Source organism: Lissotriton helveticus, chromosome 1_1, assembly GCF_964261635.1.
Source record: "Lissotriton helveticus chromosome 1_1, aLisHel1.1, whole genome shotgun sequence".
NCBI classification, from domain to species: domain Eukaryota; kingdom Metazoa; phylum Chordata; class Amphibia; order Caudata; family Salamandridae; genus Lissotriton; species Lissotriton helveticus.
In genome coordinates, this window is record NC_136057.1 from 166,680,336 (window position 1) to 167,833,768 (window position 1,153,433).

The 1,153,433-nt window shown below is 45.3% G+C and overlaps 1 long non-coding RNA gene across 1 annotated transcript; it reads left to right on the forward strand.

Moving 5' to 3' along the window:
* The first annotated feature begins 107,396 nt into the window (after positions 1-107,396).
* LOC144768416 (uncharacterized) lies at positions 107,397-109,066 on the forward strand. The gene is made up of 6 exons (XR_013598540.1): positions 107,397-107,507; positions 107,639-107,693; positions 107,783-107,849; positions 107,988-108,110; positions 108,424-108,489; positions 108,664-109,066. It is a non-coding gene; the product is annotated as an uncharacterized LOC144768416 (long non-coding RNA).
* Positions 109,067-1,153,433: the final 1,044,367 nt, after the last annotated feature.

The following is a 1,153,433-nucleotide window of genomic DNA, read 5'->3' on the forward strand; positions in this document are numbered from 1 at the left end:
TTGTTTCATTGTCAATTGTAACGTGTGCTGAGGATTGGAATTACGTTGAGTTGTAGCTTAAGCCACAGGATTTGGGGAGGCAGGTGGTTCTCTCCACCCTACAGTACCGTGTTATTTGTGCTTTCTTAATTTATACTGAGTGGCTGTAGCCTTTTATGCGCCATTTCCTACAAACCATACCACCATTCCTTTCTGTGTGAATCTCCTAGTCATTCCATAGTTTTAAAGCAAGAAATCGGGGTGACTAAGATTTGCGGTCTTGGCCCCTCAATTTTTGAATTCTCTCCCTCTAGCCATCAGATCACAGACCTCCTATGTTCAGTTCAGGAAACATCTTGAGACCTGGCTTTTCCGCCAGGCATATCACTTAATTACTTAAGCTGTAGTGTTCCTTGGACTCCAGCGCCATGAAACTGTCTGGTGTACAAGCGCTTAAGAAGTTCCTTTAATGTAACAGAACAGATCATGTGGGGATCGACCCGCTGGTCCCCTTTGTAAAGTAGTAGGCTTTAGGATCACAAACTTGCAAACAAGGAACGCGCACACAGTAGTATGGTATTGGATAACTGGCGTAGGGCATGTGTGCTCGTCCCGTTTTGTTAGCCGGGTCACCTGACCGTTGACCACTGTGATAGGTGGGTGTACAGTGTATAACATCACACTCCAGAACACTAGAACGTTTTCCAGCAGGACTTTACAGAATGGACCCAGACGCTCGTGTTTGTGACCCAGAACCTCTGCACTTGCGGTGTGATGCTGATATAGAGAGTGGACCCCATAGGGACGCCTCCAGCAAGCTTTGACAAGTCAGACATTGTTTCAATTCCTACAGGGACCGTTTCATCAGTTGTTTCAGCCTTGGGTACGAATGCTTGAGGAGACCTTGGGATGTTCAGATGCTTCTCCTCACAGAGATGCAGTTCCAAAACCCAGGAGTCACTTTCGACACCCATCTTTCACACTTCCTGTGGGGCAGCTCTCCTCATGAAGAGGTCTAACGCGGGGCTGAATATTGACTGTTTCTGAGACTGGCACGGCTTAGGTTGACCAACCGTCCGTAAATTTCACGGACCGTCTGTTAATTGAAAGTCGCGTCCGTCGTCCGTGACAATCCCTCTTATGGACACCTTTTGTCCGTAAGTTGGGGTGTGACAGTGGCCTCCACTGCTTACCTCCTAGAAGCCTCAGTGTTCTGAGAGCTCCCTGCTGGGGCCGCCTTGCACTCCTCTGTGCTCAAGAGCAGCCCCTCACCAGCCTCTCACAGACTGTGATGGACCCATTGTCCTTCTGTCTGCCGGCTGATTGTGGCATACAGATTGACAATGGGCCAGACTGGTTAATTAAGGCATGTGGTGGGCCTGAAGGGAGGGGAAAAAAATGTAACATATTAGATTGTATTGTATTGTAATTGCATTTATATAGCGCTTACTACACCTGATGAGGTGTCAAAGCATTTTTTCGGCGAGTAGAACGCTACTCTGGAACCCATAAAGGATTAGCATTGAGTTAGTATAGAGAAATATGAAAGTAATTTGAGTGGTCGATAGGTGAGTAAGTTATTTGGATTCAGAAGGATAGCAGAGGGATAGAAGAGGGGAAAGGTTTTCATTTAAATAGAGCTTTTTACCTCTGATAGGGTGTTTAAGCGCTTTTTTTTTGGCGAGTAGCACGCTACTCCGGAACCCATAAAAGATTAGCAGGGAATTAGTATAGTGAAATGTGAAAGTAGTTTGAGTGGTGGATATTAATCAGTTATTTAGATTGAGAAGGATAGTACAGTAGAGGGATAGAAGAGGGAAAAAAGGTTAGCATTTATATAGCACTTTTTACTCCTAATGGGGTGTTGGAACACTTTCTTGGTGAGTAGCACGCTACTAGATGGAAGTAACATTGTCCAGTTACTTTTAAAAAAACAAGCATAAGCAATCGGTCGCGCATTTGTAAAAGTTACAGCTTTTGGCATTGAAAATAACAATATTTACCTAATATAAAAGTATTTTGACTACCACTTATGTTGGTTGTCTATTTACTTATACATTATTGCGCAATCTCCTCTGATGTGTCTGTTAAATTTACCTTTTGTCCCAAAGTTGTGTCCTGAATTTTGACCTTCTGTCCTGAATTTTTGTCCTGAACTTTGACCTTTTGTCATGAATTTTTACACTCACCGTACTAAATTTGCACCCATGCCAGTTGGCCACCCTAGCACCGCCCGGCCAGGGCACCGCTGCCCTCCACAGACCTGGCACCGCTGCTGGCGGATGGGTGCCCGCGCGAGGATCGCGTGCGCCCTGCGCTCGAGCCGCCACGCGGGCAAAGCGCAGTGAACTAATTACTTCACTCCTGATTAAGGAGACTAATTGATTCGGCATCCGCACTGCTGCCGCTTCCAGTTGACTCCGAGCCAGTGATTCTCTGCTGAGACGTTTGCGTGGCGGGGTCAGCCGAGGACGTGGACTCGGCCTCCGCCACTTTAGAAAAGCAACACCGACTTGTCATGTGTGCCATCCGCGGGTAATTAGAGGGGGCAGGAGAGAGGGTGGTATGGGGGTCGGCCAGGCTAAGCTGCCACTTAATGTATGGAGCTAAACTTACTTCCCAGCTGGAGGCAGCGGTTTATAACTAAGCTGCTTTAGTTTCCATGGAATCTTGCTAATATGTTCATGCATTTGTAGTATGTATGTATGTGCACTCCCTCGCTGATGCGTGAGACAAGCGCCCGCGCGTGCACACGCATACATTTAATCTTCCAGTCCCGAGGTGTGATTTAACCCCCTTTCGCTGCCTCGCGCCGCGGATTATAAATTGATTTAAGGCTCAGACCCTGCAGGACTTTTCCTCTATTCATCCTTCGCAGGCCGTCTCACCGGCGGCGCGTGCTTCTGCAGCAGCCTCGAACTCTGCCTCCAAAAAGCCTGAAAGAAGAGTTCTGCAGTGAAAGTGTGGGCAGGCGGGGATAAAACCGGGAACCCCCAGGTAAGGCTGGATGCCAGAAGGTAATTTTAGATGGTAATTTGAGGAGTGAAGGTCGGGTCCCCAATGAAACCACTGCTGCTATATTGAGAAAAACACGTGAAGTTTTGCAGGTTACTGGGGAAGTTCCAAATCCTCAAAAAAAGAAATGCACAATTTTTTTTCCCATTTAAATCACCAAACGTGTGTTTATTAGAGTGCAGGTTTTTAATTCTAAAATATTCTATATTTAACATGCATTTATTAGTGCATTCGATGTAGTACGTTAGGTTGCATTACTGCAATTAGTAACATTTATTAAAAGTATTACCTCTAAATGTGCACTTAGAAAGTTAGGATACTCTCTCCAGAGTGGCCTTTTGTTGTCGTCATGATTGGAAACGGTGCAGCTCCTTGCTACGCTAATCTTTATGCATCGTTTTGATTGGCCAACTTTTCTAAACAGAATTGGCTTGAGAATATAATCATATTCCGGAGGTATACAGATGATATATTTCTTATATGGAAGGGTGACCAAGCAGATGTGGAATCAGCTATTGATACTTTATTTATTTATTTATTGTTATTTATAAAGTTTTATATAGCGCGAACAAGATCCCGAAGGATATCAGAGCGCTTTACAAAAGGATGGAAGCAGGTAATAAACGTAATATCGGCATTAGAATAAAAATGACAAAACAGAAGAATTAGGGGGCATATTACCGAGGAGTGCGTTGGAAAACGCACAACGCACATTCCCGTATCGCCGGCTATCGCCGGATTTCATCGCCTTGTTAGCGCGCAATTATCAATGCGCATCAGGCAGGCGAATAGAAATCCGGCGATAGTCGGCGATATGGCACATTAGCGCATGAAAACAAACGTTGTTTTCACGCGCTAATGTGGGCCTTGATAATATGGGGGGTGGATTCAGCTTTATGATCCACTCCCCCATGTAATCAATGCCTAATGCCAGGTCAGAGCAGGCATTGGGAGACCTGCGATAAATGAGTTTATCGCAGGTCTTTTCCTCCCATCGCCTTCCTTGGTAATAGGGTGTTCCCACCTCCAACCACATTTTTCATGAGGTTGGACGTGGGAACGCCCACTTTGCATGTCATTAGCGATGTTTATCGCCGACATGCAAAGTGGGCTTGGGGCAGGCTGTAAAATGCCCTTGTTAATAGGACTCTAGCAGTATCGCCGCTTTCTCGGCACAATTCGCTGAGAAAGCGGCGATACTTGCCCTTGGTAATATGCCCCTACATGACAAAGGGGTAAGAGGAGATAAATACAATAACTTACATAGCGTGCTCAGAAGGGAACAAATGGTAGGGTCAATAAGGTAGCTTCCAAAGAAGGTCTCACGGTTGTAAGGTCAATGACTTAGAGCAGAAAAATCTATCCCATTTAAGGTAAGAACTTGTTCATCAGAAGTCTTTTAGTTTCCAATTTGAAAGCAACCGTGGAGGAGATTCTGTGTATTTCCGGTGGAAGAGAGTTCCAGATCTACGGGGCAGCACCGGAGAAGGCTGGGTGGCAAGTTCTCTTTTTGCTAAAGATTTGTGGTTTCGGGAGGAAAGAGTTAGCCCTTCTTGAGGGTCTACCGCCTCCGAATAATTTGAGCTTTTGCACTAGACACGCTAATGAGAGAATTGGGGGCATATTATCAACAAATAGCGATATTTATCGCTAAATAAGCTTAGCGAAATTTTTTTTATCGCCGCGCATCGCCGGATTTTATCGCAGAGATAACGTGCTTTTAGCAAAGTTTATCTCCAAAGCAATAAAATATCCGGCGATAGCGGCAAAATGCGTGAATATTGCTGGAAATCCAGCGATATTCAGGCATTATCCCTAATAGGGACTTAGCCTGAATATCCACCTCCCATTGGATATACAGGCTAGGAACTGGTCTGAGCAGGCGTTAGTTTTCAGTGATATTCGCGCTTAGCGCAAATTTTTTGTCGCTACGCCTGCGTTGATAATAGGCAATAGTGATGTTAGCGACTGCTTTCAGTCGCTAACAGGTTGGGTACGCCCACTTTGCATGTCATTAGCGATAAATATCGCTGACATGCAAAGCAGGCCCTAAACCGCTCGCTATCACCTAAAAGCTGTCGCTAACTGATGTTAGCGACAGCTTGCTAATAAGATTGATAATAAAATTATCGCCGCTTTGCATGCCAGAAACGGCCGCTAAATCGGCGATAATCTCATATCGCCCGCCTTGATAATATGCCCCTGGGTTTCCTCACAACCTCAGTACTAACAAGATTACACTCCTTGGTGTGGAATGAACAGTAGAGAAGCTGCAGGTAGACACCAATGTTTTTGTAAATCCTACTGAGGGGAATAACCTACTGCATTACAAGAGCTTCCATCAGATGGCTCTCTGAAGATATCTACCTTATTCTCAATTGTTAAGAGTAAAACTAATTTCATCTAATGAATGGCAATATAAGAATAACAACGAAAACATAATTACAAGGCTCAAACAAAGAGGATATCCGAACAACGTCTTACAAGCAGCCATAGACAGAGCTGAAACAAAAGACAGGATACAACTACTTCAAGGAGAGAAACAAAAAGATGGGTGAAAGAACTGTGTTTGTATCGAAATACTCTGCCGGAAGTCAGAAGGTAAAAAACATAATTTTAAAACAATGGCCAATGTAACAGACTGGAGTCGAATTTAAAGGCATCTTTAATTACCAGCTTCTTTGGGCTTATGAAAGTACAAAAAACCTGAAAGAACTATTATCCCAAACAATGGATCACACCGATCAGACTCACAAAGGGACTATAACCTTGTTATAATTGTTCAAGATGTAACAACATTATAAAAGGTACCACCATTATGGACCCAGTTCAAGGAACTCCCATAAAGTTACAAACCACAGCAACCTGCGATTCTAAGAATGTTGATTATTTGTTAAAGTGCCCATGTGGATTGCCATATGTGGGCAAAACTGAACCGAGAATGAAAGTGACGTTGAATGAACTTACGAGCAATGTACGTACCAAGAACGCCAAATTAACCGTTGTGGTACATTTTAGCACACACAATCATAATGTGAGCCAACTTAGGTTTTTAATATTGGAAAGAGTACCAATAAAGGAAGGTACAAATGAAAACAAATATCTTCTCCAAGGAGAAATTTACTGGATGAAACGTTTGGACTCTGTCAGCCCGAAGGGACTCAATGAACGATTAGATCTTAGTTGCTATCTGTAACTCTTGTTGACATCATGTTGATCTTTTTCAGCAACAATGTGCTCTTTATCATGATTTATATGTGGCCTTCTGCAGGTTACCCTTTACTTTGAAGTTAGTTTTGGTGCATTCTAGTATTAACGCTTTTATTTAATTGTATTTTTTTCATTATTTCTTGCCCACGTCATTTGATAGCACAACACACGGAATAAACTGGTACCATAGATTGGTTTTCCACCATTATGGCATCTTCACTTCAACCTGTCTTAGAGTTTCATTCAAGTTTATTTCTATTTCTATAAGTTATGTACCTGGGTTCCCCGCATATGTACGGCTGCGTAGAACTCCGCGATTCACTCAGCGTTCACTTCCCTGGATGTGTTCGAACTGAGAATTATCTTAAGTGCAACTGCATACTGTTAGTGGTGTCACCTCGGTTTGATTTTTTTCAGTATTTTTCCTATTTTTTTTGTATTTTTATGCACAAGTTTGTAATCAGGATGGTTTAACCGCTTAACCGCGGTGACAATTCTGCCACGGTACGGCGGTTTAGCAGAGTGGGTGGGGCCGCGTCGGCCAACGGACATTCGCAGCACTACGGAGGTAGTGCTCGCGACGGCCGTTGGCTAACGAATGCACGCAAAGGGTTACTTTATTTGAAAGTTTAGTTCAGGCGATGTTTACATTATCTCTGTTTCACTGTTATTTCACTTTTAGTTACGACGTTCGTGCACCATATTAAGATTCCCGATTATCCTTTACAGTTGTTCACATGATTATTGTTGCACGCATGACTTCATCTTCACGTTACTTTTTAAGAAGGAGGACGCACAATAATTAAGTTTTGAGCACTGGTCTATTGATCTTCATTAGCATGTTTTATACCGTTCTATTATTTATACAAATTCATTCATCTACGTGGTTCTACAGACTCATTTGATTAATTCGGAGGTGTATTACATTTTAGGACTCATCCCCTGACGAAGGGCAAGTCCCGAAATGCATTGGGTCATGTCAAACAAGGATAAGTGAAGAATGTATGCTTCATAAAGTGTGACTATAACCCTTGACGAGCGACATCTGACACGAGATGAGCCTGTAGAAAGTTAAATCCTTACTGGAGCAGCACAAATCATGAATATACGTTAATATTCATAAGACATCTGTATTGTTGTCACCTGGGTTTGAACTTCAGCAATTACAGCTGCCTAGTTATTTACCATGCACCGTAGGTGTGACCACCTGAAAAACTACATATAGGACCACCTAATAGGTGCGGAAACTTTGATTTACACCATTTACAGCCATGTAATGTGCCTACTCCCTATGATGCACCCACCATGGTTACTTCTGGTCTCTCTTACTTACTGGGGATCATGACTTATTTTCTCGCTCCTTCTGTTTAATCTGCTGACTTGACATTCTGCTGGCCTCTTCCTCCCAATGTAGGGTCGGCCAAGGTTATTCACCAAGTTCTTTTATACCCCATGGGCATTTATTAAACAGAAGGGTTTGAGCTGCCATCTTTTCATGCAATGGAGCCGCGGAATCCCTGGCCTTTCCCAGAAGATGATTTGTTTCATGACCCTTCGGTGTCATGACATGGAGAGATGACATCACATCCATACGACTCTGTGTCACATGGAGGTGGGACTGCGTCTTCCAGTCTAACCCTCAACTGACAGAACTAACTGATAAAGATGCTCTGATCTCTGCAGGATTTTTATTTTGCTCAAGATTATTGGCTAGCTCATGGAGGACAACCCATGGACTTCACGAGGGATAGCCAAGGGTTGCATCACCTACCCATGACTTGCACTTCAGTACCTCTGGAACAGCCCTTGTGCCCCTGGTGTCAGGGTTCATGAAGTCTACTGCAGAACAGAAGGCTCACAGGGCCTCTGTACGTCCTGTAATGTTCCCTCATATTGGGCCGGATTCACAGAATGAACTTAAGACTCAATCCTAAACGTACTACTATTTTGGTAATCACAGAATGCACTTACTACTTTTGGCATTCACAGAATTAACTTACTACTTTTGGTATTCACAGAAGTTAGGATTTAGTCTTAAGACAGACTTAAGACAGATTTAAGACAGACTTAAGACAAAATCCTAACTTAAGTCTGTCTTAAGTCTGTCTTAAGACAAAATCCTAACTTCTGTGAATACCAAAAGTAGTAAGTTCATTCTGTGAATGTCAAAATAGTAGTAAGTTTAGGATTGAGTCTTAAGTTCATTCTGTGAATCGGACCCATTATCATCAGCGAAGAGTGGGCTGTTATAGGTGCTAAGAGTGATAGACTCTTAAACCTTGTGGTGCCATCAGAGGTTAAAGGCTGCATGATGTCACTTGCACTACACCCAGGGGCATATTTATCATATGACCCTGCACCGTATTGTTTTAATTATGGTACATTGCTGTCCTTTCCCTTTCACCTAGTGCAGTGGCCCGAATGGCTTTATAAATCTGGAGTAAGGCAACACAGCGTAAATTGCTGCTTTGCCTTCCTCTGGCCTATTAAACTCCTTCGACGCTCATGACGAGCTCAGCTCGTCATGGAGTTGCCATTCATTTCAATGGAAATTACATGGGAAGGATGGAAAAGGCCTTAGCATCCAAGTGGTTAAGGTATTTCATGGGTGTTGCGTGGTTGTTCCCACATAACTCCCGCAGATTTTGATGCATTACCAGATTTACCAGAAGTGGTAAACCTGGGAATGAGACACAAATATACACCTGAGAGGTATAACAAGGATAAATAAATGTATTTCTCCTCGTTACATCCTCTTTCTATGTGTGCTGCAGAGGAAAGAAGAATATTGTTATGAATCATGATTGTCCCTTCCTGCACAAAAACAATCCTGCATGCAAAGCAGGCACCCTTGCAACATTGTTTAAGGGTTTCTGCATTGGAGCTAGTCTGCCAAAAGGGCGCCAGTGCAGGGTAAAAGGCAGGAATGCACTGTGTTGCCTTAAACTCAGTGCATTCCTTCCCATTCCCTTTCACGCAGTACAACGCTGAAAGGTGACTTGCTGCGCTGTACTTGGTGACTAGTCCATTAATAGGCCCCTAAAAGTTCAAAAGAAAGAGGAAAAATGTGATGACTACAAAGTAAACATTCACCAGTGACAATAAACAAATGATTAATTTATGACCTCAGAAGTCTGCAGCCCAGAACCTCAGAAACCCTATTCAGTTGAGGCGGGGAGGGGGCAAAAACCAGTGCAAAGGAAGAAGGAACCGCTGGGCAATAAATCACTGTCTGGATCTGAAGACAGCCCCCTCACAGATAAAATCACAGGCAAGAGACCCTAAGCAGATGGAATCAGCCAGCAGCTATGATGAAAGACCAGGCTGCAAGGATGATAAATCACTGCGCACGTGCCGACAAATGATAAATGCCAAAACAAGCACAATGAACCCGCAGCAAAAGTCTTAGCAACGACAATATAGAAATGTATTCCACAGCAGCGATAAACCATGCTCCCGACCCCTCCTGAACCGCCTTGCCTTGGTCACACCAGATGATGAAGAAACAAAAGCAGAGGGGAGAAGACAAGCACGCTGACTGAAGGGGCGGGGGGAATCTCACTGGCGCGCACTTGAGCACGTGCAATGATCAGGGGCGGTTCCTCCGTTATTGTAGAGGAGTGTCATGACGGTGGAGCATCGCCCCACTGCTTGAAGCCGCAGATCAAAACAGAAAATAAAATGATAATAAAGCAATTAATAAAACTGCTTTATCATTTTATTTGACCGTTAGGAGCCGGAGCCTTCAGCCGAGTCTTGGGGGCGGGGCCATCAGCAGCAGAAGTGGTGGGCACAGGGCACTGCTGTCAGTGCACAAGTCGGTTTGGCCGGCCGTCTCAAAGCGATACCAAAGGGGATGATGGACAGAGCGCTTGAGAAAATCAAACACTCGCCCCCAGTCAACTGATCTGGGTTTAATCCATCATCATTCTTTAGCTCGCTCAACCACCCCAGTTCAGACATGGCCATATGCAAATCAGTCTGACCCTGTGCCTCATGGGAACAGTCCACCCGAACTACCAAGCCATGTCTTCCCTAGACTGGAATCAAGCATTCTGGGACCGGTTTCTGGCTAATCAGCCGTCATCAGCCTGGCTACCTTGAACCCAGTGGCAAAGTGAGCAAGGGACCCACGTCTGGGCATACCATCTCAGGACGGCACAAAACCGACATGCGCACTGACATCTCCCCAACGGTGCGGGCTTCCAGTCCCCTTTGGAGAGGAAAACAAGCCAGCTCAGGCCAATCCCAGTGCTTCTTGAGAAGCACTGGGATTGGTAGTTGGCCAGCCCCTATTATAACAAGTAATTAAACATTAATAAAAAAGAAATTTAAAAATACTTACCTGTACTGCAGTTTTAACAAAGATAAATGGGGTATACGTAGGCTAGGCTTGCATAGCTGAAGACACTGTGTACTTATCTGTACTGTGCTAAAATGGCAAAATAAATGCAAAAAGCTTCCTGTATATAACCAGATATGAGAAAATAGGCTTTTCTATCTTTATATGCTAAAGTGCATATAAATCTTTCCCAATGGTGAAAATGATAAATGGGCAAGCAGTGGGATTTGTGATGATTTTCGGATCCTCCCTGACCTAGGGAGAGTACCAAACCGATGCCGCCTCGAAAACAAAAAAGCACATCTTATTGAACGATTTAGTTGTGGTCCTATCCTCCCTAGGACAAACCCAAACACAGTTATTGGCAAAAAAACATTCCCAACCAAAGGCCCTGCAAAGCATAATGGGATGAAATTAGCAGTGGGCAATGAATATTATATAGTATACAATATCAAAAGAATTCTACAAAGAGCTGCAGTTCAACTGGTCGTCCCTAGATGTCACTCATGAGTCAAATACAAATGCTTGATGAAAGGGTTTCAATGGTTTTGCATTTCACTCGTGAGGGACATCTAGGGACGGCCAGTGGAACTGCAGCTTGATGTAAGAATAATTTCAATGCTTTGCATTTGACTTGTGAGGGACATATTGAATACTATAATATTCACTGCCACTGCTAATCTTGTACCATAATGCTTTGCAGGGCCTTTGGTTGGGATTGTTTTTTGCCAATAACTGTGCTTGGGGTGGTCCTAAGATGATGGGATCACCACTGAAGTTCAACAAAATGTGCTTTTTGTTTATGCTCTTTGTGCTCAAGGCATCTGCTTGGTGCTTCCCCTAGGTTAGGGGGGACCCCAAAACCATCATCTCTCTCATTAACAAACGTTTGCATTGTAAAAGTTCATTTTTGACAAGTTGTTAAATGCTGTTAAGCATGTAAAATTGCTTTTTCAAAGCATCTGAGAATATTGTTCATTTAGATGCTAAGTTGAAAGCCTAGAATTAGCTTTACATTTATTCTTTAGTAATGTTTAATTACTTGTTAACAGAATCTGTGCGGGCCAGGGGTAGGGAGTCTATCACTGACCTGTCTCTTTCAGATATAAAGCACAAAATGCTGGGTTTGTTTGTGTAATCTGAAAGAACGGCACATGGATGGATGTCAGCGACTTGGCCACAGGTGTGTAAATAGTGGCAGTGTGGGAGTGAAGGATGGATCGGACATGGGCACCATGGTGGATCAATTGAAGGGTAGGAATGTGGGGAGTCTATACAATATGCTGCGTTTGTTTGTGTGAATCGAAGATAATATTGATGTGTCGATCCCGGTGTATGATTTTTTTCTATGGGGTGCAATACCATTGGGGACGCTGGTTTTTTCATTCGGATTGCTGATCTGTGTTCTGACGGTCTAGCATTTGGGGTCCGTGAGGTTTCACCCACATACCCTTGATTGCAGGGGATAATAGGCAGATAGACTGTATTTTTGGTTTTGCAATTAGTCATTCCAGAGGATATGGCGGTTCGGCTGTTGAGAAATGGCTTGTCTGTTTGCATTGCGAGAGGGCACACGTTGCGGCTCTCGCATTTGTGGTCGCCTTGAGCCGGTGGAGGGCCCTCAGTACTTCTCTGTGCTGGCTCTTTTTTCGTGGGCATGCATGATCTGCCAGTTGGGTCTTTCGGGTTTCTGTTATTTCGATGGGCAAAAGAGAGGTTTCTGGATTTTGTCTGTTTGTGGTTTGTTGGTGTTGAGCAAATGCCGGTTGGAGCATGTGGTCTGACGAATCTTTTCATCCTGCGTGGAATGCCGGGTCACGGAGAGTAGTTCAGAGTTTTATGAGTCTATGTGGGTAACCACTGGTCAGAAATTTTTCTTTCATGTCAATGGCTCTCAGATTGATAATTTTGGTACAGTTGCTCCTGAGGCGCAAAAACTGTCTAAAGGCTATACTATTCTTTTGGGATGTAGGGTGAGAACTTTTGTAATGAAGTAAGGTATTTTATGCCCTAGGTTTTGTATATAAGTCAACTACAAGCTGTCCACATTCATGTTTAATTAAGATGTCTAAGAATTCGATCTTGGTATTACTGAAATTAGAAGTACGTTTCATATTGGGCCCGCAAAGATTAAGCCATCAAAGAAACGCCCCTAGGACATCTTCATTGTCATCCAATATGAAGACAATATCATCTATAAACCGCGACCAATGCAGTGTTGATTAAAATAATGGTGCAATTTCATTAAAGATAAATTGTTGCTCGAAATGGGTGTTGAAAATATTCGCTATTGTAGGGGCGCAGGATGCGCCCCTACTTACTCCTCTTACTTGTTTATATAGTTCACCATGGAACTCGAATATATTTTCCTCCAGGATGATGGTAAGACAATCAATAATAAAGGTTGAATTAAAGAAGTAAAATCAATTCTCTTGGCAAAATTCACATGAATATAGGCTAAGGAAATCTAGAGATCACTCCCACCTTCACTAATATTCCTTTTATGACAATTGTCAGCGAGACCACCTAGGCACTTCTGTTGCCTTTGCCTTGTCTCTATGGGTCCTCATTGTCTTACACCGTTTTGCTCATCGTTGCACAAAATGTTATGTTAAATGATTTATGTTGTCTGTATAACCTCAATGTGTTTAAAGCGCTCTGATATCCGCAAGGAACTTGTTTGCGCTCTATTAAACTTTCAAAATAAATAAATAAATAATAGGGGATGGAAGCGCGTGGTGTAGCTCCGAGTAGCCCCACTACGCACACTACGCCCGGGGTTAGTAAACATACTACATTCATGAGAATGTCTCTTTGCATGAGCCATGATGTTTGAAACTGTATTTACAATGCACTTTTATGTTGTACCAAGTTTTCAGGTCTTCCTCACTAGAGAGCCTGAGCCTCAATTTTACTTTGATTCTTTTTTTGCAGTTTAAATAGGTCAAATTCAATCAAAGGGATTTGAGTGCTTTATGTGCGCGTCAGATACATTACACATTTAGTGGGATATTTATGAGGGCCTTGCTTCACTTTTGCACCGCATAAAGTGGTACATGCCTGATGCAGGGCACTGAATCAGATGTATGAAGCCACGTAAAACACCCTGCGTGGCTTTGAGTGACCTTATAAATCTTGATTAAGGCAACGCAGAGCTAAACGCTGCATAGCCTTACTCACTGCTCGGGCGGCGTTCCCTGGGTTTTTTGGTGGGTCTTTCAAAGCAACACCCATGGATTTTGATTTAGAATTTCATGTAAACTTGGGGAAGCGCCAACTACTTTCACCTTCCAAGGCAAGGCGTAACAAGGAGATATATCTTTATTTTTCCTAGCTTTTTCTTCTTTCCATCCTGCAGCACACACAGAAAGAGGAAAACGCCTCTTAAGATTTTTTCTGTGCAGGAAGGTGCCCATTCCTGCTCAAAAACAATCCTGCAGGCAACGGAGGCACTCTTGCCCCATGGTGCAAGGGTGCCAGAGTTGGTGCTAGGCTGCCGAAATGGCACCAGCAAAGGGACAAAGTACAAGTAGGCAACGCAGAGCAAATAGCTGCATAGCCTTACTCTGCGCAAGGGAGGCGTTCCATGGGCGTTGCAGTGGGTCTTCCCACGCAACTCCCATGGGTTTTTATGCATTCCCAGATTAACAAGAGGATGTAAAACTGGGAATCTGCAGAAATATTATGCCTCCTCACGGCAGGCATAAGGAGGAGATTTCTCCTCTTTAATTCCTCGTTCCATGTGTGCTCCATTCTGCAGCACACGTGGAAAGAGGTAAAACGCCTCTATGGATGGTTTCTGTGGAGGTAGGTGCCCCTTCCTGCACTTAAACAATCCTGCTGACAACACAGGCACTCTTGCACCACGGTGCAAGAGTGCCTGTGTTTGCCCTAAGCTGTCAAATTGGCACCTGCGCAGGAGGAAAGGAATGCATTATATTGGATGAATACAGTACATTCCTGCCCTTTCACTTTGATGTAGGGCAGCACCGCAAGGTGACTTGCTGCGCTGCTGTATGCCAAATCCCCATAAATTAAAGCCTTAGTGATTCGCCCAGAATCACAGGATGTTGAGCTGACGCTGAAACTCAAACTTAGTTCCCCAGTTCCAAAGTCGGCATCTCTGGCCATTACACTGCTTAATGTGAGTCAGTGGTTGCAGGTGGGTCCCACACGCATGTATTTTTGGAGACCTGCACTTATTTCTCCACAACAGACTTTGAGCAAGAGAGACAAAAACACGAAAGGGGGAAAGAAGGCGGAAGAGAAAAATGGAAAACAGTAAGGGAGAAAGCAGGGCAGAATCAGGATTCTGCAGCCTTGGTAATTGGCACCTCAACCTTCAATAGAGCCAGCCCTGGGCTTCTGAGCAAAACTTTGATCCCTGGTATTTCTTATTTTACAAATGAAGCGCTGCCAGAGAAGATTCTGCAGTGTATCTTGGGTTCAAGGTCTTTTGGATGCTTTCTCATGAGAAGGAAAGGGAATCTGCTCCGGCTCCTAGTATCTGTAGCTTCACTTTCTGTCATGTGACTTTTCCCTTTGCCAATGTGATGAAAATGTACCAAAGCCTTGTGATCCCAGTGTCTGTTGGCATTATTTGCAAGGAAAAAGCTAAGTTGGTTTGGTTCACTCACTTCTTTGCATTTGCTTAAGAACCATGTCCCAGGCTTGAGGAAACTGAGGAGTGATTTTATTTGGCTCTGGAATAATTGGAGCACAGACTGGTCTGGTAGTCTTAACAAGGTTATCAAAAATGATTTTGGAGACTCAAAACATGGGCCGGGGAGGCGAAGAGCGACCTGACAGGGGCCCATGTCGAACGCCACTCCCCCCGTCCTCCCAGGAAGCCTGCAAAAAGGGGACACACCGAATTGGTCGCCCTTTAAGCCAATCGCCAGCCACCTCATCATGGAGTGAAGTGGCAAGTGGCCGGGGGGGGTTCAAAAAGGGGTGTAGGTCCCCATTTAGGGACATGAATCCACGATAGGAATCACAATTGGAGTACCTGGTGCTGGAATCTTTGATGTCGCCAAGAGGAGCCTGCTGAGAACAGCGAGGAGGAGCAGCTTTTGGAGCAGTAGTAGTTGGTGGCACCAGAAGTACAACTCTAGGTTCATCAGGACCAGCAGGACCCTGCAGAGCGACAGGATTGTGCAGCAGAGGTCGGGGCATGCCGGACGGACAAACAGCAGGGCTGCGGCGAGGATCCAGCTGCAATCGTTCCTGACATCGGCAGCGTGAAGATGGTGGGAACAGAGCAGTGGAGCAGGACCCAACCTCTCCAGGGACCGGCGAGGTCTGCTGCCAGCAGGGATCAAGGAGAAGCCGCTTGGCAGCCAGCGGCGGACGCAGACCAACAGAGCAGCTGTTGTGTGGCGTTTTAGGCTCCGAGTGAATTTTCCCAATTCATGCCCTTATATAGGTACAATTCACATTGCCCTTATAGAGGCATAAAAAATCAAGCCCTTATTTAGGCATAGCCCATGCTACCAAAATACAGGCGTGGCTACTTCCATCCATACCAAACGTCACAACGATTGCTTGGAAAATCGGCTTAAGCAGTTAGGAAAGTTCCCCTTGCTTGAATATTGATTTCTCCAAGAACTCAGTTACTTTACAATTAACAACTATTCCCAAGGGGTTCATTATGACATTCTTATGCCCGACTTTACGTCAAACAATGGCATTCCTAAACACCTTCAAGGTATAAATATACCTTCACTTCCTTTGGTAAACTACGGTGGTTTGGAGCAGATCGACAATCTACTTGTCCTACGGAGCTCGCTACAGCAAGTGCCGAAGGAAGCCGACTCTCCAGCAGACGCACTGATCAGGATGCTGCCCTTCTCCTGCTGAGAATCCAGCTCCAGTGTTACCGGCTCCCAATGCGGGGTGTTGGGAAATCGAGTCCCGAGATTGAGATGCCAGACCTCCTTCATTTTAACTAGGCTATGGAGCTGATTAGAACCTAGAGAAACCTTTGGTAGATTCTTGGCAAAGAAAACTAAAACCTACGCTACACAATACTTACTTCTTCCCTCGTACTAGACTTAGGTTAGGTACATTGGAGTAGGCATTTTTTAGAAGCACCAGTTGAGTATTTTAGCCTGTGTATTTATGTTTGCATTTTTATATGGCTTAGAAACCATACAATGCTATTACAGTATTATTTTATAATACTATTCTCGCTGTACGCATTATACTTTGCAGTCTGCATAACGATTGTAGCAGTTCACTTCTCTTGCATGAGAAAGAAGACTGTTCAATAAACCTTTTATTGAAAACGCCCATCTCTCTATTTCTCTGCAACTCTGTAGAAACGAAGCATGCATGATTGACTGAGTGAAATACTTATCTATTGTTTGCGTGACTCTGAGAGATATATTCTTATTCATGGGAAACAAATTTGTCATGTTTATGTGGTTGTCAGAAACTAATCCCTTTTTGTGCATTCGAAAAAGTTTCTAGTGAGCTCTGAGTTAGCTGCACACACAATTAAGTTTAGAATATTTGATAAAGACCTAGTTGAACTCAGTCCTACGTCAAATCTATAGGATTTATTATTCCAATGAGCAGAGCCTATTGGGAATATAGGAACTACACTACACAGCGGTCCAGCCTCCCCTCAGACCGGAAAAGTCTGCCGACAGCAGGTATCAAAGGGAGGCGGGTCCTGTCTAAGTGAAGCGAGAGCGAGCCTGCTGCCATTAGAGAGCAGCACAAATAAAGGGCCAGAGACTACCTTTGAAAAAAAAAGAAAAATCTTGAGGCAAAAGCACACGGTGAGGATTCCCTGAGCGTGGGAGTGAAGAGAGACCCACACCCGGCAGGTCCTTAGAAGGATGCAGTGGTGAGACCAGGGGGTGTATAAGGAAACTGTGATTTGGAACACCAGTGGATTGGACACCGAACGCAGATAATTTTACCGCTCTTAAGGGACCAAGTAGGGAAGAGCCACACAGGAGCATTTCACTCTTCCCAAGTGCAGCTCCTTCTCTCAGAAGCAGTAACTACGCGAGTGGAGGGGCATGGCGAGGAGACGGGCGTCCTTAAGGGATAAGAAGATGCCAGTATGCCTCAGAGAGGTACTTGCAAGCAACAGGGCCCCAAGAAAGATCTGAAACGGCCCCGGTAAAACTCTGGGGTCGGAACTGGATGGGGGCTTAGAAGAGCTACTAAGGAAAGCAAGGGCACTGGTGGCCCTGAAGGGGAAAGCATGGATGAACAAACACATAGCTGAAGGGCCAGCCAGGACGAGGTCCAAACTGACAGCGGCACTGGCACCAGCAGCCCCCACGTGGCCTGCTAAGAAAGGGCTTGCAGCCCACACAGCAGCTCCATCTAAGCCAGGCAAGAGGAGCACCTGCAGCTCCAGGACAGAGCACACGAGACCCCAGCATCAAGAAGGGAACTAGGGGCAGGAGCAAGGCTGAAACATCACCGGAGGTGGTGACCGACTCGGACACGGAAGGGGACAGCAGCAGCAATGAAGGGTCTGTAGGCAACACAACAGCCCCTCAGGAAGCACACACTAGGCCAAGTTTGACAGCAGTCAGCGGATTTGGTGAGCATCACACACTGATGTCCCTCACGACTTGTTTGTACTGTGCAAAAATTGCAAGATAATTACAAAAAGCTTCCTGTATATTACCAGATATGATAAAAAATATTTCTATCTTTATATGCTAAATTGCATATAGTAATTTCACAATGGTGAAACTGAAAAATTAGCAAGCAGTGGGAGATGTGATGATTTTGGGATCCTCCCTAACCTAGGGAGAATACCAAACTGATGCCTTGAAAACAAAAAAGCACATCTTATTGAACGATTTGGTGGTGGTCCCATCCTCTTAGGACCACCCCAAACACAGTTATTGGCAAAAAAACATTGCCAACCAAAGGCCCTGCAAAGCATTATGGGATGAGATTAGCAGTGGGCAGTGACTATTATAAAGTATCCAATATCAAAAGAATTCTACAAAGAGCTGCAGTTCAACTGGTGGTAACTAGATGTCCCTCACGAGTCAAATGCAAATGCTTGATGAAAGGGTGTCAATGGTTTTGCATTTGACTCGTGAGGGACATCTAGTAACGACTTGTGGAACGGCAACTTGATGTAAGAATAATTTCAATGCTTTGCATTTGACTCGTGAGGGACATGTAGTAACAACTAGGTGAACTGCAGCTCTTTGTAGAATTATTTTGATATTGGATACTGTAATATTCACTGCCCTCTGCTAATCTCGTCCCTTAATGCTTTGCAGGGCTTTGGTTGGGATTGTTTTTTTGCCAATAACTGTGCTTGGGGTGGTCCTAAGATGATGGGACCACCACTGAAGTTCAACAAAATGTGCTTTTTAGGTCTCGCCTGTCAATGTGCTTGCGCATTGAGCGTGCGAGAATATAGGGGCTTTACCAGAGCTTATTGCATGCAGTGCCCATGAAAAAAGCGCGTGCACTTCAAAGCCACCAGCCTCCCTCCCACAGGCATCTGAAGCTGTGCGCTCTGCCTCAGGCATTTCTCCTCCCCTAATTATTCACGGGCGGCCGGCCGTGCTTTCACTTTCACGTCCGCCAGGCTGTGTCTCTCGTTTCTCCTCCCCCAGAGTGCCCCATATGGTGTTCCCTCCCACTCACTCATCAAAGGCTGCTCAATCCCCTTCTCCCCGCCCCCCACCCCTTCCGACTATTGTTCCATTAGGTTTCTGAACGAAGACTCTTTCAACGACTGGAGTGAAAAAAAAAAAACAGTTCCATCCCACCATCGCGAACAACGGGTGTAAGCACAATGATTGTATACTTCTCAAAGACCCTCATTTTTTTTGTAAACCGTTTCCATGTTCCGTGAGACCATAGTGCCCTTGCATCCAAACTTTAGAATTAGTAATCCGTGTATATCCACTTCCGCGATGTGTCATTACCAGCTGACATATGGCATTCCCATTTACTGCTTTTCGTTACTTCTTTACCCCGTGCGTTTGGCCGCCCCGCCTACTATCCCTGATCAAGCCTTGAAGCTGAAGATTGAGTGCCATTAGACCTGTCTATTTTTGGGAGGCGTATGAGTGGCTGCGCTTTATGCAGACACGCCGATCCTAGGCATAGGCCTCGGTCACTTCCTTCCATATTAGACACGAGTAATTTTCTGCCATGACCACAAATTGCGGAACAGGCTCAGTAACCTGGAGTGATTGCTTCCTCCGCAGCAGTGACTGGGTCACCGCTACCACGTGTAACTATTCTAGTGTAAACATTCGCCGGTCTTTTAATGTATGTTTATAACTAATGCGCTCTATTGCGCGAGTGTTTAAAGGTTGCATTATTCTTCGGGTCCAATGGGCGCCGCAACGTTACGCATTTTTTTTTGTTTGTTTTTTATTCTTAAATGATAAACATGACCCCCAAGTTCCGAAGTATTAGGTAGGCGTAGGTACCTATTGGTCTCCAGTACCAGAATTTGTATAGCACTGTATAGTGTGACGGTCTCACTTTTCTAGAGCGAGTCCCATACTTTACTTACTTGGTTCTGAAAGATTCATCATTTCTATTTTCTGCACTTCTCACGTAAACCCCGCAATATCTACTTATCACATTATACAAAAGGGTCATGCATAGAGTAGAGAAGCGGGGATCTCTTCCCTTGAAATACCCTTTGCCCCAATCATGTTCTTGTTCTTTCACTGGAACGCTGGCTGTATCATTGCCCAGTAAGTTTTAAAGAGGACCCAGTGCATTCGGTTTGTGGACCTATTAAAGGCACTCTACGTAAAGGATGGAAACATTATTGTAATTATGTCTAATTTCTGCCTTTTATTTTCTTTGAACTTGTACCTTTTGAATGTTAAGGTATCAACGTATTATATATATTTTTCTTGTTTTACTTGGAGTTTATAAGTTAAAATCCTAACATAGAGCAATGAGCTATTAACTGTATACTGGGGAACATCTGACTGGCTCTAACATGGCCAATATTGTCTTAAATTCTGATCATGTGGTGGTTGAAGTGCTGTTCCTACCACGACATCCATTGTTTATTGTATTAATAATACATCTAAGTCACGTACATACAAAACATGTTGCATTACAAATGCTATAGGTGTCACATTTGAAAAAGTTTAAAGTATTGGCATTGTAAATGACAAAGCTATTAATTTTGCTATTTTCAAGACCAACACATTAAAAAAAAATTGTCATTTACAAAACCAATAGCTCCAACTTTTCTAATGCGAGACCTATTGCATTTCCAATGCTTGTTTATTTATTTGATTCAGTTTACCCAAAGGTGTCAGAGCGCTTTACAAAAGAACCAGTTAAGTTACAAAAGGTCATCAAGATAGACCAGAGGTGTTAAATCTGTGGGTCGCGAACCCCAGGGGAGGAAGCGGAGGTCAGGGAGGTGGATGGCCAGGTAACCCCCACAGGGGGAAGCCCCTTAGCATTCCCCCCACTGCCCGGCATAGGCCAGTATTTCTTCTATGCCCAGGTGGACGGAAGAGGATGCTAAGGGTCAGCAGATCTCGCCTCCCCCAGGGACGACGCACTTCCGTCAGCACGAGGGTACTAGGGTGACTCACCTGGGCAAACCCTCTTTTCCGGCACAGGCAGCAGAAGGATTTTGCCACCCACCCAGGCAACAAGGAAGCAGAAAACAGAAATCAACAAAAGACAAACAGCGTCGCAAGCGGAGTTACAGGGTGATCTTTATGCTTAAAAAGGGGAGCTATACCCCATCAGAGGGGCGATGGGGGCGCCAATCAATATAAATTAGATCCTCAGGCCATAGGGGGCCATAAGAAGAACATGACGGCGACCCCTTCATCCCGTGAGAGACAGTTGGTATCCTGACAGTTGGGGGTTGGCCTTACCTCACTCCGTGGTGGCACGGGGGCTGCAAACATTTATAAACAAGCATTGGCATAGCCAATAGGTCTCGCCTTTGGGACCTTGTAAGTAAAAAAAAAAACTGAAGTGTAAGACTTCACGTTTACATTTACTGCATCCTAAATACGAAGTAAATATAAACGTGGTCTTATACTTCAGTTTTTAGGTCTCGCCTGTCAATGCGCTTGCGCATTGAGCTTGCGAGAATATAGGGGCTTAACCTTAGCTTAACCATCGGGCGATTCCATGCAGTGCCAGTGAAAAGAAAAGCTCAATGCGCAAGCGCATTGACCTAAAAAGCGCGTGCACATCCAAGCCACCAGCCTCCCTCCCACAGGCATCCCCCAGCGTGCACTCTGCCACAGGCATTTCTCCTCCCCTAATTATTCACAACCGGCCGGCCTTACTTTCACTTTCACGGCCGCCAGGCCCCCTTTCCCCCCTCCCCACAGCAATGCCAAGAGCTTGCTTGTTTACTTTGTGTACCCCCAAAGACAGAAGAGAAGTTTGGACCCATAAACGCACAGAGCGCGCTCTGCGACTGCCCTCTTGAGGTCTGGCTGCCAGGCACTCATATGGTACGTGGCAATTAACCGTACCCTAAGTGATTCAGCCACCGTGCCTTGTGGTGAATGGCAGTAATCGTACTTATGTTGCAGAGTGCGATGTGCAGATCTGGCATAGAAAGTATCCTTTTTAGTTCCCACCAAATAGATTGCCTATCACAAATTAGAAGGAGAGCCTTTCGTCATTGGCCCTCTTTGCCCACACTTGCATTCACATCCACATATTTTCAGGGTTCCCCGACAAAACTTTTCGTCCCGTGCCTTTTGTACTCACAAGATTTGCACAGATGCAGTATTTATGGCGGCCTCTACATCATTGCTGGCTGCCCGTGTTTCCATGCGGTCTCGGGCTCCTTGGTGCTCCTGTGATGCGCTGTCTCGACACAGACGATTTACTTAGTTACAGAGTAAGTGGAGCTAAAAGGCGCGATCCCTCCGGTCTCCTTAATCGCTCTGCTTAGTGCGCTTTAATCATTAAGTGAAGTTGAATCCATTTGGGAATATTTCTGTTGGCCGACATGGCGGCAGTGTTCCAACGCGAAAAGCTTCAAGAGCCCAGTTGAGTTTTGGGGCGGGAGGAGCGTTGCATCTCCAGAACGTCCATGTGAACACTCCACACAGCCAGCTGATCAAAATTAACAACCACAACACGAAACCTTGTCTCACTTCAAAGCGCGCCCCATGGTAGGCGGTTCTTGTCTTGATTCTGCCCCACCCATTGACCTCCAATAAAAGCTCCTTAATAACTACAGCACGCCCTGATATCTTTATCTGAGACAGTCCTTCTCCTGGACGACCTCATCCCCCCAACCCAGTCCCCTCCCTCCTTTACCCTGTAATCAGACCCTTTGCTATCTCTATCTCTACCTCAGCTATGTAAATTGCTTCCCCTGGCGCGCTTTTGCCACCTTATAACCCTAGTCAGCGTGTATGTTTGCTATTTTGATTTACCAGCCTAGCCCCGAAGGCTCGTCCCCTCCACTGAGACCCCGCCCACTGTTACCAGCCTCTGAAGGATAAAGACATTGGCATGATGACTACCCCCTCCCCTCCCTGCCGCAACGGTCCCCTCTGTCTATGGCATCGCCTCCCCATCCGTCCTGCCGCCAGACCCCTCGCTATCCCCTCCCCAGCTGTCCAACTTACTGCCCCTCCCCCCACTGCACACCCAACCCCCAATCCATCTCCTCCATCCTAACCACGAACCTCAAGGGGCCAAAACAGCAGAAATGCAGAGCTCCCCCTAACTCAGCAATGAAAACTCCTCGCTGCCTCCTCCCCAGGCTGCCTAAACACTGTGTGTCCCCCTTGCACCCTTCCACATGAGCCCAGGACGATAAACCATGCAAGACCCAAACCGAACCCCACCCCCTCCAAAGACGGCAGCTCCGAACCTAAGCCTCATATCCCTCCCCAAACCCAACCATCCCCCCACTGTCCTGTTACGCCACACTCTATGCTCCCGAGCCCCATCTCAGCAGCTGCAACACCGTCCTCCTGTCCGTCTGTACTTTTTTCAAGCCCACAAAAAGATGTTAATATTTCACTTCTGTTCTTGGATTTTCGTCTCAATAAAATACACTGAACATAATCTTCACAAAAGTTAATTACAAAAATGTACGCTAGTGCCATTATAAATTACAATAACTTTTTTAAAGTATTAATTATAAAAAAAATTAAAAGCCATTGGTATGTGTATTAACAATACATCTAAGTCATGTAAATACAACACATATTGCATTACAAATGCTACAGGTGTCACATTTGCGAAAGTTATAACTATTGGCATTGTAAATGACAAAGCTATTAATTTTGATATTTTCTAAACCAACACATAAATAAAAAATGTGTCATTTACAATACCAATAGCTCAAACTTTCCTAATGTGAGACCATTTGCATTGCAAATGCTTGTTGTTTATGCTCTTTGTGTTCAAAGCATCTGCTTGGTCCTCCCCCTAGGTTAGGGGGGACCCCAAAATCATCAGCTCTCTCATTGCCTAATGTGTTCATTGTAAAAGTTCACTTTTGTGAATTGGTTAATAGCTTTTAAGCATGTAAAATTGCTTTTTCAAAGCATCTGAGGATATTGTTGATTTAGCTGCTACTTCTGCATGCTCCATTAGCAGCATAGTCAAATACTAAAGCCTTGAAATTATTACATCAAGCTTTCGAAAACACACCTGGGCACCGTGGCCTACCACAGTAAATTAGCAACAGGGAATGATCCCACGGGGTCCTTTTTCTGCAGTATGGCCATGAAAGGCTGGGGCAGATTGCAGCCCAAAACAGGAGATAGGAGAAGGCCCATTGATTTTGCTGTCCTATAAAAGGCAATCCGTGCATTAGCAGAGGTATGCAATGGGGATCAGGAGATGAAGTTATTCAAGGCAGCATTTGTGCTTGCGTTCTTTGGGGCATACAGAGTCAGCAAGCTAGTGGCCCCTGTGAAGGGGAACCCGGGGACTGCATGCATACGTAAAGCAGTCATAAGGATGGGAGCAGGGCACATGGTAGTCTATTTACGACAGTCGAAAACGGATAAGGGGGTCAAGGGAAGTACACCAATACCACCAATATCAATACCTCCACCATCAATACCACCTCCACCAATACCACCAACAATACCACCACCACCAACAATACCACCACCACCTCCAATACCATCACCACAAATACAAACATCACCACCAATACCACCACCACCAATATCACCTCTAATATCACCACCAGTACCACTACCATTACCACCAATGCCGCCACTAATACCACCACCAATACCACCACCACCAATATCACCACCACCAATACCACCACCACCGCCAATACTACCAATACCACCACCACCAATACCACCTACACCAATAAAATACCACCACCAATACCATCACCACCACCAATACCACCACCATCAATACCACCACCAATACCACCGCCACCAATACCATCACCAATACCACCACCACCAATACCACCTCTAATACCACCACCAGTACCACTACCAATACCACTAATGCCACCACTAATAACACCACCAATACCAACACCACCAATATCACCACCACCAATACCACCACCACCGCCAAAAGTACCAATACCACCACAACCAATATCACCAACCACCACCAATACCACCACCACCACTAATGCCACCAAAACCAGCATCAGCGATATCACCACCAAGTCACTAATACCAACACAACCAATATCACCTCCACCAATACCATCACAAATACCACCAATATCGCCACCACCAATACCACCACTAATTCCACCACCACCAATACCACCACCAATACCAATGCTACCACTAATACCAATGTCTCCCCCAAAGCCAATACCACCACCACCACCAATACCACCACCATCAAAACCACCAATACCACCTCCACCAATACAATACCACCACCAATACCATCACCACCACCAATACCACCACCAATACCACCACCGCCAATACCATCACTAATACCACCACCACCAATACCACCTCTAATACCACCACCAGTACCACTACCAATACCACCAATGCCACCACTAATACCACCACCAATACCATCACCACCAATATCACCACAACCAATACCACCACCACCGCCAATACTACCAATACCACCACCACCAATACTACCAACCACCACCAATACCACCACCACCACTAATGCCACCAATACCACCATCACCAATATCATCACCACCAAGCCACTAATACCACCACCACCACCAATACCATCACAAATACCACAAATACCACCAATACCACCACTAATTCCACCACCACCAACACCACCACCAACAAATACCACCACCACCAATACCACCACCAATACCAATGCTACCCCTAATACCAATGCCAATACCACCACCACCACCAATACCACCACCAATACCATCACCACCAATACCACCACTCCCAATACCTTCACCACCACCAATACCACCACCATCAATTCCACCACCACCACTAACACCACCACCACCAATACCCCCACCAATACCACCGCCACCAATAATACCACCACCACCTCCAATACCACCGCCATGAATACCACCATCACCACCAATATCACCACCACTACTACCACCACCACCAATCCAATACCACCATCAATACCACCAACACCAGTACCACCAATACCAATACAGCTGCCATCAATACTACCACCACCAGTACCACCACCAATACCACCTCCAATACCACCACCACCAATACCACCACCAGTACCACCACTAATACCAACACTAATACCATCACCACCAATACTACCACAAAAATCACCACCACCAATGCCACCACCAAAACCAACACCACCACCAATACCACCACTAATACCATCACCACCACCAATACCACCACCACCACCACCAATACCACCAATACCATCACCAAAACCACCACCACAAATACCACCTCTAATACCACCACCAGTACCACTACCAATACCACCAATGCCACCACTAAAACCACTACCAATACCACCATCACCAATATCACCACACCAATACCACCACCACCGCCAATACCACCAATACCACAACCACCAATACCACCAACCACCACCAATACCACCACCACCGATGCCACCAATACCACCACCACCAACCACCATCAATACCACCACCACCAAGCCACTAATACTACCACCGCCAACATCACCACCACCAATATCACCACAACCAAGCCACTAATACCATCACTAATATCACCACCACTCATACCACCAATATCGCCACCACCAATACCACCGCCACCAATACCACCACCAATACTCCCACCACCAATACCACCACCACCACCAATACCACCACCACCAATATCACCTCTAATATCACCACCAGTACCACTACCAATACCACCAATGCCACCACTAATACCACCACCAATACCACCACCACCAATATCACCACCACCAATACCACCACCACTGCCAATACTACCAATACCACCACCACCAATACCACCTACACCAATACAATACCACCACCAATACATCACCACCACCAATACCACCACCATCAATACCACCACCAATACCACCAATGCCATCACCAATACCACCACCACCAATACCACCTCTAATACCACCACCAGTACCACTACCAATACCACTAATGCCACCACTAATAACACCACCAATACCAACACCACCAATATCACCACCACCAATACCACCACCACCGCCAATAGTACCAATACCACCACCACCAATATCACCAACCACCACCAATAACACCACCACCACTAATGCCACCAAAACCAGCATCAATGATATCACCACCAAGCCACTAATACCAGCACAACCAATATCACCTCCACCAATACCATCACAAATACCACCAATATCGCCACCACCAATACCACCACTAATTCCACCACCACCAATACCACCACCAACAAATACCACCACCACCAATACCAATGCTACCACTAATACCAATGTCTCCCCCAATGCCAATACCACCACCACCACCAATACCACCACCACCAATATCACCACCATCAAAACCACCACCAATACCACCTCCACCAATACAATACCACCACCAATACCATCACCACCACCAATACCACCACCAATACCACCACCGCCAATACCATCACCAATACCACCACCACCAATACCACCTCTAATACCACCACCAGTACCACTACCAATACCACCAATGCCACCACTAATACCACCACCACCGCCAATACTACCAATACCACCACCACCAATACTACCAACCACCACCAATACCACCACCACCACTAATGCCACCAATACCACCATCACCAATATCATCACCACCAAGCCACTAATACCACCACCACCAATACCATCACAAATACCACAAATACCGCCAACACCAATACCACCACTAATTCCACCACCACCAACACCACCACCAACAAATACCACCACCACCAATACCACCACCAATACCAATGCTACCCCTAATACCAATGCCAATACCACCACCACCACCAATACCACCACCAATACCATCACTACCAATACCACCACTCCCAATACCTTCACCACCACCAATACCACCACCATCAATTCCACCACCCACCACCAATACCCCCACCAATACCACCGCCACCAATAATACCACCACCACCTCCAATACCACCACCATGAATACCACCATCACCACCAATATCACCACCACTACTACCACCACCACCAATCCAATACCACCATCAATACCACCAACACCAATACCACCAATACCAATATAGCCGCCATCAATACAACCACAACCAGTACCACCACCAATACCACCTCCAATACCACCACCACCAATACCACCACCAGTACCACCACTAATACCAACACTAATACCATCACCACCAATACTACCACCAAAATCACCACCACCAATGCCACCACCAAAACCAACACCAACACCAATACCACCACCAATACCATCACCACCACCAATACCACCACCACCAATACCACCAATACCATCACCAATACCACCACCACAAATACCACCTCTAATACCACCACCAGTACCACTACCAATACCACCAATGCCACCACTAAAACCACTACCAATACCACCATCACCAATATCACCACACCAATACCACCACCACCGCCAATTCCACCAATACCACAACCACCAATACCACCAACCACCACCAATACTACCACCACCGATGCCACCAATACCACCACCACCAACAACAACCACCATCAATACCACCACCACCAAGCCACTGATACTACCACCACCAACATCACCACCACCAATATCACCACAACCAAGCCACTAATACCATCCCCAATATCACCACCACTCATACCACCAATATCGCCACCACCAATACCACCGCCACCAATACCACCACCAATACTCTAACCACCAATACCACCACCACCAATACCAATACCACCACCAATACAAATGCCATCACCAATACAAATACCACCACCACCACCACCAATACCACCACCAATACCACCACCACCAATATCCTACCACCAATACCACCACAAATATCATCAATACCAACACCACCACCAATACCACCACAAATACCACCACTACCACTATTACCACCACCACCAATAACAGTACCACCACAAATGCCACCACCAATACCACCACCAATACCACCACCACCAATACCACCACCAATTCCACCACCACCTATACCACCACCACCAATACCACCACCACCGATACCGCCACCAATTCCACCACCACCTATACCACCACCACCAATACCACCACCACCAATGCCACCACCAATACCATCACCACCAACAATAGCACCATCACCAATACCACCACCACCAATACCACCACCAACCAATACTATCACCACCAATACCACTACCCCAATACCATCACCAGCACCAATACCACCACCACCAATTCCACCATCACCACCACCACCAATACCACCACCAACAATACCACCACCACCTCCAATACCACCACCACGAATACCACCATGAATACCACTACCACTAGTACCACAACCACCATTCCAATACCACCATCAATCCCACCACCACCAATACCAATACCACCAATATCAATACCTCCATGATCAATACTACCACCACCAATACCACCATCACCAACACCACCACCACCACCAATACCAATGCCACCACCAATACCAATGCCACCACCAATACCAATACCACCACCAATACCACCACCACCAATACCCTACCACCAATACAACCAATACCACCACCACCAATATCATCAATACCACCACCACCGATACCACCACCACCTCCAATACCACTACCACCAATAACAGTACCACCACCAAGGCCACCTCCAATACCAATACCACCACCACCACCAATACTGCCACCAATTCCACCACCACCTATACCACCACCAACAATAACAACACCACCAATACCACCGCCACCAATACCGCCACCAATACCACCACCAATACCATCACCACCAACAATACCACCATTACCAATACCACCACTACCAATACCACCACTAACCAATACTATCACCACCAATACCACTACCCCCAATACCATCACCACCCCAATACCACCACCACCAATTTCACTTCCACCAACAATACCACCACCACAAACAATACCACCACCAATACCACCACCACCAACAATACCACCACCACCTCCAATACCACCACCACCAAATACCACCACCAATACCACCACTACTAGTACCACCACCACCAATCCAATACCACCATCAATACTACCAATACCAATACCACCAATACCAATTCCGCCACCATCAATAGTACCGCCACCAATACCACCATCACCAATACCACCACCAATACCACCGCCACCAATACCACCACCAATATCACCACCACCAGTACCACCACCACCACCAATGCCAACACCTCCACCAATACCACCACCAATACCATCACCACCACCAATACCACCACAAATACCACCACCACCAATACCATCACCAATACCACCACCACCAATACCATGTCTAATACCACCACCAGTACCACTACCAATACCACCAATGCCACCACTAACACCACCACCAATACCACCACCACCAATATCACCACCACCAATACCACCACCAACACCACTACCAATACCACCAACCACCACCAATACCACCACCACCACTAATGCCACCAAAACCAGCATCATCAATATCACCACCAAGCCACCAATACCAGCACAACCAATATCACCTCCACCAATACCATCACAAATACCACCAATATTGCCACCACCAATACCACCACTAATTCCACCACCACCAATACCACCACCAACAAATACCACCACCACCAATACCAATGCCACCACTAATACCAATGCCACCCCCAATGTCAATACCACTACCACCACCAATACCACCACCAATATTACCACCACCAAAACCACCACCACCATCAATACCACCTCCACCAATATAATACCACCACCAATACCATCACCACCACCAATACCACCACCACCAACACCATCACCAATACCACCACCACCAATACCACCTCTAATACCACCACTTGTACCACTACCAATACCACCAATGCCACCACTAATACCACCAATACCACCACCACCAATACCACCAACCACCACCAATACCACCACCACTACTATTGACACCAATACCACCATCACCAATATCATCACCACCAAGCCACTAATACCACCACCACCAATACCATCACAAATACCACCAATATCGCCACCACCAATACCACCACTAATTCCACCACCACCAATACCACCACCAACAAATACCACCACCACCAATACCACCACCAATAGCAATACTACCCCTAATACCAATGCCACCACCAATAACAATACCACCACCACCAATACCACCACCAATACCATCACCACCAATACCACCACCCCAATACCTTCACCACCACCAATACCACCACCATCAATTCCACCACCACCACTAATACCACCACCACCAATAATACCACCACCACCTCCAATACCACCACCATGAATACCACCATCACCACCAATACCACCACCACCACTACCACCACCACAATCAAATACCATCATCAATACCACCAATACCAATACAGCTGCCATTAATACTACCGCCACCAGTACCACCACCACCAATACCGCCACCAATACCATCACCAGCAATACCACCACCAGTACCACCACTAATACCAACACTAATACCATCACCACCAATACTACCACCAATATCACCACCACCAATACCACCACCACCACCAATACCACCACCAAAACCACCACCACCACCATCACCGCCACCAATACCACCACCACCAATACCACCAATACCATCACCAATACCACCACCACAAATACCACCTCTAATACCACCACCAGTACCACTACCAATACCACCAATGCCACCACTAATACCACCACCAATACCACCACCACCACCACCACCACCACAAAAATCATCAATACCACCACCACCACAAATACCCCCACTACCACCAATACCACCAATAACAGTACCACCACAAATGCCACCTCCAATACCACCACCAATACCAATACCATCACCACCAATACTACCACCAATATCACCACCACCAATACCACCACCACCACCAATACCACCACCAAAACCAACACCACCACCAATACCACTACCAATACCATCACCGCCACCAATACCACCACCAATACCACCAATACCATCACCAATACCACCACCACAAATACCACCTCTGATACCACCACCAGTACCACTACCAATACCACCAATGCCACCACTAATACCACCACCAATACCACCACCACCACAAAAATCATCAATACCACCACCACCACCAATACCACCACAAATACCCCCACTACCACCAATATCACCACCACCAATAACAGTACCACCACAAATGCCACCACCAATACCACCACCAATACCAATACCACCACCACCAATACCACCACCAATTCCACCACCTCCTATACCACCACCACCAATACCACCACCACCTGTGCCACCACCAATACTATCACCACCAACAATACCACCATCACCAATACCACTTCCACCAATGCCAGCACCAACCAATACTACCACCACCAATACCACTAACCCAATACCATCACCATCACCAGCACCAATACCACCGCCACCAATTCCACCATCACCACCACCACCACCACAAATACCACCACCAACAATACCACCACCACCTCCAATACCACCACCACGAACACCACCACCATTAGTACCACCACCACCATTCAAATACCACCATCAATACCACCACCACCAATACCAATACCACCAATATCAATATCTCCATCATTAATACTACCACCACCAATACCACCATCACCAATACCACCACCACCACCAATACCAATGCCACCACCAATACCACCACCACCAATACCCTACCACCAATACCACCACCACCTCCACCAATATCATCAATACCACCACCACCACCGATACCACCACCACCTCCAATACCACCACCAATATTGCCTCCAATTCCACTACCACCTATACCACCACCAACAATACCACCACCACCACCAATACCACCGCCACCAATACCACCACCAATACCATCACCACCAACAATACCACCATCACCAATACCACCACCCCCAATACCACCACCACCAATTTCACTACCAGCACCAATACCACCACCACCAACAATACCACCACCACCTGCAATACCACCACCAGCAAATACCACTACCAATACCACCACCACTAGTACCACCACCACCAATCCAATACCACCATCAATACCACCAATACCAAAAATACCAATACCGCCACCATCAATACTACCGCCACCAATACCACTATCACCAATACCACTACCACCAATACCACCACCAATACCACCACCAATATCACCACCACCACCAAAACCAACACCTCCACCAATACCATCACCACCACCAATACCACCACCACCAATACCACCACAAATACCACCACCACCAATACTATCACCAATACCAATACCACCACCACCAATACCACCTCTAATACCACCACCAGTACCACTACCAATACCACCAATGCCACCACTAACATCATCACCAATACCACCACCACCAATATCACCACCACCAATACCACCACCAACCACCACCAATACCACCACCATCGCCACCAATATCACGATCACCAATATCATCACCACCAAGCCAGTAATACCACCACCACCATTATCACCACCACCAATACCATCACTAATACCACCAATATTGCCACCACCAATATCACCACTAATACCACCACCACCAATACCACCACCAATACTCCCACCAACAATACCACCACCACCAATACCACCACCACCAATACCAATGCTCCCACCAATTCCAATGCCACCACCAATACCAAAACCACTACCACCAATACCACCACCAATGCCATCTCCACCAATACCCTACCACCAATACCACCACCACCAATACCACCACCAGCAATACCACCAATGCCACCACCACCACCAATGTCATCAATACCACCACCACCACCACCAATACCACCACCACCAATAACAGTACCACCACCAATGCCACTACCAATACTACCACCAATACCAATATCACCACCACCAATACTGCCACCAATACCACCAACACCTATACCACCATCACCGATACCACCACCACCACCACCAATATTACCACCACCAATACCACCACCACCAATGCCACTACCACCAATGCCACCATTACTAATACCAGCACCAATACCATCACCTTAGTGCCTCTCGCTTACCATCTCCACCAATACCCTACCACCAATACCACCACCAGCAATACCACCAATGCCACCACCACCACCAATGTCATCAATACCACCACCACCACCAATACCACCACCACCAATAACAGTACCACCACCAATGCCACACCAATCCTACCACCAATACCAATACCACCACCACCACCAATACCACCACAAATACCCCCACTACCACCAATATCACCACCACCAATAACAGTACCACCACAAATGCCACCACCAATACCACCACCAATACCAATACCACCACCAATACCACCACCAATTCCACCACCACCTATACCACCACCACCAATACCACCACCACCTATGCCACCACCAATACTATCACCACCAACAATACCACCATCACCAATACCACTTCCACCAATACCACCACCAACCAATACTATCACCACCAATACCACTAACCCAATACCATCACCATCACCAGCACCAATACCACCGCCACCAATTCCACCATCACCACCACCACCACCACCACAAATACCACCACCAACAATACCACCACCACCTCCAATACCACCACCACGAACACCACCACCATTAGTACCACCACCACCATTCAAATACCACCATCAATACCACCACCACCAATACCAATACCACCAATATCAATATCTCCATCATTAATACTACCACCACCAATACCACCATCACCAATACCACCACCACCACCAATACCAATGCCACCACCAATACCACCACCACCAATACCCTACCACCAATACCACCACCACCTTCACCAATATCATCAATACCACCACCACCACCGATACCACCACCACCTCCAATACCACCACCAATATTGCCACCAATTCCACTACCACCTATACCACCACCAACAATACCACCACCACCAATACCACCGCCACCAATACCACCACCAATACCATCACCACCAACAATACCACCATCACCAATACCACCATCTCCAATACCACCACCACCAATTTCACTACCAGCACCAATACCACCACCACCTGCAATACCACCACCAGCAAATAACACTACCAATACCACCACCACTAGTACCACCACCACCAATCCAATACCACCATCAATACCACCAATACCAAAAATACCAATACCGCCACCATCAATACTACCGCCACCAATACCACTATCACCAATACCACTACCACCAATACCACCACCAATACCACCACCAATATCACCACCACCACCAAAACCAACACCTCCACCAATACCATCACCACCACCAATACCACCACCACCAATACCACCACAAATACCACCACCACCAATACTATCACCAATACCACCACCACCAATACCACCTCTAATACCACCACCAGTACCACTACCAATGCCACCACTAAAATCATCACCAATACCACCACCACCAATATCACCACCACCAATACCACCACCAACCACCACCAATACCACCACCATCGCCACCAATATCACGATCACCAATATCATCACCACCAAGCCAGTAATACCACCACCACCATTATCACCACCACCAATACCATCACTAATACCACCAATATTGCCACCACCAATATCACCACTAATACCACCACCACCAATACCACCACCAATACTCCCACCAACAATACCACCACCACCAATACCAATGCTACCACCAATTCCAATGCCACCAAAAATACCAATACCACTACCACCAATACCACCACCAATGCCATCTCCACCAATACCCTACCACCAATACCACCACCACCAATACCACCACCAGCAATACCACCAATGCCACCACCACCACCAATGTCATCAATACCACCACCACCACCAATACCACCACCACCAATAACAGTACCACCACCAATGCCACTACCAATACTACCACCAATACCAATATCACCACCACCAATACTGCCACCAATACCACCAACACCTATACCACCATCACCAATACCACCACCACCACCACCAATATTACCACCACCAATACCACCACCACCAATGCCACTACCACCAATGCCACCATTACTAATACCAGCACCAATACCACCACCTTAGTGCCTCTCGCTTTACAGTAATAGCAGGGGCACTGTATGAGGCTGGAGCTGCAGTCGAGACCATCCCTCCCTCCCTCCCTCTATGCCTGTCTTAAAGCACAGCCCATCCTGCACCAGGAGGGGAAGCAGGGCCCAACTACAGCTGTAGTGTTTTTTATTAGACCAAAGATATCAATGACATTACACAATGCCACACTGCACACTCAAATCATGGAGAGGGCAGGAAATAACCCCCCCCTCCTGCTCTTCCTCCTGAGCCGCAACATTGTAATCACAGAGCAAAAGGTGTTAAAGCGCTTTGTTCGTGTTTATAGCTCGGATCAAATGTAACTCTCACTTCACACTTTGTGTCTGTGTAATTTACAACACTTACACATCTTATTCACTGCACTATTTATCACTACTTTGAAGATGTCGCAGGCCGGTCTCCTCCTCTGATATTTACAATCTAACAAGCGGTAGAGAAGGCTCTTTATTGCAATGCAATAGGTCTCGCATTTGCATTGTTTAAGCTATTATTATTGCAAATGACAATGCTTCTTATTTAAGTTTTAAAACCCTAAACATAAATAAAAGGCATTGTCATTTACGATGACATAGCTCAAACTTGTGTGAGTGCAAGATCTATTGCATTGGAAATGCTTATTTACATTAGCCACCGGTATTGGAAGAGAGCCCAGCTTCACCTGTAACCAATCTGGTGACCAAACCGAGGTATTATTTCCCAGCAATAACACCTCCGTTTTATCTGAGTTAAGCTTCAGACAAATGCACAACATCCAGTTATTAACTTGTTGCATGCAGTTTCTGAAGGCATCCACCAAATCTTTTGTGGTTGCCCGTAACAGAGAAAACAATTTGCGTATCATCAGCATAGCAAACAACTGAGAAAGCTAGGTTTCTTATCAATGTGGTCAATGGGGCTACATAAAGATTAAACAGGGTAAGGCTCAGCGATGTCTCGTGGAAAACATTTACTCATTGAACCAGTCTCCTCGAGGGTATCTTGAATGATTTTTGGCATGAGTTACGGCCTCGTAATCAATTTTCATATGAGACATTGTACATTTTTATGTAATTTTCATGAAATGTTGTGAAATTTCACAACACAAAATGTCACAATTTCCCACATTCTAGGAACCCAAATAATACCTGAAGGATTTTATTATTCACCTTACTATTCCTTGATATTTGTCATGTTTCTAGTGGGTTGCAACAATTTGTTACCCAATCTGATTGTACCTGAAGTCTATGTCTTAGAGAAGGACTTTTTCAGGTGGGCTACCAAACCCGCCTCGTACTCTACCCATCTCTGCCATGTCAGTGTAAATGGTTGTGGCTAGGAGTGAAGGAATTGTTACAGGTTCTAAGGCAGTAGCTAATCATCACAAATACCTTCCCACACTTCATGGGCTCGCTTTCGTCCTTCCTTCAAAGTGAAGAATTGTACCCAGATGAGTACCCACTGCAAACCCTTTCAGCCTTTGATGATGAACCTCCCACACAAGGCTCAGATGTGGCTCTGTTCCTGTAAGAGGGGAGATGGGAAGACTTGGCTGAATCAATCCTCCCAGTCATCTCTTGTGCTTCTATTCAGGGTGAGCCAGTGAGGGAAGCTGCAGTGAGTTGAGATGTTTGGAAGCCAGAAGCACCTATCTCTTAATGGGATGTCCTCAAGTTGGATAAGAGGCATCTGTGGCCATAGCCAAGCAGCATGGACCTTTACTTTATTTTATCCCCTTCTTTTCTCCACCATGACTTCTCCTACTTGTCACCACACAATACTGAATAAAAGACCTCGGGCCCGATTCACAGAATGAACTTAAGACTCAATCCTAAACTTACTACTATTTTGGTATTCACAGAATGCACTTACTACTTTTGGCATTCACAGACTGAACTTACTACTTTTGGTATTCACAGAAGTTAGGATTTTGTCTTAAGTCTGTCTTAAGTCTGTCTTAAGTCTGTCTTAAGTTTGTCTTAAGACAAACTTAAGACAAAATCCTAACTTCTGTGAATACCAAAAGTAGTAAGTTCATTCTGTGAATGCCAAAAGTAGTAAGTGCATTCTGTGATTACCAAAATAGTAGTAAGTTTAGGATTGAGTCTTAAGTTCATTCTGTGACTTTGATTTGAACAATGACTGATATTATTTTTGGGTATTTTAGACCCTGTGCCCATTGTTTATCAGTTAGTGTGGTTTCGAGACAGATACCCGGTTGTGAGTTGGAAAGCATCCCTATAGGTAGGTCTGGGGCATAGGGCGGGGTGAGTGCATGTTCCATACAGATCGGGTCCAGCAGCTGCGTGCTGCGGACATTAAATATTATCAGAGTGCTTTGGGATAATCGCTCTTGAACTGCCCAACCACTCCATTAATGTCATCTGACTGTTATGTGGTGACCATTGGCTCAGTTTGGACATATTATGACTTGCTAACCACCTCATCGGCCATTGCAACTGTACAGCCGCGTAGTATTTCTCATAGTTAGGGGCCCCTAAACACCCTCTGTAATTGGGGCGTGGAGCTTCATGAGGGCTACTCGAGCTCTAGACATAACCCAGACTAAGGAGGTTAGGATTGATTTCAATACCCAAAACTGTTTATTTGGCAATGGAAATGGTAGAGTCGCAAAATAGTATATTAGTTGACGGAGTAGCAGCATTTTGGACATTGCAATTCGTCCCATTGGGAGAGAGGTAGCTCCATCCAGAATGGCATGGAAGAGCGAGCCCTGGTAATTGCCCTCCCCAAATTGCATTCTATGACGTCCGCTTGTGAGTGATATATTTGCACCACCAGGTATTTAAAAGAGTCAAAAGTCCAGGTAAGAGGTGCCTGTGGGAGAGCCACCTCCTGCTCCAAGGATTGAGGGACCACCCGGAACAGGAGGGACTTTTCCCAGTTTACTTTGAGACCAGAGCATGCCTGAAAGATTCCAGTAGTGCCATCAGGCCATCTAGTACTGCATGTTGGTCACAGGTGTAGGTTAATGTGTCATCCGCATATAATGAGATTATGTGGCATTGATTATGCGCTTTGATGCCCCAGTCCATTGCATGGTTTCCCAGAGCGCATCCCAGGGGTTCCATCACCAGGGCTAAAATAATAGGTGAACGGGGGCACCCCTGTCTGGTGCCGCGCTAGATGCGGTACAGATCTCAAATGAAGAGGACGGTTTTTACCCTAGCCTGTTGCGCGCTATATAGCAATCTAATCCATTTACAGAACTTGGGGCCAATGCTGTACATTGCTCATACCATGCCCAGATATTCCCAGCCAATAGTATTAAATGCCTTCTTTATGTCTAAGGAGGCTCTCCATGCCAGTTCTCCTGATGTGCGTGCCCCGTCTAATAATCGAAAAAGCCAGGCACCGTAAATTGAGGGTGGTATTTCTGCCAGGAATTAATCCGCTTTGGTCCGAATGTACCAACATCCATCAGTCTGTTGGCTAGAACCCTGCCCAGTATCTTGTAATCTATATTCAATAATGACATTGGGTGATAGGATTCCATTTGTTGTGGGTCCCTGCCAGGTTTCCTCAGCACCACCAGTACAGCTCCTTACATTGAGGGTGGCATTGTGCCCTTATGCATCCAGATTTACCCGATGAAGGTGTGTTAAAAGTGACATAAAATTCCAGGGGCCAGCCATCTGCCCCTGGAGTCTTCCCTCTTGCCAGCTGCTGTATAGCCTCCGTTATTTCATCAGCTGCGATGGGGGGCTTCCAAAGTTTTACAGTAGTTGGGTGGGATTTGGGGGAGTGTCATTTGCTCTAAAAATGCCAGTGTATCTGTCCCCATTTGCAGCGAGGAGGCGCTGTAGAGGGATGCATAGTACTGTTGAAAGACTGAGTTTATCCTAGCTTGTGTATTGACCACGTGGCTCTCCAAATTATATATGGTGGTAATTGGTGTATGGGGGGTGTCTGTCTTTAGTAACCAGGCCAGTGTCCTGCGGCCTTGTCACCCTGGACATGTCTTTTTGCCAGGTATCTTTTATAATCCATTGCACATAACATGTCTAGTGTCACTTTATGAGATAAACAGGCTTGGGCTAGTTTGGGTGCTGCCTGTAGGTTCGTAGGTAGCTGCCGTTCGTGACTTTGTATTTCCTCCTCCAAACCCTCCAACTCCTTTGTAAGTGTCATGCATTCCTCGTATACCATTTTTATCAAATGTCCTCGTAAGACCACTTTGAAGGTGTCCCACTCTATACTGACATTAGAGGCCGTACCTTCATTGTCTGAGAAATATGTTATAACAGAATTTTTGAGCGAGTCAAGCAATGGTGTAACTCCAAGGGAAGGTGCAAAGTAGTTGGGATGCTGGCTCGGATTGGACCACAGGTCAGTCGTGTTTGCAAAGGATTGTGGTTTGATAGTGTGGGGGGAGGTAGTCAGCATGTGATATCATTGGCAGGGTGTCTGATGAGCAGTATATGAGATCTAATCTAGTATGCAGATGGATGAGTCCGGAATAATGATAGTATTTGCTCAGTGTGGGGTGTAATTCAAGTTATGCATCATATAGGTGTGTCCTGGAGGACCAGGTCCGTAGATGATGTGAGAGGGTAATAGATCGAGCGCCCTGTACTGGTGGATGTAAGCGGTCCAGTGCTATGGTGGGAGTGCAAATAAAGTTCCCACCCCAAAACGTGGGTACATTGGTATTTTGCAGTAACGCCGGCGTGAGTGTTTGCAGAAACTGGGCTTGACCTGAATTTGGGACATATAGTGAGATCAATGCTATTGGTTGACCATTTAGTACCCCCTCTAAGATCGTATAACGTCGATTTGAGTTGGTGTGGGTAGACTGTATCTCAAGTGGTGTCCCTGGTTCCACCTATATAAAAGTTCCTCTGGCATAGTTCGAGTATGTGGTTCCCACTAGTCTGCCTCTCCATCTTTTGTGCATGGATGTGATTGTCTGTGTGGTCAAGTATGATTCCTGTAGGAGCACAATGGTGACCCCTTTCCTCCTTAGATATTGGTACACCTTATGGACCGCCTTCCCACGTACATTCCAAGTTAGGAGTGTAAGACTATCTACCTGTGCAGCCATATGTGTGAAAAAGTGTTGATGTGTAAGTCTATGTCCTACCTCCTCAATAGTGCGTCAACCAAGCGTTTGCAAGTGTATATATGCTGCTCGACATAAGGGTGATTAAGTCCATTCATAGTGACAGAAGTGTGTTTGGCAATGATTAAACATTATAACTAAAAACATTCCCCAACTCCCGCTCCCAGGCCCTTGCGCCAATGGGCAGCCAGCCATCAGCACTTAGCTACAGTTCAAAACTATGTAAGCGTGCTAAAATATAAAAATACGTAAAATGAGATATAGTAATGAACAACAAATGCTGAATCTATAACAGCCGCACCGTGTGAGTGGTAAGAAGAAAGGGGGCAGAGTCTGAGAAATAGTCCCAATCTGACTGCCTGCATAAGTACCTAATCTGGGTCCCTGCTTGGCCTACATGAGTGAGCCCAAACGGGGAGGGTCAGGGTACCTGTCCCGGGTGGCATTCACAGTTACTTGAAGCAATAGAAAACCTGTGTATGTCCTGTTACATGAGATTGTCTGCCGTCTGTGGAGTGATGTCTGGACCATCTGCTTCCACTGCTGCCCTTTGAGAGTCTGTCAAAGAGGGGGTGTCCTCCAGAGGGTCATTGGGTTCAGACCCAGAGGATGTGGTGGATTGAAATGCTGCATAACATCTGGCATTCTGCACCACCTGTGCTCTTTCCTTTTCCGCTTGCGCCTTGGTGAGTCCCTGTGGGCGGCACTTAGATTGCTGTCCATGTCGCCTTTGTGTCTGCCATTGAACTTGAGGCATGGAGGTCGGGTTACGTCTCTAGTAGTCGCCAAGTCATTTTGTTCCATCCAGTCCCTTGAAGCCTCAGGTGTAGTGCAAAAGGTGGACTTGCCATCATGTTGAATCCTCAGGGTGGCCGGGAATTGCAGTGCAAATTTTACGTTGTATTCATGCAGGCTTTTCTTTATTTTGAGGAGGGACCATCGGTGTATAGTCTGGATAAATGTTGATCGTGGCATTTTCAATTGTCCACGGTTCGCGCGCTCTTGTAACCTGAAGGATGTGGCCTCTGTCACAGTAATTGAAAAGGTAGGCCACCAACGGACACGGTGGGGCCCCTGGGTGTGGTGGACCTCCAGGTACTAAGCAGGGCCTTTCCACTAACAATTTGGATTGCTTGCCTTGCATAATCATGTCTACAAACCACTTCCCCAAATGCAATTCCATACTTTGGCCTTCCGCCCGTTCTGGAAGTCCCACTATTCGGAAGTTGTTTCTTTTCTCCATGATTTGCCTTCATGGTCCTCTACCCTGTCGAGTAGGTATCCCACCTCATTCTTTAATGTCTTAAGTTGTTCCTCCGCCCCCTTACTGTGGGTCTCAGAGATGCCAGGGTTGATTCCCAGTTTTCTACTTGCTCCTTTAGACGTTTTTGGTCTTCTCATAGTAGGCTCACCTCGATACAGAGCGAGTCAATTTTGGAGCCTAGGGTGAATTTAATGTCCAATATGGCTGCCATGATTGCGTCAAATCTATCTGCATGATCGGGTGACGTTTGCGGTTGTTGTCCCACTGTAGGGGCTGTCTCTGACGATCTGTCTGCTGAATCAGACATGGCCCCCACTTGAACCTGAGGTTTGTCTTATTTAGTTCTGCCCACCCTAGTTGTAGGGGAGGAGGAAGAGGGAGAAGAAGGCAAACACTAAGGGGCATATTATCAAGAACGGTGAAAAAATGATAGCCTCTTTAGCGGCGGGAAACTGCTGCTAAAGCGGCGATAATGGGCTTGATAATATGGCCTTGTGAATTCCCAGAGAAGCCCAGGTTCACACCAGAACAAGGGCTTCTATGTGAATTCTCGAGGGCATATTTTCAAGCCCATTATCGCCGCTTTAGCAGTAGTTTCCTGCCCTTAAAGTGGCGATAATTTTAACGCCGTTCTTGATAATATGCCCCTAAATGTTGAGGCGATGTGTGTATAGGGTGCTACAGATATGTAGTGTGCCATAGCAATTGAATGCCCCTTTGTTCCAGAGTAGAGGGGGGCGAATATCTGCACCAGGGCACTGTTCTGGACCGTGGATTCCCAGGTTTATGTAACTTTATTGCTTGCTGCCGATGGCCACGGGTCCCCAATCTCAGTTCAAAGTCGCCTCATCTCCATATACAGCCGCTTCTCAGTGTACAGTATAGGCAGCTTTGTGTGCACGCTGCTACTCAGAGGGCAGAGAACCAGATTCCCTCTCTACAAATGCAGGTGTTGGTGTTGAGGCTTGGGGTATATTGCGGTGAGGCAGCTCTGGCGAGCCAGGGCTCAAGTGTGCCTCGTGGCATTCATTGATCACCCTTGCAGGCATCCCCTATGAGTTCACAACGCTGTTCAACAGAGCCCTGGGCGGCTATTTGAATCCGGGTTCCAGGCTTGCTGCAGTATGTCGCCACGGCCCGGTGATCTGGATTGCCCCCTCAATACAGGGCTCAGGCCTACCACAACGTGTTGTCAGCTATAGTCATTCTGGGCAACTCCTTCAGTTCAGGAGCCTGGTCTACCACGGTGCGTTGCCAACGCTTGGAGCCCCAGGCGGCTCATCCGATACAGAGCCCAGACATGCAGCAGTATGTTGTCCGCTCTCTGGGACATGGGTGGGTCCCACAGTGCAGGGCCCCGGTCTGCCGCTAAGCGCCAACAGTTCACGGAGTCTTGGGCAGCTCCCACAAGTCAGGGCCCAGGACTACCACAGTTTGGTATAATGACAAGTAACAACCCCAGGCAAACCAAAATTCCAAAGTGCAATGAAAACCAGCAAATTAAAAATAACACTTTACTAAAAAACTATTTTTATAAAAAATCATCAGAGTATTTAATAATTTTCTTAATACAAATTACACAGAAAATGCATATATTTTCTAAAAAACCATATACATATTAATTAAAACAGACATGAACATAAAATGAAAAAATTATGGTAAGGGTAAAGTAGTGACGGTTTCTTCAACGCGTTTCGACACCATGTGTCTTCATCAGGAAAGTACCATCATATAATTAATCTGAAAGATTAAGCTTACGGCACTACACCGACAGGTTCTGATTTGTCTTAGTGATATTTGTGGTAATTTGGCAAGCGTGTCAATCACTATGAAAACCTTAAAAATATTAATACGGAGATTCCGCTGTTAACGGGGCTGAACGGACATTCAATGGTGGAGCACTCTGGCTGTCATTTTAAAAGAAGGGCACAAATCTCTAATAGCCCAAATGAACCTTTGGAACTTTTATATATTGCTGAAATAACAAGGATCTGCGCTGTGATGAATCGCAGTCAGCCCCACTGTTGGCAATTTCAAAGCGTATCTTCCAGGGACGATAATGGCCTCCTGGTGATTTCTCTTCTCTGGTCGGCACCGACCAGATACGGTTTGAAATTGCCAACAGTGAGGCTGACTGTGCTTCATCACCGCGGGACCACAGACTGCACGGACAATCAGGATTTTTCAGTGGGCCGAGATAGAGCATCTTAGAATATATTGGCTCTGGTCGCCATCCTGGCCACGCCCTGTGTCTCTATTCACGTTAACTATGAAATGCTATCCCTCGTTATGGGTGTACATTGCTGGCCAACTCTATAACAAAAGTATGGCTAGCTGGATGTTCCACTCACAAATTGATGCCTCCAAGGAGACATGTGGACATAGTTGGCAGAGTACTACTACCACAAAGTTGAACCAACACTACAACTTCACTCTGTCCGACCCCCAATTAATAAAACAGAGGCCTCATAGACTTTTGATAAAATAACAAGTATCTCTATCTTTACATGCTAAAATGCATATATAGTCATTTCACAAAAGTGAAAATGAAAATTTAGAAAGCAATGAGAGAGGTGAGGATTTTGGGATCCTCCCTAACCTAGGGAGAGAACCAAGCAGATGCTTCGAAAACAAAGAGCACATCTTGCTGAACGATTCAGTGGTGGTCCCATCCTCTTAGGACCACCCGAAGCACAGTTATGGGCAAAAATACAAGCCCAACCGAAGGCCCGGCAAAGCATTATGAAATGAGATTAGCAGTGGGCAGTAAATATTATAGTATCCAATATCAAAATAATTTTACAAAGAGCTGCTTGTTCCACTAGTCGTCTCTAGGTGTCCCTCACGAGTCAAATGCAAAAGCATTGAAATCCTTTCATGAAGCTGCAGTTCCACTAGTTGTTACTAGGTATCCCTCATGAGTCAAATGCAAAAGCATGGGACCACCACTGAATTGTTCAGCATGATATGCTCTTTGTGTTCAAGGCATCTGCTTGGTCCTCCCCCTAGGTTAGGGGGGACCCCAAAATCATCACTTCTCTCATTGCCTGATATTTTTAATTTTCAAAGTTCACTGGTGTGAATTGGTTATATGCTTTTTAGCATGCAAACTAGCTTTATCAAAGCATTTGTTGGTGCAGTTTAGTAGCTGACTCTGCTACGTGGAGGAACAGAGGGGCATATTAGCAAGGGCGATAATGCCACTTTAGCGGGACTTTTTCCCACTAAAGCGGCGATATTTTTATCGCCCTATTAGCAAGCTGTCGCTAACAGCAGTTAGCGACAGCATATAGGTGATAGCTACAGGTTTGGGGCCCGCTTTGCATGTCAGCGATATTTATCGCTAATGACTTGCAAAGTGGGCATACCCAACCTGTTAGCGACTGAAAGCAGTCGCTTACACAGCTATCACCTATTAGCAAGGCAGGCGAAGCGATAGAAAAAAATTGCGCTAAGCATGATTATCGCCAGAACCTAACGCCTGCTCAGACCATGACTTAACCTGTATATCCAATGGGAGGTGGATATTCAGGTTAAGTCCCCATTAGCGTTAATGCCTGAATATCGATGGATTTCCAGCGATATTCACGCATACGATATTCACGCATTGAGCCGCTATCGCTGGAGATTTAATCACTTTAGAGATAAACGTTTCTAAATTTTTATTTTTTTTTTGAAAAAAAAAAAAGAGCCTCAAGAGGAGGCGCTTGCCACTTCAGTGAGCTTGGAGCCATACATGGATCCTGAGTCTCCAAGCATTGCTGCAATGCATGTCACAAGGATGTCAGCATTGCTGCTGAGTAACACCGGCGCTGGAGTCCCGGCTGGACAGACATTCCTTAAAAATCATAGTACATAATGGTCTAGAGACCTGCTGAATGCTTTCTTATCGGTGCTTCTCCCAAGAAAACCCAAGAAAACCCTGGGCAGAAAGGGGAGCACACAGTCAAATGCAAAGCCAACTGCCAAAGGCGAAGGACCTGGGTTTGCACCAGTATGAGACATTTTTTTTTAAAATGCAAAAAAAGTCATTTTCCTTCACCTCTCCCATTCTTTTATTTTCCTTTCATGCCCTTTTAAGTAGATTGTCTATGCTGACATGTGACCAAAATGTACCTGCATAGGAAAATATGGGTAGATTATAGAGTCCCAGCCTCAGTGCACAGACATTAGAACTGTTTCCCAACACTGAGATATTATGCACTCTCTTGTATCAGAGCGAGTTTAGGCCCAGATTCATCAAACAAAAATCCGCTCAGAATCTGCCCCTTTGCGAGCGGTATTTTTGCATTTGGGATGCATCATCCCAAATGCAAAAATCGCAATTTTAGAAATCGCTTAATTGCGATTTTTGGCATTTAAGGAATCTCAAATTGAGATTCCTTAAATGCAATGCATGAAAGTTTTTAAAATAGCGAATTCGCTAATAGGGCACGCAAATTACCATGAAGTACAACTTCAAGGTAATTTACAAAAACTTTGAAAAATGCACTAAAGTGCATTTTTCAAAGTTTCATGTTGCGCACACACATGCCTCTAGGCCCATAGGAATGAATGGGGAGGTATTCCTTAATTGCGAGCGGTATTTTTGCATTTGGGATGCATCATCCCAAATGCAAAAATCGCAATTTTAGAAATCGCTAAATTGCGATTTTTGGCATTTAAGGAATCTCAAATTAAGATTCCTTAAATGCAATGCATGAAAGTTTTTAAAATAGCGAATTCGCTAATAGGGCACGCAAATTACCATGAAGTACAACTTCAAGGTAATTTACAAAAACTTTGAAAAATGCACTAAAGTGCATTTTTCAAAGTTTCATGTTGCGCATACACATGCCTCTAGGCCCATAGGAATGAATGGGGAGGTATTCCTTAATTGCGACTCAGTGATTTCTTGATGCATTCCATTTTGCTATTCCTTAATAGCGAATCGGTATTTTTCGCTATTAAGGAATCGCAAATTGGGTTGTTGATGCATCCGGGGGTTAGTCCGGTTTCACAGGCTCAGACTTCAGAAATTAGCCAAATTTGATGATCATTAGACTGCAGAAATCATATTGCTACAACACAATCCTAATGCGGTATTATGTTAATTTATTTTCTTTTACGTTTTTGTATTTATTCATCAGAAATTTTAATTAAAACAAACATATCAGGCCCCATCCAGCCAATTTCTTTGGCGTAATGTTCACAGATTCATTGATGGTTATTCTTGGCTCTCACGAAGGGCTTCATTTGACAAAGAAGCCTCCTTTTATGCTCTGTGACAAGAGCCAATCGTGTGCTTGACCCTTTAAATGCCAGTGCTTCTCCAGCATGCCAGCCAAATGCTCTCCCTATGCCAGCCAAATCCATGATGCGACTGAGTGCCCATATGCCAATGCAATTATCTGCCATCATTTCCCTGCACATGCCATTCATTGTCATTGTCTACCCTGTATGCCAGCCAGTGCCTCTTTCTTTCACATATGCCCTCCCTTCTCCATATGCCAATTAAAGCCATGCTTGCCCCTGCTCCTCCTCTGTGACAGTCAATGACATTATCTGTCACTCATTCCCTCCATTTACCAGCCCATGTATGCTGTTCCCATCAACTCACATGCCAGCATTTGCCACCATGTCTCTCCATTGCCATGTTATTAACTTTGCCCCACATACCAGGTAGTGATTTGTTGTGCATGTTTACCCATCTGGCAGCCATGCAATGATATATCGACTAGTGCATTCCAGTTGGCGTATTCCATGATGTGACGGGTTATCCATTACCCAGGCAGTGCCCTGATGTGTCCCCATTCGTCCTGAATACCAGCCAGTGACCCTGAATGCCCCCATTCCCTCAATCTGCCAGGCTATGCCGTGACTTGCATGGTTATCCCATATGGGTCCTAATGTCACAGGGGCTTATTTACAAGATACTGACCCATCTGTATAGATGCGTCAGTTTCCCTGCGCCTGAGTGCGAAACCCTTGCGCCACCATGTGCCCAATTTACAATACGGCGCACCGTGGCGCAAGGATTGGCAGATGCATCAGAATTTTGTATGCATCTGTTGGTGCAAAAGTCACACATTGCTGGAGTCATGTCGCAAACACAACGCAACTCCAGCAATGCATGGTGAGGCCTATTCCTAATACACTACATCACTCCTTACGCCTGCTCCAAGCAGGCGGAAGGTTTTGAAACAGTAGCGTCCTAGAAGTGGCGCAGTGAAATCTTGTAGATTTCACTGCATCACTTCAACGAGGCTGTCCCACGTGGGAACACCCACCCTGCATACATTATACCTGACGCGGGGCTTTACAAGATGACGCATCTCCCTAGATGCATCACGTTGTAAATGGGCCACAACGTTGCACATTGTCTATGCCGCTGCTGCGTCACAAAAAGTGACGCAACAGCGGTGCAAAAGTGTTGCAAGGGGCTTGTAAATCTGCCTCACAATGTCCCCGATGCCCATATGCCAACCAGTTCCACGATTTGCCATGTTTATCTTACATGCCTACCAATGCGATGATGTATTTTTGTGACCATTGGCAGATTCTTTGGGCTCTCCAGAGCTAGTGTCTGCCTGCTGCAGACTCCTTCCAGAAGATAAGTGCCCCGCCCCCATTACTAATGCCCTGTCACCCTCCGTGGCAGCAGGGGTAAGGAGCTAAAGCTTCAAAAGACTGGGGTGTGACCCTGGCCTGCCCTTGATTGGGCGTGTTTGCTTTAGTACATTTGCCCTTTGGTCGTGCTGTAAATAACAGGATACATCTTAAACTGTCTGAAAATCCATACTAACTGCAGGTCAAAACCTATTACTTCCATGACATCTTGAGTGAGGTTGAGAGCAGTGTATTTATTAGGAAAGTTATAGGTGTGTAATCGTTCATAATACAAGGTTAGCACCATAAAAACTATCTACACGTGTCGGCCATTTTGAGTAATTTATGGTGAAAAGTCTAACAAAAACCATTCAAAGTATGGCTGCTCACAAAACATTCAAAAGAAAGAAGCAAGTACAAAGTCAATGGATTTGCTTTTCAGAACCTTTGAAAAATTGTGAAAGTGATAGTTAATAAAACGAAAGCAATGGGGTGCCATTTCTGTGATTAGAGCATCTAAGGGTGCATGATATGCGTTTTAACTACTCCAGGCATTTTTATGGCACCCATGGTGAAATTAGGTAACGTGGGGCCATATTATCAAGAAAGGGCGATACATTATCGCCGCTTTAATCGGCAGGTGATAATGGGCTTGATAATATGCCCTTGTGAATTCCCATAGCAGCCCAGGTTAACACCAGAACCTGGGCTGCTATGGGAATTCACAAGGACATATTATCAAGCCCCTTATCGCCGCTTTAGCGGCAGTTTCCTGCCGATAAAAGCGGGGATAACGTATCGCCCTTTCTTGATAATATGGCCCTGAATGGTATGTCAAAGCCCTTTGGCCCTGATTGCTTTTCTGGGGCCTTCTGCCTCTCTACATCACTGTTCGAAGAGTTGCCAAACACCCGAAAGTGGCAACCCAGGGATGGGGCAAGTATTTTCACAATTATTAAAGTAGAAAGAACGCCCTTTTTGGTCTGTTTGGTGCAATATGGCACATTCATGAGGTGGTACCCTTTGGTGGCCTTGTACCTTGGCATATCGAGGTGCTGCTACGAGGTAGACTCTACTCCCACCAGACTTGGCCTCCTTAATCTTGGATGCGCCCAGCCATCGTTGCAGGTCTTACACCTTTTGTCGTCTGGAGCCCAGCATGAAGTTGAGGACTTCGGGGCATCGCTGCTGAGTCTCGAGCAGAGCCTGACTGACCATCTGCTACTTGTCTACAAGGAAAGATGCAGATTTGTCCACTCCCAGAAGCAATTGACTTTACCCGACAGAACCAATTGTAGCTTTTTTACAGATACCCAGGTTCTGAGGGACACAGGGTAACCCCATTGTAACTATCACTCCCAGAATCCAGCATGCACAAGTGAGGAGGGCCTCCAGCCTCAATCCTTTCCAGCGTGGAGACACCTTGAGCTCCCTTTAGTGACTCCTTTCAAAGGTTGGTGTGGGTTGGTGACCTCAGTGGGAAGCGTTAGGAGTTTTGGGGGTTCTGAGAGGGCTCTGAGAAGTGTTTTCAGCCCTGGAGAGGAGTGAACTTTTAGGTTTTATGGTTTGGGCGCATTCCTTGTTCAATCAAATACAATTTCCTGTTGGTGTATATATATATATATATATATATATATATATATATATATATATATATATATATATATATATATATATATATATATATATATATATATATATGTGGGTGTGGGTGTCTGTGATGTCTGTGATGTAGATATATGTTTAGGGCATTAGGGCAAGAACACATCTCTTGCACGGTGGGCCCCAACAAAATATGAGCTCTTTACGACACCCATGTTCTGCTTATCTGTTATCAAACTGCTGTCAGCCTTGGGTCAAGATGGCTGAAAGCAGATGAAATCTCAGACTGAGAGTCTAGAAGAAAATGACGAATTACCTAGGGAATAGGAGCCAGAATTACAGGCTTTACCAGTATTGGTAACCCGGGAGGTGTGAAACTACTGGAAAGAAATCCAGGATGTCTAAAGTATGGTTGGGTATGAGCTATGAGCAGCCTGTATGGGCCTGACAGTCCTCATCTGCTCTCGAGTGCATCGGTTGAGGCGAGCAGCCCCCCTCATCCAAGTACCATTCTTCATTTATTACCTCTAGCATCTTTTCCTTCACTGATTCACACTTCATGCTGTCAACACCTTCCACAAATTCACCTTCTCCTTCCATTCCCCTCTCCTCCCTCTGAATCTTCCTTCCTCTTTCGGGAAGTGATTAGCAAACAAGGATACAGAGGTTCTCAAGTGCTCTCCATCAATGCACTAATTGCAGCATTTGTTCTCCCCTTCTGCTCCTTGTAACTCATCCCCGCCATCTCTACCTCCCCTCACGCGCTCTCTCTCCCGTACTCTGTCAATCTCTGTGTCTCTATTACCTGCTCTCTCGCAGTCACTTTCTTTCCATTTCTCGTTCTCTCCATCTCTACTATCTCTCTTCATTTGTCTCTTTCTCCTCTCATCCCATTATCCACATTCTCCCTCTCATTTTCTCTCTCTCTCTCTCTCTAACCCACTCTCTGCTATTTCTTTCCCTGTGGGTCTCAGTATCTTCTTGCTCTCCCTCTCCCTTTTTCTTTCTTTCTTTCTTTCTTTCTTTCTTTCTTTCTTTCTTTCTTTCTTTCTTTCTCTTCTTTTTCTTTCTCACTCTGTATGTTGCTTTCTCTTTCTTGCTCTTCCACTATCTTCTCTTTCCTTCTCTTGCTCCCTTGTTTGTCATTCTCTTTCTCTCTCTCTTCCTCCATCACTTTCCTTGTCTATTCTGGCACTCTGTCTCTCTCTTCTTGTCCATTCTTTGTTTATCTCCCCATTCAGTCCCTATTATGTTAAATCACACTGCCATGACACTGGCATGTCTGACACTGCTGACATTCTCTCTTAACTCAACCTTGATGCATTCTACATCACAGAAACGCGGCTCACTACCTCCTCCACACACATCTTGACATTCTGACTGCTGAAGGCTACAGCTCACAATGCTTAGACTGCACTCACAAGCCAGGAGAGGCTTGTAGTCATCCACATGTCTACCAAGCCCTGCAAACTCAGCAACAATACAACACCTATGTTGTGATTTGTGCTCTTAATCTGCAAAATACTCTCTCAGCATTTTTTACAGTCTACTTTCATCTTATATACAGACCCAACAAACATGTCATAAAACAAATATCAGATCTCATTACCTCTGCTTCTGTTCAGTACACCCAAGACAAATATCTTGGCGACTTCCTACCCAATGACTGGTTACACGATTGTAATCAGATGCCTCGGCTGGTACAACCACAGGTGCAGAGTCTTAAGTCTGTTGTTGAAGAGTCATTTAAGGGAGGTTATATGAACCTATATCAGTCAGCAAAACATTAATTCACCAAAATATTGCCCAAAAAAATATTGTTTATCAAATTTTCATCACCCTATACAGAAATACAAAAAATATTGATAACAAAAAAAATACTGTTGAAGATCTCTAAAATACCATAATATCGAACACAAACATAAAATATGACCAAATATTGTTAAAATATGACATAACTCCAAATTGACAATAAAAATCAAGAACAACAATATTGACTGCAGGAATATCTTTTATATACATTAAAAAAAATTTACCATTTAATTTCAAAAGAATAATTGTCATAAAACCCAATCATAAATCGAACACAAAATATTTTAAAATATTTCATGAACCAAATAAACAGAATGAAAACATAACAAATTATATTTAAAACCATACTTACCAAATAAAGTAAATAGATAAATATCCAATGATTTTAAATAAACACATAGGAATATTATAAAATTAATATATTAACATATATACACAAAATATTCACTAACAAAATATATTATTTTGTATACACTTAAAATAAATAATCTTAGTACATACAAATAAATGTTGCGTTTAAACATAAACCTTAATTAGTTTCCCCCAAATAAGGAACAAAGTGCACAAACAATTCAACCTAAACATAACAAAACCAAACAAATACATAATAACAAAGTAATCAATAGAGCAAATTAAATGAACCCTTGCAAAATAAGCAGACAAAATGCATTTAAGTGTTACCTGTAACTTCCAAACACTTTGAATGTAAAGTAATGAATATATACTTATGATATTTGCAGATACAATCTTAGAAATAGCCACATACACGACCCACCAGAAAGGCAAAAAAGAATTGTTGCATATGGGATATATATACAGTCAGGAGAGCACAACCACCGAAATTATACATTGGAAATATACTAAATACTTACTGGGCTAATGCTTGTTATGTAAGGGCTGAACTAGAAATCACATTATAATGTTAGGGAGTAGAGTTCCCATCAAAAAGAAGCAAGCACTAGCTCACAAGAACCCATAGAATCATAATTAGATCCTGAATACACCTTAGAGCAAATTCAAGGAATCTGTAATTTAAAAAGATTAAAAGAACAAAATAAAAAATCCTCATGTGAAGCCCCTAATACCTCTAGAACGTTTCCAGCAATAGACATTCCTGTAAATCTAACCACTCCACAGGAAAGAGCCCTTCTTCCAGTACCACAATAAAATGAATGGCAAGATAATAATTATATATGCAAAATCACCTCCTCTGACTAAGCCAAACTCAAACGTGGATGATGAGTGGCACTTTTAAATCATGCTCTTGGCCATTCACACAGATATACACCATACATGGTGAATATGATAACAGAAACATAAACCTAATTTATCTCTGCTTCCCATAAAGCAAAGTGCTACCTACTACTAACTACTAAGTCAAATTTAAAATAAAGACTAACAATTGCTACCCTAAAAAAATTCTCAATAGACATTGAGCAAGCAATGATGCAATTTGAAAGAACTACCCCCACGCGCGCATGGAAGGCTGCTATTACCATTTAAATCAAAAACACACACAAAATCTGCACTAAGGGCCAAATTACGAGTCTGGCGGTTCGAGGACTGTTAGACCCATGGTGGCACGGAGGTGGCGGTCCAGCCACAGCGACACCGCCGGTCTGACTGCCCTAATATAACTTGGGAGGTCAAGCCGTAATTGGACTGCCGGCTCAGTAGGGGAACCACCATTACCTGGCAATGGTTAACTGAGTGGCACGGTGGTCAGGGGCTATGTAATATGCAGGTGGTGCCGCTGTGGCACCGCCATGCACAATATAAGTTTCAGGACTGCCAGCGGTTTCATGGAGGACTTTCCTCCATGAAAAGGCTGGCGGTGCTGAAACAAAGGGGGCCTTACAGGGCCCCCTGTGCATCCTTATTTCGAGATGCATGTAGGGGGCACAACATGTGCCCCCTGTGTGCATGCACCCAGGTTCCTGCATAACATGAACTTTCGAGTTCATACCGTGCAGGAACCCCAAGTGGCATTCCCATTGTGGTGCGTCTTTAAAAGGCATCGCCTGCATTGCAAGACGCACAGCAGCGGGGACACCACGCCACCCACCCGCCACACCACAAAATTGGTCGTAATCTGGCGGGTGGTAGCTGCGTTTTGAGAAGCAGCACTGACGTTGGCACCGCTCCGCTAAAAGTTCTAATTAGGCCCCAAATGTAGAATATCAATATGCCCCAAAAAGCCTATTTGCTTACAAAAAAAAAATATTAACTCTAGCATATGTACCAGTCACAAATGTAGTTATCTACTGCAACCTTCTTATACAATCTCCCTACTACCAAACGCACAAGTAAAAACAAATTCACTATTTTGAAGACACTGCACTGTTTGGTTACAGGTACCAACCTAACTATGAAATTCTATGTTGGAATGTCTATGTTGACATTATAGCCCAAGAGGCCAAAACAAACAACGCCATGGAAGGATGGCACAATGCCTTCCAAGCCCCAATAGGCCAAATACAGCCTAACCTATATCAAATACTAGAACTACTAAAAAAAGAGTAAAACTGCCAAGAACTAATATTAGAATAATCTTAGACACAAATTAAACCTAACATATCCAAACAAATCAATTGTATGAAATGCTACAGTGCAAATGATAACTTTTGATAAATAAGAACAGCCTTATCTAGCTTGAAAGCATAAGAGGAACACTACTTTAATAGGCCTGGGCAATGAACTACACTCTTTGTTAACTACGCATTCCACTAAAAACACGGACTTCAGTCAGTTCCTCCACGTAGCAGAGTCAACTACTTAACTGCACCCACAAATGCTTTGGTAAAGTAACTTTTCCTGCTAAAAAGCATATAACCAATTCACAAAAGTGAACTTTGAAAATGAAAAATATCAGACAATGAGAGAGTTGATGATTTTGGGGTCCCCCTAACCTAGGGGGAGGACCAAGCAGCTGCCTTGAACACAAAGAGCATATCATGCTGAACGATTCAGTGTTGGTCCCATCCCCTTAGGACCACCCCAAGCACAGTTATGGGCACAAATACAATCCCAACCAAAGGCCCTGCGACAGTATTATGGGACGACATTAGCAGTGGGCAGTGAATATTTTAGTATCCAATATCAAAATAATTCTTTAAAGAGCTGCAGTTCAACTTGTCGTTACTAGGTGTCCCTCACGAGTCAAATGCAAAAGCATTGACATTTTTACATCAAGCTGCAGTTCAACTAGTTGCTGCTAGGTGTCCCTCAAGTCAAATGCTTTTGCATTTGACTCATGAAGGACACCTAGTAACGACTAGTGGAACTACAGCTTCATGAAAGGATTGAACTCCGAACGAGAACAGAGGCTCCCATTGAAGGAAGGGGTGGCTGAGGAACACCTTGCACCCTGTGGTGGGTAGCCCATGGTGCCTGCCACACTGTGCATGGTTGGAAAGTGTGGTCCCTTATGCTCGATTCAGATGGACCCGGGTGACGGGGGGCCTGCTGTTGCACCCAGAGACAGATTCCGGCAGCCGATTTGTTCTGGAGAAACCAAATTGGAACGGCTGTCCGAATTGTTCATTGTACTCGCTCGCTCGGAAACCGAGTCCATAGAGCTGTACGATTCGGCTCCTCAAGACTCGACCTGTCTGAATGCCTTTTGGAACCGATTCGGACCCCTCTAACGGTTTCCAGGAATCATAATCGGTCATTGTGAAGTGTGTACGGTTCAGTCAGAAACAAGTGTTCCGGGTCGGATTCGGGAAACCCAAATTCGATTCGGAGCCCTTCCAAACGACATCGGAATCGACCGCTAAGTGTGTAAACAACCAAAAACTATGCAAATTATAAATGGAAAATTAATATGTAAAATTTCATCTAAGTAAATTAATAAACAAACTGCCAATACAATTTAAATATAAAGTATACTTAAATAGTAATAACTTTAACAAAATCAAATTTCAGTATTTATAAATATTTAAAAATCCCCCAAACGTTTCCTCTATAAACTCTTCCTCACACTACTAAAAAATACACCAAAAAATCAAATTACCATCAATAGAAATAAAATTGATGAAAAAATAAAAAACATTAAACATGTAAATGTATTCTGTTTATGGTACAAATATATATTTTTGCTATTAAGGAAACAAAGCTACATAGAACAGAGGGGCGTGCGTGGCACTCCCCTCTCATGACTCATCCCTGGGCAGCCCTCCCTTCTTATTTGTTGTGTCATCATTCTCAGTCAAAAGCAGTATACAGAGGGATCTGGGGACATCAATTCATAGAGTTAAGGAGAGAGCAGTGTCTCCAGAGGTCTCAATATGTATTTAATTGAGAGGTTAATGCTGGGTCATACACTACATTCCCAATATGAGTCACATCCTGTGTAGCCAAGCCGTGTGCGTAGAAAGCTCCTCCGTACCCTAGTGAGAACAAGCATTAGGAATGCATTAGGGCTCGGGTTTGTTTGAGTTTGAGATAATGGCATTGTAAATGGTAATGTGCACTGACAGCTGCTCATGATTGTGCCAATTGAAAGAGTGGCTGGTGCACTGTCAGCTGTTGGTGTGTGTGTGTGTTTAGTGCAAGTTGCACTGACATTGTTTGTTGTGTGCGTGGGTGTTTAGCGGCACTGATGCATGGTCGTGTTTGTTTTTGGTGAAAGCGTACATTGATGGTTGTTGGTGTTTGTGCCTCGTGAAAGCATTCATTGACGGCTGGGGGTGTGTTGTTGTGTGTGTTGTTTTCTGTGTAGTGGTGAGTGTGTCGTGGTGAGTCTGTGGGGGTGAGCCTGGCGAGTGAGTGTGGTGGTGAGTGTCTTGTGGTGAGTGTGTGGTGTTGAGAGAGTGAGGTGTGTGGTTTGTGTGTGTGTTATGTGTGTGTGGTGTATGTGTGTGTGGTGTATGTGTGTGTGGTGTGTGTATGGTGTGTGTGTCTGGTATGTGTGTGTGGTGTTTTCTGCACACTCACACACTGCCCCTACACATTTACACACCGCTCACCCGCACACTCCCAATGTCACCCTGCATGGTCACACACTGTTTATCCTGCACACACCTTCTGCACACTCACACAATGGGCACCCTGCACCCTTACACACTGTCTCTGCAGTCACTCTGCGCTCACTGTCACTCTACACTCACTCTGCACTCACTGTCACTCTACACTCACTCTGCGCTCACTGTCACTCTCGCACTCACTCTGCACTCACTGTCACTCTCGCACTCACTCTGCACTCACCGTCACTCTGCACTCACTTTGCACTCACTGTCTCTCGCCCTCACTCTGCACTCACTGTCACTCTGCACTCACTCTGCACTCACTGTCACTCTGCACTCACTGTCACTCTGTACTCACTCTTCACTCACTGTCACTCTGCACTCACTGTCACTCTGCACTCACTGTCACTCTGCACTCAGTCTGCACTCACTGTCACTCTGCACTCACTCTTCACTCACTGTCACTCTGCACTCACTGTCACTATGCACTCACTGTCACTATGCACTCACTGCACTCACTGTCACTTGCTGTCACTCTGCACTCACTGTCACTCTACACTCACTGTCACTTGCTGTTACTCTGCACTCACTGTCACTCTGTACTCACTGTCCCTTGCTGTCACTCTGGACTCACTGTCACTCTGCACTCACTATCTCTGCACTCACTGTCACTCTGCACTCACTGTCACTCTGCACTCAGTCTGCACTCACTGTCACTCTGCACTCACTCTGCACTCACTGTCACTTGCTGTCACTCTGCACTCACTGTCACTCTGCACTCACTGTCACTCTGCACTCACTCTGCACTCACTGTCACTTGCTGTCACTCTGCACTCACTGTCACTCTGCAGTCATGTTGCAGTTAGTCTCCAGTGCCTGTGCATGTGGATATAGTCAGTAACTCTGTTGTGAAGGGATTCTTCTTGTATCAGTACATCATTTGTGGGTAGTCCAATGTCTTCCAGTACCTGTGGCCATGGTACTGGAAGCCTGCATGCCTCTTTGGAAAGGGTACAAGTAGTGCTGCTGTGTGTGTGCACATGCTGCGTATAGTCGTGCATTGGCTGTACATATGGTACTGGTAGACCTGGTGCACCTCTGTACAGAGAGGTCTATTGTGCCAGGTGAGACTTTTATTCAAACTGGCGCAGGTACAAATGTTTTGTCCTGATAGCATTGCAGTGCTTGTGCACGTGGTGCAGCTCGTAGCATTACAGCGCTTGTGCATGTGGTGCAGCTCATGGCATTGCTGTCCGGGGAGTCACGCTGCCTCGGGACACCTTTTGCAGGCAGTCCTGCCATCTCTGTGTCCCCGGAGCAGGTACGTTTGGACTGCCACATGCACATATTGTAAGCAGCAGTACGGCTCTACCGTCTCACTGTACTTGAGGCAGGTATTCTGCTGTCTCTGTGCACGTGGGGGCCATGGTTTGCAGTTCCTGTCAGTCTAGTGTCAGATATCTCTGCACACATCACACGGCTTAGGCCCCAATCAGTTACACAGATCCGCTACTAAGGAAGAAGGGCCCATGGGCAAATCAGCTCACCCTGTGCCTCTTAAGGCCCATAGTGTTGAGGGCAAGGTAACTCGTACAAACAGCCAATAGAAAAAGCAGGGAATAATGACCTGAAAGGCAATGGTCACCGAATGCTTGGAAGGGATGGGAAACAGGGAATGTTACACACTAGCCAATAGACAAAGCCCAAAGCCTCTGAAACGGTGCGGCCAAATGAAAGTGGGCATTAAGTCCTTGCAAATCATAGGGAAACGTCTTTACGGAAAAGAGGGCATGCGGCAGCCATCTGCATGTCTGGCTCCATGTCAGAAAGACAAAGTTCTCTTCGCTTTTCAAAGCAACCAGCCTGGAATGGAATGTTCCAATGTCCTAATGAGCAGCCCACTTCAGCTGTGGTACTCGGCTTCTTCCCACGCTGGAGGCTTCTGGGCCCAGATAGTGGAGTGTGCTATGAACTGGCATACTGTTGGCATTTCCTTCCAAGGGTGTCTCTGCTACCTTCTCCATTCAGAGAGAATACTTGGCGCCCTTTGCAAACTCCTAAACTGCGCTCGCTTTCTTCACAGGACCGAAGATAAGACTCGGCCCGGGCCCCCGGAGCTCTGCTCTGGACAGATAATGAATTAAACGCCAAGTGCCACTTCCGCCATCGTGTTGGGGCCAGCCTGGGAGGGGCGCATTGAGTGTCCACTTACTGTTTTCTTCACTCCCGCTGCCTACTCACAAGTTGTAATTTGCTATCGTGTAAAGGAACTGCCACTGTAGATGAAAAGTAAAGTAACATTTATTTAATCTCTCCCCCGTACTGAACGAGTGGCTTTCCTGCTGCATTTTGAAATTATGTTGATGCACGACTGCTGATATGGCCGGATGCTGATTTGCCTCTTTGTAAAATCACATTTTGTAACAGCTTCCAGAGATGACTGACAGTTTGCACGTTTTAGCCTTCTGCCAGAAATGTATTCATAAACACGGTTACTTCTATACGAGTTGTCAAAACACTACACCCTTCATTTATTTGCAAAAGGTGAAAATTGATAACGAATCAAATTGTGTTCTGCCATACCGTAGCCCATACCGTATACACTTACACATGAAACGATGCACACGAACGCGCGCCCTCCAAACGCACTGCAGAATGGTGAACGCGCACAGAGCATCTGGATTCCATTACAGCGGCTCCCTGACAGCTCCTAATTAAAATTTATGGACGGCCCTGCGCATAACCGCATACTATATGCAGGAAGTGCCCCACGAGTAAAATATATGGCCTATTGCGTTACGACTACTATTAACACGGCACAGCGCGGACCAATTACCATTCAGATTGGAACTAAACGTACTGAAAAATCTCGCGCACTAAGGAATTTTTCCGGCACGATTCAGAAACCCCTTAACAATAGGAGCTCGGAGCTCCGCCTCCCCTGCTGACGCAGGGTTGACGTAGGCCGAGCCCTAAAAACGGCCCAAAGAGCTGCTCCCAATGCCAGACTAATGCGTCACTCCCTGCTTGATTTAAGTGGAAAAGTCCGTGGCTTGGGGAGACCCAGGATAATGTTTGCTGGAAAATGCAACAACTGTTTAAAATAATAACAACCTAAACTACAAAAATAAACAATGAAACACAAAAATATTACACTAAAACAGCCACAAACATTGCAATTTTTTTATTGCAGTGACATTTTTAACAATGATGATTTAAACGAAATTAAAAACAACACTAAAGAACAGCATTCTTACATGCGATAAACTTGTCCATGACATTTTCCACATCACGATAATCTTGGTACTATATTCTTGTATCACAGTTTTAAAAACTAAGGGGCATATTGGCAACAAATAGCGATATTTATCGCTAAATGCGCTTAGCGCATTTTTTTTATCGCTGCCTATTGCCGGATATTATCGCATAGATAACATGCTATTAGCAACATTTATCTCTAATGGGATAAAATATCCGGCGATAGCGGCTCAATGCGTGAATACCGCTGGAAATCCAGCGATATTCAGGCATTAACGCCAATGGGGACTTAACCTGTATATCCACCTCCCATTGGATATACAGGTTAAGTCATGGTCTGAGCAGGCGTTGTGTTCTGGCGATAATGGTGCTTAGCGCAACTTTTTTAATCGCACAGCCTGCCTTGCTAATAGGAGATAGCTGTGCTAGCGACTGCTTTTAGTCGCTAACGGGTTGGGTACGTCCACTTTGCATGTCATTAACGATAAATATCGCCGAAATGCAAAGTGGGCCCCAAACCGGTCGCTATTGCCTAAAAGCTGTCGCTAACTGCTGTTAGCGACAGCTTGCTAATACGGCGATAAAATTATCGCCGCTTTTGCGGGAAAAAGTCCCTCTAAAGTGGCGATATTGCCCTTGCTAATACGCCTCTAAATATTTTGACAGAACATTTTTAAGAAACTCCCCCAGTAATGCTAGGCTGTGTCCCATTGATCAATAGATAACATTGATGATGAGCAAGCATTTGGGGTTAATGGTGCTCCGCGTACCTATGCATTTGAAGGATATGAGAGCTTAATAAGTAATTCTAAGCATGTGAGGTTGGTTGTGTGGATGATCTCTTCCCAACCTTCTATTTTAGCTGGTTTGTTTCTGAGGATGACTTTCTAGCCCAGATGTAGAAGCTATTAAACGGTAGTAGTAGGGGTGATGTTGGTCTCCGTGCAGCCAACTGTCACAGCTGGGTTTGGACCCCTGATGGAACGTGTAGCTGCCCTGAGTACGCTTGGTCCAACACTGAGGCAACTTTATTTCCTCTATGGGAAACATCTGACTATTATTTTCAGAGATCGGTGGCCTGAACCCCTGTTTGAGTCTTTCTGACTCTACCCTGTGGAAAGACAATTAGGTGATGCGTCTTGAGACTTACCCACAGCAAAAGATATTTAATAATCTACTGCCCACTCATGCCAAGGTTCCCATCAACCTGGCCCATGCCTATGACCACATCACAGCAGTCAATAGAAAGTTATCTGGTGGTGGAAGACTCCAGTGAGAGGGCATGGACCCCTGAGTACCCATTCCAAGAAGGAATTATAGAGCTTGAAAATAAGTGGAACAGTCCAGTACTCGACTTATTTCATAAATGTATTGGAAATTACCTGTCGACTGCGAAATATATTTGTGGGTTTCTCTCTGTGTGTACTGGCAGCATGGAGACACCTACTCATGTCCCTTCATAAGAGTTACCACTCAAACAAAAGGAGTATAGACCAACAAACTACCTTCCCCACCTGAGCTACCTTCAAAAACAAAAGGTGGTTTATGTCTATCGGTAGATTTCTAATTCATTCTGGAGCTCCAGTTTCACTTTTGTATTTTTATAGAAAGGCGAAAAGAGCCAAGGGTGACAGGGTGAAGAGCAGGTCCCCATCAATAGTAACAATTTACAATTTCTATTAGAAAAGTCTTATGGTCAAAATTGTGTAAAGCAGAGAAAATGTACAGTGCAGTTATTTATATCGTTATTTCATAGAATGCTACATTATGTTATGTTATGGAATTCTAGGTTATATTATGTTATATATAATATGGTATGCACCTTTACAATCCGCTATGCTATATTAGCAGTGCCTAATTTGTAAACAAATAAGTGCTGGGGCCCAAAGTTTTGCTCAGAAGCCCATGGTCGGTGCTACCGATTTGAGGTTGCCAAATGCCAAGGCTGCGTGGACTTGCTTCCAACTCAAGCCCCTCTTCTCCACCACCAGAAATTTCCTACCCCTTCATCTCACTCATATTTCATACCTGTTTTTTCGTTTGTCATTGTTTTTCCCATTTTTCTCTTCTACTTGCTTCCTCCTTTTGTGGCTTTTTCTCTCTTGCTCTGGGTTAAAGTCTGATGATGAAAAGTAAGTGTTGGTCCCCAAAAACGAGTGCCGGCGGGCCCCAACTGCAACCACCAGCTCAAATTAGGCACAGTGTATTAAGTAACCCTGGGCGCAGTTCGCGTAGTAGCGCTACGCAAAGCTACGCGAAGTGCACTTCGCACTACGCGAACTTCACGTAGCACTACGCGAGCTGCGTAGTAGCATGTTCGCACTGTGCAAGATGCGTTTTCAATGATTGCTCAGTGCGGACAAGCATCCGGCACTGTGCAAGCATTGAAAACGGCATCTTGCACAGTGCGAGCTGTAGTTTTCTGCTGCTCGAGTAGATTATTACTCGAGCGGCAGCGTTCTCAACGTGAACAGGTAGTTTCTCATTGAGAGCGGTCGCGAGCATGCGCAACCACTCACAATGAGAAACCTGACCTCCTCGCATTGAGAATCTCGCCGGGATGTCATTTTGCTTGCTCGCGGTTGCGAACATGACGTTCAGGACCGCGAACAAGCAAAAAATTACCGCTGCACTATGTAACGCTGCACTACGCATGTTCGCACTGTGCTACATGCAGCTCGCGTAGTGCGAAGTTGCGAAAACTTCGCAAACTCCGCGAGCGTAGCGTAGTGCTTCGCCCAGGGTTAGTATTAAGCCATAATATGTTATATTACACTGTGATATTTAGAGTCACATTCTCAGTGCCTGGCAATCCCGCTTTGGTTGCAAATGGGAGTTACCATCTGGATCAGCGTCATAAGTTATGAGATACGATTATTCTCTCTCAACCCCTCCCCCCCCCCCCCCCCCCCCCAATAACACCACATCAAATCTGGCAGACTTCCTGCTCAGAAATACCACATCAATCTCAATTTCATTGCTCAGAAGGAGGGGAAACCTTGGGGCAGATTTACAATGAAAGTGACCCAGTGCATTCCACAAGCCCTTTGGCTGCGCCGCACTGAGTCACTTCCGAAGCACAGAGATGCGACATATTTACAATAATATATCGCATCTCTGTGCTTCCCCCTGCGCTGGTGCACACACTGCAGCCATGCGCTGGGGCAAGCACCCTTGCACCATGGTGCAAGGATGCCTGTGTCGTGGGGAGATTGTTTTTGGGCAGGAAGGGGGGCCTTCCTGCACAAAAACAATCACTACAGGCATTTTCCTCTTTCAATGCGTGCTGTAGAATGCAGCACGCATTGAAAGAGGAAAAAACGAGAAGAAATGAAAACATTTCTCCTCGTGCGCCTCCCTGGGGAGGCGTAGTATTTACACACATTTCCAGATTTACGATCCTCGTAAATCTGGAAATGTATCTCGCTCCATGGGTGTTGCGTGGAAACACCCACAGCAAGACCCATGGAACACCCCTTTCACGCAAAGTGTTGCGTGTAAAGGGGCCATATTCAGAAGTACAGGAAAAGTCACGCAGGTTGGCATTTCCTGTCTTTGTAAATATGGAGCAGTGAGATACGCCACCAGTACGACACAAATGGTGACATATTGGTGGCGCAGGGGGCTTGTAAATCCGCCCCTTAGAGTTTCACAGTGTTGTCTGCAGTGCCTAGGGACTGAACTAAGAATGGTGAGGTAGTACCACGAGCGGTAAATCCTGCACCCTGCAACATCGGTATTCATCATCCCCGGTATTACCATGTGTGCTATCACCACACCAAACAACGGGTCACCCAAAATGATGACCTAGGTATGTAAAAACACGCACTTTATATCCCTGTAATCCTGTACCCCCTAAAGGATGGAAACTTTCCCTTCTGAGAAGTCCTCTTTCCTCCTCCCTCCCCCTCACCCTCCTCTCCTCCTGCGAAACCTTCTATTTCATTCTCAAAATCCTTTTCCTCCCCATTAATTTCCGCTGCAGCCTGAGATCGGAAAGTGAAACAGATTAACATTTTAAAAATAACGAATAATTTAAGGTAAGTGCAGTTGTTTCTTCCATAATGTAATTTGTTAATTGCTAAATAACCCCATCGTTACAAAATTCAATAACAGTTAGTGTCAGGTGCTCAGATTAGAGTCGTAAATGATTTCACTGCGTCAAGTTGTGGAGTTCACATCGAGTTGGGTAAAGATATTAAATAAAGTGCCCTCCGGCGTTGTAATGAAATCCTTTTTCAGGAGACTGTACCAGAGTTGTGTCCTCTGTACAGTTTCCTGTGGCGTGTGTAGGTATCTTATTGCACATAGCAGTGGGTGATTTTACGTTACGAGCACCAAATTATTGTTTTTAAAAAATCCTGCTGAGTTAAAAAAATAAAACAGAATAATACTGCTTTTTACACAAAGCATGTATAAAATAAAGCATCAAATGTGAGATAATTATGTGTACCGTGGGACCTGGAAGGTTCAGGGGTGCTCTTTGGCCTACATTCTGGTAAATACACATCCTTGTGTATGCACTGCGCTGGCTTTATTACCCTGTCTGCATTTTTTTCCAGAGTTTTATAAATAAGGCCCACGGCTGCTCACTTTCTAATTGTTCCTGGCGTCTTCCCTCTGTTCCTGCTAATAATTGCCTTTGATTATTCCTTTGTGTGTCCTAGCTCTTGTATTTTGTCCCCAGTCTCCTGGATTTCGCGCCTTGTTTATGTTCCCTTTCTCAGTGGTTCACTTGAATCCTCTGGTTCACTTGCAGTTCCAGTTTCTTGCTTGTTACAGTACTTAGAACCCTCGTGCTTGACTTTGCCCATTGGTTCTCCAATTGTTCCTTAACTTTGACTCCTGACTATTTGCTGCGGTGACTGGGTCCGGAGCGTGAACTTTGCAGAGGGCTTCCTCAACTTTCGTTACGCCATTGGTTCATAAACCTGCCTTTCTAGGAGGGAGGAGGGGCCTCATTTATGAGAAATTACGCATCGCTGCGTGAAAGCAGCGACGCGTCACTTCTCAGTGCGCACTCCTTGCGACATACCTGATGCATCATATTTACTGTATGATGCATCATGTCGCAAGGAGTTACAGATACGTCAGTATTTCTAACGTATGTGTATGGCGCAAAAGTGCCGCATTGCTGGAGTGTGTCACAAAAGTGACGCAACTCCAGCAATGCGTCCTTTCACATGGGACAAGCCCCATGTGAAAGTGCCTGCTTCAGTCTTACGCCTGTTGTGAGGCAGGTGCAAGATTTTGACGCAACGGCGTCCTAGAAGTGATGCAGTGAAATCTCATAGATTTCACTGCGTCACTTCTACGAGGCTTTTTGCGGGGGAACGCCCCCCCTGCATACATTATACCTGACGCAGGTATAATGTAGAACAGGGGTTTACAAAGTGACGTATCTGCTTAGATGCGTCACTTCGTAATTAGTGCGCAACCGGAGGCATGTTTTACGCCGCCGATGCGTCGCAAAAAGTGACGCATCGGAAGCGCAAAACTGACGCAAGACCTCATAACTGAGGCGAGAGGAGTTTATGCTTCATACAGTCAGGTGTTCACAGGAAGCCCCAGATCTAGGAAATATTCGAATAATAGGGTATTCCAAAGATTTTCCTTAATCTACTGCATATTCGCGTGGCAGCTTTGAGTGTCTACTTTGATTTTTTAAATACTCTGGGTCTCCAAACTGCTGCAAGAACTCATTCTGGCCTGGCTCTTCTAGCATCGCTGAAAAGAGATGCCCTATGGTATATGGGTTACGGGCTGAGCCCAGCACACGAATGTTCTTGAACTGAAAGACATAGGCATATATTTGGAAATCAGGTAGTGCTAAGCCGCCACTTTTCAGCTGCTTCCTAAGCTTTTTTTCATTAGAGTCTTGATGATTTGTGCCCCAAATAAAGGAACTCACTTGCCCTTGAAGTATCTTAATCTATTTCTAATGGAAGACGAATGGTATACAATTAAACAGAAGGTCAGTTTTGGGAGAATCATCCTTTTTATCAGGTTTGTTCTAACATATATATATACTTAATGAGAGGTTCCTCCGCAATAGCTTAATTTCCTTAACTACCCTTGTTCTGTTTGTTATTGTTATATCTTCCAGCTTCTCTGTTATTATGAAACCTAAATATATAATTTGTGCCTTAAATTCTGTGCATAGCAACCTTTACACCGTGACATAATCGCAGTTTTGTCGTTCGTGATTTGATAACCCGAGAAACAACCAAACTCTTCAGTAAGGACTTGCAGCCTGGGAAAGGCGAGGTTTGGGTTTGCAGTATATACGAGAATATCATCTGCATATAGAGCAAGGTTTGTAGTGAGGGACTGCGATGTAAAGGGGAGGATTATTGGATCTGAGCGGGTGGTCTGTGCAAATGACTCTATATACATGGCAAACAAAAGGAATGAGAGCGGGCAGCCTAGCCTTGTTTCCCTATTTATTGTGATTGGTTGAGATAGCTCATCATTGACTAAAACTCTAGCACTTGGTGCTAGGTATAGCTTTTGAATCTCTTTGATCATATTGTAGAGGGTTTTAAAGATTCTAAGCACCGCCCACAAATAGCACCAATTGACCTTGTCTCAGGTAGTTTATCAGAAAAGCAGTCAGGCTTAACTTAGAGGCAATTTGTAAAATATTCATGCAGCACTTCAAACAGCAAGAAAGTGAAAAGACAACACAGGAAAAATCCCACTCAAAGTATGGTCTGAGGAGGTTTATGTGAAGAACCCTGATAGGGTTTTTAGGGGTCTTAAGATCCACCAGGTAGGTAGCATCCCCCTTCCACTACTTCTCCTCATTTGGGGGCCTGAGGCTCTTAACACCAATGGTGCTCATAACGAGCTGAGCTTAACTGACGCGGAACCCCCACGCAGGGATAATTCCACCGCCTGTGCTGGGCATTCCATTGAGTGGGCGGAGCATGACGAGCTCAGCTCGTCACAAGCACCACGCGTGCCCCCCTGCCCCCGCACCGCGGGGCAATTATCCCAGCGGGGAAGGGGTTAAAGGTAACTGTTTGTGTTTGGATTGTGCAGTACATGGGAATGGTTGGTTTCAACAGGAAGGGGAGTTTAATTTAGAGTGAATCTTGGGAAAGTGTCATTGATTTGAGGGGTTTAGATGAGTATCACGGGTTTTACAAATGTGTTTTCATGAGTTGTTGCATTATTTAATTAATTGATTATTTTGAATTTTGGGTTAGAGGCGGGTGTGTGCACAGTGGAAAAGGGGTTTTGTACCACACATAGTTGCTTTTTAAAGTGAGGTAAGGGTATGGGATTAATGAGGGAGGTGGAAGTGGTGTGTTGTGTAATATAATTTGTAGCACATAGTGAATTGCCACTGAGCAGTTGGTTTAGCTGTTCTTTTTTTCATTTGCTGCAGTGACCCCTGATGAAGAGCCCTTCAGGCTCGAAATGCATTGGGTATAATTACATGAGCCCACTTTTATGAATGATGACCTTCACGTGTCGCTGCTGAAAGCCTGGATGGGCATACAGGAGACATCTGAAAATGTTTAAATAAAGAATCATTGTGGAATCACGCTGTCTCGCCAGTTTTTTTGAGTGCATGGATGAATCATGAAAAAAGGACTAGTACAATTATTGGTATACTTTGGCTAAAATATTGACTTAAAATCTTACATTGGCTTTAAAGAGGGCTTTAAAGTAAAATTCTTTAGCCAAAAAAACTCAACATTCCTACCTGCTCCCACTTGAAAGTTAGTAGGTTCACCCCCTGTCTGCAGTAGTGAAAACACATTCTAATTTTTAAACATCTGTCCTCTGAGCTGTTTAGGGTAGATTTATATGTATTAAAAGGGAAGGTTTAGGGTGGACAAAATGGTTAATTTGGCCAGGTCAACGTGGCAGTTTAAAACTGCACACATAGGCTGCATTGACAGGCCTCAGAGTTGTTTAAAGGGCTATTTAAATGAGGGGCTCAATCAGTGCTGCAGGTCCACTATTAGCATTAATTAGAGGTCCTAGATACATGTAATACCACTTTAGTAGGGATTTACCAGTAATTTAAATGTGTCAATTGGGGATAAGCCAATTTAATCATGTTTAAAGGAGAGAGCACACTGACTTTAGTATTGCTTAGGAGTGGTTAAGTGCACAGAGTGCCGAGGCCAATAAAAACGAGATAAGCAAAAAGTTAAAGAGTAAGCAAAAACATTTGGGGAAGGCTGACAGGTCTAACAAGTGTCTATTAATTTCATTTACCTATTGCCCCCTTCTTTATATCAGCAAATCCAAAACACCAGTCCCATGACTGAGAAACCCACCCCTCTCTGGATTTTATTTTATATTGGGATGTGACTAGCATTTTCTGGACAGAGAAACCCCACCCCTCTCTGGATTTTAACTTAACTTGGGGTGTGGTTAGCATTTTCTGGACTGAGAAAGTCCACCCAACTCTGGACATGAGGTGTGGCTAGCATTTTGTGTTCTGACTCTGGAGGACGCTCTAAAGAAATTGTACTGACGGGCAAGGTTGATAACACACATAGATATCCATCACCAGGTTTAAAGTAAGTGATTTCGCTCTTTGGCAACCAACAGAGAGCTTTTCTGACTGATACAGCATGGTGCTTCTTCCTCGGCCTAGCATTAAGACTAACAGTGGTGTTAGGAGTGTTTTAGGTCTGATTGGCTGGCAGTCCTGGATGTAGGCAAACCATAGTCCTGACTTGAGTTGGCCTGTCACAGAACAATGGGGTAACCCAAAATTAACCCGAAGGACCTGGGTAGCTTATGATACAGACAAACAATGGTCTGATCAGACCTTTTTTTCTCTGTATCTTGAGTTGACCTGGTCAGAGCCACTATAGTCTCATGTAGAGGATGAACTGACAGAAATAATCTACAATTATTTAGCTGATGGCAACTGCTTCTGGTTACTACTTCCTTTGTGCTGATAAAGACATATTAGCTTCAACTACAACACATAGGGGGTATATTAGCAAGAACCTTGTTAAAATTAATGCCGTTTTAGCTTCAGGAAACTGCTGCTAAAACGGCGATAATGGGCTTCCTAATATGCGTTATAGAATTCCAATAGAAGCCCAGGTTAGATGTCCTGCACATCTAACTTGGGCTTCTATTGGAATTCAGTAACGCATATTAGCAAGCCCATTATCGTCGTTTTAGCAGCAGTTTCCTGCCACTAAAACAGCGATAATTTTAACGTGGTTCTTGCTAATATGCCCCATAGATTCTTACATTTAAACGTGACAGCTATATTTTGGCTTAATATGTTTGGAGGACTGGGAGATTTGAGTTGTTTCATCTGCAACCATCAACATCTTTCACAGTTCTCTGAAGGTGCGATAAGGTAGTTTCCCCCAGAAAATGTAATGTAAACTTGAGAGTCTTCCGCATAAGCCCACACCCCCACTCGTAAGTTGTTAAAGATAGAGAGAACATTAAATAGTAGGTGATAGAGGGACATTCTCTGGTATATTGCAGGAAGTTAGGTCCCGATTCACAGAATTAACTTAAGACTCAATCCTAAACTTACTACTATTTTGGTATTCACAGAATGCACTTACTACTTTTGGCATTCACAGAATGAACTTACTACTTTTGGTATTCACTGAAGTTAGGATTTTGTCTTAAATTTGTCTTGAGTCTGTCTTAAGTCTGTCTTTAGTCTGTCTTAAGTTTGTCTTAGGACAAACTTAAGACAAAATCCTAACTTCTGTGAATACCAAAAGTAGTAAGTTCATTCTTTGAATGCCAAAAGTACTAAGTGCATTCTGTGAATGCCAAAATAGTAGTACGTTTAGGATTGAGTCTTAAGTTCATTCTGCGAATCGGGCCCTTTGAAATGTCTGTGATAAATAAGGACCCAGGGAAACGTTTGGGTTCTGTTTGTAAAGAATGATTTAAACCAACACGTTCTTTCCTGCTTGAACCATTGTGGCTAGTCCTTCCAATAAAATAGAGTGGTCCACAGCAGTTAATGCTGCAGACAAATGCAGCTTTTCCAGCATGCAGCTGTATCCCTCATCGGCACCAGTGGCGTAGCAAGGTCAAGTGGTACCCGGTGCAGAAAATTTCTTGTCACCCCCGGCTTTACAAAATGAAGAAAATATGTATTTACAACACATATTTTTTGACATTTTGTCACCCCCCTCAGTGATGACACTTGTCACCCCCCAGCTTGACAAAATGGTAAAATATGTGTTAGAAACAAATACTTTTGCCATTTTGTCACCCTCCTCAGTGATGACACCGGGGGCGGCCCGCACCCACCGCACCCTCCTTCCTATGCCACTGATCAGCACAGAGAAGTGCATCATTCCACTAAATGACCAGTGCACACAGCCTGGTTGAAGGGGAGAGGGTCAGTTGTTGTCATCCAGGGGTTGTTGGCAGACTGCAGTTTATTCTAGGGCCTTAGACACAACATGCAGGGTGTTTACAAGATGCATGAGGTCAGGGTTAGCTTTTTTAAGATGGAGAAATGTATACAGTTTGGCAAGGATTCTGGAATGAAACCTTCTAGGGTGGAATAGTTTATCAGCAGGGGGAAACTATAGGGGCAAACAAGAGGTCCGAGTTTCATAATAGCCATGGGAATATATCTGCTGAGAAAACAGTGGATTTTAGGGTCCTTATAGAGAGGTCGATCTCTTCAGGAGAAGTTTTGCTGTAACGAGAACGTTTTGTGAGTGGATGCACAGGGGTGAGACTCAGGTTGACAGTTGTGGCTGAACTGAGTTTTATTGTTTCACTTTTATTGGTAAAGATGCCAACAAAATTGTCACAGAGCTGAAGTGATGATGTCTTCATCGTGGAGTAACTCTGTGAATGAGTTCTGGTTCATCTTTCATAGGTTTTGTATTTAGTTGGCCTAGCAGGTTTGTTTGTCTCTTCTACTGCAATTTTGCAGGGCTCAAGTAGGTTGTGTCTTGGTAGTGCAGTGATTTAGGAGTATATTTAGAGTTTAACAGATGCGGGATTCAGTGGCAGATGTCCTGTACACCCTACATATAATAATCCACATTTGTATAGCGCACAATCACCCGTTAGGGTTTCTAGGCGCTGGGGGCCGTTGGGAAGATTAAGCAAGCTATTGCCCAGAGTCGCATGGTGCTGGGCTAACCTGCCGCCGGAGCCGGGGAGCCGGGGATTGAACCCTGATCCCCAGATTCCAGCGTCAGTCGCCCTGGCCGTGGCGCCACACCTCTCCGCCTCTACATAGACATCTACAAATGTTAAATAGGCCAACTGTAGTGCATAGACATCTGTGCACTCTAGATGGATGATATAGACGCTCCTTTTTGACAAAGGTCCCACGTCCGCCAATCCATAAGTCAGTCCCTTAGGGTATTTTGGTGGTTGTGAAGTACACACCGTGACAGCCACACATGATTGACAGAATAACCAAGAATATATAGTTTGTCTTTTTTATTTTATAGTCTGTCTTTTGTATGCCATTTTTTTCCCAATGAGAGTGGTTTACTAGTTTGTTGGGCACCTATCTGTTGGCTTTCATATGGTAATCATATCTGTCGGACTGATTACAATCCTGGCGAACAGGGTTACGCTGTCACAAAGGGGACAGATATCTTGTCCACGGTATTGCAGTTGCATTATATCCTATGGAACTTGCAATACGGCGGACGTGATGTCCGGCACGTTTGTGAGTATCCGCCAAGATCATAATCAGGCCCTATGTTTTTGCCTGTTTGGTATTATAATTTTATAAAGGCAAATCTGCAAAATATTCATCCATCACCTTTAGTTTTTCATCTGGTCTTCTGCCCCAGAAATGGAAAATATGGTGTAGAAAATTCTGTATCTTCTTGGTGGCTATAGAGGTAATAGACGTTATGCCAGATAGACATTTTTCTAATACTCCAATTATCTGAGTGCTTAAGGGCTAAGCTTATACAACACTTGCCAGAGTGTGTCCCAGAAGATGAAAAGCAAGATTTAGGGACTTACGAGGAAGCTATAGCAAGACCATATGGGCATTTTATGTCTGACCCGAGCATTGTACCGGACCATCATATGTTCTAAATGAGATATCAAGCGTCACATTATCCGATGGATACATACATTGCTTTGCATGTCTTAGGAGCACATTGGGAATTTGAAGGCTTTGTAAATTCACTGATCAGGGATGAAAGTTTGATCAGGGAGTCTTAGCACTGCTATTCTACTAGGAGACTAGAGAGGTTGCTGTCTTGCAAGAATCCTAGTTCAGGGCAGACAACAGCCCTTGTCAAGGTTTTGGAGCAGTCCATGCTTGATTCTACAGCTTTTAACAAGGATTCGGTTGCAGAGACTTGTGGGGCATTGAATGTCATTGGCAAGGATAGTTTAAGGGGTTATAACCAGAAGACGTACTGAGAAAAAGCAGCCCTTAATAATAATGCAGAACATAGAAACTAATGTACCAAGTGTGAGAATTCACCAAACGGGATAAGGAGCCCGTCGGCAGACGGAACCAGCCGTTAACATGGTGCCCCCTTGTTAATCCCTGCACTTTGTGGCAGGCACCTTCTGGTGCCTGCCACGGGTTGCAGGGATTAACACAAACTTCCATTTCCCTATGGGAGTTCGTGTTATGGCGGTTTACAGCTGTAACACATGCTCCCATAGAGAAATGTGGGAATGCGAACACACCATGTGCGGTCGCACCATAATTAGGCGGTCGGAGGTCAGTTAGTCCTGTTTCTGCCATGGTGTCGGTCGGAATAGGCCCCCATGTGTGAAATTAAAATTCAGAATCATGTATTATGAATGTAGTGCATTTACAAACACCTACTAAATAATTTCTAAAGAAACAATTGCCAACAAATTTCACAAAATAAAGTTCTAAACACCAGATGTGTAGCCAGGGGCATACCAAAAAGTACCGTAGTCGGGGTAGGTACTATTAAAAAATACAAGACAACCAAAGGCAAAGTATATGCGATGGATAAGGTGTAGAGATCCCAGACGGTACTGAAGGTGAAATAACACCCAAGTGCCAGGCCCCAGGTGATGAGTGTTAATGACAATGTTAGTTTACAGATTATTCTACACACCACAAGGAGAGAATAAGTAAAACGTTGAGCAAACTCATCGGATGTCAACATGAGATAAAAGTCAAGATGGAAGCCGCAACTAATGAATAAAAGGATGGGGACATTTCATGAACAACTTAACAAAATATTTAGAAAAGGGGGACCTAGGGAGTCAGTATTTAAAGACCAGGTAGTGTCAAATCTCCACACCACAACTGAAAAAACAACAAGAAACTACCGGTCTGTAAGCAATAAGACAAGTAAGATGCCGAAGATAGCTGTAGAGTCTGGACTAATCTTTCACACAGTGAAAGTGAATGCCATCAGCCCACCCCAATGGTAGAGCATCATCATCTGGGATTTACTGTAGATTGTATGAACAGTGCAATCTATATCACATGATGGAAAGAGGTGCACTGAGATATACAACCCAGCAATTGGTCCAGACTATACAGCTTTCTTCTGCATCTTACTTGTCTTACTGCTTACAGACCGGTAGTTTCTTGTTATTTTTTTCAGACATTTCATGAACAGTCTGGGGAGAAGTGCTAGGCTTTTAAAAAACTAGATGCCATAAATGTACTTAAACCAATTGAGTCATCTCTTTGGATTTCGCCAGTCCTTGTAGATTGCGATAGTCCTAGCATTCCCTATATTACATATATGATACATACATTGGTATTACATTTATTTGCCTCGTTCTAACAAGCTGAATTCTTTCATCCGTGTGCCTTGTTGCCACAATGCTGCAGCAATGCACATATTTAGCCCATTCCCAACAAGCCTCATATCTGCCTCACTCCCACTGTGCTGTAGAAATCTTTCCATTCATCCACTCGCACATACGTAGCACATACCAAATTGTACAAATACTAAGGGGCATATTATGAAGCCCAATTTCGCCGCTTTAGCGGCCATTTAATTATCGCTCTATCATCAAGTATACGCTAACGCGTGTTTCCTTGATTTAACAGCCGTCTTTTCTCCACTTTGCACTTTGCATGTCAGCGATATATATCGCTATTGACATGCAAAGTGGGCGTTCCTGGGGAAAACAGCATTGGAGAACTCGCAAATAAGGTTTCATGAGATTATCAAGCCGGCAGCAGACCCGCGTAGCGATGTTAGCAATCGCGCTAGCCCCCATTATTGCAGGAATTTAACTCCTGCTTTAAAGTTGACTTAATATTATCAAAAATGGGGTGACCCAAAAAGGTACTCGACCTGGGTACAGTTCGATATGAAAAACGGTGGTCTTAGACCTTAATTTAAGGTAGAACAAAGCAAGTCTATAATCCTTAGTTCTTTCTTTAGGGCTTTAACATCAATTGCTCACAGTATTAAATACAATCAATAGACTGATTTATGCAACAACCCAGACTAACTTGTTGGGGAATACAGATTTTTATTCCACCAAATTACAGCAATAAATTAAAGGTTCATTTAATTTTTGACACTTTTGGTACATAAGGAGGGTACTCCTAAGAACGTGCAAGAGAGAGGTGCTCTGGAATTGAAAAGGTGAGTGAAAAGAGCAAAGGTCTGTGAATTTTTAAAAATACAGAGAATTATGGACTGGTTCATTGTTTCCAGTCACTTTTTTTCTTGGCCACATTTAGTATTCAAACATAGTTCTGTATCACTAATGTAACAAAATACAAGTTCTTGTGTAGCAAGTTTTTTCAGATTGGGGCTATTCGTGGTCCAAGAGGAGTTATCCGGGCGTCGACCGACTTAATGCTTGTGGGTAAGTAGGGACCTCAGCCTGCGGGTCTTCTTCAGGACGGGAGGACCACCTCAGTACCAAGGTGGTGTCAAGCTCCTTGGAATAAATAGTAAGCACTAGGGGCGTCAGCACTTACCCCACTCAGAAGGGAGTAATCCTCTTCTGATCGGGTACTTGCGTGGTCACTGCAAGAGTGTGGTTAGATCAAGGGCTTTGTGTCAGTAGGTTCAATGGGGATGGTGGTGGCCTCATCTGGAGCAAGAAGAGCTGCCATTATAATCTAATCACAAGTACTGACGGGGCATAAAGAGCAAGGTTCAAGGTGTGCACTTACCCTGGGTAGACAGGTGAAGTCCTCTTCTTCAAGAGTGCCGACAGGGTCACTCCTAAAACAAAGGTCTGGGTTAGGTGGGCCTATTACGTACAAGGTCCTATGTTGCACACCTGTCAATGGCAGCGGATCTGGAGAAGGGGGCCTCTCACCTTGTGTACGGGCATCTTTACTCTGCGTTCTGAGCCAGTCAGGAAATGCGTGCGGTAGCGAGGACGTTTATAAACGTCTCGCTTACATACTTGCACGTCGGTAAGCGTCCGGTGAGATGCGAGTGAAGAAAGACTTCACCGGAGCCAACTCGGAAGTGTGCAATTAGATCGGACGTATTCGAGCAGCATTAATGAACACAAGTCTTGGGGGCATGGCTACCGCCCGGAGAAGATGGCGGCTTGTCTGTGACTCTCCCGGGACGCGGGAGACAGAGGCGGACCCAGCGCGACTTCAGGCGCTTCACCGGGATGCAAGACGACGGGTGATGTTGCAGAGAGACCCGTAGCGTTATTGGAAGCGGAGCTGAAGACTTCCGACGTGTATTCTGCTCAGTACCTCGGATGAAAGCGTGGAGCGTGATCAGGTTAGCTCCCGGCTGCCATTTCATGCCCCGCTGACGGAGCTTGCTCCTACGCGGTTTTTCCTTGGTTTATATCACCTTCAATGAAGTCTCCGGCTGCCGCCAACGCTTCCATTTCATGCCTTGCAATACGTTACTATTTCCTAAGGTACATTTTGACTGCCTGAGTTTGCACTTTTCCTCATAATGCACGTCTGGATTTAACCCACTGTGGTAACTGCCTTAGATATTCTTCTGGAACTTTCCTGCGCACTTGCATATATGAGGGCTCCTTTTTCATCTACTACTGGAGACGTGGTCTATTAATTTCATGTTACAGCTGACAGATACCCTTTTCGTCACTCCTTCTCATTTCTAAAACTGTGAATACTGTTTTACACAATCTTTTCTTGCGTTTTGCAAGGAGGGTGGCCTATGTGGATTTGTTCTTTACTCCTCCATTTTGTGGATGTTATTTTATTATGCACATTCCCCTTTTTAGGATTTCAATATGTTTCTACACTTCTAATGTATGTCTCTTTCACATTTCATTACGTATAAAGGTAGTGTCATATTTATGATGTACATCTTCGGTTCTTGGCTTCTGAACTTATCATATGTGTAGCGGAGGTAATTATACTTTACTGTTCTCATTGCCTTATGTTGTTTTATCAATTATATGCCCATGATCTCCTTCATTTAGGCAAGTGTATTTTATTATAGGTTTCGTGCATTACTTTTTAAAGTCATTGTGGGCCTTTGGTGTTTCTGGTTCTTTTATGGGTAGAATCTCAAAGATCCTTTACAAACCCACTACTAACAAAAAGCCAATTTTGCCGCCCACTGGTTCTAGATTCCAGTGTCTGTTAATGGAGGACAAGATGGATACTCCTTCCTCGAAGGCTTCTTCTACTGCGTCCACTTCCTCAAAGTCAAGTACCACCAAGGGCTCTATCAAAAGACTAAAAAAAGATCCTCCCTCTACTTCGCAGCAATCAACTTCGACTACAATGGATCTTCTATTGGATGAAATACGGGCCTTAAAGCCCTTCATCGATGAGACGAAGTCTACTCTCCAAATGATATCAGAAAAATGGTTAAGTGTAGATAACCGACTTACCGCTCTAGAACAAAATGTTGCTTCACTTGAATCTTCAGTGTCTAAGGTTGACCCCATGTGTCCACAAATTTCTGCCTTGCACAAGCAAATTGACAATTTAGAAAACAGAAACAGAAGGAACAACCTTCGCATTTACGGTAGGCAGAAAATTCAGAAGGGTCGGATCCCATTGCGTATTTCAAATCTTTCCTACCAAAACTGCTCCATTTGCCAGACACCACCAACCTCAATATACAAAGAGCACATCGACTTGGCCCAATGCGTGGAGGAGCAACTTCTATGACTGCAAAGAGACCAAGAGGCGTCATCCTGTATTTCCTTGAATACACCGACCTCCTCATGATTTTATCCGCTGCTAGATCCATGAAACGTATTACTTGGTCTGGAAGTCCTCTTTATTTCTCTCAAGATTATGCCAAATCCACGGCAGATCGACGTAAGGAATTTCTGTCACTTCGACCACAACTGCGCTCTTTGGGAGCGCGCTTCGGGCTTTTTCATCCCTACCTTTTCAAGGTGACTCTTAACAATAAGACCACAACTTATGAGGATCCGATGAAGTTGAAAAGTTTTTTGTATTCTCACAATGCTGACACAATGGATTGCAACTCCGCATCTACTTTTAAATAAGCTTCTTTAGTCTGCGTATTGTATTTGTTCTGAAGGTTCTTGTTCAATGGTTATAGTACCTTTTCTTACTCCTTGACATTTTGTTCTAATTTTCTCATGATATTATTGTTGTTTTTCTTCCCAGTACTTACCTTTTTATCCTTTTTACCTTCACAGATTTTTTCCTACGCAACATCCCTCTTTCCTGATATATCTGGAGTTGTGGGTTCCGTCCTCCCCTCCTGTTCCTCCCCTGAGTCCTAGACCCGCCATCATTCTATGTGGCTTCCATCCTCCCACCTTGTCCATGTTCTGGATGTTTTGTAAGTTATTTTCTCAGATTACTCTCTCATTTTCTTCCGTCCTCCTTTTTCTTTCTCTCTCTTGTTTTGTTCTCCTATCGCCTTCTCATCCTTTTCTATTGTTATTTGTCGCTTCAGTTCATTCTCCCGTTATATTTCCCTTTTTTCCTCTTCATGATGTTTCCTTTCAGTTCTATGTTTGTACTTGTAGATATCTTCTAGTGGAATTTGCTTTATATCTCTTCACATTCTTTAAATGCCTTTGAATATTATTTCTTGGAATGTTAAAGGTTTGCACTCACCGATAAAAAGACAGAGAGTTTTGTCACACCTTGCCAAACTTAATGCTGACATTGCTTGCCTACAGGAATCGCATTTATCTGCTGATGAATCTGCCAAATTGAGGAGGGGTTGGGTGGGGGAGGTGTTCTTTCCCCCGGGGGATGGTAAACGCAATGGTGTTATTATTTTATTTCGAAAATCTCTTGTTGTTAAGATACTTACCAGTTGTACAGACCAAATGGGAAGGTGGGTTTTGGTCAATTTTTTATTAGATAATGTCCCTGTTTCATTGTTAAATATTTATGCTCCGACGTCTGGCGATGCCACGTTCTGGACCTCTCTAGCCCCACATATCACACAACATTATAGAGATAATTTTATCCTTGCAGGCGATTGTAATCAGGTTTTTGACCCATTTTCAGATAGACTTTCCACCAGTCCTTATAGCCCTCACAAATCACACAAATCATTTACACAACTTATTCATCAATTCAATCTCATTGATGCATGGAGGCTTTGTAACCCCACAGCACGAGAGTACTCTTTTTTCTCCCCACTTCATCACACCCAATCACGCTTAGATTATTTTTTAATTTCACATCACCTGGCCCAATCCCTAACTGCTTCGGAATATGGATCCATTTTGATTTCCGATCATGCGCCGGTTACTATCTGCCTGGATATTTTACAAAAACCTGCACTGACTCGGAGATGGCGTTTTAATAATTCTCTACTTCTTGACTCTGAATTCGTCTCCTCTTTCACTGCTTTTTTTCATGAATACTTTTTATTGAATCAATCTGATGAAATCCCCATTCCTGTAGTTTGGGACGCTTTTTGTCATGATTCTGTGTGAAGCCTTTGTTGATAATAGGCTTCACTTATTTCTTGGCATAAATTGCCATATGAAAACCCGCCCCTTTCCCGTGCACCAGCACTCCTTATGTGAAGTAATGTGGGGATAGGTGTTTGGTACTTATTTTGGTGATAATGGTTGCTTTGAAAAACATGAAGCCTTTGATTGCCGATTTTGTAAAGCCTTTGGTTACCGTTTGATGTCCTGAAATATGAGTGTCTCATGTTATTATGCCTTAGCCCCTTGAACTTATCATGCAGGCTTGTTACAGAATGGAATTGTTTGTGTTTGAATCCTTCGCGTGCGCCCTGCTAGAATCTGGCCGAGCGCACGCATGCGTAAGGTGCGGCTGGGTGCGGTTGGGTATTTAAACCGCACCCAGCCTTCTGGAAGACGCTTTGCCTTCCGCCTGCGCTGAAGAAAGGACTTGTGAACCCTCGGCAGCTCACCTGATTTACGACCTAGAGGCCTTCCGTCTTCCCGGAGCAAAAGCCTGGCATCATCCTTCATCACACCAAGAGGATCTGCAAAAGACAAAAAGATAAGTTTATTATTTTCTACAGTTAAGGTGTCCTTCGCAAGAAAGATTATCGGAACTATTCCTGGAACACTTTTTTGGAACACTTTTTGAATCCACAAGAATTCAGGAAAGCAACAGACTTTGAAACTTGATTTAGGTATTTAGGGGCATATTATCAAGGGGCTTTATCTCCGCTTTTTTGGCTTTAAAAGCCAAGAAAGCGGAGATAAAATGATCTCCCTATTACCAAGCTGTCGCTAACACCAGTTAGCGACAGCTAATAGGAGATAGTGACCATCTTGGGCCCCGCTTTGCATGTCAGTGATATTTATCACTAATGACATGCAAAGTGGGTGTGCCAAGATGTTAGCGACTGAAAACAGTCGCTAACATCGCTATCTCCTATTACCAACTTTTGGAGATATTCGCGCTAAGCGCGAATATCTCCAAAAGCTAACACTTGCCCAGGAGCAGTTCTTAGCCATGTTATCCAATGGGAGGTGGATAACATGGCTAAGAGCATTTGCTCGATAATGCATGAATATCGCTGACTTTTCAGCGATATTCATGCATTGCGGCCGTTATTTTATCGCATTTGCCATAAACAAGTTAGAGACAAAAATTATCTCTATTGGTTGGTAATATGCACCTTAGTTATTTAGAAATTGTTGTAAAAATAGAATCAAAGGTCAGAGGGTAATTTGGAAAGGCATTATTTCCGAATGCAGTATTTTGAGTTCCTAGTGTTTGTGCTTGTTTCTTTTTGTGCTTGTTTCTTCTTGCGATACAAAACCTTATATTTTTAGATCTGGAAACCAAAGAATATAAAGACACAGAACGCAATTTAAGTAAGTCAAGAGAAGGAGTCAGGCCCTAGTTAATTAAAGTGGAAAGGGGGTTTTCTAGAAGAGAACAAATGTTTTAATCCTTTTTATTGTATATTACAGAAATCACTGGCTTGAATTCACAACTAACCAACCGACAAGACAACACAACAGGACGGGACAACAGAACCCCTTCAGACAAAAACTGACCAACAAGACAAGAAAGACATACTGGACGGAAGACTGATAACAGCTGTTCGCAGGTAGGCGAGAGCTAGAACTTAGTACAAGAGAATTAAGAGTCAAAGAAGAGGTGCCTATAAAAGTTTAGAACAAGAGAAGTAATTAGATGTTCATGTTGTTTCGCAGGTCGACAGCAAGAACAATTACGTCCAGTACCGGCCCTCCTCCCCTTTGTCTAGCTCATATCTTGTAGTGTTTTACACCTTCTCCAGGAAGGGGCTAGTCTTTAGGGAGGTTGGTCCCTTGCGTCCCTGCGAATTCACAACGCGTCTCATATCAAGACAAGGTAAGGGATGACGAATTTAGACCTTGACAGAAGGCAAAGCCCAAGTAGACTCATTCGCCTGGACGCAATGGACCAAGTCTCCCTTCAAGATATAGCTGCCATGCTATCAGAGTTAAAACAGGAAAATGTAGCGCTACGTAGAGACATGGTTTCTCTCCACAACACAGTTCACCAACAAAAGCCAATTTTAAAGCCAGCCACCTTTTCGGGGGGAGCTTCTTCGTCTTCTGAAGCTCAAACCCAGATTCAGGTAGTCACACCAGTTCCTACGCCTTTAGCTCAACCTGAGAGGTTTTATGGAGATCCTAATAAGTTCTCCATCTTTCTTAATCAGTGTCATGTACATTTTTTAGCCAAAGTCACAGCCTTTCCAGACGATTCCTCCAAGGTGGCTTTTATGTTGTCTTACTTAGGAGGAGATGCTGCTTTGTGGTCTGTCCCTCTGGTAGAAAGAGACGATCCGGTTCTGTATAATTTTAGAGCCTTTGAAAGGTCATTAAAAAAGATTTTTGAAAAACACGTCTTTGTTCAATCAGCGGACAGTGAGCTCCTGAATCTAAAGCAGGGTTCGTCTGATTTACTACATTATATATCAGTATTTAATCGTTTTGTTCTAGAAGCCGATTGGCCAGATCAAAAAAGGGTGTCTTTATTCTATAGAGGTCTGAAGGACGAGCTCAAGGACATGGTAACTCAAGTCTTAGAACCTCCCGAGGAGATCAGTGAGTTCATCGATCTAGTTGTAAAATTAAATCATATAATATCAGAAAGAAAAGGAGAAAGAGGAAAGTTGGATCATAAAGTTTTGTTTCAGAGAGATAGAGTCTTTACTCCTCGAGAAACTACCCAGAAATCAGACTCTGTAGAACCCATGGAAATAGGCTCCATTCGTGGGCCTTTAACTAAAGAAGAGAAAGAAAAGAGACGAAAGTTAAATCAATGTCTTTATTGTGGGAAAACGGACACTTTGTGAAAGAATGTCCTTCAAAACCAAATAAAGGAAAACCTAAGTCTGTAAGTTTAGCTTTAACATCAGAGGAAACGGAAAACTTGAGCACTCAGTAGAGGGAGAGGTCAATTTATCGAGTGGGTGTTCTAGTGTGGCCTCAACAGTCCCACCCAAAGGGTGTCGACACTTTTGTGTAATTGTCGAATTGAAAAGTCTGGCCAATTCTGGGAGTTCAAGAAGGGTAGAAGTAATCATAGATTCAGGGGCTACTGGGAATTTCATTGACACTCAGTTTTTAAAGCACCTTGGATTTAGCTCCCTTAAAAAAACTCACCCAGAAAAAGTCAGAGCAGTGGACGGTAAAGAATTGACCTCAGGACCTATTAAAAGACAAACCGAAGTCTTAATTATGGACAGTTCCCCTATCCACAGAGAAAGGATAGTTTTTGATGTTATCGATGCCCCACAGTTTAAACTGATCTTGGGACTTTCCTGGCTTATTTTACACAACCCAATTATTGATTGGCAGGCAAGAACAGTGACCTTTAGATCTCATCATTGTTTGAGTCAATGTTTTCTGTTAAATAGGACTGGAGACACAATTCAAGGTTTTGAATTACCCATAGAATCTTCAAGTATTCTACTCCTAGAAGGAGTGCCTACTGTATACTCAGATTTACAAGACGTATTTGATAAAAAAAAAGGCTAATACCCTTCCTCCCCATAGGGATTTTGATTGCAGGATGGATCTAGTGCCAGGGGCTACCTTGCCATGCAGCAGAATCTATGCTCTGACAGAGAAGGAAAATGAACACTTACGGGGGTATCTGGATGAATACCTTGCTAACGGTTTCATCAGGCACTCTAAGTCTCCTGTATCATCTTCACTTTTTTTCATTCCTAAACGGGGAGGGGAATTAAGAGCGTGCATAGATTATAGAGCCTTGAACAATGTCACAATTAAGAACAGATACCCTTTGCCTCTCATTCCAACTCTTTTAGATCAGGTAAAGAATGCAACCATTTATACAAAATTGGATTTGCGCGGAGCTTACCACCTAGTTAGAGTCCGGAAAGGTGATGAATGGAAAACAGCATTTCGTACCAAATTCGGCCTTTATGAATACCAAGTCATGCCTTTCAGACTCTGTAACGCTCCTGCAGCTTTTCAATTTTTTATAAATGAAGTATTGCATGAGTTCATTGACATTTGTTGTGTGGTCTATATTGACGATATTTTAATTTACTCTCAATCTGAAGACGAACATGTACAACAAGTTCGCGCCATTCTTCAAAAACTGCTTTCCAACTCATTATATGTGAAGTTGGAAAAAAGTCTATTTCATGTGTCCAAAGTAGATTTTTTGGGATACATTATTAGTCCCTCTGGTATAGAAATGGACCCTAAGAAAGTTGAAGCTGTAACATCTTGGCCTCAACCTACAACTGTGAAACAAATACAAAGTTTTCTAGGGTTTGCAAATTTCTATCGTCGATTCATTCAAAATTTCTCTCAAACTATAACTCCCATTACCAAATTGTTGCGTAAAGGAGCAAAATTCGACTGGACTGAATCTGCGGATAAGGCTTTTCTTGACTTGAAGGGAAAGTTTACTTCAGCTCCCATTTTGAGTCACCCCGATTCCAATCTCCCATTTATTGTTGAAGCAGATGCTTCTCAGTTCACTTTAGGAGGGGTCCTGTCTCAACGAAATTTGGAAACGGGACAAATGCATCCCATTGCCTATTATTCAAGAAAATTGTCTCCTTCTGAAGTAAATTACGCCATAGCTGATAAGGAATTATTAGCTATCAAAGCAGTTTTCGAGGAGTGGCGACACTACTTGTTAGGGGCTCGTCACCCTATTACTATCTACACTGACCATAGGAACCTACAAGCCTTGCAAAAGGTAAAAGCTTTATCAGCTAGACAGTTAAGATGGTCTCTGTTTTTCAATGATTACAATTTTGTGATAACATACCGACCAGGGAAAGAAAATCTAAAGGCTGACGCTTTGTCTCGTTTGGGAGAAAATAGTGTGAATAAAGAAACGGTTGTTCATCCTGTACTACCCACTACTTGTTTTCAAGCTTGCTTATCAATCAAGAGTATTTCTGATGAAATTTAGAAGGAGTTAAAGACAAAAAGTCTTGAAGAATGGAGAAAAGAGTATCCATACCTTCAAGAAAAAGATACATTTCTTTATGTGCATGATCTAGTAATGGTTCCTACCAAAGCCCTCCAGGAATCAATAATCCACATTTTTCATGATTCACCTCTTTCAGCTCATCCAGGAATTGCCAAAACATACGAACTAATCAAAAGACAATTTTGGTGGCCAACAATGTTCAAGGATGTACAACTTTTTGTAACCACTTGTAGTGTTTGTATTCAAAACAAGCCCTCTCATCAGTCCCCTAGTGGTCTATTAACACCTCTACCTATACCTCCCCAACCATGGCATTCTATTTCTTTAGACTTCATAGTGGAACTTCCTTTGACACAAGATGGGTATACTACTATTCTAACTGTAGTGGATCAATTTTCACGTATGGCACATTTCATTCCGTTGAAAAGACTTCCTACAACTATGGAACTAGCCAAAACATTGATTAAACATGTCATTCGTTTACACGGAATTCCATCTGTAGTAATTTCTGACAGGGGGTCTCAATTCATATCTCATGTTTGGAAAAATTTAAGTTCTCTTCTCCAAATGGAAATTCGTTTGTCGTCCAGCTATCACCCCCAAACTGATGGTTTAACTGAACGCACAAACCAAACCATAGAACAGTACTTACGTTGCATGTTAACCACCATGTCAGAAGATTGGTCTGATCTCCTAAGCACTCTGGAATTTGCATACAATAACGCTGAACATACTTCCACCAATATGTCTCCTTTTTTCTGTAATTATGGCTTCCATCCTAAACGTTTCCCAGAAGACATTAAGGTTCATGATTCTGTTCCGGCAATTCACGATTATATTTCTGGGTTGTCTTCCATTCATAAGGAAGCTCGATATAATTTGGCTAAAGCAAAAGAATCTAAAAAAAAATCAGCCGATAAGCACAGAAGTGAACAACCTCAGTATAGTCCTGGAGACAAGGTTTGGTTAAGTACAAGAAACTTAACCATAAAAGGAACCAAGAAATTCAATCCCAGGTTTATAGGGCCTTTTCCCATTGATAAAATCATCAATCCGGTTTGTGTAAAATTACAACTTCCTCAGAAATATCAGATTCATCCAGTGTTTCATGTATCCTTGATCAAACCTTTTGACCCCCAAACTAGGTTGATTCGACCTCCCTCCTCTGTCTTAATTGATGGTCATCCAGAATTTGAAGTCAAGAAGATTCTGGATTCTAATAGAATTCGTGGCAAGCTATTCTATTTAGTAGATTGGAAGGGGTATGGCCCTGAGGAAAGATCATGGGAACCAATCACTCATCTACAAAATGCTCCAAGAGTTCTAAGAACATTCCATATGCAGAATCCCTCAAAACCTAAACCTATAGCAACAATCTTAGGGGGTATCTTGAGGAGGGAGTACTGTCATGATTCTGTGTGAAGCCTTTGTTGATAATAGGCTTCACTTATTTCTTGGCATAAATTGCCATATGAAAACCCGCCCCTTTCCCGTGCACCAGCACTCCTTATGTGAAGTAATGTGGGGATATGTGTTTGGTACTTATTTTGGTGATAATGGTTGCTTTGAAAAACATGAAGCCTTTGATTGCCGATTTTGTAAAGCCTTTGGTTACCGTTTGATGTCCTGAAATATGAGTGTCTCAAGTTATTATGCCTTAGCCCCTTGAACTTATCATGCAGGCTTGTTACAGAATGGAATTGTTTGTGTTTGAATCCTTCGCGTGCGCCCTGCTAGAATCTGGCCGAGCGCACAGATGCGTAAGGTGCGGCTGGGTGCGGTCGGGTATTTAAACCGCATCCAGCCTTCTGGAAGACGCTTTGCCTTCCGCCTGCACTGAAGAAAGGACTTGTGAACCCTCGGCAGCTCACCTGTTTTAAGACCTAGAGGCCTTCCGTCTTCCCGGAGCAAAAGCCTGGCATCATCCTTCATCACACCAAGAGGATCTGCAAAAGACAAAAAGATAAGTTTATTATTTTCTACAGTTAAGGCGCCCTTCGCAAGAAAGATTATCGGAACTATTCCTGGAACACTTTTTGAATCCACAAGACTTCAGGAAAGCAACAGACTTTGAAACTTGATTTAGGTATTTAGTTATTTAGAAATTGTTGTAAAAATAGAATCAAAGGTCAGAGGGTAATTTGGAAAGGCATTATTTCCGAATGCAGTATTTTGAGTTCCTAGTGTTTGTGCTTGTTTCTTTTTGTGCTTGTTTCTTCTTGCCATACAAAACCTTATATTTTTAGATCTGGAAACCAAAGAATATAAAGACACAGAACGCAATTTAAGTAAGTCAAGAGAAGGAGTCAGGCCCTAGTTAATTAAAGTGAAAAGGGGGTTTTCTAGAAGAGAACAAATGTTTTAATCCTTTTTATTGTATATTACAGAAATCACTGGCTTGAATTTACAACTAAGCAACCGACAAGACAACACAACAGGACGGGACAACAGAACCCCTTCAGACAAAAACTGACCAACAAGACAAGAAAGACATACTGGACGGAAGACTGATAACAGCTGTTCGCAGGTAGGCGAGAGATAGAACTTAGTACAAGAGAATTAAGAGTCAAAGAAGAGGTGCCTATAAAAGTTTAGAACAAGAGAAGTAATTAGATGTTCATGTTGTTTCGCAGGTCGACAGCAAGAACAATTACGTCCAGTACCGGCCCTCCTCCCCTTTGTCTAGCTCATATCTTGTAGTGTTTTACACCTTCTCCAGGAAGGGGCTAGTCTTTAGGGAGGTTGGTCCCTTGCGTCCCTGCGAATTCACAACGCGTCTCATATCAAGACAAGGTAAGGGACGACGAATTTAGACCTTGACACTTTTAAGGCCACCGCTAGGGACTTTGTCATTGGATACGTCTCTCAAAAAAGGAAGAAAGCACAACAAATCACTTCAGAACTTCTTTTCAAAATTATGCGTTTAGAGCATTCTTATCATACTTCAAAATCGAAGGATTGTTTAACTGAACTCGTCTCTGCGAAAATGCAGTTTAACAAGGACACCACGAATAGTGCTTCTAACTTTTGTATTACGATCCAGCGCCAAATTTTACGGTGGTCAGAACAAGGCCGGGAAACTACTGGCTAATTATCTCAAAGTCAAGCAGAACAAGGTCAATATAGAATCCATTTTTGGCCAAGACAACTTGTTGAGGCATAAGGACTCAGATATCCTGCAAGAATTTCTCCAATTTCATAGAACGCTATACTCATCTGATTCAGATCCCTCTGACCAAGATATTTCCGTTTTTTTCTCTAAGGTTCAATCCTCTTCTGATAATCTTACGGACCTTTCCTCGTTAGAAACGGATTTAACACAAATTGAACTTCTTACTGCACTAAAAACTCTTAAAAAAGATAAGGCCCCAGGCCCGGATGGCTTTACAGTTGAATTCTTTTCTCACTTTTCTCATCTGCTTATCCCTAAATACATGCCCTTTTATCATTTTTTCTTGATTCTGGCGCTTCTTCGGGATCTTTCTCAGACGCTCTCATTTGTATTCTTCCCAAACCTGGTAAAGACCCACAACACTGCAAGAATTATAGACCTATTTTCTTAGTAAATATAGATTATAAGATCTTCTCAAAAGCTCTAGCCCTACGTTTAGAATCTTATTTGCCCGATCTCTTGGGAAAGGAACAATCTGCTTTGTCAAGGGTAGGTTATTGTCGGATAATACCAGGTTATTTTTTAATATTTTGTCCAAATCCTCTCATTCTCCCAGTCTTTAGCGGCCATAGCTTTGGACGCTGAAAAAGCTTTTGATAGGGTTGAGTGGAAGTATCTTTTTCGTACTTTGAAGTGGTTTGGTTTTGGCCCTAAAATTTCAACTCTGATTTCTCTCCTTTACTCCCACCCACGAGCAGCTATTGCAGCTAATGGAGGCTTGTCTTCTTACTTCTCCCTTGGTAGGGGAGTCAGACAGCGTTGTCCCCTTACTCCCTTCTTGTTTAATCTTGCCGTCAAACCGTTTTTATTGTGGATCCGTCAAAACACTGACATTCCACAATCAAGATGGCGGCTTATGCCGACGATGTTTTACTGTTCTTATCACAACCTGACTCATCTCTCCCCGCTTTTCTGGATGAGGTACGCTCGTTCGCTCATGTCTCTGGCTATAAATTAAATAAGGATAAGTGCGAAATTCTGCCCCTTACGAAATTCACTCATAGGGCTGATTTCTCTGCTTCCGGCTCTACCTGGTCCCCTAATACTATTAAATATTTAGGTCTTCACTTCACGTCATCTCTTTCTGGGACTGTTACTCGTTGTATGGAGGATTGTATACAAAAAATTACTCCTCTCACCACAAAATGGCATCCCTTATATCTGTCCTGGTGGGGTAGATTAGATTCCATCAAAATGATGCTTTCTCCTATAATTCTCTTCACGATCTCCAATATTCCGTTTTCTATTTCTTTGACATTTTTCAAGAAGATCAATTCCACTCTATCTTCCTTTCTGTGGGGTAATAAAAGATCTCGTATGTCTATCTCTAAACTAATTAGACCTAAGCCAGAGGGTGGAGTAAATTTTCCAAATTTCCTTCTTTATCACAAATCCTTTCTATTAAATCAGGCATCGCAGTGGGTGTCTGATCCTTCCGTCTCTTTGCCTTTGTGGCTCACTCTGGAACAATCCTTCATACATCCTTTTACCTTTAAGGAATATCTTATGTTCTCTCGTAAGCCACAATCCTTATCTACCCCAATCATTAAACATACATCCAAAATCTTACCGCATCCTTCTACTTCTCCCTTTTTAGATCAACCGATATGGCACAACACCTCCGTTTTGATAAACAATAAACCAATTTTTGGGAAATCTTGGAGGCAGTGTGGCCTCATTTGGGTTCACCAGTTATTCCATCAGGGGCGCACCATTCCTTTTTCTCAGGCTGCTCTCTTGTTTAGTTTCCCTTCCGCCTTTCATGCTAAGTTTTTGTCATTAACGCAGGTGTTGCAATCTTCATTTGACATCCATTTAGCTTCTCCTCCTCCTCAATCAAACGAACCTCATGATGTCTCTCGATTGCAAACGTTATTATCTAGTGGTGCAAAGGCTTCTAAGATATATGCGTTCCTTCATACTCCAGCAGTACCCGGAGCAAAAACTAAGACGGAGTTGGCATGGGAAGCGGACCTTGAGGTGTCCTGCTCTATTGAGTTTTGGGATAAAGTTTGGGTGAAGTTGCGCAAATCCTCCCGAGCAGCAAACACCACTCAGACCTTATTCTTTGTTTACAACAGACTCTTAATAATGCCACTTGTTCTTAGTAAGCGTTATCCAGACACCGCTGATCTATGTTGGACATGTTCCTCACCACATGCTGACTTGCTTCACACACTCTTCCACTGTACCTCAGTTCACACATTTTGGAATAAGGTATGGGACCAAATGAATGCCATATTTTCTTCTTTCCACCCTTTTTCCATTGTTCACATCTTTTTGGGAAGCATTTCTCCCTTATGGGCGCATCATGTACACGATATTAAAATAATAGACCTGTTACTGGCGGTGGCTTTTCAGCAGATTACTAAGCTTTGGAAAGATCACAATAGTCTCTCCTACCAGGCATGATGGTATGCTGTCTGTTACAATCACAGATTAGACACGACATTTGTCTATCCATTGAGTTTGGCCCCAAAAAGTAGACAACTATGGGACCCAATTACTTCATTTTTTGATATGAGTGTTATGCGTTCTCTGTCTAAGACCCCTTTGCAACAAGAAGTTGCCAAACCACCATGACTTCCTTTAGTTTGATTTTTTTTTCCTTCTGTTATATTATAGGTTTTATCCTATTTATACATTTTGTATTACATTTAATTGATTTTTATCTCATGTATATTGCTCTTATTTATATTGTTTCGCTTTTACTGCTTGCATTTTTATTGGTGATTATACGCCATGACTATATGTTTCTCTCATTAAGTGTTCATTTTGTAACTTACATTTTTCTTTCCTTCTTATTCATATCAATAAACTTCTTTTGAACTGAAAAAAAAAAATGAACACAAGTCTTTGTAATACATATCAAGCAATATTCAAAATCAACCATAGATAAATCAATGTCATTAAAATGATAACAATATATTGTGTACACTTAGTTATAATGCATACTGGACAATATATACATGATACAAACTAGGTAAGGACAATTGAGAGTGGGGTGTAATCCAATCTTTTCATCCGTGTAATGGGGTCGGGGATGATACTGGATTCTGTACATGGTCCTTGAATTTGAAATCCTCCTTGTCATATATACTTATGGATTGTGTTTTTATATTTCTGCCCGTATTAAGATTTTAAGACTCCTGTTTTTAAAAAGCCAAACATTTCAAAAGTTGTAAGTGATGGAACTGCTATCCGAAATGTGCTGTCTTGATGTGGCAGTAGGAATTGCACTTTTTATGCTCACCCTCAAACAGGGTTTTAAGTATGGCTTTGAATAGGGTGTACTGCTTGTGGGGGGTTAGTGGGTTTAAGTTAATGGTACAATGTACAGTGGTATTATTGTTTTAGAATGTTTTTATGGACAATTGTCCTAATAAATTTTGTTTTTCCATTACCAGATTCATACCAAAGGCAAGAAACTTGGCGATCATGTTTCGTCCTTTTCGATCCAGACCTGTCGTTCTCACTACAAAGCAGCGCAGCACTAAGAGGTACGAAACTACAGGTGCAAAGACATGTAATAAGAGAGTGATTCAATTTAGGAACATAGAGGTTGGAATCATATACTAATAAATTCATAAGCAAAAATACCTCTAAATACCATTGATCTCACTGTTTCTTTAGGCCACAAAAGTCCATTTTATTGACTTGGGGCAACTTATTGTTTTTGTCATTAACTTCAAATGTTTTTTTCTTTTTGAGAGTTTCCTACATCAGATATATTTACACGTCTCTTTTTGTTGTATTAACACATGAAAACATTTGTATACAAAAACACTTATATATAAGACATATACATAAATATGATGTTTAAGCACACTCAAAATTAATTAAACAGAAATATATACACAATATTTGACAAGACTCACTAAACAATTATATTTCAGAAAAGATTTTTGGGGTGCACAAACTAAATTGTCAAATCGTTTTTGTTGTTCTATACTCATGAAAGCAAGAAGTCCTGGGACCAAATGTAACTAAGTCCTCAGAACGTCCTAAATTCAGGGTCCTATATAGGGTCAGAGATTATTTTCCCAATCTGTTATAGGGAAACAGGAAAGTTTCCACTGTACTGCCCGAGGAGGGTCAGTATCTCATTATCCTAGTTGCTCCAAACCACTATCCATTCAGTGCCGACGCATTTTGACCTTATGTAGGTGGGACCAAGCACTCCATGTCATAAAGGTCTTCTTCAGAGCTGGGTTTATTTTCTGATAGGACGTCTTTTACACCTATAGGGGTGACAAAATAGTTTATTTTAGTGTGTGTTTTTCTGTTAAATTAACTATACAGTTTTTTACAGTGTTGTGTACTCACGTACCCAGTTGGCGTTGCAATGCGCCGAATCAACGGCTTCCTGCATGTTTGAAGCAAAAAATTAGGTTCAGTTCCATTGATCTGATATCTTATGGATCTATTCACTAAGTAGTCTGAGACTCAAAGGACCTACCAAGTTTTTGTGGGTTCAGTCCTTCCAATGTTCGTGCTTCTAGCGTAGTATTAAGCCCAGAGTTAGTTATCTTATGTACATTAATCTAGCACATTGTTCCACAGGCGGTTAACTGTGCATTTTCCTCAGGATGAGTATGTTCAATTTGCGCATTCCAGGGGTGCAGGGAATCACTTTCACTCATACCTTTTGTCTTTATCGTATCCTTGTAGGCGCTCTCCTTTACTGGTACAACTGCCTCGATTCTTCGGCGTCCTCGTAGACCTTCGATGCCTTAGGTGACGGAAATGACGTGATACGCAGCTGTCAGCATTGCTGTTTATTTATTTGTTTCCATGGTGATGCGACGCAGACTGACGTAGCCTGTAGCTGGTTTTAACCCCTTCACCACGGGGCTAATTCCCCCGCGGCGCTGAGAGGAGGCGGGGAGCGCGCAGCTCCACGGTGCTTGTGATGAGCTCGGCTCATCCTGCTGCACGGTGGCGCTGTCGTCATGAGCACGAAAGGTGTTAACTTTTATCATTAGTGCTACATTCAGAATGCAGCATACTGTGCTACATTCTGAATGTACAACAACAAGAAGGGAATGCCATTACTGATATGTTTTTTTAAGAAATTATTACTTAAACCAAAGTACAGACGCCAGTTCAATACCTTGGATGGCTATAGAATAGCTCTTTATTCACAATAATTCGTAAACAGCGGACACAGTTTCAAGTCTTGTGCGCCTTTACAGGTTATATTCTTGACAAACAGTATGAATTAAGACAAAAAAGTAGTAAAAAGTTTCAACCATATCATCACTTTCCAAGCATATCACATTCACACCACTCTCATTCAGACATATGTACAATACACAAAAACAATCAAGAAGAGTGAATTGGAGAAATATAGGGTCAACTGTACAGTTCTAAAGCAATTATTAGAGGTAACACTATATACATTTAATTTTTGATTTTCGATTGTCAAAAAGAATATAAACACTCAATGGGTGTATAAACATGGGACCAAGTGCCAAAAAACTAAACACCAGAATAACACAGGTTGACCCTAGATGGTCTACGCGTTTCGAATCCTTACTAATCACAGGATTCTCATCAGGACCATAGGACGCTCTGCAGGGGAAACAAGAAAGAGAGCAAAGACCGAATCTGAGTATCTAATTCAGTAATTAAACCATATATACCTCTCAAGCACTACTACACCATAAATCCAAAGGCAGCTTACCCATCTGAAGAGCAAACGGAGATTATGGTTGCTCCTACATGAAGAATCAAAGAAGAAAAACAATCAACACAGGGAAAAGGAAAGAGGGGATATTAGTAACACTACTCAGAAACCGGTGTGGGTTCTCTATATCTATTAACCACATGATTTACCTTGACAAGGGAATTTTCTTGGATGACAAAAAATTCAATCTTCTTTAAAGAGGCGCGGCCCGCTGGAATGCCCCTAGTAAACCACAGAAGTATGGTTTAGTATATACACTTCGTGACTCCACATCCAGTCAATGCATGCATTTCAAACACTTAGCGCTTACCGGGCGAGGATCCTGGTAGAAGCCCGAGTGAAGTTCAGGAAGATTTGGCCAATGGTGGCATCATCGGGGAATAAATCAGTACGCCGGCTGTCTGAAAAGACAAAGGGTGGCGGGCGCCGAATTTAGTTTGAGCTGGGCTGAGCTCTGAGATTGGAGCTAAAATCGCTAATAAAGAAGGTATGCGGTCTTACCGTTAGTTTGCCGAGCCGGACGCCATGGGCGAGCACTTAATCGGTAGCGATCAGGGGCTGATGCGCATGCGTGCCCCTCAGCACGCTGGGTAATGTAGTTTCCGTGCGCGGGAGCAGTGGGACGAGCCGGGGAGTGACAGGTCCTGCTCTGACAGCGTCAGGGATGGTGTTAGCCCTCGCGTCATGGGTATTGGATATCATAATTAGTAAAAGACCAGAATACTACTGGCACGTACCTTACTCTGCTATGAGAACATGCAGTTAAAGTTTGTAGATTTCGGACAATTCATTGAGACCCGACACAGCCGTTTTTAATGAATTTTACAATGAGAAGGGCTTCTCTCCTTGATAGTTTTAAATCCCAATCTCCTCTGCGGGGGTCTCTTTCTACTTTGGAGATGACTGTCCATCTCAAGTCATTAATCTGGTGTTGGCATCTATTCCAATGATTGACCAACGGCGCAGTTTTCACTTTCTGTTTAAGTCTGGACTTGTGTTGTGAAATCCTTTGACGGATTTCTTGGTTGGGCTTGCCAATATACAAGAGCCTACAGGGGCATTTTATTCCGTAGACCACATATTTTGATTTGCAGTAACTGAAAGTTACGTGTTTCCACGAGATTCCATTGTGTTGGAAGAGTGTACCTTCTACAGTAAGGGCACAACACAGACATGTCCCACATTTGTGGTGACCTGTGATGGGGGGCAAACCCATAAGATGTCTTAAAGTGGGTTGTGATTCCTTCGGGGGGGCTGCTCTCACTACATAGTTGGCAATGCACTTTTCTTTTTTAAATGCAAAAAGAGGAGACTCATGTAGACTCTTATGTAGGTCCTTCACCAGATGCCAATTCTGTCCAATGATTTTTTTTAATTTGTTGGCGTTTGGGCAAAAAGTAGTGACGCACACTTGACGTTTCAGTTGGGATTTCTTTTTACGTTCAAGGAGGCATTCCCTAGGAGTCCATCGAGCAGGTTTCATTGAGTTTCGCACTAGTTTTTTAGGGTAGCCCCGTTCACATAACTTTTTGACGAGATTGCCAGCATGCAGATTATAGTCATCATTGTAAGAACAATTTCTACGCACGCGTAAAAATTGATCATAAGGCAGATTTTCCTTTAGACTTCTGGGATGATTACTGGAGAACAACAAGGCCTTGTTTCTATCAGTTGGCTTGGTGAATAATGAAGTCGCCAATTTCCCTTCAGCAGGGAAAACTTCCACGTCCAGAAAGGATATTCTCTTGTCTGATTGGACCATACTGAACTGGATATCGATGGTTCTTGCGTTCAACCAATTGTAGAAGAGTTCCAACTTTTCTCTCCCTCCTGACCAAATCATAAAAACGTCATCGATGAACTGTAGCCATGTCTCAATGTACTCAGAAAATGGATTGTTTTTATGTATATAAGTGTCCTCGTATAGAGACATAAACAATACTGCGCGTTCTGGGGCGAAAGGACACCCCATAGCTACCCCCTTTGTTTGGAAAAAGAATTCTTTCCCGAAACAGAAGTAGTTCTTTTTAAGGGCAAAAGAGGCTAGATCTACCAAAAATTGTGTGGGAACTTGAACGGGTCTTGGTCTCAAGTCCAGAAAGTGAAAAAGCACTGCCACTGCTTCATCCTGAGGTATTTGTGTATAAAGGGAAGTTACATCCATTGTAACTAATAGGTCCTTCCCTGTTGTGAAGTTAATTGTTTCCAATTTTTTGATGAAGTCAGTGGTGTCTTGTATGTAAGAGGTTACATGCACCATGAATTGTTTCAAGAAACAGTCCACATATTTCGCAATTGGCTCCAATAATGAATCACAACCCGCCACAATTGGTCTTCCGGGCGGGTTGGTTTGGTTTTTATGAACCTTTGGTAAGATGTAAAACAGTGGGACTTTGGGATGTTTATTCTGTAGGTAGTCATATTCTTTAGGTCCTAGGAATCCTTGTTCATAGCCGTCTTTGAGTATAGAAAAAAGTTAGTTTTATAATTCAATAGTGGGATCCTTTTCGATTTTCCGATAACAAGCTCGGTCATTGAGCTGCCTCATGACCTCGGATGTATATTCAGCAGTGTCCCAAACCACAATCGACCCACCTTTATCAGATTGTTTTATTGTGACGGTGGAATCATTGTGTAAAGTTGTTAAGGCACTAGTTTTGTCCTTAGAAATGTTGAATTTTACAAATTTCTTTTGTTTTTCCATTTCGGCGATGGCAGATAAAACCGTTTTCTCGAATACAATGATTTCCTTGGGAATCTTATTGCCTGGAGGGCAAAAGGTCAATTTCTTCCGTAAACCTGTAACCTCAGGTGTCAGAGTAGCTGGACTGTCCGCAAAAAACAACGTCAATCTCACTTTGCGGCAGAATTCTATAAATTCAGTTTTCATTCTCACAAGATCAGTTCTCCTCGATGGCACAAAAGAAAGTCCCTTTGCAAGTACGCTTTTTTCTGCCTCATTTAGAATTCTTTGAGATAAGTTGAAAATAGGAGAGACCGCTAGTTCTTGTAATGCTGGCGGCGGGTTGTCATTTCCCACGGTTGTGTGTATCTTGTTTTTGCTCTTGTCCTGGGTTGACCTCTTCCTAAAAAAGAATTTGAAGATTGTCCTTGAGGCTGTTGTTGCTGGTTCCATTTACGGTTCCTGTTTGGCCTATTGCTACTATTATCGCTGTCACTGCCTGCTGATGAAGACGTATTAGAAAATGTGATAAATTGATTGCGAGACCTTCCTCGGTTATCACTTAAAAATCGTCTTGAATCTGATTTGGTGTAGAAGTCCGCTTGTAAGAAAGGGTAGACGTTGTCCAATGAAAAGTTTTTTTTATCTTTTTCAAATTGGTTGGTTTTTTGCGTGATAGTGTAGTCTCTGAATTCCTGGATTTCCTTATCTAATTTTTCAAGTAGTAATTTGGAGTCTGTTATGGTTTGGCTATTACTTATTTCAGATTCCAACTGTGCTATTTCCTCAAGTTCTTTTTGGGAGATCCTAGCTGCCGTTTCTATAGTGAGGACCATAAGGTCCCTACTACATTTAGTTTCTATGCAGCTGAATCCTTTTTTGAACAAGGGATCCTCGGTGAAGATCACCGGTATATTCTTTATTTGAAGGGCTCCTGGGATAGTGCCTTCCCTAAGATGTTGGAGAAGGAAATGGCCGTTCAGATCAGTTCGGATCTGTTTTTTCTTTAATCTTAGTAATTTGTCCGACTCGTTTTGTGATGCAGCAGAAGTACTGAGGGAAACTGAAGTGAATTTGGGTGGAGCGCTTAAGAGGTTTTTTATATGGTCTTCGCTATAGGCAAAGGCATCCTTCTCTGCCATACCTTTCACAATTAGTAAATTAAAAGAATGAATGTAGCACTAATGATAAAAGTTAAAACTAGCTACAGGCTACGTCAGTCTGCGTCGCATCACCATGGAAACAAATAAATGAACAGCAATGCTGACATCGGCGTATCATGTCATTTCCGCCACCTACGGCATCGAAGGTCTAGAGGACGCAGAAGAATCGAGGCAGTTGTACCAGTAGAGGAGAGCGCCTACAACGATACGATAAAGACAAAAGGTATGATTAAGTGATTCCCTGCCAGGGCCGGACTGGCCGTAGCGGGCACCGGGCAATTCTCCGGTGCGCCGCACGGGTGGGGGGCCAGTTTGGGGCCACTGGGGGCCGTTTTTGTGACAGGGTCGATTTTGCAGCATAGCTGCAAAATCTGCCCTGTAACAAATTCAACCGAAAAGAGCTTGGCGGCACCCACAGCCCCCCAGGGGGAGGGGGTCGCCCAGGCACTTTGCCAGGGCCGGTTTTGGTTCCCAGTCTGGCCCTGTTCCCTGCACCCCTGGCACGCGCAAATTGAACATACTCGTCCTGTGGAAAATACACATGCAATACAGCACAGTTAACCCATTTAAGCCATCTATGGAGAGAGGAGCGTGAGCCCCCATCAGTAATCAACAGTCAACCGACACTTGAATAAACGCCTGTGGAACAATGTGCTAGATTAATGTACATAAGATAACATCACGAAGTGGAACAGCAGTAAATACAAACAGAGGAATAAAAATAATAAAAATAGTAGACACTGATTGCTTATTTCATAAGGAAACCAACTAAAACATGTTAATTTTTTATTAGGAAATACACTTCAGAACAGAAGAACGAACATTGGAAGGACTGAACCCACAAAAACTTGGTAGGTCCTTTGAGTCTCAGACTACTTAGTGAATAGATCCATAAGATATCAGATCAATGGAACTGAACCTAATTTTTTGCTTCAAACAGGCAGGAAGCCGTTGATTCGGCGCATTGCAGCACCAACTGGGTACGTGAGTAAGCAACACTGTAAAAAACTGTATCGTTAATTTAACAGAAAAACACACACTAAAATAAACAATTTTGTCACCCCTGTAGGTGTAAAAGACGTCCTATCAGAAAATAAGCCCAGCCCTGAAGAAGACCTTTATGACATGGAGTGCTTGGTCCCACCTACATAAGGTAAAAATGCGTTGGCACTGACTAGATAGTGGTTCGGAGCAAACTAGGATAAGGAGATACTGACCCTCCTCGGGCAGTACAGTGGAAACTTTCCTGTTCCCCTATAACAGCTTGTGAAAATAATCTCCGACCCTATATAGGACCCTGAATTTAGGACATTCTGAGGACTTAGTTAGATTTGGTCTCATGATTTCTTGTTTTCAAGAGTATAGGACAACAAAAGCGATTCGACAATTTAGTTTGTGCACCCAAAACATCTTTTCTGAAATATAATTGTTTAGTGAGTCTTGTCAAATATTGTGTATATATTTTTGTTTAATTAATTTTGTGTGTGCTTGAACATCATAGTTATGTATATGTCTCATATATAAGTGTTTTTGTATACAAATGTTTTCATGTGTTAATACAACAAAAAGAGAAGTGTAAATATATGTGATGAGGGAAACTCTCAAAAAGAAAAAACGTTTGAAGTTAATGACAAAAACAATTTGTTGCCCCAAGTCAATACAATGGACTTTTGTGGCCTAAAGAAACAGTGAGATCAATGGTATTTAGAGGTTATTTTTGTTTATGAACAGGTGCAAAGACAGCACCCAGATGTGCAGAGAGAGGCAGAGCTCTGCAGGCAGGGACACAGCAAGGCTGGCAGATAGTTCCACAGATTGGCATATTGACATGAACACAAAGGCAGACTCTCAGGCAGAGGAGCAAAGACAAACAGGCAAGCAGACACATACAAAGAACCACTGAGACACACCTGCACACACATACACACACACACACACAGGGCCGGCTTTGGGGCAGTGCAGAGGGTGCGACCGCACTGGGTGCTGACATGTGGAGGGGGAGCCGACCTCATGAGAGGGGCGTTGTGTTTAGCAATAGCTTATGATTGGAGAGATGTGGGGCACTTATTCCTGGTGGTAGTGAGAAAATCCGAGGAGGCGGTCATGAAGTGTGGCGGTGCCAAAAAGGATTCTCGCACTGAACGCCACCAGTGCTAAAGCCGGCCCTGCACACACGTTCACAGAAGCCAACACATACATGTAGAAGCTCGGAAATAGTCATGGCAACAGACAAAAAGAGGGGTACTCATATATTTCCCACTGGGTCTGGCTCCTATTCCTACATCCCAGGCTCTTCCTTCCCACCCAGCCCCTACCCCCTCTCACTAATCATCACTGGCATCATCCCACTGCCAGAGCCAGCTCAGACACAACGTGATGAACTGCAGACTCCAGGAGACACATGTTCAGGACTAAGTGGGGCGGGTCCCTCCGGGTCTCAGACTCAGCAGTAATTAAAAACTGCCATTGAAACAGGACCCTGGGGGCCCCACATCCATGTCCTCAACTTTGCGGGCAAAAACACTGATTGATTTCTAAACAATGACCATGTTTAATTTGTAAAATAATACATGCCAGTGCTCAAAGATGTCTCCAGTGGCGGCTCCTCCACTAAGGCGGAGGAGAGTCGACTCACTGCTTTTCAGCAACAAAATAAAGGAAAAATACAATGATAATAACTGGACCTTATTATCATTTTACTTGTTCCTGCTGCGGCAGGTTTGCAGGGCGGGCGGGGCTGCTCTGAGGACAGGAGCATGGTTGATGGCGAGCACACTTTGTTAGTGCGCATAAATGTTTGCCGGCCGTCACGACCAGCCAAACATGGAGAACATGCGCACTTTGCATGTTCTCCATCCAGACTGTATTGCAGCCAGGGTGCAGAACAGGCGAAGCCTCCCACTGACTGTCTGAGCACCGAACCAAGGCGCTCAGATTAATCACAATGCTGCATTGCAGCGCTGTGATTGGCTATAGGGAACCTGGGTGTGCTTTCTATTCCCGGCTAGAGTGAGGGACTATGGAGGAGAGATATGACGAGGAAGCAGTGACAAGGCAAGTCTTTTCTTTTACAATTGTTTCCCCAGTCTCCCCCTCCATTCTGACAGCCCGAACCGTGGATGTCTCAGAAACCTGCAGCTGGCGCTGATGAATGTCGGAGTTGCTGGATATTGGGGCTGCATAGTCGTGCTTCCAACTCATGCCTCTTTCATCCAACACACTGTTATTGCCCCTTTATCTCAGCCTTGCAGTTGTTTTTTTTCTTCTGAACTTTCTCCATTTTTCAGTTTTTCCAGCTTTTCTTCCTCCTTCCGTCCCCTCTTTGTGTTTTTTCTATCTTTTCCTTTGGGTTCAAAATCTTTTGAGGGAAAATAAGTGTCAGTCCCTAAAATTGTGTCCCATTTTGCCTCAGCTGCAAACATCTGTAATAACTATTAAGGTAATCCACGTAGTTCACGTTTACCTTTCATGTTTCACTTCACCTTGCATTGCCTAAGTGTGTTTTTTTCTTCCCAGGGGTTGTATTTCTGTCATTTTTTTCTTGCAGCATATCACTCATCTCAGAGTGAACTGAGTTGCCTCCAGGTGTGTGGGTGTGCTCTGGCTGTGTGTGGGTGTCTCTAATGGGCCATGATAGAGAGCTGAAAGCAGTGCGAGTGTATCATAGTTCCTGCAAGTAGGTCATAAAGGTATGGAGAATGCATACTCATCCCAACCTTGGCCTCTCTTCAAATCACACTGAGCAAGGGCCTTGTGTGCCAATTTTCACTGATCCTTTATGAAAGTGTGTGAAGGAGGCACACAGCTGTAGAAATACTGACAGGATGAAAGTACAAGAAATGCAATTCTTCAGGTGAGTGGCACCCAGTTTGTAGGGCGATGGTGAAGTGAAGGAGATGCAGGAGAGAGTGAAAGGGGTGTTGAAGAGGAAGATGATGGGTGACATAAAGAGAAGGAGGCTTCCAGAAAGTTGTGAGGAGTAAAAGGGTGGAAGTGTCTAACAAAAAGAAAGGGGGGACTGGCGGTCCCTGACATTCGCCTCTACTACTGGGCGGCTCAGCTGGCCAATATTAACAGTTGGGTCTTTGCCCCGCAAGAGGAGTCGGCGTATCGGGTAGACCGCACAGCCCTGGGTGCGGATACCTATCTGGCGGCCCTTTACTCTGGGACACGGCGTAGTCTGCCCTTGCCCCCCCAGACCGTGGTGGTGGTCCAGATATGGAAGCGGGCGACGAAGTTGCTCGGCTGGGAGAAGAAACTAACGGCTCAGACGCCCCTGTGGAAGGGCGACTTCCTGAGAGAAGTAGTTAAACTCCGCGATCTGCATAAATGGAGCCTTATCGGCATAGATCTATTGGGTGATGTCTGGAAGAGGGGGCGAATAGTGGAATTCACGGCTTTGCAGTCTGAATTCCAGATGGGGAATGGAGAATTCCTCCACTACCAACAACTTACACATGCCATACATTCGCATTTATCACAGGGGGACCAACTGCCTGAATACGCCCCACTCGAAGACAGGCTGCTTCTGGACCCAATGATTGATAAGGCTATCTCGCTCACCTACAAGAAACTAACCAATAACCTCCCGGACACACTCGGGCCACTACGGGAAAAATGGGAATCGGATTTGGGCTTGCTAGAAGACGACGACTGGAACGAGGCCCTGCAGTGTCCCAGGGAAGTGGCGATCCGGGCGCGATTCCGTTTGGTACAGCTCCGTATACTCCACAGGTCCTACACCCTGCGCACGGTGCAATTTAAAATGGGGTACGCAACGTCACACTTCTGCCTGAGAGGGTGCGGCCACCAGGGCACATTCTTCCACATCCTCTGGGACTGCCCCAAAATTCGTTCCTACTGGGTCAGGTTGAAGGACATAATGGAGGAGATAGTTGGGGCGGAGGTGCCGCTTGAGGCCAGGTGGCATATCTTAGGAGTCACGGGAGAGGTAACATGGCCTAAGGGATATAAGGTGTGGTTGGCCTTTGCGAGCATGGTGGCGAAAAGAAATATCGCACATTTCTGGGGGAGTGACCTGCTGCAAACGATAGAGGAATGGGAAAGAGACTTGGATTGGTGCCAGAGGACGGAAAAGGTCATATTTAACAGTAGGAGTTGCCCCAGGAAATGGGAGAAGATCTGACAGGCCTGGAGAAGGTACAGAGGAGAGTGGCTAGATGCCTCGGAGGGTGAATAGTGGGGCCCTGCCCTATCGGGCATAGCCCGTGACATGCTTGTGTTCCCTCCTCCCAGGGAGGCCATGGTTTTTCAGCTTAGCTACAAACTGCAGTTCCGCGGGAGGGGAAAGGGAGGAGGGAGGATCCAGTGGGAGGGTTAGCTAGTTAGGCAGGGGTTATACTGAAGGCCGGGGTCGGGCTAGAGGGTACGCTGAATTTGAGATGGATCATCCCAATGACTGTTTAAGATTGGACTGATGTGATTTTCACACTGTAAGCTAATACTGCTTTTTCACTGCTCCAAAATGTGTATTGTGATGGAACTGTTTTTCTTTCAATAAAAAGATTTTTTTTTAAAAACAAAAAACAAAGAGAGTGCAGGGGAGGGTGGTGAGAAGTGACGCGCAGCAGTGATTCAGACACCACAAGACCACTACCCCTTCCACACACTTCAGCAGTGTTTAACCCACTGTCTCATATTTGTAATTTGTAATTCTACTTATGCACCAGAAAATCATTGCTGTTATTTAACTGATGCTGCTAACAAGCATTGGCCAAGCCAATAGATTTGGCTTGTTTTAGGTGCATGTCTGTTACTCTGTGATATGTCTGCATGCAATACTTTCTCACAGAGGGGCACAATAATACTGTGTGAGTGATGCCTATGGAAAGCGCATGATTATAGTTTACATGTTTTAAGAGACACCATTGATTATACAGACCACGCCTCTTGGAAAGGATTCCTAGTTAGTTTTCGTAGGCCACGCCCCCGTTAGAGACCCCGCCCGCACTATGTTCATCCCACTTAAAGCCCCTCAAGTGTAGTGCCCAGGGAGAGAAGGTCAGCACCACAGAGGCAGGAACAGGCTTGCACCCTGGCACACGGTGACCCAGGATGGCATGGGCTGGGTGTTATATTCTTCCCTGTGTTGCATTTATCTATGTTTACTTATGTATTGCCTTGGAACACTAATGCTGCCTAGCAACTTGTCTGTTCTGTTGCTGGACTTATCTTGTGAGAGAGCTGGGCAGTTGAAGAGAGGAGCTGTTGTGTCCCAGGGGTCTGTTCCTGTATACTAATAAATATCTTCTTTGACAAATGTATTAGTATACAGGAACAGACCCCTGGGACACAACACTGGGCACCCAAGGCCACTCACTGGAAGGTGAGTAGCAGCAATGCATGCCACCCACAATGCCTCGGCCCGGGGACAGGTGCCATTTAAAAACAGGGCCACATGTGCGTACAGCCGCCCTCCAAGCCCATCACCCAGTGCTCTGATTGGCTCCTAGACATAAAGTCATACCTCCCTTTGTCTTCTCAAACACTCACTGGATTATTGCCCATGTCCTTAATTACTATCGTGACATTACACCCACACTTTCACATAGGATCCCCAAAACACTAATCCTTTGGAATCTTTTAAACTCCTGAGCTATAGGTGCAAAAAGACGAATCCGTTGAATACACATTTCCATTGAGCGCTCGGTCGGCCGTGCCAAACGTCACAGGGATTTCAAGATGATGACCTCACCGCCTCCTATCAATCAGGGGAATCCTGCAGGACCCCTCTGAGCTCAGAGCGCCCCCTACCCCCCACCAAGGGGTGAAAGGCATGGATCCCTGAGTATGAAAAATTGCATGGGGCAACTTTTCTTCATTCGACTCAACATGGAAAATCTTAGGGCCTCATTTATGAAAAGTGACGCATCGCTGCGTGAAAACAGCGATGCGTCACTTTTCACTGCGCACTCCTTGCGACACCAATGATGCGTCATATTTACAGTATGACGCATCATGTCACAAGGAGTTACAGATACGTCAGTATTTCTGACGTATCTGTATGGCGCAAAAGTGACGCATTGCTGGAGTGTGTCACAAAAGTGACGCAACTCCAGCAATGTGTCCTTTCCAAGCCCCATGTGAAAGGACCTGCGTCAGTCTTATGCCTGCTGTGAGGCAGGCGTAAGAATTTGACGCATTTGTGTCCTAGAAGTGGTTCCGTGAAATCTTATAGATTTCACTGCGTCACTTCTATGACTCTTTCTTGTGTCAAAACGCCCCCCCCTGCATACATTATACCTGGCGTAGGTATAATGTGGCGCAGGGGTTTACAAAGTGACGCATCTACCGACATGTGTCACTTTGTAAATATGGTGCAACAAGGCACATTTTTTACGCTGCAGGTGCGTCACAAAAAGTGACGCTCCGGCGACGTAAAAGTGACGCACGGCCTCATAAATGAGGCCCTAAATATATTTCATGTTTATTTTTTAAGCCTAAACACATTTGTCTGCCTCCACCCCACAGCCCGGGCTACATCGTATTCCGTATTTGAGATTGTGTTTCATTGTCTAATTATTTCCTATATCCACAGTCCTCCAGTTGTGCGTGGATTTAATGAACTAATGAGTATATGGTTGTTTAGCTGTGTTAATAACAGATGATTGCACCCGCAACTGCCTGGTACTTAATTGTAAAAATGACTGCATTATGGAGTGGCGAAATTATGGTAAATATCTAGTAATTTGCATAAACAAAGTGTGAATAAGACTGCAGTTAGTTGGCAGTTTGTCATTAAACAAGAAAATGATGAAGTAGCATTAACAGTAATTAAATCTGAAAATGGCGCTGTCCTAATTACCGTAATTAGCAATGCATTGGTGGTCATTCATCAACAAACACGTGTTAAGGTACAATTTTAGCGGCTGCAATCTAGATTTCCTGTTTCAGCCGCCAGCACAGGATGTGCGCTCACAAGGAACTTGAGAGCGCGACTAAATCGCGCGTTGTCCTTGACATCACTGAGTACAATCATTGGCGAACCGTTGGAAACTATTGGCTTTGCCAATGATTTTTAGCCACTCTCCACACCATCAGGGCTTAAAAATGTTTAAACAAAAAAAAACTCTGATGTGAGCAGTGCATCATTCTGTGAGTGTGTGTACCACACATGCATTTATTTATTTATTTATTTATTTATGGCATTTATAGAGAGCGCTGTTACCCATGGGTGTCCTGGCACTATGTGAAATCTCTCCGGAGGGACCGAGCTGGGCAGATACCTGGTCCACTATACTGAAAACAACCAGGTTTTTAAGTTCTTTCGAAAGATGAAAAGTTTTGAAATAGCTCTGAGCTGAAGGGGAAGTTTATTCCATGCTTTGGCTGCATTTGCCACAAAGCTTTTACCACCCCAGGAGGCCTTTCTGACAAATGGGACATGCACCAATTTGGCATGTGATGATCGTAACAATCTGCTTGGTGTATACCAATAAAGGTGTTCTTTTAGATAGGCCGACCCTGCTCCGTAGAGGGCCTTGTGTACTAAACACATTGCCTTGAACATGGTGCGCTTCCTGAGTGGCAGCCAGTGTAATTTTCGTATCTCATCCGCTGTTGGCGCATATTTAGGAATGCCCAACAGCAGTCTGGCAGCTGCATTCTGTAAAAGTTGTAACTTCCGCATTGCACCTTCCTGAATGGTAAAATACAGACTATTACAGTAATCCAGCCTCGACATGGTGAGAGCTGTAATCACTGTTTTACGACAATCGGACGGGAGCAAAGGCAGAATTTGCTTACATGACCTCAGGGCATAGGACGTGGCAGAGGTCACAGAGTTAACCTGGTCTTTGAAATTGAGCTTCTGATCTATCCATACCCCTAGATTGTTTACTTTCTTGATAGGTACGGGAAGAGGACCCAGAGTATCAGGCCACCAATCTGGCGTCCAGAAATTGGCATCATTCTCAAAGCATACCACCTCCGTCTTGTTAGACGGCATACGGCATAATTTGTCCTTGCGATCTCATTTACGTAGGTCAAACCCAGCAGCGTGTGAAAGTTAGGTTCCTCGCACACTGCAGCCGCATTAGATGCAAGGTGTCTGGGGCTCCCCTAGTCGAACACTGCGAAAAATTAAACCACATGCCTGAAACATTGAAATGGGTGGTTTTGGAACAAGTGACACTAGGTCCAAAGGGCGGTGATCTATCCAGTATTCTCAATGTTAGAGAGTTGAAGTGGATTCATATTTTCAATTCTGTAGTTGAAGGCCTAAACAAATCTGAAAGTAGCTTTGTACAGCTGGCTAACCTTTAAATTTGTAGACAGAGCAACTTGCATGAACGGTCTACATGCCCTGTGAGGAAAATGCACTACTCATGGAGTTGCACGGGTGCTGGATTATCAAAACACAATAAGAGGTATGGGTTACACTATCCTGTGAGATATGTGCACCCTGCCCATAATGATAATATGGGAACACTGTATTGCCAACTAGGAAGATGGTATGATTTAAGATATCCCGGCAGATTAATGCATCAATGCTTGTATATATAACTTGTATACGTATCAATCCTTTCGTAATATTGTGCGAACCTGGCCACTTTGTTCAGTAGGACGACAAGAGTTAAAATAACTCCCTTCATCAGCATCTATGTGCCTCTGATAATAATCACACGTCTGTATTAATGATTGGTCCCCACACTGCATTGCCAATTAAGAACACGGTTTGATTTCAAACATCAGGGGAGATGAGTTTGAACCTTGCCACTCTGTGCAGTAGGACAACAAGAGTCAAAATAACTCCTTTCATTTGTGTCCATGTGCCTCTGTTAATATTCACAAGTCTGTACTAATGATTCATCCCAAACTTGATAGACAAGTAATGTCCATTTAAGGTTTCTCTACACACCCTTAATATACATTTTTTCAGGTTTTTTGAACCGATCCGAACAATTTCCATTCTCGGAAAATAATAATTTTGGTACTCAAATAGCCTTCCAACACTAAGCTATTTTTCTGAACTGGGTGTTTACCTAACTGATTTCTAATATACGAACGGCCGGGTTATAGTCGGTTTACTACCTCCATGGAGGCTCCGGCGTTTTGCTCCACCCCCGACAACCAAGCAGGAAGTGTACGAGGCCCCGCATTTGTGGCAGAGACGGTAACGCGTCAAGCTGCGGCAATACATTCCGGTCTAACAAGGAACTCCGTAGGTAAGCGCTTGTCCTCTACTTTTGGGTTTAGGACGCGAGATGACAGAATAATCCTGTTTTGGACGCGGTAGATTAATATATTCATGTCTGGGTTGAACACTCTAACCCAACAATTTTTCGTCATTTTACAGAGAGTCAAACCTGCCACTAGATGGTTTCAGTCTGCCTCATACTAAAGCATCTGAGGTAAGCCCTGCGTAATAACTGTGCTGACTCTAACGTAATTAGGTTAAAATACAGGCTTTGAGTGAAATGCACTTTCTCTTTAATTAAAGGCAGAAAAAAATCCGAAATAATTAAATGTGCTGTGGCGATACGTCCCCCGAACTCCTGCTCTAAGAGGTATGTCCTTGATGGATTCTAGAGTGAGTCATCCACACATTTGTTTAAGGCACTATAATGATAGCGCTATGTTTTTTACTATGTGTTCAAGGCCCTCTAGCGATAGCGCCATGTTCCTACTTTGTTCCCCTGACCCAGGTGATTTCTTGACCTGCACGAATCAACAAGTATTAATCAGATATTTCCCTGATGGCACAGAGAGACGTTATACACTGCCCACGGAATTTACGTGTCCCTAAGCACCACACCAGTGCACGGGAGGTATGTCTTTCTTGTTGCCCTACAAACTCGAATGGCTGAATATAAACAATAAAAGATCAATCATGTATTCCTCTGTTCTGCAAACTAATTCTCGAGACGTGTGCCGCATGATTTCCAATTACCAGTTGGGCACTAATCCTGCATAATGGGTTTGATTGTTTCCTGTATCTGTATCTGATTAAAATCCAGCAATAAGCTGCCCATAGGTGTTTTGGCACTTTTCAACCAATTCCAAATAACCGATAGGAGATAGAATGAGCTGTGATCTTTATAATAATTAGAGATGACCAATGTCTCTCCTTGTAATTTTCAGTTACAACTCTGTAAGTGGCCCGTGAAACATCATCCACGAAGGTTTTTGCTCCTCCCACCTGGATAGGTGAGCTAGAAACAAATCTATGTATTTGAAACATAATTCCTTACTATGTGTCTTGTTTCTTTTGTAATTGCAACAACACGCTTTTAACTGATTTATTTTTCTCAAAATCCGCCTTCCTTGAATTCATTAACAGGATAGGTGTGTGTTAATTGACTTCTTTTTAACTGCCCCTAGGAGGTCGCCCACCCACAACTGTTCTGTCCTGAAGAAGACCCGTTCTGTAAGGATCACTTTTCCTACATATATTTTGGGTCGAAACGTAGACTATGCGTTAATTACCAACTCCTACCCCAAGCAAGACTTTCGCAGCTACAGTGGAGTTTGGATGTCTGCATTAGTTTGTTTTTGGACTCTCTATGAGCCTTATGTTGTGACCTTTGGCAAAAGGAACCACAGTTATTTGTCTTTTGAATTGTGAATAATACTTGTCACGGAATGATTTAGAATATTCCTTTATCCACCCCATCTTTGACACCTCCCTCACTTCACCCCCTCCCTGTTGTGAATGTGGGCACATATACAATTTTGCTACTTATATATAGAAATGTTTTATGTGTTCTAACCAATGAGAGGTAATATGTGCAAATCTGAATTAAATTTTTGTACATTAAATAATTTTGTTTCTTGAAATAATTGAATAATTTTCTATCAAATCACATTTGTTCCTTGTCTGGGACCCTTTCCTTTGTACAGAATTTAACTTTAGGCAGTTCTGGGCCATCCAAGTCCCCACTGCGTTAATGCAATTGTTGAGTCGGATTGGTGTGCTTTTAGACTCCGCAGGAAGGAGAGACACCACTATTTGGGTATCGTCAGCGTAGCTAGTAAGGCTGAACCCAAAGGACTGAATAAGGGGTGCGAGGGAGGACACATAAATATTAAAAAGTGTCGGGCTCAGTGAGGACCCCTGAGGGACCCCACATGGTAATGAAAACGGAGAAGATGCAAATTCTCCCAACGCCATCTGCTGGGTCCGATTAGACAGAAATGATTTTAAGAGTCTCCAGGCCGCGCCCTGGATCCCGATCTCCTGCAGCCGATCCATCAACAGTACGTGATGGACTGTGTCGAATGCTGCAGAAAGATCTAACAGGATCAGGACCGCTTTACCGCCTAGATCCAGAATAGTACTTATTTCTTCTGTTGATTTCACGAGGGCAGCTTCCGTGCTATGGCCCCCTCGAAAGCCGTATTGTGTGTGGTCCAGTGCTTGAGAGGACTCAAGAAATTGGCTCAAGTGCATGTTTAAATTTTTTTCAATCATTTTAGCAGGGGCCGGGAGTCTAGATATAGGTCTGTAGTTATTTGGGTCTTTAGAGTCCAGATTTGGTTTCTTCAAGAGGGGTAGAATAGAGGCTTTTTTCCAATCTAACGGGAAATGTCCCTCTGAATACATTAAATTGAAAATGGGTGTAAGAACTTGAGCTACTGGCTCAGCCGCTAACTTTAATACAGCAATCGGGCAAGGATCCGAAGGGGAGTCGGATTTCATCTGACTAAGAAGGCTACTAATTTCTAGGGCCGTTGGAGGAAAAAACGTGTCCAGTATCGCCTCCAGATCTGTTGAACGATCAGCCGTTTGATTTGCAATGTTCTTGGCCGTAACAATAGAGAAAGTGGAGAAAATAGCATCTACTTTCTCAAAAAAGAATGTAGCCAATTTATCACATACCTCCTGACTCGGCGTTGCTGTGAACGTCACTGGATTAGCCAGGTTGGTAACAGTATTAAACAATTCTCTTGCTGAGTTTTTTGCTTTATAAATCTTCATAGAGAAGAATTGAATTTTGGCCTGGTTAATCTGCTGTTTGTATGTAGAAAATGTCTCAGGTGCTTTAATAATATGCACAAAGCTTTAATTTTTTGAAGCAAGTGGTGATGTGGGAAGAACAAGCACAACGGGAGAGCACAAAGCAACACAGGGGAGAAGCTAAAGCAGCACGAGGGAGGGTGCAAGGGGTAAAGAAAGCCAATGCAACATGGGGACAAATAAACTCAGAGGGTTCCAGAGACAATGGAGAGAAGTGCAGAGTCAAGGCAAGTGCAACAAGAAGGGGAGAGGGAGAAGCACTTGGGCAACAGCGCGCAACACAAGTGCAGGGGGAGAGGATTACACAAGGGTGTCTGTTCAAAAACACATGCTCTTTCATCGAGTGATTAACAGAAAAGAAGTAGTCATAGAAAAGCAAGCAGTGGAAGCAGAGATGCCAGCCAATCAAAGCTACAGTAAGGAGGCAATTCTCCATAGGAGGGACAACCACAAGATTGACAAGCTAAGACATAAATAAGAAGCAGGCAAATGAGAGTGGCAGGAAAGTCAACCAATGATAAGCAATGGCTGCGTTCCAAGCCCCTGAATGTTTTTGGTAGGACACAAAATGCATTGCAACACACAGCTCATGGGCTGTTTAGCAGTTTCGACCTAAAAATCCTGACAAAAAGGGAGTTTACGTTTGCAGTAGTGTAATAAGTATCTACAGCACTGCATGCCCTTAAATGTGCTGAGAGTGCACAGCATTAGGGGCTGGCACGGATCGGGGGTGGTGTGGCAGGTGGGGCAGGGGGAACATCAAAATAGAAAACTTACCTCCTCGCGTCTCTCCGCGTCGTCCCTCATCATCGTCCCTCTGCTCCAGCCAGAAGAGGATGCAGCCAGGCGACCCTGACCAATTACAATGCTGCAGTGCAGCATTGTGATTAGTCTGAGCAACGTGGTTCGTGGTCAGATGGGGAATGGGGGCCTGGACATGTTCTCCATGCAGGCTATAATGCAGCGTGCATGGAGAACATGCAAAGTGCACATGACTATTTGGCCGGCCCGAGAGGGCAGGTCAAAGATTCATGCGCACTTTACAGGGTGCCACCACTCCTTCCCCTACTCTGCGAGCATGGCAGGCCAGCCCTGCAAGACGCAGGAACAAATAAAATGATAATAACGTCCAGATATTATAATTTTATTTTTCTTTCATTTCCACTGCTAAAAGCAGTGGGGCGGTGCTCCTCCACCTCAGCAGAGGACTCGCCACTGGTGCACAGATTACTTACCTTTGCATGTAGCCCAGCTGTGACACCAGTAGGCACAATGCAGCTTAGATTGCATACCCACAATATCATTTATGCGCCTTTTAAACAGGTGCCCCATCTAAACACATTGTATTATTTAATGAGAGATGTACTTTTGTTTATTATGTTTGTTTTCTATCCTACATACTACGCTTGTTTCCTTTCAGTGGCCATATCTCACACAGTATGTCGTGCCTACATGATGGCACTAGGACCCTGGGGCTCGCCGACGCGACACAGTATACTCTCTCTCAGGAGTTTGCTACGGGTTTCTCTAATGGGAGCCCAGAATAAAAGGTGCACACTATTAAATACATGTGTCAACTGGTCAAATATGAATTTAATCGAAGAGATGTATTTAATCAATGGAGCTTTACTGTTGTGAAGCAGGCATACAAGGTGGACTGGGATGTATTCTATTTTTCAACTTTGTGTAACATAAGATGCCTTAGAAGAACTGCAGTGCCTCTGCCCTGCGGGGGGGCACTGTGTATCCTCATCACACATCTACACAGGAGATGGGTATAGTCAGCAGGGGCTGAGTGCTCATGTACTTCCACTGAATATTCTCAGAATCAGAATCTGAACATGTTGTACATGGCTGCTCGGCTCTTTCTCCATAGACATCAATACATGAATGCACACCGCACAGCTCAACTTGTGTCATTCACAGTTCGCTGTGATTGTGTGTGTAAATGAAACCGTAGCAAGACGATCCCTGGGGTGCAAGTGTAGCTCCACTGCGCCTGCAAAATGACTATGGCATGTTTTTTCATTTTAGCTATCGATTCGAATTGGAACAAAGCAACACTGGGGGTGGTGAGGGGGGCAAAGCAACATGGCCACAAAGCAGTGCTTAATTTGAGCTGGTGGTTTCCGGTGCTCAGCACAGGCACTTAGTTGTGAACACCAGGGGCCCCATTAGGATGACGGGCAGACATTGTCCGCCCGCCACCCTATCGGAGAACGGGGAATTAGGATGTGCCCGCCACAGTGGCGGGCACATCCTGTAGTTTTAACATTGTGGCGGGCGGTGCACTCTGCACCGCCGCCACAATGCTAAAAATTCTTTTTCGCATTTGCATATGCAAAGCGGCAGGCACCGCGCGTTGCCTGCCGGTTTGCATATGCAAATATGGGGGGGTACCATAGGTACCCCCCTGTCCTCCCCCACCTCTGCCTACACCAGGGGGGCCCGCAGGGGGCCCCTGCAGCAAACACCGCCTGCCTTTCCGTAGCGGCATTGCTGCCGCGGAAAGACACCTATTGCTCAGCATCGTAATATGGCTGGTGGTGTCCATTGGACACCGCCACCATACTATTCCATTTCCGCAGCGGTCGCAAAGCGACCGGGGCGGAAAAGCGGCGGACGGTCTTTCCGTCCGCCGCGGTCCCCCCCGCCATACTAATATGGCGGGGGGAATCCAGGTAAGGGTGTCGGGCGGATTGCCTCCGCCAGGCCGGCGGTGGCCACCGCCAGCCTGGCGGAGGCAATCCGCCCGACATCATAATGGCCCCCAGGACTTGCGAAAGTCTGCCATAAGGTGGGCTGTCTGGCCACTTTAGAGAGGACAAAATGTCACAATGTAATATCCACTAACCTCAATGGCCGGATACAACAGGAGCGATGCTGATATACCAATGCCCCTCCTATGGCAATACCTGTGAGTCTGTTCATAGAACTCCACAGATAACTACCGTAGCCGGGGAAAGGGTAAAAAGGGACAAAGGAAACAAAAACGTTGGTGCAGTAAATCAATAAGGCGTGCGACACAGGGGAGATAGCAATCTTTGCTTCTCTAGGCGCCTTTGAAGTCCTGCATGTAAAGAAAATAAACAAATCGTAAGTGACCCCTCCCTTCCCTAGTGTAGGAGATATCAATATTGCGAGAAAAGGCTAACTGCGCACTTACATAACATACTGCCCCACTTGCTCCAAGCAAAAACAGTGAAAAATAGAAAAATAAAGAAAAGAAAACAAAAGGGTCTAATAGTTTTTCATGTTCCTAGAATCATCCAGGAATTAACAGCATGTCCTCTCAATAGAGTAACCAAAACGTATAAGGACAATGGAAAATGTACTTGGCTGCCCTTCACTATGATAGCGAATGCAGGTGAAGTCTCGTAATTAAACAGGCAATCCTGCCCCACTCCTTCCTCCACAAACGGCGATAGCGAGGAAACGATTGTGATTGACTGTCATTACCTTATGATTTGCAAACCATCGAATCCTTTCCACAGTTAACCATACGGACAAAATAATTGTTTCTTCCTCATCGGGCACATGAACATAATCCAAAAAACCAGTTAAAGTCACCTAAGCGCATTAGCGCTAGTTCGAATGACAAGGCTCACAGCAGACTGCTAAAAAACACTCGAACGCGCTCCAGCGCTTAATCCAAAAAATTAAGCACTTGTCAAAATCCAACGGATCACACACGCGATCAGCGCGATTCAGGAAAAGTCTTGAACATCAAACAGTGAATCCTGGGGGATGAACAAACAAAACTCGGCAGAGTGGAAATTCAGGAAATCCTCAGGTGACAAGCACCGGGGAAGGGGAGGAACAGGTTCAGATAGGAAAGAACAAGAAAGAAAGGTAGGACAAAACGGCAGGCATTCTGGGAGATGTAATTGTCTCCTTGCCCTGGCTTATTCTACAGTGTAATCGTGACAGAACCCCCTCACTATGTCCGACGTCTCGGCGGACCACCAGGCTTTCCAGGATGCAAGACATGAAAACGTCGTAGGAGACGCGGACAACGCAAGTTACTCTTGCGTTCCCATGTACGTTCCTCAGGGCCATACCCCTTCTATCCCACTAGATACTGTACTCCAGCTCTCACCCGCCTAGAATCTAAGATTTTCTCAACCTCGTATTCATTCTCACCATCCACTTCAATCGGGACTGGTCTCACAGGCACTCTCGACCCAGGGAGGCAAGGCTTGAGAAGGGATACATGGAATACTGGATGTATCCGCCACAGGGAAGGAATCTTAGACTCCATAGCTACAGGGTTGATAATCCTAACAATGGAATAGGGACCCACGAATTTAGGCTGAAGACGTGTATTACCCTTAATCCTCAAATGTTTAGTACACAACCAAACCCTGTCCCCTAACTGATAAATCGGCGCGGGAATTCTCTTCCTATCGGAATTCGCTTTGTCCCTGGCCCTGGCTGCCTCCAAGTGTGCTTTAGCTTCCACTAAGACCTGTTTCAAGTGTGTATGGTGTTCTTGAATAGTGGGATTAACCGAAGTTCCAGGTAATTCCAGTGGCATCATATTGGGATGACAACCATTAATGCAAAAGAATGGGGAACAACCTAGGGACGAGTGCTCGGCGTTATTATATGCGAACTCTGCAGTCCATAGTAATGTTCTCCATTCTTCGCCATGTTGCAGTGTGAAACATCTCAGATATTGCTCTACGGTTTGATTTAACCTCTCTGTTTTCCCATCGGTCTGAGGGTGGGAGCTGGTCGAGAGTCTAGCGTCTATTTTCAGGATGGCACACAAGGCCTTCCAAAATTTAGACATGAATTGGGACCCCCTATCGGTGATGATAATGGAAGGGATACCGTGTAATCTCACTACGTTTTGTAGCACTACCATAGCTAATTCACCGGAAGTGGGGAGTTTCTGTAACGCTATAAAATTACCCATTTTAGTCAGATGGTCCACCACAACCAGAATAGTAGTATTACCAAGGCTGAGAGGCATTTCAACGATGAAGTCCATAGAAATGGTGTGCCACGGAGCAGGAGGAGTGGGTATAGGCCTAAGTAGACCACTAGGCCTTTTGATGTGAAGTTTTAGCTTGAGTACAAACAGAACATTCCGAAACATACTTTTCAGTGTCTCGTCTCATAGAGTCCCACCAAAAATATCTCGATAATGTTTGTAACGTTTTCTGTTGTCCTAAATGCCCACCCAAGACTGAGTCATGAGTCCATTCAAGAACCTGTTGTTGCAACTACCCATTTGGCACATAAAGCTGTTTATCATAAAACAACAATCTGTCCTTGCTTGTATGATGAATGGGATCCAAAGCAAGCCATGCATTGGTGTCCTGCGATTCCAGCTGTGTCTTCACTGCATCCAGAAAATCTGTGCTTGAGATAACTGCCACTTGATCTCTCCGAAAAGATGACTCTGGCAATATAGAGGGAGGTTCTTGAATATCCGTAGTCTGTTTCACTGAATTTGGAAGAATCCGGGATAATGCATCAGCCTTGCCATTTTGAGGCCCTTGTCGAAATTTAATCAAGAAATCATAGTCTGCGAAAAACAAAGACCACCGCAGTTGTCTCGGGGTCAGAGCTCTGGCACTTTTCAGAAAGAGTAAATTTCGATGATCCGTATAGATCACTACCGTGTGTCTAGCCCCCAGTAAATGATGCCTCCAGTCTTCGCAGCCTTTCTTTATAGCTAATAGCTCCTTGTCTGTTATGCTATAGTTGACTTCACTGGTGGTCAGTTTTCTAGAAAAGAAGGTTACCGGGTGAAGTTGTCCCGTGTCTGGGTGCCTTTGGGACAATATGCCTCCCACAGCATAGTATGAAGCATCAGTCTCCATCAGAAACGGTTGACTTACATCCGGATGACGTAAAATGGGAGCACTCATGAATTTTGCCTTCAAAGCTTGAAATGCTTGTTCGGCTGACTCATTCCATCGAAAGGTAGCTCCTTTTCTAAGCAGAAGCGTCAATGGCTGGATGATAACAGAAAAACCTTGGATGAATCTCCTATAAAAATTTGCAAAGCCAAGGAAGCTCTGAAGAGATTTCACACAGGAAGGGGATTCCCACTCCACAATCGCTTGGATTTTCTTCTGCTCCATGCACAACCCTCGAGGACCAATGACATACCCAAGAAAGTCAACTTCCGAGGTATGGAACTGACATTTATCCATTTTGGCATACAGGGCATGTTGTTGTAGCCGTTCCAGTACCGCCTGCACATGAGCATGATGTTCTCTCAAGGTCTTTGAGTATATTAAGATGTCATCCATATAAACCATACAAGAGACGTCCAATAGCCCACGTAAAACATCATCCATAAAATATTGGAAGGCGGCAGGGGCGTTACATAAACCGAATGGCATCACAAGATATTCAAATAGCCCAAATTTTGTGCGGAATGCAGTTTTCCATTCGTCCCCTTTTCTTACCCGGACAAGATGGTATGCGCCTCTAAGGTCCAACTTGGTAAATATCGTAGCTCCTTTCAACTGATCCAGTAGGACTGGGATCAAAGGCAACGGGTACCTGTTCTTCCTCGTCACCCTCTTAATAGCACGATAATCGATGCACGTTCTCAATCCGCCTTCGCGTTTCGGAATAAAAAACAAAGGCGAAGAGGCAGGGGAGGATGAAGGTCGAATAAACCCAGTCTTTAGCATCTTCTCCAAGTATTGCTGAAGATAGGTGTTCTCAGTCTCTGTTAAGGCATAAATTCTACTGCAAGGAATACTTGACCCAGGTTCAATGTCTATCACGCAATCGTAATCCCGATGCGGGGGTAGTCGACTGGCTTCTTGTTCACAAAACACGTTCTGGTACTGTCGATATTCCTCAGGCAGGGTGGAAGTAACACAAACACTGGGAGTACAACAAGCACTGGCCAGTAACCTTGCCGGACTGTCTTCTTGGGCTTTGTCCTGTAAATGGTCTCGAGTACAATGTTCCACGCAATACGACGAAGTCAACTCGATGGTACAAGCTGCCCATTTCACCAACGGATCATGCAGCATTAGCCATGGCATTCCTAATATAAGTTGGAAAGTAGGAGCATCAATTAAATCGAATTGAATATATTCGCAATGAGTTGAACCAGTTTTCATCAGTATTCGCAGAGTATGGAAGGTCACAGGACCCGACGTCAGATCCGTACCGTCGACAGCTTTCACAGGTTCAGGTATAGCCTTCTGAATACATGGTACCCCAATGCTTTGGGCATATTTACGATCCATGAAATTGCCAGTAGCACCAGAATCCAATAAAGCGTGTACCAGCACCGGATCAACCACTGCCCATTCCAGAGTTACACAAACGTTCATATGGGGTGCCGTGTTTTTCATCGTGTTTGCCAAAGCAGGAAAGACATCTTTATCATAAACACTCAAACAAGGGGTCTCCAACTTGTCTGAGCATCCTCGTTTCCCGACGTTTCTGGTTGACGTTCCACAACCGACACCTTATTGGAGTCCTTCCCTTCCTTGTACCTGGCATTGGTTTTGGATTTACAGTCCTTAATAAAGTGACCTGATTTTCCACAATACATACACAACTGATGTAGGCGCCGTCGGTTCCGCTCTTCAATGCTTAATGGGCCACGTACCCCACTAATCTGCATGGGTTCACTTCCATCACTGGAGTGGGATGTTTCTACGGCTGCTGGTTTAGGTCTAGGAAGAAAGAACTTGCCATCATAACGCTGTTTATCCCCCTTCCTTTCTTGTAGGCGGTGATCCAGCTGAACAGTGAGGTCTATTAACTCCTCGCATGTAGTGGGCATACGGACTACTTGAGCGAGGACGTCTTTCATTTCGCCTCTCAAACCTTGGTAATACAATGAGACTCTCTTCTCCATTGGCCACTCTGTTTCCACCACCAATCTATTAAAGTTGGTAATGTATGACAATAAATCAAGAGAGCCTTGTCTTAGGGTGATCAATTCTCTATCTAAAGATAGGAGATGAGCTCTCCTATCAAACAGTTTGCGCATTTCATCGCAAAATGCAGTAAAGTCATTTAGGACCGGGTCATTCCTCTCTATTAACGTAAACCAACTAGCAGCGTTCCTCCCTAGATATGACATCATAAAGGCCGTTTTAGTTTGATCATCGGGAAAGACAGCAGGTTTACACATAAAGTGTAACTTACACTGTCCCAGAAATATACCAAACTTCTTAGGATCCCCAAGGTATCTCTCAGGGGGTGCTAATGGCAGCGTATGGGGCTGTATCACTTGAACCACAGATGTACCTACTGCACCATCCCGTGCAGGAGAACCAACAGAGGAGGAAGGAGGAGGTAAAGTCCAACTCCTAATATATGGTTGCCCTCCACTACTAGTAGGCACCGTACGTGACATACCAGCTATCTCATTCCTCATGATCCCCATCTCATTCCTCATCTCATGATTTTCCCCCTCGTACTGCATCCACCTCTACTCTCAAAGCTGTCATGGTTTCTAGCAATGCAGTGAGCACTGCGTCTGTATTCATCGCTCGGGTTGTAAGTCAGCTTGGGCTTGTCACTCTGTCACAATGTAATATCCACTAACCTCAATGGCCGGATACAACAGGAGCGATGCTGATATACCAATGCCCCTCCTATGGCAATACCTGTGAGTCTGTTCATAGAACTCCACAGATAACTACTGTAGCCGGGGAAAGGGTAAAAAGGGACAAAGGAAACAAAAACGTTGGTGCAGTAAATCAATAAGGCGTGCGACACAGGGGAGATAGCAATCTTCACTTCTCTAGGCGCCTTTGAAGTCCTGCATGTAAAGAAAATAAACAAATCGTAAGTGACTCCTCCCTTCCCTAGTGTAGGAGATATCAATATTGCGAGAAAAGGCTAACTGCGCACTTACATAACATACTGCCCCACTTGCTCCAAGCAAAAACAGGGAAAAATAGAAAAATAAAGAAAACAAAAGGGTCTAATAGTTTTTCATGTTCCTGGAATCATCCAGGTATAAGGACAATGGAAAATGTACTTAGCTGCCCTTCACTATGATAGCGTATGCAGGTGAAGTCTCGTAATTAAACAGGCAATCCTGCTCCACTCCTTCCTCCACAAACGGTGATAGCGAGGAGACGATTGTGATTGACTGTCATTACTTCATAATTTGCAAACCATCGAATCCTTTCCGCAGTTAACCATACGGACAAAATAATTGTTTCTTCCTCGTCGGGCACACGAACATAATCCAAAAAACCCGTTAAAGTCACCTAAGCGCATTAGCGCTAGTTCGAATGAGAAGGCTCACAGCAGACTGCTAAAAAACGCTCGAACGTGCTCCAGCGCTTAATCCAAAAAATGAAGCACTTGTCAAAATCCAACGGACCACACACGCGATCAGCGCGATTCAGGAAAATTCTTGAACATCAAACAGTGAATCCTGGGGGATGAACAAACAAAACTCGGCAGAGTGGAAATTCAGGAAATCCTCAGGTGACAAGCACCGGGGGAGGGGAGGAACGGGTTTAGATAGGAAAGAACAAGAAAGAAAGGTAGGACAAAACGGCAGGCATTCTGGGAGATGTAGTTGTCTCCTTGCCCTGGCTTATTCTACAGTGTAATCGTGACACAAAAACAACAGTTAATTATAAATTCAATGTACATTCAAAATGACTGTTACTCGCTGGTTCACTGACAGAATATTGATGTAAAAAACTATAGAAGTAAAAAAAATTGCTGAAAAAATATAGAATGCAATAATATTGACTCCCTATATTTAAATTGGTAAGTACAAAAATATCAATGTCAAAAATATAGTCATACACATTATTGATTTATATATACATATATATCACTTCAACTCGTGACATTAACTTCCCAAAACTGCATGAGAAATGGCGAGGGCAGACCTTCTTAGTGCAGATTCGATTTATTTCACCAGTGTGCCATCACAACGCGTTTCGGCCGTCCCAGCGGCCTTGATCACATGACAACGCCTAGTTCTTAACCCTCATTTTTAAAGTGTTAGGGCAAGCCTGATTTAGGAAACAGAGACAAAATACTACCGCTCTTTCAGGGGTCTTATGTACATAACATGATATTCAATACCAAAATGTTACTGTTGCTGCTTAAATGCTCGCATGTTGTGATAAATTATTTTGCAAACATCATATACTTATTTAAGCAAAGACATTGTAAAAGTACATGACAAATCATAACAATTATTGCTTAAATGCATGTTAAAGACCCAGATTCTAATGCTTCTCCAAAACAGGCTAAAGAAATATAAAGTGGAAATTATACATTTAAAATTCTGCTAAACTCGCCTATGGGTTTGATGAACTCATAACTCTTCATTTAAAACTGTAGACTACAGCCACTAACTCATATTCAGGAACAGGGTTTATACCGTGATATACACAAAAATGACAATCTCATTGTTACATGCACTTTGGCATATAAATCCCACTTTGACCACAAGCTATATACATGTGGCTCCCTTATTCAACATCCTTTGTAGGAAATCCTATACATGTATCAATGCAAATTGGCTGATACTTACAGCCGAATAATTTTTTAGCAAAAATACTATATGCCGGAAATTCATCATAAAGGGCCCGATTCACAGAATGAACTTAAGACTCAATCCTAAACTTACTACTATTTTTGTATTCACAGAATGCACTTACTACTTTTGGCATTCACAGAATGAACTTGCTACTTTTGGTATTCACAGAAGTTAGGATTTTGTCTTAAGTCTGTCTTAAGTTTGTCTTAAGACAAACTTAAGACAAAATCCTAACTTCTGTGAATACCAAAAGTAGTAAGTTCATTCTGTGAATGCCAAAAGTAGTAAGTGCATTCTGTGAATACCAAAATAGTAGGAAGTTTAGGATTGAGTCTTAAGTTAATTCTGTGAATCGGGCCCGTAGTGACTATGTGCTGAAATATCAAGAGGAAAAAGGGTTAAAGTGACTATTGTGCTACAGTTCTTGGAGACATTATGCAAAGAAAAGGGGCTATGTTGATTTTTATCAACTGATACATCATGGCTGGACAGATCTAAAGTCCTCAGTAGTTCAACTAATCTTCATTTCATTGAGGAAAGGAATATTCACAGGGGATAAATTCATTGTTTTACATACACAATCAATATCCATATCAGGTACACAGCAATAACCACTCTAAAATGACCAGCTAAAAGACACAAAGATAAAACTACCCTCACGTCTAAAAACCTATCATAAACAAAACGGTTAAGTGCTCAGTATCAATATATTTGTTTTTCTGATTGCCAGTACTAATAGCCTAATATTGCTGCCCCATCTACTGTCCTTATCTTTTTTTACGCTAGCAACCATTATGTTAAAAGTTGACATCTCAGTTCTATAGAATGTTGTTTTTATCTTTATCTGAGTCCCCACAGGTTATGGAACAATAGATATAGGGCTACCAGTTCCTGGAGTGTAGATTTCTTATAGAAAGGTGTGGAGGTCTTCAGTGGCATTCAATCTTCCCGGAGACTTAGAGTCAAACTCTAAAATGTAAGATGTCTCCAGGCGTCTTAGTTTAGCCTCTCTATCACCTCCTCTTCTCATAACAGGAACGGCTTCAATCGCATAGTACCTCAGGTACTGAGGATTGCTGCCATGTACAATCTGGAAGTGCCTTGCAACTGGATATGTCTGATCCTTATTGGTTATTGCCCTTAGGTGTTGAAGGACTCGTTTATGTACTGCCAGTTTGGTGCTGCCTATATATTTTAGTTTGCAATCACATTACAAGACATAAACACAATATTCAGTTTTGCAGGTGAGATGTTGCTTAATTTCCCTGATGTCATTGGAAAAGGCAGTTGTATATGTTTTGGTGTTACAACCAAACTGACAGGCGTTGCAGATTAGACATTTATAAAATCCATTCCTGGTGGTCAACCATATTCCTTTACGGGTACATTCTGGCTGTTCTTGGCTTGCACATTTCCCATACTGACTGCTCTTCTGAAGGAGATAGATGGATTGGCGGGCATCTGATCACCTATTACCGGGTCTTTCCGGACACAGTGCCAATTACGTCTAACGATGCTCCTAAGTTCTTTCTCCTGCTTGGAGTACGTTAAAATTAGCCTCACCGGTTGGTGTCCTGTTTCTAAAGCTAGCTGCGGGGTCTGAGCGTTGTACACAAGGAGATCCCCCCTGGGCTTCTCCCTAGATTTATTTATAGCAGCATCCACCATCTTCTTACTGTAGCCCCTGGCTAGAAATCTGGCTCCACTTTCCTTCTGTTTGATTTTAGCATCCTCCGGATCACTACAAATGCGGCGAATCCAGAGCATCTCCCCGTAGGGGATGCTTCTAATAAGATGTGAAGGGTGGGCACTCGATGTGTGTAGAAGTGTATTCCCCGCAGTCGGCTTTCTAAAAAGGGTAGTAATTAAAACATTTTAATCAGCTAAGATCGCAACATCTAAAAAGGTTACTGTACGTTTACTATTATTAAGAGTGAATTTCAAATTAAAATCATTTTCATTGATTTCATTTATGAATTCCAACACACTTTCCTCACTTCCCCGCCAGACAATAAAAAGATTGTCGATAAAACGCAACCATGTGACTACATTTGTGGCATATACTTCTTCATGCTTGTGCATGAGGACCAGCTCCTCCCACCAGCCCATAAACAAACAGGCATAGCTGGGGGAGAAGCTGGCCCCCATCGCAACACCCTGAACTTGATGATAAAATTGATCATTAAAGATAAACATACTGGGCCCGATTCACAGAATGAACTTAAGACTCAGTCCTAAACTTACTACTATTTTGGTATTCACAGAATGCACTTACTACTTTTGGCATTCACAGAATAAACTTACTACTTTTGGTATTCACAGAAGTTAGGATTTTGTCTTAAGACAAACTTAAGATAGACTTAAGACAGACTTAAGACAGACTTAAGACAGAATCCTAACTTCTGTGAATACCAATTCTGTGAATTCTGTTCATTCTGTTAATGCCAAAAGTAGTAAGTGCATTCTGTGAATACCAAAATAGTAGTAAGTTTAGGATTGAGTCTTAAGTTCATTCTGTGAATCGGGCCCACTGTTTTCAAGGCAAAAGCGTAACATCTCTAATAACATTCGTGAGTGCTGTGCAAATATCATCGACCTTTTGCTCAAGAAAAAGAAATACTCCACTTCTTTTAGTCCGTCTCGGTATCTTATTCACGTGTATAAAGAACACACATCCAACGTTACAAGCAATAAGTTAGGATCCCAGGACAATGTATATACATATATATATATAGATATATATGTGTATATATACATATATATATAAATACAATATTACATATTAAATATGATAAATAATAAATTTAATATAAAAAATTAAGTTGATTTAATATATATTTTAACAAATATAATAAATAAACATAATTAAAAAACGTAAGCACACATACATAAAAATTAATATATATATATATTTACTTTACAACAATTAATAAACTATTAATTTTAATGTATTTTATCATTTTAAAATTATATAAAATATGATTTTAAAATGATATTTATATATTTTTATAAATAAAAATGAACATTTTTCTTTGTTCAAAATCGCAAATCTCCGAAACTTCTACACCGATTGCTTTGAAATTTTGACACAACGTTGGATTCGAATATGCGCGTGTTTGTATATACACAATGTGTCGCATACGTGCATGTTTCTAATCGAAAGCCCGAACAGACTCATAAAAATGTCAACGTTCGTTTGTTCAAAATCTCAAATCTCCGAAAGTTCTTCACTGATTGCTTTGAAATTTTGACAAAACGTTGGATTCAAATACGCACGTGTCCAATACACGGGTGTTTTTAATCGAAAGGCCGAACAGACCCTATCGATCGAACTATAAGGGACGCATACAGACAATAGTCTACATATATTAGGATGGACACTTGGTGTCAGGATGGCAGACAGGGAAGTGGGTGGAGGGAGAGGGGAGGAGTAGGTTCATTTTGCAACATTAGCACGTGTTTATATATACACAACGTTGGATTCTAAAACGCGCGTGGACAATACCCGCATGTTTTTAATCCAAAGGCCGAACAGACCCTATTGATTTGCTTGATGTGCAACAACTACAAGGGACGCATACAGACAATAGTCACAAAAGCATATTGTATACCCACAAGCATTGGGAAATGAAACATATTAGAAACATACGCTTACTCTTTTCTTTCGCTTCCATTTAACCAGACTGAGCCACAGCAACGCGTGGCCGGGTACAGCTAGTATATATATTTATATATATATACATATATATATATATATATATATATATATATAACACACGATTTTTGGCGTGCTCAAGCCGCTTCGACAGCGGGCTCCCGGCGGGGTCGCCGCCCCCTCAAATGCCACACACTCCTGGTACAGCAAGTACGTATTTACCGAAAAAGACCAGAACCGGGGCCCAAATATTGTTCAAAGTGCTGTATTTATTGGCACACGGAGTAACAAACCCTACGCGTTTCGAAGCCTTAAGCTTCTTGCTCACTGGTACATTTGTTAAAGCGGCCATTCTATTTAAAGTGATAGACTTCATAACATTTCGTGCACGTGATTACACTGACATAGAAAAGTTACTATCTTGCAACAGTAATCCATTCTTTTTTAAAGCAATGTTGCTGCAGGAGAACAAAATAAATATTCAGTTACCGCTATAAGAAAATAAAGCTTACAACATTCGTTTTGCATAATGATTACAGAAGTTACTGCACAAACTGTGATATGTCGCCCAAGTGGGCTAATTGACAATTCTCATATCGATAACATAAATTATCAGTTTACACTTCCAGTGATATAATATTTCAACATAAATTGTCAATAATGTAAATACGATCAGCTGTTTCAGCAAATGTTCATATTTTAGATGTCGAGCCCAAGTGGGCTATTTAGGTCCAACTGTAGAATGTATCTCCATCTGAAAAAATGAAAGGACAATGTACACTATGTTTTACTATGTCAGTAAATTTGCAGTGAATTTAAAAACATTAAAAACATACAGAATGGATTTTTGTAAGGAAATGGGCAAATACTTAACAATTACATTATGTTTGTAAATGGACTGAAAATTCCTCTCCCATATTGTGTCCTACGGGCTGTGCTGTGTTGTACCTGATGATGTAACGTGATTCTAGTTTGCGAAGTTCTAATAGCCTGTTTCCACCCCGTTCTCTTTGTTCCACACAATCAATCACAAAAAATTTCAAGAGATTGGGGTTCTGTTGGTGCTCAGCTACGAAGTGTCTGGCTACTGGATATTGTGGATTCGCATTTTTAATGGCCCTCAAATGTTCCAATGCCCACAACTTGGCTTTTTTGGTGGTCATGCCAATATAAAATTTGTCACATGGACATTGCAGTGCGTACACTGCGTATTCAGTATTGCAACCTACCCGTTTACTAATGTTGTGTTCAGCTTGGTCTTTACACAATTTTATGCTTTTACATTTGTGGCTATTTTTGCATGCTTTGCATTTAGTACAGGGAAAAAATCCCATAATATTGCCAGGTTTACATGGTTCTTTTATTAAGGCATTACTGAGCGAATCTTTAAGGGATTTCGCCTTTCTGAAGGTGATAGATGGATTTTGATTAAGTGCCTCTTTTAGGTCATCATCCAAACGGAGGATATTCCAATATTTGTTGAGACTCTTCCTCAACTGCCATGATTGGTTGTCAAAGCTTGTGATGAATCTGATTTGCTCAGAATTCTCACGGATTTTAGGCACTAAAAGATCTTTTCTTTACATTTGCTCAACTTTGACTTCGGCTTGGTTAATCACAGATTTGCTGTAACCTCTTTCACCAAACCTCTGGCACATGATGTTCTTTTCCGACTCAAAACCCTCTTGTGTACTGCAATTCCGCTTGGCTCAAATGAGCTCCCCTAGCGGTATGCTTCGTATCAAATTCTGGGGATGGCAGCTTCCTGCATGTAATAAACTATTTCCCGCAGTGGGTTTGCGGAACAAAGAACTAATCAGTTTTCCATCTTTTACCTCCAGACTCACATCAAGGAACTCCAATTTTTCTGTATTCATTTGGCTGGTGAAATGTAAATTCAACGAATTATCGTTAAGTAACAATTCAAATTCCTTTGCCTCATCAAATGTCCCCTTCCACACACAAAAAATGTCGTCAATATATCGGACCCAGAGAACCACGTGGTCAGCAATAATATACATCGAAGCAATTATTTGGATTTGCATGGACAATTAAGGCAATGTTTTTCAATGTTCATATTTTTAAAGTCTTTGGTGACTGGCTTTCTCAGCTGTAGATGTGTCATAATACATACTCTCTGGTAAGTGATTTCCACAATGATCAGGGGATTGTTATTTGTTGCCTCTGTCTTTTGCCATTTCTTGTCTCAAGTGAATTTTAATTAGTGATTGTGGAGATGCACACTCACTGGTGAGTGAATTCCACAGAGTTGTTACATTTTGTCATCAGTATAATGCAGTTTCATGTCTCTGATGGTTATAATTAGAGTTAGTTATAAATGAACATGTAATTCTTCAGTTTGATTAAGACCTCGTGGCTCGAGAGTCCTAAAGGCAATAATATGTTTTGATTCCTGTTGTCTCAATGCTTTTCTGCGATTCCCTCCTCTTTCCGAGTTTGCTTGCTGATCGATTGCACAGTACTTGAGGGTTTCCCAGTTGTTATCATGGTACTCTGTCATGTGCTAGGCAATTGCATTGGATTGATCTTGATGGGTAACAGCTCTCGTATGTTCAAGGATTCTTTTCTTAGCCTCAAAAATGGTGCTACCAATGTAGCTTTTAGCACAGGGGCATGGTATCATATAGACTACGAATGTACTTTTGCATATTAGATGTTGTTTTATTTTCCACTTTTTTCCTCCAAACATTGCAATTTCCTTTGTTGCTGATGCGATTCGGCAAACCTTGCATTGTTTGCACGGCCAAAAGCCTTCGCAATGCATCCAGTTTATGTTGGGAGTGTTTTTAAAGTGGCTATGAATCAATTGGTCACCAAGATTTTTTGCACGACGAAAAGTGACGTGAGGGTGTTTTCCAATGATTTTTGATAAAGTGTGATCTTAACGTAGGACGCCCTAGTGTTTTTTGATTATTTTAATCAAAGTGCCCTTTTCTGCATTGTAAGATGTTATCAATCTGATTTTGTTGTCACTTTTGGTTTCTTGGACTTTGTGTAAAATTTCTTTTCTCTCCATTTCAATTACTTTCTTGAGACATTTTTTCACCGTGTTTGGTTGGTATTTTCTCTTGATGAATCTGTTTGAGGCCTCTAAGCTGTGTTTATGGAACTCTGATTGTTTTGAACAATTTCTTTTTATACGGAGAAATTCCCCATATGGGATACTCCTCTTCAGTTTGTCCTCATGAAAGCTTTGTCCATGTAGGACAGAGTTGGTTGCAGTCTTTTTCCGGTGTAGTGTGGTTTCAAGACAATTATTTTCAATGTAAATCTCCGTGTCTAGGAACACTACCCTATTGCTGCTTATTTCATAGGTGAACTTCAAGTTTGTAGTGTTGTATAGCTCCTATATATCCTTATATCGTGTTAAGTTAGCATAGGTACATTTGAGATTTAAACGCCATTTTTCCTTTCTTGCAACTTCTGCACACGACCCTTAATTGTTGACTTAGCTTTCAACCTAGTGGTTTGCCGTGGTGTATGTGAGAATAATATGTTATTGCTCTGATATCAGTTTTGTTTAATAAACCATGTCTGCACGGAGAGTGCTGAAGTTTCAGGAGCAACACGATATGGAATTGTTATGAGGTCTGATCTCCACGCCTTCATAGTCATAACACAAGTGCAGGCTTTGCCAACTTGGGCTTGAGGCGGGATTGATATTGCTTTGCACGAGAATTGTTAACACACTTGATGCGGTGCACATGCAGAGAGAGCTGGTGTATGCTGATGTGATTCCTTCATGCTAGGACACTAAGGTATGGGCCCGCCCTAAAACAACCCAAAGAGACCTTCTTAGCTAATAATATAATATATGTGTTAGGGAGGGTGAGATATAAGTGTTGTTAACTCTTATTCATTACAGCATGTTAACATGCTGTCACCATTCGCTTTTTATGTCTTAGTAACTATGCTGATAATTTTGATACTGATAATAAGTATACTTGTATTATCTAAGATACTGCGCCTGAGAAGACGGCATTAGTAAATAAACATTTCAAATGCACATGTGTCTTCTTTACTCCATGTTCTGGTTTGTAATGATAATATAACGAAAGAGTGTTCATGAGTCCCACGTACCCTGAGGTACTGTAAGTTCATGTTCTGGTTTGTCTAAACATTGGGAGTTTGATATGTCCAATGAGACACTGTAGCTAGCTCGGGAAGGGGTGAGTTGGTTGCTAAGGTAAGTTTTGGGACATCCTAATTTGCCGAGGTTCCACTCCTCTGTGCACAGTTCTGTGTGAGTACAGAAACCCTGCAACATGGCGCCCAACGGTTTCGGTGGTCTTATATCATGACACTCGAGTAGTTTATCGTTCATGCCTTAACCCCTTCACGTCCGTTTCCGGAAAACGGGGTGTTGGTGAAACCTACCTATTTTTTGAAATAGGTCTTTATTCAAGCTTGATTCTTACTTAAACGGTTTCTTTGAATTACTACCCAGTTGTGCTACAAAGTATTCTTTGTGTTTTCTTGTTTCCAATTCTGTAATGGCGGCAGCGGTGGCTATTGCGCAGCATAGTCGCGTAGCGGTACGCAACCATCTTCAGACGTACCAGGTCCCAGTAGATGGGATGGCTGTGATTTTCGTGGTATGTGCAGATCCGGCGTTTCCTTACGAGTTGTTTTACTCTTGGGTTACGTTTCCGGCTGTGGACGCTAATTCTGGTTTGTTCCACTCCTACACCGCCTCGGATGTCCCGGCTGAATATACGCCGTACAGGGCATTGGAAATACCTATTGATCATTGGCAGCATCGAGTTTGGTTTGATGGCGCCCTCCCCCACTCTTTGTCCCCTGCGAGGTTAGGTCCACTCTCAATTCCAGGTACAAATTGGCCTGCGTTGGGTGGCTTTACCCCGCACCCGAATCACGGGGCTTGTACCCTGGCAGAAATTCGCAGGCTACATGTAGTTTCCATTTCCGTGATTCGTGCTTTAGTGCAATACATCGGTCGACATCTTCCTGGTGGTCCCCAGGGGGGTGCGGCCGCTCCCATGGAACGAGGCGGAATGCGTCTCAATCCAGTGATGGTAAATTCGGTTTTTGGTGCGCGTCCTGTTGACAACGATGACTTCCCATTCTGGCTAGCAGAGAAGTTTGATCAGCTGGAGGCGGTTTTTCCGAATTCTACTCCTGCTGATAAACATAGAATGTTAACGATTACTCTACCGAAGGATATTACTCCTGAACTTGCTGACTGTGAAAGCTGGGGTAAAACTTTTGCGGCGGTTTATACGAGGTGCTTCGGCACCCCGTCTATGACTGCCCTGCCTGAAATCATTAGACGTGTTCAGAATGATCACGGTCCGGAGGCAGCGGTTGAATTGGGTATGCGCCTGTGTGGTTCTTTTGAGATTGTAAGTGATCTCATTCTCTCCAATGTTAAAGGAGATGCAGTTAACTTTCAGGTGTCGAATGCTTTGGCTGCTCTGCCCGATGCCGACAAACCCCGCCAGTTAGCAAAGATTGTGGTGGCCGCTTATAAGACAATTGGCCGCACAAGTAGAGGTCTGAAATATTTTCCAGTGAAGGATGAAAAACAACCTCAGGGACAATCTGCAGTGACAGATGTCCAGCCCAAGTCCAAAAAACAGAATTGGCCTAAAAAACAGACACAGGGGAAGCAGACTACGCAGACTCAGGGTCCTTTTCCTGCAATACAAGCTCCTGCGCCACCCGAAAAAGTTTATGATTTGCGCGACCGCGCGTTGATTAAATCGCCTGATCGTTTTCAGGGTTCTGATCTACGCTCTCCTCGTTCCTTTCAGGACACATCGGCCCCGAAGACCGGTGGAGGAGGAGGGGGTGGACGTGGACGTGGTGGCCAACAAGGACGTGGTCAGTCCCGCCAGACGGACGGCGCAGTGAAGCAGGAGGATTCTACGCCTAGGCGTCCGCAGTTTGCGAAAAAGAAAGTCGCTGCCTTAACAGCGCATCGATATGCCACAGATAGTGAGAACGCGGCTTCGGAATCTGACGTGGGCTCTGACCTTGCTGGACAGCGCGGCGGAGATAACCATAGTCAGAGAGGCGCTGCGTCCACTACTGAGGGTGACAGCGACTGATGTCTACGTTGTGATAGAAACAGCGGATACGAGACTTGCTCCCCCTGAAAGACTATATGAAATTGTCCTGTTAATTGAAGGTGACATACAGCGTACCGTTAAAGGTGTGTTTTGGGAGAATCTGTCTTCTACATATGATATTTTACTTTCGGAGGCTGACTGGCCCCCACCTTTTGTGCTCGCGGCGCCGCGAGGGGAGGAGGTGATCCTACCCAGTTTCGCGAACACTGTCTCGAAAGAGCATGCGCAGCATTTTGCAGAAGAGTGGGCTCGGGCTCTCGCGCCGGCTCTGTACCGTAACCAATGTGGTTGGGATAGATTGTCGCCTTGCCACGAAATTCCGTTGCGGTCTCAGCCGCAGCCTCAACCTCAATATCCCATTCGACGTGAAGCAAAATCTTCCGTCGCGGAAATCCTTGAACAATTGGAATATCAGGGAGTTATTGAAACGTGTGTGTCACCGATGAATAATCCCCTTTTTACTGTGAACAAACCTGACGGATCATATCGTTTGGTTTTGGATTACCGGCATTTAAACTCGCATTGCCGTAACTGTGCTGTACAGAATACCCACGGCTCTGCCCTAGTGGATAGTCTCGTGCGTAAGCGTTTCAAGACAACGCTTGACATATCCAATGGTTTTTATGCCCACAGATTGGACAGCTTTAGCTCCCAATGGACCAGTTTTACGAGCGCTGGAGTCCAAAAGCAATTCCGGCGTCTTCCAATGGGCTACAAGAATAGTCCTGGTATATTTACCGCTCGTATTGTCTCTATTCTGGAGGCACTCGACCCTGATGCTTTTTCGTATGTGGATGACATATATCTCACAGACGACGATATTTGGGAGCATCTGTGTCGTGTAAATTCTGTTATTTGCAACTTCGCAGACATGGGTTACAAATTTAACTTTGCAAAATCGCACATTGCTGAACACACAGTGTTGTTTTTGGGCTATGAGCTCAACAATGAAGGTAGAGGTTTGGCTCCTCACTTCTTAGAGAAGTGCGCACAATTGCGCGCTCCAACAACACTGAAAAAATTACAATCTTTACTGGGCTTTTTGAATTTCGGCAGAACTTACATTCCGGAATATGCCCAGCGTATCAAGCCTTTGTATGCTTTGATACAACCAACTTTCTCAAAATCATGCTGGCTGCCTGAGCATTCAGCCATTTTGCAATCCTTGCAGGCTGATCTGCTCGCTTCTAAATATTTACTGACTCGTGATAACCACACCAACCTGGTAATAAGAATAATTCCTGGGACGGTGGGTTTCACATACCTCACTTTTAATGAAGGTGACACAGTACCTATTGCTTACAAGTCACACTTGTACACTTCGGCTGAGATGCGGTTTCCCACAGTGGAAAAGGTTTTAACTGCTGTACAGATGGCTATTCTAAAGGAACGAGCACTGTCTCAGGGGAAACGCATGCTAGTGGTAACACCCTGTCCTCACTTGGAGGCAGTCACGAAAGCCAGTGTACCGAATTCAAAGGCTTTGCACCCTCGGTGGATTCAGTGGGCAGCGTCATTGTCATCCACGGATGTCATGTTTATTTTTGACGCTTCCTTACGGTCGCAGGAGTACTTGCAGTATGAATTCGTTCATCCTGCTCCTCTGGCTATGCGACCTTTGGAGGACTTCCATTGCATCATTTACACTGATGGGTCGGCGCAGGTTGCGCATGGCTCTAAACATGCCTACGTTTCCGCATGCGCCATTGTGGTCGGTGCTATGTTGAATGATGAGTTCGTTTCCAGGGAAGTGCACACGTTGCCCCTGGGCGATTGCACCGCACAATTGGCAGAGCTTCGTGCTCTCTTACTAGCTTTGGAGTACGCAGATCCAAGTGTTACTACTCTAATTGTAAGTGATTCTTACTACTGTGTCCAGTCTTACAATGAAAACTTGTTCTTTTGGATTCAAAATGATTTTCATGATTCCAAGGGTAGCACAATAAAACATAAAATGATCTGGGTTCGTGTGGCAGAGCTTAAGGCTATGTTGCCACTCGTTTATGTGATTCATACTCTCGGTCATCAGCGCGTGGGAGTTCACGCTGTTGGCAACTCGCTTGCTGATGAAGCGGCGAAATCAGCAGTATCTACATACTTAGTTGCAGCAGTTACTAGGTCTAAAACCAAGATTGATAGCGACATCTTGGCAGCGATTGCTGCCTCTGAGAAGGGAAGTAAACATCCTGCGGGATTCCCTTCGAAGTATAAATACCACTTAAGTCCCGAAAAGGTTCCTTTTGTGACAATTCCTGATGTTGGGGAACGGCTGATTCCCAACTCGGATCGCAGAACAGACTTGATTACAGCGGCTCATGAAGGTGTGGCGTCTGCGCATGCGGGCGTCTCAGCCACTGTAACGCAACTACAACAACGTTTCTGGTGGCGGGGACTGTACAAACAGACGCGTGATTATGTCCTTCTTTGTGACATATGCCAGCAGATTAAACCTTCAACTGCTACGCGTCCGCCACAGACTCAGTTGTACATTTCTAATAAACCACTAGGCTGTGTTTATTTAGACCACTGCGGTCCTTTTTCATCTGATACTGCGTATAAGTACATCTTAGTAGCAGTTGACTCATGCACACGCTTTGTGTGGGTATGGCCACATCGCAGCGCTGATTCACGGACTGTCATTAGAGATTTGCGTATCTTTATAGGGATTTTTGCCTGTGGTACCTTCCATTCGGATCAGGGTCCGGCTTTCGCCTCTAAGGCGTATAAGGATGCCATGATTTCGATGGGGGTCCAAGTCAAGTTTTCGTCACCCTACAGACCTGAGGGTAATAGTGTAGTTGAACGAATGAACCGTGATTTAAAGCAATCTTTGACAGCCCGAGTTATAGGCACTGGCAGAAACTGGCTGGCTCACCTCTATGGCGTGCAGCGTGCTCTTAATAATCTCCCTAGAAGGTCTCTGGGTGGGCGGACCCCATACGAAATGCTCTTTGGCATCAAGATGTACGTCCCTGACCTTGACGGTCTAGACTCTGTGGTTCGCGCCACTTCCTTTGACGCAGATGAACATTGCAATGTTTTACAGAATCTACAAAAGACCAGAGACAGTCTTGCAAAGGAACATTTGCCCTCCACTTCGGATGATGCGTTGCAGATCCCGGTAGTTGGCTGGCTACCCCAAGTTGGAGAACTGGTTCGAGAGAAGATCGACAACAAGAAAGAGTTTGGTCCCTCCTATCGAGCTCCAGTCCCAGTGCTTGGAGTGAAGGGCACAAGAACAGTCATTTTACCACCTCTTCCAGGTCGTAAGGAAAACAGGTTTATTTCTATTGACAATGTCAAGATACACAGAGTGGCCGATTCTTCTTAGCATGACACCGGCTGTTTCCTGTCCTTCCATTGTGAGAAATTCAATTATGCCCACTGCCTCTAATATTGAACCTGAAGTGGCCATAGAATTACCTGCTGTTTCCAGTCCATTATTAAATAATTTGCCCGGAACTAACATGGATGAGACAGACTATACATACCCCACTGATTTGTCCGTGCCTGACCTGCAAGCTCGTTTAGCCACGGAATCCAGATTTTCATTTGACTCTGCTTCCCTTGCCTCGAAAAAACCCTCTCAAATTGCGGTATATGCTAGCCTGTTTAAAAAACATTTTTTGATTCCTCCTTGGATATACATTTGGCTGGTCCTTTTTTCGGTTTACCTTTTTATGTCAATTGGTTTTGTGTTTTATTTTTTTCGGATTATGAATGGACACTATGTCGAGGAGAGAACTTGCATTACTCATTTAAATGGAACATTGGCCCCACTTTCCTCTTCACATTCTACACACAGATTAAAAAGAGACTTGACTTTGGTTAACATCACAGCATGGCCTGTTCTGGATGGAATCGCGTGGGATGCAGTTCGTTTTCTGATTCATGGCCCTACGGAAGTCGTTAATGTTCCTAATGTACTAAGAGTTAATATGGGGGATGTGGTGAAACAAAACATTCGTTCTGATGATTGGGATGTTAATGCTGTGGAAAGTTTGTTTTCTGATTTGAAATACTATGCTGCTTTTGATGCTGAGGATTTATATTTAGAATCTGCTAATTATGGTGAATTGTTCTGTTACCAACATTATGGCAATCACTTCTTACACAAAACATCTTCCCGAAGGGAGGCTGTTAATTTTACTCAGTGGGAACATTGCCCAGCTCCTACACAAGGGAGTTCAGAAACGTTTCTTAAAAAGTATACTTATTTCACTGACTTTAACCAGTCCAATCCCGAGTCCTTTTATTTTAAATTTCACAAACAGCCACTGTCCAAGGTTAGACTTACCGATACAAAATTGTTGTACTCGAAGGCCTTCCTAGATCAATTAGTTACTGGGGGCTATGAGTTATGGAAGGAAACAATAGACCTTAAATCAGTTTGGGGTTCAAGGGCCTGGCAGGTACAAGGCACTGAGGCTTTGCACCGTGCATGTCTCATCCCAAATCATATGTTGTTTTTAAATGAAACCATTTCCCAGACCACATGCTTTGGATTGGCTACATCTAAAAGGTTAAACACCCCGTCTTTCCCGGAGTTGGAGGAATATGAGAATTGGAGTAATTTTACTCAATTGTCCATTAAAGATATACAGGCTCTGCTTCTTAATTCCTCCTTTAACATTTCCAGTATGAATCCCAGGGGTTGGCTGCTTTGGCACCGTAGTGCTGATTCTTGCCAAAAAAGATTTTTGAATATATCTGACGGTTTTAAGACTGTTAGATCTGATCCCCGGTTTGATTTGAGTCATACTGTCACCTCTTACTCTGTGGGCAAGTTGTGTCAAGCTTGGCTGAAACATTCAACTTTACCTGCGGTTAAGTATCACCTTTCCAAACTGAATGCAGACGTGGATTTGAATGATTTCATTAAAGGCCCAGCTAGTGGCAGGTCGAAAAGGTGGTTATATGGGGTTTACAATGAAATTTGGAAACTCTCACAGATTGAGGCCGCTTCACGCCTTAGGGCTATTGATCAGGCGAATCTTGAGAAAGTGCTTGCAGTTGTTGACAATAGCATTAACGTGCTTTCCTCTAGAATTTACACATTAGATAATATTGTGTCGTCTGTTGTTGATATTGTGCATGATGAAGTGTCAGTATTATACCATGGTCAAAATCAATTACGGTCAACCATGCAGTTTGCATGGACACTTCAGACTCTGAAAATGGGTAAAGTTCCCTGGGGATACATGAACGTTTCCTCTTTATTTTCACCGTTTAATTTGACAGACAAACAACGCTTGCTTTCAATGCGTGATGCTTCCTTTTCTATGCTCCATATTGAAAGGTTGGAATCTTTACCTTTTTCTGTGGCAGAAGCCACTACTGCTACGTGGCTTATCCACGGTTTAATAACACTGCCTTTTGCTTTATATAAGTTTTCAAATTGTATGAAATATGTGCCAATAGGTCGTTTTGAACCCTTAGGTAGCGGTTTTCTTCATGAGGTCTGGTCACTCCCATACACATACAGATGTTTCAAGGATGAACAAGAAGTTTATCTAACAGGGGATGAGTGTACTGAGACGCCAGATCATTCTTTAATGTGCAGACACATACAGTTACACGGTTCTTGTAACAAGGACCGACCGAATATGGCTTGCGTTTTACAGGGCACGCCAGTTCCTGCTATCATCCCCACGTTTAAATTGTTAGAGAATGGTAGTTATTTAATGCTCAATAATGAAAACTGTTGTGGTTTAATTAAAGGTATAGCTTTCATAGTAACGGTTAGTGAGCGAGTTATTTGCTGCAGAAATGTTCTTTATCCTCCCACACGTGAACATAGGGAGTCTTCCATTTGGCCACAGATACCGACCTTGGGAGCAGAATTCAGCGGCATGGCTAGAATAAGAGCTCTATTGTCCCAGAAAGAGGTGGCCTTGAGCTCGGCCCGTGAAACTTTCGTGCTTCACATTGCTAACACCCGTACGGAGGTTCAGGCTCTTTTAAATACTGATTTGCCTTTGCATTTCGGAGCCATGGTCCGTTCTATCTTTAACGCATCCTCCACAACGGGCCTAGCACATTTTTTTAAAGTTGTTAGCGGTGGTCTCGTGACTTCCTTTGAGAAGATTTTTGGAGTCATCCCTGCCTTCTTCCATTCTATTTTTTCATCCTTATTTGGAGGGTTCCCGTTTTTACTTGCATTAGCGGCTGGCGCATTGGTGGTTTTCTGCCTTTTTAAATATGGATGCCCTTCCTGTGCAAGACCACGCTCAGCTGCTACTGACGCGGTTTCGCAACCGCATGCTTGATTATTATGGCACACTGCCGTTGGCGACTCTAAGCACGGCGTTTGGATTATCTTTTCGGTTCTCCTATTTCACCTGTGTCCAGCCTGTATTTCGCTGCCTGACCTGTGATTTCCTTTGGGCCATTGATTTGTGTCTCTGCGGACCAATATCTTCTGACGTCGATTTTGATCAACTGATGAGTCCTATCATTGCTCACGAGTTGGTTTGTTCTGACGAAAGGATTATGGCCTTGGCGGTGGCACATGGACTAATGGGTCCCTGGGATGTGTTGTCGGCAGCGCGAAATTTCTTGGAACGAAGTTTTCTTGAAAACCCACCGAGCTGTCCTCTGATGGTTATAGAGGATCCGGTGCTGGAAGATCACGTATGTTCCTTTCATCTTTTAAATTGGATGGCTGAACTGTTTTCGGATGAGGACAGTGACTTCCTCCTGGAGGCTGTTGCGGCTTACTTTTCATATACAGTCTTGTCATAGACACTGCCTCAAATTGACATGCTGATTGATAGCATTTCCTTGATTTTATTGACTTTTGGTCAAGACATTTTATTTTTGCTTGCCTATTGGCTTGAGCCACATTATACTTGTGGGCTATTTTTTAGCATTAGTTTTTATAATTGAATTTTTATTCATGCTCGTTTATAATTGGATTCTGCTCTCATGTGATGGCACTTCTGTTATCTTATTTAGTCCGTTCTCGGATCATGGGGGGGTGTTGTATAGCTCCTATATATCCTTATATCGTGTTAAGTTAGCATAGGTACATTTGAGATTTAAACGCCATTTTTCCTTTCTTGCAACTTCTGCACACGACCCTTAATTGTTGACTTAGCTTTCAACCTAGTGGTTTGCCGTGGTGTATGTGAGAATAATATGTTATTGCTCTGATATCAGTTTTGTTTAATAAACCATGTCTGCACGGAGAGTGCTGAAGTTTCAGGAGCAACACGATATGGAATTGTTATGAGGTCTGATCTCCACGCCTTCATAGTCATAACACAAGTGCAGGCTTTGCCAACTTGGGCTTGAGGCGGGATTGATATTGCTTTGCACGAGAATTGTTAACACACTTGATGCGGTGCACATGCAGAGAGAGCTGGTGTATGCTGATGTGATTCCTTCATGCTAGGACACTAAGGTATGGGCCCGCCCTAAAACAACCCAAAGAGACCTTCTTAGCTAATAATATAATATATGTGTTAGGGAGGGTGAGATATAAGTGTTGTTAACTCTTATTCATTACAGCATGTTAACATGCTGTCACCATTCGCTTTTTATGTCTTAGTAACTATGCTGATAATTTTGATACTGATAATAAGTATACTTGTATTATCTAAGATACTGCGCCTGAGAAGACGGCATTAGTAAATAAACATTTCAAATGCACATGTGTCTTCTTTACTCCATGTTCTGGTTTGTAATGATAATATAACGAAAGAGTGTTCATGAGTCCCACGTACCCTGAGGTACTGTAAGTTCATGTTCTGGTTTGTCTAAACATTGGGAGTTTGATATGTCCAATGAGACACTGTAGCTAGCTCGGTAAGGGGTGAGTTGGTTGCTAAGGTAAGTTTTGGGACATCCTAATTTGCCGAGGTTCCACTCCTCTGTGCACAGTTCTGTGTGAGTACAGAAACCCTGCAACAGTAGTAGTGTTATTCAGTTTTTCAAAGTATTGTTCAAAGTCTGTTTGTTCTCCGTCCAAATTATAAAAAGATCGTCTATGAATCTGAGCCATAGTATCGTCTTCTTTTTCCACGCATAGTTTTCTGTTTTCCAGGCCACATTTTGTTCGTACCAACCCATGGTGAGATTGGCATAATTGGGTGAAAAGGAGAATCCCATGGCACAACCCCATATTTGTTTGAAGATGTTTTTGTTGAATAAAAAGTAGTTATTGTGTAGGCACAGGAAAATCATATGATTCAACATTTCGTTGTGTTCCCTGTATCTTATGTTTCTTTTGCCCAAATAATATCTACATGCATTCATGCCAATGTTGTGCTCAATGTTTGTGTACAATGATGTTACATCCATGGTGATGAGTTTAAAAGAAGGTTTCCAAACAATTTTTTCTAGTCGTTTCAAAAGGTCAGTTGTATCCTTTATGAATGATGGTAATTCTCTTACTAGAGGAGCTAGGAATTGGTCGATGTAATTTGACATTCCTTCAAGCAGTGAATTAATCACGGATACTATTGGCCTACCCGGTGGTTTCTGGCTGTTTTTGTGGATTTTTGGGAGGCAATAGAATGTGGGTAAAGTTGGAAATTTATTTGTCATGTATTTTTGTTCATCATCGCTTATGAGGCCAGCAGCAGTCCAGTTCTTTAGCAGATTGATAATTTCTTCTTGTAATTCTGCAGTTGGATCTTATTTCAGTAGCTCATAGCAGTTTGTATCCATTAGTTGGCGTTGTGCTTCCTCTACATAATCTGTTTTGTTTATGATGATGATGTTCCCACCTTTGTTCGCTGGCTTTATCTCGATTTTTTTTTATCCTCAGACAGGTTTCTTATGATTGATTTTTCTTTTGAGGTAAAGTTGTTTTTAGTCCGGTTTTGTTTGATTTTGTATAGTTCTTCAATGACTAGTTCCTGAAAAAGGTCAATCTTATTCCCAGGTGGTAATATGGGGTTGTATTTGGATTTTTGTTTTAGGCCACTCTCATTGGCTCCTTCTTGTTCCATGGAGTCTTTCATTGCAATAAGTTCTTCTTCCTCTTGCAAACTTATGGCGGCCAAAGCGGTACAAAAGGGGGTGGTGATGGCCATAAGTGTGGCAGGGTATGCTCAGACGTGAGTCCCTTTCTCACTTTGCCACTGGATTCAAGCAAGCCGGGCTGAAGACGGCTGAAATGCCAGAAACCGGTCCTCGGAAGCTTGTTTCCGGTCCAGGAAAGGCATGGCTTGGCAGTTCGGGCTGGACTGTTCCCATGAGGCACAGGGTCAGACTGATTTGCATATAGCCATGTCTGAACTGGGGTGGCAGAGTGGGCTAAAGAACGGTGATAGATTAAACCCAGATCTTTTGACTGGGTGTGAGTGTTTGATTGATTTAGATGCTCCGTCCATCACCACCCCCTTTTGTACCGCTTAACCCTGAGTATCAGTCAGTAAAGGAATGAGCAACACCGTTCTCCAGAGGTTTTTATGACACAATTTCAGGTACAAAAATATTGTGTCACACAAATATGGCCACAAAAATATATTGAACATACATCATTTCTATTTAAAAAAATTAATAAACAATACATGTTATTTAAATATTAAAACATACAAATAATTGTTATCATAAATACAAGGTGTAAAATACAAGATGTAAAAATTAAAACATTTATACAATAACATCATCAAAATAAATGTATAAAAATAAATAATAAAAAGTTTTATCAAACTAACTTTTAAAACTAAAAACAATATATAGACTAAAAAACTTTTTTTTTAAACTGAAAAACTACCCTACGAGGGGCAAACTTAATATTTCCACTTTAACTTAACCAACAGTAGTGAAAGTGTTGAAATTTGGAGGGGTCAAATTTATACTTGCCATTCTGGCCTAAGTAAGTGTTGGGAAAGTGTTACACTTCAGAGGGGTCAGGTTTAACATTCCCATTCCAATGTAAGCAAAAGTAAGAAAAATGTTAGATTTTGGAGGGGTCAGATATACTATTCCGACTGCAACATAAGCAACGGTAGGGAAATTATTAGACTTTAGAGGGGTTAGATTTACTATTTCTATCCCAAATTTAGCATCAGTACGGAAAGTGTTGAACTTTGAAGGGGTCGGTTAACTATACTCACTCCAAGCTGGGTAACACCAGGGAAAGTGCAGGACTTTGATGAGGGTATATTTATTACCAATACAACATAAATAACAGTAGGAAAAGGCTGGATTTTGGAGGGGTCAAACCCAACAGCAACAGAAGGGCATATGTTAAGCTAAAGAATGTTGTCTATCCAAAATGGATGCAAAAATAAATTACACATATATATATATAAAATAAAAAACATAAAATATATTTCCATGAGCATTAAAAACTACATATTTTTACATAAATGTATTTACATTACTTATAATACATTACTAAAAACGTAAAATATTATAACATACAAAATTATACATGCAAATATATAAAAAAATCAACTAAAAAATAATACAAATAGATTTAAAATTTTTCCCACCTCTTACCCCACCAAGCAGAAAAGCAAATTAAGTTAATAACAGAAAATATAACAATATACATTATATAAAAATTAATAGCGCTTTATAATGATTTAATATTAAAACAACTGAAACATAATATGATAATATTCGAATTATGATAAACAATGAAATAGTACATACTAATTATGTTAATAATAAACAATAACACTATCAGCTGTCAAATTATTCAGTTAAGAAATAAAAAACCTAAAATTATATTGTTGTAAATGTGTCTATTAAACATTTAAAAATAATTAACAAAATTAATTATCAAATTAACAATTAACCTCTAAAAAAATGTATAATCAATTAAAAATCTAGGGGGTGATTACGATGGCGGATGGACTTCAGTCCCCCCGCCACTGTTGCGGGGAATGGGACCTCTAAGGCGGCGGTACCGCCCATGAAATTACGATGTGACCGCCACTGTGGCGGTCGCATCGTCTATCCCTAACATTGTGGTGGCTGCAGCACCCGGCGCAATGTCCAAAATGCACTGTTTACATTTCCCTGCACCACGTGGCATGCACCACGGGCTGCCAAAGTACATCCCCGCCAGCCTTTCCATGGGGTTCACCGCCATGGAAAGGCTGGCGGGGATGCAGCATCATAATATGGCAGATGGTGCCTGCTAGGCACCCCCATTATTCTATTGATGCTTGCGGTCCAACAGCAGCAATCGTTATGATTGCTGCTGTCGGACCCGTGGCGGACAGATTTTCTATCCGCCGCCCGTCTGCCATTGTAATCTGGCGGTCGAGATTATGCCGCACCATTGCAGTGAATTCACCACCGGCAGCCTGCCAGTGGCGGATTCACTGCAATTGTAATCACCCCCTAGGTATTTAAAAAACTTCCAACACTATTCCCCTAAAAATATAAAAAATCTCCTAAAAAGTACATCAAATACAAAAACGACAATATATTACCAAATTAAAAAAACACTAAAAATAATTAAAGATACTTAGCGTTCAAATAATATAACAACTAATGACATCAAAATCTACTAAAACTTAACTAAATAGTCAGAGCACGATAATATGGGAGTTCTATATTTAAAAAAGAAAAAGATATAAACATCTTAAAAGCGATCCTACTTTCTATATTCTGTCCAAGATATTTTTGATACCATGATATATTTGACACAATACATGCATCCCACAATATTTCTTAAACTGAAATAGCTCCCAAGCTGCACATTGAGTATGCTCCAGATTTCTGTAAGTCTCACCACATACATTGCAATTTCTAGTGGAGGGGAAACAACAGTGCTTGGCTGCTAAGTAACAACCTTGTCCTGCTTGCAGCCCTGAGCTGCAGGTGGAACATTTCTAACTGTCCGGCAAGGCACCATTTTTTGCCCTCTCGCTCTTTTTTTAGCTTTTCTAGTGTTGCACTTCCTTTTCTATCTAGCTGTAACAAATTCCACAAAGTTAATTTGTCAGCCCTACTTGCAGCTTCACAAGCCTCTGAATGATATTTGTGATAACAAAGTTATTTGTTTTTCCAATAGACGTCCTAAAATACACCTCCTCTAGTCTAGGTATGTGGGGGCACATTAACAAGAACTTCGTTAAAATTATTGCCGTTTTAGCGGCAGGAAACTGCTGCTAAAATGGCGATAATGGGCTTGCTAATATGCGTTATAGAATTCCAATAGAAGCCCAGGTTAGATGTGCAGAACATCTAACCTGGGCTTCTATTGGAATTATATAACGCATATTAGCAAGCCCATTATCGCCGTTTTAGCGGCAGTTTCCTGCCGCTTAAACAGCGATAATTTTAACGAGGTTCTTGCTAATATGCCTCATGATGTTTAAAAATGTCCTTCCTACTTCCTACAAGTATCTTTGACATCCTCAGATCTCTTTTACTACAATTTCAACATTTGTCAGTGTGGAGATGAACGTCTGTAGTTTCTTGACTGCTCTTGGGGCATCTAGCCCTAATATTCTCGGCTGGAGATTATCCATAATCACGAACACCTCCTGTGGTTATCAATCCATGGCATTCTTTTTACTCTGATTTTACTGTATCTCTACTACTCACCCCTCTACAAGATGTTTCCCACTCTTCAATTCTTGACAGTTGTATCACTTTTCCATCTGACATCCCTCCTTCTCCTTCATTTAATTTTACGATGAACATTGTTTTAATATAACTATATCAATTTTTTGTCAAAGTCACCCCAACTATTCTTCAATCCAAGACCTCTCTATTAATCAAAACCAACAGGCATATTACCAACAACTAGCGATAATTATCGCTATGTTGGCTTAGAGGCTATAATTTTATCGCCGTGTAGCGACCTTTTTTATCGCTTAGGAGCCTTGATATTATCAAGGTTTATCTCCTAAGCGATAAAAATCGGCCGAAATGCGTGAATATCGCTGAAAAGTCAGCGATATTCATGCATTACCGAGTAAATGCTCTTAGCCATGTTATCCACCTCCCATTGGATAACATGGCTAAGAACTGCTCAGGGCAGGTGTTAGCTTTTGGAGGTATTCGCGCTTCTCCAAAAGTTGGTAATAGGAGATAGCGATGTTAGCGACTGTTTCCAGTCGCTAACATCTTGGCACGCCCAATTTGCATGTCATTAGTGATAAATTTCTCTGACATGCAAAGCGGGGTCCAAGATGGTCGCTATCTCCTACTAGCTGTCGCTAACTGGTGTTAGCGACAGCTAGGTAATAGGGAGATCATTTTATCTCCGCTTTCTTGGCTTTTAAAGCCAAAAAAGCGGAGATAAATCCCTTGATAATATGCCCCCAAGATCCCCCTATTGTAAGTTCAAATAATATCCCACTATAACTTTTTGGTTCAGGTCCCCCTACTAATCACCGATTGACACCACTATTTCCTGTTTCATCCAAAATCACCTAACGCTCTTAACACCTTCCGTGCTCATGACGAGCTCAGCTCATCATGAGGCATGGTGGCGCTGTGCTCATGACGAGCTGAGCTCGTCATGACCCGCGTGGCGCTCACACCCGGGATAATTCCCCTGCTGGGCTGAGCGTTCCACGGAACCAGGTGTGGTCATGACGAGCTGACACAGCGCCACCGTGCAGCGTGACGAGCCGAGCTCGTCACAAGCACCGTGGCGCTGTGTGCAGGGGTTAAGTCCACAACACCCGGCTGCTCTTCAGTCAATGACTCTCCTTCTAGTCTTAAATCTACAATAAATACATTCAGAACACATGAGGTTGCTACTCTAACCTTTTCTGTGGCTGCTCCGTCCCATTGGAGCTCCATCCCGGATGAGCAGAGACATCAGAAACTCTTCTCATTATCCACAAAAAAACTGAACATTCTCCGGTTTCAACTTTATCTGAACTGGGAGCTCTATCTTACCCACTGTCAATTTTTCATGCCTTTCTTCCCACACTCTGAACCATTTCCTCTTCTTTCACCCTAAGTGGCGGACTTTTTCCTGGTTTATGCCCCTCTACCTTTTCTCAAACATTAACTCATTTATTACCATCTCTTTCCTGCCTCTCAATCCTTGAGCTTTCTCACATCTGGTCCCTCTTTAAATCCTCCTATTGCCCACTGAGCTTTCCTTTCCAAATCCACATCTTCTTCGTACATGTGTGCTATAAAAATCTGCCTCCCATGGTGGCGAGGTGACCTCTTTGCACCTTTTGATCCTTGGCATCTTTTGTGGGTCCTTTATATCAGAAGCCCTTGGGTATTGTCTGGTATCTGTTTTATTGTTCTCTGTGCTCTGAAGTGTTCTGATTCTGCCTCTTTGCAAGGGATGTTTTCATCTTTACGGTTTTGTTGTAGCCCTTCAGTGTGCTGACTCATTTTGCAAGATACAGTAGTGCTGTATAAGAATGCAAAAATAAAAAGAATAGTCAATTAAACCCCTCTCCTCCTGCGCGTTGACACTACTAATCTAAGATCAACAGCACTTTTAGTCTCCTTGAACAACAACACCCTGCTCTGCCCTTTGATCATTGGTGCCCCTGCAGCTCCTGCAGAAGAAATGGAAATAAAGGCCTTGCTCTGTCCTTTCCTGGACTCCTGACCTCCCCTTGTGTTCACTGCTGCCTCCCACTCACATTTCTGCAGGGATGCGCTGCTGCATTCATTGGTCCCTGGCTTCTCAGGTTTCATCAAGACTTCTAAGGCTATTTTATTTCACTTTACTTCATTCTTATTTTATTTTATATATAAATCACTTTCATCATACTTTATGCAGGTGAGCTAGCAAGGCACCAATGGCCAGATCTACAAAAAAGTGCCGCAGCACCGCAAGCCCTTCGGCTGCGCCACGCTGCGGCACTTTCAGAGCACAGGAATGCGACATATCTACAATGATATGTCGCATTCCTGTGCTCTCCGCTGCACTGGCGCAAAAATAACTGGCTGCTCCATGGGGAGCTTGCTTTTGTGAAGGAAGGGGCCCCTTTCCTGCACAAAAGCAATCTCTGCAGGCATTTCCCTCTTTTAATGCGTGCTGTAGAATGCAGCATGCATTGAAAGAGGAAAAAACGAGGAGAAATTAACATTTCTCCTTGTTGAACCTCGCTATGCCACCCCTATGGTGGCACAGCAAACTGGCGCATTTCCAGGTTTACGATTTCGCATAAATCTGGAAACGCATCAGTGGACATGAAGTTGTGTGGGAACACCCACAGCAACACCCATCCCGCCCCTAACACGCAAATTGTTGCGTGAACAAGGGCGATATTTACAAGCACAGATTAAGTCACGCAGGGTGACTTTACCTGTGCTTGTAAATATCCCTTAGCAGGCTACGCCACCAGTGCGTCACGCAACATGATGCACCGGCCGCACATGGAGCTTGTAAATCTGCCCCCAAGTCCATGTGATGATGCACAAGCGACATACTGAGAAGTCAAGGGTAGCCAGGGTGGCACAAGGGAGACCTCGAGAAGTAAGTGTAGAAAACTGAGAGTAGAGGCTGAGCCAACAGAAAAACAAAAGCATTTCAATACTAAGAAGAATAAAAACAAGACTGAGCACATGGAATCAAGAGAATGTATATAGTGCACAGAAGTGTGCACGATGGCTGCAGAAGATTGACGGGTGGGGACACGTGTATACATTTTATTCAGGGCGACCTGGCATCCTGGACCTACTGAGAAAGTCGCAGTTTTAACCAGCTCTCACCAAAAATGTCACCTAATTTAGGCCCAGATTTACAACGAGTTTGTACCAGGTTTGCATTACTTTATCAACGCAGATCCAATGCAGTCTTCTGCTGGGAATTACAAACCAACACAAATCGCGAATTTGCATTGCTTTATAGCAAAAAATAAATTAGCGCACACACAATGAGCTACTTTTCATTACTTTACATGAAGGAGGCGTTCCATGGGCGGTGCATGGGTGCTCCCATACATCCACCTATGGATTTTGATGCAAATCTATATAAATGCATCTAGACATGGATTTATGCTAAGATCCTGTGTTTACTTGAGGCTGGTGTGACGAGGAGAAATATCTTTACTTTTCCTAATTTTTTCCTCTTTGCATGTGAACAGCATCACACACATACAAAGTGGAAATTGCCTTTCAGAAATAATTCTTGTGCAAAAAGAGAAGCCTCCCTGCACAAAAAACTATGCTGACTACAATGCAGACGCCCTTCCTCTATGCGTTGGTGCACGGCTTCATAAAGTGCACAGGTGCTAGGGCGAGAGAAAACAGCACCATATCTTTGAAGATACCGCAATGTTCTACTCTTTCCCATTTGCACAACGCTGGTTGTCTTGTATTACTTATTTCTAAATCTGGGTCTTAGTATATGTCCCAGTTTTCAGAGAGGGTCAGCTAAAAACAGAGGGAAGCACATTTTGATGTGTTTCAAGGCAGAACTAGTTAGCAGCTCTTGTCAGAAACAATTAATTAACACACATGGTATAGAGTTTAACTAAAAGTTGCACGTAGTTTATTCCCCTAGTGCCTTGTTTTCTGTCTTTTTCTGTTGATGAGCGATGTCATTTAAGTCATTCTTCTATGATTGGTCATCCTCATTTTAATGTAATTCAGAGAATTGATGAAAGCAGAAAAAAGATGTTAATGAGGTAAAGTGGGGAGAATTAAGAGGGGAAAGAAGAACAGAGCAGTGAGCAGGATACATGAGACGAGAGGGATGAACACAGATTGTCGATCTTGGAAGTAAAGAAGGCAGCTGTGCTGTAACCAGAAAGACAAAAGACACACAATTGATGGACAGAATGCAGAACAAATCAAAGCATTCACCCCCAGTCAAGAGATCTGGGTTAAATCCATCATTCTTTTGCTCACCATGCTACCCCAGTTTAGATCTGGCCACATGCAAATCAGTCTTGACCCTGTGCCTCATGTGAATAGTCCAGCCGAAAATGCCAAGCCAGGTCCTCCCTGGACCGGACACAAGCATCCTAGGACCGGTTTTGGGGTTTCACCCTTAATCAACCAGGATAGCTTGTATCTAGTGGCACAGTGAGACCGGGACCCACGTCTGGGCATACCCGGCGCACTTAGGGCGAGGAAGCAAAAGGCCCACACTTGATGGACAGGCAAGGAGTAGGGATCAGGAGTGCAGGGTAAGACAAGCGGGGTAAGAGAAGAAAAGAGACAAGGGTGATGGGAAGAGGAGGGATTTGAGCACTGGAATGTTGAGGGCTCTACCAAAGACAATGCAGCAGCAGCTGCCTACATGAACTGGTATAGACTCGTTGACTCGTTGCTCTCGCATTTCAATGTCCTAATACACCCCCTCTGGCTTTCTCGTTCCCCTGCCTCTCTAAAATATATTATTTACGCAGAGGAAAGCGAAAGCAGAGAAAGCACAGGACACACGCAGCCTTCACTCTTCCCTCCTCCTGAAGCTCTGTGTCACTAGGGCTTTAGGAGGGAGGAGTGAATGCTGCTTAACTCCTGGGCTCCGAAAAAAGTTTGTGTGTTTTTAATTAGAACATTCTGTCTTCATGGGGTGCAATGTTCTAATAGCTTAATAGCCCACTGTAGCTGGGCTATACCCACCATTAAAGGCCTGCTCTTTTGTTAAAGGTCCTCACGTGGCTCGGGCCTTTGATGGCCGATATTGCCTGATACAGCAGGCTATAAATCTGTAGTAAGTTCATCAGACGGTTGTTCTACAAGTTGTAGTTTATTTCATCTCAAGAGATATGCAGCACAGGTAACACTATAGCCTAATCAGAAATAACTGCCAAAACCTCCACCCCCACATTCCATAAAGGAATCAAGAACACCATAACCTAAGGATTCCAACTACAAACGCCTGAGGAGACAAAACTAAGCACAGAATACTACATTATCCCCTCTCTCCCAAAAACAACAAAAGAAGAAAAGTAGACAGACATAAAAGCAGAAAAGGAAAGAAAGAAAAGAAAGATAGAAGAGCAAAAGAGGAAAAGATAACATGTGAAAACAATGAATGAAATTATAACACAAGTTACAGACTGGAATGAATATGCAAAAGAAACTCATCTAAATCTGATAGGAACTTTACGAATTCTCACACTCCTTCGAAGATAAGGTACAAGGTCACAATCACGTTCCTTATTGTCTGCCTTCATAACTACACTTTTAGTATTTGACTGGGAGTTTGGAAAGAAAGCATTACAATCAACATTTCGATCTTTTACCTTAACAATTCTACAAATATTCCACCAATTCTTGTTGTTGACTCTCACCGCATTCCCACAAACCTTATCAAAAACAAGAGGTTGTGAGAATTTTCCCCGCCCCTTGATAACGTGAACAGGACTTCTAATCCGTACAACATCTCCAACACAAATACTGTGCGAAAGAACTTTTTTCCTTTCATCAAAATCTGCTTTTTGTTTTCTTTGGGCTAGGCTGACATTACCTCTAACAAAACCATCTATATCATCCATAACATTCATTTTTACCCATTTTGACAGGTAATCTGCCCGAACATTCTTCAGACCAGGTAAATAAACAACATCAAAATCGTACTGCAACAATTTCGATGACAACCGAGCTATTCTTGGTGTATGCTCTTTGACCTTTTCACCAGACAAAATAGATACTAATGGACTTTGATCAGTCCTTAGCACAAAATGATTACCCCAGATAAATGGATTGAACTTCCGGACTGCCCACCAACAGGCTAACAACTCTTTTTCTATGACAGAAAAATTAATCTCTGCTCCTCTCAAAACCCTCGAAGCATATCCTATGCTATTGTCCGCATGTCCATTTTCCTGAGTAAGCACTGCTCCAAGACCAAAATCACTTGCATCAACAGTTATAGTACACTTCTTATTAGGATCAAACAGTTTCAAAATCCTATCACTTACTAACTGCAACTTAATCCAATCAAATATTTCCTGACAACCTTTATCCCACTTAAACGGGACACTCTTTTTCAACATGTTAGTTAAAGGTTGGACCATAGAAGCATAATCCTTGATGAATCTAGAATAAAATTCACTGAGTCCAATAAAAGTCTTCAAACCAGACTTATCAATGGATGGACTAGCATCAACAATAGCTTTGACCAACCACGAGGTTATTTCCAAAACTCGATTTAATGATTTATCATGATCAATTTTGTTTTCACCCAAAATTAAAACATCATCCTGGAAAACTGAAATCACTGTGCACTTGTCTGTACTGTACTAAAATTGCGAAATAATTTTCCTGTACATGACCAGATATGAAAAATAGGCTTTTCTACCTTTATATGCTAAAGTACATGTAGTACTTTCTCAATAGTGAAACTTTTAAATTGTCAAGCAGTGGGAGATGTGATGATTTTGGGATCCTCCGTAACCTAGGGAGAGTACCAAACAGATGCCTTGAAAACAAAAAAGCACATCTTATTGAACGATTCAGTTGTGGTCCCATCCTCTTAGGACAAACCCAAACACAGTTATTGGCAAAAAACATTACCAACCAAAGGCCCTGCAAAGCATTATGGGATGAAATTAGCAGTGGGCAGTGAATATTATATAGTATACAATATCAAAAGAATTCTACAAAGAGCTGCAGTTCCACTGGTCATCCCTAGATGTCCCTCACGAGTCAAATGCAAATGCTTGATGAAAGGGTGTCAATGGTTTTGCATTTCACTCGTGAGGGACATCTAGGGACGACCAGTGGAACTGCAGCTTGATGTAAGAATACTTTCAATGCTATGCATTTGACTTGTGAGGGACATCTAGGGACGACAAGTGGAACTGCAGCTCTTTGTAGATTTATTTTGATATTGGATACTATAATATTCACTGCCACTGCTAATCTTGTCCGATAATGCTTTGCAGGGCCTTTGGTTGGGATTGTTTTTTGCCCATAACTGTGCTTGGGGTGGTCCTAAAATGATGGGATCACCACTGAAGTTCAACAAAATGTGCTTTTTGTTTATGCTCTTTGTGTTCAAGGCATCTGCTTGGTGCTCCCCCTAGGTAAGGGGGGCCCCAAAATCATCAGCTCTCTCATTACCTAATAATTTATCTTCTTCTTCAGAGTTTATATATAGCGTGAACTAGACCAGAACCGAATCAGGTATCAGAGCACTTTACATAGCACCAGTTACGTTACATGAGGACGGACACACATTCATTTTTAGTCTCTGGGAGATTAGCAGCCTGATTTATCAAGCCGAAATCGGCTCGCAAAGGGCCAGATTCTGAGAATCTGGCCCTTTGCGAGCGCTATTTTTGCATTTGGGATTCATCATCCCAAATGCAAAAATCGGTAATAGCGATTTCGCTATTTTGCGAGGAATTACATTTAAGGAATCTCTATTTGAGATTCCATAAATGCAATTCATCATCCATTTAAAAATTGCGAATTCCCAATTTCGGCCCACTATTTACCGCGAGGTCAAACCTCGTGGTAAATAGCGAAAACTTAGAAAAATGCTTTTAAAAGCATTTTTCTAAGTTGCATGTTGCACACACACATGTCCTTTGGACATGTGTGTGCGCAACACCTGTGCCCAAAAACACAAATCTTCATTTACAAGACCTATCCAGCCAATAATGGAGATTTATAGCATGAAAGTGTTGGGCGCCTGTCTTTACCGATCAGAATTATGGGGTTTCACCAACTTGAATTCATTAGTAGTTGCAGAAAATAAATTTCTTCGCTGAATAATTGGTGTCCCCCAGAGCACCCCCTCGACCCCGCTTCAATATGATCTCGGGAGGAAAAAGATCGAGGATACGGTCAGACTGCGTCCCCTCCTTTATTGGAGGCGTGTAAAAACTACTCCTGAACTGAGTCACTACGCAGCTGCCCTTTTGGATGTTGTTAATTCTGACAAGTTCCATAAAGTATCGTGGCTCAAAGAAGTAAGGAAATTACTTCAAAAATTGCACCTTGAGCATCTGTGGACTGCAGTAGACCCACATGTTTTTCCATCTAAGATTTTATTGAAAAAAATGTATTGGGACATGATAAATATTACTGTATTGATTTCCAATCAACCATCCGTGTTGACATCCCAGTTTCTGGAATTTAAAACTACTCCAAAATTTGAACAGTACTGGGATTTGATTGCTAAGCCTCTAGACAGGAAATTGTATTTTCAGTTTAGAATTGGCTCTTTACCCCTTAATGCTTTTACGGCCAAATGGTCTTCCGGTAATGTAAATACCTGCTTTTATTGTAAAGCACTTGTAGAGGACATCCCACATTTTCTGTTTGTTTGCCCATTATATGCTGCCCCAAGAAGTAGATGGTTAAAGCCGGTTTGCAGGAATTTGGGGACAAGGAAATATATAGAGGCGCTAAGGATTTTAAAATCAAATTGTGCCCCCAATCTTGCAATCGCTGTAGCCAAATATATGGGGTGGGCTTGGATAATACGTACGCGCACTTTAAAACTGTAATTAAATATCTACAATGACAAAATTTATTCCCCTAAGATCTTGTGCTGTGACTTGATTTTATAAATGTATAACTTTACTAAGTTATTCGTCAATAAAGTATAAAATTTAATATGCATTTTAATTTGTTCTTAAAAATCTAGCGTAGTATTTATTCTATTTAGTTTAGGGATATATGCTTTTATGACAAAGTTGTCTAATAAAGTATTTAAACTTGAAAAACTTGAGAATTATTTTGATATTGGATACTATAATATTCACTGCCACTGCTAATCTTGTCCCATAATGCTTTGCAGGGCCTTTGGTTGGGATTGTTTTTTGCCCATAACTGTGCTTGGGGTGGTCCTAAAATGATGGGATCACCACTGAAGTTCAACAAAATGTGCTTTTTGTTTATGCTCTTTGTGTTCAAGGCATCTGCTTGGTGCTCCCCCTAGGTAAGGGGGGGCCCCAAAATCATCAGCTCTCTCATTACCTAATACTTTTTTCTTCTTCTTCAGATTTTATATATAGCGTGAACTAGACCAGAACCGAATCAGGTATCAGAGCACTTTACATAGCACCAGTTACGTTACATGAGGACGGACACACATTCATTTTTAGGCTCGGGGAGATTAACAGCCTGATTTATCAAGCCGAAATCGGCTCGCAAAGGGCCAGATTCTGAGAATCTGGCCCTTTGCGAGCGCTATTTTTGCATTTGGGATTCATCATCCCAAATGCAAAAATCGGTAATAGCGATTTCGCTATTTTGCGAGGAATTACATTTAAGGAATCTCTATTTGAGATTCCTTAAATGCAATTCATCATCCATTTAAAAATTGCGAATTCGCAATTTCGGCCCGCTATTTACCGCGAGGTCAAACCTCGTGGTAAATAGCGAAAACTTAGAAAAATGCTTTTAAAAGCATTTTTCTAAGTTGCATGTTGCACACACACATGTCCTTTGGACATGTGTGTGCGCAACACCTGTTTCAATTTGCATTTAAGGGGTGCTACAGGGTGTCCTTTGGACACCCCTGGCACCCTTTAAATCGCTATCTTATTTGCGATTAGCTAATTGCTAATCGCAAATAAGGAATACTCCCCATTCATTCCTATGGGCCTTTTGGCCCATAGGAATGAATGGGGAGTTATTCCTTATTTGCGATTAGCAATTTGCTAATCGCAAATAAGGAATGTGTAGGAATCGCATTTCTTTATGCAATTTCTACATGAATCCCGTTTTGCAAGTCCTTAATAGCGATTACTTATGAATCGCTATTAGGGGCTCGCAAAACGGGAGATTGATGAATCAGGCTGTAAGTGATTTGCCCAGAATCACAGGAGGTTTTTGGCATCGTTACCGAGACTTGAACCCAGTTAAAATTCATTTTTGTGAATTGGTTATATGCTGTTAAGCATGTAAAATTGCTTTACAAAGCATCTGAGAATATTGATGCTACGCTACGTGATTAAGCACATTTTTTGGTACTGTACTACGTGCAATTTGCGAAGTGCGAATAGTACAAACTTTGCATGCTCCGTCAGCGTAGCGAAGTTTTAAGCCCAGGGTTACTTGTAAGCAAAAGTAACTCAGTAATCTTAGGCAAAGGATGCGAATCAACCCAGATACTTTTATTTAGACTGCATAAATCCACACAAACACGTAAGTCACCATTCCTCTTTCGCGCTACTACAAGGGGAGACAACCACAAAGACGACTCTATTGGCTCAATGATGCCCTTAATGCATAACTGATTTAGGGGCATATTAACTAACCCTGGGCGTAGTGAGCGTAGTGGGGCTTCGCGAAGCTACGCAAAGTGGGCGAGAAACTACGCCCACCTGCGAACTTCGCGTAGCCCCACTACGCACCACCCGCCTCCCTCCCGCCCTCAGTAAATACCCCCTTCAATGTTTAAATAAGTTTAAAACCACTTACCTGGTCCGCGCGCGTCCCGGGGCTCCCTCGTCTCTTTCAGTGCCCGCGTCTTGAACCCTAATGCGCATGCGTGGCCGCCCTCGCATGCACATTTCTAGCGAGAAATGCGCATGCATGCTCCCTTCAAAACAGGGAGCCAGCTCTACTCAAGCCCTTGGTGATTCCTTCAAGACAGGGGACACAGCTCAGCAGCAAAGTCCTTCCCCTCTCCTTGGCAGCAAAGCAACAGGTCAGTCCAGCAGAGCAACAGCAGGATAGTCTTCCTTCTTCAGTTTCAGCTTTCTCCTTGGCAGAGGTCCCTTCTTGATTCCAGGATGATCTAATTTTCTGTTGTCAGGGGTCCTGTACTTATACCCCTAAAGTCCTTGTTCTCTCTGTGCATGTGGGCCCTGAGCCCGGTCTAAACCAGTTCTGGGTGTTTCCTGAGTACTTTGTTTTGCTGTCTTCCTTCCTTTCAGAGTGAGGGGCAGGGTCATCAGCCGCCCAGCAGGAGGTGGAGCCAGCATTGTGGAAGGCAGGCACAGCCCTATTCAGGCCCAGGTGCTAACTCCTCCCACCACTCCAGTTGCAAATGCAGTCATTCAGCCTAGGGCTGACTCAGCCAGCCTCCTGGGGAATCCCCAGCCCCTGTCACTCTCAAACCAGACAGTCAATACACAAACAGGCCCAGGCACACAGAAGGGTCAGACAAGAGAACAGCAACTTTCTAAAAGTGCTGTTCTCAAACACAGGATTTAAAAACAACCTTTCCTAAAAGATGTGTTATTAAATTCTGAGTTCAGGGATACTAGGTACTTATGTCCTATCTTGTTCCTATGGGAAGAAATGCTGTTAACCACTGTAGCCAGCATCCCCCATGTTAATCTATGGAGCAAGATAGCCTTACAGTAGTGAAAAACGAAAATGGCTGTCATTCACTACCAGAGCATGTCACCTGCACTAGTACATGCTCTACCTTTTACATACTCTGCACCCTGCCCAGGGGGGTACCTTGGGCTTTCCATAGGGGTGACTGATGTGCACAAAAAGGGAAGGGTTAGGCCTGGTCAGTGGGGACACTGACCAGGAGGACATGGCAGTTCTAAACTGCACGCAGGCACTGCAGTGTCAGGCCTGAGACATCATTTTAGGGCTACTCCTGTGGGTGACACAATCAGTGCTGCAGGCCCACTAGTAGCATTTGTCATCACCAGCCCTGGCACACCCAGTGCACTTTACTAGGGACTTCATGGCGATACAAATATGCCAAACATGTATATCCAATCAGAATAGCAATTTACATAGGGAGCACTTACACTCTGGCACTGATCAGCAGTGGCAGAGTGTCCAAAGCATCTAAACCAGCAAAAACGAAATCCAGCACAGCATCAAAAATACAGGAGGTAGAGGCAAAAAGATAGGGAAAACCACGCCAAAGATGCCGGGTCTAACACTTGCTCTTTTGTGCCTGGTCTCAGAACCATTTGAAACAAACCCTGATGAAACCATCCCAATATATTCAACTCCTTAATAGCGACATACATTTTCCCAAGTATTTTCCTTCCTTTAAACTGTAGTACATCCTCAAAATAACCAGCCAAATCTATTCTTCACCCCTCATAAGAAACAGGAGCCCTATCAGGAGGTTCTAACACTCTTTCAGGCCACGGTTCGCTAAACAACTCTTGAGTAATCATCGTTATCCTTGCACCTGAATCAACAAGAGGCGTCAGGGTTTTGTTACCCACCCCAATTTCAACATAAGGATCAATACATTCAGATAAATCTCCTGTGATAATTTCTTCATCTTGTACCACCACAACCATTTCCTTTAGATCATCCTGAATACTTTTGATAGAATCACATTCTTTGCCAAGAACATCAGAAAATTCAGAAACATTTCCCACCCCACTAGTATTTACTTGACTCTGATTTCTATTCATGAAACCTGGATTCGACTGCCTACTAGTTTGACAGAATTTAGCAAAATATCCATATCTTCTACAATTGCGACAAGTAGGAATTCCTAGCAGGGCAGAATTTGTTTCCCTTATTGTGCGACAAATTACCACATCTGTAGCAGATGTCACTAGGTTTGAAGAAAGTGTTCCTTTCATAACATTGTGAACCAGTCAAAGTGTTCTTTTAATAACGTTGTGTACCTGGCATTGCCTTAGTGTCTTTAGCTCTGACCGCAGCAACTGCCTCCTCACTCTTCTTTTCAAGTTCCTTTACTTCTTTCTTAGACAATTCAATACTCTTAGCTGTGCGAATTGTTTCCTCCAAAGAAGGATTTCCCAATGTAAGTAACTTTTGTTGAATGGACTTGTCTGCACACTTGCAAATATACTGGTCCCTAATTAACTGTTCTCTGAACGTTTCAAGTTCACACTCAGCACTTAGTTGCCTAAGAGTAGACACATAAGTTTCAACATCCTCACAAGGCAATTGCTCTCTTTTGAAGAATTTGTGCCTAATTACCACAAGGCTAGGTTTTATATCGAACCTCAATTCCAGCTTCCTTCTAGTCTCAATATACTAATTGATATCTTCTTCACCATTGTCTTTTACTAAAGGAGGTAGATGCTTACAAATCTCCCTCCCCTCAAATCCTAATGAATGTAAAAGAAAATATTTTTTCCTCTCTGCACGGTACATGGATGCACCTATTGCCCCAAGGTAAGTCTCAAATGCATCAAACCATTTTTTCCATGCTGTAGGTGGGTTTCCTGGTCTTTCCAGAAATGAAGGTGGTGCAGAAACAGAGTGCATTTTATTTTTGCACAACTGTAAATAAGATAAATTTATTCCAGTACAGTTTGTTGGTGAAAAACAATTTGAACTTAAATATAACTTTTTCTCAAAAGCTGAATCTACTTCTTAAACAATAATATTTCCCTTTTTATTAAAATCTACAAAGACAACTGTCGGAGACTTCCTGACTTTTATCTTAATCTTCTACTAATAACGTTGGCCGCTGTTTCCACGATGAATCATTATTCTGCCAACCATTGGCACTGTCCTCGTTGCTGTAATCATGCAACTCTCCTGTCAACCACTTTAAAATGGCCGACACCTTCTGAGCATGCGTCTAGGTTCCTGCTCGCATTGCCAACCATGCACAATTCACTTAGCCAAACGCTAAAATGGCCGCTCTCCTTTACTTTGCCAACCACGTCAGTCTACGCTGCCAATCGCGCTTTGCCAACGGCGCTGCAATGCGTCTCAAAAATCATTTTTCCACTCCTCGCACACAGCCACAGTGCCGATCACGCGGTTGCAGGGTTCAACCAATCACTTTTCTCCTGTGCTACTCTGAATCGTTTGCGATCTTTTCAGCGCCTCTGCATCTGCTGCCTGCTCTTCCGAAACAGCTACAGCTATCACTAAGAGGTTCCGTGTGGGTCCTTTTTGATCTCTTGAGGATCGTCACCGACAAAAATGTAGTAAGTTCATCAGACGGTTGTTCTACAAGTTGTAGTTTATTTCATCTCAAGAGATATGCGGCACAGGTAACACAACAGCGTAATCAGGAATAACTGCCAAAACCTCAACCCCCCACATTCCATAAAGGAATCCAGAACACCATAACCTAAGGATTCCAACTACAAACTCCTGAGGAGACAGAACTAAGCACAGAATACTACAAAATCTTTAATAGCGTATTCATAATAATGCAGTTCTGCAGAGTCTAAAGAGCACAGCGTGGAAGAAGGAAGATCAAGGTTTCAAGGTAGGGGTGATTTCTTCTACTTTTTGCTTGGCCTTGTCGAGGCTGAGGGAGAAGGTATACATAAGCAGAGGCTGAGAAAGTTTGGGTGAAAGGGTAACTGGAGTGAGGATGAAGAAATTAATCAAAAGCAAAAGAGTTTGTAGTCGAGGAACAGCTTGGGGCAGTCAAGATGAAGAGAAAATAAAGATTTAGGTGAGTGATGATAGAATGAAATAGAAAAGGTAGCATGGATTTCGACAGAGCACAGTTTACAACAGTAAATGGTGACAGAGAGAGGAAGGAGGATGAGGGAGAGAAAGTAAGAGAATGATGATAATAAAAAACAACAGTTAACACAGAGATGGAGAAAATAGAGAATGCTAACAATGTCAAAGCCCTAGCAGAGATTTGTTAAAAACACACAGCCAAATTCTTAACTGCATCCACAAATGCTTTGATAAAGCAATTTTACATGTTAAAAGGAATATAACTAATTCACTAAAGAGAACTTTGAAATTGAAAAATATCTGGCAATGAGAGAGGTGATGATTTTGGGGTCCCTCCTAACCTAGGGGGAGGACCAAGCAGATGCCTTGTACACAAAGAGCATATCATTCTGAACGATTCAGTGGTGGTCCCATCCTCTTAGGACCACCCCAAGCACAGTTATTATGTGCAAAAATACAATCCCAACCAAAGGCCCTGCAAAGCATTATGGGATGAAATTAGTAGTGGGCAGTGAATATTATAGTATCCAATATCAAAATAATTCTACAAAGAGCTGCAGTTCAACTCGTCGTTCCTAGGTGTCCCTCACGAGTCAAATGCAAAAGCATTGAATCAAGCTGCAGTTCCTCTAGTCTTTACTTTAGCTTGGGGTGGTCCTAAGAGGATGGAACCATCACTGAATCATTCAGCAACATGTGCTCTTTTGTTTTCAAGGCAACTGCTTGGTTCTCTCCCTAGTCTAGGGAGGATCCCAAAATCATCACCTCTCTCACTGCTTGCTAAATTAATTCCTTTACTTTTGTGAAATGATTATATGCATTTTAGCATATAAACACAGAAATACTTGTTATTTTACCAAAAATATCTGAGGTCTCTGTTGGTGAAGCTGCGGATTTGAGAGAGTTTTTGTTCAACTTCGTGGAAGCGTAGTACTCCGTCAACTGTGCCCACCCTTAGGGGCATATTACCAAGCCTGGCGAAATGATATTATCGCCGCTTTAGCGGCCGTTTTCGTCCGCTAAGCGGCGATAATATCATCATCCTATTAGCAAGCTGTCGCTAACTGATGTTAGCGACAGCTTTTAGGCGATAGCGAGCGGTTTGGGGCCCGCTTTGCATGTCAGCAATGTTTGTCGCTAATGACATGCAAAGTGGGCGTACCGAACCTGTTAGCGACTGAAAGCAGTCGCTAACGTCGCTATCGCCTATTAGCAAGGCAGACGTAGCGATGGAAATATTCCCGCTATCACCAAAAACTAACGCCTGCTCAGACCAGGTCTTAGTCATGTTATCCAATGGGAGGTGGATAACATGGCTAAGAGCATTTCGCCGCTAATGCGTGAACATCGCTGTATTCTCAGCGATATTCACGCATTTCACCTGATTTTTATCGCTTTTGAGATAAACCTTGCTAATAGCAAGTTATCTCAGCGATAAAAACCAGTGGTGCGCGGCGATAAAAATATTGCTGCTAACCCTACTTAGCGATAAATATCGGTATTTGTTGGTAATATGCCCCCTAGTTTTTATTTAGTTATGTGAAAGTAAATGCACAAGAAATTAAAAGTTTAAAATAAAAAAAATTGTAAATAATTAAGAAACATGAAAAAGAGAGCCTGGTCACTGGTGATGCCACTGAAGTGTTCTGTAGGCTAGACCCCCTATGTGCATGCACCTCAGTTCTTGCACAGTCCATGGCGTGCAGAAACTTGCTTTAGAACTCCTTCAGCACTGCAGTTCAAAGGCTCACATGTGAGCCTTAGAACTGCACCGCTGCAGTACTGCCGTGACGCCTGCCAGCCAGACCATGAAATGATTCATAATCTGGCGGGATGGTTGTGGCGGTGTGGTGGCGGGGCTCTGGCATACTGCCAAAGTCATAACCAGGCCCTAAATCTTTGATACAACATAAAGCCTTACCAAGGGATATACTCTCATCTGTCGTTCTGTGTGACAGGCTGCCTGTTCTTTTAAAGTAAAAAATCAAACATTTTAACAGGGCTTTGACATCAATTGTCCTGAAAAATGTCAGTCACAATGAAAAGAGATGTGTTGAATGCCCGTCTACCTCAATTTTCTCTATCCAATTTTCAGCCTGTCTCTCTACTACAATCAGGGAAAGCCATTCACTCATGGAAATCAGGCTCCCCCTGAGACCCAGGCCTGCCGGTCATATTGTATACGGCTATTGATACAGTGAACCTGTTAATAAACTAGTTATTAAATCTGTCCCTTTACCTGGCCGAAGTTACAGGACCGTGGAAAGTGGCAGTAGTTTTTATAAAAGCTTTTTGCAGATGCCTCAATCCTGGACAACGTTAGAGCCATCCAATTGCTCCCTGCTTTAGGTAAAATCCTAGCAAAAATTGTAAATATTCAACTGACTACTTAATTGAAAATCTCCAAAGCACTCCATTTTTGTCACTCTGGTTTTAGACCGAGGCACACTACTGAATTGCCTCTGCTAGAAGTCTAAGAGACCATTAAGACACTGGGGGCCATATTATCAAGAAAGGGCGATACATTAACGCCGCTTTTATTGCAGGAAATTGCCGCTAAAGCGGTGATAATGGGCTTGATAATATGACCTAGTGAATTCCCATAGAAGCCCAGGTTCTAGTGTTAACCTGGGCTTGTATGGGAATTCAAAAGGCCATATTATCAAGCCCATTACCGTCGTTTTAGCAGCAGTTTCCTGACTGACAGGAAACAACTAGTATCCATTGGTCAGTATGCTTCGCAATAAAGATCACTGGCTCTTGGTGTCCTGCAGGGCTCACCTCTTAGCCCTTCTTTATTTAACATTTACATGGCCCCTTTAATATCTTTGACCATTTTGTAATTGCAACCACTTCTTATGCAGACAACACTGAATTGATCCTGTTTTTGGACAAGGGCTCTTTTGGGTCTGAACAGAATTATTAAAACTGTTTTGTAAACATGTGTTGGATGGAAAAGAAAAAACATCTAAAATGTAGCACTAACAAGACAGAAATTCTATTGTTTGGGAAATCAGATCTGTTTTCTCCCCTGACGTGGTGGCCCGACTCTGTGCTTCCTCCCGATCCCACAGAAGAAGTGACAAACAATTTGGGAGGTAAATTTGATAATGCCCTCACTTTCAACAACAAGCACTGACATCTTAAACATTTAAAAGTACTTCAATTTTCTCCCCTTAGCTGCCATGAAACGGTGAGCCCGATTCACAGAACTAACTTAAGACAAAATCCTAAACTTGCTAATTTTGGTATTCACAGAAGTTAGGATTTTGTCTTAAGACAGACTTAAGACAGACTTAAGTTAGGATTCTGTCTTAAGTCTGTCTTAAGACAAAATCCTAACTTCTGTGAATACCAAAAGTAGTAACTTTAGGAATTTGTCTTAAGTTAGTTCTGTGAATCGGGCCCGGTGTATTTTGCCCTGATAAGATCGAGGCTGGATTATTGCAACAGTCTTTATGCAGGGACTTCTAAGCAACTGCTTCATAAACTCCAGAAGGTCAACATTCAGCTGCCAGATTGGTGCTCAACTTCCCAAATACAGCTCTGCTCCTAAAGCTCGCCGAGATCTACATTAGCTACCAGTTCATGAAAGGATTTTATTTAAGATTTTGGATTTGGTCTTTAAAGCTTTTCAGGCTTCAGGCCCTAAATAACTGACAGGTTTTACCATTACAGGACTCAGAGGACACTCAGAGCTTCCAATGCTAATTTGTTAAAACCTCCCTCATTTAGGATTAAATCTCGAAGAGGCAAATCATTTTGTGGTCTTGGAAGTCAAAGGGTGGGACCAACTTCCAGGCACGCTTCGGATACTCGAGTACGAAGCTTGATTCAAGAAGTCTTTGAAGACCTGGCTCTTTCAGAAGCCAGATACCCTCCATCAATCAATCAATCAATCAATCAATCAATCAATCAGGGAATTGTAAGTGCGATACTAACCCGTGAGGGTCTCAAGGCACTGAGAATACTGAGATACTCTGTGCCGCTCTTTAATATAGTGGGGTTTTGGATGTATTTTTTTTCTCCAGGTGTCACTGTTTGGCTCTATTACTTTCACACTTAACATAAGTGATTTTGTACTAGCGCCAGGATTCTTCTGTTGAGTGATGGAGCGCTTCATATATATTATATTCATTCATTGCCACTTGTTGAAATTAGTTCTCACTCTCATATTTAATATATTCTCCCTTTCACACTATTACATGTGCTTATCTTTTAAAAGTATTTCCTATTTTGTGTCATTTGCTGACGTTTCTATTATAGTACTTTCTTTTACATATAAACTTTTCTAAATTCGGTTATAATTTTTGAGTTAGATGAGATGTTTTCGTGTGGGTTCTCTCCGAGTATTTGATTTGTAATTTGTTTTTCTGAATATTGAATCTCTTGTGGTGAGCCCTTTTCCTGGATACACCTCAATGATTTGGAAACTAATTGAAAAAGGCTCTGTATCAAATCAAACCCTGCCCTAGATTTGGTAATGAGGAAGGCAGTGCAGACCTACACTGTGCAGACATGCACCATGGGGGTGGAAAAGAGTGCCCAATGTCAAGGTGTACAGATGCAGCTCCACCAGTACTACTCTAATAACAGCACCTAGTCGGCCACCCACGGTTTAACACTACTAACTACCACATATCATAATCAACAAGTGCAGGCTCACAGGTCTATATCTTACAACCCCACTGGCTCTGGAGAATTCCAGAAAGAGGCCAGTTAGCAGTGCTTAGTTTGTGAAAAATAAGTGCCAGGGCCCTCATCAGGCAGTCACTGCAGCTTGCACTGTCCATTGCCCCTGCAGCGCTGCCAATGGCAGTACCAGCACAGCTACTAACCATGTGTCTCCTACAAGTGTGACAATTCCAACAATTCCAGCCCCCCAAAGAAATAGAATGTCGCGGGGTGCAGGCATTAGTAATTTTTTATGTCTATTGCATTAATAAACAACTGTTGTTGTGTTCATCTCTAAATTACACAAACAGCGCCACCATATGGCAGACTGTCATAAGTGCCAGTGTCGACAATTAAGTACTGGTGCCGAACATTGGAACCCACTGCCTCAAATTAAACACTGCCAGGTGGGGGCCAACTTTCCTTTGTATCTGCCTTTACACTGCTACAACTTCTTTACTAACAATAGCATATGATTGTGGCTGACAACTTGCGAAGTTTGTCGCTGATCATCAAGCACGCTGCAGTTCAAGCTGAAGGGGCCTACTTACACATTGTCGGTGCCTCAGAAGTACGTCGATAATAGTGTGGCCCGGTTTCCCATGCCAAATCAGATACTAACACAAGTTGGGTGCTGCTGACTAATAAATGGTTTGCCACCATAATTGCAAACCACTGATCCACTCCATGCCAACACGCAAACTGGAGGATGCCCCTTTCACTCCCCCCCTATTGTAATTAGAAACAAGTTACAACGTTTTCTTGCGAAAGGCACATTTTGTGATGTTAAAAAGTCTGGTCTTATGTGAATTGCAGGCTCGGCGACTACAAAAAGGTTTTACATATCTCCCCCCGCCCCCTTGAGAATTTGCCTACAGTTGAATCCAGGTCCTGAAGTTGACAGATTTAATAACCAGTAACTAGATTCTCTTTCATAAAATCCTGTCCACAACTGGGAGCCAGAGCAAAGGTCATAGTAGACATCACAAAACTGCGGATCACTGTGGACCAAACAGACTTGTGAGCTGGGTACAGTTCTGCGAAGATCTATCAAATGGGTTCATCACCGCCTGCCAATCACTTGGAGGAAGGAAGAGTCGGATGTGATGGAGTGGAGTGAGATTGAACCTGGTGTGGCCAGAATCCTCTTTATCTGGGGTGAGATTGAGATGAGGATCAAGTGTGTAAATAAAAGTCCTTATCCGGGTCTTGGCTTCGGAGTCCGATTACCAAAAACAGAGTAAACAGAAAGAAAGAGATCCTCATGATGATAAAAAGAAGGGCCTCATTTAGGGCCAGATGTATCAAAGGGTTTTACCCATTCTGTGTCTATGGGAAAATGTGTTCATACATATAGCCCTTAGGGTGGTTCACAAACAGGAGTCAGGACATTGATAAAAAACTGAGGGGCATATTATCAAGGGGGTTTATCTCCGCTTTTTTGGCTTTAAAAGCCAAGCAAGCGGAGATAAAATTATCTCCCTATTACCTAGCTGTCGCTAACACCAGTTAGCGACAGCTAGTAGGAGGTAGCGACCATCTTGGGCCCCACTTTGCATGTCAGTGATATTTATCACTAATGACATGCAAAGTGGGCGTGCCAAGATGTTAGCGACTGGAAACAGTCGCTAACATCGCTATCTCCTATTACCAACTTTTGGAGATATTCGCGCTAAGCGCGAATATCTCCAAAAGCTAACACCTGCCCTGAGCAGTTCTTAGCGATGTTATCCAATGGGAGGTGGATAACATGGCTAAGAGCATTAGCTCGGTAATGCATGAATATCGCTGACTTTTCAGCGATATTCATGCATTGCGGCCGTTTTTTATCGCATTTGCGATAAACCTTGGTAATACCAAGGTTTATCTGCGATAAAAATCGCCGCAGCTTAGCGGTAAATTTTTGTCTCTAACCAAGCAATAGCAATAATTATCGCTATTGCTTGGTAATATGCCCCTGAGAGATGTCCTGTTTGTCCAAGTATTGGTTCCCCTGCCCCATTTGGATCCTGGGGTATTTTTAGGGTGTTCCACTTAAGACAGCCTTTCTGGAAAAATATTACCAGATTTCATATCCTGGCTAACATTTACCGTATGACAATCCTGAGCTGAAGAAATGATAATGTTCCCAACTCACGGGGAGAAAGCTGCTACCACTTCACAAGCATTGCTTTCATGATAGATGGCTTCAGCTTCTGATGTCTATGACACAGAGAGGGCTTTGGGACAAGCTTTGCTCATTATTAGATGGCTTTCTTGTCAATTTCAGTTCTTCCCTAGTCTGCGTTTGTCTTGTCCCTGGATGATAGCTTTTGAGTGGACAGGGTGTATTCTTCAATTGCTGATATCATGAAATATCTTTTATAAAATGTATGTAAAAAAGTAGTTGTTGTTTTGCACTCCAGGGGCATGCATATCTTGTCTTTTTCTATTTCCTTTTTCTTTAGAGTGTATTGGCACACTTTACGTTTGCTCCCTCCTCAAGCAGCCCATCCCTCTCCATGATGTGAAGATTCAACACATTTTGCATCATAAAATGCAGTGACCATTTTTAAATTTGAGAAAATAATGTTTTGTGTACTATCACGATGGCCACCTTGTTGCATGACTCAAAGTGACAATGCCACATACGCTGTGTCTCAGAATGTGAATGATCATCTTGAACATGTAGAAAATAGTTTTTTCTATGCTTCTACATGCCCAGTGACAAACTTTTACTTTGGCCATTTGTTTAGGGGATAGAGTAAGAGTGGGAATAGTTGGCAGAGTACACAGAACTCCACAAAATTTAAAAAAAAATCTGCGATTTCACAACTTTGCTCAACCAGCAGAAACCCCATATATTTTTGGTAAAATAACAAGCATCACTGTCTTTAAATACTAAAATGCATATAGTCACTTCACAAATGTGAAAGAGAATATTTATTAAGCAGTGAGAGAGGTGATGAATTTGGGATCCTCCCTAACCTAGGGGGAGAACTGAGCAGATGCCTTGAAAACAAAGAGCACATCTTGCTGAACGATTCAGTGATGGTCCCATCCTCTTAGGACCACCTCAAGCACAGTTATTATGGGCAAAAATACAATCCCAACCAAAGGCCCTGCAAAGCATTATGGGACATGGTTAGTAGTGGGCAGTGAATATTATAGTATCCAATATCAAAATAATTCTACAAAGAGCTCCAGTTCCACTAGTCGTTACTAGATGTCCCTCACGAGTCAAATGCAAAAGCATTGAAATTATTACATCAAGCAGCAGTTCCACTAGTCGTTACTAGATGTCCCTCACGAGTCAAATGAAAAAGCATTGAATCCCTGAGCTGAGAGCTAATACTATAAATTCTACAAAGAGCTGAACTGCAGTTTCATGAAAGGGTTTCAATGCTGTGGGCCACTTCCTCCCCTTTGCTGCCCCTACTAAAACTTCAAGGGGCATATTACCAAGGGCAAGTATCGCCGCTTTTTTGGCGAATTGTGCCGAGAAAGCGGCGATACTGCTAGAGCCCTATTAACAAGGGCATTTTAAAGCCTGGTGCAAGCCCACCTTGCATGTCGGCGATAAACATCACTAATGACATGCAAAGTGGGCGTTCCCACGTCCAACCACATGTAAAATGTGGTTGGAGGTGGGAACACCCTATTACCTAGGCAGGCGTTGGGAGAGGGAGACATGCGATAAACTCGTTTATCGCTAGTCTCCCAACGCCTGCTCTGACCAGGTGTTAGGGCATTGATAACATGGGGGAGTGGATTTTAAAGCTGAATCCACCCCCCTATATTATCAAGGCCCACATTAGCGCATGAAAACAACGTTTGTTTTCATGCGCTAATGTCCCATATCGCCGACTATCGCCGGATTTCAATTCGCCTACGTGATGCGCATTGATAATTGCGCGCTAAAAAGGCGATGAAATTCGGCGATAGCCGGCGATATGGGGATGTGCGTTGTGCGTTTACTAACGGACTTCTTGGTAATATGCCCCCAAGTCCTTTCAGCAGATCTCATACGTGGTACATTCTGCAGCATCCGGGCCTAGATTTACTAACATTTTGCAGCATGGTTGTGCCACATTTGTGGCACAATACCAAGCAATATTCTAGTGGAGATTCATAAAGCCACTCATGGCTAGGCAAATCGGTACCTTCCACTGCGTTGCATTACACTGAGGCAGGTAGGCAATATATGGGATGGGCATGGACGTTCCTATGCAACCACCAATGTATTTTTGACACAAACCCATATTTACTAAAGGCAGTAAGCCTGGGTTTGCACCAATATGGTGTGCCTACCTGACCGAGGAGTAACAAAAAGAAATATTTGTATTTTTCCTCATTATTGCCTCTTTCCACTTGTGCTGCGTTCTGCAGAGCACACACAGAAAGAGAAATATGCCTCTAAGGATTGTTTTTGTGCGAGAAATAATCCTGCCTTGACACTGACACCCCTGCCCTATTATGGATGGGTGCCTGCACTGACGCAAGGCAGCACACAGGGTGCCAGCTCAAGGGGAGCAGAAATGCTCCTTATCTTTGTAAATAGGAGCTTTTCCATTCTCCCCTATTCACACAGTGCAACCATTTGCCTTGTTGTGTTGTGTACATTTTAGTAAATCCACTCATTGATTTTTCTTTACCAGCGAGGCGTAATACACGTCTTGGTGGTTGCTGCATTTTAGTGCCTTATGCCCTTGCTACACATGGGTGTACTACACCTCTTCCTTTCACCAGTGTAAAGGTGCATTTAGCACTGAACCATATATATGCTGCTTTCCGCTTTGTATGTGAGTGCAGTAAACATCCTGCTTGTAACTTTGTTGTATTTTAGTACAATATAACCCCTGCTTTGAACTTTGTATGTGGGTGTAGTGTACGTTCACATTTGAACTTTGCAATTAGATGTAGTGTGCATCCACCCTTGAACGTTGCATTTGTGTGTAGTGTACCCTTGAACTTTGTGTGTAACATGTACCAACCTATGAACTTTGCATGTGCGCATTCTTGAACCCCTGCTTTGACCATTGCATTTGAGTCCATTTGGCTCTTCACATCTGCTGAATTTAACTTCCTTCTTGATCACTGTAAATGCACATTCTTGTGAAAATACCCTTCACACCGCCATTGACTCCCCTAACACAAGCAATGACCGCCTCAAGGTGGCATCTACCCCAACTTTCTCCCCTGTGCCTATGGTCCACTGTTAATGGCAGAGTGGGAAGGAAGGTGTTTCACAAGAAGGGAAGATCTGCTCACCTACATCCATTACACGCATCCAGTTAATCTAAAATGGAACCCAATCTGCTCTTTGATAGAAGTTTTGTTTCTCCCCTTAGCTCCTCCTCATAACTTCTTCAGTACATTTGCCCCATAGTGCATGAGAGCAGTCAGACATGACCGCTATCTCCAAATCCACTGGTTTTGCTGTCAGGCTCAATTTTCTGCAGGGCATAAAACCAACATCCACATGTTTTAAGAGATCTTAGGAGTAGTAACTCTCTCCCTCTTGTGATAATAAAGTTACTCAAATGGCATCTCTGTGGAAACAGACATGCATTGAACATACTTCATCCGGTCATCCCCAATACAAGTACATGCACTGAGACCTGGCAAGGCACAACGTGCCTTACACCGCAAGGCAGGGACTGTTGGCTTAGTGGACTAACACGTCCACTGCTAAGGCCTGTGTTTGGCCACATGGTCACAGGTTCAAATCCTGGCAGGTCCATTCAGCCTTACATCCTTAAAATGAGTGGGCCCTATTCACAGAATGAACTTAAGACTCAATCCTAAACTTACTACTTTTTTGGTATTCACAGAATGCACTTACTACTTTTGGCATTCACAGAATGAACTTACTACGTTTGGTACTCACAGAAGTTAGGATTTTATCTTAGGTCTGTCTTAAGTCTATCTTAAGTCTGTCTTAACACAAACTTAAGACACAATCCTAACTTCTGTGAATACCAAAAGTAGTAAGTGCATTCTGTGAATGCCAAAAGTAGTAAGTGCATTCTGTGAATACCAAAATAGTAGTAAGTTTAGGATTGAGTCTTAAATTCATTCTGTGAATCGGGCCCAGTGTCATTAAGTTGGGTGACAATAAACATCTATTATTCAGCGCCATAATACCCTTGGGTGAACGTGTGCCTTACAAATGCACATTATGATAAAATTACCTTAATTTAAGATTCTAAAAATAGTTTAGAAAGATTCCGCTCCAAAACTTTGCCGCCATCTAGATCCACTTTTGCAACTTGAAAGATGTGGTGGGAATATATAACCTGGAGGTGTCATCTACATCCTGGCAATGCTAGGAACATGTTTTACAGCTTTGGTCACAAAATGGTACATTGTGCCTGAGAGATGCTGGTCCAGGGGCTTCGAGCCTTTTTAATATATAAAACAGATGTGCAGGCGAAGATTTAATGAGCTACACCAAGGTTGGGCAGGTACACTGTGCACAGGCGTCCACATGCTGAGGTCCCAAATGGTTACAGATAGGTCAGCAATTAAGGATAATGGATTGGGGTATGTGTTGTGCCCCAGGCAGAAGGGCTATAATGCTAAAAGAAGATTCCATCTGCGGTGGGGAGAATATACTAAGGAGAAAGAAAAGACAAACTTCGGCATACTGAGGAAGGAAGCCTGCGTGAGCCATTGTTGCCCCCCCCTGCCCTTCCATTGCCTTCAGTGGAGCTCCCAGCATTCCAATGTGTCAATTGTGCCAGGCCCTGCACGACCATAGCGCCTACGGTCACATTTACATTATTGCTTTGTGATTCCAGGAAGCAAGTACAAGCAAAGGTGAGATTTATTATGATAGATGAATTACAATCCCAAGTAACCGTGAATACATGTCCATCTATGTTTTCAAACTACCTAAGAGCAGTGATTTGTGGCAATAGAGAAAGTGAGTTTTCACTCGTGTTTAATTTAAATATATTTACTCAAAGTTGACATAGTAAAGTGCATGACACATCAGCTGAATCATGCATTCAGCTTGGGTCAAGCCCATCAACACAGCATAAAAAAATCAGTAGCCGCCTTTTCAATACCCTGGTCGACCAGGTCAAACGTGTGCGGTCCTACAGTGAGTATTATGCATCCCTAAAGGGTCAACATACACAAATCGAATATTATCATAAAAAATTTCAGAGAAACACTGCTTGTTTTGGTTATATGTCAGAATAGTATCTTCAGAACTATTGAGTGACATAAATGCTGTGTCTAAGGCTTTGAAGGAAGTGGTAAACGGTGAAGAAATGCGAGAGGCGAGAAAGAGACATTTAAAAGATGGGGGCCTCCCCCGAGCCCTTTATCCATTGAAGATGTCTGGAGATGTTCTGAGCCCACCATGGATCTGGTAGGTTATTACTGTTAAACGTACCCAGAAGTAGAGTACCTTATTTCGCCACTGTCCCTTTTCGGTCGCCATACCAAAAACGTAACTTTGTAACCACTGTCTGTCTGCACAGAATCTTCTATTTTACGGTTTAGACGCCATTTAAAAACCTTTCAAGGCCTTATTTATGAGGCTGTGCGTCACTTTTTGTGACGCACCAGCGGCGTAAAAAATGTGCCTTGTTGCATCTAGGTAGATGCGTCACTTTGTAAACCCTTGCACCACATTATACCGGCGTCAGGTATGATGTATGCAGGGGGGCGTTCTGAGGCAAGAAAGGGTCATAGAAGTGACGCAGTGAAATCTATAACATTTCACTGCGCCACTTCTAGGACGCAAATGCGACAATATCTTACGCCTGCCTCACAGCAGGCATAAGACTGATGCAGGCCCTTTCACATGGGGCTTTCCCCATGTGAAAGGACACATTGCTGGAGTTGCGTCACTTTTGTGACACACTCTAGCAATGCGTCACTTTTGCGCCATCCAGATACTTCAGAAATACTGACGTATCTGTAACTCCTTGCGACATAATGCGCCATACAGTAAATATGACGCATCAATCATGTCGCAAGGAGGGCGCATTGAGAAATGACACATCATTGCTTTCACGCAGCGATACGTCACTTCTCATAAATGAGGCCCTCAGTTTCCAATATAAGTCAGCAAGTTCATTAAATCAAAATATAGGTATCTTAGTGCCAAGAAACCTCGGTGTGCGAGTGCTTCACAACTACTTATGAAAAGAGCACGTTACCACACTGATTTAAAATACTGCTGTATTTGCAGTGCTTGTTACACTTGCTGACTTTTCCGCCACCAGCCTGTTCTTTCTGATTTTACTTTATTCTGCTGAAAGCAGCCCGTTTTGTGGCCGGCGGTGGATGCTGTTACAGGGTTGTATTTCTGCACCATCTGCCGCAGTGCTCGGCTCAGGGATGAATTATGCATGATGGAGCCCAGAACAAGCGGCTGAGATTGGATGCCAGCCTCCTGGTGCGGGCATGACTTCATGGTGAGCCCTGGACCAGGCGTCCTTGACAGCCAGCCGTGTGCCCTGGGCTCTGTAGGCTTCACTGCTGGTCTCTTGACACTGGTCAAGGCTTAGAGCCCTCAGGAGAGGCCACCAAGGGCTGAGTGGCGGCCAGAGTTTCAGGGCGCATGTGTCTCCCCTACTGCCTCTTCACCTGCCTTCTCACTGAGGAGCTTATTTATGAGCCTTTGCGTCACTTTTTCTGATGCACCAGAAGGGTAAAAAATGTGCCATGTAGCGTCATATTTACACAGTGATGCATCTAGGTAGAAGTGTTGGGACACCTCCTGGGGAGGTAGCTGTTGCGCTATACAAACTTCAGTATTATTATTATTAAGTGTCACTTTGTAAACCCCTGCGCCACATTATACCTGCGCCAGGTATAATGTATGCAGGGGGGCATTCCACCATAAGAAGAGGTCATAGATGTGATGCAGTGAAATCTATAAGATTTCACTGCGCCACTTCCAGGATGCAAATGCGTTATTATCTTACGCCTGCCTCATGGCAGGTGTAAGACTGATGCAGGCACATTTCACATGGGACTTGCCCCATGTGATAATAACCCATTGCTGAAGTTGCTTCACTTTTGTGACACACTCCAGCAATGCGTCATTTTTGCGCCAACAGATACGTAAGAAATACTGACGTATCTGTAACTCCTTGGGACATGATGCGTCATACTGTAAATACGATGCATCCAGCATGTCGCAAGGAGGGTGCAATGAAAAGTGACGCATCGCTGTTTACACGCAGCGGTGCGTCATTTTTCATAAATGTGGCCCTGAGTCTATTTGGTATACGTCACTTCTTGAGGATTAAACCATCCCAAAACCTTATTTACTGACTTACTTATTTAACCTAACCGTATAGTTCTGAAAAGGTCTCAAAAAGGCCACTTCACTGATCCTCAGAAGTTAGAACATTCTAGGATTCTGTTGATGGTGGTAAGCACCCAGACTGGTGCGGAGCAGCCGGTTCGTGTTAGTAGAGTTGGAGTCGGTGGTGGAAGACAGAGCCAAGGTGTGTTGGGATCTGTGCATAAATTTGCTCGCTGCGTTGTGGTTACTCCAGCGCGCTCTTTAGTTTGAACTCTATGTCCAGGATTATGGAGTCAATGTTCTGGTCTGCGTGGCCCTCTCGTGAGGGTTCTCATACGCTACCTGCAGTTTTGTGAGCTGAGTAACCCCAATTTCAGCAGCTCCCTGAGCTGCAGGTAGTTGAGTTTACCCTCAAGGTTGTGTCCTGCACCCTGCATTTCCAGGGATCAGCCCCCAGGTTGGTTCCTTCTGAGGGTTTGTTGAATTGTCGCACGCTGTGAAGGCGTCCACAGACTCTGCTAACAATGCATGCAGCCCGGGTTTTCTTCCCAAACTCAGGGCAGGATCTTCAGGAGGGATGTTGGGGTGGAACACCCCCTGAATAGTTTTTTGAATCAGGTTATGGCCCACTGAGGCAGTGTATCAGAACTTCCAGTGCATCTATCCCCTAAGAACAGCAGTAGAAGAGGCCTCCAACTCAGAAAGAGAGACATGCCCAGGAAGGGGACCCGTGGACAGGCTCCTCCTGGTGCAGCCAAAGAACCGGGCAGTGAAGATAGCGGGCGCCCTAGCCTGAATCCCCTTCCCCCAGGATGGGGTGCGCTCATCTCAAATAACTCCAGACCAATGCCCTAACCCTGTCAATTACCCCCTCACACCCTTTGCACCCACATCCTGTCTCCCAGCCCACCCCAGTCCTGTTGATTAGGGTACATAGTGTTGCCTGATGGGAAATCTCTGGCTCATAACTCTCTAACATTATTGATTAAGCTGCACCCCTGGTATACCCCTCTATGCACTGCACAGATAATGGAAACTCCTTTCTCTACTCTAGCATCAACACAGTCAAGCTGATAAAATCCACACAGAAGCTAAGGGGTCTTTGATTTTTGTACAGCTTTGATATATCAACCCTTCTCAATCCAAATAACTGACTAACATATCCCCCACTGAAATTACTTTCATATTTCACCATATTAACTCACCACTAAACCTTCATGGGCTTCCCGAATAGCGTGCTTCAACAACCCATCAGGGGTAACAAGCGCTATATAAATACAAACCTTTTTTCCTCCTCTATCCTTCTGCTATCATTCCAAATCCAAATAACTGACTAACCTATCCACCTCTTAAAATGTACTTGCATGTTTCACTATATTAATTCAACACAAACTCTAGGGGTCCCAAATTAGCGTGTTACCCGCCGAAAAAGTGATTTGACGCCTCGTCAGGGGTAGTAAGCGTTACATAAATGCAATTACAATACAATACAATACACTATCTGCTGGTGAATTCCTTTTTATGACATTTTGAGAATCACTTCATTGTGACAATCTGCACACACCCAGGATCTGATTGTGTCTTTGATCAGGGGTGAACCCTTCAAAAAATGGCCACTGGGGACCCTGTGCTGTGATAAATTGATCACCTCCTGCGCAATGATGGCTACTTATTTTATCGACTGCTTTTTAACAACACCTGCTTTCCTTTCTTTCATAATTGGCCACTTATGTTTGCACCCAGGGCCAAGAGTTGTGATGACAAGGAAACCCTACAGAGGTTGTAGTGCAGATGTGCACCGCAGCATGGGTTCCATCAAGAGACGATCTGCACTTCAATCGATTAGTCATGGCTGATGCTGCTTGATGCATGTTTACCTTGCTGATCGATACCCGGATATTGATGGGTGGTGGTCTCCGGGGGTCCCTGTGGACTGCTGCCTCTCCTTGTTTCCCACAAAAGCACTCACTGTCGACTTCAGAGTAAATAAAAGTTATTTTTTATAGTGTGTTGGGGTCAACCTTGGCTCGATGTTAATTTATGTGCACAGATTATCTATCCTTCTAATGTGTGTTTCTTTTTGAGTATTTTGAGCAGCCTTTTAAACACCTTTGCCACAGGGAATTTGCAAAATGGAGGGGTCATGCGGTGCACTTATACGGCATTTCTGTCTCCAAGCTGCTGCCTGATTCCTTAAAAGGCCAAGAACATGTAAGAGAAAAGAGGTTCTTAATGGCAGCACTGTTCGGTTCTGTGTATATATTTCAATTGGAATGTATCTAGATATTTTTAAATTTAAAGATAAGTTTACTATAATTAAGTCTGTTAGTATTGCGGACTGGGTTACAGCTTTAACTTCAAATTCACTGACAAGGTGATAGCTAAAACACAGTTGTAACAAAAAAAGTCACAATATTTTCTTTAAAACAAGAACAATTTCATATTGCAATATCCTTCATCACTAATCATGTTAATTCACAGCATTCATCTACAAACAAAAGGAAATTGAATGATTGTGTGCTGACTCTCTGTTCACATCAGATTATCAATGACAACACTACTCTAAAGCAGCCATAATGATTTTTGCATAAACTAAGTTAAAGGAAGATGGCAGCTCTGTTTCGACAAAAACTGATGATCTGTACAGATGCATCAATTTCCCTGCGCATTGATGCGAAACCCTTGCACCACCATGGATGCGCGGTATTTAAAGAACTGTGCACCATGGCACAAGAATTGACAGATGTGTCAGATGCATCTGTTGGCGCAAAAGTCATGCATTGCTGGAGTCATGTCACAATCATGACGCAACTCCAGCAATCCATGGAGAGGCCTATACTTATTGTGCTGCATCACTCCTTATGTAGGCGTATGGTTTTGACGCAGTGGCGTCCTAGAAGTGGCGCAGAGAAATCTTGTAGATTCCACTGCGTCATTTCTAAGACGCTTTCCTGCGTGGGAACACCTACCCTGCATACATTATACCTGATGCACGTATTATGTGGCGCAGGGCTTTACAAGGTGACGCATCTCCCTAGATTCCTCACGTTGTAAATGGGCCTCAAAATGGTGCATTGTTTACAACGCCGCTGCATCACAAAAAGTGATGCAATGCTTTGCAAAAGTGTCACATGGGGCTTGTAAATCTGCCCCCTCATCTTTATACTAATTTGGTGGTGCGTTATTTAATTCACCATATTCACTTCTTAATGATAAAGTATATTTTAGATTTTCAAATGAAAGGGAGCTTAGGACACTGAAATATCACACACATACTCAGATATGTTTGTTGTCCATCATTACATTCAAAATAACCCTTGGAGAATTTATTCCAACTCTGCAATATGAGCAATTCACGCCATGGCCTTGTGGGAAATATTCCGGATTCAAAAAGAGCCATAAACTAAAAAATGAATTACTTTACTTTCAAAATAATCAGCGATGTTTTAAGGCATCTGCAAAGTGGGCAATTACCCAGGGCCCCCACCTTCCAAGGGGCACCATGAGAAAAGTAAAGTGAGCACCCACAGTGATAGATTTACTAACAATTTGCGCTGGGTTAACGCCACAAAAGTGATGCTAACCAGCACAAAATGTTTTTTTCCTAAATTACTTTCCAATGCAAAGCTTGTTGTGGAGAGAACCCTGACAGTAACACAAAGCAGCGCAAATCACTGCTTTGCCGTGCTTAGCCCTAAGGGGCGTTACATGGGTGGTACATGGGCGTTCTCATTCTACCAGGCATGCCTTTTGACCCAAAACCCTATCTACAAACAACAGTAGACATGGTTTAGCGCCAAAAGTCATCACCATTTAAAAAAGAGGAATTTTTTTATTTCTCCTTTCTTTTCCGACTTTGCATGCATGCTGCACTGTGCATCACACATGCAAAGTACGGAAAGTTTTAAAGTGGGCCTATGTATAGTATTTTATACAGAAATGGTACCCTTCCAGTACAAAACCTATGGTGGACTCAGGCACCCCCCCCCCGCACTATGGCGCTAAAGCGTGTGCTTGGCGCACAGCAGCTGAAATCAGCGCTGGCGCTAGGGAGAGGGGAGGAGAGAGCCATATCTCTGTAGATACGGCGCTCTCCCGCTCCCTCCCTGTCACGCAACGCAGCACCGCATTTTTGGCCACCGCGCTGTGTTCAGGGGCGTAACAAACGCCCCCGCAGCCCCCGCGGTGCGGGGGGGCCACACTCTGTTCAGTTAATTAAGGGGGCCCGGCCCCCTCAGCTCTTCTGAAAGCTGTGAGAGGCTTGCACTAACAAAGCCTCTCTCCCTCTGTGACTGAAGCAGGTGCAGCCTGCTCCGAGCCCCTTGCCCCCTCCCTCTGACTAAAGAGAAACAAAGTATCAACATTGTTTCTCTTCAGTCAGAGCCAGAGGCAGGTCCGGGACAAGGACGGGGTGGGGGCCCAGAGACAGCAGTCTCCACTGCTCCTCTGAGGAAGCACAAAGCCCGGCCCCCACTCTCTCATCTCCACAAGCAAAGCAAGCCCATCCCACAAAGAGAAGACAGGGACAAAGGTGAGGTTGGGGCCCCACCCACCCCACAAGAGAAGACAGGGACAAAGGTGGGGTGGGGGCCCCACCCCACAAGAGAAGACAGGGACAAAGGTGGGGTGGGGGCCCCACCCCACAAGAGAAGACAGGGACAAAGATGGGGTGGGGGCCCCACCCCATAAGAAAAGAGAAGAGACAGGGACAAGGATGGGGTGGGGGCCCCACAAGAGAAGAGAAGAGACAGGGACAAGGATGGCGGTGGGGGTGGGGGCCCCACCCCACAAGAGAAGACAGGGACAAAGGTGGGGTGGGGGAAAGGTACAAGGCAGAGGGGAGAATGGTGCAAGGTAGAAAAGGGTGCAAGGCGTAGGTGGAGAAGGGTGCAAGGCAGAGGGGAGAAGGGTGCAAGGCAGAGGGGAGAAGGGTGCAATGCAGAGGGGAGAAGGGTGCAAGGCAGAGGGGAGAATGGCGCAAGGCAGAGGGGAGAATGGTGCACGATAGAAAAGGTGCAAGGCGGAGGTGGAGAAGGGTGCAAGGCAGAGAGGAGAAGGGTGCAAGGCAGAGGGGAGAAGGGTACAAGGCAGAGGGGAGAATGGTGCAAGGCAGAGGGGAGACTGGTGCAAGGTAGAAAAGGGGCAAGGCGGAGGTGGAGTAGGGTTCAAGGGGGAGAGGAGAAGGGTGCAAGGGGGAGGGGAGAATGGTGCAAGGCAGAGGGGAGACTGGTGCAAGGTAGAAAAGGGTGCAAGGCGGAGGTGGAGTAGGGTGCAAGGCAGAGAGTAGAAGGGTGCAAGGCAGAGAGGAGAAGGGTGCAAGGCAGAGGGGAGAAGGGTGCAAGGCAAAGGGGTGAAGGGTACAAGGCAGAGGGGAGAATGCTGCAAGGCAGAGGGGAGAATGGTGCAAGGTAGAAAAGGATGCAAGGCGGAGGTGGAGTAGGGAGGGGGAGAGAGTGAGGGAGAGTGGGAGAGAGTGGATAGTGGAGAGAGGGAGAGTGGAGAGAGAGAGTGGAGAGAGAGTGGGAGAGAGTGGAGAGAGGGAGAGTGGAGAGAGGGAGAGTGGAGAGAGGGAGAGTGGAGAGAGGGAGAGTGGAGATAGGGAGTGGAGAGAGAGAGTGGAGAGAGGGAGAGTTGGAAGAGGGAGTGGAGAGAGAGAGAGAGAGTGGAGAGAGAGAGAGTGAAGAGAGAGTGGAGAGAGAGAGAGAGTGGAGAGAGAGCGGAGAGAGACAGTGGAGAGAGAGAGAGAGTGGAGAGAGAGAGTGGAGAGAGAGAGTGGGAGAGAGAGAGTGAGAGAGTGGAGAGAGACAGTGGAGAGAAAGTGGGGCGAGAGAGTGGAGATAGACAGTGGAGAGAGAGAGTGGAGAGAGCATGGAGAGACAGTGGAGAGAGTTAGCGAGAGAGAGAGAGTGGAGAGAGAGAGAGAGAGTGGAGAGAGTTTGGAGAGAGAGAGTGGAGAGATTGGAGAGAGAGTGGAGAGAGAGTAGAGAGAGAGAGTAGAGAGAGAGTGGAAAGAGAGAGTGGAGAGAGAGAGAGAGAGAGAGAGTGTGGAGGGAGAGAGTGGAGGGAGAGAGTGGAGAGAGACAGTGGAGAGAGACAGTGGAGTGAGACAGAGAGTGGAGAGAGAGTAGAGAGAGGGTGGAGAGAGAGAGAGTGGAGAGAGACAGTGGAGGGAGACAGTGGAGGGAGACAGTGGAGGGAGACAGTGGAGGGAGAGAGAAAGATATTGAGAGAGTGGATAGAGAGTAGAGAGAGATTGGAGAGAGAGAGTGGAGAGAGTGGAGAGAGAGAGAGAGTGGAGAGAGAGTGGAGAGAGAGAGAGAGAGAGTGGGGAGAGAATAGAGCCAGAGTGGAGAGAGACAGTGGAGAGAGACAGAGAGTGGAGAGAGTGGAGAGAGAGTAGAGAGAGAGAGAGAAGGGAGAGAGGGTGAAGAGAGAGAGACGGAGAGAGACAGTGGAGAGAGACAGTGGAGAGAGACAGTGGAGAGAGCGAGTGGAGAGAGAGAGAGAGAGAGAGAGAGAGAGTGGAGAAAGAAAGAGAGAGAGAGAGAGAGAGTGGAGAGAGAGTGGGGGAGACAGTGGAGGGAGAGAGTGGAGAAAGAGTGGTGAGAGAGAGATAGTGAGAGAGTGGAGAGAGAGTAGAGAGAAAGTGGAGAGAGAGACAGTGGATAGAGAGTGGAAAGAGAGACAGTAGAGATAGAGTGGACAGAGTTGAGAGAGAGAATGAAGATAGACAATGGAAAGAGTGGAGAAAAAGTAGAGACTGACTGACTGACTCAGAGACTGAATACTGACTGACCGAGAGACTGACTGACTGAAAAACTGACCGACAGAGACTGACTGACTGACTTAGAGAGATACTGACTGACAGAGAGAGAGATTGACTGACAGAGAGACTGACAGAGAGAGACTGACAGAGAGAGACTGACCGACTGAGAGAGGCTGACTCACTGGGAAAGAGAGAGACTGACTGGGAGAGAGAGAGACTGACTGACAGAGAGAGAGAGACGAAGAGAGAGAGACTGACTGAGAGAGAGAGACTGACAGAGAAAGAGAGACCGACCGACAGAGAGACTGACTGACAGAGAGAAACTGACTGAGAGAGAGAGAGACTCACAGAGAGAGACTGACTAACAGAGAGAGAGAGACTGACCGACAGAGAGAGAGAGAGACTGACTGACAGAGAGAGAGACTGACTGACTGACAGAGAGAGTCACTGAATGACAGAGAGAGAGAGACTGACTGAGAGAGACTGGCTCACTGCGAGAGAGAGAGAATGACTGACTGAGAGAGACTGACAGAGGGAGAGAGAGACTGTCTGGAAGACTGACTGACAGGGAGAGAGAGACTGAGAGAGAGAGGCTGAGGGCGAGAGCCTGACAGAGAGACTGAGAGAGAGAGGGACTGACAGAGAGAGGGACTAACAGGGAGAGGGACTGACTGAGAGAGAGACTGACTTCGAGAGAGACTGACAGAGAGAGACTGCCAGAGAGAGGGACTAAAAGAGAGAGAGACTGACTAAGAGAGAGACTGACTGACTGAGAGAGACTGATTGAGAGAGAGAGACTGACTCAGAGAGAGACTGACTGAGAGAGAGAGAATGGCAGAGAGAGACTGAGACTCTGACAGAGAGACAGAGAGAGAGACTGACTGACAGAGAGAGAGACTGGCTGACAGAGAGAGAGACTGACTGATAGAGAGAGACTGGCTGACTGAAAGAGAGAGACTGACTGACTGAAAGAGAGAGACTGACTGACTGGGAGAAACTGACAGAGAGAGACTGTGGGAGACTGACTGACAGAAAGGGAGAGACTGACTGAAAGAGAGAGACTGACTAACTGAGAGAGACTGACAGAAAAAGAGAGATAGAGAGACTGTTAGAGAGAGGGACTGATAGAGAGACTGACAGACAGAGGGACTGACAGAGAGGGACTGACAGAGAGGGACTGACAGAGAGGGACTGACAGACAGAGGGACTGACAGACAGAGGGACTGACAGACAGAGGGACTGACAGGGAGAGAGACTGACTGAGAGAGAGACTGACTGAGAGAGACTGACTGAGAGAGAGACTGACAGAGAGAGGGACTGATAGAGCGAGAGAGACCGACTGACTGACAGAGAGAGAGAGAGAGAGAGAGAGAGACTGACTGAGTGACAGACTGACTGACTGAGAGAGACTGACTGAATGAGAGAGACTAAATGACAGAGAGAGATGGACTGACTGACTGAGAGAGAGACTGACTGACAGACTGAAAGAGAGACTGAATGACAGAGAGAGATAGACTGACTGACTAAGAGTGAGACTAAGAGAGAGAGACTGACAGACTGACTGACTGACTGACAGACTGACTGTCAGAGAGACTGAATGACAGAGAGAGAGAGAGACTGACTCACTGAGAGAGAGAGAGAGACTGTGATGGAATTGGGGTCAAAGTGTGTATGAAGCTATGCAATGCCTCTTAAGATTGCTATTGTCTACTAATAAAAATGTATTATGAAAATTTGCTCTTTGTAGTTACATCTGCTTTTGAAATACTGCATTGTCGCATTGTCTAATGTTTTAAAACGAAAACGAGAAGGAGCAGTCGATGCACTTTTGTCAAAATGAGTGGGCCCGATGTTGTATATCATGGCAGGAGTCTGCATCAGGAAACCCACCTAACATTGGGCAAACTTCCCCGGCGTACTGATGGCAGCGACCCTGTAATGAATGGACCACCACCTATGATAGCCTGCGGGCAGACTAAGCCCAACCTTTGACTCCACCATCCAGAGTTACTTATAACGGGTGCATTGGTGGCAGTGGCGTAACAATCGCCCCGCACCCCCTGCAGTATGGCGGGTCGCTGGCCTGTGAGCCCTAGACTGGCACGGAGGATGGGAGGGGGGCCCCGTCCATGTAGTTTGCAGGGGGGCCCCCTCAAGTTTCGTTACGCCACTGGCTGTGTTCCATGCCTTGTTTGTAAATCTGGGCCCTAGATTGTGACTAGATTCATAAAATGCATGGAAAGAGCTGAACAATGTTTAAGTCATTCAAACCAGCTGTCATCGTCTCCCTAGACGTGCGTGCATGACTGAGAGTACAGCCGACAGGCTGCTCATCACAAACGTGATGGATATCCCGTTCGCCGTATCTCAAGTTCCGTGTTTGTGACTGAGAAGGCCATCCGCCGAAATCTAAATCAGGCCCTAATGCTTCTCAATCCCCCCACCCCCCGGAATAGGCAGCACCCTTTAGTAACAATGCATATTGCACCTCAGTCTTCCAATCTCATCAGGAGACTGACCTATCATCTCTATGACATGATCAGTCCTACTTGAGCTGGTCATCATGCTGCTAATCCTGTTCTTTAGTTAACTTCTTAGTGATTGCCATCATTTCTGTCACAAAAAGCAATTTTAAGAAATCAAATGCATCGTTTTTGACTAACTGAAATTAATTGTATTCTATTCTATTGTATTCTTTTCTATTCTGTGTTCATCTATTCTTTGTTAGTCTGTTCTATGCTATTCTATTCTATTCGTTGTTATTCTATTCTGTTCTAGTATTTTAGATGTTATTGCAGTCCAGATCTTAAACCTACTGTTTTCCTAACACACTGCTTATGTCGTGAGCCATTTATATGACAGATTCTGTGTTGTGATGGCGTAAACCAGAGCTTGAAAGCTTTTTCAACCGATGCTGCATGGTAAGCAAATATAGAGCTGTCAGGCTGGCATGCTATGTGTTTGTAAGCTGTACCTACCACGAATCACTCAGAAAGGCATGCAATGCAAGCCTTGTAAACATGTATACATTAGTAGTAATGTGTTGAATGTGCCTGTAGTGAATGTGTAAGAAGCTGCAACTGTGTCTCGCATATCCAGCGCCTCTCTGCATGCCTGGCCCCACTCTGAGGTGCTCCTTAGATTCCACATCCCTCTAGAACATAACATAACGTGTATTTGTAAAGCACACTACACCACTACGGGTATCTTGGCGCTGAATAACAGATGTTTGTTGTTATCCAACTCAATGGTACTCATTTTATCAACCTCAGATGGATAAAAGGCTGAGTGGACCCGCCGGGATTTGAACCTGTGACCATTAGGTCGAATACAGGCCCCTGCAGTGGATGCATTAGGCCACTAAGCCACCAGACGCTTTTGCAACGACAAGTGCACTTTCTGATTCGCATCAGAACCAGAGAAAACACCATTGGTTCAGTGGCGTAGCTAAACCAGGGCGATCCCGGAGTTTGCTGGCCGGTGGAGGTAAGAATGAGGGGTGGGTGGGTGATGGCGGCTGACAGGTGACTTGTTCTTGGGAGCGGATGTCGACAGATGACTTGGTCACCTCCGCCCGTCCTCAAAAAGAGTGCCGCCCGGGGCAGAATGCCCCACTCCCCATGCACCCCGCCCAGGTATGCCACTACATTTGTTGCTCTGAGCTGAATAAAGACATTTCTAGCAGGTCATGGAGTGGCATGGCCTGAGACCACCTTTCTGCAACTCCCTTGGCCTAAAAGCACAGCCAAGGTCACAACTCTTACAGAAAAGCTGGATTTTCCTCCCCTTATCCTGTGCTTTGAGTTGAGAAAGTCAAGTATCTACCAGGAGTCCACAAAGGGAAGGGGCAGATCATCTGCTGATGGTTGCTCTTGGGCTGAGGCCATCAAGCTTGGGCATCTACTTCCACAGATCCTCTCTCAGATTTCTTTCGAGTCTTTACCCTCTCTTCTGTAGCCGGATGAGTGACCGGAAAGAAAGTATATCTGTTGACCTCTTCTTCTAACTTTATTCTTTTACCATTGGCTTTCAGTCTCTGTTCTTTCGTGCTTTCACCTTTCAAGGCTACCTTTGTTGTTGACCTTCTAGCCTCCTATTCTCATTTGATCTGGCTATGTGTATTTTCTTGCATTTGTTTGTTGTTTTATTAGTGGGTTTATCAGGGAAGCAAAATGTCTGAGGAGGCAAAGCTCCAAAGATGCCCATCAAACCGTTCCCTTCGTGCACTCCCCAAAAAAGGACATAAGTTGCCAGTTATTTATTTTCCATCACCCATAGAGTTCTATTCATTCCATATTGGTTCTTCATTACCATGACCCGCCCTTCCTCCATATATTTTGACATCCTCCTCTTGCCACCTATGTCCCTGATTCAAGTAAGTGAACACTTTTTTTTCTAGATTTGTGGTCTTCCTATCGTGCTCCTCAATTATTTTATTGAGGGGTGACACTATGGTCTGTTTTGACCACAAATCCTTAAATACAGATTCTGCTACGGGATTCAGCACCCATCTGTCAGTTCATGTTGTGGCATCTCCTATGATGCAGCTGCCATGTTTGAACATTTTCAGTGTTGCTAAATCAGGGCACACCAACAGACCCTATGTTTACTAGTTAAAGATGGAGGATGCACAAGATCATCAGCCATTTTACTTTCCTATGTGGATTGAGCCTATGGGGGAGATTTACTACGATTTTGCACCATGTTTGTGTCACAAAAGTGAGGCAAATCGGTGCAAAATCTTTTTTTCCATATTTACTTTCCAGCGCTAAACTTTTTTAATGCTGGAAATAACGGACAACTTTGCATTACTTTATATGGGGCGTACCAAGGGTGGAGCATTGGCGTTCCCATAAAACAACCCGGTTTCTCACGCTAATCCCAATTTACTAAATAAAGTAGATTAGGTTCATTGTGAGAAAACTGCGCCCAATTCAAGGGGGCACAATGAAAGCATTTCTCCTTTTTCTGGATACATAGTTGGAAGAACTTTGCATTGGGTTCTGGGCATCGTTTTTTGACTAGGAAGCGTATCCTTCCTGTACACAACCTATGCTAGACTAATGCACAAACCCTAACCCTATGGCGCTTACGTGTGTGCTTGGCACACGGCAGCTGTAATCAGCGCCAGTGCAAGGGAAAGGGGAGGAGAGAGCAATATCTCTGAAGATATGGCACTCTCCTGCTCCCTCACTGTAGTGAAATGCAGCGCAGCCTCATGGGTGCTGCGCTGCGTCAACTTTTTGTAAATCTCCCCCTATGTCTCCAATTTGGTAACATCACTGATTCTTTTCTGGTGACTGACTCCAGAGGTACAGGCATCGACTGAAGTGGTCTCTCCTGTGCTGCCTCTCAGCTGCTGACCACTACTCCGCTGCTCCTTCTCTGACCTCTGACCCTGCTCGCAGGCAGGTCGCTCCCCACGCTGCTGCACGGCTCTGCCTGCATTGATTTTGCCTAATCTTGTATTTCCCCCCTGGGCCTAACTTGCTTTCTTGCCCAGACTTGTTTTTATTCCCCTGTCCATAACTTGCTTTCTTGCCCAGACTTGTTTTAATTCTTCTGTGCCTGTACTTGCTTACTTGCCCAGACTTGTTTTTATTTCTCTGTGCCTGTACTTGCTTTCTTGCCCAGACTTGTTTTTATTCCTCTGTGCCTGTACTTGCTTTCTTGCCCAGGCTTGTTTTTATTCCTCTGTGCCTAACTTGCTTTCTTGCCCAGACTTGCTTTTATTCCTCTGTGCCTGTATTTGCTTTCTTGCCCAGACTTGTTTTTATTCCTCTGTGTCTGTACTTGTTTTCTTGCCTAAACTTGTTTTTCCTTCCTTTGCCCAGTTCTCCCGCGGCCCCGCCCATTTTTCCTGCTGCTGCGTCCCTTCGGCCCTGTCCCCTGCAACCCCATTCACCGCCCCACTGCCGCCTCCAAGCTGCTCCTCGCTCCCACATCCCCTCATATGGAGGCCACGCAGCGGACGCGCACAGCGGGCGTGCGCCTAAGGCAAGCCCGTCTGCGCCAGTCCACGACTCGACTGCGCCCAGCGCCAGGACACCTGGACCCCGCAAACACCACAACACCCGACACCGCTAAGATGCCAGACCCTCCACGCACTCAACACTGAACGATCACACACCTGCTTCCAGCCCACCCCGAAGCGCACCCACGGAGCTTTCACCTGCCGGAACTGCAGCTTCACAAGCATCAGACCCACCATGCTGCCGACCAGGAAAGAACCCAACCACCTCAGATGCATCCTTCTCAACCCGTGTCTGCCCACAAACACGCCGTTGAACTCTGGGTCCTACTCGACTCAACCTCTCCAGACGTCGCCTTCCTGACGGAGAAATGGCTGAACCCCGCCTCGGCACCCGACATAGCCATAGCTGTCCCGGAAGGCTACGGGACCGCACCAATGGAGCAGAAGGAGGAATCGCCATCGTCCACAGGAACACTCTCACGACACGCTCAACACTGCCGAACACCTGCACTTCCAGATCCACACCGACCCCAACACCACTCTCAGAGGAACCCTTATCTACAGACACCCTGGACCCCGACCACAGTTCAGTGACTCCATCGCCGGCTTCGTCAGCACACACACCCTCGCCTCCATGGACTACATCCTCCTCGGGGACCTGAACCTCCACCTCAAGAACAACAACAACACCAACTCCACCACCCTGATCGACAACCTAGCCAACCTCGGACTCAGACAACTCGTCACAACACCCACCCATCTTCTCCGCAAGCCCCCCATCTCCTTCAACCACACCACCGAACTCCACTGGACCGATCATCGCTGCATCCACTTCACCTTCAAGAAACCCACCACGCACCACCGCACCCAACAGATGCCTCACCAGTGCTAGAGCAAGGTCACCGAAGACCAGCTAAGCACCACTCTTGCCCAGAGCCTACCCGCCGACCCCACCAACCGCAACACTGCCACCCGCAACCTCAGACAGTGGATCAACGACTGCGCCAACACCCTCGCCCCGATCAAGAAACCCTCCAACAGTTACACCAACAAGAAAGCCAGCTGGTTCACTGAAGACCTCCGCGCCTCCAAGCAAACCTGCCAAAAGTTGGAGAAGATCTGGCTCCCTGAATGGGAAGAACGTCACCCGCAGACACCATCACCTCATCAGATGCTCTAAAAGGGCCTCCTTCAAAGACCACCTAGACAACAACGCGCACAACAGCAAAGAGCTCTTCAACACCGTGAAGGAACTCTCCATCCCCAGCTCCAACACCAACGACGTCCCACCCTCGCAAGACCTGTGCAACTGGCTGGCCACCTTCTACCACCGCAAGATCGCAGACATCCATGACAGCTTCAGCGCCACGACCGCCCTGACAACCACTAAGACCTCCACCCCCACAACCGTTATCCACACAAACTGCCTGCTCTCCTGGACCAACATCAACGGCGATTACACCATCAAGATCATGAACACCATCCACTCCAGATCTCTGTCAGACCCAAGCCCACACCACATCTTCAACAAAGCCAGCACAGCCATCGCACCCCAGCGCCGGAAAGTCATCAACACCTCCTTCGAGGCAGCAACCTTCCCGGAGAGCTGGAAGCACAATGAGATCAACGCCTTACTCAAGAAACCCAAGGTGGACCCCAAGGACCTCAAGAACTTCCGACCCATCTCTCTGATCCCGTTCCTGGCAAAGGTCATCGAGAAGACCGTCAACGAACAACTGACCCTCTACCTCGAGGAGAAAAACATCCTGGACCCTTCCCAGTCTGGGTTCCGCAGCACCGAAACTGCCGTCATCACCGCCACCGATGACCCCAAGTCCCTGCTGGAAAACAGAGAAACGGCGGCCCTCATCCTGCTGGGCCTGTCAGCCGCCTTCGACACAGTCTGCCACCATACACTACGAACACGCCTCCACAACGCCAGGATCCAAGAGAAGGCCCTGGACTGGACCACCTTCTTCCTCTCCGGCAGAACACAGAGCGTCTGCCTTCCCCCCTTCCGCTCCGAAGCCACCGAGTTCATCTGCGGCGTACCTCAGGGCTCATCCCTCAGCCCAACTCGGTTTAACATCTACATGGCACCGCTCGCCCACGTCGCCCTTCGGCACGACCTCAACATCATCTCCTATGCCGATGACACCCAGCTGATCCTCTCCCTCACCAAGGACCCCCACACCCCCAAAACCAACCTTCACAAAGGAATGAAGGCCTTCGCTGAATGGATGAGGAACAGCCGTCTGGACTTGGACAAGACAGAGGTGCTCATACTCGGAATCCACCCCTTTGGCCTGGGACGACTCCTGGTGGCAGACCACACTGGGAACCGTTCCAACACCCACCGACCACGCACGCAACCTAAGGGTCATCCTCGACTCCACTCTCTCCATGACTAAACAGGTCAACGCCATCTCCTCCTCCTCCTTCAACACCCTCCACATGCTCCGCAGGATCTACAAGTGGATCCCCACTGTAACGAGTAGAACAGTCACCCAGGCCCTCGTCAGCAGCAGGTTGGACTACGGAAACGCCCTCTATTCAGGAGCCTCGGCCAAACTCCTGAGACAGCTCCAACGCATCCAGAACGCCTCTGCACGCCTGATCCTTGACATCCCTCGCCGCAGCCACATCACACTCCATCTGAGAGACCTGCACTGGCTCTCGGTCAACAAGAGGATAACCTTCAAGCTCCTCACCCACACACACAAGGCACTCCACCACACCGGACCAACGTACCTCAACAGATGACTCAGCTTCTACACCCTCACCCGCCAGCTCCGCTCGGCCGACCTCGCCCTCACCACAGTCCCTCGCTTCGGAAGAGCGACCTCCGGTGGCAGATCGTTCTCCCACCTCGCTGCCAAGACCTGGAACACCCTCCCCATCCACCAACGGTAGACCCAAGACCTGCTTACCTTCAGAAAACTCCTCAAGACCTGGCTTTTCGAGCAGTAGCAGCATTCCCCACCCCAGCGCCTTGAGACCCTCACGGGCGAGTAGTGGGCTTTACAAATTATATGATTGATTGATTGATTGACCAGTCTTCCCACATCTGGATTCTTTTGGTGAAACAACCAGAGGAGACGACCGCCACGGTTTCAGTAGAGTGTCCCTACTGGCACTTACCATCAGCCTCTGGATAAACCTACATCAGTTCCTTCTGTCAGTACGAGGAAACAGTGATTCCTTCGCGTCACTTACAAAAATCAATACTCCTTTATTTTTTGCAATAAATAGACACCTGTCATGATTCTTGAATGGGATTGGGTACAAGACTCTGACAGAAGCTCTGACCATAATCCTCCAATCCATCTCACAGAAGAGACTAGTAACATGGTGGGGATTGTGAATTACTGCTGTAAAGTAATCTCTATGGAGTACGGGGAAAGAAAGTGAAACACAGGAATCTTGACTCCTCTTCCACAGGCTTCGTACTTCTGCTTCAGTCCACATCCTCTGGTGTCATGGGCTTGTGTAGTAATATATAATGAATATCTCAGTGACTGTAGGCATTGGCTTAATTAGGGGTGGGCAAAATATTCAGTTCCACCCATGTAATTGGTGGAATTTTGTCGACTCTGCATTATGCGGAGTTCCGTCCCAATCCTGCTAATCGGCGCTGTTGGGATTTTTTCTTGAGTGCTGCTCCAGGATGGTAAATGTGTGAGCTTGAGTGAGATTTGGCATCCACTAGTGTGATTTCCAGTCACTAGGAGTACATCCAGTGAGATTTTTCTAATGCTGGCAGTCACGGGTGGGTGCGATCGTTCGCAGTCAGTGGAGAAGTGTGGCTCAATGGTTAGAGCGGCAGACCCTGATGCAGAGGTCTGGCCCGGGACCAGGGTTCAATTCCCCGCCTCGGCGGGTCTTGGGCTCAAAATTCCACGGACCTGATAATTCTCGCCTCAGTGCCTATTCCAATCATGGAGTCCCACTCTGCAACTCTGGGCAATAGCTTGCTTAATCTCCACAACGCTAAGGATGCCTGGCCTCCACCTTGGGGGTGCCCAGGAGTGGACACCTCACAGGGAAAGCCGGGATGGGTTCCACAGCGGTATTCGTACAAGCGCCTTGAGACCCTTGTGGGTGAGTAGTGCGCTATACAAGTATCAATTTACATTTACATTTACAAGGCTGAAATCTACTGGAGTGGCAACAAAGTCAACTAGAGTAGCTGTGCCCTCTAGTTCGCCAGGGGGTGTCATTCACACTGATTTTTCAGTGCAGAATGTGCTCCCGGCGACTAACCACAGCATGAGCAGCAGATCTACATATTCCCGCCCATTAGTGGAACTCCGCAGAATCTCACTGAGTTTTTATGCAACTGCAGAATTCTGCAGAGTCAAATTCCATGATTCCATGATTTCAACTCACACACAGCCTTAATCACCTTCTCCAAGAGTACAGTCTTACCCAATGCTGTAATGACAATAGCCCTTAATGATCCCAGGAGGTTCAGAGAAAACCAGCCAGGCTTTAGAGCACTGGGAATCAAAAGCACAAAAACTGGTAGGTGTCTGACATCGAGGAATATTGGTAAGAAGATTCACGAGGAAAAAACAGGTAGCAATGCTGAGGATACGGGATTGGCAAGGGTAAAGGGAAGGAAAATGCAAGAGGAGAAATGGAAAAAGCCAAAAAGGTGCAGGAATTAAATGGTGAGCAAACTAAAGCAAGCAGGAACCATACAACCAAGAAAGTTGTGAGACAACATGGCTCAGGCACTGACACTTTTTATGTTGCCCTGGAAATGATGCCCTTGTGAATCTGCTATTTTGATTGGCCTTATTCTGTTTCTCCCTCTGCCCTCAAGCCCTCCCCGACTCATACCCTAACCCCATAAACTTGTGTTCCCCTCCAGGTCTTCCAGCAACTCTTCTTTCTCAATCAATCAATCAGGGAATTGTGAAGTGTGCTACTTAGCTGTGAGGGTCTCACGGTGATTGGGTGCGGGTGCAGCTCAGAGTCAGCTGAAGAGCCAAGTCCTGAGGCTCTTCCTGAAGGTGTGCAGAGTGGGGGAGCATCTGATGTTGATTGGGAGCTCATTCCAGGTTTTAGCCACGATGTAGGAGAAGGCTTTTCCACCTGCTCTTGCTCTGTGGATGCACAAGGTTTTAGCGAGGGCGAGGTTGGCTGAGCGGAGGTTTCTCTTGGGTACGTGGAAGGAGGCTCTTTTGTTAGGGTATTAGGCGTGGGTGAGTAGCTTGAAGGTTAATCTCTTCTCGATGGGGAGCCAGTGGAGGTCTTGCAGCTGTTTGGTGATGCGTTCATGTCGTGGGATGCCAAGGGTGAGTCTGGCCGCGGTGTTATGGGTGGTCTAGAGTTTGCGGAGCAGGGATTTGTTGATTCCAGCATGTAGGGTGTTTCCATAGTCCAGTATGATTGTTATGACTGCGTGGGTGACGGTCTTTCTGGATTCGGTGGCTCCATCTGAAGGTCTTGCGAAGGATGCAGAGGGTGTTGAGGCAGGTGAAGGCAACGGCGTTGATCTGTCGGGTCATTCTGAGAGAGCTTTACTTTTGGGTGATGTTTTGTTCAACCCTTTGGTTTCTTTGTCGAGTCCTGGAAATACCTAACCACAATGTGGTGTAAAACAAGTTTACATTAAGTACAAAAAAATACTAAAAATATTTGAAAATTGTTCTTTTAGAAAGACTCCCAAAAGAATAGAACAGAGTTGAAAAAAATGCAAAAGGGTAACAATAAATAACACAGAGGAAACTTTTGGACGTCAGTATGTGGTAACAGCTGACAACAGTACTCATTGCACTCAGGATGGTGAGCAGGATTTCATGCTTCATACCAACTTTGCTACTAAGGATGAACCCTCACAATATTTCTGGGGGCACTGTAAAAAGCTCAGAACCCTGTTGAGAGGTGAGATGGACGGCCAACACCTTACAACAACAAGCACTGCCGAGGCACATCAAATGCATAACATTGGAAGGTAACCCTGCATGCAACTTTAAGCCACACCTGATGTTAGGGCTCAAGGGTCTGGCCTTCCTGCTGCACTGCTGTACAGCAAAGGAAATGTGCTCAGATATGGTGCATTCCTGTTCTTTTCCCCAGAGCACCAAGGGCTGTCATGCGCCAACACTGGCACCTTTGCACCATGGTGCAAGGATGCCTGCATTGAGCGGATAATTGTTTTGTGCATGAGGGGGAACCTTCCTGCACAAAAACAACCACAAGAAGCTTTTTCCTCTTTCAATGTGTGCTGCAGAACACAGCACACTGAAAAAAGGAAAAACGAGGCGAAATAAAGATATTTCTCCTCACTGTGTCTCCCTTAGGCCTGCCATGGGGAGGCATATGTTTTTGGGTGCCTCAGATCTACAATTTTTCATGAGTCTGGGGCAATATCAAAAAGCCGTGGATGTTGCTAGGAACACCCCCAGCAACACCCATTGCATGCCCCTTTAATGTAGAAAAACTGTGTTAAACTATGATAAAAATCGTGCAGGGTCCTGCACCACAGAACTTCACAAAAAGTGAGGTCCTCCTTTTCTACCAGTGTGTAGATCTGCACTTGATATATTAATGCTCCACCCCAGAAAATCTGCTGTAGGTATGACAGAAGTTCAACGCCTGGTGCTCCAGAGCGCAACTGAGAAACACTGGAGAGGTTTTGTAGGAGAGCACTCAAGTCCTTCGAACATGAACAGCTACAGTAAGTCCATGGAAAAGAGCAGGGCTTACTTTGTAAAAGAAAGTGCACCAGTGCCTGAAACTCAGCCCAGAAGTCCACAGTCAGTGCAATTCATTTTATTTTATTTTTTATTTTATTTAGTGTTTTACAGGGCGATAACGGGACCCGTTAGGGTATTAGAGTGCTTTACAGAGAAAACAAGCCCATTTATAATGATTAGGAACAAGCAATCATTGTGAGAAGTTAGCCTGGCATATGATGTCCACTAGTTCTAGTGGGCACTTTGCACCTGTCTAATCGACCCTTATTGATGGGGGTTGTAAAGTCAACCTTATAGAAAGCTATCCTAGTGGTAGCATGGATCAGCAGTCAATAGGCTAAGACTTCAGAGAGCATGTGAAGCTGTTTGTTTTACCAATTATAATCCCTTGATTCCAAATGAAATGACACCACACAAGGTATATATCAAATATACATATTTTTTTCTAAACACAACCCTTCTGCACTCTTTATGAGGTCAGAGTTAAAAGTACATCACAAGTTACACAATTAGCATACGATAAGTTGCAAAATATACGGTAATGCCCAAGGGGCCTCACGAACCATATACTAAGAAAGTGGTATAAGAACCACGTCTGAAATAGAGAGTAGGCCTAGGGCCTGGGGAATCGCTGGGGCTACACTAAACAACCAAAGGTTAGGAAGTAGGAGGCCCACTGGAGATGCGTGCAGTGTCTAAACACAGTCGCGAGTTACCATTGACTTATAATGGAAAAGAAGAAGGTACAATGTTACTGTTTAAGGGCACTTCTGGATGGACTACGACAAAACCCCTTTAGACTAGGACACTTGGGGAGTCAATACCCACGGGAGCACTGGAGTACTCGTGTTACCTCACCCAGGGAAGCCGGGTGCATAGGTGCCTTTTGGTGTCGGTTTCGTCGATGTTTTCTATGGAGATCTGCAAAGAAGTGCTACAGGCGACCAGAGGAAAAGTGTCCGGGTGGATCCAAGGATGGATAGAAGATCTGAAGAACCTGAAAGCAGAGGGGACAGAGTCTGGGTCACTAGCCAGTGACCAGGAAGGTACCAGGAAGGAACCAGGCGATGTCGAGATGATCTCAGGTGAAGAGGTGAAGCTTGTCTCCATGGCCACGAGGTCCAGGAGGTGTCAATGACGATCAGGAGCTGGATTCCAGCTGTCCCCCAAAGGATCTAAGTGACTGCGGCGTCGGTATCCGGATTGGACCAAACAAACCTTGGTAACTGCAACCCACGCAGGAAGAGAGAGAACAGCTAGGCTGTGGTCCTGATTAACAGGGCCACAGCCAGTCTAAAGTCGAACAACCAGAAAATCACAGCAAAAAGTGGGAGTGACCATAGGAAGCAAACCCTACTCTCCTACAATCATGAGTACACCTGAGGGAAATAATATGAACATCAGCAAGAGTAGAGGAAGACTGCACAACACCAGCCTCTGCCCATTAAAGTGAAAGTGGAATATGAATTATGCAATATGTTAAGCAACATCCATGATACAAGAATCTGGTAAATTACATCTATGAAATCTAGACAGGCTTAAACGGGTAGTGTTCATGTGAAGAGCAAGAGAGTACTGCTAAGCCGCTGATCAGTGTATGTCAACTAAATGTTAATATACCAAATGCCCATGCTGGTAGTCTTAAATCCACCTCATGTCTCTTTAATCCACTCCCAGACATTCCCTTCCTCTTTATGTTTCTCTTTCAGGTTCCTGCTTTCTCCCTTTTTTCCCATCTACCTCTTCCTACGTCTTTCCAATTTATGGACTTTTTCCTCTGATGTCGAAAAATAAGTGCTGGTCTGCAAACATATGAGCTGGTGGCTTCCACCAGCAATCACCAGCTCAAATAAGCACTGGTGAAGAGTATCAAATGTGCTCAGGGAGCCCTAAAGGAGCCAACTGCTAAACGCTGTGCCGGTCAGAAACTACCATTGGAATCCAAATGTACATAAAGGCGTTGTATGTCAATACAACGCTGGCTTTTACCCCACATGCCATTACAACGCGGGGATTACAACGAAAGTCGTTACAACAACTTTCGCTGGAGGGCGCTGGATAGTGGAATAGTTTAATTTTCTATTCCAACTCCAGCCCACGTTGACAGTAGGGAAGGTGTTGGATAGAAAATTAAACTATTCCCTATCCAACAGCGCCCTCCAGCGAAAGTCATTGTAACGACTTTTGATGTAATCCCCGCGTTGTAATGGCAGTGCGGGGTAATCCCCGCGTTGTTATGGCTGTTCTCCACCTAAAGGCAGTCAGCCTTTCACTGTGCAGGTGGCAATCTGACCTGCATTTCAAAGTGGACGCAGATTCCTCTAAAGCAGGGGTCTTCAATCTGTGGGGTGCGACCCCCAGGGGGGCCATGGAGCGATGCAATGGGGGTCGCCCCTTCACAGCCATGCTTCTGCCCAGGCCCAAGGGCTTCAGCCCCCTCCTCCCTCGTGTGTCTCTCAGCCCGGCTGCTGCTGCAGTGTAACTCGAGCTGCTGTGGGCTCGGCTGGGCAGTGTCTGGAGTCATCTCCAGCACGCCTGAGATTTTCACAGGTCTTTAAAGACCATTTGCATATTTACATGCCTTTGTAAACTGGTTACAGAGGCTTAGTTTTTTTCCTGGCTCCAGTACCCCCTGGACCCCCACTCTGCCTGTTCCTTACATTTGTATTTTACAATTACTGCTGTAGTGTGAGAATGCATTTAATGAACAGGAATATAAAGTAGGGTTGCCAAAAGAAAAATGCCTGCCTGTTTTGTTTAAAGAGCCTGCAAAGACCTCCTCTTGACCTGCTACTTGCGTTTTCGCAAGCAGCTCAAAACTCTGCTTTTCCCTAAATAAGTTTTTTCTCCCCTCTTGGCCAACTTCAAGCTCTCACAGCGCGGGGATGCCTCCGGGTCACCAGGCGCTTTACAAATCTTTAAATAAATAAATAAATAAAAAATAGACTTTTAAATACAAAAGCATGTATGCATTCGTTATGTGACTTTTCTGTCCTTTTAGGTCGAGCTGGAGCACAATGCGAAGCATTGTCCAGCTCGACAGCTAAAGTTGCCCGTCTCATGGGAATCTGAGACAGGGGTCGGGCACGCGCGCCGATTGGTGTCTGTGGACGCGCACATCCAGGCCGGCGCCGTGCACATCCCCTGTCTCAGATTCACAGAAGTGCGCAAACACACACAGGCACACACATGCACACACACACGCAGGCACACACACGCAGGCACACACACGCACGTACACACACACACACACACACACACATGCACACACGCAGGCATACATGCACGACACACGCAGGCACAGACACATACCCCACCCCACTCACCGGGCTCTTTTGTTGCTGCGCTGTTTCAGTCTCCGTCACTCCGCCGCATCACACTGCTCCCAAACTTCCATTTTCGGGCCGGCGGGAGAGGCGTAACCGGAAAAGTCAGGTCTGATGGGCGGGGCCAGAGAAGGGGAGGCGGTCCTCTTACCCGCTGACAGGCGATGGCCGCGCTTTTGCATGCACAGATCTCTCCCCCATATGACTTCCTTATCCTTGGTTGCTTATGTTTCCATTTGACAAGGCACGCGTTGAACGATCATTTTGTCCAGATTTACACTACGCTTAATCGCACGAGGCAACATTGACCAGAGCTCCTACCAAGTATCTAATCCTCTGTAGGAATGTAGACATTAATCCGCGTGCTTTAGATTTCAAGATGGAACGTGAGCGTTGTCTAAGATATTTAATTACATAAAAAGCGCACGAAAAGATTTTGGTGCGCGAAGAAACTGGACACGCTTGAAATTATTATTTAGTTTTCCACACACTGAAGAGTATTGCAAAATACTACTTTAACCCTATTAGGCCAGTGTCACTTGGAGCAGTCTTGAGAGATCCTTAAGTAAGACACACAGCTGCCAATCTTCCCGAATTTTTTATGAATGCACGTTCATGCGCTACAGTCACGCAATCCAAGCTTTGGTGTTGTGTCTGTGCACCTACCAAGTATCTAATCCTCTGTAGGAATGTAGACATTAATCAGCATACTTTAGATTTCAAGATAGAACGTGAGCGTTGTCTAAGATATTTAATTACATAAAAAGCGCACCTAAAGGTTTTGGTGCGCGAAGAAACTGGACGCGTTTGAAATTATTATTTAGTTTTCCACACACTGAAGAGTATTTCTAAATACTACTTTAACCCTATTAGGCCAGTATCAATTGGAGCATTCTTGAGAGATCCTAAAGTAAGACACACAGCTGCCAATCTTCCCGAATTTTTTTTTAATGCACGTTCGTGCGCTACGGTCACACAATCCAAGCTTTGGTGTTGCGACTGTGCAAATTGCTGAAAACTGACAGGAAGGGAACTAAAATAAAACTCTGTGGATGGAGGAAATGCTGAGTGAACAAGCGTAAAGCTCCCTTTCATCCGCTGGCAGAGGGGATGGGAGGGGGCGGTTTTTGTTTGGGCTCCAAGACTCACGCTTGTGGCAGTTGGAAAGGAAGTAGGCTTTGGCCGCTAAGTTCTGCCTGTGGAAGCGGTCTATGGAAATGCTGGGATACTTCCCCATACGACCCTGGAAGGTGCTCATGATGACCCAAGCAACAGATCACCTCACCGCCGTTACCCTGCATCTCACTGCATGGAAGTAACGCACCGCTGTAAAGAGGCGGAGAAAAGACAAACACGGCCATCGGCCGTCGGGGCTTCTCAGCGTACACCCAGGACAAGCTCAAAGCACCGGGTAGACTCTACGACCACCAGACACAAGCCACCAAAAACAGTCAACTCTTCGTTCCTGCACAAATCCCAATGCTGTTTGTGGGGTGGGGGGGAGCTAACTACTCTGTATTTCTGACTACGATGAACAACCCAAGATGTCCGCAGCCTTCACCCGTATTCACATCACGTGCTTTAAAGCGCGCTCTTTGTTTCACTGCGCGTGTGCGGGTTCTCGAATTGGTATTTGCTACAGTGTGGTATGTTTTTGTGAGAAGTGTAACATGCATCTTCAAAAGAAGGGGTGTCCAGTTCCTATCTCTTCACTTTATACGTAATAAAGGGGAATTATCATACTTTGCCGTCTTCCTCTGTTTTTTCGCAGTAATAGCTTCGCTTTGGTTGGTAATTCAAATGCCTGACTCTCATTAGAGGAAGAGTATCGGGTGCAAGCATAGTTCGCGTTTCATGGTTTCCAATTCTAGTTTTAGCCTTTCTTCCTCGGACGGAACTAATTGTTCATTCCGTTCACTGACACTTAAATATGGCTGACACTGATGTAGCTACTCGGGAATGCACTTGGGTGCTGAATTGCGTCACGTTGCTAAGGTGACGGTTGTCAACTGCACCTAGGCAACAGGACGAGTCGGTTAGCCTGCTTGAGAGTAAGCAACACGAAGGGTCCCACGTGTCAAAAACAGCGGTGACACTTAAGCAGGTATAGTAGTTCGTACTGTATAAGGCTATGTAAGGAGGACCAGTAGAGTACAGTTATATTCCTCCCAAACTTTGAGTATGTAGCCCGACCCCCTTTTCTAAAACGAATCCGACAATAAACGAGACCTCTGAAAGAGTTTCTCTAGAGAGCACACTGCCCCTCTTCGCCCCCCACGCAGTACGCTAAGGATCAGTACCGTTTTGCAAAGTAATTTAGCTAACCACACACTGGGCACAGCCTTAACACGAGCTGAGCCAACAATAAACTTGACATGTCAATCGTGCAGCAAATGTTATGTAGAATATTTACTTAATATACTAGATTGTATCACTGCATTGAGTGGCAGTAATTAGAAGTGATACTTTTTAAACATCAATATTAAGATAATTTCTTCCACATGTAGTTTGTTTCTTAAGTTGCAGTTAACGTATAAGCACTATATATAATTAGGGACCGACATGTCCGATTCAGATGGAAGTCAATCTTCAACTACCTTACCCATAACATTATTCAAGACAAAAAAAAGTCTACCAGTGAAGACTCAATACATCCTACACTTTGTCATGGGGAGATTACATTAAGTAACAAAACACATCTCCTTAATTAAATTATTGCTACATAGAATTTAACAAAATAGTATTGATAAAGACTAACTTTTGCTAAGGTATTATTTGGCAAACTATAACTCTAAATATACATTTTTAAGAATAATATAATGCCATGAATAGCTATTCAAGCAACATAATACTGCAAATATGAAGACCGTTTGATTTCTCTTCCAGAGCTACTATTACATTGTGGTCCTAAGTTTCTTTTATCTAGACTTCTTTCTAAATTAAGCACACACTCATCCATTCTCGTTCACCCCATTATCCAAATGGTGTATATCTAACCAATTGTAATCTCTCTCTTTAACATTCTCCAACAGCTTCCTCTTTTTCTCCTTACACCTCACAAATCGATTTATATGCCACACACGACCATCACTCAATCTTGCAGAATTAGAAAATATCTTTGCCACCTCCAATGGATCAGAATATATCAAAATCAGCACCACCACATTATCACTCAGCACCACCACATTATCACTCAGCACCACCACAGCACCACTCAGCACCACCACAGCATCACTCAGCACCACCACAGCATCACTCAGCATCACCACAGCATCACTCAGCACCACCACAGCACCACTCAGCAGCACCACATTATCACTCAGCAACACCACATTATCACTCAGCACCACCACAGCACCACTCAGCACCACTCAGCACCACCACAGCATCACGCAGCACAACCACAGCACCACTCAGCACCACCACAGCATCCCTCAGCACCACCACACCACCACTCAGCACCACCACAGCACCACTCAGTACCACCACAGTATCACTCAACACCACCACAGCATCACTCAGCACCAACACAGCACCACCACATTATCACTCAGTACCGCCACATTATCACTCAACACCACCACAGCATCACTCAGCACCAACACAGCACCACCACATTATCACTCAGTACCGCCACATTATCACTCAGCACCACCACAGCACCACTCAGCACCACCACAGCATCACTCAGCACCACCACAGCATCACTCAGCACCACCACAGCACCACTCAGCACCCCTCAGCACCACCACATTATCTCTCAGAAACACCACATTATCACTCAGCACCACCACAGCACCACTCAGCACCACCACAGCATCCCTCAGCACCACCACAGCATCCCTCAGCGCCACCACAGCACCACTCAGTGCCACCCCAGCATCACTCAGTGCCACCACAGCATCACTCAGCACCACCACAGCACCACTCAGCACCACCACAGCATCACTCAGCACCACAACAGCACCACTCAGCACCACCACAGCACCACTCAGAACCACCACAGCAACACTCAGCACCACCTCATTATCACTCAGCACCACCACATTATCACTTAGCTCCACCACAGCACCACTCAGCACCACCACAGCATCACTCAGCACCACCACAACACCACTCAGCACCACCACAGCACCACTCAGCACCACCACAGCATCACTCAGCACCACCACAGCACCACTCAGCACCACCACAGCAACACCACATTATCACTCAGCACCACCACATTATCACTTAGCCCCACCACAACACCACTCAGCACCACCACAGCACCACTGAGCACCACCACAGCATCATTCAGCACCACCACAGCACCACGCAGCGCAACACCAGCATCAATCTGTGCAACCATTCAACAACAACTGGTTCAATTATGTTCTCTCAATGTTTCAAGCCTTATTACAAATGTCACAAAAAGATGTTAATATTTGACTTCTGTTCTTGGATTTTCATCACAATAAAATACACTGAACATAATCTTCACAAAAGTTATTTACAAAAGTTTAAGCTATTGCCATTATAAATTACAATCACTTTTATTTAAGTATTAATTATTTTTAAAAATTCAAAGCCGTTGTTGTTTGTAATATCAATACATCTAAGTCACGTAAATTCGAAACACGTTGCATTACAAATGGTATAGGTGTCACATTTGCGAAAGTTATAACTATTGGCATTGTAAATGACAAAGCTATTAATTTAGCTATTTTCAAAACCAACACATAAATAAAAAAATTGTCATTTACAAGACCAATAGCTCAAACTTTCATAATGCGAGACCTATTGCATTGCAAATGCTTGTTTCTCTTTGTCAGTCATGGATCATTGAGGCAGCCCTAGAACACAATTAAAAGTGATTTTTATTTATATTTGCTGTTGGAAGTATGCAGAGAAAAGTGCTGAAAATACAGCTTTAGGTGACTGCTTATTTTTGTACCGACTGGGCCATCAAAATAATCTGCTGGCGATCCTAACCGCAGGACTGTAAGTTTGTTGCAGGGTCAGCACATTATTTATTTCCTCCACCCTCGATCCCGCAATAGTTTAACTTAGATCTTAAACTCTACGCTGCCATCAATAACATGCTGAATTACTTCAAGTGTCTGGGAATGCACCCTGCATTTAGACAACTCGCTCCTCATTCTCGCCCTTCACTTCCATGCTCACCCTGCCCTCGCACTGATCACCATGCACTCACATCATTCGCCCTGCACTCACAGTGATCACAATGCACTCACACTGATCACCATGCACTCACACCATTCACCCGCTCACTCTGCACTCACAGTGATCATTCTGCACTCACAATGCACTAGCGCTGTTCACCCTATACCTCACCCTGCAGTCACAAGAAAACACTACTCATCCTGCACTCATGTGACACTTCACTCACCTGTCCCCGTCACTGCGCAATATGCAACTCACTCAAACAAGCCCATCAGTAATCATACATTGATTCGTCCCATTCTGAACTTGCATCCACACCCAAATTTATACGCCACCTCACTCATCCTGCAGTCGCTCCTCTTACCCTACTCTCGCCCTGTTGCATCGCTCACAGTGCACTCACATGGGCACTCTTGGGTTAATGTGCCTGCTACAAAGAACGTGTACCATGTAGATCACAGAACTGAGTGTGAGTAAACTATGAGTAGCGCAATAAAAAATGAAATGTTTGGCAGAAAGGTGTTATAGAGAGATGAGGTGCATTGTTGGTGAGTAGCAGTGAAGGAATTCATTGAGAAGGAGGAAACGGGGGTGTGGCACCAAAAAAGACTATTGCATCATGTGCGACCAGTGTTAGGACCAGCCCTGGCTGGGAGTGTTAGTCCCCTCCGAATTTCTGGTCTAGTGACTCCCCTGTTTCTGGCTGTTATTATTATTTATATTTGTTGTGCAAACTGTTACCAAAAGATGTCCTGGGGCTAATAAACATCTGCTGCCTGTAGGCAAATGAGAAACACACAGAAGGAGAAGGAGAACCAGCCAAATGGGGTAACCTACAGAGCATAGAGAAAGGTGTTTATATCTTCCTAAAGGATAATAGTTTCTTGGTGGAGCGAAGCAAAGGAGGGTGCAAGTTCCATAACTGCGCGGCCTGCATCAAAACAGTGAGACAGACAACTCATGCCTTCTTGAATTAGGGAACAATATGCAGCGTGGCACAGGCCGAGAGGAGCATACGGGTCCGACGCGTATGCTTGGTGAGGAGAGATGAGAGGATGAGAGAGGACAGCAAGGGAGTGAGAGAATTCGATTGAAGAGGTCAGGGATGAGGAGAAATGTGAATTGCCGAAGAGAAGTGTGGGCATGCAAGAAGTGAGTGTGAGCCAAAGGTGAGGGCTTCTGTTAGAACAAAAGGGAGATGTGAAAGTTGAATGGGGGGACTGGAGAGGTGTAAGATACAAATAGACAAAAATTTGAATTGAGAGATGATGTGAATCAGAAGTGCTGAGGGGCACGGGAGGTGACGAGACCAGAGAGGTCATGAGATAAATGCGAGACTGTTAGAGATGAGGGCAGTGAAAAGACAGAATGGCAAGAGGTGATTAAAGGTGAAGTGAGAGGTTGAATGGGGAGAGTTTAGAAGTTGTGAAAAGGGGTGAAAGAAAATGGCCTGCAAAGTGAGAGTGGGATCCGGGGTTAGGAGAGGAAAGAGAGATGCAAGGTAAGGGGTGAGAGGAAAGCTGCATGGGTAAACTGCTTAACTGCACAAAACCACCTGGTTTTTTAGGGACTCCTGATTCTCCTGGCCAGGGTCAGGTGAGCTTCTAGTGGCAGCACCTATTCCTGAAGAGTGGAAGGCCCTTCTCAAAGGTTGACTAGAAATATTTCTGATGTTAATTGCTGTATTTTGGTTATAAACGGTTACTGATGGGCTGAAATCTTTCCTCAGTGTTACTGTGTGTAAAAAATGTCAAAATAATGAAGTAATGCTATCCCAAAATACGCGGCATCCCACAACATCACTTACATTTTCTTCCCACACAATTTAGTCAAGCCTGTCGCGTAATTTGGTCCTCACCTGGCTCATAATTCTAGTAGCCCTGCCTAGAGGTTTCGAAATTTTTGTCAGGAGGGGTCCTTACGCATCAAAATATTGACAGGGGGTCTCGGAATCCAAAAGTTTGAAGACCTCTGATCTAAAGTGACAACAGTTCCCTGCCTGGGGGTTCCTGGAACACCATTTCCCACTTTCAAGGGGTGCCCAGGGCTAGGGGCACACTATGTGGCTCACAGTCAGTTCACCTCCTGATGACCTCTTTGCTTCTGCACCCATGTCTGTAATGCAGCTTGGACTTAAAGGCAAAAATGTGAATGCTGACACACCCCATTTGGAATCACAGTGTACCTTTGGAGCCAGCTTGATCAATATTACTAAAGGGGACACTCAAGAGCCTGGGGTCTGTTCTGCAATACCATGGTGACCACTGAGTCATAAAAGGGCGATGCACCTGTTACAGCCCGAGGGGACCTTCTGCACTACAACCCCAGATATCCTGGTGTAGAGAGCTTCGAAGGTAGGACAACTTGTGCCAGGTAATACTGATCAAAACTGAATGTAAGAAGTGTGAAAATGCAGTAACAGACAGGTGAGTGTGGGATTTGCGGGGAAGAAGGGAGAGTGTACTGGTGAGAGTGCAGATTTCGAGAAATGTGGTGAAGCTGCGAGGGCCATAGGGAAGAGTGTAAGGGTTGAGGGCAACACTCTGATGGGGCAGGAACAAAGAAGGGGGACTACCGCCCAGTGGGGCCACTCTACCCAAGTCATGTACAGCTGTTTGAAGCAGTAGGAATTAATTTTTCCTGCGACAAAAAATTACTGAAAAGCCCTATTTTTATATATCTTGGCTGGCTGACAGTCTGTTACCCCTCTGCGCATGGGAGCTGGCTGACAGCCTCTACCCTCTCTGTGCATGTGAGCTGGCTGACAGCCTCTTCCCTCTCTGTGCATGGTGAGCTGGCTGACAGCCTCTTCTCTCTCTGAGCATGGGAGCTGGTTGACAGCCTCTTCCCTCTCTGAGCATGGTGAGCTGGCTGACAGCCTCTTCTCTCTCTGAGCATGGTGAGCTGGCTGACAGCCTCTTCCCTCTCTGTGCATGGTGAGCTGGCTGACAGCCTCTTCTCTCTCTGTGCATGGTGAGCTGGCTGACAGCCTCTTCTCTCTCTGAGCATGGGAGCTGGTTGACAGCCTCTTCCCTCTCTGAGCATGGTGAGCTGGCTGACAGCCTCTTCTCTCTCTGAGCATGGTGAGCTGGCTGACAGCCTCTTCTCTCTCTGAGCATGGGAGCTGGCTGACAGCCTCTTCCCTCTCTGTGCATGGGAGCTGGCTGACAGCCTCTTCTCTCTCTGAGCATGGGAGCTGGTTGACAGCCTCTTCCCTCTCTGTGCATGGGAGCTGGCTGACAGCCTCTTCCCTCTCCGTGCATGGGAGCTGGCTGACAGCCTCTTCCCTCTCTGTGCATGGTGAGCTGTCTGACAGCCTCTTCCCTCTCTGTACATGGGAGCTGGCTGACAGCCTCTTCCCACTCTGTGCATGGTGAGCTGGCTGACAGCCTCTTCCCTGTCTGTGCATGGTGAGCTGGCTGACAGCCTCTTCCCTCTCTGTGCATGGTGAGCTGGCTGACAGCCTCTTCTCTCTCTGAGCATGGGAGCTGGCTGACAGCCTCTTCCCTCTCTGTGCATGGTGAGCTGGTTGACAGCCTCTTCCCTCTCTGTGCATGGGAGCTGGCTGACAGCCTCTTCCCTCTCTGTGCATGGTGAGCTGGCTGACAGCCTCTTCCCTCTCTGTGCATGGTGAGCTGGCTGACAGCCTCTTCCCTCTCTGTGCATGGGAGCTGGCTAACAGCCTCTTCCCTCTCTGTGCATGGTGAGCTGGTTGACAGCCTCTTCCCACTCTGTGCATGGTGAGCTGGCTGACAGCCTCTTCTCTCTCTGAGCATGGGAGCTGGTTGACAGCCTCTTCCCTCTCTGTGCATGGTGAGCTGGCTGACAGCCTCTTCCCTGTCTGTGCATGGTGAGCTGGCTGACAGCCTCTTCCCTCTCTGTGCATGGTGAGCTGGCTGACAGTCTCTTCCCTCCCTGTGCACGGGAACTGGCTGACAGTCTTTTGCCTCCCTTTGCAAAGGATCTGGCTGTCAGCCTCTTCCCTATGTGCACATTGGAGCTGGCTGACAGTCTCTTCCCTCCATGTGCATGGGAGCTGGCTGAAAGTCTCTTACCTTCATGTGCATGGGAGCTGGCTGACAGTCTCTTACCTTCATGTGCATGGGAGATGGCTTACAGCCTCTTCCCTGTCTGTGCATGGTGAGCTGGCTGACAGTCTCTTCCCTCCCTGTGCATGGTAGCTGGCTGAAAATCTCTTAACTCTCTGTACATGGGAGCTGGCTGACACCCTCTTACCTCCCTGCACACATGGACTGGCTTACAGCTTCTTTCCTCCCCGCACACGTGAGCTGGCTGACAGCCGCTCCCATTCCTGTGCACGTGACCTGGCTGACAGTCTGCTCCCTCTATGTGCACAGAAGGTGGTTGAAAGCCTCTACCCTCCCAGCTTATGTGAGTTATCTGACAGCCCCTTCCCTCTCTGTGCATGTGAGCTGGTTGACAGCCTCTTCCCTCCCTGTGCACAGGTGCTGGTTGACAGCCTCTTCCCTCCCTGCTAAAGTGCTGTGTACTAATATTGTTCAATGTTTATGTAACGTCACCGACAACCATGATTAGATCTTTTGGTTTTGCTTTAACATCTTATGCCGATGACAGACAAATTGTTGTGTCATTGTCTAACAAGGATAGTAACACATGATTCAGATTCCATGACTGTATGTTGGCTATCAGTAATTGGATGAGCAAGATTTGTTTGAAACTAAACTCTAGGAAGACAGAGGTCATCGTTTTTGGCAACCAGACTTCTTTTTGGTCCCCATCTTGGTGACAAGAGGACTTCAGAACCCTCTCTATTTCTGTGAGGAATGCAAGAAACTTAGGAGTACTATCAGATAACAAACTCACTTTTGGAGACCAGGTAAATGCTGTTATCTCATCCTCCTTCTACACCTTGAGGTTCATAAAACAAATGCTCCCCTTTATTCCTCCGGATACACAAGAGACAATTGTAACAGCTTTGGTCCTCTCAAAATTAGATGATTGTAATGGTCTGTATTTAAGTATGCAGCAACAACACTTGAAAAAACTTCAAACCTTACGAAACGCTGCCGCTCGGCGGCCTTCAAGGACCCCTAAATTTAAATCTGTATCTCGAGCCATGCATAAATTACATTGGCTCCAGTTAGGCAACTAATCAGGTTCAAGGCCTTGTATACCGCCTGCAGTGTTGCATGATGATGGCCCTGATCACTACTTGAAACAGAATTCCAAGTGGCATGAGCCAAACAAACTTTATGATCTCCTGGGGCTAAGAAACTGATAGTTCCTAGGTTCAAATGTGCCAACTAGGGAGGAAGAACCTTTGTGACAGGTACAGCCAAAGCATGGAACCTCCTACCCTCTCACATCAAATCCATGCCCAATCTGTGATCCTTCAGGAAAGAATTAAAAACTTGGGGCCTCATTTACGAGAAGTGGCGCATCGCTGCATGAAAGCAGCGATGCGCCACTTCTCCGTGCACCCTCCTTGCGACACCAACGATGAGTCATATTTAGAATGTGACGCATCATGCCGCAAGGAAGAACAGATATGTCAGTATAACTGACGTATCTGCCAGCGTAAAAAATGGCGCATTGCTGGAGTTGTGTCGAAAGCCTGACGCAACTCCAGCAATGTTCCTTTCACATGGGGCAAGCCCCTTGTGAAAGGGCCTGCATCAGCCTTACGCCTGCCATGAGGCAGGCTTAAGGTTTTGACACATTGGTGTCCTAGAAGTGGCGCAGCAAAATCTCATAGATTTCGCTGCGCCACTCCTACGACGCTTTCTTGCGGGTATACGCCCATCCTGCATACATTATACCTGGCGCAGGAATAATGTAGCGCAGGGGTTTACGAAGTGAAGCATCTACCTAGATGTGTCACTTCGTAAATATGGCGCAACAGGGTGCATTTTCTTTACACCACTGGTGCGTCACAAAAAGTGATGTACCGGTGGCGCAAAAGTGACGCAGGGGCTCATAAATAAGCCCCTTGGCTTTTCTGTAACTAGCATTTCTCCAATCCTTTTTAGCAGAGCTAGTACCAAGACACATTCGGGTAATCGTGTGCTTCAAAAGTCACTTTGACATAACATGACTTAGCTTTTGCACTTCTTTGTGAACAATGAGCTTGCAGGAACATGTGCTTTGACATAATGAAAGACAGCATTTACTGGTACAAAAGGGCAGAGGCTTTGACCACTGATTGGTCATATGTGCTAGGACATGTGGAAGGCATAGAGTGCTGAGAAGACAGATGTACACAGTAGAGTTGTGGTCATGAGCAGAGGCACAGAAGTGCATTAGGAGCTGCTGGTGAGAATGAATAAAGTGGTTGAATGAGGGTGAATTAACCGCACAGCAGAGGCACAGATATGAAAGACAGAAAATGGCGGCTGTTTGTTTACTCTTGTATAGCGTCTGTGTAGTTGATTATTGTCACAGAACTTCCCATTCACTTGCGTCAATGCACGGACTATCTGGCATTCAGAAAGTTGCTGAAAACCTCACTGTTCTGATTGTCCCCCCTTGGTTAATTATGGCGGTCGTAGCGCAGAGATACCCTGATAGGGTGATTCAGGCACCCTATAAGTAAATAAAATAGAAATAAAAGAGAGGGAAGCATCTTCAACATCACATACTGATGCAAATGGTCTAGCAACAGACAGGACACTAAGGGGCATATTTACAATAAGTGGCGCATGCCTGCATATCTGCAGGGATGCGCCACTTATTGTGCGCCATGCCTCCGCCACCATGGATGCGCCGCATTTACAATGCGGCGCACCATGGGTCAAAAACGGCACAGATGGGTGACGCATCTGTGCTGTCAAAGTGACGCATTGCTGGAGTGTCGTCGCAAGCGCGACACAGCTCCAGCAATACTCTGGGGGGCCCTATCTTGTTTATGCTGCGTCAATCCTTACGCCTGCTTCAAGCAGGCATAGGGTTTTGACGCAGCATGGGCCCCAAAGTGACTGAGTGAAATCTTGTAGATTTCACTCAGCCACTTTTAGAAGGCGTTCCTGCGCCGGAATGCCCCTCCCTGTGCAGGAACGCCTCCTTCTGGCGCAGGGCTTTACAAAGTGACACATCTCCCAGATGCGTCACGTTGTAAATACCCCGCACCATATCGCATCTTTTACGCCGCCGCTGCGTCACAAAAGTGACGCAACAGCGGCGTAAAAGACACGCAAGGGGCTTGTAAATCTGCCCCATACTTCCTGTCTCAGCCAGCTTCAGAGGTCAAGAGGTGATTCCACATCTCCTTGTAGCCTTGAGCTAGCCCTTCCTTGCTTGACTTCTCTTCCTGCATTTCCGTTCCTTGCTCAGACTGGCGTGGGCTTGGAGTGCTGCCTTAGGACTGCTAAAAGCACCTCTTGAAGATACATTCAGCTCAACGGCTTTATTGACTGTGAGCTGTCAATCAACTGGGTACTTCCATCAATGCTCTAGGGGACCACGGCAGCTTCCTGCTACGATACGGTTATTTTTTTTCTTGGCCATGTTGCAATTAGAGCAGTGGTCTCCAACCTTTTCTGTAAGGAGAGCTACTTAAGACCAAGGAAAATCCCCCCAAACTAAAAGCACTCTAATCAGGATTATCAGTAGTGACCACCCAAGTATTCCAGGTGAAATTACCAGTAGAAATTCCAGGAAACCGTTTATCAATAGTTAACGCCTCCACCTGAATAATAAAGTAGCCTTCAAATCTTCACATGCATTGTGGCACAAAAGACATAACCACAGCAATAAGTCTCCCCTGTTCAGGTTGAATTATCACTCAACTATCAACTTTAAATGTGTTTTGGAATTGCAAACTTTTGTCTTCATCAGCATATCAGTTTCTGACAATACACACATTTTACTATCAAGGATCATTTTCCATTTTGAGTAAACAAAGTAATTTTTCCAGAAGAAAACCTTTGTTTGGAAAAAATGTCTTTAAATTATCAGTTTTTATGTTTAGCAAATGCACAGTCCCCTTATTTTAATCGAGTACTCACCTGTACAAGCACCTCATATGGACAGACTGCTTTGAATGCTCCAGTATTACAGTCATAAGCCATAGATGCTCACCATAGCACTAAGGATGCCTGTATTATGCCAATAATGCCCACCATTTTACCAGGAACACAGCTGTAGCAAGGCTGGACACCATAAGGACATGGATCGCCACCATATTTTCAGACACAGTCATTATCGCAAGGGCAGCCACCATTATGTCAAGGATAACTAAAGGTAGGTCAGTCATACTATTAATATGTCAATGATGGCTGCTAGTATGCTATAACTAGACCTAGAATACCCACAATAGTTTGGGATGACCATTATTATGACATTGGCGCTATTTTACCATGAATGTACACAGTTGGGCCACACATAAAACCCTTGTGATAGAGGCTAGCATACACCTTTGGCGGTCCTTGGCCGTAGGTGTAGCTTTCAGGAAGCGAGAGTGTTTATTAAGGATGCACACAGAAATGAATGAGGCTCTTAATTTCCGCTGCTCTGGATCATAGATTTCTTGGGCTCTTGGTTGAGCATGCACCCGACTGACACATGTTCACGGCAACTCCTGCAGTCCCAGACTATGGTGAGTCAGCCTGATTACTGCTCAGGCTACCACTGCCACTCTTCTTTCATGGTCCACTGTTCAAAGACCTGGTGCAACTGATAAAACGGGGGATTACAACATGGCCAAGAACCTTTTGACTTAGTTCGAGACTGGTTAAAGGTGGCCGGGTGGCAGACCCGATAGACCAACACAGTGTGTGTTTGATTGTTAGTATGAATCCCTGCCATAGGTCGGATGGCTGTCAAGGTAAAGGTCTTGAGGTGAGCAGTGCTGCCTACTTTAATAAGCATAGACTCTCTGAAAGAGATACTGAGATTAGCCTCACCTCTGAGAGTGGATTTGAGGGTACTGGTGAGCTACCTGTATCTCCCGAGCTACTTGCTGTAGACCACTAAATTAGATGCTTTGCGTCAGGCAAGACATTCCCTTGAGGAGGATCTGGGCACCAACACCTGAAGACAGCTCATCTCGGCCAGTGACACTGGTGCCAGCTCCTGCACGGCCCGTAGAGTGTACCGCCCCCTCTCTGTGTGTAAGGCAGATAAAAGCTCCACTGAAAATGCCACACACAGCTTGCTGGTTGGTTTGGGATAATCATTCTTCACTTGAGGGCGTGCAAGTTCCAAGATATTCCAGCCCATTAATAACTGCATGCAGCCTATTGAACAAAGAATTAAAAACACGGGGGCATATTACCAACAACTAGCAATAATTATCGCTGTGTTGGCTTAGCGAGAATATTTCTATCGCCGCCCTTCACCTGTTTTTATCGCTGAGATACCTTGCTATTAGCAAGGTTTATCTCAGGAGCGATAAAAAACAGGCGAAATGCGTGAATATCGCTGTCAATACAGCGATATTCAGGCATTATCATGACAATGCTCTTAGCCATGTTATCCACCTCTCATTGGATAACATGGCTAAGAACTGCTCAAGGCAGGCGTTAGCTTTTGGAGATATTCGCGCTTAGCACGAATATTTCCAAAACAACGCCTGTGTTGATCATAGGCGATAGCGATTGCAGCGACTGTTTTCAGTCGCTGACATTTTGGCACGCCCACTTTGCATGTCATTAGCGATAATTATCGCTGACATGCAAAGCCTGCCCCAAAATGCCCGCTATCACCTACAAGCTGTCGCTAACTGGTGTTAGCGACAGCTTGGTAATAGGGCGATAAAATTATCGCCGCTTTAGCGGGAAAAAGTCCCGCTAAAGCGGCGATAATGGCCCTTGGTAATATGCCCCACGGTGCCTGGTCCACAGAGCCCTGCACAGCACAGCTCCGCCCACCTCACCAATTCTACCACCCAACCACACTCCTTATGTCAACCTCCCAACATCATTTCTCTTCTGCTGCTTCATTTTGGGGGTTGGTCCCAGCACCACCAGGGCTCCCCTTTTGGGACACTCTCCATTGCCATCTTGACCATAAAAGCATCCTTGTGCCCTTCCGCAAACATCTGAAGACTCGCTTCTTCTGCCAGGCATTTGTGTCCTGGTAGCATTCCTCGGTGCGAGTTTCACTTCCCCCACACCCTGCAGTTTCCCTTTGGGTGCACGAAAGTCTTAAAACTCTGAAAAACACGAGCAAGTAAATAGATAAATAAAAAATCAAGCAAACAGGTAATTAAATAAATAAATTAACGTTTGTGATCAGCTAAAGTTCTATTTGATCCCAAAGGTCGCAGCAGGCACTGCAGAGTGACTTCCATTCATTTACAAAATGTATAACTGGGGCACAGCAAAGCAAGTGAGGTGTTCATGTTTCTCAGCTTCAGGCCAAATGTTAACATTTACTCCAAAGCCTGCTTGTGACTAAAAGTTGTAAAGTTCTTCCTCTGCAAACTTTGTTAAGTTTCCTTTACATCTGCGCAAGTTTAGCAAATTTCAAGAAGGTTGCAAAGCTTTTTTTTAAACAATGCACATAAATAATCCACTAGAGTATGGGAGAACCTGGGATGAGTGTGTACTGAGTGCTGATTGAGAAATTAGGGAGCCCTGTACCCAGTTAGGGTATGTGGAGTGCAATTTTCTCCCTGGAGGAAGGGTATATCACCTGCCGGGCCAGAAGCGTCTTCTCCTGAACGATACCCAGAGGACCAGGAGAGAGAGATTCGTGGACTATTTTAGACGGAGCTATGAGTCCCTGATAAGCTGGGAGGAAGTGAGTAAAAAGGTCTTAAGACTTGACTTTTTAAGAACTGTGCTTCTGCTTGGCACCCCTAGTGGAACAGTTCCTTCTCAACTAGATCTGGGATGCCTTCGGGTCGCCTTGCGCTTTACAAATCTCCTAGCATAACACACCATTGCATAGCATAGCATAGCATAGCACAGCATGGATGTGAGATCCTCCTGCAACCACTGCACCATTAACTGACATAATAGAGAGAGGTGAACCCCACTGTCCAAGGATGGAGCCATGGTTCATTAGTGAAAACACCTATAGATACCCCTCAAGCCCCCCCCTGCATCACCTACTGTGAAATAGAGTATTTGATATGAAGCCCCAATGGGTGTACCATGATTCAAGGCACCAGAAATGGATGAACTGCATCCATTTTGAAGTCTCTGCATTCAAAAAGGTACATAATGACAGCATGGGAAGACTCAACGAGGGGACATTCCCTCAGCTAGAGCCGAAATCTAGGCTCAGGAAGAGAACCCGACGCAGGTGAAGGAGTTCACGGGTGGCTAAGGTGCCAGGGAAATTGACTGGTGGAAATGGGAGGGAACGGGTATATGGAGTTGCTGCCGTACCCACTGAAAAAGTACGTGTAGACACCCATCAAGGTCCCTGAGGACTGGAAAAGGGCCCAGATACATGTAACTGGTGGATTAAGACAAATGTCATTGTTTTCTGTTTGCACTGTTGAATGTTTCAATGAAGGATTAACATGCATGCAATGCCTGTGGGGTCCTTGATTTCAAGGGGTGGATTAAGGTATTTGCATAAAGGGAGAACTTTACCAACCCCGGGGTCAATGGGAAATGACACCTGATGACACCACATGTTTGGAACTAATGAAGAGACACCCAAGGCTCCATGTTAAAGCTCTTAGCACGAAGACACACCTCCAGGTATTATTAGAGGCTCTGCTCGCTGATCCCTACCTTGGTGGTAAAGTGAGAAGCCTTCTCTTGTTTGCCTCAAATGGTGCCATGTCTGTGCCTAGCACATAGGCACTAAGGGGTGGGAGTGTATTTCTGTCAGGTCAGAGCTTAGTTAGCGGTTGCATTGGCATCAGTTGTCCACTCAGCAGTTCACTTGTTACCTGGGACACATCCCATCTAAGCGACACAAGGCTTGTGCATTGTCGTGCCCCGCGGGCCTTGGCGGCATTTAGGACAACCTGTGTGGTGGAGCATTGGCCATGTTTCACGCGTCCCTTGGCCCTTTCAGCGGTGGAGACACAGCGTTGCTCTGTGGCACCTGCTTCTGATGAAGCTGGTTTTCCTATTACTGTCAAACCTTGCCTTGATCCTGTTGCATCACGTCAGTAGAGGTTATACCACAATGTCGAGCCAGGCTTTGTGCTGCACAAAGTTTTCTTCCAGGTTGGTGCATGTCCGTGCTGCTACCCCAGTACCAGTAACCCCATGTGCTAGACTTGTGCTGTATGCAAAAGAAACAATTGGTGGACGGAATGCTAGACAATGCAAATATTCACCCCCAGTTACAAGGATCTGGATTAAATCCATTATTCTTTGGCTCACCACACCACCCCAGTTGGGACCCAGCCATATGCAAATAAGTCTTGACCCTGTTCCTTGTGGGAACAGTCCAGCCCGAACTGCCAAGCCAGGTCCTCCCTGGACTGGAAACAAGTATTCTGGGATCAGTTTCTGGGCATCACCCTTCATCAGCCAGGCTAGCTTGAATCCAGTGGTGTGGTGAGCACGGAACCCACATCTGAGCATTCCCTTCCCACTTAGGGTGACATATGCAAAAGAAACAATTGATGGACGCAATGCTGGACAATGCAAACATATACCCCAAGTCAGAAGGATCTGGGTTAAATCCATCAGACTTGTGTTGTGGCATATTTCTTCTGGGCAAGGGTGGGAGGGACAGGCTGCACGTCCACCTGGAGGAAGTTGCATGGGTTGTGCTATTGTTCGCTGCGGTGACAGCCAAAGACGTCTTGTGACAGGTGTTAATCTCGCATTCTTATATATAAGTGTTTCTGAGTCTATTGTGAAAATGGTGCTGGTGCTGAAATGTTCACACTTTGCAGGAGGAGAGAGGGACTATTGCTTACTAATACCCCTTCCAAAATATCCTTGTGCTACATGGATGATGCCAGGATGTTCTTCCTCCCAAAGGCACCTCTTTCCTATGGGTAGCCACCACCCATGATTTGTGGCATGCTTCATTATCGGGCACTACATCCTGTCCATGGGCTCAACCACTCTAGTGAGAACGCTTAAGATTTAATCTTTTTATATCTTTTTTTTTATGAATGGGGATTGTATGTATATTAAAAATGCCTTAGCAAATTCAATTTATTTTGTAAAATTCTTCTAGTCACAATTAAAAACAGTGTTTTGGATCGTTCTGGAATTAATTCATCCTGCTATGTCGATATGTTTCAGCCTCCTTTTAATTGCTCAGTGTGTCAGGAGGCCTGCTTCAGGACCTCATTATCACATCTTTAATTTTTAGAAAGTCAACTGGTAAAACGCGTGTACTACATGTAACATATAAACAACACAAAACAGTGCAAAATAGAAAACCATGCATGATACTCACATTTGTATCCACTCTTGTTGATGCTTCCAACTTGTAGGGGTTACTTGTCTCACAGGGTAGGTAGAGAGAGTGCTGCCCTGTGGTCACACATTTGTCAGGGGACTTGTGCCACAGTTATCTGCCTCTTTGCCGCTCGCTGATTGACTACTATTCTGGCAAACCCCAGGGACCAGATTGATAATTTAATTATTGAGCTTTTCCATATCCTGATGACCTGGAGACAGGAGAGCTTTTGCCAGGCTGCAGTATTTGGTGCAGTCCCTCGGTCAGGGACTTTTAATGTAGTCTCAAGTTGTGTATCTTTCGTCATTGAGCTGCTAGCCAACGAGCTTCTTTGGATTGCCGGATTCACGGTACTACCACACATGATATGGACATGTCCTCAGCGTGGCGTGCACTGGTGTTGTCACTAAGCCTGTGTCACGCCTGGTACATTAGCCAGCAAGGCTCTCGTTTGGGCCAATGTCTCTTGAGACTTAAACCGCTTCGCCCACCAAGCCCTGCCCTGATTTCTCCGAGAGATGTCTTCCCTTCTACTTTTGAACCTAGATTCAACTCATGTTAAACATAAATGTCTCTCTCAAGCTGGGTTGTGATCAGGCTCACAGTTATAGCTCTGAAAATAATCTTTCAGTTTTTGATATTTAACAGAACTGCTGTTGTAATATCCGTGTCTCTCAAGAGCTCCCCGTACAACACATGCATTACTTTTAGGTAAATAGCTCTCCCATTTAATTAAACAAGGTTTGTATTTTTTTTGCAGTGCTTTAAACATTCTCTCTTTGGGGTGGATGAAATGCCGCCATTTTGGATCTGACATTACCTGCTTTTTACCTGTGAAACACTGCTCTGGTTTATGAGAAGCCGCTGCCGCTCCAGCCCTTCTGGACCCCATAAATTTCCGTCCCACCATCTGAAAAAGTAAAAGTTCATGAGACTCGGTATAATGGGTCTCGAGTTTTCCTGGATTCATTTGTCCATTGACAGTGCTGTTTTTGCATTTGTCACCCCGAGTGGGACGGGTATGCTCAGACGTGAGTCTCATGCTCTCCACATCACTGGAGTCAAGCTAGCCTGGCTGATGACGGCTGATAGCCAGAAACCGGTCCTAGGATGCTTGATTCCGGTCCAGGGAAGACATGGCTTGGCAGTTCGGGCTGGACTGTTCCCATGAGGCACAGGGTCAAGGTTGATTTGCATATGGCCATGTCTGAACTGGGGTGGTGTGGAGTGCAAAAAAAACGATGGATTGAGACCCAGATCTATGTACTGGGGTGAATGTACGACATTGTTCTGTATTCTGTTCATCAACTGTTGTTTTTGCATTTGACAGTGCAGGAGGGGTTTCTTACAGGGTGCTGGGTGTCTTCACGGATGCTGTTGTACTGCTTCTGAAATGGACATGCATTGGCAGCGTTAGGGACAGTGTGTACAGCACAAGCACAGACCACGTCTGACAGACAATCACACTTTTCATCTCTGCGTGCGTGCTTTAATCCTCAATCACCCACATGCTCTCAGTGTTTGATGTACAACTACAGTAATGGAGCTGCAACCGGAAATGTGTGTGAGAAGTTCTAACTCATGAATGTATCTGACTCATGGAACTTTATTTTTAGACACTTTCATGGGCCCTTGATATCATCCAAAGTAAATTAGACTGAATTCATCTGACTTCATCGGATGGCCATTGTCATGGCAACCGACGAGCCTTTTCTCGTTGAAGCATGTCAGAACGCCACAGGTCATTTGCCCAAGAGACCAGCTCTTTCGGCTCAAAGCAGGAAAGAGAGCTCTTTGGGAAGAACTGTGCCCTCCTGCTGATACTGCCTTTCTGGCTGAACTCGTAAACCCCCTTCCCAAACCCCACAACTCCCTCGCCGCCCCAATGTGCACAATATCAGCAAGCCCTCTGTGGGCACCTCACAGGGCATATTAGCAAGCCACCGCGATAATTATCGCTGAATCAACAATGCTTAGCGCTTTGGCGATAATAATTCCAGCGACAGCTGGCGATAAGGGGCAACATCGCTGGAAAACCAGCGATAAGCCAGCAAAAATTGAGATACTAGAATCCACCTCCCATAGTAAACATAGTGTAGTCAAGAAAATACCAGACGTTAGAATCCAGCGTTAAGGGGTGCCTAGCGCAAAATTTTCATATCACTTCGCGGGTCCAGGGCATGTTGTAAATATCGCGAAGCTGGCTTAGCAAAGTTAACCCATGCAGTTTAGTCAGGAATGCCTACTTTGCATCTCATTAGCGATGCGATGCATGGCGTAAGTGAAACATGAGCTAAGACAAGGAAACAAGCGCTAGCGTGTCCTTGCTAATACTGCGATAAAATTATCTCCGCTTTTCGCCCGAAAACAGACGATAAAGCGGCAATAATTTGATTGCCAGCCCTTGCTAATATGCCGCCACATTCTTTGAGCACGTCCCATGCTATATTGATGTTAATGCAGTGTAGTGCCACCCTTTGCCCAGAGCGATTACTGTCACTGCACCAGGCTGTGCCAGGGGTACCACTGCTGTCAGGTGGTCCACGTAGAGGGGTAAAAGCTCTTTTCATAGGATACGTGGGCTGTGTATTTTATGGATGGTCACATCAGGTATGAAGCTAAGTGATGCTTCCTCAACTCAAAGTAAAGTATGTTGTATTTTTTCTGTTGTTGAAGTAGCCCAGAGGACTTTGCACCCCGAGAGGCCATAGTGGCTTTAACTCCTGTCTAGATTCTCATCTGCAAACCTACAGTCCTACAACAATACATCGCTGAGCTCAGGTCGAACTCAGCGTGGATGAAGTTCTTAGAAGCCTCTCCCATTACTTTGTCCTGCCTGGAAGACAAATAGCTGGACTGCCCTGAGAGGACTTGTCCTGATCTGAAGGACAAGCTGTGGAGGGCAGCTGAAGTGTAGTATCTGCCAAGGCTTCCCATCCTCGCCGCCATTGTGGCAATTGAAGATTCAGGGTAGCCAGTCGTATAGGTTAAACAGGATAAGGTTTATTCCCAAGGTGGGAGTCTCAGGTTACAGGTAAAAATGGTAGCAGGGAAAGTGGAAAGCCCCACCCGGAGCAGCATCCTTGCTCAGCTCACGTACTCCAAGTGATGTTCACTCATTCAGGCACACGTCGGGGCATATTTGCAAAGACGGCGATAAATAAACGCAAAGCGTGCTTAGCGCTTTTTCATTTATCGCAGTCTATCGCTGTATTATATCGACCTCTTAGCGCATTATTTACAACGCGTTTCTCCAGGGCGATATAATTACCAGTGATAGCAGAGAAATCGCTGTTTTGCAGGGAACATTGCTGGTTTTCCAGCAATGTTCCCTGCGAAACGGCGATAACCTTGCTGATACGACTCTGTGGTCGTATCAGCACAATCCACCCCCTATGTTAAGCATAGGTAGGTCAGGATTTTAGCAGACGTCAGATTTTGGCGAAAACCGCAGTTTTCGCCAAAATCTAACGTGTGCTAAAATCCTATGGACTGCCTTGTAAATATTGCGATGTGAACATCAGCAATATTTGCAAGGTAGTCCATCCGGGGCACGCCCAGTGACGCCCACTTTGCATCTCATTAGAGATGCAAAGGGAGGCGTTGGGAAAAAGGGTGCTAACATGTGATTATTCATGTTAGCACCCTCTTGTAAATGGGCCGATATTTTTATCTCCGCTTTCTTGGCTTTTTAAGCCAAAAAAGTGGAGATAATGCCCTTGTAAATATGCCCCGTCAGCATTCTATTTACATCACCTCACACTGGCTGAGCAGCATGGGACATAAACTGAGGAGAAAATGCATGGCATATGTGTAGTATCTACCAAGCCTTGTTGTATAGAATGCTTCAGTGGAATGTAGGCTGTGTTTGGCAGTGGGTCTCTCTCAAGTTGCTCTTCTGCTGGTGTGGTGACAGGGACGTTTCCAATGAGCTCTTCTACGACAATAAACATCTCCTTTGCCAACTACTCATGAATTGGGTTTATTGACCGCGACCTGCTTCATCACAACAGGGCCCTGCAAGGAACCAGGAGTCTGCAGCTCATATGACCTACCAAACACGAGAAGCAGGAACCAACATCTACATCAGGCGAGGGGCGAGGACATGCAGCAGGCTCTGAAGAACTGTTGTAGTTGGAGGGCAGGGCCTTCGTCAAAGAGTCTTGGCCCATAGAGGTGGGGGGTAAGTATTTTATTTCATGATATGTTACAGCAACAACAAGAGGGTCCTGTCAGGGGACATGGAGGAGTCAGACTGGATGGACGCACTAGCGTCGGCCCGGGAGGCAGCGATTCCATCTAGACTAAAACTCATACAAATCAAAGTGCTACACCATATATTTTATCCACGCACCACATTACACAAGTTTGGGCACACCCCTACCCACTCTGCCTCAGAGGTTGTGGGTGTACTGGAACATTTTTATCATATAATATGGGACTGTCCGTGTATACAATCCTACTGGAAACAGGTGATGAATGAGATCTCGGAGGTGGGGGGGGGGGCGGGGGCAGAAGTCCCACTAGATCCCAGATGCTGCCTCCTGAATGCTTGTCAACCTACTGATTTAATTTTGGCGCTACAGAACTGGGCCACGCTAGGGATAATGATTGCAAAACGCAATATAGCAAAGAACTGGGGCTCTGGGGTGCTACCTACGCATCAACAATGGGAAAGAGACATGGATGTCGCAATGGTGGCTGAAAGGGCGGTTTACACCCATAGGGGGTGTCCCAAAAAATGGTCCAGAATATGGGGAAAGTGGAATGAATTTCGGGGGAATATATGTGAGCCTCCACAAACTGACTCAACCCCTGAAGCAAGCCTGTGAACATAGGAAGAGCCGCATAGGATGGACTATGGATATGGCTACAGGATGTTGGCAATGGGAGGGATGATATGAGAGTAGTGTCACGTGTTGTATTCTAAGTTTCTAAGCTGTGATGCATTTGTCGCGTATGCCGTAAGGTGTGCTATGTACAACCTAACTTCAGATGGAGATGTTTATTGTTTATTGTTCATAAGGATGTGAATGAAAACGCAATAACAATAAAAATGTTTTTAAAAAAAGAAGGTCCTGTCAGGACAGTGTTTTACCAAAATATAGACTACAATATATCGTGGGTCACTAATATTGTGGCCAGAATTGTGATGTCAAACATATTGTTAGAATATTGTTTTTGATTTTTTTAAGATTGTTTTTAAGATCTTGGCCTAGATGTAGGTAATTTCATTTTACCACTTCTTAAATACCGAATTTTACCGGTTCGGTATTTAAGAAGTGGTAAAATAGAGGGGGGGGGGTGTAGGTATTACAGAATCGGTAAATACCGAATCGTTAAGATTCGGTATTTACCGATTCTGTAAATTCCAATTCGGTAATGCCCATTGATTCCTATGGGCATTGAAGCCCATAGGAATCAATGGGCATTACCGAATCGGTATTTACCGATTCGGTAAATACCGATTCCAGCAAGGGTGCAGGGGGTGTCACTTTGACACCCTCTAGCACCCCAAATACAGGCATGTGTGCCATGTGGCACACAGACATGCCCTAAGGGCATGTCTGTCTATCACATGGCATAGGTGTGCATGCACACATGTGCATGCACACCTGGATTCGGTATTTTACCACCCAATTGGATTGGAATTACCCCCGCAGAGAAGGGGTTAATGCATAGGTTGGAGTGAGATATATAGCGTTTACTAACGCTGATGGGGCATCAAAGTGCTTTTTGGCGAGTAACACGCTACTCCGGAACCCAAAAAGAATTAGTGGTGGGTTAGTACAGGAAATATGTGTTAATTTGACCGGTGGACATGCAAGTCTGTTACTTGGATGGAAAAAGCTAATGGAGGTATAGAAGAGTGAAGAGTCTAGAAGGTGTTATTTGAGAGATCATACTAGTAAGACCCCTGACGAGGCATCAAAGTGCTTTTTGACAAGCAGCACGCTGCTGTGGAACCCAAAGAGGAGGAGAGGTGGGTTAATATAGAGAAATTTGTGTTAATTTGAGCGGTGGGCATGTGAATTTCAGTGGCGGTCAGTAACCCTCAAAGGTGGAGAGTCATTGAGCGAGGGCCAAACCTAGTGGTAGGCACTGTGATATATCTCAATGCCTTTCGACTCATATTCCAAAGCTCTCAGCCATGGCTCTTTAATAGATTTCATAACAGGCCGTGACTGAGAGTTCTGGAATTAAGGCTGAAGGCAATGCAAGTTTCTCATAGTGCCTGTCAGTCGGCGAAGAAAGTAAAAATAAAATCAAAAACCTTTTTGTCTTGATTGTAGTCAGCGAGAATCCTCTTGGAGCCTCAGCCAGCTCCCCTCTCCAAATCCCAATGCTGTTTTCATACTGCAGATGAGCAGCAAGAGAGAAGCACAAGGATTGACTAGAGCTGGCTGCCTCGATGTTCCAGCAGGCACAAGAGGCCTGCTCTCCACCCAGCTGTCTGAGACAGCTAAGTGGAGAGGTTTATACTGGTGCGTGTCAGGCTGGCTTGCAAGACAACCGGACAAAGTGACTTGCGCAGTGGAAACTGGTGGAGTTAGCACCACTCCCCTGATGCCTATCAGCAGCAGCCCTGCCCCCAAATACTCTCTGCCTGGGAGCAGTGAAAAATAAAATTGTAATTCATTTTATTGCACTGACAGCGGGGGATGGAGAGGGTGACGCTCCACTGCCCTAATGAGGGGGCCACCACAAGTGAGTCTTTTAGTTGGATTTAATAGGATAATGGAAGGATAGAAGACGTAAGAGTCTAGAAAGTGTTATTTGGGAGCTCATAGTATTAAGGCGATGCTTGGGATGAGTAAAAGGAGAGATTGAGGGGTGACGAGTCTTTAGAAAGGAATTAGGGAGATCATAGTAGTAAAATGAGGTTTAGGACAGATGCGGGATGAATTTAGAAAGGGTTGCTTGGGAGATTATAGTAGTAAAATGAGGTTTGGGGTTAGCCAAGGAGGGACAGGAGGGGGAAGAGTCTATAAAGGTTTTTTGTACAAAGTGTAGCTGTACTTGAAGTTAATTAATTTTGTATTTTGTATTTTTGTTATTTTATCCTTTCCTCAATATTTTAATAGTGAAGCACTTGTCATTAAAATAGTTATGATAATTTAAATATTGTGATAGATGAATAAAAACAGAGACCTATAAGCATCTAATCAATTAACATATGAAAAGTATATATACATTTCCTATAAGTATTGTCCAACTCAGACTTTCAAGCGTTGCTGTAATTATTTCTTTATTTTTTTCTTTCTTTCTTCGAGGCTTTCCAGTTTAGGAAGTATTTGTGTGTCATCTGTTATAGTTATAGCAGGTGAGCTGAAATTGATTGTGCCAGTAATGACTTCATGTAGATGATGAAAAGCATGGGTGAGGTCATGGAGCCTTGCTTTTGTGAAGTACGGTTTAGATGAGTAAGGTGGACAAGGGATGACATTTATTCTGTTTTGAAAGTAGGATGTGATCCAGTCTAGAGCAGTCCCCTCTATGCCGGCTTGGTAGAGTCTTTTGATTAGATTGTCAGGATCAAGAGTGTTAAAGGCAGCTGAGAGGTCCAAGAGTAGTCATGCAGCAACCCCGTTGTGGTCTACTGTGTTTTTAAGGTCATTCCAGATGTCGATAAGGGCAGATCCAGTGCTTCTTCCTGGGCAGAATCTTTTTTGGAAGTTGGAAAGTATAAAGTTATCTTTAATGAATAGTGACAGATGACAAATGCAGCTCTTTCTATTAGTTTGCCTAGGAAAGGTTCATTAGTAATTGGTCCATAGCTGCTGGGGTCATGCTGGTCCAGGTTTGATTTCTAACAATCTATGTATGCCTTTTTTTTAGATCTTCTGGAAAGATTCCAGTGGTAAAAGAATTATTGATGAATGTTCTTTCTGCTGTAGCAGCAGAGGTAGTAAGAAGAATGTTCTTGAAGGTTTGTGATGGACAAGGTTCAGTAGAACTGCCGGCCGGCCTACTTGCCTTGACCAGATCAATAAATTCACTTTGTGATATTTGTTGGAAGGAATGCAGAGGCTAGTTTAGCCTACTCTTGGAGGGGACTTCTGGAAAGGGGTTGGTGCTGGTGATTTTTCTTTTTTTAAATAGCAGTCTGCTTTGGCTGTGTAATGATTTGCCAATTTGTCAGTGAATTCTTAAGTAATGGATGTATAAATTATCCCCCATAGTAAATTTTCCATATTGTCGCTACGGTTGCGCAGATTGGGATGGGAATAGTAAATCTAAACCTTCTAATTTCCTGTACTTTCCTTACTGTTGCTTACATTGGAGTGGAAATACTAAATCTGCCCCATCCCCACAGTTAAACACTTTCCCTATTGTTGCACAAACTGGAGAGGAAATAGCAAATCTAACCTCTCCAAAGTCCAGCATTTTCCCTATTGTTTCTTAGATTGAGGTGGGAATAGTAAATCTGACCCCTCCAAAGTACAAAACAAGCCCAACATGTTCTCTACTTTTGCTTATGTTGAAGTGGCAATGATAAATCATTGCTACACACCCAAAAGTCAAACACATTCTCCACTTATATTTAGATTAGGGTGGATATAGCAAATGTGACCCCTTCAGTGCCCAACACTTTCCCCACTTATGCTTGTGGAAAGAGTACATCTGATCCCTCCAACATCTGCAGCACAAAAATAGATGAGGACACACAGAAGACTCTCAAGAACTCTAAATGCTAGTGAGAACCTCTCGTCCTGTCCTCTGTACCTTCATTATGAAATTCAGTGAACTTGGGTTCATTTATGTTATGTTACGCTATGTAACATTATGTTCTATTATTTTATGTCATTATCCACAGATGGTTGGGTAATGTGGCTGGAAGATGGTCATAGAGTGAAGGAGACAAAAACAAATGGACAGTGGCTTAGTGGAAGCAAGACACAGAGAAGAGATTTCAAGGTGTTTTGGCAGAATAGGGAGTGAGGCTCATGGCTGAAAGATCAAGTGGGGGGTAACAGGGAGTCTGACATTCCATGATGGGGGTGAAACTTAGGAAAGAGGTGCCCTAAAGAAAGGAAGTCTGAACCTGCTAAATAGTTAAGAAAAAGAACAGGCTATTGTCCCTAGAAAAACTATTATCCTCACACCATGGCAGCTTAATCCAAGCACGTGCTTCACCCGTGACAGCATCCAGCTCAGACGGTGACATTTCCATCATCAAAGATGCATTGGTAAACAAAAAGAAAACATGCCAATTACAAGGTGTTATTTCACTGACAGCGTTTACAATATAAATATCAAAAAAGCCTAATTAGTGAATTAACAGATTTAGTTTCTGCTTTTTAATTGGTAGTTACATCTTACAATGAAATATAATGATTCCCCGTGGATAGCGGTGGGCGAGAAATGCAAAGCTCGAGCCAGGATGAGCCTGAAGCCTGCCCTTGGCTAAGCTCGAGGTCCTGTTGGAACCTTGAGTGCATAACAAGCAGTGGCTTTTACCAAAACATGCACCCTTGTACCATAGTGCTAGGGTTCCTATGTTTCATGTAGGATTGCTTTGTGCAGGAAGGGGCACCTTCATACACTAAAACAATCCTGAGAGGTAAATTCCTCTATCTATGTGTGCTGTATAATACAGCACACATAGAAAACGGGAATAACAAGGAGAAATAAGGATATTTCTGCTCATTACGCCTCTCCTAGAGGGCCTTTAATTTTGGTGCATTTCCAGGCTTATAAATCTGGGAATGCGTCAAAAGCCATGGGAGTTGTGTGGGAACACCCACGTAATGCCCATGGAGCGACTTCCAAGGGAAGAGTAAGGCAATGCAGTCATTCGTTCTGTGCTGCCTTACTCCAGATTTATGGAGCTACTCAGGGTCATGCAAAGTGGCCTTACTTGACTCCATAAATCTGACTTAGGATTTGCGTCTCTCTGGCACCACGTTGCATGATGCAAAAGCAACGCAAACGATCTCTTAAATAGGGAAATACAAATAGATAGCCATTAAGTGACTGATTTGTACAAAGTAAAATCTGAAAACCTGCATAAATCGTAGCTTACCACTTAAATTGTGTGATCTTAGCCAAATATTTTAGTTCAGCAAACTCTTTTTTCATGATTTTCACTTACTAAAGCACTTTCAAATATGTGAGTTCAGAATAGCAGTTATGAAAAACTTATTGTATTTGATTTCTAGACTGTAATAGAGCAGAGACATCAGACATTCCCCCCTCAAGACCTCTCTGCAACAACCTCGCCACCTTCTTTTTCCACTGCAAGATCTGCAACCACCTCACCCAATGGCTCCAGACCCCAGCAGACCCAGCGCAAATGGACCACCCTCACTGCGAACGACACCCTCAAGATCATGAAGAGCATCCACTCCGGAGCCCCTCGGATCCCTGCCCTCACCTCATCATGCTCCATCAAGTCCACCACCTTCCGTGAAGACTGGAAACATGCGACCAACCCCCGTTGAAGAAGGATGTATGACGTTACAACGCATACTTTTACAACGCATACCTTTACAATGCATTTTTTAGAACGCAACATCCATTACAACGTATTCCATTACAACGCATGCCATTACAATGATTTTTTTAAAACTACCTTTACAACGCATTCCATTACAACGCATACTACCTTTACAATGCATACCATTACAACGCATAACGTTACATTGCATGTATAGTTAGTATTGGATAGTGTATGGGTAAAAATTACTATTCTAACTCCAGGGGGGTGCAACAGTAGGTTAAGTGTTGGATAGTGTAGGGGTAAAAATTACTATTCTAACTCCAGGGGGGGTGCAACAGTAGGGTAAGCGTTGGATAGTGTAGGGGTAAAAATTACTATTCTAACTCCAGGGGGGTGCAACAGTAGGGTAAGTGTTGGATAGTGTAAGGGTGCTATGCGTTGTAATGGTATGCATTGTAATGTAATGCGTTGTAGTGTCAGGCGTTGTCATGGGCATGCGATGTAATGGATGTTGCGTTGTAAAAGTTTTGTTGTAATGGTAGTGCGTTGTAAAAGTTGCGTTGTAAAGGTTGTTTCCCGTTGAAGAAACCCTCTGTTAGCCCGACAGACCTCAAGATCTACAGACCCAGCTCTCTGCCCCCCTTGCCAGTCAAAGTCATTGAGAAAGCCATCAATGCCCAACTCTCTGAGTTCATTGAAACGAACCACATCCTGGAACTCTCCCAATCCTACAGATGATATCCGCACCCTCCCGGACTGAGCCAAAACTACAGCCCTCATCCTCCAGGACCTCTTGCCCACCTTCGAAACAGTCTCCCACCACACCCTCTGCGCAGGATTCCACAATGCCAGCATCCACGACAAAGCCCTAGAAAGGATTTGCTCCTTCCTCACTGGCCAAACACATTGAGTCAGACTTCAATAGTTACACTCAGAACCAACATAGATCATCTGCGGGGTGCCTCAGGGATCCTCCCTGGGCCCCACCCTCTTCAACAGCTATATGGCCCCACTTGTACTCATCATCAGAAGACAAGAACTCAACATCGTCTCCTACGCCGATGACACCAAGCTGATTCTCTCCCTCACAGACAACCCCACAGCCTCCACGGGCAACTTCCACAACTGGATGAAGGCAGTAGCCACCTGCATGTAGTACAGCTGCTTCAAGCTTTACTCAGAAATGACCGAAGTCCTCATCCTGGGCTCCACCCCCTACACCTGGGATGACTCCTGTTGGCCTGCAGCACTCGGAACCTCCCCACACCCACGGACCACGCACGAAACCTCTGTATCATCCTGAACTATTACCTCTTAATGAACCACCAAATTAACACCGCCTCATCCTCCTGCTTCCACACACTCGGCCTGCTTCAGAAGATTTTGAAGTGGATACCCACCTAGTCCAGGAAAACGTTCACCCATGCGCTCATCAGCAACAGACTCCACTACGACAACGCACTTCATGCCGGCACCACCCAAAAACTCCTTAAGAAACTGATCGTCCCACTGGAGTTAATATTAGAAAATCTGCACCCAATGGAGGAATAGTTTTGTAAATGATATTTAGGCCACAATATTTAAGTCAGGCAATATTTTTGTTTTCAATATCTGACATACAACCAAAAGACAAGGACAACAATTCTCATTTATAGTGGGTTGTAGTTTACAATTACATAAATGGAATCTGGAGATTTACATTTAGTCCATAGAATTAGTGGAAAATCAATTTCTCAACATTGCAAGTATTGCCTGATGCCCCAGAATGAATCTGAGATGCATAAACTGGAGACACATTTTCCATTCTCCCCCCCCCCCATGTTTACCTTTCACCCTACGCTCTTCTGCTCAGTGAGTAAAGCATGGGACCCCCACCCCCACTCCCAGTGATGGAGCCGCCTCTCTGCTCATCACATCAAAATGACCTATGATGCTGAGGCACACAGAAAGGTCAGCATTACTCTCTTTCTGAGCTGGAGTCTCCATAATGCAAACAGCAGCTGAACATGTATTTGTATGTCATGAATGTGATTAACATTCTGCAGCCAGAATAAGCACAAGCCAGTGTCAGCAGGGCTCCTCCCCAGGGGGGCCAGGGCCTAGCTGCAGCCTACATGAAGATATAAGTATTCATAACCTCTGGGGCCATACATCACACCTGTCCTCAGTTTCTGCAGGAGAAGTGTGATTCCACAGCACTGTACACAGAAAAAAAACCAAAACCCTAAGGCATCTGTTACAACTACTGTAAAAACATATTCATTTTTCTGAATTTAATGCTAAATGTCAGCTGTGTTTGTTTATTTATACCATCCCTGAATGTTTAGGAATCGAGCTAATTAATAGATATTAGTCGCTGGATAATCACGCACATTCTCCTCAGGCTCTTTGTGCGTGATGTTGTTGAAGATTCTGTAAAACACACGTCTCTCGACTGCCTCTCTTTGTTTAGATGCCGGGCCCTGTATGCCGGATGGATTGGCCTACAGGGCAATCAAGCAGTGCCCAAAGACTGGTCACACAGGTGAGGGCATGGGCTGATTTTTGGGCTGTTTGTGGGTCTGTTTTATCGTTTGGGGGAGTGTTTTTTAAGACTCAGCTGAGACAGCGCACATGTTGTCGCTTGCAGACCATTTTGTTTCCTTGCAAGGGGCTTAGAGCCCACCTTTTAATTACCATTGGTTGCCTTCACTGTCAGTCTTATTTGCTGCCTCCTGTTTGGGCAGCACATGCTGCCTTTAATTTGGTTTCACTTTCTGTTTGTGTGTTTCCCCTGTCCCTGCAGCATGGACAAAGTGCTCTTACTGTTTTTTGGGAGTGTCCTTCCCCTGCTCGAGCTTTTTGTCTCAGCCTTATTTTTTTCTTCTGCTTGCAGCACTTCGTAAGAATGTACGTCTTTGTGCTATTGAGTCTGGTTTGTAACGAAGGGGGCGTTTTGGTAGATATTTTATGATTTATTGGATGTCTTGGATATGATTAAAATGTTATATGCAAAAAACGATGTGTATTACATGGGTGTATATTTTCTTGATTATGGGATGGGTAAAATATTCTAGCATGAAAATACCATTATATTGTAAAGTTTTTTTTATGTAAATTTCTTTTTTTTGCTTGTTTGGCCTCCCCATTGTTCTTTCTCCCCTTTCCTAGCTTAATGTTTACATTGTAACAAACATTACCATATTATATCCAGCCATGCAATGGCATACCAAACCATGCCATACTATCCATACCATCCAATACCATATACAATTATAGATCATACCATCCAATACCATCCAATACCATACCGTACCATACCCTACTATACCGTACGATACAATGACAGGGAATTAAATACCATACCTTATGATGACAGGCCATACCATACCATAGTAAACCATGACAAGCCATACCATACTGTATAATAAAATGACAGGCCATATCATACTATATTATACCAACGCAGGTCATACCATACTGTAAAATGATATACCATACAATACTACACTATACTATACTATGACAAGCAGTACCATACCATATTATACAATGACGGAACATACCATACCATGACATGCTATATCATACCATACCATATCACACCATACTATACAATGACAGGCCATATCATACATTACAAGATTTATGATCCAATCATATTGTAATATTAATACATAAGGGACAATGTACAGTCTGTTGTACATTATAAGGAAATTGCAAGTCTCCGATTCCATAACCATATAGAGGAACAAGGCCAAGGGATGAGTTCCTTTATAAAGTTATGGAACTCTGAGGTGACTTGAAATATCCTTATCATATACTCCAGGGGGTACTTTACCCCATATAATACGTGGTCACACCATCACCCTTCCCATAAATGATTTAAGACCTTGGCGCATAGCTCTTTCATTTGAAAGAGAGAACATGTTTGCAAACATGAAGACTACAAATAAAAACTCTAGGGCAAAATTAAAAACACCAAAAACATGTTATTCATGGCAAACAAATATTAGGAACAGTTCATTACAAGTCAGGTTTAATAAAAAAAAAAAAGCTCCTGTAGCCCGTAATGTTTAGAAACATGTGCAAAGATTCTAGGCTTTCTCTATCTATGAAGTGCAAACAATAAACATATTCACTCTGCTTAACATTGTAAGCTATTAAAATACAGCAGAAGAAAGAAAGCATTGTTCTGTTTTTGTTGCTTTAAACAACGGCTTTAAGTTTGCTCCATGATATTATCTGCCTTTCACCTCGGTTGCTGGCTCAGGCAAAAGCCATTGTTGACTGTAGCAACTTAGAATAGTCAGTTTCTTTATAGTAGGCGACTGGGTGTGTCATAAATTGCTGATTATAAATAAATCAGAGACTGCCCTTTATATAGGGATTACAGAATCTCATGTATTATAATGCAATGCAAAACAGTATAATACAATATAATATAACATAATATGATATATTATAATATAATATAATATAATACAATACAATACAATATTATATAATACAGTATAATATAATATAATAATCCTGTTGCACAAAAGTTTTACAACATGCTAAAAAAATTCAATCCACTAGATGTAGCAAAACCAAGAACTATTGGTATTGCCAATGGTTGTTACTTTTGATTTCCCTGCTATTACTGCAAACATTGCCTACAAAAGGCTTAAATGCATTCAGTCTCCCATCCCTTGAGAGCCATCTATAATACATGTGTCTACAAGTTCAAAACTGCCCGGATTTACAAACATGGGACTCTTTGTTTTTCAGCTCTCTGATTCGCTAATCTGGCCCACTTGTATTATGGTGCACAGCCTATTTTCTGTCCCAGTTTGACCCTGACTGTGCGCCACCTTAAAATGTACCTTACTTACCAAGTCCTTTGCTTGTTATTGAGCTTCTAAACACTCACGTCTTAACATATTTTGGTCATCTGGGATAGGGAAGAACCTTCCCCCGGTGCCAGAGTCACTCCAACTGGTGGGCGGGATCCTAGTAGTGAGTAGTGATCCACTGTGACTACCACCGCTCATTCTAGCCATCCACTCAGCTGCGCTGCCATTACAATATTTACATTCTCAGTCAGTGCAGCCTTTAGCTGCCCTAAGACCCATGCCTGCTTGACTCCAGGCATTCTTTATTACTTTCTAGTGCATTTGAAGGCTGTCACTCTACTTGAAAATGGTGGCAGTGGTAAAACAAAAGGTTAAGAACCTTTTTTAGGGAGAGGGGTTGGCCTAACGGCTAAGGCGCTCGACCTCGGACCTGGGGATCTGGGTTCGAGTCTCGGTAACGACGCCAAAAACCCCCTGTGATTCTGGGCAAATCACATAGGGCCATATGTAGGTAAATTGCATTTACCGAATCGTAAATACCGAATTTTACCGATTCGGTATTTACAATTCGGTAAATGCAATGTAGGTAATTATTCCTTAACAATTACCGATTCGGTAAGAATCGGTAATTACCGATTCGGTAATTACAGAATCGGTATTTGCCATTGATTCCTGTGGGCCTTGAAGCCCATAGGATTCAATAGCAAATACCGAATCGGTAATTACCGATTCGGTAAAATTACCGATTTTACAAGGGGGACAGGGTGTCACTTTGACACCCTGTTGCACCCCTGTTTCTGGCTTTTATGCCATGTGACACATAGACATGCCTTAGGGCATGTCTGTGTGCCACATGGCACAGGTGTACATGCACAGATGTGCATGTACACAGGAATTCGTTATTTACCATGCCATAATATTTCATGGTAAATAACGAATTCCTAAGGGCCTGTGGCACTGTTTCCAGTGCCACCTACATCCCATATTACCGATTCTGTACATTTACCGAATCGGTAATTTACAGATTCGGTAAATATACAGAATCGGTAATATTTTGGCCACCTACATCAGAAAATCAAAATACCGGTCGGTAACGGCCGAAATCGGCCGTTACCGACCGGTATTTGGCCACCTACATATGGCCCTTAATCTCCCCGTGCCTAAAATGAAAGTGTGTCCTCATGTAACGTAACTGGTGCTATGTAAAGCGCTCTGATAACTGATTCGGTTCGGTTCTAGTTCGCGCTATATAAAACTCTGCAAAAAATAAATAAATAAATTTTTTAAAAAAATAACATTTTTAAAAAAATGTAAAAATCATGTGAACTCTTCAGAATTTCTAAAATCTGAACATTTCCAAAATGTACCAACTATTTGGAAGATTAAAAAATCTGTCTATTTCCACAGAGACATGTGCAGTGAAGATTCAAACTGATTTTATGTAATCTCTTTCTATAAGTTGATTCAACTAAATATAATAACACAGGAATTGGACATTAAATGCTTAAAACTAACCAGATGAAAACTGAAGCTTGCAGATTTATTACTGGTACCAAACTCTAAGAGCCTGAATGGCTCTCGCCACAGAGAGCTGGTAGAGAGCAAAGACATTAGAAATGGGTGAGAATTTAAGGAAGAGATGTGCAGGAAAGACCTACCGTTGAAAAACTCTATATATGCTAGGAAGAGATGCCTTCCTTTAAATTCAAGAATAATATTTCCACACTGAGCAAGGCTATTAAATATTCGGAGTAGGCGATGCATAATTCTTCATTGCTTAAAATGGGTCCTTTTTATGAAAATGATGCATACTATGCAAAATACACTTCGCCTGTCGCCTGCGTGAAAATCGCACCTCGCATAAAATAAAAATAATTTAAGGAGACGGACTGAAAGAAAAAATGTCTCTGGGCGCACATCAGTTTCTCAGTTTATGTGGGAGATTTTCTGTGCGAACCAGTGTCCTGCAGGTAGAAATAAAGCGAAAAAGCACAACTGAGAAAAGGATAAAAATAAGGTGAAATGCATAAAATTCAACAGTGCAGAATTATCTAAGATTGTGGTTGCGTAAAGGGGAAAAAAATCTCTCAGGCGTACTTAGGACCGGGTTGTGTTCTATCTCCTAGAGCAAAGGAGAGTCTACAGACAACAAGAAAATGGCTGATCCATTGACGTCAAAAGCTGTCCTGGGATAAAGCGGGTATGAACTCCAGGGAGGCGGTGGATGGGGAGGAGTGGAAAGAAGACGGAATGTGGGCAATAAATGGATCATGTATCAATCATCTCACAAAAAGAGGTCCAATCACAACCAACCTTACTTGAGACCAATGATTGAAACCTAGATGTCAAGAGAGACATCCACCACACCCTTCCTAGACAAACTCACCCCTAACATAAACCCACCTAGTCGTTAAAGGAGCCGAGTGCCATAATAGGGTCAGACCCCAAAAGAAATGTATAGAACATTAAACTGTATAAGTATCTTTTGTAGTCAGACACCAGATGAAATGTTTATCAGATGTTGTTTGCACCAGTTTTTAGGAGTACAGATGCACTTCCAATATTAGAAGCATTATATGTGAGTTAAGACACACATATGATGCATAATGTTTAAAGATTCTACATGTCCTCTTATTACAGACTAGAGTGCCTGGATATCCTCACGGGTGACAAGTAGCTCTCTAAAAATCTATTGATTGAGTTTGTGATGTAGCCCAGGTGTTTTAGTTGAGGATTCAGTGCCACATAGCTGTTCCCCGGTAACTACACCCTATGCCCATTCAAGTGTGTAAAGTTCTCCAACATCTTAATGGCAGAGTCCACATTGTGCAAAAATAAAAATAAATAAAAATAAGTGAACAATGGCGCTGCAGATTATCCACTTCTGGCTGAAGTCCAGCCAGCATCTCAAACAAGAAGGTTAGATGTTCCCACGAGGGATCTACCTGACAACCTGGAACTTCAAGGAGAGACTGTGAGGGCAGCGGGAAAGTTCTCCGAAAGTCAAATATCTAAGTTGACGACTTCCAGGACCTCCATGAAAAATGGAGACTCCACTGCATTAATGCAATGGCAAATAAGCTGCACCACGAATCGACAAAAAAAGGATGAAAGCACGCTTAGGAAAAGACAGAGACCCCACCGCACAAGTGCGGTAACTCCAGCACTAACAACAGGTGAACAAAAGATTTCTAGGATCCCAGTAAAGTTGTAGTAATCATGAATGATTAAACCTATTAACCCATCATCAAATACCAGATCAGTAAAAGATAACTCTGGGAACCTGCATAAGAAACAGAGACATCAAGGTACAAGTGTAACAAACAACAAGCCATGTCAAAGGTCCATGAAACAAGGACTCAAGAAGCAAAGAAGAACAAGTATTACAACCCCAAAATGAAACCTCAAATCAATATAGGATAACTCCAGGTTCCAAGCGAATAAACAAAGAATTTACTAGTTAAGAGTAATAATAACTCAACGAGTAAATGATGGCTCAACAAAAGATTTCTAAGTTCCCAAGGAAGAAGTTATAACTCGAGCAAACACAGTAGAGATCAACAAGAAACCAACATTATAGTAAAAACAGAGACCTACAAGCAGGCTTACTTTCAGGCCAGACCTAAAAGAGTACTTTAACATACACACAAATCTAAATACTTAGCATAACATTGCAAAAATGTATTTGTATAAAATTAGAGTGGCAGTAAAGTATACATCACCTCCTAGAAGGACCTAATAAGAATTCTCTAAGTGCCAAGCTTCTGTAGGGTGTCATGTTGGGAGGACACTAGAACTATGGGGCTGGACACCACTTCCTATAGGGGTGGAAAAAGGCAGGAAGTGAGGGAGACAAGGAACTTTCCAGACTGGGGCTATGCAGGAATAGCACATGAGGAGACAACCTCCTCCAGGAGTAGAGCAACAATGCACTAGAGAGGTCACTCCGAGTAAAGTATGGATTGGAGGGAATACCTGAGCCAACCTCCTATATTCATCTGAGCTTTCAGAACATCACACCGGGCAAAAAAGAAGAAACAAGCCCTCGTGCATTGAAAATAACACACTGATCTTCACAGACTGCCAGGAAATCCACAAAAGCATTTAGGATTAGCATTTATTTTCACGGTAAATAAAATCCTTTGCAAACGGGTAAACATAGAATAAGAAGAAGGGGGTTACACAGTGTAACGAACAAACATGAGATAAAAACAGCACAGACTCCCAATACAGCCTAATGAGAAAAACTTAAAAGAACATATCATTTGGGACTCAAACTTGCTATCGAGCACAGTTTAGTCTCGAAAAGTGCCAGTGTGCCTGTGCAAGATGTCAAAAGTGTAAATGTAGCATAACAACTGTAAGTTGTAAGCACACCCAATATAAAGAGTTAAAATCACAAGGCGCGGGCATTACCATTATTAAAGACCATATTGGATCTACTCGGAAATGCTGTCAAACACAATTTTGTCTAGAAAGTGCCAAAGTGCCTGTGCAAAAAAAAAACGGCAGTGCCAGTATGACAAAGCTACTGTGGGCCCGATTAACAGAAGTAACTTAAGACAAAATCCTAAACTTACTACTTTTGGTATTCACAGAAGTTAGGATTTTGTCTTAAGTTTGTCTTAAGACAAACTTAAGACAAACTTAAGACAGACTTAAGTTAGGATTTTGTCTTAAGTCTGTCTTAAGTCTGTCTTAAGTTTGTCTTCAGACAAACTGAAGACAAAATCCTAACTTCTGTGAATACCAAAAGTAGTAAGTTTAGGATTTTGTCTTAAGTTAGTTCTGTGAATCGGGCCCTATGAGTTGTGAAACTAGACATTGTATGCAATTGATGAGAAGAAGAGATCCATTTATATGCAGTGTAATAAGTACTTGGCTCTAGGGAAATAAGACAGTACTTTATTGCCAAGGTACATAGCGATGAGGACACGGCCCATACAACGCCTTGAGAACCTTCTGGGTGAGTAGTCGCGCTTAACAAACACTGATTGATTGGCTGATTGGTTCTCTCTCTGTCTCCCGGCCTCCCCACATAACATACTAGAATCTAAAATGTTTTACATATGATAACACGCATAGTGACACAAGCCCACAAAACATCCCCCTCCTTTAAAACGAAAAGTGAGAAATTACTTACTATTAACCCGACGGCAATTCCGTTGTGGTGCGGGTGTTCTATTGCGTGGGCGGGGCCGCGTCGACCAACGGACGTGAGCAGTACTACCAAGGTAGTGCTCACGATGGTCGTTGGCCGATGGGCGCACTTAACGGGTTAAAAAAACAATAACTAAACAGCAATATAACTATACATCAATATTACGAAAAACTAATTCCTACCTTCATGAATATAGTCCTCCAATCCCTTGGGTGGATTCCTTGTCCTACCACATTCATCCAAACGCACACAAGAGGATGCACCTTCTCAAGCCTAAGTGGGACTCCTGCCGCCGCTAATTCTCTGGTTTCGCCATCGTCTTGTGGTGACACCTCCTCAGAATGATTACCCAAGGAATGATTCCTAATATCACGGAAACCTCACTCAAGACCGTTTGAATACCCATTTCACAAAAAAATTCTTCTTCATCCAACCAATCAAATGCCTTACTTCCTCTGTTCTCCGTCAGAACTCTCCATTCCATAATGTTACACAAAGTCGCCCGTTTAAGGATCCAAACCTTGCCATTGCTTAACGGGACGGCATTGTGCAACACTTCCACAACCTCCTCAGGTTCATGGAATTTACTGTCCCCCTTCGTTATAAAACCAGGTTTCTTTATGCGAACCCAATCTCCAACCTGATCCGATACAGGTTTGGGGCTATTCTTCAAATCATAGTAAATTTTACTCTTCAAATGTACTTTGACCATAGTGTCTCCAACATCCTCAAAATACCATCAGTGGCGGCTGGTAGGGAATAGTGGCGGGGAGGCAGGGAGATTTAGAGGGCGGGGCAAGAAAATAAAAAAATATCGAAAGAATAAAGCAAACTTATCGGCCGGTTAAGTCCCAGCCACACTTTCTCTGCTGCCTCTCCTCCTCGCAGGAAACACCCGGTCTCCCAGGGTTCCTAAGCCAATGACAACACTTCAATACAGAGTTGTGATTGGTTCCCTTAAATACCCCTCAGCCAATCACAACGTTACATTGCATCATTGTGATTGGTCTGAGCATCGTGGTTCGGCGCTCAGGCAGGGACAGGGAGCCTCTGCATGTAACCCCCCAGCAAATGTAATGCAGCTTGGTGGGGAACATGCAAAGTGCGAATGACTGTTTGGCTGGCCCAAGACAACCGGGCAAACATTCATGCACACTTTAAGTGTGCTCCCCACTCCCCCCCAGGCATCTGCTCTGGCTCTGTACAGCCCCGCTCCTCCCTGCTCCTAGTATGGAAAAGAAAATATGATAATAACACTTTGTTAATATCATTTTATTTTCCCCCCGTTGCTCGGAAAGCAGTAGGGCGACACTCCCCCGCTTTAGCGGAGCAGACGCCCCTGCGGAACATGGCTCAACACAAGTACCAAGCAGCCAAGCAGGGCTGTACTTGGCTCTTGGATTTCTCTCTCTCATTATCAAAAAAGGTGATGACGAAATGGTTTCATTCCCCGTGACCCTGTAGGCCCACACCGCTTTCATCACTTGTGCCTCTCAGTATATTGTTGTTTATGCAAGCTGCCTGAATCACTCTCTTAATGATGAATTACACATTTAGTCCCTTCTGTTCAAGCATAGAGTACTTTTTCCAGTTTTGAATTGTGTTAACATCTATTCTTGTCAAAAACCAGAATATCATCTTGGAAAAAAATAATGCTCTGTTCTTTGCTGAATAAATTGAACATCAGTCTTTGAAAGACAATGGCTGCCAACGCCAGACCGAACAGCATGCTGGCATGCGGCGAAATTGAAAACAACCATCTGGAGTGATAAAAGCTGTGTACTTCCGGGAATCAGGTGTCAGTGAAATCTGATGATACGCAGATGAGAAGTCGATAGCAGAAAACCCTTGTGCGTCTTTAAGCAGCGTTACCATTTCATTGTTTTTTGGTAATGGAAACTTGTCAATAATAATGTTATTGTTCAGATGGTAGAGGTCGATGAATAATCTGATTTTACCATTACTGCGCCAAGCTACCACTGTCTAAGAAATCCAGTCACATGCCTCAATGGGTTCTATCACCCCAGACAACATCAACTTTTCCAATTCCTTCGGGACTTTCTCTCTTATTGCCATTGACACATTTCTGACCCTGTGCTGTGGACTTTGGGGCAAGCATCCTTCTTCAAGCTAATCGTGTGCTCAAATCCCACTAGATTATCCAGCTATTTTTAAAACACCACTGGAAATTTTTTAAACAACTTGTCCCTCATCATTGTACCTGATCTACAATCAAAAATTGCTCCTTGCTATTTGGGTCTGACACAATATACACATGTTCATGATCCCGCCAACCCAAATCTGATGAACCCTTCTTAGCTATGTACAATTTACCACAAGTTACCCTGTGTTTTCATTTGGAAATTAGCCATCTGAACCACAGTCTTTCTATTTTCTCACCACCATGACCTTAAGGGTCAATGTCAGATTTAATCAGAAATTCACAAATCTTTTCCACAAACCTCTCTCTCCAGATTCCTTCCTTGATAATTGTCTAGGGGGAACCAGAATCTGCTAAAATGGTCAGTCCCACCCCTCCAATGGTCATTTTAGACCCCGGTTTCACTTTGCATGCATTATCGTGTCTATTCAAAATAATCTTTTCTTTAACATTTGTCAAGATATTTATTCTATCCTTATCCAAATCCTGCTCTGAATCATCCCGTTATGCAGTCTCCCTTTCATCATAGACACATAACATATATTTTATTTTGTACATTTTTGCATAGTGACCCCTGATTTGACAGTGACTGAATTCTGACTAATAGCAGGCCAACATTTGCTGTAAGCAAGGTGTTCTGTGCTGTCACACCTATAACATCTACCTCTTTCACACACTTTAGATTTTTCCCTGTTATATGATACACTATTTTTTTTACTATGAGTTTTACAAACTTTATCTAAATCATTAAGAGCAGCAGTAAAACATTAACATCACGCACTCCAGGAACTTTAGATAGCCGAGAAGACATTTTTAAAGCCATTGGACCCAGTGAATGTAAAAGGATTCTTTTCCTTTGTGCCGCTGACATTTTCCCTGCCTCATCAATGGCTTCAAAGAGGTTTGTAAGTATTCCCTCCATTCTGCGCACTTCAAAGGAGGTTCAAAGCCTGATGACCAAAATGGATGAGGCGAACGGATGTTGACATTTTGGTTTGTCATGTTCTTAATGAACTAGTACAGTGAGCAAAAAACACTGTTCAATCTTCTCCATTAATAGACTCTCACAATGAAATCACTGAATAATTGTGATACTCCACAAAAAATATTTTTTTTAATTTTTTTTTAAAAACCACTTATATCCAGAATATCCTGTCAGTATTTGCTGTAGAATGTGCTAACACATGGAAATCAGCAGGTGGAAATTATGTTTATTCCTTTTTTTTCCCTCTTCAATGCTTTTCCCAAGTGCCTGGCGTTGCACTGTGAAAGTGAATGACAAACTCAATATGGCATAGCGTAGGGGTCACGTAGCATTAGCTTGCCTGCTGATACTTGTGTTAGGTCCCTTGAGGTTGCACCCCACAATGCCTTCCAAGGGTCATATTGGTAAGGCGGGCACTCGGGCAATGGCCGCCATTTATGTGGGCAGCCTGGGGCTGTCTGTGCTGTTAAGATGCCTCCAGCGGCCCAGTGGGTGACTGAGTGACCTTTCTCGAGGCAGATGGGCAGAGGTGTCCCTCCTTTTCTCTGCTGGGCTGCCCATTTAATGTATGCCGATTAAGCGGGGACAGAGGGCCTGAGCAGAAGGCTCACTTGCATTCATGTGTGGATTAGCAGTGTGAACTAATCCATGTATTTTTTTTAAATCTAAGTGAAGTTAAGAAAACCTGCCCCGCTCCTCCCTTTCTTGTCATAAAACTTTGCAGTGTTTTGCGGAAAGGCAATCCGCAAATGTGGGACGCTTTGTTTTGCGTGCTCCGGACGATTTTTGATCCCAATCTAACCCTGGCCACGCCCACAGGATTCCAGATCATGTGTGCAGGCGCGGGCAGCCATGCGGCAGAGCAATGAATACACACTCACACGCTCTCCCCAAAAATGCAATGCCACACTAACTGTGCCTGCGAAGCACTACCAACACACCTGCTGGCTGCCACGAAGTCCAGCTCTAGTCTCTGCATACAAACAAAATGGTTGCTGTGTCTGCAGCATCTTCGTCGATGATGCTTTCAGCGTATAAATCCGAGGGGCATATTACCAACGATTAGCGATATTTATCGCTAACCAGGCTTAGCAACGATTTTTTTATCTCTAAGCATCGCCGGAAATTATCGCTGAGATAACTTGCTATTAGCAAGGTTTATCTTGAGAATACAGCGATATTCACGCATTAGCGACAAAATGTTCTTATTCATGTTATCCACCTCCCATTCGATAACATGGCTAAGAGCTGGTCTGAGCAGGCGTTAGTTTTTGGAGATATTCGCGCTTAGCGTGAATATTTCCAATGCAACGCCTGCCTTGTTAATAGGCGATAGCGACGTTATCGACTGCTTTCAGTCGCTAACGGGTTGGGTACGCCAACTTTGCATGCCATTAGCGATAAACATTGCTGACATGCAAAGCGGGCCCCAAACCGCTCGCTATCGCTTAAAAGCAGTTGCTAACATCAGTTAGCGACAGCTTGCTAATGGGTGATAGAATTATCGCCGCCTAGCGGCCGAAAACGGCCGCTAAATCGGCGATAATTGTCGATCGCCCCCCTTGGTAATATGCCCCCAAATTTCCTCACGATGGTGGGTTCGTTGCTGTACCTTGGCGTTTGTTGCCAAATTGTAGTAAGTACCTATAGTGTCTGCACTTCATTATTCCTTTCCCATAGTCTCTTGCACAGCCCTGTAGCTCCTGGTGGGGTTATAATTTCCCTTACCTTTACTTGATGAATGTACTACTATCCTGTACCATCATACTTGAAATAAATATACTTCATCATTTACCTGGATTCCTGCTCATCCTTCACTACAGTACCTGACTCCAGGAAAATATGACAGTACTTTATTGCCAAGGTGCAGAGCAATGAGGACGCGGCCCATAGAGCAGCCGTTCTCTCTCCAACTGTCTCCCAGCCTCCCCACATTACAAATGATAACACACATAGTGACACAAGCCCACAACATACTTGGTATGGTTTTAAAATATCCTTTTGGGACAGCATTTGATAGGAGACAGGGATGGCACCAGTTTTATCCTTTTCTTCAGGCGGCCTTAGCATATGTGAAAATATAGGGCCCGATTCACAGATCTAACTTAAGACAAAATCCTAAACTTACTACCATTTCGGTATTCACAGAAGGCACTTACTCATTTCGGTATTCACAGAAGACACTTACTCATTTCGGTATTCACAGAAGTTAGGAGTCCTAACTTTAGGACTCCTAAATGCCTTCTGTGAATACCGAAAGTCTTAAAATGAGGGTTTTTCTCAATTTAGTAGTAATGAAGTTAGGACTCCTAACTTCTGTGAATACCGAAATGAGTAAGTGCCTTCTGTGAATACCAAAATGGTAGTAAGTTTAGAATTTTGTCTTAAGTTAGTTCTGTGAATCGGGCCCATAGACATTAATTTAACCAGTCTAACATTCACAGCTATAGTTAATGGGCTCAAAGGCACTATTTTGGCGTACCCTCCATTATGATACATCCCCTAATATGAGGGCATCAAAGTGGTAGTAAGGGCGGAAAAGGTGTTAGACCTGAAGACCTGGTTGCTGAGCAGTACCAGGGTGGTAGTGATGCAAGACTAGGGTTGTGTGAAAGTCCTTTCATTTACTACCACATAATTACGTAATTATGTAAAATTTCAGAAAACTTACATGAAATTCCAAGTAATTAATCCAAAATCCATAATTAGATCTTTATTTTAGCACAAAATGAATCTTTGTGTCTTTTTCTTATGCACTGAAGCATTTTGTGCTAAACAGATGCTCAAAAAGACAATTGCAATGTTTCTGCAGTACATCGAAAGAGGAAATAAGGAGAAATAAACATATTTCTCCTCGTTACTCCTCACCTGGGGAGGCGTATCTTTTTGGCGCATTCATAGATTTACCAGGTTTGGTGCATCTTGAAATGCATATAAAACCATGGGGTTGCGTGGGAACACCCAATGTAACGTTCATGGAATGCCTCCTTTGTGCTGCGTTGCATTATTTCATATCTATGAAGCCATTCGTAGCTACATAAAGTGGCTTTGTGTGGCTTCATAAATATGACTTGGAGCTTTGTGTCATGCATGTACCACGTTGCGTGGTGCCATCATGATGCAAGGCCCTCGTAAATATGCCCCTTCGTTCATGCTTCTGTGGCATAGAGGGGCATATTTATGAGACGTTTGTGTCATGCTTGGTCCATACAACGTGGTACATGCATGACTCAAACCTCTATAACAGATTTATAAAGCCATGCGAAGCCACTTTGTGTGGCTCTGAGTAAACCGATTAGTCAAATAATCAGAAGCTACCACTGGCTGACGATTAAAAATCGGATCAAATTTAAAACGCTATGCCTGACATTCAAAGCGCTTCACAAACAAGGACCGAAGTTTCTCAAAGAGCAGCTCTCTGCTTACCGTCCGACTAGACAGTTAAGATCTATGACGCAGCATCAACTTACAGTACCGCACACAAGGACTGTCACTTGGGGAGACAGACGTTTTACTGTTACAGCAGCCAAACTTTGGAACTCTCTTCCATTAACGATTAGATTAAGTCACTCTCTTCTCCAGTTCAGGAAACTTTCGAAGACATGGTTGTTTGGCCAGTAACGCGTCTGCTCCCTCTTATCAATGACAGCTTGCTAGCCTTCTTAGACTATAACTGAAGTTACAGCGCCAAGACGCCTACGGGCATATCTTGCGCTTTATAAATTGCAATAATAAATAAATAAATAAATAAATAAAGTCACAGAAAGGCTCATGAACGCCCAGCTGACAACCTTCATCAAAGAAAACTGCGTCCTTGACTCCTCCCTATCCGGCTTCCGCAGCAAGCACAGCACCAAGACAGCCCTGATTGCCGCCACCGACGACATCCGTATGTTGCTCGACCAGGGCCACACTGCAGCCCTCATCCTCCTGGACCTCTCCACAGCTTTCAACACCGTCTCACATCGCACACTAACCATCAGGCTCCACGATGCAGGAATTCAGGGACCCGCCCTCAACTGGATCCGGTCCTTCCTCTCCGATAGAACACAGAGGGTCAGGCTCCCTTCCTCTCCGACCCCACCAACATCATCTGCTGAGTTCCCCAAGGATCTTCTCTGAGCCCAACTCTATTCAACATCTACATGGCCGCCATCGCCGCTATCGTCAGGCAGCACGCGCTCAGCATCGTGTCCTACGCTGATGACACCCAGCTCATCTTCTCCCTCAACAGCAACCCGGAAGACACTAGACTCAGCTTCCAGGAAGGAATGAGAAACTTGGTCACCTGGATGAGGACAGCTGCCTCAAACTCAACTCAGAAAAGACTGAGGTTCTCATCTTCTGACGCTGCCCCTCTGCCTGGAGCGACTCCTGGTGGCCTCCCTCCCCCGGAACTCCAACCACCCCGATGGACCACGCTCTGAACCTCAGCATAATCCTCGACTCCTCCCTCTCCATGAACCACCAAATCAACGCTATCTCATCCGCTAGTTTCAACTACCTCCCGATCTACGTAAGACCTTCAAGTCGATACCCCCCAGACTGCAGAAAGACCGTCATCCACGCACTTATCACCAGCAGCCACGACCACGGCAACGCCCTCTACGCCGGAATCAACAAATCCCTACTATGCAAACTCCAAACCATCCAAAACACGGCCTCAAGGCTCATCCTAGGGATACCACGCCACAAACACATGACTCCACACCTGTGAGAACTCCACTGGCTCTCCACCGAGAAGAGGGTCACCTACAAGCTAGTCACCCATGCCTACAAACCCCTCAACAACATCGGACCCAAATACCTCAATGACCCAAAGAACTTCCACACACCCAAGAGGAACCTCTGTTCAGCCGACCTCGCCTTAGCAGAGGTCCCACGCATCCACCGAAGCAGAGCGAGAGGAAGAGGCTTCTCCTACAGCGCAGCCACAGCATGGAACACTCTCCCAGTAGAAATAAGACGCTCGCCAACCCTGCACACCTTCAGTTCTCAAGACCTAGCTTTTCGACTGACCGGAGCATCCCTACCTTTCCCTCCCCCAGAGCCTTGAGACCCTCATGGGTGAGTAGCGCACTTTACCAATCCCTGATTGATTGATTGATTGAATGAGGTGACACTAAACATAGAACATGAAGATAAAGTAAGGAAAGAACTTGGAACAGAAGGCCAAAGTGTGACATATAGGATTTTGCAAATGGCATTTCAAGGAGAATGAGGTATAGTTAGTCTTAAATGAAGCTAAAGAAACAAATGACAACCAAGCAAACGGAGAAGGATTTAACTACTCAATGACTGCATGCAAGGGGCCAAGTGAAGTTAAAGTTCCCTACTGAGAGTTGCAGCAGTGATCCGTTGTTCGTGAGTTTGAATCTAGACAGCACCAACTCGGCCATCCATTTTTCCAATGTCGATAAAGTGAATAACATTCAATTAACCAGTGTAGTGACAGCGGTCACTACTGTGTTTCAAGGCAAGACCACAAGGCAGCATAAAAAAACTCCCCTTTGTACACATAGACTTATGTACCTGTATGTGAAGCATCCAAACACGAAAACATGGGTTGAGGAAATGGAGTATTGAGTGAAGAAAACCGATGAAAGGCAATAAATTCACAAAGAGTGTGTAAATTAAGTTTTAAAATTCTGTCAGCATAGCAGTTATATTGGAGTGGCTGTGAACAGAGTAACAAGCATAAAAACGAATGAATAAATAAATAAAGTCATAAAATAAACACAGTGATAATAGAAAGAGACACCAATGAACAAATTGGTTGGAAACACCCTCACGCCTGAAAAGAGAGAAGCTCAAAATTAATTGTCCTAGCTAGAGGCAGTGCTTAATTTGAACAGGCGGTTTTCGGTGCTCGGCACCGGCACTTAACTGTCAACACCATTGCTTCTGACCGTCTGCCACAAGGTGGTGCAGTCTGTCTTATTTACAGATGACCACAAAGACAGTTAATAATTAATTCAATATAAATAAAAAATTACTTTTATCTGTCGCTCAAGCCATTCCCATGGCTTTGGGGGCCTGAAATAGTCTGAATTGTCACACTTTTATCAGTTTGATGGTTAGTAGTTGTGTTGTTGCTATCATTAAAACACACAAGGTGATTGACAGAAGGTTTCACATTGGCAAAACTTTCACCCCCAGTCACAGAGCTGGGTTTAATCCATCGGTATTTAGCTCACCACCCCACCCTAGTTCAGACATGGCCATATGCAAATCAGTCTTGACCCTGTGTCTCATTAGCAGCGTGGCAGGGGCAATATGTGGTTCAGGCTGCAGAGGCCTCTTAACGAGAGCCCCAGTACTTAATTTCTTCGTACAAATTAAGCACTGCCTAGAGGTGTCCCACCCCACATACGGATGTATGACATCACAACGCATACTTTCACAACGCATGCCATTACGACGCAACTTTTACACCGCATACCATTACAACGCATAGTGCTTTGGGGCGCTGGATAGTGGATAGTTTAATTTACTATTCCAGCTCCAGTCCCCGTGGATAGTAGGGAAGGTGTTGGATAGTAAATTAAACCTATTCCCTATCCTAGAGCGCCCCACAGCACAATGCGTTGTAATGGTTTGCGTTGTAAAAGTTGCGTCGTAATGGCACTGCGTAGTAAAAGTTGCGTTGTAAAGGTTGTCTCCCCCACACACACACCCCACACAGGACAACAGTTAGAGCCTGGGACTGAGGCAGAGGAAGAGGCAGGAGTATCTGGGAAGATTTCTTGAAGCAGCAAAAGAATCCAGCACAAGTGTAAGAGGCAGCTTCAGACTGATCTAGTGGAATCCGGTGGCCAGCGTCTCATTGAGAGATTTTCAACAAAGAAGACAGACACATACACAATCTCAGAGATGCTCTGTGCTTCATTGTGAGGCTATAGCATCTGGTGCAACACTCTGCTTTCGATACCTTCACACATGAGGATGCAATTTGACTGCAAATCACTGGGGTCTGCCTGCCATCCATCATGCAACATAAGCTTCTCAAAAAGGCTGTCTAACCAACAGAAATCCTCGAGAGGAGCAGAGCTTGGGAGCTAGCCAAAAACAAAGCATCACCTGTCAACACCAGGAAGGAAGACAGGAAAAGGGGGCCACTCACATGTGATCAAAGAGAGGATAAGAGAGGTAAGAATACAAAGAGGAGTTGGGACAAGGAAAGGACTCTGGGTGATGAAGATCGGTCAGCACTGAAGCACGACAGCTGAAGAGGAAACAGCCTTTGCGTGGCGGCTCGAACCACGATGTGCCTTAACAACGCGGTCCAAACCATGAAGGTGTCTTTACAGCACACCACATTACCACTCCGTTTAGGAAAGTGTTGTTGGACTGATGTTGGATTTTAAATCCAACACTTGTTCTCTGACTGAAGTTGGAATAGTAAATTATACTATTTCAAAATTCAGCACTTTCCCTAAGGTAAGTCGTTGCATCGACTTGTGTGGTAAAGAAATGCATTAAGAAGAAGCATTTGTGGTTCGAACCATGTTGTTTAGGCAGGCGTGGTAAACGCCTGCGTGGTTGCAACATACATCCCAGGTGAAGACGTGTCACACAAGGCTACACTGCAGGGACACAATGGGTGAGATCAGCAAAGCGAGATCTGGTCACCTGAAATCTGACCGATAGAGCTAGAAAGGGATCAAGAAGCAGCAGGTCACACATGGCATCATCCCCCACAGAAACCTCCCAAGTATCAAGAGGCTGTGCAGTCTACGAAAGTGGCACAGACATTAGACTACCCAGGAAGAGATAAGAGGGAAAAAAGCACAGAAAATCCATCAATATAACTACACAGCGGTGATCAGCACATAAATACACCAAAGATACCGCAGAGGAATGAGAATGAAGAGGCAATGACAAGGTCCACAGAAAAAGGACATGGACACACAATCAAAAAGGGAAAAGGTAAGCCACACCAACATAAACATTACACCATCTCCAGCAACAACATGCCACTGTCACATCAGCTGGAGCCATACAACAACATAAACCTTACACTGTCACCAGCAACAAACATGAGTGTGACATCAGTAAACATTACACTGTCGCCAGCAACAAACATTTTACTTTGACATCAGCTGGAGACATGCAACGACATAAATCTTACACCTTCATAGCAAAAAACAGGTAAACACACATTACAACGCATTTTTTACAACGCACTACCATTACAACGGAACTTTTACAACGCAAATACCATTACCACGCATTTATTTACAACGCATGTTTTTACAACGCAGGTACTTTTACAACGCATACCATTACAACGTAAGTATTGGTAAGTATATAATTATATTTAAAATGTTATATGTTAGGTTTTTTTTAAAGGGGTATTTTTAGGGTTTAGGGTCAGTTTTGGGTTTTTGGGTAAAGGGGTATTTTTAGGGTTTAGGGTCAGTTTTGGGTTTTTGGGTAAAGGGGTATTTTTAGGGTTCAGGGTCAGTTTTAGATTTTTGGGTAAAGGGGTATTTTTAGGGTTCAGGGTCAGTTTTGGGTTTTTGGGTAATGGGGTATTTTTAGGGTTCAGGGTCAGTTTTGGGTTTTTGGGTAAAGGGGTATTTTTAGGGTTCAGGGTCAGTTTTCAGTTTTTGAGTAAAGGGGTATTTTTAGGGTTCATGGTCAGTTTTCAGTTTTTGGGTAAAGGGGTATTTTTAGGGTTCAGGGTCAGTTTTCAGTTTTTGGGTAAAGGGGTATTTTTAGGGTTCAGGGTCAGTTTTGGGTTTTTGGGTAAAGGGGTATTTTTAGGGTTCAGGGTCAGTTTTCAGTTTTTGAGTAAAGGGGTATTTTTAGGGTTCATGGTCAGTTTTCAGTTTTTGGGTAAAGGGGTATTTTTAGGGTTCAGGGTCAGTTTTGGGTTTTTGGGTAAAGGGGTATTTTTAGGGTTCTGGGTCAGTTTTCAGTTTTTGGGTAAAGGGTTATTTTTAGGGTTCAGGGTCAGTTTTCAGTTTTTGGGTAAAGGGGTATTTTTAGGGTTCAGGGTCAGTTTTCAGTTTTTGGGTAAAGGGATATTTTTAGGGTTCAGGGTCAGTTTTCAGTTTTTGGGTAAAGGGGTATTTTTAGGGTTTAGGGTCAGTTTTCAGTTTTTGGGTAAAGGGGTATTTTTAGGGTTTAGGGTCAGTTTTGGGTTTTTGGGTAAAGGGGTATTTTTAGGGTTCAGGGTCAGTTTTGGGTTTTTGGGTAAAGGGGTATTTTTAGGGTTCAGGGTCAGTTTTGGGTTTTTGGGTAAAGGGGTACAGGGTAAAAATAAAATAAAATTAAATTTAAATTAAATTAATTAAATGAAATTAAATTAAATTAAATTAAATTAAATACAATTACATTACATTATATTAATTTTAAATAATATACAATTAAAAAAAAAATATATACTTACCAATACTTACGTTGTAATGGTATGCGTTGTAAAGGTACCTGCGTTGTAAAAAAATGCGTTGTAAATACATGCGTGGTAATAGTATTAGCGTTGTAAAAGTCCCGTTGTAACGGTATGCGTTGTAAAAACATGCGTTTTAACGTCATATATCCCAAAAAACATGCCACTGTCACATCAGCTGGTTGCTGTGGTGTTCTAGCCTGGGCCGAGAAAGGAGGGACACCAGACACATGTGGTAGCATTGGTGGCGGGTAACTAACCTAACCACGCCCAGAGCCCTGGGCCTTTTATTGACTAACTTGCGTGTCCACGCTTACGTCTGGGCTATACCAAAGCCCCTTTACGCCTGAGGGGCAAACCAGGCAGGAACAGTGGGAGGGGGCGTGTGCTGCAGTGGTACATCCCACTGTCAGCAACACTACATTCCTCCTTTACCTAGGGATGAAACAACTTGGAAAAATACAAAGTCTCACAACTGTCTCTCAGGTCAGCGGGTTGCTGTGACCGTTATCGCTGCTGTATTCAAACAAAGTTCACCAAAATGTCTCTGGTTCAGTCTCTGCTTATCTGCTTAACTGGAAAAACCCACAACATATAGGATATCAAAAACAGAACAGTCTTACTTTATTCTCGGCGGGGTCAGCCATCTCGGTCAGTTCAACGCCAGCACTGGGCCACAAAGTCTCGGTACCTCTGGGAAGGTTTGGGGCACGGACGCAGGCTGTATCTTGCTTGGCTTCGACCTTCCGCCGTGACTGGGGGTGTTTCTTCTGATTCTCTAGTCTCGTTGGCGTTGGGGTCATCTGCTGGTCTCTCCATGTCATTGATGCTCGGGGTGATGTCCCCTGTTCGGTGTGGCGCGGTGTCTGTTCCAGTTGGTCCTGACGGTCTGCGTTGGGGGGTCGGATACCATTCATCCGGTTCGGGGTCTTCACCTCTCTCGGGTACCTGCTTGAAAAACGAAATGTTCCTTTTGACCACTTCCCCGTTCCTGACGGCCGTGACCATGGTCCCGTTTACCTCTGTCACTATCCAGGGGTCCAACTCGAAAGGCAGACGGAATTTCCCACCCGGATGGCGGTCTTTAACCAGAACCGCATCCCCGACTTGAATGGGGCTCTCTGTTGCTCTCCGCCGTCGGGATGCCTCCTGGTTGTTCTTGGCGCGCTGTTCCATGGACCGGTTTCTGGGGTTTGGGGTTAGCTCCCACGCGGGGTGGTGTGGGATGGTGTCAGCGATGGCCCGGTTGAAAGAGAGTCGGCTTGGGGAGACTCCTGTAGTGCAATGCGGGGTCAGGCGATATTCTCGGAGAAACTGGTAGATGGCCAGCTCCAGACAGTGGCCATCGGCAACTGCAATTTGTATTGTTTTGTTCAAGGTTCTCATTAGCCTTTCGACCTCTCCATTGGCCTGCGGCCATCTTGGTGTTATCCGTTTGTGCTTAATGCTCTGGCTCTGGAGGTATTCCGTAAACTCGCTGCCGTTGAACGGGGGTCCGTTGTCAGTGCGGACCTCCTTCATGAGCCCGTGGGTGGCGATGATTTTCTCGAATTTAGGGATCACTTCCGATGCCGCTGTCGATGTCACAATTTCTACTTCCGGATAGCGAGAAAAGTTATCCACCACGACGAGCATGTACTTGCCCCCGGGGAGGCTGCCGAAGTCTGCACTCACTCGTACCCACGGGGATGTTGGCCCTTCTTCGGTGATCACAGGCGCTGGAGGGTTTGGTAGGCTCGTCGCTAGACACACTGGACACCTATGGACCACTTCTTCGACTGCTCTGTCGAGGCCAGGGAACCACACCTTGCTCCGGAGTCTGTTTTTGGATTTGACGATCCCTTGGTGTGACCCGTGTGCCAGCAAGGCAGCTTGTTGGGCGAGACTGCTGGGTAATACCAGGCGGGGGCCTCTCAGGAGGCATCCTTCGGCTGAGACGGATAGTTCGTGTCTGACTTGATACAGGGCCTTCAGGACGGCTTGGGCGTCTGGAGTGCGAAAAGATGCTGGACTCTGCAGCACCTTCCAGTCGCCGGATTCTATGGCATGGATCGCGATCTGGAGGCAGTCATCGTCCTTGGTGGCCCTCGCTACTTCCTCCAGGGACATCGGACGTGGTCTTGATCGCTCGAAGATAAGCCGGACGTATTCTTCTGTGGCTGCTGCTTCGGCTGCCTCAGCGTCGGTAACTGGACGGGCGTGCCTTGACAGATAGTCCGCAGGGTTCCGCGTGCCGGGCCGGTATTCCACTGTGAATTGGAACTCCTGCAACTGCAGTACCCATTTCTCGATCCTCGGAGGTGGGCGAGAGGAACAGCCTTGGAAAAGTGGTATGAGGGGTTTATGATCGGTGACCACTGAGAAAGGATGTCCATAGAGGTAAATGTGGAAATGGCGGCATCCCCATAGAATGGCGATGGCCTCACGTTCAATTTGGGAATAGCGTTGTTCAGTAGGCGTTAGTGTGCGGCTGGCGTACGCTACGGGGGCCCACTCTCCGCATGTTTGTCATTGTGACTGGTTCAAGAGGGTGTCAACAGCATGGGGCACCAATACCGTGAGGGAATTCGAGAGTACGATCCCCTCGCTCTGTCGGATAGAGACAGCAGCGGCAGCTACGGCTCGAAGGCAGGCAGGCAAGGCTCTCGCTACGGGGTCAAGGGTGGCAGAGAAATAGGCACATGGTTGTTGCTTGGGGCCAATGGTTTGAGTCAGGACAGACAAAGCGCACCCCTCCCTTTCGTGAGTGTAAAGAGAGAAGGGCTTTGTGTAATCGGGAGTTCCTAGGACCGGTGCAGAACAAAGGGCATCTCGAAGTTCTTTGAAGGACGATTGGCATTCGGGGGTCCAAGGGAGTGGGAAGGGGACATCTTTGGCTAGTAGGGAAAGTAGCAGCTTTACAATGAGGCTGAAATTTGGCAACCACTGCCGGCAGAAGGAGGTGAAGCCTACCAGGGAGCCGACTTGTTTCTGGGTCTTTGGGACGGGGGTTTCCAGAATGGCCTGAATCCGATCAGGTGTAAGCTTTCTCCCGTCTTTGGACAAGAGGTGGCCTAGGTAGGTGACCTGGGGTTGGCAGAATTGCAACTTCTTTTTGGAGACCTTGTGGCCATTTTCCGCGAGGAAGTGCAGGAGTTGGAGGGTGGCTGTGACTGCAAGTGGAGTGGTGTCGGCCGCCAAAAGGATGTCATCGACGTACTGTATCAACACCACTCCCTCCGGTAGCTGAACGGCGTCCAGCTGTCTCTTGAGGGCCTGGCTATAGATGCTGGGACTTTCTGTGTAGCCTTGGGGAGCTCCACAAAATCTATATGAGCGGGATTTTAACGTGAAGCCGAAAAGGTAGCGGCTGTCCGGGTGGATGGGGATGGAGAAGAAAGCGTTTTGAGGTCAATTACAGTGAAGGAGGTGGCTGTGGAAGGAATCAGGGTCAGAATGGTGGCGACATCTGAGACTACAGGCTACTGGGGTACAACTACCTTGTTGACCTCTCGAAGGTCGATGATGAAGCGGTAAGCTTTCTCATCTCCCTCGCCCTGCTTTTTCACAATGGGTAGGATGGGGCTGTTGCAAATATTGCTGACTACTTCCTCTACCACTCCTGCCTCTACCAGGGACTGAATAATCATTACCAATGCCTTCTCACCTTCGGGCGATATCCGATATTGTGGGAGTTTTGGGAGTATCGCATCTTTGCGGACAGTTATGCGCACGGGGTCGATCATCATTCGTCCTACGTCAGCGTCAGTTTTTGCCCACAGATACAGAGGTAGAGAGTCAAGTAAGGATGCGTCAGCGTCTGAGATGGAAGACATGTGTAGTGCATGATGATGTCTGAGCAGGGTCGGGTTATCGTACAGGATGACCCGAACCCCGTCCTGTGAACACCTGATAGTAGCTCGGAAATGCTTTAGTAAATCAAGTCCCATAATGGCATCGGGGGTGTTGGAGGAAAGCAGAAACGTCGTGTCAGTGGGGTTACTGTCCAAGTCGAAGGAAACCGGTGCGGATAAAGGGTTAGTGGAGGGCGTTCCATCAAAGCCTATTGATGTTATGTGTGAGCCAGACAAGGGTGCCCTTGGAATCAGTCGTTTAGATAACGCACTACGTGTCGCGCCAGTGTCTACCAGAAATGGAGACTTCATACCTAGGACCTTAGCGGTGACGTAAGGACCTTGCTGGTCAACATAGAGCTCGACTGGATCCCTGCCTTGCCCTTGGCAGTCCTATGCAAAGTCGTGAGTGTTGTCGCAGTCAGACTGTTGGCACTGGTTCTGTCGGGGGCGGTCAAATGTGTTCGGTCTGCCAGGTCTGTCGTTGTTGGTGTCATGGGTGTGCCCTCGCCTCTGCCCTCTAGTTTTGGGGCCATTTGCCATGTCTCTTGTCTCTTTATTTTTAAGCATTTCCAGGAGGACCGGGCATTGAGACTTCCAATGACCAAATCCTTTGCAAAACGCACACTGGTTCTCATCGAGGTCTGTTCGTGGAGCGCCGGGTGTGGGTGTGCGGTCTCTAGGGGGTGCATTTGGTTGGTAGTTTCCTCTATACCGTTCCCTTCCTGTCATCACTCCTTGTAATTGAGCAATCATCACTCGCTCTTTCAAGTCCTTTTTCTTTTTCTCAATCGCCCTCTCGTTCTTGTTCTTCTGGTGTTCGTAATACTGAGCCATCTGAAGGATAGCTGCAGGTTTGGAGGCCCCCCAACTACTCTCGCTCGTCTGTAACTTTTGGGAGACCTCTTGCGATAGACCCTTCACGTAGTTTTGCACGAATAGGTGTTGTCCGGTTGCAGTGGTCATGTCTTGGCCACTGTAGTCGGAGAACACCGTCTCAAATCGGGAGAAGTATTCTGATACGTCTTCCTGGGGTTTCTGACGGCAAGCCGTGACTACCGACCAGTCTACCTTCTTCTCTGGGATCAATGTCTTTAGCTTCTGAACTATTTTGTCCGGGAGTTCCAGTATGTCTTTTACCGGTTTCTTTCCGGGCTCCCGTTGCCTATCTAGTTCACTGAGTTGATTCCAGGTATGTCCGAACAGATCTGTGTGGTCGGCTTTTCGGATTTGCTTCCACACATCAGCCGGCAGACATAACCCGAAAAACAAGTCAATGTCCGCTAGAGTCATTATGGTTGAGCCTAAGGCTGTACCTAGTTCGGTATAAAATGCTGTCGGGTTCTTTCTTAAATCGGGTAGGGTTTGCCTAAAAGTTAAAATATCCTGCCGGTCCCATGGTTGATAAACCCAGTTGTACACAACCCTCCCCTTTGCATCTGCATGGTTGATATCGTCGTTCGTTCCCTGACCTCGTGGGGGAACCCAGTAAGGGGCGGCTTCTCTGATAGGCATCATGGTGTTGCCTACTTCTGATGAGGACCCAGTCGTTTCGGGAACTGTAGTCTTAACTTCCGGTTTTTGTTCCGTGAGGTGGCGGAAAACCTCAAGCGTTTGCATGAAGAGGTCCGCCGCGTCATGCTCGGCCTCGTCCCCAATATCGACTTTTCTATATAACGCTGTCAGTTTAGTAGGACCCCGATTCTGAAACCTGTCCTCATATGCGTTCAGGGTGTGGTAACTAAACCGTAAAATGAAATGCCGTCTGTGGCTGCCGGCATGCGAATTGTGCATATCCATCGTATATTCTTCGCTCTCCTTCCGTTCTACCAGTGCCTTTGCTATCTTGTCAATTCCCTCTCGCTCATCTTTGCTCAATCTATTCAGTCTACCAGGTGGCTTTTTGCTAGTCTTGTGTTCATCTGATGTCGTTACTAATGCGGCCGGAGCGGAGGCCGTGAAGGCTGGGGCACTAGCTTCAAGGTTATTCTAATTTGCACTCGGAGCTGGCAAGTGTTGTACTAGGGGTTGGGAGGGGGCTTAGGGGGGGGGCATATAGATGACCGGAGGACTTAGCAGCAGCTCATCGTTCGCCCGTTGTTTGGAGGTCAGCTCAGGGTAGAGCGTAGAGGGGGTCCTAACAGGACACTGGCCTGTCGATTCAGATTCCTGTTTTTGTCTGGCTTTCTCCCTCTCTTTTATATCTTCTTCTAGTTTCTTAGCGGCCAGGTGGGCTGCCTTTCGCAACTCTTTTCCTATTCTCGCTTCTTCTCTTTTCTTTCTTTGTTCTGCTTCTTTGCGCCACATGCCGAAACTATCAAGCATAGTGGGCGTGGTTTTATTGTTGCAAAGGGCTGTTTCCAGCACGTTTATTTTTGTGTCATCGAAGGATCCTATCAGTGGCCACTGACTTTCCTGATCCTTTTTAGTATATTTATTCCATAACTTACTATAAGCTACTAGTCCATATTTTAAAAACATATCCTTATTAGGGGTGCCCTCCAGAGGAGCCGGATGATCCACCTCTAATAAGCGGTCCGGGCTGAACCAACTACTGACCAATGGGGAGAAGATAGGCATGACGGGTTACAACGGGGACAAAAGTCTGCACTACCTATCCTTCACGACTTCGCGAAGACTAGACAGAATATTTCTATTCTACAGTATTCGAAAATAGGGAATACCCAAAGAGAGAACCAATATCGAACAATTAATGTCCGTTCAATCAAACAATCAGTGGCGAGAAAGAAATAGGCACGACGGGTTACAACGGGGGCAAAAGCCTGCGTTACCTATTCTTCACTATCTGCAAAGGAGGACGGAATATTTTTACCCTTCCCCGTTTGTAGACAGAGAATTCTCGAGAAAAAACAATCCTCGAACAGACCATGTTCGGGCAAGCAATCAATCAGTGGGGGAGAAAAGATAGGCACGACGGATTACAACGGGGGCAAAAGCCTGCGTTACCTACCCTTCACTGCATGCAAAGGAAGAGAGAATACTTTTATCCCTCTCAGTTTGCAGACAGAGAATCTCCAAGAGAACCAACAATTCGGAGAGCAATACTAGTATTTTCCAATCAAACAATCAAATATTTCCTAGTTTGTCGTGTTACACGACCTTACCCGGACCGTATGGACAGTTTCTCGTCTTCCGCTTCCAGCGCCCGATCGTCCTCTATTCTCTGTAATTACTGTGGCACTCCTGATGGTTCCCAGTCAGGACCGTAGATCACTCGAGAGAGGTCTGTTCGGAACCAGTGAAGTTCGGATGATCGGCTGCCAGACGAGGGTCTATCGGGCAGGAGCTCTTCCCGATCGTTGCAGTCGTTCACTCCGTCGTCGGGACCTCTCCCACTGGATCCACGTGTCGCTGATGGGCCCCACGTGGGCGCCAATTGTAGAAAAAGGGTTCAGGCAGATCAGGTCGTTTACCCCTTTTCTAGGTTTGCCCGGCGTTAGCCGCTTCTCGCCCAACTCACGATTACCCAAATAAAGAGGCAGGCGCTGGAGACTGGAAGGCAGGAAACAGGAGTTTATTTCCGACGGAACAGAACACGTCAAATCAGACAACAGGGTATCTTCTCGAGGTGCTCTCTCGACATCTCTGAGGCCTGGCCTCTTATACACTGGTTTATTACTTTATTACATGCAACACATTCTTAGTAATGCTTTGAAGTCCGGAGAAAGGCGTCTTTGGAATCCCCGGTTCAGGTCCGTTCCCACACATATCTACAGTAGGAGTCCCCACCCCTAATCTCAGCATGATGGCTGTCGCGCAGCTGGGTATTCCGCTGGGAACAGAAATGCGGGTAATCGATCGGGTCTAGGGGTGTGAGGGCATTGATTAATCCCCGCTCCTTTGAAGTGAGGTGAGGTCCTACTGTAGAGGCAATAAACCGCATCTGTTGGGCTAAGTGAGGGCCTGGGGTCGGGCCGAACAATCGGGCAAGGAGGAAGAGGTTATCAAAGGGGCCTGTTTTATGAATGAGATAAAAGGGTGTGGGGGGGTTCAGCGCGGGATGTGGCTCGGAGGCAGGGTCACGCGGGAGGTGCCTTTAGGGCCAAGCAGGAGAGACCGGGGGCCGTCGAAGGGGGGGGGGGGCTTGCGAAGCCGGGGTGTGAGGGGGTGAGACACGCTGGCTATCGGCAGTAGGCAGAGGGGTCATGGCATTCAAAATGGCTGCTGCTTACGCGCACGCATGGATCCGAAGGGAGACAAGATGGCGCCGATAATGTTTACGCCACAATCTAGATTTTAACACTGCGGGCCTGTGGACACGCGAGATGCGTGAGGAGATGCAGGGAGATCACGTTGCACGTCGGAGACGTGTTGCCGGGCGCTCACTGCGCATGCGTGGGATAGCCGGGGGGGCTGCACAGGACTGGCGCTGTGGAGAGAGACGTAGTCTGGAGGCCAAAGGCAGCGGGAGAGAGCGGGAATGCTTCTGCAGGTACCTGCGAGCGGCGCACCAGGCCACGCTGTGAAGGCGGTCGCGGGACGGTCCGGGAGGCAGGCGGACGCCGTGTAGAGGCACCGGTAAGCAGCGCGGGCAGTCACAGGCGGGCAGGCTGGTCTCCGCCAGCGCCGGGGCGAGTGAGGCGAGTCACCGTGGCGTAGCAGCAGGCGACTCCGGAGGGCCGGGCAGTGCGCCACGTGCAGACTTGCACGTCGTGGGGCTACCGGGCAGCGGGGTGCATACAAGTAGAGGCGCGGTGCTACAGGGCACGCAGTGGGTGGATGATAGACCACCGTCATCGCCAGTGTGGTGTTCTAGCCTGGGCCTAGAAAGGAGGGACACCGGACACATGTGGTAGCATTGGTGGCGGGTAACTAACCTAACCACGCCCAGAGCCCTGGGCCTTTTATTGACTAACTTGCGTGTCCACGCTTACGTCTGGGCTATACCAAAGCCCCTTTACGCCTGAGGGGCAAACCAGGCAGGAACAGTGGGAGGGGGCGTGTGCTGCAGTGGTACATCCCACTGTCAGCAACACTACAGTTGCCATACAACTACATATACATTACAACTGTCGCCAGCAACAAACATGCCACTGTGACATCAGCTGGAGGCATACACCAACATAAGGCTTACACTGTCGCCAGCAACAAATATGTGAGTGTGACATCAGCTGGAGCCATACAACAACAAAAACATTACACCAATGCCACCAACAAACATGGGAGTGTGACATCAGGTGGAGCCACGCAACAACATAAACCTTACACCGGCACCAGCAACGGGACCAGCTGTACTGTCCATCCCCTTCAGTGTGGGGGGCAATTCCCCCCGCTGTGCTGGGGACCAGGGGGGTGCGCGCAGCGCCCCGGTGCTCATGACGAGCTCAGCTCATCATGAGGCACGGCACTTGTGTGCTCATGACGAGCTGAGCTGGTCATGACCACACCCGTTTGCGTGGAACGATCAGCACAGCAGGGGAATTATCCCCACGTGTGAGCGTTCCACGGCTCATTGACGTTGACGAGCTGAGCTCGTCATGAGCACCGGAGCGCCGTGCCTCATGACGAGCTCAGCTCGTCATGAGCGTCAAAGAGATTAAACAAACTCTAGGGTGTCAGACCAGATGCACTGAAACACACTGCAGGGTTTTCCCCTTAAGTGGGAGGTGGAAGAAAGAATGTTTCACCTTTCTTCAAAATGGGCGGAGATGTCATGTCGGAGTAGTGTCACTTCTTGCTAAGGAGGGTGAGCGTGTCATGTCAGGATTACACTAGGACTATGGGGATGTTGCTGGACACTGGACAGGCCTTCCAGACAGGAACAGTGCAGGTGAATCACAGGAGAAGACAAGCTCCCCCTGGAGCAGAGCACCACGGGGCATATTAGCAAGGAATTGCGATATTTATCGCAAAATGCGCTTAGCACATTTTTTTTAATCGCTGCCTATCGCTGGATATGTTACCGGAGAAAACATGCTATCAGCAGCGTTTTTCTCCATTGTGCTAAAATATCCAGCGATAGCGGCGAAATGCATGAAATGATCCAGCGATATTCAGGCATTAACGCCAATGGGAACTTAGCCTGACAATCCACCTCCCATTGGATAAACAGGTAAGTCATGTTTTTAGCAGGCGTTAGATTATTGCGACAATCGCGCTTAGCGTGATTATTTTTATCGCTTTGCCTGCCTTGCTAATAGGCGATAGCTGTGTTAGCGACTGCTTTCAGTCGCTAACAGTTTGGGTACGCCCACTTTACATGTCATTAGCAATAAATATCGCTGACATGCAAAGCGGGCCCCAAACCGGTCGCTATCGCCTAAAAGCTGTCGCTAACTGCTGTTAGCGACAGCTTGCTGATAGGGCGATAAAAATATCGCCACTTTAGCGGCAAAAAGTGCAGCTAAAGCGGCGATCTGGCCCTTGTTAATATGCCCTTAAATGTATTGGAAATAGCGCTCATGATGGGGATTACTCCAAATACCTCAGTCCGCATTCTCTGTTTGTCTCTGCGAACAGAACAAAACATATGGAAACTATGAGATTTCATATAACAAAATGAATGCCTACAGACTTTAGCACAGGTTTTCTGACAGAACCACGCATGCATTTACCACCCATGCCTTTACAAAGCAGACAATACAACAAACGCATTGCTATCATGCGTTCCTTTACCACACAAGTCATTACAACAACTTGCCTCAGAGAATCGATGGACTTTGGAAAAATATAATTTACTATAACAACTTCAGTTTGCGTAACACTAAGAAAGTTGTTGGGATTTAAAGCAAACAGCAGTCCAACAACACGTTCCCTAAAGCAAGGTGTTGTAAAGACTTGCGTGGCAACAACACTTTCGTTGTATTGCCCGTGTTGTCAAGCCACTATGTTTTGGCTGCATGGTAAAGGCTGTTTTCCTTTAGCACAATGAAATAACAACCTGCCCTTAAAGGTCTGTTGGTTTTGAAGTTTACTTTTCACAACCAATAAGTCATGTCTACTATCTTTGTTGAACCCTTTCAAAATAAGCAGATCACATCTATGGCATCCTTAATAGCTTTTTTCCAGTGAACCAATTTTGCCTTTTGCCTTGATCATGGACATCTTATTGTATTGAGCACAACATTTTCAAGAAACCTAAAGTGCAATACTAGCTCTTTTCCTAGCTCAAACCTGCTGCCCTCTCAAGAAATGGCAAGATTGAATATCAACCTGTGGGTTCATCCCAAGCACTTCTCTCAGTCATGCTTCTTAAAGCATTTTTTCTGGTGATCACATAAGGTTGGCGAGAGCTGCGTTGCCAAGCCAGACCTAAAAAAAGCCTTCATCTATCGCAGTGGAGAAACAAAAAGTGCAACAAAACAAGCACAGGTCAATCAAGGATTCCTCCAAGATCCCTCTCAGGAACAGAGATTTCCCTACACTTGCATTACTCAGGCTACAAACCCTATGGGCCATATTATCAAGAAAGGGCGCTGCATTATTGCCACTTTTATCGGCAGGAAACTGCCGCTAAAGCGGCGATAATGGGCTTGATAATAGGCCCTTGTGAATTCCCATAGAAGCCCAGGTTCTGGTGTTAACCTAGGCTTCTATGGGAATTCACCAGGGCATATTATCAAGCACATTATCGCCGCTTTAGCGGCAGTTTCCTGCCAATAAAATCAGCGATAATGTAGGGCCCTTTCTTGATAATATGGCCCCCTATGTGTATCATGAAAGCTAGGACGAGCCCTTTAAGGCATCAGAGAACAGCGTAGAACAAGTATGAAAACTCCATCCTCACCCCAAAAAAGGAGCATAGAACAATTACAGAAGACATAAAGATATCAGCGAAAGAAAGCAATCACTGTGCAACAATCAAACACTAGCTAAAAGAATGATAGCTTCAGGGTCTCAGTGACTGATCTGGGTCATTACTGCCAGAACCAGGAAGGGAGGCAGATATCTCTGGCTAGCACCAGGAAGCAAGGAGTGCATGGAGCGCTTTGTGTGGAGGAGGATTCTGGTACCCAGATGAAATTCAGGGGTTATCATCCGAGGCAGGAACCCCTCAAAGAAGTAGTCTTGAAGGAGGCCAAGAATCCGAGGGAGGAAAAGTTCAAGAAAACTATTGCAACAACGTGATACAGGCAAGTGAGTACTGGTGTCCTATAGAACCATCCAATCCTGTGCAAGATAACGCTTCATTGGCAGATCAGCGACCAGAGCAACCCTCATTGGATGATTTCACAAACCCTGTCACACCTTTCTCTTAATGTATTGCACATGCAATACCTGACCTGTCCAGTAGGGGGCAGCCTCGAGCGTATTCCTGTGATTTTTTAACCTCAGTTCTTCTTTCAGTACTAGTCACCCTGGAACACAGTTACCTTGGAATGCACGGTTAACTGGAATGCATGTTTATCTAGAATGCATGGTTACCTGGAATGCACGGTTACCTGGAATGCATGGTTATCTCGAATGCATGGTTACCTGGAATACACGGTTACCTGGAATGCATGGTTATCTGGAATGCACGGTTACCTGGAATGCACGGTTACCTGGAATGCATGGTTTTCTCGAATGCATGGTTACCTGGAATGCACGGTTACCTGAAATGCATGGTTATCTGGAATGCACGGTTACCTGGAATGCACGGTTACCTGGAATGCATGGTTTTCTCGAATGCATGTTTATCTGGAATGCACGGTTACCTGGAATGCATGGTTATCCCGAATGCATGGTTACCTGGAATGCACGGTTACCTGGAATGCACGGTTACCTGGAATGCATGGTTATCTGGAATGCACGGTTACCTGGAATGCACGGTTACCTCGAATGCACGGTTACCTGGAATGCACGGTTACCTGGAATGCATGGTTATCCGGAATGCACGGTTACCTGGAATGCACGGTTACCTGGAATGCACGGTTACCTGGAATGCACGTTTACCTGGAATACGCGGTCACCTTGAATATGAGGTAACCTGGAATATGTGGTTACATTTCTGTTGCTATTTTAATTTATAGTTAATATTGTTGGTGTGTAACCCTCAACCCGGTTTCATTTCCTTTTCCATTTTAATATCCCTCCCTGTGTTATGACTCCAAGTCTGGGTGAATCATGCATTTTTCATTCCCTGAACGCCTCTTTTTCCTCTTTTTGCAATAAAGTGTGTATTGAGCTTGTAATGTAATATACTTTTAATGAAATGGGATCTAGACTACGTCAGCGTGGCCTTGCAAACTTCAGGTGTGACAACCATTTTTCCATAAAATTCTCCTGTATTTTCACAGTCTGGCTCTACTTACATTCTGACAGGTCACTCAAAACACCGAAAGAAGAAACCTGAGATTTAAATAGAAAAAGGTCAGTTTCTGTTTTTCATTATTTTCCCATTTCAAGGCTCTTAGGAATGCAATGAAAAAGGCAAATGTTCGGTACAAGAACAGTTACTAAATCCCTTCAGCTCACGTCGGGTTGCACCCTGCCTGTGAACACAAATGCAAACATACTTCCAACGAGAGGTGAGGGAATTCACCAGCCACCTGGCATATCTCAACTCGGCTAGCACACAGAGAGAGGGGCTAACAGGCCTCCCCTTTCTTTGCAGGAATTATAAAAGTCCGGAACAGAGGTTTTGAATTACTATTCCAGCACTATAAGAAGATGTGCGCAGGGTTCAAAAATTGGGTTTTGAGCTGAGGCGTGAACTGTGGCCACAGAGGGCATTGCTCGTCGCCACTATAGCCGATGCCCATGGGCACGTCTAAAATATGGGCACACGTTTCACACGGAATGTGCACAATCTAAGGCAGCCTGCGTGTGATTCATATGTAGATCAAATGCTACATGCAAGCCTTAAATACACACATGAGGGGCTGCATTACATAGATTGCACCAGGACTTTACATTACAACCAGTGTTTGTCTCTGACTTTTGGTCCCCAGGCCACTTTGGGACCGCGCCAGGGTTGAGACACTCACGGGTGATTGACTGTGCTATATACTAACTCGTGATTGGTTGATTGGTATTACAGAAAGAGCTGCAGATGCTTGTGGGCCTCTTCTATAATATGGGTTGTGCTAGTGCAAAATGTGTGCCAGTGCGAAGCCAAATTACAGGTACAGGATGCCGAGAAGGACACTGATGCCCCAGGGAGGGGGACACGCGGATCCTGGGAACACCCACCACCCAGTTATCCCACCACTAGTGGTGCAGCCACACACTCCAGCTGCCAATGTGGTACCCTAGCCCCTTTGAGAAGGATTCCACGCCTGCCAGCTGTCGGACACGAGCCCTGGCTCCAGACCAACACTTTGTTTACATTGATGCGTTTGCTTCGGAGCAGGTGTGAGCCACCAGAGTTTGCACCACTATCTGCTGTTATCTGTCGCACATTGATCATGGGCTACGAGCATGCAATGGTAGGACGGACTCGGATAGGAGAGCCGGGTTTACCTTTAAGTGAGGGTCATGTAAATCCAGAATCAACTACTTTTTAGTCGATATTGAACTTTGGGGAAGTATAAAAGATATGGTGGTTATTGCTAGGGACGACAGTGACGATAACGCACTATTTTTAACAATGTTTAATATGCTGGACTTCCATGGTCCTATATCACAAAATAATGCTCCAGTGATCACAAGTAACAACGAGAGAAGTGTTAAATGGCCGATGATTCTTTTAGATCAAACAACCCTCCCTAAAATGTACAAAAGGGTAGAGCTAGCCCTAGTGGAACTAGCCCCAACAAATGAGAACAGGGCCAGTACTCTGCATGTTTTTAGGGAACTAAATGATGCCATAAAACCCTTTTTTTTGTAAAATAAACGATATTATTCTCCCATGTAAGCATACCAAGCCATGGTATAATCAATCATGCAGACTGGCTAAGGAAACCCTAATGAAGGCGGTAAAGACCAAGGGCCATATGTATGAACACATTTTCCCATAGACACAGAATGGGTAAAACCCTTTGATACATCTGGCCCCAAATCCCCAGATAACATAAGAGCATATAGGAAAAATTACCTTTGTAACCAGAAAAATGCCAGAAAAGATTGGGAGGCTGAGAATTCTTGTGGAAGCCTCAAAGATGAGGAATAGTTAAACATTTTGGCACTTAATGGCCAAAGGCTCTAGTAGCCTGAAAACAGAAAATAGTTTCCATTTGCAGCCCCAAATCTGAGAGGAGTATTTTGGGAGCTTGTATGTATCCCTGAGGGGGGGAGAAAAAAATAGATACCTTGGAAGCCCCGCTCTCTCTGCCCTTAATGGAAGATATATCCATTACTATTGAGGAGACTATCTTGGCCATAAAGTCAATTCAGAAAGGGAAGGCCCCTGGCTTGGACAAACTGCCTGGAGATATGTATAGGGCAGAGCCTGAAATATGGGGGGTATTACTAACTAGAGTCTTCAATGCCATCCTGGGAGGGAGTGAGGTCCTACTGTCCTACTGTCCTGGAGGGGCGCTGAAATCATCCACATTTTTAAAAAAGGAGAAAAGGGCTCCCCTGAAAATTACAGAACCATTAGTCTCATTGACGTCTCCCAAAAAATCTTTGGGAAGGTTATACTAGTTAATCATGTACTCTCTGACCTCCAGGGAGGCTTCAGGGAGTCCGCGGGCACAACGGATCAGGTCCTCAGATTCCTTATGTTAATTTGGAAGGAAGTGGTCATCAATAGAGGTCACCTGTACGTTGTGTTCGTAGACCTAAAAACAGCTTTTGATTCTGTTAATAGAACCTAAATGTGGTCCGTCCTGAGAGATATGGGTCTACCACCATACCTCCTTAACATCTTGGTCCGCTTGCATGTAAACAACTTTGCAAAGGTTAGATGGAATTCGAATGGTAGACTCACGGGAAACATAAATATCCAAAAAGGTGTCCGCCAGGGGTGCGTCCTGGCCCCTACTTTATGCACACTCTTTGTAAATGGAGGTATAGATGAGCTTTTCAATTGTGATGGAGATCCTCCTAAAATGGTGGGTAGAACTGTTCCCTGTTTGCTATTTGCGGATGACACCCTATTGATTGCAAGAACACCAAGGAGAATCCAGAAACTCCTCAATAGATTTGAGGGGGCCTGTAATTCTAGGGGAGTTGTAATCAACTGCAGCAAGACCAAATATATGGTGTTCAACCCCTTTAAGCACCGAAAGGGAAAGTTGCTTCTCAACTCCCAAAGCTTGGAACGGGAAAAATCTTTTGATTATCTTGGGGTTCGAATTAATGAAAATCTTGCTTGGTCGGACCAAATAGAAAAGAGCACTTTAACACTCCAACATGTAGATACTGCAATAAACCAGAGGGTCAAACTTTCTCTATACAGACCAATATCCCCATTGATAGAACTCCACAGAGCAAAAGGGCTAGATGCAGCGCTCTAAGGAGAGGAACCTTGGGGTTTGGAAAACCTAAAAGATTTAGTTTTAGCAGAAAATAGGTTTATTAGGATAATTTTAAATCTACCTATGAACACCCCTCTTTTAAGCTTGACACTGGATTTTGGACTTAGATCCATTGCCCACTTTGCAATCTTGAGGGTACTAATTCAGGATCTGGGTCAACAACTCTCAAGTCGCTCTGAGAAGCTGCTTAACGGAGCTAATCAATCTCCACAAAATTGATGGGCGTGTTAAATGGCTTGGATGGATTAGAGATTGGTTTTATAAACTTAGTATGGGCTTTGTCTGGGATTCCCAAGAAGGCATCAAGAAAGAGATGGTCTCTACACTGGAAAAGGGGTTCTGGGACTTCCAAGATCAGTGTAATTTAAATTTTAATGCTCATGGTACATTGACCTCTGCCTTTCTTGAAATAAAACCAAGCCATAGCTTTGAACTATTTCTTGATGAGATCGAACCACCCCAGGCCTGAATGCTGTTTTTACAATTCAGATATGGCACTCTGCCTTTAAATTCAGTAAAGAGTAAATGGGGACATGATTTACTCCTCTCGACATGTCCTATGTGTCATTCTGCTATAGAGACTAGTAATTACTTTATTCTTCACTGTAAAGCCTATGCAGACTTTCGTAGGAACTGGATTGTACCAATTTGTCACCTGGTATCATGTCGAAGCTCAATAGATGCAATGAGAATTTTTAAATCAGAGTCGACTAGATGGCTGGTCTTTGCACTCTCGAGATTTTTGCTATATGCTTGGTGGAGGAGAGCGAAGACTATTAAAAACTGCCTAGCTGGTAAATTGTGATTATGAACTGTGATAACAAAGGCATTTGTAAAAAGGTAAACGAACTGTGATCAACACTATACTAAGTAATGCAGTTTGTGAATATATTATAGGGATCGTGTTTTAACAGTTTTTACATTTATATGATGATATTTCCCCTTTATAAATTCCTTGTATGAAGTAATTGGTTTTAACTATGAATTGTGATGTTCTTATTTTGTTACGGATCAAGCTATCCAGGATGGGCGGAAGTGCTTTTTCACACATTGCTGCTAATTGTTGGAATGATCTGCCCATCAACCTCCGACTCACGGATTCCTACCCCACCTTTAAGAAAAAACTAAAAACTGCTTTATTCCCTACACCAGAATAATCAATAAGTCCCAGGTAATTGCCCAGGTTTTACTGCTCATTTTGCAGCGCCGTGATATCCTAGTAGGATGTATGTTGCGCTTTACAAGTACTCCTAACAATAACAATAACAATGGTCATACAAATGATCAAATAAAATGTTACTTACTTACTGTCGCACTGCCCCTGTTTCAAGCAGGTGTAAGAATTTGACACAGTGGCATCCTATATGTGGCACAGTGAAATCTTGTAGATTTCACTGCACTACTTTTAGGAGGATTTGTTGCGCTGGAACGCCCACCCTGCATACATTATACCTGACGCAGGTATAATGTGAGACAGGGCTTTACAACGTGACACATCTCCCTAGATGCGTCACGTGGTAAATGGGCTGCATTTTTACACTGCTGCTGCGTCACAAAAAGTGACACAATAGCGGTGCAAAATTGACGCAAGTGGCTTGTAAATCTGCCCCAGAATGTCTAAAGTTCAACCAGCCTTTAATGCAAAAAAGCTTCAACACAGCAAAGGACCATGGAGAGTTGTCTCCCAACTTACCAGGCCTTACACTGGAACATGTGCAGTGTGCAGACAGACCTGTCTTTCAGTGCAATCTAGGGCATTGGGACATGCCTGTTTTTTGATTTACATAAAGGGGCAGTACTGGCCTGACTGCGGTGCTTCACGTACTGAGGCCATTTTGGCCCGGCTGTGGTTCCGTACATTCTCGCCTGCGGTGATCTAGTAACTGGGATGACTTAGGTGCTTTACACAATGGGGCCTTCTGGAAACTTCCTGACTTTGGTGCTTTACATTTTGGAGAGATGTGGACCTGGTCTTGTACTTTAACTGCTGGAGTAGTGTCACCCTGGCTTTGGTGCTTTAAATGCCGGAGTGATGTGGAGCTGGCTTAGAGATGGCCCTTTACCTGCTGGAATTGTATTGCCCTGACTTTGATGTCTTGCATGGAGGAGTGATGTGAACCTGGTCTGGAGATGGCCCTTTACATGCTGGATGGTAACACCCTGGCTCAGGTGGTACACGTGTGGGAGTGATGTGAAACCTAGTCTGGAGATAGTGCTTTACCTGCTGGGGCAGAATCACCCTGACTTTGGTGTTTTACACGCTGGGGTGATGTGGACTTGCTCTTGTTCTGAAACTTTACCTGCTGGAGTTGTATTGCCCTAACTTTGATGTGTTACATGGAGGAGTGATGTAGACCTAGCCTGGAGATGGTGCTTTACCTTTTACCTTCTGGAGTAGTGATTGCCCTGACTTGGATGTTTTACATGCTGGAGTGATGTGAATCTGGCCTAGCTCTGGCCCGGTACCTGCTGGGTAGTATCACCCTGGCTCTGGTGCTTTACATGCCGGATTATTGTGGGCCTGGACTGGCTTTCGCCCTCTACCTGCTGGAGTATTATCACTCTGGCTTTGGTTGTTTGTGTACTAGAGTAATATGGACTTGGTGTTGGTCTGGTCCCTTACCTGCTGGAGTAGTGTCACCCTGGCTCTGGAAAACTCAATGCTAAAGTTATGTGGAACTAGCCTGGAGGTGCTGCTAGCCCTGCTGAAATGGTATCGCCTGGGCTTTGGTGCTTTATGTGCCTGAGCGGTGTTGGCCTGGCCTGCCTCTGGCGCTTTACCTGCTAGAGTAGTATCGTCCTGGCGCTGGTGCTCTTCATGTCGGACGGATGTGGACCTGGCCTTTCCCGGGTCCTCTACCTGCTGCCGTAGTATCACCTTGGCTCTGGTTAGTTCTTTATGTGCTGGAGTGGGATGGACCTGATGTGTCTCGGGTGCTTTGCCTGCTGGAGTAGTATCTGCCTGTCTCTGGTGCTCTCCATGTCGGAGGGATGTGGATCTGGCCTAGCTCTGGTTCTTTACCTGCTGGAGTAGAATCACCTTGGCTCTGGCTGGTTCTTTACCTGCAGAAGTGGTATCTCTCTGGCTCTGTTGCTCTCTATGCTGGAGTGATGTGAACCTGATGTGTCTCTGGTGCTTTGCCTGCTGGAGTAGTGTCAGCCTGTCTCTGGTGCTCTCTACACTGGAGTGATGTGGACCTGGCCTTTCTCAGGTCCTCTACCTGCTGGAGTAGTATCAGCCATTCTCTGGTTCTTCATGCACCCTGAATGATATGGGCCTGAAGTGGCGTTGGCGCCTTACCGACTGGAGTAGTACTGGCCTGGCTCTGATACTTTCCATGCCAGAGTGATTTGGGCCTGGCGATGGCCCTTTCTCTGCTGGCGTGGTATCGCTCTGGCTCTGTTTATTTATGTGTTGGAGTGATGTGTACCTGGACTGGTTCTGGCCCTTTTGCCTGCTGAAGTGGTATCGCTCTGGCTCTGGTGATGTACATGTGGGTGTGATGTGGACCTGGCCTGGCCCTATACCTGCTGGAGTGTTATCGCCCTGGTTCTGGCTCTTTACACGACGGAGTGACGTGGACCTATTCTCGTCATGGGGCTGCTCCTTGAGGTAAACTGTAATTTTTTATGCATTCGCCTTTGAGCCTGCCTGCAAACGATATTGAATTTTAGCCAATATATTTAATAACTTCTGCTGTAAAATCCATGTTTTCCCATTTTCTCAATATTATCTTGTGCAATAACCCCCCCCCCCCCAAGCCTTCCTGCGGGTGGTGTGGCTCACTCACTAGGTGAAGTTTTGGGGGGAGGTTTTAAAAAGAACAGGGTTGTCTTTCGTCCCCAGCGCTGACGCCGCGCACTTGTCTGCGCCCAGGGCACAGACTCACCCATAGGAGACGGGGCAGGGAGGCCCGCCCTGCCCCATGCCCGCCGCTCCATCCATACAGCCCTTCATATGTGACCTGCGTGCAGCACAGGTGAGCAGGGTCACAGGTGGAGTGAGAGGACGCGCCGCAGGCGGGTGAGTGAGGGCTCGGCTCTTGCTGGTTGCCCTGGAAGCAGCTGGTGACTCACAGCCCCTGTGGCTCAGGCGCTTGCTGCGCACGTCTCCAGTTTTAAGCACGCCTTTGACAGGTTCCTGCTGAAAATAGGATTCCGGGACTTTATTAATGTTAAAAGAATTGGCTGTGATAGAAGGCAAAGGCTGCAGGGGGGATATTTGAGGGCTGGGGGAGGGGAACCCGAGCAGGTATGCTTCCCACAGATACAAGCTTGCATGACTCGCTTATCTCACCACTACCAGCTCGTGATGTCATATATACGAATAATATTTTGTTACTTTATTATAGTGAACGGCCGCCACTTTTAATGTATAAAAAGCAGACCTTTGAAAACCTACATTTCGTGAATATTACCTCATACTTGTTAAATAGATTCCTTAATTGACGGAGATGACATATTATTTCCACTCAGTTATGAATGTCTGCTATCCTTCTCACCAGCTAATGAGTTCTGAGGTGTGACATGATGTTTAGATTATGAAAGATTCAAAACACATTGCTCAGCGTCATCATTGCTTATTAATTAATCATCATTCTTTCCAGGTAAGGTCGCCAAACCTAACACATGGTAAAGAACAGCTTAAAAACACTCCCTTCTACAGAGAAATATGCTTTCTAACGTAGCGAACGTTTTCACTAAAACACCACCTTCTAAAGCATAAAATAAGAAATCTTTCTAAACAGAAACATAACTGTATTTTTTTTACAGCAGACAAACGGACAGTGTGCAGCATTTTACATACAGTTTCCAACAAACCCATTTGAATAAAACATCTTTGCTTTTGAAGTTCATTCCGATAAATATTCTTGATTTAAAGAATCAATGTGGGCCCGATTCACAGAATGAACTTAAGACTCAATCCTAAACTTACTACTATTTTGGTATTCACAGAATGCACTTACAACTTTTTGCATTCACAGAATGAATTTACTACTTTTGGTATTCACAGAAGTTAAGATTTTACCCAGCCGGACCTTGGGCAGACTTTCCCTTCGTCTCTCCGTCGTATTTATTCCTTACCCCTTTTTCTCTTACCCCCCTCCCTTCTCCACCCCATTTTCCTTTTCTTCTATGCTCCTTAAATGTTTTTACCGGTGTCTTTGGTAACTTGTAACTGATGTAAGTTTGCAACTATGTGTAACATTATGTAAAGCGCTCTGATACCTTCGGGTCTAGCCAGCGCTATATAAAACTCTTTAAATAAATAAATCACCCTAAAAATTCTTTCATCCAAATAAAATATATAACTACATACATAACAATATAGGCAAAAATGTATTTACATGAACTATAAACATTTATATTAAAATCTAAATATTAAGAAATATATCTATATAAAATTGAAATATAAAAAACTGAAAAACAACATATTAAACATTATAAATAAATCTAAAGTAGCATTTACCACAGAACTACAAAACTGCTAAAAACAAAATCAAACTAAACCTAAACTAACCAATAAAGTCAAATTATACAACAACTTAACCAATAAAATCACACAATTAAATCAACAATGTAAAAGAAACACAATTTTTTTTAACTGAATAACTCAAAAATGACAAAAGCCGCAAGATAAGGAAACTCTGCAGGATTCTCTGACCAGACCCTTAAAAATAAATATATACATCTTGATAACTACCTTGAAAAGTGAGTAACATTTACATATAAACTAAAACCTACAAGTAATTAAAATTTTAATTGCAAAATAGCAAATATTTAACAAAACTCTCCAATTTCTATCTCTTTACATGTACTTACTAAAAAAATGCAACTTCAAAATGTGCTAACCTTCAAAAAAAACAATTCCAATCCCAAACCGGAGAACACATCAAATAAGTATATATAAATTATTATAAAATAGAGACTAGCCCTAAAAACAATTAAAGTAAAACCTAACAGTCTCAGCCTCTACAATCTACCAACAAACAAACATTCAATGTGAGATTGAAGATCTTTTTTCCAACAGAAATGAAAGCATCTTCTCCACATTACAATACCAAGATTAGAAAAACTGCAAAAAAGTGTGAAACATCTTAGAAGAGCATACATGTAAGTATAAATAATAAAAGTAGTTGCATAATTTTGTATAAATAACAAACATAAACATTTTAAAATTGTAATTTTATACTATTAAACTGATTTCAGTCACAATGACAGAAGAGCAAAATACATAATGTCCCAGAAATGAAAGCAATTACTAAGTCACATGGGTTACACCTACAACCTAGAAAGTACATTGATGGAAAACTTGAACGGGATTTGCGCCCAATATTATTCTAGTACAAGCTATGGGAGGGCCACTACAAAAAGAGGATGTTGTAATTAAATAGAAGGGAGGGCAGTGTTGCAGGATATAAGAGAGGCAAGTAATAGCTCCCAGGAGCACACAACCCAAATCCAAAAAAATGTAGAGGCATATTATCAAGAAAGGGCGATACATTATCGCCGCTTTTATCGGCAGTGGCGATAATGGGCTTGATAATAGGCCCCTGTGAATTCCCATTGAAGCCCAGGTTAACACCAGAACCTGGGCGTCTATGGGAATTCACAAGGGCCTATTATCAAGCCCATTATCGCCGCTTTATCTGCAGTTTCCTGCCGATAAAAGCGGTGATAATGTATCATCCTTTCTTGATAATATGGCCCGTACTCCCTAAAATCCATGAACATATCAAAAGCCAACTACCACCTATACCCACTTAAAATGTTTAGTTGTACAAACTAATAGAGCCACCAGAGATACTCTTCCTGCCTCTAGAAGATACCACAATATAGAAATACCTGAACACTTAAAAATTATACAAATTACAATTTCCTGTTATATGGCAGTCTAAACAATAAAAGATGAATCCTACAGCAGAACACGTACTAAGAGTAAGCCATTGTGACACCTGGTTGATAGATGGGACCTTCAAAATGTGTCCTAAACTTCCAATCAGATATACACCATACATGGTGAATATTACAACACAAATATCCCTTTTATAGATGCCCTACTACCAAATAAACAAAGTAGCCTTTACTACAAACTCTTAAACCACATGAAACATAAAAGAAATAACTACTACCAACAAAAAATAGTTATAGGCTTTAAACAAGTGTGGTTACACATCATTTTAAAAATTGACCCACACACAGCCATACTAGGCTGTTACTATCATTTCAATGAAAGCATATGGAGATATCTCCAACAATCTACACTAAGTACAGAATATGCTACAAACAGTCAATTTGCCTTTGAAATAAAAAACTAAATGATAGCACTAGCTTACGCCTCTGTCACTGAGGGATCTAGAAACTAGTATTTACTAATAGAAATCCCGTTTCCCAACAATGAGAGCACAAACTAAGCTCCCTAATGGATTATTTCAATAATACTTAGGTGATCAGACTGCATAAATTCAGACACAGACGCCAACCCAAATTAAAACTACAATGGTAGAATGTCTATGACAGCACCTTGGCACAGGAAGCCAAAACAAACAATGCAGTGGGAGAATGGCATAATGGCTTCCAATCCACACTAGACAGATTACAACCTACGCTCTATAAATTTATGGAAGCATTACAAAAGGGGCAAAGCTTCTAATAACTATGAATAGAACAATCTGAAACCCAAATTACACCTAAACTTAGCCAGCACACCAAAAGAATGTACAACATGCCACAATTTAAAGTCAAACTCTTTGTACACAACAAAGTAGATTACTTAACAATAATAGCCAAAATAATATCATAAAGTAAATTCTAACCTACAAAGCTCCCCAAAAGCTATAACATAATCTTAACCAACTTGACAGGGATGTGTGGATCAGGACTGTGCAGAAGACTGTGCAAGGACTCTGGAGATTTGGGTGCAGACTATTCAGAGAGTGCTGGCATCTGTAAAACTCTGTTAAGACCTAAGACCTGACCTATTAACAGCCTGACAAAAGATCACAACTGCATGTCCCCCCATGAGCATGTGGTGAATACTTAAACCTTTTAGGTAAACTGCAGTTCAATGACATGCGTTGCCCTCAACGTACCCCCTGACTGCCCATGTGCTACCCCTGGAATGAGGTCTTATGGTGTTGGGCTTCCTTAAGATCCTCAACCTAAATCACTTCAGTGTTTTAGGCAGTGAATTCTTGCAGCTGAACACCCTGTGCTGACACAACACGCGGGACCCTGTGATCCTCCCAATCTGACATCCACCAACCATTATATTCCTTCTTTATAATAAGGTTGTTGCAAAGCTCAAAGAGTCTGCAGACCGACTTGCTGTGCAAGAGCCATTATGGCCTTTTTCATATGCAACTGAGCCCAACCAGTCTGTGAGACCCTCACTGGAGCCTTGGATCATATGGAACTCCAAGTGAGATTATCATGGCTCCCTGCTCAGGGCAGTGCTGGAGTTGTTCAGTCTCCACTTCCTGCAGCCACACTGACACCACATAAGACTAGAGGGTGCATATTCTCAATTCCTCTCAAGAACCCAGAGGTTGCACTATATTGCCTTTCCCCTTACATACCTCACTAAAAGAAGACCCATAAAAAGAGAATAGTCATAACTGAATCACATGAGGTGATATAGTATGGCTGATGTACCTCAACCAGGGTATTACCTTGTTGGAAGCTATATTACCATAATTGCTAGGTGCCTATACCACAGATATAAAGTTTTACTTCTTTCACAAAATCTGTCTGAACATTTAATATATTGTGTGACACACAGGCGATGGGTGAAGCTAACCTTCAACCACACGACCGACCTTCAAGGGTATGCCTTGACTGTTTGACCTTGTTACCCCAGGAAGGTCAAAACAAAAAAAAAGAGGTGTTTGGCAATTCAGTGAAATCACAGTAGTATCTGACTGCTGTGGCTCCAGGGAGAACAGCAGATTGTATTAATAGTCAGGCCCTGTTTTAACTTTCTTCCCTCCAATTCTACCTAGAGTGTGACTACAGACCAACACCCCTGATAGGATCCAAGGGGTAGGAATCTCCAACTTTCCATGTAAGCCTTGCATTCATTATTATTATTTTTTCTCCTCCATCACGTGTGCAAAGGAGCTCCACGGCTGTATGATGCTCCTTTACTTTCGGTCATTCACGCTAATCTTCTTGAATTTTAAGACGTGTGTCCGTAAACCACGGTTCTTTGCTGGATTACAAATGTTTCGCCATCATGCACATAGAAGGGGCAGAAGTTTGAAAAATTGCTTTTGAATCACAACAACCCTTCTTGTTAAACAACTTCATGCGATAAATGATTGTTCGTATTAGTGCTAAACACATGCACAGTGTGCACAGCCTAAACAAACACATTGAACGTCACGCATAGCAGCATGAGGGTCGGATTGTTACACTAATTTTATGAAGTTCCAATTTGAACTGAAAATTTGACCTGGATGTTTTCATATGTTGTTTTCTCTTCCAGAATATAAATGTGTTCTCTTTCAGACAACGCTGAGGGGTTAACCTTAAGTGTGCGGTTAAAATTGCCATAGGGGAGATTGCACCTTAGCGAGTGCACACCCTTGTATCACCACTGGTCCTGAAGAAAGCCTCGCAAATTTGCATGCAGAGGCTGAAACATGTAGAGCGGCCATTATCACTAAATTCATTTGTGGATGTCATTGGTCAGTCTAACCAGACAGGACATCCTCTTTTGTTTTTAATCTTGCCTTACTATTCCAGCATAAAATTCTAAGGACTAGTAAAGGCAATGTTATATCACCGTGCCACTGATCACTTACCCTACACTGCTAAAAAAGCCGCTTTGCTGTAATCAGGCATTGTAGCACTTCTGAGAGGCATTCGGCCACTCGGGTGGGGACCCTATGATGAAGCATGTCACCAACTAGGGGGCATATTGACAAGGAGCAGGGAAAATTAACGCTAAGGGCGCTTATCATTAACTTTTTTAACGCCTGCTATCGCTGGATAATATTGCCTGGTTATCGCGTTATTAACAACGCTAACCGCCTAGGCGATAAAAAATCCAGCGATAGCAGCATTTTGGGAGGTTATCACTGGTAATGCAGCGATACAACTACAAGGACAGGTATATCCTTGTTGATAGCCCATGATGGACTTAGCCATGTGATCACCCTCCCATTGGATTACATGGCTAAGTCTGAAAATTAGCAGATGTAAAAAAGCAGCGTTAACCGTGGTTAGCGTTGCTTTTTTTGTCTCTAACAGGGTTAGTATGAAGCTTGATAATAGGAGAAATGTTGCTTAGCGACATTTCTCCTAATATTTTGCTCTGGAAAGCCCACTTTGTATCTCGTTAGAGATGCAAAGGGAAGCGTAGTGAAAAAGGGTGCTAACATGCGATTTTGCATGTTGGCACCCTGTTGTTGATAGGGCGATATTTTTCTCTTTAAAGCCAAAAAAGCGGAGATAAAGTCCTTGTTAATATGCCCCCAAGTGTTACTCCTTTTGCCTCGTTCAATGTAGTTACCTGGAATTACTCCTTCTTTTGTTGATAATATTTATACCGTAAGGGGACCGGGAGGGGTTCCGTTAGACCCTTTCTCTGTGTTTAATTATAGTTGCCTGGTAGGCCAGGGAGATCTGGCAGACACTATACCTTGCATGCATGTATAGCATGCTATATACTGAGCAGTATTATAAAGGCACCAGTAAACTGCACTATGTGGGTCTGTGTGTTGGTCAAATATGAGCAGCTATTCTTTAAAAAAGACAGTGTAGTCTTTTTACGTCACCTGGGAATCCCCTGGTGCTGCTGAAGGACACCACAAGGTCACACCTCCTTTGGCTGTTTCCGGCTGCCTTCTCTCTTGGATACAAACGCAAGATTGTGATTTCTCCCTGTGATAAGCATCTTCAGTATTCCGGTGACACATCGTGTTATTGGTCTGGCGCAGTCTGTGCATAATTTCCTTTCAGTGATAGTTCTATCATTACTGTAAAAATGCATGGCTTATTGTTGCAGCAGATTCAGCTGATGGCAGCAGCCAGTGGAGCAGGTAACAATCCCCCCAGAGGAAGGGTTTCCTGCAGGAGGGGGTGGGCTGAGGTGGAGGACAAAAGTCAAACAGTTACTGTGGAGGGCGATTGCCTCTGTGTGAAAGATGCATAGAAAGGGAACACTGTGGCTGCATAGAAAGGGCACACAGTGGCTGTGGAGGACGATTGTCTGTGAAAGAGAACATTGTGACTCTGTGTAAAAGATACATAAAAAAGGCACGCCTTGACTCTTTGTCCCTGTGTGGAAGATGCACAGGGAGGCCCCATGGGACTATGGATGGCACTTGCCACTGTGTGAATGATGTATAAGAAGGACTCGTTGTGACTGTGGAGGGTGACTGCCGCTGTGTGAACGATGTATAAGAAGGACACTCTGTGACTGTGGAGGGTGACAGCCTCTATGTGAAAGATGCATAGGGAGACCCCAATGGGACTCTGGATAGCTTATTGCCTCTGTGTGAAAGATGCCTAGAAAGGTCACACATTGTGGAAGGCCCACTGTAGCTCTGTGCCTCTATGCAAAAGATGCACAAAAGGCACGCCTTTACTCTGTCACCCTGTGTGAAAGATGTACAGGGAGGCCCCACTGGGACTGTGGATTGCGCTTGCCACTGTGTGAATGATGTATAAGAAAGACATGCGGTGACTGTGGAGGGTGACCACGTCTATGTGAAAGATGCACAGGGAGGCTCCACAGGGACTGTGGAGGGTGACTGCCTCTTTGTGAAAGATGCATAGAAAAGGCACACTGGGACTGTGGAGGGTGACCGCCTTTGTGTGAAAGATGCATAGGTTGGGCCCACTGGGACTATGGAGGGGTGATTGCCACTGTGTGAATGATGTATAAAAAGGACACGCTCTGACTGTGGAGGGTGACCGTCTCTATGTGAAAGATGCACAGGGAGGCCCCACTGGGACTGAGGAGGGTAACTGCCTCTGTGTGAAAGATGCATGAGAAGGACACAGTGTGACTGTGGATGGTGGCTGCCTCTATGTAAAAGATGCACAGGGAGGGCCCATTGGGACTGTGGAGGGGTGATTGCCTCTATGTGAAAGATGCATAGGGAGGGCCCATTGGGACTGTGGAGAGGTGATTGCCTCTATGTGAAAGATGCATAGGGAGGACCCACTGGGACTGTGGAGGGGTGATTGCCTCTGTGTTAAATATGTATTCATGAATAAGAAGGACACGGTGTGACTGTAGAGGGTGACTGCCTCTATGTGAAAGAAGCATAGAAAAGGTGCACTGTGACTGTGCAGGGTGGAAGCCTCTGTGTGAAAGATGTATAAGAAGGACATGCTGTGACAGTGGAAGGTGACTGCTTCTGTGTCTGAACAATGCATACAAAAGGCACAATGTAACTGTGGAGGGTGACTGTCTCTTTGTGAAAGTTGCATTGGTAGGGCCCACTGTGATCATGGAGGGGGATTGCCTCTGTGTGAAAGATGCATAGGGAGGGCCCACTGCACTGAGGAGGGGCGATTGCCTCTGTGCAAAAGGTGCATGTGGGAGAGGTTGTGGCGTTACAGCCAGAGTTGCCGATCATGGATCTGGAGAACCAGGTTCAAGAATTGGCATTGGTGCAACATCCTGTGATTCTGAGCAAATCACTTCGGGCCTGATTACGAGTGTGGCGGTCTATCGGACTGCCAAACTTGCAGGTGGCCAGGTGGGAACCGCCGCACTGGTGGTCCAACCACCGCATAACAGGAGTGGCAGTCCCACTGCCACAGGACTGCTGCAAACGCCAGGGATCAGTGATCCTTCGGCTTTGACGTGGTGGTCTGGCCCAGCAAAATGCTGATGGTGCCTCTGCAGCACCGCCAAGCATATTATGAGTTTTCTCACAGCTCTAGTTTTCATGCCGGTGAGCCAGCCATGAAAACGATGGCAGCGGGGAAACAAGGGGGCCCTTTGGGCTGGGGGATGCATGCAGGGGGGCACATTCTGTGTCCCCCTGTCTGCATGCACCATAGTTCCTGCAAGGCATGGACTTCACAGGAACTTGCTTTGGCAATCCCATTGCAATGCCTTTGAAACAGGCTCTGCCGTGGGACCGCCATAGCTCCGCCCGCCAGACCATGAAGCAACTCATAATCTGGCGGGCAGTGTGCAGTCCATTTTGGCGGTTGTGGGCATAGTGCAGTGGCGTGGCGGCCTACTCCCACACTGCCAAACTCGCAATCAATCAGGCCCTTAGTCCTCTTGTGCCTCAAAAAAAAATGACGTGTCCTTTTGTAATGTAACTGAGGCTCATGTAAAGCTCTCCAACACCCTGGGGTCGAGTTCACTCTATACAGAACTGCAACAAAAATAAAATAAAAAACAGTCCACTGTGACTCTGTATATCCATGTCAAGGATGCATATGGAAGTTACGCTGTGACTGTGACTGGTGATTGTCTCTGTGTGGAAAATGCAGAGGGTGGGTCGACTGTGACTCTGTCCCTTAGTGTGAAAGATGCTTAAAAAGGGCACACCGTGGCTCCTATGTAAGAAAGATGAAAATGGAGGGCACACTGTGTCTATGGCGGGCAAATGCCTTTAATGGAGAGGGTCCGTAGGGAGGGCCGACTGTGACTCTCAGTGAATGATGCATAGGGAGGGCCCTCAGTAATCGCGGAGGCTTGATTGCCTCTGTGTGAAAGATGCACAGAAAGGGCCCACTGTGACTGTGGATGGAGATTGCCTCTATGAGAGAGGGTTCCCCGAGTGGGCCCACTGTGACTCTCTGCCTGTCAGTGAATGATGCATAGGGAGGGACCTTGTGAATATGGAGGTTTAATTGCCTCTGTGGCGAAAGATGCACAGATAGGGCATATTGTAACTTTGTGCCTCTGTTTGAATTATGCAGAGTGCCCACTGCGACTGTGGAGGGTGACTGCCTCTTTTCAAAAGATGTATAGTAGGGGCATACTGTTATTTAGGAGGGTGATTGCCTCTGGGAGTGAGTGTTCATAGGGGTCCACTGTGAGCTCTACCTCTGTGTGAAAGATGCACAGAATGGACACACTGTGCATAGATGCATAGAAATGACAGGTCTGCAGGAGACAGTGAAAAGGGGGGAGTCGTGATTATACAAAGAGCCTCTAATCGCTAGAAAGGATGGCACTCTGCTGCTGTAAGTGATAGAGCGCGCAGGTCACCCGACTATAATTTTACCATATACGTATTGGGCCCAATTAAAAATTCAATTTACCATACTTATTGATCGGGTAACCTTGCACTCTACTATCAGTAACCCTTGTTCCTTCCTATTTTATTTCCAGTGTACCCGACTTACCATTCCACCGCTACAGGTACCTAATGACCACAATGGATCAGGGAGCTAGCTGTAAAAGAAAGGCAAACACAAAAATACAACCACTATTTACTCTATTTGCTCAATTTGCACTTATGTAATAACCACAAACTCGGGAAGTTTTGAAAACCTTTATCTAAAATTCGTCAGTTTCATTAAGCATTAGGTTTACAGCCAATAAACTGTCAATAACTAAAATTATAAAGAGCACGTATCCATATAGGAAATAAATCAGGCCAACCATTTAGAATTCTAAAGGAAGGTAAAAAACAAGGAACATGCTAGTAAGAATTTCAGGAATTTAAGCTAGACGTGGAGTGACTAAAGGACGGGGAAAAATAAGGAACATGCTAGAATGTACCCCTTCAAAATGGGCACAGTACGAGAATTTTGTCAGTCTAAGGAGACTCGAAAAGTAACATGTGACTATAGGAAGGGTAAAAATAGAACACGCTAATATTTCAGAGCAATCACTTCATTTAGCTAAAGGGAGGTAAAGAAAAGGAACATCTATATTTCATAAGCTGTATGCAGGAACGTACTTAAAGGATAGGGAAAAGATTGGAACATGCTAGTATAACAACTATAATGTATGACCTTTTCATTTGTCGGTGCAAAGAAAGCATGGAAAATCAAATATGCAAGAGTCCGTCTTTATTAAGCAAAGGAAGAATGAAAGATGCAGAACAGATTTCCCAGCACTATATTTACCTAGAACGGTGTGAAGACCAACCCTGGCCACAGGTCAGTTAAGGACAGGGGGAACCCCAAGGAAGGACAGTCGCCAGTAGGCCAGCAGGTGCAGAATGGACACCCCAGGACAGGACAGGAAAACCAGATTAGGATCAGGACAGGACCACCAAGGAAAGGACCAGCACCCGCAGTTCGGAAGCAACGCCTGCGCTACACCCTCTCTGCAGCTATCAGTCAGAACTCCGATTGGGTTATCGAATTCTCCAGCAAAGTGCTCCGCCAGCACTTAAGGTTTTAAAACCCCGCTTGGGTCTGTGGAAATTACGGACAGAGTGCTCCGCAGCTCTCTGTATCAGTCACCTATTGAGTACGTTGGGTCAGTGACAGGTCAGCTATTCGGACAAGTCGGACAATTTCTCTAGCTAAACCTAGGCTAGTTATACTGTTTTCGGGTCAGTGTACCACCCCCCGAATGTTGCAAGTGTAAGAATCCCCAATTTCGATTGGTCCTAAAGTAGGACAGGTCAACACACCAACCAGGACAAACTTCTACAAGTCCAAATTTGCATCTTTAGGGACCGCCTATTGAATTTGGGGTTCCCATGACATATTCTACAAAATACAATGGAGTCTACAAATTATTATATACAATTGTGTCAGTTGCAGGACAGTTCAGCTTCGTCCTGCTGGGTCGCAGGTCACTTTCTCATGAGCATCTTGACTGTGGCTGCCAGCTGGCTGAGTTCCACTGGTACAAGGTTTTCTTCCCTCTGCCAGGATGACATGCTCAGTAAGGACTTCTAAGATGGGGTTTTGAATCCCTCCCAGGCCCAAGGGTTACGATACATGAAAAGTAAAGAAAAACAATTTAGAACATAGAAATAAATTAATACACTGTATACCAGGAATCCCTATATAATTCCCCTTACTTTATACTAACTTATAGCATTAATATTAGTGCAAACAAACAGAGATGCGGAAAGCGACAGTGCAAGCTTCGGCATGTGAGAACACACAGCGGCCATCTTAAGTCGAGTGCGCAAGCGCAAAGATTCCCACCAGAACTGCGAGTACGTCACGTCACGTGATTGTGACCAACGCATGCGCAGAAGAAAACCCCGCCAAGCAGCGGCCATTTTAGTGGCAAGCGTATTAATGTTAATAAACACATAGGCAAGCATCACTAGGATACCCAAAATGTCAGAATAAATGGGAAATTAGTAAGACAAACATGTTGGTTATAATTTATCACTGTTATTCGAGGTTTTTGAATACAAGCAAGACGCTTTACGTGCAAATTCTTGCTCCATCATAAGGAACAACTGTAGAAAGGTTTTCTTATCTGTGAGAAAGGGGGTGCTAGACCTGGCATCCTTGGCGAGGTTTCCCCCTAACATTTTGCCTTCAAACCTCCTCTTTTGCTGACCTCATTTTTGTTGACCTTGGGACTCAGCGCACTTTCAACTGCTAACAAGTGCTAAAGTGCTTGTGATACCTCCTTTAAACATGGTAGAGTTGGCTGATACCCAATTGGCATATTTAATTTACTTGTAGTGAGTACCTAGTACAGCGGTACTGCGTGTGCCACAGGCCAGTAAATGAAATGCTACTACTGGACCTGCAACACTGATTGTGCACCCACTTAAGTAGCCCGTAAGCATGTCTCAGGCCTGCCATTGCAACCTGGTTATGTGGTTTTATACTATCATCTTGACCAGGCAAAATAAACCTTTTTGCAGGGCTAAAACAATCCGTTTTAATTCATATAAGTCACCCCTATGGCAGGCACTGGACAGCCCAGAGGGCTGGACGCAGTGTGGTTAAAAAGTAAAACATGTACTTTAAGATTTTACATGTCCTGTTAGTGAAAATCTCTTAAATTCGTTTTTCGCTACTGCAAGGCTTTCCTTTCCTATAGAATAACATTGGAGTAAATTTTTTTCATTCAAAAGGTAATATGTAACCAGGTCATGTTTGGTGTCTTTGTATTTGTAATGAAAAATCCTCTTTTATGCTGATGTCAGATTTCAAAATACAATTTTGAAAAAATGGCTGTTTTAGAAAGTTATACTAAGGGGTTGGGTCTGTCTAGTCAGCAAGGTTAGACCACATAAAAATCTACAAAATCAGCAATGTACTTGTCTGACACAATTTAACATGCACAAAAACGTATTGCGTTATCAAGAAATTTAATTAGCATGACCACATCTTCTTTCTGTAGTAAATATTTAACATTCTTTCTTTGAACATTTTACATTTCATATCATATACATTGGATAACTTATCCATCAGTCAATGTCAGATATACTTAAACAATACACATATTATTTCAATAGCAATCAAAAAACATAAATTATACATTTTACATTTTCAGCACCAAACAATTTGTGACACATTTTAGAAATACACCAATTCTTCTCATCTTCTAAACACGAGGAGGCTTATATATGGGATTCAGAATGCAGCACACATAGGAAGAGGAAAAAACGAGGAGACATAAACATATTTTTCATCGTTACACCTCACCTCGGGAGGCATACGGATTTCATGCCTGCCCAGGTTTACTTGCTCTTGTAAATCTCAGGCAGTGGCAAATTCTATGGGTGTTGTATGGGAAAACCCACTGCAACACCCATGGACCACCTCCCGGGCGCAGAGTAAGGCAATGTAGCATTCTGCCTTACTCAGGATTTATGAGGCCACTTAAAAGCCACACAGGGTGGCTTTGCGTGGCTTCACAAATAAGACTCAGATCTCTGTTTCACGCATGTATCACTTTACATGGTGCCAAAGTGAAATAGGGTGGTCATAAATAAGTCTCAAGGAGTATCTTATTTTCATCAATTGTCTATACTCCTGAAACAAAGCCTACACAGGGGTTGTCACAACTTATTGATTGAACCAGAAAAAGGTACCCAATCCTTAGAGGTGCCTCCACTAAAAGGAAAAGATCCTACAACTCCCTGATGCATGATGTTGATGTAATTTTGGGATCTCTTCAGCACCAAGAACTGGGCAAAACTGTGGAATAATACATTTATAAAATAAAATATTACACTGTCATCGATTTTGTTGGAATTTTTTATTTGAATTCAACACCTTACAGTCTTCTTGAAGTGTACCTTTGTTTACTGTTTGTTTTAATTATGTCTGTGTTCCAGTTACCTGTATTAAGACAAGGAAGACTGTTGTGCTGGTGAAAGGACTGCCACTGCTGGACTTCTACCCTGCTGGATTTCAGCCCTGCTGCCCTCCTGCCTGAGTCAGTGGGATTGGACCTGTGGCTGAACCAGGACTCCCAGATTGACTCCAAGTACTAGTTTGCTGGCCTCTTGTTCCAAGCCACAGGGACAAAACAGGTTCACAACTACCTGAACCAACACTCTGATCATGCTAGAGAAAGCTCCTGATCCCCAGGTGAAGCCCCTTTCGCTCCTGGACCCTTGGTGTGGCCTCCTTGGAGCTGAATTGAAGTTTGTGTTCTCTTTGGTACCACAAATGGTCCTGTTGGTGCCCAAAACTTGGCACTCGCACAGCCTGTCAACACAAAGTTCCGTCAACCTGACCCATCGAGCTAAAGCATTGACTGCACACTGAAAGCCCCATCACACAGCTCTGACCTGACTGTCTGCGATGATACCAAGATCTTCGCAACACAGCAACGACTGGCCACAACTCCAGGCCTGCTCTTCAAGCTACATCAACGACCGGCTGCAGCACTTCCCTGCTCCTCACAGCCCCCTAAACCGTGAATGGGACTCTTTGTGCTGGACTGATAAGGTAACTTTTGAGTGGGACTAACCTGATACCTATATCAGGCCCACACTCCATCAGGGTCGGCCTGAACTTGTGACTTTCTCCCTCTATTTTCACTTAAATCTGCTCTCTGCCATGCTACCGGAGGGCTGAGCACAGGTTAATTTAGGGTTTATTTGTGCCTCAAGGACAGTGGATGCTACTTAAGTAGGCGCTCCACACCCCCTCAACTAGTCACCCAATTTCTCATATCTTTCTCCAACCTTTGGAGCGTTGCTGCTTTACAATGCTTTGGATTGAATGAGTTGTTTCCTTTACTTACTCATGGGGACTGTTGCTTGAAAGACATTTTGCTTACTTACAGTGGGCTAAAAGTCAACCCATTGCTTACAGTTGGTCGGCTTTATCGTCACTCTCATTTGCTTGCTTCTTTTGGTCAGCACATGCCTGTTTCACTTCCCCTTCTTTGTTTGGGCTGTTCCCTGGAGCTTGGCCTAACTACTGCTTCCTTGACCAGTGTCCTTCCATTGCTCACTCTTTCAGAGCTACTATTTTCTTGTTATGCAAGCACTCCATAACATTACAAGTGTTTGTTCTGTCTGTTGTGTTGCTTGCCTCTTCCTGCCCTCCTCTTGCTGTTTGTCCTGTTGCTTGCCTCCTCCATCATCCTGTCTGTGTTGTTGCTCTCCCTTCCCTCCAACATGGTGTCCATGTTACTGCTTTCCCTACAACCTCCCATGAGCATTGATTCATCAAATTGCCAGGGGTATCGAAAGTGACATAACATGCCCTATGACCAGTGATAAGTAGCATTACAGGAAGTGATGTCATATGACCTTTGATCCTGCTAATAACATAAGTAGTGACATCACCAATATTTTGAAAAAAAGTAAAATAACAGAAAAATTAAAACCAGGGTAATTGAAAATGACAGAGGAGGTACAAGTCTGTTATTACACTTATTCCGGCAGGGCTGGAGTCATATCAGGGATGAACCCATCAGATACCAAGGGGCAGCCATCATTTACCAGATGGCCATACTATACTGCCAAATTACAGCCCCCAAATTCCAATTGCTGTCCCCAGTGCCAGCTGGAGAGCCACATGAAAAGGCAGAGCTATGGCTGAAAGTCACATAGATCAGGAACAGCATTGGCAGGCTCAACAATATTCATAGGGCCTCATTTATGAAAAGTGACGCATCGCTGCGGGAAAACAGCGATGCGTCACTTTTCACTGCGCCCTCCTTGCGACCCCAATGATGCGTCATATTTACAGTATGACGCATCATGGCGCAAGTAGTTACAGATACGTCAGTATTTCTGATGTATCTGTATGACGTAAAAGTGACGTATTGCTGGAGTGTGTCACAAAAGTGACGCAACGTCAGCAATGTGTCCTTTCACATGGGGCTTGCCCCATGTGAAAGGGCCTGCGTCAGAAATTGACGCATTTGTGTCCTAGAAGTGGCGCAGTGAAATCTTATAGGTTATACTGCGTCACTTCCATGACCCTTTCTTGCGTCAAAACGCCCCTCTTGCATACATTATACCTGGCGCAGGTATAATGTGGCGCAGGAGTTTACAAAGTGACTGGTGCGTCACAAAAAGTGATGCACCGGCGGCGTAAGAGTGACGCACAGCCTCATAAATGAGGTCCACAGACTTCAGCCACGTGGGTTTGGGGGGAATATCCCCTGAGAAAATGTTGAAAAACATGCTGTCAAATTTTAAACAAATTGGCATAAAAGCCATTGGTGTGCAAAGGAACATGTAGCCTGGCGCCTCGCAGGAGCTGACACTGTTATTCCCCCGTTATGTCATGGGGTACACCCAATCTGAAATGGTTGTACTCCTGTCACCAAGAATTGCATACAGCATGCCAGTGCCAGACCTCAGCCAAGACTTACATACATGTGACAGAATTGTCTTTTTCGCTCACATACTCACACAATATGCTTTCTCTCTCAAACAGTGGCGTAACAATAGCCCACACAGTCCCTGTGGTGCAGGGGGCTGAGCTCCAGGGGGCCCCTTAGGGACAATGCATGGGCCCCTGGCCTTAGAGATCCTTCCATGGCATGGGGCCCCCTGGGGCAGATTTACAAGGAACTGACGCATCTGCATAGATGCGTCAGTTTCCTTGCGTCACCTCCAAATTTCCTTGCGCCACCATGCTTGAGCTGTATTTACAATACAGTGCACCATGGTGCAAGGAATTACAGATGCGTCAGAAATTCTAATGCATCTGTTGGAGGAAAAGTGACGCATTGTTGGAGTTTGTCACAAAAGTGACCCAACCCCAGCAATGCGCAAGAAAACATAGGTAGGCCCCATGTAAAATACCCTGCGTCAATCCTTACGCCTGGTCTGAGCAGGCATAGGGATTTTGACGCAGTGAAGGTGTAGAATGATGCAGTGAAATCTTGTAAATTTCACTGCACCAGTTCTAAGTAGCTTTTTGCATGGGTACGCCTACTCTGCATACATTATGCCTGGTGCAGGTATACTGTGGCGCAGGGCTTTACAACATGACGCATCTCCCTTGTTGTGTCATGTTGTAAATGGGCCGCAACTTTTATGCCACCACTGCATCACAAAAGTGCCGCAACGGCAGCGCAAAAGTGCATACAATAAACTCATTTCTCTGTTCCCATGGCTGTTTGGTCACTACAGAGGCCAGGGGTCGAACAAACAATGCCAAGGGTCGCAAGGGAGAGCCAAGGGGTCACAACTGCGACCCCTCTCAACTCCTAAATGGCGTCTATGCAACCTCCACCCCCTCTGTGTTGCCTCTCGCCCCCACCTCATAATAAATACAATTAAAACGATATGTCGCGTCCAGCACTGGCCGCCTCATAGCTCCCCCTCTATCCTCTCTCTCCCGGTTAGAAATTCTAATCCTGTCTAGCAAGTGTCCGCATGACTATCCTTGTTCCCTCCCATATCTCTCTACCCCCATACTCTCTCTCTCTGCTCTCATAACCCCACTCGTCCATTGCTCCCGAGTTAGGCTCCCTGTTTTTTTAATAACGTTTTTTTTTTTTTTTACCATAACATTATATGAGGACCCCACACTCTGTGCTCCCTCAGTGCAGAGTTCTATGGGGCAGATTTACGTTTCCTGGCGCATCCCTGCAAATCAGCAGGGATGCGCCAGGAAAGATGCGTGACGCAAGTTTACCTTTGCGCCACCACAGCTGCACCACATTTACAATGCGGCGCATCATGGCGCAAGGATAAACATATGCGTGTTGCATCTGCCGGCGTAAGGTTGGCACAGTGCTGGAGGTGTGTCATGGGCACGACGCAACTCCAGCACTGTTCCAACCTGGCCTATCCTCAACATGGTGCGTCACACCTTACGCATGCTTCAAGCAGACGCAAGGTATTGACGCAGCGGTGTTGGAAAAGTGACTGAGTGAAATCTTGTAGATTTCACTCAGGCACTTTTCCAAGGCGTTCCTGTGACGGAACGCCCTCCCCCTTCTGCGCTGGAATGGCCACATGAAACCTGACGTAGGTTTCATGTGGCGCAGGGCTTTACAACATGATGCATCTCCCAAGATGCGTCGTGTTGTAAATAGGGCGCAACGTGGTGCATGGTTTACGCCGCCGATGCGTAACTGTTCAGTTATAGTTTTGGTTCATAAAGTAGATCTTTATTGTTTTTTCTCAATTTGTTGCTATTCTAACAGTGGCGGCTCGCAGAGGGAGTGCTGCGGGGCAGTGGGGCGGGGGCTGGGCAGGGTGGGGGTAGTGGACTCAGACATAGGACGGCAAGGAGTAAAGTAAGTAAATAAATAAATAAAACTATTTACCTTGCGCTCGCTGCATCGCCGGGCCATTTTGGATCTGGCTGTTTCCTCCAAATTCAACATTGAGGCAGAGTCATCATTGCGTTTTCGCCAGTGGCCATCTTCGATTGGGTTCCTTCATTTAAATTAATTGACATCATCTCGTTTCCATGTGGCAGCCATTTTGGGTGTATTTCTTCGTTTACAATTGCAGTTTGTCAGTTTACTCTAGTGCCTGCATATTTATCCGACGGTTTGAATTCTTGTTACAAACATTGAAGGTACATATCAGACTGATTTTTACCATTTAATTCTGACAGCTTTTTTTTTTTTGTTGGGAACATCCAATTGTACTGTGTTTTTATTTGCACATTTGCGGAACACTTGTCGTGGCCACACCACAGCAAATTACGCAGCCGCCTCCTTTCCTAGCTCAACTTGGTAAACCACTCATTAAATGGATCGAGTGGTTTAGGTTATTTGAAAATCATTTGGTTGCCTGTGGATACAACCCTGTGCGCACATTTGCCTTGTTATTTGGAAGCATTGGGAATGCTGCCCAAAAAGTTGTCGACATTTTACAGCCTGTACCTGCACCATATGGAGATGGTCAGTGGAATGTTTATCTGGAGGCTACTACTAGGTTGCAAAAAGAATTCTCGGACGAGCCTAACATCACATCATGCCTGAACGTCATAGCTTCTGCAAGCGTAAACATTAAACAGAGAAGAACGTGGAAGAATATGTATCAGCCCTTAGAGTTCTAGCTACAACATGCCAATTTGTTCCTTACCTTGACACTTGAATAGGGGACCAATTTGTATTTGGCTGTTATTCAAGTAAGATTCAGGAAAGATTGCTGAGTTGCAGGAGTCCAACTTTGCAAGAAATTGTTGACCCAAAAGCATCGAGAAATCACTAATTTCTTCCAAAGTGATGCGTCTTGAACCTAGTGTCAATATTGTAGGTCCAAGTGAGGATTTTTCTGAGTCTTTTTTTGCTGTTACAATGAAATCGATTGAGAAACACTGGCAAGCACGTTTTTGGGTCTTGCTATAGGTATGGGTCAAATACTCATCTCAGTAATATCCCTGGCTGTCCTGCCACTTTCAAAGTATGTGCAGGAGTGCGAAACAGCCTATGAAGATTGGGAGTGTGGATGTGTTGATATGTGTGCATAATCCTTAAACACTGTTGATCTCAGGTTGCACTGCACCGATCAGCCCACTCCTGTGAAATGGCCAACAGGTGAAGCTAGCATTGGTAATGTGTTGTTGATGGTCAAGGCTGATTCTGCGTTGTCGATCACCATTCTGAGAGACACCAACTCTAATTGCACCTCGTTCCCACAGATGTCAATCCCAAACCATTCGAGAGAAACATATCGACATGCTTGGCTACTTCAAAACTGACACACAAGAGACTTTGGAAAATGTTTTGGCTGAATTCAAACCATCGTTTGACATGTGTAGGCAGAGTCAAAGGGTTTGAACATCAAATTAGTATCCGAGAAAAGTAAGTGAGTATATTGGACATGGTTGGCCAGAAGGGAGACCATTAGATGGAGACCTTAAAACCTTTTCCCAGATTACAGGTGAGTTATCAGTAGTCAGCGGAATTATACTCCGGGGAGACCGTTTTGCTCCACCTACTATATTGCACAGTGTCACAGTGGTTTAGGCACATTTAGGTAATTTAAGGCCCACCAAGATTAAGCAGCACAACTGATTTTGGACAGTCAGGTTAAGCTGACAATTGAAAAATGTCTGGAGTGTCTTTTATCCAATAAACATTGGAGGTGATTCAAACACCCCAGCACCCGACTCCGTTCATGGAGAGTGCTTGGAAAAAGGTGGGTCTTGATGTTTCGCGTCCCTATTACTTATTACCCAGCGGTATAAGATATTCCATACTTCTCATAGTTTGTTTCTAAATGGATGTATCATGCATTTGTGGAGTCGCTTGACAAAGAAACCGCTGTCAACTTCTTGAAACATGTTTTTGCATTGGAAGGTGCACCTAAAGTTGCGGTTATGGACAATGGTACTCATTTTGTGTCTGTTTGCATGAAGGGACTTTTGGCCAGTATGGATATCAAACATCTCAAGGTAGCTCTATACTCAACATCCTCTAGTGGCCTGTTTGAGCGTGACACCAGTGTCATTAAGGAAGGTGCACAGACAGACAGCTCTGGCTTCTGGTTTGGATGTTGGAGCATTTATCCTTCAATAAGTCTGGGCATATAACATGTCTCTGGATTGTACTATATGTGTTACCCCTTTTTCTTTGTTGAGGGGTGTGCATACGCCCCTTTTTCCTTCATGGTTGAGTGGTAGAACTCACAATGGTGGAACTGTTCACTTTGACATAGCTTCAAGAGTGGTTAATAAACAGGCAATCATGAAGCATAATTTTGATGCGAAACACTGTTGTGTAGCAGTTGATCTAGTGGTAGGTGATAGGGTTATTATTATGCATAGTTAATTAAAACCAGTGCAGAGCATGTTACAAAAGGATCGTAAAATATCATACTTTAAAACCGTTAAAAAATAAACATACGCTTAAAAGGTACAGTGTGGCTGTCCATGCGCCTTTTTACAAAGACGGAACAGTGGTTTCCCTTGCTTCCTTCTGTCCGTCTGCTTGTTAGCCTGTATCTGTGTTATTGAACCCCGGTTTTGGCGATCTTGGAATTCTTTGCTCGACCATTGCGAGAAATTTGACATATTTGCAGTTCAATTTAGTGTTTGCAGGATTTAGGCAGGCGAGCACCGCTTGCCTTCTGGTGCTGATCCCTTTTTGCTTAAACTGATCCTTAAGGAGCAGTTGGGAGGCTTGTTGTAGTTCTTCACAAAGACAGGTGACATGGAGAATGTCACCCTACTTTGATTTGCAGAGCGGGCAGGCCTCGTTGCCCTATGTCCTGAGCCATTGTGGGAGTTACTCTGTACTTGGCAGAATCCCTAGTCTGTGTTTCAGGAACCTCATTTTTGTGGCTTTTGGGTAACCCTGACTAAAGTATGTTTGTGGTGTCAAATATTTGTACGAGCTGAGGGTCATCCATGCATGAGATCTTTTGGAAAAAGCAGCCTTGTCCCCTAGTAAGGAAAGTAATTTGACATTTTTCCAAACTAGTTTTTAAAAGTGTTATGCCCAAGTTACATGTCCCAAAGCGCAGAGAGTTTAGTCGCTCCCAGCTCTGCCTGCAAGTAAGTTCTTGCCTGGGATGCGTCCCTGCATTGTATGTCCTGCCATAGCAAAGAGTTTAATGTGTCTGTAGTGGTGGTTCTGAGTTTGTGGCAGCAAATGATGTATGCTCCGTGCCTGGCTAGATCTTGTTTTTGCAGGCCGAACTCCAGTCTTATTTGAGCAGGCGAAGTGTGGAGCGGGAGTGAAAACATTGTTCTGTAAGCTTTAACCTGTATGTTGTCCAGGTTTTTGGAGTCTCTTCCCCGCAAGGCCTCCCTGACATAGGTAATTGAGGGGAGTAGCTTTGCCTGAATGACTTTCAGATAGGGTGTTAGGGTCGGTCCCATACGTTCAGTAGCTTTCAATGTCACGGCGATCAGTGCTCCTCTCCTTCTTGTTTCCTGCTTCTGCTGCACAAATGAGCCTTCTCTATCAAAAATAACTCCCAGGTATTTATACTCACAAGCTGGCTCAATTTTTAAACCGCCAAGAGACCATCTCTTCTGTTGTTTTTTATTGATGTTGATTGACATCGTACGAGTCTTGCTCAGGTTTATTTCTAAGGTGTTTTTCGTTGCATAATTGTGCATTACCATCAGAAGCTGCTGGAGACCAATATAGGTGTGGCTGAGTAGTAAAACGTCATCAGCGTACAGAAGGTTACTCAGAGTTTTCCCTCCCATCCTCGGGGAGTGGGAATTGCAGGTATCGAGTAGTCTTGGTAAATCCGCCATAAAGAGATTGAACAATATTGGAGCAAGCATGCAGGTGATCGGGTTATGATCAAAAACCCTGTCAGAGGTAAGCAAGGTGTATCAAATTTTTCTGTGCCTGTACTGGTGGACAGAGTCAGTAGAGGTACTGCACTGGTCTTGTGAAAAGATTGGTGCAACAAGATGCAACTTGTGAAGATTACACCTGAGCATGAGAATATTACATGCAAAAAGAAAGGACTTGTTCATAGTTCTGACTGGGAACAATGGTTGCAACCTGGTTATTTTGAGACCCTGGTTGTTTTTAGACAGAGGCTGGCAAACAGCGATGTAACAAGTCAGTTGCATGATGAGGAAATTTCTAATGCTACCAGAGCATGCAAAGTTTGTTTTAATTCTCACTTCACATATTGCATGTAGTACAGTACCAAAACTGTGCTTAATCAAGTGGCTAAATAAACAACTTCCTCAGATGCTTTTAAAATAACAATTTTACATGCTTAAAAACATATAACCAAATCACAAAAGTGAACTTTTACAATGAAAACATGAGGCAATGAGAGAGCTGATGATTTTGGGGCCCCCCTTAACCTTGAACACAAAGAACATAAACAAAAAGCACATTTTGTTGAACTTCATTGGTGGTCCCATCCTCTTAGGAACACCCCAAGCACAGTTATTGACAAAAAAACAATCCCAACCAAAGGCCCTGCAAAGCATTATGGGACAAGATTAGCAGTGGGCAGTGAATATTATAGTATTCAATATCAAAATAATTCTACAAAGAGCTGCAGCTCACCTAGTCCTTACTAGATGTCCCTCACGAGTCAAATGCAAAGCATTGAAATTATTCTTACATCAAGCTGCAGTTCCACTAGTCGTTACTAGATGTCCCTCAGGAGTCAAATGCAAAACCATTGAAACCCTTTCATCAAGCATTTGCATTTGACTCGTGAGGGACATCTAGTAACCACCAGTTGAACTGCAGCTCTTTGTAGAATTATTTTGATATTGGATACTATATAATATTCACTGCCCACTGCTAATCTCATCCCATAATGCTTTGCAGGGCCTTTGGTTGGGAATGTTTTTTGCCAATAACAGTGCTTGGGGTGGTTCTAATAGGATGGGACCACCACCAAATCGTTCAATAAGATGTGCTTTTTTGTTTTCAAGGCATCTGTCTCTCTCACTGCTTGCTAATTTTTCCGTTTCAATTTTGTGAAAGTGCTATATGCACGTTAGCATATAAAGATAGAGATACTTATTTTATCATAACTGGCACTGTGCAGGATGCCATTTGCAATTATTTTGCAATTATTTCACAGTGCAGACAAGTACACAGTGTCATTAGCTATGCTACGCAGACTGCGTGTTCTACGTGAAGTTCAAAGTATACTACGTGAAGCTACGTGTAGTGCTGCTACGGAAACTATGCCCAGGCCTAGTTAGGAAGGCTCCCAAGAAGTTTGATGATTATGTTCTTTCATAATGAATACTTAAAAAATGTATTTGCATGTCCTTCCTTACTAGTTAATTCTTGAGCATTCTGCCTTCTTTCGCATTGCTTTTGTAAGTTTTATTTCAATTGTACTGTACTTGTTTTTGTTTTTTAAGGGGGAAGGTGATGTGGTATGTGCATTGTACTGTTGTCAAGGCATTACGTGCACACATGTGTATGTGTGCATTATTGATGTGATTTAATTTGTCCACATGCGCGACGTGAATGGTCTGTGGGGATTCCAGCCTTCTACCAGAGAGCGGTTGAGATGCGTACCGGCCGAACATGTCGTAGGCCATTGGTATTTGCAATAAACTCATGTCTACAGTGCTACCCTTTATGGCCATACCCGTATGACAATACCACTCAGGAGAAATAGGTCACTCCTGCAGGTGGCGAGCCACCTTGCAGCGGAGGGCCTCCTCTGCTCACCCCCACTTGTGCACTGCTCTGTACTAAGCTGCCACCGTGAATCTCCACTGGAGTGTGAGTGCTCCATTGGACAGGAGTAGCACTAGAGCTGTGAAGCACATGTGCACCATATGCTGTTTCTTATGCTTAGAAATACATAGGGCGCCTGCCTCCCATACATGAATGTCATGTAGTTCTGTGACCTCCCGTAATGTTGAGTGTGTTGATTGCCAGTGTCCCTGCAAGGCTTGGCAAGACCAAAGCATATGGCTGAGATCTGCTTCTGGTGAGTTGCAATGAGGGAAGTTGAGTTGTGTATCGGGGATGAAAAGATTCAATTGCATTGGGGTCAGGTTTGCTCAGTGTGGCATAAAGAACTGTGGGGCATATTTACAAGCCCGTGCACCACTTTTGTGCTGCCGTTGCGTCACTTCTGTGATGTAGCGGCGGCGTAAAGCTAGCACCATGCTGCGGGGAATTTACAACGTGATGCATCTAGGGATATGCGTCACGTTGTAAAGCCCTGTGCCACATGAAATCTGCCTCAGGTTTCATGTGGGCGTTCCGGTACAGGAACCCCTCGGAAAAGTGCCTGAGTGAAATCTACAAGATTTCACTCAGTCACTTTTCCTACCCCGCTGCGTGAAAACCTTGCGCATGCTTGAAGCAGGCGTAAGGTGTGACGCACCATGTGGAAGATAGGCCAGGTTGGCACAGTGCTGGAGTTGCGTCGCGCCCGCGACACAACTCCAGCACTGTGCCAACCTTACGCCGGCAGATGCGACACGCATCTGCCTATCCTTGCGCCATGGCGCACCACATTGTAAATGCGGCGCATCTGTGGTGGCGCAACAATGGCATTGCGTGTCGCACGTTTCTTGGCGCATCCTTCCTGATTTGCAGGGATGCGCCAGGAAACGTAAATCTGCCCCTGTATGTTTTTAAAATGCCCATTTCGAGAGACAAACTAAGGGAATTCTAATGCCTGGTTGCATTCTTTGTCATTCAGTGCTCTCCCAAGGTTATCCTCACACTTTTTCTGCAACACTGTTAGGAGGGGCTCCAGTGAGTTTTCGGATCGTCTTGTTTATCCATGTGGTCAGGTGGCAGCCCTCTCCCATGGTAAGTATAGTCTGCAGCACTGGGTAGGTAACTGGCTGTGATTCCTATACCTTATAACTCTCATTATCTTATATAACATATCCTGTACATTGATTTATACACTTGTATGATTAACTGTGCCTTTCTGTGGGATATAAAGCCCTCTGACACCCTACTCTGAGGTGAGGAGTGCTGTAAAAGAGTTAAATAAAGGTAATTAGTAGGTGCAATTTAAATCATTATTTGTGAATTACTCATACAGACAAATAATCCATACATATTTTACAGCGCAAGCACATGTCTTGCACAGGGAGATGAACAAAGCTAAAAACCTACCTTCAGTAGTTTTTCTACAGGACTTATGAAGTGGTAACAAGCTGTGTGCTTTTGTTTCCTTCCATTGCATTGTCATCTAGGTGTTCGGCTGTAGATGACTCCCAGTAAGGTTGATACTTGAACAAAAAGAACGCTGAGGGCCCTGTGGTGTCCCGGTCAAGGCCTAAACATGGAGGACACAGGACGCGTGTGTTGCAGTTGGTGGCGGTAACTAACCTGGCCACGACCAGCTCCCTGGGCCTTTTATTGATCAACTTGCGTGTCCACGCTTACGCTTGGACTAAACCAAAGACCCCTTACGCTCTAGGGGTAGATTATGTAATAACAGTGGGGAGGGGGCGTGTGCTGCAGTGGTACACCCCACTGGCAGCAACACTACATTCCTCCTTTACCTAGGGATAAAACAAACTGGAAAAACACAATGGCACACAAAAGTCTCTCTGGTCAGCGGAGGCGCTGTGACCGTTAACTCTGCTATGTTTGACAAAGTCCGCTGAATAGTCTCTGGTGCAGTCTCTGAATTTTACTGATAAAACCACAACATATCAGAAACAAAATAGAACAGTCTTACTTTATTCTCGGCGGGGTCAGCCATCTGGATCATTTCACCACCAGCACTGGGCCACAAAGTCTCGGTACCTCTGGGAAGGCTTGGGGCACGGACGTAAGCTGTACCTTGCTTGGCTGCGACCTTCTGCCGTGGCTGGGGGGGTTCTTCTGCCTCTCCAGTCTCAGCGGCGCTGGGGACTTCAGATGGTCTCTCTGGCCCATTGTTGCTCGGGGTGAAGTCACCTGTTAGGTGTGTCGTGGTGCTTGTTTCGGTTGGTCCTGATGGTCTGCGCGGTGGGCACAGGTGCCTGTCATCCGGTTCCGGGTCTTCTCTTCTCTCGGGTACTTGCTTGAAAAACGAAATGTTTCTTGTGACTACTTGCCCATTCCTGACGGCTGTGATCATTGTTCCGTTTACCTCGGTGACCTTCCAGGGGTCCAGCTCGAATGGCAGGCGGAACTTCCCGCCGGGATGGCGGTCCTTCACAAGAACGGCGTCTCCGGCTTGAATGGGGCTGTCTGCGGCCCTCCGCCTTTGGGATGCTTCCTGGTTGTTCTTGGTGCGCTGTTCCATGGATCGGTTGCTGGGGTTAGGGGCTAACTCCCACATGGGGTGGTGTGGGATGGTGTCAGCAATAGCCCGGTTGAAGGAGAGCCTGTTAGGGGCGACTCCAGTAGTGCAGTGCGGGGTCTGGCGATATTCTCGGAGGAATTGGTAGATGGCCAGCTCCAGATAGTGACCATCAGCGACTGCAATTTGGATTGTTTTGTTCAGAGTTCTCATTAGCCTTTCGACCTCTCCGTTGGCTTGCGGCCATCTTGGTGTTATCCGTTTGTGTTTGACGCCATGGCTCTGCAGGTACTCTGTAAACTCGCTGCCATTGAACGGGGGTCCATTGTCTGTGCGGACTTCTTTCATGATCCCGTGGGTGGCAATGATCTTTTCGAACTTTGGGATCACCTCCGACGCTGCAGTCGATGTCACAATTTCCACTTCGGGGTAGCGGGAGAAATCATCCACCACGACAAGCATGTACTTGCCTCCGGGAAGGCTGCCGAAGTCTGCACTCACTCGTACCCACGGGGATGCTGGCCCTTCTTCGGTGATTATCGGTGCTGGAGGGTTTGGTAGGCTCGTCGCTAGGCACACCGGACAGCTATGAACCACTTCCTCGACGGCTCTGTCGAGTCCAGGGAACCACAACTTGCTTCGGAGTCTGTTTTTAGACTTGACGATCCCTTGGTGCGATCCGTGAGCCAGCAAGGCAGCATGCTGGGCGAGGCTGCTGGGCAGTACAAGGCGCGGGCCTCTCAGGAGACATCCTTCGGCTGAGACGGATAGTTCATGTTTGACTTGATACAGGGCTTTCAGAACAGCTTGGGCGTCCTGAGTGCGAAAGGATGCTGGGCTTTGCAGCGCCTTCCAGTCGCCGGATTCTATGGCCTGGATCGCGATCTGGAGGCAGTCATCGTCCTTAGTGGCTCTCGCTACTTCCTCCAGGGACATTGGACGTGGCTTTGACCGTTCGACGATTAGCCGGACGTACTCTTCCGTGGCTGCTGCTTCCGCTGCTTCAGCGTCGGTGACTGTACGGGCGTGTCTTGACAGATAATCCGCGGGGTTCCGCGTGCCGGGTCGGTATTCTACGGTGAAGTGGAACTCCTGCAATTGCAGCACCCATTTCTCGATCCTCGGTGGTGGGCGAGAGGACGAACCTTGGAAAAGTGGTATGAGGGGCTTATGATCAGTGATCACTGAGAAGGGATGTCCATAGAGGTAGATATGGAAATGGCGGCACCCCCATAGGATGGCAATCGCTTCACGTTCAATTTGCGAGTACCGTTGTTCGGTCGGTGTCAGCGTGCGGCTGGCGTACGCTACGGGGGCCCACTCTCCGCATGCCTGACGCTGCGATAGGACTGCTCCCAGGCCAGTGGGGCTGGCATCCACCAGCAGTTGTGATTCGTGTTGCGGGTTGAAGTAGGCCAGGGTCGTGTCAGCCGACAGGGCTGCTTTGGTGTTCATGAACGACTCTTGCTGTTCCGGGCCCCACATCCAGGCGGCATTTGACTTTGTGAGGTCGCGGAGGGGCCCCGTCAGATCCGACAGATCCTTGATGAAACGCCCGCAGTATGTCACCATACCTAGGAAGCTGCGGACGGCTGTCACAGATGTGGGGGCTGGCGCGTCGTGGATGTCTTTGACCTTGTCCGGGTCGGGGCCAACTCCTTGGTCGGAGAACCTGTATCCAAAGAAACTGATGTCTTTGCGTAGGAACTCGCATTTGTCCTTGTGGAGGGTTAGTCCTCTCTCCTTTAGCCGGTTGAACACTGCTTGGAGGCGTGCGATGTGTTCTGCCAAGGTTGGGGCATGTACCAGGATGTCGTCGCTCACATTGAGCACACCGTCGAGGCCTTGGAGGACATTGTGAATGATGTTCTGAAACACCTCCGCCGCACTCGAGATGCCGAAGTTTAGCCTCGTATATCTCCACAGGCCTGCGTGGGTGGAGAAGGTTGTTATTGGGCGTGAGTCTGGGTGAAGAGGGATCTGATGGTACCCCGACCGCAGGTCCATCTTGGAGAACCATTTTGACCCTGCAAGCTTCCCGATGATGTCGTCAATGGTCGGTGTCAGGTGACGTTCCCTCTTAATTGCTAGGTTGGGGAGGCGCATGTCCACACATATCCTCACTGCCTCGGGTTGCTTTGGTTTCTTGGCTACAACGATGGGGGACACCCACGGTGTGGGTCCAGTCACTCGTTCGATGATACCGGCGTGTTCAAGCATCCTCAGCTCAGCTTCGACTTTCGGCCGGAGGTGAAAAGCGATCCGTCTGTGCCGGAGGGCTACTGGGGCTACCGACTGGTCAATGTGGAGTCGGACGGGGGGGCCTCGTAGGCATCCGATGCCCTCAAACAGCGAGGAATGCTCTGTAACCAGATGGTCCAAACCTTGGGCTTGCACTGTTAGGGCAAAGTGTATGAGCCCGAGCTCCCGTGCTGTCTTGCAACCGAGAAGGAATTCTGATCCTTCCTGGGATACATAGATCTTTGTCTGTAGTTGCGTTGAGTCGTGGGCCACAGTCGTCTGGAATACTCCGCACAGGCGCAACGGGCGCCGGGTTCCGTAGGCAAACACTTGCACTCTTGTGGGGTGAAGCGTGGGGGCGTCTTCGAGGCACTGGTACACGCTGGCAGCCATGAGGTTTATCGTGGCGCCGGTGTCGATGAGGGCTCTGACCGCTTGGCCATGCACTTGGACGGTGCACATCGGTTCGGTCGACGACGCGGCTGCTAGGGCGTTGAGCATGCGCACTACGTGGACTGTCGTGGCGTCTTCTTCGTCGTCGTCCATGTCGCTGCTGTTCGACGTAATCTGTAGTGGCGCCACTTGTCGTACCCTCCTGGGCGGGCCACTCTGCTTCTTCCGTTGGGACGACAAACAGACACTTGCAAAATGATTTGCTTTTCCACACGCGCTGCAGATTTTGCCCTGGGCCGGGCAGGCGCCTTTGTGGGGGGTAACACCTCCGCACCACATGCAGGCTTGGTCGTGGGTGGACTGGCTTGGTTTCGGTCGCCCTTTCCTGGGGGTTCTCATCTGGCCGTCTGTGGGTTGCGACCTGACGGCACACACGGGCTCCGTCTTGATTGTTACTGTTGGAGTCGGTTCCATGTGGGCGGCACGTGCTTTGGAGAGCTCTTTGGACCGCCCCAGGGCCAGGATGTCGCGCATGGGCATCGCGTCCGTTTCTAGCACCCTCTCTCGCAACTTCAGGGAGGCGCATCCCTGTATGAATTGGGCGCAAATTTCATCTTCCGCATCCGGGAGAGTGCATGTGCTGGCCAATTTCTTGAGCCGAGCGTAGAACACATCTACGGACTCTTCTGGGAGCTGGCGTGCTTGGCGTAGTAGGAAACGTTTGTAGTCCGCACTAGCAAATGGCTCAAAATACCTCGTGATGGCGTCTCGTAGGGTCGCATACGTGTGGGGCGGGGCACCCTCCGTAACGTCCTTGGAGATGTCGTGGATGGCTTCACCCCCTAGGTGTAACAGCATAGCGCGTTGACGCCCCACCGCAATATTAGCTGCGACGAAGTAGTTTTCAAGCCGCTCTAACCACTTTTTCCACCGGGCAGCCTGAGAGGGGGGGCTTCCTGTGACAGCAAAAGGCTCTAGATGCGGCACGGTGGCCATGACGGCTGAAGCACTGCCGATAGGGTGACAGGAGGGGCTTCAAGAGGCACGGTAGGTCGCTGCAGCTACTCGGGAATGGAAACCAGCAGAGCGGAGGGTTCCGAGGCCTCATTCCGCGAGATGCGTGAGGGTTGGCAGGGTCCGTGCTCACGCGAGAAGCGTGAGAAAAGGCTGAGCTGCCGCGTCGCGCGGCAGGAGTGTGGTGCGGGAACTCACTGCGCATGCGCGGGAAGGCCGAAGAGCCGACCGGGGGCCGGGGCCGAGCAGAGCGGTGCAGCCAGGGGGCTGGAGGCAGCGTGGATCAGCGGGGGCACTCGGGGGTACCTAATGACAGCGACCAGGTCCGCGGAGCAGCGGGCGATGCAGGACGGCACAGGAGGCGGGCCGGATACCTCAGCCGGCACCGGTAAGTGGAGTGCCGGGGGGTGCGCCACGTGCAGGCTCGCACGGCGCGAGGCAGCGGGGCACGCCTGGGTCGTCGCGGTGGTGCAGCAGGGCACGCTACGGGGTGGATTGTAGACCACCGTCGTCGCCAGTGTGGTGTCCCGGTCAAGGCCTAAACATGGAGGACACAGGACGCGTGTGTTGCAGTTGGTGGCGGTAACTAACCTGGCCACGCCCAGCTCCCTGGGCCTTTTATTGATCAACTTGCGTGTCCACGCTTACGCTTGGACTAAACCAAAGACCCCCTACGCACTAGGGGTAGATTATGTAATAACAGTGGGGAGGGGGCGTGTGCTGCAGTGGTACACCCCACTGGCAGCAACACTACAGGCCCTTTAAATCTGGCATTTGTTTTGGGCCTAGTTGGATGATAAAATAAGAAAGTCCCCTGCTGCCTGCCGGTTGCTACACTGAACAGAATGTAGATAATGTATGTCACTAAGACGGGAAATGACACCAGGACAAATTCAGCATGTTCCCCTAGGTTGGCCGGATACGAGATCTGATCCAGAAATAGCTGCAAGACTAAGATGGATGGGATCCACCTTCTTTTCAGCACTGTCTGTGTGTATATGTTTGTACACACACATCGTCAGCCTCAAGAGTATACAAAGTCAAAGTTGGACTCTATTCGGGACAGAATGCCCTCAAAAGGCCTTGTGATGCACAGTATCCTGCGATGTGTGCACAGTGAGCTGTGACAAATAAGGCACTGAATAAGGCATCTGAGTAATACTCCAACCATTGCTCATGATAAGGAATATCAATTTAGCAATTCCCGGATTGGAGGCATTATCAACACTTCATTAACTCTCTTGCTGATGAGCCAGTTGCCCTCTCGCTGTCCGTCAGAAGACTGGTCATTCAAGCTCTAATCTGTCTGAACGCTGGGCCAGCACTACATCGAGGCTACTGTATACAGCTGCGTTTAATTCTGACAACACTAACACAAAAACACTACCATATGCTTTACCGAAAATAAAAAAAGTAACAAAAACAGGACTAAAACAAATTCAGAGGAATTAAACCATAACTCCGTGTTTACCTCATTGACGCAAACAAGCCTTACAAGGTGCCTTATATATGTGATGCTGTGGCTCTAAAAAATGCGTCACAATGCACCAGACTTACAAAGTGACGCACCCAGACAGATGATTTGCTTTGTAACTTGTAAACCCATGCACAACATTATATCTGCAACAGGTATAATGTATGCAAGGTGGGCGTTCTGGTGCAGAAAATGCTTGGAGATACTCAGCAGAAGAAGGTGCAGAAAGTTCAGCCCAGTCCTTTCAGTGCCCAAAACAGAAGCAGCCACTGTAGGCCAAAACAGCAAAGCACACAGCAAAGTGGTAGTTATTTATTTATTTATTTAACATGGTTTATATAGCGCTAGCTGGACTCGGGGGTATCAGAGCGCTTTACATGACTATACATGGTAATATAGCAACATTTACAATGCGGTAGCATTCAGAAATTAATACAGACAATTTAAATATTACACAATCGAATTAAACTAAACAAGTTGCCAAGGGTTACAGCAAATCATGAGTGATTAGGCTAGAGAGAGAGAGGGAAAGGATGTAAAATAGGGAGGAAGGGTAAGGAAGGGGAGAGGTAAAGGAGGGGATAGTTAAGGCAATTTCAAACAGCTATAAATGGGAAGCACCCAGAGCATCGGTGTCAAAACATCGCTGCGCGATACATCGCATCGCCGTTCACATCGCATGCTTTTAGTACGCATGCTACGACAGCGCGATGTCATTAACATAGCATGCAATTACAACGCATGCGATGTTAATGGCATTACAACGCATGCGATGAAATCGAAACAACACGCAAGCAAAACGGTATTATAAAAGCGGTTTTATCTTTGAAAAATGCAAAAATGCAGCGGATTATGCAAAACGGGCTTATAAAAGGGTTTTGCCATATAAAAATAAAACGGTATTATAAAAGCGGTTTTATCTTTGAAAAATGCAGCGATTATGCCAAACAGGATTATAAAAGGGGTTTTGCCATATAAAAATGCAGCGGATTTTACAAGGGGTTTTGAAAAATGCAGCGGATTATGCAAAATGGCATTACAACGCATATTACAAAACAGGATTTTAAAAGGGGTTTTGCCATATAAAAATTATGAGGCCTCTAACATCGGAGCATACTTAAACCTCTGTCATAAACTGAGACAAGCGGACTTAGGCACACTAGAATCCCTAGTCTGGCTAGAAATCACCCAGAAAGATCCAGGAGGTGCGTTTGGTCGCCTTTTTAAAGACTCTATTCATCAAATGTCGGCGAGTGATTTATGGGCCCTTAACCCCAGCCAGACAGCATTCAAAACCGGTATTAAAAAATGCGTGAGAATGAGTTCACTCATTACGGACAAGCAGTCATGCTTGGGCTCTTGTAAATTCTTACAGACGGTTAGCCCCCACCACCTACCTGTCTTGCACATACTAACTGTATTTAAAACGCAGCCTTATCGCAATTAGAATGGGTGACTGGCGATTTTTGCAAGATCTGCCCCCTTGGCGACGTACTGTGGAAAACCTAACCTGTAGAGGGTGCGGCAGGTGGTCTGCCTTTGCCTAGCCCTTAATTTTCAACGCAGGTGCGAACTCAAAGCTGAATGGAACAGGCTGGGTGTTCGGACCTATAGGCAAGCCATCATTGTGGCTCTGAACCCCGAAAATACAGATTTAAACATAGGATTAATAATTTTTTTTCAGCAGGCGTATCGTAACTTTATGCAAAAGAGGTCCTGCTAATGCTTTCCCCTTATTTTATTGTTTAAATCATCTAATATATTTCCTCCACATCCCCAAAAGAAAAAAAGGGAAGATGAAACGAAAAGAACATCATGTTTTTTAACTTGACTGGCCAAAAATAATTTTGTACATTACGTTTTAAATTTTTTTAATATGTGATGGAATTAGGAGGTCCAGGATGCGGAAGATCTCTATTTTCATTACGGTGGCCTAATTGATTGCCTTGTTTTCTTTTTTATTTTAACAGTTTGTATACAATGTGAATTTTGCAATTTTCTTTTAAAGATATGTGTGTTATATCTAAATAAAGATTATTATTATTATATAAAAATGCAGCGGATTTAACAAGGGGTTTTGCCTTATAATGGCATTATAACGCATATGTATGCGATGTTAATGGCAAAACGGGTTATTAAAAACATCACAGACAGTCACATGCCATTTAAAAATGCAGACTGGGTGGATGGGTGTATGGGTGAATGGATGCATGGGTGCATGGATGGATGCGTGAATGATTAATGGATGGATGCATGATGGGTGGATGGTGGCTGGATGGCTGAATGGGTGGGTGCTGGGGGATGGATGGATGTATGGATGGATGGATGGATGGATGGGTGTATGAGTGAATGGATGCATGGGTGCATGTATGGGTGCTGGGTGGGTGGAGTGGGTGGGTGGGTGGATGGGTGAATGGATGCATGGGTGCATGGATGGATGCATGAATGAATGATTAATGGATGGATGCATGATGGGTGGATGGATGCATGATGACTGGATGGATAGATGGGTGGGTGCTGGGAGATGGATGGAAGGATGGATGGATGGATTGGTGTATGGGTGGATGGATACATGAATGATTAATGGATCGATGCATGATGGGTGGATGGGTGGATGGTGGCTGGATGGCTGGATGGGTGGGTGCTGGGGGATGGATGGATGTATGGATGGATGGATGCATTGGTGCATGTATGGGTGCTGGGTGGGTGGAGTGGGTGGGTGGGTGTATGGGTGAATGGATGCATGGGTGCATGTATGGGTGCTGGATGGGCGGAGTGGGTTCCTGGGTGGATGGGTGAATGGATGCATGAATGATTAATGGATGGATGCGTGATGGGTGGATGGGTGTATGGTGGCTGGAATGGCTGGATGGGTGGGTGCTGGGGGATGGATGGATGGATGGATGGATGGATGGATGGGTGTATGGGTGAATGGATGCATGGGTGCATGGATGGATGCATGAATGATTAATGGATGGGTGCATGATGAGTGGATGGATGCATGGGTGCATGTATGGGTGCTGGGTGGGTGGAGTGGGTGGGTTGGTGGGTTGATGGATGAATGGATGGCAGATGGATGAATGGATTGCTGTGTAAAAAAAGCAGACTGCAAATAATCACATCTAAAAAATGCAGACTGCAAATAATCACGTCACGTAAGAAATGCCAAAAGGGCTTTCCATTAATGGCGCAGTATTCGAAGCCTATCACTAATGGCGCAGGTGTCAATATTTATGAGTGGCTGGGTGGATGGATGTGTGTGTGGTGAGTGGGTGGGTGGTTGGATGGATGAATGGATGGCGGATGGATGAATGGATGGCTGTCTGGATCGATGGATGGATGAATGGGTGGATGGCTGGATGGATGCATGGATGCATGGGTGGATGGGTGCATGGATGGGTGCAAGATTTAAGAACCAGCGGCTATGTTATTATTATTTTAGATATATGGATGAATCCATGAATGATGGGTGGGTGCTGGGTAATGGATGGATGGATGGGTGTATGGGTGGATGGATGCATGAATGAAGGATGGGTGAATGGATGGGTGATGGTGGATGAATGGCTGGATGGATGCATGAATGAATAATGGTGGTGGGTGGGTGGGCGGGTGGATGTGTTTTTTAGGTGCATTCGCAGCAAATTGATCTGCTCAGCCGCGCAGATGGGGGCGGTGAGTGAGGCCAAGCGCGCGCCTGGTGAAGTGTCACGCTCCAGTCGACAACATCTATTGTGTTAAATCTGCTTTACCCATGCAAAAATTAAGCCAATGTGTAACTCTAAAATATAAACGAAGGTGATATGTAATGTCACATACAAAATAACACAATAAACACGGTTTGACTTTGTTTATTTGCTTTACATTGCATTGTTACCAAATACTTACAAACTTACTAAGGGGCCTATTACGATGGCGGATTTCCCGCATCCACCGGGCTGGCGGAAGCCACCGCCGGCCCGGAGGAGGCGGGAAATCCGCCGCGGAGGCTTGAAAGACCCACCGCCAAATTAGGATGGCTCGTGGGTCTTACAATCTGTCCTCCGCTTTTCCGCCGCGGTCGCCTTCCGACCGCGGCGGAAAAGCATTAACATGGCTGGCGGTGTCTATCAGACACCGCCAGCTATATTAGGATGAGTACAAAGTATGCTTTTCCACGGCGGCTTTTCCGCCGTGGAAAAGCATACAGACCTTCACTTTGGGGGTCCGTTGCGGGCCCCCTGGGTGAAGGGGGGGTGGGGGGTGCACATGGGGGTACCTATGGTACCCTCCTGCATTTGCGTGGACAAAGCGGCAGGCACTGCACGGTGCCTGCTGCTTTGTGCACGCAAATGCCGTGCATGCATTTTTAACATTGCGGCGGGTGCAGCTTAAAGCCGCAATGTTAAAGATTGAGGATGTGACCGCCACACTGGCGGTCACATCCTAATCTGCACGGAGGGACCGCCGCAGCCCCTGCGGACGGTCCCTCCTACTCTATGGTGGCGGACGGACGCAGGTCCGTCCGCCATCATAATCGGCCCCTAGGTATGTAGTAGCCCAAAAAAATTACAACCAAAAAGCCAATGTGTAATTCTAAAATATAAACAAAGGTGATATGTAATGTCACATACAAAAAAACACAATAAACACGTTTGGACATTTTTATTTGCTTTACATTGCATTGATAACAAATACTTACAAACTTACTAGGTATGTAATAGCCCAAAAAAATAACAACCTAAAAAATTGCCACACCGCATTAACAATGAAATAATAGTACATATCCATGAAAAACACAATAGGGTGTACAATTTACAAATAGGATTATGGTACACAACAGTAAGGATTCAGAAGATGGAATCCAACACAGACAAGTGCCAAATTTTTTACCCAAAGGAATTAAGTACATGTGCGATGGAAGATAGGTAGTCAGAAGGCACAGACAAGGTGAAAAGTTTTAATACTGCCAAAAGTCGGACAGACATTTCCTTTGAACAGGGGCAAACACGAACTATCGCAAACCTTATAACTCTTTATTTAACACGGCTAAATTTGATATGCACCAAATTATCAGCAGAATATAATATCTATAAAAAGAAGCACGACTGTCATCAGAACCCGGAAAGCAAATATGCAATCGACGGAGATTGTGATTCTCACTACGACTTCTGAATCAACTTTCGCAGATATCACATTTCACGGCATTGCCATGGACGTTGATATAGTAGGGCATTTTCCAGTGCATAGCCATGGACTGTATAATGCGCTACATTATCTGGTGGCGTCATTAAACTTTGCCATCCCATATCAAGCTCTGTGATAACATCTCTTTTATATATTTGAGCATGCGTTAGTGATACATATTGGAGAAACAGCTAACCAAGCTTTAAACTTTTCTATCTGCAAGCCACTTGTGCATGAAGAATCCTTCTGGCAGGATTCAAAAACACTGATAAAAACACATGGCTGCTGTGTGCAGTGTGGTGACAATCTCCCTCACATAACCCTGTGATGCCAGGTAACATAACTATAATGCTCAAGAAGATCTCAGGAATTCCTAGGGAGCTTGGGAATGGCGGCTGTGCCCAGGAAGTACCATTACTAAAGAATAGGACGGGCGATGGAACTTGAGCTGGAAAGTGAGACGTGGGATGGCTGCTTTACGGTGTGCCCCTTAACAAGCCACCTTTATGATTTCGTCAGACACTGTGACTGAACACTGACTGGGGTCAGTCAGTCAGTCAAAATACTTTATTGCGATAACTTAATATCATATAAAGACAATGGCAATGTACAAATTGATCAAAATACATATACGAAAAGTTCATACTTAAAAACAGTTAAAATACAATGAGAATAAAAACCACACTACATATTACAATTCGTATCAGTATGGAATACAAAGTGCAAAATGCTAAAAAGCTAAAAACAAATACTAAAAAGGAAAACCCCAGCAGGACAAACATAACAGCGGCCAAATGTGCCCTAATTACAAGCCATGATATAAATACAAAGAGCCTTTTTAAGGTAGATAGTCTGTATTACTTAAGGAGGTAGCCACGTTTTTTAGTCTAATGTTCCTGCTCCTAATGGCACTCACCAGGAAACTAGCCACATGAAACATAATCCTGGGAGTCTGTAGAAGCTGTAGAAAGATAAGAGCAGGTTTAACTTGAATAAATCCCTCCTCCTTAAGAATTGGCACAAGGAACTTTCTCCTAGCATCACTGTAATGACTACAGAACATTACAAGGTGCATTGTATTTTGATCGGAGAAATGATCACAAGAACACGGTAACGCCTTTTCTGGGGTGCTCCAAACAGGATAAAAACCAAGATTAAAATGTATCAGGTTAAAACGAAAACGAGTTAAAATAAACCTGTGGTAAGGGTGAGTCACAATGTTCAAGTAGTTTTCTGGGCCGTCAGGTATAGATAATATTAGACTAGCCCTAACACTAGATTTTTTTAACTCACACTCTTCTCTCTCCAGAGATAGAAGCTCTCTCATTGCGCATTTTGTGAGCGCAATGTCTTTAAATGTTATAGAATCTATTTCAGAATAAAGTTCTGGCCTCCCCATCCTGGAAAAATTTTCCTTGATGTAAGTCAACCACTTAATATTATTAGCTTTGTCCAAACACAAACAATCTTTCATAATGATATGGTTTAGGGGGATTTCTTTGTTAAGCCACAACCTCAGCCATGCTACTAAAGGTGCTGTTTTTATCAGGTCTGTGATGTAGCCTTCCCCTAATTCCATATGTACAGTGTAGGACGGGGTCGATTGTGGAACACCAAGGACAGATCTAAAAAATTTGTTTTCCATGATTTGTAGAGAATCCAGTGCCCTATATCCCCATATAGAACTACCATAGGTTGCCACCGAAATGCATTTAGCCTTATAGATTTTCAATATGGCTATGATTGGCCTAGCCCCAAGTTTTTTGGAGAACCCCTGAAGGGCTGCAGAAGTTCTTGCTAAAGCAGTTACTCTATTCTTGACCTGGGGGCCCCAATTTCCCTTCTCATCAAATGTAATTCCTAAATAAGGGAAGGCAGTTACTCGGGCAAGCTTCTCCTGCCCGCAAAGAAAAGTTTTGTGTCAATTTTTTCTTGCTACTCTGCCCATGAGCATAACTTGAGATTTCTTTGTATTTATTTTCAAATCTAGTGAGGCCATGAAGATTTCAAAGGCATCCAAAAGGCGTTGGAGGCCCACCCCAGTACGCGCAAGAAGGACCGCGTCATCCGCGTAGAGGAGGACAGGAATCCCCTGTTCCCCTGCACGCGGAATATCAGGGGTCACGTCCCTAAGAGCAGGCTCCAAGGCATTCACATATAGAGTGAACAACAGGGGTGCCAAAATGCACCCCTGTCTAACCCCTTTTTCAGAAGCCAAGGCGTCAGTACACCTGCCTCTCGAGGTAACTCTGATTTTGGCAGTAAGGCCCGAGTGCAGGTCAGCCAATAGGTTGACTATGGTCCTATCCAGACCCATTTCCAGCAATTTTACCCAGAGCTTCGATCTATTAACCAAGTCAAAGGCAGAGGAGAGGTCCATGAAACCAAGGTACATGGACCCCTCCTTAGCCCTGGTGTATTTCTCTATCAAAAAGTGGAGATTAAGACATTGGTCCTGGGTACTTCTTTTTGGTCTAAAACCATATTGCACATTTGTAAGGATACTGTTCTCAGTAGCCCACTCATTTAATTTCACTAAGATGACTCTTCCTAGGATCTTAACTGATGAGTCAATCAATGAGATTGGTCTATAACATGCAGGATCCTGCCTGTTTCCCTTTTTAAACACAGGGATAATTATAGATGTTTTCCATGATGTAGGTATATTATCATGGCTTAATGCATTAAATACCCTGCAAAGTAGTCTAGACCAAAAATTAGGGAAGCATTTAAAGGCGTCCGTAGGTACACCGTCGGGTCCTGGCGCCTTTTTCTTTAGGGTACAGTTTATTGCATGTAAAACGTCCGATGTCTCAAAGTGCAATTGAGTCCCAATGGCTGACTGGGGTGACAGTTCATTGTTGCGTCAGCCCAAACAGTACTAGACACGGGTGCGAGTTGGGGTGCAGCTCTCAATAGCACAACAGGTGCAGTGGTACCTGCCCCAGCTGTGTGGGCGGCCTGTGCATTATAACTGTGGCTGTATTGCACCCCCTAACTAGCGGCTCATTTGACTTTCTTGCACTGAGATGCAAGGCACCTTTGCTAGGCACTGGCAATGAGAAAACTGCAAGGCACAACTGCTGCTAATGATGACAAAGGTCGGGGCTGTGAGCAGTGAAATCCCCACTTAATCCACTCACCTCTCTGGATCGTGTGTGGGGGCGGACTCATATTTTGGCCCCCTTTCAATAAAACAACTTGGACATATGCGATGAAAAATGCGCTGTTTTGCCTCGTTTCAAGGGAGTATGATTCGTTGTTATTGAAGAGAAGCTTGATCAGTTTGCACAGGGTTTGTCTTTCTATAAAACTTTGCACATAGGCGTACCTGGTGGCAGATGTGAAATCAGATGGAAAGTGGAAAATATGTTTTACAGATTATTAAGAAATACAATTCAGGTGGGTAGCGAAACAATAGCCATGGCCTTTGCAGACTATTACAGGACTCTATATCAAGAAGACCCTGAGCAGCAAGATGATTTATACCAGTTTGTGCAGGATTTGCCGATGCCCATCCCGCCTTTGGATGATAGGGATGCCTTAGAAACTGAGATCACTAGTGAGGAGCTGATGGATGCCATGGCAGAGCTTCAGTCAGGCAAGGTGCCGGGGCCCAATTGATTGCCGCCCGCATACTGGCGCTTAGTGTGGCCTCAGGCAGGTCAGGTAATGCTGGGAATGTTTCAGGAGGTGCTAAAGAGGGCCAAACTGCCTCCTGACCTTATGATGGCTGACATTGTGGTGCTTCCAAAGGCCAATACGGAGGGGACACGATGTGAAGACTTTTCACCCATTGCTCCTAAATGTAGGACAGAAGGGCACGAAAAACGAGGGAAACATAAGGCAGAAGGGCACGCAAAAACGAGGGCAACATAGGGCAGAAGGCCACAAAAAACAAGGGAAACATAGGACAGAAGGGCACGAAAAACGAGGGAAACATAAGGCAGAAGGGCACGCAAAAACGAGGGCAACATAGGGCAGAAGGCCACAAAAAACGAGGGAAACATAGGGCGGAAGGGCACGAAAAACGAGGGAAACAAGGCAGAAGGGCACACAAAAACGAGGGCAACATAGGGCAGAAGGCCACAAGAAATGAGGGAAACATAGGACAGAAGGGCACGAAAAACGAGGGAAACATAAGGCAGAAGGCCACAAAAAACGAGGGAAACATAGGGCGGAAGGGCACGAAAAACGAGGAAAACATAAGGCAGAAGGGCACACAAAAACGAGGGCAACATAGGGCAGAAGGCCACAAGAAATGAGGGAAACATAGGACAGAAGGGCACGAAAAAACGAGGGCAACATAACGCAGAAGGCCACAAAAAACGAGGGAAACATAGGGCGGAAGGGCACGAAAAACGAGGGAAACATAAGGCAGAAGGGCACACAAAAACGAGGGCAACATAGGGCAGAAGGCCACAAGAAATGAGGGAAACATAGGACAGATGGGCACGAAAAACGAGGGCAACATAGGGCAGAAGGCCACAAAAAACAAGGGAAACATACGGATAGAAGAGCACGAAAAACGAGGGAAACATAAGGCAGAAGGCAACAAAAAACGAGGGAAACATAGGGCAGAAGGGCACGAAAAACGAGAAAAACAGAGGGCAGAAGGGCACGAAAAACGAGGGAAAAAGAGGGCAGAAGGGCACGGAAAATGGGGGAAACAGAGGGCAAAAGGGCATGAAATACAAGGGAACATTGCAGAAACGAAGGGTGCATAATTTGGAAATGAATCAGGGGACAATAGCTGTGTGCCTAGCGGCTGAGATGCCAGAAACCAGTCCCCGGAAGCTTGTTTCTGGTCCAGGGAAGGCATGGCTTGGCAGTTCGGGCTGGACAGTTCCCATGAGGCACAGGGTCAGACTGATTTGCATATGGCCATGTCTGAACTGGGGTGGCAGAGTGCGCTAAAGAACGGTGATGGATTAAACCCAGATCTGTTGACTGGGTGTGAGTGTTTGATTGGTTCAGATGCTCCGTCCATCACCACCCCCTTTTGTACCACTTTGTTTGCCATAAGTTGGCAAGGTATGCTCAGACGTGAGTCCCTTGCTCACTTTGCCACTGGATTCAAGCAAGCTGTGCTGAAGATGGCTGAAATGCCAGAAACGGGTCCTCGGAAGCTTGTTTCCGGTCCAGGGAAGGCATGGCTTGGCAGTTCGGGATGGACTGTTCCCATGAGGCACAGGGTCAGACTGATTTGCATATGGCCATGTCTGAACTGGGGTGGCAGAGTGGGCTAAAGAACGGTGATGGATTAAACTCAGATCTGTTGACTGGGTGTGAGTGTTTGATTGGTTCAGATGCTCCGTCCATCACCACCCCCTTGAGAACCAGGACATCAGCGCAGCGCGGGTTCAGCTATTGCAGCGCAAAACAAACAATGCTGTGAAAGTAGGACTTCCTTCTACTGCCACGGCTGCACAAACCAGAGGGAGGCAAAGCAAGGACAACCAAAAACAGTGGACACTTACCGATTGCGAAGTCTGTCCACAGGGTCACGACACAGGCACAAATGGCTGCAGACACGGTGGGCAATACAATATATACAATATATACCCCCCAACCCCCACCAACCCATTGGCTGACAAGATTTTCAACTTTGTGCTCAAACATCGCGTTGTCATGTCGCACGATGTAAAGTCGCCGATGTGACACGCGATCCTATTACATGTCCGCATTTGCGTCGCAACTACGTGCGATGTGAAAATGACCGGTGTAACTGCCTTTACGATGTAATTGCCACGATGCAAACGCCCGCGATGACGTTGCGGCCGATGGATCATCATACAACCGCTATAAATAGATACAATTATTTGCATATAATACGTTAACAATGAGGTGGTATTCAAAACCCCACAAGAAGGTAAAAACTACTTTAGTTTTATACCATCACATTACATGAGTTGCAAAGGGTTACTGCAAGTCTTGAGAGATTAGCCTAGCATTGGGGGAGAGGATGGAGAAGAGGGGAGAATTGTAAGGGAAAAGAGGGAGGCTGGGGGGGTAGGTTTTTCTAATACCAGGTGTGACGAGGCAGGTCGTATAGGAAAGACTTGAGCGAGGAGTTGGTGGGCGAAGGAAGATGAGAGATGGGGAGGAGAGCAATAGGAGGTAGGGTAGGGAGGAGAGCTCAGGGGAGGATTTAAGGACCCCAGTATTTGGTAAGCAGAAGAAGTTTAAGGTCTTTTTTGAAGCTGGCATAAGAGGGGTTGCAACGAAGATCTTTGGGGAGGGAGTTCCAGAAGTAAGGTGCGTTCCCAGAAAAGGATCGAGATTGTGTGGTATTCTTGTTTAATAGAGGAGGGACAACAGTGAGGGTGTTGGAGCTTCTCAGTGGTCTAGAGCAGCCGGCTAAGTGAAGTTTATCTGTGAGGTATTACAGGGTGCATTGATGCAGGGCTTTGTGCGTAATGCAAGCTGTCCTGTAGGAAGCTCTTCCTTCAACGGGCAGCCACTTAAGGGGTTTAAGGGCAGGGGAGATATGATCAAACTGTTTGAGGTTGCTAATGAGTCTAGCTGCAAGGTTCAGAACCGATTTGATTGGGGGGAGGTGGGTTTTAGGAGTACCAGCGAGGATGGCGTTACCACAGTCGATTTTTGACAGGACCAGCGATTGGACAACTAATTTAAAGTTGTCAGCTGGAATAAACGGTTTTATTTTCTTTAAGTGATGGAGTGTGAAGAGAGCGCTTTTGGCCGAGCTTTTGATGTGGGGGATAAGAGTGAGGTTCTGGTCAATGTTAAAACCGAGGGATTTAACTGAGTTAGAAATAGTGAGAGAGCCGTTGAGTGCTGTAAGGTCAGAGATCCAGGATAGAATAGAGAGAGAGTTGTTCTTAGGGGAGAAAAGAATTTTGGGTTGAGTTTGAGGTGGTTGTGGTGGAACCAGGCTTGAATCTTACTCACGGCATCATTGTGGTGAAGGACGTCTGAGTGGGATTGTATCTTATAGTAAAGTTGTGTGTCATCGGCTTATAGGTGGTAATTGATTCCCGCTTGTTTAAGGATGAGGGTGAGGGGTTCCATGAAGAGATTAAATAGTTTAGAAAGGCAGTCGTGGATTTTAATTTGCTGGGTACTATGTTGGAAAAAGGAGGTGTACCATTTGAGGACTGAACCATTGATGCCAAAATGATCTTTAAGTGTGTTAAGAACTGTAGAGTGATTAACAGTGTCGAAAGCAGCAGAGAGATCAAGGAGAATGAGTAGGGAGGATTTGCCTTTGTCGAGTGCGTGATGGATGTCATCAATTATGTTTAGCATTGCCGTTTCTGTACTACACCCTTTCTGAAGCCTGATTGGAGCGGGTCTAGAAGATTGAAAGAATCAATGTATCTAGTTGGAGCAGGGCGCATTTTTCAAGGGCTTTTGAGAGAAGGAAGAGGTTAGAGATAGGACGCAGGTATTTAGGTCATAAGGGTCACCAGCGGGATTTTTGATGATGGGAGTGATTTGTCCCAGTTGGAGGGACGCAGGGACACAACCAGAGGTAAAGGAGGAGTTGATGATTGAGGTCCAATAGGGGGCAATGATATGTTTTAGATCTTGTACAAGGTTGGGAGGGAGAGGATCTTTAGTGTGAGATGATGGTTTCAGTCTGTAAATGACGTTAAGGACATCAAGTTCAGTGTTTGGACGGAAGCCGTGCAAAGAAGCATTATTTTTTACGATGGGGCAGGATTCAAGAATAGGGTAGATAAGAGGGAGTGATAAGGAGTCTTGAGGGAGCATAAAGAGTGAAGGAGAATTTGAGGAAATGTCTGATGAGGGTAGTGGGTTAAGAAGGAGGGGTTTTTTGGCGAAGAATTGATCAATTTTGGAGATTTGTTCTGAAAAATAGTTGGCAATTTCCTCGCATCTCTCAGTGGTAGCAAAGACCTTGGGGCTGACGATAAAGTTTGTTTTTTCACAATGCTGAAGAGTTCCCTAGGTCTGTTTTTGACCCGGTCAAGTTGGGAGCAGAAAAATGATGTCTTAGCATTGAGGATGTGTTTTTTATAGTTGGATCTAGCGGATCTGAGGAGAGAGAGGTTAAAGGGGGAAGGGTTTTGCCTCCATAAGCGTTCAGTAGATCTAAGTGAACACCGCTTATTGTTGAGCTCTGGATTGAACCAGGAATTGGAGGAGTTTTTCTTTCGTTTTAGTTTGGCTGGGGCAATTTGGTCAAGGACCTCAAAGATGGATTTGTTAAAGTGTTCGGTGAGGTCATTAGCATTTTGGGAGGTAGGAGAGAGTTGAAGTTGAGCTTTGACTTTGGCCTCAAGTTCGCCTGGGGGGATAAGGTGAAGATTCCTGGTCAGTTTCATCTGGTTGATGGTTTTGGGTGGAGGGACTGGAACCGGATTGGTGATCGGCAAAAGGATGAAGTGGTGGTCGGACCAGTCAATGGGAACTATGGAGGAAAGGGAGGCCAACTCATTGTTAGTAATGATAGCATCAAGAGTGGCTCCTTTGGAGTGAGTGGGAGTGTGGCACAGTTGTTTTAGGTCATTGATGGTGAGTAGATCAGTGAGGAGGTTAACCATAGGATCGTCGTTTTTGTTCCAATGGAGGTTAGAATCTCTGAGGTAAAGGTTTTTAGAGTTGGAAAGTGAGGACTGGGTGAGAAGGTCTGACAATTCTTCTACAAAAGGAAGAGGGTCACCGGGAGGATGATAGATGTGTGTAATCTAATTGGAGGGGAGCCTAGCACTTTAAATTCTGCTCCGAGGTATTCAAAAGTAGAAAGATCGGGGATAGGCACAGAGGAGAGTTGGAGTTCGTTTTTATAGATTATTGCTAGACCGCCACCAATTTTGACAGGTCTATCTTTACTGAGGATGGAGTAGCCAGGGGGGAGAGTATATTAAGAATGGAAGAGGAGTGATCTTTAAGCCAAGTTTCAGTAAGAAAGGCAATGTCAATAGATTCGCTAAGGATGGTTTCCGAAATTGCAATTGCATGTCGGACTGCCGAGCGACAGACAACCAGCATGCAATTCAAGGGTATAGGGTTGATTGTGGGGGAAGGCAGGGGTGGATTGTGGTCAATTGCTGGGGAAGTCTTGGTGAAGTTGGGGAAGTTGGAATTCTGTTAGTCCCAAGTATCACAGGGATAGGAGCCTGAGGGTTCAAAGGGTCGGGATTACAGGTGTCAGGGAGATCAGAGGCGGGGAGGAGGGTCGGGCACAGAGGGTTCTGAGTGTATCATTACTGAGGGGGGTAGTATCCTGTTGCTGGGTGAATGTAGAGTAGTTTTGATCAGTGCACAGGGGACTAGAAGGATTGGGGTGGTTAAGTGAGGAGAGAGGTGAGTTCAAACTATAGGTTAGCGAGATGGAGTTCTATGTTTAAGAGCGTCTGGGGAATGAGGGAGAAGGGTATGGGGGATGCGAGTTCAGGGGGACTTGAAGGATGTTCTATGTTAGTCAGGACAAGAGGCCTGGGGAGAAGGAGGGGAGGGAGCCCGGGTGGGGGGTGTAGAGGAGAGTTCCGATTTATGGCTGAAAGGAGGGAGGTGAAGTGGGATGAGGCAGTCAATAGGGGCACAGGAGAGTCCGGAGAAAGGAAGGGAGCTCAGTGGGAGTGAGGATAGTGGACCTCCTTGTTAAGAAGAGAAAGTTCAGCTAGGGGGGAAGAAGTTGGAGCAGGTGATTGAGTTGGAGGGAGGTCAAATTGAGAGGGCTGGGAGGAAAAAGAAGATGGGGGGGCTGCTGTGAGATGTTGGAGCCTCAATAGGAGAAGAGAGAGTAAAGGTGGTTGCGTAGGCAGTTGGTGAATCATTAGGAGGGACCGTAGTTAAGGTAGGGGATAGACTGGGAATCTGTGCTTTGGAGACCTCCATGGTGTTTTCAAAGTCTGTTAGAGGAGGGTTAGAGTAGGTGACAGAGGAGGTGTAGGGTCCGATTGCGATAGGAAGGTTGATAGAAGGGGGGGGGGACTGCTGTAAGATGTTGGAGTCTCAAACGGGGGAGAGAGAGTAAGGGTGGATGTGAAGTCAGTTGGTGAATCATTAGGAGGGACAGTTGTTAAGTTATGGGAAAGATTGAGAGTCAGTGCTTGGGAGACTTCCATGGTGTTTTCACAGTCTGTAAGAGGGAGGGAAGGCGTAGGTGAAAGAGGAGGCGTGGGGTCAGATAGTGAATGGGAGGGTGATGGGTCAGAGGATGGTATCGAGAGTAGGTAAGTTAAGGCGCTGAAATGGAGTTCAAAGATGGTGAGATGTTTTTCCGAGGCTTGAATGAGGATGTTTGCAGATTTGAAAATGGACTTGTCTATTTCGCCACGAAATTTAGGGGAAGGGGAGGTAGATAGTTTCAAACCATATGGTATATTGCATGAATTTGTGATAGGGAGGTGGTGATGGAAGGTGCTTTTCTATTTGGAGGGGCGCTTGGAGTAGAAGGTATAGTTGTTTTTTATGATAGCGGTGAGACTGCGGTAGTTATCTACAAATAGCGGGCCCGATTCACAGAATGAACTTAAGACTCAATCCTAAACTTACTACTATTTTGGTATTCACAGAATGCACTTACTACTTTTGGAATTCACAGAATGAACTTACTACTTTTGGTATTCACAGAAGTTAGGATGTTGTCTTAAGTCTGTCTTAAGTTTGTCTTAAGTCTGTCTTAAGTCTGTCTTAAGTTTGTCTTAAGACAAACTTAAGACAAAATCCTAACTTCTGTGAATACCGAAAGTAGTAAGTGCATTCTGTGAATGCCACAAGTAGTAAGTGCATTCTGTGAATACCAAAATAGTAGTAAGTTTCGGATTGAGTCTTAAGTTCATTCTGTGAATCGGGCCCAGCGTTTCTTGGTGAAGAATTAGTAGTTTGTGTTTAAAGTTTTTCTTTGCATTTTTGGAGAGGTGGCGTGGATAGAGGATAGTTCAAGAGTTTGCGCCATGCCTAGTGATAGGAGCTTCCAGCGAAATGGGGGGATGCGGGAGGGGGGCACTGTTAATCTGTGAAGTGAGGGTGGGTGATTCTAGTAAGCAAAGCGCGAGTGACCTGTCAATTAAAGGAGATCACAATCATCTAGTACGTGGGATAGGGTAGACCAAACTAGGATGGCCGTCACTAATAAAGGATAGACCGTTTCCTTGTTAGTGGTGTGAGGCTCAGAGCAATGTGTACGTTCTTATTTTAATTCAGTTGATCAGAAGAAAGTGGATTTAGGCAACTAGGAGATTCAGAATTCAAAATTCAAAAATTCAACAATACAAAAAATAGGTGTCCAGTACATCTGGAGATCATTCGGCAGCGAACAGAGGGGTACCATAGTGCAACAGAGAAATATATAGCATTAAGTATTTAAGAAAATTAAGGTAACGGTGAGCGCACAAAGACAGTCCATGGAGATTAGGGAAAGTCAAGGATGCACATACTGCAATTAGGTTAAAGATCAGCAGCAATTCGGAGAAACAAAATTACAGATTGTCTAACAACCAGTAGGGAACCACAGGCCCGATTCACAGAATGAATTTAAGACTCAATCCTAAACTTACTACTATTTTTGTACTCACAGAATGAACTTACTACTTGTGGTATTCACAGAAGTTAGGATTTTGTCTTAAATTTGTCTTAAGTCTGTCTTAAGTCTGTCTTAAGTTTGTCTTAAGATAAACTTAAGACAAAATCCTAAATTCTGTGAATACCAAAAGTAGTAAATTCATTCTGTGAATGCCAAAAGTAGTAAGTGCATTCTGTGAATACCAAAATAGTAGTAAGTTTAGGATTGAATCTTAAATTCATTCTTTGAATTGGGCCCTAAATTATGGTGTATGAGTATCATGAACATCAGAGAAATAATGAAAACAAGGTGAGATGGGGTGGCTAGGAAGGGCTCAAAGATTGCATATTGGAGTTTCAGGCCATGATTCGGCCTCAACTACTGGGGGTAGACGTTAAGAGTGAAGAAGGGCAAGATGGGTAGCTAATGGAGCTTACAAATCCAGGGTGTGGTTGGAAAACACATAAGTAAATTACGCTTAAGGCATACCATATGCTACAAGAACAGTCTCTCCTCACAGCCTCTCCAGCTCTTCTTCTTGGCAGGACCCTTGATACCAAAAGAGTTCTAACGTTCTGGGGTCAGGACCCCAATATTTATACATTTTCCTTTGAAGTTGGTACAAAAAAAGTTCCTCTGGGGCACATAAACCAGTTCAGCCTGGCTCAGGTCACGTTCACCACAGGAGGTGGAGACAGCTTTTGAGAGGCAGCCAAAGTCCAGTCAGGTGCAACAACAACTCCACCTACTATAAATGCAGCCAGGTCTATTCAGCCTGGCTATGAGTCACCCAGGAAAGGCAGGACACACCTCAACCCCCCTAGTGGCTGTCTAGTGTGAATGCACATCCCCTAAGGCAGAGGCACACAGGATGGTTAAGCAAAGAAAAATGCACAACTTCTAGAAGTGGCATTTTCAAACACACAACATATAAATCATATATCCTTGAGTATTTTTAAATTCTCAGTTCAGGCATACTAAACTCCATTTCTCTATCTTATCTCAATGGAGACATACGTTTGTAAAATGTTATAAGTCAACTCCTATGTTAAGTCAATGGGACAGACAGTCTTTTATTAGTGAAAAACACAATACTCAGTATTTCACTATCAGGACATGTCACACACACCAGTACATGTCCTACCCTTCCCATACACTAAACCCTGCCCATGGGGGTGCCTTGGGCCTACCTCAGGGGTGCCTTACATGTAGGGGAAGGGAAGGTTTAGGCCTAGCAAGTTGGTGCACCTGCCAGGTCGACATGGCAGTAAAAACGGTGTGCATACACTGCAAAGGCATATCTGAGACACCTTTGAAATGCCGCTTGTGTGGGTGGCACAATCAGTGCTACAAGCCCACTAGCTGCATTTGATTTACAGGCCTTGGGCACACACAGTGCACGGCACTAGGAACGTACTAGTAAATCAAATATCCCAAGATTTGTGAAGCTACCCCACTTGGGGAGGAGTGCTGTGCACTGCATTGTCCAGAAGGCCTTGCAAAACGCCACGCCCACTGTGGCAGGTGTGGAGAATATCTTTGAAGGTGCGCAGAGAAAAACTGCTTCTCAATCATCTTAAAACTTTGCCTCTGTTGAAAGGATGACGATCCTGAAATGCGTCAGGCAGACAATATCTTTTAAAAGACTACAGTTGTGTGGTGTACTGCTGGCGAGCTGTGAAATGGATGCACATTTTGAACTATGCCTATTAAGATTCATGTGGCTTTACTTCAACCTTGTGGGCTTTCCTGCTATATATATATATATATATATTCATTGAAAAAACCATAGGTTATAGACCATATATAGTTAGGAATTTGCATTTACAAAACCTTGAAAATTCACTGAAAAAACCATAGGTTATACACCATATATAGTTGGGAATTAGCATTTATAAAACCTTATTTTACTCACACAAAACCAATGAAATTCCATATATAGTTAGTGGTACTAACTATATATCACGCACCCGCAATCCACTGCTGATCATGTCACATATGACATCATTCATGACATGGTCAGTGACATCACTGATGACATCACTGATGACATCTCAAATGACATCACTGATGACATCACTGATGACATCTCAAATGACATCACTGATGACATCACTGATGACATCACTGATGTCATCTCAAATGACATCACTAATGACATCACTGATGACATCACTGATGACATCTCAAATGACATCTCAAATGACATCACTGATGACATCTCATTTGACATTACTGATCACATCACTGATGACATCATTCATGTGATATTATGATGAACCTCTTCAGACTCTTATATAACCTTAGATACACTCAGTATAAACAGACACTCACAGACTGTCACTCATCCATGGAGTTACTCACACACATAGTCAGTCATGCAAAGAATCAATCACACCTCCATTTCCTCAACTATACAGTTATACACACCTTACTTATTCAAACATATACTAAAACATATTTACTCACTTATACAATCCTGGATACAAGTTCACAATGATCCATACAGCCACTCACACATTCACTGGCTCTTATGCACAGTTATTTATATATGTCAACTCTCACATGTACTGTATTTTACATATGTACTTACTTTGACATGTAGCACTGAGATAGCCATTCACTCACCAATACACTCATGCACACAGTCAACCGCCCATACAGCTGTTTCCACATGCACTTTTGAACCCATACATCTAGTGAATCAACTGCTCACACATCTATGCACAGAGTCATACACCTCCCAGCCACCCACACACACACTCAGTCTCCCATAAAAATGCTTGGGCAACCAATCAATAACCCATATAGTTAATCATATAGCTACTGATCAACACATGCAGCAGTTTACAGAACAACAGACATAATGATGCACAAATTAAGACAGTTTAGTCACTAACCCATGCACTCAGTGAGACACATTTAATCAGTCACTCATACAGTCAGTCATGCCCCTACTAAATCCTTCATCCAGACACTTATACATCCACTCATTCTTAAATATGTAAGACATATTTTAACTTTACAGAAAAATACAGTCACTGGATGTTGTCATCAGTGATGTCATCAGTGATGTCATTTGAGATGTCATCAGTGATGTCATCAGTGATGTCATTTGAGATGTCATCAGTGATGTCATCAGTGATGTCACTGACCATGTCATGAATGATATCATATGTGACATGATCAGCAGTGGATTGCGGGTGCGTGATATATAGTTAGTACCACTAACTATATATGGAATTTCATTGGTTTTGTGTGAGTAAAATAAGGTTTTATAAATGCTAATTCCTAACTATATATGGTGTATAACCTATGGTTTTTTCAGTGAATTTTCAAGGTTTTGTAAATGCAAATTCCTAACTATATATGGTCTATAACCTATGGTTTTTTCAATGAATTTCATTGGTTTTTTAAAAGCTAATATCTATAGCTGTAAAATGTATTCTTCTTTAAATATAAAAATATATTTTATATGTTTATTAATAATTTTTTTAAAATATTTTTTTTGTTTCGCTCCCGGTCCGCGAACCGGGAAGCTTTCCGTTAGCTCAAATAGATGCCGCGACCCGGTCCGCGAACCAGTAAGAAATGAACATAGTGACGGTATCGCGTTGCCGCGAAATGCGTCTTGTGACGTATCGCGTTAGCGCACCCGGAAGTGCCCCGGGGCGCGGACCGAGGCGCGAAGCGCAGCGACCCGGAAGCGATCCGCGGCGCATCGCGAAAGCGCGACGTATCGCGTTGCCGCGTAATGCGTCTTGTGACGTATCGCGTTAGCGCACCCGGAAGTGTCCCGGGGCGCGGACCGAGGCGCGAAGCGCAGCGAACCGGAAGCTAACCGGGGAGCGTTCCGCAGCGCGTAACATGAGAGTGACCTGTCAATTAAAGGAGATCACAATCATCTAGTACGTGGGATAGGGTAGACCAAACTAGGATGGCCGTCACTAATAAAGGATAGACCGTTTCCTTGTTAGTGGTGTGAGGCTCAGAGCAATGTGTACGTTCTTATTTTAATTCAGTTGATCAGAAGAAAGTGGATTTAGGCAACTAGGAGATTCAGAATTCAAAATTCAAAAATTCAACAATACAAAAAATAGGTGTCCAGTACATCTGGAGATCATTCGGCAGCGAACAGAGGGGTACCATAGTGCAACAGAGAAATATATAGCATTAAGTATTTAAGAAAATTAAGGTAACGGTGAGCGCACAAAGACAGTCCATGGAGATTAGGGAAAGTCAAGGATGCACATACTGCAATTAGGTTAAAGATCAGCAGCAATTCGGAGAAACAAAATTACAGATTGTCTAACAACCAGTAGGGAACCACAGGCCCGATTCACAGAATGAATTTAAGACTCAATCCTAAACTTACTACTATTTTTGTACTCACAGAATGAACTTACTACTTGTGGTATTCACAGAAGTTAGGATTTTGTCTTAAATTTGTCTTAAGTCTGTCTTAAGTCTGTCTTAAGTTTGTCTTAAGATAAACTTAAGACAAAATCCTAAATTCTGTGAATACCAAAAGTAGTAAATTCATTCTGTGAATGCCAAAAGTAGTAAGTGCATTCTGTGAATACCAAAATAGTAGTAAGTTTAGGATTGAATCTTAAATTCATTCTTTGAATTGGGCCCTAAATTATGGTGTATGAGTATCATGAACATCAGAGAAATAATGAAAACAAGGTGAGATGGGGTGGCTAGGAAGGGCTCAAAGATTGCATATTGGAGTTTCAGGCCATGATTCGGCCTCAACTACTGGGGGTAGACGTTAAGAGTGAAGAAGGGCAAGATGGGTAGCTAATGGAGCTTACAAATCCAGGGTGTGGTTGGAAAACACATAAGTAAATTACGCTTAAGGCATACCATATGCTACAAGAACAGTCTCTCCTCACAGCCTCTCCAGCTCTTCTTCTTGGCAGGACCCTTGATACCAAAAGAGTTCTAACGTTCTGGGGTCAGGACCCCAATATTTATACATTTTCCTTTGAAGTTGGTACAAAAAAAGTTCCTCTGGGGCACATAAACCAGTTCAGCCTGGCTCAGGTCACGTTCACCACAGGAGGTGGAGACAGCTTTTGAGAGGCAGCCAAAGTCCAGTCAGGTGCAACAACAACTCCACCTACTATAAATGCAGCCAGGTCTATTCAGCCTGGCTATGAGTCACCCAGGAAAGGCAGGACACACCTCAACCCCCCTAGTGGCTGTCTAGTGTGAATGCACATCCCCTAAGGCAGAGGCACACAGGATGGTTAAGCAAAGAAAAATGCACAACTTCTAGAAGTGGCATTTTCAAACACACAACATATAAATCATATATCCTTGAGTATTTTTAAATTCTCAGTTCAGGCATACTAAACTCCATTTCTCTATCTTATCTCAATGGAGACATACGTTTGTAAAATGTTATAAGTCAACTCCTATGTTAAGTCAATGGGACAGACAGTCTTTTATTAGTGAAAAACACAATACTCAGTATTTCACTATCAGGACATGTCACACACACCAGTACATGTCCTACCCTTCCCATACACTAAACCCTGCCCATGGGGGTGCCTTGGGCCTACCTCAGGGGTGCCTTACATGTAGGGGAAGGGAAGGTTTAGGCCTAGCAAGTTGGTGCACCTGCCAGGTCGACATGGCAGTAAAAACGGTGTGCATACACTGCAAAGGCATATCTGAGACACCTTTGAAATGCCGCTTGTGTGGGTGGCACAATCAGTGCTACAAGCCCACTAGCTGCATTTGATTTACAGGCCTTGGGCACACACAGTGCACGGCACTAGGAACGTACTAGTAAATCAAATATCCCAAGATTTGTGAAGCTACCCCACTTGGGGAGGAGTGCTGTGCACTGCATTGTCCAGAAGGCCTTGCAAAACGCCACGCCCACTGTGGCAGGTGTGGAGAATATCTTTGAAGGTGCGCAGAGAAAAACTGCTTCTCAATCATCTTAAAACTTTGCCTCTGTTGAAAGGATGACGATCCTGAAATGCGTCAGGCAGACAATATCTTTTAAAAGACTACAGTTGTGTGGTGTACTGCTGGCGAGCTGTGAAATGGATGCACATTTTGAACTATGCCTATTAAGATTCATGTGGCTTTACTTCAACCTTGTGGGCTTTCCTGCTATATATATATATATATATATTCATTGAAAAAACCATAGGTTATAGACCATATATAGTTAGGAATTTGCATTTACAAAACCTTGAAAATTCACTGAAAAAACCATAGGTTATACACCATATATAGTTGGGAATTAGCATTTATAAAACCTTATTTTACTCACACAAAACCAATGAAATTCCATATATAGTTAGTGGTACTAACTATATATCACGCACCCGCAATCCACTGCTGATCATGTCACATATGACATCATTCATGACATGGTCAGTGACATCACTGATGACATCACTGATGACATCTCAAATGACATCACTGATGACATCACTGATGACATCTCAAATGACATCACTGATGACATCACTGATGACATCACTGATGTCATCTCAAATGACATCACTAATGACATCACTGATGACATCACTGATGACATCTCAAATGACATCTCAAATGACATCACTGATGACATCTCATTTGACATTACTGATCACATCACTGATGACATCATTCATGTGATATTATGATGAACCTCTTCAGACTCTTATATAACCTTAGATACACTCAGTATAAACAGACACTCACAGACTGTCACTCATCCATGGAGTTACTCACACACATAGTCAGTCATGCAAAGAATCAATCACACCTCCATTTCCTCAACTATACAGTTATACACACCTTACTTATTCAAACATATACTAAAACATATTTACTCACTTATACAATCCTGGATACAAGTTCACAATGATCCATACAGCCACTCACACATTCACTGGCTCTTATGCACAGTTATTTATATATGTCAACTCTCACATGTACTGTATTTTACATATGTACTTACTTTGACATGTAGCACTGAGATAGCCATTCACTCACCAATACACTCATGCACACAGTCAACCGCCCATACAGCTGTTTCCACATGCACTTTTGAACCCATACATCTAGTGAATCAACTGCTCACACATCTATGCACAGAGTCATACACCTCCCAGCCACCCACACACACACTCAGTCTCCCATAAAAATGCTTGGGCAACCAATCAATAACCCATATAGTTAATCATATAGCTACTGATCAACACATGCAGCAGTTTACAGAACAACAGACATAATGATGCACAAATTAAGACAGTTTAGTCACTAACCCATGCACTCAGTGAGACACATTTAATCAGTCACTCATACAGTCAGTCATGCCCCTACTAAATCCTTCATCCAGACACTTATACATCCACTCATTCTTAAATATGTAAGACATATTTTAACTTTACAGAAAAATACAGTCACTGGATGTTGTCATCAGTGATGTCATCAGTGATGTCATTTGAGATGTCATCAGTGATGTCATCAGTGATGTCATTTGAGATGTCATCAGTGATGTCATCAGTGATGTCACTGACCATGTCATGAATGATATCATATGTGACATGATCAGCAGTGGATTGCGGGTGCGTGATATATAGTTAGTACCACTAACTATATATGGAATTTCATTGGTTTTGTGTGAGTAAAATAAGGTTTTATAAATGCTAATTCCTAACTATATATGGTGTATAACCTATGGTTTTTTCAGTGAATTTTCAAGGTTTTGTAAATGCAAATTCCTAACTATATATGGTCTATAACCTATGGTTTTTTCAATGAATTTCATTGGTTTTTTAAAAGCTAATATCTATAGCTGTAAAATGTATTCTTCTTTAAATATAAAAATATATTTTATATGTTTATTAATAATTTTTTTAAAATATTTTTTTTGTTTCGCTCCCGGTCCGCGAACCGGGAAGCTTTCCGTTAGCTCAAATAGATGCCGCGACCCGGTCCGCGAACCAGTAAGAAATGAACATAGTGACGGTATCGCGTTGCCGCGAAATGCGTCTTGTGACGTATCGCGTTAGCGCACCCGGAAGTGCCCCGGGGCGCGGACCGAGGCGCGAAGCGCAGCGACCCGGAAGCGATCCGCGGCGCATCGCGAAAGCGCGACGTATCGCGTTGCCGCGTAATGCGTCTTGTGACGTATCGCGTTAGCGCACCCGGAAGTGTCCCGGGGCGCGGACCGAGGCGCGAAGCGCAGCGAACCGGAAGCTAACCGGGGAGCGTTCCGCAGCGCGTAACATGAGCGTGAGAGGTCATGTGACTTGGTAATAAAACTTTTCATTGGTTCATTTCACTTTTGGTTTCATAATAATGGAAGGCTAGGTCAGGTGACCTAAAAATAACACTTTTCATTGGTTGAGAACTTTTGCTTTTACAACCCGCAATCCACTTCTGATCATGTCACATATTATATCATTCTTGACATGGTCAGTGACATCATCAGCAGTGGATTGCAAGTAACAGTATCTTTTGTTTACTTCCTATAGCTGTCTTTCTTGTAACATAAATGTCTGTTTCCTATCCTTATACTTACAGTTCTTGTTTTAAAATTTTTTTGAGATCATTCAGAAACAGTAACATTAATAGAGACAGAATGAGTGAATAATAATGAAGAAGTATGAGAAGAGAGGGACTGAGAAAAATACTGGAAGGAGTAGAATAATTAAGTAATAGAGAAAGGAATGAGAGAAGTAGCAAACGCAGGAAAGTAAGGATTAAAGAAATGAAGCAGTAGAACTAATAGATGTTAAATGTGATAGATTAAATGATTGATTCAGTATGACGATAAGGTGTGTCCTCTCCAAAATGTTGTTTAAGATGAGGCCTACTTAGGGTTGCATATCAAATTTATGCTTGTTTGAGAATACAGAGGAGATAATACATGTGAAGGCCTACCATTGAAGTAAAACATGTCCACTTCACTCTTGAACAACGGTCAGACCTCTTCTGTGTCCATAGACAGACCTCAAGTTCATCTGCACAATGTCATCCGTAAACTTAGAAAACACAAGTAATGTAATTGAAAAACGTGGAGTTTCTTTTGCTCATTTCAAAATCACATCACCTGTGTTGCCTTTGCTTAGGTATCTCATAGTGCAGATGTAGTTCAGCATATGAAACAGTACACAGAAGTGCAGCAGTGTATGCATTAATACATGTGACGGCCTACCAATGAAGTAAGTCATGTCCACTTATTACATCATTCATGACATAGTCAATGACATCATCAGCAGTGGATTGCGAGTTAAAAGAGTAGAAAACATTTACCTTATAATTCTTGTTAACTTTTTCAAATATTTTTTCATACTTTCAATCTGTAAAAGAGAGAAGAAACATTTCAAAAATATTAAAACATGTATTTAAAAATTTGAAAAGACAAGGGAAAAGGTTCAAGAAGAAACAGTTTTTCAAAAACTTTGAGATTTACAGAAGCCTCTGCTGCTATACGTCCCCTACACAATCCTAAAGATATATATTTTAAACAAACAGTATCTTGATGCTGATGAAGTGAGGCCTATTTTGGAACATGGTGCATCTTTTGCACTGCTGATGTCTCACAATAGTGATGCAATAGCAGCGCAAAAAAGATGTAAAGCCATCATAAAATTGTGTCTAACATTTTAAATGATTCTTTCAGGATACAAATAAGATGTGTCCTTTCAAGAGGTTTCTTTAAGGTGAGGCCTATTCAGTTTTCAAAAAAAAAACAGTACCCAGAAGTGCAGCACTGTAAGCATTAACTTTGACACTTACAGAAGCCTCAGTTTCTCCATATCTACCTCACATTTCTAAATGTATATCATAAGTACAAAAAATAGAACATTAATTATACATGTTAAGTGGTTTATTTTTGCTGTTCTCAGAATGTATCAAATTTCACTAAAAACAGTGACTTGAAGGTATTCATCATGTAACAGCGGGGAAAAAAAAACACAATCAAAATGATTGTGTTTAAAAAACCCATACAACATCAGAAATCAAAATTCAGAACTCCTTAACCCCTTCAGTGCTAATGACAAGGGTAACTCGTCATGGAGTTTCCATTGATTTCAATGGAAAGTCAATGGAAGTGCATCATGTGCCTTAGCAGCCAAGTGGTTAAAGTTAACTTACTTTCCATGACGTCCAAGGATGTCCTATGAACAGCTTACACTCTTTTGTGCTGTTATTACTTTCAGCCCGCCACTTTCTGAAAGAAAATCTCCATCGTTTTTAAAAACACGTTACATGCAATAAATGACTTCTTGCTCTCTACCACAATTTTCCACAAGGCCAAATCTGGTCAGAGCCATTTATAACTCTTGGATTTCTTGTAAGCCAATCCTGTCATTTGGCAATTCCGCAACTTTCAGAATTAAAATGTTGAAGATAATTTTCACAATCCTGGAATAGTAATATCTTCCCCTTTTTGCTCAGTCATGTTCTACATTTCCTATGACACTGATACTGCTTACTATGAAGCAGACTTACACTACCTCTATGACTACTACAATTATTTAATTCTCTACATCACTTTTAATCACAAAGCAATGTAAAACAGTAGACAGCATTGCAGACTTACATTCCCTCTACTCCATGTTTTGATTGGCTGCTTCAATTAGCTTATAAAAAGAAACAGATTTTCTGAACTCATTGAAAGTGCACGTATTTCTTCATGACGTCCAGTCCTATGGTTAGAAGTTATGTCTCTGAACTACACTTATCCTCAAGGCCAAATTGTGTAGGAGCCATTAGAACTTCTTGAAATTCCACAGAGCACATCCCGAGATTCTTTCCCTAAAATTTTGGTTTTAAAAACACCAGGTAAGAGTTTTTAAGGTCATACGGCAATTTTTTTTTGAAAATTAAAACAGAATCATTGCAGAATGACCAGCCATTTCTAGACTTTAAATAAGCTGTGTAATGTCCTGATGTTATTGAAGGGCCGTCATGATATATAATTGCTGCAGTTACAAAAGTCCTTCCTGATATTGACAACTGCGAAGCTACAACATTTTTTATTAAAGTTGTCAATTTTGTTCCATCAGGCCTACATCGTTGGAACATTAAAATGACATACTGGCCATATGTTCGTATAAATAATGTGGACATCATTTCAGATTTACATTGGCTACACTCCATGTTGTGATCAGCTGCTTTTACTAGCTTATTAAAGGAGACTGATTTACTGTCTGGCAAAGTTAAATATATAAATCTTTCTGAGTCTACACTAGTAGTACTTGATACCATACAGTTCTCGCAGTCATGCTGCCATTGATAAGAAAGCCCAAACAGGTGATCTACATCTACACCTTCAGCATGCAATACATCAAGCATATACATTAAAAACTCCTGACAATCTTGCTGAATATTTTGAGAGAATTGTGTTTGGCCTGAACATCTGTCTAACAGATTTCGAATTTCAGACACACTTTCTATGTTTCTTCTATCAGTGCTACATTTCTCTAACACAGAATTTAACAAACTGCAAAATCTTTGATCAGAATTGACCACAATCCCTCCAAGATCAAATATCTGGGCATTTGGTTCTCCTCCACCCTGCGTGACACACTCAAACTGACCTTTACCTCCCTTACTCAAAAACTTCACTCCCTCCTACAAACATGGTCCCCTCTTTTCCTTTCATGGTGGGGTCGCTTAGACACCATCAAAATGATGATTTCTCCACATATACTATATACTGTGTCCATGCTTCCTGTAAAAATTCCTAAATTGTACTTTAATAGGCTAAACTCCATCTGCTCTAAATTTCTATGGAACAATAAGCGACCCCGAATTTCCCTACCAAAACTGATACGCCCTAAATCTGAAGGGGGGGTTCGCTTCCCTGACTTCCAATCATACCATTCGGCCTTTTTACTAAAACAAGCCTTTTCATTGGCGTTTGATTTTACTGATACCCCATTACCCAGATGGATTGTCGTTGAGAGATCTTTGTTAAAGGATTTCACTTTTCAACAATCCCTTTTTATGTCCAACTGCTCATTTTTGACGCATTACCCTGTGTTGAAATATTCCCATACACTGCTACACAATATTTTTTCAAGAGACTCATCGCCCTTACAGATTTTTCTTTCCTCCAGTATTTGGTACAACAAATATCTTAAATACAAGGGTAAATCTTTCTACTACAAGTATTGGAAAGAAAAGGATATTATGTTTGTATATCAATTCTTTTCAGATTCATCCATTATCTCATTTGATGAAATGCTAACTAAGTTTGATTTATCTGTACAACATCGTAATGAATTTGATATTATTACTAATGCCATTGTGTCTCACCTATCTACCCTCCCTACATTTGATATCCTTCCCTCCCTTACTCCTTCCACCCCTCTGTACCCGTTGTTTACTCAGCAAATACCCAAAGCTGCTCTGATTTATAAAATGTTATTAGAGAATGTTGGTCCTAGACCTAAAACTGTTAATGAGGTTGCTTGGGAAAATGATTTCTCTTTATCACTATCTATTGATACTTGGGATCGATTATGGTCCAAACTGTTTAAGACTTCGGTTTCGGCCCGTATTACTCAATCACTTTTTTTCATTTACCACAGAGCTCTGTTTACCCCTATAAGCATTACCAAATTCTCCCCTTCCTCCTCTCCCCTGTGTTGGTCCTGTTCATCTCACCCAGGCACACTTAAACACCTCTTATTTGATTGCCCACGAGTTATCACCTTTTGGAAATCGGTTTGGAAATACTGTATGCGTATTTTTCATTTTTCTGAACCATTTTCATCGTTGCATATTTTTCTAGGTTCTATATCTGATGTTTTGGACTTACATTCTTATAATGCAAAATTGTTTGACCTATTCATTGCAACTGCATACAAAGTAATCCTGTCTTGCTGGAAGGATAACTCTAAACTGTCTGTGCAGACATGGTGGAATTTTGTGTGTGATGAGCATAGAATTGCTATTGCTTCTTCTTCATCTGTCACCTTAAAAATTAAGTCTGATCTTACCTGGCTACCTTTCTCCACCTTCTTATCCTCCTCTCTCCCCCCTTAACCCCCCTTCCTTCCTTTTTCTTCCTCTTTCCCTCTTTTTCTCTTTCCTGCTTTTTCTTCTTTCCTTTTCTGTACGGTTTTCTCCAATTACATGCTTTTACTTCCTCGTTTCTCTTTCTCTATATCTCAAAAATGTCTTCTATGATTATCTCCTATGGATTTTGCATTATCTTATGTTGTAATCTTATGATGTACCATTTTTCTTATGCTCAATAAAACTTTCTTAAACTGAAAAAAAAAAGAATTGACCACAATCTCTTCTTTTACATTTTTTAGAGAAAACAAAACATTAACCACTACATTAGCATAGCAGTTGACACCAGAACTGTTTTCAAACTGAAAACCAACAACATCTTCAACAGAATCCTTTTTGTTTCTGCTTGTAATTTTAGGTTCATTGACTTTTTGTCTTTTTGCTACAACCTCCCCAGTATTGTTCTCATTTCTTCGTTTCCGGCCTACCACATGTTTCTCAAACAAAGGATACTGAGGCAAATGTGGCGCATACTCTCTTCTTAACCTATTGTATTCCTTAACACAATCTAGATCCGCACAAATGTTTGTGACATCACACTCAATCAAGTACAATCCCGATAAAGTTCTAACTCGTGACAATGCCACATATGCCATACCCTCCTTGAACACAGAACTGCCAATATTCACCAATGCACTGTCTACACTTAAATCTTGCGATTTATGGATTGTCACCGCATATGCCAAGCAAACAGGAAACTGCTTACGGCGAACATATAAGTCTTTTACAAGCAAAAATCTAGCAGAACAACGAGCAATTAGCTGTACTTCCTCAATGCCATCAAATTTAATTTTTAAAAATTCAATTCCATCTCTATTTCTGTATTTCACAAAATCAACAACATTACCCATTGATCCATTTACCAGACCTCTTTCAACATGTAAATTCCTTCTTAAAATTATACGGCAGTTCAAGCACACATTCAGAGTCTTTTCAAAACCTGCAGTTTTAGATATACTCTTCTCTAATGAATCCAATTTAGTTTTCAGATTCTCAGACAAAATAATTGTTGATCCCATATGCTCTACTCTATCAATAGCTTCCAGTTTCACAATCTCTTGCTTTTCTAAATGCAACATTTTGTTGTTAAATTTGGCACATTCTGCAAGAGTTGGCATCAAACATATTCCAGATTTCTTCTCAGTAATTTTCTGAAAAATATTCTCAGGCACAACATCTTGTTCTGGATATAAATTTGACAGTAATCGTGCATGTAAAGCTTCTTTCCCATGCTCGGTCACTTTTCCAATTCTAACATCTTGTAGAATAGTCTTGTAAACGTCATCCTTCGCCTGACGCATATTTTCATGCAGTTCAGCATAATTGAAGTTTAACCATATATTGACGTTGCCAATGCTGCCTAGGCACTTCCTGGTATCTTCATGCGTGAGCATTTTGAACACAGGTTGCCCTTTCACTGGTGTCAGCTGCAGAAGATCTCCGAAAACAATGATGTGTTTGCCACCAAATAACACATCATACTCTGTTTTGAGAACTTCTTGCATCCTCAAATGCACAAAGGCAAGCATGACATTGGAAACCATGCTTACTTCGTCAATGATAAGAAGTTTCATTTTCCTCAAGATTCTTGAAACTTCAAAACAAGCATCTCCAGATAGCTTGTGATATTGTAATTTGTTGTCATGCTCCACTGGCAGCATCAGTAAACGATGTAAAGTAATCCCTTTAATATTATGTGCTGCCAGTCCAGTTGGAGCAGTGACAACACAAGACAGCGATGACTCTGTCCTTTCCTGCAAATAGCATGAAATTGCTTTAATGAGGAAACTTTTTCCAGTTCCCGCTTCTCCACTCACGTACAGTCGGACAGGCTTCAACGACGTACATGAGCACTCTTTCTTATCATGACTTAATCCATGATCAATTTGCATGGTAACTTCGTCATATATTATCCTCTGCTCAACGTTGAGTTGTCTTTCAAACTCTTCTAAGTTAACCGCATCCTCTTGAGCATGTGCCATGGCTCTTTCCACTTCATTCATAGCAGTGGCAGCTTCATTTTCGATAACAGGTCCTCCTAGTGGATCCTGACTCAATGAAGCAGAACTCTGACTGTCCTGAGAACTGTCTCTGGCAATCTCGGCTGCAATCGTTGCTTCCTGCTCAATTTCCGCATTCAACATTTCTACATATTTGGGAAAATCAGGACATTCTATGGTCTCCTTGGCGGCATTGAAAGAGTCTTCGTAACAGAGGAAATCTCCAAGCAGTTCCTCTTCTGCACGCCAAGGCTTGAAAAGTTGCAAAAGTGCTAAATAGAAAAACTCCTTTTTTTCAGGAGATTCGCCACTCAATTTTCGATGGTTTACCAAGTGGCATTTTCTTTGCTTGACCAGACATCCCTCACTTCCTATTACAGCATACACTCCTTTCTCAGTATCTTCTTTGATGTTCCTCTTGAATATGTAATTTTGCAGAACCTCATACAGACAAACATTCTCGAGGTGACTGCTTCGATTTGGATAATATGTATCCAACATGTTTGTCTTCAAAATGTCGGTACTGTTTGGCTCCTTTTCCGCCAAATACTCAATTTCCCGCACAGGTTTGAGAACTCGATTACGCGTTGCTGCAAGACCAAGACTTGCCCAAACGATACTCCTGGACTTGGCATAGAGACTTGCTGAAGACAACCGGTCAGAACATTCGTACGCTCCGATTTCTCGATGCGACAACATCTTCAGACTGAAACTGTACAACTTCTTGCTGAGGCTCTTTTCATGGGAAATTTCCTCCCACATATCCTTCAATTCTGTCTTCTCTTTTTTGGTGATGTAAGACGTCACATACCGAGCCACAGCCATACAGTTATCAGCCACAAACTGTATATCCATGTTAGCATTCCACATGGACAAAATCACCGGGTTGTAGTCGTTGATGTACTTGGACTCTTGGTTCCTCTTCAAATTGTAAGTGTTTTTAGGTGATTTCTTCATGACATTGTGTCGCAGCGAAGACATCAAACTGTTTACTCTTCCTTTAGAAATCACCGGTCGTGGAAAGCCGAAACGACATTTAGTGTAGAACTTGTCCTTGTTTCGGAATTTACGACGGCAGTACTTTCCACATCGATGGCTTTGGAAACGCAGAACTTTTTCTCTTAGGCTTTTCTTCTCCTTTGCGTTTGGAACAGCACACGTAGAATACTGTTGGATGAAACTCATCACTGAGTCTTCTGGATCCGTTCCAAATTTAGGTGCATCCTTGATCCACAGCAACATATGTATATGAGGAGCACCTCTTGCTTGGTACTCCTTTCTCCAGAAGAAATCCAACACCTCTCCAAGAGGTGGATTCTTCTTATTCATGATGAAAGACATCATAGCTTCAAATCTATGATTGAAGTACCTACATACATCGTCGTCGTCCATGTCGCTGCTGTTCGACGTGTTCTGTAGTGGCGCCACTTGTCGTACCCTCCTGGGCGGGCCACTCTGCTTCTTCCGTTGGGACGACAAACAGACACTTGCAAAATGATTTGCTTTTCCACACGCGCTGCAGATTTTGCCCTGGGCCGGGCAGGCGCCTTTGTGGGGGGTAACACCTCAGCACCACATGCAGGCTTGGTCGTGGGTGGACTGGCTTGGTTTCGGTCGCCCTTTCCTGGGGGTTCTCATCCGGCCGTCTGTGGGTTGCGACCTGACGGCACACACGGGCTCCGTCTTGATTGTTACTGTTGGAGTCGGTTCCATGTGGGCGGCACATGCTTTGGAGAGCTCTTTGGACTGCCCCAGGGCCAGGATGTCGCGCATGGGCATCGCGTCCGTTTCTAGCACCCTCTCTCGCAACTTCAGGGAGGCGCATCCCTGTATGAATTGGGCGCAAATTTCATCTTCTGCATCCGGGAGAGTGCATGTGCTGGCCAATTTCTTGAGCCGAGCGTAGAACACATCTACGGACTCTTCTGGGAGCTGGCGTGCTTGGCGTAGTAGGAAACGTTCGTAGTCCGCACTAGCAAATGGCTCAAAATACCTCGTGATGGCGTCTCGTAGGGTCGCATACGTGTGGGGCGGGGCACCCTCCATAACGTCCTTGGAGATGTCGTGGATGGCTTCACCCCCTAGGTGTAACAGCATAGCGCGTTGACGCCCCACCGCAATATTAGCTGCGACGAAGTAGTTTTCAAGCCGCTCTACCCACTTTTTCCACCGGGCAGCCTGAGAGGGGGGGCTTCCTGTGACAGCAAAAGGCTCTAGATGCGGCACGGTGGCCATGACGGCTGAAGCACTGCCGATAGGGTGACAGGAGGGGCTTCAAGAGGCACCGTAGGTCGCTGCAGCTACTCGGGAATGGAAACCAGCAGAGCGGAGGGTTCCGAGGCCTCGTTCCGCGAGATGCGTGAGGGTTGGCAGGGTCCGTGCTCACGCGAGAAGCATGAGAAAAGGCTGAGCGGCCGCGTCGCGCGGCAGGAGTGTGGTGCGGGAACTCACTGCGCATGCGCGGGAAGGCCGAAGAGCCGACCGGGGGCCGGGGCCGAGCAGAGCGGTGCAGCCAGGGGGCTGGAGGCAGCGTGGATCAGCGGGGGCACTCGGGGGTACCTGATGACAGCGACCAGGTCCGCGGAGCAGCGGGCGATGCAGGACGGCACAGGAGGCGGGCCGGATACCTCAGCCGGCACCGGTAAGTGGAGTGCCGGGCGGTGCGCCACGTGCAGGCTTGCACGGCGCGAGGCAGCGGGGCACGCCTGGGTCGTCGCGGTGGTGCAGCAGGGCACGCTACGGGGTGGATTTTAGACCACCGTCGTCGCCAGTGTGGTGTCCCGGTCAAGGCCTAAACATGGAGGACACAGGACGCGTGTGTTGCAGTTGGTGGCGGTAACTAACCTGGCCACTCCCAGCTCCCTGGGCCTTTTATTGATCAACTTGCGTGTCCACGCTTACGCTTGGACTAAACCAAAGAACTCTTACGCACTAGGGGTAGATTATGTAATAACAGTGGGGAGGGGGCGTGTGCTGCAGTGGTACACCCCACTGGCAGCAACACTACAGGCCTTTTAAATCTGGCATTTGTTTTGGGCCTAGTTGGATGATAAAATAAGAAAGTCCCCTGCTACCTGCCGGTTGCTACACTGAACAGAATGTAGATAATGTATGTCACTAAGACGGGAAATGACACCAGGACAAATTCAGCATGCTCCCCTAGGTTGGCCGGATACGAGATCTGATCCAGAAATAGCTGCAAGACTAAGATGGATGGGATCCACCTTCTTTTCAGCACTGTCTGTGTGTATATGTTTGCACACACACATCGTCAGCCTCAAGAGTATACAAAGTCAAAGTTGGACTCTATTCGGGACAGAATGCCCTCAAAAGGCCTTGTGATGCACAGTATCCTGCGATGTGTGCACAGTGAGCTGTGACAAATAAGGCACTGAATAAGGCATCTGAGTAATACTCCAACCATTGCTCATGATAAGGAATATCAATTTAGCAATTCCCGGATTGGAGGCATTATCAACACTTCATTAACTCTCTTGCTGATGAGCCAGTTGCCCTCTCGCTGTCCGTCAGAAGACTGGTCATTCAAGCTCTAATCTGTCTGAACGCTGGGCCAGCACTACATCGAGGCTACTGTATACAGCTGCGTTTAATTCTGACAACACTAACACAAAAACACTACCATATGCTTTACCAAAAATAAAAAAAGTAACAAAAACAGGACTAACACAAATTCAGAGGAATTAAACCATAACTCCGTGTTTACCTCATTGACGCAAACAAGCCTTACAAGGTGCCTTATATATGTGATGCTGTGGCTCTAAAAAATGCGTCACAATGCACCAGACTTACAAAGTGACGCACCCAGACAGATGATTTGCTTTGTAACTTGTAAACCCATGCACAACATTATATCTGCAACAGGTATAATGTATGCAAGGTGGGCGTTTTGGTGCAGAAAATGCTTGGAGATACTCAGCAGAAGAAGGTGCAGAAAGTTCAGACCAGTCCTTTCAGTGCCCAAAACAGAAGCAGCCACTGTAGGCCAAAACAGCAAAGCACACAGCAAAGTGGTAGTTATTTATTTATTTATTTAACATGGTTTATATAGCGCTAGCTGGACTCGGGGGTATCAGAGCGCTTTACATGACTATACATGGTAATATAGCAACATTTACAATGCGGTAGCATTCAGAAATTAATACAGACAATTTAAATATTACACAATCGAATTAAACTAAACAAGTTGCCAAGGGTTACAGCAAATCATGAGTGATTAGGCTAGAGAGAGAGAGGGAAAGGATGTAAAATAGGGAGGAAGGGTAAGGAAGGGGAGAGGTAAAGGAGGGGATAGTTAAGGCAATTTCAAACAGCTATAAATGGGAAGCACCCAGAGCATCGGTGTCAAAACATCGCTGTGCGATACATCGCATCGCCGTTCACATCGCATGCTTTTAGTACGCATGCTACGACAGCGCGATGTCATTAACATAGCATGCAATTACAACGCATGCGATGTTAATGGCATTACAACGCATGCGATGAAATCGAAACAACACGCAAGCAAAACGGTATTATAAAAGCGGTTTTATCTTTGAAAAATGCAAAAATGCAGCGGATTATGCAAAACGGGCTTATAAAAGGGTTTTGCCATATAAAAATAAAACGGTATTATAAAAGCGGTTTTATCTTTGAAAAATGCAGCGATTATGCAAAACAGGATTATAAAAGGGGTTTTGCCATATAAAAATGCAGCGGATTTTACAAGGGGTTTTGAAAAATGCAGCGGATTATGCAAAATGGCATTACAACGCATATTACAAAACGTGATTTTAAAAGGGGTTTTGCCATATAAAAATTATGAGGCCTCTAACATCGGCGCATACTTAAACCTCTGTCATAAACTGAGACAAGCGGACTTAGGCACACTAGAATCCCTAGTCTGGCTAGAAATCACCCAGAAAAATCCAGGAGGTGCGTTTGGTCGCCTTTTTAAAGACTCTATTCATCAAATGTCGGCGAGTGATTTATGGGCCCTTAACCCCAGCCAGACAGCATTCAAAACCGGTATTAAAAAATGCGTGAGAATGAGTTCACTCATTACGGACAAGCAGTCATGCTTGGGCTCTTGTAAATTCTTACAGACGGTTAGCCCCCGCCACCTACCTGTCTTGCACATACTAACTGTATTTAATCTGCAGCCTTATGGCCATTAGAATGGGTGACTGGCGATTTTTGCAAGATATGATCCCCTTGGCGACGTACTGTGGAAAACCTAACCTGTAGAGGGTGCGGCACGTGGTCTGCCTTTGCCTAGCCCTTAATTTTCAACGCAGGTGCGAACTCAAAGCTGAATGGAACAGGCTGGGTGTTCGGACCTATAGGCAAGCCATCATTGTGGCTCTGAACCCCGAAAATACAGATTTAAACATAGGATTAATAATTTTTTTTCAGCAGGCGTATCGTAACTTTATGCAAAAGAGGTCCTGCTAATGCTTTCCCCTTATTTTATTGTTTAAATCATCTGATATATTTCCTCCACATCCCCAAAAGAAAAAAAGGGAAGATGAAACGAAAAGAACATCATGTTTTTTAACTTGACTGGCCAAAAATAATTTTGTACATTACGTTTTAATTTTTTTTAATATGTGATGGAATTAGGAGGTCCAGGATGCGGAAGATCTCTATTTTCATTACGGTGGCCTAATTGATTGCCTTGTTTTCTTTTTTATTTTAACAGTTTGTATACAATGTGAATTTTGCAATTTTCTTTTAAAGATATCTGTGTTATATCTAAATAAAGATTATTATTATTATATAAAAATGCAGCGGATTTAACAAGGGGTTTTGCCTTATAATGGCATTATAACGCATATGTATGCGATGTTAATGGCAAAACGGGTTATTAAAAACATCACAGACAGTCACATGCCATTTAAAAATGCAGACTGGGTGGATGGGTGTATGGGTGAATGGATGCATGGGTGCATGGATGGATGCGTGAATGATTAATGGATGGATGCATGATGGGTGGATGGTGGCTGGATGGCTGAATGGGTGGGTGCTGGGGGATGGATGGATGTATGGATGGATGGATGGATGGATGGGTGTATGAGTGAATGGATGCATGGGTGCATGTATGGGTGCTGGGTGGGTGGAGTGGGTGGGTGGGTGAATGGGTGAATGGATGCATGGGTGCATGGATGGATGCATGAATGAATGATTAATGGATGGATGCATGATGGGTGGATGGATGCATGATGACTGGATGGATGGATGGGTGGGTGCTGGGAGATGGATGGATGGATGGATGGATGGATGGATTGGTGTATGAGTGGATGGATACATGAATGATTAATGGATCGATGCATGATGGGTGGATGGGTGGATGGTGGCTGGATGGCTGGATGGGTGGGTGCTGGGGGATGGATGGATGTATGGATGGATGGATGCATGGGTGCATGTATGGGTGCTGGGTGGGTGGAGTGGGTGGGTGGGTGTATGGGTGAATGGATGCATGGGTGCATGTATGGGTGCTGGATGGGCGGAGTGGGTTCCTGGGTGGATGGGTGAATGGATGCATGAATGATTAATGGATGGATGTGTGATGGGTGGATGGGTGTATGGTGGCTGGAATGGCTGGATGGGTGGGTGCTGGGGGATGGATGGATGGATGGATGGATGGGTGTATGGGTGAATGGATGCATGGGTGCATGGATGGATGCATGAATGATTAATGGATGGGTGCATGATGAGTGGATTCATGCATGGGTGCATGTATGGGTGCTGGGTGGGTGGAGTGGGTGGGTTGGTAGGTTGATGGATGAATGGATGGCAGATGGATGAATGGATTGCTGTGTAAAAAAAGCAGACTGCAAATAATCACATCTAAAAAATGCAGACTGCAAATAATCACGTCACGTAAGAAATGCCAAAAGGGCTTTCCATTAATGGCGCAGTATTCGAAGCCTATCACTAATGGCGCAGGTGTCAATATTTATGAGTGGCTGGGTGGATGGATGTGTGTGTGGTGAGTGGGTGGGTGGTTGGATGGATGAATGGATGGCGGATGGATGAATGGATGGCTGTCTGGATCGATGGATGGATGAATGGGTGGGTGTATGGCTGGATGGATGCATGGATGCATGGGTGGATGGGTGCATGGATGGGTGCAAGATTTAAGAACCAGCGGCTATGTTATTATTATTTTAGATATATGGATGAATCCATGAATGATGGCTGGATGGATGGATGGATGGGTGGGTGCTGGGTAATGGATGGATGGATGGGTGTATGGGTGGATGGATGCATGAATGAAGGATGGGTGAATTGATGGGTGATGGTGGATGAATGGCTGGATGGATGCATGAATGAATAATGGTGGTGGGTGGGTGGGTGGGCGTGTGGATGTGTTTTTTAGGTGCATTCGCAGCAAATTGATCTGCTCAGGCGCGCAGATGGGGGCGGTGAGTGAGGACAAGCGCGCGCCTGGGGAAGTGTCACGCTCCAGTCGACAACATCTATTGTGCGAAATCTGCTTTACCCATGCAAAAATTAAGCCAATGTGTAACTCTAAAATATAAACGAAGGTGATATGTAATGTCACATACAAAATAACACAATAAACACGGTTTGACTTTTTTATTTGCTTTACATTGCATTGTTACCAAATACTTACAAACTTACTAAGGGGCCTATTACGATGGCGGATTTCCCGCATCCACCGGGCTGGCGGAAGCCACCGCCGGCCCGGAGGAGGCGGGAAATCCGCCGCGGAGGCTTGAAAGACCCACCGCCAAATTAGGATGGCTCGTGGGTCTTACAATCTGTCCTCCGCTTTTCCGTCACGGCCGCCTGCCAACCGTGGCGGAAAAGCATTAACATGGCTGGCGGTGTCTATCAGACACCGCCAGCTATATTAGGATGAGTACAAAGTATGCTTTTCCACGGCGGCTTTTCCGCCGTGGAAAAGCATACAGACCTTCACTTTGGGGGTCCGTTGCGGGCCCCCTGGGTGAAGGGGGGGTGGGGGGTGCACATGGGGGTACCTATGGTACCCTCCTGCATTTGCGTGGACAAAGCGGTCACATCCTAATCTGCACGGAGGGACCGCCGCAGCCCCTGCGGACGGTCCCTCCTACTCTATGGTGGCGGACGGACGCAGGTCCGTCCGCCATCCTAATCGGCCCCTAGGTATGTAGTAGCCCAAAAAAATTACAACCAAAAAGCCAATGTGTAATTCTAAAATATAAACGAAGGTGATATGTAATGTCACATACAAAAAAACACAATAAACACGTTTGGACATTTTTATTTGCTTTACATTGCATTGATAACAAATACTTACAAACTTACTAGGTATGTAATAGCCCAAAAAAATAACAACCTAAAAAATTGCCACACCGCATTAACAATGAAATAATAGTACATATCCATGAAAAACACAATAGGGTGTACAATTTACAGATAGGATTATGGTACACAACAGTAAGGATTCAGAAGATGGAATCCAACACAGACAAGTGCCAAATTTTTTACCCAAAGGAATTAAGTACATGTGCGATGGAAGATAGATAGTCAGAAGGCACAGACAAGGTGAAAAGTTTTAATACTGCCAAAAGTCGGACAGACATTTCCTTTGAACAGGGGCAAACACGAACTATCGCAAACCTTATAACTCTTTATTTAACACGGCTAAATTTGATATGCACCAAATTATCAGCAGAATATAATATCTATAAAAAGAAGCACGACTGTCATCAGAACCCGGAAAGCAAATATGCAATCGACGGAGATTGTGATTCTCACTACGACTTCTGAATCAACTTTCGCAGATATCACATTTCACGGCATTGCCATGGACGTTGATATAGTAGGGCATTTTCCAGTGCATAGCCATGGACTGTATAATGCGCTACATTATCTGGTGGCGTCATTAAACTTTGCTATCCCATATCAAGCTCTGTGATAACATCTCTTTTATATATTTGAGCATGCGTTAGTGATACATATTGGAGAAACAGCTAACCAAGCTTTAAACTTTTCTATCTGCAAGCCATTTGTGCATGAAGAGGCCTTCTGGCAGGATTCAAAAACACTGATAAAAACACATGGCTGCTGTGTGCAGTGTGGTGACAATCTCCCTCACATAACCCTGTGATGCCAGGTAACATAACTATAATGCTCAAGAAGATCTCAGGAATTCCTAGGGAGCTTGGGAATGGCGGCTGTGCCCAGGAAGTACCATTACTAAAGAATAGGACGGGCGATGGAACTTGAGCTGGAAAGTGAGACGTGGGATGGCTGCTTTACGGTGTGCCCCTTAACAAGCCACCTTTATGATTTCGTCAGACACTGTGACTGAACACTGACTGGGGTCAGTCAGTCAGTCAAAATACTTTATTGCGATAACTTAATATCATATAAAGACAATGGCAATGTACAAATTGATCAAAATACATGTACGAAAAGTTCATACTTAAAAACAGTTAGAATACAATGAGAATAAAAACCACACTACGGGGTCGATTAGGATCGCGGACGGAAACGTGTACCGTCCGCCGCGGAAGGTGGCAAGATACTCCGGACCTGTCAGCGTAAAATCCGCAACAGCAATTAGGATAAAACATTCAAAAAACGCCGACCGCGGCGTACGGAGCAAACCAATCCCCGTCCGCGGCGGTCGGAGTACACCTGAGTCCGCGGCAGGCGGACGGAACAGAAAGAACACCGACCGCCGCGTACGCACATGACCGCGAATACATCCACTACCCCCGCAATACCTGCGCAATGTCCGTGTCCGCAATTAGGATAACTCCGCAAGTACCCCGGTAGTCACCGCCATCCACGTCCGCAGCGGTACCAATGCACCGAGAATCCGTGCTCCACAGCGGAACGATAACACAAACAACATCCCTACTGTCAAACCAATGCCATACATTGCGACGGAAGTTATCACCAAACACACGAAAAAGAACGACCACCCACCGAAAACATCCAAACCAATCACAACACACAATGATCCACCGCCAAGCACCACACAATGCATACCTGGCAACACTCCCACCTAGCACCTGACTGCCAATAACCATTCAGACACGGCCAAGACACACACCATAAAATAACTCCCACCCACTCCACAAATCCTCTGCATCACTGCATAGCTGCTAGCAGGATACACTACTGAACTGACAGCAAAGACATATATCATTCACACAACCCACACCCAAACACACCCACCACACAAAGACCCACCACACCATTCCTACACACCACACACCTGCACCTCCCCATTCACGCAAACCCACACCCCGAGCACCACACACCATGGCACCAAAAAAAAAACCAAAATTCACTGACACCGAGTTAAAGGTTATGGTAGATGAGATAATCCGTGTCGAACCCCACTTATTCGGGGCCCTAGTGCAGCAGACCAGCATAGCCAGGAGAAACAGCATGTGGGACCGGATAGTCACCAGGGTGAATGCCTCCGGGAGCGTCCCGAGGACGAAGCAGGATATACAGAGGCGGTGGCATGATCTCAAGACCCGAGTGAAATCCATTCGAGCCAAGAACTATCTCCGGGCAAATCACACAGGCGGTGGAACCCCCCCCCGGAGCCCTTACCCTACACCGAGTGGGAGGACAAGGTGATGACCATCATCCACCCTGAGAGCCTTGATGGACTTGCTGAGGGAGAAGAGGCTGGTAAGTACAAACCAAGCACCACGAGCACAACTACATGGTGTGCCTCACACAACTGTGAAGACACATCTCCCAGACCCCAACCCATGCATGCAGTCCACATACTCACCAACGTCGAAATCACTCCAACAGGCCCCCATGTCCATAGGGATGGCGGTGGTGGTGGTGGGTGGTGGTGGGTGTGAGGGGACGGAACTACAACTCCCAACAGGCCCCCATGTCCATAGGGATGGCGGTGGTGGGTGGTGGTGGGTGTGAGGGGACGGAACTACAACTCCCAACAGGCCCCCATGTCCATAGGGATGGCGGTGGTGGTGGTGGGTGGTGGTGGGTGTGAGGGGACGGAACTACAACTCCCAACAGGCCCCCATGTCCATAGGGATGGCGGTGATGGTGGTGGGTGGTGGTGGGTGTGAGGGGACGGAACTACAACTCCCAACAGGCCCCCATGTCCGTAGGGATGGCGGTGGTGGCGGTGGGTGGGGTGAGTACCAGTGCAGACAGAATCGGCAACAAAATGAAAACAACCTGTCAAGTCCACATTACTCATCCTCACATTTTCGTTTTGCAGGTCATCCTAATCTGACAGCTGGAAGCAACACCCGCCCTCCAGACTCGCCACTCACAGAAGTCTCAGGGGACGATTGGGCAGCCACCTCCGGGGCAGAGGAAGATCCCGGCACAAGCAGGCAGCCAGGGCCATCTGGCTCCCAGGTCACACCTGCACCAACGACTACGGCCTCTGCCATTGTCACAACACCGGCCACTGTGACCTGCACAGCCACCACCAGCACCACCTCCACCACCACCACTACTACCACCACTTCTGCCCCTGCCACCCTGCCCAACCCACCGGCCAACGCCGTGCCAGCACCATCCCAGCCACGCAGGGAGAGTGTGAGGCAAGGCAGAGATGCAAGGCCAGATCCGGCAGGCAGGAGCATACGCCAAAGACGACATGAGGATACCAACACACACAATCCTGTGCAACAGTCATTGGAAGCACTGGGCAGGGTGGAGGTAAGCTATCAACGTGGTCAGGCACAGGCAGACCGGGCCCACCAGGACTTTGTTGACAACACTGCTATGTTGGGGGCCATTGAGAGGCGGCTTGGCCAACTAGTGGACATTTTTACCATGACAACCAACATGCGGATGCCATGTACATCCGCCAACACCACCCTCCCCACAACCCCACAAACAACGCCACCGCCACCTGCGGCGGATGTGGTACCTGATGCCCCAGCGCAACCAGCTGACTCCGTACCGTCACAAAGACGGAGGGCCGTCCGCGGCTGGAAGTGGGCGAGAGCAGTGTGGAAGCAGCTGGCACACGCTCCAAGAGGAACCGAAAATTACTATAACAGTACCTGAGTATGCCATTCACCCTGCCAACTATCCGGTCCCACCTGCCACAGGCCTGCTGTACTAGGCAGACACCACCCTATGTGGTGTCAGCACGGACATTTCATCTGCCATAACCTTCTACTCTCACTCCCCCACCCCTTCACTCATTTGTAAATATGCACCTACACCCATGCACAATTTGTAAATAAATGCCACTTACTCACTCAATCATGTGTTGCCTCCATGTTTATTCACATGAATGCATCAGAAACAGATGTTACTAGGTACAGGTATCCAACTGGTACAGAATCATGGCGCTGCGGGAGTGACCTAGGGAAAATAGAAACCGCAAAGACACGTCAGGAAACATGATCACACTCATCAGAACACACTGCAGTGCAACATTGAACAACCCACACGCATCACAACAGTAATGGATGAGACGACACACATCATGGAGACGTGCATTGGCCAAAAATTAACACACACACACATGCATGCATCACATAGCAGAACACAGAGATGAAGCACACCACAATGCCACAACACCAGCACACATTCACAGGGCATACCCAAGCAGCACAAGAGGAGCACACTCACAATCAAGGGAAGTAGCGATCAATGATCTGGCGCCTCTGGTCCACACCTTCCTCCTCACCACTATCCTCATCAGTTGACATGGGTGGGTCGGGAGGGCGAGGAACTTGCAGTTCATCAGGGTCCAAGAGCAGTTCAATGTTATTGCGCACAGCCAGGTTGTGGAGCATGCAGCACGCTATCACGATCCTGCATACTTTGCCTGGTGAGTAAGGCAGGGCCCCTCCAGTCTTATCCAGGCACCGAAACCTAGACTTGAGCAGGCCAAATGTTCGTTCTACCACTCGACGTGTCCTACCATGGGCATCATTGTATCTCATTTCTCCAGCTGTAGTGGGATTGCGTATGGGACTGAGCAGCCAAGGCCTGTTTGGGTAAGCCGAGTCGCCTGTGTTGGTGGGAGAGAGAGAGAAACATCACAACCTGCATTGTGGGGCACACCATGCCACACAGATATCACTCCTGTCACCACAGCATACTCACCAACAAGCCACGCTTGTGCCGGACGCAGATTAGCCATCAGTTGGAGGACCATGCTGCTCCGCATGATGTGGGCATCATGTGCAGAGCCAGGGAATCTTGCACACACATGTGAGATGATGTTGTCGGCCTGGCACACCACCTGCACGTTGAGGGAATGGAAGTGTTTCCGATTCCTATACACCTGCTCACGTGCCCGTGGTGCAATGATAGCGATATGCGTGCCATCAATGGAACCCACAACGTGTGGTATACGACCCAGGGCATAGAAGTCAGCTTTCACCGCTGCCAACTCCGCCGCCTGAGGGAAATGTATATAGTCATGCTTGTACAGCATCATGGCTGTCAGTACATCCCGGAGTACCGTGCTGAACATGGCCTGTGACATTCCCCCGGCATCTCCAACTGTGTACTGGAATGTGCCTGTTGCAAAGAAATGGAGTGCCGCCATCACCTTTTGCGTGGGTGTCATGGAACCTGGATAGGTTCTTCGCGGCTGCAGGTGAGGAGACAATAGGGTCACAAGTTCCAACAATCGACGGCGATCCAGCCTGAATTTTCGGATCACCTCCTCGTCCACCATATCCTCCAGCACAGTGTATGGGCGATGGACATTTGGAGCCCTCCTGTGTGGGAGTAGATGGAATGGAAGTCAATTCACATACAACGCATGTGTGTGCAACTCAATCACATGTCAACACCCTCTACCAACATGTAGTATCCAGTGTATGAATGTCATATGTGTGACTCCTCTGATTGTCAGGACAACATGGATTGACGTAGCAACAATGTGCATCCACTAGCAACATGATGTTTAGCAACATGTGCAATGCACAGTGTCTCACCTCAACATTACTGCCAACCAGACATGTGACATGACCCACATGTGTAGGCCCAACATCACATGCACAAATGCAAGTACATGCACACATACTAAATTAAACACCCCCCCACCCCCCCATTTCATGATGCACCAATGGCAACACCAGTAATGGTGGGCATACGGACATCACATGCATGGGGACACAATAGGCAACACACATGTACAGTACACAACAGAACCCCCACCATAGTCATCATCTGACACAAACCACTCACTGACAACTGATTCACAGGTGCCCATACATACGGGATCTACTGTGTACATGTGAGGTACGACAAACTTGTGTAGGGTACTACCCGATGTGGACATGCACACGTGATGGACACTTGTGGCTCACCGATGGACATGGTATGGACACACATGGGATGGAGCATGACATGTGTAGCCACGCAATCACGCACACAACCGTGAGCAGGCAGCTGGAGACAATGGTACAAGGTGCATCATCAGCTAAGATGCAAACATTGACCACGCCATGGCGGTGCACTGCATCCGCTGTTTACGTCTGGGCATACGCGGCCCGCCTTCGACATTCACATTGTCTGCACGTGCACAGACCGTCATGCTCACACACCGGCAAGTGCATGTGCAAGGTTCCGGGACGGATGGTCGATTTGCAACAATGTTGTATCACTGGCGCCAACATGGCGGGGCACGTGTTCGGCGGGGGACGTGCAGGCCAACACATCCATTAGCTGATGTCAATGCACATGGCAGGTCATGCCCCCCTTACAGTGCCATTGCATCATCCAGCCTTCACCGGCCGGCCGGCCGGCCGACCCTGCCCTGCCCAGGACCGCCGTGCCGGCCATGGCAACCACGGCCGTTGCACGGCCCTTCCACTCCCGCCGTGCCAGGCCCTGTCCAGGACCGCCCTGCCGGCCATGGCAACCACCGCCGTTGCACGGACCGCCAGGGAACGCCGGTAGTGGAAGGGCCGTGCAATGGCGGTGGTTGCCATGGCCGGCACGGCAGTCCTGGGCAGGGCAGGGCCGGCCGGCCGGTGAAGGCTGGATGATGCAATGGCACTGTAAGGGGGGGCATGACCTGCCATGTGCATTGACATCAGCTAATGGATGTGTTGGCCTGCACGTCCCCCGCCGAACACGTGCCCCGCCATGTTGGTGCCAGTGATACAACATTGTTGCAAATCGACCATCCGTCCCGGAACCTTGCACATGCACTTGCCGGTGTGTGAGCGTGACGGTCTGTCCACGTGCAGACAATGTGAGGTGCGAACAAGGGCGGCGTGTGCCCAATAGAATGTACAGTATGCTGTGCAGCGCAACACCAGGGCCAGTCATTGGCCCATTTCCAAACACGCTTCTAGGGCTGCCCAATGGCTGTTGCCGTATGCCACTGACATGGCCACAGGGCCCTATAAATGTGTCATGTGCAATACCACACATTCCACGATCACCACCGACTGCTGCCTGTGACCATCACCTCCAACTGCTGCTGCGGAGCTGACCACCGACTGCTGCCTGTGACCATCACCTCCAACTGCTGCTGCGGAGCTGACCAGCGACTGCCGCTCTAGTGCCCTACTCCGTGACCTTGCCATGTCGAGAGGCAAAGAGATCCGGTCTCGTCCCTTCACCGCCGCGGAGCTGGATGTCCTCGTGGACGGTGTGCTCCGCAACTACGGACGCCTGTACGGCGCACCCGGACAGGTGGTAAGTGCAGTGGGGGACAAGTTGGTGTGCATGATGTGTACCATGACACCTGGGCTCTGGGATCTTGGCGGTGTGATGTGGGACCAACGCATGAACCGCAATGTGCATGGCTGCTTGAGAGTAACGTGTTGCCCCAATCTGTGTGACTGGCCAACTGTCCACTAACTTGCACCCTTTTGTCTCCCATCATGGTAGGTCAAGCTGCACCTTCGCAAGAACGTGTGGAGGAGCATTGCACGTGATGTACGAGCAGTGGGGGTGTCCAATAGACGACATACACACTGCCACAAACGCTGGGACGACATTTCCAGGCTGAGCAGGAACGTAGCGCAAGTGACACTAGGGATGATTCCAAGAACGGCACGACTGGCCCGACGCTCAATGACCCCTCTCATGCACCGTATCATAGCTGTGACGCATCCTGCCCTGTCCGAGCGGTTGCGTGTGGATGACCAGCAACGTGGCGGTAAGCATACTGTCAGTGAAGGTTGCTTGTGAGTGCAATGCATGTTATGTTGGCCAGACACATTAGTGACTTCCGTGAATCGTGCGTCTCGTTGCAATGCCATGTTGGTGACATTGGCGCAGTTAAAAGTCACTTTCCGGTGCGGCATATTGAGACGGCACTCGCTAAGCAGTTGAGTGTTGGTGCACATGCTGTAGTGCTCCGTCACCCCATGGCAAGACTGGTGTGCAGATGTAGTTGCTCATGCCCTGTCCGCATGCTGTACATGTCGCACGGACAACGCCACTTATTTCGTGTGAGGATGACTGGTAGGGGTGGCCCGTGTGTAGGTTGGGGGATCGAAGTACATCGTCAGCAATGGCAATAGGGTTTCCGTACCAGTACTGTATGTGAGTGTGGCCGTGACTTACACCTCTTTTCTGTGAATTTCAGCTTTGGCAGTGGACACTCAGCCACAGACCGAGGAGATGTTTGAAGCCAATGCATCCGGATCAGACGTCGGGCACACGCAGACTGACACAGAAGGGGGCAGCGCCGGAGAGGGGGACAGGACCGTCCCGGAGGACTCGCATGTGGAGACAACATCGTCAACATCTTCCGACAGTGTTGGTGAGTCAGCACTGTTGTCACAGACTGGGAGTGGGCAATCAACACCTTTGGTCGGGACACAGCACACAGGGCCCACCCTGCCGCCAACTGCACCATGTACTGTTCGTGCACGCAGGAGTAGGGGGAGCAGAGTAGCGTTCGGTGCCGGAACCGCTGCCCCGGCCTCCGTGAGCCAAAATGCTCTTTGTGCTGAGGCTGTTGATCTGCTGCGACAGCTGTGTGTGGGGCAGACCAATATGATTAATGCTTTCCAAGACCACGATAGGAAGTTGGGGCAGGTGGTAGCTTTCATGGAAGGTATGCATGGCGATCTGGCTGCTCTACACAGGACAGTGCAGTCATTGGGGAACAGTGTGTCATCTGCCATTGTACAATCGCAGGGACTGGGAGCAACTTCTGTTCCACCATCTACAACACTGGATGTCTCAGGGGGGAGTCAATTGTCTGACCAGGACTCGAACACAGGTCATTGCACTAGAAGCAGCGTCAGCCAGCACGTCAAGTCTCGGAGGGCTCAGACACCATCCCCTAGGTCAGCTAAATCTGTTCACAGAGACACCGTCAGAGACAGTGGAGTACAGACACGTGATCCAATAGAGGGTTTGGGTTCAATGGCAACACATGCTGCACAGGCATCCCACACACAAGGTACTCCCAAGGCAAACCTTACTCCCAGTTCCATTGACACTACCTTGGACATGGACAGTGAGAAGAGGAAGGCACCTCATGAGAGCAGGGACACTCCCAAGGGCAGGGAGACTAGGAAGGAAGGAGCCACTCCCAAGGGCAGGGAGACTAGGAAGGAAGGAGCCACTCCCAAGGGCAGGGAGACTAGGAAGGAAGGAGCCACTCCCAAGGGCAGGGAGACTAGGAAGGAAGGAGCCACTCCCAAGGGCAGGGAGACTAGGAAGGAAGGAGACACTCCCAAGGGCAGGGAGACTAGGAAGGAAGGAGACACTCCCAAGGGCAGGGAGACTAGGAAGGAAGGAGCCACTCCCAAGGGCAGGGAGACTAGGAAGGAAGGAGACACTCCCAAGGGCAGGGAGACTAGGAAGGAAGGAGACACTCCCAAGGGCAGGGAGACTAGGAAGGAAGGAGACACTCCCAAGGGCAGGGAGACTAGGAAGGAAGGAGCCACTCCCAAGGGCAGGGAGACTAGGAAGGAAGGAGACACTCCCAAGGGCATGGACAAGGACAGTCACAAGACATACGCACCTAAGAAGAGCACAGACACTCCCAGGGGCAGGGACACACACAGGGAGAAGGTGTGTCCTGGGGATGTGTACACCAAAGACAAGTCTGCTGCCTGGGACAGGGCACCATCCAGGGAACAGGGAAGATCCACAGACATCATTCCTCCTACGGAAATTGGACATCCAAGGGCAAAGGCATCTCCCATGGACAGTGGTGCTGTCAAGGACAGGCATACATCACCCCTTGATGCACTGCGGTTGCTGTTTTCTGGGAAACGGAATACAGATGTCTCCGCAGTGGAGTCACCCCTTACCTCCACTCCCATCAGGGCCCGTCACGAGCGGATGGAGGTTGACCCTGTAGTAGCATCCCCCATGCCACATGTTGCAGAGGCCAGAAGGCAGCCACACAGCAAACGACAAGCTGGCTCAAGCACTTCCCCAGAGAGCATTCCCCTGCCAGCAGATGCACCTCCCATGGTGGGTGATATTTCTACCCAGTCAGGCCCACTTGCCAGTCCTGTCCTGCCCAGGGTGCAGTCACATGTCACCAAGAAACGGAAACACACACCATTGACACATGCCCAACCCGATGTCGGCCAATTGCAACTATCCCCCGCTCCCAGATCCACCCTGCCTCCTGGCCCATACAGCCCTGTGGCTCATCATTTCAGTGGTCCCAGTGGCGCCGCTGCAGTTGACTCGCATGTGTCAGGTAGTGGCACTGTGTCTGTTGTTTGCTGTCATGCATCATGTAGTGGCACTGTATCAGTTGTGCCTCATCCTGTTTCAGGTGCTGGCAGTCTGTCTGGGTCTGTGGCCCATGTGTCGGTCACTCGGGCTGTGGCTGTGTCTCACACTCCTGTTTCAGGTGCTGGCAGTCTGTCTGGGTCTGTGGCCCATGTGTCGGTCACTCGGGCTGTGGCTGTGTCTCACACTCCTGTTTCAGGTGCTGGCAGTCTGTCTGGGTCTGTGGCCCATGTGTCGGTCACTCGGGCTGTGGCTGTGTCTCACACTCCTGTTTCAGGTGCTGGCAGTCTGTCTGGGTCTGTGGCCCATGTGTCGGTCACTCGGGCTGTGGCTGTGTCTCACACTCCTGTTTCAGGTGCTGGCTGTCTGTCTGGGTCTGTGGCCCATGTGTCGGTCACTCGGGCTGTGGCTGTGTCTCACACTCCTGTTTCAGGTGCTGGCAGTCTGTCTGGGTCTGTGGCCCATGTGTCGGTCACTCGGGCTGTGGCTGTGTCTCACACTCCTGTTTCAGGTGCTGGCAGTCTGTCTGGGTCTGTGGCCCATGTGTCGGTCACTCGGGCTGTGGCTGTGTCTCACACTCCTGTTTCAGGTGCTGCTAGTCTGTCTGGGTCTGTGGCCCATGTGTCGGTCACTCGGGCTGTGGCTGTGTCTCACACTCCTGTTTCAGGTGCTGGCAGTCTGTCCGATGCGGGAACTTCACGCAATCCACCTGATAGTGTGATGTAAGGTGCTGTTGACTTCACTCACATGTAATTGGACATGGTGTGTGAATTGTCCATTGTACACAGTCTTCCACTGCTGTGGACCTTGTTACAGGTTGTTGGTGATTCGTATTTGTGGTGCCTCAGATACTGCTGTATGCCCTGTGATGTACTGCCTCTGATGTACCTGCTCTGGTGTCCACACTGCCCTGTTGCTGTTCTCATGCTGATCTATGCCCTGTGATGTACTGCCTCTGATGTACCTGCTCTGGTGTCCACACTGCCCTGTTGCTGTTCTCATGCTGATCTATGCCCTGTGATGTACTGCCTCTGATGTACCTGCTCTGGTGTCCACACTGCCCTGTTGCTGTTCTCATGCTGATCTATGCCCTGTGATGTACTGCCTCTGATGTACCTGCTCTGGTGTCCACACTGCCCTGTTGCTGTTCTCATGCTGCTGTATGCCCTGTGATGTACTGCCTCTGATGTACCTGCTCTGGTGTCCACACTGCCCTGTTGCTGTTCTCATGCTGATCTATGCCCTGTGATGTACTGCCTCTGATGTAACTGCTCTGGTGTCCACACTGCCCTGTTGCTGTTCACATGCTGCTGTATGCCCTCTCATGTGCTGCCTATGATGGACCTGTGCCTTGCCATGGACTGTTGGTGCACTTAGCCCCTCTCACGTGCTGCCTCTGATGGACATGTTCTGTGCAATGGACTGTTGATGCACTTAGCCCCTCTAACGTGCTGCCTCTGATGGACATGTTCTGTGCAATGGACTGTTGATGCACTTTGCCCCTCTCACGTGCTGCCTCTGATGGACATGTTCTGAGCAATGGACTGTTGATGCACTTTGCCCCTCTCACGTGCTGCCTCTGATGGACATGTTCTGTGCAATGGACTGTTGATGCACTTAGCCCCTCTCACGTGCTGCCTCTGATGGACATGTTCTGTGCAATGGACTGTTGATGCACTTTGCCCCTCTCACGTGCTGCCTCTGATGGACCTGCTCTGTACTCCACAATGCCCTGTTGATGCTCTGATACTGCATTCTGCCCTCTCGTTAACTGCCAATGATGTACCTGCTCTGTACTCCACAATGCCCTGTTGATGCTCTGATACTGCATTCTGCCCTCTCGTTTACTGCCAATGATGTACCTGCTCTGTACTGCACAATGCCCTGTTGATGCTCTGATACTGCATTCTGCCCTCTCGTTAACTGCCAATGATGTACCTGCTCTGTACTCCACAATGCCCTGTTGATGCTCTGATACTGCATTCTGCCCTCTCGTTAACTGCCAATGATGTACCTGCTCTGTACTCCACAATGCCCTGTTGATGCTCTGATACTGCATTCTGCCCTCTCGTTTACTGCCAATGATGTACCTGCTCTGTACTGCACAATGCCCTGTCGATGCTCTGATACTGCATTCTGCCCTCTCGTTTACTGCCTATGATGTACCTGCTCTGTACTCCACAATGCCCTGTTGATGCTCTGATACTGCATTCTGCCCTCTCGTTAACTGCCAATGATGTAGCTGCTCTGGTGCCCACTTTGCCCATGCTCACGCATACACTGTGATTATACCCCTATTTTGTACAATAAAGGTAGTCTATCAAGTCTCGTGGTCTGTCGTTGTCATTCCTGCTTGCGTACTACAAATGTGTATTCGTATTTGCTTCTCATCAGTGGTTTCAGTAACATGACACTCCCCCTCCCTACGTCACGTCCCTTGCTGGAATTCCCCTCCAGGCAGCCAATGGTTTGTGCCTTACCTGCGTCGTCGTCCATAGTGGGCCATGACTAGGACGTGGTGGATCGCGAAGAGCATCGGGAAAGCGTGTAGCGCTGGGTCCATGGTGGTGGTCAGCTTGCGGTGGGTATCTCTGCTATGTCACCTATGTTCGCTGTGGGGATTCCGCCGTGTTCAGACAGGTTGTTTTTCCGCTGCGGTTTTATGTGTATTTTCCGCCATCTTGATTTGGGGGACGGTCTTAGACGTCAGTACGTACGGCGGGGCCTCCGGATGTGTTCCGTCCGCCACGTGGTCGTGTGTAGTTCGGCGGTGGCGCGTGCTTTTCCGTCGCGGACGGAAATTTGACACGTTTTCCTATCCTGATATGGCGGACGGAGTATCCGCGGCAGGCGGACACGGAAAAGGCTTTTTCCGCCTACTCCATGGCCGCGGTGGCTCTTCCGTCCGCCATCCTAATGAGCCCCTACATATTACAATTCGTATCAGTATGGAATACAAAGTGCAAAATGCTAAAAAGCTAAAAACAAATACTAAAAAGGAAAACCCCAGCAGGACAAACATAACAGCGGCCAAATGTGCCCTAATTACAAGCCATGATATAAATACAAAGAGCCTTTTTAAGGTAGATAGTCTGTATTACTTAAGGAGGTAGCCACGTTTTTTAGTCTAATGTTCCTGCTCCTAATGGCACTCACCAGGAAACCAGCCACATGAAACATAATCCTGGGAGTCTGTAGAAGCTGTAGAAAGATAAGAGCAGGTTTAACTTGAATAAATCCCTCCTCCTTAAGAATTGGCACAAGGAACTTTCTCTTAGCATCACTGTAATGACTACAGAACATTACAAGGTGCATTGTATTTTGATCGGAGAAATGATCACAAGAACACGGTAACGCCTTTTCTGGGGTGCTCCAAACAGGATAAAAACCAAGATTAAAATGTATCAGGTTAAAACGAAAACGAGCTAAAATAAACCTGTGGTAAGGGTGAGTCACAATGTTCAAGTAGTTTTCTGGGCCGTCAGGTATAGATAATATTAGACTAGCCCTAACACTAGATTTTTTTAACTCACACTCTTCTCTCTCCAGAGATAGAAGCTCTCTCATTGCGCATTTTGTGAGCGCAATGTCTTTAAATGTTATAGAATCTATTTCAAGAATAAAGTTCTGGCCTCCCCATCCTGGAAAAATTTTCCTTGATGTAAGTCAACCACTTAATATTATTAGCTTTGTCCAAACACAAACAATCTTTCATAATGATATAGTTTAGGGGGATTTCTTTGTTAAGCCACAACCTCAGCCATGCTACTAAAGGTGCTGTTTTTATCAGGTCTGTGATGTAGCCTTCCCCTAATTCCATATGTACAGTGTAGGACGGGGTCGATTGTGGAACACCAAGGACAGATCTAAAAAATTTGTTTTCCATGATTTGTAGAGAATCCAGTGCCCTATATCCCCATATAGAACTACCATAGGTTGCCACCGAAATGCATTTAGCCTTATAGATTTTCAATATGGCTATGATTGGCCTAGCCCCAAGTTTTTTGGAGAACCCCTGAAGGGCTGCAGAAGTTCTTGCTAAAGCAGTTACTCTATTCTTGACCTGGGGGCCCCAATTTCCCTTCTCATCAAATGTAATTCCTAAATAAGGGAAGGCAGTTACTCGGGCAAGCTTCTCCTGCCCGCAAAGAAAAGTTTTGTGACAATTTTTTCTTGCTACTCTGCCCATGAGCATAACTTGAGATTTCTTTGTATTTATTTTCAAATCTAGTGAGGCCATGAAGATTTCAAAGGCATCCAAAAGGCGTTGGAGGCCCACCCCAGTACGCGCAAGAAGGACCGTGTCATCCGCGTAGAGGAGGACAGGAATCCCCTGCACGCGGAATATCAGGGGTCACGTCCCTAAGAGCAGGCTCCAAGGCATTCACATATAGAGTGAACAACAGGGGTGCCAAAATGCACCCCTGTCTAACCCCTTTTTCAGAAGCCAAGGCGTCAGTACACCTGCCTCTCGAGGTAACTCTGATTTTGGCAGTAAGGCCCGAGTGCAGGTCAGCCAATAGGTTGACTATGGTCCTATCCAGACCCATTTCCAGCAATTTTACCCAGAGCTTCGATCTATTAACCAAGTCAAAGGCAGAGGAGAGGTCCATGAAACCAAGGTACATGGACCCCTCCTTAGCCCTGGTGTATTTCTCTATCAACAAGTGGAGATTAAGACATTGGTCCTGGGTACTTCTTTTTGGTCTAAAACCATATTGCACATTTGTAAGGATACTGTTCTCAGTAGCCCACTCATTTAATTTCACTAAGATGACTCTTCCTAGGATCTTAACTGATGAGTCAATCAATGAGATTGGTCTATAACATGCAGGATCCTGCCTGTTTCCCTTTTTAAACACAGGGATAATTATAGATGTTTTCCATGATGTAGGTATATTATCATGGCTTAATGCATTAAATACCCTGCAAAGTAGTCTAGACCAAAAATTAGGGAAGCATTTAAAGGCGTCCGCAGGTACACCGTCGGGTCCTGGCGCCTTTTTCTTTAGGGTACAGTTTATTGCATGTAAAACTTCCGATATCTCAAAGTGCAATTGAGTCCCAATGGCTGACTGGGGTGACAGTTCATTGTTGCGTCAGCCCAAACAGTACTAGACACGGGTGCGAGTTGGGGTGCAGCTCTCAATAGCACAACAGGTGCAGTGGTACCTGCCCCAGCTGTGTGGGCGGCCTGTGCACTATAACTGTGGCTGTATTGCACCCCCTAACTAGCGGCTCATTTGACTTTCTTGCACTGAGATGCAAGGCACCTTTGCTAGGCACTGGCAATGAGAAAACTGCAAGGCACAACTGCTGCTAATGATGACAAAGGTCGGGGCTGTGAGCAGTGAAATCCCCACTTAATCCACTCACCTCTCTGGATCGTGTGTGGGGGCGGACTCATATTTTGGCCCCCTTTCAATAAAACAACTTGGACATATGCGATGAAAAATGCGCTGTTTTGCCTCGTTTCAAGGGAGTATGATTCGTTGTTATTGAAGAGAAGCTTGATCAGTTTGCACAGGGTTTGTCTTTCTATAAAACTTTGCACATAGGCGTACCTGGTGGCAGATGTGAAATCAGATGGAAAGTGGAAAATATGTTTTACAGATTATTAAGAAATACAATTCAGGTGGGTAGCGAAACAATAGCCATGGCCTTTGCAGACTATTACAGGACTCTATATCAAGAAGACCCTGAGCAGCAAGATGATTTATACCAGTTTGTGCAGGATTTGCCAATGCCCATCCCGCCTTTGGATGATAGGGATGCCTTAGAAACTGAGGGGCATATTACCAACCAATAGAGATAATTTTTGTCTCTAACTTGTTTAGAGACAAATATTATCGCCGCAAATCGGCGATTTTTATCGCAGATAAACCTTGGTATTCCCAAGGTTTATCGCAAATGCGATAAAAAACGGCCGCAATGCATGAATATCGCTGAAAAGTCAGCGATATTCATGCATTATCGAGCAAATGCTCTTAGCCATGTTATCCACCTCCCATTGGATAACATGGCTAAGAACTGCTCAGGGCAGGTGTTAGCTTTTGGAGATATTCGCGCTTAGCGCGAATATCTCCAAAAGTTGGTAATAGGAGATAGCGATGTTAGCGACTGTTTCCAGTCGCTAACATCTTGGCACGCCCACTTTGCATGTCATTAGTGATAAATATCACTGACATGCAAAGCGGGGCCCAAGATGGTCGCTATCTCCTATTAGCTGTCGCTAACTGGTGTTAGCGACAGCTTGGTAATAGGGAGATAATTTTATCTCCGCTTTCTTGGCTTTTAAAGCCAAAAAAGCGGAGATAAACCCCCTTGATAATATGCCCCTGAGATCACTAGTGAGGAGCTGATGGATGCCATGGCAGAGCTTCAGTCAGGCAAGGTGCCGGGGCCCAATTGATTGCCGCCCGCATACTGGCGCTTAGTGTGGCCTCAGGCAGGTCAGGTAATGCTGGGAATGTTTCAGGAGGTGCTAAAGAGGGCCAAACTGCCTCCTGACCTCATGATGGCTGACATTGTGGTGCTTCCAAAGGCCAATACGGAGGGTACACGATGTGAAGACTTTTCACCCATTGCTCCTAAATGTAGGACAGAAGGGCACGAAAAACGAGGGAAACATAAGGCAGAAGGGCACGCAAAAACGAGGGCCACATAGGGCAGAAGGCCACAAAAAACGAGGGAAACATAGGACAGAAGGGCACGAAAAACGAGGGAAACATAAGGCAGAAGGGCACGCAAAAACGAGGGCAACATAGGGCAGAAGGCCACAAAAAACGAGGGAAACATAGGGCGGAAGGGCACGAAAAACGAGGGAAACAAGGCAGAAGGGCACACAAAAACGAGGGCAACATAGGGCAGAAGGCCACAAGAAATGAGGGAAACATAGGACAGAAGGGCACGAAAAACGAGGGAAACATAAGGCAGAAGGCCACAAAAAACGAGGGAAACATAGGGCGGAAGGGCACGAAAAACGAGGAAAACATAAGGCAGAAGGGCACACAAAAACAAGGGCAACATAGGGCAGAAGGCCACAAGAAATGAGGGAAACATAGGACAGAAGGGCACGAAAAAACGAGGGCAACATAACGCAGAGGGCCACAAAAAACGAGGGAAACATAGGGCGGAAGGGCACGAAAAACGAGGGAAACATAAGGCAGAAGGGCACACAAAAACGAGGGCAACATAGGGCAGAAGGCCACAAGAAATGAGGGAAACATAGGACAGAAGGGCACGAAAAACGAGGGCAACATAGGGCAGAAGGCCACAAAAAACAAGGGAAACATACGGATAGAAGGGCACGAAAAACGAGGGAAACATAAGGCAGAAGGCCACAAAAAACGAGGGAAACATAGGGCAGAAGGGCACAAAAAACGAGGCAAACAGAGGGCAGAAGGGCACGAAAAACGAGGGAAAAAGAGGGCAGAAGGGCACGGAAAATGGGGGAAACAGAGGGCAAAAGGGCATGAAATACAAGGGAACATTGCAGAAACGAAGGGTGCATAATTTGGAAATGAATCGGGGGACAATAGCTGTGTGCCTAGCGGCTGAAATGCCAGAAACTGGTCCTCGGAAGCTTGTTTCCGGTCCAGGGAAGGCATGGCTTGGCAGTTCGGGATGGACTGTTCCCATGAGGCACAGGGTCAGACTGATTTGCATATGGCCATGTCTGAACTGGGGTGGCAGAGTGGGCTAAAGAACGGTGATGGATTAAACTCAGATCTGTTGACTGGGTGTGAGTGTTTGATTGGTTCAGATGCTCCGTCCATCACCACCCCCTTGAGAACCAGGACATCAGCGCAGCGCGGGTTCAGCTATTGCAGCGCAAAACAAACAATGCTGTGAAAGTAGGAATTCCTTCTACTGCCACGGCTGCACAAACCAGAGGGAGGCAAAGCAAGGACAACCAAAAACAGTGGACACTTACCGATTGCGAAGTCTGTCCACAGGGTCACGACACAGGCACAAATGGCTGCAGACACGGTGGGCAATACAATATATACAATATATACCCTCCAACCCCCACCAACCCATTGGCTGACAAGATTTTCAACTTTGTGCTCAAACATCGCGTTGTCATGTCGCACGATGTAAAGTCGCCGATGTGACACGCGATCCTATTACATGTCCGCATTTGCGTCGCAACTACGTGCGATGTGAAAATGACCGGTGTAACTGCCTTTACGATGTAATTGCCGCGATGCAAACGCCCGCGATGACGTTGCGGCCGATGGATCATCATACAACCGCTATAAATAGATACAATTATTTGCATATAATAGGTTAACAATGAGGTGGTATTCAAAACCCCACAAGAAGGTAAAAACTACTTTAGTTTTATACCATCACATTACATGAGTTGCAAAGGGTTACTACCGAGAGATTAGCCTAGCATTGGGGGAGAGGATGGAGAAGAGGGGAGAAGTGTAAGGGAAAAGAGGGAGGCTGGGGGGGTAGGTTTTTCTAATACCAGGTGTGACGAGGCAGGTCGTATAGGAAAGACTGGAGCGAGGAGTTGGTGGGCGAAGGAAGATGAGAGATGGGGAGGAGAGCAATAGGAGGTAGGGTAGGGAGGAGAGCTCAGGGGAGGATTTAAGGACCCCAGTATTTGGTAAGCAGAAGAAGTTTAAGGTCTTTTTTGAAGCTGGCATTGGAGGGGTTGCAACGAAGATCTTTGGGGAGGGAGTTCCAGAAGTAAGGTGCGTTCCCAGAAAAGGATCGAGATTGTGTGGTATTCTTGTTTAATAGAGGAGGGACAACAGTGAGGGTGTTGGAGCTTCTCAGTGGTCTAGAGCAGCCGGCTAAGTGAAGTTTATCTGTGAGGTATTACAGGGTGCATTGATGCAGGGCTTTGTGCGTAATGCAAGCTGTCCTGTAGGAAGCTCTTCCTTCAACGGGCAGCCACTTAAGGGGTTTAAGGGCAGGGGAGATATGATCAAACTGTTTGAGGTTGCTAATGAGTCTAGCTGCAAGGTTCAGAACCGATTTTATTGGGGGGAGGTGGGTTTTAGGAGTACCAGCGAGGATGGCGTTACCACAGTCGATTTTTGACAGGACCAGCGATTGGACAACTAATTTAAAGTTGTCAGCTGGAATAAACGGTTTTATTTTCTTTAAGTGATGGAGTGTGAAGAGAGCGCCTTTGGCCGAGCTTTTGATGTGGGGGATAAGAGTGAGGTTCTGGTCAATGTTAAAACCGAGGGATTTAACTGAGTTAGAAATAGTGAGAGAGCCGTTGAGTGCTGTAAGGTCAGAGATCCAGGATAGAATAGAGAGAGAGTTGTTCTTAGGGGAGAAAATAATTTTTGGTTGAGTTTGAGGTGGTTGTGGTGGAACCAGGCTTGAATCTTACTCACGGCATCATTGTGGTGAAGGACGTCTGAGTGGGATTGTATCTTATAGTAAAGTTGTGTGTCATCGGCTTATAGGTGGTAATTGATTCCCGCTTGTTTAAGGATGAGGGTGAGGGGTTCCATGAAGAGATTAAATAGTTTAGAAAGGCAGTCGTGGATTTTAATTTGCTGGGTACTATGTTGGAAAAAGGAGGTGTACCATTTGAGGACTGAACCATTGATGCCAAAATGATCTTTAAGTGTGTTAAGAACTGTAGAGTGATTAACAGTGTCGAAAGCAGCAGAGAGATCAAGGAGAATGAGTAGGGAGGATTTGCCTTTGTCGAGTGCGTGATGGATGTCATCAATTATGTTTAGCATTGCCGTTTCCGTACTACACCCTTTCTGAAGCCTGATTGGAGCGGGTCTAGAAGATTGAAAGAATCAATGTGTCTAGTTGGAGCAGGGCGCATTTTTCAAGGGCTTTTGAGAGAAGGAAGAGGTTAGAGATAGGACGCAGGTATTTAGGTCATAAGGGTCACCAGCGGGATTTTTGATGATGGGAGTGATTTGTCCCAGTTGGAGGGACGCAGGGACACAACCAGAGGTAAAGGAGGAGTTGATGATTGAGGTCCAATAGGGGGCAATGATATGTTTTAGATCTTGTACAAGGTTGGGAGGGAGAGGATCTTTAGTGTGAGATGATGGTTTCAGTCTGTAAATGACGTTAAGGACATCAAGTTCAGTGTTTGGACGGAAGCCGTGCAAAGAAGCATTATTTTTTACGATGGGGCAGGGTTCAAGAATAGGGTAGATAAGAGGGAGTGATAAGGAGTCTTGAGGGAGCATAAAGAGTGAAGGAGAATTTGAGGAAATGTCTGATGAGGGTAGTGGGTTAAGAAGGAGGGGGTTTTTGGCGAAGAATTGATCAATTTTGGAGATTTGTTCTGAAAAATAGTTGGCAATTTCCTCGCATCTCTCAGTGGTAGCAAAGACCTTGGGGCTGCAGATAAAGTTTGTTTTTTCACAATGCTGAAGAGTTCCCTAGGTCTGTTTTTGACCCGGTCAAGTTGGGAGCAGAAAAATGATGTCTTAGCATTGAGGATGTGTTTTTTATAGTTGGATCTAGCGGATCTGAGGAGAGAGAGGTTAAAGGGGGAAGGGTTTTGCCTCCATAAGCGTTCAGTAGATCTAAGTGAACACCGCTTATTGTTGAGCTCTGGATTGAACCAGGAATTGGAGGAGTTTTTCTTTCGTTTTAGTTTGGCTGGGGCAATTTGGTCAAGGACCTCAAAGATGGATTTGTTAAAGTGTTCGGTGAGGTCATTAGCATTTTGGGAGGTAGGAGAGAGTTGAAGTTGAGCTTTGACTTTGGCCTCAAGTTCGCCTGGGGGGATAAGGTGAAGATTCCTGGTCAGTTTCATCTGGTTGATGGTTTTGGGTGGAGGGACTGGAACCGGATTGGTGATCGGCAAAAGGATGAAGTGGTGGTCGGACCAGTCAATGGGAACTATGGAGGAAAGGGAGGCCAACTCATTGTTAGTAATGATAGCATCAAGAGTGGCTCCTTTGGAGTGAGTGGGAGTGTGGCACAGTTGTTTTAGGTCATTGATGGTGAGTAGATCAGTGAGGAGGTTAACCATAGGATCGTCGTTTTTGTTCCAATGGAGGTTAGAATCTCTGAGGTAAAGGTTTTTAGAGTTGGAAAGTGAGGACTGGGTGAGAAGGTCCGACAATTCTTCTACAAAAGGAAGAGGGTCACCGGGAGGATGATAGATGTGTGTAATCTAATTGGAGGGGAGCCTAGCACTTTAAATTCTGCTCCGAGGTATTCAAAAGTAGAAAGATCGGGGATAGGCACAGAGGAGAGTTGGAGTTCGTTTTTATAGATTATTGCTAGACCGCCACCAATTTTGACAGGTCTATCTTTACTGAGGATGGAGTAGCCAGGGGGGAGAGTATATCAAGAATGGAAGAGGAGTGATCTTTAAGCCAAGTTTCAGTAAGAAAGGCAATGTCAATAGATTCGCTAAGGATGGTTTCCGAAATTGCAATTGCATGTCGGACTGCCGAGCGACAGACAACCAGCATGCAATTCAAGGGTGTAGGGTTGATTGTGGGGGAAGGCAGGGGTGGATTGTGGTCAATTGCTGGGGAAGTCTTGGTGAAGTTGGGGAAGTTGGAATTCTGTTAGTCCCAAGTATCACAGGGATAGGAGCCTGAGGGTTCAAAGGGTCGGGATTACAGGTGTCAGGGAGATCAGAGGCGGGGAGGAGGGTCGGGCACAGAGGGTTCTGAGTGTATCATTACTGAGGGGGGTAGTATCCTGTTGCTGGGTGAATGTAGAGTAGTTTTGATCAGTGCACAGGGGACTAGAAGGATTGGGGTGGTTAAGTGAGGAGAGAGGTGAGTTCAAACTATAGGTTAGCGAGATGGAGTTCTATGTTTAAGAGCGTCTGGGGAATGAGGGAGAAGGGTATGGGGATGCGAGTTCAGGGGGACTTGAAGGATGTTCTATGTTAGTCAGGACAAGAGGCCTGGGGAGAAGGAGGGGAGGGAGCCCGGGTGGGGGGTGTAGAGGAGAGTTCCGATTTATGGCTGAAAGGAGGGAGGTGAAGTGGGATAAAGCAGTCAATAGGGGCACAGGAGAGTCCGGAGAAAGGAAGGGAGCTCAGTGGGAGTGAGGATAGTGGACCTCCTTGTTAAGAAGAGAAAGTTCAGCTAGGGGGGAAGAAGTTGGAGCAGGTGATTGAGTTGGAGGGAGGTCAAATTGAGAGGGCTGGGAGGAAAAAGAAGATGGGGGGGCTGCTGTGAGATGTTGGAGCCTCAATAGGAGGAGAGAGAGTAAAGGTGGTTGCGTAGGCAGTTGGTGAATCATTAGGAGGGACCGTAGTTAAGGTAGGGGATAGACTGGAAATCTGTGCTTTGGAGACCTCCATGGTGTTTTCAAAGTCTGTTAGAGGGGGGTTAGAGTAGGTGACAGAGGAGGTGTAGGGTCCGATTGCGATAGGAAGGTTGATAGAAGGGGGGGGGACTGCTGTAAGATGTTGGAGTCTCAAACGGGGGAGAGAGAGTAAGGGTGGATGTGAAGTCAGTTGGTGAATCATTAGGAGGGACAGTTGTTAAGTTATGGGAAAGATTGAGAGTCAGTGCTTGGGAGACTTCCATGGTGTTTTCACAGTCTGTAAGAGGGAGGGAAGGCGTAGGTGAAAGAGGAGGCGTGGGGTCAGATAGTGAATGGGAGGGTGATGGGTCAGAGGATGGTATCGAGAGTAGGTAAGTTAAGGCGCTGAAATGGAGTTCAAAGATGGTGAGATGTTTTTCCGAGGCTTGAATGAGGATGTTTGCAGATTTGAAAATGGAGTTGTCTATTTTGCCACGAAATTTAGGGGAAGGGGAGGTAGATAGTTTAAAACCATATGGTATATTGCATGAATTTGTGATAGGGAGGTGGTGATGGAAGGTGCTTTTCTATTTGGAGGGGCGCTTGGAGTAGAAGGTATAGTTGGTTTTTATGATAGCGGTGAGACTGCGGTAGTTATCTACAAATAGCGGGCCCGATTCACAGAATGAACTTAAGACTCAATCCTAAACTTACTACTATTTTGGTATTGACAGAATGCACTTACTACTTTTGGAATTCACACAAAAGTAGTAAGTTCATTCTGTGAATGCCAAAAGTAGTAAGTGCATTCTGTGAATACCAAAATAGTAGTAAGTTTAGGATTGAATCTTAAATTCATTCTGTGAATTGGGCCCTAAATTATGGTGTATGAGTATCATGAACATCAGAGAAATAATGAAAACAAGGTGAGATGGGGTGGCTAGGACGGACTCAAAGATTGCATATTGGAGTTTCAGGCCATGATTCGACCTCAACTACTGGGGGTAGACGTTAAGAGTGAAGAAGGGCAAGATGGGTAGCTAATGGAGCTTACAAATCCAGGGTGTGGTTGGAAAACACATAAGTAAATTACGCTTAAGGCATACCATATGCTACAAGAACAGTCTCTCCTCACAGCCTCTCCAGCTCTTCTTCTTGGCAGGACCCTTGATACCAAAAGAGTTCTAACGTTCTGGGGTCAGGACCCCAATATTTATACATTTTCCTTTGAAGTTGGTACAAAAAAAGTTCCTCTGGGGCACATAAACCAGTTCAGCCTGGCTCAGGTCACGTTCACCACAGGAGGTGGAGACAGCTTTTGAGAGGCAGCCAAAGTCCAGTCAGGTGCAACAACAACTCCACCTACTATAAATGCAGCCAGGTCTATTCAGCCTGGCTATGAGTCACCCAGGAAAGGCAGGACACACCTCAACCCCCCTAGTGGCTGTCTAGTGTGAATGCACATCCCCTAAGGCAGAGGCACACAGGATGGTTAAGCAAAGAAAAATGCACAACTTCTAGAAGTGGCATTTTCAAACACACAACATATAAATCATATATCCTTGAGTATTTTTAAATTCTCAGTTCAGGCATACTAAACTCCATTTCTCTATCTTATCTCAATGGAGACATACGTTTGTAAAATGTTATAAGTCAACTCCTATGTTAAGTCAATGGGACAGACAGTCTTTTATTAGTGGAAAATACAATACTCAGTATTTCACTATCAGGACATGTCACACACACCAGTACATGTCCTACCCTTCCCATACACTAAACCCTGCCCATGGGGGTGCCTTGGGCCTACCTCAGGGGTGCCTTACATGTAGGGGAAGGGAAGGTTTAGGCCTAGCAAGTTGGTGCACCTGCCAGGTCGACATGGCAGTAAAAACGGTGTGCATACACTGCAGAGGCATATCTGAGACACCTTTGAAATGCCGCTTGTGTGGGTGGCACAATCAGTGCTACAAGCCCACTAGCTGCATTTGATTTACAGGCCTTGGGCACACACAGTGCACGGCACTAGGAACGTACTAGTAAATCAAATATCCCAAGATTTGTGAAGCTACCCCACTTGGGGAGGAGTGCTGTGCACTGCATTGTCCAGAAGGCCTTGCAAAACGCCACGCCCACTGTGGCAGGTGTGGAGAATATCTTTGAAGGTGCGCAGAGAAAAACTGCTTCTCAATCATCTTAAAACTTTGCCTCTGTTGAAAGGATGACGATCCTGAAATGCGTCAGGCAGACAATATCTTTTAAAAGACTACAGTTGTGTGGTGTACTGCTGGCGAGCTGTGAAATGGATGCACATTTTGAACTATGCCTATTAAGATTCATGTGGCTTTACTTCGACCTTGTGGGCTTTCCTGCTATATATATATATATATATATATATATATATATATATATATATACATACACATACCACAAAAGTTGCCTGTGTAAGAAGTGAGCCTCACAAAAGAATTTCCATTCAGCCACATTTATTTCAGGAGGCAAGCAGCGTGAGCGAAGACACAGCATACAACAGAGTATCTGTCCTGCCTGACGCGTTTCGTGCGATGAGCACTTCCTCATTGGCATAGGACTTGTCAGGAAATTGCACTATGAGTTTTTCGGAACCACTTATCACCTGATGGAATCCTGCCCATGTGGGCGTGGCCACTCCAGTGGCCCGATGGTACTCGTGGTTCCAGTATTGCACCAGTGTGCTCTGCGTAACAGTTCCAATGTTAAACTTTACGCCCACTGTGACGCTGGCGCTCCTAGTTTAGCGCGGTGCTTTTTTCCAAATCGACAGGGCCATTCGAAAAATATTGCTCACGGTCCAACTCGTGGTTGGAGAATGGAAACGCACGCACTGATCCCGTGATCAAGCCTTCAGTGTAAGGCGAAACGCGATGGGCATTGGCGAGAGGCTGGGCAAAATAAAGCCGCTGGATTAATCAATTCTACATCCGAGTGAGAGCGTTTTCATTCTCCTGGACCTTAAGCAATATATATATATATATATATATATATATATATATATATATATATATATATATATATATATATATATATATATATATATACACATATATAAATATATATATATATATAAATATATATATATTCACTGAAAAAACCATAGGTTATAGACCATATATAGTTAGGAATTAGCATTTACAAAACCTTGAAAATTCACTGAAAAAACCATAGGTTATACACCATATATAGTTAGGAATTAGCATTTAAAAAACCTTATTTTACTCACACAAAACCATTGAAATTCCATATATAGTTAGTTGCACTAACTATATATCGCGCACCCGCAATCCACTGCTGATCATGTCACATATTACATCATTCATGACATGGTCAGTGACATCACTGATGACATCACTGATGACATCTCAAATGACATCACTGATGACATCTCAAATGACATCACTGATGACATCACTGATGACATCTCAAATGACATCACTGATGAGATCACTGATGACATCATCCAGTGACTGTGTGTTTCTGTAAAGTTTAAATATGTTTTACATATTGAAGAATGAGTAGATGTATAAGTGTCTGGGCGAAGGATTTAGTAGGTGCATGACTGAATGTATGAGTGAGTGATTAAATGTGTCTCACTGAGTGCATGGGTTAGTGAGTAAACTGTCTTAATTTGTGCATCATTATGTCTGTTGTTCTGTAAACTGCTGCATGTGTTGATCAGTAGCTATATGATTAACTATATGGGTTATTGATTGATTGTCCAAGTATTTGTATAGGAGACTGAGTGTGTGTGTGGCTGGCTGGGAGGTGTGTGACTCTGTGCAGATCAATGTGTACTTGTATCAATGATTGTATAAGAAAGTAAGTATGTGTTAGTATATGTTTGAAAATGTAAGGTGCTCTATGTTTAACTGTATAGACAAGAAAATGGAAGTGTGATTGATTCTTTACAGGACTGACTAGGTGTGTGAGTAACTCCATGGATGAGTGGCAGAGTGTAAGTGTCTGTATAGGTGTATGAGTGCATATGATAGTGTTGTAAAGATGAGTGATTGTATGTATGAATGATTGTATGGGTGAATGAGTGAATGTGTGTGTAGACGTAGGAATCAGTGAGTACGTATGTAGTAACTAGTATTGGTGTGTCAATGGTTTCAAAAATTATACTCCGTATTTAACACTGGGTGAAACAGAGGTTATATTAAAACGTGAGGAGATGCATTGTATTGTCACATGAATGATATCATCAGTGATGTGGTCATTGATGTCAAATGAGATGTCATCAGTGATCTCATCAGTGATGTCATTTGAGATGTCATCAGTGATGTCATCAGTGATGTCACTGACCATGTCATGAATGATGTAATATGTGACATGATCAGCAGTGGATTGCGGGTGCGCGATATATAGTTAGTGCAACTAACTATATATGGAATTTCAATGGTTTTGTGTGAGTAAAATAAGGTTTTTTAAATGCTAATTCCTAACTATATATGGTGTATAACCTATGGTTTTTTCAGTGAATTTTCAAGGTTTTGTAAATGCTAATTCCTAACTATATATGGTCTATAACCTATGGTTTTTTCAGTGAATTTCAATGGTTTTTTAATAGCAAATATCATAAGCTGTCGAATGTCAAGTACGTGGTAAGTGAAAACATTTTCGTGTTTATGCACACTGATCTGCTTTGAATGGTGCCCCCCCCCCTCATTTCTATTAGGAGTACTCTCTCTTTGCAGATAGTGAAAGGTAGTTAACGCAGGCCTTTGCCCCCGTTGTAATCCGTCGTGCCTGCTTCGCTCTCCATTTGATTGATTGTTATCCAAGTATTTACTGTTTTAGAATTAGTTCTCTTTGGTTCATTCTCTATTTACAAACAAACACAGAGTCGCAATACTCTGTTTAGTCTTTGCAGATAACGAAAAATCGTGTAAAAAAAAAGAAAAGGAATCGAGCAAAATCAGTAGGCCACTAATGGGATCTCTTTTTGACCTCGCTAAAATAGAAACATTAGGAACAACCCCTCATGACAAATACAAAACTAGTGAGATGAACTGAACTCCACACAATGATGGCTGCAAAACAGCTCGGCTCCGCCACCCACCCCGCCCAAAATAACGATAAAGAGCGGCTGCCATGATTGGTTGCGGAATGGCCACAACGGAGCTACGAAATGGTGCTGCTCTCATGCTAACCCCAGCTTCGGTCTGAAACATCCAGAAACACTGTAGACTACCAATTCGATCAGTTCCGGTAGCGCCCCAATGTAACCCGGTAGAGAAGAACTAGCCCTCCCCTCTTTGACTGATGGTTCTTGTTGCCTGTCCTTTCTGTTGTCATTTAACAGAACTATTTAGCCTGCTGAAAGGGGTTGTGTTTCGACCGCTGGTTGGTGGAGACATTTTGACTATATTCTGGACCTGCGTTGTCGCGTAATGCGTCATATGACGCGCCGCGTTAGCGCATCCGGAAGTCATCCGGGGCGCGCAGCGCGTAACGTAAGCATAACAAGTCATGTGACTTGTTAATAAAACTTTTCATTGGTTCATTTTACTTTTCTTATTCTAATGATGAAAGCCTTGGTCATATCACCTAAAAATTACGCTTTTAATTACTTCCGAACATTATTTTCTCTTAAATATATGTTATAATGTTCCAGGCTAATGTACTTTCCCGGAAATTTTACAACTGTCCTGCAAGTAAAATATATTCTTTTTTCGAGAAAAAGAGCGTTTCTTCGTCCCATGACGGAGCCGTTGAGCAAAAGAGGGTCGACCTGCTGTCTTAGTCGCCGATACGCCTGAATATGAGATTCTTATCGATCACTTTATGTTGCAGGAATAGAAAACACAACAGCCCTTGACCATTTATCTTTACTGCGTTCCTTCGTATTATACCTTTTACCCTTCATGTAATTGGTCTGCTTTATTTCACTTGCCTTTTAATGATTCTAAAACAGTGACTATTATTAAAAACTTTACCAATGTATACACTACTACCATGTTTTCTTTTAAAAACCTTTATTGTGAAAATTTCATTATACAAATACGAGCCTATAACCACGTGGGCCTGCCACGGAGCAAACTGTAATCGTATATGATGAATAGACATTTACACTGTAGAGGAACGTAACGGGCGGGCCATTAGGTTGCAAAAACTAAGGTGTCTAACAGTTACGGAATCGGTGGACGTACATTTTATAATTAAAATACGACAGGGCCAGTTACAATAAAATTATCTAGATATACATTTGCGGGCAAGTACCATGGGTGACGTTAATTCGAATTTTCAACAGTACAGTAATCAATAACACATCAGAACTTAATATCAATAGGGATGTCGAAATATTCAATCAATTCTCGTCCCCGCCCGCCATGTGCTTCAAAACTGCATACGTATCTCGTGATTTCAAGGTTCTGCAACCAGTACACAACAAGGAGTTACGAGTCCCATTTATTCCGGCGCCATTTTGGGCGAGGACGGGCAGGTCCAGGATATAGTCAAAATGTCTCTACCAACCATCGACTATGATGATGTTCATATGCTGTATTTATTAGAGTAACACTCATCTGCCCACATGAAATTAATTTACCACAATCTAAACATGTCATTTTAATCTTTCCAAAGTTCTTCTAAATATTTGGGACCGTTTCCCTTGCCTCTGAAGCTCTCAGTGCCACTTCTTTGATGAATGTACTAGCAGGTCAGGGGTTCTCCTCCAAATCTCTCTTTTATGCAGCACTATAATTAATTGGTGCCACCTCTCCATATGACGATGCATGGTATAGTTACCACAACTATATATTTTTTCGGTTCCTCTGGAGAGTTCATCGTGGCAGATGAAGCGTGTAACATACCGGGCATTTACAAAAAATCGAGCGTTCGAGTTCTTAGGTGTCCCAGGGCCATTTTAGTGGACCAGGCCCAAATCCAAAGAACAGCTATCTCACAGGCTAATGGGGCGACCCACGCCGAGTTTCAGCATTGTAGGATGACCACACAAGTACAGCAACTTGCTAGACATCACCTCGGTGCCATCCGGATCTCGGCGCCCCACTGCAGATGAAGTGCCTCTCAACTATGAAACCACCACGGTGACATCCGGATCTTGGCGCGTTGTGCTGCCTTCGGCCTATTCGCACATCGGTCCGCTACTGACGCCATCTCACAGGCTAATGGGGTGACCCACGCCGAGTTTCAGCATTGTAGGATGACCACACCAACTTGCTAGACATCACCTCGGTGCCATCCGAATCTTGGCATCTCAACGCCTAGTGGTATCTTCCATACAGAAAATATTGTTACGCTGCCTTTGGCCCCATTCGCACATCAGTCCGCAACTTAGACATCACCTCGATGCCATCCGGATCTTGGCATCTCAGCGCCTTGTGGTGTCAGTCAGAAAATATTGTTGCGCTGCCTTTGGCCCCATTCGCACATCAGTCCGCTACTGACACCATCTCACAGGCCAATAGGGCGCCCCACGCCGACTTTTACCATTGTACGATGGCCACACCAGTGGCACAACTTCCTAGACATCACCTCGGTGCCATCCGAATCTTGGCATCTCAACGCCTAGTGGTATCTTCCATACAGAAAATCTTGTTACGCTACCTTTGGCCCCATTCGCACATCGGTCCGCAACTTAGACATCACCTCTGTGCCATCCGGATCTTGGCATCTCAGCGCCTTGTGGTGTATTCTCTTCAGAAAATATTGTTGAGCTGCCTTTGGCCCCATTCGCACATCCGTCCGCAACTTACACATCACCTCGGTGCCATCCGGATCTTGGCATCTCAGCGCCTTGTGGTGTCTTCTACTCCGAAAATATAGTAGAAAATATTGTTGCGCTGCCTTTGGCCCCATTCACACATCAGTCCGCTACTGACACCATCTCACAGGCCAACAGGGCGCCCCACGCCGACTTTTACCATTGTACGATGGCCACACCAGTGCCACAACTTGCTAGACACCACCTCGGTGCCATCCGGATCTTGGCATCTCAGCGCCTTGTGGTGTCTTCAAATCAGAAAATATTGTTGCGCTGCCTTTGGCCCCATTCGCACATCGGTCCGCTACTGACGCCATCTCACAGGCCAACGGGGCGCCCCACGCCGACTTTCAACATTGTAGGATGGCCACAGAAGTGCGACAACTTACTAGACACCACCTCGGTGCCATCCGGATCTTGGCGCGTTGTGCTGCCTTCGACCTATTCGCACATCGGTCCGCTACTGACGCAAACTCACAGGCCAACGGGGCGCCCCACGCCGACTTTCAGCATTGTAGGATGGCCACACCAGTGCGGCAACTTACTAGACACCACCTCGGTGCCATCCGGATCTTGGCGCGTTGTGCTGCCTTCGGCCTATTCGCACATCGGTCCGCTACTGACGCAAACTCACAGGCCAACGGGGCGCCCCACGCCGACTTTCAGCATTGTTGGATGGCCACACCAGTGCGACAACTTACTAGACACCACCTCGGTGCCATCCGGATCTTGGCGCGTTGTGCTGCCTTCGGCCTATTCGCACATCGGTCCGCTACTGACGCAAACTCACAGGCCAACGGGGCGCCCCACGCCGACTTTCAGCATTGTAGGATGGCCACACCAGTGCTGCAACTTGCTGGACACCACCTCGGTGCCATCCAGATCTTGGCGCGTTGTGTTGCCTTCGGCCTATTCGCACATCGGTCCGCTACTGACGCCGCCTCACGTGCCAACGTATTTTCTCCTAATTTTACACCCTATGCCGCATAACAGGTCATGTGACTTGTTTATAAAACTTTTCATTGGTTCATTTTACTTTTGGTTTCCTAATGATGGAAGGCTTGATCATGTGACCTAAAAACAACACTTTTCATAGGATGAAAACTTTTTTTTTCCCCAAACGATGAAAGCCCCACCTTGTTTCTGGATGTTTCAGACTGAAGCTGGCGTCAGCATGAAAGCACCACCATCTCGTAGCTCAGTCGTGGTCATTCCGCGAGCAATCATGGCAGCCGCTCCCCACCAGAAGCCTGCAGGAGTCGGGGGCCCCCAAAACTTTTGATGAATCCTCAAGGCGGAGGGGACGCTTTCGAGAATGAGGTCCAAGACCTAGCAGACAAGCGTCCGATTTCCAAGGTGTCCCAGGGCCATTTCAGTGGACCAGGCCCAAAAAGGAAAGAGCCTGCCGCCATTTTGAGAGTCCTGTGACAGCCGCCTATCGCTGCACCGCAAGAGTGGGCGCAACTCAGCTGAATTGCGGCTTTTGACACAGTGGACCAAAAACGGACGGAATGGCAACTGAAACGGTAAAGGGGCGCCCCACTACAACAGATGACACTCCACCTGGAGAGGCCCGTTCACGCCGCCTCCCCCGGGGCGCTCCACGCCGTTATTCGGAGCAGCATTGTAGGATACCAAAACCAGTGCGGCAACTTACTGGACATCACCTTGGTGCCATCGTTCTGCTGCCTTGGAACTATTCGCGCAACAGTTTGCTACTGATGACCCACCCCCCGCGACGCCCCATGCCGTTATTTGCTGGGTGGCAACTTACTAGACATCACTTTCGTGTCATCTAGATTTCAACGCGTTCTGCTGCCTTGGAACTATTCGCACAACAGTTTGCTACTGATGACCCACCCCCCGCGACGCCCCACGCCGGAAATCTGGACGTTGTGCTGCGTTGGGACTATTCGCACAGCCGACCGCTACTTCGTTGTTTTTCCCTAAAAATTTTTATATGTTATTACTATTTTTGTTTTCTTGTATATATTTATAAATTATTAAAGTTTTATAATCTTACTACTTTGTCGGAGTGCTATATATTTTTAATGTGACACATAATTGTAAAAACTTTGATGTACAAACAGTCATCCCTGGAATCTTCCGCTTCAGGCTCGGTCCCCTCCCCAATCACAATACAGGATGGTTTTCAGATAATAGCAATGCTTCTGCTGTGACGAATCTCATCGAGTGTGGGCCTTGATCTACTATAACTCCTTTGAAGAGGGGTGATTCTTTACAGCTGTGGCCATAAACTACATCTGCAGGGCTAGCTGATACCCTAGGACCAGCCTGGACAATCGGACACAGAGGAAAAGGAGTGTCAGAGGGTGCGGTAGTGAATAGGGCGAAAGGGAGGTGTCGGGCGGGCACAGGGTGTGATTCTCAGGGAACAGCAGCGCAGATGGGGGAGGTTTATTACCCATGCATAAGACAGAGAGCGGGGGTGACCACTGCCTGGGGGAGATGTTTGCGAGGGTGGGGAGCCATGCTAAGGATCGACAGCGTGCACAGAGTGGGTCTGGTCAAGGCATCTAAAATGGCTGCCGTGCACGACAAAAGTGTGGCATTTGAAAAAAGACAAGATGGCGCAGACAATGTTTTTCAACACTTCCTGATTTCCTTCGAATCGAACGTTAACAGACGTTGGGGCATATTACCAAAGTTAAGCGATATTTATCCCTAACGATGCTTAGCAACGATTTTTTTACCGTCAGAAATTATCGCAGATAAACCTTGCTATTATCAAGGTTTATCGGAAATACGATAAAAAACGACCGCAATGCATTAATATCGCTGAAAACTCAGCGATATTCATGCATTACCGAGCTAATGCTCTTAGCCATGTTATCCACCTCCCATTGGATAACATGGCTAAGAACTGCTCAGGGCAGGTGGTAGCTTTTAGAGATATTCGCCCTTATCTCGAATATTTCCAAAAGTTGATAATAGGAGATAGCGATGTTAGCGACTGTTTCCAGTCGCTAACATCTTGGCATGCCCACTTTGCATGTCATTAGTGATAAATATCACTCACATGCAAAGTGGGGCCCAAGATGGTCGCTACCTTCTACTAGCCGTCGCTAACTGGTGTTAGCAACAGCTAGGTAATACACATATAATTTTATCTCCGCGAAGCGGAGCGCTGTTACAGATATATATCTTGTTTCTGAACGTTAATTTCTCAAAATGCACTGAAGCACATATATTGAGACCTAGCAAAAGGCACATCGGGCTACCAGTCCCTACAATTTTGCCAAGTTTCGTGCAAATCCATTCAGCTGTTCGATCCTACCGAGAGACAAGATGGCGGCCGCTACGGACTGTTTGGAATGTTTACAGACACCGGAGAGCCAATCAGCTTCGCTTCGCAAAGCTCCGTAACGCGAAAAGTACGCGAAGCGGTGCGCTGTTACAGATATATACCTTTTTTTGAACGTTAATTTCTCAAAATCCACTGGAGCACATATATTGAGATCTAGCAAAGGCACATCGGGCTACCAGTCCCTACAATTTTGCCAAGTTTCGTGCAAATCCATTCAGCTGTTCGATTATTATTATTTTTATTTTTTTTTGCCCCGCGGGGCCCTTTTAAAACCTCCACATCAAACCTAGGGGGTGAGCGACAATGTACTATGCCCCCTTATGGTCATTTGCCCCTTCGCTTCGGCCTCCTCTTGTCTCTCGATCCTACCGAGAGACAAGATGGCGGCCGCTACGGACTGTTTGGAATGTTGACAGACGCCGGAGAACCAATCAGCTTCGCTTCACAAAGCTCCGTTGCGCGAAAAGTCCGCGAACCAGAGCGCTGCCCGGTCCGCTGTTACAGATATATATCTTTTTTTAAACGTTAATTTCTCAAAATCCACTGGAGCACATATATTGAGACCTACAAAAGGCACATCGGGCTACCAGTCCCTACAATTTTGCCAAGTTTCGTGCAAATCCATTCAGCCGTTCGGGCTAAAAGTGAGGCCAACCGCCCTATGGAAAACTCAATGTTAAAAACACGTTTTGGGACCCCCCTTTTTTCTCAGCCCCCACTGGACGAACCCCCCCTAAATTTTCAAGGGCTGCTCAGAAACAAAATGTGCCATTTTCCTGAAAATTTCAGCCAATTCCGTCCACAAACGCCAAAGTTATTAGACATAGAATTTTCAAAAAACCCATAGAGAAAAAATCCTAACTATATATACCTACTGGCGACCGCCAGTAGGTAATATATATATATATATACATACATACATACATACATACATATATATATATATATATATATATATATATATATATATATATATATATATATATATGCTATGAAAACCGACGGCAGGCAACACAGTATTGCAGGCCAGCAGTTTTCATCCTCAATCCCTCATCCAAAGCATCCCCTATGGGGAGATGTTACGTCTAAGAAGAATCTGCCATCAGGAGTGTGAACTAAAGACGGCACAACTGGCTTGTGCCAGCAGATTCAGAGCTAGGGGATATTCTAAAAGATGTATTGACCAGGCGATCAGAAAGAGTAGAGAACAGGCTAGACAGGATCTGTTGGGAGGTGCAAACAAGAAAGACAAAAAATCATCAAAAACCTCTACCTTCAGATTTATCCTTGGATATAGTCAACAGGATAAGCCACTTAAAAAGATCATCAGAAAAAATTAGCCTTAAATTTTAGATGATCCAATCATTGGCCATACTCTACTTAAACAGGCATCCATAAGTTATACTAGAGCTACCTCCATGAGAGATGTCCTAGTAAAAAATGATCCTTACATCCAATCGAAGAACACCTAGTTAGCACAAAGGAAAGGTTTTTTCCGTGGCAAAACATGCAAGGCATGTCAGCATGGGGTCAATAAATCATCTTATACTTCTCCCTTCAGCCCTGTAGAAAAACCAATGTAGAAAGCCCTAACATGAAAATCTGATTTTGTGATATACATTTTAGAATATCCGTGTGCCCTCAAATATGTAGGGAGTACAATACTACAGGGACACAAACGCATATTGCAACATATCAGGGCCAACAAAAACAAAGACCAAGCATACCCTGTGGTGAGACACTTTGAGGAAAGACATAATGCAGACCCCAAAGATTTGAAATATTTTTTATTTGATGCTATCCCACCGTACAAGAGAGTAGGTGATAGGGAAAATGCTCTGAGAAGGCTGGAAACTAGATACATTCTAGATTTAGACACCAAGCAGCCTGGAGGCCTTAACATCACTGAGGATCTTTATACTTGTCTCAGTAATTCTGAAACATTCTGAAAAATTGTGAAAAATGATTATGCTGCACTTTAGATAAACCTCCCCTAATTGGTTATGTAAATGTTGTAACAAAAACTTTTTCTTTACAAAACAATTTCTATACATTTACTATTTTTATACACATTTTTTAGCACAGGTTTTATACACATTTTTACGCGATCTTTTAATCGGGATTTTATTCAGATATTTATGGATATAACATACATTTTATAATACGTAATATTCAGTAAAACAATGTATTAATACATGAAATTGCATAATTTATCTTCTATCACAGTACTGTAGAATTTTAACCAATGTTATATTCATACATACACACGTGATTAATATGTCATTATAAAACGGCAAGGTATTCATACCTGGAAGTCAAGAGGAGGTCTTTCTCTGTACAAAATGGTATTTATACTGTTATGGAGCCATCAGGCATGTAAAGAAAGAAAACTCATAGCAATAGTATGTTGTCTATATCCTTGCTGAATTGTTGCACTTTGTAGGCACCTGTCACTTTAAGGGTCAATGACACAGAAAAGGCAAAAATACCCCAAAAAAAGACACAAAAAAACAGAGAGAAACTGAGAAATAAACTGAAAAAAACTAAGAGAGAGAAAAAAACACACAAAAATTGTGAAATTAACTCATTGGCTGTATGTGTGTATATATATGTGATGTAATATGCAAAGCGCATCATGTGATCAAGGCACTTGTGGTGCCGAAACGCGTCATGCTGACAGCACTGATGGTGGACTCAAATCAATAAACATAAATCTGCACCTTACCTGTGGTCCGTGCTCTGTGTTGTCCATTGGAAAAGCAAGGAGTTGACTGATATATATATATATATATATATATATATATATATATATATATATATATACATATATACACACACACACACACACACACATATATATATATACTAGCAGCCCGTCCTGACGTTGCCCGGGTATGAATTGCTGCCGGCCAGTAGTATATTGTTTCGTAGGATTTCGTTTTGATAGCATTTCTTATCTGTGACAGGCCTCTGAAACGCTCTGATTCACAGTGCACTGCTGATGCACTTAAGAGTGCGCGTTCAGTAGTGTGTGAACTCGAGTTTCCCTACTTTATTTTCGTTGCAATATTATATAGCGCGAACTCGACAACATGGCATGAGCACAATTTACATTACAGAAGAACACATTCATTTGTGGTAGGCACGGGGAGACAAAGCGATTTGCCTGGAATCACAGGATGTTGAACTGATGCCGAGATTCGAATGTAGCTCCCCATCTCTAAAGTTCGCAATTCTAGAACTTGTGGTGGGAGGTGTGTCTAAAAGTGTATGTCGGTGTTGGGCATCAATGAGAGAGACCTGTGCATTTTTCCAATCGGTGTTGAAAAAATATGAGTACGTTGCTGGAGATGTGGGCCGCAGTGCCACCAATGTACTTACGGGGGAGGGTAAACACCCATTATTCCGCAACTTTCTTTCCCCATACCATCACTCCGCATACTTTCATTACGAAAGTACCATGACTCCGCAATGCCATTATAACGCAGGGCATTACATTTTATATGCTTTTACCACGCATACATTTACAACGAAATTTGTTGTAAATGCATGAATGGTTAAAGCATGTTTTTTTTAAATGTTTGGATAAGGCAAGTATGGGTATAGGGGTATATGTTTTGAGGTACTGAGGTATATGTTTTGGGTGTTTGGGTATTTTAAGGGTTCAGATATAGTTTTGGGTTATGGGGTACAGGGGTATTTTTAGGGTTCAGGGCTAGGTTTGGGTTTTGGGGTATAGAAGTATTTTTAGGGTTCAGGGATAGGTTTGGGTTTTGGGGTACAGGGGTATTTTAAGGGTTCAGGGCTAGGTTTGGTTTGGGGGTACAGGGGTATTTTTAGGGTTCAGGGCTAGGTTTGGGGTTTGGGGTACAGGGTTATTTTAGGGTTCTGGGCTAGGTTTGGGTTTTGGGGTACAGGGGTATTTTTAGGGTTCAGGGGTAGGTTTGGGTTTTGGGGTACAGGGGTATTTTAAGGGTTATGGGCTAGGTTTGGGTTTTGGGGCACAGGGGTATTTTAGAGTTATGGGGTAGGTTTGGGTTTTGGGGTACATGGGTATTTTTAGGGTTCAGGGGTAGGTTTGGGGTTTGAGGTACAGGGGTATTTATAGGGTTCAGGGCTAGCTTTGGGTTTTGGGGTAAAGGGGTATTTTTAGGGTTTAGGGATAGGTTTGGGTTTTGGGGTACAGGGTATATTTATAGGGTTAAGATGGGTTAGTGTTTAAGGGTGTTGGGGTATTTTATAGAGTAAGGGTGGGTTATGATTATGGGGTGCAGGGGTATTTAAAGTAGGGGTGGGCGGAATTGGCGCGAACTTAGTACAATAAATCCACAATACTTCGTTCCGTCAGATTTCCAATTATTAAAACAGAAACCTCATATTTTCAAGGTAAAATAACAAGTATTTCTACATGCTAAAATGCATATAGTCATTTCACAAAAGTGAAATTAGCTTCCAGCAAGCAGTGAGAGAGGTGATGATTTTGAGATCAAGCCCCTGCAAAGCATTATGGGACGAGATTAGCAGTGGGAAGTGAATATTATAGTATCCAAATAATTCTACAAAGAGCTGCAGTTCACCTCGTCGTCCCCAGTTGTCCCCGATGAGGCAAATGCATTAGCATTTAAAATATTATACATCAAGCTGCAGTTCAACTCGTGGTCCCTAGATGTCCCTGATGAGGCAAATGCAATAGCATTTAAAATATTACACATCAAGCTGCAGTTCACCTCGTCGTCCCTAGATGTCCCTGATGAGGCAAATGCAATAGCATTTAAAATATTATACATCAAGCTGCAGTTCACCTCGCCGTCCCTAGATGTCCCGGATGAGGCAAATGCAATAGCATTTAAAATATTATACATCAAGCTGCAGTTAACCTCGTCGTCCCAAGATGTCCCTGATGAGTAAAATTCAAAAACATTGAAACCCTTTCATGAATGCTAAAAATGATGCTAACCTTATCCCATAATGCTTTGCAGGACCTTTTAGTTGTATTTTTGCCCATAACTGTGCTTGGGGTGGTTCTAAGAGAATGGGACCTCCACTGAATTACTATTTAAAAGGAGCAGGAATGTATAGAACCGGGGAAGAAAAAACAACACTCGTGACGGAATGCCCCCAGCGATTGTCACGCCCCCAGCACACACCCACAGCACAATGCAGACACGCCCACAAGGAACTACTTTGCTGGCACGGTTCTTTTACCTTTTAAATGTATATGGTGGGCGTCTGCATAGCCTATGTCCTTCTGCTGCAACTGCCGTTTCCAACGCTGTATTGGGTGTTTTGATTGGTGCTGTGGTTTCTGAGATTACCCGCCTCAAAGGTTTGGGCTCTCTCTTTATTATATTAGTATAGATATATATATATATATATATATTTCTTCGGATCTTCACGTCCTCATGTCCATCGACAGAAGTCACGGCACCACAACAGTAAATTAATGTAATTTTTTTAAATTTTAAATACACCATGTGCAAACAGTGCAAATTGGACGGCCTACGCGTTTCGACTGCGATCAGTCTTCAACTGGACCATAGAGTCCTGGCTGTCTAGAACGTTTTTTTAAAAGTGCTCAATGCTCAATACCATCATTTGTTTCCATGTTTAAAAACAACTAGACTACCGACTTCATTCACAATTTTGGGCCACAATTGATCGCCATTTAAAAAAAAAATGTTTTTAAGTTTTATTATTTTATGCAGGGAAATACAGCGGTGAAAGAAAAAAAAAGAAGATAAGCAATTCAAAACATAAATAAAAGATCACATACAGACTCAAGAAAACAAAGGAAGTTAAATCCATTCCGCAATTGGAGCCCATATTTTCTTTCCCAAAGCCCTTTTTTTAGCACCCTTAGACTGATAAATAGCAGACTCGATATTGTACATGAACAATATTTTTTCTCGCCAAGTAAAAAAAGAAAGAGGTTCAGAGTTAATCCACTCCCTAGTAATGCATGCTCTGGCCACTGCCATACATATGAAGAGAAAACAAGTTAGTGGTTTAGATCTTGAAGTGCTAGAATCTATACCTATTATCAACAGCTCTGCAGTTACCCTGATATCACAATTAAGAACAGAAGAAAAAAACATTTCAATTTGATGAAAAAAATCCCCAAGCTTAGGACATTGGAAGAACATATGAATGTCGTTAGCTGCGTACAAACCACAGCGGTTACATTTCGTTCCCACCGTCGTACTCCATTTAAGCACTTTGCTAGGGGTGTAGTAAAGGTCATGAATACACATAAAATGTTGGGATTTCATCATCCCGGTAATTACAATTTCGGACGCTAATTTAACAGATTCTAGAACATCAATATCCTGGATCCCTAATTTGCTAACCCATTTCGATTGACAGTGCTCTAAGTCATCTCCAAATTCCTGTATCAAACACAAATAAAATATTCCTATCGGAGTTGTTCTATTCAAGTGTACCATAAGGGGGACTTTGTTCATACTAACATCAGTAATAGAAGAGGAGCTTTGCAGAAAACTGCGAATCTGAAGATATTTAAAAAAATCCGTTTTAGTTAACAAAAACGTATCCTGAAGTTCCTGAAACGAGGCAAGTTGGCGCTTAATATATAAATCACCCAAATAGCGTATTCCTTTCTGTTCCCATCTGATAGTTATTAAGTCACAGAATATCGTAGCTGGTAGAAGACCGGGAGCAGCAATCGGTGTATAGGCATTCAATTTGCTTAATCCCAAATGCTTCCGAACTTTTTGCCACTCACCAAAAGCTGCCTTTAGCGTCTTAAATTTGATTTTCTTGTGATAGCTAGGTTCAATCACTTTAAGAAAGCAAGCTTAAACTTTTTCGCCCATGATCATTTCAAAAGTAGAAGGTGTTTGGCAGAAGGGAATACTGGCTCTATCACCAATTATCAGTGGGGAGATGTATTGAAGTGTTGCCGCTTGGTAATAAAACACAAAATATGGGACATTCCACCCCCCACATTCTTTTCTCAAAATCATTTTTTTATGAGCTTTCCGATGTCGCTTGTAGCCCCACAAAAATCTGGATGTGGCCCTTTCCAAGTTTTTAAAGCTTGCAGAAGGAAATTCTAAAGGTATTGTACGGTACATATACAGTACCTTGGGTAAAATTAGCATTTTTAAAATATTAAGTCTGCCATGCAACGATAAATGCAGATGGTCTAAACGCTCCAGCATAGAATTGATTTTAGTCACTGCAGGGTTCATGTTTAACTCAGGTATATTTGCTATAGGCAGTGAGATTTTAATTCCAAGGTATGTCACCTCGGTAGCCATGGAAATATTTGTAGGAGGATTATCTCCAGAACATAAAATTTGGGTTTTCTCCAGATTAAGTTTATAGCCAGAGAAAGATCCGAATTGTGTGGCTAAGTCATTAAGAACCGGTATCGCAGTCTGAACGTCCATAGTAGTAATAACAATATAATCAGCATAAGCTAATGCACGATAATTCACATTGGCTAAATAAATAGGTTTTATTTTTTCCGCCAAAATAAAACGATTAATTAAGGGATCAATATAAAGTGCGAAAAGTAAAGGTGAACAGGGGCATCCTTGACGAGTACCCCTGGTGATTGAAAAAAAGGAAGAGAGTTGAGCATTAATACGAACACAAGCTTTCGGGGCCACGTACATAGTTTTTAAAGCGGTTAAGAAACCTTATCCGAATCCTTTTCTAGCCAATATGTCCCATAAGTAGTCCCAGGCAACCCGGTCAAAAGCTTTTTCAGCATCCAAAAAGATCAGTCCAATGTTAGATCAGGTTGCCTGGGACCAGTCTAGAAAAGTAATTAGCTGCCGGATATGATCCGCAGTGTCACGTGCAGGGATAAACCCATGTTGGTATTTGGAGACTAAAGAAATAATAACGGTAGATAGGCGGGAAGCCAAAATCTTGGAAACATTTTTACTATCCGCATTTATTAATGAAATGGGACGGAAAGAAGAAGGAGAAAGAGGAGGTTTGCCCTTCTTTAGAAATACAGTGACTATTGATTCGTGCCAGGACATAGGATCAGTGCCCTGTTGTGCAGCAAGAAATAATGAAACTAATTCAGGCTTCAAAGTATGGTGAAAAAATTTGAAAAACTCCAAAGGGATTGTGTCAGGGCCCGCGGCTTTGCCAGACGCTAAGGACAGGATCGATAACTCAATTTCTTCCCAAGTGATAGGTAAATCCATCTTCTCACTTTCCTCTGCTGTTAATATGCCAATTACAGCAGAGTCAATAAATTGACCTATCCTGTCCCATGAATCACACACCGCATCCTCAGTATATAATCTAGAATAGAACTCACAAAACACATCCAGTATATCGGTAATATTATTAACTGTAGTCCCTGCAGTATTATTTATTTTATCTATACTAGAGAAAGCAGCTTTCTGCCTTGCCCTTTTGGCCAAATGTTTCCCTGAGTTTTCTCCTACTTCGTACACCTCTGATCGAAATGCAGCAAGTTGTTGAGCATACTTTGTAGCAAATCCCTGGTGTATTTTCACCTTCTGAGCCAATAATTCCTTAAGAATACTATCCGTACCCACACCTTGATAGCAAGCCTGCATAAGTTGTATCTCCATAAGTCGCAGCTTGCTCATCTCCTCTTCCTCCTTCCTCCTGTCGTCCCTTTGATTTTTTAATGAATAACTCAGAGTCTCACCCCAAACCCCGCATTTGAACGCGTCCCAAATTACCTCCGAAGAGGCAGTTCCCCTATTATTTGTAAAAAATTGCAAAATCCATATGGACATACGTTCAATGTAGGCTTGATCAAAAAGAAGTTTACAGTCAAAAGACCAGGCCTTCGGACTTTGTGAGAGGTTCAGTTCAAAGCTAAGAGTAATGGGGTTATGATCAGAAATCACCTTAGAGAGGACCTTGTACCCTACATTTGAAACAGCGTTAAATACCCTTGTGGAAACGAAAAAATAATCCAACCTAAAATGCCTCTGATGTGGGGCAGAAAAAAAAGTGCACCCAGGTATTCCATTAGATCTTATATATCCAACATCAAGGAGTCGAAATTCCTGAACAATTCCTTTAACTGCTTTGTACACATTTTTTTTCCTACCTACGTATGGGGTATTACCACATATATCAAATGTTTCATCCAGATGTAATTTAAAATCCCCACAAAGTATTAACAACGGTGACCACAAGGCTAATTCCACGCTTAATTGATGCAAGGTTGTAGGATCATCAACATTTGATGCATAGACAGAACAGATAACAATAATCGCATCCCCAAGTTTTAATTCAGATATTACCCATCGCCCCAATGGATCTTCTTTAATTCTTTTAACCTCCCCCAGTCCATACCTTTTTAAGATAGCCACTCCCCTTGTGTTAGTGCTTTGTCGAGAACACCCCATTACCTCTAATCCAAGATCCTTTAGCCGTCCTCTATTTTCCCAAGATATGTGCGTTTCTTGTATACAAATTACATCTATCCGCATAGCTTTCAGCATCTGAGCCAATATACCCCTTTTTCTTTTATCATTAAGGCCACAGACATTCAGTGAGCAAATCGAAATTTTACCCATTTTCTAATTTAGTTGCAATACTGTCGTTGATCCTATCTTTAATCAGAAAAAAGATACAATAGCAAGGCACCATCTGTGCTAACAACACAAACAGATCTTGAGTCTTAATTGTCAAAAAATAATCATCAACTGTATTTCATTGTCCCCAGCGTACCACCCTACCCTCCCTCCCCTCCCCACAACCCCCCTCCCGAAGCCCACCCAGCAGAAGCGTATGGACAACTGTCCTCATTGATGGAAAGTGATAATGAGTTGTGTAACTCTACCCATGCTGACCAAACCCAAAATTCCCTTTGCACCTAAAAAAGGAAAAAAGAAGAAGAGATAGAAAAAAAGTGCAATGCTAAAGTTTTGTTATTTTCTACTACATTGTGTCTATAAATTGTTGTGCTTTAACCTCTGAAATGAAAAAGAAAGTTTTGCTCTTATATAAAACTTGAAGTTTTGCTGGGTTCAGTAAAAAAACCTGTCCCCCTTTGTTTTGGATAGGTAACATTAATTGCTTCAACCTCCAGCGTTGTTGCACTGTCGTCTGGCAAAAATCTGGTTGAACGAAAAATTCATGCCCCAGAGCTTTTCTAGTTTTTGTTGGCCTAGCTAAGTCATACAGGATTTCTCTGAGTAAGTAATTATGCAAGCATATTTGGATAGCTCTTGGTTTCACTCCTTCCCCCCCCTGATCTCGTTTTTGGGTAAAAGGAAATCTATGTGCTCTTATAATTTCTTTATCCCAGTCCCAGCCCTTAAGATCTGGAAAGGCAGCTGAAAACAAATTGACGATAAAACGCCGTACATCTCTCCCCTCTGACTGTTCAGCTATCCCTAATATGCGCAGATTATTCCGACGTGCGCGGTTCTCTAAATCAGTCAATTTCCAGTCAATATCGTGTCTAGTGCTTTCCAAGATATTTATTGAAGTTTTCTGAGTAGAAAGTTCATCTTCTACAACAGAAATCCTGGCTTCAGCTTTCTGTATTCTCGTAGTAGTTTCGTTGCTGGACTTAGCTAGTCTGCAAACAACATTTTGCAACTTGCGAACAGCTCCCTGAGTACGGAGCCCCTCTGCCTTAGTCTCCTCTCTGTGAGCCATAATAATTTTGTACATTGAAGTTTGTAGATTATAGATAGATTTCAACGTGATTTCGTCTTCATTTTGCATAGAATCTGGCAGCTCCCCCTAGTTCTCCGGTGCTACATCTGATCCTTCCCACTGTGGTTGATCTATCATATTTGTGCAATCGCTTACAAGAGGATTCTGTAATTCTGTGATCTTCCGAACTGTGTTGGGAGCTCCCTCACTTGTCAGAGACTCGGATACTAGAAGGTCGTCTTCAAAAAATTGGTTAGCGTCATCTGCCCAGTCCCTTGTATGTGAGAGCCTCTCGTTGTCCATACTATCACCAGTCTCCCCTTCAGACCCTATTGAAACATCGGACATAGAGAAGAATGGCCCCCCTGAATCAGCAGACTCGCAGTCAGTTGCAGCGGTGTATGACACTTCCTTTTGCAGTTTTTTGCAGAATGGGAACGCCCCCTTTGCTAGCCCGTGGAGAGACTCTGACCTCCCCCACTGCCTGACAAAGATCGGTTAAGTCATCCTCAATGCCTTTTTCGTGGGGGGTGGAGGGTCCACCCTCTCCGGTTATGGGTGTTGCTGTATTCAGGGGGGTTTGTACAGGATCGAGTGCCTCACTCTGGTGTATAGAAACAGCTCCTGAGGGGTCATCAGAGCTAGAGATAACAGATGGTTGAGTATTACTCTTAGATACCACACTAGTATTCTTTTTCTTGAATAGATCAGGCACTGTTAGTTCTTTTACTTTTCCATGAGAGTCAATCTGGGCCACAGAGATGGTTGTGCCGCTTGAACTAGGTTCTGAAAGTGTGGTTACAGCACTAGAAGCAGTATTAATTTTGTTAGCACTATTAGCCATGGTCGCAGCTTTGGCTTTAGCTCCCCTGCCTTTAGGAGCCATACTTGTTAACAGGGAAAAGAAATCGTCGTTTTTTACATAACTATATCTTTGTTCGCATATTTTTGCATTTATACTATACATTGTAAAGTTTTTTTCTCCTTTTTATGCATATGACTACATCGATAAAGTGCAAAGTGCAAATTCAATTCACAAGGAAGTCTATAAACAAAGGGGGAGGAGGAATAAAAATGTGTAAAAATACTGTACATTTGTAGGAAAAGGTGAAAAAGGAAAGGGAAATGTTGTGCAAAAAAGTTTTGTACAAAAAATACGGCTGAATGCTTAAACAGGATTTAATCAGTCACTGGAGTTCATTTTTAATTTCAATTTTTTGTAATTATATGTTATTTTCATACTCCTTTCAATGTATATTTCTGTAAAGTACTTGATCCATATCATAGCTATTTGAAAGTTTCCTGTCGAGGTCATGATTGTATGCCATATTAACAATCATTTTCCCTTATGTACAATTTTAATCCTACATCCTCCATCTTCCCTTGTTTTGTCCTTGTCTTCATCTTTTTTTTGCTTTCTTTTTTCCTTTTGTGCACACGTGATACTGCTATTATGCCGATGGAATTCAATTTTATAATTGGCGAAGGTTTGTCTTACATTACATCATTTACATTTTATTTACACAGAGATAGATATACAGATTTTGAATATGATTTGTTCCATTATCCAATTTTTAGAGGTGTACATGTAGTTCGGCATCCAGATTATGTCCATGAGGATGTTCCGTGCCCATTCCAAGGATCATTCAGCTTTCCATTTATCGCAATTGCAGAGTCCGATCCCCCCTCCTCTCGGATGTTTTCACAAGTCTGATCCCAGAGTATGTTAGTTGAGAGCAATCTCCTTGGTGATGTTCATTAAAATGTTTCGCCATGGGGTAGCTCAGATCCTTGTTCCTTATGGCACGTAAATGTTGGAGAATACGCAGCTTTAATTTGTTAATTGTGCTCCCTACATAATATCTTTCACATGGACACTTCAATCTATAGATCACATATTTTGATTCACAGGTAATATGATCCATGATTTTTTCAATCTTTCCGTTCTGTAATTCACACTCCGTGATGTTTTGAGCATGTTCACAGGCCTTACATTTCACACACTTACAAAATCCTGGAGTGCTGAGCCACTATGTATTTCTGATTTTCTGTTGTTTGAGCTCCAGATGACTTTGGGTTAGGATGTCTCTTAGGGAGGATGTTTTTCTATAAGTGATGCTGGGGTATGGTGTTAAATGTTCCCGTAAGGTCTCATCCAATAGGAGAATCTCCCAGTTCCTCTTAAAAACCTCCTTCAGTACCTGGCTCTGGTTGTTGAAATCCAGTATGAGACGCGTTTTATTTTCTTTGTCTTCCTTTTGTGCATTATGGGTTCCTACATCTGTCAGTCTACGTTCTTGTTGTTCCACTGGAATCAAAAGGTCAGACCTGTTCTTTGTATTCATCCGGGATCCCGCTGTTATCAGAACCTCCATTGGGTACCCTCTTTCCAGAAATCGACAAAACATCCTTTCAATTTCCACTGTTACATCCTCTTCTTCCGAGCAGTTTCTCTTTGCCCTAAACATTTCGCCGTAGGGTATGCTCCATTTTAGTTGGGAAGGATGACCACTATTGGCGTGGAGGATGCTGTTGCAGGACGTTGGTTTCCGGTGCATTTTAGTGCATAATTTGTTGTTTCTTACCCAAACTTCCACATCTAGAAATATGATGTTCATGTTGCTGTTTGTTGATGTGAAATGTAGATTGTAATTGTTTGTCTCGAGGGAATCGATGAAGATCTGTAGTTCAGTTTGACTCCCGTCCCAGATGACGAATAGGTCGTCGATAAATCGACACCAGGTTTTTATTTTTGAGTGTTTTTTGTTTTCTTCCGTAGGATCCCAGTTTCCCAGACAGCCATCAATAAGTTCACATATTTTGGGGCAAAAGATGTCCCCATTGCTGTCCCCTGCTTCTGCAGGTATAGATTGCCTAGGAAAAGGAAGACATTATCAGCCTGATTCATCAATCTCCCGTTTTGCGAGCCCCTAATAGTGATTCATAAGGAATCGCTATTAAGGACTTGCAAAACGGGATTCGTGTAGAAATTGCATAAAGAAATGCAATTCCTACACATTCCTTATTTGCGATTAGCAAATTGCTAATCGCAAATAAAGAATAACTCGCCATGCATTCCTATGGGCCTACAGGCCCATAGGAATGAATGGGGAGTTATTCCTTATTTGCGATTAGCAATTAGCTAATCGCAAATAAGATAGCGATTTAAAGGGTGCCAGGGGTGTCCAAAGGAAACCCTGTAGCACCCCTTAAATGCAAATTGAAACAGGTGTTGCGCACACACATGTCCAAAGGACATGTGTGTGTGTAACATGCAACTTAGAAAAATGCATTTAAATGCATTTTTCTAAGTTTTTGCTATTTACCGAGAGGTCTGACCTCTCGGTAAATAGCGGCCCAAAATTGCAATTTCGCAATTTTAAAATGCTTCATGAATTGCATTTAAGGAATCTCAAATAGAGATTCCTTAAATTCAATTCTTCGCAAATGTGCGAATTCTTAAATAGCGAATTTTGCATTTGGGATGATGAATCCCAAATGCAAAAATTGCACTCTGCATTCTGAGAATCTTGCCCTTTGCGAGTGCAATTTAGCTTGATGAATCAGGCGGTATGTCTCAAGGAGTAGGTCAACATCTCAATCAACATTGTTGAATGTTCCAAAAAAGTTCACCGATCTTTGTTTCAGGAATTCTTGAACAGCATCTATTCCATCTTGATGTCGTATGGATGTGTACAATGATGAGACATCTATTGTTGCAATTAGGTATCCCGTGTTCCATGCTATGCCGTTTAGTTTATTCAGAAAGTCCATGGTATCACGCAAATACGAGGGTAGTGCAGTCACATAATTCATTAAAAAGATAAAAAGATATCTATGAATCTTGATGTGGTCTCCAGTAGTGACCCAATTGAGCTCACAATGGGTCTCCCGGGTGGCTTGTTAATAGACTTGTGCACTTTTGGCAATATATATATATATCATTGCAGAGACTGGATAATTGATTTTAGAACTAGTACATTGTGACCGTGTCTTCATTGCTCAAGCAACAGATACATATAGATAATCTTGTTGATTTGCAACTGTGAAGGACATTAGAAGTACCCCAGTATTGAAGTAATAACGTGGGGCATGATGTATTTTTCAGGATTAGCCAACTAGATTTAAAGGGTGCCAGGGGTGTCCAAAGGAAACCCTGTAGCACCCCTTAAATGCAAATTGAAACAGGTGTTGCGCACACACATGTCCAAAGGACATGTGTGTGTGTAACATGCAACTTAGAAAAATGCATTTAAATGCATTTTTCTAAGTTTTTGCTATTTACCGAGAGGTCTGACCTCTCGGTAAATAGCGGCCCAAAATTGCAATTTCGCAATTTTAAAATGCTTCATGAATTGCATTTAAGGAATCTCAAATAGAGATTCCTTAAATTCAATTCTTCGCAAATGTGCGAATTCTTAAATAGCGAATTTTGCATTTGGGATGATGAATCCCAAATGCAAAAATTGCACTCTGCATTCTGAGAATCTTGCCCTTTGCGAGTGCAATTTAGCTTGATGAATCAGGCGGTATGTCTCAAGGAGTAGGTCAACATCTCAATCAACATTGTTGAATGTTCCAAAAAAGTTCACCGATCTTTGTTTCAGGAATTCTTGAACAGCATCTATTCCATCTTGATGTCGTATGGATGTGTACAATGATGAGACATCTATTGTTGCAATTAGGTATCCCGTGTTCCATGCTATGCCGTTTAGTTTATTCAGAAAGTCCATGGTATCACGCAAATACGAGGGTAGTGCAGTCACATAATTCATTAAAAAGATAAAAAGATATCTATGAATCTTGATGTGGTCTCCAGTAGTGACCCAATTGAGCTCACAATGGGTCTCCCGGGTGGCTTGTTAATAGACTTGTGCACTTTTGGCAATATATATATATCATTGCAGAGACTGGATAATTGATTTTAGAACTAGTACATTGTGACCGTGTCTTCATTGCTCAAGCAACAGATACATATAGATAATCTTGTTGATTTGCAACTGTGAAGGACATTAGAAGTACCCCAGTATTGAAGTAATAACGTGGGGCATGATGTATTTTTCAGGATTAGCCAACTAGATATTTGAAGATCTCATGATTACAGCCTTAGCTCCTGATTATGTGTTTGGTGTCTTGGGACTGCCGTCAAAATGCCGTCGGAATCACCTTCGGACCATTAGCAGTCCGACCACCCTATTATGATGCATGAGCTTTCATAGATGAAAGCTCACCACGGTTCTACTGCTGCCTGGAATTTTTGAGAGCCCCGGAGGCGGGATAGGCCAATGCCTCTGTCAGAGGGCAGACAGCCAGTATTACCGCCAGCCGAATTGCGATGTGCCTTCACGCCAACATGTCTGTCACAGTCAAACCACCACATCTGAGCTGGTGGAAAAGGAGGCTTATAAGGCTAAAATATACCTGTACTCACCTTTACACATCCTGTGCTGCCGTGGAGCGGATTGTACACATACTGCTGTGGCTTTATGATGTCCAAAACCGGCACCGTCGTGGACTCAACAAGCGGTAAGCTATACTCTTACCCATTTCCATAGACTCCTCAGCAAATAGATGCCCCACCATTAATCTGGCAAGGGAATTGGGGTCCCTAGGCCAAGCATATTTTGTGGGCCCTTGTTAAGAATTGTTCTCAATATTAATCCAATGATGCCCTCTTTGGCCAGGTCACTGACACTGCACAGGCACACTCTACCAAAGTTGACATGTGTTTACACCTAATAATCAGGGATAGTGATGTGTGCATTAAATTGTGTTTGTAAACAATAAATGATCCCTTGGAGAAATCACTCCATTCTATTCAAACATTCCACTTTTCATTTCATTCAAGTTCGTGTATACATCTACACCCGTATTAAGAGGGACCCAAAAGACAATTTTTAAACAATTGATTTTTAATATAACACTCCAAGTGAAAAAGTTTATACGATTTATATAAAATTCATATATTTAAAAAAAACAATTTAAAAATCCAGTAATAAATAAATATTGTACAATGTATCATAAAACATTACACCAACAGAGACAACACATAAGACAAACACATTTGTCATTTTAATGATGTTAATTTGAGGAAAATCAATAAGAAATCATATTCGCTGAGCTTTTCTTTACTGTGTAGCTCATTGTTCTTCAAATTTAACAAAAAAACTAATCGTCAATGCGCTTTCTTCGGTTGATAAAATTGAAGCACCTTCTTCTGGACAACAACAAATATTTTTTTTCTCTATATATATTAATATGCAGTATCACCTGCATGAAACCAACACATGTATCAGAGAAGTCGTTTTCTATTTCTTAAAATATACAACCTATCACTTCAATATTAACGCATCATTAGTTTCATGATACCAATTTAAAACATGCATCTAAGATCAAAATTTCCATAATTCAATTCAGATTCATGTATCTATACTAGCAAGTAAAAATACCCAAAAATGTATCTTAAAGAAATAATTGTCCAGAAAAGCCCCAATCAAGACTGGTGTACAGAACCTTACATCAACTTTCACTCCCCAACATTCCAACACAGTCATGCTTCGATACAGAAGAAAGTCACTCAACAACTGTTTCTTTAGGTGAAATACACTGGGGACCAAAACTGGTATTATTATGGTTTATATTGCCCGTATATTGGTGGGGCATATAATTGGTGATACAACTTTTGATGGGCTGTGCAGTGTTATTCAATAGATGTTTTCCTCTTTGAAGCAGTCTGATTATAAGTATGTTACTCATAGGGAACAACATTTCCCTCAATCCATACTCTAATGAAAATATATTGCTCATAGGAGACAAAATATCCTACAATCCTCACTAGATATATGGTCCAGACCCACCTAACCAATTCTTGTTCTTCGAATAAAGAAATTACAGTAATTGCTGGATCCAAAATCTCTTACGGTCTCAGAGTTTAAGAGGCCTAAACATGTGTGAAGGAAAAGGGAAACTAAGAATAAGGTTTCACATATTAATATTTGTAAATACTTCTGTTAGGAAATGGCTACTTTAGTCTATCTAGTCTTTAATGTATCATAAAAACGTACCCTTGGGTTAGGACAAACATCCAAGTTCGAGGAAGTGGTTATGGAGGCTAAACAGCCTTCTCGATTCTCAGATTACCACCAATTTCGTCTACAGCATATCAGTCAGTATTTGTGTTTCTAATAAAACCAAATGTATAATGTCTGATTGATCGATATACCCTTGTATCCATGTATTACATTTTTTTCTGTTATCTTTTTGTTACATACCATCAAGTGGTAGAACCCCTATTTACTATCTCCTAATAATTTTTATAATTGAACGCAGATAAAAAAGGGTTAACTAAATACTGCCCTACTGCTGAGGGCTACTCCTTTATAATTCTATTTCAGGCTGTATATTTGGCCACTTAATCACTCGTGTACCCACTAATTCCTATTTAATGTAATCTAATAACAGCCCTCAGAGCCCCCATCCTCCTTGTTTAGGATTGGATTTTTAAATAGTGTTTTCAAAGTAAATAAATTGTATATAAACTGTATAAACATTTTTACTTGCAGTGATATATTAAAAATTAATTTTTTTAAATTGTCTTTTGGGTCCCTCTTAAGACGGGTGTAGATGTATACACAAACTTGAATGAAATTAAAAGTGAAATGTTTGAATAGAATGGAGTGATTTCTCCAAGGGAAAATGTATTGTTGACAATCAAATTTTACACGGAACCCTGTCTCTTGGAGTAGCGGGCCCCCTCTTTCATTGGTGCATTACATTGTGTCACCCAGCAGCACCTCCTCATCCAGATCAAACCTATTGAGCTCTGTGACACCCTCACAATGCTCACATGCTAGGTCCTGTTGTGATATCAAAGATACATCTTTATGGATGTGTCATGAAAATGAAACACAGTTACACCTTCTTCTAAATCTCTGTAATGGACTCTCTCTCACACATCTCCCACATTAAAAGTAAATGTCAGGTAAATTGGATTCCAAATAATCAGTGTGAGAAGCATTCAAAGGTCACAATATAAAGAATAGGTATGCCTCTACCAGGGGAACCCCTGAAAGGCTGGGCCACAGTCAACATTACACATGCCTCAAAACCTCAATGTGCACAGGGCCTGTGGCTTGAAGTATATCAGGGAAAGCCAATAGCATAACCAAGTCCCATGCGTATGTAATAAATGTGTAAGTGCAAGTAATGAAAGCAAACAAAGCAGTAACAGCATTTGACTCACATTTAGATATAGAAGGTGTAAGGTACACACACAAAACTGGACACGCCAATTATTAATCCTAATAAGGTATGGCAATTTCACATATTCTCCATCTGTTTATGGACAAATATCTAACTTGCACACATCAAACACATATCCAACCTACATCATAGGGAGAAATGATGTTGACATTGGCCAAGCCGAGCTGAAATACATACCATATAGTATAACACCCAATACAACGTCAGCCCCAATTGTAATTCATCCTACAAACTGAACATTTCCCCTTGTCCTGTGTGACTCCAGAACTGGTTCTAACCACTTCAAATAAATCAGCAATCATGGTGAAACAAACACCACTGTAGTTGCACTTCACAAAGTATCCAATAACATCAAATACTTAGAAAAGTAATGGCTGGACAAAGGTATTCTAAACAAAGCACTTTTTTAATGTTGCTAAAATTATTAGACCAAAGGCCAATTGCCTCTCCATTTTCACTATGTGTTGCCCAGCACAGTGCTGTGTCACTAAACATGCTCTTCATGACCCTGCCAGCAAACCTCCTCACAAGGGTGCGTCCATTAAGCGCATCAGGCACCTCTAAGATGTTACTTGGGTGGGGGATGTTTGGGTTTGGGAGGGCTGTCTTTGGGTTTGGAAGGTGGGGATTTAAAGGAGGAAGGGGAGGACTGACGATTAGGAGGGATTTTTTGGGATTCAGAAGGGGTGGGTTGACGTTTTGAAGTGGGACCCTTGGAAGTAGAAGGGGTGGATGGGTCTGTAGTCTGGACTAGAGGTAGATTTGGAGGTGGAATGTTTTTTTTGTGTGCTGCAGGGGTTAGAACCTTTGTGGAAAGGGCGGTAGTGGGATGGGAGGGTAGAGAGCCAGATGAAAGATAGGATCCTCAGTGGGGAACTTGGGAAGGGCTTTGGTAGTGAGTGGGGTCTAGGAGGTAGAGAGAGTGTCAGTGTCTTATGTGTTTGGAATTGTGCCAGGTGTATGTGGGGCACGTATGGGTGTGTCATGTTCTCTGCTGTCTGTTGGGTGCATGATTGTTTCTGTCTCAGTTTCTTAGGTGTGTATAGTGTGAGTAATGTGTCTGTGGATGTTGATGCGGTGGAAGTGCATGGTATCTCTGTTGTGACTGGATGTGGTGATGACTGTGGGTGTGGATGTCTGAAGTGTCTGAATTGAAGTGATGTCATTGTGGTGGTTCATGTGAGTGTGAAGGTGTCTGTGCTGTGTGGTGATGTGATGGTGTGTTACGGGGTGTGCATGATTGTGTGCTGTCTCATGGTCTGTCTGGAGATCTGATGGGGGAGTGGTGTGAGTATATGGCTGTGGTGTTGTCAGTGGTAGTTGTGGATGTGATGGAGTGGAGTGGGGGTGCCTGTGATTGTGGTGGTGGGTGCGGTATCTGCATATTTGTATGGGTGCATATTTCTTTGTGGGAGGTTTTTGCTTATATGTGGATGTGCTGCTTGGGTCTGTATGAGTGGCTGTTCGCAAATGGTATTGGTATGGTTAAGGGGTGGGGACACAAGGTTGGGTCGATGGGAGGCTGTGCTGAGGGAGGAGACCAGAGCCTGAAAAAATCTCTGTAAGACAAACTTTGCACTGTCATAAGTAAATGTCACACATTGACAATCTGGGGCAATGTGAAAAAGTATCAGGTCAGGGGGTTACCTCAGTCACCATTCCAAATGTAGTCCATGTAAAAGTAAGCAGGTCTAATATTGGTTAGGAAACTCATTTTGGGAACATCCGAAGATCTGCAGGTCTACAGGGATATTACTCTGTGCATCAGTTGTATTGCCACAGTAACTCTGCCCCAGCCTGTGCCATGGCCCAGACTGGGCACAACTCATTATCAGGCCTTGCTCTCTGCAGGCTGAGCATACTGAACTCACATGAACATCATATTGTCACTGCTTCAATACATAAAAGTACATCTTGTGGCCATCCAATAAGTGATCTCAAGGTTGTGTGGCAGTTTGAAGGGGTCTGTGAGGTACACCTAGCTCCAAGACAACACTTTGGTGAGCCCTTGCTCCTTAAGGTTTACTTTCAATACTATCCATGATATTTACACTTCCTGAACTGAAAACGGGTTGTACTGACCTTTTGTTGAATAGAGTAACAACTATATCTAAGTTAGCATGTCATGTCAAAACAGAACACTTGCCAATACTGAGCAGCACTCCAAAACCTTATTACATAGCCAGAACCTATGAGTAAAACATATAGGTTCGCACTTTTTACTACGCCATGAATTATTTTTATAAACATATGATTCAACAATGAATACCGAATAGCGCCTGGACGCCTCAGGGCAGCTGTTGCGCTCAATAAAAACGCGTTTCATTTCATTCATTCATTCATACAAAAGAAGGGATACTATATACACAAAGCTAAATTACATCAAACTAAAACAATCCCCGAGACACCACCAAACACTCAATGCAAACCTTCAAGCGTACCTCAAACGCTTCATTGTTGAATCATATGTTTATAAAGTGTTATTGGTACAGTAATGTGAAAAATATCTGCTAAATAAAAATATTTCATAGCGTAGTAAAAAGTGCGGAACTATGGGGCATATTATCAAGGGGGTTTATCTCCGCTTTTTTGGCTTTAAAAGCCAAGAAAGTGGAGATAAAATGATCTCCCTATTACCTAGCTGTCGCTAACACCAGTTAGCGACAGCTAGTAGGAGATAGCGACCATTTTGGGCCGCACTTTGCATGTCAGTGATATTTATCACTAATGACATGCAAAGTGGGCGTGCCAAGATATTAGCGACTGGAAACAGTCGCTAACATCGCTATCTCCTATTACCAACTGTTGGAGATATTCGCGCTAAGCGCGAATATCTCCAAAAGCTAACACCTGCCCCTGAGCAGTTCTTAGCCATGTTATCCAATGGGAGGTGGATAACATGGCTAAGAGCATTAGCTCGGTAATGCATGAATATCGCTGACTTTTCACCGATATTCATGCATTGCGGCCGTTTTTTATCGCATTTGCGATAAACCTTGGTAATACCAAGGTTTATCTGCGGTAAAAATCGCCGCAGCTCAGCGGTAAAATTTTGTCTCTAACCAAGCAATAGCGATAATTATCGCTATTGCTTGGTAATATGCCCCTATATGTTTTACTCATAGGTTCTGGCTATGTAATAAAGTTTTGGAGTGCTGCTCAGTATTGGCAAGTGTTCTGTTTTGTTGCTATAGTGACTTAGCCTTACTGAGTAGAGTCAAGGCCGTTTGGTGCTTCTTGATGTAAAAAGACCCAGCAGTGAAGTTGAAGACAACCATACCGGCATACATTTAATGATTTAAATTAAAGTCTCGAATCATTAAAATAATTTACATGAATAAACTCCATGAAATCATCAAGCTTCAACATCCTGGCCACTCCGCACATCAGGCAAGTTTGAAATACAGGAATGTCTGGCATTCAAGCCAACACAGTGACAGAGCAGGAATTCCAAGACAGACAGTTCTCTAGATGATCCCACTGCACGCAAGAATGACTTATTTACAAATCAAAGGTTATTGAAATGAAACAAACAGTATTGCAGAAATGGTCTGTACAAAGCAGAATTGTAGTGGTAAATGATATGGGTCTTGTTTCTGTGCCCGACATCCCAGCAGACCTGAAATAATAAGTCAATCATTTTCAATCTTGCATCCATAATCAGCAGTCGAAGACAAGTTTTATTGATTCATTAGCTTGACAAGATTACTTGATGGAGCACACAAAATATGTAGCAGCCTCCACAAAAATATTTAAATGTGTGAGAGACATAAAATGAATGAAAAAGACAATGTGGCAAAATGTACTTTTCATAAGGTTAATCATAGATAGAATGGTCAATGGGAGATTTGCCCAATTCTTCAAATATCTGATTGTGTCAGGAAGAAGGGGTCCTTGATTTCAAACCCATTTATTAAGTCTGTTACTACGCTTGATTTCTTGATAGTCAACAACTAGAGAAATAGACCTGAATGTTTATTACTTAGTTTCAATACCAATAGCATCTCTTTGTCTATAAAATCGCCCCTTTAAAACTTTTTAAACCTAGGCCAGTACAAAAGCATGCAGTCTGGTTCTCTGCCCATTTACGAACTCTTAAACAAGGAGCCAGGAAACTGGAGAAAAAGTGGAGAACTTCCCATCTCCTTGAAGATAAAGAAAGATACTGGGCTGCCCTATCTTCTTATCATAAAGCAATACGGGGTGCACGGAAAGCACACATTGCTACTCAAATACAGGAGGCTGGGAACTCGCCTAGAGTTCTCTTTCAGATAGTGCAGACGCTGGCTAAACCGTCAGCATGCGAAGCCCCTGACATATCATCTCAAAAACTGTGTGACGAAGTTTCCTGTTTTTTTACTAGCAAAATTGATAGAATCTATGATAAGATTTTATGTACAAATCAATCCAGATCCTCCAAGGAGACACTTCCCTCTGATCCCATGAATTCCATCGTGGACACGCAATCCCTGGATAGCTTTCCCCTTATTTCATGTCTAGAAACCTCTGCCCTTTTAAAACGAATTAAGAGTGGAAGTCCGGAGGATGTTATTCCTGCTAAGCTAATGCCTATTTTGGAAGAACACTTAAGTCCACTGGTCACAGAACTAGTAAACCTATCACTCACTTCAGGCACTGTCCCCAAGGAATGGAAGCGAGCACTCGTCAGACCGACTAGGAAAAATACCACCATACCTTGGTCTGACTTGAGTAATTTAAGGCCTATCTCTCTGCTACCTTTCTTGGGGAAAGTTATAGAAAAACATGTTAATAAACACCTGTCCATCCACATTGAACAAGTGCAAGCCCTTGATGAATCCCAATCAGGATTCCGCCCCAGATATAGCACCGAATCCACCTTGCTGTCTGTTACCGATGACCTCCACGCCTACCAAGACAAGGGTTTCTCTGTCATACTTGTTCTATTAGATCTATCGGCAGCATTCGACACCGTGTCACATTCTATCCTGACTCAACGGTTGTCGAACGCCGGCCTGAAGAACAAAGCCCTAGATTGGATAAGGAGTTTCCTAACAGATCGCACCCAGACAGTCACCATGGGTGCATTTCGCTCAGCGGAATCAGAGATTTCTAAGGGGGTGCCACAAGGCTCATGTTTGAGCCCGACGCTCTTTAATATCTATGTGGCACCCCTGGCAGGAGTGCTGCGTAGATACGGGTTTGTTCCCGTATCCTACGCAGATGACACACAGCTCCTGTTTCCTTTTAAAACTCTTTCCGCTGAGGTTAGGAACTCTTTCTCATCTGGTATGGAGGAAGTGGCCAATTGGATGTCTAACAACTATCTCCAATGTAACGTCAGCAAGACGGAGATCATGCTATTTGGGGAAGCCAAGATACTTTGGACCCCTGATTGGTGGCCACCGGAGTTGGGAGCAGTCCCTGAACCCAAACAGGTCACGACCTGTCCTTAAAACAACATGTCACCTACATTTCAGGGATATGCTTCCACACCATTGGTCTACTCCGAAAAAAATTTCCACTCTTACCCAATTCAACAAGAAAGATTCTGGTTCAGGCACTTATCCTGAGCCGGATTGATTATTGTAATGGGTTGTTACTTTCTGTCAACGAAGGGCTATTGGATAAACTGCAGGTTGTGCAGAACACGGCGGCTCGCCTGGTCCTGAATGCCCCCCCAAGAACTGCATCCAAACCCCTTTTTGAGCAATTACACTGGCTTACTGTTAGACAAAGGGCAAAATTCAAGATATGCTGCCTAATCCACAAATGCTTGAATGGACTAGGACCCACCTACCTGGAAAGGAAATTTAGACCATATGTCCCTCTACGGTCCCTTAGATCAAGCAATAATTTTCTCCTTGTGGTACCGCATATCAAAAAAGTTAGACATGGAGGCAGAGCCCTGTCAACTATGGGCCCCAAGATGTGGAACAAGCTTCCGTTGGCCCTAAGGTTATGTAAAGAGCATTTAACCTTCCGAAAACAGCTAAAAACTATTCTGTTTAAAAATGAAATCTAATTATCTTCCACTGTGTAGTTGCTAATTTACTGGGCATAAAGCGCAGAGATACTCCTGACGGAGTGATTCTAGCGCTATACAAACTAATAAATAAATAAAATAAATAAATAAGCTTCAAGCTGGGCTAAACTGGCCTCAAATTTATAAGCTGCTCTGAACATGCCTCAGTAGCAGAGTTTAGGCATGGACAAAAAAAAGGCAGTCAACAAAAAAACGCTAAACAGAAGTTGCTTCAACTAGCTAAATCTGGTGTTTTTCTAATTTCTCTCTGAACTTGTGAAAGAAAGAGTTCGGTCTAAAATACATAGGGGCTTATTCATGAGCTGCTTGCGATACTTTTGCGCCGTCATTGCTTCACTTTTTGTGACGCAGCAGTGGCATAAATAATGCGCTCATTGCACCATATTTACAAAGTAACGCACGTAGGCAGATGTGTCACTTTGTAAAGCACTGCACCACATTATACCTGTGACAGGTATAATGTATGCAGGGTGAGCTTTCCCCAGCAAGAAAATCTTGTAGAAGTGGCAGAGTGAAATCTATTAGATTTCACTGTGCTACTTCTAGGATGCCACTTCATCAAAACCTTACGTTTCCTCATAGCAGGTGGTGAAGCAGTGCAATAGGTATGGGGGTCCCCCATGCATTGCTGGAGTTGTGTCTTGCTTACAACACAAGTCCAGCAATGCGTGGGTTTTGTGCCGACAGATATGTCAGGATTCCCGACGCATCTGTCAATCCTTGTGACATGGAATGCCATACAGTAAATACAGCGCATACAAGGTGTCGCAAGAAGGGCGCAGTGAAAAGTGTTGCATCACTGTTTTATTGCAGCGATGCAACACTTTTCATAAACGAGGCCCTTTGTGATTGGGCATGAGGGGAAATATCTGCTATGTGATCTTCTCAATGGGAAGACTCTGAACAGACTTAGGTTCATGACAATTAACAAAGTTGTTGGTTATAGAAACAATTGTCTTTAATGAATGCTAAAGCAAAGGCACATTTTTCAGAACATCCCACAGATAGGCAATTTTGAACTGTCAAATGAGTTTGGAACATCGTAAGAGAAAGTGGGAAAAAAGTGCCCATTTGTCATGCATGGTCAAACAATGTCAAAAATATTATAATAATATCTCTGGTGCTCTTTACAGAGACAGATTCTGTTATGTTCGGGGAACCTAGAAAAAGTGTAACAAATGCCATGGGACTCACTTACACACAGCCAGCAATATCATTCTTACTAAATCTGTATCTACTCACTCATTAACAAACCGATTGCATAAGCAAACAATAGAATAAGTAAATACAGACAGGCCTGTCTTGTGCAAAGATATTTGTCTATTCTCAACTCACAGAGTTTCAAACATGATTACTAATATTAATGCGTTGCATGAAATAATGATAAATATGGCCCAATTAGTCTGACGGCTCCTACTTAGCGTCACTGTTGTGAGTGGCAAATGGAAAACTATGGACACTGCTCGTCTGCACTATGGATAATCATGCATGAAACACTGTGAACTGAGAATTAAAAATATCTTTGAAGATAGAGGGATTCCTGCCTGCATTTATTACCCCCATGTTTGTTTATCCAATGTGTGTGTTAAATCAGTGTAAGACTTGTATTGCTAGCAGTGTTCAGTGTATGGAACCTTTGGTATATTTTCTCTAGAAATCCACTCTGGGCCCAGGTGGGCATAAGGGTTAGTCCTTTGCATCCACTGTGCTGAGGATTCCATCCTCAACAGTAAAGACATTAAAGGATTAGAAAGAATTTTGGCAGGATGATTACCACCAGCAACAAAAAAGATATGGGTCAAAATAAAAAATGGAACTTGTCATTCTTCTTTTCTTGCAAATTTAGAGAATTTAACATGGCCCTCATCGAAAGGAAAAACATTTAATCTCCTCCAAATGTATAGGCAAGAGTAAGAAATTAGACATTTGATCCTGAAAGTTTAGCTTGAATGCCATTCCTTATTTGGGTGGCACATTAGCAATTGTTGGACAAAATTCTGTCTCCGTTATTTCAGCAGAAACATTTACAGCCAGATTCATCAAGCAAAATGCGCTCGCAAAAGGGCCAGATTCTGAGAATCTGGCCCTTTGCGAGTGCAATTTTTGCATTTGGGATTCTTCATCCCAAATGCAAAAATCGCTAACAAAGAATTCGCAAATTTGCGAGGATTAGCATTTAAGGAATCCCTATTAGAGATTCCTTAAATGCTATTCATGAAACATTTAAAAATTGCGAATTCGCAATTTAGGACCGCTATTTACCACGAAGTCAAACCTCATGGTAAATAGCGAACACTTAGAAAAATGCATTTAAATGCATTTTTCTAAGTTGCATGTTACACACACACATGTCCTTTGGACATGTGTGTGCACAACATCAGTGTAAATTCACATTTATGGGGTGCTACAGGGTGTAGGCCCATAGGAATGAATGGGGAGTTATTCCTTATTTGCGATTAGCAATTTGCTAATCGCACATAAGGAACATGTAGGAATCGCAATATTTTTTGCAATTCCTACATGAATCCCATTTTGCAAGTCCTAAATAGCGATTCCTTATGAATCGCTATGAAAGACTCGCAAAACGGGTCTTTGATGAATCTGGCAGTATATGTTTGAAGCATTGCATGTACTGTCAGATCAATCCCTTTGGTGTTTATATAAAACATGGATAAGTCTCTTTATATAAATATTCTTGACAGTAACATCACCAACTTCAAAATCACCTATGTGACTACTACTGAGCCTTTTACTCGCATTGTAATTTTAATGAGCCTTTAATCGCGCTCGTTTTTAATTTGCTTTTAGCTTGAACTGCTGCTTTGGCGCTTAGCGCGAACCCTCATTAAATCTGCCTACCTTTAGTGTAACGCTGCTCTGCACTGTGCACTTTGGAAGTTTGCGTATTTGCACATTTCAGGCCACTCCCGCCCTCAGCGCTCGGCCCCAGCGGTTCCCGGAAGTGAGGCGGGACCGCATTGCACCGGGGTTGGCGCTCTAGTTCCCTGAATCGCCCGCCCCTATTTAATCGGAGCAGGTAGGCGAGGGATGGTCTATGTGACTACTACTGAGCCTTTTACTCGCATTGTAATTTTAATGAGCCTTTAATCGCGCTCGTTTTTAATTTGCTTTTAGCTTGAACTGCTGCTTTGGCGCTTAGCGCGAACCCTCATTAAATCTGCCTACCTTTAGTGTAACGCTGCTCTGCACTGTGCACTTTGAAATTTTGCGTATTTGCACATTTCAGGCCACTCCCGCCCTCAGCGCTCGGCCCCAGCGGTTCCCGGAAGTGAGGCGGGACCGCATTGCACCGGGGTTGGCGCTCTAGTTCCCTGAATCGCCCGCCCCTATTTAACGCGTTAATGCGTCGAGCGCGCTGCGGGCGCGCCGTCTGCGCGCCGAAGGAGCGCCAAAGGAGGGCCCGTCTGTGCCCGTCCGTGTCCCGGACGGGCCCAGGGCCCTGCCACCTCCTTATCTACCCCGATGTGTACGTGCTGGCTCTCTGAAGTATACTTCTGAGGAGCTAGTTGCCCTCAATACTTTCAGCTGCGATGCCGCCAAACACTGGGAGGTGTTGGAAACTACGCTGCATTGTTGTCCGGCATGCGGGTTTCGCTTTATACATCAACCGTCCCCTGCTTCTATTCCCAGGATCAATTTAGATAATATTAAAGCTGGACTGATTAATTCAAGATCTATGGTCAGCCACGCGGCCGATATTTTTGAGCTGCTCGATGGCCAGGAGCTTGATCTCCTTTTCATTACCGAAACTTGGCTCACCGAGTCTTGCATGCCGGTGATCGAACTTGCCATTCCACGTGGATTTAGGATCGCAAGGATGGATCGACCATCCGGCAGGGGCGGCGGTGTGGCTGTAATCTATCGTGACCACTGGGCAGTGGTGAGTGAACCGCCAGATTTACTTGGCGACTCTGAAATGCTACACTTTGCTGTGGTCCTCTCCCCCCATTTCACTCTGGGAGGCACTCTACTCTACCGCCCCCCCGGCTATGCCGGTAGTTTCGTGGGCAATATTGAGGAGGTTATTGTTCCCCGTGCCCTTAATTTCTCTCGCTATCTCCTGTTGGGTGATTTTAACATCCATATGGACACTGGGGATCTGCCCGAATCAAGGGGTTTGGCTGATGTCCTGGCGCTGGCGAACCTAACACAATGGGTGAACTTCCCCACTCATAAGGCTGGCCACTGGTTAGATCTGGTCTGCTCTAACTTCGAGATCACTATGTCTCCCCCTATGAGGGTCACCTGGTCGGACCACGCCTTAATTTTGTTCACCTGGTCTTTGGGTTCTAAAGTGCCGAGGGATTTGCCGGCCCCTCGAGCTCACGCCCAGAGAATAAATGTAACCACTTTTTCAGATTCGCTTCTGGCTAACCGGCCAATGTTGCCGTCCAACCTAGAGTCTGCAGTGGATTTATTCAATGCTTGGGTTAAACAGAGCGCCGTTGTGCCCGCCAATAAAGGTGGCAGCAAACGGGTTAGGTCATCACCCTCTAAACCCTGGTTCTCCCACGCTCTCAGGGAACTTAAATCCGGCTGTAAAAAACTGGAGCGAGCCTGGCGCCGTGAGTTCTGCCCTGATCTGAAGAGCGATCTGCGGAGGGCGCAGAAGGTTTACTACGCGGAAATTAAAGCTGCCAAAAGTAGGTACTTCTCGGAAAGGATTGAGAAGGCGGATAACAATGGCAAAGAAGTCTTTGCCATTGTACAGAGTTTCCTCTCTCCCTGTGCTGCCCTTCCAGTTCTTCCGGCTTCTGATCTCTGGTGTGAAGAACTGTCCTGTTTTTTTGATAATAAAATCATCAAAATCCAAGAGGAGCTCCAAAATTCCTGTGGTCTTCTTCAGCCCTTGTCACCCTTCGCCAGTTCTGGGGGGAAGCAATCCACCAGCCAATTTTCCACCTTTGAGCCAGCTTTGCAAGCGGACGTGCTGGCCATTTTGGAGTCACTAAAGTCGGGTTCTCCTTCTGACCCGTGCCCCGCCAGGGTTCTGGGGGGAGCTGCGAGCTTGGTATACCAGGAGGTCACTCAGGTGGTCAATCTGTCACTGGCCTCTGCCTCTGTGCCTCCTTGCTGGAAACAGGCGAAATTGCTTCCCCTCCTCAAGAAGCCTGGCCTGGACCCTTCAGCCACGTCCAGTTATCGTCCGATATCGCTGCTCCCGGCACTGGCGAAGGTCTGTGAAAAGGTTGTCTTTAGGCAGCTGAATAATTTTATTGAGTCCTCTCAGGCCCTGCACCCGGCTCAATCGGGTTTCAGGGCGGCTTTCAGCACCGAGACGGCTCTGGTGGAAGTTTCGGAGGCCATCAGGGAGTGTCTGGACGGAGGCGGCAGAGCGGTCCTGGTTTTGCTGGACCTATCTGCCGCCTTCGATACGGTACCCCATGCTCTGCTGCTGAATCGGTTGGCAGAGGTGGGACTGTCAGGCGCGGCTCTGACTTGGCTGTCCTCGTTTCTGTCGGAACGGACGCAGCAAGTTTGGATGCCTCCCTTCGCCTCGTCTCCCAAGAAGCTCAGCACAGGGGTCCCCCAGGGGTCGACGTTGAGCCCCCTGTTGTTCAACGTCTACATGACCCCGCTGATCCATCTGGCTGAACAGTGGGGAGCCAAAATAATGGCGTATGCTGACGACACACAGCTGTTATTTACCTGGCCTAAGAATTGCTTGGATACCAGTGTCGTTTGCTCCTGTCTATCCAACGTCTTCCGGTGGCTCCTGTCAGCCCAACTTAAATGCAACGAGGACAAGACAGAGCTGCTATTTTATGGCAACTTTCCGGCCAATTTTAAGGATCTTATTTGGCCGCCTGATTTTGCTTGTCCCAGCTCTTTTGGAGGCCCGGCCAAAAACTTGGGGGTCTGGTTTGGACTGGATCTTAAGTTTGAAGTCCACCTAAAAAAACTTACGGCGACCTGTTTTTCGACCCTCAAGTCACTAAAAAGGTTCCTTCCATTGCTCCATAGGGAAGCAAAAGAGACGGTTCTGCGTGCTCTGATCCTATCAAGGCTGGATTACGCCAATGCCCTCTTTAGCGGTCTCCCAAAATATCTCATCAACCGAATGCAGATTATTCAGAATGCGGCGGTTCGACTCCTATTCCATCTTCCGAGAAGAACTAGCGCTTCTGTTCATCTTCAAAAGCTCCATTGGCTTCCAGTGGCCCATCGTATTGTATTCAAATCTCTGGTCCTGGCCTTTCGTGCCTTGCACCAACAAGGCCCACAATATTTGCACAAGAGGTTCACTTTCTATACCCCTCGCCGTGCACTCCGATCAGCTAATCTCCTTCTGATGTTCACGCCTAAAATCAGATATGTGAGATTGGGTGGCCAGTCTATTTCTGTTCAAGCAGCCCGATCTTGGAACGCCCTGCCGCTCTCTTTGCGAGCATCAGCCACTTTGACAGAATTTAAGAAGGGGTTAAAAACCTACCTTTTCAAACTCAGTATCTAGTTGTTTTTCTTTTCCCTCTGGTTTGGCTCTGTTTTAGTTCACATATCGCGCCAGGATACTCTGTAGTAGCAGAGCGTGTTATAAAATATTTTATACAAATAGAGGTGGCTGAAAACAAAGCTCTCACCCCAAAATCTAGCAAATGTGATAATCAGCCTGATTCATGAAGCGAAATTGCGCCCGCAATGGCTGCGAAAATGCAATTGCGGGTGCAAAACACGGAATCGGCATTCAAGTACAAAATAGCGAATTCGCTAACACAGAATAGCGATTAAAATAGCGATGACGCTATAATAGTCGCAGAGTCCCGGTAGTCGCGCATTAGCGATACGGAAATAGCGACCAACCACGGATTCTGCCAAATGAATAGCGAAACGCAATTTATTCCCAATCGGCATTCATGAAAAATATACAATAGCGGAAAACCCCAAAATCGCTATTTTGCGTGGCGCAAATTAAGGACAACTCAAAGCAGGTGGTAACCATAAAAGCCATGATTAAGTAAAATTTGAAAAACAGTTGGCCAATCACCAACAGGTCCAGGCCTGACCAATCACACATAAGGACATTCAGCAGCAGCATTAGGCGTTCCACAATGCCAGGAATGTACATGGTGGTGAGGCGGCGAAGGCTACAGCGAGCAGCACGGAGGAGACGCATGAGGCAGGAAAGGATTTACCGGCAGCGGGTCACCTTGCTGGGCCAAACCAGAGAACAGATTTATGCCAAATACAGGCTGAATGGGGAAATGATCACCTGGCTGATACAAGAACTCGACCCCATCATGCAGCACCCAACAAGGCGAAACAATTCTGTGCCTACACATGTGCAGGTATTGTGCAGCCTGCACCTCCTGGCCTCCGGCAGTTTCCAGGGCATAGCAGCGGCTGCTGGGGGGATATCCCAGCCCACCATGTCACGCTGCCTCCACACTTTTGTTGACGCCATGCTCACCCAACTCCACCGCCACATCACATTTCCCACGACCCAACAGGAATTGGACCTGACAAAACTACAATTTTATAATGTAGCCCATTTTCCCCATGTCCTCGGCTGCATAGACTGTACCCACGTCGCCATCTGCCCACCAGCTGCCACGGAGTATATGTACCACAACAGGAAGTCCTACCACTCCCTCAACATACAGATGGTCTGCAATGCCAAGACCATCATCACTGACATTGTGGCCCAGTACCCAGGGAGTACCCATGACTCCTTTATCTTCAGGCACAGCGGACTCCACACACGACTGCTCAGGGGAGAGTTTGGGGAAGGACACCTACTTGGTAAGTACACTTTGTCGACAATGTCACATTGCTATGAAGTAACTGCGCTGCACAGGCAATCAACATCTGCTCCTCTCATTCAGGTGATAGTGGCTACGCCCTACGGGAATACCTCCTGACCCCTTACCTCAACCCTGCCACACCTCAGCAACGGCGCTACAATGTTGCGCACATCCGGACAAGGAACTGTATAGAAAGGACATTTGGCCTGCTCAAGAGCAGGTTCCGTATACTGTACAAGACAGGTGGGGCCATGTATTACAGTCCTGCTGCGTGCTGCCGCATTGTGGCTGTCTGTGCAATGCTTCATAACATTGCAACCAAGCGCCGGATACCTGTTGACATCTCAGGCAGTGAATCTGAAGGGGACGACCGGCCACCAGCACATGCGCACCATGCCCGCAGGGAGAACCCAGCTGAAGGCCAGAGACGTCGCAACCACATCACAGCAAACAATTTCTAGCCCACCCTCTTCCCCCACCCCACATATCACAATTGCATGCATAATGTAATGATTACACAAGGCTAATGTGTGCAGCAAAATAAATGTATTTGTTTCATTCACAAGAAAAAGGTCATGAGTTCAACTATTTACAAATTACAGTATTCCTTCATACTGCAGTGTGAAGGTCCCTGGCAGGCTTAGCGTCAGCCTGTGCCAGTGTACTTCAGACAGTGTCAAAGGCGCCTCCTGCGCGTGATGCCCAAGCGCCTCTGAGGCTCATCCTCATCCTGGGCAACTGTACCAGGCGTTGCCCTGGTGCTGCGCCTAGGTGGCGGGACCTGTGTGGCAGATTGGCTGCTCACGCTGGAGGCACCCTCACTGGCATCGTCACCCCCTACAGTGGCCGGTAGCGCAGGTGTGTGTAGTGCCGTTACCGCGGTGGTTAGGTGCTCCAGGACCCTGGTGATGTCCTCGCAGCACTGGACCAGTTGGTGCTGCTGGGTGAGGGAGCGCCGCGACAACTGGGTGGTGGCATTTGCAGCCACATAATTTGACCTACTATAGGAGGACAGCCGGCTCATAAGCTGGTGGTGGCGCCGGCTTGCTACACTGCGGTGCTTGATGAGCGCAGCAGTGTTCTCCTCCATGGCTGCAGTCATGCGGCCCATGGCCGCCGTCATGCGGTCCATCCGGTCTCCAACTCCCGCCACATTGCGGCCAATTTTGTGCAGCTGGAGCTGGATGGCTCCTTGCTGCTGTGACTGGCGCTGGTGGATCCTGAGCATGCGCCTCTCCACGCTCATACAGGCATGGCGATGCCCATTGCCCCTCCTGCTGTTCGGCCGCTGTGTTGCCGCTGTCGCTGCCCCAGATCTCGTTGCACCAGCTGCAGGTGGTGTCGCAGCAGGCGTTGCTGGTGCGGCAGGGACTGGAGGCACATTGGTGGGGTGCCTGGCTCTGGCTGCCGGTGGGCCGGCAGATGCAGATGCAGCTACGGTGGGGGGCCTGGCCTTGGCTGCCGGTGGGCGGGCAGATGCAGGAGCAGCTACGGTGTGGGGCCTGGCCTTGGCTGCAGGTGGGCCGGCAGATGCAGGTGCCGCAATGGTGGGGGGCCTGGCTGCTGGTGTTGTTGCAGCGGCAGGGGCTGGTGCCTGGGTTTCGGGTTGTGACTCCTCCTCCTGGGCCTCCTCATCTATCTGCAGCCTCTCGCTGTCACTGCTTTCTGCGCCACCTGTGAGGGTAAGTGGATACTCATTAGTTGCATGTGACTGTCAGACGTGCAGATGTTACATGCATGCTGGGTGACATTCCCTGGATGGATGTGGATTTGCGTACTTTGGTACCTTTCTGGCTGCATTGTGGTACTACTACATTGTGGACATACTACATCTCCCACAATGCTTCTGGGCATTTCCTGATGCACTACAAAGGCATGACTAAGGGCCAATGAGTGAGCCTATTTGGTCAGGGACGGTCATAGGGGACAGGGTCGCAGTCGCATGCCACTTACCTTGGGTGTCTTGGGTGGGGCGGGAGGAGTCCAGAGGGGTCACGCCAACGCACGCCTCCCTCTCAAGGGTGTCCTCGACCTGGTCCTCCAGAGGTGTGTTGGGTGGGACTGTCGGTCCGCCACCTCCAGTGCCCGATGCCTCTCCAAGGCGCTCCGCCACCCTCTCCTTGGCACGACCTCGGAGGTCATACCAGCGCTTCTTTAGCTCCTCCAATGACCGATCGGCCACACCCACCGAGTTTACGCTGGAGGCTATTCCTAGCCAGATCCTGCGCTTGTCTTGCTCTGGGACCTTTCTGGAGTTGGTCCCGAAGAGCCGTGCATGGTTGGCCACCACCCCTTCAATGAGGTTCTCGAGCTCCTGCTCTGAGAACTTGAGCTTTCGCTTTCGTCCTGCGCTGTTGCTGGGGCCAGGGACAGGTTCCTCAGCCATGGCAGCAGATATGTCGCTATTTCAGTCGGTAGAGAAGTCGCTATCGCTGGTTTAGCGTCTGCTTGCCGACTTGCTCCCTCGGAGGTTTGCCTCGCTGTGGTGTTTGGGGGTGGGAACTGCCTGCTTCCTGGTTGTGATGTCATCACTGTGCTCGGAAAGCGACTTCCCGTTTTCCCGATCGCGCGAGATTGCGAGTCGCATTCCCGATCGCACGGGATTGCGAGTCGCATTCCCGATCGCACGGGATTGCGAGTCGCATTCCCGATCGCACGGGATTGCGTGTCGCAATCCCGACGCAGGTAGCCGGGAATAGCGATTTTTCTGCGTTTTTAGTTGGTCGCTAACGGATTTAGCGCCCGCGTGCGAGTCGCTATTTTTTCCCCGAAAAGTACATGAATGCCGTTTAGCGTTTCCTCAATAGCGAGTCGCTATTACTCGCTATTAGGGACACGCAAAACGGCCCGTACATGAATCAGGCTGAATATCTCCCTGAGACATGCAGTGAAGTTTTATGACTTCACCTTCACTGTGATACTTACATGCGGATATGATATACCCAAAATGAAGATCTCACGCCCCATATTTAAGTCAGTAGGTATTTATTTTATATTAATGCCCTGGATACCTTTTTAACCTCTTGTACAATAGATTTCCCCAAAACGTTTGTATGCGAAAAACGCAGTTTTAATAGCCCATACAGCAAATGGATTACAAGAAATTTTATAAGGTTTTAATGTTCCTATGCAGGAACTGAAGGTTAACCATACTAAATCCTACATTATGACCTGTGGATCAATAAATACCAGGATGAAAATATCTTTTATTGGGGAGACTCTAATTTTAAAGACACTGGGCCCGATTCACAGAATGAACTTAAGACTCAATCCTAAACGTACTACTATTTTGGTATTCACAGAATGCACTTACTACTTTTGGCATTCACAGAATGAACTTACTCCTTTTGGTATTCACAGAAGTTAGGATTTTGTCTTAAGTTTGTCTTAAGACAGACTTAAGACAGACTTAAGACAGACTTAAGACAAAATCCTAACTTCTGTGAATACCAAAAGTAGTAAATTCATTCTGTGAATGCCAAAATAGTAGTACGTTTAGGATTGAGTCTTAAGTTCATTCTGTGAATCGGGCCCATACATTTTTTGTTACTTGGGCATTTGATTCAATGACAACATGAAGAGGGAAAGATTATCAACCCAGAGGGCTCAGTCCATGGAGGCATTGTGCAAATCAATTTTAGGTTGGCCAAGAAACTAGGATATAAGCCTCCAAGGAAATTACCATGCTTTATAAAAGTAAACGCCTCACTGTCAGCTACTGGGAACTCCAAAATCTACTCCACGCTTCATAGCACACAATGAATTGCGGGTAAGCTTCCTAGAAGATTGGGTAGGCCTGGCCCCTATTTTATTATGGATCAAAATTTGGTCCACTCCTGAGATGGCATTTTCACACAGAATAGTAGGGGACTGTCTAGTGCAAAAGAATTTGACAGCCATACCATGGCTTAAATATGTTAAAAACCATTTTCAAGAGATGGGATTGAGTAATCTTTTTGGAAATTCAGGTACTAGAAATGAAAACTATGAGGTCCAGTTCAAGAATGAGTTCCTTATAAAAAAAAGAGGATGCTAGGATCATGAGAGTACTTGATATGGTGACCATTCAATCATACGTCCGGTTCTCAACCACTCAAGACCTGCAGCCATACTTAACATGGATAAAGGCACCGGAACCCAGGTTTTATCCCACACGATCAAGAGTGAGCACAGTTCATGACCTGGTGACCTCCCCTATTGCTGGCATCTGGTTTTCATCATTACCTTGTGGTCCATGCGATGAGAACTGACTTGAGTCAACTAAGCACTTTATGCTATTTTGCATCTTGTACACCTCTTTTAGAAAACGATTCCTCCACCATATACTCAGTAGAGGATCTTTTAATACTCATTATGAGGGTTTTTATTATTGACAGCATTTTGAGTCTCCTTTGATATGATTTGCAATTCTGAATTTTATTACTCAAGTGAGCCCTGAGACTAAGGAAAAAATATGCATTATGTTTTTGACTTTGATGCAGGTTCCGCTTGATTGCTTAGTATAGATTTGGTTGGTATCAAGGGATTCCAATAGGTAATGTGAAATTTGTGTCCGATCAAATCCATAGGGCTGTTTCTATTAACCCCTTGTGTGCTCATGACGAGACCAGGCCGTCATGAGTCACAGTTGAGCTGTGTTCATGTGGCCTGGTCTCGTCATAACGCCGCCGCTCCGCCACAAGTGGTTAATTCCCCCACCTGTGTGGGAGAATTTTTTTTTTTTTTTTTTTAAGTTTCAAAAACCTTTATTTCGTTGTCAAACAAGTTACAGGGCATACTGCTCGCAGCACAGCAAGGCTGAACGCCAGAATAGAAACAGTACATGCAATCACAATCACGTATCTAAACACAGCCAGACTGCCGACATCCCGGAGGCCCGGCGGCGTTCAAGGAGAGCATGGTGCAACAATATGCAATAGGTATGTGACCAGCAACTCAGCACTTTCATACCCACAGCCACTCAGTGCCCTTTGTTGTGAGTTACTAGCTGTCGGTCAGCCCAACCCCTAGTGCCGCAAACCCATACCCCCTGAGCGTAAAAGAAAAACAACTACTATCTACCCCAACTAAGCCCCCACCCATTATTGTCGATTGTGTGTCTACCCGCACCACCTCTCTAGTTGGATTAACCGAGTGTCACCCCAGGGGGCAGCCGGGGGGAGGGGGAAAGGGACGAGGAAGGAACAGAAGACACGCCAAGCGTCCCCAGCCCGCCGCCCAGCCCCCCAGCCCGACCCCCCAGCCCGACCCCCCAGCAGGCCCGAATACACACATTAAGTGTGCCAACAATCCCAACCCACTCATACTATCCATGCTAAGGACCGAGTCAGAGTATTTATCCTAGAACATCTTCTCGCCTCCGGCCCGCTCCCAATCCCTGAGTCCCTGTATCCTCCGGCTCAGATGAATCAACATCCTGCTCACTGCCCTCCCTACCACCGCTGACCTCTGCATGCGCCTTATATAGACTCCAGAAGTTCTTGGGGCGACTCTTAGGGGAAAGCAGTTCACTATATACTTCCGATTGAGTGCAGCAGTACAACATATCTCTGTTCCACTTCTCCTTAGTAGGCAACGGGCCCCTCATCCAGCAGGTGGCAACAACTCGTCTGGCCATAAGGAAAGCCATATCCACCAGACGCCGCAACGCCACCGGAAGCGGCTTCGAGTATCCAATCAGGGCCAGCGCCGGGGAGACCTCAACCTCCGTATTCAGCAACATGCTTACTTCCGAGAACACTTCACCCCAAAATTTTTGTATCCCAGGGCAGTTCCACGCCATGTGTAGGAAGTCGGCTACTTGTGCATGGCAGCGTTCGCACTCCGGGGACTGTCTCAGACCATATCTGTGCAGTCTCTCCGGCGTGTAATAAACCCGATTCAAATACTTGAAATGCACCAGTCTGTGCCGTCCGTTCAATGAAATTTTTTTCGTGCTGACACAGCAATAGGTCCACATTGCATCATCTATCTGCGTCTGCAGGTCGTGCTGCCACTCTGCTCTGGCTTTGGAGGGTAGGAGTTGTTTATGACGAACCCCCAGTTTATTTAGGTTCGTCACCAATTTGCGAGAGGATGCTGTCTTAATGACGTACGTGAGCTCCGGCAATTCAGAGGGCTCTGCCAGCTCTGGGCCCAAGAGTTCCTGCATCGCACTACGGAGTCTGTGATATTGAAAGCGTGTCAACAACGACGCTTCAGCCCGCACTGGGGGCAGCTGTTCCCATGTCTTCACCGTCCCGTCTAAGAACAAGTCTTCCAATTTCGTAATCCCAAGACCTGCTAGTGATCTCGTGACTCCTCTCTCCATCAGCAAAGGGAGCCATATTGCCCAGTCGATTGGCATGATGGGGGAGTACAGTAAATCGCATCCCTGCACTCTCGCCAGCTCATGCCAGGCATGGTTCGTGGCTTTATGGAGTCGAGCTGGCCAACCCTACAGTCCACCGGAAGACAGACCGTGGCCGGCAATGGCGTGGGCTCCGCGAACAAGCGTTCTAGAGTTACATGCGGAGTGCGAGGGTGCCCGTGTATCCACGAGTGCAAATGAGCTGCCTGTGCCACCCTGTAATATCTTTCCATATCCGGAGCACCTAGGCCCCCAATTTCATATGGCAGTGTCAGTACTTTCCATTGAATTCTAGGCTGGCCACCCCCCCAGGCAAGTCTCGTAAGAACTTGTGTCAATTGTTTAAAGAAGGTCTTCGAGAGGACAATAGGTAAATTATTGAACAGGAACAGAAACCTAGGAAGAACTACCATTTTCACGATAGCGATCCTACCCATGAGCGACAGGGGGAGCTTGCACCATATGTCTACTTCGTCAACTAACCTGGAAAACGCAGTCCCATAGTTCTCCCGGAGCAGCGTTTCGGGGTCCGTGTGTAATCGTATTCCCAGGTATCGTACCGGGTCCGTGGACCACTGCAGCGGATAGTCCATCTCAAATGGTTCCGTTACTGGTGTTAGGGGGAACACAACTGACTTGGCCCAGTTGACCTTTAGGCCCGAGAGGACCCCGAACCGCACAACCTCTCTGATCACTGATGTAAGGTTGGATTCCGGATCTCGTACATACAGCAGGGTATCGTCAGCATACGTGGAGATACCAATTCTGTACGTTGGGAAGTTGATACCTTCAGCCGCGTGATATTCCCTAATAGCGCATGCCAAGGGTTCCGCAATCAAGGCGTATAAGAGCGGGGAGAGGGGGCACCCCTGCCTAGTACCTCTACTTATTCCAAAGGCGTCCGTGACATAGTCTCCCACTCGCAGTCTGGCAGTGGGTGTATGATATAAAGCCCCTAACATTTGCAGGAAGGGTTCTCCCAACCCCAATTTCCTCAGGACCCTGACCATGAATGGCCACTCGACAGAGTCGAAGGCCTTTTCCATATCCAGGAAAACTGCAATCGCTTTGTTGTCCTGTCTGACATGCTGCATCGTTCCCAACACAGTACGAATATTATAAGTCAAGTTTCGATCTGGGACGAACCCAGCCTGCTCTGGGGCCACTAGGTCTGGGACTAGGAGGGCCAAACGCGTGGCCAGAATCTTTGCATACAGCTTGGCGTCTACGTTCAATAAGGAGAGTGGACGATAGGAACCGCACAAGTCGGGGGGTTTCCCAGGTTTCAAAATTGTGACTAAAAGCGCTTCGCTCATGGTTAGGGACACAGACCCCTCCTCGCAGATGTTGTCAAAGAGGGCCAGCAGGTGTGGGATCAGTTTGTCTAAGTACACCTTATAAAAGCCCACTGTGAGGCCATCCGCCCCAGGTGCGCTACCGTCACGCATCCCTCCCAAAGCTTCCCTAATTTCGTCCTCCTGTATCGGTGTCGACAAGAATTCCCTCTGTGCGTTCGTCAGGAAAGGCATTTTTATATAGCTTAAGTAGTCCGCAATCTCTTCTTCCATATGGGAAGCCCTAGACTTATAGAGGTCAGCATAGTAGTCTTTCAATTCTCCTATAATCGCAGACTCATCCGTTAGAACCTCTCCTGTGGCAGTTCGGAGTTCCTCTATCACCAACGGTTTCCTTTCCTGTCTCAGTATTCTGGCTAGGACAGAGCCAGGTCTGTCACCCTCCCCATAAATCCGTGCCGTGGCGTATTTGCCCATGTGATGAACCTCCCTGTCTGCCTCTTCATTATATTCAGCTAGTAGTGTTTTAAGCTGTTCCGCAACGGCAGCGTCCGGGTCAGTGCGCTGTCTATTCTCGGCATTCTGCAAGAGCGATTCAAGGAGTTTCAACCGCTGTCGAATGGCCTTGAGCACACTGGAGTGTTTAGCCATAGCCATCCCGCGAATGTAAGCCTTGAATGAGTCCCACAGCGTTTGGAAACTATCAACTGACCCCAGGTTAGTCTCAAAAAAAATATCTATGTCATTCGCCAACTCCCCTCTAAATACTTCATCCAGCAATGAGTAGGGAGGGAATCGCCACATGAATGGGGGAATCCGCTTTGTAGGGGTCTCTAGGGTCAAAAGCAGCGGAGAATGGTCCGACAGGGTCCTTGGGAGCACCGTGCATCCCCGGGTCCAAGGGAGAAGTGTTTGGGACGCTAGGAAGTAATCAATTCTCGTGTGGATGTCGTGGAAGGCTGAGTAGTGTGTAAATCCCCCCTGCATGGGATGTTTGTAGCGCCACACATCCACAATGTCAAGTTTGAGAAGTTCTACCCGCATCAGCAGTGCCGCGGCGGAAGGTGGACGGGAAGGTCCCCAGGATCTATGCCTGGTAGGGTCAAATACAAAATTGAAATCCCCACCCCAAAGCATATTAGAGGAAGCGTAAGATCTGCAGAGCCTGGCCAGTGTCGCATAGAACTCTGGATTATCAAAGTTCGGCCCATATACATTTATCACCATGAAGTCATGACCTTTTCCCACACACCTGGTTATCAAATAGCGACCTTCAGTGTCTGCCGCCAATAGCGTCTGCTTCAAGTGTGAACGTGGATTTACCCATGTTACCAGCCCTCTGGAGTGCGTAGTGTATCCCGCCGCCAGGCTATTACCCCCCATACCTCTAGTGGTGTGCATCTTACTCTGAGGGGGGAGATGGGATTCCTGTATGAGGGCCAGGTCAATATGGTGCCTGTATAGGCAGTGCAGTACCTTCCTGAGTTTACGGTGGTCATTCAGCCCCCTGACATTCCAGGTCAACACTTTCAGTGTGGTATGATCACCATCTTCAGGCACACTGTTCAGGTCAGCCATAATAGATTAAAAGTACAGTGTTTGTGCACAATAGCCACACCCGGCTGGTGAACTGTCTCTGCAGGTACACACCCTGCATGCGCACTCCACGCCCAACATAAGCATCCGAGATTATGCGAAATTCAAGACACACAACCATAACAGTGCTGAAAGAACATCCCCCCCCCCAACCACCCCCCCACCCACTGCAGGCCACCCCCAACCTGGCCAGACGGAACCCCACCCCAATCCCCACACGCAAACCTGAAACCATTCCCCGAGTACTCCCTAACGAAGGCAGCACGGGGAAATGCTGGGCCAAAGGCTCTAGGGCGGAGGTCACCAAGTGAGTCACACACTCGTGTGTCGGTGAACTATCGCTACAGACGAGCCCTCAGCGCCATTACCCCAAACAAGTTTCCCACAACGGACACCCAATCCAGGGTGCTACTTGACACACCGCAGGCATCCCTCCGATCATTGACCCACACCCCACCGATATGTAGGACCATGTGCAGTTGGGAGTAGCAGTGAGCGCAAGACACAACACTACACAAGAACAAGCCTATGCAGCTCCCAACAGTGTCATAGTTCACAGGGTGCGATGCCAGTGTAAATAAAATGAAACTATCTCACCCAGCCGCCACCAGGCAGCAAGTCACAGAGTGCAGGCCTCTCCGCTTCCCAGCAGTAGGGTTCTACTGGCGATCCCTCTAAGCGATAGGAGTCCAATCCCTCAATGCCACAAAAAATGATATACATCTGACAGGAGTTCAAGCCTTAGAGAAGGCAGGAGGTCATTCCTGTTCGTCAAGGCGGCTATCGTCGGCGAGGTCCTCAGCTTGTCCACGCGGGCTTCTCCGTTGTTCCTTGGCCCATTCCTTCAACGACTTCTGAAGAGACTTAGGGTCCGTGAAAAAATGCGAATGTCCCTGCCGATTAACCCGTAGCTTCGCCGGATACAGCATCGCGTAGTCCAGGCCTAGGTCACGCAATTGCTTCTTGTAGGGAGCAAAGTGTCGCCTCTCCTCCTGCACTTTAGCCGTGAAGTCCGGGTATAAAGAGACGTCCATGCCCTCGAATTGCAGCTTCCCCTTGTCCCTGGCCAACCTCAACGCCGCGTCTCGATCCCTGTAATTCAGTAGTTTAGCTATGATCGGACGCGCTGCGGCTCCCGTGCGCGGGCGCGGGCCTAGCGTACGGTGCGCCCTCTCCACTATGAACATCGGGGAGAAAACATCGTCGCCCAGCAGGGTGACCAGGAGCTTCTCCACAAATAGTTCCATCTTCCCAGTCTGGGTCGTCTCCGAAATCCCAGTGATGCGGATATTCGACCTTCTGGAGCGTGCCTCCAAATCCTCGGACTTGTCTTGAATGACCTGCAGTAGCTTGGAGAACTGCTTGCGATCCTTGTCCCATTCAGTCTGGGCCTCCTCCACCTCAGTCAACCGTCGCTCCAACATGTCCAGTCTCTCCGATTGCTTGTCCACACGCTCCGACATGCGGTCCATGCGGTAGGTGAGTGCGTCGATTTTCGTACCTATGGAGGCCATGCTGTCCTCTAACCCCTTTTCCATAGAGACTAGCATGTCCTTGATGTCTGTGTACATAGTGTTCTCTGAGCCAGCGCCCCACTGTGATGGGTCCGGCGGCAGTTCCTCAGGGGCCCTGGTCTTACGCTGTTCGAACGCCAATTTCGTTTGGGTCCTGTCGTTCTTGCCCATAGTGCGACACCTGGCGTGGGCAACGCACTGCTTACAATCGCCCGGTCCAACCGCAGAGGGGTTCCCCACCAGCTGAGTCGCACCCCCAATATCCGCAGTGTTCAATTGTGTATCCGGGGAGTAGGTGCAACTGGGAGCCACTGTAATCTGCCAAGTTCAGTTCAGCCGCACACCCCAGTCTCCGCCTGCGTAGCAAAGGCACATTCAAGTGTCCCCCAGTGGTCAGACACAGGCGCTAACAGGTCAGTAGGCCCCCGAAGTCCTAAGGGCGAATACTCCGGTGGCGCGCAGCTCCCAGTGTCCAGTAGCTGCCCTTCTCTCCCTCCCTCAGCGCAACACACTTGTTGTCCAGTATGCAATTCCCCAAGTTTATGAGCTCTGGTGCGCTGGCCGCTCGTGACACATGCGGTGGGGACCCCGCGGCATACCTCAGGTCCTGGGGGGGTGAGAGCGGGCTCCAGTGGCCAGGGCCGCTATGCCCATGTGCAGCCGCCGACCAACCGTCTGGTAACAGGCACCCCTAGCAAAAACGGCCTCCGGGGCTCAGCAACAGTCCCCCCGTGGTCCCGCACCTGTATTCCGTCCGCCGGGGCTGTCCGAGACCGCCGGTACTCCAGTGATGTCCCCGCAGTCAGGGGGGAAGCAGGTCCGTCGGGCCTCACGCCGCCGCCAGCCGCACGTCGGAGCACGCACACCGGCCAGCTCTCCAGGCGAGGCCGCGGCTTTTGGGCCTAGTGGCGCGAACGTCTGCGGGGCTCGTAACTTCCCCGTACCACCGCCGATCTGCTCCGGAAGGTCACCGGGGGTGTCGGCATGAGTCAGCACACCGCCCCACACTTAATTCGCTGCGGGGGTCCGTTTAGGAAGGATAATGAAGAATTGTGTTCGGGTAATGGCTCGGAGCTCCGCTCTTACACGTCTGGCATCGACGCCGGCAAGCTCCGCCCCACCTGTGTGGGAGAATTAATGAGTGGGCGGGGTCGTGACGAGACCAGGCCATCATGAGCACAGCTCCACCGTGACTCTTGACGGCCTGGTCTTATCACGAGCACCGCGGCGCCGCGCTCACACCCCCCCCGCACACTTGCGGGAGTTAGCCCCGCAGGGATGGGGTTAATTCAACCTATGATTTCAAGGAGTGAAAACATATTACCTTTAATTTGATTCCATTACGTTTTTATTGAAGTGTGAAACCTCTGTATGTGGCCTTTATTGTGCTTTTATGGTCAAGATTGACCGAATAAAGAGAAATATGATATGATAGGACTTCACCTGACTTTGCCAATTCGAAGCTTTATGACAGGCAAGCCTGCACCACATGGCTATTTCTCAGCTGCAGGAAGGCGTGCCCATGATGGACAGGGCATCCCGAGTGCAGGAAATGGCTCCAAATTCATTGCATGATGTGGTACTGGGAAGCCGGTGGGCCATGAGGTTAAGCTAGAGCTCCACAACTGTGCATGGGGACTGGCCTAAAGGGGTTCTAGTGGGGCAGTGGATAATGTGGCAGCGGGTAATGCAAGGTGTGGGGCAAGGAACAGGTCTAACTGCTGCTTTCATGACTCTGCTTATGAACTATTTCCCACTACCATGAAGGACCGCTGAGGAAGCTGGTCTTTTCTTGAAAATCTTTGCATAGTTCACAGTTTGCAATGCTTACAAAATTTAAAAAGATGTTTAAACTGTGAGTCTGTAAGTCACTTTTCTTCCCAACGTCAAAATCCCTTGTCCCAAAGAGTTGATATCTTACTGAAGATTTCAGAATACTTGGCCACAAGAGTCCTGTTGTTGCCTTTGTATTGGCTTGTCTCATAATTTCAAGTGCAAGCTGCCTTCGTTCACCTGTTTTGCATGTTCTCTGTTTTTCTGGTCATCATCAAATTTTTCGTTGTACGTAATCTATCTAACATATGTAGTAGCTGCGGGTTATCATGTTCGAAATGTATCATCTTCGAAATGCCTCTGTTGGCAAACTTACCAAATATTCAGCTATTCCAAACAAATAGATTTTTTTCAGTTTGATCTCACTATATCACAAATATCGTACAAGCTCCTCAAATCACTACTTTAATTGCTTCCCACACCACTGAGACTTGAGCTATCCGTAGAATAAACCTGATATATTCCTATAACTTAACATATATATACTGCATGATGGTGGAACCCTGCAGTAATATGCACATATTGCACGATGATGGAACCCTGCAGTAATGTCCACATATTGCAAGATGGTGGAACCCTGCAGTAATGTCCACATATTGCACGATAGTGGAACCCTGCAGTAATGTCCACATAGTGCATGATGGTGGACCCTGCACTAATGTCCACATGTTGCACGATGGTGGAACCTTGCAGTCATGTACACATATTGCATGATGGTGGAACCCTACATTAATGTCCACATGTTGCACAATGGTGGAACCCTGCAGTAATATCCACATATTGCATGATGGTGGAACCCTGCATTAATGTGCACATGTTGCATAATGGTGGAACCCTGAAGTAATGTCCACATATTGCATGATGGTGGAACCCTGCAATAATGTGCACATGTTGCATAATGGTGGAACCCTGCATTAATGTTCACATGGTGCACGATGGTGGAACCTTGCAGTAATGTCCACATATTGCACGATGGAGGAAGCCTGCACTAATGTCCACATGTTGCACGATGGTGGAACCTTGCAGTAATGTCCACATATTGCACGATGGTGGAACCCTGCAATACTATCCACATAAATTGCACGATGGTGGAACCCTGCAGTAATGTCCTCTTACAAGGCTCTTATGCAGAAGGTAAGTTTGCACAGGAACAGAGATCTGTAAGCTATCGGGCAACAGTTGGCTCTATTTTGCTGTTTGAGACTTTCTTAAGACTTGTGAATATACAAAAATGGTTGATGTGTGAGGAGGAATGAAGAACTCCTAAGAAGAAGATAAACTATTTATCAACTGCTGCTGTGCACAATGTATATTCTCTAATTCAAAGATTGAAAGGCTAACAAGGGATCTAGTTCTTCTCTTAATAAGCTCTTTGAAGGGTCATCGGGCGCACATTAAATCAAGCCTAGTACTAAATTCAGCTCATTAGACACATCTAGTCGACTCTAGGACCAACCGGATCAGAATTTGTCTTTGCTGCAATTTAGAATATTTTGAGTCTAATAAAATATTTCAGTGCCTAAGCAAGAACCCTAATCACCTGTGTAACTGGTAGAGTTCAGTATGCTAGACGTGGCAACATGTAACTCTAGATTATACCAAAACCTGCTCACACTGAAAACAACACTAAGGAATACGCAATAATTTAGGGGCAGATTTATGAAGGCCTTACGCCACGTTTACGCCGCTGTTGGGTCACGCAAGGTGGCGTAAAAGTGGCGCATCCCTACGAACGATTTACAACGTGACGCATCTAGGCAGATGCGTCACGCTGTAAAGCCCTGCGCCGCTTGTGGGCGTTCCGGCGCAGGGTGGGCGTTCCGGGGCAGGTGCGCCTCGCAAAAGTGGATGAGTGAAATCTATAAGATTTCACTCAGTCACTTTCAGGCCAATGCTGCGTCAAAAGCCTGCGCCTGCTTGAAGCAGGCGTAGGTCTTGATGCAGCATTGGTCAGATAGGGCACCCCCGAGCCTTGCTGGAGCTGCGTCGCGCTTGCGACGCAACTCCAGCAATGCGCCGCCTTTACGGCACAGATGCGTCACGCATCTGTGCCGTTTTTGCCCCATGGTGCGCCGCATTGTAAATGCGGCGCACCATGGGTGGCGGAGCTGTGGCGCACTGTGGCGCACATTAACTGGCGCATCCCTTGGGATGCGCCAGTTAACATAAATCTGCCCCTTAGTCTCTAACATGGGAAGAGCCAATGAAGACCTAAAACAAAAAAAGACACTAATGATCGACCAGTTCAGATCAGAGATTGTAAAGTACTTTCTCTAGCTGTGCATAAAGACACAGGATTTTCTGATCCAAATGTCATATTTTGCATGCATTGAAAGAAAACGAGTTAGATAGACGTCAGAATAGTAGAATTGTTTTCGAGTAAATTTCTAACACACCTAACGCAACTTGTGCAAACTCACGGTTTTAAATCTGAAATTTCACCACCCTAGCAGACAGAGAAATATAGAATTTTAATGTGAATTCTCCAGAGAGCAGTACGGAAGGAGATCATGTAAGAGATGGATTTATTGTACATTTTTCATAATTACTTGCTGACAGAAACGTCATAGTGGAAAGGTGATAAGCAGGTGTAATTGACAAAGAGGATAAGCTATCTTCTGTAGTTAAAATGAATTCCATTTACTAAATGTTCTGCATGTATTTAACACAATAGCCAAAGAATTAAGGGAGAAATGTATTCGCTAGTTTTAAAAAACTCTTTAGCACCAGAGAGACCAATTCTCTAAGTAGCAATTACCATTTAAGTGGAATCTCTGGACTGTAGCTGTTGAGGGTACTCTGCAGCTGAAAATAATCTTAATGGACACCGGAACAGAAATCTATCTCTCTGCATTGTTCATTTATTTCAATGACTGACTGGCAGCCATTACAATATCTGCTTTTATGGAAGAATTCATATAATCACGACACAGATTGGGCCTTGTGTTATAAATACGGCACATTATTGTGCTTTCTTTTCTGCGTTGCCTTTTCACCCTTTATGCCTGAGCTATGCTTTTCTGAAATTTTTACAAATTGTGCGTTTTCAAGTTCACTGAGAACTTTGGGGCATATTATCAAGGGGGTTTATCTCCGCTTTTTTGGCTTTAAAAGCCAAGAAAGCGGAGATAAAATTATCTCCCTATTACCAAGCTGTCGCTAACACCAGTTAGCGACAGCTAATAGGAGATAGCGACCATCTTGGGCCCCGCTTTGCATGTCAGTGATATTTATCACTAATGACATGCAAAGTGAGCATGCCAAGATGTTAGCGACTGGAAACAGTCGCTAACATCGCTATCTCCTATTACCATCTTTTGGAGATATTCACGCTAAGCGCGAATATCTCCAAAAGCTAACACTTGCCCAGGAGCAGTTCTTAGCCATGTTATCCAATGGGAGGTGGATAACATGGCTAAGAGCATTTGCTCGATAATGCATGAATATCGCTGACTTTTCAGCGATATTCATGCATTGAGGCCGTTTTTTATCGCATTTGCGATAAACCTTGCTAATAGCAAGGTTTATCTGCAATAAAAATCGCCGATTTGCGGCGATAATTTTTGTCTCTAAACAAGTTAGAGACAAAAATTATCGCTAGTTGTTGGTAATATGCCCCTTTGAATTTAAAAACAACTTTCTATTTTTTATTTGTTTCTTTCATGTTCTATAAATCCAATGTATTCTGTATATTCTTACTTGAAATGGCATTTGAAAAATATCCTCCCTGTTTCATTAGTGTGATTAAAATTGCATTGTTTTCTAGAGAAACGTGTTTTGCATTGTTTCTAAATTCATAGGCTGTGATTTTAAAGTCTAGTTAGAAGGCTACAAGAGAAACACTTTAACCCATGAGAACCTGGGAATAACACAATTATTGTGCAACAGTGGGGATTATAGGTGTCATTCAAGCAAAAACTAGTATTACATGCCCACCATGACGTTGGATGGCCGGGGGCCGTCCGACGCAGGCAAGGGGTTAAAGAAAGTTTCCGCTATTGATACTAAACACCTATTTAGTTGAAAGCAATGCTGAACCTATATGTCTAGGGGCCACTGCTCGCTGATACAATATTGTATCCAACGTCCCAGATGACTCCCCTGTTACCTAGAACTACAATATGGGTATGGCGTAACTGCAGTTGTGGTTTCAAAGACCACGTGCCCCGGTTCACTATCGCGGTGTACCCCAGAGGGAGGATTGGGCAAAGAGTACTATTCTCTGCTCCTAGTCCTCTCCTGGTCCTCCATGCACAGAAGGACTTGCTGTCTTGGTATGGAGGTCCCAAAAGCTACATGACCATGTTAGCGTGGTCTGCGGATCTCAGGGGCTTCATGGCATAAATACATCACACTTGGAAGCATAATTGGCACATAAGGGCACTGGATGCTTCAAACATGTCAATATTTACAGTTTTTTTTTATCTAGACTCCTCTAGGTCACCTCATTCTTCTCATGAACAATTCTATTTATGAATTTACGATTGTGTCAATTACATCTTTTTTCTCCTTTGCTCAGCCTCAGGGCGTTAAGAGGTTTTCAGATGTCGAGCCCTAAATATTTGACTTGGCAGAACTAGAAAAACATAAGGCAAATGACCAACAGTTTGATGAAATGTGTAGGTGTTGTGCTATTCACTGCAGCATGCTTCTACCAAACCTAAGGGTCTGCCCACCTTCTGAAGGAAAACAAAAGATGATATGTTAGAGCAAGGCTTGTCAAGGGCTTAGGGATGGCGTTTTATAAATCACTGAAAAGGAAAAAAGAACACATCGAAGACACATGAGAATACATGTGACAAAATGACAGATATGGGTATGCAACGATCAAATAAAGCAAAAATGCAGCCATAAATCTATGTACCAATAAATTCATATTAACCATCCTCACTGGGGCCGCAGCAAAAGACAGACACCGAAGAACTAGAAAACCCATTAGCTATTATAGAGCCACTGCAAGGTACCAGAAAACCAGCCACAAGTGTATTCCAATTTTGGGCTAGCATTTAGAACACCAAGAGGCCCAGCTTAGTCAGTGAGATTTGGTGGGTGTAAATCTCACATTTCCCAATTAAAACAGATGGAGGGGGGAGATGACCTAGATTTGGGATGGACTGTTTCCATGGGCACAGGCACTGATTTGCATCAAGTGGGACTCTATCTAGGGTGGTAGAGTGGGTGAATGATGGGTTTGAATGCTATCCCAAGCGATTGCCACAATTTGCAAACATTCATCAAATCTTGGGAGGAGCTTGCAGAGTTTCACTATGAGGAATTCAGTGGGGTTACCAAAAATCTCTGTGGGATTCCGCAGAGTTCCGTGAGTGACGGAATACCTATTCAGGTCCGTTGAAACGTCTCCAAAAACAAAGCCTCAGGGTTCAAATTGCACACTAACGTCACAAACGTGCGTTTTCAAGTCAAGTACAAACACATGAATCGTTTGAGGAGCAACATTCCAAATTCAAGTCAATGGATGGTAATTGCCCAGTTTGAAAATGGATTGTTAAATGGCAAAGCAGGCATTTTTTGCACTTTATGCACGGAATGGACCCTACTGCAGCGCCTCTGTGATATTGGAATATTAGGTAGGGTGCTGGAATGGTTCAAGTCCTTTCTTAGCGATAGAACCTTCAAGGTATATGAAGGAAACAATATCTCCCCCAGCAAACCCCTGGGCTGCGGAGTCCCACAGGGTTCCTCTTTGAGCCCGACGTTGTTTAACGTCTACATGAGGCCACTAGCTGAGATCGTCTGTCCGTATGGTGTTAAGATCGTCACCTAAGCGGACGATACTCAGCTGGTGGTCTCCCTGGAACAGGAATATGACCCCTCGGCCAAAGTGGCCTGGTGGGCTTCTAGGAGAAAGTAAAAAGCTGGATGACTTTGTCTTGTCTCAAGTTGAATGGAGACAAGACAGAGCTCATGCTGCTGGGTAATGCAGCTCCAGCATCAATCAGTTCCATCTGGCCCCCTAATCTAGGCCCGCCACCCATACCTAAGAATGCTATTAAGAGTCTAGGTATCTGGCTTGACAGGCCTCTAACATTCGGCTATCAAGCGACCATGTTAGCCGCTACCTGCTTTGGCCTACTAAGAATTCTTAGGAAAATTCTTCCCCTACCACCTTTCGAAGCCAGACAAACGGTGATACAGGGTTTGATCCAATCTCGTTTGGATGTCGGTAATGCCCTTTAACTGGGAGCTCCCGACTCTACTATGCGAAAACTGCAGATAATCCAAAACTGCGCCGCCCGTACACTACTGCAAATCCCTCGTAGGACGTCTGCCAAACCCGGCCTGAAAAAGTTGCACTGGCTTCCCGTTAAGGACAGAATTAGTTTCAAGTCCGTATGTATTGCCCATCAGGCCTTCTGGGAAACCGGTCCAGCAATTAACATTTCACTAATCACCCCATATCATCCCAGAAGACAACTACGATCATCCAATGCTTTTTTGGCTGCGGTGCCCAAGATCAGAAGAACCAGAGCGGGAGGTCGCTCCTTCTCTTTTAATGTTGCTAAGTTATGGAATGCTCTCCCCTTTCACTTACGGTCCAATCCGGAACTGACATCTTTCCGAAAACAATTAAAAACATTCCTATTTAATAAGTAAAAGCCCTCCTCTGCTCTACGCCTTTGTTAGATAACACCCTTAGTCTTAGCGCTTGGACGCCCCAGGGCAACTATGTGCGCTCTATAAAAATTATTTTCATTTCATTTCAATGGAGAAGCTCCTGGCCACCGTTATAGTGGCATCCTCAAAGCGGCTCACCCCAAAGAACGAGGCTCTGAAACTGCCGTGCATAGAACCAGCAAGCCAACCCCGCTAGTACTCTCCTACCCACCGTTACCCCATCCACCCGCTCACCTCACCTATGCCAGTGTATCTGCTGCTGCTTGCTTCCTCCCACCACTGCCGCCTCTGATCCTCGGTTCCTCAAACTGCTGACGGTTCACATTCCCTTGGGGGTGCGCACGGGTCGCACAGTCGTCCCTTATCTTGTTTCTCGCACCACCGATAAACTAGGCACCACATACCGCTGAGGAGGACCTTGTGTCTGTAGCCCGTGGGCAGCCTGCGACACAGGAAGATGTGTGACATGAGCAGCACTGCAAGCCATAAAACAAGTGTCATAAAAAGGGAAATTGGACAAACAAATCGCTGCGGCTCCAGGAATGCTGCTGCCAGGCAGGAGCTGCTTGCGTGACAGAGATTATCACAATAAAGTACCAGCACCGGTGCCCAATAGGTTCTGGACTTCCAAGTACAACCTTGAAGATAAAACCAAGGATTATTGGGGACATCAATCAATCATATCATTTGTTAAGCACACTACTCACCCGTGAGGGTCTCAAGGCGCTGGGGTGGGGAATGCTGCTACGCTAGAAAAGCCAGGTCTTGAGGAGTTTTCTGAAGGTCAGCCGGTCTTGGGTCTGCCGTAGGTGGATGGGGAGGGTGTTCCAGGTCTTGGCGGCGAGGTGGGAGAACGATCTGCCGCCGGAGGTCGCTCTTCGGAAGCGGGGGACTGTGGCGAGGTCGGCGGAGCGGAGCTGGCGGGTGGGGGTGTAGAAGCTGAGTCGTCTGTTGAGGTACGTTGGTACGGTGTTGTGGAGTGCCTTGTGTGCATGGGTGAGGAGCTTGAATGTTATCCTCTTGTGGATCGGGAGCCAGTGCAGGTCTCTCAGGTGGGGTGTGATGTGACTGCGGCGAGGGATGTCGAGGATCAGGCATGCAGAGGCGTTCTGGATGCATTAGAGCCATCTCAGGAGATTGGCCGAAGCTCCTGTGTAGAGGGCGTTTCCGTAGTCCAACCTGCTGCTGACGAGGGCCTGGGTGACCGTTCTTCTCGTTTCAGTGGGGATCCACTTGTAGATCCTGCAGAGCATGCGGAGGGTGTTGAAGCAGGAGGAGCAGACGGCGTTCACCTGTTTAGTCATGGAGAGAGTGGAGTCGAGGATCACCCCTAGGTTGCGTGCATGGTCGGTGGGTGTTGGAGCGGTTCCCAGTGCGGCCATCCACCAGGAATCGTCCCAGGCCGAAGGGGGGATCCGAGGATGAGGACCTCCGTCTTGACCGAGTTCAACTTCAGTCGGCGGTTCCTCATCCATTCCGTGACAGCCTTCATTCCTTCCTGTAGGTTAGTTTTGGCGGTGTGGGGGTCCTTGGTGAGGGAGAGGATCAGCTGGGTGTCAACGGCATAGGAGATGATGTTGAGGTCGTGCCGACGGGCGACGTGGGGGAGCGGTGCCATGCAGATGTTAAACAGAGTTGGGCTGAGGAATGAGCCCTGGGGTACCCCGCAGATGATCTTGGTGGCTTTGGAGAGGAAGGGGGGAAGGCGGACGCTCTGTGTTCTGCCGGAGAGGAAGGAGATGGTCCATTCCAGGGCCTTCTCTTGGATCCCGGCGTTGTGGAGGCATGTTCGTAGTGTGTGGTGGCAGACCGTGTCGAAGGCGGCTGACAGATCCAGGAGGATGAGGGTTGCCATTTCTTCATTGTCCAGCAGGGCCTTGATGTCATCAGTAGCGGCAAAGAGGGCAGTCTCGGTGCTGTGGTTGCTGCAGAACCCGGACTGGGAAGGGTCCAGGATGTTGTTCTCCTTGAGGTAGAGGGTCAGTTGTTCATTGACGTTCTTCTCGATGACCTTTGCTGGGAACGGGAGTAGGGAGATGGGCCGGAGGTTCTTGAGGACCTTGGGGTCCGCCTTGGGTTTCTTGAGTAAGGCATTGATCTCGGCGTGCTTTCAGCTCTCCGGGAAGGTTGCTGTCTCGAAAGAGGTGTTCATGACTTTCGGGAGATGGGGTTCAATGGCTGTGCTGGCTTTGTTGAAAATGTGATGTGGGCATGGGTCTGGTCTGACGGAGATCCGGAGTGGATGGTGTTCATGGTCTTGATGGTGTCGTCGTCATTTATGTTGGTCCAGAAGAGCAGGCGGTTGGTGCGGATGGTTGTCGTGGGGGCGGAGGTCTCAGTGGTTGTCGGTGCGGTCGTGGCGTTGAAGCTGTCGTGGATGTCTGTGACCTTACAGTGGAAGAAGGTGGTCAGTGAGTCGCACAGGTCTTGCGAGGGTGGGACGTCGTTGGTGTTGGAGCTGGAGTTGGAGAGTTCCTTCACGATGTTGAAGAGCTCTTTTCTGTTGTGCGCGTTGTTGTCTAGGCGGTCTTTGAAGGAGGCCCTTTTGGCGTATCTGATGAGGTGATGGTGTCTGCAGGTGGCGTTCTTGTGGGCTGCGTGGCTGTCCAGTGTTCGTTCACAGAGCAAGATCTTTTCCAGCTTTCGGCAGGTTTGCTTGGAGGCCCGTAGGTCTTCAGGGAACCAGCTGGCTTTCTTGCTGGTGTGACTGTTGGAGGGTTTCTTGATCAGGGTGAGGGTGTTGGCGCAGTCGTTGATCCACTGCCTGAGGTTGCGGGTGGCGGTGTAGGGGTCGGTGGGCTCGGCGGGTGGGCTCTGGGCAAGAGTGGTGGTTAGCTGGTCTTCGGTGACTTTGCTCCAGCAGCGGCGAGGCATCTGTTGGGTGCGTTGCTGCATGGTGGGTTTCTTGAAGGTGAAGTGGATTTAGCAATGGTTGGTCCTGTGGAGTTCGGTCGTGTGGTTGAAGGAGACGTGGGGCTTGCGGAGAAGATGGGGTCAAGCTTGTGACTGGCGGAGTGGGTGGTTGTTGTGACGAGTTGTCTGAGTCCGAGGTTGGCTAGGTTGTCAATCAGGGTGGTGGAGTTGGTGTTGTTGTTGTTCTCGAGGTGGAAGTTCAGGTCCCGAAGAGGATGTAGTCAGTGGAGGTGAGGGCGTGTGTGCTGACGAAGTCGGCGATGGAGTCGCTGAACTGTGGTCAGGGTCCGGGGGGTGTCGTCGGTGTTGGTCGAGACTCTGAGAGAGTTCCTGTGGACGATGGCGATTCCTCCTCCTGCTCCGTTGGTGCGGTCCTTGCGGGTGATCTTGTAACCTTTGGGGACGGCTATGGCTATGTCAGGTGCCGAGGTGAACATCCAGTCAGCTTCAGTGGGTCAATGGTCAGCTAGAATGAGTGGCAAACTCTGCTATGCGCAGCCAGATTAGTTTTTGTCGAACTTCGCGCTCCAAGCAGAGCGCAGAGTTGTAAAACTCCAACAATTCCACCAGCAGAGGGGAGTTCACCAGCCATCATTATTTGATTCCCAGTAGTATGCCTGGAAAGTTGAGAATCGCACAGGTTTCTGTCAACGTTTGTGAATTCTAAAAAGTAGTAAATTGCACCCATTGAAGGAGTACTTTTATAGGTGCAGATTTACTACATTTTTGGTAAACCATTCATCATATATATATATATATTCACTGAAAAAACCATAGGTTATACACCATATATAGTTAGGAATTAGCATTTAAAAAACCTTATTTTACTCACACAAAACCATTGAAATTCCATATATAGTTAGTTGCACTAACTATATATCGCGCACCCGCAATCCACTGCTGATGATGTCACATATTACATCAGTCATGACATGGTCAATGGTTTTGTGTGAGTAAAATAAGGTTTTTTAAATGCTAATTCCTAACTATATATGGTGTATAACCTATGGTTTTTTCAGTGAATTTTCAAGGTTTTTTAAATGCTAATTCCTAACTATATATGGTCTCTAACCTATGGTTTTTTCAGTGAATTTCAATGGTTTTTTAATAGCAAATATCATAAGCTGTCGAATGTCAAGTACGTGGTAAGTAAAAACATTTTCGTGTTTATGCACACTGATCTGCTTTGAATGCTGCCCCCCTCATTTCTATTAGGAGTACTCTCTCTTTGCAGATAGTGAAGGGTAGTTAACGCAGGCCTTTGCCCCCGTTGTAATCCGTCGTGCCTGCTTCTCTCTCCATTTGATTGATTGTTATCCAAGCATTTGCTAATTACAAATTACCCATTCATTTCCATGCAGCAGGAGGCCCATAGGAATGAAGGTGCAATTTGCGATTAGCAATTACCTCATCGCAAATTACGAATTTTTCCGAGGGTGCAGGGGTGTCTCAAGAACACCCTGCTGCACCCCTGAAAAAGAAATTTAGGGGCATATGGCGCATATAAATTTTGAAAACATTCCTTTACCTCAAAAACGATTTTCAACTCATAATTTGAAAACACTGCACATGGGGAAATGACTTAAAATGTCCTTAAGACACATAAAAGCGTTTTTTGATTGCCTTTGCAGCATGTTTCAGTCACCTTTAACATGCCTATGTAACGCAAACATTCAAAATCTAAATTTGCCATGCACAGGTGGGAGCATATTTACAAGCAATTTGCTCCACAGACAAACTTCTTACATTGAAATGGGAAAAATAACATCAGAGACTCTCAATTACCTTATAAAGAAGCAGACACCATTATGTCCTTGTCATCAATATTAAAACCATTGCTTTTTCTCAAAAACGATTTACAAGTCATAATTTGAAAACACTCCACAGCTCCTATGCACATAAAAACCCTGTCAGTACTAATACTTCACATTTTCTCCAATTACAATTTCTCAAAGAAACAAAATCTATTTGTAAAACACTTGAGACAAAGCAACATTTGAAAAACACAACTTTCTTCATAATTTTCTCCTTAAAGCACACTATTTTCTATCTAAATTAAAGAAATCTTTTCTCACCTTAGCAAATACTTTGAGTTTCAAAACAGTCTCAGAAACACACCAATTTGTCTTCAGCAGAGCAAAAGGTATGCACTCCAGAGTCTGCAGCTATCAAAAGCACAGAAATGCTGTAATTCTTCACACATATCTCTCATGTCACCCAATCAAAACTCTTCCCTCACTTTTTTTCAAATCAAAACCCTTCCCCCCTCTGCCCCCTCTCTGCTTTTTCTGCATAGCAACCACCTCTTGCAAGACCTCTGGTGTTTCCAAGTTCACACAACAATGTTGCAATTGAACTCTGAACTCTCAGTGCACCTCATATCCAGTGCATTCTTTCATTTAATGATTTTTTCTTGACCACTCAAAATACATCTTTCAAACAACTCATCCATGCACCCTAACTTTCTGTTTTCAGCAATCAAAATCCACCAATCACTCTTACTGCTTCTTTAACACAGGAACTCCTCAGTTTTTTTCATTTTACACTCTCATTTTTTCAACTGCCATTTCATTGCCACACTTCATCTGACTGCAGGAGAACCTTCTCTCGCCATGTTTTCTGTCTGGATTGTTGGACATAGTTACATCTATTGGGCTCAGAGGTACGCTGAAAACAGGAATTTACCTAACCTCAATTTACAAGATGTGGAAATTAAGTGGTTTGGCCACAGAGGATTAAAATGTCACCAATTGATACCATTGGTGAAAACCTTTATGCATTTGCCAAAACCTGACCTGTTAATTGTGCACTGTGGAGGTAATGATTTGGGCACTTTGACTGGGGTAGGTCTGGAAATGCTTTTAAAGGACACCTTTGAGCAATTGATGGCACTTTTTCCTCAGACTGCCTTGGTATATTCAAATATATGCCAAAGACAAAAATGGAGGTGGTCGAACCAATTTTGTCCACAAATTGAGAAATCGAGGAAGCATGTAAACAAATCTGTTTCAGCTTACATGAGAGACCATGGAATGGGCTCCCTGTACAACAATAACTTGCGTTACTACATGCATGATATCTACAGAGGAGATGGAGTTCACTTCTCAGATGAGGGCAACAGAATTTTCACTCTGAATTTAAGACTGTGCATTGGTACCTACTTATAAGTACCTAAATGTACCATAAACCCAAAAGCTCTTCTCAGAGCTACCCTACATGTGATCACTCACAATTATTATTTTACTCTAACTTTTTTCACTAATTTTCAAGAAAGTACGCTCCCCAGAACGCTTCCCGGTTCGCGAACCGGGCGCACTCCACGCAAAAAAACTAAAAAAACGATATATTTTTTTTTTGCCCTGCGAGACCCTTTTAAAGCCTCCACATCAAACCTAGGGGGTCAGGGAGGATCTACTATGCCCCCTTATGGTCATTTGCCCCTTCGCTTTGGCCTCCTCTTGTCTCTCGATCCTACCGAGAGACAAGATGGCGGCCGCTACGGACTGTTTGGAATGTTTACACGCGCCGAAGAACCAATCAGCTTCGCAAAGCTCCGTAACGCGAAAAGTACGCGAAGCGGAGCGCTGTTACAGATATATATCTTTTTTTGAACGTTAATTTCTCAAAATCCACTGGAGCACATATATTGAGACCTAGCAAAGGCACATCGGGCTACCAGTCCCTACAATTTTGCCAAGTTTCGTGCAAATCCATTCAGCCGTTCGATTAGTTTTTTTGTTTTTTTTTGCCCCGCGGGGCCCTTTTAAAACCTCCACATCAAACCTAGGGGGTCAGCGAGAATCTACTATGCCCCCTTATGGTCATTTGCCCCTTCGCTTTGGCCTCCTCTTGTCTCTCGATCCTACCGAGAGACAAGATGGCGGCCGCTACGGACTGTTTGGAATGTTTACAGACGCCGGAGAACCAATCAGCTTCGCTTCACAAAGCTCCGTTGCGCGAAAAGTACGCGAACTGGAGCGCTGCCCGGTCCGCTGTTACAGATATATATCTTTTTTTGAACGTTCATTTCTCAAAATCCACTGGAGCACATATATTGAGACCTACAAAAGGCACATCGGGCTACCAGTCCCTACAATTTTGCCAAGTTTCGTGCAAATCCATTCAGCCGTTCTGGCTAAAAGTGAGGCCAACCGCCCTATGGAAAACTCAATGTTAAAAACACGTTGTGGGACCCCCCTTTTTTCTCGACCCCCCCTGGACGAACCCCCCCCAATTTTCAGGGGCTGCTCAGAAACAAAATGTGCCATTTTCCTGAAAATTTCAGCCAATTCCGTCCACAAACGCCAAAGTTATTAGACATAGAATTTTCAAAATCCCATAGAGAAAAAATCCTAACTATATATACCTACTGGCGACCGCCAGTAGGTAATATATATATATATATATATATATTTATATATATATATATATATATATATATATATATATATACATATATTACTGGCGGTCGCCAGTAGGTAGTTATAGTTAGGATTGATTTCCATAGGGAAATCGCAACATTCTATTGGGAATAACTTTGGCGCCGGTTGAGGAATCTGCCTGAATTTTTCAGCAACTTTGCCTCGCGGCGCTCCGGTCCTTCCTTGAAAGTTTGGGGGGGATTCGTCAAGCGGGGGCCGAGATAAAAGGGGGGTCCCAAAACATGTTTTCCCCATGTTAATTTCCATAGGGCGGTCTGTCGCACTTTTAGCTCGAATGGCTGAATGGATTTTCACCAAACTTGGCAAAATTGTAGGGACTGGTAGCCCGATGTGCCTTTGCTATGTCTCAAGATATGTGCTCTAGAGGATTTTGAGTAATTTAGGTAAAAAAAAAATTATATATCTGTAAGCGCGCCCCGGTAAGCGCACCGGGGAGCGCTCCGGGCGCGCCACGCGACTTGTGCACGGAAAGCTGATTGGCTCTCGGGTGTCTGTAAACATTCGAAACAGTCCGCAGCGGCCGCCATCTTGTGTCTCGGTAGAATCGAGACACAAGAGGTGGCGAAAAACAAAGGGGGAAATGACCAAAAGGGGGCAGGGTACACCCCCCCTGACCCCCTAGGTCTGATGTGGGGGCCATAAAAGGGTCCCTTGGGTAAAAAAAAAAAAATTTGATTTTCGTGGGGGGAGCGCCCGGTACGCGCACCGGGGAGTGTACTTTGGTGAAAAATAGTGAAAATAATAGTGTAAAATAATCATTTTGAGTGATTACAGGTAGGGTAGCTCTGAAAAGAGCTTTTGGGTTCTGTGGCTGTTTTAGGTCCCTACAAGTACATCCCACACACACCCACACGCACACAACCCCACACCCACACACTCCCCACACACACCTCACACACGCACACCTCCACCCACACCCAAACACCCCACACCCCCACACCGACACCTTACACATCCACACCCACACCCCACACACCCACACTCACACACACACCTCACCCCCCCAACACACCCACACACGCACACACAGATACCTCACAGACACACCCCACACATCCCACACACACACCTCCCCCCCCACACACACACCTCACAGACACATCCACACATCCCACACATACATACACATCCTACACACATACCCCCCACACCCACACACACCCCACACACACCTCACACACCCACACACCCACCTACACCCAAACACCCCACACACCCACACCCACACACACACCGTACACACCCACATCCCCACCCACACCCACATACCCCACACACCTATACACCTCATCCCCCCAGACACACACACACACATACACACCTCACAGACACACCCTGCACATCCCCCACACACACCTCCCCCCCCCACACATGGGGAAAACTCAATGAAACACTAAAATAATAATTTATAGTGCTTAGAGGTAGGGTATCTCTGAATAGAGTTGTTGTGTTGTGTGGGTGGTTTAAGTACCAACATGTAGGTACCAATGCAGAGTCTTAAATTCAATGTACACTGTTTCCTCTGTAGATAATTTGCATGTTGTTATAGAAGTTATTGTGGTATATGGAATCCATACCATAGTCTGTCAGGAAAGCAGAAAGAACATGGAGGCAGGAGATGAAAAAGAGATGTCAAATACACATTGGAGATAATATAGTGGGAGAAAGGAAGTATCTATGAGCAAAATTACTATGTAACACAAAAAAGTTGCACAGTATACTATAAGTCTGACTTTACATTATAATCAATTTGGTACTAGTTTAAGAATTACATATAAAAATGAATAATGTCTCTCATATTCAACTTCTTTCAATCCCTATTCTTTACTTCACTTACCCTCTGTTCCCTTCTTTTGCTTCTTCACTCATTCTCTTTTTCTTAATTATTTACCTTACTCCTACACATACACCTCATCCCCCTCCCAACACATACACACACCTGTAACATACACACCACACACACACCACACACACACCCCATACACACAAAAAATCCTCCCACACACACACCTCAAACACACACACACACATTCCATACACACACATACATCGAACACATATACACCCCACACTCATACACTTCTCACACATATTTAACACACCCTCACCTCCACCCACACCGAAACACTCCACACAACCACACCCACAGACACACCTTACACACCCACACCCCGACCTACACCCACTGACTCCCTATAAGTCACACACACTGCATTACTTATCTTTTTTTGCTGTTTTACTCAAGCCCATTCAGGTACTGTTTCCTTTACTCTCTTTGTCCTCTCTCTTTTGTCACTCCCCATGTGTTATCCTAATTCAATTTTTCTCTCTCTTTCACCCCTCTTTACTTATACTACCTGATCTTTTCTCACTTTCCCTCATCGTTCTTCATTTATCGTGGTTCCGCCACTACCCTTCATTCTCCATTTTTTACTGTCCTTTCTTTTTCTTTTAACAGCCAATCACAGTCTCACACTATCTCTACTTTAGTGTTCTTCCTCTCTCTTCCTTTCTATCGCTCCTTTAGTCATTTTACTTTTCTCACTTTCATCCAATTACACCTTCTGTATTTTTTACTATGTAATAAACAATCCCTCTGTGGTCATCTTGTAGCTCTTTTTCTCTTAGCATTAACTCTCTTTGTGTCCTTCCCTCATGCTAACTGCTTCATTAAATTTTTTTTTTTCTTTTTTTGGGGGGACGCGCCCCGGTACGCGTACCCTAAGGACAAAAATTTGACAGAGATCCTTTAAAAATATAGGTTTAATTTTATAAATGTGAGGTAGTTCTGAAAATAACTTTTTTTTTAATTGTTTTTGTTGTTTTATATATTTTTTATTATTTTACTGAACATTTTTTTTTGTTGTATTTTTGAACAATTTTATATTTTTTTGTGTTTTTTAAGGGAACAAACAATAAACAGGGAAGTGGAAATGGCTCAACAGGAGCAAAAAAAATAAAAGAACTAGTGCTTCCTTTTCTTGTTGCATTGGTGGTTGTCCACAGCATAATTTATTAAGGTGACACTAAGTTCACCATAACATAATGTTTTGCCACAGAAAATGCAAACATGTTTTATGGTGCCAAATTTTGGTTGTATATTTGGCACCATTTGGCGTGCTTCAGGACCAGAATGTGAGTTTTCAGTAGAGGAGGTGCTGGCCACAGGGGGTAGGTTGTTCTGAAGTTCCTGTAATTCAGCGTGGGCTAAGTTATTTGGATGAAACCTCTGCATGTGGCGGATCATGGTAAAATTACCAAATGAATATTTCTTTAGGGGATTGCCCCTGGAGAGGACTGAGCCACAAATTAGACAGGTGACTTTGGGGGCGTTCACCTTTTTTTGGAAAAGAATTGCCAAACATAGTGCACTTTAACGTGCCTTTGCCTTGGTTGTTCAGGCAGGAAGTGCCTTGATTGTTGCTCCTCCTCCTCTTCTTCCTCTTCTTCTTCTTCTCCTCCAAGGAACTGTGGTGGTGGACCTTCTTTGCTTGGTGGTGGTGGTGGTGGTGGGGGTGCACCAGCTGCAGCTACAAGTGATGCCATTGCAGTGATCAAAAATAGCTCTTGCTCTCTTAATAAAGAAAGTTAGAATGAGGAAAAAAGGAGGGGGATTTCATCATTTGGAGAAAAAAAATGATGAGAACCAATGAAAAGTGTTATTTTCAGGTCACATGACCTGACACATGACCCGGTACGCTTACGTAACGCGCTCCGGCGCGCTTACGCTACGCACACCGGGCCGCACCGCGGAGCGCTTCCGGGTGCGTTTACGAAGTGCGTCATAAGACACATTGCGCGGCAACGCGATACGTCACGCTTACGCGACGCGTCACGATGTGGTTTTTTCGATCGCGGCAATAGCGCTAACGGGACGCTCCCCGGTACGCACCCCAGGGCGCGCCGTAACATTGCGCTTACCCCTGCGTTCACCGGTACGCGCCCCGGGAGCGCCCCAGGGCAAAAAACAAATAAAAAATTAAAGAAAAAAATAAATAAATTACATAATTATACAATATAAAATTCGTTATAAAAAATATTACTTTTCATACCTATAGAGATTTGCTATTAAAAAAACATTGAAATTCACTGAAAAAACCATAGGTTTCACACCAGTTATAGTTAGGAATTAGCATTTAAAAAACCTATTAAATTCACTGAAAAAACCATAGGTTTTACACCAGTTATAGTTAGCTGGAAATTTTACTCGCATAAAACCATTGAAATTCCCACGTTATAGTTAGTTGGACTCACTATAACTTGCGCGTGCAATGCACTGCTGATGACGTCACATATTACATCACTCATGACATGGTCAGTGACATCACTCATGACATCACTGATGACACCATCCTTGTGACAGAGTGACAGACCTCCTTTCACTGTAATGTTACCCTTGAAACACATATTCAAAAATAGAAAGTAACATTTTCAAAAAAATGGAGATACCCATACCAGTTACAACAACCAATTCAATAATTCCACCATCTATATACACATCCACTCATTCACCAACAGTTCTATATAGTCACTCATACATATACTGACTCATCATATGTAGTGATACACATATACATCCTGTTACACACCGACAGTCATCCAAAAGATACTCTCACACATACTCACACATGCAAATAAACTATTGAACATCTATTTATTTGCATATACAGATATACACACACTACCACTTGACTTCTAAGGAAACTTACGCATTCTTACTCTCTTAAACAATCACTTATAGAAACACATACTAATTTAAACAGGAACTCTTACAATCCCTCACTCTCACATATACTCACTTATATACATCAATATTCACATATACTAGATGAAAGCATATGTAGTTACTGATAAAGACACTAGTGAGACAGTCATTCACTCACTAACACACACATATACACACTCATCCACCCATACAGTCCTGCACATATGCTGTCTTCAAAACACATACAAAGAGAGTCATTCATTCATGCATCTATGTGCTAAGTAATACCCCCACCAAACCATACAAACACTCATACTGATACTAAGAAAAACATCTAATAACCCATATACATACACATGTAGCTACTCAGCAATCCATGCAGCCACTTATACACAAAGTCAAACACTAATACATATATTTAAATATTTAAACATTACTCTCTAATATATGTATTTAAAAAAAACATCCATGTAAACACTTATTTAAACATTTATTCTTCCATCAACTTTTACATATACATATATAATACATAATTATTTTTTAAAAATAGACACATTCACTGGATGGTGTCATCAGTGATGTCATGAGTGATGTCACTGACCATGTCATGAGTGATGTAATATGTGACGTCATCAGCAGTGCATTGCACGCGCAAGTTATAGTGAGTCCAACTAACTATAACGTGGGAATTTCAATGGTTTTATGCGAGTAAAATTTCCAGCTAACTATAACTGGTGTAAAACCTATGGTTTTTTCAGTGAATATATATATATGTATATATATATATATATATATATATATATATATATATATATATATATATATATATATATATATATATGATGAATGTATATATATGAGATCTTCATCGAAAAAAGAAAAATAGTTAAAAACTTAGTGTAATGAGGACGATGAGAAGAACCAATACAGACAAAGCATACCCGACTCAGAGTCCCTGGACCCAACTACCAAACCAAGAAGTCATTTGAGGGGTGACACAACCCAAACACCCCCGCTGAAGGTAAACCCCTGCCCCTCCCACCTGGGCATGTAGTTGTGCCTGGGAACTCATTATAAGATCATGTATATGACGCGGCCTGTAGTCTATGCCCTGTGATCCCTTATTTTAAATGGATTGTCTCTGCTACAAGAAGCCTTGAAGGTAGAGTTGGCAAATCTGTGCATGTGGGCAGGTCTCCATGTTTCTAGTCCTTCGCTTTTACAAATCATTTTATCAAGTGACCAACGGTCCCATGTACTAAACAAATAGAGGGCGGTGCATAGGCAAATTAATGAAGCTTACTGAGCCATGGGACTGACTAAGGCTCCAAGAGTCAGTGCCTAAGCCAAGACATAAAAACATTTGCCCTGCATACCGTGTAACAAATGTAAAAATATGATACAATCTCTTCAAAATTCCCCAAAATGTATTACTTTAATATGCAAAATATTGCACAGTAGTACATTAGATGATATCACTGCAGAGAGAGACTTGTATTAAAATTGGTAGTTTTTATAATGATTCATGGATCACCCTCCCAGCAACAATATCATTAGTGAACTAAGAGGCAAGTCAGTAGTCATGGAAACCCTAAACGTGGGCTTCCTACTATAGATGGAGCAACATTACAATCTATTAAATAAAATATAAGAAGTGCTTGTACAGCACACCTCCTGACCTAAAGCATTTGTTTAAAAGTGCGCTCATCTATGATAATAAAAAAAGGATGCTCTGTGAAATAAAATATTTGCCTAGGATCCTATTTTTTAGACAAACAGGGAAGCCAGTATTTATTTAAGGTTTTCTGGTTTCACATTTTGAAATTAAGCCACCAGATGTGCATCTCTTTCTCTCTCGTTTGCATAAACGGTCACTGTTTTTTCTTTAATTCTTGGCACACAATGAGAAGAAACAGTGCAGAGATAGCAGAACTGCATCAGGGTGCCAACACCGAACTACCAAGACAAGAATTATTTTTTGGGGGGGTGGAGTATCAAAACCCAACCCCTCCACTGAGAAAACACCTGTAAAATGCACACTTGGCATGTAAGTCATTGCAAAAGTGGTTTCCATTAGAAAGTCAGTGCAAATCTAGGGGCGTGTTTACAAGCCCCTTGAGCCACTGGTGCATCACGTTTTATGACGCACCAGTGGTGCAATTTGGTGCTCCATATTTACAAGGACATGTGAAGCCACCATGTGTGGCTTTTCGTGTCCTTGTAAATATGTCCCCTTTTCAGGTAGCACTTTGCACATCACATTCAAAGGACTATGTCTACTGTTGTAATGTGGAGAGCTGTGCAAGGCATGCGGATGAGCAAGGGTCCCTTGGAGATTTACCTATTTTTTGTTTTGAGTGTCAAGCTTAGAGCAGTTTCCAAAGTTTTGAAGGCTGTGAATGAGGACTGTAGCAGAAAGAAGACAGAGAAGCACTTTATGGAGGTTGGTGGAAGATATGGGGATTCTGGTGATTTTGAAAACAAAGAACTTGAAGTTTTAGTAATGTTGAAATGTGCAATGGCTGCTTTTTATAGGATCAGGCTTTAATAATTGCATTTGGATCTTGAAAATGTTCTTTGTTTGAATGGATGCCTCGAATATGCATGTGGAACAATTAGCCTTTTTATATCTCTTGATGTCCTTCTAGTGGCCTCTCTTGTGCTTCTTGCTATGTATTTGCCCCCTGAGGCTGTGATTTGCACACTACTGCTCCGGGATTTATCTCACAAGTAGCTACTCGGCATGTTCATTGTTCAACCATGTGTTGGAGGATTTCAGATCCACCTTGTGTTTTCTGGTTTTCGTGGGATCCCTCTATCCGGCAAATGCTTCGGATTGATGCGCATGCTAAAGAAGATCTTCCCCTGGATTCCTCTCTCCACCAGAAAGGCTCTGATACTGGCACTTCTAGTAAGTATATTCATAGGGTAGTCAAGAAGCGTGTGGTATGCCTGCCTCACCCGAGGCTACCTCTGGTCCAGGTAGAAGTGTCCAGGAATAACAGGGAGGGTAAATTATTATAAAAGGCAGTGTATCTCCCCCAAAAAAATTTTAATGAAAAAAGGGGGGATGACACTGTCGGTTAAGAATAGTCGATATATATATGTAATCGAGTAACTAGATTACCATATATCTATGTATATATGGATGCGTCAACATGTTTCAGCTCCTTAGGCCCAGCCGGGTCGGTGGAGCTTTCGTCAGGACAAAGTACATACAAACATAAATGAGGTACTCACACTAGTCGTGTAGGTTCCTTTCGCTATTTTTTTAGCGTTTCTTATTTAGTCACCTGAAATATAGGAGCACAAACACACACAATCTAATACAATATAGTATGTTGGTTACGGTGATTAGGCATAATGCTTTTCTTAAAGCACACGTACTAGAGTTACTAGTGAACTGATATGCACCTAATTTTTAGCTACATAAATTTGTTGCAAAGGAGAGAGCAATAGAGAGCAAGTTATCACAGTGTATTCAGAGAGCATGCTGCTTATACAAAGTTTGTTTCGGCGGTAAAGTATTAGGGGTTTCTGACAATTAAACTCTATTACGCATCTTGTTGGAGTTGCGCGCAGTGGCATTTACGCGCTCTATTGTCTGGCAGTGAAGACGCGCAATAGAAAGAACTCTGAACCGTACCTTAATAGGTTCTTTAGAAAACTTCAACAGGGGTATGGGAGTCGCTAGGTGTGGTCTTTGCTAGAGGGATATTACCAAGAAGTTAGAATGTCTTAAGCTGGACTTCTTACCCGTGTGCTGTCATCTATGGCAATAGTTCTTACCCACGTGGACCAAGTTCAGGTCCCTGTGCTGACTCTGTCCCTGGTTACAGGCGGGGCTCGGCTTCCTGGCCTTATGACAGCAAAGGCCGCAAAACAAAGGAAGGACTCCAATGTATGACTTTAGTACCTTCAAGATGGATTCCGCCTCCAAGTATTACACGAAGGATTCAAATCTACAGGTTTATGGACCTGATGTGTTCGTTTTTGAAAAAATAATAATAGATATTTTGATAGATCAGTAAAGAACACAAACATCGTTTTTTAATTGAATATAAAGAGTCCAACAGTTTTGTATTCATTATGTGGATTCTGCTGTTAATGATCCAGCCAATTTTATTTAAACAGAAGTGTTGTGCACTCCTCTAGACCAAATTAATTGTTTTTCATATCTCGTGAGGATGTTAGTAGAACTGACTCCATGGAATGTTATCATTCATCCCTGATAAGTGGGTGCCCAAACGGTCCACCCACCGTTGTTCCTTTTCAAAAAGAACTTGTTCTGCATTGTTATTCTTGTCTTGCAGTATTTCGAGTACTGTCCAACTCAGGTCATCACAGGTATGTCCCGCTTCCACAAAATGTGTGCAGAGTTTTGTGTTATTTTTCTTCATTCTCACATTACTCCGATGTTCTCCAATTCGTAACTTGATTTTCCTACAAGTCATGCCTATATATTGGCGTTTACAGGGACAGGTGACCATGTAGATTAGATGAGACGAGTTACAATTGGTATGATGTTTTTGGGTCCATTTGAAAGTATCTGTAAGTTGAAGAGTTTTGGTTGGTTTTGTAAATTTACATACACCACAGGTGCCACATGGGTAATGTCCAACAACAGGTTGCATCCTGGCATCTCTCATGACAGTGGGTGTTTGTTTCATTCAAGGTCTCGTATGGACCAGGACGTCTTTTATGTTTTTAGTTCTCTTATTTGCAAATCTTGGCTTTGGCCAATCGAATTGTCCGGAGGTAATTATCTGCCAGTTTTTCCTGATGAGTTTCTGTACATCATAGGTAGCTGGACAGTAAGTGGTTACGCAAGTCACCAAATCCTTTATTGGTTCCTCCTCATTCATTTGTAAAAGGCATTCACGTGGCTGATGTTTAGCCCTTTTCATGCACTTTTTGATCACTGATGGTGTGTAATCCCTTTGTTTTAACTTCTGGCTCAATTCCAATGCTTGTATCTGATAATCACTGTCCTTGCTGCAGTTCCGTTTGTGGCATAGGTATTGACTGAAGGGGAGATTGTCTCGCAGTGGCCGTGGATGGTAGCTACAGTACAAGAGCAAGCTGTTCTTTGCTGTGGGTTTTGTGAAAGTTTTTGTCTCCAACTTTCCATTCTCATGAAAGATTGTTAGATCCAGGAATGCTATGCTTTGGTTACTGGAGGCAAACGTGAATTTGAGCCAGCGGTCTCTTGCATTTAACCATTCCATGAATTTTATCAGGTCTTCTTTAATATCCCAAATCAAAAGGACATTGTCAATATATCGTTTCCAGTATTTGATACTGGAGACGAAGGGATTGGTAGTGTTGAGTACCCAATTTTCTTCAAGTTGACTTACATAGAGTCCTGCCACCGAAGGAGCGCAGGCACTTCCCATGGAGGTTCCATGGCTTTGTAAGAAAAGTTGTCCATTGTACTCAAAGTAATTTTCTTTTAGAAGTAGACGGCAACACTCCATGATGAAATGGCGTGGGGTTTTATGTGGCCAATCTTGGCTAAAAAGAAGATCTTCCAACATTTGTAAGGTATCTTCCTGGGGCAAGCTCGTGTATAATGCCTCAACATCCAGGCCTACCAGCAACATTGTGTTTGGATTGTATTTGAAATCCATAATTTGTGTTAGTAGATCTCTAGTATCTTTGAGATACGTAGGAGTTCTTTGGACTAACTTTTTCAAGTACTCATCTACAAATTTAGAGAGGGGCTCCACCAATGATCCGATACCCGAAACAATGGGGCGTCCTGGAGGGGGTGACCTGTTCTTATGTGTTTTTGGTAACGAATAGAAAAACGGTATTTTTGGGCTTTTAGGTGTCAAATATTCTGCCTCTTTTTTCGAAATCCACCCGTTCACCTCTGCCTCGTGTACCATGATAGCGATGACATTAGTCAATCTGTCGGTAGGGTCTTCCTCAATTTTTTTGTAAAAGTTTTCATCAGATAGGAGTGATAGACATTGCTGGTTGTATCCTTCTTTTGACAGGATCACTACACCTCCTCCCTTATCTGCTGGTTTTATGACGATTTCGTCATTATCCTTCAACTCCATCAGTGCCAGTCGTTCCTTTTTGTTCAGATTTTGATATGTCTTTTTGTTAGACCCTAAATTGTCGATTCCTTTCATGATTGCCTGCTCGAAAGTTTGTATCTCAATTGGTACTGTAGTTGATGGAGGGCAGAACTTAGATATTCTCTTTAGGCTTGTATCACCTTCATTGTGTGGACTGTTAGCTTCATTGAAGAAGGCTTTTAACTTTAAAGTTCGACAGAATTCTGAGACTTCGCCTTTCAGTTTGAATCGGTCCAATTTGGGTGTTGGCACAAAGCCTAGTCCTTTGTTGAGGACGGTCATCTGGTCATCGGTTAGATTGATGTCTGATAAGTTCACAACTAATGAGTCTTGTTGCTTGGACCTGGGGCTGCCGACATACTGCGTGTCTGTACGTTCGGTTGGTCTTGCCACGTCAGGTTTTTCTTTTTCCCTCGTATTTGATTTTGGCCTCTCCCTAAAAAAGGCTGTTGTGGTTGATTTGTGGCATTAGATAACGGGTGGTTGTCTAATTGTTGTTGAGGGTGGATGTTCGGATTGTAGGGATTCATCCAACCTGTAAAGGGAGGCATGAACGGTTGGTAGTATGGTATTTGGTGCCCATGAAAGAATGCGGGTCGTTGCCATCTGTTGCCTCTTCGTGGACGATTGGACCTGAAATTATTCCGGCCCCTTCTTGGTGTTGATTCATCTGAACTCCCGTCTGAACCGACAGACGAATTCCATCCAGTGGATCCAGTGTCTGAGCCATTATCTGTTGTTACATAGTCTTTTTTTGTGTAGGGATGCATACACTCTTGGCTGAATTTCTTAACATCTTTCCCTTAATTTTTGGAGTTTGTTCTGCATTAAGTACTCATGTGTTTCATCCATTTCTTTCGTTATTTCTTCTAAACGTTTTTTATATATTAATGGATTGATATTTTTCTTCATTTCATTCTCACACTCTTTTATTTCTACCAAAAGTGCGTCCAAAAGTCGTTTCGCTGTCTTCACTATGAGTACCAAGTAATCAAGGGTACAATCGTTGAGCCCTACCTTATTTAATACATACATGACTCCACTTGAAAGAGTGGTAGCCCCTTCGGGGTTGAAGATCATCAGCTATGCTGATGATACTCAGCTGGTGGTTGGCCTCACTCAGCTGGCGGAACAACCCAATGTGCTACATGACTGTCTGGCCAACGTTTACCGTTGGATGTCCAACTCTGCTCTAAAGCTTAATGGAGGAAAGACCGAGCTGATGCTCCTGGGTAACTCCAGTCCCTCCATTATTGCTAGCTGTTGGCCCCGGTCTCTTGGCGATCCACCATCCCCCAAGAAGGAGATCAAGTCCTTGGGAGTATGGTTGGAGGAAGATCTGTCTTTTAGGACCCACGCAAGGAAGACAGCGGGGGTCTGCTTCGGTCTACTGAAGTCAGCCCGAAAGGTGCTACCACTGCTTCCGGATCCAGCTAAGAAGCTTTTGATACGTGGTTTAATCCTATCGAGGCTCGACTACGGGAATGCCCTGTTTCTCGGCGCCCCCGAAGCGACCTTTAAAACCCTCCAACAGGTGCAAAACGCAGCTGCCAGAGTCTTGATGGATATCCCCAGAAGGCAGTCTGCCACCCCGGCCCTCAAAGCGCTTCACTGGCTCCCTGTGAAGGAGCGGGTGAAATTTAAGGCGCTGTGCACGGCCCATAAAATTCTACACGGCAAAGGCCCCCCCATTCTTTTTAATATGGCCCGTCCTTATAAACCCCCACGCGTTCTGCGCTCGGACCAAAAACATCTGCTGCAATCAGCGAGAGTTAGGAGAGCTCGCACTGGGGGCAGGCGTTTCTCGGTGCAGGTGGCAAATTTGTGGAATTCTTTGCCCCTGGAGATTCGCTCAGAGCCCAAGATCCTACTTTTTAGGAAACTTCTTAAAACCTATTTGTTTCCACAGTAGTGATTCTTTTTGAGTCTCCCCTTCGTTGGTCTGTCGCGCCGGGATGCCCCCGGGTAAGCTGAGCGCGTTATAAGTTTCATATTATTACTTCCACGAAATGGAAGACCAATCACATCTAAACGCGAGGTCATGTAAGAAAATTCTCGGGGCATTACTGACCCACAAACCTTTTGGTGCCGTTTTCGACCTTAGGTACTCAGTCATTATGATCCCGTGTATGGCGGTGCGTATCTGTTCTCTTTTTTTATTGGTCAGTGAATCCCAATCATCTGTTTGTGCTAAGACCTGGATCAAATCAGTGTTTTGTAGTAGTGGTTGTGCTGCTAGAATCTCATCAATGTCATCTCCTGTAAAACTTAGACCACTGTTCTCCATATTCCCCTCCTTGCTGTGCAAAAAAAATACTTGAAAAAAAAAATATATATATACACTCCCCAATAACTATATAAATATATAGAGGGGGTGTGAGTTTCCCGCAGCTGCACGCTGCTTACATACTTCTATCAAAGATGAGGGAAGAGGATTTACGGTCCATTCAGTTCCCCTGGCTAGATCCGGAGTTAATCAAAAAAAGGAATGGACACTGCGTAATAGAGTTTAATTGTCAGAAACCCCTAATACTTTACCGCCGAAACAAACTTTGTATAAGCAGCATGCTCTCTGTATACACTGTGATAACTTGCTCTCTATTGCTCTCTCCTTTGCAACAAATTTATGTAGCTAAAAATTAGGTGCATATCAGTTCACTAGTAACTCTAGTACGTGTGCTTTAAGAAAAGCATTATGCCTAATCACCGTAACCAACATACTATATTGTATTAGATTGTGTGTGTTTGTGCTCCTATATTTCATGTGACTAAATAAGAAACGCTAAAAAAATAGCGAAAGGAACCTACACGACTAGTGTGAGTACCTCATTTATGTTTGCATACCACACGCTTCTTGACTACCCTATGAATATGCCATGACACCTGACGGGGCGGATAAAAGATACACCGCTTCGATTGAATCAGGCTGCCTATGAGGGTTGTCAAGTTTGAACCAATGATTCAGTGGACACTAGTGTCCATTCCTTTTTTTGATTAACTCCGGATCTAGCCAGGGGAACTGAATGGACCGTAAATCCTCTTCCCTCATTTTTGATAGAAGTATGTAAGCAGCGTGCAGCTGCGGGAAACTCACACCTCCTCTATATATTTATATAGTTATTGGGGAGTGTATATATATATATATATTTTTTCAAGTATTTTTTTTGCACAGCAAGGAGGGGAATATGGAGAACAGTGGTCTAAGTTTTACAGGAGATGACATTGATGAGATTCTAGCAGCGCAACCACTACTACAAAACACTGATTTGATCCAGGTCTTAGCACAAACAGATGATTGGGATTCACTGACCAATAAAAAAAAGAACAGATACGCACCGCCATACACGGGATCATAATGACTGAGTACCTAAGGTCGAAAACGGCACCAAAAGGTTTGTGGGTCAGTAATGCCCCGAGAATTTTCTTACATGACCTCGCGTTTAGATGTGATTGGTCTTCCATTTCGTGGAAGTGTACCCTTGATTACTTGGTACTCATAGTGAAGACAGCGAAACGACTTTCGGACGCACTTTTGGTAGAAATAAAAGAGTGTGAGAATGAAATGAAGAAAAATATCAATCCATTAATATATAAAAAACGTTTAGAAGAAATAACGAAAGAAATGGATGAAACACATGAGTACTTAATGCAGAACAAACTCCAAAAATTAAGGGAAAGATGTTAAGAAATTCAGCCAAGAGTGTATGCATCCCTACACAAAAAAAGACTATGTAACAACAGATAATGGCTCAGACACTGGATCCACTGGATGGAATTCGTCTGTCGGTTCAGACGGGAGTTCAGATGAATCAACACCAAGAAGGGGCCGGAATAATTTCAGGTCCAATTGTCCACGAAGAGGCAACAGATGGCAACGACCCGCATTCTTTCATGGGCACCAAATACCATAGTACCAACCGTTCATGCCTCCCTTTACAGGTTGGATGAATCCCTACAATCCGAACATCCACCCTCAACAACAATTAGACAACCACCCATTATCTAATGCCACAAATCAACCACAACAGCCTTTTTTAGGGAGAGGCCAAAATCAAATACGAGGGAAAAAGAAAAACCTGACGTGGCAAGACCAACCGAACGTACAGACACGCAGTATGTCGGCAGCCCCAGGTCCAAGCAACAAGACTCATTAGTTGTGAACTTATCAGACATCAATCTAACCGATGACCAGATGACCGTCCTCAACAAAGGACTAGGCTTTGTGCCAACACCCACATTGGACCGATTCAAACTGAAATGCGAAGTCTCAGAATTCTGTCGAACTTTGAAGTTAAAAGCCTTCTTCAATGAAGCTAACAGTCCACACAATGAAGGTGATACAAGCCTAAAGAGAAAATCTAAGTTCTGCCCTCCATCGACTACAGTACCAATTGAGATACAAACTTTCGAGCAGGTAATCATGAAAGGAATCGACAATTTAGGGTCTAACAAAAAGACATATCAAAATCTGAACAAAAAGGAACGACTGGCACTGATGGAGTTGAAGGATAATGACGAAATCGTCATAAAACCAGCAGATAAGGGAGGAGGTGTAGTGATCCTGTCAACAGAAGGATACAACCAGCAATGTCTATCACTCCTATCTGATGAAAACTTCTACAAAAAAATTGAGGAAGACCCTACCGACAGATTGACTAATGTCATCGCTATCATGGTACACGAGGCAGAGGTGAACGGGTGGATTTCGAAAAAAGAGGCAGAATATTTGACACCTAAAAGCCCAAAAATTACGTTTTTCTATTCGTTACCAAAAACACATAAGAACAGGTCACCCCCTCCAGGACGCCCCATTGTTTCGGGTATCGGATCATTGTTGGAGCCCCTCTCTAAATTTGTAGATGAGTACTTGAAAAAGTTAGTCCAAAGAACTCCTACGTATCTCAAAGATACTAGAGATCTACTAACACAAATTATGGATTGCGAATACAATCCAAACACAATGTTGCTGGTAGGCCTGGATGTTGAGGCATTATACACGAGCTTGCCCCAGGAAGATACCTTACAAATGTTGGAAGATCTTCTTTTTAGCCAAGATTGGCCACATAAAACCCCACGCCATTTCATCATGGAGTGTTTCTGTCTAGTTCTAAAAGAAAATTACTTTGAGTACAATGGACAACTTTTCTTACAAAGCCATGGAACCTCCACGGGAAGTGCCTGCGCTCCTTCGGTGGCAGGACTCTATGTAAGTCAACTTGAAGAAAATTGGGTACTCAACACTACCAATCCCTTCGTCTCCAGTATCAAATACTGGAAACGATATATTGACGATGTCCTTTTGATTTGGGATATTAAAGAAGACCTGATAAAATTCATGGAATGGTTAAATGCAAGAGACCGCTGGCTCAAATTCACGTTTGCCTCCAGTAACCAAAGCATAGCATTCCTGGATCTAACAATCTTTCATGAGAATGGAAAGTTGGAGACAAAAACTTTCACCAAACCCACAGCAAAGAACAGCTTGCTCTCGTACTGTAGCTACCATCCACGGCCACTGCGAGACAATCTCCCCTTCAGTCAATACCTACGCCACAAACGGAACTGCAGCAAGGACAGTGATTATCAGATACAAGCAATGGAATTGAGCCAGAAGTTAAAACAAAGGGATTACACACCATCAGTGATCAAAAAGTGCATGAAAAGGGCTAAACATCAGCCACGTGAATGCCTTTTACAAACGAATGAGAAGGAACCAATAAAGGATTTGGTGACTTGCGTAACCACTTACTGTCCAGCTACCTATGATGTACAGAAACTCATCAGGAAAAACTGGCAGATAATTACCTCCGGACAATTCGATTGGCCAAAGCCAAGATTTGCAAATAAGAGAACTAAAAACATAAAAGACGTCCTGGTCCATACGAGACCTAGAATGAAACAAACACCCACTGTCATGAGAGATGCCAGGATGCAACCTGTTGTTGGACATTACCCATGTGGCACCTGTGGTGTATGTACATTTACAAAACCAACCAAAACTCTTCAACTTACAGATACTTTCAAATGGACCCAAAAACATCATACAAATTGTAACTCGTCTCATCTAATCTACATGGTCACCTGTCCCTGTAAACGCCAATATATAGGCATGACTTGTAGGAAAATCAAGTTACGAATTGGAGAACATCGGAGTAATGTGAGAATGAAGAAAAATAACACGAAACTCTGCACACATTTTGTGGAAGCGGGACATACCTGTGATGACCTGAGTTGGACAGTACTCGAAATACTGCAAGACAAGAATAACAATGCAGAACAAGTTCTTTTTGAAAAGGAACAAAGGTGGGTGGACCGTTTGGGCACCCACTTATCAGGGATGAATGATAACATTCCATGGAGTCAGTTCTACTAACATCCTCACGAGATATGAAAAACAATTTATTTGGTCTAGAGGAGTGCAGAACACTTCTGTTTAAATAAAATTGGCTGGATCATTAACAGCAGAATCCACATAATGAATACAAAACTGTTGGACTCTTTATATTCAATTAAAAAACGATGTTTGTGTTCTTTACTGATCTATCAAAATATCTATTATTATTTTTTCAAAAACGAACACATCAGGTCCATAAACCTGTAGATTTGAATCCTTCGTGCTCTCTGTATACACTGTGATAACTTGCTCTCTATTGCTCTCTCCTTTGCAACAAATTTATGTAGCTAAAAATTAGGTGCATATCAGTTCACTAGTAACTCTAGTACGTGTGCTTTAAGAAAAGCATTATGCCTAATCACCGTAACCAAGCAAGCCGGGCCGAAGACGGCTGTAATGCCAGAAACCGGTCCCCGGAAGCTTGTTTCCTTCCCAGTGTAAGAATTGGCTTTTGTAGTCTGGTCTGCCCTGTTCCCATGATGCACTGGGCCAGGGACAGACTAATTTGCATACAGCCAGGTTCTGAAACTGGGATGGTGCAATGAGCTAAAAAACGGTGTTGGATCTAGCCCTGATCTCTTGACTGGGTGAGAGTACTCTGCTTAATTCAGAGACTCTGTCCATCACCACCCCTTGTTGTAAATAATTTTGTCCACCCTAAGCGTGGAAGGGTATACTCAGATGTGAGTCCCTTGCTCATTGCACCATCAGGATTCAAGCAAGCCGGGCCGAAGACGGCTGTAATGCCAGAAACCGGTCCCCGGAAGCTTGTTTCCTTCCCAGTGTAAGAATTGGCTTTTGTAGTCTGGTCTGCCCTGTTCCCATGATGCACTGGGCCAGGGACAGACTAATTTGCATACAGCCAGGTTCTGAAACTGGGATGGTGCAATGAGCTAAAAAACGGTGTTGGATCTAGCCCTGATCTCTTGACTGGGTGAGAGTACTCTGCTTAATTCAGAGACTCTGTCCATCACCACCCCTTGTTGTAAATAATTTTGTCCACCCTAAGCGTGGAAGGGTATACTCAGATGTGAGTCCCTTGCTCATTGCACCATCAGGATTCAAGCAAGCCGGGCCGAAGACGGCTGTAATGCCAGAAACCGGTCCCCGGAAGCTTGTTTCCTTCCCAGTGTAAGAATTGGCTTTTGTAGTCTGGTCTGCCCTGTTCCCATGATGCACTGGGCCAGGGACAGACTAATTTGCATACAGCCAGGTTCTGAAACTGGGATGGTGCAATGAGCTAAAAAACGGTGTTGGATCTAGCCCTGATCTCTTGACTGGGTGAGAGTACTCTGCTTAATTCAGAGACTCTGTCCATCACCACCCCTTGTTGTAAATAATCACCGTAACCAACATACTATATTGTATTAGATTGCGTGTGTTTGTGCTCCTATATTTCAGGTGACTAAATAAGAAACGCTAAAAAAATAGCGAAAGGAACCTACACGACTAGTGTGAGTACCTCATTTATGTTTGTATGTACTTTGTCCTGACGAAAGCTCCACCGACCCGGCTGGGCCTAAGGAGCTGAAACATGTTGACGCATCCATATATACATAGATATATGGTAATCTAGTTACTCGATTACATATATATATCGACTATTCTTAACCGACAGTGTCATCCCCCCTTTTTTCATTCAAAATTTTTTTGGGGAGATACACTGCCTTTTATAATAATTTACATTCCCTGTTATTCCTGGACACTTCTACCTGGACCAGAGGTAGCCTCGGGTGAGGCAGGCATACCACACGCTTCTTGACTACCCTATGAATATGCCATGACACCTGACGGGGCGGATAAAAGATACACCGCATCGATTGAATCAGGCTGCCTATGAGGGTTGTCAAGTTTGAACCAATGATTCAGTAGACACTAGTGTCCATTCCTTTTTTTGATTAACTCCGGATCTAGCCAGGGGAACTGAATGGACCGTAAATCCTCTTCCCTCATCTTTGATAGAAGAACTTCTAGTAAGTAGACTTGACTACGGAAATGCTCTGCTGGTGGGGATGAGGGAAGACCTATTCTCAAAACTTCAAGTTGTGCAAAATATGGCGGCAAGCCTAACGCTTAATAAGCCTGCACGCACTCCCTCTTCTCCATTACAGAGTGAGTTGCATTGGCTCTCCATGAGGAAAAGAGCAGTCTTTAAACGTTGGTGCCTGTTCTTTAAAGCCCTGGTCTGCTTGGGACCAGAATATCTAACGAGAAAACTAAGATGGTATACTCCAACCAGGCAGTTAAATGTAAATGTTTTGTACTTGTATAGCGCACAGCTACCCAACAAGGGTCTCCCGGCGCTTGTACTCATACCGCTGAGGAACCCTTCCTGGCTTTCCTTGTGAAGTGTTCACTCCTGGACACCCCCATGGTGAAACCAGGCATCCCCAACGCTGTTGGGTGCCGTTGTGGAGATTAAGCAAGCTATTGCCCAGAGTTGCGGCGTGGGGCCCATGATTAGAATAGGCGAAGAGGCGAGAATATCAGCTCAGAGGAATTTATGAGCCCGAGACCTGCCGAGGCAGGAATCGAACCCTGGTCCCGGGCCTGAGCTCTGCATCAAGGTCTGCCGCTCTAACCATTTGAGCCACACTTCTCCACAGTGGCAGGGCCGGACTGGACATAGCGGACTGGACATAGCGGGCACTGGGCAATGCCCCGTTGCGCCACACGGGTGGGGGCCGGTTTTGGGGCCATGGGGGCTGTTTTTATTACAGGGCCCTTTAAGTAAAAATTAAAAACCTGGTATTTTAGATGAAGGATTCTGCATGTTGTCGTCTGTGCCTCTGGCGCCGAGAGATCCCTCTGAGGATAATTTGTGCGCCATATAAATAATAAAAAAATTAAAAAATAAAGGCTTATGAGTTCCGGCTTGATGTGGGATACGCGTAATGAAATGGAAAGTCGGGAATTTAACCAACAGATACGGAGCCTGTCCGTTTATGTTTTACAGGCAGCAACATTGATGTCAGTGAGTCAAGAAGCCTTTATGTGTGTTTGAAAGAGAGTGGAAAAGAATAAAAAGCTGTATAATGGGTCAGAGTTAACACGCGGGCAAGTGCAATTATAAAATAAATAAACAGTGAAGCATGAATGTGATGGGAACTCGATATACTAAATACTTGTTTCTATTCAAAACAGCAAGGAGAGTGAATAGTGAAGTACTATTTTATTTATTTTTATTTATTATTTATTTGTGAAGAACGCAATTGAAGGTACAAGAAGTGAGAAGCTTTCATATCACACAAAAAATACAAGCCTCTTAACTGAGTTTATTTTGATAAGGTACAAAAAAGAAAGTAAAAAGGATTTGTTTGTTTAAAATAAGTAATTTTGAAAGAAGACTTTAACTCTGTACAATAGCGTGAACTGAAATGAGTATATCTATTTTTTCAGCTAAAAAGCTGGCCTTTGTCCTGACGAGAACTCAAATAGAGAAGGTCAAAACACATTGGGGCATAGTACCAACAAATAGCGATATTTATCTCTAAGTAGGGTTAGCGGCAATATTTTTATCGCCGCGCATCACCGTTTTTATCGCTGAGATAACTTGCTATTAGCAAGGTTTATCTCAAAAGCGATAAAAATCAGGCAAAATGCGTGAATATCGCTGAGAATACAGCGATATTCACGCATTAGCTGCTCTTAGCCATGTTATCCACCTCCCATTGGATAACATGGCTAAGAACTGGTTTGCGCAGGCGTTAGTTTTTGGCGATAGCGGGAATATTTCCATCGCTACGCCTGCCTTGCTAATAGGCGATAGCGACGTTAGCGACTGCTTTCAGTCGCTAACAGGTTGGGTACGCCCACTTTGCATGTCATTAGCGATAAACATCGCTGACATGCAAAGCGGGCCCCAAACTGCCCGCTATCGCCTAAAAGCTGTCGCTAACATCAGTTAGCAACAGCTTGCTAATAGGGCGATGATATTATCGCCGCTTAGCGGCCGAAAACGGCCGCTAAAGCGGCGATAATGTCATTTCACCAGGCTTGGTAATATGCCCCATTGACTTTTTTCCTCAAAAAAGGAGTTGGAAAAATTGCATTTAATCTCTTATAGGCAAACAAAGGACTGTGATAGGTGCTCTGGGCAATTGTTAGTTGATACAACCCTTTGGTATTGCGGAAATTTAGGAGTCATCTCAAAAAAGTGGAAAGCAATATTGACTCTTTTTCGAGTCTATGAAAGAAGAAGACTGGTTTTTAGGTTTATTTAATTTTTGTGTTAATTGTTTGGCAACAGGTGTCATTTTGGGAAATGGTTGTGTCATGTGTAATCCAAATGTATGAAACACTTGTCTTTGAATGTGCTATATGTAACGTTGATTTGATGTACGGCCCAAGGGCCCCTGATACCTTTGTTTTAGGTGATCTAATCTGTTTGACTTAGGGAATCTTCACAAAAAGAATCAAGAAATTGGGAAATAAAAAACAAAGTTCATGGCAAATAAATTCCTGAACCCTGAGAGGCCTATTACGATGTGGGACGGATTCTGGAAATAGGAACGACCGACCTCTGGTCGGCGTTCCCAACCTCCTGATTAGTATGCAACCAAACACTGTTCTGTCGCATTCTGACGTCTTCCTATGGGAGGATGTGTTACAGGCGCAAACCGACATAGTACCTGCTCCCATAGGGAAATTGGAAGGTGTTGTTAATCCCTGTAGCCCGTGGCTGGCACCTTAAGGTGACTGCCACAGGGTGCAGGGACTAACAGGGGGGCACCATGGGGGCCTCCTATGTCCCCAATCGGAGGCCGCAGAGGCCAGGGCGCTCTCTGACCAGCTTTCCATGCTGGAAAGCCTGACATGGAAAGCCTGCCTGAGACCGAGTATAGTAAACCCAAGGGCGGAAGTCCACTCTTTGGGATTACGGGCCGGTCTCCGACTGGCCGACAGGCTCTTTGAGCCCGTCGGAAGCCAGCCGGAATGACCAGCCGGTTTATTTTCTGACCGCCAGCATTATAATCGGCAGTTCAGAAATTAAACCAAGATGCGGGCCACAAAGACTCCGACCGATGGTCAGAGCCTTTCCGAGCCGCATCATAATCGGCCCTTAAATATTAAAGTTTTGGGAAATAATTCAAGCCAAGGCAAATCAAAGCTGTTTATACTATAAAAAGATAGCTTTTTATGAAGAAGAATTGTCTTAATAAAGATATCTACAACAAAGTCATAGTCTTCAAAAATATTGAAAGATAATATTTCTATTTAATTTAATATGAATTAAAAGTGTAACTATTTTTAAAACATAAATTTAGATTATTTTTCATATTTACATAAAAAATATACTTAATTTGGGAAAATACTTATTTTAACACCTCATGTGTCTTGCTCAAGAAGCTTTTTCACCATCTAGCGACAGCAATAATGTCTATTTTTGTTCTACAGATGTCATCTATGGTGTGCAAGACCTTTTTGATGTTATCGCTACATTTTCTGCTGGGTATAAACACACACTGGTCATGATTTATTATCTTAGGCAGAATGGGGGTTGGGACCAGCATCTATCATCCCTGTGAAGATTCTGGCATCCACATTCAGCAAAGAAATTGGTTTATAGGAGTTACAGAGGGGTCGATTCCAATGTCGGTCGGAAGGCCTCCGAATCAGATTTGGGTTTGCTGAAACCAATCCGGAGCCCTTGTTTCCGATCGACTCGTTCGCAGTTCCTAACGACCAACCACAATGCCTGGAAACTGTTAGGGCTGACTGAATTGGTTCCGGAAGGCATTCGGAGAGGTTGAGCCTTTCCTGAGCCGATTCGTACAGCTCTATGACCTTGGTTTCTAAGCGAGTACGATGACCGATTCGGACAGCCTTTCTGATTTGGTTTGCCTGGTACAAAAAGGCTGCTGGGATTGGTCTTTGGGGGCCCATAGTAGGCCCCCCTCACCCATGGCTCTCCGAATCTGGCCCATGGGGTATCCAAGAGACCCCTTTCCTGCCATGCACAATGTGGGAGGCACCATGGGGTGCCCGCCACAGGATGCAAGGTTTTCCTGAGCCACCCCTTTCTTCAATAGGAGCGTGTGTTTTCGTCCGAAACACAGGCTCTCATTGAAGTCATGGGGAGTCTGACCGAATCTTATCCGGATGGATACAGATGCATCGTACTCGTTCGGTCGGACTCCCGAGTCGTACAGCAAGCATTCCGGAACTGATTCGGTCGGCATGCTTTCCGAACTAGATCAGAATCGACCCCATAGTGTGCAGTCCTTACCTGGTTTGGATATGACCACTACCATTGCTTTCACATTTATGCTGTCATCGTTATGAACAAATTTAATATTCTAGTTAGCAAAAGTGCAATAACCCCACAAAAGATCTCATCGAACAGTGGCAGTCAGTCATTAGACCCAGTTGATATGTTCAGTTTCAGCTTTGTGAAACTAGATATATTCTCAGCTGTTTGTATAGGTTGTACCAGTTTGTTGCTTTTTCAGTAAGTATGTGTCTGCTTGATTAGGTACTGTGTCTCCTTCCTGGTACACACACCTCCTCCAATAAAAGAACCACAAGGGTTTGCCTGTGTCGATCTGAATCAATGTTTGCCTTCGGTCCTTCACTGCTGCTACTCTGTCTCTAGCTATTTTTGCCTTGAGCTTGCAAGCTAGGGGTTTGTCAGCTCCATTGTCCCTAATGTAAAGCTCTTGCCTAATCTAGAGCACTGCATATTCTACTTTGTCTGAGTCTAAACTGGGTATGTTGGTTCAGTGGACTAATGCGTCCACTGTAAAGGCCCGTGCTTAACCTCTTGGTCACAAGTTCAAATCTAGGCCTGGGCTGTAAATTCCATTACGCTCGCGGAATTTGGGTAATTTCGCGTTACGCAGAGAACGCGGAATTGCCAAAAATTCCGCGATCCGCAGGTTCGCTGAAGTTTTTGCTTGTTTGCGCTATCAAAATGCGTGTTCGCAAGATATTTCTCCCCGAGCATGCAAACAGCGTTCGCAAACAGGACCTTTACCTGCGATCTTAACACCACTTGCTAGTAGTCATGATCTGTGGCAAAGACTCAATGTTCCATGTTTGTGGCCATCAAACGCACAAACACAATAACTTGAACTCACAAGGCTGGCAGTGCACTCGGAGCATTGCTGTTGATTGGGGAAAAAGCTTTGACTGGAGGGCGCGCTACGGATAGGCTCTTTCCTAAATCAGAGCAGCATTGGGCAGTCCGGATGGATATAAAGATTTTGTTCCAGAATTTGGGCCCATAGATGGAAAAAGCCTGCTGTCTTGTTTTTTACTTTTTTCAAGATCTTGGTCTGCAGTCAGATGGTGTCCTGCCGGCAGGTGTGCCAAGAACTGCCAGATAAGTGGGGGTGCTGGTCATGGTGGCTTTGTAAAGTTTGTGGCTGGATTTGAAGATTATGCTGGCCAGGAAGGGGAGCCAATGAAGTCCTCTCAGAATGGGGGTGATGCTATCAAATTTCTTCAGGCCCTATTTGAGATGTACTGCAACATGTAAGAGAAACCTTTAAGGGGTGCAAGTGTGGAGTCTAGTAGGCCATGGAGCAGAGCACTACTACTATCCAGATGCGAGAGAACGAGGACTTGAACAGCAGCTTTGAAGTCACTTGATGGAACAAACAGATTCACTTCATTAGAAGAGAGAGCTGGTACCAGGACAGCTGTTTTTGATGGCAGTGTGCTTCTTGAACACAGGTCAGTGCCAAGGGTGAATCCAAGTGACTTGGCGTTCAGTTGGCGCTGTGGTTTGAAGCTCTCAAGATTCTTGTAATTGTGCCCCTTTTGTACAGTTTCTTGTTTGTTTTTCTTGACAAATAATAAGATTTCTGTCTTGGTTGGATTTAGCTTCAGGCAGACACTGGACATCCAGATCTGGATGATGTGCAAGCAGAGTTTGAGGCTTTGGATGTCTGTAGCCGAGGAAACTTTCACTTAGAGTTGTGTATCATCAGCATTTTGGTGAATTGCAATGCTGTTGTCTGTGAAAACCCAGATCTGTTGACTGGGTGTGAGTGTTTGATTGGTTCAGATGCTCCGTCCATCACCACCCCCTTTTGTACCGCTTTGTCTGTGAAAAGAGCACCAAGCAGCTCCTAGAAGAGGTGGAAAATGACAGGTGATAGTATGAAACCCTAAGGGACTCCGCAGGTGATAGGGATCTTTTGGGACCCAGAGGTGTCCATCAGGGCCGGACTGGCCGTAGCTGGCACCGGACATTTCCCAGGTGAGCCAGAGGGGTGGGGGCTGGTTTTGTGCCCACGGGGCTGCTTTTCTTACGGGGCTGGTTTTGCTGTAGTGCCGCAATATCGGCCCCATGTAACAAAAGCGTGAGCTGTGCTTTTTGTTAGCACCCCTGCTCCCAGGTCTGTTCGAGGAGGAGCAACCTGCCAGGCTGGTTGCTGTTCCCAGTCTGGCCCTGGTGTCCATGTGATTAAACTGGTGTCAGTTGGAAAGGTAAGAGGAGCACCAGTGAAGGACGTTGCTGACGAATCCCATTCAAGACTCCAGGATGCGTATGAGGGTGGTATGCAGTTTATTCTAATAATGGTTGGTTACATGTAGTCTCTCATTGACATCGGTGGGGGGACTATAATATCCCCATCACACCGATCACTTGATTTTAATCACCATATAGATGCCAGCACTATTAACATTTAAATTGACATTATTAATGGCTTTTTAACCACACTATTTGTCTAAGGGCCCCCACTTAGTTTAGGAGTGCATCCCTGTCGTCAGGTGTATGCCCGCCCTCTATCAAACCAAGTTTTTAGATGGCGTGGACTGGTCAATGATGAAGCACGACACCCGGTGGTGTGTGAGACCAGTCCTTCACTTTTTGTGAGACGCCAGCCCTCACTAATTAAGTAGTACTAGCACTAGCTCGACCCACTGGGAGCGGCTCTTTTGTGTTTAACATTACATGTAGTCTGTCCCCTAACAGGCAACAGCCTGTCTGTCACCCAATACACACTGGACAAAGCATACCTCATGACATCTAATTTCTCAGTTCCTCTAAAATTTGTATTCCTGTCTTAAGCACCTCTGCAGTTTGGCATTCTAACTAGTGGGGCTCTGATGTAAGCCCTAGGTCGTCCCTGATTCTTTGACAAAATATATTTAGACGCTGGCCTTATTCTCCAGTATCATGTCTCTGACCTCATTTTTGTCTGTTTTCTTCTTCTTAGAATTCACTCTCTTCTCTCAATTGATGTCTGCAATATTTTGTACATTGCATCTTAATTACTGAAATCCTTTCCAAATGAGCTTCTTCCAAATACCAAATACACAGACATCATATTAATCAAAATCAGCTGTCCAGCTCATAATCTGCCTGTAGAAATAATGACATCTCTCCTCTACATTGACTGCCAATTGAAAAACACGGTTTAAATAACTCTGGTGGGAATTAAAGCACAGACAGTGGGAACAGGGCAGGGTGTGTGAAAAATACACAGACAGGGGGAGGAAGGTTGGGGTGTTAAAGCAACAACAAACAGTGGTAGAAGGGAGGGGGTGTGGGAAAGCAACAATGGACAGCGGGAGGGGTTTGGGGTGGGAAAGCAACAACGGAAGTGAGAAGAGGCCCAGGGAAAGCAACATGAGGGAGAGAGCAGCAACAGTGGGAGGAGGGCAGGAATGAAGGAGAGGGACTGTAGAGGCATGTACACTAAGGGCTATTTACAAGCCCAGTGGACCGCTGGAATGTCACTTTTTATGACGTTCCGGCAGCGAACTGGGCTGAACCATATCTACGAGGCCACAGAAATCTACCCTGCATGGCTTTTCATGGCCTTGTAGATATGGTCTGAGGCAACGCAGAGCAAGTCGCTACGTTGCCTTACACTGCGATAGGGAGGCGTGCCTTGGGCGTTAAGGTTAGTGTTCCCACGTAACACCCATGACATTTGACACATTCCTAGTAGTACAACATGCTGTAAACCTGCGAATGCGTCAAAATCCTACGCTTCTCCAGGGGTGGCGTAAGGGTTTGATTTGTGAAGAAAGTTGTCCCTTACCCCACAAAAACATGATTTTTAAACAGGCACCCTCGTCGCAAGTGTTGCTTGCCCCTCAGGCTGTTTTTACACATATTGCACAGTATCACAGGCTGCTGAGGAACAAGCCTTAAAGAAAAAAAAGATGCTATGACGTGGTCAATGCTGGTCTCGTCGTAGAGCTTTTAAAAAACAAATTAAGCCATAATGCACAGTAGCCCACCCTGACAACATGACAAAGCCTGTAGCTGTTGCGTAGACAAAACCTATTGAATTAGCTAATGCTTGTGTCTTTTGTTTTCAGGCCTCCGTAGGAGTGCATGTGTTTTCTTACTCTCTCCTACTTGTGCAGGTTTCCCATCACATTCTCAACCCTGCCTTCTAAAGCTCCTCTCTTGCTAATACCCATCCCTGATTGCCCCCCACCCACCACCCAGTGCTTCCATGGGGTGACTGAACCCAGTGACTGACACTGTACCAGGCTGTAAACATACAAATAATGTTATTTGATAATAGGCCAAAAGCAGCAGCTGTTTTTCACAAAACTGAGAATAAAAGAAATGTTATCAGAGAAGTCAGCAGGAGGCAAGTGGATAATCCCTCTTCCATATAACTGCTGGTCAGATGGACAAGGGCAGTTGCTATGGGCAGTGAAGGCTAACTACAACAATTACTCTAAATACTTGTGTCCTAAATAGTTCTCCCAAGGCGTGACAACAACTTTATAACCAGTGCTTAATTTGTTTAATAATAAGTGCCCTTACCAAGAGGCCAATGCATCCTGCACCACTCATTGCCTCGTTATCGCTGCCAATGACGTAACAAAACAACTACTAACCATCTCTCTCACCTGCAAGTGCGACAGTTCAGCTTATTCTAGGTCCCTAAAGCAAAAGGAAAGGCTGGGGATGCAGGTATTAGTATTTTTTAATGTAAATTTTATTCATAAACAACCGTGGTTTTGCTCATCTCTAAATTAAATGAGCAGCGCCACGATGTGACAGAGTGTCATAAGTGTGGTGATGACAATTAAGTGCTGGTGCCGAGCACCAGAAACCAGTTAAGTGTTGGTGCCGAGCACCGGAAACCACCACCTCAAATTAAGCACTGTTTATATCCCCATGGCACATAATCCAACTCCATCTGGAAATAAGCAATACAGCTCCAATCAACTTTGGGGACGTTAAAAACTGTTACTGCAAGAGAATTGGACAACTGAATAATGCAATATGTAAATAATGCCATCAGGCACTCGGAGAGGGTGTCATCACAAGAACAAAATAAAACAAGGTGCAACTAATTATGTTTCATAATTAACAGCTTGTATGTGTTTCTGTCCAAAGGAGCAGTTGCAGGATTGGCACCTCTTTTTCATACCTGCCAGAAAAGTTGAGTCTTTGAACTTCTTGTCACCAGACAGGAACAGAGGCCCAATCACCTCTCTGTGTGCAAACCGATGCAAGACAAAAGAAAACACATTCTAGCTAGTCTGTGCCTTTCCAGGTATTGCACAGATGAGTGTGACAGCTTTTATACTTCTAAGAAATAATGTTTATTAGTTCTGTGAAAAACCTGTATATTCCTTTTCTAAGTATCTCCAAAATAATCAAAGGTAATACAAAACAAAACAAAAAGGTTATTTTAGGTGCAAGTCAGGTTCCACATTTCTGGCATTCAACCGCTGCTAGGTGCCTTAAAAATGTGTCCTCTGGGCCCAAAGTGCAGTCACACGGCTGCCCAGCATCACTCGCAAGCAGCAAAAGGGCATGAAGGGTTATAGTTACTACGTTTTGGCGTCATGTTTGCATCACAAAAGTGACGCAAATTGAGACAGAATCTTTTTTTACTAATTTCCTTTCCAGCGCTAAATTTGTTTAGCTTTGGAATTTCACTCAAAAGTAGCACAAAGCAGCGCCGAGCGCTGCTTTGCATTACTTAGTGTCAAGGGGGCGCAAGGGCGTTCCCATGCAATCACCCAAGGTCTCTGACGCTAAGCCTTATTTACTTAAAAAAGTAGACAGGGTTTAAAGTGAGAAAATAGCACCCATTTCAAAAAGGAACAATGAAGGAGAAATGCTTTCTTTTCTCCTTTCTTTTCTGATTCGCATTGTACAGCACACATATAAAGTAAGAAACGGTTAACAAGTTAGTTAAGCTTAGTAATTTGTACTGGAATGATTCCCTTTCATTACAAAACCTATGCTAGACTCATGCAGACACCCTTGCACTATGGTGCAAATGTGTGTCTGTGGTGCACTGCCACATATTTCTGCACCAGAGCTAGGGAGAGTGGAGGAGAGTGCCATATTTCTGTAAATATGTCTCTCCTGCTCTCTCCTTCTCATGCAGGGCAGCACAGCATATGCAGCTGCTGCACTGCACTCCGCGAGAATCTAGTTAATCTGCTCCAAAGATTTCTAATTAGGGGCAGTAAACCCACATCAATTGCAACGCTCCCGTACCTGCGTCCAATGACGCTCTAGGGGAGGCTTCAATCGTGTGAGGAGGATTTGCAAAGATCTGAATTTTACTTGAGGTTTCTGCATCACCGTAGATTAAAACGCTCATTTTATCAGCATGAGTGAAATGTAATAGAACTGTTTTCACCCGGGCATGAGAGAATACATTCTGTCAGTCAGTGTTTGGTCGGTTGTTGCCGTGGCACTTTATCTGGAAATGATTTCTAAAGCACTACCTGCTCTCCAATAAACACTACTGATTTTAAGTTTCACATAGACAATGCATTCACTGTCTCTTTGAATACCTTTTGTTTACTTTTATTGGGCTGGGAGCCTTGCCATTACTTACAATTGGTGAGCTTCCAAACCTCTCTCGATTGCTTGCTTCCTTCTAGCTAGCTCTGTGTTCGACACGTCCCTCTTCTTGCATGGGACCCTTTCCTAGAGCATGACCTGAATACTTGTGTACTTGAGTACTGCTCACACTTTTGGGACGAATATTTTTCTTTCTGTTGAGCCACTGTGAAGAGTGCATCTTTCCTAGCTGGCTCTGTTCTTTGTTTGTTGTTTTAGGCTGTCTCAGTTTGACTTCACCTCTCTCGTGAGCATTTCTTGTTCACTGTATCCTCCCTAGTACTGTTATCTGTATACATGCCTTTAAATCTTGTTCTTATCTTGTCTCATTTGCTGTGCATTCATAGACAGAGGTCAAATGTCAGGCTTTGTATGCCTAGGGAACTTGGTGTTTACTTTTCTTTCTGCTGACTTCAAAGTGAGAGAATTTATGAGGCAATCCATCCTGCTGAGTACCAGTGTGGGAGGACAGGCTGTATGGAGAATGTTATCTTTTCTAGCACACAACAAAAATGAACAGGGCTGATATTCCAGAATACATCAGACGGAGAACAGTAGGAATGAAACACTTTTTTTTGTAATTCTGAAGTGTGGTGGAAACAAATATGTTTTAACTATTCATGCTACACGCGCCGTTAATTTTGATAGATGTGCTGCTCACATTTCTGTGTCTTTGAAGGCTACAAACCATGTTTACCTGAGGTTGCAAACTCAGGTCTGCCAAGCCCAAATGTGAAATAGAGGAAAATCTGTCAAAATGTCTGCAAAACATTCAGATCAAAGTGCAAGGTTTCTTCTTCCTCTTGTTCCCATTAGGAAATGTAAATTTTCATTTTGTTTGACTTGGTTGTATGGATAACAGAAAATGATACAAATTTTTTCAGCAATGCTATTTGGTGACTCAAAAGCAGTGAAATCAACAAGCTTAATATAATTAACACATAAAAACAGATTGCAGACCTAGTTGCAAGACAGCACGCAGGAAACAATTGAATATGACCAAACTTTAAACTTTCCTTTAGTGTTGTCACAAGTGCACACAAAACTAAGGCACGCGTGGTCACCTGTGGTACATTGGTTTTTGCGGTCATCAGGCAGAACTCACCAATTAGGACATATGTTGGAACTGTTTTTTATATTAACCTCAGACCTGCACTCATGATGAAAACTCCACTTACATACTATGTCAACGTAAACCCAGAACTGCTTAGAAATGCCTTCCACAGCCACTGTAAGAACTAGTGCATTCCCACACCTCTTTGTTTCACTTTAAAAATGAGTCCTGCCAACCATCATACTTGGAAAAGAACCAGTATCCAGGTTGTATAGTTTGAAGCTTGCAAGAATGATCAGTGTCACGGACCAAGAAAACACGATGACTGTGCTGGTGTACTCACCCATAGATTAGTTTTCTTTGGTGTTATAGAATATTGTAATTGAATTTATATAGCACTAAATACCCCTGATGAGGTGTTGAAACACTTTTTCGGCAAATAGCTCGCTACTCCAAAACCCCCAAAAGGATTAATGGTGAAATAGTATAGTGAAATATGATATTAATTTGAGAGGTGGACATGTTAGTCTGGTATTTGGATTGAAAACGATAGTGGAGGGATAGAAGAGGGAAGGGTTTCTATTTATATAGTGCTTGCTTTTCGGCTAGTAGCACGCTACTCCAGAACCCAAAACGCAAACAAAATGCAAACAATAAGAAACGTGAATGTTCATATACAAATAACAAAAACATCAAAATTGGCATGCACAAAGCAAAACAAAGAATGCAAACAAAATGTAAAATGAACCATAAAGTTTAATACAAATCAAAATTAAATAGACACCAATATACAAAGCACCTAATAACACTTCCCAACTCTCTGAGTCTACCAGGCATTCATCTGAAACTACAAAGAGAGGTCTTGAAATCACTAACATGCTCAGGCCTGCAAAATTACCCAAATACTCTTCACCACTCTACGCCACTACACTCTACGACACTGTACACTACAACACTATACTTTGCAAGACTGCACTCTCTGTGACTGAACTCAACTCAACTCTACTCTGCACTACTGCATGCTAGGCCACTCTACACCATTGCTCTTTATGTCACTGCACTCTGTGCCACTCTATTCTACTCTGCACCCCTGTGCTCTACACCACTGCTCTTTCCACACTCTAATCTGCACCATTCTACATTCTATTCTATGCTACTCAAATGTACTCTGCGCTAAAGCACTCTTTGTCACTGCACTCTACTCTACATCACTCAACTATTGCATTCTACTCCAATGGACTCTACGCCACTACACTCTGCATCACTCCACTCTAATCTATTCTGCACTATTGCACTCCATGCCACAGCACTCTGCGCCACTCTACTTTATGCCACTGCACTCTACGCTATTCTAAACTACACCTCTCTACCCTGCACCACTCCACTCTATCCCTCAGCACTCCACTCTACGCTGCTTCACTCTACTTTGAATCAATCTTCTCTACACCACTGCACTGTTCGCCACTGCACTCTATGCCACTACAATCTGCGCTGCACCACTCTACTCTGCACTGCTGCACTCTACAACACTCTACTCTAGGTCACTGCACTCTATGCCAGTGCACTATACACCACTTTACTCAAAACCAATGCACTCTAAGACACTGCAGAACACTACGCCACTCTACGATGCTCTACACAACTCCCTCTATGCCACTTCATGCCATTTGTCTCCAGTCTTTTCTACAACACACTACTCCACTCTACTCCACTTCAGTATTCCACTATACGCCACTCCACTCTGTGACACTTTGTTACTCCTCACTACAGTGCTCCACTCGACTCTACAACACTCTATTCCACTCTGCCATTCCACTCTGCAACACTACTCTACTCTATGCCACTGCACTCTAAAACAAAGTACTTCTCTTTATGCCCTTCTACTCTATAATAATTTAGCCCACTCTCTGCAACACCTGATATGCCACTCCACTCTACTCTACCCCACTCCATGACACTCTATGCCACCCCACTCTATGACACTCTACTCCACTATGGGGCTCTACTCCACTTTACAACACTCAACTCTACTCCACTCTACACCCTTCCACTCTACAACACTCTACTCACTCAACAACACTCTACATCACTCCACACCACTCCATAACACTGCCCTTTACCCCAATAACTTTTAGCTATCCTGAACAGCAGCCAAATTGGTGTACATCAGGGCTAACAGATATTGGCAACACCAATGGTGTTTGCATAGGCGAGACTTCTTGGCTTTGCCAATGCTTGTTCTTCAGTGCATTCATTTAAAGCCTGTTGGAAGGCGTTCGTTTTACAGATTGTGTTTAGATTGAAAGACAGTTCTGTGTTTTCTCCTTGCCAATATCTTGAAAAGTTTCACAGGTCACATAAGAGCAGTATCCGTATTGTCCCATGTGCCTACGTTGTCACAACAGTCTACGGGCTAGGTTGTTTTTTGTTTACACTTGCTCTGTAAGATGCCTGTTTCTTGTTTACTTTATTATAATGAGTGTTTATTTGTTTGCCGTTTTGAGGGATAGTATGCTCCAGTTTGACACTAGGTCACTCCTGTTTAATTTACCACTCCAGGATAGGTGTCCGCCATCTTGGAACAGTAAATTATAACAACAAAAGTCGCTGTCACGCTGTAACATATGTGCGTGCATCACCATTCTTGGGCTCCCATTGCATAAGGATCCATACTTTGACTTACGTTATAGCACATGCATGTGTGCACAAAAACGTGCTTTTTCACCAACACTATTTTGAAGCAGCAGACATATATTTTCTTTTGGGGTTGTTGAAATTTTAATTGTGAATGTACGCTCTGTAATCTCTAATTTGTATGTTTTACAATTGAGTTCTGTCTGTCCTTCATTTTTGTGCTGGTCACAAAAGTATATAGTATTTTAATTGTTTCAATTGTTTTTTAACATTTTTTCCAGTGTAATTATAAATTGTCTTTTTATTGTCTCAATAAATTGTTATGTAACTTCATTTTTGATCAATTTCTTTAGTTAATGTGTTTATATTTGATTGTGGTTATAGCTAATTCCAAGCTTCTTCTGTATACGACCCAAAGGGAATCATTTTGTTTGATTTAGGTTTAACACCCCAATTCCCTTGTTTACTTCAAGGGGTTCCTCTCTCTTTTCATAATATATTTTCTTTTTGCCAATGCTTGCTCTCTCTGAAGGTTGTCTAGTTCCTGGCAACTCTGTTAGGTGACTAAGGGACACATGTATGAACGTTTTTTGTGTTTTCAAACGGTGCAAGTTGGTTAAATCAGCCTTTTGAAATGCAAAATACCCTTTTATGATGCATGAAAGGCTTTGTAGTCACAATTTTAGGTAATCGCTAACATTTTGATTACCTAAAATTAGAATTACAATTAGGGAATCACACATGCATTAAACATTTTCCAAACTATGCATTTCATTTCAAAATCTTTACTTTGGTTAATTGCAACCATAAAAGATACATGATAAAACTTTTCATTCATCAAAATTGTCAACAACTAATTTTCCAACACATGGGGGGGGCGTTTGGGTACATCTTCATGATCCACAATAAATGTAACATTAAAAAACTTAATTACCTCAATAAATACAGTAAAACATTTAAAATTATGTTATAAGCTAAGCTTTTTTTTTTTTAATACCGTATTGTTTAAAATTCATAGGTCGCCGAACCTTGACTGCATTGTGTACAACTTGTATCAATGATTGGTTAGTATCATCACTATGGGCCCGATTCACAGAATGAACTTCTCAATCCTAAACTTACTACTATTTTGGTATTCACAGAATGCACTTACTACTTTTGGCATTCACAGAATGAACTTACTACTTTTGGTATTCACAGAAATAGGATTTTGTCTTAAGTCTGTCTTAAGTCTGTCTTAAGTTTGTTTTAAGACAAACTTAAGACAAAATCCTAACTTCTGTGAATACCAAAAGTAGTAAGTTCATTCTGTGAATGCCAAAAGTAGTAAGTGCATTCTGTGAATACCAAAATAGTAGTAAGTTTAGGATTGAGTCTTAAGTTCATTCTGTGAATCGGGCCCTTAGAGTGGAGCATTTATGAAATCAAAATTCATCAATGAGAGACCATATATTTATAAAGTGCAAAGGTCATTAAAAGCAAGGAAGTTAGCTAAAATTCTTGGCAATTACAATTTCAATCCAGTTTTAGCTCTTATGATATTCACATTGCTTACACAAAAAACAACCAATCGTGCCGTATCAGTCTTCAATATACGTTCTGCCTCTCTACAGTGTCTAACATTTAAATTTTTACAGACAGGTTTTAGCCATCCTTTCCTTGGGGCAGTATATGAGGGACAGAAAAATAATATATGTAGGTCATCTTCCCTGGCTTCATTTGTACATAACGTGCACCATTCACAACTCCTAGCATAGTGATTATTGCCCCATCTAGACTTATTAGCATTTGTCTGTAGGACCCCGTATCTGAATTTCAGAAACAAAGATTTTGCTATTGGGGGTCATACCTCGTCTAGAAATGGTTCAATATGTGCTACATCTTTAAAAAGAAGGGGCCTCATTTATGAAAAGTGACACATTGCTGCGTGAAAACAGCGATGCGTCACTTTTCACTGCGCCCTCCTTTTGACACCAATGGTACCTCATATTTACAGTATAAAAAAAAAGCAAAAAACACAGTTGATGGACAGAATGTAGAACAATGTTATACATTCATCCCAGTACAAGGATCCAGGCCTCAATCCATCGTTTTTCTGCACTCCACACCACCCTGGGTTACACACTGGCTATATGCAAATCAGCTCTGACCCTGTGCCTCATGGGAACAGTCCAGTCCGAACTACCAAGCCATGTCTTTCCCAGACCGGAATCAAGCATCCAAGGACCGGTTTCTGGCTATCAGCCTTCATCAGCCTGGATAGCTTGACTCCAGTGGTGTGGAGAGCCTGGGACTCACGTCTGAGCATACCCAGCACACTCGGGGTGAAAATAGCAAAAAACACAGTTGATGGACAGAATGTAGAACAATGTCATACATTCATCCCAGTACAAGGATCCGGGCCTCAATCCATCGTTTTTTTGCACTCCACACCACCCTAGGTTAGACACTGGCTATATGCAAATCAGCTCTGACGCTGTGCCTCATGGGAACAGTCCAGTCCAAACTACCAAGCCATGTCTTTCCCAGACCGGAATCAAGCATCCAAGGACCGGTTTCTGGCTATCAGCCTTCATCAGCCTGGATAGCTTGACTCCAGTGGTGTGGAGAGCCTGGGACTCACATCTGAGCATACCCAGCACACTCGGGGTGAAAATAGCAAAAAACACAGTTGATGGACAGAATGTAGAACAATGTCATACATTCATCCCAGTACAAGGATCCGGGCCTCAATCCATCGTTTTTTTGCACTCCACACCACCCTGGGTTAGACACTGGCTATATGCAAATCAGCTCTGACCCTGTGCCTCATGGGAACAGTCCAGTCCGAACTACCAAGCCATGTCTTTCCCAGACCGGAATCAAGCATCCAAGGACCGGTTTCTGGCTATCAGCCTTCATCAGCCTGGATAGCTTGACTCCGGTGGTGTGGAGGGCCTGGGACTCACGTCTGAGCATACCCAGCACACTCGGGGTGAAAATAGCAAAAAACACAGTTGATGGACAGAATGTAGAACAATGTCATACATTCATCCCAGTACAAGGATCCGGGCCTCAATCCATCGTTTTTTTGCACTCCACACCACCCTGGGTTAGACACTGGCTATATGCAAATCAGCTCTGACCCTGTGCCTCATGGGAACAGTCCAGTCCGAACTACCAAGCCATGTCTTTCCCAGACCGGAATCAAGCATCCAAGGACCGGTTTCTGGCTATCAGCCTTCATCAGTCTGGATAGCTTGACTCCAGTGGTGTGGAGAGCATGGGACTCACGTCTGAGCATACCCAGCACACTCTGGGTGAAAATAGCAAAAAACACAGTTGATGGACAGAATGTAGAACAATGTCATACATTCATCCCAGTACAAGGATCCGGGCCTCAATCCATCGTTTTTTTGCACTCCACACCACCCTGGGTTAGACACTGGCTATATGCAAATCAGCTCTGACCCTGTGCCTCATGGGAACAGTCCAGTCCGAACTACCAAGCCATGTCTTTCCCAGACCGGAATCAAGCATCCAAGGACCGGTTTCTGGCTATCAGCCTTCATCAGCCTGGATAGCTTGACTCCAGTGGTATGGAGAGCCTGGGACTCACGTCTGAGCATACCCAGCACACTCGGGGTGAAAATAGCAAAAAACACAGTTGATGGTCTAGACCTCCCAACCCCGTTCCCATCTACCCTTCCTCTGAACTCCCCTCTTCATCTACCTCCAATTCAGTAGAGGTAGAGGGTATCTTGGTTAATGCCCGCTCTCTGATTAAGAACAGGGTTTTGTTCAAGGAAATGGTACTGGACAGAACGCCCACCTTAGTATTTGTGACCGAAACCTGGGCTAAGGACTCCTCTGAACCTGATCTAATAGAGGCCGTACCGGAAGGTTACTGCCTGGCCAGACTCGATAGGCAGAGACGAGTGGGAGGAGGGATAGCGATCCTTTATAAAGATCACCTTCAATGTCACACTGTACCCCTGACTGACTTCCCTGACAGTTTTCAAGCTTTTTACTTTTCAATAAAGGAAGAACAACGCCCTTTCTTTAATGGTATTCTAATCTATCGTCCCCCCGGCTCCAGAACACACTTTACGCATCACCTTCTCCAATCTCTTGAACCTTACTTTGGCCAAGATAATTTTTCCATCATGGGTGATTTTAATTACCACCTAGAACGGCACGATCTCTCTGACACCTCCTGTCTTACCGAGGCCCTACAATCATGTGGGCTTATGCAACGTGTCTCGGGAGCTACCCACCGTGCAGGACATACCCTGGATGGCATTTTTTCCAATGATCCTCGCTTGACCATCAAGGATCCGATTCATCTTTCCTGGTCTGACCACCTGGCGGTTCCTTTTCTCCTGAAACACCATAGGGTAAATTCCCTTAAACTAGCAAACCATACAACAGAGATTACTAGAAATTTCAGGAATATTAACAGCACCTCCCTCGAGCCCTGGGCTGCAAAGCTTGCCATCACCGGCCCACACAGTGTACAGACTGCAATCGCTCAATTTGAACAGGTCACGACCGAGGCCCTGAATCAATTGGCCCCAGAACAATCCCGACGCCGCGCTAGAAAGAGACCTTCTGCCCCCTGGTTCTCCGACTCCCTTAGGCTTCTTAGGCAAGAAGTGAGGAGGATGGAGAGACTATGGCATGCTAGCTGGGACTTCAAAAACAAGGATGCGCATCGACTTCTGGTTAAAAAATATAAGGCGGAAATCTTGCAGGCTAAACAACAATATTTTGTGACTGCGACCTCCTCGCTTTCTTCCCCGAAGGAACTCTTTAAAACTGTTGACTCCCTGGTCAGACTGCAAGTCCCTGACCCTGTCATCCCTTCGCAGGACCTCTGTGATAAGATCGCCTCCTTTTTTCACTCTAAAATCCAGGATATTCACCTAGCCCTTGAGGAACAAAGAGCTGTTCTCAGCGCATCTATACCTAGTGTAGAGATGAGTCCAACTATCACCGAAATCTCCACTCCGTGCACCTTGGACACCTTTCCCTCGCTGGCCTTACAAGATCTTGAGCTTCTGTTAGCCAAGACTAAGTCTGGATCACCTTTGGATTCCTGCCCTCTGAAGGTCATTAGACAGTGTAGGGAGACCCTCTTACCTCCCTTGGTGGAGATAATGAATCTTGCCATCAGAGATGGTATCTTCCCAGCAGAGTGGAAGAAGGCGGTAGTGAAACCTCTGTTGAAAAAGGCCTACTTGGATCCGGGGGTCTTAAAAAACTTCCGGCCTATCTCCCTGCTCCCCGCCCCTGCTAAGATGCTTGAGACACATCTCAACAAACAGCTTGCTGCCTTTGTTGAAAGCTCCGGATGCTTAGACTCCTCCCAGCATGGATTCAGAAAAGAATTTAGTACTGAGTCAGCCCTCACCATCGTACTTGACAAGATCCGTACATCAGTAGATGAGGGCCAGACATCTCTCCTGGTCCTGCTAGATCTAACGGCGGCTTTCGACACCCTCTCCCCCTCGGTACTAACATCACGGCTGAGGGAGGTGGGGGTGAAGAATGCAGCTCTTGATCTCCTGACCTCCTTCCTCACGGGGAGGGAACAAAGAGTCAAGCTTGGGGATTTTCTATCTCCATCCCGTCCTGTGCTATGTGGGGTTCCTCAAGGGTCAGCCCTCAGCCCGACCCTCTTTAATATCTATGTTACCCCACTGGCCAAACTAATAAGATCTTTCGGGATGGAGGTAGTCTCGTACGCAGACGACACTCAAATCATCGTCTCTCTGCCCCATTCAGATGAACTAATCGCCTCCAAATTTAGATCTTGCATGGAGGCGGTTGGTAAATGGATGATTCAGAACTCTCTGAAACTGAATGGGGAGAAAACTGAGGTGATGGTGTTTGGGGGTAAAGAAAACATCTGGTCAGCCAACTGGTGGCCTGACTCCCTTGGCACTTGCCCTTCCCCCACATCTTCTGCTAAAAATCTCGGGGTGATAATAGACCCTGCCCTTGACCTAGGCAGCCAGGTGAGCAGAACTGTTTCCACCTGTTGGGGCCTGATCCATACTCTCCGTAGGGTCAGGAAATATCTTTCTTTCCAGGCAAGAAAACAAATAGCTGTTGCTCTCATCGGCTCGCGTTTGGACTATTGCAATGCGCTGTATGCTGGACTTAATAAAGGACAGCTGCAGCGCCTGCAGGTAGTCCAAAACGCCATAGCCAGATTTGTCCTGGATATCCCCAGACGCTCTTCAGCCACTGCAGCCAGGAAAACACTGCACTGGCTACCGGTAGAACAGCGTATCCGGTTCAAGGTCCTGTGTATGACCTACAGAGCCATCGCTAAAAAGAGCGACACTGGAATCGGATCCATCATCTTCCACTATGTCCCCCGAAGAAACCTGCGTTCTTCTGGGAAACTGCTTCTAGCAGCCCCCCGTGTACGAAAAGCCAGGTGGGGCGGCAGAGCCTTTTCCACCCTTGCCCCTAAGTGGTGGAATGAACTTCCTTTGGATCTGAGATCCCTCCCGTCCCTACAGAATTTTCGCACTGCCTTAAAAACCCTTCTCTTCAAGCAAGCATATGTCTAAGGTCTTAATGTCTCCTTTTCTGGTCCTTCTTGACCTTTCGATAGGCGCCTTGATACCTTCGGGTTATTGTTCTGCGCATTACAAATTAATTTTCAATTCAATTCAATTCAATGTCATACATTCATCCCAGTACAAGGATCCGGGCCTCAATCCATCGTTTTTTTTCACTCCACACCACCCTGGGTTAGACACTGGCTATATGCAAATCAGCTCTGACCCTGTGCCTCATGGGAACAGTCCAATCCGAACTACCAAGCCATGTCTTTCCCAGACCGGAATCAAGCATCCAAGGACCGGTTTCTGGCTATTAGCCTTCATCAGCCTGGATAGCTTGACTCCAGTGGTGTGGAGAGCCTGGGACTCACGTCTGAGCATACCCAGCACACTCGGAGTGAAAATAGCAAAAAACACAGTTGATGGACAGAATGTAGAACAATGTCATACATTCATCCCAGTACAAGGATTCGGGCCTCAATCCATCGTTTTTTTGCACTCCACACCACCCTGGGTTAGACACTGGCTATATGCAAATCATCTCTGACCCTGTGCCTCATGGGAACAGTCCAGTCCGAACTACCAAGCCATGTCTTTCCCAGACCGGAATCAAGCATCCAAGGACCGGTTTCTGGCTATCAGCCTTCATCAGCCTGGATAGCTTGACTCCAGTGGTGTGGAGAGCCTGGGACTCACGTCTGAGCATACCCAGCACACTCGGGGTGAAAATAGCAAAAAGCACAGTTGTTGGACAGAATGAAGAACAATGTCATACATTCATCCCTGTACAAGGATCCGGGCCTCAATCCATCGTTTTTTTGCACTCCACACCACCCTGGGTTAGACACTGGCTATATGCAAATCAGCTCTGACCCTGTGCCTCATGGGAACAGTCCAGTCCGAACTACCAAGCCATGTCTTTCCCAGACCGGAATCAAGCATCCAAGGACCGGTTTCTGGCTATCAGCCTTCATCAGCCTGGATAGCTTGACTCCAGTGGTGTGGAGAGCCTGGGACTCACGTCTGAGCATACCCAGCACACTTGGGGTGAAAATAGCAAAAAACACAGTTGATGGACAGAATGTAGAACAATGTCATACATTCATCCCAGTACAAGGATCCGGGCCTCAATCCATCGTTTTTTTGCACTCCACACCACCCTGGGTTAGACACTGGCTATATGCAAATCAGCTATGACCCTGTGCCTCATGGGAACAGTCCAGTCCGAACTACCAAGCCATGTCTTTCCCAGACCGGAATCAAGCATCCAAGGACCGTTTCTGGCTATCAGCCTTCATCAGCCTGGATAGCTTGACTCCAGTGGTGTGGAGAGCCTGGGACTCACGTCTGAGCATACCCAGCACACTCGGGGTGGAAATAGCAAAAACCACAGTTGATGGACAGAATGTAGAACAATGTCATACATTCATCCCAGTACAAGGATCCGGGCCTCAATCCATCGTTTTTTTGCACTCCACACCACCCTGGGTTAGACACTGTCTATATGCAAATCAGCTCTGACCCTGTGCCTCATGGGAACAGTCCAGTCCGAACTACCAAGCCATGTCTTTCCCAGACTGGAATCAAGCATCCAAGGACCGGTTTCTGGCTATCAGCCTGCATAGCTTGACTCCAGTGGTGTGGAGAGCCTGGGACTCACGTCTGAGCATACCCAGCACACTCGGGGTGAAAATAGCAAAAAACACAGTTGATGGACAGAATGTAGAACAATGTCATACTTTCATCCCAGTACAAGAATCCGGGCCTCAATCCATCGTTTTTTTGCACTCCACACCACCCTGGGTTAGACACTGGCTATATGCAAATCAGCTCTGACCCTGTGCCTCATGGGAACAGTCCAGTCCGAACTACCAAGCCATGTCTTTCCCAGACCGGAATCAAGCATCCAAGGACCGGTTTCTGGCTATCAGCCTTCATCAGCCTGGATAGCTTGACTCCAGTGGTGTGGAGAGCCTGGGACTCACGTCTGAGCATACCCAGCACACTTGGGGTGAAAATAGCAAAAAACACAGTTGATGGACAGAATGTAGAACAATGTCATACATTCATCCCAGTACAAAGATCCGGGCCTCAATCCATCATTTTTTTGCACTCCACACCACCCTGGGTTAGACACTGGCTATATGCAAATCAGCTCTGACCCTGTCCCTCATGGGAACAGTCCAGTCCGAACTACCAAGCCATGTCTTTCCCAGACCGGAATCAAGCATCCAAGGACCGGTTTCTGGCTATCAGCCTTCATCAGCCTGGATAGCTTGACTCCAGTGGTGTGGAGAGCCTGGGACTCACGTCTGAGCATACCCAGCACACTCGGGGTGAAAATAGCAAAAAACACAGTTGATGGACAGAATGTAGAACAATGTCATACATTCATCCCAGTACAAGGATCCGGGCCTCAATCCATCGTTTTTTTGCACTCCACACCACCCTGGGTTAGACACTGGCTATATGCAAATCAGCTCTGACCCTGTGCCTCATGGGAACAGTCCAGTCTGAACTACCAAGCCATGTCTTTCCCAGACCGGAATCAAGCATCCAAGGACCGGTTTCTGGCTATCAGCCATCATCAGCCTGGATAGCTTGACTCCAGTGGTGTGGAGAGCCTGGGACTCACGTCTGAGCATACCCAGCACACTCGGGGTGAAAATAGCAAAAAACACAGTTGATGGACAGAATGTAGAACAATGTCATACATTCATCCCAGTACAAGGATCCGGGCCTCAATCCATCATTTTTTTGCACTCCACACCACCCTGGGTTAGACACTGGCTATATGCAAATCAGCTCTGACCCTGTGCCTCATGGGAACAGTCCAGTCCGAACTACCAAGCCATGTCTTTCCCAGACCGGAAGGAGCATCCAAGGACCGGTTTCTGGCTATCAGCCTTCATCAGCCTGGATAGCTTGACTCCAGTGGTGTGGAGAGCCTGGGACTCACGTCTGAGCATACCCAGCACACTCGGGGTGAAAATAGCAAAAAACACAGTTGATGGACAGAATGTAGAACAATGTCATACATTCATCCCAGTACAAGGATCCGGGCCTCAATCCATCGTTTTTTTGCACTCCACACCACCCTGGGTTAGACACTGGCTATATGCAAATCAGCTCTGACCCTGTGCCTCATGGGAACAGTCCAGTACGAACTACCAAGCCATGTCTTTCCCAGACCGGAATCAAGCATCCAAGGACCGGTTTCTGGCTATCAGCCTTCATCAGCCTGGATAGCTTGACTCCAGTGGTGTGGAGAGCCTGGGACTCACGTCTGAGCATACCCAGCATACTCGGGGTGAAAATAGCAAAAAACACAGTTGTTGGACAGAATGTAGAACAATGTCATACATTCATCCCAGTACAAGGATCCGGGCCTCAATCCATCGTTTTTTTGCACTCCACACCACCCTGGGTTAGACACTGGCTATATGCAAATCAGCTCTGACCCTGTGCCTCATGGGAACAGTCCAGTCAGAACTACCAAGCCATGTCTTTCCCAGACCGGAATCAAGCATCCAAGGACCGGTTTCTGGCTATCAGCCTTCATCAGCCTGGATAGCTTGACTCCAGTGGTGTGGAGAGCCTGGGACTCACGTCTGAGCATACCCAGCACATTCGGGGTGAAAATAGCAAAAAACACAGTTGATGGACAGAATGTAGAACAATGTCATACATTCATCCCAGTACAAGGATCCGGGCCTCAATCCATCGTTTTTTTGCACTCCACACCACCCTGGGTTAGACACTGGCTATATGCAAATCAGCTCTGACCCTGTGCCTCATGGGAGCAGTCCAGTCCGAACTACCAAGCCATGTCTTTCCCAGACCGGAATCAAGCATCCAAGGACCGGTTTCTGGCTATCAGCCTTCATCAGCCTGGATAGCTTGACTCCAGTGGTGTGGAGAGCCTGGGACTCACGTCTGAGCATACCCAGCACACTCGGGGTGAAAATAGCAAAAAACACAGTTGATGGACAGAATGTAGAACAATGTCATACATTCATCCCAGTACAAGGATCCGGGCCTCAATCCATCGTTTTTTTGCACTCCACACCACCCTGGGTTAGACACTGGCTATATGCAAATCAGCTCTGACCCTGTGCCTCATGGGAACAGTCCAGTCCGAACTACCAAGCCATGTCTTTCCCAGACCGGAATCAAGCATCCAAGGACCGGTTTCTGGCTATCAGCCTTCATCAGCCTGGATAGCTTGACTCCAGTGGTGTGGAGAGCCTGGGACTCACGTCTGAGCATACCCAGCACACTCGGGGTGAAAATAGCAAAAAACACAGTTGATGGACAGAATGTAGAACAATGTCATACATTCATCCCAGTACAAGGATCCGCATCGTTTTTTTGCACTCCACACCACCCAGGTTTAGACACTGGCTAAATGCAAATCAGCTCTGACCCTGTGCCTCATGGGAACAGTCCAGTCCGAACTACCAAGCCATGTCTTTCCCAGACCGAAATCAAGCATCCAAGGACCGGTTTCTGGCTATCAGCCTTCATCAGCCTGGATAGCTTGACTCCAGTGGTGTGGAGAGCCTGGGACTCACGTCTGAGCATACCCAGCACACTCTGGGTGAAAATAGCAAAAAACACAGTTGATGGACAGAATGTAGAACAATGTCATACATTCATCCCAGTACAAGGATCCGGGCCTCAATCCATCGTTTTTTTGCACTCCACACCACCCTGGGTTACTGCTGTGAGGCAGGCATAAGAAATTGACGCATTTGTGTCCTAGAAATGGCGCAGTGAAATCTTATAGATTTCACTGCGTCACTTCTATGCCCTTTCTTGCGTCAGAACGCCGTCCCTGCATACATTATACCTGGCGTAGATATAATGTAGCGCAGGGGTTTACAAAGTGACGCATCTACCTAGATGCATCACTTTGTAAATATGGTGCAACAAGCACATTTTTTATGCTGCTGGTGCGTCACAAAATGTGACACACCAGCAGCGTAAAAGTGACGCCCGGCATCATAAATGAGGCCCAAGGAATCTTGATGGTAACACATTATCGTTGATGTGGCCCCAGAAGGATGACTCTAACACCTTACTACACGCCAAGGTCAGTTGTGATGGCTCATCCCAAAAGTGAGACAGGCCTATCTTCTTCATCCACAGTGCCACGTGTTTAAGCCATGGAATGTCCTTAATTCGGTCCATTTTCATAATCTCCTCCAGACATTCTTTATAGTTTAGTAAGTCTGGTGTTGACCAAATCCTCACCCAGAATAGGAGGGGACATAATAGAGCATGGATATCTGTCTTTTAATATTAAGATGTAAAACAACTGGGATCAAAGGTGTCCTGCTTGGAAGGCTTAACAACTTCCTGAAGAAGTTGTTTTCTCCCAATTCAAAATTCTTTTTGCAATGTGGCCCCAAAATTTCCGCTCCATATAGGGCCGCTGATTGGGCTTTAAATTTAAAAACCTCTAAGTCTGGGGACACCACTTTAGAGACACTTGCCCCATGCTTCCTCAGAATGGGGGTTGAGTTTTGAAGCAAAATCATCCTATTTTTTTTCCAGTTTTGGCTTCCAGGTTTGTTTTGTATCCAATGTGATGCCTAAATAGTTAAAACTTTGTACATGTTCCAATCTCTGGTCATTTAACATGAAGTTCTTTTTAAAAGATCTATGTGGGTTTATTGACATGTATTTAGTTTTCGTGGAATTTATTTCAAGGCCTTTCTCATTACAGCACATATAAAATGAATCCATTAAACATTGCAGTCCCCTAGGGGTTTGCGAGATTAAAATAGTATCATCAGCAAATCATAGTGCTGGCACTACTTCGCCTCCAAGCTTGGGTGAATCATTATTGCAACCTCTCAGGTGTTGGGGAATATCATTTACATAAACTAATGTGCAAGTTAGTAGCCATAGCAGCAGTCTCCATTTATTTGAAATTGCACTTCATTAGTTCCTGAATAGAGACCGGAAAAATGTGCAACCCATGTATTTTCGTCAAGAAATAGATCTTTTGGTGACCATCCTGTTTTGTTCCCTTTGGCAATCAGGTTCCAAAAACCGGCCTGGTCCTTGCACTTAGCAGCAATAATTAGGCCTGACCAAATATCGTCATCCCATATTTCCAGGGCTCGCTAGTGGTTATACCTTTTTTCCCTTACTACAGTTGGGCTATTACTTTTAATTGCCTGGATAAGTTCTTTCTTAGCTACCCGACAGTCTTTATTATACCAGGGATTTCCAAAGTCATTTCAGTAGTTGGTTCCTGCAATTCCTTCCCTAGGTATTTTGCTAAGAACCGGTTTTAGAGCATCTACCATGGTGGAATGTAAGTCTAACATTGGAAATCTGTCCACTGGTTGACCTAAAAATAATGTAATGTCTGTGAAAATAGTATAGATGCTTGTCATAGATTGAGGGTTCCCTATAATATACGGCCACTTCACAGCTCGGCGATTGTTACTTATTATAATACCGTCTTCAATCATACCAGTGTCTTTCTTAACCTCTTGAGTGCGAAGAAAAAAACGTTGGTAATAATACCAGCCATAAAGGGCGATGGTCACTTTCTGTTCGGGAATCTATTTTTAAGGCAAGGACGTATGGCCAAACTCTATTGTCACCAATATATAATCTATGTTGCTCCGGTCATTACCTCTGCAAAATGTACATGCACTTGGTCTATCCAAAGGCAGACGACCATTACATGCACTCAGGTTATGATCTATTGTGAGTTTCAGAATCTGGGCCACTGCCAAAGGTATACCTTACTTCATTGTCGCTTTCTATGGCAGGAATATTATGTGCCAGATCTTCGTCCTCAAGGAGGTTCCCAAAACCCATTACCTGTTCATAATTGTGATTAAAGTCGCCACTAATTATTACCCTCAGTTTGGGCCCTAGTGAATCTAACAAAGAATCAAGCTGATCTATAACTAATGATTCTTTGTTAGCAGAACTTGGTCTGTTATAGATATTAATTACATATAGAACGTCACCGTCATGCGAGACTAGTTTTAAACCCATCATATCTTGCGATGGTATATTTAATGGGATTATGTCGCTACCCAGGGAAATCCTTGTCCGTATTACCAAACCCCCTGATGGCCTACCCCTTACTGAGGGGCTGGCACCTACACTAAACGTCTTGAAACCCACTCTATGAGGGATTTCCAACAACCAAGTCTACTGAAGGAGAGAGATGTCACTCTGCTCTATGTATTCATTCCAGGACATGTCCTTCAGGTTCCTTTTTAATCCAGCTTTATTCCATGAAATAAGGTGTACAAATAGATCCCTGCTCAACTCTATACTTGACAATGACCCTTTTCCAATTCCTCAATTCCATAACATTGGTACCTGACTCCCTATTGGCATTTCCAGGTGTATCTCACTACAAGAACCTTGTGGGCTCAGGGCGGTCCCCACTCCCTCCAAGTTCATGGGTTCATTCATCTCTGCCACCAATAAAACACACTGCGACCTTCTACTGTATTTGCCTCTGTAACCAATGGCTGGACTATAAATTTGTTCATCTCAAGGTTAGCCGCAACATCTGCTCTGTGATAAAGTGACTGTTGTTGTCAATCTAGATCATCTAGGGATGACAATCCCTCAAATCTATTTGAAAGTAAAACCAGGGAATCTATACCATTGACGTTTTTCATAGTCATCGGTCTATAAAAATAACCTAATGGGAGAACACATATGCCAGTGTACGTAGATGAAGTTTCCTCTTTGGTGTCTAATATATCTTTTCTATCTGGGGACATCTAAAATTAACTCCACAAAATCACCATTTATATTTTTCTTTGATTCTCCCACCCACCCTACCCTACGGACCATAATAATCTCCTTAGTTTTTAATGGATTACATTGTTTGAATATCGTTAGCCAGTCAACTGTCTTGTTCCTTAAATTATGCCATATCTCTTTCTGATTTCGTCTTAGGACAGGAACTCCAGCTAAGATTAACACATAGGGACATGAGGCAGGAGGTAATTGCAAGACATCACTATTCGGTATTAAATCTGTGCCCTTTGGACTATATAGCACCTCCCTTCCCAATCGAGTTCCTGGTTTATCGTCTTCTGCTTGTGCATGTTGGTTACCAGCTAAATTCCCTTGCTTTTCTACAATAGCCTGTGGCCCCCCTCAATTTTTTCCAGCTCGTTATATGTTATGGAATTAAAATTTGATATGGGGTTGCCTCTAGACACTTGGCTCCTGTTACATGCGCGATCTTTGTCAAGTGGGACCCGACCCTGTTCTTGTACTAAGGATTGTGTGGGTGGGTGGTCTCGTATTAATTGGGATCCGCCCTCCTGAACAGTGTGACAGATAGAATTACTACCATCCTTCATATGTCCTATAGCGGTGTTCACCTCCTCTATTTTCCTTTCCAAGGACCTAAGTTCCTCTCTCATGCACTCCCTAATCTTAGCATGGCCTCCTTCATAGATTCCAGGGACATTTTTATAGTTCGTTCCATATCCCTGCTAATTTTCCCCAATTCTGAGACATTTTGGTCCCAATCGGCCTCGGTCTGTGTACAATCCGGTTTTTTTCGTTACTATTGGCAGATCTATGCTGGAATTAGATCTTGTTCCTGCAGCTGAACCCCCTGCTTCCTTAGCCTTTGGTTTCCATATAGCCGGGATGACCTTCTTTTTTTCCCGTTGATCACCCTTTTTTCCCACTGTCATATTACCTTTCCTCAATCTGGCTCCCAATCCAGGGCTACTTACAATGTTTAAATCATCTTGCCTTGGGGCTACTGAGGCAATAGTACGATTAGATGGAGATGCCTCATTTAGGACCATTATTGTGGGCGTTAGAGGTAATGGTTGGGGGGTATCTATCGTATTTGGAGAGCTCAACTGTCTACGCGTGGGAAGTTTGGCTGGATCAAGAGACAAACGCCTTTCTGCAATTTGTATCTCATGATTTAATAAAGACTCAGCCCTGATAATGAAGGCGTCCAGCGTAGCCGCAGGGCCCTTGTGTTTGCTCATATTTTATCTACGACCACAGCACAACTTTATAACAGGGGGGTCCCTATTCCAAACTTAACAGCCCACTTTAAAGATGCGCTATCGAAGCTAATATTTCAGCCTACCACATTAACCAGTAGTGTCCAAATTCAAGGGGGGTGGCCCAGTCCAGGAGCCGTAGAGCCCTTAAGAAGTGCCTCCTGGTGCTCCCCTGTGATGCAAAATGTGTGCGCCGACCAGGGGATGCTAGGAACTGTAGTCCAGGAGGCGTGAGCAGCATGAGGGCCGGTGGTGCGTTGCAGTCTCCTCCGACCGTTTCAAGCGGCAGAAACAGTGGCAGGTGAGTGGGCACCAATAAATGAAAGAAACCCGCACTGTAGGAACCGTAGAACCCTTAAGAAGCGCCTCCTAGCGCTCCCCTGTGACGCGAGATGCGTGCGCCGACCAAGGGATGCTGGGAACTGTAGTTCGGGAGGTGGGAGCAGCGTGAGGGCCGGTGGCGCGTTGCGGTCTCCTCCGACGGTTTCAACTTCAATGCACAAACTTTAAAAAATGGAAAAAAAAGTGCATTGTTCAAAGTGCCATGTAGCGCATGCATGCCCCCAGGGCATCTGTGCACTTTACCTGTGCACATTTTGTTTTGGGGCGGGGTTGCTTCAGGTGGACATTAGGCCTAAGGGCACCCTTGCCTTTGCATTACCAAATTTGCGATTACCAGCTAGGTAATCGCAAATTAGCTAATGCAAAATCATTCCCCCTCTGGGCCTTTTGACCCACAGGAACAAACTGAGTAATATTACTTAACAGCGATTCGCTATTAGGCAATAAGAAGGAATCTCAAAATATTTTACGGTTCCTTACATACTTAGCATTTTGCAATTACCAAATAGCAATTAGGTAAAATTTGGTAATCGTAAGGTGCTTATTTGATACATGTGGTCCTAAGTGTTGTAGAAATGATAAACCAATCAATATTTAAATCATTGAATGAGGAAATCCATGGAAGAACTCATTTTATAAACTAAGATAACATGAACTGTTTGAGAAGAATGAAAAAGGATTATGTGACCATCAGGAGCAAACGTCAGTACATGACCACTGACACAAGTAACATCAAAGTGCCCACAGAGGCATTATGTAGTGACATGGCATCTCTGGTGTGTCCTATGTGCAAGGGAAGGAGTTGGTGCAGTGACGTCAACTACTGGGTACAAATGCTTTTTTATTGAAAGTATATTTTATAAGTGAGGTAATGTGAACCTGGCTCAGCTAAATATATATACCAAAAGCTTTGAGATAATAGAGGCTTACTAAAAGGAACCTTTTTACTTGTGTTTAACTACATTATATTTTATAAGAAGGGATGCTTATTGAATATTCAACTTTGATTAATTGAAAAACGTAATAAACATTTTTGAGCTACCATGATGAATTATCCATCTCAATATTTCCATAACCTGAGATTGTGTTTTGATTGCTACTGTAAATGCCACAGAATTTTTTTTTTGTATTTATGAACCATGATTTCTTTCACTCACTGTTATGTGACCTTACAAATATTGATGTGCTCTTTAAATTTACATAAAAACGAACACCGACTTTGTCATAAATCAAGCTTTGTAAAAGCTGGAATGCGGCAACTCGATTGTTCCACACTAAATGGTGAAATACGCGCGCCCAAATGCCTCCCTATGTTCTGTGGACAGCCGTGAGGTGAATATAAGTATTTATAAGAGGTTTGAGGTAGTTCTACCATGAATGATTGCAGCAACTGTGAAAGGAGCATGTTGCCGTGATTAAAAAGGGAGGGGGTGTGTGGCCAAAATGGGGGCAGAAATTTAAAATTAAGAGAGGGAGGTGCTTGGCCCTCCCCCCTAGGCCGATTACCAGGGCCGGACTGGGAACTGAAAGCAGCCCTGGCAAATGTAGCCAGACCAGCCCCCATGTGGCGCGTCGCGAGCGAGGCCCACCACTACTAGGAGGGTTGTGGGGGGGTTCTACCTCCAAGAAAAGTTTAGAAAAAGACAGACCAAAATTGTGCATTTCCCAGCACATTTTTCATTACATATTTAATTGTATCAACTTTCAAAGCACAGTAAATAGTAGATGATGACCTTAAAGAGCACCAGGTTACCCACCCAGTCATATGTGTACCCATAGACATTCTTTCAGAGAGCACGAAAAATAGACATGAGTAGTGAATCGGAGAGAACAAAGTAAAAGTGAAACCAGCCCCCATATGGTGTGTAGCCAGCAAGCACAGTGAGCAACTACTACTAGGGGGAACAGGGTAGAGGTGCCCCACTCATGCAGGGGCACCCTCAAACTTAGGACCCAGGACCCCGCATTCCGGATTGAAAGGCCTTAGAGGCGACTGCTAGGTTTTAAGTGTAGTGACCTCAGATGTAGGGAAACCTATATCTATCGTAAATGGCGCTAGCACAGGTTGCAATGGCAGACCCGATGTCACAATTTGAGTGGTCTCTCATGGGTGGCATAATACATACTTCAGCCCATGGGAGACCCCTGGGGTACCTAAGCCCTGGGTACCTTAGTACCATATACTAGGGACTTACAAGGTTACCCCAGTAGCCAATCAGTAGTGTACCTAAGTACACACCATGTCAAAGTTAGGGAAGAAGCACAGAGGCTGGGGTCCTGGTTAGCAGGATCCCAGTCAGACTAGTCAGAAAAACATAATGACACCAGCAAAATGTGGGGGTGACCTTGAAAGCAGATCCTACTTTCCTGCGTGCCATATAAAAGAAAACTGCTGCTTTGCAGACCTGTTGATCCAGCAATTCCTGGAAGCGGAGGAGCAAGCCACCAGAGAACAAGTCCCCCATCATGCCACTACCTACTCTCTCTCATGCTGACAGAAACCTGGACATGATGGTGCCATGCCATGTAGAGATTCCCTTAAGTGGGAGAGCCAGGGCGTAGGACTTTGTTGATTTACTGTGAGATGAACAGCATTTTAAGCAGCCCACAGCAGTAGTGAGCAGAAGTGAATGGGTGACCAGGACTATTTGAGCCAGGGAAGAGGACACCATGCAGGACTCCTTCCCAGATCTGAGATTGCATAAGGTCTTTATCCAAGTGGTTGTATCCAGCCAACCAGTATGCCGCCCAATCCAGTTGTGTTGAAATATTATAGTTCGAGAAATCAGGGGTTCCCATGCCGAGGTTGGGGGTTTAAGTTTTGCAAATGCTATGCGTTTCCTACCAAAGCCTCAAATTAGACCATTTAAAAGGATGTCCAACTCACTGAATTTTCAGGAATGGTTCAAGATTGGAAGGTTGGCAAAGTCATAGAGGAGGTGGGGAGAATTACCATTTTAGACCACACTATACGGCCAATCACCGACAATGGGCGAGGAATCTAAAAGGCGACCTGTGACCATAACAATCTTTTAGCTTTCCCCAGATTACTCTCCAGCAGGTCTACCTATGCATGATGGATTTGGATTTGCATATAATGAAAGGTGTGTGGAGAACCTGTTAAGTTATCACTCCCCAGATGGATCGTGCGTTCTAGGATGGCATTGCAGGAGGGATATACTAACAATTATTTAATTAACTTTTAGCCCCAATAGCCTCCAGAATTCCTCTATAGTGTACACAACAGGGACCAGGGCCATATAAATATCAGAAATGATGTGTAGCTGCCCTCTTTAAAATGTAGCAAAAAAGTTCCCGGGGACTTATTTGCACCCCTCTGAACGATGTAAAATCACCTAACATTTAAGGAAGTATTACGGCTGGGAATTCGAAAAACATGACCAATTACACCTATATTTCATCAGCACATACAAACAAGTGAAAAATAGAAAAATGTGATGGATGGAGTGCCTGAATTAATTTCAGCCACAGGTAATTACTTGGGCGCACCCCAGTCCATGACAGTTTCACACCATGCCACCTCAGTTATGGCCCAGCCATAAGCAAATCAGTCTTGGCCAAGCTCAAAGAGGACCAGTCCATCCCAAACTGCCAGGCCAGATCCTCCCTGAACCAGAACACAAGCAACCCAAGACTGGTGTTGCTCTGATTGGGACTTATCACCATCAGTCGGGTGCCACTTGGTTCCAGGGGCACAGCAAGCCTAGGACCCACGTATGGGAATACTCCTCTTCCAGCACTACAATGATGCTGCAAAGAAGCTCCAGGGCTCCATAAGCATGCCTACAAGAAAGTGCCTAGAGGTGGACAAATAAGAAAAGAGGGATTGTTGTGGCACACAGCAGCGAAGGAACCATGCTTCGGGTATGGATTATCCGTGAGCAAGTCTAGTGCCTTTTGGGGCCTTGATGAGAGCCAGATGGGACAAAATGAAGGCAGGCATCGTTTCAGAGGAGGGTGAAAATGAGTGTATAATGATGGTTAAGGTGTGATTCATATGCTGCGTCTTTACTAGGAAGCATTCATTTGGTGAAAAAAAGACTCAGTTACATGATATACTATAGCCTGCGCGAAACAGTGCATCTTAATGCCTTTCTGCACTCGTCTAGCTCAATTTATTGACTGCCTTTACCAACTCATCTTCATCTTGTCTCAAATAATAACTCTTGGTAGAGTGTGAATTATAAACAGGCCCACCAAAAACTGTCCGAAACAAACGTTTGAAAGGCTAAGCCCTGCTTTTCAAGGCTTACATCACTATTACTGCGTCGCAGACTAGTTTGGCTTCATCTGCACTTTCATAAAATAACTTCTCACCCATTAGACCGTGCACAGTAGGGAAGGTGCAAAGATATAGTCCTGAGTCAGAGTGTGTGTGCCTTGTATATGAGAGAATTGAGAGCGACGCCATCATCATCAGAGATCATCTGAAGATGCATAAATATGTGTAACGTGAATTTTAGAGAAAATAGGTAATTACCACAAATTGCCCAAGGACCGTGTCTGATTCATCCTCCACACACGAAGTGGAGTTAGTTTTATTCTGTAATTTAGAAAGGGAGTGGGAGCATGTCCAGCAATGAGAACCATACGACACTGGGGAATTCGTCCTTTTAAATTAATGTATGGCTCTACACAATGCATTTGCAGCACGTACGTACACAAAACAAGCCTAAACAAAGAGGCTATTCCAATCTTTCCTGTTGAGAATGATACACATAGTAGTTTTGTGTTGGAATGCAAATCCTCTCGCCCCGTGATTTTTGTTAGCAAGACAAAAAAACAAGTTGCCCATTAAAGACATTTCTGTTTACGGGGAGCCATGGTTGGTGAAGGAGGGCTCATGACAGAGATATGTGGGAAAAATGGACCAGACGTCATTACTGACGTCTGCTCACGCGACAAGTTCAAGTTCAAGTTCAGGCATTTATATAGCGCACTGCTCACCCAGAGGGTCTCAAGGCGCTTGGGAACGGGGTTGCTTATTTTTCGAAAAGCCAGGTTTTAAGTTGTTTTCTGAAGGAAGTGTGGTTTTGAGTTAGGCGGAGGTGAGTGGGGAGTGAGTTCCAGGACTTGGCTGCAAGGAAGGAGAAGGATCTGCCACCCATGGTGGATTTCCGAATGCACGGGACTGCGGCGAGGGCTTGATTGGACGATCTTAGTTGGCGGGTGGGTTTGTAGAAGGACAGACGAGTGTTGAGGCATTCAGGTCCTAGATTGTAGAGGGCTTTGTGTGCGTGGGTGAGAAGGCGGAATGTAATTCTTTTGTTGACGGGAAGCCAGTGGAGGTCTTATAGGTGTCCGGTGATGTGATCTTGGCGAGGGAATGTCTAATATGAGTCTCGCTGATGCGTTTTGGATGCGTTGGAGTCTTTTCTGTAATTTTGTTGTGATTCCGGCGTATAGTGTGTTCCCATAATCCAGTCGACTCGTGACCAGTGCGTGGGTGACAGTCTTTCTTGTCTCAAGGGGGATCCAGCGGAAGGTCTTTTTGAGAATGCGAAGTACGTTGAAGCAGGAGGATGAGACTGCGTTGACTTGTTTGGCCATCGAGAGAGAGGAGTCCAGGATGAAGCCAAGGTTACGTGCATGGTCTGTGGGTGTGGGTGCTGTGCCCAGCGCGGCAGGCCACCAAGAGTTGTCCCAGGCAGAGGGGGAGGGTCCTAGTATGAGCATCTCTGTTTTGTCTGAGTTGAGTTTTAGGCGGCTCTGTTTCATCCATGCGGCTACTTCCTTCATGCCTTCGTGAAGATTGGTTTTGGCGGTGCTAGGGTCTTTGGTGAGAAAGAGGATTAACTGGGTGTCATCGGCATAAGAGATGATGTTAAGGTTGTGTTGAAGCGCGATGGATGCTAGTGGGCTCATGTAAACGTTGAAGAGGGTGGGGCTGAGTGAAGATCCTTGTGGTACGCCACAGATGACTTCAGTGGCCTCTGAAATGAATGGGGGAAGTCGGACTCTTTGAGTTCTTCCAGCGAGGAATGAGATGATCCAGTCCAGGGCTTTTCCTTGTATGCCAATGTTGCTGAGGCGTTGTATAAGGGTGCTGTGGCAGACTGTGTCGAAAGTGGCGGAGAGGTCGAGTAGAATGAGGGCCACTGTTTCTCCGTTGTCCAGTAGTGTTCGAATGTCGTCAGTCGCTGCAATGAGGGCAGTTTCGGTGCTGTGATTGGCTCAAAACCCTGATTGAGATGGATCGAGGGAGTTGTTGGATTCGAGGAAGGCGGCGAGCTGGCTGTTGACGGCTTTCTCGATGACTTTGGCCGGGAATGGTAGAAGGGAAATGGGTCGGTAGTTTTTAAGTTCCGAGGGGTCTGCTGTGGGTTTCTTCAGAAGGGCGCTGAGTTTGGCGTGTTTCCAGCTTTCTGGAAAGGTGGCGGAGTTGAATGAGCGGTTGATGACATCACGGAGATGGGGTGCGATGATGGAGTCTGCTTTGTTGAAGATGTGGTGGGGGCAGGGGTCGGTTGGCGAGCCCGAGTGGATTGAGTTCATTAGGCGGATGGTGTCTTCAGTGGTGATTGGGTTCCAGGCGCTAAGGTTGTTAGTTGGCGGAGTAGGATCTGAGGGGGGTGGGGAGGGTTGATCGCTGGGAGTATTCTCGAAGCTGTTGTGGATGTCGGCAATTTTGTTGTAGAAGAAGGAGGATAACGCATCGCAGAGGTCTTGGGAGGGAGTGATATCGTTAGATGCTGCGGCGGGGTTGGTGAATTCTTTGACGATGTTGAAAAGTTACTTGCTGTTATGAGAGTTGTTGTCGAGACGATCCTTGAATGCTGATTTCTTGGCGGATCGAATCAGTTGGTGGTGATTGCGGGTGGCTGCCTTGAGGCTGGTCATGTTGTCGGTGGTTGGGTTTTTTCTCCATGTTTTCTCCAGGGAGCGGCATAGCTTCTTGGATTTTTGAAGGTCATCGTTAAACCATGGAGCCTTTTTGCTGGCTGATTTGATCTGGTGTTTTCTCAGGGGTGCTAATTCGTCAGCACTGTGGGTGATCCATTGCTTCAAATTGGTGGCCGCTTGGTTTGGGTCCAATGAGAGGGTGGAAGGATTTTGGTTGAGTGATGTGAGGAGTTGGTCGGAGGTGATTTTGTTCCAGTTTCTCTGAGGGATAGGTTGTAGGCGGTTGTGGGTCAAGGTGGTTTTGTAGCTGAAGTGAACACAGCTATGGTCCGTCCAGTGGAGAGCTGTGGTGTGAACGAAGGAGATGTACTTGCTGGAGGTGAAGATAGGGTTGAGCGTGTGTCCGGCTACATGAGTGGAGGTGTCAACAAGTTGTTTGAGTCCGAGATTGGCCAGGTTGTCCAGAAGAGTGGTGGTGTTCCTGTTGTGTTTGTTTTCGAGGTGGTAGGTGAGGTCTCCTAAAAGAATGTAGTTCTCGGAGGCGAGGGCATGTGGGCTGATGAAGTCAGTGAGGTCATTGCTGAATTGAGTGCGGGTACCTGGCGGCCTGTAGATGAGGGTGCCTCTAAGAGTGGTCCTAGGGTCGGAGTGTATCTGAAAGTGGAGATGTTCGGCGGTTGCAAGATTATCGTCAGAGTTGGTCGTGATTTTGATGGTGTTCTTGTGAACGATGGCGATGCCTCCTCCTGTTTGATTGGAGCGGTCTTTTCGGATAATCTTGTAAGCGTCTGGTATGGCTATGGCGATGTCGGGTGCTGATGATGTGTTCATCCAGGTTTCTGTGAGGAAGGCGATGTCCGGTGACGCAGTGTCGAGTAGGTCCCATAGTTCAGTAGCGTGTCTGTGGACCGAGCGGGTGTTAAGCAGGATGCACGTCAGGCGGTTGGAATCGGAGCTGTGGTTGGAGGAAGTGGATTTGGTGAGGGTCCTGGAGCAGTAGAACTTGCAGGAGAGGCAGGCGAATGGGCCGTGGGTACGTCCTGGGATGGCTACGCAGCATTGAGGTTTGAGTCCGGGGTTGAGGGCGTGGAGAGTTGTGGCATCGTATGAGATTCTAGTGGGTTGGGTGCGGCGAGGACCAGGGGGTCTGGCGCTGGGCGCGATCCAGGCGCGGACGGGCGTAGACGGGCTTACCTTTGGCGTGCCTTCGGTGCGCAAGGGGCGCGACCGCTGCGCGTGAACGCTGCGCGTCAATTGCTCTACCATAAGTAGAAAGTGGAGGGGGAGGGGCGAGGGATGGTCAGCTGGGAGGCGGGATGCGGGGTGGAGCTTCAGGCTGGGACGGCACAACAACAACAAGATGGCAGCTAAAGCGGAAGCAAGGACAACGGGGTTGGGGTGGGCAGAGTCGCCTGTACAGTCAGGCAGATGTGATCTAAATTAATTAAAGAGAAGCCAGCAAATATGCAAGTAGCGTAACGATTTAACAATACAAGCGCACAAAACGATTATACAATTCTAGGGTAGACGACGATATTACTATTCCAGCGCAGGCACACTGATAGCGTAGCGCTAACGTTTGGCTGGATTTTAAGTACAAATCAAGCGCAGGCACAAGCTACGATACCACAGGAGGCTTGGTGTGAAAGCGATGGAGCGTGGGGGGAGCGACCGCTGCAGATGGAGGCAGGACGGTCACAGCGCTTCCTTGGGGGATGCGACCTATACTCTATTGTGGGAGGGATGGTCAGCTGGGAGGCGGGATGCGGGGTGGAGCTGCAGGCTGGGACGGCACAACAACAACAAGATGGCAGCTAAAGCGGAAGCAAGGACAACGGGGTTGGGGTGGGCAGAGTCGCCGGTACAGTCAGGCAGATGTGATCTAAATTAATTAAAGAGAAGCCAGCAAATATGCAAGTAGCGTAACGATTTAACAATACAAGCGCACAAAACGATTATACAATTCTAGGGCAGACGACGATATTACTATTCCAGCGCAGGCACACTGATAGCGTAGCGCTAACGTTTGGCTGGATTTTAAGTACAAATCAAGCGCAGGCACAAGCTACGATACCACAGGAGGCTTGGTGTGAAAGCGATGGAGCGTGGGGGGAGCGACCGCTGCAGATGGAGGCATGACGGTCACACTCACCGACAGAGACACTCACCGCTGCGGCCTGCGGGACAGTCAGACAGAGCAGAACTGAAGACAGCCTCAGGACACAAACGCAAACTTTTAATTGCATGAGCCTCGCCCTGCCTCATTCCGACCCCAAATGTCTGCAAGGAAGTCATTGATGTGCAATTGTAACATTCGCTCTTCTTACGGTAGCTTATATTTTATTAGTTCATGTGTCATCATGTCATGGTTGGGACTTGGAAGTGGGGCAGCACAAGTATTAGTAGGCTGAGCAGCAATTGTCTCAGTGCCTGGTTTGACACACCACCTTCCAGGACATTTCTCAACGCCACAGCCCAGCCAGTGCAGCCACCACCACCAACTCTTTCCGAGCCGCCCTCCGCCCTAAGCCGGGTTACATAGTTAGGCCTCGACCCCACCCAGTTCCGCGACCAGAAGGTTAACAATACAAAGAAAGGTCATAGTGCCTGCAAGCATTTCACATCTCTCAGGCACCAGGCACTTCCCAGCTACAGGAGGGCATGTGGATCTCCGTTGCAGTCATTCACTGGTAAGCCGTGCCTGCCTTCCATTTCAGGAAAAACCTCAAGCCCCTGGTCTTCGAGCAAGTTCTGGTCAGTTTGTAACCTCCGAGTCACCTGACACACAAGCATTTGGCAATCCCTCACTGCTAACCTCCCCACCCTGTGCAATGTCCTCCCCAGTCAGAAGTGTCCATGAAAGGACACCTCCTAGGCTCCAGGCCATGTCTCCCTCCACAATCCCATCTCCCTTCCTGTTATCCCTCCCTACAACTACCTACTCCTGTATCCCACCCCCACAGCACAGAGCATTGTAGCTCACAAATACACAAGGACGAGCAACAAACAACAAAAAAGCCATGTAGGCCTCGCAAGTGGTTTGCAACGCCAACAGAAGCCATGCAGTACAATGTACATAGGGACCCCTTTCTCTGGCTGACGAAGCAGAGTGTAAAGTATTATACTTCTGTTTGTAAGTACTGAATTACAAACTTTGTAATTCTGCACTCTTCAACCTAAGCAACGACAGTGGGCGAACACTCCTTGCCAAAGAGCCGCTCAAAGTATCACAGGAAACATTTTGGTTTTTCCTCACACAGTACTGGGGACGCTTTTCACTACTATTTAATGACCAACATCATCATTTGTGAATATGAAATAATATCAAAACACAAAAACATCTAGAAGTATCCGACGAAACCCGTCTGCCTGCAAAGAGAGCAGTGGATTTATTTTGTGAGCACTGCTCAGGAAATACACTACACTGCGATCACGGAACCGGGCTGGGCCGGGGGCTAACCAATCAGGCTTTTTTACTTTTAACTCCATCTCGGGGACAACGCAATGCCCCCAGTCTCAGACAGTGCCTGTGGCCATGAATTGATCAGGGATTCAATCAGGGTGGCATGCATTACAAATGCAAACGGACAAATCAAAACGTAACGATCACTCACCTGCGGGCGCCGCCTGCAAGAAATAATTTCATTATGAGGGCTCCAGAATCCGCTCCAGCCTCTGCGTGGTGGCCTCCCTCCTCTGCCTCAATGTCACGTGCACTTATTGCGCGAGCGCGACCCCAAATGCGCTTGCGCATGATCACCACCAGACTCCGGGCCAGACCCCACCTTGAGGGTATGTACCACTGCGCGCTGCGCGCAGATGCGGCAGCGGAGACAGAGAGAGCAAAGAGGGAGTAGATATCACTGCGCACTGCGTATGATGCGCATTAAGTGCCGGTGGATTTTTTATAAATAATAAAAAGGCTGACTAACATCACGGACAAGCAGCAGCTGCATTTTATGTGCAGATATAGTTGTTGTGCTTTTTTGCTCGGACTGTCACGCCACCCTCAGGGTCCAAACCAGCCCCCAGTCTCAAAACCGACCCCCACCCCATCCAGCCTACCGGGGGATTGCCCGGTTCCCGACAGTACCAGTCCGGCCCTGCCGATTACGGCCCTTGTGACCTCATTCCCCAGAGCCCGGTGCAGTTTAAAAGCAGAGGGGAGCACAAAGCCCCCCTTCCAGAGCCTTTATAGGCCTCCGTCCCTTGTGGCCAAAATACATATTTATCTCCCTGAGCCACTAATGGACCCAGGACCCTACCCCCGGCACTGAATTAAAACTACAGAGAATGGGGGTGCATGGTCCTATAACCCACGACTTAAAGACCACCAGGGACCCTATTCCCTGGGGTCGCATATTGTAGTTTCTCTCTCCATGTGATCATCTGATGCACCTCCTCACACCCTAATAAAACCTTTCATACACCCACTCTAAAATACAGACTACCAATATCGAAACCATAGACACACCAATAGCAGTTAGTACATACCCGCTCAGTGTTTCATACCTCTACACACACATCCACCCACTAACCCATCTAGTCACTCTCACACACAGTCATTCGTCAATACAGCTACTAATATATACACTCATATAGACACTCACACACTGCAACTCACCCAAATAGTTACTCAAAAACCTCGTCAGTCACCCAAAGAATTAATTACACTGCCATTTATTTACCTATACATTTATACACACACCACCCCACTTGTTCATACTGAGGCGTACTGTCTTCAACAATTACTGACATAAACAGACACTTATCCATGCAGCCACTGTCACAATCACTCATTGTCACATATACTCACTTATATACTCCAACACTCACAAATACTGCCTTTCACATATGTAGTTACTTACACATACACCACTAACACATCCATTCACTCACCAACACACCTATACGTACACTCACTCACTGATACACTACCTAACACACGCACTCATAAACACATACACCCAGTGAATCAGCCACTCACACATCCATGCAGGGAGTAACACCCCCTCCACCCACACAGACAGTCCGGCACCCAAACAGGTTCTCAGACAACCAATCATTCTTCGTTATACCTTGACATGTAAAGATATAACGTTCTTGAAATTTTAGAAACGCTCAGTCACTGGATGATGTCATCAGTGATGTCATTTGAGATGTAATGAGTGATGTCACTGAGCATGTCATGATTGAAGTAATATGTGACATCATCAGCAGTGCATTGCGGGGGCATGAGTTATAGTTAGCTCTACTAACTATAACAGTCGAATTTCTCTGGTTTTGTACGAGTGAAATGTCCAACTAACTATAACGTCCCTGAAACCTCTGTTTTTTTCAGTGAATTCCTAAGGTTTTTTAAATGCTAATTTCTAACTATAACGTCCCTGAAACCTATGGTTTTTTCAGTGAATGTCTAAGGTTTTTTAAATGGTAATTTCTAACTATAACATAGCAGTCGCGCTTGTAGAGTGGTGGAGAAAGGTGAGCGTGGTCTCCAAACACCTCTTAGCAATCCCACTGTTTGCGACTTACTGGAGGTAACAGGAGGGGCATTTAGCCCCCAACGTCAACTTTGGGGGCCCACAATCCCTCCTATTACTTCCAGTAAGTCCCACACAGGATTGCTAACTTCTCATACCAGGTGACGCCCCCTTTCTCCACCACTCAGCAGACTCACCACCTGGCGTGTTCTTTGTTGGGAGGTTAAGTCCCCTTGAACACTGATGGTCCCTGTGGGCTAACTAGCCTACCAGGTACCTCCAGTAAGCGCCACAGAGCTGGATTGCAGAGAGGTGGTCCGAGGCCTGCCCCTTTTTACATCACTCTGCAAATGCGCCTCTTGGTCCACTGCTGGTTGGGCGATGAGGTCCTCTTGTGTCCTGAGCACCTCAGGACACAAGTGGAGTTCATCCTCCGAGCAGCAGTGCACCAGGACCCGCGTTTGCAGAGTGGTGTAAAAAGGGGCATAGCCTCGGACCACCTCTCTGCAATCCAGCTCTGTAGCACTTACTGAGGTACCTGGTGGTGTAGTTGGCCCCCAGGGACCCTTAGTATTCAAGGGGAATTAATTCCCCACCTTACAACCCGCCAGAGGGCGCATTTTCAGAGTGGTTCAGGGAGGGGGCAAGGCCTCCAGCGAGTTGCTGTTTCCTTTTTTTCTCTCTTATGGGAGTGGGCTGCTTGTCCTCCTTCCCTGGGCCACTTTTGGTCCCGGTGACCCCATCCCCCGGGGCCTGGCAGCCTTGTTTTATTTTAAATGTTTGGGAGGGGGACCGCGTGGCCCCCCTCCAGACGTAAATTATGGCCCCAGGAACCCCTTCCCCCAGGGCCTTGCCAGGTTTTTAATTTTATTTTGTAATTTTGGGAGGGGGGCTGCTTGGCCCTCCTCCTCAGGCCAATTATAGCCCCGGGGAGCCCATCCCCCAGGGCCGGCCTTTCCGTGGTTTATTCTTTTTTTTTTTAATTTACTCATTGGGGAGGGGGACCACTTATGGCCCCGGGGACCCCATCCCCCGGTGCCTGGCCTCTCCATTGGGGACTGTGAGGGAGCCCCAATGCCCCCACAGTCCCACCTGCTACCTACCTCCTGCGGGAGCCGGCATTGCTTTTGCACACGGGGAGCTGCTAACATGTGGCTCCCCTTTTGCAAATGCAATTTTGCTTCGGTTTTTGGAAGCAGGTGCAGGTTTCGTGCTCTTGCTTCCTAAAACCGAAGCAGAGTTTGCTATGACAGGGCGGGAGCCTTGCTCCTGTCCTGTCATAGCAAACAGCAATTTCCCAGGGGTGGGCACCCCGGGACATTGAAGGAGCCGGCCCTGGTGGCTGGCGGTCCCCAGGGCAACCAAGGGTTCCAGGAGGGGGCCGTGCAGCTCCCCTCCCTACCTTTTTGAAGCCCTGGGGAGGTGGTGGTCTCCGGGGGTCCGCAAAAGGACCCCTGAATTCAATTGATTAGTGCCCCGGGGAGGTGGTGGTCCCCTGGGGCAGTGTGGGGGTCAGAGTCCCCCTCACATTTTAAATATTTAAATTAAGCCCCTTGGAGGTGGCGGTCCACTGGGCTTAGGGTCCTGTGAGGCCCCCACCCTATAATACTTAAGCCCTGGGCAGGTGGCAGTCCCCAGGGCTTGGGGGGCCTGTGATGCCCCCCCACCCTATAATAATAAAGCCCCAGTGAGGTGTTGGTCTCCGGGGCTGCAGGGGTGGGGGGCGTGACCCCGTGCTTAGTTTACAAAGCCGGGGATGTAGCAGTCCCAGGGGCCACAATTCTCAATTATCGATATCTGTAAATCGTTAAATATCTCAAAAACTACTGAACTAAATGATACCATTTAAACATAAGTGTGCTTTCTGGACCAAGAGCTATCTCTTTGCCAAATTTAGTGTTATTCCGTTCAGCAGTTCAGGCTGTAGCCGTGTCTAAACTTTCCTACGGAAATTAACATGGAGAAAACAGGTTTTGGGACTCCCATTTTTTATCGGCCCCCCCTTAACGAATCACCCCGAAACTTTTAGGACAGTAACTGATCTGAGTGAACAAATAGTTAAAAAAACAATTCGGGAACATTCGTTAACCGGTGCCAAAGTTATTGGCAAAACAAGAAATGATTTTTCTATGGAATCTAGGTTCTAACTATAACTACCTACTGGGGACTGCCAGTAGGTTTTATATATATATATATATATATATATATATATATATATATATATATATATATAGTGCCGCCTGGCTCAAGAGGCAAGTAAAGCTAGGTTTCTGGCTACAGGCTATAAGGAGACAGACATAGACAATGGGCCCAATTCACAGAATGAACTTAAGACTCAATCCTAAACTTACTACTATTTTGGTATTCACAGAATGCACTTACTACTTTTGGCATTCACAGAATGAACTTACTACTATTTTGGTATTCACAGAATGCACTTACTACTTTTGGCATTCACAGAATGAACTTACTACTTTTGGTATTCACAGAAGTTAGGATTTTGTCTTACGTTTGTCTTAAGACAAACTTAAGACAGACTTAAGACCGACTTAAGACAAAATCCTAACTTCTGTGAATACCAAAAGTAGTAAGTTCATTCTGTGAATACCAAAATAGTAGTAAGTTTAGTATTGAGTCTTAAGTTCATTCTGTGAATCAGGCCCAATGCTATTAGAAAAGCCAATGTGTTTTCGAGACAAGAGGCCCTCATTCACAAGAAAAATCAGAAGACAAACTCTATTGAATTAAAACAGCCTACCAGACTAATCTGGACATATAACAAACAGCACCAGGCACTACCCAAAATTGTTAACAGACATTGTAGCTTAGTGCATAATGATCCGGTTATTGGTGAGCGCATGACACCCAAACCTGCAATAACTTTCAGGAAGGCACGCTTGATGAGCGATGCCCTTGTAAAATCCAGCCCTGAAGTTGTTACTCCCAAAACCTGGTTGCATGCTAGCAAGGGCTTTAGAAAATGTGCCAGTTGCAAAGCATGTAAACATGGGGTCAGCAAGACTGAGTTTATTACACCTTTTTCTGACATTCCTCGAACCATTGCCAAACAACTTACTTGCAAGACTGAGTACGCGGTTTATGGGCTGGAGTGTCCGTGTGGACTGCAATATGTTGGTAGCACAAAGTTGCAGGTCCACAAACTGATACTCCAGCACATCAGGGCCATCAATACCAATGATGCTGACCCAGTCGCACGGCATTTTAAAGAACAGCATGAAAATAAAAGCGATCTATTGCAGTACTTCGTGATAGATGCCGTTGCCCCCTTGAGGAGAGGTGGCAACAGGGAGGCTACCCTGCGAGCATTAGAGACCAGGTATATCTTGGAATTATATAGCAAGACCCCTTCTGGCCTCAATGCAACCGAAGATTTCCATACTTGCCTCTAGCTTAACACATCATGTATCAGACTGTTCGTCACTATGAGCCTATTGATGAGTTACAACCTTTTTTCCTATACAGCGGTTCAATTATTGTATAGGTTGGGTACACTTTGCATGCTGTAGTCTTTCCTGTTAGCGCTAAAACATCTCCTTATTTTGTAATCACATGTATATATTTTCATCAACATGTTTTTAACTTCACTATATATTCACTTTCACTGATTTGCACAATTTTGCATATGATGGTTATGGCACTAAAGATTTTTTTAATGGTAACCTTTATTCTGTTGGCCCACTTGGGCAGGCATTATGTGTACACTGCGAATTTTGCACAAAAGGGTATCAAATTTATTTGACCTGTAGTTATGATGAATTGGCCATTCTCAAATGTATGTGGATTGTCAGTCTTCATGCTGCATATGGCATATTGTATTTGTTCGGTTTGTTTTATACAATTATTCTGACAAATTTAATTTGATACATGATGGTAACCTGCAAGGCACTTTTTGCGTATTTGCACAAGTACATTTGCACTATTGACATAAATTGCTGCTTTTTGGTTAATTGCTGCTAAAATGGATTTATCCAGGGACAAACTGTTTTTAGCTTTTTATTGTCAGCTATTTTTAATCGAAAACGTTGCATTTTACTGGTGTTATGTTTTATTACCTAAAGATATGTCCTTGATGACTAGTCTTTTTTCGTTGCCCATTACGCTTTGTGTCACATTAACCAATCATATACGTTTTTTGGTTTGCACTTGCACTTTAAAAGTTGATTCCTCCCTCCATGGCGTCATGTGATCAAGGCCTCTGGGAAGGCCGAAACGTCATGCTGGCTGGGTGCGCTTTGAAGAAATAAAACATCTAATTGCTTACCTGCATTTCTGGGTCGACTCCTTGTTTCTTGTCTTCGTAACGCTCCATGCACAGAGGGCTCGGCGATTTGAATCGAGTCTACGGCATACATATATATATATTCACTGAAAAAACCATAGGTTTCACACCAGTTATAGTTACCAGGAAATTTTACTCGCATAAAACCATTGAAATTCCCACGTTATAGTTAGTTGGACTCACTATAACTTGCGTGCCTGCAATGCACTGCTGATGACGTCACATATTACATCACTCATGACATTGTCAGTGACATCACTCATGACATCACTGATGACACCATCCTTGTGACAGAGTAACAGACCCCCCTTTTATCTCGGCCCCCGCTTGACGAATCCCCACCAAACTTTCAGGGGAGGAGCAGAGAGGAGCGGGCCTTCTAATTTGAGCAATTCGCGTAAATTCGTCCACCGGTGCCAAAGTTATTCCCAATAGAATGTTGCGGATTTTCTATGGAAACTAGGTCCTAACTATAACTACCTACTGGCGACCGCCAGTAGGTAATATATATATATATATTCACTGAAAAAACCATAGGTTTGACACCAGTTATAGTTAGCTGGAAATTTTACTGACATAAAACCATTGAAATTCCCACGTTATAGTTAGTTGGACTCACTATAACTGCAATGCACTGCTGATGATGTCACATATTACATCATTCATGACATGGTTAGTGACATCACTGATGACATCTCAAATGACATCACTGATGACATCACTGATGACATCTCAAATGACATCACTGATGACATCATCCAGTGTCTGTGTGTTTCTGTAAAGTTAAAATATGTTTTACATGTTGAAGAATGAGTGTATGTATGAGTGTCTGGATGAAGGATTTAGTAGGTGTGTGACTGACTGTATGAGTGAGTGATTAAATGTGTCTTAGTGAATGCATGGGTTAGTGACTAAACTGTCTGAATGTGTACATCATTATGTTTGTTGTTGTGTAAGCTGCTGCATGTGAGAGTTGTCATATATAAATGACTATATATAACAGCCTGTGATTGCATAAGTGACTGTATCTATCAATATGTACTTGTATCAGTGACAGCAGCCTTTGACAAAGTGAACAGATCCCGGCTATGGGAAAAACTAAGATCATGGGGTATCCCGAAGAAGCTATTAAAGGCAATCATAGTCCTGCATAGCAACACCTGGGCTCGAGTAAAACTGGGAGACGGTAGCAGCGTAACGGCCGAAATAAGAACACAACAGGGCCTAAAAGAAGGCTGTGTACTGGCCCCAAGTTTATTCAACCTGTACATGGCAGACATTGTCAACCACTTTGAGATTGGGGAATGCCATCCACCCCTCATGTCAAAAATCCCAATTCCCTTCCTGCAGTACGCAGACGATATTGTTGTTCTGAGCCAAACCCCAATAGGGTTACAAAGATCGATCAATAACTTGACAACCTATTTGGAGCATGAATGCTTGGAACTGAATAAAGATAAAACCAAGGTTGTCCGCATTGTGGATCCAAAAAAGCGAATATTCAAATGGTATGCAAATAGCTCCCCAATAAAGGAGGAAACTTCATACAAATACTTAGGTTTGAAATTGGGGCGAGGGCCGACGAACAAAGAACATAAAACTGAGCTAAAAGCAAAAACACAGTCTCTGATATACGCATACCGGCAATTACAAAATAAACTAAGTTGTCCAAATTATTCACACCTGCTGAAAGTGATCAAAGCTCAAACCCTACCATCCTTATCATACGCACTGGCCACCTGGTGTGGCAAAGAAGCAGGGCTGCTAAACAGCCTACAAACAAAAGTATATAAGGCAGTACTAAACCTTCCAAAATCAGCAGCTCCGGCGCAGGTTCGCCTAGAATTTGGCCTTTTAAATCAAAAATTTCGCAGTATGGGAACTTTTGTGAAACTCTGCAATAAAATACGCATGTCGGAAGCCAACACATTGGACAACCTGTGCTGGAAAGAAATCGAAGCTCAACAGAAACAGCAAGTTCCAAACAGTTGGGGAGGTTACCTGTCTCAATCGCTAATCTGCATAGGAATTGAAGAATCCTGGGACATGAGTCCAGATAGAGCCAATTTTGACAAAATTGTAAATAATGCGGTCAAATGGGAATCCTATCTGGAAGACAAGATAACTACCGCAAAAAGACGACACGGGTGGACTGTGATAAACTCATACACCGGGATAAAACCGCAATCCTACCTAGAAAGCCATTTTAATAATTCATTAAAACAAAGATATACAAAACATCGACTGGGCCTTCAGTTCTCAAAGGACCTGCTACCAGCCTGGAAAAACTGCTACTCCGACCCCCACTGTCGCCTATGTGGATATCGAAATGAAACACTACCGCACTTACTGTGTGTGTGCCCGGCACTTAAGGCCTTGAGGAGACGGCTTTTAAAGAACATTTTTAACAAACTGAATATTCGGACATGTAGGCAAGCCGTAATCCAATGGCTAGATGGATCATGTCCTATGCTGGCCTGCAGGGGGGTCAAATATATGATGAAAGCCCAATCTCTCCTGCAGCAAGCTGACCTTGGAATTATACCACCAACTTGAAATAATTGACACTTACTTGCCTCTCACAAATAGTTTTACTTGCTAATTTTTAAAATGTGTTTTATGTACCAAGTTGATCTAGATGCATTTTGTAATGATTTTTAATAATTTTATACAATAAAAATTGACATTGACATTGGTATCAGTGATTGTAAAAGACAGTAAGTATGTGTTAGTCTATGTTTAAATAAGCAAGGTTTTGTGTGTATAACTGTATAGTTGTGGAAATGGGAGTGTGATTGATTCTTTACATGACTGACTAGGTGTATGAGTAACTCCATGGATGAGTGGCAGTGTGTGAGTTTCTGTATAGGTGTATGAGTGCATATGTTGGTCTTGTATTGATGAGTGACTGTATGTATGAAAGATTGTATGGGTGAATGAGTGGATGTGTGTGTAGACCTAGAAATCAGTGAGTGCGTATGTGGTAAGTGGTTTTACTGTGTCAATGGTTTCAGGAATGGTGGTTTGTATTTAACACTAGGTGTATCATGTGTTAGATTACAGTGTGAGGAGGTGTATTGTATTATCACATGGATGATGTCATCAGTGATGTCATTTGAGATGTCATCAGTGATGTCATCAGTGATGTTATTTGAGATGTCATCAGTGATGTCATCAGTGATGTCACTAACCATGTCATGAATGATGTAATATGTGACATCATCAGCAGTGCATTGCGGGCGCGCGAGTTATAGTGAGTCCAACTAACTATAACGTGGGAATTTCAATGGTTTTATGTCAGTAAAATTTCCAGCTAACTATAACTGGTGTCAAACCTATGGTTTTTTCAGTGAATTTAATAGGTTTTTTAAATGCTAATTCCTAACTATAACTGGTGTGAAACCTATGGTTTTTTCAGTGAATTTCATAGGTTTTTTAATAGCAAATTTCTATAGCTATGAAATATAATATTTTTTAAAATGAATCCTATATTGTATATTTATGTAATACTATTTTTTTAATGTATATTGTTCATGTTTATTTATTTATTATTTTTTTGCCCTGGAGCGCTCCCGGTGCGCATACCGGTGAGCGCACCGGTAAGCGCAGTCTTGCGGCGCGCCCCGGTGCGCATACCGGTGAGCGTCCCGTTAGCGCTATTTCCGCGAACGAAAACATCATCGTGACGTATCGCGTAGCTGCGTGATGCGTCTTATGACGCACGGCGTAAGCGCATCCGGAAGCGCCCAAGCGCATACGATCTCGCTACGTAAGCGCCCCCGGGTGCGTAGCGTAAGCGCGTCGGGTCAATTTTATATTTTTTTGGTAATTTTTATGGGGAAAACCAAAAAACAGGGAATTGTAAACGGCTCAACTGGAGCAAAAAAAATCAGGAAAATGAATTCTAGAAACATTGTGTGTATTTATAGCCCAATATGGGCTTTATGAAATCAAGAGGTAATATTCAAAGCTTGAATGGCCGAATGAAAAAGACAACAATAATTTGTACTGTGCAACAAATTCATTACGCTATGTGACGATGGGCCATATTTATTGGGATTAAGATTTCAGGTATACAAATTGGTTGGTGAGTGGTGTGATTGGAAGCATAATTATCCACCCTTGTTTCATTGGAATAACCTTTATTTTCTATCTATTTTACGAGCCCCAGAGCGTAAATTGTCCGATGTTTTAGATTACCAACAGTATTATATTGTATAAAGTAATCTTGCATAGTTTGCAAAGTATTTTTTCTATGTCTATGCCTACAACTTATTTTGCACTGAATTCATTTGAATATGTCATGCACTGCCACTTTGAAAAGCCTTCAAGAAGTCACGTAGTATGTCATGTGATCAAGCTTAGCTTCAGAGGGAGGCGAAACGCGTCATGGCGGACGCGCTTGGGCACAATAAAGTCACTCTAAATACTTGCACCAGCAAATTTTGGGTCTACTCTTCGTCATTTCTGCTTGAAAAGGGCCAGCGAATGGTGTTGACGACTTTTCACACACACACATATATATATATATATCTATATATATATATCTATATATATATATATATATATATATATATATATATATAGATATATATATATAGATATATATACATATCTTTCTATCCATCTATAAATCTATATCTATATATATACACATATACGTATCTTTTCATCCATCTATAAATCTATATCTATATTCACTGTAAAAACAAAGATTAAAGAGATGTTATAGTTAGGTGAAAATGTCAGTTAAAATGTTACATATTAAACCCAAAACACTGAAATTCACCAATTATAGTTAATTGAAGTAACTATAGCTCACACCATCACCGTGCACTTCTTATTACTTCATATATTGTATTGTAATTGTTTATTTGTTGATTAATTAAAATCATTACAAAAAAGAAAAAGTACATATCAAGCACAAAGTCTGATTGAACATATATGGATACAATGCCAAAATCAAAATAGGTCGACAATTGTTTTAACCATTTTCCAGTTGGGGCTTAAAGTGCATTGTGCTTACAGCAAATACTGTACAATTTTTGATAGCAATCTACAATGTCTAGATAAAATGCGATTTGCTCACATAGTAAAAACTAAGGTGCAATGTGCTAGCAGCAGATATACAATAACAGTTAGCAGCAGAGTAAAGAGACACATTTGCAAATTGTCTATAACTATTAGCAGCGAAAATACAATAGTATTTCAACATCAATACTGAAGTGACTTCTTCCAAGTTTGAATAATTCAAGCAACTGAATCATTGTTTAAGGCTGTGCAAGATTTATTGTTATCTATCTATTAAGAGTGGACCACAGCGCAAGTGGATGTAAAGAACAATTTATTTATTTCTTGTCCATTTGTTTTTGATGTTTTTATTATTTATTGTAACAGTACCCTTTTAGAAAAAACATATATAAAGAGATATTGTGAATCAAACTCTATACCCGTGTAGCTTTTTCTCTTTTGAAGTATTTCGATTACTGTGTCCAAATCCATGTGACAAATTATAACAATAGCAGGTAGCAATTCAATTTAGTTGATCAGAAACTTAAAAATGTATGCGATCAATTACCTGCGATTCAATCTTTGAAAAAAATTCCCTTGTAAGCATTTTTCTTATATTATGCTATCAGCAGCAAAATATAAAGGGGCAGATTTATGAAGGCCTTGCGCCACCCGGTGCGTCATTTTTAACATGGGAAAAAGTGACGCATCGGCGGCGCAAGGCCTTCATAAATCTGCCCCAAAGTGAATTAAGTTTTTTCACCAACAAAGCAAAAGTGCCTTATACTAGCGGCAAAAGGGTATTATTTGATTTAAAAATAGTCTATAATGTATAGCACCTTTCGGGGGATAAAGTGCACCTACTCAGGTATTTAAAATCATAAAATAAGTGGACAAGATGGAATGGAATGGAAATTGCACTTGTATAGCGCGTGTCTACCCGGAGGCCTCGTAGCTCATCTTGTATCTCTCTCTCAGGACTCGACACAAGATGAGACAACCATAACTATAAAAGTTGCCCAACAACATACAAATATTACACAATTTCAAAATAAATTAAAAATGCCATAAACTAGCCCACCTACTCCCTAAAAACAGTAAAATCATTGTTTTACAGTCGTAACGTATTTATTATGTACTTTGTACGTCATGTTGTGAATCTATCTAGGACCCTAATTAGATATCCCCGATTCATGCCCTTATGTGGTTATAACAAAACATATCCTTATAAAGGCATAGGAATCATGTCCATATCTAGTCATAGCCCATGCAGTCCAAATACGGCAAGGCGACTCCCATAGACTCCTAGAAAGCACAACGTGTTCTTTAAACAAACCAAGCCTCCAGCAGCCCGGGAATTTCCCCTGCTTTTGTTTTGATTTGCAAAAGGACTCCTGGAGTCCAGAAAGAACTGTTAGTTCTTAGTGAGGTCTTATGTCCAACCTTACGTCAAACACGGCACCTTTCAGGTATAAATATACCAACGTTGCCTTAAGCAAAGACACGGTGGTTTGGAGCACAGCGGCTATCTACTTGCCCGACGCCCAGCTGATGCGAGAGCCGAAGGAAGCCGACCCTCCCTTGACGCACTGAGAGAGACGCTGTCTTTTCTCTTGCCGACAAATCCAGCTCCGGTGTTTCCAGTCACCCTTGCGGGTTGCTGGGAGATCGAGTCCTGAGAGAGAGATACAAGACCTCCTACATTCTAGAACCAAGGTACGGAGCTGACTAAACCCTTAAGAGATTTCTTGATTCAGATTTTTGGCAAAAAAACAACTAAACTTAAACTGCAACTTACTTACTCCTTCCCACGTATTAGGCTTAGGTCAGGTACACTGGGGTAGGCGTATCTTAGAAGCACCAGTTGATTATGTTAGTCAATGTTTTTATGTATGTATATATTTTATCCGTTTTAAAGTATCATATGGCTAAGAAACCATATCAATGCTTTTACAGTATTATTTCATAATACTCCTTTTTACTGTACGCACTTTACTTTATGATAAGTATTGCAACTGTGGCAATTCAGTTCTCTTGCATGAGAAAGAAAACTGCTCAATAAATAACACCTTCTATTGAAAACGCCCGTCTCTCTATTTCTCTGCACTCTGGTGAAACTAAGTATGCACGTTTGACTGAGTGAAATAACTGTCTATTGTTTTCACACGACTCTAGAGATATACTCTTTATTCTGAGGGAGCAAAGTTGTCAAGTTTATGCGGTTGTCTGAAGCTAATCCCTTCTTGTCTAAATCAGGAGAGTTAACTCTTTCCTGAACATTCGAGAAAGTTTCTAGTGACCTCTGAGCTAGCTGGCAAAACTAATTAAGTCTAATATAGTCAGTAGAGACCTAGATGACCTCAGTCCTACGTCTAAACTGCTGTTTTATTATTCCAATGCGCAGAGTCTATTGGGAATATAGGAACTACACTACATGGTGCCCAACGTTTGGTAAGGCGATAATCTAACGCAAGACGCTGGAGTAACTCAGTCGTGCTTTTCACACAGACCCTTTTTCCCATAAATACTCCAAATGACGTCTGGAGTGGGTAAAAGGTTAATATCCGCCGGAACTTAGTAGGAGAGATTCCTATATATTAGTTTTTGGTTCAGTCAACGTTGAAGGATACAGTGTTCCAAAATATTGTGCACCTAATCTTTGTTTCCCTTGAAACTTGATCTGCAACAAAACTTTCTGTCAGTAAAAATGACTTAAAGTGACGATGAAAGAGAGAAAGCTAGAATAGCAGCTCAACTCCTAGCGGATGACACAAGTCTCCAAAATGATGACCCAAATGTTATAATCATTCCGGTAAATGTAAGAAGAACTATAACTCTTAAACTTATAGAAAATGGACTATCACCAAGAGGTGGTATAGTCATATTTGTGGTAGAGGCCCATGAATATCGGCAGACAGAGGTATTCTATTCATGGATACATTTTCCAGCAGCACATGCTGTGACACACAAATTCCACTATTACAAAATAGGGGAAACTCCGGATGAATACGCTCCTTTCGAGGACGTTGAAATCCCACTAACTTACCAAGAGCACCTGCTATGGTTTAATGGCACCCTAAAAAATCAAAATCACATCACCGGGCTAGGTCCCCTAGGTAGCCCAGGAGCCACGTGGCCAGTACAAACCAGCTACACCCCACATCCTGACATTGAGAAGATGTCAAATGAAGAACTTTTGGTTAAAATAAAAGAATTAACAAAGGCATACAGAGAATTAGTTCAATTGGCAATGGACGATATAACATACCTCCAGAAATTGAAAGAAACATATATAGCAGAACAACCTTTTGAACTTGCCATAGAAAAATCATTTGAAGGACTAGGTAGAGATAGTTTGGGTGGGAAACCAGTAAAACCCCAACTACTTGAAAATCCTGAAAAAACATTTATTAAAAACAATCTCAACACTCCAAAAAAGAGTTGGGAGGGTAATAAACAATCAACTCCCAGGGAAAAACGATTCCAGTCCAGAGGAAGGTCTCCTCAACGGAGAGATAGATCTCCAGAACAAGGTGGCAAGTCTCCCCAGAGGGAGCCCTCTGAGAAAAGATACAACCTTAGAGATAGGGATAAACTAAAAAACCTGACAGATATCAAGATATTGATACATGTCCCTTTCGATCTTTTCAGACTTCCTCACAGAAATCGGAAAGAAGAGGACGGTCAGAACACAAAGAAGAGCACGTCAAGTCCAAAGACAAGGAACCTGCTCATCAAAGTAAAAAATTACAATATCCAAAGAAGAAGGTAGCTAGTATTAAAATAAAAAATGCTGAGCATTCTGAGGACACAACTGAAAAACGGAGAGTGGGCCCAGACAGTGCTAGACAGCGCAGCAGAAGTAACCATAGCTCGCAAGATCCTGATGAATCTTCTGGAGACAGTGGACACGAATGAGTACATTCAAGTGGAAACTGCAGACACCAGAGTTAGCAAACCCCATAAATTATACGAAATAGAATTCCATATAGAGGGGGACAAAACTAGGAAAATAAAGTGTCTCTTTTGGGATAACCTTTCGAAAGGCTATGACATCCTGTTAGCTGAGAAAGATTGGTTTGTCAGGGAGTGCCCTCATGGTGAAGAAATGATTATGCCTGCCTTCTCAAATCATATTCCAATTCATAAAAAATACACATTTGCTAGAAAATGGGTAGTGGCCCAAGCTCCTGCATTATACAAAAATCATGTAGGATGGGATGAGGATTCTCCTCACCATAAAATTCAGTTAAAAGTCAACGAACTGCACAAAGGCAGTATCCTGTTAAGCAAGAAGCTAAAAAACAAGTCAGGGAGATTTTAGATCAACTTGAATATCAGGGGGTGATTGAAACATGCACCTCACAAATGAACAATCCTTTGTTTCCTGTCTCCAAGCCAGACAATTCATATTGTCTAGTTTTGGACTACAGACCCCTAAGCTATTGCTGCAAAACGTTTGCAGTACAAAACTCACATAGTGCAGCACTAATGAATAACATCGTGCTCAAAAAATATAAAACGACATTAGATATCTCAAATGGCTTCTTTTGTCAAAACATTGCACCTGAAAGCAGGTATTTGACCGCTTTCTCAACAATGGGGTCGCAAAAACAATTCTGTCGACTCCCACAGGGATTCAAGAATAGCCCAGGATTATTCTCAGCAAGGGTAACAGAGTTACTACAAATGTATGATGATGAGGCACTATCCTATGTCGAGGACATCTATCTTACAGACAACGACCTGGAGACACACTTGAAAAGAGTGAACACCATAATACTTGGGTTCGCAGCTGAAGGGTATAAATTTAACTTTAAAAAGTCACGAATTGCCCATCTAACTGTCCTGTTTTTAGGATATGAATTATCAAGTGAAGGCAAAAGCCTAGCAGACAACTTCTTAGAGAAGTGTGTCGTACTCCAAGCTCAAAAAACGCTGAAGAACTTACAATCAATACTAGGTTTCCTGAATTTCGGAAGAACATATATTCTAAATTATGCAGGGAGGGTTAAACCTCTCTATGAATTAATAAAACCTGATTTCAAACCAATTAATTGGACTCAGAAACACACAGAAATTTTAAGATCATTACAAACAGACATGTTAACTAAAACAAAATTGCAAACACGCGAAAACATACGCAATCTTGTAATCCGAGTCATCCCAGGAAGATGCGGATTCACGTACCTGACCTCTAATGAGGGAGAAACGGTACCAATAGCTTATAAATCACACTTGTACACACAAGCTGAAATGAAATTCAGTTCTACTGTAAAAATTCTAACTGTGGTTCAAACTGCTGTAGCAAAAGAAAGAGCCCTGGCACAAGGTCAACGTATAATAATCGTTACACCAGTACCTGCTCTAGAAGCAGTAACAAGGGCAAGCATTCCAAATGCTAAAGCTCTACATCCGAGATGGATACAATGGGTTAATTCTCTTGCTGCATCAGACGTAGTATACGAATTCGATCCTAACTTAAAAACACAAGAATTTCTCCAATATGAATATGAATGTCCTCTGCCAGTTGAAATTATGCCTCTAGAACATTACGGCTGTATAATATATACAGACGGATCAGCACAACCCGCAGTTGGGGGTAAACAAGCATATAGTGCTGCGTGCGCGATTGTTAAAGGTCGTTGGCACGAAGGAAAATTTAGACCACTGGTCACTAAAACCCAATCTCTAGGAGATTGTACAGCTCAGCGAGCTGAACTACTAGCATTTAAGATGGCGCTTGAAAATACCGATCGCGAATTCCCCACACTAATAGTGTGCGATTCATATTACTGCGTTCAGTCTTACAATGAATACTTGCAGAACTGGGTTCAAAACAGCTTCAAAGATGCAAAAGGTGGTACAATCAAGCATAAAACGCTTTAGGAACAAGCAGTTCTTTTACAGAAAGAACTACAAAAGACTCACGTGATACATACACTGAGTCATCAACGTCATGGCGTTCACGTTGCGGGGAATTCATTGGCTGATGAGGCCCCGAAGGCTGCTGTGCAAACGGCTTCCGTAGCTGCTATCACCCGGTCAAAAACAAAAATAGACAGCGATATAATGCAAGCTGTCAGTGCTTCAGTAAAAGATGAAAGAAAAACACTCCTGAAAGGCTTTCCAGTAAAGTACTCATACATAACTGATGCGAATAATGTTCCTTTTGCTCGAATCCCTGGAGTGGGGGATAGAGCAATTCCAAACATGGAACACAGGTTAGGACTAATCTTAGCGGCACACAAAGGGCTGGCTTCTGACCATGCTGGTGTTTCCGCCACAGGATCATTATTAAAACAGAGATATTGGTGGCCACGCGTGAGAAAACAAACAAGGAACTATGTTCTAGAATGTGAAATATGCCAAAGAATGAAAGTATCAACAGTGAAACGACCAGCACAGACGCCCCTTCTAATCTCAGATAAACCATTAGCATGTGTTTACCTGGACCACTGTGGTCCCTTACAAAGGGATGGCAAGTATAAATATATCATGGTCGCAGTGGATTCCTGCACGAGATTCATTTGGATGTGGCCCCAGCGTTTGGCTGACGCCAGAACTGTTATAAAAGATTTGCGAGTCTTTATCGGCACATACGCAATTGGCATGCTACATTCTGACCAGGGTCCTGCGTTTAGCTCTCGAGCTTACAAAGAGGCCATGACCAGCATGGGCATTGCATTGCGGTACTCTTCTACCTTCCATCCTGAGGGAAATGCGGTAGTGGAAAGAAAAAACCATGACATAAAGCAATCTATAACGGCGAGGGTATTAGGTTCGGGTGATGGGTGGGTCAAACATTTAACAAGTGTCCAACGTAGTCTTAACAATCTGCCAAGAAATTCTCTAAAAGGTATCACTCCTTACCAACTATTGTTCGGCACTAGAATGCACATCCAGGATTTAGATTCTCAGACTTCAGTGGTAGAAGAAAAAGCCTTTGATATCAAAGATCGTTTGGCTGTTTTACAGGACCTAAATGAAACAAGAAGAAGTCTTAGTAACACAAAGTTAAAGCCAACAGCCACTGAAGAAAATCCACCTGTCCCAGCAAGACCTGTCTGGATTCCAAAGATTGGGGATCTAGTCAGAGAAAAGATCGCGGTGAAGAAGGAATTTGGGCCTTCTTACAGAAAAGTAGTACCTGTCTTAGCTGTCAGCGGAACAAGATCAGTAGTACTACCGCCCCTTGCTGGTAAAAAGGAGAACAGAGTTGTATCCATCGACCTGGTAAAACCACAATCATGTGGCCAATAATAAGTAGTAGGCCCAGTGGACTCCCAAGAAATAGCAGAATACCAAATCTTGCTACAATCCAAGAGGTTCAAACTGAAAGACTAATCACATTTGATAAACCTGCAGTGAATAAAAAAGGACTATGCAACAAAGCCATGGAACTTGTGCCTCTTGAAACCCAAATTGCAACAGTTTGTCAAGAAACACCTGTCTACAACGATGTAGCCTCAGACTATGCTAATGAAACAAAGAAAATTGCAAAGCCAAATGAAAATCCGGAAGCAATTCCAACAATTGACAGAACTGCATCTGGCTACTTCATCAATTTCTATGACTTTTCTGATGATCCAAGCGAGCATGAAGAAACGCCAGCAACAAAAACTTTCAAAGACAAAGTAACTGAACTCTTTCATCAACTAAAAGAAACGTATCTGATTTCACCATGGATTGAATTTTGGATTGTGTTAGGTGTACTTTTCCTCCTACTTTGGCTCATCATGATTCTATGTTTGGGACAATTCATTGATGGAAAATATAGTACAATGGACACAGCAAGTCAGAACATCAACTTGGTCCTAAAGCCTCACAGATCCTCTCACGTCGAGAAAAGAGAACTGTCATCAGTGAACATCACAACCCAATCCAATACCCGGTGGGGTAGCATGGGACAAAATGGATTAAGAAATCTATGGCCCGAATGAACTCTTGAAATATCCACATCAATTTAAGGTTTCCTTAAGTGACTTTGTGACACCAAGTACTTTCTCTGATGATTGGGACTTTGAAAATATTAATAATATGATGTCAGATTTAGTAATGTCAGCAACATTTACAGAACATGATTATTTGCAGGGTTCATCAAATTATGAAGAAATGTACTGTTTTAATCACTATGGTCATCACTATTTGCATAAATCTGCTCAACCTAGAAATTATAATCAATGGGAACATTGTCCAACACCGTCAAAAGGCAGTTTGAAAACATTTTATGAGAAATTCACATACTTCTCAGGGTTTAACACAAGTGATGCAGAAACGTTTTATTTTAAAATGTTAAATAAGACAGGAATGAAAACAATGTTGACAAATACTAAATTGATTTATTCTGAAAAATGTTATGATAAAAGGTCTACATTTGGTTTTGAATTTTGGAAAAACAATATTGAAACAAAAAACATCTGGGGTTCAAAAGACTGGCAGGTACAAGGTCTAGAAGCATTGTTTAGAGCCTGCATGATCCCAGAACAGATAATATTCCTGAATGACACCATTCAACAGACAACCTGTCTTGGCCTAGCCAAGATAAAAGATTTAAACAAACCGTCTATTCCGAAGCCCATACCTGATAGTAATAGCACTACAGATATGGAGATAGACGTATCCCATTTTTTACACCAAAACAGAACAAATCCTGATTGGAGAAAATGGTTGATCTGGCCCACAGACACAAATAACTGTCAAGATAGATTCCTGAACAAAACACAGGGGTTTAAACAGACCAGGCCAGACCCTAGATACTCCCAGAGACAACATCCAGGGATAGTTACAACATACAGTGTAGGGAAATTATGCCTCGAATGGCTAGAGAAATCCACACTGGCTGAGATTAAGCAACACTTGACTTTACATAAAGACGGTGCTGACTTGCGTGATTTCATACTGGGACCACGCAAACAGCGTCAAAAACGTTTCATATACGCCGGTATATACGCTGCTTACAACGAAGCTTGGAAAGTAACACAAATTGAAACAGCTGAAAAAATATGAGAAATTGATCGTATAAATTTGGAAAAATCACTTTCTGTTGTGGACAATGGGTAAACAACTCTGTCCTCCAGAATATATTCACTGGACAGTATTGTATCATCTGCTATTGATATAATAGAGCAGGACTTGCTAATGTTACAACATGGTCAGTCCCAATTATGTTCTATTGTACAGCTAGGCTGGACGTTGCAAAACCTGCGTTCAGGCTATGTGCCATGGCGTCTAATCAACATAACGTCATTATTCTCTATCTTTAACCTTACAGATAAACAAATCAGTTAGGCACAAAAAGGAGCAGACTATACGATTCTGAGCATTGAAAAACTTGAGAGATTACCATTGACAATGTCAGAGAGACCTGTCATTGAATAGATAATACATGGAACGATTACAATCCCAATAACAACTTTCCAGTTTAAGTATTGCCAAAAATATATACCAGCAGGCCTGTATGAAAGGTTGGGTAAAGGATACATCAAATCAACCTTATACACATAGATGTTATAGTGAAGGGAAAAAGAGGTATTTCTTAGTGGTAACAACTGTAAAAAATCACTAAGCGGTACACTTCTGTGTCAAGGTATTAACTTGCATGGAGCCTGCGAAGGGTCTTCAAATAACCTTTCATGTCACCTGCACGGCACTCCTGCAACAAAGATCGAGCAATTTTTCAGACAACTTTCCAACAGCAGGCATGTTCTAATAAGTGACCACAGCTGTTGTGGCATGGTGCCAGGAAAATCCTATCTCGTGAGCGTTAGTTCCATGGTCACTTGCTGTATGCAAGTATTGTATCCAAATAGCAATCCAGACATGGAGGCGGCAATATGGCCTTCTTTGAATATCTCTTCTATTCGAATTGATACTTTAAGCAGAATAAAGTCCATTCTATTACAGACAACTGTGCCTTTAACCTCGTCCAAAGAGACGTATGATCTGCAAGTTGCAAGGACAGCAGCAGAGATACATTCCCTATTATCAACAAATTGCCCCGTGCATTTCGTAGAAATATTAGGTCAAATCTTAAACATGTCTGATACCAGTGGCATCGCACATGTATTTAAGACAATTTTTTTGGGACTGTTAGCACCCTTTGAAACAGTTCTGGACATTTTCCCGAATTTTGTCCATTCCTTTTTCGGCGGCCTGCCTCTTCTTTTGGGACTCGTAGCAGGAATTTTATTTTTGATCCTTCTGCTCCGATATGGCAAGCCAAGCAACAGACAGAACTACAGCTACAATGGAAGAAACGATCCTAGCGATACGCTACCGAGACCGCATCACTAAAGTGCTCGGATTGGCCCGGCTAGGAGATCTTAGTGCAACCTGGTTTCTTTCATTCAGACCAATCTGGCAAGATTGCATCTTACCTGTGCTGCTATGCGGAGAAGAATGCCTGTTAGACATCTGTCTTACACTACCATCAGCAGTACCAATGGATATCGATACTTTGCAAGGTCCGGTAACGACTCATGCAACGTGTTGTCCCCAGCGGCTACCTATTCTCATGATGGCATTCGTTGAGACTTCACCACTACGAGTAGGTGGCGGTGGAGTACAAGAGGAAAGCAGCACCAAACAGGTACAACCTTCTGTGAGCATTGCTGATCCCGACATCGATGATGGCAATAATTCTCACATATGCACAATTTCAGTATTTTCAAACTTGGTCGAACTTTCACCTGATGTTGTAGACCAATTTTTCGCAAGCCTGTCTGATATGATGTTCTCCCCTAAACAAAAAGAATAACTTTTAAAACAACGAGTACACAGCGTTCCCTGAACTCTGAATTTGGCCTTCAATTTTGATAAACAAAAATACTGAAAACAGTTGGAACTATGTTTTCCCCTGAAAGCGAAATTATTTTTTTCCACTTGCAAAATATTTACCTTTTTTTGGCACATGGTACTCTGCTTAAAGTAGAACTATTCTTAAAGAACAGAGGTTCTATTTTTAGAGACACTAGAGACAATATTTTACCTCAGCCTCTAGCACATGTACAGTATTGTGTAAATATGTGATGAAATGGTCTCGACCTTCTTTTCTGTATTCAGAGCCATTTCATAAGTGTAATTTTTGCAATTCATTCAGCCGATATTTATAAATGCATTTTCTGAATGATATCACTGCTTAAAAAACGTACAGAACCAATACTCATTTTCGTGTATATACCATACACCATTTCAAATGCAATTTATGTATTTTGGGGTGGGTTGGAAAACACACATGCATTGTTATATGTTTAGTATTGCTTAGTATTTAGTAATGATGGACATTAATACGTGGAGTTGGTGTTGTGAGTCTATCTAGGACCCTAATTAGATTAGATTCATGCCCTTATATGTTTATAACAAAACATATCCTTATAAAGGCATAGGAATCATGTCCATATCTAGTCATAGCCCATGCAGTCCAAATACGGCAAGGCTACTCCCATAGACTCCTAGAAAGCACAACATGTTCTTTAAAGAAACCAAGCCTCCAGCAGCCCGAGAATTCCCCCTGCTTTTGTTTTGATTTGCACAAGAACTTCTGGAGTCCAGAAAGAACTGTTAGTTCTTAGTGACGTCTTATGTCCAACCTTACGTCAAACACAGCACCTTTCAGCTATAAATATACCAACGTTGCCTTAAGCAAACACACGGTTGTTTGGAGCAGAGCGGCTATCTACTTGCCCGACGCCCAGCTGATGGGAGAGCCGAAGGAAGCCGACCCTCCCTTGACGCACTGAGAGAGACGCTGTCTTTTCTCTTGCCGAGAAATCCAGCTCCGGTGTTTCCAGTCACCCTTGCGGGTTGCTGGGAGATCAAGTCCTGAGAGAGAGATACAAGACCTCCTACATTCTAGAACCAAGGTACAAAGCTGACTAAACCCTTGAGAGATTTCTTGATTCAGAGTCTTGGCAAAAAACCAACTTAACTTAAACGGCAACTTACTTACTCCTTCCCACGTATTAGGCTTAGGTCAGGTCCACTGGCGTAGGCGTATCTTAGAAGCACCAGGTGAGTACGTTAGTCAATGTTTTTATGTATGTATATATTTTATCCGTTTTAAAGTATCATATGGCTAAGAAACCATATCAATGCTTTTACAGTATTATTTCATAATACTCCTTTTTACTGTACGCACTTTACTTTATGATAAGTATTGCAACTGTGGCAATTCATTTCTCTTGCATGAGAAAGAAGACTGCTCAATAAACAACACCTTTTATTGAAAACGCCCATCTCTCTATTTCTCTGCACTCTGGTGAAACTAAGGGGTCGATTAGGATGGCGGACGGAAATGGGTACTGTGCGCCATGGTGGGGGAAATTTTACTCCCGCCTGCGCCGCGGAGATTCCGCGGTTGGGATTAGGATAATCATGTCACGAAACTCCGACCGCGGCGGACGGATCATAACCAACACCGTCCGCGGTGGACGGAAGACATCCAACTCCGTCCGCGGCGGACGGAGTCCAATGAACAATCACTGCCGCGGACGGAAATGACCGCGGAAAATAACACATGTACCGCCATACCTGTGAATACTCCGTGGCCGCAATTAGGATAAATCCGCCCGTACCACGGAACGCACAGCCATCCACGTCCGCGGCGGAAAGAATGCAATGATAACCACAGCATCACTGCGGAAGGCCAACACGCACAACATCCCTAGCGGCAATCAAATGTTAGAAAGTGTACCGCAAGTCCAAAGCAAACATACGAACATTGTCAACGCCCCCCCCCCCAACACCAAGCACAAGCCACCATGACACGTCCCAATTATCCAATAATGCACACTAGTCAACACGCCCACCTACCACCTGACTGCCAACAACCATTGAGACACGACTATAAAATGACACCCACACGCTACCACAATCCTTTGCATCACAGCATTGCTGCCAGCAAGAGGCCCAATTCGAGATACTGCAAACTCACATAGAAGACACACAACCACCACCCTACCACACCCACCACACAAACACCCACCACACAAATCCTACACATCACACACCACACACCACACACCTGCACCCCCCAACTCACTCAACTCACACACTGAGCACCACACACCATGGCACCCAAAAAAAAAACCAAATTCACGGAGACAGAGTTGAGGGTAATGGTAGATGAAATAATCCGTGTTGAGCCCCACATCTTCGGGACCCAAGTCCAGCAGACGTCCGTGGCGCAAAAGAACCACATGTGGGACAGGATCGTCATTCGGGTGAATGCGTCGGGGACTGTGCCGAGGACGAAGCATGACATTCAGAGGCGGTGGCATGACCTGAAGACCAGGGTCAAGGGCATCCGAGCTAAAAACTTTGCTAGAGCCAATCATACTGGCGGTGGCACACCCCCGGAGCCCATACCCTACACCGATTGGGAGGAGAAGGTGCTGGTGATACTACACCCAGAGAGCCTAGACGGACTTGACGAAGGAGAAGAGACTGGTGAGTACAAACCAAGCACCACGATCAGCACGACATGGTCAGGCTCACACAACTGAGAAGAAACATCTCCTACGCCCCAACCCATGCACGTTTGACACCAACTCACTAACATGTCCATGGCTCCCAACAGGCCCCCATGTTAACGGGGAGGGTGGTGGTGGTGGTGGTGGAGGGTGTGTGGGGCGTGTGAGAGGCCCAAACTACAACTCCCAACAGGCCCCCATGTTCACGGGGAGGGTGGTGGTGGTGGTGGTGGAGGGTGTGTGGGGCGTGTGAGAGGCCCAAACTACAACTCCCAACAGGCCCCCATGTTCACGGGGAGGGTGGTGGTGGTTGAGGGTGTGTGGGGCGTGTGAGAGGCCCAAACTACAACTCCCAACAGGCCCCCATGTTCACGGGGAGGGTGGTGGTGGTGGAGGGTGTGTGGGGCGTGTGAGAGGCCCAAACTACAACTCCCAACAGGCCCCCATGTTCACGGGGAGGGTGGTGGTGGTGGAGGGTGTGTGGGGCGTGTGGAAAAGTAAATTTTGCCATGTTGTATGTGCCTACGTGTTCCCCATATTATGCTATATGTGCATGATCGATATGCATGTATTCCCCTCTGATCGATTAAAGACGCAATTACAGTTGTGTCCATCTCTAGTATGCCAGTTTCCAGTCCTTGTGAAAGCAACGAATATTAAGCCTATGTAAACCTACGTTGACACATTTTACAGTGTGCACGTTAATTCATTGAATTGTCCCTGTTTCTAGGCCTCAAAAGGGCCCAGACTCAGATTCAGTTCCTGTCTCCTGAACCCTCTCCGAGGAGCGATACAGCCCCCACCTGCATCCCTGACCCTTCGCTTACTTTCTGCCTCACAGTGCCCGGCTCGGCCTGGCTCTGCCTGCCAGTCTGCCAAGAATATGTTATGCTTCTAGTTATCAGTCCAGCCCTCCTTCTCTGCATTCCTAAGCTACTGCATCGCATCAATAGTTTCTGTCATGGTCTAGCCTTTATGTCTCCATGTAAGAGAAATACTGTATTAATATTCATAGAATATTCCTCGTACATGCAATACATGTAGAATTATGCATGCATCAGTCTTAGAGTCTAGTAGCCTTTGCCCTGATAACTTTTGGATTCTATCAATATGTACTCCAAACACCAGATACCAGATATGTCTTGGGTACATGTCGCTCTGACACTCCAGACTTTAGTCTCCTCTTCTAGCGCAGAAGTCATAGCCCCCAGTTCTCCCTGGTAACACGTCATTGCCCATTTGCGCGCACCACTAGGTTAAAGGTCCCAGCTGCTCAGGTAGCCCCCTCCATGTTTCCGCCCCATTTATGACACTTCTGTTACGTTTACATCACATGTCTATGTATACGCCCTGTACACGCCTTCTTGTTACATCATTTTACCCTTATCTTTCGCGACTGCTACAAGAAACGCCTACTGCTACGCCTACTGTATTGAATGTAATGCAATTGTTTTGATATATATACTGTGAACTGTTACTGAAAGTTGTCCAAGCCCCGATGTCCCTTCCCTGGCAGCTGCCATCCCGTACTATTGCAGGCTGTCCTGTTCCTGTCCTTATGCCTGATTAAAGCCTGTCGACTCAAGATACCTCGAATCCTGACTCTTATTTATTGAGCTACCTGTTTTATTGATTATATGAAAAATAGTACCGGTAATTAATTATTTATTTACCACATAATGGCGCCCGAATAGGGACTTGCCCTTTCCCCACGCGCCGGCGAAGCCACGCAGGCCCCCTGATCCTCTGCAGCCGTGACGGAACCATACAGTGCACGTGCAGATATTTCTGCTTCAAGTATCCCTAAGGCCCACGGAGGAGACGGAGGTTGCGGTCCAGCATCCAGACGAGGCGGTGAGGAACGCGGCGAGTCCCGACCAGAGCCCAAGCCGAGAGTCCAAGGTCCGAGGTATCCGGAGGCCCACCTGTAACTGAAGTCCGAAGTTCGTAGTCCGTCGTCGTAGCAGTCCAGTCCAGTCGAGGCCTTCCGTTCTTGCTGCCCGGTGAGTACCGTTGCTGGGGTAGTATCTAGACAGGGTCAATTAATTTGTCTCTGGTCCGTGGGTTTGGGTACACAGATCCAACACGAAGTGTTCACCTAGGTGGACGCGGGTCCTGACGTGTCTCTTTATGGGACCGGTAAGTTTCGTACTGTTTTAGCAGTGCATCTAGTCATTCTAGTAAGTTCCGTTCTCGAGAAATTCATGTGTTCTGTTCTCAGTATATCAGGTAATATTCTGTCCGAACTGTTATTTTAAATGTCGTTTAATGTGTTTTCAATGTCGTGGTATGAGTGATTTGTTTTCCCAGTTATTATTGTGTTTATCGTGTATTGTATTGTGTCCAGACTCCAGCCTAAACTATGCCTCTATTCTCGAAGTTACGTCAGTTAAAAACCAGAAAAGGGTTATTAGAGGAAGCAGTTCCTGTCCCGCCTAGGGACAGTCCAGGTCATTTTATGTATCATAAGCATGGCTTAAGTGCCATATTATATCTAGACTTATGGGTGGAGTACACCAAGGAATTAGAAGAGAAATATAGATGGCCCACATCAGGTACGTGGGATGCCGAGTGCATCATGCGAGTAGAAGAAGCATTATGGAAAAAGAAATCCAGACAGTCACAGAAAGATGCCATCGAGTTATGGCGCAAAGAATCTCATAGAAGAACGGAAAAAGAAATCAGAAAAACAGAATTAAGTAGAGAATCCTCGGAAAGAGCCCAAGAAAGGGAATTAATCGAAGTAGGTGAACGAGTTAAAGCAGAACAGTCAGACAGACAGAGAAATGCCCTTATTAAGGGTATGTATCCTCTTCTGGCCGAGGGCTTGCCGAGAGCAACCCCGGAAGCACCATGTAATTTTCCGCCGCCATTAGTTCCGATTAAGTTACGTCACAAACCGACCGCAGCTGATATTTTTCTCTCGTCCTATTTGGACGACACAGTCCCAGCATATGCAAATCCTGTTCCGCCAGCTCCCGTAAATAATGTAATTCCTGTTCCTCCAGCCAACGGGGCACCCGTTACAGCACCTGTTACGGTACCCCCGGTCCAGCCTACAGTACATGTACCCGCTACATCAGTCACTCTCCCAGCACGTACAATACCCGTCGACGATTCTAGTCTAGGGGCCACGGGGGGAAGTCCTCCTGGAACCCCGCCTCAACACAGACGTGTAACATTACTCGAGCTACATGCACGAGCGTTACAGCGTTCGCCCAAACTTCAGTCAGTCGCAGATATCAAGCGGGCACTTACCGAATGCCGTTATGATCCGGTCCCAGGCGATGATGATATGGTCCTGTATTCATTACGTGACGGGTGACCGAATATTTGGACACCCTACCGAATATGAAAGGTTATCTAGACAGAATATATTGTTTCATCCGTACAGGAGTAGATCCAGGAAATATTGGCGATGCCATGGTTCAAAGGAAAGTCGAGATTCAACTCATGCTTTTAAAGTTTCTAATTAATTGTTTAATAAGGGAACAAGATTATCCGGATAAAGATCCGGAAGAAATGAAAGTCCTGACCAGGTGGAGTGACCATATAGCCGAGGGAAGACACAAGACACAGAACTGTATAGAGAGTATGTACAAGAAAATCCGTAAGGAAATAATAAAGATACACGAGAAACGAGAAGCAGCACAAGTAACCGAGAAAGAAGACAACTCTTCTACTGAAGAGGTAGACGATGAGAATCCCTCCAGAATAGCGTATGTAGGTAGAACTAGACTTCCCGACCGACATTCACGCCTAGATCACAAGAAAGTTTTCCCTCCTCCAGCACCAGAACAAGGTTCTCTTGAACAAGTATTTCAAGCTACCGATCATATTCTGAAATCACGAATCGGTTATAGTGAGCTTAGTACCATGCATGAACAAGAACTAGCCCGATCAGCAGTCCGATGGACTACTGATTCTACCACTTTTCCAGACGAAATAGTGGCACAAATGTTTCTGAAACCGCTCCCAGCCGAGCAGCGACTGGTGGGTATGTATATGATCCAGCACCTCATTACACTATATGAGGGACAGCATTCTCATCCAGGTCCGTTACATGATGTTCTGAACGAGTTACTCCAGTATAGATGGAGAGGTTTAGGTACTGATTTAATTAGTATCATTCTAGAACAGCGCCACAAATATCGAACGTTTTTAAATCCACATTTTGTTCATGTCTCACCTCCAGAAAGTAATTCATTTTGCATAGATAGACAGCATCCGTTACGAGAAGTACACCCAGTTAGGACAGCGGGTGGTGAACTAGAACGAGTATTTGTTTACACCCCTATCACAAAGATGGAACTCTTAGAGATGAAGAAGTTAATTCCCTGTCACGACAAAGATCCAGCAGGGTTCCATCGAGAATTAAAAGACATGCTCCGTATGGGAGAATACACTTATCCTGATATCATTAAAATGTTAAAGGTCCTGTTGCCCGCAGGGGTATATGAAAAACTCAAGGAAAAAGAATGGGAGAGAAAAAGATAGATTGGACAGCTTTAGAAGCTGAAGATAAATCACGAGTACCAGGTACCGGTCTTGGGGGTAAAGTTAAAGAATTGCCCGAGTTATTGATACAGGTTTTGCCAAGGTTACTAGCCACGAAAAAGGAAGATTGGGATGCAATCTCAGCTTGTAAACAGAAACAGGATGAAGACACTAGTGATTTTTATTCTAGATTTGAAAAATGTTTTATTATTAACAGTGGTCTAAAAACAAGTAGTGAATCGTACCCTCATCTTTTTGTTACCAAACTAGTCGAGAATTCAAGTCCACAAGTTAAAAATCGAGTATTGAAAGTCGAAAGTACCTGGCAAGCTAATACTCCGTCACAAATGTTACAAATGCTCCAGTATCACCAGAACAGAATCAGGGAAGAGCAAGAACACGAAAGGAGACGTATGAAAGACACAAAAATGAAAGTATTAGTTGCACAATCTGTTCCACAAGACAGTCAGAAGAGGGGTCCGAATCAAGCCAGTCATCCTACAGCTCCCGTTAAAGGGACATGCAATTATTGTAAACAGCCAGGTCATTTTATAAACGAGTGTGCAGTTCTGAAACACAACATAGCTACTGGTAAGACTAAAGAAAGACCACGTCCGCCTAGACATGAACAAGTTTCACAGACTTCTCAGCCACCACAGAATGCACAACAGACAATTCCAGCACCGCAGCCTATCGCTGCAACACAGCATGTTACACAGCAGATGTACCAGTATGCTCAGACAGAGTATCCAGATTATCAGCCGTATTCATGAAACAGCCTAGAGAGGGAGGTAGGCTTGCCTCTCATCGAGATACCTGTAGATCAAGAGGGTCCCTATGTACACAGTCAAGTATTAGGGAAAGACAGAAAGTTTTTGATAGATACAGGGGCAAGTAGGACTACTATCAGTCATGACGAGGTTCCAGGGGCTCCGCTCTCAGGCTCTAAAAATGTTTCCCTTGGATTTTCAGGAAAGCCGATTGTTAATGAAATTTCGAAACCAGTTACTCTAGAAGTTGGTCCATTGTCCCGAACCACTGATTTGTTACTCACGAAATCATGTCCAGAAAATTTGTTAGGCATCAAGACATTAAAAGAATTAGGAGCAGTTATTTGCTGTTCCCCAGAAGGGGTCCGATTGTTCCTGAGAGACTTTAAAGGTCATTATGTATTACGTGATTTTGATCCAAGATTATTGAATGTACCACAGCATTTATGGGCGCAAGGTCCAACTGATGTAGGTTGTATGCATATCACATCCCATCGTGTGACTCTCAAACAAGGTGTAGTTTTACCACGAATCAGACAGTACAAATTGCCACCTGAGGCTGTAGCAGCCTTATCCAGAATTATTGACGAGCTTATTGCTCAAGGAGTGGTTGTAGAAACTGACTCCAATGTATGTAATTCTCCTATCATTCCAGTCTTGAAACGTACTGATCCAAATGCACCCCCAGTATATCGATTAGTGATTGACCTTCGAGAGCTTAATAAATGTATCATTCCTCAGTATCCAGTAGTCCCAGATATTTCTTCCCTATTGACAGCCATTGATTCTGAAGCTACATTTTTCACAGTTATCGATCTCAAGAACGCATTTTTCAGTGTCCCCATTCATCCAGACAGCCAGTACCTTTTCGGTTTTTGTTTAAATGGAAGGAGCTATAAATTCACACGAGCTCCTCAAGGTTTTACAGAAAGTCCTAGTATTTACAGTCAAGCACTTAAGAGACAACTAGACAATATTCACATGCCAACTGATACTGCACTGCTCCAGTATGTCGATGATCTACTGATCACAGCCCGTTCTGAACGTGACTGCGAGCGTGCGTCACTTACGGTTCTGTATTTTCTGGCCGAACAGGGGCACAAGGTGTCCCCTTCCAAATTACAATTCTGTGTCCAGCAAGTGGTATACTTGGGACACTTGCTGTCCAAGTGGGGTAGGCAGTTGACACCTGACCGTATCCAGTTAATAGCGAGTCTTCCACAGCCCAAGACACAGAAGGAGGTACGAGCTTTTATCGGCCTTACTTCTTACTGCAGACAATGGATTCCACAGTATGCATTTCTAGCCAAGCCACTGATACAGTTAACGACACAGGAGGCAGCCGTATCGACTGTCCTCCCTTGGACCCAGGAACATACACTTGTATTCAATGAATTAAAGAAAGCCTTATGTCAAGCACCTGTTCTAGCAACACCGAACTACAGTAAGCCTTTTACACTTTTTGTCACAGAACGTGATGGTACTGCATTATCTGTTCTCACGCAAGATCAAGCAGGACAGTACAAGCCCTGTGCTTATTTTTCGAGCACATTAGATCCAGTAGCCCAGGCTCTGCCTGCGTGCCTCAAGTCAGTTGCAGCCACAGCTCTAGCTATCAGACAAAGTGATTCCATAGTGTTAGGACACTCCCTGACAGTACAAGTTCCACACTCCGTGGAAGTTCTTTTAAACCGAACACAGACTCAGCACTTGACAATTGCACGTTTAACAGGTTATTAACTGACACTGTTCCAGCCACACATAGAAATCAGACGCTGCAACATTCTAAATCCAGCTACACTGTTACCGTCAGTTACTTCAAATCCTGCCACACATGACTGTGTGGAAGTTGTTAACACTATGACAAAGCCAAGACAAGACCTGACAGACATTGCATTACCTAATCCCGACCTGACACTTTATGTGGATGGTTCATGTATGAGAACGAGTACAGGAGAACTAGTAGCCGCGTATGCAGTGACTACTGAAACCGAAGTTATAGAAACACATCGTATTGACACCTTGTCTGCTCAAGCAGCAGAGCTAGTAGCTCTGACCCAAGCCTGCATACGTGCCAAGAACCTGAAAGTAAACATATATACAGATTCACGTTATGCATTCGGAGTCGTACACGACTTTGGAGTGCTCTGGCAAGAACGAGGTTTCATGACTTCTCATGGACCCAAGATACAGCATGGTCTCCTCATTCAAGCTCTGTTAGATGCAATACATTTACCGACAGCTATCGCTATCATGAAGTGCAAGGCACATACGAAAGTCACTGACATCATTTCCCAAGGTAACAATCTAGCAGATCGAACAGCCAAGCTTACAGCTCCGATTCCAGACGTTCCAGTTAACACGACACAGACACTCACTCAAGATCAGACTACTTGTATGACAGTTAAGGACCCTACACAAGATGTCATAGACATACAGTTACATGCTACTCCTGAAGAAATCAAGAAATGGTCCGAACAAGGAGGGGTCCAGACAGATCAAGGATGGTTGACGAAGGTAAAGGCCACATGGTTTCTCCCCGACTCTATGGTTCAAGTCATTATTAATACCGCACATAGTCCAGCACATCTAGGAGAAAAAGCTATGTTAGACAGTATTCAGAACCTTTGGTTCAACAAACACTTACGAGCTGCAGCCAAGCAGAAAGTCCGTACCTGTATGATATGTTGTCAGTTCAATCCAGGTAAAAGTGTCCCGGTGGAACAAGGTGGATTCCAACCTCCTGACCACCCTTTTGAAGTCCTCCAGATGGATTATATTCAGATGGAGCGATGTCGAGGTTTCAAGTATGTTCTCGTAGTTGTATGTGCTTTGTCCAGGTGGACAGAAGCATATCCAGTTCCAGATTACACAGCCGCGACCACTGCCAGGCAGTTGGTTCGTGAGTTCTTTCCCCGCTATGGACTCCCTAGGGTCGTGTTTTCAGATAACGGCCAGCCATTCTCATCCGAGCTTATGAAACATGTTTCCCTTCTGTTAGGGTACCAGTGGAAGTTCCATTGTGTACGCCATCCTGAAGCAGCCGGTCTCGTAGAGAGACATAATCAGACTCTGAAAATGCGCATTGCAAAAGTATGTAAAGAGAAAGGTGTAGACTGGCTAGTAGCTCTGCCAGTTGCTTTATTTTATATGAGGATGGTTGCACATTCCAGATCAGGTCTGTCCCCGTATGAGGTCGTATTCGGCCGCCCCCCAAACATGTGGGGTACACCTAGACCCCGCAGTATTACAGATGTTTCCAGTAATATGCTGACAGATTACCTAGCTTCCTTGATGTCTGCCCTACACTCTTGTCGTTCACAGGTTGCCGCCGCATTTCCAGACAACACCGAGGTGAAACCGCATGAAGTCGTCCCCGGTGACTTCGTATTCGTCCGAAATTTTGATCGCTCAAGTCCGCTGGAGCCCCGCTGGAAGGAGCCTCGGATGATCTTACTAACAACAAGGACCGCCGTAAAGCTCGAGGGCAGGAAGGGGTGGGTCCATCTGAGCCATATAAAGAAATTCCATGGAATACGTAAACAGACTTTTGCTAAGGACTGCCTTATTCCGAAAGACTGCCTAAAAACAGACTCTGAACTTGACTCTGAACTCAAAGTTCCCCTGTTAGAGAAAACTCCGCAACAGGAGTATAAACAGAAGCTCCGGTCTAGTAAAATAAGTCAGCCAGTTTAATTGTCTAAGTCCCTCTCGGGTGAAACGGTTAGACAGGTTCCTGACATGTATGAGATAGACCCCCACAGTGAGAGAGTTAGTCAAAACTCTAAAATATGTATTATTGTTCTAAGTTTTCTATTATTTTTAAGTCTTATGGTTACCTGCACAAGTTATGCATTACATTTATGTTTTCCAGTTTCACATGTACATATGTTTTCTAATGCTACAGTAGAGCACACATTTAGTGATCTGCCTCCTCACGAGTTATCCTATCGTCTTGCTATGCGAAATAATACATTCATCCGAATGTTGCACTATTCACACCAGACCAGCAATGCCACTAATTGTTGGGTGTGTGGTCGACTTCCCCCTTTCCAGACACCGAAGGGAGTTCTGCCACTCTTTCCCTATCCGTTTTCACATAATGGTTCGTGTGAAGCATGGTCCACTTTAACGTCATCCTCAACTGATATGTCCCTTCTGAATAGAACATGTTTTCCAGACAAGCAAGGTCTCTCCCATAGAACAGGGTTAGATCTAGAAAATGAAGTATATGATTTAGGTAATTATTCTTCGAATTTCATGGTCCTGAATGTTCAGTCCGATACTACTCCAGATTTGCCTGCTATTTCAGTACTACCAGTCAAAGGCGAATTATGTGTCAGAAAGAATGGTTCCGCACATGTGGGACATAGTGATTGTACTACTACTGTCGAGTATAGTGACAGTGGGAAATCTATTTTCAAAGCCTCACGTCATTCTTATTTTGTTTGTGGTCAGACCGCATATGTTCGTCTGCCCCTCGATTGGGATGGAACATGTTACATTGCCTTCCTACTGCCACCAGTTTTTCTAGCCCCATCTGATTATCACAGAAACACACATCTAGTACACATTAGACATAGAAGGGAGATCGAGTCCCCAATTGTCGATCAAACTGAAACTACTCTAGAACAGTATCAAGACTTTAATAAAGGTTTCTTCTTTTTTATAGGACCTATCCAGAATAGTAAGTTAATACGTAGGTTAACCAGAACCCTTGAAGCTGTAGTAAATGAGACTACTTCTGCTCTAGGTAACTTAACTGAAGAGCAATCTGCTATGAGATTTGTCGTGCTCCAAAATCGTCTCGTTCTTGACGTCATACTGGCAGATAGAGGAGGAGCATGTAGAGTCATCGGATCTAGTTGCTGCATTTTCATTCCTAATAACGCGCCGTCTGTTTATTCAGCTATAACCAGACTTCATAAAATTGCCCATCAGTTGCACCAGAATCCAGGCACCTGGACATGGTCCGGTTGGCTCTGGAGTATTATATCTGCCTGGGGATGGAAAGTATTGTCATTCCTGGGTATTGCAGTAATGATCATATTCAGTTGCTGCCTCTGTATACAATGTGGCCCTGCGATTTGCGGCATGTGCGCTACCTCTTGTACTCCTAGTCCTAAGTCCCGTTCCAAGACAATTCGAGACGAGCAAATGATGCTATATGGAATGATAGATAGTATCATGAATATTGATGTTTCCTGATGGAAACGTAGGGCACAAGGAGGGAATGTGGAAAAGTAAATTTTTGCCATGTTGTATGTGCCTACGTGTTCCCCATATTATGCTATATGTGCATGATCGATATGCATGTATTCCCCTCTGATCGATTAAAGACGCAATTACAGTTGTGTCCATCTCTAGTATGCCAGTTTCCAGTCCTTGTGAAAGCAACGAATATTAAGCCTATGTAAACCTACGTTGCCACATTTTACAGTGTGCACGTTAATTCATTGAATTGTCCCCGTTTCTAGGCCTCAAAAGGGCCCAGACTCAGATTCAGTTCCTGTCTCCTGAACCCTCTCCGAGGAGCGATACAGCCCCCACCTGCATCCCTGACCCCTTCGCTTACTTTCTGCCTCACAGTGCCCGGCTCGGCCTGGCTCTGCCTGCCAGTCTGCCAAGAATATGTTATGCTTCTAGTTATCAGTCCAGCCCTCCTTCTCTGCATTCCTAAGCTACTGCATCGCATCAATAGTTTCTGTCATGGTCTAGCCTTTATGTCTCCATGTAAGAGAAATACTGTATTAATATTCATAGAATATTCCTCGTACATGCAATACATGTAGAATTATGCATGCATCAGTCTTAGAGTCTAGCAGCCTTTGCCCTGATAACTTTTGGATTCTATCAATATGTACTCCAAACACCAGATACCAGATATGTCTTGGGTACATGTCGCTCTGACACTCCAGACTTTAGTCTCCTCTTCTAGCGCAGAAGTCATAGCCCCCAGTTCTCCCTGGTAACACGTCATTGCCCATTTGCGCGCACCACTAGGTTAAAGGTCCCAGCTGCTCAGGTAGCCCCCTCCATGTTTCCGCCCCATTTATGACACTTCTGTTACGTTTACATCACATGTCTATGTATACGCCCTGTACACGCCTTCTTGTTACATCATTTTACCCTTATCTTTCGCGACTGCTACAAGAAACGCCTACTGCTACGCCTACTGTATTGAATGTAATGCAATTGTTTTGATATATATACTGTGAACTGTTACTGAAAGTTGTCCAAGCCCCGATGTCCCTTCCCTGGCAGCTGCCATCCCGTACTATTGCAGGCTGTCCTGTTCCTGTCCTTATGCCTGATTAAAGCCTGTCGACTCAAGATACCTCGAATCCTGACTCTTATTTATTGAGCTACCTGTTTTATTGATTATATGAAAAATAGTACCGGTAATTAATTATTTATTTACCACAGGTGGTGGTGGTGGAGGGTGTGTGGGGCGTGTGAGAGGCCCAAACTACAACTCCCAACAGGCCCCCATGTTCACGGGGAGGGTGGTGGTGGTGGTGGTGGAGGGTGTGTGGGGCGTGTGAGAGGCCCAAACTACAACTCCCAACAGGCCCCCATGTTCACGGGGAGGGTGGTGGTGGTGGAGGGTGTGTGGGGCGTGTGAGAGGCCCAAACTGCAACTCCCAACAGGCCCCCATGTTCACGGGGAGGGTGGTGGTGGTGGTGGTGGAGGGTGTGTGGGGCGTGTGAGAGGCCCAAACTACAACTCCCAACAGGCCCCCATGTTCACGGGGAGGGTGGTGGTGGTGGAGGGTGTGTGGGGCGTGTGAGAGGCCCAAACTACAACTCCCAACAGGCCCCCATGTTCACGGGGAGGGTGGTGGTGGTGGAGGGTGGGGTGTGTGCGACAGGAAACAGAAATGTCTACAAATCTATATAACCATGTAATGTCCACATTACTGACCAGCTCCATCTTGTCCCTCAGGTGATCGTCAACTGACTGGGGAAACCAGTACCCGGCCGCCAGCCTCGCCTCCCACACCTACAGGACTCTCTGGTGACGAGGACACAGGCAGCTCCGGTGCGGAGGATGGAGCGGGACCAAGCACGCAGCCAGGGCCATCTGGCTCACAGGGACTCCCGGGACCGACCAACGTCGCATGTGTGACTCCAGCGACACCTGTCTCTGTGATCTGCACAGTCCCCACCACCACCAGTACCACCAGTACCACCAGTACCACCAGTACCACCAGCACCACGACTCCTGCCGGTGCCACCCAGCATAACCCAGCGCACGACGCTGGTCCATCGGCCTCACACACAGGCAGGGTGAGTGGGCCACAAACACAGGCAACGGGACATCAGCCAATCAGGCGAGCCACACACCACCGTGCAGAGGAAGGACAGCTACCCCATCCAGTGGCACAGTTCCTACAAGCCCTTGCCAGGTGCCAGGCGTCATACGACCTGTCCCAGGCAAACGCAGATCGTGCACACCAGGACTCAGTGGACAACACCAACGTCCAGCGCGAAATCTGTGGCATCCTTGGCCAGATGTTGCAGATCATGGGCCAGCAGGCAACGATGTGGAGGGAATGGGTTGGCCGGAACAACCCCCCCCCCCTCCACCAAGTGTCGTAGCGCCACCGCCACCGTCGCCTCCACCGCCACCTCCTCCTCCCCCGCCACCGTCACCTCCGCCTCCACCGCCGCCACCACCACCTGTGCCCCTGGCGACGGATGTGGCCCATCAACAACCTGCCCTCCCAGCTGACTCTGTTCCATCTCAGAGACGGAGGGGCCGGCCGAGGCAGGAAGTGGCTGAGAGCAGTGTTGGAGCGCCATCCACACGCTCCAAGAGGGGACGACCATGACAATGTCACTGCCTGTGCCAGACATTCACCCAGCTAAGTATCCTGTCCCACAGACAATCATTCCCACTGGTCTGCTGGACTACCCTGACACCCCCCAATGTGGTGTCAGCACGGACATTTCATCTGCCATTACCTTCAACTCCAACTACCTCCACCCCACTTACTTGTAAATATTCACCAGCACAGAAGCACAACCTGTAAATAAATTGCACTTACTCACACAATGATGTTTTGCCTCCATGTTTATTCACATGATTGCCTTCAGAAACAGACGTAAACAGGTTCAGGGATCACAGTCGTACATGATCATGGCGCTGCGGGAGTGACCTAGAGAAAATCAGAGACAGCAAACACACGTCAGGAAACAGATTCACACACATCACAACACAATGCACAGCAACATTACACAAACGACAACCATCACAAAAGCATGGGATGAGAGCACACACATCATGGAGACTTGTATGTCCAAAGACATGAAGACACACATATGCAACCATCACAAACAACACACAGCTGATTAACCCCACATCCACACAACACCAGCAAACATACATGAGGCATTGTCAACCGCCACTAGAGGTAGTTACTCACATTCAAGGGAAGTAGCGATCTATGAGCTGGCGCCTCTGGTCCACACCTTCCTCCTCACCACTATCCTCATCAGTCGACATGGGTGGGATGGGAGGCCGAGGAACTCCTTCGTCTTCAGGGTCCAACAGCAGTTCAATGTCATTGCGTACTGCCAGGTTGTGGAGCATGCAGCAGGCAATCACGATCCTGCATACTTTTCCTGGTGAGTAAGGCAGGGCCCCTCCGGTCTTATCGAGGCACCTAAACCTAGACTTTAGCAGTCCAAAAGTACGTTCGATGACTCTCCGTGTCCTTCCATGTGCTTCATTGTACCGCATTTCACCCGCTGTTCTCGGATTACGTAGGGGACTGAGGAGCCAGGGCCGGTTTGGGTAAGCCGAGTCGCCTACGTAGGGGGATGACAGAGACAAACATCACAACAAGATATGGTGGGTACCCCATGCAACACAGAGATCACAAGAGTCCCCACTGCACACTCACCAACAAGCCACGCTTGACCGGGTCGCAGATTAGCCATGAGTCGTGGGACATTGCTGCTCCGCATGATGTGGGCGTCATGTGCGGATCCAGGAAATCTTGCACACACATGGGAGATGATGTTGTTTGCCAGGCACACCACCTGCACGTTCAGCGAATGGAAGTGTTTGCGATTCCTGAACACTTGTTCCCGTGCCCGTGGTGGAATGATAGCGATGTGTGTGCCATCAATTGAGCCCACAACGTGAGGTATGTGGCCCAGTGCATAGAAATCAGCTTTGACAGCTGCCAACTCTTCCGGCCGTGGGAAATGTATGTAGTCATTCTTGTACAGCATCATAGCTGTCAAGACATCCCGAAGAACCGTGCTGAACATGGCCTGTGACATCCCCCCGGCATGTCCAACTGTGTACTGAAATGTGCCAGTAGCGAAGAAATGTAGTACCGCCATGACCTTTGCAGTGGGTGTAATCGACCCAGGATACGTCCTACGTGGCTGCAGATGAGGAGACAATTGAGCCACAAGCTCCAGCAACCGACGTCGATCCAGCCGGAATTTCCGAATCACCTCCTCGTCAACCATATCCTCCAGCACAGTGTATGGCCGATGCACATTTGGAGCCCTCCTGTGTGGGAGAGAGATGTAACTTAGGTCAACTTACAAACGACGCATACGTGTACAACTCCATCACATGTGAACCTTACTGACACAACTTCAGTCTTCACCCTAATGTTTAGTAGCCACATCACAGACACACATGCAACTGCATGCACACAAACGTATATTATACACACGCCATGTCATCAAGCACAAATGCCAACACCAATAATGATGTGCATACGGTAATTACATGCATGGTGACACAACGTACAAAACACATACACAGAATGCATGTGTACCACCACCACTGTAGTCACCTCGCCAGAACAAGACACTGACAACAGATGCATAATTTGGCCACACAGCCGTGATGTACTGTGTAGTTGTGAAGATGTAAGAACGTCTGTAGGGTCACACCCGACGTCAACACGTACAAATGCACATCTGTTGCCCATTGTGTGCCGACCGATGGGCATTGTATGGACACACATGCTATATTGTATGACATATGACCTTTCCCCATCACGCTCACATCCCTCATGACGCAACTGCACACAACACATCACGGTGCAGCGTCTGACAAGATAACATAATTGGCGCCGCCATGGCGGTGCTCAACTTCCGCTACTTCCCAAGGGCCATACGCGGCCAGCGTCCCTCTTCCCATTGGCTGCATGTGCAGGGACCGTCACGGGCACACATCGGCAACCGCACGTGCAAGCCTCAGGCACGGATGCTTCAGTTGCAACAATGTTCTATCACTGGCGCCTCCATGGCGGTACACGTACTCAGCGGGGGAGGTGCAGGCCTATACACCCTGTAGATGTACTCAATGGACATGCCAGTTCATGACCCCCCCTTACAGTCACCTTGCATCATCCACCGTACACCGGCCGGAGCGGCCGGGACTAGGACGGCCGTGCCCGGCCATGAACACAACCGCCGTGCCCGGCCATGAACACAACCGCCGTGCCCGGCCATGAACACAGCCGCCGTGCCCGGCCATGAACACAACCGCCGTGCCAGGCCATGAACACAACCGTCATGCCCGGCCATGAACACAACCGCCGTGCCCGGCCATGAACACAACCGCCGTGCCCGGCCATGGACACAACCGCCGTGCCCGGCCATGAACACAACCGCCGTGCCTGGCCATGAACACAACCGCCGTGCCCGGCCACGGTGGTTGTGTTCATGGCCGGGCACGGCGGTTGTGTTCATGGCCTGGCACGGCGGTTGTGTTCATGGCCGGGCACGGCGGCTGTGTTCATGGCCGGGCACGGCGGTTGTGTTCATGGCCGGGCACGGCGGTTGTGTTCATGGCCGGGCACGGCGGTTGTGTTCATGGCCTGGCACGGCGGTTGTGTTCATGGCCGGGCACGGCGGCTGTGTTCATGGCCGGGCACGGCGGCTGTGTTCATGGCCGGGCACGGCGGTTGTGTTCATGGCCGGGCACGGCCGTCCTAGTCCCGGCCGCTCCGGCCGGTGTACGGTGGATGATGCAAGGTGACTGTAAGGGGGGTCATGAACTGGCATGTCCATTGAGTACATCTACAGGGTGTATAGGCCTGCACCTCCCCCGCTGAGTACGTGCACCGCCATGGAGGCGCCAGTGATAGAACATTGTTGCAACTGAAGCATCCGTGCCTGAGGCTTGCACGTGCGGTTGCCGATGTGTGCCCGTGACGGTCCCTGCACATGCAGCCAATGGGAAGAGGGACGCTGGCCGCATATGGCCAATCGCAAGTAGCGGAAGCAGTGCACCGCAACAACAGGGCCAGTCATTGGCCCATTTCACGATCACGCTTCCAGGGCTGACCAATTGGTGGCGACGTATGCCACTGACACGTGCTGAGGGCCCTATATATGTGTGTTGGCCAAAATGACACTTCCTACCCTGGGGACCAGTGCTGCCTGTTCACCTCGACCTGCTGCTGCTGCTGAGCTGACCACCGACTGCTGCCTGTGACCATCACCTCGACCTGCTGCTGCTGCTGCTGAGCTGACCACCGACTGCTGCCTGTGACCATCACCTCGACCTGCTGCTGCTGCTGCTGCTGAGCTGACCACCGACTGCTGCTCTAGTGCCATACTTCGTGATCTTGCCATGTCGAGAGGCAAAGAGATCCGGTCTCAACCCTTCACCGCCGCGGAGCTTGATGTCCTCGTGGACGGTGTACTCCGCAACTATGGACGCCTCTACGGTGCACCAGGACGGGTGGTAAGTGCAGTGTGGGACATGTTGGTGTGCATGAGGGGGCCAAATAATCACGCCTATTTCTATCTTAGCTGTGTAGTGTGGGCTAGACATATGTTCATGATTGTGCATGGCTGCTGACAGTTACGTCTTGCCCCTATGTGTGTGACAGGCCACCTGTCCACTGACTTAAACCCTTTTGTCTCCCATCATGGTAGGTCAAGCTGCACCTTCGCAAGGACCTGTGGAGGAGCATAGCACGGGAAGTACGGGCATTGGGGGTGTGCAACAGACGACATGCACACTGCCACAAACGCTGGCACGACATTTCCAGGCTGAGCAAGAATGTAGCGGAAGTAACACTGGGCCTGATTCCAAGGACGCCCCGTCTGGCCCGACGCTCCATGACCCCTCTCATGCACCGTATCATTGCAGTGACGCATCCTGAACTGGCCGAACGTCTGAGTGCCGATCAACAGCAAACTAGCGGTGAGCATACTGTCTGTGTAGGAAACCTGTGAGTGCTATGCATGTATTGGTGCACAGACACACTATTGAGTTCCGTGTTGCGTATGTATGTCTGTGATGCCATTTTGGTCCCATTGGGTGGTTCTCATTTGACATCCAGGTCCGCCATGTTGACACGCCACTTGCTTAGTAGTTGAGTGTTGAAGCACATCCCCTAGTGATCCATGGCCCCATGGCAGGAAATGTGAGGATGACTGGTAGAGGTGGGCCATGTGCAGGATGAGGGCTACAAAACCTTTGTCAGCTATGTAATTTGGCAATCCTGGTCCTTCTGTACGTCAGTGTGCCCATGACTCACACATCTTTTATGTGCATTTCAGCTATGGCAGAGGACACTCAGCCAGAGACGGTGGAGAGTAGTCGAGGAAATGAGTCCGGCTCAGACTTCGCACACACGCAGACTGACACAGAGGAGGCCAGCGCCGGAGAGGGGGACAGGACCGTCCCTGAGGACTCGCATGTGGAGACACCATCGTCCTCCTCGTCGGACACTCTTGGTGAGCCTGCACTGTTGTCACAGACTGGGAGTGGGCACTCATCACCTTCTGTCGGAAGACAGCACACAGGGCCCACACTTCCGCCAACTGCACCATGTACTGTTCGTGGCCGGAGGAGTAGGGGGAGCAGAGTGGCGTTCGGTGCAGGCACCGCTGCCCCTGCCATGGTGAGCCAAAATGCACTGTGTGCTGAGGCCGTTGATCTGCTGCGACAGCTGTGTGTGGGGCAGACCAATATGACAAATGCTTTCCAGGACCATGATAGGAAGTTGGGGCAGGTGGTGGCATTCATGGAAGGGATGCATGGCGATCTTGCAGGTCTACACAGGACAGTGCAGTCATTGGCAAGCAGTGTGTCGTCTGCAATAGTACAGTCGCATGAACAGGGTGCTACTTCTGTTTCCCCATCTACACCACTGGATGTCTCAGGGGGTAGTGATTATTCTGCGCAGGACTCAAATACAGGTTATTGCACTAGAAGCAGCGTCAGACAGCACGTCAGGGCACGCAGGGCACAGACCCCATCCCCTAGATCAGCTAAATCTGTTCACGTACACGACGTCAGATACACTGGAGTACACACACAGGATCCACAAGTGTTGTTGGGGGACATGCCTTCAGGAGCTACACAGGCATTCAACACAAAAGGTACTCCCAAGGCAAGGGATACTCACATGTCCATGGACTGTACCTTGGACAAGGCCAATGAGAAGACAAAGGCACCTACTAAGAGCAGGGAGACTCCCAAGGGCAGGCCCACAGCAGAGGAAGGGGACACTCCCAAGGACAGGGACAAGACAAAGGCACCTACTAAGAGCAGGGAGACTCCCAAGGGCAGGCCCACAGCAGAGGAAGGGGACACTCCCAAGGGCAGGGACAAGACAAAGGCACCTACTAAGAGCTGGGAGACTCCCAAGGGCAGGCCCACAGCAGAGCAAGGTCCATCTCCCAAGGGCAGGGACACACACAGAGAGCAGGTGTCTACTGGAGACAGGTGCACCACAGACGACAAGTCTGCTGGCAGGAACAGGGCGGCGACCAGGGCACAGGCTACATCCAGAGACAACACTCCACCTAAGGATAAGGCACATCCTACGGACAAGGCATCTAGCATGGACAATGGCGCAATCAAGGACAGGCATACTTCACCCCTGGCTGCACTGAGGCTGATGTTTTCTACTAAACGCCAAACTGATGTCTCCGCGGCGGAGTCCCCCCATACCTCCACTCCCATCCAGGCCAGTCAGAAGCAGAGGAGGGTGTCCCCTGTAGTTGCATCCCCCATTACACATGATTCCGAGTCCAGGCGGCAGGCACAGAGCAAACGACAAGCAGGCTCCAGCACGTCCCCAGAAACCAGATCCCCGCCAGCAGATGCTCCACCTATGGTGGGTGGTGATTCTTTGGAGTCCACACCACTTGGCAGTCCTGTCCTGTCCAGGGTGCACTCACACATCCCTAAGAAACGCAGACACACACCATTGACACCTGCCAACCCCGATTTGGCTCAAGGTCAGCTATCCCCAGCTCCCAGGCCCACCCTGCCTCCTGGCTCATACAGCCCTGTGGCTCATCATTTCAGTTATCCCAGTGGCGCTGGTGCAGTTGACTCTCATGTATCAGATGGTGGCACAGTGTCAGTTGTGCCCTCTCCTGTTGCAGGTCCTGGCAGTGTATCTGGGTCTATGGCTCACGTGTCAGTTAGAAGATCTGTGGCTGTGTTGCACACTCCTGTTTCTGGTGCTGGCAGTCTGTCTGGGTCAGTGGCTCACGTGTCAGTGACTACATCTGTGGCTGTGTCTCACACTCCTGTTGCTGGTGCTGCCAGTGTGTCTGGGTCCGTGGCCCATGTGTGTGTCACTCGGGCTGTGGCTGTGTCTCACACTCCTGTAGCTGGTGCTGCCAGTGTGTCTGGGTCCGTGGCCCATGTGTGTGTCACTCGGGCTGTGGCTGTGTCTCACACTCCTGTTGCTGGTGCTGCCAGTGTGTCTGGGTCCGTGGCCCATGTGTGTGTCACTCGGGCTGTGGCTGTGTCTCACACTCCTGTTGCTGGTGCTGCCAGTGTGTCTGGGTCCGTGGCCCATGTGTGTGTCACTCGGGCTGTGGCTGTGTCTCACACTCCTGTTGCTGGTGCTGCCAGTGTGTCCGAGGCAGGTAGTTCACGCAGTCCCCCTGATTCTGTGATGTGAGGTGCTGAACACTTCACTAAAATGTTATTTCACATGGTGTGTCCATTGAGAACTGCGTGGCACTCTTGTGGTTCCTGTGACGGGTTGGTAGGGACACGTACTTGTGCAGCCTATGATGTACCTGCTCTGTACTGCACAATGCCCTGTTGAAGCTCTGATACTGCATTCTGCCCTCTCGTTACCTGCCTATGATGTACCTGCTCTGTACTATACAATGCCCTGTTGATGCTCTGATACTGCATTCTGCCCTCTCATGTGCTGCCAATGATGTACCTGCTCTGTACTGCACAATGCCCTGTTGATGCTCTGATACTGCATTCTGCCCTCTCATGTGCTGCCAATGATGTACCTGCTCTGTACTGCACAATGCCCTGTTGATGCTCTGATACTGCATTCTGCCCTCTCATGTGCTGCCAATGATGTACCTGCTCTGTACTGCACAATGCCCTGTTGATGCTCTGATACTGCATTCTGCACTCTCATGTGCTGCTTCTGATCAACCTGTTTTGTGCAATGGACTGTTGATGCACTTAGCCCCTCTCACGTGCTGCCCCTGATGGACCTGTTCTGTGCAATGGACTGTTGATGCACTTAGCCCCTCTCACGTGCTGCCTCTGATGGACCTGCTCTGTACTGCACAATGCCCTGTTGATGCTCTGATACTGCATTCTGCCCTCTCATGTGCTGCCAATGATGTACCTGCTCTGTACTGCACAATGCCCTGTTGATGCTCTGATACTGCATTCTGCACTCTCATGTGCTGCCTCTGATCAACCTGTTTTGTGCAATGGACTGTTGATGCACTTTGCCCCTCTCACGTGCTGCCCCTGATGGACCTGTTCTGTGCAATGGACTGTTGATGCACTTAGCCCCTCTCACGTGCTGCCCCTGATGGACCTGTTCTGTGCAATGGACTGTTGATGCACTTAGCCCCTCTCACGTGCTGCCTCTGATGGACCTGCTCTGTACTGCACAATGCCCTGTTGAAGCTCTGATACTGCATTCTGCCCTCTCGTTACCTGCCTATGATGTACCTGCTCTGTACTGCACAATGCCCTGTTGATGCTCTGATACTGCATTCTGCCCTCTAATGTGCTGCCAATGATGTACCTGCTCTGTACTGCACAATGCCCTGTTGAAGCTCTGATACTGCATTCTGCCCTCTCGTTACCTGCCTATGATGTACCTGCTCTGTACTCTACAATGCCCTGTTGCTGTTCTGATACTGCATTCTGCCCTCTAATGTGCTGCCAATGATGTACCTGCTCTGTACTGCACAATGCCCTGTTGATGCTCTGATACTGCATTCTGCCCTCTCGTTACCTGCCTATGATGTACCTGCTCTGTACTCTACAATGCCCTGTTGAAGCTCTGATACTGCATTCTGCCCTCTCGTTACCTGCCTATGATGTACCTGCTCTGTACTCTACAATGCCCTGTTGAAGCTCTGATACTGCATTCTGCCCTCTCGTTACCTGCCTATGATGTACCTGCTCTGTACTCTACAATGCCCTGTTGAAGCTCTGATACTGCATTCTGCCCTCTCGTTACCTGCCTATGATGTACCTGCTCTGTACTCTACAATGCCCTGTTGATGCTCTGATACTGCATTCTGCCCTCTGGTTACCTGCCTATGATGTACCTGCTCTGTACTGCACAATGCCCTGTTGAAGCTCTGATACTGCATTCTGCCCTCTCGTTCACTGCCTATGATGTACCTGCTCTGTACTCTACAATGCCCTGTTGATGCTCTGATACTGCATTCTGCCCTCTCGTTACCTGCCTATGATGTACCTGCTCTGTACTGCACAATGCCCTGTTGATGCTCTGATACTGCATTCTGCCCTCTCGTTACCTGCCTATGATGTACCTGCTCTGTACTGCACATTGCCCTGTTGATGCTCTGATACTGCATTCTGCCCTCTCGTTCACTGCCAATGATGTGGCTGCTCTGGTGCCCACTTTGCCCATGCTCACGCATACACTGTGATTATACCCCTATTTTGTACAATAAAGGTAGTCTATCAAGTCTCATGGTCTGTCGTTGTCATTCCTGCTTGCGTACTACAAATGTGTATTCGTATATGCTTCTCATCAGTGGTTTAGGTAACATGACACTCCCCCTCCCTACGTCACGTCCCTTGCTGGTATTCCTCTCCAGACAGCCAATGGTTTGTGCCTTACCTGCGTCGTCGTCCATAGTGGGCCATGACTAGGACGTGGTGGATCGCGAAGAGCATCGGGAAAGCGTGTAGCGCTGGGTCCATGGTGGTGGTCAGCTTGCGGTGGGTATCTCTGCTATGTCACCTATGTTCGCTGTGGGGATTCCGCCGTGTTCAGACAGGTTGTTTTTCCGCTGCGGTTTTATGTGTGTTTTCCGCCATCTTGATTTGGGGGACGGTCTTAGACGTCAGTACGTACGGCGGGGCCTCCGGATGTGTTCCGTCCGCCACGTGGTCGTGTGTAGTTGGGCGGCGGTGCGTGCTTTTCGGTCGCGGACGGAAATTGGACACGTTTTCCTATCCTGATATGGCGGACGGAGTATCCGCGGCAGGCGGACTCGGAAAAGGGTTTTTCCGCCTACTCCAGGGCCGCGGTGGCTCTTCCGTCCGCCATCCTAATGAGCCCCCAAGTATGCACGATTGACTGAGTGAAATAACTGTCTATTGTTTTCACACGACTCTAGAGATATACTCTTTATTCTGAGGGAGCAAAGTTGTCATGTTTATGCGGTTGTCAGAAGCTAATCCCTTCTTGTCTAAATCAGGAGAGTTAACTCTTTCCTGAACATTCGAGAAAGTTTCTAGTGACCTCTGAGCTAGCTGGCAAAACTAATTAAGTCTAATTTAGTCAGTAGAGACCTAGATGACCTCAGTCCTACGTCTAAACTGCTGTTTATATTATTCCAATGCGCAGAGCCTATTGGGAATATAGGAGCTACACTACAGTCAACCTTACATAATTTCTTTTCCACTTTAAAAATGAATTGAACAAATTGATCTATACTATAAACATTGACACCACTTAAGCAGAATAATAATGCCGATCTACAAGTTCTGACTCCCATTTCTTTAAAAATAGGTTTTTAAATGGTCTTCTGTTCCTGCAACATTTTTGGACATATTGTTACAATGTGCAGCAAAGATCCTCATACATCCCGCAAAGCCTACACATATTTGATGACCATTTATACTCCCAATTAGGGGTTCAATCTTTGGTTGGATATATGCCAAACTTTAATAGCATAAATTCCTTTTTAATCAAGTGTTTTAGGTGAAAAAGTACATAAGGTTGGACCAACAATTTCTCAAAAGAGTTTGCTATAGACCAGAAGTGTTTTTTTTATCTCAGCTCATCTTTATCCGTTATTTCTGACAATAGAGTAACGGTTTAATTAATTGATTTTTTATAAACCGTTTTGCTCCTCACTTCATCTACCAGGTTAGGGCATTCGAAATTTAAAAGACACTTGGATAGATAATCCTGCCAGCTTCTCGAATACTGGCCCTTACTTCATATAGTGCATCACTCACAACAAGTTCCTTGACATTATTGATAACAAACATTGCAATATTTGCCCTGGATGTCTGCTTGATTATTCCATCTCATGCTGCCCAGGATTTTGAACTGTTGATGGGTCCCTTAGTGGCCCATAACCAGAACTGTTACTTGGGTATGCTGCTTATGTACAACCCAGCATTGGGGCCAGTGGACGGAGGTGGTCCCTGTGTAACTGCCAGGCATTTCTTGGATCTCACTTTCATTGAAGTTTACACAGGTTCTCCTTGTATGGTTCTATCGACAACTGAAAACGAGGAGCATCTTTGTTCCTTTGACCTGCTCAATTGGATGGCAATTATTTCCAATTTGGAAGGTTCTGGTTATCATTTGATTTTTGTGGCCATTCAGTGCTACTGTCCTGACCAAGGGGACGATGTCATAAGTCCTGTGCAGGCCCAGTGGGGTTTTCCATATGTTAGCATGAGCACAGTGCAGAAAGCTTTGCACACGTTGTTTTACAGACACATTTTGCTTCGTGCCACACTGCACTTTCACACAGAACACAGTTGTTTTTACGTTCTGTTCTTTCCTGGGATTTAGTCTGAACATGTAGACAAGGTCGAACAACAAAGCCCCTTGTTATTCTGTTCTGATCAGGCCCTAGCACCTAGACAAAACACGCAAATGCAGCTGTTGTTTGGGATCATGTACTTTTGTCATATAAGCATGCACAGATGGGTAACTCACACTTGGAGAGGGACCTTTCCATGGAAAAGATCGTGACAGCACCTGAGATGTACAACTTTCATCTGTGTATACTAGTGTGAGTTCTGCTGCTAACACCCAGAGAACTTCTGAAATATAATCATTTTGCCTCTGTAGAAAGGGTGGGAGGTTAGGTAATACTGTTGTATAAAATGACATCTGCTTTTAAGATTTACAGTCTACCTACTATGCTAACAGTATTTTTGTTAGGCATTTTCCTACTTGTTTGGCATGTATCCTGCGTACTAGAACACGATAATTAAAATAAACATTTTAAACTTTTCTCTTGTCTTTGTCAGAACTTATTATGGACTAATATGAGTGTGGGAGCGAAAGGGTGTGTCCTACAACTGTGATTCCTGAGAGGGTCGGGAGTGTTGTGTTCTGGGGTGTCTAATCCCTTGTTTCGCTTTGAGTGAGTGGGGGGGCAAGTGAGACACTATAGCTAGTAGGTCCCGGGCTTATGAGTACTCGGGTAGTAGGATCTCAGTCTCTGCCTACTAAGGTTCTATAATCTCAAGCATAGTTATGTGACTCCGCAGAATCCCTGCAACAGTGCAAATTTGTTCAGTACTTTTTGAGATATTAAAAGTAAAAAATAATTGTACATTTTTCCAGTTGGGCTTGTGAGAGTTTAGAAGACTCTAGAGGTAACGCTAGTTTAAAAATAGAGCATTGTGATTAGCCCACAGGAGCTTAATTTCCCTTGGGTCATCTCGCTCCTGTGGGAGTCAGTCCCCTGCGAGAGCGGGTGCTCTATTTGGCTGCCAGCAACATGAGAAAAATGTTGCTAGCAGCCATTACAGGATTTGGGGATTTATCACCTGACCTGAGCATATAAATAATATATATATAAGTAGGCAGGTTAGGGATACCCTAACCCCCTGGTCCCAGAGGGACCAAAGGGCCAAAAAGCAAATGTGCAAATGTTTCTGCAATTAAAAAAAAGGGTGACAGGGGCTGCTTTGTTTTTTTTAATGGGAGGGGGAAGTGCTGCCCAATGAGAGCCCACCCCAGGGGGCAGAAATAAATGTAAATGTGAAGAGGGAAAGTGTAGCCCCCCTCCCCTAGTCTTTACAGGCCCGAGGAGCCCACCCGGGGTCAAAATTAATCAGTATGGGGAGAGAGTGAGCGGGTCTCCCCTCCCTGAGCCATGACCGGGCCAGGGGCCGACCCCCAATGCTGAAAGTCACCCAACCCTGGGGCCGGAATTAATCAATATGGGTACAGGGCTTTGCAGCTCCTCTTCCCAAACCATCACGGGCCCCGGGGAGCCTACCCCATGTTGCAAAATTAATTAAAAGAGAGGGTTCATGCTGCCCTCCTCCCTGAGCTATTGATGGCCCTGGGGACCCAATCCAATGGGGCCAGTTCACTAGTTATGTCTCAGTGTGCCCACCCCGGGATATAGGCAAGGAAGCACATGTTTGCTCCCACTTGGCTGGAGCATTTTTATATGTCCTGCTAAGCGGGAGCAAACAGAGAGTCTGCTCCCAGCAGGCGGGAGAGTTAAAAATGCTACCGCCAGCTGGGAGCAGACTTTTAATCTATTTCCCTACCCGCACTGATACTGGCAGGGAAACAAATCAAAATATTGCTCCTTCCCGGAGGTAGCAGAACTAGCAGCTGCTCCCTTTAGGTGGGAGCAGTGCCGGCTCCCCCTGCATGCGGGGAGCTTGCTGCGGCAGCGGGGTCCTCAGGGTTCCCACCTCAACCCTCAAAGATTGTATGGTGGGTGCCTTGGGTGAGCACCAGGGCACCAATGTTTAATGATGTGGATCTGGGGACCCACGGGTTGGAAAAGGCTTGGTGAGGGCCTACTAAATTTAGGAGTGGTCCTGGGGAAGGGGTCCCCAGGGCCTAAGAAGGCTCAGGAAGGGGAGGTCGGGTGGATGGACATTTTTATGTGTATTTACCTATAACCAGGATTCAAGGGATACGTTTTGCAGTAAGGTAAAATCACATTGAAGAAGTCGCATAACTATTAGGATGCTGTTTCCTTTGGTAAAGTAATTGCTACATGCAATCTGTGAGGCAGCCAAAAATGTTTTTCTAATGTCAGTTAGTAATAAATGTAATAATGTCTGTTGTACAATGTAGTTGCTTCATATAACTTGTTATTGGGACTCATGGATTGCATATTACAATGGTTTTACACAGCAAAACTGCCCTCGCAGCAGTAAGATAGCCTCCTTGTGATTGTACATTAGTGGAAAAATGTACCCTCTTGTATCCTGGCTTTGGTTAAATACCTTTCTTAAAACTTATAAATATGAAAATATGCCATTGCATACACCATATATGCTGATGCACAGGGCCTTATATAATAATTAATACACTTTTTGAGGGACGAGAGGGTCAAAATGACTCATTCAAAGCTTTGCCTCTTGTGAGTCCTGGCCCTTCACCACACTCAACAATTTCACAATGTCAATATTTCTGTTGTCACTATATTATGTTATTTTATATAGGCTGTATAGAAAGTTCATATTATTCCAGTAGATGTTTAGGAAATTATATTTTTGTCTCGCAATATTTTTGTTGTTGATGTTGTGACTTACAACCTCTCAGCCACAACCTTCCTATGTTTGCAAGCTGTCAACACATTCCTGTATCTAATCAGAAGCTTGAACATGGTTATGGATACTCCAGGCTTCAGAAGAAGAGAGTAGGTCTGAACCACCTAGTGAGTCAGAGTTTTAGCCACCTGACAATACTATGGGAAGATCCAGAGGTTTTCAAGGAAGGGCTTTTAGCACTGCAGCAGAAGTGTTTCTACTGCTGTTTCTACTGTGTAGTATTCTGATATGTAGGAAACCCATCCTTTTGTAGATTGTGGCAATCTCTTATTGCCATCCTCTCTTACATACTTGCGGTGGTTGTGGTTCTCTCTGTCTGGTGTCCTCACTTACATCCTTGTGATTCCGGTTACGTTGGTCTCTGTCACTGCGTCTCTCTGGTAACTTTAAATATGCCAATTGATAATGAGTTAAGATGTTTTCACTGAGATCTTGTTGGTCATATCCTTGTAGTGTGGAGTTTTGGGTGATCCATTACTCCTATCCTCATGTGCCTTCCTGGGGTGGTTGTGTTCTCTCTCTGATCTCGTCCTTTCAGTCCCTGAGATGTGGGTATTGATCATCCCTCCCTGAAGTCCTCATATAATTGGCATCCAGATGTGGTCATCCCTTCAGGTGTTTTCCCTTACTCCTTGGATTTGTTGGGGCAGTCCTTCTTTGATGTCCTCGTTTACATCTTTGAGATCCAAATCTGATGTTCATAATTGTGGTGCTTCCTGTCTGGTACCTTTGCTTGCATGTGTGTGATGTGGGCTGGGGAGAGCTCCCTCTCCCACCTCTAAATATCCTTTAGTCATGAGTTGAGGTGTTTTAGCTGAGTTCTCTGCAGCCACATTCTTCAGGTAGTATAAGGTGACTTTGTGGGTTGTGTAACCTCCTCTTTGCTTTTCTCTTGTACATCCTTGAGATGGTTGTAGATGATCCCTCATTGTATTCTAACTTACATCATCCTTACAAAGTGTAGTGTGAGGTGATCTTTCTCTGCTATCCTCACTTTCATTAATGGGTTGTCAGCCAGAGCGATCCCTTTCCAATCTTCTCACCTACATCCTTTGACAGGTTTTATTGATCTCTCTCTGGTGCCTTCTCTTACATCCTTGAGGTTTGGGTTGGAACAATCCCTCTCTGGTGTAAATTAAACAATCAATCAAGAAAGCTTTATTCGATTGTAAGCAAACAATCATAAAAGCACAATGGCAGTATTTCATACATGTTAAAATTCATATAATATATATTTAAACAACTTAATAAAACATTATTAAACTTTACAAGCTTTCCTGAGATTCATAAAAAAGAGACATTTAAAATAGAGACAGTTGTTTTCTTAAACACAGACTTTTTTCAAGAAAATGACCGTCCTAAAAACGATATGTACATTATCTAATAGTTCTAGTGCCAGAAGAGCAGGTCGACGTTGGCGAAGCCCAAACCGTTTTAACACAGGGACTATATTAGTTCTTCTGGCATTAGAGTAATATTTACAAAAAAGGATAACGTGAATCGAAGTCTGCTTGGAGATATTATCACAGGGGCACAACTGTAAAGTTTGGGACCAGTCATTCACTTTAGGCAGGGTAACTATTCTGTAAAATATTCCCAAGCGGAAGCAGGTTAAAAGGAACCTGTCGATATCACTCAGTACCAAGGAGAGGTAGGGTTTAATGTTAAAAGTGGTTAAAATCAGTTGATTATGCACAACTGTAGGTTTTACAATTTCATTTGACAGCCTAGCGGAATCAAGTAGAGACAAGCCCTTTAATTTTAGTTCCTTCCTAGTTATCTTTGGTGTAATTTATTACATCCTTGAGGTGGTTGCGGGTGATGTCTCTCTGATGTCTTAACCTATGTAGTCTGGTTGTGAGATGATACTTCTCAGAGGCCTTCAGTTACATCCTTGAGATGTGGGTTGAGTCAGTCCATCTCTGATGCCATTTAATACACTCTTTAGTTGACTGTGAGAGTGATGCCTCTCTGGTGCCTTTTGTTACATCCTTCAGATGTGGCTTGTGGTGATCCTGTTTGGGTTCGCGAGCTAGAATGTTTCCTCTATGATCCCTTGAGGTGTTTGGAGACGACCCCTCACTGCGAGTCTCTTTCCTTGCGATGAGGATCAGTGTGAGCCTTCTTCGCTGCCTTGAGCTCTCCCTGCTGCCATCCATTACACAAGTGAGATGGTTGAGGAAGCATTCTCCATGGCCTTCAGATGCAGTCTGGAATTCATCCATTGCATCTGTGGCTGGAGTTATCCCCCTCTGGTTTCTTGTGGGTTGGTGAGATGCTCCCAGCAATGGCTTGTACCAGGAGAGGGAGTCTGTGATTCTTTCCCTAGTGCCCTGAGAACAGATAATAGTCTGTGAAGTTACAGAGCTTTTCAGTGTCATGAGGTTTATTCTCTTATTTAAATGGATCCAGGTATATTTTTGACTTCAGCTCCATTAAGCCTAATAGTCAGCCCATAGCAACCCTGCCGGTGCAGTGTTCCTAGACACACCGGTGCGCAGAATAAATCCTGATTATTCACAGCCACTTTGGCAGCCAAGCACTACAGTGCAGAGAACTGTGATATTAATAAAACTTATGGGAGCCATTAAAATCCATTTAAAATCACATTTATGCTGAAACCTGACTAAATCTGTGCTTTCCATCTTTCCTTCGATGAGTATCTCTCTCACTTCCCTCTCATTTTGGCCTCCTCTATACTTTAGCTCTATCAAGATACTCACACTATGCTTCTCTCTCACACACAGACTCCCCTCCCACACATGCAAGCTTCCTCCCTCTCTCTTCATTGTGCCAACTTAGGGGTATATTATCAAGCACAGAGTTAAAATTATCGCCGCTTTAATGGCAGAAAACTGCCACTAAAGCGGCGATAATGGGCATGATAATATGCCCTTGAGAATTCCCGGACCCGGCGGCGTGGGTAGGTCGAGAGGACTGACACACGGCAGTAGAACTCCACATCCTATGGCAGTTTGAACCCGGTGTACAGCCTGCCGGGAACTGATGATACGTGGAAACTTTACACAATAGGTAGTTCCTGCATCCATCAGGTACACAATTACAGAAGACAAGATTATCTTGTTTTTGTGAGTTTTTAGAACAGCACATTGGATACTCTTCGAGATCCTTAACACTTAGACAGTTTTTACGACACATTACTTTCTCCTTAGGTCCTGAAGAATCGCGAGTGAATGCACATTAACCCGAGAAACATGTTGACCACTTCACACACTAACTGAGACTCTTGTAGGGAACATCATACCCCGTCAAGTACCAGTTAGGCTTGTCCTTTTTAACTAGAGCAGGAGACCCCCAGAATAAATTGTGCACTGGTACTCCCAGCTTTATTTTAACCCACTAACATGTCTACGCACTACTGGCCCCACACCCACACTTCACCATACGGCTGTTGGATAAAAGATCTCCGCCAAAGTGCCCCTCTAAGAGGTGTCGCCTGTGCGGTATTGCACCGCTGACCCAACGAGGAGCAGCCCAGATGATGAAGCATGACACCTGAAAGGGTGTGTGAGGGCATAACATCCAACAAAATGGATGCCCAACTGTAGGTCGCTTGCAGACTAACAGCATCCAGACAACCCGGTAATACGTACATTCCCCTTTTTGAGGCACGGCGCAGCTCCTTTTGGATTATTTACGTGCTGAGGGCATTTGCTGTGGCTGGAACTCCCATTCCTTGTGAGTGGAAATTGCCCTTCTACCCGTCTCTCTCCTTTTGTATACACAATTCCAATAGAAGCCTATGTTGACACCATAACATGGGCTTCTGTTGGAACTCTCAAGGGCGTTTTATCAAGCCCATTATCGCTGCTTTAGCGTCAGGTTTCTGCCGCTAAAGTAGCGATAATTTTAACTCCGTTTCTTGATAATATGCCCCTCAATGTGAATCATGTAGGCTTTTTCCTGAAACTTACTGATTCACAGATATGTCCAAAGTGTTATGACTTAGGTTGTTCTTAGATGAATCCTCGTCCCTTTATTGAAAGATAGCACTAGTAATGTGTGGTTTCAATATTGTACAGAATATGTAAAATTGTATGTGAAGAGTCTCATATTATTCATCAAATGACATCAGAGCAATTTGCAATTGCACTTTATGCCTTGCCTCAAATAGTTTAACTGCCTTTACTGACCATTCTGAGTTCAGGTATGAAGGACTGGACACAGGGTAGGTCTGTTGATTACCCTTCTAGATTGTCCGAGGAAAGGGTGACCCGTCCAGTAGCCACTCTGGCACCTTTCATAGAATCATATACAAGATAGATGACAGCTCTCTCCCTCAGAGGGTCAGAGCTTGGAGCAAAAGCCTACAAAGTAGAGCAAAACTCCTAATGCAATCTCAGTAAATATTAATTGAAGATAGCTTTGGTAAAAACAGTGAAGCATTAAATTCCTCCTGAACAGCAGGACTGAGAAAAGAGACAAGCAGAAGAACAAGGAAAATCAAGAAATTATGTACAAAGGGGACCCAACCTGCTAGGAAAGAACCAAGGACAAAACTGAGTAGCATGTTCAGCGTGTCGAAAAATCACTGAACAGAACTCCAATTCAAGCAATACCATAAGCTTACTTAAATGAAGAACTAAGGGGCATACTATCAAGAAACAGAGTTAAGATTATCACCGCTTTAGCGGCAGGAAAGTGCCGCTGAAGCAGCGCTAATGGGCTTGATAATATGCCCTTGTGAATTCCCATAGAAACCCATGTTCTTGTGTGAACCTGGACTTCTATGGGAATTCTTTATGGCATATTATCAAGCCCATTATCTCTGCTTTAGCGGCAGTTTCCTGCCGCTAAAGCGGCAATAATCTTAACTTTGTTCTTGAAAATATGCCCCGACATCTTAGGATAAAGGTCTGCGTCATATTGGATTGGGAGACTTCAATGTCTTCCAATGGACTGACGCCATCTTGGGGAAGGCTTGGATCATAGCATTGGTTCCACCTCGAGTACGAGGCCTGAGGTTGACATCCGGTGCAGCGCTGTGAACCTCTGCTGCTACCCACACTCCATTCCACCTGCAGCTCTCCGGGTCACTGTGAGTGAGGAAACAGTAACCGCCGTATCTAGGTGTTTTGCCGCCCTAGGCGAGAATTGAAAAATGCTGCCCCTCCCCTTTTCTCTTAATTTGCTCCATTTTTTCGCTGTTTGATTTCAAATTATTTCCCCCCCCTTTTGCCGCCCTAGGCGGCCGCCTAGTCTTGCCTAATAGTAGAAACGGCCCTGCTGGCTCTGGCAGTGGGGGCGGCTCTGTGTCAGGTTAGACTTGATGTACTCCAATGCGCTGACATGAAGCGAGTAAGAAGCTGCTTTTTCTTCTAAATCCACACAGTGTTAGGTGATTCCTGGCTGCTATTTTCCTCACAAATGCAAAATCAAGGAAAACAGATTCATGGCCAATGCACACTGCAGGTTCATCGTTACTGATTGCACAATGTCCCACACATGTCCCAGGGTCCTCCGAACGTGTTTCACTGCGGTGCCCGAAGTGCCACGGTATGTCCAGTCATTGGTCACATGGCTTACAGTGTTAAGTACTCTTGATTAACCTCACTGATGAGGCCCAACACAGTAAAAATGTGTCCATGGGGACTTGTACTCCTGCTGGAATGGGTGTGGCCGAGCAGTTCAGGCTCGAGTTTTCCTCCTGGAACATGACCAATGCTGATTTTTATATGTTTGAGTCTATCTGTATTGGCACATTAAGCAACAAAACGATGGAAATGAATAAATCTAAGAGTGGCTGAGATTAATTCAAGCATCACCCATCTGGAGTAGGTCACAGCCTTGGACCTTAACCAATCTAGAACATACTTAAAACCATTAGACCATAACCTTCTAGAGTTCAAAAACCAATCTGAAGTCTTCATTTTTAGGGCTGACCCATTCTCCCAGATGATGGCCCCATTACGAAGCAGTCTGTAAACAGTTCAGTTTTGTGAGGTATCCACAGCCTGGGCATTGATAACCCCCCCTGGACACTCTGTGCATTGCACCATTGTGTTTTCTAATTACAGCGGGGCTTGAAAGCAAGTCCCTGAGGGTTAAAAGCTCATTTATTTATATATTTAATCATTTAAATATGTTTGTAACATGTATTACGACCATAGGATGAGTCGAGGAAGAATGGGAGGGAAAGGCAGCTAGAGGGCTAAAGGCGTTCAAGAATTAACACTTAGGGGAAGAGATAGGTCTTCATTTGCTTCCAATTTATATCAAGATTTTTATCATAGGAGAAGTGTTTTACTGTTTTTGGAAGAAGCACCAAATACATTCCCCGATAATTAGCGTTTACCCCCCTGGATACATGAGTTCTCTGACACCACTGTGTATGTGTAGTAAGCGGCCACTCAGCCACACTGTCCCACAGGAAACCATGGAGTAGCGCCCGCCTCTTTTAAAGCCATTCCCTAGTTGCTTTGGTTATCTGAATGAGAACTAGTATAGCGACGCAACGGTGTCTTGGTGCTACGAGCATCCACATTGTTGCACTAACTGGTTCCATCTATACAAATGTCTACAAACCTCGTACCAATAATCTGGCCAACAATGTTTACCTTAAAACCTGATCAATACTCTAATGTTGGGTCTTTTTTTAATCCTCTTTTGTGTTTGTTATTTTACCCCAGCATTGTATTGAGTGCCTTTCTTGAGTTGTCAAAAGTGTTTTGTATTCAATGTAATCGTGTATGTTGTTCAGGGGATTGCTTCTGGGCTTGGATAAAGCCCTAAGAGACAGTAAAAGTAAAGCAGCAGGAAAGAGATCTAAGTAATGAAAGACACAAAGTCATCAGTGGGAGAAGTGAAAATGGGAATAATAGGCATTGGGTGGATCCTGTTGGTGAAGAGTATGGAGTCAATTGTGTGAGATAGGGCCATCGAGATGTCTAGGAAGAGGTGATTTGCATCCTGTGTTGTGTGACCACCTACAACAGCCAATTCCTCGGGTAGACTGGCAGGCTACTGTTGGCCAAGGCATTTTCCTGCAGGCAGTTTGTGGCTGATGTGGTTGATGTTCTTGGCTGCCATCACTAGATGGAAAGCTGCAAGAAGTATTACCTTCTCAAGGACAAGCATGTCCATTGTGATGCCTTGGTATAGCAGTGAGGTCCTGCAGACTTGGTCATCTGGGGAACCATGGACATTATTCTGTAGGATGTAGATGCAGATGGACCAGGTCTTCTAGTGATGCAATGTTCTATTTGGTTTAATTGGATTGGATGCAGGAGTGAAACTAAGAGCCTTTCCTCTGGAGACCATCAAGCACGCGATTCTCCTGGTTCAACGTGTTCCAGACAATTCTGCGTTTCAAGGGACTTTCTTCTAGTAGATGAGTGAGAATTTCTCTGTAGAGTTACTTCACTTAAGGCAGAAGGACACCGCATCTACAAATGTATCTCAGCTGCATATGGGTAAATGGACACCATGGTCTCCAACAGTTCTATGATACAGTGGAAAAGGATAAGTGATAAAGTCGTACGGAGGAAGAGCACTTCATCTGGAGAGATTAGGCTCTACCAGAATGGGTCCGATAAGTCCCATATAACTGGCAGTAGTCGTGTACGGTGTATCGAGGCTTCTAGCATCGAATGGCCCAGAGAGATCAACCAGTGCCAGACGGCAAGCATCACCTTCATCCACACAGAGCAATGAGTCATGATCATGTTTTTGCTCTTAGGCTGGGGAAGAATAAGTTGTTTTTTGGCAGCTTTTTGGTTGATGTTCAGTTATTTTACCCAAGAGGTATGTAAGGGAGGGTCTCTGTGCCCAGATTAGGTTTCTGTAACTTTGAGATCATAGTGGGTGATTGCCATGTTTCTTCCACTGAAGGATTGGTCCCTTGGGACAGGTATGCACTGAAATAGCTGCGCTACTAACATGTCATTGGTGAATGTGAGGTGCCCAACCTTTTTCCGGTAACGTGTGAGTGTGCATATTTGATCATTTTTTACGTGAAAAAGTGGATGATATTTTTGATTGTGGCTTAGTGATATGGTGGCCAGGTCTGAGCTGGAAACTGAATCCGCCACAAGAAATATTGTAATACTAGCCCCATATTACACAACGTGAGCCACTCTAACGTTCTCTCGGATAGCTTGGGCTAATTTCTTTGTTTTAAATAGCACCAAATTATTCATTTTTCACTTGGCTAAAAAATCAAGAGTTCAAATGCTTCATGGAAAATTGCAGTACATAGGGCATTGCACAGTTCCTAAGACATTATGGGCCCGATTCACAGAATGAACTTAAGACTCAAACCTAAACGTACTACTATTTTGGTATTCACAGAATGCACTTACTACTATTTTGGTATTCACACAATGAATTTACTACTTTTGGCATTCCCAGAATGAATTTACTACTTTTGGTATTCACAGAAGTAAGGATTTTGTCTTAAGTTTGTCTTAAGACAAACCTAAGATAGACTTAAGACAAAATCCTAACTTCTGTGAATACCAAAAGTAGTAAATTCATTCTGTGAATGCCAAAAGTAGTAAATTCATTCTGTGAATACCAAAATAGTAGTAAGTTTAGGATCGAGTCTTAAGTTCATTCTGTGAATCGGGCCCTATTTCACTACAGCAGCAGATCCAGTACAACCTTATTTGAAAAGTGGGTGCTGCCCCCCGTGAGCTGCTCTCAGGACAGGTGTGCTGAGAAAGCCTCGGTCCATCCATCTGGTAAAGCACCTGGCTGCCTCCAACCTGTGAGGTGTGTCTCTGCGTCCGTGTAAGGCATGCCCCGCCCCCATAGTAGCAAGCGTATTCAAATAAAGAAAGTGCAGTGTTTTTTTGTCCTGGATTTGGTGATTTCTGGTGCACACTTCGTTTTGTGTTGAAAATTTGCTGCCTTTTGTTCTCCATTGTGTATTCGGCTGCAATGATATCATGCTCCTTTCAGAGGCGGTGTTTGGCCTTCTCCCTGACTACGAACCTGGCTCAGCGTAAAGTTTAGAAACATCTAAAAACATTTCAGTATCAAGCTGTAGATGGGTCAGATTGCTAGGTAACTTATTCCCACAAGCACAAATGCTACATTATTCGATGCGTTACATGACATTTACAGTCACGCAGTGGATTGGTGAGAAAGGGTTTCCTTTTAATGTGGGATGGAGTTAAGGTTTTAATAAGGGGAAGTTTTCGAGGTGGTCGCTTTTGGTTTTCTGTATGCCATAGTAGACATTGGTATTTGAGCACCTGATATCTTCTGTAGGTGTCCGGCTGTGCACGAACACATTTGAATGTCATGTTGTATTCATGGGACTTTGGGGGCTCTGATTATAATGCTTTTCCATGAGCTAACAGTGTTGATTGAATTCTGCAAAGTCTGACTGTCGCTGATGGTCTATTATTGTGGTCCCATAGAATCTGTTGATCTATAGGTTTCCAGTCCAGCCTAGTGCTCTTTTAATGTCTTTTTGAATTAGAATGTATATTATTTCATTTATATTGTGATATATCGGCTTGAAAGCGGCTTCAGAGCCCATAAAGTGATGCAAACGTAAGTGAATCTGTTTTTACTCTATCTTGTAAATAGCCACCGTCACAATCAAATATTTTTTCATTGAGTTTGCATGACTCGGAAACTCCTTCCATCTTTTTAAACATGTTTTGCTTTCCAAAGTAAACAATTCATAATTATGCCTTAACCACAAGTAATTATAGCACCTATTGTCTGACTGGAATCTTTCTCCTCCAAGTTCTTCTTCGAGTCTCCTTTCCATCACAAGCATTAATGCATTTTGTTCTTCATTACAAGTTGTGTGTCCTAACGAAGACTATGGCTGAATCGCAAACGCAGAGTCGAAACACGTTGATGCATCTATGTTTTGCACTTCCTGAACTGTAGGCATCTACACAATGATTTGGGACTACTGGGAGCGAGTGACCATTACTTTGTTTGCTTCTATTTGCATGAGCATATTTGACCGACTTTCATGATATTCACCAGGCCACACCCACTGATATTGTAAAATATAAGTGATCATGCAGATACTGATACTTGCATCACCATCTTTTCTGTGTTGAAATAATTAATAGGAGGAAAATAACATCCATGACATATTTTTACATTAATTCAATATAAAATAATAAGACTTGGGAGAGGTTTGGAACATAAATTATAGATAGGAACATTCTCACCTTTAGCCCTATTTGGACAGTTATCTCTTCTATATAATTCCCCAAAGATAAATCAAAGGACATGTTCAAAATTCTGCTTCAATTATCGCAATTTGGCCTCCTATACAGACTGCTGGTGGACATGACGCGATTTTTTTTTAACTAGAAGGTAATATAAATATGTTCCACCAATCCGCTAGAACCATGCTATATGAAGGTGTGAACAACAGCCACGAATGGGATGCATTTCTCAAATTCTATGTCAAATGTACATGTATCTTCCTCTAAAGCTGAGAGCATGAAACAATGCGTGCCAGGACACCCCGCAGTTGCCCAAGAGATCTGTGTGTTGGTTCCATCCACAAAGAGCCCGCTTCTAGATTGGCACCTTTTGTTGCTGCATCTCAACAACTCCAACAAAGGCTAAAGGGGCATATTTACAAGGGCTTTATCTCTGCTTGTTAATATGCCGCAAAGTCTCTGAAGAGGAATGAACCCCTCACTGGAAAACACCTCCTGTGGTCCCCTCTGAACACTAATTATTCCCCCAGACCAAACATTTTGTTTCTGTTAAAACATCTTACAGAAACGCTACAACGGGCTGTGTGCACAAATATGCTGACAAGACGAGGAGTGCCCTCTGTCACCTCTTTTTCTCTGCTCTTGGGGGAGCTTGTCTCCTCTCCAGCCATCGTGTGCTCTTCTATCATAGTGTGCCTGTCCCTCTACCTTCACTTCCTTCCCAGCCCTGGACAGGAAGTGTCGTTCGGTGTTCTTGATGTGGATCAGGAAGGTTTGTGCTTTCAGGGTCCTAGTGACCTCCTTGTTGATTGTTGATTCTCAGTCACTAAAAACCCCAGCTCCCCATCACCACATTCTTCAACCGAGGGATGAAGACACAGTGACCACATCACTCCAGATCATGATGGACACTATCTCCCGTCCTGGACATCTCACCTACAACTCATTGTTTTCAGGGGAGTTGGTCTAATTAGGTCAGTGGAAGCAAAAGAAGACTACAACACCCAGAATGCATTAGATTATCACAGTGAAGTCCAGGACTGCAAACAGTGTACTTATTCACCCTGGATGAAGAACATCTCTGACGCAAACGGGGTGGTGTTGGTGATGTCATTTTGTCCTGCATGGGGTCATTGCCAGGTAACGAGAGGAAGGCATTTCTTGGTTCTGTTTTTTGCAGGATCTGCTTGCTTGCTCTGCTGAGTGAAAGGAAGCTCTCTTTGTCCTATGGTACATGTCTTCCAGGCATGCAGTGATGCTGTGTCCAATCCTCCCACTGAATTGTACTTGCACACAATAGAGATCCCTTTTTAAAGAACTTCATTGTCCTTAGAGTCTGGTCTTCTTTTTAAAAATTCTTTGCATTGAGGCTTAAATTATTAACCATTCGTGAAACCTAAAAGAAGCAGCAGGTGTCCTCCAGAACTGGAAGACAGTTTTTGTCTTTTAGGACGTGTGTTTTACGCCCCTAATATTTTTTTGTGGGTTTTTTTGTTTTATATAGAGCAAACGTGCCTTGCTCTAAAGGTAGCAGAGCGCTTTACATGGGCAATCCGGTCCTGCTGGTCTGACAGGTCAGTTTACGCGATGGTTTTTGGGGAGTATTGACCCTGTTTTATGGTCTGCTGGGCACATTTTTAATATTGATTTGCATGATATTAAAACAAGCATTGCCCGCTGCAAGCATAAATCCTAAACTTACTACCATTTGGTATTCACAGAAGGCACTTACCTATTTCGGTATTCACAGAAGTTAGTAGTCCTAACTTTAGGACTCCTAAATGCCTTCTGTGAATACCGAAAGTCCTAAAGTTAGGATTTTTCTCAATTTAGCAGTAGTAAAGTTAGGACTCCTAACTTTAGGACTCTTAAATGCCTTCTGTGAATACCGAAAATCTTAAAATTAGGATTTTTCTAAGTTTAGTAGTAGTAAAGTTGAGAAAAATCCTAATTTTAAGACTTTCGGTATTCACAGAAGGCATTAAGGAGTCCTAAAGTTAGGACTCCTAACTTCTGTGAATACCGAAATGAGTAAGTGACTTCTGTGAATACAAAAATTAGTAAGTGCCTTCTGTGAATACGAAAATTGTAGTAAGTTTAGGATTTTGTCTAAAGTTAGTCTGTGAATCGGGCCCCATGTCTTTACAAGTTCAAAACTACCCAAATTTGCAAACATGAAGCACTTTTTTAGCTACCTAATTCATTGATGGGTCCACTTTTATTTTGGTGCCCTGGCCTATTTTCTGTCCCAGTCCAATGTTACAAATTTTTTAGGATCTGGGAGATCAAGTTATGCCCAGAATCGCAGGATGTTGAGCAGACGCTGGAACTTAAATTTGGCTCCCACTTCCCGAGCAGACAGTTCTGACTGCTAGGCCCTGCTGGTATCTGTAGTTCACATCCACAGTGGCAGTGCTCTGGCTGCACAGGAAGCCACGTATTACTGGTACCCTGGAAGTGTTTGTATATCATCGTCTAAGGGACGGACAGGTCTTTTTATGTGCAGTGACTCCGCACTCGTAAAAGATAATACTTGTAAATCCCTTTGTGAATACCAAACAACCGTAAACTTGCATGGAAGTTTAAGTTTACCTTTGTGAATCCGGCCCGAGGGCGGAAGGAGACCATGCACGTTTATATTTGAAAGCCGATTTAATCTATCATCATTATTTCTTCTTCATTCGTTCTCGTCCCGATCATTTCTTGTGAGGTGATTCCCTTCTCGAGTTTGGACAACTCCATGTATCTGCTGAAAATGCAAGCCCCGCCCACCCTGTCTGAGTGCCATAAATGGGCTGGCGTTCCCAATACTCCAACACGAGGATCTGCGAGAGTATGAGGCCCCTGCTAAGCTTGAACCTCCACCAATGTGGCCATGGAATCCCTCTGCTGGGCATGGGAAGACGTGGCGATGCCCGGTGGAAGCACGTGGAGGGAAGTTTTTGGGACATGATCTCTGCTGGTGCAGTATTTGATAGTAGCACCGAAGAAGCAAGTAGTATAAATTATAAGTGGATCTGGAATATTGTGCCACCGAAATATTGTGAAAAAAATAGTTACTATAAAAATATTGTGATACAGAATGTTGTTGTCAAGAATATGTTATTTTGGAAAAAAATATTGTTTAAAAAATATTGCTGTTTTTAATATTGTTCTTATTGATATAGTTGTAGAAAATATTCTTTTTACATTAATTAAATGTGTTTTCATTATTTTACCATTTATAGGTGGTGATATTGTAAATATAATTGCTGTTTATTTTTAAAAATATAGTTTGCAATATTAGGTTTTTTATCAATTTCTTTTTAAATGTAATTAGTGGGTTGTAGGGGACTAGAGAGGGTGGGAATTTAATTAAATCATCATTAATTTAAATGTAATGATAAGTATTTTTTTCATTAATTATTTGATTATTAATTATCTTAATTCTCATCTCCGCAGATTGGAGTCGATTTCTGCTAACCCTTCCTCCACTGTTGTGTGTAGCAGGATGAGGCCTGCATCTGCAGCCTTCTGGTCTTTGACGTCCTAGTGATGGGGCAAGAATCCACTTGTCCTGTCTCAGCCTGGACCTCTCTCTATGCAACTGCTGCTTCTGGGGTTGTTTCTGCTGGTGAGGTTCAGGCAAGTCACTTCTTTGATGTTGCGCAAGAGTTCTTCTGAGGCCTTCTCATCACCTAGTAGAGCGATCCTTGTGGCCTTATGGTCTCACTAACCCTTGTGGGTCCAATTGCGAGTGCCAACGGCGAGCTACGCGGGGATCGCCGTTGAAGTGATCCGGCTTCTGGCAGCCAGCGAAGAGCCGCGATTGAGACAGCCTCGCAACTAGATGCGGGATCTCTCCAGACCCGCCATTTATGGGCTCTCCTTCGCCCATTTTTACATTCATTCGCATGACTGGATTCACGGTCCTCCCACTCAATTACCATGTATGAAAGGGAATTGTAATTAATTCTCAAGACAAACATGATTCATATACTTGTCCTGAAGATGATGCCATGTATCTTAGTTTCCGGCAGCGAACCGTCGTCGACACATTACTACCATATGTTTCTCAAATGTCCTTTATTATTCTGTACAATGGTACCTTAAACGAAATCAAGTCTGTTCACTGATTACTAGCACACAGACCGTTTTGTTCGCCCTTGCCTGAAATCTTTTTTTTTGTCTTGTTCCTTGTGGGTCACAGGCTGTGCCCACTTGACATTACCTTAAGATTTACTGCTAATTATGTGTATTTTCCAAAATAAATTCCTGTCCGGCTGGACAAAGGACATACTAACTATCTAGTATATGTCTATTTTTTCGCTAATCTCTCAAATACTAGGGCCCACTGGTTTTTGTAAAAAATGGTACTCTCAAGGGCATGGTGATGTGTGCCAGTGTTGACGTTGTACCTCCCTGAGTTACTTCCTCTATTACTCTTCTTCTCCTCTTTCGGTCCCCATGTCAGGTATGTTCTCTGCTGGAGCTGGGTATCACTTGGGCGTGCATCCGCGTGATGTCAGGGGGCGTGACCTCTCTTCCAGGAGCAGACACTTGGGCATGTTCTTATTCTCAGGTTCTGTCCTCACAGCTCTGAGTAATAATAATAATTCCAGATTTGTAAAGCGCAACTTATCATCCCAAAGGGTATCCAGGCGCTGGCGGCCGTTGGGGAGGGTAAGTGAGTTATTGCCCAGAGTCATATGATGCTGAGCTGAGCTGTCGCCTGCGCTGGTGAACAAACAGCGAGCACCGCACTACCGAGTCAGCTACTCTGGTCTCTGTGCCACACTTCTCCCTACTGCGGTTTTCTGCAATTCCTTTTAGAGTGTCAATTATGGCCTAATGTTAAGGTTTCTAAAACCAGAGGTTGCGACTTCAAATCCCACTCTTGCCATGGAATTGTGTCTGCCTAAAGTCTGACTGACCATATGTTCAAAATATTTCTATATTGAGTGAAAGAAACTCATTATAAAAAGAAATCAGGGCCTTTTTTTCTCAAATTTTGCCTTTTTTTCTTGGGTTGCGGCTTTCGGAACACACTATGTAACCCTCGCTTCATCATATCCACCACCAAGCAACACAATTATAATATGCTATCAAATCACCACTTTGACTCATAAGTTCTGCTGGGTACAGACTTCCATTGATCATAGCGGTCATCTAACATACATAAGGCTACAAAACATACATAAGACTATTATTGCCTGGAATTCCGAAAGGCCCTTAAGACCTGGCTGTTCGAATAAGCCTCCAGGGCCTGCAAGCGCCTGGAAACCCTCAGGCATATTACCAAGCAATAGCGATAATTATCGCTATTGCTTGGATAGAGACAAAATGTTACTGATGAAGCAAAGCTTCGCATATCTTGCGGCTTGCCGACGTCAAGAACCTCGTTTATGTGTAATAAGATAACCTAAGTATGTTTTACTAACGTTTATTGTTGTTTAGGCAAAGTTTATGAAGCTTGCCTACGTGTATTTCTAATACACTTACCCTGTGTACTTTAACATGGCCGCCGCTTGTATTTTAGTTACTGCGCATGCGTCAGCCACACTCACGTGTCCTGACGCGTCTGCAGAAGTGGAGGGAAATTTATGCGCATGCGTAATTCATAGCTGTGCTCATCATGTGGTACTGCTCGTGCCACTGCTCTTGTGGTCGTATCAATGTAGCTAACATTTAAAATGCATAAGTTTATTTCTTGATGATGAGTTAAAAGGTACAAACCCTGTGATGTGTTTTCATGATGACATTATTATGTATTAATTTGTTTTCGCTTACTTTTCATGTACCGCGGGGAATGGGGGTCTGTCTGTACTGAAAGCCATCTTGGAGGTCCCTTCTGCGCAGATGCGACTTTTCGGGGACCTGACAACCTTGGCTGATGGAACATAGCCAGTTGGCAGTGATGGGCGAGATGCTCCTGAGAAAGTCACCTCTGCCCTGCGAGAACGGCGAATGTTGCTCCTCATATGATACAATGTTAAATTGTCATTGTGTTTCTGCACAGTTTCTCCTGGGAACCCCAAACCTGCTAGGCGGTACCCAAGTATGCAAATGAAGGCTTAAAATCTTGTATTGTGATTGGTGTGTTACCCAAATCCTACCTTAGGACCAATCGAAATTGAGGGATTCTGACACTTTGCAACATTGGGGGGTGGTACACTGTCCCCAAACTGTATATCTACCCTGGGTTCCCCTAGGGAGCCGTCCGACTTGTCTGGTTTAGCTGACCTGTCACTGACCCATCGTACTCAATAGGTGACTGAAGATACAGAGCGCTGCGGAGCACTCTGTCCGAATTTGACCATAGACTAAGGTTCTACTGAACCTTAAAGTGCTGGCGAAGCACTTTGCTGGGAGTTCGCTGACCCAATCGGGGTCTTGATCGATAGCTGCAGAGCGGGTGGAGCGCAGGCGTTGCTTCCGAACTGTGGGTTCCGGTCCTGTCCTGAGAGGTCCTGTCCTGAGGGTTTGCTGTCCTGTCCTGAGGTCCTGTCCTGATTCCTAATCTGAGGGTATCCTGTCCTACCCGGGGTGTCCATTCTGCACCGGCTGTCCTTTGAAGGGTATCCTTCCTTGAGGGTTTCCTGTCTTTAACTGACCCGTGGCCAGGGTTTGGTTTCCACACCTTTCTAGGTAAATATTGATCTGAACCTCTTAAATCTTGCACCTTCTGAATTTCTAACTTTTGCTTTAATAAAGTTCACCATTGCATATGTTATTTTTCCATGTCTTTCCGCAAATATTGAAAGTCATTTGCATTTTTACATAAGTTTGTTCCTATGTCTTCACACTTGTTAGAAATTATATTTTGCATTGCAGTTTGTCATTTTCTGATATGGTCTAGAACCTCATTGCCTAGATTGTTCAAAGGCCCATTCACCTTAAGTGAAGCGTGTTACTCTTTATAGGCCCTTCTGTAGTTATACCTACATAGTCTGCCCTTGCTCAAATAATTCTGATTAGCATAAGTTTTTTCTCGTTATACTTTATATCAGCATTTCAATGATTACTCTGTCATTGTTTCTTTACAGCTATATCATTTACGTTATCTTGGTTATTGATTGCCTTATTTTACTGTACCTCATGCACGATACAAATGAACTTTAGATAAACATTTTAAAACTTCCAGTTGTCCGTGGTCATTTCAACAGTATTTTGAATGTTATTGGTTGGGTTTGTATTTTGCTGCCTTTCTTTTTACAGCTAGCTCCCTGATTCATTGTGGTCATTAGGTACTCGCATCGGTGGATGGTAAGTCGGGTGCACTGAGAAATAATAGTAGGGAACAACACACACACAAATTGGTAGAGCTCGTGAAGTCACCTGATCGATGTATATGGTGATTTGAAAGTATATGGGCCCTGAAGCCGGAAACGGCGAAAACTATTGGTCGGGTGGCCTCGCGCGCTCTATCAGTTTTACTGGTAGCCAGAGGATGGTTAGGGACTAGTTGAGAGTAAGGCAGGGATTAGTTGGACTAGTTGAGTCGGAAGCTGCTAATATATTGATGCTGCTAGAAGAGCGGCTGTTCTAAGAGACCTGATCAATCTCTTGTGAATACGCACGAATAATATCTTGTAAAAGCAATTCATGAACTGCTGTATTGTTATTATTCTTGTTCTTATATTGTTATATGTACTAATCCATGCATTTGTAAACCGTATTGTTTCTTGTTGTCCGAACTCCCCGGGGAATTGAAAGGGCAAGTGGTGAATAGAATCCATTGTCCTGAGGTCACAGGCTCGAGGAAAGTTAGGTGCAGGTTAGGATAACCGGGAAGCACTAACTAGGGTTTTCTGAATACATGAGTGAATAAATGTCAGTAACGGGGTTCATTGGCAAAATTCCCATAGTGGCGTAACCTGGTAAGGGTCACATCGGAAGAGTAGCAGGTTCCTCGGAGCTAGCGTGAAAGCAGAGGGGTCCGCTGAGAAACCTTAGACTCGGAACATATCCCGGAAAGAAGTGGATGAGTTTAGGGGAATAACAGGTTCACCGATGCTAAAGTGAAGGGTAGGCGGAAGAGATCTACTCGCAGCGAGTGAAAAGTAAATGGAAGTAGTTTACTTGCAGTAAAATAATTCTTTCTCTGTCTAGACACTTGAGCACTGTGGCGAATGTGTATTTGTTGTAAAATAACCAAGCACTGAGCACTTTAAAAGAAAGAAAGTTTCCGTTACCTTGTGAAGGGAGGGAGTCAGTCGCGAAGCGCCTCTGACGTCACTCTGTGCCGCGCTGGGATTGGTAGAAGCAGCGGGCGGGTAACGGAGCTGGAATTGTAAAGGAGGGGTGAGCGCCAGAGCGTGGGAACTGTCTCACGAAGGGGCCGCGCACCCATTGGCGGAGCTTATTCAGAGCCGCGCACCCATTGGTCGCACGGATTTCTGAAGCGCGTTCTGATTGGAGGTAGTTTGTAAACAAAGTTTAGCGTAGAAGTCGTATGTGGCACTCGCAGACTACAGGAACTCGACCTGATCCAAGGCACCTAGGGTTTGAAAGGGATCAGTGGAAGACTAATAGATACGATATTATGTACGGAACCAAGAGAAAATTGTCCCTTATAAGTAAGGTGAAAAATTATTTCAAAACGGACAAACCGATTAAATCTAGGGAAGGCGTTCTTGTCCCACCACCTAATACTCCTGCCTCATTCATGATGTTTGACCGAGGGTACAATACCTGTGTGTGGTTGGAGAATTGGGTGAAGTACACAAAGGATGATGGAGTATTGGCATTTCCATTAGATGGGACTTTCAATGGTAGGATCCTATTTAATTTAAGAACTCGGATGAATGAACTGCATCCCAGACCGAGACTAACGCAGTATGAGGCATTAGAGGAATGGGAGATTGAGGCTTTTGAAAGAGAAAGACCCCGAATGGACAAGGGTTTGACCAAGTGGTACCCCAGGCTGAAACAGGAGTCCAGGGATAAAAGGATGAAACAGTGGAGGCAGAGCATGATTGTTGAGGGTCTGTTTCCCATGATGCCGGCATGTCATAACCCTGCAGCGGGTGAGAAAAGTACCGAAAAGTGTAAACATTGGGGGGCCCCGGGGGAATCAGATGATGAATTGATAGATGACATCTGTACCAGGAGTCCGCCACCTTATAATGAGGGAACCCGCCCTTCCAGTGTAGGAGATGCTCCCCGACGCCACTTCCTAAAGGAAGAAGACAGGTCCCTAGGACTGGGAGGGGGTGGTCAAGTATTGCCCTATTCTGAGAAACCCGAACCTGCGGAAACAAGGGATATATATCCCAAAGTGCCCGCGAGCCAGGAAGAAAAATATTCACGTACGAAAGTTTTTTTTCCCAGACCCTTGTATGAAAGCGAAGAGAAACCATCGAATTCAGGACTGCCTTTTGTTCAACCTCCATATGGGGAAGAGCGCAGGTCCTTTAATACTGGAACTTTATTCCCGAAACCAAATTATGGTGGAGGACCAAGTGAAACGCATCCTACTGCCCCGAGTTTTACTCCTCCCTTGACCCCACAGATATTACATGACACGACTTTAAGAAGGATACTAGTGGAAAAGGAGCAAGAGGCTCTAGCTAGACAAAGGACAGAAATAATTCAGAAAATCTCCCAGTTAAATACCAGCCCTGAGGCATTGACTATTCCAGTAACTATTGGACCAGTGGTCCAGTTATACGGAAATGGTCAGGGAAATCCGATTACTCCCGTTATGACCCCAGTCATGGCACCCCCGAGACAGGAACCGATAATCATAGATGATCAGTCCAGTGAGTGCGAGTCTGAAGTTGCGTTCTTGGACTTGCCAAACAAACCGACCGGAAAGGGAATGCAGCAGAGGCATAACCCTTTTAATGCGAAAGAGATTAAATTAGAATCAGCAACAGGCACTAGGAATGTCTCTCTGGTAACTCCAGATGAAATTGAGAGTTGGAGTCGCGAATTAGAGAAACAGACTCCGCAAACGAAACCTTTAGACCTCTACAAGCTGAGGGTAGAAATAGAAGAATTAATGGCAGGAAATGTGGGGTTGGATCGATTGAATACCTACTCTGAGGAAGAATTGTCGTTTATATGTAAAAGCTTTACAAGGAACACCAGAGTGCTCCACGAAAAACTGATCGAAACAGCAGTTAGTATGGGGGTAGATATCTCAAAATCCAAGCCCTTACAGAAACCGTACAGAGCAGACTTCTCAGACAAAGATATAGAGCACCTGAATGTGGCGGGGAAAAAGTTGCAGATTAAAGAATTAATGGGGGTACTGCAGAAATGGGGAGATGTGGAAAGATGGAGAAGCAGGTGGGCGAAAAAGAGGGAAGAGGCTCGCTCCCGACAAGTGACTCCTGAATTTGATTTAAGGGAGGCAGAGAAACCTGAACAGTTATGCCCCATGCGTGAAGTACCTGGAGGGAAATATGTGCATGTCCCCTGGTCTAGACAGGATATTGTGTCCTTTACGAACGATTTTCCAAAATTACGAGAGAAACCAGTAGACTGGTACAGGCAGGTGGAGAGGTTCGTGAAGGTACAGAAATGTCTGTGGAAAGACCTGGATGGGTTTTTCGACATTGTGGTTCCGGTAGATTTATGGACCCAGTGTAAAATAGCCATAGACTGGCCCAGTGAGGAGTACCCAAGGAATAAGGAAACAGGGGAGCCATCAAAGGATGTCATGCGAAAATATGAGCAGGTAATTCAGCATTTGAAAGAAACGGTGCCCGCAAAGGAAACTGATTGGACAAAAATAGATAGAACAACACAGGAAAGGGACGAGACAGTGCACTCCTTCTATGAGAGGTTATTGCAGGTATTTAAAACATACAGTGGTATTGATAACATCGATTTGAAGGACATGACGCACTTTATTTACAGGTTTGTAAATGGTTTAAGACCTGAAATTTGTCAGTGGATAAAAGATAATAAAATCTGCTGGCATACAAAGAAAATGGATGAGGTCCTGCGGTACGCTAAGTACTGCGAGGACGAGATGGCAGAAAAGAAAAAGGCCCTTAAGGAAAAGGTGATGTGGGCTCAGGTGAAGCTCGCAGAACAGCAGGAAAAACAATTGAGTAACATGGTTAAAAATGCTGAGAACAAAAGTCCTGGGGGAGGGGGTGGAGGAAAGCCCCGGCCAAAATTTAGCAGGGAAGAGGCTATGAAGAAATTTCCCTGCCATCAGTGCGGCGAAATTGGACACTGGCGTAACGAGTGTCCCCAATTAATAGATGATAATGCAAACACTCCTGATTTAACTCCACAGACGCAGAAAGAAAGACCAAGAAAGACTCAACCCCAGGTAAAAACAGTTCAGGTGCCTCGAGCACCCAAGCAGGTATACAGGGGAAAGCAAGCAGAGGGTGAGGAGATAGAAGTTTGGGAAAGCGGTGAGAACAGAAATACAGCAACTTCGCAGTATCTGCTAAATGATACCTTCCTTTGTAATGATCAGGACTGACGGGGCCTGAGAGGGGAGGACGAGGAGTGCGTACTTGGCGCTTCCTTGCCGGTAGACCAGTCTGGACCATACATTGAAGGAAAGGTTGACGGAAATGATGTCACCTTTCTGTTGGACACTGGCGCTACCCGTTCTACTGTAAGAACAGTGGACGTTCCAAACCTACCCCTCTCGGGAGAAAATATCCAAGTAGTGGGTGTATCTAATCAATTGATTAGTACTCCTGTTACCGAACCAATGGAGATTTCAATTGGAAATTTTAAACAAATGCATAGGTTTGTCGTCTGTGACACCAGTCCAGTGAATCTACTGGGTCGTGATTTGCTGTGCAAAATGAACTGTACCATCTTTTGCACACCAAAAGGTGTTGAAATACAGACCCCAGATGAAGATGGCATTTATAAACTATTGTTACTTAGACCTGACTCAGAAATTAAAAGATTGACCCTGCAGGACTTGCCCCAAGAACTCCAGGAAGCGGTAAAGCCAGAGGTGTGGGATTTCACTGGAAAAGATGTGGGACTAATGAAAGATGTGGACCCCATACAGATAGCCATCAAGGACAATGCAGTATATCCTAACACTAAGCCCTACCGAATGAATGCTGAAGTGAAAGCAGGTGTCACTCTGGAAATTCAAAAATTATTAGAAGGAGACATCATACAAGAAGTGATGAGCAGCCCATGCAACTCACCGATTATGGGCATCAAGAAGCCTAGTGGCAAGTATAGGGTAGTGCAAGACCTAAGAAAGGTAAACAAAATTGTAGTTCCTTGCTGCCCTATTGTCCCGAACCCAGCAGTGATATTGTACCAGATTCCTTGGGATGCTGAGTGGTTCACTGTGATTGATTTATGTCATGCATTCTTTTCGATACCCCTGCACCCCGACAGCAAATTTCTTTTCTCATTTGCCTTCGAAGGTCACGTGTAATGCTGGAACCGGGTCCCTCAGGGGTATACGGAGAGCCCTTCTATCTTTAATCAGATCTTGAAAAAATGTCTAGAGACCTTGATCTTACCTGGGAACTCTGTCTTAGTGCAGTACATAGACGACCTTCTATTGGCGTCTAAAAGTCATAGGGACTGTGTAGTTGACACCATTGCCCTACTAAATCATCTGTGTGAGAAAGGGCATAAAGTGGCCCCTGACAAACTACAGTTCTGTGCAAAATCAGTGAAATATCTAGGACACCAGATAGAAAAGGGTGTCAGAAAAGTCACATCAGAAAGAGTGAGAATAATTCAAAAGATGCAGTTGCCCCGTACTCAAAAAGACGTCAGAATGTTCCTGGGAGTACTAGGATACTGCAGGCAGTGGATTCTGGGATTTGCAGTCTTAGCCAGGCCTTTGATAAAAATGACCACGAGAGGAATGCCAGACATTGTAGAATGGGACGATGAAAGCCTAATGGCTTTCACAAGACTGAAAAACTGTCTGTGTACAGCCCCTGCGCTGGGAATGCCTGATTATTCCAAAGAGTTTGCCCTATTCTGTGACACTCGCGATAATTGCGCATTGTCAGTCCTGACTCAAGAACATGGCACGACCAGAAGGCCTGTGGCCTATTTCTCTGCCACCCTGGACCCAGTAGCTGCTGGGTTACCAGGCTGTCTGAAAGCAGTAGCTGCTACCTGTGCAAGTTTAGAACAAAGTGAGTCCATTGTCATGGGACATCCTGTGACTGTGTATGTTTCACATGGAGTGGTAATTCTATTGACCAGAACTAAAACGCAGTATCTCACCCCTAGTCGACTGACTAAATACGAGAGGATTCTTGTGGGTGCAGCAAATGTAAGCATTGTTAGGTGCGGTATTCTGAATCCTGCCACTTTACTCCCCGACTCCCTGGAAATGGAAGGTGGGGATGATGATGAACATGATTGCATTGATCTGACAGAGTTCAGCACAAAACCACGCCCAGACATAAAAGAAACGCCATTGCCTGAGCATGATAAAGAGCTGTTTGTAGATGGTTCCTGTCTAAGACATGAACTAGGAGGCCTGAGTGCTGCTTATGCAGTAGTCTCTTTACAAAAAATTGAAGAAGCAGGTTACCTATATAACATCAAGTCTGCACAAGTAGCCGAATTGATTGCTATGATAAAAGCTTGCAAAATTGGGAAGAACATACGCATAACAGTGTATACTGACAGTCAGTACTGTTATGGAGTTGTGCATGACTTTGGCCAATTGTGGCTACAGAGGGAATTCCTGACTTCCTCAGGTACTCCCATTCGGAATGCAAAGGTTGTGCATGACCTTTTAGAAGCCATCCAGTTACCCAAGGAACTGGCAGTGGTAAAATGCGGTGCTCATAAGAAGAGCATGGACAAAGTATCACTGGGAAACGATTATGCTGATCGAGTGGCCCAATGGTGCGCCAGAGATCGGTATATCGTAAATCCAAAACGAGGGGGGCCAGGAACCAGCTGCCAACTTCAGGTGTTTGAGGAAGTGCCTACTTGGGATGAAGTGAGAGAGTGGCAGGAGTCGGCCCCTTGGCAAGAAAGAGAGAAATGGAAGGAGGATGGGTGTAGACCGAGACGTGTGGATGGTGTCATCTTGGGCCCAACTGGTATGCCTGTATTACCCCGACACTTGCTTGGCACAATGGCAAGATTAATACACGAAGGGTCACACATTGGTAGGGATGCCATGATTCTGGTATTTCAACAGACTTGGTATAGTAAGAAGTTCAGGAAAGTAGCAGAGTCGCTCTGCCAGAGGTGCCTGTCATGTCAGCAGATGAACCCAGGCAAGAGGACAATGGTTGAACTGAGCAAAATTGGGAGATCAGGGTGTCCCTTTGTAAGGATACAGATTGATTTCATCACCATGCCCCGTTGTGAAGGGAAGCGATATGTCCTTGTCATTGTTTGCGTATTTTCAAAATGGGTAGAAGCTTACCCTACTCCCCAAAGTGACGCACTGACAGTAGCGAAGTGTTTACTAAAAGAGCTGATACCAAGATTCGGGGTGCCATTCATTATTGAATCAGATACGGGTGGACATTTCCAGAATGAAATACTGGCTGAACTCTGTAAGGCCTTTGGAATAAGGCAAAAACTTCATTGTGCATACCACCCAGAGGCTTCTGGAATAGTGGAACAAGTAAATGGAACTATCAAAAACAGACTAGCAAAGCTGACAGATGCTACTGGCATGACCTGGGTGAAGGCCCTGCCCCTGGTCCTGATGGGACTGAGAAGTGTTCCTGACCGCAAGACAGGCCTAAGTCCCCATGAAATCATTATGGGAAGAGTGATGAGACAAGCATGGGTGCCAGGAAGCAAACTGTTGAGTATTACTGATGATTTGGTGCTTGAATACTGCAGAAGATTGGGTGACCAAGTGCGTTCTATCTCTCGCCAGATTGGAGACGACGGCATCTTCAATCCAACGACTCCTCTCCACAGCTTGGTTCCAGGAGACTGGGTCAAAATAAAGAAGCACACTCGATCAAACTGTCTGGCACCAAGGTGGGGAAAGAAACGCCAAGTAATCCTGGTAACAACCACTGCAGTAAAGGTCGCAGGTGTTCCCCAGTGGATCCACGCTGGCCACACCCAGAAGGTTTTACCAGACAAAGAATTTGCAGAAGAAGGGCAACCAGCAGAGGACTCTGCAGGAGCCAGACCAGAAGCAGCTGACACCGAACAGCCCAGCACCAGTCAGGCTGCAGGAACAGCAGACGTTGGCCCAGGAGTAGTTGACTACGAACTGCCAAGAATCCAGCCTGCTGAAGAGGTCCAGGAAGCTGAGCCAGGAGTAGCTGATGACGAGCTGCCAAGCATATGGCCAGAAGAATGGATACCGATGATTGATCTGACTGAAGATCCTATCAGAACAAGAGAGCGACTTAGTGAAGGTAGAGAGTGGACTAGTCAGGAAAAGCAAGGCACAGGCGAAGAACCTCAGCCGCTTGAGATTCACATCAAAACTGAGGAAGGAGAAGGTCAGACAGGGACAGAACAGGTGTTCGATACACCTCCACTAACTCCTGATGCGGATAAGGGACAGCTTAGACATAGAGTGATAGTTCGAGCAGAAGAAAATCAAGAGATCGAAGTGCTTGAACAGGATCAGATAGGGTTAGAAGAACGGGTTCAGGAAACAGAAACAGAAACAAAAACAGAGACAATCGAAAGCCAAAAACAAAATATTCCTGAACTAGGCCAGATTAGTAACCAGGCAGAAGAAATTGATGCTAGCCCTGGAACTAGTGAGATAAGGGAAGAAGAAGAAGAAAGTGAAGCAGAATTGCCACAAGCTAAAGAGAATAAGAGGATAAGAGAAGAAAGCGAAGTCCAAGTACCAACTAAAAGACTAAAGAAAAGAAACAACCTTGAGCCTAGGTTCGTAAAGAGATTGAGGCTAAGGATAAAGACAGTGGAAGAAAAACGTGCAGAAGCAAGGAGAAGTGCACGGATAGCAGAGCAAGAAGAAGACTCTTCCAAAAGAAGGAGTGAACGAATAAAGAGACAAAACAAAAAGTACAAGTCTCCTGAATGGACACTCGTTTTGGAAGAACTTGAAGATCTTGATATAACTGACGTAAGCGACGGAGAGCCCGTCCCTGAGTACTCTGCTGAAGAAGAAGACGAACCACCGTGAATTTGCACAAAGTAAGCTAGCTGTGTAAAGACACAAAGAGGGGTCGAGAAACTTCTTCTGAGCCAAAATGTCTGATTCAACTGTGAATGGTAGACCGAGTTGCAGTCGTTGCAAGACGTGCTGCAAGGTGTGTATATGTAGTATAGTAGTACTGATAGTAATTTGGATAGGACTAACAATCTTTATACCCTTCACTGTAAGTAAAGATACTAACATTGTCCCTACTGAAATTGTAAATACAGACAGTGAGGAGTTGACAACACAGAGTGTAGCAAGACATGAGAGAGCACTGAGACAAACAAAATGAGACTTAGAAGCATCAGATGAGGGAGGACTACATTATCATGGAATTAAGAACAGGACACACTTAAATGTTTTTGCAAACTTGTTAATACACTATGTAGAGACTATGGAAATTGAAGATTGCTATGTCTGCATGAAGCTACCTACTTCTGTGGCTGAAGGCGTGACATACCATCACTTGCCGCTGACATATGGAATCTCCTGTAGCATTTTAGCTAGTTTATTTTACAAAAGAGGACCGTTACAGTACTATTACTCTAATAATGACGTAATTTTTTCTGAACTTCCTATACGTGGGAATTTGAATCCTGTACATACCAAAAGCGACACCATAAGATATATGGGAGACTATTTCTTGACTATAGGTAACATTGACATAGCTGATGCACACAGAGATAACTTGACTTGTTCTTTGCGTGAACAGGAAAAGATGTTCCTGAACATGGCAGAGAAAAGAAGAATTAAAATACAAAAGAAGGCTAATGACGAAAGTCAGAAAAAGCCAAAGTGGGCAGAGAACATGGAAGGCACCTCAAATGGTGGAGCGGGACCTGCTCTGTTGCTGGATTTTGAAAAGAAAGGCAAGCTATGTCTTCACCGCGAGAAGACTAGCTATTATAATAATGTTTTCATTGGTTCCAGTGAATGCGAACATAATTACAAGGTAATTGGAGGTTGGGGTTTCAAAAATGGGTCAGAGCCTGTGTTTCCTGGAATTTATTATATTTGTGGGGACAAGGCTTATTTCAAATTGCCGGATCACTGGTATGGAAGCTGCTATTTTGGCATTGTCTTCCCGAAAATATACCATGTGAATGGAAAAGCTGGAAGCAATGAAGATACTAATGGCTTAGTGCGTAGTAAAAGAGAAAGTATAGGTGAAATTATGGGTAGTATTTTCAGTGCACTGATACCTGGAGTGGGAGTGGTTCTGAACACTCACAGAATTTGCAAATTGTCTACTATAGTGGATGTGCTGTCTACTGAAACAGCTCATGGATTTCTGCTGGTCAATACCGAAATGGTTGCGATCAGATCAATGGTTTTACAGAATCGACTTGCTCTTGACACCTTATTAGCGAAAGAGGGCGGAGTCTGCCGGATGTTGAAGGCGCAACATTGTTGCACTTATATTCCGGATAAAAGTGTACAGATCAAAAGATATGTGAAAAACATTACTAATTTGACAAAGGAACTCAAACCACTCGAGGTTGATAGTGCCTGGAAGAGACTGGTAGATGGTCTCTCAAATGTAGGTCATTGGCTTGCTAGTGTAGGTAAAAGCTTGTTGTTCAAGATACTGATGCCAATTGGTATTATAGGTCTTATTATATTTCTCATTTTTATCTGTTGTAAATGCCGTAAGCGCACCAAGAAACACGAGGTAAATGCAAGAGGGTTGAAACGGAGTGTGGATGAGATTGAGTTGGAGGAAGTGAATGATCAGATATACAAAAAGGTGAAGACTTCTCACCCTACTAAAACTGAGAGAGAAAAGTTAGAACGATTGCTGGAAGAGATAGAGCTATATAAAGTGTGAAAGAAAGTTGGCATCTGGTTCCATTTTTTGTGATGATAGTAAATATCATCAAAGAGGGGATTGATGAAGCAAAGCTTCGCATATCTTGCGGCTTGCCGACGTCAAGAACCTCGTTTATGTGTAATAAGATAACCTAAGTATGTTTTACTAACGTTTATTGTTGTTTAGGCAAAGTTTATGAAGCTTGCCTACGTGTATTTCTAATACACTTACCCTGTGTACTTTAACATGGCCGCCGCTTGTATTTTAGTTACTGCGCATGCGTCAGCCACACTCACGTGTCCTGACGCGTCTGCAGAAGTGGAGGGAAATTTATGCGCATGCGTAATTCATAGCTGTGCTCATCATGTGGTACTGCTCGTGCCACTGCTCTTGTGGTCGTATCAATGTAGCTAACATTTAAAATGCATAAGTTTATTTCTTGATGATGAGTTAAAAGGTACAAACCCTGTGATGTGTTTTCATGATGACATTATTATGTATTAATTTGTTTTCGCTTACTTTTCATGTACCGCGGGGAATGGGGGTCTGTCTGTACTGAAAGCCATCTTGGAGGTCCCTTCTGCGCAGATGCGACTTTTCGGGGACCTGACAACCTTGGCTGATGGAACATAGCCAGTTGGCAGTGATGGGCGAGATGCTCCTGAGAAAGTCACCTCTGCCCTGCGAGAACGGCGAATGTTGCTCCTCATATGATACAATGTTAAATTGTCATTGTGTTTCTGCACAGTTTCTCCTGGGAACCCCAAACCTGCTAGGCGGTACCCAAGTATGCAAATGAAGGCTTAAAATCTTGTATTGTGATTGGTGTGTTACCCAAATCCTACCTTAGGACCAATCGAAATTGAGGGATTCTGACACTTTGCAACATTGGGGGGTGGTACACTGTCCCCAAACTGTATATCTACCCTGGGTTCCCCTAGGGAGCCGTCCGACTTGTCTGGTTTAGCTGACCTGTCACTGACGCATCGTACTCAATAGGTGACTGAAGATACAGAGCGCTGCGGAGCACTCTGTCCGAATTTGACCATAGACTAAGGTTCTACTGAACCTTAAAGTGCTGGCGAAGCACTTTGCTGGGAGTTCGCTGACCCAATCGGGGTCTTGATCGATAGCTGCAGAGCGGGTGGAGCGCAGGCGTTGCTTCCGAACTGTGGGTTCCGGTCCTGTCCTGAGAGGTCCTGTCCTGAGGGTTTGCTGTCCTGTCCTGAGGTCCTGTCCTGATTCCTAATCTGAGGGTATCCTGTCCTACCCGGGGTGTCCATTCTGCACCGGCTGTCCTTTGAAGGGTATCCTTCCTTGAGGGTTTCCTGTCTTTAACTGACCCGTGGCCAGGGTTTGGTTTCCACACCTTTCTAGGTAAATATTGATCTGAACCTCTTAAATCTTGCACCTTCTGAATTTCTAACTTTTGCTTTAATAAAGTTCACCATTGCATATGTTATTTTTCCATGTCTTTCCGCAAATATTGAAAGTCATTTGCATTTTTACATAAGTTTGTTCCTATGTCTTCACACTTGTTAGAAATTATATTTTGCATTGCAGTTTGTCATTTTCTGATATGGTCTAGAACCTCATTGCCTAGATTGTTCAAAGGCCCATTCACCTTAAGTGAAGCGTGTTACTCTTTATAGGCCCTTCTGTAGTTATACCTACATAGTCTGCCCTTGCTCAAATAATTCTGATTAGCATAAGTTTTTTCTCGTTATACTTTATATCAGCATTTCAATGATTACTCTGTCATTGTTTCTTTACAGCTATATCATTCACGTTATCTTGGTTATTGATTGCCTTATTTTACTGTACCTCATGCACGATACAAATGAACTTTAGATAAACATTTTAAAACTTCCGGTTGTCCGTGGTCATTTCAACAGTATTTTGAATGTTATTGGTTGGGTTTGTATTTTGCTGCCTTTCTTTTTACAGCTAGCTCCCTGATTCATTGTGGTCATTAGGTACTCGCATCGGTGGATGGTAAGTCGGGTGCACTGAGAAATAATAGTAGGGAACAACACACACACAAATTGGTAGAGCTCGTGAAGTCACCTGATCGATGTATATGGTGATTTGAAAGTATATGGGCCCTGAAGCCGGAAACGGCGAAAACTATTGGTCGGGTGGCCTCGCGCGCTCTATCATTACCACTGAGCTGCGGCGATTTTTATCGCAGATAAACCTTGGTATTACCAAGGTTTATCGCAAATGCGATAAAAAACGGCCGCAATGCATGAATATCACTGAAAAGTCAGAGATATTCATGCATTACCGAGCTAATGCTCTTAGCCATGCTATCCACCTCCCATTGGATAACATGGCTAAGAACTGCTCAGGGGCAGGTGTTAGCTTTTGGAGATATTCGCGCTTAGCGCGAATATCTCCATAACTTGGTAATAGGAGATAGCGATGTTAGCGACTGTTTCCAGTCGCAAACATCTTGGCACGCCCACTTTGCATGTCATTAGTGATAAATATCACTGACATGCAAAGTGGGGCCCAAGATGGTCGCTATCTCCTACTAGCTGTCGCTAACTGGTGTTAGCGACAGCTAGGTAATAGGGAGATAATTTTATCTCCGCTTTCTTGGCTTTTAAAGCCAAAAAAGCAGAGATAAACCCCCTTGATAATATGCCCCCCTATTGGGTGATTAGCTGCGCTTTATAAATCTGAATAATTGAATGATTGATTGCCCATGAATTAAACTGAACCAATTTCTTTATAGATATATATACACTGACATCTTGGCAGTGGTGCTCCTGGTTGTATAGCATAAAATTCGCACTGCAAACGTGGATCATACAAACTAGCCTGGCTCTCATGACCTTTGCTCAATGTTTTCCTAACAATTCTTGCTTCTAAAATCGTATGCGCTTCATGTTAATTTTCAGTATGCCTCTGGATTGGTACACAGTTTGGAGTATGACATGTTTCTGCAGAGCCGGGTCCAACAATGAATTTTCAAGAAACAGCATTTCAACCACACAGTCACTGTTTCTTTCAACCTGTTCAATAAGGAATGAACCAACAAATTTGGTTTGAAAATGTGAATACTTTTTTTAAATGTGCATTTTTATGAAGTCACCAACAATCAGCGTCGGATTGGCAGGGCAGGCAGTCGGGCATTGCCCGAGGGGGGCCTGAGGCCAAGGTCAGCTGGTGGGCCGGTTTTTCACCTGGAGATAGCATCACATTTGCCTGCCCACGGGCTTATGCGGCCAGATTACGTAACTATGAGGCGACTCCTGTTCACCACTGAAAGGAAAAAAAACAATGCAAGCAACCAAAATGAGCAAAAAGAAAAATTACTTCGAAAAACGTTCATTCTGGGCCAAAATGACAAAGGGAAGGGAAAATAGACATAAGAGGTTAATAACAAAAAGGATTGAGTGGGGAGAGCAATGTGGAGAGAGACAAAAGGAGAAGTGAGACAGAAGAGTGGAGAAGAATGACAAAAATATGTGAAGAGGAAAAGGAAATTAAGTGAGGAAGAAAGGAAAAGTAGAGGATGGAGGGAGGGGAAGAGATTAGGGAGAAGAAGTGCAGAAATTGCTAAAGATGGAGAGAAAGCTGGAAAGTGATAGTGGAGAAGACGGAAGGAAAGTAGTAGAGGATGCGGAGTAACAACCAGAGCTGATGACTTGGGAACTAGGGGGCAGATTTACAAGACCCTTGCACCAACTTTACGCCACCGTTGCGTCACTTCTGTGACGCAGTGGCTTCGTAAACAATGCACCACGATGTGACTTATTTACAACGTGACGCATCTAGGGAGATGTGTCACGTTGTAAAGCCCTGTGCTACATTATACCTGCATCAGGTGTAATGTATGCAGGGTGGGCTTTCCGTCACAAAGAAGCCTCGTAAAAGTGACTCAGTGAAATCTACAAGATTTCACTGAGTGACTTTTACCACGCCACTGTATGAAAACCTTGGGCCTGCTTGAAGCAAGCATAAGGAGTGACGCAGCATGGTCGGAATAGACATTCCTGACCATTGCTGGAGGGATGTATGTCGTTACTACGCATGAATTTACAACGCATGCCTTTACGACGCAACTTTTACAACGCAAGTCGTTACAATGACTTGCGTTGGGGGGCGCTGGATAGTGAATAGTTTAATTTACTATTCAAACTCCAGTCCCCGTGGATAGTAGGGAAGGAGTTGGATAGTAAATTAATCTATTCACTATCCTGGAGCGCCCTCCAGCGCAAGTTGTTGTAACGACTTGCGTTGTAAAAGTTGCATCGAAAAGGCACAGCGTTGTAAAAGTTGCATAGTAAACGCTGTTCCCCTTGCTGGAGTTGCATCGTGCTTAGGACATGACTCCAGCAATGCGTTGCCTTTCCATCAGAAGATGCGTCACTCATCTGTCTGTCCTTGCGCCACAGTGCGCCGCATTGTAAATGCTGCACATCCATGGTGGTGCGAGGCTATTTTTCCGTCACGCAACTGAACGGGCGCCTCTCTGCAAATATGCAAAGATGCACCAGTTATTGTAAATCTACCCATAGGTTTGAATCTCAGCATTGGCTCAACATCCTGCACTTCTAGTGCCCATGTAAAGCGCTCCAGTACCATTGGGTAGAGCTTGCATTTTATAAAACTCCAAAAATAAAAGTGAATAACAAAGGAAAAGATGGAGATGAGCAGAAGGCAGTAGAGGGTGTCGAACATCTGCTGGTCTATGAAAAAAAGAAGGATGGTTAGTACCTCACATGCACTAACCTAAGTCTCTCCCTCAGTCTAGAGCTTAGTTTAGAGGCTGCTGGCATTCAAGGAGGTGGTGCTAAATGCAGATTAAAATCCACCAATGGAATTTCCTTCATCAAATGGATGAAATGGTAAAGGAAATTCCACCTGTGGATTCTCCTTTTGTTTAAACCCTGCCTCCAGGCCCAGGAGGACTTTCTGTTACTGTTTGCAGCAAGGTAATGCAGGGGACACATAATAATATAACTTTAGGTACAGTACACATAAATTCAAGGGGCACGGGTTGTGAAAGAGACTGACAGGAGAGAACAAGACAGGAGTAAAAGAGAAGGTTTGCAATACAGAGACATGAAATAAACCTTGAAAGAGAGATACAAAATGACATGGGAATAAGGGCATAAGAGATATACAAATAACTGAAGAAATAGCACACAGGGTGACAAGAGTGGGAGAGAGAGGGGGATTTGTAGACAGAAATATAGGAAAAGAGAGAGGGAAAATGTGAGAGACCAAAGCACATAGTAGAATTAGAGACACCAAGGAGATGAAAAGAAGTAGAGTATGAGAGAAAAAGGAAGAACTAGGAAGGGGGAAAAAATTAATAGAAGAACGAGAGAGCACAGCACAGCAAGTGAGAAAGGGGTATAGACACGTAGAGAATGAAAGGCATTTGGAGTGAATTCCTAAAGCTTTTCCAGATTCAAATCAATGTTCTACTTAACATACAAAAGATATCAAGTACGAAGTTGTATACAATTCCCAAAGAGATGCTTGCAGAGAGACGCCTGAGTGACAGCCAAAAGAGGAAGCCCTCTGGGTCTTGAGGGCACACAGAAGCCTCCAGACACAAAGGATGCACATTGTTCTCTGGCGCATGGCCTGATATAATACATGATATTCAGGGATCTGTAGGGGCGGTGGGAGCACAGAATAAGGGACCAATAGGCGACTAACACATTCAGGCACCCAAAGTAGAGAAATGTATAGGCCTGAAGATCAGGTGAGGAGACCTGTGGGTGAGTTGTAGTGGAATAATGGTGTATCTAGTGGTTCGTCTGGTCTTGGCCAATGCTACTAACCCCACGAGTTTAGAAAGCTTAATTTATCACAGAATACTCCCAATACTTAACAACGGTTCATGAAACATCATTATCCACTAATGTGGGCCACTTTTTCCTTCAATGGCCCGGATTAATCTTGGGCCTGATTCACAGAACTTAAGACAGACTTAAGTTAGGATTCTGTCTTAAGTCTGTCTTAAGACAAAATCCTAACTTCTGTGAATACCAAAAGTAGTAAGTTTAGGATTTTGTCTTAAGTTAGTTCTGTGAATCGGGCCCTTTGTTCCCAATCTGATCCTGTCCAAAATGTATTTAGGTGCAGGGGTTCTTTTGTGATCTCCATATAGCTACTGCAGATGTAACCTTTCCAAGGCTCTCTGTGTAGTCTATTGACTTTCTTTCATTTTAATTAAATATTCTTGCACAGATAGAACTGAAGTGCACAAAGGTGAATCTGGACGTAATATTCTGGGATGGTGTCCATACATGTAAAACAAGAGTGACAGTTTAATAGCTGGGTGTTCCCTATCGACATGGGTTGATTGTACTAACCATAACATCTTGCTCAAATCCTCCTCTTGCTGTAAGTCTTGAAATCATAATAATTACTCTTCAGGCTGACTTAATATACCTATGTTTGCTCCCGCTTGCTGCCTCTATTATATGAATTCCTGCCACTGTTCTGGTTATTTGCCTTAATGTCATATTCTGCTATTTTTTTATCCATTGCCTGATTCATCTGTGCATTGTTTCTCATTAGTTGTCTTTGCTTTTTGTCATATTCTGTTCGTTTATTTCTACATAGCCTGATTCCTCTGTGCATTGTTTCTCAGTATTCGTCTTTGCTTTTCTAATATTCTGTTCACTTTTGTCTACATTGCCTAATTCCCCTGTGCATTGGCCTGTTCTACTCCCCCCTGCCGCTTGCTTGCTTCCCACTCTTTTTCTTCCTCCGGCCTCCCTACAGCCCCACCTACCAGCTCTCAACAACCTTAACACCTCCTAGGATCTATATAATGGAGTTCGCAGCACAACTGTGCCGCTGGTGTGTCCAAAGCAGGCCTGTCTGTGCCTGGACCATGTCCAGCTCCAGGAAGCTGTGGCCCACAGTGGAAATCTGAGCCTTGCACCCCAGCTGCTGCACCAACAGCTGCTTCATGGCCTCTTCTTGCTCAGCAGTAGAACCTTTTTCCTGCCACCACTGCTTCTTCGCCTGCAACTCAGGTCTCCCGCCCTCACAGAAACACTCACCACACCCACTTCACCGACCACGACCACCCCAGAACTACTCCACTGCTTCCTGCTAAAAGCCCAATTACTTTGCAAACAGCCACCGAAAGCTGGAACACAATCTCCATCCTCACCCTGGACCTTATCTTCATCACATAGACCTGGCTGAACATCTCCTCCACCCCTGACATCGATACCGGGATGCCCAACAGCTGCAAGATGATACACCGGAAATGCACCAACAAGCACGGAGGAGGCATCGCCATCATCCACAAACAAACAATCTGTTGCACCACCATTGAAGCCGACACCACACCGATCATGGAAAACCTCAACTTCCAACTCCAAACTGAGGGCAAAACTACCATCAGAAGCACCCTTGGCTACAGAACCCCAAGCCCACGCCCTGGCTTCTTCAACCTCATCCCTGAACCTATTGGAGAAGTGTAGCTCAATGGTTAGAGCGGCAGACCCTGATGCAGAGGTCTAGTCCGGGACCAGGGTTCAATTCCCCGCCTCGGCGGGTCTTGGGCTCAAAATTCCACGGACCTGAACATTCTCGCCTCGGTGCCTATTCCAATCATGGAGTCCCACTCTGCAACTCTGGGCAATAGCTTGCTTAATCTCCACAATGGCCCCCACAACGCTAAGGATGCCTGGCCTCCACCTTGGGGGTGCCCAGGAGTGGACATCTCACAGGGAAAGACAGGATGGGTTCCACAGCAGTATTCGTACAAGCGCCTTGAGACCCTTGCAGGGGAGTAGTGCGCTATACAAGTAGCAATTTATTTTTTCTTTTTTACATTTATTGCCACCGTCATGACTGACTCCACGCACTACATCTTCCTCTGTGACCTCAACTTCTGCCTTGACAATCCCTAAGACAGAAACTCCTCAAACCTTCTGTAAAGCATGAGCATATCAGCCTCAAAACACAAATATGAACCCTTGGGTCAAAAGTGCATTTTTAGCCTAGCTAGAAAAACACACCCACCAAGGAGAGTTCCTTTTATAGGACGGTTACCCTCACCCACCATGGGTGGCATGCTTCATCATTAGGTAACCTCCTCGTATCAAGATGTCTAGTTATGATACTGGCTACAACCCCCCACCCCCACACTGAGAGGGAGGAGCTTAGGGATGTTTTTTGTACTAAGAGAGCTAACTACCCTATTGTGGAGTATTGGGTGGTGAGGGCAGCAGAGCAAGTGAAGAAATAATGATTAAAATGAATTACAGGTTCACTGCAAAACTTTATTAGGGCAATCCTGGGCAAGGATTAAAAAACAGCACACCACTGCAGGACTGGTTAAACCCTCTCGTGTGTCACTCAACTGGCTACCAACCCATTACACAGCGCAGGACATACGATTGACCCAATCTTCACCGCCAGTGACAGTGAAGTAAAGTCATGTCACCGAACTTACCTGGACCGACCACACCATCGTCCACTTCATCATCGCATGATCCCCAGGCATCACCACCACCAGTCCCACTAGGTCCGCCAATCTCAGCTGGAACAAAATGACCCAATGGGCGAACATCCTAAATGCCACGTAGTCCGACATCGCAACCAATCTTATATAAGCCATCCAGAACTTCTCCACCTGGAACACCTACTGGGCCAACAGAGTTGCCTCCATCATCTCTGCCAAGACCAGCAGATCCACCAAACAAGCAAGGTAGTATACACCATAACTCAGGACATTAAAACGTAACCGCAAACAACTGAAAAGAAGATAGAGCACCAGCAGAGATCCAAACGACTGGGACACCTTCAAGTCAACCCTCCATAATTACCACCTATGCCTAAAATACTCGAAAAGAGGTGACCTGAAAGACCGTATCGAAGCAAGCTCCAACCACAGCAAGGAACTCTTCAGCACTGTTTGAGAGTTCTCATTCCCATCATGCCTGTCAGCTACTGAAAACATGATTTCCCATTCCCAGGAAGTATGCAACAACCTGTCAGACTACTTCCATAACATAATATCTAAAATCTACAGTGATTTAGAACCCCAAACCACCAACCTCTACAACCTCTTCACACCAACTGGTGCCACCACAACCACGCGCTCACCACATGGGAACAGCCCCCCACCCAGAGCATCACAAGTTCACAACCACCATGATCTCCATCCACTCTGGAACACTTCTACAATCTTGTGAGCAAGGAAATCAGCCATAAATTCACCTCCTTTCTCAACGCATCCATCATCATGGATACCTTCCCTGATTGATGGAAACACGCAGAGGTTGAACCCCTCCTCAAGAAACATTCTGCTGACCCCAGTGAACTCAAGTACTACCGCCCCATCTCTTTGGTCCCCTTCGCAGCCAAAGTCCTTGAGAAAGCCATCACCTGTCTACTCACCAAACACCTGGATAGGAACAACCTGCTGAACACCTCTCAATCCAGTTTCTGTGCCAAACAGAGCGCTCACACAGCCTTGATCGCTGCCACGGACGGCATCAGAACCCTCCTCGACTGGGGGAAACCACAGCCCTGGTCCTCCTTGACCTCTTAGCAGCATTCAACACTATATACCACCACACATTCATCAAGACACTCCAACACATTGGGTTCCAGGGAGACACCCTCAAATGGATCACATCCTTCCTCATAAGATGAACCCAGATAATCCACATTACACCCTTCACGTCGAAACCCAAGAGTATAATCTCCGGCATCCCTGAAGGTTCATCCCTCAGCCCCACCCTGTTTACAACCTACATAATGCTCCTGGCCAACATCATCAGAACCCTTGATCTCAATATCATATCCTACACAGACGACACCCAGCTCATCCTCTTGCTTTCAGAAGACTCCTCTACCACTAGGACCAACTTCCACAACTGCATGAAGAGTGTCGCAGACTAGATGAAGACCAACTGCCTGAAGCTCAACACGGACAAGATGGAAGTGCTGATTTTTGGGAATAACACCCCTTCCTGGAACAATATCTGGTGGCCTTCCAAACCCAGACCCACACCCACACTGACAGACCACACCCGCGACCTTGGCATCATCCTGGACAGGAAACTCAGCATGAATTGCCAGATCAACGCAGTCTCCTCCGCCTGCTTCCACACCCTATGCATGCTACAAAAATCTTCAGATGGCTCCCCGTAAGCACCATAAAAAACATCACTAAAGCCCTAGTCACTAGCCAGCTAGACTACAGTGACAAGCTCTATGCAGGAACCAACTCCCAACTCCTGAAGAGACTCCAGATGATCCAGAACTCAGCTGCCAGACTCGACCTCCCCAAATGGACCACATTACCCCCACCTCAGGAGCCTCCATTGGCTCCCCATCCAGAAAAGATGCCAATTCAAGATGCTGATACTGGCCTACAACCCCTCCATGACTAAGGACCAGCATGCACCAACCACTGCCTGAACTTCCACCAACCCTCCAGACACCTGCGCTCCACCTCCCTCGCACACTCCATGCATTCACTGATTGTTCCACTACCTCGCTGCCAAGTCCTGGAACACCCTTCCGCTCAAGGTCTGAATATTATCCTCTCTCCCGGAATTCATAAATAGACTCAAGACCTGGTTTTTCAACTAATTTCAGCAAGAACTTAGCCTCTGGATAGCCCCTCAGGTGATTAGGCGCTCTTAGCAAATCTGACTTGATTGATTGGTTGATTGGCCTGCTCATCTGTCAGGGGATGATAACTCACATACAACTTAACCTCATACACAATAGAATCCATTGACACTGTGTGCTAGGCTTTAGACGGTACAGGTAACCCTCCCAAAAAATCTACAAGTTTAATTTGTAAACTCTTAATATGAGCAAAAATGGAACATATCTGTAAATACAATATCAGTAAATAAAGTTGGCAACAAAAATATCTTTTAACAGCTAGGGCATTCCAGCCGTCTTCAAATCATGAAGCCAACTCAAACTCTATGATTATTCAAGGTAGATGGAAAAATCATCATTCTCTCAAACAAAATACAGAGTTTAAAATATTGTGATACAGAAATAATGAGAAGAATTATGACTACAAAAATATGATGATACAGCATATGATTGTCAAGAAACCTATTTGTTGATAAGAAACATAATTTTTTTAAAAATGGTGTTGTTTTTATATTGTTTTCATTAATATAGTTGTAAAAAAATATCCATTTTTAATTAACTTAATGTGTTGAAGTTACTGTATTAGTTTAAGACAGCATTATTGTTTGTAAAATGTCTTTATTTTTTTTAATATAGTTTGAAATTTTAAGGGGGTCATTAGGATGGCGGGCGGACTATCGGTGTTTGGGACCACCCGTTCATGAAAATGCAGGGGGGTACCACAGGTACCACCCCCGTGTACACCCCCCACCTGTCCTTCAATCCGGGGGCCCGCAGGGGGCCCCCGAAGTGAAGACCGCATGCCTTTCCGTGGCAGCATCGGAAAGGCATCTGTTTTGGGCAATGGTAATATGGCTGGCGGTGTCTAATAGACACCGCCACCATATTAGACCTTTTCCGCCCCGGCCGCAAGGCGACCGGGGTGGAAAAGCGGCGGACTGTCTTTACGTCCACCGCGGTCCCCCCCCGCCATCCTAATATGGCGGGGGGAATTTAGGTGCGGATGGCGGGCGGATTGCCCCCGCCAGGCTGGCTGTGGCTACCTCCAGCTTGGTGGGGGCAATCCGCCCGCCATCTTAATGGGCCCCTAAGTGTTTCAGCAATTTATTTTAAAATGTATTTAGTAATATTAGGTTTAGTCGCGAGTTGTTGGGTTTGTAGAAGAATAGGGTGGAAAGTTAATAAAATTATAATTATTTTAAATTTAATGGTATGTATTTTTTATAGTAAATTAATTAGTTAATCGATTAATAATTGTGTTAATTGTTAGTTTACAATTTTAAATGTAATATGTTCATTTTAATGTGTATTTTAAGTCTAATGTTAATAACAGCATGTTATATTTCAGTAGCCGGTTGTTGGGTTTGTAGGGGTACCAGTTGAGAAGTTAATTAAAATATAATCAATTTAGTTCTAATGGGAAGTATTTATTTATTGTCCACTACTTCTTGCATTTATTAATAACTAGCTTACCCCTCGCGCGTTGCTGCAATCTCAGAAGAAAGGAAATTTAAGGAAACTTGTTATGATAACATTCAATTTACATTGTGTCATTTTTATTGAAACTTATTCATTTCAATATGGAAAACATTGCAAAGTGTTGTTTTAATTCAGTTTTTTTATTCGAGTGCTTATGGATACACGATATTTTTTGTTTTTCCATCTGGTGCGTAGACGAATAAATCAGAAGGTTTTCCGACACGTGAGCTGGCCACATACAGTTGTCCATGTGAGAAGCACAGATTCTCCAAATCTAGTCCACACACTTGCAGCGATTGTCCTTGTGCTTTGTTGATGGTCATTGCAAAAGCGAGTCGCACCGGAAAGTGTAAATGTACAGTATTGGAAAGATTATGAGGGCCCTGGGTGGCCGAGGGGCCGATATTTAACAAATGTTTCTTTTTTTTTGCTAGAAACCTTAGCGGGAGTGTACTCAACAACTTTTAACATTATTTTTTTTAGCCAGAAACCTTCGCGGGAATGTACTCAACAACTTCCCAAAGTTTCATGCCGATCGGATGAATGGTGTAGTAATGCATAAAGGACAAACTGACATACTTTGGTTTTTATATATATAGATTATGTTAATTGTTTATCTATGACATTGTTTTTTATAATTTATATTTTTGATTTAAATGTATATTTTAGTTTTTCAAATTAATTTGGTTTTTTACAGTTTTCAATCATATTTAAATTTTTTACACATTTTATTCCTTAATATATTATTAATATTCTCTATGTACAATACTTTACTATACTATGGCAGAGATACAGGCCAATGAATAAATTTTTACTGCACAAAGAACCTTGGGTTTGCGTTCGTCTGTCCAAATTGAGAGTGGATGCTTTTAGACGAAATCTACGATATCTATTCTACTATTATAAAGAGAGAGCTGAAACCTTTGAAGCAGGTAAACTCAAGAAGTACAGCACCAATCACAACACCCAATACAGCATTGTAAAGGGGAGATGAAGCAGATGGACATAGGCTATACTGCTGGCCACCATATACATTACAAAGGTCAAACAACCTTAGGGGTAAAGTAGTCTCTTGTGGCCGTTGTTGTGGGCATGTTAAAGTACACTTGGGCGTTGGCGTGGGCGTGTCAAACTGCACTACATTATTCCTTTGTGGGCGTGCAGCATTGACAGAGGGGCGTGGCACAACAGCGTTGTCAGAGGGATGTGCCACAAATAAAACAAAAAATGGCCGCGTACTTCAGTAGCGCGCCTTTCAGAAACAATGTGCACGCCCATTCACGCTCCACCTTCGCGTCTCACACGTCCGCCTACAAACAACAAGCTGCGCCGCATTCACGCCCATTGCCATTCAGGTGCCATTAATCATATATAGTGCGGCGCAACCTTTGTGGGAGTCAGCGTTGTCACAGGGGCTGCACCAAAATTACAATTAAAAGGGGCGCGCCTTTCGCCAGCAATGTGCGCACATTCACGCTCCACCTTGGCGTTCTGATGACGCGACATTAATGATATATAGTGCGGCGCAAACTTTGTGGGCTGCACTAAAATTAACAAAAATAAGGGGTGCGGCTTTCGCCACCAATGTGCGCGCACATTCACGCTCCGCCTTGGTGTTCTGATCACTTCTCACACGGCCGTATCAAAACACCAACGGGCGCCGCATTGATGGACCTTGCCATACTGCCTACAAAATTAAACTAACAAAACAAAACTACTCCTTTAGGAACGTAAGATTTGTCAGAAGTGGCTGCAGGGAAAGAAAAAAAAGTGGCGCACAAGCGCGCCATTCACTCACCGCGACATTCATGCTCCAATGGCTCCAGCGGTCACTGAAGGCAGGCAGTGTACAACACGATCTAAGCCACTTCACAATTAAAATTTAGTCCGGGGTTCAGGCGGGGCCTCAAAACAGCCCTCCTAAACACGGGATCACGCTGGGCACTGTCAGCGTACACACATCAACGTCAAAGACAACCCGCTTGGGAATTATATAACCAACACACTCCACAACACACAAAAGCTGCAAAACTTAAAGCTGAGGATGCACACATAAGAAAAAAGAAAAAAAACTGAGCTTGGGCGTAGTATGCGTAGCAGCACTATATGTAGCTTCACGTAGTATACTTCAAACTTTGAGCACACATAGCCTATGTAACGTAGCTGAAAACACTGTGTACTTGTCTGTTCTGTGCAAAAATGGCAAAATAATTGCAATTATCTTCCTGTACATGACCAGATATTATTAAATAAGTATTTCTATCTTTATATGCTAAAGTGCATATATTCTTTTCTCAATGGTGAAACTGAAAAATTAGCAAGCAGTGGGAGATGTGATGATTTTGGAATCCTCCCTAACCTAGGGAGAGTACTAAACAGATGCCTTGAAAACCAAAAAGCACATCTTATTGAACGATTTAGTTGTGGTCCCATCCTCTTAGGACAAACCCAAACACAGTTATTGGCAAAAAAACATTCCCAACCAAAGGCCCTACTGCTTGCCAATTTTCAGTTTCACCATTGTGAAAGTACTATATGCACTTTAACATATAAAGATAGAATAGCTTATTTTATCTTATTTGGTCATGTACAGGTAGCTTTTTGCCATTGGTTTTGCAATTCTAGCATAGTACAGACAAATACACAGTATCTTCAGCTATGTAGCTACGTGTAGTGCTGCTATGCAAACTATTCCCAGGCTTAATTATTTTGATATTGGACGCTATAATATTCACTGCCACTGCTAATCTCGCCCCATAATGTTTTGCAGGGCCTTTGGTTGGGATTGTTTTTTTGCCAATAACTGTGCTTGGGGTGGTCCTAAAATGAGGGGATCACCACTGAAGTTCAACAAAATATGCTTTTTGTTTATGCTCTTTGTGTTCAAGGCATCTGCTTGGTGCTCCCCCAAGGTTAGGGGGGACCCCAAAATCATCAGCTCTCTCATTACCTAATGTTTTCATTGTCAAAGTTCATTTTTGTGAATTGGTTATATGCTGTTAAGCATGTAAAATTGTTTTTTTCAAGCATCTAAGGATATTGTTGATTTAGATGCTACGCTACATTATGAAGCACAGTTTTGGTGTTCCAGTCCTAGGATGCCTGGCTTCACCTTGGGGGTGCCCAGTAGGGAGCATCTCACAGGGAAAGCCAGGAAGGGTTATACATAACCATATTTGGTCTTTATAGCATATCTCCAAAAGCTAAACATTACAAAATCAGTCAATCTGTGTGAAAAAATCAATTGCTCCTAATGTAAATCAGTCATATATTGTTGCGTTAGCAACGAACCCCACGAGAAAAGTCCTTCCCCTCAAAGTAGTAATAATAAAGGGAGCAATACCTTATAGGTTTATACCATTGTATATGACGATGGGCCTGTTTACAAGTTGAGGCATTGTTTATTGTCCCTGATAAAGAACTAAACCATTGGGCTTGTTATTCATCAGGTGCGATAAATAACACCTATTATGAGAATATGAGAATTGACCTGCGGATTTTGTGTTTAACGCACCAAAATCTGCAAGATAGGGTAAATATCGTTCACATTTCCCCTGTTATATTTCGGCGGGTTTGACCTGCCAAAATGTAATGAAGCTTGAGGTATTTAATGCATCCAATAACATGCTCGTAAGTGGGACCCAAGCATAAACAGAAGTTTAGACGTGTGTCGTAAAATTACGAGAAACTCTTAATCAGGCCCTATAAAGATCTAGGGCCCGATTCACAGAATGAACTTAAGACTCAATCCTAAACTTACTACTATTTTGGTATTCACAGAATGCACTTACTACTTTTGGCATTCACAGAATGAACTTACTACTTTTTGTATTCACAGAAGTTAGGAGTCCTAACTTTAGTACTCTTAAATGCCTTCTGTGAATACCGAAAGTCTTAAAATTAGGATTTTTCTCAATTTAGTAGTAGTAAAGTTAGGACTCCTAACTTAAGGACACCGAAATGCCTTCAGTGAATACCGAAAGTCTTAAAATTAGGATTTTTCTCAACTTTACTACTACTAAACTGAGAAAATTCCTAATTTTAAGACTTTCGGTATTCACAGAAGGCATTTAGGAGTCCTAAAGTTAGGAGTCCTAACTTTACTACTACTAAATTGAGAGAAATCCTAATTTTAAGACTTTCGGCATTCACAGAAGGCATTTAGGAGTCCTAAAGTTAGGAGTCCTAACTTTACTACTACTAAATTGAGAAAAATCCTAACTTTAAGACTTTCGGTATTCACAGAAGGCATTTAAGAGTCCTAAAGTTAGGACTCCTAGCTTCTGTGAATAACGAAATGAGTAAGTGCCTTCTGTGAATACCAAAATGGTAGTAAGTTTAGGATTTTTTTCTTAAGTTAGTTCTGTGAATCGGGCCCCTAGTCTTCATGCTCCAAAAGCAGACAAAAGACAACCAATTTAGGGGCATATTGGCAGCGCTTTGCGATAACAATAGCAAAGCGCGCTTAACACTCATTTTTTTAATGCCGGCTATCACTGGTTTTTATCGCGGAGATATCGCGTTATTAACAATGTGTATCTCCATGGCAATAACAATTCTGCTATAGCAGCAAAATGACTGATCTTAGCTGGAAATACAGCGATGAAATATCTGCGATAGTGAAATCCTTGGTAATAAGCCAAGGTGGTCTCAGCCTGACAATCCACCTCCCATTAAAAAGGTGGCTAAGTCAGGTTTCATTCAGGCGTTAGGAACCAGCGATAATCCTGGTTAGCATGACTTTTTTTTATCGCAACCCAGGCATTGCTAATATGGGGAACTTGTCTTTGTGACTGTTTCTATTTACTTTTAATGAGGAACGCCTACTTTGCATGTCATTAGCGATAAATATTGCTGACATGCAAAGCGGCAAAAATACGAGCGCTGCCGAGCCACCCCGAGACGCACCCACGGACCCTTCACCTGCTGCACCTTCAAGTTCACCTGCCTCCGAACCTGCCCCGCACCCGCCAAGACAAACACCAGCAGCAACCACCTCAAGTGCATCCTGATCAACACCCGCTCCGTCCACAGACACGCCGTGGAAATCTGGAACCTCCTCGACGCTACATCACCGGACGTCGCCTTCCTCACGGAAACCTCGATGAACGCCTCCTCTGCACCCGACATCGCAATCGCCATCCCGGACGCGTACAAGATCATCAGGAGGGACCGCATCAACCAGACCGGAGGTGGCATCGCCATCGTCCACAGGAACACCATCCGCGTCACGACCGACGCCAACGACTCCTTCGCCGCAGCCGAACATCTCCACTTCCAGATTCACACCGACCCAAAGACGACCCTCAGAGGTACCCTCGTCTACAGACCCCCGGGACCACGCACACAATTCAGCGAAGACATCACAGACTTCATCAGCCCGCACGCCCTCCCCTCCACTGACTACATCCTCCTCGGGGACCTCAACTTCCACCTGGAGAACAACAAGGACCGCAACACCACCGCCCTTCTGGAAAACCTCGCCAACCTCGGACTCAAGCAACTGGTCAACACCCCCACCCACTATGCCGGCCACACGTTTGATCCCGTCTTCTCTTCCAGCAAGTACATCACCTTCAGCCACGCCACCGGACTCCACTGGACCGACCACAGCTGCGTCCACTTCAGCTTCAAAAGATCCACGACCCACCACCACCCGCAACAGGTACCTCACAGGAATTGGAGCAAGATCGCCGCAGACCAGCTCACCACCTCCCTCAGCCAGAGCCCACCCGCCAACACAACGGACCCCAACGAAGCAGCCCGCAACTTCACACAGTGGCTGACCGCCTGCGCTGACGACCTCGCGCCACTAAAGAACCCTCCCAGCAGACCCAGAAGCAAGAAGGCATCCTGGTTCACCGACGACCTCAAGGACTCCAAGAAGACCTGCCGCACCCTCGAGAAAGCCTGGCTCCTCGACCGGACCACCGACAACATGACCGCCCTCAAACACGCTACCCGCAAGCACCACCAGCTCATCCGCACCACCAAGAAGAAATCCCTGAAGGAACGACTGGACAACAACGCCCACGACAGCAAAGAGCTCTTCACTATCGTCAAGGAGTTCTCCAACCCCAGCACCGGCACCAACGACATCACTCCATCACAAGACCTCTGCGACTCCCTCGCCTCGTTCTTCCACCGCAAGATCGCCGACATCCACAACAGCTTCGGTGCCCCACCCACGCACCCAACCGTCGAACCAACGCCCCCCACCGCCACCCTTCGCACCTGGACCACGGTGACCACCGAAGACACAGCCCGCACGATGAACACCATCCACTCCGGATCACCGATCGATCCCTGCCCACACCACGTCTTCAACAAGGCCGACTCCACCATCGCACCCCAACTCCAGAACATCATCAACGCCTCCTTCAACACCACCACCTTCCCGGAGAGCTGGAAGCACGCCGAGAGCAGCGCCCTCCTGAAGAAACCTACAGCGGACCCCACGATCTCAAAAACTTCCGCCCCATCTCGCTCCTCCCTTTTCCTGCTAAAGTCATCGAGAAGATCGTCAACAGACAGCTGACCGCCTTCCTCGAGACGAACGGTTCCCTCGACCCCTCGCAGTCCGGCTTCAGAACCAACCACAGCACCGAGACCGCCCTCATCGCAGCCACCGACGACATCCGGACCCTGCTCGACAAGGGGGAAACAGTGGCCCTCATCCTCCTGGACCTCTCCGCTGCGTTCGACGCGGTCTGCCACCGCACCCTAGTCCAGCGCCTCAGCAACATCGGTATCCAAGAGAAGGCACTGGAGTGGATCATCTCGTTCCTCGCCGGAAGAACACAAAGAGTCCGCTTCCCCCGTTTCGCTCCGAGGCCACCGAAGTCATCTGCGGCGTCCCGCAAGGATCTTCACTCAGCCCCACCCTCTTCAACATCTACATGAAACCTCTCGCAGCCATCGCACGCCAGCACAACCTCAACATCATCTCTTACGCCGACGAGACCCAACTGATCCTCTCCCTCACCAGAGACCCCGACACCGCCAGAACCTGCCTACACGAAGGGATGAAAGACGTCGCCGAGTGGATGAAGGACAGCCGCCTGAAACTGAACTCGGGCAAGACGGAAGTTCTCATCCTGGGATCTTCGCCCTCCACCTGGGACGACTCCTGGTGGTCCCCAGCCCTGGGCACCGCACCCAAGCCAACCAACCATGCACGCAACCTGGGATTCATCCTGGACCCCTCCCTCTCGATGACCAGACAAGTCAACGCCGTCTCCTCATCGTGCTTTAACACCCTGCGTATGCTTCGCAAGATCTTCCGCTGGATCCCGACTGAGACCAGGAAGACTGTCACCCAGGCACTCGTCACCAGCCGACTGGACTACGGAAACGCCCTCTACGCCGGAACCACAGCCAAGCTACAGAAAAGACTCCAGCGCATCCAGAATGCCTCCGCCCGACTCATCCTGGATGTCCCCCCGACGCAGCCACATCTCCAGCCACCTGAGGAACCTGCACTGGCTCCCCGTCGACAAGAGGATCACGTTCCAGCTCCTCACCCACGCACACAAGTCTCTCCACGACTTGGGCCCCAAGTACCTCAACGACCGCCTGACCTTCTACACGCCCACCCGCCAGCTACGGTCCACCAGCCTCGCCCTCGCAGCCGTACCACGCATCCGAAGAGCCACCACCGGAGGAAGATCCTTCTCTTACCTGGCTGCCAAGACTTGGAACTCCCTCCCCATCCACCTTCGACTGACCCAGGACCATCTCGCCTTCAGGAAACAACTCAAGACCTGGCTGTTCGAGCTGTAGCATACCCCTCCCCCCAAGCGCCTTGAGACCCTCCAGGGTGAGTAGTGCGCTATACAAATGGCATGATTGATTGATTGATTGATTGCTGTTAGCGACAGCTTGCTATTAGGACGATATAAATATTGCCGCTTTAGAGGCAAAAAGTGCCGCTAAAGTGGCGATGTTGCCCTTGATAATATGCCCCTCAGTTCTAAAATGGAGGAAAGGGGCACCTGTTGTAAACTTAATGTTATGACTATTACAACTCTACAAAATTTAGGAAACATAAGCATTATATACAGTACATTTTACCTCATGTTCGCTGGAGATAGTCAATTTAAAGAGTACTGTTAATATGCTAATCCGGCAGCAAAACTCATTTACAACAAGCATCCAATAGGAGACTAACCCGTCAAAAATAATTTTCCATTGTTCTCTTCTTATGCATTACGGAAAGACGATCACTCCCTGATTATCTCCCATTTTGGGCATAGAGCATACATATGAAATATCACATGGTCACCAATATACTGAGGTCACTTTTATTCATAGTGAGTAGTGCCGAGTAATATTTCAAATATCGTCAGAGTCAGGTAATGATTCCTTGACAGAGGGTTTATGGTAGCTGATCTCTCATACTCGTGCACCTTTTCTATTTGCTTTTGTGCACATATTTTGCTATGCCAATAAGGGACAATGTTAGGTGTTTTTTCATTATCTTGCCCCAGCCATCAATTGTAAAGCAGTTGTTCAATAAATTTGTAAACCATTTATTCTATTTATGGATGCGGCCTGACAATTTTCCCACTGTGCGTAATTGTACATTTTTCTGGAGCTGTTAAATCAATTAATGTAATAGGGCCCATAATGGTTGAAGCAAAAAAAGATCCTGGTGATTTTCTGCATTTAAACATGGATTTCCTTTAGCTAGGTATAAGAATTCAAATCCAGCATTACTTGTTTACTAGCATTTATGTCCCATGAATTTCTAAAGGGTTGGGAACTTTTATGTCATGTGGGGATATTTTCAAAACCGAGGGGATACAAATCATTTCTGTGGACCCACAATCTGATATGGAACTGTTTCCCAAACAAAGGCACCCAGCGCAGAATACACAGTGATGTTCACAGCATGATAATGGCATTGTAATTTGTGAGAAGAAGAATACTGCTGTAATTCCTGAACCACAGAAAACTGCACTGTATTATCAGGAATATAGTTCCTGTGCACATGGAGCAATATTATATTCAACATTATGATCCACATTAAATTGTATAGAACTCCAGTAGCAATCCAGATGTATGACCATGGTGGAGAAAGATATGTCACAAAACTAATAGTAAGCAAAAGCCATCCATAATTTTGATTGACTAGACAAGGGAGTATTATTTCTCTTCTTATAAAATCCGACTCAGTTATTTTCATATAGTAATAATTCTGTGACATCATCTTATATCGATTTTGGTTCTGTCACAATCTCATAATAAACCACAACAGAGGTTGGAATAGTTGATATTGCAACATCAGGTTTGCTCATTGAAATTGGCACTTATGGGCCAATTACAATGTCGGTCAGAAAGCCTCCGACCGCTAGTTGGAGCTTTTCCAACTGTTTTGGAGGCCTTCCGACCGACTCGGTCGATTTGCTTTCCAACCGCCCTTTTACGATATACGCAGTCAGAACGTAAACAGTCCGGTCATTTTGATTCGGTTCCGGCTCTTGGAGTTTTCCTGTCAGTTAGAACCAAACCGTAACCCCCTATGGACAGCTGTTCTGCCGTCGGAACTACTATGTCGTATTCTGACAGTCTTTCTGTGCCGGCCACTCTGACATGGAAAAGCTGACGGATAGTGACTTTGGGGGCCACCCCCACAGCCTAGGGTTGGTGACCGAGGTGGTACCTAATGGGAGCCTGCGACAGGGTGCACTGCTTTACTCACACCACCCAATTCTCCATAGGAGCCTATGTTACGGCAGTTTACAGCCGTAATACAAGCTCCCATAGAGAACAATGGTCGAAACCGTCGACCGGAGGTCGGTCGGTCCCCAGTCTGAGATGGTGTCGGTCGGAGGCAATTCCGACCAGCATCATACAACATACAGTTTGAATGCTTTCAACCCCAAGAATTGGATGATCTGGTCTGTCGGAATGTCCTTAGTCTTCTTTGTCATGGAATTTTATCATGAACTAGCTCTCTCTCTCACTTTGGGGAGCCACCCACCAGAAGCAATAGGACTCTTATCTTTGTTGGTGGCAGAGTTCTTCATCTTAGACAATTTAGTTCTATTTTTTTCTACAGGGTTTAATAAAGAGAATCGGGATAAAGCATCAGGTGTGTTCGACTCTGACTCCTTTCCAGGGACACTAAAATCAGGCACATATATGAGTACTTTAAAGAATAATTTGTTTGGGGTTTGGCCACCTCCTCAAGGCAGAATGTTTAGTGCTCTATAAACTCCATATAGCTTATGCATTGAGGTAAATCCTGAATGCAATACCCTAGAGGTCAAGGCTTATTCAAGCGTACTGTTGGCTCATTCTACAATGTAGTTTGATTCCTGTTGTAGCGAGTGCAACTATAGCAGTGGTACTCCCAGAGCAGTTAAACAAAGATTGTTCCCCCAGTGTGATACTTATGATGCTCAAACTATCTATAGAGCTATCTCCCTCTCATTCACTATCATTCAACCTGCATTAGGCAACACATTCACACTCAAAGGACCCTATATTTACTCCCCGCTTGATGGAAAGTAGAACCTAAAAAGAGGTATATGTTTGCACAGAATTTACAAAATGTAACCTGACAATGTATATTGCGTTTACAATCTTATTTATTAAAAACCGGTATTGAACTTCATCCTTAACTCATAAAAATGGTCAGTGTGGAATCTATCTGTCTTGCATAATCCAACACTGATATGTCACAATCAAAACACAATTTCCTAAATTCAATTAAAAACACAATTTTATATATATGTCCAAGCTCAAAACCCAAAGAGGGATTTTTCGTGTGTCAACGCGTTTCGGTGGATCCTGCCTTTTATGCACCACCTTCCTCAGGACAATTGATTAAAAACACAGTATATTCTGGAAATAAAAAATGGAAAATACAGAATGACTATTGCATTCTGATGTACATTCCATCCATATTACATATTTTTTTTCTTTCTCACGCTTTATTTACATTGTCAGAGTTAAATACCCCTAATTCCTATTTCCATTACTCCCTCTTGATGTTTGTTGGTCCTCAACCTTCATCACCCTTCAATCATATCCCTTTTCAAGATTGATACCTCTAGTGTTAAAACACTTATCATACTAACACTCTCAAGCTCAAATTCTAGAACCAAAGTGCCTCTAGTAATCATTTGCTCGTACCTTGAAAGAAAGTATATATCATCCCAGCATGAAGTCTTGGGAAGCTGTAATCTCCTTGATAGTATTTTTCTAGAAGGGAAATAGTATATTTATAGTCCCTCATGCTGTTCCATGTTTTAGATGTCTTATCTTTGTTGGTGGCAGAGTTCTTCATCTTAGACAATTTAGTTCTAGTTTTTTGTACAGGGTGTGATAAAGAGAATCGGGATAAAGCATCAGGTGTGTTCGACTCGGACTCCTTTCCAGGGACACTAAAATCAGGCACATATATGAGTACTTCAAAGAATAATTTGTTTGGGGCTTGGCCACCTCCTCCAGGCAGAATGTTTAGTGCTCTATAAACTCCATATAGCTTATGCAACGAGGTAAATCCTGAATGCAATACCCTAGAGGTCAAGGCTTATTCAAGCATACTGTTCCCTCATTCTACAATGTAGTTTTATTCTTATTGTAGCGAGTGCAAATATGGCAGTGGTACTCCCAGAGCAGATATAGCATCCATGAATGTCTTAGTAGCAAACGCAAGACTATTTTTGAATGAAAGGTATGAACTGCTCCTAATGCTCCTAGACAATGCAAGTCTTGTATGAGCACTTGAGTAGTGATAGTCTTTTGTTCCCAAACCCTTAGGAATCTGGAGAATGAGTTGACTGCAACCAACATACACTTATATTGATTAACAATAAGTATTGGCCTGATATGATTATGGAAAACTACCCCAAAGGATTTATCAGAAAAGTTGAATGTTTATCTTTTTTTTTTTTTGTCCTCATATTTGCCACCAGATAGAATGACTCCAAATGGAAACTCTCAACTCTGCCAACACAAAAAAAACACCTTACTGTGCGCCCTGGAATATTTGGTTATATGTGTGGCCTTCGAGAAGTCTCCCAGAGGTGGGTTTTCTACTAGTCCAACTCCCCTGTTCGATGTTCCTGTACCTTGTCCTGGGGAGGACCAGACCACAAACCCCTGGCTTAATCATTGGACGTTTAGTGTCTAACTGTCCGACCATTTAAGCAACGGTGCCCAAATCTTTTCCGCCTCCTCTCCACCACATTTGAGGTCTGTTTTACTGATAGCCATAATGTTCTTTAAGCATTCTGCAAACCTAGGAGGGGTTGGGGATTTCCATTCTTTGCATACCTCTCTTCTAGCGATGACAATCACATAAAATATAAACTGGGTAATATTATCTGTCAAATCATATTCTTCCAACAAACCCATCAGAATCAACCTAGGGCTACCTGTGATTGTTCTAACCAGTGCCTCCCCCAGGAAAGTGCAGACTGCTAACCAGTAATTTTTAATCTCACTACATTCTACAAAAATATGTATATCTTCTGCCTCTGCATGTTTACATCTAGGGCATATATGTAGTGTTCCAGAAATTTTTGAAAGCTTGGAGGGGGTCCAGTATACCCTGTATGCCGTAAAAAGATGATTTCGCCTGAGATTAGCGGGTTTTATTGTTTTCTGAGAGATTGCAAAAGAATCTAACCATACCTCTAGTTGTTTCTCAGGATCTTCTCCTATTATGTCTCCCCAGAGTTTCGAGATCTCTGCCTCTTGACTATCATTTGCCCTAATTAATGCGTTATACCACGCTGAGACCTCACCCTTCCAACCTACTTGTCTGTTTGCCAGGTCTAAAAAGTCACAGTCTTCAGTTTCTGACATCCAGTTTTGGCTCCCCCACCCTGGTGATAGCTGATAATATTTAAACCTGGCTAGAGATCCTCCTGTTATATTAGATAAGGATACCCAATCCATTAGTTTTTGATTCATCAGGAGATCTCCCCATCGATTTAAACCCGCCTCCCTCAGGGGGAATGAGAGTCTATCTAATAGACATTCTGGTGTTCCGGGGGAGTCCCAAATTGGTGCTGAAAAATTATAATATGGAATCTTCCATATTTTACATGCTATTTGCCAAACTTTTAGGGCATTTAGTAAAATTTTGAGGCGGACTTTTTTGTAGAATTTTTGGGCACCGAATTTAAACAAGAAAAATTCAAGGCCCTGAGGTAGGTCAGATAGAAGAGCTTGAAACAAACGACCATGTGACGATGCATCTAATTTATTGGCCAGGAGTCTAAATTTTTTTAAGTGAAATGCATAGCAGTAGTTAAACAAATCAGGGAGAGCCAGTCCTCCTATTTTTAGCCCTCTCCTTAGCTTCTTCCAGGCAATTCTTGGGGACTTAGATGCCCAAATAAATGAACTTATTTTCCCCTGAAGATTTAAGATATCTTTATTGTGGAATGTTAGCGGAATACTGTTGAATAAAAAAGTCACTTTTGGTAATACTGCCATTTTAATTAAATTAACTCTTCCATAAATACTAAGAGGAAGATTAGACCATCTTTGAAGGAGTTTGATAATGTCTTTCACCACGACCTGCCAAGACACTTTAGGTAAGTCTAATAGATCTTTAGTAATATGTATACCCAAGTATCTAATCTTAATCTTTACATCAGGAATGGGGATAGGGCTATTCCAGCTCATTATATCTGTTTTATTTTTATTGATGCCGTATCCTGAAACTGCTCCGTATTCTTCTGCAAGAGTGAATAACTTTGGGATCGCTTCTAATGGGTTTGTGGTATATAATAGCAGATCATCAGCGTATAACGCAGTTTTAAGTTCCAGCCCACCCATGTTGAAAGAAGAAATTGTTGGGTCAGATCTAATCACCATAACAAAAGGCTCAATATATAAATCAAAAAGGAGAGGAGACAGGGGACAGCCCTGCCTCGTCCCTCTCGATATCTCGAACCAGTCTGACAAGGCTCCGTTAACTAAAACCTTAGCTCGTGGATGTCCGTATAGGTTTTTTACAGCCTGAATAAAAGGTGGTGGAAAACCAAACCTTATTAGGGTGTCCCACAGAAATACCCAGTTGACTTGGTCGAAAGCTTTCGCGGCATCAATTGCCACGATGGTAAGTGGCAATCCCTTATATAGAGCATAATCTATTGCGCCTATAACCTGAAAGGTCAGCTCATTAAGTTGTCGTCCGGGAATGAAGCCCCTTTGGTCAGGGTGAATTACAGTTTTAATAACTTTAGATAGTCTTTCGGCCAATATTCCAGAAAATATTTTAAGGTCTGAGTTTAAAAGAGATATGGGTCTGTATGATTCTATATTCTTTGGATCTTTGTTTGGCTTTACGATTAGGGTAATGGTGGCCTCGAACCAAGATGGTGGTATACCCCCTTTTTGCTGATAGATATTATTAAAAAGAGTCAGTAAATGTGGAGTGATCTCGTTCTCATAGACTTTATAAATCTCTGTCGGCAGACCATCAGGGCCCGGGGCTTTATTCCTACTCATTTTCTTTAGTTGAGCTCTTATTTCCCCCTCTGTAATGTCTCTTGACAGGGTCTTCTTATCCTCTTCATTCAATTGTGGTAGTGCCCTTTGGTTCCACCACTTCTCTAGGTCTTCTGTGCCAATCTTGATGTTTTCTTGATATAGCTCCTCCATAAATCCTCTGGCTTCCTCCCTAATTTCTTCTTCCTTAAATAACTGATTTCCAGAAGCCCTTTGGATCAGGGTGTCAATGTTATTTCTAGTCCTGTCTGCTCTTGCTTTCCACGCCAAAAGTGCCCCACATTTTTCTCCGTATTCGAAGTTTTTTAGTTTGCTAACTTCCCATCTGTCGTGAATCTGTTTATCAGCACTGGCTTTAAGACTCAGCTGCAGCTCAAAGAGTTCTTTTTCTAGTTCTGGGATCCTCTCCCTTTCCTCCAGAGCTGCGTATTGAAGCTCCAGCTCTTTCTTTTTAATAGAATCAAGATCTTTAATTTCTGTATCTTTAATCTCTTTTCTTTTTAATCTCATTTGGGATCCCAATACACCTCTGAGGAAAGCCTTAAATGACTCCCACACTATCTGTTCTAGTGCTGAGCCCACATTAAATGAGAAATACTCCCTTATGCTATTACAGATTTTAGCTTTCATATTAACATCTAAGAGAATTGTCCTGTCCAGAGTCCATCTGCGTTCGATGGTAGCATTTGAAAGGTTAATATTAAGCTGTACTACTGAGTGGTCCGAAAGGCCTACAGGAATGTGAGTAACCGAGGTCAGGGCTGGTTCCAAGAGGTGATCTACCAAGAATAAGTCAATTCTCGAAAATTGCATGTATTTTTTACTATAGAAAGAGTATTCTCTGAGATCACCATTTTTTGTTCTCCATGCATCCAACAAATTATGTTCTTTCATTATATTTTTCAAAACAGTGAGGGATTTCTTCGGCAAGGTATATTTCGCTCTTGAAGTACGATCTAATTGAGTGTCTAAGACAAGATTGAAGTCTCCCCCTAAGATCAGAGGTGCCCTACTGGAGATTAAAACCCTCTCGAGTTTAACCAAGAAAGTTTCATTATCCTCATTAGGGCCATAGTAGACTGCAACATTGTAAGGTGTACCTGCTACTGAGAGCTCAGCTGCCAACCATCTCCCTGTCTGGTCTGTATCCCACCTCTGAACTCTAATATTCCTGTTTGCTCTAATGATTATTGCTACTCCTTTATTTGTTCCCTTTTGCCTGGAGCATAAAATGTCCTGTACCCAATGCCTTTTCTCAAAGACCTTCTTACACTCATTTTCCTCAATGTGGGTCTCCTGGAGTAGGTATATACTAGCTTCAAGCTTCTTTAAGAAATCACAAACCCTCTGCTGTTTCCTTCGATTTCCTATTCCGTTAAGATTCCTAGATATGATTTTACTGTTTATATAGGGGTTAGTAGCCATAACCATATTTTGCTCTCCCTGTTCAGCTCAATTATATTACCTAAAATAGCTAATTGTACGTTTATGTTTCTGTGTTTGTCTATGTGTGTGAATAGTTGTTTCAGAGTTTCTATATTTAAATGAGGACTTTTTTCTTTTTTTCCACCCTCCCCCCCCCGCCTCTCCCCCCCACACCCCCCTCCCCAAGGAACCCCCCCTTCATCTTGGGCGTTTGTCCTGCCCTTGTGGAGCTCTCCACCTATCGAGCCCTCTCTATAGCTCTAGTCCCTTATCCCGTGACAACATCTAGTGATAGCAACCCAAGTTAGTTCATCAATACCTACATGCAATTTTAATGCTTCCCTAAGCTCAGACCTTTACCTCATCTCCCTCCTTTTTGCGTAAAATAATCATACCTAATGTGCAGACCCCAAAAACTATGTGATAGTGGGTTTTTTTTCCCCAGCACTTCATATGGCTTGGTATATCATGGTATATCATTTAATTAGTTAATATCTTATTTTAATAGTTATCTTATGCCTCAGAATTATATCATGCCTTTCAGATACCATCTATATACAGGAATATATACAAGTGTAAGTATTTTTTATTATTCCAAAGGAAGGCTAGATATTTAGTTATTTTAGAATTTAGGACAGGAAGTCATCCACCTGACCTTGCCTACTCCCTCATCCTCTTTAACAGATCATCTACCTCTTCCGGCTGATTACAAGTATATGTTTTATTGTTCCACATAACCTTGAGCAGGGCTGGGAATTTCATCTGCACTTTTGCTCCAAAAGATCTCAACTCTGGCATTCTTGACCCCAATTCCCATTGCCTCTGAGCCGTTCTTCCTCCTATGTCAGACCTAATTTGGTATGGGTTGGCTCTGTAGTGAAGATAGGCACTAGCTAAAGCTTTACTCAATATCAGCTCTTTAACAGAAAAAGTCTGAAAGTAAACCAGTATTTTCCTAGGCCCCTTACGGTCTTGGTGTATCCTGAAGGGGTCCCTATGCACTCTCTGTATCTCCGCTTCGAGATCTATATCTGTATGGTCTTTTAATACCCCCTCTCTGAGGAGTCTGCAGACAAAGGATTTTATATCCCCTACCTCCTCTCCTTCAGGTATTTTTAGAATACGGAGGTTGTTCCGTCTTGAGTACGTCTCCAGTCTCTCCATGTCCATCGTTAACGCCTTATTCTGTTTCCTTAAGGCACCTAGTTCCTCACTGGTTTCTGTTGTGATCGCTGACAAGGTAGAGACCTCTTTCTCCAAGGTAACTGTTCGTGCTTCTATTCCATCCATTCTAGTTTCTAGTAAGTCAAACCTATCGTGTAATCTTTTTTGGTTAGATTCTGAGATTTCGAACTTCTCCAATAGATCGCTTCTCAGGGAATGAAGCAGAAGCCCAATCTTTTCTATCTCCTGTGGGGAAGTAGGAAACATGCCTGTATCTTCCTCTGTTCCCTTATCTTTTCCTTTTTCTTTTTCTTTTCCTTTTTCTTTTTCTGGTATGGCCAGATCTATAGAAGCGACATCTGAGGCCAATGCACTTGAGTGAGTTCCCACCGACTCTCTATGACTCAAGAGTTCATGATGGCGTGAGGAGTTACCCGCGGTAATATCGGTACCGCCACAGCTTAATAGAGTGTCGCTGCCTGAGTCTACTAAAGCCTCCTCGGTTCTAATCTCAATCAATGGAGAATACCTATTAGAGAGAACCAAACCAGGTGCGGGGGTAAGCACTGACTCCTGCGTGGACTGCTGGACCTCTTCTACACCCACCCCCTCTTTTGCGAAATTCATATTCTCTAGCACCTTAAAGTAACTTTTGAGGGAGGGGGTGTTTTTTAGCGTTGGAATCTGCTGAAGAGGCTTGCTGATAATAGATTTCTTGGAACTAGGTTTCCTCTTGCTTTTATGTGGAATGAGAGGTGAGGGTCTCACCCTCTCTCCAAGTTCAGTTGAATCTAGGACCCCCCTCTGCTTAAGCTCTTGTTTGGACCTCAGCTGGTATCTGTTTTTGACTACCTCTCCTCGGTTTTTAACCAACTTGCTATTAACCTGGTCCTTCCCCTCGTGCTCTGGTTTTGCTAAACAAGTGTCTGTTAGTGTAAAGGCTCCAGTGCCAGCCTTGGTCTCTAGTCATCCTTCCCTCTGATGAAATATGGTAGGTGCTATTGCTGTTGCCTCTGGTGGGGTTGCCTCCATACGGGCTTTGCCTCTATCAAGGGTGATTAATATGGCAGGAAAGGGGTATCCACTCATAGACAAATGCCCCCAAAACACTGGACCTCTATATTGCTGTAATAGAAAAACGCTTCTTATGTACTGGCATCTGCCCCACTTCCAAGTTCCCCCCTTTCGTATTTCACCACTTATCTTTACTCCTTTACTCGTGACAGGCTTCTCCGTTGTATCTCCGAAATCTACTCTTGCCGCTTTCAGTGCCTTGCTTTTCGGGTCCCGCGTACTTCCTGTTTATCTTTTGACAAATATTGCATTGCTGCACATATTTGTTTGTAGGTTTTGTTAAATATAGCCACCAGTATTGTATAGCACTGATAGAGTAGTGCTAATGTCAGCATGAACCAAGGCTATCCCCTCATGAGTTGCCCTAATTAGAGCTAATCTAGACCAGGCTGAAATGTAAATTACACTGGTGTAATTTGCATAATTTCCAGAATTTCCTGTTAAACTTGCTACACAAATTTCATGAAATGTTGCTGTAGGAAAGCAGGGTCTGCTTCTTATGGTTACCCCCACTTTTTTGCTTCATGTGATCCTGTTTTTTACTAGTCTGACAAGATCCTGCTAATCAGGGCCCCAATCTATCTGTTTTCTCCCTAAACTGTTATGTCATGTACTTAGGTACACTCCATATTGGATACTGGAGTACCCTTGTCAGTTCCTAGTATATGGTATCCATGTACCCAGGGCAGGTACCGCAGAGGCCTCCAATGGGCTGAAACATGTATTATGCCACCCATGAGAGGCCATGCAAAATGGAATCTACAGGCCTGCCATTGCAGCCTGTGTAAGTTGGTGCATGCACCACTTACTTAAGATATAGGTTTCGTATATATCTAAGGGTCACCACACTTAAAACCTATAAGTCACCTCTACAGCAGGCCTTAATAATCCCGAAGGCCGGGTGCCTTGTTCTAAGTGAAAGGGTGCTACTGCATGAAAAGGACACCACTGCAGCCTACTGAGTTCATTCTCTCGGGTTGTTAGTACAGCAGCCATTTATAACATATAGGGCCAGATGACCGACCTGCAAAATAGCGCATAACAAATTGCGAGTCATTTGCAACTCGCAATTTGCGAGGTGCTATTTTGCATATACAACAGTCTGTACAACACTGTTTGCGATTCCCAATGGGGTCACAAATTGCGAGCTCATGAATATTAAGGTGCCTCTCACAATTTGCAACCCCATTGGGAATTATAGGCCCTCCCAGGGATGGTGACCTGCTGGACTCAGCAGACCACCATGTCCGGGATTGCTTTTTAAATAAAGCAGTTTTTTTATTTTAGATGCAGCCTGTTTTCCTTGAAGGAAAATGGGATGCATTTAAAAAAGAAAAATGAAACTTTTCAGTTTAATTTTGGTAAGGGCTCGCAGTGACCCTGGGACCACTGCCTGCTCTTAAAAAATATTTTCCAACATAATCACAAAGGGGAAGGGGTCCTCTGGGGACCCCTTTCCCCTTTGCGAGTGGTTTACCACCTACTTGAAGTAGGTGGTAAACTGTGAGTATTTTGTGGCCGCAAATGCAGTCGCTAAACACTAGTACATAGCATGTTGACTCGCTATTAGGAAGGGGCACCCCTTCCAAATTGCAAGAGTTGCAAATGCTATTTTATGAGTCAGTGATTCGCAAAATAGCATTTGTACATGCTATTACCCTTTTTTGCAGCTGCAAATGGCAGGTTCTACTGTTTGCAGCAGCAAAAGGGGTCGTACATCTGGCCCACAGTGTGGCATTTTGCGACCGCATTAAGACCAACTCTAAAACATTTTAAAGTAACCCTATTGTGTTCGGTGTCAAACATTGTGGAATCATACCCCTCAGAAGCGAACTTCGTTGGGTCCCTTTTGTTCCTGGTGACAGCCTTCTAGTCCCGGGCAGCACAAAATAGTTGCTGCTGACCAGATACACATTTCTGCCCTCCTGCTGCTGAGCCAAGCTCAATCAAAAAAAGATGGAACTGTAGGCATCCTGTCGCAGAGAGGCGTGAAAACCTCCCAGACAGGATTTAGTGTATTAGAGCAGGGTGGGTGTGCTTTCCAGTGACCGAAAATCTGCATGCGGGGCACATTTGGTATCCCTGTACATAGTCCAGTTCAAACCAATCCTGGCAGCAGTTGGCTCCTGCTCTGGCGCGAAACTGGACAAACGTCATGGGAGTAATCGCCGCACTGTCCAGACCCTCTCCTGGGAGAGTCCCCTTAATCTGTCCAACCCTCTCCCGTGGGTAAAAAAGGGCTTACCTGGCTGTAGGACCCTAGATTCAATGTGGACAAGATTCTGAACAAGAAACCACTGAACTTCGACCATCTGGACACTCTTGACTTTGCTGGATTTCATTTGGGCCCGACTACATCTCCCTCTCAACCTTTATTCTAGTACTTTGGTGAAGTCTGTTAAGATCAGATATTGAATCAGCTCCCTGCCTTATATATTACCATTTAGATTTGGGCCAGAGTAACAACTATAAGGACAAGCACTGGAGACATGCTCCCAGAGGTACATGTGTGATCTGAACACACTGGCCTAACCACTGCCTCTCTGACCCTGGCCTCTCTCTTTCTAGGCTATTGGAATCTAGTATATTTACATTCTTGAGCCTTCAAGAAATATTAGGATTGAATACATACTTTAGCCACTGCAGCCTTCTCGAATGCAAATCAGGAAGCGAGATTATGATTATGCTTTGGCATTTATGTTTCATTTCCACATTTTAGCTTTAAACACATATCAAACAGGGCCCACCTTGATGATTCACCGTAGATTCTCTAGGATCATAGACAAGGTATGGCTTGCCTATTGTAGATACATATGGCTTGATTCCGAATCTACATACTGTAGACATGTACAGTATAATTCCTGGTACATGCTGGAACCTAAATCCTCTTTCTATAATAGTTAATTGCATGACAGATACCTCTCCAATGCCACACCCCCTTTGGGCTTTGATCCTTACTTTTCTTCCCTTTTCTTTTCTTTTGTTTGCGTCAATATCTGGTGGTGGTTTCCTACCATTCTCATGGCATCTATTGCTTAGTTTAAACCCTTTGAGTGTCCTGCAACAAGTGTTTTTATTCTCTTCTAGTATTTAAACATAAAACCTTTCGCTCTCCTTTTTTAATTAAATTGTATAGGACCGTCACATTTTTTGCAAAAACATGGCTTCCTGATGAAGGCACCCAACCGAAACGCGCGTAGGAACGAATTTCCTAGCCATGCTAAAAATTGTACCTTATGATATGACAACTGTATGTCTTAAGAATTTGAATAATTGAATGATGGTTTTTTGAACACTTTGATGTAAAGAAATTGCATTGTGATTGTCAGCCCTATCGTTTGACACCTATGGATGAATTTACTGAAAGCAAACTGTTAACTATTTTGTGATAATTCTGTATTTATTGCACCCCCTATATATTTATAAAAGATCAAATAAAAAGATATTAAAATATAATTGGTTGATACAAACGTATTTCATGACATGTATCTAATGTATAGCATCTATGCTTAGGTCCACTCTAAAGACTTTTGTTCCTAAATGATGATATTTACAACCTTCATCTCCCTCTCAGTCTGAAGTATTGTCTGTGCCCGTGCACCATACAAAATCTGTGCGGGACCTATGGAGCATCAAGGACAACTGAAGAGATCTCCCTTGGAGTGAAGGAGTCACTCCTCTGCAACCGCAGGCACCACATCACGACTGAATGGTCTGCTGCTCCTGCGCTCCTATGGACTCCATAGATTCCAGCAACACAGGATGTAAATTTGCAATGCCCTGAGGTCTGAGCTACCCTCTTACCAGGTTTGAGGCTAGAATGCCTTGTGGGGGCTGCAATACCTGTACCCCTGTGCACCGCGTTCATTTGCAAGTGCATATGCTTGTTGGCGTATTCCGAGCAAGTGCTCTGGGCTCCAAGTAGCCCCAACCTCTGGCATCATTTCCTACAGAGAACTCCGGCATCCTCGCACCGAGTGCTCCATGGGCTGCTGCTTTGTGAAATCACTTGAGGTCCCCTTGTTACTTCTGTGCCTCCGGCCTGTGGGCCCACTTGAGGGTCAACACTGCTTTTCTTGGGCTCCCCTGGTTGCTCCAGGCATGCCCTGACTCCCTTGTGTTTGGTGAGTATCCTGGACCGTGCTCGTCCAACCGTAACCTTCCTTGACCTTCTGCGAGGGTTGCCGTTGCCAAGGCTTGTTGGTGCTCCCTCTGGCCACCGACCCCTCAGCACTCGACATCCTTTGTGGGACAGCTCGCATGCGGCTCCTGGTTGTCCTCGATGTCTCCTGAGCCCTGTAGCTGCAGAGTCAAGAATCCCCTCAACACATCTGAAGCACCTGTCATCGGTGGGCATTCCTCTACTGAGCCCCTGGTGACTCCTGAGTGACCCAGACTCTGTCCCCTCTGCTTTCAGGTATTATTCGAAGTCCTCCATTGGGTTCGATGTAGGTTTCTGACGCCACTTCAGACCAGGTATGAACTGCTCCTAATGCTCCTAGACAATGCAAGTCCTATATGAGCACTTGAGTAGTGATAGTCTTTTGTTCCCAAACCCTTAGGAATCTGGAGAATGAGTTGACTGCAACCAACATACACTTATATTGATTAACAATAAGTATTGGCCTGATATGATTATGGAAAACTACCCCAGAGGATTTATCACAAAAGTTGAATGTTTATCTTTTGACAAATATTGCATTGCTGCACATATTTGTTTGTAAGTTGTGTTAAATATAGCCACCAGTATTGTATAGCACTGATAAAGTAGTGCTAATGTCAGCATGAACCAAGGCTATCCCCTCATGAGTTGCCCTAATTAGAGCTAATCTAGACCAGGCTGAAATGTAAATTACACTGGTGTAATTTGCATAATTTCCAGAATTTCCTGTTACACAAATTTCATGAAATGTTGCTGTAGGAAACCAGGATCTGCTTCTTATGGTTACCCCCACTTTTTTGCTTCATGTGATACTGGACCCGATTCACAGAACTAACTTAAGACAAAATCCTAAACTTACTACTTTTGGTATTCACAGAAGTTAGGATTTTGTCTTAAGTTTGTCTTAAAACAGGCTTAAGACAGACTTAAGACAGACTTAAGTTAGGATTCTGTCTGAAGTCTGTTTTAAGTCTGTCTGAAGTCTGTCTTAAGACAAATTTAAGACAAAATCCTAACTTCTGTGAATATCAAAAGTAGTAAGTTTAGGATTTTGTCTTAAGTTAGTTCTGTGAATCGGGCCCACTGTTTTTTAATAGTCTGACAAGGATCCTGCTAATCAGGACCCCAGTCTATCTGCTTTCTCCCTAAACTTTTATGTCATGTACTTAGGTACACTCCATATTGGATACTGGGGTACCCTTGTCAGTTCCTAGTATATGGTATCCATGTACCCAGGACAGGTACCGCAGAGGCCTTCAATAGGCTGAAACATGTATTATGCCACCCATGAGAGGCCATGCGAAATGGAATCTACAGGCCTGCCATTGCAGCCTGTGTAAGTTGGTGCATGCACCACTTACTTAAGATATAGGTTAGCTATATCTAAGGGTCACCACACTTAAAACCTATAAGTCACCTCTATAGCAGGCCTTAATAATCCCGAAGGCCGGGTGCTTGGTTCTAAGTGAAAGGGTGCTACTGCATGAAAAGGACACCACTGCAGCCTACTGAGTTCATTCGCTCGGGTTATTAGTACAGCAGCCATTTATAACATATAGGGCCAGATGACCGACCTGCAAAATAGCGCATCAAAAATTGCGAGTCATTTGCAACTCGCAATTTGCGAGCTGCTATTTTGCATATACAACAGTCTGTACAACACTGTTTGCGATTCCCAATGGGGTCACAAATTGCGAGGCTCATGAATATTAATGTGCCTCTCGCAATTTGCAACCCCATTGGGAATGATAGGCCCTCCCAGGGATGGTGACCTGCTGGACTCAGCAGACCACCATGGCTGGGATTGCTTTTTAAATAAAGCAGTTTTTTATTTTAGATGCAGCCTGTTTTCCTTGAAGGAAAATGGGATGCATTTAAAAAAGAAAAATGAAACTTTACAGTTTAATTTTGGTAAGGGCTGGCAGTGACCCTGGGACCACTGCCTGCTCTTAAAAAAATACTTTCCAACATAATCACAAAGGGGAAGGGGTCCTCTGGGGATCCCTTTCCCTTTGCGAGTGGTTTACCACCTACATGAAGTAGGTGGTAAACTGTGAGTGTTTTGCGGCCGCAAATGCAGTCGCAAAACACTAGTACGTAGCATGTTGACTCGCTATTAGGAAGGGGCACCCCTTCCTAATTGCAAGAGTTGCAAATGCTATTTTATGAGTCAGTGATTCACAAAATAGCATTTGTACATGCTATTACCCTTTGTTGCAGCTGCAAATGGCAGGTTCTCCTGTTTGCAGCCGCAAAAGGGGTCGTACATCTGGCCGACAGTGTGGCATTATGCGACCGCATGAAGACCAACTCTAAAACATTTTAAAGTAACCCTATTGTGTTCGGTGTCAAACATTGTGGAATCATACCCCTCAGGAGCTAACTTCTTTGTGTCCCTTTAGTTCCTGGTGACAGCCTTCTAGGCCCGGGCAGCACAAAATAGTTGCTGCTGACCAGAAACACGTTTCTGCCCTCCTGATGCTGAGCCAAGCTCAATCAAAGAAAGATGGAACTGTAGGCATCCTGTCACAGGGAGGCATGAAAACCTCCCTGACAGGATTTAGTGTATTAGAGCAGGGTGGGTGCGCTTGCCAGTGACCGAAAAACTGCATGCGGGGCACATTTGGTATCCCTGTACATAGTCCAGTTCAAACCAGTCCTGGCAGCAGTTGGCTCTTGCTCTGGCGCGAAACTGGACAAAGGTCATGGGTGTAATCGCCACACTGTCCAGACCCTCCCCTGGGAGAGTCTCCTTAATCTGTCCAACCCTCTCCCGTGGGTAAAAAAGGGCTTACCAGGCTGTAGGACCCTAGATTCAATGTGGACTAGATTCTGAACAAGAAACCACTGAACTTCGACCATCTGGACACTCTTGACTTCCCTGGATTTCATTTGGGCCTAACTTCATCTCCCTCGCAGTCTGAAGTATTGTCTGTGCCCGTGCACCATACAAAATCTGTGCGGGTGTTAAAAATAGCAATGTGTATGTACATAAGCGGCGTTCATTTATGTTCACAGTACCCCTTGGTGTAAACAGAATGGATATCGTTAAAACTCTGACTGTGTTGTCCCACTAGCATAGACCCATGCACACACGAACACGACAGCCACTTTAGGCACCATGGTCTCTCAGTTTGCGGTCGATCGCCAGCGCCCCTTCCCTGACCCTGCAAGCTTCCCCCATGCACCCTGGCTGCCCCTCTCCCACATGCGCGAGTCATGAGCCCACCCCCTCCCGCATGACTCTGTCCCTAAGAATCGCACCCCGCGCCTGACCAACACCTCCTGTCCCTCCATGAATACCCCTCCTTTGATGACCTCTTCCTCTGAGCCTGAACGTCAGCACTGACTGCTGGTCATCCTTTAGCCCGAGGAGACAGTTTATTGCCCATTACTGTATGCACTCGCCTCTCCTGAAAGAGGCCACTATTGATCATGGCCACCCCACCCCCCTGAGACTCGATCAGGCACACACATTCCAATGGAATCGGCAGAACACTCAGCTGCGTGATAGCCCCCTCCCAATCATATGAGGGGAAAGGGCCCCTACTGTTGTCATGTGTTGGAAGGGGCCGGAACTGGGGGGGTGCCGGTGATGTCGTTCTCATGCTCTACAATGTCCCTGTTGTAATAAAGGACGTTCACATGTCTAAAACCAGTGTATAAAAGACAAAGCCTCAGAGAAACTTGTTAGAGCACCTCCCGAAGACACTATGCGAGTGTCCCAAAGGACAGGCTCTCCTCATGAGTAATAAACCTTTTTCCTTGTCTTCCTACTTCCAGTGCCCGTCTCTTTATTTTGGTAACTACTCAAGAAGGAAACAAAGAGTCGCCATGCACCAGCAGCCTGGGCATCGGGTGCGATCGGGGCTGACCCTTTTTACAATTGGCGTCCCAACCCGGGGTCCATCAGCGACATAAGGTCCGGTAAGAGAGGTCCAGACGATGGGGTGAACATCTAAATGATTGGAGTATACCTGCCTTGAGAGGGCCCTCGTCCGGCTGCCGATTGAATGAGCTTCACCGATTCCGAACGGACCTCTCTCAAGTGACCTATTGTCCTGACTGGAATCCCACAGGAATGCTGCGGTAAAAACATGGAGAAAGAGAACGATCGGGCGCTGGAAAAAGGAAGGCGAAGAACTGCCCACATGGTCCGGTCTGGGTAAGGTCGTGACACACGACAAATTGCGAAATTGATTGATTGATTGATTGTTTGAAAATACTAGTATTGCCTATTGATTGCTTCTGGGAGATTCTCTATTTGCAAACAAACACAGAATCGCCATACTCTGTTTAGTCTTTGCAGATAGTGAAGGGTAGGCAACGCAAAACTTTAACACGTCGTGCCTATTTTTCTCCCCATTGATTGATTGATTGAATCGAGCATTGAATTGTTCGAAGTTGGTTCTCTTAGGAATCTTCTCTGCCTACAAACGGGGAAGAATAGGAATATTCTCTCTCCCTTTGCAGAGAGTGAAGGGTAGGTAACGCAAACCTTTAACACGTCGTACCTATTTCGTTCCTCATTGATTGATTGTTTGCCCGAACATTGACTGTTTGGGAATTGGTTCTTTTTTTGGAGGTATTCCCTGTTTGCAATGAAACGTAGGAAAAACTTTGCAAGTAGTGAAGGGTAGGTAATGTAGACCTTTTGTCCCCCGTTGTAATCTGCCATGCCTATCTACTCCCCACTGACTGATACGCCAGTCTCACCCGGACCATTTACTAGAGGAAGATCATCTGACCCGACCAGAAAGCACCCCTAGTGAAAAGGACATATGAGATAATAAAGTGATCACTGTATCCTGTTAACAGAAACTTTAGCATGAAACGACCTGGAAAGAGAGGAATAGGAAAACGAAACTGATGAACTTTTTATTAAATAACGAACAAAGAAACGATAACAATACGTAATGATAAAACCTTTTAATGCCCTAGAAACAAGAAACAAGAAACGTTAGAAATAAGAACGGTAAACTGGGGAAAAATGCAAGACAGCAGAACATCCGCCTCCACTCTAGAAACTTCCAAAGTGGAGCAGGGTTGCGGCCACGCCCAGCCGGAAGCAACCCATATAAGGCGGGTCCTGCTGCCAACAGTCGGCCAGGAGATCCTCACGTAGGGTGTAGCCGGAGGAGAGGCCGAGGCCCGCGGGACCCGGCCAGGGGATTACCTTGACAACACCGGAGAGTTGCAGGGGGGGAATGTCTATGTCCTCGACCCTCCCCTCTCTCTCCCAGTCCGGCCGCGGTGGCCCTTGAGAGTTGCAGATAGTCCCGCCACACTCTCTTCCGGCCCGGCCACCAACGGCCGGGGGCTGGGGCCGACGGGATCCGGCTGCAGCCGATGAGCCAAGGAACCCGTTCATGGGGCCACAGCAAGGGGCGTCTGGCCGACATCCACCGGAAGCCCGGCCCAAAGACGGACGGGACCATTTTTCTTTTTTCCTTCATAATAGCAGGCGACAACACGCCCGACACCACTTCTTTCCTCCATAATTGCTGCGACAACTCTGGGGGGGATGTCTTGCACATGCCTCCGACCCCCCCGTCCTCATCGCCTGGTCCGGCCATAACAAATGTCAAGCGAGGCACCGTGGGGTGCACTGGGAGGGAGAGACGGTGCGAACAGGCCTCTCCCGCCTCCCCAGGTGGAGGCTTCCCAACTGCACCCTCAGCGCTCCAGGCGCCCGGAAAAGGGTTCTTCCACTGTGGCGATGCTGCAACGCCTCGCCCGGCAGGTGGGAGCCCGTCCGCTCATCTGACCCCACGATCGCCGGTAGCTGCCGAACTCTAAAAATGGCGACCGACCTGGCAAGAGCGGGCCCAGCATGAAGGAATGGCCCGGTCACTTGTTGACTCCACCGTTATAGTTCTCCACGACCTTGAAGATTCTAGAGGAGCCGCGGGAGTCCCCGACTCCCGCAAATACCCCCGATGGGGAGTGACTGCCATGATTGCCCACGGAACGATGGAAATGTAGCCGCAGGACGTTGGTGCTCCCATACTGGCGCCAGCCTCAGTTTGAATGACTAGAGTCCTATAGACCACAGTTCGGATCAGTTCCGGTGGAAGCACAGTATGACCCGGTAGGAACATTGTTGCCTCCCTCCCCCTCTTTTTGACTGATGGTTCGAACCACCGATCCTTTCTTTTGCCCTTTAACGGAACTTTGGACTGCCAAAGGAAGCTCTGGGCCAACCATGAGTTAGTAGAGATTTAGACTATGCCCGAACCTGCCTGACTGCACTCAAAATGGCGCCGATGCAAATGAAACCCTCAACTCTTTATTGTACCCCGATTGCTCAGCCTTGGTGTCATGAGATATGTATGAAGGTTTTTTTAACCACATGAATTGATATAGGATGTGTACTGATTATATGTTCGGACAATTAATGGATTCAGGATATGTACTGTCAGTTCGGGAAATGAATTGATATGGGATGGGTACTGGTTATAATGTTCGGACAATGAATTGATATTGGATGGGTACTGATTATGTGTTCAGACAGTAAATTGACATCAGATAGGTATTGATTGAACATTCGGACAATGAATTGTTGTTTAAAGTTTTGCACATCATGATTATTGAAGGTTGGAAGCCCAACACTTATGACACTCGCTCACACTGAAGTCTCGACATGATTTTATTGCGTTTTTCGCACCTTTATTGTGAAATAAACGACCACCGACTCCGCTCCAGCCTGCTCCGTGGCCGGTCCACGGGGTTGTTGGCTCGTATTTATGCACCGACATTCTTATTAAAGATTTTTTGAGAAAGCAACTATAGTTGTCCGTGTAAATTGATAAAGTCTTGAATGAATAATGCCTATTTTTCGATATAACTGAAATGTAGGTGGAATGACTAAGCTCGATTAGATAAAGGGTTGAAACGGTATAGCACGTAGAAATATTGCAAATATGAAGGGTCGAATTTTAGTTGTGTATTTTTCCTTTTTATACAGCCAAAGGCAACCGCTGAAGATCCAGGTATTTACCCCATACTTTATATGCTACCTGTATAAGAAAAATCACACTAACGGTCCACCTGGGCTTAAACGCCCCAGTTGGCAGTGACTGCATCCTGTGGAAATAGGCCGAGTACGCAGTAAGTAAAAACCTTTCTGGGTTTATGCGCGCGAGTGCATATCAATGTAGCCTGCTCTTCCTTCCCTCCTTTTCTCTCTCTCTGCAGGTCACCTCGGAATGCCAACGAAAACGGTGATCCAACAGACGAAGAGACGGGAAAAGGGGTCTGATTATAGTACCTAACAACGACAAACCCGGAATAAAGCAAAAAAGAATAATGTACACACATGATCAAGCATTCTTACGTTTAACTAAGTAGGGAAAAGTTTAGGGTATTTCGAGGTAGGGGTTACACAAGTATCCTCCGCCGAGAGGACTAGGGATATTGCCAATATTTGAAAACTTACTACCTCCTTTTCCGCATCCTCATAGGCATATAACTAAAAGCTGCCCCATTGCTCTCCAATTGACACCAACTGTTGTCTCAGCCTGGAAACGCACTTGCTAAAAATGACTCGAATAAACATCCGTGAGCAGTAGCCCGACCAGGTTAGTTCATGACCAGTTGCCAGAGGCGTAAGTGTGTACAATCAAAGCCACCAGTAAGAGGCAGCCAACGAATAAAAGATAAGAAAAAGGTAAAAAGAGCTTAGGATGATAAAGATGCTCAGCACACAGAAAAGGATAATTGTGGCCAATAACTGTTTTATGTTTTGTCTTGGATCTTTTTATGTAATACCTGTACTGTCTCCCCCGTCTGAGTTTGTGTGTACGTGATGTATGGATCTACGTCGTCCCTCCGCTTGTGTTTACGCATTACTTAACCCCTGCCGTTCTAAGTTGTGTGCGCACTGAATGGACCATTATTGTACACGTCTCTCTCTCTCCCCACGGCATACGTGTACCGAATGGTTCGTTTAGAGTACGACTCTCTCTCTCTCTCTCTCTCTCTCTCTCTCTCTCTCTCTCTCTCTCTCTCTCTCTCTCTCTCTCTCTCTCTCTCTCTCTCTCTCTCTCTCTCTCTCTCTCTCTCCCTCTCTCCAGAAGCCCCCCGTTTCCTCTTTTTCCTTGTATGGTGGCGTTGTGACCCTACGACACAAACATAATTGGGTTTCCTCGAACGCAAAGGTGTTCAGCAAAATTGACCAAAACCAAAACGATTGAGACTTGCCATATTACTACCTCTCCCTTCTGCAAACAATAGAACCCGAGTTGGTAATGAAGGAAAGGACGGGTAAGACGACGGATGCCCCCTAATCTGGCCTTTTATAAGGGAACTATAACGTCAATGGTCTTCTATTTCTCAGTTCGTTAGAAAATGCGATCCCCAATACCCCGATTGCCCCACCCCCTTGCACCTAAGTACGGATGTCCAGAGTACCCCACTTCCCCCGATCGACCCTAGCTCCCTGTCCAAAAGCACCCACGCGCCCCCGATCAACCCTATGATAACGCCCCTGCTTGCAAGAATTAGCCGACCCCGAAAGGAGATGTGATATTGTCGATACTTGGGTTAAAGGGAAGAACGAGTCTATCCATAAGGACTCGATTTTTCGTAACGTAATACATTGTGTACAAAAATATTATCTCTTATCATATGTCGCGAATGAACGCCAAACAAGTCTACGAATTCAATATGCAATGCCCTTCTACAGACTCCATAAATAACGACCTCTGACTGTGACCGATGAACCTATCCCCTACCTACTCAGGAATAGGGAAGGAATTGAGATGTATATCTGTTCTCCCGACCAGTTTGTCTAAAACTTGTTTTTCACCCATTCAAAGATACAATCACCAAAAGGAGAGGAGCTGGACGTGACGCACAGCCTGGCCACAGATCATGGAGCACGTGTGACGACCAAAGGTGGAGCCGCAGAGCAACGAGACGCGGGACGAGGCACAACTTTCAAGTTCAGCTGATGAAGAAATAAGGGGCTGCCTTGAAGCCCTCGACTTGCTGACCCACTCGTGCCTGAAGTCCCCGTCCCTTTTTTCCGACTGATGGGCCTGCCTGCTCATTGTCTTTTGCTCCCTTGGTCCCTTGGTGTGTTTGAAAGATCTGGCCCCACTCCGCCCTCTCCTCCCTCGATTGTTCAACAAACTCTTTCGTATAAAATTTGACTATGGACTAGGATTTTGTCACGGAAAAAGAAAGACACGCAGGTGCCCAGCATAAGGCACCCCTAAGAAAATGAGTTAGGAAACAGGACTGTGATCTAACAGCAGAGGACTGATCGCACCCTGCAACGTGTAAGGACGAATCCGAGCTGGACCTATAGCTCCACCGCCGGTGCTCAGCAGCGCCAACAAAAGAAGACGGACTCTGTTAAAAGACATTGCGACAAAGACCCTCCCCCTTTCCAGAACTTTCTATTCGCCCCTTGACTAAATTACTTGTATCGAATTGAATACCTCCCTCCACCATTTTGTATTGCCTTTTAAGAAATGTTTTATCGGTCACTCATGTGGTTAGTTTTCCAAAAATCCCCTATAGTACTGACAAGCCGGAAGGTATCAGAGCGTTCTTTCTGTATATGATGTCACTAGAGAGAAAATGTGAACTTGATTTTTATGTGTCGGAACATTTTTTCTTGATTCTACACCGACTAAATATTATGCCGATTTCTAGGCTTGTATAAAGAGCCCAACAGATGTAAATTAACATGTATTGTATTCTACCTATCACATCGACTGTGTAGAAATTGAACGTGCTTATGTAAAAAGTGGCGACTGTTAAAAATAGCAATGTGTATGTACATAAGCGGCGTTCATTTATGTTCACAGTACCCCTTGGTGTAAACAGAATGGATATCGTTAAAACTCTGACTGTGTTGTCCCACTAGCATAGACCCATGCACACACGAACACGACAGCCACTTTAGGCACCATGGTCTCTCAGTTTGCGGTCGATCGCCAGCGCCCCTTCCCTGACCCTGCAAGCTTCCCCCATGCACCCTGGCTGCCCCTCTCCCACATGCGCGAGTCATGAGCCCACCCCCTCCCGCATGACTCTGTCCCTAAGAATCGCACCCCGCGCCTGACCAACACCTCCTGTCCCTCCATGAATACCCCTCCTTTGATGACCTCTTCCTCTGAGCCTGAACGTCAGCACTGACTGCTGGTCATCCTTTAGCCCGAGGATACAGTTTATTGCCCATTACTGTATGCACTCGCCTCTCCTGAAAGAGGCCACTATTGATCATGGCCACCCCACCCCCCTGAGACTCGATCAGGCACACACATTCCAATGGAATCGGCAGAACACTCAGCTGCGTGATAGCTCCCTCCCAATCATATGAGGGGAAAGGGCCCCTACTGTTGTCATGTGTTGGAAGGGGCCGGAACTGGGGGGGTGCCGGTGATGTCGTTCTCATGCTCTACAATGTCCCTGTTGTAATAAAGGACGTTCACATGTCTAAAACCAGTGTATAAAAGACGAAGCCTCAGAGAAACTTGTTAGAGCACCTCCCGAAGACACTATGCGAGTGTCCCAAAGGACAGGCTATCCTCATGAGTAATAAACCTTTTTCCTTGTCTTCCTACTTCCAGTGCCCGTCTCTTTATTTTGGTAACTACTCAAGAAGGAAACAAAGAGTCGCCATGCACCAGCAGCCTGGGCATCGGGTGCGATCGGGGCTGACCCTTTTTACACGGGAACTATGAAGCATCAAGGACAACTGAAGAGATCTCCCTTGGAGTGAAGGAGTCACTCCTCTGCAACCGCAGGCACCACATCACGACTGAATGGTCTGCTGCTCCTGCGCTCCTATGGACTCCATAGATTCCAGCAACACAGGATGTAAATTTGCAATGCCCTGAGGTCTGAGCTACCCTCTTACCAGGTTTGAGGCTAGAATGCCTTGTGGGGGCCGCAATACGTGTACCCCTGTGCACCGCGTTCATTTGCAAGTGTGCATATGCTTGTTGGCGTTTTCTGAGCAAGTGCTCTAGGCTCCAAGTAGCCCCAACCTCTGGCATCATTTCCTATTGAGAACTCCGGCAACCTCGCACCGAGTGCTCCATGGGCTGCTGCTTTGTGAAATCACTTGAGGTCCCCTTGTTACTTCTGTGCCTCCGGCCTGTGGGCTCACTTGAGGGTCAACACTGTTTTTCTTGGGCTCCCCTGGTCGCTCCAGGCATGCCCTCACTCCCTTGTGTTTGGTGAGTCTCCTGGACCTTGCTGGTCCAACCGTAACCTTCCTTGACCTTCTGCGAGGGTTGCAGTTGCCAAGGCTTGTTGGTGCTCCTGCTGGCCACCGACCCCTCAGCACTCGACATCCTTTGTGGGACAGCTCGCATCCGGCTTCTGGTTGTCCTCAACATCTCCTGGGCCCTGTAGCTGCAGAGTCAAGAACCCTTTCAACGCAGCTGAAGCACCCGACATCGATGGCCATTCCTCTACTGAGCCCTGGTCACTCCTGAGTGACCCAGACTCTGTCCCCTCTGCTTTCAGGTACTCTTCAACAAGAATCCAGCTTTGAATTCCAACTGGCACTTTTCCTCCATCCAGCAGCGGCTCTTATTCGAAGTCCTCCATTGGGTTCGACGTCGGTTTCTGACGCCACTTCAGACCTATGCACCCGGCTTTCCTGGGATAGGTAACTCTGGTACTATGGTATCCACTGGTGGGGTGGCTCTCCAACCTCCTTACGTTCCCCAGGGTTTCTTCAAAGTCCACTGGGAAGGCTCCTTAAACTTTAAAACGTCCCCATAGAATTGTAGGGAGCACTGCACCCGTCCTCCATAGGGTCCCTACTTACTCTCCTTGGGTGGTACCTCGGGTTCCCAGTGATTCTACGACCTCTAGACCCTGTCTTGCCTTGAGTTGTGGTTCTTATACCACTATTTTAGTATATGGATAGGTCACCCCCTGGAGCCCACTGTTTATTAGTGCTATTTACTATTGTTTCTATGCTACAGTATTGTGTGCTTTGTGATTATCTGTGTGTAGCAAATACTGTGTCTGTGTCGTTTTAGAGAGTGTTATATTAATCAATGCATATTTTTATAACTACCGTGTGGTTCTCCCTTCATTTACCCAATACAGTAAGGTTGCATTCTGGTAAAACAAGCTGCTTAACATTCCTTCAAGACTAAGGGGCACATGCATCAACATAAGGAATTGTGATTCCTTAATAGTAATTGTTTGGAAATCGCTTTTTACGAATCACAATTCCTTATGCATGTAGGAATCGCAAAAAAAATGTGATTCCTACATATTCCTAAATTGGAAATAGCAAATTGCGATTTGCAATTAAGGAATGGCGTTCCATTCATTCCTATATGGCCTCGAGGCCCATAGGAATGAATGGCAATTGTATGCACAATTTGTGAGTACCAAATAGGTACCGCAAATTGTGCATGCAATTTCAAGGGTGCAAGGGGGCCAAAACGCCACCCTGAAGCACCCTCGAAAATGGCATGTGTGCACATGTGGCACAGTGTGCGCCACATGGCATTTTGAAAAATGCTCTTATGAGCATTTTTCAAAGTTTTTGCAAATTACCATCAACTTGAAGTTGATGGTAATTTGCATTTCCAAATTGAGAAAATCGCAATTTGGTAGTGCATGATCCAGTGCATTTGGGCAAATTTTGCGATTACCAATTTTGCATTTGGGTTGATGCATCTCAAATGCAGAAAATTCCTGTCACAAAGGGGCCGATTCTGTGAATCGGCCCGTTTGCGACCAGTATTTTTGTTCACGCATGTGCCCCTTAGCCTGAAGGCTGCTCTCCACAGCTACTACTTGGATAGCTTTCTAAGGTTATCTTTGACCTCTTAAATCACCATAAGGGTTGTTTGGACTGGTACAAGGTGCCCACTTTAAATAGTGGCCAGCATATGCCAGGCCAACTTTTCACATATGCCTTTAACACACTTTGTGAAATTGTGTGCCATTTGCAGTAAAAAAAAAATACAGCAAATGGTGCTTTGAGAGTTTGGATTATTAGTTGGGGTGGATGGGAGTCTACTAAAAGTAATAATGTCACTGTTCTTTTGTTAGGTCCAACAAAGGTTTTTTTTTTAACGGAGCAGACAGGTTTGACTTAAAAACATTTCTAAATCATTTAGAAGTACCAAAGCAGTATAAAAGTGAAAGACACAACACAATAAAAGAATCCTACTTCACTTTATACCAGTAGAGAATATTTTAATGAACAAAATGATACCAAAATGACAATAAAAACCACAAGGGGAACTAGAGATCTGAGGGGCATATTATCAAGGGGGTTTATCTCCACTTTTTTGGCTTTAAAAGCCAAGAAAGCTGAGATAAAATGATCTCCCTATTACCTAGCTGTCGCTAACACCAGTTAGCGACAGCTAGTAGGAGATAGCGACCATCTTGGGCCCCACTTTGCATGTCAGTGATATTTATCACTAATGACATGCAAAGTGGGCATGCCAAGATGTTAGCGACTGGAAACAGTCGCTAACATCGCTATCTCCTATTACCAACTTTTGGAGATATTCGCGCTAAGCGTGAATATCTCCAAAAGCTAACACCTGCCCTGAGCAGTTCTTAGCCATGTTATCCAATGGGAGGTGGATAACATGGCTAAGAGCATTAGCTTGGTAATGCATGAATATCGCTGACTTTTCAGCGATATTCATGAATTGCGGACGTATTTTATCGCATTTGCGATAAACCTTGGTAATACCAAGGTTTATCTGCGATAAAAATCGCCGCAGCTCAGCGGTAAAATTTTGTCTCGATAATTATCGCTATTTCTTGGTAATATGCCCCTGAATTTTTAAAGTGGTAACTAAAATTAGCATCAACCATGGGCAACTGCTTGCGCTAGACTGGGGCAAAGTTAAAGTTAAGGAAGGCCCCAGTCGATCACCAATCAGATACAAGGACTAGGTTTGTCCTGGTCAAAGAGTTTCCCTCTTTTCTTGGAAACAGTTCTGGGCATTGACGGGTCATTGATGGGTTTGTTTGTGTCGACAGCATGCAGAATGAGCTGAAGCATGGGGTTCAACGGCTACTAGTTGTAGGAGGACAGGGTCACAATACAGTCATTGACGAAGGTGAGAAAGGTTTGGGTTTTCATTCCATGCCAGTATTCAACATAGATTAAATTGTCAAACGCTATCAAGGTAGCTGAGGGATGCAGATGAAGCAGCCTAGTTGTCTGTGGATCTTGGTGTCGAGTGGAGAACGTAGAAGGAGCTACAGTGAAGTGGGGTGCACCCTCGCAGAACAGCTGGCCGGTTGGCCTTGATTCTAAGATGGTTCTCCTGCCAGAATGATAGCAAAATGTTTCTATGTCCCAACGTTTAGGGTTAAGAGGGAGGAGTACACTCTGACACCAATACAGGGATGCAGGATCTTAAAAACAGTACTTGGGGTTCACCACTCACTCCAACAGACGCCACCAGTAGGGTCCAGGACAGATCCAGTTGTAATTGTTCAGCTGGGCTCTTTCGGGAAAGTGGCCTTCTTGAAGCCCACTTCTTAGTGCTGAGTACAAGTGGGATAATGTCCAGCCTTTAGGGTTCTCCTCATAGGTGTCTACAGAAAGTGCAGTCATTCTTCTGTCTTCCACATGTCCAGTAGTGTTCTCAATAATACCACATTTATGCCCAGTGCTAGCCTGTGGGTGGGGGAATAACCTGGGCTCACCTGGGCTCTCCCTAAACCCTAAAAAAAAACTGTACCCCAAAAACCAAACCTAGCCCTGAAACCTATAACCTCAAAACCCAAACCTACCCCTGAACCCTAAAAATACCCCTGTATCCCAAAACCCAAACCTAGCCCTGAACCCTAAAAATACCCCTGTACCCCAAAACCCAAACCTACCCCCTGAACCCTAAAATACCCCTGTACCCCAAAACCCAAACCTAGCCCTGAACCCTTAAAATAGCCCTGTACCCCAATACCCTAACCTACCCCTGAACCCTAAAAATACCCCTGTATCCCAAAACCCAAACCTAGCCCTGAACCATAAAAATAACCCTGTACCCCAAAACCTAAACCTACCCCAGAACCCTAAAATACCCCTGTACCCCAAAACCCAAACCTAGCCCTGAACCCTAAAAATACCCCTGTACCCCAAAACCCAAACCTACCCCTGAACCCTAAAAATACCCCTATACCCCAAAACACAAACCTAGCCATGAACCCTAAAAATACCCCTGTACCCCAAAACCCATACCTATCCCTAAACCCTGAAACTACCCCTGTACCCTATAACCCAAAACTATATCTGAACCATTAAAATGCCCAAACACCCCAAAAGATATACCTCAGTACCCCAAAACATATACCCCTATACCCATACTTACCTTATCCAAACATTTAAAAAAACATGCTTTTACCATTCATGCATTTACAACGAATTTCGTTGTAAATGTATGCGTAGTAAAAGCATATAAAATGTAATGCCATGCGTTATAATGGCATTGCGGAGTCATGGTACTTTCGTAATGAAAGTATGCGGAGTTTGGAATGCGGAAAGAAAGTTGCGGAATAATGGGTGTTTACCCTCCCCCGGTAAGTACATTGGTGGCACGGCGGCCCACATCTCCAGCAACATACTCATATTTTTTCACCACCGATTTGAAAAATGCACAGGTCTCTCTCATTGATGGCCAGCACCGACATACACTTTTAGACACACCTCCCGCCACAAGTTCTAGAATTGTGAACTTTAGAGCTGGGGAGCTATGTTCGAATCTCGACATCAGCTCAACATCCTGTGATTCCAGGCAAATCGCTTTGTCTCCCCGTGCCTACCACAAATGAATGTGTTCTTTTGTAATATAAACTGTGCTCATGCCATGTTGTCGAGTTCGCGCTATATAATATTGCAAGGAAAAATAAAGTAGGGAAACTCGAGTTCACACATTGCTGAACGCGCACTCTTAAGTGCATCAGCAGTGCACTGTGAATCGGAGTGTTTCACAGGCCTGTCACAGATAAGAAATGCTATCAAAACGAAATCCTACAAAACAATATACTACTGGCCAGCAGCAATTCATATCCGGACTAGTAGTAGTATAAAATTTGACTTGAAGATTAAGTTGAATTTTCAAATACTATGATAAATAATCGCTAAATCATTTGTCTAGCTATTCCCAAACTGAAGTTAAGCATTAGAAGGTGCTATAAAGTAACCCCAAGGTTTGCTATCAAAGAGTCAGCCCTCTCGCAGTGAAAAATGACGGGGGGTGGGGGAGGGTTTACTGCCAGGACATGTAAAACATAAAATATACATGCCCTAATTCTTTAAATGCAATGCACCCTGCTCTCGGGCCTACCTTGAAGTTGACTTACAATAATTAACAAGGAAGGCTCAGGCCTAGCAAAAGATTTATTTGGCCAGGTTGAACTGGCTGTCTTAAAACTGCACATCCAGGCTGCAAGGGTGATCCTGGAGACATGGGTTGTATTGAGGCCCACTAGTGACATTCAACTTACAGGGCCTGGGTACACATTGTACCATATTCGAAGGACTTATAGGTAAGTTAAATGTGCCATTTAGAAGTATATCCAATTTCAACATGTTTGAGGGGACAGCACATGCACTGGACACTGGACAGCAGTGTCCAAGTGTTCAAAGTCAAAAAAGAAGCAACACTATCTAGCAAAAAATGGGGTTGACTATGCTAAAAGGGGCATTTTCCTACAGATGCCATTTGCAGTTTAAATTTACCACAAACACATGGGAACAGCAGAACACCAGTTGCTGTTGTCCCTGGTGCTTTTGTATATATGCATCCGTACAAGTGTCAAAATTTGGCATGAAGATGCTTTCATGCTCAAAGGTAGCACCGAATGACACATTTGCATTTTGCTGAATTACGTGGAGTTTTGCCAGTATTTTCACATAACTACACACAAGCAAAATAAGCAGATTCTGCACACACTTAATCTAATCTGGCTGGCTCATGAGGAACATGTCAAATCTCCTACTCTGGCAGTAAAACTCAAAACAATTATCTTTGGAGAGGATGTAGAATTTGAGGATAAATGCACTCTCTGTTAGCATTCAGCAAAATGTAGTTGAAGTGATTCTGCACGGATTGCCTTTTGGCATGAAGTTCCTTTCTAGTTTTTAGCACTCTGTTCTCAATTTTATAACATTATCTGGTCGTTGTTGAATCTTTCAGAATAAACAACAATGAGAAAAAGGCCTCATGCTGTTTTTCTTTATATTCATTCTGTGAAAGCATGTCATTTGAATAATAAAAATAAAATGTGAGAAATGAAATTATCGGCCTCCATGAAATCTTGTTCACAACTCAATAACAATTATTTAGACGAGAGATTTCAATTCAGATGTAATACTGTGAATATATTCGAGCAGACTTGATTATCACGTTGCAATGAAAAAATTACAATAATAAATGTGCATTCTGTATTTGCTACATTTGTATTTGTATTTGTATCTGGGTTTTATATCGCGCCAACTCACCGACAGGTCTCAAAGCGCTTCTGACCGAGTACAGCAACAAGAAACAAGAAGGGAAGATATGGAATATCGGCCAATCTTACGGGGATGCGAACGCGTCCTTGAAAAGTAAGGTCTTCAGGGATTTCCTAAAGCGGAGAAGATTGGGTTCTCTACGAAGCACCTCCGGCAGCGTGTTCCAGATGGAGGGAGCTTGGACTGAAAAGGATCTGCCTCCTTTAGTTGCCAGTTTAAAGCGTGGGCAGGATAGCAGATAGGAGTCGGAGGATCGCAAGGCGCGTCTAGGTTCATACACTTCCAGCCTATCTTTTATATAGGCTGGGGCCTGTCCATGAATTGCTTTGTGACAAATGCACATGCTCTTAAATTCGACTCTCTGCTTCATAGGGAGCCAATGTAATCTATAAAGCAGGGGGGAAGCATGGGTCCGCCTGGGAACTCCGAATATTAGGCGGGCTGCGTCATTCAGGATAACTTGAAGACGATTGATGGAATTTTTTGGGAGGCCTAGGTATAACGCTTTTCCGTAGTCGATTCTGGACACTATTGTGGCTGAAACAATAGTTCGGAGCATATTCATTGAGAGTAGGGGGACGAGCTTACGTAGCTGCCTGATCAGGTTGGTACAGGAGCCAACCACAGCGGACACTTGGTTGGTCATCGAGAGTTCCTGATCGATTTTCATATCGAGGCTCTTTACACTAGGGCACGGTTTTGGGGTAGGTCCAAGTTCCTGTGGCCAGAACAGATCGTTCCTGGGGGAAGTAGAGGTTGAGACTACGAGGACTTCCGTTTTGTCTGGATTGATTTTTAATAAGTTGGACGACATCCAATTTACTGTGAACCGTAGTATATTTTGGGCTATGGACTGAGCCGATGTTGTGTTGTCGATACTCAGCAGCAGCTGAGTATCATCGGCATAGTTAAAAACTTTACAGCCCATGTTTGCCAGGGATTCTATCAATGGCTGTAAGTACAGATTAAATAAAAGTGGAGAGAGCGCGGACCCTTGCGGGACTCCACAAACTAAGGTGCCCACGTCGGAGACCTGATCTTCTAGCTGGATCCTCTGCGTCCTCCCCGATAAAAAGGCCGTTAGCCATTGGAGAGCTAGTTCTCTTATCCCGGACCTGGCTAGTCTGTCCAGAAGCAGTGCATGGCTGACAGTATCAAACGCCGCTGAAAGGTCTAATAATATCAGGGCGCATGCCTAAATAGGTAACTTAGATAGCCTAAAAGAGGGATTACCTAGAAGAGAACAAACATGATGGTTATGACAACTGGATATCATCAGTTCTGCAGGGCATGAACTTTAACTGGTCATTTAAATATGTATATTCAGCAAAGCCTCCAGGTGGTCACACAGGACTCTAGCGGGACCCAGCATGGAACTCTGTGCTTCCGGGGAAAAAAAGATTTAAAAAGGAAAGATTTAAGTGGGATTCCATGGGTGGTTGCACACTCATACGGGGTTGGCTGTCCGTTGGAGGTTGGGTGCAGACATATCCTAATAAAAGGTTACTTTGCATTAAAAAGACATAGAAATTTACTGGGAAAAAATGCACTGCATATGTGTACACATGTTACTTTACTGATGCTGTCTAAAATCTATGGTGGTGTAAGTTATTCTTATGTCAATTGCGTAAATAGTTTTTTTTTTTATTAGAAGACCTACATATAACTTTACAAGGATAGATACAAAACAAAGCAAAAAGTCAATGCAAACAAGGTCAAAGTTGTACTCAAGCTACCAGCTAGTTTTAACGAAAAGGCCAATGTTAATATTAAACCAACAGACCCACAAATACGAAACAAGACATTTTGATATTTTTATTCAAGCCTGTGGGCTGTAGGCTGCACAGTGTATTTATCCATATGATTTTCCCTTGCAGCAAAATGTGGTTATTGTCTAAATCAACACACTTTTTAAACTTTTCAATGACTTAGAATCTCAGTTGACACATATTGTGGCCATACTCAGTGAAATCTCTGGCAACTGGTTACTTGGGTGTTTTGTTTACAGCTAATGTTTGCCTTCGCCTTTTCTCATTTGCAGTCTTTACAGCATAAATACATTGTAAATATTTCCAATTAAACACATCCACAGGTGTACTACTTACTAATCAAATGATTCCTGCTGAGAGTGGTTAATTGTTCTCTTAAGTGGCTTTCCACGCGTGACACTATCAGCCAGTCTTTGTTGTCAGCCAATGGCATAATGCATTCTGGAAGTTGTAGTTTTGAACATGGTTAGTATAAGCTCAAAAGAAATCCCCTCTTGAAAAGTGGCGTTGCCTAAATTTCCAAGCCTGGCTGAAGGGGTCAGCCAAGACAGGAGCCTTTTTGACACTGATTTCTTCAAGACATATTCAAAGGATCATAAAAACTTTCCCACTGGAACAGATCACTGTGTCTGCAAAGGGGGCAGTGGTGTATCAATTATTCTCCTACTCCCCTTGAATTTATTTCACTGTTCTCATGTGTGCACAGCCTTTGAGTGCACATCGCTTGTACAATGAAATCGAAAGGAGGACATACTCAGATGCCCTTGTGAAGTTCACTGTATTCACTATGCACCCTGTGTTCAGAGGCAACAGCATCTGAGGGGGGGCTGCATTTGCCATTTCACCAGCCCTTTGCTCCGCCTACAGACCTGCCTGATTGGCTAGGAGCCATAAAGCCTGAAAGTCTTAGGGGGTTAGTACTACCCGCGGTATGTTGTATCCACGGTGGCCATGCGAGCTCCGACGGTCCGATCACCCTATTACAAATTTGGCGGTCGGATCGCTAAAGGACCACTGCAACCGCCGGAGATCCATGATCCCTCAGTGGTGTTGCAGCGGTGTGAGGCCGTAATATGCTGCCAGTGCCACTGCTGCACCGCCAAGCATTTTACGAGTTTCCTCACCACCTCAGGTTTTATGGCGGTGGGCCCTCCATGCAAAGTATGTTGGTGAGGAAACTAAGGGGGCCCTTTAAGGCCCCCTGTTGCCGCTGCGCCATGAGGTGCATGCAGGTGGGCACATGGTGTGCCCCCCTGTCCGTATGCACCCCTGTTCCTGCACTGCATGGACTACATAGTCCATGTCATGCAAGAACACACTTTTGCGGTACCATTGCGGTGCCTTTGTAAGGCTCAGATATCGACCCGTCAAAGCATCCCCCGCCAGACCAGGATTAAACTCCTAATCTGAAGGGGGGGTTGCGGGTGGCTTTGGCTGTCTTGCAGTGGGGTGCTGGTGTAGCGGCCCAATGAAAGACCTCTAAAGTCGCAATACAGATTTGTTTCATGCTAGCTGGCTTGAGCTAGAGGGCGATTGGAATGTGCTTCCAGCCGGGGCGGTGTAAGCAGGACAGCAGCCATCATGGTTGCTACACAATCTTCCTTCACACAGAAGACATATAGCGAAGAGACGGATGGCCATGGGTCCATCCCATACCACAGGTACAAGATGGTCAGCAATGGTGGAAGGTTTGCTCATAAGGAGCAGGGGTAGCTATCACGTGATGCCATATCATGTGACACCATCAAGCGAACTAGGCTTTTAAGCCACCAGCATGTTTCTTCCTGGCATGTGTCATTTCCCATTTAAGAATCCAAGGATGGGCTCAGATCCCAGCATGTAGAGTGGTGTTGGGTAAAAGGCAGGGCTGGTTGAAGGTGTCACACAGGACACCGGGGCACTTCTAAAGGTTTCACTTAAACTAGGAAACGAGCCATTGAGGCATGGCATGTGGTGGCGACAGTGGTGGGGGGCTGACCACTTCTTTTGGCTGCCTCTCTGGTGCTATGACCTGAGGATCAATGCTGTACTACATACTTCCCAGAAGTAGGGAAGTGCCCTGTACACTAATCTGACCTTCTAGGAGCCCGGCGCTTCTTGGTACCCTATTGTCAAGCTGCGCACCACAGGGGTTCCTGGAATGTCACTTCAGCATCCAGACTTCAGTAACCCCCGCTGATGAATGCACACCAGCTGTGAACTCTTGGGTGCTGGTGCCAGGGGAACCTGGGTGCTGCCTGCCATTTGGTGCTTGGGTGCAGAGAGCTGGGTACCGCTTATGGATACCAGGTACCCTGGGCATGCTTGGCAGTGGGTGCAAGCCGCGTCCTAAGGTGTTGACAGCATAGGACACGGTGCCACGCTGAAACCCTGGTGAACAGTTGAAGGGGTCCCTGGCATCTGGTCCTGGGTGCAGTCCCTCAGGGAGCTGCTGAGGGGGCCTGGGATGTGGGAACTAGGGGTCATATTGCCTTTGTAGGTTCTGGGGTACGAGATCGGAGAACTAGTTGCCTCTTTTCTGCCAGTCCAGTAAGTGCATTTGTGGAAACCAAAATAGTAGTAAGTTTAGGATTGAGTCTTAAGTTCATTCTGTGAATCGGGCCCTCTGTTCGGACCAGGGAGTGTGTGAGGAGGTTGCATTGAGCAGCCGGGTTGGAGAAGACTTAAGTGCGCATGTGTGTTTTGATCGGCCTGAGACAGCCAGCCAAACACACATGAGCCATTTTAGGGAGTCAACTGCACATAGCACTCTCTCTCCCCCTCCCATGCCTCAGCCCTCCCCCCCCCCCTCCCAACACCACTTAATCAGAGCTGGCAAATGCAAAGTAAAACGATGCAAGAACATCATTTTATTTCACATTTGCTGACTCTAATCCAGGCAGTGAGCCGACACTCCTCCGCCATTGTGGCGGAGCCGCCACTGCGCTCTTTGACAAACCCCAAATTTAATTTTTGGGCCCTTGGGAAGTGTCTGTGAGTACCCCGCTCAACATCAATAGCACACAACACACCGCGTAGAACACACTGATAATGTGAAAGAAAGTTTTAAATTAATCACTGTATATCCTGTTTGGACTGCCTAAAAATCTGACGTGAGTCACGAGCACCAAGGTCCACCCTACCCCCCCATCCCCACCAGAGGGAGGTGATGGTAGCCTCTTTTCAGTGCTTCAAACCTTCGGACATTTGGAGACTGAGGCCCTCACACTGATTTGTAGGAGTAAACCAACTTTATTCCGACGTTGTGAAGTTATATGGTAAACACTGTGAAGTTTATTTGTCCTTGGTCATACCAGCGAGAAAAACGTGACTTTGTGGTAATCGTTGCTATTTGGTGAAAATAATCTCACTGGGTGCAGAGAAACTTTGCAGGAACGAAAGTGAAAGGAAATCGGGAGACTTAGCGAAATAATAGCTAAAATTTGGAATTTCGCAAAACTTCACAAACGATTAAAAAAGACGCATCCCTTTGAGGCCAGGATCAGACATGGGGCTCTAGCGTGCACGCTAGGATTAGAACTCTGGGGTTGAGGCTGCGCAGGTGACAACGCATCCGCGCGACCGCTCAGCCACGGCCGTCCCTTCAGTGCCGTGGGCGCTGTGCAACAGGGAAGAGTGGACAGTGAAATAAGAAGAGTTTTCTCTCCACTCAGAGACGGTGTAAATTGATTTACGACACATAATCTTCCTGCGGGTAGTAAAGTCCTTCACAATGGCCCGTAACCCATAAAACATGCCCAGGAGTACACGGTGCGTGCGCATTATGCATTGTTTACACCACTTTGTCTCTCAGGGTAATGAAGGGAAGTGCTGAGATTTATTGCAGCACTTTGTCACAATAACAACAGGTACTGGGGCGCTGGGGAGAAAAGAGATATATTTAATGCTTGTCAAAGAAGACAGGCCAGGCCCGTGGGCAAGGCATGCGGGGTGTCCTCGCATGAACTGCGTGGGTGCCGCTTGGCACAAGTGGGCAGCGCTCCCATCCAAAGTTTTATAAGGCTCGAGGAAAAAACCCAAACTGCGAATAAAATATTTAACAGCGATAAATATTAATTTAGCCCGTTCTAATTTTACCAGGCCTAATGGGGCTGAAGGGTCGTAAATTCTACTTGTTCGACCTCTAATTTCCTACCAGGTGATTTCCCCTTTTTTATTAAACAGAGAAACGTTTTTCGGAGACTCAGGCAAATTGACGTTTCGCCTCCTGGGCACTCCCCGCTCCCTGAAGAATCTATTGTTCGACCCCATCTTGGAATATGACATCAGAGTTGGGGGGGAGGGGGCTAAAGCTGGTGCCTTGCTTCATGAAAGTGCTGGCACTGAATGAGAATACATCTGGGAAATTTCAGAAAGGCCTGCAGTGCATGGGGACACAGCCATGGATATGTTACTTGGGTTTCTACGCCTGGCTGCAGACAGCTTTAGCTGTCTTTGACCTAAAGTCATACATTCTTTAAAACTAGCACAATAACAAGGGGGCATATTATCAAGGGCTTTATCTCCGCTTTTTTGGCTTTAAAAGCCAAGAAAGCGGAGATAAAATTATCTCCCTATTACCAAGCTGTCGCTAACACCAGTTAGCGACAGCTAAAAGGAGATAGTGACCATCTTGGGCCCCGCTTTGCATGTCAGTGATATTTATCACTAATGACATGCAAAGTGGGCGTGCCAAGATGTTAGCGACTGGAAACAGTCGCTAACATCGCTATCTCCTATTACCAACTTTTGGAGATATTCGCGCTAAGCGCGAATATCTCCAAAAGCTAACACCTGCCGAGGAGCAGTTCTTAGCCATGTTATCCAATGGGAGGTGGATAACATGGCTAAGAGCATTTGCTCGATAATGCATGAATATCGCTGAGTTTTCTGCGATATTCATGCATTGCGGCCGTTTTTTATCGCATTTGCGATAAACCTTGCTAATAGCAAGGTTTATCTGCGATAAAAATCGCCGATTTGCGGCGATAATTTTTGTCTCTAAACAAGTTAGAGACAAAAATTATCTCTATTGGTTGGTAATATGCCCCAAGAAGTGTGAATGTGCTGCTTGGAATGTTGGTGTGCTGATGGTGATTGGAATTTTGGGTGCCTACGTGGTGAGGTGTGAGAGTTGCACTATGGGTTGAGCAGCAGGCAGGCTGCTGGGGCTGCTGTACTTGGGTACCATACTGCAACTAAGACCAATAAACAATCTTCAAAGATACTCCTCGGCTACTAGTCATTCATCACAACAAAGGCCAACAGCTGAGCAGATAGAAAGTTTGGGTAGTTAAACAGGATGAGATTTCCTTGAATACATACATTAGTTAACATATATATTTGTATATAATGCTATATTTACATGTGGATGTCGTGTTATTTAGTTGCTAATTTGCTGAAACTCGTCAGGCATCAAAGTTTGAGTGCATGTTTATCAGTTAAATAAATGTGTAAATATACCATTTACGACCCTGTTTGTTCTCAAAATGCTAAATAAATAAGTATAAATAAAAATAAAATGGCTAACAAATAAGGGGCATATTATCAAGGACCGGTGTTAAAATTATCGCCCTTTTATCGGCAGGAAACTGCCGTTAAAACGGCGATAATGGGTTTGATAATACGCCCTTGTTAATTCCCATAGAAGCCCATGTTCTGATGTTAACATGGGCTTCCATGGGAATTAACAAGGGTGTATTATCAATCCCATTATCGCCGTTTTATCAGCAGTTTCCTGACGATAAAACGGCGATAATTTTAACACAGTTCCTTGATAATATGCACCTAAATGTGGCTAAATACAGAAGGAAAAAAAATACCATAAAACCGGAAACCCTAATTACAATAACTAACATACTAAGATTACAGTTGCGATTGTCATCGGTAATAGACAATTATAGAGGTTAATATTAGGAAATATCTATGTATAAGTTGGAGTTAACCACATATTTTTAGAGTTGTCGTAGATTTAGGTGAAATTGAAGGGAATTGTCTGACTGAGTACAGATTATGACTCTGCTAAATGTAGGTAATCTTTTTACTTTAGTAATCTTTTTACTGCAGTTTGTGCTAATATCTTGTTACATTTACATTGCACTTCGTGTTTTTTCTACATTTAATTGTGTTTCTCTGCAGCTCAATGTGTTTTCTGCAAAATAAGTTACGTGCAAAGGATACATCATGGAGGTGCACTACTTTAGGATGATGCATTGTGTATGATGTAGAATTATGATGTAGATTATTGAGATTCAAAGCCAACCTCATGCATAGAGAACAGTGGGCGGGCGAGGATTCAAGAAGCAACAGGCAGTGACTGCGGGGATCGGAGCCAGCCGGTCGCAGGATTCATGGGCGATCCATTCATGAGAATAAAGCCCTTATTTACTTGCCTGAGGCCCAGACAGCATTTTATTACATTTGGCGACAGGATGGAACCTACCTGAGTTGCCCACCGATGTCTGAGCAAATACTATAGCCTTATAGCCCGCCGTAGAGGGCTATACCGGCTATTAAAGACCCTCTCCAGCGTTAAAGGCCCCGAGCCGAAGGCGAGGGCCTTTAACAAGGGAGAGGGACTTTAATAGCCGGTATAGCCCAGCTACGGAGGGCTATAAGGCTATTAGAACATTCTGCCACTAGAGGGCAGAATGTCATAACAAAAAAGAACAAAGCCTTATGGGAGGGTGAGGGGATTGGAATCCTCTCAGGGTCCCCGAAGCCTTTGTTCACAGCCAGAGCTGTGAACAAAGAATCATTGGAATGTTGGAGCTCCAGGCTTATACCAAGAAAAACCAAAGGTGATGATGGACGGAGCATTGACAATACAAACACTCACCCCCAGTCAACTGATCTGGGTCTAATCCATCACCGTTCTTTAGCTCACTCTGCCACCCCAGGTCAGACATGGCCATATGCAAATCAGTCTGACCCTGTGCCTCATGGGAACAGTCCAGCTCGAACTGCCAAGCCATGTCTTCCCTGGACCGGAATCAAGCTTCCCAGGACCGGTTTCTGGCATTACAGCTGTCTTCAGCCGGGCTTGCTTGACTCCAGTGGCAAAGTGAGCAAGGGACTCACGTCTGAGCATACCCTGCCAACTTAGGGCGAACAAAGAAAAACCAAAGGTGATGATGGACGGAGCATTGACAATACAAACACTCACCCCCAGTCAACTGATCTGGGTTTAATTATAACAGCCATTATAAGCCCGGGGCACTCCATTGTTTTCAATGGAGCTTCCAACATTCCAATGTTCTAATTTTAATTATCAGAGCCTCACTGAAGTGTGCCTGTGACGGCCAATGACCCTTGATCACCACTGATCACCGCTTAGTGGCCGCTGCTCTGTGGACGCCCGCTGGCATCATGCAGGGTCATTGGCTATTCTGCGACACCTGATCCAACACACCCCAAGGTATTTCAATAACTTTAAAGTGCAGCTTGTGCAAGTGCCTCAAGAAAACTCTGGCAGGAGTGCCCTACGTCACGAGGAAGCTGCTCCCCAATGCATGCAAGGCATACAGCGGAGTGAAGTATGACACAGCGGCTATTTTAAATTGGGATGAACGCATTGGGGGATTGTACAAGGCTTGTTAAGCACACAGCCTTAATTGAAGCAGTTGGCAGGATAAAGCAACATTGAGCGATTATCAGAAAGGATCCATTGCCATCTGTATAATAACAGGTTCATTTTTTATACAAATGGCACATTTTTTATGTACATTTGCACAGTAACTTTGACATTGGATACAAGGGGCCTCATTTATGAAAAGTGACGCATCGCTGCGTGAAAACAGCGATGCGTCACTTTTCACTGCGCTCTCTTTGCGAGACCAATGATGCGTCATATTTACACTATGACGCATCATGGCGCAAGGAGTTACAGATACGTCAGTATTTCTGACGTATCTGTAAGCGCAAAAGTGATGCATTACTGGAGTGTGTCACAAAAGTGACGCAACTCCAGCAATGCTTCCTTTCACGTGGGGCAAGCCCCATGTGAAAGGGCCTGTGTCAGTCTTACGCCTGCTGTGAGGCAGGCGCAATATTTTGACGCAACGGCGTCCTAAAAGTGACGCAGTGAAATCTCATAGATTTCACTGCGTCACTTCTACGACCCTTCATTGCGTCAATACGCCCCCCTTGCATACATTATACCTGGCGCAGGTATAATGTGGCGCCGGGGTTTACAAAGTGACGCATCTACCTAGATGCGTCACTTTGTAAATATGTTGCAACAAGGCACATTATTTACGCTGCTGGTGCGTCACAAAAAGTGACGCACCGGTGGCGTAAAAGTGACGCACGGCCTCATAAATGAGGCCGAAGGTATTTAGAGTTGTCGAATAATTTCTATTTATCTTTTATTCGTATTACAATACAATTGGTCATGCCGGCAACCCAACAATTTACACAACCACCTCCATTCTAGGAGTGCCTGGGTAAACCATCAGTGAAATGTTCTCAATGGTTAAGACTTTTTGAAAACCATTTAGTTGCAATTGATGCTGGCAATTATTGCCCTGAACCTAAGTTTGCAATTTTGTTTGGCAGTCTAGGCCAGAAAGCTCAGTAAATCTTTGTTACCTTGCCACCAGTTCCTGCGACCCAATGTCAGTCTGAAGCTGTCTGCTGGAATGTATATTGAGAGGCAGTGGAGAGACTGTGCAAACAGTTTTTTGATGAACACAGCATCATGCTGGAGAAACATAATTTCTTTAAACGCAAACAATCCACCAGAGGAAGGTGTAGACGAGTATGTATCTGCTCTCGGGATTTTGGCTGTAACTTGTGAATTTGGCCAAAACTTAGATCTGAAAATTTGTGACCAATTCGTATTTAGTTGTGCTTCCAGAAAAATTCAGGAGAGACTGCTAAGTTGCAGGAAGCCTACATTTATGGAGTTATTGACTTAGCAAAAGCATAGAACAGTCTTTGATTTCGTTGAGGGTGCTAAATGCAGAATCTACTGTTAACAATATATCCACTGAAGTCAATCAGCAAATGGAGCCAATGTGTGTAGTAAACACAAAAGGAAAAACATTCAAGAATGGTAACAAGTGACCCATCAAGTGCAAGCTGTTGGTGTGGGTCCAAAAAACCACCTTAGCAACTTCACAGGGCGCCTTGCTGGTGGCAAAAACTGCTTGTTATGCAGGAAAATAGAATTTTTTCTGATAGCATGCAGCTTTGGTAAAACCCCTGTAAGAATAGGAAATGCAGATGTGGAAGTTAATTCGTGTGCTGAGACTCTTCTTAACAATGCAGTTCTTACTATAGAATGTAATTGAATTTGTACACCAATCAAAGGTCGGACATGTGAAGCTTTCATTGACAATATTCCTTTACAACTTATGGCTGATTCACGGTCTCCCATCATCTCATCTGGTATAAAATCAACATTTTCCCTGATTAAAGCCATCAAGGAAGTGAGAGAGCGCAAACTGACCTAAATGTATGAGTGCATCACACTTACCTGTAGTAAGCACAAATCATGAGGAGAAATGCCATGAGTGCTAATAGTATCTGCAATTATATTCTGAATGTATAGCTAATGTAGAGATTTAAGTAGAAGTGGAACTAATACAGAAATGTGTGACACTATATGATTTTATTAGATGTGATTATTCCTGAATCCATGTCGTGTAGCTGTTAAAATGTAAGATGGCATGTGGTTAAACGCAGAATGTGGTAGGCCTCAGGGCCAGTGCTAGAAGGGAAGGGGAAGGTGTTTCTTTTCACGACATAGATTGTACTAATGTTTTGGTCATTGCATTAATGGGCCATGATTTATAGATGTGTTTACTGAATAATAGAATAAGAGTATTAACATGCTTTAATTAATGAAGAAGTTGAATGCTATAATCATTATGAGAAATATTGTAGGCCTGAAATGTTTTAACGTTGGTTTACACGTACATGTCTGGGCCAAGAAATGTTGCGAACCTTTTTGGAAGTCTATGAGAGTTGGGATCTTGGCTGCAGATGTCTGTCTGCAAGAGAAAAGGGGGAATCCAATTATAAATAAAAATGAATAGAGGTCTGTTCAGGAGACGGCCCAGACATGGAGGAGGGTTCCGGAATGTTTAAGGGGTATCAGCGGGCCGGAGAAGAGTCTGAGAAGCAAGGTCAACTCCAACGTATGAGGCCCAATACAAAGCAGCATGGAAAAAGCCAGAAGCTACACCACGTGAGGGGCGTCTCACGAGGGGCGTCTCAAATGTTGTTGACTGTTTTGTATTAGGGACAGCACCCCTGGGTGGAGTTAGAGCAGATACCTGAGGACCCTTTAGAGAGCGGATGGGTAGGCAGAGAGGGGTCATGACTGGAGAACTATAGGTTTTCACCAAGAGACTAAGAGTGAGTGACTTCCCTTGGGGGTCATTCACTGCTGACACCTTTGTTAGGTTGGGATTTGGTTAAGTAGGGATACCATCTAGAGCAGGGTAGGGACAGCCTAACCTGTGCGTTTTTCCTCCAACTTAAATGAAGGAGAGATCTCAATATGCGTCAATGCTGATAGCTTTATTATTCTTAGAACTTGTGTTAGTAATTTCCGTTGCTCGTCTGAGGGCTTTCAGAGAGCACATGTATGTAGTTGGACCTGTGTATCTCGTGAATCTCATTCTGAGATGCCTGTATTTGCAGCTTATCCTAAGCTTACAATAAACTTTTGAAAGCTAGAAGTTGTTTGTGATCTTTGGGAGCGGAGTCCTTTATTGGGTGCGCTAGCTTGGTAAGAGATGCACTTTCTTCCTCAAAGACAGGCAACAAAGGTTCAGTCGACCAGATCGAGGTTTGGATCAATAGTGATAAGGTATCGATCAAAATCTCGCCCTTCCAGTTGGTAGCTATAGAGGATGGTTGCCTTCTTGAGGACGGTGACCTAGGCCAGGTTAGCTTACCCCAAGGCCCCTAGAAATCGATGATCGGAAGAACCGCCCGCTGAAGAAGATCCGGATGACGTGAGACAGAAAAAGCAGCAGTATCGGTCGAGAGTGAGTATAAAGGGTTATGCGTGTTAGATTGCGGTGTTTTGTATTGTATCTATGTTGTAATGTCTGGCGGAGTTGAATGTCTGTAGAGTGACTGTGGAACAGGTTGTGAGCGCGCGCAACCGGTGGAAATCTTAAGTTCAAGGAGAGCTTAAGTGGTTCGGGTGTATCGGACACCCAGAGTAATTGTCAACTGGAGTGAAGGGGGTCATGAGGTACCATTGATCACCCGAAAGACCGAGATAGGGGGAACGTAAGAGTGAGTGCGTGAGTAACGGACGCTGGTCGGAGGTTACTGTGTGTGTAAGCAACCTATCAGAGAGACGATAGACATTTCGTCAGTTGTGTTGACAATTACATATAGACTGTGGACGTACAGTCGAGGGAAGTGACCGCTTGGTCGGAAGTAGTCATTTTTCGGTGTATGAATGGGACGCATGCATGACCGGGAGACGAGTTGAGAAAGGAGGGGTGCTGCTGCGAAGCGGAGAAAAGTGACGTCAGGAAGTGTTGCGACGTGATTGGCCGACAGGAGAAAGACCGCGCTGTGATAGGCCAGCTAGCAAAGACGTCAGAAAGTGTCGCGACGTGATTGGCCGACCGGAGAAAGACCGCGCTGCGATAGGCCAAGTTAGCAAAGCCGCGTTAGGATTGGTGGATTGTCATCAGGAAGTAAACAGAGTAGCGAGGCTGGATATTGTGCGTATAATTATGAAGTGTTTTAAATGGCTGAGAGCGGTGTTTAAAAAAGAGAAGCGGGGATCGGAAGAAGGGGAAGAAGCCCCGCCGGAGGGTACGCCGGCTCGTTACATGGCAGTGAATGTTGGGTTGCATACGATCCTTTGGATATCAGAGTGGAGTAAGATTACGGAAGGAAATGAGGAACTGACGTTCCCGAAGTACGGGACGTTCAGATTAGAGGTGTTACATCGATTAAAATCAGTCATGACCTCAATGAGACCCTTGCCTAGACCGACCCAGTTTGAAGCTCTTGATGCATGGATTAGGGCAGCGCATGAAAAGAATATGAACAGACGACAAGAAAGGGTGAAACGATCGGTAAGGGCAGTGCAGGATGCCAGGTGGGATGCGGATGCTAAAAGATGGAGAGTGCATAACATGGAAGTAAATAAACTGTACCCGGTGTTAGAGGTGCCCGGAAATAAAAGCCCCCTAGAAGAAGAAGATGAGAGCGAAACAGAGGACAGCCTGATAAACAGATTATTGACAGACAGGCCACCCCCGTATAATAGAGCAGGGGGGGAGGTCGAGCATAGTGAAAGAGAAAAGGGGGGCAATGCAGGGGAGCATGGACCGCTTCCCAGTTCAGAGTGGGATCCTGAGGCAAAGAAAGAGCTGTCCCAGCCTAGTCAGGTGCAACAGGTAGTCGGGAGGTTTGTGGTACAAAGAGCGCCGGAAACGGAGAGCGCCACATCCTACGCATTACCAGATGCACTACAGGTACCTGTTACCATAGGTCCTATAATATCGATATATGACCAAGAAAGAGCAAGAGGGGAAGAACGGGTACGGAAGGACAGAGAAAGAGCAGGGACGGCAAGGAGGAACGATACGATTAATTCCCCAAGTCAGATGCCGATACCAAGAGAGTGGAGCACCCCGATGCACACAGCAGGGGATCCAGGAGGGGACCCTGGGGGCCCTAGATGGCCAGTGGATCTGAGGGGATCTGGACGAAAATCCTTTCAAGAGCTAAATGAGTACATGAAGAAGTGGGATGAGGCAGTGGAGGCTCACAAGAGCATCATAGCTGCAGAAGCTGAAAGGGAAAGTCAGGACAGCAGAGCTCGGACTCACTGCGGGGCTGGGGAGAGCAACCCGGAGTGGGACGGGAGAGAGAGAGATAGTAGGGGAGTCACCCATTGGGCCCGGAGTGGGGATAGAACAGACCTGGAAAACGGGGGCCCCGGGAGTGGAGGGGTGGCGCGCCCAATACTCAGTGAAGGGGAGAGGAGAGCGCAAGAGTACAGAAACAGCTTTAAGTGTCCACACTGTGTGCCCGGCACCAGAGAACTGAATGGGAGTTGTGAGAGGTCGCATCATAGTCCCTGTGATGACGGAAACGAGCGCAGCCCAGGGAATATGGGGAACCAGGAAGGATCGTATCGGATACTGAGCGATACTAGGCAAAGGGAGAGTAGCGACCAGAGGGAAAATAACAGAGAGGAGTACGGAGAAAGGAGAGAAGAAGAAGAGAGTGGGCAGAGCAAGAGTGGGGGTAACAGGCCCGTGTTCCATCACCTTCCAAGATCGGATGGCCGAGCATGGGACCTGGAGAGATGGGAGCAAGGGAGAGCACTCATTAACTCTCCCGAGCCCAAACGTAGAGCTCGGAGTTGGGATGGTAGGGAGACCAGTGAGCCCCCTTCGAAAGACATATTGCGAGCTGAGATAAAAGCTAAGAGACTCAATGTCGCCAGCTTAAGGTCAGACCTGGATGACATGATAGATGGTACCCTGCCTTTAGAAAGAATAGAAATGTATGAGCAGGATGAAATACTGTATATGGCAAAGGACATCACTCGAAAAGCGAGAGCAATCCATGAGAAGTTAGTCGAACTAGCAGGCAAATATATGGTGGACCTGTCAAGAACCAAAGCATTACAGGGTAACCACAGGCTACATTACACAGATCGAGACCTAGATGAGAGGAGAACGATTGGGCTGAAAACGCACATAAGGGAACTGATCACTGGAATAAGGACATGGAGGGCACTAGATAAGTGGGAAGAGAGGTGGTCCAAGAAAGGGACCGTCAGGAGAAGCACGCTTGGTATGACACCAGGAAGGCTGCAGGGAATAGAAGCATACCCTTTGCGTGAAGTCGCCAATGGGAACTATGTGCATGTCCCTTGGAGTAGGGGAGATTTAGCTGCTTTTACCACCTCCTTCCCCAAATTGCGGGAAAACCCAGTGGAGTGGTACAAGCAAGTCGAGAGATTTGTAAAAATCTCAAAGGTCCTATGGATAGATCTGAACACGCTGTTCGACATTGTAGTACCAGGAGATCTGTGGACAGCATGCAAGGTTAGCGCTGAGTGGCCCACAACGGAGCCGGAGAGAGATGCTAAGACTAATGGGCCGTCCGAGATTGTGATGGCAAAATTCGAGAGAGTGATGACTTGGCTGAAAGAGAAAGTGCCAATGCAAGACATAGATTGGGTCAGAATAGACCGAACCAGACAGGAACCCAAAGAGACCGTCCACGAATATTACGAGAGATTGCTGAAGGCGTTTAAACAGTATAGCGGCCTGGATGTAATGGATCCAAAAGACATAGGGCAATTCGTGTCCAAGTTCGTCCTGGGACTGAGACCGGATATTAGTTTAATGATTCAGCAACACTCGATTTGTTGGCAAAATAAACCCCTAGACGAAATACTGAGGTATGCCAGGTACTGCTGTGATGAGATAGACTCCAAGGCTAAGAAACTAAAAGAAAAGTTGATGGTGGTACAGATGCAGGCAGCAGGAAAGGGGGGACAGCAGCAACAGCAGCAAGGAATAGGTACAGGAGGAAAGAAGCAGTACAGTCAGAACAAGGGCAATGAGGAGAGTTCCACCTTTAGACCCAGATTAGACATAGCTGCCTTGAAGAAAACGACTAGGTGCCACCAGTGTAACGAGGTGGGGCATTGGAAACGCGAGTGTCCCTACAATGTAGAGATAGGAGAACAAGAGATAGAGGAGGAAGAGGTCCAGAGCGCGCCTACAAGAGGGGTGACGCCATACCAGGGAAAGGTGCTCAAAGGGGGGGGGGCTCCTCCCCGAGCCCAGTTCCCGCAACCTCCTCGAGTAGGGACTATGGGTAAGACCTATAGACAGATGCCCCTGTTTGTAGAAGGAGAAGAGTGCTATTATGTGGACCCATTAACCGGACAGAGAGTGGAAAGAGAAGACTGCACCCTCGGGGCAGCCTTGGAGGTGGACCAGAGGGGACCCTATGTCGAAGCAGAAGTAGCAGGGTGCCCCACGACATTTCTGGTGGACACAGGAGCCACTAGGTCCACGATCAGATCAGCTGCAGTTCCAGACCTGCCCATGTCTGGAGAGACCATACAAGTGGTGGGGGTCGCAAACAGGAGAATAACCAGCCAATTGACAGAACCGGTACAGGTGAAAATAGGGAAGTACAGCGATGAGCACCAGTTTGTGGTTTGCGATTCAAGTCCTGTGTGTCTGCTAGGGAGAGACCTGTTGTGTAAATTGAATTGTACTATATACTGTACACCTCAGGGAGTGGAGGTATTGACCAATGATGATGACGCAGACTTCAAAGTTGCAAACTCAAGAATATGTGTGGAGCTGTACCCTACTTTGACAGTAGATGAGCTCCCCTGGGACTTGAGAGAGACAGTGGCACCAGAAGTATGGGATTTCACTGGGGAAGAGATAGGATTGGTCAAAGGGGTGGACCCAGTGAAAATTGTAGTGAAACCGCATGCTGAGTTCCCAAGAACACCCCAATATAAATTGACTCCAGAAACGATTGCAGGCATAAAACCCGTGATCGAGTCCATGATTAAACAGGGAATACTGAAAGAAATCGTGGGTAGTCCATGCAACTCCCCGATTATGGGTCTGCAGAAACCAAATGGGAAATTTCGGATAGTGCAGGACCTCCGAAAGATTAATAACATAGTCGTTTTGTGTTGTCCAGTGGTGCCGAATCCATCAGTGATACTGTTTCAGATTCCATTCCAAGCTGAGTGGTTCACTGTGATCGATCTTTGTCAGGCTTTCTTTTCGATCCCTCTGGACGAAGAAAGCCATTTTCTTTTCGCATTTAAGCTGGAAGGTCGCGTCCTAACATGGTGTCGCATTCCTCAGGGGTATACAGAGAGCCCATCGATCTTTAACCAGCTTTTGAAGAAAAATCTTGAAAGTCTAGTGCTGCCCCAGAAGTCAGTTCTGGTCCAGTACATAGACGACCTCCTCGTGGCGTCAGAAACAGAAGAAGCTTGCAGGGAGGACTCCATTGCTTTGTTAAATCACCTAGCTGCCAATGGGCACAAGGTGTCCCCGGGAAAATTGCAGTACTGCCTGACAGAAGTGCAGTACTTGGGACACAGAATAGAGAAAGGCAAACGAAAGGTGTCACCAGACAGGATAGAGGCGATCATGAAAATGAATGCGCCTAAGACACAGAGAGAGGTCAGGATGTTCCTAGGGATGGTGGGTTATTGCCGACAGTGGATCGCGAACTTTTCACTGAAAGCAAAGCCCTTGCAAAAACTGACGCACAAGGAGGTGGGCGATCCGGTACCATGGGACAAAGACTGTTTGATGGCATTCCTACAGCTGCGAGAGGACCTGTGTCGTGCTCCGGCATTGGGAATGCCTGATTACAATAAACCATTTTTGCTTTACTGTTGTGAGAGAGAAGGTTGCGCGTTGTCTGTGTTAGTCCAAATCCATGGGAATGCCCGCAGACCAGTTGCTTATTTCTCGGCTACTTTAGACCCAGTAGCCGCAGCGTTGCCCGGATGTCTCAAATCCGTTGCTGCAACGGGTGTCAGCATTGAAAGATGTGAAAATATCGTCATGGGGCACCCGTTAGAGGTGTGCGTGCCCCATTCTGTTGAACTGTTGATGACCAGGACCAAAACACAGCATCTGACCAACAGCAGGCTCACGCGCTATGAGCAAGTTATTCTTGCTGCAGAGAATGTGACCCTCAGGAGATGCTCTGTTTTGAACCCTGCCACCTTGATGCCACTCCCAAATGATATCGAGGATGATGATGAATGTACAGACCATGACTGCCTCGATGTGACTGAACTATGCACCAAACCCAGACCCGACATCGTAGATGAGCCACTGACCGACCCAGACGAAATTTTCTTTGTCGATGGCTCATGTGTAAGAGACGAAGTTGGGCAGTTGAGAGCAGCTTATGCTGTTTGTACAATTACTGGAGTTGTGGAAGCTGGGTGCCTGGAAGGAGTACACTCCGCTCAGGTAGCCGAGATTATTGCCTTGACACGTGCTTGCTTGGCAAGCAATCAAATTCGAGTCACCATATACACCGACAGCCAATATGGTTATGGGGTGGTTCATGATTACGGGCAGTTATGGTCTCAAAGAGGGTTCATGACCTCTTCAGGCTCTCCCATTCGCAATGGAGAGTTTGTGCGCCTGTTGTTAGAGGCGTTGCAATGCCCAGCAGGTATCGCAGTTGTAAAGTGCACCGCACATACCAGAAATGAGGACTTCGTTTCGAAAGGCAATAGATATGCTGATGAAGTTGCGCGGTATTGCGCGGAGCAAGGGTACTCTTTCACAGAGGTGGAAGTGGGTGGAATAAATGTAAGGACTGAATTAGCCATGATATTGGAAACTGTTGATACTTGGGATGAACTGTCAAACATGCAAGAAAATGCTCCTGATTTTGAAAAAGAAACATGGGAAAAGGCAGGATGTGTAATGGGTGAGTCCCATTTTTGGGTCTCAGCAGACGGCAGAGCAGTGTTGCCCAATGAGATGGTGAGTCCAATGGCCAGACTCATACATGGTCCCGTACACTTAGGGAGAGATGCTATGCTGAGAGTGTTTAGACAGACCTGGTACAATCCTAAGTTTAGAATAGCAGCAGAAGCAGTGTGCCAGCGTTGTGTGACCTGTCAGCAGCTGAACGTAGGAAAAAGAACACCAGTTGCACTGAGTCACATAGGAAGGTCTGGAGGTCCATTCAATCGAATGCAGATAGATTTCATTGAAATGCCGAGGTGCAACCGCCTCCGCTATGTCCTGGTGGTTGTTTGTGTATTCTCCAGATGGGTTGAGGCATACCCTACACGTAGGTGCGACACCCTCACAGTGGCCAAGTTACTGCTTAGGGAACTCATTCCGCGCTTCGGGGTGCCGGCCTTTTTGGAATCAGATAGGGGAACGCATTTCAACAGCGAGCTTGTGAAGATGATTTGTGCGGCTCTGAACATAGATCAGAAATTGCATTGCAGTTACCGACCAGAAGCCTCAGGAATTGTGGAGCAGATCAATGGCACGATCAAGGCCAGAATTGCAAAAGTGTGTTCCTCAACGACCCTGAGTTGGCCTGACGCCCTGCCATTGGTCCTCATGAGCCTTCGTAGTACCCCAGACAGAAGAACGGGGTTGTCACCACATGAGGTGTTAATGGGGAGAGCAATGAGGCTGCCATCTGTCCCAACTACTGCACTGTTAAATATCACAGATGATATGATCCTGGACTATTGTAAGGGGCTGTCTGACGCCATTCGTTCTGTGTCCCTTCAGGTGCAGGCTGCCGAGGTTCCATCGTGCCAGGGCCCGTGCCATGACCTGTACCCTGGGGACTGGGTCCTGGTGAAAAAACATGTGAGAAGAAGCTGCCTGGATGTTCGTTGGCGTGGGCCCTTCCAGATCATCCTGATCACGAACACGGCTGTGAAGGTGGGAGGCCTGCCCAATTGGATCCACGCGTCACATACGCGAAGGGTTCCAGCACCTCTGGAAGAAACAGCTCCTCTCTCGGATAGACGTCCAACAGAGGACCGAGAAGCCATAGAGGGGGCTAGCCAAGCTGTAGAGGTGCCAGCGGAAGCAGAGAACGAGTCTGACCAAGCTGAGGACGGTCAGTACAACAGTGAAACAGACGACGCTACAGAAGGAGAAAGTAGCTGGGAGTACGAGTCAGACACTGACAGGTCTGACAGAGAGCGAGAACAGACAAGAAGGAGAAGGAGTAGAAGGGCACGTGGAGAAGCTAATTGGCCGCAAAGAAGGAGCTCTAGCTTGAGGTCAACTCCAGAGATAACCCTTCCTCCGATATCAGAAGACTCAGACCCGGAAGAAGGTGCTCAGGGCGCTGAAGCACCGGACCGAAGAAGGTCAAGAAGAGTGCGTGTGCCAAGCAGAAGATACTCCACCCCTGAGTGGACATATCTGGCGACAAATGTCTGTGAAACAGGAGGCAGGGAGGATCCGAGCGGTGGTGGTGTCCAGTTCTGAGCCCATCGTCACCGTGGAAATACGACTGTTGGTACCCGGAGTCGAACAAGAAGGGTCACTAACATTCATGCTCCCCAGACCTCCCCGCCTCAGCAAGTTAAAACATATGTTTCTCTCAGAATTGCAATTCCCCGACTTTGGTACAACGATAACAGCCCATGAAGAGCACAATCTTCGTTTGGAAATACTGAACTTTGCTATCGAAGCTGCAGGCACAAACCTGATAGTAGATGCTTAAAGGACTTTGTAAATAAAGCGAGCAGAAAAAGAAGATTACCTAGCGCCCAGGAAGCAGAGAATATTAGGGAACTTCCCTTGAGTTGATGGAGAAGGGCTAGGGTTGTCTTTATTGAACTGTTAAAGGACTTTTGCGAAGAAGGTTGTCAGCTTCCAGTTGTGTGGATTCTAAAGACAAAAGGATTAAAAAGAGACTGTAAAGGAACGAGAAGAAAAGAACTTTTTGCTAAGATAAGAGAGAGCCATATTGTCTGACGAAATGGAAGCCGGCACCCAGAACCGCAGAGCTAAATGTATAATAGGTACACTAATAGTAGGAGTGATAATATTGATAGCTTTAGTGGTAACAATTTCTTATGTAAAGGGACATGAGGAAGAGGCGAAGGTAACTGATGTGAAATCTGTAGAAACGCTTACACCCACTGTTGCTGGTGAGAAAAGGGAAAACACTCAAGAGAAAGCGTTATTAGCTGCAGAAGCCCGCAGGTTACACGTAGATGAGTCCCAAGGAGACTTTAGGTCAAATGCTTATGCTAAACTCTTATATGAATACGTGGATGCCATGGAGGTTAAGGACTGTTACGTCTGCATGCAGTTGCCGGCGTCTGTAGATGAAGGCATTAGATATCATCACCTCCCGCTGACATATGGCATTACATGTAGCTTATTGCTTAGTATATTTTATGAGAGAGATAGTTTTGAATACTATTTCTCCAACTATGATTCAGTGTTGCCAGAAGTCCCAAATTATAAGCAGATGAACAAATGGGACTACTGGAAGAGTGAAGACAGATTGGCCAAGTTCTTCATTCCTTGGATTACCTTAGATACTTCACATGCCCGTAGAAATAACCTGACATGCAAGGTGTCAGAAGTCGAGAAGAAGTTCATAGGGCAGGTGGATGATCGTTACAGGAGACAAAAGATTTTGAAAAAATCAGGACAATGGAAAACAGATTGGACCGAGGAAGAGAAGGCACACAAGAGAAAGGGTAGTAGTGGTCCAATAGCTTTAGATAAGACGCAGAGAGGAAAGCTATGTCTTCACCGAGCCAAAGCGTATTATGAAAATGTATACGTGGGAGAAGTCGACTGTGAACATGCTTTCAATATAGAGTACTATACTAAAGATTTCCTGAAGGGAATGCAAGTGATTCCAAATGTGTATTTTGTATGTGGAAGAAATGCCTACGTGAGACTACCTGACAACTGGTATGGATCATGTTACCTAGCAATTGTCTTCCCCAAAATATATCATGCACAAGACTTAGAGATCATTGAGGGCAAGACATCATCGAGGGGAAGGAGAGATGTAGGAGATGCAGAAATGGTTGGAGATGTCTTTGGAGCTATGTTCCCTCTTTTGGGACTAATCCTTAATGATGTTAAAATTAGACGACTGGCAACAGTCGTCGACAGGTTGTCTGCCAGCACTGCTCAGTCCTTAATGCTGGTAGAAGGAGAGATGCAATCGATAAGGGCTATGGTTCTTCAGAACCGTCTTGCGTTAGACGTCCTACTAGCAAAAGAGGGCGGAGTCTGTAAGGCTTTGAAGGTCCAGGAATGTTGTACTTACATTCCAGACAATTCAAAGCCCCTTGAGAAAGTTATTAGGAACATAACTGATATTCACAAGGAGATCGAAGACTTGAGTAGAGAAAATGTCTGGGAAAAGGTGGGCCACGGAATGAGTGAAGTTGGAGGGTGGATTTCCACCCTAGGCAAAAGCTTTGTGTGGTATATACTAAAACCTATCATCATAATATTGATCTGTGGGATCGTATTGTGGGGGTTGGTGAGGGTATTCAAATGGTACAGAGCAAAAAGGTCAGAAAGGGCCCAAAGAGAGCAGCTGCAGAGATTGGCTGCCATACAAGATAATCAGTACAGGAGTCTGAGGGCTCTGGAAGCGCAGAGACAAGTTATGCTAGCAATAACTGCAGTTTAAATGTTAGTGATGACCCCGAGAGGTCATCAAAGGGGGGAACTGAGAGAGCGCAAACTGACCTAAATGTATGAGTGCATCACACTTACCTGTAGTAAGCACAAATCATGAGGAGAAATGCCATGAGTGCTAATAGTATCTGCAATTATATTCTGAATGTATAGCTAATGTAGAGATTTAAGTAGAAGTGGAACTAATACAGAAATGTGTGACACTATATGATTTTATTAGATGTGATTATTCCTGAATCCATGTCGTGTAGCTGTTAAAATGTAAGATGGCATGTGGTTAAACGCAGAATGTGGTAGGCCTCAGGGCCAGTGCTAGAAGGGAAGGGGAAGGTGTTTCTTTTCACGACATAGATTGTACTAATGTTTTGGTCATTGCATTAATGGGCCATGATTTATAGATGTGTTTACTGAATAATAGAATAAGAGTATTAACATGCTTTAATTAATGAAGAAGTTGAATGCTATAATCATTATGAGAAATATTGTAGGCCTGAAATGTTTTAACGTTGGTTTACACGTACATGTCTGGGCCAAGAAATGTTGCGAACCTTTTTGGAAGTCTATGAGAGTTGGGATCTTGGCTGCAGATGTCTGTCTGCAAGAGAAAAGGGGGAATCCAATTATAAATAAAAATGAATAGAGGTCTGTTCAGGAGACGGCCCAGACATGGAGGAGGGTTCCGGAATGTTTAAGGGGTATCAGCGGGCCGGAGAAGAGTCTGAGAAGCAAGGTCAACTCCAACGTATGAGGCCCAATACAAAGCAGCATGGAAAAAGCCAGAAGCTACACCACGTGAGGGGCGTCTCACGAGGGGCGTCTCAAATGTTGTTGACTGTTTTGTATTAGGGACAGCACCCCTGGGTGGAGTTAGAGCAGATACCTGAGGACCCTTTAGAGAGCGGATGGGTAGGCAGAGAGGGGTCATGACTGGAGAACTATAGGTTTTCACCAAGAGACTAAGAGTGAGTGACTTCCCTTGGGGGTCATTCACTGCTGACACCTTTGTTAGGTTGGGATTTGGTTAAGTAGGGATACCATCTAGAGCAGGGTAGGGACAGCCTAACCTGTGCGTTTTTCCTCCAACTTAAATGAAGGAGAGATCTCAATATGCGTCAATGCTGATAGCTTTATTATTCTTAGAACTTGTGTTAGTAATTTCCGTTGCTCGTCTGAGGGCTTTCAGAGAGCACATGTATGTAGTTGGACCTGTGTATCTCGTGAATCTCATTCTGAGATGCCTGTATTTGCAGCTTATCCTAAGCTTACAATAAACTTTTGAAAGCTAGAAGTTGTTTGTGATCTTTGGGAGCGGAGTCCTTTATTGGGTGCGCTAGCTTGGTAAGAGATGCACTTTCTTCCTCAAAGACAGGCAACAAAGGTTCAGTCGACCAGATCGAGGTTTGGATCAATAGTGATAAGGTATCGATCAAAATCTCGCCCTTCCAGAAGCTAAAGCATCTATGGACAGAGACGCCATGTGCTCCTTCTTAGGTCTCGCAAAATACAATGCACGTTGTGTGCTGGTTTATGCTCATACAGTCAAGCCATTGAGAACTTTACTCAGAATCGGCCAGAAGTTCCTGTGGTCCAAAGGTTGGAAGCTGCATTTAATAAAGTAAACATTTGATAGGAATGGCACCAGCTTTGAGTGCCTCTCACGAAGGATGCACTTCCATTATCACAGTAGATGCCAGTTGACGGGGTCTGAGGTTTGCCCTAAGTCAGTATGTGTCAGGTAAAGAACAGACAGTAGCCTTTGCCTCCAGGTCATTAAGACAGTATGAAAGTCAGAACCACACTTTTGAGCGGGAAACTCTAGCATGCGTTTGGGCAGTGCTGAAATTCAAGATGTACATATGGGCTGTAAATTTGAAATACACACTGATAAGAAGCTGTCAGTGCACATTTTCACTTGTGGCATGCGTAACAACTTGTCAGCTAGGTTAACCAGGCTAGTTTGCAAGCTACAAGAATAACATTTTGTGATAAAACACTTGGAAGGTGGAAAAATGTCCACGCAGACTGTTGGTCATGCACGCCAATAGAAGATACTCATGAAGAAAGTGGAATGGATGACATTGAGTGTGTAGCCTTAGTAGATGCTATAAATGGTCAGTCAGTTTTGAGTGAGAAAGACTGGATGAATGTGTGTCAGCGTTAGACCTGGTATCTTTTGGCGTGGTCTCCCCTGACTTTTTGGCTTCTGACCTCCTGTTTGGATCTAGTTTTGCTGGTTTAGGACCTTGAGCACTTTACCACGGCCATGCAGTGGTAAAAGGGCTGTGCTTGTCATATACATACTGGTGATTAGTGTATACATGATTGGCTGATTTGAGTTTGCTGTAAGTCCCTTGTCCAGTGGTAAGACATATACCTAGGGCATGCAACTCAAACACTACGTGGGCCTGCAGAACTGGTTGTGCCACCATGGAGGTAGCTCTTCCAACATACCACAGGCTTTCTACGGCGGGCCTGGGAGTGCAAGTTACTGTTACTCAGCTTGACATTTAAAAGCTACTTGACAAAGTCCTGCATGTCTCTTGCTACATCTGAGTGTTCCTTGGGGAAATATCCATTACAACACATGCCATTACAATGCATACCTTTACAACGCATGCCATTACAACGCATGCCATTAGAACGCATTATAAGGTAAGTAATGGAGATTTTTTTGTTTTAGGGTGGGTATGGCTTTTGGGGTACATGGGAATAGTAATTTTTACCCCTATATTATCCAACACTTACCCTACTGTTGCACTCACTGGAGTGGGAATAGTAATATTACCCCTACACTATCCAACACTTACCTCATTGTTGCCCCAAAAGTACTATGCGTTGTAATGATTTGCCTTGTAATGGTAAGCGTTGTAACGGAATGCGTTGTAATGGTAGTTTTAAAAAATGTGGTAATGGCATGAGTTGTAAAATCATGCGATGTAATGGTATTTGTGATGTAAAAACTGTGTTGTAAAAGCATGTGTTGTAATTGTTTACATAGTAACGGCTCTCTGTGTGCCTGTCAGCCTGTCTCTTGTCCACATCTAGGTGCTGGTGGGACAGCTACATATGTGCACTCCTGGTAGACGGGCTTAAATTAGATGACTCTGAGGGTCCATCTGGATCAGACAAGAGTGGGTGGAATTGGCACCTGCATTCCAAGGGGCAGGGTCCTGGCCAAACTAAAGAAATTGATCAAGCCTCCCAGGATAGGATAGCAAACAGTACTACATTTAGAGCGGGGCTATGTATTTCAAATGTGGCCTTTTGAACTGATCTCATCTTCAAAGGCCATGGTGGGTATAACTACTGGAGTTCTGTCCTCAGGAGTTGAGGCGATTTTGAGATTGGAACCATACTAAGCTGGTTCAACGCTGGGACATCAACAAGAAAAACCATGGGGGCAGGATGGTCTACAACTGGATTATTCACCGAATTGTGGTGGCCTGGGGCTTGTCGTGAACCAGGAAGGGGACTATCACTTGGTGGATTTTGCCTGGAAGTTGCTGGCCCGCAGCTAATTGCCAACTGCCGTGACCCGGGTCTTGGAGCACTTTCCAAGGACCATTTGGCAGGCCTCCTGTCCACGATATTCCAGGGACAGAAAGGATCTTCTGTTTCCACAAGTTTGTAAGGATTGAGCAGTGTGCATGGAAACCGGTGGAAGGTATCGTCGGTTGGGACAAGGACCGTCTCTACGTTTGCAGTAACCACACTTTACAAAGGAGTGTGCTCCTAAAGATCAGTGGCACACCTGGGGTGCCTTAACGTGAGGAGTTCAAAGAGTGCTGGGGAAGTTTGCCGAGTCTGAGGAACCTGAGCTTGCAACTGAAAACTTGAGCTAGCTCGTACTTCATAGTGTGTGGTCTCCCACAGGTGTTGAGGCACATTTGCTGAGTTCACAGGACCTCAGCCAGATTCCTGGACTGTCTCCAAGCTCCAGACTGGAAGGACAACAGTGCCTGACATCGCAGCCTCAGTCCAAGGTCACTGGCTCCCTCTCCCGGACCCATGTCACAAGATACTCTGTTGTTGGTAACATCGTGACTGGGATCAAGGGGTCTTATCTTGTTTTGTGTGCACCCAGAGCTGGCTACCTTGAGCAACTGTAGCTCGCAAAGCCTCCTCTGGGGAAACATTTCTCCAAATTGGAAGTGCGCCAGCTTCCAGTGCCACAGTCTTTTGCCTAGTCATCCCACACTTGTGAAGGTGCCGCTGGGTGCCTTGACAGCTTCATCCGGATGGAACAAACAAAGTACAAAAAACTGTTTCCTTATGCTTTAGGTGGTCTCAATAATCAAATCAAAGTGTCACCAGTGAGTGCAACGTGTATCATTGATGGTGTAGTTTGAGTGGCTGGGTAACAAGGTGTAGTCAAAACCTCTGATTTCTTGGCCATTACAACTGTATGGGATATGTGATGTTATGGCATATATACAATGAAGTGACGGAGCACGACATTAGCCTTGTTGGCTGAACGCTGTGCTCTGACAAGTCAGAAACAATGGGCTGCACCGTGTTTACAAGAATACGGTGCAGCCCTGTGTTTGCCCCTGCGCTGGCACTAAATTAAGCTGCCCAGCGCCAACGCAGGCACCCTTGCACCATAGTGTAAGGGTGCCTGCGTGGCAGAAGAAGATTGTTTATGTGCATGAAGGTGTCCCTTCCAGCACAGAAACAATCTGAAACGGCAAATTGTAACTTCTATGTGTACTGCTTTGTGCAGTACACATAGAAGTTGCAACTCATAATTTTTGCAATGATTGTTTATTTGAAGGAAGGGACACCTTCCTGCACCATAAAAAAATCAATGGCACTTTGCTGTTTCTATATGTGCTGCACAGAGCAGCACACATAGAAATAGCAAAAATGAGAAGAAATAAAGCATTTCTCCTCGTATCCCCAAGGTAAGGCCAGGTTTTCGCTGGTCTTAATTTTGCCACTGCCCCATATTTACGCTACCCTTGTAAATATGGGTCAGCGTCAAAATCAATGGGTGTTGTGGCTGAACATCCACCACAACACTCATTGCCCTCCCCTTTCACTCTAAGTGTAGTGTGAAAGGGTGCCTTATTTACAAGGTGGCGTTAAGCCACATTAAGTGACTTAACACCGCCATGTGAACAAGGCTATGCCCCTATTGTCACTGGAATGTCAGTTAAAGTGACGTTCCTGTGGCAATAGGGGATTGTAAAAATGCCCTCTTGTGTTTTATAATATTGTGATAGCAGGAAATTGGAATACCTCTGAACAGCCTGCATATATGTTTCTGTCATTTCTGATGTAGAGGGATCGCTTGGATCTTGAATACCTTGGGGACGTACACACACATGGGTTTATGTTACTTAAGAGGCTGAGGGATGACAGGGCAAGTGAATACCCATGACTGGTACAAACATGTTCCTGCCATTCTGCTGCTAATGGAAATGTTCGACAATTGCATAGAACTGTAATGTATATATTAGATATGTATGTTGTTTTGATTTCAAAGACCAGTGTTTATACAAATGGGGGGATATGTACAAGGAAGTGGCAGAGCGAGGCATTAGCTATCATGGCTTGACGCTTCTCTCCCCCTCTTCAGAAACGCAAGGCTGCACCATATTAACAAGAATGTGGTGCGGCCTTGCATTTCCCCCTGCGATGGTTCTAAGTTTAGCAACTTAGCGCCAACACAGGCACCTTTGCACCATAGTGCAAGAGTGTCTGCGTGCAAGGGAGGATTGTTTATATGTAGGAATGTGTCCTTTCCTGCACATGAGCAATCCTAAAATGCCATTCTGTCACTGTCATGTGTGCTGCTTCATGCAGCACACATGAAAGTCACAAAAAGGCATTTTTTAAAAGGAATGTTTATGTACAGGAAGGGACACCTTCCGATACATAAACAATCCATGGCATTTTGCTTTTTCCATTTGTGCTGCACAAGGCAGCGCACAAAGTAAAAGCAAAAACTAGGAGACATAATGCAAGCCTCCTCTTTTTTCCAACTTAAAACCAGGTTTTTCCTGCTCTTAATTTTAGCGCTGCCACCTATGACCGCCACCCTTGAACAAAGGGTGCAGCATCAAAAACAATGGGTGTTGCGGTGGAACGCCCACTGCAACACCCACTGCCCACCCCTTTAACGCTAACCATAGCGTGAAAGGGGGCTTTTTTTAAAAGTCAGCGTTAAGCCACGTTAAGAGGCTTAACGCTGCCTTGTAAATAAGGCGCAGCCCCTACCGCCATCACAGCATCAATAAAAGTGACGTTGTAGGCTTGTACATATGTCCCATGGTGTGGAGCCTTTGTGTACTCAGTGGGTTGCGAGGGTGGGTGTTGTGCCAGTACTTTACACTTTGACCCTGAGGATAAGCCTGACTGCTCTGTGCCAAGCTACCCAAGGGTGAGCACAGGTTATCTGACAAGTGTTTCTTATTAATTGTATCTAGGACGGTGGAGTCTGTCTGGCTTCAGTGCATCCCAGCCAGTCAGAACCCACTGGGTCTAACGCTCAGGATGATGAAATCTTAAAGAAAGAAAGCCAAAGAGTATATCATACATGGATGGCCTGAAAGTAGGTGAAATTAAAAAGAAAATTCAAGTTGCAGAGGAAATCAGTAGTGAATGGATTTGTGTTGAGAGGTGATCAACTTGTTCCATCCACAAAGTTGCACAATGCCATCATTTCTAAGGTTCACCTAGGATATTTAGGTGCAACAAAAACTGGCATGCATATAAAGGAACACCACTGGTGGCCTGCTGTAGATAACCATGTAAGGTTCACAATAGATGTGGCCAGAATATTTACTTTCTGATAATCACTGGAATATCAACAAGACATCCCTACATCCCGTTCGCTTCCCTGGTGCAGCATGGGAGAAGTTGAGCCTGGATTTTTCTGGTCCATAATTGTCCCTAAATTGTAATATGAAGTATTTAATCTAGTTAGTTGGTTATTTCTCTAATTGCATGTACTTTTCCTTTGCTGAGACATGAAGTCCTGATGCTGCCTTGCATTTTATAGAACAGGTATGTTTCCTGGAAGCTTCATCAAAAATCATCGTCACTGACAATGGCACGCTTTTCACCTCAGAACAAACAGGTGAATTTTTTTTTGACCAGTCATAATTTTAAACATTTCCAAGCAGCTCTATACTCACCATCTTCAAACTGTTTAGTGGAAAGGGGAAATAAACTTATCAAAGAAGATATACAAACTGCTGTTGCATCAGGCCTTGACAATTAAAAACTTTCTCATACAAAAAGTGTGGTTACAATACAGCACCCTGTTGCTCCACTGGTGTTACTCCTTTGTCCCTGTTGAGGGGGAGAAAGGACCATGCAGCACTTTTTCTTACTTGGTTAAAAGAACAAGTTAACAAGCATTAGAAATGCAATCGGGCTCGGATTTATTTGAGTTTGAGCTAATGGCATTGTAAATGCCAATGTATTGTTGCTATGTGTTATGGAGTGTGTTCATGTGGTGTGTACTGCCAGTGATCTCCTTGTGAGTGTGAGAATATTGCACCGTTACTGCCTGTGTTGTCCTTCTTGTGAGTGTGAGAAGCTTGCACCTCTGCTGCCTGTGGTCTCCTTGTGAGTGTAGGAAGCTTGCACTGCTGCTGCCTGTGATGTCCTTCTTGTGAGTGTAAGAAGCTTGCACTGCTGCTGCCTGTGATGTCCTTCTTGTGAGTGTAAGAAGCTTGCACTGCTGCTGCCTGTGATGTCGTTCTTGTGAGTGTGAGAAGCTTGCACAGCTGCTGCCTGTGATGTCGTTCTTGTGAGTGTGAGAACCTTGCACAGCTGCTGCCTGTGAGTATGAGAAGATTGCATTGTGCATCTCTGTGCTGTGCCTGTTCTTTATAAGGGACTCTTGCTCTGTTGCTGCTGCTGCCTTGGCACAGTACCTGCTGTGAGTGTGTGAGGGAAGCTTGCACCGCTGCTGCTTGTGATGTCCTTCTTGTGAGTGGGAGAAGCTTGCACCTCAGCTGCCTGTGGTATCCTTGTGAGTGTAACAAGCTTGCACAGCTGCTGCCTGTGATGTCCTTCGTGTGAGTGTGAGAAGCTTGCACCGCTGCTGCCTGTGAGTATGAGAAGATTGCATTGTGCATCTCTGTGCTGTGCCTGTTCTTTGTAAGGGACTCTTGCTCTGTTGCTGCTGCTGCCTTGGCACAGTACCTGCTGTGAGTGTGTAAGGGAAGCTTGCACCACTGCTGCTTGTGATGTCGTTCTTGCGAGTGTGAGAAGCTTGCACCTCTGCTGCCTGTCGTCTCCTTGTGAGTGTAAGTAGCTTGCACTGCTGCTGCCTGTGATGTCGTTCTTGTGAGTGTGAGAAGCTTGCACCGCTGCTGCTTGTGATGTCCTTCTTGTGAGTGGGAGAAGCTTGCACCTCAGCTGCCTGTGGTCTCCTTGTGAGTGTGAGAAGCTTGCACCGCTGCTGTTTGTGATGTCCTTCTTGTGAGTGTGAGAAGCTTGCACCGCTGCTGTTTGTGATGTCCTTCTTGTGAGTGGGAGAAGCTTGCAACTCAGCTGCCTGTGGTCTCCTTGTGAGTGTAAGAAGCTTGCACAGCTGCTGCCTGTGATGTCCTACTCACTACTCTACTCTACTCACTACTCTGCACTCACTACTCACCACTCTACTCACTACTCACTACTCTACTCACTACTCTACTCACTACTCTACTCACTACTCTGCACTCACTACTCACTACTCTGCTCACTACTCACTACTCTACTCACTACTCTCCACTCACTACTCTGCACTCACTACTCACTACTCTACTCACTACTCACTTCTCTACTCACTACTCTGCACTCACTACTTTACTCTCTACTCACTACTCTACTCACTACTCACTACTCTACTCACTACTCACTACTCTACTCACTACTCACTACTCTACTCACTACTCTGCACTCACTACTTTACTCACTACTCTACTCACCTCACTACTCTACTCACTACTCTACTCACTACTCACTACTCTACTCACTACTGACTACTATACTCACTACTCTGCACTCACTACTCACTACTCACCTCACTACTCTACTCACTACTCACTACACTACTCACTTCTCTACTCACTACTCACTTCTCTGCACTCACTACTTTACTCACTACTCTACTCTACTCACCTCACTACTCTACTCACTACTCACTACTCTACTCACTACTCTACTCACTACTCACTACTCTGCACTCACTACTCTACTCACTACTCTACTCACTACTCTACTCACTACTCTACTCACTACTCTACCCACTACTCTACTCACTACTCTACTCACTACTCACTACTCTACTCACTACTCTACTCACTACTTTCTACTCACTACTCTTCTCACTACTCACTACTCTACTCACTACTCACTACTCTACTCACTAATCTACTCACTACTCTACTCACTACTCTACTCACTACACTACTCACTACACTACTCACTACTTACTACTCTGCACTCACTACTCACTACTCTGCTCACTACTCTGCTCACTACTCACTACTCTGCTCACTACTCACTACTCTCCACTCACTACTCTACTCACTACTCACTACTCTACTCACTACTTTCTACTCACTACTCACTACTCTACTCACTACTCACTACTCTACTCACTACTCTACTCACTACTCACTACTCTACTCACTACTCACTTCTCTACTCACTACTCTGCACTCACTACTTTACTCACTACTCTACTCACCTCACTACTCTACTCACTACTCTACTCACTAATGACTACTCTACTCACTACTCTGCACTCACTACTCACTACTCACCTCACTACTCTACTCACTACTTCTCTCACTACTCTACTCACTACTCTGCACTCACTACTCACTACTCTGCACTCACTACTCTACTCACTACTCTACTCACTACTCTGCACTCACTACTCACTACTCTGCACACTACTCTACTCACTACTCTACTCACTACTCAACTCACTATACTCACTACTCACTACTCTACTCACTACTCTACTCACTATACTCACTACTCACCTCACTACTCTACTCACTACTCACTACTCTGCACTCACTACTCACTACTCTACTCACTACTCACTACTCTGCACTCACTACTCACTACTCTACTCACTACTCTACTCACTACTCTACTCACTACTCTACTCACTACTCTACTCACTACTCAATACTCTACTCACTACTCACCTCACTACTCTACTCACTACTCACCTCACTACTCTACTCACTACTCACTACTCTGCACTCACTACTCACTACTCTACTCACTACTCACTACTCTGCACTCACTACTCACTACTCTACTCACTACTCTACTCACTACTCTACTCACTACTCTACTCACTACTCACTACTCTACTCACTACTCACCTCACTACTCTACTCACTACTCACCTCACTACTCTACTCACTACTCACTACTCTACTCACTACTCTACTCACTACTCACTACTCTGCACTCACTACTCACTACTGTACTCACTACTCTACTCACTACTCTACTCACTACTCTACTCACTACTCTACTCACTACTCTACTCACTACTCACTACTCTACTCACTACTCACCTCACTACTCTACTCACTACTCACCTCACTACTCTACTCACTACTCACTACTCTGCACTCACTACTCACTACTCTACTCACTACTCACTACTCTGCACTCACTACTCACTACTCTACTCACTACTCACTACTCTACTCACTACTCACTTCTCTACTCACTACTCTGCACTCACTACTTTACTCACTACTCTACTCACCTCACTACTCTACTCACTACTCTACTCACTAATGACTACTCTACTCACTACTCACTACTCTGCACTCACTACTCACTACTCTACTCACTACTCTACTCACTACTCTACTCAACTCACTACTCACTACTCTACTCAACTCACTACTCACTACTCTACTCACTACTCACTACTCTACTCACTACTCTACTCAACTAACTACTCTACTCTACTCAACTCACTACTCTACTCACTACTCACTACTCTGCACTCACTACTCACTACTCTACTCACTACTCTACTCACTACTCTACTCACTACTCTACTCACTACTCTACTCACTACTCACTACTCTACTCACTACTCACCTCACTACTCTACTCACTACTCACCTCACTACTCTACTCACTACTCACTACTCTACTCACTACTCTACTCACTACTCACTACTCTGCACTCACTACTCACTACTGTACTCACTACTCTACTCACTACTCTACTCACTACTCTACTCACTACTCTACTCACTACTCTACTCACTACTCACTACTCTACTCACTACTCACCTCACTACTCTACTCACTACTCACCTCACTACTCTACTCACTACTCACTACTCTGCACTCACTACTCACTACTCTACTCACTACTCACTACTCTGCACTCACTACTCACTACTCTACTCCCTACTCACTACTCACTTCTCTACTCACTACTCTGCACTCACTACTTTACTCACTACTCTACTCACCTCACTACTCTACTCACTACTCTACTCACTAATGACTACTCTACTCACTACTCACTACTCTGCACTCACTACTCACTACTCTACTCACTACTCTACTCACTACTCTACTCAACTCACTACTCACTACTCTACTCAACTCACTACTCACTACTCTACTCACTACTCACTACTCTACTCACTACTCACTTCTCTACTCACTACTCTGCACTCACTACTTTACTCACTACTCTACTCACCTCACTACTCTACTCACTACTCTACTCACTAATGACTACTCTACTCACTACTCTGCACTCACTACTCACTACTCATCTCACTACTCTACTCACTACTTCTCTCACTACTCTACTCACTACTCTGCACTCACTACTCACTACTCTGCACTCACTACTCTACTCACTACTCTACTCACTACTCTGCACTCACTACTCACTACTCTGCACACTACTCTACTCACTACTCTACTCACTACTCAACTCACTATACTCACTACTCACTACTCTACTCACTACTCTACTCACTATACTCACTACTCACCTCACTACTCTACTCACTACTCACTACTCTGCACTCACTACTCACTACTCTACTCACTACTCACTACTCTGCACTCACTACTCACTACTCTACTCACTACTCTACTCACTACTCTACTCACTACTCTACTCACTACTCTACTCACTACTCACTACTCTATTCACTACTCACTACTCTACTCACTACTCACCTCACTACTCTACTCACTACTCACCTCACTACTCTACTCACTACTCACTACTCTGCACTCACTACTCACTACTCTACTCACTACTCTGCACTCACTACTCACTACTCTACTCACTACTCTACTCACTACTCTACTCACTACTCTACTCACTACTCTACTCACTACTCACTACTCTACTCACTACTCACCTCACTACTCTACTCACTACTCACCTCACTACTCTACTCACTACTCACTACTCTACTCACTACTCTACTCACTACTCTGCACTCACTACTCACTACTCTACTCACTACTCTACTCACTACTCTACTCACTACTCTACTCACTACTCTACTCACTACTCACTACTCTACTCACTACTCACCTCACTACTCTACTCACTACTCACCTCACTACTGTACTCACTACTCACTACTCTGCACTCACTACTCACTACTCTACTCACTACTCTGCACTCACTACTCACTACTCTACTCACTACTCACTACTCTACTCACTACTCACTTCTCTACTCACTACTCTGCACTCACTACTTTACTCACTACTCTACTCACCTCACTACTCTACTCACTACTCTACTCACTAATGACTACTCTACTCACTACTCACTACTCTGCACTCACTACTCACTACTCTACTCACTACTCTACTCACTACTCTACTCAACTCACTACTCACTACTCTACTCACTACTCACTACTCTACTCACTACTCACTACTCTACTCAACTCACTACTCACTACTCTACTCACTACTCAACTCACTACTCACTACTCTACTCACTACTCACTATTCTACTCACTACTCTACTCACTACTCACTACTCTACTCACTACTCACCTCACTACTCTACTCACTACTCTACTCACTACTCACTACTCTACTCACTACTCACTACTCTGCACTCACTACTCTACTCACTACTCTACTCACTACTCTACTCACTACTCTACTCACTACTCACTACTCTGCACTCACTACTCACTACTCAACTCACTACTCTACTCACTACTCTGCACTCACTACTCACTACTCTACTCACTACTCTACTCACTACTCTACTCACTACTCTGCACTAACTACTCACTACTCTACTCACTACTCTACTCACTACTCTGCACTCACTACTCACTACTCTGCACACTACTCTACTCACTACTCTACTCACTACTCAACTCACTATACTCACTACTCACTACTCTACTCACTACTCTACTCACTATACTCACTACTCACCTCACTACTCACTACTCTGCACTCACTACTCACTACTCTACTCACTACTCACTACTCTGCACTCACTACTCACTACTCTACTCACTACTCTACTCACTACTCTACTCACTACTCTACTCACTACTCACTACTCTACTCACTACTCACCTCACTACTCTACTCACTACTCACCTCACTACTCTACTCACTACTCACTACTCTGCACTCACTACTCACTACTCTACTCACTACTCTACTCACTACTCTACTCACTACTCTACTCACTACTCTACTCACTACTCACTACTCTACTCACTACTCACCTCACTACTCTACTCACTACTCACCTCACTACTCTACTCACTACTCACTACTCTACTCACTACTCTACTCACTACTCTGCACTCACTACTCACTACTCTACTCACTACTCTACTCACTACTCACTACTCTACTCACTACTCACCTCACTACTCTACTCACTACTCACCTCACTACTCTACTCACTACTCACTACTCTGCACTCACTACTCACTACTCTACTCACTACTCACTACTCTGCACTCACTACTCACTACTCTACTCACTACTCACTACTCTACTCACTACTCACTTCTCTACTCACTACTCTGCACTCACTACTTTACTCACTACTCTACTCACCTCACTACTCTACTCACTACTCTACTCACTAATGACTACTCTACTCACTACTCACTACTCTGCACTCACTACTCACTACTCTACTCACTACTCTACTCACTACTCTACTCAACTCACTACTCACTACTCTACTCACTACTCACTACTCTACTCACTACTCACTACTCTACTCAACTCACTACTCACTACTCTACTCACTACTCAACTCACTACTCACTACTCTACTCACTACTCACTATTCTACGCACTACTCTGCACTCACTACTCACTACTCTACTCACTGCTCTACTCACTACTCACTGCTCTACTCACTACTCACTGCTCTACTCACTACTCACTACTCTGCACTCACTACTCACTACTCTGCACTCACTACTCACTACTCTGCACTCTACTCACTACTCTACTCACTACTCACTACTCTACTCACTACTCACTACTCTGAACTCACTACTCACTACTCTACTCACTACTCTACTCAACTCACTACTTACTACTCTACTCACTACTCACTACTCTACTCACTACTCACTACTCTACTCAACTCACTACTCACTACTCTACTCACTACTCAACTCACTACTCACTACTCTACTCACTACTCAGTACTCTACTCACTACTCTACTCACTACTCTACTCACTACTCTACTCAACTCACTACTCACTACTCTACTCACTACTCAACTCACTACTCACTACTCTACTCACTACTCACTACTCTACTCACTACTCTACTCACTACTCTACTCACTACTCTACTCACTACTCACTACTCTACTCACTACTCACTTCTCCTCTCCCTACTCTGCACTCCCTACTCTGCACTCCCTACTCTGCCCTCCCTACTCTGCCCTCCCTACTCTGCCCTCCCTACTCTGCCTGAAGCAAGTCTCTAATGATAGGACACTGAATGATAGTACAATGAGTGATTTGGTACAACGGCAGTAGGAATCTGGTAACCGGACTGTGAGAGTAAATGTGAGGCTCCCAGTGAGAGGAAAGCGAGGTGGAGTGTTTTTTTTATGAAAGGGTGGAGAGAGTGAGTCATGGTGACGAGACAGGGAGCGAGTGAGGAATCTGGCAATAGCTGGGAAGATGCAAGGGATCTGGTAAGAGGACAACGAGAGCTACTGCAAGGGGTCTGTTATGAGGGCAGTAAATTAAAGTGATCTTCTATTTTGACATTAAAAGTTTGAGTTCGGGTGAGTGGGCACGAGTGCTTATCAAAGCACTTTGTTTGTTTTTTTACTTTCAGCTGTGCTGCATAGCAGCCAGGCTGCTGTACAACATGGCTAAACATATCCCTGACAAAACCAACAGATTTTGTATAGGAGAGTCCTATTTGCTTTGCCAATGCTTGTTTAGCCTACCTCAGTCAAAGAGCAGGCGCGGGTTTGCCGGCGCGCACACAGAGCTCAAGGGAAAAAAAACACAGCAGTGCACACGCTCCCAGCACCATCTGCCTTCAATTACCGGCACCTCGGACAGCTGGTAATTGAGGATTTATGTATTCTTCTGCGCGTGTTCGAACACTTTATGCAGGAAGTGGACATTGAAAAAATTCCAAAGCCCTATGGCGTGCTGCCTTACTTAAACACAGCCTTGCCTGGACCAATTACCATTCACATGGCAGAATACCACATGCAAAAACCGCGCGCTTTCTGGAATGCGGCAGCCGACAGCCCTTTCTGAACTTTTTTTTTTTTATAACATTAGAGCTCGGAAGCCCCGCCCCACTTCGTGTGACGTAGGCCCGAGCCCTAAAAAGGTAGAAAGCAATGCAGAACATACCATGGGAGATGTTGCTTCGAGGGTCGTTTCAAATCAGGTTAAAATGAAATATGACTTAGACAGGAGACACAATGTGACTAACAAAGATATAACAATTGGGGATTGGGTGTTAATCAAGAGTCCTATCAAATCAAGGGAAGACGAACCCATCTTTTCGTCTTCTGTAAAAGTATAAAAGGTCAGCAAGGAAGCGGCATTGCTTGAAAACAAAGGATGGTGGAACAAGAGGCAACTGGTACAACTTATACCTCAACAAGCTAGCATCATCAGGAAAAAGAATGGTTCCATGGCTGAATCTAATTGGGCACTTTGGGTGCAACCGGTGGTTGAATCCCAGACACACGGAGGCAATGTGGGTGCTGGGATTGGTGTTTTGTTAATAATTTTTCTGCTCCCCTACTTCCTATGAATCCAGGTCTCAGGTAGCCAGTCGGTTCTCGCAAAGTAAAAATGCCAAAAAAGTTTATTAAAGATTTTGTAACATATTAACAGGCAACCACAGCTGGCAGTTTCTTTCATCTCTTCTCTTTTCTTTTAAGGGGGAAGGTGATGTAGTATAATGCATTGTTTATGATGTAGTATTCTGTTGTATGCTATTGACATTCAAAGCTAACTTCATACATGGAGAACGGTGGACCAGGACTCTAGGACCAACAGGCAGTTACTGCCGGATAAGAGCCGGACGTGCCCATTACGTCCTGGGTGATACATTCATGAGAATAAAGCCCTTATTTACTTTACCTGAGGCCTGGATAGCAACATATTACAACCATTTAGGAATGGAAAAAAACAATAAATGCATGACATTTACAATGATATATTTAACTAGCTTACCCGTCGCGCGTTGCTGCGATCTCAGAAGAAAGGAAATTTAAGGAAACTTGTTATGATAACATTCAATTTACACTGTGTCATTTTTATTGAAACTTATTCATTTTAATATGGAAAACATTTTAAAGTGTTGTTTTAATTCTGTTTATTTATTCGAGTACTTGTGGATACACATTATTTGTTGCTTTTCCGTCTGGTGCGTACACAAATAAATCAGAAGGTTTTCCGACGCGTGAGCTGGCCACATACAGTTGTCCATGTGAGAAGCACAGATCCTCCAAATCTTGTCCACACACTTGCAGCGATTGTCCTTGTGCTTTGTTGATGGTCATTGCAAAAGCGAGTCGCACTGTAAACTGTAAACGTTCAGTATTGGAAATATTTGAGGGCCCTGTGTGGCCGGGGGGGGGGGGGGGGGCGATATTTAACAAATTTTTCTTTTTTCTTTTTTGCCAGAAACCTTCGCGGGAGTGTACTCAACAACTTTATAGCCAACAACTGTTGAGTGTACTTAACAACCTTTAACCATTTCATTTTTTTTTTTTAGCCAGAAACCTTCGCGGGAGTGTACTCAACAACTTCCCAAAGTTTCATGCCGATGGGATGAATGGTGTAGTAATGCATAAAGGACAAACGGACATACTTTGTTTTTTATATATTTAGGGCCAGATGTAGGACGGCAAATACCGGTCGGTAACGGCCGATTTCGGCCGTTACTGACCGGTATTTGGATTTTCAGATGTAGGGGGCAAAAAAACTACTGATTCGGTAAATTTACAGAATCGGTATTTTAACCCTGGGCGTAGTGAGCGTAGTGGGGCTTCGCGAAGCTACGCAAAGTGGGCGAGAAACTACGCCCACCTGCGCACTTCGCGTAGCCCCACTACGCACCACCCGCCTCCCTCCCGCCCTCAGTAAATACCCCCTTCAATGTTTAAATAAGTTTAAAACCACTTACCTGGTCCGCGCGCGTCCCGGGGCTCCCTCGTCTCTTTCTGTGCCCGCGTCTTGAACCCTAATGCGCATGCGTGGCCGCCCGCGCATGCACATTTCTAGCGAGAAATGCGCATGCGCGGGCGGCCACGCATGCGCATTAGGGTTCAAGACGCGCACTGAAAAAGACGAGGGAGCCCCGGGACGCGCGCGGACCAGGTAAGTGGTTTTAAACTTATTTAAACATTGAAGGGGGTATTTACTGAGGGCGGGAGGGAGGCGGGTGGCGGGCCAGCTACGCTCGTCCACGGAGCATGCGTAGTGCCGGCTACTACGCCCGCACCGCAAAATGCGTAGCAGACGGCACTACGCATGCTCCGTGGACGGAGCGTAGCTGCCCGCCCACCCCTAGTATTTACCGATTCTGTAAATTTACCGAATCGGTAATTTGAAATGTAGTTGGCACTGAAAACAGTGCCACAGGGCCTTAGAAATTCGTTATTTGCCATCAAATACTATTTGATGGTAAATAACGAATTCCTGTGTACATGCACATCTGTGCATGTACACCTGTGCCATGTGACACACATACATGCCCTCAGGGCATGTATGTGTGCCACATGGCACACAAGCCTGAATCAGGGGTGCAACAGGGTGTCAAAGTTCCACCCTGTCCCCCTTGTAAATTCGGTAATTTTACCGAATCGGTATTTACCGATTCGGTAATTGACATTGGTTCCTATGTGCCTCAAGGTCCATAGGAATCAATGGCAATTACCGAATTGGTAAATACCGATTCGGTAATTACCGAATGTTACAGATTCGGTAATACAATCCGAAAAAATACCTACATAGGATTTACCGATTTGTAAATACCGAATCGGTAAAATTAGGTATTTACGAATCGGTAAATGCCATTTACCTACATCGGGCCCATAGATTGATAGTTAGGGGTAATAGGAGAACACTTACACAATTTGACATTAAGTTAAGAAACAGAGGCAAACATTTCTTAGGATTAGATATAGCAGTTAGATAGTTTTTAGGTAGGCGCTGAGGTAATTTTTACACTTTTCTTGTATTTTTGTTTTGGTTTGATTCAGAGCACATAAAGTATGACAGGGCATATCATCAAGACGATTATCACCGCTTTAGCAGCCGTTTTCGTCTGTAAAGCGGCGATAATTCGAACGCAGTATTAGCAAGGGCACACTAACCGGCTTCAGCATGTGTTACCCTGTGGCATTGCCCATTTCACTAACGCCTTGCATCTCATCGCTAAAGAGATGCAAGTAGGCGTTCCTGACATTCACTACATGTCAGAACATCGATAACGCGGCTTCGCCCTATCAACAAGGATGCCCCATTCCCGCGTTGCGATCATGAAAGTTGCGCAGAGAGCCGAATAACGCTGGTTCCTTACGCCACGTTAATTGCTGACTTACCCATATTGCCTGATGGGGGGTGGATTATCATGCTGTATCCCCCATGGCATATCAACAAGGACTACCCTATCGCTAACATGTTATCGCTGGATTACCAGTGATGTTGCAGCATTTTGCCGCTATCGCTGGATATTTTATCGCTTTGGAGATCGCCGTTGTTGATAACGCACTATCTCAGCGATAATATCCAGCGATAGCCGGCGATAATTTCAATCGCGCTAAGCGCGATTAGCGATATTTATCGCGGGCCTTGTAGATATGCCCTGTAGTACATCCGATATTGTTTGCTAGCCATAAACTGAAAAACAAACATCGGATTCCCTTGTATTAAGCAGGCTGCTGTAGACTTAGATTTCAGATTCATTCTATGAAGCATTTCTTCACTTGAGCAATCTGATATCCGGGAGTTACATTCGTTTTTCATGTATGTTTTGTGCTTGTGGTGGGACCAGGGCCAGGATGGTGGGTAGGGGTGGGGATGAGAAATAGTTTTAGGGAATTCAGGGGCATATTATCAAGGGGGTTTATCTCCGCTTTTTTGGCTTTAAAAGCCAAGAAAGCGGAGATAAAATTATCTCCCTATTACCTAGCTGTCGCTAACACCAGTTAGCGACAGGTAGTAGGAGATAGCGACCATCTTGGGCCCCACTTTGCATGTCAGTGATATTTATCACTAATGACATGCAAAGTGGGCGTGCCAAGATGTTAGCGACTGGAAACAGTCGCTAACATCGCTATCTCCTATTACCAACTTTTGGAGATATTCGCGCTAAGCGTGAATATCTCCAAAAACTAACACCTGCCCTGAGCAGTTCTTAGCCATGTTATTCAATGGGAGGTGGATAACATGGCTAAGAGCATTAGCTCGGTAATGCATGAATATCGCTGACTTTTCAGCGATATTCATGCATTGCGGCCGTTTTTTATCGCATTTGCGATAAACCTTGATAATAGCAAGGTTTATCTGCAATAATTTCTGACGATGCTTAGCGTTAAAAAATTCATTGCTAAGCATCGTTAGCGATAAATATCGCTTAACGTTGGTAATATGCCCCTCAATCTTTTCTATTGACTCTTCTACAAATACACAGGCCATCAGAAATGCTCCATTACTCCGTTCCCTCCATATCTCCGTTCCGTCTCATCTCAATTATTATCACAGAAACCTCACATACATTTAGTTAAACAACAATTAACTCTGGGGCATATTATCAAGGGATTTATCTCCGCTTTTTTGGCTTTAAAAGCCAAGAAAGCGGAGATAAAATTATCTCCCTATCAGCAACAGGGTGCTAACACACAAATTCGCATGTTAGCACCCTTTATCTCCACGCTTCCCCTTGCATCTCTAATGAGATGCAAAGGGGGCGTTCCAGAGAAAAATAATAGGAGAAATGTTGTTAAGTGACATTTCTCCTATTATCAAGGATTTCGCTAACCCTGTTAGTGATAAAAAAAAGCATTGCTAACCGTGGTTAGCACTGCTTTTTTTACACCTGGGGCCTCATTTATGAGGCCTTGCGTGAGTTTTGCGCTTCCGATGCGTCACTTTTTGTGACGCATCGGCGGCGTAAAATATGCCTCCTGATGCGCACTATTTACAAAGTGACGCATCTAAGCAGATGCGTCACTTTGTAAACCCCTGCGCTACATTATACCTGCGTCAGGTATAATGTATGCAGAGGGGGCGTTCACCCGCAAAAAGCCTCGTAATAGTGAAGCAGTGAAATCTATGAGATTTCACTGCGTCACTTTTAGGATGCTGTTGCGTCAAAATCTTGCGCCTGCCTCATAGCAGGCGTAAGACTGACGCAAGCCCTTTCACATGGGGCTTTCCCCATGTGAAAGGAAGCATTTCTGGAGTTGCGTCACTTTTGTGACACACTCCAGCAATGCGTCACTTTTGCGCCTACAGATACGTCAGAAATACTGACGTATCTGTAACTCCTTGCGACATGATGCGTCATATTATAAATATGACGCATCAATCATGTCGCAGGGAGAGCGCAGTGAAAAGTGACGCATCGCTATTTTCACACAGCGATGCGTCACTTTTCATAAATGAGGCCCCTGGTATTTTCCTGACTTAGCCATAATATCCTATGAAAGGTGGATATCATGGCTAAGTTTGTGAGCCCCTATCATCAAGCTAATGCCAAACTTCGAGAGATTATCGTTGGTTTTCCAGTGATAATCTCTCATTTGGCCGTTAGCGCGAGGATTTTTATCACTTCTGAGATAAACCTTGCTAATAGCAAGTTATCTCTGCGATAATTTCCGGCGATGCTTAGCGTTAAAAAATTCGTTGCTAAGCATCGTTTGCGACAAATATCGCTCATCGTTGGTAATATGCCCCAATTAACTCTATCTTTACATGCTAAAATGTATATAGTCATCTCACAAAATATAGCAAATAGTGAGAGAGGTGATGATTTTGGGGTCCTCCCTAACCTAGGGAGAGAACCAAGCAGATGCCTTGAACACAAAGAGCACATCATGCTGAACAATTTGGGATGAGATTCTAGATTGCAGTGAATATTATCGTATCCAATATTAAAACAATTCTCAAGGGACAGGCTCTTGGGCTCAGCTGAGAGCTAATACTATAATATTCACTAAACTCAAGAATCTCGCCCCATAATGCTTTGCTGGGCCTTTGGTTGGCATTGTATTTTTGCCCATAACTTTGCTAGGGGTGGTCCTAAGAGGATGGGACCACCACCGAATCTTTCAGCATGATATGCTCTTTGTGTTCAAGGCATCTGCTTGGTCCTCACCCTAGGTTAGGGGGAACCCCAAAATTATCACTTCTCTCATTGCCTGATATTTTGCAAAGTTCACTTTTGTGAATTGGTTATATGCTTTTTTTTGTTAAGCATATAGGTAGTTTATCACAGGGTTGTGGGTGTAGTAGCTAATTCTTCTTTGCAGAACTCACATTAGAATAAGCATCATACAGCCTGATTTCTTTCTCCACAGTAGATCTCATTGTGTGATTCTATGCACAGTCACCTCAATGCCGGTGCGGGCTAATTCCCCTCCTGTGCTGAGCGTTCTAAAGAATGGGTGTGGCTGTGCGCACCCCCCTCTCCCCAGCACAGCAAGGGGAGTCGGCCCCGCAGCCAAGGGGTTAGCGTCCATAGTATGTCCACACTGTGGAAAATGCAAATGATTGAAAATACATTAGGAAATGTCTTGCCTGTATTCCCGAAGAAACAGGTTTGCAATGCTACAGATTAGAAGTATGAGAGACAGAGGCGCAGCAGAATGCATGATGTCTACAGCTCCAATGAGCGTGCACACAGCTATGCACGCACACATCCCTCACTCTGCCTCTCTCGGGAGTGTGCAGGAAGCTGAACCTGCTGAGAGAGTTGGAACTGAGATAATTACCTGCGGTCCCTTGGGGACTTGTTACTGACAGCAGTGCAGCCCACGCTGCCCTTTGACCCCGTTATGTCCTAGGGGGAGCCAGAGTGCTGTCAGACTGCAGAGGTCTATGGACTCCTCCTACATGGCGTCCTCTCGTGGTCTCTTTATTTCACAGTGTCTAAGACACGCAAGAGCATGGCCAGAGCCGAGGCAGGAGGGGATGGGGCCAGTAACATGCTGTGCCTGGAGCTAGAGTGGCCCACGGCACAAACGGGTCCCTGCTGACTTGTGGGAGACCCCTAAAGCAAAGCAGCAGCTCTGGAGTCTGTGTGTGGGGGGGGGGGGGGGGTGGAGTATTCCTCCCAGGACCAGGGAGACCAGCAGGATTTTGGAGGACCTGAGCTGACATGTATTTTTTTTTAAAACATATTTTATTGAAGTTAAGATAATGCAAAAGTATCATGCTTATAAAAAGTATTCAGTTCAATATGCAGGTATAACCATTAAACTTTGCATAGGCAGTTCTAATTATCATGCTTTTTAAAGTTAAGTTTAGAAACTGACATATTAGCAAGCAGTGAGACAGGTGATGATTTTGGGATTCTCCCTAACCTAGGGAGAGGACCAAGCAGATGCCTTGAAAACAAAAAGCACATCTTTTTGAACGATTTGGTGGTGGTCCCATCCTCTTAGAACCACCCCAAGCACAGTTATTGGCAAAAAAGCAATCCCAACCAAAGGCCCTGCAAAGCATTATGGGATGAGATTAGCAGTGGGCAGCGAATAATTTATAGTAGCCAATATCAAAATAATTCTTCAAAGAGCTGCAGTTCAACTGGTGGTCACAAGATGTCCCTCACGAGTCAAATGCAAATGCTTGATGAAAGGGGTTCAATGGTTTTGCATTTGACTCGTGAGGGACATCTAGTAACGACTAGTGGAACTGCAGCTTGATGTAAGAATAATTACAATGCTTTGCATTTGACTCATGAGGGACATCTAGTAACGACTATTGAACTGCAGCTCTTTATAGAAGTATTTTGATATTGGATACTATAATATTCGCTGCCCACTGCTAATCTCGTCTCATAATGCTTTGCAGGGCCTTTGGTTGGGATTGTTTTTTTGCCAATAACTGTGCTGTGCGTTGGGTGGTCCTAAGAGGATGGGACCACCACCGAAGTTCAACAAGATGTGCATTTTGTTTATGCTTTTTATGTTTAAGGAATCTGCTTGGTCCTCCCCCTAGGTTAGGGGGACCCCAAAATCATCACCCCTTTCATTGCCTAATGATTGCATTGAGTTAGTTAGTGGTTATGAATTGTTTATATGCGTATCAGTATGTAAAATAGCTTTAGCAAAGCATCTGAGAATGTTCTTGATTTAGCAACTTCACTATGTGCAGTTTTAGAAGTGTAGTACTATGCCCAGGATTACATTTGAGGTAATGATTCAAATTCAGTTCCTTCAGGCTCTGTTTGCCCAGGTCACTGAGTGCATAGGCCACTCTCCAAATTTTAAATGTGGTTACATCAAATATTCAGGGATAGAGATGTGTGTTTTCTATATTGTAACACAGCAGCAGCTCACTAATATTATTGCTAATAATCTTCGTGACACTCTTCCATTTCTCATATGTGAGGTCCTCTTTTGATCAAAAAGAAACTTTTTTGTGGATGTTGCATGAAATACAAACAAACTTTCTTTACAAAATGTCTGCAATAAACTCTCACACACCACCCACATTAAGAATACATGATTTAACGGAAAACGGTATTTATAACAATCTGTTTAAAAATGGTTAAAGGTATTTAGGGTAAGACTTTGCAGAGCAGAAATGGCTCTATCAGGGGGCCCTGAAAGGCTAGGACCCTCGGCCGAAGCCCATGTAGTGTGTCATCAGTAGCCAACTTTCCAGTCTCCACTCAGTAGCGCCGGGACGCTCCTTTGTTGGGGCAGCTGTTGCGCTTTAGAAATGCCTTTAACATAACATAACATACCATTTTGCCCATGCCTTAAATAGTTTCTGCCCAGGACAGATATCCTTGAAGGACGTCAGAGACATCTTGAATTCTCCGAGGCTCTGTGTTGGACACAGGCCAGTCTGCAGCGCAGCACATGTAGTGGAGAAACCAGCGCACCCCAGGATTTCCAGATAACGGGGTGCAGGGATGTCCAGTCCTTTGGGTCTTCTGGACTGGCACTATGATGTAGGGTTCTAGGCTTACAGAGGACAACCTCAGCAGCACACTTTTCACTCTCGGTCCATGCCAGGAAGAGGGAGACCACACCTGCCGGGTGCTTCGGACTTTCATGTCCTTTGAGAGACCCTCAATAGATACATTGATTTCCTAGGGGACGCAGAGTACCTTGGTGGAATGTAGGCCCACATATACAAGTGCTCTGCACAGGATTTGAGTTGCTTTTCTAACTCAAACCCAGTGCAAAGTGTTCAGATGGGATGTATCAAGCAATGTAAATCACAATTTCTGTTGGATTGTAACCCCAGGTAGTGCAAAGTTGTGCAATGAACTGTACTGTGATACTTTGCATCAAAGGGGCCGTTCCCATGAAGCCATTCTTGGGTTTTGATGCAAATTCCTAAATACAAAGGACTGTAGACAGGGATTTGATTCAAAATCATTTGCCTCTTAACAAACCGGGCGCTGGGAGAAGAAACGCGTACATTTCTCCTCATTTTCTGTACTTTGTGTGCCGCATTGTACAGCACAGATACAAAGCAGAAAACACCTTTAAAGCATAGTCTTTGTATAGGATGGGACCCCTTCCAGCACAAAACAAAAGCTTCCCTCAACAGAGAGACCCTTGCATTACGGCACAAGGGTGTCTGGGCTGGTGCATGGCAGCCAACAGCATGCCAGCACAAGGAGAAAGGAGTAGTAGTAGATATGACATTATTCGGCTCTCTCTCATTCATGCAACGCAGTGCAGCGACTTTACTTGTTGCCCTGCATTGCATGGCTTCTATGTAACTCTGGGTTGTAGTGTTCAATGTGAATCTGGTGATGTCATCAGAACTCTCTGGGCCCGATTCACAGAATGAACTTAAGACTGAATCCTAAACTTACTACTATTTTGGTATTCACAGAATGCACTTACTACTTTTGGCATTCACAGAATGAACTTACTACTTTTGGTATTCACAGAAGTTTGGATTTTGTCTTAAGTCTGAAGACAAACTTAAGACAGACTTAAGACAAAATCCTAACTTCTGTGAATACCAAAAGTAGTAAATTCATTCTGTGAATGCCAAAAGTAGTAAGTGCATTCTGTGAATACCAAAATAGTAGTAAGTTTAGGATTGGGTCTTAAATTCATTCTGTGAATCGGGGCCTCTGACACTGGGACCCAATCAGAACCTGGTCGCCTGTCTCTTTACTATGTTGATAACTCTTCTGTGGTGTGGCACTCACCTGCAGCAAGCAAACACTTCAGTTATGGAAATAAAACAGGAATAGAAATAAATCCTGGTATCAGGGCCATAGCATCGTTAACTCTATCGTCCGCCTGGAGACCTAGTCTAATATGTAGCTGGTGTTCATCCTTCGGGTGGAGCTGCCCAAGCACAGGCTTCACTCTGCAGTTTCATGGGATAACCTCCAAGCCTCCTGCTAGCTCTTGTCTATGCCAGTTGAGGAGCAAAGGTCCATTATGGGCATCAACTCAATGCCGATGATCTGCCAGGACCAGAGTGCTGGCTAGTGGCACACCATAGGTTCGGAGATCCCCAAATTGAATTATGGCAGCTGTGAAATGGAGCATGAAAACTGAGCAGACAGGGACGATCAGATGGCCTCTAGAGAATGGCACTATGCCAGTGGAGTTCCTGGGCACTACCCCTAAGGAGATTGAGTTACCTTTTTTTTGAACGGCTGAAATATTAGAAATACAGATAATGCTCTGCATCTACTAAAGTGGTGGAAGAGGATTTGCTATCCACTCTAGACACTAATTCACCACTGACAAAAGGTTGAGAGTTAACGCGAAGGTGTGTTATCTAAAGATGAAAAGAGCTGAAGATACAACTCCTTAAAGAACACTTCTCATCATGCAGGAACAGCCCTCTCACACTCCTAGAACCCAGCTCCCGCTCCAATCACACGCTGGCTGAACCTTTGCCTTGGACTCCATGCGGTGGTATGATGCCTTTTGGTTAGATTAATAAACAAGCAAACATACATGCATACGTACAAACATACATAAATTAATTCATACATACATACATGAGGCATGCAAAATTACATACATATATACATACATACTCACAAAAATACACACATGCATGCATACACCCATAGATACATACATACATGCATACATACAAACATACATTAATTCATACATACGGACATGCATGCTTACATACATACGGACATGCATACTTACATACATACATTCATACATATGTACATACATACACATGCACATACATACATATGTACATATTTACCTACATACATTCATACATACTTGCAAACATAATACATACATACATACATACATACGCACATACATACATACTTACAAACATACACACATACATGCATACACACATAGATACACACATACATACATACTTACAAACATACACACATACATGCATACACACATAGATACGCACATACATACTTACAAGAGCACGGAGAAAACAGCTTTGAAAATGCAGTAGAAAGACTTACAACAAAGCTGTGCAAGATCTCTCAGTAGGTCATTGCCAGCAAATGTAATCTTCTTTCACAGAAAATAGTTTAAACATCTCAGCGAGAATGTACCTGTTTCTTGAGCTCGTTGCATAGAAGAATCAGAGAGCTGCGGAAGAAGACATTCAATAGAAGCCTATGAACGCGAGACGACAGCATTGTGTGGAAGGGTCCAACTCCCTTTCCTAAGAGCATTTGCAACACTACCTTTGTGACCCCATATTAGCTAAGAGAGCGTCTCCTCATTTCTTAAAGAGAGGTCTGCTAAGTCACTACTATCCTCTGGTAGCAGGGTCGATCATTCAATCAATCAATCAAACTGTACATGTATAGCACGGCTAATCACCCTTGAGGGTGTCCAGGTGCTTAGAGAGCTGCTGCAGGGTGCTCAGTGACACAGCCAGGTGTTCAGTCCTTCTCTGAATTCCAATAGAGAGGGTGGGGTCTGTAGGTGAAGTGGGAGGTTGTTGGGGGACTGCACAGCGAGGTAGGAGAAGGAGTGTCCTCCACTGTTGCTGCGGCGTCTGCAGAGGATGTGGGTGATGCGGACGGAGGTGGACCACATGTGTCTGAAGGGAAGATGGAAGTTCAGCCGGTGGTTGATGTACACTAGTCCCTGGTTGTGGAGGGGTTTTGAAGGCTTGGATCAACATCCTGAACTGGCTCCCTAGTCAAATGGCACTGGAGATACTCTTCAAGGCATCGACCTACCACAGGGACCAGGTAAGCCATCCAGGTAATTCAAAGCAAGTAGGTCCAGTCTTATCAGATCTTACCTCATTAAGCTCTTGAAAGTTCCCGGTGCATTTTTCATGCCAAATGGCAAAACCATGATTCAAAGATGATTCAAAGGGGTAAGTGAAGGAAAACTAGGGCGATCAACTCCCCGCAGGTGATTATGAACTCTTCTAGACATTTTTGGGACAGCCTAATGTATCCTGGGAGTTGTAGTCTTGTTTTTGTCCTTTGAACTAATTAGACTAACACACCTGAAATTAATGATCTGTAGGAGAAAAGTTCAGGAGTGGAGACAGTGTCCGTAATGACCTTGGGTTAGGTGGTCATCATAAATTAGGTACACTCATCTGGCAGTACCACCTTGTGAGATATTTTGTAGAGATTAACTGATAAGGCTCTAATTAGCACAAGATGTCACCATCCCTGGCCACGTGACAGGCATCACACTTGGTTGTCTGTTTCAAGCCCATACATCACCCCAATATTCCGGGCTTGGAACCCATTATAGTTGGGTTCACTCAGTCTTAGCTGGACTTAATCATTCTACCCATCCCCAACATCTGCTGAATCTCCCTTCCTGTGCCCCTTAGGGCTGAGGATAGCGCCCAATAAGGATGACATTTAAATGGCTTTGCATCACCAGCATCTCCATCTTGCTCCATACCTTTCACAAGGCCAGCTCTCCCATGGCACAATCGATAGAAGAACCTTCTTTGACCTTCCAATAGGCTTAAGGATATTGCACAAAGTGTCCCACTATCTGTGGGTGCTGCCACCAAAGTCAGGCCCCAGCGACAGGGGAGGGGCCATTGTGACTATGGCTGCCGGATCATTTCCAGAGGAGTGGTAGCTGGGACCCACTGAGTGCACAGAGATGGGCTTCAGCTGTAGTCCAGGCAGTCAGGACCAGAAGCGGCTGATGTGGGGGCCAGGAGAACCATTTAGCTTTGCAGGCCAAGTGCCATGCACCCTCTTCTCTTGACCTGCAGTCAGCTCCTGCCTGTGACGCTCCGTTGAGGATTCCTCGCCTGTGTCTATGCTCCTGCCTCATCTGCCGGACCCAGGTGATAGTCCGGATGTGGTTCCTGATGGTTTGGGAGCTGCCATGTTTTGTTTTTAAAGAAGGCTGCAGGGCTCTTGGCAGTTCTGTATGCCATGGTGAGCCTCAGGTACATTCTAGGAGGTCAGAGGAGGAAGAAGAGGAGAAGGCAAACCACGTTCAGAGTTACACTCTTACTCTAACCAGGAAGGGAGTTCCTGGACCTCATAGAAGAGCTACAGCCTGGGCTAGGCAGACGCCCAAACATAGCCCGGCCATCCCTACACAGGTGCAGGTCCTCTGTTCACGTCGTGAATAACGAGACACAGGAGACAGCCTTTACCATGACGGCCGAACCACGTGCTTCAGGTACAACGCAGCTGTTACAACGAATGCATCTTTACCACGCATTCCTTTACCACGCATGTCATTACAACGACATGCCTTAGGGAAATCGATGGTCTTTGGAACGGCATAATTTACTATTCCAGCTCTAGTCTGCTCAATAGTAGGGAAGGCATTGGACTTTAAAGTCTCTCTGGAGTACTGGGATGGGGCTGCTCACAAGGCGCGCCCTATGCACACTCTGTATAAGATATGGAAATTATGCAATACTGTAGAATTGTGTCTTGGTGTCCTTAATTTCCCTGGGGTCGCTGGATAAATAGGCACCACAATTTTGCCTTACGGTTGTATGTTGGGATAAAGGATGCCTTTGCCAAGCATGCCGTGGCTCCGTGGTCTTTACTATGAATGCGGCGTTACCAGACATTCCTTTACCACACATATCATTATAACGACCTGCCTTAGGGAAAGTGGTGGACTTTGAAGTGGCATAATTTACTATTCCAGCTCAAGTCTGCTCAACAGTAGGATTCTGAACCTTACAGAGCTATCTAGATATTAACACACTCTTCGAAGATAGTCCTACATTCAGTTGAATGGAAGGCTAGGCAGATACAATTGGATTTACATTATTGATATTTATGGCACGTGCACACCATACCAGCAGGCACGTTAGCCTAACAAACCATCTTACCATGGTAGGAAACAAGTTTCTGTAAACGAAAAAGAGATCTCTGGGGCAGGTACATTAACACAACAGGCTATTTTTCATAATAGGTCAACCTGTTTTTAAACTCTCCATCGTATTTGTGGATGTAATTTCAACTTACATATGCAAATGGCTCAACATACATGTACAAGGTCTTCACAAGCTGTGACCTTGCGCTCCATTTACTCCTGAGAAACATCACACCATGGTGGCACACATTTGTTCTTGGGTAAGTACTATGACATGAGCAGGGGATGGGCCTTTGAGAGTAGAGATGCCCAAGAATGTTTTTAATTCACAAGTTTGTGAATAATTTACAAACATTGTCCAACGTATTCCCATTCGAGAAAACAGACAGTGACTTACTTCTATAAATGGCAGGAGAAAAATCCATTTGAAGGTGTGCCTTGGCCTTGAACACCCCCAGTATTGGAGTGGAATAGGAGGAGCAGTGTTTCCACTGGAAAAATAATATTTTCCAGTTGAAGGAAAAACATAATCAATAAAAATGTAATTGAAACTAAAGGTGGATCATTATTAAACAAAAAAAAGGCAGAACAGTTTTGTGTCAACACATTTTATTTAACTAGTGCATATATTTCCCTTCATTCTTTTCTTTTTCTTTTAAGGTATAATCTAAACCAGAAATTAGTGAAACTCCTAAAATGATCCCAACACCGTGAAGGAACATAGGGGCAGATTTACAATAACTGGCGCATCCCTGCATATCAGCAGGGATGCGCCAGTTATTGTGCGCCATGCCTCCGCCACCATGGATGCGCCGCATTTACAATGCAGCGCACCATGGGGCAAAAACGGCACAGTTGTGTGACACATCTGTGCCGTAAAGGCGGCGCATTGCTGGAGTTGCGTCGCAAGCGGGACACAGCTCCAGCAAGGCTCGGGGGTGCCCTATCTTGTTAATGCTGCATCAATCCTTACGCCTGCTTCAGGCAGGAGCAGGGTTTTGGCACAGCATGGGCTTAAAAGTGACTGAGTGAAATCTTGTAGATTTCACTCGAGCCACTTTTAGGAGGTGTTCCTGCGCCGGAACCCCCTCCCCCCCCAGCGCAGGAACGCCTACATGTGGCGCAGGGCTTTACAACGTGAAGCGTCTCCCAGATGCGTCACGTTGTAAGTACCCCACACCATGGTGCAGGATTTGCGCCACTGCTGCGTCACAAAAGTGACACAACGGTGGCGTAATTAAGGCGCATGGGGCTTGTAAATCTGCCCCTTATAACTTATACACAAACATCATGAAAAGCACGACGTCTATTTTTTATGTAGATGTATGCAAAAAAAGATGAAGGCCGTTTGTTTAAATAAACATTGTTTTCTTACTGAACTCTGCCAGCTTTCTGGGTTATTTGGGGCGGGGTGGCATAAATACAGGCTGGCCCGGCCCTTATATGCTCCCCACAACGATAGCTAAGGCACTGCAGAGAAGGGAGGATGGAGATAGGGGTCTGTTTAAAGCTATCCGAGAAGACCTTGCTAACAAGGGCTGCATATTTGTTCTTCCTGATCACTGCCATCTTGTAGGTGGCAGGAGTAAAGGGTGTGACTGCTGAATTTTTGTCCACCAGAATGCCAGATACAGAAAACCCATATTTCTTTGTGCCGGGGTGGAGCCATCCCTAGCGCTACCTGCTGTGAGAAGTATCACTTTACACAAAGGTTGTGTCTGGAGAGCAGCTCAGGAAGGATAGCTGAAAAGAAAACCGACTCATACCAGTTCTGGATTTTGAGACGGCTGATACACATTACTGAAAATTGTATATAAAATTAGGATCTAAGCCATCCCACTTTGTTCCAGTCCAAGTTCTTCTTGACAAAGAAAGAGAGTGTTCTACAGAGGATTGTACTACTGAATATGGAGGCCATGAATATTGTGCTACAAGATTATCATGAATAAAATATCGAAAAACAAAACATCAAGAGGTAAGTGCATTTGGAGGAAGTAAAGCCCTCCGCATCTTTGTACCTTGAAGGTACATGCATCGCCAACGTACATATATATGGAGTTAGGTATATAAAATGTGTACAAATTATTTTTCAATATTTTGGATTCAATATATTGTCCTCCATATTTGCCTCCCTTGTTATTCGGGCTTTGACATAAAGGGTACAAACCTCCGCAGAACAGCTGCTGTGTAACCATGGCTGGTGTCTGTCTGACAGTCAGTCTCCCAGAGGTGGGAGGACATCACCTGAAGTCACCACTTGCTACTGGAGGAGCTGTTTATCTGCCTAGAACCAAGAAGTCTGAGTTCCTGCCTGCTGAGAGATGGAATCTGCCTGCCACTGCAGGTGGAGAGACGGTCAAAGAGGAGAAGCCCAGCATTCTGGTTGTATGGAGCACTCAGAGAAAATTGAGAATCTCACAGAGCACAGCCAGGGGGCACCCGTATCATGAATGGGACCCGTGTGTGGTTCCTATCTAAGAATTGGCCCGAATGTTGCACTAAATAAAATGTGGCCATGTATGCTATCAGTCACACAGTTTTGTGAAAGTGAGGAGGTAGGTCCTGGGACGTAGGGTCAGCTGGACCATATAATACTTTGTGAGAAACAAGATGCCGGCCCTACAATTCGCTTTATGTAGCTCGTAAGTTCAAGCAACAAATCAGTCCTATTTCTAGATCTGTTCGGTATAATTTATTTATACCCTTTACTTTTTTGTTTGTTCAAGTGAAAATTATTTTACATGAGAAAGACATTACATTAAACATTACACTTATACATAAATCATAACATTACATAAAGAAACAACATTTAATTCAATAAACATTATATCTACATTGCACAACTATTGTCCAGCAAATATTCAATTTTTGCATAGTAACATATATCATATAAGGGATAAAGTCACGTTCAAAAGGAGATGGAAAAAGATTTGACTAAACGTATTTATCAATATTGTAGTCAGTCCAACAGTTAACTTTCTCCTTTCTGCCGACGCGTTTCAAACTCGTTGTCTCAGTTTGCGAGTTCTCATCAGGGCTTTATCACTTTTATCTAAAAATTGTGTGCAAAAGAAAAAATATAGCACTAAGTTGGTATATGTCATTACCATCCCTTTCATATTACGCTATGCTGTTTTGTCATACATAGTATACCTTTGACCTATTTTGTAGCAGGTATCCCGGGTTCACGCTGTATATCTGTCTTGATTAGATTCTCTGAAAAATAGCAATAGTCTGATTCAGTCGTTGCTCAAATAGATAAATAGCCAGTGTCCTGACTTTCCAAACACTCATTTATCCTACCTTTTTTAGGGATTGTATGGGGCTTGTCTGTGCCTCAGTATCTCGTTTGTTATTTGTATCAACACACAGTGGGTGCACTTTCCGCGTCTACCTCTGATTAGTGAATGCCCGTACCGGTCCTGTAATTTACCAAAAAAGGATAACGTGTGTCATTGGGCATGCCTCTTGGATAGTGAGGCGGATTGCCCACAATAGTGAACATGTACCTGTGTTTATTGAGGCGGCGTGCTCTCTCTACCACTTCAATTCCGTGTGCCTATGAGACATAAACCATTCGTATCACTAATGGTGATTTTAAGACGTTATCACACTTCACCCGCCGGAATCAACACGTACCTGTGTTCTCTATTTCCAGCTGGGCGTGTTCTGCACTCACTCCCTCGCGTTCACGGTAGAACCAGTCATGGTCTACTCGCGGTCCTGTCAAGATTTTAAACATGCCGTTAGCGGCCGATTGTTTAACATTCTCCGCATTTTTAGCCATTGTCGCATTCTTTTGGACCTACCCGGTCACGTCTCAATCCGCGCTGCTACTCGGTCCACTCGCTTCTCTGTTAGTGCGCCATGTTTGAAAAACGTGATATTTACCTTCATCGCGTGATGGCTGGAATGCTGGGACATGTAGTCCCCTAAGTTAAAACTATGTTGGTTTGGGTTATTAGAAGTGGGGTCAGCTGTTTGTCTCGTGTGGAGCATCATACGCCTTCGGCGATGCCTTATGTCATTATAGTCTGGAAATTTCAGACATGGTGTTCAGGCCAGTCTGAATGCTATTGAATCGCAATATTAAGTATGCCTCCTTTCTCAATAGCACATCATCCACATCTCTGATGTATTTTGTTTGGGTCATTGTGTACAGAACCGTCCATTTGAAATCGGTTTCTGCATGACCCCTATCTATGAAATGTTGGACCATGGGGGCATTCATTACTTTATTTTTTAATCGTGACCTGTGTTGCGTAATTTGGGTATTCACCTGCTGGTTAGTTTTTCCGATGTACATTTTATTGCAACCACAGATGATTGCATACACAACGTTCTTGGTCCTACAATTGGTGAACCCCTCATTTTTCCATTTTACATTCTTGTGAGTGAATTCATTACCCTCGATCGTTGTGCCGAAGGATACACAGTTGCCGCATCTATGATGCCCCCCTATCGGCTTGAGACCCCATTTGGAAAGTAGGTCATGTTTAGGTTTTTCCACCATTGCATCGGCACGCACAATGTGTTGGCCAATGCTGTGATTTTTCTTGTATGCAAAAATTGGTCGAGGGAAAGGGCATTCTAGTTCTTCCAGCAAATGCCAGTTCTTCAATATAGTTTGGCGAATTTTGTGAGTATGGGGGCCAAACGTTGTTACACATACCATTTTGTCCAGTTCCTGTTTTTCTTTACTTTGGAGTAGGCACTCACGAGGAGTGTATCGCGCTCTTTTATAAGAGTGTTTCAGTAGTTTTTTAGGATAACCTCTGGTGGTCATTTCTTCACAGAATATCTGTGCATGTAGTTCATAGTCCTCTACTTCAGAGCAGTTCCTTCGAATTCGAAGTAGCTGCCCATAAGGTAGATTAGTTTTGAGGTTTCTCGGGTGCGCACTTCGGTGGTGGAGAATTGTGTTTTTGTCTGTCTTCTTTTTGAAGAGAGATGATTTTAAGTGACCGTCGACGCAACTGATCTCTACATCCAAGAAGGTCATTTTGGAGCTACTGTGCTCCATGGAGAATTTAATGTCCTGGTGTTTCTTATTGAGCCACTGATGGAATTCTATTAATTCAGTGTGGCTCCCTTGCCACAGGAGCCACACGTCGTCAATGTACCGTAGCCATTGTTTGATGTGTTTTCTGTAGGGATTGTTATTCTCAACAAATCTATTCTCATATTCAGCCATAAACAATATGGCCATCTCCGGGGCATAAGATTTGCATAAAGAACGCTTCATTGAAGCGAAAATAATTTTTCTTCAATGTGAGTTCTGCAAGTTTCAGGATGAATGTCGTGGGACCCTGTGTGGTCGCTCTCTGGTTTCTAAGTACAGCTCCATCACCTCCAATGCCTCATCCTGAGGGATTTGCGTATAGAGGGACGTCACATCCATAGTAACCATGATTTCTGTTGACGGGGCGAACTCCATGCCCTCGATTTTGATAAAAAAATCGGTTGTATCTTTTAAATAGGATTTTACATTGCTCGCAAAAGGCTTCAGGAAGTAATCGACGTACTTAGAAATCATCTCAAGGCACGAATCGCAACCTGAGACGATAGGTCGTCCAGGGGGCTCGTTGAGATTTTTATGAATTTTCGGCAGGAAGTACAATATTGGTGTTCGTGGAAATTTCTTTACCAGAAAGTCACTTTCTTTGGGTCCCACGAACCCACTATCTCTTCCTGCTTGTATCAATTCAGCTATTGTCCCTTGGATTTCTTTAATGGGATCTTCTTGTAGTTTCCTGTACCACACTTGGTTATTGACCTGTGATTGGCCCTCCATTAGATATTTGTCCCTAGGCCATAGCACGACGGCTCCGCCTTTATCGGCGGGTTTGATTACCACTGTGGTATCATCTTTCAGTGCCTTCAGTGCTATACGTTGGCCTTTGCTTATATTCTGCTTCACATACTTTTTGCTTTTCTCCAGTTTGTTTATAGATGACAGCACAGCTTGCTCGAACGCAAAGACCTGTTTAGGAATATTCTGGCTAGGGATAAAGGTGGATTTATTTCTTAACCCTGTTGTCTCCTTGTCAGTGGCTGGTGGTTGGTTAGCAAAGAAGGCCTTTAGTCGTATTTTGCGACAGAAAGCGATTGTTTCCATTTTTATTTTAGTGAAATCTGTTTGCTGGTTTGGGACAAATTTTAATCCTAGATTTAACACAGACTCTTCGTCTCTTGTTAGTATTTTAGATGACAGGTTACTATAGTTGAAGGAGCCCCTACGACTTGTAATAGTTTTTCCGAGTGCGCATCTCCCATGGTACCTTGTACCTTGTCTTTGCCTGTTGGCCTTTCTCTAAAAAAGAGACTTGTTTCTTATTGGTGTTGCCTCTTGTCTCTGATCCAGATGAGTCAGATGAGGATGATGTGTCTGAGAAGGTTTTAAACCTATTTCGTGATCGCCCTTGATAGTTGTATAATGCTCCTCGCGAATCAGCCTGAGAGTAGTAGTCGTCTTTTAGAAAAGGATATGCCTTTTCTAACGTGAAAGATTTGGAGTCTCTCTTGTGTTGTACAGTCTTATTGTTTATGGTAATGTCCCTGAAGGACAGAATCTCCTTTTCTATTTTCTCTAAGAGTGTTTTGGCGTCATAAACCAACTGGCTATCTTGAATACTTTTGGTCAATTCTTCTATTTCTTGCAATTCTTTTTGACAGAGTCGTTGTGCTGTCCCAATTGTGTGAACCATCAGGTCCCTACTGCATTTTGTATTTATGCAGCTGAAACCCTTTTTGTACTCTGCATCCTCCGTAAAGATTACAGGTACATTTTTCACCAGTCACACAGTGCCCATGAACAAGTGCTTCCACTGCCCACACCAAACACCAAGGAAACAAGTCAGCACTGTGTGAGCCTAATTGGCCTCAGAGGCACCCACTACATTTTGTTACAATTAGGGAGGATGCAACTGCACATCCTCTGTGGGAGCCTGATAGCCCGAGAGGCCATACCACGTATTGCCATCGTGAACCAGAACAAGTGACTAAGCTGCGCTACTAACCTCCACGGGGGTAGCAGCGTGATATAGTGTGTACCTGTGCTTAATTCATACCTCTTCCTCCTGGACTGTAGCTCCGAGGATTACCCGGGTGGCCAGAGGATGCTGGAGCAGGAGGGCGTAGTGCCACCTGAAGAACACAACCAGGGACACAACCCTGTACTCGCTTACCACAATTGAACTGGGTAGTATTTAGGGGCATATTATCAAGAAACGAGGTTAAAATTATCACCGCTTTAGCGGCAGGAAACTGCAGCTAAAGAGGCGATAATGGGCTTGATAATATGCCCTTGTGAATTCCCATAGAAGCCCATGTTCTGGTGTGAACCTGGGCTCCTGTTGGAATTCTCCAGGGCATATTATCAAGCCCATTATCGCCGCTTTGCTAAACCAGCGATAATTTTAACGCCCTTTTTGATAATATGCCCCTCTGTTCTGCTGTGTGATTAAATTATTTGCTTTTACTAAAATACAAGCCCTGGCCTGGACATTAAGTTGGTGTGTCTGCTGGCTGAGCTCTTACCCCCACTCTATGTCAAAGAGAGGCTGTGGCTTCTCGCTCTGGGAGTCAAGTAAGAAAACGTCTTGGCCCAGTCTGCAGAGCCGTAGTAGGATGGACCCCTGGGCGCCAGTAGCAAACGACCTCACCCGCCACAGTTTACACCTGGTCGTCTCTCTCTGCCCTGTGGGGCCCCCAGTGGGGTCTGACAGCAGCTCTGACTGATTAATTTAAAGTAGCACTGGACTGAGTTGTGTAGTATCCAGCACTGCTGTGAGATTAAAAAGTACTTTATTATGTAACTAGCAGCCCGTCTCGACGTTGTCCGGGTATGAATTGCTGCCGGCCAGTAGTATATTGTTTCGTGGGATTTCGTTTTGATAGCATTTCTTATCTGTGACAGGCCTGTGAAACGCTCCGATTCACAGTGCACTGCTGATGCACTTAAGAGTGCGTGTTCAGTAGTGTATGAACTCGAGTTTCCCTACTTTATTTTCCTTGCAATATTATATAGTGCGAACTCGACAACATGGCATGAGCACAATTTACATTCATTTGTGGTAGGCACGGGGAGACAAAGCTATTTGCCTGGAATCACAGGATGTTGAGCTGATGCAGAGATTCGAAGGTAGCTCCCCATCTCTAAAGTTCGCAATTCTAGAACTTGTGGTGGGAGGTGTGTCTAAAAGTGATGTCGGTGCTGGGCATCAATTAGAGAGACCTGTGAATTTTTCCAATCGGTGGTGAAAAAATATGAGTATGTTGCTGGAGATGTGGGCCGCCGGGCCACCAATGTACTTACGGGGCAGGGTAAACACCCATTATTCCGCAACTTTCTTTCCGCATACCATCACTCCGCATACTTTCATTAACAAAGTACCATGACTCCGCAATGCCATTATAACGCATGCGTTACATTTCATATGCTTTTACCACGCATACATTTACAACGAAATTCGTTGTAAATGCATGAATGGTAAAAGCATGTTTTTTTTTTTAAATGTTTGGATAAGGCAAGTATGGGTATAGGGGTATATGTTTTGGGGTACTGAGGTATATGTTTTGGGGTGTTTGGGTATTTTAAGGGTTCAGATATAGTTTTGGGTTATGGGGTACAGGGGTATTTTTAGGGATCAGGGCTAGGTTTGGGTTTTGGGGTATAGGGGTATTTTTAGGGTTCAGGGGTAGGTTTGGGTTTTGGGGTACAGGGGTATTTTAAGGGTTCAGGGCTAGGTTTGGGTTTTGGGGTACAGGGGTATTTTTAGGGTTCAGGGCTAGGTTTGGGTTTTGGGATACAGGGGTATTTTAGGGTTCTGGGCTAGGTTTGGGTTTTGGGGTACAGGGGTATTTTTAGGGTTCAGGGGTAGGTTTGGGTTTTGGGGTACAGGGGTACAGGGGTATTTTAAGGGTTATGGGCTAGGTTTGGGTTTTGGGGTACAGGGGTATTTTAGGGTTATGGGGTAGGTTTGGGTTTTGGGGTACAGGGGTATTTTTAGGGTTCAAGGGTAGGTTTGGTTTTTGAGGTACAGGGGTATTTATACGGTTCAGGGCTAGGTTTGGGTTTTGGGGTCCGGGGTATTTTTAGGGTTTAGGGATAGGTTTGGGTTTTGGGGTACAGGGTCTATTTATAGGGTTAAGATGGGTTAGTGTTTAAGGGTGTTGGGGTAGTTTATAGAGTATGGGTGGGTTATGATTATGGGGTGCAGGGGTATTTAAAGTAGGGGTGGGTGGAATTGGCGCGAACTTAGTACAATAAGGGGCAGATTTATGTTAACTGGCGCATCCCCAGGGATGCGCCAGTTAATGTGCGCCACAGTGGGCCACAGCTCCGCCATCCATGGTGCGTCGCATTTACAATGCGGCGCACCATGGGGCAAAAACGGCACAGATGCGTGATGCATCTGTGCCGTTAAGGTGGCGCATTGCTGGAGTTGCGTCGCAAGCGCGACGCAGCTCCAGCAAGGCTCGGGGGTGCGCCATCTTAACAATGCTGCGTCAAGACCTACGCCTGCTTCAAGCAGGCGCAGGCTTTTGACGCAGCATTGGCCTGAAAGTGACTGAGTGAAATCTTATAGATTTCACTCAGCCACTTTTGCGAGGCGCACCTGCCCCGGAACGCCCACCCTGCGCCGGAACGCCCACAAGCGGCGCAGGGCTTTACAACGTGACGCATCTGCCTAGATGCGTCACGTTGTAAATCGTTCGTAGGGATGCGTCACGTTTACGCCGCCTTGCGTGACGCAACAGCGGGCGTAAACGTGGCGCAAGGGCCTCATAAATCTGCCCCTAAATCCGCAATATTTCGTTCCGTCAGATTTCCAATTATTAAAACAGAAACCTCATATATTCAAGGTAAAATAACAAGTATTTCTACATGCTAAAATGCATATAGTCATTTCACAAAAGTGAAATTAGCTTCCAGCAAGCAGTGAGAGAGGTGATGATTTTGAGATCAAGCCCCTGCAAAGCATTATGGGACGAGATTAGCAGTGGGAAGTGAATATTATAGTATCCAAATAATTCTACAAAGAGCTGCAGTTCACCTCGTCGTCCCCAGTTGTCCCCGATGAGGCAAATGCAATAGTATTTAAAATAGTATACATCAAGCTGCAGTTCACCTCGTGGTCCCTAGATGTCCCTGATGAGGCAAATGCAATAGCATTTAAAATATTACACATCAAGCTGCAGTTCACCTCGTCGTCCCTAGATGTCCCTGATGAGGCAAATGCAATAGCATTTAAAATATTATACATCAAGCTGCAGTTCATCTCACTGTTCCTAGATGTCCCTGATGAGGCAAATGCAATAGCATTTAAAATATTATACATCAAGCTGCAGTTCACCTCGTCGTCCCAAGATGTCCCTGATGAGTAAAATTTAAAAACATTGAAACCCTTTCATGAATGCTAAAAATGATGCTAATCTTATCCCATAATGCTTTGCAGGGCCTTTTAGTTGTATTTTTGCCCATAACTGTGCTTGGGGTGGTTCTAAGAGAATGGGACCTCCACTGAATTACTATTTAAAGGGAGCAGGAATGTATAGAACCTGGGAAGAAAAAACAACACTCGTGACGGAATGCCCCCAGCGATTATCACGCCCCCAGCACATACCCACAGCACAATGCAGACACGCCCACAAGGGACTACTTTTCTGTCACGGTTCTTTTACCTTTTAAATGTATATGGTGGGCGTCTGCATAGCCTATGTCCTTCTGCTGCAACTGCCCTTTCCAACGCTGTATTGGGTGTTGTGATTGGTGCTGTGGTTCCTGAGATTACCCGCCTCAAAGGTTTGGGCTCTCTCTTTATTATATTAGTATAGATAAGCCAAGCCCTCACCTGGACATTGGCGTTATGGGGTCTGTTGGCTGACTGTTGAGCAGTGATTTCATACCCCTACACCGCCTCCCTTAGAAGCCTTTGGCTGCTAGCTCTCTCTCCCTGAGAAGCCTTTGGCTGCTCGCCCTTGCCTCCGCCTCCCTGAGAAGCCTTTGGCTGCTCGCCCTCGCCTCCCTGAGAAGCCTTCGCCTCCGCCTCCCTGAGAAGCCTTTGGCTGCTCGCCCTCGCCTCCCTGAGAAGCCTTCGCCTCCGCCTCCCTGAGAAGCCTTTGGCTGCTCGCCCTCGCCTCCCTGAGAAGCTTTCGCCTCCGCCTCCCTGAGAAGCCATTGGCTGCTCGCCCTCGCCTCTCTGAGAAGCTTTCGCCTCGCCTCCCTGAGAAGCGTTTGGCTGCTCGCCCTCACCTCCCTGAGAAGCATTTGGCTGCTCGCCCTCACCTCCCTGAGAAGCCTTTGGCTGCTCGCCCTCACCTCCCTGAGAAGCCTTTGGCTGCTCACCCTCACCTCCCTTAGAAGCCTTTGGCTGCTCACTCTCTCCTCCCTAAGAAGCCTTTGGCTGCTCGCCCTTGCCTCCGCCTCCCTGAGAAGCCTTTGGCTGCGAGCCCTTTCCTCCCTGAGAAGCCTTTGGCTGCGAGCCCTCGCATCCCTGAGAAGCCTTTGGCTGCGAGCCCTCGCCTCCCTGAGAAGCCTGTGGCTACGAGCCCTCGCCTCCCTGAGAAGCCTGTGGCTGCGATCCCTCGCCTCCCTGAGAAGCCTTTGGCTGCGAGCCCTCACCTCCCTGAGAAGCCTGTGGCTGCGAGCCCTCGCCTCCCTGAGAAGCCTTTGGCTGCGAGCCCTCGCCTCCCTGAGAAGCCTGTGGCTGCTGGCTCTCGCCTTCCTAAGAAGCCTGTGGCTGAGTGCCCTCGACTCTCTGAGAAGCCTGTGGCTGCTCGCCCTCGACTTCCTGAGAACCGTGTGGCTGCTCGCCCTGACCTCCCTGGGAAGCCGGTGGCTGCTTGCGCTCTCTTTCCTGAGAAGCCTGTAGCTGCTCACCCTCGCCTCCCTGAGAAGCCTGTGACTGTTCGCCCTCACCTCCTTCAGAAGCCTGTGGCTGCTCGCCCTCGCCTTTCTGCGAAGCCTGTGACTGCTCGCCCACGCCTTCCTGAGAAGCCTGCCTTACCCTATGAGTCAAATGCATACATGGGGTTGCTCTGCCCTGTTTGCATAGCCACAGTAGAATGGACCCCAGGACATCCATGGCAAATGACCTCAAAAACTTCGGTTGGTGCCTCATTGCCTTTGTATTCCTTGTTCCCCAAAATGGGGTCTGAAAACCCTGCTAGCTCCAGAAAAACAAACCTATTAGCTCCTGAAAGTCAAAGGCAAAAGAGGGGAATTTGGAAACCTAGTGAGATCAAAGTAGTGTCTGATTCCTGTGTTTCTAAAGCAGGTGTAACACTTCTCACAAGCATTGCCTCAGTGCCCTCAGGTTACACAGACACCTGGGAACTGGCCTGACTGTGGTGAAGAGGGCTTGGAATGTGATTCTTAGCTATTCTGGGCACCAGTGCAGCTATTTGTGGCAGTTCTAATGTGCTAAAACCGGTGTTAAACAATTCAGCATGAAGTCACTTTCAGTTTGGAAATTTGCAATTTAAATCAGTCTGTTGTTTACTGGTAATTTGTGATATTCTAGCTTTAATGTGTCAATTACACAAGGTGTTTTAATGTAAATAAGTACAAAATAAGAACCCTGTGAGCATACATTATGGGAGTGCTTTATTGCTTTAAGCAAGAACTTTCATCCTGCTTTGAGTGATAACCAATAGTACAAGCATTTGCAAATGCAATGGTTTTACCTTTTACAGTCTATGGGCCAGATTCACTAAGCATTTCACCGCTCGCAAAAGGACCGGTAAAATTATTTTTGCATGTGCCAACCCTATTTTGCGAGTCGGCAACCTATTACCGACTCGCAAAATAGGATTTGCTGGTCACTGTTAGAAACAGGGGTGTTAAGGACGCCCCTTCCTAATAGCGAGTCGCACTGGTATGTGGAAATGTTTTGCGACCAGGAATGCGGTTGCAAAACATTTGCAGTGACCACCAAATGGTAACGCATTTGCAAATGGGAAGGGGTCCCCAAGGGACCCCTTCTCCTTTGTGAATGTATGTAAAACTTTTCATTTTTCTTTTTGTAACACATCCCGTTTTCCTTTAAGTAAAACAGTCTGCTTTACAAAAAAAAAATATTGCTTTATTTAAAATCAATTACTGAAACGGTGGTCTGCTGACCTCAGCAGGCCACCATCCCTGTGATTCCTAATAGGTCGCAAATTGTGACCTACCTTATTAATATTCTTGAGGTAGGTCATTTGCAACCCAATGGGACTCGCACCTTCGTACATGCCATTTTGCTATTTCCTAATTGCGAATCGCAAGGATTCACAATTAGGGAATCGCAAAACGGGTTCTTAGTACATCTGGCCCTATATGTTTACCATATTAAGTTGTTTTCTTTGCCACAGACATGCAGTTACGTAGCACTGTTAATATATTGTTTATTATCAGTCAACTCAGTGGAACTCATTTTAGCAGAGTCAGAAGGATGACATATGTAATTGGCTAAAACAAAGGGCCCGATTCACAGAATGAATTTAAGACTCAATCCTAAACTTACTACTATTTTGGTATTCACAGAATGCACTTACTACTTTTGGCATTCACAAAATGCACTTACTTCTTTTGGTATTCACAGAATGAACTTACTACTTTTGGTATTCACAGAAGTTAGGATTTTGTCTTAAGTTTGTCTTAAGACAAACTTAAGACAGACTTAAGACAGACTTAAGTTAGGATTTTGTCTTAAGTTTGTCTTAAGTCTGTCTTAAGTCTGTCTTAAGACAAACTTAAGACAAAATCCTAACTTCTGTGAATACCAAAAGTAGTAAGTTCATTCTGTGAATGCCAAAAGTAGTAAGTGCATTCTGTGAATACCAAAATAGTAGTAAGTTTAGGATTGAGTCTTAAGTTCATTCTGTGAATCGGGCCCAAAGTTTGCACTTGTGACCTCCTAGTTGAGTACAGATTTCTAAAGGACGTTGAGGCAACTGAGCCAGCCTAATGATGATTATGTCAGGACTTCACAAGGACAGTTGCAATGTCTGACAGATTGTAAACAGTATGATGCATCTGACCACTTTAGAGAACCAGAAGAATTTGTACATACCTCCAGAACTGATTCCAAATTACATTGATCTGTTTCAGTTAAAATGGTGCGGTATCAGTGGAAGAGAGGCAGTTGTTTCCAGGAGAGGGGTACTGTCAGAAAAAGATAGTGGCATGCCTTATCATGTAGTCAAGAATCTTGAAAATAATGCACAGCAGGAAGATGGTGATGAAGGAGTTTGCTAAGCAGTCTAGTGTGTCACTAGGGATGTGCCAAATGCGCATAATCTACTTTTGCATAATTAATATAATAAAGTTGGACAAAATGATGCAAAATTTTAGAAACTGCAAATTTGGTACCCTCAATATTTGATGCAAGATTGCATGTTGTGCTGAAAAATAGTACAAAAACAGCCTCTGCTTGAGTTCGGCTGTTTCTGTGCTTTCACTGTAAATTAATAGGGTGGATGCAAATGACATGTAACTATGCAAAATGGCATAATGGCATAATTTGGGGTATTTTGTGTAACAAGTGCATTTTAAAATTACCAAAATTACGCAAGTTACACTAACATATATTGATTTCACCAGGCCTAGTCACCATCCAGAGAGGAATTCCTGGGTCCTTGACTTCTACTTCCTGCCAAGCACTGGTCCACTTGCACAAGAAAGCACATAATGTGGTTCTTCGTTTCTGGTTTAATTTCATACTTAGATGGGTTGTTGTGGGGTGATTTCTTCACTTCTGCCCTCTACAGGTACTGGTTACTGTTCTCATTATTTCCTTCTGGTTGTTGGGAATGTTTTCTGGTCTTCCACAATGATCATCAAAGCACAGGTGGTGGTCCCAGAGGTAAGAGACTCTCCAGTTCTTAACTACTGTGCTATCTTCAATCATATTTAAAGTTAAGTCTTAACATTCACATGTTGTCAGTGGGCCCGATTCACAGAACTAACTTAAGACAAAATCCTAAACTTACTGCTTTTGGTATTCACAGAAGTTATGATTTTGTCTTAAGACAGACTTAAGACAGACTTAAGACAGACTTAAGTTAGGATTCTGTCTTAAGTCTGTCTTAAGTCTGTCTTAAGACAAAATCCTAACTTCTGTGAATACCAAAAGTAGTAAGTTTAGGAATTTGTCTTAAGTTAGTTCTGTGAATCGGGCCCTGTGTTTTTAAAGTGCAGGCTCCTTCCTGAATTTTCCAAACACCATTCCAAATAAGGAAGGTTTCTTCTATCAAGTTTGGTTTAATCCTCTCAACACCTTGAGGGGGAAGCCACTGAACGAGCCTGCAGGTACTTACTTTCAGACACCAGCACATTTGAATTTCTTTCTCTCCCTCCCAGTCTCCCTGATGCATGCACTGAGTTTAGCCTTTTATTGATGACATTTACAACTGTAAAAGGGAGGAATGGTTTTACGTTGGACTCAAATGCATTCGATCCTTGACAAGCATTTGCAGTTGGAGCAGACTTTGTTGCACACTGATCACCGAGACAGAAGCTGTACACCTGGTGACATATTACTCGAGAATGCTTTCTACTTCTAAACACAATTATGCCACCTATGATAGAGAACTTCTGGCAATTAAATATGAGTTTCACATAGTGGAGACACTACTTGCAAGGTGCAATACATGAGACCATGTTCCCGACAGACCATAAAAATCCTTTATACTTGAGATCTATGAATTGTATGAAAGGAAGACAGCAATAGGGGGCTTGTTCTTTGTCTGATTTCATTACAAAGACACTTACACACCAGAAGATAGATGTAACAAGTCCAACACATTGCATGTACAAGAGAATGAAAAAGAATAACCAGCATGGGAGCCTAATGTCATATCAACTACTACTCAAGGGAGAGAAATTTTAGATCAATTTATTAAATGAACCCAATACCGAGAAGGACGGATCAACAACGAACAATGGTTACGGAAAGATTCACACAATCAAAGAAAAGTGGTGACACTCCTTTACAGGAAAGTTGCCTTATATTTGCCTCATCAGGAGCTGCAGTTTCAGTTCATCAAGTGGTACCATGTTTCTCCAATTGGTAGGGCACGATAGACAGACAATAATGCAAAACGTACTACAAAGGCACTTTGAGTGGCCTAATAGGTAAAGATCTGTCAAGGATTAAATAAAACAATGTTCATTTTGTACTCGGGCAAAAACAAAACAATATAAATCTGCAGTATTATTTCTATTTCTATTTATTGTATTTATAGGGCGCGTGGCTGCCCAAGTGCTTCCCAGCGCTAAAAGAGCTCTGACAGTGAACAAGCGGAGCCAATACCTAATTATTGTGGGAAAAGACAGGTTTTCAAATTCTTCCTGAAAACTAATTCATTTCGGGCAGCACGAATTTCCAGTGGGAGGGCATTCCACAACTTAGGTAACAGATGGGTGAAAGATCTACCTCCCCATCTGGCTCTTTTTACTTTGGTAGTTTTGAAGAGCTGTTGCCGGCCGGATCTGAGATGTCTAAAAGGAATGTACCTGGATATCAGGCTCCTCAGCTTTTCCGGCCCAGAATTTTTAATAGCTTTACGAGCGATAGAGCCAGTGGAGCTGTTTAAGTGCTTCCCTAGCGGAGATGCGGTTGGGGATCTTTATCAAGTGTCTAGCGGCCGCATTCTGTACCACTTGCAAACTCCTAATGACATATTGAGGTGAACGCAGATATAGGGAGTTTCCATAGTCCAAACATGAGATGAGGTGGGATTGTATCACCATTTTCCTCAGCTGCTCAGGGATTACATTAATGATTTTCCTTACCATTGTGAGCAGTGTAAAACATATCCCTGAAAGTTTCCTGGATTGACAGTCCAGTGTTAGGGAGTCCTCCAGCCAAATAACAAGGTTTTTCATTGCGGATTTGGTGACAGGAGGATCTCCCAAACATTTGGGCCAATGTATCAGAGGTGAGTGGATACCTGGATCTCCGAGCAACATGAGCTCCGTTTTCCCCCCGTTCAGCTTAATACAGCTGTTGGACATCCAATTCACCACTCTCACCAGACAGATGGGCAGTGTATTGTTACTAGATTCAGAGTCATTAGAAAAGGACACCACTAATTGGGTGTCATCGGCGTATGAAACCACCGATATTCCAAATTCCTGTACGAGCTCAGTCAACTGACGGACTTAAACATTGAACAAAGTCGGACTGAGGGATGAACCCTGCGGGACGCCACATGTGGTAGGGAGGTGCTCTTAAGCGCAGTCCCCTTTCATCACCTGGAGAGATCTATTATCCACGAAGGAGGCAAGCCACTCCAAGGCTTTTCCCTGAATTTTCACTTCCCCCAATCTCACTTTTAAAAAAGCATGATCCACAGTGTCAAAAGCGGCACTGACATCTAGCAAGAGTACGGCAGCTGACCGACCCTCATCAAGTGTGGATTTTAGCTCTTCAGTAACTGTCAGTAAGGCTGACTCAGTACTGTATGTGGCACGGAAGCCCATCAGGGTTGGATGGAAGATATCATTGAACTCCAGGAAGTTAGACAAAGAATGGTTAACATGCTTCTTCAGGTGTTTACCCAGATATGGTAAGAGGGAGATTGGACAGAGATTATTCAAAATTGTTGGATCAAGATTGGCTTTCTTTTGGAGTGGCTTGATGATAGCATGTTTCCAGGCTTTTGGAACTAACGCCGAATATTGGGAGAGATTGAGAAGTTTGGTCACCGAGGGTGAAAGAATATCCAGTGCGTCTAGTAGCAGACGAGAGGGCACTGAGTCCAATGGAGAACCCGATTTAATTGTCCTAATCAGCTGTCGGACCTTCTCTTCCTCTAATCTGGGAAAACAGGCCAGAGAAGATGTTGGGGAAGATTTAGTCATTATAACAGTGATAGATTCCCTGTTTTGGGGGAATGGATCATATAGTATAGTCACTTTGGGCCCGATTCACAGAACTAACTTAAGACAAAATCCTAAACTTACTACTTTTGGTATTCACATAAGTTAGGATTTTGTCTTAAGTTTGTCTTAAGACAAACTTAAGACAGACTTAAGACAAAATCCTAACTTAAGTCTGTCTTAAGTCTGTTTTAAGACAAACTTAAGACAAAGTCCTAACTTCTGTGAATACCAAAAGTAGTAAGTTTAGGATTTTGTCTTAAGTTAGTTCTGTGAATCAGGCACACTATCAGAAAAATAGGCTGCTATGTCATTGCATCTTTTAATAGAAGTAAGGGAGCATTTGTGTTTTCGTGTGGGTTGGACAAAGTTTTTACTACCTTAAACAATTCCTTAGGAGAGTTTGCTGCCCGGGCAATTTTTTCTCAATAGAATTTGGATTGGGCTAACTTCATTTCATTGTGGTCATTGTGGTATTTCAACCTCTTCCCGTCTCAGCCAAGTCATGGGCCAAGATCTCTATGGATTTTGCTGTAGAATTACTATCATCATGAGGGTTTAAAACGTTGCTGGTGTGGGAGGATTATTTCATTAACTCCTTCAGAGCAGCGCGAATTTTCGCGCTATGCTGAAGGTTCTATTGAGAGGGCGGGGCCATGATGGAACGGTTCCGTCATAAGCACAGCCCAACCGGCGCTCATGACGGAACCGCTCCATCATGAGCACCGAAGGGGTTAAAATCAGACATGTTGTGCCTCTGAGAGGACTACCAACAGCAGTGTAATTTCCTCAAATACTCTTGGATAACATCTTCAGGCTTCATTGATTAACTGATGTCAACATCACTGACGGAGGAGCTTAATTTATTGACCTATTTTTGGAAACAATTGATGAACCACATGGAGGGATTAAAACATGTTCAGCTATCATCCACGGACAGATGGGCAGGAGAAAAGACTGAACCAAGTTAAAGAACAATGTCTCTGGTGCTTTGTAATGGGGCATCAAAATAAATTGAGCAACTAGATTCCAATGATAGAGTTTGCCTACAACTCTTTGAATTAGAACATTTCCTTTCTATTGTTCTTCTGGTTTCCACCCTGCACCTTTCCCCTACTACAGTTCCCTCAGTCACACATCTACTTAGACACATCAGGGAAGTTGCTAACATTGTCTCTGAATACCTTCTTAGGGCAAAGGCACAATAAAAGAGACAGGCTGAGAGCCTTCCTCAACCTGCTCCAGAAAAGAATATTTGGGGTAGATATGGCTGGCTTCAAAATATCTACATCTGCCAGGGTCCCTCTCTATCTTTATCCCAAGATTTGTGGGCCCCTTTTCTACTGTTAGATTAATAGAACAATCTGTGTTGCAGCGTGAATTACCTAAGAGGTGTAACATGCAAGGGCTTTCAGAAGATGGACTATCAGTGAGCAACCTTCGACTTTGGGCTGCCTGGGTAGCCAAGGGTTTAATAGTCTTGGTCTGCCAGTGATAAAGGCTACCCCTTCCAGTAGCCACGATGCTGCCAACACCTGAAAGTGCCTAAGCAAATGGTGCCTTCCAGCAGGAGTTCCAAGTAGGAGAAAGCCCTATTGCAAACAAATCTCCTGATGGCAAGAGAGAGGACTGGAGAAGCAGGAAAGTAACTTAAGAAAATCACTGCAGAAACAGCTGGAGGCAACAGGAGCAAGGAAATAGACCCACAGGAACAGAGAAGTGTTGTGATGCAAGGAGCAGATATGAAAAGGGCCTTTTTTAGGGTTACAGCAGGAAATACATTACAGGAAGGACTAGTCATCATGACAGATTGGGAAAAATATGTTAAAGGTGTATGGAGTTGTCTTTTTAGATTGGGCTATTGAATAACCAAGAATTCCTCACTAGAAGATTCTGGGAGGAAGAACCAGGAAGAACATGGAGAGATTTGTAGCATTCTCCCAATCAACCCCCTTCCCCAAGGAGAAGAGTGGTTGCACAGGAGAAGGTACCAGCGGACCAGCTACCTCGAGGTAAGTTGGCAGAAGAGAATTGTGGTGGCCTGCAGGCCTTTCCCCCGCCATCCATGAGCCGCGTGTCCCACGCGTGCAACACGGGAGGTGTCATAGGGCGTCACACCAGCGCAACAGGGAAATGCATTCTTTATTCAATGTGTGCCATATAAAATGGGCAGTTACTAACAGAGGAGCACCACCACCTCTAATATTGGTTGATGACTATCAGAAATATAAGGTGGATGCTATTCTTGATTCCCATATTCATTGTGGGCCGCTCACGTATTTAATATCCTGGAAAGTATAAGATGCCACAGAAGGATCTGGGTTTTCGTCCTCTGGGTATTGAGGGCCCGATTCACAGAACTAACTTAAGACAAAATCCTAAACTTACTACTTTTGGTATTCACAGAAGTTAGGATTTTGTCTTAAGTCTGTCTTAAGACAGACTTAAGACAGACTTAAGTTAGGATTTTGTCTTAAGTCTGTCTTAAGTCTGTCTTAAGACAAACTTAAGACAAAATCCTAACTTCTGTGAATACCAAAAGTAGTAAGTTTAGGATTTTGTCTTAAGTTAGTTCTGCGAATCGGGCCCTGAGAGAGCAGCTCGTTGGAACAGCCACATTTTGAGATTTTATTTTTAAACCGGAAAAACTAGGACATACAGGAATAAACAGCGGCTGCTTATTCCAGTGGTGCAGGGCGAGTTAGGAAAATGCCTGGCCTCCATATTTTGACGTACAAATGCAGCAAGGATGTAGCAGAAGTTGATTTTTTTAGCTTAAATTCCTGTCAGGGACGTATGGGGTAAGCCTGTCCTCGAGATATTTTGGACGGAGTCCTGACATAGCTTTGTAAGTGAGGCAAAGGAGTTTCATGCTTGCTGTTCCCTGTCTGATGTTTGATCTTACCAGAGTGATAGTTACAAAGTTGTCCTCTTGCTGTTACCCTTACTGGAGATACATCTTTACATATTGGGAGTTATACTACTAGAGTAATTTTCGTTGTTTGTTGACCATTTTTAGTGTGTTTCCGCTATGCATTTGTGTGTTTGTTATGTCACTGCACCCTGTCTTCTTGGGCATGTGGCATTCATTGGTTGGGGTGGGCTGTTATGTATGAATGCTACTTGCCATGCTCCTGTGTGTGATTGCCTCTCCATGGATAGAGGCTTTGTGAATCTGCTGCCCTCTGTGATTGCACATATGTTGTCCAGAAAGGATTGATTTGATAGCCTGGAAGATAGGTTGGTTGTTTAGCAGGTCTGATTGGTTTCAGATTGTTATCCTTGGTGATTGATTGCCTGGGTCAATTGCAATTGGGATCTGTCTGCTACCTTGAGTAAGCCCTGATTAAGCACTTGCTTGCATTGCAGGTGGATATTCACTGAGACAGCTGCCTTGACTGGCCACTCTGATGTATTGGAGGTGGGATTGGTCCCCTGCTCTAGGCAAGCTCCTATATGTCCTCCAAGTGGGACTGACCTGAGACTGCTGCCATGGGTGAGTGTGGTGAGGAAATGCAGTTTAGTGATCAATTAGATATAGTGCAAGTGGGGTCAGTCTGAGTCTATTGTGCTGGACGATATCCCACATATTTTGCAAGCAGTATCAGTCTGAGTCAGGTAGCATCATCCACTGCCCTGGGTGATCACCCACTCATACTTCAGCTTGGAACACTCCACTGCCCTGAGTGAATGACCACTTGCACTTCAGGTGGGATCAATCCACTGCCCCGGGTGATCACCTATTTGTACTTCAGGTAGGATCATTCCTGTGCCCTGGGTGATCACCCACTTGTACTTCAGGTGGGATCGGTCGACTGCCTTGGGTGAGCACCCACTTGTACTTTGGGTGGGATCCTTCCTGTGCCCTGGGTGATCGCTCACCTGTACTTCAGGTGGGATCAGTCCACTGCCCTGGGTGATCACCCACTTGTACTTCAGGTGGGATCGGTCGACTGCCTTGGGTGAGCACCCACTTGTACTTCGGGTGGGATCATTCCTGTGCCCTGGGTGATCGCTCACTTGTACTTCAGGTGGGATCAGTCCACTGCCCTGGGTGATCACACACTTGTACTTCAGGTAGGATCAGTCCTTTGGCCTGTATGATTGCTCACCTGTACTCAGGTGAGATAGGTCCGCTGCCCTGGGTGTTCGCTCACCTGTACTTCAGGTGGGATCAGTCAGCTGCCCTGAGTTATCACCCACTTGTACTTCAGGTGGGATCAGTCTGCTGCCCTGGGCGATCACCTACTTGGAATTCAGGTGGGATCAGTCGGCTGCCCTGGGTGATCACCCACTTGTACTTCAGGTGGGATCGGTCGACTGCCTTGGGTGAGCACCCACTTGTACTTCGGGTGGGATCATTCCTGTGCCCTGGGTGATCGCTCACTTGTACTTCAGGTGGGATCAGTCCACTGCCCTGGGTGATCACACACTTGTACTTCAGGTAGGATCAGTCCTTTGGCCTGTATGATTGCTCACCTGTACTCAGGTGGGATAGGTCCGCTGCCCTGGGTGTTCGCTCACCTGTACTTCAGGTGGGATCAGTCTGCTGCCCTGGGCGATCACCCACTTGGAATTCAGGTGGGATCAGTCGGCTGCCCTGAGTGACCACCCACTTGTACTACAGGTGGGATCAGTCCACTGCCCTGGGTGATCGCTCACCTGTTCTTCAGGTAGGATCATTCCTGTGCCTTGGGTGATCGCTCACCTGTACTTCAGGTGGGATCCGTCGGCTGCCCTGGGTGACCACCCACCTGTTCTTCAGGTAGGATCATTCCTGTGCCCTGGGTGATCGCTCACCTGTACTTTAGGTGGGATAGGTCCGCTGCCCTGGGTGTTCGCTTACCTGTACTTCAGGTGGGATCAGTCAGCTGCCCTGAGTAATCACCCACTTGTACTTCAGGTGGGATCAGTCTGCTGCCCTGGGCGATCACCTACTTGTACTTCGGGTGGGATCAGTCCACTGCCCTGGGCGATCACCCACTTGTACTTCAGGTGGGATCAGTCGGATGTCCTGGGTGTTCACCTACTTGTACTTCAGGTGGGATCAGTCCCCTGCCCTGGGTGATCACCTACTTGTACTTTGGGTGGGATCAGTCCACTGCCCTGGGCGATCACCCACTTGTACTTCAGGTGGGATCAGTCGGATGTCCTGGGTGTTCACCTACTTGTACTTCAGGTGGGATCAGTCCCCTGCCCTGGGTGATCACACACTTGCACTTCATGTGGGATCAGTCCGCTCCCCTGGGTGAGTGACCACTTGTACTGCAGGTGGGATTGGTCTGCTGCCCTCAGTGAGCCTCAGAATTTACTGCAGGAGGGGTCAGTCTATTCCCCTGACTGAATGCAGCAGGTGAGTCCCCATTTGTAGTGCACATGGTATAGGTCTTCTGCCCTGGGAAGGTTCCAGGTTTTACTGCAGGAGGGTTCAGTGCACTGCACAGGTTGTCTGATTGTACTGCAGGTCGTATTGGTCTGTTGCCGATGGTGTGCACCCAGTTATAGTGAAAGTGGTATTGGTTTGCTGCCATAGTTGAATTCCAGGTTGTTCTGCAGGTAGTATTGTTCTGTTGTTCTGTGTGTGTGCCTGATTGTACTGTACGTGGGAGCAGTTCACTGGCCTTTGTGAGATCCCGCTTGTACTGTCTGCTGCCCTGGGTGAGTGCCCAGGTGTACTACAGGTGTGATCAGTCACTACCTTGGGTAAGTGACCACTTGTACTGTAGGTGAGTTTTGTCTACTGACCTGGGAGAATGCCAGGGTTCACTTTAGGAGGTTTTAGTCCACTGTACTGGACAAGTGCCTTATTGTGAATCAGTCTGTTGCCCTGGTTGCACTGCATATGGGATCAGTCCGCTGCCCTGGGTGAGAGCCTCACGCAGGGCACAAAGTGTCTGTTGTACTGGGTCAGTGGCCCAGTTATACTGCAGATGCAATCAGTCAGCTGGCTTGGGTGACTGTCCACTTGTACTGTAGGTGGGATTTTTCTGCTACTATGTGTGAGTGCCAGGTTTTAGGTTAGGTGGGCTTGGTCTGCTGCCCTGGGTCAGTGTCTGATGCAGTGCAAAAAGTATCTGTCTGTTGACCTGGGTGAGTGCCTGATGCAGTACAAAAGTATCTGTCCGTTGCCCTGGGTGAGTGCCTGATGCAGTGCATAAATTATCTGTCTGTTGCCCTGGGTCAGTGCCTGATGAAGTGCATAAAGTATCTGTCTATTGGCCTGGGTGATTGCCTGATGCAGTGCATAAATTATATGTCTGTTGCCCTGGGTGAGTGCCTGATGCAGTGCATACATTATCTGTTTCCCTAAGTGAGAACCTGATGCAGTGCATAAAGTGTCTGTCTGTTGACCTGGGTGAGTGCTTGATGCAGTACATAAATTATCTGTTGCCCTAGGTGAGAACCTGATGCAGTGCATAAAGTAGCTGTCTGTTGACCTGGGTGAGTGACTGATGCAGTATATAAAGTATCTGTCTGTTGCCCTGGGTGGGTGAGTGCCTGATGCAGTGCATACATTATCTGTCTGTTGCCCTGGGTGAGTGCCTGATGCAGTGCATAAATTATCTGTTGCCCTAGGTGAGAACCTGATGCAGTGCATAAAGTATCTGTCTGTTGACCTGGGTGAGTGCCTGATGCAGTGCATACAATATTTGTCTGTTGACCTGGGTGAGTGCCTGATGCAGTGCATAAAGTATCTGTTTGTTCACCTGGGTGAGTGCCTGATGTAGTACATAATGTATCTGTCTGTTGTCCTGGGCTTGTGCCTCATGCAGTGCATAAAGTATCTCTCTATTGCCCTGGGTGAGTTCCTGATGCAGCGCATAAAGTATTTGTCTGTTGCCGTGGTTGAGTGCCTGATGCAGTGCATAAAGTATCTGTCTCCTGCCATGGGTGAGTGCCTGATGCAGTGCAAAAAGTATCTGTCTGTTGTCTTGGGTGAGTGACCCAGTTGTACTGCAGGTAAGATCAATACACTTCCCTGGGTGAGGACAGGATGTACTGGAGGAGGCATCAGTACACTGCCCTGGGTGAGTGCAGGATGTACTGGAGGGATCAAGCCACTGCCCTGGGTGAGTGCAGGATGTACTGGAGGGATCAAGCCACTGCCCTGGGTGAGTGCAGGATGTACTGGAGGGATCAAGCCACTGCCCTGGGTGAGTGCAGGATGTACTTGAGGGATCAAGCCACTGCCCTGGGTGAGTGCAGGATGTACTGGGGGAAGCATCAGTACATTGCCCTGGGTGAGTGCCAGGATGTTAATGTTATGTTAATTAAACTTGTAGGGCGCGCAGCTATCCCTAGGGGTTTCCCGGCGCCAGCCTGACAGGAGGAAAGGAAAGAAAAAGAGCTACAAATTAAATAACCAGGTTTTCAACTGTTTACGAAAAATAGCATAAACAGCTTCTATAGGCAGAGAAATGGGCAGGGAGTTCCACGGGGAGGGTCCCAAATAGGCAAAGAGTGGCCACGCATATGCCTCAGTCTGATTCTGGGAACAGTAAACTTGAACTGTGTAGTGGAGCGAAGGGTACGTGAAGGCAAGTAGAGTTGGGCCAAAGACTGAAGGTACTGTGGGGCTGAACCAGTCTTAATTCTGAACATGTAGCTTAAGACTTTGAACTTGATGCGATTCTCCACCTCAAGCCAGTGAAGGTTTCTAAGAAGGCCAGACATAGAAGCAGTCCTGGGCGCCTGGCAATGTATGACATTGTTCTGCATTCTGTCCATCAACTGTTGTTTTCTGCATTTGTCACCCCGAGTGGGATGGGTATGCTCAGACGTGAGTCCCATGCTCTCCACACCACTGGAGTCAAGCTATCCTGGCTGAAGACGGCTGATAGCCAGAAACCGGTCCTAGGATGCTTGATTCTGGTCCAGGAAAGACACATCTGAACTGGGGTGCTGTTGAGTGCAAAACAACGATGGATTTAGGCCCAGGTCTCTGTACTGGGGTGAATGTATGGGTAAACAGTCATAATATCGATTCCAAAATATAGAATGGACATAATATCGAAGTAAAAATATAGAATGGCCAAAATATCGAATGGACACAATATAGTGGTTAAAAATATTGAATTTAAGGTAAGTAATATAGATTTTCAAAATATAGAAGTCAAAATATCGAAGTATACAATATAGGCATTAAATATATCGATTTTTTAATAATATCAATTTTTTTAAAGTGTTTTGTATGTTAGTATATGTGTGAAAAGTGTATATTATTTTTGTAATGAATGTTTAATGTATTTTAAGTAATGAATTTTATGTTATTTAATTTTTGCGTAATTTAATTCTGTAGCGGGTTGTGGGTTTATAGGGGAATAGGGTGGGAAGTAATTTAATTATATAAAATTAAATATTAATTTTTAGCAATTATTATTAAATTTTAATTACATTTTGCTTTTTAGTTCTGTAGCGGGTTGTGGGTTTTTAGGGGAATAGGGCGGGAAGTAATTTAATTGAAATTAATTAAATATTTTTATTTATTTATTGGTATTCATTTTGAATTTATTGTTATTTTTTAATTGGTAACTAGTTTTTATTAATTGCCAATTAATTTGTATTAATTGATTACTTGTTAATTATGTTAATTTTCTAAATTTATTTTCTGTAGCGGGTTGTGGGTTTATAGGGGAATAGGGTGGGAAGTAATTTAATTGTAATTAAGTAAATAATTTTTTTCATTTATTGGTATTGATTTTAAATTTATTGGTAATTAATTTTTAATTGGTAATTAATTTCTATTAATTGGCAATTAATTTTTATTAATTGGTAATTATTTTGTATTAATTAAATATTTGATAATTATGATAATTGTATTAATGTATTTTCTGTACTGGGATGTGGGTTTATAGGGGAATAGGGTGGGAAGTAATGTCATTGTAATTAATTACATATTAAAAATACTTTTTGTGCATTGATAATTAATTTACTGTTAATTTTTAATTGGTATTAATTTTTATTATTAATTAGATTTTGTTATTGAAAATTAATTAGTTGTTAAATAATTATGAATAGGTTATTAATTTTTTATACCTAATATGTCGTATTTCTAAATAAATATTACATAATATCAAATTGGTATTAATTTCAATTAATGTTTTATTGGTATTGATATTTAATTTATTTTTAATAATATATTAAATCATTACTTTCCCCACTGTTAAACTCACTGGAGTGGGAATAGTAATTTTCACACTCCCGCTATCCAACGCTTTCCCTACTGTTGCACTCTCTGGAGTGGGAATAGTATTTTTTACCCCTATGCTCACCAACGCTTTCCCTACTGTTGCACTCTCTGGAGTGGGAATAGTAATTTTTACCCCTACGCTATCCAAAGCTTTCCCTACTGTTGCACTATCTGGAGGGGGAATAGTAATTTTCACACTCCCGCTATCCAACGTTTTCCCTACTGTTGCACTCTCTGGAGTGGGAATAGTATTTTTTACCCCTCCGCTATCCAACGCTTTCCATACTGTTGCACTCTCTGGAGTGGCAATAGTAATTTTTACCCCTACGCTATCCAACGATTTCCCTACTGTTGCACTCTCTGGAGTGGGAATAGTAATTTTTACCCCTATGCTATCCAACGCTTTCCTTACTGTTGCACTCTCTGGAGTGGGAATAGTATTTTTTACACTCCCGCTATCCAACGCTTTCCCTACTGTTGCGCTCTCTGGAGTGGGAATAGTATTTTTTACCCCTACGCTATCCAACGCTTTCCCTACTGTTGCAATAACTGGAGTGGGAATAGTATTTTTTACCCCTACGCTATCCAACGCTTTCCCTACTGTTGCACTCACTGGAGTGGTACTATTAAATGTTACCCTCCTGCTATCCTACGGTAAAATATTGTAATTTTTTTATTAATAACTTAAATTAATTATATCTTAATTTTAAGGTTATTTGAGTATTTTTAAGTATGTTTTAGTTAATTATATTTATTATTTCATTAAATTACTTTTAAGACATTTAAAAAAAATCGATATTTTGACTGACTATATTTTTTACAGACTATATTTTGGATTCGATATTTTTGTACTTACCTGTTTGTAGATAGGAATTCGATATTTTGGCATTCTATATTTTGGTGACTGTAGTTTGGTAAGTCTATATTTTGTCATTCTATATTATGTCAGTGATCCGAATGTATGACATTGTTCTGCATTCTGTCCATCAACTGTTGGTTTTTGGCAGAGCAATCTGGCAGCTGCATTCTGCACAGTTTGCAATCTTTGTATAACCTCCTTGTTGCAGCCCAGATATAACACATAGCTGTAGTCAAGTCTCGATGTTATAAGGGCCTGAACTACAGTTTTTTGAGAGGAGAGGGGCAGCATCCAAAGAATCTTCTTCAACCATTTAAGAATGGCAAACCAAGTAGCGGACACCTTCAATACTTGTTGTTTCATTTATAACTGTAGATCAATAATCACCCCAAGATTGCGTACTTGATGAATAGGCTGGGGTAAGGCACTCATCTCCGGGGGCCAGTGCTGAGGACCCCAAAGATCTTGTTGTTTCCCTAGGATCAGAACTTCTGTTTTTTTGCTCCGTTTAGCTTGAGTAGATTGTCCTCTGTCCAAGACGCAATCTTCCTCAGGCCAAACTGGAGACTAGAAGACTCAGGGGCAGATTTACAAGAAAGTGACGCATCTGTAGAGATGCGTCACTTTCCCTGCACCATCATGCAAAACCCTTGTGTCACCGTGGATGCACCGTATTTACAATACGGCGCACCATGGCGCAGGGATTGACAGATGCGTTAGCAATTCTCACGCATCTGTTGAGAGAAAAGTCACGCATTGCTGGAGTCATGGAGCAAGCACGATGCAACTCCAGCAATGCGTTTTGCGGCCTATTCCCAATACACTGCGTCACTCCTTACACCTGCTTCAAGCATTATACCAGACGCAAGTATAATGTCATATAGGGCTTTACAACGTGACACATATTTTCCTAGATGCGTAACGTTGTAAACGGGCTGCAACTTTTACGCCGCTGCTGCGTCACAATAGTGACACATCAACGGCGCAAAGGTGACACAAGGGGCTTGTAAATCTGCCCCTCAGATTCTTTAAGTGTCGAGAGGGAGAAAATTAACTGTGTATCATCAGCATACGAAAATATGGACAGCCCTGCCTCTTTGGCAATAGCAGCCAACAGGCGAACAATGGGCCCGATTCACAGAACTAACTTCAGACAAAATCCTAACTTAAGTCTGTCTTAAGTCTGTTTTAAGACAAACTTAAGACAAAATCCTAACTTCTGTGAATACCAAAAGTAGTAAGTTTAGGATTTTGTGGTAAGTTAGTTCTGTGAATCGTGCCCATAGATATTAAACAGGAGGGGGCTCGGGATGTACTGCAGGTGGGATCAAGCCTTTACCCGTTGCCCTTGGCACAGCCATTGCTGGTGCCCCGTACACCTCTGCCAGTACCTCCATGTACGGCTCGTTTCACCCGTGCATTAGTGATGGTGTCAGTATTCTGCGCTGTCCCCAGCATACTTTATAAGTCGTGTTTACAATAGTCATATAAACTGGGCGTCATCCCAGCCCAAAGGCAGAAGCAGAGACTCGTGCAGGGAGTGAGCGGCTTGGAATATATAACATCACAGGAGGCGCTATATCATTCATAGCCCATGTTTACTACTACGCAGGCTCTTACATGTTATCTCCCTACAACGTCAACATAAAGCATGCTCTTTGTATGTGTGCAGCGGGTTATGGGGCTGCGCCACGCGGGGATTACTGTACATAAAGGGGCTCTGAGGCGGGTGAACAGGAGCAGAAGAAAGGCGACCATTCCCGCCAAGGATAAATCCATACCAGACATCCCACGCGAGCCTTGGCGCTGCGGGGACCCCCGGGAGTACTGGTTAACATGCAGTGAAGACCAGTGCCCCCTCAGAGGTGTGACTGTGAACATTAACTTCTCTTTCACAGACACCTTCAAGTGAATGAGCGCTTAGAATGGAGGCGAGGAGTGAACACCGGAAGCCTGAAGTCTCACGACTCTTGAGACATTCTAGCCAATAACTTTTAGAGTCAGTGCGCCGTTTTGCCATTTTCCTCTGATATCAGATCTCGATGGAAAGAGCGGACAGTGTCAATCCTACAGGGGTTTCAGGACCTTGGAGAACCTCAGAGCTGTCCATGGTGCTGACGGTCTTTAATGCGAGAGTCTACGGATAGCCGGGTGGAACAAAAATCATACTTTAGGAAACGTACGTCCCCGAGGGCATAGCTTTCCACAGTAAAATAATTGTCAGTTGACACTATAGTTTTGATTTTGTTCGTTTTATTTTAATGCATCTAACGTTCCAAAATGTAATATGAAAGACAGTATTTTTTACTTTTCTTGTAATCGTAATTCATATTTTTTGTCTAGGGGGTCCGTAGTGTACCCTAACTCGCAGATATCCTTAGAGGCTATAGAGAGGGAAAGCAGGCTTGAATTCCTGCCCTGGATGGTCATGAGTTTCCTATCTGGGTGCACCCAGAGGATCAGTCTGCTGTTGTCAAGATTTAGGGAGTCGCCTATGATTCTAAAACAACTCTCTCAGGGCCCGATGTAGGTAAATCTAATTTACCACTTCTAAAATACGATTCGGTATTTAAGAAGTGGTAAATTAGAGGGGGGGGGAAATGTAGGTAATTCTGAATCGGTAAATACCGAATCTGTAAGAGTCGGTATTTACCGATTCTGTAAATACCGAATCGGTATCCCCCATTGATTCCTATGGGCCTTGAAGCCCATAGGAATCAATGTGGAATACCGAATCGGTATTTACCGATTTGGTAATTACCTATTCTTGCAAGGGTGCAGGGGGTGTTACTTTGACACCCTCTAGCACCCCAATTACAGGCTTGTGTGCCATGTGGCACACAGCCATGCCCTAAGGGCATGTCTGTGTGTCACATGGCACAGGTGTACATGCACAGATGTGCATGTACACCTGTATTCGGTATTCTACCACTCAATAGGATTGGGTGGTAAAATACCGAATTCTGAAGGCCTGTAGCACTGTAAACAGTGCTACCTACATCTGGAATTTACCGAATCGGTAAAATTACCGATTCGGTATTTTACAGAATCGGTAAGTTTACCGATTCGGTAAATTTACCGAGTGTTTAAAATATTGGCCCCTACATGTCAATCACCAAATACCGGTCGGTAACGGACGAATTCGGCCGTTACCGACCGGTATTTGGTGACCTACATCGGGCCCTCAGTATCCTGTGGTCATGATTTAGTAATTGCAATTGCATTTACATAGCACTTACTACCCCTGACGAGGCGTTGAAGCGCTTTTCGGCGAGTAGAACGCTATTCCGGAACCCATAAAGGATTATTGTTGAATTAGTATAGTGAAATATGAAAGTAATTTGAGTGGTGGATAGGTTAGTTACTTATTTGGAATCAGAAGGATAGCGGAGGGATGGAAGAGGGGAAAAGGTTTGCATTTATATAGCGCTTGTTACCCCTGATGGGGTGTTAAAGCACTTTTTTCGGCGAGTACTCTGGAACCCATAAAGGATTAGTAGTGAATTAATATAGTGAAATATGAAAGTAATTTGAGTGGTGGATATTAGTCAGTTTTTTGGATTGAGAGGGATAGCGGACGGATAGAAGAGGGAAAAACGTTAGTCATTTTTGTTACATCTAGGTTGGTTTAGGATTTCAGTGACCCCCAAGAAATGGAATATTTTAAATGACTCTTAGCAACTGGCCTTTAGTTGTTCCAAAGGGCCCGCTGTGGACTTGGTGAGCCCTCTCTGTTGGAGGCATCCGCTGTCAGTTTTGTCGCAGAGGCTGAACGGTCATAGTCCGTGGCTTCCTAGACCACAGGATGACAGGCATCCATTTCTTAAGACCTGAGAGCCCCTCTAGCCTCTCTGATGTCCATGGTTGGAGTTGCAGCATGGGACAAGCGGCTTGGAGTGAAGTTCTAGGCACCAGAGTGGCCCGGTGCCTCAGAGGGGGTGCTTCCAGCTGCAGTGGGGTAAGTCGGATGACCAGGAGAGGTGGTCAGTCTCAGTCCTTCACCAATCAGAGGCTAGGTAGTGCTGCAGAGAACAGTCTCTGCGGGTGCAAAGTGTGTGCCTGGCAGCTCTTGGGCTTCTCGTCAGTGTGTTTTTCTCGTCATTTAGGGGTGTGCTTCTGCTGAAGGGGAGCAGGTCTGTCTGAGGATCACTTCTGTCAACAGACAGTCCATCCTTAGAAAGAAGGAGCAGGAAAACCTCTAGTAGATCGCTTTAGTCTCAGTCCAACCCCGAGGGACACACAGCCAGCAGAGCTCCAATCGTGCCGTAAGCACCAGAGGGCCATGGGGGTCTGTCAAGGTAAAACCCTTCCAAGAACTGGTTGGAGAGCTTCAGTACTTCAGCAGTTCTGGTGAATGGGATTGGACTCAAGCTGTTCAAAGGTTTTGGTGGCCAGCCAATGAATGCAGCATTTTTGCAGGCTTCGCAAAGGAAGGTTGGCTGACCTGGTGGGTTGGTTGGTTTTCTTCTCTTCTAAGATAGACATCTGGTAAATGAGACCATGTGTGGAAAAAAAGAGTCGGTAGAAGCATGATCTGTTAAAGGAGGTGTTCCACCAATATATAGTTTTCAAAATGTCGAATAATACAAATATGACAAAAATATTGTGAGTTCAAGAATATAGTGGGACAGAATATTGAAGGTATGGATATTTTTAAAGTACTCTGTATTGTTTGTAAAAAAAATACATTTCACAATATCGTTTTTTTTATTTCAGTAATTTTTTATTGATAAAAAGAGATTTATATATAATTATTTGGTGTGTTTTATTCGTTTTTGTATTATATGTTCTTATTATTTTCATGTGAAATATGTCTAATTGTTTTTAGATTTGTTTATTTTGTTTAGTTTAGGTAATATATTTAATGATTCTTTTGTTATATACTTTGAATGTATTTATTTATTTATTTGTTGGTGAATGTTTGGGTTTGTAGGGAAATACGGTGGGAAATTTACTATTTTTGAATTGTCTATACACAGAGTAGTATATAGTGTTTAATGTGTTAGTGGAATTATTAATTATGTGAATACTTTTATATTTATATTATTTAATGGAGACTTTAAAAAAACATGTAATACATTTGTATTTAATTGGTTAATTAGATAATTGATTTTATAAAGTATTTAATTGTTTTTATAATTTTCGATTTTTCCTGTAATATTTTATTGTATTATTATGTTTTAGATAAATGTGCATTGGCATTTTTTCCAGAGTTATTTTTTATTTGATTGGTGGGTATTGGAATTTTAGAGTGATAGGTTGGGAAGTTAATTTGCAAACTGTTTAGATTTTCTTTTATCAATTTAATTGTTCATTTAATAATTTTTGTTTTAAACATCTACATTTTTTAATGTTAAAATCAAATTATGTATTTTTATATATTTGTTGACATATATTTTGTTTATTTATTTTATCTATATCTGGTTTTTTAATGTAGTGGTAAGAATAGTAAATCTGAGCCTTTCAAAGTCCAACCCTTTCTCCACTGTTTCTTACGCTGGAGTGGGAAATAATTATGACTTCTCTAAGTCTGACATTTTACCTGTTGTTGCTCAGGTTGAAGTAGGAATGTGACCCCTTGAAAGTACAACAATTTCTTTACTGTTCTTTATGTTGCAGTTGTAATAGTAAATCTGACCCGCCCACAGTCGATTTCTTTCCCTCCTGATGCTTAAGTTGGAGTGGGAATAGTAAATCTGACCCCTTTAAATTCCAGCACTTTCCCCTGCAGTTGCTCCGATTGGAATGGGAGTACAGAAGTTGACTCCTCCAAGTTAATTTTTTACATGATTTAAAAAATTTTTTTTTAACATATATGCTTTTTTATTTATTTTTAAAAATTAGTTTTATATATATACTAGCAGCCCGTCCCGACGTTGTCCGGGTATGAATTGCTGCCGGCCAGTAGTATATTGTTTTGTAGAATTTCGTTTTGATAGCCTTTCTTATCTGTGACAGGCCTGTGAAGCGCTCCAATTCACAGTGCACTGCTGATGCACTTAAGAGTGCGCGTTCAGTAGTGTGTGAACTCGAGTTTCCCTACTGTATTTTTCCTTGCAATATTATATAGCGCGAAATCGACAACATGGCATGAGCGCAATTTACATTACAGAAGAACACATTCATTTGTGGTAGGCACGGGGAGACAAAGCGATTTGCCTGGAATCACAGGATGTTGAGCTGATGCCGAGATTCAAACGTAGCTCCCCAGCTCTAAAGCTCGCAATTCTAGAACTTGTGGCGGGAGGTGTGTCTAAAAGTGTATGTCGGTGCTGGCCGTCAATGTGAGAGACCTGTGCATTTTTCAAATGGGTGGTGAATAAATATGAGTATGTTGCTGGAGATGTGGGCTGCCGTGCCACCAATGTACTTACCGGGGGAGGGTAAACACCCATTATTCCGCAACTTTCTTTCCGCATACCATCACTCCGCATACTTTCATTACGAAAGTACCATGACTCCGCAATACCATTATAACGCATGGCATTACATTTTACCATGCATACATTTACAACGAAATTCGTTGTAAATGCATGAATGGTAAAAGCATGTTTTTTTAATGTTTGGATAAGGTAAGTATGGGTATAGGGGTATATGTTTTGGGCTACTGAGGTATATGTTTTGGGGTGTTTGGGTATTTTAAGGGTTCAGATATAGTTTTGGGTTATGGGGTACAGGGGTAGTTTTAGGGTTTAGGGATAGGTATGGGTTTTGGGGTACAGGGGTATTTTTAGGGTTCAAGGCTAGGTTTGGGTTTTGGGGTATAGGGGTACTTTTAGGGTTCAGGGGTAGGTTTGGGTTTTGGGGTACAGGGGTATTTTAAGGGTTCCGGGCTAGGTTTGGGTTTTGGGGGTACAGGGTTATTTTTAGGGTTTAGGGCTAGGTTTGGGTATTGGGGTACAGGGGTATTTTAGGGTTCAGGGGCAGGTTTGGGTTTTGGGGTACAGGGGTATTTTAAGGGTTCAGGGCTAGGTTTGGGTTTTGGGGTACAGGGGTATTTTTAGGGTTCAGGGGTTGGTTTGGGTTTTGGGGTACAGGGATATTTTAAGGGTTATGGGCTAGGTTTGGGTTTTGGGGTACAGGGGTATTTTTAGGGTTCAAGGGTAGGTTTGGGTTTTGGGGTACAGGGGTATTTTAAGGGTTCAGGGCTAGGTTTGGGTTTTGGGGTAAAGGTGTATTTTAGGGTTCAGGGGTAGTTTTGGGGTACAGTGGTATTTTTAGGGTTCAGGGCTAGGTTTGGGTTTTGGGGTACAGGGGTATTTTTAGGGTTCAGGGGTAGGTTTGGGTTTTGAGGTACAGGGTTATTTATAGGGTTCAGGGCTAGGTTTGGGTTTTGGCGTACAGGGGTATTTTTAGGGTTTAGGGATAGGTTTGGGTTTTGGGGTACAGGGTATATTTATAGGGTTAAGATGTGTTAGTGTTTAAGGGTGTTGGGGTATTTTAAGGAGTAAGGGTGGGTTATGATTATCGGGTGCAGGGGTATTTAAAGGGAGCAGGGTGGGATTAGCACACAATATGAGACATGGCATGAAGGGCGGAACGTATCACACGCCCCCAGCGTTTGTCACGCCCCCAGTACACGCCCACAGCACAACGCAGACACGCCCACAAGGGACTACTTTGCTGGCACGGTTCTATTACCTTTTAAATGTATATAGTGGGCGTCTGCATAGCCTATGTCCTCCTGCTGCAACTGCCCTTTCCAACGCTGTATTGGCTGTTGTGATTGGTGCTGTGGTTCCTGAGATTACCCGCCTCAAAGGTTTGGGCTCTCTCTTTATTATATTAGTATAGATTATTATTCTTACCTTTTTATTGTAATAATATTTTTTTCTAAATTGTAAAAATTGTATTGTATGTTTTTTATCAATTTTAAATCTAGTATTTGTAATTAGTAAATATTGTTTTTATCTGATATTTTAATTTTATATTTGTACGTTATAATCATTTTAATTAATTTTTGTAGTGTAGATATATTTTTAATATAATGTGTTTTTAATAAAAAAAATTAAAGGTAATATAATATTAACTAGTTCGGTCTTTGGTGTGTTTTTTAGTCAATATTTTCACCTTACACACAAAGTATGTAAAGTCGATGTTTTTGTCATTTATATTTTTTAGGCGATATATTTGTATAACAGCGTTTTTCTAAACGATATTCTATCATTCAACTGCTAGTGGATCCACACTCACCCTTCTAGCAATGGCACAAACATTGCTTATGGTTATTTCATGGAGCACCACAGGTAACCACATGTTATGGGGGTCTGGAGACCTTGCCTCCAGGGTAAGATGTGGAAATAGCAAATAATCTCTGTTAGAATATGCTAAAAACATCATGTTTGTGGCATCCATTTTGTCAGCTATCTAATTCTTCCATCTTCACTGCTGCTTGCTTTTCAATTTTGCTTGTGTCATCAGCTTTATTTAACTCCTTCAGTACTGAGCCAGAGCAATGTATGTGCTCAGAAAGGCCTGTAGCTGCTAGAATGCACCTGTTTGAGAATGAAACTGTCTACCAGTTCCTACTGATGCAAGCAGTTCTGTTTCCCCTACCACTCTGCTGACTAAGTGATATCCATGTGCCCATGTTTGTCGATAGCTATTCCTGCGAAGGCTTGTACCTTCTATTTGAGTCTACATGCTTACTCTGCAACAAACTCAGTATAAAAAGCCCATGGTCTGTGTATTCAAGTCACTACCTCCTGGAACACTTGAGGGTGTTGTATGGACGTGGTCTCACACATGAGTGAATAAACTTGTTATTTTCAATTTCAGCTTCAATGTCAATCTCTATTTTGTTGGTCTAAGGGCCCGTGGACAAAGATAAGGGTGACCCCTGTACTGGTGTGACCCTAAAAAGGCACATTTCCACTCCACAAAGATGCATCTCCAAATTCAGATTATACTGTCAACAACCAGGTAGTTCTCTTACAATAAGTTATGGGACAATACTCCTGCGATAACCTATAGAGGGACCCTCATGGGGTCTCCCTTCTCCTAGGCTCGGCCTTGGACCCAGCTGCAACAGTGCTTGAGTTGATATACTGGTAACCTCCACTTATTAGGGGCAGTTCATTGCATCCAAACATTGAAAATATAAGGAGACATGCAGCATGGAGGCCTGTGGTAGAGCACAGCAGACTTTCATTGCTACCTGCTACATTTGTGTGGATATTCAGAGTAGACAAGAGCTGCAGTACTCGTGTGTGCAGCAAAACCTGAAGTGATAGATGACAACTATTCTAGTACCTCATTGTAAGAGAATACCTAATCATGAGTAGACAACTATTCCAGCTCTCTGCATGGGGTCAAATCTGTCCCCCTGAGCTGGCACTGCTTCATCTGTAGGAGACCATCATGCTGAGGAGACAGCTACTACAGTGCCCCATGTAAGGAGAGCATGCATTATTTTTTTTATTTCAGTGGCTAGTTAGATAATTCATTTTCTAAAGTATGTAATTGTTTTTGATTATTTGTGTTATAATTAACTGCATCATGTTTGTTATTTAGTAGTCATTTTATTGCAGTTTTTCAAGATAAATGTGCATTGGCATGTTTTCTACTGTTATGTATTGTTTGGTGGGTGTTGGATTTTTAGGGAATAGGGTGGAAAGTTTCTTTTAATTTGTCAACTGTTTAAATAAAAGAAAATGCCAATTTAATCATTTTACTGTTAGTGATCTATTATATAATGTTAAAAACAATATATATGTTCTATACGTGTTGATATATATTCTATGTATTTATTTTATCTATATTTAAGGTTTTTTTCTTAAATTTGGGAGTTAGAATTGTTAGTGGGGTGAGGACTTTCCTCACCCCCACTGCAGTCTTCTCTTGTACCACAACCCTGAGGGGAACAGTATTCACTAATCTGGAGGCATGTGAAGAGGTAATCTCTGCAGCCCTACCCAGTGGCCACCTCAATGAGACAACCAATACAGGCCTTGCCTGCATAGTATATTATATTATTCAAATGGCCAACGACATCAAAACCCACCCTTAGGAAAATATATAACTACATGTATACAAACATGGACGCCATCTCCTATTAAAGAACATGTCACTCTCTGGAGGCAGACACCTGGGGAGACAAGCACTCCCAGGAGGCAAACACCCCTCGGAGACAGCCACTGGGGGTCTCACCTGTAAGAGAACCCCTCCAGTCGCTTCCTGTTATAGCAAACTGGTTTATCGTGTGATTTATAATTAAGACTCGCTGTTTTCCTTTTTTACAGATAAATACAGACAGGAAACAATGTGTTTCCTGCCTGCATCTATTTTTAAAAGCAGACAAAGACAGACAATTGTGCTTCTTTTGAGTGACTCTCCATGCTGTCCTTCATGAATTACAGGCAATCAGCTAAACTGATAGACAGCAACAGATGTTAAAAAAAAATAGCACAAGATTTCCTTAAATGCAGGCATATGTCAACTTATATTTGTATATCATGTTAATATGTACCTGTGGATGAAGTGTTTTTGCCACGTTTGGCTGCTGAATTTGCTATAACGTGACAGACATCAAAGTATAAGTGTATGTTTAGCAGTTAAATAAATATGGAAATATATATTTTTACACTCCATTTATTCTCAAAACACAAAATAAATACGGATAAATACCGACAGAAGGGACACAAAAAATAAGTATGGATAAATACATACGGGAATGTTAAAAAAATAATTACAGTAACACAGAGAGCCCTCTATATAATTAGCAAGTGTTATACAATGCAGCAGAAACGTGCGATGATGAGTGCACGTGCTCCCCAGTCACGTTCTGAATGTATGATTATTACTCATCATTTCGTGGTTTCCTGACAGCTTCCACTACACACAGCCTCATACGAGGAGAATGAAACTGTGTCACTGTACAGTGGGGGCGTACTGTACATTTATTCAGAGTGCTCCTGCCCAGCAGGGTCAAAGACGAGAGACAGCAATGTGTGTGTGCTGCAGGATCAAAGCCAAGAGATGACAATGTCTGTGTGCTGCAAGATGAATGCCAGGAGACAGCACTGTGTGTGTGCTGCAGGATCAAAGCCAAGAGACGGCAATGTGTGTGTGCTGCAGGATCAAAGCCAAGAGATGGCAATGTGTGTGTGCTGCAGGATCAAAGCCAGGAGACAGCACTATGTGTGTGTTGCAGGATCAAAGCCAAGAGATGGCAATGTGTGTGTGCTGCAGGATCAAAGCCAGGAGACAGCAATGTGTGTGTGCTGCAGGATCAAAGCCAAGAGATGGCAATGTCTGTGTGCTGCAGGATCAAAGCCAAGAGATGACAATGTCTGTGTGCTGCAAGATGAATGCCAGGAGACAGCAATGTGTGTGTGCTGCAGGATCAAAGCCAAGAGATGACAATGTCTGTGTGCTGCAAGATGAATGCCAGGAGACAGCACTGTGTGTGTGCTGCAGGATCAAAGCCAAGAGATGGCAATGTCCGTGTGCTGCAGGATCAAAGCCAGGAGACAGCAATGTGCGTGCGCTGCAGGATCAAAGCCAGGAGACAGCAATGTGTGTGTGCTGCAGGATCAAAGCCAAGAGATGACAATGTCTGTGTGCTGCAAGATGAATGCCAGGAGACAGCACTGTGTGTGTGCTGCAGGATCAAAGCCAAGAGACGGCAATGTGTGTGTGCTGCAGGATCAAAGCCAAGAGATGACAATGTCTGTGTGCTGCAAGATGAATGCCAGGAGACAGCACTGTGTGCCTGCTGCAGGATCAAAGCCAAGAGACGGCAATGTGTGTGTGCTGCAGGATCAAAGCCAAGAGATGACAATGTGTGTGTGCTGCAGGATCAAAGCCAGGAGACAGCACTGTGTGTGTGCTGCAGGATCAAAGCCAAGAGATGACAATGTGTGTGTGCTGCAGGATCAAAGCCAGGAGACAGCACTGTGTGTGTGCTGCAGGATCAAAGCCAGGAGACAGCAATGTGTGTGTGCTACATGATCAAAGCCAAGAGATGGCAATGTGTGTGTGTTGCAGGATCCTAGCCAAGACACTGCAATGTGTGTGTTCTGCTAAGTCATAGCTAAGCAACGGCAATGTGTGTGTGCTGCAAAATCCTAGCTAACAGACAACAATGTGGGAGTGCTGCATTGTCCTAGCCAAGATACTGCAATGTGTGTTTTCTGCATGGTCATAGCTAATTTACGGCAATGTGTGTGTGCTGCAAGGTCCTAGCCATGAGACGACAATGTGTGTGCTGTAACATTCTATCAAGAGACTGCAATATGTATGTCCTGACAGATCCTAGCCAAGACACGGCAATGTGGGTGTACTGCAAGATCCAAGCCAAGACACAGCAATATTTGGGTGTGTTGCAAGATTCTAGCCAAGAACGTCAAGGGAGACAGCCATTACAACGCTGGCTTTACACCGTGCTACCATTACGACGCAGCCATCACAACGCAAGTCGTTAAAACGACTTGCGCTGTATGGCGCTATATACTAAGGATTAGTATGGTTTACTATTCCAACACCTTCCCTACTGTTACATAGGCTGGAGTTGGAATAGTAAATCATACTATTCCTAAATCCAGCGCCTCCAGCGCAAGTCGTTGAAACGACTTGCGTTGTACTTGTGCAAGCCTCACTAAAATATGGAAATATTGGTTCATGCCCAATTTCCATATGTATTTTACTTATAAGTCCTTAGCAAAGGGCACTACATGTGCCTAGGGCCTGTAACCTAAACACTACTAGTGGGCTTGCAGCACGGCTTCTACCACCCACTTAAGTAGTCCTCTAACCATGTCTCAGGTCTGCCATTGCAAAGACTGTGTGTGCAGTTTAAACTGCTATGTCAACTGGTAAAATAAACCTTTATCCAGGCCCAAACCTTCCCATTTTATACATATAAGTCACCACTGAGGTAGGCTCTAGACAACTCAGATGACAGGGTGCAATGTATTTAAATGGCAGGACATGTATGTTTAAGTTGTGCATGCCCTGGTAGTGAAAACATTTCAAACTTGTTTTTTTTACAACTGCAAGTCCTATATCTTCCAGAGGATAACATTGGAATTAAGTTATTACATATTATAAGTGTAATTTCAAAATGTGAAAATATGACTGATTAAAGATTGGTGTCTCTGGAACCACAATTTAAAATGCAAACTTATGTTGCAGTCAGATTTTAAATCACAATTCTGAAAAATACACTTTTGAAAGGTGGCTTTTTCCTACTTTAGCTATTTGGTGCCTATTGCCTGCCTCTGATCGAATGAATGACAGCTGGCTTTGTGTATTCCCCCATACAGCCACACACAATGAGAGCTTAGGTGTGACTTGATGGGCCATCCTGGCAGAACGGGAGGGAGCCGCACTGACACCGGAATAGGCTGTGTTCTGTTCCCACACAAAGCGCTGCATCCCCTTTTAGTGAGTCAGGAGCCAGTGCAGGAAGGGAGGACCTCTGTGCACTTCCAAGGCATGTCTTTGAAGTCTCCCCCTCTTCATAGGCACCACTGGGTATAAGTAGTGGGCTGCAGACACCACCACTTCAGTGCACATCTGGACCAGTGGATACTGTGCCAGGAAGAAGGACTGTTGTGCTGCTGAAGGACTGCTACCCTACTGGATTGCCTTCAGCTGGACTTCTGCTTTGCTGTACTGATCTGGCACCTGCTGTCCTCTTGCTTGGGTGAGAAGGACAGAACCTGCATCACTTGACCCCAGAACCCAGAGTTACTCCAAGGGCTAGCTGGCTGGCCTCCTGAACCTAAGCCTCAGGGACATAACTGCGTCCAGCCCTTGCCCCTGGATTCTGCCATCTCTGAATCTACCTTGCCAAGTGGTGCCACCCTAGACCTGGACTCTTGGGAGTGGGCCTAAGGGGCCTGTCAGCAGAACTGTCGCCTCTTCTCTTCCGAGCGATGCATCCTCGAGCGGAACCGGTGCATCTCCTAGGTTGAGTGGTTCATCTCGAGCAGAATAGGTGCATTGTTTTGCTGCATGAAATGCACCTGTTGCAAAAGACTCACATCACTGAAGCCTCCCGTATCTTGGGACTGACACATTGTCTTCAGAATCAGCCGGACTACGCTCCATCGCAGTTGGCCTGACTAGTGAATTTGTCCCAGTCCAGCGCAAGTGGATACCCCCAATAGCTCTTTTTGCTTCTTGCCGCTATTTTACTTAAAAAGTTTAAAATTCAATATCTCCAGTTCTACTAATTGGATTTTGTTGCTTTGGTCTTGTTTTATTTATTGAAATGATTGTTATGCTTTTAACTTGGTGCAGAATCTTTTTGTGTTGTGTTTTCACTGATTTACTGGTAGAAGTGTTGCACACATACTTTACACACTGCCTCTAAAGTTAACCCTGACTGCTCTGTGCGAAGCTACCAGATGGTGAGCACAGGTTAATTTAGGGTTTGCCTGCCTCTTACCCTGACTAAGATTGTGGTTGCTGCTTGACCAAGGTAAATACATTGGTGATCAGCTGTGTGATTATGACTTGTGTTTGTGCAGTGCCATACAGTACTGTGGTGCATACTACCACATCTAAGACCAATTTGAATTTTAAATTCTCCCTAATTGGCATTTTTGATTTTTCCTGAAAAATTTATCTCTGGCTGCTGGATCTACAACCACAAGCATGGAATTTGAGCTGGCCAATTTTGAAGGTTACACGGATGGCCCAGCTCAGAGACTTCTGCAAGGAGTTTGAACTTCCTGCCAAGAGCACCACCATGAAGGTGGAGTTCCAAAAGGCGTTGAGGGCCTGGACAGAAGATGAAACCACAGCTGAGGATGATGGACTGAAGGATGGCTACCCTAAGGCCCCACCTACAGTGGATGAGGAGGGTGTGATACCTGAATTGGAGTTTCTTGTGACCTGTCTCAAGAGGACCTGGCGGAGAGGAGAGAAGAGAGAGAATTCAGGATGCAGATGGCTAAATCAAAAATGGAGGCAGAGGAGAAAAAGGCTGAAAGGGCCTTGGAGAAGAAAAAAATGTTACTGGCTCATTAAAGGAGCCTAAAAGATCCGTGCATCAAGGCCAGACAGGCAGATTCCAATAGTAATGGTGGAAGCATACCTGCAGTATCTGAAAGAGAAAAAAGTGTTCACATGCCTAAGGATTTGGGGGCATATTACCAACGATTAGCGATATTTATCGCTAACTAGGCTTAGCAACACATTTTTTATCGCTAAGCATCGCCGGAAATTATCGCTGAGATAACTTGCTATTAGCAAGGTTTTTCTCCAAAGCGATACATTTTCCGGAGATAGCGTGAATATCGCTGAGAATACGGCGATATTCACGCATTAGCGACAAAATGTTCTTAGCCATGTTATCCACCTCCCATTGGAACTGGTCTGAGCAGGCGTTAGTTTTTGGAGATATTCGCGCTTAGCGCAAATATTTCCAATGCTACGCCTGCCTTGTTAATAGGCGATAGCGACGTTATTGACTGCTTTCAGTCGCTAACGGGTTGGGTACGCCCACTTTGCATGTCCTTAGGGATAAACATCGCTGACATACAAAGCGGGCCCCAAACCGCTCGCTATTGCCTATAAGCTGTCGCTAACATCAGTTAGCGACAGCTTGCTAATGGGGCGATAGAATTATCGCCGCTTAGCGGCCAAAAACGGCCTCTAAATCGGAGATAATTGTCTATCGCCCCTCTTGGTAATATGCCCCTTGGTGCCCAGTTATGTCGTGGGAGATGATATAGACCATTGATACTCAAAGTACGGCCTGGGGCAGCATGTGGCTCTCCTGACCTTTACATGCGGCCCCCTGGTCAACCGCAGCATGGGACTGCTATTTACTTGGCTCAGCAATAGCATTAAAAATATGTTAAATAAACAGGCAAGCCTTTATTCAAAGGCTAATTGATGTTAAAAAGGAACTAACTATGGAGTCCCGCACTGCTTACCTTTAGGAGCACCTTCATTTTTCAAGACATTTTGCAGCAAAAGTGTAAAAATGTGATAAAGTCTCTTTAGAATTCAAAAAGTGTACTTCATTGACATGCAGAACCATTTCACCTTAGTACATTAGATGACATCAGTGCATTGAGAAGTATTTTTTTAAAGTGATAGTTTTCACACATGAATTTAGAAACATTAATTTTTCTCCTGACAACAATGCCAATAGCGAAATTAATGGCCTGGGTTCTTATTCTACATGAACAACACTACACGTTATTAAATCAAACACAGGAAAAGATTTGTAGAGAACTCATCCAGCAGCCATGTAATTCAAGGTGCTCTTATAAATACTAATGAAGAAAAAGAAGGGAAAGTGAAATAAAACAATTGCCTAGCACAGAATTTGGTAATGTGAGAAAGCCGGGATAAATCCCAGACTAGATGTATATGCTTAATTTCCATTATACTCACCTTACGTGCAAACCCCCCCCCCCCCCCCCCGGCCTGACTGCCACTGCTGGCATCAAAACGGCACTTGCCACATCACAGACCAAACATTTTAGCCACTGGGAAAATTTTGGTGAGAACCCATGACATAGACAAATGGTTTTCTGCCAATAAGGTTGCACTGAGGGTTGTATGACAGAACCATGCATGCCTTTACCACTCATGCCTTAACAATGCGGGCAGTATAACATGCCTTTACCATGTGTTCCTTTAGCACACACGTCATTACAATGACCTGCCTTAGGGAATCACTGGACTATGTAATAGTATAATTTACTATCCCAACTCCAGTCTGTGTATCAGTAGGGAAGGCATTGGACTTAAAATCCAACATCCATCCAACACCGCGTTCCCTAAAGCAAGTTGCTGTAATGACTTGCGTTACAAAGGACCACATAGTAACACAACAATCTTTGTAGTGTTCGCAATGTAAAGGCACTGCGTGGTTTAGACTGCAGGGTAAATGAAATTTCCCACACTGAGAGTTCACAAGGTCCCAGAACAGCACTGGGGGGTTCGTCTGTGGAAACACATGCCTACTGTGGGGCAGGACACACTTCAGAACGAGGTTGGGGACCAAACCAGGTACACTCCAATGAAGACCATTTTACTTGCCAGATTTTTACTGCCCTTGAAAAGTGCCACCAGAAGTTCAAGGACAGCCAGAAGCTCCTCAACTACTCCTGGTTAGATTTTGGGGACTGCCCCAGCAAGGCACTCAATGGTCGGATGCAGGGCAGCAAAGTTAATGACTATGTTTGGCCGTATAGTTTAATCATGAGAGAGCACATGCTCAGTTTCTGTTTTACAGAGGTGCGCCAGCACCAGGTTGACAGTAAGCTGACTGAACCCAGGAAGCCTGATGAGGAGGCGGACCACTGGGCTAGTACCAGAGAGTCCAAGTAGGTACCTGGGAGTGACCCCCAAGAAGGGGGTTCAGGATCCCCCCACCCCCCGAACAGACTGAGGGACAGGTTAAATATGACCAAGAAAAGTCCCAGAGCAAGGGAAGAGGAAAGAGTTGCCATGCTCCACTTAATAAACAGGGGTGGTTCTGTTGGGCGGCAGCACATGGAGCCCCATTTCTAACCCCGCTGCTTTGAGTGCTCCCAGTTAGGACACAAGCAGAGGGACTCTCTCCATCCAAAGAAACGACCCACTGGTGAGACCTCTACAGGGGTGGCCAGTATGGTCTTAGGGGTAAGTAGTCCCCAAGGGAAGGTCATAGCCCATGCCATGATCTCCTTAGTTGCGAGATAGAATCAGAGAATGAGCTTTTGATCCCTGAGGGTGGGAGTCATCTCTTCCACCAGGTGACAGTAAATGGGGTCCCAGGAGCTGCTCTGAGGGACACCGGGGTTAGCCAGACCATGGTAGTAGAAAGGCTAGTTACACCAGAGCAGTATACCGATGAGGTATGTAGGGTAGCTCAGGCCAATGGGCAGGACTTCTTTCACCCTATCTCTGGAGTAGGGTGGGGAGGTGACCCAGAGGGCTCACTGATTTAAGTTTTTTAAGTATTGCACAGACACTCTACACACAGCCTCTAAAGTTAAGCCTGAATGCTCGCTGCCAAAGTACCAGAGGGTGAGCACAGGTTAATTTTAAAGTTTGCCTGTCTCTTAACCTGACTAGGATTGTAGTTGCTGCTAGACCAGGGCTCATATCCCAGTCAACCAACAACCCAATTTCTAACAGTGAATAATCACATCTTGTGTTTTTTTGCAATGAATCTACAAACTAAAGAGTGATTGTGCTTGAAAACTGTTTAATGGATCAGATTACGGGAAGAACTGAATACACAAAATTAGAAGCTAATTATTAACCAATTAAAAATGTAATAATTATAAACAAGGGGAATTATTATGGCAGCACTAATTAAGCAACAATCAACTATTTAGTGATGGGGAGACGAACCACGAATGCTAATCAGCGCACAGCGTGAGCACACATAAATGGCTTGTACGCGCGCAATGGGACTCAAGGGGCGGGATGGCTGCCAAGGAGATTCAGAGACATTCTACAGCGCATCTAGCAGGTGCAACCCTACAGAGGTCCTCCCTCTCTTAGGATCACCCCCTCAGATGAGTCACGCCAGGAGAGGTTTCTTAGAAACATGCGTGAAACCGCCTCCCAGCAGGACTGGTGGGTCAAAACCAAAGGCAGAATTTCAAATACCTGAAACAAAGAACTTATGGGACCATTTGGACTCAGTAAGTGATCCACCTCAGCGCGGTTTACCTTTACGTCTGAGATTTTAACATCCGATCGAGACAATGGGTTGTATCTCATGCATATGGTATTTATGCTGAATTTGCCCAGTGCAGTAACACATTTTAATCCTTTCTGGTCATGCAAAGCTAGTGGTAAACACAAATGCAAACCATGAGTAAGTGTAATTTGTACTATGCTCTTTACAATTTGCAATGTAATGCTAAGAGTGTGTGAAGAGCATTTGCCTCTGTTTTGCCACTGCTGCTGGCATCTGCATGATAACATAGGTGAGCTGGCAGAAAGAAAGTACCCACCTGAGCAGTTTCAGACTGCAAACTGGAGATCAGGGCTGTCTAAAAATTCCAGGTGCACTTTTGATGCCAGGAAGATTCTCAATTCTCTGTACTCTGTGCGAAGGCATTCGCGAAACTCTAGAAGCGTTCCTATTCCACAGAAGACGGAAGGGGATCTTGTGGCCCTCATACAGACATATGGCCATGTCTGAACTGGGGTTGTGGAGTGAGCTAAAGAATGATGATGGATTAACCCCAGATCAGTTGACTGGGGTGAATGTTTGATTTGCTGCAGCGCTCCGTCCATCATCCCCTTTCGTATCGCCTCATAAAGACATAGCCACTGGTCCATACCAGGTACCAGGGCATCATCACAATGAAGGCCTAGCTCCGCGACAAAGCACAACGAAGGCCTGGCTTCACACAATGTGTGGATTTGCAAGCTTTATGAGTTGTGGAAGATTGACCATGGTCAAAAAGACGCACCTGTTGTCAAGCTATTGATCCTTCAGACTGCACTGTGCACTAGCCACAGAGGATATTCAGTCGTGCCTCTTGGTGCAAGTAAGGGAGAATCTTGGAAGTCAGTCTGATGGAAGGCACTTGTTGTTCAGAAAGATGACTGCTTGAAGGACTTGGAGGTCGAGACATTATTCATCACCTCTGTGGAAGAGATCATAGAAAAATTAGCCATGCATGGACTCATGAAAGAACTTAGGACCTGATTTAGAGTTTGATGGAAGAGTTACTCCATCACGAATGTGATGGATATACGCCTTATTACAAATGCATAATATCCTATGGCATTTGCGAAATGGTGGAAAGCGGATGTTTGTGACAGAGTAACTAATCCAGCAAGCTATAAATCAGGTCCTCTGCGTTTGCAATGAAGTGCAGAATTGGGCTGAGTACTTGGCTTCCCTCAGAGTTCGACGCATCAGGATCTCTATGCATTGGCTCCAATCAAGCATCATAGTAGGACCATAAGAGGCCAATCTGGAATCCACATGCTTCCGGACACCTCATAGAAGGTGCCTGCCATGCCTTCCTCGGGGAATACCACCAGTCCCCTCATGACACTGCCAGTCATGCCCCAAGCCCATGCACGTAATAGACATGTATTGTCGCCCCATCATCGCAGTCATTAACAAACACATATGGTCTTGAACCCCAAACACAGCACTATCAAGCAGACAAAGCACTTCCATGCAGTCCATCTGAGGACTCAGACTTCTTTTTCATCATCAGATTGTGACCCACCCCAAAGAGATGTGCTGAAAAGGGAGAAAGTGGGCGATAGAAAGGTAAGGAAAAAGTAACAAAGTGACGAAGAGGAAAAGTGGGGATAAAAAATAACCTGCAAGAATAAGAAAAAGAGAAAGGGAGAGCAGGTGGTGGAATAGAGGCATGAGGAGGAAAAAAACTAGGCAGCCTCGATAGTCGACAACTTCTGCTTGCAGCAGGTGTAGCTTCATGGAAGCCCTCCTTATCTGCACTGCGGCAAAGGAAAGCATGTGACCTCCTGGTAACTAATACTCGCTGAGCAAGGGGTTAGGGTTCTTCTGGGCAGGAATGATGGTCACTATGTGTGGAAGGTTGTAGATGGCCTTATTTTTTCAAGGTTAGGCAATATTACCAATGAGCACCACTTTCTATTACTATTTCCACTTGATGCTAAGGGCTGTTAAAGAACATTTTCTTTACTTGAGACAGTAGACGTTCTTGTTCTTGTATCAATGGCCCATGTGTTCATTGTCTCTTGGTCTACTTTTTCCGCCTTGTCTTTGTGTTCACTCATTACAGTTCCTGTGACTTCTGGCCAAGTGTCAGTGATGTTGGGTAACTTTCAGTACCGTGTCAGTGGCCATGTATCCAGGTATCCCCATGATCTAGTCTCAGTGGTGTAGTGTCAGTTTTCCAGTGTTACTCCAGTGCCACTGACCCAGTGTCAGTACCTTCATGCTGGTTCATTCTCCCTTCATTTTCTAGAGTTAAGTGAGGAAAGCAAAGAAGATGAGAGATATTTGGAAACATTACATTCAAATTTAAGCAACCATGAGAAATTTACAAGACCTTTAACATGTAACATTATTACAACATACAATTAGAGACATATTATTCATAAAGGTGTAAAAAATTTCATATTCAGGGAGGTTTAGGGACCTCTACATTAACATCATCTGAGTTAGTTCGTAAACTAGACTTGTGAAGGAAGTTGTTAGAGAAAACCATAGGTGTTTGCTCTTTAATGTAAGGGATAGTGGATGCACATAATCTCTATCCAATCTATGGTGTAAGCAAAACACATACACCACGCTTTGTAAGTGACACTTAAAGCAATTTTCCCAATTTGTAGTAATGTGATGGAATGTACCGGTGAGTGAAATATCTAATAATTTGGGTGTAGACGGTAAATCTGACCAATCAAGAGGAACCCTTCCCAGAAATATAGTAGGAATGGAATAAGAGATTGAACATTAAAAATAGCAGTGATGTGATGCCACACCTTTAAGCAAAAGTTATGAAAATTTGGGCTTGGAATAACATATGCATCAAATCAGCATGCATCACTTGACATGACAACCCATTTTCTTGTGTAACAACAATCCATTTCAACAGTGATGTACAGATCATTAATATTCTGTTGTACATGAAATATAACATTTAGGTTGTACTAGCTGCTCTACAAGCTTTATGCAATTTCATCCAAATTCTGTCCCAAAGATAGTCAGGCCAATGAACCTGTACGCCTTGTTCCCATGTAAGTTCAAGAGCCGATTTATCTCTGACAACAGAGGAATTCATTATTCTTCAAATATGGAAGAGGGTTTAGGATGTGTATATAATAAAAAAGCAGGTTAGTCTCATGAGTACAGGATGTAGCATTATTGTGTAACATCAATATAGAATTTTGAACTCCTTGAGTCACAGTCATATATTTGTGTTCAGAGGAGTTGGGCAGCTGAAATGAGGTCTGGGCATTAGTAAAAGGAATGGTATTATTGTTAAACCCTTGATGTTGCATCCACCTGAGTCCTTAAGAGTGCCAAGATTTCCAGAATATTGTTGACTGTGAGACATTTATTACACCACGGAGAGGAAAATAGTTTTGTGTAATGGTTTGGGAAAGAGGATAGGTCATAAAAGTGTGTAATAGGTGGAATATGAAGAGAGGACAACTTAGGCAACATGGATAGAAATTATCTACAAGAACAATGTAGGATGAAAGATTGTTTGACAGAGAGCCATAAGGGGTAGCAGAAGAGGATTCACATGTGAGCCAATGAGCTTATTGTTTAAGATAAAAAGCATCATGAGGTTTTTCAAAAGTTGGGAAAATTAACACCTCCACGTTATTAGGCCAATTTTAAGTGAGATAAAACCAATCTAGCTGGTTTGATATTCCATACAAAATGCGAAAGAATGTATTCTACCTTTTTAAAGAAAATAATGAGAATGCAAGCATGAACCATGGAAGTCAGGTACAGCACCCGGGGAGATGACATTGTTCTTATAGAGTTGTCGGGTCCACCAAGATAAAAATAGTAGATTCCATGAGCAACAGAAAGTTTGCAATTTCTGTAAAATATCATCACAGTCTATTTTAATTGTATCTTTGATAGAACTGCCAACCCATAAACCCAGATATGTTCTTTTAGTTGGTTTCCATACAAAGCCCAGATCTTCAAAATCATCCTTAATGCATAATTTATTAAATGGTAATATGTCAGATTTGACTGTACCCGATTGATACCCGGAGACATTAGCAAAATCTTGGACTTCTTGTAGAAATGCTGGAGAAGATGTCGATGGATTAAATAGGTACAGAAGAATGGGCCCGATTCACAGAATGAACTTAAGACTCACTCCTACTACTATTTTGGTATTCACATAATGCACTTACTACTTTTGGCATTCACAGAATGAACTTACTACTTTTGGTATTGACAGAAGTTAGGATTTTGTCTTAAGTCTGTCTTAAATTTGTCTACTTAAGACAAAATCCTAACTTCTGTGAATACCAAAAGTAGTAAGTTCATTGTGTGAATGCAAAAAGTAGTAAGTGCATTCTGTGAATACCAAAATAGTAGTAAGTTTAGAATTGAGTCTTAAGTTCATTCTGTGAATCGGGCCCAATGTCTTTAGCGTAGACTGATAATGTCAATTGGTTTGTATTACATGAAAAGTCAGCAATGTCTTTATTGTGTCTGATTTTGGGTAAAAATGGCTCCAAGGCGGAGATGAAATGTAATGGTGATAAGGGACATCCCTGTTGGACAACTCTTTGTAATAAAAAGTAATTTGTTAAGACGCCATTGGTAAACAATATTTTCTTTCGCTGCGGAATATAATAAGGTTATAAGATTTAAAATTTTAGGGCCAAAACCAAACCATGTAAGAGTTTCAAATATAAAAGGTCATTCAAAACGGTCAAATGTTATTTCAGCATCCAAGGACAAAGCTGCTAAAGCTTGATTTAGTTTGGGTGCCTTAGTAAGCACATTAAAGAGGTATCTGGTATTGTCAGAGGAGACATGTCCTTTAATAAAGCCCCCTTGCTCAAGGCCAATTATTCAGGGTAGAATGGTATCTATAGGTAATGCTAGAATTTAGGCAAAAATGTTACAGTCAACATTAACCAAAGATATAGGTCTTTAATGACTACACAATTATCGGTCTTGGTGTTCTTTAGATAGGAGACGAAATTATTGCATCTTGAAAAGTGGCAGTTTCAAAATGGGAAATGGCGAATTATTTAAGTAGTTTAAGGAGCCTAGGAAGCAAAAAAATTGAGAAATGAGAATACAATTCATAAGTAAACCCATCAGGACCCTACGTTTTACCCGATTTCAATTTATAGACTGCATTTGCAATCACTTTTAGAGTTATATACATGTTCAAAAAAGAAAAGTGAACACCATCTGCATTGAGATGGTAAGCGGGCTTTAAATAGGCAGTTATTTGAGAAGTTGATGAACTTGTTTGGAGAATAAGAGGTTATATAGTAAGTAACACATTTATTTAAGATATCACTATCTTCAGAAACTGGCAGCTTGGTCATGGTTAAAAGAGAGTTAATTCTGTTCTGTTCCTTCCTGGGCTTTAGAAAATTCACGATGAATTTTCATGCATTTTCTGTCCAGCACAAAATCGAGCATTTTGGCGAAGTAAGAAAGAGAAGGTGTGTTCCATGGAGAGTTTATTAAATCTAGATTTTGCTTTGGTGAGATTATCAAGAGAGGTTTGGGAATGGAAGTGGTAGTATTCTTATTCCAGTGCTTTAATCTTTTGAAGTAAGGAGGCAGCTTGTTTATTGGAGGGCTTCTTTTTTATCTTTAACATACTCTAGAATTAATGCTTGAGCTGAGGTTTTAAAAGCATCCCATGTGATTGGGAGAGCTGTTTCCTATGTGGCATTAAAATAAAAGTAAAAAATATCACAGTGAAATGTTTAGATTTCTCAGTGACTCTAAAATCCAATGGAAGGGAATTATTAAATCTCCAGTGTCATGGATGGGGTTGAAATAGAATAAGGTTAAAGTCTGAGATGACCGTTGCATGATCAGACATTAATATAGAGCCAATCTCTGCATGTAAAAGATGTTGAGCTAAAGAATTACTTGCAAAGATATAACCAATCCTCGATTAAGTATTGTGCATTCAAGAGTAAAATGTATACTCTCAGGAGGTAGGGTGAGCAGAGCCCCATCTGTCAATAAGGGATTTTTGAGAGATAGTAGAGCAAAAAGATGTATGCATTATATTATGGAGAAATTGCATTTAGAATTTCTATCCAGAACAGGATCATGCACATGGGTGACATCACCGTTTAATATATACAATGGTTCTGTCGGTTATGTAAACTGATTACTTCAAAATGCATATACATCTTTCCAAGATTGTTTCTTAATTGATCATAGATTACCGGTTGAGCATCTCTGCGGTGCACAGACGGAATCAGACCCAGTGTTGACTGCATTAAAACGAGTATTCGAAAACCAGATCGCTTAATCATTGCGGCTGGTACTCTTCTTAAGGAGCGCCCCTGATTCCAATGGGCTATATGTATTTCAACTACACAATCAGCAGTGAAGTTTGTACAGGGACCCGCTATTTTCAAGCATCAGGAATTGAACTTCCTAGAAGCCGGATGGCTCAAATCAAAGGTTGATTATTCCGCATATCCTCCAGGGTCCTATCCACGAAGGGCCCTTAGGCGCTATTTCACTACCCCACCCGTCCTAAGTCCAGAAGAAGACCCGCCCCAGACCCATAATCAAGGCGTCCAAGGGTCGAAACGTCGACGATATTACAACCATCGGACCACTACAGAATATTCAGTTACTAAGGCCAAGTGAAGTGGCATACTGAATGAATTATAATTAAATACGTAAACTGGCCTGAAAAGTGTTCACAAACCCCCCCTTTTTCATCGCTCACTTGTACATAATTCACTCTTTCACGATTGCACTATATGTCACAATGCACGCACTTTATTTATATGCGCCGTTTCTTACTAAGTAATTGTTGATTCTTTGATTAATTTACATGTATCATAAAAAGGGTATTTATGAATGGAAATAATTAATTGATTAAAAATATATTGTTACTCTGTTCTCCTTGGTTTGGGATTTGCTATTTGACCATGCTCTCATTTGATGATTGTCTAAAGTAATCTATGATCAATTAAGAAACAATCTTGGAAAGATGTATATGCATTTTGAAGTAATCAGTTTACATACCCGACAGAACCATTGTATATATTAAACTGTTCTGTCCAGGTTCTGAGGGATACTGGGTTACCCCATAGCGATTTATAATATTGGGTGACATTACCATCCAAAATAAAATATTCTGCAGTAATGTTCAATAAAAAATTTGTAATGTCATACCAAAGAATATTATTAACTGTTGTGGGACCATAGACATTAACAATCGTAAGGGGGATATTATCTATCAATTAATCAACTGCAATCCATCTACTTTCAGTATCATTAGATTAGGATACAAGTATAACATGCAATTGCTTGTTAACAGAAATAACTGTTCCATTATTTTTCTGCGTAGCAGGTGAGACAAATACCTGTCCAAACCAACATTGTCAGTTGTGATTAGCAAGATGGTGGAGAGCTATTTGTCTTTTACTTAGTAGTGTCTTCCATAAATGTTTTTAATGCCCTAATTTCCTCCAGAATCAGTTCCATTGAAATAGGAGCAGAAGATTTAACTGGAGAAGGAGGATCTTTTTTCAGTCTTTTATGAGAAGGCAATGATTGATGTTTCACTGACCTTTGGGACTTAGGAGTGACTAAATAATGAGTGTCATCTTTGAGAATTGCAGCATCCTCCATTATGAGTAATGTGTGATTAGCGCTTATAGAAGAGTGTTGTAAAGAGAGACCAATATATTATATATGCACAGGTTTACACTGGCATAATCCCCCCATACACTAGTGCAATATGGCTGGAATTTGTTTGAAAAGCCTGTATTGAGGAGTATAAAAGGAAGGGCACTACAAAGTTGGTGTAAAGACAATAACGTGTTTTGATATTGTAGTTATAAACACAGTCTCCAATATATATATATATATATATATATATATATATATATATATATATATATATATATATATATATATATATACGTACATATATATATATATCAAAGGGGTGTCCTGCGAATGTTGGATATATATATATATATGTATATCGAGAAAGGCTGTTTGCCGAAACGCGGAGGCGTCTGTCTTGTCTGTTTAAAGATTAAAGCAACTTTTGGAAAATAAAAAGTCCCGTGAGTGTGGGTTATTCCTTCAAAACGTGCAGTGTGGAGGTTTGGAGCAGAATATATATGTATATATATATATATATATATTCACTGTAAAAACCATAGGTTTCACACCAGTTATAGTTAGGTGGAAATTTTACTTGCATAAAACCATTGAAATTCCCACGTTATAGTTAGTTGGACTCACTATAACTTGCGCGTGCAATGCACTGCTGATGACGTCACATATTACATCACTCATGACATGGTCAGTGACATCACTCATGACATCACTGATGACATCTCAAATGACATCACTGATGACATCATCCAGTGAATGTGTATCTTTCTGAAAAATAAATATTATTTATATATGTATATCTAAAGGTTGATGGAAGAATAAATGGGTAAATAAATGTCTAAATGGATGTTTTTTTGTGTAAAATTGAAATTGAACTCATATTTTTTCACCACCGATTGGAAAAATGCACAGGTCTCTCTCATTGATGCCCAGCACAGACATACACTTTTAGACACAACTCCCACCACAAGTTCTAGAATTGCGAACTTTAGAGATGGGGAGCTACGTTCGAATCTCGGCATCAGCTCAACATCCTGTGATTCCAGGCAAATCGCTTTGTCTCCCCGTGCCTACCACAAATGAATGTGTTCTTCTGTAATGTAAATTGTGCTCATGCCATGTTGTCGAGTTCTCGCTATATAACATTGCAAGGAAAATAAAGTAGGGAAACTCGAGTTCACACACTACTGAACGTGCACTCTTAAGTGCATCAGCAGTGCACTGTGAATCGGAGCGTTTCACAGGCCTGTCACAGATAAGAAATGCTATCAGAACGAAATCCTACGAAACAATATACTACTCAATCAATCAATGACACTTATAGAGCGCGCTACATACCCGTAGGGTCTCAAGGCGCTTGGGGGAGGGGGGGTGCCGCTACTGCTCGAACAGCCAGGTCTTCAGCTTCTTCCTGAAGGAGAGGTGGTCTTGGGTCAGGCGCAGGTCGGTCGGGAGGGAGTTCCAGGTCTTGGCGGCCAGGTAGGAGAAGGACCTTCCTCCTGTAGTTGCTCTTCGGATGCGGGGGACGGCGGCGAGGGCGTGGTTGGCTGACCGGAGGTGGCGTTTGGGAGCGTAGAAGTTGATCCGGCTGTTGAGGTAGCTCGGGCCTTGGTCGTGTAGGGCTTTGTGTGCGTGGGTGAGGAGGCGGAAGGTGATTCTTTTGTTGACGGGGAGCCAGTGGAGGTCTCTCAGATGTCCGGAGATGTGGCTGTGTCGTGGGATGTCGAGGACGAGTCTGGCTGAGGCGTTCTGGATCCGCTGGAGTCTCTTCTGGAGCTTGGCGGTGGTACCGGCGTAGAGGGCGTTGCCGTAGTCCAGTCGGCTAGTGACGAGGGCCTGGGTGACGGTCTTCCTGGTCTCGGTGGGGATCCACCAGAAGATCTTCCGTAGCATGCGTAGGATGTTGAAGCACGCCGAGGAGACGTTGTTGACTTGCCTGATCATGGAGAGGGAGGAGTCCAGGATGAAGCCCAGGTTGCGTGCATGGTCTGTCGGTTTGGGTGCGGTGCCCAGGGCGGGAGGCCACCAGGAGTCGTCCCAGGCGGAGGGTGAGGAGCCCAGGATGAGGACCTCCGTCTTGTCCGAGTTCAGTTTCAGGCGGCTGGTCGTCATCCACTCGGCTACCTCTCTCATCCCCTCGTGTAGGCTGGCTCTGGCGGTGGCGGGGTCGTTGGTCAGGGAGAGGATCAGCTGGGTGTCGTCGGCGTAGGAGATTATGCTGAGGTTGTGTTGGCGTGCGATGGCCGCGAGGGGGCTCATGTAGACGTTGAAGAGGGTGGGGCTCAGAGAGGATCCTTGAGGGACGCCGCAGATGACTTTGGAGGCCTCTGACTTGTACGGTGGTAGGCGGACTCTCTGTGTTCTTCCGTCGAGGAAGGAGATGATCCATTCCAGCGCCTTGTCCCGGATTCCGACGTTGCTGAGGCGCTGTACTAGGGTGCGGTGGCAGACAGTGTCGAATGCCGCGGAGAGGTCTAGGAGGATGAGGGCCGCTGTTTCTCCGTTGTCCATCAGGGCTCGGATGTCATCGGTGGCGGCGATGAGGGCGGTCTCGGTGCTGTGATTGGCTCGGAAGCCGGACTGTGAGGGGTCGAGGGATCCATTCGTCTCGAGGAAGGCGGCCATCTGCTTGTTGACGGTCTTCTCGATGACTTTGGCTGGAAACGGGAGGAGCGAGATGGGGCGGTAGTTCTTGAGTTCGGTGGGGTCCGCTGTAGGTTTCTTGAGTAGAGCGCTGATTTCGGCGTGCTTCCAGCTCTCAGGGAAGGTGGCGGTGTCGAAGGATGTGTTGATGATGTCTCGCAGGTGGGGTGCGATGACAGCGTCGGCCTTGTTGAAGACGTGGTGAGGGCAGGGGTCGGTCGGTGATCCGGAGTGGATGGAGTTCATCGTGCGGATGGTGTCTTCGGTGCTGATCGGGGTCCAGGCGTGGAGGGTGGTGGTGGGGGGTGGTTGTTCGGTCCTGGTGTGCGTTGGTTGTTTGTTGAAGCTGTTGTGTATGTCCGCGATCTTGTTGTGGAAGTAGGAAGCGAGGGAGTCGCAGAGGTCTTGCGATGGGGTGATGTCGTTGTTTCCCGCGCTGGGGTTGGAAAGCTCTTTCACGATGTTGAAGAGTTCCTTGCTGTTGTGTGCGTTGTTGTCCAGCCGGTCCTTGAAAGCAGTTTTCTTGGCGGCGCGGATCAGCTGGTGGTGCTTCCGAGTGGCCAGTTTGAGGGTGGTCCTGTTGTCCGGTGTAGGTTCCCTTCTCCAGACTTTCTCGAGGGCTCGGCAGTTCTTCTTGGAGCTCTTGAGTTCGTCGGTGAACCATGGGGCTTTCTTGCTTCCGGGTCTGCTGGGCGGGGTCCTCAGCGGGGCGAGCTCGTCCGCGCAGATGCTGATCCACTTCGTGAGGTTCTCGGCGGCCTGGCTGGGGTTCGCTGAGCTGGCAGGAGGGTGTTGGCTCAGGGTGGTGTCGAGCTGGTCTGCTGTGATCTTGTTCCAGCTTCTGCGGGCGGCCTGTTGCTGGTGGTGGTGGGTCGTCGTTCTCTTGAAGGCGAAGTGGACGCAGCTGTGGTCCGTCCAGTGGAGTTCTGTGGCATGGCTGAAGGCGACGTCTGTGCTGGAGGAGAAGACGGCGTCGAGTGTGTGTCCGGCGAGGTGGGTGGGGGTGGACACCAGCTGCTTGAGTCCAAGATTGGCGAGGTTGTCGAGCAGGGTGCTGGTGTTGCGGTCGTTGTTGTTCTCCAGATGGAAGTTGAGGTCCCCCAGGAGGATGTAGTCAGCGGAGGGGAGGGCGTGCGGGCTGACGAAGTCGGTAATGTCCTCGCTGAATTGTGTGCGTGGTCCCGGAGGTCGGTAGATCAGGGTGCCTCTAAGGGTGGTGTTTGGGTTGGTGTGGATCTGGAAATGCAGGTGCTCGGCGCTGGTCAGGGTGTTGTCGGTGCTGGTCGTGATACGGATGGTGTTCCTGTGGATGATGGCGATGCCTCCTCCCATCTGGTTGGCGTTGCGGTCCCTCCGGACGATCTTGTAGCCCTCTGGGATGGTGATGGCGATGTCGGGGGCTGAAGAGGCGTTCATCCAGGTCTCCGTGAGGAAGGCAACGTCAGGGGCTGTGGCGTCTAGGAGGTTCCAGAGTTCGACGGCGTGTCTGTGGACGGAGCGGGTGTTGAGCAGGATGCACTTGAGGTGGGTGCTGCTGGTGTTCGGCTTGGCGGGAGCTGGTGTGAGGCAGGTCCGGATGCAGGTGAACTTGCAGGCGTGGCAGCTGAAAGGTCCGTGGGTGCGTCGTGGGGTGGCCTGGTTGCAATCTGGTAGTCGGCCGGTGTTGAGAGCGATGAGGGAGGCGGCGGAGTACGTCAGGCGGGTCGGTCGGGGTCCTCGTGGGCCAGGGGTCCTGGCACTGTGCGCGGTCCAGGCGCGGACGGGCGCAGACGGGCTTACCTTTGGCGCGCCTTCGGCGCACAATCGGCGCGCCCGCTGCGCGTCAACGCTGCGCGTTCGCACGGTCGCCATATAAGGTGAAGTGCGCGGGTGGGCGGGGCAGCTGGGAGGCGGGAGCGGGGAGGGAACAGAATGAAAAAAGGGGCGGGTCAGCGGTGGTGGCGGGAGCGGGGAGCGGGGAGGGAAGACGGAGGGCGGCGAGATGGGCGGGAAACCAGGAAGGAGAGCGCTGGCCCGGGCAGCAAGTATCTAGACAATCCAGGCACACGCTAACACGGGCACACAAGAAGGGAAACAAATACAGGCACAAATGAAGGTCCAAACAAGGAGAAGCAGACAGCAGTGGAGAAAAAAATAAATACAGGCACAAATGTAGGTCAAAACGAGGGAAAAACAATAGCAGCGGAGGAAAAATAGATACAGGCACAAATGCAGGTCAAAACAGAGGAAAAACAACAGCAGCGGAGTCAGCCGGCAGCCGGCAGCGAGGCAGCGAGGCAGAGGGCAAGGCAATGGGGCACACACTCAGCAGCTGGTAGCCGTGCGGCGCGGGGGTGTTTCTGGCCGGCAGCAATTCATACCCGGACAACGTTGGGACGGGCTGCTAGTTTATATATATATATATATATATATATATCAACACTAGATGGTTCAAGTCACCCTCCATGTTCAGCGCTTCGTGCAGGTGCGTAGCTTCATGCGGCGGAACCAAAGCCGCTCAATATTTCAACAGGGTCCCCCAAGGAATATCAAATTCACTCGGAAACAATTGAAGCCGCCACTCCAGTATATATATATATATAAAATTTCTATGGCAAAATGAAACCCCTCATTTTGTTCATTTGCAAATTAAATGTTTTAGGTGTTAACACTTTAGTCCAATCAATATGACTTCAGGTGTGCCATACTTTTGTCATAAGTAAGACTGTTAGCGCTCTAGTTGTTCTTTAGAACATTCTGTCATTGGGCTATAGTTGGGCTACAACTGGCTGATATTTGGGCTACATTTGTTTTTTTTTGTCTCTGGTGGGCATCTTTGGGCTACATTGGGCTACATTGGGCTACATTGGGCTACATTTGGGCTCTAACATATATATAGCCCAATGTAGCCCAATATATATTTTTTCAAAGTTAATTTTCGTAGAAACCACTGGAGCATATATCTTGAGACATAGCAAAGGCACATCGGGGTACCAGTCCCTACAATTTTGCCAAGTTTGGTGGAAATTAACATGGGGAAAACATGTTTTGGGACCCCCCTTTTATCTCGGCCCCCGCTTGACGGATCCCCCCGAAACTTTCAGGGAAGGAGCGGAGCGCAGCGAGGCAAAGTTAAGGAAAATTACAGGCAGATCCCTCATTCGGCGCCAAGGTTATTCCCAATAGAATGTTGCGGATTTTCTATGGAAAACAATCCTAACTATAACTACCTACTGGCGACCGCCAGTAGGTAATATATATATATGTATATATATATATATATATATATATATATATATATATATACTATATGTAATGTTGTGGGACAATATAAGGGAATGGACTTTACAATGTAAGTCTATTCTGTGGGATCTTGTAAATAATGGATTTTGCACAAATTAAGAGTGAAGTTTTGCACTTGTCCCGGTATTTAAGAACTGTTTTGCCGAGATACCACTGAAACATTGGTTACGTAGTATGTTTTCCATGTTTATGGTAAAAAGGTATGCATTGTCACTTTAAAAAGATGGTCTGTACGTAGTAGCGTAGCATGTGATCAAGATCCTACGAGGATCAAAACGCGTAATGGCGGCGGTGCTGGGCTGACAATAAACACGAAATAGCACTGAAATTACCTGGGTCTGCCTCGTCTTTTTCCGGTGATCCGGTGATTGTGGAGCTGTGAGACGAGTACGCTGAATATATATATATATATATATATATATACATATTCAGTAAAAAAGGAGAAGTGGTAGTGAAATATAAATACCTCAAATAAGCTACAGACTATTAGATGGTGCAAAATGAATACAATTCCCCAAAAGTGTTGGGCAGCAGTATGGTATGACAGGAAATATATTTAGCGAAGTAATAGGTGTGCTATCTGCATTGTTACAGCAGATTGCCCAAAAATTAGCCAATTTTCAAAATGGCTGCCTCAAGTGCTGACTGGATATGCTGGCAAGAAATATGAAGAAAATAACCAGTGCTAAGGCTTAAAAATTAATTGGTCCTGGGGAAATATTAGGAGTGTATGTCCTGACACTCCTTCATGATAAAACTTTCCAGCCTCCTGGCGGCAATATGCCCGACATTTGGACTCTTGTACGGAGTTTAGCTCTTATGCGGCCATCAAGCCACGACCCTCAGACTCTCAGCATTAGTGAGTCAGTGTTCCAGTGTCACTGCTTCCATGTTAACACTGCCTGTGCATGTGGGCAGTGCTACCCAGGCAGTGCTATAGCCACAGTGATATATGCCTGAGTTCCTGTGCCAGTGCCCTCTTGTTAGTGTCCTAGTGACAGTGCCCCCTCATTCCAAGTCAGTGTCCCCACGGCAGTGATGATGCTTCTATGCTAGTGTGCAAGTGAGTGTTGGTGACCCTTTGAAGGTGCACTTGTGTTATTGTTGGTGCCGGCTTCCTGGTGTCAACGTGGATCCCCATGTCTCAGTGTACCATCCTTGGTGTACCAGATGATGTCATTGTTTGCTTATAAAGTGCTTACAATATCTTTCACCCACTTCAAAGCACACAGGGCCCGATTCACAGAATGAATTTAAGACTCATTCCTAAACTTACTACTATTTTGGTATTCACAGAATGCACTTACTACTTTTGGCATTCACAGATGAACTTACTACTTTTGGTATTCACAGAAGTTAGGATTTTGTGTTAAGTTTGTCTTAAGACAGACTTAAGACAGACTTAAGATAGACTTAAGACAAACTTAAGACAGACTTAAGACAGACTTAAGACAGACTTAAGACAAAATCCTAACTTAAGTCTGTCTTAAGTCTGTCTTAAGTTTGTCTTAAGACAAACTTAAGACAAAATCCTAACTTCTGTGAATACCAAAAGTAGTAAGTGCATTCTGTGAATACCAAAATAGTAGTAAGTTTAGGATTGAGTCTTAAGTTCATTCTGTGAATGCCAAAAGTAGTAAGTGCATTCTGTGAATACCAAAATAGTAGTACGTTTAGGACTGAGTCTTAAGTTCATTCTGTAATCGGGCCCTAAGAGCTAGAGTAAAGATAGACAAGAGGTCCGGGGCCATATTATCAAGACAGGGCGATACATTATCGCCGCTTTTATCGGCAGGAAACTGCCGCTAAAGCGGCGATAATGGTCTTGATAGTAGGCCCTAGTGAATTCCCATAGCAGCCCATGTTCTGGTGTTAAGCTGGGCTGCTATGGGAATTCACAAGGGCATATTATCAAGCCCATTATCGCCACTTTAGCGGCAGTTTTCTGCCGATAAAAGCGGCGATAATGTATCGCCCATTCTTGATAATATGGCCCATGTGTCCACTAGTGTTTTAGGAAGGATAACTTGAGAAAAGGTAAAGGTTGTTTTTATATTAAAGAAAAATCTCTTTCAGAAAGGGAGCGCGCACAAGAAAACATGCATTTTTAAAAATTGCATCCACGACTGACTCATGCGGCGTTATGATTATCCCCCGCATGGTATTATCCCAGCATTATCCCCCCACACAGGATTATCCCTAGCATTATCCCCCGTCGCAGTCATTTTCCTAGAGGCCCATTCAGCAGCAGCTTCACTGATCATCTAAAAATGAAAAACCCTATCGCTTTGCAGTCTAGTGTGGGTCTTTAATGCTTGCCTGCATGCTGGAGGTGTTCAGAGGAAGGAAGTGTTAACATGAGCCAAGGTAGCTTGGTCATGCGTTATTATGGGGTAGCACCAAAGTGGCTGTGGCCATGTTTCCTTTTCTGTCTTCCTAACCCTTACTCTGGGCCATAGTCTAATGATGATAAATAAACCTTGGCCTTCAAAAATGAGTGTTGGTTCCCATGTGCTAGAACCATCCGCACCAGGACCAGACTGGCCATAGCGGGCATCAGGTCTATAACCATGGCGAAATCAGTCCTGGGTTGCTTGTTGTTCCAGTTCAGTGAGGACCTGCTTTGGCAGTTCGAGCTGGACTGTTCCAAGTGGAGCAGGGTCAAGACTGATTTGAATATAGCTGGGTCCAAACTGAGGTGACGTGGTGTGCAAAAGAATGATGGATTGGGATGCAGGCCCAAGTAATTATCAGTGGCTGACATTAATTCAAGCTTTCCATCCATCACTTTTCTATATACTTTACTGTGTGCCACCCTAAGTGGGATGGGTATGTCTAGATGTTGGTCCTGTGTACACGGTGTCATTGGATCCTTTCTGTACGTGGCTGATGAGCCCATAACTAGGGCGTCTCTCGTCCTGGGTTGTTTGTGTTCTGGTTCATGGAGGACCTGGCTTGGCAGTTTCGGCTGGACTGTTCAAAGTGAAGCAGGGCCAAGACTGATTTGCACATAGCTGGGTCCAAACTGAGGTGACATGGTGTGCAAAAGAATGATGGATTGGGATGCTGGCCCAAGTAATTACCAGTGGCTGACATTAATACAAGCTTTTCATGCATCACTTTTTTGTACACTTTGGGCCCGATTCACAGAATGAACTTAAGACTCAATCCTAAACTTACTACTATTTTGGTATTCACAGAATGCACTTACTACTTTTGGCATTCACAGAATGAACTTACTACTTTTGGTATTCACAGAAGTTAGGATTTTGTCTTAAGTTTGTCTTAAGACAAACTTAAGACAGACTTAAGACAGACTTAAGACAAAATCCTAACTTCTATGAATAGCAAAAGTAGTAAGTTCATTCTGTGAATGCCAAAAGTAGTAAGTGCATTCTGTGAATACCAAAATAGTAGTAAGTTTAGGATTGAATCTTAAGTTCATTCTGTGAATCGGGCCCTTTGTGTGTGTCACCATAAGTGGGATGAGTATGCCTATGAGTGGGTCCTGTGCAGACTATATCACTGGAACCAAGCTGTACCTGGCTGATGAGCCCATAACTAGGACAAAACAGGTCCTGGGCTGCTTGTGTTCTGTTTCATGGATGACCTGGCTTGGCAGTTTGGGATGGACTGGTCCAACTTGAGCAGGGTAAAGAACTGAGGTGACATGGGGGGGCGTGGCTAGGCACGCAATGAGGACAGCAGCACCCGGGTAGAGCTCCGGGCTGAGCCTCCCCTTCCCCGGGCTAATTATCCGTCAAATACCGCCGAAATCACCTGAAATTGCAGGCGGACCGCTGGCAAGCCATTCTCGGCGTCCTGGCCGAATTTCAAATTTGCGGACCACCACCGACGCACCGGACTTTCCTGCGGCTCCCAGGCGGGACTAACTGCTGTGCGACTGGCGAGGACGACTACGGGAGGCCGGGGGCTGGGCCGTGAGTCAAGGCCTCACCACGCGACCTGGATCCGGGCTTGCCCGCTCCCATTCCTGTCGGGACACGGTCCCCGAGGGGCCCCCAAGTGACCTACACCCTGCGCCCTCCTCACCCCTTGCTGTAACAGAGCCAAGCGCAACGTGACGACATCGCAGGCGGGCCGAGGGTCCTGCACTGGCGGCGGCCCGGGCCTGGGCTGCGGATGCTGGGCTGTCTGCCCGGCGGCTGCGTGGAGGCAGGGCCGGGGAGCTCCTGACGCAGCTGGGTCGACGGAGACGACAGTGAGAGCCAAGGGTGGAGGCCCTCTGACTTGATCCCGCGGCAAGACCTGCAGTGGCGGCCGGGCCTCGGGCCCTGCAACCGGACATTGCCTGGACCCACCAGCGGCTGCCTCTCTCCCCCTCGCCCTGGAACAGACGCGGGAGACCTGACCAAGTATTACCCGGCAGAGCGCCACAACAAAGCGGGCGACACCCGGACCTGGGGACCGGAGGGTGACTGGCCACCCGACCATCCAGGGAAACGAGACCAGTGGCCGGAGAGCAGACCGGAGATGGAGGTAAGAGGGCTCTGCCTACCTGACGGTCAGACGACACGGCGACCCTCCACCTGCTGACACTCCCTCCATGGGCGAACCCGGGGTCACACAAAGGGATTAATACTCACGAAGGCCAGACCACGCCAGCTATACACGAGTGGAGGCAGTGCTTATACCCCACCGAGCCCTACACCCCCCCTCACTGAATCACTTGGGTGAGGATGAGCAACGCTACTGGACTGGAGCCCCCTGCCTTCCCTTCTTCATCCTGGCGCAGCGGGAGGAACTGCGGGGTGTGGTGTCGGCTGGTTGCGGAACTCCGAGACACGACCCACCTTTCGGGATGTGGGGAACTGCGTGAAGCGGACGTTGAGGGTCCGGACCGCATGCGACTCTGAGTGTTCATTGGGGGTCGCGGCGACGCTGCATCACGTGATCGATAGGCAATTCACAATAACCGCGTTTGGAGGCACTGGACTCCCCGGTGACTGCAGACCACGTGCTGACCCCTCCTGCTGACCTGGGGAGGAACAGGGGTCCCTGCACCTGTGGGGGCGGACTGGCCTGGGGACTCGGCCGCCGGCGGGAAACACGTACCACCTGGTACTGATGTTAGCTACCTGCCGCACCGCACCGTTGTACAAGTACGCTCCTTACGCTGGAACAAAGCAAAGGACAGATTGCGCTGCCCTCTGGGGATAGACGCCGGGAGCCTCCCCCCTGTGCCCTGACGACATAGCTGGACCTGGGAGCGACAGTCACCCCGTCCCCTGGCTTTACCACCGGTGGAGCCACTTCGCACATGTCCGGAGGGGTGAGAACCCGCACTGGTACCGGAGGAGCCCCGCCGAGGGGAAAGTCTGACAAGACAACACGCAAGATGGCAACAGACCAGGTCACGTCACGGTTGGACAGCATGCTCGCTGCCATGGAACGCTTGGAACAATCCCTTCATCAGACCAGGACGTCCCTGGAAACCAAAATAGACAGTGTCGCCATAGACCTTACTCATTTACGGGACGACCATAGGAAATTGGCTGATCGCACTAAAACACTGGAGGGAACGGTGAGAGACCTTGGCCCCGCAGTCTCACAAGCTGACAAGCAAGTACAGGATCTCCTGGCAAGAGTGGAATTCCTAGAAGACCGCGCTGAGGATGCGAAGGGAGGGCGAGACGCAACAACATCAGACTCGTCGGAGTCCCGGAAAAATGGGAAGGTGCCAGGCCGACCCAACGTGTGGAGGACTGGATACGTGAGCTGTTACCTGAGAACACACTCTCGCCGCAATTTGTAGTAGAGCGAGCTCATCGTGTGCCCACGAGACCTCACACCACCGGAATGAACCTGAGGCCGCTACTCTTCAAGGTCCTAAACTACCGGGACAGAGACACCATTCTAAGGGAAACCAGACGAATCGGGGAAGTCCGGATAGACAACACCACGGTGATGTTCTTCCCAGACTACACCATACAAGTACAACGCCTACGACATGATTTCCTGGAAGTTAAACGCCGACTGCGAGAGTCAGGTCTCAAATACTCCCTACTCTTCCCTGCAAAGCTGAGGGTGATAGCGCGAGACAAAACCTACTTCTTTAACAACCCTGTAGAGGTGAGTGACTGGCTCGACAGCGGAACAGACACGACGCCGAGGAACGTGCACCATCCTGAGGCGCGACCCCGAGGCCGCGGACCACGGCGCAGACGTAGGAACAGAGGCCACACAAATGACCGTCCGGATGACGCGACTCACCACTCCCCACCGCTCGACCAAATGCTCCAGGAACAACGAGACGCCCTCAGGAGGGTCTCCCAGCTAAGTGCCTCGCCGACCTCAGACACTGCTCAAGCCACCAGCCCGCAGATGGCTCAAAGCGATGATGAAGCTATATATGGGATTCCAGACTCTCAACTTTCGGTGGAGCTCCCGGAGGTCACGCCACAAACGGCTGACATGCCCCATTGAATCACAACTTGTGCGACCGGCGGCTGGTACCGGGGCGGCGGAGGTGGGACTCATAGACGCACAATCGCTGGAATGCTGCGGACACTGCTGCACCTGGAGAAGCCCCTCGCCGCCCTGGAGGCAGACGGTGAAGCCCTAGTACAGTGAGTACTCACCCACAGGTATGGACGCTGAAAAGGCGATAAGAGGGTGGGATTGTTAAGGCATCCGCTTAAGTCGCGTGGGTGGACTCCCAGCCCATGCACCTGGAGAGCACAGCCCGCTTCGCTCACTGCCATATAAGTAGACACCTGGGGGCCGCGCCACTGGTGACGATGTGGCCCAATCGGGCGCCGCGTTTGGCTGCATGGTGAGAACCGTTTGTAGCCCGGGGAGGGGCAACAGTTCGATCTCACTTGTTTGGACATTGAAGAACTACCTTATAGATACCTAGCTCGAGCTGCCCCCTAGACTTGAACGTTAATCTTTCGCCCTATTGGCGTGTTTGGACGGCGACATGTTCCGTTGCCGACCTCTTGGTATTTCCTATTGTTTAGCACTGTTAGTAAGCCCAGTTACATTCCTCCTTCCCCACCTCAGAGAACTGCCTATGCCATTGAGGGGGATGTCGAAGTGTGTGTCTGCCCCCGACCCTTAACGATGCGACGCTTGTATCCTTGCCCAAACCTGGCAGGGACGCTACGCAGATGGGATCTTATCGCCCTCTCGCACTCTTAAATACAGACTATAAAATTCTTGCCTCCGCGCTTGCCCGCAGGCTGGCACCCATAGTTCCTACATTGGTACATCAAGACCAAAATGGATTTGTACCGACGAGACACACATCCCACAATATCCGACGGCTATTTCGCTTGCAGGGCTACGCCACGAGACAATGGCCACGAGCAGGGTGCCTTGTGCTCGACCTGGAGAAAGCTTTTGACTCGGTGGAGTGGCCCTACCTGCGAGCGGTGTTGGACAAGTTTGAGCTGGGGGATGACTATCTGGCGATGGTTGGCCTCTTATACCACAAACCCACGGTACGGGTCCGCACTGGACCTTTACTCTCTGGCCCTATTCGCGTGCGGAGAGGCACCAAACAGGGGTGTCCACTGTCGCCCTTGTTGTTCTCCCTAGCTGTAGAGCCCCTAGCCATGATGCTCCGGTCACAGGGAGCGGACTGGGGAATACCGTTGGCGGACGGACTGCATGTAGTATCCTTGTACGCCGACGACTTGCTCTTATACGTCCGGGACCTCAACGACGTCCCAGAGTCCCTCGCTACCGTTTTTGGCGCCTTTGAGGACATGTCGGGATTGCGAGTGAACTGGGCCAAATCGGGGGCCTACTCCTTTGACCCACGCGTTCCCGAATGTGACATACGCATCGGGGGTGGTAGGTTGCAGTGGTATCCCAGCACGTTCAGATACCTTGGGATACACATCTACCGAGACCCAATGGACATTTTGGACGGCAACCTGATGAGGGCGATCGCATCTATCAGAGCACAGGTGGGGTTCTGGAGCACACTACCGCTCAATGTCCCTAGCCGCATAGCCTTAGCCAAGATGATAGTGCTACCGCGGCTGTTATACTATTTTGCAAACATACCAACATATGTGCCTGCCCGGGTGTTCCGGAACATCGAGGTCCTGCTACGAACCCTGATTTGGAACAAAGGCCGACCCCGGGTCGCGTTGACGAAACTTTACATGCCCATTACTGAGGGCGGGCTAGCAGTTCCGAACATGGAGCTATATTATCTAGCAGCACAACTGCAGTGGGTGTCGTGCTGGCTGGGTGGTAAGAACCTAAGTGACACGGCTACAGATACCACCGTTTGGTCCCTGTTCCAGGTTCAAGTACTGTTCCATCCGCTGACTCGGACCCCCCTACCATCGCAACTACTGCTCGCTGTGGCGCGCAGATGCTTCCTCCGCTGCTTGCGCCTAACACGAGCAACGACACCATATGCACCGACATTGCCACTGCTAGGCACCCCGACGACAGCGGGGACCCTGACTGCCATAAGGTTGAGTAGCTGGATCACCGCTGAGGTGGAAACAATAGGTGACCTTTACTCCGACGGCACCCTCCTGCCCTTTGTGACCCTTGTGGAGGACTCATCCCTCCCAGCTGGCCAGTTCGTAACACACGCATCCCTGGTTCATGCGCTGACCGCCGCCTGGGGAGACATGTCTAGTGAACCGCCGACACACCATTTCATACAGTACTTGCATATCATGAGCAATGGCACTCACATTATTCGTTGGTTGGCACAAGCACTCCTCCTGCATACACTCCCGGCAACGGCACACCTGCGGGAAAAATGGGCGACGGACAGGGGGAGGGAGTGGACGGACAAGGAGGTGGCTAAGATCCTGGCTGGCCCAGTGAACATCCCTCGCAGCCCTCGCTTTAAAGTCATACAATTTTATATATTACACCGCGCGTACCTCACCCCTGACAAGATTAATAGATATTTCTCAGTAACAGACACTGCCTGCGGCCGTTGCTCTCTCTTAGGCGCAGATCTCCTTCATATGCTCTGGCTCTGCCCCGCCCTCCAGCAGTACTGGGACGGTGTAACTACGACGCTCCGACATTGCACTGGGGAACAAGTACCGAGTACATGGGAAGCCTGTATATTGGGGTTGTATAAACGCACACACCTAAATAGAGTCCAAACTAGATATTGGGACCTCGGCCTTATCACAGCCAAAAGACTACTTACCAGAAGATGGAAGGCAGCCACGCCCCCCCACCTCCGACACTGGTGCCTGTCGCTGACGAACTGGGCACGGGCTGAAAGCTCTGTTCTGCAGCGGGAAGAGACAGCAGGGCTCAGGAAGTTCCCCATTGCGCGACAATGGGAGGACATACTGCGCTCCTTCCTGCAGAAATGCACGGAACAGGGAATCACGTGAAGAAGCACGCACTGCCGCACTCGTTCCCTGACACGGCACTGCACTGAACACTCATGATACACCGCACGACCTCCCACAGTAGGACTCACCGCGCTATCTGGCTAGTCTTTGCATGTCCCACAATGTCAAATACTTACCCCAATCCGGGAGCTGCACCAACACACGAGGCACGACGGCAGGAAACCGTACTATACACCGGAATGCCGCACCCTCCAGCCTCTCGGGGACCCCCCCCCCTTATGGCTCCACTGCACGGACAACCCGCGCTTTCCCGGGACCTGCCCCCCCCCGCCGCCTATATGCCTCGCGAGACACGACTGACGCACCGCTACAGATTTTTACCTCTTCGGCACTATGGCGAACTCTGCCTCCACCTGCCCCTACCTACCTCCTGTGAAACCCATGCCCCTGTTTTCTTTTTAATTACTAGTTGATTTGGTTACTTCTTCACTTAGACCATGTCCACACGCACATGATTTCATGCTTTACATCATTTCGCGCCGCAAGACACCATCGGGTGTGACAGCCGAGGCTAGGACACCCCACCTGGGCACTGAAGTGCAGAACAACTCTTTCAGCTGCAATGGACACATATGGAGGTTACACGCCCCAAATGCACTCAGCCGCTGAACACCCTTCACACTCCCTCACATGACGCCAAATTCGCCTGAGTGCCGACTCACACTGAAACACTCATGGAAGACGCGTAATGGGAACGACGGGCACGGCCGTCACCGCTGCTAATGATGAGGGTAGATTCAGCGCAGTCACCTTGAACCACTGAACTCATGCTGGAAACATAAACAAACAAAAAAAAAAAACACCCATAGACCACACAGTTACCAGATGCTACATGTATACATGTCGAGATGTAATGTGAAATGTTGTTATACGCTGCCGGACCCCAGGGTTGCCGGACTTGAAGCTGTGTTCCTTCACTTTATAAGCCATGAAGCTCATTGATTGCAGCCGGCCCGGCTGGGTTGTAGGCTATGATGCTGTGTACATTGTATGTTGGACAATAAAGGTCTTTTAAAAATAAAAAATAAATAAAAAAATAAATAAAAAAAAGAACTGAGGTGACATGGTGTGCAAAATAACAATGGATTGGGATGCATCCCAAGTAATTACCAGTGGCTTTTTTTGTATACTTTAGTGTGTTGCCCCTAACCAGAGGCAGCCTGACAAGAGGATATCTGCCTGTCCATGCAGGCCCCTAACCAGAAGCAGCCTTCTTGTGCATACCTTCTCCTTACCAGAGGTAGCCTGTCTGCAGATATCAGCCCCTAACCAAAGGCAGCCTGTCTGCGCATGTCAGCGCCTAACAATCAGCAGCTTTCCTTTGCAAGCCAGCCCCTAACCAGAGGCATGCAAAAATAGAATACAGGTTTCCTTGGGTAGAGGATTTAAGCCTAAACCTCCTAGGCTAAATGTTAAAATCCAGAAACAATTGGAAGTAGTCATACAGTACTTTTAATTCAACAAATTACATGGCATTACACGTGCTCCAAAAACGATGCAGTGAAAGTAAGTAGATAGAGTTATGCATAGGTGCTGTATAGAAAATGATATCGCCCCAGGGCTAGAATCAGGCACCATCATACTGTCGGAGATACACCAAAGGATGGGAAGCATCAAACCTGTCTAGCTGAGCCTGTACTCCCCTGACCAGAGGCTGCCTGTCTGTGTAGTGGCCTCTATTCAGAGGCAGCCTGTCTATACACGTTGGGCCCTAACCTGAGGCAGCCTTCCTTGAGCATGCCGAGCCCTAACCAGAGGTAGCCTTTCTGCGGATGCGGGCCCCTAACCAGAAGCAGCCTGTCTATGCATTCATTTGCGTGCAGGCCCATAACCAGAAGCAGCCTTCCTGTGCATATTGGCCCCTAACCAGAGTCAGCCAATCTGCACATGTTGGCCCCTTACTTGAGGCAGCCTTCCTTAAGTATGCCATTCTCTGCCCAGACGCAGCCTTCCTTGAGAATGCCCGGGCTCTAACCAGAGGCAACCTGTCTGCACAGGTTGGCCCCTAACCAGGGGCAGACTATCTAAGCATTGAGCCCTAACTAGAGGCAGCTTTCTTTAGCATGCAGGCCCATAACCAGAAGCAGCCTCCCTTGAGTATGCGGACCCTAACCAGAAGCAGCCTTCCTTGATTATGCCAGCCTCTGACCAGAGGAAGCCTTACTTGGGTATCCCGGGTCCTAACCAGAGATAGCCTTCCTTGAGTATGCCAGGCTCTAACAAGAGGCAGTCTGTCTGACTGCATGCTCAGACAGATTGTCTCTGGTTGGGGGACTGCATGCCCAAACAGACTGCATTTTGTTAGGACATGCACAGGCAAACTGTCTTTGCAAAAGTCTTCACGTGCAGAGGAAGACCGTCTGTTATTTGGGTCTCCTAGTGCACAGACAGGCTGCCTTGGATTAAGGGCCCGCATGGGCAGGCAGGCAGCCTCTAGTTAGGGGTTCATCATGCACAGGCAGGCAGCCTCTGGTTAGGGGTTCATCATGCACAGGCAGGCTGCCTCTGGTCAGGGGCTGCCCTATGCAGATAGGCTGCCTCTGGTTTGGGGCTGGCCTATGTAGTCAGGCTGCCTCTGGTTAGGTGATCCTGGTTGGGTGGGAGCCTCACTGTGGGCCCGATTCACAGAATGAACTTAAGACTCAATCCTAAACTTACTACTATTTTGCCATTCACAGAATGAATTTACTACTTTTGCTATTCACAGAAGTTAGGATTTTGTCTTAAGTTTGTCTTAAGACAAACTTAAGACAGACTTAAGACAGACTTAAGACAAAATCCTAACTTCTGTGAATACCAAAAGTAGTAAGTTCATTCTGTGAATGCCAAAAGTAGTAAGTGCATTCTGTGAATACCAAAATAGTAGTAAGTTTAGGATTGAGTCTTAAATTCATTCTGTGAATCGGGCCCAGTAAGTCTTTCTTTAGACATGTGCAGAAAGGCCAGTAGGGTGGGCGATCTTTGCTGCTAATGTTAGAACGGTGTCATCCATAAGGGCCTGTCTGGCATCCATATTTGTTTAAAAGCCACACTTATTTAGTAAGAGCATAGCGCCTCATTGAGGAACGCTGAAAAGTGTTTCATCAACAAATTAGCTTAATCACTCAGAGGTTATGTTAATTTCAAAGCGAGGGGGCTTGGGCAATGAAGCTGAAGATGTTAGAAACGCAGGAGACATGAATAACTTATTTCCCTGGTGTAGATATATGGGGAGTTTGCTACAGGTGGATTATGTGGCCGGGTGGGCCTTGGGTATGGGCGAGCCGGGGCCACGCCCAGGGGGCCTAGGTGTAGAGGCACACACAATGAGCTGACCTTACTGCCTCCTTTTATTTTCTACGTCAGGCTGTCAGTGCCTGTTCATTGTCTCTAAAAATCTTCCCTCTCTCTGGGGCATATTACCAACGATTAGCGATATTTATCGCTAACTAGGCTTAGCAACGAATTTTGTATCGCTAAGCATCGCCGGAAATTATCGCTGAGATAACGTGCTATTAGCAACGTTTATCTCCAAAGCGATACATTTTCCAGTGATAGCGTGAATATCGCTGAGAATACAGCGATATTCACGCATTAGCGACAAAATTCTCTTAGCCATGTTATCCACCTCCCATTGGATAACATGGCTAAGAACTGGTCAGAGCAGGTGTTAGTTTTTGGGGATAGCGGGAATATTTCCATTGCTACGCCTGCCTTGCTAATAGGCAATAGCGACGTTAGCGACTGCTTTCAGTCGCTAACAGGTTGGGTACGCCCACTTTGCATATCTATAGCGATAGATATTGCTGACATGCAAAGCGGGACCCAAACCGCTCGCTATCGCCTAAAGCTGTCGCTAACTGCTGTTAGCGACAACTTGCATATAGAGCGATAGAATTATCGCCGCTAAAGCTGCGATAATTGCCTATCGCCCTGCTTGGTAATATGCCCCTCTTAGTTTGTACCTTCCTTGCACTTCCGGTGTGTGGGTATCTCCCTAGACAATCTGAGCAGTACAAAGATGTGTCATGCAGAGGCCTAGCAAGTAAATTGTCAAACGAACAAAACAAATGCAAAAGTACTTGGTTTATTGTATATTTAAAAAAGAATATAAATTTATATTAAAAACACATAAGATTAAAAATGTGTGTATCTCCAAGATGCAATGCATGAAATCTTCAGTTGTAATATTCAGTAAACATTAGGTGAATATACAAAAAATCATCATTAAAAAAAGGTACATTATTCAAACAGTGCATAATATAATGTTATCAAGGGTATGGCGAGATTGTGATTAATTCCGACGCGCGTTTCGGCGCTATACCAGCGCCTTCTTCTGGGGAATCGAGCCACAGATTCCTGAGTCTCTAGGAGCAGATAAGAAATAAATGATATGAAACTCTTCTTGTCTTTAAAATGAGAACACAATGATTGTTCTGTAAAGTGATAGCGCTGCTTCTTCCTGGTATTCTTTATATGGTACTATTTTGGCGAACGCAAATAGAGGATGTTCTTCTGCTTCGTGTTGAAATCTGGAAGAAGTACTTGTCTCCAATCAGGAGGGCTTGGTTAAGGAATTTCTGGGGGTAATTGCCGACCTGTGGAGATGTGATGTCGAAATGGGGTAGTAGCGTGGACTGCTGCCCGGGCCGCAATGATATATCTGAATATATTATTGCGGCCCGGGCAGCAGTCCACGCTACTACAAAGCGCATCCACGGAAACACCATCCCGGTTTTTATCATCTGTTGGCCTCTCCAGTGGCTAATGAAATTCCAGGGGGCCTGAAACAGAGAAGAGACAAGGTTGGATTGAGTACTTTTATTCCTAAATTCAGATCAACAGGAGGGAGCTGCCAGCCAGCTCCACCAGCGTCCTTTCAGCTGCTTCCTACCAGCCCCCCCTGCATTCTACATTCTATAGAATGCCCAGCACCACAACACAGCCGCAGATGTAACAGATCTTCCCCCATATATTAAACCATACAATACAATTATGATCAGAGAAAAACAAAATACAACACATGGCACAAGTGAACATTTCCCCTTTTTTTGTAAGAACTGTTCAACCTAGAGAAAAGAAAGACAGTACACAACAACTGAGCATCATAGGATATGCGAAGACAAAAACAAACCGTAATGATCCATGATGAATTCTTGAAACCGGTTTGGCATGCAACTCATGTGCCTCAACTACCCCTGCACAGTCCCCTTGGACACTTCTCCATCCATACAACCGCCAGACTTCTTCACTTATACAGTGTTTAGAAAAGAGAGAAGTGTAATGGCGAGTGAGGGCTACAACTGAGCGGGAAGAATTGTAAGGGCACCACATTTAGAGTAAAGACCAGCCCTGCATGGGGGTAGGAGCAAGTCGGACATTGGTACCCCTGGAACGGGAAAAAAACATAGGGTCCGATTCACAGAATGAACTTAAGACTCAATCCTAAACTTACTACTATTTTGGTATTCACAGAATGCACTTACTACTTTTGGTATTCACAGAAGTTAGGATTTTGTCTTAAGTTTGTCTTACGACAAACTTACGACAGACTTAAGTTAGGATTTTGTCTTAAATCTGTCTTAAGTTTGTCTTAAGACAAACTTAAGGCAAAATCCTAACTTTTCTGAATACCAAAAGTAGTAATTTCATTCTGTGAATACCAAAAAAGTAGTAAGTTTAGGATTGAGTCTTAAGTTCATTCTGTGAATCGGGCCCATACTCTGTCAAGGGCATCTTTCTCCCCTCAAACCCTTCGAATTTTGGTAGCCACTACTCCATACGAGAAGCAGTGCCAGCCAAGTTGTGCAGCCTTCGGGTGCTAAGCTGTGCCCACCCGCTTTAACTCAATTCCATCATGTGCTGTGGCACTCGGAGATCTTAAGAAGAAAAGGGCAACCCAATAAACCACTTGTGAGCTTGTTAGCGTGTCAAGGTAAATGGCCATCAAGGGGATCATTTACGGGGAATATTAATCAATTGGGTATATTCAATGTCCCAAAGGGTGAGATCTGGATTCAATCATACGTTGCATTTCAATGAACCAAAATATCACAAACAGAGCTGACCAAAATGAAGAAACAAGGAGGATGTTAGAGAATTATTTTTGAAAAAGCTACTTTATGATTTACGTCATATTTAAAAAACTGAACAAGCTGTGCATAACATGCAAACCCCCAGGCTGAATATTATCTCCTACGCAGATTACACCCAGCTAGTCCTCTATCAGAAGACCCTTCCACATCAAAGGACAACTTCCACCTGTGCATGACTAGTGCTGCTAACTGGATGCAATACTACTGCCTCACATGCAACACAGATAATACAGAGGTTCTGACCTTCGGGAACACTACCTCACCAGTAAATGAATACTGGTGGCTGGATGACAGGGGACTCTCTCCCAGCCCCACAGACTACGCCTGGAGCCTCTGCATCATCTTGGCCAGACAACTCACCATGATGAACCATATCAAAGCAGGCTCCTCCGCATGCTTCCTCACTCTGAACATGTTCTAAAAGATCTTCAAATGGCACCCAGTCTCCACCAGATGCACTGTCACTCAAGCCCTTGTCCCCATTTGCTTGGACGATGGCAGCGCACTCTATGCAGGAATCGCCTCACACCTCGAGAAGAGACTGCTGACTATTCAGAATTCAGCGGCCAGACTCATCCTCGACCTGACCCCAGAACACCCCCCACGCCGCGCTGCCCACCAGCTGCAGGCGCGTCTCTGCCCCAGCGCCACAGGGTCGTCCCGGACCTCGGTGCCCCCTCGCTGCTGCTCGATCGTTTCTCCCGCTGCTGCCCTCATCTGTGTGACTTCGTAATTGTATTTATTGTTTTTCTTGTGGTTTCATCTGTGTGACATCGTAATTGTATTATTTCAGGTTTTTATTCTGTCAGTAGTTCTCGTATTTTCGTCAACTGTATCCCTGGTGTGCCCCCCCGTTCCCTGCTTCCCGCCGCTGCTCCCTCGCGGCCCGCCCCTTTTCTTTTTCTGTGACCCCATTGGCCGCCCTGCTCCCGCCTCCCAGCTGCTCCTCCCTCCCTCTTGGCCTCATATGGAGCCCGCGCGGCATAGGCGAGTGTGACCTGAACCCAGGACACCCCCCACGCCACACGGCCCACCAGCTGCAGGCGCGTCCCTGCCCAAGCACCACAGGGTCGTCCCGGACCTCGGTGCCCCCTCGCTGCTGCTCGATCGTTTCTCCCGCTGCTGTCCTCATCTGTGTGACTCCATAATTGTATTTATTGTTTTTCTTGTGGTTTCATCTGTGTGACATCGTAATTGTATTATTTCAGGTTTTTATTCTGTCAGTAGTTCTCGTATTTTTGTCAATTGTATCCCTGGTGTGCCCCCCGCTTCCCGCCACTGCTCCCTCGCGGCCCCGCCCCCTTTCTTTTTCCGTGACCCCATTGGCCGCCTGCTCCCGCCTCCCAGCTGCTCCTCCCTCCCACTTGGCCTCATATGGAGCCCGCGCGGCGTAGGCGAGTGTGACCTGACCCCAGGACACCGCCCACGCCGCGCGGCCCACCAGTTGCAGGCGCGTCTCTGCCCCAGCGCCACAGGGTCGTCCCGGACCTCGGTGCCCCCTTGCTGCTGCTCGATCGTTTCTACCGCTGCTGCCCTCATCTGTGTGACTTCATAATTGTATTTATTGTTTTTCTTGTGGTTTCATCTGTGTGACATCGTAATTGTATTATTTCAGGTTTTTATTCTGTCAGTAGTTCTTGTATTTTCGTCAATTGTATCCCTGGTGTGCCCCCCCGCTCCCCGCTTCCCGCCGCTGCTCCCTCGTGGCCCCGCCCCCTTTCTTTTTCTGTGACCCCACTGGCCGCCCGCTCCCACCTCCCAGCTGCTCCTCCCTCCCACTTGGCCTCATATGGAGCCCGCGCGGCGTAGGCGAGTGTGACCTGACCCCAGGACACCCCCCACGCCGCCCGGCCCACCAGCTGCAGGCCCGTCTCTGCCCCAGCGCCACAGGGTTGTCCCGGACCTCGGTGCCCCCTAGCTGCTGCTCGATCGTTTCTCCCGCTGCTGCCCTCATCTGTGTGACATCGTAATTGTATTATTTCATGTTTTTATTCTGTCAGTAGTTCTCGTATTTTCGTCAATTGTATCCCTGGTGTGCCCCCCCCGCTCCCCGCTCCCCGCTTCCCGCCACTGCTCCCTCGTGGCCCCGCCCCCTTTCTTTTTCTGTGACCCCATTGGCCACCCCGCTCCCGCCTCCCAGCTGCTCCTCCCTCCCACTTGGCCTCATATGGAGCCCGCGCGGCGTAGGCGAGTGTGACCTGACCCCAGGACACCCCCCACGCCGCCCGGCCCACCAGCTGCAGGCGCGTCTCTGCCCCAGCGCCACAGGGTGGTCCCGGACCTCGGTGCCCCCTTGCTGCTGCTCGATCGTTTCTACCGCTGCTGCCCTCATCTGTGTGACTTCGTAATTGTATTTATTGTTTTTCTTGTGGTTTCATCTGTGTGACATCGTAATTGTATTATTTCAGGTTTTTATTCTGTCAGTAGTTCTTGTATTTTCGTCAATTGTATCCCTGGTGTGCCCCCCCACTCCCCGCTTCCCGCCGCTGCTCCCTCGTGGCCCCGCCCCCTTTCTTTTTCTGTGACCCCACTGGCCGCCCGCTCCCGCCTCCCAGCTGCTCCTCCCTCCCACTTGGCCTCATATGGAGCCCGCGCGGCGTAGGCGAGTGTGACCTGACCCCAGGACACCCCCCACGCCGCCCGGCCCACCAGCTGCAGGCGCGTCTCTGCCCCAGCGCCACAGGGTTGTCCCGGACCTCGGTGCCCCCTTGCTGCTGCTCGATCGTTTCTCCCGCTGCTGCCCTCATCTGTGTGACTTCGTAATTGTATTTATTGTTTTACTTGTGGTTTCATCTGTGTGACATCGTAATTGTATTATTTCAGGTTTTTATTCTGTCAGTAGTTCTCGTATTTTCGTCAATTGTATCCCTGGTGTGCCCCCCCCGCTCCCCGCTTCCCGCCACTGCTCCCTCGTGGCCCCGCCCCCTTTCTTTTTCTGTGACCCCATTGGCCACCCCGCTCCCGCCTCCCAGCTGCTCCTCCCTCCCACTTGGCCTGATATGGAGCCCGCGCAGACGTGCAGCAGGTGCGCCGATTGTGCGCCGAAGGCGCACCAAAGGCAAGCCTGTCTACGCCCGTCCACGCCTGGACAGCGCCCAGCGTCAGAACCCCTGGCCCCCGGCGTTGCCAGCCCACACGATGGACATACGCCGCCACCACCCTCAACGCACTCAAACCTGACCGGAACCCCGCCTGCTACCGAGCCACCCCAAAACGCACCCACGGACCCTTCAGCTGCCAAGCCTGCAAGTTCACCTGCCTCCGGACCTGCACCGCACCCAAAAGGACAGGCACCAGCTACAACCACCTCAAGTGCATCCTGCTCAACACCCGGTCCGTCCACAGACACGCCATCAAACTCTGGAACCTGCTCGACACAACATCACCAGACGTCGCCTTCCTCACGGAAACCTGGATGAACGCCTCCTCAGCACCTGACTTCGCCATAGCCATCCCGGATGGATACAAGATCACCCGGAGAGACCACGTCAACCAGACCGGAGGAGGCATCGCCATCGTCCACAGGAACACCATCCGCATCACGACCAACTCCGACGACACCTTCTCCGCCGCCGAGCACCTCCACTTCCAGATACACACCGACCCCAAGACCACCCTCAGAGCCACCCTCATCTACAGACCCCCGGGACCATGCACCCAATTCAGCGAAGACATTGCGGACTTCATCAGCCCGCACGCCCTCCCCTCCACTGACTACATCCTCCTAGGGGACCTCAACTTCCACCTGGAGAAAAACAACGACACCAACACCACCACCCTGCTGGACAACCTCACCAACCTCGGACTCAAGCAACTGGTAAACACCCCCACCCACTACGCCGGCACACGCTTGACCCCGTCTTCTCCTCCAGCAAGCACATCTCCTTCAGCCACTCCACCGGACTTCATTGGACGGATCACAGCTGCGTTCACTTCAGCTTCAGAAGAACCACGACCGACAACCACCCGCAACTGGCTCCCCGAAGGAGCTGGAGCAAGATCACCACCGACCAGCTCACCACCTCCCTCAGCCTGAACCCTCCCACCAGCACAACGGACTCCAACAAAGCAGCCCGCACCTTCACACAGTGGCTCACCAACTGCGCCGGCGACCTCGCACCACTGAAAAAGCCTCCCAGGAGACCCGGCAGCAAGAAAGCCTCCTGGTTCACCGACGAACTCAAAACATCAAAAAAAAACTGCCGCACCCTTGAAAAAGCCTGGCGCCATCACCAGACCACAGAAAACATGACTGCCCTCAAGAACGTCACCCGCAAACACCACCAGCTGATCCGCACCACCAAAAGGACAACATTCAAAGAACGACTGGACAACAACACCCACAACAGCAAGGAACTTTTCAGCATCGTCAAAGAGTTCTCCAACCCCAACGCCGGAAACAACGACATCACCCCCTCGCAAGACCTCTGTGACTCACTCGCCACCTTCTTCCACCGCAAGAAAGTCGACATACAGAACAGCTTCGGCGCACACACCACACACCCAACCACTGAACCAACGCCCCCCCACAACCACCCTCTGCAACTGGACCCCGGTCAGCACCGAAGACACCACCCGCACGATGAACACCATCCAATCCGGATCACCAACCGACCCTTACCCCCACCACGTCTTCAACAAGGCCGACTCCATCATCGCATCCCAACTCCGGGACATCATCAACATCTCCTTCAACACCGCCACCTTCCCGGAGAGCTGGAAGCACGCTGAGCTCAGCGCCCTCCTGAAGAAACCAACAGCGGACCCCACCGACCTTAAGAACTTCCGCCCCATCTCGCTCCTCCCTTTTCCTGTCAAAGTCATCAAGAAGATCGTCAACAGACAGCTCGCCGCCTTCCTCGAGTCAAACGGATCCCTCGACCCTTCGCAGTCCGGCTTCCGAGCTAACCACAGCACCGAGACCGCCCTCATCGCAGCCACCGACGACATCAGATCCCTGCTCGACAACAGGGAAACAGCGGCCCTCATCCTCCTGGACCTGTCTGCGGCGTTCGACACTGTCTGCCACCGCACCCTAGTACAGCGCCTCAGCAACATCGGAATCCAAGAGAAGGCTCTGGACTGGATCACCTCGTTCCTCGCAGGAAGAACCCAGAGAGTCCGCCTCCGCCCGTTCAGATCCGAGGCCACCAAAGTCATCTGCGGCGTACCACAAGGATCCTCACTCAGCCCCACCCTCTTCAACGTCTACATGAGCCCCCTCGCAACTATCGCACGCCAACACAACCTCATCTTCTTCTCCTACGCCGACGACACCCAGCTGATCCTCTCTCTCACCAACGACCCTGCCACCGCCAGAGCCAACCTTCACAAAGGGATGAAAGACGTCGCCGAGTGGATGAAGAACAGCCGCCTGAAACTGAACTCAGACAAGACGGAAGTCTTCATCCTGGGATCATCACCCACCGCCTGGGACGACTCCTGGTGGCCCCCTGCCCTGGGCACCACCCCCAAGCCAACGAACCACGCACAAAACCTGGGCTTCAGCCTGGACTCCTCCCTCTCGATGACCAGTCAACGCCGTATCGTCATCGTGCTTCAACACCCTGCGCATGCTCCGTAAGATCTTCCGATGGATCCCCACCGAAACCAGGAAGACGGTCACCCAGGCACTCGTCACCAGCCGACTGGACTACGGGAACACCCTCTACGCAGGTACCACTGCCAAACTACAGAAAAGACTCCAGCGCATACAGAACGCCTCCGCACGACTCATCCTGGACATCCCTCCTCACAGCCACATCTCGACCCACCAGAGAGACCTGCACTGGCTCCCCATGAATAAGAGGATCACGTTCAGACTCCTCACCCACGCACACAAGGTTCTCCACGACATGGGCCCGAAGTACCTCAACAACCGCCTCACTTTCTACACACCCACCCGCCAGCTACGATCGGCCAACCTCGCTCTCGCCGCCGTACCACGCACTCGCAGAGCCACCGTTGGAGGAAGATCCTTCTCCTACCTGGCGGCCAAGACGTGGAACTCCCATCCCATCCACCTATGGCTGACCCAGGACCACCTCTCCTTCAGGAAGCAGCTCAAGACCTGGCTTTTCGAGCAGTAACGGAACCCTCCCCCCAGCGCCTTGAGACCCTTTGGGGTGAGAAGCGCGCTATACAAATTATTATTGATTAATTATTATTATTGATTGATTGATTGACCTCCCCAGATGGACTCCACTGGCTCCCCGTCCACAAGAGATGCCTGTTCAAGATTCTGATCCACGCCTACAAAGCCCTACACCACCAAGGACCAGCATATATCAACCACCGCCTGAGCTTCCACCAACCCTCCAGAATTGTGCAATCCGCCTCCCCCTCCCTCCGTCACTCCCGCTGAATCTACAGAAGCAACAGTGGAGGATGCTCCTTCCCCTATCTCGCTGTGAAATTCTGGAATGCCCCCCTCCACCTCTGGACTTCACCCTCTCTTTAGTAGTTCAGAAGGGGCCTCCAGAATCTGGCTTTTCAACTGATGCCCCCCGAGCAGCTTGCAGCTCAACACTTAGATACCCTCACGGGTGATTAGTGTGCTCGACAAATTCCAATTGAAGGATTAATTGAGATATCCTATTGTTTCCAATACATGATATATGTAGAAAGGGCTTTGGGTCGACCCCTTGCTCATGATTGGATGGCTCTGTTGTCTATCCCAGTTGTCTGCTCTTTCTTCAATGGCTTTCCTTCTTATGCTTGTCTTTGTTCCACCCTGGAGCATTTCGCACTCAGTGTTATTCTTGATGAATTGCATCCTCATATTGCCTTCATGAGGGTACTCATTTTTAGGTCTGGCATGAATAGAAAGTGGTCTTTGGGCCACTCCATTGGGTGGAATCAGTCAGGCCTCTTCAGCTATTGGTTGAATTGGTTGTCCATCACCTTCTGGGTTGGCGCACTTCATTACGTGGATGTTTACATTTTCCTCCAATGATTCCTCATATGATTGAATAGTAGTCCTTGCCTTGCCATTGTCACAAGGTTTCAATTAACATTACAGACACATATAACCTCATCGTGGTTCAAGTCCCCTGCCCAGTGCTTGAAATGGAACAAATAAATTTGCGAAATTGGACTGCCCTGGGGGCATCCCATTCAAGTGAAAAACAGAGCAGCTTTGAAGCAGCCGCTCCGTGTTTCACTGTGCAGGCAGCAACCCGCCTGCACTTTTAAATGGGTGAATTGAGTGACTGCACCCTCCTTCAAGGGGATGTCTGGGGGGTCCCTAGCTTCAGTAAAATCGTAATGCTTACATTGGTGAACAGAACACATTTGGAATGATCCAACACTACTAATACACGTTGCATTACGTTTCTTGCTGTGTGAGTATTCTGCAAATATATCTTATTTTAGGAGGCGTATTGGCAGAATGAAATATAACATGAAGTTTATCATGAAAAAATTATTAAATGATATGTTTCCTGAAAACTTGTTGAAAGACATATGTTTACATTTGTATTGTCAGACAATATTGGGGAAATCACTCTACTTGTCTTTAAAAGCACAATTTAGTGCTAATATTGCATTAAGCTATCAGGGTATGAGAACGTTTTTCAATGTTTTACACTAAGTGTGCTCACTCAGGGGGTCTGACTATTCTAATTTCTATAATTATCTTTTTTCTTTCTGGCAATGCTCTTAGATTAAATGCTGAGATTACTTTCCTTTGTGTCTTTCACAGTCTCTTTAAAATAAATATTATTAGATTATAGATTAGCTCTTTGCATGACATTCTTTGCATGGTAATCTTGGGTGCATGTGGGGTGTTTATTATTTCTTTACAACCAGAGCAGTAACATAAGTTCACATCACGATTTCGTTTTTCTCCCTCCCCCTCCATTTTTGAGCACATATTGTGCATATTTTAAAAACGAGCATGTTGTGAACTGGACAACATTTGTAATGAAAGAATGTATTAATTTGTATTCCTATAGTTTTGCTGTTCTTTTCTTGTTTTCCTTCTCATACTCTTTTCACTTATTTTACCAAATCATTCTATCTGTTCATGTATATTACACACATTATGGCATATTTACGTCTTCTGGCGCATCTCTGCAAATCAGCAGGGATGCGCCAGAACAGATGCGTCACGTAACCCCCCCCCCCTTGCGCCACCACAGATGCGTCGCATTTACAATGCGGCGCACCATGGTGCAAGGAGGGGAAGATGCGTGACGCATCTTGAGGTGCACGGGCGGCGCATTGCTGGAGTCGCGGTGCAATAAGCTGTGACAAAGGCCGCTTTATTGGAAGCAGGTGTATCCTAAATAAACAAACCTTGGCCTGTGCCGAACAAAACTACACCTCACTAAATAAGAACCACCCCCTCCCCTAAATGATTTACCCCAATTCCACATAACACAACACCCACAACATATCCACAGCATACCACCTGAAACATGCCTCGTTACCAAATTAGACATTCCTTGACCTCTGCGATCCCCACCCCTCCCCTTATCAAACAAGCCCAGGCCTCCTACCCTTAACCCCCCTTTTGCTCTAGGAAAAGCGCCACTCGAAAGCCACCTAGTGACTTTCGACCCCCCCATAGGAAACCCTCCCCCTCAGATACCTACACACCCCCAAAGCTAAATCCAGGGCCTGCTTCCTCTGGACGATATACAGTTCCATCCCGTAACGAGATAAGTGAACCCCGTCCTCTCTGAAAAAATACACTGCCCCGTACTTCAGTTCCGGATGCTAAATGCGCCCTATCCCTTCCTTCGTACAAAAGTCCTTTATTTCCCTGTTGATTTTTCTCCGTGCCCTATCTATAGCCCCTGTGCGCTCCTCCCCCCTCCAGACCCTCCTGGGAATGAATTCTGACCATATCACATGACATCCCGCCCACTTCTTCTTAATCTCCAGTAGGTCCCTTTTCATTTGTTTCACCAGGGCCAGTCCTTTGCTCAAAACCAAGTCATTTTCCCCCACATGTACAATCACCACATCCGGACACACCCCCCCCGCACCACATTGTTCAACACCGGCATCAATTTGTGCCAATGCATCCCCCCTTTACCCCGCCAATGACATCTAAACAGTCTGTCGTCCAGTTCCAAGTTCAGGTTCCGATGCCTGTCCCACTCAGCCCTCTCCGCTCTCTTAACAAATGAATGCCCCACAATGTATATCTCCACCATCGCCGCAGCTGGTCCCACTACAGCACCTGCAAAGACACACATGTAATAGGGCGGAAAAACGTCCCTGTTACAGCGTCCCGCCTACCCCCCGTAACCGGACATACTTCTTGAAACAATCCGACTTCCACCTCCCCAGTCTTTTGATGTCGTCCGCCCCCCACCCCGGACGCGCCGCATCCGTCGCCGCCCCTATCCTAAAGGAATGCGTCCCGAACGCCTTGGGGTCCTCACCCATGAACCGTAGGGCGTGCCGCAGAACCCTCAACACCTGACCCGCTGTCACCCGTCCGTCCGCACCGCAACAAAAAACCTCCCCCCTGACGTCCTCCACCCGGCCGCCAAACGCTTGCCCCACGCCACCGGGCACACCCCGTCCAGCCTCCCCGGCCCCATCACCACCCAGGTACCCACCCCTCGCTGATCCGTCTTGGAGTGCCGCAAGCGTAACGCGACCTCCCTCACCTGCACCTCAACATCCTCCCAGAGCACCCCCCTCCCTCCTTTCAGACCCACCAATTCAGAAATCCGAAAAGCCCCAAAGAACAGCCAGGACATGAGCGTAGAAAACAACACCGTCTCCCCCCCATCGCGACACACCGACGGCAACGCCCGCAGTAGGCCCCCCAGCATCTCCTCCGTGATGGGCCGCCGCTGACTCACCCCGTGTGCCTCTCTCTCGTGCCCAACCTTCAAACAACCTTGCCCCCAACTCTCCCGCCGACGGAGGATACCCCCACCACAGCTTCCCCATGAACACCACCGCCGACAACTTCCCCGCGATCGTCACCCTCGACATACCCTCATCCATCAAGGCCAACATGAAACGCACCACCTGCTCCGCCCACTGCCATCGGTCCCCTTGCCTTACCGCTCCAGACTGCTGAAATTCCTCCCAGGCCTGTATATATGCCTTCCAAGTGGACGTCGCCACCGACGCCCTCACCAGTTGAATGACCCTGCATCTCCCACCGACCACAGCTCCCCCGGCACCAGCGTCTTGGTCTCCTCCGCCTCCGTGGCTAGCCCATGGAACCTCTGCCACTGTGAACGAGACAAAGCATCCGCAATGTCATTGTCCACCCCGCCGCATGTCGGGCCTGAAACAATATGTCATGCTCTAGGCAGCGAAGAACGAACACCCTCATCAGTTTCAGCACTTGTGGGTCCCGAGCCAACTGCCTGTTCACCAACTGCACCACCGACATGTTGCCCACCCGGAACAAGACCCGGGTCCACACCGCCACCGCCACCACCAAAGGGAACAATTCCAAAAAAGCTATGCTGGGGCCCCCCGCCTGCCACTGCGGCGGCCACTGTTCCGCGCACCAGCGACCCGCCCAGTACAAACCGAAACCACCAACACCCGCCGCATCGGAATACATTGTGACGTCCTACTCCCAGTCCTCCCGGGGCGCCATGGGCACCCCATTGAAACGCCCCAGAAACGCCAGCCACATCCGCAAGTCCTCCTTTGTCCCCGCCGACAGCCTAACGTGATGATGAGGCAATGCCAAGCCCGACAACGCCAGCCCAACCACCGACAATACATCCGCCCTGCGCGCACCACCCGACACGCAAAATTTAGGTGACCCAACAACACTTGCACCTCCCGCACCGTCACCTTCCGCCTGTCCAACATGCTGCTCACAAACGCCAGCATTGTCGCCCTTTTTTCTTCCGGTAGGCATGCTTCCATGGCTGCAGAGTCGAGCTCTATGCCTAGAAATGACAGCACCATACTGGGACCGTGCAACTTCTCTGGCGCCAGGGGAACCCCCAGGTAACCCATTAAGTCCTGAAAATTGTGCAGCTGTCGCTGACAATCCGTCGACCCGGGCAGTCCAACCAAAAATAAATCATACAAATAGTGCGTCACCGTCTCAGAGCCTGTGCGCCAGGAAAAAGCCCACTGCAGGAAGGAGCTGAAACGCTCAAACAATGCGCATGAAATCAAGCACCCCATCGGCAGCGCCTTGTCTACAAATATGTTGCCGTCAAATTGGATTCCCAACAACTGGTGATCCTCGTGGTGCACCGGGAGCAACCTGAAAGCCGATTTGATGTCACACTTCGCCATCAGCGCCCCCGGTCCCACCGCTGCCACAATCTTCCCCGCCACATCCACCGACGAGTACGAGACCGACACGATCCGCCGATATGAAATCGTTCACCGACGACCCCTCAGGCCACAACAAGTGCTGTATCAGCCAGAATTGCCCCGGCTCTTTCTTGGGGACCAACCCAATCGGGGAGATGATCAGGTTCGGCAACGGAGGCTCCACGAAGGGGCCGACCATCCGGCCCTCCCTCACCTCCTTGAACAACTTCTCCCACACCACACCTCTTCGCGCGTGCACCGACTTCAAATTGTCCATCCAGCGCGCAATCCGCAGCCCCTTGTACCCCAACCGGAAACCCTCCCCGAAGTCCCGTCGCAGCACGGCCGCATCGTCCGCCCGCGGGTATGCCTCCAGCAACGGCTCCATCCTGTTCAGTCTAACCGGCATACGAGCCTTTTCCCACAGCTCCTGCCCCCCCTGCCTCCCCCCAGTCCCCCGGCTTGGTTGCCCGCCGCTGCGTGCTGCTGTCCCGCCACCACATGCTGCTGTCCCGACAGACCTCCAACTCCCCAGCAGCGCACCACTGGGTGCCGTCGTCCGCACTTGGAGCATTTGTGCCAAAAGCGACACACTGCCGGCCACATGCCCCCTTGTTGAAATCCCAACAAGCTCCGACTGAGTTCTGCCCGGAGCTCTCACCCTGCCCCACCCCTCCCAGGGGGGGTGAGCCGAAAAGGGGGTCGGCACGAGCGGCAGACCGCTCGCCGTATATACCGTGCGACCGAACTTCGCCCCTCCCATCGTCTGCTGATACAAGTCGGAGTCCAGCTCACCCCACTTTGCCTCCGGGTCCGCCGCCATTCGCGCCCAGAACTCCTCATCATAATGTGACCAAGCGTATCGGCCATAAGCCACCTGCACCCTCCGGACCACGTCCATATATTTGAACAACGCCACGGACTTGTCCGGATACTTCTCGCAGTATACGCTAGCGTATATGAGGAATGCCGCCGACCAACACCTTGGGGCGCCTGGCCAACTCCTATTCCTCATCTTTAGACCCCTCCTTGGCTGTTAGCTCCCTGTGCAGGAGCTTCAACATCTCCACGTACTCCCCCTTCCATATCTTCTCATTCCTCGCTTGGGAGAGATGGGCCCCCAGCGGCTTTGTCACCCCCATGTATGGGAGCTTACGGACCGGCATCACGCAACTCTCCTTCCCTCCGGTGACCGCGCCCGTCGTCGCGCTCCCCGCCGCTGCGCCCCCTTTGCCGACCGCCCCGGCACCCGCCGACTCCACCTCCTCCGACGATGCCGCCCCGTCCGTGCCTACCCCCGCTTCCGTCACTTAGCGCCCTTTCACCAACCGCACAAAGTCCTCCCCCCTTGCCTCCTTCCCCACCGAGACCTGCGCGCTGCGCTTCCTGCCCAATCCACTCCCCGCTCCGTCTCCAACCTTACCTGGCGTCAAGGCCGGCGTCCTCACTGGATCCCGCCGCCTCACCAGTGGAGCTGAGGGGGCCTTCACTCTGGGCGCGTCCAGCCGCAGTCGAACCTGCAACACATTGCCAACAGCATTACTACCCCCCTTCCCTAATCTCCCCCTCCTCCTCTGACTCTCCCCCTCCATCCCCGTGCCATTCCTGCTCACTCTCCGGGATCTCCACTCGACTCAACCCCGCCTTCTCCCTGCACACCCTCATCAACGCACCCAGATCTCCACTCACTCTCCTTCCGTCCACCAAACATGACTCGTGCTCAGTGTTCACCATCTTGCCACATACACCCTGACCCCCGGCGGCCATCTCGACCCTTCGGGGGTGGGCGGGCGGGGACCTCTCGCCCCGCCGTCTGCCGCGTTCTCCTGCCGGGTCCCTCGTTGGAGCGCGACTGCCCGTACAAGGCAGAGCGGCCCATCCTCTCGGTGGACCAGAGCCGCAAGCTGCTCACCCGAGCGCCTCTCCCACTGCTCCTGCCAAGGAAAGAACGTGGAGTCCAGCATGCCGGGGAAAAAACACCCCCCCTGCCCACCAACTTCTCCCCCTCACCCCAGGCCCCTCCGCGGCCCCCTACCCCAACCGGCCGAGTGTCCTTCTCGCTTTGCCGGTGCTCCTGCCACCCCCCCCCCCCAGGGCCCACCAACCGCACTCCCCCCATGGCGCCTGCCGTGGATCCCCCAACGCCCCCATCCTGGACCCCCCCAACTCGCCCAAAAACTCGCGACCAGGGCCCCTCTCCGGCTGCTGGGTCAGTGCCACCAAAATGGTGGTCAGTTACCCAAGATGGCTGGTCTTAAACCACCCCCAGCCCAACCAGCCCAATGACCAGCCCAAAAGGGGCTAGATGTCCCTCACGTGTCAAATACAAAGCTTCATGAAAGGGTCTTTCAATACTTTTGTATTTGACTCGTGAGGGACATCTGGTAACGACTAGTGGAACTGCAGCTTGATGTAAGAATAATTTCAATGACTTTGCATTTGACTCCTGAGGGACATCTAGTAACGACTAGTTGAACTGCAGCTCTTTGTAGAATTATTTTGATATTAGATACTATAATATGTACTGCCCACTGCTAATCTCGTCCCATAATGCTTTGCAGGGCCATTGGTTGGGATTGTTTTTTTGCCAATAACTGTGCTTGGGGTGGTCCCGAGAGGATGGGACCACCACCGAAGTTCAACAAGATGTGCTTTTTGATTATGCTCTTTGTGTTCAAGGCATCTGCTTGGTCCTCCCCCTAGGTTAGGGGGGACCCCAAAATCATCATCTCTCTCATTGCCCCTGTGACTTGGTTGTATGTTGCTTTTTCAAAGTATCTGAGGATGTTGTTAATTTAGCTGCTACTTTATGTGATTAAGCACAGTTTTGAACTGTGTGGCCATTTCAATGAAAAATGTGGTCTGTAAAAGGCAGTGCACTTCCACACCATGCATTAGCATTATAATTGTGACTCCCAAATGCACAACAGGTTACACACCACAGCCCTGACACTGTCCTTCTGAGTGGGCGTGGCTCATTTGCTACCCTGTCCTGCTGAGTGGGCGTGACTCATTTGCTACACTGTCCTGCTGAGTGGGCGTGGCTCATTTGCTACACTGTCCTGCTGAGTGGGCGTAGCTCATCTGCTACACTGTCCTGCTGAGTGGGCGTGGTTTATTTGCTACACTGTTCTGCTGAGTGGGCGTAGCTCATTTGCTACACTGTCCTGCTGAGAGGGCGTAGCTCATTTGCTACACTGTCCTGCTGAGTGGGCGTAGCTCATTTGCTACACTGTCATGCTGAGAGGGCGTAGCTCATTTGCTACACTGTCCTGCTGAGTGGGCGTAGCTCAATTGCTACACTGTCCTGCTGAGAGGGCGTAGCTAATTTGCTAGACTGTCCTGCTAAGTGGGCATGGCTCATCTGCTACACTGTCCTGCTGAGTGGGTGTGGCTCATCTGCTACACTGTCCTGCTGAGTGGGCGTAGCTCATTTGCTGGACTATCCTGCTAAGTGGGCATGGCTCATCTGCTACACTGTCCTGCTGAGTGGGCGTGGCTCATTTGCTACACTGTCCTGCTGAGTGGGCGTAGCTCGTTTGCTACACTGTTCTGCTGAGTGGGCGTGGCTCATTTGCTACAATGTCCTGCTGAGAGGGCGTAGCTCATTTGCTACACTGTCCTGCTGAGTGGGCGTAGCTCAATTGCTACACTGTCCTGCTGAGAGGGCGTAGCTCATTTGCTAGACTGTCCTGCTAAGTGGGCATGGCTCATCTGCTACACTGTCCTGCTGAGTGGGCGTGGCTCATCTGCTACACTGTCCTGCTGAGTGGGCGTGGCTCATTTGCTACACTGTCCTGCTGAGTGGGCGTAGCTCATTTGCTACACTGTCCTGCTGAGTGGACGTAGCTCATTTGCTACACTGTCATGCTGAGAGGGCATAGCTCATTTGCTACACTGTCCTGCTGAGTGGGCGTAGCTCAATTGCTACACTGTCATGCTGAGAGGGCGTAGCTCATTTGCTACACTGTCCTGCTGAGTGGGCGTAGCTCATTTGCTACACTGTCCTGCTGAGTGGGCGTAGCTCATTTGCTACACTGTCCTGCTGAGAGGGCGTAGCTCATTTGCTACACTGTCCTGCTGAGTGGGCGTGGCTCATCTGCTACACTGTCCTGCTGAGTGGGCGTAGCTCATTTGCTAGACTATCCTGCTAAGTGGGCATGGCTCATCTGCTACACTGTCCTGCTGAGTGGGCGTAGCTCATTTGCTAGACTGTCCTGCTAAGTGGGCATGGCTCATTTGCTACACTGTCCTGCTGAGTGGGCGTGGCTCATCTGCTACACTGTCCTGCTGAGTGGGCGTAGCTCATTTGCTAGACTATCCTGCTAAGTGGGCATGGCTCATCTGCTACACTGTCCTGCTGAGTGGGCGTGGCTCCTTTGCAACACTGTCCTGCTGAGTGGGCGTGGCTCATTTGCTACACTGTCCTGCTGAGTGGGCGTGGCTCATTTGCTACACTGTCCTGCTGAGTGGGCGTGGCTCCTTTGCAACACTGTCCTGCTGAGTGGGCGTGGCTCATTTGCTACACTGTCCTGCTGAGTGGGCGTGGCTCCTTTGCAACACTGTCCTGCTGAGTGGGCGTGGCTCATTTGCTACCCATGTTCTTTGTGCAACCCTTACATTTTTCACTCTGCCAATGACTTAGTGTGATGAAACACTGATGGCAACAACCATATTCCGAAAATTGCTGCCGCACCATTGACGTCCGCGCCATAATGACGACGTAATTACGCGATGTGTTTGGTGTAATTTTAGGACGTTGGCATCAGGAGCCCAACGGCAAATCTCTGAAATTACATGAATAATGTGTCCGTAATTAAAATGTCATCCAGGCCTAGCAGACACGTCCAAAAGAAACATTATTTTTGTCTGCAGAGCAGTTCAAAAATACTTGCGAATAAAACACACCTGCGAAAACAAACACATCCCTGTGAAGTGAACACAGAGGGTGCTCCTGGCCCCAGCTCAGGGAGCACACTACTCCCCTCCCCCTTTCTCCACGTAGGTTGCCGTAACACGTAAGAAAGCACAGCCGTGTCCCTCCCAGGACGGGACTGGAGGCTCCCGCCCGAGAGCCAAACATGAATAGTTGGCCTGTCACGGTTACAAATGACCCCAGAGCCCCGCGCCTCTGGCAGTGTTTCTGGAAGCAAGGTGTGAGGCGGCGCGCTCACCCTCACCCGCGGGGGCGCGCATCAAAAATGAGAAATTACAGCGTGATATATTACCACCTGTCACGCATTACACACGGCAGCCTCCCTGAGAGGAATATATGATGTTACCACGATTGCAAGTTCCACGCATGGCATTACCACGCGAATTTTAGTTCGCAAGTGGCTTTACCACGCTGGAATTTACAACAATGGATTATAACACGCTAGAAACGTCCACTAAGCACAAATGAAACATAATGAAATTGATAGGCAAAAAAAGTATGTCTAGAGTTTGTAGTAACTGCTTAAACCATTCGATCGTTTTTTTTCAACATTCAAAAACAACAAATTACCCTAGATTTATAAATTCTTTTATTTTACTGTGCGCTTAAATATTTATATATTTTAAATAAAGATTATTTACTTACCTTACACCTTCCCGTCTTTCACCAGCAGCCCTTCCTTCCATCCACCATCGAAACAAGCGTAAAAACACGTCTACCAACATTAAAAACGGACTGCTATTTTGACGTACACGGCACGTCTTTGGGGGAGGCACTTTCCTTTTTCTTCAGTGGTACTGAAGTGCGTATTTTTATTTTCGAAGTAACCTGCTCCTTTGTTTTTGTTTTTTTTTGGGGGGGAGACCCCCCCAGCCCCCCCAAGTACCCCCCCCAGCCCCTCCCCAGCCCCCAAGCCCACGCAGAACGACTGGAAGGAATACCACGTCTCCCCCCCAAAGCCCACGCAGAACGTACTTGCGTGGTAGTGGAGGTCGTGGAAGGCACCCGCGTTTAAAAGACGTTTTCGTGGTAAGTGACTCGTGGAAAACGTTATTAGTGGTAATTACTTCGTAGTAAATGATGTTTCCCCCCTGAGAGCTGATGCACCGCGCCGTTCGCAGCAGAAGGACCAAGCAGACGTCAGCGGCGGGCGTTTTAATGAGCCGCGCTGGCGGGGCTTGAAGGAAGGGGAGATGGAGGGAAAGGAAAAACACAGAGAGGAGAGGCGGTATGAGGAGGAAGAGAGAGTGTGGGACAGCGAGGGGAGGGCAAGATGAGGAGAAGGGAGAGTAAAGTGTGAGAGTTAAAGAAGGGGAGAGGGAGCAGCCAGTGAGGAGAGGGGGAGGAAGTCATCAAGGGAGACAAAGAGAGGATGAGAGAGGGAGAAGAGTGCGAACGGGCAAGGAAAGGTATACTGTAAAGAGATGGAGGGAGAAGGTGAGAGGCGAACAGAAAGGAGAGTGATTATCTGAGCACGTGAGAGAGGTAGTGAGAGGGAGAGAGAGACCATTGAACGGGGAGAATGAGGCACAGAGAGGAAGAGGAGAGAAGCGAGGACAAGAGAAGGGGCAGAGAGAGAAAGAGAAGGAATAGAAGGGTAGGGGGTTCACCGTGAGGGGAGAGAGACTGTCAGGCAAGGAAGAGGGAGACACCAATAGGGAGAGAATAAGAGGTGTGAGAGGGAGAGAGGGAGTTAAGGTTAGACGGGAGAGACGAAGAGCACAGATGGAGAACATTTCGAGGGGACAGTACAAAGAGGGAGAGGCAGAGTTATAAGGGAGACTGTGTGAAGTGAGAGAAATAAATAGAGAGGGAGAGAAAAGACGCAAGGAGAGAAAGAGAAGAGGGGAGCTAGAAATAGTGACAGACGACCTGCTTCTTTCTTGGAAAAGAAGTGCACACAACATGAAGGTAACAGGGCGCCGTCAACCCCTGCCACCACCAGGGAACCCAAGACTCAGCTGTATTATACTCCAGAACTCCTAACTCAAACAATCAAGGATTTGTAAAGTGCTGCAAATCACCCGTGAGGGCCTCGAGGCGCTGGAGCTTCTAGCTGCTTCATTGCAATCTGTTCATTTGAACAGCCAGGTCTTGAGTAATTTGCGGAATGGCAGGATTGATGGGGCAGCCCTGAGGTGCAGAGAGAGGGGTCATTCAAGGCTTTGGCCGCCAGGTATGAGAAGGAGTGCCCTCCGCTGTTGCCTCAGTGGATCGGTGGGGTGTCTGCGAGGAAGAGGGAGGCGGATCGTAGGTATCTCGGGGCATATTACCAACAAGTAGCGTTATTTATTGCTAAATAGGCTTAGCGATGATTTTTTTATTGCTGCCTATCGCTGGATATGTTAGCGGAGAAAACATGCTATTAGCAACGTTTTTCTCCATTGTGCTAAAATATGCAGCGATAGCGGCGAAATGCGTGAATATCTCTGAGAATACAGCGATATTCACGCATTAGCGACGAAATGCTCTTAGCCATGTTATCCACCTCCCATTGGATAACATGGCTAAGAACTGGTCTGGGCAGGTGTTAGTATTCGGAGATATTCGCGCTTAGCGCGAATATTTCCATCGCTACGCTTGCCTTGCTAATAGGCGATAGCGATGTTAGCGACTGCTTTCAGTCGCTAACTGGTTGGGTACGCCCACTTTGCATTTCATCAGCGATAAACATCGCTAACATGCAAAGCGGGCCCCAAACCGCTCGCTATCACCTAAAAGCAGTCGCTAACATCAGTTAGTGACAGCTTGCTAATAGGGCGATAGAATTATCGCCGATTAGCGGACGAAAACGGCCGCTAAATCGGCGATAATTGCCTATCGCCCCCCTTGATAATATGCCCCCTCGTTGGTTGGTGGAAGGTCTTGCATTTGTTGATGTATGCTGGTCCTTTTTTGTGAAGGGCTTTGTATATGTGGGTCAGCATCTTGAACTGGCATCTTGTCTGGATCTGGAGCCAGTGTCGCTTCTTGAGGTGCGGTGGGATATGGGTCCATCTGGGGAGGTCGAGGATGAGTCTTACCACCAACTGCAAGTTGGTCGTAAATAACGAAAACCGTTAAAAAAAGCAATTTTGTGCTTTTTAACAGTGCCATGTGGCAGACATACATGCCCTTAGGGCATGTATGTGTGCCACATGGGCACCCATGCACAATTCAAGGGTGCAACAGGGTGTCAATGTGACACCCTGCCACCCTTGTAGGTCTTCCACTTACCGATTCGGTATTTACGGAATCGGTATTCCCCATTCATTCCTATGGGCCTGGAGGCCCATAGGAATGAATGGGGAATACCGATCCTGTAAATACCGAATCGGTATTTACCAAATTTGACAGATTTGGTAAAAATTACCGAATTAATACCTACATACCATTTACCCATTTTAAAATACCGAATCGGTAATATTCGGTATTTTAGAATCGGTAAATGGTATTTACCTACATCTGGCCCCAGATTTGAAAAAAATATTATTGTCTATGGGTGCTCGTGGAAGACAATTTCTGTGGCTTGGAATCTAGAGAATGCTAACGAGATTCTGGTATTTTACTGACCTCTGCTGGTCGTTTTCTATCAAGAAAGCTAAATAGAGGCAGTTGCCAGAAAAATTAAAAAAAGAAACTCTCTAAGCAAAAAGCAATGCTGGTATTTTAGTGACCTCTATTGGTCGTTTTCTATCGAGACAGTTAAATAGAGGCAGTTGAACAGAGAAAAAGTCCCTAAGCGGAAGCAGACAAGTCCTAGGGCTGATCTTCAGAGCCCACAAAGTACATACTAAAGTGTATACAAGAGGTCTCAAATGCTCGACCTAAAAAGGACAATTTATTCTGCACAGGCAAATCATTGCTACCCGATTGTGGAGAGCAAACAGAGTAAACTTTTCTCCTCCAAGTGCCGCGCATATCATTTCGAGCCAGCCATCAGCAAACTGAGGGGCATATTATCAAGGGGGTTTATCTCCGCTTTTTTGGCTTTAAAAGCCAAGAAAGCGGAGATAAAAGTATCTCCCTATTACCTAGCTGTCGCTAACACCAGTTAGCGACAGCTAGTAGGAGATAGCGACCATCTTGGGCCCCACTTTGCATGTCAGTGATATTTATCACTAATGACATGCAAAGTGGGCGTGCCAAGATGTTAGCGACTGGAAACAGTCGCTAACATCGCTATCTCCTATTACCAACTTATGGAGATAATCGCACTAAGCGCGAATATCTCCAAAAGCTAACACCTGCCCTGAGCAGTTCTTAGCCATGTTATCCAATGGGAGGTGGATAACATGGCTAAGAGCATTAGCTCGGTAATGCATGAATATCGCTGACTTTTCAGCGATATTCATGCATTGCGGCCGATTTTTATCGCATTTGCCAAGGTTTATTTGCGATAAAAATCGCCGCAGATCAGCGGTAAATTTTTGTCTCTAACCAAGCAATAGCGATAATTATCGCTATTGCTTGGTAATATGCCCCTAAGTACTGACTGTGAGTTTTTAATTGTGAACATTCTCTTCAGAACAGTGCTGATATGTCTACACGGGCAAGTTTAGCAACCATGCTCACTTGCTCTTTTGCAGGCATCAACGTTCTATACAAAAGTCCGGTTCGTTTGTCGTGGCTGTATTTAAATCTTCATATGAACAATACTAATGGAATAGCTCACGCTCAGAGACATTAGTTTTATGGTGAGTTTGTGAATCAAGGAATTCACACCAAACAATACGAGAACAGTCCACTGTCAGTAAATATTTTTACAGCAACAGTGCCCTCCTTCCCCTCAGATAAATTCAATACCTTTTTTAAAAAAAGAAGGTTCATCAACCTAAAACCCTGTAGACGCCTAGAGAACTCGCTCTGTGCACAGTATTAGGAGCACAGCTCAATCATAGGTGAGCATTGCAATCTAACCTCAGTAGCCCTTAGTCACACTCCATCAATCAATGGTATTATTCCTTTAAGCTAGCTCTAACATGGCGCAGTTTATAGTCCCCAGGGTATTCCTGTCCTGATGAGACCCTCTCTTTTCAAGTAGGGTCGAAACATTGTCGACAACACCGAAGGATAGTCTAATAAAGAAAGCACCAGAGAACAGTCTGGCTGATCTTTTGTGGATTAAAGAAATACAATACTCATGCATCCTTGTATATACCAATAACCCTTTCCCAAACGTTGTCACTTTAATGTCACGTACAAATTGATATGTTTGGTTATGGTCACTTCACTTGAGGTTCATATATCACTCTCTTTTCTGAAACACCACTCACTGAATCCGTTGCATCGAAATAAAAACATGTATAGAGATAAAAAAATATGTTTGGTATTTATATTTTTCTTTTCTGTTATATTTTCAAAATAAATGAATAAATATATAACTCAGTTCGGCTGAATTGAGTTTAACGAAATACAGCTATTGGGCTACTTAATTTGAAAACATTTTTTTGTTAAAATTAAGTTGCTGCCGGTAATCCCTGCCTTATTGTTATATCTTGTTTTTTGACTAAACCATGTAGAAACCTGTAATAGTGTAGAGCAGTTTGTTACTGCTAATAGTCCATCAGCAGGGTATACACCTGATCCTCCATTACGGAACACACTTCGTACCCCCACAACCCCACAGACCTCCACCCAAACATACAGGGAGCAAGGACTTAATTTAGAGGGCGCTGAGAGCCCAACCCCCCAGATAGTGGCAACAGAACCCAGCCGACACAAATTAAATTTGAAAATTACCTCCTGGAATATTGCAGGGCTGAGCAATAAAGCAAGGGCCCACCCGTCCCTATCATTCATGGCAAAACAGGATATAGTATGCTTACAGGAATGTTGGGATCAGGAGGAAACCCATATTGAGGGCTTTAGCAACCACTACATCCCGGCGATACAGGGTAACCGAGGCAGAGGGTCGGGGGGCCTATGCATCTTTACCTCCAATTTGTGTAATATAAAACTGACTACATATGTGCCGAGTGGATCCAAAGTAGAGGTGGCTAGATCCTTGCAAGGACTTATAGTCAAAGCAAAGGGGTGGTCCCTCTTTGTGGTGAATATATACATAAACGTCCCCAAAGTAGAGCCCAAAGCCCTAATAGCGGAGCTTAATGCAATGCTCTTGATGGGTGACCAGAACACAGACTGTATTTTGGTAGTAGGCGATTATAATTGCCACCTATGCCCCTATAGCGCCACAAAAAATTGCGGAATTTATAACTTAAGAGGAGACCCCACCACACATTTCGAACATTCCATTATTGGGAATATGCTTAACCAACTAATGCATGATTGGGACATGGGGTTCGCAAATGAACTTTGTGAGCCTTACGTAGCCTTCCAGACAACATTCTTTGGTCGGGGGTCAGGAACTACAATTGATTATATCCTAGTGACCAATAAGAATCAGGGTTGCCTGGGGGTTTTCAATACGGAAGATCTGGCACTAAGCGATCACTTCCCGATCAGCACTACAATTTCTATCGAGAAAAACGAGAGTCCCGAGTTAAGCATACCGAGTATCCTTCATGGTCATTCGGTGTCACTGGCAAGAAAGAATGGGTATGCAATAAAGTGGGGAAAAATCAATGCTATAACTTTTCTAAAAGATCTAGTGCAGAAAGAAATGAAGCAATTCATGGCATGCCTAGAATCTAATACCACCCCCCAGCAAATTATAGCGGCGTATGGTAGCATAACTGCCACTATAAATGATAAATTAACAAAAAAATTAAAGAGAGGTATAGCAAAGAGAGAACATGGCTGGTTTAATTCCGCTTACTCTAAAGCCCACAAAGATCTTTTACAGGCTTTAAAGACACTTCCTAAGGATAACAGTGCGATTAAGCAAGCAAGACGTGCCTATAAGCAGACGCTACGCGAACGACAGGATGAACTCAAAAATCAGGCCTGGGAAGCCCTAGTAAAGGCAAGTTCCATAAGGGATAATATCTCTTTTTGGAAGGAGATTAACGCCCCTTTTTTCTCCACAGACAATAAGGCATATTCAATGGAGATAGCCATAATGGAAGATGCCTGGGTTGATAATTTTACCTCGTTATATAAAAAAGAGGCAATAAACATGACCCCAGAACATAACTTCTATAATAGGAAGAACTCGCAATTGGCGACGCAAGATAGCTTCCCTCTAAATATAGTTTTTACCCCTCCTGAGGTTGAATTAGCAATCTCACAGAGTGCAAATTTAAAAGCTCCTGGCCCAGATGGAGTCCCTATTGACTTATTTAAAGGCAATGTAGAACTGTGGGCTCCATTACTAGCAAATGTACTAAATGCGTATAGCATAATGGGATTTCCTGACTCATGGCATGAAGCCATAATTATTCCAATATTTAAAAAGGGGAACAGACAGGACCCAAAATGCTACCGCCCCATCTCCCTGCTGGATACACTAATGAAAGTGGCAGGTAGAATATTGTTAACTAAACTACAAACTTGGTCTAAAAATAAAGGGATTCTTTCCAAATTACAGTATGGCTTCAAAACTGGAGTTGGCACTGTAGAGCAGGGTTTAAACTTGAACTTAATAATAAACAAGTACATTAGCAAGAAGCAAGGGAATCTCTTCCTTACTTTCGTCGACTTATCCTCGGCTTTTGACTGCCTTGATCATGATGTGCTGTGGAATACTCTGGCCAAGCTGGGAATAGATAAAAATATTCTACACTTCATACAGGAACTATATAGAGATGCGGGGGCAGCGGTCAGATACGGCAAAAATGGTGAGCGAACAAAAAAATTCCCCATAGCAAAGGGTGTTCGTCAGGGCTGCATCCTTGCGCCATTCCTTTTTAATTTATACATTAACGAGATAGCAGACGTTTTAAATGATCTTAAAGTTGATTATCCTAAAATAAATGGTACCCCAGTATCTTTATTACTGTATGCCGATGACGCTGTGATTATGGCCCGTACACAGATAGGTCTTCAGAAAGCCATAACAGGTTTCTCATCTTTTATGTCCACGAGAGGCTTAAAAATAAACGAGGGAAAAACATTTACAATGTCATGCTCCTTGAGGAAAAACATACCAGACTGCAAAACCTTCGTTAATAGCAGTAAGATAGCGATGACCAAAACCTTTTCCTATCTAGGAATTACATTTAATAATAAGGGAACATGGTCACCAGCAATAACCTCGAGGAACTTAGCCTTTGCCCGTACAATAGGCGCTCTTAAACACTTTGCCAAAAGATTGGGCAGGAAACCTGTGAACATATTACTGAAGATATATGCTGCTAAATGCGTGTCTACCGCCGTATATGGGGCGGGCGTATGGGGCATTGCAGATAGTACGCAGATCCAAACAGTGGAAAATGCTTTCCTTAGATATCTACTCTCAGTTCCTCGCTCCACGTCTATTACTGTGTGCCACAATGAACTGGACAGAGTCCATATTATAGACCTGATAAAAATAGCACCAGTAATGTTGTGGTTCAAGATTTGGACATGCGAGGATACAGGGTTCAATAGGGAAGTAATTAATGACTGTTTAACCTATTCTGCGTCCACCAAAGAACCATGGCTAGCTTATGTGAAAAAGTTTTTTCTTTCTATTGGTAAACCAGATCTCTATTCAAACCCCACAACATGCTCACAAATATCAAAAAAATCCCTAAAAATGGCATGTTTGGACTTACTGGCGGAACGAAGATGGTACTTAGATGGGCACAAATCCACCATAGTAGCTCATCGTAACATCTTACATGGTCCGGGTATTCATGCTTATTTAGCACCAACCTACTCGTGTTACCATAGAATGCTCCTGACCCGAATGAGGACGGAGTCGTTCTATAGGCTTGTATCTTTCCCCATTACAAACGATTGGTCTGCAATCATGGTAAACTGTCCGTGTGATGACTTATCCAGACAGTCAAATTTACATTGTATATTCTTCTGTAAGTATTATCAATGGGGGAGAAAAAGATACCTGTTACCACTGCTAAAGTCATGGGGTGTAAGAACTTGTAAAACCGCACTGTTTAGATTATATATGCTGCAAGATGAAGTTACCATAGTGACAGCGATAAAATTCCTGGCGTTTACCGTAAAATGCAGGGGGTCCATGGGAAATGTATAGGACTTCTTGGATAAACACAAAACTGAAAACTCGTATTATAATGTTCCTTATAAACACCGGATAATACGTATACAGTAGTAGACTGTATGAACTCCAAGAGTCTTGCAAATGAATTTTAGAACTTTTATATACGCAATTTAATGAATTTTATCTATTTTATCCTGATGATATGTTTTACCGTAAGAAATTTTATATACGAGAAAAATTGTTTAGTTGCTTATTGTTTTGTATTTGTATGTCATGCTTTTATGGTTTTTTGCCAAAATACCGAATAAAGCTATCTTGAATTGAATTGAATTGACTAAACCAACACAGATTAAGATTTTGTGATAAAATACATTTTTTTCTAAGTAAGTTCCATGTGAACACTTGTAAACTATAGTGTGTCAGAAAGAGCCTGCACACCCCACTCCTTCTGGCTTTAAAAATTAAGGGGCAGATTTATGATGACTGGCGCATCCCCAGGGATGCGCCAGTCATCCTGCGCCGCTGCTCCGCCACCCATGGTGCGCCGCATTTATAATGCGGCGCACCATGGGGCAAAAACGGCACAGATGCGTGACGCATCTGTGCCTTAAAGGTGGCGCATTGCTGGAGCTGCGTCGCAAGCGCGACGCAGCTCCAGCAAGGCTCGGGGGTGCCTCATCTCCACAATGCTGCGTCAAGACCTCCGCCTGCTTCAAGCAGGCGCAGGGTTTTGACGCAGCATTGGCCTGAAAGTGACTGTGTGAAATCTCATAGATTTCACTCAGCCACTTTTAGGAGGCGTTCCTGCGCAGGAACCCCCCCCTGCGCAGGAACGCCTCCTTATGGCGCAGGGCTTTACAACGTGACGCATCTCCTAGGTGCGTCACGTTGTAAATAGGGCGCATTGTTTGCGCCGCCGTTGCATCAAATAAAGTGACGCACCGGCGGCGCAAGGCCTTCATAAATCTGCCCCTAAGAGTCTATCCTCACTGAGAGCAAGCCAGGCCTGCTGACTACTAGCCCAGCATGGCACCTTGCCTACCATCTGCCTAGCCTACCTGGAAGGAGGGACAGAGAGGAGTGCTTGCCCAAAACTGGCCCCTCGCCCATCGTGGATGGTGCATTGAATCTATCTGAGATTAAAGTCTGCTCAAATAAACTCACTCAGGATTTTGGTGAGTTGAACTTATTACAAAGGTGTTTTAAGGTTACTTTATACAATTACACACCCACCCCCTGCTCAGGGCATCAAGAAATCTCCCTAGGTTTGCCCACCCCACAGATCCTCGCCCCCAGCATCTTTGCAGCATCAGAAGTCTGGACAGACCCCAAGAGGAGAAACAGAAGATGCACTGCCAGGCTTGTCCACTGGGGGAGCCACCTGCCAGAGAAGTGCTGGGAACTAGGGCCCAGATGTAGGTCGCCATTTACCGGTCGGTAACGGCCGAATTCGGCCATTACCAACCGGTATTTTGGATTTGGCATGTAGGGGGCATCTTATTTACAGAATCGGTATATTTACCGATTCGGTAAATATACAGAATCAGTCAATTACAGAATCGGTAAATTTACCGATTCTGTAAATCAAGATGTAGGTGGCACTTCAAAGAGTCCCACAGGCCCTTTAGGAGTCGGTATTTACCACCCAATCCTATTGGGTGGTAAAATACCGATTTCCAGTGTACATGCACATCTGTGCATGTACACCTATGCATGTGACACACAGACATGCCCTTAGGGCACACAAGCCTACAATTGGGGTACTACAGGGTGTCAAAGTGACACCCCGTTCCCCCTGCCAGGATTCGGTAAACACCGAATCGGTATTTCCCATGGATTCCTATGGGCTTCAAAGCCCATAGGAATCCATGGGAAATACCGATTCGGTATTTACCGAATCGGTAAATACCGAATCTTACAGATTCGGTAATTGTTATTTAAAAATTACCTACATCTGCCTCCTTCTAATTTACCGATTCATAAATACCGAATCGGTAAAATTCGGTATTTATGAGTCGGTAAATTAGATTTACCTACATCGGGGCCCAGGCTCCCTCCCACCAGTAGTGCCCACCTGTGTTGTGGAAAGGTGAAGTGTACCATGCGTGCTGGCATGCTTCTGGGGTGGTTGAAAGAATTGGACTGGTATTGGCAGAGAAAGGTCCTGGGGGCACATTGAGTCATTCACCTTGATGGTTTCTCATGGTGCACCTTGGGACAACTTTTAGAGTGGCGCCGGGCAGTGAGCAGTGGATCTGTCTATTTTATCTTTGACTATTTAAGAATGCAGTGTAAATTCTCAACAAAGTTCAATGTTTCTTCATGACTTTGGTCTACCACTACATTGCAAAGAAGGCGTATAGTCACTATTCTTAATTCCACTTACACTTGCCGCCAAAAGTAAGTATACCTGACGGTAAGAATAGAAATTATGTACTTACCTTACCATATAGTTGAGTTAATTTAGTGAATTCAGTATTACTGTAGGTCGACATTAATGACCAGAAACTAGTTCTATAAAGGTACCATTACTTTTTGCAAAGAGGCATTCCCGTGTGGATCACTCCACAGGACAGCCGTTCACTGTTTGGAGTTAAAGTCTTGTTGAAAGAAAGCAGCTTGCCTGCTAGGGTGTGAATATGGAGGAACAGTCACCAACCTGGAAAGGATTCTTTATCAGCCACAACCTCTGCACACCACACTGCAATTAGGTTGTGTGTGTGGCAGGTGATGGGGTGTGGCAGGTGGAGACATCATTACACACACCCCCACACAGAGTACAGCATCATTTTTTTGCATGTGATGATGGAGCAGCACCTGTGATGTGTCTCTGCACCGAGAAAGCAGGGAGTACCTGGCCTGGCAGTTCCGGCTGGACTGTTCCCATTGGGCACAGGGTCAAGACTGATTTGCATATGGCTGGGTCCAAACTGGAATGGCACGGTGAGCAAAAAAACGATGGATTTAGGCCCAGATCTCTGTACTGGGGTGAATGTATGACATTGTTCTGCATTCTGTCCATCAATTGTTCTTATTGCGGGTGTCTCTGCACCGAGAGCCATCCGTGCTGTGCATGAGTCATTGGTCAGAGTGTCATTGACATGAGAGCTACGTGATGTTGAACCTGTATCACAATGCACTCCCCTCAGAGTCAGGGACGCCGACATCATGGTACGGTCCAAAGGGCGCCAGCTCCTGATGGATCTTTGGGGTGCTGCTAGGTGAAGTCTGTTCAAGGGGACCATTACATCTCACTAGCGGGTGCTAGGGACATCCCAGGGGTTATTTGGGACGACAGGCTCTGGGTGGATAACCAGGTTCGCACCTGAGCGGTCCCCCGCTACCAATGTGGGGGGACACTTTACAGCCATTTAAATTTAGGTGGGCCCTCTCAGTGCTGGGTGGGGGACCACCAAGGTGTTTGGAAGCTACAGGGGGAACCTGAGGAGGAACTGGGCTACCAACTCACAAATGTAAATTTGCATGGGGAGGGACAGATGTGTGGAATTTTCCTGTTTTGCATACTCTGTATGGGGATCAAAGAAAAATTGTACAGCTTGTAGCAGTCTGTCGAACCACAATATTTTTTCTTGTCCTGAGTTTTGTGACTTTTGGCACTATTAATGTGTGTTTTTTTAATAATGAAAACAGCCTGAGACGTTTTCTTCAACCAAGAAAGTACTGCTTTTCTTGAGCTATTTTTCTCTTTGTGTTTAGTCAGTGGTGTTTTTCTAAGAGTCCCCTCCTCACCTTTTATTGCAATTGTTTGTATATAGCACTTAGTACCCCATACGAGGTACTGAAGAACTTTACGCCGGAAAGCACGCTCCTCCGGAACCCAAGGTTTGCGGTGAGTCCTGTGTTTATTGGTTACTGGAATTAATCCTGTGCTCTCAAGTAGACCACTCCATGCATTCACTTAAGCATCTTTGTGGTGAATGAAACAGGACCTACATGTGGTCATTAGCAGGGGCTGTGTGAGTTCATGCAGACGGTTGGTGGGATTGATACATGAGCTAGATTGAATACAGGGAAATTTCTTACAAAGGTGGTTATCAAGATCTTTGGAAGGAGAAGTGGGCAATTTGCAGAAAAGCAATAATAGAAATGAAGGCAAACACACAGAGTAGGCTGTTCATAGAAAGAAGGTGTGTGGGAATGGAAAGTAGGAAAGTGTCATTGAAGGATAAAAAGGAAAGGTGACAATCAGAAGTTTTAAGTTAAGGTTAGATTTCATGCAAGGTTCTCCTGCCGTCACTGCCGCCAGACCTTCAACACCATCAGCACCCCCATGGCCACCACCCCCGTACCGAACGCTAACACCAACGAAACCCTGAGGTGCATCCTTCTCAACATGCGCTCCCTGCACAGACACGTCATAGAGATTTGGACCTCCTCGACACCCTCTCACCAGACTTGCACCCACTGTGGGTTGCACCTCCCAATTCAAATATCCAAAAAACAGTAACTTATGAATGTCCATCCAGTAATTAACAATGTTTAAGTTTGTTTATTCTTCATTTGTGTTTGCAACAAAGCACCGGACAGCCAACACGTTTTGTTCTTTTTTGAAAGAACTTTGTCAGAGCTGTAAAGACATTTAAAAAATATGTATGTTATAATCTTAAAAATGCATTAACATCCAACAATACTTGACACATAATACATACAAAAACAGGAGACACTCTAAAAAATATTCTTACAGAAATTCATATCCTTATTTTACATAAATATGATTTGGCAAATATGTAATTATGTTGCCAAATCATATTTAGGTAAAATAAGGATATTAATTTCTGTAAGACTATTTTTACAGCCCTGGGAGGTGCAACCTACAGTGGGTACACGTTTATATCGATCATTTTGATCAGCCCTTTGGAATGGCAGGGGTAGGGGTGTTGCACACAGAGAGAGCAAAAGGCTTAATTTTTAGCTTTACTCTAGGAGGGTAGGCAAAAAGTGTGCCGTCACACGCCTAGAGGGAGGTGTGTCACATACACTTCTTACTGTGTGTGGGGTCGTGCTCTTTCCTTTTTGGTTTTAAACCCTCTCACCAGACGTTGCCTTCTTTAAAGAAACTTGGAGCAACGCCTCCTCCGCCCAGACATCGCCACCGCCATCCCAGACAAATAAAAGATCCAGAGGAAAGACCGCCCCAACCTCCCAGGAGGAGGACTTGCCATCGCACACAAGAGCTCCCTCCGACTCTCCACCTCCACCACAAATTACTTCCTCTCCACCATGGAACACCCTCACTTCCAGATCCAGAACATCCCTAGAACCACACTTCCCAACACCCTCGATTAAACACCCCCCAGACCTAGCGCCTCATTCGCCACAACCATCGCCAACCTCATCGTACCCCAAGCCATTGCCTCCATGGACTACATACTCATCGGAGACCTAAACTTCAACCTCAACAACCCCAGTGACCCCAATTCCACCACCTTCCTGGACAGCCTCACCAACATCGGACTGAAACAGCTCGTCACTACACCAACCCACAAGGCAGGACACACGCTCGACCCCATCTTCGCAGGAGGTAACAGTAACAGCATCCACTTCAGCCACATCACGCAACCGCCCTGGCCTGGGGGCCCTGTGAGAACCAGCTTTGTCTTGTCAGGATTAAGCTTGAGCTGGTTTGCGTTCATCCAACTGCTGATGAAGGTCAGTGTGGATTGAACATTCTCAATAGAAGAGGGGGAGGAATCGATGTTGAAGATGAGCTGAAGGTCATCGGCATAGGCAAAAATGACTACTGCTCTTTTCTGGAGTTCGGAGATCAAGGGGAGGATATACAGATTAAACAAAAGGGGGGAAGGAAGGAACCCTGAGGGACACCACAGGTAAGTCTTTTTCCCTCCGAGGAGAAATTGGAGAGGCGGACCGCTTGATATCGGTCTTTGAGGAATGAAGTGAGCCATCTCAGCGGTGGGCCCCTGATGCCTGCGCTCTCGACTCGATTGAGAAGAAAAGCATGGTCGGCGGTGACCAACGTCGCTGACAAATCCAGGATCACCAATGCCTGCAAGGTTTTCAGATCAGCTCCTTTTCTGGGTTCATCATGGACAGGCAGGGCGATGGACTCAGTGGAGTGCTGGGGCCTAAAGCCAGCTTGATGGGGGGTCTAAATAGTGGGAGTTTTCCACAAAGGTGCTTAGGCAATTTGCTACAAAGGCCTCCAGAATTTTACCCAAGAAGGGGAGCAATGAGATAGGATGGAAATTACAAAGCGCCTCGGAGTCGGCTCCTGCTTTTTTAAGGATCGGTGAAACTACTGCAGTTTGGAAAGAATTGGGGACCACACCGGAGGTAAGGGAGCTATTGAGGAGAGAGAGGGGGGGTCGGGGATGTTGAGGAAGATCTCCCGGGCAATGTGAGGGGGACAGATGTCCAGCGGAGAGCCGGAGCGAACCTTCCTGAGGAGGGAGAAGAAGACCTCCTGAGTGATCATAGGGAAGTTAGAGAAGAGAGAGGAGTTACGGGGTGCGTCGCAGGGATCAGGGGGTGAGACGGCCTTGGGGATACTGGTTTTGATGTTGGTAATCTTCTCAATAAAGTAACAGTTAAGGGAGTCGCAGAGGGATTGTGATGGCAGGGGTTTGATAGTGACACGGTCGGGTTTAACAAGTTCATCCATGATGGAGAAGATTTCTTTGGTTTTACTGGTCGAGTTCAAGATCTTTGAGGAGAAGTATTCAGTTTTGGCTACAAGGATGGTGGTTTTGTTGTCTTTTAAGGCAGAGAGAAAGGTGGATTTTTTGAGGGGACAGTAGTCGAGTCTCCACTTGCGCTTAACCAAGGGCACACCACGGCCCTGATCCTACTCGACCTCTCTGCAGTGTTCAAAACCATTTCCCACCGCACAATCACCGCCAGACTCCACAATACCAGAATACAGGGAACTGCCCTCGACTTGATCCACTCCTTCCTCACCGGCAGAACCCAAAGGATCAGACTACCTCCCTTCCTCTCCGAACCCACAGAAATCAACTGCGGAGTACCCCAACCATCATCGCTCAGCCCCACACTTTTCAACATCTACATGGCCCCCCTCGCTGCCATCGTCAGACAGCACAGACTCATCATAGTATTCTATGTCGATGACACCCAGCTCATCCTTTCCCTCACCAAAGACAAGGACACCACCAGACTCAACTTCCAGGAAGGAATGAAGGACGTTGCATCCTGGATGATCAGCAGCTGCCTGAAGCTCAACTCAGAGAAGACAGAGGTCCTTGGACCCTCTCCCTCTACATGGGACAACACCTGGTGGCACACCGCCCTCAGCAGCCCTCCTATCCCCACGGACCACGCCCAAAACCTCAGCATCGTACTTGACTCCTCCCTCTCCATGACCCGACAGGTCAGCGCGGTCGCCTTCAGCTGCTTCAACACCCTCCGCATCCTCCAAAAGACCTTCAAATGGATCCCCCCCTAATCAAGTAAGAAAGTCACCCACGCACTCATAACCAGCAGACTGGACTATGGAAACACCCTCTATGCCGAGAGCAACAAGTTTCTGCTCCACAAACTCCAGATCGTACAGAACACCCCAGCCAGACTCGATCTCAGCATCCCTCGACACGAACAAATCACCCACCTGCGTAACCTCCACTGGCTCCCCGTCGAGAAGAGAGTTACTTTCAAGATACTCACCCACGCCTACAAATGCCTCCATAACACCAGATCCCAATACCTCAATGAGAGAATCTCCTTCCACCTACCTAAGAGAAACCGCTGATGCGCCAATCTCGCGGAATCCCTGCGCATCTGCAGGGCCAGAAGAGGTGGAAGAGCCTTCTCCTACATCACGGCCAAGACCTGGAACGAGCTCCTGATCGACATCAGATGAGCCCCCTCCCTGAACATCTTCAGGAAGAGACTCAAGACCTGGCTCTTCGACTGAGTGGAGCTGCTTACTTGAGACCTTCACGGGTGAGTATTGCGCTTACAATTCCCCTGATTGAATGATTGCTAGGAATATAGAGATGGCTTTTTGGGGTAGCATGCCATCTGAGGTACCAGCACTGTAGAAAGAAACAGCATGATTTGCATGTCATACAGCGCTCAACTAGGTACTTTGGACAGGTACTAGATTCAGTGCATTGCTCAAACACCACTAGACCAGGCTGCAGCAAGAACAGTTGATCCGCTCAGGGGTTGGAAGTGTAAATTAATGACTGGATGCGTTTATAGGGGAATAGCAAGAGACTTGGGCAGTGCTTGAAGAAAACAGTAACACCATGGTTGTAACAACGTGAGAAGATAAAGGAGAACATAATGCAAACATTGAGAGGAGATTCTGCGTGTGCTGAAGCAGATGCCTTTTGATGTTCACCCTTAAAGTTCAGCTCACAGGATTAAACGGGATCTTTGTGGATCCCCCTGATCTAGCATTACGCAAGCAGACGGGGGGAGGGGCTTCACAGGCAACTAAAATGCATTGCCTGCATTCCTCTAGGTGGGAGGCAGAGAGTCAGACACTGAAGTGAGAGGGGTGGAGGCCAGACCACCCTTAGAAACCTGTGTGCACTTTGTTAGCAAGGGGCTGCTGATTGGCTCTTCCTGATCACTGCCCATTGGTGCATAATAAGGGGGGGGCTGTAGTTTCTGTTGTTTAAGCTGAGGACGTTTCATGGTCAGGCCTGTTCTGTTGTCTGTCCCTCATGGTTGTGTCAGGAAGGCTGGGGTTAAGAGATTTACACCTCTTTGTGGCTCTGTTGTGGGTACTCCTGCTTGGACCCAGCCCCTGTGCTCCTTGCTGTGTGAAGCCTACAAAGGCTGTGTCTAGGGGGCTCCTAAGATGGTCACTCAAAATAAAATATCCTTAAACTGGTTCTGCAGAAGGAGATGACGCATGCACTCTCGGGGGCGCAGTCTGCAGGATTTAACAAGTGCACAAAAACTGCTTCTCAAAATAAAAGTAAGTGAAGTAAGTGTGTTCACCAGTATAATCTGAATCTGCTCTGGAATCCTCACTGATCGTATGTACCTTTCAGATGTTGTGTTACAGGAGCTTTTAAAAGGGTTAAAATGGGGTTCAGGCTGGATACTTTCTAATAGCAGCAGAGACGGGGTGAAACAGGGTTTCCAAAAATGTGTCAACACAGTCCAACATGCCTGCTCACATGAGTGACTCGACTCCTCACAACATCTGGTGACGAAATAACAAGAGCGAAGGGCATTTTCACCCACAAACATTGGCGGCAGCAAGGTAATACTGGGGTCACTGGTCGTGGTCAGCAAGAAAGGAATAATAAAGCGCTGCAATGTCCCATCAGGGCCACTAAGGGGTAGTATTTCAGGTGGTTGAGGTTTCTTCCAGCAGCGGTCTGAACCTGCCACTCCTTACCTTCCACTAGGGTTGTCTTTAAAAACACATGAAGGGGCAGATTTACAAGCCCCTTGCGCCACTTTTGCGTCATTTTTCCCATGTTAAAAACGACGCAAAAGTGGCACAAGGGGCTTGTAAATCTGCCCCGAAATACTTTGGAACTTTTTATGGACTCCTGAAAAGGCTGTTTCTGATGAACACTGGTGGCTGTGATGAAGCAAGGATTCGCACGTAAAGCGACTTGCTTGTAATCATGAACCTCGAATAACCTTAATGAACTAAATCAACTCGTTTGTCTTATTAATTTCACTTTATTCTTACATTTTGGGTGTCCCAGAGAAGCTTGCATATGTATTTACTAACCATAATATGTGTGAATAACAAAGGAGGAACAACTAGTGGGGGAAAAGAACTTTAAATACAAAACATTCTAACAAATTTGTTTCGGTAAAAAACTCTATTTAGTTTAATAGATGTTGATTAAAAGAAAAATATACATAATTCACATGAAATACACATAAAATACAAAAACTCATAACATAGCAATAACCAAAATTCACAAACAAATATGTGCCATACAAAAATTATTGTGCAAGGACACAAATTAATTTAAAAAGAATTGTTTCCAGTGGGTGGCAAACACTATTTTCTCGACGCGCGTTTCGGCGTTTATGGGAACGCCTTCTTCAGGAGCCACAATATTATTTTGGTACTGAAAAGGATCGTTACTTCATATTCTCTTTCCAATGTATCAATTAATGATGGAGGGCATAGACCTTACTGCTTCTAATTTAGATTTTTAGAAGAATCACTAGCGTATTCTTTACAATTTCTGACATTTCAGGATAACCATCGGATAGTGTTATTAATTTCTTTATCGTGCTTCTCGACAATTCTTCGCAGTAGAGCTCATTTAAAGAGAAAGATTTGTCCTCTCAATGTAGCCACGCCAGGTAGCGTTAGGTCGCTCGGTACCTCGTCTTACCCAATAGATTTCAGCGATATTATCGTCAAGCAAGGAAGAGTCGATAGAAAGCAAGCCCGGGCGCTGCAGGGAATGTCTGCTGGCGTCTCCCGACCGTTACAAGTGATGTGTTACTAACCATAATACGCTTGCCTCTAAAATGGCCGCTGCTAAGCGGGAATTTCTTCTGCGCATGCGTTGGTCACACTCACGTGACGTGACGTACTCGCAGTTCTGTTGGGAAATCTTTGCGCTTGCGCACTAGCTTTAAAATGGCCGCTTTGTGTTCTCACATGCCGAAGCTTGCACTGCAGCTTTTGTACTGCTGTTCATTTTTGCACTAACATTAAGGCTATAGTTAGTATAAAGTAAGGGGAGCCATATAGGGATTCCTGGTATACAGTGTATTCATTCATTTCTGTGTTCTAAATTGTTTTCCTTTACTTTCATGTGGCGAATCTTTTTGGGCCTGGGAGGTGTCTGAAACTCCATCTTAGAAGTCCCTACTGCGCATGTCATCCTAGCAGAGGGAAGAAAACCTTGTACCAGTGGAACCTAGCCAGCTGGCTGCCACAGACAAGATGCTCATGGGAACCGACCTGTGACCCAACAAAACGAAGCTGAACTGTACTGCATTTGAAACAATTGTATATAAACTTTGTATTCTTCATTGTATTGTGTAAAACATGTCATGGGAACCCCAAATTCAATGGGAGGTCCCAAAGGATGTAAATTGGGGCTTGAAAACGTCAAATCCTGATTGGTGTGTTGACCTATCCTTTCTTTGGACCAATCGAAATTGGGGATTCGTACACTTGCAACATTTGGGGGGTGGTACACTGACCCGAAAACAGTATAACTAGCCTAGGTTTAGCTAGAGAAATTGTCCGACTTGTCCGAATAGCTGACCTCTCACTGACCCAACGCACTCAATAGGTGACTGATACAGAGGTGCTGCGGAGCACTCTGTCCGTAATTTCCATAGACCCAAGCGGGGTTTGGGAAACCTTAAGTGCTGGCGGAGCACTTTTGCTGGGAATTCGATAACCCAATCGGGGTTCTGACTGATAGCTGCAGAGAGGGTGGAGCGCAGGCGTTGCTACCGAACTGCGGGTGCTGGTCTTACCTTGATGGTCCTGTCCTGATCCTAATCTGGTCGTCCTGTCCTGTCCTGGGGTGTCCATTCTGCACCTGCTGGCCTACTGGCGACTGTCCTTCCTTGGGGGTTCTCCTGTCCTTAACTGACCCGTGGCCAGGTTTGGTCCCCACACCGTTCTAGGTAAATATAAATCTGAGGGAACCCATCTTTGCATTCTCCATTTCCTTGCTTTGAATAAATTCGTACTTGCCTTTTATTCCTTTTTCCTTACCTTCCCTTTGCTGACAAATGATAAAGTCCTACATTGTAGTTGTTATACTAGCATGTTCCAATTTTTCCCATCCTATAAGTACTGTTCTACATAATGTTCATAAAATATAGATGTTCCTTTTCTTCACCCATCCTTTAGTCGATTCAAGTAATTACACCTTCTTATTAGTATGGTCCATTCTTACCTTATCTATAGCTACATGATATCTAAAAATTTCCATGGTATGTAACGTTTACAACGAAATTTTTACAACGCACTACCATTACAACTCAGGCATTACCACGCATACCATTACAACGCATTGCGCTGGGGGGCGCTCTAGGATAGGGAATAAGTTTAATTTTCTATCCAACACCTTACCTAGTGTCCACGGGGACTGGAGTTGGAATAGAAAATTATACTTACCACTATCCAGCACCTCTAAGCGCTATGCGTTGTAATGGTATGCGTGGTAAAAGTATGCGTTGTAACGTCATACATCCGTTCCTTATTTTCCCCAGTCCTTTATTCACTCCTTATTAAGTCGGAATTCTGAAATTTCTTATTAGTATGTTCCCTGTTCTTACCTTCCCTTTAGACTCATAAATGGTTGGTCTTATTTTCTTCCTATATGGGTATGTGCTCTTTATAATATTAGGTATTGACAGTTTACTTGCTGTAAACCCTATGCTTGCTGAAGCTGATGAATTCTAGATAAAGGTTTTGAAACTTCCTGAGTCTGTGGTTATTATATGAGTGCAAATAGAGTAAATAGTATTTTTGTATTTTGGTGTCTGCCTTTCTTTTACAGCTAGCTCCCTGATCCATTGTGATCAATAGGTACCCGTAACAGTGGATTGGTAAGTCGGGTACACTGGAAATAAATAGGAAGGAACAGGGTTACTGGTAGTGGAGTGTAAGGTTACTCGATTAAAATATGGTAATTTGAATTTATGGGCCCAGTGCGTATATGGTAAAATTATGAGTCAGGTGACCTGCGCGCTCTATCAGCTGCTTCCTAACCAGACAGGACAGTGACAAAAGGCCTGAGTCAAACTGCCCTAGCTGCCCATGCTTCTTATTCTGGGCTGGGCAGCAGTTCTGTCTCAAACAGTGATCTCATATGGTGCACACTTACTTGAGAGGGTGGGCGGTGCACACGCGTCGTAGCGCTTTTGCAGCTGCACGAAGCACTACATCACACTCCCTGACTCACCGCTCGGTCTCCGAGATGAGCGCAATGCCCCATATCCCAGGCTCTGCTGTAAAAATAAGGTAGAATATGACACAAGTAACAGGGGCGGCTCTAGGCTCATGGCGGCCCTGGGCAGGGAGCGTAGGTAGGGGAGCCCCAGAAGAGGGGGACCGGGCGGGGCGGAGCGCGGAGGCCAGGGAAGGGGGGTGGCGGGGGGGATCAGGGTGTTTGGAAGTGGAACAGAGCCAGAGGCCGCCAAATCCTCAGAGGATTATTATATTAAGGATATATATTGGTGTGGTGGCCCCTCGGGTTTGGTGGCCCTGTGCAGGTGCACAGCTTGCACATGCCTAAGGCCGCCCCTGCGAGTAATAACAGATGCGAAAGCATTTTGAAATGTGTTTTATAGAAATATAGGCTTGGGTGTTTTCACATCTCCTTGTCACTTCACTGGACAACCACCTGAAAGATCCTTTCTAAAGGGTGCTGTTGGGAGTATCACCCCCAGTGGATCATAGGTGTACTTACTGACGGTACTTAATTTGGGAAAGGAGTAAGTGCCAGAGCCCTCGTCAGGAGGCCACTGCAGCTTGCACCACCCATTGCCCCTGCCATGCTGTCAATTACAGAACCAACACAACTACTAACAATCACTCTCCTACAAGTGTATGTAACAATTCAGACTATTCCAGGCCCCTGAGCTATAAGAATGGCTTAAGCAGCAAGTGTTAGTGATGTTAATGTCTATTTAATTAATAAACAACTATTACTATGCTAATCCCTAAATTGGTCAAAAAGCGCCACCATGCAGCAGACTTTTATATGCGTTGACGAGTGCCGGTGCTAGTGCAGGAAACCAACGGCTCAAATAAATCACTGGTTACAGGGCGCTGCCTGCATGGTGCACCCTTCACCGTGGATGATACCCAGGTGAACTGGACTGACAACATGTATCTGTAACTTAATTCACCTTCTTTCTGATATCCTAATCGGTCTTCCTAAAATTACACCAAATCGTGTAATTACGCGCCATTTGTGGTAAAAATGGAGAGCGATATGATCAACTGAACGTAAGTGGGTTTTTTTCCAAGTGCTTTTTTTGCACTATTCTTTTATCTTGAAATGCATCCTAGCATCCAAAGTAGATGCAAGCATGCTTCTCACACTAAAACTCAGTGCTAAATTCCAGTTTTGTATTTTGCGTAATTAGGACCCGATTCACAGAATGAACTTAAGACTCAATCCTAAACGTACTACTATTTTGGTATTCACAGAATGCACTTACTGCTTTTGGCATTCACAGAATGAACTTACTACTTTTGGTATTCACAGAAGTTAGGATTTTGTCTTAAGTCTGTCTTAAGTCTGTCTTAAGTTTGTCTTAAGACAAACTTAAGACAAAATCCTAACTTCTGTGAATACCAAAAGTAGTAAGTTCATTCTGTGAATGCCAAAAGTAGTAAGTGCATTCTGTGAATTTCCAAAATAGAAGTAAGTTTAGGAATGAGTCTTAAATTCATTCTGTGAATCGGGCCCTTACATATCATTTTGCTTAGTTTTCTGGAATATCACTAAATTACGCAAAAGCAATCTAGACAAATTTCACACACCCTAGTTCTATGTTGCTTTTTTTTTAATGTTAGGAATGAAACCATAGGGCAACAATCACAGCGCAGAAGGCAGTTAATGAAGCATACATACATGTGATGTAATGAATTCTTTACATACAGGATATGTCAGTGCAAGCACATTCACAAGTATCATCTTCCAACCTCACTGCGAGAACTAGGAAGCTACAATGGTTAAAAGGGGAGGAGACAGGGATGGAAAGTGGGGTAGAGAAAGAGGCAATAGTAGGGGTCCATGGAGCTGGAAAGTGGCACAGCAGCATAACGACATCTGTAAATCACCCACTACCCAACATCCCTCCACCTAGCCCAGGGCAACAGCAGTGTTACAGGCAGAGCAGAGCAGAGCAAAAGCCCTATCACATGATTAGGAGGGGAGGTAACCACTCCCATTAGAGGGTGGCAAAAGTGAAACAGGATTGAATCTGTCACAGTCTCGAAGAACACTATAACACCACAGAGGAAGAGAGGGGTCCGAGGGATGTTTAAAGACCTGCCATAGTTCATATCCCCCAACAATGACGTTGAACAACAAACAGAGAACTAGGGGTCTTACACAGGAAAAATAGGTACACCGTATCCTAATCCTATTGCAAACAGTGTCACATTCAGAAGTTATTACTAGATCGCCTGGCGATCTGTAAACTAAGAGGGTATACACCTATACACCCAATGCAGGATCACAAGTGGTTGTCAGTGAGACTCACAAAGATCAAAATCAAGGATTCCCATCAAAAATCTCTTGTAGATCTATATTCCCATCTGGTCATCCAGTAAGACTGGGGTGATCTGTCCCTCAAGCATTGGGACTATATACACAACCAGTCGCAAGGAAGTCTCAGTGAGTCAAACCCACAACACTATGTAGACCATGAATTAGATGGTAAGTATGGGAATAAGTGCAGTGCAAAAAATGTGGATAAGTGGTGATTTAAAACAGAGTGGTACAAAACAGAGATCAGACACTTTAATTATACATGGTTGTTTTCACCCTCTGATTAAAAACAAAGAACAGTGCAAAAAGGCGAGACAGTCCTAAACAAATATCAACCGTCTCAAAGAAAGGCCAACATGTTTCAGCCACTAGGAAAAAGGGGTTCCTCAGGCTTTCTTCAGGGCCTCTGTTCATAAGGATTTGCTACCGCTATGTGTGAAAATAATATACAACAAGTGCTTAGAAAAGGATATAGGATATAACTTGCTCCGTATCAAACTGGAGGAGTCTCACATCTAAATAAGAAAACAAACACAAGGATCTCAGTTAGGTGTACACAGTGTTACCCCACTATGTTTAAGAAAGAATTCAATACATTTTCAATAAATTTTCACTCACCCAGGCTGACCGGGGGTGAAGCCTCACCTCTCCTGGTCCCTGCTCAGGCTGGCGGAGGCCACGCTCTATTGGAGAGAATTAGAATATAGAATGTCTTACGTGAAACTCACTGCCCCTCGAGCAATTAGAGTTCCTACAAAAAGCACCAATAAATAACTGCTGTCTCAACCGGATTCATTTACAGATATCCCAAACCACTAAGTACTGGACTAGAATCAACAACGGGGTTATGTTTGGCTAGAAAACAAACCCCTGTTATGGACTGTGTCGAAAATAACGTCTGTTTAAAACATATAACAAACTGATCTCCCCAAACAGATAGAACACCCTGTAGGTGGCTGGATTTGTGACCTCGTAATAAGGAAGGAAGGAGGGGCCCGTTTGTATTTAGAAACCCTCTCTCGGGGGACAAAACATAGCGCCCGAGTCCTTAAGAGTTTGGCAGCTAACGAGGTCAAAAATATGCCCAACACAGCTGGCATGGACTCACCTATCCGTCGTTGCCTCGGTACGTAGGCGGTGAGTCAGGGGGGAGGTGAGGGTGTACTGCAACGTGAAGGCTTTCTACCGAAAGCTCCGGTGGAGGCGGAATCACGTGACCCCGGGTCCGCCCACTTCCGGGATTCCGAGTTTATGTATAGCGCTAGCAATACTATCCGTATCAGTAGGGAATATTATTTGGATAATGAATTTCTTGATCAGCATGTCAGTCACACTATTTAAAAAGGTTAAAGAAACCTGAAAAGTATAGCAACACAGGATAACTGAACCCTGGTCCAGAGGTTAAGTGTGTCCAATCACGAGGGACTACAACGGACTACAGAATGACATCAGCAGCTGACGATTTGTAGTTTGCATGTGAAAACATGCTGGACTATCCCAGGTTTCAGAATGACATCAGCTACTGACCGAATGTAGTCCGGAGTGTACCCATCCATTGTCAATTCGTGGATGAAATGAAATTGAGTCCACATCAAGATACACCCAGAGCGTTGGAAAAGAACACTTACAGAGCAATCTCCTCTTGATCACATGGAGATCAGGTAGTATTATGGGCACATCGTAGCATTATATTGGGGACTATCTTGAGGACTAATTTACAGACTAACCCACGGGATGTCATCATTGAGTCCTTGGGAGTCTGTAGAAAGTTTATAAATCCAGCGTTGTTCTTTAGTGAACAAAAACTTCGAAACATCCCCTGTATGTGCAGGTATGAAAGGTTTTTCTAGGATCGTCCAATTAAAATCCTCTTCTGTATGTCTCAGTTCCACAAAGTGTCTTGTTAGTTTCGTTAAGGTCTTTTTGCATCTGAATGCACTCTTATGTTCAAGCATCCTGAGGCGGACCTTACGCGTAGTCATGCCCACGTATTTGATAGCGCATGGGCATGTCAATAGGTAGATCACATGTGAACTGTTACAGTTGGTGAAGGTCCGCTGTTCCCATGGACGCACAATGCCTATGTCTATTTCTGTAGTGTGTCTGGTCTGAGGGCATATCGAACAGCCACCACATGGGTGATGTCCCGATACTGCTGGTAAGTCCCATAAGGTGCCTACCGTGCGTTTCGGGGTCTCTTTAGGCCGTGTATGTACCAGATGGTCGCGTAAATTACTCGACGGTTTGAAAGAGAACAAAGGCAGCTCGATTTTGTCTGCACTAACATTTAGAATGTGCCAATGACGGTTCACAATCTTTTGTACCTGATTTGATTTGGTACTGAAGGTGCTAACAAATGTGAGACGATTTAGTGTGGGCTTCACTTGAGGTGGTGCCAACAGGGAATCCCTGTGATTATTCGCAGCCCGTTTCATTGATTGTTTTATCAGGCGTCTTGGGTAATCCCTTGCTTCCAATTGTCGGGACAAACTCTCTGAGGGTCTGGAAAAAGCCTCTTTGGTGGAGCAATTTCGCCGGAGACGGAGAAATTGCCCGTAGGGCAAGTTGTCTCTTAGAGACTTCGGATGTTGACTGCCATATAGCAGTAGAGAATTCCTTGCCATCGGTTTTCGGAAGAGCTCACTCTCAAGACCATTTTCGGTAACATAGATGGATAGATCAAGAAAGGAGAGTTTGTCCTTACTTATTTCAACCGTGAAGCGTAAAAATCGTTTCTGGTTATTCAGACAGAGATTAAACTGTAAAATGTATTCACGGTCGCCTCTCCAAACCAATAGAACATCATCTATATATCTTTTCCACCACACTATTGATGGAAAAAACGGATTAGTGGGTGTAAGGATGTGTTGCTGCTCAAAATTGTGAACATATAGGTTAGCCAGGGACGGAGCAAAAATACTCCCCATGCTCGTCCCTGACACTTGGAGGTAAGTTCTTTCCTCAAATTGAAAAAAGTTTTCTTTCATGGAAAGCCTGGCCAGGGCCATGATGAATTGGACTGGAGTAGGGGAGTCCAAAGGTGTATTCTCCAGGATGGACAGAATGGTCTCTAAAGTCTCATCTTGGGGTATAGAGGTATATAAGGACTCTACGTCAAATGACACCAAAAAATCTGCTTCTACATTGTATTCAATCTCAGGAATCACTCTCAGGACATCCTTTGTATCTTGCAGATACGTAGGCATAGTCCGCACGATAGGTCGTAAAAAGTGATCCACAAATTCCGAGAGTGGCTCCAATAATGATCCTAGACCAGAAATAATTGGTCTGGCCGGGTGGAGGTCTTTGGGTTTTGTGCACCTTGGGGAGTGTATAGCAGTAAGGTGTAGTCGGATGGTTTGTTTGTAGAAATTGTGCTTCTTGGTTGTCTATCCAGCCTTCGCTGAGCGCCTCCTCAACCAACGTCTTGATTTCAAGGCTTAGTCTAGTTGTAGGATCTTCTCGTAGTGGTACGTATGATGTCCTGGCCTCAAGTTGGCGGAGACACTCTGCTCTGTAATCCACAGTATCTTGAATCACGATCGCCCCGCCCTTGTCGGCCGGCTTAATCGTGATGGTGGCATCTCCTGCTAATGTCTGGAGGGCCAAATGTTCACCTTTGGATACATTTTTGAAAGTCTTATTGTCATCCATGGCCCACATCTTCTTGACATCATCTGACACTGCTTTCTCAAAAGTGGTCACCTGAGAGGGTGTCATCGCAGTAGGAGGCATAAAAGTGGACTTCTTTTTCAATCCTGTGTTCTTAATATCGGTAGCATTGTCCTCCATAGGTTTGTCCTTAAAGAAATAGTGCAAACGAAGTTTGCGAAAAAAGTGGCTAATTCAATTTGTAATTGGAATGGGTCCCCTGAAAAAGTAGTGACGAACCCCAACCCTTTGTTTAGTACTCTTTCTTCTGTATCACTCAGTGGTCTCTTACTCAAGTTTATCACGAGGCTGGGTTCTGATTGCCTTGGTTGTTCGTTGGTTGTTGGGAGTTCCTCCTGGTGTTGCTGCGGGTCCCTGCATAGGGCCCTGTTGTGTCTTCCCAACGAACCTGTGGTTGATTTCTCCTCTTGCCTCTCGATCTGCGGGGACCAAACCCTAAAAAAGGATTATATTGTGGCTGATATGATGGATGACCATAGTAGGGATCAGTCATAGGTGGTTGGAATGACTGTTGAGGTGGGGGCAAATGACCCCATGGGGGAAGGGGCCACCATGGTTGTAGATGTGTCTGTTGTTGGCCCCTATGTTGTTGAAACCTATTGGGCCTGCCTCTACTCCTCCCCCCCTGTACTGATGGACCTGTAGTGTCAGTATCACTCCCACTCTCAGAACTTGACCCTGAATAAGTTGATCCATATTTTCTGCCATTATTTCTGAAAACTGGGGCGACATAATTATCGCTGGTATAGGGATAAATGACATCATGCTTGAATTTAGCCAAATCCTTCTTGAATTTGTCCACTTTGATCTGTAAAATTGAGTCTTTAAAATCTTTATTATGTTTATTTGACTCCTCTTGTTGTTTTTTAAACAGAGCTGGTGTTATAGTGGCTCTGATCTGTGTTTCTAGTATTTGGATTGCCACCAAAAAAGAGTCGGCCACCTTATTCGCTGTATTGATAATCAAAATTAACCAATCCCGCGTGCAGCGCCACGCTATGAGGGACCAGTCTTTCAGAAATGATTTATCATTAGGAAACAGACGAGGGGCGTTTGTCACTATAAGGCCTGGTGGCGCACAACCTGCCCTCATATATTCTGCCATTGTTAGACCATGTACTATTGTTCGTGATTGTGATTTCTTCAACGTCAAGACTTTCGTCCAGTCATCGACCGTGTTGCCAGTGGGCACTAACATTTAGAATGCGCCAATGACGGTTCACAATCTTTTGTACCTGATTTGATTTGGTACTGAAGGTGCTAACAAATGTGAGACGATTTAGTGTGGGCTTCACTTGAGGTGGTGCCAACAGGGAATCCCTGTGCTTATTCGCAGCCCGTTTCATTGATTGTTTTATCAGGCGTCTTGGGTAATCCCTTGCTTCCAATTGTCGGGACAAACTCTCTGAGTGTCTGGAAAAAGCCTCTTTGGTGGAGCAATTTCGCCAGACACAGAGAAATTGCCCGTAGGGCAAGTTGTCTCTTAGAGACTTCGGATGTTGACTGCCATATAGCAGTAGAGAATTCCTTGCCATCGGTTTTCGGAAGAACTCACTCTCAAGACCATTTTCGGTAACATAGATGGATAGATCAAGAAAGGAGAGTCATAGAGTTATAGTGTTCAGTGCAGCTTTGGCTGCGGGTCCTTTTAAGTCTCAAGCTACACAAAATATAGGTAGCTAGTTCAAAGAAGTGTACTACTCTTTGTATTTTCGCTCGGGTGTTCATTTTACTGGTGTCTTATATCCCTTTGTACTTGGTCAGTTAACGTATTTATAATGGCAGAATTCGGGGGTCTCGAGTTCGATGACTCCATGTATCAGTCCATTCTTGACAGCATGCCTAGTATACTTGAAACCTTACCTCCACCCACTGGCAACACGGTCGATGACTGGACGAAAGTCTTGACGTTGAAGAAATCACAATCACGAACAATAGCACATGGTCTAACAATGGCAGAATATATGAGGGCAGGTTGTGCACCACCAGGCCTTATAGTGACAAACGCCCCTCGTCTGTTTCTTAATGATAAATCATTTCTGAAAGACTGGCCCCTCATAGCGTGGCGCTGCACGCGGAATTGGTTAATTTTGATTATGAATATAGCGAAGAAGGTGGCCGACTCTTTTTGGGTGGAAATCCAAATACTGGAAACAAAGATCAGAGCCACTATAACACCAGCTCTGTTTAAAAAACAACAAGAGGAGTCAAATAAACAAAATAAAGATTTTAAAGACTCCATCTTACAGATCAAAGTGGACAAATTCAAGAAGGATTTGGCTAAATTCAAGCATGATGTCATTTATCCCTATACCAGCGATAATTATGTCGCCCCAGTTTTCAGAAATAATGGCAGAAAATATGGATCAAATTATTCAGGGTCAAGTTCTGAGAGTGGGAGTGATACTGACACTACAGGTCCATCAGTACAGGGGGGGAGGAGTAGAAGCAGGCCCAATAGGTTTCAACAACATAGGGGCCAACAACAGACACATCTACAACCATGGTGGCCCCTTCCCCCATGGGGTCATTTGCCCCCACCTCAACAGTCATTCCAACCACCTATGACTGATCCCTACTATGGTCATCCATCATATCAGCCACAATATAATCCTTTTTTAGGGTTTGGTCCCCGCAGATCGAGAGGCAAGAGGAGAAATCAACCACAGGTTCGTTGGGAAGACACAACAGGGCCCCATGCAGGGACCCGCAGCAACACCAGGAGGAATTCCCAACAACCAACGAACAACCAAGGCAATCAGAACCCAGCCTCGTGATAAACTTGAGTAAGAGACGACTGAGTGATACAGAAGAAAGAGTACTAAACAAAGGGTTGGGGTTCGTCACTACTTTTTCAGGGGACCCATTCCAATTACAAATTGAATTAGCCACTTTCTTTCGCAAACTTATTTTGCACTATTTCTTTAAGGACAAACCTATGGAGGACAATGCTACCGATATTAAGAACACAGGATTGAAAAAGAAGTCCACTTTTATGCCTCCTACTGCGATGACACCCTCTCAGGTGATCACTTTTGAGAAAGCAGTGTCAGATGATGTCAAGAAGATGTGGGCCATGGATGACAATAAGACTTTCAAAAATGTATCCAAAGGTGAACATTTGGCCCTCCAGACATTAACAGGAGATGCCACCATCACGATTAAGCCGGCCGACAAGGGTGGGGCGATCGTGATTCAAGATACTGTGGATTATAGAGCAGAGTGTCTCCGCCAACTTGAGGTCAGGACATCATATGTACCACTACGAGAAGATCCTACAACTAGACTAAGCCTTGAAATCAAGACGTTGGTTGAGGAGGCGCTCAGCGAAGGCTGGATAGACAACCAAGAAGCACAATTTCTACAAACAAACCATCCGACTACACCTTACTTCTATACACTTCCCAAGGTGCACAAAACCCAAAGACCTCCACCGGGCAGACCAATTATTTCTGGTCTAGGATCATTATTGGAGCCACTCTCGGAATTTGTGGATCACTTTTTACGACCTATCGTGCGGACTATGCCTACGTATCTGCAAGATACAAAGGATGTCCTGAGAGTGATTCCTGAAATTGAATACAATGTAGAAACAGATTTTCTGGTGTCATTTGACGTAGAGTCCTTATATACCTCTATACCCCAAGATGAGACTTTAGAGACCATTCTGTCCATCCTGGAGAATACACCTTTGGACTCCCCTACTCCAGTCCAATTCATCATGGCCCTCGCCAGGCTTGCCATGAAAGAAAACTTTTTTCAATTTGAGGAAACAACTTACCTTCAAGTGTCAGGGACGAGCATGGGGAGTATTTTTGCTCCGTCCCTGGCTAACCTATATGTTCACAATTTTGAGCAGCAACACATCCTTACACCCACTAATCCGTTTTTTCCATCAATAGTGTAGTGGAAAAGATATATAGATGATGTTCTATTGGTTTGGAGAGGCAACCGTGAATCAATTTTACAGTTTCATCACTGGCTGAATAACCAGAACCGATTTTTACGCTTCACGGTTGAAATAAGTAAGGACAGACTCTCCTTTCTTGATCTATCCATCTATGTTACCGAAAATGGTCTTGAGAGTGAGCTCTTCCAAAAACCGATGGCAAGGAATTCTCTACTGCTATATGGCAGTCAACATCCGAAGTCTCTAAGAGACAACTTGCCCTACGGGCAATTTCTCCGTGTCCGGCGAAATTGCTCCACCAAAGAGGCTTTTTCCAGACACTCAGAGAGTTTGTCCCGACAATTGGAAGCGAGGGATTACCCAAGACGCCTGATAAAACAATCAATGAAACGGATTGCGAATAATCACAGGGATTCCCTGTTGGCACCACCTCAAGTGAAGCCCACACTAAATCGTCTCATATTTGTTAGCACCTTTAGTACCAAATCAAATCAGGTACAAAAGATTGTGAACCGTCATTGGCGCATTCTAAATGTTAGTGCTGACAAAATCGAGCCGCCTTTGTTCTCTTTCAAACGGTCGAGTAATTTACACGACCATCTGGTACATACACGGCCTAAAGAGACCCCGAAACAAATGGTAGGCACCTTATGGGACTTACCAGCAGTATCGGGACATCACCCATGTGGTGGCTGTTCGATATGCCCTCAGACCAGACACACTACAGAAATAGACATAGGCACTGTGCGTCCATGGGAACAGCGGACCTTCACCAACTGTAACAGTTCACATGTGATCTACCTATTGACATGCCCATGCGCTATCAAATACGTGGACATGACTACGCGTAAGGTCCGCCTCAGGATGCTTGAACATAAGAGTGCATTCAGATGCAAAAAGACCTTAACGAAACTAACAAGACACTTTGTGGAACTGAGACATACAGAAGAGGATTTTAATTGGACGATCCTAGAAAAACCTTTCATACCTGCACATACAGGGGATGTTTCGAAGTTTTTGTTCACTAAAGAACAACGCTGGATTTATAAACTTTCTACAGACTCCCAAGGACTCAATGATGCCATCCCGTGGGTTAGTCTGTAAATTTGTCCTCAAGATAGTCCCCAATATAATGCTACGATGTGCCCATAATACTACCTGATCTCCATGTGATCAAGAGGAGATTGCATATACTCTGTAAGTGTTCTTTTCCAACGCTCTGGGTGTATCTTGATGTGGACTCAATTTCATTTCATCCACGAATTGACAATGGATGGGTACACTCCGGACTACATTCGGTCAGTAGGTGATGTCATTCTGAAACCTGGGATAGTCCAGCGTGTTTTCACATGCAAACTACAAATCGTCAGCTGCTGATGTCATTCTGTAGTCCGTTGTAGTCCCTTGTGATTGGACACACTTAACCTCTGGACCAGGGTTCTGTTATCCTGTGTTGCTATACTTTTCAGGTTTCTTTAACCTTTTTAAATAGTGTGACTGACATGCTGATCAAGAAATTCATTATCCAAATAATATTCCCTACTGATACGGATAGTATCGCTAGCGCTATACATAAACTCGGAATCCCGGTAGTGGGCGGACCTGGGGTACGTGATTCCGCCTCCACCGTAGCTTTCGGTAGAAAGCCTTTGCGTTGCAGTACACCCTCGCCTCCCCCCTGACTCACCGCCTACGTACCTAGGCAACGACGGATAGGTGAGTCCATGCCAGCTGTGTTGGGCATATTTTTGACCTCGTTAGCTGCCAAACTCTTAAGGACTCGGGCGCTATGTTTTGTCCCCCGAGAGAGGGTTTCTCAATACAAACGGGCCCCTCCTTCCTTCCTTATTACGAGGTCACATATCCAGCCAGCTACAGGGTGTTCTATCTGTTTGGGGAAATCAGTTTGTTATATGTTTTAAACGGACGTTATTTTCGACACAGTCCATAACAGGGGTTTCTTTTCTAGCCAAACATAACCCCGTTGTTGATTCTAGTCCAGTACTTAGTGGTTTGGGATATCTGTAAATGAATCCGGTTGAGAGAGGAGTTATTTATGGTTGTGCTTTTTGTAGGAACTCTAATTGCTCGAGGGGCAGTGAGTTTCACGTAAGACATTCTATATTCTAATTCTCTCCAATAGAGCGTGGCCTCCGCCAGCCTGAGCAGGGACCAGGAGAGGTGAGGCTTCACCCCCGGTCAGCCTGGGTGAGTGAAAATGTATTGAAAATGTATTGAATTCTTTCTTAAACATAGTGGGGTAACACTGTGTACACCTAACTGAGATCCTTGTGTTTGTTTTCTTCTGTAGATGTGAGACTACTCCAGTTTGATACGGAGCAAGTTATATCCTATATCCTTTTCTATGCACTTGTTGTATATTATTTTCACACATAGCGGTAGCAAATCCTTATGAACAGAGGCCCTGAAAAAAGCCTGGGGAAACCCTTTTTCCTAGTGGCTGAAACATGTTGGCCTTTATTTGAGACGGTTGATATTTGTTTAGGACTGTCTCGCCTTTTTGCACTGTTCTTTGTTTTTAATCAGAGGGTGAAAACAACAATGTATAATTAAAGTGTCTGATCTCTGTTTTGTACTACTCTGTTTTAAATCACCACTTATCCACATTTTTTGCACTGCACTTATTCCCATACTTACCATCTAATTCATGGTCTACATAGTGTTGTGGGTTTGACTCACTGAGACTTCCTTGCGACTGGTTGTGTATATGGTCCCAATGCTTGAGGGACAGATCACCCCAGTCTTACTGGATAACCAGATGAGAATATAGATCTACAAGAGATTTTTGATGGGAATCCTTGATTTTGATCTTTGTGAGTCTCACTGACAACCATGTGTGGTCCTGCATTGGGTGTATAGGTGTATACCCTCTTAGTTTACAGATCGCCAGGCGATCAAGTAATAACTTCTGAATGTGACACTGTTTGCAATAGGATTAGGATACGGTGTACCTATTTTTCCTGTGTAAGACCCCTAGTTCTCTGTTTGTTGTTCAACAGTCTCGAAGAAGGCATGGACCAGCCCACATTACCTATGTTTGTCACCACCCATACCAGCGCCGGAAGGGCCCGATTCACAGAATGAACTTAAGACTCAATCCTAAACTTACTACTATTTTGGTATTCACAGAATGCACTTACTACTTTTGGCATTCACAGAATGAACTTACTACTTTTGGTATTCACAGAAGTTAGGATTTTGTCTTAAGTTTGTCTTAAGACAAACTTAAGACAGACTTAAGACAGACTTAAGACAAAATCCTAACTTCTGTGAATACCAAAAGTAGTAAGTTCATTCTGTGAATGCCAAAAGTAGTAGGTGCATTCTGTGAATACCAAAATAGTAGTAAGTTTAGGATGGAGTCTTAAGTTCATTCTGTGAATCGGGCCCGAAGAGTCCAACTGTGCCTGGGTTCAGCACCCAATGAAAGCCAGAGGTAAGTGGGAGGCTACGGGTAGAAGAGAGCCACCCTCACACCATCTATACACACAACCCATCTCCTGAACGAGCTGTATCAAGAGTCTGGGGTATTCTCCACGTGTGTCTCACCAGGGTATCTCTTGCGTATCCACAAGAAAGGAAGGTGCACTCTGATTGAAGTCAGTCAGGAAACACACACATAGTCCAAAAATCTTCTTTTTATTAAAGTTGTTTGTTTTCAAAACTGGCACACAGCCAACGCGTTTTGTTCCCTAGTGCCACGGGAACTTTGTCAGGGCTGTATTAATTGTAACAAAAATGACATAAATATACATATAATACATACAAATACACACTACACATTTAACAAATGAAATGACCCACGATCAATACAGTGATTAAAACACACAGAATTTTCCAAAAAACAACACAACAACAATACAATGCCAAGTAAACGAAGTTCATGAACATGTGAAAACAACATATGACCATACAGTTTGAGCAAAAATAGGATGGGGGGGAAGGGGGAATTGGTAGTACATATAAATATTTAGACAATAGGAGGAAATGAAGTCAGCATGGGAATGGCCCACTGCCAGGGTCATCAATCATGAGAGAAGTTATTTTGAAAAATTATAACAAAGTAAAAGCATAAAAGACCAATGTACCAAATAGCACACACCTAAGAAAATATGAAGGATCAAATAGAGAAAAAAACATTGATTCTAAGATTCCAACATTGCAGCAATAACCTGAAGGCTACAATATGTAGCCAATATTATGGTGTTGCTAGTGTCATACCCTCGTAGAAACATTCAGTATTACCCAAGAGTTTATATAAAAGAGAAATGATGACAAATAAACAGGGAATAGATAGTGAAAGGGCATAAAAAAAGCTGATAATATGAGAAGGCATCTCACTTTACTCAAAAGTCAAATAAATGGATATTCACATACAATTGATCACTTCATTTCTGGTGCTTTGTAACTATTTCTGTTGCAATAACCCTCTCTGTTGCAACACTTTTCTCTGTTAGAATGTATTCTCTCTCTCTATCTGTTTTGTTAATAATGTTATATGTTAATAATGTTTAGACATTCGTTCTCTGATTGATTTCGCAACTTATTCTGTCTGATTAGTAGTTTTTTGTGTATATGTGTTAGATTTTAGGTATGGTCTTAAATCAATATGTATTCTTTGTGTTTGCTTTTATTTTAAGTAATAGTTGTTTTACTTGGGTGTTTTATCTTTCTTAAACATTATTATATGTATGTATGTATTAACGTTATATATGTTGTGATAGTTTATGTATTGTAAATGTTATTTTTACTTGTGTTTTCAACTTGCAGCCCTGCAGAAGTCCTGCATTACAGGACGAAACACGTTGGCTGTTGCTTTCTAGGAACAAAACTATAAAGAAGGAATTTTCTCAACTTGTGGCTCACTGAACCATAACTATTTGTATTGACTTGTTTACTTTGAAGTGGTGTAGCTCTGATTTAGTTTATTTATTTTCACCCTCTTGTAATAGTTGATTGACCATTGGAACCCCCTTCGTAAGCCAAGATACCCAGTAAAATGGTTTAGTCATAATACAAAACCACATGTACCACAGTGGTGCTTTAGATTGGAGGAAAGGGGGCACTCCCAAGAGTTTGTGTGCCGACCGGAACTCCGATAGGGATGCATTTAGTATTGGATTCCCCACAAGTAAACCGGCAGAAATGCATTGGGACAGCCCCAGTAGATTGCGTTGGATTTTGACCCAAATGGACATGTCTTTGGGATCCATCAGGTAGCAAGCGAGCTGCGACAGATTCAATTGCAGTCATTTGCAGTAGATGCAGGCCCCTCTGCTGCAGTATTGGCCCATAATCATGGTCGGACACTCTAGATGTAGGAGAGGGTATCTACCTCTATGCCCAGGACCAAAGCTGGGGGTATCCTAAGAGGCAGCATCCTTGAGCACCTATTTGTAGCAGGGTGGCCACAATCATTTTAACCTTCTGTACAGAGAAAGAGGCAGAGGAGTCTCCATTTGAGGAAGTCACATCTGGTCTTTTCCATGAGCAGGGAAAGATTACCTCAAACATTCCAACAGGCCTCTATTTATGCCAACACCCAGGTATTTCAAGCCCTTAGGTACCCACCACATGTCATATGCCTGTACACAGATGCTGGAAGTCCCCATCAACAAAGGAATTTTGTTCAGTTAATCTTATACCAAGACAAATGAGAGAACCGGTTAATGATGGGAATGACAGCAGGAATCAATGACACAAGTCACAATAGAAGATAGAAGTATCAGGATGTCATCGGCATAAACTAGCACCTGGACTACACTATCTTCTATTTGAATGCCTTCCACTTCTGAGGAACCAATTGAAAGTGGTTACAGGGCCAAATGAGTGTAACAGTAAGCTTCCACAGTTTACCTCCAACATGGAAGAGTCATAGAGGAGCCAGAACCTGTCAATGAAGTCCACCCGCAACCACATCCTAGAGAGTACCTGAAAAAGATATGGCCATTCCACCCGGTCAAATGCCTCTTAGGCGTTCAACAGGAATGCTTGGCAACTGACACCATCATTCCTTGTATCGCATAGCAAATGTGCCAGGGTTCTAAGATAGCTATGCGAACAATGACCAGGGACAAAGCCTACCTGAGATATATGGATAAGTTGTGGGATCACCTTACGTAGTCTGTTTGCGAGTATTTTGGCCATAAGTTTCAGGTCTATGTTAAATAACAAGACGGGCGAAGCTGGGCAGTCAGGATGGTCCTTGTTCGCCTCCAGGAGGAGGAGAATAGTAGCCTTACTGGAGATTGTCCACAAGGAACTTCAAGGGTGCAGGAAGGTGGATACCTGACTATGGTTACCCCAGATCTTTTGCCTTGTGTTTAGCTGGTTTTCGACTTAGTTGGCCTGGGATCCTGCTAATCAGGGCCCCAGGCTATCTGCTCTCACTGTAAAATGGACTCCATGTACTCTAGGTACATCTCCAATTGAATGTAGGGTCACCTTATGAGCCCCTGTATAATGTACGATAGGTACCCAGGGCATAGGTGCATCCAAGGCCTACCAGGGTCTGCAGCATGTATTATACCACCCCTGGCTGGCCATACAAATTGACACAACTGGCTAATCACTCAGCTGGGGCAAGGTCCTGTAATCACCCCTTGCTTAGATATAGTATTCCTATATCTACCCTTATATCTAGACACATATGCACCTATAAGTCACTCCTATGGCAGGCCTTAACAATCCTGGAGGCAGAGTGCTTGGTTTTATGTGAAATGGTGCTCTAGCATGAGCTGAGCCTGTCTGCAACTTTCAGAACCATGTCCTTATAGCTGTTCTAGGATATAGCCTGACCATATACTCTTAAGTGCATTATGAACCTCGCGGTTAATTGCTAACTTTGGTTTGGCTTTATCAAAACATGTCGTGTAAGGTGTCATATGCTTTGGAATACTACCCCCTCGCTAGTTCTGGCAAGAGGGATAGCATTCCACCCTTCTAGAGGGAGAAGACATGTTGTTCCTACTAATCCCGGTTAAAGTTAACCAGAGCCTCAGCATCACAAAATGGATGCTGCTGCCACAGACACAAGTCTTACCTCCTGCTGCTGGGAGTCCTTCCAGCGAGGGAGGCTTGGGCAATAGGTTTCCTGTCTTGGGAGGTGCTAGCACCACCCCAGACAGACTATAGTGTATTGGGGCAGGGAGGGCTGAATGAAAAGAGACACTGCCTGGGGCACACAAGGTGTCCCATTCATAGTCCAGTTCAAACCGGTGCTGGGGCACTCCAGCCCCAGCTCTTGTGTGAAACTGGACAAAAGGAAAGGGTGTAACCACCGCCTTCCTGGGTCCCACCCATAGGAGGGACCTAGCAGGTAATCCAGCCCCTAAATTTGGTATATAGGTAGGAGCTGAGTCCCAATACTTTAGATTTTATCCTGACTGAAACTTGAAATGAAACTCTGGACCTTCAACATTCTACTCGACATAGAAGACTGAAGAATCTCCCTTGTGGTCAAGGAGTGACCACCCTGCACAAGCAGGCACCATCAAGCGATCAACGGTTTGCTCTGTCGACGCTCCCGCCGGAGCCCAAGCACAGAGCCTGACAAGACCTAGACTTCCAGACTTCCAACAGCCCGATCCACAGTCACAGCAGAGCTGAGACCCGTGGAGGCGACGAGTGACGTGGGACTGGCCATCTTGGAAAGCCAGCAAATTGCTTTCCATGCAACTTCAGAGGCGCCTCGAAGTTGTGCATTGGGGATTGAGAAGCCCCAGCCCCGAGCACCAACTGCACTGAAGATCAGCCCTCCACACTCCACGAGTTCTGCGTGGGGCCCTTCTGCATTTTCCTGCTTGACGCGTCTGTTAAGTCACTTGCCCGTTGGCTAGTGAGCCTCTGTGATGACGAAACCTTGAATCTACACCACTGGTCTGGTTGCTCCAGACTGGCCCTTGCTTCCCTGAAAAAGAGAAGCCCCTCAGACCTTGCTGGTCTGATCCAGAAGCCATCTTTGATTCCTACGTGGGTTGCCTTTGCCAAGGCTTGTTGACTCCAATCCGGAAGCCGACACCGCCGACAGCGAGAGCCTTTGTGGGACAGTCTGTATCCAGCTCTTGGTTATCGTCGACACCTCCTGGTCCACTTGGCTGCAGAGACAAGCTTCATGACATCACCTGATTGTTTCGGGACATCGCCTGGTTCCTTCCTGGTTCTATCCTGGTCACTGGCTAGTGACCCAGACTCTGTCCCCTCTGCTTTCAGGTACTCTTCATATAAAAAATAACAAGATTCCCCCATGGTCAGAAAATAATTTCTTTTCTGGCTTTGCTCTCAAAATTTGACAATTAACATTTCATTTAGTACAGGAACGACAATATCTTATCTTTCATTTAAATGTCTTTTATTTCTTTTTTTTAATGATGAATTTTATCAAAATTATTTAAAACAGTTTTTTTCTCATTTTGAATCTTTTTTCATAGTGATCATAAATTCATTAACATTTGTATTAATCCAAACAGTTTAGAAGGTGCAAAAGTGGATATCATAGTTTATACAATCCAAAATATATTGTTTGTTCTAAAAAGTAAGTAAGAAAAACAACAATTTCCCTGTTCCACACACTAACTACCTCACATACATATCATTCATACCGTTTCACAATCTTACAAATTTTAAAACAATCTCTAAGTTTGAGGTAACACAGATCTTATATGTTTCCTAACGCCAGGTCTACGCGCGTTTCGGTGGGTTTAGACCACCTTCCTCAGGACCAGCTTAGAAATGGTTTTATTCTTTCATCCTCACGTGTGTACAGGGTATCTTAGTGCGGTCTATGCGCATCTTATTTAATGGTACTTCCTGGACTTTGCGTCAAATGTAAAGAGTATTCGGTACAGGGGCTGCAATTACTTTTACTCGGTGTAGTCTTTCACCGTTCTATGGGCTCACATATAGCGGTCACAGCGGGCAGTGTTTAATTGTTCTTCGTGTTTATATGAAAGAGCCTCTATGGGGGTTCTGTCTCGCTAGTCGTACTTGATACGCCAACCGACTGATTATTCTTCGTATTTATATGAAAGAGCCTCTATGGGGGTTCTGTCTCGCTGGCCACACTTGATCTTCATCCTCGATCCGCCCTTGGATCCAACCGGACACTTCCCTCCTGGTCGCCTGCAGCATCTTTCTCCATGGCTCATAGGATTCAGCGACGAAACCCGACACACTTTGACACCTATTCACCCGCTTCCTGTGGGTGAGGTAACGCGAGTACTTCAGTGCTCCTGTGGGTATTTACTATCCTAGTGTCTAACTTTCAAGTATCTTTCTCCTTGTCCACCCGGAAGTGACCTAAAAGAACTAGTTTCCATTTCTTTCGTTCCCATTCTAACTCTATGGTACCTCGCGTGTGTGTAAAGACACTGCACGTGCATCCCGTGGGCCTCCTGCTCCCTATCCTTTGGTAGTACAGCGTAGCCCCAGCGATTCTCCAGGCCCTAGGCCTTTCCTTTGTTCGTGACGTGGTCCTTATACCACTATTTTAGTATATGGTTCGAAGTGCCCCTAGGGCATTACTGTATTTTGTGCAACTTATTGTATTATAATTGAGTAACTTGTTATGTGCTTGTGCCTCTGACCTCATAAAGAGTTCAGAGGATTGTGTTAGAAATAAATACATATATATTTTGATATACAACCTGTGTGGTGTCCTTTCACTTGGTATTAAAAAGGTTACATATGGTAAAACAGCTGGCTTCACATGCCCTCTTCAGTTTAGCCTAACACTGATTTGCCCATACTACCACTAGGATAGCTGGTCTATAAGGTTAACTTTACAACCATCACCATAAGGGTTGTTTGGACTGGTGCAAGGTGCTCACTAGAATAGTGAACATCATATACCAGGCCAACTTCGCACAAAGGGTGACTCTAGCACAGGCATCCTGGTTTAGTAAAATTCACCTGGAAAGCCATTCTTTACAGGCATTTGCAGGTAGACAAGGCTGATATGGCCTTAGCCACTTAATCTTCTGTGAAATCACCCTCAAGATATGCTCGCCCATCATCGTTGAGAACCACATGATGCAATGGTGTAAGAAAGACATCAATTCGCTCTGTGGAGGCCTGAAACTCAGAAGAGTAGAGGGAAGCATGGAAGGAAGCAAATCTAGCAGTGATGTTAAGGGGGTGAGTTAGAAGCATTCAGACAATGTCCCATATGGCTAGCATGGACATTAGAGATTCATGCTATCGCTACTGGGCGGCCAACATATTGCCTGCCTTCTCATCAAGATAATACCGCTGCTGCTGTAACTTCACCACTGCCTTATCCTCCCACATATCCTCCTACTGCTGCTCACCACAGTGCCCACCCACTTCTGTTTAAGCTTGAGAGACTCCTCAGGGGAAAAGTGTGCTTCCTGCAGCATGGCGGAGAAGTGTGGATCACTGGTTAGAGGAGGCAGACCTGAACGCAGAGGTCAGCCCGGGACCAGGGTTCAATTCCCGGCTCGGCGGGGTCTTGAGTCCTAAAATGTCCATGGACTTGACAATTCTCGCTCCGGTGCCTACTCGATTCATGGGTTCACCCTCTGCGACTCTGGGCAATAGCTTGCTTAATCTCCACAATGGCCCCTCGCGGTGGGATGCCTGGCTTTCACCTTGCGGATACCCTGCCGGGGTTATCTCACAGGGGAATACCAGGACGGGTTCCCTAAGCAAGCGCTTAGAAACCGCTTGGTGATTTGCGCTATATAAATTCCTGTACATTTACATGGCGATGTCTGCTTGTTTGGTGTGAAATTGTAAAACCTTTTTCTGCTTTACATAGAGTAATAGTCCGTTAACATTCTATGATACAACCAACAGTGGCTTAGACATACAAAAGGACATACGACAGGCAATAAATGTGGGGGACCACCCCCTATAACAGATGGAAGGAGAATGGGTGGGCGGAAGGGAGAGGTACAACTAAGTCCTAGGAGACAAAGTCGACCTGAAGCTCCCTATATACACTTCACGGAGGTAGTAGGTGAAGAGCACTCAATGGGGACAGTCTCCAAGGAGGGAGGAGGAAACAAGTGGGGGCGAAGGGAAACAGGAAAGACCTAAGGAAGTTTAAGTCTCGAGCTAACTAACTTGCATGCCACCCCACAGCACCAACCCTTGCCCCATGCCCCACCCAACCACAGGTAGGTGCTCAAGAAGACCCTCAAGCTCAGATGAACCACAGGCCCAAGGTAGAAAAAAGAGGGGGCTGCATCACAACCAATTAGAAACCATCCCCGGTCACTGACGCACAAAGCAGAGTCACTGGGCATAGATGAGGCAAAAGCACATCCATCAACGTGTACAATCAAGGAGATGGCAGGTAGCCACTGAGAGGTCCCCTGCATTCGGATAGAAATCGTATGGACCCCCATTTAGGCAATATATCTCCTGTACATAGACAAAACAGGAAACGATAAAGGCAAAACACATAGCTAGGAGGGGAATTAGAAACATGGATAGATCCTACCTAAGCTATCCGACATGAAGAGGGGATAATGTCACATTGCATCCGCCATAACAACATCTGCCTAGAACCTCCACCTTCTGCCCCTGCATCACAGAGCCTCCCCCAACAATTATCACTCATCCCTCTTTTCTAGGGAAGGTTGAAACTTGCGGAATTTGACTCAGAGGGATTCCATGGAGCTACATAAAAACTCTGCGAGATTCCGCAGAGTTCCTCTAACAGGTGGAAATAGGCATATTGCGTTGCTTGTGCTGTGATGTATCACCGGTAGAGTGTTCCAAGCAGAAAATTAGCATGAATGGCACCACATATTGCGCCAAAGGGCACAGCTTCTCGAGTTGATTTTGTTGCTGCGTGAGCAAATTTTTCAACCGGGCAGCAGGCTTCTACCGCCCATGACCGCCTACGTTATAAATAATCTCACCGGATGTCCTACTTGCGACTGGAAATCAAACAAGGGGATGCAAAATCTCACTCAAGCTTGCCAACTTATCATTCTGGACCTGCAATTGAGAAATAATTCCACAACGCGACTATTGGGGGAATTTGGCCAGAACTCCGCCATTAGAAGAATAACGAGGAGTCACCAAAATTCCGTCAATTCTGCGGGCAGAAAAGAATATTCTGCCAACCCCCTACTCTTTTTCTCTTGCTCAGCACCTGTTACCATGGGCTTAAGGGGTCACTTAGATTTGGTACTCACCTCGCAGCATTGTGCATGGTGGTCCTGTGCCATAGGGCGGGCAAGAAGCAGCTTAAAGGAATTGCAGCTGTTCGTGTGCATTTCCCTCCAAGGATTTAGCAATGGGTAGGTTTGCATTGACCTTGGGGATCCCCACAAACTACTTCGGAGCAGAGCACTACCTCAGAATCCAGGTATTCATTAGTGTGGAGAGCCGTTGTGTCAGAGTACCCAGACAGGCTTAGTGAAAGATGGTGGCGGGCAGGCGCCACTAGATAGAGACCGTGACTGCCAAAATACTGCACCCGTCGCACCAGTCTCAAGGCATCTCTACCCCCTCAGCCACTATACCACCTGCAGGGGAACAGCCAACAGAGTCCACGGATGGGCAGAGTCAAGTGGTGCCACAGTAGAGAGTCAAGGGAGTGAGGCCATCGCTGTCGGCTCCTTGCTCTGCCCCCTAGTTCTTTGTTGTTTATATTTGTATAGAAGGCTCTGGCAAAAAAAGATTACCAGGTTCACATAGTTATCTATTTTTGCCTGAGTACTGCAGTGTCCAGGCCTTTCTGCAGTGTCCAGGCCTTTCTTTCATCCAATGTGCTGACATTACACCAAAGAAAACATTTGCCTAAAATAATCGAGAGATGATGACGAGGAAAAATTAAATAAATGATTATTTTCCCCTCATCATCGCCTGTCGAAATACACTCCCCCCCCCACCACCTGGCCCACCACCCCACCGCTCTTACCTGCTTGGCCGCAACTGCTTTAGGCAACCAAGAACTGTAGCCCCACAAGAATTCTTCTTGACCTATCTTTTTAGGGCTCGGACTCCTCCCCACTGAAAGTGGGAGGAGTTTCGAGATCCTAATGTTAAAGAAGAGAAAAAAGAAGTATCTCCTAGGGCTTTGGCGAGAAAAATTCCACACATTCTTTAGTGTGTTCTGTCATCTGGCCAGTGATTCGTCTTCGTAGTGTTGTCGTTTTAATAGGCTTGAAGTGATAGGGTAAATGTAGTTTTGTTCCGCCATCTTGGGCATTTTTCGTTCGTGCTCGCGCAAAGAAGTACATTAATTATAATTAGGAGCTGTCAGGGTGCCTCCGTAAGTGAATCCAGATGGCCGGGCGCGTTCACCATTCAGCAGCGCTCAGCGCGCAGCTCCCTTGAGCTGCTGCGTCGGTGATCTTCCTCAGCTCACAATCTTCTGCCTGTGTTGTACCTGTTCTGGGTGTTGTTTCTATGTGAGGGGCGCTTGCTGAATAAAAATCTTTTCACTATACAAAAGCCAAAATGACGGGCTTTGTCAATGTTTTCATTACCCTGCAGCCTATGGCTCTCGGCCTATTGTGCTTGTCACACCCACTTGTTGTATCAATAAAAAGGCGCTGTCTGTGTGGTCCTCAGCCTGACAGTTGCAGAGAGCGGAGCAGGGGCCACCGTGTTTACACAGCTTGCACAATTAGGCAGCGCGGAGTTTTTAGCGCAATCAGAAACTGTCTATTTATTCTCGCGTTTTCAAACAGTTGCTTAGCAGGCTGCGGGGAGGAATGCTGTCCTTGGGGTGCGGGAAACTGTGTGAGGCAGATGCTGGGACGCAGAACGCGGCACCGCACTCCCAGGCCAGGCTGCTGGCGATGGGCAGGCCATTGACGTCATTTCACTGTCATCAAACGAGCTGCAGGCAGTTCCTGGGTCAATGAGAGAACTTTAGGGAAGGATTTGGGAAAAATCAAGTGCGACGGACACTTACTTGCCTTATGCAGCATAATTAGGGCTGCGCACGTGTCCCTCTTAAATGGTCAGCCTCTTCTGTGTTGCAGTCGCGCCTTGCAAGTGCCTCGGAAACCTTAAGTAAACCGGGGTCATGGATTGCATTACATTGTTTTTTCATTGCCACCGTTTTTCAAAGTTCACTATTCGCTCTCTTAGGTTTGTTTTTCGGGCACCCTTATTTATCCTTGCCTTTGCCCATGAACACATGCCCTCCTACACTGATTGGCACGATAAACGTCACTTACTCGAACACAGCCAATGAGCCAAGCTGGAAAATGTATGCAGAATCTTTCATTGTATTGAACATTTTGCTGAGTTTTTCTGTGCGTTGTAGCAAAGGCATGCATATTTTTCAGCAATTTTAGGTTTTCTATGCACGCCTCGTGCACGAGATCATTAACTGTTTTCTGTGACGTATATCTTTTGTTAAACCACTTTGGTAGGGCTAAATACAAATATATGGCACAGTAATTGTCGCAAAAGTAATTCTCACAAGGAAATGGCAAATAGATAAAACAAGGAAACTACATGGTGTTTGCAAAACATGCGTGTGGCTTATTTTAAATGACACTTAAAACTAAACTGTGTTTTAGTTTCTGAGCTAAAAAAACACTCTAACCGCTTGATTCCCCAGGTACCTTAGAAAGATTATCTCCATCAAGCAGAAACAACATGTCTGTGGCCTTATTTTATGCAAAGTTTTGGCTTATTTTAAATGATTTCAGGCTTTTTGTACATTACAATTCACTGAAAACTCACAATAACATCATATTAATTAGCACAAAGGCTCATTAAAATACGACAGAATAGATTTACAATAAAGTGGCGAAGCGTGGTGTTAAGCCAAGAAGGCTAACAACAAGCTTTGTCACTTTAGAAACGCAGGGCTGCCCCATATTTACAAGAATGTGGTGTAGCCCTGCATTTCCCCCTGCGCTGGCGCTAAATTTAGCTTCCTAGCGCCATTGCAGGCACCCTTAACACAAAGTGCAAGGGTGCCTGTGTTGAGGGGAAAATTGTTTATGTGCAGGAAGATCCTGCTTCCTGCACATAAACAACCTTTAAATGCCGTTTTGTAACTTGTATGTGTGCTGCTTAATGACAGTGAGTGCAGACTGACAGTGAGTGCAGAGTGACTGTAGAGTGAGTGCAGAGTGAGTGCAGACTGACAGTGAGTGCAGAGTGACTGTAGAGTGACTGTAGAGTGAGTGCAGAGTGAGTGCAGAGTGAGTGCAGAGTGACAGTGAGTGCAGAGTGACAGTGAGTGCAGAGTGACAGTGAGTGCAGAGTGGCAGTGAGTGCAGAGTGGCAGTGAGTGCAGAGTGGCAGTGAGTGCAGACTGACAGTGAGTGCAGAGTGACTGTAGAGTGAGTGCAGACTGACAGTGAGTGCAGAGTGAGTGCAGAGTGAGTGCAGAGTGACAGTGAGTGCAGAGTGACAGTGAGTGCAGAGTGACAGTGAGTGCAGAGTGACAGTGAGTGCAGAGTGACTGTAGCGTGAGTGCAGAGTGACAGTGAGTGCAGAGTGACAGTGAGTGCAGAGTGAGTGCAGAGTGACAGTGAGTGCAGAGTGAGTGCAGAGTGACAGTGAGTGCAGAGTGACAGTAAGTGCAGAGTGACAGCAGAGTGACAGTGAGTGCAGAGTGACAGCAGAGTGACAGTGAGTGCAGAGTGGCAGTGAGTGCAGAGTGACAGTGAGTGCAGAGTGACAGTGAGTGCAGAGTGACAGCAGAGTGACAGTGAGTGCAGAGTGACAGTGAGTGCAGAGTGGCAGTGAGTGCAGAGTGACAGTGAGTGCAGAGTGACTGTAGAGTGCAGAGTGACAGTGAGTGCAGAGTGGCAGTGAGTGCAGAGTGGCAGTGAGTGCAGAGTGGCAGTGAGTGCAGAGTGACAGTGAGTGCAGAGTGACTGTAGAGTGCAGAGTGACAGTGATTGCAGAGTGACAGCAGAGTGACAGTGAGTGCAGAGTGACAGTGAGGGCAGAGTGACTGTAGAGTGAGTGCAGAGTGACAGTGAGTGCAGAGTGAGTGCAGAGTGACAGTGAGTGCAGAGTGACAGTGAGTGCAGAGTGACAGTGAATGCAGAGTGACAGTAGAGTGCAGAGTGACTGTAGAGTGCAGAGTGACTGTAGAGTGCAGAGTGACAGTGAGTGCAGAGTGACAGTGAGTGCAGAGTGACTGTAGAGTGCAGAGTGACAGTGAGTGTAGAGTGACAGTGAGTGCAGAATGACAGTGAGTGCAGAGTGACAGTGAGTGCAGAGTGACTGTAGAGTGAGTGCAGAGTGAGTGCAGAGTGACAGTGAGTGCAGAGTGACAGTGAGTGCAGAGTGACAGTGAGTGCAGAGTGACAGCAGAGTGACAGTGAGTGCAGAGTGACAGTGAGTGCAGAGTGACAGTGAGTGCAGAGTGACAGTGAGTGCAGAGTGGCAGTGAGTGCAGAGTGACAGTGAGTGCAGACTGACTGCAGAGACAGTGTGTCAGGGTGCACATTGTGTGAGTGTGCAGAATGAGTGTGCAGGGTAAACAGTGTGTGACTATGCAGGGTGACATTGGGAGTGTGCGGGTGAGCAGTGTGTGAATGTGTAGGGGCAGTGTGTGAGTGTGCAGAAAACACCACACACACATACACCACACACACATAACGCACACACAAACCACACACCTCAGTCTCTCAACACCACACACTTGTCACCACTCAACACAACACACTCACCACCACACTCACTCCCCAGGCTCACCCCCACAGACTCACCACCACACACTCACCAGCACACAGAAAACAACACACACAACAACACACCCCCAGCCGTCAATGAATGCTTTCACCATGCACAAACACCAACAACCATCATCCATCTGTGCACGCTTTTACCAAGCACATACCCACCAGCCGTCAGTGCACCCTTCCACCAGGCACACACACCTCCAGCCGGCAGTGCACTTTTCCACCAAGCAATCGCAGTATGGTACACTTTACTTTTAAACATATTCATATAAAGCACAGCATGCCACCATTGGTAAAATTACAATTCAACCAAGATACTTCCACTACACACCACATGCACACACTCCATAACACATGGCAAAAAGACATTGGCATTTACAATGCCATTAGCTCAAACTCAAATAAATCCGAGCCCGATTGCATTTCTAATGCTTGTTTATGTATGGAGTCTCCGTACTCATGAAGATACTACTCGTCAATCCCTTTGTGAACACCAACCAACGATAAATGTACACAAAAATGTATGTTTACCTTTGTGATCCCTCCCCTATGCCTTTTGATGATCGTAGTGTAGGGTCTGCAGTTAACTCCTCTGTACTCCTGGTGGCGGGGGCATATCTGCCATTGGTGCACCAGGTGCAGTGACACCTGGACCCGTAGCCATGAGGGGTCAACAGGACACTTATAATTGCTATATTTTTGTATCCCAACATGCGGACAAAGGGGCAATGCTCCTTGCTTGCACCAGGGGCCATGGCATCCTTGGTACATGACTGCTGGTGGGTTTGTGGCAGTGCAGATTTGTCGAGCTCATGGGCTCAATCCTGACAGCAGATATTGAAAATTACCCAATAATACCCCAGCTTCTCCCTACATAGCGCCTTATCGATGCCCTATAAACTTTGTAATCTTTCTGGTCTTTGAGGACTGCTCCTGAGGGTTGTTTTTTTTTTTTTTTTTTTTTTTTAAGTTTCAAAAACCTTTATTTCGTTGTCAAACAAGTTACAGGGCGCACTGCTCGCAGCACAGTAAGGCCGGGCGCCGGAATTGAAACAGCACATACAATCACAATCACGGATTTGAACACAGCCTGTTTGCCGACATCCCGTAGGCCCGGCGGCGCTCAAGAATACCACGGTGTAACAATATGCAATAAGTATGTGGCCGGCAACTCAGCGCTGTCATTCCTGCAACCACTCAGTGCCCTTTGCAGTGTGTTACTAGCAGTCGTTCAGCCCAACCCCTATTGCTGCAAACCCATACCCCCCGCTCGTAAAAGAAAACAACTACTACCTACCCCAACTAACCCCCCACCCATTATTGTCAATTGTGTGTCTGCCCGCACCACTCCTCTAGTTGGATTATCCGAGTGTCTCCTCGGGCAGCTGCCGAGGGGGGGGAGGGAAGAGGAAGGAAAGGGAGATGTGTCATGCATCCCTGGCTAGCCGCCCAGCCTCCTCCCACCCTCCAACCCGACCCCCCAGCAGGCCCAAATACTCACATTAAGTGTGCCATCAGTCCCAACCCACTCTCTCAATCCATGCTAGAAACCGTATCCGTGTATCTATCCTAGATCTTCCTCCCGCCTCCGGCCCGTGCCCGATCCCTGACTCCCCGTCACCTCTGGCTCAGACGAATCAACATCCTGCTCACTGCCCTCCCCACCTCCGCTGACCTCTGCATGTGCCTTGTACAGACTCCAGAAGTTCTTGGGGCGACTCTTAGGGGGGAGCAGTTCACTATATACTTCCGATTGGGTGCAGCAGTATAACATGTCTCTGTTCCATTTCTCCTTAGTAGGTAACGGGCCCCTCATCCAGCAGGTGGCGACAACTCGTCTGGCCATAAGGAAAGCCACATCCACCATACGCCGTAATGCCACCGGAAGTGGCTTCGAATATCCAAGCAGGGCCAGCGCCGGGGAGAACTCAATCTCCGTATTCAGTAACAGGCTTATTTCCGAGAACACTTCTCCCCAAAATTTTTGGATCCCAAGGCAGTTCCATGCCATGTGCAGGAAGCCAGCAACTTGTGCATGGCAGAGTTCGCACTCCGGGGACTGTCTCAGACCGTATCTGTGTAGTCTCTCCGGCGTGTAGTAAACCCGGTTGAAATATTTGAAATGCACTAATCTGTGCCGTCCGTTCAGTGAAATTTTTTTCGTGCTGACACAGCAATAGGTCCACATTGCATCATCTATCTGCGTCTGCAGGTCGTGCTGCCACTCTGCTCTGGCTTTGGAGGGTAGGAGTTGTTTATGACGAACTCCCAATTTATTTAGGTTCGTTACCAACTTGCGAGAGGACACCGTCTTAATGACGTAAGTGAGTTCCGGCAATTTAGATGGCTCTGCCAGCTCCGGGCCCAAGATTTCCTGCATCGCGCTACGGAGTCTGTGATATTGAAAGCGTGTTAACAACGACGCTTCAGCCCGCACGGGGGGCAGCTGTTCCCATGTCTTCACCATCCCATCTATGAACAAGTCTTCCAATTTCGTGATCCCAAGATCTGCTAGCGATCTTGTGACTCCTCTCTCCATCAGCAGAGGGAGCCATATTGCCCATTCGATTGGCATGAGGGGGGAGTACAGTAAATCACATCCCTGCGCCTTCGCCAGCTCATGCCAGGCATGGTTCGTGGCTTTTATGGAGTCAAGCTGGCCAATCCTACGGTCCACCGGAAGGCAGACCGTGGCCGGCAATGGCGTGGGCTCCGCGAACAAGCGTTCTAGGATTACATGCGGAGTGCGAGGATGCCCGTGTATCCACGAGTGCAAGTGAGCTGCCTGTGCCACCCTGTAATATCTTTCCATATCCGGGGCACCTAGGCCCCCCATTTCATATGGCAGTGTCAGTACTCTCCATTGAATTCTAGGCTGTCCACCCCCCCAGGCAAGTCTCGTTAGAGCTTGTGTCAATTGTTTGAAGAAGGCCTTCGAGAGGACAATAGGTAAATTATTGAACAGAAACAGAAACCTAGGCAGAACTACCATTTTCACGATAGCAATCCTACCCATGAGCGACAGGGGGAGCCTGCACCATATTTCTACGTCATCAACTAACTTGGAAAACGCAGTCCCATAGTTCTCCCGGAGCAGAGTTTCGGGGTTCGTGTGAAGTCGTATTCCCAGGTATCGTACCGGGTCCGTGGACCACTGCAGCGGATATTCCATCTCGAATGGTTCCGTGACTGGTGTTAGGGGGAACACAACTGACTTGGCCCAGTTGACCTTTAGGCCCGAGAGGGCCCCAAACCGCACAACCTCTCTGATCACTGACTTAAGGTTGGATTCCGGATCCCGAACATACAGCAGGGTATCGTCAGCATACGTGGAGACACCAATTTTGTACGTCGGGAAGTTGATACCTTCAGCCGCGTGATATTCCCTAATAGCGCAAGCCAAGGGTTCCGCAATCAAGGCGTATAAGAGCGGGGAGAGGGGGCACCCCTGCCTTGTACCTCTACTTATTCCAAAGGAGTCTGTGACATAGTCCCCTACTCGCAGTCTGGCAGTGGGTGTATGATATAAAGCCCCTAACATTTGCAGGAAGGGTTCTCCCAACCCCAATTTCCTCAGCACCCTGACCATGAACGGCCACTCGACGGAGTCGAAAGCCTTTTCCATATCCAGGAAAACTGCGATCGCTTTTTTGTCTTGTCGGACATGCTGCATCGTTCCCAACACCGTACGAATATTATAAGTCAAGTTACGATCTGGGACGAACCCGGCCTGTTCCGGGGCCACTAGGTCTGGGACTAGGAGGGCCAAACGTGTGGCCAGAATTTTAGCATAAAGCTTGGCGTCTACGTTCAATAAGGAGAGTGGACGATAGGAACCGCACAAGTCGAGAGGTTTCCCAGGTTTCTAAATTGTGACTAAAAGCGCTTCACTCATGGTCAGGGATACACTCCCCTCCTCGCAGATGTCGTCAAAGAGGGCCAACAGGTGAGGAATCAGTTTGTCTAAGTATACCTTATAAAATCCCACTGTGAGGCCATCCGCCCCAGGAGTGCTTCCGTCACGCATCCCTCCCAAAGCGTCCCTAATTTTGTCCTCTTGTATCGGTGTCGACAAGAATTCCCTCTGTGCGTTTGTCAGGAAAGGCATTTTAATATAGCTAAGGTAGTCCTCAATCTCTTCTTCCATATGGGAAGCCTTAGACTTATAGAGGTCAGCATAGTAGTCTTTCAATTCGCCTATAATCTCAGACTCATCTGTCAGAACCTCTCCTGTGGCAGTTCGGAGTTCCTCTATTACGAACGGTTTCCTTTCCTGTCTCAGTATTCTGGCTAGGACAGAGCTAGGTCTGTCACCCTCCCCATAAGTCCGTGCCGTGGCGTATTTGCCCATGTGGTGCACCTCCCTATCTGCCTCTTCATTATATTCAGCTAGTAGTGTTTTGAGCTGTTCTGCAACGGCAGTGTCCGGATCAGTGCGCTGTCTATTCTCGGCATCCTGCAATAGCGATTCAAGGTGTTTCAACCGCTGTCGAATGGCCTTTAGCACACTGGAGTGTTTAGCCATAGCCATCCCTCTAATGTAAGCCTTTAATGTGTCCCACAGCGTTTGGAAACTATCAACTGACCGCAGGTTAGTCTCAAAAAAGGTGTCTATGTCATTCGCCAGCTCCCCTCTAAATACTTCATCCAGCAAAGAGTAGGGAGGGAATCGCCACGTGAATGGGGGAATCCTCTTAGTAGGGGTCTCTAGGGTCAAAAGCAGCGGAGAATGGTCCGACAGAGTCCTTGGGAGTACCGTACATCCCCGGGCCCAAGGGAGAAGTGTTTGGGATGCCAGGAAGTAATCAATTCTCGTGTGGATGTCGTGAAAGGCTGAGTAGTGTGTAAAACCCCCCTGCATGGGATGTTTGTAGCGCCACACATCCACAACGTCGAGTTTGAGAAGTTCTACCTGCATAAGTAGTGCCGCGGCAGAAGGTGGACGGGATGGCCCTCTGGATCTATCCCTGGTAGGGTCAAATACAAAATTGAAATCCCCACCCCAAAGCATATTAGAGGAAGCGTAAGATCTGCAGAGCCTGGCCAGTGACGCATAGAACTCTGGATTATCAAAGTTCGGCCCATACACGTTTATCTCTATAAAGTCATGTCCTTTTCCCACACACCTGGTTATCAAATAGCGACCTTCAGAGTCAGCCGCCAATAGTGTCTGCTTCAAGTGTGAACGAAGATTCACCCATGTTACTACCCCTCTGGAGTGCGTAGTGAAACCCGCTGCCAGGCTATTACCCCCCATACCTCTAGTGGCGTGCATCTTACTCTGAGGGGGGAGGTGGGATTCCTGTATGAGGGCCAGATCAATATGGTGCCTGTGTAGGTAGTGCAGCACTTTCCTGAGTTTACGGTGGTCATTCAGCCCCTGACATTCCAGGTTAATACTTTCAGTGTGGTATGATCATCATCTTCAGATGCACCATTCAACTCAGCCATGATAGATTAAAAGTACAGTGTTTGTGCACAATAGACTCTCCCGGCTGGTAAATTGTCTCTGCAGGTACACACCCTGTGTGAACATTCCATGCCCAACATAAACATTCGAGAGTATGCGGAATTCAAGACACACAACCATAACCGTGCTGCAATACTATCCCTCCACCCAACCACCCCCCCACCCACTGCAGGCCACCCCCAACCTGGCCAGACAGAACCCCTCCCCATTCCCCAACTGCAAACTTGAAACCATTCCCTGAGTACTCCCCAATGAAGGTAGCTTGGGGAAATGCTGGGCCAAAGGCTCTAGGGCGGAGGTCACCATGTGAGTCACACACTCGTGTGTCGGTGAACTATCGCTGCAGACTAGCCCTCAGCGCCATTACCCTAAACAATTTTCCCACAACGGACACCCAATCCAGGGTGCTACATGACACACCGCAGGCATCCCTCCGACCAGTGTCCCACACCCTACCGCTATGAAGGACCGTGTGCAGTTGGGAGTAGCAGTGGGCGCTAGACATAGTACTACACAAGAACAAGCCAATGTGGCTCCCAAAAGCATTATAGTTCACAGGGTGTGATGCCGGTGTAAATGAAATGAAACTATCTCACCCAGCTGCCACCAGGCAGCAAGTCACAGAGTGCAGGCCTCTCCGCTTCCCAGCCATAGGTCTCTACTGGTGGTCGCTCTAAACGATTGGTGTTCAGTCCCTTAATGCCAAAAGATTATATACACCCGACAGTAGTTCAAGCCTTAGATAGGGCAGGTGGTCATTCCTGTTCGTCAAGGTGGCTATCGTCGGTGTGGTCCTCAGCCTGTCCGCGCGGGCTTCTCCGTTGTTCCTTGGCCCACTCCTTCAACGACTTCTGAAGAGACTTAGGGTCCGTAAAAAAATGAGAATGTCCCTGCCGATTGACCCGTAGTTTCGCCGGATACAGCATCGCATAGTCCAGGCCTAGGTCTCGCAATTGCTTCTTGTAGTGGGCGAAGTGTCGCCTCTCCTCCTGCACTTTCGCCGTGAAGTCTGGGTATAAGGAGACGTCCATACCCTCGAATTGCAGCTTCCCCTTGTCCCTGGCCACCCTCAACGCCGCGTCTCGATCCCTGTAATTCAGTAGTTTAGCTATTATCGGCCGCGGCGCAGCTCCCGTGCGAGGGCGCGGGCCTAGCGTGCGGTGTGCCCTCTCCACTATGAACATCGGGGAGAATACATCATCGCCCAGCAGGGTGACCAGGAGCTTCTCCACGAATAGTTCCATCTTCCCAGTCTGGGTCGTCTCCGAAATCCCCGTGATGCGGATATTCGATCTTCTGGAGCGTGCCTCCAAATCCTCGGACTTGTCTTGAATGACCTGCAGTAGCCTGGAGAACTGCTTGCGATCCTTGTCCCATTCAGTCTGGGCCTCCTCTACCTCAGTTAACCGTCGTTCCGACATGTCCAGCCTCTCCGATTGTTTGTCTACACGCTCCGACATGCGGTCCATGCGGTAGGTGAGTGCGTCGATTTACGTACCTATGGAGGCCATGCTGTCCTGTAACCCCTTTTCCATGGAGACTAGCATGTCTTTAATGTCAGTGTACATAGTTTTCTCTGAGCCAGCGCTCTGCTGGGATGGGTTAGGCGGCGATGCCTCAGGGGACTTAGTCTAACGCTGTTCGAACGCCAATTTCGTTTGGGTCCTGTCGTTCTTACCCATAGTGCGACACCGGGCGTGGGCAACGCTCTGCCTCCAATCGCGCGGTCTAACCGATGAGGGGTCCCCCACCAGCAGAGTCGCACCCCCAATACCCGCAGTGTTCCTTTGTAGCCGGGGAGCAGGAGCAACGGGGAGCCACTGTAGTTAACACACTTCCAAGTTCAGTTTAGCTGTACTCCCCAGTCTCTGCCCGCGTAGCAATGGCGCAGTCAATTTTCCCAGTGGTTAGACACACGTGCACACAGATCCGTAGGCCCCCGATGTCCTAAGGTCGAATGCTCCGGCGGCGCGTCACTCCCAGTGTCCAGTAGCTGCCCCCCTCTACCTCCCGCAGCGCAATGCGATCGTTGTCCAGTATTCAATCCCCCAAGTGTGTTTGCTCTGGTGCACAGGCCACTCGTGTCACATGAGGTGCGGGCCCCGCGGCATATCTCAGGTCCTGAGGGGGTGAGAGCGGGTATCAGTGGCCAGGGCCGCTATGCCCGTGGGCATTCGCCGACCGATCCTCAGGTTACAGGCACCCCGAGCAGGAGGACCTCCGGGGCTCGGCAACAGTCCCCCTCGTGGTCCCGCACCTGCACTCTGTCCGCCGGGGCTGTCTGAGTCCGCCGTCTCTCCAGTGGTCTCCCAGCAGTCAGGGGAAAAGCAGGTCCGCCGGGCCTTACGCCGCCGCCAGCCGCACGTCGGTGCACGCACACCGGCCAGTTCTCCAGGCAAGGCCGCTGCTTTTGGGCCTAGTGGCGCGAATGTCTGCGAGTCTCATATCTTCCCCGTTCCACTGACGATTTGCTCCGGAAGGCTCACCGGGTGTGTCAGCAGGGGTCAGCACACCGCCACTCACTTAGTTCGCTGTGGGGGTCCGTCTAGGAAGGATAATTAAATATATTTTTCGGGTAATGGCGCGGAGCTCCGCTCTTACACGTCTGGCATCGACGCCGGCAAGCTCCGCCCCCCCTGCTCCTGAGGGTTGTATGTCAATACAACGCGGGCTATTACCCCGCATGCCATTACAACGCGGGGATTACAACGAAAGTCGTTACAACGACTTTTGCTGGAGGGCGCTGGATAGTGGAATAGTTTAATTTTCTATTCCAACTCCAGCCCACGTTGACAGTAGGGAAGGTGTTGGATAGAAAATTAAACTATTCCCTATCCAACAGCGCCCTCCAGCAAAAGTCATTGTAACGACTTTCGTTGTAATCTCCGCGTTGTAATGGCAGTGCGGGGTAATCCCTGCGTTGTTATGGCTGTTCTCCCTCCCTGAGTCTCCCTCCTGTACCCGAGTCCTCAATAGAGTGAATCCACCAGCTAGACCCGGACCAGCCAGCTAGAGCCAGACCTCCTAACTGCCCCTGGCTCTAGTGGGGCACTCCACCTCCTGCTTGGCCCCACTTTCTTTCTGTGACTTGGTAGCTTAGGCGCCAATAGAATAGAAAGAAGCCTGAGACTACGAGATCAATCAATCAATCATTAGTTTATAGAGCGCGCTACTCACCCATGAGGGTCTCAAGGTGCTGGGAGGGGAACATGACACTCATGTACGTCTGAGAGCTGTGTAACGTTATCCCTGACCCTGGCTGTGTGCATAAGGGGTGAAAGAGACCTTTATTGTATACACTGTAGTTGTGGTCTGCTCCAGGGGGCTTGGTTATTTGATGACCAGCAGTGGAAAGTGTGAAACCTGGGCACTGTCCGGCCTTCAAACAGCATGGACCTTGAGGAAAGACCAAAGACTGGACCAGGTTATTATTATTATTATTATTATTACACTTGTATAGCGCGTAAATCACCCAAAGGTCTCAGAGCGCTTGTAGAAAGGACCCCTAACAGAAACCCAGGTATGGCATGGACAGATCTAAAAAAGCCATATTTTTAACTGTTTGCGGAATCTCAAGTAATCGGGTTCCATCCTAAGCTGAAGGGGAAGAGAGTTCCAGGCTTCGGGTGCTGTTTTACTAAAGGCTCTATCGCCATTTCTCACCGTGCATACCCTGGGGACACTCAGAAGAGACTTGGTGGACGATCTGAGCGTCCTTACCGGGTGGTAGGCCTTTAGCTTTTGTTCAAGGTATACCGGGCCGTGCCCATTGATGGATTTATGGACAAGGCAGCACAGTTTGAATTTGATCCGCTTCTGTATTGAAAGCCAGTGTAATGTTTTTAGGCAGGGTAATGACGGTGTGCGGGAGGGAAGATCAAGCACCAGTCTGGCCGCAGTATTTTGTAGGACCTGTAGGCGAGCCAACAAGGTGGAGTTTGTTGTTTCCCATCCCATCACTACAGAGTCAGCGGGCATCTGCCAAGGTAGCACTATGCCAGTCGTGCCACCTTCTGTGGGCACTTCTTACATGTTGGCCAGTTCGAGTGAACACTTGTTATGAAATGCTGTTTGTAGTGCTCGGTCGCTCCAGCCTTTCTTTGTAAAAACATTTTGTAAATGGATAGATAGTTAACCCAAAGATAATCAATTACAGCTATTTAAGGCATTTTATTTCATATTTACCTATTTGTAGCCATGTATTTCCTTTCCATTTACTCTTTATTGCTTTTCTTCGCATTTTTTGTTGGTTAGTAGCTAATACATATTTAATTTTACGACCTTAGGCTGGAGGTTATATTGCCTTTTCTTCTAATTATGTTTCTCTTTGAGTCCTTGTCTCCTTCCAGCATTTCTTTTTAGTACATTGTTGTGCAAGGGAGAGGCACAGACACTAAAGGAATCTTTGATTTGAAGCTGGAATGTACCCCCTCCTCGGACCAGGCTGGTAGGGAAGTTGAGTAACACAACACAAACATCTCTGGTCACTCAGACCCCCCCCCGACCCTTGCAGGAGGATTTCTTATTGTTAAACAGAGTGAGAGAGAGAACCAAAAATAACAAAACCATCCAGAAATGACCAGCATCATAGGCACAAGGTACACAGGCAATCCCTCCTCTAGCACTGTATACAAAGAATCGGTGGATATGCTTCTCGATCTGCACATCAATATGTCAGCTCATCATAAGGTCAGCATTCAATTAATATCGTATCAATTTTTGTTGGGTGCTCCCATGGTGCTGAAATACCCACCCACCTAGGGAGTCAAATGCAAAGCATTGAAATTAATCTTACATCAAGCTGCAGTTCCACTGGTCGTCCCTAGATGTCCCTCACGGGTCAAATGCAAAGCATTGAAATTATTCTTACATCAAGCTGCAGTTCCACTGGTCCTCCCTAGATGTCCCTCACAAGTCAAATGCAAAACCATTGAAACCCTTTCATCAAGCATTTGCATTTGACTCGTGAGGGACATCTAGTAACCACCAGTTGAACTGCAGCTCTTTGTAGAATTCTTTTGATATTGTATACTATATAATATTCACTGCCCACTGCTAATCTCATCCCATAAAGCTTTGCAGGGCCTTTGGTTGGGAATGTTTTTTTGCCCTTAACTGTGTTTGGGTGTGTCCTAAGAGGATGGGACCACAACTAAATTGTTCAATAAGATGTGCTTTTTTGTTTTCAAGGCATCTGTTTGGTACTCCCCCTAGGTTAGGGAGGATCCCAAAATCATCACATCTCTCACTGCTTGCTAATTTTTCAGTTTCACCATAGTAAAAGTACTATATACACTTTAGCATATAAAGATAGAAACATTTATTTTATCATATCTGACCATGTACAAGTACAGACAAATACACAGAGTCTTCAGCTACCCTACTTCCTCTAATCTATGAGTGGGCACAGCTGCTCCTCTAATATATGACTGGGCACAGCTGCTCCTCTAATGTATGAGTGGGCACAGCTGTTGCTTGAATCTATGAGTGGGCACAGCTATTCCTTCAATCTATGAGTGGGCACAGCTGTTCCTTGAACCCATGAGTGGGAAGAGATGTTCCTTGAATCCAGGACTGGGCACAGCTGCTCCTCTTATCTATGACTGGGCACAGCTGCTCCTCTAATCTATGAGTGGGCACAGCTGTTCCTCGAATCTATGAGTGGGCACAGCTGTTCCTCGAATCTATGAGTGGGCACAGCTATTCCTTGAATCTATGAGTGGGAAGAGTTTTTCCTTGAATCTAGGACTGGGCAGAGCTGCTCCTCAAACCTATGAGTGGGCACAGCTGCTCCTCAAATCTATGAGTGGGCAAAGCTGTTCCTCAAATCTATGAGTGGGTGCATCTGCTCCTTGAATCTAGGAGTGCGCACAGCTGTTCCTCGTATCTAGGAGTGCGCACAGCTGTTCTTCGAATCTATGAGTGGGCAGAGCTGTTCCTCATATCTATGAGTGGGTGCATCTGCTCCATGAATCTATGAGTGGGCACAGCAGTCCCTTGAATCCATGAGTGGGCACAGCTGTTCCTTGAATCCATGAGTGGGCACAGCTGTTACTCGAATCTATGAGTGGGCAGAGCTGTTCCTTGAATCCATGAGTGGGAAGAGTTGTTCCTTGAATCCCGGACTGGGCAGAGCTGCTCTTCAAACCTATGAGTGTGCACAGCTGTTCCTTGAATCTGTGAGTGGGCAGAGCTGTTCCTCGAATCCATGAGTGGGCACAGATATTCCCCGAATCTATGAGTGGGCAGAACTGCTCCTCAAATCTATGAGTGCGCACGGCTGTTCCTCGTATCTATGAGTGCACACAGCTGTTCCTCGTATCTATGAGTGGGCACAGCTGTTCGTCGAATCTATGAGTGGGCAGAGCTGTTCCTCAAATCTATGAGCGGGTGCAACTGCTCCTTGAATCTATGAGTGGGCACAGCTGTTCCTCGAATCTGTGAGTGGGCACAACAGCTCCTGGAATCTATGAGTGGGCACAGCTGTTCCTCGAATCTATGAGTAGGCACAGCTGTTACTCAAATCTATGAGTGGGCACAGCTGTTCCTCAAATCTGTGAGTGGGCACAACTGCTCCTTGAATTTATGAGTGTGCACAGCTGTTCCTCGAATCTATGAGTAGGCACAGCTGTTACTCAAATCTATGAGTGGGCACAGCTGCTCCTCTAATCTATGAGTGGGTGGAGCTGCACCTCAAATCTATGAGTGGGACGAGCTGTATCTCGAATCTTTGAGTGGGCACAGCTATTACTTGAATCTATGAGGGGCCACAGCTGTTACTCGAAGCTACGAATGGGCACAGCTGTTACTCAAAGCTATGGGTGGGCAGAGCTGCTATTCGAATCTGTGAGTGCACACAGCTGTTCCTTGAATCTATGAGAGCGCACAGCTGTTCCTCAAATCTGTGAGTGGTCACAGTTGTTACTCGATTCTATGAAGTACCACAGCTGCTCCCCAAAACCATGAGTGGGTAGAGCTGCTCCTCGAATCTATGAGTGAGCACAGCTGCTCCTCGAATTTGTGAGTGGGCAGAGCTGCTCCTCTAATCTATAAACAGGAAGACATGCTCCTAAAATCTATGAGTGGGCACCGCTGTTACTCATCGAATCTATGAGGAGGCAGAGCTGCTCCTCAAATCTATGAGTGGGAAGAGTTGTTCCTTGAATCTATGAATGGGCACAGCTGTTACTCGAATCTATGAGTGGGCACAGCTGTTACTCGAATCTATGAGTGGGCACAGCTGTTACTCGAATGTATGAGGGGGCACAGCTGTTCCTTGAATCTATGAGTGGGCACAGCTGTTACTCGAATCTATGAGGGGGCACAGCTGTTCCTTGAATCTATGAGTGGGCACAGCTGTTACTCGAATCTATGAGGGGGCACAGCTGTTCCTTGAATCTATGAGTGGGCACAGCTGTTCCTCGAATCTAAGAGTGGGCCCAGCTGTTACTCTAATCTGTGAGTGGGCAGAGCTGTTCCTCGAATCTAAGAGTGGGCACAGCTGTTACTCGAATCTATGAGGGGGCACAGCTGTTCCTTGAATCTATGAGGGGGCACAGCTGTTACTCGTATCTATGAGGGGGCACAGCTGTTCCTTGAATCTATGAGTGGGCACAGCTGTTCCTCGAATCTAAGAGTGGGCCCAGCTGTTACTCTAATCTGTGAGTGGGCAGAGCTGTTCCTCGAATCTAAGAGTGGGCCCAGCTGTTACTTTAATCTGTGAGTGGGCAGAGCTGCTCCTCAAATCTATGAGTGGGCACAGCTGCTTCTTGAATCTATAAGTTAGTACCGCTGTTCCTCGAATCTATGAGAGAGCACAGCTGTCACTCGCATCTATGAGTGGGCACAGCTGCTCTTTGAAACTATGAGTGGGTAGAGCTGCTCCTCAAACCTATGAGCAGGAAGACCTGCTCCTTAAATCTCTGAGTGGGCACAGCTGTTACTCGAATCTATGAGTGGGCAGACCTACTCCTCAAATCTATGAGTGGGATTAGTTGCTCTTTCAATCTCTGAGTGGAGAGATCTTCTCCCCGAATCTAGGAGTGGGTGGAGCTGTATCTCGAATTTATGATTGGGCAGAGTTGTTCCTCAAATCTATGAGTAGGCACAGCTCTTCCTCTAATCTATGAGTGGGTAGATCTGTTCCTTGAATCTATAACTGGGTAAAGCTGTTCCTCGTGGACAGAGTTGTTCCTCGAATCTATGAGTGGAGAGAGCTGTTCTCGAATCTATGACTGGGCACAGCTGTTTATTGAATCCATGAGTGAGCACAGCTGTTCCTTGAATCTATGAGTGGGCCCAGCTGGTACACAAATCTATGAGTGGGCACAGCTCGTCCTCTAATCTAAGAGTGGGCACAGCTGTTCCTCAAATCTATGAGTGGGCAGAGCTGCTCCTCAAATCTATGAGTGGGCACAGCTGTTTCTCGAATCTATGAGTGGGCACAGCTGTTCCCGAATCTATGAGTGGGCACATCTGTTCCCGAATCTATGAGTGGGCACAGCTGTTTCTTGAATCCATGAGTGGGCACAGCTGTTCCTTGCATCTATGAGTGGGCCCAGCTGGTACACAAATCTATGAGTGGGCACAGCTCGTCCTCTAATCTAAGAGTGGGCACAGCTGTTCCTCAAATCTATGAGTGGGCAGAGCTGCTCCTCAAATCTATGAGTGGGCACAGCTGTTTCTCGAATCTATGAGTGGGCACAGCTGTTACTTGAATCTATGAGTGGGCACAGCTGTTAATCGAATCTATGAGTGGGCACAGCTGTTTCCCGAATCTCTGAGTGGGCACAGCTGTTACTTGAATCTATGAGTGGGCACAGCTGGCACAGCTGTTACTCGAATCTATGAGTGGGCAGAGCTGCTCCTCGAAATCTATGAGTGGGCAGAACTGCTCCTCGAATCTATGAGTGGGAAGAGTTGTTCCTTGAATCTATGAGTGGGTAAAGCTGTTCCTCGTGGACAGAGTTGTTCCTTGAATCTATGATTGGGCAGAGCTGCTCCTCAAATCTATAAACAGGCAGAGCTGCTCCTCAAATCTTTGAGTGGGTGTAACTGTTTCTAAGAGCGGGCATATCTATTCTATTCCTTGAATTTAAGAGTGGGCAGAGTATACTGGGCATTTCCATCTCCCCACTTACCTTTTCCTGGCCCAGCCGGCTAGTTGCATCTACTCCTGAAAATCTGACCTTTTGCAAGGGTTCAGGATAATATTCCTGTAAGGTATCTCTGAAGCAGCAGCAGAGCTGGGGAAGAGTCTGCAGGGGCAGAGTCATTTGCAACCAAGACTCAGTTCAGAATGGGTAGTAGGGCTGGAGAACAGTTCGAGAAGTTCTGGGACTCACCTCTGCTACATCATGCTATGTGAGTACCGGTGATAAGTCAGTATCCATGCTCCCTCCTGAAAGGCCAGCGGGGCTTAGACAGGGTCAGTCACAAGCCAGGTATGCTTCTGAAAGGCATGTAGAGCTGAGCTGCCTCGTGTCGACCATTCCTTTCATGTGGTGTTGCCTGTCCTATCCCCACAGACCTTCTAGAGGCGTTGGCTTGTTGGCTTTTCCTTACCTTTCATGCACAGTGAATCACTTTGAGCCTAGAATCCGATGACCTATGGCTCAAGCTCCTCCGCTTCCATGTGTGTGATCCCTGAGCCTCGCACCTGTTGCATTGCTGCTGTAGTGGAACCTTCTGTGCTGACCATGTGACATGCTCTGCTTGGCTCCATCATAGGGAGCTCAGGTGCAGATTAAACCATGTGGGGTGTGGCCCTGGTATGCACATGGGCTGGACCTAAACCACGCACAGACCAGAATTGTGGTTTGCAATAAGAGAGTGCTGTGTCTCTTTACACAGCTGTCACACTTTAGTGAAACCACGCCCCTGCCTGCCCCCAAGACTACTGAGCAAGAGTGACAGTTCAGCCACTTAGTTGCAGGGCTATTAGACTCTGTGATCCCAATTCACAAAGGGCCACCACACTCATGTCGGAGGCCGTGTAGTGGTGGCAGGGGCCCGCAATGGTAGCGAGACCTCCGTGATGAAAAACTGCAATGTGGAGGCCCCACCATAAATGCGGCCCTCTGCCACGACTGTGGCCCCCACTCTGCGACTGCAGCCCCTCAGCCATGAGTGCGGATGCCCTTTTTGTGAATCGGGCCCTCAGTGTCTTTATGCCCCCCATGGGGCCCCTCTGTAAATCCTTCTGACTCCTTGTAGGAGGGAGGTCGCCTACTAGCCACCTCTACCCCTTGTGGCCCACAGTGCCCACTACCATACCACGGGAGCTTCTTTACCTGCCCCTGTACTCTGCCTGTGGCATCTTCTTAGTTTCTTGTGATTCCCTTCACGTCCTTCAAAGCCCCTCTATGACCCTCTTAATCTCGTCCTAATGTCTCCGCAGTTCTGCCTCACCCTTTGAGCACCACTTGCAGTCTTCTCTATTCCCCTCATGTCACCTCCTCTGCCACTCTTATTGACTTTCTCATACTTACCCTATTCCGTGGCCTCTAATGTCTTTTCTAGTTCTGTGATAGTCATCGTTACTCCCCTTATGGCCCTATACATCTGATGCAGCTGTAATTTCTCAATGCAAAACCCTCATCTACCTCTATTTACCGCTGAAAAGGTGTTGGGCCCTTGACACCATGTATTACCTTCAGGAGACTTTACATAAACATGAACAGTCAAAAATGCAATTATTATTTAAGGCAACGAAGAGAGTTGTTGAGTATTTTAAAGGGTTTTATTTTCTAGTCAAAAGTTAAGATTTTCTCTAACCCTTTATTCATTAGTAAAATATCAATCAGGTTACAGAATTTGGAAAACAGAAAAAATAGCATTAATACAGAACATTTAACAGTCTGCATATAAGCATCACATGTAGAAAAGAAAATGTGGCTCAAAACGTCAGTCAAAACTCTTAAAGAGTTTCTAAGAAAAATAAGTCTTGCAAGGCTAATCAATAGTTAAATAATTTTCAAAAATCTTCCATTAAGACAAATAAATGCATAAGACAAATAAATCTTTTCAGACCTAATTAATTTAGTCAAAGCATAAACTTAAAGTTTAGCATCTAATTCTATCCTAATCAGCTGCACTCTCTGCTTGTCTGTGTCTTAGGAGCAAGCAGCCCCTCCTTCACCAGTCCTCAAAGGAATGTGGCCTGCCGTGCCAAAAATATGACGTGCAAGGACTTCTCTAAACAAATATGAGCAAGAAACCTCCCCCTGACTCTCCTCAGATGAAAATCTCCTCCCCCGGCTGCAGCAATCTCCTCCCGAAATGTTCTTGTACCTAACCCATATGAATAAAGCAGAGCCTAAAGAGCCTAAACCAAAGCCAAAAGCTAAATAAGCCAAAAAGCCAACCACGCCTCCAAAGAGGTCATTATGTATGCTCTAATTCTTAGCAGACTACACAAAAATGTTTCATATTCAGAAAAGCTTGTACCTGATTGGTCAGTCACGATGGCATGAGGTCTCATTATACTGACTCATTGAAAATTCTAAAGCATACCAGTTTTAACAAAAGAAGTGCAAATAATTAACACATTTTATATGTTTTTGCAAGATTTACTAGGAAAAAAGGTTTCAGTCTGATTTTCCTTCCTGTCATATCGTAGGCAGGAAGTGTACTTTAACTAACACTGGTACATTAGCACAATCCCAAGAATGTACAGATCACAGTGGCCTTGACTCCTTCCTGTCTTGAGGCAAGCTGGCACAATCTGCGCATGCTGTCTTCTCCTTAATGCAAGTCACAGCCTTGCTGGATTGACAGGCAGCCATTTAATCTTAGGCCCAAAAAGCAAAACAAACACAAAAGAGTATTAACTTCATGTAAATAAACCCATTATGTTTCCCAACTCCATACTAATACCCTTTATAAAATATATCCTAGCCAAGCTATTAGTTTAATGCAGCTTTTCTTATTGTTTATACGCAACATGCAAAATGTGCAATGTGCAACATAGCATGAATCATTCACTAGGGTAAGTTTTCAAAGCGCACACAGTTAATACATACTCTTAGCAACATGCTTTATTGTTTTAGATATCTTTTCAAGCAAAAAAGCGTTTAGCGCCATGTGTAGTGTTTGATGCATTATTAATTTACACACATTATAAAAAGAGGTGTTATGAACTGAAATATTTAACCAAATATGCAACAAACCAAAGTCTCTTAAGACAGGGACAGGGGTGTAGATTACTAGGAAATGAGCTAGGAAGAGAGAACACATTCTATGGTTATTCTTAACTAAAAATGCCACTTAAATCACAAGTTTTTCTCTACACTGGAAAAGCGCATGTTAATTCAGCAAAAGCATTTCAGACTGACTAGGCCTCACTTTCATATTTTCATGTGCCATGTGTTTTAACTTGCAGCAAAATGTGCGTGTCAATTTAAATGCAGTCTGTCTGAAGCACAAAAATAAAGCAATGCCTGACTCCAGATGGAATCTGCTCCATCACATATTCATTTCAAAAGCTGTGATCAATGCCCACTGTCATGTTGTTTTGTACAACCTTTGATTTACCCCTCCTTCACCAGCCCCTTCTAGTCCATGTGGTCCCTTTCGGACACCCTTTGGTTGGGTCTTGCTCTTTGTTTCAAGAACTTGTTGAGTATGCGTCTGGCTACCTCCCCTGCACTGCTTGTGCGAAGGATATGTTTAAAGAGTTTTGGAAGTGTGGGTCTGAAGGTGATCCGGATGGTCTGCTTGTGACAACAATGGTGTGGAATTCTTTTCAGAGGCGATATTGAAAATATTAAGTGGTGGAAGAGTGCCCTGCCATCTGGTTGAGTCATATGTCAGGGTTATGCCAGCTGTGATATTCTTAGGGTCATTTTCCATCTTTTTAAATGCATCTTTAAGTTTGCCATGATTGAGGCATGTGTTGTTGGGAGACCTGTGGTACCCAACTATGGCCCTGATGTACAAAACACTTTTGCAGTTACAAGCCCTGCAGTTTGTAAAATCACAGGATTTGTGAATGAAAAAGGGCTCATTCAATGTACAAAAGCTCTTCTGCAAGTTGGAAAAGTCGTTCCTGCTTTAAAAAGGGCTTTACCAACCCTTTCCAAGTCTTAAATAAGATGGAACTTGAAAGGGGGTATTTTCCTCTTATTTCCGAGGTAACGAGTCGGTCATTGATTCACAAATGGTAGCTGTACAGTGTGAGAGCTCCTTCTTTGGAAATCATGTCAGGTGCTCTCAGGGGTAACAAGCAGTAATGCATATGGCCACTTCCTGCTCACTCAAATGTCTTTCCAACTGCAGAGCATTTTCTTTTAAAGCAGCATCTGTCCCTTTAATGGATATAGGTTGTTTTTAAAATATAAATGCAGGGATGAAAGTCGCTGCCTCTTGCAGACTCCAATTGTCCATTTATAGCAATCATATGTGGTCGCTAGTTATGACCTACCTAGATAATAAGCATTCGGCAGGTTGATTTGTGGCCCCCTGCAAATGGATTTTACTAGGTCTGAGAGAAATTTAAAGTTTGACAACATAATTTGCGCATTTCCAGGAATTTCAAGTTACGCTTCTGATGCCAAATTATGGAAATGATGGCGTTACGCCATTTCACCACATTCTCTGTAAAAATTTCCCAGGAAGGGTGCAATTTGCAATAAATGTTCACCGCCTACACACAGGAAAAATAAAATGCATGCCGCTGTTCACGGTTCTTTTGTTTAATTGTGTCCTTGCACCAAAAACTGACGTGAGGACACATTTCGCCCTAACATATAGTGTGAAATTATAGATTTGCATTTAGCATTAGTACAATTAATTATTCTGTAATCTTACATATCTCAGTGAAAAACAAATTATGCAAAGTTCACACACTCCTAATTAGTACATAGATCACACTGTATACCAATTCACAAATCAGTTGGTGTGCAATTTGCACATTCTGATTTGCGAATAGGGTTCTTACATTAGGTCCCAGGTAATTTCCCACCTGAGCTGAAAGTCTCCTACATTGGACCACTCCTCTAAAACAAAAACCTCAACGCATTCCACCTAGCAAACTACAGACCAATATGAAATGGCCTGTTCCTAGCAAATCTATTTAAAAGAGCTGCTTTTACTTAACTCTCAAAGTTGACAGAGGAAAATGTCTTGCTGTTAGATCAGCAAGCCAGATTCAGAGCACACAGAGGCACAGTGTTAGCCCTTGTACCCACATGCGATGACCTATAACTCACAGTATACAACACCAGAGTGTCTGCCCTATTTGTTCTGGACCTATAAGTGGCATTTAGCATTGTCCACCATTACGCTAACTACAAAGACTCCATCATCTCAGAATAGGTTGAGATGCTCTAAAATAGTTCACCTTTTACTTCAAAGATACACAAAGGTTGGTACAGCAAACAACTCTGACATCAGCCCTTCATACACAACACACCACAGGGTCCCTCAGAGAGCCATCATATCTCCTCTTTGGTCAATATGTGTTCTAAGATTCTTTTCTTTAGGGGGCACATTGTGCTTCCTATGAATCTTAATCCACAGGTACACTCAATGACATAGGCCACGTATGTTGATTCGCACATGATTCTCTCACTGATGTCAAAAGCTTGCCCTTGGAAGTCCTGAATCTCCTTTATATTTTTCCTATTCTGCATGCTTTGCATTTATGGCAATGAACGAAGCCCAGTTGTTGTTTCTGTAGCCAATTGTTGGAACACTACCGTGCACGTATGCTGCATTTACTAGGCGCAGTTCCACTGGCAGTGCTGTGGATCAGTTACCGGCCAGCTTCCGCATTGCCTACGTCACCTGCGTCCAGCCCTGGTTCCACTGCCCACACGCACATTCAAGTGTACCATGGATGTCTGCCTATCCAACACAACCGTAGATGAATTGGACTATGACTTGAGTGTGTGTCCCCTGTTGGAACACAAACAGAAGTGTAACCAAGACAGCCATGCATGGAATGCCTTGACATACTGCGTATGTATTGGCAGTTGTGCATGGGAGATTGCACAGTTCCTTGTGTGCAGTGACCACATAGAGGCGCTCCCCTATTGGGCTGTATTGCGGATTAATGGAGCGGCGTGGACTGAGCACACCTGCCCAGACCAGTTTGTGAATTGGCTCACCCTGGTGTTCCTTGAACAGGACAATGACGTACTATAGGAACAAATTGCACATGAGGCATTCATCGATGAATAACTATGTCCCTGCAGCCACATCCAATTGTTACCCACAGCACAAGTCCCAACAACTTGTTGCATAGTGGGGATTGCTCAGATATCCCAACACAATAGAGGACACGTCTGCCATCGTCCAGACTCTGGATGCATGTGCGTGGCACAACTCATGTGTACACACACCTGTGCAAGGTGATGCAGGTCCATGGTCGGAGCAACGCAGTGTTGTTTGGCAACGTTGCCAATACGGACACACTGTTGGGGGAGAGCATACACAAGGCAATGTAGCATGACATGTGAACCTGTCGGACCCTTTCACCTGAACACTGTCAGCAGAGCAGACAATCGCAGCACTCCGGTGGCAGAGCACTATGCAGATACCATGGGCAGTGAGTCATGCCCCCTCACACGGGGCAATGGGCAGACACCAAACAACACATGACTCATCCAGCAAGGCAAGGAGGGCTGGGAGTGTTGCCATCTGTGATGATTGTTGTACATTTTTGCACCACCATTTCCTGAAGCTCGACAAGTACCCATGCTGAGTGCAAGTGTCTTAAGCATGTCCTTGACTGTTGTGGCCTTTGCGTCGTCCACACTGACACATACATCCCAATAAAGTCTATGCCACCCCACTGGTGTCTAACTGTGAGGTGTGTTGATTTGATTGTCCACTCGTGTGCCACAATGAACATCGTCCCTTTACAGGTAGGAACTGACTGATGCATGTGCAATGGGGGTGGGTCCCTTTTGCAAGCTCAAGCTCTGTTTTGGGATAGGTGCTGGCCGACAGGTGCACTTACGTGACTTCAGCAATGTGAGTATGGTGTCCAACCTCTGACCATATGGAGCAATGTCATATAGCATAGCAGAATGTGTCCACACAGATGTGTGTAAGTAGGTATGTGTCGTGAAGTTCTGTTGTCACATGTAATGTAGGACACCACTCCTGGCTTGCTCCCGTATTGGTCAGTTCTACACATAGCCCTATTCAACACATGGACGTGTGCCTACGTTGGGGGTTTGTGAGATTGTTGTTGATGTGAAATGGAGCCACAGCTAGTACGCACCTTCACAGTCATCCAATTTGCCTTGTGTCTCAGGGATACACATGCGTATAGGTGTCAGTTACCATGGTGTACCTTCATGTGCAATTATTGTCCCTACATCCAGCCATACATTCATACGTGAGTGAACATAGTAATGACACATCTGTGTGATTCAGAATGTTTTATTCACATTCAGGTGATTGACGGAGCTGGAGCTGTACATGGCCATCCAAGCCCACATCACATGGAAGCCCAGTGATGGGCAAACCACAGTCCTTTGGGGATTGAGAAGTGATTAGGAAGTGGGATGGTGCAGTCCGCAGCAGGATTGCTGTGTAATGCTGTGAAATGGTAGTCCGTGTCGGGGTCCAGGTGAACGTCGCTGAGTGTTCCGTGGGTAGTAGGAGGTATGACCCAGGGCATGCTGCATAGGTCATCACCAGGCAGGGACAGGGCATATGGCGGTGATGGATGATACTGCCTCCTTCCTCACTCAGTAATTCCCATCCCCTTCTTACTCCCCTGATACAGGTTCTGTGTCCGGTGTGTCCCGTGTGTGTGGCGGGGTGATGGCTGCTTCACTGTGTGCCACTGACACAGCAGACTGCGAGGGTGATGGGCAGCATCACTGTGTGCCATGGACACATTAGGGGTTGTAGCTGTGTGTGTCGATGTTCCCGCTGCAGTCATCTGAGAGTGGTTCTGTGGCAGCAATGGGAAGATGAAGCAATGCAGGGCATTGATGTTCCAAGTTACTACTCGCTGGTGTCCAGCCGTGGGAGACATACTTCCAGCCTGCATCTGCTCCATGGCCTCCATTGGCCTCCGCATCTGTGCTAACTCTGTGCTGTAATCGCTGGTGCCTGTCTGACCAGACAGTTCTTGTAGTAGATTCATGGCCCCAGCGAGGTCAGCCAAGGTCTGTGGCAGGGGGTGTCCGATAGGGACTGTACGTGGTCCCTAATGGGACTCAGACACCAACATATGGCATCGAATTTGGCTGCCAGGAGTTCGAAACCCACCCGCAGCAGTTCAGCCAACTACACCTGGCAACTTCACACATGCTGTTGGAACTCCATGTATTGGTCGGGGGTGCTAGGAGACAGCCGTGGTGGTGTGTGTTTCCTGCTGTGTGTTCTATGCAGGTGGTGGGTTCACCTCGGGGCAGCTGGCCTGCCCTTCTCCTGGGGATGGGGTGCGGAGGCTGTCCATTATCCTTTGGAGGGTTTCTTGACATATGTGCAGGTTGTCCTCTCCGTCATCAATAATTGAGGTGTGGTGTGCCCTGTTGGAGGTATTGTTTGTCCCTCTGCAATGTGAAAGCTGAGATGCAGGTTAACAGAGTTACACATGTATGTTGGAGTTTTGCAGATGTTTACATTCAGACTGCATGCCAATGTACATTGTCACAGTTTTGGTGGAGCTGGCTATTTGATGGCAGTCAGTGTGTATTTCGACTACATGACGAATGTGTGGTAGTACCCATGCATTATCATCACACAGTGTCAGGCAAATCCAGATGTGAGTGGACAGTTACTACGCACGTGTGGGACCTGTTGTGAGCCGTGGCCTATGCTGTTGGTGTTGCACTTTGTAACACATTGCCTTCATTATTGATGTTCAGTGATTGCTATGTGTGTTTGCTGCATTGTGGGAGAGTTGCGTCTGCAGCTCTGATTTCGTGTAGCCTTCTCACTTTGAGGCTGAGTGCCTTTAAGTCTGTGTGCTTTTCGGGGCCTGATTTGTTTTTGACTTGGGTGATATGTGCTCTCAGACAGATTTTGTGGCCTGGTGCATTGATCGTCTGCTGCGTGTATTGTACGGCATGGGTTGTGTGTACACGTGGACATGTCAGAGTGTGACGTGCTCCTTTACGGATGTGCTACTTTACGGATGTGATCCACACTGGGCTACCTCCATGTCGATTTGTGGACCATCTCATGTTTTTGGGCAGCTGCCATGCTATTGGGCATGCAGTGTTACTTGCATAGACAGTGTGGGTCACAGAGCCGCTGCTTTGCTGAATTCAGCACATGTGCATGTGTCGGTTGTGATATTGGTGATATGGAGGAGCCCCTTTGTGCACATTGTGGACGGGGGCCTACTTGGCGTTTCGATGTGTGCTGCAGTGTGCCAAGGCTATCAGTGACATGTTCCACGATTATTGTAGGTGTGCAGTGTGCTACACATAATTGTGCATGTGTGCCATTGTGTCCATCTCCCTCCGTCCCCCCCCATCCCTAGCCGTTACTCACCCTCTTGCTGATGGGTCAGGTCATATCGTGCTGTGTCCAGGTCCCCAATTCCTTCCACCGTCTCCACACTACTGACTGTGGCCACCATTTCCTCCAGGTCATCCAGCTCCTCCTGTGTCGCAGGACTCATACCACCAGTCGCCCATGCTGCTTTCCTGTTGGCGGAGAGCTTCTCCTTGGTTTGGCTTTGCACTTCATGACCTTAAATGCTTCATTAATTGGTATGAAAAACTCCTCCGGGCAGAGGCCGTGACCTTTGCTTGTGTGCTCACAAAAATGCACACTGAGCATATTAGGGAAATAAAGCTTTAGGCTAAAACAAACTGTGAGGCTATAGACACATAGGGGTATATTCACAAGAACGTGTGATAACTAGTGCAAGAGTAGCGTATCGCAACTTTCAACATCACAGCCCATCGCCGGAAAATAACCCCGTGTCAATGTGGAATTCACAACACGGAAGTAGCATGCGATAGTCTGCCGAAACCGCGGACAATGTCCGCGATGCAACCACCTCGATGGAGACAAAAACACAAACCACAACACCAAAAAACCTGCGATGGGCCAAAGCGCGATGAGGAAACCAGCAATAAGCAGCGCCAGGCCTGCAACACACACATGGCAGGTGGAAAAAATCACCATGAAAGTAAAAAAACAAAAACAAACACAAACTGACCAACAGCCAAGCACCATGGAGGCAGCCGGAGCAGGCGCAGAGGACGAGTGCAACCCCACAAGCACCCAGGACAACCAGCTCGGGACCTCGGGGACAGGGAAGGGCAAGGAAAAGAAGAAGAGGAAGACAAAGTTCAGTCTGCAGGCGAACAGGATCATAGTCAAGGAGGTGATGGAACACCATTAACAACTGTTCTTCACCTCCAACGTGTCATTGGGTCCCAAAAATTGAATATGGCAGGACATAGTGGACAAGGTGAATGCCGTCGGTGAGCACAAGAGGACAATGGATGAGGTCAAGAGGCAATGGAATGACATCAAGCAGCGGACCAAGGAGAAACTATCCGCCAACCAGAAGGCAGCAACGTAGACTGGAGGTGGGGGCCCAGCACCACAGCTCAAGCAGGATGACATGGAGGAGCTGGTGTCGACAGTCATCAGTCATCAGTGTGGAGACTGTGGCCGGAGTCGGGGGATCGGACACTGCTTGACAAGACAGAACACAACCGGAGTATGGTGAGTGACCACCAGGTACTGGGGGGATGGGTGGAGATGGGCACCATGGCCCACATGCACAATCAAGCAGAGCACAGTGCACACTCACAATGACTCAGGGTCCTCGCCCAGATCTACAGACTGTCACAATGTACAATGCCATGCTGTCAGAATGTCAACATGTACCATGCAGCTACATAAAGTGGGCACATTGTAATACACCATCTCCCCTTCGCTTCGCAGGGGCACCGTCAACACCTCCTGCTGAGCAGTCCCAGCCACTCTTCTCTGATGACGAGGAGGACAACACTAGCATCGACACCCAAACCACCCGAAACATCATTGACCTCTTCCGCCACTCACCTCCAGGATCAGGGCAGCCCAGCTACATTGAGGAAACCCCACCCACTACCCAAAGGACCCAGCAGGAGGCACCCACAGCCCCGGCACTCCCCCAAGATCCCCCGGGAACAACACTTGGCCTTCCAACGTCGTGTGCTGAAGTGATAGAGGGAGCCCGCAGAGCAGGTGTGGTTGGGCTTCTGCAACATGGCAACCAAACTTGACGCCATCCTTGGGTGTGTAGCCCCGCTCCATGGTCTCCAATGAGCCATGACTGACATTGCTGGAGTCATGACGCGGAGAGAAGAACGCCTGTCTGCTCAGAGTGGTTCCAGCGATACCAGCCGTGAGCTGCCACACATGCGGAGGCTAATGGAGGACATGGTGCGGATGGAGGCGGAAAGCATGACAGCCACCGCCGCACATCAGCGGAATGTAGCTGGGATCTACAATGCCCTGCAGATCCTCATCATGGCATTGCTGCCACAAGGCGTGGTGATGTTGAATGCTGCTGTGCCCACACCATCTACATCTCCGCCCCCTGGAGTGTCTATGCCTCCCTGTGCAGCAGGCCTAACCAGTCCGGCACCTGAGGTGTCAGTGGCACACAGTGCGGCCGACAATACACCTCTGGGACCTGAAGTGTAAGTGGCACACAGTGCCACAGCCGGTACAGCAACACATACTGGTGGGGCAGGGCACTAATCCAAGGACGAGGACTTGGATGGGCTTGTGATCAGAAGGACTCACTAGCATTCATTTCCGCCACCTGGCCTGTTCATGGTTGGTCCCGCAAATAGCCTCATGACCTTCCACTGACCCACGATTCACTAAGATGCACTCCCCTTGGACAGCTACATGGACCAACACAGCCTGTTGGATGACCAATGACACGATGACCAGACTGCGGACTGCACCCCTCCTCTTCCACAGTACTTGTCTTCCACGGATGGACTCTGGCTGGCCCATATTGTGTAGTGTGCTCCGCATTGCCCTTTACCGCTCCAGCTGCGGAACTGCACTGGATGTGCAATAAACATCCAGTGACGCACTGCAGTGTCATGTCTTTCATCATTCATGTATGTATGTGTGGATGAATGTAAGGACAGTGATTTTCCTTGTGTCAATGATGCTCATCCTGTGGGATGCCAGTCAGAGGGTGCTACATAGCAATTTGTGTAATGGATCTCGTGGATACCACATCAGGGACACATGCATCAGCCACTTCCTTGTCCGGACATGGACAGAACCACGCCCAGTGCCCACAAGTAATTTTTGCAAGACCTGCGCTGTTCCGGCGTACGGCAGGCCAGACCACTCAGCTAACACTCCGAGGGGGGGGCCTCATTGCTACCCATCGCAGGGGTACTTGCTAGTGGTGTGCAGGTCACTGGTCTAGTTGTCAGCATGTCACAGCCACTCCCTGAGGGAAGGTTTGCATGCACACCACACCCACTTGCCACAGGCATCACAGGTCATGTGACCCCCGCCAATATGAGGGGCAGACGACATCACATACCCCACTGACGGTGGTGACTGGATGACGGACCCGAGGCCTTGAGGCCGGCATGGGCCTACCACCACGTGGCACTGACTGGGGTTGAAAAGCGTTTGTGGCACATGCTGCATTGAGGCCTGCGCGGGCCTAACACCCCGCCACGTGGCGCTGACTGGGGTTGAACAGGGTTTGTGGCACAGGCACCCCACCACGGGACGGTGACTTTGGGTGCACTGAGTCATTGGCACCTTGAGCTGCTGAGTGGGTGTGCAGCCTGTGATGATCCCCCATCCCGGCGGTCCGGACAGCTCAGGATTTGTGTGCCTTGCTGGACATCAGTGTAGGCCGCACCAGCGAACTGCGTGGGCCTACCGCCACGTGGCCTCGCTTCCAAGTTAGTGGCACCAATTGGGCTGTGCAGGCTGCGATGTTGCCGGGTGCCCTTGTTTGTCCTATGCCATGGTGTAATCAAGTCCCAGCACCAGACGTGTGACCTGGTGGCCTGCGCAGCATGGATGTATGGTGTGGAGGGTGCCATGTCTGCGGGTCCCGGGCTTGTGGCTTGCAGTGGTACGTGATGGGACCTGCAGTCTACACGCCCGTGGCGGAAGGTGAGCAGTGAGGCCTGGGTGTGCATGGGAGGGCATGCTCGGATGGGCGGCAGGAGGGGCTGGGATGCCTCTGCCCAGGTGTGCATGGGCGGGCATGCTCCTATGGGTGGTGGGAGGGGCTGGGATGCCTATGCCTGGGTGTACATGGGCAGGCAATGTTGTCTTGTGCAAGTGTGTGTACTGTGCCAGTCATGTCTCTGTACTCTGTTTCAGATGACAGCTCTATCTCGGATGTGTGACCTGGTCTATTGCTATATGTACCGGCAAGTGGTTGAAGACACACCGGTGGCAACAGGTGAGCTGTGTGGCCTGGGTGTGCAGGGTCGGCACCCCCTCTCTCTCCCCCTATCTTCTTCTCTCTCTGTCTCCCCCTCCTTCTCTGTCTCCCCCTCCTTCTCTCTCTCTCTCTCCCTCTCTTCCTCTCTCTCTCTCTCTCTCTCTCTCTCTCCCCCTCTCTTCTTCTCTCTCTCTCTCTCCCCCTCTTCTTCTCTCTCTCTCTCTCTCTTCCCCTCTCTCCTTCTCTCCTTCTCTCTCTCTCTCCCTCTCTTCTTCTCTCTCTCTCCTTCGCACTGTCTCTGTCCTTTGATGTGTGCAGGACACACCTTCTCATCATGTTTTTTCTCTTGCAGGATGTGACCAACGGATTGTGTCGAGGGTAGCTGCCATGTGTCTTCATTTAATTTCTGTGTTCATTTCAATAAAGTTTCATTGTTTGCTTCGAAAGTCAATGTGTGATGCTCATTTCTGTGATGACAAATGCATGTCACCAGTTGTGATTGTTCGACATAAGGTGGATTATTTCGTACATGTTTCGATGTGGCTGATGTGGCATGTCTTAGGTTGGGGTTGCCAGGGAGGAGTGATCCTGGGAGTGGTTTTGGTGGGTGTTGTGGCCCTCTTGGGTGTCTGTGCTGCATGTTCAGTTGCTCCATGACATCTGTTGCCCTCCCGATGATGCCCTGAGCTGGGATCCCTATTGTGGTGCTGGCTGCCGTCCAACTTTACACCAGGTTAGAGCAGGTGTAAATTACCTGCTGATAACGCGCCTTATCACGCGTTTTGTGTTGTTATCACCGATCTGTCTGGTCATTGTGAATGTTGAGGTGTGGTGTTGTCGCTGCTTTTTGCACGGGAACGCCTACTTTGCATCTCATTAGCGATAGTTGCGTGTTTCCTGTGTGGCGATGTTTTTTACGGTTGCTATCGCGGGAAAACTGGTGCTGTGGGCTGTTAGCACCAGCTTGTGAATGGGGAGGTAAATTTATCACAACTTTGGCTTCGATAATGTGCCGTTAATTCGGCGATAGCTCCTTGTGAATATGCCCCTTATTGTATGCTTTTAAAATAAATGCAGACCTCAAAGTTACGTCCTGAACCACGCGGAGCTACTGTTCCCATAATGCCTGAACATCAAAGCATGCAAATAACTACACAGCACCAAAAATCCGTAGGCATAAATAGTTTGTATAGCACACAGTCCAAAGGAAGATCTGCAGGATTATATCACCGCTCGGAACAATCACAGTTCAAGCAAAAATCCATTGTGGGTGCAACTTGTCCATTAAGCTCCGAACACAGCCTCCAAGTGAAAGCTGTGTAGTTGGACAAGTACTTTAAACCCAAGCCAAATAATGATTAATGTCCCGAGGTCTCCACAGCCTACGCAGCACATAGGGGTATATTACCAACCAATAGAGATAATTTTTGTCTCTAACTTGTTTAGAGACAAAAATTATCGCCGCACATCGGCGATTTTTATCGCAGATAAACCTTGCTATTAGCAAGGTTTATCGCAAATGCGATAAAAAACGTCCGCAATGCATGAATATCGCTGAAAAGTCAGCGATATTCATGCATTATCGAGCAAATGCTCTTAGCCATGTTATCCACCTCCCATTGGTTAACATGGCTAAGAACTGCTCAGGGCAGGTGTTAGCTTTTGGAGATATTCGCGCTTAGCGCAAATATCTCCAAAAGTTGGTAATAGGAGATAGCGATGTTAGCGACTGTTTTCAGTCGCTAACATCTTGGCACGCCCACTTTGCATGTCATTAGTGATAAATATCACTGACATGCAAAGCGGGGCCCAAGATGGTCACTATCTCCTATTAGCTGTCGCTAACTGGTGTTAGCGACAGCTTGGTAATAGGGAGATAATTTTATCTCCGCTTTCTTGGCTTTTAAAGCCAAAAATGCGGAGATAAAGCCCCTTGATAATATACCCCATAGTGTGTGAAAATAAACCAAAGCGCAGGGTCGGAGGAGACCACTGAATAAAAATTGATAAGCCAAAAAGTCCTCACCGTTTCCGCATTGGCTTTCACGGTGCCCAGTCACCAAAGATTCGTCGGTCTGCTGAGTAAGGCATTTCGAGACAGGGGAAAGCAACGACCCTGAGCAGAAAATTGGCAGACCTCCTTGCATCAAGATCATAAATATATATGTATGTGTGTGTATGCATGTGACCAAGGCCTTGTGTAGGCCGAAACGTTATGCTGTCTGTTGCAGAATAAAAATTTACTCACAGATCAACTTGGGTCTCCAGTTTCTTGGCGGTAGCGGTGGGAGTCGAACCTGTGAGCTGCCTACGGAACCTGTGCTCATATATATATATATATATATATATATATATATATATATATATATATATATTGTGTGTGTGTCTGTGTGTGTGTGTGGTCTAACATTAGAAAATTATTTATTCTAGATTATGGAAAATGTAAGAATATTTTAGATGTTATTACTACAAATATATATATAGATGTATATCTATCGCCATCGTCCACAAGAACACCATCCGCATCACGACCAACACCGACGACACCCTCACAACCGCCAAACACCTGCACTTCCAGATACACACCGACCCCAAGACCACCCTCAGAGGCACCCTCATCTAGAGACTGCCGGGACCACGCACACTATTCAGCGAAGACATCACCGACTTCATCAGCCCGCACGCCCTCCCCTCCGCTGACTACATCCTCTTAGGGGACCTCAACTTCCACCTGGAGAACAACAACGACAGCAACACCACCACCCTGCTGGACAACCTAGCCAACCTCGGACTCAAGCAACTGGTGACCACCCCCACCCACTACGCCGGCCACACGCTTGACCCCGTCTTCTCCTCCAGCAAGGACACCTCCTTCAGCCACGCCACCGGACTCCACTGGACAGACCACAGCTGCGTCCACGTCAGCTTCCGAAGGACCACCCTCCACCACCACCCGCAACAGATTCCCCGCAGAAGCTGGAACAAGATTAACATCGACCAGCTCGCCACATCCCTGAGCCAGAACCCTCCCGCCAGCTCAACGAACCCCAACCAAGCCGCCAACAACCTCACAAGGTGGATCAGCAACTGCGCAGATGACCTCACTCCACTGAAGACCCCCCCATCAGACCCGGCAACAAGAAAGCCTCCTGGTTCACCGACAAACTCAAGAGCTCTAAGAAGAACTGCCGAGCCCTCGAGAAAGCCTGGCGCAGAGACCCGACAACTGACAACATGACCACCCTCAAACACGCCACCCGAAAACACCACCAGCTGATCCACACCACCAAGAAAACCGCATTCAAGGAACGACTAGACAACAACGCCCACAACAGCAAGGAACTCTTCAACATCGTCAAAGAGCTCTCGAACCCTAGCGCCGGAAACAACGACATCACCCCTTCACAAGACCTCTGCGACTCGCTCGCCTCGTTCTTCCACAGTAAGATCGCAGATATACACAACAGTTTCAGCACACAGCCGACGCACCCTACGACCGCACCAACGCCCCCCACCACTACCCTCCGCGCCTTGACCCCGATCAACACCGAAGACACCATCCGCACGATGAACTCCATCCACTCCGGATCACCAACTGACCCCTGCCCCCACCACGTCTTCAACAAGGCCGACTCCATCATCGCACCCCATCTCCGGGACATCATCAATGCCTCCTTCAACACCGCCACCTTCCCAGAGAGCTGGAAGCACGCCGAACTCAGTGCCCTACTGAAGAAACCATCAGCGGACCTCACCGACCTAAAAAACAACCGCCCCATCTCGCTCCTTCCTTTTCCTGCCAAAGTCATCGAGAAGACCGTCAGCAGACAGCTGGCCGCCTTCCTCGAGATGAATGGATCCCTCGACCACTCGCAGTCCGGTTTCAGAGCCAACCACAGCACCGAGACCGCCCTCATCGCAGCCACTGACGACATCCGAGCCCTGCTCGACAACGGGGAAACAGCGGCACTCATCCTCCTGGACGTCTCCGCAGCGTTTGACACGGTCTGCCACCACACTCTAGTGCAGCGCCTCAGCAACATCGGAATCCAGGAGAAGGCACTGGAGTGGATCATCTCCTTCCTCGCCGGAACAACCCAAAGAGTCCGCCTCCCCCCGTTCAGATCAGAGGCCACCGAAGTCATCTGCGGCGTACCACAAGGATCATCGCTCAGCCCCACGCTGTTCAACATCTACATGAGCCCCCTCGCGGCCTTCGCACGCCAACGCAACCTCAACATCATCTCCTACGCCGACGACACCCAGCTGATCCTCTCCCTCACCAACGACCCCGTAACCGCCAGAACCAACCTACACGAAGGGATGAAAGACGTAGCCGAGTGGATGATGAACAGCCGCCTGAAACAGAACTCGGATAAGACGGAAGTCCTCATCCTGGGATCATCACCCTCCGCCTGGGACGACTCCTGGTGGCCCCCTGCCCTGGGCAACGCACCCAAACCAACAGACCACGCACGCAACCTGGGCTTCATCCTGGACTCCTCCCTCTCGAAGACCAGACAAGTCAACGCTGTCTCCTCGTCATGCTTCAACATCCTACGCATGCTACGGAAGATCTTCCGGTGGATCCCCACCGAAACCAGGAAGAAGGTCACCCAGGCGCTCGTCACCAGCCGACTGGACTAGGGTAGCTCCCTCAACGCCGGAACCACAGCCAAACTTCAGAGAAGACTCCAGCGCATTCAGAACGCCTCAGCACGACTCATCCTGGACATCCCCCGACACAGCCACATCTCCGGACACCTGAGACTTGCAATGGCTCCCCATCAGCAAGAGAATCACGTTCCGACTCCTCACCCACGCACACAAAGCTCTCCACAACCAAGGCCCCAGATACCTCAACGACCGCCTGACCTTCTACACTCCCACCCGCCAGCTACGATCGACCAGCCACGCCCTCACCGCCGTTCCCCGCATCCGAAGAGCCACAACGGGAGGAAGATCCTTCTCCTACCTGGCGGCCAAGACATGGAACTCCCTCCCCATCCACCTCCGCCTGACCCAAGACCACCTCTCCTTCAGGAAGCAACTCAAGACCTGGCTGTTCGAGCAGTAGCGGACCCCCCCCCCCCCCCCCAAGCGCCTTGAGACCCTCCGGGTGAGTAGCGCGCTATACAAATGCTTTGATTGATTGATTCAAATAAATGTACATTTTATTAAAATAATGTCATGTAAAATAAATAGCCTTTTAATTATTTTACACTATGTGTGTGTGTGTGTGAGTATATATATATATATATATATATATATATATATATAGTATTAAATATTAGTGAAATATATTTCATTCATATTATATTAAAAGTATGTAATGAAATATTTGAAATATTTAACATTTACTACTTCAAACTCTATTTCTGTTAAAAAAAATGGTGTCTCTTTTTTTGATGCTATTAGTGTCAACAATATTTTTTTCCCATTATTTTTGTACTTGGGTATAGGATCACAATATCACTTTTTCAGAAATTTGTTATAACAATATTCCTTCCAACGATATTGTGTTAGGGAGAAATGCAAAAGAACACATTGTAAAGATTACTGAATAAACTCGCCCAACACAGTATTTGCAATTTTGACCATGTTATCATCCCTAATCCCAACGGATCACACAGATACGCAGTCAGATATGGCGCACAGATGAATATCACATATCCGCACACTGCACTAGTCACTTCGAGATACTACACAAACTAAAAAATATATTAGACCTGACATGCCATAAACAACCATTTAAAAGACAGCACACTTTTATCTAAAGTTGTAAATGCAAAGGAGACATTCACCTCTCCGACACACAGAGCACAGAAGCTGGATGACCACACAAGCTTTCAACAGAGATCAGACATGCCACATATGCAGCAATACAGGTTCAGGGGATTTCTCACCATTGGGCGTCAGGCACAATAAAGACTTGAGAGGTGGAAGCAGTTACTAGAATATTGCAACGTTGAGAGCTGCATTAAAGAAAATGTAGTGCCTCTTTCAATGGCTGGTTGAGGCCTTTTGCTCCAAAAGTCCGATGTTTGTCTTTCTGTTTCTCCTTTTTATTTAGAACATTCCACCCTCAGTGTGTGGAATCTTTTTAAAGCCCTTCTGCCTTGGCTGTACCAGCTGTTAAAGGCACTCTGACTCGTTATTGGCCCTCCAGCTATAAGATACGGCAAAGCCAGAGGTAGAAGGGCTATAATACTATATTAGAACATTGGAATGTTAGGAGCTCTCCGTGCTTCTACGGGCCTATAAAAGCCCACAGAGCAACATTACAATGTTTTACAAAGGCTTAGAGAGGCCTTTGTTTTATTTGTTAGAACATTGTGTCCTCTAGTGGCAGAATGTTCTAATAGCCTTATAGCCCTTCCTAGTAGGGCTATACCGTCTATTAAAGTCCCGGTCCCTTGTTGAAGTCCCTCGCCTTCGGCTCAGAGCTTTAACGCGGGAGCGGGCCTTTAATAGCCGGTATAGCCTGCTACGGCGGGCTATAGGGCTATAGTAAAGGTCTCCAGGTTCACCTCCCTGAAGCCAATATCCGACAGCCACAATTAAAAGACGACCAAACTCCCAGCCCACCACCTCACAGGGCTCAACATAATAACATTGGATGTACCTCCGAAGTTGAGCCTTCCACCAGGCAGGTCGCGGTGCACAGCCCTATAGATCAATCAGAAGGTAGAATCTAAAAATCTCATCAGCATGACCTGCGATGTAAACCTCAGGTCGAGTAGATAGAGACTCTGTACATCCGACAGCGCTACAAAGTCGTTTTAAGGGCAGTGTAGGCACTATACAATTCCAAAAACATAATTCAAAAGGGTTTAAGGGGGATGTTGAGGGAACATTTATAATATATATGTGGGGGGAGTGGTCGTTATCAGAGATGGGGTGGGACCACAGGAGACACCCAGTATCGGTATATTGGATGTCTGACTGTCCCAGGCCACGCCCCTTCTTGCTCCTAACTTTGCTGGACCAGCTCAGTGAGGTGCTTGGGTGACATCTGCGACCCATATGCAATGATAAATGTTATCTATTGATTTTTTTTCTGTATAGAACTATATTCTCTATAGCTGACGTCATAAGGTATCCTTGGGCAAAAAAACTCCCATTAAGTATGTGCAATAAAGACTGTCCTATAACGTGTTCAGATACAGCAGACCGGAGTGTTTCCTTTCAAACAACTAAATACTAAATACTGGAAATCCATACGATTCGCTTAAATATTTGTTTGGTTTCGCTTCTTCCACGAAGAAAAACAAACAGACTCACAATTGTTCAGACAATAATTGTAATAAAAAAGTAAAGCAGAATAGATTGTGTCTTTTATTATCACACATTTCCACTTTGTTTTAATATGAACATCTTGAGTAATAATTACATTATGTATTCAAAAGGTTATTAACTTTCCCTCTGCACTTTAATATCTCACTTGTCACAAGAGGAAAGGGGGGATGTTCTCTGTAGACTGTTCAGCAGGCAGTGTTAATACTTCAGCTGTAATACATATTACGTGTCAGTTAATACTGTTTTATTATTTACATTGTGTACATCTGAGCTTAATTACTGTTTCAACTGATCCAGGCTTTCTCTTTACAATTCAGGTGTTAGAATAGGTGCTGCATGAGATATTTATTTTGATATTTTATTTCTTATTTTTAAAGCCCAAATCTTGCCAAAGGATGATGGACAATGTATAAAGTTAAAATCAGCTTGGAATGGTTCTTCCTGTTACTCCTGTCATGCCATCCCCTCTACACGTGGTGGAGCCAGAGGCGGCTTCTCCGTATGGGTTCACCTGAGCCGGATATGGAAGGTTTTATTATTATCATAAAGAGTATGCAGTTCCTCAGGGCGGGCAAAGTGTTACAGAGGCAGGAGGAGGAGGATTCTCCTTGTTGGAACTAGAGTCCTCACACACCCAGGAAGCTAGGTGTCATGCTTCATCATATGGACAGCAATGGAAAGGGGGAACCTCTAATCTGACCTATCTATCTTTACATAATAGCATTTAAGTCTATTCGCAATTTCATACAGGATGCAACAAGGTACATAGAATCATTCACTTAGACATAGTATTTATTATTTTCCCTTTATTCATCATTATAACAAATTATTTTTATCATTTTTTAGTGATTGTATTGTCAAGATTGTAATGCAGTAACATAATGACATTTATACAACAATTTAAAATACAAGGCTAAGACTTTGCTTAACAGGAACCCCTAAACAATCTATATACAATTTCTGTCACTCATACCGTCATTCATACAAACTCAGACTCTCATACCTACTGTCCTAACAATACTAACACAACATACACAGTGAAAAAATAGTATGTCTTATGATAGACTCCTCAGAATATAGCTCAACCCGTGGTTTGAGTCTTCCTTTTCAGATTTTTACAAGGATTAGTAATCTTTTGTAATTCTTTCCTTTCTTTCTTCAAGGTTTGATTCTATTTTGTGTGAGGGTCTCAGATGCGTACGGCCTACGTACCTTTCAGTGGTATCATTGCTTTAATTCACCTTCCTCCGGGCCAACATGAAACTGGACAACGGACATATACATGCATTCTATTAAAACCAGGGGGTTCTCATAATCTGAAATAAGAACATATGTACCAACATTAGTTGCTCAGCATCCAAATAAGCAGTTCATTTCTTAACTATTTAACGGTCATTCTGTGCTATAGACTATTGTGTGATAAGATCAAAGATAGTTGGATAACATGGTGTACTAGGCATTTAGTACCTTAATTCCCAGAGTTAGGAGAAGACATGTAGTAAAGAGAGTATAGAGAAAGTCGTGTTTCCCGAGATGGTTGGAAAGTTTACATCTCTAAAGTATTGAAAAGTTTATAAGCAGAGAGTAGTTTATCTCTGTGCACCCAAACTGAACATACATTACATGCGAAGTGCTCCTATGTCTTGACATATAGGAGATTTACACGAGTATGGTCTACCTTTAACATTGATGTTCCTTTCAGAGAAATTTTAAAGAAATTGGTCTGATAGGCGCGAATGTTCTGACTCTCTGTGCAGATATTGATCCTATAAGAGGGATGCAAAAGAAACCCAATGAGAAACTATTCTGGTTATAAGACAAGGTATGTTATAGGGCTGAGAGCATCTGCGTTTTACCTAAGTGATTGTGGTCCACAGTGACCAGCTGTATTTCGTATTTACATTGAGTGATCTCTCGGGCATGCACCGTGAATGACTGCGGCTGCTCTGATAACCTGGAAGGAAATGAGGTAAGTTATAACCAAGATATGGGGAGGATTTGGAGGTACTATAGTCCAACTAGCTGTTAATCTCAACTCATATGTGAGTTGTGGGATATGCCTCCGTTATAATGGTGCTATATGTCGCTGTGTGGCCAGATTTAAAAAACGATTCTACAATGATTTACAGGGCATGTACTAATTTTATAATTCCCTGGTTCAGACTCATGGGATGGGCACAGTGAACGATGTGCATCCTGTGACTACTTAGGAGTGGCACTTTTTGAGCAGCTCAAGGCGCGCGTTATAGGACTACCAAGATCTAAATGAGGGATAGTTTCGTGCTGCTTGGTGGTTGCTTTGGTGGTCAGGTCGCTCTACGGTTTGTTGTGCTAATAGCGCACTGTTTCAAGTATAATGACTGCTTAAGTTGCCGGTATTCAAAGGCAGGGCACTATGAAGTGGGACAGCTGAACAGCAAATTAAATAGGGGCCCGTGCGTCTGACATGGGAGTGCCTGTATTTTAGTGTGCTAGTTAGAGCTGACGACACGAGGTGCTGGTTTTATTTATCACGTAGTGGAAAGACGTGAGGACATCTTTCCAACATATTATTTTCAATACTGTGTGTTAAAGGTTAATTGATCCTAGAGCAGTATCCCTTTCTTTCATGCATACCTGTAAGGCGTCTAACTGACTCGCTTATTGCAGCACTGTGTGTTTATGGCTTCATGTTGCTATAGCTAAGTCCTCTTCTAACCTACCGACCCGTAAGATGTAATATTTCAGGGCTGTGCAGGGTAAACACAAGCTAAAAGTGGTATAAACAGAGCGAGCGACTAAATTACAACAAGCATTTACAATGCAACGGTTTCGCCTTCGGAAAAGTTTGAGCTATTGGCATTGTAAATGACAAACTTTTTATTTATGTGTTGGTTTTGAAAACAGATAAATAAATGGCATTGTCATTTACAATGCCAATAGCTTACTCTGTCGCAAATGCAAGAAGTATTGCATTTGCACACACACACCCACACAAGAGCCCCCCACACACACACACAAGAGCCCTCCACACACACCACACAAGAGCCCCCCCCACACACACGCAAGAGCCCCCCACACACACACACGCAAAGAGCCCCACACACACGCAAAGAGCCCCACATACACGCAAAGAGCCCCACACAGAGGTCAGGGGTGGCACAGAAGCAGAGTTTCACCAGCTGAGGCTCGCATGAAGCCTCTAGCATGAAATAGAGGGAGGGTAAGGGAGAAGTGATGAAAGAGAGGAGGTAAACAATGAAGGGAGAGCTGCGTACGTGGGGCGGGGGTTCGAACTTGGCCAGAGGTGGAGGAGGTGTACCCCAGACTCGAGGGACTGCCCCTTCCAGCAATCTAGGAAGCTTTTTTCAGGAGAATTTGTTTGAAAAAGCAGGTGGAGCAAGTTGTTCCACCAAGGAATAGCTGTTTTTATTATTACTGCTGATAAGTTATCTGTGCCGCCTGCTCTTGTAAGTTTTAGCATTTATGCCCTATAACTTCCCTTTTCTTGCAGCATAAATTAATCAACCCTGATATGTAATTTGGGGCTCCCTGCTGCATAATTCCCTGCCTACAACTCACTGAAGTGGAGGCATCTTTATTTTACATACGTAAAACCAACTTCCAGCAAAGAAAATCCAAAGAGGTTTGAAAATCGTGAGAAGAGGTGCAATGCCATGCCAATAACAGATTATGTGGGACAGGTGTCAACTATTATCAAACGTCTAAAAGGGGAGAAAGTGAAACAAAGAGATAGGAGCACTTTTTTATGCTACTAATTACAGGGCACTGAGGAAGAGTAAGAAAGCCAAGAACAACCAAATGAGCAACTAGGAGCAAATCAGTATGATGGATCTGTCACCAATGAAAACGGGGAATTAAGGGAGTGACTAGGATTTCTGCTTAAACAAGGATCGCTCCAGAAGGTATAAGCAGTATACGGTGCTAGAATGTCACCGTGCAAAAGCGCTATGTTCCGGTTATTTAATTTAAACGCTACAGAAATGCACCCGGACGTTATCTTCTGCCCCTGTCAGTGGAACTCCAAAGCGACTTTGGTATGGAAATCAAAACAGAATCTTCTACCAATTTCACGTGCCCTGCCTGGATCCCTCCCAGCCAGTCCCGCTTGTTCCTTGCGACTAATTCCCCTACCCTGAAAGCTCCGTAAAATGCTAAGCAGAAAGCTGCCTGAAAAAGGACTGCCTCACCATGTGTAGTACAGACCCGTGGTAAAGCCATTACCAACTTTCCTAGTATGTCCAGGCCCACTGGTCTCCTTACATCAGGTTCCGCCCTCCGCAGGCGTTGCCACCCTTTCAAGACCTGTTGAACAACAAAGCGTTTTGTCGGGTCACCCTCTCCGCGCAGCTTCGCAAAATAAGCAATTGCTGCAATGTGTCTCCTCGCAGCTGCTATAGTGCGTCCCCGTTCCCACATGAAAGCAAGATACGCCACCACTGAGTCATGCTCTAGCCATTTGGTGCCCCACTGCTCCCCTAGGAAAACACAAAATTCACCAAACGCCCCTTCATATGCGCTCCTTGTCCTAGGCGCTAGGCCTGCAGCCACGAGGTGCGGTACTCTGAGGCACCAAGTTGCCAAAGTTGTTCTAGGAAAGGTGTCGGGTGGGGCGCTGCCTCTGGGATGTGTGCCCTGAAAGCCTGCATTTTAAAACGAGACAATGCGTCAGCTGCATGATTCAGAACCCCTGGGACGTGTTTAGCTCGGAAGATAACATTTAACCGCATGCATTGTAACACTATTTCCTTCAGTAGGCGTAGCAACATACCACATTTTGCTGACTGACTGTTTATGCATTCCACCACTCCCATGTTGTCAGACCAAAATATGACTGACTGGCCTCTCAATGCGTCCGCCCACACAACCAACGCTACCAAGATCGGGAAGAGTTCTAGGAAAGTGATGTTGCTGGTGAGCCCCGAATGTTTCCACCAATCGGGCCAATGTTTCCTGCACCCAATCGTGCCCTAGAATGGCTCCAAACCCCTCGCTGCCTGCCACGTCGGTCATAAGACCCAGTTCGTGGCTGGACATGGGCGGGCTAGGCCACACCACTTTGCCATTAAAATCCTGCAGGAAGGACTTCCAAATCTGCATGTCCTGCCTGACCTCTTTGTTTAACCTAGTGTGGTGGTGTTTCTCTTTGAGACCTGACATGGCGTGAGCAATAGTGCGGGAGAACGGACGCGCCATGGGGATAATGCGCAACGCAAAATTCAGCTGGCCCACCACTTGCTGTAACTGGTGTAGCGTAACCTTCTCTCTGCCAAGGCAGCACTCCAAAGCGCGCCCAAACTCCCTAACTTTGTCACGTGGCAGCCTGGACACCCCCTAGATAGAGTCTAACTCGATCCCGAGAAATTCAATGAGGGTTGTTGGGCCCACCGTTCTATCAGGTGCCAATGGGACGCCAAACTCCAGCATGAGATCGCAAAATTGCTGCAAGGCCGACTTGCATTCCCCTGAACTTGGTGCCCCCAAGAAAAGAAAATCATCCAGGTAATGGAGGACCCATTGATGACCGGACTTCTCTCTGAATGACCATTCTAAAAAGGAACGGAATTTTTCGAAATAAGAGCAGGACACTGAGCATCCCATTGGCATGCACTTGTCCACATAGTACTTGCCCTCAAACTGAAATCCCAGAAGGTGACAATCAGCAGGGTGAACCGGTAGCAAGCGAAAAGCGGACTCAATGTCCGACTTTGCCAGCAGGGCCCCTTTACCTAAAGTTCTCAACATGGCCACTGCCTGATCAAAAGATGCGTATTTGACACTACAAAGTGCATCTGCAATGGCGTCATTCACAGAGCTGCCCCTAGGTGCGGATAGGTTGTGGATCAATCTGAATTCCCCCGGTGCCTTTTTAGGTACCACCCCTAGGGGTGAGCACACAAAACCGGTCATCGGAACATCCTCAAACGGTCCAGCCACCCTCCCCAGGTTCAGCTCCTTGAGAATTTTTGCCCTTGCTACTCCCATGTTAGATCTCACAGAGACTTGGTTCTTACAATATGTCACGCCGCTGTGGCCCTGAGCAGGTATCCTGAAACCTTCCTCAAAACCTTCCCTTATTACCCTCGCCGAAGCAGTGCAGGTGTACCGTTCCAGCCAAGGTATCATCGCGCCAACGTTCACCGGTGTCCTAGCCTTTGTTATACAGGGTTCACTAATCTTGTTTCTTGCCCCCTCTCTCTCTAGCCTTCTTGTTGCATTTGGACTCGGGATGGGAGGTGTTACCACAATATCCACAGGCGTGCCTAAACTTACACGTGCCAGCGGCCCTGGAACAGGTACGTTTGTTAAAATCGAAACAAACCCCTTTCTTCCCGCCCCCTCCTGCTCTTGATGCAGTACCCCCGCGTTCCCAGCGGGGCTTGACTTAAAGGGCGGGAAACGGCCCGTGTCTGGAACCGCCACTCTCCCAGTATCCTGTGCTGCCACCACCAGGTATTTCAAATGGAGGAACATGTCAGTCTGATCCCATCTCAGGGAAGGATCCTCAGCCTTTGCCCGTCTAAAAGCCTTATCATAGTCTTTCCACCCATCGCCTCCCTTCTCTGCGTGAGCAAGGGTGATCCTATTCTGATAAATCGCCATCTCAGATCCTACTTCCGGGTAGCGCTCTAACATTACCGACATGTATGTGGAGAAACCCTGTATCCAATTTGCCAAATTCTCATCCACCCTGTACTTCAGTAGAATGGTAGACCATTCTCTAGGGTGGGTCCATTCTTTGTTTTTCCTAGCTTCCTCCCTATCAGCTTCATCAATTAAAAGGAAAAACATGTTCACGTACTCTCCCCGCCATATCTTCTCCTTCATCTCTTTGGAGAGATGCCGACCTAAACGCTCTCTTTCGGAGCGCATTTCCCCTACCCCTAGAGGTGAGATATGCTTAATACCTGCTGGTGCTGCCGCATCAGCTTTCTTCGGTGGCTCGCTCTCCTTTCTGCCGTTGCTTGTTTCCGGCAAACTGCTGCTACTGGAAGCTGGCACCTGCGCCCGTGACCCCACGGTTGCCTCATCTGGTAATGGGCCACTCGCCACCTGTGGTGGGCTCCCTGCCGGTAATGCCGGCACCTCCTTTGGTTTTGCCACTCCGAGTTCCGAGAGCAACTTTCTTGCTCGCTCCATTGCATCACTTCCCCCAGCTGATGCCCCTGCGGCATGAGACCAATTTCCTATTGAATCCAGCCATGGCAGAACAGCCGCTAAACTGGCTGTCATATCGGGTTTGCCAGGGATTTCTATGACTGCTCCTACCGCATCACCGTGAGTCCCTGGCGCTGCCAACTGAACCTCGTGCGGCTCTGCACCCCCCTCTTCCACAATGGGCCCAGTTTCTGGCTCTGCCACCGGACTAACGAGGTCCCGTGAGCCCTCCCCATTCCGCTTTCTACTCTGAGTGGTCTTCTTCTGCTTAGGTGGCGGGGGGGAGTAATTTCTAGGGGGCACGATAGGTCGCTTATGCCTTCCCCCCACTACTGCATCCGGGCCCTCTACTTTGTCCTGCTGTCTATTGAGAGTCTGACCCACAGCTTGTACTTGCTGAACCAATGCTTCCAGCATGACCTCCGTGTGGGAACGCTTCTCCTGCCGCCGTGCCTCAGGGGCCATGGCGATAACGCGCCCTTCCCGCGTGTGACCGCCCAAGGGAACCTACACCCCGCGACAGTTCCCCAGCAGGAGACCGTGACCTTCTTACCGTCTGTTGCAGCGACACCAGCCAGCCCGTGCAGCCACGCAACCAGAGCCAAGACTTACTGGCTAACCCAGTAAGCTCAGGCGAGCCGCCCGCTCTAGCCTACTATGGCTCCCAGAAGCGATGAACTGCTGGTCAGCTGATGCCGCTTCCTCTTCCCCCAGTGTTCGCCACACCGACTGCCAAACTCCACTGTATGACGTCCTCTTGTTATGCCAGCTGACACTGTGTAGAAAAGTAAAGAATTGCGAATTTCGCCGCGCTGCGCCTGCTAAGCTATGCCGCTTTGTTCACCAGGGTGCAGCTCCCCCACTTCAACTGGAATACTTCCCCAAGTTGAGGGTGTAACACAGAAAAACTACTAGTGAAGTCTCCAAATGAATAAACCCGCTGATAGCTCCAGCCCTTCCTATGCCAAACCACTCTGGTCCTGCTCCCACACCAGCGCTTGCAATCCGTAGAATTGCGCCAAACTACCGCCCCGCTTCCGATGGTGTAGTGTGCCCAGAAAACGTCCACACAAAGTATTACCTATTGTGCCCCAGAGCGCGCTGCCGGAAATGCCCCCCTTTCCGCCTCCCTCGTGCCAGAAACAAGACACGGGCGGCTGCTCCTTTAAATCAGCCGCGCCCCCGAGCCCCGTTACCAAATGCCCCCCGGGGTCAGAAACGCTGCGGTCTCTGTCCCGCGAAGCTCCGCTTGGATCCCAGCCGTCCGGGTCTCCGCTCCTCGCAGCTCCGCTCGAGTCCCAGCCTCACGTGGTCCCCTGGATACAAGCGATAAAGCTCCTCGGCGATGTTCCGGCTCTTTGTTAGAAACGCCGGCTCCTTGTTCGAAACGCCGCCTCACTGCTCCCGAACGCCGAACCTAACAAGAAAAAAGACAAACGATTACCAGGACAAGGATAGCGCGCAGATGCTACGGGGGAGGCAGCCGTGCAACAAAGAGGCTGTCTCCCCCACAGGCTCGCCCATTTAAAGGGGGGTAAGCAAGCCTGAGGACTTCCGGGGTGGACACTCTTGAACCGGAAGCACTAAAATGCTTCCGGTTCGTGGCTGGAATGCGGGGGCGCGGTTGGATCCCACGAAAGGGGAGGGGGGGCGCGAGGGCAGCGTCGGAGATGACGCGTTTCCTCACCCCCTCCCTCCTTGTGAATAGGGGCTAGGGGGGACCGCCATAATGGCGGCCCGTCCCATTCTGGTCCTGGCTCCTGTAAGGAATAGCTGTTTTTATTATTACTGCTGATAAGTTATCTGTGCCGCCTGCTCTTGTAAGTTTTAGCATTTATGCCCTATAACTTCCCTTTTCTTGCAGCATAAATTAATCAACCCTGATATGTAATTTGGGGCTCCCTGCTGCATAATTCCCTGCCTACAACTCACTGAAGTGGAGGCATCTTTATTTTACATACGTAAAATCAACTTCCAGCAAAGAAAATCCAAAGAGGTTTGAAAATCGTGAGAAGAGGTGCAATGCCATGCCAATAACAGATTATGTGGGACAGTTGTCAACTATTATCAAACGTCTAAAAGGGGAGAAAGTGAAACAAAGAGATAGGAGCACTTTTTTATGCTACTAATTACAGGGCACTGAGGAAGAGTAAGAAAGCCAAGAACGACCAAATGAGCAACTAGGAGCAAATCAGTATGATGGATCTGTCACCAATGAAAACGGGGAATTAAGGGAGTGACTAGGATTTCTCCTTAAACAAGGATCGCTGCAGAAGGTATAAGCAGTATACGGTGCTAGAATGTCACCGTGCAAAAGCGCTATGTTCCGGTTATTTAATTTAAACGCTCCAGAAATGCACCCGGACGTTATCTTCTGCCCCTGTCAGTGGAACTCCAAAGCATCCACTTTTTGGATTTGGGGAGCCGACTCCCTGAAGCTTAAATGCACAGAACGATGTAAATGTAATAGGCAGAACGATTAATGATGCCAGGCAAGAGCGAAAGTCTACTAAAACGAGTATTACACACCAGAGGGCTGGAGGGGTCAACAGGCAGTACAAGGGCAAATCCCTGCCTCCGGGGTAACCTAATCCCGCCTGGAAGTGATCCTCTTGGGGCTGCGGGATAACGAGAAGGATGCGCGCAGGGCCCTGTCGAGGCACCGGCGGTCCACGCGAGCTGTCAGGGCAGACCCTCCTCCAACACACGCCACCAGCAAGGGGAAACAAAAATATCTACGGAAAAAAAGCGGTAGGTGTCAACACAACGGCTGCCGGGTTGCACTTTCACCCTTTCCTCCAATAACACCGAGAGCGATACGCTCGTCCTTGTGTCAATACGGTTTATCGTTTTATTGCCGACGCAGAGGGAAGGAGGGGAGAGGGCAGGAGATGCTTTGGGTTTTAAAGGGATCTGACAGATGCACTGCAGCCTCATTTTTTTGTAGTGTCAATGTTCATTATCAGTCAATTGCATTAGCCCTTTTTGCTTTGCTGTTCATTAAACGTCTTAATTAAAAAAACGATACTGGCTCAAGGCAGTTCAAGTGGAAACCCATGCGCTTTTTTGAATGCACAGATTGAGAGGTGTCAAACAAATGTGGTCTGGTTCCTGCACCCCCTAGATACAAACCGGATCCACGGTCAGTCATACAAATTTAAAGAATTTGGCGGACGCAAGAAACAACTGCCATTCATTCAAAGGCATGCTCCAAGAAGGGCACTTCCTGCTGCTAATGTGCTCCCCGGCTCCCTCCCTCCACGCAGGATCCAGCCCAGCACTAAAACTGCTGCACGCAAGGGGAAACAAGCATATAGCGCTTTAAACCATCTCGTTGCAGAGCGATGGGAGAAAGAGACAAAACTCTACCTTTAAAGAGACCCTGTCCTAGCCACTTTCCTTGTTCTTTTATCTTCCCTCCATGGACGCATATTCACTGCAAGTAACGTGCATGGTAACTGCTTTCAAAACTAAGGCCTGCGCTGGTCCTTAAAGCACTTTAGATATCTGAAAACAGCGAATAGGCCTCATAAAGTGTTGGGAAGTACTACACCTCTTGGCTGCTTCATACAGTGATTGGCTCCGCTTAAGTTAATGGCCCACTCTTTGTTGCTGTAAAACCTCTGCAGCGTCTGCGATAAAAATCACACAAACTGAGGCACCGCAGCGAACGGGAGCTGATCACCTGGTAGAGCCGCAGAATGAAAACAAAACTACTTGAGGGATGGGGCCATCGGTATCACGATGCTCCGGGCCCATAGCGACGCTCTGTGAAAACTTGTAACTTTCTTCGTGCCTTCTTTGTTTCTTTGCTCCAGCAGAGGAGCCGAGGCCGCCAGAGCACCGCACACCCCGCCCCGGCTCAAGCCCCAGGGTGAGGGGAAGCAGAGACTCGAGAATGGGGAGACATACGGACCCCCATGCCGGTCCTTCACTCTCCCCAGAAGTGGCGCCATCATGCCGGCTAAGACCTTCCCAAAAGTCTTGTGCCCCATTGTGTGGGCCAGGACGGGTGTATAATGAGCAGTACGAAGAGTGAATAAAGGCGGGGGCTTACCGTGCGTGTCCCGGTGTGGCGTACCCCCCTCCAGCCCCCGCTCTCCGGTGCCCGCTCCTCCAATGCTAGCTCCCCTCTCCTCCCCACACACACACATGCAGGCAATCCGAGTCCCTCCTCCTCTCTGGATTGATCTGGTCTGGCTGGCGTCAGGGAGTAGGGACCGCCCAGCCTCCAACACCACAGCCTCCTCCTCCTTCTCCTCCTGGCAGAGCACGGCAGCGCCTCACGCCGCAGGGATCCTCTGCAAGTTCCCTCGCTTTTCCCTGCGACTCGCTCCTCGTTTCTCCCGGGAAGGGCAATATCAGTTAATTCCAGCACTTCTTTACAATATTTCCCTCTCCGCCGCGTCCCTCTTGCATTCCGCAAAGGGCACCCGGCGATCCTGTCATTAGGGCAGCCTAGTTCCACTCATATCGGTGCCGGATCCCGTTAATGAGTCTCGAGCCACCGCTCTCTCTTCTTCAGTTAATGAACAGACATTTTTTAGTGGCTTCATATCACAAGCTAATGCGGAGCCGTGAAACTTGCAGTGGCCATTAAAACAGGCAACGGAGAGTGAAAGGGGAGGGGGGCGGGAACGGGCACACGGGGAGGGGGGCGGAACGGACACGGACAGCGGGAGGGGGGCGGGAACGGGCACAGGGCACAGGACACCGAGGGGGGGAGGGCGGGAACGGCGCACGAACATTGGGAGGGGGGTGGCGGGAACGGTGCAGCACATTTATAAACAAAATGCTCCTTACCTGATTGCCTCGTGGGAACTCGAATCTTGCAGCCAACTCCAACAACAGACACTTTGAAAAGGAACAAAACAGGCCCACTCGAAGAAAAAAAAATAACACACACCCACCACCGTGATGACGAACAGAAGTGGGTGGAGAGGGAAAAAATCTCGGGAGCGCCCCCGAATCTGGTTCGGCCTTGACGGACAGATCTCTGTTCCAATGGCTAGCCTCCATTTATGGAGCTAGCCAATGGAACAGAGGGCGGATTCAAGTGTCCCTTACTGAAGACTACAGATTTCTCCTGGAGGCGGAGCTAAAGCTCCGTGCTACAGCGAAACCTAAAAAGGGAAAGTCTCTGCGCTTTCCTAGGCAGGTAGAAACAGAGTGAGCGGCTAAATTACAAAAAGGGAAAGTCTCTGCGCTTTCCTAAGCAGGTAGAGCATGCGTACCTCTAGTGTACTGTTCAAGGATGTGTCGCTTACCTATAGCGGCGAAATTAATCGTCTCCGGGGGGCCGCCTCCGGCCGATGTCTCTGCCACAGACATCTGGCAAGTGGACGTCTTATGCTTTTATAGCATTCAAACTACTTAAATGGTCACAGCTGGGTCGGGGCCCGAAGCTCATTGAGCTGGGTCCTGTGTGTGAATGTAAACATAGGACTACGCGTAGGTGTGCTCTCTCTGTGGTGAGCAACATAGAGAGAGGACTCGTGGATATTTTCTATGTAGATATTACAACATGGTGCTCATCTAAAGAAAGAGCGAATCATTCGATTATTCTGTTAAATCACTAAATCGAATCAAAAATGTTACTGGGGGTGAAATGTCAGAAACTTTATAAATGAGAAATATGATATTTTTTATTTTTTATATTTTTTAAATAAAAAAAAACCAGCTATAATATGGTCAATCTGAGAGGGGAAACGTAGATGATGAGAGGATGGGCCATGCTTACTACCACCTTCCAGTGGGGTTTTTGGGATAAGAGAACCTACATCAACTGATATGTGAAATAGGATAAAAGATTGAAGGCATACCAGTATATCTAATCCTGGGGATGTGGATATTCTTGCTTATGCCAATATATTCCAGATGTGATCACAAGTTGTCTCAACATGTAGGAAATAATAATTGGACTTGCTATAGGGTTCAGTATTAAGCTGTTGAGAATAATCAGTGATAATCCAACAGATTTCTTCGTTGTGGCCATGACGTACCGTATCTAGATGGTATATCCAGAAGGTTTCTCGTTTTTTTCTCAGTTTGGTCATGTCTTTACCCGGAATGTGCGGTACTCGTTCTAGAATAAGCCAGCGCATGTCTTTCTCTGTGTGGCCATATTGGGTGTAATGTGCTACCATGGGAGCATTTGTTTTTCTGGTTCTAACAGCAGATTTGTGTTCAGAGAATCTCACTCGAAATTCTCTGGCAGTCTCTCCTATGTAACCTAAGCTACAGGGACATAAGATAAGATAGATGACATTAGCTGTTTTACAGTTTGTCATCTCTTTGAACTGGCCAGTTTTATTTCTATACGTCCACATGTTGCCAGGAATGACCTGATCGCAGGCATGACAAGTACCACATCTGTGGTTCCCTTTTGGTAATGGCTTGCCGTCAATAGTCCGTTGGTATGTTTTGTCTTTTTGTTTTTCCCTTCTGTGGACTAATTTGTCTCTGAGATTAGGATTCCTCCTAAACGCGATCAGGGGCCTGCTTAGTTCTGTCGTGTGATCATGAGTATTTAGGATTTTCCAGTTTTTGTTTATAACCTGTCTGATTTTGTTGTTTAGAGTTGTGTGGTTCAAGACACAAACCAGTTTCTGGCTGTGGGCTTTAGCAGTTTGGTTAAGAAGGGCATCCCTGTTGTAATATTTAGCTCTTTTTAGTGATTGGCGAACCAATCTTTTGGGGTACCCTCGAGACAGTAAGCGATCTTGTAGCTTATTGGCATGTATCATGAAGTCTTTTGTGTTCGTACAATTTCTCTTTATCCTGAGGAATTCCCCAAAGGGGATTGAGTCTTTTTGGCACAGGGGATGGTAACTTCCGTGCTCTAGGATGGTGTTTTTCGCTGTCGGCTTTCTGTACAGACTGACTGTAATTTCTCCTTCCGTGTTTTGGACCCATATATCTAGGAATTCTACCTGTTTAGAGGAGAAATCGTAGGTGAATTTTAGGTGTGGGTCTGCTAAGTTAAGCCACTCAATAAACTCTTTTAACATTTCTTCAGCTCCTGTCCATATGAAGAATATGTCGTCTATAAATCTATGCCACCTGCTGACATTTTCAAAAAATGGGGCTAGTTCACTGAATATGTTTTTTAATTCGAATTCTCCCATATAGATGTTCGCAATACGGGGGGCACAAGATGCCCCCCATGCTTACCTCCTTGATTTGCTGTCAGAGGTTCTCTCCAAATTCGAAGAAGTTGTTATGGAGGACAATCTCCAAGCATTCAAGTATGAAATCATCAGGTCTCTGGCCCGGTGTCCTAGCAAGGAGCGCTGCCACCGCTTCCATTGCTCGGTCCTGGGAGATGTTGGTATAAAGAGATTCTAAGTCACATGTGACTAAAAATTGTGTGTTCTCATTAAAGGCGACATGTTCTAAGATTGTAATCATATGGCCTGTGTCTTTAATGTAAGAGTCATACGTGATTGTGAGGGGACATAAGAACGTGTCTAAGTATTTAGAGAGAGGTTCTGTATTGGAGTTTATAGAGGCCACTATAGGTCTGAGGGGTGGGTCTAAGATGTTTTTATGTGTCTTTGGGACACCATAGATTGCTGGGGTCACTGCGTTGGCTTTTATTAGAAAGTCCATTTCTTTTTGACAGATAAAGCCTTCCTCAAATGCTTTGTTGACTGTTTCTTCTATTTGTGTGGTGAGCTTGGTTAGGGCTCGCCTGTTGTTTTTTTTATAATGTTCTTCTACGTTAAGCATTTCGTGGATCTTATTAGAGTATTTTGTAGTGTCCATGACAACTATCCCCCCTGCTTTATCACAAGGTTTGATAGTGATATCTGTATTTTCTTGTAGCTGTTTGAGATCCTGTCTTTCTGACGTGCTTAGATTTTGTAGTGGCCTGGTAATGAATTTCATTATTCTTTCCAACTCCTTTAGACATTTTTTTCAGAAATGCCAACTTTTGAGCCTAACATTTCAAGTGTTGGAGTGAAAGTGGATGGAGGTTTACACCCTGATAGGTTGGCCTCTTCCTCTCTCTGATCTGTCCCATCAAAGTATTTTTTGAGCCGCACCTTACGAAAGAAGGAAAACATGTCTTGAGTGATCTTATATCTGTTGGCAAATGAGCTAGGGACAAAGGAAAGTCCTCTGCTCAAAACTCGTTCTTCATCAGTCAATTGCGTGTGCTTAGATAGGTTAAATATTGGGATAGTGGGTGTGTTGCCTGGCTTTATTGTTTCCAGTATTGTTGTCTCCTGGTTTGTACATAGGGCTGAGGATGTGGAGGGTTCGACTGTTGGTAGTGATTCATATTTGGTCCTGGGTAGTGGGGTCTGTTCGCTCCCCTGCCTCTCCCTAAAAAAGGCTGCCTGGGGCCTCTGTTGAATCTACCTGGATGTTGTCCTCTTTGGATGTTGTCTGGATGTTGTCCTCTTTGGTTGCTATCATGGTAACCATAATCTAGATCTTCTACCAAAAGTCCATCAGGGTCTGAGTCTGAAGAGTTTGTTTCTGAGAAATGTTGGATCCTTACTCTCTTATTGTATCTCTGGTTTTGGGGCCCTTGGTTGTATGTACTAGCTCCTGTCGGGGTCTGATCATTATGACCTGTCTCGTAGAAATCTGGTCTCAGGTAAGGATAGATTTTTTCGTGTGTGAACCATCTAACATCCTTTTTAAGTTTGTCCATTTTTTTCTTTATAAGGTAGGTGTCAAACTCCTCTATTTCTTCGTTAATCTCTTGTAGTGTTTTTTTAGCTTCTTCTACTGCTGGGTTTGCCTTCAGTTTCTCTTCTAACTCTGCAATTTCTTTATGAAGTATGGCTAGCATCTCCCGAACGGTGTCAATAATTAGTAGCATCCAATCTCTCGAGCATCGGTTGGCAATAAGTGACCAACGCTCGAGAAATTTTCGTACTTCTATGAACAGGGCCGGCATGTTTCTTACTCTGAGGCCTATGGGGATTACTCCTGCTTTTAGGTACTCGCACATGAAGAACACATGGGATTCCATGCGTTTGGCTTTCTTTTTTAGATTGAGTAGTTTTAGCCATTCGCTATTTGAGTTAGGCAAGGAGTTGGTACTGGTTGTGCTACTTCCGGTGATTTGACCCAACATGTTGGCATAGTCCTCGTCGGAGAACCCAAAAGTTTATAGATTATCCATATTTAGGGATGGGTGGTGGGAAGGAACCAGGTGTGGGGGCCAGGAACGAAATGTGTTCAAAGATAAATATAGTGAGAAGTGAGACAAAGTGAGAAACAGTGAAAAAAGGGATTGATAGGTACTCTATACTCTCTATACTACATGTCTTCTCCTAACTCTGGGAATTAAGGTACTAAATGCCTAGTACACCATGTTATCCAACTATCTTTGATCTTATCACACAATAATCTATAGCACAGAATGACCGTTAAATAGTTAAGAAATGAACTGTTTATTTGGATGCCCAGCAACTAATGTTGGTACATATGTTCTTATTTCAGATTATGAGAACCCCCTGGTTTTAATAGAATGCATGTATATGTCCGTTGTCCAGTTTCATGTTGGCCCTGAGGAAGGTGAACTAAAGCAATGATACCACCGAAACGTACGTAGGCCGTACGCATCTGAGAACCTCACACAAAATAGAATCAAACCTTGAAGAAAGAAAGGAAAGGATTACAAAAGATTACTAATCCTTGTAAAAATCTGAAAAGGAAGACTCAAACCACGGGTTGAGCTATATTCTGAGGAGTCTATCATAGGACATACTATTTTTTCACTGTGTATGTTGTGTTAGTATTGTTAGGACAGTAGGTATGAGAGTCTGAGTTTGTATGAATGACGGTATGAGTGACAGTAATTGTATATAGATTGTTTAGGGGTTCCTGTTAAGCAAAGTCTTAGCCTTGTATTTTAAATTGTTGTATAAATGTCATTATGTCACTGCATTACAATCTTGACAATACAATCACTAAAAAATGATAAAAATAATTTGTTATAATGATGAATAAAGGGAAAATAATAAATACTATGTCTAAGTGAATGATTCTATGTACCTTGTTGCATCCTGTATGAAATTGCGAATAGACTTAAATGCTATTATGTAAAGATAGATAGGTCAGAATAGAGGTTCCCCCTTTCCATTGCTGTCCGTTTGCCACTCCCTCCTCTAGACCAGAAATTACCGCCGGGAGTACCCTTGTTACGCATGCTTCATCATATGGACTTGCTCCTCATCGGGTCAGCGCTGCAATACCCGACGGGCACCCTTAAAGGGGCTCTTTGGCGGAGATCTTTTGTTCCTTCCCGTATGGTGCATGTGGGTGTGGGGGCTCTAAAATAGTGTAGATGTGGTGAAAGTGTGTGATATTAAAAAAGGATGGTAAGTCCAAATAAACTTTTATTAGGCTGACTATCCACCTTATTAAAAGCAAAATAGAGTGGCCGCTCTCTGACTTTATGTTCCAGTGGAGCTAGGCTCCACTCTCATGGTCAACATGTTTCATGCGTGGTGGTCAAAAATGATCCGTGGCATTTAATCAGGACCTAGTATTTGCACTATTTACACGCCATGGAAGGTGAAAGAACTCCTACCTACCAAGCTTCATGGATACGAGCATAGTGTCCCGCCAACCCAGGTGGTGACCTATCAGAGGGATGATATGAAAACAGTGTGGTGTCAGAAGGTAAAGTGTTCCTCTAGGCATCTCTCAGTGAGTAGGTCACGTCACTCTAACATGTTTATAACAGATATCCGCCCATCTGCTGTAAGGAAGTGGGAAAACTCACTCCTATTCAAAAGGAGTTAAAAAAAGGAGTTAAAAAAGACTAGAAGACTGGATTAAAAACGGCTATAGAAGAACAAGGTATAATTGTGCTGGAGCCCCCTGTGCAGGCCGTTGATTCAATATTGGTAACTCACCTAACTGTAGGGCGAGATTCACTCCATATGGTGTTCGGCTCCAGACACCAGTATCATGGTGTCCTAAAAATATGGAGAGGGAAAGGTGCATAACAGTAAGCTGTTGCTGACAAGTCAAACATCACATCCATGATCACGGTAGAAAATGCTGTCTAGATACGGGGGAGTGGCAGGATATGGAAGGAACATTTAAGGCTCATTGAGTCCCGCCTTTCTAGCCCAGATTTTTCAGGATAAATTGTGATCTTTTTATTATTGTGTGATTAACTTTCATAACAATTATTTTTTTTAATTCTATGGGCCCGATTCACAGAATGAACTTAAGACTCAATCCTAAACTTACTACTATTTTTGTATTCACAGAATGAACTTACTACTTTTGGTATTCACAGAAGTTAGGATTTTGTTTTAAGTCTGTCTTAAGTCTGTCTTAAGTCTGTCTTAAGTTTGTCTTAAGATAAACTTAAGACAAAATCCTAACTTCTGTGAAAACCAAAAGTAGTAAGTTCATTCTGTGAATGCCAAAAGTAGTAAGTGCATTCTGTGAATACCAAAATAGTAGTAAGTTTAGGATTGAGTCTTAAATTCATTCTGTGAATCGGGCCCAATATGTGTTCATTTTACCCCATTGTTTGTATTTTACCAAACCTGAAGTCTATAGGGCTGGGATCTACGTCTTAGCCTAATACTTTCTTTGTGGGGATTTTAATGCTAAACTGGCAGCTGACTTCAAGGTGCGGAGGTCGAAACGTTGTGCATCCCTTAGGGGACTGCCTGATAGCATAGGGGAGGAGTTAGGCAGGTGTATAGAAGCCCATGATCTTGTTAACTTTGTTGATTTGTTTAGTTGAGAGGGGCCATCCGTAGCCTCTTTTACAGGACATGGCCGGGCTTCGGTTATCGATTCTATGTTTGTAACAAGGATGCTCCTACCTTAGATTTCACGTGGTACTCTTCTGGAGACAGAGTGGACGGATCACAATGCTCTGTTTGCATAAGGACATCTCCCAGTGCATAAGACATCTTGTCCTGATGAGATCATTTCTGTCCCCTGCATTCTAATGTCCTCAGGCTTGTTTGGGACTTGAAGGAACCAGTGGTCAATCAATCAATCAATCAGGGGTTTATAAAGCGCACTACTCACCCAGGAGGGTCACCCTTGCACACTTCTAAAGAGTCACTTAGGGTCATTTTGTAACTGTTTGGCAGACGTAAGTGGGCATGTAATGCTAGCCCAATATGAAAACTTAGGTTTGTGTATTAAGTATCCATCGCTGAAGCCCAACCTGTATGTGCAGGAGCGCCCTCGTTGGTTCGATAGACATTGCTCAGCAGCCAACCGTAGGCCAAGGAAGATTCCTTTTGCTTTACCAAAAGGCCCATTTGCGGTCTGCAAAGCCCGAAAGTTTTATAAAAGTGCCCTGAAGGCTAGGAAGGATGCCTTGAATAAAAGGCACTGGGAGATCTTAGAAAGAGCTGTGCTTCCCAAGAACAGCAAAGTCTTCTGGGACATAGTCAAGGAGATCAGGCGAAGGGATGCCCGGACAATCCCCATTTTGAACAGTAATGTTTTGGGCTCGGAATGGGTCTCGCATTTCACTGCTATTTATCATCTGAAAGAGAAGGAGAGTCTAGGGGAAGAATTCCGGAGCAAATGACATCATTCGCCTGCATTGTTTGTCACTTTAAACAAAGTCCGGGTGGCAAAGCCCCGACACCAGGTGGGGTCCCAATGGACCTCATTAAGTGGAATACTGATCAGTGGGGTCCTCTGCTCCTAAACGTATTCAATAATTCAGTGTGGAAAAAGATCCCACGTTCATGGGCCTTTTTCACTCTTGTCCCTATTTTTTTTAAAAGGGAATATAATGTTGCCCAATGCTATTATCCAATTTTCCTCATTGACAATACAGTGAAAATAATTGGAAGGGGGAAATTCAACTTCCTAAAATCCTGGGCAAAACATAGCATTTTGTGGACCTATTAATTTGGATTTCACCCAGGGCTGGGCACATTGGCACAGTGCCTAAACTTCAATTTGATTGTTGGCAAACATAACATCACTAAGCACTGTACCTGGCCTTTATGGACCTATCAACAGCATTTGACTGTGTCAATAGCACCAAACTTTGGTTGATGTTACTGGCTTTAGGGGTAAAGATGGCACTTGTGACATTTGGGCCCGGCATGAGAAATTTCTGACATTTTTCCCTTAGCTTGAGGGGTGCGTCAAGGCTGTGGCCCGGCCCGCTTCTCTACATTATTTACATCAACAGACTGAGTCCCTCGCTGATTAATGCTACTAGGAACATCCCAAAAATTGCTCACTTGTCCGTTTCTGCATTATATGTAGACAATGCGCAACCTATGGCATGGACCACGGGTGCTGCTCGTACACTAGTCGAGTCACTTGTATCCTTAATGAGCAATTTAGATCTTGTTACAAACTTCAGGAAATCACATATCATGTTGTGATAGGACCAGGAAGAAAAATATACCCAAACTAATGCTTTGTAGTCAATCTCTTGGCAGCATGATCAACTTTGGCTATTAACCGGTCGTTTTTGACTGTGCGGGCTCATGGCAACCGCAGACTAGTTGCTCATGCTTGAAAAAAAGTAGGTCAGCCAGAGCACCATTCAATGATCTTCATGACATAGGTAGGGGGATTATTTCTCTCCTCCTGAATATATACAATATTCAGTGTGTTTCTGCAGCTTTCTCCGGTGCTCGGTGTGAGGCTATCACAATGTTACTACCGTGCAGTCAGAAAAAAATCATATCCTCCTTCACCTCCCCCTTACAAGCTTCCATTTTATTATCCATTCTGTGCTAGGCCTTTAGCACAAGCTAATTTGCAGTCGCAGCTAGTGCAGGTAAGAGCAGTGAGTAAAGCTGAAAAAAGAAAGCACTCAGTAGGCAGAGTTGGCAGAATAACACAACACGGAATTCTGTTAATAATCCATTCCACTCTAACTAATAAAACAGAAACCTCACACACCTTTGGTAAAGCAACAAGCAACTCTACATTTACATGCTAAAGAACATATAGTTATCTCACAAAAATGAAATTGGAAATATAGCAAGCAGTGAGTGAGGTGATGATTTTGGGTTCCCCCCTAACCTAGGGAGAGGACCTAGAAGATGCCTTAAACTCAAAGAGCACATCATGCTGAACGATAAGGTGGTGGTCCCATCCTCCTAGGACCACCCCAAGAAAAGTAATGGGCAAAAACACAATCCCAACTAAAGGTCCCGCAAAGCATTATGGGACGAAATTCTAGTATGCAGTGAATATTATAGATCGGCTCTCCCACTGATCAAGTGAGAGCCCCTGAGACTTGAGGAATGGTTTCCTCCAAGTTTGGTGGGTCTGATGGAGATGCCCATCTAACCGGGCACCTCAACAATGATCCTTGGTGGAGGGCAGCTCGGGGCCTGCTCTGGCGATGGGCAGCCCTCCTCCTTGCGTCGGGATTCCTTGCGTCCTTGGGATCCCATCCCCGCCCTGTGTGTTTCTTCCCTGCTGGTGTCTGAGAGGATCAGGAGGCGACCTCAAAGGGCTGCGCGTGCCCACTGTTGCAGGCTCCTGACTGAAGCAGCACGCATAGATAAAGATTAATGCTGGAATTCTACTGATGGCTATTGGTAAACCAAGTTCATATGTGTGTATTTTGCTTTCTCGCCCTAAGTGCGCCTGGTATGCCCAGATGTGGCTCCCGAGATCACTTTGCACCGGATTCAAGTTAGCCTGGCTGATGAGGGACGATACCCCAAAACCGGCCCCAGGATCCTTGTTTCCGGTCCAGGGAAGGCCTGGCTTGGCATTTCAGGCTGGACTGTACCAATGAGGCACAGGATCAAGACTGATTTGGATATGGCTGGGTCTAAACAGGGGTGGCATGGTGAGCAAAAGAACGATGGGTTTAACCCAGATCTCTTAACTGGGGGTGAATGTTTGATTTGCTCTGCATTCCATTCATCATCTGCGTGTCTTTAGCATCCTTTTACTATAGTACGATGTCGGCCTAGACTAGCGACAGAACAGACCTGACCAGCACTAGCGACAGAACTAGTCTTAAGGTACCTTCCCCCCATAACAGGACAGTTACACATTTTCTAATAGTCTACACTTTCTATAAGTACAATTAATAAACCTTCCATAGAGGGTTCCATGTTTATTGATGTTTGAGATACATCCTGACCTTCCTGTTTCATTCTTTTCATATATAGTTTGTGCTGTGTCACCTGCTGGCTCCGCCACACAAACATGTGGGTGTAACCCCGAAGAATACCGATTTATAATCATGTGTTTAAAGTTGTTCCTTATTTTCGATTACTCCTAATAACATCAAGCCTATATTCTCGTAAGCCTTGAGAAAGCCTCAAGGGTATTTTGTCCCACGTGGTGAAACGTGTTGGCTGATGATGCTTCACTGTATTAAAAAATAATGTTTGAAATTTTTTTTAAAAAGCAATGCAGAGCAACAGAACATTCCCATAAACTCATTTCAATGTAACCAGAAGACATCCTCCACTGCTTTCATGTTCTGTTATCTAATTGTAGGGCTGGTTCTTTTTCGTAAGACTGAACATATGAGAATGTGCATGCTACTCGTGAAGAATTTGTGCTAGGATCCAACTTTGCACCTGAAATAATTTAAAATGCTGGGATCAGGGCCTACCCAACAGAAAACTGCCAAGCACCAAACAGGCCCGGACTGGCCGCTGCGGGCACTGGGCAATCCCCCGGTGCGCCGCAAGGGTGGGGGCCGGTTTTGGGCCCCTGGGGGCCATTTTTGTTACAGGGCCGTTTTTGCAGCGGCCCTGTACCAAAATCGGCCGAAAACTGGCCCGACAAAGAGCACGGTCGCACCCCCAGGGGGCCGGCCGAGCGCTTTGCCAGGGCCCGTTTTGGTTGTCAGTCCGACCCTGGCACCAAGAGTAATATTTGTACTTTAGGTAGCCACTGGTCTTTAAAGCAGAAACAGGACCACCAGTTCCGCCCTTTATCCGGTAGCCCCTGGCCCTGACCACGCCTCTTTGTAAGAACAGAAGAGTGAAGAGGCAAGGCACTAGACATTTGAGAATAAACTTATGCTCAAAGTTGTTTGCAACATAACTGGTGTGAATATGACCGGCAATACAGTGAAAATCACATTTCACTGACACACAGAGCAGTAAGGTCTATGAAAAATTAATTAATTTAGCAATCGATTACATTAGTTAGAAAAGCTCAGGCCGGATAGCTCTTTTTATAGACCAACAACATTTACTTTAATAAATTAAAGAAATCGAACTACAATTCCTAATTAGGCCTGGGCAAAATGTTATTAAACGCTAGAGAAATTAATTTAATTTTGGTAATTTTGCATTACTCTTTTGATGTGAAATTACAAAAAATTATGCGATTACCCTTGTTCTACTAATTAAAACTAATTTGACACAAAACTCCTACAGCAGGAGCACAGGAACAACGAGGGGCATATCAGCAAGGGCTGGAGATAATTATCGCTAAGTGTGCTTAGCGCGAAGATAATTTTTGCCGGCTATCATTTTATCGCTGAGATAGCATGCTATCAGCAATGCTTATCTCCAAAGCGATAAAATTTCATGCGCAAGCTGCCAAATGTGCGATTATCGCTGGAAATCCAGCGATAATCGCACAACGTTTGACAATAGCTTGATGATAGGGCAGGACAGACTTAGCCATTATATCCACCTTCCATTTGATATAATGGCTAAGTCAGAGTGAAAGCAGGCGTAAGGAAAGTAGCGGTTAGCTCTAGTTTTCTAATCGCTATGCAGGTTAGTGAGCAGCCTGCTGATAGGAGAAATGTTGGTTAGCGACATTTCTCACGTTATTTGGGGGAGGAACACTCACTTTAAATCTCATTAGAGATGCACAGCTGGGCGTTCAGGGGAATGGCGAAAAGGCATGGAAACACGCGCTAACCTATCCATGCCGATTGGGCGTTAAAATTATTGCCGCTTTAGCGGCGAAAAGTGCTGCTAAAGCGGCGATACTGCCCTTGATGATATGCCCCTTAGCAAGAACGAGCGGCTGGTCTGTTCCTGTTTTGTTGGAGTTAGCTCTATTTTCTTAGTGCAAAATGCATACTCTGGTCCATTTGGATGTGAAGGTGCATTTGTGCTAAGAAAATGGAGTTAAATGCTGGGTTATGTCCCTCGCACAATTCTGCTATGAAATAGCTCTGAATGTGACAGCACACGAACAGCAGCAGCCCCTCGCGCTCGCTGCATTTGGTGTTCCTGTGCTACTGCGATAGGATTTTTATGCCAAATTATTTATAATTGTGTAAACAGGCATACTCGTGTCATTTCTTGTAATTTCCTGTCCAAACAGAAGTGCAAAATTACTCTGAATACTCCAGAGTAATACAAATTTCACCTAGGCCTACTGGAAACCTCAACAGCATTAGGTTTTCAATAATAACCAAAGGCCTGGAAGCACAGCAGCTTTTGTTCTTTAAAAAAGTATAGTAAATATGGTCCTTCTCACTCAGAAGATGATTTAAACTGCAGTAGAATGAATGCTATGACCTGCCCTACTAGCAGTAAAATAATGTATTAAGTGTTCCATCCAGCTGAGAAAGCAGTGATCAGAAATTGCAGTCACTAACACACAAACGTGTCCACTCTGTGGGTGGCACTGATCTCAAATGTTTCCCTCAGGCTTTCAGAGGCAATTGATAAAAAAAAGGCATGACTCTGTTTCATTCTTATAAACATTATCATGATTAAACAATTGCAACTGATTTTAAATAGACACATCAGGAAATTAGTTTATCAAACAATTGTTAACCTTTAAATAATGTGAGTTTATTTCATTTCTGGGGTGAAGTTCTGTGCAGGTGCTTATGAATTTCACCTAAAGACGGAAATTAAAAAAAAAAGTATAATTAAACCAGCACTGACAAAACCAATTGGTCTGGCTTGCATTTTGCCGCAGACTAAACCATTAAAAATCCTGCTGCAAGGAAATAAAAAAAAAAGCAATGACTTTCTGTATAGTTTCTGCATCTATCAGATAAAAATGTAATGTGTAATGATTCACGTTACTTCTGAGATGTAAAATAGTCCGTCATGCATTGCAATGCAGGCACTCTACCGAGGGCGGACTGATACACCAAAGATCTCATCACATTAAGGGGCATATTATCAAGGGTGGCGATAGGGAATTATCGCCGCTTTAGCGGCCGTTTTTGGCCACTAAGCAGCGATAATTCTATCGCCCTATTAGCAAGCTGTCGCTAACAGCAGTTAGCGACAGCTTTTAGGTGATAGTGCGCGGTTTGGATCCCACTTTGCATGTTAGCGATATTTATCGCTAATGACATGCAAAGTGGGTGTTCCCAACCTGTTAGCGAATGAAAGCAGTCGCTAACCTCGCTATCGCCTATTAGCGAGATAAGCGAAGCGATAACAAAATTTGCGCTAAGCGCGAATATCTCCAAATATTAACACCTACCCAGACCAGTTCTTAGCCATGTTATCCAATGGGAGGTGGATAACATGGCTAAGAGTATTTTGTCGCTAATGTGTGAATATCGTTGTATTCTCAGTGATATTCATGCATTTCACCTCTATCGCTGGAAAATGTATCGCTTTGGAGATAAACGTTGCTAATAGCACGTTATCTCAGCGAAAAATTCCGGCAATGCTCAGCAGTAAAAGAATCGTCGCTAAGCCTATTTAGCGATAAATATCGCTACTTGTTGGTAATACACCTTTGAGCGAAGCCAAAGCCACTTTTTCCATATTTATAACAATAGGTACTGCTGTGCTGTCAAGCAAGACCTAAAAATACCAAACATGTATAGCGTTCCTTCATCATGTTGTACTATTTGTTTAAAAATATAATTGTAGTTGTAGAACCCTGCCCCCTCTTCCTAATCCTTTTTTCAGGTTATTTCCTTAAAGTGTCAAAAAATATAACATACCCAGACACCCCCCCCATACCAATGCCTCCTTCCCACTGGACCAATTAGTCTGTCCCATATTCTGGCCTACTTCTACATCAGCCTAGTGCCTTAATGTAACAATGACATAACATTATGTAACATAACATCGAATATTATCGTGTAGCGCTAGGAAGCAAGATGGCGGCCGCTTGAGGCTGTAGGAGCGGACTTGCCAAATGAGCACTATGAACTAAGTGTTGGACAGTGTGGGGAGACTAAACTAAAGGTGGAAAAGTAAACAGCACTTAGCCGCCTAATGTTTGTTGATGCAGGAGGCTCCGATCCTGTGATGGATACCAACCTTGGACCCAAAGGCAGCTTCAGGGAAAAGCAGACATGGGACTACACTACGGCAATAAGACTGCTGGTGGAGCGAGTTTTCGTATACGCTGGCTGCCGGCGTTGCCGGCAAAGAGTGACTGCCCGAAAGGCCCCCAAGGCGGCTAGTTCTGCTAAGGGAAAATCGGGTGCAACGGCGGATCCTGCAGGCTCTGAGGGGGAACAAGGAGGCCCGCGGGCGCCGCTGACACTGAAGCCGGCTGCGGAGAGAGAGAAAAAGAGAGAGAAACGGTTTCGGTCAGGGGAAGAGGCGGGACCTCGTCGGGACGGCGTGTGCCGGGGGACTCAGAACTTGAAATGTTACGTGCCTCCAGCGATAAACTGACGGAGAGTATTGTTAAGGGTGCAAGTATCTCTGAGGCTGAAAAGGAGGCTCCCCTTCATGAATCAGGACTGGAGAACGACTCAGCGATGGCTGGGGAGGACAGCCTGGCCGAAGACTCATCTGCAGGAAGTCAAAAAGTAAGTTCTGAGCCAAGCCAATACGCCAATGTAGCAGAGGGCATAACAGAAGACCAAATAAGACATAGTGGGGGATTGCCAGACCAATGTGGGGAAAGTGAGGGTGAACAAAAGATAAGCCAAGGGGAGACTATTGAGGTTGCAACGGGCATCAAGCCAGCAAAAACAGAGTTAGAGACAGCAGCATTTACAATACCAAGAACCTTCACAGTACAGCAAAACACAGAAGATGATGGACAGTATGTTGCACATTGGCAAAACATTCACCCCCAGTAACAGATCTGGGTTTGATCCATCGCTATTTTGCTCACCACGCCACCCCAGTTCAGACATGGCCATTTGCAAATAAGTCTTAACCCTGTGCCTCATGGGAACAGTCCAGCCCGAACTGCTAAGCCATGTCTTCCCTGGACCGGAACCAAGCATCCTAGGACCGGTTTCCGGCTACCAACCGTCATCAACCAGGATAGCTTGACTCCAGTAGCATAGTGAGCACAGGACCCATGTCTGGGCATACCCTTCCCACATAGAGAGAACAGCATAACACACAAGATGATGGACGGAAGGTTGCACATTGGCAAAACACTCACCCCCAGTCATGGATCTGCTAAATTAGCAAGCAGTGAGAGAGGTGATGATTTTGGTAACCTCCCTAACTTAGGGGGAGTACCAAACAGATGCCTTGAAAACAAAAAAATACATCTTATTGAACGATTTGGTGGTGGTCCCATCCTCTTACGACCACCCCAAACACAGTTATTGGCAAAAAAAGATTCCCAACCTCATCCCATAATGCTTTGCAGAGCCTTTGGTTGGGATTGTTTTTTTGCCAATAACTGTGCTTGGGGTGGTCCTAAGAGGATGGGACAGCCACTGAAGTTCAACAAAATGTGCTTTTTGTTTATGCTCTCTGAGTTCAAGGCATCTGCTTGGTCCTCCCCCTAGGTTAGGGGGGACCCAAAAATCATCAGCTCTCTTATAGCCTAATGTTTGCATTGTAAAAGTTCACTTTTGCGAGTTGGTTATATGCTTTAAGCATGTAAAATTACATTTTCGAAGCATCTGAGGATGTTGTTGATTTAGCTGCTAAGCTACAAGGTGATTAAGCACAGTTTTAGTACAAACTTTGCATGCCATGTTAGTATAGCAGTAGTTATAAGCCCAGGGTTAGTCAAGACTGATTAGCATATGGCCATGTCTGAACTGGGGTGGCTTGGTGAGCAAAATAACATGGATTAAACCCAGATCTGTGACTGGGGGTGAATGTTTTGCCATTGTGCAACATTCCGTCCATCATCCTGTGGGTCCTGTGCTCACTAAGCCACTGGAGTCAAGCTATCCTGGCTGAAGACGGCTGATAGCCGGAAATCGGTCCTAGGATGCTTGATTCCGGTCCAGGGAAGACATGGCTTGGCAGATCGGGCTGGACTGTTCTCATGAGGTACAGGCTCAAGACTGATTTGTATATGGGCATGTCTGAACTGGGGTGGCTTGCTGAGCAAAATAACGATGGAATAAACCCAGATCTGTGAGTGGGGTGAATGCTTTGCTATTGTGCAACATTCCGTCCATCATCTTGTGTGTTTTGCTGTTCACCCTATGTGGGAAGGGTATGCCCAGTCGCGGGTCCCGTGCTCACTAAGACCCTGGAGTCAAGCTATCCTGGCTGAAGATGGCTGATAGCCAGAAACTGGTCCTAGGATGTTTGATTCCGGTCCAGGGAAGACATTGCTTGGCATTTCAGGATGGACTGTTCCCGTGAGACACAGGGTCAAGATTAATTTGCATATGTTCATGTCTGAACTGGGGTGGCTTGGTAAGCAAAATAACGATAGATTAAACTCAGATCTGTGCCTGGGGTGAATGTTTTGCCATTGTGCAACATTCCGTCCATCATCCTGTGTGTTTTGCTGTTCACCTTATGTTGGAAGGGTATGCCCAGATGTGGGTCCTGTGCTCACTAAGCCACTGGAGACAAGTTATCCTGGCTGAAGACAGCTGATAGCCAGAAACAGGTCCTAAAATGCTTGATTCTGGTCCAGGGAAGACATGGCCTGGCAGTTCGGGCTGGACTGTTCCCATGAGACACAGGGTCAAGACTGATTTGCATATGGCCATGTCTGAACTGGGGTGGCTTGATGAGCAAAATAACGATGGATTAAACCCAGATCTGTGACTGGGAGTGAATGTTTTGCCATTGTGCTACATTCTGTCCATCATCTAGTGTGTTTTGACCTTCACAGTACAGTAAAACCTTCAAATTCAAGGGCAGGGGGCGTCGCAGGTAAACCCTGAAGTGGATATAGACCCCAATGATAGTTTTTTTTCCTTGTCTGATGCTACTGAGTGGTCGGGAAATGACTCTGGATCCTCAATTTTATCAAGTGAAAATGAAAATGAAAGTGAGTTGGAGAAAGCAGGAGACTCTGTCTATATGACTGCCCATCAGGTTGGTGGCAAGAAAACTGGGCTTCATACGCAAATGACAGCAAGCCTGAAATGGGATTACTCATTAAATGACTCAATTAACCTCATTAAAAACGTAGCACCCCAGGACACCTCTGGCTTACATGTCCCAACATTGGAAACTGTCCTACAGACAATAATGCAACACCAAGATGAGACACGGGCAGATGCCCGCAAAGTGCATAGTGCTGCAGAGAAATTCCAGGGGGCAGTTAGGAAGCTGACAAAATCATGTAATATTATCGGCGAACTGCTTACGGAGCTTGAAACCCGAGTCAGCAATGTTGAGACAGAAGTAACTGAAAAACGTAACCAGTTCAAGGAACAAGAGGAACGAATCATGGATATTCAATGGAAATTGGAAGAAAGTGAGAATCGTCAGTGGTGCAATAATCTGAGGGTCCTGGGGGTTCATGAAGGGAAGGAGGGATCAGATATTTGGACTTATGTGCTGAATCATTTTCAACGAGCCTTCCCGGAACTTAAAGACTGGAACTAGCAACAAGAGGTTCAGCGAGTACATAGGACATCCTTTAATTTGAGAAATCCAGTCAGGGAAGGATCTAAGCCAAGAGCCATTCTGTTGTTTTTTTTTTTTGCCAACTTCTTCTGAGACAGGCGGTGTTAAAAAAAGCCAGGCCAGAGGCCAGGAGAAGCGTTTATGACGTTTACTTTTTTTGTAAGACCTGACTTTTGTCATGTCACCGTTGAGAGGCGGTGGCGTTTGCACCAGCTGATAAAACCCTTTCAGGATAAAGGGGCAAAAGTGTTTCTGAATAATCCTGCCTCCTCAAAGGTAGTTTGGCATGGGTCAACAAAGTTCTTCACATCCGAAGTACAGGCTCAAGAGTTCCTGGCTGTGCTGAAGCCTTAGCATCCTACCGGATTAGGGAGAAGAGTGAAGTGCTGGTGTGGGGGAGGGGATATTGTGATATCCTGGTGCGCCAGGGTTTTGAAACCTATCAGGTAGATATCCTTCCCTCACTTCCTTTTCCTACCGGCCTTTTTTTTGGTTATAATGAATCCTCACTGATAGGGCTATCCCTTAAAAAGACAGCATAGTTTGTGTATAAGGCAATCACGGTGTTGGCAAACCGCTCTCCATCTCCGCCAACAGACCGATTTGCGGTCTGGGCACTTCCCGAAGATGGTAGTGAGGGAGGGAACGGGGACAGGGGCGGGTGCCAGGGTAGGGACTAGGGGCGAGGGGTGGGGGAAGGATTAGTCTGGGGGTAAAGGGGCTTTGGGTGGGGGGAACAAAACAGGGTGAAAAAATTCAGAGAGATAATGGGTAAAAAACTCAAACACAATTCTAAAAATAATTACAGAAATGAGAGTACATTACTTTTACCTAGGTTCACCTTTTGGCTTAAAGGAGGAAAGGGATAAAACAAAAGAAAAGGGACAATATATCAGCTTAAATGGTAAGGTGATTGTTTGCTCGGTTAATGTAGGGGGTTTAGGGGACAGGAATAAGCGAAATAGGACTATGGAAATGCTAAAATGTAATAACCCAGACAGAATCGCACTTCAAGAAACACATATACCATGGGTAAAGGCTATTCCTTAATGGCCTGCTCTACGCAAACCTCTAATATTAGACGGGTGGCTATTTTACCTAAGAATCGAATAGGATCTGCTAGGCGGACATTAGGCGATGGAGGAGGAAGGTGGGCTTTGGTGGAGCTTGAATATGGAATAACAATTATAACGATGTATGGCTCAAACCAAGATGAGCCCAAAATATATGAAGATCTGGAAATTGAGTTATAAGCTTGGCCTACACCTTTAATTATGGGCAGGGACTTTAATATACATTTAGAAGTAGGCGATGCGATGCCTAATAGATATCAAGGGCAGAAGCCCAAAGTCTACCGAGCATTAACATCATTGATTAAAAGCCATGGGCTAATTGACGTATGGGAATCCAGGTTTCCCTCCGACCCAGGATATACATGTTTTTCTTATCCCCATCAGAAATATGTCAGGCTGGATTACTTTTTTATTTCGAAGCAGACTTTAGGAGGGGTAGAAATAAAATGTTGCCTAAATCGATGTCTGACCATAACCCTTTGACTCTAGGGCTAAGACTGCCACAAATCCATATGTGCCAAACACAATGGACGTTCGACCGGAAATTGTTGGTTGATCAAGAATATGTTTGTGATTTTAGAACCTGGATCAAAGAATTTTTTTACATGAATAGATTTAGCGCATCACGCAATACGGTTTGGGATGCCTTTAAGACTGGAGTAAGGGGGGAGATGGTAAGCTTTGTATCTATTAACACGTACAGGTGCTGGGAAGAATCCCAGTGCCTAGAGGGCTTGAGAAGAAAATATAACTGGAGTATATCCTCCCTAAGTAGTATTCTAATCACAAAAAAATACTCAAATTGACCACGTAGTGGTCAGTTGTGCTAGTAAGTAAACTGTGCCCGAGGTAGAGGACAAAGGTAGAGGGGGTGAAGAAAACTCTCTAGTGAAAGGTTGTACCTAACCCAACCATGAGTGTAGGGAAAGAAACTATTTTGTTTATATTACCCTCACACACCCTAGTGGTGTCATGCTTCATCATCGGGTCACCCTGACCCCTAAAAGTCGGGGTGAGCTCAACCACAGTGTTGAGAGCTCTTTAGATAGACAAGAGAGAAGGGGGTTTAAAGATAAAATACCTCAGGCAGATCCCCGGTTTCCCTTTATTCTTGGGTCTGTCTGGGTAATTAAAAAATCTAAAAATTGGTCTTTTTTGGAATATTATGGTCCTAAGACCCTAGTGCCGACATGTTTCAGTCCAAAGCAGCCATAAAGGTCCAGGACTTTCTTCAGGGCAAGACTGACCTCCTCTGTGAGGGAACTTGAAGGATGGGAGGTCCCTATCCTAATCCTATCAGTGAAGTGAGGGCAGAGTAGCTGCTCCTCGTGGAGTGTAAAATGTAGTGTGTGTCATCTGCCAGACTCCATCCAATTCGGGGAAGTTGACCTTTTCACACAGGACCGGTATGATAATGTGGGTGGTCTTCAACTGGAGATCTCACCCAGAGTGCTTCAACCTAACTAGGTTCCGGTCCCCAGGACATTAGGACTGGAACCTAATTAGGTTGAAACGCTGGGTGAGATCTCCCAAAATGTTACTTTTTCTGGATAGTCGACAAGTAAATATAGCTACCTATCTTGGAGTTAGGATCACTCTGGGTATCGGTCATATCGCCCAAATTAATTTAAACCCCGTGATTAGTAAGATTGCTTAGGCAAATAAATTCACTTCATTTAACCATTATAGGGAGAGTTAATGTTCTTAATATTACAATGTTCCCCAAGGTGCTGTAACTGTTTAGGGCACTCCCGGTTAAAATTGAAGGATCTTTAATCAAAACTCTAGGGGGCATATTATCAAGGGGGTTTATCTCCGCTTTTTTGGCTTTAAAAGCCAAGAAAGCGGAGATAAAATGATCTCCCTATTACCAAGCTGTCGCTAACACCAGTTAGCGACAGCTAGTAGGAGATAGCAACCATCTTGGGCCCCACTTTGCATGTCAGTGATATTTATCACTAATGACATGCAAAGTGGGCGTGCCAAGATGTTAGCGACTGGAAACAGTCGCTAACATCGCTATCTCCTATTACCAACTTTTGGAGATATTCGCGCTAAGCGCGAATATCTCCAAAAGCTAACACCTGCCCTGAGCAGTTCTTAGCCATGTTATCCAATGGGAGGTGGATAACATGGCTAAGAGCATTAGCTCGGTAATGCATGAATATCGCTGACTTTTCAGCGATATTCATGCATTTCGGCCGATTTTTATCGCTTAGGAGATAAACCTTGATAATAGCAAGGTTCCTAAGCGATAAAAATAGGCGATGCTTAGCGATACTTAGCGATAAAAAAATTGTCTCTAACCCTACTTAGCGATAAATATCGCTATTTGTTGATAATATGCCCCTAGATTCTTTGGGGTATATTATCAAGGGGTTTATCTCCGCTTTTTTGGCTTTAAAAGCCAAGAAAGCGGAGATAAAATTATCTCCCTATTACCAAGCTGTCGCTAACACCAGTTAGTAACAGCTAATAGGAGATAGCGACCATCTTGGGCCCCGCTTTGCATGTCAGTGATATTTATCACTAATGACATGCAAAGTGGGCGTGCCAAGATGTTAGCGACTGGAAACAGTCGCTAACATCGCTATCTCCTATTACCAACTTTTGGAGATATTCGCGCTTAGCGCGAATATCTCCAAAAGCTAACACCTGCCCTGAGCAGTTCTTAGCCATGTTATCCAATGGGAGGTGGATAACATGGCTAAGAGCATTTGCTCGATAATGCATGAATATCGCTGACTTTTCAGCGATATTCATGCATTGCGGCCGTTTTTTATCGCATTTGCGATAAACCTTGCTAATAGCAAGGTTTATCTGCGATAAAAATCGCCGATGTGCGGCGATAATTTTTGTCTCTAAACAAGTTAGAGACAAAAATTATCGCTAGTTGTTGGTAATATGCCCCTTTATTCAGTAGGTTTATTTGGCAATATGGTAAGTTCAGGCGATCTCTTAAGCTTCTTACTTTGCCACAAGCATGGCGAGGGTGGGCCGCTCTTAATTTAACTTTTTATTATTGGGCAGCTTTGCTACATCAAATAAATATATATACTTTTTTTCGAAAGTACTGGCAGCTCCAGTGGGACACAGGCTGACGGTCTCCCAACAATCTACAAGCTGGCGCTTGGGGAAAGGGCAAAAGCACTGTTTTTACTTGAGTTGGAACACAGGGGCATATTACCAACCAATAGAGATAATTTTTGTCTCTAAGGGGTATATTATCAAGGGGTTTATCTCCGCTTTTTTGGCTTTAAAAGCCAAGAAAGCGGAGATAAAATTATCTCCCTATTACCAAGCTGTCGCTAACACCAGTTAGTGACAGCTAATAGGAGATAGCGACCATCTTGGGCCCCGCTTTGCATGTCAGTGATATTTATCACTAATGACATGCAAAGTGGGCGTGCCAAGATGTTAGCGACTGGAAACAGTCGCTAACATCGCTATCTCCTATTAACAACTTTTGGAGATATTCGCGCTAAGCGCGAATATCTCCAAAAGCTAACACCTGCCCTGAGCAGTTCTTCACCATGTTATCCAATGGGAGGTGGATAACATGGCTAAGAGCATTTGCTCGATAATGCATGAATATCGCTGACTTTTCAGCGATATTCATGCATTGCGGCTGTTTTTTATCGCATTTGCGATAAACCTTGCTAATAGCAAGGTTTATCTGCGATAAAAATCGCCGATGTGCGGCGATAATTTTTGTCTCTAAACAAGTTAGAGACAAAAATTATCGCTAGGTGTTGGTAATATGCCCCTAACTTGTTTAGAGACAAAAATTATCGCCGCACATCGGCGATTTTTATCGCAGATAAACCTTGCTATTAGCAAGGTTTATCGCGAATGCGATAAAAAACGGCCGCAATGCATGAATATCGCTGAAAAGTCAGTGATATTCATGCATTATCGAGCAAATGCTCTTAGCCATGTTATCCACCTCCCATTGGATAACATGGCTAAGAACTGCTCCTGTGCAGGTGTTAGCTTTTGGAGATATTCGCGCTTAGCGCGAATATCTCCAAAAGTTGGTAATAGGAGATAGCGATGTTAGCGACTGTTTCCAGTCGCTAACATCTTGGCACGCCCACTTTGCATGTCATTAGTGATAAATATCACTGACATGCAAAGCGGGGCCCAAGAGGGTCACTATCTCCTATTAGCTGTCGCTAACTGGTGTTAGCGACAGCTTGGTAATAGGGAGATAATTTTATCTCCGCTTTCTTGGCTTTTAAAGCCAAAAAAGCGGAGATAAAGCCCTTGATAATATGCCCCACAGTTACTGTAAGAAGGTTCGATTTAAGATTATATTGAACGCGTGGAAAATCTGGGGTAGAATACAAAAACATATGAAGATCGAAAAGAGAACAAAGGGGCATATTACCAACCAATAGAGATAATTTTTGTCTCTAACTTGTTTAGAGACAAAAATTATCGCCGCACATCGGCGATTTTTATCGCAGATAAACCTTGCTATTAGCAAGGTTTATCGCAAATGCGATAAAAAACGGCCGCAATGTATGAATATCGCTGAAAAGTCAGCGATATTCATGCATTATCGAGCAAATGCTCTTAGCCATGTTATCCACCTCCCATTGGTTAACATGGCTAAGAACTGCTCAGGGCAGGTGTTAGCTTTTGGAGATATTCGCGCTTAGCGCGAATATCTCCAAAAGTTGGTAATAGGAGATAGCGATGTTAGCGACTGTTTCCAGTCGCTAACATCTTGGCACGACCACTTTGCATGTCATTAGTGATAAATATCACTGACATGCAAAGCGGGGCCCAAGATGGTCGCTATCTCCTATTAGCTGTCGCTAACTGGTGTTAGCGACAGCTTGGTAATAGGGAGATAATTTTATCTCCGCTTTCTTGGCTTTTAAAGCCAAAAAAGCGGAGATAAACCTCCTTGATAATATGCCCCAAAGTATACACTCATTTAGAGATCATCCCTATTTCCCCCGTGTTTTATAATGTTCTAGCCAAGCAATGAGAGCAACTTGGGTTACGGATAGTGGGAGATATTCAGCCAAATGGCCAATTATATCTTTTCAGTGAGGTACAAAGAGAATTCGGAATTCCGGATGGGCACTATCTTAAATATCTACAAATAAAGGGGGGTTTTGGCAAAAGGAGACACAATCTCTAATGCTAAAATTACATTGTTTGAAATCATGGGGAGAACTGCCTTTAAAATTAAACATTTATATATGATGGAGCAAGCTCTGGATGACATTGAAAACTGAAACTAAATGGGCCAGTAGATTAGAGGACGAAGATGTTGATATTGATATGTCAATAGGGTTAGTAAAAATAACGCTCCTGTCCGCCAATTTAAAGTCACAACATTATAAAACGATTTATAATTTGTATTTTACTCCTGCTAAATTATTCAAATGGGGGAAAAGGGAGGACGACAAATGCCCTAGATGTGGGGTAGGACCAGCAGAAGAGATTCATATGTTTTATGGGTGCCCACAACTTGATTTGATAAAAACCGCACTTGTAAAGTTCTGGGAGAGGATCCTTGGTAAAACTGTGGCGGATGTATGACATAACAACGTGGGCTTTTACCCCGCGCTGCCATTACGAAGCTGCTTTTACAACGCAAGTCGTTACAACGACTTGTGCTGTAGGTACTGGATAGTGGAATAGTTTAATTTTCTATTCCAACTCCAGCCCACGTTACAGTAGGGAAGATGTTGGAGTAGAAAATTAAACTAATCCTTTCCCAACAGCGTCCTCCAGCGCAAGTCGTTGTAACGACTTGAGTTGTAAATGCAGCATCATAATAACAGCGAGGGGTAATGCCCGCGTTCTCATGGCTGCTCACCAACTGTGGCACTAACTGCTTTGCTTATGATGATTGGATATGACAGCAGTGCTGAGCTAGATCAAGCCCAGACTAGTATCATATTTATCTCAGTTGTTATAATAAGGCTACTCATTGCAACTAGATGGAAGGACACAATGCCCCCAAGCTTTAATGAATTCTTGGCCCGTTATATAGCTGTATGTAAACTTGAACAGGCTTATATACTTGCAAGGGGTACAAGGCTAAAAAATGGGGTATAACATTCTAGGCTCCAGTTACGAAGTGGCTAAAAAGGGCAGGACAATGTGTATAGATTAAATCTGTGCTAATATGAATGTTCTTGATGTATTGTCTTTCCTCTGCCTTTTCTTTTTTTGTTTTTGTTTGTAACAATATTAATTTGGATTAATAGATAACTATTGACAATGTATAACAAACTAATTAAAAAAATGTATGATTATATGTATAATATCTCTCTGAATACAATAATATATATATATATTATCGTGTAGCACATCATAGCAGATAAAAGATAGCATATCAGAGCATAATGTGCCAGATTATGGCATGATGTAAGATAATAAACGATAATTGCAGAGCAAAGCATAACATAAAATAACATAGCATAATATGGCATAATGTGCCATAGCACATCCCAGCACAGGATGGTACAGTAGCCTAGAATTATGCACCACAGCATAGAGTAACATAATAAAAAATAGCATAACATAAATAAAATAAAGTAGAATAGCACGCAAAACTTGGAATACATAACTTATTATAGAACAGCATCACATAACCAGAGGTGGGCGAGCCAAAAGATGAACAGAGAGAGCTGATCCAAGGGTCGGCTCTGGCTCTAAGAGTCTGTGCAGGAGCCGAGCATTGAAAATATTTCGGTTGTGATTCATGCAAGAAACATCCCACTAAAATAGGATAAGGTGTCTTCAAAATTGTATTTTTTTAACAACTGGAAGCATTTTACCTCTGTACATCATATTATATCTATGCACTGATAAGTAAATATTAAAAGAGAGAATTTTCAAACATGACCAGAGAAACATTCCTGTCCCCTAGCTGATGACAATACTATTAGTGAACTAAGCGGTAAGTCAGGTTTCAAGTGTGCCCTATTTGTGGCCAAGATTTGTTTAAGAGAAGATGAAACAATATAGGCCAATAAATCAAACACAAAAGAAGTTTTTGTACAGCCACATCCTGATTCCTGAACTTATCTATTTGAAGAATCTCTCATTTAGGACAATGAACAAAAAAGTAACACTGAACACTATACTGCTAGCATCTAAATCATCAATATTCTCTGATCCTTTGAATAAGCAATTTTACATGCTTAACAGTTATAACCATTTCACAAACATGAACTTTTATAATGAAAACATTAGGCAATGTTAGAGATGATGATTTTGGGGTCCCCCCTAACCTAGGGGGAGCACCAAGCAGATGACTTGAACACAAAGAGCATAAACAAAAAGCACATTTTGTTGAACTTCAGTGGTGATCCCATCATTTTAGGACCACCTCAAGCACAGTTATTAGCAAAAAAACAATCCCAACCAAAGGCCCTGCAAAGCATTATTGGACGAGATTAGCAGTGGCAGTGAACATTATAGTATCCAATATCAAAATAATTCTACAAAGAGCTGCAGTTCACCTAGTTGTTACTAGATGTCCCTCATGAGTCAAATGCAAAGCATTGGAATTATTCTTACATCAAGCTGCAGTTCCACAAGTCGTTACTAGATGTCCCTCACGAGTCAAATGCAAAACCATTGAAACCCTTTCATCAAGCATTTGCATTTGACTCGTAAGGGGCATCTAGTAACCACCAGTTAAACTGTAGCTCTTTGTAGAATTCTTTTGATATTGTATACTATATAATACTCACTGCCCACTGCTAATCTCATCCCATAATGCTTTGCAGGGCCTTTGGTTGGGAATGTTTTTTTGCCAATAACTGTGTTTGGGTTTGTCCTAAGAGGATGGGACCTCAACTAAATCGTTCAATAACATGTGCTTTTTTGTTTTCAAGGCATCTGTTTGGTACTCTCCCTAGGTTAGGGAGGATCCCAAAATCATCACATCCCCCACTGCTTGCTAATGTTACAGTTTCACCATTGTGAATGTACCATATGCAGTATAGCATATAAAGATAGAAATACTGATTTTTATCATATTTGGTTATGTACAGGAAGTTTTCTGCAATTATTTTGCAATTACTACACAGGACAGACAAGTACACAGTGTTATCAGCTAGCTAGCACACAATTTAGTCAAGCATGAAAGCTGGGCTTGGTGCCAGGCTTTGTGGTTTCACAACGTGTAATTCACCCACTAAGAGGCATTTCTTTCCCACATAATGAAGGAAAGTTTGGTCTTTAATTGTTGGTGTATGAGATTAGAACATGGGTGACCGGCTGAATCAATCTATATTTTATTTTTTGGTAGTTTTACATAGTGCAAACATTGTCCAGCTACATAAGAGCACTTCACAACTGACATTGATACGCCTCTTTTTCAGCACAGAGAGATTTGCCCGGTTTCACAAGATGCTGAATCGAGGCTGGGATTGAACCTGAATACCCACGTTGCATGGTCGGCTGCTATAGGCATTAGGGCCACTTCGCCTCCCGCAAAAGTTTGGCTCTTTTTGGGCCCGAGGTTCCAGGCACTCTGGAGCTGAGACAGAGCCAGACATCTGGATCCAGCCTAGCGCAAACTTTCAGCTGTTTGGCTACTGCTGCACCTAACACAATATAGCACAGCATTGTGTAGCACACCATAGCATAATAACATAACATAATATTCCATAGCATAGGATAACAAAGAATAAAGTACCATAAAAAATGTGTTCCATCATGCAGCACGGCTTAAGATACAATACCATAATATAGTATTGTGTACCCTAGACTAACACATATTAGGGTAGCATGATGTTTCTTAGCATGTTATGATAAGTGTATTTGTAAAGCGCACTATAACCCACAAGATAATCCCATGAAATAACTTAATATAAGCTGCTCCCTGTAGCGTCCCGGTCTAGCCTTCCGACGTCACGTGACTCACCGCAAGGCATTGTGGGAGTGATCTGACGCGGTCGGCCATTACAGATCAGGGCGTGGAGACGAGCGGTCAGCTCACCCCTAAAAGAGTGCATTAAGTAAATAAAGCACTTCTGCATACTCCTCTGTTCATGTCCTTATTGGAGGGGGATGTAAATTCACACACCACAGTGGCGAAGAGGCAGTAGACCCGCAAAATACTTCCTGGCCACTGTCAATGTAGGGGAGAGCAGGCATTTGCATTGCTGCAGGTTCGGCCTAATCCAGCTCCCGCGCAGCACAGTAATGCGGCAGGGGCATCCAGATCACAGCACGAGAGGGCCTAGGCGTGCACATCGGCGTGCGCCTCTCAGTCCCGCCTTGTCCTCAATCATCGAGTGCTCCACCAGCTCCAAGGGGGCTGCGTAGACCATAAGCACCCCTCGCACCAGGTGCACTACAACTGCACCATTAGCCTGGCACTCCTGCCACGAGCCGTCCTAGCGAGAGGCACACTATCCACATGACAGTGTGCACCATCACGCGGCAGCGGCATACCAGAGCACAGTCCTGCAGGCGCAAGAGCTCAAGGGGCACCCTGCTCCCAACCGGGCACGTCCATTGCAAGGCTACAAGCATCTTCTAGAGCGTCCGCACCACACCAAGGTGCACCGCCCTCCACACTGCTCGCATCATGTGCGCGCAAACCTTCTCACTGACCAATCCAGTACCCTTCCTACCGAAACCAGGAGAACCAGCCATGAAATGGGCCAACTGGAAAGGGTAGTTCCTGAACTACTTGTCGGCGCAGGAAGATGAAGGCGAGGAGGTGTTTCCTAGTAAACACCGAAAGAAAATACTCCTACATAACCTGGGTCCAGAAGGCCAGCGCGTCTACGAAAATATGGTGAAGAAGGCCAGGGCATCTACGGACAATGACGTTTTCCAACATGCCCTGGAAGACCTGGACAACCATTACCAGCCGGCAATCTGCACAGCCATTGACCAGTACCATTTTTTCCAGCGCAAACAGACCGAGTCGGAATCAGTGGAAGACTACGTGGCAGCCGTCAAAAAGCTAGCCATCAACTGCAAGTTCGGTACACTACACGAAGATCTTATTAGAGACCAAATCATAATGCACACTACCCACTCAAGCGTCCAGGAGAAGCTGTGGGTTAATGGGTAAGTATCCCTCCCAGAAATCATCGCAATAGTCAAGGGAGCCGAGCTATCCAAACAATGCGCACTCGCCGCCAAGAAGGAACCTGTCCAACCGCCCGCGGTGTGCAAAGTGACTGACAAGAGGATTCTGACCACAAAACCTGCAACAAATACTGGCTCTGCCTTCACCAGGCAATCTATGTCTAGACATAAGGGGCCCAGCAGCACTCCCATGGACAAGCAAGGAACCTGCTACAGGAGCGGCAGCCAATCCCACATGGCGAATGATTGAAAGTGCCCAGCATTCCACGTCAAGTGCTTCTTCTGCAGTGTCACAGGACATTTTGGCAAAGTCTGCAGATGGAAGACCAGAAGCACTGCTGTCAAATTTATCCAAGAGGACTTTGACAACCAAGATGGAGCAGACCAATCAGACCAATATTGCATACTCTGCATCGATGACCACATCCTGGGCATCGGTGGCGTCGCCAAGAAGAAGCCATCCTGCATGTTATTAATTGGGGGAGTCCAGATCGCCATGGTGGCGGATTCTGGTTGGCCATACACCATTATCCAAATACAGCTATGAAACAAAGCCTTTGCTCCCATTGTGGGGAACCACCTTCATCCCACTGACGTCCACCCAGTCACAAATATAGGGGAACAAATCCCCATGGTGGGGTTCCGGTGGCTCCAGGTCGAGTTCAAAGGCAGACAAACGATGGTGAAGTTGTATGTCGCGCAGAAGGGCCCCTCAGTCCTGGGGTGGGCGGACCAGGGAGAGCTCGGCATCCAACTCAACCCAGGCGGCGACAGCGACACACAAGTGCTCCTGATGGATGACCCATCCACGCCGGCCTCGTTAAAAGCAGAGGGCCCGATTCACAGAATGAACTTAAGACTCAATCCTAAACTTACTACTATTTTTGTATTCACAGAATGCACTTACTACTTTTGGCATTCACAGAATGAACTTACTACTTTTGGTATTCACAGAAGTTAGGATTTTGTCTTAAGTCTGTCTTAAGTCTGTCTTAAGTTTGTCTTAAGACAAACTTAAGACAAAATCCTAACTTCTGTGAATACCAAAAGTAGTAAGTGCATTCTGTGAATACCAAAATAGTAGTAAGTTTAGGATTGAGTCTTAAAGTTCATTCTGTGAATCGGGCCCAGAGTTTCCATCAGTCTGCAGCGATCACATCGGGAAGATGTCAAAGTTCACCCACAAAATAATGCTTAAAGAAGGAGCGGTGCCAGTCACCCACAAGGTCAGGAACATTCCCTTCAACTGCAGAGAGGTGGTACAGCTAGAACTTAAATAGTTGGAAGACAACGGCATCATCAAACCGATAGAATGCTCCGAATGGCTCGAGCCCTTGGTGGTAGCGCATAAACAGAGCGGGATGATACGCCTTTGCATTGATCTCTGAGAACTCAACAAAAACATCATTGTTGGCAAGTTTCCGCTGCCCAAAATAAACAACCTGCTAGCCCAGACCAAGGGGGTCAAATGGTTCTCCACCATCGACTTCAAAGCTGCATATCACCAAGTGTTGCTCCATCCATCATGCCGAAAACTCACCTCGTTAATCACGCCCTTCAGCTGCTACAGGTTCAGACGGCGACCCTTTGGTATCGCATCCACAGCGGCCGCCTTCCATAAGCACATGCACACACTCTTCAAGGACGTCCACGGGGTCCTCTACTTCCAGGACAACATCCTTTCATTGGGAAGTCCAAAGCCGAACACGATGACATCCTGCACACTGTACTGCACACACTTGCGGCCAACTGTCTCAGAGCGGAACTTGAGAAATATAAATTTGGCTTACATAAAGTGACCTATCTGGGACACAAGATCAGCGACACAGGCATCTCCCCAAAAACAGCTAATGTGGAAGCCATCATGTCCGCCTCTCCTCCCCAAAAAGCAAGGACGATGTCCTCTCCTTCCTGGGCCTGGCAGAGTTTTATAGCAAATTCATCAGGAACTTTGCAACCAAAACGCACAGTTTACGCCAACAGCTTAAAGAAAAGAACGCCTTTGCCTGGTCCAACAAATAAGAGGTTGAATTTACAGCCCTTAAGAGGGACATTTGCGGGGCAATCCCCATACACGGCTTTGACGGCACCGTGCCCAGTATCCTGACCACGGACGCCAGCGACAAAGAGTTGGGAGTGGTCCTCTCCCAGAAAGCAATGGATGGCACGGAGACCACCGTCGGGTTTGCCTCGGGATCCCTCACCCCCAGTGAAGAGAAGTACAGCGTGATCAAAAAGGAAATGCTGGCAGCCATCTGGGCGATGGAGAAATTTCAACAATACCTATGGGGATCATGATTTACACTCCGCACAACCACAAACCCCTTATCAAGGTCCTCACGTCCAGAGGCAACGTGACGGCCACCCCACGCATCGCGAAGATGACACTTCGCCTCTTGGACTTCGTGTACGACGTGGAGTATATCCCCAGCCCACAAAACAGGGTCGCTGACTACCTCAGCAGGACAGCTGCCATGGAAGGCACAGTTACACAGTCGGACTGGGACGAGTACAGCGTGGCATTTATGACGGATCACGAACACACCATCAGCGCCCAGGACTGGGTGAACACTTATGCGCAGGACACCGAACTCTCACAGATCAAACAGTACTTCACAAATGGCTGGCCTGAGAAGGACTGGAGCACACACAGGACAGCCTCAGGAAATACTGGGAGGTCCGCGACAAACTCTCTATTTGCGACGACTCGATATTCTTACTACGAGGTGACAGAGTGGTGCCCCCGAAGGAACTGTTCGATTGTTTACCCCACATTAACCACGAAGGCCAACTATGCATCATCAAAGCGAAAAGAAGAATGAAACTACTATACTGGTGGCCGGCCGTGGACAACCACATAGAAAGATTCGTGTGAGCATCCGAGCACTGTGCCAGAGCTGACAAAACACTCACCGCCATGAGACCCCTCCATCCAACAACCTGTGGGAGGACTTATCCATAGACATCGTAGGCCCCATCTTAGATTCCTGGGGCAACCCCAAACACCTCATTGTGTTAGTGGAACGCTACTCGAAGTGTCCAGAGGTCTGAATTAGTGAATCTGTCGACACCGACACCGTCATCACCTTCCTCACCAACATCTTCCTAAGGGAAGGCATTCCAAAAACAATAACAAGCGACAACAGACCCCAGTTTACATCAGCCAAATGGACAGCCTTCACCGACTGCAACGACATGCAATCCAAACACACACCCGTCTACCACCTGGCAACGGCCAAGGGGAACGCTTTAATCGGGGGATCATGGGCTCAGTCCAAGCAGCCATCAGTGCCGGGAAGAACTGGGAGTCTGAAGTAAAAAGCACAGTTTGGGCATATCGCATCACGCCCACCCTTACTGGCTACAGCCCGTTTAAAATGCTGAGAGGCAGGCAACCCATCACCAAAGACAACACAGCCTGAATGACCATGAGACTCCAAAGCCGTCGTCCGGAGCAATATTAAGAAAGCCCAACGCATCTACAAAGCACATTACGACAAGAGGCATAATGTGCGGGAAGCCACGCTGACAGAGGGTGACTGGGTCCGAGTCAAAAAAGGTCACCCAGGACAAAAAAGAGACAGCAAATTCAGCGAGCCCTTGCAAGTAGTAGAGCAATACACACGTTCAGCTTTGTTGAGCGATGGAAAGGTGTGGTCACAATCCAGAATAGCCAAGTGCAACAAAATCCTTCAGTTGGGCATATACAGTAGCAACAGTGATCTCGAAGAAAGCAACAGCGCCACTGGGATAGAAGCACCGACCACAGAACCAGCGAGAGAGGACAAAGATGCCACCGACAGGAACAAGACCTGCACCTCAGCAAGTGTGGAAGGACAGATAGCCGTGCGACAAAAACCGCGTCCGCTCAACCAGGACACAGACAGTGAGGGGACCTCACAAGAACTTGTCGACGTGTAAGATACAGACCCAGAGGCGAGCACGAGGGCGGCTGTTTCCAATGGAAGAAGAGAGCTAGGGATCCGAGCACCTGTCACGCACACCCGCAAGGGTCACACAGTGAAGCTCCCGAAAAGATTTAGTCAATTCCAATTGTGAAATCTCTCTCTCTCTCACTCTCTCTCTGTCTCTCTTTCGCTTTCTCACTCCCTCTGTCGACTATTACCCAATTACAGTTTTCCTTGCAAATGTTTGTTAAGGGGGAAGATGTGTAGCGTCGCAGTCTAGCCTTCCGACGTCACGTGACTCACCGCAAGGCATTGTGTGAGTGACGTGATGCCGTCGGCCATTACAGATAGTGGTGCAGAGACGAGCGGTCGGCTTTCCCCTAAAAGAGTGCATTAAGCAGTCCTTTAAAGTATCACGCTTCAGCTGTGACTCTAACGCATTTCAGTGCGGTGATTCGCATCACCGCACTGAAATGCATTGTCACGCATTTATACCGCCTCCTCTCGATGAAAAAGCCTGCTAAATGAGCACCACACGGAGAGTAAAGCTCTTAACTGGCAGGGCATCTATGCACTGCTTGCAGCAGGGTTGGTTGGGGACAGACTCGCTCAGCGCAGTCTGGAACTGCTACAAATGTAACTTTCACATCATCTCGGCGTGGCAAGCCGAGATTCATTGATTGACGACAGGGCTGGGGCACAGTATAAAGTAAACTTTTAAACTGTGCCCCCGCCCTCACGCTGCGGTTGGACAATTTAGTGCTCGAGTTTACTGACTCATCATATCGTCAGTCAGTGAATCTTGGCTTGCCGTGCCAAGATGATGTGAAAGTTTAGTCTAAGCCACTGTGCAGCCGCTGGGAGCCTGCCGCTTGCACCACGTTGTGTCGTGCCGGCCCAAATCGGGGCCTAGCGGGCGTAATGGGTGCCTCACCCTCAGGTACTAGAGCGCTGCTTGCACCGTGTTGTGCTGCAGTATCAAAACTTTCTGGAGTCGGGAAACTTTTGGGAGTCATTGCGGCTCTAACGACGAGGCGGCCTGCAATTGCCGCTCAACAAGTGGAGTGAGTGCCTGTCTGTTGATATTTGATTTTTTTTTTGCGCTAGCCGTAGCGCGCAGTCACAGTGGACTGGTGTTTCCAGTCGGTGCAACAAATGACAGTCAGCGCGGCTGCACATACATCATCAGAGAGGCAGCACTAGGGGCCTCATTTATGAGTCCTTGCGTCAGTTTTGCGCTTCCGATGCGTCACTTTTTGTAAAAATGTAAATTGATACTTGTATAACGCACTACTCACCCGCAAGGTTCTCAAGGCGCTTGTACGAATACCGCTGTGGAACCCATCCTGGCTTTCCCTGTGAGGTGTCCACTCCTGGGCACCCCGAAGGTGGAGGCCAGACATCCTTAGCATTGTGGGGGCCGTTGTGGAGATTAAGCAAGCTATGGCCCAGAGTTGCAGAGTGGGACCCCATGATTGGAATAGGCACCGAGGCGAGAATTATCAGGTCCGTGGAATTTTGAGCCCAAGACCCACCGAGGCGGTGAATTGAACTCTGGTCCCAGGCTAGACCTCTGCATCAGGGTCTGCCGCTCTAACCATTGAGCCACACTTCTCCACTGAGCCACACTTCTCCACTGTGACACATCTTTGTGACGCATCGGCGGCGTAAAACATGCCTCCTGTTGCGCACTATTTACAAAGTGACGCATCTAAGCAGATGCGTCACTTTGTAAACCCCTGCGCTACATTATACCTGCATCAGGTATAATGTATGCAGAGGGGGCGTTCCCCCGCAAAAAGCCTCGTAATAGTGATGAAATCTATGAGATTTCACTGCGTCACGTTTAGGACGCTGTTGCATCAAAATCTTGCGCCTGCCTCACAGCAGGCGTAAGACTGACGCAAGCCCTTTCACATGGGGCTTTCCCCATGTGAAAGGACGCATTGCTGGAGTTGCGTCACTTTTGTGACACATTCCAGCAATGCATGACTTTTGCGCTTACAGATACGTCAGAAATACTGACGTATCTGTAACTCCTTGCGCCATGATGCGTCATACTGTAAATATGACACATCATTGGTCTCGCAAGGAGGACGCAGTGAAAAGTGACGCATCGCTGTTTTCACGCAGCGATGCGTCACTTTTCATAAATGAGGCCCTAGGTCTGTAACAGCCTTCTGGTGTGTTAGCTGGTGTCACTGTCTGTGAGTGCAGGGCTGGGCAGATGAACATTAATTTCAGGCAGGGAATAAATACACTGATGTGCAAGCTGAAGGTCTGCACTATCTCACTGCCAAATGGCGTGGCTTTCTATAGCTGTGTGTCTTGTGCAGGCTTGTATCATTCACCACACAGAAGCACAAGCCTAAAAAAACACACAAGTGCAAAAAATTGTTCCTGAGCTACATGTCAGAGCATTTATTTAATATGTTGCAAAGGAGGTTTGTGATATTTGTACAATTTTAATTATATTTACTTAGGCATGAGTATCAATGGAAGCCATGTAATCATTATGTCTTACTGCTGTAGCTGAAATGGGTGTACTTTCTGATATTTACGTTTCCCTGATCTTCATAGCGTGATTTTGCGCGCAAGATTGTGTCACTCATAGTCGTTAAAATGTCACTCATAATTTCTCAGAAATTATTAAACTGTCACACATAGCAATCTGAAACCTTGGCAGCTATGAAAAAGTAAATACAGGACTTCTACATACTCCTCTGTTCATGTCCTTATTAGAGGTGGGTGTAATTTCACACACCACACTCCCGCGAGAATATCCAATGAAAGAAATTAATATAAGCCGATATCCAATGAAAGAAATTAATATAAGCCGTTTCTCTGCTTCCTTAGTGTCATGAGAGAGTAAGTTGTTTTTGCCCCAGTGGGCCGATAGCTCGCCAGCCACGTGACTCCGTGCATGCGCTGCCCCAGTGCGCATGCGCGGGCGCTCCTCCGCGCGCTCGGTCGCGTTTCTTTCCAGGGAGATTTATTCTTTGCATGGCATTCTTACAAATTACAGGAAATCAAAAGTATCGAACCCGGAGATTTATGTGCGGCGCTCGACGGGCGCAGTTTGTCAGCTGCTATCTCCCTCCGAGCCAAACGGCAATTCTATATTTCCTGCCAGGAAAAGTCATTATATCGCCACAACAAACACTGTGTTTTTGTTTAATTGGCAAAAGTGATATTGACAAGTGATTATTTACAATTGGAGCAACAGTCTGTCCTCCAGGGAGCGCGAGCGCCTCTGACGGGGCCTCGTGCACGCGCGTGTTCGGGTATTGATCAGGCGGCAGAACCGGCGCTGCTCAGAACAGAAGCAGTTTCTTATGAATCCTTTTGGTTGCCTATTGATACTTATTTATCTTCTTAATGTTGTCTTAATTGTATTATTCTTGATTTTTATTATACTGTTTACTCTTAGTCTGTTTTTTTGTAGCTCTTTAGATTGGTTATGCATTCTAGGTTCTATGTAATCCCTTCTTTCCCTTCCCTCTTATGTTTCTTTTCAGTATATAATATCTTTTACATAATGTATTTTTTTTTTAGATTGCTTATTGTATGACTTTAGTTTTTAGGTATTTTTGAAATATATTAATGTTTTTTGTATTGTCTTTGTTGGTTGTATATATGCAAACATTCTAATAAAAAAATGTTGAACTCAAGAACAGAAGCAGTTGAGGAAGAGAAAACCACTCATATGCCAACAATTCAAAGCTAGAAAGTGGGAGATTTGAGATAATAATCGGGGAATATGTATTTTTTCTCCATTTACTTCTATTGATGCAGAGGCAATTTCAGGCTGCACACTGGGGGGACAGCTAAAGTAAAGCCATTTTTGGCATTAAAAATATGGAGCCCCTCGCCTGCATCGGGTCTGTTGCATGTATGAAATAATTTCAGAACCAGGAAAGGTAGTTCCGGGCCTTCAAACTATGACATACACCAAAGCAGAGCCCTCACGATCTGATAACAAAACAAAAAAAAGACACAGCACTACACATTAATGTCACACATTTAAATCTTAAACAATAAAGCGTCCCAAAAGTAGTTCATTCATGGACGTCAATTCAGCAAAATGCCTGGGCTAGCGGAAGTGACATCACACGCCATTTGGCTTTTACTTTCACTCACACACACATACCCATACATTCATGGTTACACATATTCTCTCACACATAAACTCACCCGCAAGCACGCAGGCAACATATAACCAAAAGCATTTTTTACTTCCCTCAGCTGCCAGATAGGGTCAAACTCCAGCCAATTGTACTTCATTTTTTTGATTACACTAATAGTGAATAATATATTATTCCCTATTGGTGTAATAAAAAAAATGACTGAGATAAAAGGAAAGCAGAACCCGAACTGATGTCTATAAGAAGAGCTGCCAATGTGTTCTTGGCACTGATTTTGCCACCTCTGAGGCTAGGGGTCACAAAGGCAGTGCTAGGGGTTGCAAGGAGCAAGCCAGGGGTCTCAACTGCGACCCATAAATTACATCCATGGGTTCATTTGGGAAGAACAGCCACAAGCTCCTGGGTACCAACACCCAAGTATAGCTGCTCCTACCATCCCACCAGCACTGGAAGAGAACGTTGGACGGCGTTGTCCAAGTCATCATTGGACGGTCCACTAGCATCCGCCCACAAGGCAGCCATACGATAAATGGACCCTGAGAAAGAAGACTCCATTGAGTCAAAGGCCAGAGAGACCCCAGGTTTCATACATCAACTCAGAGAAGAAACACCAAACTTGACAAAGATGGCGTTGCTGACTCTGCGGTGAGCACACCAAGAAAGGTCTCTGGAGTCTGCACAACAGGAGAGGTGAACTTGAACCGCGCGTGGTACATCCAGCAAATGCCACGCCTCTTCCGCAGGTGGAGAGAGAGAAAGAAAACAGGGGGAGGAGAAACTCCCTGATCTTGATACATGATAGAGAACACTGTAGGATGAAAACATGGTCCCGGTACCAATACGAATCTTCCAGTGAAAACTGATGAGGGCCTCGAAGAAATTATAAATCTCCTAACCGCCGCGCAGAGGTGATGGCGACCGAGAAGAACGTATTAGGAATAAAAAATAATATATTAGGCTCAGCTATTGGTGGGAAAGGAGGAAGTTGAAGGGTTTTATGGCACCTCAGAATGACTAGGAAGACAACAAAGAGCATCCCTTTAGTAGCCCACCACCCAGGCTTCCCTCTCTGAAAGGCTACCCCAAGGAGACGTGGCCTCTGGACCAAGAGCGGTAGAAACTGCAAACCCAAGATCAAAACAGTCCTGAAAAATAGTGCCACCCCCTGAGGCTCACAGTCACAGAGTTCACTGAGTGAGGCAAGAGGGAAAAGAGGGCCACTGAAGACACAGGACTGCAGGTGGGGAGAGTCTGGGATTCTCTAAAGGAAGCTTCCGAAGGGGGGGATCCCCTAGGTGCTGAAGACCCTCCTCTCCACCTCCAAGAAGATAGGCGGAGATGCTGGCAAGAAACCGTAGAGAGGCTCCTCTGTTGCGGGCCTCTCCACTCCAGAGCCACTGTCATTGGTCTCAAAAGAGACACCACCCCATGCAGGCCCAAAGGGAAGCCCTAGGATGAGTTCCATCGTCTCCTTGAGAAGGTGAATCAATAACTTTAAAATTAGTAGTGGTCGTGGGATGGGAGTACCTGTGGGTACAATGACCAGATGAAGGGGAGGGCATTCTTGCAATGCAGTAAGAGTAGATGAGTCTTTGGGGGTCTTTAGGATCTCGGGCGGATCGCCACCGCCCGAGATCCGTCCCCGTCCGCCACCCATTACCCCCTCCATATTACTATGGTGGGGGGGACCAGGGTGGATGGAAAGACCGTCCGCCGCTTTTCCACCTGGTCGACAAGTCGCCTGGGCGGAAAAGAGTTTAATATGGTGGCGGTGTCTGCTAGACACCGCCATCCATATTATGAAGGGGGCAGACACATGCCTTTGCCGTGGCGATGTTGCCGCCACAGAAAGGAATGCGGAATCTCTTGCAGGGGACCGTTGCGGGCCCTCAGGGACTCCGTGGGGTGGGGAGTGCACATGGGGTGCACCTATGGTACCCCCTTCCATTTCAATATACAATGTTTTTAGCATTGCGGCGGGCGGTGCTTTTAGCACCGCCCGCCGCAATGTTAAATATGCGGGATGCGCCCGCCACTGAGCCCTCCCCTGCACACAACAGATCATTGCGGTGTCGATGGCTATAAATTGTCTCAAGCCCTCTTCTGCTGCAGGCTCCTGATCGTCCGCAAAGATGGTTTCATCCTATTAAATACAGGAGAGAATTGATCAACGGCAAGGAAAAGCACAGAATGTTCATCAATGTTGGCCCAGTGTGCGTGAATCTATTACAGTGCTTATTGCTTCGCAGACTCTCAAGATTCACTCAACTTTGCTGCAGGATATGTGCAGCTTCTCACCTTGGAGCGATCTCTGATTTGGCCAAGATTGTGTTATATTAATAGAAGGATTTATGAAAAGTTGGGTAGGCAGGATTTACATCTGCCAACAGTTTTACCTCTGCCTAAAAGGCCTGAGACGAAACTCCACCAGTTTACTAGTTCTTTGCAACAACACTTTCTCTGCCAGAGTGGTACTATCTGTTGTTGGGTAAAAAAAAACATAGTGGTAAATTGGCTGATGCCAGTCCTGTAGGCGGTTCCACTTCTATGAGCACCAAGGTGGGTTACGTGGCCAGTGCCATATCTGGAGGAATGATTCCCAATATATTGAAGGCACTGTCATTACCAAAGTCAGGTGACTGTACATTTGCTGTCTTCTCTGCAGATTTAGTCAAATTGCGCTCTGAAACTGACCCATTGTTTTGTGTCTTTTCCAAACCCCAAATCCAAGAAAAAACAAGGGGGCATATTAGCAAGGCAGGCAATATGAAATTATCACTGCTTTTGCGGAGTTTTTCGGCCGCAAAGCGGCGATAATTCTATCGCCCTATTAGCAAGCTGTCGCTAACATCAGTTAGCGACAGCTTTTAGGTGATAGCGAGCGGTTTGGGGCCCGCTCTGCATGTCAGCAATATTTATCGCTAATGACATGCAAAGTGGGCATGCCCAACTTGTTAGCAACTGAAAGCAGTCACTAACATCGCTATCGCCTATTATCAACGCAGGCGTAGCAATGAAAAAATTTGCGCTAAGCGCGAATATCGAAAAAACTAACGCCTGCTGAGACCACTTCTTAACCTGTATATCCAATGGGAGGTGGATATTCAGGTTAAGACTTTATTGGAGTTAAGGCCTGAATATTCATGCATTAAGCCGCTATCGCCGGATATTTTATCGCATTTGAGATAAACGTTGCTAATAGCATGCGATTAAATATGGCGATAGAAAAATTGTTGCTAAGCTTATTTAGCGATAAATATTGCTAGTTGTTGATAATATGCCCAAAGACCCCCGAAAACAAGCAAGGCTGGGCCTAACCACAAAATGCATGAACATGTCTCCTAGCCTTGGATGTCCTCTGCCTCCCGGTGAAGCAAACTATACAATTTAAGCGTCTCTGCATTTTACACTGAACATTGTAAGGCAAGAGTCCCAGACTCCTTCAGTGACTGGTGACTCCAGACTCCCCGCAAGAAACCAACAGGAAGAGATAAAAACACTCAGGGGGAGATTTACTAAGATTTTGCGCCGTGTTTGTGTCAAAAAAGTGACGCAAATCGCCGCAATTTTTTTTCCTTATTAACTTTCAAGCGCTAAACTTGTTTAACGCTTGAAATAACGTAAAAGTAATGTGAAGCAGCGCATAGAGCTGCTTCACATTACTTTGCTCCATGAGAGAGTTCCATCGGGAGATTTACAAAAAAGTTGCACAACGCAACCCATCCCCCTTTTCCAACTTTGCATGCGTGCAGCACTGTGCAGCACGTATGTGAAGTGGGAAAAGCTTTGCATCGTGCCTTCCATAGTATTTTGTACAGGAGGGGTAGCCTTCCTGTAAAAAACCTATGCTACACTCATGCCCAGACCCTAGCGCTAAGGCGCTAAGGTGTATGCCTGGTGCACGGCAGCTGAACTCAGCACCGGCGCTAGGGAAAGGCGAGGAAAGAGCCATATCTTTGAAGATATGGCGCTCTCCTGCTCCCTCCCTCAGGCGCAACACAGCGCAGCCTCAGGGGGGCTGCCCTGCTTTGAATGGAGATTTTGTAAATCTCCCCTCAATCTCTTATCAAAGATGTCTCTCATAACTCAATGGCCACCATTGACGTCTGTCTGTCACTTGCAGATCAAAGGCTCAAATCTCTGCAGGGCTGACTCAACCCTTCATCCTTTTCAGGTCGATACATTATGAACTATTTAGCAGAGGAATTGCAACACCTCTTCTATACAGTGATATTAGGCAATACATCTGTGATAGCCACAGCTCCATTTAAACAATGTATCACTGGTATCATAACCAGCCTGTTGGCGCACACCCTACATAACAACTTCAGTTTCTCTCTGAAATCTGAAGAGATACGTCATTGATTCTGGAAGGCCCTACAACCCTTTCTGGTCGAACCATTCTTTGGGTGTTAACAGGTTTGCAAGAGGACCCCCTCATCCTCAGGAGAGGACCGGGTGTGATTCTTTGGGGTGACGTTTGGCCTTCCAGCATTATGCCAACATTCCAAAATGAATAATGCCATTCTGATGAAAGATCAGACTGAAACAACTTCCTTTTGGAGAAAGGCCATAGTGACAAAATACCCTTTCCAAGAAAACACAATGACTGTGTATGGCTGACCCTAGATTGAATGTCCTATCTGGAAAAAAACGTTCTACTATTGCTATTGCAATAAGAAATGTAAGAATAAATGTTTATTAACCACTTGGATGCTAAGGTACATCCACCTCTTCCCATTGACTTTCCATTGAAATCAATGGAAACTCCATGACGAGTTACCCTTGTCATTAGCACTGAAGGGGAAAGGGTACATGCCGGTTGTTGTAGTATTTTCTTTATGTCTACCGAGAGCCAGTAGAGTCAAGGAAGAGAGTAAGGACTCATGATTAATAAAAAGGTAAAGGTGAAGGAGATGGGGGGTGAGGTGATATGAATGTTCATTTAAAAACAGGTTGAACTGACCAGGTGCAATTTATCAGAATTGTTCTTTGCTCACTAAACTTCGTTCCTCATTTACAATATTTTGACGCACAGCAGCGCAGCAAGTCTTCCTGCTGCGCTGCCGTGCGTCAAAAGAAAATGCGCCGTATCTGCAAGATGCGGTGCATTCCTGTCCTTCTCCCAAGCTCCAGCGCACACACAGCAGTGTGCGCCAACACAGACATCCTTGCGCCATGTTGCAAGGATTTCCTGGCGTTGTGGGGATGATTGTTTTTGAGCAGGAAGGGAAACCTTCCTGCACAAAAACAATCATTGATGGCGTTTTCCTTTTTCTATGCATGCTGCAGAATGCAGCACATATAGAAAAAGGAAAACATGAGGAGAAATAAAAGTATTTCTTCTTGTTGCACCACGCCTACCCCTGCTCCGAGGCACACAACACCCATGGATTGTGATGCTGCCCCAGATTTACAACCTAGCATGATGCAGGGGCAGCACCAAAACCTTACGCCTCCCCAGAGCAGGCGTAACGAGGAGAAATGATTATATTTCTCCTCGTTTTTTTCTCTTTCCGCGTGCACTGCATTCTGACGCTCACATTGAATGAGTAAAACGCCTCTTGTGATTGCTTTTGGGCAGGAAGGTGCCCCTTCCTGCACAAAAACAATCATGCCAACAACACAGAGACCCTTGCATCATATTTCAGGAGTGCCTGTTTTGCCCCACAACTGCATTTTTTGCCCCGGCTGAACGGACAATAATGCACTGTATCTAATAAATATGGTGTATTTTTGTCCATTCAAATTGGCGTAGAGCAGCGCAGCCAATACATCAATTCTTTGTAAATATGCCCCTAAGTGTAGTCTGCCATCTATGAGATAGTAGGAGGTTTTTTCTAGGGGTGGGTGTAACTCGCGTAATTCTGAATAGAGTAATCGTCTGGAATGACCTATAAATTCCACAAGATTACGCATAATTACTTGAGAAAAGTTATTCGGCATTTAGCACTATTTTCTTGGTACAATAATGCTCTTGCACCCGAAATGGATGAGAGGATGTATTTTGCGCTATGAAATAGCGCTAAACGCAACAGAACTTGAATAGCAGCGCAAGCAGCCACATGCACTCGGTACATGAGCACATGCGATCGAATTGTTCCCCAAAGTAGTCCTGGCAGTTAGCTCTAGTATTTTAGTGCTAAACACAATAGACGCAGTCAATCGCACATTTACTTGCGTGAGCGTGTATAATCATGTGATTATCAGTAATTCAGCATCAAAGAGTAACGCAGAAATTCTGATTACTCAGATAACTCCAACGTAATTAAATTGACTTCCAGGCCTAGAGTTTTCTCACATTACTTTGTTTGTACTATGGTAATAACAAGAAAACCGACCTTTGTCATGCAGTAATGTGTGAATGCAAGGTTAATTAGTGCATTTTTAGAAAAACACATGCAGTATTAGCCATGTTTATGTTCACAGGCACAGCATGAATAATATACACATCTCTGGCTCCTGACACCCTGTCAGGAGGACTTTTCACACCGTGGACGAGGAGCGCTGAGTGTTACACTGCTGCTTCCCACCTGTAGTGTGACAACAACACCTACTCTCTGGGATGCAGCTTCATCAGTAAGTGCTGCAGTGTCTAGGCAGGCGGAAGTGCCTTTATGCACTTCTGGGCCGCACACGTCTCCTAACGACATAAACAAGTGGGCCATTGAGATGACACATGCATACCAGAGCTGGCTGTATACAGCGGTCTGTGACAATCTTTTCCAGGGCCAGATCGGCCATAGCGGGCACTGGGCATTTCTCTGGTGGTCGGAGGGGCAAGGGCTGTTTTTCTGTCCTTGGGGGCTGGTTTTGTCATTGGGGGCTGGTTTTGCAGAGTGCAATATCTGCCCCCTGTAACGGGAGCGGAGATTCTTGCTAGTGCTAACGCGGGATTTCTGGTTACTAGTTATCTTACCAGATCCCAAACCAAGTCGACTGAATCGTTGGTACCTGTCATTGAGTAAAAGATAATCTACTACTAGGTTAGTCAATTAAGAACTTACACCACTCTAAATGACCACTGACCAGGATTAAAGTTTTAAAGATTTAATATAAAGTCAAAGATAACTGAAGATACAAACTTCTCAAAATGAGATTCAAAAGGTAAATAGGTATCACTATAAACATGAACTTGTTGAATAATCTAAGTCTGAAGAACAAAATAATAAGTACAAGCTCAAAAACCATAAGGGTTGTCAAAATAGATATAAGTTGCAATCTCAAAGTCATTACAGAAAAGAAAATTAAGGTTAGTCTGTCCCTACGCTATACTAAGTGACATCCCTACTTAGCAAGATCTTAACCCTCTAGGTGTCAGCCGTGGTGACTTCCTAAGAAGATCACGCACTTCTCTTTGTCTCTTCTCTGATAATGGGTCTCTCCTGATCAGCCTATCTGCCTACCCATCTGCTTCCTTAGGCTCCCAAAATCATCTGCTCTGCTCTCCTCCCGGGTCTCTTTCCCTAATACCAAATCACATTTCTGATAGGAACGCCCCTTGGGACGCCCCTCACGTGGTATCTCTGTGCGCGGCAAACTCCATGATGGTACTCTTGAAGACCCTCGTTAAAGTTGACCTTGGTTCCCAGGCTTCTTCTTCCGTGCGCTGATACCCCCTGAAATTCCTGGAAACTCCTACAGGCCTGCGCAAGGCGCCACTGAACAAAGTCCCTTTCATTCGAGCTGATTAGGACCCTCGCACCTGCATACAGCTCGTCCTGCAGTGGGCCTCAAATTCCAGACTCCACCATATCTTTAGTCATAAAACACTCTCAAAGCTCTGTGCTGGACACCTCGCGACCTCTCCTCTAACGAGCACATGACGATTTAAACGACATGACATTATCTCCTCTGGCCTACTTGATTTACATGCAGCAGGTCCCTGCACTCTTAAAACGTTAACTTGATTTAAACAGCAAACATTCTTAACTAGCATACGTTTCTAAAATAACACATCTATAAAGCATATACTTTTAACCCTAAGTTCAATAGTACATTTGGAAGAACCACGTCAACCTTATCTCACATTAATTTAGCAGCACGTTCAGGTTTGCTGTGAATTGCCCTAAGGCCTACACATAATACTGGACTTCAAAGTTACATTTAATTCGGACATGATTCTTTTAACATGAGAACATGAGGTTTTCACATATATTCCAACATTTCTACATTAATCTCAGACCGTTATAATTATAGTTACTCTACTTAACATTCTATACATTTCGCTACTGAATATAAAACACTCTGTATATTTCACTCCTGGATATAAAATACTCGTGTGCAAAACATGTTTAACTAACTACGTGCTTGTAAATATGGCGTACTTATACATTTTTTTTTCCCAAACTTGTGCTCTCTCAGTCCCCCCTTTGATGACCTTCAGGGGTCATCATCACCAAGACACTAAAAATGTAGAACCCTTCAAAGTGAAGTCAGGACAGTACCACCTCTTTTCATACTCTCTAATGCTTTCAGACTCTTATATTGAGAATCCTGCATTGCTGTCAACTCTTCCTCCTGTTTCCTCATAGTTCTCTGCAACCTATTTGCTCTATAACATTGATACAAACGCACCAATCCCCACAAAGTGATTACACAAATCACTATTATGATGATGGGTTTCAATATGTACCAAACGATACCCTTTCCTAAGTTGGCAAACCAACTTCCAACTTTACCCATTCCATGACCTACTTTTTCCCACACATTTACCTTTGCTAGGTCCTCAATTTCGTAGTGTATGGCAGTGATGTTTTGTATATACTTCTCTAGAGGTTTTGAATTGTCTGGAATGTAAGTACAGCATTCCTGGACCTTCAAAGCCTTACAGACTCCTCCCTCTTTTGCTAACAGAACGTCTAAAGCAAGTCGGTTCTGAAGAACCATTGCCCTAATCGATTGCATCTCACCTTCTATCAGCATCAATGATCTTGCAGTACTAGCAGATAGCCTATCTACGACTGTAGCTAACCTCCTAATTTTGATGTCATTCATTATCAATCCTAAGAAAGGGAATGCAGCACCTAGTACATCTCCAACTACTTCTGCTGCACCCAGCCCTCGCTTCCATCTAGTTGATATCTCTTTCTTAGGCGTGTCTAAATTCTCAACATGATATATTTTAGGGAAGACAACAGCCAGATAGCATGATCCGTACCAATTATCTGGTAACTTCACATAGGCATATCTTCCACATACAAAATATACATTTGGTATGGCTTGCATCCCTTTCATAAAGTTCTTAGAGTAATATTCCAATTGAAAGGCATGTTCAAAATTGACTTGACCTACATAAAAGTTTTCATAATAAGAGTAACTCCTGTGAATGCACAGTTTTCCCCGTTTATCCTTATCCAAAGCAATTGGACCAATACTACCTTTTCTTTGATGTGCCCTTTCCTCCTTGGTCCAATCTGTTTCCCATTGTCCTGATGCTTTCAAAATCTTTTGCCTCCTGTATCTAGTATCTACCTGTGCTATAAACTTTTTCTCAACTTCTGATATTTGACAAGTCAGATTGTTCCTTCGAGCATGTGAAGTATCTAACGTTCTCCATGGAATAAACCATTTGTGTAATCTGTCTTCGCTTTTGTAGTAGTCCCACTTGTTCAAATGCTTGAAATTCGGAACTTCTGGCAAGGTCGAGTCGAAATTCGAGAAATAATACTCGAATCCATCTCGTCCATAAAACATGCTCAACAGTAAACTGCACGTTATTCCATATGTCAACGGAAGATGATGGTATCTGATACCCTCCTCCACTGAAGCTGGTAATTGCATACAAACGTAACAATCCTTCACTTCCATGGCATCAACATATTCATAAAGCAATTTAGCATAAGCATTTGACTTGTAATTTCCCTGTGACTCATCAGTGTGAAGCCTTTTTATTTCTGCATCTAACAACGCTTTGTCTTTCTCATTGATGTTTCCCTTCTCTTTAATAGTGGTAGTTTTCGGTGTTGATACTCCCCTGTCCTCCTTGACTGTGGTTTCATCCCCTTCGTGTCCCACTAGGAATGAAACAGTTACCACTAAAATTATAAGAGAAACCACTACTCCTAAAAGTGTAACAGCTATACATTTTGCCCTGCGGTTCGGGTTGCCAGCCTCCATGTTCTCAAACAGTGTCGCTTTGGACGTTTTCCTGCATCAACTTCTTTCTCGTTTTTAAACCAAGTCTTTCTCTCTTGCAATGTCTCTCCTTTGAACACTTGGAAGCTTGACAATTTATTCCCGCAAAACAGTTCAAAGTCCAATAGAAAATAGACAACCCTAGCCCTTCTCCATCCACTAAAAGGAAACCCCTATCATTTTTCTTCTTCCACTCGGCGCTAGGTTATCTTGCAACAAGGTTTACAATTTCTTTTCAAAAGTCTTATTTTCATCTAAAGTTATGTATGGCTCAAGGAGGGACACTACGTCTTCATAAATGTCCTTCCGAAGTATCATTCCCTCAGGTTCTGGGCAGTTCGTACCACAACATGGAAAGTCAACTTTTTCTAGAATTATTCTCCTTATTTCGCTCAGGACAAGTGGACGGACGAAATTGAGAGTTAACGTTTTTTCAATTTCTACTCCTGGTACTATCAGTTCTACATCCACAATTACAAAGGGGTCCGTTCTAATCAAGATCACTTTCTTCACCTTTCCAGTTCTGCGCCCCTTTGAAGACATTCGTAATATGGTATTAATCCACAACAATAAGCGCTCCTAGCATTTCTACTACTCGCTCAAGCATTTCCAAACGAAGAAGAGTTCCCTCCAATATTGGATATCGTGAACAGCAAACTGGAAACTCGACTGTCTCTAAAAGCAATTTTCTTATTCCACTCAGGAGAGCAGGATGAACGATGTTGAGTGTCAGCAACCTTTCGGTCTCCGCTCCTGGCAGTAGAAACCTTATTTGCACTGTGATGATCGGGTCAGTTCTGACCAGTTCCACTTCCCTGATCCTCCCTGTTCTGTGTCTCCCAGACATCTGCAACAAGGTAGGTCCAGTCGGGAGTAGAGTATCTTCTGCTAGGCACTCGTACCCTCCTTGATCTTCTAAGGCCCTCCTCGGCTTGATCCTGGATATCTTCTTCTGGATCTGAGTCTTCGGATATAGGAGTAAGCGTTTCTTCTTGGGCCGACCTCAAACTTAGCCTTCTTCTCCTTGCTGGCCAAGTGGCAGCTCCAAGCCTTATTCTCCTATTTCTTGTCCTCTCACTTGGTTCTTGGTCGCTCTGATACGGATCTGAGTCTGAGTCGTATTCACTTCTGCTCTCTCCTTCAGTTGCGTCTTCCGTCTCACTGCCGTCCTGCCTTCGCTCTTCTTCTGAATCCGATGCGTTCCCAACTTCTTCCGACACCTCCTCAGCTGCTGCAATCCCTTCTTGCGACCCTTCTTCCACTTCCGGGCTTTCTTCTGGGATAGGAGCTGTTCCTTCTAGAGGTGCTGGAACTCTTCGAGTATGGGATGCATGGATCCAATTTGGCAGCCCCCCGCACTTCACCGCGGTGTTCGTGATCAGGATTACCTGAAAGGGCCCACGCCAGCGAACATCTAGGCAGTTCTTCCGGACGTGTTTTTTAACTAAGACCCAGTCCCCTGGGTTCAGATCATGACACAGGTTCCTCGATGCTGGAACTTCAGCCGCATGCACCTGAAGGGACACAGAATGGATGGCGTCAGACAGTCCTTTACAATAATCCAAGATCAGATCATCTGTAATATTCAATAGGGCAGTAGTTGGAACTGTAGGAAGTCTCATGGCCCTCCCCATCAGGATCTCGTGGGGAGAGAGACCTGTCCTCCTGTCAGGTGTGCTGCGCATGCTCATGAGCACTAAAGGAAGAGCATCTGGCCAACTCAAAGATGTGGATGCCACTACTTTAGCCAACCTATTCTTCAATGTGCCGTTCACTTGTTCCACAATTCCTGAAGCTTCTGGTCGATAACTACAATGCAGCTTTTGATCGATATTCAGTGTGGAGCACAACATCTTCACTATTTCGCTGTTAAAATGTTTTCCTCTGTCCGATTCCAAAGAGGCAGGCACCCCGAAGCGCGGTATCAACTCCCTGAGCAACAATTTAGCCACTGTGAGTGTATCGCACCTACGTGTAGGGTACGCTTCAACCCATCTGGAAAATACGCATACAATCACCAACACATACCGAAGGCGATTGACTCTTGGCATTTCGATGAAATCTAATTGCATTCTATTGAAAGGCCCCCCCGACCTCCCAATGTGACTCAGTGTGACTGGTGTTCGTTTGCCTACGTTCAGTTGTTGGCAGGTAACACATCGCTTACATACTGATTCTGCTGCTATTCTAAATTTAGGGCAATACCAAGTTTGCCTAAACACTCTCATCATAGCATCCCTTCCCAGATGTACTGGACCATGTATTTCTCTCGCCATGGGATTAGCTAATTCTTCAGGTAACACAGCTCTCCCATCTGCTGAAACCCAAAAATCCATTTCACTTCGCACGCAACCTGCTATTTCCCATGCCTTTTTCTCTGTTTCAGGTGCGTTCTCCTGCATTATTCTTAAATCCTCCCAAGTGTCTACAGTTTCTAACATCATACTTAATTCAGTCTTTTCTTCTGCACCTTCTATTTCCACCTTTGAGAAAGAATAATTTTGTTCCGCACAATAGCGTGCGACTTCATCAGCGTATCTGTTGCCTTGTGACACAAAATCTGTATTCTTAGTATGAGCTACACATTTAACTATTGCGATGTCAACTGGACCTTGCAATGCTTCTAACAACAGCCGCACAAATTCTCCATTTCGAATGGGCGAACCAGAGGAGGTCATGTAACCCCTCTGAGACCACAACTGCCCGAAATCGTGAACCACACCGAAACCATATTGGCTGTCAGTGTATATGGTGACTCTCTTTCCGTTTCCTGCTATGCAGGCACGAGTTAGGGCAATAATTTCTGCTACCTGTGCGGAATGTACTCCTTCCAGGCAAGCGGCTTCCACAACTCCAGTAATGGTACAAACAGCATAAGCTGCTCTCAACCGACCAGTATCGTCTCTTAAACATGAGCCATCAACAAAATAAATTTCATCGGGGTCAGACAATGGCTCATCCACAATATCTGGTCTGGGTTTCGTGCATAGTTCAGTCACATCAAGGCAATCGTGGTCTTCACATCCTTCGCCTTCTATTACAGTAGGTAATGGCATCAAAGTAGCAGGATTCAAGACAGAGCATCTCCTGAGAGTCACGTTCTCTGCGGCAAGTATAACTTGCTCGTAGCGCGTGAGCCTACTATTGGTCAGATGCTGCGTCTTCGTCCTGGTCATTAGCAATTCAACTGAATGTGGTACATACACCACTACTGGATGTCCCATCACAATACTCTCGCTCCTTTCAATGCTGACACCCGTTGCAGCAACGGATTTGAGACATCCGGGCAACGCTGCGGCTACTGGATCTAATGTAGCCGAAAAATATGCAACTGGTCTACGGGCATTTCCGTGGGTCTGTGCCAAGACTGACAAAGCACATCCCTCTCTCTCACAGCAATAGAGTGAAAATGACTTCTCGTAATCGGGCATTCCCAGAGCCGGAGCACGACATAAATCGTCTCTCAGCTGTAAAAACGCCACCAGACATTCTTCATCCCATGGTACCGGATCACTCACCTCCTTGTGCGTCAGTTTCTGTAAGGGCTTTGCTTTCAGTGAGAAATTAACTATCCACTGTCGGCAGTAACCCACCATTCCTAGGAACATTCTAACTTCTCTCTGTGTTGTAGGCGCATTCATTTTCATTATCGCCTCAATCCTCTCTGGGGACACCTTGCGTTTTCCTTTTTCTAACCGGTGCCCTAGATACTGTACTTCTGTCAGACAATACTGTAACTTGCTCGGAGATACCTTATGTCCATTTTCAGCTAAATGGTTCAGTAAGGCAATTGAGTCTGCTTTACAAGCTTCCTCTGTTTCTGACGCAACAAGTAGGTCATCTATGTACTGTACCAGAACCGAGTTCTGTGGCAGTACTAGATTTTCGAGATTCTTCTTCAACAACTGGTTAAAGATGGATGGGCTGTCTGTGAATCCTTGTGGGATTCGACACCATGTTAAAACGCGATCTTCCATTTTAAAAGCAAAAAGATACCTGCTCTCTTCATCCAATGGGATTGAAAAGAAAGCCTGACAAAGATCTATCACTGTGAACCATTCTGCTTGACATGGTATTTGAAACAATATCACTGATGGATTCGGTACCACGGGACAACATGAAACGACTATGTTGTGAATCTTTCGTAAATCCTGCACTATCCTGAACTTCCCGCTAGGTTTCTGCAAACCCATAATCGGGGAGTTACAAGGACTGCCCACGATTTCTTTCAGTATTCCTTGTTGTATCATTGACTCAATCACAGGTTTTATTCCTGCAATCGTTTCCTGTGACAATTTGTATTGAGGCGTTCTTGGAAACTCAACATTTGGTTTTACCAATATTTTTACCGGTTCTACCCCTTTAATCAATCCTATATCTTCTCCTGTGAAATCCCACACCTCTGACGCCACTGCTTCTCTTAAATCTTGGGGAAGATCTTCTACAGTCAGAGTAGGATATAGTTCTACACAGAATTTTGAATTGGCCACCTTAAAGGTAGCATCATCGTCGGTAGTCTGTACCTCCACTCCTTGCGGGGTGCAGTATATGGTGCAATTCAATTTGCACAACAAATCCCTTCCTAACAGACATACCGGACTCGAGTCACAAACCACAAACTGATGTTCGTTCATGTGGTTTCCAATTTTCACAGACACTGGTTCTGTCAAGGGACTAGTCATTCTTTTATTTGCGACTCCTACCACCTGAATTGTTTCCCCTGACATTGGCAAGTCTGGAACCACCGCTGATCTCAGAGTCGAACGAGTAGCCCCAGTATCCACTAAGAACGTAGTGGGACACCCTGCCACTTCTGCCTCAACAAATGGCCCTCTTTGATCCACTTCTAGGACTGCCCCGAGGGTACAGTCCTCTTCACTGCTCACCCGTTGTCCTGTCAATGGATCAATGTAATAACACTTTTCTTCCTCGATGAAGAGAGGCATCTGCTTAAAGACCTTTCCCCCTGTCGCTACCTTCGGTGGCTGTGGGAACTGGGCCCGTGGGGCCGAAGTCCCCCCTTTGGCCACCTTGCCTCCTGGAACTGTCACCTTTGGAGTTGGGACTTCTTGAACCTGCTCTTCTACTTCTAGCTCTCCATTTTCAGGGTTAAAGGGACACTCGTGTCGCCAATGCCCCACCTGGTGACACTGATGACACTTTGTCGTTTTCTTTAAAGTGGCAAAGTCTATCCTAGGTCTCTGCCCTTCTTCATTATCTTTGTTCTGACCGTTTGGTTTTCGTCCCATCCCCTGCTTCTGCTGGCCACCCCTCCCAGCGGACTGCATTTGCACCACCATTAATTTCTCCTTTAAATTCTTAGCTTTAGAATCTATTTCGTCACTGCAGTACCTCGCATAGCGTAAAATCTCATCTAGTGGTTTGTTCTGCCAACAGATTAAATGTTGCTGTATCATCAAACAAATATCAGGTCTCAATCCCAAGACAAATTTTGACACAAACTGCCCTATATCTTTGGGATCCATTACATCTAGTCCACTGTATTGCTTGAATGTTTTCAATAATCTTTCATAAAACTCGTGAACTGTCTCCTTGGGTTCCTGCCTTGTTCGGTCTATTTTTACCCAATCTATGTCCTGTGGTGGTACCTTATCTTTCAGCCATGCTATTACCCTTTCATACTTTCGCATGACAATCTCAGATGGTCCATTAGTTCGAGCATCCCTCAATGGTTCAGCATTTGGCCATTCGACACTAGTCTTACAAGGGGTCCACAAATCAGATGGGACCACGATGTCAAACAACGTGTTCAAATCAATCCACAATACTTTCGAAATTTTAACAAACCTCTCTACCTGTTTGTACCACTCTACTGGATTGTCCCGCAACTTCGGAAATGAGTTGGTAAATGCAGCTAAGTCTCCTCTACTCCAGGGCACATGTACATAATTTCCGTTTGATATTTCTCGCAAAGGGAATGCCTCCATCTGCATTACCCTTCCCTCAGGGGTCATCACATTTGTACTTTGTCTAACCGTGCCCTTTTTCGACCACCTTTCTTCCCATTTATCCAGTTCCCTCCACACTCTTATTCCTGATATCAGCTCTCTTATGTGAGTTTTCAATCCAGTAGTCCTCTTCTCATCTAGGTCTCGGTCTGAATATTGTAACCTATGGTTACTCTGCAGTGCCCTTGTCCTAGATAAATCTACAGCATATCTGTCGGCCAAATTAGACAGTTTCTCGTGGAATGCCCTAGCTCTCCTAGTAGTATCCTTCGCTATGAACAGCAACTCGTCTTGTTCGTACAAATCGATCCTTTCTAAAGGCACCGTTCCTTCTATAATCTCATCTAGATCGGATTTTAGACTGGAGACATCAAGCCTTTTAACTTTCATCGCAGCTTTCAGCACCTCTGGTCCAGATGTGCCTTCTGCCTCCCTCCCGTCCCAGCTCCTAGTCCTGCGCCTAGGCACTGGTGAGTTAAAGGGAGTCCTCCCCTGTTCCCATCTCTCTAGGTCCCATGCCTTTCCATCTTCTCGGGGTGGGTAATGAAACACTCCTTCATGCCTCCTAGCCTCTCTCTCCCCATCCTGGCTAGTTTCACGGGATGCAGGGTAAGAGGTTCCATTACTCCCTCTTTCTTCCCCATGCATCTGTGACCTCCGATCACTCGACGTATGACGTGACCTTTCACTGTTCCCTCTTTGCCAGTGCTGTACATTTTCCCCAGGTGCGTGTGAATGATGAGTGCACCTAAACCTATCTCTGTACTCTTGCGTTCTCTGGTCTCCCTCTTTTTGCGTGAGGCGAGACACTTCCTCACAATCCATACTCCTCATATTCTGTTCCGGCTGTTCTCTCTGATTTTTAGGACATGCATCCCCTCTATTCTCTTGACTTTGGCCTTCCCGACCCTGACTGCTTTCGCTGGCCCCACAGTGAGATACAGTCCCGTTACCCCTGCTTTCCCACTCTGGTTCCATTCTTGTCCTGTTACTTGGAGATACTATGGACCCGTCCCATTCCCTCAAATCAGCTCTTAATTCTGAATAGGGTCTTGGTCGCGGTCCCCTTAGATCCATTGGTCCTCTCGGACCTCCCTGTTCTGAATTGGGACCAACAGTTGTGTCTAATGGGGTGTTCCATGTTACCGAACCTGGCAATTGCTTCCATGCATTTGTCACGTTATTCCTCCTTTCCATCTCGATCCTATCTCTATCCAATTGCCTCTGTTCTTCTTCTCTATCTCTCTCTGGGTTATAGATCGATACTATAGGTCCTATGGTAACAGGCACCTGAAGAGCGTCTGGCAATCCAAAAGACTCAACCCTTTCGATGGCTGGCGTTTTCTGCACCACAAACCTTCCCACTACACTCTGTACCGTGTTGTTTTGAGGTGTTTCACTGCCTTTGATAGGTGTCCATTCCGATATAGGGAGTGGTGTATATCCCTCTATGTCATTCCCATCTTCCCTTGCGAGCCCTCTATCTTCTATCAACTCCACTCTCGGAGGTGGTCTATCCATTAACAATCTGTTTATCAGATTGTCCTCCGACTCGCTTTCCTCGTCTTCCTCCATGAGGTTTCCTCCTCCTGACACCTCCCTCATCGGATACATTTTTTCCACCTCAATAGTCTGTACTCTCCAACGCTTTTCCTCCTCATCCCATTTGGAATCTCGCACTGCCCTTACCGATCGCGTCAGCCTTTGTTGACGCCTGTTCAAATTTCGGTCGTGTGCAGCCTTAATCCATGCATTAAGAGCCTCAAACTGTGTTGGTCTGGGCGAGGGTTTCAATGAGGACATGGTTGCTTTTAGCCGATGTAACACCTCTAACTTAAACGTCCCGTACCTCGGGAACTGCATTTCCTCATTCCCTTCCGTAAGCTTATTCCAAGCCCCAATCCACAATATGGTATGCAGCCCCACATTCGTTGCCATATAATGAGCTGGCGTACCCTCCGGCGGAGCCTCTTCCCCGTAATAATGTTCACTTCGTTTACGTTTAAAAATCCCTTTCAAACACTTAAAACACTTCATGATTTCTCTTTACTCTACGTTCGTTTACTTCCTGATGATATTCCACCAATCTCAGCCCCGTTTTACTAACTGGCCTATCCGTACGCGACTTTCCTCCGACGTCACGCTAGCCGCCCAACCAGAGCGCGGCTCTAGCTAACGTCACACCAACCGCTCAATCACAGCGCGGCTCTAGCCGACGTCACCCGTCCCCCTTCGCAGCAGTTCCCCTCCTTTCTCAGCTCGTCTCCTCGGTCATGCACGCATCCCATTCATACTCTGAAAAATGATTACTTCCGTCCAAGCGATCACCTTTCTTTGACTGTACGCCCACAGTCTTTCTGTAGTTGTCACCTTAACTTGGCGAAATGTCTTTCCGTTTACTTCCAGACAATCGCCTTCTCCGATAGGGTACTCACACACAGTAACTTTCGACCAGCGTCCGTTACTCATACACTCACTCTTACACTCCCCCTATCTTGGATCCACGGCGGTCAATGGTACCTCGTGACCTCCGTACTATGGTCGACAACTACCCTGGATGTTCGATACACCCAAAACCACTTAAGCTCTGGCCTGAACTTAAGATTTCACCAGTACACCCGTTTACCAGGTGACCAGTTTACCAGGTTGCGCGCGCTCACAACCTTCTCTCATTCACACTACAGGCATTCAACTCCGCAAGACATTACAATACAAATACAACACAAAACACCGCAATCTGTTCACGCATGACCCTTTTTATACTCACTCTCCGATACTGCTGCTTTTCTCGCACCGTCTGCACCTTTCGGCACACGATTCTTCCGTTGCTCGTCTCTCGACGTCTAGGGGCCTTGGGGTAAACTAACCTCTCTAGATTACCTTCCTCAAGAAGATAACCATCCTCACTCTGCTACCAACTGCTAACGCGGGATTTCTGGTTACTAGTTATCTTACCAGATCCCAAACCAAGTCGACTGAATCGTTGGTACCTGTCATTGAGTAAAAGATAATCTACTACTAGGTTAGTCAATTAAGAACTTACACCACTCTAAATGACCACTGACCAGGATTAAAGTTTTAAAGATTTAATATAAAGTCAAAGATAACTGAAGATACAAACTTCTCAAAATGAGATTCAAAAGGTAAATAGGTATCACTATAAACATGAACTTCTTGAATAATCTAAGTCTGAAGAACAAAATAATAAGTACAAGCTCAAAAACCATAAGGGTTGTCAAAATAGATATAAGTTGCAATCTCAAAGTCATTACAGAAAAGAAAATTAAGGTTAGTCTGTCCCTACGCTATACTAAGTGACATCCCTACTTAGCAAGATCTTAACCCTCTAGGTGTCAGCCGTGGTGACTTCCTAAGAAGATCACGCACTTCTCTTTGTCTCTTCTCTGATAATGGGTCTCTCCTGATCAGCCTATCTGCCTACCCATCTGCTTCCTTAGGCTCCCAAAATCATCTGCTCTGCTCTCCTCCCGGGTCTCTTTCCCTAATACCAAATCACATTTCTGATAGGAACGCCCCTTGGGACGCCCCTCACGTGGTATCTCTGTGCGCGGCAAACTCCATGATGGTACTCTTGAAGACCCTCGTTAAAGTTGACCTTGGTTCCCAGGCTTCTTCTTCCGTGCGCTGATACCCCCTGAAATTCCTGGAAACTCCTACAGGCCTGCGCAAGGCGCCACTGAACAAAGTCCCTTTCATTCGAGCTGATTAGGACCCTCGCACCTGCATACAGCTCGTCCTGCAGTGGGCCTCAAATTCCAGACTCCACCATATCTTTAGTCATAAAACACTCTCAAAGCTCTGTGCTGGACACCTCGCAACCTCTCCTCTAACGAGCACATGACGATTTAAACGACATGACATTATCTCCTCTGGCCTACTTGATTTACATGCAGCAGGTCCCTGCACTCTTAAAACGTTAACTTGATTTAAACAGCAAACATTCTTAACTAGCATACGTTTCTAAAATAACACATCTATAAAGCATATACTTTTAACCCTAAGTTCAATAGTACATTTGGAAGAACCACGTCAACCGTATCTCACATTAATTTAGCAGCACGTTCAGGTTTGCTGTGAATTGCCCTAAGGCCTACACATAATACTGGACTTCAAAGTTACATTTAATTCGGACATGATTCTTTTAACATGAGAACATGAGGTTTTCACATATATTCCAACATTTCTACATTAATCTCAGACCGTTATAATTATAGTTACTCTACTTAACATTCTATACATTTCGCTACTGAATATAAAACACTCTGTATATTTCACTCCTGGATATAAAATACTCGTGTGCAAAACATGTTTAACTAACTACGTGCTTGTAAATATGGCGTACTTATACATTTTTTTTTCCCAAACTTGTGCTCTCTCACTAGCACACCCCCCCCCCCACCCCGACCCGCCCGCTCACAGGGCTGGTCGAGCAGCAATCTGCCAGGGCTGTTTGCTGTTCCCAGTCCGGCCCTGGACTCTTCACGCACCCACAGGCACCCCCGAGGTGGTCTGCAACAGTCTTTTCACAAACCGGCATGCTGATCCCAGAACCCACAGATATCTTAACACAGGGGTCTGTGACAGTCTCTTCACACACCAACAGACGGAGTCTGCACCCATGAGGTGGCTGCACACCAAAGTTTGTGAGAGTCTCTTCACACACAGGCTGACACCACATCCCAAGGGTGGCGGCTGTGCATTGGAGTTTGTGGCGGCCACTTCATACACAAGCACCAGCCGTGTGATTCCCCACCCAGAGGTGGCTGCGCATTGGGGTTTGTGGTGGCAACTTCTCACACAAGCACCAGCAAAGTGAGCCTGCACCTCTGAGCTGGCTCCCAGTGGCGGCTCCTCTGCAATGCGGTACAAAAGGGGGTGGTAATGGACGGAGCATCTGAACCAATCAAACACTCACACCCAGTCAAAAGATCTGGGTTTAATCCATCACCGTTCTTTAGCCCACTCTGCCACCCCAGTTCAGACATGGCTATATGCAAATCAGTCTGACCATGTGCCTCATGGGAACAGTCAAGCCCGAACTGCCAAGCCATGCCTTCCCTGGACCGGAAACAAGCTTCCGAGGACCGGTTTCTGGCATTACAGCCGTCTTCAGCCCGGCTTGCTTGAATCCAGTGGCAAAGTGAGCAAGGGACTCACGTCTGAGCATACCCTGCCACACTTATGGCGGCCAAAAGCGGTACAAAAGGCGGTGGTAATGGACAAAGCATCTGAACCAATCAAACACTCACACCCAGTCAAAAGATCTTGGTTTAATCCATCACCGTTCTTTAGCCCACTCTGCCACCCCAGTTCGGACATGGCTATATGCAAATCAGTCTGACCCTGTGCCTCATGGGAACAGTCCAGCCCGAACTGCCAAGCCATGCCTTCCCTGGACCGGAAACAAGCTTCCGAGGACCGGTTTCTGGCATTACAGCCGTCTTCAGCCTGGCTTGCTTGAATCCAGTGGCAAAGTGAGCAAGGGACTCACGTGTGAGCATACCCTGCCACACTTATGGCGGCCAAAAGCGGTACAAAAGGGGCTGGTAATGGACGGAGTATCTGAACCAATCAAACACTCACACCCAGTCAAAAGATCTGGGTTTAATCCATCACCGTTCTTTAGCCCACTCTGCCACCCCAGTTCAGACATGGGTATATGCAAATCAGTCTGACCCTGTGCCTCATGGGAATAGTCCAGCCCGAACTGCCAAGCCATGCCTTCCCTGGACCGGAAACAAGCTTCCGAGGACCGGTTTCTGGCATTACAGCCGTCTTCAGCCCGGCTTGCTTGAATCCAGTGGCAAAGTGAGCAAGGGACTCATGTCTGAGCATACCCTGCCACAGTTATGGCGGCCAAAAGCGGTACAAAAGGGGGTGGTAATGGACGGAGCATCTGAACCAACCAAACACTCACATCCAGTCAAAAGATCTGGGTTTAATCCATCACCGTTCTTTAGCCCACTCTGCCACCCCAGTTCAGACATGGCTATATGCAAATCAATCTGACCCTGTGCCTCATGGGAACAGTCCAGCCCGAACTGCCAAGCGATGCCTTCGATGGACCGGAAACAAGCTTCCGAGGACCGGTTTCTGGCATTACAGCCGTTTTCAGCCCGGCTTGCTTGAATCCAGTGGTAAAATGAGCAAGGGACTCACGTCTGAGCATACCCTGCCACACTTATGGCGGCCAAAAGTGGTACAAAAGGGGGTGGTAATGGACGGAGCATCTGAACCAATCAAACACTCACACCCAGTCAAAAGATCTTGGTTTAATCCATCACTGTTCTTTAGCCCACTCTGCCACCCCAGTTCAGACATGGCTATATGCAAATCAGTCTGACCCTGTGCCTCATGTGAACAGTACAGCCCGAACTGCCAAGCCATGCCTTTCCTGGACCGGAAACAAGCTTCCGAGGACCGGTTTCTGGCATTACAGCCGTCTTCAGCCCGGCTTGCTTAAATCCAGTGGCAGAGTGGGCTAAAGAACGGTGATGGATTAAACCCAGATCTTTTGACTGGGTGTGAGTGTTTGATTGGTTCACACGCTCCGTCCATCACCACCCCCTTTTGTAACACTTTTGGCCGCCATAAGTGTTCCAGGGTATGCTCAGACGTGAGTCCCTTGCTCACTTTGCCACTTGATTCAAGCAAGCCGGGCTGAAGACGGGTGTATTGCCAGAAACCGGTCCTCGGAAGCTTGTTTCCGGTCCAGGGAAGGCATGGCTTGGCAGTTCCGGCTGGACTGTTCCCATGAGGCACAGGGTCAGACTGATTTGCATATAGCCATGTCTGAACTGGGGTGGCAGAGTGGGCTAAAGAACGGTGATGGATTAAACCCAGATCTTTTGATTGGGTGTGAGTGTTTGATTGGTTCAGATGCTCCGTCCATTACCACCCCCTTTTGTACCACTTTTGGCCGCCATAAGTGTGGCAGGGTATGCTCAGACGTGAGTCCCTTGCTCACTTTGCCACTGGATTCAAGCAAGCCGGGCTGAAGACGGCTGTAATGCCAGAAACTGGTCCTCGGAAGCTTGTTTCCGGTCCAGGGAAGGCATGGCTTGGCAGTTCGGGCTGGACTGTTCCCATGAGGCACAGGGTCAGACTGATTTTCATATAGCATGTCTGAACTGGGGTGGCAGAGTGGGCTAAAGAACGGTGATGGATTAAACCAAGATCTTTTGACTGGGTGTGAGTGTTTGATTGGTTCAGATGCTTTGTCCATTACCACCGCCTTTTGTACCGCTTTTGGCCGCCATAAGTGTGGCAGGGTATGCTCAGACGTGAGTCCCTTGCTCACTTTGCCACTGGATTCAAGCAAGCCGGGCTGAAGACGGCTGTAATGCCAGAAACCGGTCCTCGGAAGCTTGTTTCCGGTCCAGGGAAGGCATGGCTTGGCAGTTCGGGCTTGACTGTTCCCATGAGGCACATGGTCAGACTGATTTGCATATAGCCATGTCTGAACTGGGGTGGCAGAGTGGGCTAAAGAACGGTGATGGATTAAACCCAGATCTTTTGACTGGGTGTGAGTGTTTGATTGGTTGAGATGCTCCGTCCATTACGACCCCCTTTTGTACATCTCCTCTGCAATGGCAGTGGAGCGTTGCTCCACTCACTGCAGAAGAAAAATAAAAACGATAATAAAATAATTTTTGATTTTTTTTTTCTCTGACTGCCGATGCTGCTGAGTCAATGGTGGGGTGGGTTGGGCATAGGGAGGAGGAGTTGTTGGGCACTGTAAGGGCATATGACAGGTTGGATGGCCATCTTAGGCCGGCCAAACCGTCATGCGCTCTTTGATTTCTCCAACGCAGGTGTATTGTACAGCCGGGTGGAGAAACAGCAATGACTACCAGTCACTTACTGAGTGCCTAACCAGGCTGCTAAGACCAATCCTGGCACTGCTCTCATGCTGACAGCAGCATCTGATTGGATTGGAGTGGTCCATGGGCTTCCTCATGCTTCTTCACCGAGACGGCTGGCAGTGGGGGGTAAATGAGTTTTTTTATTATTATTGTCCCCCCCGCACTGCCTCACCAGTTTATTTTGGCAGCAGCTGACCCTGGTGACTGCACACCGAGGTTTGAGGGGGGTCTCTGAACACACAGGCACCAGCAGGCTAGGTCTTACCCCCGGGGAAGTCTGCACTCAGTGGCAATGGAGGGAAGGGGCAAGTGAGGGCAGAGTAGCCGGTGGGCTTCATTAACTAATCTCCCCTTCTCGGATCTTCAGCTGGTCTGTCAGTACAAGGTCTGTACTGACAGCTACCGACCTGCAGATCAGAAGTCAACCCATGATCAGTACCATCGTGAGGATTTTTAGGGCCCCTGTTAATACACATTTTGGGGTACCTTACTCAGAAAAACTCTGAAAGTTTGACCCATTTACAGCAAATTCACCCCTACGCATTATGATGTCAACAGTGGTGAATTATTTTTTAAACGCAAATCTAAATGCAAAAACAGCTCAATGTACAAGCGGCTTCGCTTGAACGAATATTGATCAACCTATGTCTTTTGACGGTTAATATTCCATGCAGAATTCACTGTCTAACCAGCCTCTTCCTCCATTTGCATTACTGAAATGTTGAGGGTGATTTGGTGGGCCTTTAGTGATCCAATGTATACAATTTAAACAATTGTACATAGCACCTAGCGCCTGGAATTGCTCCTTTAATTGCTGTGTATTAATGCTCACAACTAAATCACCATTCACCTTAGCGCTGCTTTCTCAAAGAGTGAGCATCAAAGCTTCGAGGATGTTCACCATTCCATCAGGTGAACCTGATACGATCACCTTCTCATTAATAATGTTCCTCTGTCTGTCCCGCCCCTTTTCTTTCTCTATTTTAACATCTTTGGCTGGACAGTGGCCTCCGACCCCACACAGGGAAGGAGCATAAAATAGGAGGAAAGAAAAGTAAAGAGAGCGGTATAGTGAGAAAGGTGAGGTAGAGGTAGAGGAAGACTGAGGAGGAGATAGAGATGAGGCAGAGAGATAAGTGGTAGGGAGAGGCATAAGGTAAAGACAGGAGGTTAGGGGAAGCAAGATTTAGAGTCAGAGAGAGGTTGAGATAAGAGTAAGGACATTTAGGGGCAGATTTACAATCCCCTTGCTACAGTTTTATGCCGCCGTTGCGTCAATTTTGTGACGCAGCGGCGGCGTAAACAATGCGCCACTATGCAACATATTTACAACGTGACGCTTCTAGTGAGATGCGTCACGTTGTAAAGCCCTACGCTACATTATACTTGCATCAAGTATGATGTATGCAGGGTGGGGGTTCCGTCACAAGGAAGCCACGTAAAAGTGACGCAGTGAAATCTATAAGATTTCAGAGTCACTTTTACGTCCTGCTGCGTCAAAACCTCACACCTGCTTGTAGCAGGCGTAAGGAGTGGCGCAGCACAATAGGTATACGACGCCCCTGAGCATTAATGGAGTTGCATTGCGCTTGCTACATGACTCCAGCAATGCGCTGCCCTTACGACATAAGATGCGACATGCATCTGACTATCCTTGCGCCACAGTGCGCTGCATTGTAAATATGACCCATCCGTGGTGGCTCAAATGTATTTCTACGTGTCGCATCTTTACTGGCTTATCCCTGCTAATTTGCAGGGATGCGCCAGTCCCTTTTAAATCTGCCCCTTAGAGTGGGAGAGAATGGTGGCGTGGAAAGAGGGGCGAAGGAGAGAGAGAGGTAAGGTAGAAAGAAAGGTGAGGTGGAGTTGAGAGGTGTGCTAGAAAATTATAGAGCGATATAAGGCAGAGAGAGTGTTGTGGTTGAGAGAATGATCAACTGAGAAGAGTTATTGAAAAACTGGTTCAGTTACAAGAGTAGTGAGGAAAAGAGAAAAAGAGAGAGAAGAGTTGGGTGGTGAGGTACAGAAAGAAAGGAGCTGAAATAGAGACAGATGATACAGAGAAAGTGAGGTGATACAGAGGTACAAACAGAGCGTGTGGGCAGAGTTGTTATGTGAACAGAGGTAGAGAGAGTGGTAGAGAGGTGCAGTACAGAGAGTGAGATGAAATACAGAAGGAGATGCAGAGAGAAATGGGACAGAGTATGAGGCAGTTAGAAAGGGGCAGAGGTATGATAGGGAGATATGTGAAGAGTTTGAGGTTGAAAAAGGTGAGGAAGAGAGGTTGAGTTGAAATTGAGGAGGAGCAGAGAAACGATAGAGAAAGAAAGAGAGCTAATAAAGTATAAAGTAATGAGAAAGAAAAGAGGTAGCAAAAGATGCAGCAAGAAAGATATAATATAGTGAAAGTGGTAAACTAAAGGGAATCGAGATAGAACGAGAGGGATAAGGGAGTTTGAAAGGTTCAGATAGCAAAAAATGATGAGGTAAACGGAGACAGCGAAACAGAGAGGTGGGATGGGGAAAGGTAAGTTGCGGAGAGAAGTAATGTAGAAAGCGGTGCGATGGAGAGAGGACCGGTGGAGTGGTACACGTTAATTTACTCTTACTTTTTGTAGTAAATGTATTACTTTTGGCTGTTCACCATATCCAAGTGTAAAATGTACTAAATAGTGTACATTTGCATGTTTCCACCTCCTGTAACAGGGAATGGAACCACATTTCTGAGTGTAAAGTTACTATAAGCAACTTTACACATGAAGGTGGATTGCCTTGCTTCTGGGCTGAAGTCCTTCTCATGGCAAGGTATAGGGAACATGTTTGAACTTTATTAATCTTTTAAAATATTAGTAAAAAAATTTGATGTTAAATATTAAAGTAAATTAATGTTAAATACTTTAAATGTACAAAAGACATATAGGGCCAGATGTACGACTGTGGAAACAGCGCCTCGCAAATTGTGAGTTTTTTTGCGACTCACAATTTGCGAGGCATTATTTCCAATGTAAAACAGTGTATTTCACACTATTAGCGATTCCCATTGGGTTCCCAAATTGAGAAACTCATTAATATTATTGAGCCTCTCGCAATTTGCGACCCCATTGAGAATGGCAGATCCTCCCAGGTATGGTGGCCTGCTGGGCTCAGCAGACCACCATGTCTGGGACTGCTTTTAAATAAAGCAGTGTTTTTAATGCAGCCTGTTTTCCTTAAAGGAAAACGAGATGCATTTAAAAAAAAACAACAAAAAAAACGTTTTCATTTTATTTTTTAAGGGCAGGCAGTGGTCCCTGCCCTTAAAAAGTGTTTTCCCCTGCATTTGCAAAAGGGAAGGGGTCCCTTGGGGACCCCAGCCCTTTTGCGAGTGCATTACCACCCTGAAGAGGGTGGTAATTTGCGAGTGTTTTGCGCCCGCAATTGCGGACGCAAAACCTTCTTACATGGGGTTGCGCTCGCTATTAGGAAGGGAAGGCCCCTTCCTAATAGCAAGTCGCAAAACCCTATTTTGCGAGTCGCAAAAAATTGCGACTCGCAAAATAGGGTTTGTACATTCCCCATGCTGTTTCTGCATGTGCAACCGGGTTCGCAAACCCGTTTGTGCATGCAAAAATGGTCGTACATCTGGCCGGTAATTCATTGATTTTTCATTATATAGGTAATCAATTCAAATATATTAAATTTAAATTAATTTCCAAATTTGTTTTCATCCCATAGAATGCAAAAGGTTTAAGTTTATTTATTATGTATTAAAATTAGCCACATTTATGTATATAATTAATTTAAATGAATAAATTAATGTCATTTTTTTACAACTAAAGTTACATTATAAATGGCTATTAGAATATTTATCATAACATAATATTTATTGTTTTATTTACGTATAAATTTTTTTAATGAAAGTTAAGTCAAAATAAATTTCATTATATTACTATTATTTCCTATGGGATTGTATTTTAACTCCATGCCTACATTATTTTCGAAGTGAGGGTATTGTAGTACCAATAGGTGGCCGTGTGTGGTGCTGGACTTGCCCCAGGTCTGAGCTGGATTGCGTTTACTACTGTTTTGCAACCTTTTTTGCTGTAGTAACTTTAGAAGTGCAATTTCTAAATAGCAATAGAATTTCTGTTTTGGGAGTGTCTGTCTCTCTATAAACCTCTACTTACTCCTCTCTAATCCCTTCTCATTTAGAAGGAAGTATTCCACATTTTTCAACCACTGCCCCTGGTCCCGCCTATATGTACTGCTACTCAGTAAACTTGTATGTGTGAGAATCTCCCCATAGAAAAGATAGGAGGGATTGGGTGGTTGTGAATTGCCTTTTGTAGTAGCGGATAAACAGTACTACTGTAGAGCTACTTACATGCAACAAGAAGAAGTTTGTGAATCAGGCCCAGAATGTTTATGCACAAGAAGTGAAGTTAGTTCTGTGAATCGGGCCCATAGAATCATATCAACCCTGCAAATAAGCTAAAAATAGGGATATAACCACTATACTAGGATGTTAGTAAACCAAAGTCACCATTACTCAGAAATAGAACAAATTATCCGGTCACTACACATGCATATTCGCATGTTAGCACCCTTTGATCCTACGCCTCCCTATGCAGCTCTAATGAGATGCAAAGTGGGCGTTCCTTCTCAAAATAACTGGAGAAATGTCACTAAACAACATTTCTCCAATTATCAAGGCAATGTCTAACATGCTTAGCGACAAGAAAAGAAGCGCTAACCGCGCTTAACGCAGGTTCCTGTACGCCTGCTTTTATTTTGACTTAGCCATGTAATCCAATGGGAGATGGATTACATGGCTAAGACCACCCTGCCCTATCAGCAAGGTATCGCCGGTCGCAGTGCGATTATCGCCGGTTTTCCAGCGATCATCACACTGTTTTCCAGCTAGCGCTTTCAATTTTATCGCTTTTGAGATAAGCGTTGCTGATAGCACGCTATCTCAGCGATAAAATTCAGCGCTAGCCGGCGATAATTATCCTAGCGCTAATCGCGCTTAGCGATAATTATCGCCGGCACTTGCTGATATGCCCCTTAGAAAGCAGAGGTAAAGACAGAGGTGAGTTTGAGAGATGTAAAGTAAATGGAGGAAAGTCATGGAGAGGATGGAAGCAGGTGAGGTGCAGTGAGAGGCGTGAAGAAGAAGAGAGAGCGCTTCGGTAGATGAGAGAGGGTGTAGACATGTTGAGGCTGTAGGTACATAAAGATTTAAAGACAGGTAGAGGGAGGGTTAGAGAAAGAGGTCATGAAAGGGGTCAAGTAGAATGTGAAGAGAAGGAAAGAGAGCTAGGAAGAGTATTTTTTTCATTTAATTGCCTTAGAAAGCGAGAGTTAAGGTGAGGCAGGCCGGGAATGTCCAGCTGACAAATGAATAACAAAGTATTATTTATGCACAGTTACCACTTTACAATGCCCCCCTGCAAGGTGGGGAACTGGACAATTGCCCACTCTGCCCATGCCTTAAAACGCCCTAGCCCATGATCACATAGGTGAAGCATGTGATGCACCTAAAACAATTATATGTGCTGCTCTCCTGAGCCAGAGGAAGAGATGAGAGTGCTCTGTCTATAATTTGGGTTTTGATGTTTGCTTTTGGAACTCAGGCTTTTTATTTTCAAAGAGATAGTCTGTGATTTGCTGTTTCTTCCGAGGCAGAATTCTCTGGCTCTGGGCTTTTGCATCTGTGTCTAGACATTTTTATTATATTTTGTTGATGGAAATGCAGCTTTGCCCGTGGATATGCGGCCATCAGATAGAGCTGGACAGAGGTGCCTGCTCTGCCCACACCCGATCCCTACCCCCACCACGCCTTACTCCACAAAAACTCCTGGTCACTTCTGCGAATTGGGAGCACCTCTTCTGTCTGGAGGAGCTGAGTGACAGAATCAACACGTTGCGGTCACCTCCTGGGACCATGGGCCTTCCCCAGGATCTCTTCCTCGCCCCCTGCCGCACAAGCTTTACAGACGTCCTCCCTGGGGTGGGACCAGTACCCCAGGACTCAAGGAGACTCCTGGGTGTTCCTGCACAGTGATGGGCACTGCCATCAAGTCAGAGGTAAAACACACCACCGTCACCCCTCCATTATCCTAACCCTCTTCCGGTAAGCTCTACCATCTGATTGGCTGTTTCCCAGCCTCTGTCTACCTAGGAACATGACTGATGAGGGGGACCAATGATCAAACAGAGGCCTGTGGCGGGTGCAGGGGAGGTTATAAGCCCTCCTGACTTTTAGTAGGAGCCAGTGTAGCTCCTAGAAGATAAAAGTGAGCTGTGAGAATCTGGTTGCTGTATAATATGGTTTAGGCATGTGCAAAATGTAGATGTCAGGTGCAAACATGACACTTCATGAAAACTGCAATTTGGCAATTTTGTATGCACATACATTTTTTAACTTAAAATTGTGTTTTTTGGATCAATTTTCCACTGAAACATGTTTTAACATGATCATTTTCCAGAGGTTTAACAGAGGTTTAAAAAACAACGTCAAAAGGTTTGTTGGCGAAAACATTAGCCACTTCCTGCACAATAGTTTGGTTACCGAGTGCTGTGGGCTTCCAGGGAGGCCACTGTAGACTTCTAAGGTTTCGACAAAAAGCATTCTCATCGATTGGTAGTGGCTTATTTTACAATTTTTTAAACTGTTTTATGTTGTTCAAGTGGTGCACGCTTCACAATGAGTTGTCTCAAGGTGGCAACATGCTGATCAAAGATGTTACAGATGGAATAGAGTGGTGACGCATGGGTAGGTGAAAGGTGGCATGGCGAAAGGTGGAGTGGTGAAAGGTGGTGTAGTGAAAGAAAGGGTGGTGACGCATAGGTAGGTGAAAGGTGGCGTAGCGAAAGGTGGAGTGGTGAAAGGTGGTGTGGTGAAAGATGGGGTGGTGACGCATGTGTAGGTGAAAGGTGGCATGGCGAAAGGTGGAGTGGTGAAAGGTGGTGTGGTGAAAGATGGGGTGGTGACACACAGGTAGGTGAAAGGTGGCGTAGCGAAAGGTGGAGTGGTGAAAGGTGGTGTGGTGAAAGATGGGGTGGTGACGCATAGGTAGGTGAAAGGTGGCGTACCGAAAGGTGGAGTGGTGAAAGGTGGCGTGGTGAAACATGGCGTGGTGATGCATTGGTAGGTGAAAGGTGGCGTAGCGAAAGGTGGAGTGGTGAAAGGTGGCGTGGAAAAAGATGGGGTGGTGATGCATAGGTAGGTGAAAGGTGGCATAGCAAAAGGTGGAGTGGTGAAAGATGGGGTGGTGAAAGATGGGGTGGTGAGGCATAGGTAGGTGAAAGGTGACATAGCAAAAGGTGGAGTGGTGAAAGGTGGTTTGGTGAAAGATGGGGTGGTGACACACAGGTAGGTGAAAGGTGGCGTAGCGAAAGGTGGAGTGGTGAAAGGTGGTGTGGTGAAAGATGGGGTGGTGATGCATAGGTAGGTGAAAGGTGGCATAGAGAAAGGTGGAGTGGTGAAAGGTGGTGTGGTGAAAGATAGGGTGGTGACACATAGGTAGGTGAAAGGTGGCGTAGCGAAAGGTGGAGTGGTGAAAGGTGGTGTGGTGAAAGATGGGGTGGATAAAGATGGGGTGGATAAAGTTGGGGTGGTGACGTACAAGTAGGTGAAAGGTGGCATGGGGAAAGGTGGCGTGGTGAAAAATGGGGTGGTGAGAAATGGGGTGGATAAAGATGGGGTGGTGACACATGGGTAGGTGAAAGGTGACATGGTGAAAAATGGGGTGGTGAAAGATGGGGTGGTGACACATGGGTAGGCGAAAGGTCACACAGTGAAAAATGGGGTGGATAAAGATGGAGTGGTGACACATGGGTAGGTGAAAGGAGGCGTGGTGAAAAATGGGGTGCTGAAAGATGGGGTGGTGAGCCATGAGTAGGTGAAAGGTGGCGTGGTGAAAGGTGGCATGGGTAAAGGTGGTGTGGTGAAAAATGGGGTGGTGACGCACGAGTAGGTGAAAGGTGGCGTGGTGAAAGGTGGCATGGGGAAAGGTGGCGTGGTGAAAAATGGGGTGGTGAAAGATGTGGTGGTGACGCACAAGTAGATGAAAGGTGGCGTGGTGAAAAGTGGAGCCGTGAAAGGCGTGGGATGAAAGATAGCATGGTGAAAGATAAGGAGGTGATGCATGATTAGGTGAAAGGTGACGTGGTGAAAAGTGGAGTAGCGAAAGGCGTTGTGGTGAAAGATGAGGTGGTGAAAGATGAGGAGGGGATGCATGAGTAGGTGAAAGGTGCTGTGGTGAAAAGTGGAATGGTGAAAGGCGCATAATGAATGATGCGGTGGTGATGAATAAGTAGGTGATAGATGGTGGTGGCTTGAATGTACAAGGACAAGGCGAGTTATTTACCTGAATTACTTCAAAAATCCGCACTGATTTGGAAGCTGCTTTAATCGGTTCTTATTAGCAAGTGGCTGTGCTTTGAAAGAGTGGCTCAGGATACAGCTTTACTGTTCAGTTCTGGCTTGACAGTGTAGCTGCCAGTTGACCTTATGTGATAAAAAACAAACTTTCAGAAGTACTACTGAGAAAGGTGCTTTTGCTCCACCCACGTGTTGGTTTCCATGAGTACCACATTTGATTGGGTATAATTTATGTGTTTCAATCTCCAAAAAGTGCTTGTATTGCACTTTTTGGGCCTCATTTACAAACTTTTGACGGCAATGCAGCAGGCCTGCCTGCTGCGCCGCCGTGCGTCAAAAGAAAATTGCAGGAATGGACTGTAGCTACAAGATACGGCGCATTCCTGTCTTTCTCCCAATACGGGCACGCAAACAGCAGCTGTGCACCTACGCAGACACCCTTGCGTCATGGTACAAGGGTGCCTGCATTGCGGGGTTGATTGTTTTTGTGCAGAAAGGGACCCCTTCCTGCACAGAAACAATAATTGATGGCATTTTCCTCTTTCAATGCATGCTGCAGAATGAAGCACACATAGAAAGAGGAAAAAACGAGGAGGAATTAAAGTATTTCTCCTCGTTGTGCCACTCGTATGCCTCCATATGATTCTGACTCATTCCTAGGTATACAAATCCTCATAAATCTGGGAATACTTGAGATTCCATGGGTGTTGCCTGGGATCGCCCACAACACCCATGGAATTCCCCTTTCATGCAGACTCCTGCGTGAAAAGGGCACATATTTACAAGGCCATGGAAAGCCATGTAAGTGGCTCTTCATTGCCTTGTAAATTTGATGCAGCTCCTTTGCGCCACCGGAGCGTCAAAATAGTAACGCTCCGGCGGCGCAAAAGTGCCGCTAAGGCCTCGTAAATGAGGCCCTCAATCTTAAGAGAAAGCTTATTCTCAATACAGCAGGACTGCCTCTGGTATGGTGGAAGCCATGGATCATGACTATAGGCCAATCTGTCTATTATGAAAAGTTATGATAAAGTTGGTAAGCCTGACATAGTAAAAAGCTTCTGTTATCGTCAATGATAGAGAGAGGTATTGTGTTAATTGGAGACACAGATTACTGTAATAGGCAGGGAATTTGGCGTTGGTTACTCCCTCTAACAAACCATAGGGATGAAAGATTTGCACTTCCTTGGTCCTTGATAAGCCCCCATTGGTGAATTGGAATTTTGTTTTGCCAAGTGTAATCTTGTATATATTTTTACATTCATGATTGCATGCCTGATGGTTGCCTTGTGGCAAAGCTTATGCTCATTACAGTAGGCTTGAGTTGGTTATGGTGAAAAAGACGACAAATGCTATAGAGATGATTAGTTCACTAGGATGTTATGTCCAACGCTATTGGTTTCATATTTATATTGTGAAATGTTATGACAAAGGCAGTTGGTCTAGCTTTTGTATTATGAAAAGTATTTGCTAAAGTCAATAAACATTTTATTGGGGACTAGCAGCCCGTCCCGAAGTTGTCCGGGTATGAATTACTGCCGGCCAGTAGTATATTGTTTTGTAAGATTTCGTTTTGATAGCATTTCTTACCTGTGACAGGCCTGTGAAACGCTCCGATTCACAGTGCACTGCTGATGCACTTAAGAGTGCGCGTTCAGTAGTGTGTGAACTCGAGTTTCCCTTCTTTATTTTTCCTTGCAATATTATATAGCGCGAACTCGACAACATGGCATGAGCACAATTTACATTACAGAAGAACACATTCATTTGTGGTAGGCACGGTGAGACAGAGCGATTTGCCTGGAATCACAGGATGTTGAGCTGATGCCGAGATTCGAACGTAGCTCCCCAGCTCTAAAGTTCGCAATTCTAGAACTTGTGGCGGGAGGTGTGTCTAAAAGTGTATGTCGGTGCTGGCCATCAATGAGAGAGACCTGTGCATTTTTCAAATGGGTGGTGAAAAAATATGAGTATGTTGCTGGAGATGTGGGCCGCCGGGCCACAAATGTACTTACCGGGGGAGGGTAAACACCCATTATTCCGCAACTTTCCTTCCGCATACCATCACTCCGCATACTTTCATTACGAAAGTACCATGACTCCGCAATGCCATTATAAGGCATGGCATTACATTTTATATGCTTTTACCACGCATACATTTACAACGAAATTTGTTGTAAATGCATGAATGGTAAAAGCATGTTTTTTTTTAATGTTTGGAAAAGGTAAGTATGGGTATAGGGGTATATGTTGTGGGGTACTGAGGTATATGTTTTTGGGTGTTTGGGTATTTTCAGGGTTCAGACAGAGTTTTGGGTTATGGGGTACAGGGGAAGATTTAGGGTTTAGGGATAGGTATGGGTTTTGGGGTACAGGGGTATTTTTAGGGTTCAGGGCTAGGTTAGGGTTTTGGGGTATAGGGGTATTTTTAGGGTTCAGGGGTAGGTTTGGGTTTTGGGGTAGTACAGGGGAATTTTAAGGGTTCGGGGCTAGGTTTGGGTTTTGGGGTACAGGGGTATTTGTAGGGTTCAGGGCTAGGTTTGGGTTTTGGGGTACAGGGGTATTTTAGGGTTCAGGGGTAGGTTTGGGTTTTGGGGTACAGGGTTATTTTTAGGGTTCAGGGCTAGGTTTGGGTTTTGGGGTACAGGGGTATTTTTAGGGTTCAGGTGTAGGTTTGGCTTTTGGGGTACGGGGTATTTTTAGGGTTCAGGGCTAGGTTTGGGTTTTGGGGTACAGGGGTATTTTAGGGTTCAGAGGTAGGTTTGGGTTTTGGGGTACAGGGGTATTTATAGGGTTCAAGGCTAGGTTTGGGTTTTGGGGTACAGGGGTATTTTTAGGGTTTAGGGATAGGTTTGGGTTTTGAGGTACAGATTTTATTTATAGGGTTAAGATGGGTTAGTGTTTAAGGGTGTTGGGGTATTTTAAGGAGTAAGGGTGGGTTATGATTATCGGGTGCAGGGGTATTTAAAGGGAGCAGGGTGGGATTAGCACACGATATGAGACATGGCATGACGGGCGGAACGTACCACATGCCCCCAGCATTTGTCACGCTCCCAGCACACGCCCACAGCACAACACAGACACACCCACAAGGGACTACTTTGCTGGCACGGTTCTTTTACCTTTTAAATGTATATGGTGGGCGTCTGCATAGCCTATGTCCTTCTACTGCAACTGCCCTTTCCAACACTGTATTGGGTGTTGTGATTGGTGCTTTGGTTCCTGAGATTACCCACCTCAAAGGTTTGGGCTCTCTCTTTATTATATTAGTATGGATTGTTATTGCACTGTGTTTCGAGCTGTGCCCCGGCATTTTGTGACATGCAATTGCACAGAAGGGCAATGGTTTCGTGTAGAATGCCTCCACTGACAACCCATGGATAGAAGATTTTCACTGTAATAATCCTTTCCAGGCCCATTTGAGAGAGACTGTATATTATTCTGACAACTGTAATTTCGTACATATTTGTAATTTTAAAACTGTAACCTTCATGGTTGGCAGTAGGAGTGTGTGAAATTCATATAATGTGCTTTTGGGTGATGACGCAAAATTAGGTGAAATTACTTCTGACAATCCAAAATGAAAATCTGTCCCTTGGTTCTATGTGTTAGCTCAAAATGTACAGAGTACTACTACGCACGTGAATTCCCCACCTGCGCTCCAGTTATACTCCCAATTAATAAAACAGAGACCTCATATATTTTTGAAAAAAATTACAAGTATCTCTGTCTCTAAATGCTAAAATGCATATAGTCTTTTTACAAAAGTGAAAATGAAAATTGAGCATGCAGTGAGAGAGGTGATGATTTTGGGATCCTCCCTAACCTAGGGAAAGAACCAAGCAGATGCCTTGAAAACAAAGAGCCCATCTTGCTGAACGATTTGGTGGTGGTCCCATCCTCTTAGGACCACTCCAAGCACAGTTATGGGCAAAAATACAATCCCAACCAACGGCCCTGCAAAGCATTATGTGACGAGATTAGCTGTGGGCAGTGAATATTATAGTATCCAATATCAAAGTAATTCTACAAAGAGCTGCAGTTCAACTAGTCGTTACTAGGTGTCACTCACAAGTCAAATGCAAAGGCATTTACATTTTTACATCAAGCTGCACTTCCACTGGTCGTTACTAGCTGTCCCTCATGAGTCATGAGTGGAGAGCCACCCCACCTGTGGATGCCTCTAGGTTACCTGCCCCAGGGAAGCGGGTGGATAGGGGTGAAGGGGTGAAGTGACCTCGGAACCTCCTGTAGACAATGGAAGACTTTGGAGAAAAGGCCTCTGGAGAAGTTCGTGAAGATGTCTGGTGGAATCCATGGATGGATTCTTGAAGAGGAGAACCTTCAAGCAGAGGGGACAGAGTCTACGCCACTTGGAGGTGACCAGGAGGTACAGAAGCACAATGGCCACCCTTTGCAGGGAGACTCGGAGAGTTGATGAGGACCTTGTAGCTGTAGCTGTAGGGACCAGGTGAAACTAAGGAAGACTAGGAGCCATGCACGACCATACCCAACATCAGATGTCAGTGTCTAGAAGGTCGGTGTCTGGCAGGAGCACCAACAGGCCTTGGTACCCGCAACTGTCATGAAAAATGACAAGATGCAATCATTGGACTGGCAAGGTCCAAGGAACTCACCAAATGCAGGAGAGTCAGAGCAGGCCCTGAGCAAGCAGGAGCAGACCCTCAAGAGGACCCACAGGCCAAAGGCGCTGGAGTCGTAAGATGACCTCAGGCAACTCACCAAAGATGGAGGCCAACGGTCGAAGAGATGCAGTGAGGACATTGAATGTCGAGGAATGAGGTGCTGGAGGCTGGAGCTTCTTGGAGCCCGAAGATCTCTGCAGTGCAAAGCCAACATGACTTGGCAACGGCAAGCCGACGTGGTGCACAGAGGTTTGGACCCAGCGGCTCTGACAAAGGATACTGTTCCCCAAATTGCAGGGAAGAGAGGGCAGGCCTCTAAAGAGCTGCAGAACCACTACCTGTGTTGCTGGGCCTTGGGGAGTCCATAGGATGACAGGAACAGTAGACCAGTCAGCTTTGTTGCAGTGCCTGCAGATGCAGGGGAGTGACTTCTTCTGTCCAAGGGAGATTTCTTTGGATGTCCTTGATTCCCACAGGCCTTCTGGAGAACTTGAGTGAAGCACATACACAGACAAGGCAGAAGACTCAAAGAACAGAAAGACCAGGAGCAACAGGATTCTTCCTTGATGCAGTCATGGTTCCAGTCAAAGTCCAACGAAGTCCAAGTGTCCAGACGGTCGGAGAGTATCTTGGTTTCAGGGGTGAGTCTAGTTCCACGATGAATCTGATGACCCACCCACAGAGGAACCCTTAAATAACCCAGGAAAAGGGTTGGAACTACTCGGGTCCCTTACTAAACCCTAGAATCTCGCCCCATAATGCTTTGCAGGGCCTTTGGTTGGGATTGTATTTTTGCCCATAACTTTGCATGGGGTATTCCTAGGAGGATGGGACCACCACTGCATCGTTCAGCATGATATGCTCTTCATGTTCAAGGCATCTGATTGCCCTCCCCCTAGGTAAGGGGTGACCCCAAAATCATCACCTCTCTAATTGCCTAATGTATTTCAAAGTTCACTTTTGTGAATTGGTTCTATGCTTTTCAACATGTTATGGTAAAGTTGATTTATGAAAGGGTTGTGGGTACAGTAGGTAACCCCATTGTGAAGTGGAGTGGGAGTTCTTTAATGAATTCCTTATTTTCAATGAAATGTGTAGTTACCAAGGGGAGTTCATTGCCCAGGGTTACTAAAGAGTAGATCTGAGGGTCCTATTTTAATACCTGGTGCCAGCTTTCAAGTGGAAGAAATGTCTTGAATATTCTTTCCACAAATAGTGGAATTTTCTTCTTCTCTGTCCAGGTCCCAATATGTCTGGGATAACAAACGCCTTGTGTCAAGTTCTTTGTGAGCATGCTGAGGCAACTCCTTTGAAATGTAAGTGAGGTGGAGATCAGCTCTACACCTCCCATCCTGGCAGGATTTCCCTCTCCTAGCTACACCCAGGTCCTATTGTTCACTGTCTGGGCCCAATATACATTCCTTATGGGGGAGCAATTAACAGGCCTAGGCAGCTGGAAACTCCTCGATGGCCTCAGAAAGTTTAGGGCAAGAAAATGTCAACTTTCTAAAAGATGTATAGGAATAACAGGAGAAAACCCATAGACCTCGTTGGGATGGGTGTATCGTGTAAGCAAGAACAATTCCCAACAGGATTTATGTAAAGGCAATTTCAAAAATGTATGCAACATGCATTACAAAGGAGAAAGAAACAAGGAGTCAATTGATTTTTAGAGGAGGTCGTATAATTTACCAAGAGGCATGGGAAAAGATCTTTCATATGTCAATACAGTTTAAAACAGCACTGTACAGAGCGGATCTTGTGACAACCCAGTGACACTTGGTGCAAGGTGCTATTATACAATTTGGTGATAGTGAATGTGCAAGTGCTAAAAACAACAGCATTGACGACGCATTAACCGAAGTATTTACTTCAAATAGTGGCTCCGAAAGACAAGTTATAATCACTTGAAACACAGTTATTTATACAGGAGCACAAGACGTGATATGCGTCGTATAATTCAAGCTGTACAGTCGACGGCGTTTCGATCCCCTTTTTAGTCGGGATCGTCATCAGGACAGGGTTGTCGATGGAAACAGTGCTGTGGGCAGAAAGGGCAATATTGAGCGGGGAGGGTAAGGGTTAGGACAGGGCAGGGGGTGAGGTGGTGAACGGGTTGGAGATCAGGTTTACATTAAAGGTTTAATGTGCATAGGGTGTGGTTGGGGTGCGGGCCGGAACGGGGGGGTCACGGTAGTGTTTATAGGGGGTGACTAATGTTGAGACAATAGGAGATGATTGGTATATCTAATTGTGTCCAGTGAAGTAAATCACGGTGTCAGTCGGTTTTGGGAGATTTGGTACGTGAATAGTGAGGGCATGCCGGGCAAGAAACGGACAGGAGGAACTTACAGTTATACCCAGGCGGGCGAGCGAGAGTACTTGAAGTCCGATTAATCACTCAATGATCGATCGCTGCGGGGGAGTAAAGGATAAGGAATTAAGAAAAAGCGACAAGAGTCGACCTGTCACTCAGACTAAAACCACGGGTGGTGGTATTACCTGATAGATGCTTTGACTTGAACAGCGGGCGGGACTTGCTGCGCCTGCGGGGAGGAAAAGTACTGGGAGTAAGATCGCGCCGGTGGTGTGAGAGAACATAAAGATCTCAGGTTTTTGAAAGCACCAGACGTGTAGAAAAAGTCCTGAATTTACCTGATTTAAGCAGGGCGGCAGAAGGCAAGTGGGGCTCTGCTGAAGGGTGGGCTGCCGGCAGTGAATGCGGGAGCTAACTAGGCGCGTGTGGTATCTCCATATAAATCAGGAAGTGCAGGGCTGGGGGCGGAATCCGGTCACCGCGGGAGGCGGGGCAGGAGGCGGGTGGCATGGTACACGGGGTGACATTGGCTAAGGGAAGGCTAGGGGCGGAGTGCGGCCATCAATGGAGGCAGAGTGGTGGGCGTGTTGCACGGTTACCGAGGTAACCTAGACTAACAGGAAGTGGCGGGGTCAAAAACAGACGTCAGGCCAGATACAGCATGCATGACGCGACGCAGGCGTGAAGGGCGGACGTATGCTCGGGTCAGGAGGAGGCAAGGTAGCGCACGCCGTAATGACAGGAACAATTAAAGGAACATAGTATGTCAATTGTGAGTGCATAACTAAGGATACAATTATATCAGTATTATTACAATTATATCCACTACACATGAGTTCTGAGAATAATATCCATGACACCAATCTATAGTGTAACAACATGAAATGGAATTAATATTGTAACGACATGAATTGGAATTTAACATATCAAAGGACCTGGTTTGAAACCGGATGTTTAAGTACATGGTACTTGTCTATGTAGGTGGACAATAGACTTACATCTGAATGAAGGATGTGGCAATAGAATCAAGGGCACAATTTGTGGTACAGATTACTTCAACTATACATTTCTATCTAGAGTATAGAGAGGTAATGAGAGGAGGGATAGATCAAAGAGATAGGTGGACAGTGGGATTAGATGGAGATGGTGTTTGTCCATTCATCAAGGGTATTTAACCCAGGATTGACCGAGTCAACCCGTGCAATCCATTTACATTCAGCTCTGTTGAGTAGAGTGGACATGTTCCCACCTCTGATGGGTAGTGTGGGTTTCTCAATGACCATCCACCTTAGGTCAGGCTCCTTATGTGATTTTCCATGAAATGTTGGACCAATGGAGCAGTAAGTACTTTGCAGTTAATTCTGCTCTTGTGCTGTATTATCCGTTGTTTGACCATTTGGGTGGTCTGGCCAATGTAAATAAGTTCGCATGGACAACGGATAGCGTAAATAACATTTTGGGTCTTGCAGTTTGAGTGGTGAGATAGTTGATGAGTCTGTCCATTGTAGACGAATTCTTTGGTGTTACATGTTAGCTCACAGACGCTACAGGATTGACACTTGAAGTGTCCAATTACAGGAGTCATACCCCACGCAGCTGTGATGGTGTGTTTTTCAGTTGTAGTGGTTGGCCAAGTGATGGCTCGGACAAGATGGTTAGCGATGTTGTTACCTCTCTGGTACGAGAATAGTGGTGGTGTGTGGAATTGTTCATCAAATCGTAGCACAGACCAGTTTTTTTTAGATTATTTTGGCTACCCTATTGCTGTCCGGGCTGAAGACAGAGACAAAGGGGATTCTGTTCATAGATTTTTTTGTTTTGGTTTGGCTTTAGTAAATCCTCACGGTGGTTATACCATGCTCGTTTCTTCGCTTGTTTAACCAGACGTCGTGGGTAGCCTCTGTTGATCAGTTTCATGGCCAAGATGTCTGCCTCCCTAAAGTAGTCTTTGCGCCATTTGCAATTGCGCCGAATTCGAAGGAACTGGCCAAATGGGAGTCCATCACGTAGGCCCCTTGGATGGTTGCTTGAATAATGTAGCAAGGTGTTTCGTTCAGTGGGCTTTCGAAAGAGCGATGTTCCAAGTTTCCCCTCTTCTGCATGTATAGTGACATCAAGGAATGGTAAGTCATTAGATTTGGTTTCACTTGTGAATTTGAGATGTTCTTGTGACGAATTTAACCAGTCCATGAAGGGTTGTAAGGACTCGGCCGTTCCATTCCAGATCAACAAAATGTCATCGATGTATCGACGCCACAGATGGATTTGGGGTCGATACGGATTGATGGAGTTGAGGATCAGTGATTTTTCCAGGTCATGTACGTATAGAATGGCAAAGTTGGGAGCGAAGCAAGCGCCCATTGATACTCCCTTGATTTGGATGTAGTATCTATTTTTGTACATGAAATAGTTGTTTTGTAAAGCCACTCTTAGAAGGTCCATAATGAAGTCAGTGGGGATTTGGGAGGGTTGAGGTCTAGAAATCAATAGATTTTTGATTACTTCAAGCCCTTCGCGATGCGGGATGTTGGTGTAGAGGGACTCGATGTCCAGACTTGCCATCATTTGACTCTCCAGGTCGAAGGGTTGATCTTCTATGGTATTGATCAAATCCATGGTATCACGTATGTATGTGTCTGTGATGGGCACAAATTCCTTAATGACAGAGTCCAGATATTTCCCTAGAGGTTCCAGGATAGACCCACACCCTGATACGATGGGGCGTCCAGGTGGATTTCTCGTATCTTTGTGAATTTTGGGGAGAACATATAGGACCGGTGTCCTAGGATGTGGGTTGTTTAAATACTCAAATTCTTTCTTGGTGATGATATTGTTGTCTCTGGCTGTGGTAGTGATAGAGAGGATCTTCTGTCTAATATCTGCCAAGGGATCTTTAGAAAGAACACGATAATGTTCGTTGTTGGTGAGTTGTCGTTCAACCTCTTTGTCGTACTGTGTATTATTTAGAACGACAATCCCTCCACCCTTGTCTGCGGGTTTGATGACAATTTCCGAGTTATTTTGGAGGGTGTTTAGGGCTTCTTTCTCCGTCAAGGGCAGATTGTAGGGGATAAAGCGTGGAGTAGTTTTGAGACCCATTACTTCCTTTACAACTAGCCGTTCAAAAGCCAGAATTTCAGGTGACATTTGATTGGATGGAGGATTAAAGGTAGAGGGCAGGCGAAACGGAGAAATTTGGTTCATTCCCGTCTCTGGTTTGTCAGCGAAGAAATATTTTAACCGGATTCTTCTGAAGAATTTTAGAAGGTTAGATTGCAATTCCAGGAAGTTGGTTTACAAAACAACTATTTCATGTACAAAAATAGATACTACCTCCAAATCAAGGGAGCATCAATGGGCGCTTGCTTCGCTCCCAACTTTGCCATTCTATACGTACATGACCTGGAAAAATCACTGATCCTCAACTCCATCAATCCGTATCGACCCCAAATCCATCTGTAGCGTCAATACATCGATGACATTTTGTTGATCTGGAATGGAACGGCGAGTCCTTACAACCCTTCATGGACTGGTTAAATTTGTCACAAGAACATCTCAAATTCACAAGTGAAACCAAATCTAATGACTTACCATTCCTTGATGTCACTATACATGCAGAAGAGGGGAAACTTGGAACATCGCTCTTTCGTAAGCCCACTGAACGAAACACCTTGCTACATTATTCAAGCAACCATCCAAGGGGCCTACGTGATGGACTCCCATTTGGCCAGTTCCTTCGAATTCGGCGCAATTGCAAATGGCGCAAAGACTACTTTAGGGAGGCAGACATCTTGGCCATGAAACTGATCAACAGAGGCTACCCACGACGTCTGGTTAAACAAGCGAAGAAATGAGCATGGTATAACCACCGTGAGGATTTACTAAAGCCAAACCAAAACAAAAAATCTATGAACAGAATCCCCTTTGTCTCTGTCTTCAGCCCGGACAGCAATAGGGTAGCCAAAATAATCAAAAAAAACTGGTCTGTGCTACGATTTGATGAACAATTCCACACACCACCACTATTCTCGTACCAGAGAGGTAACAACATCGCTAACCATCTTGTCCGAGCCATCACTTGGCCAACCACTACAACTGAAAAACACACCATCACAGCTGCGTGGGGTATGACTCCTGTAATTGGACACTTCAAGTGTCAATCCTGTAGCGTCTGTGAGCTAATATGTAACACCAAAGAATTCGTCTACAATGGAAAGACTCATCAACTATCTCACCACTCAAACTGCAAGACCCAAAATGTTATTTACGCTATCCGTTGTCCATGCGAACTTATTTACATTGGCCAGACCACCCAAATGGTCAAACAACGGATAATACAGCACAAGAGCAGAATTAACTGCAAAGTACTTACTGCTCCATTGGTCCAACATTTCATGGAAAAATCACATAAGGACACTGACCTAAGGTGGATGGTCATTGAAAAACCCACACTACCCATCAGAGGTGGGAACATGTCCACTCTACTCAACAGAGCTGAATGTAAATGGATTGCACGGGTTGACTCGGTCAATCATGGGTTAAATACCCTTGATGAATGGACAAACACCATCTCCATCTAATCCCACTGTCCACCTATCTCTTTGATCTATCCCTCCTCTCATTACCTCTCTATACTCTAGATAGAAATGTATAGTTGAAGTAATCTGTACCACAAATTGTGCCCTTGATTCTATTGCCACATCCTTCATTCAGATGTAAGTCTATTGTCCACCCACATAGACAAGTACCATGTACTTAAACATCCGGTTTCAAACCAGGTCCTTTGATATGTTAAATTCCAATTCATGTCGTTACAATATTAATTCCATTTCATGTTGTTACACTATAGATTGGTGTCATGGATATTATTCTCAGAACTCAAGTGTAGTGGATATAATTGTAATAATACTGATATAATTGTATCCTTAGTTATGCACTCACAATTGACATACTATGTTCCTTTAATTGTTCCTGTCATTACGGCGTGCGCTACCTTGCCTCCTCCTGACCCGAGCATACGTCCGCCCTTCACGCCTGCGTCGCGTCATGCATGCTGTATCTGGCCTGACGTCTGTTTTTGACCCCGCCACTTCCTGTTAGTCTAGGTTACCTCGGTAACCGTGCAACACGCCCACCACTCTGCCTCCATTGATGGCCGCACTCCGCCCCTAGCCTTCCCTTAGCCAATGTCACCCCGTGTACCATGCCACCCGCCTCCTGCCCCGCCTCCCGCGGTGACCGGATTCCGCCCCCAGCCCTGCACTTCCTGATTTATATGGAGATACCACACGCGCCTAGTTAGATCCCGCATTCACTGCCGGCAGCCCACCCTTCAGCAGAGCCCCGCTTGCCTTCTGCCGCCCTGCTTAAATCAGGTAAATTCAGGACTTTTTCTACACGTCTGGTGCTTTCAAAAACCTGAGATCTTTATGTTCTCTCACACCACCGGCGCGATCTTACTCCCAGTACTTTTCTTCCCCGCAGGCGCAGCAAGTCCCGCCCGCTGTTCAAGTCAAAGCATCTATCAGGTAATACCACCACCCGTGGTTTTAGTCTGAGTGACAGGTCGACTCTTGTCGCTTTTTCTTAATTCCTTATCCTTTACTCCCCCGCAGCGATCGATCATTGAGTGATTAATCGGACTTCAAGTACCCTCGCTCGCCCGCCTGGGTATAACTGTAAGTTCCTCCTGTCCGTTTCTTGCCCGGCATGCCCTCACTATTCACGTACCAAATCTCCCAAAACCGACTGACACCGTGATTTACTTCACTGGACACAATTAGATATACCAATCATCTCCTATTGTCTCAACATTAGTCACCCCCTATAAACACTACCGTGACCCCCCCGTTCCGGCCCGCACCCCAACCACACCCTATGCACATTAAACCTTTAATGTAAACCTGATCTCCAACCCGTTCACCACCTCACCCCCTGCCCTGTCCTAACCCTTACCCTCCCCGCTCAAAATTGCCCTTTCTGCCCACAGCACTGTTTCCATCGACAACCCTGTCCTGATGACGATCCCGACTAAAAAAAGGGGATCGAAACGCCGTCGACTGTACAGCTTGAATTATACGATGCATATCACGTCTTGTGCTCCTGTATAAATAACTGTGTTTCAAGTGATTATAACTTGTCTTTCGGAGCCACTATTTGATGTAAATACTTCGGTTAATGCGTCGTCAATGCTGTTGTTTTTAGCACTTGCACATTCACTATCACCAAATTGTATAATAGCACCTTGCACCAAGTGTCACTGGGTTGTCACAAGATCCGCTCTGTACAGTGCTGTTTTAAACTGTATTGACATATGAAAGATCTTTTCCCATGCCTCTTGGTAAATTATACCACCTCCTCTAAAAATCAATTGACTCCTTGTTTCTTTCTCCTTTGTAATGCATGTTGCATACATTTTTGAAATTGTCTTTACATAAATCCTGTTGGAAACTTTCTAAAAGAGGCATTTTAAAAATTGTGACTTACAATCTGACTTTACCATTGATGTGTTTTTAAAATTACCATTCATTTGAATGCAAACATGAAATTCTTACCTTCTCCCAATCAAACATTATCACTTATTAAACGTAATAAGATAACCAATGTTATCCTATGTAGGCCTTGCAGTAGTGAAAAACAAATTTAGGATTTTTTTCTCTACCAAGAAATGTAAATCTTTAAGTTACATGTCCAACCTTTTAAATGCCAACACCCTGCCCTATGGGCTGTTTTTGAGGGCCTACTTTGCGAGTAACTTATATGTGTTAAACAGGAAAGTTTAGGCTTGGCAAAAGGTTTATTTTCTCAGGTCAAAATGGCAGTTCAGAACTACACACAGGCTGCAATGGCAGGCTTGATACATAGTTTAAATGGCCACTTCAGTAGGTGGCAGAATGAGTGCTGCATGCCCACTAGTAGTGTTTAATATACAGGCCATGGGTACAAGGTGTACCACTTTACAAGGGACATAAATAAATATGGGGGCATATTTATCATTAAGCCACGCAGGAAAGCAAGCCACCTTGCGGTGCTGCACGGCAAGGAAAGGGCAGAGATGCGCCATATTTAACATTAAATGGCACATTTCTGTATTTTCCAAGCACTGGTGCACAAGGTGCTGTCTAGCGCCAAAGCAGGCACTTTTGCAAAACGGTGCCTGCATTGTAAGCATTGTAAACATGATTTGTTTTGGTGCAGGCAGGAAGAGGCACTTTCCTGCACAAAAACAATCCCCTTAAGCATTTTCCTCTTTCTATGTGTGTTGCGGAATGCAGCACACATAGAAAGAGGAATAACGAGGAGAAATAAACATATTCTCATTACGCCTCCCCAGGGACGATGTAGCAATTTGCTGCATTCCCAGGTCTACCAGTAATGGTAAACCTGGGAATGCGCCATGCAGCACCCATGGAATGCCTCCCTGGGGCAGAGTAAAGCAAAAAAATGATTTCCGCTGCATTGCGTTACTCCAGATTTATAAAGCCGCTCAGGGCACACAAGGTGGCTTTACGTGACTTAATAAATCACACTTAATGGTTGCAATGCTTTTGCTCCCCATTGTGGGGTGCAGAAGTGGCACAACCCTATGATAAATATACCCCTAATTGTGCAAATTGGGTGTAAGCCAATGTTACCATGTTTAAGGAGTGAGCGCAAGCAACTCAGTACTGCTTAGCAGTGGTAAAGTTCACAAAGTCCTAAAAGCCAACAAAAATGGGTTCAGAAAAAAGGAGGGATGATGGCAAAAGAGTGACCTTACAGAGAGGGCCATGCACAACAGTTCTATAGCTGCACTTTGTGACCTGAAGAGTGTGAAAAAAAGACTCAACACATGTTTATGGTTGCTTCATTTAAAATAGTTGTGTGACAGTAATTATTACTAATCATTGCTGTGTACATGGGAGTGCAGTGGTTTGTAGTTTTTGATAAATGATTGTGGTGATTTATTGACAGTTAATGGGTCTGATTTATATATGTGGGTGTGCTGTGTGGGCCTGCCTATTCTATTAGACTTCTAACGCTTTGGTGAAACCAGTAAGTCTACTTTACCTAAAATGACAGCCTTCATATTGTTACTTTGTTTGCTTTTTAAACTCAGAAATTCATGGAAAAAAACAATGGTTAAGGTACCTTAAAGTGAGGTATGGTAATAACATCTTAATTTAATTTTTTTTTTTAAATCAGAAATTCACTGAAAAAAGCTAAGGTTAAAAGGAAATTAGGTGACAATGTCAGGTAATCTATAGCTTTTTAAACTAACAAAACCACGGCAATTCACAATTCATAGTTATCTCAAGTAACTAGAACATGTGCCAGAAACTAACCATAACCATAACTCACTCCCTCACCATGCATTACATTAAAGGGGCATATTATCAACAAAAAGCGATATTTAATACTAAGAAGGTTAGCGGCAATTTTTTTATCGCCGCGCATCACGGGATTTTATTGCTGAGATAACGTGCTATTAGCAAAGTTTATCTCAAAAGCAATAAAATTACCGGCGATAGCGGCAAAATCCATGAATATCGCTGAGAATACAGTGATATTCACGCATTATCGCTAACAGGGTCTTAGCCCTTATATCCACCTTCCATTGTATATAATGGCTAAGAACTGGTCTGAGCAGGTGTTGGTTTTTGGAGATATTCACGCTTATCGCAAATATTTCATCGCTACGCCTGTGTTGGTAATAGGCGATAGCGATGTTAGCGACTGCTTTCAGTCGCTAACAGGTTGGGTACGTTCACTTTGCATGTCATTAGCAATAAATATCGCTGACATGCAAAGCGGGCCCCAAACCGCTCGCTATCGCCTACAAGTTGTCACTAACTGCTGTTAGCGACAGCTTGCTAATAGGGCGATAGTATTATCGCCGATTAGCAGCCGATAACGTCCAAAATTGCCTATCGCCCCCCCTTGGTAATATGCCCCTAAATCCGGTATTTGTAAAGCACAAACTGCTCACCCCAAGGGGTCTCAAGGCACAGGGGTCATCGGGGAGTTTGAGTGAACCCAGAGGCACACAGTGCTGAGCTGAACTGAACTGCCTCCGGTGCGGGTATCGAACCGTGAGTCCTGTGCTCCGGAGTCAGCCGCCATGCCCGCTGCACCACACCTCTCCCTGCACTGGTAGTACTTCACATAGTACATCACTCATGACATATTCAATGGCTGATTGATAGCATCCCTAGTCACATCTGAAATGACATCATTGACACCAACACCTTGCATAGCGAGGACATGAGATAAACTAACTTGTGCCCTCATAATGCGTTGCTGACAGCCTCGCATATAACATCACTCATGTTAAATAACATAATGCAGGATTCACTGAAATACCCCGTGGAACTTCACATTACTCCATTAATCTTCACACTGATTGTATGAAGTCATCAGTGATGTTGTCGATGATGTAGTCATCAGAAATGAGGTCATAAGTCATGCATGATAAGGGTGCATGTTATAGTTAGTTCACTAAAATATAACTGAAGAATTTAAGTGGATTCTTGTTTTTTTAAATATTAGTTCTTGACTTTCAACACCTAACTATAACCTTACTTTATCCTTTCTTTTTTTGCCAGTGACTATATACATTCAGAGTCTTCTCTCCAGGGATTAAAATCACAGAGGGTCAGGTAATTGTTCCACCATATTAAAGCAAGGCCAGGCAGTGGTTAAATGGAGACATCATAATATTTGTAACTAGAGCAGCAGGATTACTTTCTCATATGGGTGCAGATATTTGGGAATTTAAAATACCTTTCTAAGAGTACACCTGCAAGCCTGAGACATTCTGTCGAATCTGGGAGTACTCCTGGATAACAGCTGTGAATTACTATTTGCATCTGCTTGGAAGCAGTTTTCTATTCGCAATTGTACTCAGTGGACAATTAAGTATGCAAAAATATCTTGGGGCAGATGTACGAGCCCCTTGCACCACTTTTGCACTGCCGTTGCGTCACTTTTGTGACACAGCGGCGGCGTAAACCATGCGCCATGTTTTGCCCTATTTACAACATGATGCATCTAGGGAGATACATCACATTGTAAAGCCCTGCACCACATGAAACCTGCATCAGGTTTCATGTGGGTGTTCCGGCCCTGGGGGGGCGTTACGGCGCACTAAAGCCTCGGTAAAGTGCCTGAGTGAAATCTACAAGATTCCACTCAGTCACTTTTCCGACACCGCTGCGTCAACACCTTGCGCCTGCTTAAAGCAGGCGTTAGGCATATGGCACCACATTATGTAAGGGCAGGCCACGAGCATTGCTGGAGTTGCGTCGTGCTTGCAACACGACTCCTGCAATGTGCCACCCTTCCGACGGGAGATGCGTCACGCATCTGTTTATCCTTGCGCCACGATGTGCCGCATAGTAAATACGGCACATCTGGGGTGGCGCAAAGGTTAACTTGCGGGACGCATCTTTCCTGGCCCATCCCTGCTGATTTGCAGGGATGCACCAGTCGTCATAAATCTGCCCCCTTGTCTTTTTCTCTAGAAGAAAAAATACTTCTGCGTTACGAAATCCCCTTCCTGTAGATCTCCACCAATTCTGCTCCACCCATTTCCACCATGAAAAGGGATTTACTTCTGCACCTCCGAGCAGTAAATATCTGACCGTTTTTAAGGTGGGAATACATGCTCCAAAGTGTGTGTGGTGCCAAAAATTTCTGTCCACCCCTTCCGGGTGAGAACATTGATTTACGACTGCAAAAAAACAGTGAGTACCTTAAACTCGTAATTCAAGCCATTTGGGAGTATAAATTGAATTTGTGGAGGTAAATTGCTTTGTGAATGTGCTTCGATCATTCTAGGAAATATGTATGAAGATTGGTCGGTTACTGGCCCAGGCTGTCTCTGGTACTTTACCTCTGTTTATTATCATGACATGAAGCGTTCCCCTTTGGGATGGGAGGAGTCTGACTTGACCCCATTAAATACAAACCTCAAAGGGATGGAGAACACAGGAGGGAGAGAGTGAAAAAGGGCCGAACTGACCCTCGGGGCATCATATATTAGCCGTGCGCCCCCCGCACCGCCCTCCTGCTTCTGTCGCAGGAGAGCCATTTATTTTAGGCGGCGGTAAATGGCTGTGCGGCCCGCCAGGGATGTAACAGTGTATTCAAGTATGCAACAGACGAGGAATTTGGGTCACGGAACAAGCAATTTCCTAGAAACCATCAGCTTGCCTTGCTTCCTTCTGCGCGTGGACATTCTTCCAGGCTGTGCACGCTCATTAGCCTGTCATGTTGACACCAGTCAATGTCAGATGCTTATTATTGTGTTGTTTCCAACATTTCTTTGAAGTTTCTTACAGCTGCACTTTTCTCCAATGTCTGTGCTCTACCTCCTTACAATTATTCCATTGACATATATATACATATACGTATCTATCTATCTATCTATCTATCTATCTATCTATCTATCTATCTATCTATCTATCTATCTATCTATCTATCTATCTATCTATCTATCTATCTATCTATCTATCTATCTATCTATCTATCTATCTATCTATCTATCCATATATCTATCTATCTATCTATCTAGATCTATCTATCTATGTCTGTCTATCTATATCTGTCTATCCATATCTGTCTATCTATATCTATCTATCTATCTACATCTATCTATCTGTCTGTCTGTCTATATCTATCTGTCTATCTATAGCTGTCTATCTATAGCTGTCTATCTGTCTGTCTGTCTGTCTATCTGTCTAACTATCTGTCTAGATAGACGGATGGACGTGGATAGATGGATGGATAGATATAGAGAGATGGATGGATGGATGGATGGATGATGGATGGGTGATGGATGGATGGATGGATGATGGATGGATGGATGGATGAATGGATGATGGATGGATGGATGATGGATGGATGGATGGATGGATGGATGATGGTTGGATGGATGATGGATGGATGATGGATGGATGGATGGATGGATGATGGATGGATGGATGGATGGATGGATGGATGGATGGATGATGGATGGATGGATGATGGATGGATGGATGGATGGATGGATGATGGATGGATGGATGATGGATGGATGATGGATGGATGGATGGATGATGGATGGATGGATGATGGATGATGGATGGGTGATGGATGGATGGATGGATGATGGATGGATGGATGGATGATGGATGGATGGATGGATGGATGATGGATGGATGGATGGATGGATGGATGGATGATGGATGGATGGATGATGGATGGATGGATGGATGGATGGATGGATGAATGATGGATGGATGGGTGGGTGAGTGGATGGATGGATGATGGATGGATGGATGGGTGAGTGGATGGATGGATGGATGGATGGATGGGTGGATGGATGGATAGATGGATGAGTGGATGGATGGATATGCCATTTGTCACCAGTACTGTATGTGGTGCGGGATCACAACTTGCTAGAGGTGAAGCCTCGCAGGGGTCATGATGTCGCGCCCCTTCTTAAACAATGTTAATAAATAGCATTTTACACTCACTGCATCTGCATGTATGGATCTTATGCCATTGCTTTGCTTAGTTCTTGTGTGTTTGTTTTGAAAGGTTATGTAACCAAACACAGGAAGCAAGGAGTTATATTTGTGGCTGGAGGTGAGATCACACCGAAGAGGCCTCGTGACTGCAGAGAGGTGCCTCCTGTCTAAAGCCTTGTAGCGTGCAGTCTGTGCCACAGTAAAACGGGGTGCCCCCCCTCAACTCCACTCTACTCTAGTCATAAATATATGAATGTGTGTTGATTATTAATACAGTGGCTCTAAGTCACACATTCTAATGGGCTCCACTCCCTTTTACTCCCATGGCATAAATATATTTATGTGAGTCAGATTTTACCACGGTACAGAGGTAAAGTTTCAGTGCAGCTAAAGAAAAATGCGAAAAATACTGTTCACTTCCCCACACGTTGCATGGTGCATTGACTTTGCACAGAGAAACATTTCTGGTAATAGCCATGTCATCTTGCTGTCTCTTTAATTGATTTTATGATTTTACCATTTAACCTCACTGAGTCAACCTAACCTCTTGCATCCTGTTTTAGTCAGATATGTTTCTAAATATTTGAATACATTTAACTAAAACCAGAATGCGAGAGATTATATTTATATCTCTTTTTCTTTCAAAATATCGCGGCACGAAGCATGTATGCAGATGCACAGACCGCGCTATGCTATTATTTCGCATAGCCGAGGTGTATTCAGATGTTGGTTCAGGTTTGTGCCTCAGTGCCTGGCCAGTGCTGCCACGCCTCAGCAGGAGGCACCTCAGATGTGGCTTCCTGTGCCTCAGTGTGACCAGTGGTGCTGGACTTCTGCAGGAGGCACCTCAGACGTGGCTTCCTGTGCCTCAGTGTGACCAGTGGTGCTGGACCTCTGCAGGAGGCACCTCAGACGTGGCTTCCTGTGCCGCAGCGTCTGGCCTGTGCTTCTGGAGCCCCACAAGAGGCATTTCAGACGTGGCTTCCGTGCAACAGTGTCTGGACAGTGTAGCTGGGCCTCCGCAGGAGGCACCTCAGATGTGGCTTCCTGTGCCTCAGTGTCTGGACAGTATAGCTGGGCCTCCGCAGGAGGCACCTCAGATATGGCTTTCTGTGCCTCACTGTCTAGCCAGTGCTGCTGGGCCTCATCAGGAGACACCTCAGATGTGGCTTCCTGCACCTCAGTGTCTGGCCAGTGCTGCTGGGCCTCCACAGGAGGCACCTCATACGTGGCTTCCTGTGCCTCAGTGTCTGGCCAGTGCTGCGGGCCTCCGCAGGAAGCACCTCATACGTGCCTTCCTGTGCCTCAGTGTCTGGCCAGTTCTGCTGGACCTCTGCAGGAGACACCTCAGATGTGGCTTCCTGTGCCTCAGTGTCTGGTCAGTGCTGCAGGGCCTCCGCAAGAGGCACCTCATACGTGGCTTCCTGTGCCTCAGTATCTGGCCAGTGCTGCTGGACATCTGCAGGAGGCACCTCAGATGTGGCTTCCTGTGCCTCAGTGTCTGGTCAGTGCTGCTGGACCTCCGCAGGAGGCACCTCAGATGTGGCTTCCATGCCTCAGTGTCTGGCCAGTGCTGCTGGACCTCTGCAGGAGTGTTGAAATGTAAACGATAAAACTGAACATCGCCGGCGCCATCTTGCCCTACGAGAGCCTCTACGTGCGCGTAAGCAGCAACCACTTTAGACACCACGGCCATTTTGTACTCTGCTAGTCACCTATGTTTCACCCTGACCCTGCTATCATCCCCCAGCGCACTGACCAAGCCCGAAATATGCACCGGGGCTGTAAAACTTTGTCATCATGACAAGGCCCCGGAGTCACTTCCCGCCCCAAACCTGTTTTGTCCTTTCATCCTCCATGCGCAGGCTAGCTCCTGATAACCTCCGTCCCCACACCTGGCTGCTCGATCCGGTCCCAGGCACTAACCAACCCTTGCGGACATAGGTTTATTATACCCATACGGCAGGACTTGTTTTACCAACTAAGGGGCCTGATTTAATCATTGACACAGGCCCTTAGATCTGACCGATCCCATGTGTTTATGCATCCTGACGGAATGTCCAGCTGCGCGATAGCGATCATCTGATAGATCTGGGAGGGGGACGATTTCTGTTGGGTTTGTGTGGAAACCTGCCGGGGGCGGGGATTGCAGAGATGTTTTACTATGCCAATAAACTCATGCAATATACAAAAAACTGTATAAAAGGCTGGGCCACGGAGATGCAGTTAGAACACCTCCCAAATACATTCAGTGTGTCCGACTTGATGTGTTCTCCTCTAGAGAAATAAACCTGTTTCTTGCCTTCCAGTTGCCAGCACCTGCCTCTTTATTTTGGTAGTTAATATTGAAGTGAGTTAGAGGCGTCCTACATGAGCAGCTTTTTGTAATTCGTAAAAGAGTAGCTGCTTTTCACAGTTGGCATCCCAACGCTGGGCCCATCAGCGACACGTAGTTTCGGTAGAGAGGTCCCAACGACGGAGTGAACATCTAAACGATTGGAAGTTAACCTGCCTTGAGAGGACCCTCGTCTGGCTGCCGATCAAACTGAACTTCACCAGTTCCGAACAGACCTCTCTCGAGTGACCTGCGGTCCTGACTGGGACACCACAAGAGTGCCGCGGTAAAATGGGAGAAAGAGGACGATCGGCGCTGGATGGGGAAGACGAAGAACTGTCCATACGGTCCGGGTAAGGTCGTGAAAAACGACGGTTGTTTGATTGATTGTTTATATTGGAATTGTTTGAATTGAATACTAGTATTCCGCTCTTTGGTTATTTGAGACATTCCCTGCTTGCAAAAACGAAGAATAGGCATATTCTCACGCTCTTTGCAGACAGCGAAGGATAGGTAGTGCGGATCTTTGTCCACTTTAGATTGAGATATTTATTTTGACCGCCAAATACGTAATGCCTATCTTCTCCACATTGTTTGATAATTGGTTCGGCCCGGACCGTTTATTAGAGGTCAGTCATCCAACTCCACCGGAGGGCACCCCTAATAAGGACATGTATGTTAAATACGGATTAATCGCTGTAGCTTATAGCAAACTATGGCATAAACGCACTAAGAAGGATCGAGAAAATCAGTGGCCACTGATGGGATCTTTTGACCCCACTAAAATGGAAATGCTAGAAATAGCCCTTCACAAAAAGAAAACTACACCGACTATGCTTGATAGCTTCGGTTTGCGGCAGAAAAAAGCAGCTCAACAAAAGAAAAGAGATGAAGCTAGGATAGATAAAGAACTGCGAAAATCAGCTCACCAAGCCTGCAAAAAGTTAGAAGAAGATGTAAAAGAAAGAGAAAATCCTAGAAAGGAGCAAGAGTCAAAGATTTCAGGTCAATACCCCGTTAGAACGCCCTCGGCTCTTTACCCGGAACTTCCAGCGAAACAAACAGTAGATGACGATTTGCTATTAGGTCCACCGATCATCTACGTGCCACCTCCATATGCCCCCACTCATCCTGTAGTACAACACCAGGAATCCCAAAGCACAGCCGAAGGTAGCACCAGTGCCTCGGTCTCCACGGCCTCTGGGCCGACCGAGTCTCTTGTGCCTAATGCCTCATCAAAAGAAGCGTCTGCAGGAATCGAAGCAAAAGAGAAAGGGTTGTTGAGGGTCCCACAATTGAGCAAGGGCGAATGAGCAGGCATCGAGAAAATAGTTAAAACTCTTGTAGATAGAAAGGAGTCAGAAGAGTACATAACAGACATATGCAACTCCTATGTTAAGAATCATAAGCGGCACTTTGTTGTACGTCTTTGTTATCACACACTCACTGCGTATGAAGAAAAGTACAAGGAGGTAGGGCCCGAACGACTCATGGCTCTTTATAGGAAAGTGGATGCGGGAGATGAAAAGTATTCCGCCACCTCATAGAACAAGAACGGGTAGTCAAGGACACGACATCCATAATGACAGGGTCCCCGATAGAAAAACCAGACAAAATGATGCCGATAAAGGAAGCTGCCCCTTATTGGGTCCCACCTAGAGGACAAGGAGATAACGATGATATAAACCACCAGGAGGCTAAAGGGAGGGTGGTCTACAATTGGGTATATCAACTTTGGGACAGGCAGGACATTCTGACGTTCCATAAATCCTTACCGGATTTACGAAAGAATCCCACCACATTTTACACTGAGTAAGGTACCGCTCTAGGGTCAACCATCATGACACTCGCCGACATCGATTTGTTCTTTGGGCTATGTCTGCCTGCAGATGTGTGGAAACAAATCAGGAAGGTAGACCACACAGAGCTGCTCGGTCATACCTGGGAACAACTCGGTTTACTGGACGAACAGCGAAACCCTGGGCAGAAACCGGTAAAAGCCATATTAGACCTCCCTGACAAAATAGTACAAAAGGTGAAGACTATGATCCCGGAGAAAAAGATAGACTGGTCCATAGTAACCGCGTGCTGCCAGAAACCACAAGAAGACGTTTCAACTATTTCCCTCTTTAACATATCGATATGTTTTAGTGCAGTCTCAATGCTCAGGACCATCCAGCTTCTTGAACATTTATTCGAAACGAAGCTGAAACCCACTTTGAAGTCCTCGTCATCCACACAAATTACAGGGATATTACGCACCTGTAACCCCACCGGAATAATGGGCCCGATTCACAGAATGAACTTAAGACTCGATCTTAAACTTACTACTATGTTGGTATTCACAGAATGCACTTACTACTTTTGGCATTCACAGAATGAACTTACTACTTTTGGTATTCACAGAAGCTAGGATTTTGTCTTAAGTTTGTCTTAAGACAGACTTAAGACAGACTTAAGACAAAATCCTAACTTCTGTGAATATCAAAAGTAGTAAGTTCATTCTGTGAATGCCAAAAGTAGTAAGTGCATTCTGTGAATACCAAAATAGTAGTAAGTTTAGGATTGAGTCTTAAGTTCATTCTGTGAATCGGGACCAACATGTCCACCACAACCGGACACCACTTGTTTGTACAAAATTATGTTAAAGGGCTGTTGCCATAGGTATCACAGAAGCTGCAGACCAGTGAAACGAGTTGGGCAGCTTTTAAACCAGCGGCCATTCTTCAGATGGCCCTGTACTACGAACATCAGAAAAATGAAAATGATTGGGCTACAGAAAAGAAAAAGAAAGACTTAAAGGAGAGGGTTATGATTGCGCAGCTTCCAGCTGTGAATACGGGAAGGGAGCAATACAAGGGAGGATATCAGCAGAATGTCCCTAGAGCACAGCCACCCAGAAATAATTCATCAACACCTTACACAGGACGCCAAGACTTAGGACAGGATCAGTGCGCATTTTGTGAAGAGTATGGACACTGGAAGTCCCAATGCCCGGTTCTGTTAGGAATTAGTAGAGGAAAAGGGGCAAGGGAAATAGCAAGTGGGCAGAGAGGAAGGGGACGTGGAAAAGGGTACATGAACAACGCTAGCGAGGAAAGGGCAGGAAGAGCGAATGCATTTGATCACCCCAGACAGAACCAGTACCAACAGTCATAATACGACAACACATACGACTTCGCATAGGACAGCCGAGGGCAAGGGAGGGATCCAGTCGAGCTCTATGTTGATCAGCAAGGCCCTTATGTTACCGCAAAGGTCCTGGGCACAAAGTCGCCATTTCTGGTAGACACGGGAGCAACACGTAGTGCACTATCCAAACGACTGATTCCAAGGGCACCCTTGACTGGCTCACATGTGACCTCAATAGGATTTGATGGTACGTGCTCCACCAACCCTTTGTCCAGACCGATCCCTTTCAATCTCAAAAACAATGTTATCGACATGACATTCCTTCTCTCCTCCAACACCCCAGACACCATTATGGGTCTCGATCTGTTAAAGCATTTCTGTGCAACTATCAGATGTTCACCGGACGGGGTACGAGTCATCTTATATGACAACCACCAACACCAGAGGGATAATCGTTCCCAACATATGTATCCCATTTCCGATACAGACACGTCCCCACTAGACACATTTCCATCACACTTGTGGGCCAGGGCTGACTCGGACGTAGGACGAATGATGATTGACCCATAAAATACCCTTTGTATTATACCAAACACATTAAATAATAAACACACATTTTAAAATGTGCCATAGGCACGGGCAAAATTACAGGGGATTATGTACATGGGACAGGGCCACGGGGGCCACTGTCAATGATAAGCACTTTTAGAACTAGCACTTTGTAGGAATAACGCTTAGAACATATAATAACTGTTGCACCAAATAACAAATGTAGCACACAACCAGTAACCGCTGCCAAAGGTAAGTACCACCTACGCAATCCTAAACACATTAGGCAAATATCCCGTAGGGCACCATGAGCTCACTAGCATAACCATACTAGGAAAAACAACCTCTTAAGCATATAAATACATTCAGAGGTATAGGCATAAAGCATTATACATGATGCAGAAATCACATTAGGCAGGTTATCACAATTGCGCAAAGATCACATAGGGCATAAACATGTACCCCACGCAAGGGTACAACACATAAACTGTCCCCAGGCCAACTGGCCTCTCAGAGGCTGAAACGCCCTGTCTCCAAAATGTTAGGGCAGGCTGCGCAGGCAGCCAAAGGAAGGATGCGCAAAGCCTAAATGAAGCAGCTGCCCACTAAGTGCTGGGCAGCTGTAAGACCTGAGCATGGCACCGGCGTGCCTCCTGGCTCTCTGTAGGGCTCTGAAATGAACAATATCGCCAAAAATGATGTGGGAGCCTTGCAGGCTCTAAAACAACTGTGACCCAACACGTGCGAGCCTCGTGGGCCCGAGAACAAATGCTGCCATTTGGGGGGAGTGGCCCGCTGCCAGCCGGGGCCCCTCTACCTCCCGAAATGCCCCCGTGGATGTCGGAGCCTCTCGGGTTCGAAATACAAATGACCCCAAGAGCCTCTTGGGCTCTGAACAACTAGGCCCCGTCGTTGTAGGAGTCCCGCTCTGGGGGACTCAGAGTACAAAAATGCCCCCTGGATCCTCGGGGGCTGTAACAAATGCTCCTGTCGTTGGAGTCCCCCCCTTTGGGGACTCGGAAAGACAATGGCCTCTGGAGCCCTCGTGGGCTCTGACAAATGCATGCCCAGACGTTGATGTCATGCTCAGGGGACTCTAAAACAATGTGCCCCCAAAAACTAGACTAGTGCTACTGGGGGGGCGGGCACCGGCAATGTGCCCCGACGCCCCCCTCTTTGCAAAGGAACACAGGCCCACTCTCCGGGTCTGTCATCAGGCGGTGGGAGGCTCTGTCTCCGGCTGCTTCTCAGGGGACTCTGCCGTCTCGCTGGGGCCGCGGGTGGGGCTCTCCCTCGCTGGGGCCTCGCTACCTCTCTACTCCCCCTGGTTCTTCCGGGCAGGCCGCGCTGGGATTTGCCGGCCAGCTGCTTCCGGGTTGGGGCGCTTCCGGGTTGCCGTGGGCAGAGCAGGGGCTTGTAGGGATGATCTCCTCGTCGGTGGCAGTCCGGGGTAGGCGCCCGGTAAAATATCGAGTCCCAGGCGGGGTGGGCACCCGCTAGGGCACGAAGGCTGGCACAAGGTAAAGTCACAGGGTGGGCACCTGCGCATGCTCAAAGAGTACGGCAAATAAGCGGGGTGGGCACCTGCGCCAAGAATAAAAGGACAGGGGATCCCCACGCCATAAATAGTTGTTCACACATGTCTTTCCATCCTAAGCCACCAAATACATCATGCATGGATTGACGCATTTTAGTGAGTATACAAAATGTGTGTGAATACATTTGCACCTATATGGGGGCATACATACTAATTGAAGAAATGCTCCAATGTTACAAAGATTTGCAGCATTTCTACTCTCTCCTTGCACTAACGCACTGTGTGCAGCGTTGTGCCAACACAGACACTTTTGCGGCATAGTGCAAGGGTGTATGGGATAGGAGGAGGATTGTTTTACTGCAGGAAGAGACACCTTCCTCTATAAAAAGCAATCCTTTGAGGTATTTTCCTCTTTCAATGTGTGATGCAAAATGCATTACACATAGGAAGAAGAAGTAACAGGAAGAAATATACTTCTCGTCATTACACCTCATTGAGGAAGGTGTAGCATTTTGACACATTTCCAGGTTTACTAGCTTTAGTAAATCTGGGAATGCGCCAAAATCCATGGGTGGATGCGTGAGAACGCCCATGGAACGCCTCCCAGCTTAAAATGTAACATAACACAGGTCAAGCCACTTCAGTTCATTACATTGTTTTACAAAGCTAAGCAAGGCGGTGCAAATCACCCTTTGCATGCCTTTTCAAATATTAAGCCCTTGCCCGCGGCTGGAATTCTGCTCCTGTGCTGGACATTCCGATCACGGGCGTGGTCATGACGGCCCCCAGCCGTCATCAGCACACGAGCACTGTGTGCCATGACGGCTGGTGGCCGTCATCAGCATGGAAGGGGTTAATGAAGCCTTTGCGTTGTCCTAATCTGGGCTGGAAGTTGGCAGGGGCAGCTACAACACCCTTCCGAGGTCGCTGCTTTTTCAGACTCATGGTGGGGCTTCTTCAGATTAGGTGCACATTGTACCGCCCCGCCCGTCGTTGCTTATAAGACAGGAAAATCCCCCCTGTATTTCTTACGCCTCTTCCCCCAAATTCCAGATGGATGTTTCCTTACACATATTTTTGGCCTTGCCTCATTTCTATCCTTCCTACTCTCTCTCGCTCTAATCTTTTTACTGCAACTGTCTCACTAAAATTTCGTTTTCGAGCCTCCTCTCAACTGCCATTCGCTCTCTCTCGTCCTTGCATAATGTTTTTTTCTATATCCCCTCTACCTTGTCACTAATGCCTTCTATTCTCTCTTCTCCCTCTCTCCTCGCCAGTGTTTCAGCTAATTTTTAGGTAGAGCCTGTAGCAGCGCGCATGACAAAAATGCAATGCAATAGCTATTCCTATTGGTGTTGCATTATTATTAGCTATGACATTATCTCAAACTTTAATAATGCGAGACCTATTGCATTGCAAATGCTTGTTTATTAGGGAACTGCATCCCAACCTTAACTAGATCGATTTTAACCAAAATGGCAACCAGAGTCGTTGCCTGATAGGGTCAATGTAAACAAGAGGACACAGAACCAAATAATGGTACTAGTAACCTAATAACAAAGCAAAGATCCTTTAACAAGATCTTGCAGGGTGGGAATGTTAAACAAGCAGTGGTAGCAAACCAAACTGTTGTTTATTGTTAGATTGAGGGACAAACTAAGAAGGCTGAATGAGAAGAGGACAGGATAACTATCAGGTTTGTCTGAATAAATCAGTCCTGCTTAACAAGGACATCCATGGTGTGAGAAGTATGTCTCTCCTCAATACACCCAATCTACCCCTAAAGTCAGACAAGAAGCACTCAACTGCCCCAGAACATTAAAAGACCTCAGAAGAAGAGCAAAACAATAATAAGAGTTGCATCGGTTGAGGCAGAACCACAGGGGGGCAGTCAAAATGTCAGGCGTAGACAGGCCTAACTATGAGCGAGGAAAGTCTTACTCCAGACCACCTCCTGGCGAGCTTTCTCAGTGAGGCATTGAGGAAGCTGCCGCTCAAGTAGAACATCTAGTTGAGCGGCAGAAAGAAGCAGCACCTTCTTGCACTGCACATGGTGCCGTTCGCACTGATTTTACAGCACAGGACAAACACCCGGCGCTAAAAATCCACACGAACAGCGCAAGCTAACATACTTCGCTGCCTGCGGAACTCCATGTATCGCAGCAGAGTTTTTTGGTTCCTTGCAGAACTCCACGAATCTGCCCAGGCCTAGTCATCACTGGACGAGCAGGTTACCTTTTTGATTTAGGTGTAGAGACATCTTCACCTTTCATTTGACCATCTTTCTTCTAGCAATGCACTGTTCACAGCAGAGGTCAAAAGCTAAATATATGAGGAAAGTCCAGCCCACCCTCTTACAGCCTCTAAAAGGTATGGATGGACCGGCCCTGAGCCTGGGCTGCATTCTGGTAATCCACACGTATGCCCATAGTGGGAGCCTCAGGTGGCTTCAACAGCTGCTGTGATGCTGGTGGGTGGAGATGCGAGCCAATTTATATGTTGCAGGGCACCCTCTAAAACTAAAATGTTCATGTTATGCAAGAAGTATTCTAGGGCGCCACCATCCACCGGAGGCTTTAACATCTTTCAAGATGCTGGTGGATGGGGTCATGATCCAGTCAATGCATCGAGCGGCATTGTGGTACTAAGAGTCCCTTGATGGACACTAAGCATTAGTGAGTATCCCAATCATTCTTAAGTCCAGTTCCACACAAACGAAGCCACAACCCACTTTTACTGTTGATGCAATGCTAGTAGGTGGGGTCGCCGAACAATCAATGGGTAACAGGAGACTCTGCTACTAGGAGTCATCCAATATGCAGGAAGCGATCCCGGGTGTCCCTAATTTTCTCAGCTCAGTCCCTCTTCATGTGAAATCACATGAATTTCATTTTTCACTTTGCCAGAGCTGGGTGAAACTCCATAGCCACAGTCAAACTAAGACTGTGACTCCACAAAATGGAATGGCATTGGTTCAGAGATGATCAACATTCTGAATGTGCCCAAGTCTTCCTCTTACATTTTTCTTGCTCCCCTTTGTGTTTTCTTGAATCCCAACAAAGGTCTTCACATTCCCCAGCACTTGCCTCTCAGACTGGTTCTGCATGATCCTGGGCTGTGCTCACCAACAGTCTCCTCTGAAGTATTCTCCTGCATGCAGTAAAAGGTCTCACCCTGAATCCCATGCCTGAGTTTTGTTCCACAGCTCTGTGACTCTGTCGTACGGTTACTACTTTCGCAGTAGGACTGTGCAATTGTTGGACAACCTAGATGTTAGGATGGTGCCAGACTGATTCCACACACCCCCTCAGGATATGTTGACCTACAGTCCTGCCAGCTCACAGTCCAACCATAAGTACCCCTGTACCTAGGCAAGTAACAAATGGATTGTGCAACCTCAGAACATGACATCCCTTACTCTCCAAGAAATCGTGGTAACAGATCTAGAACCTTTTCACTCAATCTCTCGTGCATACCCAAAGAGTTATGCAAGAAGTCCATAAGTAAGAGTTTCTATATTTATTGAAACATTGCGAGTCTTGTCTAAAATAAATGTGCTGCAGCGACTAATAGACGGAAATAAATTAGAGTTATTAGCATCACGAGAACAGTGAAAAGGATAAACAATTCCACCACTATGCTAAAGCAGTGGCATATAAGTACTGTTTATAGTGTACTCCTACTACGCGATACCTAACCTATTGAACTAGGGGGCAGTGATCTGCCAAAATCTCCTACTAGATGATCTGACTCCACATTACCTGAGAGTAAGTGTCTTCAGGGGCCTGTCTTGGTCACAAGTCGGACATCCCTCCCCGCAGAGGGAAACAACAACAGCTAGGCAGGAATTCTGACAAGCAGTGACTTCGCAGTGATAGTAGAGGGCTCCTCTGATTTGAACACAGGAGTGCTCATGTATATGTAATAAACAAATACATGCTACTGTGCCGAGACCTCAGCTAGGCTGTCATTGTTTATCCTTTTATGATAGCTATGTCATCTACTGGATAATCAACAAACAGCAACATTTGCACAGTGAACTTTATCCCTTGTACCAAATGTTCAAGGTGTCATGATGTGCAGATTAAGCTGAAATGTAAGTAAATGTGGTTCTAAGAATTATATTCTGTACAGTCATGCAAGTAAATGTGTGTCAAAAGGCAACATGTAGAAAATAAGGCAACTTAAGAAATGTGTTAAGTAAAATGGCAGCATTGCTCCATGGGCCTAAACCAGCCTTGTATCAACTCTGGACCACAGCAGTGGAGGAGAGCTCAGGGGTGGAAGTACCAGGGCTCACGTTTGGGTTCTTCTTGCTCTTCCATTTCCCTTTACTTACCAGCCCAGTGGATGAATATAGTGTGACCAGGGCAATAGGTTCCACCAATTCCCAGCCAACAGCAGGGTCCTAATGCAAAGCAAGCCACAGATTCATATGGTACAGGGGACAGGATATAGCAGATAATGAGAGCAGGCCCCCAAAACGGAGTTTCTTATCTCCTTGGTGAGGAAGGCCTGGTTTTGCAATAATGAAGGTTACTCAATAGCAACCAAAGGCAATAGCATGTTGTGGTGCTTTTGCCAGATAAATTGTTTATTGGTATTTCAGGGCCCAGCTAATAAGTCAAGAGTCTTTCTATGTCATTTATACATTAGGTTCATAAAATGAGTTTCTTTAAAGAAAACACTTTTCATTGCTTTTAGAAACTATGGAAATACCTCAAACTGCCTTCTGAGAAACCTAAAACTTGTGCTTTGCGTTACCCATTTCTACAGCCACCGACAAAGTTTGGTTGTTGTAATTGTGAGTTGGGAACGTTTTTTGTATCCAGCAGCGGATTTTGAGAAGGTTCCTCTCGAACAGATTGTTATTAAGGTAAATAGAAGCAGGGGATGATTTAGGGGGCAGTTGTATGTAGATGTGGTCACAATATAATGATCCCAGTTTAAGAGTAGACACCCTACTCCACTCTTCGCCATTCTACTCTACCACACTCCACACAGCTCTCCTCTAAGTCACTAACTTTTAGCCAAGTTGAACAGCATCTGTACAACATGGCTAAAACTCATTGGCAAAGCCAATAGCTATCATGTCTGTATTGGGCAACTTATTAGTAACTGAGGGGCATATTATCAAGAAACAGCGTTAACATTATCGCAGCTTTAGCGGCGATAATGAGCTTGATAATGCGCCCTTGTGAATTCCCATAGAAGCCCATGTTCTGGTGTGAACATGGGCTTCTATTGGAATTCTCCAAGGAATATTATCAAGCCCACTATTGCCGCTTTAGTGGGAGTTTTCTGCCGCTAAAGCGGCAATAATGTTAACGTCGTGCTTGATAATATGTCCCTAGGTTTGGCTCTTTTGACCCCACAAGGGCCGAATTAACTTCAGGGACCTCTGGCGCAGCTGCTAAAAATCTAAAGAGGTGGGACAGAAACTCTGATCTAGAACTCTGACCCATCCAGAACCTTTCCAGGGCTTCTGGATGGGTCCCCCCAGTGACACATCTGGACAAGTGGCCTCAAACACTCACATTCATGAACAGCTCGGGGCAAGGTAAAGTTCATTATTTGGGTGATGTTAATTTAGTAACAAGGTGGTACTATGTTGTGAATGTAGACGAAGTAGAAATTGGATTTTTACCGCCACAAAACAGTACTGACCAATGCAAAAAGAAATGGAGCATCGTTGACGCCATTAAGATGTGGTAATAAAGACGTCGCTGCAAATTAATGTAATGTAATGTAATGTAATGTAATGTAATGTAATGTAAGCACACATTTTTATAGCGCGGCTATCGCTCCGAGGAGCATCTTGGCGCTCCACACCCAACCCTGATGGAGATGAGTTGGTAGACAGAAGGCAGTGACACACTGTACAATTATTACACCAAAGCTCTGCAGGCTGCGTCAGAGAGCGAAAAGATCCATGTTTTCAATGATCTTCTGCAGTCAACCTCCTTGACTATACAACGGAGCTGAGCTGGCAGTTTATTCCAGGCTTTTGAACCCAGCACGAAGAGGGACTTCCCTCCCTTAGTGGCTAATCTAAATCTAGGGACAACTAAAAGGTTTTGATTGGCAGACCTCAAACATCGCGTTGGCGTGTAGTGTTGAAATCCTCTCCGAAGATATTTAGGGCCTTCTAACACCACCCGGAAGATTATGCAACGTCCCCTCCCAGAGTGCAGAAGGACACACGCCCCCTCCTGGCAGAGAACGCTCATTACAAGAGCACCCCTTGCCTTGTAAATCCTGTAAGTACAGACTGTTTCTTGAATACAGCCCTTGTTACAAGGATCCATTAAAGACACGACTTCCGTGCTGCGTAAATATCCACAGTGCTTTGATCTTTAGAGCATGCCTGTTGTGGAAATGTTCCAAATGTCAAAAATTACATTTTTTTTTAATAAAGAAGGTTAGAGCTGAGCACAGCTAAAGATTGCTTTTAATGAAATGCACGCATTTTGTAGCCCTTCGGTTTTTATCCAATTAATATATCTTCAAAGTTAGCATTTTCTTTGAAATATCCATGGTGTTGATAGAACGAATGTAATCATGTTTAAATTGCATCAAAACAAAGCTTCCCTCTTGCAGCTGACAAGGTATTAAGGCAGCGTGTCTCTGCGGTGACAGACGCTGTTTATTCTGGTAGCTGGCCCTTGCGCGAGGCGTGACGCTCACTCATTCACATCAGGAGGGTTTCTCGCGGGTGGTGCTTCTCTGGCGCTTTCATTTTCCATCACACTCTTTCAATGATGGTCGCGAAGGAGATGGCACGCGGCTGGGGAAACTCGCGTGGACTGGGCGCGTGCAGCCCGCCTCAAGTTTATCCCTATCACATGATTTATTTGATATGTGTTCACCCATTAAATGAAGCGGCCTTAAGCAGCTCACAGGCTGCCCGTTGCCTCTGTCAGGCAGACAGTTGCTTTACCTGAAATCTGGCCTCTGAAGAAGGCTTTTCTTCCATGACTTTATTTTTCTTACATTCTTGGGGCCTCATTTATGAAAAGTGACGCATCGCTGCGTGAAAACAGCGATGCGTCACTTTTCACTGCGCCCTACTTGAAACACCAATGATGCGTCATATTTACAGTATGACGCTTCATTGCGCAAGGAGTTACAGATACGTCAGTATTTCTGACGTATCTGTATGGCGCAAAAGTGACGCATTGCTGGAGTGTGTCACAAAAGTGACGCAACTCCAGCAATGTATCCTTTCACATGGGGCAAGCCCCATGTGAAAGGACCTGCGTCAGTCCTACTCCTGCTGTGAGGCAGGCGTAAGAAATTGACGCATTTGTGTCCTAGAAGTGGCGCAGTGAAATCTCTTAGATTTCACTGCGTCATTTCTACGACCCTTTCTTGCGTCAAAACCCCACCTCTTGCATAGATTATACCTGGCGCAGGTATAATGTGGCGCAGAGGTATACAAAGTGACGCATCTACCTAGATGCGTCACTTTGTAAATATAGTGCAAAAAGGCACAATTTTTACGCTGCTGGTGCGTCACAAAAAGTGACGCAAGAGCTCATAAATGAGCCCCTTGATGCTGATTATGACACAGACGGCACAGACATCGTCCTCTTCCCGCCCATACGAATTACCGGCTTGACGGAAATCCAGGGCCCTATTTATGAGCCGAGTTGCGTCATTCTTGCACCTCGCAATGTGGTGAAAAAGCCTTAAGTCAGCTTCAAGAGGCACGCGAGCCCACTTTACGTGGCCCTGCGTGGCTCCATAAATTTGGAGTAAGTCAACGAGGCACAAATTGCTGAGTGGCCTTACTCTGCACTGGGAAGGCGTTCCATGGTGTTGTGTAGGAATCTAAGACCCTAGTGTAATTTTCCCGATTCATGCCCATATATAGATATAATTTACCCGATCCTTATATAGGCATAGAAATAATTACCACATATGGGCTGAGCCTATGCAGCCCAAATACAGCATGGCTACTTCCACTAAGTTCCGAGAATCCACAACGATTTCTTAGAAAAACCCGCCTTCAGCAGCTAGGGACTTCCCCTTGCCTGAATACTAATTTATCTAGGAAATCATGAAGTTTTCAAAGAACTAAGCCTTTGATTACATTATTATGTCCAATCATACGTCAAACTCGGCACCCTCAAGGTATAAATAGGCCTACATAGGCCCACACAAACACATGGTGGTTTGGAGCAGAACGACTATCTACTTGCCTGACGCCCTGCTGCTGCAAGTGCCGAAGGAAGCCGACCCTCCAACTGACGCACTGAGAGAGGCTGTCTTTTCTCCTCCTGAGAAAGCCAGCTCCGGTGTTTCCAGGCTACCCTTGCGGGTTGCTGGGAGATCGAGTCCTGAGAGAGAGATACAAGACCTCTGTCATTCTAAAACCAAGGTACGGAGCTGATTAGACCCTTAGAGAATTCTTGGAATAGATTCTAAACTGAAGCTACACCTCACTTATTCCTTCCCTCGTACTAGACTTAGGTTAGGTACACCGGGGTAGGCGTATTTTAGAAGCACCAGTTGAGTACTTTTAGTCTTTCTACATCTCTGTATGTATTTTATGCATTTTAGGTATTTTATGTTATTTTATATGGCTTAGAAACCATACCCTGCTTTTACAGTACTACTTTATAATGCTTTTCTTATTATATGTCTTGTACTTCATAACCAGTATTACGATTGTAGCAGTACATTTTCTTATGCTTGAGAAATAAGACTGTTCAATAAATACCTTTTATTGAAAACACCCGTCTTCCTATTTCTCAGCAACTCTGGTGAAACGAAGCATGCACGATTGACTGAGTAAAATAGTTATCTATTGTTTCCGCGACTCTAGAGATACGTTTCTTCCTTGGGGAAACAAAGTTGTCATGTTTATGCGGTTGTCAGAAACTAATCCCTTCTTGTGAATTCGAGAAAGTTTCTAGTGACCTCTGAGCTAGCTGGCACTCACAATTAAGTTTAATATATTCAGTAGGGAACTAGTATACTTCAGTCCTACATCTAAACTGCAATGCGCAGATCCTATTGGGAATATAGGAACTACACTACATGGCGCCCAATGTTTGGTAAGGCGATAATTTAACACTAGATACTAGAGTAACTCAGTCGTGCTTTTCACACAGACCCCTTTTTCCCGTAAATACTCCAATAGACGTCTGGAGTGGGTTAAAGGATAATATCCGCTAAAACTAAGTAGGATGAGAATCCTATGTATTAGTTTTTAGTTTGTTCAACATTGAAGGATACAGTGTTCCAAAATATTGTTCACCTAATCTTTGTTTCCTTGAAACTTGTTCTGCAAAATAACTTCCAGTCGACAAAATGTCGGATAGTGAAGAGGAAAGGCGTAGAGTTGCAACAGCAGCTCAAGCGATTTCAGATGACAGAAATCTCCTACAAAATGACCCGGATGCTATAGTGATCCCGGTTAATGTAAGAAAAAGTATAACTTACAAACTCATAAATAATGGAGTATCATCTAGAGGTGGCAAAGTAATCTTTGTCATAGATGCACATGAGTATCGGCAGATAGAGGTATTCTATTCATGGATTGAGTTCCCTGCAGCAGATGCAGGACCCTCCAGCGGAATACGTTCCTTTTGGGGACGTTGAAATTCCATTAACTTACCAAGAGCATCAGCTCTGGTTTAAAGGTGCCCTAAAACAGCAAAATTACATTACCAGGCTTGGTCCACTAGGTAGAACAGGAGCAACATGGCCGGCACTAGCCAGGTATACACCACATCCTGACATAAACGATATGACAGATTTAGAACTGTTAGCTCAGCTAAAACAGTTAATTAAAATACATAGACAATTGGTTCAATATGTCATGCGGACTTTAACAGTCCAATCAGCTGTAAGAATTCCACAGCACACCCCTCACCAGGGGAACACAAACAAAATAACGCCCCAGACTATACAGTCAGTGATTACTAAATTACCTGCAAAGCGAGAACAAATACCGTTCTGGTTAGCACAGAAAATTACTCAAATAGAGGCAGTATTTCCCAATTCCTGGTACTACACCTCATGAAAAACACAGGATTCTGGCAATCTGTTTACCAATGGGGATTGCACCACACGTAGAGGACTGTGACACTTGGGGTACAGTCTTTGCTTCAATCTACACAAAAACACATGGTGTTCCGTCCATGGCGGTAATACCAGACGTTCTAAGCCAGATTCAAAATGAATACGGTCCAGAACCGGCCTTAAATCTGGGTATGAAATTACTAAAAGATTTCAAGCAGGTCTCGGCTATACTATTAGCCAACATTAAGGGTGAAGCAGCATCAGTGGCGATCTGCCAAAAATTAAAAGAAAAGGGGCCCGATTCACAGAATGAACTTAAGACTCAATCCTAAACTTATTACTATTTTAGTATTCACAGAATGCACTTACTACCTTTGGCATTCACAGAATGAACTTACTACTTTTGGTATTCACAGAAGTTAGGATTTTGTCTTAAGTTTGCCTTAAGACAAATTTAAGACAGACTTAAGACAAAATCCTAATTTCTGTGAATACCAAAAGTAGAAAGTTCATTCTGTGAATGCCAAAAGTATTAAGTGCATTCTGTGAATACCAAATTAGTAGTAAGTTTAGGATTGAGTCTTAAGTTCATTCTGTGGATCGGGCCCACAGACATTACTGAGCAACCGTATGAGCTTGCCAGAATTATTGAAAAATCCTATGAAGAACTAGGTAGAGATAGTTTGGGTGGTAACCATTAAAACCACAACCAACAGAAAACCCTGAGAAAGTTTTTATTAAAAATAATCTCACTACTCCTAAAAAAGAAGTGGGAAAACACTAAATAAACTCTTCCTAAAGAGAAGTATTCCCAGTCCAGAGGAAGATCTCCCCAACGGGAGCCCTCTGAAAAGAGGTACAACCTCAGAGATAGGGATAATTTACGAAAACCTGATAGATATCAAGATACTGATACAGGTTCCTCTTGTACCTTTCAGGATTCCTTGCAGAAATCAGAAAGAAGAGGACGATCAGAACAAAAAGGAGAACGCATGAAGTCCAAAGAAGAACAACATGCTCCAAAAAATAAGAAAACGCATTTCACCAAAAAGAAGTTAGCAAGTGTAAAGATTATACATGCCGAGGATCTTGAGGACACAACTCAAGAACAGGGAGTGGGCTCAAACAATGCTAGACAGCGCAGCAGAAGTAACCATAGTTCGCAAGATCCTGAGGGATCATCTGGAGACAGTGGAATTGAAGGAATGCATTCAAGTTGAAACTGCCGACACCAGGGTTAGTGTACCCCACAGGTTATATGTAGTAACACTCCAGATGGAGGGGGACATAACTAGGAAAATAAAAGCTGTCTTTTGGGATGAGCTTTCCAAGGGTTATGACATACTTCTAGCTGAACGAGACTGGCCGCCTGCATTTGTCAAGGAGTGCCCACACAGCGAAGAAATAATTATGCCAGCTTTCTCAAATCACATTCCAATACACAAAAAATACATATATGCCAGGAAATGGACAGTAGCTCAGGCTTCAGCCTTATATAAGAATCACGGAGGATGGGATGAGGATTCTCCTCACCATAAAATCCAGTTAAAAAACCAACCAACAATGCAAAGGCAATATGCTGTGAAACAGGAAGCTAAAAAACAGGTCAGAGAGATCTTGGATCAACTTGAATACCAAGGGGTAATTGAAACATGCACCTCATCTATGAACAATCATTTGTTTCCTGTCTCCAAACCAGACAATACATATCGTCTTGTTTTGGACTACAGACACTTAAACTCTTGTCGTAAAACTTGAGCAGTACAAAACTCACATAGTGCAGCACTGAAGAATAACTTCATGCGGAAAAAATATAAAACCACATTAGATATTTCAAATGGGTTTTTCTGTCAAAATATTGCACCTGAAAGCAGGTACTTGACCACTTTCTCAATAATGGGGAGACATATACACTTCTGTCGTCTCCCTCAGGGATTCAAGAATAGTTCAGGGTTATTTTCAGCCAGAGTAACAGAGTTACTACAGATGTACGATGATGAGGCATTATCTTATGTTGATGACATCTATCTTACAGACAATGATTTGGACGTACACTTGAAAAGATTTAACACCATAAAACTTGGGTTCGCATCGGAAGGGTACAAATTCAATTTTAAGAAATCGAGAATTGCCCACCTCAATGTCCTATTCTTAGGATACGAGTTATCAAGTGAAGGCAAAAGCCTGGCAGCAAACTTTCTAGAGAAATGTGCGCTGCTCCAACCTCCAAAAACGCTGAAAAACTTACAGTCAATTCTGGGTTTCCTGCATTTCGGAAGAATTTACGTTCTAAATTATGCAGAAAGGGTTAAACCTCTCTACGAACTAATCAAACCTGATTTCAAACCAACAAATTGGACTCAAAAACACACAGAAATTTTGCGTTCAGACATGTTAACAAAAACACAGTTAGAAACACGCAACAATGCGCGCAATCTTGTGATCCGAATCATCCCAGGGAGATGCGGATTCACATACCTAACCTTTAATGGAGGTGAAAAGGTACCAATAGCATACATATCACACATGAACACACAAGCAGTAATAAAATTCACTTCTACAGAAAAAATTCTCACAGCGGTTCAAACTGCAGTAGCAAGAGAGAGAGCTCTGGCACAGGGGAAACGCATTATGATCGTTACACCTGTACCTGCCCTAGAGGCAGTGACGAAAGCAAGCATTCCCAATGGTAAGGCTTTACATCCAAGATGGATACAATGGGTTAATTCTCTTGCTGCAACAGACGTTGAATATGTTTTTATCCGCACTTGAAAACACAAGAATTCCTACAATACGAACACGAATGTCCTCTGCCGACCGAAATTCTGCCTTTAGAACATTACAGATGTATAATCTATACAGACGGATCAGCACAACCCGCAATTGGGGGTAAACAAGCTTACAGTGCTACGTGCGCGATTGTTAAAGATCGCTGGTGCGAAGGTAAATTTAGACCTATGGGCACTAAAACTCAATCACTCAGAGACTGTACAGCTCAGCGAGCTGAACTACAGGCTTTCAAGAGGGCGCTTGAAAATACCGATCGCGAATTCCCCACACTAATAGTGTGCGATTCATATTACTGCGTCCAGTCTTACAATGAATATCTGCAGAACTGGGTTAAGAACGACTTCAAAGACGCTAAAGGTGGCACAATTAGGCATAAACTGCTTTGGGAGCAAGTACTTATTTTTACGAAAATAACTACAAAAGACTCACGTGATTCATTCAGCGTGATGGCGTTCACGTTGCAGGGAATTCATTGGCTGATGAAGCCGCGAAGGCAGCTGAACTAACGGCTTCCGTAGCTGCAATCACTCGTTCAAAAACGAAAATAGACAGCGAAATAATGCAAGCTGTCACTGCTTCAATAAAAGACAGTGGTAAAACACTCCCGAAAGGCTTTCCTGTAAAGTACTCATATGTAACTGATACGAATAATGTTCCTTTGCTCGAATCCCTGGAGTGAGGGATAGGGCAATTCCAAACACAGAACATAGGTTAGGACTGATCTTAGCAGCACACGAAGGACTAGCGTCCGCACACGCTGGAATTTCCACCACAGTATCATTATTAAAACAAAGATATTGGTGGCCGCGCATGAGGAAACAAACTAGAAACTATGTTCTAGAATGTGAAATCTGCCCAAAAATAAAAGTTTCAACAGTGAAACGACCTGCGCAGCCGCCCCTCCTGATTTCAGATAAACCACTAGCGTATGTGTACCTGGACCACTGTGGTCCCTTACAAAGGGACAGTAACTATAAATATATCATGGTCACAGTGGATTCCTGCACAAGATTCATTTGGATGTGGCTCCAGTGCTCGGCTGACGCCAGAACTGTTATAAAGGATTTGCGAGGCTTTATCGGCACATACGCAATCAACACGCTACATTCCGACAAGGGTCCTGCGTTTAGCTCTCAAGTTTACAAAGAGGCCATGGCTAGCTTGGGCATTGCATTGTGCTATTCTAGTCCCTTCCATCCTGAGGGTAATGCGGTAGTGGAAAGAAAAAAACGTGGCATAAAGCAATCCATAACAGCTAAGGTATTAGGTTCGGGTGATGGGTGGGTCAAACATCTAATAAGTGTCCAACGTAGTTTTAATAATCTGCCAAGAAATTCTATGGGTGGAATCACTCCATATGAACTTTTGTTTGGTACTAGAATGTTAATCGAAGACCTTGATTGTCAAACTTCAGTGGTGGAACAAAAACCCTTTGATGTCAAAGATCATTTGGCTATTTTACAGGACTTAAATGAAACAAGAAGAAGTAGTAACACGATACAGAAGCAAACGACCACTGAAGAAAAACCACCTCTCTCAGCAAGGCCTGTCTGGATTCCAAAGATTGGGGATCTAGTCAGGGAGAAGATTGCGGTAAAGAAAGAATTTGGGCCTTCTTACAGATAAGCAGTACCTGTCTTAGCTATCCACGGAACAAGATCAGTAGTACTACCGCCCACTGCTGGTAAAAGGGAGAACAGTGTTGTGTCCATCGACCTGGTCAAACCACATCATGTGGCCGATAATAAGTAGTAGGTCAAGTGGACTCCCAAGAAGTAGCAGACGACCAAATCTGGCTACAATCCAAGAGGTTCAAACTGAAAGACGTATCACCTTTGATAAACCCACAGTAAGAAAAGAAGTTCTATGCAACAAATCCATGGAACTTGTGCCTCTGGATACTCAAATGACAGTTCGTCAAGAAACACCTGTCTACAATGATATAGCTTCTGACTATACCAACATGGCAAAAGAAGAAACAGCTCCAGCGATTTCAAGTAATCCGGATGCAATTCCAACAATTGACAGAACTGCCTCTGGCTATTTTATCAACTTTGATACATTTTCTGAGGATCCCAGTGAACCTGAAAATATGCCAGCAAATAAAAGTTTCAAATGAAAAATAACAGAACTCTTTCATCGGCTTGAACAAACATATATGGATTGAATTTTGGATTGTGTTAGGTGTACTTTTCCTCCTGCTCTGGCTCATACTGGTAATAAGTTTGGGAAGGATGGTAGATGGAAAATATATTACAATGGACACAGCAAGTAATAAAATCAACTTGGTCCTGAAACACCACAACTCATCTCATCGTGAAAAGAGAGACCTGTCATCAGTAAACATCACAGCCGTTCCTATACCTGGTGGTATAGCATGGGACAGAACTGGTTATGACATCTATGGCCCAGTGGAACTGTTGAGGATTCTATACCAGTTTAAGGTTTCTTTGAGTGACTTTGTCGCACCCAGCGCATTATCAGATGTTTGGGACTTTCAGACTGTGAACAATATGATGACAGATTTAGAAATGTCAGCAAAAATGTACAGAGCATGACTACCTAGAAGGTTCATCAGATTATGAAAAAAATGTATTGTTTTAATCATTATGGTCACCATTATTTGCATAAATCTGCTAGCCCTAGAAATGTGTTTCATTACAATCAATGGGAACATTTTCTAACGCCTCCAAAAGGCAGCTCAAAAAGTTTTAATGGAAAATTTCAGTACTTCTCAGGGTATAATGTTACAAATCCAGCTGCGTTTTGTTTTAAAAAAGTAAATAAGACAGGAATGAAAACAATGTTGACCAATACGAAACAAATTTACTCTACAAACGTTTATGCTCAGTTGTCTACATTAGGGTTTAACTTTTGGAGAGACAACATTGAGACAAAAACGGTCTGGGGCACGAAAGATTGGCAGGTGCAAGGTATAGAAGCCTTATTCAGAGCCTGCATCATCCCAGAACAAATAATGTTTTTAAATGATACTGTTCAACAAACATCTTGTCTTGGCGTGGCTAAGATAAAAGATTTAAACAAACCGTCTATACCTAAACCCACATCTTACAGTAATAGCACTACAGAAGAGGAGATAGACGTACCCTTTATTTTTCAACAAAACAGAACTAATCCTGATTGGAAAAAATGGTTGATCTGGCCCACAGACACTAATAACTGTCAAGATAGATTCCTGAAGAAAACACAGGGGTTCGCAGTAAATAGACCAGATCCAAGATACTCCCAGAGACAACATCCAGGGATAATAACTACTTACAGTGTAGGAAAGCTATGCCTCGAGTGGCTACATAAATCTACACTACCAGAAATCAAACAACACTTATCTTTACTTAAAGAAGGCAATGATTTGCGAGATTTCTTAATGGGGCCTCGCAAACCCCGTCAAAAACAATGAAGCATGGAAAGTGACGCAAATGGAAACTGCAGAAAGAATACAAGAAATTGATCGTATTCATTTAGAGAAAAGCCTCTCTGTAGTGGACAATGGGTTAACGACTCTGTCCTCCAGAATTTATTCTTTGGACAGCATTGTGTCATCTGCAATTGACATAATAGAACAAGACCTGCTAATGTTACAACATGGCCAGTCTCAATTACGTTCTATCATGCTGCTAGGCTGGATGTTACAAAATCTCCGTTCAGGCTTTGTGCCATGGCGTCTAATCAATACCACGTCATTGTTTTCTGCATTTAACCTTACAGATAAACAAATCTCTTTGGCACAAAGAAGAGCAGACTATACGGTGCTGAGCATTGAAAAACTGGAAAGATTACCATTGACAGTTTCTGAGAAGCCTGTCATTGAATGGATAATACATGGCACCATCACAATACCAGTGACGACTTTCCAATTCTAGTATTGTCTACAGCATATACCAGCGGGCCTGTATGAAAGGTTGGGTAAAGAATACATTAAGTCGACCTTGAATTTACCATACACACACAAATGTTGGAATGGGGGACATGAGGTATTACTTAGTGGTAAAAACTGTAAGAACTCACTAAGTGGTACACTTTTGTGCCAAGTTATTAATTTACACGGAGCCTGCGGCGGTTCTACAAATAACCTCTCTTGCCACCTGGATGGTTCACCCTCCACAGTGATAGAACCAATTTTCAGGCAGCTATCCAATGGCAGCTACGTTATGCTGAATGATCACAGCTGTTGTGGCATGTTGCCAGGAAAAGCGTATCTTGTGAGTGTGTCATCCAGGGTCACTTGTTGTATGCAAGTATTGTATCCAAAAAGTGAGACAGAAAGGGAGACGGCGTTATGGCCTTCACTGAATATCTCTTCTATACGAATTGATACTTTAAGCAGAATGAAAGTCATTCTTTTACAGAAAAATGTGCCACTTACCTTGTCTAGAGAAATGTATGATCTGCAGGTTGCAAGGACAGCCGCAGAGATACATACATTAGTATCAACAAACTGCCAGTACATTTCGCAGAAATGTTAAGTCAAATCTTAAAAATGTCTGATACCAGTGGCATCGCACAAGTATTTAAGACGATTTTTTCGGGACTATTAGCACCATTTGAAGCAGTCCTCTGGATTTTTTCAAATTTCTTGCACTCTGTGTTCGGCGGCCTGCCTCTCTTCTTGAGACTCGTAGCAGGAATTCTATTTTCATTCCTTCTACTCCGATATGGCAAGTCCAGTCACCGACGATACCCAGAATACCATGGAAGATGCGCTCTTTGCCATGAGGTATCATGAGAGAATTACACAGATTCTTGACTTGGCTCGTTTAAGGGATCTGAACACAACTTGGTTCCTTTCGTTCTGAACACAACTTGGTTCCTTTCGTTCAGACCAATCTGGCAAGATTGCATCTTACCTAAGCCTTGGGCGTAGTTTGCGTAGCAGTACTACACGTAGCTTCACGTAGTATACTTTAAACTTTGCGTAGTACACGTAGTCTGCGTAGCATAGCTGAAGACACTCGATCGATCTATTACGGCCTTCCCAAATCCCTGCTGTCCAGGTTCAGATCGTTCAGAACCAGGCTGCTAGACTTGCACTCAAAATCTCCAGATGGCAGTCGGCCCGACCTCTATTATATCAACTTCACTGGCTACTAGTCAGTGAAAGAATAGCTTTTAAGGTCCACTGCCTGGTTTTCAAGGCTCTCACCGGTCCATCTCCTGCTTTCCTGAAGTCCCTGATCACTCCTTACTGTCGCTCTCGTGCCTTAAGGTCCACCCACCTTCACCTCCTAGTTGTTCCACGCGTCAAACTTACCAGATCCGGCGGCCGCAGTTTTTCTCATCTGGCCCCTAAGCTGTGGAACTCTCTCCCACTTCCACTTAAGACCTCCTGTTCCCTCCTTTCTTTCAGGAAATCCTTAAAAACATTGCTCTTTTCCCACTGCCACTAAATTCCTTCTGTTTAACTTCAGGATCCTCTGTAGCGCCAGGAAACTCATGGTGACAGCGCTGAGCGCGCTCAATAAATGTCTCTTAACAATAACAATAACAATAACAATAACTTGTCTGTACTGTGTTAAAATTGCAATATAATTGCAAAAGCTTCCTGTACATGACCAGAAAGGATAAAATAAGCTTTTCTATCTTCATATGCTAAAGTGCATATAGTACATTCACAATAGTGAAACTGTAAAATTGACAAGCAGTGGGAGATGTGATGATTTTGGGATCCTCCCTAACCTAGGGAAAGTACCAAACAGATGCCTTGAAAACAAAAAAGCACATCTTATTGAACGATTTAGTTGTGGTCCCATCCTGTTAGGACAAACCCAAACACAGTTATTGGCAAAAAAACATTCCCAACCAAAGGCCCTGCAAATCATTATGGGATGAAATTAGCAGTGGGCAGTGATTATTATATAGTACACAATATCAAAAGAATTCTACTAAGTGCTGCAGTTCCACTGGTCGTCCCTAGATGTCCCTCACAAGTCAAATGCAAATGCTTGATGAAAGGGTTTCAATGGTTTTGCATTTGACTCGTGAGGGACATCTAGGGACGACCAGTGGAACTGCAGCTTGATGTAAGAATAATTTCAATGCTTTGCATTTGACTTGTGAGGGACATCTAGGGACGACCAGTGGAACTGCAGCTCTTTGTAGCATTATTTTGATATTGGATACTATAATATTCACTGCCACTACTAATCTTTGTCCCATAATGCTTTGCAGGGCCTTTGGTTGGGATTGTTTTTTGCCAATAACTGTGCTTGGGGTGGTCCTAAAATGATGGGATCACCACTGAAGTTCAACAAAATGTGCTTTTTGTTTATGCTCTTTGTGTTCAAGGCATCTGCTTGGTGCTCCCCCTAGGTTAGAGGGACCCCAAAATCATCAGCTCTCTCATTACCTAATGTTTTCATTGTAAACGTTCATTTTTGTGAATTGGTTATATGCTGTTCAGCATGTAAAAATGCTTTTTCAAAGCATCTGAGAATATTGTTCATTTAGATGCTACACTATACTGTACTAAGTTTTGGTACTGTACTTCGTGCAAATTAGTATGCTCCATCAGCGGAAGTAACAACTCCTGATCTCACTGGCAAGTCTAACTGAGGTACATGACATCACAGGCACACAGGTAGTACCATCTACTTCGGACACATTGCTAATGCTTCTCGGTTTCTTTGCCAGCCTAGACGATCTGATGTTTTCGCCTGATTTCACACAGCGTTCCCTGAACTCTGAAATTCGACCTTCATTTTTCAAAAACAACTCTTCTACCAATTGAACTTTTTCCAAAATAGAACTTTTTGGCACAGGTATCTGCCTAAAGTAGAACTATTCTTAGAGAACATGATTTCTTTTGAACTTCCTAAATGACAATATTTGGCTTCAACCTCGATACAAAACGATTAAATAAAATTATACAGTGGGGTGGTCTCGAAAATAAATACATTTTTTATGTACCTAAAAGAGACATTTCATGAAATGTAAATTCGTCTTTTATTAATAATGGAATGTATGCTCACAAATTATGCTTGATATCAGTTGAGAACTATTTTTTTTTTCATGCGGTATATACTCATCTCATGTAAACAAACCTTTGGAATGCAAATTGTATTTTGGGTGGGATTGTTAAACACCTGCGTTAGATATGTTCAGTGCTTATAGCTCTAGTTTTAATAAACTTAATATCGTGGAGTGGGTGTTGTGTAGGAATCTAGGACCCTAGTGTAATTTTCCCGATTCATGCCCATATGTAGGTATAATTTACCCGATCCTTATATAGGCATAGAAATCATTACCATATTTGGATGAGCCTACGCAGCCCAAATACGGCATGGTTACTTCCACTAAGTTCCGAGAATCCACAACGATTTCTTAGAAAAACCCGCCTTCAGCAGTTAGGGACTTCCCCTTGCCTGAATACTAATTTATCTAGGAAATCATGACGTTTTCAAAGAACTAAAGGGCACATGCATCAAACTATTTAGGAAGTGCAAACGGTGCGAATCGGTAAATTCGGCCGTTTGCGCTTCCTAAATATGTTTTTGGGATGCATGAAACAATGTTTCAAAATTCACTTTTTTTTTGCATTTCCTAAAAATGCGAATACATTTAAGGAATCGCATTTGAGCGATTCCTTAAATGCAATGCATCAATTTTTTTAAAAATGCGAATTTTTAAATAGGAAGTGCAAATTAACACGAGGTTGACCCTCGTCTTAATTTGCGAAAATCTTTAAAAAAGCAAAAAAATTCATTTTTTAAACTTTCATGTTACAGACACACATGTCCTTAGGACATGTGTGTGTGAAACATGCACTCTAAAATACATTTCAGGGGTGCAGGGGGGGTCCTTTGGACCCCCCTCTGCACCCTTGCAATGCATCAACAAATTGCGAATTCCCAAAAAAAGAAATGCAAAACGGCATTGATTCCTATGGCCCTCTAGGCCCATAGGAATCAATGTAATGCCATTCCTTAATTGCGATTCGCAATTAAGGAATCGCAATTTCCGAAAATTAAGAAATCCTAAAAACTTTTAGGATTTCTTGATGCATAGGATTTTGCAATTCCTAAATTGCGATTCCTTAATTTTCGCAATTTAGGAAGTGCAAAATCCTACAATGATGCATGTGGCCGTAAGCCTTTGATGACAATATTATGTCCAATCATGCATCAAACTCAGCACCTTCAAGGTATAAATAGGCCTACATTTGCCCAGACAAATACACGGTGGTTTGGAGCAGATCGACTATCTACTTGCCTGACTCCCTGCTGCTGCAAGTGCCGAAGGAAGCCGACCCTCCAACTGACGCACTGAGAGAAGCTGTCTTTTCTCCTGCCGAGAAATCCAGCTCCGGTGTTTCCAGGCTACCCTTGTGGGTTGCTGGGAGATCGAGTCCTGAGATAGAGATACAAGACCTCTGTCATTCTAAAACCAAGATATGGAGCTGATTAGACCCTTAGAGAATTCTTGGAATAGATTCTTGGCAGAAAATACTAAACTTAAGCTACACCTCACTTATTCCTTCCCTCGTACTAGACTTAGGTTAGGTACACCCGGGTAGGCGTATTCTAGAAGCACCAGTTGAATACTTTTAGTCTTTCTACATCTCTGTATGTATTTTATGCATTTTAGGTATTCTATGTTATTTTATATGGCTTAGAAACCATACCATGCTTTTACAGTACTACTTTATAATACTTTTCGTATTATATGCCTTGTACTTCATAACCAGTATTACGATTGTAGCAGTACATTTTCTTATGCTTGAGAAATAAGACTGTGCAATAAATACCTTTTATTGAAAACGCCCGTCTTTCTATTTCTCAGCAACTCTGGTGAAACGAAGCATGCATGATTGACTGAGTAAAATAGCTATCTATTATTTCCGCAACTCTACAGAAACGTTTCATCCTTGGGGAAACAAAGTTGTCATGTTTATGCGGTTGTCAGAAACTAATCCCTTCTTGTGAATTCGAGAAAGTTTCTAGTGACCTCTGAGCTAGCTGGCACTCACAATTAAGTTTAATATATTCAGTAGAGACCTAGTAGACTTCAGTCCTACATCTAAACTACAGGATATATTATTCCAATGCGCAGAGCCTATTGGGAATATAGGAACTACACTACAATGGGCGTTGCACGGGTGTTCCCACGCAACTCCTATGGTTGTTGACGCTTTCGCATATTTACCAGAACTAGGAAACCTGGGAATGTGCTAAAAAGAAGCAAATACTCAGGTGAGACGTAGCAAGAAGAGATAGCTTTATTTCTTTTCTCTACTTCCTCTTTCTATGTGTGCTGAATTCTACAGCACACATAGAAAGATGAAAATGCCTCTCTGGATTGTTTTTGTGCAGGAAGGTCCCACTTGACTCTCCCCAATGCTCTGCTTTTCTCATACTTCCAACCACTTCCTGTTGCTTCTCTCCACCCACTCTTCCAGTTAGCCACCAGACCCACTCCCACTGTTTTCTTTTTTTTAAATATTTTCTTTTTTATTTACTTTTGGAAGGGACCAAACAGAAAATTGGTGTGAGTCCCTCCATCTTTAAAAAGCAATTTCATGCTACTTCTGTTTCAATTTTTTATTTATCAATTCATCTCCAATTCGTAAATGAAAAAATGTGCACCTCCATAATTTCGTAAAAACAACAAGTGATGGACTGAATGTGGATCAATGTCACACACTCCCCCAGTCAAAAGATCTGGGCCCAAATCCATCGTTTTTTTGCACTCCACACCACCCTGGGTTAGACAATGGCGATATGCAAATCAGCTCTGACCCTGTTGCCCCATGGAAACAGTCCAGTCCGAACTACAAAAGCCATGTCCTTCCCAGAACGGAATCAAGCATCCGAGGACGGACCGGTTTCGAGGTAACACCTCTCTTCAGCCCAGCTAGCTTGACTCCAAGTGGTGTGGAGTGCCTGGGACCCACGTCTGGGCATCCCCAGCGCACTTAGGGCGGCAATTGCAAAAACAACAAGTGATGGACTGAATGTGGATCAATGTCACACACTCCCCCAGTCAAAAGATCTGGGCCCAAATCCATCGTTTTTTTGCACTCCACACCACCCTGGGTTAGACAATGGCGATATGCAAATCAGCTCTGACCCTGTTGCCCCATGGGAACAGTCCAGTCCGAACTACAAAAGCCATGTCCTTCCCAGAACGGAATCAAGCATCCGAGGACCGGACCGGTTTCAAGGTAACACCTCTCTTCAGCCCGGCTAGCTTGACTCCAAGTGGTGTGGAGTGCCTGGGACCCACGTCTGGGCATCCCCAGCGCACTTAGGGCGGCAATTGCAAAAACAACAAGTGATGGACTGAATGTGGATCAATGTCACACACTCCCCCAGTCAAAAGATCTGGGCCCAAATCCATCGTTTTTTTGCACTCCACACCACCCTGGGTTAGACAATGGCGATATGCAAATCAGCTCTGACCCTGTTGCCCCATGGGAACAGTCCAGTCCGAACTACAAAAGCCATGTCCTTCCCAGAACGGAATCAAGCATCCGAGGACCGGACCGGACCGGTTTCGAGGTAACACCTCTCTTCAGCCCGGCTAGCTTGACTCCAAGTGGTGTGGAGTGCCTGGGACCCACGTCTGGGCATCCCCAGCGCACTTAGGGCGGGAATTGCAAAAACAACAAGTGATGGACTGAATGTGGATCAATGTCACACACTCCCCCAGTCAAAAGATCTGGGCCCAAATCCATCGTTTTTTTGCACTCCACACCACCCTGGGTTAGACAATGGCGATATGCAAATCAGCTCTGACCATGTTGCCCCATGGGAACAGTCCAGTCCGAACTACAAAAGCCATGTCCTTCCCAGAACGGAATCAAGCATCCGAGGACCGGACCGGTTTCGAGGTAACACCTCTCTTCAGCCCGGCTAGCTTGACTCCAAGTGGTGTGGAGTGCCTGGGACCCACGTCTGGGCATCCCCAGCGCACTTAGGGCAGCAATTGCAAAAACAACAAGTGATGGACTGAATGTGGATCAATGTCACACACTCCCCCAGTCAAAAGATCTGGGCCCAAATCCATCGTTTTTTTGCACTCCACACCACCCTGGGTTAGACAATGGCGATATGCAAATCAGCTCTGACCCTGTTGCCCCATGGGAACAGTCCAGTCCGAACTACAAAAGCCATGTCCTTCCCAGAACGGAATCAAGCATCCGAGGACCGGACCGGTTTCGAGGTAACACCTCTCTTCAGCCCGGCTAGCTTGACTCCAAGTGGTGTGGAGTGCCTGGGACCCACGTCTGGGCATCCCCAGCGCACTTAGGGCGGCAATTGCAAAAACAACAAGTGATGGACTGAATGTGGATCAATGTCACACACTCCCCCAGTCAAAAGATCTGGGCCCAAATCCATCGTTTTTTTGCACTCCACACCACCCTGGGTTAGACAATGGCGATATGCAAATCAGCTCTGACCCTGTTGCCCCATGGGAACAGTCCAGTCCGAACTACAAAAGCCATGTCCTTCCCAGAACGGAATCAAGCATCCGAGGACCGGACCGGTTTCGAGGTAACACCTCTCTTCAGCCCGGCTAGCTTGACTCCAAGTGGTGTGGAGTGCCTGGGACCCACGTCTGGGCATCCCCAGCGCACTTAGGGCGGCAATTGCAAAAACAACAAGTGATGGACTGAATGTGGATCAATGTCACACACTCCCCCAGTCAAAAGATCTGGGCCCAAATCCATCGTTTTTTTGCACTCCACACCACCCTGGGTTAGACAATGGGGCAACAGGGTCAGAGCTGATTTGCATAAAGCCATTATCTGAACAAACCAGAACAAAACGAAATACTCACAAACGCCATGTAATGAAAACCTCATACGTAGTGTCCTACAAAATATAATAACAACCATGTCCAGCCTTAAACAACCTTTCTCTAAACGGGCTGTGACCATCATTCACCGCCACCTAAGGTAGTCTAATTATCTTACCTTCCGCTATTCAATTAGGTCTGTAAATCAAACATATCATATATCAAGGCATAAGTCCCACGCTTTCATTGTATTATATATTATGGGCACAGCATTCATTAAAAGTAGCTCAGATACTTACACGAGACGACTGCATGAAAAATCTCTCAGGGCCCGATTCACAGAATGAACTTAAGACTTAATCCTAAACTTACTACTATTTTTGGTATTCACAGAATGCACTTACTACTTTTGGCATTCACAGAATGAATTTACTACTTTTGGTATTCACAGAAGTTAGGATTTTGTCTTAAATTAATCTTAATGCAAACTTAAGACAGACTTAAGACAGACTTAAGACCAAATCCTAACTTCTGTGAATACCAAAAGTAGTAAATGCATTCTGTGAATGTCAAAAGTAGTAAGTCCATTCTGTGAATACAAAATTAGTAGTAAGTTTAGGATTGAGGCGTAAGTTCATTCTGTGAATCGGGCCCTCAGTCTTTATCTAAACGGAAAGAAACACACAAAACGCTCGAATTAACCTCTCTATTCCATCGCATTCTATCTCAATTGTGTTACTAAGAAAGGGTCATCAACTTACTATACAGACGCTGAATCAATCCGTCTTCTGCTCAATGCACCAGTCGGAAGTTCCCGCCTCGACTCTGACGCATTCTGATTAGTCAAAGATGTCACGTGATCGGCCATTACGTTACATGTCGGCCATTTTGGGACAATAATTCTGCCTGACTATTCATAGAATTGTATTACTGGGTCAGGCAGGCCAAAGTTGTTAAATGTTACGTTTTTGCGATAGTAGGACATACATATTACATGAATCCTCTATATGCCCTCAATCCTGACTAGCAAAGTTAACAATCATGTCTCTATAATAAGGCATAGTATTCTCTATCTCGGAAATTATATTCCATCGTTTCAGAAGGGGAGTAGGCCTTGCTAAGATATTAAGCTGATATACCACTATCTAAGAATGATAGTCTAATTAACAATATGGAATATTGCTTACAATCTTAATTACAGTCCAGGTCACTGGTGGTAATCGACCTGGTGGGTTAATTATGTAACGTCGGCAGACGGTGTAGAAGACCACCACATATTATACTAATTCATGATTACACTCGTCCTCATCCATCCTTCATGTAAATGTAAATGTACAGGAATTTATATAGCGCAAATCACCAAGCGGTTTCTAAGCGCTTGCTTAGGGAACCTGTCCTGGTATTCCCCTGTGAGATAACCCCGGCAGGGTATCCGCAAGGTGAAAGCCAGGCATCCCGCCGCGAGGGGCCGTTGTGGAGATTAAGCAAGCTATTGCCCAGAGTCGCAGAGTGTGAACCCGTGAATCGAGTAGGCACCGGAGCGAGAATTGTCAAGTCCATGGACATTTTTTTAGGACTCAAGACCCCGCCGAGCCGGGAATTGAACCCTGGTCCCAGGCTGACCTCTGCTTCCAGGTCTGTCTCCTCTAACCAGTGAGCCACACTTCTCCACATTCATGGCTGCAATATTATCATCCGGTTAGCAGCACTACATCATTGCTAATGATTGCCATTCTACAAAAGAATTTAGACCATTTTCAACCGAAAAATTACTAACTAGAGCTAAATGGTTCCTCAAGGATCAATGTTGTTATGTTATTGATTATACCCAGTTCCTTGGGGAATAGTGGGTTGCCCTGTTGGTGCATTGTTTATGATGGGAGCACCGGAAAACAAAAACGGTTACTATAACATGTTGATGTCTCAAGTGCACTGAGCGCAAGGCACTCACCTTGAAGCTAAAATTCTCAGCATGCTTTATTTCATAATTAGTATTATTTAAAAAATACTAACAGGCTTATTTACAAGCCCTTTGCGCTGCTGGTGCGTCACTTTTAATATGGGAAAAAGTGATGCACCTGCGGCGCAAGGGGATTGTAAATAAGCCCCTAAATATACCTGTCGAAAGCCAGTGAGAATTGAGAATCATGATTGCCTTCTTAAAGGACATGGGCCTCATTTATGAAAAGAGACGCATCGCAGCGAGAAACAGATACGTCAGTATTTCTGACGCATCTGTAAGCGCAAAAGTGACGCATTGCTGGAGTGTGTCACAAAAGTGACGCAACTCCAGCAATGCATCCTTTCACATGGGGCAAGCCCCATGTGAAAGGGCCTATGTCAGTCTTGCGCCTTCTGTGAGGCAGACGCAAGATTTTGACGCAACGGCATCCTAGAAGTGACGCAGTGAAATGTCATAGATTTCACTGCGTCACTTCTATGACCTTTCTTGCGTCCCTACGCCCCCCTTGCATACATTATACCTGGCGCAGGTATAATGTGGCACAGGGGTTTACAAAGTGACGCATCTACCTAGATGCGTCACTTTGTAAATATGGCGCAACAAGGCGCATTTTTTACGCCACTGGTGCGTCACAAAAAGTGACACACCGGCGGCGTAAAAGTGACTGAAGGCCTCATGAATGAGGCCCCATGTTTTCAAAGTAAACCTACGGTTTGTCAGATATTTATAGAAGGCTGGCTCACAAACAGTATGATTACTTTGCAAACGTGCCCTCCAAGTAGGAAATGAACCACCAGTCACATTCTGCTGGATTGCACCCCCTGCAGGAGTGGGGAGCAGAGCGCACTTCTTTTATTAAATTTTAAAAAATGGCACATGCAGGGCCAGCTTTGGCACAGGTGGCTCCCGGGACAAAAATGATTTTTGGCACCCCCAAACACCATGACCGCCTCCTTGGATTATCTCACTATCACTGGTCATAAGTGTTCCTCATCTCTCCAATCATAAGTTATTGCTAAACACAGTGTCCCTCCTTGAGTTTAAACCCCCTCCACAGGTCAGCATGGGGCACCGACTGATGTTGACTGGGAGCTCGTTCCAAGTCTTTGCTGTGATGTAGGAGAAGGCTCTTCCACCTGCTCTGGTTCTGCGGATGCATGGGGTCTCTGCCAGGGTGAGGTCAGGGGAGCGGAGGTACCTTTTGGGTACCTGGAAGGAGACTCTTAAATTGAGGTATTTGGGTCCGATGTTGTGGAGGGATTTGTAGGCGAGGGTGAGTAGCTTGAAGGTTACTCTCTTTTCGATGGGGAGCCAGTGGAGGTCTCGTAGGTACTGAGTCATGTGTTCGTGTCGTGGGGTTCCGAGGACGAGAGTGGCTGCGGTGTTCTGGATGGTTTGGAGCCTGTGTAGCAGGGTTTTTTTATTCCGGCATAGAGGGCGTTGCCATAGTCCAGTCTGCTGGTTATGAGTGCGTGGGTGACGGTCTTTCTGCAGGTGGGGGGATCCACTTGAAGGTCTTGCAGAGGATGCTGAGGGAGTTGAAGCAGGTGTAGGCAACGGCGTTCATCTGGCGGGTCAAGGTGAGGGAGGAGTCTAGAATGATGGTGAGGTTCTGGGCGTGGTCCGTCGGGGTGGCTGGGTTTCCGAGGGCAGGGGGCCACCAGGGGTTGTCCCATGCAGTGAGGGAGGGTACCAGGACAAGTACCTCTGTCTTCTCCGAGTTCAGTTTTAGGCAGCAGGCGTACATCCAGGCTGTTACGTCTTTCATTCCTTTTTGGAAGCTGAGTCTGGTTTCTTCAGGGTTCTTTGTGGGAGAGAGGATGAGCTGGGTGTGATCGCTGTAAGGTACTATGCTGAGCCCATGCTGTCTGGTGATGGCGGCAAGGGGGGCCATTTATATGTTGAAAAGGGTGGTGCTGAGCGAGGATCCTTGGGGCACTCCACAGTTGATATCTGTATGTTCGGAAAGGAAGGCAGGGAGTCTGATCCTTTGGGTTCTGCCGGACAGACAGAGCGGATCAAGTCGTGGGCGGTTCCCCCTATACCCTCATCGTGGAGTCTGGCTGCAAGAATGCAGTATGAGATGGAGTCGAAGGCCACAGAGAGGTCGAGTAGGAGGATGGCCACAGTGTGGCCGTGGTCGAGTAGCATGCGGATGTCATCGGTGGCGGCAAGGAGGGCAGTCTCAGTACTGTGGTTGATGCGAAATCGGGACTGGGATAGGTCGAGGATGGCATTCTCTGCAATGAAGGTGACTTTGGCTGTGAAGGGAAGGAAAGAGATGAGCCGGTAGTTTTACAGGTCCGTCGGGTCGGACGAGCATTTCTTGAGGAGGGGCTTGACCTCTGCCCACTTCCATTCGTTGGGGAAGACGCCGGATTCGAGAGAGGCATTGATGGTCTGGCCTAGTTCTGAAGCTTTGGCGGCAGCGGCTCTGTGGTAGATGTGCGGTGGGCAGGGGTCCGTGGGAGCTCCATAGTGGGTGCTCTTCATGGTCATGGTGGTGTATTTCGGGGGCTGAGCTTGTTGCAGAGGTCCTAAGATGGTGTGATATCCGTGGCTCCGCTGGGGGATTTGGTTGAATTGCTGTATGACATTGAATAGTTATTTTGCATTACTTGCTTGCTTTGGTGTGGATTTTGTTCTTGAAAAAGGTCCGCTTGGTGGCTCTTATGCACTGGTGGTATTCATTCATGGCATTCCTGAAGTTGTTCTGGTCTTCGGTGGTTTTCCTGTTCCGCCAGAGTTTCTTGAGGCGTCTGCAGGAGTGCCTGGCTTCTTGGAGGTCAGCGGTGAACCAGGCGGCCTTCAGGGAGCATTGTTTGATGGGTTGACGTCATATGAGCCCTGGCCGTTATGGTCTCTAGCTTGATAGGCCACCTCACCATAACACATGGCAGCCTTCCTAATTGAAAACAGCCGGATCGCTTTAGGTATCAGCGATGTACCACGAATGGCTCTATGTTATTCAGTGAGGGTGCTATCCCAAAAAACATTCACAAAGCAAACAGGTCTTAAAAAGGAAAATGCTTTTTGCTGATGCTGTATTGCACTGGCAAAAAAGAATGAAAAGAAGACATAATAACAAGACGCACACCTGAGTGCATAGGAATGGTAACATCATGCACTCTTTTCATTCAATAGGCTAGGGCGCTCGACCTCGGACCTGGGGATCTGGGTTCGAGTCTCAGTAACGACGCCAAAACCTCCTGTGATTCAGGGCGAAACACTCAATCTCCCCGTGCCTAAAATGAATGTGTGTCCTCATGTAACGTAACTGGTGATATGTAAAGCGCTCTGATACCTGATTCAGGTCGGGGTCTAGTTCGCGCTGTATAAAACTCTGCAAAAAAAAAAATATATATGACATTTGCACATGCATGTATCACCACATGTGCAGGTGCCTACAGGATGACACAGGCGCCATGTTATATATATTTTTATTTACTGTTCCAAGATGGTCGGTGACAATTGGAACTGTAAAGAAATATATATCCTCACTTGCATAATAGTCTATCTATGAAAGCACAGTGGTACAGTAGTAAATAGGAGCTGTTAGGCCCTCATAAATGAGGCCCATAGTCTCTATAATCAGTGGTGCTGGAACAATTTGGGAGTGGCGGTGCTGCCATCAATGGTAGGTCATTGAAGTCATAGCGATTGTGAAACATCCAAATGCTACACAAAGAACAAATATGGCAAAAAAACACATATGCCAGTTCAGCAGGAAAGTGGTAAAGGTGTAGTAGATAACAAGTGATGCATTTTGGCGCATGCTGTTGCAAATGTATTACTAAACTATGCTGTGGTAGTGCACTGTCATTAATCGACAGCACATTTTCCACTGAAATAGCTACAGAATTAGTACTGACATTCAGTTTTATTGATAAAACTGTATAGGGGCCAAACGATAACATATGGAAATTGGGTTTCAGCAAATATCTATCATTTATGCATCACCAAGTAAAGTGTCTTGATTTGTTCTGATCCTATAAAAATCTTTGTTTCCATCACACTCCAGGATTATAAAAAATGTGTTTCCTTTGTGCTTTCTGAGCTGATATATTTTGAACTATTTCGCAGTTCATTTACAGGTAATTAAATGTTGTTTTGTGTCACACAAAAAAGCGGAACCCTGCAGCCTTTCCTTTTACATCAGCAAGGTTGTCAGATAGTTTATTTTACAAAATCCCCAATATTTGCAGTCAGAGAAAGAAACGTAAACACCAATCTGCTTACTAAAATAAGCAGCACTATGAGAGAACTCATGGCCTGACATTTGACCTCTGACTTTGAATATAGGAAGGAGACAAGATAAAACCTACATTTAAAGGCATCTTTATTCCTCATTCACCTTTTTAACTCCATCATGTTTATGCATGGGTGCTGAGGCACCCCCTGCACACCTACTTCCAGCGCCTATGTCTATGATCTTTAAATCTCGAGATTGGAACAACGAACTTCCACTCAAGCATGTAGTGTCACCTGTGGGGAAAAACCTTTACAATGCAACCATTACATCGCTACATTCTTTACAACACATGTCACTACAACGCAGGCATTACAAAGCATACCATTACAATACATACCATTACAACGCATAGTACCCCTACACTATCCAAAACGTACCCTACTGTTGCATCCCCTGGAGTTAGAATAGTAATTTTTACCCCTACACTATCCAATACTTACCCTACCATTGCACCCCCTGAGTTAGAATAATAATTTTTAACCCTACACTATCCAACACTTACCCTGCTGTTGCACCCCTTGGAGTTAGAATAGTAATTTTTACCCCTATACCATCCAATACTTACCTTAAATGCAATGTAATGGTATGCGTTGTAATGGTATGCGTTGTAAAGGTATAATGCGATGTAATGGAATGTGTTGTAAAGGTAGTTTCTAAAAATGCGATGTAGTGTCATGCGATGTAAAGGAGTGCGCTGTAAAGGATGTTGTGATGTAACAACTGTGTTGTAAAGGCATACGTTGTAAATGTATGCGTTGTAACGTCCTACATTTGTCACCTGTACACCTCACGATAGTCTCTTCTCTAGGGGTCAGTCATCACATCCAAATAACAGGTGTGACCATAGAGTCTCAGGTCAGGTTGAGGCTGAAAAGAGGCTAAAAAAAGAACTAAGCAAGAACATATGAGAATAAACCTAACAAATGCAAAGAAGGACAACAATTGTTGATAACTGTTAATCTATTAAATAAACCCAGGGTCATTGAAAACAGGGGAATTAGTGCTTTACAAAAACTCTGAGGGTAACATAGCATCAGAAAACACAGAATTAAACACAGACACATAAACGCGCACACACGCATGCACGCGACACTGAGTCATAGCGCCAGGCCAAAAGGAATCTTAATAATGATATGCAAATTGAAGGTCAGACACTAATAAGAGATGCAAGCTATCTGATGGCGAAAATATATGACTTAATTCCGAAAGCGCAGTCGAGCAATTTGTATTTTCTGACGGGCCAGACATATTTGTATGCAAGATATATTTCTGCCTATTACCACATTTTGCTTCTGCACTTGCACCTGACCAGAAAAACGTTATAAATAGATCTTTTCGCACACGCATCACCTCTAATCCCAGGTAGGGCGCGATTCACAGTCTATTTATTGCTCGTGTGCCCTTAAAAAAGCTCAGGTTGCAGCTTGAGCAATCTTTTTCTCCTTAGATACCATTCATGAGCCCACCAACAACTAGGATAGGGAGCGGTGTAGTGTCTGTGCGGACTCTAGTTCTCTTCGACTGGAGCCCTCAGTGTCACAACTTAGTAGCGGGCGATAAACGTTCTAATAAGAATGACAGACAAAGGTTGCAGGTTCAGGGCTTAATGTAAAGAATTATAGGCAGGTTACAAAATATATGCCATCAGGGAGTTTAGCAGCAAAGCATATGTCATAAGAACCCTGGACCCGATTCACAGAATGAACTTAAGACTCAATCCTATACTTACTACTATTTTGGTATTCACAGAATGCACTTACTACTTTTGGTATTCACAGAAGTTAGGATTTTGTCTTAAGTTTGTCTTAAGAGAAACTTAAGACAGACTTAAGAAAGCCTTGAGACAAAATCCTAACTTCTGTGAATACCAAAAGTAGTAAGTTCATTCTGTGAATGCCAAAATAGTAGTAAGTTTAGGATTGAGTCTTAAGTTCATTCTGTGAATTGGGCCCAAAGAACTCAGTACAGTGCCAGGTGAGATCGGGAGTGGCCAAGTAAGAGTAATGCGGATAAAGGGCCTGCACAAGCAGAATACCCATCGAAGTGCTGTTGGCTCCACCTGGTTGAAAGTTGGAGAGATTTAAAATACAGTGCCTCCACAGGGACAAAGTGAGTCCGAAACTTAACGCATCAGTGACAGAGGGCAAGTGCATTCCATTTGGACTGGCAGTGTGTAAGAAGTGATTTGCGGAGGAGAACACTGCATCTGTGGAATCAAAAGATTTTGTTATGGTGAAACCAATCGCATCTGTACTGCACCATGCACTAGTTGCAAATGTACAATGAGGACAATGCACAAGCTGCAGCGGAGCACACTGTGTCATTCAAAGGCTGTATCTGAGAACACTGCACCAAGCACAGGCTGTTCCTGAGGATACTGCACCATGTACGAGCTATATCTGAGCAGAGTGCACCACTCACAAGCTGTATCTGATTTCAGTGCACCACTCACAAGCTGTATCTGATTGCAGTGCACCATACACAAGCTGTATCTGATTGCAGTACACCATACACAAGCTGTATCAGAGCACACTGCACCATGCACAGGTTGTATCTGACACACTCGACCACGCACAGGCTGTCTCTGACACACTGCACAGGCTGTTCCTGAGGATACTCATCATTCTCAACCTGTATCTGAGCACAGTGCACCATACACAAGCTGTATCTGATTGCAGTACACCATACACAAGCTGTATCAGAGCACACTGCACCATGCACAGGTTGTATCTGACACACTCGACCACGCACAGGCTGTCTCTGACACACTGCACAGGCTGTTCCTGAGGATACTGCATCATTCTCAACCTGTATCTGAGCACAGTGCACCATGCACAAGCTGTATTTGAGCACTGTGCACCATACACAAGCTGTATCCGAGCGAACTACACCATGTACAGGTTTTATCTCAGCACACAGTGGCATACACAGGCAGTATCAGAGAACACTGCACCATGTACAGGCTGTATCTAAGCACACTGCACCATACACAAGCTCTATTTGAGCACACTGCACAATGTACAGGCTGTTTCCGAGCACACTGCACCATGCACAGGCTGTATCTGTGTGTGCACTGCACTATGCACAGACTGTATGTGAGCGCACTGCACCATGCACAAGCTCTATTCCAGCACACTGCACCATGCACAGGCTGTATGTGAGCGCACTGCACCATGCACAAGCTCTATTCCAGCACACTGCACCATGCACAGGCTGTATATGAGCACACTGGACCATGCACAAGCTCTATCTCAGCACACTGGACATGAACAATCTGCATCTGAGCACACTGTTCCATGCTCAGACTGTATCTAATCACACTGCACCATGCACAGGCTGTATCTGAGAACACTGCGCCATGACATCCACATGCTACTCAACCAGGGCCACACAGTGGCCCTCATCCTGCTAGACCTCTCTGCAGCTTTCAACACTGTCTCACATCGCACTCTCGCAGCCAGACTCCACGACGCCGCAATACGAGGAACCTCCCTCAACTGGATCCGATTATTTCTCTCCGGCAGAACCCAGAGGGTCAGATTCCCCCCTTACTCTCTGAACCCACAGAGACCAACTGCGGAGTACCCCAAAGATCCTCGCTCAGGTGCACGCTCTTCACTATCTACATGGTCCCTCTCGCCACCATCGTCAGGCAGCATGGGCTCAGCATGGTATCTTACGCCAACGACACCCAGCTCATCCTCTCCCTCACGAAAAACCCCATAGACACTAGACTCTGCTTTCAGGAAGGAATGAAGGATGTCGCAGCCTGGATGAACATCAGCTGCCTGAAGCTAAACTCGGAGAAGACAGAGGTCCTCGCCCTTGGACCCTCCACCACCGCTTGGGACAACACCTGGTGGCCCTCTGCCCTCTGGAGCCCCAGCCGATCAGAGTACGAACAAAACCTCTGCATCATCCTTGACTCCTCCCTCACCATGACCCTCCAGATCAACTCCGTCGCCTCCACCACCTTCAACTGCCTCCGCATTCTCCGCAAGACTTTCAAATGGATCCCCCCCCCCTGAATGCAGAACAAGCAGACTGGACTACAGCAATGCCATCTACGCCGGAATCAACAGAACTCTCCTACACAAGCTCCAACCCGTTCAGAACACCGCTGCCAGACTCGTGCTCGAAACCTCACAGCACAAACACATGACTCAACACTTACAAGACCCCCTTTGGCTCCCCGTTGAGAAGAGAGTAACCTTCAAACTACTCACCCACGCCTAAAAATCCCTCTAGAACATCAGACCCAAATACCTCCACAAGAGAGTATCCTTCCACGTACCCAAAAGGAACCTCCGCTTCGCCTACTTTGCCTTGGCAGAAACCCCACGCAACTGCAGAAACAGAGCAGGCGGAAGAGCCTTCTCCTACTTCTCAGCCAAGGCCTGGAGCAAGCTCTCTGTCAACATCAGACACTCCCCTACCCTGCACACCTTCAGGAAGAACCTCAAGACCTGGCTCTTCGACTGCCCGGAGGTGCACTCCCTCCAGCCTCCCCAGCGCCTTGAGACCCTCACAAGTGAGTAGCGTGCTTCTACAAAACCCCTGATTGATTGATTGATTGATGAACTGTATCTAAGCACACTGCACCACGCACAGGATGTATCTGAGCACACTGCACCACACACTGGCTTATCTGAGCACACTGAACCACGCACAGGATGTATCTGAGCACACTGCACCACACACAGGATGTATCAGAGCACACTGCACCACACACAGGCTCTATCTGAGCACACTGAACCACGCACAGGCTGTATCTGATCACACTGAACCACGCACGGGATGTATCTGAGCACACTGCACCACGTACAGGCTGTATGTAAGCACACTGCACCATGCACAGGCTGTATCTGAGCACACTGCGCCACACACAGGCTCTATCTGAGCACACTGAACCACGCACGGGATGTATCTGAGCACACTGCACGACACACAGGATGTATCTGAGCACACTGCACCACACACAGGATGTATCTGAGCACACTGCACCTCACACTGGCTCTATCTGAGCACACTGAACCACTCACAGGATGTATCTGAGCACACTGCACCACACACAGGCTCTATCTGAGCACACTGAACCACGCACAGGCTGTGTCTGAGCACACTGAACCACGCAAGGGATGTATCTGAGCACACTGCACCACGTACAGGCTGTATGTAAGCACACTGCACCATGCACAGGCTGTATCTGAGCACACTGCGCCATACACAGGCTCTATCTGAGCACACTGAACCACGCACGGGATGTATCTGAGCACACTGCACCACACACAGGATGTATCTGAGCACACTGCACCTCACACAGGTTCTATCTGAGCACACTGAACCACGCACAGGATGTATCTGAGCACACTGCACCACACACTGGCTCTATCTGAGCACACTGAACCACGCACAGGATGTATCTGAGCACACTGCACCACACACAGGATGTATCTGAGCACACTGCACCACACGCAGGCTCTATCTGAGCACACTGAACCACTCACAGGATGTATCTGAACACACTGCACCACGCACAGGCTCTATCTGAGCACACTGAACCATGCACAGGCTGTATCTGAGCACACTGAACCACGCACGGTATGTATCTGAGCACACTGCACCATGTACAGGCTGTATGTAAGCACACTGCACCATGCACAGGCTGTATCTGAGCACACTGCGCCACACACAGGCTCTATCTGAGCACACTGAACCACGCACGGGATGTATCTGAGCACACTACACCACGCACAGGATGTATCTGAGCACACTGCACCACACACTGGCTTATCTGAGCACACTGAACCACGCACAGGATGTATCTGAGCACACTGCACCACACACAGGATGTATCAGAGCACACTGCACCACACACAGGCTCTATCTGAGCACACTGAACCACGCACAGGCTGTATCTGAGCACACTGAACCACGCACAGGATGTATCTGAGCACACTGCACCACGTACAGGCTGTATGTAAGCACACTGCACCATGCACAGGCTGTATCTGAGCACACTGTGCCACACACAGGCTCTATCTTGGCGCCGGGAAACCCAGTACGGGTAGCTGAGCGCAATATAAATTCAATAAATAAATAAATAAATAAATAAATAATATCTGAGCACACTGAACCACGCACGGGATGTATCTGAGCACACTGCACCACACACAGGATGTATCTGAGCACACTGCACCTCACACAGGTTCTATCTGAGCACACTGAACCACTCACAGGATGTATCTGAGCACACTGCACCACACACAGGCTCTATCTGAGCACACTGAACCACGCACAGGATGTATATGAGCACACTGGACCACACACAGGATGTATCTGAGCACACTGCATCATGCGCAGGCTGTATCTTAGCACATCGCGCCATGCACAGTCTGAGCACACTGTGCCATGTACAGGCTGTATCTAAAAGCACTGTACCATGCAGCGGCTGTTATCTGAGCACACTGCACCACGTACAGGCTGTATGTAAGCACACTGCACCACGCACAGGCTGTATCTGAACACACAGCATCATACACAGGCTGTATTTGAGCACACTGCACCACGCACAGTCTGTATCTGAGCACACTGATCCAACCACAATCTGTATCTGAGCACACTGCACCATGCACAGGCTGTATCTGAGCACACTGTGCCACACACAGGCTGTATCTGAACACACAGCATCATACACATGCTGTATTTGAGCACACTGCACCATGCACAGTCTGTATCTGAGCAAACTGCACCACGCACAGGCTGTATCTGAGCACACTGAACCAACCACAATCTGTATCTGAGCACACTGCACCACGCACAGGCTGTATCTGAGCTCACTGTGCCACGCTCAGGCTGTATCTAAAAGCACTGTACCAATGGTGTGGCTGTATCTGAGCACACTCCACCACATACAGGCTCTATCTGAGCACACTGAACCACGCACGGGATGTATCTGAGCACACTGCACCACACACAGGATGTATCTGAGCACACTGCACCTCACACAGGTTCTATCTGAGCACACTGAACCACTCACAGGATGTATCTGAGCACACTGCACCACACACAGGCTCTATCTGAGCACACTGAACCACGCACAGGATGTATCTGAGCACACTGTGCTTCCACAGGATGTATCTGAACACAGCATCATACACAGGCTGTATCTGAGCACATTGCACCATGCACAGTCTGTATGTATTCTGAACACACTGAACCATGCACAATCTGTATCTGAGCACACTGCACTGCGCACAGGCTATATCTGAGCACACTGCGCCACACACAGGCTCTATCTGAGCACACTGAACCACGCACGGGATGTATCTGAGCACACTGCACCACACACAGGATGTATCTGAGCACACTGCACCTCACACAGGTTCTATCTGAGCACACTGAACCACTCACAGGATGTATCTGAGCACACTGCACCACACACAGGCTCTATCTGAGCACACTGAACCACGCACAGGATGTATCTGAGCACACTTCATCACACACAGGCTCTATCTGAGCACACTGAACCACTCACAGGATGTATCTGAGCACACTGCACCACACACAGGATGTATCTGAGCACACCACGCCATGCACAGTCTGAGCACACTGTGCCATGCACAGGCTGTATCTAAAAGCACTGTACCATGCAGCGGCTGTATTTGAGCACACTGCACCACGTACAGGCTGTATGTAAGCACACTGCACCACGCACAGGCTGTATCTGAACACACAGTATCATACACAGGCTGTATTTGAGCACACTGCACCACGCAGAGGCTGTATCTGAGCACACTGAACCAACCACCATCTGTATCTGAGCACACTGCACCATGCACAGGCTGTATCTGAGCACACTGTGCCACACACAGACTGTATCTGAACACACAGCATCATACACAGGCTGTATTTGAGCACACTGCACCAAGCACAGTCTGTATCTGAGCACACTGAACCAACCACAATCTGTATCTGAGCACACTGCACCACGCACAGGCTGTATCTGAGCACACTGTGCCACACACAGGCTGTATCTGAACACACAGCATCATGCACAGGCTGTATTTGAGCACACTGCACCACGCACAGGCTGTATCTGAGCACCCTGAACTAACCACAATCTGTATCTGAGCACACTGCACCACGCACAGGCTGTATCTGAGCACACTGCACCACGCACAGGCTGTATTTGACCACACTGCACCACGCACATTCTGTTTCTGAGTACCCTGAACCACGTACAGGCTGTATCTAAAAGCACTGTACCAATGGTGTGGCTGTATCTGAGCACACTCCACCACGTACAGGCTGTATGTAAGCACACTGCACCACGCACATGCTGTATCTGAGCACACTGTGCCTCCACAGGATGTATCTGAACACAGCATCATACACAGGCTGTATCTGAGCACATTGCACCATGCACAGTCTGTATCTATTCTGAACACACTGAACCACGCACAATCTGTATCTGAGCACACTGCACCGCGCACAGGCTGTATCTGAGCACACTGTGCCACTCACAGGCTGTATCTAAAAGCACTGTACCATACAGGCTGTATCTGTGCACACTGCACCACGTACAGGCTGTATGTGAGCACACTGTGCCACTCACAGGCTGTATCTAAAAGCACTGTACCAATCAGGCTGTATCTGTACACACTGCACCACATACAGGCTGTATCTGAGCACACTGTGCCACTCACAGGCTATATCTAAAAGCACTGTACCCTACAGGCTGTATCTGTGCACACTGCACCACGTACAGGCTGTATGTGAGCACACTACACCACGCACTGGCTGTATTTGACCACACTGCACCAAGCACAGGCTGTATGTGAGCACACTGCAACACGCACAGGCTGTATCTGAGCACACTGCACCACACACAGGCTGTGTCTGAAAGCACTGCACCATACACAAGCTCTATTTGAGCACACTGCACCACGCACAGGCTGTATCTGAGCACACTGCACCACGCACAGGCTGTATCTGAAGGCACTGTACCATAAAGGCTGTATCTGTGCACACTGCACCACATACAGGCTGCATGTAAGCACACTGCACCACACACAGCCTGTATGTGAGCACACTGCACCGTGCACAGGCTGTATCTGAACACGCTGCGCCATGTACACAGGCGTGCATCTTCTCTTTTCCATGCACTTAGGTACCTGAAGCACTTAGGGGCATATTTACATGTTCTGGCGCATCTCTGCAAATCAGCAGGGATGCGCCAGAACAGATGCGTCATGCAATCCCCTCCTTGCGCCACCACAGATGCACCACATTTACAATGCGGCGCACCATGGTGCAAGGAAGGGAAGATGCATAACGCATCTTGAGGCACACGGGCGGCGCATTGCTGGAGTCGTGTCGCAAGCGCGACGCAACTCCTGCAATGCACAGGGGCCACCCATACATAACGTGGTGCATCACTCCTCACGCCTGCTTCAAGCAGGCGTAAGGATTTGACGCAGCAGCGTCGTAAAACTGACTCAGTGAAATCTTGTAGATTTCACTGCGTCAGTTTACAGGGCTTTCCTACGAGGGAACGCCCACCCTGCGACAGAACGCCCACATGAAACCTGACGCAGGTTTCATGTGGTGCAGGGCTTTACAATGTGACGCATCTGCCTAGATGTGTCACGTTGTAAAAAGGTCGCAACATGGCGCATTGTTTACGCCACCGCTGCGTCACAAAAGTGATGCAATGGCGGCGTAAAAGTATCGTATGGGGCTCGTAAATCTGCCCCTTAGGGTCAATTGATGCAAAATGATAATGCTCCGCACAGGCGGAGGTTGCGCATGACGCGTCTTGCGTCAGCAAATGCAATCTGTGTGAACTGAGCCCACACACCGAGGGGGTGACACTCACTTGGCAAACTCATACATACATGCACATACTGCGCTTTGCAGAGTTACTCACACCGTCTGTTGTGAATAACCTGCAGGCCCAAACATGGCCGTCCTGTTGAAACGCATCCTTCTGATGACACAGGCACAGCACACGTTGTGACTGCTGGCATCACGTACGTTGTGTGGTTTGCTTTTCTAGGGGCTCTGCTAATTACACACACACATGCACGCACGCACTCGTGCACGCACGCATTCGACTCTCTCGGCACTCATACCGTTGCGTGAAAGTATGCAGCGCCAGCTGTGAGTACTCTTCTGGGGAAAGGCATTTCTGAAAATGTATTAACCGTCTATTGTTAATGGCCGCTGTCAGCCCCTGTGAGTGGCTCTCACAGCTGCAAGTGAGGCTCTGTTCATACCAGAGGCGCAACTAGGTCTTAATTTCGGGGGGGGCTAACATGGCAAATGAAGGGGCGTGGCTAATGTTAATCAATGGGGCGGGCTAAAATGTCAGATAAACAGGATCGATTAATGCTCAGGTCAAGTGGAGAAAACATGCAACCCTAAAATTACCCCCTCGCACCCCAAAACCCATTACCACCCTGAACCCTGAAATCATCCACCTAGAACCCCAAACCCACGCCGATCCCTAAAATTACACCCTTACCCCCCAAAACCCATACCCACCCTGAACCCTAAAATTACCTCTGGCACCCCAAAACCCATACCCGCACTGATCCCTAAAATTACACCCTTGCCCCCCCAAATCCATTACCACCCTGAACCCCAAAATTACCCCCCGGCACCCCAAAACCCATACCCACCCTGAACCCTAAAATTACCCCCTGGCACCCCAAAACCCATTACCACTCTGGACCCTAAAATCACCCCCTTGGAGCCCCAAAACTCATACCCGCGCTGATCCCTAAAATTACACCCTTGCCCCCCGAAACCCATACCCACACTGAACCTTAAAATTACCCCTGGCACCCTAAAACCCATACCCATGCTGAACATTAAATTCTCCCCTGGCACCCCAAAACCCTGTGGCGTCACTGGGGTTGGTGTCACCCGGTGCGGGTAACTCATGGTGTCACCCCCTCACGACTTACCGCATGGACCACCTCTGTCAGAAATGTATGGCGCTAGGTACTGTCTTACTCCCTCTAGCTCTTTCTCTCTGTCTAGCTCCAGCTAGCTCCCTCTCTCTGTCTTACTCCCTCTAGCTCCCTCTGGTTCCCTCTCTCTCTGTCTTACTCCCTCTAGCTCCCCCTCTCTCTCTCTTACTCCCTCTAGCCCCCTCTCTCTTACTCCCTCTAGCTCCCTCTCTCTCTCTCTCTTTCTCCCTCTAGCTCCCTCTCCCTGTCTAGCGCCCTCTAGCTCTCTCTCACTCTGTCTTACTCCCTCTAGATCTCTCTCTCTCTCTGTCTTACACCCTCTAGCTCCCTCTCACTCTGTCTTGCTCCCTCTAGCTCCCTCTCTCTCTCTTACTCCCTCTAGCTCCCTCTCTCTGTCTAGCTCCATCTCTCTCTGTCTTACTCCCTCTAGCTCCCTCTGTCTCCCTCTGCCTCCCTCTCCCTCTGTCTTACTCTCTCTAGCTTCCTCTCTCTCTGTCTTACTCCCTCTAGCTCCCTCTCTCTGTCTAGCTCCCTCTAGCTCCCTCTCTCTCTGTGTCTTACTCCCTCTAGCTCCCTCTCTCTCTCTGTCTTACTCCCCCTAGCTCCCTCTCTCTGTCTAGCTCCCTCTAGCTCCCTCTCTCTCTGTCTTACTCCCTCTAGCTCCCTCTCTCTCTGTCTAGCTCCCTCTCTCTCTCTGTCTTACTCCTTCTAGCTCCCTCTGTCTCCCTCTCTCACTGTCTTACTCCCTCTAGCTCCCTCTCTCTGTCTAGCTCCCTCTAGCTCCCTCTCTCTGTCTTACTCCCTCTAGCTCCCTCTCTCTCTGTCTAGCTCCCTCTAGCTCTCTCTCACTCTGTCTTACACCCTCTAGCTCCCTCTCACTCTGTCTTGCTCCCTCTAGCTCCCTCTCTCACTGTCTTACTCCCTCTAGCTCCCTCTCTCTGTCTAGCTCCCTCTAGCTCCCTCTCTCTCTGTCTTACTCCCTCTAGCTCCCTCTCTCTGTGTAGCTCCCTCTAGCTCCCTCTCTCTCTGTATTACTCCCTCTAGCTCCCTCTCTCTCTGTCTTACTCCCTCTAGCTCCCTCTCTCTGTCTAGCTCCCTCTAGCTCCCTTTCTCTGTCTTACTCCCTCTAGCTCCCTCTCCCTGTCTAGCGCCCTCTAGCTCTCTCTCACTCTGTCTTACTCCCTCTAGATCTCTCTCTCTCTCTCTGTCTTACACCCTCTAGCTCCCTCTCACTCTGTCTTGCTCCCTCTAGCTCCCTCTCTCTCTCTTACTCCCTCTAGCTCCCTCTCTCTGTCTAGCTCCATCTCTCTCTGTCTTACTCCCTCTAGCTCCCTCTGTCTCCCTCTGTCTCCCTCTCCCTCTGTCTTACTCTCTCTAGCTTCCTCTCTCTCTGTCTTACTCTCTCTAGCTCCCTCTCTCTGTCTAGCTCCCTCTAGCTCCCTCTCTCTCTGTGTCTTACTCCCTCTAGCTCCCTCTCTCTCTGTCTTACTCCCTCTAGCTCCCTCTCTGTCTAGCTCCCTCTAGCTCCCTCTCTCTCTGTCTTACTCCCTCTAGCTCCCTCTCTCTCTGTCTAGCTCCCTCTCTTTCTCTGTCTTACTCCTTCTAGCTCCCTCTGTCTCCCTCTCTCACTGTCTTACTCCCTCTAGCTCCCTCACTCTGTCTAGCTCCCTCTAGCTCCCTCTCTCTCTGTCTTACTCCCTCTAGCTCCCTCTCTCTGTCTAGCTCCCTCTAGCTCCCTCTCTCTCTGTATTACTCCCTCTAGCTCCCTCTCTCTCTGTCTTACTCCCTCTAGCTCCCTCTCTCTGTCTAGCTCCCTCTAGCTCCCTCTCTCACTGTCTTACTCCCTCTAGCTCCCTCTCTCTGTCTAGCTCCCTCTAGCTCCCTATCTCTGTCTTACTCCCTCTAGCTCCCTTTCTCTGTCTAGCTCCCTCTAGCTCCCTCTAGCTCCCTCTCTCTCTGTCTTACTCCCTCTAGCTCCCTATCTCTCTGTCTTACTCCCTCTAGCTCCCTCTCTGTCTAGCTCCCTCTAGCTCCCTCTCTCTCTGTCTAGCTCCCTCTCTCTCTGTGTCTTACGCCATCTAGCTCCCTCTGTCTCCCTCTCTCTCTGTCTTACTCCCTCTAGCTCCCTCTCTCTCTGTCTAGCTCCCTCTCTCTCTCTGTCTTACGCCCTCTAGCTCCCTCTGTCTCCCTCTCTCACTGTCTTACTCCCTCTAGCTCCCTCTCTCTGTCTAGCTCCCTCTAGCTCCCTCTCTCTCTGTATTACTCCCTCCAGCTCCCTCTCTCTCTGTCTTACTCCCTCTAGCTCCCTCTCTCTGTCTAGCTCCCTCTCTGTCTTACTCCCTCTAGCTCCCTCTCTCTCTGTCTAGCTCCCTCTCTCTCTGTCTTGCTCCCTCTAGCTCCCTCTGTCTCCCTCTCTCACTGTCTTACTCCCTCTAGCTCCCTCTCTCTGTCTAGCTCCCTCTAGCTCCCTATCTCTCTGTCTTACTCCCTCTAGCTCCCTCTCTCTGTCTAGCTCCCTCTAGCTCCCTCTCTCTCTGTCTAGCTCCCTCTCTCTCTCTGTCTTACGCCCTCTAGCTCCCTCTGTCTCCCTCTCTCTCTGTCTTACTCCCTCTAGCTCCCTCTCTCTCTGTCTAGCTCCCTCTCTCTCTCTGTCTTACGCCCTCTAGCTCCCTCTGTCTCCCTCTCTCACTGTCTTACTCCCTCTAGCTCCCTCTCTCTGTCTAGCTCCCTCTAGCTCCCTCTCTCTCTGTCTTACTCCCTCTAGCTCCCTCTCTCTGTCTAGCTCCCTCTAGCTCCCTCTCTCTCTGTATTACTCCCTCTAGCTCCCTCTCTCTCTGTCTTACTCCCTCTAACTCCCTCTCTCTGTCTAGCTCCCTCTAGCTCCCTCTCTCTCTGTCTTGCTCCCTCTAGCTCCCTCTGTCTCCCTCTCTCACTGTCTTACTCCCTCTAGCTCCCTCTCTCTGTCTAGCTCCCTCTAGCTCCCTATCTCTCTGTCTTACTCCCTCTAGCTCCCTCTCTCTGTCTAGCTCCCTCTAGCTCCCTCTCTCTCTGTCTTACTCCCTCTAGCTCCCTCTCTCTGTCTAGCTCCCTCTAGCTCCCTCTCTCTGTCTTACTCCCTCTGTCTCCCTCTCTCACTGTCTTACTCCCTCTAGCTCCCTCTCTCTGTCTAGCTCCTTCTAGCTCCCTCTCTCTCTGTCTTACTCCCTCTAGCCCCCTCTCACTGTCTAGCTCCCTCTAGCTCCCTCTCTCTGTCTTACTCCCTCTAGCGCCCTCTCTCTCTGTCTAGCTCCCTCTCCCTCTCTGTCTTGCTCCCTCTAGCTCCCTCTGTCTCCCTCTCTCTCTGTCTTAGTCCCTCTAGCTCCCTCTCTTCCTGTCTTTCTCACTCTAGCTCTCTCGCTCTCTGTCTTACTCCCTCTAGCTCCCTCTCTCTTTCTGTCTTACTCCTTTAACTCACTCTCTCTCTGTCTTGCTCTCTCTAGCGCCCTCTCTCTGTATTACTCCCTCTAGCTCCCTCTGTCTCCCTCTCTCTCTTACTCCATCTGTCTTCCCTGGATTTGTATAAACAAGAGTGCGAGCAACAGGTTGCACTGTAGTGAAAAGCAAGCTGAAATTTGGAACTGGTTCACTGGAAAACTGAAGACTGTGCAAGATACTGAAAAATAGGAAACCATGCACCCTCAGAGGAGCGAGGCTGCTATAGAGTTGCCTTGTGAGCAAAGAAAATTGCAGATCTCCTGCGAGACACTGGCGAGTGTGAACAGCATGAGGAACAAGCTTGCACAGGGAGCGACAGTAAAGGTGAGAGCAGATGTGAGGCTGCAGTGCAGATTGGTGTCACCCCATGTGTTGGTGTCACCCGATGCGGTCCGCACCCCCCGCACCCACCTAGTGACGCCACTGCCAAAACCCATACCCACCCTGAACCCTAAAACTGCCCCCTGCTCCCCTGACACTCGAAAACCCACACCCACCCTGAAACCTAAAATGTCCCCCCCTCACAAACCCAAAACCCATACCCGCACTGAACCCTAAAATGAACCCCATGGCACCCCAAAACCCATACCCACCTTGAATCCTAAAAATGCCCCCTGACACCCGAAAACCCATACCCACCCTGAACCCTAAAATTAACTCCATAGCACCCCAAAACCCTTAACCACCCTAAACCTTAAAATTACACCCTGGCACCCCAAAACCCATACCCACCGTGAACCCTAAAATTGCCCCTGACACCCGAAAACCACACCCACCCTAAACTCTAAAATGTCCACCCCCTCACACCCTAAAACTCATACCTGTCCTGAACCCTAACAACCCCATGGCCCCCTAAAACCCATTACCACCCCAAACCATAAAATTACCCCCTGGCACCCCAATTCCCATACCCACCCTGAACCCTAAAATTACCCCTGGAACCCCAAAACCCATGCCCTCCCTGAACACTAAAATTACACCTGGCACCCCAAAACCCATTACCACTCTGACCCCCAAAATTACCCCCGGAACCCTAAAATTACACCCTTGCCCAACAAAATCCATACCCACCCTGAACCCTAAAATTACCCCTGGCACCCCAAAACCCATACCCATGCTGAACCCTAATATTACCCCTGGTTCCCCAAAACCCATACCAACCCTGAAGCCTAAAATTACCTCTGGCACCCCAAAACCCACACCCACCAGGAACTCCTAAATTACCCCCCTGGCCCCCATACCAGTCCTGAACCCTAAAATTGCCCCCTGGCACACCAAAACCCATTACTACCCTGAACCCTAAAATTATCCCTGGCACCCTAAAACCCATACCCACTCAGAATCCTACAATTACCCCCTGGCACCCCAATTCGTAACCCACCCTGAACCCTAAAATTACCCACTAGCACCCCAAAAAATGAACACTACAAACTTACACTACATATTCATGTTCGGAGGGGACTCTCCTCTTTAGAGAAAGATACATGGCCCTGTTCACCATTTATCTGGTGAGGTGCGCTGTGGATGTGAATTCCCTACAAGTGCATGGACAGCAGGGGGAATGGGATGTCCAGTGCAAGTGAAGCTTTTCCTTTGTAAATTAATTCCTTCTGGCGTCATAGCCCAGGGTTTGCTGTCTGTGCACTTGTATGGAATACACATCCATACAAGTGCACAGACAGCAAACCCTGGGATATGACACCAGCAGAAATTCCTTTACAAAGGAAAAGCGTCACCTGCACCGGCCAGCCCTTTCCCCCTGCTGTGTGCATCTTCCCACTCCCACCCCATGCTGAACACATCAAGTGCTTAGGTGAAATCCCTGCCTTCAGGCAAGGATATCACCTCGGCGCTAGTAAAGGAAAACAAGAGGGGGGGGGGGGGGCTGGGGGTTTACTTGATACTGTTCAGAGGCTGGCTGGCTCGGGCTGCCGGGCCTCTCACAATGCATCAACAACAATGACATTCTCAGCTCCGATGCGCAGTCATCTCAGTGCGTGTCAATTAGCCCGGGCTGAAGAAGACGACGGGGGGGCTGAAGCCCGGTGAGCCCAATGGGTGTTGCGCGCCTGATGCAATGTAGATAATCAAAGCAAACACAACTAGATGATGGACGGAGCGCTGAAACGTTTCAGACACTCACCCCGAGTAACAGATCTGGGTTGAATCCATCATTGTTCTTTAGCTCACTTTGCCACCCCAGTCAGACCCAGTCATATGCAAATCAGTCTTGACCCTGTGCCTCATGGGAACAGTCCAGCCCGAACTGCCAAGCCAGGTCTTCCCTGGATGGGAAACAAGCATCCTGGGACCGGTTTCTGGGTATCACCTTCATCAGCCAAGCGAGCTTGAATTCAGTGGCACAGTGATAAGGGACCCACGTCTGGGCACACCCTGCCAACTCAGGGCAAACAAAGCAAACACAAGGAGATGATGGACGGAGCACTGAAACTTTTCAGACGCTCACCCTCAGTCACAAATCTGGGTTGAAACCATCATCATTGTTTAGCTCACTTCACCACCCCAGTTCTGTGACTGGGAGTGAATGTTTGATCAGTTCAGCATTCCATCCATCATCTGTTCTTTTTGCATATGTAGGTCATCAAGGCCTGAAACGCTAACGGAATCAGGGTGTAAAAAAGAGCTCAGCCTCCAACTTCCAGAAGATAAAAATCAAAACGGAAAAAAGATGCAGAAGGAGGGAAGTAACATAGGTAAACAAATCATAGCAAGTGTCCAACGAACATGACAAAAAATCAGGAAACTAATGTGTTTCAACACATCCTTTCCTTATCAGAGCCTCCTGGTGCATGATCTAAACAAGAATTGATATTACAGGAAAAAGATTAGCTCCATTCTTGGTTTGGGAACTTCATGCAACAAATGTGGACAAGCACCATTTTGGTAAGGGCCACACAGAAGGCACACTTACCTCTTCAAGAGTACACCTTATTTTGTAATGAAAAAAGTATTTCCTAGTTTGACATCTTACTTCCTTGTAATCTTCCATGCTCAGACCACAACCTTTCAATGTCGAAATTCCATACAGGCTAAGAAAACCCCTCCCACATGACCTTGGAATGTTGACATGGAATGTGTAGATGACTACACATGCACTGAGCTAGGAGCTCAGGCATGTGCTGCCTCACCACTCAGCAAGCGCAGAACCCATGGGTGTGCAGTCTTCTTCTAAATGCATGCAGCCTTGAGTAAGTGCATTGCACAGCTCTGGGTTTTTCAGGTTTCTGCTGTAAAAAGAATTGAACAGAGAAACATGAAATGAAGAACCATGGGGCATATTATCAACAACTAGCGATATTTATCGCTAAATAAGCTTAGCGAATTTTTTTTTACAGCCACGCATCGCTGGATTTTATCGCAGAGATAACGTGCTATTAGCAACGTTTATCTCTAATGTAATAAAATATCTGGCGATAGCGGCAAAATGCGTGAATATCGCTGGGAATCCCATTGGATATACAGGTTAATAAGTGGTCTGAGCAGGCGTTATTTTTCAGCGATATTCGTGCTTAGCGCAAATTTTTTAATCGCTACACCTGCGTTGTTAATAGGCGATAACGATGTTAGCGACTGCTTTCAGTCCCTAACAGGTTGGGTACGCCCACTTTGCATGTCATTAGCGATAAATATCGCTGACATGCAAAGCGGGCACCAAACCGCTCGCTATCACCTAAAAGCTGTCGCTAACTGATGTTAGCGACAGCTTGCTAATAGGGCGATGAAATTATTGCCGGTTTGCGTACGAAAACGGCCGCAAAAGCGGCGATAACTTCTTTTTGCCTGCCTTGGTAATATGCCCCCACCTACCTAAAAAAGCTCATAGATGGATAATCTTTCCAATGAAGCATAAAAGTGAAGACAATCTCAACAAATTTGAGAATCAGAAGGTAACTCATGAAGAGGGCCAGGTGCATATGGTTTCATTTGTTTCCACTTTAGATAAAAGATGCCGGATTAACGTGATGAACAATGATTAATGGACCAAAATATTGCGGAGGAAACTTGACTGACAGTGAATGCGCAGGAAGAAGTTGGATGAATGTCAAACTATGAACCCATAAGGAAATGAAGTGGAACTTGACCGTGGCTTGTCAGCGTGTTCCTCCATCTTGACTTCAGACTGACATAGGCTTTTGAAAGCTTCTTGTCTTAGTTTCCGTGAATGACTCATATGGTGAGTAACTGCTGGAACCAGAGGATCCATATGAGACGAAGAAGGAGAAAATCTAGGATGAAAAACTTTATAGGCAGAAAATTGGTGACAATATGAGTAGCATTGTTATATGAAAAAAACAATTATCTTGAGCAGCATTGAAGTAGCATTGAGGACAATGTTCCAGGCTTTGATTGATTCTTGATGTGCGCCCATTAGCCTCAGGGACAAAACCAGAAGAGCCTGGTCAATTTGTAATGCCTTCCAAAGACCCTTCCAAAACCTCGAATATATTAAATTCCTATGTCAGAAAGGTTAGCATGTGGTGGGCCAAGAAGAAAAAAGGTCTGTCATAAAACATTGAGTCATTCCATCTGCTGTAGGTAATTTACACCAAAGGGAAATGTGTCATCATTGGGGAAGTGTATTTTTGAAAGTGGAAAATCTATTAAAGTCAGTAGAGCTCATTAGCCGTAGTACAAAAGGCTTGCAATGGGATGCTTTATGTTAAGTACAAAGGGGGCAAGAAAGAACATATTCTCGAACATCAGACTACATACATATTTCCTGACAAGACATCATAAACATATTTTAGATAATCACATTATAGAATGTACAGAGTATCAATGTTGTTTCGGTTTGCATCTTCATGGTGGTTGCCTTCATCAGGACAACATTCAAGTGAGTGTGTTCTATCAAGTAACCAGATAGAAGACATTTAGCTATTTAGCACGTGCAAGAACTAAACATTCACTGTTCTTGAAGTATTCTTTATGCATAGCAGCTCGTTGGGACTGAAATCCAAATAGGAAACGTCTTGTCAGAAATGTCAAATATATCTCCAAAATGGAAGACACTCAATGTAATAATCTGCAATTAAAACAAAAGTCCTTAACTGAACAACACTCATTTTTTTATCTGCATATAAAACAAACATTTCAATGACTGTAAAATCAGCCATGCAGATCAAAATGGTAAATTGATTGCATATAGACTGAGGCCAAACTTTATCAAACTTCATGTAACAAAGTGCATATCGTTTATTCTACAGAACAGAATAATGAATTATTACTTAGTATCAAACAGCATCTGAGTATAGATAACCCTAGTTAATGGACAGATGATGGGTAATTTTTAGTTAGTATGGGGTCACAGGTAAACGGGTCATAGGACAGGGGCTGAAGGAAGGAGTGTCACCCAAATAGTGTTGTGCTAACACTCGGAAGGCATAAGAAGGGTTTACCCAGGGAGGGGTTTGTTGGCAGTTTGGAGTGAAGGAGCATAGAGTAAAAACAATAAAATGTTCTCTTTTTGTCATCTGCAAGCTAGTAAAAATGTAATTTTCTCTGCTTGGTTGCCATCTAATATTAGGTTTCTGTCCTGGAATGTTAATGGTCTTAGGGATGCCCCTTGAATTAGGTTAAAATATGGAAGCCATTAAATGGACTGATGCAAATGTTACAGTATTATGGGAAACACGTGTAAGTCCTACAGAGACTCATCCCTTGGATATCAGCCTCCTCTTTCCATTGTTACACATGGCCTTGGTGGCCAATATTGACTACTTAGCTGAATGATCACTTATTTCATTAGCTACACAAAGCAGATCTACAGTGCTTGATTTACAAATAGAAGATTAGCATGCTGTGACTGTAGTTTGTTAGGGCCCAGACACCCATGATGCATCAGTGTTTGGACCCTACACATCCTGGAATGAGACTAGGTTGATTGTCAGGATCCTGCATTAATATACATGGTAGCGGAGTGTTATTTTTCTTCTCAGCGGTCTTTTCATTTCTCTTTTGCTCTCTTGAGTGGTCAGAGTTGCACTAGTGAGCTCAGTATATTTAGCTAGTTCTGAAGTACTTTTATACTTAACAAGACTGTGGGTCTGATTTAGATATTGGTGGACGGGTTACTCTGTCACAACGGTGACGGATATCCAGTCCCAGCTCTTATGTCTCACTGGAGCTGGTTGACTGATAAGTCACTATGAGTGGTCTTACCTCTCCTCAGTAGTCTCTGTGGGGCAGATTTACAATAAGTGGCGCATCCCTGCATATCAGCAGGGAAACGCCAGTTATTGTGCGCCGCAGCTCCGCCACCATAGATGCGCCGCATTTACAATGCGGCGCACCATGGGAAAAAAATGTCACAGGTGCATCACGCTTCTGTGCCGCAAAGGCGCACATTGCTGGAATCTTGTAGATTTCACTCAGCCACTATTGGGAGGCGTTCCTGTGCCGGAATGCGACCCACCCTCCCCCCACCCCCCTGCGACGGTACGCCTACTTCTGTCACAGGGCTTTACAACGTGACGCATCTCCTAGATGCGTCATGTTGTAAATACCCCGCACCATGGCACATCTTTTGTGCCGCAGCTGCATCACAAATGTGATTCAACGGCGGTGTAAAAGAGGCGCAAGGGGCTTGTAAATCTGCTCCACAGTGACTTTCTTGGACAATTACACGGATATAACAGGACGGCTGGTTAACCCTGTTTTCATTGCTTGGAAAGTGCTGGGTGCAAGATTAGGGGGGAAATATGCTGGCAGACGTGTGGGGGGGGGCTAGAAATGTGAAAGGTGCGACTTTAGGTTGGGACATTCGGCCTGTTGTTCACGCTCTGCACTGTTTCTCTACCACATCTTAGCAATACAAGTACCTTATGTGTTTTTCTCCTACCATAAAAAACTATTAATGCGCAGTCTGATGATTACATGTTGCTTTCTGCTGAAGAACTGTTTTTATTTTAGTTTGTGACTCTAAGGTCAAGCTCGCCAGAGCTGCCTTCGGCAAACAAACAAACACAGAAAAGGAACATAAAATCAGTAGTCTGGTGTGTGCATGAGTCACAGCGATCAATGCCCTCAGCTCGGTTCTCCAAGAAAGCGGCCTTTCTTTAACGCCTCTCACTGCACGCTTTAATGAAACAAACCGGACATTAAGGGGGAGGGGACCATCCTGACAGGGGAGCAGGTGGGGGGTTAACAGACTGACCTGTTGCAGCAGGTCTCAGCTTACAGTAAAGACACACCTGGCCACGTCACCCTGCAGGTGAATCTGAAATATTGCTAATGCATATATTATCCTAACCCCATTACTCCCCTAAGACTTCGCCCACTTGGGTATACTCCCCCCTTAAAACATAGCAATTTCTCTGCTGTCACCTTATACCCCCTTGTATGTATGGACTCTCTGGACCTCCTTATATATATAAACTTCTGGACCTCAAGAGCTTATCAGCTCCCCATGACCTCCACCCGCCCAAACCCCATCTCAATTCTCCACGTAAAAACACAACTAATGGTACCCCACAAATAACACAGAATCTACACAATTCTTTCTAGGCAATATTCTGGGCTGACACATTACATCAGAAACAACTTAGGGCCATATTCTCAATGACGTGGCAGAGTGAGGTGTTGGCCTTCTTGGCTTAACGCCTCTCTCCGCCACTTCGGAAACGTGAGGCTGCACCATATGTGTGTTGCTTCATGCAGAACACATGTAAGTTACAAAACTGCATTTTAAAAAACAGGTTTGTTTATGTACAGGAAGGGACACCTAGCGGCAGGCAGGTGCTTCAGTTCTGCTGCCATGTTTGATTTATTCATTCAGGCCCCTTGCAGACTTCCCATCGAGGCTTGCGCGGCCTGAGGGACCCCTCTCTCCCCCTGCTGCACATCTGTGAGAGCTCTTGTCCACCTCACATGGACTGCTTTTGGCAGGAGACGAGCACAGCTGTTTTTTAAGTGTCAGCCCAAAGTTAGAAGAGAATGACATTGGGGCGGGTGGAGAGCAGTGGGTGTGGTTAGTAACGAGAGCTCGCCTGCTGCTTTGAGTTACATTGTAAAACTGAGGGGCATATTACCAAGCAATAGCGATAAGTATCGCTATTGCTTGGTTAGAGACAAAAATGTATTGCCGACCTGCGGCGATTTTTATCGCAGATAAACCTTGTTATTACCAAGGTTTATCGCAAATGAGATAAAAATCGGCCGCAATGCATGAATATCGCTGAAAAGTCAGCGATATTCAGGCATTACCGAGCTAATGCTCTTAGCCATGTTATCCACCTCCCATTGGATAACATGGCTAAGAACTGCTCAGGGCAGGTGTTAGCTTTTGGAGATATTCGCGCTTAGCGCGAATATCTCCAAAAGTTGGTAATAGGAGATTGCGATTTTAGCGACTGTTTCCAGTCGCTAACATCTTGGCACGCCCACTTTGCATGTCATTAGTGATAAATTTCTCTGACATGCAAAGTGGGGCCCAAGATGGTCGCTATCTCCTACTAGCTGTCGCTAACTGGTGTTAGCGACAGCTAGGTAATAGGGAGATCATTTTATCTCCGCTTTCTTGGTTTTTAAAGCCAAAAAAGCGGAGATAAACTCCCTTGATAATATGCCCCAGAGTTCTTCAATCTGTGGGGCTGCCCCCCCACCCCCTCTCAGGGGGGCGCGACACCATCTCAGCGAGGGTGCGCACTCCACCCTGAAATCTTACTTTTGTTTGTCTTTTCCTGTCCCGCGTTGCAAGTCTTCCCCCATTTCAAATGGAAATTTTTGTTGGGCAAAACTCTGGTGGCAGAGGGTTGGAGGGGGGTGGGAAGGGAATTAGATGGGGCCCATGCTTTGTCATGTTAAGAGAGAACAGTTATTTTTAATCGTCCCAGGAGGGTTTAATTCATAGTGCTGAAATGCTTCAGTTGCAGTGGAAGGCAAAGTCTCCTCTGATAAAATCGAAAGCAAACAAACAGAGAGTCCTTTTCCTTTGGTTCGAATTCATAGAGCAGACGAGACTCCTTGCTTTTCACTGCAGCTGAAATGACTGTTACTTTCTTTCAGTTTTAGGAGACATCTTGCCTCCTATTGCAGCTGATGCATTTCAGCTCTATGAATTTAACCCAGTCCTGGGATGGTTAGCTCTTAGCAGAAAGGAGACAATATTTATTTTACTATTACACAAGCAGCCACACAATGCCCCACAGGGCTAACAGGGCTTCAAGTTGCCAAAAGAAAAATACCAGCCAGCCATGTGTTGTTTAAATAGCCTGCAAATTACTTGTCTTGACATTAAATATGCTTATAAATAAAGACGTATTTATTCCTTTGTAATGTTACTATTCTGTCTTTCTTCCCTTTTTTTATCAGTCATGGATCATTCAAGCAGCCCTAGAACATAATTAAAAGTGCTTTCTATTTATATGTGCTGTTCGAAGTATGCACAGACAAGTGCTGACAATAAAGCTTTCGGTGACTGCTTATTTTTGTACCGCCTGGGACATCAAAATAATGAGCTGGCAACCCTAATTATAAAACTGGAAGTGTTTTGCAAGATCAGCACATGTATTTCTTCCACCCTGAACTCTGGTTAATGCCATAATAGCAATAGTTTAATATATCAGAAACCCTACACTGCCGTCAATAACCTGCTGAGTTACTTCAAGTGTCTGGGAATGCACCCTGAATTCAGACAACTCACTCCTCACTCTCGCCCTTCACTTTCACGCTCAACCTACCCTCAAAGCAGCGATCACAATGCACTCACACTGATCCTGACGCACTCACACCATTCTCCCACTTACCCTGCACTCACAGTGACCAAACTGCACGTATGCCCCTCACCCTGAACTCACACCAATCTCCCTTCACTTACCCTGCGGTCACATGAGCACATCGCTCACTCTGCACTCACAGTGATCACTGCACTCACTTGCGCTGTTCACCCTGTACCTCACCCTGCAGTCACACGAGCACACTACTCAACCTGCACTCATGTGACACTTCACTCACCTGTCCCCCTCACTGCTCAATCTAGAATCTCACTCAAATAAGCCCATCATTACCCATACATTAATTGGTCCCACTCTGCACTTACATCGGCACCCAAATTCATATGGTCACCTCACTCACCCTGCAGTCACTCTTCTTACCCTACTTACCCTGGCTCACGGTGCACTCGAATGAATGAATGAATGAATGAATGAAATGAATGAATGAAATGAATTTGTACTTGTAAAGCGCACTGCTGCCCCAGCAACGGGGCATCCTGGCGCTGTACTCAAACCGCTGTGGAACCCTTCCTGGCTTTTCCCTGTGAAATGTCCACTCCTCCTGGGCACCCCCAAGATTAAGCCAGGCATCCCAGTGCTGTTGGGGGCGTTGTGGAGATTAAGCAAGCTATTGCCTAGAGTTGCAGAGTGGGACCTATGATTAGAATAGGCAGCGAGGCGAGAATTATCAGGTCCGGGGAAGTTGAGCCCAAGACCCGCCCGCCTACATGGGTAGTCATGCCACCCACACAGCGCAGAGGGTTTAATGTGCCTGCTACAAAGAATGTGCACCATGCAGATCAAAGAACTGAGTGCAGATCAAAGAACTGAGTGTGAGTTTGCCAGAAAGGTGCTATAGAGAGATGAGGTGCATTGTTGGTGAGTGGTAGTGAGGGAATTCATGGAGCAGGAGGAAATGAAGGAGGGGGCACCAAAACAGACTGTTGCACTGAGTGCGATAAGTGCTAGAGCCAGCCCTGGCTCTAGCACCTGAAGTCCGGGTCTAGTTGCGCCCCTGTACACAAGTAAAGGTATGTCGTGCCCCATCAAGGTTTTTGTCCTAAATTACAAAAGGATATATTTACATGCACTCCAATCCAGCCTTTCAGTTGGCCCCTTGATAGAGGCAGCTCTGTTTTTGCCCTTATGGCCTGGAATAATTCCTAAACAGATTCTTGTAAATACCGTTTTGTTTCATTTCTTTTTAATGTGATTGATGTGAGAGAGTCTATTACTATTTGCAGAGAAATGTTTTGTTTCATGTAACAACCATAAAAAAGTTTATTTTAGATCAAAATGGGTCCTCATCTATGAGATATTGGAGGATATCACAGATATTTGCTGTACAATTAGTGGGCTCCTGGTTTGTTACATTACAACAGTGAAACCACACATCACTATCTCTGAATATTAGATTTAAACACTTTTAGAATTTACAGTCACTGTTTTGGCTGAAAATGTCTGCAGAATATTCAGCTTTGAGAGAAACTGCTATCAAAACTCTCTTGCCTTTCAGCACTTCCTATTTATGTGAGATTGGGTTCTCAGCACTTGCGGTATTAAAGACTAGCAGCCTGATTCATCAAAGACCCCTTTTGCGAGTCTTTAATAGCGATTCATAAGGAATCGCTATTAAGGACTTGCAAAACGGGATTCATGTAGAAATTGCATAAAGAAATGCGATTCCTACACATTCCTTATTTGCGATTAGCAAATTGCTAATCGCAAATAAGGAATAACTCCCCATGCATTCCTATGGGCCTACAGGCCCATAGGAATGAATGGGGAGTTATTCCTTATTTGCGATTAGCAATTAGCTAATCGCAAATACGGATGCGATTTCAAGGGTGCAGCGGTGTCCACAGGACACCCTGTAGCACCCCTGAAATGTAATCTACATTGGTGTTGCGCACACACATGTCCAAAGGACATGTGTGTGGGTAACATGCAACTAAGAAAAATGCATTTAAATGCTTTTTTCTAAGTTTCCGCTATTTACCACGAGGTTTGACCTCGTGGTAAATAGCGGCCCTAAATAGCGAATTCGCAATTTTTAAATGTTTCATGAATAGCATTTAAGGAATCTCTAATAGAGATTCCTTAAATGCTAATCCTCGCAATTTAGCGAATTCTTTATTAGCGATTTTTGCATTTGGGATGATGAATCCCAAATGCAAAAATTGCACTCGCAAAGGGCCAGATTCTCAGAATCTGGCCCTTTTGCGAGCGCATTTCGCTTGATGAATTAGGCTGTAAGTACCGTTCAAGACTGGATGTGGAGCACAACCTGAGGATGGTAGTAGCAAAAATCCATCTACAGATTGACAGTCTCTGTCGCAAAAAACAGGCACACCAGTTGGAAAATTGTGTTTTGGGCTGTGTAATACGCCTCTGTCATTTCACCACACCCACTAACAAACCTGCAGTATCCAAAACACTCTTATTGTGTTGAACATTATTTGCCGGATATGGCCCATGATATGACCGTGTAGTGTGCCAGGTTCCTGAAATCTATTTTAGGTGGTGGGGTGGCCGACATCTAAAAAGATTCAGCAGCGGGGGCTCAACCTACAAAAGTTTAAAGGCCTCTGTTGTAAGGGCATTTGAGGCATGATCTCAAATGCCCGCCCTTGACCTTTACATTACCACCGGTTCTGTTGTGCTTGATCTGTGTCTGTTCAAGTGAAATGGTGAGTTTTAGTTGTGTGGCTGCCTTAGGGCCTTGTCAAACCCACGTGTGTAGGCTTGCTCACGGTTTCGGTCTGTACTTTTTACTTTCATACAAAAGCCATGTGAAATTACCTTTTTAGGTTTTACAGTCACTGGCGTGCAGTGCCATTGATTGCAAGCATTGCATAGGTTTTTTCCTTGGCAATCCGAACAACTGATCCAGGTTAATGCCAGGAAAACGAAGTGGTGGTATCATGCATGTGAAAGGGAACATGCATGTAAAAAGGGAACAGGTGAATCTATCTCGGGCATTCACATGTGCGAACACTGGCAGGGCAGTGGGTGTGTGACAGCAGCCTGTGGGCACCAGAGTCTTGTACCATACAGATGCTAGCAAAGCCACGGCCCCCAGCTGGAGGAGCACATTTGTGCCCACAATGGAGCCCGCTACCTGGCACTGACTCACCCATCTACCTGTAAATCCGTCGTGTCATCTTCTGCTGCCTCAGTTTCTGGCCATGCCTCATCCTCTTCTCCTCCTGCCTCAGCTCTCAGGACATGCCTCATCCTGCCTCAGCTCTCAGCCCATGCCTCATCCTCTTCTCATCCTGCTTCAACTCTATGGCTGTGCCTCATCCTCTTCTCCTCCTCCCTCAGCTCTTTGGCCATGCCTCCTCCTCTTCTCCTCCTCCCTCAGCTCTTTGCCCATGCCTCATCCTCTTCTCATCCTGCTTCAACTCTATGGCTGTGCTTATCCTCTTCTTCTTCTACCTCAGCTCTCTGGCCATGCCTCATCCTCTTCTCCCCCTGCCTCAGCTCTGAGCCCAGGCCTCATCCTCTTCTCATCCTGCTTCAGCTCTTTGGCTGTGCCTCATCCTCTTCTCATGCCTCAGCTCTTTGGCCATGCCTCATTCTCTTCTCCCCCAGCTCTCAGCCCATGCCTCATCCTCTTCTCATACTGCTTCAGCTCTTTGGCTGTGCCTCATCCTCTTCTCGTGCCTCAGCTCTTTGGCAATGCCTCATCCTCTTCTCCCCTGCCTCAGTTCTCAGCCCATGCCTCATCCTCTTCTCATCCTGCCTCAGCTCTCTGACTATTCATCTCTTCCTCTCAGCTCATCCTTTCTCTTTCTGCCTCAGCTCTCTGGCTGTGCCTCTTCCTCTTCTCCTCCTGCTTCAGCTCCATAGCTGTGCCTCATCCTCTTCTCCTTCTGCCTCAGCTCTCTGACCATGCATCTATTCCTCTGAGCTCATCCTCTTCTCCTTTTTCCTCAGCTCTTAACCCATGCTTCAACCTCTTGTACTTCTGCCTCATCTCTCTGGCCATGCCAATCTATAAAGCAGCCATTAAGAATTTCCACAAACTTAAGCGCTCGGCAATGAGAGAATACTTTATCAATAAATTCAACACCGCCGGTAACTCATCAAAAACCCTTTTTAAAATAGTGAAAGACTTTACTAAGCCTTCCACTTTATCAAGCACGGTCCCCCCCACCCAGGGTCTCTGTAATAGGCTATGGGATTTTTTTCATGATAAAATTCTACACATATATTCAATGTTTGTCCCCACACCTTATATCCCGGTCCAAGACACCGTGATAGCTAATAGTGATGCATTCACGTCCTTTCACCTGATCCCCATTGATATATCACTCCAAAAACGTATTGCCTGTAAATCAGGCTCTCCAAAGGATTCCTGCCCACCACAACTATTTAGCTCTTTAGCCCTCTGTAACGGGGTGCCCCGGACCGGGGACCCTGTACCGGGTTCCGCTGCACCACCTGCGCATGCGCCCCCACAATGTGTCCCTAGTAACCGCTCTTCTATCCCTCAGCAGACAGACAAGTACGGCTCGGGGGAAGACTTTGCCGTCGTACAAGAAGAAGACCGTGACTGGCCCTTTAAGCTGCAAGAGGAGGAGGTGTGGGCGGAGTCCTGGAGCGACTGGACCACGTCAAAAGAGGCCGACCACAACAAGGCAGAGTGCTTGTACACCCAGGGCGGGTCCGACGCGAGAGACGGAGAGACGGAGGAGACCGAAGACTCGTTGGGAGGAAGACTGACCGGACCAGGAGGAAGAACGCCAGGAGGCCAACGACCCCACGCGTCGCCCAGCCACTCACCCAGGGGAGGTGCGTGGCTCACGCAGGTGCGTAACCGCCACAGGGGTTTAATGGGACGCCAGGGAGGTGCACCGAGTGAGTGACGAGTCATCCGTGGGTCCCTGTGTATCCTTCTCACGAGCACTACCACTCTCCCAACCCCGAACACGCCCTGACTGCAAAGAAGTTGATAAAAAGGGAAGAAGGGGAGCACGCGTGGCTGGTTTTGCGTCCTCACTCCCTTTTCCTTGTCAACAGCTGCTGACTTGCCGGATACGCTCTTAAGAGTGTCTTGTGTTTGTTTATTTTTTTTATATACTGATTCAGGGAAGAGGAAGGGTCACGACGGATCTAAGAGACCCCACCGCCCGACGGAGCCTGGCAGACGATCGGAGGACGTCGTGCCTGGACTCGCGAAGGAGAAGACGATCCCGAAGCCGGTCCCCCAGGCGCAACCCCGTGCCAAGAAAGACCTGTTCAGACTTTCTGCTTAGTACAATAAAGTCCCCTATCACCAAGACCCGCCTCTTGCCTTTTCCTATCGAGACGCACGCTAGCGAAAAGCTCACACCCTCCTTATAATTTCTCCTTTGAATCTGATCTGGAACTTTTCCCTACGCACTGGGATCTTCCCTGCAACCTGGAAACAGGCCATGCTAATACCAATCCTTAACAAATCTGATGCTGATACTTCTGTTTTAAAAAACGACTGCCCTATTTTTCCTTTACCAAAACCAGCTAAAGTCCTGGAAAAAGTAGTTCAGGAGCAACTATCTAGCTATCTTGAGTCCCGTCATCTTTTCCATGACTCGCAGTCCGGGTTTAGATCCGGTTATAGCACTGAGACTGCCCTTCTTGAGGTCTCTGAGACCATTCGCGAATGCGTGGACACCGGTAAAGCAGCGATGTTGGTGCTACTCGACCTGTCTGCGGCATTCAACATGGTCTCTCATGCTATCCTGCTTGAGAGGCTTTAGAGTCTCGAGATTCAGGGCACTACTCTGTCCTGAATTTGAGCCTTCCTAAGTGGCCGCACTCAACAAGTCTCCCTTCAGCCATTTGTTTCCGAGGAGAAACCCCTGAGTTGTGGAGTCCCCCAGGGCTCTGCTTTGAACCCACTCTTTTTTAATGTATATCTCTCTCCTTTGGCCACATTGGTAGAATCCTGCGGAGTCAGAGTTATCTCTTATACTGACGACACAACAATATGTGTTTTTTTATTTAAAGATCACTCTGAAGCAGCATTTTCTAATTTCAGACGCTGTCTGTGTAACATCTCCACCTGGATGTCTTGAAACACGCTTAGGCTCAACTCAGACAAAACCGAGGTGCTGTTCTTTTATCAAACCCCCCCCACACCCCACCCTCTGCTACTACTGTGGTGGCCATCTGAGTTGAATCCCCCTCCGGACTGGAATCTGTGGACTCAGCTAGGAATCTTGGATTCCTGTTCGACAATAAGTTATCCTGCAAATCTCAAATAAACCAGGGGACATATTACCAAGGGGGGCGATAGACAATTATCGCCGATTTAGCGGCCGTTTTAGGCCGCTAAGCGGCGATAATTCTATCGCCCTATTAGCAAGCTGTCGCTAACTGATGTTAGCGACAGCTTCTAGGCGATAGCGAGCGGTTTGGGGCCCGCTTTGCATGTCAGCGATGTTTATCGCTAATGAGATGCACAGTGGGCGTACCCAACCCGTTAGCGACTGAAAGCAGTCGATAACGTCGCTATCGCCTATTAACATGGCAGGCTTAGCGTTGGAAATATTCGCGTTAAGCGTGAATATCTCCAAAAACCAATGCCTGCTCAGACGAGTTCTTAGCCATGTTATCCAATGGGAGGTGGATAACATGGCTAAGAGCATTTTGTCACTAAGCTGAGAATACAGCGATATTCATGCTATCTCTGGAAAATGTATCGCTTTGGAGATAAACGTTGCTAATAGCACGTTATCTCAGCGATATTTTCCGGCGATGCTTAGCCGAGTTAGCGATAAATATCGCTAATCGTTGGTAATATGCCCCCAGGTCTCCTCCGCCTGTTTTGGTAAATTGCACATGCTCGGTAAAATTCTCCCTTTTCTCCCTCTGGAGTCTCGCCGGACCATTATTCATGCCCTGATCACCTCACATCTAGACTATGCAAATAGTCTGTATGCAGGGGCTCTAGCCTACCTAATCAAACGCTTGCAGATTGCTCAGAATGTAGCTGTAAGGCTGATTTGTGACATCCCATATGGCCATTCGATTTCACCCCACCTGAAGAAGCTCCACTGGCTTACAGTGATCGAACTTATCCAGTTCAAGTTGCTGGTTTTGGCTTTTAGAGCAATTCAGGGTCGAGGTCCAGCCTACCTTAGAGCTTGACTTAAGCATTCTCAGTCCAACCGCTCACTTAGATCGAACCATCTCCACCTCTTGATGACTCCCCATTTCCACCTGTTCTAGAATGGGTGGCAGAACTTTTTCAGTTTTTACTGCCAAAACCTGGAATAGCCTGCCACTGTCCCCGCGTATGGCTGAATCTGAAACCATTTTCCAACCTGTCCTGAAGACCTGGCTGTTTTCCAACCCTTAGCCCTCTACTGTCATCTGCAACTGCTGCCTGTCCGCTGGGGGGTAGCTGGGCACTTTATGAGTTTCAAAATAATAATAATAATAATAATGATCTGGTCTCCAGATTGGTGGCCCTCGGAACTGGGGATATCACCCTCCCCCACTAATCAGGCTATGAATTTGGGAATCCTACTGGACTGTAAGCTATCCTCGGAGGATCAGGTAAAAGCATTGTCCAGCTCTTGCTTTGGGACCTTGAAAATGCTGAGGAAAGTCCTGCCTCAACTCCCTGAACATGACTCTCTTCCTCTGAGCTCATCCCCTTCTCCTTCTGCCTCAAATATTTAGCCATGCCTCATCCTCATCTCCTCCTCCCTCAGCTCTCTGGCTAGTGCCTCATCCTCTTTTCCTCCCACCTCAGTTCTCTGACCATACCTCATAATTTTCTCCTCCTGCAGACAAGTCTCTGACCAAGCATCTCTTCCTCTGAGCTCATCCTTTTTGCCTTCTGCCTCAGCTCTCAGACTATGCCTCATCCTCTTCTCATCCTGCCTCAGCTCGCAGCACCTTTGCCTCATCCTCTTCTCATCCTGCTTCATCTCTCTGACTATGCATCTCTTCCTCTGAGCTCATTCTCTATTCCTTCTGCCTCAGCTCTCTGCCCATGCCTCATCCTGTTCTCCTGCCTCATCTCTCTGACCATGCCTCTCTTCCACTGAGCTCATCCTCTTCTCCTCCTGAAACAGCTCTCTGGCCATGCCTCATCCTCTTCTCCTCCTGCCTCAGTTCTCTGACCATGCCTCATCCTCTTCTCCTCCTGCTTCAGCTCTCTGACCGTGCCTCATACTGTTCTCCTTCTGCCTCAGTTCCCTGACCATGCCTCATCCTCTTCTCCCCCTGCCTCAGCTGTCTGACCATTCCTCATCTCTTCATCTGAGCTCATCCTCTTCTCCTTTCCCTCAGCTCTTTGCCCATGCCTCATTCTCTTTCTCCTTCAGCCTCGGCTCTCTGAACGTGACTCTCTTCCTCTGAGCTCATCCTCTTCTCCTTCAGCCTCGGCTCTCTGGTCATGCCTCATCCTCTTCTCCTCCTGCCTCAACTCTCTGAACATGACTCTCTTCCTCTGAGCTCATCCCCTTCTCCTTCTGCCTCAAATATTTAGCCATGTCTCATCCTCATCTCCTCCTCACTCAGATCTCTGGCTTGTGCCTCATCCTCTTCTTCTGCCTCAGCTCTCAGCCCATGCCTCATCCTCTTATCCTGCCTCAGCTTTCTGACCATGCCTCGCCCTGTTCTCCTCCTGCCTCAGCTCTCTGGCCATTCATCATCCTCTTCTCCTCATGACTCAGCCATTGTCCATGCCTCATCCTCTTCTCCTCCTGCCTGAATTTCTGACCATACCTCAAACTCTTCTCCCCCGCGTAAGCTCTCTGACCATGCCTCGTCTTCTTCTCATCCTGCATCAGTTTCTGACCATACCTCAACCTCTTAGCCCCTGCCTAAATTCTCTCTGACTATGCCTCTCGTCCTCTTGTCCTCTAAGCTCATCCTCTTCTCCTCCTGCCTCAGCTCTCTGACCATGCCTCATCCTCTTCTCTACTACCTCAGCTTCTAACCATACCTCATCCTCTTCTCCTCCTGCCTCAGCTCTCTGAGCATGCCTGTCGTCGTCTGAGCTCATCCTCTTCTCCTCCTACCTAGGCTCTTTGGCTGTGCCTCATCCTCTTCTCCTCCTGACTCACCTCTTTGGCCATGCCGCATCTGCATCTCCTCCTGCCTCAGCTCTCTGGCCATGCCTCCTCTTCTTCCCGTCCTGCCTCAGATCTCTGACCATGCATCCCTTCCTCTGAGCTCATCCTCTTCTTCTCTTGCCTCAGCTCTCTAGCCACGCCTCATCGCTTTCTCCTCCTGCCTCGGCTCTTTGTCCATGCCTCATCCTCTTCTCCTCCTGCCTCAGTTTTTACCCATACCTCATCCTCTTCTTCTCTTGCCTCAGCTCTTTGACCATACCTCCTCTTCTTCTCCTCCTGCCTCAGTTTCTGACCATACCCCATCCTCTTCTCCTCCTGGCTAAGTTTCTGACCATGACTCATCCTCTTCTCCTCCTGCCAAAATTCTCTCTGACCATGCCTCGTCCTCTTCTCTCCCTGGCTCATCTCTCTGACCATGCGCCTCTTCTGCTGGATGCCTCATCTATGCTCCCCCTGCCCCCTCCATACCCCTGCTGGATGTCTCATCTATACTCCCTCCAGCCCCTCTATCGGTATGCTGGATTCCTCATCTATACTCCTCCGCCCCCTCCATCCTTGTGCTGGATGCCTCGTCTATACTCCCCCGCCCCCTTTGTCCTTATGCTGGATGCCTCAGCTATACTCCCCCCGCCCCCTCCATCCCATCGCTGGACGCCTCATCTATACTTCCCCACCCCCTCTATTGGGCACTTCATTGTCTTTAGGTCACCCCTGTGACCATCCATATGCTGCATGCGCTCTCACTTGCAATACGCTATTGTTTACAATAAAGGGCTTGGAGCCCGCCCGTTGCTTACCCTTTGTTGGCTTGAGTGTCACTCTTCTTTGCAGTCTCCTAACTGGCCAGCGCAGACTAAGCCTCACTTCCGTTTATTTCTGTGGAGCATGGGCCAAGCAGAGATTGATTCAATTTCATCAGTGCCCATCCGCTCTGCTAGGCATGATTGAGGAACTACTTCTTCTTCTCCCCTCGCACTGCCCCTGTTCCCGTCTGGTACTCCCTCCTTTCTCCCTCGTCCCCCGCATCTCCCTCGTTTTGTGTTCCCCATGTACCCCTCCTCCTACTGTCTGTTACTGCTACTCTCTCCCCATCACCTGGTCTATCTGATTGCGATTGACTTGATGGTGGGATTTCGATAAAGCCATGTGGTGTAAATCATATACATTCTGGTCTGTCCCCTGTAGTTACACCAAAGCAGATTGCATTTGCTGAAAACTCCCAACAGCCAATGCATTCTGCAGATTCAATGGTGCAAACATTACATTTAGATGCCAATGTACCAACAATTTCGCAATTGGTAACAATGGAACCAGGGGCTTCGGATTTAATCAACATCATCTGTTGGAATATTGCGGGCCTGAAGAAGAATCTTTCAGATCCGGCCTGGCAGGATTATCTGGCTAGTGGGGATATAATTATGTTTCAGGAAACCTGGGGGCTTGAGAACTTCTTTAAGGTCAATTATAGATCTTTTTTCATCCCCGCAGTAAATATAAACGGGGGAAGACCTTCTGGCGGCCTAACAATTTGGGTAAAAATTACAAGAGGCCTGTCCTTTAAGCAAATTGATACAAATAACCCTGACCTGTTATTGCTTGAGCTAAAAAATACTATGGGTTGCAGCATTTACGTGATCAATATCTATAGTAGACCACATCGATCATGTATAGAATCATCTGTTGTAACCCACTTGAGTAATATTGTGACAGGGTTTGATCAAAATGCAAGAGTAATTATAGGAGGTGACTTCAATAGAGGGTTTGAACCTATTATAGGTCTAGAAGACATCTATAAGGATGAGGACGGTGCCAACAACATTCCTCTAGTTGATACAAATCATAAAGCACCCTGTACAGTGAGTGCTTTACAACTATTGAATTTAACCCTAGAATCGGGCCTACGTGCCTGTAATGGGCGGTTGCCTTCAGACTCCCCCAGTAAACCAACATTCACTAGAGGGGTGACCCATAGCCATTTAGACTATTTGTTGGTTTCTGTAAACATATGGCCTATGATTATCGACTTAATGGTGGATGATCGTACAGAGAGTGACCATTATCCCCTGATTTTATCTGTACAGATCCAGATCTTTATAACCCCTGATAAAAGGGTTAGTAACACAGTACCCTTGTCACAGGACCCTCTAGTGGCAAATAATCGTAGATCCCTGAAATGGCCAGTGGTATTAGGTAACAAAAAAACTATTAGCCAAATCTACAATGTTTTTGTGAGGCATATGTCTGCTCTCTTAGGGAATAGCATTGTCATTTAAAGACCGCTTTTGGTAAAATCCCATGAATGTTTAATTAACCAACTTGGCGAGATCTTGAGTAGGGCGGTAAAGAGACCACAAAACGCCCAAAAAGGTAAACAAGCCGGGATTACTTGGTATAACCAGACATGCCGGAAAGCCAAATCAGATCTAATCAAAGCAGTTAGGGGGGACTCAGCGGATATTGTGAGAACTAAGAGAGCCCAGTATAAAAGAATCCTGCAAATGGCCAAAAAAGAGTGGGATGAAAGGGTTTGGTCAGATTTGTTGGATGCATGCAAGTGCAGAGACCAGACTTCCTTCTGGAGCCTCATTGCTAGAGGTACTAGGGGGGCTACGGAATGTAAAGACAAATTTTTAGAAGAGAAAACATGGGTTGAGCATTTTTCTTCGCTTTATTCTTGTGAAGGTCAAAGCGTGATTGAAAGCTGGGATGGTCTACAGCCTTCCCTTGTAGCCCATGATACATCTCTTGTCTTCTCTTTGTCAGAAACAATTTCAGCAATCAAGGCAGTTAAGACAGGGAAAGCCCCAGGCCCTGATAAAATACCAGGTGATTTATGGAAACATGAAAATTATATTTGGACTCCTTACATCAACTTACTATCTAATGAAAATATTTGTGGAGCTCCTGTCCCAGAAACCTGGAAGGGGGCGGAGATTGTGAACCTGTTCAAAAAGGGGAATAGGTCAAACCCTTCACACTATCGGCCTATCAGCCTAATTGACGTGCTGCAAAAAGTTTTTGCCCGACAAGTTCTGGGTCGGCTTACCTCCTGGATTGAAGAACACTCTATTTTTACAAAATATCAGGCAGGTTTTAGATCAAAGATAAGCACTATAGACCAGGTTTTTAGATTTTTATGTTTAGTCTGGAAATACACGATTATAAGAAGTTCCCATATTTACGTGGCATTTGTAGATTTGAAGGCAGCTTTTGACATGGTTCCAAGGGAAGCCCTATGGAAGACATTAAGTAAGATGGGTGTCCCTGCAAATATCCTTCAAATTTTAATTAGACTTCACGAGAATAATTATGCACGAGTTAGATGGGGACCTAATGGTGAAGTTAGCGAGAAAATAAAACTAGCAAAAGGGGTAAGGCAGGGGTGCGTAATGGCACCTACCTTATTCTCTTTGTACGTTAATGACATCCCCGAAACTCTTTTGGGCTGCGAGCATGACTCTCCCAAATTGAGCGGGCAAGCCGTTCCGGCACTGTTGTTTGCAGACGACACGATTTTAATTTCCCAGACACCCAGGGGACTTCAAAACCTTTTAAATACTTTTAGTTTGTATTGTCATGACAAGGGATTAGAAATTAATTCCTCTAAAACAAAAATCATGACAATCAACCCTCATAAAGGTTTCAATAAGGTCTTTAAGATAAATAATGAACTTATTGAAGAGGTCCCAAATTTTAAATACCTGGGCATCATTTTAGACAGTCATGTCACATGGAAGACGCAATTGGAGAACTCAAAACTAAGGCTGACCCAAAATCAGTGTCCGATTTTAAAGAGGCATAAGAATAGCCATTTTAAAGCAGTCTCACCAGCTATTGAACTATTTAAATATAAAGCACAATCATCCTCACTTTATGGTGCGGACCTCTGGGCTTATGCCTCAAAGGATACTTTTCGAGTGAGGGAAAACTCGTTTATTAGGCAACTTTTAGGGATTCCAGGGTCAACACCACTGACACCAGTACTATGGGACCTTAATTTTAGGCGTACAGATGACTATGCTTCTCTTCGTCCACTCCTTTATTGGATCCGTCTATGGTCCGTTGAGGAGCTGACAGATTATAGAGAAGCTTTGAAAGAGATATTGGCCATAAGGAATAGCACGTATTTGCCATGGTTAGAGTACGTCAAGAAATGGTTTGAAAAATTAGGGCTAAGTGACTTCTGGTTTGACCCTGATTCCCTCACAAATAGTTCAAAAAAGATTCTGAAGCAAAGGTACTGGGATTATATTAGAGACTCAGTGTTATTAAACCCCAGAATAGGGACTCTAACTTCGAAATTCTTCGAGATTAAAATGACTATGTATTTAGAGCCCCTTATGGATGAAATCTATCCCCCACTTGCCAAAAGTGTATATCTAAAGTTCCGGTATGGTATTCTACAATTAAAAGAGAGAACAACCAGCTGGACTTGTAATAAGGGGTTGGCCGGGGCTGCTGGCTCTGATATATGTGAGCTATGCGAGATGGGGTTGAAAGAGGATGAGTCCCATGTTTTATTTATATGCCCAGCTTATCTAAGAGCCAGGAAAAAATGGCTCAAGCCAATCTGTAAAAGGCTAGGCTTCAGACAAATTAAGGTTGGACTTAGAATTTTTAAGGGTGACACTGCACAAACGATTGTGTTCAGCCTAAGCCGTTTTCTCCTATGTGTAGCTCTGATTAGGAGGATGAAAAACCTAAAAACTTAAAAACCTAATGGAATAGGCTACCTTACCACGTTTCCATGTTATTGGTCAGCTGCTATATGTTGTTGCTTACTGTCCTGATGTGTATTCTCTTTTTAACAAAACAGTTAAATTATTTTTTATTAAATTCGAATAATTTAGTGTTCTGTATACTGGAGGGGCCAACCACGAGCTAGTCAATCAAATGGATGGCTTGGAAAATGAACTGAATTTTAGGTATTTATGCAAAGGAAATGTGTTGATATGAAATGTTTGGATATTCTACCCGCTGCTATTGTTTCATTATGTATTATGATGAGTTTATATTGTCACATGATGTATTATGATTGTATGTTTGTATCTTACAAGGTTTTTTAAACCGAATAAAGAATTGAATTGGTACTCCCTCCTTTCTCCCTCGTCCCCCGCATCTCCCTCGTTTTGTGTTCCCCATGTACCCCTCCTCCTACTGTCTGTTACTGCTACTCTCTCCCCATCACCCATCGTGTTGTTCCCCCCACCTGCACTGTTTTGCACCTTGCACAGCAGCACGCGCTGTTATGCAATATAGCTTAATGAAAGAAAAGTGCCATGATGTGATGTTATAGCGCTTTATTTTCTTACTTTAAGCCATGTTGCGCACGCTGCTGTAGAAATGTCTAAAAAACACTGAACAAGGCAATAGTCCTCACCGAAGCCTATTGGTTTTTCCAATGCTTGTTAGTTATGCACCCGAAGCTGTGTTAATGCATGCTGACTTTATTTATTATTATTATTATAATTGGGGGGGGGGTGTTAAATAGAAGGATCAGTGTTCTTCAACTAACTCCACCTTGAGAAGCACACTCAAGGCACTCGCGTGGGGGGGCTCATGCCCACTCCTCACAAGCATCCAGCGCTTTGAGACGGGTTAGTTCACACTAAAGGCGCTACATAAAGGTGCGGTTGTGATTATGCAGCCCTAACAAAAGGCGACAGATGTGCCTCCCCCTCACCACCCCTCGCTGGTGTAAAACAATGCAGAATTGTCCTATAGATCGATGCATTTCTCATCTTCGGCTAACACTCCTGTGTTATTTAGGCTTAAATGTGCTTTGCTGAATTATTAGATTTCCCCGAGGCTGGCAGAGTGTCATACTGCCATGAAGTACATCCGACATTACATTAAATAAAGTCTGCAGTCTGCGGAACGCGCCATATTAGGTGTAATCAGCAGAGATTGAAAGGCCATTTCAGCAGCAGCTTCTGAGCAGTAACTGCGGGCTGTGTGTAGACTCAGTACACAGCCAGGCTCCTTGCTTCCCATCACTGTTGTCAGTCTCACAGTTAATTTACCTTGTTAGCTTTTCCTTTTGCCAGTGATTTTTTATTTGTAGAACTGAGGGCGCACTGTGTTAGGTTTAGTTGTGTTGTGCAGGGTTGGGTTGTTTTACATTAGAACCCTTCACACGATATTATGTAATGGTGTTAATCTGTTATTTTTTTATTGCAACAACAAGGATTCCTCCACCGGTGAGATACAACCAATATCTGTACAACAACATATATTCATCCCCAGGTGTGACACAACAGGATCTTCCCCGGACGAGACAAGAGATACAACCGGTATCTGTACGACATGGATTGATCCCTGGACGAGATACAGCCGGTATTTGCACAAGTACATGGTGTAATCGCTGGATGTCATACAACCGGTATCTGCACAACTACATGGTGTAATCGCTGGATGTCATTCAACCGGTATCTGCACAACTACATGGTGTAATCGCTGGATGTCATACAACCGGTATCTGCACAACTACATGGTGTAATCGCTGGATGTCATTCAACCGGTATCTGCACAACTACATGGTGTAATCCCTGGATGTCATACAACAGGTATCTGCACAAGTACATGGTGTAATCCCTGGATGTCATACAACTGGTATCTGCACAACTACATGGTGTAATCCCTGGATGTCATACAACTGGTATCTGCACAACTACATGGTGTAATCCCTGGATGTCATACAACTGGTATCTGCACAACTACATGGTGTAATCCCTGGATGTCATACAGCAGGTATCTGCACAAGTACATGGTGTAATCCCTGGATGTCATACAACTGGTATCTGCACAACTACATGGTGTAATCCCTGGATGTCATACAACAGGTATCTGCACAACTACATGGTGTAATCCCTGGATGTCATACAACTGGTATCTGCACAACTACATGGTGTAATCCCTGGCTGTCATACAACAGGTATCTGCACAACTACATGGTGTAATCCCTGGATGTCATACAACTGGTATCTGCACAACTACATGGTGTAATCCCTGGATGTCATACAACAGGTATCTGCACAACTACATGGTGTAATCCCTGGATGTCATACAACTGGTATCTGCACAACTACATGGTGTAATCCCTGGATGTCATACAACTGGTATCTGCACAACTACATGGTGTAATCCCTGGATGTCATACAACTGGTATCTGCACAACTACATGGTGTAATCCCTGGATGTCATACAACAGGTATCTGCACAACTACATGGTGTAATCCCTGGATGTCATACAACCGGTATCTGCACAACTACATGGTGTAATCGCTGGATGTCATTCAACAGGTATCTGCACAACTACATTGTGTAATCGCTGGATGTCATTCAACAGGTATCTGCACAACTACATGGTGTAATCCCTGGATGTCATACAACCGGTATCTGCACAACTACATGGTGTAATCGCTGGGTGTCATACAACAGGTATCTGCACAACTACATGGTGTAATCGCTGGATGTCATACAACAGGTATCTGCACAACTACATGGTGTAATCCCTGGATGTCATACAACAGGTATCTGCACAACTACATGGTGTAATCCCTGGATGTCATACAACCGGAATCTGCACAACCTGGATTCATCCCCGGATGAGATATAACTGGTATCTCTACAAGATAGATCCAACCCTGAAGAAAATCAGTATCTGTACAACAACATGTCTTCATTCCCAGGCAACATACAACTTGTATCTGTACAACATGGACTCATCAACAGCTGTGACACAAATGGTATCTGTGCAACAACATGGATTCGTCTCTGGATGTCATACAACCAGTATCTGTACAACCTGGATTCATCCCTGAACAAAATACAACTAGTATCAATACAACAACATGGATTATTCACTGGATGTTTTATAACCGGTATCTATACCACATGGATTAATCCCCGTACAAGATACAACCAGTATCTCTACAACAACATAGATTTATTCCTAGATGACATACAACCGGTATCTGTGCAACAACATGGGGTCATCCCCAGACAAGATACAACTGGTGCTGGGGCGTAATACAACTGGTATCTGCACAACAACATGGATTCATCTCTGAATGTGATATAACTAGTATCTCTACAACAACATAGATTAATTCCTAGATGACATACAACCGGTATCTGTGCAACAACATGGGATCATCCCCAGACAAGATACAACTGGTGCTGGGGCGTAATACAACTGGTATCTGCACAACAACATGGATTCATCTCTGAATGTGATATAACTAGTATCTCTACAACAACATAGATTCATTCCTAGATGACATACAACCGGTATCTGTGCAACAACATGGGATCATCCCCAGACAAGATTCAACTGGTGCTGGGGCGTAATACAACTGGTATCTGCACAACAACATGGATTCATCTCTGAATGTAATATAACTAGTATCTCTACAACAACATAGATTCATTCCTAGATGACATACAACCGGTATCTGTGCAACAACATGGGATCATCCCCAGACAAGATACAACTGGTGCTGGGGCGTAATACAACTGGTATCTGCACAACAACATGGATTCATCTCTGAATGTAATATAACTAGTATCTCTACAACAACATAGATTCATTCCTAGATGACATACAACCGGTATCTGTGCAACAACATGGGATCATCCCCAGACAAGATACAACTGGTGCTGGGGCGTAATACAACTGGTATCTGCACAACAACATGGATTCATCTCTGAATGTGATATAACTAGTATCTCTACAACAACATAGATTCATTCCTAGATGACATACAACCGGTATCTGTGCAACAACATGGGATCATCCCCAGACAAGATACAACTGGTGCTGGGGCGTAATACAACTGGTATCTGCACAACAACATGGATTCATCTCTGAATGTAATATAACTAGTATCTCTACAACAACATGGATTCATTCCGGACGAGATACAACTGGTATCTGTGCAACAACATGGACTCATCCCCAGGTGTGATATAACTGGTATTTGCACAACAGCATGGTTTAGTCCTGTAATCAGGCATTGAAGCACTCCCTGGATGCATTTGGCAACCAGGGTGAATCCAATGATGAAGCATGTCACCAGCCAGGTTTGTAAGTGGGGGTTCTTTTAAGAACCTTAGTGCGTTGTGCCATGCACAAGTGGGTAGGTGCTGAGGTTATCCATGGAAAAAATGCCACCCATTATATGTGAAACAGACACCTGAGGTCCAGAAAGGCAATCCTGATCATTTAATGAGCATTCAGAAGGAAAAAAACATAGAGTCCTATCCCTGGGACTCCAGATTACGGGCAAATCAAATTACACCCTCTTCAGGACAGGTCAGAAAATAAAACTTCTCTGTGTGTATTTGACCAATGGCCTGATTTAGATCTTGGTTATTCCATCACAATGGTGATGAATACCCATCCGCAGAAATATAAATCCTATTGGATATAAATGGATTTATATTTTGGTGGACGGTATATCTGTCATTGTTGTGACGGGGTAACCCGTTTGCCGAGATATAAATAAGGCCATAAATACACATCTCCGGGGATAAGGTTGGAGTGTATTCGACAATATCCTCTTGCTCGAATTCTATAATCCACGCAGGGTGCAGAAGTAATCAAAAGGAGACACATAGCTTTAACTAAATATGCTAATAAGTAAACAGAATGTTTAAATTATCTGAGTGTTTATTATGATTAAAGGCAAGCTAGTCAAAACAAAACATGGCACAAATAAAAAGAGATATTTATAGCACTGTACTAATAAATGTTCACTCACTAATTACAGCATTCCTGTTAATAGCATAGCCTAAGGGGGTGAGAATGTACTCCCCACTGACTCACACATTGCTTGTCACACTGACTTTAAAAAGAAACATGGCTCTGCTGATTTTCACAGAGCCTGTTCATTGTGATTTGACCTCACTGAAGGGATTCAAGCCCATGTTCCTTAATTATGGTTAAATACCTTTCTTACAAGTAAAAATGTAGCAAGACATAAGCAATCTGAAGAGTCACCGAGGTCAATGGGATGTTTATTACCATAGTTGAGAGGGGTATCAGGACCCACTTCATGCATGCCGCTTATAAATAAGACCCCCCCCCATTCAACAGTGATAATAAATCACGTATGACGTATGGTACATCCGCATGTATTCTACATATAATTATGCATATTTCCTTCTGAAATAGTACTCATGTCATGACATGATAACAATCAGCAACACTGGTCTGCATGTTTGAGCTCGACAGTGTCTGCACATGAGAGAGTGAAGGAACTGGTCAGGGTGCTGATTACTAAAGAGAATCAGTGTGCCTGGGATTGGAAGACTCACAGCTCCAGGAGTATGCCTTCACTGTACTCATTCTACTCACCCTCCCAGTTCAGTATGATCACAGCGCGACTGGCACACAATGTGTGAGTCCGGCCCTGGCAGCAGTGCTATGAATGAGAGTCCATGGCTTTGATGGTCTGCTGGGGACAAGGGCCACAATAGTCTCCTCTCGTCCTCATTTCATATTTGTGAGTTTTATTTCTCCCTTTTTCTATGCCATCCCCAAATTCACCAGACAGTCCAAAACCACTGTCGTTCTGCCATTGCTAAAGATTGCAGGCACATTTATAGGTCTCAGCTGCAGACAGCCATAGCTCTCTTTTGGCCAGACCTGTTGCTTCCCTGGACGAGATACAACCGGTATCTGCACAACAACATGTATTCCTCCCTGGACGGAATACAACCGGTATCCACACAAGAACATGGATGCATGGATGCATCTCTGGACGTGCTTCAACCGGTATCTGTACAAGAGCACAGATGCATCTCTGGACGTGATTCAACCCTTATCTGTACAATAACATGGATGCATCCCTGGACGAGATACAACCGGTATCTGTACAAGAGCACAGATGCATCTCTGGACGTGCTTCAACCGGTATCTGTACAAGAGCACAGATGCATCTCTGGACGTGCTTCAACCGGTATCTGTACAAGAGCACAGATGCATCTCTGGACGTGCTTCAACCGGTATCTGTACAAGAGCACAGATGCATCTCTGGACGTGCTTCAACCGGTATCTGTACAAGAGCACAGATGCATCTCTGGACGTGCTTCAACCGGTATCTGTACAAGAGCACAGATGCATCTCTGGACGTGCTTCAACCGGTATCTGTACAAGATCAGGGATGCATCTCTGGACGTGCTTCAACCGGTATCTGTACAAGAGGACAGATGCATCTCTGGACGTGCTTCAACCGGTATCTGTACAAGAGCACAGATGCATCTCTGGACGTGCTTCAACCGGTATCTGTACAAGAGCACAGATGCATCTCTGGACGTGCTTCAACCCGTATCTGTACAAGAGCACAGATGCATCTCTGGACGTGCTACAACCGGTATCTGTACAAGAGCACAGATGCATCTCTGGACGTGCTTCAACCGGTATCTGTACAAGATCAGGGATGCATCTCTGGACGTGCTTCAACCGGTATCTGTACAAGATCAGGGATGCATCTCTGGACGTGCTTCAACCGGTATCTGTACAAGAGGACAGATGCATCTCTGGACGTGCTTCAACCGGTATCTGTACAAGAGCACAGATGCATCTCTGGACGTGCTTCAACCGGTATCTGTACAAGAGCACAGATGCATCTCTGGACGTGCTTCAACCGGTATCTGTACAAGAGCACAGATGCATCTCTGGACGTGCTACAACCGGTATCTGTACAAGAGCACAGATGCATCTCTGGACGTGCTTCAACCGGTATCTGTACAAGAGCACAGATGCATCTCTGGACGTGCTTCAACCGGTATCTGTACAAAAGCACAGATGCATCTCTGGACGTGCTTCAACCGGTATCTGTACAAGAGCACAGATGCATCTCTGGACGTGCTTCAACCGGTATCTGTACAAGAGCACAGATGCATCTCTGGACGTGCTTCAACCGGTATCTGTACAAGAGCACAGATGCATCTCTGGACGTGCTTCAACCGGTATCTGTACAAGAGCACAGATGCATCTCTGGACGTGCTTCAACCGGTATCTGTACAAACGCATAGATGCATCTCTGGACGTACTTCAACCGGTATCTGTACAAGAGCACAGATGCATCTCTGGACGTGCTTCAACCGGTATCTGTACAAGAGCACAGATGCATCTCTGGACGTGCTTCAACCGGTATCTGTACAAGAGCACAGATGCATCTCTGGACGTGCTTCAACCGGTATCTGTACAAACGCATAGATGCATCTCTGGACGTACTTCAACCGGTATCTGTACAAGAGCACAGATGCATCTCTGGACGTGCTTCAACCGGTATCTGTACAAGATCAGGGATGCATCTCTGGACGTGCTTCAACCGGTATCTGTACAAGAGGACAGATGCATCTCTGGACGTGCTTCAACCGGTATCTGTACAAGAGCACAGATGCATCTCTGGACGTGCTTCAACCGGTATCTGTACAAGAGCACAGATGTATCTCTGGACGTGCTTCAACCGATATCTGTACAAGAGCACAGATGCATCTCTGGACGTGCTTCAACCGGTATCTGTACAAGAGCACAGATGCATCTCTGGACGTGCTTCAACCGGTATCTGTACAAGAGCACAGATGTATCTCTGGACGTGCTTCAACCGGTATCTGTACAAGAGCACAGATGCATCTCTGGACGTGCTTCAACCGGTATCTGTACAAGAGCAAAAATGCATCTCTGGACGTGCTTCAACCGGTATCTGTACAAGAGCACAGATGCATCTCTGGACGTGCTTCAACCGGTATCTGTACAAGAGCACAGATGCATCTCTGGACGCGCTTCAACCGGTATCTGTACAAGATCAGGGATGCATCTCTGGACGTGCTTCAACCGGTATCTGTACAAGATCAGGGATGCATCTCTGGACGTGCTTCAACCGGTATCTGTACAAGAGCACAGATGCATCTCTGGACGTGCTTCAACCGGTATCTGTACAAGAGCACAGATGCATCTCTGGACGTGCTTCAACCGGTATCTGTACAAGATCAGGGATGCATCTCTGGACGTGCTTCAACCGGTATCTGTACAAGAGCACAGATGCATCTCTGGACGTGCTTCAACCGGTATCTGTACAAGAGCACAGATGCATCTCTGGACGTGCTTCAACCGGTATCTGTACAAGAGCACAGATGCATCTCTAGACGTGCTTCAACCGGTATCTGTACAAGAGCACAGATGCATCTCTGGACGTGCTTCAACCGGTATCTGTACAAGAGCACAGATGCATCTCTGGACGTGCTTCAACCGGTATCTGTACAAACGCATAGATGCATCTCTGGATGTACTTCAACCGGTATCTGTACAAGAGCACAGATGCATCTCTGGACGTGCTTCAACCGGTATCTGTACAAGAGCACAGATGCATCTCTGGACGTGCTTCAACCGGTATCTGTACAAGAGCACAGATGCATCTCTGGACGTGCTTCAACCGGTATCTGTACAAGAGCACAGATGCATCTCTGGACGTGCTTCAACCGGTATCTGTACAAACGCATAGATGCATCTCTGGACGTACTTCAACCGGTATCTGTACAAGATCAGGGATGCATCTCTGGACGTGCTTCAACCGGTATCTGTACAAGAGGACAGATGCATCTCTGGACGTGCTTCAACCGGTATCTGTACAAGAGCACAGATGCATCTCTGGACGTGCTTCAACCGGTATCTGTACAAGAGCACAGATGTATCTCTGGACGTGCTTCAACCGGTATCTGTACAAGAGCACAGATGCATCTCTGGACGTGCTTCAACCGGTATCTGTACAAGAGCACAGATGCATCTCTGGACGTGCTTCAACCGGTATCTGTACAAGAGCACAGATTTATCTCTGGACGTGCTTCAACCGGTATCTGTACAAGAGCACAGATGCATCTCTGGACGTGCTTCAACCGGTATCTGTACAAGAGCAAAAATGCATCTCTGGACGTGCTTCAACCGGTATCTGTACAAGAGCACAGATGCATCTCTGGACGTGCTTCAACCGGTATCTGTACAAGAGCACAGATGCATCTCTGGACGCGCTTCAACCGGTATCTGTACAAGATCAGGGATGCATCTCTGGACGTGCTTCAACCGGTATCTGTACAAGATCAGGGATGAAATGAAATGAAATGATTATGCTCTTGTATGGCGCACGACTACCCGTAGGCATCTCGGCGCTTGCTTAGGGAACCCGTCCTGGTATTCCCCTGTGAGATACCCCGGCAGGGTGTCCACAAGGTGAAAGCCAGGCATCCCACCGCGAGGGGCCGTAGTGGAGATTAAGCAAGCTATTGCCCAGAGTCGCAGAGTGTGACCCCGTGAGTTGAGTAGGCACTGGAACGAGAATTATCGAGTCCGTGGAATTTTTGAGCCCGAGACCCACCGAGGCGGGGAATCGAACCCTGGTCCACGGCTGATCTCAGCTTCCAGGTCTGCCGCCTCTAACCACTGAGCCACGCTTCTCCACTACATGCATCTCTGGACGTGCTTCAACCGGTATCTGTACAAGAGCACAGATGCATCTCTGGACGTGCTTCAACCGGTATCTGTACAAGAGCACAGATGCATCTCTGGACGTGCTTCAACCGGTATCTGTACAAGATCAGGGATGCATCTCTGGACGTGCTTCAACCGGTATCTGTACAAGATCAGGGATGCATCTCTGGACGTGCTTCAACCGGTATCTGTACAAGAGGACAGATGCATCTCTGGACGTGCTTCAACCGGTATCTGTACAAGATCAGGGATGCATCTCTGGACGTGCTTCAACCGGTATCTGTACAAGATCAGGGATGCATCTCTGGACGTGCTTCAACCGGTATCTGTACAAGAGCACAGATGCATCTCTGGACGTGCTTCAACCGGTATCTGTACAAGAGCACAGATGCATCTCTGGACGTGCTTCAACCGGTATCTGTACAAGAGCACAGATGCATCTCTGGACGTGCTTCAACCGGTATCTGTACAAGAGCACAGATGCATCTCTGGACGTGCTTCAACCGGTATCTGTACAAGAGCACAGATGCATCTCTGGACGTGCTTCAACCGGTATCTGTACAAGAGCACAGATGCATCTCTGGACGTGCTTCAACCGGTATCTGTACAAGAGCACAGATGCATCTCTGGACGTGCTTCAACCGGTATCTGTAGAAGAGCACAGATGCATCTCTGGACGTGCTTCAACCGGTATCTGTACAAGAGCACAGATGCATCTCTGGACGTACTTCAACCGGTATCTGTACAAGAGCACAGATGCATCTCTGGACGTGCTTCAACCGGTATCTGTACAAGATCAGGGATGCATCTCTGGACGTGATTCAACCGATATCTGTACAACAACGTGGAAGCATCCCCGGACGAGATACAACAACATGGATTCCTCCCTGTCCACGCACAGCGTAGGTTTGGGTCAGCCCTGTCCTCACGACTCGACGGTTGTGCTTTAAATCCTGAGAGGCCACTGGCATAATTAGATCTACTTCACCCCCAACTATGCAAATCTTCTCATGGGTTGGTGGAAGGAGCTGGTCATCAGTTCCCTGGACCATATGATGGTCTGGGCGCTGTCTGTCATTTGGAAGGGCCCACAGGGCTTGTAAAGGCGTTTGTTGAAGAACTGAACCGCAATAATTTTCAATCTCCATCTCCCGTATAACATCAGCAGAGTTGAGGTAGAGCTTCTAGATTTGAAAGTTCAAGTCATGGGGAACAAATTATTTACCACATTCTTCAGGAAAAAGCATGGCTGGGAGCTCTTTACTATAATCCCACAGCGGCCATGCGCCATCTTTCATGCGCGGCATTCCCTGCGGTGAGCTGCTTCCAGCTAAACACAAGGGCAGCACTAACTACACTTCTGAGAGGGAGAAACAAACTATGCTCAGCTGATTCCTAGAAGGAAGGTACTCAGAAAAGAACCCCACAGACGGCAGTCACTCGCATCACTGCAGTTCAAAGGAAAGACCGACTCAGTCCCACTAGGACCATTCGAAGAACACTAACCTTGATGAGTGTATACGCTTCATTACTACATATAATGACGGCGCCAGCAACATCAGAGCCATCCTGAGGAAACACCGGCACACGTTTAAATCTCATAATAAGGTTGCTAAATTCATTAGTGAATGCCCTAAGATTTCATACAAGTGGAGCAAGCCCCCTAAGCACTTGCTGAGTAAGAATTCTATGAAAGAAAATAAGGCACATATACAATAAAATGTACCACTGAGGTTTTATACCTGCAACAATTGCAAAGCATGCAAAAACCGTAGTGTTGTTTTTAAGTAAAGTCTTCTATGGGCTCTAATGATTCACGCCCACGTCAAATAATTCAATTTTTTGTCAATCAACGCCACTTTTGCCATGTATGCTTTGAGATGCCTCTGTAGCAACCTATATGTGGGAAGTCAGTAAGTCAAAGATACTTTATTTGGCCAATAAAGGCCATAAAAGGACATGAATTAAAACATATGTACCAAAAGACACATATAAATACATAGGGGCTGATTCACAGAACTAACTTAAGACAAAATCCTAAACTTACTACTTTTGGTATTCACAGAAGTTAGGATTGTGTCTTAAAACAGACTTAAGACAGAATCCTAATTTAAGTCTGTCTTAAGTCTGTCTTAAGTCTGTCTTAAGACAAAATCCTAACTTCTGTGAATACCAAAAGTAGTAAGTTTAGGATTTTGTATTAAGTTAGTTCTGTGAATCGGGCCCATACAGCTTAAAAGAACCATGAGTGCATATACACATCCAGTTAACATGAATAAAATCATCGAAGACCATTTGTGCAAAAGGCAAAAGGGCAGATTGAGACTCAATGTTAAAAAGAGGAAATACAAACCACAAAATTGGGGGGTTAAAAATTGGGCACATAAAGTGCAAGTGCATCAGTGCATTTTCAGGATCAAGAGACATCAAGTTCAGTCATAAAGTATACCTCCATGGAATAAACACTGATATTGTCCATGAGGCCCAAATCATATTGGTGCTCTCTGGTCCTTGAACAGTTTCTTCCTGAGACTTAGGGCTCCGAAATAAACTTACGACCCCAAAGCAAACCATGGGGAGGAAAGCATTTGTAAGTACAATAGTGCAGGCCTTACTTGGACAAATTGACCATTTCTTTCGCAGCGGAAGGATGATATTTTTCCACAGGGTGTCATGGAATTCACAGAAAAATGTAAAATACAAAGGGGTATATTATCAACAACTAGCGATAATTTTTGTCTCTAACTTGTTTAGAGACAAAAATTATCGCCGCACATCGGCGATTTTTATCGCAGATAAACCTTGCTATTATCAAGGTTTATCGCAAATGCGATAAAAAACGCCCGCAATGCATGAATATCGCTGAAAAGTCAGCGATATTCATGCATTATCGAGCAAATGCTCTTAGCCATGTTATCCACCTCCCATTGGATAACATGGCTAAGAACTGCTCAGGGCAGGTGTTAGCTTTTGGAGATATTCGCGCTTAGCGCGAATATCTCCAAAAGTTGGTAATAGGAGATAGCGATGTTAGCGACTGTTTCCAGTCGCTAACATCTTGGCACGCCCACTTTGCATATCATTAGTGATAAATATCACTGACATGCAAAGTGGGGCCCATGATGGTCGCTATCTCCTATTAGCTGTCGCTAACTGGTGTTAGCGACAGCTTGGTAATAGGGAGATAATTTTATCTCCGCTTTCTTGGCTTTTAAAGCCAAAAAAGCGGAGATAAAAACCCTTGATAATATACCCCAAAGTGTCTTACTTTGAAAAATTGTCACAAGGACATGGCTTTAGGACACCTAGCTTTGAAAATCCTTTAGGGAAGGCTAATAACCAATGTATAAAATTGAATCTAAATCTGGTTAACAGGAAGCGATGGTGAACATTGTTAACAAGTGACAGATAAGACTGCGCCTGAGAGATTAAGCTCAGTGTTATGTATTTTTGCCCCGAGGGCTTAGCAATATCCATGCCCTCCCTTTCCCGCAACTGCCTGCCCAAACAAGTGTTTGATGTTCCTCAAGTCACTAGGGTGTAATGGGTGGGGTTCATAAACAAGTCAGGACAGCCTAGCCTCCTCAGCTGCTCCCCGACATACCTTAACCAGGGGATATGTGAGGTCCACTCAAGTGCGGGTCAGTCCGCTAAGACATGTTGATTTAAAGTGGGAGCCGGACTTGACCAGATTCTCAGCCAGCGCATTATTGGTACAGCTGCAATTAGTAGATCTGAGATGTAACCCAAGCCAAGCTCCTCGTGCATCATGAAGGCAGGGGTGCAGGAGGGGACTGCAAGGAGTCTGCGCAAAAATGTATTCAACACCACCAGCAAATCTCTTACATCCTTGTACCGCCGCATTTCACATCCATAAGTGGACATGGGGATACATTTTTCTCTATATGTGGAAGAGGTGTGGTGCAGCGGTCAGGGTGCCTGACTCCGTACTATGGGGTTCACGGTTCGATCCCTGGCTCCGGCGGCAGGGGTCTGCCAAGCACCATGTGACTCTGGGCAATAGCTTGCTTAATCTTTCCAAGGGCCCCCAGTTTGGAGGTAGCTGTGCGCTTTACAAATACTGGTATTTCATTTAATTTCCTTTCATTATAAACCTTTATGAGGGTGGGAACAGGCTTAGCCCCTAGTCTCTTTGCAAAGTCGATAGTTGACCCCACTGCCCTTGCCAGGACTTTCTTTTTATGTGCTCCATGTGCAACCAACGATCCCTCTGTAGTCCAAGAACACTCCCAGATAGGAGAAAGTTGGAACTTTAGTGAGTTCTACTCCCCTGAAGAACAACTTATCACCAATATCCTTCTGGGTACCGATTGTTATGGTGTGAGATTTGGAGAAATTGGTTTCAAGATCTAGAGAGTCCATGAAATCTATAAAATTATTTAAAAGATTTTGAAGACCTACGGCAGTCCTGGCAAACAACACCACATCATCTGTGAAGAGTAATGCAGGAATACATTTACTGGATGCTGACAGTGCGTCCCCTAGCCTGTTGGCATAGAGGGTGAATAGCAGGGGGGCCAAAATACACTCCTGCCTTACCCCTCTCTTGACCTCCCAAGAGCATGACACGTAGCCATCGTTGTTATACCTCACCGCAGCAGTGATGTTTCAATGAGCAGAGGGTCAGAAAGCCACCAAATCAACTTCCATGCCCAAACCCAAGAGGATAGGCCTAAGCTTGGATCTCTTGATGCAGTCGAATGCCAAAGTTAGGTCCCTGAAAGCCATATGAATGCAACCCCTCTTGGCTATGGTGTATTTCCCCACGGCCATATGTATGTTGATGCATTGATCTAATAACATAACATGGGTATTTGTAAAGCGTACATTCACCCAGAGGTCTCTTGGCGCTGAATAACAGATGTTCATTGTTACCCAACTCAATGGTACTCATTTTATCGACCTCAGATGGATGAAAGGCTGAGTGGACCCGCCAGGATTTAAACCTGTGACCATGAGGTCGAACACAGGCCCTTGCAATGGACGCATTAGTCCACTGAGCCACCAGTCCCTCTGCCCTGTTTAAAACAATACTGTATAGCTGAATTAACATTAAAATTATCTAACCAGGAAGTTAAATGCTCCTGGACCATCTTTCTCATAATTTTTTCGGCTGAATCTAAAAGGGAAATCGGACGATAACACAATGGGTCGTCCCTCATATATTTTTTTTAAATAGGTCAAATGATAGCCTTTGACCAAGAAGAGGGAAAGCCACACAGACAGGCTGCATTAAGGAACCATGTCAATATCTTGGCCCAGATCAGAGGGCAATTTTATATGGGTCCAAAGGGACCCCATCTGATCCTGGCGCTTTTTCCCTGGCTTTGGCCAAAATAGCTTTATGTCTCTCTTCTGCATTCAAGGACAATGGCACAATATCCGTGCCAGGCTCCCACACTGTGTCTAACCTCCTTAGGTCATCGCCACTATACAACCCTTCAAAATGATGGACTCTTCTTTTAGCCACTATAGTGCAGTCCACTCTGGAATTTGCTGAGTCTGCAAAAAGGAACTATTGACCACTTCCCAAAACTTGGTACTGTCGACCAGCACACTCGCCAGACCCAAGACCTCTCACGCTCACTCCCTAATGACCTTTTTCCTCTGATGGGTTGCAAGTTTATAGGCCCTCCTACAGGACCGGACCCTTTCTTATCCCTCAGTTTTTTCTTAAGGGTCACCATTAAGTTCCTGTGTGCCTGGGAGCAAGTACCATCAAACCACTTTCTCTCCTTGACTGCATTAGTCTTACAGTGAGTAGTTGAATTATCCACTATCTGCTTAGTAAAGCATTTAATGCAAATCTGTCCTGTGTTCCGGTCTCCAAACAAAGTGAGACCTCAACTGCGCATTCCACATGCAGATTGTCTAAAAAAGCCTCCGGTATTCACTTCTGCCATTTTTATCTGCAAGCTTGATCTCTTGTGCTAATGGCACTATTTGGGATGCTCCTGCCCGCCTCCCTTGTTATGTCTAAGGATCGAGCCAGCTCCAGCGTTATGGGATTATGATCGCTGTAACTGCTCCAGGAGACACTCAGGGCCTCATTTATGAGGCCGTGCGTCACTTTTACGCTGCCGGTGCGTCACTTTTGTGACGCACCAGTGACGTATAAAATGCGCCTTATTGTGCCATATTTACAAAGTGACGCATCTAGGTAGATGCGTCACTTTGTAAACCCCTGCGTCATATTATACCTGCGCCAGGTATAATGTATGCAGGGGGGGCGTATTGACGCAAGAAAGGGTCATAGAAGTGACGCAGTGAAATCTATGGGATTTCACTGCGTCACTTCTAGGACACAAATGCGTCAATTTCTTACGCCTGACTCACAGCAGGCGTAAGACTGACGCAAGCCGTTTCACATGGGGCTTGCCCCATGTGAAAGGATACATTGCTGGAGTTGCGTCACTTTTGTGACACACTTCAGCAATGCGTCACTTTTGCGCTTACAGATACATCAGGAATACTGACGTATCTGTAACTCCTTGCGCCATGATGCATCATACTGTAAATATGACGCATCATTGGTGGTGCAAGGAAGGCTCAGTGAAAAGTGGCGCATCGCAAAAGTGACGCATTGCTGGAGTGTGTCACAAAAGTGACGCAACTTTAGCAATGTATCCTTTCACATGGAGCAAGCCCCATGTGAAAGGGCCTGCGTCAGTCTTACGCCTGCTGTGAGGCAGGCGTAAGAAATTAACGCATTTGTGTCCTAGAAGTGACGCAGTGAAATCACATAGATTTCACTGCGTCACTTCTACGACCCTTTCTTGCGTCAATACGCCCCGCTTGCATACATTATACCTGGCGCAGGTATAATGTGGCGCAGGGGTTTACAAAGTGACGCATCTACCTAGATGCGTCATTTTGTAAATATGGCGCAACAAGGCGCATTTTTTACACCACTGGTGTGTCACAAAAAGTGACGCACCAGCGGCGTAAAAGTAACGCATAGCCTCATAAATGAGGCCCAGGATGTCTTACATTAAGTACGACACAGTCCCCAACAATATGTATCTTCACCCTGGAGCAAACCCAGCCCACTTTTCTAGCCATTATGACATGAGGGGACAGGAGTTGCCCATTTACTATGATGCTGTCACACCAGTGAGTAACCTTGTGCATAGGATCCACCCTGGATTCTTTCAAACCTTGCTTGATGGTTGGGACTACCAATCAGTGCTGACTCTGGGTGTAGATCTAAAGAGGTCGGTACTACCACTCGGGTCATTGGGGGTGTTGGCTTTACACCCGTTTGGTGGTTGTGCATCTCGTGAATGACCCACCTGACCAGTGGTGCCAGCGATCTCAGTAGCACAGCTGTCCCATAACCCTTGGCCCTCCCCTTGAGGAGATGGTATGCTGATCTAACCCTCCTAAGTTGTATCACTGGGCTCATGCAATGTTCTCCCTGTGCTAAAAGTGCCCGCGGATGTGGACCCAGCAGCACGACTGGTCCCCACAGCCACAGACTTTGCACTGTTGATTGGAATGCTAGAGACAAGCAGGGGAGGCAACTGAGCTTGACCTCTATACCTTCAAGCTGTAACAGCATAGGGGCTATCAATACTTTAAACAAGGATTCCAGCCTAGGAAATAATTTGTCTGTGATCTGCTCCAAGTCAATATTGACTGATAGGGACACCTTGTTTTGTGCCTGGTCCGATCTATTTACCCCGGCTTTCTTCCTTTTAACCGGGGGTTCAGCTGGAGTAATGTCGTCATCCGCTGATAACTTTCCAGGCTTGTCGTTCATGGCCACAACGGGTGGTATTACTGTAGAAAGGGAGCCGGCTGCTCCCCTACTACCATCAAGGGAAGTTAGTTCTGGGTAAGTCTCTCCATTTCCAGGAAAAAGTCTCCTCTCAGTCAGAGCTATCTCTTTGGAAATAACACTTGCTGCCCTGACTAAAAGAGTCTATGGTGGTTACGGTGTCCCACCCTGTTGCACCTGAGGACATCTTACGTTTGCCCATCTCTGCACACATTTAGGTAAGGCATCACGGGGAAGGAAGTGTGTATTGCACCACACTGCAGGCCTTGTTGCACTAGAGCAGCTGGTTAACCCACCCCAAGGTCTAGTTGTTCAATGCTCTAAGATGTTCAGGACAGGCAGGGCAGGATCACTCAACCAGACGGTACAAACCTCCTTCAGGGCACCAAGATGACTCAATAAAAAATAGATAGAAGGCAGCACCTTAATCTTCTGGGGGGCCAAGAGACGTGGCCCAACCTGACCTGTTACACCTGCGGACGGGCTCCGGCGGGCCCTCTTTTTGCCCAGTCTTCACCTCTGCATGCGCCTCGGCGCGTCCCACACTGCAGGAGCCCATCAGGTCAGAAGCAGGCACCTCCAGGCACAGGGACCAACGTTTGCAGCTTCTGGTCACATGAGACTCTGGGGTTCGTAGTCTGCTCCACAGACCATGGCCCAGCCGCTTCTGGCTCCTGCTCTGCGGGAGCCCGTCAGGGCAGAAGTAGGCGCCTCCGGGCACAGGGACCAGCGATGGCGGCTGCCAGCCACAAGAGACACTGGGGCTTGTAGTCCTCCCCACAGACCACGGACCAGCAGCTTCTGGCTATGTGGGTAGTACAATCCACCCCATCAAACCGGTGCTGCAACATATGCAGCTTATCCTGTGGCCAGGCACTTCAGTGAAGTGCATAGTTGCAAAAGCAATCTTCTACATTTTTTTCACAATGGATTACATTGCAGCTAATATCGGGGTGGTGATAGAACTTTGATGTTACGTAGGCTAGAGTCAAGGTAGATAGTAGAGTTGAAGACATTTATTCTGGTGGGTCTCAACTCTGATGAGGAGCTAACGGTTCACTTGGGCTAGAGTTTTAGAAGGCGTATTACTGTTTCATAATATATATTTTCTGCAACCTTATTTCCGCCTGGTACATATGTTGGAGTGTATAAATAATTTTTATATTTTTTTAATATATCCTTTTATAGATGCATTTGGTCCAGTTAACTGTCTTTTAAAAAAAAAATGTTTTAACAGAGTTTTATATAGCGCGAACTTGACCCGAAGGTATCGGGTATCAGAACGCTTGACATAGCACCAGTTGCGTTACATTAGGACACATTCAATTTTTGTTAAGCACTGGGAGATTAAGTGATATCTAAATTGAAAATTATATCAATGAAGTGAATAGTAAACCATGAGACCTTATGGAGTTTTTCTTACAGGGGATTCCTGGATCCCAATCTACACTATGTGGTCGTACTTTTTTCTGTTTTTGTATTGAGTTTTTTGATTTGGAGTCTCACAGTTGGCAGTGGATTTTGAACAAATTGACGGTACATACAGTACCTTCTGTTATGATAAATAGTATTCCATATGGTAAATTTCTACGGGCCCGTAGGAACTGTAGCTCTGAACCTGATTTTATGGAAGAATGTAAGGTCATGTCAGCAAGATTTAAAGAACGGGGGTGCACACTGGGACATTTTGAAGACAGAAACTGATTAACTTGCAGATTGCCAGAATATATCTTATAGGAAAGAGAACTTATTGAGTGACAGATTGTGTAAAAACAAAATAAAAGATGTGAAATCTAGAGGCTGCCATAAAAGGTTTCTTCACCTGTACAACATGTAAAGCATGCAAATTCAGTGTTAATGTCAAGAAAATCTTTTCCCCAATTACCAACACTTACAGGCGGATTGAAAAACATCTAAAATGTCTATCTGATTTTGGTGTATATGTGCTGCCCTGTCCATGCAAAAAGGCTTATGTAGGTAGTACCATGTTCCTGGCAAAAAAGCGAACTTTGGAGCACATGTGTGCAGTTCAAAACAAGGACAAACAGTACCCAGTAGCCCATCATTTCGATGAGTTCCATAAAAGCAATAGGAATCTCCTTTGCTTCCATGTGGTTGACCGTATCCCTAAAACCATCAGGGGAGGGGACAGAATTCGCAAACTGCAACAATTAGAGTCAAAATACATACTAGAGCTGTACACCAGAGTACCCCATGGATTAAGTTCTGATGAAGAATTGGCCTGGTATTTGGGGGAGTTATAATCATCATTATATAGGTTTGACGGATGAGTATAAGATCTTTCAAGCAAAGTCATGAATATATGGGGGTTATTTATATATATTTTGAGGCATCCGCTTTCTTGTGCAGTATGAAGAAAACATAGTAAGACATAAAAATGTAACTGTTCGCGACAGCATATATTAGCTGTCTTCGCTTTCTGGGACATGCTCTTTGGTTTAGTTTCGTTGTTTTAAATTTTATATGGTAGCAGTATTGTCAGTTTTTAACTGGTAAAATGTTTATCTTTTTGTCTTGTATAGGACCAGCTGAGAGAAAATATTTGTGAGGAGCTGTACACATACAGAGTATAGAAGCAATATGGGATTAAGCCATATGAATTGCATTTTTTAATTTTTTTAATATGAGTTATAGTTGAGGACAAGGTTAGAGTTTACCCACTTTGGCTTAATGGATCATTGAAATTGCATCAGAAGAGTTTCTTCTTTTTCATTTTTCATCCCTTGTCTTTGTCTCTTCCCTCTTTTCCTCATTATAATTACATAATATTTTTAAATGTAACTTTGCCCACTAGGGCGTGATTGTGCAATATACATGTTCTGATTTTCCAAAGTATAACATTAGTTCTTTTTTTTCAATTTGTATGATTAATTCTGTTACTATTTGGTACAACAGTGTCCTGTATTATGATGGTATTTATTATGATTTAAAATCCAATATACTTGTACTGTATATTATGCTACAGCTGACTAACTGTTACAACCTCATATTTACACTTACAAGTGTAAATATGAGGTTCTGAATACATTCTAATGTGGCCAACACATTAACAAGTTTTTCACTACAACGTATAGTCCACTTTCTATGTTGTGTAATTCACGTTTGCTGTTTGAATTGTGCCGGGAATATGTCTTCCCCACCCATGACCAAGGCGTGCAGACGCCAAAACGAGCTGCGTTTTTCGGCTATTGCCAAATAAACTGTTTATTGACTTCTTTTTGGCTTTGGTAATTGGTGTGGAGGAGAGTGCACGTATCTAAGCGTTGTTATGTTTATTTGGTGGAACTGAATATATATATATATACATACACATGTGTATGAATATATTACCTACTGGCAGTTGCCAGTAGGTAGTTATAGTTAGGACCTATTTTCCATAGGAAATCCGTAATATTTTATTTGGAATAACGTTGGCGCTGGTTGACGGATCTTTGCAAAATTTTCAAAACCCGTGGGGCGCTCCGGACCGCTCCTATCCTGAAAGTCTCAGGCTGATTCATCAAGCGGGGGCCGAGAACAAAGGGCGTTCCCAAAACGTGTTATCCTCATGCAATTTTCCATAGGAACCGTTCATCACAGCTACAGCCCGAACGGCTGAACGGAATTACACCAAATTTGGCAAAGAGGTAGTCCGCAGTTCATACTCGTGCCTTTTGCTTAAATGGTGTAAATCTATTCAGTAGTTCCTGAGAAATGATATTTAAAAGTACACATATATATATGGCCGCGCAGAATCCGCGCACTCTAAGCACATCCTGCTGTGCACGAACTGTATTCTAATTGGCTGTCAACACTCCAAATCAGGAAGTGTTGGCAGCCATCTTGTGCCTCGGTAGAACCGAGGCGCAAGAAACCTAAGAAACAAACGCACAAAGCGCAAAAAAGGGGCAGGGTAGAAACACCCTGACCTCCTAGGCCTGCTCAGGGCCCAATTTTTTTTTATTTTTTAAACCGGCAAAATCCGCGCAAGTTATTAGTCCCCGGGGTGGCCAAATCCCGGGGGCAATTAAATAGTATAGGTGGGGAGCCCAGGGGCTTTATTACAAATTGTGCGGGGGGCTTATAGCCCCAGCCAGCCCTGGGGACCGCCACCCCCGGGGCTTTTTAAAAAAAAAAAAATAAAACTGTGTGGGGTGGGCCACATGCACTAAGTTTTTAATTTGGGGGTCCATTATGGATCCCCCAAGCCCCGGGGACCACCACCCCTCAGGGCTTTTCAAATGGTGGGAGGGGGGCCAAGCAGCCCCCTTCTGGAGCCCTTGATGGCCCTGGGGACTTCTTCCCCCTAGGGCCAGCTCCTGCAGTGTCCCGGGGAGCCCACCCCCGGGACACTGCCGTTTGCAATGACAGGGCGGGAGCCTCGTGGCTCCCACCCTGTCATTGCAAACTGCTTTGCTATTTGGAAGAGAGAGCACGAAACCTGCTCTCTCTTCCAAATAGCAAAGCAGATTGCATATTAGCTGCTCCCCATGTGGAAAAGCAATGCCGGCTCCCGCAGGATGCGGGGAGCCAGCTGGGACCGTGGGGGGATTGGGGACCCCCCACGGTCCCCAACAGAGTGGGCCAGCCCCGGGGGATGGGGTCCCCGGGGCTATTAGTGGCCCGGGAAGGGGGCCACACGCCCCCTCCCCAAAATGTAATTAAAAACAAATAAATAGAAGCTGGCCCCGGGGGATGGGGTCCCAGGGGCAATAAATGGCCTAAGGAGGGGGGCAAGGCTGCCCCCTCCTATATGGAAATAATAAAAAAATAGGCTATGCCCCGGGGGTTGGGGTCCCCACAGCCCATTATGGCCATGGGAGGGGGGGGCACGCGGCTCTCTTCCTGAATGTTTTGTTAAAAAAATTAATTGGGGGGCAGGCCCTGGGGGATGGGGTCCCCAGGCCCCAAAAATTGAAAAAAAAAAGTGCGGCTACACAGCCCCCTTCTTAAAAAAATAAACTAAAAAAAAGACCGGCATCGCGCTGGAGGCCACGCCCCCTTCTTGCAGCACTCTGCAAATGTGCCCCGTGGCACGTTTGCAAAGGGGGAAAGAATTCCCCTTAAATACTGTGGGTCCCAGGGGGGCCAACTAGCCCACTAGGAACCTCCAGGATGTGCCAGGGGGCTGTGTTGCAGAATGGTGTAAAAATGGGCGTGGCCTCTGAACATTTCTCTGCAACACAGACTCCTGGTGCATACTGAAGGTACCTGGTGGGATAGTTGGCCCCCAGGGACCCTCAAGATTCAAAGGGAGTTAATGCCCCAACTGAAAATGTGCCACGGGTTGTGTTTGTACAGTGGTGAAGGGAGGGGGCGGGACCTGAGGTCCCATGTGTGCAAACACACCCTGTGGCGTGGTTTAAGTTGGGGAATGAATTCCTTGGCAATCCTGAGGGTCCCTGGGGGCCAACTAGCCCACCAGATACCTCCAGTAAGCGCCACGGGCTGCATTGCAGAGTGTTATAAAAAGGGGCATGGTCTCTAAACACCTCTCTGCAGCGCAGCCTCCTGGCGTATACTGGTGGTACCTGGTGGGCTAATTGGCTCCCAGGGACCCACAGGATTGAGGAGGTATTAATTCTCTAACTTAAAATGCGTCACAGAGCGTGTTTGCAGACATATCACCTCAGGCCAAGCCCCCTTCCTTCACCACTGTGCAAACACCCCCTGTGGCACGTTTTAAGTTGGGGAATTAATTCTCTTTCAATACTGAGGGTCCCTGAGGGCCAAATAGCCCAACAGGTATCTCCAGTATGCACCAGGGAGCTGCGTTTTAAGTTGGGGAAAAAATTCCACTTCAAATCTGAGGGACCATGGGGGCCAAGTAGCCCACCAGGTGCTTCCAGGAAGTGCCACTGCGCTGTGGTGCAGAGAGGTGGTTCAGGCCGTGCCCCTTTTTACATCTCTCTGCTACGCAGCTCTGTGGCGCTTACTGGATGTACTACGAATTCCGATTTACTCACCTGTTATCAGGAGAGACCTCAGTGCTGCATCTTTGAGCCCTGTACTGATCCTGAAAAGTAATTCTAACCATAATTACCAGTAAATTGAATTTCCTTCCATAGGCTAACATTGACTGGTTTTCATGAGAAAAGTTTCGAAGTGTCTATTTTCACAAACTACAAATATTCCTAAAAAACCGCCTGTATGACTTAAACGCATTCTTTCAACTGTTTACAGGAGATGCACCAGTGTTGGATCCAGGATCCACCACTGAGTAAGAAAAAGTAATGATAACACTACTTACCTGCTAAGTGAATTTCCTCCCATATTACAACATTGATGATTCTATGTGAAAAAAGTTCTGTCAACTTTTAAAATACAATAATATTCCTTAAAAATCACTAATGTAACCAAAACGCTTTTACTCAACTGTTTACAAGAGATCTCCAAGGACTGAATCTAGGATCCAGTCCTGTGGTTAGAAAAGTAATTCATAAAGTAACTAATTGCATTTTACTAGAAATTCACATTGAGCTCAATGTTGCATTGTGTTTGACATTGTGTTGCGCATTGCAACAACTGTAACTACTGTACTTAAAAGTCTATTGCCTATTTGCAAAGTATTTAAACTAAAGTATTTCATTCTGAGAAAGTATATTTTGTATTGTAATGTATAATGTAATTATAATGTAATTTAAAAAATAAAATATCTAAAAGTAAATAGTTAAAATAATATAAATCAGTATCAAGAAAATAAATATAACAATTAATACATTTAAAAATTGTCATTTACAAAACCTTTGAAATTCACTGAAAAAACTATAGGTTTCAGACATGTTATAGTTAGGAATTAGCATTTAAAAAACCTTAGAATTTCAGTGAAAAAAACATAGGTTTCAGGGGTGTTATAGTTAGCTGGACATTTCACTCGTACAAAACCATTGAAATTCCTCTGTTGTAGTGAATTCTACTAACTATAACTCGCGCCCCCGCAATCCACTACTGATGATGTCACATATTACATCATTCATGACATGGTCAGTGACATCACTGATGACATCACTGATGACATCTCAAATGACATCACTGATGACATCATCCATGTGACAATCTGATACACCTCATCATACACTAGTATAACCTTTCAACACTCATTATAAAATATGGAGTACCATATTTGAAACCATTGACACACCAATACAAGTTTCTAAAAACCCACTCAGTGATTCCTACATCTACACACACATCTAAACACTTACCTATAGATTCACTCATACATGCTAACAAAGATCAATAGAACAATAATAAATATACTTATACACCTAAATCGACATTACACACCAGCACACATCCTATTCACGTATGGAGTCATCCTACTCACTTATGCAAACAAATGATCATACTTACATTTACTAAGCTACACACTTATACAAACACCACTTTATTTATTCATATAGATAGTAACTCATACTTAGTGTGTTATAAAATCACTATTACAAGTATACAGTTTTTGATACAGTCACTCATACAATCACTGAGTCTTAAGTATACTTATTTAAAAACAACAACTGTCACATACACTGCCTTTTATATTTCTACTTTGTTGGACATGTATCATTGAGAAATATATTTACTCATCAACACACCCATAAAGAGATTCACTCACCCAAACAAGTGTTTCCACGTGCAGTCTTAACCTCATATACCTACTAAATCAACTATTTACACATCTTTGGAAAGTCACACGCCTCCCACTCAACCACACACACATTAACTATCCCATACAAATACTCACTTGTCTAATTAATACTAATATAGACTTTCACATAGCTAGTAACCAACTTATGTAGTATACACAACAAGATATACAGTGAAACAGATATTCACACAGTTTAATCACTATCCCATATATTTAGTGAGACACTTTAAATTAGTCGCTTAGACAGGCAATCACAGTGCTACTAAATCCTCCATCCAGACACGTATACATCCACTCATTCTTCAATGCAGATTGCTATATATATAATACATATTTAAATATCAAACCAAACTAAGCATGGGCGTAAAATCCGTTCCGCTCGCGGATCTTGCAAATTTTTGGCAAATTCGCAATCCGCGAACTCTCGCGAACTTGCCGAAAATTCGTAAATCCGTGCGAAACTGATTTTTTGCTTGGTCGCACTTGCCAACTAGAATACTATACAATTTCGCGGGAGTAAACACTTGCGAACACGTAGATGCGGCGGGCAGCGACAATCTTGCAATTGCGAGATTGCAAAATTAGCAATTTCGCACAAGAAATCCACCAGCAGGCAGCATAAACCTTGAAAATTATGATTTTTATCAGAATAACTCCTCAGGTTGACATTTGCCTGCACTTTTTTGTGCAAGGAGTCCATTTTGGGGGGGGGGGGGGTGGGAGGAAGGAAGTGCCCCACAGTCTCCAACTTCCTGTTCCTGTCCAGCAGGCTCCTCCCAGTGCTTTCTTCATGTGCTGGTCACTTTGATTTGGATCTTGACCTGGAAGGATTACTTTTTGTGGATGCTGCTAGATATTTGGATTTTTGCAAAACTGAAAGCACTCAGCAGGTGCAAAAGTTCAATCTTATCATTAGTAACCATTCCCTGTAGTGCCTGGAAGGATTACTTTTTGTGGATGTTGCTGGATATTTGGATTTTTGCAAAACTGAAAGCACCCAGCAGGTGCAAAAGTTCAATCTTATCATTAGAAACCATTCCCTGTAGTGCTTCCTGAGGGGCCCCTTCAGAGTTCAGTTGCCTACTTGCAACTATTCTATGACCCTGCTCTGACCCTCACAGCAGGCTCAGAGAATAGCTACAAGTATACAACAAAGGTCCTGTTAAAACAATTACAGTGCAACAGAAAGCAATTACAGATAAGGAAGCAGGTGCCAGCCCGGAAGTTCAAATTCAGTGACACATTAATCAGCCCCTAATTCATTCATGTCAGTTGAGGCAGGGCAGGTGTGCTTTTCCCCCCATAATCTACAGTGATGAACTAGAGGGTGGCATGGGTTAGCCAGAGGGTGGCATGGGTGAGCCAGAGGGTGGCAGTGGTGACACAGAGGGTGGCAGTGGTGAAACAGAGGGTGCTGTGATGAACCAGACGTAGAAACAACATGGTTGCGAACGTTGCTACCCGACAAGTAAGTTCGCGTTTGCGAACTGGTAAAAAACCCTCGCGAAATGGCAGAAACTCTTGCGAACACAAAAAAAAGAATCCGCAAAATTCACGAGAGTTCGCGGATTTTGCGGATTGCGAATCCGTAAATACGCAATTTCGCGGATTGCCAATTCGCAAAATCCGCCCATGCTTAAACCAAACCACATTCACTGGATGATGTCATCAGTGATGTAATTTGAGATGTCATCAGTGATGTCACTGACCAGACTTGCTGGGGTTGTTTGTGTCGGACAGTGGCATTTGAGGAAGGCTAATCGCCAAAACCGGTCTGACGATTCTTCATTCAATAAACATCCAAAGTACCCCGCTGTGTCCCTTGCTTCTTCTTATGGGGAGATGTGCTGTGTGATGTTCTACGCCTGCAGCCTGTGGCACGCTTCAAGGGACCCTTCCTATTTGGGCTGCGAATTGCACTGGCGAGCAGGACTCTGTCCTTTCTTTCAACCAAGCAATTGGATTTTCATGGCCCGCCTACTCACCTTCGTTGTCAGGAGCGGCTGCCAGCCGGCGGACTGGGACTTCCCGGAGAGCCGCGAGTACATGTTTCGCGTCTCCAGACCTGGCGGCAACGGAGGAGCAAGCTTGGAAGTAGGGCACTCGAGGACGCTTATTGCCTCGTATTTTCGCCTAGCACTCCCACTGCAGCTTACTTTGACACACCATGGAGCATTCTGGTACTAGCAGTCCGTGGCAGGGGCTGGGCTGGTGCCTATGTGTTAATTATCCTGCAGCTGAGCACTTCATCACTCGGTAGGAGGAGCTCTCTATAAAGACTTGCTGGGGTTGTTTGTGTCGGACAGTGGCATTTGAGGAAGGCACTTGAGGAAGGCTAATCGCCGAAACCGGTCTGCCGATTCTTCATTCAATAAACGTCCAAAGTACCCCGCTGTGTCCCTTGCTTCTTCTTATGGGGAGATGTGCTGTGTGATGTTCTACGCGTGCAGCCTGTGGCATGTTTCAAGGGACCCTTCCTATTTGGGCTGCGAATTGCACTGGCGAGCAAGTCCTTTCTTTCAACCATACATAAAAGTATATATATATATATATTTTTTCTTTATTTTTTTTCTTCCTGGGGCCTTTTCGGTATCGTGGTACCTAGACTGGTACCGAAATGCATTAGACTTTTTCCAAACCAGGTAGCAATTGATTATCAAGAAATATCAAGAGCACCTGTTGGGCGGGCATCTAATGTAAATCTGTGGACTCTACTTGGATAAATACAGTCAAATTTCTTTTCAGGTACAGATGCTCAGCTCTCAGAAATTAAACCTCAACAGGAAGCACTTACAAATGTGAACATAGCAGGTGCCGCAGTTGAAGCTCCACTTCTGTAAATGTCAAACAATAAGAAATCCTTGTGGTTCTCTCTACACTTCCACACAGGAAAAACAAACCGCAATCCTTGGTTGAGGTTAGAATGAATCATGTTGATCTATTGGAGTTCAACCACTTCTATTGTGGTACCCAAGGCAAAGATGGAGGGGAGGTGGTAGAGGCAGAGACAGCACATGGACAACAGAGGAGCGAGAGGACAGCAGGCTGACCACGCAGAATAGTCAGGAGGGCCAGTGACAGCACAATGGACTATGGAGGGCAGGATGGAGGGGACAGGGGCAAACATTTACAAGGGATGGCAATGAGCAGGGGGACAGAGAAGGGGCAGAGAGCTGACCATGCTGAGCAAGCGGGAATAGCAGTGACAGCACAGCGAACCATGGAGGGCAGGAGAATGGGGTCGGGGGCACACACATATACAAGAGAGGGAAGGGGGCAGCGGGACAGGGAAGGGGCAGAGAGCTGACCATGCTGAGCAAGCGGGAATAGCAGTGCAAGCACACTGGGCTATGGAGGGCAGGAGGGAGGGGCAAGGACAAACGCACGGACAGCGGAGGGAAGGGGAGGCATGGGCAGGACCTGCAAGCTGACCATGAAGGCCAGATGGGATGGGCAGTGTTAGCACAGCTGACTATGGAGGGCAGGAGGGAGGGGCAGTGGCAGCACAGCAGACCATGAAGGACAGGAAGAGTCGGGTGGTGCACACACACAGGGACAGCAGAGGGTAGGACGGAGCTATATGGCCACATCTTAGCTACCAGGGAAGTTTTAAGTGCAAGCAGTATCTTCATTTAAACCAGGGAAAGACAGAGCCCAACTAGTGTGAGTTTCACACATACATTTTAAAAAGGTTGTGGCTTAAATTAAAGCCTGTGCTGAAACATGTGCGAAACACTAAACCTTCTCCTTACAATTCATTATTCACCTGTGGATTTTTATGCACATAATGACATTAAAGAGTTCTCGCTCAGTGCTATCGACAATTTCTGTATAAAATGTAGATTTATAATGTGCAGATCTTTATTTCCAGAAGTTCTGTGATATTTCTGAGTCATAATACATTGTTGTAGAATGTATAATGTATGGGTGACTCACAGACTGTTCAAGCTCCAATATGAATGTGAGGGTTGTTTTAATGGGGTAAGCAATTTTTACTCATTTTAAGAATAAGAATAGGGTACTTTAACAAACTACTGAGGATTGTCAAACTACTGAGGATTGTCCATATGGCTCGGATCTGCAGGCCTTATCATTGGCTACTGTATAGAAGTGAAGCTGTTGACGTACAATTCTATGTCAGATGATGTATTGAACAGGCACATTTCATTAAAGTAAATAATGACCAAAAACTTTTTTGAACAGTATTCCAGGTTTAGTAAATTGCTGATGACATCACATTAGCGCTACTGAGGTCACAGAAAATTGGTTCTAGGTGTAGCTTGCTGAATACCTTCAACAGGAAAACAAAGGTAAGCTGGTAAATGGAGTCTAGAGGGCTAGTGACAGCATAAGGAAGTAGGAGGGAGGAAGGAGGAGAGAGGGTCCCACTACCTTTGGGGAGTTGGGGACAACAAGAAGAAATAAAGTTATTCCTCCTCGTTATGCCTCACCTGGAGAGGCATAGCTTTTTGACACATTCCGAGGTTTACCAGTGTTGGTAAATGTGGGAATGCGCCAAAATCCATGGGTTTTTCATGGGAACGCCCAGGCTCCACCCGTGGAATGCCTCCCTGTTGCAGAGTAACGCAAAGAGCCACAAAGAGCCATGCAAGGTGGCTTTGCATGGCTTGATAAATCCGACGTACGTTTTTCGTCACCCTTGAGCCCCCTTGCGTGGTGCAGGGGTGATGCAAAACCTTTGTCGTCCTCATTTATGAGGTTTTGGCGTAGAGCAGCAGTGCAAGGAATCTTGCTGCTCTGCCCTAAGTCAAAACACAAAGGCAGGAATGTTCCATGTCTATGTGATACGGTGCATTCCTGTCCTTTTCCCCATTGCCGGCGCACAATGAGCAGCCATGCGCCAACACAGGCATCATGATGCACAGGGCCTGCGTTGTGGGGCTGATGGATTTTTTGCAAAAATCAATCAATTCAGACGATTTCCTCTTTCTATGTGTGCTGTGTGCTGCATAATGCAACACACATAGAAAAAGGAAAAAACGAGGAGAAATAAAAACATCTCTCCTCGTTGCACCTCCTTAAGGGTGGCTTTAGATTCTGACACATTCCCGGGTTTACAATTTCTCATAAATCAGGAATGATATAGATTATGTGGGTGTTGTGTGGGAACATCCACAGCAACACCCATGGAACGCCCTATCACTCAGTGTTCTGCTTGAAAGGGGCACACATTTACAAGGCCACGTAAAGTAGCTTTACGTGGCCTTGTAAATATGCCGGGGCACATTGGGCCCCTGGAGCATCAAAAAAGAGACGTTCCGGTGCCGCAAGCGGCCTCATAAAGGAGGCCGATAAAGATGCCCCTTAATATCCCCATGGACGGTGGGTGTTCTCACTTCCCTAATAAACTTTGAAAAATTTGGACACTAAAGCATTTCGAGCAGAATTTCTCAGTCATGTGTTTAGGACAGTCAAGCAACTTGAAATCGGCAAGGCAAAACAAATTTCACAATCACGAGCCATAAACAGCAGAGCTACAGGCCGATACAGCAGTGATTTGCCCAATATTCTTTACATAAGGGCTAAAGTTACATCAACTTTACATGTGCATGCATTAGACAGCAGCAGTGACAAAAAATATCGTCTCCGATATGGAGAAGTTAGAGCTTGTATATGACCAAATGAACAAATGACGGCCATGGCAGTGAGTGCCCTCTGGTAAAAAGAAATAAGAAACAGCAATGTGTCCCTGTAACACTGCGTTACTTTTTACTCAAATATCAGTTTTTGGGTCGAGCCTGGGCAGCGCATGTGCTGCTCTGCGAGGCATGCTGTATTTGAGTATAGACTTAAAGCTCCGCCCAATCTGCGCACATATTTTTCATTGGCTTGTGTCAGTGTCCTTTGTAAATGCTAGCTTCTGATTCGTTAATAGGCTTGCTAGTCCCTCCTTAGTACCACCTTGTCTTCATTTGTAACCTCCCATCAGGACTTGCCCTTTTACTTCTATTGTTACATGGTAGGTCTTATTTAGTCTGTAAGCAATATTTTCTTCAACGAGTTTCTCAAACTGTTGGCATGACATGCTTTCCTGAAACATTCACCACGCTGTGCGAGCTTTCACTTTCCAAGCAGCCAGGGACAATGGCGGCCGCTTCTTTGAAATGAAATAGGTCTTGCATTTACAAGAGTTTGAGCTTTTGCCATTGTAAATGACAATGTGTTAATTATCAAAACAGATAAATAAAAGGCATTGTCAGTTACAATGCCAATAGCTTAAACTCTCCCAAATGCGAGACCTATTGCATTGCAAATGCTTGGTAATATTAGTATTGCATCCAATCTTTCTCAAAACATCCGCTACAAAAATGCACACAAGTTGCTTCAATCAGAGAGAGAGAGAGAGAGAGAGAGAGAGAGAGAGTGAGAGACAGAGGGAGAGAGAGAGAGAGAGAGAGAGAGAGAGAGAGAGAGAGAGAGAGAGAGAGAGAGAGTGAGAGACAGAGGGAGAGAGAGTCGGTCTGTTTACTAAACTCAGACTGCCAGAATCGGCAGGGGGAGGGCAGGAGGCCAGTTTCCTCCATAGTCATCTTCTAGAGACAACCCATAGTACCTCAGTATGAATTTGATTTAAATGTGCAAGAGAAGGGTGAGACACAGGAAAGGCAGCAACTATGCAGCTCTCTTTGCCCTACGAGAAATGTCCCATGGCCTGCCTCCTTAACCAATAACGTGGTGTTCTTACCATGCAAAACCATCCATAGGTTTAAGAATGTCCTTGGAGCATGACAAGCCCTAGCTTGAGTGAATGTTCACCTCAGTTCCAAGGAACTTAAAAAGAATCGTCAAACATAATATTCGCATCAGGGCAGGGGACACCCACACACATGCACGCACACACCCCCATACAGCCCCCACAGACACCCCTCCCCCCATATTTCATGGCACCCTAGCTTACTGATGTTACTGATCCAACACACACAGAAAGATGCTAAACTTACATCTCCTCACAAAACAACAGCAGAGTAAATAGAACAAATCCTGACTCAAGTTATAAGAGTACCCTAAAGATAAAAGCCTGTTTTTTTCTCATTTGTTAGAAGAAAATAAGTGAGGAATCCAAAGCTGAGGTTCCTGTAGTAGCAAGCATTGACTAAGCCAATGCTTTTTCTCTAAAAGGCTTTGATATTTGGTTTGCCTGTGCTTGTTACCAACTGCACGCATACACATGCATCGAGGCGTATGTGCACGCTTCGTTGGCAATTAAGCTATGTGCAAGTATGTGCCATAACGAATGCATATGCATGGGTCATGACGAGTATTATGATGCGGATATATGCATGTGTTGGGACATCTGCCACCATTTTTTATTTCCTATTCTAGCATGGTACATAGCTATTGTAATTGTAATTGCATTTATATAGCGCTTACTTGCCCTGACGAGGCGTCTAAGTGTTTTTTCGGCAAGTGGCACACTACTCCGGAACTCAAAAATAGGGAAATATGAAATCAATTTGAGCGGTGGACATGTTAGTCTAGTGTTTTAGATTAAAAAGGATAGTGAAGGGATAGAAGAGTGAAGAGTTTTCATTTATATGGCACTTGCTACCCCTGATGAGGTGTTAAAGCCCTTTTCAGTGAGTAGCACACTACTCCGGAACTCAAACGGTAATAGTGGGAAATTAGCATGGGAAAATATGAAATTAATTTTAACGGTTGACACTTTGGTCTGATACTTAGATTGAAAAGCGTAGAGGAGGGCTAGAAGAGGAAAGGGTCTAGAAAGCTTCTTTTTTTTAGCTCAAAGCAGTAGTAGGAGGTTTGGGATGAGTAAAAGGGAGGTGGAGGGAAGGAGAGTCCAAAGGAAGGGTTTAGAAAGGCCTGTTTGGGAGATCTGAATAGTAAAAGAGGTATGAGATGATGCAAAGAGGGGCAGAGGAGGGAAAAGTAGAGAAAGGGTTATTTGGGGGAATCATAGTAGTGGTATGGGGTTTCGGATGAATGAGAGAGTGGAGGTAGAGGATATATTGAGAGAGGGTGAGAAATAGAGAAGTGCATTGGAAAGAGTAGCAGAATGAGATTTGAGATGAGTCAGAGTTGAGGTAGAGGATATATTGTTAGAGCTATTTGGTGATATATAGGGCAGTGCATTGGATATCTTGAATTAGAAGCAAAGTAACAAATATAAAGATACATAAGTACATGGAAGGTATATATGTATAAGGAAGGCAATATATGTAGATTTAAGTCGTATTTAATAAACTCAGACTTTCAAGTGTGCTGTACTTTAAGTTAATTTATTTGATTTATTCTTTTTTTTGTAATTCAATAGTGAAGCAATTATAGATAAATAGTTATGATAGAAGATTTACTTATCTATGCAGTCACCATGTTAAACATAGAATAATATAACTAGAAAGTAATATGTACATTTGTTAAGAAGAACTAATGAATATCTATATATTTAAAAACAATTATAATACACGTTTATACAAAGCAATACACATATGTAAGTACATATCTATAGTCCAAATAAATGCTTATGTATAAAGGGTTATGCCGTATATTTATGTTTGAGTATGGTGGTTATGTGGGGAGGAGCCAACTCCTGAGTTGTCTTCTGAAGAGAAGGTAGTTATCTGTGGATCTTATGTTGGGGGGTAAAGAGTTCCATAGTTTGGCTGCTTGAACAGAATGGATGTGCCACCCATGGGTTTTTTTCTTGCATGGTGGCATTTTGAGGCAAGGTGCCACTCTAGAGGAGAGATTCCTTTGTTGAATGTATTTGGTGGTGTTATCTCTGATGAAGAATGGCTCTGTTACATGTATCGGTTTCTAGGTGATACAAAGCAGCTTGTACGTTGATCTTCAGGCAACCGGTAACCTATGCAGGGCTTTGAAGGTAGGGGAGATGAGGTCATGCGGTTTTATATGTCCGAGTAGTCTGGCAGCAGAGTTCTGAATCTGTTGTAGTCTTTTGTGTTTGGGGCTTTCCAGTTTAAGGAATATTTGTGTGTCATCTGTACATTTATAGCATGTGAGGGTAAATTGGTTGATCAGTACCAGTAATTACTTCATTTAAAGGTTGAAAAGCATGGGTGAGATGATAGAGTCTTGAGGGACTCTTCCTTTGTAGAAGTAAGTTTGGACAAGAAAGAGGGCGGTATGGAAGACATTAGTTCTGTTTTGAAGTTAAGATGTGATCCAGTCGAGAGCAGTCCCCTCTATGCCGGCTTTGTAGTGTCTTTGTGTTGTGACTTGATTGTTGTCTTGCACTCTTACTTTAGTTACACCTTCACCGCTGCTCAGCCAGGATGAATGCTGGAGTGCCTGGTGATGTAGTATAATGCTGAATGCTTGATGGGTTGAATGCCTGGTTGCCTGGTTTGGTGCTGAGTGTCAGATGGAGCGTGAGGGCAGAGCAGCAGGGAGGCTGCTCCTGGTGGGGTTATCTTCTATATACTTATCACCTTTCCTGAAACTTACCATCTTGAAAACCTGTAACTAAGTCATAATTAACCATTTTCTACAATCTACTCTTCGGCTAACTGGACTTCTTTTACTGTTACAACACTGGAGACGATTTGAAGAAAGAACCTACGTGTTGTGAAAGATGGAGTGTATCTGAACCTGCTGAAGATACTGGAACTAAGGAACCTGACGCTTGAAGGAAAAGGAACGCTCTGGTTACCCCCACCATTGTACCTCATCATCTGGACAGCCTGCAGTCTGGGGCGTTTGACCTTCTTGACATCAATGGACTTGATGAACTGATGCCAGCAAGCCTGCTGCTTGTCTGTGTGCCCCCGACATGCTGAAACAGATTTCGATAAGTTGTGGAAGCACTGGGAGTTTCTGCAAGTGTACACGGAGCCTTCGTACTGACAGCTTTGAAGTTGGTGAGTCAAGCAACCGGCAGCATTTATTTTTAAAGAAATGGGCAGTGTTTCTTTGACATTATCAGACAGCCTGGGAGCTCGTTCTGCCTTCTGCTTACTACATGGAAATGGGATGAGGCATCTGCGGCATTTATTTTGTAGCATTTATGCGATTCAATGGCATCAAAGTCGGTGTGGACTTTAATTGAGGTTTGATTTGGATCATCAGTTTGCTGAGGGATATTGCCATTATTAGGAATGGGCAGAATTTGCGGATTTGCCCTACGCAAAATTCCGCGAAACGGCGGAATTTCGTGTGCTCGCGGAGATTTCTTGTTGCATCCTTTATGCAGGGTCTCACTTTCAACAAGACACACAGATGCATGCTCACAAGGACACACACACATGCATACATACAAATACCCACACACACACAGACATACATCTGCACAGATACGTACTCTCCCCCCTGCGTTGTGGTCGCGTGTTACTGTGCCTTGGCTCCGGGGCAACCTGTACGGCCTTCCTAGGGGTCGCAAAACCAGGACCGGGGACCCAGCCTTCTGTTTTTATGCGGGCTTTGAGGCAAATCTTTCGAAGCACTAGGTCTAGTGCGCACTCAGCACCAATATACCCCCTCCAACAATGCCTGGGGAGGTTTCTCCTTCAATCTCATGCTCACCTTTGATAATACTCCCTCACCGTTAGTCCCATGAGTGTTCTGTATCAAGTGGCACACTCACAGCTTCTTTCCTGTTTGCACCTCCAGGTCTTGCTGTCAGAATGGGGCTCCTCCTGTAACTGTCCGTCCCCAGCATTCTCGGGGTCTTGGACCCAGGCGCGGTGAGTTTCCTTTTGATGCAGCTCCCGCCCCACTGAGAACACTGGCTCTCATTTCCATGCGCAACCGGGTCCGCTTCCTCTGTGATCGTGCCCTCGGGGCACCGCCCTAACCGTCGACTGTTCCCTGGGAGCCTCCTATCTTCGCCGCAGTCCCAGAATCTGGCCGCGACGCCCACCGGATTGAGCTTCAACCCGGGCTCCTGCTTTATTTATATCTGTAAGTGCTTCCTGGTGACCCCGAATTCCGTTCCACAGCGGATCGCGGAAGTTTCGACATTTCTGCGTTCGACGCGGAAATGCCGAAATTTTGCAAGTTCTGTGAGCGGAATGGAATTTGCCGCCCACCCCTAGCCAAAATACTATGTGATCTTTAACAAGACTGGGCCACAGTGAGATGTCGCATCGTCTCTGTTTTCTGAGATCTACAAAACCTACGACCTACAAAGCCTTCGATTTAATTTTAGGCGTGTGGTTTTTTTTTTCAAAGTCTGCGCTCGAGCTTTGAGGCCCAGCCAATTGGCCCACCGTTCGTTCACGGATCGAGCGAGTAACTATGAGCTCAGGAGGGCACGAGCCGCGGCATTGGTCATCGCTTTGAGGTTTCATAGTGGTAAGGCTCCCCGCGTCACAGAGGATTTGTCATGTCACATAGGAGTGCTTCTACTGGCAAGCAATTCCGAGCATGCACAGTTCAAACATCACAGCCACCCATCTTGGGACGTGTGGCTGAAGTCTTCAACGCTGACCTCAGCGGAGCACAGCTGGTCCGTTGTGTCGCACTGCATTGAAGAAGATCTTGACTGTGCACGTGGAAATGCTATTTGATTGCCCAGTCTTTAGATTTTCTTTCAGCTATGTGGGGTACCGGGGAGGTCATGTAATTTTAAACATTCCAGGCTTCTTGGAAGTTGAAGCTAGCGTGTGCTACAAGTCTGAAAATATTTCCAAAGTGCTTTCTGTGCAGTTTAAGACTGTATGTATTACTGAGGGAAGTGGATTTTCTGTGCATTTATTTTTATTCTCATATGATATTGTCTCCTGTTGCCGGGGATTTCAGAGGAATGTTGGGGGAGAGATTACTCACCAGAGGGAACTAAGGGCCATATTATCAAGAAATGCGATAACATTATCCCCACTGTAGCGGCAAGAAACTGCAGCTAAAGTGGCGATAAGGGACTTAATAATATCCCCTATGGAATTCTAATAGAAACCCAGGTTCTGGTGTGAAGGACATCAAACCTGGGCTTCTATTGGAATTCTATAGGGCATATTATCAAGCCCATTATCTTCGCTTTAGCAGCAGTTTCCAGCCGCTACAGCGGCGATAGTGTTATCACCCGTTCTTGATAATATGGCCCTAAGAATGTTTTTGTGACTGTTAATACTTTCCATCCCAAGTTTGCTGATGATCTTCTATTACGTTTATTTTGATTTCTGTGGTCATTCTGTTGCCATGGTTGTTTCACGCGATATGCAGTTTCTGCTTATGTTGATTTGTGAACGTCTGATTATTTGGTTTGTGGATGTTTGAGGTGTACTCTGTATGGTGGCGTATGGGGGTATGCCATTCTTCTATTCCTGCTTAAGTAGACGTTAAATGCGGGTCGGAATTCACTGATGTGCTGAATGCTAGTATTGCATGCTGAGTGGGCGTTTCTTGATGCTGTCATGGATTTTCTACCTATGGGTATTATGCCATGCTTGTGTGGGTCACTTGAGTTTTAGCCTGTGTTTTGTAAGGTGTGTGGAATGTGTTATTCTGAATGATTGTAGGTTCATGTAGAATCAATGTATGGTCTTTTCAGTTGTGCATATTAGTTGTGTGCCCTGGTACTAAGTTGTAGGGTCATATACCCTAGTGCCGTGTTGTAGGGTTGGGTACCCTAGTGCTGAGTTGTAGGGCCCTGTACCTTAGAATTGCATTGTAGAGCCTAGTACCCTATTAATATGTTGTAGGGTTGGGTACCCTAGTACTGAGTTGTAAGGTTGTGTACCTTAGTGCTGCGTTGTAGGGTCAAGTACCTTAGAGCTGTGTTGTAGGATTGTCTACCTTAATGTTGTGCTGTAGGGTTGTGAATCCTGTTATATATATAGCATGAGGTGCATTGACTGTGACCCTTATTCTCGTCATGCGTACAATGTGGCTTGCCTGAGACTCCACGTCCTTTCAGGTTACTATGGGCCCGATTCACAGAACGAACTTAAGACAAAATCCTAAACTTACTACTTTTGGTATTCACAGAAGTTAGGATTTTGTCTTAAGTTTGTCTTAAGACAGACTTAAGACAAACTTAAGACAGACTTAAGTTAGGATTTTGTCTTAAGTCTGTCTTAAGTCTGTCTTAAGACAAACTTAAGACAGCATCCTAACTTCTGTGAATACCAACAGTAGTAAGTTTAGGATTTTGTCTTAAGTTAGTTCTGTGAATCGGGCCCGGTATGTTTGTGTCAATAAGTTCCTTAAGGAAAGGGCATGAGTGTGATTTTAATGTATTTTATGCTTAAGGAATGTCTTACCGAATGTTGGTGATATTAATGTATCTAGTGCTTTAGGAATGTTATATCAATTTTTGGTGATTTTAATGTATGTGATGCTTTAGAAATGTTTTATCTATTTTTCATCTTTAGCCTGTTGAATTTACATTTCAATAGCTCAGCTTGTAATTTCACCTCTTACTTTCATCATTTAGGTTTATATGTATTATTTATGCCTTCCGTATTGTTTTTGTCAAAAGTTTCCTTAAGGAAAGAAGGGCCCGATTCACAGAATGAACTTAAGACTCAATCCTAAACTTACTAATATTTTGGTATTCACAGAATGCACTTACTACTTTTGGCATTCACAGAATGAACTTACTACTTTTGGTATTCACAGAAGTTAGGATTGTGTCTTAAGTTTGTCTTAACACAAACTTAAGACAGACTTAAGACAGACTTAAGACAAAATCCTAACTTCTGTGAATACCAAAAGTAGAAAGTTAATTCTGAGAATGCCAAAAGTAGTAAGTGCATTCTGTGAATACCAAAATAGTAGTAAGTTTAGGATTGAGTCTTAAATTCATTCTGTGAATCAGGCCCGAAGATATGTGGTGACTTTACTGTTGCCATTCACCTTTTCCTTAGTTCCTTCCCCTTCCCTGCTGCTCAGCCAGGATGAGTGCTGGAGTGCCTGGTGATGTAGTGGAATGCTGAAGGAGTGCTGGAGTGCCTTGTGATGCAGTGGAATGCTGAATGCTAGGCGATGCCACGGAATGTCTGAGTGCCTGTGAGGTGGAGAGTGTCAGTATGAGCATGCAGGCTGAGCAGCCGCGAGGCTGCTCCTGGTGGGGCTATCTGCAATGGGCCCGATTCACAGAACTGACTTAAGACAAAATCCTAAACTTACTACTTTCGGTATTCACAGAAGTTAGGATTTTGTCTTAAAACAGACTTAAGACAGATTTAAGTTAGGATTCTGTCTTAAGTCTGTCTTAAGTCTGTCTTAAGCCAAACTTATGACAAACTTAAGACAAAATCCTAACTTCTGTGAATACCAAAAGTAGTACGTTTAGGATTTTGTCTTAAGTTAGTTCTGTGAATCGGGCCCTATATACTTATCTACTTACTTGAAACTTACCATCTTGATAACCTGTAACTAACTCATAATAAACCATTTTCTACATTCTACTCTATGACTACCTGGACTTCTTTTACTGTTACAACACTTTGTATTAGAGTGTAATGGTCAACCATGTCAAAGGTAGGTGAGAGTTTCAAGAGAAGTAGTGCAGCAACCCTGTTATGGTCAACTGTGCTCTTGAGGTCATCCCAGATGGCAACAAGGGCAGATTCTGTGCCTCTTCCTGGATATAATCCTGTTTGGAAGCCTGAAAGTATGGAATTATCTACAACGAATTGTGACATCTGGGCAAATGCTGCTCTTTCTATCGGTTTGCCCAGGAAAGGTCCATTTGTAATTGGTCTGAAGATGTCGGGGTTAGGCAGTTCCAGGTTTGTTTTCTTTAGTAATGGGATGCACAGTTCTACATACTGACGATGCAGGATACCATCAGCCGTGCCATTTTGGGATCAGGACAGGTATGTATTGAATTTTCCTGTATCAGCGTGGATGCACACAGATACATGCTGATGACACAGGATACCATCAGCTGTGCCATTCAGGTTCATTGAATTTCCTGTTTCAGTGCCGATGTGCATGGCTATAGTAGAATATGACTGGTTTTTGTCTTTGACGCCAGAGCGAATGGCTAACAGGTATGGTACTGCCAGGTTTTCTGATGCCACATTGCACAGCTGATGATATTTTGTTGTACTCAGGACTTCAAGCCGATGCACAGGGCAGGGTAAGTGTGTACAAGTGTTTCATGGTGTTTGCAACTCTATACCAAGCCAATATAGCCCAGTTTTGAATATTATACAATGTATCTGAAGGTTATCATCTACATGATCTGTGACTTTAACATATTATGTCTAGGTGTTGTTCACATTTTGTGTAACTATGCAGTTCGAACCTCCTGCAAAATGATTGCAAAACAAGGGTGATCCTCCTGTTCCTTGGGCTAGATGGGAGGATGAATTCCTTACATATATGAAAGCTATTGATGGGGATAGGATGGTGCGGAAAGGAAAAATAAAAAAGGACTAATATACCCATTAGCAAATCAGAAGTCAACATTTACAAAGGACAGCGCCAGCAGCCAATTAAAAAGATGGGGGAAGAGTGGGCAGAGCTTCAAGTCCATACCTGAATACAGGATGTCTCCAAGAGACAGTGCAAGCGCTGCCTAGGTGAGACCTAATCAACCACCAGTCTCTGTATTCGTGGTAATTGACTAAAGGTGCATACGGACTGCAAAATCTCATCTAGAACAACATGCAACTGAGGACCAAGAAAGAGGAACTTATTTACATGTAAGGGAATACTGGCCGAAAATGTGTTTGTACGCTGAAGAGAACGTGAAGTTGTGACTTGCACAACACAGGGCTTGGTGTACCTCACTGCCACTACCGTCTATACACCCTCCATCATATCATATATGGCAATATAACATGTATAACATGCACATTGTTTAGCTTGTACCAGAGGCGCAACTAGAGCTAAATTTCGGAGGGGTGGGGGCTACTAAACATTTCCGGGGGGCTGATTCTTCTAGCAATAGTCAGAGTGGAGATGCAGGGGCTCTAAGAAGGGATGAAAACACAACAAAGCCTCGTTAGCAAGTAAATGGTATTTTAAAGACCTGTGAAGTACTCAGGTGCGGCTGTCACACACAAAGGGGGGGCTGTAGCCCATTGAGCCCAATGGGCATTGCGCGCCTGGCTCCTACCATTCTAACTGAACGGTTGCAACAACAGATAAGGCTAATCCAGTGATGGGAGCTTTTGCTGTTTACTGTGCCTCCAGGTTGTTAATACAAAATGGCGTCCTCTTGTGTCCATTGTGCAGTACTTCAATATAACTATTCATAACTGAGTGTGGACTTGTGGCAGCATCCGCTGCTGGATGAACGAAAATGAATATGCAGAATTGTTATCATAGGAAACACAGGTCCTACTATGCAACTTCACAGCTAAATATATGGATTAAACCACAAAACTGCAAAAGCTACTAGGATGAAACAAGAGCAACTGAGCCCTCCTCAGCGGGTGTCCCTGTTTGATAATTACTGCTCACAATTTAGAAAACAAATGCTTACAGCACAAAGCCCAGGGAGCTACCAGTAAACAACAAGGAGCTATTTACATGGGATGCAAACAAGATGCTGCTAAGCACACTAAAACACATACTTAACTTCAATAAATGCAAGGCACCCAGCAAAGAGCGAAAAGCGCCTCCCCCCCCACCCCCAAACGGGTACCAAGGGAATAAACAAAACACACCAGAGAAGATATATGTATAGAGACTAGCAGAGGTTACACTACATTTACTTGTTTCCCAACAAGAGGATACATGAGATAAACAAAAAATGTGTTAAAGCCCCAATCTGTGCTGCAAACCATTTGTGGGAGCCACACATCATTGTGGGCCTGGTACATGAATTTGAAGTAGAAAAAAAAATCTAAATATTGTACTGATTGTTTCTACCTTTATGGAAGATATCAAAGCACATTAATCTGAAATCACATGGGGGGTCCAGAAATAAGTCGATTAATTCAGCAGGATATTGTGTCGTTAATTTATCACATCGCCGGTCACGCCTGGAAAGGTACAACCCCAAAAGATTAAACAGGAGCACAAATTAATTGAGCACTATTTGTGTCGCTAAATAAGGAGCCAGTCTCCCTTTACTTCCCATCCATCACAATCCAGAGAATGGATATTGAGGCAACCATGGTACAGCTAGCGACGTGTTTTCTTTTGATTTAAAGAGATACGCGCAATAAAACAGAACAACAGGCACCAGTTCTCTGCCCGGCTCTCTAGGCAGAGATCACGGGATCCAGGAAAAGCAATGCCAGCAAGCCAACAAAAGCAAAACTATAGCCCCGGCTCACCAACCAGGCAGCAGAGGCCCATTGCTTAGGCCTTAGTCACCAACTACTGCCCGGGGACAGACACCGGCCTTCTCCAAGTAGTCAAGAGCAGCTCCCCAAAGCTTGGCCCTGCCGCACACTGAGATCCCACCCTTCTCCATCCCGCCAACACCCGATCACACCTGCAAAAGGAACAAAAGCATAAAAACTGCTAACGATGCTTAGCAACAAATTTTTTAACGCTAAGCATCGTCAGAAATTATCGCAGATAAACCTTGCTATTATCAAGGTTTATCGCAAATGCGATAAAAAACGGTCGCAATGCATGAATATCGCTGAAAAGTCAGCGATATTCATGCATTATCGAGCTAATGCTCTTAGCCATGTTATCCACCTCCCATTGGATAACATGGCTAAGAACTGCTCAGGGAAGGTGTTAGTTTTTGGAGATATTCGCGCTTAGCGCGACTATCTCCAAAAGTTCGTAATAGGAGATAGCGATGTTAGCGACTGTTTCCAGTCGCTAACATCTTGGCACGCTCACTTTGCATGTCATTAGTGATAAATATCACTGACATGCAAAGCGGGGCCCAAGATGGTCGCTATCTCCTACTAGCTGTCGCTAACTGGTGTTAGCGACAGCTAGGTAATAGGGAGATAATTTTATCTCCGCTTTCTTGGCTTTTAAAGCCAAAAAAGCGGAGGTAAACCCCCTTGATAATATGCCCCTAAGTTCTTCCCATACTGCTCCCAGGCAGCGCAAAATGATAGGCCGTTGTGTGTGCCGTGGCCTCATCACTGCATTCGAAAGTGGTTCAGGGGCTAGGCTTCACACAATGCTGAAAACGTGGGGCCATATTATCAAGAAAGGGCGATACATTATCGCCGCTTTTATCGGCAGGAAACTGCCGCTAAAGCGGCGATAATGGCCTTGATAATATGCCCTTGTGAATTCCCATAGAAGCCCAGGTTAACACCAGAACCTGGGCTTCTATGGGAATTCACAAGGGCATATTATCAAGTCCATTATCGCCGCTTTAGCGGCAGTTTCCTGCCGATAAAAGCGGCGATAATGTATCGCCCTTTTCTTGATAATATGGCCCGTACTGCTCGAGCCCCCTACTTTCAAAAGGGAAAGGTCTATGGGTCATTCCTTCTCAGGCAATGCGGTTAGAATCTGGAACTCACTTCCTCCATTACTCCGAACCAACACCTCTATCCGGACTTTCAAGATAGACTTCAAATCTCTTCTCTTCCAAGGACACTTCCAGAATTAATACATGCCTTTTCATGTCCCTCAAAGTCGCTTGGCATTCACCTGAGTGCAAATTTTTAAATAGGTATTCTATACCTATACTAACCTAATGTTTTGAGGTTTGCCACCTCTTATTTTATTTTACTTTTTTTAACTATCCCGATTGTATTTTTAATGTGTAAGTATGTAAATCTCCTTATGTAATGTACTTGGCTCTGTTGTAAAGCACTAAGGCCCAGGGCAAGCGCTGCAAACCTGGAGGTGGCCGTTGGCTTCCTTCCATATCGCCGGCTCTCCCGAGTTGGACTAAATCAAATCCCAGTCTATGATTTATTATTTCCAAAATAGCTCTTTCGACTACGGCTATCTGTCTGTAGGCGAGACTCAAAACTAGGAGTGAGTTTAACTCACACAATTTACAGCAAAATTATGTGACTACATGGAATTCTGCAAGAGCGTAACCTGAACTTTGCGTTATTTTCCACGTGCAAAATGCACCCGGGGATCAAAAATGGACCAGAGGATGCATTTTAGATTAAGAAAATAGGACTAATGCAACAGAATACGAACAGCAGCAGCCAGCTGCCTCTCAGGTGAGGCTCTGTTCTTGTGCTCTTGTGGTAGCCATTTTCCCCCAAACTCCACTAAATTACACGAGTGGGGGTAATTGCATAATAGTCCTATAATTTTGCATCATAAGAGTAACACGAAATGACTCCAATGACTGCGGCGTAATGAACAAAACAAGTAGCATCACTGGCAAAGCACTTCCAGGTGCCAAACTACTCCACTACCTAAAAGAATGGTGGTTGTAGTGCTCTCTTGTGAAGAGCTAGTCAGTGCGTAATTTGTGCCGGGGCTTTCCAGTGCTCAGCATTGGCACTTAATTGCCAGCACCAGGGCTTATGACTGTCTGCCACATGGTAGGGATGTCTGCCAATTTAGGTACGAGCACAACTTCTGTTCATTATTTAAATTTTAAATTTCCAATTAGTAGTATTTGCCTCCAAAGCCATTCTTATAGCTTTGGGGGCCCGTAATAGTATGAATTGTCACAATTTTAAGAGTGTGATGATTAATAGTGTGTTGGTGCTGTCATTGGCAGTGCTGCCAGGGGCAACGGATGGTGGAAACTCTTGTATCCTCCTGTTGAGAGCCCCGGTACTATGGGCCTAATTTATGAGGCCTTGCGTCACTTTTACGCCGCCGGTGCGTCACTTTTTGTGACGCACCAGTGGCGTAAAAAATGCTCCTTGTTGCGCCATATTTACAAAGTGACGCATCTAGGTAGATGCGTCACTTTGTAAACCCCTGCGCCACATTATACCTGCGCCAGGTATAATGTATGCAAGGGGGGCGTATTGATGCAAGAAAGGTCGTAGAAGCGATGCAGTGAAATCTATGAGATTTCACTGCGTCACTTTTAGGACGCTGTTGCGTCAAAATCTTGCACCTGCCTCACAGCAGACGTAAGACTGACGCAGGCCCTTTCACATGGGGCTTGCCCCATGTGAAAGAACGCATTGCTGGAGTTGCGTCACTTTTGTGACACACTACAGCAATGCGTCACCTTTGCGCTTACAGATATGTCAGAAATACTGACGTATCTGTAACTCCTTGCGACATGATGCGTCATACATTAAATATGACGCATCAGGTATGCCGCAAGGAGTGCACACTGAGAAGTCATGCATCGCTGTTTTCACGCAGCGATGCGTCATTTCTCATAAATGAGGCTCTATGTTTTTTACAAATTAAGCACTGGAGCTAGTGAAAGCGCCTCGAAGCAGCAGTAGGTAGTTATCTCCTGTGTTTTGAGGCATCGCTTCTCCATGACTTTGTACCACAGCAGCATCTCGGCTGAAGTCAGCAGAAAAAGTTTGGGCAGGTTTCTAGGGCACAAAGTGCTCACCTAAGCAGCGATGGGACTCAGAAGACACCCACGATTGTGCGTCTTTGAGCTGCAGACCTATAGATCTCAAACTCTTTTCAGAATATTATTGGACTGTCACTTCCTAGAAACACCCCTGCTTCCCTGTTCTTTTTTTCGCTTTATCTCCCACCAATGCTCCTTTATTTGACTAAATTCTCATAATTTCATACAATTAACTATAATCCTCCTCAGCAGGGGCAGTTTGGGGGCGCTTCATTTTAATAAATGCAATTTATCAAAAAGAAAATAGAAGAACTGCGCATAATCACCGGAGCATCTTGACAGCTGATTAATTCAGTTTGGTCTAATCTCCCAGAATTATCGACTTCAATGAAATTCAGCCAATTTTCATAAAATTGCTTTTGTTTATGCAGCTGCCTACATCAGAAGCTGGAAACTCTTTGCAGTGCAGAGTGTGCGGCTGGTTAGAGAAATGTTTGAAGAACCCTCAGAAAATAAGATTTGAAGCCTGATACAAAATATGCACCCAGTGCCAGCACCCTCCATGCTTTTTGCATTCTGAGCCTGACTTTCACAAACAGTTTCTTTTTGGGTGAAATTGTGCCTTCGATGTCAGCACGGGAAAAGTTGGGCCACTCAGAAAACTAGATAGTCAGATGCAGGGAGTCAGTAATCCGTGATACAGGACTTTTTCCACTGCAGAGGATCACAGCCATTCCTGGTAATTTTATTGCAAGATCAGAGGCCCCTATTATGCTTTCTATTCTTGCTTTATTTTTAAGAGCAGCAATCAAGATATGTAACAAAACTACAAATCCTATAAGGCTTAGGAAACACAGCCAATGGGATAGAGAACGAAGTACACATTAACAGCCAATGGCAACCTAGCAACACCTATAATACCTAGCTTGACTACAAACTACCCTCTTTTCTTGCTGCTCTTAGTCAAGATAAAGTAAGTGCAAATTTATACAAACAATGCATGCTATTACATGTAGTGTATGTATAAATTTGCACTTACTTTATTGCCAGGAATTACACACCGAAACCGTTCCGGGAGTTAGAAAACGGCACTTATTAAGGTGTCCAATCCTCTTCTTACAACATTGATGAGCCAAAATATTCGCCCTCAAAATATGAGGACTTTTTGAATTGGAGTCTACCACACACATTGGAAATCCATGTTCATTATACATTCACCTTGAAGGTCCATACTCAAGCCCTGATGAAGTTCACATGTAGTGAATGAAACGTGTTGGCTGTTCTGTTCCATTCATAAGAATACTAAGGAGTGCTTTGGACGACATAATACGGAATTGGACTAATATTTGTAAATAATAATTGTGTGGTGCACTTCACATACATTGGTTGAACGTTTTCAGACCTTTTGGGGTCGCACCTCTTGAAACAGCAGGTGCAGTGGATATGCCCACAATACTTTTGTTCTATGCTGTATATTCAAATAAACTGGTGATAAGGAGGAAGGTGCGATTGTTGCTTTGGCTTGCTGTTTCCTTGTTTCACATTTTTATTGCCATTTGTGGTTACAGTTTCTTACAGCCTGATTCATCAAGCTGATTTGCGCTCGCAAAGGGCCAGATTCTGAGAATCTGGCCCTTTGCGAGTGCGATTTTTGCATTTGGTATTCATCATCCCAAATGCAAAAATCGCTATTTAAGAATTCGCATATTTGCGAGGAATTGGATTTAAGGAATCTCTAATAGAGATTCCTTAAATGCAATTCATCAACCAAATAGAACTAGCGAAATCGCTATATTTGGTCTCAATTTACCACCAGGTCTGACTTGGTGGTAAATTGCGTAAATAGTGTAAAAAGCACTTTAGTGCATTTTTTTCTTTTGCATGTTACACACACACATGTCCTTTGGACATGTGTGTGCGCAACACCTGTTCAAATGTGCATTTTAGGGGTGCTACAGGGTGTCCTTTGGACACCCCTGGAACCCTTAAAATCGCTATCTGATTTGCGAGTAGCAAATTGCTACTCGCAAATAAGGGATACTCCCAATTCATTCCTATGGGCCTTTTGGCCCATAGGAATGAATGGGGAGTTATTCCTTTTTTTGCGAGTAGCAAATTGCTACTCGCAAATAGAGAACATGTAGGAATCGCTATTTATTTAGCAATTCCTACATGAATACCGTTTTGCGTGTCCTCAATAGCGAGTCGCTATGATTCGCTATTAGGGCCACGCAAAACGGCCCCTTGATGAATCAGGCTGCAAATCTTGAAAGTTTGTTCTTCTGTCTGTCAGCACATCTCTCATTGCCCACCAGCGCTGAGCTCCTCGCGCGTCGACATGTTTCGGACCACGGTAGCCATTTTATTGCAGTCCGAGACTCGCGTTGATGTTTCATGCTGTGCCTTCTTTCTCTGGAGTAGCGGTATTATGCCCTTTACCTTCCACGGGGCTAAGTGCTCCTCTCCTTCGACGCTTTTCTGGCATCTCCTTTCCTTCAGGGATGCTGCCTCTGTTCCCGCCTCTGCCCTTCCCTCCGCTCTGTCTGGCATTCGGGGAACGCCTATAGAAGGGGCCTTAATTTCTCCTCACTCCCTTTCTTTTTATTTCTTAACCCTTTGTTGTCCCTGTTATATTTTATTTTTTTCCATTTTTTTTTGTCCTTTTGCTCTATTTATGGACCTATATAGTTCTCCAATTTTATATGAAAATAATGAAAAAGACAATTCCCTCAAGGACAATTTGAATGAATTTATTCAGGCTTCAGTGGAGCTGGCTGTTTCAGCCTCTATGGGTAAAGTCACCAAAACTATAGAGAATGTAGCACTTAATTTAATGTCAAAGTAGATTCTGGCCCATTCTACAGGGGAAAGCAGAAAGAGCAAGGCAATGGGGTGTCCCCTAGTTTTAAAGCCACAATGATTAATAATTCTGCACTACAGACTGCTGAGGTTTCCCCACACACAACAGAGGTCATGGTTCCTCCCAGGCCTCTTACTAAAGAGGGGAATAAACAGAATAAAAATAATGCTAATTTACATTCATCTTCTTTCAAATGTAAATCAAAGTTAAAGCTCATTTCGGTTCCTATTGTCATTTCTCATGTCCCTGATACTGACGATGATATGAGTGAATTGGATTCTGACCATGACAAGGATGGAGGACGTGGACCCTTGCGCCTCTCCTCCTCCTATGAAACAAGAAATGGCCTCTCTCTCTGATGACCCTTTCACGTTCAAGCTGGTTATGTACTCAGAGGGTGTCCCATTGTTCGACCCCAACCTTATCCATCATCCTAATTTCACTAAGTGCTTTCTTGCTGATCATGTGGCGGAATATGTGGCTTCTAGGCTTCACTCCCCTCTGGACAAACAAACAAGAGCCAAACTTAAGATGAATGTCCCCGCCCTTCTCTTCCATCCAAGATTACTGCTACCCCTGCCATTGATTCCTCTATTCTAACTTTCTTTTCAAAGTTTGGTAAAGAACCACGCAAAGGGGTAGACAAAGCCTGGTCCACCTGCCAGGACAAATTATTAAATATTGTTGGTCCCCTGGCCTGGATTTTTGATTTAGTGGAATCTGCAAGGCTGGACTATTCCCCCATTGATCCTGACAACATTTCTCTGTGTGTACAATAAGCCTTTTGCTTGTTTGGCAACGCGAACTCCAACTTGACCACGAACACAGGAAGGACCTGTTGTTAAAATTAGACCCTAAACTGGTCAATCTTGTGTCTATGGATCCTGGCATAAAGGCAGAGGGTCTCTTGTTAGGAGACTCTTTCATAAAAGTACTTAATAAATATGTGTCGACCTTTACATTGTTTGACAACGCTCAACAGTCTCTGAGAAACGTTTTCCCACAGTGTGTTCTCTCTAGGGCTGAGACAGAAACTGCTTTACCGGCTGCAACTAAAACAACTAAGGTTCCAGAGGCTCCTTTGGTTCATCTCACCAGGACTACAAGCTTCATTCTAACCCCAGAGAGGCCGAGGCTTCCGAGGTCGTGGAAACAAAGGTTCCAGATACAATGCCCAAACAGGTGAGTCTCTTTTCTAGTCCTCCTTTTATAGGGGGCCATCTTTGTTTCTTTCTTACAAAGTGGCGTTCCTTAACATCAGATCCATGGGTGTTAAGCACCGTCCAAGGTTATGTTATAGATCTCTATTCCAAGCCTTTCCAAACTGTGCTATCTTGCCCTCCACATTTGTCTTCCAAAATGTCCAACCTAATATCCTTAGAAATTCAGGAATTATTAACATGCAATACTGCCATCCCTTCCTGATCCTTCCGGTTACTCTAGTTCCCTGTTTCTAGTTCAGACGAAAAACAAGAAAATGAAGCCTGTCATCAACTTCCGAGAGTCCAATAATTTTTTTGCATACCGGCACTTCAAAATGGAGACCATTATTCATCTCAGAGACACCTTACTCCAGCACGACTGGAAGGTTCATTTGGATTTACAGGATGCCTACCTCATGGTCCCAAAACATCTGGATTGCGGTTTCAATGGTTGGGTCAAAATTTCATTTCTTGTTCTCCCTTTTGGACTTTCTTCAGCACCATGGTGTTTTACCAAACTTATTAAACCAGTTGTAGCCCCTCTCAGGGCACAAGGTGTCAGGCTGAACATAAATTTAGATGATATTCTTTTGATGAGACAAAGTCTACTCTCTTTGCAGACTCAAGTTCATCTAACATGCTCCCTTTGGTCGGACCTGGGTTTGCTTATCAACATGGAAAAATATTTACTAACACCAACAAAGCTGATAGAATTCTTGGGTTTCCTAATAAACTCATCCACTGCAACTCTACATCTTCCTTCTGTAAAGGTAAAAACAATAAATTCTAAGATTCTCCAGGCTCTTCAGAGTTCAGTAATCTCCCTCAGAACTCTGGCAAGAATTGTAGGTCACCTCTCTTCCTCCATACAGGCCATATTTCCAGGCCCTCTTCATTATCGGGCTCTCCAAAAGATAAAAATTCGGCATTTACAAAGAAGCCTCTCTTATTCCGACACCATCTCCATGGATCAGGAGTCTCAGGTAGACCTTCAGTGGTGGACAGACCATTTAGATGCTAGAGCATCATGATAGATCATGATAGAGCATGACCATCTTCACATCAGCCCCAGATCTTGTGTTAAAATCAGATGCAAGTCGAACGGGCTGGGGTGCCCACTGTGAACCAAACTCGACTACTAGGTGGTCTCTAGAGGAGTCCAAATTGCATATCAACTGTTTAGAGATGCTTGCAGGCTCCTTTGCAACCAGAAGCCTGGCAAAGAGAAGGGTTTGTTGCTCCATTCTTCTTCAGATAGACAGCATTTCTGCCGTCCGTTACATCAATTATCTAGGCGGCACCAGATATAAACCCCTACCGGAACTGGCAGAGGGATTTTGAGATTTCTGCCTCTTAAGCAACATTTCTTTGCACACAGAATACTTGCCAGGAAATCTCAACTCGGCAGCAGATTGGCATTCCTGTTATCTTTGAGATTCAAGCGATTGGAAATTTCATCCTGGAGTGTTTGCTTCTTTACATCGTAAATGGGGTGCTGGTCAGATAGACTTGTTCGCTTCTCGTCTGACTCACCAATTTCCTCTCTTCTTTGGTTGATGCCCAGACCCCTGGCCTTAGATCAAATGCTTTTCTTCCGGACTGGTCCGTCTCGACTAATTACGCTTTTCCACCTTACCTCATGATAAACAGGGTCTTAACACAAGTCAGATGTCAGCAAGCAGTTCTCGTCCTGGTAGCTCCGTTCTGGCAATCTGGGGTGTGGTTCCCCCTCCTCTTGGAATTGGCAATGGACTTTCCAGTTCTTCTGCCTTCCTATGCCAATCTTCTCTTGGACCCCTCAGGTCTTCCACACAATCTATATGAAGACAACTCCCTCACTCTTTCAGGCTGGAAGATAACAGGATCTCCCTATCTTCGCCTCTCATTTCGCCCAAAGCTTCAGAGTACACTAATAGATCTATAAAATTGGTCTTTATGGGCAAGTTGGTGTATGGGAAAAATATTGATCCTTTTTTAGCGGATCTAACTTAGATTGTTAACTTCTTGGCAGTGGAGGCTAGCAGCAGAAAAACTTTCCAGACTATCAACCTGTACAGATCGGCCATATCTTCTAATCATCCCTATATCAATGTAAAACTCATGGGAAGCCTCCGCTCGTTTGTCCACTGTTAAAGGTAGTAAAATGTTGCAAACCTCCTATACATAAATACAGTACCTTTTGGGACATGAATGTGGTTTTGAATTTGTTTCCCTCTTTGCCTGATAATGCTCTCCTTTCACTGAAAAAGTTATCTGCCAAATTTACCATGTTATTATGTCTTATTTCAATCAAACATTCGTCTGTTGTTTAAGCACTAGATAGTTCATCTTGTCAATTTACACCCACAGGTGTTTTGTTCAAAGTTCGTAGATGCACTAAAACAAAGTTAATGTCTGTATTTTATCCCTACTTTCCCAATCAACCCAAATTATGTTTTGGACAATGTCTCAAATATATACGCAGAAGACAATTAATCTCAGAACGTCCTCGAACACCCAACTCCTTATTTCCTTCAGAAAACTGCAGAAACCAGTCTCTTCCCCTTCCCTTGCACAGTGGATTATGTCTTTGGTGGGCACTAATACTTCCATTTATGTTGCCCATTCTTCCAAAGGGGCAAGGGCTTCCAAAGCTTTTTGGGACGGATCTTGTCTCAAAGACATTCTGAAATCAGCTGATTGGTCTAAATGATAATGTGTTCAGAACGTTCTATTGCAAACCTGTACATACGGCTTCTACTGTTGTTGTGAACATGCTTTAAACAAGCATAATAGGAGCCTCCAATCTTGCAATAAACTGTAAATTGTCCTAGTAAATTATGATGGGAAGTCTTCACTTTATGAAAGACACAGAGGCAAGCATTATCCCGCTTCAAAAATTATTAATTTCATGTTTCTATCCCAGCCTAACAGTGACTCCAGCACCTTCGGCAGCCCCCTCTTAAGAATCTCACTTCTCATCCTGGTTCTTCTCTACAGTCTTCAATCGTGGATCCCCCATGGTGATTCCGTGTCTCCTGCAATACTATCTGTTTTCCTGGGGCCTACTTCAATGAACTTTTGCCAACAACTTTTTTCTCTGACTATGGCAATGGATATTGTGTTTTCTCTTTTTTCGTTGTTCAATACTTATTAGAACATTGGAATGTTGGGAGGTCCATTGAAGACAATGGAGTGCTCCGGGCTACTAATCAGAGCCTCCAGGCTTTTGCGATTTGCAAAAAAATCGCAAAATTGGCAGTTTTGTAAAAAGGTCACGCTTTTTATAACACTGTCCGCGAAATTTGGAGTATGCGATATGAACGTTTTGAAAGGTTATAAGGGCCATGCTTATCATGCCGCAGCTTCTTCCGAAAGAGGGAGGCCTCAGGGAGGACAGAGATAAAGAGGAGTGTGGGGCCTCATGGTTTCACCCTCTTCCAGGAGGCACACTTTATATCTGGTGCACCTTATGCCGGGCACACTTTATGCTTGTCGCAGTTTATGCCTGGCACACGTTCTGGTGGGCGCACTTTAAGAATCAATCAATCAATCAATCATGCCATTTGTATAGCGCACTACTCACCCGGGAGGGTCTCAAGGCGCTTGGGGGGAGGGGTATGCTACTGCTCGAACAGCCAGGTCTTGAGTTGTTTCCTGAAGGCGAGATGGTCCTGGGTCAGCCGAAGGTGGATGGGGAGGGAGTTCCAAGTCTTGGCAGCCAGGTAAGAGAAGGATCTTCCTCTGGCGGTGGCTCTTCGGATGCGTGGTACGGCTGCGAGCGCGAGGCTGGTGGACCGTAGCTGGCGGGTGGGCGTGTAGAAGGTCAGGCGGTCGTTGAGGCCGTTGATGCCACACTACATTGTGCATGGCACACATTATCTCTCCTTAAGCATAGCACACTTACTGCTTGGCACGCATTATGTCTGGAGCACTTTAAGCATGGCACACCTTCTGCCTGGCACACATTATGTCTGTCGCACTACAAGGATAGCACGTTTTCTGCCTGGCATGCCCTATTTCTGACATTCTTTAAATCAGGCGCACTCTCTGCCTGGCACAATATGTCTGCCGCTCTTTAATCCTGACACACTTTATGCCTGCAAAAGGAAAAAATTATGGACGGAATACTGAACAATGTCAAACACGTACTCCCCAGTACAAAGAGGTCAGGAAGAGAACCGAGCTCAGACATCATTCAATAGTTTGTTCTCCACAGGAAGAGATGATAGGCTCTATGAACTTAAACTCAAAGTTTGCCTCTCAACCAAGCACTAAGGAGTGAGTAGTGAGTTAGCAGAAGCTACTGATAAGTTAATATTGCAGCTTTTTCAGGTATACCACTGTGTTCTCCTCTGCACATAGTTCACTACATGTCAGTTCCAATGCTAAAAGTTTCTCGAAGGCTTGAAAACACCTACCAATTCTTGAACACCACTCCTAAGAGTTGAATATGATGCAAATTAAGATAACCTCTTTGAAGTATTGTGAATTTATCCTGATTTCAGCAGTCTTTGTCAGAGCTAGAATGGTTGGTGGACGAGACTAGTTTGGCTCTTCATCAGCCGGGGACATAGTTTTAACCAGTGCCACTTTGTCAGAGTCTGCTTTATAGTCTGTTTGCCTATGTCACCCAAGGCCACCACTTAAGGAGAAGTGGGCAGAATCTGCTTAGCACCCCCTCCTTCAGGTCTTATGATAGAAACTGAATGCTCTGTGGTTTATTCTTGAGCCTTGGAACGCTGTCCCTGAAACCCCACAATGTCAGTCCTTGTACGCACAAGTAACACATAGGGCCCGATTCACAGAACTAACTTAAGACAAAATCCTAAACTTACTACTTTTGGTATTCACAGAAGTTAGGATTTTGTCTAAAGTTTGTCTTAAAACAGACTTAAGACAGACTTAAGACAGACTTAAGTTAGGATTTTGTCTTAAGTCTTTCTTAAGTGTGTCTTAAGCCTGTCTTAAGAAAACTTAAGACAAAATCCTAACTTCTGTGAATACCAAAAGTAGTAAGTTTAGGATTTTGTCTTAAGTTACTTCTGTGAATCGGGCCCATAGATTGTGATGTGCTGTATGAGGACACCTGGCAGCGTGTGTAGAATGATGTTGTTTTTCTCTGGGGTAGACAAGGGTGCAGTGTATCAATCAATTGAGGACTCCACTGCGGGGTGTGCTTGTGGTGTGTAGTAATACGGTATTTGCTGCAACATATTATTATTTAGGTAGCTGCAGACATCACGGGAACATGACTATTGTGCTTGCTCATTATAGCTGCATTTTTATCACATGTACTGCCCTGAAACATGAAAAAGATATACTAGTATACTAGGTACACAGATTCCAGAGTGGGCATCCAAGGCTAAAATGTTGTGGGCGGAAGGTAGTGGAAAACAACAATTTAGGAAATTGCAAGTAGGTGTTAAAATTATGCACTGAAATACCACACCACCATCTCATCACCAAGGCTGTGGACTGTTTTTTATTGTATAAAGCAAACTGCAGAAGTTAAATGATTTATTGAGAACTCTGGAGACTTCTCAATAGGTCACTACTTCTGATAGGATGGTAAGATTGAGGCAGAGGAAGCTTGTGAAAGTATCCGGCTCAGCCTGCCTCAGTCATCCCAGGCAATAAGAAGTGCAAACTTACCCACATTCATAGTTTCCAGTCCATCTCAGCAGGCCAGGAAGCATCAGTGGACACCCCTTCAGGCCATGATTCACTGCAGATACAGCTCTTCAAGAAATCCATCATGCTTTCGAAGGAGTAACAAACAATCTGGATGTTGCAGACTCAGCTAGTTCCTTTCAGAATCCAAATTCCACAGTTCTGGACCATATGTTTAGACCCATGACCTAGTTCTGGTCCTAATACCTTACTTGGTCCTACCATTAACCCTCAAGATAGAAAGGTGTCCTCACTGACAGCCAGTGGCTGGACTGCCACCACCCTAATCATCACACAAAATAAATAGGACGCCTTTGTCACCATGACTGAAGGCATTGTTCACATTTTGATATTACTAAATAATTAAAAATGACTAAATATATAGGGCCCGATTCACAGAATGAACTTAAGACTCAATCCTAAACTTACTACTATTTTGGTATTCACAGAATGCACTTACTACTTTTGGCATTCACAGAATTAACTTACTACTTTTGGTATTCACAGAAGTTAGGATTTTGTCTTAAGTCAGTCTTAAGTCTGTCTTAAGTCTGTCTTAAGTTTGTCTTAAGTTTGTCTTAAGACAAACTTAAGACAAAATCCTAACTTCTGTGAATACCAAAAGTAGTAAGTTCATTCTGTGAATGCTGTGAATGCCAAAAGTATTAAGAGCATTCTGTGAATACCAAAATAGTAGTAAGTTTAGGATTGAGTCTTAAATTCATTCTGTGAATCGGGCCCATAATCTCTGCCCCAGGAGACCCGCAAAACAACCCAGCAGGCCACCATGAGGGGCGGCAAGACTCCCATTCAACAGATACTTCTCAACTACAGTACTGAAAATAAATATATGTGGATATGTGAGAGTTTCCTCTCAGGGATATCATTATGCATTCCTTTGTGATGACTGGGGCAGACTTGTGATTTCTGGTCAGCCCAGCGCTAAGTAATATTTGTATAAGATTTACCCAATGCCTATGTTATGGTGGAAAAAGTACTCCACTACCACAAACTTCTCCACCCACTGAGATCCTGCGACCTAGGGTGCCTGTGGAAGAGGTGTCATGCCTCACGGAAGTGGGAGGCCGCTGTGCCCCGGCAGGGGTGCATACATGGACACTAGAACATTCCAGGGAGAAATAAGTTGTGTTTCCATAAAGCTGCAGAAATTTTAAACACGCCTATTTCAAAGTGGAATAATCTGCTAAAACGGGTTCCTTTCATTTAAGGCTGAAAAGGAATGATTATGAGTAAATAATGCCGCTCCATTTTCATTGTCGTGCTGCTGAATTTCATTTTTTGTGCGGCAAAATTTGCAAATCTATGCCGCAATATCCTGGGGGGTCTGACTAATGGCCAGTAGAAGCCCGGAGCATCAACATTCCAATGTTTGTTCACAGCAACAGCAGTGAACAAAGGCCTCTAACAAATTAGAACATTCTGCCTTCTAGGGGCGGCAGGTTCTAATAGCCTTAGAGCCCTCCGTAGCGAGCTCTACTGGCCATTAAAGGCCTTCGACTCTGGCATTTAATGCTGGAGCAGCCTTTTAATGGCCGGTAGATCCTGCTACGGCAGGCTCTGATGCAATATTAACTTCTCGCATAAGAAAAGAGGGCTGTTCGCACTCAAGCTAGGTATTATATGTGTTGCTAGTTTTCCATTGGCTGTTTATGTGTACTACGTACTATATCGCATTGGCTGTGTTTTATGAGCCTAATAGGATGTGTAGTTTTGGTATGTATTTTGACTGCTGTTCTTAAAAATAAGGCAAGAATTGAAAGCATAATAGGAGCCTCCGTGTCTTGCAAGAAAATTAAGACTTTCCAACATAATTTAATAGGAAAAGCTACATTTCCGGGAGCTGCCTCGGTAATACCAAGAGTTGTCCCTAAAATATCGCACGGCCCCTGTTAATTATTGCAGTAGCGGCTGTTGTGGGGGCGGGGTAGCAGGCATGGGTGTGGGGGGCAGGGAGGTGAGGTGGAACACAGGCAATATGCATTTTTAAAAACCTAAGAACGTACTTGCCACCCGACGCTCATATCTGTGTGGCCTTGCTGGCTCTGGTCTTCCACTCCTTCCTCCTAGTGCTCTCCTCGGCTGACTCAGGCGGAAAGGGAAGGACATCCGCCCTAGGACAACGCGAAACCAGCCAATCCTGCAGCTGCACTGCCACTCCTGGATTGGCTAGAGCAAGCTAACCTTGGCGCTCATTTTAAGGCTGGGGGCCTGCGGCTGCAATCCCTTGGCTGTTTCTCAGCCTTGGGTTTGCAGGCTTTGAAGTACGCATGTGAGATTGGTCGGCTGTAGGCAGACGGCCAATCCCAACTGCGCAGTGGCAAGGGGTTGCAATTGTACTGATTAGCCCCGCCTCCAGGCATCGCGCTGTAACAGCGCGAGCCTTGGATACATGGCTGTTTCTCAGCCTTGGGTTTGCAGACTTTGAAGTACGCATGTGAGATTGGTCGGCTGTAGGCAGCTGCCGATCTCAACTGCGCAGTGGGAAGGGGTTGCAATTGTACTGATTAGCCCCGCCTCCAGCCATCGCGCTGTAACAGCTCAAGCCTTGGATACATGGCTGTTTCTAAGCCTTGGGTTTGCAGACTTTGATGTACACATGTGAGATTGGTCGGCTGTAGGCAGCTGCCGATCTCAACTGCGCACTGGCAAGGGTTTGCATTACTAGTGCAATCGTACTGATAAGCCCCGCCTCCTGCCATCGCGCTGTAACAGCGCGAGTCTTTGATACATTAATAAAATGGTATTTACTACCATTTTATTAAGGTGTGTGTCTGCTGCACTCGCAGCAGGCGGATAATGTGGGAGCCGCTGCTGATTTTGAACGGGTCTCTGGAAGCGAGAGACTTTATGTCATGTCTGGCAGAAACATTGTCTCTGCTGATATACCCCTAAAATCCCCTTCATGTCCCAATACTGTGGAAATTGCTGCCAGTGACATGAACGTCATCTCCTCCAGAGCCAGAAACCAAAATCATGCCTGGCAAAATGCAGAACGTGCCATTGGGTTTTCCTGGTTGCGTTGTGCCAGCTTGCACGCAGCCCTCTAGCCCATATGGACACGTGGACTCTGGTCACACGCATTTCCATATTATTTAATTAAAATGTTCTCCCTGGTGGTAAACCTCAGATTACGGACGTGGACCGGAAGTATGTCACATGTGACTGTGTGTCATTACCTCTGTCACATCCGGGGATTGTGGAAGACAGCCTGGGCTTTTGGGGAATAACTGGTGCGAATAGTGGGGCATACTAGCATGAACCTCGTTAAAATTATCGCCGTTTTAGCAACAGGGAACTGCCGCTAAAGCGGCGATAATGGGCCTAATAATATGCGCTATAGAATTCCTATAGAAGCTCAGGTTAGATGTGCAGGACATCTACGCGGGGTTTCTGGTCTCTAGTTACCTTACCAGATCCCTAATCATGTCGACTGAATCGTTGGTACCTGTCATTGAGTAAAAGACAATCTACTACTAGGTTAGTCAATTAGGAACTTAAACCACTCTAAAGAACCACTTACCACTGGGAAAGGTTAAAAAGTTTTAATTCAAAGTCAAAAGTATCTGGAGATACAAACATCTCAGAATAAGATTCAAAAGGTATACAGGTATTAATACAAAAAGGTAATCTCTGAATATTCTCAATCGGCAAAAGGAAATTATCAAAACTATCTCAAAAAGCATAAGTGTTGCAAGAATCGCTGTGAGTTGCAACCTGAGAGTCATTTACAGAAAGGAAAAGTACAAGTTAAATCTGTCCCTACACTAGACTAAGTGACATCCCTACTTAACAAGATCTTTACCTAAAAAGGTGTCAGCAGTGGTGACTTCCAAAGAAGATCACACACTTCCCTTAGTCTTTGTTTCCAAATTGAAGTCTGTTAGTTCTCTATCTGCCTACCCATCCGCTCTCTTAGGCTCCTCAGATCATCTGCTCTAACTCCACCCCGGGGTGCTATCCCTAATACCAAATCACATTTCCAATAGGAACGCCCATGTCGACGCCTCTCACGTGGTGCAGTTTTGAGCGGCAAATTCCGTCCTGGTGCTCCTCTGGACTCTTCATTAAAGTTGACCTTGCTTCCCAGGCTTCTCTCCGTCCAAGCGGTACCCCCTAAAATTCCTGAAGACTCCTACAGGCCTGTGCCTGGCACTTCTGAACAAGGGCCTATTCATTATTTCTGATTTAAGTTCCCCTTGCACCTGCAAACAGACACTCTCTCGGTAGGCCCCAAATTCCAGTCTCTACCATATCTAAGAGTCATAAAACATTTTGAACAGACCTATCGTTCGTGCGCTGTGCGACTTCTCCTTAACGAGCTCTGGCAGATCAAAGAAGCAACTTTCTCTATTCAGGCCTACTAAAATTACATGAAACGGGCCTCTGCAATATGCACATTTAATTTCTTTGTTTAAACGATATTTAACTAACACACATATACTAAAATATAACACATCTATGTAAAACATATACTTCAATACTATGCCTAATAATACATTTGCACTCAAATGACATTAGAATCCACGTCACTAAAAGTGTAGCAGCATCTTTCGTTTCCTGTGAAATGCCATGTGGCCTACACATTTTCATGGTTTGCAGAATTACATTTCGTTTTCACTTAGTCATCTAACGTGTGACTCCAACATCATTTTAACATTTCTACAACCTCTACATTAGTTTTCCACACTTATACATGTATCTATTCTAATTAAAACAAACACTCATATATTTTCACTATATAAATTGACACTCTTGTGTAATACAATTTAAACTAACACTGCGTGCTTGTAAATATGGTGTACTTATACATTTTTCAGATTTGTGCTCTCTCAGTCCCCCCTTTGATGACTTTCATGAGTCATCACCATCAAAACACCATCTCTAAAATGTAGGATCTTTCAGACTGAAGTTGTTGCAATACCCCCACGTTTCATTGTCTCTAGAGCCTTCAGACTCTTATATTGTGTATCCTGCATCGCAGTCAGTCTTTTCTCCTGTTCCCTCATGGATCTCTGCAACCTGTTTGCTCTATACCATTGGTACAGTCGCACCAATCCCCACAAAGTGATTACACAAATCACAATTATGATGATGGGTTTCAATATGTACCAAATGATACCCTTTCCTAGGTTGGCAAACCAACCTCCAACATTACCCATTCCTTGGCCTACTTTTTCCCACACATTTATCTTTGTCAGATCCTCAATTTCATGATGAATCGCAGTAATATTTTGTATGTACTTCTCTAAAGGTTTTGAATTGTCTGGAATGTAAGTACAACATTCCTGGACCTTCAAGGCCTTACAGACTCCGCCCTCTTTGGCTAACAGAACATCTAAAGCAAGTCGGTTCTGAAGAACCATTGCTCTTATCGATTGCATCTCTCCCTCCACCAGCATTAAGGATCTAGCATTACTGGCAGATAACCTATCTACGACTGTAGCCAATCTTCTAATTTTTATGTCATTCAGTATCAATCCCAAGAGAGGGAATGCAGCACCAAATACTTCCCCAACTACCTCTTCAGCACCTAGATCTCTCCTCCCTCTTGTTGGTATTCCTCTCTTTGTCGTTTCTAGATTCTCAACATGGTATATTTTGGGGAAGACAATTGCTAAATAGCATGATCCGTACCAGTTATCTGGTAATTTCACATATGCATTTCTTCCACATACAAAATATACATTTGGAATTGCTTGCATCTCCTTCAAAAAATCTTTGGAGTAGTACTCCAATTGGAAAGCATGTTCACAACTGACTTGACCTACATACATATTCTCATAATAGGAGTAACTCCTGTGAATGCACAGTTTCCCCCGTTTCTCCTTGTCTAAAGCAATTGGACCAAGGCTACCCTTTCTTTGATGTATCCTTTCTTCCTTAGTCCAATCTGTTTCCCACTGTCCTGAAGCTTTTAGAATCTTTTGCCTCCTATATCTAGTATCCACCTGCCCTATAAACTTTTTCTCAATTTCTGACACTTGACAAGTCAGATTATTTCTTCGGGCATGTGAAGTATCTAACGTTTTCCATGGAATGAAAAATGTCTGTAACCTGTCCTCGCACTTGTAGTAGTCCCACTTATTCAGATGCTTATAATTTGGGACCTCTGGCAATGTCGAGTCAAAATTCGAGAAATAATACTCGAACCCATCTCGTCCATAGAATATGCTCAACAACAAACTACATGTGATTCCATACGTCAATGGAAGATGATGGTATCTGATACCCTCATCCACAGAAGCTGGTAATTGCATACAAACGTAGCAATTCTTCGCCTCCATGACATCAATGTATTCGTAGAGCAACTTGGCATAAGCATTTGACCTAAAGTTCCCCTGTGATTCGTCAACATGTAATCTTTTGATCTCAGCATCTAGCAAAGCCTTTTCTTTCTCAGTGTTTTCTCCTTTTACCTCAGCAACAGTGATAGGCTTTTGTGTTGATGCTTTCTTTGTTTCTGATCTTATCTTTGTTTCGTTCTCATGTCCCACTATATATGATACAGTAACTACTAAAACTATAAGGGAAATCACTACCACTAAAAGTGTGCCTACTATGCATTTTGCCCTGCGGTTCGGGTTGCCAGTCTCCATGATCTCAAACAGTGTAGCTCTGTTTGTCGTTCTCAGCAAAGTCCCTTACTTCTTCTCAATGTCCTTTTTGCTTTGCACAAAGACTCTCTTCATTTGAACCACAATGTCTTTCTTTGAACCACACTTGGAAGCTGACAATTCTCTCCCGCAAGAACAGTCATTAAGTTCTGTAGCAATAGACAACTCTAGCCCTTCTCCATTCACTAAAATGGAAGTCCATAGTTTCTGTCTTCTTACATTTGGCACTAAGTTATCCTTTTGATCTGTATTAACAAATGTTCTTTATCAAAGTCTTTTTAGCAATCTGAAACTATGCGTGTTCCCAGAAGTTCCACCACTAGCTCAAATATTTCCATACGGAGAAGGACTCCCTCCAGTATTGGACTCCTTGAACAGCAACACGGAAACTCAACAGTCTCAAATATCAATTTTCTTATTCCACTCAGGAGAGGAGGATAGACGATGTTGAGTGTCAGCAGTCTTTCGACCTCCAATCCTGGCAACAGGAATCTTATTTCCACTGTGATGATTGGGTCAGTTCTGGTCAGGGTCACTTCCCTCACCCTCCCAGCTCTGCGTCCCTCGGACATCTGTAGCGAGGTAGGTCCACTCAGGTGTAGAGTATCTTCTGCTAGGCACTCGTACTCTCTTTGATCTCCTTAGACCCTCCTGCTCTTGGTCCGATACACCTTCTTCCAGATCCGAATCTTCGGATATAGGAGCAAGAGTTTCTTCTCAAGCTAGCTTCAGGCTCGGCCTCCTTCTTCTTTCAGGCCAAGTAGCTGCCCCACTTCTTGTTCTCCTATTGCTTTCCCTCCTGCTCGGTTCCTGATCACTCTGTTCCTGATCTGTTTCCAAGTCACATTCACAACTGCTCTCTCCTTCTGTAGCAGCTTCAGTTTCGCTACCGCTTTGCCCTTCTTCTTCTGGATCTGCAACGCTCCCAACTTCTTCAGACACCCCCGCAGCTTGACTGATCCCCTCTAATGGTTCACCATCTTCAGCTGGATTCTCATCCGTGAGAGGAGCTGTTTCTTCCAGGGGTGCTGGAACTCTTCGGGTGTGGGAAGCGTGTATCCAATTCGGCAGGCCTCCACACTTGACAGCCGTATTCGTGGTCAGTATGACCTGAAAAGGTCCTCTCCAGCGCACGTCTAGGCAGTTTTTCCGGATGTGTTTCTTCACTAGCACCCACTCTCCTGGGCACAGGTCATGACACAACTCTCTTGAAGATGGGACCTCAGCAGCCTGCACCTGGAAGGACACAGAATGAATGGCGTCAGACAGTCCTTTGCAGTAATCCAGGATCAGGTCATCTGTAATGTTTAATAGTGTCGCAGTTGGTACAGAAGGAAGCCTCATTGCCCTCCCCATCAGCACCTCGTGTGGAGAGAGACCTGTCCTCCGGTCGGGTGTGCTACGCATGCTCATCAACACTAAAGGCAAAGCATCTGGCCAACTCAAGGAAGTTGAAGAACACACTTTGGCAATTCGACACTTTAGTGTCCCATTTATCTGCTCCACAATTCCTGAAGCCTCTGGTCGATAGCTACAGTGCAACTTCTGATCAATGTTCAATGCGGCACAGAGCATCTTCACAATTTCACTGTTAAAATGTGTTCCTCGATCAGATTCCAGAGAGCCTGGCACCCCGTAGCGCGGGATCAATTCTCTAAGTAACAGTTTTGCTACGGTGAGTGTATCGCACCTACGTGTAGGGTATGCCTCGACCCACCTGGAAAATATGCATACGACCACCAACACATACCTAAGGCGGTTGACTCTAGGCATTTCAATGAAATCTAATTGCATTCTGTTGAAAGGCCCCCCAGACCTCCCAATGTGACTCATGGTAACTGGTGTTCTTTTCCCTACATTCAGTTGCTGACATGTGACACATCTCCTACAGACTGCTTCTGCTGCAATCCTGAATTTTGGGCAATACCAAGTTTGCCTAAATACTCTCAGCATGGCATCCCTTCCTAAGTGTGTCGGACCATGTATTTGTCGTGCCATTGAACTCACTAATTCCTCTGGTAACACTGCTCTTCCATCTGTTGAAACCCAAAAATCCATTTCACTTCTCACACAACCTGCTGCTTCCCAGGACCTTTTCTCTGACTCAGGTGCATTTTCTTGCATTTGTTTCAGATCTTCCCATGTATCTACGGTCTCTAATATCATATTGACTTCTGTTTTTTCCTTTGCCCCGCCTACTTCCACCTCCGTGAAAGTATACCCTTGCTCCGCACAATAGCGGGCAACTTCATCTGCATATCTGTTTCCTTGTGACACAAAATCTGTATTTTTAGTGTGAGCTGTACACTTGACCACTGCAATTTCTGCTGGTCCTTGCAATGCTTCTAACAGCAGTCGTACAAATTCCCCATTTCTGATTGGCGAACCAGAGGAGGTCATGTAACCCCTCTGAGACCACAATTGCCCGAAATCATGAACTACACCGAAACCATATTGGCTATCGGTATAGATGGTGACTCTCTTTTTGCTACCTGCTATACAGGCACGTGTCAATGCAATGATTTCTGCTACCTGAGCGGAGTGTACTCCTTCCAGGCAAGCGGCTTCCACAACTCCAGTAATGGTGCAAACAGCATAAGCTGCTCTCAACCGACCAGTATCGTCTCTTAAACATGAGCCATCAACAAAGTAAATTTCATCAGGGTCGATCAATGGCTCATCCACAATATCTGGTCTGGGCTTCGTGCATATTTCAGTCACATCTAGGCAATCGTGATCTTCACATTCTTCGCCTTCTATATCATTAGGAAGTGGCATCAATGTAGCAGGATTCAAGACCGAGCACCTCTTAAGGGTCACGTTCTCTGCCGCAAGAATAACTTGCTCATAGCGCGTGAGCCTACTATTGGTCAAGTGCTGCGTCTTGGTCCTTGTCATTAACAATTCTACCGAATGCGGTACATACACCACTAATTGATGTCCCATTACTATGTTCTCACACCTCTCAATGCTGACACCTGTTGCAGCAACGGATTTGAGACATCCGGGCAACGCTGCGGCTACCGGATCTAATGTAGCCGAAAAATATGCAACTGGTCTACGGGCATTTCCGTGTACTTGCACCAACACTGATAACGCACATCCTTCTCTTTCACAGCAGTATAATGAAAAAATCATCTCATAATCTGGCATTCCCAAAGCCGGAGCACGACACAAGTCCTCTCTCAGTTGTAGGAACGCCATTAGGCACTCGTTGTCCCATGGTACCGGATCACTCACCTCCTTGTGCGTCAGTTTCTGTAAAGGTTTTGCTTTCAGTGAAAAGTTAGCTATCCACTGTCGGCAGTAACCAACCATTCCTAAGAACATCCTAACTTCTCTCTGTGTCGTTGGCGCATTCATTTTCATGATGGCCTCTATCCTGTCTGGAGACACCTTGCGCTTCCCCTTCTCTATTCGGTGACCCAGATACTGTACTTCTGTCAGACAGTACGGTAATTTGTTCGGAGATACCTTATGTCCATTCTCAGCTAAATGATTCAGTAAAGCAATGGTGTCTTCCTTACAAGCTTCCTCTGTTTCTGACGCAACAAGTAGGTCGTCTATGTACTGGACCAGAACCGAGTTCTGTGGCAATACCAGACTTTCAAGGTTCTTCTTCAACAGCTGACTGAAGATCGAAGGGCTATCTGTGAACCCTTGTGGAATTCGACACCATGTTAAGGCGCGATCTTCCATTTTAAATGCGAAAAGATACTGACTGTCCTCATCTAATGGGATGGAAAAGAAGGCTTGACAAAGGTCTATCACTGTAAACCACTCAGCTTGGAATGGTATTTTAAACAGTATCACTGATGGATTCGGTACCACTGGACAACATGAAACCACAATGTTGTTAATCTTTCGAAGGTCCTGAACTATTCTGAACTTCCCACTAGGTTTCTGCAAACCCATAATCGGGGAGTTACATGGACTACCCACGATTTCTTTCAGTATTCCCTGTTGAATCATTGAGTCAATCACAGGTTTTATTCCTGCAATCGTTTCCTGGGACAGTTTATACTGAGGCGTTCTTGGAAATTCAGCGTTTGGTTTTATCATGATCTTCACTGGTTCCACCCCTTTGATCAGTCCTATCTCTTCCCCAGTAAAATCCCATACTTCAGCTGAGACAGCATCTCTTAGGTCACAAGGAAGGTCTTCCACAGTCAGAGTAGGATACAGTTCTATACATGTTCTCTCATTGGCAATCTTAAAGGTAGCATCATCATCTGCGGTCTGTACCTCCACACCCTGAGGGGTGCAGTATATGGTGCAATTCAATTTGCACAACAAATCCCTCCCTAACAGACATACAGGACTAGAATCACATACCACAAACTGATGTTCATTTGTGTAATTCCCTATTTTCACTGACAGTGGTTCTGTCAAAGGACTAGTCATTCTTCTGTTTGCGACTCCAACCACCTGAATTGTTTCCCCCGACATTGGTAGGTCAGGAACCACTGCTGATCTTAGAGTTGATCGAGTAGCTCCAGTATCCACCAAGAATGTCATCGGGCACCCTGCTACCCCTGCCTCAACAAATGGCCCTCTCTGATCTACTTCTAGAACTGCCCCGAGGGTACAGTCCTCTTCTCTGTTCACACGTTGACCGGTCATTGGGTCAATGTAATAACACTTTTCTTCTTCAATAAAAAGAGGCATTTGTTTATAGATTTTTCCCCCTGTCGCGATCTTTGGTGGCTGTGGAAACTGAGCTCGTGGAGCCGAAGTCCCCCCTTTATAATAATCCACACTTGTATAGCGCACAATCACCCGTTAGGGTCTCTAGGCGCTGGGGGCCGTCGGGAAGATTAAGCAAGCTATTGCCCAGAGTCACATGGTGCTGGGCTAACCTGCCGCCGGAGCCGGGGATCGAACCGTGATCCCCAGATTCCAGCGTCAGTCGCCCTGGCCGCGGCGCCACACCTCTCCCCCTTTGACCACCTTGCTTCCTGAGACTGTCGCCCTTTGAACTGGAACCTCCTGAACTTCCTGTTCTAATTCTAGTTCTCCACTTTCAGGGTTAAAGGGACACTCGCGTCTCCAATGTCCCACCTGGTGACACTGGTGGCACTTTGTCGTTTTCTTTAAAGTGGCAAAATCTATTCTAGGTCTCTGACTTTCTTCACTATCCTTGTTCTGACCATTCGACTTCCGTCCCATTGTCCCCGTTCCCTGTTTCTGCTGTCCGCCCTTTCCGGCGGACTGCATCTGCACCACCATCAGCTTTTCCTTCATTTTCTTTGTCTTGGAATCTATCTCATCGCTACAGTATCTGGCATACCTTAATATTTCATCTAGTGGTTTGTTTTGCCAACAAATTAAATGTTGCTGAATCATCAAACAAATATCAGGTCTCAACCCCAAAGCAAACTTTGACACAAACTGCCCTATATCTTTGGGATCCTTTACATCGAGTCCACTGTATTGTTTGAAGGTTTTCAACAACCTTTCATAGAACTCATGAACTGTCTCCTTTGGTTCTTGTCTTGTTCGGTCTATTTTTACCCAATCTATGTCCTGGGGTGGTACCTTATCTTTCAGCCAAGCTATTACCCTTTCATACTTTTGCATGACAATTTCAGACGGTCCATTTGTCTGAGCATCCCTCACTGGTTCAGTAGTTGGCCATTCAACACTAGTCTTGCACGATGTCCACAAGTCAGATGGGACCACAATGTCAAACAAAGTGTTCAAATCAATCCACAATACTTTCGAGATCTTTACAAACCTTTCTACCTGCTTATACCACTCTACTGGATTGTCCCTTAACTTCGGGAATGAGTTGGTAAATGCAGCTAAATCTCCTCTACTCCAGGGCACATGTACATAATTCCCATTTGATATTTCTCTCAAAGGGAATGCCTCCATCTTCATCAACCTTCCCTCAGGAGACGTCCCATTCGCACACCGCCTAAAAGTTCCCCTTTTGGACCATCTCTCCTCCCATTTGTCCAGATCCCTCCACGCTCTTATTCCTGCTATTAGTTACCTTATGTGTGTCTTTAACCCTGTAGTTCTTTTCTCATCTAAGTCTTGATCTGAGTATTGTAACCTATGGTTACTCTGTAGGGTCTTTGTTCTGGACAAATCTACCATGTACCTGTCTGCCAGTTCAGACAGTTTCTCATGAGTCGCTCTCGCCTTACGAGTAACATCTTTCGCTATGAACAGCAACTCATCTTGTTCATACAAGTCGATCCTTTCTAAGGCCAATGTACCATCTATGATCTCATCCAAATCAGATTTTAAACTGGTGACATCAAGTCTTTTCGCCTTTATTGTAGCTTTCAGTACGCTAGCTCTAGGGGGTCCATTCACATCTTTCCCATCCCAGCTCCGAGTCTTTCGTCTGGGCTCAGGTGAGTTACGTGGAGTCCTCCCATGCTCCCACCCATCCAGGTCCCATGCTGTTCCGTCCTCTCTGGGTGGATGATGAAACACTCCATTGTGCCTCATAGTCCCACCTTCCCCTTCATGCCTGGATTCTCTGGGTACCATTTGGTCTCCACCCTTTTCAAAGAGCCGAGACATCTCTTCACACTCCATGCTTCTACCATCTCGCTCCTGCTGGTCCCTCCCATCATTAGGACGTATTACTCCTCTGTTCTCCTGGCTTTGACCCTCACGTCCCTGACTGCTTTCGCTAGCCCCGCAGTGAGATACTGTCCCATTGCCTCGATTTCCCCACTCAGCTTCTGCTCTTGACCTATTGCTCTGCGTTTCTGCGGACCCATCCCATTCTCTCAAGTCAACTCTTAACTCTTTAAAGGATTTCGGACGTGGTCCCCTTAGGTCCATCGGTCCTCTTTGACCCCCCTGCTCTGTTGCGGGGCTCACTGTTGGTTCGAATGGGGTTTTCCACGTTACCGGTCCTGGCAATTGCTTCCAGGCATTTGTCGTGTTATTCCTCCTTTCCATCTCAACCCTTTCATTGTCTAACCGTATCTGTTCTTCCTCTCTCCCATTCTCTGGGTTGTAAATCGATACTATGGGTCCTATGGTAACGGGTACTTGGAGAGCATCTGGCAATCTACAAGGTTCCGCCCTCTCTGCGGTTGGCGTTTTCTGTACCACGAACCTTCCGACTACACTCTGTGCTGTACTATGTTGAGGTGTCTCCCCACCTTTGATAGGTGTCCATTCCGATATAGGAAGTGGTACATACCCCTCTATGGCAGCCCCATCTTCCCTTGCGAGTCCTCTACTTTCTATCTCCCCAACTCTCGGAGGCGGTCTATCTATCAATAATCTATTTATCAAGTTGTCCTCCGAGTCGCTCTCCTCATCTTCTTCCATGAGTGTCTTTTCACCTGCCACCTCTCTCACTGTGTACAACTTATCCAACCTCAATAGCCTGTACCCTTCATCTCTTAGCGTCCTCATCCCATTTGGAATCTCGCACTGCTCTTACTGATCGCGTCAGCCTTTCTTGACGCCTATTCAGATTCCTGTCGTGCGCCGCCCTAATTCATGCGTTAAGGGCCTCAAACTGGGTCGGTCTAGGCGGGGGTTTCAATGCGGACATGGTTGCTTTTAGCCGATGTAACACCTCTAACTTAAACGTCCCATACTTTGGGAACGACATTTCCTCATTCCCTTCCGTAAGCTTGTTCCAATCCCCAATCCATAATATAGTGTGTAGCCCAACATTCGCTGCCATATAATGAGCTGGTGTACCCTCTGGCGGTGCCTCTTGCCCGTAAAAAGACTCTCTCCTTTTTCTTTTAAAAATATCCTTCAAACATTTAAAACACTTCATTTTCAATCTACTAGTTTCTGTTTTCTCCGGTTTGTTTACTTCCTGATGACAATCCACCAATCTCAGCTCGGTTCTCACCAACTGGCCTATCAGAACGCGACTTCTCACTGACGTCGCACCAGCCGCCCAATCCCGTCGCGGCTCTTGCCGACGTCACACCAACCGTCCTATCGCGTCGCGGCTCTTCACTATCCACCCTATCTCAGCGCGGCTCTTGCCGACGTCACTCGTCCCCCTTTGCAGCAGGCCCCCTCCTTTTTCAGCTCATCTCCGCGTTTATGCATGCGTCCCATTCATACTTCGAAAAATTATTACTTCCGTCCAAGCGATCACTTTTCTTTGACTGTACGCCCACAGTCAATCTGTAATTGTCACCTTAACTGGCGAAATGTCTTTCCGTTTCCAGACAATCGCCTTCTCTGATAGGTTACTTACACACAGTAACTTTCGACCAGCGTCCGTTACTCACACACTCACTCTTGCACTCCCCCTATCTCGGTTCTGCGGCGGTCAATGGTACCTCATGACCTCCTTACTCTGGTCGACAATTACTCTGGATGTTCGATACACCCGAACCACTTAAGCTCTACCCCGAACTTAAGATTTTTCCAGGTTGCGCGCGCTCACAACCTTCTCACAATCACGCTACAGGCATTCAACTCCGCAAGACATTACAATACAAATACAACACAAAACACCGCAATCTGTTCACGCATGACCCTTGTTATACTCACTCTCCTCCGATACTGCTGCTTTTCTCGCACCGTCAGCACCCTCTTCGGCACGCGATTCTTCCGCTGCTCATCTCTCGATGTCTAGCTCTAGGGGCCTTGGGGTAAGCTAACCTAATCTAGATTACCTTCCTCAAGAAGATAACCATCCTACACTGCTACCAACTGTTAACGCAGGGTTTCTGGTCTCTAGTTACCTTACCAGATCCCTAATCATGTCGACTGAATCGTTGGTACCTGTCATTGAGTAAAAGACAATCTACTACTAGGTTAGTCAATTAGGAACTTAAACCACTCTAAAGAACCACTTACCACTGGGAAAGGTTAAAAAGTTTTATTTCAAAGTCAAAAGTATCTGGAGATACAAACATCTCAGAATAAGATTCAAAAGGTATACAGGTATTAATACAAAAAGGTACTCTCTGAATATTCTCAATCGGCAAAAGGAAATTATCAAAACTATCTCAAAAAGCATAAGTGTTGCAAGAATCGCTGTGAGTTGCAACCTGAGAGTCATTTACAGAAAGGAAAAGTACAAGTTAAATCTGTCCCTACACTAGACTAAGTGACATCCCTACTTAACAAGATCTTTACCTAAAAAGGTGTCAGCAGTGGTGACTTCCAAAGAAGATCACACACTTCCCTTAGTCTTTGTTTCCAAATTGAAGTCTGTTAGTTCTCTATCTGCCTACCCAATCGCTCTCTTAGGCTCCTCAGATCATCTGCTCTAACTCCACCCCGGGGTGCTATCCCTAATACCAAATCACATTTCCAATAGGAACGCCCATGTCGACGCCTCTCACGTGGTGCAGTTTTGAGCGGCAAATTCCGTCCTGGTGCTCCTCTGGACTCTTCATTAAAGTTGACCTTGCTTCCCAGGCTTCTCTCCGTCCAAGCGGTACCCCCTAAAATTCCTGAAGACTCCTACAGGCCTGTGCCTGGCACTTCTGAACAAGGGCCTATTCATTATTTCTGATTTAAGTTCCACTTGCACCTGCAAACAGACACTCTCTCGGTAGGCCCCAAATTCCAGTCTCTACCATATCTAAGAGTCATAAAACATTTTGAACAGACCTATCGTTCGTGCGCTGTGCGACTTCTCCTTAACGAGCTCTGGCAGATCAAAGAAGCAACTTTCTCTATTCAGGCCTACTAAAATTACATGAAACGGGCCTCTGCAATATGCACATTTAATTTCTTTGTTTAAACGATATTTAACTAACACACATATACTAAAATATAACACATCTATGTAAAACATATACTTCAATACTATGCCTAATAATAAATTTGCACTCAAATGACATTAGAATCCACGTCACTAAAAGTGTAGCAGCATCTTTCGTTTCCTGTGAAATGCCATGTGGCCTCCACATTTTCATGGTTTGCAGAATTACATTTCGTTTTCACTTAGTCATCTAACGTGTGACTCCAACATCATTTTAACATTTCTACAACCTCTACATTAGTTTTCCACACTTATATATGTATCTATTCTAATTAAAACAAACACTCATATATTTTCACTATATAAATTGACACTCTTGTGTAATACAATTTAAACTAACACTACGTGCTTGTAAATATGGTGTACTTATACATTTTTCAGATTTGTGCTCTCTCAGAGGACTCCACTGCGGGGTGTGCTTGTGGTGTGTAGTAATACGGTATTTGCTGCAACATATTATTATTTAGGTAGCTGCAGACATCACGGGAACATGACTATTGTGCTTGCTCATTATAGCTGCATTTTTATCACATGTACTGCCCTGAAACATGAAAAAGATATACTAGTATACTAGGTACACAGATTCCAGAGTGGGCATCCAAGGCTAAAATGTTGTGGGTGGAAGGTAGTGGAAAACAACAATTTAGGAAATTGCAAGTAGGTGTTAAAATTATGCACTGAAATACCACACCACCACCTCATCACCAAGGCTGTGGACTGTTTTTTATTGTATAAAGCAAACTGAAGATGTTAAATGATTTATTCAGAACTCTGGAGACTTCTCAATAGGTCACTACTTCTGATAGGATGGTAAGATTGAGGCAGAGGAAGCTTGTGAAAGTATCCGGCTCAGCCTGCCTCAGTCATCCCAGGCAATAAGAAGTGCAAACTTACCCACATTCATAGTTTCCAGTCCATCTCTGCAGGCCAGGAAGCATCAGTGGACACCCCTTCAGGCCATGATTCACAGCAGATACAGCTCTTCAAGAAATCCATCATGCTTTCGAAGGAGTAACAAACAATCTGGATGTTGCAGACTCAGCTAGTTCCTTTCAGAATCCAAATTCCACAGTTCTGGACCATATCTTTAGACCCATGACCTAGTTCTGGTCCTAATACCTTACTTGGTCCTACCATTAACCCTCAAGATAGAAAGGTGTCCTCACTGACAGACAGTGGCTGGACTGCCACCACCCTAATCATCACACAAAATAAATAGGACGCCTTTGTCACCATGACTGAAGGCATTGTTCACATTTTGATATTACTAAATAATTAAAAATGACTAAATATATAATCTCTGCCCCAGGAGACCCGCAAAACAACCCAGCAGGCCACCATGAGGGGCGGCAAGACTCCCATTCAACAGATACTTCTCAACTACAGTACTGAAAATAAATATATGTGGATATGTGAGAGTTTCCTCTCAGGGATATCATTATGCATTCCTTTGTGATGACTGGGGCAGACTTGTGATTTCTGGTCAGCCCAGCGCTAAGTAATATTTGTATAAGATTTACCCAATGCCTATGTGATGGTGGAAAAAGTACTCCACTACCACAAACTTCTCCACCCACTGAGATCCTGCGACCTAGGGTGCCTGTGGATGAGGTGTCATGCCTCACGGAAGTGGGAGGCCGCTGTGCCCCGGCAGGGGTGCATACATGGACACTAGAACATTCCAGGGAGAAATAAGCTGTGTTTCCATAAAGCTGCAGAAATTTTAAACACGCCTATTTCAAAGTGGAATAATCTACTAAAACGGGTTCCTTTCATTTAAGGCTGAAAAGGAATGATTATGAGTAAATAATGCCGCTACATTTTCATTGTCGTGCTGCTGAATTTCATTTTTTGTGCGGCAAAATTTGCAAATCTATGCCGCAATATCCTGGGGGGTCTGACTAATGGCCAGTAGAAGCCCGGAGCATCAACATTCCAATGTTTGTTCACAGCAACAGCAGTGAACAAAGGCCTCAAGGAGCCCGGGGGAATGTCAACCTCCTCGGGCTCTGTGAGGTCTTTGTTTAACAAATTAGAACATTCTGCCTTCTAGGGGCGGCAGGTTCTAATAGCCTTAGAGCCCTCCGTAGCGAGCTCTACCGGCCATTAAAGGCCTTCGACTCTGGCCTTTAACGCGGGATCAGGCCTTTAATGGCCGGTAGATCCTGCTACGGCAGGCTCTGATGCAATATTAACTTCTCACACAAGAAAAGAGGGCTGTTCGCACTCAAGCTAGGTATTATATGTGTTGCTAATTTTCCATTGGCTGTTTATGTGTGCTACGTACTATATCCCATTGGCTGTGTTTTATGAGCCTAATAGGATGTGTAGTTTTGGTATGTATTTTGACTGCTGTTCTTAAAAATAAGGCAAGAATTGAAAGCATAATAGGAGCCTCCGTGTCTTGCAAGAAAATTAAGACTTTCCAACATAATTTAATAGGAAAAGCTACATTTCCGGGAGCTGCCTCGGTAATACCAAGAGTTGTCCCTAAAATATCGCACGGCCCCTGTTAATTATTGCAGTAGCGGCTGTTGTGGGGGCGGGGTAGCAGGCATGGGTGTGGGGGGCAGGGAGGTGAGGAGGAACACAGGCAATAAGCATTTTTAAAAACCTAAGAACGTACTTGCCACCCGACGCTCATATCTGTGTGGCCTTGCTGGCTCTGGTCTTCCACTCCTTCCTCCTAGTGCTCTCCTCGGCTGACTCAGGCGGAAAGGGAAGGACATCCGCCCTAGGACAACGCGAAACCAGCCAATCCTGGAGCTGCACTGCCACTCCTGGATTGGCTAGAGCAAGCTAACCTTGGCGCTCATTTTAAGGCTGGGGGCCTGCGGCTGCAATCCCTTGGCTGTTTCTCAGCCTTGGGTTTGCAGGCTTTGAAGTACGCATGTGAGATTGGTCGGCTGTAGGCAGACGGCCAATCCCAACTGCGCAGTGGCAAGGGGTTGCAATTGTACTGATTAGCCCCGCCTCCAGGCATCGCGCTGTAACAGCGCGAGCCTTGGAAACATGGCTGTTTCTCAGCCTTGGGTTTGCAGACTTTGAAGTACGCATGTGAGATTGGTCGGCTGTAGGCAGCTGCCGATCTCAACTGCGCAGTGGGAAGGGGTTGCAATTGTACTGATTAGCCCCGCCTCCAGCCATCGCGCTGTAACAGCGCAAGCCTTGGATACATGGCTGTTTCTAAGCCTTGGGTTTGCAGACTTTGATGTATGCATGTGAGATTGGTCGGCTGTAGGCAGCTGCCGATCTCAACTGCGCAGTGGGAAGGGGTTGCAATTGTACTGATTAGCCCCGCCTCCAGCCATCGCGCTGTAACAGCGCAAGCCTTGGATACATGGCTGTTTCTAAGCCTTGGGTTTGCAGACTTTGATGTACGCATGTGAGATTGGTCGGCTGTAGGCAGCTGCCGATCTCAACTGCGCACTAGCAAGGGTTTGCATTACTAGTGCAATCGTACTGATAAGCCCCACCTCCTGCCATCGCGCTGTAACAGCGCGAGTCTTTGATACATTAATAAAATGGTATTTACTACCATTTTATTAAGGTGTGTGTCTGCTGCACTCGCAGCAGGCGGATAATGTGGGAGCCGCCGCTGATTTTGAACGGGTCTCTGGAAGCGAGAGACTTTATGTCATGTCTGGCAGAAACATTGTCTCTGCTGATATACCCCTAAAATCCCCTTCATGTCCCAATACTGTGGAAATTGCTGCCAGTGACATGAACGTCATCTCCTCCAGAGCCAGAAACCAAAATCATGCCTGGCAAAATGCAGAACGTGCCATTGGGTTTTCCTGGTTGCGTTGTGCCAGCTTGCACGCAGCCCTCTAGCCCATATGGACACGTGGACTCTGGTCACACGCATTTCCATATTATTTAATTAAAATGTTCTCCCTGGTGGTAAACCTCAGAATACGGACGTGGACCGGAAGTATGTCACATGTGACTGTGTGTCATTACCTCTGTCACATCCGGGGATTGTGGAAGACAGCCTGGGCTTTTGGGGAATAACTGGTGCGAATAGTGGGGCATACTAGCATGAACCTCGTTAAAATTATCGCCGTTTTAGCAACAGGGAACTGCCGCTAAAGCGGCGATAATGGGCTTAATAATATGCGCTATAGAATTCCTATAGAAGCTCAGGTTAGATGTGCAGGACATCTAACCTGGGCTTCTATTGGAATTCTATAACGCATATTAGCCAACCCATTATCGCCGATTTAGCAGCCGTTTCCTGCAGCTAAAACGGCGATAATTTTGACGAAGTTTTTGCTAATATGCCCCTGAGCTACTTATCTCACGCTTAGCGCTTACCTGTTTGCTCCGAGGAGCTATGGGAAAGGCGGGATGTGGAAGGAAAGAGGGCCTGTTCACACTGTTTTTGTGCTAACTGCACGGTTGTTAAGAGCAGTGGTATCGAGAGAGTGCTTGGGGCACGAAAGGGCAAATCTGGGGTAAAAAAGGGCAAGATAGAGTTGCGAAAGGTCAAATGTGGGGTACAAATGGGGTAAACGTGGGGCAGGAAAGGGCATGCTAAGAGCAGAGGTGCACAGGTCACGCCCAGGCTACGAAAGGGCAAGGCAGGAGTATTGAAGATCACGCAAGGGGTACGAAAAGGCAAGAGGGTACGAAAGGGAAAAACAAAGACTTCGCAGGGGGTACGAAAGGGAAAAAGAGAGGTACGAAAGTGCATTTTTTTGGGCCTCTAATCTTCCCTCTGTTGCTGCTGCGTGATGGACAGCTGTGTGACCTTGTGCAGCCAGGGAAGGGTGACTGCTTCATGATGCTGTCTGTTGCAGGCCTGGTGTTGTCGGGGCGCGCCGCGGGAGCGCGCCTGCACCCCTCAGGCACCAGGGAGTCCCAGGCATCTCCGCTCTCAAGGTCACGCGGCATCTGTTTGCTGCACGAAGCTGCCTGGCAGGCTATTGATGAGGGAGGGGGTTGATGCAGATATGTGTGTATTTGAGGGGGTGGGGGTATCTCTGCATCCGAAGCATGGGAAGGAGAGATGGGGCCCCGGGGATGCCAGACGAGGCCGTCTGGTGGGGAGTTCTCAATCTGGGCTGGTTTGCCAGGCAAACTTCCAGGGAGAAAAAAATGACGATTATAAATTGACATTTGAGGGAAGTTACAACAGAAGCATGGAAGCGAACCATCGCGAGAGCATAGACCGGAATGTTAAGGGGGGCAGTTATCCCTAATGGTAGCACCACACCCTACCTGTCGCCATCTTTACCTGCACTGACTCAGCGCTGACTCACCACTGACCTCTGTCTTTACCCACACTGACTCAGCGCTGACTCACATCTGACCTCTATCTTTACCTGCACTGACTCAGCGCTGAGTCACCGCTGACCACTATCTTTACCTGCACTGACTCAGCGTTGAGTCACCACTGACCACTATCTTTCCCTGCACTGACTCAGCACTGAGTCACCACTGACCTCTGTCTTTACCTGCGCTGACTCAGCGCTGAGTCACCACTGACCTCTGTCTTTACCTGCGCTGACTCAGCGCTGAGTCACCACTGACCTCTGTCTTTACCTGCACTGACTCAGCGCTGAGTCACCACTCACCTGTCTTTACCTGCACTGACTCAGCGCTGAGTCACCACTGACCTCTGTCTTTACCTGCACTGACCCAGCGCTGAGACACCACTGACCTCTGTGTGCCTGGGTTCAGTTATCTGACCCAGTGCGGGCTCACCCCCCTTCCTTAATGCGAAGACTCTTTAATTTTCATTGTTTTTTCTTTTTTTTTTTTTTTTACTTTTATTGTTTTTTTTAATGCCTTTTTAATACTTGTATTGATCTGGACGTATAGCCTTCCATGCGGTATTTGGGGAGGGTTTTTGGGCGAATCCATCACACACAGTCAGAGGAACAGAACTGTGGTGGAGGGAGAGTCGTTGGGGCATATTCTCAAAGAGTCATCACTGAGTTATCGGCACTTTATCACAGCCAAAGTTGCGATAAAATTATGATCCTATTCACAAGCTGGTGCTAACAGCCCATAGCACCAGTTTACCTGCGATAGCAGCCTAAAAAAACATTGCCACAGATGACCCCCGCAACTATCGCTATTAAGATGAAGAGTAGGCGTTCCCGTGCAAAAAAGTTGCGACAACACCACTCCGCAACATTCTCAACGGCCAGCCAGATTGGCGAAACAACCACAAAACATGCGATAAGGCGCATTAGCAGCAGGAAACTAACACCTGCTCTGACCTGGTGCAAAGTTGGTCGACAGCCTGCACCACAAAAGGCAGCCCAGCCCAGACCTACACCTGAAGAACAACAGATGCCATGTAGCCAATGAACATGCGGTCCGGACACCCAAGAGGGCCACAACACCCATTGCCACCACCCCCAGGACCCCCTCCCCTGTCCCCACCCGGGCAAACCCCACCTCCCCCGGACCAAGACACTGCACATTAACGGCTCGAAAACGAACAAAAGTCCCCGCCCGATGTCGCACAATTGCAACAATCAACATACATGTGAGTACTGAAATCCTGATCATTCATTCACCATTGAAAGACCAATCAATCAATCAATCACTCAATCATGGACATTTGTATAGGGCGCTACTCACCCGGTAGGGTCTCAAGGCGCTGGGGGGGAGGGGTCCGTTACTGCTCGAAGAGCCAGGTCTGGAGGAGCTTCCTGAAGGAGAGATAATCCTGGGTCAGCCGAAGCTGGATGGGGAGGGTGTTCCATGTCTTGGCTGCCAGGTAGGAGAAGGATTTTCCTCCGGCGGTGGCTTTGCGGATGCATGGTACGGCAGCGAGGGCGAGGCTGGTCGATCGTAACTGGCGAGAGGGCATGTAGAAGGTCAGGCGGTTGTTGAGGTACTTGGGGCCCAGGTCGTGGAGGGCCTTGTGTGCGTGGGTGAGGAGCCTGAACGTGGTCCTCTTGCTGACGGGGAGCCAGTGCAGGTCTCTCAGGTGGCCGGAGATGTGGCTGTGTCGGGGGATGTCCAGGACGATTCGTGCGGAGGCGTTCTGGATGCGCTGGAGTCTTTTCTGAAGTTTGTCTGTGATTCCGGCGTAGAGGGTGTTTCTGTAGTCCAGTCGGCTGGTGACGAGTGCCTGGGTGACCGTCTTCCTGGTTTCGGTGGGGATCCAACAGAAGATCTTACGGAACATGCGCAGGGTGTTGAAGCATGATGATGAGACGGCGTTGACTTGTCTGGTCATCGATAGGGAGGAGTCCAGGATGAAGCCCAGGTTGCGTGCGTGGTCCGTTGGCTTGGGAGTGGTGCCCAGGGCAGGGGGCCACCAGGAGTCGTCCCAGGCGGAGGACGATGATCCCAGGATGAGGACTTCCGTCTTGTCTGAGTTCAGTTTCAGGCGGCTGTTCTTCATCCACTCGGCGACGTCTTTCATCCCTTCGTGTAGGCTGGTTCTGGCGGTGGCGGGGTCGTTGGTGAGGGAGAGGATCAGCTGGGTGTCGTCGGCATAGGAGATGATGTTGAGGTTGTGTTTGCATGCGATGGTTGCGAGAGAGCTCATGTAGACGTTGAAGAGGGTTGGGCTGAGTGATGATCCTTGTGGTACGCCGCAGATGACTTCGGTCCAAACCAAACAAAATGTCACATTCTAATTCGTCTGTCCAAACAACTATCTTGAAGAGTCATGGCGGGGCATCCCTGGACAATCTGTGACTCACAGCCTGCAAGACAATATCCAAGATAAGAAGGTGTGTCAGGCAACTCATGAAAGGAGAGAGAGAGAGAGAGAGAAAGAGAACGAAAGAGAGAGCAAAGAGAAACTGAACAAGGAGCGCAAGGCCAATAGGTCCCTTGGCTCATGCAAACACGCCAACAGCTGCATGTGTCTCGAAATTTGTGCACCCGAAATCATAGGCCTGGCATCAAAGGTAGCGCGAAGGCCACATCACAGTTAAGAAATGGAAACAGTAGTCAGCCTAAAATTAGGAATGAAAGCCCCTTTCTCTCAACACACAAGGCGGAAGGCTAACCGAACCTCTTACCTTGGTCCTGAATGCGGCTGGCACACTCTGCATGAGATACCATACCAGCCCCTGATTACCCCCACACCACGAACTACGCTAATGAAAAACCAACATGCCCACAAACACTTGTCCCTGCACAACCTACACCTGCAAGGGATGCCCTTGACAAATTGGTTGAAAACAGCCCATACGTCCAAACGTTGCACACACATATGACTCATTGGCCTGAGCTGCAGCATAACGTCCACAGAACTGCCACCAGTCGTAGGAGTTCCGGTGCTACGAGACCAACAAATGCTATGGCAGGCATACGTGGGCACATGCACAACCCCTGTCATGTGGAACTGCACTGTGCACGAATGCTGTATCTGTTGGGATCTGTGCCAATGGTAGTGTTGCAAATCGGTTTGCGTCTGAGTTTCCGTCTACGTCACCAGTGACCAGCCCTGGTTCCACTGCCGATCATACACATTCGAGTGGTCCATGGAGGTCTGCCTATCCAACGCAACGGTAGCTGAATTGGATTATGACCTGAAAGTGCGTCCCTTGTTGGCCCACGAACAGGAGTGTCACTGGGATAGCTGTGCATGGGATGCACTGATCTCTGGCGTATGTACTGGCAGTTGTGCATGGGAGATTACCCAACTCCTTGTGTGCAGTGACCACATTGAGGCGCTCCCCTATTGGGCTGTATTGCGGATTGGGGAAACGGCATGGACTGAGCAGATCTGTCCAGACCAGTTAATAGATTGGCGCACCCTGGTGTTCCTTGAACCCGACAACGATGTACTATTGGAACACATTGCCCATGAAGCTGTGCTGGCATTCATGAACGAGTACCTACATTCCTGCAGACACATCGAATTGTCACCCACAGCACAGGTCCCAACACCTTGTTGGATCGTGGGGAATGCTCACACATCCCGCCACAACAGTTGACATGTCTGCCTTCGTCTGGACTCTGAATACATGTGCGTGGAACAACGCGTGTGTAATCACACTTGTGCAAGATGATGCAGTTCCATGGTCGGAGCAGCACAGTGTTGTTTCTCAATGTTACCAATTTGGACATACTGCTGGGGGAGAGCACACGCATGGCAATGTAGCACAACATGTGATCTTGTCGGACCCTTTCACCTGATCACTGTCAGCAGAGCGGACAGCCGGCGCAGTCCGGTGGCAGAGCACTATGCAGACCCCATGGGCTGTGAGTCGTGTCCCCTCACAATGGGCAGACGCCAAACAACACATGACACATCCAGCAAGACATGGTGGGCTAAGACCGTTGCCATCCAAAATGATTTTGTGTACATTTTTGCCTCCCCAATTCTTGCACCTCAACATGTTCCCATGCAGCGTGTGTCTTAAGCATGTCCCTGCATGTTGTAGCCATTGCCTTGTCCGTACTAACACGCACTTGCCAATAAAGTCAACGCAACTTTACTACTGTCCAACTGTGATGAGTATTGATTAGAATGACAAATTGTGTGTCTCAATGAGCATTGTTCGTACACAGGGAGGGACTGACAGACGCATATACAATGGGGGTGGGAGCCTTTGGACTGCTCCACCATTGTGTTCGGCATAGTTGCTGGCAGGTCTGTGCACCTAAGTGTCATCAGAAATGTGAGTATGGTGTCCAACCTCTGACCATGTGGAGCAATGCAATAAAGCAAAACAGAATGTGTCCACATAGATGTGTGTGAGTAGGTATGTGAAGTGAAGTTCTGGTGTCACGTGATTTAGGACACCACTTCTGGCCTACTACCGATTTGGTCATTCCTACACACAGCCCATTCAATACATGGACGTGTGCCTACGTTGGGGGTTGCAAGACTTTCGTTATTGAGCAATGAGGCCACAGCTAGTACTCACCTTCACAGTCCTCCAACTGGCCATGTGGCTCAGGATTAAACATGTGCATTGATGTTACCAAGGTGTACCTTCTTGTATAATCATTGTCCATACATTCATCCATACTTTCATACTTGAGTGAACATAGTCATGACACATCTGTGTGATTTCAAATGTTTTATTCAGATTCTGGTGAATGACGGAACTGGAGCTGTACATGGCCATGCCAAGCCCACATTACATGTAGGCCCAGTGGTGGGCCAACCAGAGTCCTTTGGGGATTGAAAAGTGATTTGGGAGCGGGAGAGTGCAGTCCGCAGCAGGATTGCTGTGTAATACTCAACCAGTGAAGATATGGCAGTCCATGTCGGGGTCCAGTTGAATGTCGCATAGTGTTCCGGGGTCAGTGGGAGATGTCGTCCCAGGGCATCATGCATAGGGCAGGAACAGGCAGGGACAGGTCATATGGCGATGATGGATGCTACTATCTCCTTCCTCACACAGTAATTACCATCCACATCTTAGTCCTCTGATACTTCTTCTGTGTCCGGTGTGTCCGTTATGGGCAGCGGGGTAATGGCTGCATCACTGTGTGCCACTGTCACATCAGGGTGCGAAGGTGATAGGGCTTCATCACTGTGTGCCACTGACACATCAGGGGTCGGAGATGTGTGTGTCGAAGTTCCCACTGCAGTCATCTGGGACTTGCTCAGTGGCAGCAATGGCAGGATGATGAACTGCAAGGCATGAAAGATCCCAGCTACATCTCGCTGGTGTTCAGCCATGGCAGCCATACTTCTAGCCTGCATCTGCTCCATGGTCTCAATTGTCCTGCGCATCTGTGCCATCTCTGTGCTGTCATCTCTGGTGTCAGTCTGACTAGACAGTTCTTGTATCCGAGTGATGGCCTCGGCGATGTTAGCCTAGGATTGTCGTGGAGCATGGCGCGGACAGTGGGTGTCAGTTAGGGACTGTAAGTGGTCCCTGATGGGACTCAGACACCCACATATGTTATCGAGTTTGGCTGCCACAAGCTCGAAACCCACCCGCAGCTGATCAGCCAACTCCACCTGACAACCCAACACACGGCGTTGAAATTCCATGTGTTGTTCGTGGGGGTCCTGGGAGACAGCCGTGGTGGTGAGTGTTTCCTGCTGTGTGGTCTGTGCAGGTGGTGGAGTCACCTCGAGACAGCTCGGCTGCCCTGCTCCTGGGGGTGGGGTGCAGAGTCTGTCCATTAGCCATTGGAGGGTGTCTGAACATATGTGCAGGTTGTCCTCTTCATCTTTACTGATGGGATTTGTGGTCTGCTCTGCAGTAAGTGTTGTTTGTCCCTCTGCAATGTTAAGGGGAGATACAGGTTTACAGTGTTTCCCATGTATGTTGCCGCTTTGCGTTTGTTTACATACAGACAGCATGACAATGTACATAGTGACTGTATTGGTGGTGCTGGCTATTTGATGGCAGACAGTGGGTTTTTCGAGTACATGACGGATGTGTGGTAGTACCCATACATTGTCATCACACAGGTCAGGCAATGCCGGATGTGAGTGGCCAGTTACTACGCACAAGAGGAACCTGTTTTGTCCACTGTCCTGTGGTGTGGGTGTTGCACTATGTACCATATTGCCGTCATTGCTGATGTTCTGTGATTGCTATGTGTGTGTGCTGCATTGTGGGAGAGACACCCCTGTAGCTCTAGATTTGTGTGTGCCTTTGAATTGTGTGCATTTCGGGGGCTGAAATGTTTGCGACTTTGGTCATTTGTGCTCTTGGTCCGATTTTGTGGCCTTGTGTATTGTTTGTCGGCTGCGTCTATTGGACGGCATGGGTTGTGGGTGTATGTAGATATGTCGGAGTGTGACATGCTCCTTTACGGATGTGATCCACACTGGTTCACCTCAGTGTCGTGGCATGCACCATGTCATATATTTTGGCTGCTGTCATGCTATCGGTCATGCAGTGTCATTTGCATGGTCAGTGTGGCTCACACAGCCGCTGCTTTTCTGGATTCATCACATGTGCATGGATAGGTTGTGTAGGTGATTTGATGTGGGCACATATGTGCACATGGTGGACGGGGGCCTACTTCATTTTTGTATGTGTGCTGCAGTGTGCCAGGGGTATCAGGGACATGTTCCACAGTCATTGTGCGTGTGCAGTGTGCTACACATGATTATGCATGTGTGCCATCTCCCCCCGTCTCCCCAGTCCCTGGGCGTTACTCACCCTGTTGCTGTAGGGTCAGATCATATTGAGCTGTGTCCAGGCCCCCGACTCCTGCCACCATCTCCACACTGGTGACTGTGGCCACCATTTCCTCCAGCTAATCCCGCTCCTCCTGTGGCGCAGGACTCCCTCCTCCTGTTGCTGTTGCTGCCTTCCTGTTGGCGGCGAGTTTGTGTTTGGTCTGGCTTTGCACATCATGCCAGCGCCTCTTGACCTCTTCCATTGACCTCCTCGACACTCCAATTGTATTGACTTTGGTGACGATAGTGTGCCATATTTCCGTTCGTGTTGCCAGTGCCGCAGTGGAGGTGACAAACAGTTGTTGGTAGTGTCCTATCACCTCCGTGATGATGTTCCGGTCTTCCAGCGGACTGAACCCAGCCTTCCTCTTCATCTTCTCCTTGCCCTTCCCCGAACACGGGGTTCCATGCCGGTCCTCCGTGGGGCTTGTGGGGTTTGGATTGTCCTCTGCATCCATGGTGCTATGCAGTTTGAATTGGTTTTTGTGGGGTTTTTTTTGGCTTTTATAGTGCATTTTCCCGCATGACGCGTGGGAATTGCAGGCCTATTGCTGGTTTTCGCTGATTTTGGTATCCCGCTTTGGGGCATTGCAACTTTTTGGGCGTTCGTGTTTCACATTTTTTGTTTGTCGCGTTGGATTTTAAGCTGTCATTTGCCACGTTATCATGCTACTATCGCATGGTGCCGCATGGTTGGGAATTGGACGTTAAGACGGTGTTATTTTCTTGCAATGGACTGCGAAATGCAAAGTTACGTTAAGCTAAATTTGCAATGGTTATCACACGTTCTTGAGAATATGCCTCATAGAGTCTTATTGGGTGGGGGAGGAGTGAGGCCTTCTGCTGGGGTCCTGGGAGACCCAGAGGTTATGGGCAAGCATGTCAGGTGGGGACATTTACCACAAGTTTCCCAAACACAGCCTAATATTACTTCCAACAGTACTCACCTTTGTACTCTGTTTCTTGGTGAGCAGGGAAGAGTTACTCTGGTAGGTGAGGGTATCTTAGGGTCCCAGTGTAACATAGTAAATATCAGGCAGTAAACTCAATATCCAGTTAGCCCCCTGCTTTATATAAACAGACAGGGTTTTATTTACAGCAGTGAAAGGGAAGTTGGTTGATATGAGGGTTCCTGCAGACTGGACCCTATGGCCTGAAATGTCCCAGAGTCCTTAGCACTGCTTAATTTCAGCCAGTGGTTTCCGGTGCTCGGCACCTGCACCTAATTGTCCATACTAGCAGTTATGACAGCCTGCTACATGGTGGAACAGTTTGTTTGACTTAGTAGTGTGAGCACAACAACAGTTGTTTACTAATTCAACATCCATTAACAATGACTACTACCTCCCGCCCAAACTATTCTTCTGGCATTCTCCTGGAATAGTCTGAATTGCCACAGTAGTAGGAGTGATATGGTCAGTAGTCGTGTTGGTACTGTCACTGGCAGCGCTGGAAGGGGCAATGGATGGTGCACGTTGCATTGATTTGCCTCTTGAAGAGGGCCCTGAAGCCTACATTTTTTTACAAACTGAGCACTGGTCCTTATGGCGCTCATTCCAGAAACTGCACTTTGTCTGAGTATGAGACACCATCCTGGCAGGGAATCGAGTTTTCACTTCCGCAGGAACACTCTGGGCCTGCCACGGGTGCCCAGGCAAGATCCTGCTGCTGGTAAGGTGCACTCCACCTGATAGTCCAATCCATGGCGTGAAAAAGGGCAAAAAAATGCTTTGACCGATAGGAGGTGCCAAATGAGCTGAACAATCTTTCCCTCCAAAAAGAGCCAATGCTGAGCTGCATGGACAGCAACAATCGTTCCTATTGGCTTAGACAGCCATGATTCGAAAGGGAATCATGAGACAAGTGGACAAACACGTCAGCAGCTTTTTATCACAGTCGCTGACCATTTAGTCAAGAGGAAGACTTACTGCCTGACAAAATCTAACCCCAGATGTTTGGCACATGGCAGCAGTGGCGTAACACAGGCCCCCGCAGCCCCTGCGGAGCTGCGGGGCACCAGAGCTGCAGGGGGCCCCTCAGCACAGTTCTCTGGCCTGAGAGCTCTTGATTAAACCCGGAGCGGGCCCCTCCATGTACCTTTAAGGGGGAGCCCTCAAGTTTTGGTACACCACTGTGTGTCCGGGCTGAGCCTCAATGTTCTTAGATCAGGCACGTTGGGTAGGCCGATCACTGCATCACTTCCTTCACAGAAGGGAATGGGCCCTGTGGTCTACACTCATTTCCCACTGAACAGGACAGTGCCTGTGCCCCCACCTATGGATGAACCCCTCAGGTAGAGATGCCAGAGGGGCATGGAGCAGCGCATCATACAGAGCCCAAGGAAAGAAGAACCCAGGAAGTAAGTTGATACTCGAGTCCTACTGCCCAACCCTATGTGTTGCTGCTACTAATGCTGAGTGAGAATGCATGTGAGTGTCATAATAGCTAGTTGTTTGAACTATGACCCCTGTGCATGATGCTGAGAATGTGTCAAGCTTCCCCCTCCTAAGGATGCCTTATTTAAGGTGCCCTGTGTGAATGCAGACCACATCCCCAGGATGTTACAGTGAATGAAGGAGAGTTGGCATACACATAACTGTGTCAATGCTTCTTGGGGGCGAAAGAAGAGAATGCAATCAGTATCTTGTCCTGATAAAACACCAGTTAGAGGTGTTATACTGTGGATGTTGGATGATGAGTGCTGGCTACCACTAAGCCTGGTGGGAGCGAGCGATTGGCCAAGTGAGTGGATGAGTGGGCATAAAGCTTGACAGAGCAGGAAGATTCCACAAAAATGTGGCAGTGGTAGAGAAAGCCTCTGGGCAGACAGATGCTCATGTCCCTGTGCAGTTTCATTTCACGTCTGTTGGACAGGACAGCTTGAGCCACTATGAGGCCTGCTGTCCTGGGACAGGAAAGTACCACCTGCCCTGTGGCCTCGTTGCACTTACTTACTGCCCGTTACGCCAAATGACATGTAGGGCAGCAACGAAAAACCTCCACTGTATAGCGCACCAGCAGTGGTTCAGGGTCTTCACTTCTGTTTCCACAGCTCAGCTCCAGGTGTTCTTTGTCCTGTCTCTCTCCTGTTTGTGTTCTGGGGTCCAGCCAAGATCTGTTCTTGTGATCGAGTCTTGTTCTCTTCTAATGGTGTGTCCTATCCTTCCCTATCTCTTTCTCGTAATGATAGTTTCCACCCTCTCTTGCTTACACCTGGTGAGCATTTAGTTGTGGCGATGGTTCGGTGCCAGAAAATGCACAAGATTTGTCTCTGGTGACTGGTGTGGAAGGCTGATGTTTGGTGATGTCGCTTTTCATCATCTGCCACCATTCTGATCCATACAATTTCATTGGTTTTGAGAAAGCCTTTGCCAGTATCAACTGTGACAGACTGTGTCGTATGCAGCATATAGCATAAAGCATGTAGCATACCACAGCAGATAGTTCTCCTCATCAAGAACTCTGATGATAATGTTACCTGCAAGGTGGGAGATAATGAGTATAGCTTCGAAGTCAAGACCAGTGTGCAACAAGTATGTATGAAGCCAACCTTGCTTTTCAACCCAGTCATCGACTGGGTGATGTGACGCACAATGGAAGGCAAGCCAGAGGAATTAGATTAACCATATTCTCTATACTGGAAGACTCTCTCACGCACACCAGCATGTGCAGCAAAAGACATCTCGCCTCAACATCTATGCACAGAAAGTGGACCTGAAGGTCAGCATGAACACAACATCTCAAACACGTCGCCAGTCAAAGTGAATGGAAAGTACCACGATTGAAGAGTTCACCTGCCTAGGCAGTACTATCAGGCATGATGGAGGGACAGGAAGTAACACCAAGAGCAGACTGAACAAGGCAAGGAATGCCTTGAGGATGCTGACAATGTTTGGAGGGCACCCCAGTATAGCATCAACACCAAGCTGAGGTTTACCAGGGCCGCGATCTGTACACACTCTTGTATGGACCTTTCCACTTCGAGGGGACTGAAATGTACCAAGGTTTATCGCTCACCCTTCTCCTGTCTGATGCACCAGTGCTGTATGTGGGAAACCTCCTGCACTAATGCTGCCTTCATTTCTCTGTTTTGTGTTTCATGGAAACTGCACTGCAGCTCCTGGTCGTGTAGCTGTTTTGTGTGCACGTACCTGTTCTATGACTTGTATAGGAAAGTATTATCTGCTTTCATGGTCACCCCCACTTTTTGCAGCTGTTAATATGTTTTCTGAGTAGCCTGACTGGGACCCTGCTAATCAGGACCCCAGGCACTGTGCTCCCTCCCTACATTTGACAGTGGTAAGTACTTTGGTGGCTTCCTAATTTGCTACTTGTGTACCCAGGTAAGTCCCTAGTATATGATACTAAGGTACTCAGGGTATAGGAACACCAGGGATCTCCCATGGACTGCAGCATGTATTATGCCACCTGTGAGAGACCACTCAAACTGTGACTACAGTCCTGCCATTGCAGCCTGTGTAGGTTGGTGCTAGCACCACTTATAACAGATATAAGTTTCCTTATATCTTAGGTCACTGCACTTAAAACCTATAAATCACCCCTCTGGCAGGCTCTTCAGCCCTGAAGGCAGGGTGCGTGGTTACACATGTGAGGGTTCCCCTGCATGTGCAGGGCCACTCTACAAACCCCAGATTCGATTCTCCGGGCTGTGTAAGTGCCGTCAGCCATTTAATACATATAGTGGACATCAAGTCAAATATGAGATGTCTAACTATATATTGGCTGCACCGAAACGGGTTATGTTTAGTATCAAACATGTTGGAATCCTCCCCAACACCGATTCCAGTGTTTTTTTTTTCCAAAAAGCCTTTATTCGTTTGTACAAGTAATACACTGGTATTCAGCCAACAACCCGGAGGCAGGCAGCTTAAGAAGGAGTGTCTGGACCGCAATGTGTGGTTGCGCATGGACACACTTGTACATTGCTGTCGTATTTAAATTTGGTTATTAACTACAGAACCAAACTAGAAGCGTTTCACATGTGACATTGGTCTATCCCGAAACTGATGTGTACTGTTGCGATGACAGTTACGTCCCTAACTGTCTTGCCTGGGGGTCCGGGATCCAATCAACACCCACGCGATGCACCGCGCAGTCAGTCCTCTATACCCAGTTGCACGATTCATGCCCAGTCTTGCACAGTTTTACAGTGTTGGATGTCGGATCCCATGTACCTCTAGGGTACGCCCCTGTATTCCCGGTATCAGCCTTTTAGGGTCTAAAAGCAAGCTAATGCTGCTGCCAACCACAGACACTATTCTGCCCTCCTGCTATTGAGCTGAGCTTGAGCAGTGGAAGGTAGAACAATAGGTTTCCTTTCACAGAGCGGTGTGACCACCTCCCAGGGACGACATAGTGTTTTGGGCTAGGGTGGGGCGCTTACCAGCACCACCAGACTGCTTTAAAGGGCACATTTGGTGCCCTCCTTGCATACTTCACTTGGAACCAGTTCAGGGAGCCATTGGCTTCTGCTCTGGTGCTAAACTGGACAAAGGACATGGGAGTATTCTCCCTCTTTCCAGCCCCTCCTCTGGGAGGGACCCCTGAATCGTCCCAACACTTTCCTTAGGGTACTTAAGGGTTTACCTGTGGGTGGCTCTTCAGATTTGTCATGGGATACGATTCAAATCCGAAACCACTTCAACTTCAACAGTCTGGGCACCTTAGACTTCGTTGGACTTGGCCTGAAACCGATACTGCCTAAAGGAAGACTCCTGTTGCTCCTGGTCCCATCTTCTTGCCAGTCTTCTGAGTCATCTGTGCTTCAACCAGGTTCTTTAACAGGCCTGTGGCCATCAAAGACACCCAAAGTAATCTCCCTGGAGTGAAGGAGTCACTCCGCTGCATCTGAAGGCACAGCAACAAAGCTGACCAGTCTGCTGCTCCTGAGGGCCCACGGACTCTAAAAGGCTCAGCAACACAGGTGGTGGTTCTGCAACTCCCTCGAGGCTAGCACTGTCTTCCCAGCAAGTTTGAGGCCAGTATCCCTCGTCTGAACCTCTGGAGCTGAACACCTGTGCACTGTGTTGTATTGCCATTGCCAAGGCTTGTTGGCTCTCTTCTCCATAGATCTTAGGGCAACAAGAATCTCCATTTTTCAGCATCTCTTCCGGTCAAGATCTGTGTCCTCAGAAAATCTTATGCACCGTGGGCCTTTATCTTTGGTGAGCTTCTCAAGTCCTCTTGCGTCTCCTGTGCCTTCGGCCTGTGGGTCCTCTTGAGGGTTTCTTGGCTTCAGTTAGCTCCCCTGCCTGCTCATGGCCTCTTCCGACTCTCCTGCACTTGGTGAGTCCCTCAGACTGTGCTGATCCCAAAGCTGCACCTTTTTCATTTTTCGCATCTGTTGCTGCTGCCAAGGCTTGTTCATGCTCCTGCTGGGCATCGACCCTCTGTACTTGACCTTCAAGGTGGGATAGCTCATGAACAGTTCCTGGTCTTCCACAGCTTCTCCTGGTCCTCACAGTTGCAGTAACAAGCTCTCCGTCATCACTCCGCCATCATCTGTCATCGGTGGTCATTAGTCTTCCATGCCTCCTGATCACTCCAGAGTGGCATAGGCTCGGTCCCCTCTGCTTGCAGGCACCTCTGTTCAAGAATCCATCATTGGGTTCCACCGGAATCTTTCACCTTCTTCGCCAGCTTCATCTTTACTGAAGTCCTACATTGTGGTTTACGGCGATTTCTGAGGTCACTTCGCACTTATGCACCCAGCTTCCCTGGTGTGGTTATCCTGGTTCCTGGGTTATCCATTGGTGGGGTGACTCTCCAACCTTCCATTTCCACGGGGTTTCTTTGAGGTTCACTGGAAAGGGTCCTTCTTCTTAGAAACTGCAATCGTGACTTTCCCATTGACTTCCATGAAGTATGCAGCTGTGTTTCCACTCTGCACACAGACTCCGTGGGGTTCCTGGGTACTTACCTTGGGTGGTTCCTTGGGTCCCCAGTTCTTCTGAGTCTTCTGGTCCAAGTCTCAATTTTGGTCGCAGTTCACGTTCCACTTCTTTAGTATATGGTTTGGTCTCCCCCTGGAGACCACTGTATTTGTGCTTACGTACCTGTTTCCATTTGAAATATTGTTTGTATTGTGTTGATATCTCTGGGTATGAGATATACCAATGTATTGGAGAGTGTTTGTATAATAAATATAACTATTTTTACAACTACACTGTGTGGTTCTTTTTCGTTTAACCTACACTGTATGATTAGTTCTGGAAGAACAAGCTGCTTAACAATCCTTCTGGACAAAGCCTGAAGGCTGCTCTCCACAACTACCACTTAGAGAGCTGTCTATGGTTGTCTAAGACCTCTAAAATCACCATAAGGGTTGTCTGGATTAGTGCAGGTTGCTACATTTACATAATTGAGCACCATCTACTAAGTCAGCCTCCTACAACAGCTGATACCTTCATTTTCAAATGACATGCACTAGAAGGATACTTTCACAGCTGCTGCTTACATTGTAACCATCTTTCAAAGCAAGCAAAGCTTGCCCTGCTGCAGCCTGTACGCACCTGTTCTATGAGCAAGCTAAGCGTGTACTGCTGTGGACTGTGCTGCACCTGTTACTGTGCTGCACCTGTTCTGCGAAGCTTGCACATATGCTGCACTTGATGTACCTGTTCTGTTTATGTTTTTCTTTTCACTCTGGTCGCGGCTTGCTGCCGCTGGCTGCTACCGCGGGCTGTCTTTGGGGTTTACACATGAGTAAAAGCACAGCGGATGTGTTATTGATTTCTGCAGGTTGGTTTGCCGCGTGCGCAGTGACTCCGCGAACCCAGCTTGTGAAGTGAAGATGGCATAGCAAACGCTACAGAAACCTGCTTAGCTGCTATTCAGAGGCTGTGTAAAATGTGAATAAAAAATAATAGCTAGAGAGGAAAAAAGCCTCTAACCCTGTTTTCTGAGTCTCTTCCCGGTGGTGTGCTGAATGATGAATGAGCGCGGTGTTTTACCGCCGCTGCGCTTGCAGTCAGCGTCATCTGCGGTAAACCAAATGATGTTTTAACTGCTTCTGCACAAGCTTACCCCAAGGAAAAAAATAATTGTATAGTGCTTACTGATTCTTGCTCTATAGTGCTATATGTCACATGTTAATTCTGCCTGTATCCATAGTTCTGTCAAAGAAAAATAGCTCTCAAGCCAACTTAATGAGCGCTTAGTAGGAGATTTGCACTAAATCATCAAAAGGAAACACATAACACTGAAACTTATATAGCGCCGCAGGTGCACCATTTACTTTTGTAAAAAGCGTAAAAAGCCTTGAGAAAAAAATACAAGAATAACTTCAAAACATTTGGGGGCATATCATCAACGGCCAGCGATAATTATCGCTGGCCGTGTGTTGCGTGCAAAAAATTAACGCCGCATTTCGCCGGATTCTATCACCTGGTAAGCGCACTATCAGCAATGCGCATCGCCGAGGCAATAGAATCCCAGGCAAAAGCGGCAGAAAGAGTCGAAATCGCTGGAATTCCAGCATTGAAAACCGCGTTAGGGAAAACCTAATCGATAATGGGAGACGTGGACTCAGCATAACAATCCACCTCCCATTATAGATAGAGCTTAGTAAAGCAGGCGTTACAAACCGGCGAAAAACCACGTTAGCACTGATTTAATATCGCTATGCGATACACTTGCAAATAGAGAGAATCATGGTTAGTGATAATATACCATGTTGTTTCATGGGACATGCCTCCCTTGCATCTCATTAGAGATGCAAGGCGATGCGATGTTGAAGCCAGCGCTTATCCCATTGAACACGTGTTAGCGTGCTCTTGTAAATAAACAATATTTTTATCGTCGCATTTCGTCCGAAAAAGGACGCAAGTGCAGCGATAAAAATATCGCTAGGCCTTGATAATATATGCCCCTGAGATAGGCAATCCAAAAGCCTGACTTAGGGTGCCACGCATGAAAATAAGGTTAAATACATAAGAGGTGAGTCAGTCTGAGCAGCTGTGTGTTTAACATGGGTGTGCTATATGGCTGCTGCCAAAACAATGTGGAGCCAACTATTACTGTATTTTTATAGCAATTTCATATGATTTTACAGTTTCTCCCTTTTGCATCTCTCGATGCACACCCTAGAATAAATGTATCATCTTTCGTCTATTAATGTCATGTTTCACATCATCATCTTCAAGGCAATTTTCAAAGTCATTGCGAGAATTCCGATATGTGCTGTCATCGTCTTCAGGAATTGTAAGTGGGAAAGCTAGAGATGAAACTTATTATGGGTGAGACAATGAATAGCGCGCGCACACACACAAGCACACACAAATATATATGAATTTTTAGAGAAGGATCAATGCGACAAAAAATGCAAGTCCATTATCAATCTTCCTCATTCACCAATCCTACAAATATCCCCTTCAACCATAACTAAATTCCATCCCCATCCACGCTAAATCCATAAATCCATTATTTATTTTGTGTAATTCTTTGAGACTGTCTCTGATATGGTCCATCCACTCAAAGACACTGAGAGAAACGGTGGGTATTTATATGCAACACTCTGCACCAATAACGGCACACACGCCAATCTTAGCAGACAGGACAAAATCCAGAGCCAAGGGATTTTGCACAATTACAGCTCTTTAAGCTTCTAGTTGATCTAGGATAAGACCGAAGGCAATTATGTTAGCATTTGCAAGCTCCTCTGGTGTTCTCACAACAGTCTTGATTTCACGGATGGTTATTCCTATCCCTTAGATAGGAAACAGAGTAGCAAAAAATCTAGCAGAATCAAACATTCCCTAACAGTTCTAATTCGAAGTGATGTTTCAGCTGTGGAATGGCAAATAGCTGGGGCTACATAGGTGGTGGTCTGCAAGCTCCAGACCAGTCAGGGACAACTACACATAAGTGTTACTGACATACACATAGTATGGTTGAGGTTGTCTATCTAGCTTGCTTCGAGAATGCAGTCTACGGGGACCAATCAAAAGTAGACAAAGACTGGGGTAAGGTTGTGACTTAGGATGATGTGATTTGAGATGTCATGAGTAATGTCATCAATGATGTCATTTAACATGTCATGGGTGATGCAATATGTGAGGTCATAATCAGTGAAGGGCGGGGCCCAAGTTATTGTTAATTCAGTAAACTATTGCTGGTGAATAATATGGGTTTTTTGCTTCGGAGCGGGTTCAGTCCTATTATTATTATATTATTATTATTATTATTATTATTATTTGCATATTTATTTTATTTATTTATTTGCTGGTTTTTATAGCGCTTGAATCGACTCCAGATGGAGTATCTCTGCGCTTTTGGTGCCGGCTAAACAGAAGATGTGATATTGGAGCAGATGCTAGATCTCATTTTTAAATAAAACAGTTTTCAGTTGCCTCCTGAATTTCAAGTGCTCAGTACACTGTCTTAGGGACAGAGGAAGTCTGTTCCATAGTGTGGGTCCTGTAATTGACAATGCTTTATTCCCATGCCTCGCTTTCTTGGCGCGGGGCACCACTAAGAGCAAATTGTTGCTTGATCTTAGCGTTCGAGATGGCATATAGGGAATAAATTTGTTTTTAAGATAAGCAGGCCCTTGTCCATGGAGACATTTGTGGATCAGGCAAGCTATCTTGAATTTTGTTCTTTGCCGGATCGAGAGCCAATGTAATTGCTCAAGGAGGGGTTTGGATGGAGTCCTTGGCGGGGCATTCAGAACTAGTCGGGCCGCTGTGTTTTGAATGACCTGGAGCTTAGCCAGCACGCCTTCATTGGCAGAAAGCAGCAGGCCATTACAATAATCGATCCGACTTAGCACGAGTGCCTGTACTAGCGTCCTCCTAAAAGAATCCGGCAGTAGAGGGAAGACCTTGCGCAGCAGGCTGATGGTATGGAAGCAAGAACCCGAGATAAAGTTGGAATGCTGTTTTAGAGATAGTTCTTGGTCCAGATGGACCCCCAGGTTTTTCACTATCTGCTTTGGTTCTGGGGCTGCTCCCAAGTCCTGTGGCCACCAATCTGGGGCCCATAGCATCCTGGCTTCTCCAAACAGCATGACTTCCGTCTTGCTGACGTTGCACTGAAGGCAATTGGAAGACATCCAATGTGCCACTGCCTTCATGCCTGATGAAAAGGAGTTTCTTACTTCAGCGGAGAGGGTTTTAAAAGGGAAGAGGAGCTGGGTATCATCAGCGTAGGATACTGGGATAAACCCGTACCTACGCATCACTCTAGCCAGGGGTGCCACATAAATGTTGAAGAGGGTCGGGCTAAGACACGAACCCTGGGGCACCCCTTTTGATATCTCCATCTCCGCTGAACGATATGCACCCATGGTGACAGTCTGGGTGCGCTCGGATAAAAAACTCCTTAGCCAGGCAAGGGCTTTGTTCTTAATGCCAGCGTTCGACAACCGCTCAGTCAGGATGGAATGTGACACGGTGTCGAACGCTGCAGACAGATCTAAAAGAACTAAGATTACTGAGATGCCCTTGTCCTGGTACATGTGCAGGTCATCAGTGACTGACAGAAGGGTGGATTCAGTGCTATGTTTGGGTCTGAACCCTGACTGAGAGTAGTCTAGAGCCCCAGCAAGTTCGATATAGCTGGAGAGATGGTGGTTGACATGCTTCTCAGTCAGTTTTCCTAGGAAAGGTAGTAATGAGATGGGCCTCAGATTAGCCAATTCGGTCCATGGAGTCGCAGTGTTTTTCCTAATTGGTCTAACAATGGCTCGTTTCCATTCTCTGGGGACATTACCTGTGCTCAGAGAAAGGTTTACCATGTCTCCAATCATGGGGCATAGTTGGTCCGCTAAGGCGGGCATTATCCTCGCTGGGATAGTATCGTCTGGGCTACCACTTTTGATCTGTAAGATCAAAGAGAGGATGTTATCGGACGAAATAGGAGGGAAGGTATCCAAAGAGTACGTACTCTGCTTCAGGTCGGCGTCTATTGGGAGAGGCGCTGTATCTGTAGTGATGGTCTTACTGGCATTGATTATTTTCTCATAGATTTTGTCTATTTTTTCTGTAAAAAATTGAGATATTTCATTGCACAGCTGCTGTGATGCTACCTCAGGTGTTTCACATGCTGTGGGTTTAACAAATGTTTGAAGGATTTGATAAAGGACCCTGGGTGAATTCCCTGCAGCTGTGATTTGTGCCGTAATGTGGGTTTTTCGTGCTACCCGGATGGCTTTATGGTAGATGGATAGTGAGTCCCAATATTTGTTCTTGTCCTCTACCAAATGAGAGGTTCTCCACTTCTTCTCCAGCTTCCTGGCGGTTAGCTTTAACGTCCTTAGATGGTCCGAGAACCAGACTTCCTGTTTTTTAGCAGGTCGGGATTTAAATTGCTTCATGGGGGCAATTTTATCTATCGCATCCCTAGTTGCGCATTCAATTTTCCCAAGTGCTATTTCAGCATTATCAGTGGGGAGGATGGCAACGGGCTTGAATTTTTCCTTGAAGGTCTCAGCAGTAACTTTGTGCCATTGTCTGCGCACACTAGGTAGGGAGATAGTCCTTGCAGGGGTAGGGTTAGAATATGGGGTGTAGAATTCCATTAAAAAGTGATCAGTCCAGTTAACCTGAACTCCAGGTAGACATGAAATTGACAGGAAATTAGATAGAACCAGGTCGAGCGTGTGTCCGGCCTGATGTGTGGGCCCAGAATTTCGTTTTAATAGTCCTAATAAGGATAAATCTGTCAGTAGGGTCTGTGCCTCCTTACAATCCAGCTTTTCGCTGTGAACATTAAAATCTCCTACTAGTATGAAGTTGCTCTCATTATTAATATGAGGGGCCAGTAGCTCAATCAGCCTATTGGAAAAGTTTCTGCAGGGCCCCGGAGGACGGTATACTAGGGCACCTTTTTGACTTTCTTTGGGGGACCATACAATTTTAAAAATTAGTAGTTCCATTTCAGGGGTACTTAGCTCATCTAATATCGTGATGCTGATTTCTTGTTTATATACAATGGCTATCCCACCACCAGATTTTATAGGTCGGTCCAGTCTGACTATCTTGTAGTCGACAGGAATTCCTAGGGTTATAGCAGGGGTGGAGTGTGGTTTTAACCATGTCTCTGTAAGATAGCACAAGTCGGGCTGTTTTGAGGAGATTAACCGCTATATGTATCAACAAACCATTTTGCATTTCCTAAATAGCGAATTTTAAGGAATCGCTATTTAGGAAATGCAAAACGGTATGTATGTACAAAATCGCTTTCCAATAGCGATTCCTTAGCATTCCTTAATTTGAGATTAGCAAATTGTCAATCGCAAATTACCCCTTCATTTCCATGGGCCAGGAGGCCCATAGGAATGAAAGTGCAATTTGCAATTAGCACTTTGCTGATCACAAATTAGGGATGTTTCCAAGGGTGCAGGGGTGTCTCAAGAACACCCTGCTGCACCCCTGAAAAAGACATTTGGGGGCATATGGCGCACATACATGCCCTAAGGGCATGTATGGGCGTCATATGGCACCTTTGGTTTTTATCAAAAAAGATTTTTGATAAGAATTCGCAAATTACCACCAACTAGAAGTTGGTGGTAATTTGCTACTCCTTAATGGCATTTTTTGCATTTTATTTGTTTGATACATTGCATTTAAGGAATCGCAAAATTTGCAATTCCTTAAGTGCAATCGCAAAATAAGGATTAGCAAATTTTGCTAATCCTTATTTTGCATCAAACTTGTTTGATACATTCCATTTGTCTATTTAGCATTCGCAAAGGCCGAAATTCGCAGAATTTCGGCCTTTGCGAATGCTAAATAGCTTGATACATATAGCGGTAAGTCCCATACTTCAGCAGTATGTTTGGAAAGTGATCTAATATTGCAAAGTATGTTTTTCCTCCCAGAGGGAGTCTGGGTAGAATCGATCTCAATGTTTCTAGGCAATTTGCCTGGTTGATAATATTTAGCCCCAGAATTATCTCTTATTAGAGTACTGAACTGACTATGGCAATGGTAGCAGGAAAAAGGGCCCTCTATCTCAGGGAACACATCCCGTTTACAGCCCGATAGAGGGGCAGATTTAAGTTGCCACAGTACCTGAGGTGTATATTTGAGCCCTCGCGGGGAATGTCCTTGGAGACCGATTGAAGCAGCCCCCATGGCCCCTGTGCCCCGTCCTGTCGCGGACGGGCGCAGACGGGCTGGTCTTTGGCTCGTCTTAGGCGCAGACTTAGGCGCCACCCTGCGCGCAACCGCTGCGCGCTAGGGCCGCCGAGTGGCTAAATAGCCCTGTGTGCTAGAAGGCTAGAGCGCTAACCGCTCCACTCGAGCTTTCAGGAAGTACCTGGGCGTTTCACTCTGGCTCTTACCTGCCCCGCCCTCCGCTCAACGGTATTGGCTACCGAGTCGGACCGGGGCGGGCAGGCTGCAACACGGAGCAGAGATGTAGAAAACGAGCCTGAATGACCCTGGCAGCCCCAAAGAACGTGAGTGCGCAGTAAATGCGTGTTTAAAAATTATCACATCAATTTTAACACAAGGAACACACAGTGAGGTTTTAAAAATTCGTTATCAATTTTTAAAATAGCGTGACATAGAGCTAATTAGGAGAGAACAAAGCCAGCAGAGTCTTCTGCTCTGCAAATGTTTTACCTGGCGCCAAGCGGGGTAGGGAGACACTGCCACTGTCTACCTTTACCGCAATTCGCCTCGCCTCCTCGCAGCCTAAATAGCCCTGTGTGCTAGAAGGCTAGAGCGCTAACCGCTCCACTCGAGCTTTCAGGAAGTACCTGGGCGTTTCACTCTGGCTCTTACCTGCCCCGCCCTCCGCTCAACGGTATTGGCTACCGAGTCGGACCGGGGCGGGCAGGCTGCAACACGGAGCAGAGATGTAGAAAACGAGCCTGAATGACCCTGGCAGCCCCAAAGAACGTGAGTGCGCAGTAAATGCGTGTTTAAAAATTATCACATCAATTTTAACACAAGGAACACACAGTGAGGTTTTAAAAATTCGTTATCAATTTTTAAAATAGCGTGACATAGAGCTAATTAGGAGAGAACAAAGCCAGCAGAGTCTTCTGCTCTGCAAATGTTTTACCTGGCGCCAAGCGGGGTAGGGAGACACTGCCACTGTCTACCTTTACCGCAATTCGCCTCGCCTCCTCGCAGCCTAAATAGCCCTGTGTGCTAGAAGGCTAGAGCGCTAACCGCTCCACTCGAGCTTTCAGGAAGTACCTGGGCGTTTCACTCTGGCTCTTACCTGCCCCGCCCTCCGCTCAACGGTATTGGCTACCGAGTCGGACCGGGGCGGGCAGGCTGCAACACGGAGCAGAGATGTAGAAAACGAGCCTGAATGACCCTGGCAGCCCCAAAGAACGTGAGTGCGCAGTAAATGCGTGTTTAAAAATTATCACATCAATTTTAACACAAGGAACACACAGTGAGGTTTTAAAAATTCGTTATCAATTTTTAAAATAGCGTGACATAGAGCTAATTAGGAGAGAACAAAGCCAGCAGAGTCTTCTGCTCTGCAAATGTTTTACCTGGCGCCAAGCGGGGTAGGGAGACACTGCCACTGTCTACCTTTACCGCAATTCGCCTCGCCTCCTCGCAGCCTAAATAGCCCTGTGTGCTAGAAGGCTAGAGCGCTAACCGCTCCACTCGAGCTTTCAGGAAGTACCTGGGCGTTTCACTCTGGCTCTTACCTGCCCCGCCCTCCGCTCAACGGTATTGGCTACCGAGTCGGACCGGGGCGGGCAGGCTGCAACACGGAGCAGAGATGTAGAAAACGAGCCTGAATGACCCTGGCAGCCCCAAAGAACGTGAGTGCGCAGTAAATGCGTGTTTAAAAATTATCACATCAATTTTAACACAAGGAACACACAGTGAGGTTTTAAAAATTCGTTATCAATTTTTAAAATAGCGTGACATAGAGCTAATTAGGAGAGAACAAAGCCAGCAGAGTCTTCTGCTCTGCAAATGTTTTACCTGGCGCCAAGCGGGGTAGGGAGACACTGCCACTGTCTACCTTTACCGCAATTCGCCTCGCCTCCTCGCAGCCTAAATAGCCCTGTGTGCTAGAAGGCTAGAGCGCTAACCGCTCCACTCGAGCTTTCAGGAAGTACCTGGGCGTTTCACTCTGGCTCTTACCTGCCCCGCCCTCCGCTCAACGGTATTGGCTACCGAGTCGGACCGGGGCGGGCAGGCTGCAACACGGAGCAGAGATGTAGAAAACGAGCCTGAATGACCCTGGCAGCCCCAAAGAACGTGAGTGCGCAGTAAATGCGTGTTTAAAAATTATCACATCAATTTTAACACAAGGAACACACAGTGAGGTTTTAAAAATTCGTTATCAATTTTTAAAATAGCGTGACATAGAGCTAATTAGGAGAGAACAAAGCCAGCAGAGTCTTCTGCTCTGCAAATGTTTTACCTGGCGCCAAGCGGGGTAGGGAGACACTGCCACTGTCTACCTTTACCGCAATTCGCCTCGCCTCCTCGCAGCCTAAATAGCCCTGTGTGCTAGAAGGCTAGAGCGCTAACCGCTCCACTCGAGCTTTCAGGAAGTACCTGGGCGTTTCACTCTGGCTCTTACCTGCCCCGCCCTCCGCTCAACGGTATTGGCTACCGAGTCGGACCGGGGCGGGCAGGCTGCAACACGGAGCAGAGATGTAGAAAACGAGCCTGAATGACCCTGGCAGCCCCAAAGAACGTGAGTGCGCAGTAAATGCGTGTTTAAAAATTATCACATCAATTTTAACACAAGGAACACACAGTGAGGTTTTAAAAATTCGTTATCAATTTTTAAAATAGCGTGACATAGAGCTAATTAGGAGAGAACAAAGCCAGCAGAGTCTTCTGCTCTGCAAATGTTTTACCTGGCGCCAAGCGGGGTAGGGAGACACTGCCACTGTCTACCTTTACCGCAATTCGCCTCGCCTCCTCGCAGCCTAAATAGCCCTGTGTGCTAGAAGGCTAGAGCGCTAACCGCTCCACTCGAGCTTTCAGGAAGTACCTGGGCGTTTCACTCTGGCTCTTACCTGCCCCGCCCTCCGCTCAACGGTATTGGCTACCGAGTCGGACCGGGGCGGGCAGGCTGCAACACGGAGCAGAGATGTAGAAAACGAGCCTGAATGACCCTGGCAGCCCCAAAGAACGTGAGTGCGCAGTAAATGCGTGTTTAAAAATTATCACATCAATTTTAACACAAGGAACACACAGTGAGGTTTTAAAAATTCGTTATCAATTTTTAAAATAGCGTGACATAGAGCTAATTAGGAGAGAACAAAGCCAGCAGAGTCTTCTGCTCTGCAAATGTTTTACCTGGCGCCAAGCGGGGTAGGGAGACACTGCCACTGTCTACCTTTACCGCAATTCGCCTCGCCTCCTCGCAGCCTAAATAGCCCTGTGTGCTAGAAGGCTAGAGCGCTAACCGCTCCACTCGAGCTTTCAGGAAGTACCTGGGCGTTTCACTCTGGCTCTTACCTGCCCCGCCCTCCGCTCAACGGTATTGGCTACCGAGTCGGACCGGGGCGGGCAGGCTGCAATATGGTTGCGTTTCTATTAAAACTCTGTAATATCCCCAACAGTTTACAGTGCTCAGATTCACAACTTTGGGAATTGTTTGTAATGAAAATCCCTGACAAACAAGATGGTGAGGAAATGGTCCAAATAGGGTCACCCGGGTCACTCATACTAAACGAAGGGTCGGTCAGACAGTAGAGACTACAAACCAATACTTGTTTATTCAAACACACTCAGAGTGGAGCCCGGTCTGCCCAAAGGCTTTGGAGTGCTGCAGAGGGACTGACATCAGCAAGCATAACGATACATTATGTACATTTCAAAACCAGGGGAAACATGCCCACCATGGAATTTTCCAAGCAGATTCAGCTGAACAGTAAATTATAAAGGAGTATGTTTCAATTCTGAGGCCGGGCACACATTAACTGCTGTTCAAGGTCATTCTGCCTGTGCCCGCCACTAGACAAGTGTGAGAAGGCCTACATCTAACAAGAAAGGTATGCGCTAATAAGAACAGTATTCATTAGTGTAGCAGAACTCAGCTCTGAAGAAACGTAACCTAGAGAAGGCCATTTCTCGGAAATGGGAAAGGATTAGTTTTGATTATGACTTAAAATGGCGGCCGTACATAAAAAGGTGCAGCGAATGCTAACTTTACATAAACAAGAGAAAATACATATTTTTTATTCTAACAATGGCATGGAGCTCGAATATGATGTCAGATATTTTGATTCTGAGGCTCTTACTGATGCTGGATATGTTTTTAGGTCGAGCCTGTCCCATTCCGCAGGAATGGATAGGATCGAATTCATGTCGGCAAAATCCTCTTCAAACTAAGGGGTTTCAGCCCGGCGTTTTCTTGCAGTTCACGTGAACATGCACGAACATTCACGGCCAGGGCTTCTCCTCCCCTAGCAGCACTCCTCCCACACCAGCAACTCCCCCCTCCCACACCAGCACCTCCCCTCTCTCTCCCCGCAAACACAGCCTTGCCGTAGCAGCACTCCTCCCACACCAGCACCTCCCCTCTCTCTCCCCCTCCCCAGCCAGCTTTCCCCAGGCCGTGTTCCCTCAGATATGCTATTGCATATCGTTTGCTACCTCTTGTATTTTGTTGCTCTTGATACTTGCACAACTGTCACTATTGTCTCATGTAACGTAACGTTTGCTTTTGTAACATGCTCACTTGTAATTTTGGCTTCATGTATCTAAAAACGCCTCCCTCGCGCTCCTTTCTCCCTCTCTCCCGCTGCCTAGTCCTCCCACCCCCTCCATCTCCAGCGCGCGCTCCACTCGCATCTGCCTGCTGCTCCCCCGCCCACCCCCCCACTCCCCCAACCAGCAATGCCGAGAAGCTTGTTTCCTCTAAGAACATATCGTTTGCTACCTCTTGTATTTTGTTGCTCTTGATACTTGCACAACTGTCACTATTGTCTCATGTAACGTAACCTTTGCTTTTGTAACATGCTCACTTGTAATTTTGGCTTCATGTATCTAACAAGCATTGGCATTGCCAATAGGTCTCGCTTGTGGGACCTTATAAGTATTTAGTTTTGCAGCACAATATCCGATTATGCAACTCGGATATTGTGCTGCAAAACTAAATACTTATAAGGTCCCACAAGCGAGACCTATTGGCAATGCCAATGCTTGTTCTTCTTGAGTACCACGCAACGGACACTATTGTGGTGCAAAAAAATATCTTCATGCAGTCAATATTGTGGCTAATACACTTTTCTAATGGAATATTTTATAAGTTTGGAAACTCTTCACAAATGTTTCTAAATCCTGAACTTTTTAATAAATTGTATTTCACTTTGTGTCTTGGGAGCTGCACACATACCCTGCGGTTTTGCTCAAATGCCTCTAAAATGATTTAATGTGTTACTCTGACGTTGACAGATCTCTGGTTAACAAGGGGCTGCAGTGCAGTTTCTTGTTGGTAAAATGTGTGTCAAACCAGTTGGAAATGAAAAGTCTTAAAACAGCAAGAACACCCTGGAGAACAAAGTCTTGTGCAGATCCTGCATCTGACACCACGCTTGTAGGTCACCATGCACTCCTGCGTTGGTTGCGGTAAGTCAGAATACTAAAGCTGAGCCAGAGTGCAGGACTGAAAGTGGAAAGTATAGACCAAAACTGTCTTTATGGGAGGAGTGCTTATCCTAACATTTCAGATGAAGATGAGCAAAACCAAAATGGGCCTGCAGCAACATCTATCAACTCTGCACCTCTACATTGGGGAGAGGATGTGGCCTTATGGCTAGAGCAGCCGACCTCCACACTGTGGAACCAGGTTCGCGCTCAACATCCTGTGATTCTGGACAAATCAATTAATCTCCCGTGCCTAATAAAGAAACATGTAAACAATGAATTTGTCCATCTGTAACGCAACTGGTGTTCATGTAAATCACTCTGTTACTTTTGGGTGAAGTTCACGCGATATTACCCCCCCCCCACCCCCCTTCACAAAAAAAGACCAGCTCAGAAATAAATCACACTATAGCCAAGATGGTCATCTTTGGAAAGAAAATCACCGAACGTGTAAAGTAGCATCTTAAATGGGGAGTGGCCATTGCAAAGCGCAGATTATAAATATCTGGGCATTTAGCTAGACAGCTCAGGTACCTTTAAGCCCACGTGAATTCCTTATAAACCAAAGGCAATATCATCATGCTTGGCCTTACGACTCTATCTCAGAAGCTTCGGGGTCTAGAGCCTCCACTTCAGGTGACGAAAGCTAAGGTTACGCCAACGCTAACTTAAGGGAGTGAAATTACCCTGAGTAAGGAGGCTGCCTTGTTAGACGAGATTACCACTAGAATTTATCAAACAGCATTCTATCTCCAAAGACAGCGTCACCCGCACAAATAAGGCTTTACTTCCAACTCACAAGGCAGACCTGGGCTAGAAGCAGTTCTTTCCCAAACATCTGCCACAGACGCAGACTAGCTCCACAAGAAGGGAAACAACCTTTACAACGCAGTCATTACATCGCCCTACATTTACAATGCAGTCATTACATCGCAACATCCTTTACATAGCATGCCATTACAACACAGCCACTACATCGCATGCCACTACAACGCATGTCATTACAACGCATGTCACTACAACACAGGCATAACATCGCATGTCATTACAACGCATACCATTACAACGCATAGTACCCCTACACTGTCCAACACTTACCCTACTGTTGCACTCACTGGAGTTAGAATAGTAATTTTTATCCCTACACTATCCAACACTAACCCTAATATTGCACTCACTGGAGTTAGAATAGTAATTTTTACCCCTACACTATCCAACACTAACCCTAATATTGCACTCACTGGAGTTAGAATAGTAATTTTTACCCCTACACCATCCAACACTTACCCTACTGTTGCACCCACTGGAGTTAGAATAGTAATTTTTACCCCTATACTATCCAACACTTACCTTAAATGCATTGTAATGGTATAATGCGATGTAATGGAATGTGTTGTAAATGCAGTTTCTAGAAATGCTTTGTAATGGCATGCGATGTAAAATAACCCGTTGTAAAGGATGTTGCGATGTGAAACTGCGTTATAAATATATGCATTGTAAATGTATGCGTTGTAACGTCATACATTCCACAAGAAGCATGAATAGTTTAGTCTGGAGACTAAAGGAGAAATGTGCCGACTCTGCAGCCAGAGCACGGAAACCATCATTCACATTCTGTGCATCCGCCCCTCCTCGCCACAGTTAAGGAAAGATCTACTGCGCAGAGACTTTCAACGCCTGGGGGTCCGAACCCGCCGCCAGGCTGTAATTGCTGGCCTGAACTCAGAGAACACCATGTTAAATGTTAAAATCATTAAGATCCTCCAAGCCGCAGTAGAGAAACCGCTGACAACGGCGCGTCCTTGGAAGCGGGACTCTAAAACTGACTTATCGCTCAATCCTGCGCGACTGTTCCACCATTACCCTGTTTCATCTAGCTGCGCTTTAGCATTGTTCTTTCTTTTTTCACTTACCTTCTGCGCTCTCGCACTTTCACCTGTGCACTACCAGTGTCTGGCCGCCATCCTTCTTTTGCGACTTTGTTTCGTTGCTGAACCTACACTTTCCATTGACCATTTTATTTACTACTCCGGGAAGGATAACCCCAAAGTGTTCTACATCACTATGATGCTAATTGTGGCACTCAACCTGGTTTGAGGCAATCTTATTTGCTTTCTCCAAGTTTCTGCATCGTGCTTTGCTGTTACTCCACCTATTCCACCTAATAACCAATCTAAGGCACTGTGGGGCATATTTACAAGGAAGTGGAGGAGCGTAAAGCTAGCCTTTTTGGATTAACGAAGCGCTCCGCTACTTCTGAAACAGGGGGCTGCACCGTATTTACAAGAATATGGTGAAGTCTTGCGTTTTCCCCTGCGCTGGTGATAATTTAACTCCCTAGCACCAACGCACACACCCTTGCACCATAGTGCAGGGGCCCTGCGTTGAGGGGAAGGATTGTTTATGGGCAGGAAGGTGTTACTTCCTACACATAAACAATCTGAAATGGCGTTTTGAAACTTCTATGTGTGCTTCTTAATGTTGCACACGTAGAAGTGGCAAAATATCATTTTTGTAAATGATTGTTTCTGTGCAGGAAGGGACACCTTCCTGCACACAAACAGTCAACGGCGTTTTGCTGTTTCCATGTGTGCTGCACAACGCAGCACACATGGAAACAGCAAATACAAGGAGAAATTAAACGTTTCTCCTTGTTGCGCCAGTGTAAGATCAGGTTTTCCATGTTCTTAATTTCGGAGCTGCCCCATATTTACGCCATGGGCCAGTATCAAAATCAATGGGTGTTGTGGTAGAACGCCCACAATATCACCCATTGCCCGTCCCTTTCAGGATAGGTATAGCATGAAAGGGAGCCTTATTCACAAGGCGGTGTTAAGCCAGGTCAAGTGGCTTAATGCTGCCTTGTGAATAAAGCGAAGCTCCTCTCGCCACCACACCGTCTAGAAAATAGTGACGATAGGGGTTTGCAAATATGCCCATGTGTTTCGCTGCTCCCTGCGTTTTGCATTTTCTCTTGTATGTCAGCCAACGTTTTCTTACTGTTTCAAACTTAAATCAAAACTAAGGTATGAGTTTCGCTACTTTTTCACTTTGCACTCTCTTTAGTATTTTAATTTACTTCCTCACTCAGTTGAGCTTGAGGTTTTTAACTTATATTATGTTTGAAACTGTTGGTCATGTTTCTGAAAACACCATATTTTCATTATTTGATTTAGCATTGCACTGACTGGCTGTACCTCTGTTAAGATTTTATTTGACTGAACAACAAACGATTGATTAATTGATTGATGAATATGACTGTAGGTACTTCTACTTTCTATTTCTCATTATTAAATGGTAATTGTGCTTGTAGGATAAATCACAAGTTAGGCCTCAAAGCGCAGCGATAATTCACACAGAGACTGATATCTCTCACACACTGACATGCAACCTCACATGCACAGACATTCTTACACATACACCAGCACAGACACACTTCAGAGGACTCTCACTGGGATGTCCATTCTCCACGATTCAAGCAAGCTAAATTATAGTGGCAAGGTCGAAGGTCATAACCCCTGACAAGCCTGTTGAGCCCCTTCCACTGGAGAAAGCCAGGGGCATATTTACAAGGGCTTTATCTCCGCTTTTTTGGCTTAAAAAGCCAAAAAAGCGGAGATAAAAATATTGCCCTATTTACAAGAGGGTGCTAACATGTATTGCACCCTTTTGCACTACGCCTACCTTTTCATCTCTGATGAGATGCAAAGTGGGCGTTCCGGACATACACTACATGTCACGACATCAATAGCGCGGCTTCGCGCTATTAGCAAGAATGCCCTAGCATTTTAGCAGCCGTTAGTTTTTGGAGAAAACTGCTGTTTTCTCCTAACATAGGGGGTGGATTATGCTAATAAGACCCTGTGGGTCGTATCAGCAAGGTTATCGCCCTTTTGCAGGGAACATTGCTGGAAAACCAGCGATGTTCCCTATCTCTGGAATTTTTATCTCCCGGGAGTAACGCATTGTTAATTACGCGCTACCAGGGCGATAAAAACAGAGATAGCCTGGGATAATCTAATTATCGCTAAGCACGGCCAGCGGTAATTATCGCTGGCCGTTACTAATATGCACCCCACAATCTGCGAACTGTCGAAATCCAGCTACATGCTATAGCGCCAAGAGTCAAGGGATTGATGAGGCTGTGCTATACATGAACCATGTAACATAAGGAAAGTATCAAGACAGAGACACATCCTAAGCCTGAACTTGAGTAGGAGCTACTCATCCTACAGCACAGATCCACATCAGTAATGAAGTTACTCTCTGGTTTGTCTTCAGGAAATGTATCCATCGCCTCATATACTCAGGATAGTAGCAGAAAGTCAGGACCTAGGACGTGAGGTCTGGAAACAGGTCCTTCAAACTATGCCCCAGAATAGAAGCTGTTCACGCATGCACAACGGAACAAACAAAACCAACCTGATAGTAGTGACGCAAGCTTTCCCATGTGATGGGTATTAAACAGAAAGGTGCATTCAATGACTGCATTCAGCCAGTATGCTGGAACTCTAATAAAGTGGTCAAGATCTACTTATAAAAGTATATGAATATGTTTCCTCCCCACTGTCTACCCAAGGAAGGCTGGGTATATTTTTGGGATTCTCTGAAGGGGCCCCACACTCCCTGGACAAGGGGTCTTGAAGGAACTGTCTGAAATAAAGAAGGGGCATATTACCAAGGAGTTCTGATGAATATCGCAAAGTGCGCTTAGCGCTGTTATTTTTGTCGCCGGCTATCGCTGGATTAAATCGCCAAGCTAGCATTGTATTATCAACACTTATCTCAAAGGCGATAAGAAAGCCAGCAATAGCAGGGTTTTCCATGGAACATCACTGGTTTTCCAGCGATGTTCCATGGAAAACGGCGATAGACTTGATAATAAGGCCCCGTGGCCTTAGCCGCCTAATCCACCCCCCATGTTTGGTATGCTGTAGTCAGTAATTTAACAGATGTTAAATTCCTGCACTAAGGCAGAGTTAGCGCGATTGAAATTATCGCTGCAACTCGTTGGTAATATCGTGAAGCTGCCTTTGCGATATTTACCCGTGTTGTTTCCACAGCCATACCTACTTTTCATCTCATTAGCGATGCGATGGTAGGCGTGCTGGAAACAGGCGCTAAGTAAGGAAAACAGGCGCTAGCGTGTCCTTGATGATATTGCGATATCACCGCTTTTTGCCCGAAAACAGACGCTAAAGCGGCGATAATTATATCGCCAGCCCTTGATAATATGCCCCGAAATAAGTTATTTTGTTTCTCTTTAGTCCTGGGCCAGTGAGGTGTGAGCTCAGATCTTGCTGCACACTGCAGCTGCCTCAGAGAGGCACATATGTCTTCAATGAAGACAAGTTGAGGGGGGCCTCTTCATGTATAGAAACATGGCAGCTGTAGGGGTGTCTGTTATGTCGCTGCCAGAAGGTTGCAATTACAAGCCCATATGAGTAGGAACAACATGTTGGCATCTGTATAAAGTCCACCCACAAATGGATGAAGGGGCCCCAGGAGGTGGTTGGGCAGCTGGAGTGGTCCTAATCCCTTAGTTGATAGTGTGGGCCCGACTCATGGCACGAGAGCGGCAGCACGGTGGGCAACAGAAGGGAAGAAAGGCAGTGCTGTCTTAACGCATGGGCACACTGGGCCGTTTCCCGGGGTATCACAAGCTTAGGGGCCCCATGCTAATCTAGAATTTAACCTGTTGCGTCTCCTCAGCAGTGTGGTTCTGAAGGCAGGGTCCAGTGCACTGCTTTGCCTGGGGGTCTATAACGCAGTTAAGATGGCCCTGAAGAAAGGCACTTGTCTACGGGTTCTGGGAGCATGAATCATACCATCCCTTCCAATATGGGGCAGACCATGGTCCGAGCATGCAAGGTTGGGCGGTAAAGATTTTGAGACAACCATTCTCCCAGTGCTGTCCTACCACACTCCATTGTGGTCCCTTTTATAGTTCTGTTGGATACATGCTTGTCTTTCAACAGCAGGTGCCTGCTCCTATAACACAGACACGGGCATATTATCAAGAAGGACCGTAATTTACCTAAACTCTGGTCTGCTCAAGTGGCAGAGCTTACTCTACTTTTCAGGGCATGTGTGCTGGCTACGAAAAGATGGTTACTGCGTTTAGCGACTCCAATTAGAGCTTTGGAGCGGCCCATGACGTTGGGCCCTTGTGGATTCAAAGGTTTCCTCACCTCTGCATGGACTGCCATAAAGAACAGGATTTAAGTGAAAACCTGTCAGACTCTCATGAGGCCATGCATAGTCGGTATTGTTAAACATGCTAGCCATTAGTTAACTCCAGAACAGCCTTTTCTGATGAAGTGGCCAAAAAGGCTACTTTGCCCCAAATTGGGAACTTCTGGTGCATGTTGTTCAACCCGAAAGATTTCCTTTTTCAAAACGTAAAAGATCTGTGGGCGTATTATCAAGAAGGGCGTTAAAATTATCGCAGTTTTAGCGGCAGGAAACTGCCGCTAAAGTGGTGATAAGGGGCTTGATAATATGCCCTTAAGAATTCCCACAGAAGCCCATGTCTGGAGTGCACATGGGCTTCTATTGGAATTCTCACGGGCATATTATCAAGCCCCTTATCGCCGCTTTAGCGGCAGTTTCCTGCCGCTAAAATTGCGATGATTTTAACACCCTTCTTGATAATACGCCCACAGATCTTTTACGTTTTGAAAAAGGAAATCTTTCGGGTTGAACAACATGCACCAGAAGTTCCCAATTTGGGGCAAAGTAGCCTTTATGGCCACTTCATCAGCAAAGGCTGTTCTGGAGTTAACTAATGGCTAGCATGTTTAACAATACCGACTATGCATGGCCTCATGAGAGTCTGACAGGTTTTCACTTAAATCCTGTTCTTTATGCCAGTCCATGCAGAGGTGAGGAAACCTTTTAATCCACAAGGGCCCAACGTCATGGGCCGCTCCAAAGCTCTAATTGGAGTCGCTAAACGCAGTAACCATCTTTTCGTAGCCAGCACACATGCCCTGAAAAGTAGAGTAAGCTCTGCCACTTGAGCAGACCAGAGTTTAGGTAAATTACGGTTTTCAATAGCATTGTACAAAGTACATACAACATATACTGTGTTGAAGTTTTTCTGCATTTTATGTTTTTTGTGCATTACTAACAACATGCAGAATGTGGATTTACTTTGATTTTACTTGTGCTCATTGAGATGGGGAATAATAAGTCGAAGTCCGACTTTGGCTTCTGGATAAACAGAACACTGTGGGATATGAGGCAGTTCCTTCTGGGCGCTAGTTTTGATCTTGACTGACTCAGCAGAAAAAAGCACAATCAACATTATTCACATGTTCAGACCATGGAGTAGACATAACTTATTAGAGTAACTCATTGCAAGAATCGATCATTTGGCTTTCAGGGTTACAGTTCTTATTATCTGATTGAAATAAAACAGATTAAACGTAATTTCTGTTAATCTTCAGCACTTTGGGGTATACACCATCATTTGTAAAATAGGAGGTGCAATTAAGCTTACACAACAAATCTATTCTCAACAAATTGGTAGGCAAAGTAGTGCTCAATAAATAAGCTTGGCTTTCAGTCATGGGGCGTTTAGACAAAATATCGGAGTAAAATATTGCATGGACAAAATATTGTGTCAAGAATATCGAGAACAAAAATATTGTGAAGTGAGTTTCTATAGGTAAGCACAGTTTTACTATATATAACTTCACACACATATACCTTGACAACATATATCTTTAAGGTACACAGATGTGCAGTTAAGAATAGTGACTCCTTTTTTAAAATATAATTTTTATTAGCTTTTCAAAAACGTACAGTAATAACAGGGAGCCAATGTACTGTGTCACAGCTCATTAGTACAAAGTACATAATATATCAACTGGATTCAGTGTTGTGGTATGATTCCAACATGTTTGATTCCAAACATGAATGGATTATCATTTTTTTAAGAGCAGTGTTCTCAGATATATACCATCCATGTACTTACGTATCAATCCATTTATGATTTTTCTTCTAATTCACCCCATTCAGTGCATTACCCTATTTATCACCCTATACTGCTCTCAATATATCCTCTAACTCAACTCTCTGACTCATCTCAAACCTCATTCTACTACTTTTTCCAGTGCACCACCCTATTTCACACCCTATACCTCTACCAATATATCCTATACCTTCACTCTTTCACTCAACCCAAACCCCACACCACTACTATGATCCCCAAAATAGCCCTTTCTAGACTCTTCTGTAATCTACCCATCCTTGCATCATCTCACATCTCTTTTAGTGTTCAGATCTCCCAAACAAGCCTTTCGAAACCCTTAACTCTGACTCTTCCCCCCCACCTCCCTTTTAGTCATCCCGACCCCCTACTACTGCTATGATCTAAACAAAAAAAAAAGATTCTAGGTCCTTCCCTCTTATAACCCTCCTTCCCTCTTCTATCCTCCTCTATCCCTCCGCTATTTCTTTTCAATCCAAAAAACAGGAGATCATGTCCATCACTCAAAATAATTTCACATTTCCCGATACTAACTCCCCTCCACCTCCTGTTTACTCACCCCAAATCCCCTCTTACGGCTATAAACGCCCCCCAAAAATTCTATCATCCTTCTCAATCCAAATAACTGACTAACATGTCCACTGGTCAAGTGTATTTCATATTTCACTATACCAATTCGGTATGTTACCTTTATAACGCAACTTTTACAACGCACTACCATTACAACGAAACTTTTACAACGCAAAAACTATTACAACGCATGTATTTACAACGCATGTTTTTACAACGTAGGTACCTTTACAACGCATACCATTACAACGTAAGTGTTGGTAAGTATATAATTATAATTAAAATGTTATATGTGGGTTTTTTAAGGGGTATTTTTAGGGTTCAGGGTCAGTTTTGGGGTTTTGGGTTAAAGGGTATTTTTAGGGTTCAGGGTAAGTTTTGGGTTTTTGAGTAAAGGGGTATTTTTAGGGTTCAGGGTCAGTTTTGGGTTTTTGGGTAAAGGGGTATTTTTAGGGTTCAGGGTCAGTTTTGGGTTTTTGGGTAAAGGGGTATTTTTAGGGTTCAGGGTCAGTTTTAGGTTTTTGGGTAAAGGGGTATTTTTAGGGTTCAGGGTCAGTTTTGGGTTTTTGGGTAAAGGGGTATTTTTAGGGTTCAGGGTCAGTTTTGGGTTTTTGGGTAAAGGGGTATTTTTAGAGTTCAGGGTCAGTTTTAGGTTTTTGGGTAAAGGGGTATTTTTAGGATTCAGGGTCAGTTTTGGGTTTTTGGGTAAAGGGGTATTTTTAGGGTTCAGGGTCAGTTTTGGGTTTTTGGGTAAAGGGGTATTTTTAGGGTTCAGGGTCAGTTTTAGGTTTTTGGGTAAAGGGGTATTTTTAGGGTTCAGGGTCAGTATTGGGTTTTTGGGTAAAGGGGTATTTTTAGGGTTCAGGGTCAGTTTGGGGTTTTTGGGTAAAGGGGTATTTTTAGGGTTCAGGGTCAGTTTTAGGTTTTTGGGTAAAGGGGGTATTTTTAGGATTCAGGGTCAGTTTTGGGTTTTTGGGTAAAGGGGTATTTTTAGGGTTCAGGGTCAGTTTTGGGTTTTTGGGTAAAGGGGTATTTTTAGGGTTCAGGGTCAGTTTTGGGTTTTTGGGTAAAGGGGTATTTTTAGGGTTCAGGGTCAGTTTTGGGTTTTTGGGTAAAGGGGTATTTTTAGGGTTCAGGGTCAGTTTTGGGTTTTTGGGGTACAGGGGTACAGGGTAAAAATAAAGTAAAATTAAATTTAAATTAAATTAATTAAATTAAATTAAATTAAATTAAATTAAATTACATGAAATTATATTAATTTCAATTAATTTACAATAAAAAAATTAATATATACTTACCAATACTTACGTTGTAATGGTATGCGTTGTAAAGGTGCCTGCGTTGTAAAAACATGCGTTGTAAATACATGCGTTGTAATAGTATTCGCGTTGTAAAAATTTCGTTGTAAAGGTATGCGTTGTAAAAGTATGCGTTATAACGTCATACATCCTACTAATTCACCACTAATTCTTTATGGGTTCCGGAGTAGCGTGCTACTCAATGCAGAAAGCGATTCAACGCTTCGTCAGGGGTTGTAAGCACTATATAAATTCAATTACAATACAATAAGGGTTTTTTCGTTCATATAAGGGAATCGTTTTTTAATATTGACTAAATGTGAGGGGGACCACGGGACGTGGACAGAATATCCTCCCCCGGACCTGGATAATCTCTCAATGGGAGCAGAACATCTGCAGAGCCCTCCAGGTGTTCATCTTTATCTGCGTCACTGGAGGGTGGAGTGTGTCGATTGTAGGGGGAGGTTTGATATAGTTCTCTAAGCTAGTCAACCCGTGTTCCTTCCTATGCTGTCAGCCGCTTGTCTCACTGCGCTCGCGGCGTCCTCTTGCGCATCCTCTCCTTGTGCCCCTATTGCTTGTGGAGCAGCCAGTGCTACCCCCATTTCCAGGCACATCATCAGGCATACTCCCTCCAGATGCACAAAGAAATATAAAACAAATTCAGGTCTAACAGGCAGCTGTTACATGCATATTCCCTCCATTTGTGCAGTCCTCAGCAGCAACCACAAACTACCACCTTGCAGAAGATGACAGTGAGAAAAGCAATGCGTGAAGCCACAAAGGGAGCCCCCAGCTGCAAAAGTAAGAAAAGAACAGATAAACAAGAACATCCTGAAATATTTAATGAAGTGTCTCACCCAAAGAGGGAAACATTTCACACAGAAACCTTAAAAATATGCACACTATGGTAGCTAATGTGGGATTAAGACACCTTTAGCAGTGTACTAAAGGCAAAACAGCACAAAAAAAGGCTATCATGCACACACGACAATTAAAAGTGAACAGCAAGGACAAAGTAGAAAGCAAATGTGACCTGTAAATTGAAACTCCAGTACATATCTTTCCCTTGAGGTGGGAAGGAAACAGGACCTCATTTACTGGAGGAAGGATACAGGTCCTCTTTACTAGAGGAAGGATTTAAGGCCTCATTTACTGGAGGAGGGATACAGGCCCTCTTTACTGGAGGAAGGATGCAAGGCCTCATTTACTGGAGGAGCGATACAGGTCCTCTTTACTAGAGGAAGGATTTAAGGCCTCATTTACTGGAGGAGGGATACAGGTCCTCTTTACTAGAGGAAGGATGCAAGGCCTCATTTACTGGAGGACGGATACAGGTCCTCTTTACTGGAGGAAGGATGCAAGGCCTCATTTACTGGAGGAGCGATACAGGTCCTCTTTACTGGAGGAAGGATGCAAGGCCTCATTTACTGGAGGAGGGATACAGGACCTCTTTACTGGAGGAAGTATGCAAGGCCTCATTTACTGGAGGAGGGATACAGGTCCTCTTTACTGGAGGAAGGATGAAGGCCTCATTTACTGGAGGAGCGATACAGGTCCTCTTTACTGGAGGAAGGATGAAGGCCTCATTTACTGGAGGAACGATACAGGTCCTCTTTACTGGAGGAAGGATGAAGGCCTCGTTTACTGGAGGAACGATACAGGTCCTCTTTACTGGAGGAAGGATGCAAGGCCTCATTTACTGGAGGAGGGATACAGGTTGTCTTTACTGGAGGAAGGATGCAATGCCTCATTTACTGGAGGAGCGATACAGGTCCTCTTTACTGGAGGAAGGATGAAGGCCTCATTTACTGGAGGAACGATACAGGACCTCTTTACTGGAGGAAGGATGCAAGGCCTCATGTACTGGAGGAGCGATACAGGTCCTCTTTACTGGAGGAAGGATGCGAGGCCTCATTTACTGGAGGAACGATACAGGACCTCTTTACTGGAGGAAGGATGAAGGCCTCATTTACTGGAGGAGCGATACAGGACCTCTTTACTGGAGGAAGGATGAAGGCCTCATTTACTGGAGGAGCGATACAGGTCCTCTTTACTGGAGGAAGGATGCAAGGCCTCATTTACTGGAGGAGCGATACAGGACCTCCTTATTGGAGGAAGGATGCAAGGCCTCATTTACTGGAGGAACGATACAGGACCTCTTTACTGGAGGAAGGTTGCAAGGCCTCATGTACTGGAGGAGCGATACAGGTCCTCTTTACTGGAGGAAGGATGCAAGGCCTCATGTACTGGAGGAGCGATACAGGTCCTCTTTACTGGAGGAAGGATGAAGGCCTCATTTACTGGAGGAGGGATACAGGACCTCTTTACTGGAGGAAGGATGCAAGGTCTCATTTACTGGAGGAGGGATACAGGACCTCCTTATTGGAGGAAGGATGCAAGGCCTCATTTACTGGAGGAGCGATACAGGTCCTCTTTACTGGAGGAAAGATGCAAGGCCTCATTTACTGGAGGAGGGATACAGGTCCTCTTTACTGGAGGAAGGATGAAGGCCTCATTTACAGGAGGACGGATACAGGTCCTCTTTACTGGAGGAAGGATGATGGCCTCATTTACTGGAGGAGCGATACAGGTCCTCTTTACTGGAGGAAGGATGCAAGGTCTCATTTACTGGAGGAGGGATACAGGACCTCCTTATTGGAGGAAGGATGCAAGGCCTCATTTACTGGAGGAGCGATACAGGTCCTCTTTACTGGAGGAAAGATGCAAGGCCTCATTTACTGGAGGAGGGATACAGGACCTCTTTTACTGGAAGAGGGATACAGGGCCTCATTTACTGGAAGAAGGATGCAGGGCCACAATTACTGGAGGAAAGATACAGGGCCTCCTTTCCTGGAGGAGGGATACATGGCCTCCTTTACTTGAGGAGGGATAAAGGGTCTCATTTACTGGAGGAAGGATACAACGTCTCATTTACTGGAGGAAGGATACAGGGCCTTATTTACTGGAGGAGGGCTACAGGGCCACATTTACTGGAGGAAAGATACAGGGTCTCCTTTACTGGAGCAGGGATATAGGACCTCTTTACTGGAGGAAAGATACAGGGCCTCATTTACTGGCAGAAGAATGCAGGGCCACATTCACTGGAGGAAGTATACAAGGCCTCTGTGGGGGTCTAGGATGGAATGGGGAATGTTGGGAGTGGGAGATTCTGCTGGGCGCAGTTGCTGTCTAAGGTGGATGGCTGACGGTTCAATAAAGTATGTGCTACCTGTATCAGTTAGTTGGACATCATTTCAGTGGCGACGAGTGAGCTATCAGCATGTCCATCTCCTCTGTATCTCTCCCATCATAGATCCAGCTGCACTCCTGGTCTTCCACGCGGTCTTGGGAAGCTTCAGCGCCCTGGTCCAGTGAATCGGCACTTGCGGGGCTGGAGATCCTGAGAAGCTCTGATCCTGGGATCCTGTAGTCAGCAGTCGTGAGTTTTTGCTGTGTTCTTCTTCATTGTGGCTGTAGGATTGGGCGTCATTCCTTGGCCGAGATTGGGGAGGAATCTGTGGCGGAGTCTCGCACCACAAAGGAAGGCATATACCAAACAACGGGGTGACGGCAGGAGCACACGATTGGAGCTTGTGTTACCCTACCTGCAACGTGGTGAAGGCAGCAGGTGAGCTCGCGGTTGTGCGGGCATCATCCCCCGCGTCAGAATTTATAGTACTTTAAAAGAGGCTTTACGCCCTGCAGAAACAAAGTCACTGCCGTACGTGCGGCGGCCATCTTTGTGGTACTGCAATTACGATTTTGGTTGCCAGAGATGGTCACCGTGAAGAATTGGTCACCGACAACAGAACTCAGTGTGTTTAGAAATGAGTGAATTTCTTCAAAGGAATGGTATTCGCCACATTAGGACGACTCTTAACCAACCTAGATACAATGACTTGGTAGAAAGGTTGAACGTGTGGTAAAGGATCAGTTGTAGTTGGCCTTGGTGAATGACATGAATTGGAAGAAGGTCATGAAAGACATGTTGTGGGCGTACAGAACAACCCCGCACAGTGTGACTGGCGTATCCCCTTTCACCCTCATGAGAGGGAGAGTAGCTGGAACCAATTTGAATAGAGATTGGATGAATCGAAAGATGGCGAACAGTGATGTTTAGGAAAGGTGTTGGATGTAAGAAAGGCTTTGGCTGACAGAGAGGTGGTGAGTGGTAGGGGGAGGACCGTATCGGTAAAGGTAGGCGATTGGGTCCCCATCAAGAGACCAGGTTTTGTGAGACAGGGTTGATCAAAATTTTCTGTTCGCAAGAAGGTTGTGGAGGTTCGAGATCATGTGATTGTGGTTGGGGGAGGCAAGATGTGGAGTAAGAGTAAGGTTTCTGTAATTCCTGAGAACAAAACTTCTGTGGTACGTGACAGTTTGAGGGTGAAATAAGGATGCAGTAACCAAGGATTGAGGTGTTCAGCAAAAAGGCAAACTGAGCAGTGATGTCATTGCTGCTAGATATTATAGAAATGATACCTTGGCTGATGGTGTAGTCAGAAACAAGAGACTTCCTGCACAATATAAGGATTATGTGATGTAGTAATCTATGTTACGTTGGAACCCTGTTTGTACTAGTTAGGATGTTAACCTTAGGACATCCTGCTAATTTTGTGGTGCCACACTACAATATTGGTATATGCTGAGTATTCTGTATTCTTATTGTTTTGATAGTTTTCTTTAGTCCCTGTGTTTCATTTCAATGTTTAACCTGTGCGTTATTGTACTCCCAGGTAAAGTTATTTTATATTGTAAGAAGGGATATATGTGGGGTCTAGAATGAAATGGGGAATGTTGGGAGCAGAGGACCGGCAGTTGCTGCCTGAGGTGGATGGCTGACGGTCCAATAAAGTATGTCCTACCAGTACCAGTGAGTGGACATTATTTCTGCCTCATTACCTGGAGCAAGGATACGGGGACTCATTTACTGGCGGAAGGATACAGGGCCTCATTCACTGGAGGAAGGATACAGGGCCTCGGACCTCATTTACTGGAGGAGGGATACAGGGCCTCAGTTACTGGAGGAATGATACAGGGCCTCATTTACTGGAGGAAGGATACAGGGCCTGGAGGAAGGATGCAGGGCTTCATTTACTGGAGGAACGACAATACAGGGTCTCATTTACGGGAGGAAGGATTATACAGGGCCTCATTTACTGGAGGAATGATACAGGGTCCGATTTACTGGAGGAAGGATACAGGGCCTCAGTTACTGGAGGAACGATACAGGGTCCCATTTACTGGAGGAAGGATACAGGGCCTCATTTACTGGAGGAAGGATGCAGGGCTTCATTTATTGGAGGAACGACAATACAGGGTCTCATTTACGGGAGGAAGGATAATACAGGGCCTCATTTACTGGAGGAATGATACAGGGTCCCTTTACTGGAGGAAGGATAAAGGGCCTCAGTTACTGGAGGAATGATACAGGGTCCCATTTACTGGAGGAAGGATACAGGGCCTCATTCACTGGAGGAAGGATACAGGGCCTCGGGCCTCCTTTACCGGAGGAAGGATATAGGGCCTCATTCACTGGAGGAAGGATACAGGGCCTCATTTACTGGAGGAACGACAATACAGGGTCTCATTTACGGGAGGAAGGATAATACAGGGCCTCATTTACTGGAGGAATGATACAGGGCCCCATTTACTGGAGGAAGGATACAGGGCCTCAATTACTGGAGGAATGATACAGGGTCCCATTTACTGGAGGAAGGATACAGGGCCTCATTCACTGGAGGAAGGATACAGGGCCTCGGGCCTCCTTTACCGGAGGAAGAATATAGGGCCTCATTCACTGGAGGAAGGATACAGCGCCTCATTTACTGGAGGAGGGATACCGGGCCTCAGTTACTGGAGGAAGGATACAGGGTCCCATTTACTGGAGGAAGAATACAGGGCCTCAGTTACTGGAGGAACGATACAGGGTCCCATTTACTGGAGGAAGGATACAGGGCCTCATTTACTGGAGGAAGGATGCAGGGCTTCATTTATTGGAGAAACGACAATACAGGGTCTCATTTACGGGAGGAAGGATAATACAGGGCCTCATTTACTGGAGGAATGATACAGGGTCCCTTTACTGGAGGAAGGATAAAGGGCCTCAGTTACTGGAGGAATGATACAGGGTCCCATTTACTGGAGGAAGGATACAGGGCCTCATTCACTGGAGGAAGGATACAGGGCCTCGGGCCTCCTTTACCGGAGGAAGGATATAGGGCCTCATTCACTGGAGGAAGGATACAGGGCCTCATTTACTGGAGGAACGACAATACAGGGTCTCATTTACGGGAGGAAGGATAATACAGGGCCTCATTTACTGGAGGAATGATACAGGGCCCCATTTACTGGAGGAAGGATACAGGGCCTCAATTACTGGAGGAATGATACAGGGTCCCATTTACTGGAGGAAGGATACAGGGCCTCATTCACTGGAGGAAGGATACAGGGCCTCGGGCCTCCTTTACCGGAGGAAGAATATAGGGCCTCATTCACTGGAGGAAGGATACAGCGCCTCATTTACTGGAGGAGGGATACCGGGCCTCAGTTACTGGAGGAAGGATACAGGGTCCCATTTACTGGAGGAAGAATACAGGGCCTCATTTACTGGAGGAAGGATACAGGGCCTCATTCCCTGGAGGAAGGATACAGGGTATCATTCACTGGAGGAAGGATACAGGGCCTCATTCACTGGAGGAAGGATAATACAGGGCCTCATTTACTGGAGGAATGATACAGGGTCCCATTTACTGGAGGAAGGATACAGGGCCTCAGTTACTGGAGGAATGATACAGGGTCCCATTTACTGGAGGAATGATACAGGGCCTCATTCACTGGAGGAAGGATACAGGGCCTCGGGCCTCCTTTACCGGAGGAAGGATATAGGGCCTCATTCACTGGAGAAAGGATACAGCGCCTCATTTACTGGAGGAGGGATACTGAGCCTCAGTTACTAGAGGAAGGATACAGGGTCCCATTTACTGGAGGAAGGATACAGGGCCTCATTTACTGGAGGAAGGATGCAGGGCTTCATTTACTGGAGGAACGACAATACAGGGCCTCATTTACTGGAGGAATGCTACAGGTCCTCTTTACTGGAGGAAGGATACACTGACTCCTTTACTGGCGGAAAGATGCAGGACCTTATTTACTGGAGGGAAGTGACGGACGTTCCACCAGTAAAGGGCAGAACGTCCTGTCCATCCTCTTTGATTTCTAGGAAGTGATTTAAAGCCCAGTTGAGGGCATCCCTTTGGAACATCTTTGCATCAATGCTACTTGCACCAGGGGAGATGAGCAAACCGTTGGGGGTTCAACAGATACAACTGGTTAAATGCCTCCACGCCTGAGCAGAAAACGCCCAGCATGCGAGGACAATTTGAATGCATGTCTTGAAAATTAAACTTAAAGGAATCACATACAAAAGCAAACATTTATAAAATGTACTGTCAATAAGGACATTGACAAGTTGAGGAAAGATATTAATATGTTCTTAAGAGAAAGTTTACAAATATTTAAAGGCAAACTGTTTCAAAAACCAGAGTCACACATTTCAAAAGAATTACTACAAAAGAGCTCCTAAAACTCAGAAACTGTTAACTTTTTCAGGATTGTGTGCCTCCCGTTCCTCAGCAGACTCTGAAGCAGGAGTATTTAACTTCTATCCCAATTCCAGACTGAATCTGAACAATTCTCTTCTCCCTGAGCACTGTTTCAATCCAATATTATTATCCATGCTTTCACTTTGACGGTTGCTATCTTGTATGTATATATGCCATATCTAAGATAGCAACTCCCCGCACCCTAGGAGCTGCTACGTCCTATATAGTCTTCGAATTAGTGTTGTTTACTTTAATTGAATTGTTTCACATAGATACCCTCATGGGTCATGTTCGTGCTATATAAAAAGTTATGAATAAATAAATAAATACTGCTAGTCCACAAATACTGACCGAAGGAGATTTTATATCTGTTATTATGTATGTGCAGAATGTTGTAAAATGAAGCAAGGGCCAGGGGAGAGGAAGGGGGTTTCATTAGTACCCACCAAGTACCTTCCACTGGAGTAATTACAGCAAGAAGAGAGAGAGACTGTAGATACTGGCATGGCCATAATTAATCTTTCAGCATATAACACCTCGGCAGGACTAGTAGAATTTGTGATGTAAATCCTAAATGTAGTACTATGTAACATGTTTTTTCTAGTTTGAGGAACAAATGTATTCATAAGTGAAGGGGGCATCTATAGGGGCACATGTGTACCTGGCATAACAAATGTATATTTAACGTAATATAAACATAACACAGTCATGGCTCGCAATTCTCGTGGGTGGGGGTCGCACGGGGGTTATTGCGTGGGTGTTACAGTGGGGGGCAGGGGTCCGTGAGTCAAATAAAAAAAAAACTTACCTGACCCTGGTGCTGCGTCGCCTCTGATCTAGGGCCAGGTCCGCATTTTCCTGCTCCTGATCAGGAACAGGCATGCTCCCTTCCCTTCTGTAAGCCAATCACAATGCTGCAATGGCAGCCCTGAGAATGCTGCAGAGTCCCAGACAGCGCCCAGCCGGGCACCTGTAGGGAGGCCATTTTCTCTATGTAAGCTGATTGCAGTCTACATAGACATCTGTATTAATAATTATGGAATAGGAGTCTTGCAGATTGACTTATGTACCAAACCTACTTACAAAAACACATGAAAACCTTATTCAAGTAGTCGAATGGCAAGTCACAAGGATAGGCTTCCATTTGAAAAATTTCTATATGTGAGGTAGAGAAGCTTAGAGAATATTTAAATAACAAACCGTTTAACTTAATTAAATGAGTGAGTGATTAAAATGTATTTGTTTTCTTTAAAATTCTCTAGCAATTGTTAGAACTACTGTTGAAAACCAGGAAAGAAAGACAGAAATGGATCATGGGTTGTAGTATAACTGCTTTAACTACAATGAATGTGGAGGAAAGTCTAGGGTTTAGTTTCCAGGAAACAGGAAGAGGATAATGATTTTTAAGAAGGTGATGGGAACGTGATGAGAACACTGTATATGACAACAATAAGAGTAGCAGTGTGCTATGACTCAGTGTGGGACAAAGTATGAATTATAGGTAATGTAATATTTAGAATATCATAATAATTCTAAGTATTGAACCTTATTTAATGTGTTTATGTTCTTACTGCTATTTCTTATCATTTTGCTAATTTTCCTGCTGCAGTAGGGACATTTTCCCAAAATGCATATAGGATTATTTTGCAAACAATCTTGTTTAAGAATTGATGAACATCAATTGCTCCAAAAGTTAATTAGATTTTAATGGTTAATTGAATTATAAGTAAACTGGGAAAATATGCCCGTATGAAGTGCTTCACTTTTTCGACTCAAAGAGCTGATCTCTATTCACAACCGCATTCAGTCCCATCAGTAATCAAATAAGGAATCGGATACATTTGTGGAGGTACATTTTAAATACCGGCCATTAGAACAGTTTGGAAAGACCATTGTTTGCTTTCAAAAGGGACTTAAATCTGAGAAACAATCCTGTGCAAACAATTAGAACAAGATGATACTCGAGGAACATTGTAGCGTTTACCTAAACTACAGGGCCATAACGAGGTAGTAAATCTGATTAGAGTTGTGCAAAACTTGTGTAATTTGCTTTAGTGTAATTACGTGAACTTTGTGGTGAATTGTAACTGCGATCGGTGCATTTGCAGTAAAGTTTGACCACAAATTGAGTGTAATTACTTAATGTGGCATAGTGGTGTGATTTGGGGAATTTTGAGTAACAAGATTAACGCAAAATTACCGAACTTTTGAGCATGAAGAAACATGATGCAATAATAGATTCATATGAAAGGTCAAAAAATGATTATGCCTGATTAAATGCCCATGTGAACAATCTGTATGTCTGATTTAGAGTTTGGCGAACAGGTCACTCCGTCATAAGCGTAAGGGATATCTCATCCCCCTTTATTACAAGTACAGTAGGATATAAAGTGGTTGTAATACAGCAGATAGAATATCTGTCAGGTTTGTGATGAAGTAACCCGACCACCGACCTCCGACCCAGACGCAATGCAGTGTAGAGGAAGCTCAAGGTGAAGTAAACCTGAGAACGACAGAACGACAGAACACCGATCGTCGATAAGAACCCACAAGATTGATATCCTCCTTGTTGCCGCTTTCAAGAGGTAAATCATGGTGCAGGATATATTAAATGGAAAGCCCCAGAAAATAGTATGGGAAATTGAAGAGGAAGTGATATGAACTGAAAAATGATTATTAAGAGAACATTTTTGGTTATTCACTTATGGGAGTGCAGAGAAAAGACTGAAAGAAAATTATTTTTAGTTACAAACACATTTTTGTGATGGCTTTTCTGCAGTAAAACTTCTAGAAAGCTTGTATCGATATTCACAATGGTTATAGGTACAGGGAAGCTGTGTCTTGATGCACAATTTGGTAACAGATATCACAAGTTCTAAAAGAAGAATTAATTAGCCTTTGAATTCCAATTGAGGACATTGATGAATACGTTTGTATTTAGACATTGAGTGTATGAGTATAGTGGGATATACAGCTACTCTGCCTTTATTAATTCTGTATTTATTGTTAATGTTAAGCGAGCGGATCCCTACACATATCTTTAATTCTTGGCTGTATTTATTGCCTCTTTGGTCACTAGAAGGGTGTTTGCATTAGAAATTGCACTATGATGGAGTATACTAACTTGCGAATGCTGCATTGTCACATGTATAGATATTTCATTGCAGTATTGTTTCTAGTTTAAAGATACGCCCTTCTCTCACAGAAGATAGTACCAATATTGGGAGTGTTTCTGTGAAGTAGGGTATGAAAAAGAGTGGGTAAGGTATGGGTGACCCTCTAAAACAGTGGTTATTAACCTTTTCCTTTCTGTGGACCCCTATTTAACCCTTACTTTATCCCGGGGACCCCCAGTGAATCTTTATTGGATCCCGGGAACCCTCACTGAGTAATTAGTGGAAGCCAGTGTCTCCATTCTAAGCATTTTCAATCATTTGAACTACAAAGCATTACAGAAAAAAATACAGAAACGAGCATTGATCCAACAAATATACAAATGATTAAATATTTTATTTAATTAACAAACAAATATTTTAAAAAATCAACATTTGAATGGAAAAAGTTTGGAGCTTTTCTAAATGTTAATACGACCACTCATTGTCAATAACATATTCAGTTTGATAGACTTACGCTGCTCTCATGAATCAATCTGAGGATACTACCTAGTGTTCTAGCTTTCAATTTCAAATATTTTCAAATTTACAAAATGTTTTAACATTTCCAATTACACATTTTGCTCTTTTCTTCATACACGCTTTATTAATCAATTAATATTATTTAATTTTCTAAGCAGTCATGGATCACCTGAGTAGGCTTTGTCGACCCCTGAGACCCACATCCATAGATTAAATACTGGTGCTCTACAAGAAGGAAGTATGGGAGTAAGGTAAAAAGCTAGTGATGTGTATTGTGCCAATGCCTTAACTAAAAAGTTAAAAGGGTTGATTTGCAGGATCGGGTATGTGAGTCCCACAGTACGGTGGCCCTAGAAATACAATTCAAAGCATTGCTGGACATGATTCAAAGGCAAATCCATAAAGGTTTATTAAAAAATAAGAATCATTACAGAAAGCAAAAATAGTTTGTTAAGTTCATAATCAGTATCAATAATCAATCAAATAATTAAAATACAAGAGGACCAACATAAGATCTACCTTCAATCAAGTGTATAGTCAATTCAATTCTAACCAAAGAAAAGTCTAAGAATAAAGTCAAACAACAGTCTGACATAGGGGAACTCACATAGACACTGACTGCACTAGCAAACTTACCACAACCTTGTGTCTGTAACTGCAATAGCTTGCCGGACTTGGGGGCATATTTACAAGGGCTTCATCTCCGCTTTTTTGGCTTAAAAAGCCAAAAAAACGGAGATAAAACTATCACCCTATTTACAAGAGGGTGCTAACATGCATAATCGCATGTTAGCACCCTTTTTCCCAACGCCTCCCTTTGCATCTCTACTGAGATGCAAAGTGGGCATCACTGGGCGTACCTCAGATGGACAACCTTGCAAATATCACTGATGT